At 40.7% G+C, this 1,107,431-nt stretch overlaps 8 protein-coding genes and 2 long non-coding RNA genes across 56 annotated transcripts in view; 7 read left to right on the top strand and 3 right to left on the bottom strand.

Moving 5' to 3' along the window:
* Positions 1–68,235: 68,235 nt before the first annotated feature.
* Positions 68,236–73,029, top strand: LOC141740124 (uncharacterized). The gene is made up of 3 exons (XR_012585891.1): positions 68,236–68,380; positions 70,945–71,097; positions 71,212–73,029. It is a non-coding gene; the product is annotated as an uncharacterized LOC141740124 (long non-coding RNA).
* Positions 73,030–107,751: 34,722 nt separating this feature from the next.
* Positions 107,752–117,412, top strand: FAM110C (family with sequence similarity 110 member C). The gene is made up of 2 exons (XM_074581714.1): positions 107,752–109,278; positions 113,501–117,412. The coding sequence occupies exon 1, from the start codon at positions 108,153–108,155 to the stop codon at positions 109,236–109,238; it is 1,086 nt and encodes a 361-aa protein (XP_074437815.1). The 5' UTR covers positions 107,752–108,152; the 3' UTR covers positions 109,239–109,278; positions 113,501–117,412.
* An 84,130-nt stretch (positions 117,413–201,542) lies between these two features.
* Positions 201,543–218,042, bottom strand: LOC141741297 (uncharacterized). The gene is made up of 4 exons (XR_012586338.1): positions 217,874–218,042; positions 210,454–210,537; positions 208,640–208,714; positions 201,543–201,937 (listed from the first exon to the last, which is right to left on the bottom strand). It is a non-coding gene; the product is annotated as an uncharacterized LOC141741297 (long non-coding RNA).
* A 100-nt stretch (positions 218,043–218,142) lies between these two features.
* FBXO25 (F-box protein 25) lies at positions 218,143–252,227 on the top strand. Of its 5 annotated transcripts, none has more exons than XM_074581709.1 (11): positions 218,143–218,294; positions 222,959–223,102; positions 230,831–230,940; positions 232,261–232,310; positions 235,002–235,094; positions 239,515–239,608; positions 240,338–240,522; positions 242,460–242,642; positions 244,712–244,855; positions 246,901–246,927; positions 249,718–252,227. In XM_074581709.1, exons 2-11 carry the CDS (start codon positions 222,966–222,968, stop codon positions 249,805–249,807), a joined length of 1,113 nt encoding a protein of 370 aa, XP_074437810.1. In that variant the 5' UTR covers positions 218,143–218,294; positions 222,959–222,965; the 3' UTR covers positions 249,808–252,227. The 5 variants fall into 5 exon arrangements, with proteins under 5 accessions (XP_074437810.1, XP_074437813.1, XP_074437812.1 ...); XM_074581710.1 differs by lacking the exon at positions 218,143–218,294 and adding an exon at positions 220,844–220,946; XM_074581712.1 differs by lacking the exon at positions 235,002–235,094 and having other exon boundaries at positions 249,718–250,978.
* Positions 252,228–260,391: 8,164 nt separating this feature from the next.
* On the bottom strand, positions 260,392–290,604 carry TDRP (testis development related protein). Of its 2 annotated transcripts, XM_074581707.1 has the most exons (4): positions 290,093–290,604; positions 277,342–277,401; positions 266,489–266,592; positions 260,392–264,278 (listed from the first exon to the last, which is right to left on the bottom strand). In XM_074581707.1, the coding sequence occupies exons 1-4, from the start codon at positions 290,207–290,209 to the stop codon at positions 263,933–263,935; spliced, it is 627 nt and encodes a 208-aa protein (XP_074437808.1). In that variant the 5' UTR covers positions 290,210–290,604; the 3' UTR covers positions 260,392–263,932. The 2 variants fall into 2 exon arrangements, with proteins under 2 accessions (XP_074437808.1, XP_074437809.1); XM_074581708.1 differs by lacking the exon at positions 277,342–277,401.
* A 56,064-nt stretch (positions 290,605–346,668) lies between these two features.
* Positions 346,669–442,974, bottom strand: ERICH1 (glutamate rich 1). Of its 2 annotated transcripts, XR_012586337.1 has the most exons (8): positions 442,877–442,974; positions 429,391–429,585; positions 412,074–412,208; positions 379,743–380,120; positions 377,086–377,280; positions 372,174–372,355; positions 348,762–348,842; positions 346,669–346,803 (listed from the first exon to the last, which is right to left on the bottom strand). XR_012586337.1 is itself a non-coding variant. In XM_074581705.1 (6 exons), the coding sequence occupies exons 1-6, from the start codon at positions 442,896–442,898 to the stop codon at positions 372,282–372,284; spliced, it is 999 nt and encodes a 332-aa protein (XP_074437806.1). In that variant the 5' UTR covers positions 442,899–442,974; the 3' UTR covers positions 371,261–372,281. The 2 variants fall into 2 exon arrangements, 1 of the variants encoding a protein (XP_074437806.1); XM_074581705.1 differs by lacking the exons at positions 346,669–346,803; positions 348,762–348,842 and having other exon boundaries at positions 371,261–372,355.
* A 236-nt stretch (positions 442,975–443,210) lies between these two features.
* On the top strand, positions 443,211–923,322 carry DLGAP2 (DLG associated protein 2). 35 transcript variants are annotated; one of them, XM_074581674.1, is made up of 16 exons: positions 443,211–443,361; positions 523,007–523,061; positions 669,692–669,724; positions 745,046–745,078; positions 807,328–807,390; positions 822,780–823,849; positions 840,110–840,321; positions 855,182–855,329; positions 858,973–859,192; positions 880,993–881,342; positions 893,801–893,886; positions 895,070–895,485; positions 903,806–903,897; positions 908,333–908,485; positions 909,311–909,328; positions 910,784–923,322. In XM_074581674.1, the coding sequence occupies exons 1-16, from the start codon at positions 443,344–443,346 to the stop codon at positions 911,000–911,002; spliced, it is 3,186 nt and encodes a 1,061-aa protein (XP_074437775.1). In that variant the 5' UTR covers positions 443,211–443,343; the 3' UTR covers positions 911,003–923,322. The 35 variants fall into 35 exon arrangements, with proteins under 35 accessions (XP_074437775.1, XP_074437774.1, XP_074437779.1 ...); XM_074581673.1 differs by having other exon boundaries at positions 807,325–807,390; XM_074581696.1 differs by lacking the exon at positions 909,311–909,328 and adding an exon at positions 747,955–748,074 and having other exon boundaries at positions 443,214–443,361; positions 807,325–807,390; positions 910,784–923,321.
* Positions 923,323–951,496: 28,174 nt separating this feature from the next.
* CLN8 (CLN8 transmembrane ER and ERGIC protein) lies at positions 951,497–959,485 on the top strand. Of its 4 annotated transcripts, none has more exons than XM_074581663.1 (3): positions 951,497–952,012; positions 953,520–954,188; positions 954,598–959,484. In XM_074581663.1, exons 2-3 carry the CDS (start codon positions 953,646–953,648, stop codon positions 954,910–954,912), a joined length of 858 nt encoding a protein of 285 aa, XP_074437764.1. In that variant the 5' UTR covers positions 951,497–952,012; positions 953,520–953,645; the 3' UTR covers positions 954,913–959,484. The 4 variants fall into 4 exon arrangements, with proteins under 4 accessions (XP_074437764.1, XP_074437763.1, XP_074437767.1 ...); XM_074581662.1 differs by having other exon boundaries at positions 951,497–952,037; XM_074581666.1 differs by lacking the exon at positions 951,497–952,012 and adding an exon at positions 952,164–952,376 and having other exon boundaries at positions 954,598–959,485.
* A 6,930-nt stretch (positions 959,486–966,415) lies between these two features.
* Positions 966,416–1,087,762, top strand: ARHGEF10 (Rho guanine nucleotide exchange factor 10). Of its 3 annotated transcripts, none has more exons than XM_074581659.1 (29): positions 966,428–966,614; positions 981,231–981,306; positions 1,000,474–1,000,644; positions 1,001,969–1,002,259; positions 1,003,643–1,003,709; positions 1,005,335–1,005,414; positions 1,006,575–1,006,631; positions 1,011,423–1,011,586; positions 1,014,767–1,014,883; positions 1,016,056–1,016,170; positions 1,018,048–1,018,160; positions 1,021,984–1,022,061; positions 1,022,289–1,022,468; positions 1,023,778–1,023,894; positions 1,025,845–1,025,937; positions 1,027,428–1,027,598; positions 1,028,320–1,028,465; positions 1,031,451–1,031,626; positions 1,048,241–1,048,356; positions 1,049,986–1,050,113; positions 1,050,597–1,050,697; positions 1,051,945–1,052,066; positions 1,055,575–1,055,661; positions 1,057,021–1,057,244; positions 1,058,427–1,058,584; positions 1,068,401–1,068,543; positions 1,074,738–1,074,912; positions 1,081,651–1,081,773; positions 1,083,727–1,087,762. In XM_074581659.1, exons 2-29 carry the CDS (start codon positions 981,270–981,272, stop codon positions 1,084,239–1,084,241), a joined length of 4,065 nt encoding a protein of 1,354 aa, XP_074437760.1. In that variant the 5' UTR covers positions 966,428–966,614; positions 981,231–981,269; the 3' UTR covers positions 1,084,242–1,087,762. The 3 variants fall into 3 exon arrangements, with proteins under 3 accessions (XP_074437762.1, XP_074437760.1, XP_074437761.1); XM_074581660.1 differs by having other exon boundaries at positions 966,443–966,614; positions 1,003,646–1,003,709; XM_074581661.1 differs by lacking the exon at positions 1,014,767–1,014,883 and having other exon boundaries at positions 966,416–966,614.
* Positions 1,087,763–1,096,192: 8,430 nt separating this feature from the next.
* Positions 1,096,193–1,107,431, top strand: part of KBTBD11 (kelch repeat and BTB domain containing 11) — a 21,601-nt gene continuing 10,362 nt past the window's right edge. Inside the window, exon 1 of one of the 2 annotated variants that reach the window (XM_074581657.1) lies at positions 1,096,193–1,096,511. The gene's annotated coding sequence lies outside the window, so the exon portion shown is untranslated. Of the gene's footprint in view, positions 1,096,512–1,097,097; positions 1,097,122–1,107,431 lie in introns of those variants that run through there. The other variant, XM_074581658.1, reaches the window with a different exon arrangement.

Raw genomic sequence — 1,107,431 nt, 5'->3', positions numbered from 1 at the left:
ATTGCCCTCATATTTGAAGAATTTAAGCTCTTCTGAAAGTTTGTTTAATAAAATGCATGAATAGTCCCTCCCAGAAAATAGATAGGCTTATGATGCACCTTGGTTCGCCCAGGAACTTGTTCCACAGATGGAAAGCAAGATAGAGAAATCTCTGCCTGGTTCACAAGTGAGCTTGCACAACTCTTCGTGCTTCTTCCCATTTAAGATTTTTTTTAATGTTTAATCTTTAAGGAAAGAGAACTGTAGAGTAAGTTACAGGGTAAATAGACTAAATTATTAACAGTAAGATAGGGAAGATATTTCTGTAGGATATATGTAGTAGCAATGTATAGCACTATCATTCTCAGATTTCAACTTAATTTTGAGTATTTTTGTAAATCAACTTCATTTTACAGATGCAGGTATTGACTTGATGCGACAAATCAGAGCAGAGGTGAGAATGAGACTTGGAGTTTTTGAGAACCAGTTTAGTTTCCTCCTCGTTGCTGGATATGCTGAATTTGCCTCTTATATGGAATTAATCCCAAGGTGATAATTATGCTTCAGTCTCAGCTTTTCCCCATCTGAAAATGTATTTTGTTAAGTCCTTGTTTTTTCTAACATGAGTATCAGATGGAAAATTAGTATGTGTGAACTTTACAGTAACCAGGTTGCAGTTGATCTGCTGTTATGATCTACTAATCTGTCAGGTGCTGTTTAGCTTTAAGTTATCCCATCTGAATGGCAAGGTTAAGCCTAGTATAGAGGAAGACTTACCATTGTTAGAAAACCATGCCGTTCCACTCATTGGCAAAAGTCCTGGATTTCTTTCAGACTGGGCTACACGTTTTTGATAAACAAACTCAAAATGAGACAGAAGAGGCTGAAACCGTAGTCAAATGTGTTTACTACTTTTCAATGAAAATCCTTCATAGTCTTTGCCTTACAGACAAGAGAGTTGTATGTGATCTGTCTTCAGACAGATACCACCACCAAATGGATCCATACTGCTTGCAGGTAATTTTTTACAAAGTGTTTTCCAACCAGTTGGAAAGAGTTATATAACCGCACGTAGCTGCAGTCTTAATATATGCCTTTAGAAGGGCTGGTGTAGCACCTGCCAACTTGAGGTGAGAAAGCAAATTCTGTGTTTACTTATCTTTCATAGAGTGCATCTGTTGCTTTTTAAGCAAGAAAATATTAAATTATCCAATATCAAGACTCAGTGAACAGGATTAATAATAATAATATCATAGACTCAGAAGCTAGATATGCCACATATTCACAAAGAATCACTCCTGCATTTATTATACCCTGTTGCTGCACTTTAGTTACACAGTACAAGCTGAAGCATCCACTAGCAGAATTGTGCTGTAGTACTTCATTAGTCATTTTCAGAATGCTGGCTGCTTTTTCAGCCAGCGTACTTGCCTTTGTGTAGGGTTGTTAAAGCTTCTTAACTCATCTCAAGTGTCTCCTTCCATGAAACTGTCAGAATTTATGAACTTCCACAGTATAAAATCTTTTTATTGTTTACGTAAATTCAGTTTCTGGGATTGCCTTAGCCGAGTTCAGGGAAAAACGAGGGTTGTCTAATTTAAGTGTTCATGATAGTTTGTAGACTCTGCAGGATAGTACTGATTAATTACTAAATCCAAGCTGCATTTTGAGGGGGAAATATTAAATGGGAAGTATATCTCGTACCTGGAACATTTCTTTCTTCGTATAAATATAATATAGGAAAGAGAAGAATCAGTACATTAGCCTAATGCAACAAAATCCATTGGTTGTCAAAACCAAACCTTCTTGAAGCACTACAGAACTCTACTGCCCGATTTTACATGCCTTTAACACAGGCTGGATCAACCCATGTCAGCGAGCTTAGGCTAATTCCAAAAGTTTTACAGTAAAAAAGCTTTACAGTAAAAGGCAATCTGCGCAATTCAGTAAACTAAGAGATCTGTAAGGGTCGGGTGGTTATATAGCAGGTTCTTTGCAGTATTTTTAGGAACAAAAACCTAGAGATATACAGAGTCACCCAAAAGACGTTCTGGTAAGAGAACTTTTCCATGAAAGAAAGTCCGTGTATGTGTTCCGTTGCTACAGGATGCCTGACCCAGATCCAGAAGAAAGAGAATATGTTGAAGAAGATGATGCCTCTAGCACAAAGTATTAAATGTGCTTGTAGACCAGTTATGAGGTGCCTGGCTTCCAGCTTTTAGTGGGGGGTTGTGAGGATAGATGTCTGTAGGAGCAAATCAGTAGGTATCCGTACTAGAAGATAAAAAATGAGTTACAGAGCCATGGGGTTACCTCAAAGGGATACTTAATAAAAGGTACAGGGATTACAGGCAAAGTACTTCTGCTGTGGTGTTGAGCAGGTTCAGTTCATCATCTTATAAGCAGTTACCTTCAGCATATAAAACATCTATTTTTACTGCTGAAGCGCAGTTAATCAGACAATAGTAATTTCTCTGTATATAATACAGGTACATTCCATATTTATTTTGTGACTATATTTTATACATGCTAGGCCAGTTTCCTGTCAGTCTTCACAGGCTTTATTTGGAGCAAGGTAATTCCTTGAGGGTAATAGTTAGGACTGTATGCTCTGTGTTCAACATCATCAGGTAACTTAATCATAATTCATCTTAACATTAAATGTTTCACCATCCTAAATAGCCAACGTAGAAGGAAAGAAGGAAATCTTACGGCTTACCATATTATAGGCTTCAAATTTTGATTTTCATGGTGCCCAGAAATGTTTTTTTTCCGTTGTGCCTCTAAGCATTTTTCTCAGGATATGATTACCCATGGGTCACTGGACTGGCCGATCAGTATTGCAAGGTGCACTACAAAGACTCTTCCTTCTGACATGTCTAGCTGGTATGTATTCAGTAACACATGTACACATACTGAGGGCAGGTTTGCAAGAAAGTTTTCACCAACTCTGGCCTTTTCTAAAATATCAAATGATTTGTCTGCTACAAGCGTTTGAATATGTCTTCTCTGCTGTTTATGTCTGTTCATCCTTTCAGAAACTGAGATGCTTGCATAATTGTCACAGTTGAAGGACAGAGAATGAAAACTTTAGGGTTTTTTCACCCTCAGCATGAGTTTGGGTCTTGCTTTGTTTCTAGTGGACTCAAAGATATTCCTCCTAATAGTTTAGAGGACTAAATAAGATTTTTTGAGGTAAATCTGATATGGTTAAAGCTTTACCATCTATATCCATTTGTGATAGCTTTCATTGCTTACACCTGGTGAAAGATAAAGGGGAGAAGTTAGTCTTGTTCCTCTTTTAACTGTTTCCATAGGCTTCCTAAGATGTATTTTCCCCCTTCCCATATTTTCAAACCTGAGTTTGAATTCATTCCTAAGCTCCCTCTATCACCTACAGAAAGGCACTTCTGGAGTCTTAGACATGTTAAAATGATGTAGCTTCTCCACGGATCTGAGTTTGTTCAGTGCATGCAAGTTTTAACTTGTGAGGCTGTTCACTGTCCATGTCATAAAGATATTCTATTTTTCCACAATAAAAGCTTACTGGAGAATATATATAGATGGTAACAAGACTATCTACCAAGACTATCCAGCAAGAGTCCAACTCACAGGAAGATCCTAGTGCATACGATCTCCTCACCAGCTTTTGGATCAAGACTCACTCTCCTTCTTCTGTGTTTTATGTGGTTTCAAGTCATATGACAGCTTAGGTCCTTCAAATCCACCCTTTCCAGAGAAGAAAACTTCAAAAGACTTGATATCTGTTTTATCGTGGCATTTAGCAAAATTTACATTAGCTGACTACAGGGCCTGTTAGTTTTGCAAGGAAAATTCATTGAAAAAACCCAGAAAAAGAACCCCATAATTATCAAATACACCAAGTTTTACATAATGTTTATAATAGTGAAATTTGCTAATAATGTAATTCATAACTTTGGTAATAAGTATAACTGCAAAACTTTTGATCTGACATTTTCCTCCATTCTTTTTTTTCCCTTTCGGGCCATTGCGGACCAAAAAATAGTTCTGTTAGGTGTAGGTGTAAGTTTCCGTTGTGGCTAATATCTCCAGTTCTTCAGTAAGAAGAAAACATGTAATCCCACTCCCCTTTCTCATATCAGGCCAAGCATTCCCGTTTATTGAACCTTCCACAAAAACATCTCAGGCTGGTCTTTACTGATTAACTGTTCTGTTTCACTCTTTCTCTTTGTGCACACACACGCACAGACACACGCGCATGCCCTGGGTGGTTATTTTAGATCCATGTTTGGATAAGGACCAGCTCATTCTGATGGAATGTCTTCCTCAGTGGTATTCCGTTCTATTTGCCTTAATAAATTGGGAGTAGGATGTGTCCACCCTAAGCCACGATAGAAGGGCAGGCGGAAATTCCTCAGGATTGAGTACTGGCATCTCTGTGAATAACTGAGTTTCTCTTTTAAAAGCTCAGTAAATTTCTGCAGTAGGTGTAATCATGTATGCACAAGTTTTGAAACCAGATTTTTACAACTTGTGTCAAACTTTACAGTCTTAAATCCATATTGCATACATTTCTACCCATTCTATACATAGCTTATGCCTATAGGATCATAAGGAAGACAAAAATAGTCATTTATGTAGCCTTTGCAGTAGGTCTTCAGAAGAATTGTCTGATCTAAAGGCAGCTGAACTGCAGCTGTTTAAGTTAATTTATTGTGGGTACTTAGATGCATAGAACTTTTAAAACTTAGACCTTTCTTCTGTGTTGCCTAAATATAAACACAACATCCTACCTATAGGCAGCTACTTCTAAAAATCTTGGCCAGTACATTTTGAAATCAAATTACGTTGTATTGAGAATCTAAATTTATCCAACACTTAAATCTAAAAGTTCATGGGAAACCATTTGTGAGTTTTTAATTGGTTCTTGCTCTTAATTGAATTAGAAATACTGCAAAGAAAACCTTTTGGGCTTTTCCCATGCTATAACTGATGTAAGAAAAATAAATAAAAAGAAATAGCAAGCTTCATTCTTTGGAAAAGGTTTTAGTTAATTTCATCTAAAATTAAGTGCAAATAGTTCCTTAAATGCCAGGAGTGTATGAACTAATACATACTAACCCAAATGCTAGATTGATATCCACGCGTTCTTCTGTATCTGCGATTCATCCTGTAATTCTTTACCTACATCTTTTTTTTTAACAGTAGAAATAAAAATTCTGTAGACTGCAGAGGAATTCTGCCGTCTGCATCGCTGAGTCTTTGCATCTGCCTTTCTAAAGCTGATAGGTAGTACTGGCTTTGGAGTTCTCTTCAACGGTTCTTGAACCTTTTACCTGGCAAAGTTCATGTTCCGTTTAACATTATAGAAAAGGCAAATACTCCTAGCACGCTTATGCTTATTTCTAAGCGTGAGAATTTGTTTTATACAAAAGTCTGTATGAGAGGCAGAGAAAGCAAGCTGGGCAGTGCCTAGAGGAGCTAAACATAACTGTCTACCACATGGAAGATTTGCTTGCCTGAAGAACCAGGAGCTGCTTGTCTGTTGAACCTGAGGATGTTGTCTGTGGGGATAATGTGAGCCTGAAGATCATTTTAAGTATATGAAGTGTTTCCATAAGCTGCTTGAATACAATTAATTCCATTCACAAAAGCAGTAATCATAGTTAAAGTAATTTTATTAAGACATTTTGAAGCAAAGAATTTTCCCTCCTCTCTTCTCTTCCAGCTGCACATCCTTCTCCAGTCTTGTTCTGTTCCTGTGCTGTGCGTGGCCTTTTAGTGACTGACTTGCCAAATCCTTAAGGACTATGGTTGCCCCTGACTATTGTCCAGGGCAATTAAACCTAACCTTCCTGTGGCCTCCTTCTAAACATCTGAGTAACGCTAACCACTGCACCAAATAGTTAGTTGGGGGGAGAGGGGAGGAGAGGCTGGTTAACCGGCTTTGGGTCCTTAAATTCTCCAGTCATTCCTGTAAATGAAAGTTGTTGTTCTGAGTTTCTGAACATCCTGTTTTCACAATATTTGCAGTGCCTTTTATGCTTTTAGACATTTTAATTTTATTTTCCAAATGCAAATGCTAGTCAAATCCTTTTCTCCAAGGGTTTTAAATCATTTTAGACTGTAGTTTTCACGCAATTAGATGTGAGTTATGCCTCACAATAAATTTAAATAATGCTGTTGAGGGAAATAAATAAAGCACCTGGATGCAAAAGTATTGTCACAGATTGACAGTTCCAGCTGCTTGGGAGACATTTGTGATTAATAAAGTATCAAGTCACGTAAATAGGTGCCATTCTGTAAGATTTTATCAACTGCAGAAATTTGGGCCAAAAATGAACGTTTTTAAGCAGAAGCGATGTCTGTTAAAATACTGGTTTTAATTTGAGTTATACATTCTTTGGTGGTCATTTTTTGTGGAAACTAGATCTGCCCATTACCTTTTAAAACCTGTCTCAGGCTATTACTTGCTCTCAGCCTGGTATTCCCTTTAGTATATCTTGTATTTTAATGTTCCCAATTTCCTTCTGTCATATTTGATGTCAAAATTAAGGCCACAGTTAAGCCAGAAATTCAAAACATCAGTCTCTCATTCTAATTGGTTTCTTGTCAGACATCAGATTCTTACAAATATGAACCGGGACAAGCTGCTTTAAGATTCGGAGCTGAAGATTGCATTTGATGTGTTTTGGATTACTTCTTTTGCATATCTGATTTCATGCTTTTCAGAATAACCCCTTGTTTCCTTCTGGCAATGCTGAAAATACTTGGGCCTGTTCCAGTTGATTTTACATCAGTGGGATTCTTTTTGGTAGCTTTGAGGTAGACTTTAAACGTTCAATGGTGCTACATTTACTTAAAATCTCTGTTGCTCTGCTGACTTTACTAGGAGCCAGGCTAATGCTCAAATTACAGTGTAAGACAAAGATTACTGATGTATTTATGTGCCTCTGAAAAGAATCCAATCAGTGTTTTCTCCATGGCCATCACGCTCTCAAGCAATACATACTCTTAATGTAGCTTCCCAGTAGCTCATATTCCTGGCAGAAAGGATACTGACTTTGCATCAGTCCGTGCTATTTTTTTTCCTGTATTACCATCTATGTGTTCTTCTGGTCAGTTTCTTCTGCCATTTAAAAAGCCATCCGATACGCCTCACGTGTTTGAAGCCAATTACAACTGAAGCTGTGAAGCAGCCCTGACCATCGTTGCAGATTCCTTGCAGGTTGCCAGCATCTTTTACTGTAGATCCCTTGGAGTCTGGTCACGAACGTGGCAGCCAAAGGAAACAGACTTTTTTTTTGAAGGTTCCTAATCACAATTGCCCTTTGGATAGCACAAAAAAAAGAATTCGCTATGTAAAAAGTAAAATCCTATAGCTGTTTCCTTGTTTTGCCTTCTCAAGGTTTGGAACGTTACCTTAGCTGAAGTTAAAGTATTTCACGATGTCAAGGATTTTCCTCTTGTAGCAAGGCTTTTTCTTCTGATACACAGAGGTCCCCTTCTGTGAGGAGCACTCAATGCCACACTGCTGATAAATGTTCAAAAACAAAAGTGGGGGGTAGGATATCCAGCACCAAACAACACATCATCCAAAAGGCATATTTATTTTTGAAAATATGCCTAGATTTGTGCCATCTACTTTCAGGCACCTGTTCAGGTAGATTTAGGAGTCCTCTCAAGTTAGATGTCTGTTTTTCCAAAGCAGTCGGTCAAGAGAGGGAGGTTGCATGAGATGCCTTCTAGAGTGCTTTCTGGAGTCTGTAGTAGGGAAGATTAACTTGTTCCTTGAAATTGTCATCCTAATGTCATTTTGTTGGCAATCCTTCAGGATGATCTCTGTATATAAACACTTTATTCTTGCATTTCAGAAATAAGTATGATTTTTTCTCCATGACCTACTAAATTAAGTAAGGAGACATAATTTCAAATCCTATTAACAAAAGTTTCCAAACTGCAACATGAACTGAAACTATGGATCACTGCCACAGTGAATGAATAATGGAAAAGCTAAGAAAGGGGAAGATATAATTAACAGTAATATAAGTTCATATCTATTTCAGTAATAGGAATTAATACGGGATATTTATCTTAGTTGCTAGTTTTGACACACTCAAGCTGTCTGCTTATTTCATCATTTCCTTTTTGGTACTAAGACAAATGCTGGATAAAAATATGTATCTATCTAACTTGATATTCAGAGAATTGTTTTAGGTTAATAGAACACCCTTTGAGTTATTCTTCTTTTGATCAGTTTAGAAATATTCTTGGCAAAACAAAGGGATGGAGAATAATGATCTGAAAAGTGAACTTCCTGAACTGAAGAAAATACAGATCTCATGAAAAGTTGTTATTTCTTAAAATTGTTCAAATCATACATTGCTAAATGGATTATCTTAATTTAAGAATATTAATTGTTGATGATATGTAACATACCAAGCCTAAGGGAACTCAGGTAGCCTGGAATATCTTTCTTTTCCATATTATAATATTGAAAAATTATATTTATATTTTTCTCCGGAGGGTGATGTCAGAATAAAAAGCCTAAATGTTATTCACTTGCATTTTAAAAATGCTGGTTTTCTTAAACATGAAGAGTTTTCTGTTAACAACTGGGCTCCAAAATCCAAATGAACAAAATGTTTAACATGAAACTCAGCAGTTTCACGTTAATAGATCCTGGCTGACAGTATGAAACTTGGACATTATTGATTACAGTTCCAATGAGATGTACTAACTTTAATACAGCGTACAAGCAACATGTGCAGGCAAGCCAGATGCAAAACTGAAACATTATCTAAACAGAGTTGATTTCAAATGTTTCAAATGTAAATAACCCACCCGGTGGTCCTTGGGACCGTCAGCAGTCATTATTTTCTGTAGCATAAACAGGGCTGTCAGCTGGGATTTCTGTCACAAAGATAAAAAGTCATTCTTCCCTCGCCAAGCCTAGGATGTTGTTTTTAAAGAAAGTCGTGCACCTCCATGATAGATGGAGAGTTCCTTTCTGGATTTTAATGGAAGTATTTTATAATCTGCTGTGAAAACCAGAATAGGTGTCTGAACAATGTTGACTAGGAGATAAGTAAAGGTTAATGGAATTAGCAGAGTAATAAGCCTTAAAATGTCTAAATAAATGCATAATTTCCATAGGTTCGCTGTGTTTGTGTTTCAAAGTTTTCTGCAGGTAGCAAAAGCTAAACCAAGAAATTAGATACCAATAGATAACAAACATATAACCTTGGATGAAAAAAATCATTGTACGTTTGAGGTTACTGCTTGAATTAAAAATATGAACATGATCAGTTGAAGTGATCTGAAGTATTAGTTGATCATAGGGATTTACACAATGGCTTTAAGTCCTCTAATCTGATTCAGATATTACAGAAGAGTATTATTACACTGCCTGCCTCTACTTAGTTCAATGGCAGCTGAGCAATTAAAACATCTTAAAAAGTCTGGTCTGACATCTTGAAGCATAAAATTACTTATGTAGCACTATCTTCTGTATCAACAGTCACATCTTGATTTTTTACCACTGAAATCTGCAGGAGCGTTGCTGATGGCTTCACTGGAAACATGATTTTGGGCAGTGGAACACATCAAAGTTTATTTCAAAAATTGTTGAAGGCTTTCCCAACCGATTTCCTGGAAGAAAATAAAATTTTCAGGTTCTCCTCAGGACTTTTTTTTCACATTTCCTCCTGGAAAGGGGTCGTCAGGTGTCTGTACCTCCTTTCTGTGACTAACCTGTGCAATTGCTCAAAAACTAGAGAACTTATGCTTTTCTGAACCACAAAGATTTCTTCCTATGCAGGTATTTTCTTTGTGCCTGAGGAACTGAGTATGATTCTACCTTCCATGACAGAGTCATCCTTTGCAACATATATTTATACTTACTTACATGGTGCAGTGAAAGGTAAGTACAGTCAAGTGAAAGCTTTAACAATGTGATTAATCCCTCCTGGTGCCTTGGCTCCTGAATATGTATTACATCCCTTAATAATTTTTGGAATAAGGAAGGAAAAGGGAATTCTTCCTCTGGAGTGTGACCTGAAACCTGAAAGTCTAAGGAAATAATAATGTACATTTTAATGTGATAAATGAAAATGGTGGAAAGCTTTTGAAAATTATCAGGCCTCCAGGGTGAGTCTGCATTCTCATGCTTTTGTAGCCAGGAATATTATCACAGTTCTTTTAATTTTAAACCGAATCCCATGGTTGCACTTCTTCACTTCCAGATGGCATGACAAGATAAACTCAGCTGTGTTTGACACCACAAAAAATATCCCTTCATCTAAGAACCTATGACTAGTGATGCGGAATTGGCTTTCTTCAGTCTCTTACTCAAAGATACATGCGGGAAAGGGTTAAAAAGTCAAGAAATCTTTATTCCTCTCTCTTCCCTAAATCTTTATTCTTTGCTTGTATGTTCTGCAAAGTCTGTGTAAAGCTGCCTTTGTCCTTGTCAGATTGCCTAGGTATGTTTTTTAATTTTTCTTTTCCCCTCTCTTTCAGTGTGCTCCCCATTTCCTCAGAGGCAGCCACCAAGTATTCCCTTCGCCTTTCTGCCCCAGGGGATTTCGTATGGTCCCTTCAACTCTTGCGCTTCTGTCTTGGAAAAACAGCTGTATAACATGGCTGGCATCCTGAAGCAGCATCTTCCCTTTTAAATCTGGTACTTGTACTTAACTCTCTTAAGTTGTCTGTAGTTGTCTTTATCTTCTTCTCACTACAAAGCCTTTCAATCTGCATAACTGTAAAATAACCCTCTGGGTGTCCCGCTACTTTCTACTGCTAAAAGGAATTCAATGGCCAACTTCTAATAAGATCAATGAATTAGATATGCCTAAAATAGTACGGGTACATTGCATGCTTTTCCTTTGTGTCAGAATTAACTTTAATCAAAATGACAATATATTTTAAACAGATCTTTGGTTCAGCAGATGAGGTCAGCAGATATGCCGAGTGCAAGGAAGCTATAAATGTCTTCGTACCGTATGTGCTTCGGGAGGTACAAAAACAACTAGCCTTTACTGAAACAAGATGAAACTTGCCCGAGTACCACTCAAACAATGTCCAACTTAAATAAAAAGATTGTGAAGAATCTGTTGCAGGACTTAGTTCTGGAACAAGATAACCTTAGGTGACATACTGCACACACAAGGATAGCAGTGGTATCTATGCTTTGTGAAACAAGTGAGCACACATTAGTGAAATTCCTACTAATTTCCACTCTTTTTGTGGGAAAGGTGAATGTGTTAATTAATGTTTATTCAAATCTACTTTTTCCAGCTCATGAATTTCAGTTTCCTCAGATTAAAGGCTATACAATTGTAAATTCAGCATGCTACAAGCACTTCTGCAAACCATCCACAGATTTTTTTTCCCCTGTATTGCATTTTATCCGAGCACCACCCCAGATGTACAGCTGTCTGCATTCTGTGTGCAGACCTACGTAACTGTAATGATGACAGCAAGGGACTATCCTTGCGTAAGTGTTGAGAAGTGTATGGGGGCCAGTGTCCCTGTTTCTGGGTCCTGAAAGGGGAATGTGCTCTTCTCGGTATGTTGTCTTCTCTGATTTTTTGAATCAGAGCTGTGGATTTTGTTTTTGACAAAAGCCATTTTTGCAACAGGATGGAATTTTTTTTTTCCAAAAAAATGTGAAAAAAAAAGTTTGAAAGATAATTTCAATAAAAATCAGGAAAAATAAATTCTTCTTCAAGTGTTTTTCAGGTGTTCCAGCCCCCTGAGACTTTTCTTCTGCTGTTCCCAGTAGTTTTGTCATCCTACAGTGTTACATTAATTTTCATACATATTGCTCTTAGATTTGTGTTTATGCATTTCACGGCCTTTCAGAGCAAAGAAACTTAACCACTGAAATAAAAAGGGATTGAAATCCCTGCAGTAGAATGTGTGCATGAGAGATACAGAAAGCTGTAAATGCGCGCTTTATAATTATAGTCCTTTCCTTCCTTTTTTCTTCACCTGGCATCATTTTTCTTGCACTATCAGTACAGCAGCCTAGTAGTTGTTTGTGGCAAAGAAAACACAAACTTTCCCCTGCGCACTGACGTGAAGATTTGAATGTTAAAGGAAAATACACTGAAGCCAACTGAAACTGTGGTTGCAAAGAAGATTCTTTCAACTCCTGTTCTTTGGCATCTTTTTTATAAGTATTCATTGCATTTATTAACTTAATGCCAAAAGGCTTTACTGCATCAGCAGGTAATAAAGGGAAGGGACTGGATAAGCTAAGGGTAGATTCTGTGCAGCAGTTTTTATGAGTGCCTCTGCATGCCTGTGTGTCTGTGTGTAGTATTCGTTGAAGAAATAATGGGGGACTGACCCTCTTTGATTGGATTATATTGCGTCTTGCCCTTTCCATCATTATCATATTATTAGCTGATGTTTATTTTCATAACTGTGACTTTACTGCATCTGTAAAAAAAATAAGAGCCTGCTTTGAAGTTCAGGATTATATTGCGCTGGGAATATTACTTAGAAATTGGCTAAAATACAGCAATGGAGGGAGGGGGCAGAGCATGGGAATTTTAAGGCTGAGCGAAGCAAAACCCAGTGATATTCTGAATCCCTGGTCCCTTGACCTTTAATAACATAGTTTCATTTCTCTTCCACTGCACGAGCAGCACCGCTGATTTACTTGCATGAATAAGATTTAAAGGATCAAAACTCTATCTTGACGCCGGTGGACATACTGGCATCATTTGGTTTAGTCTACTGTAAGAGCTAATTTTGCTCTGATTCAGAAGAGAAAAATTAGCAGAGCAAATTCCCTACATAGTCACTGGAGAGAGGAAAGTGCTTCCAAGGAGGCCGCTTAGGCAGTGTCAATAAAATGGCTGAAGCAGACAGTGTAGATAATGTGCTTCTGAAATATAACTGTACCATGTGGTTCTTGGAAAGGTAGACAAAGACTTGGTTGCATGTTAAGATTAGTCAAAGAAAGATAAACTTATGGTGGAGTTCTTGCTACTTTCATTTGGAATGTTAATAGCCCAAATTAAACAGTGTGGAGTACTCCAAATACCAGAGCAATGAAAAAGTTTACAGCAATGATATCAACATTCGGAGTACCCATATTTTTTCAAGGTCTGCTCACTTCCCATGACTCTCAAAATACTTGTACGTTGCCAAATATAACTCAGGGTGCAGATATGATGTAGGCCTGATTTTAATTTGAGTGCCTGGGTGTAATTCCTTCATCGATGTTACCCAATGAATCCAAAACAGAGCTGAACCAAATAATGTTGCTTTCTATTATAAGTAGTATATATTGTCTCCATAGATGAAACAAACTTCTAAGTTAGCATACTCAGCCAGCCTTGTCTTTTATACTCCTGAATTCAGGTGTTATATGCAGCTTTCACATCAGACATAGTGGCATGAGATGAAGCTTTGGTCACGCCTTTTTTGCAAACAGAAGTGATCAAGGACCAGGCCGCCAGGCTGGTAAAATGGCAAAGCAGCACGCAGAGGGGAAAAAAATGGGCATTTGTGTGCATCCAGCTCACCGATCTGCCACTTGCTGGCTACGACCTCTTGGTTGAGCCAGCCTTGCCACTTCCTCGTCCCCATGTGCAACATGAGGAACACCCTGTGTTTCAAACACTTCAAGGACTAATGCATGGAAGGAACTGAACACAGGCAAGTTTGAAAGATGGAGGTGTATTTCTAAAACATTCCTGTTAGATTCTCCTTGGCACCCCTGTTCAAGTTACTGCTTGTGTGCATTTTGGACTAGTCATGTATTTTAGGGGACAGCACAGTAACACGCTGAGCTCCCTGTGGTCTCCATGGTGTTAAAGAAACTAGAAGCAAATTAGTTGTAATATTACTACATGCCCACAAAATAATCGAAGCCATATCCTAGAGAAGACTTGCCATCTCGAGTAAAACCCAGATGTCCTAGGCATCCATCACTCCAAAAGCAAACCTTTGGCCCCTTTATTTTTTCACAATTATATGTATGTTATCAAAAAGAAGCAAGAACGTGGGAAAGGAAAAAAAAGAAGTTTAAAATAAGCATCCATAGTGTGGGAACACGGTGGGGGAAGAGCAGTGGAGGCAGCGGCAGAGTGGAAGTCTGTGCAAGGTTCTGTTGTGTACAAGCCCATTTTGTTTAGAGAGGCACCGTTGCCTGAGCACCTGCCTGGCTTACCCTAAAGCAAACAGACAGCAAATAGGTCTGTCTTAGAGATGCTAAAAATGGCCATAGTTTGTCCTTACTAGGTCCAAAGCCACAGGAGACCAGGCCAAGAAAATACACCTTCTCGTTTGGCAAGTTTGTGTGCTGGCTGTTTGCTGGTGGGAGTATACAGGTGCTACACATCCTATCTAACTTGAAGCCTCTCTGGAAAGTAGAAGTATCACATGAATGACGAATACAAAATAGGAGGTTCTCATCACACACACAAAAAAAAAGAATGCAAGAAAGAAAAGGCTGATTCTTGCTGCTTTTCCATTGTGGTCCTAAGAGTACCTCAGTAAATGATGAAATGCAAAAAAAAAAAAAAAACCAACAAAAAAAACCAAAACCACCACAAACCAAAAAAAAAAAGAAAAGGAAATTAGATTAAATTAGTTGATATGCTAAAAAGGTTTGATCCAATTGCTCTTGAAATCATTAGGAAATAACTTTAGAGAGTTTTATATTGAATGCCTAAGGACATTCTTCTTTTAAGAAATGAGCTGCCTCACTGGACGTATTTGAAGAGTTTGGGGTAAAGTAAAGGGCATTTAATTTACAGAGCTGTTGGCTAAGTGTCAACATCCACAGAGTTACAGCAGTCACAGCCCCAGGCACATCACGGATGAAAAGATACCATGAATGTCAGCAAGAACAGCGGTGGGCTCTATAGTAGCTCAAGAGTACCCATGTTTGCCATGCTCTTACCTTTTGGGTTTTTTTTCCTAATACTTTATATGTTCTAAATTAAATTAATATCACTGGGACAATGTGAGAAGCCGATCAAGGCTTCTTGGTAAGAGCTTGAGAGCCATACAAGACACTACTGCCCAGATACCAGTTTCCTCAGGTAGAACAGGAACAGTCAAAGCCCAGGTCGTGTGGGACAAAGGAAAGAAGTGAGGGATATGTCACTACTGGAAGATCTTGTGATCCCAGATAAATAGAGAGGATAAATAAATATCTAACCAGCCAACATGATCTTATGAATATGCTTCAGTAAAGAGGAGCCACAGTGGCACTGACAGACAACATTGGAATTTGCGAGAAAATGAGGAGTTGGGCAAGATAGGAAGGGAAGGCGTGAACTTGGGAAGAGCTGTAGAACAGACAGAGAGTACAAAAGGATTGTATCAGAAAACTGGCACAATCAATTAATTTGTCCCACTTTTCTACAGTTGGTGCGTCGGCCTCATTTTATTTTGGGCCTCCTCCATCTAGCAGACCTAGAGAGGCCTAGGAGGAAGATAGCAGAAGAACTGAAGAATCCATTTTCTTCTATAAACTAAGGATAACTGGAAGAGAAGTCTGTTGTTCTGTTGAGTTCCCAATGATATTAAACATCTTTTTATTTCTCCATATCCCCTTCACATTAAGCCAAAAGCATAAAATTGGCATAACACAGAGATTAGCAAGGCCCCCACACAAGGATTACGCAGAAATCTGTGAAGTGTTCTGCAAAGCCAGAAATATGGTTAAAACTTGGAAGCCCTCTTAAGAAAAATGATGTCTCAAGCAAGGCTGTTTGTAATTTTTGATGGCAAAACTTTCCATCCTTTGGGTTATTAATAGCCACCCCGAGTGCTGGTCAGGGTGAGCCTGCTGCAAAAATGGTAAGTAGGAAGCGTTCAGCTGTGAGCAAAAGTGTAAGCAACGGACCATGCAAATCTCAATGAAGCAGTTCTTTTGGCCTTCGTGCATCTATCCATAATGTGTATGATTTCCAAAACACATCAGAACTAAGTAAAAAACTGATTTCTTCGCATTCACTGTCCTGGAATTCCCTGCCCTTCCTCCCCCCTGCCCCCGTTTTGGTATATCAACTCAGTTCCTTGCAGAATCAAAGAAAAGAAGCCTATGCTTTTAGGCTCAGTACAAAATTTAGCATAGAGACGAGAGAGGGAAAAATACAGTTATTGTTATTTTCTTCTTGGGTACTTCTGTGGCACATCACTACTACCATTACAGGGGCCGCACCTAGCTACCCAGGTATTTTTTTGGAAAAAGAAGCACAAAGAATATCTTGACATCTCAGGTGATTCTATAACTACAGAAAATTGACCCAATTCATTTATTTACATGGCCTGATAGTGCTTTCTGCCAATTTATGTGATGTTAAAATGCTAACATTAGTAGAGCTTCATAAATTTTAATATGCTTTTATATTTTTATGTTTACCTGGTCATTAACTGAGTATCTGTACTTCACATTAAGGAATAAAATTTACCAAGGAAATAATATATGGAAGGGATAAAGTCTTCATGAAAGAAGCAAATTTTGAGTATAGTTTGGCTGCCGTTCAAAAATGCAGAATTCTGAAGGCTCGGTTCATTTCAGTGGGAGCCTTGCTCTCAGACAGTCTAAACTTCGTCGTCAGTGGCAGCCAGCAGAGCAATAGCTAACTTGGCTTTTGATAGATAGAGCTTCTTGCTAGCCAGTTGGGTTAATAAAGAGTTTTGAATGCATTTTTTTATCCCCTGTTACATTGACAAAAACTTACGATAATTGAAACCAAAAGTTTGCATTAGAAAGGAATTTTACATCGTGTCTGTATTCATACATTGCATTTACACCAGCATATTTTGGGTTGGATTCCATTTATTTTCTTTGAACAAACACTTGTGATTTTTCTTTGGTTTTGAATATACCATGTATAAGTGACATTTTTTAGGAAGACCGAGTGATTGTTGAATTTTTGCTCTTTGTCACAAACACAAATATGTATCAATGAGAAAAGTTTACAAGTCAATGACCTCTCTTGAAGTTTGGATTTTGTCCTGAGTTCTAACAACTCACATCCGACATGGAGAGAAATAATTCAAGAAATGTATCTTGCTCCTTCTGGAGTCAAAAGAGCGGACTTTATAGTAAGAGAACCTAGAGTGAATGTTACTGGATATTGCAGTGGTAAACACGGTCTGATGCTCTATAGGTGAAAGATATATAGATATATGCCATTTCTCTTGAGAAATACATTTAACATGCTTAAGTCACACTGAACTTTAATAAATGCTTAAATTTAACAGGAAATTCAGTTTCTTTGCTGAACTAGGGCCAAAATGAAATCGTTCTAAAGATAAAATAATAGAGAGTTCTACTTCTTGTAGTTTTTTTCATCTCTAATTAAAATATTGGGGAAATCGTAAAATAAAATAAAAAATAAAAGAGAAATAGAGAGTGCAGACGAAATGGCAAAATTCAGAACCAGAAATTGTTACTTAATTTCCCATTTTTCCTTCTAAGTTTTTAAAAAGTAAGCCCCACAGACTTTGAAAACAGGAATGATGAAAACAATTCGGAAGCGTGCATAACGAGCACAGGCAAATTACTGGAAACAATTGACCTTAGCCGGTTTTTCAGAATGACAGGCTGATAAAGTTAAGGGACTAGATGGACAAGAAAAGAATATCGAAGGTAGGACTGAAAAAGTCCTCAGCCTTTGTTTTAAGCACTTCTAGATATATTCCCTGCCATCGTGTGATTGACCTAGAGTAGTGACTTCCCTTGCTTCCTAATTTCTATAAATTATGGGGGTTCTTATAGGCAGGACAGTGTCAGCTTGATCATACATACTGTTTACAGTGGGAATGTTTGCAAGGAGAAAAGATAACTTTATCAGATTATTTTTCATAGCTTTTTTTCTGCAGATCTACTAGGAACTACTAGGTTCACTGCTGAAAGATTTGGGGTGAAATCATGGCCAATGGGAATTTTGCCATCAACTTCAAGAGAGTAAGATTTCATCCTAGATCTTATTTGTCTAGCAAGAAAGTGCTTATTTTTCTATTCTTTTTTTGTGCACGAACTGTCAGCGTTGCATGAAACAAACCTTCCTGATTTCCAGAGGGCCTTTCAAAAGCCGGGTGATTGCCAAAATTGCAAATCCAATTTGTTCACAGATTGACCAGTGTGTGATCATTCCAATTATATTTGGCACATGTCAAGTGGAAGAATCAAACCTCCCTCTTTTTGGATCACTTATAAACACTTCAAAAAATAAACTCCCGATATAATTAGCTGCTGAAATGCTTGGCAGGTTGCCCTTAAAAAAATCACCAGGAGAAAACACACCCCCTTGATTCTTCCCGAGCATGTTCTTCAATAAACTACTCGGACCTTGTCCCCTGCACCTGCACTGATTAGTGTAATCCTCCTGACTGCCTGTGGGTACCCCCAAAAACTAGTTTTCCCACAAGTGAGGTCCAGGAACTATGTTACAGGAGAGCTGGACGATGTGGCAAGATCATTCCCTCCCCCCCTCAGTCTCACCCTGCACAAGCCCAGCTGCAAGCTGAATGTGTGCAGCGGTGCTCATTGGCACCATTATCCTCCAATAACTCGGTTACTGATACGTGTTGAGTTTTGCTTTTAGTGTTTTTTCTTTCAGTGTGTCAGTGAAAATGCATGGCCCTCTCGAGCCTGTCTTCTGAAACCCTGCGTAGGAGCTACCTTTTCTAGCAAACATCTGCCTTACCTCTTAAAAAAGTCCTTCTCTTCTGCCTTTTGCATAATCCTGCCGAAGGGCAAAGGAAAATTCAGTGAGCAGGTTGCTTATTTTTGCTCCTATCTTGAAACACAAAAGCTCTCCCTCTTATTTCTTCGTGGTTTTCATTTTCCTTCCCAGTGACTGTCATGAGAATAGCTTCAAAACACTCAGAAGCTGAAAAACAGAAAAACACACTACTGAAGAAGGAAAGCAGAATAGCAGGTAAACGTATCATGAAACCCAAGCTTATTCAGCAAAACCACATTTTTGAGAACAGTTTGGCAAGAGAGAAAACACGCCTTTGGAGTTTTTAAAAGTTTATACTTCATCACCAGAACACTGGGGACCTTCCACTGCTTAATCTTCAAAAGACTTCATTTTTGAAGCTAATTCGCAGCCCCCTGGTGCTCTAACTTCCACTCTGGGCTGTTAACTCTCACCCCATTTGTATAAATTCGGATCTCAAGATTGTCCAGATCTCGACCCGCCCTGTCCCCGTGCCTCTCAGTGTTCTTTTTTATCAAAGTTTGTAAGTATCCATTTTGTGTGGGAAGACCATCAATTAAATATTAAATCAGCCCCATCTCGTGACCAATCTCTGTCAAAAAAAGCCCTTTTCAGCTCCATAGATACCCATTCGAAGCAGCACCTCACTTTCTCCCTATTAAGTATTTCTGTCCTGGTGATCACTTTACATTTTCCTCATCTTCTCCATCTCAGTTCAGTTCTCATGTAGGATATGATCAAAGGCTATAGCAAGTGTTTTAGACAAGTCCGGATAGTTTGGCTCTGGTTCATCACCCTTACCCAGGAATAACTTATCACAAAAGCTGCCAGATAAGCCTTGCATAATCCATATTTGGTAAGTATTGTTGCATTTCTTCCACATCTTTACTTGTGTTTTTCTTCAAAATTGTTCTGAAAGCGCGAATACTGACAAATGGATCGGTGGATGCCTGGTTTGTGTTTTTCTTTCATTAAATATAGCCAGTAAGTTTATTATTCTCTAGTCAAAAGCTACCACAGTCAGTGTGATGGATGTATTTATAACGGTTTCTACCAGAATTCCAGCTTTATGTGCCAGTTCTCTCAGTGTTTTGGGATCATCTGATCCCTCTGGCTGAACTGTGGGGAACTATTTGAGACTGTCTGCCACCTTGTATGCAGTAATGTTCATATCCCTAAGTCAGCTCTCCCCATTTTCTATCCAATCTTCCCATTGAAAATGGATGAGCCACTTCATTTTAGGAGTAGAAGTTTCTCAACATGGGAAAACTAAATTCTGAATTTATGTTCACGTACACCATCTCATGAAGTTGTGTGAGATTGCTACCCAAAGACTGCACTTCTGGGAGAAAAATAGTTACCCTTGTAAGGATATGTAAACCCTAACACAAGTTTTATGAAAATAGTCTTCAGGCAGGTAAGCTTCATACCTAGTAAGGTATTGGAAGTCCCATGCTCCTTTTCCCTTAAGGAAGAGAACTACTTCAAAGAGAACAGATTAAAACCTTATTATTAAAATGTTCTAGAGGATTTTATTTTGTGTTGTGTTTCTGCTTCTTAAGGCAATGTAGCAATCCCCACTTGTATGTACGGCATTGGGACACTCTGCCTTTTCTTTATACACCCGTGTTTCTGGATGTCTGTACATTGGCCCCTCAAGATCGTTCCAGACAGAAACTTGGCTTCCGGACTCTTGGTGCAGAGGAGAATGGTTTTCTTTTCTTCCTGCGTTTGACAAAAGTAGATTTGATAGTGTGTAAGCCACACCACTGGAATGCAGTAAATAAACAAGCATTTAAAGGACGTATTAGCAGCCTCAGCTGGTTTGTTTACCTAGCTCTAGCTCAAATGACCTCAGTTTAAGGTATAGTTCAGGCATTCAGCTGTGCCCTGAGTTCCTGCATCTTGCTCCTTTGGCAAGAACAAGGAATAAGAACAAAGAGCATCCTGACATTTGGGAGTACGCAGGAACAACAGACACAGAGGAGCACCAAAGGATCGGGACTATGTTTGGGAGCTTCTATCACGTGCCAGAATCCCACATATTTCTGGTGATGCTTTGCCAACAACTCCTGTGCGCAGAGGGCACTGTAGGCTCTGCTTACCCAAACCCAGAACACGAGATTCTGGGCAAGGAGACACAAATCTTCTCATCCCAGAAAGCAAGCTATGGTAATGGTCTACAGCTATTCCATTCATATATCATTTTTATAAGTGGGAGGAAATGCAGGCCACAGAGAAAGAAGGCAATGGACCCAATATTGCAGAAATTCCCCATCGCTCCCTCCTTTAAAAGGGCTAAGGCATCAACATTGCATTTCGTGCCATGAAATTCTCTACTGCTATCACTCAGCTGCTGGGGAGTATCTTCCCCCCAAGCCTCTCCTGGGGTCAGTGCTATGAATATCCCCTCCAGCACAGCAAGCCGAGGCAGGCAGCAGCCACGGATGGCATTTGGCTTGGAGAATGTTTAGTTATGTTAGAACATCAGCTTTCGCAATCTGCTTCATAGCCTGAGTGAAGGTTGCAAGTTTGCAGGCTGGTATGCAAACGCGTTCAACACTAGATTGTAGCCTTACCAGCTCTTTCATTTAATCTGAAAAGAGTCAAGTTACCATGAACATAAAAAGTCTTTAGAATCCCCTGTCCACTTAAATTTCCCCACTTCTTCCCCATTCCCTGTTTCTTTCCAGCAGGGATCAGGAGTCCATGTTTTGGAGAGGTAATGAAGGAAAACAAATAGTTATGTATCAGTTGTTCCTCTGTGGCCACATGAAATTGATTACTTTAATTGTCTAAAGAAGGAAAACGCTGTCCGCTATCAACTACAGAGTTAATCAAGAGTCTCAAAGGAAAAGTTTTGTTGTAGAAAAGGGAAAAAAAAACCCAACCCCTATCCCTTCCTTCCCTGTGACTTCCACACTAAACCAGAGTCATCTGGCTTTGCTTGGGCTTGTGTCTGAGGCATACGAGTCCCCTCCATGGCCTCACAGGGAAATGGACATCTCTAGAGGGCAGTTTTAGTGGCCTCATAGTGTCTCAAGCCATTAGGTTCTCAATTCGGTTGATAGCCTAAAATTTAGGAGAATTGATTGAGACCAGAATTTAATGGAAGTAAAGGTGCAAAAAAGACTGAAAAAATTGCTTAGTGCAGGCATAGGTAAATAAAAGGCTTCAACTACTTAAAATTATGGTCTTTGCATCACAAGGAGGATTTTCTGATAAGATTAACAAGTAAATGGGCAGTGTTTGTGTCAGAAGCCTACCCTGAAACAACACTACTTATGTTTGCTTGCATTTTTTCCCCCTCTGAAAGACTCTTCTTTTTCTTGTTTTTAAAATATAAGAAAAGTCTGTAATTGTCTTATATATCCTCATGTCCATTTAGTTCAAATTCGGTGTAGATACCTAGTGCTGTTTAGTGGAAAAAGGAAAAGATTTGGTTATTTACACAGGCACCTATTCTCATGGGATGCATAGATAGCGTGGAGTTTAGTGAATAGCTGTGCAGTTGTTACAGCTAAAACTGGTGATGAAAAGGGCTACAAATATGTTTTTACCTTAAAACAATGACACAGTGTATGGGGTTGTCTTAGATTACGGTTTGCTTTTTGATGATTTTAATTACTGTATTCTCGAAGAACAAACCAAATGTGTAAGGACAGATGCTGGCTCCTCCTGTATCCTCCTTGCAAAGCCTTGATGACACAGGGAGATGCTGGTGGTGCTGACAACACCCAGCAAAGGCAGCCTAATGCCATCCCTTTCCTTTTCTCCAAGGTCCCGATGGCTGTGGTGGCTTGGGTGAAGAAAAGAAGGGATTGAATGGCTGGAGACGGCACTACCTGGCACCTGCAACAGACCCTCTAGGACTGGGGGGACGGAAACAAGGTGCAGTGTAAAACTGGTGGGTGTCAGCCACTGCAGCTTTGCTACCTGAGCTCTTTATCCACCAAGGAGCTAAGGTGCAGCAAGAACATACAGCTGGAGCTAGACGCGACCGCTCTGTGTGGGTAGAAGCATCTAATGACCTCGGTTTAAGATGCAGGGAACGACTATGATAGGCACTTAACAAACACAGGGACCTTACAAACATTAATGCCTACCTCTGACTTCAGTGGAGATGGTGCAGAAAGGATTCCAGTAGACAAGTCTGTCATCTAAACAACAATGATGTTTTTTCAGAAGGTCAGACAGGGCAATAGGCAGTTTTTTGCCACTGTACCATCCCTGAAGCATCTTTCTGAGCTTTAGTGACCACTAGCAAAGCATGGCAGCCTCTTAGAGTTAGTTTGCCAGTTGGGCTGCTTCTGCTACTAATGCAAATTGTGCATGAGGAGAAGGTCCTTTAACTGCATTTCGATCTATAAGGCAAGTCAGAAATCTCCCAGAGTTTGGCATAACTATACCAAAAGCTAAAGAAGCCTAATACGTGAATTTACATTTTGCCTGTGTGAGGCAGAAGGACCAAAAGTTGGTGGTTGTATCTGAAAATATTTGGGTTTGCTCTCTTTAAGATAAACCGCTAACTACCTTATTCTACTTTGGGGGGTTTTGTATTGTTACAGCTCTATCAGTTTGAAAACAGAGGAAAGGCAAGGTCTGTAGGAAGAGGTGCCATCTTTTGATATGCCAAAGGATGCATGTTAAGTGCTAAAACCAGCCAACAGCACTCTGCAGCCGTCACAGTAAGTGTCCCTTGACAACAGGGCTAAAGAAATGTACAGGCTGTTCACTGGTCCGTTTCTGAAGGTGAGGTGCTTCATCCAGATATCAAGCAGAGAATGGTGCTATGAGGACGAAACTAACCAAGCTGTGTACACCACTCACTAATGTACATAAACATCAGGTTAGCATTGGGAGAATATTTTTCATAAAGCAGACACTTCAACTTTGAGCTCTCAGCCCTGTTCCCCTCCAAAAACTGAACTTGAAAATTAAAATTCATAATTCCACTTGTTTTATAGACAATAGAAAAACTTCTTCCTATTAAGCTTTCTCTTCCACAAATGTCTTTCTCTCTTTTTATTCCACTGGGACTAATGACCTTATCATCTGTCCTCTTCCAAAATCCTCTACTGCTCTACTTCTTTTTTTCAACTTGTATAGCTCATTGAAATAATTAAATTAAACTCAGAGCAGTTGTTCTGTCCTCAGTCTTTCTCAATCTATTCTTGACCTTTCTTAACTTCAGATTTGCTTTTTCTACCTCTGACCCAAAGGAGGGTTATTTATCCCAAGGGCTGCTTCTTTGATTCACCTGTGCAGAGGTTTGCAGACTGCCACGCAACCAGGATCTTTGCATTTTTTGAAGAATTTCAATATTTTAATAGTACATATAAAATGGATTTCTTAAAGTATAAGGAAAAAATGAATACATAGTGTTTTCATAGAATCCTAGAATCACAGAACAGCCCAGGTTGGAAGGGACCTTGAAAGATCATCTGATCCAATCTTTTGTGAGAAAGGAAACCTAGATAAGCCTAGATGTTAGATCCTATATTACCGAAGGTTTATAGAACAGTGGAAACAATGGGAATAATCTTGTAAACAGAACTGCCGTTGAGTAGACAAAATGATGTTTGATGTTTAAGAGTGTCCTTTATAAGCAATGAAAACGTTTGCACCTTCTGTCACTGATGATCAAAGATCTGTTCTCGTAGTGCATTGAATGAACCATCAATCATCATCTCGTCTCAAAGAAGCATTAGTCTTGTGCTTCTAAACTGCTGGTTTCATGCAGCACAAAAGCCTTTGGACAAGTTGTTGTCCTGGGACTTGATGGCCTGTACCCAGTTACACATGTGCTTCTGTGCGTGTTCAGTTGCAAATCCATAATGTCACTTTTCCTGTTGCTGATCATCAGTATTTTTGAAGAGGCGGGAAAATAGAAGCATATGTGTTCAAAGCTTTATTAGCACAAGAATCTTTCATGCCTATTATTTGTTAATACAAATATTTTTCCCTTCTTACTTTTGCAATTGTCATTTTTCACTATGTTTTTCTGTGATAATCACCTGGTTAAGACGTTTGTTTCTTCTGCTTTAGTTTTCCTTGGAATTTCCTAACCAAGCTCTCTTCATTTTGCTTCTTGTTTTGAATTCTAATTGCTTTCTTACTATTTTAGAAACTAAGAATTATGTCTATGTGTGTAATTAATACCTTGATTTAGTGGCTGACCTCTAAAATATGGATTGATGAAGGTTTATGGCCAGCCTAATATAATTACTAATCTGGAGGTGGAAATATTGGCATATTTTTTTAAAAAAAAAACAAACACTTTTGCTCAAACTAAGCATTAATCCAACCCACAGCAATTTCGTTTGTTTCAAACTATCCAGGTTTTATAACAATGGCATTTTTCAGTTGGAATCAGGTTTTGAGTCATCAAAATGCACCAACTTGGTATTCTCGGTGCCATCTCACTGGGGCGACAATGTAAGGGTAAGATGCGTCTTTTTGAGGATGTCAATTTGTGCTGCCATCAGAGGTGGGTGTCATGAGACCGAGGCCTTTAGCTGAGGGGGCAGCCAGGGGCAGGACTGACAGCTGGGGACAGGACTGACTGACAGCCAACTTGTCCTCTTTGCGTTGGGGCAACAAAGCAGCTACTTCTGCCACAAGGCATTTTCCACCCGATTCCAAGCTGAAATCTTTGCCTAGGACTCAGGTGGGGTGAATAAAGTTTATAAGGAATTAGGTCACTCACTTCCGTGTTCTAGAGATCACCTTAATGATTAGAGGGGTATTACAGGACCTACGAGGAAATAAAGACTAAAAAGGACTAAAAAGGACTAAAAATCAAATCTTTTTCAGGGAAAATGGCAGTGCTGTTACAGCTTCAGGGTCTCTGGGTCAAACACAGATTCATGGGTGTAATCAGCCTTCCCTGTATTTTAGCTGTTCCCCCTGTTCTGGTGGCAAACATTTTTCCTTGAAAAGCAGATAGAAAAGTCTTCCTCGTGACTGTTAACATATTATAAACAGTACAAATTGCAGGCAGGATTTTCAAAAGCATTCTCTGTCAGTCTACCTGCGACTCCGGAAATCAAAAATGTTTTTGCTGCCTGCCACCCATTGACTTCAGTGAAGCTGCTTTAAAATCCCATGCTATTTTCAGGTCACTGGCATTATTCCATGGATCTGAAGTTAAACTTACGTTCACATTGTCTTATCAGACCAAGACCATTCTAAGTGTTTTTTGAATCAGTTATTTTCCCATCCTTTCCACATACAAAATGGTTCTGTTTTCTCTTTAGTTTCTCCATAAATCTTAAGATACTGTCAGAATGCAACGTGATTTATATTCATTGTGCTTCATGTATGTTTCCCAAAGGTGCCAAAACAATAAACCTTGGATAATAGATAAGCTATTGCTGATAACTCAACCAAGAAATATATGACAACTGTGATAGCATGGTTTGTTCTTGACAATTATTTGTATTCTCTGAGAGATGGAAACTATTCCAGAGCCTGGGAGCACAAAGCCTCTAATCCAGCCGTTAGGAAGAGAAGATAGATTCACTAAACTGCCGGGCTGCAGAGATTGCTTATCTCTTTGTCATTACACTGGGGCAAAGGCAATTATTTCTGTCAAGCCTGGGCACAGGTTTGTCTCTGAAGGAACCTCAGATTGGGAGCACTTGATTTCTCCAGGGAGAAACATAATTTATCCTATTCATAAGCAAATAAGTAGGTTAATAATTAACATGAGAAAAGCCTATATGAAGCAGATGGCAGAAGAGAGAAGCATTGGAACCTCAAGTGACCGCTGAACAGCAGGGCAAGGGCACGGGGACTGGTGCTGGCAGCCTCATGCCCTTCTCCACCTCCATCCAAGGTCAACCAGGCACAAGCTGCTTCTCTGGGGAAGGTACAAGAGCCGCATCCATGTGGAGCGGGGGCCAGCATGACGTAGCTGCTCTCTTGGTGGGGTTGCGGTGGAGCAGCAGGAGAACAAAAGGGATGCAGAAGTGCCCAGACCCACGGTGTAAGTGCTGCTTAGCTCAGCAGTCCGGGAGCTGAGCGGTCCAAGAGCTGAGTGGTCCAGGAGCTGAGCGGTCCAGGAGCTGAGCGGTCCAGGAGCAGGCGGCATCGCTGTGGTGTGCCTGGTGAGCACTGAAAGCCGGAACGTCCCTGTGAAAATGTGCAATACGAAATTCAAAATGGAACAAGGTTCTGTCATCAGTGATATGTTTGTTATAGCACGAATGGCTCCCAGATCATAAGCATTTGCAGTAAATGCTTTCCAGAGACCAGAAGAGTAACCACAAACCCAAAAACCTCAAGGAATGAAAGGCACTGGGATCCCTCCCAGCAGCTTAGTGTTACAGTTACAGGCAACATTTAAAAAACATGTCCGAGTTTAAAAATAAAGCAAATAAACAAGCAAGCATGTCGCCCTCCACCACTCCCCAGCACATAACCTCTTACTGAGAAATGCGCTGTCAGCAGAGCTGGTTATTGGGATTGCCACGCCAGAGATATAAGTCAAAATTCATGCCATTTTTTTGTAAATCAAGGTACAAGAGCTACACATCATCTTGCCTGAGCTCCCTCGATAGCCAGAGGAAAGGCTGCCCACCAAATACCTAAATCCTGTTCTGCAAGAGACTTCCGCAGCTGAGAAAAATGAGAAACCCCGAAATGCTCTGACACCCCTTACTGAATTTGGAAAGGGGGACAGATATGGGATCTAGTGTTTTTATGTAGAACCTACTCTGGTACCTTAGACTACATATGTCTTCTAGTCCTTCGTTGTATTTAACTAGTAGAATTCCTAGCAGGAACAGCCTCTGGTACTATTACCAGGGATGGCAGGTGCCAGCGATACAATTACTGTGACAGTGCAAGGTCCCGCGATGCCACCACGGCTCATCCTGCCGTTCAGTCCATGCTGTTCAGGCCTCCGAGCAAGGACATGTTTGCATTTACAGCACAACTGGCTTCTTAGCAAAGTAATCCTGAGTTTGAAAGAATCCTGTCATGAGAGCTAAATCTCCAGAGTATTTTCCATGCAGAATGGTATGACCAAAGGTCTCTGGTTTTCGCATTAATTTCTCTAATCCCAAGCAGGTTTGGGTGGGAGGAAAGGAGCAGTTTTTAGTAGAGGCGTTTTAGTTTGGGACATACCGTGTGAAGCACACCCTGTTCACGCTGGGTCCTGCAGCGGTCTGTGTGAGGAAGACGCTGGTGGCCCCCAATGCCCATGACCTGCTTCTGCTGCACTCCCATGGCAAGAACAGCCAAGACCCCTGGGAGCCCCCCACCACTCAGGGTACAGTGTTCATCCTTCCCTCTTGCCCTGAAATACCCGTTATAACTCCTCCTACGCTGTCAGGAGTAGCTGGCGGTGCCACACGAAGCTGCAGGTTACGTGATGTTCAGACCTGGTCCTTCAGCTCTGCAAGCTGCATCCCGAGTGGCTGATGCCTAGAAATACCAATGGCGGGGGGCTCCAAGGGTAAACTGAATTAAAAGCAGCTTCCTGGGCTCTCCAAAGTGGGACTGAAAGAGGAGAAATGCTGGTGAAGAAGAAACTGGTGTTTATTCACTTGCAGCTGTTGGATACAAATGAGAAATGCATGAACAAGAAACTTGTTTCTTAACTAATAATGCTTTAAGTTCTGTAATAACTTAGATACACTAAAATGTGGTCAAGCACACTTTGCCTGCACCCCCCTATATTTACGAGGTATTGAGTAAATAAGAACACGTATAGGAATAAGAATAATAATAAGAATACGAATAAGAATAAGAATAAGAATAAGAATAAGAATAAGAATAAGAATAAGAATAAGAACAAGAACTACTACAGGAATAAATGTAAATGTAATGTCTCAAGACCATTACATTTAGTGGTCTGGTTTCTGAACTGAAAGGTAAGGCAATAGCGACTCTCTATAGGGATGCAGCATAAGCAAATATTTGGATATGAATTTTTAGTCCAGCAGCATGCCCCACGCAGTTCCAAATTCTGGTAGCAGTTTTAGCTTTAGAAAAAAAATAATTCATCAACCACCAAATTTTAGCATTTTAAAAGAAGTGATTTATTTTTATGTTCATCCCAGTAAAAAAATTGCCAGCTCAGCCTTTATCAGGGTGCCCTAAGACTACCATGGCACTTTTTTGAAAATAAACCACAAATGGTGAGTGGCATGTAATTTCACAGGAGAAAAAGGGCATAAACAGAGTTACGGCAAAAATTTTCCACTCTGGTCAAAGCCTGCAATATTTAAGCAACTCAGAATGTTTCATTTAAAATATAAAGTAGTGCCTCAGCATTTATCTGTTTCCACAGATCATGACCTGTTGCATTCCTCAGTCACTGTAAAGATGGAAATGTCTATCCGCAGACTTCAGTATTTACAACCACGGCTGGAAGTAATGGTTTAGAGTTCAAACCCCTGGTTGCCGTTTGAGGGCACGTGGAGATACATGTAGTTTCCAGAAAATGTAATACTTGAAGATAGTCCCTAGATGTCACTAAATACCACGGCTGGTTTGAATATAAACGAAGACGTTTTGCACCAGCCAAGCACTTTTCACTCTAGAGACACGATGTATTCCTACTAGATGGAAAATTATAGCTTTCAATTTTTTTTTAAATTTTTTTTTTTTTCGTTTAGTCCTTCCGTTTCAGTGGTGAAATAATTGCATCTTGAAAATTAGGAAAGTTCGAGTACTACAAGCTGCTCAAGCATCAATGTTAGGGACCAGCTGGGTTTGCTCCCGAGCTCCGTCAGACCTGCCAGGTGGTTTGTGTCTCCTTCTGGAGGTGACTTAGAGCCTGATCCAGCAGGAACTGAGAGGGAAAACTCCTGTTTCTTCAGGGCATCTGAAAATCCCTCCCTTGCTCTTTCTTGTATGAATTACTTTTCCGCTGGTTTTGATCCAGACCGAAATTATATCAGAAACTGTTCTGAAAAATCAGCGGTGTGGGTAACTGCACTGCTGTTCGTGAGGCTGTGACTTGGCGCTGCTACTCCTGCAGATGTGGAAAGACTGTCTCTTTGTGCTCTCCAAACAGGGAATACATAAAACAGAGGGAGGAATATCTGAAGTATTTAAATGTTGATTAAACTTTTAAAGCTTTTCATTGCTTGGAAGTATAAGGGCTATGCATAGCCATGCATCTTCAGTATTAGTCTCTTTTTCAAGTGTGTTTTCAACACTTCTTTTCTGCAGAGGCTAATCCTTGGTCTTTCCTGGTAACATTTCTTTTTTAAAAAGCTTGTTGTGCCCTTCAGTTTTAAGTACATTCTCTGTGAAATTATATTTGTATATTTTCTGTATATTTTCTGCAGAGAACTCCCCTTCATACTAAGAATTCTAGTTAAGGGCCGCCTTTGACAAACAGTAGGCCTATGGGGAAGGTTTTCAAAGGTGGATGTGACGGGTGATATTTTTGATCATCCGCCTTTACACTGCAATGCTATAAACAGTGCTACACACCGGTATCATCTACACTTATTGGCATCTAGCATTGCCTTGAACTCCCAAAGCAGCCCAAAAGGGAGTGGTCTTTTTGGCATGAAATGCGTTAGTCAAGTGGCTTTTTCCTTCTCAAAATGAAAAATACTCGCAAACATTTAAAACCCTCGCAAGTAGAAAAGAGCTGACGTTTGAAACGGAAAGTACGAAGAGACTACATTTAAAGTAAGAAAGAAAAGCAACAAAAATAGTCTCGTGGGGTTTGTGCTTACGGAAGAGAGGCTGTAAACCAGAAACGCGCTCCACCAGCAAATCCGGGCAGGTGTTGGTGTTGCAGCTACAGGCTCCCTCTCAGTCAAACAGCACCGCCTTCTCTGCCAAAAACACCCGCCTCTGAGGATTTATTCTCAAGGTCAAGACATCCAGCAACTTTCCGTAGAGTACATTAAATCATACCTGAATTTATACTGTCTTGACTACCGAACTGCTCTGTTCAGCGTACTGGGATGGCACAAGTTTAGCTCTCTTTTAACTTTTCTTCCTTATCCCTCACCGGTAATTCAGCTCCTTCTGGTTGTGCTTATTTGGCACTGCTGGAGCAAAGCTTTTAGTTTGTCTCTGGCAAGTCTGGGTCTAGGGGGACAAAATTAGAGCTATTTAATACGGTTTTTGTCTTATTTCTGTATCAAATGGAAATAAAACAGTACAACAAATGGCTGGGAAGAAGCAGGCATGGGGTGAATCATAGGAAACCAAAGCTACTCACATAGATAGGTGTAGATTTACTGTAAACATCAGCTCTGCAAGAGTATACACAGAGCATGACTCTGCTCTACAGTTCTCATGCCATCATTCCCCTGGGACACTGTAATTATTAATAGTAGTTATTTTTTGGACTGTAATAGTGCCTAAGAACCCAGCCACAAAACTGGAATCAGCTGCTCTATGTGCTCTACAGAGGCCAAAAAGCCAGTTTGACCCAATAAATTCTGAGGTCTTCAAGGTCTCAGCACTGCAGCTGCAGATACTCTGCTGCCGTTAATACTGACAGCTCACCTCTTCATCCCTGGGGCAACACTCATGACCCACCTAATGAGCTACAGGGCAAGTTTGAGGGTGTTTCTGTGGGGTCTTGGTAAGGTGGGATGGAGGCATCATAGGAGGAAGAAAGTTAGTGTTTGCTTTAAAAATATAAAAACCAGGTGATGGAGATTAATTTTTGACTGAGTAAGGACGGCTATAGAAGAGCCAATATAGAATCATAGAATGGTTTGGGTTGGAAGGGATCTTAAAGATCGTCTAGTTCCAACCCCCTGCCATGGGCAGGGACACCTCCCACGAGACCAGTCTGCTCAAAGTCCCATCCAGCCTGGCCTTGAACACCTCCAGGGACGGGGCATCCACAGCTTCCCTGGGCAACCTGTGCCAGTGTCTCACCACCCTCATAGTGAAGAATTTCTTCCTAATATCTAATCTAAATCTCCCCTCTTTCAGTTTAAAACCGTTACCCCTCGTCCTATCGTGCTATATATGTGTGTGTGTATATATATATACATATGTCACTAATGTGTTGGAGATGACTGTGTTTCAGTAGCTTATATATGTAGGTGGGAACCTGAATGAAAATCTTATCTGGGTGGATGGATGGAAAAGATCTATCATACAGAGTCAGGAAAATTAGTGTACAGGTCCAAAGTGGTGGAAGAAAGTCAGTGTTATGGACCTGAATAATAGGGAAGATGAGTTCCCAATGACTAAGAAAGAAGACGGAGGAAAGCATTAGCAGGAAGGCATGTGGGATGGGCCATACTGATTTTGACGCCTATATATTCCCAGGAGATCTGAAAAGACCCAAGTTTGGAGTTTGGGCAGGCAAGAAAAGCTCCAGAGCAGAGAAGTGAAATTCCTAAGTCTCCAGCACACATTTAAGTTTATGAAGGAGATTACCTAAAAGTATTTGTGTGTACGCATTTTAAAATATGAGATTATGTGAGAAACCTGAGATGCACTTGCCAGCTGATGAACGCTGCCAAGACCCGGCGAGAGGGTTGAAAAGATCACCAGGCATTTGCAATTGTTACTCTGGCAGGTTTACGTCCAGTTCTCTGACAAGAGCCAGTCGCAGACACTTGAATATGGGTGGAGACTTTCTACTCCTCCCCAGAACTCCTCAGTCTTCTACTTACTAAAAAGGATTGTATTTATTTTGCAACACTGACCAAGTTCGGACCTTGTTCTTTCACTCCATCTCCTTGTGCTGATCTCCTGCACATAATTCAGGATGCAAAAGGCTCAAAAAAATCTGTCCCAAAAGTTTTACTGGTAGAGCATAAAATAAATTGTATTTCATATTTTAAATATGCAGCACAATGAAAAAATAAAGACCAATGCAATACATTTACAGCATATAAAATACACACATAATAATTAAAAAATGTATGCAGTCGATTACTGTATAGATATGTAATTAAAGCAAGCATAAAAGTAAGAAAATAAAACCCTACAAAAATATATATTATTTTAATAGGGTTCTGTTAGGACAGAAAATCTTACCTCACTTAAGTAACTTTATGGTTTTGTAGTATCTACAGATAAGAATATCACATGTAATCAGCTGCAAAGTCAGCGCTGGACCTCCTTTTCATTATCTTAAACAGTAGTATAAAATTACCTTAGTCTATATAATGCCAGTGGATATGATAAGATGACTGTAAATCAGTTCAAAGAAGGGAAAATCATCTCTCTTGGCGATATAGCAATCAACCTGGTTTTCTGACTTTTTGCTCACTGAAAGCCCGAGGTCATTTCTGCCTCTTACTTACGGCGTTCCCGTGGCATCTGACCTCCCGTTAACCTAACGAAACCTGCGGTGGCATAAGACACATGCAATGGCTGCCCATCCGAGCTGAACTATTGCTCATGGTACCTTATTTTAACACTAATCTTGTTTCCTGTATTACCTCATAGTAAACCCTCCACTTAAACACGCTCAGAGAGAGACGAAATGCTCTGTCTACACCTGGTGCTGAGGCGCGTGTGAAAAATCACCGGGGACGAGGAGCTACTGTTAGACCTGGGTAGTATTTCAGGGATTTTGGACATTTCAACTGAATAAAGGCAAAAGCACAGGTCTGCACTGTTACACATTTTTGTCATTGCCTCCTTTCTGCCCCCCACCAACGTTTTTGATGAGCAAGTTTCAAAAAGCTGTTTCCAAATCTCTGTGGCTTCGGGAGTCACGCTGCCTGTGACACAAGCATTGAACCTCAGGGACATGTAGCACATCCTAGAAAGTGTTTGTGTGAACCCCGAAGACAAATTTCAGGTCCTGAACTAAGGCAGAAACAACCAGCTCCAAAAATACAAGGCAAGGCAACGTGTTGCTGCGCAGCAGTCCTGCAAAAGCAGAGCAGAGGCTTCAGCAGCTCAGTCTGAGATGGTGGTGTCAAGCAAGCTCCTGTTTGAACAGGAGGTTAGCCTCCAAAGGAGCCAACGTACACTAAGATCCCATCTGGAATACTGTGTTGAAAGTTCGACTGCTGCACTTGGAGATGTGCCCGAAGGCAGACCACAGAAAAGCAGCAAGAATGATGAAAAGTCTGGAAACCTCTGCCCTATGAAAAAAGATGGACTGCTTGGGATGAGAAAAGAAAATACAAAAAACTCTTGCAAAGCCTCTCTCTGCTCACAGTGAGCAAGCAATAACATGCTGAAGTTGCAGCAAGAAAAATTCAAGTTTATCATTGCCCCATCCCTGGAAGTGTTCAAGACCTTTGAGCAGGCTGGTCTAGTGGGAGGTGTCCCTGCCCATGGCAGGGGGTTGGAACTACATGGACTTTAAGGTCCTTTCCAACCTAAACCATTCTATAATTCTATGATTAGGATTTTTTTTTGTCATCATCACAGTAGTGAAGCACTGATTATGTGGAAGTTTGTGGAGCCTGCACGGTTAGAGATGGTTTGACAGAGATATCTATGAGGAGAGCGGGATAGACCAGGTGGCCTCCTTCAGTCCCTTTCAAACCTGGGAATTATGATTCTGTGATTTAATGAGTGATGTCAAATAATTGCAAATTTAAAATGTTTCCACATTCCACCACAAATCTCATAACAACTTGAGACACCACCTCTATATTTGAAGAGAAAACCCTGCTTTAATCCACAGAAAATCCATCTTAACTACAGTTTGCTTCTACCTATAGAGGCTGCATTTCTTTTGACATCCATATTACTAAAGCCTTATTAAATCATCATTTAAAACACTGATCAAAAACGAAGGTTTTAAATAGTTCCCTCATTTAAAACAAACAAACCAACTAACCCCCCAAAAAGCAGAAAAAAACCAAAACACCAAAACCTCACACTTTATCCCTTACAACTATTACCCTTCCTCTCTCTCTACAGCCAGGCACTGTCAGTGCTGTAATTTCACTGCGTGTGTGAAATGCTGGACTCCAAGTCCTCAAATCAAATCTTTCTTTCCATAGGCAAGATCAGCCATGCCACTTTGAGACAGCTGATGATCTGGGATCAAAGGCACAGCAACGTGCTGCCTTTACACCTGATTGCTACAGCGACAAATCAGATTTGTCTTTCAGTCCCGAATTCACCACGCGAAGTGCACCAACATAATAAAAATTTCATTAAGCAGCTTTATTTTTTCCATATAACAAACTTCAAAGGAAAAGAGAATTTGGAAGAAAAAGTGTGTGATATAATAGAAGGAAAAAATACAACTCCAAACGAAAGGATACTATGGAGAACTGGGACGTTCCTTTGCAGAAGTATTACATGCCTGCAGCTGAAAATCACTCCGCAGCACTGAAAACAAGGCCAGCGTTATTTAACCAAGACGAGCCATTTTCCACATATCATTTATCTGTAATAACTTTACCAAAGAGTAACTAAGTGCAGAGTTTGGCCTCAAATATTTCTGTTGCAGTAATTTCTTCTGCTTTTTATGGAGAGGCTATTTCTCCCTTCGCAATATTAATGCCGACAGGAATCAGCAAGTCCCTAATTCCTACTGAGACTGAAGGATGGCACAGAGTAATTTGAAAGAGACCATCTTGGAGCATTGCCAAGAATGACTGAATTTTCCTTTTCTGCTTTGAGGAGATGCTAACACCCTTCAGTTTCCCATTAGCATGTTGCATGGGGTGAGGCATCCTAAGAACTGCTCAGCTGCCATCAAACCCTCTGGAGGAAAACAGCCCGAGTCTTTATGACCTTATAGGCAGAACATTTACACTGATATGTGCAATCCTCTTAACTCATGTCACGGAAGACTGATTGCAGCAAATAATTAGATGTCAGCAAATTTTAAAATGACAAAGGGCTCACAACCTGCAATCCCTTTTTATTCCACAGTGTGTTTCAGCTATAGTGGCTATATCACATACTTTGTACCCTGGAGATTTTAATTTGTTTTATTTTACCCTTTTTCACACATGCCAGGCAGGCAAGTCCCACTAACTTATTCTTGATCAGTAACATGCAAAGTAAATCCCAACTTATAAAATTAGACAATTTTTTTTTTTTTATGGAGACTGTATATTTTTGCATTGCAAGCAAATGTAATGGCTTGTTCTTCAATGTAATTTCGGGTGCCTTTGTTCCATACCATTTCATGCATATTGAACAACACAGAGTCTGCTTCACGGACAATAAAAACGAGGAAGAAAGCCAAACAAAGACAAAAAACAAGGTTAGAAGAAAAACAAATACAGGCAATATTTTCCCAAAGTGTCCTCTTACAATGAGTACTATCTAGTGAATATAGGGCCATACAGTAGCCTAAATCCTGCCTTTCTGCTCAGTACTGGCTTCTAGGAACAAACTAGCTTCCATTTAGTCTTTTTATATTTTTATAGTTTCTGATAAGACAGATATATAAATATGGAAACAAACTTTCATTTACAATTGCACACCAGAATCTTATTGCTTATGTCTATGGCAAATTCAGAGGGTACCCATCTAAGGTTCATAACCATTGAACTTACATCAAAAGTGGCATTTCGACTTCTAATTTCCATCTGCTAAAATGTATGCTTGATGCAAAATCCCAACTAAATTTGAAGTATGATAAAGGTAGAAAAACCTGTGGCCTTGGGGCCTGAATTCAACCCGTGACTTCATTTTGCAAGGCATGTGAGTACGTGCTTCTTTTCGCATTATTATTGGATAAACGATTGTGGTTAATATTTGGCTTAAAAATGTTTCTGCAAAGCGTAGTCAGCATTTGGCAAGGACTGGTGTCCCCACCCTGAACATGTCTTATTCGAGCAATGCCTTTTTTTTTCATATTCAGAAGTCCCAACACCAAAAATTGTAAAAGGGACCTTGTTTACCACACAGAGGGTATCCGTAATATATCAGGTCACAAGATACAAGAGAAGAAGTAGAAACCTCTTCTCAAGAGAGGAGTTAGAATCATATCTGGTTGCAAAACTACTTGAGATACTATTCATACTGCACTGGCCAGTGCAAGAGCTTTCTACAGTGAAATTGTTGTGCCTTGTTCGCATTTAAAGTTGGCACTTCAGAGGCCAATTTTGTTTTACGCATGTCAAATAGAAGACATATGCTGCATATTATATTGCCTGGGTGTAGTAATTACATTTTATGTCATTTAGTGGTCCTGGTGAACCAAATCACCTCTATTCTAATTATACGGGCTTCCAAGAATTTTGACCAAGGGTGAATTGTGTTCATTCAACTTATTTTAAACCGTGCAAACAGTAGGTTATGCATTCTAGTATTATGGGGGGATTTCCGTTAATTCAGCCATGATCTGGTGATACTTATATTACTTTTGGCCTAACTGCCGTAAGGAAATCTGCTGTTCAGTAAGTAGCTTTTCCCTAAACACTGTTCTGACATGTGCAATACATTTTCTGCCATGCAATTCATGCATCCAGTACAAGATAAGGAATCAGTTTTATACAACTTGGTTCCGGTCTGGTGGAAGTTTCTGCTACTCAGTCAGTCAGGTAAGCTTGATTTTTGTTTAAAAAGTTATCCTTTTGGACTTTTGCCAGCCCCAAGTTTCAAAATTTAAGACATCCACACACACACACAAAAAAAAAAGTATGATCAATTTAACTAGGAGACTTTTATCAAACAGGAGGTTGTGGCAGTCTGTTCTCTTTCTGCTATTTTTAGAGTGTATTTTGGTCATACTTTCTGGCTTTTATCTTAAGGCATAAGTCTTAAACATTTCTGGTTTTTAGTGAATGTTGGGTTTTTTCATAATCCTATGACTTCCATAGATGAGGTTTAAGAAAGCTATCAAATATCAGGAAACTTAAGGTAAAATTACAAGAGTTGTTACCACTTCAACTGCATGTACAAACAGGGAGATAAGCTTGCCATGGATGACTGACTTCCCAATATTTTTTAAACCATATTCCAACTTGACACTGTATCTTTACGTTTCAACCTTATCTCCAAAGGGATTATTTAGTATGGTCAATCACCTCTCAGAACCACATTTATTATGGGGGTAATTTGTGGCCTATTTTTGTTTTCCTAGGATTTTCTGGAAGAAAGAGTAATTCAGAATTTTTCTTTGATGGATATTTTTATGCTATTCCACCCACAAACCATGCAGTCTTACATTTTCATATGGGCTTCTAGATTTGGGTTTCCCAGCTATGAACATGCCTGTCATAGAATCATAGAATCATAGAATGGTTCAGGTTAGAAGGGATCTTAAAGATTATCTGGTTCCACCCCCCTGCCATGGGCAGGGACACCTCCCACTAGACCAGGCTGCTCAAAGCCCCATCCAGCCTGGCCTTGAACACTTCCAGGGATGGGGCATCCACAGCTTCCCTGGGCAACCTGTTCCAGTGCCTCACCACCCTCATAGTGAAGAATTTCTTCCTAATATCTAATCTAAATCTCCCCTCTTTCAGTTTAAAATCATTACCCCTCGTCCTATTGCTCCACTCCCTGATAGAGTCCCTCCCCATCTTTCCTGTAGGCCCCCTTTAGGTACTGGAAGGCTGCTATAAGGTCTCCCTGAACCTTCTCTTCTCCAGGTTGAACAACACCAACAACCCCAACTGTCTCAGCCTGTCTTCACAGGAGGGGTGCTCCAGCCCTCTGATCATCTTCGTGGCCCTCCGCTGGACCCGTTCCAACAGGTCCATGTCCTTCTTGTGCTGAGGACTCCAGAGCTGGACGCAGTACTCCAGGTGGGGTCTCACCCGAGCAGAGTAGAATCACCTCTCTGGATCTGCTGGCCACACTTCTTTTGATGCAGCCCAGGATGCAGTTGGCCTTCTGGGCTGCAAGCACGTGTTGCCAACTCGTGTTGAGCTTTTCATCCACCAGCACCCCCAAGTCCTTCTCCTCAGGGCTGCTCTCAAGCCATTCTCTGCCCAACCTGTATTTGTGCCTGGGATTGCCATGACCCAGGTGCAGGACCTTGCACTTGGCCTGGTTGAACTTCATGAGGTTCACACAGGCCTACCTCTCAAGCCTGTCCAGGTCCCTCTGGATGGCATGAATCCATGTCCATATATTTCATTTTAGACAGTCCTGTTCTCCCTGCACAGTTCATGCTGATCTTGAAATCCCAAATCTTAAACCTTCAGACTTTCTGGTTTTATGTTTTGAAGTTCTTAAAAAAATATTTTGCAGCTTTTATTGATGCTTTTCTGAATAGGCAGCAATTTACTTGAACCGAGTATCACATTTGATAGGTGACTAGCAAAAACTAAAATTAAAGAAGCAGAAAAGCTAGAAAAATATACTGCACCTTTCATGTGGATTCCTTCCTTTACAGATGTTCTTTTGTTAATTATTTCCTTTATGGCAATGCTTGGACCCAACAGAAATTGTCTTGCTTGGTTTTCATGAGATTTATGGAGCAGTCTTTCCCAGCTCGCGTTCAGAGGAGGGAGGAATGTTCTGAGTCTGGGGAGACGTCATTGATGGTGTGGGGAGAAGAGATCCCTTTTCCCTGAGAGGACTGTGGCCACCAAGATTTCAGGGTTGCATTGGCCTGAAAACGTTTTAAAGGACTTCAGGTGCTGTCGTCCTCGTGGCCAGCTTCATCTCATCTGCTGGCTTCAGAAAGTGAGTCATGAATGCAAGAGAGTTAAAGCATCTCATTGCTAAACCTATGATGTCCCCAAAAGTGGAAAAGGGACCGTAATAAGTAACACCTTTGACGAGAGTAAAAAACACATTGAGAAAGAACCAACTTCAAGGTCACTGCCCATTGCCCTAATCAGCACAGCTACCAGTGCAAACCATACTGCTTAGATGTAGAACTAACCAACTAGAAGTACTAACCAATACTGGTAGCCCTAGTACTACACTAAATCTCTGAGAAAATCAATTCTTGCTTTTCATATAACTTCCCAAACTCTGAGTGGACTTTCCACCTCAAATCTACTTCAGACTGTGAGTTACCTTAACGTGAACAAGCCTTACCCTTCCAGCTAAGAGGCAAGGTGGGATGGCTTCCTCTCCTCCAACTGAGATAGTGATGGAGGAGCTATTTTCTTTCTGCATAGGTGAAGCAGTAGCCTCCCAAGCATTCAGACATTTGTTGTGGTCAGAACAAATGAATGGCAAAGGTCATGATGAGCCTAGTTCTGCCATATTCTTCCTGACATGGCATGACAAGAAATGCATAAAGAATTCAAGATGAGAAGTACCATGATTGTTTCATTCTTCTCTATTTGTGCCTAATATGCAGTGTGCCTTTCCAATCACAGCTAAGCACTGGGCTGATGTCTCAGGAGAACTAGCCACAACAGCTCCAAACCTTCATTTTCTGAGCAGTAGCAGCTCATTTAGAATCCATCACTATGCATGTATACTTATTGATATTTTTTCCCCTTGTGAATTCCTTTGCATTTAATGACATTGAATTTCATCTCTCATTTTGCCATTTAATATTGTGAACCTCTTCAGTAGCATTCATGCATTCAGCTTTAGTTTTGCACCCACTGAATAATTCCTTATCCACTGCAGACCTTCACCTCACCTCAAATGCCTTTATTCCAGGCTAATTCTGAACATGTTGAACAGTACAAAATCCAACCCTGATCTTCAGAAGCTTCTCCTGACGGTTTTGATCTAAGCATTTATTCTTATCCTCAGTTAGTCCAAAACCTGATCTTCCTTCTAAGCCAGTAAGAACCTATTATGTCTAAAAGTCAATTGAGAGGAATATCATCAAAAGGTTTTGAAAGTTAAGGGGCATAATGAATATTGGTTCATCTCTTACGCCCAGGGAATTTAAGCTTTTGGAAACATTACTTCTGTTTCCCAGACACCAAAAAAAAGAGAGGATGGCAGCTAAAGGCAAGCAAAAGAAAAGTTTTGGTAGTTTATATCTTTGCTTACCATTGGTATTCTTTATTAGTGGTACCTTGTCTTCTTAAACCCTTTTATCACATAGCATCCCTTGCTCCGTCCTCTACTGTGCTAGAAACTCTCACTTCATCCCAAATCCCAGGCTCCTAGCCTAAGAGCACCCAGCTCCCGAATCCTCTTAAACCAGGGTTTCCCAGGCTCCTGCTCACACCTCTGCTTTCCAGGCCCATGCCCCACACCTGCCGTAGATGTCCTGACTGGCAGGGTTTCTCCTCTCCTTTCTCCCCAAAGTCTCTCCCATTGGAGAACCTCTTCCCACTTAAAGGGAGGAAGGTAAATGCATGGAAGATAGTTAAGATCACTTTGTGGTGAAGATGAAAACAACACAGCCCTTTGCCACCAGCAGCCCCTCCAGGTGGAATCATCCCCAGTTAGTTGGTGGTCCTCACCACCAGCAGCCTCCGCTTCAGTGACGTCTGAATTATTTTCCGTGCTCCCCCCAGTAGCTAAACACTAGCTTGGAGAATATTTAATCTTCAGTACTGTTGTAGCAGTGGCTACAGTGCACACATCTTGAGACACCTATGAGTTATCTCCAAGGGAGATTCAGTAAGAAGCTGGGGAAACTGTTGAAGCCAGCAGCCACTTTTTCATTTACAACAAGATGTGCCGTTATTTCAGTACAGTCTACTTTACTAGCATATAACAAGGCAACTATTCTGCTTCATAAATATGCAGCTTTAATGGTTATAATAACAAACCTGAATGTAATTAATTATTTCTTATAAAACCATGATTTTTCTTCTGGGACAAGAAAACATTTTTTTAAGACCCACTTTCAGATGAAGTGTTATTAACAGTAATTGGCACAGTTCAGCGATATGGAACTTCGCAAAATTAAAGGTTTAGTCTTCTCTTTTCCCACTGCAGATCTTTCCCTGAACACACTTTGACTGTACTTTTCTTAGATTTTAAGGCCAAAAAAGGAACCATTATGAAGCTCCTGCATACCATTGACCAGTTTTTCCAGAGCTAATAGTTTTGGTCAGCCTACGGCAACTTTTCTCACCTGGTGTGGTGTGACGCAAAGTGGCCTCCAGAAGACTAGTGGGGGGTTGTATAAAGGATTTCCAATTGTGTTATCAATCTCTAATACTATTAAGACTGTGTCTGGATGTGGGCTTCACACTATTTTTCACAAAAATCTCACTCAGACTGCGTGTAGATTTTATAGACTTGCAATTAACATCACTGATAGGATTTTTTAATTTCTACAATGGATATAAGAAGATTCAGTCTCTTTTAAAAATGAATAGACAAACAACAAAACCCCCACAAACACTCAAAACCTTCATCTGAAAATGCTGAGAAAGGCTCATGCAAAAGCATATGTTTTAGCAAGACTTTAAAAGCACAGTCCCTCTGCAAGTCAAGCTTTTAGAATGTATGGATTTCACTTTCCTTATGGAGTTTGAAAATAGAGAAGGACTAAAAGGTGACTTTATGGAACTCTTAAGTGCAAAGTTACATCCAGATGCTCTCAATTAGCTCAATAGCATGCTGCCCTGAGTAGGCATGAAGATGCCCTAAGCCATTTCTGCTGGTTCCCATTTTAGGTATTTATAGACATCTCTGCTTGGTAGTTATCTTCTGCATTACTGGAGGAGAGTCTCTTTTGCAACACAACTTCTGAAATTCTTCCTGGTTTAATTTTGCCCCTTCTCAAATATCTTCATAAAAACAGTGTTAAGAAAAAACAATTGCCCTCTGACTGGGAAGCTGAGTATCAAGTCTGAACCCATACCATATTTTTGCAACTACATTTTTAAGATTCAAGCTATTATGTTCGTAATGCTGTCGATAGAATTTTCACTATTGCAGTGGTAGAAAAAGCTGTTATGGGATAATACATATAAAATATTCTTCTGATAAATAAAAGATTAACTTCTCTATGTGAAACTCTGTAGCATACAGATAAATGAAGTAATAAGAATGAACTGAACCTGAAGCACATTTTTATTCCTTCAACTTGCCTGATATAGGGAAAATAGTAAAGATCAAAAGAAGGGGGATTCAATAGGATTAGTTTCAAGAACACTGCAGTGTGTTTCCGATAATCCTCTCAAATAAATGGTTACTTTTTCCACCCTTTTCAACTAAACTTTGCCTCCCATTTGGTGCCATTAGCCATGCTGATCCAATGCCGCTTGCCTTACTTGCAGGAGTACTCTAGACAGTCCTTTTAAATGATGCCCCAATGGATTATCTGAACAATTTCCCATTGAAGGCGGTGAGTAACCACTGAGTGCTGAGGTAATATAATTTCAATAAATCAGTTCCATCTGAAATGTCAGATAATGGCCAAACTAGATAATGGAAATGGAATCCAGCCATATCCCTTCACAAAATGCCAGTTTAATGTGAAATAAAAGCCATTCGTCCTTCCCACTCCCTAAATCTCATCAGTTGAAATAAAGCAGAATTGTCAATGCTGAAAATTGGGGTGAAGGCATAGACTCAGGGAAGGAGGCAGGTAACAGCAAGTTGGGTGGTGTGATACCTTACCCCTGAAGGGAATATGGATTACCTCCATGCCAGATGTAGAGTATGGGGGCTGCTCGGCAGTCTGAAAGGTATTGGGTTAGTATTGGTTTAATGGCTTATATCATGACCAGTGAACAAAAGATTCAGACCCTCCCCCTCCTCTTTTCACTAGGAGTGGAGGTCAAATAAGGAGGGTCAAACCCACCTCTCTGACCTCGAATGAGAGTTCCCTAAGTACCTGGTTATGGCAAGTTCCCTAAGTACCTGGTTATGGCATAGAAAACAGGGCTGAAGATGCTTTCTGCTTTTCCTGGTGAAAACTGTTATCACTCCCCAGTGAAGAGCACAAATTGCAGAGGGCAGAGGAGAGAGCTGACAGAAGACTCCTTAACCTGGGGCTGTGGCTAGGACACATCTTGGAAAGAGGTGGGTGCTGATGGGAACCATCTCAGGTTTTCAGAAAACATTAGCTGTCCCCTGTCCAAGGCAAACAGCTGGGTCATAAACTGTTAACTGGAAGTCAGGTTGTGGGAGGAAAATTTGGGAGCCACTTAATGACACTAAGAAGAGGACACATCCCCTCTCTACTTCATCCAAGCATTCGCCTAGGGGCCCGGTTCTGTTAGTGCGGGGCCTCCCAAAGAAATTATATTGGAGAATATCTGCATTGAGGGCTGGTCCAAAGATAGGCATAGAGCTGCTGAGATGGGATGGCTCAGGGCACTTGCAGAACTGGAGAAGAGTAACGATCCCTCTGGGTGCTGCATGGTCATCTTAGGTGTCTTCAGGAGTAAAGGCTTTCGAGTAGAGGGCAAGGATGGGAGAGGAAGAGAGATTTGTGGTTCACAGCTTGCAATTTAGGTGTCTGAAAGCTGATTAAGTGCTGGTTTGGCTCTCAACCCAAGCTACGCTGTGAATAGCAACCACATCTGAAAGCTTAATACAGAACAGCAAGACCTGAGGTGACAAGAAATGAGCTCCACGGAAGCTGGAAGCTAGAGCAACATTTCAAGGCAGGAGACAGTGTTAGAGGTACAGAGAACGAAGTCTTTGATGGTGCTCAGACAAGTAGGTGTGAAGTATAAGGAAGAGGCTGTAGCGTTCAAGCTGAGAATTCATTTTTGGCAGTAAGGATAAATAGGAAGAAACACATTTTTCAAACTGAGGGTGGAAAAATAGGAACAATATTTGGCAAAGTCTTTGCTCTGGTAGGGGAAAGGAGACAGAAATGGCTTATAACAGTGGTAACGTTATAGTTACCTAGTACAATCTGTCCACTGTTAACACAGATTTTTGGAGAGAACATAGACAGCAAATCCAGGCATCGTTTCCTAAGAGCCATTAAAAACCTACTCAAGTAAAAGAAGGAAATACGAATTTTATTAGATTAAATGTAAGATGATGCCTAACATTAAAATGAATATGCATTCAGGCATCTTCCTTGGTGGATAAAACAGGGAAAGGTTCGGTCTTGCAAGCTGATCTTGCCTTGAAAACAACATAATGACTCAGATAATAACCTGGCTAACGAGACAAAGTGGTCAAGGGGGCTCCGTGATTAGGATAAACTCAGACACTAGCCTTCTGCCCTCAATACATTTTTAGGCACAAAAACTCTATTTTGACAACTCACTGCGTGGTTACAGATCTTTGTACACCCAAGGCCCATTCATTGAGCCTTGATCCACATGTCCATCAGTGCCACATTAGCTGGAGGAGCCTAAGGGGTTCATTCAGTGCCATCAGCTGGGACCTGGAGTCCCTCTTTTAGAAGACCACTTCATGCAGCTCATGTAAATGGGCACAGGAAGGATTAAATTCATCTGTCAATGACAGTTCCTTTAAATAGAGTTGTGCTAAATATGCATACATGGGTCAGCTTAGAAAACTAAACCAAGAATTTTAATATGCACCAAATGAAATTGGTCTCCCTGAAATAGCTCCTTGGGGAAGGCCTCAGCAGGGTAGGGGAGATTTCTGCTGCAGGAGACACTGGTGGGAGGAAGGTTCCTACAGAGCATGCAAAATCCCACTCAGCTGCTTTTTCTTTGACAAACCGTGGTGCGGGGGCTGTGTCGGATCCTCCAGCTTGAGTCAAACGGGTGCATGACTGGAGTCAGAGTCTTGAAATCAGAATAAAAAAGGCTGTAGAGTGAGATGAATGAAAGCAGAATTTGACTACATCAGAGCTTTATGCCTTTTGCTCTCTAACACTTGGGTATTCTTAGCAAACTAATTGTCATTAGCAGAGAAATCAGGAAGTTCAGAAAATCAGAAGCACTAATCACAATAAATTGATTTTAATGCATCTAAAAATAAAAGGCGCAGTACTTCTCTCAGATGTAGCTGCAGAGAAACTGATTCATTGCACTTAAAATAAAATTGAAATTCTGAATTAATTCTCAAGGGGAAACGGCGCTAAGGAGCTCAGGCAGGATCAGCGCAGCGCTCTGCTTCAGTACGCCAGCAGAACTGTACTCCGGTAGCACTGAAGTTCTGCAATAAGCTGTGCTGTGTATTTGGTTGAAGTTTCTACTACCTACGTGTTCCTGGAACTTAAAGGCTAATTGAAGCTGCTGTCAGTTTATTCCCCTTTTCCTTTCTGACAAAGGAGAGGCGTTAAGTCCATTGCATCCCTGACTGCCAAGTGTCGTGACATTCAGTTGCTTACTAATTTTGACCAAAAGATTCTTAGAAACCTTTTCAGCTCCAGCAATCAATGAAACAATGAAAAGGTCTTATTAATGTCAGAGCTGTCTGATTTTCCTTTCCCGTTTAAATCTTCCATACCAGCATGTTAATTCTCATTAGTGACTCAGAAGAGTCAACAATTATAATGTGCAAAAAATACATGAAACAACATGACATCTTAAGATACCAGCTTAATCACTCAAAAATCAATAGAATCCAGATTTAAGATTATCTAAGTAATTAATTTTACGCAATATGACACAGCCTTTAGGTATACGATTACTTCCTTTTTTCCCTTCCCTCAGGGGGAAAATAATATCCATTTAGGATATAAAATGGAATATAGAATTATTGGAAAATTTAGGTTGGAACGGACCTCTGGAGGTCACCTGGTCCCACCCCCGGCTCAAGGCAGGGCTACTGTCAAAGTTAAATCAGGTTGCCCAGGCCCTTGTCCAGTTGAGTTGTGAAAGGTTCTGGAAATCAGTAGACCCCTTCTCTTCTCCCAGCATCTTCAGTACTGAAGGGGACCTCTGAAGCACTGAAGTCTGATTTGAGAAAATTTGGAAAACTGGAGATATTCCAAAAGAATGGAGTACTGCCACTACAGGTCAAGCCACAAAATTGGTTACTTAGGATTCTATCAACAAATAACTAAACTGAAAATACAATTCAGGACAGCCAGCATGGCTTTACAAAAGGCAAATCCAGTGAAAGGGTCTTATCTTTTTATTGGTGCAGCAGGTTGCTAAAGAGAAAACAACTAATCTTTACAATATCATTGTACTACTACAGATTAGTATTGTCAGGCAACTATATTTTACAATTTTACTGCTACCGCATAGTACTTTAACCAAAATGCTTACATTATATGTGGAATTAACAAAACACACATCACATAAACAAAATGCATGCTCAGTTGCAGACCTCAGAAAATAAATTGTTGATGGAGAGGTATCCATTTGCCAGACAGTTACTAACAGGGTAGTGGTTCTTGATCTAAAGATGTTTATATGACCGAGATGATATAAAATCAGTGCTGATGTGTTTGCAAATGACACAAAAATTGGCAAGGTAGTAAATAATAAGAATAAATTTCTGTTATATAGGAGTTAAAACTGTAGAGTCAAATATTTCAAGTTCCACAAAATGCATTTCGATTCAGTTATATGCAAGGTAATATCAAGAATATCTATGGTTTGTAAGACTGTTTTAGAGAGTATTGTTTCAGAGAATGATTGGATGTCATCTCAGGTAACTGATCAAGGAGAGAAGCAATCTTGCTTCACACACAATAAAGCTATTCCTAGAATATTTCTTCCTGGTTTGGTTTCTATACGGAAATAATGGAGGGAGTTCAAATGAAACCTTCAAAATGATTCAGAGGCAGAAAAAACTGATGTGGGAGAAAATGTACTACTTTTATCAGGAAAAAAAAAGCTGAAATGGGTCTTAATAGGCAGGGGCATAGGAAGGAAATACCTGATTCTGGGAAAGGGTCTTTTTGATCTGACAAGCAGAGGCATAGTAAAATTATTTTTTTGGCAGCTGAAATTAAACAAATTCATCCCTAGTGTTGCTAGCTGAGAAGGTCATTAAACACTGCAACTCTTCAGCTGGAGGGACGCTGGGGAGTTTACAGAGGACCACAAGCCATCTCCCTCCCCATGGATGAGTGACAGCCAAGAAGGCTCAGCTTCATCCTTGCCACACTCACAGACGTGAAGCCTGCACGAAGATAATGCATCCACCTGAGCTTCCCGAGTAGGAACAGCAGCCTGGGTTCACATACCAACACCTAGTTGATTACCAGTGTCTGAGCTCCAGCAGGAATTTCTGGCAGATTGGTCTGGAAAGACCCAGGAGATTATTTTTTTTTTTGCCTCTGCAGCTTGGTTCAGGGATCCACGAGTTGCTCTGGTCCTCTCAACATCTGAACGTTGTGACCAACTCCCTGACAGTGCAGGGGCTGCAAACACCCATGGGGGCTACCTTCCTTTTTCCTATTTATTTCTTACTTAATTTCTTTTTTCTCAGAGGCTATGAAAATGGAAATACGCTTGCTTAAGTAATCATAGACCTCAATATATATATATTTGCATGAAATTCAATGGGTCATAACAAATAAATGCTCCCACTGAATAGTACAATAATCTATTCTGGCCTTAAACTGCATGAAAACAGAGGCTAAAATATGATGTCGTCTTATGCATTTCCCTGTCCCTGCAGGAAGATGGGACATTTCTTCAATGTCAAAATCTTGGAGCCCTGCACAGAGTATTCCCATCGTGTGCACCACGGCAAGTACCTCTCTGATTGCGTTAGGATTCGGTACCCTCTGCCGCCACAGGGCAATGGCTCGTTCCTCCACACCCCACTGCCAAATGGGATCAACATCTGATGTTTCAGGAACAGTTTTTTAAAAAAACACAACACAACTAGCAGTGCAGCCAGCCACCAAAGACGCTCTGTGCTTGCCAAACACCAAAGTGTCTCCTCTGTCCCTTCTGCCCCCAGCTTTTCCGTAAGAGATAACCAGAGTCCTGCCACCTCTGGTTTCCCTCTGAAATCATGGCACTCCTCTCAACCCTTCCTTCTCCCCTGCTGCCCCCGATGGCTTCTGCCGTCTGCTGTTCTTGCATTTCAGGCGATCCTGGCACTAAGGCAGGGCTCTCTTTTGCCTGCTGACCTCTCTGCGGAAGTGCAAAACCCTGGTACTGTGGCTAAGAGAAGAGAGGTAAGGTCTGAAAGGGAGTTTTGATCATCATCCAGCCAAAACAGCCCTGGTCTGGTTTCCCCATAAAGGTCCATCCTTTTTGTCCCCATAGAGTGGGAAGGAAACATTCAGGTTTTTGGTTTTTTTTTTTCCGTCAAGATTTAGATTTCAAATGTTTATTAACTCAAAGTCAGGTACAAATCAAATGTTTGAGCCTCAGAGTCAATGAAAACCAGAGAGTTTGCAAATTCAACAGCAGCAAAAGCAATCCCAAAGTCTTCACTGCAGCTCTGAGCCTACCCTGAGGCTCTGCTCATCCCTGAGTCCCGGTACACGCTCCAGTTCTGTTCGCCCCTTCTGTCCTGTCTGCGACAGCCTCATAAAACTAACCAGGGATTTATGCTGGATGAAAAACAAGATGCCTTCTCTGCCCTACTGAATGTTGAAATTGGGCGGAGCACAATACTGGTAAATCTATGGATGCTAAACAAACGCAGAAGTTATATGAGAGGCTGTAATTCAGCAGGATCATATTTACCAAGAAAGAGATTAGATGCCTTAGGATTTCTTTTCTGAGCTGAGCAAAATATAATTTGCGTGTCCCCAGAGAGAACAAAATAAAAGGAGCAATCTCTCTTTTTTCCCTAGCAAACACTTTTGCTTGAGTATTATCCGTTAACTGACCAAGATGAAAGAAATGGAGGAAGAAGCAGAATGAAACCTTTTGGAGTATGGCTTTGGTGAACTAAAGCCAACACTGACAATTAATTTTGTAGTAGTTTTGAAACCCTTACAATTAAGGACCAACTTACGTGCTTTCAAGTGTGTGCTATTTCTGGATGTCCAAATAGAAAAATCAGGTTTTGCTGCCGCTGGAACAGGTTCCCCAGGGAAGCTGTGGATGCCCCATCCCTGGAGGTGTTCAAGGCCAGGCTGGATGGGGCTTTGAGCAGCCTGGTCTAGCGGGAGGTGTCCCTGCCCGTGGCCGGGGGGTTGGAACTAGATGATCTTTAAGGTCCCTTCCAACCCAAACCATTCTATAATTCTATGAGTCTATGATTTTATTTTTAAATCCTCACAAAACTAATTAAAATAAATAAAATAACTGAAAACTTGAATACTGTCAGCTGGACACTGCAAAAATAGAAATGCTAAAGACTAGTGAGATGGCAAAGATTAGCGAACTCCATAAAATTTGTGACCTGAAGGTTGGATTTTAGAAAGTGCATCAGCTTCCACAGACAGAAAAGCCTGTGTGTTTTTGCTCGTATCTCTGGTAACATGCAACTTCAGAGTCCTATTTTAAACCCCCAATCATATAGTAGTGACACATAAGGATAAAAATTACTGCAGGTGAAGTTCTGTTATCAATGAAACCCTGATCACTTTAGAAACCTTGATGAAAGCAGATCAGAATTCAATACAAAAAATCCTTTTTTTTTTACTATTCTGATTGTTAGATATTGTTTTTAGTGGGACGCATGAAGTGCCATCAGCTATTTCCCTTAGTTAGACAACATACTTCTTCAGCATCTAAGAAGGGTAAATTATAGCAAATTATAGTCTGGGCCGAGTTCTAGTAACCACAGTTTCATGACTTTTCTGTTAAAACCTGCTCTCTTTCCCCTTGGCTTCACCCCGCTCCCTGTTGCTACAACAGGAATATCAGATCTTCTGAAAATGTGTTTAAATGGGATTTGGATAATTCACCTCCAAAAGTTTGGCTGTGCTATGCTGATGATTATTTCATGCGTTGACCCCTTGATCCAGAGCAATTACTCATATTTAAGGAAACATTTCAAACCAAGCAGCTGTTCAGGTTTGCTATATAGGAAAAGAAAGACCTTCACTTTCTGTAACCATTCCTACTCGCTAACATTTTGCTGGGGAGAGTAGTCTGAGAAAACACAGGTATATTTTTTTTAGCTTTGATTTTATACAAAACAAGTTTAATGTCTTATCCACAAATCAGTTTTGATTTATTCTAAGCATCCATAGAATGAGATGAATGTCTTCCACCCCAGTACCACAAGTTTAAATAAGCCATAAATCACTTTTTGTTGGGGTTTGGATACACAATAGGTCAAACTGTCTTAATGTTTGTGTCAGTCTGTCATAAAAGCACTTACTTACAAAAATCTGGAACTTTTATACCCACTCCCCCCATCCAAAATCTATATTTACTCAATAACCTTTTGTTCTTCTATTTGTTGCTCACCCTTGTGAGACAAAACATACGCAATGGCTATTTTTAGCTTCTCCTTTGACAGAGCATAGTTGAACTCTGCAATGTTTAAATTAAGTCATAACGCCCATAGAAAGTCTTAAATGCAAAAGTCAACCTGAGGGACTTTTAGAACTGAACAGTGAAAGAATAATTTGAACTTTTATAGTATTTGGCAGTGTAAAGTGATTTTGATGGCTTTGTCCATTGAAATACAAATATACCCTTTCCAGAGTTTTGTTGCCTTATAATTTTTAGGAGATTTACTGGGTTAGGTAGCTGTGCAATAAAAATAAATGCCTGAGGTTAGTACTATTTATTTTGTTGTAAAACTGCTTTAACTGTATAGAAATTTACCTCCAAAATAGTCCTGATTAACTGTTAGTGTTTGTGAGTTGTTTGGGTTTTTTACAAAGAATATTTTCTTTCACACATTGTTAGTGTAATTGATATAAACATTTACTGCTGTTCTCCAAGGCTACAGCATGTACCCCTACACCACAAAACCTCTTTTTGACCTCAACCACATTTCTGTTTGATGAAGAATTGTGAACTCAGCCCTTAAGGCAGATTTTTAGGATCAGGTGGTCGCCAGACAGCACAACTTCTGGCAATGTCTCTCCTTCGATTTAAAAAAAAAGGTCATAATTGTTATTGTAAAAAAAAAAATAATCTAGATTTTGTGTTATAAACAGTGTAGTACAGACCAGCTCCAAACACACTTTAGGAATTCGGGTTGGGAAACCTCTGCCAGCCTAGCACGGGGGAAGACCGAAAGTGGAAACTAGGTTGCTGACAGGTAATAAACTTCCTCTTATTTTCTTCTAGAAGAAAGCTGTGGTTAAATATATGGTAACTATAGATGTCCCGAGTAACTGGAAAATATGTCTTCAACATGAAGACTTCTCTAACATATAGCCCTAAAATAAATAAAAAAAATTAAAAAAAATTACACAGATAACACAGGTGTACAAAAGAACTACAGGTTAGGCTTTGTTGACCAAATGAAAATAACTTTTTTGCTTGCATCTTTCCCATTTGTATATAGGATTAAAAAAAAAGTAGCAAAATCACTTACTCTATTATGTCATTTCATTATGTTGTGTGATAAAATGCCCTGTGCTAGTTTTTGAATAACATCTAATGTTGCATAATACCTTAATTACTTTTCAGAGAACACGGTGCATTTCAATTCAATAAAAACAATCATTTTGGTCCCATGCAAGGTCACAAAAGAGCTAAAAAATTGATTTCAGGATAACTCAGACAGACTTTATTGAATCTGGCCCTCAGTTATATATCTAACATTGTTAAGGCAATGGCAGGGTCATGGTGTTGCCTATGTAAGATCCATGGGTAAAACGAGCTCTTAGCAGTCATGGATTCTTCTCAGAGGCATGGCTAATATTTATCTGCTCTGGTGGCACTCCAAATGTGCTAAATACTTTCCGAAAAAGCAAGGCATGACTTCTGTTGCTGGACCACTTCTTGCTGAAGTTCACTGAAAGGGGGCAGGGCTCAGGGGAGGAGGGGGAAGAAGAGGCAGCCTACCTGAGCATCAAAGTCAACCAAACCTCGTGTCTTGGGCTGATCCAGCTGGCTTCCAGGAAGGAAAAGCATGCTCACATGTCTAAGGTAAGAAATACCACAGTAAGAAATGACCCCCAGAAGGGCACAGAGATGCTTGTGTGAGAGCCAAGGGCACACCTTAACTTGTGGGTGATTAGTCAGCAGGCAGAAAATCCAGGAAACCTGTTGAAATCTCTAGTAGGATCTCCATCCTTGGAAACACTCAAAACTTGACTGCATGAGACCTTGACTGATATGATCCAATGGTGAAGCTGGATCTGACTTTGAGTCCTGCAAGAGTTGGACTGGATGACCTGACGTGATCCCTTTGCATATTAAATTGTTGAGTGATTCTGCAAAAAAAATGTAAGATGGCTTTATTTATTCAGCCAGATCTCAAAACAAGATCACTAGGCCCCCGTTCAGTGCTCTGGATGCCTCTGTTACGTGTTGAAAACCACGGTGCCTCCAGCAGCAGAGGTGAAGGCACTCGGCTCGCTCCCTTGAGCAGCAGTGTGAACACAGAGATGCAAGGAGCCAGGATGCAACATGCCAGGAGCTTCTCAGCTTGTGGGGTTTGTTAGTGAGGAAGGGGTGATGCACGAGAGGAAGGGAGAGGATCTCAGAAGATGAGGACTCCTTTCAGGGATCACCCCAGATGCAGCTTTCCTCTGCTTTGTACTGATGAAGCACCAGATTGAACAGTTCTGCTGACCTCAGCTTAGACAACCCAGCAGCTGAGCCAAGGGCTGGATCAGGAACTGCTGAGGACTCCATAGCTTTAAGCTAATTCCCTGAATTCCACCAAAAAGCTTATCGGAGGGTCCAGCCAGTCCCAGCACACCGGTCTCCATGCGCTGCTGTGAAACAGCTCCGCTTTACAAGCAGCCCACAGCCTTCTGCGACAGCGCGAGCTTGCAGATGGTGACAAGGCGCAGGCACCATGCTGAGCCCGTAGCAGCAACCTGAGCTTCCAAGAGAAAAGAAAGATAACCCTGAAGGACCGCAGCGGCAGGGGAAGGGGAATGATTTCACCAGGGGATGATGGCAAAGGCTTGCATCTGCTGGATCCCGACCTGACAGCGCCGAGGGACAGGTGTGAGTTTTGAGGGGCAAAGCAGTTGTATTCGGCTCCTGGCCGCCAATTCCTCCTGCCGCCCCTGCCCAGCCTGCCCTGACCTACCACAGCTACGCGGAGACAGCAGCCGGGGGCAGGGACACCCCTGTCAGTCACACACGCACACATCGCAGCTGGCTTTAAGGGAGCAAATTGTCACACCAGCAATGGTGCGGAGGGTGACTCTAAAGCAGAGGAAACTGTGGCAGGTTACTGATAACACTGATTAAAAAAGGGTAAAATAATGGCCAGACCTGGTCTGTTTCCAGGCAAGCCCTAGAGTTATTTGGAAGCACAGATACACATAATAAAAATAAAATAAATATTTTTTTTTAAATAAAATAAAATAAAATAAAATAAAATAAAATAAAATAAAATAAAATAATAAAAAGACAGAGGTATTATAAGAAAAATACATAAATTTCTTTTATTTCCAGTCCAATCAACAAATATATCCATTGTGCACAACCTGCTGGACTTCAGGCTAAGTGATACATCTAGAAAATCTGCATGTTACTGAGCCTGTAAGATACAGACTGTCTGAGTTCATCTTTGAATGAGTGCCCAACCCCATGCATGACTTTGAGGTATAACAGAAAAAAAAAAGATGAGTCAATTTTTTTTCAAACCAGTTTCCTCACTGGGAAAATATTCCTCTAGGTCACACAGTTCTTATTTACTCAGTAAATACTATGACAGAGAGATTTACAACCACGTCATTAATAACACAAATTGACAAAGAACTTCCTCAAAACTCTTTCATCTCCAGACAAACATGATACATGCGCAAAAATGTGCAGTTATAAATTTACAGCTGAACACGTGCGTTCGGAGCAAGGGTGGGCAGGGAAAGGGGGAGGAGCACATGAAAAACAACACCTGATCTTTTTCCCCCCATGATAAGCATTTGGGGCTGACTCATATTTATTTTGGATAGTCGCTTACTTGTTTCACTGGTTGCTGAAGACTATTTTGATCTCTTAGAGGACGAACTGGAAAGGGACTCCTCTTTTGGAAAAATTGGGTGATTCTTCACACTCGAATCTGCTGCTGATAAATTCATTATTTTGTCTGTATTGAACAAACTAGATGATAGTTCTCACAGTATTTAGTTAAGGACCAGATTAATAATTTTCCCTGTTGTCTGAATGCATCCACCCGACATCTATCCTGCAGGAATTGTGAGAGGAAAAGGGAGACTTTTGTGGAGATAAACACAGTTGCTTCAATGCTCCTTTTTATTGAAGCTGTTTGGTATTTCATGAGTCTCTTCTCTTTGTGCGTCATAACAGCCTTAGGTTTTTATGTTTATTGGTACCAATTACACATGGTCTTCTTTTTAATAAAACAATTTTCCCATTTAAAATGACCTTGTGTCCAAGGAGAAAGTTTTGTGGTTCCCTGTTAACTTGGAGAAATTTTTCTCAGGAACAGAAGACTTAACAAATCCATTTCTTCTTTCTTTTTGAATACTGGAATTTTTTTTTCCTTCATCATTTAAATTTATTTTTTAATTTTATATCATACTTAGGGGTCTTTTACACTTTACTTCATGTCGCATAATTCTGACATTACCAAAATAATGACTGAATACTCCAGAACACATCTCACTTACATTCTAAAGAAACATGGAATGTAACTCACATTTTCTGGCCACCTTTAATAGGAGACTTTTTTGCTATTATCTGCAGCTGCTGAATCTACTAGTTACTTTTATTCTGCAGGTTTACGCTGAATCTTTGGGTATTTCCTTACTAGCCCAATTCTGGCAGATGAATCGAAGCAAAAAACATCTCCTCTAAAGGCAGCTCCTGGATTCTCTGTGCAGTCAGTGCAGAGGAGCTCCTTAGACCTCCACGGGGAGATATTGTGTGCCTTTCTTTGGTGCCTGGCCTGAAGAAATGCAAGATTTGTGGAGAGGGGTAACATCTTTTATGGGACCAACTCCAGAGACTTTCAGAAGCCTGGCCTCTTTCTGGACCGCTTATATAGGGAAATAAGGTTTTATATTTAGAGAATTGCCTCATTAGGCATGTACAGTTTAAGTGCAAACTGAATTAAACGGCCAAGTCCCGGCTGGTGGCTGCAGTAAAAACCTTGAAAACCTCCTCTGGACGTGCACAGGAACTAAAGAGAAAGGCACAAATGGCTTTAAAAATAAATCCCAGGGTTATGCCAGCCTCATGATTTCGAGGGTTTGGCTCCTACTGTTTGAACACGTGGATTTGACAAAAATTACTCAGCCAAGCGTTTCCATCTGGCTGCCCCTCTGACATTACTTTGGCTTCGCTTCAAGTAAAGCCTGTCCCCCATCACTGAAGAAGCTTTTGAGAAAGTGAGGCTTTTTAACACACTGCAGAGCTTGTGCTTCTGTCCAAACAGGCAAAGATATGTACTGCAGCTCCGGCAGGCACATGGGACGTGCTGATGGACATAGTTCTAAACTAGAGCAGGGTAGGTTTAGATTAGACATTAGGAAGTTCTTCACCATCGGGGTGGTGAGACACTGGCGCAGGTTGCCCAGAGAGGTGGTGGATGCCCCATGCCTGGAGATGTTCAAGGCCAGGCTTGATGAGGCTCTGAGCAACCTGACCTAGTTGAAGATGTCCCTGCTTACTGCAGGGGGGTTGGACTAGATGGCCTTTAAAGGTCCCTTCCAACCAAACACATTCTATGATTCTATGACATCTCAGACAGGGCACTTACAACACTCTGGGACCTGCAGCTCATCCCCGGCTCCAGTTTTGCAGTGCTGGCGTCTGGGAGATGGGCTGCAGCACCACACCTCCCCAGCAGCGGTGGTGGGACAAGGATGTGGGTCCTCTCCCAAGCCATGGAGAGAGATGGAGCGAAGCCATCTGCATGCATCTCACTGGTGTGGAAAGCAGGAGGCTCAAGCAGGGAGAACATGCAGTGAGGAAGGGGCCACAGGAGAAGAAAGTCACTGCAATGCAGTGACAGAGGCAGCCTTGGCTGGGACAAGGGGGGTTGTGCCCCCTCCCATAGGTGTGTGATGCCGCCAGAGTGGCACCTACGGCTGTGTGATGCATTCACCTTAGGGAACAACTATCCAAGCTGCATCCATGTTTGAGGCCCTACAGCTGCCCAGTGTGATGCAAGTGTACAGAAATAGGCGACACCAGCCCCAGAGAGCCCCAGAATAAGTAGTTACACAGGGGCTACACAGGGGTAGGGTGGAAAAGAGAGGTGGGAAGGGGAACAAGAAATGTCTGGAGTGATGTATCTGGAGGCAGGGTAGAGATGGGGGATAGGACCCAGATCTTCTAATTGTGTTTAGTGTTAATGTTCTCTGGAAAATAAAAATGAAGAACAAAGCTGAGTTGGCAGTGTCTCCTCCTGTCTTCTCTCCCTTTCAGCTTTATTTGCCGTGCACATATAAAGGCACTGGGAATATTAACAACACTACAGAGGTGATACCAAATTAGTGCCTGTGTAATACAGAGGTGATACCGACTTAGTGATACATGTAACAAACCAGATGTAAGTCTCCAGCATAACAGCGCAGACACCCAAGAACTCCTGTGCTATTATCCTGCGCAGAGACGTCCCCACCTATTTGGGTTAGTGTTTGTACACGTGAATAGCTCCAGATTAGTGGGATTTGGGCGATGAGCGGTGCCCTGAGGAAGGCAGGAGCACCCGGGCATCCCGGGCATCCCACTTTCCTGGGCAGAGCTGCGCCTTCCCTGGCAGCCAGGCTGGAGACAGTGGCAATGCTCTGGGAAAACCACTAGATGTAGATACAGCGTTAGACTGTCACTGGTCCAGGAAAATGTGGTATCTGTCTTCAAGGGAAAATTACCTTTCAGTGCCGTGAGAGGGGGCAGGTGCTTCTAAATAGAAATTAAAAACCTTTTAAAGATTATACTGATCTTAGTATTCATAAAAACAACAACAGCAAGCAGTGTATCGGTTAAGGGTCTTCTAATAATTTCTTGTTTATTCAATCTTTTTTCTAAAAAAAACCAAACCTGCTTTCTTCTCATGCGTTATGACTAAATGCCACCAAATACCACATTTTCCTCCTAAGATTACCCCCATTCACCCTCCAAAGCCCCCCGCCCCCTCCTTGCAGCACGGTCGCTGAGGTTTGTTTGTCAGCTCACCAGGGCAGCGCTCGGGGCTGTTTGTGCTGCTGGAAGCAGTACTGTGCTCTTGGGTGAGAGCGAAATACCGAGAAATAAATGGTAGATAAGTAATGGTTCTGTCCTAAGGTAATGAGGCTCTTTTTCTGAATGCAGATGAGGAATTCATCAAAAGGAGAAGGCTAATGTAAACTCCTAAACATTTAAGTCATCTAAATGGTGCATGAGAAACACTGCCTGGTTATACTCTGCCTCGGGCAGTAGGTCAGAGCATCAGCTAATATAAATCATATAAATCCATCAGGGCTACGGCAACGTACAGCAGCGCTGGACCGAGCCAGCAAGTCTGTCTGCATGGGGCTGGCATGGCCAAGGACAATGCCCCATAGAAAGAGCACCCTGCTCCCAGCGGGCCAGGTAAAAGGAAGAAAAGTCTATTGCCAAGGGCCGGTTAGAGCCCAGTCCACTTTCTCTCTATCAGGAAGGCACTCGCTATTCATATTCTCCATTGATTTTCCAATATGATACCAAGTTAGGGTAGCAGGTTTACCCTGCAGCATTTTCCTAGTGTCTGAGGAGAAGCAGAAAAGAGCATCTAGAGGAGAATAAAAAAATAAAATTGTTGGCCAACTGGTAATTTTCTTAACGATAAGAGAGTGAGCGAAGAGGAGAGGCTGCCTGCAGGCTCATTGTGCTTGCAAGGAATAAAGTGCTCAGAGAGGCTCAGAGTGAAGAAAATTGGTAATTTTCAAAGGCAAACATCAGATCCAATGGATAACCATGAAGCATCAAACCAAAATGCAATTATAATAGAACCCAATAAATAACTACTGAAAGACTTTTCGCAGTTTCGTTACCCCTGCCAACACCTGGTGTTACAGGCAGTCCCATCCTATTCCCGAACTCAGGCACCACGGTACCCACACCACCACCTCAAACAGGTCCAGGAGGCAGGTTTGAGCACTGGTCCACTGATTATCCGGGCTGTTTAACTGTTAACTTGCTTCTGGGCAGGGTTTTGGTGTATGTCAGCTAAAACTTTCCCAAATCCTGCTTGAGAAAAGTTTGGGAGAGGCCACGTGCGAGGGCCGGCTCCCAGCAGACAGCAGGGCTGTGATTGCATCAGGCTGGCTCCCTCTGCTCCATCCTCCAACCTCTGCCTGGGCTTTGCACCCACAAACACCTCCACACACCAGCACATCACACCACAGGCTTTGCAAAACTAACCACCACTCCCCTACCACAGGAAAAAAAAATGCAGTTGAGAAACCCCTCACATTTTTCAGGTGTTTTAAGCTGGAAAAAAAATCCTCCCACAGAATAATAATGGTGGCACAGGGGCACAAGATGAGGTGCTGAGGAGATGCAGACCAAGCGCTGTGGGAGAGCGAGTTGCATCTCAACCTCTGGGCCAAGGACTGGTTTCCAAACCTGTTTTAATTTATGGCATGGGGAGAGCCTTAAATCCCAATGAAGAAATGTATCGTTGCTCTGTGAATGCCCTGATGGAAATAAAACTGTGCACGTGAATAAACTGAGTTCTATGTCACAGCCTACAAAGCAGGGAAAAGGAGTCAGGATTTGGATATGGTAGGAAAGGTCTCTGCCATGGGGCAGGGTGGAACTGTCTCGTTGACACTGAGGTGTGATCTAGCAGCTGCCTGGCAGCAACTCATCCACCGTGTGGAAACTATCTCTTAAACCTAGGGCAAGGCTCCGCATTGCGCAGGTTGAAGGTCTTCATCTCTCTGAGATGAATGAGCTGCAAAAGCCAGCTGGTTTTTTCTCAATAAATGGTTTTGACGAGAATGACTTTTTCATTGAACAAAACTCTTTGACACACAGTAGTAAGATTTTTCTTATGTTGTGAAAGTGTTGAGCTGCTTAATTCTTTTTCATCCAATATTTTGACATACCATTACCAAAATAGCTACTAAAATGTTCATGTGCTAAAATCTCAGTCTCTGATAAATCAATGGAAAAGACATTAAGAAACACTGTGACAACATCTACACGAGAAGCGCAAAGAATAGTAATCACAATTAATGACAATTTAAGAGAAATCAGAGACCATAATTAGTTTTGAAACATTTACAATTTTAACACTTAGCTCCTAACGACAGCGTCTTTTTCTGACCAGCTGTTCTCAGACCTGCTCTCGGGAGTTACCCACGCGTTAGTGTTTGCTGTTGCCTTCAAAGATTGCAATCTCATTCAAGCAGAGACTCATCTTCTTGCGTGTTTGCAAAGCACTTGCACAACTCTGAATGTCACTGAAGTTAGAAGCAACAGACCGATCAACACAAAGATCGGGCAGAAAGATATAAAGGAAAAAAAATTTTGGTCTTCTAACTGCATGTGAGTGAAAAGATGTTTCCAAAAAGGAAAGAGAAAGGTGGGTAATAGAATTCAAGATCCAAATAATGATACAACTTAGTGTCTTGGCAAGCTCCAGGACAGCTGTGTGGAGAAGTACACAAGCACATTATGCCTATGTCTACACTTGTGTGGCAGCAGTATGCATGTACAGCCCTGAGCTAGCCACCTTCTGCCTAGCGTGGGCACACAACAGCAAGGAGGTGGCCGGGCCAGCGATGCGGGCTCGCCATGGGGTCCCGAAATGACTAACATTACCTGGAGCCCCTGCCGTTGTGCTTTCCTTGCTCTCGCTGCCTGGGCTAAGCTGTTTACAGTCACAACACCGCATGCAGTTTGCTCACTGCAAAAAGAAAAGACAGACGTTCGCTGTTATAATGTACTTACTGCAGGAGGTTTTGACCTGTATGTGAACTGTAGGGGGTGGCAAAGGAAAAGACGTTCACGTGCACAAAAATTGCATCTGGGACATTTGTGAAGCGGCCTGCACCTTTCCTGAAATGCTTCAGGGGTCCAAAAGTGAGAAAGGTTAAAACCATTAGTAACAGGGTGCATTTATATGGCTCAGTGCTGTGTCACGTAAAGGTATCAAAGAACTGGCCAAGAAGCCCAAAGCTGTATTAACGTCATACTTCACTTGGACTAATACACCCTGTATCCCACAGGGGCTGGAAGGCAGTGGGGGTATCTTGGTGCGCTGCTGTAATCTGCCGGGCAGAAATATGCTACTATTTAACTGAGGAAAGGTTGGAGGAAGGAAGCTACGTGATTTAGTTGAGATCAGTAAAATACCCGTGGTGGAGCCAGTCTCCTGAACAGCACCTCCATGACCCATGTACTCGCACCCCCAGGAGAGGGGTCAGCAAAGCAGTCAGCGAAGGTGAAGAATACATTGATACCTGCTCTGCAAATTAAACAACAGATACTTGGAAAACAATGCTGACATTTTGGTGACGATCTCCTCAGTGCTCCGAACCCCTTCGCAGACATCGTCCCCAGCCTGACCTTTTAAACCTGATGGTGGGCAGGTAGGACAGCTCAGTTCATTACTTCATGTTGCTAATGAGATCCAGCACATACAGATCTCTCAGTACGTGCTGGGGAAAAGGTCCTAACCTTCCTCATCATTTGTCAGATATGCCCATGTTGTATCTGCTACTCACAGCAGAAAGCTCCCAAATGTCATTAAAGCCTGTCATTACTGTCCAGGGACAACTGTTTCATGGAGCAGGTCACAGGGGCAGAGGAGCTTTTAGGCATTGCCAGGTGAACAACCGGAACACCACCAGCCGGCAGGAGACTAGTTTCAACTTGTGGCATGAGATGCACAGAATGGGAAAGAGTTACTGGGTTTACTGAGTCAAAGAGGACAGGTACAAGGAATAAAACTGATTTTTCAGCAGAAAATATGGAGCAAAAGACCAGAAGTCCCTTGGTTGGGGCCACCAGGGCAGGAATGTTTGCAGCTGATGGGTGCGGCTTCTCCCCAGAAGAGAAGACTGAGAGGGGATCTCATCGATGTCTATAAATATGCAAAGGGTGGGTGTCAGGAGGATGGGGCCAGGCTCTTTTCAGTGGTGCCCAGCAACAGGACAAGGGGCAATGGGCACAAACTGGAACACAGGAAATTCCATCTCAACATGAACAGGCTGCCCAGAGAGGTGGTGGGTTCTCTGACTCTGGAGACGTTCAAAACCCACCTGGACGCGTTCCTGTGCAACCTGCTCTAGGTGACCCTGCTCTGGCAGGGGGGTTGGACTAGATGATCTCCAGAGGTCCTTTCCAACCCCTACCATCCTGTGATTCTGTAACCTCTGACTCAGGGCAAGGACCCAGGACTAAAACAAGTTTATTGAGGTGAGGGTATGGATTAAACCTCCCTCCGCACTTACGCAGCAGGACTGACCACATTTTAAGTGCAGAGGGTTTTTATTAGCCAGAGCCACCACCGCATTGCCCCCACTGCCTCCATAGTGTCTGGGTGTCACAGCAGCCTCTGCTTGAGCTGCCTCTCCTGCCCCACCGGTGGGACCAGCCTCTCCTGTGCCCCATGGCACCCCCTGGTGCACAGTGTGGTCCCCACTGCAGCCCGGTGGCCGTAGGAGAGTCACGGAGCTGGGAGCAAGAGGGAAGAACTGCTGCCTTTCGCTGCACCAAGCAAAAACATGATGTGTGGGGTGAGCTCCAGCGAGACCACCAAGCTGCTGGCAGCCACCTGAATGCCACAAAGTGCCACCTCACCCTGTGCCCCGGGACACCCACCTGCACCTTGTCGCTGCCTCACATTTCAGAGGAACAGTGTCCAGCTCGCTTTCTCCTCCGCCACGCCACAGCCTTCCCACCCCAGCAGCTTCATCTCCACATGCAGTGCCATCTGAATGTGGGTTCATACTCCCAAGTTCAGTGAGCTGACAGGAACAACCTCTCTTTGGGCTGAGTGTTGGTATTTTTTTTACTTTTTTGGAAATTTCACCGTGCTCTTCTGAGTGTGGCTGCTTTTCAAAAGCACGAACACTTGAGTGCAAAGGACTGGATTATATCCACTGCAACCTGCCATCACTAAGTGCAGTTGACCTCTTCCGCTCACTCCAATTCCAAAGCACACGTCCTGTTACTCAGTATTAAAATGTTTTTTGGCACACAGTGTATAACAGATATGGTATATAGATTTTTAAAAAAAACACATGCATTCAGCTTTTCCTGGAGAGGATGAGTCTGTCACACGTCAGTTATTTAAAACAAACCCAACAAAAGAGTGCCAAAGTGGAAAAAAAATGCCTTGCTGCAGGACCTCACCAATTCATGACTGAAACCTCTAGTTCTTGCAGAGGTTTTAGCCCTGGTATGGAGGAGATGCCATTTCAGCATCCTTCCAGTGTGTCCATGTGCAGACAGCTGGAGCCCCGCAGCCCTCCCCCAAGCAATGGGACCTCCCTCTCCATCTCCACCACTTACTCCAGTTCTTCTTCCCTGACATGTACCCTCCTCACTTCACGTTGACGTTATTTTTCGCTCTTCCCTGCCTGACCTCTGCCTCTGTGCTGTGCTCTCCTGCTTGGTGCCTGCTTCCCCCATCCCTGCTGCACTCAGCAGAGGGAAGAATGATGGGTGAGAAAACCCTACTAGCGGAGGGGAGCGAATGTGGACTGACTGCTACAGGAAGCAGCAGAAGCCATCAGGTCTTGCAAGCTGCCTCTGCCAGTTTAATGGGAACTTTGGATGAAATACAGACATGACCTCCTAGGATCTTGCTCACAGGTGAGACTCCTCGTGCACGTTGAAGATGCTGTTTTGTCAGGTGATACAGTATCCTGAGTGATGCTAACAGACATCAGTTGCGGGGAGTGGGGACCAGGGTCCTGAAGGCTGACACTGCTCACCATGAGTCACCGAGACGGTGGGAACCACCAAGAACTGCCACCGCTGTAAAAAACAACACCAGAACAAACAACCGCCCCAAAATTGTTGCTCACCTTGCTCAGAAGAGTTGAGAACACACTAGTAGATATAAAGAGAAAATAAACAAGATTTTAAATTGGAGTCGTCATTCTTCTGCCAAAAACTCTCCCTGACACGTACTGCTTAATGAGTGTGTATTTTCCTTTGGAAGAATGTGGCCATACACTCCTTAAAATGTTCCTGCATAAAATGAGAGCATAATATGCAATACAGCATGTTGAAGGCTTATTGAAGATATTTACTACATTCTCCTTATGTAGACGGTGTTTGTTTAACCATCTTTATTCACAATAATTAACTGTTGCTATTGCTATTCTTTTTAGGACCAATTAAAAGTTGCTCTGCACTTCCTTACCAATATATTTTTAAGCTACTCAGTGCTTAATACAAGTTTTTAACCTGCAGGCTCAAGTCTTGTGGAGGCTCACGCACATGAATAATTCATAAACTGAGGAACAGTGGCTATTAACATAAGTAAAACTACTCGAAAGAAAAAAGTAGCTCACGCTTGGATTCTTTGCAGGAGTTGACCTTAATTTGCTCTTCAGATCTAGATTGCCCTATTACGAAGCTTTCTTGTCCGTTTTTCATTTATTTTATATAGGTAGGAAACACGGATTAAAAAAGGTCTCCAAACTCTATAAATCTTCTAAGTTAGACTGAACTTTCATGACAGTTGTAACGCTGTGGACAGCATCATAAACCCGAGGGTTCCTCTACCTCCCTCGTTGCCCCCACGTTTAATAGTTTCCGTATGACTGTGAGGAGGCAGACGAGATGACCCAAATGCCATTAATGTTTACAAGACGGTTCTGTGAAGCCTTAAAAGCAGGCACCCATGTTGTGAGGCTCAGCTGTCATCCTGTGCATTTGCACTTGTAGTGTAAAAAGCAAATCCCTGATAAGTAATTACTGCATTCCTTGGTTTTCCTTAAACAGAGAGAAAGCAGAGGAAATTTTAAAGACAAATGAAACTGAACTCAGCTGTCGCGTTCACAAACTGTCATGCATTCATCTTGCTGTTAAAAACTGTAGGAAAAAATCAGATAAGAGCAAAGCCCTCCCTGCTTACAAAGTAAACAGCGAAATATAAACTGGGTCACTTGTCATACCAGGAGCATGTCACTGGTTTTTCAGGGTGCTCAGCCATTTTTATGAGTTCAGAACTCATTTGTGAGTTCTGGCCATTTTATTCCAAGAAAAGCTCCACCAATTTCACTGGATTCAAGTTGTAGTAGAAGTAATGGTGAGGTGATGTAGCCTAAGGTCCCTTTTACTTGCTATGTGGTAGAGAAATGTAGAAAAAGGATAGCTCTTGCCCTCAGAAGTTAAAAAACTGCTGGTTGTAGTCGTGACTTGCACATTTTTGAGAAAAATCAGAATGAAAACAATTTTGAAGCTCTTTTTTTTTCTTTTTTTTTTGAGTCATCTACTCTCCTCCTACCACGTGAGGTGGCTGTAGCACCGGAGAGCAAGACTCACTGCCGTTCCTGGCTGCAGCATGAACTCTCACTCCCTTCACTTGGAGCTGGCAGTTCGTTAGCAGCCAGTTTATCAACTCTCCCTTACCACAGGCTTGTGAGCCCTCTGAATTTTTCATGATCTCCTCCCCTTAAGACAGCAAACCTGTAATTTTTTTCTACACAAGCAACAGGACGTGGGATTCAAGGGATGAAAAGTAAATTTTGGACTTTGAACAATGTCTTTGATGCATCTTAAGAAATTTCATGGATTGAGATGCATTCATGCACTTCCACCCCAAAACTCCCTCAGTTTCAGACAGGGATGAGTATTCCCCACTCTCCCCTCTGTGTTGCCCCTCAGCTGAGGACATGTTTCTAGTACAGAAAGTGCAGAGCTGCCCAACTCTCTTTAGCTCCGTGCACGCGGGATTTCGCGTCTTCACCTGGCTTCTGTAGACGAAGAAGTGTCTGTGTCACCTCCTTTCTCTGTTGTCTCAGGAAACATTTGCAAACATTGCAGGACGCGGGAATGCAGCCTGGGTTTTGTCAGTACCTTATCGAGATGTCCTGGCCACTGAACTCTTGCGACGGTTCAACGGCTCCCCTGTCCCTGTCTGCCTTGCGTCCCCGGCTGTGTGATGGTCCCACTCAGCAGTACGGGCAGGGGGGGGCAGCTCTCCCCCTGCACACCCTGTTTTATGTCAACATCTTCCCTTCGCGGAAGCAGCATTTCCTCCACAAGGCTTCGCAGTCCCATTATTTCTTTATTTTTTTATTATGAAGTTTTGAGTAAGGGTTTAGGAAAACTGGTTTGGAAAGACAGTTAAAAGAAAACCTGAACAAATTCCACAGAGACAAGGCTCTCTTAACGTATTCCAAGGTACCTTAGTCAAACCACTTCTCCTCAGATGCTGGTGGGCCCAGATAAATGAGGAAGAAGCTCTCCAATGTCACCAGGCTCTCTCATTGCCATTTCAGCTCTTCAGGACTTCCTTCTTCTTCCATAGCACTAGCCTGGCTTGATTCAAAGTAAAGGCCCCCCCGGTGATGTCCACCTCAGTTCTTAATCACATTTCTGAGCCAGTTTTTTTCCTTCAGTTCTCATGGCCTGATAATAATTAGGCTTCTGAGGCTAATAGCAATTGTGCCTGTGTGCTGCACAGGCTGTAGTACTGCCTCAGGTTTTGGCAGAGATACACACAATCTTTTTTTCAGTATTATTAAGAGGATATAAAAACAAAATCTTCACCTGGTGCATTTCTGAGTCAAGTTAACCGTTTTATCATTTTGAGCTTGTCTTGAATCATACCAACCCTCACCCTGTGGAGTCTGGATCCCGAAGGGATGAAAGTGCCCATGGGGAAACCCTGATTCAGGCACCCAATCACTTATGGTACCCCTGCCCCATAAGCAGCGCTCCTAGATGGTTATGTACTTTCTGCATAGGCTTGAAGGCCTTCTATCGTGCACTATAAATGCATCCTCAACACCCCTCTTAACCAGCTGGGAACATATTGCTGGAGCCAGGTAGGTCTGATGGTTAAGGAAGAGCAGAGCTTGCAGCCCTGACTGACAGGTCCCTGGGACCTTGCTATCAGCTTGCTTTGTGTGCGTTTCTGGTGCGCAGCTGACCTTTTGAAGCTTCCCTCTCCCTTCGTGCTGTGCTCCCTCCAACTTCAATCAGCACGGCTGCACGACAAGGAACAAGAGGGGCAGCCTTGTAAAGCATGAACCATCTGAGCGGAGGTACCTTGAATAAACAAACTGCAAGGAGAGAAACGAATCCTGACTGACTTCTTGCGTCTCTTGATGAAAGCAGTACATCCTGGCAGCCCGTGTGTCTCTCAGCTCCAGAGGGATTAGCGTGGTGTTTACCTGCTATTTCCCAGGCTGGGCAAACACTTGATCTTGCTAATGTGTACACGAGTTTTTGACAGTTGCCATAGCACAACAGGAACCTTCCCTTCTCGCTCATTGTTTGTAACCTTTGAGGACTAACCAGCCAAGCTTTCTTACAGCATCAAAAGTGCAGCTTATTTTAAATTAGTTTCCAGGAAAAAAAAAGGGCTGACTGAGTTGGATATTCCTCCATGAAACCATGACACTCAGCAAGCTTGAGCTTTCCTTTGAGGGGAGGAAAGAGCTTTTCTGCTCCCAAGGAGTGGGGAACAGGATGGCTTTTGGGGAGTTTTGCGGAAGGAGAAGGAGCAGGATGGTGGCACCACTGTCCCTGCACCTGCACTGGAGGAACAGGGAAACACTTGCATCTCCTGTGGGACTGTTTGGGTACTAGTTCACTATTATTTCACTTGTCTTCTGGTAGTGACTAATGCTCCATTGTGTCCCAGGGCACTTCGTGTAAAGTGATATTTAACCGCAATAAAAGCAAGATGCTGCCAAGAACGTGCAGTGAGGGTTTGCAGAACAAAGTTAGGAAAGTTTCCTGGCGTATCACAGCTAGAATAAGGGTGTGCTTATAGCACCAAGCAATCCACTGTATATGTCACAACAAGGGCCCATAGCACTGATGCCTGCATAATCCTTTTTTTTCATCTTTTTATCTTCACTATGCCCATCTTCCTTCATATACTTGAACAGCCGTATATTAAATAGGATTTATATGGGCTAGGTAGCAGAACTAATACCAGCTGATGTGATGGTTCAGCAGTGAGTCATGTACCACGGTTGAATGCCTTCCCCTAGTCCACACCGCCACCAGAGTCCGGGCAGCACATTCACTATGTGAAAGCAGGTAGCAGCCTGGAGGGATTGTGTGGTGCTCCCTTCCCTCACTGCGGGACCAGTGCTTCCCACACAGGTGCTGACACGTCCAGTGTCAGAAAAATACAAACTAGGAATGAAATAGGTCGCTGCTACCATTTTCACAGTTTGTGAAATGCTCGACGTAAAGAATGAATAATGCAAAAAAGTAAATAATAATAAAAAAAATCTCCATTTGCTATTTCCAGTAAACGCTGCTGTTGTTTAAATAAAGGCAACGCTGAAAGAGGGAACAGAGTATTGCCAGTGCTCATAGCCCGTGCTTTTAATGGCTCCACTTATCTGGATCTTATTTTGGCTTGGCACTGTTGGTGTAACTTTACTTCTCAAGCAACTAGCACCAGCACTTCAATTTATCAGGCTCCGAGGACTATCTGCTGAGATAAACTCAGCCTGCCCAAAGTGGCAACATTAACAGCATTGACAGAGCCTCAAATAGAATTGGCAACTCCTTTGCAGTGCTAAATAAAGTAACACCAGAAAATTCACACCCTGGCTGGTCACTCCCTATGGAAAAAACTGAATTCCCACAGGGCCCTTTGCAGGTCCTAAAAGGTTTGGTGAATGGGAAACAGCAAGATATGTCCCTTTTCTGTCACAGCTAAAAGCCATGTCCTGGTTTAACCCCTCGCTACCCCTTCATCCCCGTTAAAAATTCTGGTATTAGTTTTCTTAATTTGTGAGGGGAAAAAAAGCAGGGGGGACAGAGACCAGAATTGTTCCTTTTCCCAGTCTTAAATTGACCTCCTTATGTCATTGCTGCTTCTTCCCTGGGTTTGCACAATGGGGTTAAAAGCCTAAATGACTGGGAAGCCAGATCCTGGTTATTCTGTGACTTGTCCAGAGGTACAAGCTGAGAGGAGGAGACCTTTCTGGGTACTGCTCAACGCCTTTGGTGAGTTGGGAGGGTAAAACCTCTGGCCCATTTTTATTTTTCAGGTTATACTTTTACTCAAAGGCTTTTACATTTGTTTGTTTATCACATTGGAAATGGATGTATAGAAATTGCAAACTACAAAACAGGGAGGAGAAATGCGTTATATTCACACAGGTAAAAGGAGAAGCAGGATTTCCCCTTTTCCCCGGGATTCCTAGAGCTCTGTCTTTCTTCAAGAAATGGCCTGTCCTAGCCTACGTTAGCCATAGCGTGCAGTCCACCCCACCTGGAATAACCATAGGTATCCTATAAATACTTTACCAAGCAGCAAGCACCCAAACTGCCCAAGCCACCATTTCACAAGCTGCCTTGTCACTGCCTGGGGCGCTGATACCTGAAGAAATGAAGTAACTATTTGAAAGGCACAATTATTTTGCGAAAGCCAGCTAGCAAGTTGTCACTGTATAAATCTGGATTCATGTTCTTATAGCTGGTTCAATAACACTGCTCTGGCTTAAAACTGGAATTGATCATACTATCTATTTTCTATAGTGCTTGATTAAATTAGTTTTGTTTCTTGCTTGTGAGACATTCACAAAAGACTCCTGTTTCCTCTCAGTCTGACTTCTGTCTAGGTGCCAGATAACTTACACAAACTAACCTGTTCGTGAACTGTTGATTTAGGCTGGTAAACTAAGCTGCATGGCCTGGCTCCAAACTACTGATTGGAAACTTCTCAGACAAATCTCCTGTGACAATTAACAAATAGCACGCTGAGGTTCATGCGCATACTCGCAGACAATGACCAATATCTCATTTCGTGACTGCAGAGCGAGCTTGCCACTTGGCCCTTCCAGTACTATGTCGCCTGTGCCAGAGTGGCCATTGTAAAAGTACAGCTTGTACTTGCCAAAACTGTTTTTATAGCTAACTTCTACAGCTCACTCTAAAATAAACTACAAGTACACAACTTGTCTGCCTTTTCCAACTTCGCCTTTTGCCAGCGCAATTTTTTTTGAACTGAAGCATCATATCCTTTCAGAGACAATAGTGAAGCAACATTTTTAGTATAGACAGGGTTAGAAAACTAATTTACTAACAGGCATTTGTACCTTGGCTGGCTATAATAAAGTGACATGTCAAAACAATAAATATTAAAAGCTAGCCCAAGGATTGGTGGTAGAAGAAAGTTTTTTCATTAGAAAGCATCAGAAAGCACTTGTAGAGAAAGGACTCCTCTTGAACTCTATCAAAGTCTGTGTATGAGGTCTGTGCGTGACCATGAATTTTAATTTATGAACTAAAGACAGAAGATGGGTAGAGGCTCTTGGAGACCCTTGTTATCAATCAGAAAGAAGAAAGAAAGGAAAAAAGGAAAGTAAGGACATAGTAATGGGTAATGAAACAACAGAAATAGAACTGGGAGAAAGAATGATTCTTGTAAAAGTCATCAGATAGCAGGTACAGTTAATGAGTTTGCATGTAGGAGACTAGAAAATACTAGTGAGAAAGAACTGAGAAAATGATGTACAAGAAGTTCAAGAAGTCAGGACAAGGAACCCTGGGAATTGGAAGTACTGTGTAGAATGTAAAAATAAATACTGTAGGGAAAACCAAAACACAGTTGAATAGCAATCAAGATTTGATCTCTGATACTGAAGCACTTATGCTAATGAGAAAAGAGAAATAAATATCAGACTGCTGTAATCTCTTCGGTACTGGTGATAGTATAGAAAAAAGATTCCTTATGATTACTAGAAAAGGTATTAACAATACAGGAAGATAAATACTATAAAAGACACTATCATTATGGAAGGTTTTTGGTTCCCAGGTATCAATTAAAGATGAAAATCAGATATCTGCTTTGATAGCCAAGAAATTTGCTCATCAGTTTGCAAATGAGAGAAAAATTCCTGAATAAAGAAAGGATTTTTATCTGGTCTTGTTAGAACATGAGCCTATTGTAAAAGTGCTGGCCACAGAGGTAGTCTTGTTTCACATGGGCTTAAATTAACTGCAAGGATCAACAAAAAGAGCTCGTATCAAAGATTTTCCAGTGTCAGGAGGAGAATCTGTAGGATACAGGATGAGATAACGAGTGAAGTCACTGGCGCTGAGCAGGTAGGAAAATTGAATGAGACTTGGATGTTAAAGAGGGAAAAATAACACTACTCGGAGCTTCATACCAAGAAAAGGAGAAAAATATAAGGAGTCCAAAAACTGTTTCAATAAATAGCCACGTAAAAATTACTTTGGGACTAGATAAAAGAACTAAATACAAGGAAAAAAGAGCTTTTACAAAATTCCAGGTTACTCAGAGACCAATTCTGAAAGCTGAATCTGTAACTCTATATAGATATTCTGCTGTGCCCGTCCCCGTATTATATGAAGTCTACAGGTACCTTGGAAATTCACTGTGAACTTTAATACATTTAATGGATATTCTGTTATTCTCTTTTCTTGGGTGACAGGCAATTTTGCTGAGTGATTAAATACATTTTAGCCTCCTTTTCAACTTGCAACACTTATTCAAAGTGTTTGAGATGCTTCTGTAGCTTCACTTCTCCTCTTTCATCCCGTAGATCTCGGACAGAGCTCACTTCCACTGCCAGCGATGATAGTAGTCGTTTATGGCTTGTCCCAGCTATCTTCAACAAAATACCTTCTCTAGCAACCAAATGGGAGTAGGGCAACTGGTTGAAAAAGTGCAGAGCCCAACCCAGCCACAAGCTCAGGTGGGACTAACTGGAACCCTACACTTTCCCTTTAAGTCTTTTCTCCTCTTTGATCTGTTGCTGCCTTCTGGCTTTGCTATGTAATAAGGATCCTACTGTCTTTAAATATTACAGGTTTCTGCTGCTCTTTCAACACTGCCCTGAAATTACTGAACAGAAGGATCACAGCGGCAATTTACACAAACGGTGGAAGTGCAAGCTATGGTCCCCGTTTTCTTTCATTTCACCCATTGTTCAATAATTCATGTATACTCAAGATTTCAAATTACTTTCAAGTTCCATGACTAATAGGGTGTGGAGCTGTAATTTACTTACATGAATGTTTCATGACTTCCTTTCCAGTGAATTTGGAGAAGGTATCTCAAAACCTCGATTCCTTATCATTTTGACAAGGATCCAGTGGCTGAGCTGAAATTTTGCTTAAATTTAGCATGTAAATTCTGTCCATCTGCAAAAGGAAAAAGATTCTATTATCACCTCACTTATCACTACCTTCCACTTAAAAGGAGTGCTTTGGATGCATTTGGCTAGGCTCCCAGTGCAAAGAAGGGCAAAATATAGCATGTGAAACATCAATTATTAAAATACAATATTCATTACAATGGACGTAGTAACTAGGAAGGGCTAATGTGCTCAGAGATACATGTTGGTCTTGATTTATAGATATTAACTCATGTACTGATATTTAGACAGAATAAGTCCTAGATAGACAAGGAGTAGTATAAAAAAAAAGCACCCATGAGGCCTCAATGAAAAAAAAAGGAAAAGAAATGTGGTTTATTAATATTTTATTCTCTGCCATTAAGGCTGCAAGGTTGAAAATCCATCCCTCAGGTTTTACCTAAAAGCCCTACCATTTTTGCATTGTACCATCATAAAAGTGTACCTCCTTTCCAATGTTTCCTTTCCCTCCTGTTCTCTGCTCACTCCTAATACTGCCGGCCTCTTGCTTCCAAAGCTAGTGTGGCTCTCCCTCTCTCTGAAAGATCCTCCTCTGAAACTCTTCCGCTGTGTTGCCACTTTGCTGACTTGTGTGTACCCACCGCCACATTAGCCCTGCTTCTCTAGCTGGGTCAGGCACCTTATAACTCTTAGCAAAGGGCTCTCATTGCCACAGTTTATGTTACGTACGTCTGCAAACCCCTACATGCACACACAGAGTCGACATCCACCCTTCACCGGCTAACGCAAAACCTCCCTCATTGCTCCAGCCCCCGACGGCTCCTGCCCGTACCCACGAAGACAGACACCCCGAAAGGCAGCAGCCCATGCAAGGTTTTATCTGCTGGAGTCTTATGACGACCAGCCACGACAAGTCAGCATGTGAATCACGTTTCCCCAGAACTGTTGCAATGAAAGTCAAATCCGCAGAGCCAGGATATGCAGTCCAGTTCCCAGAAGAGATTGCCTAAGGAAAGGAGGGAATCGCCGGTGCCATTTTTTTAAGAACAGGTTGGACAAATAGCTAACAGGAGTGGCAGAGGCAGAGATAAATAAACCTGCCTTTGGGCAGGAGGAGGGATTCGAAGACATGGTACACTCCCTTTCTCCTCTGCTTTCTATCATTTGTCTAGGTACACTGATTTTTGGCATGCTTCCTAAGGCTTCCCTCTGTGCCCACATTAATTTGGATAACGGACCAGCAGAGAGGTGCTGGAGCAGGAATCGGGACATGCAGGGCACATTTCCTCCTTTAGTATCATCTCAGTGTGACCTTGAGCTTCTCTCATCCCACCGTGATAACCAAGACTGTGCACCTACAAATAGAGTTTATGGTAATTCGCCTGCTTCATAGTGCTAAGATTTTGGATGACACTCAATATGCAAAAACTTCATTTTTTTTGTTAAAAGAGTAATCACATAAAATAAGAAGAAAATAAATTCTAACTTACATGAAGAATTACTACAGTAAAATGTGAAGAACAGTCACAGAAATTTATGCTTACAGTGTGTAAAATCAATCTGGGCTTTGCAGTGCTTTTCATTTTTTCTAATGGACACACTAGTATCTCGTCCCACACATTTTACTTGTGTTCAAGTAACCTGCAAAAAACCTTCCTGAAATTGCAAGGACACTCACAAGCAGAAAGTGAACAACTGCTGTTTTGATTAAATTTACCTCCAGTTGCCGCTAGCATCTCTGAAAAGCCAACTCAGAATGCCTGGGTGGGAATGAGTTAATGGGCATGAGGTGATTTCTGGGTTGGGGTCCTGGCTCTGCTCTCCTGGCCTGTGCCTGTGTCTTCCCCAAGTGAGCCCCCAGCAACTGCGACGCCTCCTCCTTCAATAGCTCACTCGTTTAGTCTGAATTCCTGAGTACCTAGAATATATAGAACAAGGAACCTTGATAGTGCAGTAGCATTTTAAAGTGATTGACTTTTCCGCATATTTCTCATGATAAGGACTAAAATATCTTTGAAAGTAATACAAGCCCTCGTGGAGAGAAAACTGTTACCTTTCTCCACAAAAGAAAATTTTTGAAGAACTGGGAGAAGTAAAAATCAAAACCCCCGCATGTATAAACCACTGGCAGCCTTGGTAAAAAGCAGGGCAAGGCATCAGTAAGTTGAAACGTAAATTCAATAAAAACATCTGTGTGTACAAGCTGATAAAGAAGAACTGCTGTAACCTGGCTGTAAACAACAAGGTTGTGCTTCAGGTTGAATTAAGGGCAGAAGCAACTTATTTGCATCACTTTCATACTGTTCGACCCAACTTAACCCTTCCATGTTCACAAAATCTCAGCCTAACAGGCTGAAGCATATGTAGCAGTCCCACAAACTGCACAAGGAGAAAATGGGGTTGTGCAGATTGTAGAAAACTGGATTTTGCCCAAGTATTCTCCTTTATGAATCCTCTCCTAAATGGCTTAGTCCATCCTGACATCCCTCACCCTCCCTGGCCCACCACTGCCTGCTGGGCCACCACTGGCCTCCCACCCCTTCTTCCTGTTTCCCCCACTCTGCGCTGAGAAGGACCTCACTCAAACTCTTCAAGAATAGCAAAAAAAGGGTGTTTCTGAGTGGAAAATGAAAAATACATGAACATCTAATGCGGCAGGAGCTCTGAGTCCCCCTGAGGTCTTCACCCGTTCCCATCCATTCACATTAGCTGTGGACTTCTCCCAGGCCATCCGCTAGCAAGCTCCTATGAAAGTAGGATTAAAAAGCATATTTATATTGTAGTGTCATGTTATAAAGCTGGAACTTGGCTTGATTATCTTTGCAGAGCCAAATTAGTCCATGTCTAAGTACTCTAGACTCAACATCCTCTCCCAGCAGGGTTGGAGAGAGGCCACCACCTTGTGCTGTGTCACTCTTCATTTCTCAGAGAGATATTAAGTGGGAATGAAAATCATGACAAGCAGCACAAACACCATTCACCCCAAAGTCCATTATTTAAAGTAAGTACCTTTTGCTGTTGATCAGTAGCTCCAGCACCCACTGTTGGCAAGGCTGAAAGTCAGACGCAGAGTTTATCTGTTTTATCAGCTGCATTTGGTCGCTCCAGCCACTAAGAATTCATGCTATAAAAGGATACACGATAAAAGCACAGGGTGAACGTGGAACAGAGATTTGACACAAGCCTCCTGCATTTTCAAGTGGTATGGAAATCTAAAATCACTAAAAAGTTTATTTTCATAAAAAGTTCAGTGGCATGAAAGTGTTTGGGTTATCTTTGGGTTTGCCTCTGGATAAGGCCAACATGACTGTAGATCCTACTTCTTTTTATGCCTCCTTTATTCTGGTAAAATTAAAAGATTCTTTGGTTTGACAAAAGTAAGGCACGCGTTTCCTTCCTTTACTGAAGGAAACACATACCTGCTTTGCATCCACACAATGTGTTTTTTTCAGTATTCTCTCATCTTACTGTATTGTGACTCAGCTGAAGCCAGTTTTCAGTGTTTCCCTCTGGAAGCTGACTCCCTGGTGAGACTTGAGCCCACTTCTTATCCCTTTCAAAATCAAGACTTTTTAATCTGTGCATCCTGTTCTTTCCTTTGGCTATCAAAGAGCAAAGCCTTTTTGATAGCAGTTTTCTGAGAAAGTAGGTAAGATTCCCAGTGACCCACAGTGTGAATGTACCTGTAGGTAATCACATGAAAGAGAAGAGAGACTTTCTTACCTGCAACCACTCTCTTTGATGTGGTCCTGATGCGCACAGTCACAGACCACACTCCTACCCCTTCCTTTCAGATCACGATGAATTTTGTGATTCCGCATCTGGAGGAGCTGCCGGAATGCCCTGCTCTGTCCCTGTGGCAGCCGCGGGAGGAAGGTGCAGAGGAGCCAGCCTCGGGCAAGGATCTGCAGTTACTGCTGGCGACAGATTCCTCCAGTTTACAGCACCGGGAAAGATCCCCCGCTGCCTGACTGCACATATGGCCAGCACACCTCAAAGGATGGATAAAGTAAGCCTTCTTTGACGGACAGTTTTATACAAGTCTCTTTATCAAAGAATAAAGATACAGCATAAATACTTGAGAAAGTAGTACCAAGGTAACGAACTGAAAATAAACTTGCTTTAATGAGATGGATGTGGTTGTTTGATTGCGTTCAGCCATCATTTTCTAACCTTGATCTGAATTCCCCTTCACATCTCAAGTTCCCACTGTATAAAATCATATTTACCTTCCTGCAGTCCCCACTGCTCTCAGCTTTCCAGGTTGCTTTGTAATTCATTTTAATCCTCCTGTGGGTGAATCACCCTTCCTGCTGGTGTCTTCTGCCAGAAATGATTTTTGGATCCTGGTGCACTATATTGAACTGTGTTCTTCCAGAGAGTGACTGATGACCCTAGTAAAACTCAGAAGTGGTTTACAACCAGTGGGAAGTTTTCTGTCACAGAGAAATAACTTTAAGCCCCGCAACAGCTTTGGAGGGCACTAGTGAATACAGTTTAAGAACCAAACAACATGGGAAAAAGCAGGTAACACACATATTGGATGTCTTCAGTGTCACTTGTACTCACAGGGTATTTCTGGGAATGATGCCAGCCAAGGGTGGCATATACACCCACCGCAGCTGAGAGCGGAATGCCAAGTGACTCCAGCAGTGGGTTGGCTCAAGAGCTATAGCTCCTGACAAATACCTCGTGAATAACAGGCTGACTTGTATTGGTCCAAACACCACTAGAAGACTCTCTGTAGGACTGACACGGCTGGAGAAAACTGTTGGAGTGACACAAGTAACAGTGCTTTTCTAGTTTTACCTTTTGCTGTAAAAGTCTTCTCTTCCGGTGACCATTTCAGTGTACTATTCTCATGGGCAAGGAGTGGCTCAGAGGCACAGAGCCCATTTGGGCTTTGCTCAGGACCAGGTGTAGTTCCCACAGCAAGACTGCCTGGGCCAGAATGGAAATCCACGTCCATCAACTGATTCACAACCGGTTGTTCAGTGGCAGCAAGCTGTGTGAAGACCGCTGCTCCCAGTGGACCTGTATTAAAGCAGTGCAGTCTGTCCTCTGGAGAAGAGCCTTCAGCCTGGGATGGGAGCAGCAATGAAGGGTTTTAACTGAGCAGTGGGTTCCTTCTGGCGGGGCGAGATGCTAAAGCACAGTGCAAACCTTTAGACATAGGGATGGGGCCATACTGGCTGGGAGAGTTATAGGAGAAACTTACTCCTAGACCCGCTGTGGGCAGCAGCACAGGAGAGCAGGTTTTCTCTGTAGAGTTAAGACTCCTGGATAGTGCAGAAAACTGCAGCCAACCTACAGAGCCCCAGATCTGGGATTCATCCCCCTTCTCTGTTGAATCTATAGCAGTGCTCAGACTCTTGCTGGAAGATTCCCATTATTGTGAAATAGCCCTGAGACAATGAAGGGCATGAAAGGTCCAGAGGTCTTTGAATATAAGCAGGAGAAATACCCTCAGACATGAGGTATGACAGGACAGCTCTTATTTTTCCCTTTTCTCTAAAGCTAGGTTCCTTTTAGGGTATTATTTTGCATTTGAGGGAGGTATGAATGCAATTTCTACAAATTTCATCCATTGCCTCTGTCACTCGTAATTTAACATGACGCTCTTCGTAGTTACAAATAACTCAGCTAACATGGTAGAAAGCCCAGTCCATGGCTCATGTGAACTGATGGAAGTAGGCTGATCCCCATGTGCCAGGGAGCTCGCCCAACACTGGGCATCGCGATCCTCCAGCTTTCACACCAGCAGGCAAACAGTTAACAATTACCTCAGAGGCACCTGGAAAAGGAGCTGCATTTGAAAGTCTTCTTCAAACAACAGTAAATTATTTCATGCTATTGTGCTTTAAGATCTAAAAAGGCTCTGCTTTTTATATGTCAAAATATAAAGCATAATCAGAGCGTCTCCATATAGAGGAGTGTGTTATAAATACAGCTGTGCCAAAGTGTTGACTCATAAGGCTTTTAAATGGCTTTTATTTACAGTTAGAAGATAATCTATAGAATAGACATCATTGTGACATGAATTTCTACAGCATGGTAACTAGCAAAATCGTTTCAATGATCACATTCTTGGATCTCTATCAGCACAGGATGATCTTGTCCCTGAATCAGGAACTTACAGAGAAAAAAAGAGAAACATCAGGGTAGAGCTTTTTGGAAGCATTGGCATATCAGTAAAGCGCAGTTATTACGAAATACAATGCACAGTATGCTCCAATGAACAAGCTGTCTTACTGTTTATCTCAGAGTCTCCCTACAATAATTGTTTCTTGGTAAATTGCATCTTCATAATCTTTATTATATCTGTTATAAAGAGTTTTCCTCTCTTGACCACTTAGCTGTTCTAGGCAATTCTCCTTTAGGTACATGCATACAATGTCATACAAAAGAACTCTGCAAGAAGTTTTTGTAACTGTGAAAATCATTGTATTCCACCTCATCCTGCAGCTGACCAGCTGCGGAGCTCGTTCCGTCTCAAACCATGCGGGCGCAGAGAAGCAGTACTCTTCTTATTCCCTTTCACTGCTTTGTCTTCTGTTGCTTTCCTTACTAAATAAACAAAAAACTATCAAAAGATGATGCTAGGAACTGAAATCTATAAAACTGTGAGTCAACAAAGAGATGTTTTTAATGACACTCTGTGACATCCCTCCTCCCACTAACCTTCCCCTCCTCTTTAGGCAATATTTTACCTGTTCTTCACTTTTTCTTTCAGTAAATGATAATCACCTTCTTATCCAGCATCCCCCGTGCTGTTCTTGAGGTTCAAGCTTCCCAGCCACTCTCAGTTGTCTCTAATGATTTACATATCTAATTAAATACAGAGCAGCTAGGATTTGGCTCTGAAGCTTGCTGCTTCTGTTTTACATCCAAAGAAGGACTTGTGTGCCTGAAAGCTTATCTACCTCTTTCAAATACAGAAGTTGTTCTCACAAAAAGATTATGCCCCAACCTTGTCCCGTTGTATGTTTACAGTGGAACAGGATGTGGAGGACAGAGATGGGAGCCAGAAGGAAGGTTCAGAGAAAGGAAAGTGTGAATGAGGTCTCTGAGGGGATGAAGTCCTACAGTGGCAATGTTTTTACTCACATTTCGCTGGATTATCTGGTTAGAATTAGCACTGATAAAGTTACTCATCTAGTCTGTGTGGGATCACAAAATGTCAAAAGTGAAGAATAATAAACAAGCATCTCAGTCCAGGATTTTGCTTGTCACAGGTTTTTATCTGATGTTAGGAAAGCTTTAAAAGTTCCAAGTTTATGGACTTTTCCCAGCAGAAAAAATGTGTATTTTTATAATACTGACATCAGAATTCCTTCTGTAAGTGACTCAACTCCCCTGTCTGAAGTTTCGGTGAGATAAAGAAAATGGTCCTTTGTAAACAGCTGTTTGGCATACTTAAGGGACTTCTCTTTTCTTTCCCCTTTGATAAGAAAATGTTCATAGTAGAATAAGATAAATTTTTGAAGATGAAGTTTATTTATGAATAGGTACAAAACAATGATAGTGGACTGAGATCCTTCAAACTTTAAAAAAAAAAAAAAGAAGTTAGTTTTCCAGCCAACACGTTCATTGATAAAAATTGTTCAATTTCCCTTTAAAAGACTGAACATCTGCAATGGCCATTCACTTTATTTTGTATGTGCAGCAATAACAAAGATGGAGCTTACATATGCTGCATAAAATGATGGACTGAATGACCATAGACAATTCTACCTAAAAAAAAATTATAAAAACGAAACAACAAAAAACCCCCACAAGCTTTAAAAAGCTCAATCTGACAAGTCAGCTACAAAAACAGTTACCTGAAAATCACAATTTTTGTATTTTTAAAATCATTGCATGGGAATACATTCTCTTGACAGGGAAGAAAATGGGGTGGAAGGTACACGAAAACTTAATGACATTATCAGCAAGTCTTTGTCCGTTAAAAATACAAACTTTCAGGTCCAGCAAAGTTTCAACAGCATCAGAGAGTGGGCACAGGCAAGGAGGCAGCAGGGCAGCAAAAATGCTTGCAACCTTGCAAATAAAACCATCTCCAGTTAAGAACAGAGGAATTGTGGATTTTAAGGAAGGCCTTTCAGATGACGGATGCACCAGAGAAAGAGCGTTTATTCCTCTCCTTAGAGTTAATGTCAAAACTGATATCAGCAAATAAATAATAAGTTGTTTCTCAAACCAGAGTGAATCAGCTCCATGCTGGTTCTTCTATTAAGCTTCTACCCCTGCTCAGCATTTTGTATTTAGCAGGAGCTCCATGATGTATAAGCAAAGCAGAACAGGGTAATTAAGTTGCTCTTTCCTCTGGCAGAGAAGAAAGCGGTCATTGTTTGAGTTTAAAGCTTCCTGCAGCCTCCTTCCAGAGGCTGTGATGTCTTCTTAAACATCCTGGCACAGGTAAAATTATAGCCCTGGAGATTAGAAGAATCTTCAGTTCCGTGTTTGTTGTCAGCACTTGATTCACCATGTCCTGGGGCTGGCTCGTCAGCTGTCAAAAGAAGAGGCTCTGGCTGTCTGCTCCCCTGCTTCCTCCTTCAGAAACCTCTATTGCCTCTTATATCTTTCCTGTAACCACTTCAAAAGTCTTGTTCCTGGTTTTCAAGGTCAGTAGCTGGTTAGGGTTCAAATATACTAACACAAATAGTTTTGCCAGTGTGATTTCCCTGAGCTTTGTTTCCTACTGTCTGACGTGCCCCCAACAGCAGGGTCTTGCACCTCCTTTCCCCCCACCATAATCCCATCCCAGACAGTCCCTCCTCACGCCTCTCTTTCTCAGTGTCACACAAGCCATCCTCCATCCCTATCCTCAGCTCCCCAAACATCAGCGTGGCAAAAGGCAGCTCAAGCCATGCCCAGGTCTGAGTTTGGCATGTGCTGGCCGGTTTGCTGGTCAGTAGGTGGTGATGGTGGTGACCATCCAAGGAGCCAAACCCATGCCCTACCTCCTGTATTGGGTACCACCCAGCATCCCAGCCCAGCTCTCCTCCATGCAGCAGCCAGACGTGTAGGAACAGACGATCATGAGACTTCTCTCCCTCTGTCAACTGTCATGGCCAGAGAGAAGTGGCATTTTTATCTCTTTCTTCTCCTGTAGTAATCAAGCTAGAAGTGGGTTCTGATTTGAATGGCCTATAGCAGGAATGTGGTAAAATGACCTGTGCAGGAACTGTTCACAATATTGAAACTAAGATGTCTGCCGTTAGTTTCTGGGGTTAATAACCCACTGCAATGAATGGGGGAGGTATCAGCTTGCAGAGCAATTGTTTTCAGATATCTGCTTGAGATTTCAGACAGAAAAGCTGGTTTGACCTATTTTTGAAAGTGTAAGAATATTATCATGCTGCCAGACAGGAAAAATGAATAGAATATATTATATAAATATATATATGTGTGTGTGTGCTCCTGGAGAAACTGGCTGCTCTTATCTTGGACAGGACTACTCTTTGCTGGGTAAAATACTGGCTGAATGGCCAGGCCCAAAGAGTGGTGGTCAATGGAGTTAAATCCAGTTGGCGGCCAGTCACAAGTGGAGTTCCCCAGGGCTCAGTACTGGGGACAGTTCTGTTTAAAATCTTTATCAATAATCATGCATTAGGGGATCGAGTACACCCTCAGAAAATTGCCAGATGACACCAGGTTGGGCAGGAGTGTTGATCTGCTTGAGGATAGGATGGGTCTAGAGAGGGATCTGGACAGGCTGGATTGATGGGCCGAGGCCAATGGTGTGAGGTTCAACAAGGCCAAGTGCCGGGTCCTGCACTTGGGTCACAACAACCCCATGCAGCGCTACAGGCTTGGGGAAGAGTGCTTTGGCAGAGGGAGAGCTGTCTGGCAGAAAAGGACCTGGGGGTGTTCGTCAACACGAAGCTGAATATGAGCCAGCAGTGTGCTATACTGCTAAGCACCAGTATAGGTTAGGGGTGGACCTGCTGGGAAGTAGTTCTGAGGAGAAGGATCTGGGGGTCCTGGTAGACAGTAAATTATCCATGAGCCAACAATGTGCCCTTGTTGCCAAAAAGGCCAATGGAATCCTGGGCTGCACAGGGAAGAGCGTGGCCAGTAGGTCGAAGGAGGTCATTCTCCCCCTCTACTCTGCACTGGTGAGGCCACAACTGGAATACTGTGTACAGTTTTGGGCTCCCCAGTTCAAGAGGGACAGGGAACTGCTGGAGAGAGTCCAGCGAAGGGCAACAAAGATGACTGAGGGATTGGAGCATCTCCCTTATGAGGAAAGACTGAAAGAGCTGGGGCTCTTAAGCCTGGAGAAGAGAAGGCTGAGGGGAGACCTTATTATGGCATACAAGTATCTAAAGGGTGGGTTGAAGGAGGATGGTGCCAGACTCTTTTCATTGGTTCACAGTGACATGACGAGGGGCAATGGGCACAGGTTGGAACATAGGAAGTTCCGTTCAAATACATGGAAAAACTTCTTTACAGTGAGGGTGACAGAGCACTGGAACAGGCTGCCCAGGCATGTTGTGGAGTCCCCTTCTCTGGAGACTTTCAAGACTTGCCTGGATGCAGTCCTGAGTGATGTGCTCTAGGCAATCCTGCTTTGGCAGGGGAGCTGGACTAGATGATCTCCAGAGGTCCCTTCCAACTCTGAAGATTCTGTGATTCTGTGTGCCCGGGTGGCCAAGAAGGCCAACAGCATCCTGGCCTGTATCAGGAATAGTGTGACCAGCAGGACTGGGGTTGTGATCATCCCCCTGTACTCAGCACTGGTGAGGCTCCACCTCGAGTACCATGTTCAGTTTTGGGGCCCCACTACAAGAAAGACATTGATGTGCTGCAGCATGTCCAAAGAAGGACAACAAAGTTGGCGAAGGGTCCAGAGCACAAGCACAACACAAGGAGCAGCTGAGGGAACTGGGGTTGTTTAGCCTGGAGAAAAGGAGGCTGAGGGGAGACCTTATCACTCTCTACAATTACCTGAAAGGAGGCTGTAGAGAGGTGGGGGTCACTCTCTTCTCCCAAGTAACAAGCGATGGGACAAGAGGAAATGGCCTCAAGTTGTGCCAGGGCAGGTTTAGATTGGATATTAGGAAAAATTTCTTCACCAAAAGGATTGTCAAGTATTGGAACAGGCTGCCCAGGGGAGTGGTTGAGTCACCATCCCTGGAGGTATTTAAAAGATGGGTAGATGTAGTGCTTAGTGATATAGTTTAGTGGTGGACTTGGCAGTGCTAGGTTAACAGTTGGACTTGATGATCTTAAAGGTCTTTTCCAACCTAAACTATTCTATTCTATTCTATTCTGTTCAAACAGATGTGAAAATACATAAAAAGAGGATGTAACAAAGTCTGAGAAATGCTATGAAATAAAACCAAGATAGTTTTACCATAATTACATAAATTACTTTGTGGTTGACTTTTATTTTGTGGTCTGTGTTGGAGTAAGTGAACCATTTGACTCAGACTGTTGGATGATCAGCTTTCAGATGTCCTGCTCGCTCTCACATATTTGTCACACATGAGATATTTGGCTGCTGCAAAAATGGTCAGGCAGGTGAGTGATGCTTTTTCGTGATTATGGAGTCTTCACAGATGTAAAAGGCTCCAGTCCGAGCAGGGCTTGAACATTGAACTTCAAGCTTTGGGAAAAGCAAAATTAGCAAACTGGTGACTGTTATTTCATTTCCTGTCAAAATAAAAACTTTCACATAAAAGTAATTTTTGTATGCTCATATTTAGATGTAAATGTATTTCTGATGTAATGTCATTTGAAAAATAAAGGTCTACATTACATTGGAAATAATTTACAAGAAAAAAAACATTTTTAAAGATATATGTAGAACTTTAAAAGCTTTTAAGACTAGTTAATTCAAAGTTCCTTAACATTTTTAGATAAAAGCAGTTTTCAAAACAGCTTTTAAGACTTCCCATATCTTTCTAGATATTTTGACACATGCTGCATTTTTCCATTATTCTTATTTCTTTCTCCTGAGACTCTACAGTTCAGTATATGAAGGCAAATTAAACCTTAGCCCAATTAATAAAAAAAAAAATAATTTTGTAATATTACTGTATGAAAAAGCCCCCAAAGATATAATTGCAACTTCTGTTGGCAAGCATCATTTGAAGTATCTGAAGCAAAATGTGAACATGTTTTCATCCCTGTTAATTACTTTGGAATATGAAAATCAGGAAGAATTACATGTTATTGTATGCTCATTTCTGCTTGATTCACATTTTCAATTTAAGCATTTGAAAGCCTTGCTCAGTTTCAAGTTCCCCTCATTTAAGTACTACACAATCCCAATACAGCTCCTACCTGGAAAAATTCAAAGGGAAGAAGACTGATGATATAAGATGGTGAAAGTCCATAACCCTGTGAATGTCCATTCCATTTCTTGAATGAAATATCATGCTTCACGGGTAAGCAAGTTATTACGAGGCTTTAATCCATCAAAGCGACGTGAGTTTGAAAGCTGCAGCATGGTGGGACGGTTGCAGGAGCCAGGCTGTTGCAGGGGAGGAGGACGCCTTGTTCTGGTCTCAGTGCAGCAGCAGTTCCCCCAGGAGCTGATAAAGTAATTAGAGCAAGATGAACTTGGGGGCTATCTGGGGGCTTCTGCCCACAGGTGCCCAGTGAAGGCAGAGGACAAGGGATGCTTGCTCTGTGCAGACTCCTTTTCATAATTCCAGTTTTGGGGCCCTCACCACAAAAAGACATTGAGGTGCTGAAGCGGGTCCAGAGAAGGTCAACGAAGCTGGTGAGGGGGCTGGAGAACAAGTCTTATGAGGAGCAGCTGAGGGAACTGGGGTTGTTCAGCCTGGAGAAAAGGAGGCTGAGGGGAGACCTTGTCGCTCTCTACAACTACCTGAAAGGAGGGTGTAGCGAGGTGGGGGTTGGTCTCTTCTCCCAAGTTACCTGCAATAGGACAAGAGGAAATGGCCTCAAGTTGTGCCAGGGCAAGTTTAGACTGGATATTAGGAGAAATTTTTACACTGAAAGGGTTATTAAGCATTGGAAGAGGCTGCCCAGGGAAGTGGTTGAGGCACCTTCCCTAGAGGTATTTAAAAGACAGGTAGACATAATGCTTAGAGATATGGTTTAGTGATGGTTTTTGTCAGAGGTAGGTTGATGGACTCGATGATCTGAAAGGTCCCTTCCAACCTAGGCAATTCTATGATTCTACGATTCACTGCATTCCTTTCAGCCCTGCCCGCCCAGGTGAGAGTGGTGGGCTCTGAACCCCAGAGCAGATGTAGACCTCTGCTACCAGTACCCTCCAGCAGAAAATCAAAGAGGCAAAGAAGGGCAACCTCTTATATCAGCTGTGGCTTGTGCGTGCAATGCTGAAAAGGCAGTGTGCTGTACAGAGGATGGGTGCTGTATGACATTTGATGGTCCTGGAATATTTCTTCTAGGTCTGCCTGAATCAGTAGTGTCATTTGGAGTGAATTTCTTCCTTTTTTCCCATCATTTCTCCCATTTGTGGGAGGTGTCCCTGCCCATGGCAGGGGGGTTGGAACTAGAGATCTTTAAGGTCCCTTCCAACCTAAACCATTCTATAATTCTATGATTTACTTCATCCTTCAAACCATAAATTCCTCAGTGCACTTACTGTCTGTCATCAGGTATCTGCGCAGAGCCTAGGACTACATCCCAAATATCGTCCTGTCCCATCTCAGCCACCACCACCTTGACCTGCAGCTACCAGCAAGACTGGGCAGCCACTCTATAGCTCTACTGTATTTCTTCTCCCATCACACCATGGAGATTATCTATTTGTGACCTGCTGAGGCGGCAAAGGATTCATATATGAAAGAAGTTTAATAGGTGGAAAACCACACAAATGCAAAGCACACAGAAAACAAACTGTGAAATACAAATTAATTTTGGATCCCAGGACACTATCTTGATACAAACTACGGCACAAAGTGCTGCTGCAACCTTTTCTGAGGTGGCTCCTTCAACCGATTGTGCTGTGTACAATCACTTATTAACATTTGGTGAAAGTCTGCAGGGAAACGTGAAATTAAAAGTCACTCTGGCTGGTATGCACTGATGAGAAAACATGCTTTTGAATTTCAAACAAAGCTTGTAGGACTACAGGAGACTCATATAAGCAAGTTCCATATTAGAGAGCATCTTCCAGGAAAGCAATTAACATTCCACCTCCTGTATCTCCACCACTGGAGAATTCAGCTGCTGACAACCGCTGACATCTCCTTACTTACTTCATTTCCCCCTCGCACATCCAGCTCCCAAACACGTGTGCTGTTTTCTCAACTCTGGCCCTTTTATTAGTGATAATAACAATGCTTCAGCAAGAGCAATTACAAAGCAGCCTCTTGAGAGGCTTGGCAGTCATCTCCCTTTGTGCTAAATATGTCAGGATCTGTGTCACCTACAATTTGACCAAAAAGTAGTTGAGAAACTTCCCCGCAGCGCTATATAGTTCTGTCTGTATCTGTTAGCAGACAGCAGGGCAGTGGTGGGGAGGCTGCGCACAGGCTCAGCAGGGCGGCCACCCACCAAATCCGGCACAGGATGGTGTCAGCATCAGACGGGAGCCCTGACGGTGCCTCCTGGCAGGATGAGGACTTGTGCCTGTGTGCTGGCGGGGGGGAAAGGTAGAGACATTTTCCATAGGGACTTTCTATACAGCACATTTCTCAGGATGGTGTCCCAGACTGAAATTTTTTCCTTATCCGTCTGCTCATAAAATTAAAAAAATGCACCATCTTAGTAATGAAAAGTATGAAGTAATCAGTACCTTATTTTTAAAGACTCAACTGACTAACCTCAAAGCTACTTATGTTAAACAATGGAAAGAGGGCCAAAGATCATGCATCATATTTTTTCCAAGCAGGTGCTTTAATAGACCGTACTTTTTTCAGGTCATTGGATAGTTCTGAACAAAATGCAAGGCCTGGTGCTGAATCACAATTTTAGCGAAGCAGGAGCCACCACAGGACCACATCCCCAGCTCCCTCTCTTACCAGCATGTTACCCAGCTGCGCGGGCTGCCTCGTCACACCGAGCACTGGTCCTGGGAACACTGGCTGTGCTCACACAGGTCCACAGGACCCTCTGAAACACAACTAGACTGAGAGCTGCCCTGTGCCAGCACTGCAGACCCCTGTGCCCCGGTAACACCCCCGTGCCAGCACTGCCTCTCTCTCTACACTCCAGCATCTGCCACCGAGGTTGGTAAATCTGTTTCCTGCCGTGTCACTCTCCTGTCACAGCTCTTCAAAAATATTTTTTAACCATGAAGCTTTTATTTATTTATACAAAAGAAAATTGATCTCGGTGAGCTGTAGAGTTCCTGGGGGCGTGTAATGACATCCTGATGACTGCAATCTGTGAAAGTGCTTATACTTCTTTAATTTTAACCACATGAACTGTCCTGCTGAACTCAATGAGACTACACTCTGGGCATATTTAAGTGCATCTGTTATTTCAGGGATAGCTACTACATCTGGAGTATGCACACTCATTTAGATGAGAGAACTATTTTTTTTTTGTGCACTCAAGCAAAGTACCTGGTGTGTCCATGTGCAAACAAAAATACCTTTTGCTGTGAGTATTTTCAGTTGATCTTTAGGGCTGGTTGTTCACTATAACACCAAAGCCAAAAATGCGTGGCAGCAAGTTATACCACACTAGGGAAAGAGCCAGGGGACAACCATAGTCTTTCTACCATGGCTCATTTTGGAGTCACCACCACCTGAAGAGATGGACCTGGAGACATTTTGCATAATCAGATGACTGCAAAGATTATAATTGTTCCTGTAGCCTCTAAAAAAAATCCCATACAATTTAGAATAGGTTAGTTCAATTCAGGATATAAATCAACTAATAGTAGGAACCCTGGGCTGTAAGGCCTTCCAAATATTCTAAAACAAATAACTTTTTCTCCCTGTGTAGTGGTATCACATCCAGAAGAGTGAAGAAGTGCTGCTGGTGACAAGTGCAAGACAGTAGCACAAGGAGACTGGCTCCTCAACCTCCACATTGTGTATATTGGCACAATTTGGTACTCTATGAAAGGTCTGAGAAACACTGGAGCAAGCTGCAGTGGTACTTTTTGTTGTCATCCACCTTTTCCCAGGTCTGCTGTATGTCATGCAAATATAGTTTGAGTTATCCAGGCTAGTTTTTCCTCTAAACGGTGTAGAAATTGAGTCTTGTAGGCATTTTTTAAAATGGTAAGAGTAAAATGACTGTATCTGCTAGATACTGTTATTGCTCCATTTACCACCCACAGAATGATTTCCAGTTTTATACAATCATTCAACTTTTATGACCCTGCTGTCATCGTAGAAGTAACACACTGATATTTTCTATTATGCATTATTTCTAGCTGTATGAAATAAACAGCAGTTAGGTGGTCCTTTTCCTGTGTTGCTCCTTTCCTATGAATTGTTTTAAACTTACACAGCAACTCCCCCCCCCCTTCAGGTACTCAGTCACACGCCAGAAGGCAGTGTCAGGTTAGTTAAGGACACTACACACTCGGAAGTGTTAGTAATAGACAGCAGCCAGTAAACACAGACGTCACTTTTGCTGTAGGAATTTCATGCTCTACTAATACATATTTTGTTAAAGCCCCAGGCTAAGAGATCACATCTTAAATGCCAGATTATGGTGGAATTCTATGTTAAATGTCAAACCCCTGCCATTCTGCGCTCCACTGCATGAAGACCTTGACTTCTGCAACCTTTATGTCCATTCTTTGAGACTTTCCCTAAAACCTGTCTCTGATAAGTTATCACATACATTTCTCATCTGTACTTACAGTGGAAATTTCCCCTCTTTTATTTTATTTTATTTTAATTTTGCTCAGGACGGTTGCTCAGGAGAATTTCTGAAAGTTTCTTTAAAAAAAATAAAATTCTCCAGGTAGTCTGGAGAAAGCTGCACGGTCAGCACAGTATGAGCCAATTAAGGAGAAGCACAATGCGAGCAATCTATAACTTAATGAAATGCTTATACCAGAGGGAGACAGACGTATGGCAGTATCCCTGCCAGGTTCCTGAGTGTGCTCCCTAAGCATCCCTTACCGGCCCCAACCAGCAGCAGGATACTGGGCAATTTGGATCTTTGGTCTGATCAAGTATTGTCCTTGAAATAGTTTTATTGCACCCATTTTCCTCTGCTTCTTCTCCTACAACCCACCCTTTTCCTGTGTTCATTAAATTAAGCCTCCTACTTTCACACAGCAGATCACTTATTTGTAACCTATACCACCATTATATATGTCACCTATGAATTTGGCTGAGAAAACAGCCTGGTTTTCATCCTACTTAATTATGGGCCATATTATACATCAATTTTTCAGCATCTTCTAGGAGAAATAAGAAAATCCTCTTAAATATCTGACATCATGGTATGATTTGTATGTGTCTGCACCCTATTTAAAGGTGCGTGTTGCCCTTATATGTAAAACAAGAATAACTAAAAGAATAGACTAAAAGACTAACTGCTAGTTAGACTTCAGCTAAAGAAAAGTGAGCAATTAACTATCCAAAGAATGCCATTAATTACCCTGGTCAAATAAACCATGATCAGCAAACTGACAGCTCCTGGCATCCTTCTTTACTCTCTTGTAGTGTATACTCACTCAGAATGTCTTTAAAGATATTAATTACCTGTGCCATTTACCATCTAAAGATCTTTAGATGGTTTGCTGCAGGATTTTCTTAGCTAGCAGACCTAAAGTCAAAGAATTATGGAGAGTTGAAAATGGAATAGTATGGGGAAAAACCACACTGTGCCGACAGCATTTTAGGACCATTAGCACATCATTATGAAACCCAGCTAAAAAAACAGCCAATCATATATCATCAGCTATTTTTTTGGTCTCATTTGTTGTTTGGTTTTTTTGTTAGCAATTACAATTCCTCAGGATGAACAAAATATGTAGAGAGAAATTGTGAAGACAGAAATGTAAATATTAGCTCAAGGAAGAAAGATGTAATGCATTTTACCTAATATGTGAGATATTGTAGTCTGTATGATGTGGACTTCTGAAAGAGTTTTTGGGGTATGAGGAATCCAGGACCACACTGGCCTAGAGAGAAAAGGCTGAGCTTAAGGCGAAGCGTAAAATAATCATTGGCTGTACATGCACTTAGTGTAATCAGGCAGCCATAAAATCTATCCTTGTCTTAAAGAGCTGAGCCCTATTAGGTATGTGAGCAAACCAAAAAGGACAAAATATCGGTCAGTGCATGAGCAGTCCTGCTGCATCCCAGGTGATTCCTCCTCTTGAACCCATCTCATGATGAACTGAGGAAGCAGGTGGAAAAAAGTCCTTTCAGCAGAGACAGAAATTTAAGCCTTGATGGTGGAGACTTAACAGACAGAAGAGAGAGAGTCCCACGCTCACCCACCGCCAGGGCAACATTATCTAAAAACATGTATAACCAGAATAAACACCAAGATTCTGATTCTTCTAAGCCTGCCACAAGCCAAGGCACAGGAGCACAAACTGCTCTGTTAGATATGTTGTCAGACCCTCATGAAGAAAAAGAAGAAACATCTCAATTCCTTTTTCACATCCACAAAACTGCTGGCTGTGGATGTTGGTTATAAAGAAAGGCAATGCAGGAACAGCCCTCAACCCCCTTCATTTTTGTGACACAGCCACTGAACTAAGCATCTTAGTGTTCCTAGGAAAAGAGTATGATCCTTTTCATTCCCAGACACAGTTGTTTTTTCAGTGCAAGTAGTTCTGTATCTCACTGAGAACTAAGCAGAGCGACAGGTTATCCTCCAGAAACACAAAGCCTGGAGACCTTCTCTTAGGACATCTCTTTATGAGGAGGTGGTCCAGAAAGACCAGTTATGCTGATACTCAGGTGGACAATTTGTTCAAGAAGTTGTTGGGTTTTTTTCTCATTTAGCTTAGCAAATTTTGTAAATGAATGAAGTCAATATGTACAAAGCACACAGGGTATGTCAGCACAGACCAGCACCTTACCTCAGGCTCAGTGCTGCAATAATGTGCTTACACAGCTTCCAGAGTAGAGCTAGTCCATGTCTGCCCAAACCAAGCACAGACACAGGTGCAACTGACCCCATCAGTTCAGAAATGCCCAGGATAGCGAATCATAGGATCACAGAATCATTTAGGTTGAAAAGACCTTTAAGATCATCAAGTCCAACCATTAACCTAGCACTGCAAAGTCCACCACTAAACCATGTCCCTCAGCACCACATCTACACGTCTTCTAAATACCTCCAGGGATGGTGACTCAATGTCTACAGAATCATAGAATCAAATCATAGAATAATTTAGGTTGGAACAGACCTTTAAGATCAAGTCCAACTCTTTGAACAAGACTGTCCAAATGGAGAGACTCTTATTGCACTATTTGCACTGTAAATTCATACCTTGGTTTTCTATAAAACACCTTTTCCATGCAAACATACCCTTACGTGGAGCAAAAAAACACTTGAGAGGACTTCCAAGCTGGTCAGTCGTGGCTGAAAACACAAGGCAGGGAAGGGTTTAGGCAGTAGATTTGAAAGCCCTCAGCTAAACAGTATTATCATTATGTTAATACTGACACAGTCCACAGGCTGCAAGACTGCTTGAGGACTGCAAACTGCCACTTCTGTTTTAATCCAGGACCAAAAAAAACACAAATAACATCAACAATCATAATTCTGTTGTTATGGTTATTTGCTGAAAGTTTTTATCTTCCCTGAACAACTTTTTAGAAATTCAGGGCAGGAGTGTGTTATTGGTGCCTGTGCCGCACCCTGGGTGAACTTGGCAGCAGTATCAACCAAGGATATATTACAAAATTGCCAAAAGTCCTGAACAAAGGGCAAAGTGTAGTTACCTGGCAGGAGCAGTGGCGTGGGAGCAGGGTGTGACTCGAGAGCCTTCCCGGCACACCACCAGGCCTACTCCCAGCGTCATCCTCCGCAGACTGCTCCACGCATCCTCCTAAAACAATCACATTCCCAGAAAAAGCTACATCATGCATAAAGCTCATCAGATGGGCAGTCCTGATGCCATAAAAGCAGTATTACAAGGCACAGTTCATCTTGTCATAAAACAGGTGCTACCAGGAAGCAGCAGGGAAACAGAGGGGAATGACACAGGAGGACTAGTCCAAACATAGAAGTTTACAGTGTTGTTACACTGGGACCGCGTTCCCTAAGCTTAGGCATCTGGTGCCATTTGAGTCACAACAGGATGTACAAAGTGGCCTCGTGGGGTCATCAAATACGGCACACATCCTACAGTGCACCAATGTCCTTCCAGATCAGCAGCTGGAGATCCCATGGGTTAACCCTGAAGCATCTCAAATGGTGCAGGAGGCCTACATCTCAGCAGCTAAACTCGGGTGGACGTCAGGGTGACCTACACGATTGTCTAGTGATTGTGTTTATCTAGACATCCATTGACCGTGGGTGCAGTTTAGACTCATTGCACTCTCATGAGGACACTTAACATTTTGTCTTATGCTGAACCCCATTGGTACCGGTAGGTGAGATGAATCCAGCCGTGGAGTCAGTGTATACAGATGCATAATAGATTATTTAAAATGTATTAAACATGGGATCTCAGCCTCTCCAGGTCTGAAGGCTCACTGCAGCACAATGGAGATGTGGACAAAGACTAAGAGATGGTTTTTCCCCTCAGCTTACATGCCAATTTTTGAAGATTTAAGATCAAACACACAGCCCCTGTTCAGAAAGGGCTAGCTTACAGATCTGCCTTGACAACATAATATACCTTAAGTGGGCTTTGCACAAGCCCATCAGATATTGTTTCTGCTGGTTGCATTCCAACAGAGCACTGCATGGATAAATAGCTCAAAGGAAGCATTGTTCAGAAGGAGTGTTCAGCACCTTCTACGAACCTCAGCTACTTTGATACAGTTAAGTGATAAAATGATTAAAGCCAACTGCAATATTTTAAGATAAAAAAAATAATAAGTGACAACAGTTTTCTCTCTTTTACCCTTATTCCTTTCCAACCCTTCATACTTGACAAACACACATTGCTTCTGCTGGTTCGTGAGAAAGCTGGGATCAGGCCCTAATTAAGGTGGAGTTGTCAGGGAGCCTGTGTGTGTGTCCTCAGTGACCACAGACCAAATGGCCACAACCTGCTCTACAAACAGTGTACTAAAGGCTAAAGACGACCAGCTCAGCATTCCTCTGCTTGCAAGAAAAACAAGACTTAAGTGACTTCTTACAATGAAGTTAACATTTCCCATCCCTTGTTTTTAAACTAGATCTGTTCCCAGGAATGAATGATCTAATCGAAAGGAGTGAAGAAACGACTTGTAGGATGAACTGGATTGTAGCTGTACCGAGCGGGGAGTCCCCAGCAGCACCCGGCTTCCAGGAGCAGAGCAGGAACGAAGCTGCTGCGGTGTCTGTAAAGGCTCTGAAGGTGCCCTCCCTTCAGCACAGGGCATGCATAAACACACGTGTCCACAAACCACGTGTTTGGAGAAGGGCGACCAGCTCTGTTGGGCAGCCTGAAATTAGAGGCTGGAGCTCAATTTCTTGCTTGAGGAAAGTCAGCCAAGAACCTGATGCTCGGAGGACACACATGGGTAAGGTCAGCAGATAGAGCAGCACAAGAGGAGCACATCCACTGACCCCCCACCCAGACCGGACCCAGTCCCATCAACTGTCCCTTAGTAGCTGGGATGTATGGTGCTCTGGCCTACTTTTATCAAAAAGGATCCAGTCCAGGAAGTCTGAGATAACTCTAAAATGCAAATCAAAGGGCAGTAAAAGGAGATGATCAGTAAGGTTGTGTTGAAAAACCCGCATATGAGCTGAATTAAAATTGATGTAGAAACACCAATGGATTATCCCTATAACTGAGCTCTGTGGGCATGAGGGCCCTTCTTGCCTTTAGCCATCAGATATGGCTCTTTTGGTCTCCATGTTAACATTTAAAAATCATAGAATCATAGAATGGTTTAGGTTGGAAGGGATCTTAAAGATCATTGAGTTCCAACGCCCCTTCCATATCCAGGGACACCTCCCACTAGACCAGGCTGCTCAAAGCACCATCCAGCCTGGCCTTGAACACTTCCAGGGATGGGGCATCCACAGCTTCTCTGGGCAACCTGTTCCAGTGCCTCATCACCCTCATAGTGAAAACTTTCTTCCTGATATCTAATCCAAATCTACCGTCTTCCAGTTTGAAGCCATTACCCCTTGTCCTGTCACTACATGCCCTTGTAAAAAGTCCCTCCCCAGCTTTCCTGTAGGCCGCCTTCAGATACTGGAAGGCCACAATAAGATCTCCCCGGAGCCTTCTCTTCTCCAGGCTGAACAACCCCAGCTCTCTCAGCCTGTCCTCACAGGGGATGTGCTCCAGCCCTCTGATCATCTTCATGGCCTCCTCTGGATCTGCTCCAACAGGTCCATGTCCTTCACAGCTATTTTCACAGGGATCTGCATGTATTTTTCAATATAGATGCTATCTGTTCTTGGAGGGTTTTAAACACTGCGACCGGGACACAACCACTTATTTTTGTTCTGAGAGAGAAAAGGATGATTTCTGCTGCAGCCTGAGACTCTCCCTGCAGAGCAGGATCCAGGTCGAGGACTCCAAGCGTCCCAGCCGGGTGGTTCAGAGCACGAGCCGGAGCCGGTCCGTGACATGGCAGCGATGGCGGCCAGCTGTTCTCCACAGGGGTGCGAGGGAGCATCTGCTCTCCTCCTGGAACAGCTGAGAGACACGGAAAGGGAAGAACGAGCCAGGGCTCCAGCTGGGGAACCATAAGCACAGAGGGGAAAGCAAATGCCTCTCATTAGGCCCCAATTAGCACAAGCGTGACGGGGGAGGCCACTTCCCCTGCAGGCTGCTGAAGGCTGGGCCAAAGGCAGCGGCCAGGGAGACTCCGTGTGATTAGAGGGGGAGTGATAAAGGAGGGGGAGAGCTGAGAGGGAGAAGGGAGGGGGAAAGATGGACAGCAGGGCTTATGTGCTCTGACTGAGATAAAGCAAAATACCAACCACGTATGTCGGGAAATGCATTTCAGCCTTCACCAGCGCAAAGCTCTAGTCCAATGACTTTGCCAATAATCTAATACTCCTTACCCGGCGCCACGCAGTGCTAAACCAGGGATGAATAACTCTGTCTTGCTGGCAAAGAAAGCAAGACCTTGCTGCTGTTGTGCTAGCCAACATGGCCCCCATTTCCACAGGTATTGCCATCATTTCTCATGTTGGGCCACAAAGAGCTCGGTGCTGTGTAGACGGCGGTCACGGGCTGTCGGTTAGACCCTCAGCACCAGGCAGAACAGAAGTATTTCATGTAAAGGGGGCAGTCCGGTTTCAAATGGAAGGAAAATTAATATTCACGAGGAAGAAAATGCATTCTCCCCTGCAGAGGCCAGCGCTGGCTGTGGAGGGTTGTAAGCTGCCTCTGGGAGGTGAGGGGGGCAGATGTGGACACAGCCTTCGTGTGGTGTCCCCCCCCAGGGAGTGAGTTTCGGTAACACCGTATTTGTACACGAGACCCACACTTGGTACAGCTCAGCTAGCAGAAGGATTTGCAAGTGTCACCACTTCAAATTATGTGTAAAATTATTTAAGTGTTCATTACAAACATTGCCTTTTATTTTTCCTTTTTTTTGTCCGGAAAAGGCAAGATTTTGTGTCTTTTTTTTTCTCCACACTCCCTGCAGCAGTATGGAATTGAAAGTTGATTTTGCCAGCTGACATCCCCGCCAATCACCCCTCTTCAATCTCTAAAATCCTTTAAAACATAATAGGGCAATTTAGTGGCCAACGTATAATCTCAGCCGTTTCAAAGAATAATACAGAAGCATAAAAGGCAGAGTGCTGACATTAAAGCCGAGAGGTGCAACCTAACTCTTTGATATGTCATATCCATTTACATATTCAGTCTTAGAAATGTCTAGCTAATATTAAAAAAAAAATACTAATCTCTCAAATAAGACAATAGTGATCCAATGTGTGCATACTTTGTCTACAGTACTTTTATGCTTCATAAAAGGTAAAATAAAGATTAAAGTACACTTTAATAACTCAGTTTAAATTATTTTAAAATATAATAATTATAATTAGTTAAGTGATAAGTTAAGCTCTTTACAGTATTCATAGCTTTCCAAAAGCCTTTGTAAAGGTTCAATGAGCACTGACGTCTTTAGCTAGCTTGACAGGAAGAACGTTATTTTTATTTCTTGAGTGATTGTATCTGTGAGCAAACAAACTTGCCTGGTGCTGTGTCCTTATCTCTGACTGAAGCCACTGGGGACTGGAGCTGTTTATAACTGAACAGCATTCAACGATGCATCACAAAGAAAGTCTTCATTTTTGCATGAAAACGTAAGAGGAGAGCACACTGTGATTTTTCACCTTGTATAGCCGATCTCTTCACCCCTGCCATGCTCATATAATTAAAGCTGGCTGAAGCAGCAGGCTCAAGAAGGAAGCAAAGAAAGAAAAGCCGGGAACATTGTGGTCTGGCAGATGACTCTGGTGTTCTCAACAAGTCTGTGCAAGCGTCAAGTGATTCACAAATGGTTCAGCAAATGTTGGCTCTGCAGAAATCAGATCAAGGGCAGTTCCAAGCACCACAGAGAAGCCCATGAAGCCAGAGCCAGTGCTGGAGTTGTGGGGGCCCCTGGCAGGTGCTCATCCTCAGGGCCCCGCTCTCCCCCCAGCAGAGCTGCCCCCCCTCAGCAAAACTTCTACAGCGGTTGGACTTTGCTCTTCCAGCCTCAGAGGGGTTTAGCTCAGGAAAAGAGATAGTGCTAATCCGAGCGCTACCCCGTCTCCCCCTGACCATGCATCAGGGCTGACCATGCAAGGTGCTGAAAGCCCACCCTGCACAGAGACACCAGGAGACTCAAGAGGAGACTCAAATTTTGCATGACTGGGTGTGTCAGTGCCCATTGGCACACCATCTTCCCCTTCTGGGAAAGTGCTTTGGTTCAGTCTGGGCAGGATGCTCACTGCTACAAAATTGGAAGGATCAAATTTGCTCTGGAATTGGGATTGTTGGTAGAACCACACACAAGGTGCACAAACCCCCAGATTCAAAAACCTAAGAACCACGGGGTTTGGGAAGTATTTTTTTCCTGGTAATCCAGAATGCTAATAACGAAAACTATCTGTTCATTCATTACTTTGTACCAGTCTTAAACCAAAGGATTAAGAATTTCAGCTAACCCTTTTTCTACAACATACTGCATGACTTGACTCTGTGTATTAATTCTTATTTTCTTCACTTTCATAAAATGTTGGACACAGATCCTGAACAGGCCAATAGAATAATTAAACGTTTTCTTGTGATATAAAAGGAAAAAAATACAGTTTAATCATTAAAATATTGTAAAAGTGGTTTTGTTAGGGGCTGATTTTATTTTGGGAGGGAGGTAGCAAATGTGGTAATGGAGGCCATTTTCTAAGGAGAAATCTAAAGTAATTTTGTAATTACTATCTGCAGTTACTCTTTAACTTTTAATAACAAGAAATGAGTTCTATTAGACCTACATTACAGGTCTCCCTCTATGTTCAGCTGGTACTAAAATAATAAAGACTTTCTATTCAAAGCCAAAGAACAATAAACTGAGGTCATTTTTCTCTCCAGTGAAGGCTGACTTTCAGTCTAATAACTTTAGACTGTAAACAAATAGCATATCACATTTCTTTGTATGTTGGTTGATGTTAATATTGTTGTAATTTCTTTATTTTATGCCTAAAGATGTTCTAGGTGATTTACAGACCAATTTAATACATGAACCAGAAGCCTAAGATCTATACAGAAAAATTAAACAAATGGATGATGGTAAAAATGGAAATTCAGTAAATGTTCAAGAATATCAAATTATCAGCTATTAACTTTTTTTTTGCCTTGTTCCTCTTGTTCTGCAAAATCCAATTGGTCTCTCTTCGCAACGCTATTTTTATTTCTAGGTCATAACCTGCTCTGGTCTCACAGCTCACCCTGCCTGGAGCAGGAGGTTGGACTAGAGCCCTCCTGAGGTTGCGTCCAACCTGAATTTCCCTGTGATCCTATGATCTGTGCAGACGCCACTTATCCCCCTCTCTGAGCCAAAGTATGCTCATGGGCTACGTCTGCACTGTTGAATCCCTCAGGTCCCTGGCCCGACCCCAGCGTCCAAGGCGGACAGGGCACCAGTGAGTGAAAGCAAACCATCCCGACCCACAGTACACCTACAGGCAATCTACACCCACCCCGCGCCCCTCTGCTCCAGACTCTCGTGCTATTCCTGAGACATAATTACCATTTCTGTGAGCTGCAGAGGGGTCATTTAGTCCAAAACATCTGAAAAGCAAGGGTCATACTTGGTCCACCAAGGGGAACCACCTGTGCTGCAGACCACATCTTGCCTGCCCAAGGGTATAGGCAGCAGGAGACAGAGGGCAGAAGGAGACAGACCTGGGGCAGCCCTGTCCACGCAGCCCTCCAAAGGGGCTCTGGGGGCGAAGCCTCTCCGAGCAGCACCCAGGGGACTTGCCTGTCCTGGAGAAGGGTGGATGGAGTCCCCCAAAGCAGAGTCAGTGTGGGAATGAGGGGATGAGTGCTTACCTTCCCTCCCTGGCCCCCTCGTACCCATCAGGTCACAACCCATCCCCTAGTTTAGCTCACCACCATGCAACTCCCACTCTAGTAAAACCCCAAAGGCCTTGGGCATCTACTTTAGAAGTTTTTCCCTTTTTCTTTTTCTCTATAAATTATATCTTAGAAAGTCTTAAAAAATAGATGGATTTATAGAGAGGGTGACATAAATAAGGCTCCTGTACCAGCTGTACTTGCTAAGATAGACAGTAACAAGAAATAGGTAGAATATTTTTTGACAGGTAAATTCCTGGTTGGACACTGAATAGTCACATGGGATAAATGATTAAAATCTCCAATGGTTCCAGCTCTTTTCTGCTTATTGAATCTTTTTTCTCGGGGAATAAAACAGGAGTGGCGTGGGAATCCTTGCAGTCCAGCAGCCAGAAGTGGACACATCCCAGCTTAAGCTGGGGTTGAACATCTTGCTAGCACCTGAGTTAATGTTTGTAGGGCAGAGGTGGAGCTGTTTGTTGAAGAAATCTGGACCATTGATCCCCAGAAAAGCCCTGCAGTACAAATAACTGTGTGATCCTGTCCAGAGCAGCTGCCGCAACACCAGCATGATAAGATCTGACTGAATCTGTAATTTTGTTTAATGTAGCTGTTGCAACATAAACCCAACGAGGCTTGAATACTGGGGCTTATGTTTATTTGTTTTGTATAGCTTTGGAATTGATATAATTATACAGAACAGCTAAGCCATTTTACTCTCATTATCCAAGTTGTTATTTAATCTTCAGAGTCAATCAGATCAGGAGAAATCTGTTATCACTTTCAAGATAAATTCCTGTAAATCAAGAATTTGTAGTCAGGTCATCCCAAGAGTATTGTGAATGCTCTTCTGTTGTTATGCAGAGCTCAGGTGGTGTTGGGTCGCATTTAGAAGGACTCTAAAATGCAAAGGGCAGGGCATTTGGGATTTTTGTTGGACATGGCCTGATTTCGCAATGTAAACAACTGTGTCAGAGAACCCACTTACAGCACAGATGTTCCCAAGCTTAGGCAAAACACAGCTCTGTAGTGTAAGAGAAGCTTATTCCTCTCCCTAAACCAAAGCTGAAAATTATTAAATAGACTCAGTCAAACTCAGTATATGTATAAAACTGTTGCATGTTACAGTGAATATCTAGATAAGGTCAAACAGAAAACGAATTAAATTTATACTGAGGACTCGGGGTTGTATCTATGGGCTCAGACTTATTTTTTGGCCCTGAGACTAACAAACAGGTGATTTGACACATCTACAATATTTAACTCTCTTGTTAGCCAAATTAGATAGCTGGGAACAGCCAATAGCCTGTGCTAACTCCCAAAGTCAGACAAAGGAAATGTAGCGAATATATCCCCTCTGTATAGACATACTGAGCAGACTGCAGGCTCCCTTTTTAGCTTGGAAGATATTTGCCTTTTATATCTGAACTGAACAAAAGCCCTTTAGAAAGTGACAGGACAGTCCGCCACACCTTCAGAGATGTAGTGACTGATGACCATCTAATGTAAAAGTTTGCCCTTGGCAGGGGAACTGTCTTGGTAAATTAGTTCATTTCCCCATCTAAACTCCAAAAGGAGCTCTTGCATCACAGAACTGAAGGAGACCACAAAATACCTAGAAGGGGGAAGCAAACAAGCTGTAGTAATACACATTTATCAGTTTTCCTAAATTTGTGTATTCCTTGTGCCTACAACAGTAAAAAGCAATCACCCTTTGGAGCCTGTACTCCAGCAGTCTGCTTGAACTATCACATGTCCATCAAGACTTGAACTGCAGACCCGCATGCTAAGGGATACGGGAAAGACTTTAAGCTCCTCAAAATATAGAAAACCACCAGGCATCTCAGCAGTGAGGAGCACTGGCTCCTTCAGTGGAAAAGTAACATGCAAGCTTCACTCGCCAGTAACTCTGCAAGAGAGACCACACAGGATCTCTTCCAGGTCTAAATTAATATACAGGAAATACAGAAAAAACGTTGTCCTCGGTCGGTTCTTTGTAGATTACCTAAGGAAAGAGGCTAAAATCTGCAGTCATTGGTAAGGAAGATTGAGCGATTGCTAGCTGTATGTTCAGATGGAGTATTTCATAGACACAAGAAATCCTTAGGAAGGAAGCAATCGCGATCTCATCCAATTTATTATCAAAACCTTAGACAGAAGACGATGGGCTTCGTACGTTATACATGTCCATGTATTACAAGTTCTGGCACTGTGCTCTGCAGGTGGTATCTGAAGTGTTTTGGTGTTTGACTGATAACATTAGGAGCTGTGTCCACAATAGATAGTGTTGGACAAATTTATTCAGTTCCATTTCCATCTCCCTTGCATCCAGCCAGATTTTGAGAAGCTGCCCAGCTCAAGACACTGCCGGAGCTTAACAGACACTGCAAATGTAGAGCATGTCTGCTGCCCTCTCAGAGATCACTGTGGTCTTCTGTGGGTCTCTCCTACCAGAACAAGGAAGCAGACCTGTGCTCAGCTGTGGTGGGAAGTGCTGCAGTGCCAAGACTCCCATGACCATTCTCTCAAGGAAAATGTGTCAAAATTTTTGCCTTAATATTGACATTTTGGGCTTAGTGAATCACCACTTGCTATAAAACATTTAATATATTGTACAGCTAATCTATATATTATATAGGTATATTATATAGATATGTAGAGATAAATATTATAGAGATATATCTGAGATAAATAGGGAACGTGATTTCTAGCAGTCAGTGTCTGAGTGAGGCAACACCTGCGTAAGCTGATAGGACCTTCAAATGCCTGGACTGAACTGAAGGTAGTTCAGTTCCTGTGTGTCACTAGGATTTTGACATATGAATGTTGTCCTGTTGCTTGATTTCTAAATTTGAGTCTATATCATGGAAATAGAAAAGCCAAAGTTTTTAGATACCATATTGTGATTCGAACCCACATCTCCAGAGAACACCTTGACCAGCATTGAAGGTGAGACTTTTTCAACCTTCCTTGTTTAAATCCTTCCCCTTTGCACGGGTAACTAAAAATTCGCAGGGTATCCCCTACTTTCCAGGTGCATGGTTCCTAGGTTATAGAATTAATATCTTCTGCCTACTATCTTCAATAAATTTCTAATTAGGTAAACAAAATAATCATAGAATCATAGAATGGTTTGTGTTGGAAGGGACCTTAAAGTTCCAACCCCTCTGCCATGGGCAGGGACACCTCCCACTAGACCAGGCTGCTCAGACCCCCATCCAGCCTGGCCTTGAACACTTACAGGGATGGGGCATCCACAACTTCCCCTGGTTTTCAGCAGCAGAATCTGAGTGACAACGAATTACAGCACCCACACTGTGACTATGGTGTTGGGAAGCAAGAAATTTGATTTCAAACGTTTGCTCCAAATCTGGGAGGGGAAAACAGCCTCTTGCACTTGCCAGGTGAATACCTCAACTAACAGGATATAAATTATATATAACAGACAACAGGCAATCCTCTGTCAGAAGCCCACTAATCAGCGACCTTTCGTATGTTTCCTAATCTGGCACGTGCACTGCGAGAGAGCCCACGTGTGAGAAGAAGCAGACGAGTTCATGGGACGAAAGCTTGCATAAAGCATCTCAGCTTCTTGACCACAGTAGAAGTATGGTGGCGTTTGTGCCCATGGGTAGACATGTAATGCCTTGGCACTGCAACAGCAAAAGGCTTTGCACGAATTGTTTTAGGCATCTACAGGGCAAGGAGACAGCAGAGAGAATTTTGAGGATCCCAGTGACACATCGATGCTGGAAGTTCCCTAAAACAACAGGGATCTGTACAGCTTCAAACCTTGTATGGGTTTTAGCTTTAGATTAGGTGAAAGGGCTTTTCCATGACCAAAGCTAGCTATATATGAGACTAGGCTAGCAGTACTTCCTCAGAGGAAAACTGTGTGGATAAATATGCTGGTGAGTGAGCGGGATTGCAGTAACGCTGCCTATAAATGCAGAAAGTACTTGCAGAATTGCCCCGACCCGTCCCTGTGTTGGGTGAAGTGACTGTGTATGAGGTTGGTTGGTTTGTAAAGGGTTTTGCAGCCACCGAGGGATGCAGTTTCACAACTGCAAACTGTGACCGTGGCTACGGGGGAAGACTGTGGGAACATTTATCCAACTTATACATGACAGAAGCAACAGTAAGAACCTTTTACTGGGTGCAAAGCTTATTTTAACACATGTAACATACATTCATTCATAAAGGATTTCAATTCAAAATTCAAAGGATCCCTTTCTGGATCAAGCAGAGTTGTTCTGGGAGCTCACTCATTTATTTCCTCTGGAGTGTCGTAGCTGTATTTTCCTGTGAAAGCTGTGGGTCTTCCCCATCCCTTTATACATTATTCAATGAACTTGATCCCTCAGACAACAGGTTAAATATTCGATCTCAACATTTTAATACACACTTAAATACATTAGGTACCAAACTTGGGTTGATTTTTTTTATTTTTACTTGTGTTAGGCATGTCAAAGGCATATGAAAAAAAGGAGCTAGTGTAAGCTCAGATGTACTGCAGGGACAAAAGGGCATAAGAGGGGAAGGGAGCGTGCCATGGCTTGCAGCCTCCCCGTTGGCACTGCCTGGTGTAATTCATGTTTCATTTGTCCTCCCTTTCATCTCCTGCTCTCATTGTGTTATTCCATCACTTTTCTTCTGCTCTTTGTTCTGATAAGGCTCCCCATGTGTTGACATGAATTACTGTGATGTAAATTACACAGTCCTGTTTAGATCCAGGATGATTCTTCAACCTAGAAAGTCGTACACGAGGGGTTTCCAAAATAATCCTACTAAAAATAAATGGCACTAATGACAATTGTGAACAAGCTGGATTGATTTCAAGAGGAAGATGTTTTCTGATTGAGATGCTAAGTTGTTTAATGAAGCAAGCAACCTGGCATTACAGGGTTGGGAAAAGATGCTAAGCAATCTGGCGGTGGTGGGAGAGGCTAAAAGAGGACACAGAAGTGATGCAGGTCTGCCTATACTGAAATCTTCCCTGTACGGCACTCAAGCTCTGAGTCTTAACATTCTGCCTGAAGATGTGCAGGCATACGTGTCTGCATGTATGAATCTGAGGGTGAATCGTGACCCTCACTGATTTTACATCGAAGGGCCTGAAATTTCCCCACTGGAGACAGCTGGTTTGAAACTATTAGTTTCCACTTCGTGGCTGCTTTGTGCCACCCGAAGGCAGCAAACAGGACACCCAGTGGCACCACTCAGTAAGTCACAGCGGGAGCGAACCACCCTTTGGTCATGGCTGCTCCTGCTCTTCAGGCAACACCTGAGCCCAGGACCGAGAGCTGCTATGGAGGAAAGACCTCTGCCCTGGGACACAGCTGTCTTGGGGGTCCCCAAAATGGGAGTGTCCCATTTCTGTCAGGGCTTGAGCTCCCCCTTCTTCTCCTCTCTTCTCCTTGTCTTTTACCTCCCGCTGTCACTGCTTCATTTTTGCCCTTTGACCGCTATAAATCAAAGGAGTGTCACTGACACTGGGAATGGGGTGGGAGCAGTAGGCAGCAATGACCTCAGCTTTGCACACATTATATCTTTCACCCACAGTCATGTTGCAGCAGCTCCCACTTACTGGCTTCCCAGTCTCCAGCAGAGGGAAAAGGTGCCCCAGATGCATTTCTTATTAATACAAACAGAGCGAGAAGTGGTTTGTCTTACCCCACATAAAATTCAACTGCTTTGTATTTAGCGATAACTTTAAATGCCAGCTGACTCAGAGGTGTTCCATAAAACTCTCCTTCCGTGGAAAAACTCCTGGTGTCAGCTAAGGCTTAGCGTGTGCAGGATTTGCTTCTCTTACCTTTACCTAATGCATGAGAGCCAGAAAGAGACCGATGCTGGCTGACGGGCTGAGGGATGGGTGCTGCTCTGCCTGATTTTATTTCCATTTTATTGTCTGCAAGCCTGTGCTGGGTCAGAGGCAAAGCTGCTTTGCTTGGGACTCTCATAATACACTATATTTCACCCTCCTTTCCAGAAAGAAGAAATGCAATGGCTCTCTCTTCTATGAACATTGTAAGAGTGGATCCATAAATATAAGAGCTAATTCCAAAATATACAAATATAAATATTTCAAATAACATAAACATATTTTAAACTTAAATGCATTTCTTAAATGCGTGATCTAAATGTATTTAAAGTATCACATAACTGTGCAGCTGCTATATTAATGTACCTTATCAAAGGGGAGCCAAACTTTAAAAACTTTGTTGCTCGTAATGTTTTCTGTTTTCTGGAAAGACTCTTCTCCTGCTTTAAATGTCATTGTCATCACGCAGGATTCGCAGGGAGAAGTATCTCACATATCAAGAAAGTCAGCTGAAAAGAGATGTTGCGATTTTCAGTGAGAAATTTCTTGTGACATACACTTTGTGGAAAATCAAAACTCACATTTTCCTTTGTCAGTGAGAGGGGGAGGAAATGGGTTGAAAATGAAAAGTGTTCCATCAAAAGTGTCCAGGTTTGTCTTTCGGGCATGCCTTCAAAACCTAGGAAATTCGCAGTGAAAGGAAAATGTGTCAATTTTTTTTATGTTTAAAAACCTTTCTTTCACCCAAAACAATCAATGTTTTTCAATTGTTTTTGTATATCAACTCTAAGCACAAAGCTATTGTCCAGTGACAAAACTATATAATATCTGCTCTTGCTAGTGGCTTTTGCATGTCGCAAAGAGTGAATAAGCAGCTGGAGTTGCTTAATAAGACCACTCTTACTGATAGTCATGTATATTCATTCTTATTATTATTTCAAATGAATGCAAACAAATCACGTCTTGAGATTTTTTTGCAAGTTCTCAAAGCTCAGAGATACAAGGTACAAGAAATTGGAACAAACACGAATTAAGATGCATGGATGAATGTGAATATGTTTTGTTACATTATACAGTGTCATAGAACTCCAAGGAATAAGTGGAAGGAAAAAATTAAGACAAATTTGTCAATAGGGGGATGGGAATGAAACCTTAATCTCATTACTAAATTCATCGCTTCTGTTGTCTTATTGCTATGATTCATTGTCAGAAGAAATGAGCCTTCTCTATAAGCCCAGCCTTCCATGAAGCATTTAAATATGTAACAATATTAACGACATGCTTACACATCTGGGTATGAGCTGCTTTAAGAGGGAAAGAAGAGCTCTCTGGTAATTAATTGTGCTTATAGTTTTTCAGTTTCTGAAGACATTAATTTTAGGTAAGTTGTTATGTGAACCAGCTCCACTTGTATATCTATAGGGGAAAAAAAAAAAAAGTTCTGTCTCAAAAAATGTGTCCATTCTACATATCCACAAGAATTTCACTCTAAGGGATCTCAAAGTATATCACAAGTTTCAGTCCGGATTCAAGCAAGCATCCCATCTGGGATCCTTGCTGTCAACAGGCAGAAATATGTGTTAAGGGGCTTCTGGAGTTCAGACCTACATGTCTAGGAAAAAAGTTGGCAAGACAATGTTTCTGTTCTGTGTTTTTCTAAGCAGGTCTCCGCTGAAGAGCTAGCTCAAACTCTGACCCCAGGGTTAGAGTTTAACCCTTCCCTTGTCACAGTGAGAACCTCTCACCCAAGGCTCCTGGGCTTGTCCTGGGCAGGAAGCGAAAATGTGGCAAATACTTTCAGCATGACTGGAGACTCCGCTTTGTGTTGAGCGCAAAGACAAAATCACTCCACGCATAACACTCAAAAATGAGCATACAGTGCCCTGCAATGTGTTCAGGAAGTTAGACCATGACTTCCATGTTCCCTTGGGCAACAACCCAAGGTTATTAAAACCCAGCGGTTTTAAACTAAAAGAGGGTAGATTCAGACTAGGTATAAGGAATAATTTTTTTACAATGAGGGTGGTGAAACACTGGCACAGGTTGCCCAGAGAGGTGGTAGATGCCCCATCCCTGGAAACATTCCAAGTCAGGTTGGACGGGGCTCTGGGCAACCTGATCTAGTTGAAGTTATCCCTGCTCATTGCAGGGGGGTTGGACTAGATGACCTTTAAAGGTCCCTTCCAACCCAAACCATTCTGTGATTCTATGAACCATAGCACGGCTCTGATAGCACACAGAAACCGTGGAAATATCCCCACAAAAAGCAGGCAAGTGCCCAGAGGAGTGCAGCTGCTCCGAAAACCCAGCTGCTCAGGTCACACTTCAGCACTTTGTACCCTCTTATGCCTGAACGAGGACAACATTGTTGTTATTCGCACGGCTCAACCCTTTGGTGACGACACACCATCTGGGTGCAGCCATCATAGCAGGGCTCAGTCCAGGTAGCCCCATTCTTGGTGGGACGTATAAGCACAAAAGCTGTTGCTTTCGCACGCCAAAGCAAAGCAGTTCCACGCAGCAGAGGTGCCCAGGCCCCCGCTGCCTGCTCCCAGGGGTGCAACCTTTGACCTGCACTTTCTTGATGCTAACGATGCCTAGTATGTTTTTTCTCCAGCCACACAGATATGAGCAAATTGTTCCCAGTGGCAAAGTGGTGTACCCCAAAACTTCGTAACGAGGACAGGGAGGCCCATAGTCCATCTCTCCCTTTGTGAAGTTGTTTGCCACAATTTAGTGATTGTAAAGATCAGGTATGAGTCAATTAGCACAAAAGCATTCTGATATTATAATGCCACAGAAGTAATAGACAAATTAAGGAAAGAAAACAACTACGCATGAAAAACCTTGCAGATATAACCTGGCTTTTGTTTTCTATGTAAGGAGAAAAGTTATCTATAATTCAGTAATTAGTGACCATGGGGAGGTGCATCTCACCTGAGATCACATGTAAGATCATGTGGGGCTCAGACTGCCCCAGGTGATTACCTATGACTTATGTGTCTGATTTTCAGGTGTTTAAATTACAGCTGATGGCTTTCTCTGGCCTGTTCAGAATTGCCAGCCGCAGACGGGAATTTTGCCCTTTTGGAAATCTGCCCGGTGTTTCTGAAGAGCAAAGATTTATAACATGCAATTCAGATTGATGCCATTCCACAATACTTTTCCATGTGCATGGCCGCAGCACCTCCATAGACAAATGTCTTCCTGGAGTTGCCGATGCCCTGGGATGGGTAGGATGCTGCTGGCAGCTGCTGGGAGCACAGAAGTTGCTGTCTACGCACTGCTCGCAGTGGTGACCAGCCTGGGCCGCCACATGCCATGCTCCACCACTGTGTGAAGCCTGAGGCACTTCCTTTCCTAAAAAAGACAACGGCAGAAATGTTTTTTAGCACCACACCTGATTGATACATCCAGGTACTGAAATCTGTGAGGCACTGTCTCGTCTAAAGGCTGCTAAGGGAAAGATGTTGCCCCCCCCCCCGACTAGGGAAAGTGACAGGACAAGAGGAGATGGCCTCAAGTTGTGCCAGGGGAAGTTTAGATTTGATATTAAGAAAAGTTTCTTCACTGAAAGGGTTGTCAACATCGGAACAGGCTGCCCAGGGAAGTGGTTGAGTCACCATCACTGAGGTATTTAGAAAACAGGTAGACGAGGTGCTGAGCGACATGGTTTAGCGGTGGTTTTAGGCTGATGGTTGCACTCCGTGATCTTGAAGGTCCTTCCAACCCAGGTGATATGATTCTACGAAAAATGTGCCGCGGTCTGATGGATCCGGCCCTAAATCAGCGTGCTGTGCCGCGGGAGAAGATGCCTCAGCGGGCAAGTAACGCCGGAAGCCCCCCGGGGGACGGCGCCCCCCGCCGCCCCTGATCCCCTCAGCGCCCCGCCGCCCCTCACCACCTCAGCCCCGCGCCGGCCCGCGCGCTGCCTGCTGTGACGGGCTGGCCGGGCGGCGGCGGGATTGGCTGTGCCCCGGGCCGGGCGGCGGCGGGATTGGCTGTGCTCCGGGCGGGCGGGGCGGGAGGCGCGCGGGGCACAAGCGCGCCCCCGCGGCCGGCAGCGCGCACTCGCGGCGCCCCGACGGCAGCAGCGCGGACGGGCCGGGGCAGCGCGGCCGCCCCGCCAGCGCCCGGGCTCTCCTCCGCCTTCTGCCTTTTTTTTGCCTTTTTTTTTTTTTTAATTTTTTTTGTTACTTTTTCCCCTCCTTCCCTCCCAGGGCTGGAAGCGCGACCCGCGCCCCTGAACCTGCTATGCCAACCGAACTCTCCCGGGCCGTGGGAATGCACGCCATCTCCGACCTCCACTCCTCCCTCAGCCTGCGGCTCCGCAGCAAAGGGCCCGAGTACCTCCGCCGGCAGATGGAGGTCCGCAGCCCCGGCAGGAGGAGCGCGGTGGAGAGGCTGGCAGCCGACAAGGCCAAGTACGTGAAAAGCCAGCAGGTGATCGGCAGCAGGCAGGAGCCCGCCATCCTGCTGAGCTCGGCCTCGGAGAGCAGCGGCGAGACCTGCTCGGTGGAGAGCAGGAGGAGCAGCAGGGACCCGGGTGGAGGGAAGCCCCTGGAGCTGGCCGTGTACTCCTGCCGGCCCCCCCTGCAGCACGGCCCCCCCATCGCCCGGCGCAGCACCCCCAGGAGGCAGATGCGGCCGGATTCCCTGGTGATTTACCGCCAGAAATGCGAGTTTGGGAGAGGTCAGAGCCAGGACGGCTCACGGGGGAGCTTGGTGAGGAGGATCTTCCAAGGGTCTGTAAAGGAGAAGCAGCTGGCGGCTTCCCCTGCGATGCCCAGAGTCATGGAGGACAGCGGAGCCACCGAGAGCAAAGAGCCGCTCTCAGCAAAACTCGGTGACCATGAGCCAAGCGAGCACGGAGCAGAGCAAAACCTTGCTGTGAGCAGCGAAGCCCCAGGGGTATGTACAAAAGAGCATGAGAGACCCTCCAAACTGAGCACACCTCCCGAGGAGGTCAAGGAGGTGAAGAGAAGAGGTCTCCATCGCTCCCAGTCAGACATCAGCTCTCGCTACTCCAAGTCCTTCTCCGAGTTTGATACGTTTTTCAAGTACTGTGGCCTGGAGCAGGAGGTCATCGAGGATCTCGGGAGAGAGAACTTCTCTGTGGTGTACGACAATGTCTCCTTCAAGGTCCGCAGCATCAGTGTGGCAACATCCGAGAGCGACTTCACGAGGCACAGCGGGGACGAGGGGCTGCTGGAGGATGAGCTCACAGAGCAGGTCCCGAGCAGCACCTCCGTGATCGAGCGCAATGCTCGGATAATCAAATGGCTGTACACGTGTAAGAAAGCCAAGGAGACTAACAAGATGATCCAGGAACTGGCATGATGGCTTCTTTCAGCATGCATTGCAGCCAGGTGAACTCAAGGTGTGTGCAAAGCCTCACCCTGTCGATTTGTGTATTTCTCTTTCCTCTTTAGTGAGCGGTTGACTTCTTAGTTTATTTTAGTCTTTTCATGAAGGGCAGAAGGAAAGTGTATTTTGTGTACTACGTGTTCCAAGTATGGCCTTTTTGCAAAGCAGGAACCCGGGTCATTACAAAAACCAAAATACAAACAAATAAATGCGTAAAGCTTGCCAGATTTAGATGAGATTCCCCCCCCATGAAATTAAAGAGTCAGTGCCTATGAGGGATGTCTGTCCTTTGCAGATTACTGCTTTGTAAATAGCTTGGTTTCTCTCATTTCTGCTACATTAAATGTTAGAAAAAAACTTCTATAAGTATTCAACCCTTAATTACAGTTGCTTAGATAACAGAGTGAACTGAAACTATTACTAATTAGGAGTACACTGTATTTATACTATGCTGCTACAGCTTCCCTTTCCTTACTCTCACTCAGTCTCTCACTGTTCACCTTTTGCTTATACACAGACACCCCCAAGTATCAGGAAAGCAAAGCTGAGTCAGTCCTCCTGCTAGCACTCTTATTTCCATCCCCAGCTCTCTGTCGGGACCATAAAAATTTGCTCCAGGTGACCCCCTGGCATTTCACAAGCTTTTACAAGCTTTTAAGTTTTCTGTCCTGTTTGACTGTAGTGGATTTGGCTCCTCTCAAGTGGGTTTTGCCATGCGGTTTGGCACCGGTAGCTGGAAATCGGTTGTGCGGTTTGCCTTGGTTAGAGGGGCGCTTCACTGTTTTCAACTAGAGATAATTAATACAAATGTGTGGCATCTAGGTTTGGAAATCAATTACTTCACAGACAGAAGCGGAACAGATTTAGCCCTGGTAAAAGCCGATATCCTGGTTTTAATAAAACCTGTATTTATTTTGCATCCTGAAAAGAGCTATATTCGTGGGGCCTTTGGTATTGATGATCTGGTAGATAACAGTTTTTTCTCCTTTCAGTACATGAAGCCCTTAGGATAAGTACTGCAGCTTACAGTGTGGTATTTAAAAATTGCATGAGCAGATCTTGATATGGAGGATTACGTGTATATTTTCTGACAGTTCGTAATTGGTGCGTGAGAAGAACATCGTACAGTGTAGATACAGCGGTTGATAGAGAGTATGGGCCTTGTGAACGTGGAGAAATGTAGTGCTTGAGCCTCTCTCCTACCTAGATCTGGGGCTGTCACTCCCAATTCCTTTATATAATGCAAAAATCAAATTACATATTTGAAATCAGTTTTAAATATATGAAATTTGGATCACTTTTAAAATTTGGATTTTTCTCAAAGCTTATTTTCTTCCTGCAAGTTGAGGGAGGAGGAATGGGGAGACATTCTCACACAAACATTTCAAGCCCTTGTAGATAAGAAGGACTGTCAGGTATCCAGCTGACAACTTAAAGAAGTGTTGTTTTGTGACAGATCCTTTCCCAAATTACCTTAGAAGAAAGGGCTCTCCTGAGCTAATCATTTCTCCTTGCTCATCCTTCTGTGATAAAAGGCAAGGGAGATACACAGACCAAAATGATGCAGGTGGCCGTTTGTGAAGCTTGTTGCAGCTGCTGGCGTAATGCAGAGGATGGGAGGCAGATTTCACCACAAGCGGGAGCCACGTAACAAACCAACGACATTTCCATGAAGAAGAACCAAATAAAAGCCTGTTTGCTCCTGAATGCCCTTGACGGGGGTAGGATCCAGGGCCTGAACCATGGTGGTCACCGTGGAGCCTGCTCACTAGAGAGCAGTTGGCCCTTTCCCCATCCATTTGCATGGTGCTAAGCGTGTCCAGTGCCATAGCTGGGACAGGAGATGCTGGTGACCACCCCAAGGAGCATGAAATCTGCAGACGTGAAGGGCAGGAGATGCTTCACCAGGGCAAAGGCAAGGGCAGGAGGGGGAAAGCTCTTTTCCAGAGGCTGAGCCGGTGTAACCTCATACGGGCTTGGTCAATGGCTTTGTTTTTTTAACATCTGAGACAAAATGACAGTTCATAGCGCATAGCCTACCAGGATGGGGAGAACACCTCCATGAAGTAAATAGCAAGTTTATTCAAGCATACGGTCATCTTGCAATAATTTTAATACCTAGAACAAGGGAGTGCTTTATACAGGCAACAATTTCCTTTGGCAACAAAATTTTTGGCAGCCTAGGAAACACTGATCCATAGGGTCCATATTATAAACCTAATTTTAAACATACTAGGGCTGACTCTCAGCTGATAGACCTCAGCAGTGGGGGTATGATTGCTTCCAGGCTAACTCCTGAAAACTGAGAATGTACTTACCATTTAGACCACAGAAACAGAAAGTTCAGAAAGGTCAGCTAAACATATCAGTACACAGCACCCAGAATAAAGGAGACAAGAGTCATCAAGAGCTGCCATAAGTTAAATATTACATTTACTGGGCAGAATTTAAGCTGAACGCAGCTATCACCATGTGATCACAAGATGAGTCCTGTAGTTCTGGTATTGGTGTTTCCTTATACCCAAATGTACATCTTTTCTTTCAGTCCTATGCTTTCTTTGACAATGTAGCATCAAGTTAGTTATCTAAATGTTTTCCCTGTATCCACGTATTTGGCTCTGTTTAGTTTGCTTACTGGTTATTAATGGGGAGTGGACTCCTGTGCTGCGCAGGGAAGTGATGTGCTCTCCCTGGTGCTCCCAGGCACATCCTTGAAGGCACCTCATTTTACACAGAATCACAGAATGGTAGGGGTTGGAAAGGACCTCTGGAGATCATCTAGTCCAACCCCCCTGCCAGAGCAGGGTCACCTAGAGCAGGTTGCACAGGAACGCATCCAGACGGGTTTTGAATATCTCCAGAGAAGGAGACTCCACCACCTCTCTGGGCAGCCTGTTCCAGTGCTCTGTCACCCTCAAAGGAAAGAAGTTCCTCCTCATGTTTAGGTGGAACTCCCTATGCTCAAGTTTGTGCCCGTTACCTCTTGTCCTGTTGCTGGGCACCACTGAAAAGGGCCTGGCCCCATCCTCCTGACATCCACCCTTTAAGTATTTATAAATGTTGATAAGGTCCCCCCTCAGCCGTCTTTTTTCCAGACTGAAGAGACCCAAATCCCTCAGCCTTTCTTCCTAAGAGAGGTGTTCCAGTCCCCTAATCATCTTGGTAGCCCTTTGCTGCACCCTCTCCAGCAGTTCCCTGTCCCTCTTGAACCGGGGAGCCCAGAACTGGACACAGTACTCCAGGTGTGGCCTCACCAGGGCAGAGTAGAGGGGGAGGATGACCTCCCTCGACCTGCTGGCCACACACTTCTTGATGCACCCCAGGATGCCATTGGCCTTCTTGGCCACAAGGGCACATTTCTGGCTCATGGTCATCCTGTTGTCCACCAGGACTCCCAGGTCTCTCTCAGCTGAGCTGCTCTCCAGCAGGTCAGCCCCCAACCTGTACTGGTGCATGGGGTTATTCCTCCCCAGGTGCAGCACCCTACACTTGCCCTTGTTGAATTTCATAAGGTTCCTCTCTGCCCAACTCTCCAACCTGTCTCTGTATGGCAGCACAGCCTCTGGTGTGTCAGCCACCCCCCCCCAGTTTTGTGTCATTGGCAAACATCATCAGAGGCTTGAAAATTGTTGCACCTTCTTTGGGAAAAGAGGGAGAAACCTGTTTTCTAAAATCCAGCATTCATTATGAGTAAGACACCGTTCAGGAACTGCAGGGCTTTTATGGGCCAGTGATCATCCCATTCATATTTTATGTTCTCCTTTTAATTTTTCATGAACTCTCCAGGACCTAGTGGGGCACCATGTGAATAAAACAGCTATTTGAAGGATCAGGTTCCCTAACGTGTTTCATGAGAGCGATGACTGCAGAGCCTGAGCGTGGGTTGCGAGGTTTAGAAAACCAAGGTCCTCAGCAAGATGGGCATTGCTGCTTTGCGGTGGGACGCTGCCTGGATTCACCTCTGCAGTTCAGCTCCTCTCGCTGTCAATCCTGCTTGACTCTAAGAAGGGGGCTCACTCTGCGTCCTCCTTCCTGGGTTGAACCGAGATTATTCAGCCTTCAGCTTCAGCACCATGCTTAAATGGATGTTCATTATCCAAGTGGAAATCTCCTGAGGGGGGAATTTACTATGTTGGCAGTAGCCATAAGCAGCTGAATAAAAGCTTTAGAATATCACCTTATGCTTGTCTGATGTGATAAACAATAAATGACACTTTTTTTTCCTCTTTCTTCAGAATCCTTGACTTGGGAGTTGAACAAAATCAGACACAGGAAGAAACTCGTCCCTCATCTGGCTCATGAGTACTTTGTACAAGTTTAGTATTTTATTATTGCCTCCTACCCTTGCTTCTGTCCCCTGGCAGCCTCACTCTTGTCACAAGCGCAGGGGTGTCCAAGAGCACTGTGAACTGCGCCCCAGACCACGACACCCAGCGAGACAGCAGTAAACGAAAGCTCCTGGAAAAGCAAAGCGTGGCAGCAGCTGCCATCCACAATAACATTCAGCATCAGTCTACCGCCCCAGGATGCCATTCCGGGCTGTGACAGAAGGTCTGTGTTGTGCAGCCATCCTTTCCAGCAATGAATTCGCCAACAGGGATGGGGGGAGAAAGTGGGAATGAAGGGGTAATGACCTCTGGGTCAGGCGTTTCCTTGCAGGCAGACAGGCTCCACCCGGACTTCAAAGCCTCTGCCTTACCAGGGCTGTTTGACCAGGGCTCATCCTGACATCATTAGATGTTATTTGCTTGGCTGGTGAGGACTAACTGTGGCAGCTTTGTCCGGGATACTTGGCAAACATGTTGTAAGCTAAATCCCCGCCAAGCCTCTCTTTCTCTGAGAGCATTCAAGCCAAATTGCAATACCTTGTATCCATCTAGTTTGCTCTGTCACACAGCTTGCTCAGGCAGTGGGGAGGAATAGCCCTTAAAGCCCTGCCCAAAATATTTTCAGGAGCACGGTTCCAAGAAACAGGTAGTCAAAAATGCGGGAGGGTTTTGCATGGCTACTGCCTGTCTGCAGAATGATACGATTCACGTGTACACAGGCCCCTCCACTTTGTTTGCAATATGTCTCCAACTCTGACATTCCAAACGTTGCAAGGTTTGGCAGCTTGTGGTTTAACACCTTTAATTTTATGCACTGTGAGTGAGCAGTGGGCTGACAAAATCATGTTAGGAAACGGTATGCCAGGCTATGTAAGGCCACGCTTCCCTAGCGCGGGTATGGAGTAGGGTTGTGCTGGGATGTGCAGGATGGCGTCCCTGCACTGCAAGGCAAGATGGCATTTTAGGGCACAGCTGTGCCAGGTAAATATCCTGATGGGGTGAGACACCCAGGGTTGACAGCGCCTTACTCAATAGCATCAATAAAATGCTTCATTTGGACTAGCTGAGCTAAACGTGTTTTAAAAGCTGATAAAAAGTACTTTAGATGATCAGTGTAGTGAATGGAGCCTCTACAACAATTCATGGAATTTGCTGGCCGTGCCTCAGACACTTACCCCAATCTGTCATTGCTTGATAGAAAATGTCTCGCACCAAAGCATTTCTTTGTGGACATTGCAAACCACAAAAAAATGCAAGGAACCCCCCATCAAAGCCAAAGACAGTTCCCCTTTCAGTCGCACCAGCGCCCATCTGTAAGAGCTGCCCTGCTGGTGTAACGGTGACTTGGCTCGAGGGTCCTGCAGAGATGAAAAGTTTACTTTGTGTTACCATGGATATGGTGTCCGGCTTACCTGGCCTGTAGTGTGAATTGTCCAGAGACATCAGCTTTCATTCTCCACATTCCTCCTGCCCGCACCGTGGCAGTGAGCCCCACTGCTTCTCCTAGCCCAAAACAGCTGCTGGCGCGGCCAGGTGCTTGCAGAGCTCAAGCAAGCACTCGAGCTGCGTTTCTCAAGTGTTTGCTACTCAGTAAATGCATCTGGAGGAGCAGAAAGGGCGAGGGTGAGCAGCGATTCAATAAAACACTGGTGGTAGGAGGAATGGTTTCCTATTTTAACCTATAGAAGTGTTGCATGCTGGAAGAGTTGCCCTTGAAGCACTCGTCAAGAGGTTTAGTTGACATCAGTTAAATTCACACCAAGATCGTCCGGGTGGCATTTCCATACATTTTAAATGTTCTCGGCAGTCCCTGGATGGTTAGTTTTCAATTACAGCAACAGTTTGAGAACGCAGGGCATTTGTCTTCGTTTTCTAGTGTTATATACTAAGGTCTACATGTCTGAAGTTGCCGAGATAGATAGATAGATAACAATTTTAATAATAAAATAATTGTTGAACCCGCTTTACACTTAGGAGAAAACTAAATAGTTTGTGTGAGTGAGCTTCTGCAGACTCAGAGGGAAGCTAGTACATGGGGATTTTTTCATTAAATAATGAAATTTCCATGTGTATTTGTTACATTATTATTAAAGGATGATTCTCAGAAAGCTCCAACCCAAGACGCTGCTAATATGATAAGATTTATGCACTTAAGGTGCAGGTTTTTAAGGGTCTGGGTTTATTAGTCAGGAACACAACCTGCCGTATCTGTTCTTTTCATGCTCACTTAGCAAGGTGCTGTACCACATAAATATTTATATGCATTTGCCAGAGCTAAGGACTGCTTTTCTTTGAAAATATGGATGACTGTAGACAGCTTGGAGTGCAGGAAAAATCTTCTGCATTCCAAATCAGTGCCTCGCTACAGGAGAATTATTTTGGTTTGTGTCCAAGGAAATTTTTGGTTTCATTTTCAAACTTCTGTTTGTTTTTGCTTTTCTAGTTGAGCAACTCTCGAAAGTTAAGATGGAAGATGCTTTGCTCGTGAGTTTTCAATGTTAGGAAGAAATACGTTTAATTTGCTTGAAAGTACTGAACATCAGCCTTTCTCAAAATCAGTGAAGGCTTTATGGCAGAGGTTGGTGAAATCAGAACTGGCCCCATTCTGAATATTTTTTTAAACCCCCTTTTTATCTTTATGAATGGTATAATAGGGTTGTGGTGACTTTCCACATGGATATGTGGCAAAATTTCCCTGGCTTTGTTCAAACTCTGATAGGAACTCCAGTCTCTCTGAGGTGTCATTTACTTCAGAGACGATGTGGACCTGTCTAAGATCTTCCTCTGATAAGCTATACATTCCCTTTATGTAATAACACCTCCTGGGTAAGCTAATAACCTACCTATCCCGGTATGCCGGGAACGACAGTGGATGACAATCCTTTTTCCATACATCTTGGGAATGGGTAATTTGGTGCTTTTTCCAAAGACTGGGAGCTAGGGCTTCACTCAGCTCCTGTTACTGTTACATGTAAAGGCTTTTCCTTCCTTCTGCTGGGCCTTTCCATCATATCCCTCAAAATGAGAAAAACTTGCTAATGTTAGTCACTACCTATCTTTTTCCAAAGAAAAATCTCAAGATTTTTTTTTTACTGTTTCATTATAAAAGACATGCTTTGGAAGGGATAGGATTTTTCAGCTTTAGTGATAAATTGAGGGACCAGTGGGGTATGAACAGAAGTTTTAGCAACAGAGTTGGGTTTCCAGTCCTTTGGGAAACCTAAAACTGGAGCTGAGGGCAAAGGCAAGTCATAAATTGAATGATTTTGTTTGACTAAAACTATGTAAACTAAAGTAGTCAAATGGAGTGCAAGCGTGCAGTGCTAACTGCTATTTACGCCCACGTGTTTCAAGGTGCTCCAGCGCTGTGACAAGGGGCAATGTCCACGGCTGTAGTGGAACAGGTAAAAGGTACAAAGTCTGTTTTTTATGGCCTGTAAGCAAGTATTTGCAATAAAGGCATCAGATAAAGACTGTAACCCTTGCAATATATTGTAAATATTACTGTACAGAAATCTATAAGAAATACAGATTGCTCTATAATACATATATTACTTTTGTAAGGGATATAGGCCTTCATGTTTTGTGAAATCGGTCAAACATTACATCGGTTGGGATTAAGCAGAAACTTTCTTCTGGGAGCAGGTTGTCCTGTCATTGCCTCCTGTGAAGTTTCTTGCATCTGCTTTTGAATCCTCTGAAGTGGAGTACGGGTCAGATTTGGTATGGACGTTTCTAAGTTGCTATGTTTATATTCCTGTGAAGGAACTTGTATACTGTTGAATGCATACAAATAAAAATACCGCTCTGAAAAGTTAATGTTTTTTTTTTGAGAAAGTGTACTTTTATTTTGCTGTCTCCTTTAGGATACTATTATTTTAAAGCTAGAATCCCATTAGGGAATTAATTTCTTTATGAGTGAGGCTGATAGTAGGCTGTGAACGTCTGAAAGCGCGATGCTTCCCTGGGCCGTACCCAGACCCGTGGCTGAGAGCTTAGGCAGGGAATCATGTAAGGAGGTGGCACTCAAGGTAACTGTTAGCTCTCGGTATCAGTAAATTTGAAATCTATGAGGCTAGGGCTGTTCCACAGTACTTTAATATTTTTCATTTCAGAATATGGCTGAAAAGGTAGTTTATTTCTGTCAAAAGCTACAGTGTGCTGCAGGCAATACCACATTCATCACAGACAGTATCCAAAGCAGCGGGGAGTTTGAAGTTCTGCTTAGAAAAAACATTATCTCCAGAATCATATTAACAAGCTGTTGTTTGTCTGGATTCCATAAGAAGAATTCTGATCTAGTTAAAGATGTCCCTGCTTACTGCAGGGGGTTGGACTAGATGACCTTTAAAGGTCCCTTCCAACCCAACGCATTCTATGATTCTATGAATTCAGTATATGATGCTATTTCCCTGTGCATGTATTTTGTGAAGAAAGCAGCAGAAATAATGGTTGCATACAGTGAGATTTTACCAGAGACCGATGCACTCCAGTTGCATAATTATCATTTTGGTGTGGTCTGAGCTGCTCAGACACAAGTGTTTCACCAGCCTTTGAACACAACTGGAGGTAGAGCTAACTGATGCTTGCTGTGCAGATTAGGCTTTTCCACAAAAACCCAAGAGCAACTCTATCATCACTGGCATGTGGCCTTCCCCACACAAGCCCTGGTGGACCTGTGCCAGTGCAGGATACAAAGCAAGTCTGGAAAGGGGTGACAATTTGTGTGTCCCCCTTTCTGTGGAGGTTAATCTCCCATAGCAAGCCTTTGCTGGTATTGCTGCCTTAGAGAGGAAAGAGCCATCATAGCCTGTGAATAACCTTGGGCTACAGCGTTTAAGAACGTTGTTCTTAAGTCATTTTTCATATAGCAACTTTGTCCCACATTTTATGAAGTCCAGTGGATTTATTCCAGGAATAAGGATTTGCAAGCTCCTGTTCTTGGGTTGTCTGGTGCAAGCGACCTCTTAAAGTCCACAGCTTCCTGATTCACTGCTTCTCTTTTAATTCATCTCTGGGTAGTATATAGGTGTGGAAAAGAAACTCTGCAAAGATATAGCAACTGGGAAAAGGCCGTTTCAGGTGTTTTGTAGATGATGGTGCATTCTGAACACAGAACTGCAAAAGTACTTAGTACCTCCAAGGGCTTTTGACGAAGAACACTCTATGTCAACAACAGACAAATAATCAAATACAGGGCTTAGCTTTACCCTGCAAAGAGATGCCTCCAAATTTTGGGGAAGTTTATCAATTGGGCCGCATTTATCCTAGATTCATCCTACGGGACTAAAGAGGACTATATCAGTTCACTTAAGTAGAACATTGCAAAATGGAATCTGCAAAATGGACCATCTCATTTGCAAGCAACAATGTAACAGGCAGTTTAGTCCAGGGAGGTGTCCGTGACAAAAGGTGTTGAGAATTTTGATTGTTTACACTTGCCAATAAGACTGGTGATATACCAGAAAAACAAACGCTATCAGAGAAGAACAACCTCCAGATCAAAGTGAGTTACATATCTCCATTTCCAGAAATCAGTCTAGCTCCTGAAACAACAATAAATCCTGTAAAACTAGTTTGCACCTTTGTAGGGGAGTTGGGTTGCCTCGGCAATTCATATTGAAAAGATCTAAGAGCTTTGGTTGTTTGGGTTTCAAGAGCCCCACAGGAGCACCAATTTTATCTTCTTTGTCATAGGCTGTAGCAAGGGTAGCAATCATCGACAGTTACCCACAAAAACACGTGATTATTCACCAGGTGGTGATCAGCATAAGACAGCGTGCCGAACCGGCCAGAGCCAAGAGTCAGACTCATGCACAGAGTGCTGAGGGGAATGCTGCTCTTACTCCTTCCTGTCAACCCAACCTCTTCTTACATCACTGCGAGTAGGAAGTCTTAGCCACTTCCACAGTTATTCATCAGTTTGAATTGCTCATCTTACGCCCTCTCTGACGGTCCCTTTCTGTGTTTACATTCCCAATGACCTCATCCGTGTGCCAGTCATGTTACACAAGGCATTATTCTATCCTCATTTTTGTACAGTTTTTCTTTCTGAGTAATGTTTCTAGTTAGGTTCAACATCCTGCTCAATCTTTATCTGTCCCTACCCCAAGGAAACTAAAATCTAAACGTGCAGTCAGTCAAGAAATGAATGAGTTGCATAGTTAAGCAGAGGCTTACCAGATTAGACATCAACTCTCTGGTTCTTTTTTATGTATAACTTCAGACTCTTCCTGCATAACTTCAGACTAGATATAAGGAAGAAATTTTTTACGCTGAGGGTGGTGAAACACTGGCACAGGTTGCCCAGAGAGGTGCACCATCCCTGGAAGCATTCAAGCTCAGACGCGGCTCTGAGCAACCTGATCTAGTTGAAGATGTCCCTGCTCATTGCAGGGGGTTGGACTACATGACCTTTAAAGATCTCCTCTGATCCAAACCATTCTATGATTCTATGAAGTTGGCGTATCATTTTTTATTGTTTTCCTCTTTGATACCTGTTTGTAACGTCATCCTTGGCTTGTTTTTAGCTCTTCTAGATGGTAAGTTTCTCAGAATTGTGCTATGATGCTTTTATTTTTCTGCAAAGAGCTCTGAGCACAGCTACCACAAAATCAAATTCCAAATCACAAATCTTTTCAAGGTGAACTATTTAAACCTTCTAGGAACTTCAGTGTGGCCAAATGAAAAGAACATCCGGCCAGTCAAAGCAAATTGGGTGAGCTTTGCAGGAACACAACTGAAAAACGAAACACACCTGAAGCAGTTCTGTGTGGGACCCAGCACAGCGAAGTATCTCTTGAACTTGTTGGAACGATGCAGCTCGCCCCTCATTTCTTGAGGACCAGCTCTCACTCAACATTTATTTCCTGCAAGAAAGTAAATTTAAAAATCAGTTCATCACACACAAAAGTCAATCAACATCAAATGGTGATGTAGTCTATTGTGTTCACCCGCAAACACAAGCTGAGGTGCCTCTCCAGGCATCTACTGGATTTAGGAAGAGCTCCCCCAGAGCTGCCTCCATCTGCTGTGGTGGCAGCAAGAACAGGTCTCCGTTCTTTCTCCCTGTTATAGAAAAGGATTCAATTTCTTGATGCCAATTACTATAGAGTCCGAAAAAACATGTAATATATGAAAATGAGCCTGAGATGTAACCTTCCTAAACAGACTCGTAGTCTGGAGGCTCTAATTTTCTTGAATTTTAAGTTATTTAGATCATATAACTTTACTACCCTACAGTTGTGGGGAGAAGGACCATCTCATTCCTCCAGAGCATGAGACATTCATAGATCACCTTATATTGCTCAAAAACCATTGAGGAAACATAGTGATGGGATGGTAAGAAGACTTTCCCTGCCCGCTGATACAAAGCCTCATCATGTGTTGTCCAACAGGATGGTTTTCTACCATGGCCACTTTGTCTAAAATCTCCATTTACACCTCCCCATGCCTGATCTCAAACTATCACACATACTTTCTCCTGATGTTCAAATATTTACAAAATAAATCAGTGTGGTTTGTATTCTGTTAGCATCTTGTCTTACTTGAGGACAGAGGCCACTATTAGCAACAATCCTCATATGTAAAACATTTGTACAAATGCTGGAGTATATAAAAATCTAACTCTGCTGATTAATCCACAGTGCATAAGAAAATGTGGCAGATTTTTAATGGAAAAAAATTAGTTTGCTGCAATAAAAAAATGCGTCCTGCAAAATTCAAGGAAACAAGGAAAAATAATTTGGGGGAATGTTTAGTGCCCAAAGTCAGATAATTTGATGTATTTTCTGTCTTTCTTTTGTCATGGCCGTAACGTAAATCCCACACACTGAATACTTACCCATAGATTCAAATAAACCAAACATGAAAAAGGGCTTCCAGAGTTACCAGCCCACTCTCTTCAGAGTACCCTAAGAAATGCATTTACAGTTTATCTAACTGTAAATGGTTTAGCAGAGCTGGCAAGATTTGGGATAGTACATGGCAAAAAGGGTGATTCCTCACAGAATAAAACTCAGATTCTGCCTGCAATTGGGAGGCACAGGAAACTGTTGTTTTAATTTCAAGTATTCATTTAAATCTATATTACTTTAATTGTAAATTGAAATTGATTCAGAAACGTGGCAAACCTCCATGTGCACAATTGTACTTCAGCAATCCTCTCTCTGTTCAGTTCAAGTCAACTTGTCACAGGTCTCAGCTGAACAGAGACAACTGAAAAGCTTTGAAACTCTGAAACGTTGATTTAGCTGTGATGTGGCCAAGGAATGAGAACCCTGCTATCAAATGCGATGGCCTTGCAGGTGAGCTAGTGGCCACCTGTCAGCTGCAGATCCAGCCTCTGAGGTAAAAACCCCTGGCCACCTCCGGTCCTGCTTTAGCGATTTAGTGCTTCCCTGGGCGTCTTCTCAAGTTATTGTCCATGCGGCAGGAGCTGATGGAGTGAGGACTGCCGTGAAAAGAGGCCTGCTAGGAAGAGGGGTAGTTGACCTGGACTCTAAAACCACTCGCTAGAGCTCATCCTCTCAACAGTAGCTGCATCAGCTTCAAGGCCAATGCCTACTGAGTAAGTAGAATACACACCAGTAAGTTAAAGGAACAGGACAGGGTTTCTTTTCATCTCAGTGAATGCTCTGCCATTTCAAACAGTCCTGTATTTGTCCTTCTAAATAGACCACAAATATATATTTCATAGAATCATAGAGTGGTTTGGGTTGGAAGGGACCTTAAAGATCACCTATTTTCAAGCCCCCTGCCATGGGCAGGACACCTCCCACTAGACCAGGTTGCTCAAAGCCCCATCCAGCCTGGCCTTGAACACTTCCAGGGATGGGGCATCCACAACTTCTCTGGGCAACCTGTTCCAGTGTCTCACCACCCTTACAGTAAAGAATTTCTTCCTAATATCTAATCTAAATCTACCCTCCTTCAGTTTAAAACCGTTACCCCTCATCCTATCACTACACTCCCTCATAAAGAGTCCCTCTTGATTTCCATCTCGAGTCCAGCTTAAAATGATTTAGCTCATTCCAAAATTAAAGCAAACGCTGACCAAGGACTCCTGTGCTTGTTCTTTATTGATTTTACTCAGCATTCTTCCACGTATATAGCTTTTCAAGGTATATCTAGGTATATATCTTTTCAAATAAAACCATTTCATGGTTCTATAAACAAAGTTATGATCCAGATCATAGAATCACAGAATCATAGAATTGCCTAGGTTGGAAGGGACCTTTCAGATCATCTAGTCCAACCATCAACCTAACCACTAAACCATATCTCTAAGCTCCATGTCTACCCGCCTTTTAAATACCTCCAGGGATGGTGCCTCAACCACTTCCCCGGGCAGCCTGTTCCAATGCTTGATCACCCTTTCAGTGTAAAAATTTCTCCTAATATCCAGTCTAAACCTCCCCTGACACAACTTGAGGCCATTTCCTCTTGTCCTATCGCCTGTTACTTGGGAGAAGAGACCGACCCCTACAACCTCCTAGCCTCTACAACCTCTTTTCAGGTAGTCCAAACATTTAGGACTGCTCAGGTATTGAATCTGGACAAGAAGCAGAATGACATCAGTTTTCCACTTTACTTTTGCTTCAACCCTGGCCTTCATCCAAGTTCATGGTTCAGTGGAGGAGGCAGGAGTGCCGTGAGGAGCTCAGGGTATGTGGCGTGTCTGGTCATGGGTAAGTCCTGTGTTTTGTTGTAGGCATATAGTATGTAGAATGATAAGGCCCTGAGCATGACTGCAAAACATAAACATTGCCCGGTACAAGTATTCCCATTATTAAAAACCCCATGATATTTGTTTCCTGTGGCCTTCCCAGCCTCCCCTAGTGCTTCTGTTTGTTGTGACTAACCTCAGAGACACAGCTGGTGACAAACTGATGCTGTCTGCACAGTCAGGATTACACCTTGCCACTATGAGCAAGGATGAAACATAAAGCAAAGAAAACAAATTCCATCAGAGCAGGAAGTAAACATGGGTGGTTATGAGTAAAATCCAATGGGATGGTGCAACGGAAACACAAAATATCCAAACATAAATGTATGTATTCCACATTTGTGCTGCGTAGCAACAAATCCATCAGAAGTAAGAACAAAGCCAGTAGCTGAATGAGGAGGTGAAAATGAAATCAGTTCAAGAAGGATTCTCAAAAAATAAAAAATACCGGGAATGAGGTGAACTGGAAAGCTCCCAGACTGTGGAAAGAATAGGATGTGGCTGTGACTATGGGGTTTTACAATTGTGTGGAGGAAGCAAGAAAAATTAATGAGGAATAAAGTGAAAGGTCACATGGACTGTTTGGATTAATTATAAATAGTCAGGATGGCTGACAGGAGAATCATTTTAATAAATTCATAGGGACTAGATACTGGCTTTATATGATGCTTTGCTTTTCAGGCTCAAAGACTCACAGTGTGCATAATGAAGTAATTAATTAATTCTTGGTAGTACCTGCAGACAGAAAGAACCATGTGATACCGCAGTCAAGGGGTGTTCAGATATTTGGTATTAACCTGAGCTATTTGAAATGGTGCAACGTTTCGCAAGCACTACAGCCTTTCGGCGTCGCAATTCTCTCTATCAGACGTATCTCAGAGCCAGTTTTACAAACAGATGCTGGTACTCAGGGTTCAGCCCCATGACTGGGCTACGGCAGCTGAACCTGCCAGCACTCGCCCTGCGAGCTGCCGTGACTGTCCGGGTGCGTGCTCCTCGCGGCTCGGCAGGAGAGGTGATGCAGCCCAAGTAGGTACTTTACAGCTGAGGCGTGTTGCTGCGCTGGGAGGGCAGGCTAACACACACAGCACCCGGCAGCGCAACACGGCTCACCTAACTTTAACCCCCTCGCAGCTCCCTCTGCAGCCAGTGACTCATCCCGCCTTTAGATAGATTTGGGCAGGAGGCATGAGTCACTTCTGGAGCTACTTATATTTGATTACAGAGGGGGACTAGATGACTAGTTTAGGCTAGACTACTAACCTTTGCCCAGTTAAGCTTAGACAAAAGCAATCCCACCCTCAACTGATGTTCATAACTTGTAATGTTTTGAATGCAGCATCTGTCTGAAGCCATAAAGCCTACTGGGATTTTCAGAGAGGAGCTGTCATTTTTCTCAGTCCTTTTTGAGATAAAACGTTTTGGTCAGAGCGGCTACTTTCTGAAAACCCCCACCAAGGTGTGACTGGAAGAAGCTTCAGTTTGGTGAACCCAACATTTGTCAAAACTGAAGTTCCCCAGCAAAAACACTGCAGAGCCAACATGGGCATTGCCAGAAAGTCCCAACGTGGCTTGGGACCAGGAGGACCCAGGACCCGACCAGGAGGTGGGGTGCCTCCAGGCTAGGTGGGACTCAGGAAACGTGGCAGCACAGTGATACCCTAATTTCAAGAGGAAGTGTTAAATGTGTGTTTACTTCTTTAGGAATAAGCAAGTTAGTTAAAGATAAACTTAACATTTGGCATATTAATTAACTTCCGTGAGTGCGGCTGTCTAGAACAAGTTCTGCATTGTCTGCTCCCTTCAGTCTCTTTTCTTAAAGTTATTTTAAACTCTCAACCCGCAATTTAAAGCGGTGCTAACTGAGCCGTGGTGACATTTGGTATATCCTTTTGGTAGAGCACAACACAGAAGACAAATCTGAAAGATCAAGAGGTGTGCTCCTATCTCAGAAAAGAGCTGCGTCTCAAGCCAAAAAATGAAGCAATTGCTGGAAAGGCAAGGAAAAGCAAGGCAAGGATTGATTACAACCGCCTTTGTATTTTTTTCAGAATGAAAGAGGAAAGAGCAGTTTGTGAAAACAATAGCAAAGGTGTTGAGAATCAGTGGGGGAAGGACACGTGAGTCATTAGTGTACATAAACCTAGGTATCTAAATGGCAAGGCTGGTCAACAAAAATATTTCCAACAAAAGTATTTCATAATGAAACTTGAATTTTGTTGAGTTCATGTTTTTCGTGAAAGTACTGAATAGCCCTCCTCCCCCCCAAAAAAATGTTTTTACTCTCCCGCAAGATTACAAATCTATGAAAATCAATATGGTTTTGCCAGGAAGAACAACAACAGGTCAAAGCAAAACGTCACATACACAGTAGAGGAAGCACATAGCAGAGGAAGCAGTATGCCCAGAGCATCTGGCACATGCAAAAATAGGCTCATTTTCAGAGTGGGGTTTTTTTTTGGTGGGGGGAGATGGGTAATCTCGGAAAAGTTGAATATAATTAATTATTACTTGTTCAGATGAACCTTAAGAAGGAAGAAATAGTTTGAAAGTGCATCCAATGTGTAACAACTTTTTGTTGTTGTTATAGGTAAGGGCCAGAACTGCTGTGACAAGAGTTTTAGAGAGCTCTCATGATACCATTAATGCAAAACATTCTGTACTAGCACTACTGAGTGTAGGCACTGTACCCCCTTAATCTTAAAATTTCAATATATACATACACTTCCTGTAGTTTATTGAGATTAAAGTTTAATATTTGTTAGCATTCCAGTCAGCCATATATTTTATAGGCCATTAGAGTGCTATATAAAGATTCACTACTTTCTCCGGAAAAATTGTATACGCTTATTTCAGTGGTAACACACGGAGAAGGAAGCTTTCGTTTTAACTCTAAAATTGGTCAATATCTTAATATGTGAATGTACAACTACTGCAGCAGCTATTAATGTGTAACTAAGTGAAAGATACTTTGGAACAATAGTTTGAGTCTGCCGTTTTCACAGTTGTGCTACGGTCAAAAACTTGTCATTTACATGTGCTGGGATAAAACATCTTAAGTACAATTTGCAGCAGAGAGGGAAGTAAAGGCAATTTCACTTTTAGCTATGTTTTTTTTCTAAAAGGTGTAAGTCCTCTCCCTAGCTATCACTTTATTCCTACTTTTATGAAAGCTAAGTCTGTCATGAAACACTCTTAAATGATCCAGGAACTCTCGTAACATCTTCTCAGACTATTAAGCAATGCTATCTTTATTTCCAGGTGCAAAACTGAAACAAAGAGAAATGCAAATTCCATCAAAATGGAGAAACCATGTGCTGTTGCTAAAGGGAAAATTTATCATCTCTGAAAGAGTACTGTAAAGGAAAAGCAGGGAAAAATAAACAACAAAAAAAAAATGGAAGGACTTGCAGGCAACAACAGGCTGGAATAAAAGTGGCTAGGAAATAGAAATCCAGAAAATAGTTTAAAACAAAGCCTATGACCTGTTGGGAGCTCAAGGGTGTCATATACCCAGCCGTCCGCCCCAAGAAATTATACTCTTCTGCTTGTATTTCTTAAAGTCTTACATGATTTCCATAAACCGTTTATGAACCCATCGTTTTACACTTTGCTCCTAAATTCGCCCGTGCCCAGCAGTCCTCCCCCCTCGTATCTGACCCTTTGACTTGTCACTGCGCTTAGGATGAAAACAAGGCTGCGTGCAAGCTCAGAGCGCGCTGCCCGTGCCCTGCGCGAGGCACACCTGAGAGTCATGCCCTGGATTTGCCGGAGGTATTAGCTGCTCCTCCCACGAAGGGGCAGAGATTGCATCTGTTTGCAGATGAAATCTATATTATTGATTTCTAGCCACCAAGGTTCACGCAGATGCTGTTTGCTGAAACCCCAAGGCAAAGGATGAATTGCAGCGCCAGACAGACAACCAGCCAATTTTTCTTGCGTCTGCCATTTCCTTGCACTAGCACATATATCTTTTATTCTGACTTTCTGCTTTGGAGACAGGCCTATGTTGTATTTCATATAAATATGTTTTGTATCCCGAGATTTTCCTTGCTCTTCTAAATCCACTAGTCCTCCGTACTGCAGCAATCTGTCAAAGGTGATCAAAGAAGGAGCTGCGAGGAGATAGTTTAAAAGGGAATTGCTGATCAAAGGAGTGGAAAAAACATTTTGACCGGAGATACGTGATGGTATGTCATGGGAAGATTGGCAGAGAGGGAATAATGGTCTAATTTATTATTAAAATAAAGGCTTGTAATAATAATAGCTTGTTTTTTTAGACGACTTTAATAGCTCTTATTGTTGTCTAATAAAAATCAACCAGTGGCTTTCTAATAGCTTTTCAGCTCCTTTCCTCAGCTCCTCAGACCTAAGGGCTCTTTTCTCTTTGGTGTAAATGCAATTCTTTCTCTGAAGTCTCTGGAACTGGTTACTTTTGAAGATAAAATACTGGACTAAGTGGATCAGTATTTTTATTTTATTGGCTTTAGAAAATCCACACACGTTTTGAGGAAGAAAAATCGACTAAATTGAGAAAGATTAAAAGCTGTGAAGGGCAAAACACTTAACTGGGACAACTTTCAGTATCTGTGTGAATCAACTGGGAAGCCGCCTACTTTGCACCAGGCTTTGTGCTGTGGGAAATGCATCCACACAGCTCGGATCCCACCCAAGGCTGTAGGATGGTGCTCCCAAACCCCGTGTCCCTAAGCGCCCACGCTGCTTGACGCGGCGCAAACACAAACCAAAAATATATTTGCCGCAAAAGCCATTCACATTCTAAGAGACGGAAAGAAATGACAGATAGCCACAGTAAAAACAAGCACAAGTTAAAACACAGCCAATGTTTTCAAAATACTGCTAGGTATCTTAATCTATAGTTGGGCAACTTAATTACTCAACCACAATCCTCATTAAAGGCATTGATGGTTGTGAAAGTCCTCTAATTCTGAAAAAAAAAAAAAAAGGAGACATTACATTTTGTTGCCTGAATACAAGTGTAGAACTGAGCTTTTCAAAAGTGAGCAGGGACTTTTAATAGATATGATTCAGAAAGGCTGACTTCAGACATGTCTTAAAGTCCAGTTCTGCAGAAATGCCAGGTAGGAACCCCCGCCTTCTTGACGATGTGTCTCCTGTAGTTGGTAATTCAAAATTTTGAGAATTTGTTTTGGATTCATGATTATAAAGATAATATTTTTAAATATGGGCTCAACATGCACTCAATATTTAGATTTCAGGGTAGGCTTTCACTGTTCTTTCAATGCTTTGGTATTAGCAGTGCTGGAGGGAAAGTACAATGTATCACCCAATGGCAGTATGGATTTGAACACAGCTTTTAAAAAAAAAAATCAATAAGAGCACAGTTCACAATGACAAATCTTTCCAGTCTCTTTTTGATAAAGATTCATTCTTCTAAGAGATACAAGCATACAACAGAATTACTAAATACATCAACATTTCTCCTCTCTTCTTTTATTGCCTTTTATTTTGGTGGGGGTGGGGGTGGCGGACCTGTTTGTAAACAAGCATCCCTCATCCAATTTCTGATCTATCAATCAATAAAAAGTTAATAAAATCTAAAAATACTAGCAATAGCCTGAAACATAAAACGGAGTTACATATAGACTCTTGCCTTCTCCAGAATTAGAAATACCATTCACTTTTTGGAGAGCAATATGGATCTGTGAAAGAATAGATGAATAGGCAGAAAGAGAGGCAGACACATAAATAATTTTAAAACATGACTAATGTTCTAAACCATTAAATGATGATTTTATCATGACTTTATCATATCTCTTTCCACCTAGTTGTATGCTTCTCCCATTAGGAGCAATTTCTTTTCAGAATTCCTCAGTGACTTTCCTAAGAGAGTTTCACCAGTGTGAAAGAAGAGCTGACAGACCAATTACAATATCATGGATTTCCCCTAATTAATACTGTCTGGTTAGCAATTAAAATGAATATCACAACACAAATGTTCCTGGAGTTTGCAGACAACAATGATTTAGTAATCATTGTGATATGTATAGCCACTTCCACACGTGTTTACATAACAGAAGCACCAAAGCCTGCTGAAGTGGAAGATGATCAAAGTCATGTTCCTAATTAGGCAATAAGCCAAAGAGAAAGGGCAAATTGATAAACTCTTCACAGCATTAATATACCCCTTAAATACTAACTAATCACAGGATTATTGTTATGGGACACATCACACTGGCAAGACAATCAAAGCTTTTATCTCAGAACTATCTGAAAATAAAATTTTCATCTTTGGAAAAGAAAATTTTTACCACGGAAATTCAGGTGATCCTGAATATGAATGGGTTTTATTTTAATTTTGTACAAGATCAAAATGCTGGAACCACTGAAAGATTTGGTTTCAACGATTTTGAAAGGTTTAAACTGACAATTTGGCAAACTTTTTTCTGAAAAGCGGCAGCACAATCCATGGCCACCGAGGCTTCTAACTTCACTATCACTTCAGCGAAAGGAGAATTAGGACTGCAGTTTGATTTTTTTCAAGAGAAATAGAAACAAATGTAAAACTTGTTCTCTGTAAGGGACAACGATGACTAGGACTAGATGGCAGAATACTGGATTTGGCATTGTGGGGATTCCCTCAGTGTCCCATGAATCAAAATGAACTTTACGCACTCATCAGTTGAGATACTGGAAACATAATGTTGAAAGCTCTTCTCTAGAGTCACATAAGCCATAGACCTACCTAACAGAGCTCTTCTGAGGACAACCTGTTTTGCTGCAATTGAGCTACCGTGACCCTAAGAACACACAGCAACACAAACGGGTGCTGTCTCAAAAAAAACAATTTATCTTTTATAGTTACTAATAAATGCACCTTGTCAGTTTGTCCCTCCATTTGCTCCATGATATTCCCAGTATAGAGAGTTTATCCAATCCTTAGTCTTTCCTGCTTAGGGCAGGAAATGTGAAATGGGAATATGGCCTTTTAACTCCACAGTTACTCAGCTGACAACTTCCCTGATCCATTTGCTTTACTGAAGGAATGCAGGACTTGCTGTGCCCATATCACAGTAAAAAAAAATCATCATTTCCACGGCACAACAGGAAATGCATCTAAATGCCTTGGAGGAGTTCGGTTTGATCTTCGCTGGGATATTCGAGAATGCCCTCTACAGGATCTCAACATGAAGCTTTGAACATTCCCTTTACTCATCAGTACTTTGCTTAACTAATCAAAGGCCTCGTATGTGTATTCACTGCAAACAAGGAAAACAAGAGCTGTACAAAACCGAGCTGCAAAGCCATACAGTGCTTGCTTGCTGTGTTAGAAGCAATCTTGTTTTCCTTTCCTTTCTAACAAAGAGGTGATTTATCCTGATCTTACCGGAACAGTCACTATTTTTTTTATCCCCCGGGTGCACAAAATTCTCCTGTAAACCTGAAACGTGCTCACCCTTCATGTTATCAGTGAAAATTTCGAACATCCAGCACCTTCCAGGCTGGCCTTTCAACGCAGCCGCTGTGGTGGTGCTGCTCCTGCTGGCCAGGGGCTGTTGGGAGCTGCCAGGCATTGCTCATGGCACAGTCAATGAGCTCTGCCTGCATGTACCTGGTCTGTCATGGTTGTTGTAAGCCCTTTAGTATGGCACAGTTAAGAAAACGTCCGTTGGCAGAGGGCAAACGCAACCAGCAAATGTTTCCTTCAGCAGGAGGATGGAGCTCTTGCCCAGTCCTCTTAAAATGCAGTGAAGGAACCCTTCAGAAAAGGGATTTTTTTAATCCTTTCCTGTGAGAAACTGCAAATATACAAGTTCACCACACCCCAAAGCAAACTTAGAGCCTGTCTTATTTGGCTGGAGCCATTTTTAGCTACACAAGAGAAAACATGATTTCATAATGCCATCACTTATTCACTCTCTCTTAGCAGCCCCAGCTCCTGAAGCAATTTAGGTCACCCAGACAACTGCACTCAATGTCTTTACCAGCAAAGCTGATGTTTAAGAAGAACTCACCATTAATCACGCTATCTAATATTCAGGTATGTGCATGTTACGGTGCAGACTGTGCAGTGTACAAGCATGTACATACCAGCCATGGCTAATTAATAGGAGGCATGTAAAATAATTAAGCAATATATTACAAGGCATTCCAAGGAGATCAGTGATTTTGGGGGGAGTTTTGCAAAGTCTGGGAGCAACAGCAGAGCCTTGAACAACACGTGGAGCGCAAGACTATTCACAAATTGCACTGTTAATCATCTATTATGTCTTAGATAAAGATGGGTAGATACATAAAAATTATGACCTGTACTGATCTCTCAGCTCAGCTCCCATGGATGGCACTGGAGTGCCCCACCCCAGCACTCCATACTGCTGGGCCACCAGGTTAGGTGCACATTGCACTTGGGTCCTCCTCATGCAGGAAAACCACACCTGCCCCAAAGGTACCTCTATGAGTCTGCAAGAAGCACAAGTCACCCAGCTCAGCAAGGAATAAAAGCTTTTTCCTCCACACAGTTCAAAGCCTGAGGACAGGAAAGACCACCTTCCACTACCGCCCCAGTGACACATGGGTCTGCAGAAGGCACGTCATCTTGTTGTGATAGCACACGGAGTCAAAGAGGACTTCAGCCAGGGCGCCAAGGACATCCCCAGAGGGTAAGTGATTCAGCAGGGCACGCGGGTCTGTCTCTGAGAGCCTCTGTGGGAAGTGTGAGAAACTGGTGAGAACTAGTGCCCCTGTGAAGTCCTCATTGCAGCAGGGTTGCTTTAGCGAGCGTCAGGTGCTTACGTACAGTTCAGGAACCCAGCTTAGGCAAACTGTACACAATCAGAAATTAATTTCCACATAGGCAGGTGTTTTCAATAAGAAGTAACATTAGGCAAACACTGAAAGGTGTGTCCACTCTGCTGTGTGCTGTTATGGCATTAGAGGAGGAAATCCACTGTCTTCAGATATGAAGAGAGGATAGAAAAGAAGTGTTTCACAGTTGGGGAAAGTGGCTTGGAAGAAGTGGGAAAAGAAAGAAGCAGTGAGACTCAAGACCAGGCAGAAGTACTAGTGTTAACAAGTTTTGACGTGGTACCTTCTAACTTGGGAGTATAAGGGAAGTAACTTCTGTGACATCTATCCAGATATTGTTGGTTGTAACTTGTAATGGAACATTCAATGTCCATCTCTTGCAGCGCTCAGTTTGGAAAGGCTCTCTGGTGTCCTCAGAGAGCTTTTCGCAATCGCAGAGCCTGGTGCATATACTCTGGACTGGGCAGTGAACCAGATGCCACTCTGCATCCTCTTCCTCAGCCAATCCCAGCATCCAGCAAGACTTTATTTGTGGAAAGTGGCCTTTTGCATCTCATAGTTTGGCAACCCTCCACTTTTCCTCCAGCAGGTGCTCATCCAGAGGACACACAGATCTACATAAAATGACTGAATTCATCTCACAAGGGAAAGCCTCCAGAATTTCAAATGTGCTCTCCGTATATTAGTATTCGTCCCTGACATAAGCACTGTAATGCTCTTTGGGGTATCAGATTCATCTACTCCCTTATCGAAAGCTCCTGAAGCCACCTGTGCTTTGTCTCACCCTTTCCCAGCCTTGCAAGTTCCTGTTCCATGTGAGAGTTTGTGAAATAAGCACCTGGGGCACGGGGCCGGGTGCCAGAACAGCCTTGCTACGGGTGTCTTTTGGGAAAAGGTTTAATGCCACGCATTGGCGGCACACATTATGCAAGATCATTTTGCACAGCTGTGCTGGATCCTTGAACCAGGACCCCAGGCGGGGAATGAGGAATATGGAGCAATTCACCTTGCCTCAGCCATGCCTCCCGGTCTGTGACCAGTGCCTATAAGGTTTGCCTCATCAGCCACTCCTGGGCTTTACCGGCAGATCACAAGCCTGCACTTCAAGGAGAGCAGACTGTTCATGGAGCTGCTTAGACCTAGCTGCACTAATGACCTAGATTGTGGGACAGAGTGAAGGCTCAACAAGACTGCAGACAATACACAGGAAATTCCATCTCGACATGAGGAAAAACTTCTTTACTCTGAGGGTGGCGCAGCACTGGAACAGGCTGCCCAGAGAGGTGGTGGAGTCTCCTTCTCCAGAGACATTCAAAGCCCACCTGGACGCGTTCCTGTCCAACCTGCTCTAGGTCACCGTGCTTTGGCAGGGGGTTGGACTACATAATCTCCAGAGGTCCCTTCCAACCCCTACAATTCTGTGATTCAGTGATTCTGTAATACGAAGTTGGGAGGAGTGGCTGATACACCAGGGGGTTGTGCTGCCATTCAGAGGGACCTGACCTGAACGGGCTGAAGAAATGGGCTGACAGGAATCTCATGAAGTTCAATAAGGGGGAGTGCAAAGCCCCATGCACCAGTAGACTCTGGGAACCAACCAGCTGAAAAGCAGATCTGCAGAGAAGGACAGCAGGGGATCCTGGTGGACAAGCAGCTGAGCATGAGCCAGCAGTGCACAATTGCAGCAAAGAAGGTCAAGAACCTCCTGAGCTGCATTAAGAGCAGTGTCACCAGCAGGTCAAAGGAGATGACCCTGCCCTCTAGTCAGCACTGGTGACACCGCATCTGAGTGCTGTGTCCAATTCTGGGCTCCCCAGTACAAAAGTGACAGGGACATACTGGAGATAGTCCAGCAAAGGGCCATGGGGATGAAGAAGAGACTGAAGCAGGTGTCCTGCAAGAAGAGGCTACGACAGATGGGACTGTTCAGCCTGGAGAAGGGGAAGCTCAGGGGGGAACTTATCGCTGTGTATAAATAACCATCAGAGATGTAAGGAAGTGGGGGGGTCAGACTAGACATCTCCAGAGGTCCCTTCCAACTCATCTGTTCTGCGATTCTGGGAAGACAAGAGTAAGAAAGCACACTTTTTAGTCTGTCCACACAGAGAAGAAGAAATTGGGGTTCTAGTTCATATGGCAGTGTCTGTGCAATTAGCTTATCCATTGATTTTAACATAAAGTTCAGGAGAACATGCTTGGCCCATAGTTCTCAGTGGAGTGATGACTACCACTAGTCACTGCTCTCTCAGGCCTTTCCACTGCTGAGTCCATGGAAATGACACTGCTGAAGTGGATGTGACTATAAAATTACTGATGATGTGCTGCTTTGCATGGAGAAAAAGAAAGCAGTATTTTCAGAACTAACAACACTGAAAAACTGTGATGGTAAATTTGAAAATCCTTCTGTTAAGCGTATTTGAAAAGAATGCCAAAGCGTGGCTAAAACTGATTAATTAGATACATTTTGTCCCGCTCTGTGGTATTTATTACCTTTGTCATTCAGTGTATTATTATACGTTCTGAAGGTCAGACTTCAAAGTCTTGCTTTAGGTTCTTTCATTTGCTCAAAAGTGCCTGCTCTCGATGCCCTCTGCCAAATTCCTTCCTGCAGAGGTTTTATCAAGCATTTATGAAATTTATATTTGACCTGTGATTTTTCTTTTCTAAAGCTAGGGGAGATATGAAACTCATCCAATTTTAATTAGTACTTTAAATGGGTCATTATCATAGCTGAAATATCTGAATGAGGTTGTCGGAGCTGGCACATTTTCTCAGGGGGTGGCATATTCAGATGCTTTACGTAACATGGTTACAATGCAAGAGGGAGCTCTATAATCTTCCCCAGAGCGGTGCAATGCAGAAGGACGCATACGAGATGAGAACTCCCTAGGGACACCCAGAGCAAGCAAGTGCCTGTCATGTCCACACGTCGCAAGGACATTTCTGTTTCTTTGCTAAGTATAAAGGGTGTCAACAAAAGAGGCAGAGGCTTGGACTCGTGCCTTACAGCGGAGGCTGAGACGGAGCTTCACTGCCCTCCTCTGCAGCCACTGGGGAAGCAGGAGCAGCGTCACCCCAGCCTGCCTGTGAGAGACAGCCCAAGTCCCAGCCACCTCATTGCAAAAGCAACTTCTCCTTGGCAGCCAATAACAGCGGTGAAGAAACCCTGAAGGAAACAGCCCTGACAGCCCTTTCATGTTCCTCCTGCATATTTACATGTGGTTTTCCTCCACTCCTTTTGGCCTTTTCATGGTGTTTGGTCTTTCTTACGTTCCTGCTCTGGATAGAGAAGTAACATTCAGTGCCAGCCTCTGCTGAAGATCAGACTCCTTTTCAAATTCTTTTTAAATAACACCGGGCAGTAAGCAAGCCACATCAATTATTATGCCTTACCACCATACCCTGTGATATCCTTTTGGGGACCTGGATCCTGGCACTCTCATTTTTCATCCATGTTGGATTCCCAGCTATGCTGCCAAAAAGGGTTAAAAAACAAATGGGGAGATAGCAAGGGTGCAGACAATCTTCCGCTACTTGGCTCCTGCCTGCTCATGTGGGTAAATGAACAGTGTGTCATCTTACTATATTCTGCAGAGAGTATTTTTTACCCACGACTACTCATGTTATCTCATGTTTAGTTACTGGGTGGCAACCTCCAATATAAAATGTTGCCCCTGATAATGCAGGCCAGCAGGGCTGCATGCAGAGGAGAGTAAATAGTCCCGCTCAGCACGGTCCCCTGCAGCCCTCTGATAAAAGGAAATGTGAGCAGAGGTGCACCTTGACCAGCCGGAGCTTTGAAATGTGTTTGCAGAAGCTCAGGTTGCAGCCTGCGTAAAAGCTTTTCTTGTGCAGTGGTGAGATCAAGCACCAGTGGCTGCTGTTCACTGGTGCATGTGGCATCAAAGCCAGTGACAGCTTAAAAAAAAAAAAAGAAGAGAAAACACATGGGACAGGGCAAAGAACAAGGGCCAGCTGATGTTATCACTCAGCTGCAAACAGCAGGGCCAGGGAGGGAGGGCTGCTTGTCCCAGTTAATCCAGCCTGCTGCAGATTCAAAGGGGCTCTGCTTTTCTTTTAACTGCAGTTCCCAGAACAGTGAAACAAGGAAGAAAAACAAGCAGAAGAGACTTGGAGGTGGGTAAGGCAAATAAAATACAGTAATGGCAGAATGTCCTAAAGCGAGCAAGGAGAGGAAACCTTAAAACATGTTTTTACTCAAAACAGATGGTTAGTTTTCCACCTTGAACGGTAATTACCTGTGTCTTCCAAAACAAGTTTAGTAGCATTCATGTTAGGGATGGTATCACTCTCCATTTTCTCCACATTTTCCTGTGTTAAAATACACAAAACTGGGCAGCAATATTTCAAACCTGAATCCAGCCAAGCACTTAAACACAGCCTTAAATTGAGGCACATCATTAGTGCCACCAAAGTCAACAAGCTATTGATTTGATTAAAATTTAACAGGTACTTGAATACTTTGCTAGACTGCGATCTCCCAGACCCTTTTATTTGCTAATTCCCCAGAGGGCTGAACAAATGATGCACCTTATCCTCCTCCCGGGCAAAGTCTGCCTGCAGAGTTGTGCTCCAGCTCCAGCGGACACCACGCACACCCATCCGCACACGTCCTTACTGCGGCACGTCCTTGCCTGGGGCCAGCTGTAAAACAGTAACGTTCTTTTAATTTGATAGTCAAGGGAATAAAACACAGATTGCTCTTTTTCTTGTGTAAGGAATACATCTCATCTTTATATACAGCCCCCGTGTCACAAATTGCTGGTAACTCCTAAGACAGAACGAGTAGATGTGGGCACCACTTCTGCAGCTGTAAATGCAGGGCAGAGTCTCTGTTGTCAGAAGTCTCCTCTTTGGAGTCAAGCCATGAAGTAGAGTCATTATTTCTGTTCCTCTGAGATATTTAATGCTCACATATACTTGAAAAAAGGAACATTTCCCAACCACAGGACAATTATTGTAGGTGTGGACCAAAGCTGTAAGTCCCGTTCATTCACAAGGCTGCCTGTCTAAAACAAAGAAGGTTGTACAGTTCCCTTAAGCTATACGTGTCCTGCTCTTCAAAGCACATCCAGGAAACACACCTACAAAAATATATGGATTTCTGAAGCCTCAGGTTAAAAATTTAATACATGGCTTATTGACTTGGTGTATTATGCTCAGTCTAGTAATTCTGTACCATGCTATGCAATTAAAAATGTCAAGCTGATGGGGGAAATTTGAACTATCCTTCTCAAAGAAATATGCACACCATGACTCAGAATTGGCTTTGGGCACAGGCAAAGTAGGGAAGAAGATTGCTTGGGAAGGCAAATCAGCTGTAGGTTAGCAGTGTATATACCACAGCCTTGAAAATCCTGAAACATGGGCTGGATTCTAGATGTTTTAGTTAGGGCGAATGAATCCAATCTTACAGTAGACACCTTAATTACTTGTCTCCAGTGACTGCACGTGGAGCTGGGGCCTGGCAGTCTGGGCAAACTTCTCACTCAGGCACCATGAGTTCCGCTGCCTACGCATGTCTTGTAGTGGGTGCGAAAAAAAGGCTGCTGTGGGTGTGAGGATGTGGTAAGCCATTTTTTGTAGCTTTTTCAAGTAAGCACTCAAACAGAAAAAAATCCTCCATGTGTTGTGGTTTACTCTGAAACTGTTGAGAAAATGTGGATTGTTTCTGTCTTTGGCTATTAAACTTGATTAATAAGGCCAAGCGGAAGAAAATGCAGCAGTAAAGTGTTTAAAAAGTACTGTTCTCCTTCTCTCTGTTATTTTCCAAATTACTTTCTTCCTTTCTGACTGCATTACTCATTAGATTGTATTTCAAAGACCACTAACCAGGCTAAGTGCCTGTGGCTTGCCGGGAGAGATGCGGTTTAGGAAGCACACAGTGCACAACCCGCTTTTAGCAGCAAGATGAGGTGGGGCATTCCAGGTGTAAGCACGTCCAGGACTCCTCGATGAAAAAAATACATGCATTTCTTGAAATGCTCGTTGCAGTGCACTTGCACAAGGCTTTCTGGCAGGCAAGAAAGCAATCCTGGAACTGCTATTCTTCTTTCACAGCTGTTACTTCTCAAATCAGACACTATAAGAGATGGGATTGAAGAAAGAGCAGTGGGAGTATGGACCTGCCTTTGCCTATCAACCCCATGATCTCTAACCTTGCTGTAGCTGACTGCTGCCGTACCATCACGCATTCCGTGCCTCCAGTTCCCCATACCAGCAGGTCCCAGGCCAAGATCAAAAAAAAATCACAGCAAGTATAGCTTTTCTGCACTTACTATAAACATGGAGGCTACCAGGGATGTAAAGAAATGTGAATAAAGACAGCTTCTTTAGCTTTCTTCCTGCAAGTTATATCATGATCCAAGGTATTTTAGAGAAACACAAGCACAAAGAAGGATGACCTTCAGCCAGACAGCACTCAGTCATTTGCTTGCAGAAGAAATGCAAGGACGGGTTGCTTGATGTTTGTTGCTTGCTTATCCAGGCACTATCAGGACCTGTTTGGACTGCCCCATCCTATTGAAGTAGCTGTGTGCTCTGCAGGGCAAAATAATATTAATCGTCGGCACTTCTAGAGTGCTTAACCTTTTTCCAGGACTTCACAAATATGAACTGAACTGCAGTCATAACATTGATATGTGAAGTAGTGAGCTGACAGCGAGGTAAGATAGCAAACACTGTTTTCTCCCCTCTGCAGATTGATAACACAGCCTCACTCAGAAACGACAGTGTCAAAAGAAGTTTCCATGACCGTAAATCTGGACAGTGGTCTGAGTGTAGTGTAATGATGCTTTTTTTTTTTTTTTTTGCTAAAACAGCAGCCTGGCGAGTGCAGAGGAATATGCCTCAAAGAGATTGCAGGAACAAATCAGCCACAAATGAAACAGAATTGAAAGGCAGGGAGGATGATAAGGGTAGACTTACACTGAAAGGTTTGGTCCTGCAAAGGGATATATATTCCCTGCCCATGGCAGGGGGGTGGGAACTAGCTGATCTTTAAGATCCCTTCCAACTGTAGTCATTCTGTGATTCTGGGATACAAGGACACGGTGACCTCTGCACGCTGGGGCTGGGGCTCTGCAAAGCTCCTCAGTGACTACGACTGGCATCACCCAGCTCCTCTGGGGCACCACCTGACAGCCCGGCTGCTCGGATGCGGTTGTCACCCGGCAGGGGCAGGGGTAGCCCGGAAGACCGTGGTGGGGCTAGGGAAACTGTACCTGTGTATGACAAAGACTGAATCATCTGATGAGGATAAATACCCTTCTGGAGGGTGTTATTTGGGGCAAACAACATAAAATAGGTCCTTCAGCCCTCTCTCAGTTGATTCACGTCTGCAGAATAAGCAGGGTGCCAGGGTTCATGCTGGTGATATTTGTTAGTTAAGTACATTGGAAAAATGTCTCAGTATTAAGCTACATTAGATAAATTTGTAAAGTTGAAAACTGGCAGCTGTCTCAGATGAGATGTTTCTGTTTTCAAGAGCTAATCCATAGAAGTAATGGCCTGTCAGAAGATGAAAAAGAAAAGACAACTAGCTTAAATTCTGAGGCTTATTACTGATTACAATAGCTATTTGATCATTGTCTTAAAATTGAGAATTTATTAAAGGCTTCTTCTTTCCTTAATTTTAAGGGTCTACAATTTTTAAAGCTTTGCTGTAAGACGATATGACTAAGGTATCTCTTGTAGCTCTGAGGAAAGCACTGTGGGTGCAGGACAAGGTGGATGTTAACATTACTGGAGTGCAGAGTTGAAATTGTTCTCCCCGTTTCTATAATACTGAGCTCTGCTGCAAGAATAGCAAAGCTTTTTGTTGCTAAGCATAAGAAAAGGCACACTGTTCAGTAAAGCAGGCTGCCTATCCATCACAGAAGCCAAAAGGGGAACATCTGCATTTTGCTAGGATCAAGGTTTAATCTGACTCCACTAAGAATGTCTAACTAAGCCTTTTTTAACTTGTTTGCTTGCGCTGCAAATGGAATATTCTTGTGTCAACTCAATTAAGCCCTCTATAAGTAAATGCAGGATTCATCAAGTAGTAATCAGGATCTGGTAGACATTAAGTCCCGTGCCAGGCTCCTCATGAAATTAATCCCCGGTTCCTTAGGAGTTTCCAGACAAGAGTCTGCTTCTGTTTTCTCTCATAGCAGGGCTGGACTGATAGGAAGTGAACAAGCAACAGCTCTTTATCTAAATCACTCAGCCGCTGCACCAGCATGCAAGGGAATGGTCTTCGCTCAAATCAAACAAGCAGGCAATTAAATTGGTAGGTTTTCCTGTTTGGAAAAAGCTGTTACCATATCTTTTTCTCTAAGTCACAAGGCTGCACTCTAAGTGACTCTAAAGTCAGTGGCTTTGCCTTTCCTGTTGAGGTATTGATATGTTGCTGCTGTGAAACCATGGGAAACCGGGTCATTTTTAGCTATTTTTTCTCTTTGCTAGTTGAGACCCTCTCATGTAAGGCCACTTCACTTGACTTGCTGGAGCATGCAATAGCTCTCCGGTAAGTTTTGTGAAGGAAGCAGTGTTATCTGATACCACGAGCTGTATCATAACATTTAATGACGTGCTTAAAAACCTAATCCACAAGTTAAGTGATTATGTGGAAATCTCAGCTCATTAAAATAATAAATATTAGCTTTGTCAGACGTCACTGCTGTGGAGGAAGGCTTGAAAATTAGTACCCCAAAACTCACAAATCATGATATAAAAATAATTCTGACTAGTTTGTTCTTTCCTAAAAAATATGAAACATGAGACCCAAATTTCTGCCATAAAATGCATGCCCTGTTTTCGTTTGTATGTTCTTTCCTTTTTAAAGACACTTCTCAAAAGGCGTTTGTGCCTGTGCCTAAAACCATTAAACACTGTTTTCTTTTAACTGCAAACTTGTAAGAGTGTCGCATGGTTTCTTACACCGGTATTGCTACTGTTTATAAAGGGGTGAGGTGTTGCACTTCGGAAAAACAAATATCCACCACAATGTTTAAAGTTTCATTTTCTTTTTCATTCTTACACTTAAAAAATCAGTTTCGTTTCTGGATTTATTTAGACTTTGTTCTCAAAACATTCACAGACACTTTAATCTCTGCCCCAATCCCTTTTTTATCCTGCAAAGGTGTTTTGCAATTTAAGACTATTTCCACTTTTGCAAAACATTTATTCTTGCTCCGCATGGATACTTCGCTTCCGCGGATGCCTTTCTAGCTTTGTGTCTTTTTACAGGGAAGCCTGGATGAGGGGAGGACGACCGCAGTGAGGGGCAGGAGGGACACATCTGGGCTGAGTACAGCTTTTTTGGCAGCTGTTCGCTCCTGCACCCTTTTGCCAGTTTACCTGGTAGAGATTCCGCCTTCAATTTCAAATCCTTTATCCACATGGAGAAGTGTGACTGCAGAAATCACCTACGTCTTACCAGAATTTATTGCAAACCTTTTCCTCTGCGCTACATTTTTCTCCAGTCCTTACCTGACTTGACTCTGCAAATGTTAACATGTTTTCCCTTTGTTTCCTCCAGCCCCCTCCTGCAGCACTTTTCACACATTTAACATCACCCAGCAGTAGCTGTCATCACAGTTCAACGGGCCCATTATGAGGCTTAATTTACTGTGGCCAAACTGGCTTCTCTGTGACTCACGTTACAGCCTTAGGAGTTCTCATTTTCTGGTACCCGGGGTATATGGAACAGGAGGCAGAAACCTTTCACTCAGTGTTGAACTGCTGGTTAGTAACTTAGCAGGTTATTTGTGTTTAACAAGTCTGAGATACGTATTGACAGCTGTCTTCCGCAACTGGTACCTTCAGAAAAATGCCCTTCAGGGCTGCTTTGAAAATTACCTATATTTAGAAGAACTCCAAAGGTAAGAGCAGTTATTAAATTCGTTCCACATGGGCATCGTACCAAGGAGTTTTGTTTTCTTACAGCCGTGCCACCTCCAACAGTAGGTGACAATAGAAGATCATCAGAGATCAAAAGCCGTATCACAAGGCTCAAAATAAGACTAATGAAAAATGGCATATGGTTGTCTGGGCAGGACCTTTCACACTCTCCTAAGGTCCTGTAAAATTTGAACATAAATAACATGAAGTCAACATCGTTGACCCTCTGAGACAGAAAGTCAGGCTAGCGATGCTAATCTGTTCTAAGCATTTCCTGCTCTTTTCACCCCGTTCCCTGTGGTCTTACATAAAGACATTTATTCAAGGCAGGTCTCAATTACCTTTAACGGGTGTCTTAGGTGATGCTAGTGGCAACCATGTAAAAAGCACTTAAGACAATTTAACAGAGAAGTCAGCTTTAACAATGAACTGTAGTATATTTGCAGATCAGTGAAATATCTGTGCCGAAAACCTACTGTGGTTTGTAGTGGAAATTGAAGCAGAAATCCTGTTATGTCCTGCTCAGTTGTGCATATACTGTCCCTGCAGCAGGACAATATATCTACTGAGCTCTTTGAAAGTGAAACATGGAACTTCTCCCTGGATTTGCCATCATTGAAAAAGACAGATTTTCTCTAGGTAAGTTTGTCCAAGCAATTATCATGACCAGTTTGAAATAACATGAAAAAAAGGCCTCTTCCACAGAATTTCTTCCTCTTATGATCTTCAGGCAGCCCTCTCATGGCGTCCCTTTGGTCCCACCTCCTGCCTCTCTCCTGCAGTGATTCTTTACAAAGGGGTCTCTGTTGCCACGCCCACTTCTCCAACTCAGTGTCAGCTGGGCAGAACGCGAGGATTCTCCACTTTTGTCGACGACTTCCGGCTTGCCCAGCATCCAGAAACCACCGAGATGCTCGTCAGGGAGGAAGGTTGCTCTTCAGCACACATTCAAAAGTCTGATTCTTTGGGAGGAGGGGGCTTGGTTTTAGTGCATGGACTTCATAGATGATCTGTGTTTCTGCTGTCTGTTTGACATGCTCAGGATGTCTCACTTACTATGCAGATTCAATGCATACGCAGTAGCTTTGATACTTCCTGGGTGTATTAAGCCCATTAGGTACATACTGGACTGAAGCCTGCAAAAATATTTCTGTCAAGAAAATCCATCTATCACAGCAGGCCTGAAATGACCTTCCCAAGAGTCAGTGTCTAAAAATGAATCAAATTTTCACTACCTTTCTAAGAGGTCGTATGAAGCCAGAAGCCCAAACCCTACAGAACTCAAATTCAGTCCCAAATGAGTCATCACTGTCTTTCTTCCAGTGGTTATTTGTTTATAGCAAGTAACTGGTGGAGCACAAAATGTGGTCTCTTCCCTGTCATACATCCGTCTCCGCCATATAGTGATCAAGTTGCCATGCTGGAAGAAAAGCAGGGCGGGTTCTTTTATTTTCTTTTTCAAGAACAGTCCTCCAAGATATAAAATAGTATTTCTTGCTCATATTATCAGAAATGACACAGTTCACAAAAGTCAGTAACCACATTTTTCCCAGCAGGTTGCCAATTGTTTCTAATTTGCAAAGCATCCAAAAATGTTTCAACTACTGGACCTATTTCAAATTTTTATGCTCAAGCCCTGTCACTTTTATAGATTTTAGGGGCAATGAAAATATCTGGCAGGCTCAGGACTGAATACTGACTTTGCCACATCCCAGTTTATTTATATTGTGCCCTCGCAAAGGGTGCCAAGGGCTAGAATATCAAGAGTTGTCTGATTTGATTCCCTTCAACTCTCAACAGCTCTGTCAAACCCAACAAACTGAGGGGCTCGCACAGTTCATTCCCTCCTCATCACTTCACAGAGACAAGGCTAAAGCTCCCCTGTCACTGTGGCACCTCTCCTGCCCTGCAGTCCCACGTGCTCGACGGAGGTGGCCAGCCTGGCCAGGATGCCAGCGGGAGAGGAGCATCACAGGGATGCACTGGTGCTGGCTGGGTACCAGAACTGAGCTATCCCTGAAAGAAGGCACATTCCCAGCCTGGGTCTACAGTCCCTCCCTGGCATCCAGCACCTTCTCACAGTTCAGAGGCAAAGTCACCCAAGAGAGCTGCCTCCACAGGGGGAGATTCACCAGGCTTCATCGCCAACACTCAACACAACAGGTAAAACTAGCACGCTGCGGGGGGGTGAGCAGGAGCCCTCCAGAGACCACACCACATTCTCCCAGTCCTGTCTGCTGAACGTGGGCAGCTGGGCAAAAAGAAAGAGGCTTTACGCAGATTCTGCCCCGCATAGTTTCATGAGATGGGCTGCAACGTCATCTTCAGCTAGTAAAACAAACCTGGTTAACCACAGTGAGATCCCTGTAAAAACAAAAAGCAGACAAATGCCCTGGATTCTGGAGAGGCGATTAAATCGCATCCCCTGTAAGCTCTTATTATTATAATCACTTCTGATATGCACTATGAAACATTCATCTGGCTTTCATCCCTGCCTCTGTCTGCTGTTTGTGGTTGAAGAACAAGTGACGTTTATTCTGGGCTAAAAGACAGCTTTGTTCCAGACCAGATGTCTCATTCGCTGCACATATGTCAGCCCTGCAGGTGCTATCACAGACTCAAGAAACAGCAAGTTTGGAGCAAATAACAATGCGATGTCAAGATATTACTTAGACAAAATAATAAAACACTTTCTCTGCCTCAGTCATAGCAAGTTTTGAGGGTTTTGTTCCCCAGACAGTGAGTTATATTGTGCTTTCTCTTCCATCACTATAACAGAATAAATCCACTGACTTCAGAGGAAGGTTTCTCATCTATGCTACTAAGAGTGAAATTTTAAACCAGCACATGGATATGCTGCATATTTGAGGGACTTGGCTGGTTTAACACTTTAATTCTTCAGGGACTGGCTTTAGATTTTCCTGTCTCTGATGCAGTGAAAGCAAATCCAAGCTTTCAATGAGTAATTTATGAATCTCAGCTTTTGGAGGACGAATTTTACTCCAGGGTTTCACACGAACATTATATACCTAGATGTAAACAGCAGAAAGTGCCCTTCCATCCAGCTGTTACTTCACATAACATACCAACTGTCTTCTCCCTTTCACTCATCACAAAACAACTGTAACGTTTTCCTTCTTGCTTTTTTAAAACCTATTTGCATACCTCTTGATTTTTTTCCAGTCACAGCTTGCTGTCATGGCAAATACGGGTCCTCCTCAAATGTAAATTGCAAGCGATCCGTTTGTGTTTCTTTACAAGAGGGTCAAATTTAGTCTTTAAGATATGAAGAGTAGATTGGACCAATGGCTCCTAATCAAATACTTGTAGGTAAAACTTTGCTTCACTTTAAGGTGTATGACTGCCATAAATGGGTAAACAATCATGGTCCAGATCTACAAAAGTGCCTAAAGCAGAACCTACATAGAACCAGGCTTTTAAACACCAGAGAGCCATACTCCAAAACACTGCCCTATCCCATAAGGACTAGGAAACTTTTCGGTGTGGCATTAAGTTAGATTTTCATACAAACAAAGTGCTGGGTCTGTTTCAGAAGGACACCACCGCTCCCCATCCATGGGTGGCCAAATCCACCAGCCAAGCTTCCCACTGACGGATGGGAGCTCTGCACGCTGTGCCACTACCACATCTAATATGCTTTGCGTGCAGGTACTACCTGGGGACATCTTGGGCAAATTTCTGCCACAGGTCCAGAGACAACCACATCAACTCTAGACAAGCCAATACTGCAGCTAGAGACATCGATGAGCAAGGAGAAAGACATACGGGCTGCCACACTGCACTGTAAAAACCTTTGGTTACAGACCTGAGGCACAGTATAAACCACAGCGCCCTGTTGTAACTGTGTTGCTGGCCCTGTGTTAGATGGAAATTAAGATCTCTTTTTAAGAATTTACATCTTCAAAAGAACCCTAACAAAACAAAAAAGTCAAGAAGAAATCCTCAAACCCTGCCACCCACCCTCAACACTGTAAAAGGCCAGAATTTACTATTATCCTCTCAAAAGGATCCTCCAAGAACAAATTGTTAATAATGGGTAATAAATCCCAGTCACAAACAGCTTTTATGGCTTTTACTTTGTTTTGTAATCTGTTTCCACAATACTTAAGTGGAAGAAGCAGATAAAACACTTTCTTTTTTAAGAAACCACAAATATAAGTCATTTGTCTACTTTCTTTAAGCCTTTAAGAAACCAATCTGCCTCTCATTTTGCTTCTGTGCATGCTTATGTTTTAATTTTTTTGAGCTTTTTTGAGCACTTTATCTTTGTTTATCAGGTTCAGGTAGCACAGGGTGTTTGAAATGTTAAGCCAAGAGAAACTCATTTGTGATGTCCAGCACACAAATTCACAAGCCAAAAATGTGTCCATGGCCCAAGCTTAGGAAGAGTTTATTTTTTCTTTCATACAAAATGTTTAAAGAGTGTTTTACTTCGCACATGAAAATCAGCAGAAATGTTGAAGTTTGAGTACAAACATACAATTTACAAGTAGTTCGCTCTTCTGAAATACGTGCGTGGAGCTGGGGTGTGCTGACAGCCAGCGTGGAGCAGATTCTGCTGCCTCTGTTTCTTTTCCATGGAAAATAAAGACGTGCTCAGCCAAGCGATTATGTCCATAACGATAAGGTTTGACCTAAACCACATGAAAGACAGGCTGTATAGCACAGTGAAGGGTAGACATAATTGTGCTGCCTTTAAGCTGTATAGCAGGGAATGACAGTAGCACAGCCGTCTGAGGAATTAAGGGTGAAAACATGCCATGTTCAAAGTCCACAGATGGCTCACATTCTGCTTGCTAGCCCATATCACTTCTTTTACAGGTATCCTCTCTTCTGCTAGTAAAATAAACTTCAGTGTAGATAAATTTTAATCCAGACCGTCACCTTCATTTTGCTATGTAGTAACTATGTGAGATTAAGGCATGTGCTGAAGTCTTTGCTGAATTAACACACCTGCATAAGTAACTTGCTGTGCACCCACTAGATTATCTAATCGAGTGTCTGTCTATTTTTGCTCTACATTGAGATTTTTGTTTGAAAATCCTGTCTTTGAAATCATTGGGAAGTTTGCTGCAGAGAGACACAATTTCAGAAATTCCTGACTACTGTCTAGAGAAACACAGCAAAAGATTTGAGTTACCTTTAGGTACTGTAAAGGAGACTTCTTATCCTCCACTGTGGATTAACATATGATATAGATCAAGAAATACCTACATATAGTTCCAGGGCTTCTAATCATTCACCATAACGCAAATAGTTTGCACAGTCAGTCAATCAAGCTATTTCTTATTTCCAGGATTTCTTTTACAGTGCCACTTGCTCAAAAATTGATGAAGGATAACTTATAAAGGATAACAGCCTTACAGTTTGGAGACAGAATGCTTTCTTGCCACTTTCTTCCCACTTTTAGGTATTTTATTCTCCTGTTTGTACAGACGAAAATGCTGAGATGCAGGGTGGACGGATAAGAATTCAACTTGATGCAGAAAAGTGAGCGTTTCATAGAAAACATAACTTCTATCAACAACTCAGAATACTCATCTCTTCCAAAAACCCTCATTCGTTCTTATTTTAATTAATAATTCCAAAATCAGCATTAAGCACCCCAAATCAGCACACATTAAGATGAACACTTTGTACAATTACTTCAAAGTGCAGGTTTGCAGGTCACATTAATCCTTCATACCGTAATATACATCTATAATCAGAGTGAGGTCAAGGGGATCTCTACAGATTAGAACGTGCTAGAGCACAGCCTCAGGTATTATACTAATAGTACAACAGTTATATGACTCGCCATGTGTAATTAACTATAGGGTTAGCGCTTCAAAATTAGAGCTGTAGTCATGTATCCTCCATAAACTCTCAAAGCTGTATGTGTAAATGACTAATTGATACAGTGGCCATGACACCAGCAGGCGGTTCTCCTTCTGAACCTGGTACAATCCTGGTCTTCAGGGACTAGTAATTAACTAAACGAGCCTCCCAGATGAAAGGTGAAATCCTAGCTGTAATGCAGCAAATGCCAACAGTGACGTCAGGATGGCCAGGATTTTATTTGGAAAATTGGATTCACATTCTTAAAAGAGAACACATTGAATATCCCTTTTCCAAAAAATCATTTGCAGCCCAGAAGTTGTGTAACATGTACTACCCCATCCACAGTAACCTTCCTGTGGTTACTTATTCCAGTAAATATCTTTGAGACAAAGGCAAAAGTTGAAAACAAACCTTTGTTTGGGATGACTGTGCAACTGGAACAAGAATTAACAGAACGCAGGGAAATTGGGGGTGGGGGGGGAACAACTGCTGAAAGGAAACCAGACAAATATTCAGGTACCTGACTGTTCAGATCCAGTCTGTGCCACTGAAACCAGTTTCGTTTTCTCTACTAAATCAGTCAGATAGAAGATACTGTCTCTCCCTATGAACTTTGACATGCTCATATTTTACAGCATCAAGGCTACTACTAGAGACTGATAATAGAAATACATTGGCGTATTACTCAAAGGTTGACTTAGGGAAGAGAAGAAAAATCAAAGAAAACACAAAACTCGACACACAATACCTATAGGCTTCACCACATATATTTTGCAGGAGTCCATTCACCAAGTGATTAAATTGTTTGGGACATTTGTGTTAAAAGTAAACTACAGATTGCCAAACTCTCTTGAATTTTCAGTGAATGATGTTTGTAGATAGGCACTTTGAGTTACAGCCTATAGACTACATGTTTTTAACTGTTACTTGCTAGTACCCCTCCCAAAGTCATCACCATTTTTTCTGACTACATGACACATACATAATTATGTCTATTGTTTAATGTTGGTGGTGTGTAAAGGGACCTGTAAATAAAATGGATATGAAATGTGAAATTTTCCTCCTGATTTTATGCATTTGGTACGTTTATTTTGGATATTCTCATCAGTTGAATAAACAATTAAAACATAAAGCGCCAATACTCTGTAAACTGTGTAAATCAAAATTAACCTTATTGTCTTAGGAACCAATGCAAGGTAAGAATGAGCACCATCCATCAGTTGGTACCAAACAATGCAAGAGTCCAATTTCTCTCCTTGTCAGCTTCAGAAGAAACAGATACCACCAAATGGAAACGGTGATTCTTTTTTCTCTTCCATTAGAGGTGCAGCTTCTTATTACTTTGCCTGTCTGAGGTTCACTGACTGCTGAAAAGCATTTATCTTTTCAGGTAAGCTCAGTAAAGGGCACATATTTCTTTTCTCTCAGTCACTAGGTAACAGTGAAAACAGCTGTATACTTGACACTGGACCCAAGTTGTTCCAACTGCAAGGGAAGACTTTTTGTGCCATCTGAAACCTGTAGTATATCATATTATGGGGGCAAAGGTGATTTCAGATCTGAAGGCCAAAAGTGTGGAACGATTTTCTGTAACAAGCCTCTACAGAAACTAACTCAGGGCCCACTGCTGAAGAAGGCTGAACTTCAGTGCCGGTTACCGCAGTTAGGATCCGGCTTTCTGTGCCTCCGCAAGCAAACCAAAACCTTCCACTTAACTCCCAGAGTTCAGATCCAGCATTGATCAAATAGTCAAGAGGCAGAAGAAAACATCTGGCAATGCCTAAAGCAAACAAGAGTTCATGGCTTGCTCTAGGAGGCAGACAACAATGACATTTTACTCAAGGGAGACGCCTCATGTAGGCAAGTATGCAATTATACATTCTCTTTCCCATATCTCTTTCTAAAGGAATTGGGCATTAGATGCCTTTTCAAAGGTAACCAAAAGTGGCCTTTTTTTCAAATTCAGTACTTAAATGAAAAATTGCCTTAAGTGTTTTTGGCGACACAAGAAAATGAAACATTTGTTGTTCTATTTCTCTTCCCTACTCCCTCACTTTCATCCAAAGTCACTGTGTTTTGACAAATCCAAGCACTAGTGGGACTTAATTTAGCTGGGAGACAAAGCAGGTACTGGAACACACTGATGAAAGCTGCTACACAGGATTCATGTAACTTGCAACCGCAGGTATCAGGTTTATATCTACAAGGTATCGCCAACCCAGGTGAGTACTTTTTAAATACGTAGACCACCAATGGGAACACATCAGCAGTGCACGTGGAATGGCTTCCACTTTGCATGGTTAGACACCCCCATCCCCTGTGCCCCACTCTGCTGCACTCCACATCTTCTGGACTAGAAATCAGCAAATCAGGGACACAAATGAACTCAAGTTTCTTCACAGATCACAAAAGCATTTTTTGGGTGTCATTTAACATTTATCAGAATTCACTTTACATTGTTTATGTAATTTTTGCCAGGACTGCTTTCATCAGCTATGTTAATAATAATCATATAGAGTTCTGCGATGCAAAAAAGCTGCTTTAATTTCTCCTTCGTGGAGAAGACACTTTGGGGTTTGTTTCATTTTGGTTTGCTTTTGTCTCCTTTAGATTTTTTCAAAAGCTGCAACCTTGCCTGATTTGAAAATGTATAAAGGGTTCTAAGGGCTTCCAAAATGACATTTTTGACCAAAAAATACCTGCATTCACCCTAAGTTACAAACAATAACTTGTGATTAGTCACCCATTCTCAATGAAATAAAACAATATTAGCATTTAATTCCAAAACCTGGCATGAATACAATGCCGGTCAGGGGGCAATTAAACTATAGTCTAAAGTTACCATCAGAGAAAAGAGTGGAGATGAAGAGAAAAGGTAAGGGTGTAAGGGGAAACTGCTTGCTCTTGAGAGATTAAGCTGGAAAAACAGGTGCAGGGAAGCTTTAAAAGTGTTTCAAATGCTGGAGAACTTTAATAATGCTAATATTTCTAAAACAATGGTGTGGCATGGCACCCTTTCATTTGGACGTAGCATAAATGGTTAAAAGCACTTAAATGCTTGGAACGGAAATAAGACGTACTGTACTCTGTACATCGACACAATTCCACCAATGCTTGAATAGGATTTATTTCACCTGGTCTTAGTTATCTCATGAGTCATCTACCTGAGCCACCTGAGGTTTCTCTTCTAGTCACCAGAGAGATAAAGTCTTGCCATAGTGGGAGTGATAAACACTCATCCTCCACCTACATTAACCGAGATGAGATCATCGTTTTCTGGAGGTCCTTATTCTTCCTTGATGACTTTAAGGGATGCTTGCTTTTCCAGAGCGTGTATTTCTCTCCATCAACTGTAAAACAAGCTCAAACGACAAGCTGACGTGGGGATGGCTGCACCACATGAAGTTTCACCTTTCCATGTGAGCCCTGTCCTCTATGCCTCACTCCAGAGCTGTGTGACTGACCAGCAGCAGCTACCTGAGGATGACCTGATGATATCCTTCCTCTAATGCACAAGCCATTCACTGGAAAAGTGTTCCAACACCATAGGAAAGTTTACTGATATTTGCCAAAATGGTTCTTTTTGATGTCATTTTCAGTGATGATTCCCAGATAGCTTTTCTGCTGTAATATCTAGCTTCTAGGAAAAATGTTTCCTCTATGTTTCTCATCAGTACCACATCCAGGCTTGCAGCCATTTTAAGGCAGCTATCCTGCTCTTGCTAAAATTGCTTAAGGAGACAGTCTTCCTGTTAGCGAGAGACTGAAAAATTTCGGAGAGGTGATCAAACAGCTTACAGTCAAATACTGGATTGTGCCTAAGTCCTGAAACTTAAAATAATCAGTCTTATACTTGTCTTCTGCTGTTCCAGATACAAAATATTTTATAAATACATCCTTTCCAGAGGGCTCTCACTAAGTCCTTCAAAGCAGTCTGTATGATCAACTTTGAGCAGGGAACATCTGTTCTTTTGTTTAGTAGTCATCAAACCTGGCTTTTTATCTTGAAGAGAAGGACAGATTGACCACATCATAAAATAGAGAAGCAGTATTATCGTGATCACAAATTTCATTACTTCAATCTGTGCATATATTGTTGCATTTACAACTAAATTTCTCTGACAAACAATTCATTACCATATAACCTACCACAAAAATCAAGCCATCTCTGTAAAACAATCTGCACTACTACAGTTACATCGTGCAGCAGCTGGGAATGAAGGCAATTTAGGCTGCTTAACAAATGGACAAATTTAATCAGTACAATAGCAGTGGAGCAATCCCTCAAAAGAAAAAAAGCAACAACAGCAACAAAGCAGTTGTAACTCTTTCTATAAAGAAGACACATTAAAGACAATCTGCTCAGAAGTGTTGCTTCCCTTAAGTAGAGCCTTTGGACGGTCTGTTCATTGCAAGTAGGCATTGCCAGCTTGTAAGGCTCAGCTTTGTGAAGTGCTTCCCATCCCCAGTTTTCAATGAAATTGGGATGGAGCTCATGGAGCAGCGTGGCTTCAAGTTCCCATTAACTGCAAACAAATACAGGCGCTCGGTCTGCTAAGAAGAGCTAAAACATATTTCATTCTCCAGTAACCAGGAAGAATGGCAGAATATCTGCTGGGTCGTGCATTCGCCGTCAAGGGGAGAAGCTGCAGCAGACAAATTGCAAACATTTCAGATCAAAGACAGGACATGGCAATGGCAACATGTGGAAATGTAGCTGAAATCCAGCCGCGCTGATGTATAAAGCAGTGGCATCACAAATCAGCACCGTTCAAATCGTACTGACAGAAGTGAGGTGATGAGAGGCAAAGGGAAGTGTAAATGCAACCACACTACCCTTTTACTTATAAGATCAAATGTAAGAGTCGGTTCCCTAATTTGTACACAGTGTAAAATCAAGCTGTAGGGTTTTATCTTTTCGACCTTGTTCTTCTGCTGATGTTCTTGATTATCAAAGGAATTCATGAACAGGGTTTAGCTAAGGTTAGGCTCCTTGAAAGCGGTTCATTAGCTGTACTCATCCTTCACCGTGAATTCCCAAAGCATGAAAAAAATTGCTCTGCTAAATTTCAAAGGCATTAAAGATAATCCAGCCCACCTAAGAGGCACTTTTCTTTCCAGAGAATAAAACAATGCCTTATCGCTTTTGTTGCTACGTAATTTATGGCAAAGCTGCGGACTGACTCTGATTGCAAGGATGGCTCTCAGGAGCTGTACATGTTTGCCAGCCGTTATTGCTTTACCCAGGATGTACTGCACCTGCGGTACACAAAGCATGGCATACAGTTCTTTAAAAGGGTGCAGACTTTCTACAGAGCCTCTGGAAGAAAAGGCATCATCCAGTTCCAACACAAAACTGTATGTAGCCTAAGTATTTATTGCAAAAGAAATCTCTAAAATCTTAGGCTATGAAAGCTCCTGGGCAGCTCTGTCGTTAGAGCACCAAGGCTAAGGTATCCTACAGATGCTCTTGCTTCTCAGACTCAGGCAAAGGGGATCAGATATTTGGCATCTCCAGCTTTTTCTGTATCAGCAAGTAAAACAGACCAGGGAACAGGGGCAGAGCACATCTTGCATCCGTATGTCTTCCTCCCTTGCTCGCACTGATTTTTTAGGAACAGTCCCCAACAGACGCTGTCAGCCAGGCTGTGCCTGGGCATCCCTCGGGACAGAGGTAGTGGGTGCATGCCAAAACCCATACCAGGGATTATGCCAACAGCCAGTTTGGACAATCGTGTGCCAGTGCTGGAACCTGTGCTCTAGCCCTGTTTTATTTACTATTACTGCCTTAGCCTCTGTTTCTCACTGCCAGCCCAATGACTGCGGATGCTGTTCTCTCCTCTAAATGGAATGAACCCTTCAGCAGATGGAAGGCAGAGATCACAGAATACCATGCCAGTGCTGTGACTAAATTAAACTAATATCAGATCATAAGTCAATGCCAGGGGGGCACAATCTCCAAAAGCAGAATGAGGCATCTGTGGCCTCAGCTGTAACACAACCACCAAGGTGCAGAGCTGAGTCATCTGGTTCCAAGTCCTCTCGTCAGATGAGGGCAACCATGAATTTCTGAAAGTAATTTCAAAGTACCTTCCCCTTCAGATGTTTATTTTCTGCAAACACTTAGGCAGAGTAGTGACAGTGAAGGAGTCAATACAGTGGGCTTACTGGGGGCTTGTAGCTGTTATAGGAATGCTAACATACAGAACTATTCTCCTACCACTGAACCATCACTATTTAAAATCAAACCTCTCAGAGAAAAAAACCCCAAAACTTTCACTGAGAGCAGAATCCCACCCCTCAAGCAAGGCACGACTGTTTGGTAAATACGCGATCGGTTAATTGTCAAATCAAACCACGGTTTGGCTGGTATTTCTTGAGCACCCAAGACCATGAGCCGGAGCAAGTTAGAACAACTCACTAATTAAAGTTTAATTATTTCAGACAGCAATTACTTAAATAGGGGTATCACACTTCTCTCCTCATGGGAGCTTCTCACAGCAATTAGTTTAGAACTGCGAAAAGACCGGCACTGTTCCTCCTTATGCCCTGGGGAGTTCCCACTGGTTAGCAGCATCTGCAGTTAGTGCAGCACAACCGCTCGGTGGAAGGTGACTCGTACCAAGAGCCAGAGACAAGCCTGAAGGGAGCAGAGCAGGTGGGTCCCATCTGCAGAACCACAAGCCCAGCAGCTGCCCTCTGTTCATGGGACCTGGTTAGAGCACACCGGGCAGGCTACGTGCCACACAGCAAAGGTGCAATAGGTTTTATTTTCCTGGCTGCAAACGCAGCCAGAGTCCTCAGCATGTGCCAGCCTGTGCCCATATGATCTTGTCCCATCCACTGAAAAAGAAGATATTTCAGAGATCTTCGGACCTCTGTGGGAAGCTGAATCTTTGAATGCTGTGCATTGTCTCACTGGCTGCTCAAGGCAAGCCCGAGCCTGTGGGCAGCAACCATGCCAGCTTCAGGGTCAGAGCTTAAATATTCATCCCCGGGCAAGTGGCCTGGTGGCAGAGCCAGCTGTCCGCGGCACAGAGGACAAACAGATTTCGCTTGCCACACAGCCAAGCTGGCACCAGGCTGCAAGCTCCAAAGCAGTAGCTCAAGAGAACTACTTTTGAAAGGCAAAAGATTCCAGCTCCCTCAAGCATATTATCCTTGAGTTGGAAAGACACATGGTCTATCGTTTAAAGGTTGCCAATGGCTGGCTCAGGACACGCTTACTGTTGCCTGACCCCTACCCTCAGCCATATACCCTTATCACCACTGACCTGCCTAAGCCAGCTCTCCACACTTCTCCTTCAGGGCTGTGCGGTGGCCACACAAACTTACCAAATCTAGAGTTCACCTTCTGCGCTGAAAATTACCCCCTCTGTCAGCTGAACTCCAGAGTTTCTGAGTATCCACCCCCATGCACGGTTACTGATGTGTCAGCCCCATCCCGTGCTGGAGTCATTTCAAAAAGGTCATTCTGTCCATTTGGCTAGTGAAGTATTGCCGTCATATCTTTTCTGGCACAAAACAAGCGTTCGGAGCACGCTCTAACAACCAAGCAGCAATCAGTCTTTAGAAAATTCCACTGCTAACATTTCTGTATGCCTAATTTAAGTTGCTGCATCCATATATAGCCAGTAAAATAAAATGGCCTGATTTTCAGAGATGCTCAGCTCCTCCACATAAGTGCCTTTGCAAGACAAGATGATTTACAAGGCTGTGCCGTTAAGCTTGTTAGCTGCTGGCTCTAAAGTTTAGAAGGCTAATCTAAACTGACAGAAATAGGAGTTTTGCAGAGGGAGCATCTTAGAGGAGAAATATTTTATATGAATATACACTGAATCTGTAAAGAGAGAGATTGTTACCTGTCCTGGACTATCAGCCTACAGGTTGTTTCCACCTGTGGCGGTGTGCTCTCCCCTTTTCCCCTTTTCCCCCCCACCGGCTCCGGCTCAAGCCATGGCCGTCAGCGGGAGTTGTTATGAGTTGCACTGGAACTGTGGGGGATGGCTGGCAACATAACCAAAACACTGTCTGGAGTGGGAACCTAGGTATCTTGTTCCCATGAGAATATGACTATAGGTCAATTATCTTACTCCATAAATAGCGGACAGCCCAAGAGCCCTTTGAGCTCTCCTGCACGGCAGCGGGCTGCACGACAGGATCTCCCCTTGAGTGGGGACGCTCGCTTAAGGTTCTTCTCCTCGAGGTTGAGAGATTCCTTGCCGCAACAGATTCTCGGTGAGTAACTAATAGCATGCTAAACTTTGAAATCTTAGCTAAGTGATATAAGGATTGATTGCACATATATAATCCTTTAGACATAAACCGTTGACCAAGTCTGTGACTAGGATTGGATCCAGCCGCACCTCGACTCCTCTCTGAGAAGGAGTTTAGAAAGCAAGGGGGTCCTTTCTGAACCTCGTGACTCAACGGGAGGGTCTCCCTGAGAGCTTGTCTGACCCTGGCCTCTATGCAGTAAATAATCAAGTGTACCCTGGCATCGAATATCGTAAAACACTGTCGCACTCACTACTAACTTTGTTAAATCACTGTTTTATGTTAATAAACATTTCACTACTCTCTTACAAGTGAAGTTATTCACTCCGCCGCAACACCACCAGAGAGAGAAATTGATAAAAAAAATCAGGTATTTCTTGTATGCGGTCCCATTTATTCACAACAGCAACAACAAAAATGCAGGCACTCATGTTCCCTTCAGAACAATGATTTAGCGGGGAAACAAGTAGACCTGCAGTCCCTTTCTAGGACCCCATCCACTAAAATGTGACCTCCCTACGACTGGAGAGGAGGAATTGCTCCTTCCCCTCCATCAAGACTATTTCTGCTTTGGAGCCCCGTATGTGGCATCAAACAGTGCAATAAAGTTTCCTTCTTCTTGGCACTAAGCCCCTTTTCTGCCTGCCCGTAAACCACAAGTCTCTCCTTTTCTTAGTATCATGCAGTGTACACCTTTCTTTGTCTTTTCTCTTTTCTTGATGATTGTCCTGCTTCTTTCTCACACAACCAAATATGCCTCCGCATGTACCTTTTTTCTGGAGGCTGATTGTCTGCATTATCTCCCTTCGAAGCAGAGTCACGTGTTATCGGAAAGGAGCAGTGGCTGTTCTGTCCCTGCTTATGCGCCCACAGAAATCACACGAAAGGGTCTCACGGGCTTCACTGTGTCCTGGATGAAGACCTCTAACCAGATTCTTCCTTTGTGTGAGATGTTCTCCCTCCCACAGATTTCACAAAATTCTAAATATTCACTAACAGCTGCAAAACTGACTCAGCACCCAAAGTCTGTGAAAAAAATAATTGGGATGAAGCAAGACATGGAAAAAAAAATCGTAACATTCCCAGTTAGGATCCAGTCTCTAAATCGGAGGGGAAGGTAGCAAAAATTATGTCTTGAGCGGGGCATTATTTCTTCTTAATGACTAGGTGTAGAGACTGATGTTCACTTTGTGATAAGGAAAGTTCAGCAAAATAGCAAACTGATGAGTAACTATTCAATACTATACTTGCACGCTCTTCAAAATTTTAATTATTCCAGTGAGTAGACAGAATATAATTTATGCTTCCCGTGAGGCAGAAAACGAGCGAAAGACAGACATCAAGCTCTGTTCTTTTAATTCATTAATCTAGTAATCTATATTCCACATTTTTGCAAATCAAATTTATCCTGCATAGTAAATGTAGCCTGGCAAGACTTCACTTGAGTATATGTGATTTTACTAATCTCCTTTCAGAAATCCTTGACCACTCCACTTTTTTGCCAACATCAAAGCAGAGATCATGGCAGCTGTCTTTTTTCTTTCGCTAGGCTGGAACTGAAATATCCCACGGGTACATGCTGTGAAATAAAGGCGCTGATTTGACAAATTTAAAGATCCTATAGTCACTGGAAATCTGGGAGCTCACACAGAATCTGTATTGCAGATCTCTTCCAAACCTTGGGTTTGGGTGTATAAGAATTGCAAATACTCCATACGCATCCTTTATTAATTTGGTCTTTTTTATAGGTTTTGCCTGCTTCAAGCCCCCTCTACAAACTATGGTAGCAATCACTCTTACTTATATTACCAAACTTGCTACACTTCTAAATTTTCTAATAATGCAAAAGGAAATGTACATCCAGTAACGGTTCTTCCTTTCTCTCTGCTCATCCCGGTTTTGCTACACATTCTGAAAAAAATACAGAACCATCTTGAGAAAAAAGTGCAGTTTCCTGCAATGCCGGTTATAGGAAACTCTGCAGTAATTGCATATGAGCCCCAAAGTCTTTTCATTTCAGTATCTGCACACATTTATTAGCATCATCAGAGGTGTTACATTTGCCTATATTCAGTGCTGTTAATCTGCTTGTTCCAAGGCACTAGCTGGCAAAAGAGCGTCCCATCAGCTCAAAGAATGACACAGACCACGTCGGGGTTAGGATAGTGAGTCTGACCCATAGCTCATACGGTAGAGATTCTGTGACTACTGAGGTCACCGTAACGTAAACCATCTTAAACACAGCTTAAAGTCATGCCAAAGACCCATTCGCAGTCCAAACAAAACTGAGCCCTACAAAGCCACGTAGAAGCATTTCTTTTCCAGTTGAAGACTCTACTTGTCTTGGATATGCATTGAAAGCACTTCTAGGGAAGACCTTCATGTAGCTAGATAGTTAATTACAATTATAGCTAATTACAATTAACCAGTTTTTTTCTGCTGTGTTCTTTAATCTTATTATTTTACCTATGTTTAGTTTAGCAGCAAATATACAGGGTTAAGAATAATAAACTTATTTTGTTAGCCAAAACAATTTCTCACTCGAGTAACAAACTTCAGGCAGCACACACACACAGTCAGAGGAACTTGTTCACGAAGTCAAAAACTGAAATTTGCCTGAGACGTAACATTGGTCTAGAGACAATAGTTGATTCAAGCTTCTTTACAACTTATCGTGTCTTCCCTACACTTTACTATAAGGTTACTAGGACCACAGCATATGCAAAACTAGTCTCAAAGCAGCATGAGCTTCCAGGCCTGGTATTTTTTATATATCAAATAGATCTTTCATACAACTTCTTTAATTAGCTTTCGTTTTGTAAAAACAAAATTATTTTTTGAAAGACCCCAAATTATTGCAAAGTTATTAAAACAGATCGATTCATTTAGCTTCCATGCTGAGAGAGTCTAGGAAATTATGATTTCTGGGCCTATTTTCAGAACCACGCAAAGACAATAATTTTATATTTCAGACAGGGTTTAAATCACATGTTCTTCTCATTTCTAGAGCCCTCCATACATGAACTGAATTTGGATTCTTGTCCTCATGCAGGATGTTAGCAGTTACATGCTTAGCACACCTAACATCTTGTGGAAATTGTTCACAAGCTATATGATCAAGCTAAAGTAAAGTAATACAATAAGTAAAAGAAAAAAAATTGCAAAATTCAAGATCCAAGGCTTGACCTGAAACTAAAGATATCTTCTGGCATAACAACTTTGTACTAGGAAATCTATTGATCTTCCTAATTGATCCTAAGAATCTTTCCTATATGAAACGTCTAGATTACCTTTTTTTATCATCATATATATGCAGAAGCATTAATGTTACTTGTATATTTTAGCTCCAGTACAGTTGATGGGCAAAGGCAACAAATGGATGTAAGTATATAAAGAATAATTCATATCGTAGCATACCTTAGTTATTCTGCTTTGAATAATTAATCAGCATTCAGCCATGCTAGGGGACTTCCTGCCCATTAAAAAGACATGATGTTTACCCTACGCCACACTGGGGCTCCACAGCAGCAGAATCTCCCTGTGGGTAGAACTGGATAAAAAACTGGGCTAGATTAAATTTAAAAGATTAAACAAGGTTGGGAAGAAAGAGAGAAAAGATTAAACCACCTAAAAAGAAGACCATAGTAACGAGAGGAGGGCAGGTACCTGAGGTGATGGTCAAAATAAGTCTCAGCTGATATGTTCTTCCAAATAAAGATTTCGATTAGCTAGAACATTTTAAAACTTAAAGAGAAGATGGACCTTTTAGAGGTCCTCCTATCTTTCCTATCATCTTGTCTGTTATTCCCCTCTTTTCATTGACATTCTGTTTCTCTTTCTTTCCCCATCATATTCAGCTTGAAGCATAGGTCCCATTTCAACTTCTGCTCATCAAATACAGAAAAGTGCAAACGTGCACTTTATTAGTCCTAATTTGCATGAGGAGAGCTGTCTGATTTAGGAGTGTGAATTCCTCCTGGAAACAACTATACCAGTACAAATCCACGTAAGGAAGAGTTAGCATTAGCAATGTTGGTATAAGCAGTTTTGAATAAGCATGCCAGTCTTTACATGGACAAAATTACTGTAAGGAAACAAAACTAATGTGAGGAAAACTATTAATTTCAGTGGTATTGCTTACATGAATAAGCTGTTAGGTTGAGCAATTTGTTGCACAAAATGAACTTGCTTCCTCTTGACTAAAAAGAGAACGCTGACTGTGAGTCCCAGAGACATCATATTTGTGATCTGCCCTAATTTTTAAGATCTTACTGGACTGTCCTTACAAATAATGTAGTTTTTAAAAGAAAATCCACCAGTGCTCCTTTGCAAAATACAACAGGACAAACGTCTGATTACGTTTTCCTGCTGCACTCTTATCACTTCCAATTCTAAATTTAAACAGAGTTGCATCCCGCACAACAGCTACACGCTCTCCTGTGCCTAGCAGAAGCCAGCACAGTTCACTTAGAAACTATGTAATTAAAGTGAGTAAAAATAGTTACTTTGGAAAAGAAAAAAAAAATCCATATTTATCTGGACTTCAGCTGTTGTAAGAAATATTTGTATTTCCAGACGTATTAGAAATGGTAGCTTAAGACAACAAAAATTTCCTGGTACTCAATACCATGGCCAATGCCCCTGTACGTGAAACAAACCAAAATAGAGGTACTGGCAAATTCCTTGCCACTAAAGAAAATATCTCTAGTATATCTGAGGGTATTTCTGTTAAATTTGGATACAAGAAAGAGAGTTCATGAATACAAAACACTAATGTTACTCAGAAGCAGAGACAGAAGTGTGCACCAAGTTTCAGAACGTAAAGCGTGTTATATATTAACTCTGGACATTTAACTTACAGGGTTTAGATTAGGCATCTGGCATTTGATTTGTCAGAGAAGATCATTCTAACAAGGATGTAAAGGCTTCCTACCATTTGTTCACATAACGTTTGTGCTTCTCATTTGCAAACCCTGGGATCATTATTTATAGATAAGGGAACTCTGGATTATCACACAAGAATGAGAGAGTTCTTCATCTGTTCATAATTTATTCTAGTCCCGCTGCTAGTTTTGGCAGTTCGACCGTTAGACGCAGTCAGACAATAAAAGCTCACAGCGTGGTGCCTATCTGTAGAGTTTTGCTCTGTTTTTGCAATCTAGGCAGCAATATTCTTTTGTTAAGTAGGGGCAAAATTCTGTGTACCACGCAAACGTGTTTTTAGGTCAGTTATGTGCATTATCTGCTGTTGAAACAAATATAAGCCATATATAACTAATGACAGAATCTGGCATTTTATCTCCAAATAGTTTATGCTGACTTGGCTTCAGAACTGTTTGGATATGAGACAACAAAGAGAACAAAATCCACTTTTAAAAGATTAGATATATTGTAACCCTTATATATTTTATCATTTTATCCTTGTCATTATAGTTATGCTCACAGGTCCAATTGAAAATTAACTATGTTAACCAACATGCTGACTAGAACCTCAACATGCTGACCAGAAGCTGACGGACATTATCAGTTCCTTATCAGTGAGTTGTATCTGCACAGCGGTTAACACTGCACTATTGTCCTGTTGGTCACTTCTGCTTTTCCAGTTCCTTTTCTAGCAAAGAATTTATGGGGAAATTTTGACAGGCAGTTTGACCAACTCTACTAAAACCAGGTAATTCCTATTTTTCACCTCTAAAAAAGAACATCCCATGGTGTTGGTCTTGGTCATGGACAATTTTTCAAGGGAGAGTGTGTAGTGTGTAGGCAGCTTTCCCGATTCCCTTGCTGACAATGGTGATACAACCCTCCTTGTTTCCCCTTTTGCAAAAAGTTAAATAACTCCCGGTACTACCCAGCCCGACAGGTACAAGAAGACGCTGGAATGCCTGATTCATCCCAGTGAACTGAGGGATGGTGATGCACAACCTGATTACAAGCGACTCATTATACTTAAAAGATACAGAGCCCTTTTGACACTAAATGCAGAAATGCAACTTCTCTTGACTTTTTACACATACTTTAAAGTGCTTCAGAAATGCAGAACACACAGGCGGCCTTGCAAAATGCATTAACCTTTCACATGCAACATTTCCCCGGGGGAAATAGCTGTAATTTTTATTGGGACACCTACTGAGCAAGGCCAACCCCACTCTGATCAACTTAAATGGCAGTGAGAAAGATTCAGGCTAGGCATTAGGGCAATTTTTTTAATGACAGGGTGTCACGGTTTCAGCTGGAATAGAGTTTTTTACCAGCAGCTTTTTTACTACTACAACCAGACGTTTTTTTACTAGCAGCTGGTATAGTGCTGCTAGTTATATGCTGCTGTATGTTTTGGATTTGAGATGAGAATGGTGTTGATAGCGCACTAGTGTTTTCAGTTGTTGCTAAGCAGTCAGGGCCTCTTCTGCTCCTCACACCACCCCACCAGTGAGTAGGCTGGGGGTGCACAAAAAGTTGTGAGGAGACACAGCCGGGACAGCTGACTGCAACAGACCAAAGGACTATTCCATGCCATATGACGTCATACTCAGTATATAAAGCTGTGAGAAAAAGAAGGAAGGGGGGGACGCTGGGAGTGATGGCTTTTGTCTTCCCAAGTAACCATTACACGAGATGGAGCCCTGCTGTCCTGGGGATGGCTGAACACCTGCCTGCTGATGGGAAGTGATGAATCAATTCCTTGTTTTGTTTTGTTTTGTTTGCTTTACTTATTAAACTGTCTTCATCTCAACCCACGAGTTTTCTCACTTTCGTCCTTTCAATTCTCTCCCCCATCCCACCATGGGGAAACTAAGCAAGTGGCTGTGTGGTGTTTGGTTGCTGGCTGGGGTTAAACCACGACACGGGGATAGTGAAGCACTGGATGGATTGCCCAAGGACATTGTTGAATATCCATCCCCACAGATCTTTGAAAAAGAGAAAAACTACAGTTATAGCTGATCCCATCTTGGGGCTGCCAGTTGAACTAGATGAACACTTGATGTCACCTCCAGCTTTATTTTTGTATGATACTCTGCTCTATAACTTACTATGAGGAATAGCATCAGAACAAGCCCACTCAGCCTGGATGAAGTAAGTGTGTCCATTGCATCTGACAATGTGCTGTGGACAGCTGCAAGAAATCCACTGCAGCAGTGGTTGAGATGACCCACAGGCACCTCAAGCAGCCACGCAGGAGTTAGAAGCCATGTCAGCCAGGGTGAATTGCCCCTACTGGTGAATCTTCACCCTGATAAGCATGAGGCACACACCACAGGGACAGACAAAATTCTAGTTAAAAGCAGAATAATTATGTGAGACTCCCCTTTCTCACTATCGAGAGGGGAAAAAGGATTGCCCATAGATTTTCTAAGAAAAGCACTGATATATTGTTAGCAAACACACACTCAATTCTGCACTTTCTGCACAGCTAGAGTGCAAGACAGCTCTAGACTTTGGCATTTTTCATCAGTTTCTTGCAGGCTTCATTCCAACATGGATTATAGAATTGAAGAGGAACAGCAGGGTGGGAGACATCTATTAGGACTGAAGAGCAGCGATGACATTTTTCAGAGGAAGCATGAGAAATGCTTCATAGGATGCCAGTAATGAGCAGGAAGCCTATGCCATCCTGTAACTTCTTCAAAACAGTGTCCAGAAATGTGCTTATTGCAGAACTTCTCCATTACAATTAAATATAATCATGATGATGGCAAGAGAGTCTTTAATTTTAGCACCACTAGATAAAATGCAGGTGACAAGTGGTCACTGTCATGTTGAGAATATTTCGTCTTTATGAATTGAAACACTGTGCATAATTCCTACTGATTATGTATTTATATCCTGAACAGATAGATTTCCTTATCACCCCGACTGGTTGTCTCAGCAAGGAGGCAAAGATTTGAAAGAACCCTGAAAAATTAAATACTAGGACAAATGAGTATCCCTGTGGGGGGGTGTAATTTCCATTCAAAGTATAATAAAATTTAAAAAGTCATGCTGGAGTACATTTCATATGGGCTGAAAAAGAAGAAAGGAAATACTGCCTGGTCCCCTCACTGCTGCAGAAGAGAGACAGATAAGAAATATTAGGAAATTTACATTGCCAAGACAAACACTTAAACAAACCTTATGGTGAAGGGCCAAAGATTTATGTATTAAAACCAAAGATGTTCTATATGAATATGGTATCTAATGTCTAAATGTTAAGTGTAGTGTGATTTGAATACAGCGTTTGATTTAGATTATGGCAGGCACAGATGGGAATTTTCTGTTTCTTTTCCAAGGCAGGATTTCTGACGTGTCCCATAACTGATCCCAAGACAAAGGACTGGATAGTCGAAGGAGAATGAGAGTTACGTTTCATGAAAACTGAAGGAATTTCTCAACACTAGCAGAATGCACCTTCAATGCCAAGGCAGCAGTACAGCTCTGCCATGAAAGGCTCATTAATCCCGATTAGCCACAGAACGCAGCTTCTTCTCTTGACTCCTTCCCCTGATCTCTTTGTTATTTGTACCAGCAATTAAACCTTAAAAATGCATTTTAACAAAACGGCAGAAAACATCTTTCAGTGTCCCACATTCACTTTGTGAGGCCTGTAGCCTTCCTGTTGTCAAGGTCAGCAGCCTCATTAGCTTTGTGGTGGCTGAGCTGCAGTGAATAAGCCAAGTTCACAAAGCCCTCTACAAATGCAGCTGGTTGCAGTACTTCAACACTTTAAAGAAGGAATGAAAAAAAAAAAAAGAATTTGATCAATAATTACTGCTCCCACAGTGAGACAGCCATGAATTATTTTAAAAGGACGAGAGTGCACTCAACCAAAACATTTATTTTTGCTGCGTTCCTTTTGAAGCATTTAGAAGTTGTGCTGTGGAACAGAGTGGGTTTCTCTCTTTTAGTCTGAAAAAGTAGCAAGAGAAAAAAAAAAGCCAAGGAAGTATAATATATTATTTCTCATAGACTAACTGCCTAAATTCCTCCCTTGGCCAAATAAGAAATAAAGCTGTGTACTTTTGGTTTTAGGATTACAATATTCTGTATGAACACATGTGTGTATACATTTGCGACTGTGATATCAGTATATTCAGCTATATATGGGCAATGAATAGATACATAACCTTGATTAGAAATTATGTAAATCCAAATCAATGAGCATAATCTGGTGTCAGATGATGTCACGGAAGTGCAGAGTTACAAGTGAAAAAATAATTTAAAAGATGGAAGGAGATAGATGTAGAAATCTGGCCTGATGGAGTAAAGTCTACTTTACGTCTTGGGCGCTTTTTCTGCTATAATTTTGTTCTTGTAATCCATATGGGTGCAAACAATGTACATCCATGTATTCTTACTGAATTACTCTGGTTTTTTCAAGTAGAGTTTACATCACAGTTTTCTGCTACGCTTTTCTTTTTCAAAAGTTCAGTATTTATAACCACAAACATTCTAACCTCGCTCTCCAAAAAAAATTGTCCACATCGTATCAAATTTTTATGCCCCCTCAAATAATAATGAAGCAAATTCAATTCAGCTTTAATGTCCTCTTCCTATGCTTTCCCCTTTTTCTCCCCGTTAGTTAAGTCTGCCTCAAAGCTTTCCCTCTCCCTGGCCTGGGGCTGAGCCTGAACTCCAAGCCTACGGCAGAGCGAGGCAGGGGAGGCGATGCCTGTCGCTGCAGAACCTCTGCGCTTGCCATTCTGCTGACTCAGCAGAGAGTTCTGCATGGCTAGGCTACAAGTCCTAAAATTCAATATTATGCAACAGAATATATCACTTCACAGCAACGTTTTAATAAGGGTTTTAGAAATAGGCTAATAAACCAAGGTTCTAATAAAAAGAAGAGAGAGACAAGAGGACAAAATTATAATATATAGAATTTATCTTTAAATTTACTGTTTAATCATATGCTCAGCCATTCATTAATCTGCTGCAATAATATATTGAACCTTTGCTGTTATTAATTCTTGTACTTTATCTATGACAGCGGTTATTGGCTATCATTATACATGTGCATACAAATGAACAGTGAGGAAGAAATTTTCTCTTTTTTTCAGTTTGACTTCTTAAGGCTTGTAGACGTCTCAATTTTCCAAAGACTGAGCTTTCAGCACTTTCAGCAGTAAGCGTTCCTATCAGAAAAGGCTCAGAAAATGAGGGACTGAGTTATCTTTTAATGTCAGACCAACTTCTGTGGGCAAAACAGGTTAGTCAAGTGCACAAGAAAGAATTATTGTGTAAAACTCACAAAGAAGGAGTTTGCAGGTGCTCCAGCTCAGACTGCTAAACGCATTTTCTTCATCAAGAAGAGGAAAGGGAATGATGTCCCATAAGACACGGAACAGGAGACACCCAAGTGTGCCTCACTAGAAGCTAGCTGCATGTTGTTCGGCCATACCTACGTGTCAGCCAGGAAGAAATTTAATATTTTGCATAATTTCAAAAGATCATTTGCTGAACTTGGTATTGGATAAATTTCAGTCCCATTTTAATTGCTGTGAGTGAAAACACAATTATGTCCCTGAAACACAGGAATGGGGGTATAGACATCGGGAAATTCCTCCTGGCTGAGCCCCAGAGGTTTTGTGAAAAAGACAACCACGCACATCATAGACGGAGCAAGAGCAGTTGTCCTTGAGGTATCAGATTCATATGAGCTTCCACTATGACAAAAGTTTTGCTTCTTTCCATCCTCCAGACTCAGCATATTAGCTCGCAGGATGCATGGCACAGAATCCTGATAAAATCACATTGATTTGTTATGTATTAAGGTTTGCCAAACACTAACCCACAAGCTTGGGATAGAATTAATTTCTTCTGCCAAAGTACTTAATATAAATGCTGCAACAGTTTAATGAGGAAAATGTTGATTTGAAAGTTGCCTGGAAAAAGGATACATGTAAATATTTATTCCATGAATCTAAGAGATAAAAATATGACAAAATTATTGCAATAAAATACTTGCCAATTGTGCAACCATTTTTCCCCCCAGTGTGGTGTCATGGAATCAATAGAAAAAATCCTTCCAGCCCAGTATGGAACATCAAGTAAGAAAATATGAAATCTTTAATTACAAAATTCCTCCTTCAGCATTCTGCTGAAATTATTAAGTGATTTCTGTGAACTGCAGTTGTTTTCTTTGGCATGCAAGCTGAATCTGGAGGTTTTATACTCCCTGATAGAAGTGGCTGTTGAAAACAGGGCAGAAATAACGAGGACTAAAGCACACGAGTTGTGGCAGGCCTTTTATTATTTCACTGAAAACTGAAAGGGGGAGGCAGGGAATATTTTATGAGTAATGTGTTTCTCACGTTTTGGAGTAAAAGAAATAATATAAATATGGTGGGAAATGCCATCAAAGATCATATCAGAACTGTGAAAGCCACACAGCACTCTATTTTGGGACACAAAAGAAAAAGATTAGCTGGAAAGAAATAAAACTCTGCAAAATTCGGGTCAAATGTCTCAGTGTCCAAGAGCACAAACCAGAATATATGCTTTTTAGTACTGCCTGGTTGCTAATACCAGCAGGAATGGGATGTGCACACAATTCCCACCAAGACAGCAGCAGGCAATAGTCCACGCACATGAGCAGAAACTAGGAACAAAAGCTCTGCTCCTGCAGGGTCTCCGTATGTGCCCAAATCACAAGGCTTCAGATTCTTGCTTTCTCTTTGCTGATCTGTACACAGTGCTCCTGCCTGTGTACTACCTTCATCGCATGGATGGAGGCTACCCTTCCTTGATCTCCTCTCCCACCTGGCTACACCTCCCAGCATCATCTCCTTTGAATACTCCTAGGGTGGAAGTTAGAGACTGTCTTGGGAAGAGGAACCACAGCTCAAAAATGCCGCAGAAGCAGATGTCTCAGTGCCTGAGCACAGTGCAAAGCTCAACACCTCTCTCAGCAGCTACTTTTCAACAAGAGGGAGCCTCAATCCTGTAGGCACGTACCTCCTCCGAGAGGCCTTCAGGGTCTAGCTCTTGTCCCGGCAGAAGCCACACGTATCCAGCACTCAGGCTCTCCATAGCAGCAGAGCAGTGGCACCGCTGGGATCATGCTTTCTGCTGGTTTTGTGCTGGCCACAGCAGCTGCCCAGAGCTGCTTCCCCAAAGGAGCTCCTCTCTATGTCGACCACACAGGCAGGTGAGGCATCGAACACACAGGGCCCAGATGAAGGCTGGGATTGCACTTTTCCCATGCTGACGCAGATCATATTGGGTGCTCATCAGTAAGGGATGAGGACCTTTTCCACAGTGTACAGCAATGTGCGTGGGATAACAAGTGTAGCGATGGTGTAGGGTTGCCATCTGTTATGCTTTAGACTCAAGTACTGCCCTGTAAGTCCTTTTGAGAAGTCATCCGCCAAATTCATTTAATGTTAAACACTGATCATTAGTAATATCGTGATTAATAAAGAATATATAAGTATTTGATGAAGTATTAAACTATTATATTCAACTCATCATTTTTAAATATCAACTCAAGAGCTAAACAAAAGTAAGAAAGAGATCCATTCTGGAACAAGTGTTTCAGCTCCATCTACTGAATTCACTCGTCCCTTTTCAAAGACAAGGATGCCAAAAATTGGGTGCACTTCCGTTCCCTATCTCTGTTGCACATAGGCATTTATGGTTCATGGATTATGATCTGAAGACCATGAGAGACCTGTGAGACCACAGAACGTGGTCTACAGCTGGTATGCAGCTCCATAAGCATGATAAAAGTGCTTGACAGTTTGTGAAAAATAGAATCCATTTGAAAACAGAATCCATTTGAATCCATTGATTCAAATAGTCCAGAGATCACAGACTGATTCCTCTACCCAGCAATACTTTGAGGATCCCACTGCTCATGCAGACCCGGGGAGGTGGTTTTTGGTGGCTGCCAAAAACTAGTTACATGCTGATCATTTTAAAGTTCAAGTCTACTTTTGGCTGAAGACTGTTCACTGAGAAAAAATTAAAAAAAAAAAAAAAAGCCATGATCTGTAGACTTTCCAGAGCAGAAGTGTTTCCTGATCAGATTTTCTAGCACTAAAAATGTATACCCCATTCATATTCCAGAATAGCCCTTTCTAGTGATTTCTCTATCCCTTGCCCATGATGAGTGACATTTTTGACCGCTACGTCGTTCAGGGTTTGTAAAGCACTTGTACTGCCATGACTTGCCAACATTTTTGCCACCTTTAGCTGAAATTTAATGGAAAATGCATTAAGGTAATGCTGTTCTGAGGATTATCCGTAGGTCTCCAACTGACGTCTTGCAGACTTCTTGAGGATGACAGTTTGGGAAGTCCCTTTTATTTTCTTGTAGTTTTAAAAGGAAAATTTCTGTTTTCATTGTTTCCCTGCATTGCAAAGAGCAGCATGACTGGAAAGCCTGTAGTGTGATCACTGAGAACTGAAATCAAACATAGCAGAGAATGAGACGAGGGATGCAGAAATCACAGCCTTGGTAGGTGGGTTGAGAGTCAATTCCTGAATAATGACTGCTCTTAGGTCAGCCTCTTTCTTGTGGTCAGAAGACCCTTGATCCAAGCTAGCAGCTCTGCCGCCTGCGAACAGCGGGTTTTGTCCGCACAAAAACATCTTTGCTAGAAGATGGGACAGCTCAGTAACATCAAGCAGACGGGCAGAGAGCAGCAGCAGCCCTTTCAGGAGAATGTGACAGAAACAGCAGAAGACAGCATTTCAGCTGCTTGGCTCTTTGAGACTTGTCTCCATAGAAAGGAAACCAGTTGCTTTCTAAGATTAGATCCACTTCTGCTTAGTATTCCCTGCACACCCTTTGGTGATCACACGCACAGGATGGCAAAATCCACACACTGAGTTCACTTGCCCCTTTCAGGAATAAGGATACCATGAATTGGATGCACATGCTGATAGTGCTTGTGGAGAGCAGAGGTACCATCCAGAGACTACTGGGATGTTCATCCATGCACCAAACCGCAGCCAGGGGAGCACCTGCCCGAGCAAGGGAGAGCTTGGTGGTCTACACCTCCTGGGACGCTTCTCTTTCCAGGTTTGGGATGAGCACATGTGGAAAGGTTAGAGATGAAGAGCAAAGCAGCTGCAGGTCCTGGTACTCTGTAAGGACACCTAGTAATTTCAGTCTTCATTCTGTCCCTGTGCTGGCTGGCACCAGAATCACTGGGAAATGCAGTGCTAGCAGTCTCCATCAAGACTAAGTACAAGAGTAGGAGACTGCTGCTCTGTGAACTCGCCAGCAGCTAGCCACACCAGCACAAAGCAGCACTGTTAATGTGTAGTTAAGCGTGTACTGTTTCTGCCCAACCCCGAATGTCAGCTTACCCCATAATTGCCATTTCTATGAATTCTGTGACTTTAAGAGTCGTGTGCTATCCACTGTGCACAGGAGAGGTCAAATCTCATCCAAAACGATTTTCTTACCACTTTGACTAAACCACCACTGTCCTGTTTCTCTTTACTGACTGCCCTTTTATTGTTGAGAAAGAAAACTTGTTTTTAGAGTGGCAAGAGAACTATTTTTTCTCCCATTTATTGTAGTATGAACCTGGAGAAACTACTGACATCAATAATGCTGAGCATCATGAGAGAGAGAAATCAGGCCCCAGTGGTTCACAGGGGATTTAAAGGGATCACTGGTTCAGAAAAGGTACAATGCAATTTTCTGTGTCACCAACAATTGTACCTTTCCACCAGCAAGGCAAGCTTCTCTTTCAAGAATGTTTTTCAAAATGTCTTTAAAAGGTCAGCGTACTCTATGCTCAGCCATCTCCTGGTGAGTGCTAGTTAGCAGATACTTTAGATAAAGCAAATGAGATAGGAGGAATCATTTTGTCTTCCCATCTCCGATGTTAAGAAAGTCCACTTAATGAAAGTCCAGCTTGGACATGCAGAGCCATCTGTTGACCACCAAACACGTGATTCTGAAGTTTGCTTATTTGTACAAAATCCCGCTGATGGATTTCATATGCTTAAGCAAAATCAGTTCACTGGAACATTGTTTAAACTACTGTTCATTCACACAACTATTTCATGAGAAAAATGATATTTTTATGGTTCACAGAGTGCATTTGAACTCTGTCCTGAACCGCCAAGTCTACAACACATACTGCCCAGAAACATCAAAAAAATCCAAAAGATTCCAGCATGAGTGACAAGCTGAAATAAATCCAGACCTTCAAGAGCTGACATTAGTTATGTGTTTTGTGAACAGCTGTCACATAAAACATTCCAAATCTTTGGTCTTTAGTCCCACATTTTGTTCCTTTCTAGTTATTATTTTTGCTTGTTGCTCAAATTCCCCATAATAAAATCAAATGAACATGTCTTCTTTCTTATCAAAGCCAATAAATTCCTTGGCCTCTTGCTTCATATCTCAGCTTCTGTGTCACCACTTCATTTAACTTCACTTAGCCAATTCTATGTCGTATAAGAAATCACAACTCTTAAAGTTGTCTTAAATTAGTTATTGGAAGTTATATAGTAGTTATTATATTATATCATATGATGGTCTATAATATATAAGCTAAAATTATACATTATATAGCATACGTAATACAGACCATCATATGATATAATAGAATCATAGAATCATAGAATTGCTGAGGTTGGAAGGGACCTTTAAGATCATCGAGTCCAACCTTTAACCTACCCTGACAAAAGCCACTTCTAAACCATGTCCCTCAGTGCCCCATCTACCCTTTTTTTAAACACCTCCAGGGATGGTGAATCCACCACCTCCCTGGGCAGCCTATTCCAATGTTTAATAACCCTTTCAGTGAAAAAATGTTTCCTAATAGCCAATCTAAACCTCCCCTGACGTAACTTGAACCCGTTTCCTCTCGTCCTATCACTTGTCACCAGGGACAAGAGGTCAGCCCCCATCTCTCTACAACCTCCTTTCAGGTAGTTGTAGAGGGTGATAAGGTCTCCCCTCAGCCTCCTCTTCTCCAGGCTAAACAACCCCAGCTCCCTCAGTCGTTCTTCATAAGGTTTGTCCTTCAGACCCCTCACCAGCTTTGTAGCCCTTCTCTGGACACGCTCCAACACCTCAATGTCCCTCTTGTAGCGAGGGGCCCAAAACTGAACGCAGTACTCGAGGTGGGGCCTCACCAGTGCCAAGTACAGGGGGATGATCGCTTCCCTAGTCCTAGTCACCACTCTGTTCCTGATACAAGCCAGGATGCTGTTGGCCTTCTTGGCCACCTGGGCACACTGCTGGCTCATATTCAGCCGGCTGTCCACCAACACCCCCAGGTCCTCAGGTCCTTTTCTGCCGGGCTGCTTTCGAGCCACTCTGCCCCAATCCTGTAGCGCTGCATGGGGTTGTTGTGACCCAAGTACAGGACCCGGCATTTGGCCTTGTTGAACCTCATACCATTGGCCTCAGCCCATCGGTCCAGCCTGTCCAGATCCCTCTGCAGAGCCAACCTACCCTCAAGCAGATCAACACGCCCGCCCAGTTTAGTGTCATCTGCGAACTTACTGAGGGTGCATTTGATCCCCTCATCCAGATCATTGATAAAGATATTAAAGAGAACTGGCCCCAGTACCAAGCCCTAGGGAACCCCACTTGTGACTGGACACCAACTGGATTTAACTCCATTTACCACCACTCTCTGGGCACGGCCATCCAGCCAGTTTTTTACCCAGCGAAGAGTACACCTGTCCAGGCCACGAGCAGCCAGTTTCTCCAGGAGAATGCTGTGGGAAACAGTGTCAAAAGCTTTGCAAAAATCCAAGTAGATAACATCCACAGCTTTTCCCTCATCCACTAAGTGGGTCACCTTATCATAGAAGGATATTAGGTTTGATAGGCATGACCTGCCCTTCACAAACCCATGCTGACTGGGCCTGATCACCCTGTTCTCCTGCATGTGCCGTGTAATGGCACTGAGGAGGATCTGTTCCATGACCTTCCCGGCACCGAGGTCAGACTGACTGGCCTGTAGTTCCCCGGGTCCTCCTTCCGGCCCTTCTTGTGGATGGGTGTCACATTTGCTAACCTCCAGTCAGCTGGGACCTCCCCGGTTGTCCAGGACTGCTCATAAATGATGCAAAGTGGCCTGGCGAGCACTTCCGCCAGCTCTTTCAATACCCTTGGGTGGATCCCATCCGGCCCCATAGATTTGTGCACCTCCAGGTGCTGAAGCAGGTCCCTCACCGTTTCCCTTTGGATTACAGGGGCTTCATTCTGCTCCCCATCCCTGTCTTCTAGCTCAGGGGTCTGGGTACTCAGGGAACAACTGGTCCTACTGCTGAAGACTGAGGCAAAGACTGCATTAAGTACCTCAGCCTTTTCCTCATCCTTGGTCACTATGTTGCCGGCCCCATCTACTAGAGGACAGAGATAATCCTTAGTCCTCTTCTTATTGCTAATATATTTATAGAAACTTTTTTTGTTGTCCTTGACAACAGAAGCCAGGTTTAGCTCCAGCTGGGCTTTGGCCCTCCTGATTTTTTCCCTACATAGCTTCACTACCTCTTTGTAGTCGTCTTGAGTGGCCTGCCCTTCCTTCCAGAGGCCATAGATCCTCTTTTTTTCCCTAAGTTGCAACACTAGGTCCCGGTTTAGCCAGGCCGGTCTTTTTCCCCGACGGCTTTTCTTCTGGCACATGGGGACAGCCTGCTCCTGTGCCTTTAAGACTTCCTTCTTGAAAATCATCCAGGCTTCCTGGGCTCCTTTGCCCTGGAGGACTGCCTCCCAGGGGACTTTGTCAACCAGACTCCTGAAAAGCCCAAAGTCCGCCCTCCAGAAGTCCAAGGTAGCAGTTCTGCTGACCCCTCTCCTTGCTTCTCGCAGAATCGAAAACTCTATCATTTCATGGTCACTGTTCCCAAGACAGCCTCTAACTGTCACATCCCCCACAAGACCTTCCCTGTTTACAAACAACAGATCCAGCAGGGCACCTTCCCTAGTTGGCTCTCTCACTAGCTGTGTCAGGAAGTTATCCCCAGCACATTCCAGGAACCTTCTAGACTGTTCCCTCCCTGCTGTATTGTATTCCCAGCAGATGTCTGGCAAATTGAAGTCCCCCACGAGGACAAGAGCTTGCGATCTTGAGACTTCTCCCAGTCATTTATAGAATATTTCATCTGCCTCCTCATCCTGATTGGGCGGTCTGTAACAGACTCCTACTACGATATCTGCCTTGTTAGCCCTGCCACTGATTCTTACCCATAAACACTCAGTCTCATTATCACCATCATTTAGTTCAAAGCATTCATAACACATACGGGGCCACACCCCCACCTCTCCTTGCTTGCCTATCCTTCCTGAAGAGCCTATAGGCATCCATGGCAGCACTATAGCTATGTGAGTCATCCCACCACGTAATAATTATATATATTTTATAATTAATGTATCATATAGACATAGCTAATAATATAATTATATTTTTGTTAATCTCACTGATTTTTAACAATCTGTTCATAAGCTCATATCAGTTTAAAAAAATGCTTCCTGTCCACAATCATTTGCCTTAAAAAAAATCAAAAAATTAAAAGAACTTCTAGTCTATTGGCCATTCACTAGCAAGGTACTTAGGCTATTTATTAGATATTATTCATATTGGAAGATCATTTCCACAACTCATAATATAACATTACTTGCCTCCCTGACTGGCAAACTGGAATTCTTTTAAGAATATTGACTTTGTAGACCACGGCGCTGATACTAAAGCTTTCAGTTGCATCACATCTCTACAGATAAACAGGTCAAATATATCTATAGCATGGGGAATATGCTCTGGATCTTCCCTGGAGTTTAGAATATAGTTTCTTGACATATCTTTTGGGGAAGCTTGGTCATAATCAATGATCTGTTTACAACATCGAGCTGCAAACCAAAGTGCAAATCTGCAGCCCTCTCTAGCAAGCCAATTAGTGACAGTCATTATGTAAAAGGGGATATTCCAGCAGAATTTCTGGTTTATTTATGGTGCCATGCTGTACTCAAAGAAATCAGATCTCTTTGGTTTCCGCTTATTTAACAATAGAATTTAGCTATTCATGCACAGAGAAAAAAAATCAAAATGTTTAACAGACACCTTTTATCTTTCAGGACAGTATTTTTCCTGAAGTGTACAAAAACCCTTGGAGTACTAGGTCATTACACCAAAACTATTTCAGGGGGTTTAGCTCTACAAAAAACACCGATCTAATTACATTTTTTTCATGCTGTGAGGGTTTTCATTAGTCAATGTGCCAGGACAAAATGTATCTCCATCTATCCAGATATAAGCCTGCTTGATCCTGCCAAAGGGAGCATAAATATCCTATCACTTAAGAATGAGAACAAGTGGTAAAAATAATAGAAAGAAAAACCCGCTCTAACAACAGATGGGAATGGACCTAATACATTGTTTTCTTCTACAGCTTTGAGCAAAAGTCATGAAACACTTTAACTTCATAATACCTCCCTGAAAAGGGAACATCCCATTCTGAACCTGATATTTCATAACGCCTCACCAAAGGGAAGCGTACAGCTGGTATTTCCCAGGCAAGCACCCACTGTCTGTGTACACTCAGGTGTAAAGCTTTGAGACAAAGTAGTGCCATCATTAACTCAACTTATACCATTGAGGCCACTGACAAAAGCAGAATTCGGCTTTAATTACTCTGTTTTTGTAATGTGTTTTTCAGTATTTTGAAGACAGAATACTTCTTGATCTTGTTAGGAAACAATCTGCAAAACTAAGAAAAGAAATTAAAATCCAGGCCAACAGTAAAGGGTTCACCCTACCTTTGTAAGGCAGATGTGCTAAGAAAATAAACCACAATATGTTTTGCGGCAAAGAACAGATAGCAGAAAATTGCCAGATTTCCCATCGTCCCTGGTACAAGTTGTAGGAGGTCAGCTGTGAACATATGAGCACCTCCCCTGAAGGGTGCTATTGTTCCTTGTCCTTGCTGAAGATGATCAAGGTACTTTCAGGAGGCTAAAATGTGAATGATTTGTAACCTCCTCTGGCCCTCCCTTCCAAATGCTGCCTGGGATAGCACCAGCAAGTCAGACTGCACACCTCATACTCTCTGCCTTCGTTCTTTCCTGGTGAAGACCAAGTCCCAGCTTGTCAGTGAAACCCAAAATAAAAGGTTTAACTCTATTTGGGCAGGAGCTGCAGCTGCTGTGGGTTGGCCAAGAGGACCAGCCTTTAGCCCTGGTGCCATTTATGTTTATGTGTGAAGTCCAGAGGGTGACGCCAGTGGAGCCGGCCCTTGCCCACCACATACGCCTCGGGAAGCAGAGCCCAGACAATATGTGTTCAGATCTGACCAGTCTGGCAGAAAGCTTCCCATGGCAGGACCGTTCTCTTCTGGGAATTTGCATCTCTTTTCCTTATGTAAGTTGATCAAAGGAACCATGATTCACTTAAGATTTGTTCCACTGTGAATAAAACCAAAGCCTTAACCACAAACACTTTACATGTGCTACTTAGCAGTGTGTAGGCTGTAACTCCAGTCCCTTCTGGCTTTTTGCAACTAGTCCAAGATTCATTTATTACCATTCCATGTGTCTAACACTATCCTGCTGATCTATAGAAAAAAATACATAGTAAGCAACAACTGAGTATTATAAAAGGCTCCCACTTTTGCTGTTTAATGCATTATCTGACTCATATATCTTTGCATTACCACAAGGTTTCTGGAAATTAAAGTGTTGGAACGTGACCTGCATGGTACACAAGATTTTCTGGTAGGCTTACAAGGTATCAAAGGATCAGCTCAAATTTGTGTAAGATGTAGGTCTAATAAGTGGAAAAATGGGTGTGTGGTTGTATAACTGTTGACAGCTGGTGCAGGCATGCTCTCATTTCACATTCAAGCACTTTACGTACTACTGTATCACATAAGTAAACATTTCTCCTTTTTCATCTTAAGGGATAGTTTTACAGCCGAGTATCCAAACAAACAAGATACAAGGAAAACTTTTAGCACTTCAGCATTCCATAACTGGGACCGATTTGTAAGCGGACCTTGAATTTCAGTCTCAGAAGAGAAGGTGTGAAGCAGAAAACTCCCAGGGCAAGAGGCTTCAGCTCCGCACCCTGCAGCCAGGGCTCCCGCTGCTGCCATCTCTGCACATCATGCAGGAGCAGCGGGGCAGCTCGTGTCAGATGTGCACAGCAGAGTTGCCCCAAGTCGTGCAAAAACCCTGTGGCTGAACAGATAAACTATGTTCTGGTGAGGCACGCTCGATTTTGGAAGCAACTGTCAACCTAAAGATAACACTGTGGACAATGGTAAAAGAATCAATGCACTGCAATTTAAAATGATTGGGGAATAAGCTCAAAAGAGGCACTGAGTAATACAGTTTCCATCCTCATTTTCCTTTAGATTTTGTCATTACTAATTAGAAATCAGCAACATCAGAATTAGCCAATGTACTAATTTATTAAAAAGACACAATTAAGTAAAGCATTTAGTGTACCAACAAGAACAGCAGGGACGTATCACATTGCGTTTTAAGCAAATATAGGATAAAGTTTTCAGAAGCGTGCAAGTCTGACAGACACGTACAAGGAGATCTCATAGGGCCAGTTAGCAAATGTAAGTGTAGTTCCTAAAATTATAAGTTGCAATTTCCCATCCCCCAGAGGAATTTTACAGTACGTCAAGTAACTTTGGTAAAGAGCTCCTTGTAACAAATAAAAAGAAAATACAGATTGGAATTTGGCACGTTGAGGGACCACTCCGACAAGTAATTCAACTCATTGCTTCATCACGACCAAAGCTGATGCAAAAGGAATGTTTTAAAAGAAAATCTTGATTATTTCAAATCCAGGATTAATGGATGGATTTAGGAAGAAGCAGGATGGTTTACACATGAGGAATGGAAGAACTTCCTCCCCTTTTAGTTACTACGGGGTACCTATGAGGGACAAACATTAAAATCAGCAAACTTCGTGACTCCTACCTAAAAATCTGGAAGGTTTTTCTAAAGAAGTCTTAATCTTTCTGATGTTATTTTTTTTAATAAATCTTAGAACTCTTGAGAAATTCCAGACAGCTGGATGTCAACAGGAGGCAGGTATGAAAAAGGATAATGAAGAAAGATAGTACATAGACTACTGCTTCAGAGTAACATTGAAAATTGGCATGGTGTTTTTTAATCAACACTTTAAAGCACATAGTTGAAGCTTTTGGATTTGAACACGTCCAGAATTTGTTGATCCTCTTTTCCCATTCTGTCTAGTATATCATCATCTTCAGATCTGAAATGATTTTTTTTAGTGTTACTAAAACAAACCTTATAAACACAAATTTGTTCTTGACAATGATGACAGCTACCAGCCAATTTAAATAGGCACCTGTGGCAGTGGTTAATTAATTCACTCTGACAAGGGGGAAAAAAATATTATGTGTCTGAATCTCACCAAATTATGTGATGTTTCCATGGTATGCCTACTCCCTGAACGCCAAATCTGGGGGAGGGCTCTCATCCCAAACATACCATCAGTCCAAACCTGCTTGATTGTCATCACTTCCAGACTCTGTCAATAACTAGTAATAAGGTGCTTTCATAATTCTTCTTTCCATGTTTATATAAAACATATTTCAGATGTACGTGATATAGGGGCTGTGCACCGAGGTTTATACCTCTCCTTAACAGTCTGCAAATAACACTTAATTCTCAACAGGTAAATGATCTGTTTATTGTCAAGTATCAAGCTACTCATTAGATGTTGCCTCTAATGAATGTTTTGTTTACTGTCTGGCCAAGTGATAACTCTGTCTCATACGCCCTGGGGACATCAGCATTCCTAAACCATCTTGAAATCCACAGCTCTTTGGAACATGGCTTAAAACTGTTGATTTGCTTATTAGAAGACAACCAGGAGAATACATTTCGTTTTGAATGGAGTCCCCAGAGCAAAGGGCCGAAAAGAAAAGGCATCATTTCAGATGACATATCGATCTAGTGAATGCAATCATGAAGGTATATGCTTTAAAACGTCTGGGTCCCAGGTGGCAGAGGTGCATGACTGTAAATAGCTCTTTGTCCCATGGACTGGAGAACACCTTGACATTACCAAGCAAAGCATCAGTAGCTAGAAACACCTGGGGTTTTCTTCTGTATACTTGCTACAGATACACTACTTGTCAAGTCTTACATTTTAGCATGATAATAGGTTCATTTTGCTTTCACTTACAGTCTTCCCATTCTTCAAAGCAGTATCCAAGCAGCTGACAGGCCACAGAGATTGTATTCACAGAGGGGCGGTGGCCCCAAACAGGGTGACTGGTTCACCTCCGCAGTGTGCAGGGTGCCAGGACAAGCTCAGGGTACTCTGGACAAGGCAGAGAGCTTCTGGAGTTAACAAAAGAGACTGTCAGACGGGAGCGACCTTTGCCACGTGACATTTGCTGACCAGTGCACCCTTCACATGGGTAAGAATTTTAGGAAGAATGCTATAGATCTCCTTTAAATTTCAAAAGCATAAAATCCTGATTCAGCTGTTTATTCCCAGCTACTTGAAGTCATAAGAAGTATGATCAAGTGCTTTGGTGAGTAGCTTAAAATCACAGTATTTTCAAAATAGTACTTTGTTTCTTGCCTTTTTTTCTATTTGCTATCCGAATTTTGAGACTTGGGACATATAACTGAAAATTTTTCCCTGAAAGAGCTTTCTTTAAGGTCATGTAAGCATGTGAACAAAAGTTTTGAGTTGGTGCATTTAAGGATCTGCCATTAAAATAGATGTAGTGAAGTGGTTTTTTGTTTTGTTTTGAAAGCTTTTAGCAGATTCTTAGCGATAAATGTTCTCACTGCTCCAAATCCTATCCCTGAATGAATGTCCACCTAAAATCAGTGTTGTTCAATGGTGCTACGAAACATCCTGAGAGTTCTGTGGACTCCTAACCCTTCCTTTTAATGGGGGTGCTTATGTACAGTTTAAACACATCTATGTTTCCACCTCCAAATTGCCGGGGTTTTTTTCATGCCAAGTTTTGCTTTCTGTAATGTGTAATAGAATAGACACTCTTCCTGTATTCTCTCATGGAGTTTTTATTTTCTTTTCTTTCTTGTCACTTCCCTTAATTGAAATTAAAGAAGCTATAGACTGCAAGAGCATGATTTGTTTCTTGTGCATGAAAACATAATGCCCTTCTACGTTATCTCAGTGGGGTGTGCTGTGACTGCAATGCACCAAAAACTCTCCGAAATTAAAAGCAAATAAGCAAACTGGGTTTGTGTTAAACAAAACAATGGAAAAATCCTATTAATATAAGAGAGCGAGCTTGCAGAAAAGATATGCTCCCTGTTCTTTGCCAAACTCCCCATTTTCTTTTCTGCTCAGCAAGAAAAGTAGCACTGTGCTGCAGTTTCCCGATCAGTGACCATGTTATCATAATGGTTCTTTCTTACCATCATAAAATGCTACAAACAAGTAACTTAGAAAATTGGTAATATTACAGCTGCTCCTTGCAGTTGCCCTCACATCAGGTTGTATCACTATTAGCCACATAACTCAGCCTCAATGTTGCAGTGGAAATAGCACTAGCCTGAAATTATCACAGAAGTTTTCAGGGTAAAAGGGATATTAATCTCCCACAGCTGAAATCAGTGTGATCACTGACCATGACCAATAAAATAATCATTTCAACTTCAGCTGTAAGCCTTTGGTAACAGTAACAGGCAAGTCCATTCTATTTGCCTTTAAAGTGCTGGCACACACATCACAGTCATAAATCAAGGCCCTTTTTGTACAAATACAGAACAAAAATTATGATCCTTGCCTCTAAGTTCCCTGTTCCAAGTGTAGATATTACTTAGTGGTGGCAAATGCCAGGTTGGTTTCCTATGTGCTTTGTATGACACTCTCTAAAACATATAACTATGCACCAGTGATAGCAAACCACACCTGTCTGCAACAGGAAGCACCTAAGGTAGGAAATTAAACACCTCCACACTTTCTTTGAATCCCTACCAGCCCACCTGTGACTATTTCTGCAAGTTAAAAAAGAATTAAGACAAAATATACCACTTCCATTTCATTAAATCAGGAAAATCACCCCAAAATAAATTTAGTTGACCAGAGGGGTTCAGAACTTCCACACTGTTCCTTCAGGGGCTTGCTTGGTAAGAAAACAGCTCTTTTTTTTTAACAATGAAAGTGTATTACCTGCAGTGACCCTCAGGGAAGTTTTCTACCTTTATAAAATGGTGCAATGGTTTGAAAAAGTCTCCAGAAGCCTTAGATTTGGAACATATTTTGCAGACTAGGTCAGGTCAAATCCTGTTGCATTTTTGAAGGAATGGCAACGGTAACAGTACAGGTAAGGGAATTCAGCATGAGGGCAGAAATATTTCATGCAACTGTTCACATCAGTATCTACAACATTCTTCTAGCTAAGTGTTCTTGTGTAGCTAATCCAGTGCCTCAGAAAGGGACGCATAAAGGGAAGGTTTCTTATCTCTGTATTCACAGTTAGCTTTCTTGCCCAATGTCTCCTGCCTTGGTAAGCGTACACCCTCACAAAACTGAGTTAAAAATAGAAATAAGGCTCAGGAATGCTTGCTGAAATGCCGGGAGTTAATCTGTGCTCACAGTATTTCTCATGAGAGGTGACGTCTCCTTTCCTCCCTCTGATACCTGGTTGCATCTGTGGCTAATACTTGAGCTACAGTGGAACATGGAAAAGGAATGCGGAACCCAATACTCCCAAGGTGCCAAAACAACAAAAATGCAGCCCACAAACACTTAGATTTTTGTGTAAATTCCTTATCAACATGAACACTCATAAATACAGTGTGGAAGGCACTTTGTCTCCAGATAAAGACTGCAGAGAACAAGTCCCCAAAGCTGAGCACCAGGGAAATGATAACCAAGTCCTTCTGCAAATCTTACTGTGACTGTATGAATTTCTTTTAGCAGTTACATCACCTCTGTGTGATGTTTTAATGCAGTACTTCTCTTACTAGAATAATTTCCATTTCTACATACAGAGAAGATTTTAATTAATCCCAGACATACAGATAAACCTGCTCAAAATGAAGTCATTCCCCAGGTTTGTCAGGCTGCTTTCCTGAAGAGTGATCAAACTGTTCGGTGAGAGGCAGAAGCCTGCTGTGTATTGGGGAAGTGCACCAAATACTGCACTACAATAATTAAACAGGTTTAATGAGCCTTGTATTTTAATATGACCTAAAGCTCAATGCCAGTTTCTGTTGCAAAGTAGCTACAAGCTTGTTAGATACTTAAACACGAATTAACATGTCTGAAACAAAAGAAGATATGTGCGCTAGTAAACAAAATGAGTCTGGAGACGAAACCATACAGCGAGCCCCAAAACCCACATGGAGACCTTCTCTTCTAGTCCAAAATAAGATCTTAGCTGCTGGGATGCGATGGGGTGGCCTGTGATGTTCCCTGAACTATACCCAAATGCTGTTTGGAAAGTGTTAGATGACCCAGGCCAAACCCACACCAGAGACATACTGAGAGCTAAAGAGTATATGTCACCATGGGACTGTGTCCAGTCCTTGTATAGTTTACTAACATAGATATAGTTTATGTATCTAACTTTGGGAAGCTATATTTTCAATGGAATCCATCTGTTGATAGTGCTTCTGCAGAGCACTACGTGTTCAGGGCTTTGCGATTTAACATATTTCATGCTGAGAAACATGTGTCCAAGACTGTTCTATGGCCATCAGTACCTCCAGTCTATGCCTGTATTACCAAACTCTCTTACCCTGCAAAAAGCAACGTCCTCATACAAATTTCTCATCTGGGATGGCCTGCACTAACTCCAAAATTGTGCCCAGGAATTGACATGTACTACTTGGCCTGGGTCAAATCTTGAATTTAACCACAGAGAGGACTGAATCCCCATACCCAGGGATATACTCTGGTGTGGCTTAATTTATGAATATGGATGTAGCCAGAGAGACTGCTTTTATCCACACATACATGTCAGTACAGGCAGTCGAACACTACACAAGGCAGGCCCTCCTTCAGTGATCTTGGTCCCTATGTTCAATTTCTACACAACTCCATTCAAGAATCATTTATATTCAATAAAAACAGAGAACATCACCTTTTTCTACACACGGAACTTCCTCTACCCAGGACTTTGTATTAGCAACAACAAAATGACATAGTTTGTCTTTTTTTAAAGCTAAATATTTGCTTGGACATTAAAAACAGGGATGGTATACGTGACATCTATCACAAGAAAATATTTTGAATACATAAAAAGAACATCTTTAAGACTTGGAGGTTGCAAATCAAAGTCTAACAAAATCCGTGGGAAGATTCCTACATGCTTCAGTAAAAGTAGGTGCTAGTTCACAGTTTCAGCAATGTTAAATTTCCAGTAACTCTCTTAGCTAAGTGGGAATTCCTCCAGGTTTCTAGAAATGTGTCTGAGAGCCAAATTGAGTCCAAAGTATTTTTAAAACTATTTTTATTATCATGCCAAAATACCTGGCATGAAAAGAATCAAGATACAGGAATTTCCTACCATGATTATTGACATTTTTAAAAAATATTATATACTCTGAGTATTAGAGCAATATACATTGTCTCTGGTTTTGGCATATCGAATTTTGTCTTGAGTTTCTTAATAATTTTAATACTAAAAACACAGAGGTTTTAGGCCAAGCCTTTTATATACATCCTATCTTATCAGACAAGAGGAAAAAAAGTAAAGATATAAACTACAGTTTCTGATTGGCACATTTACAAATTTTCTGTAATAAACATTGCAGACTGATAAAGGGTCCTGAAAGAGTAATTGGATCATCTGGCCAGCAGAGTAAAAGAGGAGAGAATTTACAAAATTAAGAGACAAAACTGTATTGCATAATTGCAGCATTGTAAAGGTCACTCCTGTAATCTACCATAAACGAGATTATAATATACTACAGACTATTATTTTGAACTTTACACAGTGTTTACTAAGGGGGCAGTAATCAGTAGTCCACTTTCAAAATAAGGAGATATATTGAGTAAAACTTTGACGCAGTCTTTCCTGGCTCTAGCTCTCTTCAAGGGACGGAATATGCTTCCTAGATGTGCCAACTTCATAAAGCTGAAGAATTTTATAGCATGCCAGAGCTATAATCCAAAACCAATTTGGCAAATTGGAGAATTGGTCTCAAAAAGTAGGTACGAGTGCAGAATATTACTTTTCAGGAGTATTTGCAAAAATATAGGTATAGGGATAACAGAGTACATACTCCTTCAAAAAAAGGGTTTGGCACTGAAGCCAATATTAAGGTGAAAAATCAGAAGTGCCATGCCAGCCGAGGAAAGCCATAGTGGCATATATAAAAAGAAATATGCCTCTAAGGACATAAGGAAGTAATATTTCTGTTTTACTCTGCTTTGGTAAGACTTCAGTTGGACAACTGCGCCCAATTTGGGTGCCAGCATTACAGTCAAAGCATAACAAAAGCATACAGTATAAAAGCCACCCACTACAGTTGCTCCACTGGGATGCCTTTTTGAGTGTGACATTTAACTATTTTTATGACCTTAGTTTCTGAGATGTTTGCATGGAAGGTGAGAGGATGTGAAGAACACTCACTGCGTCAGTAACATCTTCTGGCCACTGCTTTTTATTATTGAGATAAATTGTATAAACATATAAATACTGCTCCCTGTCTTAAGCACTTCTTCAGACTTGAACTGAGCATGCCTTCAACCAGATAAGGCTAGAGCTAAAAATGAAGCAGACCCCAAAATTGCTTTCATTAGCTCAGAAACCCCAAACCCTCAAAAAAACTCTGTTAGAAAAGTCAGTATTAATTAAGTTGAAAGTTCTTCTCCTCAGCTGAACTCACCCTTCCCCTTAATATTATTTTTCATTGGTATTTATATTAAAAATAGCAATAAATAAAGAAATAATGAGGTTCCTTTGAATCCTACTTCCAATGCTACACAGATTTATCATTCTGCTTGCCAAATGCGCAGCTTTCTGATGGATTTTTCTTTGTTCAGGGCTCTGAAGCACTCTTGATCCCTGGGGCAGTGATAAGAGACTCCACATTCTTACTTTTTGTTGTGTAGACCCTTGACAGCCTGCAGAGAGAGGCAGTTCCAATGAAAAGCATGTGTCACTGCACTGAGCATCTCTCTCCATTGTACTGTCTTGAAGGAGCCATTTCAGTTCCCCGTGCTGCAGTGCACCGGGTTGTATGAAGGACAGAACCACACTTATGTTGTTATACAGGCACAAATATTTCTGGCTTCACACCTTCAGTAATGTCATAAATTTTACTGAACAACAGCCAAGTACTTCAATAAAGGCCAACTTAAGTACTGAAAAGGAAACACACATTCACTGTGTGTTTGAGAAGTAAATACAGAGAAGTGTTAAGTTCTCTTCAGGTGAAGAGGAAGATTATTTCCCTCAGCTGCTGTCTCTCTCCTGGGAGTTTATAGATGCTTAGCATTTTTCAAGTTTTTGTCCAGTAATAGCATGAAAATTGTAAATACAGTTCAGCACCATGCACAGATCTTCTCTGCTTTGCAGCTGAATATTGCATACAATGGAATCAGTGACCTCTGTAATGGCAGACTGTAACTGAATGAAATTCATGTGTACTCATTTTCCCTTCCTCTCAAATCAGCATACCGAAAGGACAGACTCTCATTGCACTGCAGCACTTGTGCTAATACATTAGCACTTATACAGCCACCATAGTAATTCTTTTCTCTCCATACCTCTTTTACAGGTAACCATCTCCAGCCAAACGCATCCAAAACAAAACCGAATTCTGCCCTAAAATTCTCCAAAGCCACTCTGCTCCTATACGGCTTTTCAAAAGGATGGCCTTGGCAGTATGCCGAGCATGGAGGCTAAAGCTCTGGGATACTTTGGACCAAGTACTTTCCTGCTCACAAGATCCTGACATATCTGGCAGTGCAACAACCTGAATGTTCCCACTGATATTGGCCAGACCCTCACCACTGTCTTATGTAAACTGCTCTCATTGGAGTCAGAGGAAATTGTTACTAAACACTTGTCATTAAAATCCCTAGCAATTTGTAGGGCTTTTCACAGCAAGATGATAATCCATTGATCTTGCAAGTACATGGAATGGCCATCATTTGCACATTCTGCTGAATGATGAATGGGAAGGGCAGAGTTTCAAAGTAATAAGCAGAGGCTGGCTTATATACTCCTGATTTCTTAAACAAAAAAGAAATGGCAGATGGATGGATAGGACGGCAAGTTGCAACCTCACCTACACACAAATTAGATCCATTACCGTTGTTCAGTGCAATCCCCTGGCTCAGTCAGAAAGGGGAAACACTGAGATACTTTGCAGTGCTCTGAGCTTAACCGTGGCCGTGCTCAGCCTTCTGCTACATATATAAATGAAATACAGTCACATACTGGACTCTGTGAGCAAAAGTATAGTCAGCAGGTCAAGGGAAGCGGTTATTCTCCTGCACTCAGCACTTGTGCATCTGCACCTGGAATGCTGTGGTTCCACTTCTGGCCCCCAGCGCAACAGTGACAAGGACAAAGCGGAGTATGCCCAAGAGCAGGTTACTGCAATGATTAAAGATCTGGAGCATTTAATGTACAAAGAGATGCTGAAGAAATTACATTTGTTTAGCTGGGAGAAGAGAAGGCTGCAGCGGGGACCTAGTAACAGTCTTCCATTTCTGAAAGGGAGTTTATAGAGAAAATGGAGCTAGACTCTTCTCAGAGTTGCACAGTGAAAGAACAAGAAAGGATCCAAGCTGCAATAAGGGAAATTCCTACCACAGATGAGGAAAAAAAATCCACAGTGAGGGTAACTCATGGCTAACTGGGGAGGTCCCAATGGACTGGAGGGTAGCAAATGTAGCACCCATCTACAAAAAGGGCAGAAAGGAGGATCCGGGAAACTATAGGCCTGTCAGTCTGACCTCGGTAGCAGGGAAGGTCATGGAGCAGATCATCTTGAGTGCCATTACAAGTCATATAATGGACGACCAGGGGATCAGGCCTAGTCAGCATGGGTTTAGGAAAGGCAGGTCCTGCCTGATGAACCTGATCTCCTTCTATGACAAGATGACCCGATTATTGGACGAGGGAAAGGCTGTGGATATTGTCTACCCAGACTTTCAAAAAGCATTTGACACTGTTCCCCATAGAATTCTCATGGAAAAACTGGCGGCTCATGGCCTGGATGAGCATACAATCTGCTGGATCAAGCACTGGCTGGATGGGTGGTCCCAAAGAGTGGTGGTCAATGGAGTTAAATCCAGCTGGTGGCCGGTCACAAGTGGTGTCCGTCAGGGCTCAGTGTTGGGATCATTTCTGTTTAACATCTTTATTGATGATCTTGATAAGGACATAGAGCGTATCATCAGCAAGTTTGCAGATGACACAAAGCTAAGCGAGAGTGTTGATCTGCATGAGGACAGGGAGGCTCTACAGAGAGACTTGGATAGATTGGACCGATGGGCCAATGCTAATGGTATGAGCTTCAACAAGGCCAAGTGCTGGGTCCTGCACTTGGGCCACAACAACCCCATGCATCGCTACAGGCTTGGGGAAGAGTGGCTGGAGAGCTGCCTGGCGGAAAAGGACCTGGGGGTTCTAATTGACAGGCTGCTGAACATGAGCCAGCAGTGTGCCCAGGTGGCCAAGAAAGACAATGGCATCCTGGCTTGTATTAGAAATAGTGCGACCAGCAGAAGGAGGGAGGTGATTGCCCCGCTGTACTCAGCACTGGTGAGGCCACACCTTGAGTATTGTGTCCAGTTCTGGGCACCTCAATATCAGAGAGATATCGAGGTGCTGAAGTGAGTGCAGAGGAGGGCAACGAAGCTGGCGAAGGGCCTGGAGAATAAATCTTATGAGGAGTGATTGAAGGAGCTGGGACTGTTTAGTTTGAGGAAGAGGGGAGACCTCACCACTGTCTACAACTACTTGAAAGGACACTGTAGAGAGGTTGGTGCTGGTCTCTTCTCACAGGTAATTAGCAATAGAACAAGAGGGAATGGCTTCAAGCTGCAACAGGGTAGATTTAGACTGGACATTAGGAAAAAATTCTTCACAGAAAGAGTGGTCAGACACTGGAATAGGCTGCCCAGGGAGGTGGTGGAGTCACCATCCCTGGATGTGTTTAAGACTCGTTTAGATGTGGTGTTAGGGGATATGGTGTAGGGGAGAACTTTGTAGAGTGGGGTTGATGGTTGGACTCGACGATCCCAAGGGTCTTTTCCAACCTAAATGATTCCATGATTCTATGATTCTAACTTGAGCAGGCTGCCCAGAGAAATTGTGTAATCTCCATCCTTGGAGATACTCAGAATTCAGCTAAACACTGCCCTGAACAAACCCCATCTACCTTCAAAAACAGGTCTGCTTTCAGCAGGAGTCTGAACTAGATAACCTTTGAATGTCCTTTTCAAACTGTGTTTTTCCATGAGTCTCCGATTCTAAGTATTTACCAAGAAAATAGGCACACATGTCTAACAGTTATTTGTCCATTTACTTGCAAAGCAACTACTATAGTAGAGCATGAATGTCAATGCAAGCAGAGGGAGCAGAACTTCAGAGGCAAGATCCTGCATGTGGCTCAGGAAAAAAGTGCTAGGCCTTGATAGATACTAAAACTCTACAAGTCAGTCATAATTATAACTTAATGTTAACTGAGCTACTATGCAAAATGGCTGAAGTAACAGCAGAGGCCCTTAAAATTAACTAGGACAGGACTGAAGACCAAACTCAGGTCTTACAGGCAGAGAAATTTATGGTCAGGGAGCAGCAAGAGATGGGGCCATTCCCTAAGGGAAGGCAAGCTGGGAGCCGAGGGTGACTGTCCGTCCACCCGTGCCCTCACTGACCTGTGCAGCAGTGCTGGTAACAGGGTGCAAGGGCAGTCCCAGACACAGTGAGGACAAGAATCAAGTTCATGGTCCATCCAGGGACCATCAGAAGATTAAGGACAAAGACAGTACAGGAGACAAGGCTGTTGCAAAGGCCCAAGATCCTTCCAGGAGGCAGGACCAGAGAGATGGCTGGGCACAGGCCCATCCACTGCACATCTGGGGCCAGAACTGGAAGCCCAGACCTGAGCTGAAATGGAGCCCGCAGGAGTGGTGGAGGCAGAGACTCCAGGTAAGGCTGGTCAGGGCCATTAAAGCCTATTAGAGCTCTCAGAGTCCTGAAAAATTCATCCTTTAAAGGTACATCCTGTTTAAAACGACATGGCCTCAGCCTGTAATTATCAAATCACGTTAAGAAAAAAAAAATGCTTGGTGACTCTAAAGACGATTTTCCACTATGCAGCACAAGGTGAAATACATGTCTTATCAACAGAAAAAGAGCAACAAAGCGTGATTTGATTAAACAAACTTTCCTACTGTGTAGTAACAAATCAAGCCATTACATCTAATTTTGACAAGATTCCTAGATTTCTTTTAGGAAAAGTATCATGCCTTCTACTTTTATAGTGGTATCTCACAGGTCAGACCTATTCACTGTAATATTAGAAACTGATGGACATCTTGACTTTTTTTCTCTCTTCCAGCTTGTGCATTGTGGTCACACTTCAAGAGAAATTGAAAATGCTATCTGGGCAAGATTCATTTCAGTGAAGTACACATAGGATAAATTTGACCAGCTGTCACAGATCTCTCAACTTATTTCAGAATAACTTCGACAATGTTAAATAAGCCTCCCTAGAAATTGGAAATGCTCCATCAATTGCTATACTTAATACCAATAGATTAAATGCTGAGCACCAGCTTTGGCACTGGTTGGAAATTTGACCCTTAGTGTATCACCTACACATGTCAAAGGACATTTCAGATATGATAGCAGCATCATTCCTAATGTCTGCCCTCTATACTATATATAGATTTTTGTAACCATCTGGTACCCGAATCTGGTTTTCCAACCTTTAAAGTACCTTCACTTTCCCCGAAATATGTGCATGCTATGGATTTCCATGAAACAGGCTCAAACCATCTTTAGGGATGGCTCCTAGATGTTACGAAATCAGTGACAGTGTCCTCCCAAGACATCCCGAAAAATTAAAATGTGTTACTTTGAGCCTATGCAGAACTCCCACCATAAAAATAAAGCAATGTTTTCCGCCATGAGTAAAGTTATTGCCAGTAAGGGTGAGCATATGGATAATGAGCTAAGAACTGCTTGAAGTCTCTGCTGGCATTTTAGCAACAGCTTTTGTATCATTTGCGTTTAGCAAAGCTCACAAACTGAACCAAGTTTTCTATGTTTTAGCAAACAGGAAAACTAGTTTGTCACTTCCGAGCTACTTAGAGCTCCACTCCACTGATTACTGTTATTGTTGTTTTTACTGTCCCACAGAGCTGTATGGCATACCGCCATTCTTCATCTTGAAGGTAGGTTCAGTGCTGATCTGGAGTGGGGAGAAGTCTCCATTCACAGTGGGCACCAGTGCTCCCACTGAGTTTCTTCTGGTACCAGAGGGCACACTGGTTCTAGAGTCCCTGCCTGTCACTATTGTACAAGACCATTCCTCATCTGTCTGACCTACCTTGCCTCTGTGTCAGGCAGGAGTGTGCTGATAACAAGCCAGTGTGGCAGGGTTTCCAACCCCACTATGGATCTCGGCGGTCACCTGAAACTGCGCCAGAAGCCCTCCCTCCTCTGGGAACATTGGTGCTGCTGCTGCTGCTTTTCCTTCTGGGCTTCCGATACATAAACATGACATTCATTCATTAAAAGAAAGTTCACAGCAGTGCAATTAAAAGTTAGCTTTTAATTGTTAAGTTTCTCGTCAGCTGAAATCAACATCTTTTGTACAAAACCATTTTTCACTCATGCTTCCTTCGGGCCACTGTTTTTTCTCAGTGCTAGCATGTTACCATTCTGTGGTACTGGTATGCGGGAATCCTGATACCTACATTTATTTCCAAGAGCACTTGCAGCTTCCTAAGATCGGAACCCAAAGCAAATAGCCAGTACCCAGTGAATGACTCACTCTTCACTCTAACCTCCTTTCAACAAGTCCCTTTTCAATTGGACACTTGCTCTTCTCCATTCGGGACAGCTGCCTTTCCTGTATCCAGCCACTTTCCCCTGCAGCCAAAGGTTGGAGTTATTCTTTGACTTCCTTCACTCCAAAAGAAACACAGTTATCTCAATGCCCATGTCACTCAGCTTGCTGAGTTTCTCTCCTGGTTCCTTAGCAATTACTCCATCAAGTTTAATTTTTTGCCAGTACCGTAAAAATCTGTTCTTACCCTTTAGAGAATTTTGTGCTTTTAGCATCAGGGACTGTCTGGAAAGCACAACTGAAGTCTACAAAAATGAAGAAAATACATTATTACTGCTACTAGTCTCATAGAATCACAACAACTACAAAAGACCTTTAGCTCCTCTATTCCACCATCATATACCAAAGCAGAATCACCTGTACCTGGGTTATTCCTGGTAGACATCTCTCTAACCTGTTGTTAAAGTTCTTCAAAGACAGAGATGCCATGACCTTCTGCAGGCAGCTTTTTCATCCCTTTACTGTTCATACCGTTAGAAAACTTCCATGGTGCGTAACCTGAATTTTCTGATGCAATTTAAGCCCTCACATCTCGTTGCGTACATATATCATAAAGAACAAATTATTTCCTTGATCTTCACTGAAGACCTTTACCTATTTGAAGTTCGACACTCTTTTCCCTATCTTTTTCCCCCGATAATCCTCTCTTCTTTCATCTAAATAACCCTTGTTTGTTCAGTCTTTCCTTGTAGGTTGTGTTTTCCAGACCTCTGATCCTTTTTTGTTGATCTTGGCCTGAATTTCTCCTTTTCTTCTTCCACAAACTGGAAGCCTCTACTTCTGCAGAAACCTCACTAATGCTGTGTGAAAACTAAGGATTACTTCATATGTCTTGCAAGCTGTATTTCGCTTCATCTGGGTATCTTCATCTAAATGAGGTGTATTAAGTATGTAGGTATCATCGGTGTGTGCAAGCAAGCAGCAGAGTAACAAGTCGCTTCTGTTGGTTTTCTTTCATTATCTCTTTCTTAGCTTCAGGTTTGTCTAGCATTCCATCACTTGAATTATGAAAGAAAAACACAGAGTGAAGCCCTGGACAAAGTCCAGTAAAGATGAGACAAATCGTAGCACTCTATTAATACAATTGTCAGAGGCTATTCTAAAGCCAATACTGAGGAGACACAGAGAGGTCTGAGTTACAAAGACACATCCATAATTGGAATTTTTCGTTAAAAAACGTACATAACTTGAATTTTAAAGATACCTGTTTTCTTCTGGCTATGAGAGAACTACATGCAGGCAGTTCTGCTGGGAAAGTGCTAAATCATAGAATGCTTTGGGTTGGAAAGGACCTTCCAAGATCATCTAGTTCCAACCCCCCTGCCATGGGCAGGGACACCTCCCACTAGAGCAGGTTGCTCAAAGCTCCATCCAGCCTGGTCTTGAACACTTCCAGGGACGGGGCATCCACAACTTCTCTGGGCAACCTGTTCCACTGCCTCACCACCCTCATAATGAAAAATTTCTTCCTTATGTCCAATCTCCCTTCTTTCAGTTTAAAACCATTACCTCTCCTCCTGCCACTACAGCTCCCTGTAAGTATTGAAAGGCTACAACAAGGTCTCCCTGGAGCCTTCTCTTCTCCAGGCTGAATAACCCCAACTCTCTCAGCCTTCTTCACAGCAGAAGCGCTCCAGACCTCTGATCATTTTTGTGGCCCTCCTCTGGACTCATTCCAACAGGTCCACGTTTTTCCTGTGTTGAGGGCCCCAGAGCTGCATGCAGTACTCCAGGTGGGGTCTCACGCGAGAGGAGCAGAGGGGCAGAATCACCTCCCTCATCCAGCTGGCCACAATCACTACAGCTCCAAACAAAATGTAGTGGAATCCACAGCTGGCTTAGGCCCTTTATTCCAGTTCATAAGAAATGGAGTTACCTGAACACATCATTCCCATGTGACTAGAAAAATAAACCCTTAGGATCCGGTAGACCAAAAGAAATATTGCTAATGGGACTAAATAACCAACAGTAATAACAGAAATTTTGGCAGCACTTGACTACAATTTGCAAAATGAATGCTAGAAGAAGACACGTCCTCTATTATTTTTGCCAATTTTTTAATTACAGAAGTGAGTCATACTTCATGTAAATGTGCTTCCTAATTTTACTGACTCACTGGATTTAGTGAACAGGAAAAGAGACCCGTTATCTGAAAAGTTCATGGACTTTCACGTGTTGGTTTAAGGCCCATGGGCTGGACCTGTTAAAGAAGACTAGAACCTAAACATTTGATAGCAGGTTCTGGAAACGGGAACCCACATTTTAAATTTATAATCTCTATGCAGACAGCTAAATGTTTAGAAAGGTTGTTTAAAGTTAAATACAATTGCCTATAGCTCATCAGTAGGACTCCATTAGGGTACATTTTTACGAAAGTCCCTCTTTTTCTGGAGTTGGACCCTTGACTGGGGGCCACAGGAATGCAGTAGTACCAGGGATCCACAGCTCAGAACCATCTCCTAAGCACATGCGTAATTTTTCAAATACTAGGCAGGAGTCACTCTTTTCTTTCAAAACATGGCAAAAGTAGGAAGGGTCCAGAAAGCAGGAAACCTGAATTCAGTTCCTTCCTGGTAGAGTGCTGCAGGAAGGATCCTGCACTGCCTTCCATTCCCTGTTGAAGTTGTGCCATTATTCAGCAAAGAGAGCACTGATGAAATCACAGAATAAAAAAACCCAAGACAGCAGGAACATAGCTCATGCATACTTATACACTTGAGTAGGCAGAAACATAAGCAGGAAGATATACAATGCATACAATACATAATGTAATATTTCTAGCAAGGTATACAGCCTAGTGATTAATGTACTTAGATCTAAAAGCCTCCTTGGAGTCCAACTTCCAAGAGAGCAAGCAGAGTTCATCCAGTGATATTCCTACATGCAGTGGAGAACTAGTGCTAGCAGGAAGGACTTAAACCCAGGATTCACACTACCTTATTGCAAGTGCCTTAACCACTGAATAAAGAACATGTCCATGGCTAAGAAAGCCATTTCCAGTTCTGGGGAGCAAGCTACTCTCCACAGACAAAAATTTAAAAAATATGTAATTTTAGTTAGCTTCACCCAAAAGCATTAATTTTATGTAGCTCGAGCCTATGTGTCTCAACACAAACCGTCCCAAAAGTTAATTCAAGAGTCTTCCATGTCATACTGACTCTTCATCAAAGGTGGAGGACGTGTCTTTTTGTATGCTGGAATCAACGGAGATTATCATGATGTACACAGCTACCTGGTATCTTTCCACTCCTCTGTAGACCTTGCAGATAATTGTCATCCCCAAATGTTCCTCATTAAAACATTCAAAATACCAAACCCAAAACAGAATTGGTGGAACTCTGATTTAGACTTAAAGCTGAGCAATGGGGGAAAGTCCTCTATTTCCTGCTATGTAGGAAAATGGAACTGCTATTTTTCTCACAGAGCACTGAGTGAAAGGTGGCTTTGAAAGAACCACTGCATGCCCTTCACAGAGAGACATCTTTCACTAATCAACTGATGTGGGTTTTTTTTTACTAGTATATTGAAGTTTGATGATCATTTGTTGAGATTTTATCTGTCTCTCTCTGTGAAAATATCAGTACTGGATATACTTTTTTTAGAATTATGAGAAGATAGTTTCTCTTAAACTATTGTAACTGGAATGCAAAATATGTTCTGATATACATCTGTCTGCCCCTGCCTATTTTCAAGAAAAAACTTATGTCAGGTAAAAGTAACAGCATACCCATTACAATATTATTTTCCATTTTAATTGTGATTTTCTGTTATAAAATTCTTATATTTTTTAAGATTTCCTGTTTGAAAAATAAATTATAAACCAATGTGCCATCACCAGAAATAAGAGCTACAACTTAAGTAACTAGCTAAAATACCGAAATTGTGAGAAAAGAGTACAGGTTAGAGGAATAAAAATTGGTTACAGGAAAGGATATTTATTGTTAAGGAAGTGGACTGAGACTCAAGAATTAAGAATTCTGAACTTGTTTCTGCTACTATCTTGATGTAGCTTTCAGCAAATCACTTTATCTTTTCTAGTTATGTTTCATTGGTAAAACGGGAATAATAGCATTTCCTTCCTTTATAGGAGTATTAATGAGCATATGCATGTTGGTGAAGAAGGCTATTATGGTACTGAGTGACGTGGAAAATATTTCAAGTAATTAAAAGAGAATTTGCATTTATTTTCTTCTTTTCAAGTAATGTTTAATAGCTCAGTTGGCAGCAACAGAATATTTGTCAACAAGTAAGAAAACGACCCAGCAACCAGAGACCTAGAGAAACAGTTTAAATTCCATGTTCTGTCTCTGCATTTGCATACTCTATAGTAGCTCTGACAAGGAAAAGTGACTGATATGAACAAGTGAAAAGGGTGTTTTTACTGAAGTTCTTTTCTGTTTCTGAGGAAAGCATTACCTTTTCTGAACATTGAATTTGCAGGGAACACAGACCTGACATGGAATTTATTTGCCTGAGTTAACAACCGGCAGGCAGTTAAGATATGTTTGGCTTCCTACAGTGCTTGTGCTGCTGCACCTGAGTCAAGTGTAACCGCGCTCTACTTGTCAAAGGCTGTAGTAGAAGTTGCAGCGCAGGAAGCAGACATATAAAGCCACCAGCAAGAAGATGAAAAATGTAAACCCATAACCCCATTGCTAAGGGATACTCCTCAGCTGGAACTCAGTGACACCCCTTGGGAAGACAAAGTACAGAAAAGCAAAGGTAAAGATGAAAGATTGTGTAAAGATGCCTTTATCTTTAGCTAGGTCTGAACTATTCTGTAATGAATGCAGTTCTTAACATCCATCAGAGCATCCAAAAGATGCTGAATCTAATGATTCCCTGATTTTGCAGCCTTCAGTAGATAAGATGCAATGTAGCTGTGTATGTTGTGAGAACATGTCTTTTATTCCAGAAATGCGCTCTTCCCCTCCTCTCTGCCCTAATCTGGCTGCCAGCATTTGTAGAAGGTTCTGCATTGAAAATTACTTGGTTTTGTCTTTTTTTTTTAACATTTGGAAAAAGTAGAAGGTATTGACCAGAACTTGTATTTCACAGATCCTGAATTTTTATATGGCCATGTTCACATGGGATCCTTCTCTTGGACTTCTGACTTCAGAAATTCAGTGGGTGATGTTTAATGGTTTAATGCATAATGGTGAAACGTTTGGTTAATAACGGGCTTCACAACTATATAAAATATCCACATGGTGTGAATTTACTTCTCATTTTCATCTACCACTGTCACATTAAAAAAATGAAACAAAACAGCAAAATATGGAAGTTGTAACTAATAATGCAGGACTTGTACTATCCTCTGTTCAGATGTCTCCAAACTGGGTAAAAAAAATGCAGGTCTCGACCCCTCACAGATATGCTAACAAAAGCAAAAATCTTCATTAATTTGAACTTTCACTTTAAAGTCACGAGAAAAACCCAGAGTTTATACAAGGAAATGGAATCAAGACTATGACGATAGACATTGTAAAATTTAAGAGTGGTAATTGATATATTCCATAGTCAATGTTATTTCTGTTATCCTATATTTTTCTACACTTTTCTCTAAAGTACAAGCTGACAGATTTTCACTGTGAGTTCTACAAATGAAAGTCACCAGGTTTGGCTCTTGAGCCATCTCTCAAGAAATACTGCTTGGTTTTTGCTTTCCTCATCTTTACTCATAATGGTAGGAAGCCTTTAGCAAACAGGTGGGTTTTGCTGTCTGCTCCAAAGGCAATCTCACTGTGGTTGTGTCTAATCTCTTTTGGCTTCTCTGTTTGAATCAAATCTCAAGGAGATTTAGAAAAATGCTCTGAAAATACTACCTGCTGACAGTTACAGTAAGCAATAGTTCAACAGTGCAAACAGCATGAAGAAAACAACACGCCACCATGTTTTTGTGACATATCTGAGGCTGCGAGAGCAAGGAAGGGATTAAAGCTTCTTTTAAGGGAGATTTAGGATTTTTCCCTAATGGAAGAGCTTGGTTGCACCAAGATGAAGCCATAGATTGAGCATCAGAGCAATCCTGTTTATCAGAGCATATGATAAAAATCCTGCAATAAACAAGCTACTTTAGTGCTGGGACTCTCACGGAAAAGAGTGCTAGTCACAGCAAATGTTGCCTAGAGTAACAAGAACTATCAACAGAGTGATGTATCTGTTTCCACATCATGTGGATAACATTATTGAGCTCTCTTGTATGTCTGCTTTAGTACTTTGCTTAATTACATACCACATACAGTTCTTCCCAAGCTGTGCTGAGGATCAAATCAAGGCAGGATGCTGAAGGAGGCTCTTATCTGTAGCAGTCTAATTTCCTGAGGGAATAAGAAGGTCTCTAGTGAATAAGGCAGGGTACTTCTGGAACAAAAAAGCTGATCTCAAGCTTAAGGCAACTGAATCTTTTGCTCATCCTGTTTGCTTCCAGCCTCCCAGCAATTGTTTTCTGTCTTTGTTTCTTCCACAGAGTTCCTGTGTGATGCCAGGCTCCCTCTTACCTAAGTATTTTACAGATGATCACTATGTTCTTGTTTTCTTTCTTTCTTAAGAGCTGGAGGATTGACAGAACTGCTAAATTCCCCTTTGTCCCACCCCAAGCCAACCAATTTGGAAGAACTGCCTCAAAGGCATGAGAACTTTATACCTGAATAGAAAAAAAGGCTGTTTTACTTTAAGAAGACAACTGTGTTTTTCGTTTACTTTATTCTTAGTAAAAAAATTGCTTTCACTGAAAATTTCCAAACAAACAAAAATTAGAAGGCTGACATCTGTCACTTATGCTATGACTGTATTAGTAAATAAAATACTCCAGAGACAGTTCTCTAGCACTGAGTAGCCAACTATCACAGTAAGGCTTGCAGGCATACTGCTAAGTTTTCTTACACCCCAAAACAGAACTGCCACAGCCTGACTGTCTCCCTGGCTTGTGCTGACCCAGCTATGCCCAGGCACTACCTGGGAGACTGCTGGTTTGCATGGGACAATATTTTGCCAGGATGCAGGCTAACAATTAGCAGTACTGGCAGTCAAGTGTCCCGGCTGTATTTAGCGTCATTGTGTAAACATAGTCTCCAAGTTTCACCTCTGATGGGTGTAAGTACTAACATTATGAACAACTGAGAACAGCATCTGATCATGGAAGTATGATACATCCATAATAACAGGCAGAGATGCAAGTACTGATCATCCTGCCCTGAGTTATTTCTTCTAATTGAAGCACTCTGGGATCAGGTCATTCATTATTTCTATTTCATTCAGGTATTAAAAAAAGGAAAACATATATGAATTTGTGTGAGTAAAATAGTTTGAAGTCTGCCTTCCTATGACAATATAATCTAAAGTGCTGTGGATGATTTACATTGATTCCACATTTATAGTTAATTACCAGTATAATTAGGATTTATTCTATGAAATGACAGTAAAGCTATATTTGTATTAAGTACTTGATTAAATCTCCTTCTGAAACATTTGGTGTTTAGACATGGTAATAACAGGATAGGAGATTTTAACATTGTTTAAGCATTCCCCTGTTGCTGTTTTTAATGCACAAACTGTACTAACTCACCATAATAAAAATACCACACACCTAAACAGCACTTTTCTCTGTGAAGGATGCCTAAACATTTTACAAACTATCCATCATTCTTCACTACAGATACAAAGGCTTTCTGGAATTGCCTCTGGCACGTGATTAATGGTAATAGCTCGAGTCAGTCTGAGTCAGGAAATAATTTCATACTACTTAAAATGGGCAACAGTTTACATATGCAGGATGAAGTTACCTGAATTAGAGTCCAAGGCAGTCTCTTGAACTAGTATTTCAGCACTTTCAGAATAGGGCATGGATTACTTCACAAGTAAAATTATTTAGGACGACACTTTTTATCAGCTATTCCTCTTCACTGGCACAATAGCCTTCCTCTCATTTTGTTGGTCTCATTAATTGTTAATTCCTGAGCTACATTATCACTTCTGGGTTGGATAGTACTTACACCTAATACCTGAACAACTGGCTACTGGAGCTGCACTGCTGTCTGATTCATCTGGATGACAGCAGGATCAGACTTGCACAATCACCAGCACTATCTACAAGACTCTGCTTTCTTCTCAGTGTGCTGGATGAATGTAAACAACTTGGTTGCTAGGAGCTGTTAATAACACAGTCTGAAGTGACTTGTGGCAGCTACAAAACAAAGTTACTGAAAAAGATAGCTAATATTACTTTCAAGATTTTTTTTTTAATTAGAATTTAAAACTTTTAATGAAAATTCCGAAAGGTTATAACATGCTTGACACTTAAATTCCCTTATGCTAACATGTTTATCGGCATACTTCACAATGCATATGGGAAGTGACATTACTATGAAAGCACATATGAAAGTTATTCCAGAGAAAAGGCAGCTTTAAAGCAGAATACCCGTGTTAAATCAAGCTATGTCATGGTGGCCCCCAGCAGTTTAAGTAACTTAACCAAGGACAATCAATGAGATAATGGCTAAATGAAAAAGAAGATGTAACATTGCATATATATAAATGCGAGCAGTGATAGCTTCAAAGAGGATAGTTATGCAGGAGGCTAAACACAAATAATTGGTTAAGGAAAAACAGTATGACACATCTCTCCATTGTGAAAGTGGACCTGGGATACAGCATTTAATTTTAATGAAAAATCTGTGACGACATTTATGATTTTAAAAAAATCCCACTTAAGTAAAAGTTATTTTCTGAGGACATCAAGCTAATGAGTTACGGTATTTGTATGCAAACAAGCTGTGCAGATTTTCTTCCTAAGTATCTGCATGAGCTCATGCCTGCAAGTCAAGTGAAAACCTACTAACAATACAGAAAACTCATTTTTGTTTCCAGATGAGAGAGCATGGTGGGACGTTAGCCTGAGACATCAGACACCACAACAATTACCAGTGTCATTTCAGAGCTCACTGAATCTGGATGGCATCTTACTAAATCTCTTTTATGCTTAATGCTTACTTGTGAGTGAGGCTACGTGCAACATGTTATACTGTTTCTCTCTTCAAGTTACTTGAGTCCATTTCACACTCAAGTATGCAAATGTCCTCCATAATCTATAAAGCTTCAGGCCTGATTCTTCAAGGCCTTGCACCTTTATAGCAATAATCCACTTCATGGATGACAGAAAATAACAGATGACACCACAGCCTTGGAGCTTTTTCTGTGCGAGGCCAGACACCGATACCTCTCCAAGCCAACATATGCTATCTGATCTTGACTTCTGGGGATGATTGATTTCTTGGGGATTACTAGAATGCAAGGGGCTCCCATCACATCCCATATACATTGGAAATTTGCCTTCTAATCTAGAATTGCCAAGAAGTTTATCATGTTCAGAGGGAGACAGAAGACCAAGTTATTCAGTAGAATAAGAGACATTATTTTCTGAAATGCAACTAAAATCATCACCTCAGCCTGCTAAGTGACTTTGATTGCCAAGGGAACCTCCTCCATGACATTTCTGGCCTCCCTCCTCACACACCAATGTGGCACCATTAAGTAGAGTTACTCCTGATTTACTCCAGTGGTGGCCTAGAGAAGTGTGCCTTTTGATTCCAAATTCACCTGGTTTAGAAAATATCAACCAAGGTGATCCAAATGATCTTAACTGATGAAAAAGTAACTGGAGCCAAAGGAGTTTCACGGGCAGTCCAGCTGAGAATGACTTCATAGTCACTCCTCACAAGCAATTAGAGTGCTAGGAGGGAGTGTAAGTGAAATCATTCTGTTTCAGATCTACAGTCAAACCAGATGCTCTTCAGCAGTTTTTATCCTGCAAGGGGCAACAGGGGCACAGCTCGAGCGCAGATGTTACATTTTGTCTCCTCTGCATGGACCTGTCCTCTCAACAGCAAACCCTCTATTCTGAACCAGTTGAGTCTGTGCATAGAAACAGCCCTTTGAGGAACATCAGCAAAACTTCCACAACACAAATGCTCTTTATCTCCTACTTCCTCAGTTTGGAACTTAACCCCCAGGATTGGTCCCCTGATGCACTGCAGTATAGTTGGTTCCATGTCGTACCTAGTTAGACAATTTGACATTAAGAGAGCGTCTTAATCTTCTTGTGCCTTAACATGCTTCAACAGTTCAAGCATGAGGTATTTGGTTTTACTTCTGTTTCACTTTCAAATCATCATATTGTAAGCTTTAGTCAGATGCATAAAAAAATACCTATGATACTGCCAAAATATTTTCCTCGTTTCACCATAAATATTATAGTCCAAGTCCTTAGGTCCCAACATGTAACCTTGGGAAACCAGTTATACTCTGCAAGGTCTGGGAACTGGAATATTCTCTGCAAGTTGTAGAGCAACAATAAAATCCCTCATACTGCTATGCAACTACAGGCTTCAAGTAAGGCAGGTACATTAGTTAGTATAAAATAAATCCCACTGACTTCTGAGGAATTTGCATGCATTTTATTTCAAGCTTGTTTTTTTGTTGAATCATTGTCCTTTGAGATGTACTAGCCTAAGAGTTAATGTACTGCCTACATCACAGAAGAGGGTAGCTCATGTAGACATGTATTCAACAGGTCTGCTCTTGTTCAACCTGAAAATCTCCTCCCGTACAGACACAGAATAGTTTCTGGAACGTAGCTTTGCAGTGCCCAGGAAAGTCTTCCTGCTATTCCCAGACATCCTAGATTCTCTTCTTTCCCTGAGTGAAAGGATCATTTGAGCTTTACCCTGAGTCTTCTGCTCTCGCTGTCTGTGTCAGTAAAGGCGAGTGAGCAGAATGTGTCTCATATGCAGACACGTTATTCACCAGACAGGGACAATAAAATTGTTCATATCTGAAAAGACAGAAAATAAGCAGGTATTATCATTCAGAATCAAATGGAGATATGTCCTGAAATACAAAGGCTCACATTATGATATTTTTTTCTCTCTGTGGACTGTTGCCACCAAGAAGCTTACAATATCTTATAAATACCTCCTAAGGATGGAAAATAAAGCATTGGCAGGAAGAAGACATGACTGCAAAGTCATTTTTACCATCTTTGGAGACTTCATTTTGAAAACCAATAATAATAATAACAGGATTTTTAAAGGTAAAAGTAAAGCCAAGGACAGTCCTGGGAAAGCAGGGTTGACACACCACGTGTTTTGCTGGATTCAGATTGTGAATGCTTTGAATATGAATAAATGCTTATAAGAGTTAAGAATGATTATTGCTGCACATTCATAAAGAAGTCCCTTCCTCCTCAACAGTACTAATAGCATCTGCAGTGCTGAGACTCATAAAGCATTACTGTTGGCTTTCAGGATGATTCATAGGCCTATTTTAACAGAGAGAGGTATCTTACATAGCATTGGGAGTCAGCAGTTCCTCCCTTCTGATCTGGGCTCTGATACAAAATTTTCTTTATAGCCTTGAGCAGTTCATTTAATCTTTCTGCCTCATACTCCACATCTGTGAAATATGAAGTTACCATATTCAGCTAACAGTAAAGAAAGGTCATTGTTTCTCTCCTACAAAAATATTTCCCTTAGGACATGCCTCACCTCAAAGTCACATGAGAACTGAAAGTTATCCTGTGGATTTTGAACCTTTGAGACTGGGTTAAAAGGTGGCCTGTTCTTGATGCTACAGAATTTTTCTCCACAGAAATACTTACTGGCAATCTCAGAACCTGAACACACACTACCTGACCATAGCACAGACCCGAATATAGATAATGTTGATGCTTAGCGAGCTTCTGCTTGAAGATCGAAGGAAGAGTACACTTAAAAGACAATATGGACACAGTTGGGAAGTGGGCCTCAGTGCCCAGATCTCTACTCCACTCTATGATTTTACATTAAAAAAAAAAAAAGGCAAGCGCCTCTGCCTCAGCCATGAGCACTGCTGTGGTTTTAGACCCACAGAAAAGTCTGCAACATGCTAATTCAGCCAATGCCCACTTTATTTTACAGAAAGCTCATCCATAGCCCAGAATAATATTCTACAAAAGAAACAGGATTTTTTTTTTCCCAAAATAGTAGCAATATTAAAAGGATATATTTGTGAATAGTCTAGGAATTTTACTCCACATTTTGTTAATCCTTAAATACTCAATTCTTCTTGTCCTTAAAGATCCAAATTTCCCATTTACTGTAGAAATTGTGTTATGGTATCACAGAACTAATGACTCATCAGCACTCATGGGATGTTGACAGACATGGGATGCTCCATAGGGTGAAGGCCCCATCCCTGGAGACATTCAAGGCCAGGCTTGATGAGGCTCTGAGCAACCGGATCTAGTTGAAGATGTCCCTGCTTACTGCAGGGGGGTTGGACTAGATGACCTTTAAAGGTCCCTTCCAACCCAACACATTCTATGATTCTATAAATGACACCATAAATGAATCTGGGAAGTTCGAATGAGAGTGTACTGCATCTGTCCGGGATGGAGACATTTATCCTAAAAATCACCACAGTGAGAAAGATATATTCAGAAAAATTATCCTAAACCAATGAGCAGTGAGGATTAGGGAAGTTTCCCCCAGCAGCTGGGAAGTCCTGTACAGATATATCCACGCTACTGCCCCAACATGGTATCTCAAGTGCATCAGGAAAAGAAAAGGAACTGTGAGCATCAAAAATTCACATCCTTCTGTTCCTCTGCACTGGCTAATGACATTGACCAAACCAAAAGGTTTAGACCATAGTGAAAGGAGAACTGCAGCTGCGATCTCTCATCCCAAACTAACAGCACAATTTCATCTCTCTGCAGTCTTTCAGTCTTTTGTTTTTTTTAAATTAAATGAGTCATACAGCATAGTATCTACTACTCTCTGTGGGAGAGCTGGAAATGAAAATTTGATTTGTAAATTCTACAAACGTATTTCATCATAAAACAAAACAGCTCTCAAGCTCCATGCACACACTGGTTTGTTCAGGAAGTTGAGGAGCAAAGCAGCGGAGCCTTTGACCTCCAGACCCTCTGTAATCATCCAGTCAGTAAAAGCTACATTTAGCCTTTGTTCAGATTGATCAAACTCTAATAAATACTTTTTCATGGGAGGGCAGATTTTAACTCAGAGCAATTATAAGCTTTTCTATTACATTTAGATCAGTTTCTCTAGGTTCTATATTTTGATAGCAGAAACATATGGTATTCTAAATATGCTTTATTTTTTCTTCTAATTTCATGCAAAATCTGTTCTAAAAAATAATCCCTGTGATTCTCCGTCATTCAATTCCTTGAGTAATGTTTATTTTTACTGGTTGAGAAACCACTACTTCTAATGTATACTGTTGCCACCTAGTGTCAAAAAAACAGCGGCGTATTTAAAGTTCTGTTTTCCATTTTTATGAGGTTAAGCACATACTTGCATGTCTCTACTAATCTTTAAATTAGTTTGATTCTCTTCTCTCTCCATTCTCTTCACCTCATCAACCATTTGTGATAAAGGCCACGCAGCTTCTACCATGCCTGCTGCCCAAGTTCTCCAAGGTCAGCTAGTGGTAATCAGTGCTTTGGTTTCAATTCTGTTGGGCCACCTAGTGCTGGTACAGCAGTTGGGAATTATGGTGGGAACCGAAATTGCTCCCCAAAAGCTGGGAGGAACATGGGACGTCCTGTAGGAAAATGAAAGGTGATCACAAAGGGAGCGAATTTCACCTAACTAGACATATTTACAATCTACATTTTTGGGCTCCCTCTCCAGTCATTGGAAAGACACAGGCACTGTCAGGAAACAATCTCATCCTAAGAAGAGTAAAACAGGTCAAATTACTGATGTGCCTTAAAATTGCCTTTTTGCCCCCGAGTACATAGCCAGTATCAGGTAGCAAGCTCAGGTGGAGATATCTAAACTAGAGATGGCTGAAGTCAGATGAGATTAATCCTACTTTAACTCACTCTCATGAGGTCTGGAAAGAATTCAGTAACTGTCCAAATTTGGACTTGAACCTGTGATTTAAATAGCCCTGTTCAGAATATTCCTCATGAGTGGTAATGAGATTTTGAAGTTACGTGCTCACTGAGGGCATCTAGTATCCCCTAAATCTTTTCTAATCATTTCAAGAGAGGTCTACAGAACACTGGAAGACGGACAATTTGATTCCATAATTGATTAAAGTGAAGCTACAGCAAAGCTGCCAAGACAATCCCTTTAGACCTGGAAGCCCAAAGCACCATACAACCCAGTAATTCATCACAATGGCAAGTAACTGGAGAACAGGGATCCAATTGTGGCACTTTCCTGTAGTATTTAGACAGCCAGCAGAAAGGTTTGTTGGGTTTTTTTTGTTGTTTGGTTTTTTGGGTTTTTTTTAAAGCCAACATTTTTCACAGAATTGAATCTACATTAAAAGAGAAATTTTGGCTCTCCCTAGTCCACTGGAGTCTTGCCACTGATTTCAGTGAGACCTGGACTGCATTCTCAGTGTTACTGCTGCCTAATCTACCAAGTAGCTAAAACTTATGGTGGACAATGATACATGAAGGAGCATATGAGGTGAAAGCTTAAGCCAAAAGAGAGAGTGTCTTGGAAAGAGTAGGATTCAAGAAATGTGCAACTTTTTCCTCTCTTTTTTGTCTAGTGTTCCTGTCTGACTATTAAATGCACAATCCCAGGTCTCATAATTCCTGTGACTCTCCCCACATGTGTTTAAATTTCTGTTAACACAGTTAGCTCCACTTCCATATGGCACAGCAGTGGCACTTAGTTGCTGTGATTAACTCTAAGCATTGGTTGAGAAGGTAAATGAAAAGGCATGCTTTCTGCTGAAGCAATTTGTCAGTGAAGTACTGCAAGCCATATGTTTCTTTATCTTCTTCCAAATATTTGTGCTGATGTTGCTAGAAGGCGAATTCATCCAAGGAAAAGGGGATGCATGATAGATCATGCTGTGATGTATTAGTGGAAGTATACAGCACTTGCCTAATGCATTTTCATCCTCTGAACTCAGTGCTTTACAGCCACTGAATTGCTGCTGCCACTAGAATTCATCAGACTATTCCTCCCACCACCAGGACTGCCAGTTTTTGGGGCCCATTACATTCTTGCAGTGTTGGAAGCTGTGAAGGTTTTGCTAACATCTATCTCCTGATAGACTTCACGCTCAAAGTGTGTACATAATACATAAAATTATATATATATATATAAAAATAATAAATCATATCAATGGCTGGTACTGCATTAAATTAAATGGATGGCCTGCAGTAAGGGTAAATAATTTCAAATTGGTTTTAATTCAGTAACTTTTCTGACATGAAAATAAAATAAATTCTCCAGACTGGCACACACTTATTTGAAAAATCCTGTCTTTATCTGTCTATAATTAGAAATTATTAGAATTTAGAATCTTAGAAATTAGAATTATCGGTCTATAATCTGAAAAATCCTGTCTATAATTAACCTGCTGCCTCTCTTTCTACCATGCTTATATCAGCTAGGATACAATAAAAGGTGAGGATAAGGATGCGCTGGTCTTAGGTGAGGATAAAAACCATAGGGAGCACTCCGTTACCTGCCTCGTTCCTCCTTCTTCACCCACAAGAAGGTTCTGCCAAATTCTGGATTTGTGTTACAAGCAAATGTGCAGGTGGTTCAGCTCCCTTAGCACTGAAGAACACTGCTAGACCAGAGCATTCCAGGTACAAGGCTTTGAACCACGTCCTAGGAAAATCATGCACATTGCTAGCCATGTTGACTAATAAGTTAGACCATAATTATGGGTGAAAACTGCCCTCAGCATCCTCACGGGAAAGGCACTGGACTTAACACATCATTGTCAGTGATAATTTACCTTCTGTGATCCCATGAAAAGTACTAAGAGCTGCTGCAGAAGTGCAGCTACTTCAGGAGCCATGGGATGTGATTGAGGCTGCATTGAGAAAAAGATGGGAGCTATTTTAAAAGTATATAGCCTAAATCTTGTACCCATATCCCCAAGCATTGGTCTCCACAACCTGGGGGTTCCACTGATTCTGGGTGCAGATATTTTGGCACATTGCTTTTCCAGTGTGACAGAACCATAATGTTATGGAATAACATAGCCTGTATTCAAGAGATGATGCAGCTCCTACTTAACTTCTTACACAACAACAGCATCTTGGGGCCAGTCTTCACCCTGCCAAATTCTGACTGAAGTTACTGAGCCCAGTTAATCTCACAGATGTAATTGCTGCAGCACCACTTCATTCCAGTTACTGTCATGAGATTAACACTCCCTAAAACAGGTAGTTTCCATAACAAGCAAGGAAGTGACTACCAAAGGAAGAAGCATCCAAAATGGTTGTTACATTCAGATGAAACTTCATCTGTTGCTACAGAAATTCAGCCTACTCCAGTTTTAACGGTTGAAAAACGGCTTTTCCCCTGACCCTCTTCCCCTCTACTATGCCAAATACATTTTGTACAGATCCCAGCTCTGGAGCTGAAAGATCTATTATCTAAGTTATAAATTACTTCTTCCCTCATATTTTTTATTTAATTAAATGAGTAAAATATAACTGTGCTATAAAATAGAGACACAAAAATAGTACATTGCATGCATTTACTGTTTAGAACTGTCAGCAAATTTAATCAGGAAATCATCTCCTTCATATAAATGAATACAGGAAAGCGATTAACTGTTTTTAATTTAGCAACAACAAATTGTAGTATCTTTCAGACAGGTAAATCAGAATGATGTGCTAACTCTGATGATCAATAGGTAACTGCTGCATCCTCCCAAAGCTGAAGAATTAACATAAGGGTAGATGTTAATAACAACAATTAATTATTAGTACAATCATAAATAAGTTCTTCTAAGCATATTGATTTAAATGTGATGAAGATCCCATAGAACAGAATTCTATAGGGTGCAATCCTGCTGCCCTTACCTGGGAAAAATTCCTTTGTTTCAGTAGTTTTCACAACTGCTGGCTTCACAGAACTGGACCTTTGTAACAATCATAGAATATAAAGGATCTGACTGGGCCACCTTTAAACAAGTTAGCTATATCCTTAAACAAACTGGCTACATCTTTACTGTACTTCATAGAGTGCTTCAAATTCCAGTTCATCCCAAAGACCTACTGCTAGCGATTAGGAGTGACTGTTAACCTCCACCATTATATCAACTCTTCAGCTTTGGGAAGGGGAAACAATTACCTATAGACCATTAGAGATAGCACATCTTCCTGATTTACATTCTGCCCTCACACGCAGCCTGCATTCTGGTTGTTTTCTATTAAGGATCCTTAGGAGTTCTACTTTGTCATCTTTTTGCAAGAGCAGCTGGAACAGCCAGAGCCTGCAGAGTGCCAGATCCAGCAGGTGATGCGCTCTGCGGGATGTTTTAAGCACTGTACACACCCAAAGTTTCCTTTGCGGGATACTGGTGACATATACCAGAGAGATCTGAGATGCCTGTTACATCACGGCAGATGTAAAAGAATGCCATTTTGCCCTAAAATTCATTTTCCAGATGTTTAATATGACTGTGTGGATGCAGTCATTGGGTACTATTTTGTTTTCTCAAAGGGTCCACAGAATGACCTAGATGCTAAACACGGTACCTTCAAAAGAGCAGAGAATCACCACAGTCTGGGGAGACATTACTGGTCCAGGACAGCCTTTTTCTTAGGTCAGAACTGGAAAGAAAAAAAACCTCCACAGAAGCCAGAAACCAACTGAAAGCAGACTGGCCACTAGCCCACAGCTGTCTGCTGTGTGTGTGCAAGTCCTTTGGTTTTTTATTAAGGAACAGTAAGGGACATACGCTGTCTGAAATCTGGAAAGTTAAGGTAGGAAGAAGAAGCAGGAGAAAGGGAAGGGGAAAAAAAAAAGAGAAACAAGGAAATGTGGTTCCTGTTCCATTCTCACAGTTTTAAAGACCTTTATTTATCCTTTGGGTACGGATAGGTGATCATTGCTGCAGTAAATGTTCATTTAACTAGGGTACTTGCAGGAGAAAAATATGTAAGTGATTCTTGCCTCTAGATGGTGGGATAACTGTACACCTAGCTATCCCTAGCTATTGGCAAGACTATTCACATTGTTTATTGGTATTTGCTAGCGTAAATTTCCAACTTGAAAGGCACATTGCTCAATTCCTGCTGTTTCTCTACTCTTCTATGGGTGTTAATGAGTCAGTTTTATCTTAATAGGTTTTAAAAATGATTTAATTTTTTGCATATTGCTTGTGTTCAAATAATGAATGAATGAAATCTACGTGTCTTCCAGCCCTATGTGCTTCTGAAAATGACTATGACTGGTTTAATTATAATCACCCTTTTTATATCAAAATGCACCAGGAAGAAGAATTTTGCTACGCACAAGGCGTTCAACTATTTCCTAAAAATTCCTATCCCTTTCCACAGATTTGATATTTATTTATAAAATCATAATATCAAAGTTATAATCATAAAATCAAAGTTTTCAATAAACACGTGAAGAAATGCACATTCAGAATTAATAGTTCTAAACCTTGCTAAGAACTGGATAAACAGATTGCCAAGAAGTCCTGCTCCGTGTAGCAGAATAGTCCCAAGAGCTATGCAGAAATCTATTTGTGACTGAAGAAAACGCTGCTTTTGTTTCTTCCTTGTTACAAGGCAAAACAAGAAAAGAAGATAAATAAAACCACCAAGAAAACAAACCTGAAATTTGCACAGATTGTTGATGACTGTTTTTAGTACTAGACTGGCACTGAATTTAACTATAAAGTTTAGAACTGTAGTTGTATATATGCAGTTGCTTTCCTTCTGTATAAACAAGCCTGATTCATTTTCTTTGAAATAAAGGTCAAAATCCTCTTTGACTCCCTTGGGGCTTGGATGACACTTAAGGAAGGCTGTCACACAAAGTGGTGTTCATATTAACACAGTCAGCAAAGAACAAATAACCAAATGCAGGAAGTTCAACCCATAAAACTTTACTGGACAAACTCACAATAACAATAAAAAGCTAGCATTTCAGATTCTTTGGTAGGAAAAGTGAATTTTGGGATTGTAATCACACGGTGAGCAATACTATGAATACGGATCATAAAAGTATATTGTGCTACTATTTCACAAAATATATTACTTTTCAAGACTTCCTCTGTTTAGTGCTTCCAAAGGGAAATCTTTACAACCACAGATCACATAGGATTACTAATCATGAGGCCGACCAAAGATGAGGTATAGAATTACTGATCATGTACTAACCTCTGATAGACTTTTGAGTAGTAAAGTTAGCTCTAAATATACAATATATAGAGCATATATTACAGAGCAACCTCTAGAATAATCAATCTTCAGTTTTTGGTTTCACTCATTACAATCACTTAACTTTGCATCCTTCCAAGAAAGGATAAAATTATTCTAACCACATCACTCTAATACCTTACCAACCAAAGGCTTCGTCAGCTTGCTTGCTCTTTCATCTGTGGGTCAGATTGATAACCCATTGGTGCCACTCTCCTTCAGCAACACTGCAAATTATAAAAAACAAACAGCGTTATGTTATTTATAACCACAACTCATTTCTCAAAAAAAAAAAAAGCCTAATAGGCAGGCTTACATGTGCATAAAGATTAGATAAAACCACTAATTTCCAGCTGCTGTGAGGAGGTGGTGCATTTTAAATATGACAGTGACTCCCTCTGGCCAAAGCCATGAACAGCCTGAGCTTAAGAATGAACCATGGCTTTGAAGAGAAAAACAACATAACCTCCTGAGAAACGGGAGAGTGAAAATGCGACGTTTCAAAGTCGTTACAGGACACCTGAAAGGGATGAAAGCATAAACTGTATCTATCCATCTATCTGTCACTATTAATGGCAGCCATAACACATCTCAAAGAAAGTAGCCATTAAAACCCAATCTGATACACAAATGCCTACGGTGACTCAATGCCCCAAAGCTGCTAAAACATCACTTCTTGTCAAAAAGTCACACAATTTTGTTCTTGTTTTAAATCTTAGAATGAGCTAAAACTATAACCCATGGTACTAAATACGTTTGTAATAAAAAATGAGTATCAGGGCGAAGCCTGCATCCCACAGAATCAGACGCACATGCCAGCAGAATTTACAATGCTCCAGTGTTCTTTATGTGATTATCCCAAAACCCTAATTCTGTTTTCTACCTCCATAGAAATAATTTGTTTTATTTCAGCATCTCCCCTTCTTCCTTGTGCCCCTAACTCATTCCAGCTCTTCCCTTCCTTTACATTGTCAAAATTGCAAAAACATAAGACATGGAAACTGAAAACTACCAAAACCTCAAGAAATTAAGCCATTCTGCATCTCATGTAGATGAAACATTTAGATTAAAATACGCTTACTGGCTTCCATTACATTTTTAATAAATCAGAGAGCCTGATTCTGTTCTCACACTACCATAAGCAAGACAACATAAGCTGACTAACACAACTATTATTTCAGTGTGTTTCACCTGCATAGGCAAAAGCTAGGCGAAGTTCAGGGTTTTTTTTCCTTCAAAATGCTTTTTTTTTCATTTCCTGAATGGTTGGGTTTATCCAAATAATGTTACTGTTATATCAGATACAGCTTCTGCTGTTGAGATGAAGACAGTTACCAATAGCACTAGTAATTTAGTTTGTTTTATGCAATTCCATTGAACAGCCATTATATCACAGACATAGCTAGATGGGATAGAAGCACACTATGGACAGACATTTTAATTAGGAGTAGATATACAAATGAAAGTCTGTAGGAAATTTCATTATGTTTTTCAGACCACTTCTCCAAGGTCATTTTAAATTCGTAGCATCTTTCCACATTCTTAGAGGTCCTGCCACTTTCCTGCCGTCTACCAATTTACCATGCATACACTGTATACCATATTCCAGCTCACTAAAGAGATCATGTTAGTTCCAGATTTTTCCACCAGAAGTTAAATTTACAAATTATAATTTCTTGTTTCTATTTTCTCTTTTTTTGACCCTGTATTTGCCCTTTTGCAGTTCTGCCGTACTTCTCCAATCCTCCGTACGTTTTCTACATAACTGCTAGTATCTTTAAGATTGCTTACTGTCTAAATAACCAAATTTATCACAGCCAGCCAAACTGATGAATATCTAATTTATCTAAATACACTCTAGCTATCTTTCTCTGAAAACCCCTACTTTTCTCAGTCTGTCTTGCTCCGGAAACCTACTGTTTGTGGCTAGTAGTTCTGTCAGCCTTTAGCTGAGCATTTTAGTAAACACCAATGCATATCACTTTGTAGAAGAGAAGACAAATAGTTTAATACTTTTCTGAGCCTTCCCGGTACCTCCAGTAGTTTTCGTTCGGTTCCCTGCAGTCAGATTCAACTACATCATATAGCCCCCTTCATACACTGATTAAGCATCTCTTTAAAATTAATTAGATTTCTTTGTTCCAACTCTTCCTATGGGAAAAGCTGAGAGAAAGAAGAGAGGAAAAGGAGAGAGAATGTCTCTCCTATAATAGTTAGGTACCTTCTCATTTATAGATTAATTTTATATCTATTTTAATTACTACAATATTGTCTTCATTTTCAATCCATTTTCTCCTTGGGCTGTAATGTGCCTAGCTTTTGCTGCAGCAATCACTTTCTCTTATGAACATATTTGAAACCACTGATCCAAATTTATTGGTTGTATGGATGCATACAAATATGGTGAAACCAGCTGATAACGTACCAATACAGGAAGTCTGCTTCTAAAAATTGTTGTTTTCTGATTAAAGGTTCCAAGGAGCTTAGAAAATCTCTCACCATCCCTCGTTAGCATAAAAGCAATGAACCTTAGTCTAAGTACTTTCTTACCAATTTATATAGCTTGAACTCCCATGGAATTCCACCCCATACAGCAAATCCCTAAAATAGTTCATTTCCTTTCTTAGTTATCTCTATCTTATACAGTCAAAGCTCATCCTTTTTGAAGAATGAATATTTCTTTTCCAAAACTTAGTTTTGACCTCACATTTCCCTCAGTGCGAATGAGTTAGTTGCAGTTTCCAACCTGTCATTGATCAAACAGTGTAATTTCTGCTGGTGCCCCAGTGCTTTCAATTAAAGATTTGTCTCAAGATACGGTACATGCTGTTTTTCAGATTGTTTCTCTGGAGTTTAACTAAAGTCATGTTTTTCACTGCAAGACTGCAACTTCTTTTATTTCTCCCTTAATATTTTTTCCCAGCAAACTGTTACCATTTTTTTTCCTAGAATAGTTATTAGCTTTCAAAAGCCTTCGCTGTACACTATATAGTGTTTATTTCAACCAAAATAAATTTGGGTTTACATTCAATAGCAAATTATTATAAAATAATACAACTTTCATATCAAAAATTCTACATCCAACACTGATTTGTGAATTGTTGCTGAAAATAACTACATCTTTGAATGTAATTGTTAATAACCTACTATATATCTGTGAATGTATTTTTTCACGAAGCTCATGTATTTATTTTCATAAAGGCTTTCCATTTCCCATGCTTTTTGGAGAGCAATTTGTCTGACTCTTCTCAGTGGTGCCCGGTGACAGGACAAGAGGTGATGGGCACAAGCTGTAACACAGGAAATTCCCTCTCAACATGAGGAAGAACTTGTTTACTTTGAGGGTGACAGAGCACTGGAACAGGCTGCCCAGAGAGGCTGTGGAGTCTCCTTCTCTGGAGACATTCAAAACCCACCTGGATGCGTTCCTGTGCAACCTGCTCTAGGTGACCCTGCTTTGGCAGGGGGGTTGGACTAGATGATCCCCGAAGGTCCCTTCCAACCCCTACAATTCTGCGATTCTGTGATTACGTTACATCCCTGTGGAGTGGGGATCCGAGACAGAGCTCAGCGCTGGCAAGGCAGGGGCTTCGCCAGCCACGGCCTGTCTGCATCAGGCAAGCAGATAACGGCAGGCTCACCGATGGTGGCCATGTTCAGCTACGGGTCCAGATCATCACAAGTGCTGAGGCAGGTCCAAGGTCAAGCTGACAAGTCAGCCAGCAGGTCTAATTCAGGGCACAGCTCAGCAGCTTTCCATGGCCAGGCTCGTTCCCCACAGTGCTGTTGGGAGCCTCTCACCACCGCCCCCAGAGGGAAGGGGGCTGCCCTGGGCTGCACCACCACTGAGCTGGTCCTGAGCCCCAGCAGCCAAGCCTCCAGCAAGGGGGATGCTCTCTTATCCATCTATTTATCCTAATGCACTTAAATATTTATCTTCTCATAATTTGGGGAGAGTAATAAACGTAATGAAGGAAGAGCAGCAGCATTACCTCATGTTTTGTCAGTACTGATGATAAAGATTTAGAAAAAAATAATGCCAACCACAAAAGAAATTGAAGAACTGTGTAATGCACTGGAAATCACACATTAAGTAATATTTAGGAAAATTATGCTTTTGTCCAAGCTTTGCTTTTTTTTACAGGTTGGAAGCTTTCCTGCAGAATGAAACTATAAGCAACAGACTCCTTGGAAAAATGACAACTGCTTGGGTTACGTGTTCATTTCCAGTTTTGTTTTACCTGTAAAATACTATGACTTCTGTCTTCATTATTGTCATGAGCTCCCTTCTGCATCTAGTGATTTTATTGCTGCTGCATCACTTTCCTGTTTCATTTTGTTAGCATTAAATGTTGCTAAGTAACTGAATCAGGCTGTGGTATTATTTGGCGTAACTATTCTATTCTTTGAAATATGCATGGAGATTGCTCAGCAAAATAAAAATGTCTCTCCCAAGCGAAAGAAGGCCATTTGCATCTACCACAACTCTCATTTTCAGATGGTTTCTAAGAAAAATTGAAAGGGAATCCTAAAAAGTGATGCGTATTTCCAAACCAGGTAGTTCAGTAAATAAGAATATTGATGAAAAATTGTTTCACCTTCTCCATGAGGTTATCCCTCATGGGTATAGGGCCACCCTAAGTAACACCATTTATTTTGTTTTTAATCACGTGTCTCAGCTATTACAAGGAAAATAAAAGCAAAATAGCTTGGCTTTCCATCAGCGCAAGCTCATTTAGAGAATTCACCTCTGCTATGGCTTATTAAACAGAAATCATAATTTAAGTAATTTTATAGGAAAGAAATGGGAAAGATCGAATTTGCCATTTTATTTAGCTCTCCTAATTTCATGTTATCTACAGTGTCTCATCTGTACTATTCACATGGACCTACTATCAAGAAGGGTAACCATCCCATTTGCAAACAGGAGATGGTCTGCGTTTAGTGCAATCTTCACTTTATATCCTCTGAAACAATCAAAACCAGTAACAGTCACACTGCAGACTAGTTTGTTCAATTTCCACTGTGAAGGTTTAAACTGTTTCAGTATTAAATAAAACATAAAGAGAAGGTCCAGATGAAGCCTGTGACAACAGAATAGAAAAATTCACATGGAACTTTACAAAGAATGTCTGAAACAGAATAGTGTCAAATATTATTAAAATTCTCAAGAATTGTGTGAGTTGCTCAATGTTGATTAAAACTGCCTTAAAAGTTTCCACATTCCATTATGCTATTTTTATGTTTCAAATCCCCCAAAAATGAAAAACATATTTTCTTTTGTACACTTTTAACATAGAAATGCATTACACATAAAAATATTTTAAAATAAATTTCTGAGTCTTAGAACCGGAATCCCATAGATGAATTTTTCATAAGTAGGAACTTGGACTCTCAAGACAACAACTATTCTTCCCATACGAACTACCTCTAAATTTGGGGTTTTTTAAAATTTATCAGCTTTAGTTAAAAAAAAAAAGGCAGATGGACAGAAATCATAAATAGTAATTAGTAAAAAGGCATCTGTTAGGGAGCACAGAGCTAAAATTACACTTGCAATAGAGATGATGGCTCAACACTAACTATGGGCAATAATCACTTTACATCTGCTTGTTGAATTAGTAGAAGATTTTTATACATTTGTAATTAAACCACGTATACACAAAGTCTCATATCAAGTGGTTCTGTACTAAAAAAAATAATTTAAAGAATCACATTGTTGCAGCTCCCTCTAATGTATAATTAATATAAATATGCTGAAGCCAGCAGGTAAAATACTGTAATAGCTGGATATGAGTAGCGGTGAATATTCAGGAGAGTTGTCACGGAAAACCCAATTACTTATGCACCTCAGCTATTAATGACTTTATTAAATTTGCAGCACAAGTCAAAAAATATGACTGCCCAAGCTGGGAAAGCGCAGTTGTCCTTGCCCTTCTAGAGCCTTGCCTTTCTAGAGAAAAAAAGGTGCAAGAAACACATCACTTCTTCTCCTTCCATATTGCATCCTTCCTAAGGTGTGAGGTATCCACTCAGGATACCATCCACCAGATGGGCTTCATAATTATGGGTGTGTGGTGGGTTGACCTTTGCTGGTTGTTAGGTGCCCACCCACTCTCTCCAACTAACTCTCACTCCCCCTCCTCAGCATGACAAGGGGAGAAAATTAAGAAGAAAAAGCTCGTGGGTCCAGATAACGACAGGGAAATCGCTCACCAATTACCATCACAGGTAAAACAGACTCAACCTGGGGAAGATTAACTTAATTTCTTGTTGATTAAAAATAGTGGACTATTAAAATAGGATAGTGAGAAACAAAAACAAAATTAAAAACACCACCTCCCAACCCCCTCTTCTTCCCAGACTCAACTCCACACTTTCGTTCCCTAGTCTTCTGCCACCTCTTCCCCTCCACGAGTGAGGCAAGGGGATAGGGAACAGGAGTTGGGATAAGTTCATAACATGCTGTCTCTACCACTCCTTCCTCCTCACGCTGTTCCCCTGCTCCAGCATGGAGTCCCTCTCACAGGATACAGTCCTTCACAAACTGCTCTAAAGTGACTTATTCTAACAAGGCTGCGCTTCTTCAAGAAGTAAGCTCCAGCTTACTCCCTTTCAGTGTTTTAGTGCTGCCCAGTCCTCAGGGAAACACAAGAGTAATACATCATGCTTTCTGAACTGCATCACTTTTGGACTAGATGTTTTGTGCATGATGGTCTACTAGTGAAATCCCACCTGCCCTAAAAGATCAACCCCACCTGAGCTGTGAGGTAACTGTGTATTCGTTTTATGTCCACACGCCACAGGATATCTAAAGAGGTGGAGAGAAAATATAGAAGGAACCTAGAGACAAATTATTCCTTTACAAAAATAAGCCTAGTGTAGCTCCATCCCTCATGTAACACCTCTAAGCCACCAAAAGAACACATGCCCTGCCCAGGGACAATATACACAGGGACTACAGCTAACCAAGGTATTGACTGACCCACACTTAACAGCTGCTCCCAGGCACCTGAATCCCTCCTGCTCTCCCCAGGGCAGCCCCAAATTCATAGAATGGTTTGAGCTGGAAGAGACTTTTAAAGGTCATGGAGTCCATACCCCCTGCAATGAGCAGGGACATCTTCAACTAGATCAGGTTGCTCAGAGCCCCGTCCAGCCTGACCTGGAATGTTTCCAGTGACAGGGCGTCTACCACCTCTCTGGGCAACCTGTGCCAGTGTTTCACCACCCTCATTGTAAAATGTTTCTTCCTTCTATCTAGTTTGAATCTCTTTTAGTTTAAAGCCATTACCCCTTGCCCGATCACAACAGGCCCTGCTAAAAAGTCTGTCCCCATCTTTCCTCTAGGCCCCCTTTGAGTACTGAAAGGCCACAATAAGGTCTCCCCGGAGGCTGAACAACCCCAACTCTCTGAGCTTGTCTTCATACAACCCACAGGAACTCGATTAGCCCCGAGACAGACACTTTGGCTTCAAACCCAACTGAAACCAGCCAATGGGTTTAAGCACCAAAGCACAGGATGCACAGCCAGCACAATCTGCTCTTCCCTGCGGCTCCTACCGTGGCTAAAACACTCGGCCCAGGGCACACGGATTTCGGCCCTTGCGGTAAGTAAATCCTGTCAGCGCCAGGCCCGCGGCAGCGCGGAGGGACCAATCGCCTCACCGCCACGGAGGAGCGGAGGGACGCACCGCCTCACCGCCGCCGCTTCTCACACGCCCCGCCCCCCGCCGACCAAAACATTGACACGTGCGCCTCGGTCCCCCCTCACGTGACCCGCCCGGCCCGCCCCTGAGCGCTGACGCCACTGCCCCCCTTCCGCCAATGGAGAAGGGCGCCGCCGGGTAGCAACAAGGGCGGCGGCCAATGAGCGAGGCGGAGGGGCGTGGGGAGCCGCAGCTCGGTGTTACTTCCGCCAACAGCCCCGCGGTCCGGGCCCAGCGCGGCGGGGGCTGCCGGGCGGGTCGGGCGCTGCCGTCAGGTGAGGGGCGAGTCCCTGGGCTGTGAGGTGGGGGGCGAGTCCCTGGGCTGTGAGGTGGGGGGCGAGTCCCTGGGCTGTGAGGTGGGGGGCGAGTCCCTGGGCTGTGAGGTGGGGGGCGAGTCCCTGGGCTGTGAGGTGGGGGGCGAGTCCCTGGGCTGTGAGGTGGGGGGCGAGTCCCTGGGCTGTGAGGTGGGGGGCGAGTCCCTGGGCTGTGAGGGTGCGCGGGACTCCTGCCGGTGAGGTGGAAAGGGAGGGGGAAACCCCGGGCGGTGGGGGAGGAGGGCGGCGATGAGGGCCCAGTTGTGAGAGGCCGAGTGTACAAATGAGGTGGGGAGGGGTATTGGGATTGTGTATATGAGGCCCCCGGGGGCTTGGGGCCGAGTGTGGAGAGAACGGGCAGGCATGACTTGAGGGGCTTGGGGCTGTTTTAGGGCTGTGTGGCGCTGGCGTAGTTTGGGATAAGGTGTTTCGGTGGGGATGGGCAGATGGGTCTGGGGTTAGGAATGAGAGGTGGCATGGAGGGGGCTGGGGGAGAGGTGTCTGGAGCCTCCCTGGAGGAGTGGGGTGTTGGCATGTCAATAGGTGGCATGAGGATAGGGGAATTGGGAGAAGCAAGGGCTGTGACAGCAGCAGGCCAGAGGGAAGAAGCCTAGGGTAGGTAGCTCAGTTGGAGAGGAGGAGCTTTTGTACCTCTTGGGAACTGAGAATTATATGACCTGGATGCACTAAAATTGTTGTATGGGGAAATAACAATGAGAATGAGGGTGGACAAGAGAAAAGCTGAGGAGGTGGTGAATCGTGGTCTTGCAGAAGTTTGAGAATTGATTTGAGACAGTCATTTGATATGAAAAAACATGGGGCCGGATGAAGTCTGTAAGCAGACTCAGACCTCCGAGTCACAGAGGTTGACTGGGCTAGCTCCTAGAAGAAGGTAGTCTAGAAGTTGTCTGCCAGTAGTGACAGCGTAAAGGAGCAGTTCCTATTGAAAGTTGAGCTGATGAAGAGATTTTGTTAGCACACTAAAGAGATGGGTGTGCTGTTGGACTGTTAGGAAACAGGAGAACCTTGCCTGTTTCCATCATGTTGGCAACAGTCTTGCTACTGAATAATAAGAATGGTTTGGGTCGTCGTGACATGTTCTTAAGTGTATGAATATATAGAGAGAAGACATCTCCAGTACAGTGGCAGAGTAATAGGGTGACTTGCTGCAATTCTGAAGGCTTTGTAGTGATTTTTGCTCATGTGGTGAGTTATCAACCTCAGAGAAAGCAGGACTCCCTTACCAAGTGCAAGGATGGCTGGAGCAGTTGCTGTAATCTCAAACTATACTAATCTGGCATACACAACCACTCTTCTGTGTTTTTTTTCTGGTGGTTCTTGCTTCCTCAGTCCTTTTTTCCCTCCTCTTCTCCAGACAAGGTATATGTTGCAAAGTGAAGATCTTTTGTTCTTGTTTGTTTTTAGGAAGAAGTTAAATGCAATCAATGTCTTGCCTTAAACCCTGTTGTTAGCTAATGACCACATTCCTTTCCCAGTCCTTTTTTGCTTTAAAGAACCCTGTCCCACTGTTTTCTTCCACAAAATCCAAGTCTAGGGAGCTTATCTCTTGTGGTGAAAGTTTTAACAAGTGAACAGCTGCTTGCTATTACTGAAGGTACACTACATAGAGTATGCTGGAACTCTTGAAAGCAAGCTCTGGTCTGGAAGCCATAGGGATGCTTTAGTGCAGTGCTGTACTCGGAAGCAAAGTCTGAGTGGAGGCAGAGGAAAAGCATGAATTTTCGTACCTGTCTGGGCAGTCAGTCCTACTCTATGATCACTTCTCTTATGAAAGAGATGCATAGGAGAGATGTTTATGATACACTGCAGCTTCTTAAAATTTGGTCACTTACTTCTGAACAACAATCAAATCTACACTTCAATCCTACAGGAACTGAGGAGCAATGGGATTTTTTTTTTTTCCTAGTTGCATATGTGCTGTTGCTAAAAAGAATGCTTTTACATTTCTGACTCCGTGACTCTGACTTTTGAGGATGAGCACTGGTCATTTTGTGGAATTGCTACTGATGGATGCACTCTTAGCTGGTACAATAGCGAAACTATGTCTTGGACTAAGAATATCTGTTTCTGTGGAAAAAAATTAGGTCAACATGTACCAACCTCACAAAATTACTGACTTCTTGTAATCTTCCACAAATGTTTAAGTAATTTTAAAGAAGTTAGTCATCTGTGGGTTTTTTCCTAATAGCTTTTTATTTTCTTTCCTCTTAGAAAGATAATTTGCTAAATATATCATGTATATACAGCAGTGACTCATGTCTCTAAGAGCTTTCTGTCTTAAGTATGGTTTTCCAGGATTTCTGGAGCAGATATTAGTAGTCTTTGGTGGGAGTGTGTGTGCGCTTCCTGTTACTGTTATTATTTTGAAAACACTTAATGTAATTTTTTTCGAGGACGGATGACAGAAAATTTATTCTGTGTTGAAACCTTGCAACGAAAGACCCTCACCTCTCAAGGTGTAGCGATCTGCAAAGTAGTCTGGTTTGGAGCATGTAGCTGTTGAAGCGTGTCGTTTTAAACACCAGTGCAGCCTCCGAGGAGGAGATTATACATGGCACTTAAACTGGTGGCCTGATACCTTGAAACCACAAGGTTGGTTTTTTTTCCAAAGTTTAAGAACTTATAAAGTACACAAAGCATCCTATTCTGTAAATTATGATTAGCCTTGGACTTCATCTACTTCCATCTACTTGAACAAAATACTCCCATGTTTTCTTGTATTGTTTTCAGGAAGTTTTTTATTTCTTCATCCTCATATTTTTTGTAACTTATTCTGTTAACTGCTAACCATACATGTTCCCACCTTGCTGCAAGTATGTGATCTTGTTTTTTTTTCACTTCCTTTTCCCAAGAATTCTTCATCAATGTAAGTATTCTTGAAGTATTTAAAATCTTTTTTTCAAGTTATCCCATTCAGCCTATAATGATCTCTGTGGTTCTGAATTCTCTCTGAATTTTAATGTTTGAGTAATGACAGGCACCTACAATAGTGTTTTATTTTTATATCAGAGCTGCTGATTGTGAGCTCTGTATCTCTAGACGTGGTTCAAAAACTTTTGTTTTATATTTGTCTAAGATGATGTTTTTGACTCGCTGTCTGCTGTTTTCTGAGTGTCTTTCAATGATTTAACAGATTTTCAGGTAAACTCTGCTTATCTTAGCAGGAGTAAAAATACTTTAACCTATGTTACTCTGAAATGTACTCATGACCACCAACTATTTAAACAGTTGTATCATAAAGCCAAGAAGCCTCAATTTCAGTCAAAATGAGAGGAGTTCTGAACAAATTGGGGGTGGGGGGAGAGAATATGCTATGGTTCATATTAATCCTAGGAAGCACTGAAAAGATTGGAAAAGCAGATAGGCATCAACAGAGTTTGTGGTGGCTGGAGGAAAGGATGTGGTATATTTTGGAAAAGATTCCTGTTAGATGCAGAGGAAGGCTGTTATGAGTAGGAAGGAGACTTTAGTCAATGCTGAAGCTAGACAATACACTGAGTTTTGTGTGGTGTGTGGTTTTTTAATTAAAAAAAATGTACTGGCTCACTCATATTTTTATCTGCTTGCACCTTCTCCTATTCTAACTAGTATGTCGGGCAGATGCTGGTCAAGAGTCAAAGATCACTATGAATTTATTTATCCATTTGCACTTACGTGGCTTAATATTTTTTCAAGTTGAAAAATATTAGAAAATGCATACTTGTTAGGAAAAAGGTTGTTGGTGTTATATATTAATGTATGTTTCAAATATGATAATGCTATCTTCCCTGTGTAGCTTGCATGTGAAATCTCTAGTTCAAATAAAGAGCAACACATATACATGATGAATGGGAAAAAGAGGGCAAAAGCTAGCAAGGTCAGAATCTTCAAAGTTCAGAAAACTGTTCTGTTCAAATTCTTACTTAATGTGTCAGAAGTGAAGCTTCCTTTTGAAAAAGAGTAGCAGAACACTGTTTGAATGATATACCTGTGGTGACTTGCAAATAGATATTTGTAGGAATTTCAAGAGACGTTTCACAACTGACTTTATGTTGCAGTCTCTGTTTGTCCTGGTATCCAGTTAATAGCCTACTGTCAGAGGTGACCCTCAAGGACAACTGAAAAAATATTTGGGAAAATCAAAATTCCTTTACTGAAACATTGCTATACAGTGTAGCACAAACTCAGTATTTATAAGCCTTAGGAAAAATAAAAGGAACAACATTGATTTTTGTGGCCTGTCGAACTCTTTAACAACCTTTTATTAGTCATGTCTTTAAGTCAGTAATCTGATCATGGCAGAGCAGATTACACAGGATACAGTTTTGCTCCTTTGGTATCATCCCTTTCCTGGATGACCATGATTCTTTTCCTTGTTCCCTAAAAAAATAGGAAACCTACCTTGATCTAATAAATGCTGAAAGACAAGAAGAGTGAGGTTATTGAATCAAAAATGTACTTAAACCACTGAATCTATTTCAGGATGCTCTACAGAGAACTTTCTTTCTTCAAGGGAATCATTATGGTTTTTTAAGGTTAAAGGGAAAAGTGAAATAATGACAAGAAGTTTTGCAACTTTTCTTAATAATTAAATAATACACAAATGATCTTCTTACTGCTTGTAGAGAAACCATGCCATTTCTGGGACAAGACTGGAGATCCCCTGGATGGAGATGGGTTAAAACAGAAGATGGATGGAAACGATGTGAACCCTTCAGTCCTGCACTAGAGGATGGGAGTAATCAGCTGAATGATATCAGTCACACTGTGTAAGTTTTTTTTTTAAAGTGATTCTGCCTGAGTTAAAACAGGTGAGAAGACAAAGAGTGACTTAATTTCCATTCAGACTGCAAGTGTTTGTGGTAGATGATATCATCTGCATATGCTAGAAGTATACAAATGCAACTGTGTGTTTTGTTTAGTTAGACAGACAGGAGACCCCTATGGGGACTCTGGTTTTTGTCACTCCTTCACAAGTTGCTTATTTTAGGTAGACAGATCCCATTTTATGTTGTATGTCTTTAAAAATAAAAAAGTAACATTTTTTGTTTATTTTTTTAAGTACTATTTAAAGATAAAAGTGATGTTTATAAATTGCAAGTGCAAGAGGCATATTGAAATGCTATCTGGAAGTGAATGAAGACTTTCTGGTGATGGGATGTTGGGTTTGAACTGCTTATGACAGTCATATAATGCCTTTGCTCCAAATATGCAATTAATGGTAGTTTCATGGTAGTTCCCTAACACAATACATGACTGTATGTGCTGCTCTAGAACAGGTGAGAAAGATATTAGTTAAATAAAGTAATACTTGGGGCAGATGCCCACAGACTGGTGTGATATAAATAGCTTTGTCCAAACAAATTTTTACTTGATTTCACCAGGAAGAAGTAATTCTCAGGGATATCGTTCTTGGTCATAAATTCCAGCATAATGTGCTCATAATGAGAAAAGGGAACATTCAGTGTTTTGTTATTCTGGTAAATGATACAGTAACTGATCTGATTTAGAGGAAATTTACTGGCAAGCTAGCACTTGCTGTACTCATATACCTGTGTTTTCTGAATATGTAAAATAAACCTCAAGAGAGTTATCAAGTAGTGAAGAATTAAGTTTATCTTGACCTACTGTTTTCTTCATGCCTTTTTTCTTTCTGTGTTCATCTGTCACTGATATTATTTGGACTTATTTTTCCACACAGTCTGACCAATGTGGATATAAAAAGCTATGCTTGTCTGGAAGAGTGTTCAGTAAGCCTCCAATGTATAACTTGTCTTAAATACCTTTGGAAAAAAAATCTTTTCTTCCCACTTTCATATATGTTCAATAATACAGTTGGCAAATGAAAGTAAATCTCATTTAATTTTGATAGCTATTTGCACAGATACTAAATTATATTTTGTAGCTTGCTTTAATTAATATTGTTTGTCAAGTGTGACACAAATGATCATTGGTTTTGTGACTATCATTACAACTTTTGTTCTTCTGATCCTAATTATATGTAGAGATATATTTATCTTTTCTCCAGAGAGCAAGGTGAAGTATTTTTATTGCTTCTTCAAGCAAAAATGCTAGATTATTTTTTTTTCCTTAGTCTTGAGAGAATTTAGTATTGAACTCCTCTGGAGTAGTCTTGCTAGAAACAGATTTAAATCAACAGTTTTGGAAAGATATGAATATTAAAGTTCAGGACTAAAATAGGTACATTAATTTGAAGGGACTGGGCATGAAATGCTCTGGAGGGAAAAAGGTTTTCATTAAATCTGAGGTGTTTCATGATTTGGGCTTCTTAGGGTAGTTTGCCACTTTGTCAGAATCCCAAACTTGGGAACCAACCTAGTCTGCAGCAGCTGCCCTCATCTGTAGTGATTCCCCAGTTCCTCATCTTCATCTCACACATCTGCTTAGCGAAGCCAAACCACATTTCTGTATCCCTATTTTTATTTTTAATAATGCTCCTGTCTATTTAGTTAAATGTATATTGTCCAAACTTAGACTGCAGAATTCAAGTTAGTACTTCTTAGCAAAGCAGCACTATGTGGGAATAATTTCACTACAATTTGAACTTCGGATCTATGACTTAACCTTTGCTACACAGCAATTAATGTCTATTTGCACAATATTATAGAACAATTTACTGTGGAATGTACCTCTGAGGGTCATCTAGTCCAAATGCATGCTCAAAGCAGGACCATCTATTGTCAGATTGTATAGGACCTTGCCTAGTTGAGCTCTGTGCATTTCCAAGAATAGCGATTCCTCTCTGGGCTCCTGTTCCAAGTTTCATTACCCTTACTGTGATATTTTTTTTTTGGTGTGTCTGTCTTCCCTACCCCCCATCTAATAAGAATTTCTCTTATCACAGATTGTGTCCATTACTACTTGACTTATTACTGCCCACCTTCTCTAACCTTACAGTCTAGCTCTATCTACTTTGTACCCTCATATTACATATCAACAGTAATCAGATTTCCTTCCACAGTCACCTCTTAACGCTGAATAAGCTCAGTTCTCTTACCCTCATGCATCATATGCTCTAGTACCTAATCAACCTTGGTAACTCCCCACTGGACTTGTTCCAGTATGCCAATGTTTTTATTGTATTGGGTAGCCCCAAACTAGACGAAGTACCGGTACTCCAGTTACTGTTTCTTATGCCAAATAAAGGGGAATGATTATTTCTTTAAGTCTGCAGGATACACTTTTGTTAACTCAGACCAGGGTGCAGTTGGCTTTTTATAACACAAGGGCATACTGCTGACCCGCGTTCAGCCTGTTATCCACAACACCTCTGGCTCCTTTTCAGCAAAACTGCTTCCCATCCAGTCTGTACCCAGCATATACCTGGGCATGGGGTTCTTCTATCCCATGTGCAGGGTTTTGTGTTGAAGTACAGCAGTGTATTGTGTCTTGCTGGCTGGTTCTCTGTACCATCTTAGAATCATAGAGTGGTTTGGGTTGGAAGGGACCTTAAAGATCATCTAGTTCCAACCCCCCTGCCATGGGCAGGGACACCTCCCACTAGACCAGGCTGCTCAAAGCCCCATCCAGCCTGGCCTTGAACACTTCCAGGCATGGGGCAGCCACAGCTTCCCTGGGCAACCTGTTCCACTGCCTCACCACCCTCGCAGTAAAGAATCTTAAGCTATTTGGAAATTATTACCTGTGTATGTTGAATAGACAGCTCGGTTTAGGGTATCTGTTAACATGATACAGCACTGGGTAAGGGTGAGGCTTCACAAAATGCTTCCTTCCTTGTGAAAGAAGTGTATAGTAAGCAACGCATAAGTACATATTTGTCTTTTTAAACTGCCCTTTGAATAGGGATGATGGTGTATACTAGTCTGTCTGTCCCAACAGGGTTTTATTTATTTTCACTCATTAAATGAAATAATATTTTTCAGCAAAATATTCTGTAGTAATCTAAGATAAAGGTAATACTTGAGTATTGTATTTTGGGGAGCAGGTATGGCAGTTTTCCTTTAAAAAGAAATAAATTCAAGCTATGCAGTTGGCTGAAACCCTGTTTATTGTATTCTCTTCTGTGAGAGAAATTATGAATAGTTAATGCCAAACTTTGCCTTTTCTGAAGGGAAAGTATTTTTAATTAATAAATGAAAAAGATCTACTCACAAACAGACTCAGAAATAAATCTTCAAGACATGTAAATTACTTACATAAATTGAAGAGCATGTTTTTATTAAAATAGAACTTTTTTTACCTTATTCAATTAGTCATCCAGTTCCTTAGTGAATCCAGTTGGTGAATTAGTCAAAAATAGTGAACCTAATGATAGCCATCCTTGAACAAACATAATCACTTGTGCAGGAACAATTTAAATGATTTGAAATAATGTTTCAACAGTTGCACTTTAAATTATTTCCACTTATGGGAAAAAATGAGACTCTCAGTTCTGTAGCTCTTTCTTATGTGGATAATAGATATTATTATATAAGCAAAGAGTGCCTTGTATTCAAGATATACAGTAGCTGAAAATGTGGTTGTGGTAGTGGTCATTCAAGCCCTGCAGGCTGAATGCTGGCCGTGACTGCCTGCAATTTCTACCTATAAATTCTAGCACAGATACGTATAGCCAGTGCCATGGCACTGTCCTTGAATCTGGATGGTGGAGAGAGAATGGCACTGACTTACAGAATTGTATGGAAATACCCCTCAGTAGCCTGCAATTCAGGAGTAAAGCTGCCTTATGTTTTCCTTTTGAGGTAAAAGAAAGAATTGGACTAATCTAATAAGACTTTTGTGATGGTGATAGTCTCTTGCGTGTGTGCTGGGCTCATATGAACTACTTGACCTGGCAGGGTAGTAATTTGAGTCTGCTGTGTCTCTTTTCTTAATTCTGTGAGTGAGAGACGGTGTTCACAAAAGTGTTTTCCGCACTGCATAGAAGTCCTTAGATTTGAATCGGGTCTTAGATCATTTTGGCATTTGACAAATATATTGTAATGTTATTTGGTGTGGGCTCTTACCTCAAGATTTTTCATGCGTGCTCAAGCTGTAAATGGCTCTGAGTCTCTTTTACAAAACACTTAGTGTGGCTCAATGCATGACTTGAGGGCATTCCTTCCTCCATGAGAAAAGATGCAAGGAGCTGAGGAAGAATAGTTGGAGTTCAGATAACCCTGTAAAGTTTTCCAGCATTTTAAGTGTCATACCCAAGAGGTTATTTAAATACAGCTAGGAAATTACTTTTTTGAAAGAGATTAAATTCTTGCATGCTTTACGTAGAATATTGTAGTCCTAAGGACACGAGGTACTTTGCTTTTAGAAGCTTTAGAATACTTTTTTATGAAGTGCATCATCAAGACAAGAAAGTAAGAATAGCTGTAAATTGGCAGTATTATGTATGTATTTAAATCCTTCCAGGTGCACTCAGATGTCACATGCAGTATTATGGTAAAAACATTAAGACTTCTGTTACACCATATGGCATGTGCAGCATTTGATTTGGTTTCTTGTATCTTAGCTTGGTGTTTGGGGAACAGGGGTTGCTTTGGAAATGGTGTAGCAGCTTTGTTACTTACCAAGCAGCTTTCCGGATTTCTGGAAGGAAGGCTAACAGTCGCTGGGGAAGTGCCTGTATTTCTATCCCATTCTTCTGATGTCTGTGGAACCTTTGCATTCATTCTTGGTAAGAGAGAGTTTGCCAAAAAGAATGGTGATGGTTACACGTAAACAGGGAAAGACTCTCCTTGTGAAGTGGGACAGAACATGAGGAGATAAAGCCTCATACAAGAAGATCCTCAGAGAAAAAGTCAAATTCTTCTTTTCTCTAAAATTAAAGTGAAGAATTCCAGGAATGTCACAGGCAAACTTGAATGTCAGACAAAGGTGTTTGAAATAGCCCTTTTCATCTTCACAATTCCTTGTCTTAATTGACTGTCCTTAAGCTGCCTTAATTGTTTATCTGATGCTTGAGGAGGTGTATGTTACTGGGGTGCGGGGTGGGCTTTAAATCACTTTAGGTATGTTACTGGCCTAAACTGCTTTCTAGGGACACTTCCTCTCCAGGAACAAAAGAAGGAATCCTGCCAGATTAACCTTCCTGTTCTAAAGCTGGCCTCCAGGAATGTCACCTCCCCTCCTCTCCCCATTGCACTGGGTCAATGGGAATGGGTGTTGTTTCTGTTCTGCCTGAATTATATTGCAGAGCGTCAGGCCATGTCTCTCTAGCCTTGTCTCTGTTGTTAGGATGGTAAATCCAGGTCTGGACCTTTGGTCTCTGTTTCTGATTCTGCATCAATTTTTCTGATTCTGCAATAACTTCTCATGTGTTGTGGTGATGCACTCAATATGCTAAAACATAATTAAATTAATGATTTTAGTGAGCTTAAAAAGAGATTTCCTTCATGATAGCTTTTGGGGGAGAAAAAAAACCGGATAGATTGGAATGTTACATAACCAAAGTAACTTGCCAATTTGATGTTCTGCTTTTGACAGTTGCCAGTTCCTTTTCTCCAAACTTTTGCTATTTCACCAGATAGCATATCTGGCAATGTTGCACAGAATATTGAAGTTGAGTCTTTTATCTGCTTTGAAAATCGTAAGACATGAACTAAGGGCCTCCCCTTTGATAGAGCTCTATTCGAATGCAAAGGTACATTATCTTTTTTCAGGATTTAAGCCGAAGACGAAAACAACTTTCTATTTCTGAGTTTTCTCAACTTGTGTATCTTTAAGCTGAGCTAGCATTTGCTGATTAGAGCAATTAAAAACCCAAAGCTTTTCTACAGTGGTGTTTAGTCATCCTCCTTAACAGATGGTTCAAGCCTGAAAATATTAACTGTATAAACTAGTAGCAATAAAGTAAAGGAATAAAAGTTTATTTTTGCAACTTAATGCCCCAGTACAGGTTATGTTTGAATAAACTGGCGTCCTTCGGTTTTTCAGTGTTCAGCTGTTGCTGGTGCAGTTTGATGAAAGTTCAAACTGACATTGATAGATTCACCTGGCAAATTTGGATTTAAAAATAGTACTGAATGGGAAGAGTTTTGTATACAACTTTATTGCCAAAGAATAATAGCGGGAAAATAACAGTCCTACAGTTAAGCTTCACTACCATGTATCCTTAGTTAGTCTGCTTATCTGTGCAAGGCTGTGGCCTTCACATAAAGTATCTTCCTTCTCTGCTAGAAAAATAAACACCTATTCTAATTCGTATTGCTGTTCCTTATAATAATATGTAAAAATGGAAAGCAAAATCCTCTGGAGTGGGACCAGAGGGCTGCAAAGATGATCAGAGGGCTGGAGCACCTCTCCTATGAAGACAGGCTGAGAGAGTTGGAGTTCTTCAGCCTGGAGAAGAGAAGGCTCCAGGGAGCCCTTATAGCAGCCTTCCAGTACCTGAAGGGGGCCTACAGGAAAGATGGGGAGGGAGTATAGTGATGGGATGAGGGGTAATGGTTTGTAATGGTTTTAAATGGAAAGAGGGTAGATTTAGGTTAGATATCAGGAAGAAATTCTTTATTGTTGCGGGTGGTGAGATGCTGGAACAGGTTGCCCAGGGAAGCTGTGGATGCCCCATCCCTGGAAGTGTTCAAGGCCAGGCTGGACAGTGCTTTGAGCAGCCTGGTCTAGTGGGAGGTGTCCCTGCCTGTGGCAGGGGAGTTGGAACTAGGTGATCTTTAGGGTCCCTTCTTCCACCCCAAACCATTCTGTAAAAATTTATGAAACTGTGGACTTCATGTAGCACAGGCAGTTTTTAAATGTATATTAATTTTAGAAAGGTTGGTTTATACAACAGAACTTTTAAAATAATTTCTTTGTATATATTTTCATATATATACTTGCACTATCTATGTATATGCTATATATAATTATTCAGTATAGTTCTCAGTGTTAGGTTACATAGTTAACTGTCAGAAGTGACATAGGTATAGCTGATTGTCTCTGGGAGAGAGGAGGGTAGACCACATGGTTCTTGATGCCGTACAAATCACTGGTAAAATGTTATTGTGACACCTAAATTATGTACAGTGTTGTGATTCAGGCATTTATTAAAGGAAAGACTCTTTGCCCCAAAGCTGACAGTAGTAAGAGAGATGTCTGTCTTTGTTGGCTTTCTGCCTATTTGAAGATGTGCAGTAATTCTGCACTGACTTTTTCCTGTGTGCACAGTTTTTCAAGGCTTGGTCCATTTCAAATAATGAATTTTTATACATTAGAGCTTTGCAGACAGCTGACTGTCCCATTAGTACTGTCTCCTCAGTAGTCCTTCCTAAATGTCAGTAATAACTTACAAGATACCTGTTAGGAAGATACTTTGTGTCAAAGTGATTAAATACATAAAAATTCAACCTCCGCTGGGAAGAAAAGAGCAAGACAGCTTATCTCTTAAGATACGTGTTACTATAGAGCATCAGGTAGAGGAATATCATTAAAATATTTTTTTTCCATCTGGCAGACTTTAATGCAGAGAATTATAAGATGTATCTTAAATATTTAGTCACTGCTGTTCTAATTAGATGTGTTTATTTCAGCATTTTAACTGGTGATGATGAAGATGAAGAAATATACAGTACTGAAGATTGTGAGTTTGCAGCCAAGAAAAGGAAAAAAGATCATTTTAGGAATAACACAGATTCACAATGTAAGACTGGGTTGTTTTTGTTTATTTTGGAAGACTCTTGTAGGTTCAGCAAAATTTTATAGTAGCCATTAATTTATATTTATCTATAGAGTAGCCTTCTGAGTTATGTTTACTCTTGTATTGGCAACAAATTCTGGTGTCAGAAGTGATGCATCTTAATTGTACTGTGGCATTGATCATCTGATATGTGATTTTTCAAAGAGCCGAAGGTAATTTAAGTATAGTAATTCCTGAATAATAAATGCCTTCTGATACTAACCACTGTGTTGTTTTGTTAACTAGTTTTAGGTTCAGTTTTTCTGGATGCTTGTGGAAGCTTCTGCTTACCAAAGCGGCTGTTTTATTTTTGCTTAATTCAAATTATGATTAGTGTTACAACTCTAGAATCAGTTCATTAAAAAAAATATATTTTGTCATAATACCTATAGCTCTTGGTAAAGACTTGATCAATATTGAGTTTTTTGAAAATGTCAAAGCCATTTTTGTTGTATCTCCTTTTAAAAGATCACCTGTATTTTAAACTGCAAATATGTGTATGACAGCAAGTTAACTTCCTGAAGTAGAGAATTTGGTAGAGTAGGTAAAAAAAGGTAAGTCGATAAGCAATTTTTTGGTGTTTCTGTTGCTTTGATCTTGAAACGATCTCCATTATTTGTACATTCACAAAATTGTAACAGAGGTGGTCTTGCAGAAAGCTGTGAGCTTCCCCAGGCTTGTGTGACTGTAAAGTATTTCAAAAGATTCAAGTTGCTGTATGTAAGAGCATCCTTTCATTTGACAACATCCCAGACCTCTGAAAGCTGAAGGTCTGCCTAGTTGCCTTCATTAGTATTGTATAGTTGACTTCCCTGCAGTATTCTGCAACTGGTTGAACCAAGTGGATGCAGAGCAAGCACCTTTACAGAAGAAAATAGATTACAGAGGTGCCCTGTTCAGGATCAAGAAGGTTGCTCATTTCTGTATTTCCCTGTGTTAAATGCTAAGGAGGCTGTTGGGTTAAAGATCAGAAGTTTTGTAGGAGGAACTGACTGTTGGTTACACAGCTGCAAAAAGCTGTGCTATGTCTGCCAATGGTGTGCTAACTCTTGTTTGATTTATAAAATTATTTAACTTTGCCTTTATTTTTTGAAGTGCATAACATCTGAAAACTTGTAGTCATCCTTTTCAGCCTTTATAAACTTCCTTCATTAGAACTGTTCTACCATCTCTCCTATCTTATGAAGCATTTTGTTGAGGATGGTCTGTTTTGTTCCATTTCTTTCTAGAAAGCGTTACTTAAAGTGGAAGCCTAAAAATGCTTGTATTTTGATTTTATTTTAGGTTTTTATCGTGAAAAGTGGATTTATGTTCATAAAGAAAGCACCAGGGAAGTAAGTCTTGCATGCTGTGGGTCAATTCCTACAATCTTTGTGCTGCTTAATTGATAAATAGTATATTAAAATAAAAAGCACTTGTGCAGGGTTGTCTCAGCAATTATATTCAGTGCTCTCTTCATTGGCAACATAGTATACCTATACATGGTGAGGCAAAAGTGGCTAGCAAAGTAACTTTTACATGGGTCATTGTGGCAGAGATGTGGGAACTTACAAGGATGGACATAACAGTTCTCCACTACTTCTCCAAGCCCATCTGTCTCTTTTCTGTATGGTATGTCTTTGAAATAAAATTGAAAATATTTGGAAAACCAGAATAATGTCTCCAAAGAAGGTGTCTGCCGGCAGCTACCTGATATTTTGGAACTTTGGTGTAAATTTGAATATAAGTAAAACTTCAGTTTCAAACTTTACAAAGAGGACCTTTGTATTCCACAAAGTCCAGATGCTTTCAGTTTGGGATCCAAGCTGTATCATGCAACTGTAAAGGAAACATGAAAGATCTTGGAAAGCCAAGAGTTAAAATACATCCATTGTATGTAGAAATAAACTGCCTTGAAGCTTGAGGTTTCATTCCTGTGTTGATTCCTGTGATTATGTGGAATGGGTGGAACTTGGACACCATAAGGATGTCTTTTGTCCACAGTAATTCCAGGCAGGAGAGAGGGAAGCAGGTGGGTGTTGTGAGCCCTAGCCACGCAGGCAAAAGTTGGCTTTGCGTTTTAGAGCTGAGAGGGACTGTAAAGGGCTCTGTACTCGGGAAGAACATGGTTTTTGTGGAGAGAGCTTACATAGAGGAGACACTGGAAGACTTCAGTTGCAGGCCAGTGACCTGGAGGCTGCCCTTCTACATCTGAAGGGTATTACAAAGCCTTTCACCAAATTCATAGCCCTCTTTCCTAGTTTTATCTTTATCTGTGATAGATGTAGTTATTTACATTGCTCTGCAAAAGTCTCAAGCATGCTCTTTGTGCCATCTCAAATTTAGGGTAAGAAGGTAATTCAGGGTGAGAACAAAGGGGATGTGACGGACTGTCACCAGTCATTACGGTGTTTAGAATGATAAGGTTTTTAAGCTGAGTTTTCAAACTACAATCAGGCCAAAACACAAATTGCCTAAAATCACTCATTGCTGTCCTTCATAACCTGTATGTTGTGATTATTTCCTCCCCGACTTGTGCAGAAGTTGGTGTACTAATGGTGTGCGATTATTTGCTTGGGTTTCTTGTCCATTCAGAGAGTGGACAAGATATTTTGGTATACAAACTAGCTTATTCTTGTAATTGCTGTTGTCTTCTAATAATTGACTATTTGCTTTTCCTGTTGTCTTTTTTTTTTTTAAGAAAACACCACAACAAAACAGGGATGGTTAGAATTAATCACTAATCTTTTTCAAGTAGTTCCTTGTATAAATTCAAAACTTTAGAGTTAAAAGTTAAGTAGCAGAATGAAACAGTAGCAAGGAATGAGTATGCTTGAACCAAAAAAATTCAGAGCGACAATTTAAGCTAATCTAAAACATAATTTACAGAGGCTCAAGTTTTCCTTACAGGCTGTAAACTTATTTGATACTTGAAATGGCTGTTGCGTAGCTAGGAAACTTACTTTCCAAACTGGATACTGAACTTTAGGGCAAAATGACAAGAGTAGGAGTATATTAACTGGATGGGCAAGCAGTATGATCCTGAATTTAGTCAGATAGGCAGTAATTACCATCACTCTGCAGTGAATAGATAACTCTCTACTGTGGTACATCCAGGGTAAGCTTTCATTGGGTTGCAAAAAGGAACATTAAGTTGTACTGTCATCTTTTCACCATCGCATAATTCACCAAGGAAGTCTGTCTAGGAATGGACTTCAGATAATTATTTATCCCCCTCCTTCCCTGGGCTGATAAGCCATACTAGCACACTGCTGTCTGCAAGTATCTCTTTCACCAGTGTTAGGGGTTTCTAGCCTCATTGTATTTGCTCCAAGGCTCCTGTGTGGCCTTGTGGCTCTAGATTTACTTGGCTTATGTGATCCCATGTTGTTTCAGGCTGCCACTACCACCTTAAGTAGTTCCACAACAGCCTCTGAAACTTCCATTTTCAGCTTAAGAAACCTGTGCAGAAGCACCAAAAGCAAATGCAACTTCTCTTGCTCTTGGTACCTAAGAAGAATTGTGCCTGAACTTCTAGCACCCAGAAAATAAATTCTAGATGTTGAGACCATTTGTCCTTTCAATCCTAGCAGCGAGTAGCCATGTTCTTACTTTCAAATGTGAACATCAACTCAGTCAGTTAATGTTTATGGTTGTAAGCTCAGACTGCTATACAAACAAGCTCTGCCTTGTGCTGAGGCAAATGAGGAGCTGATACCTGTGAGAGTGCCAGCATTGTGGCAGTGCAGAAGTGGAGTAGGTTCCCAGGACACTCAGATACCAGTGATTACAGATTGCATGATTATTATGAATCTAAAGGCCTTGCTGTCAAGTAATATTGCCTGTGTACCTGCTAATTCCAAATAGCATATCCGGCTTCATTTGTTCTACAAGAAATTAAATAAATCTTCAGTCCAGATACATTGTATCTCCAGGGAGCACGGTATACATAAGCATCAGTTGCATGGCAGAGTGCTCTTCTGAGCATTTTCCTCAATTTTATCTTTGTTTCTTTCCATTTAAAGTATGTTTATTCTTATTCTCAGAGACATGGCTATTGTACTTTGGGAGAAGCTTTTAATCGCTTAGACTTTTCAAGTGCAATCCAGGATATCAGAAGGTTCAATTACGTGGTCAAAGTAAGCTCCTTATTTTATATACATATTTTTAAAATCCATCTGCTGATATGCCTATGTGTACAAAAGAAATAATTTTGCACTGAACAGCTGATGATTTGTGACTGTATAAATATCCTGTTCATATGTAATTCATACTGCATGAAGCAACTGAGTAATTTTTGTTTGGCGAAAACTCGTTATATTGCTCTATGAAAGCCTATAGCTTGAGGAGAATGGGGATGGTCAGCATGCTGTGTATTTACAGGGAAACACTGATGGTAATTTCCATTGTTGTTCATTAGTCTGGGTTCCGAACTCTCTTTACAGGCAAAATAATTCGTATACAACCAAAACTAGTAAAGTGTAGTACATCTTAAATATACTTTAGTATGTCTTAAATATGCTTAAAACAGCAATTTCCAGGAGAATATTTGACATGTAAATATTCTGCAGTTTATATTTCTTCAGCAGCTTAACAGTCCTGTGATTCATTGCATTTTTTTGTCTACAAGGTGAACATGCATTTACCTTTGTTATCCCTTAAAACTTGAGACTTCAGCTTTTTCAGTCTTCCTTTTTTTTTTGTCTTTCAGAAATGAGTTTTATTGCAAGTTGTCTTTTACAAATAATGTAGTGACATGAAGTTTATAGGAATAATTATGGTATACTAATCTCATTATTCCTTGGAAAGTCCCATTCTCACTATGTTGGCATCTGGGTCATGTCTAGTCTTAAATTGAGAATTAAGTGCTTGGAACCTGTAAGTTCTGGACAACAGTGCTATCTGCCTCTTTCCCAAAACTATAAAACTTGTACTTTTAAAGAGCCACATAATGTCGTGCTTTAATTTCCTTGCTGCCTAACCGGCTTCCCACTTGGAAATACCTGTTCTGGGAGATACTGATCTTTCTCTAGACCCAAGGTGTTTTTGTCATCTAATGTGAGAGGTAGTAAAGTGCTTGTCTCAACTCAAAATGTGGGACGTATTAGGACTAGAGTTCAGTTCAGTGGTGAAGTTGTTCACGAATAATGTAGTGGTTGGAATGTATCCAGAGCTTGAAAAGACACAAATTGAAATTAAATAAACATATCAGGAGAACACCCTTTCCACTAGGCTGTGGAGTATTTGGAGAGAAAACACATTCTACCCATCCTTGTGAAGCTGAGACAGTGTGTTATACTTCCAGAAAAATGAGATATGGGACCAAAGGAAACAAAGCAAAAAGGATTTGCTTCCAGGCTAGTGGTTAGGGTACTTACATGTTTTATTCACTATGCAGACTTTTTGGTATATGTGTGCATTGTCATTTAGAACATTGCTTTTTAATGCTGTTTTGGGAGCAGAAACAATAACTTTGATCTTTCCCAAGACCTTTCAGCCTCAAACAGCAGGAAGAAAAAAATGATGATCCAAAAAATGATGAATCATATTATAAATGGGGTCAACTTTGAGCACCTCACTTGAATGGTAAATGGGTAGAATGAATCCAGAACCAGAATCTTACATATTTTTTTTAGATGCTACAGTGCTTAAGCTGGGTTGCTCGAAGCAGTTGATCAGAACAAAGTGCAAAGTCTAACGTAAGCGTGTTGACCAGTTTCCCTTCTACTTGCCAAAAAAACCCATAAAATGGCTGGTTTAGTTAGCCAGGCTTAAGAGTGTTGAAAAAGAAGCAATACTTTAAAATTCAGAAACTTGGCTTTGCGATTCAAACCTTTACTAGAGTAATGGTAGACCCTAAGAAATTAGGGTGGGTTTGGAATAGCAGGCAGGCTTCCAAAATCCTTTTAGCATTTTAGAATTTATTTGAAATTTTTAAATTTTAGAATTGTTTTACAATTACAAAAAAATAATATATGCATTGGTTCCTCTGAGGTGATGGAGGCAAACTGACTTTTATCAACAGGTATAAAAACTGTACATCTAAGACCTTAAAAGTTACTGATCGGCTAATGAACATGATCAGTACTGAATGACAGCTGCTGCTCATTCTGTAGCTGTAGAACTTGACTTGAGAAACATTTCTGATTTTGTATCTAATAAATTAAAACATCTGTAGATGTCAGTAATATGTGAAGTTGCAACAGACTTTTAAAAAGGACGTTTAATCTGCTCTGTCAGGTTTTACACCAGTCTGCAACTGAAACGTAATGTAAGGAGCGGGTCATCCCATGCCCATCTGCTTTATACAAGTTCTCATTTACTTCCCTGAAGTTTCTAGTGGTGGTGATGTTTTGTGTAGATCTCATCTAATGCAGTGCAGCAGTTCCTGTTTCTTCTCCTCTAAGAATTAATCCTAGTTATGAATGAACACAACGATGATTACTTTTATGTGTGATGTTCTACTTACTTGCATTTAACATAGTGAGATACAAATCAGGATGACTTTTTTAAATACCAAGCCCTATTGGATGGCTCTTCTTTGATCCCAGACCACCAAGATGATCCATTTTGATTCTCCAGCTAACTAAAAACCTCCCATTCATTATTAAAAGTGAATATAGATGTCTGCTCAGGGCCGGGCCCTTTCAGGGCGGGCAGTGGGAGGAAGAGGGTAGGATCAGCTGTTTTCCTGCACTTGTTTGTGCTGTAGTATAATGATCATTTCTTAGATTTCTTAGCTGTTAAATGTCTAATGCATTGAGTTTTATATGGATGGTCTTTTTTCAAAATGTTTCCATTTGAATAAACAGTTGATTCATTCAAAACTATAATCTCTAGTAGGCAACACAAGCCATGGCTTTGCACATATCAGTAAGACTGAACTCATATGTGAGATCCTTGTACTCATGAACCTGCTAAAATTGTCTTAAGCCTTGTGTATTAACCTTCATTGAATTAGAATCTTCATTAAAATCAGCCAGGTGGAATTTGTTTCTTTGATTTGATCTTTCGTCTGAGTGATAGAACTGATTTTTTTTTAAATTAATCAAGAGAAATGTACATAACTGCTTGAACTGGTGAACTGCCAATTGGCAAACTTGGCAAAATTGGCAAACTACCTCTAGGTGTGCTCTAAATTATTAATCAAACTAAAAGGCTTTGAAAATGCCAAGAAGGAGGTCCTGATATCTAGTCTCTAAAACTGTATAAATAGATTGCTTGTATTTAAATACATCAGGAGAATTGTTTCCTCCTTTCATAGCACATAATGTTTTGTCAGGGATCATGCCGAGAAGCCAGAAGGAACATTATTAAATCAGGGAGAGAACAGGTGTAGTCTCTCTTCCTCCAAGGGAAGATTAATGTTGAGTGTGGTGTCAAATCAGTGTTTTAGAAATGAAGATACAAAATAATTTTTGACAGACTTAGTCTTTGTTCACCCTGTGTGCCAATAATTGATGCCATCCTACAAAGCGCAGCTCTGCAGGTCAGTGTTTTGAGCGCCCTGTAGGGGATGCTGGTTTCTGCTCACTGCTTTCCCTTTCTGATGTGTTGAGAACACTTTTTCTGAACTCAGCATTGTCAATAGCAATTGTAAAGCTCAGTGCCACGCTTCTAAACATTGCAATACTGTCACAACATCAAAGTCTCCGTTATATTTCATACGAAGAGACCACTTTTTGTTGAAGAGGCAATGGGTCCTTATCAGCTACAAAACTGAATCTAAAAAGTAAAAGCAAAGGTGTCAGAATGGAACAAAGGCTGCCTCTGGTAGCTAAAGCTTTGCGTTTGTGTGCAAGAACTTAAGCTATTGTGGTTACTTTCCCCTACACCACTCCCACTGTTGTTGACACTCTTCTGTTTGCAGTGGTTCCAGAAAGAAAAGTGTGGACAGTTAGGAGATCCTTACTATATAGTTACGGGAAAGTTACTAATACAGTATGTATACTGCTCATTATTAGGTTACTGTGGTTTCTTCTACCAGGGACCCGAACATGGGAGTAATAGAGATTTATTTTTTTTCCCCTCAATTTAGGTAAAATACGTCACTGCTTCTCCATGAGCAGAAAGTAGTTGCACTAAGTCCATCACACCTTGATTTGACCAGTTTGATACTTTCACTCAGAAATTGGAAGTCTGGTAGTTGGTATCAGTTCACAGTGATGTTCCTGGCCACTAAATCTGTTAGGGGGTTCAAGACCCAGCCACATCGAAGACCACATGTCTATTTGAGCTTCCAAAACAGACTCCCCCCATTGTTTCATTACAGCTTATAAAGACCATATGTCATGTGCTCTATCACAGACATGAATGCTAGTATTTGTATAGTATTTTGAAAATGTACATCTCTTCATGAGTTGTTCATGGGATGCCAGTGGGAATGCCTAAAGCTTTCTGTGTTTGTCTTGTTTTGTATTCTGAGCTCTTTAGTTATGTTTTCGCAAAATACTGTTGCAGTGTTCTAGGCTGTTGTAGGTGAATGTATGTAATGAAAGTGTGTATTTGAAACCACCCTTTACTTCTGTCATTCTTAGGAGTTTTAATTCTTTGTCCTAGCTTTTGCAGTTAATTGCAAAATCCCAGTTAACTTCACTTAGTGGTGCGGCACAGAAGAACTACTTTAACATTTTGGACAAAATTGTACGGAAGGGTAAGACCTAAGGTTTTGTAATCTGCTTGTTCAGATTTAATCACTGTGACTAAGTTATCAGTTGGGTTTGTTGTTGTTGTCTTACACTGTAAAAAAGGTAATAAAGCTAAAGTAATAGCATCTTTAATTAGTGAAAGATTTCATACTTCCCATCCCACAGTTGCAATAAGTCGTTTTCTCCTGATTATTGAATCATGTCTGTTGAAACAGATTGGTGAAGTTAAATGACAATTAAATTCCATGCAGAAACTATTGGTTACTATTAAATAATACTCTTTATGAAATGTGAAAGCTTTTAGATTAGTAACATGTTTGTTTTTCAGTTTGCACGACGTACTGAGATTTATTGCTTTTCTTTATTGTTTATTTAAAAAAAAAATCTATTACATAATATTGAAAATTTTCTGCTAACCCCACTAAATGGAGATGTAATACTGTCTACTTTGAACAGAAGAAATCTGGTTTAGAATTAGTTGTTCAGCATTAAGTTTATTAAATGCTTAGCATGAAAAGTTACATCAAATTTGCCTTTGAAATTGTTAATTATTTATCTAGCTCTTACAGAACAGCATTAATGAATGTCATGGTGGGAATTAAGGCAGCTATTTGCACACAAACAGTTGAGTTGTAATTAGCTCATCTAAAAAAGTGTTGTTTAGCTTGAGCTAACTGTATTAGTTTTGTTAACTCAGTTAACCAAAATTGTATTTGGTTTGTTTTGTTTTCCAGTCATGGAAGACCAATATAATCCACGATTAATCAAAGATCTTCTACAGGATCTAAGTTCTACTCTCTGTATACTGATTAGGGGAGTAGGAAAATCTGTGTTGGTAGGCAACATCAATATTTGGATTTGCCGATTAGAAACTATCCTTCTGTGGCAACAACAACTGAAAAACCTTCAAATGAACAAGGTATATTATTAAATCATGCTAAAAAAGTAATTGGTGTAGGGGAATTAATTGAACATTGGCTTATAATTTTTAAGTAAACAAGGTTTCAAGTACATCTTAAACAGTTTTACTTGTCTTTAGTTTTTAGGGAAGTAATATGAAATTAATGAAATGTAATCAACTTAATTTTCTAATGTTTTAATAGCTCTTATCTAATAAGGTCTGATACAGTGCCTGTACTGCTGGTTTGTGGCAGAGATGTATAGGTGTAATTGTTTTTCTTGCCCAAATAAATTTCAAAATGTCTCTAGATCATCAGATAAAGATGGAAAAAATACCAATTTTTAATTTCAAAGTAAATGTTCTACTACTGAAGAAATAAAAATCTATGAGGAATTTTAGAGGTGGATCAAGAAAACAGAAATAAAATACTCATGTAACAATTTTACAGCCTTATTCATTAGCATAGTTGACTTTTTGTCAAAAAAGGATAATGACTTCGGCATCTGGATTCTGATCATAAAACTGTTCAAAGCATGCGCTATGCACTGTCCCAGGTTTTTATAGTGGAAACTTCTGATGAGAAGCAGGCAGTTTTTTTAACCTGTCTGGGTTACTCCCGGGGGAAGAAACGCTGCAAGATATTGCTCGCAGTAAAGTCATACAACTGCAACTGTTCCATCTGTTTGCTTTTACCTATGAAATTTTGAAATTGTCCTTGCTGTGTGTGCCGGGTATCTGTATAAACCAGCTAATTTTGGAACAGAAAGGAGAAATGGGAAACCCAATCTCAGCAATTTTCATATGCCAAGCAACCACAGTGTAGACAGTTTTGAGACACTGCAGTTGCTGTGTTTGTTTCTTTCCAGCATGCCACATCCATCTGAGCTGTGTCACATTGGTTGAAATAACTGATGAGAAATCTTTCGTCTGTAATGCTCACATATTCCTGAACAGAATGATAGTCCCTGAGATGTTTATAACAAGTGACACTATGGAAAGTCTAGTCTATAAGTGAGATGGATGGTTGTGAAATAAACTGATGTAAGTGAGAGCCTGCTGGAATACATCTGCCTTGCGACTGGGCAGCTCTGCTAGGGGGGGCCAGCAGCTGCCCACACTCCCTCCCTCGCCAGCTGGGCCACCATCTCCGGCTGTGTCAGGCTTTGTGCCACCTGGCAGCATGGGATCCAGATTCAGTCATCTATGGGTTGTGCTGTAGGTTACCCTGTTAAAGAGAAAGTTCCGCAGAGGTGTACACTCTTAAAGAAGACTTTGTCAGTGCTCTGCTCTGTCACCCCCTGCAGAGTTATTTCCATATGAGGGAAACTATCTCCAGACTTAAGAAACAAACCTGCTTTCTTCTGCCTCTGAATTTCATGTTTTCATTCTGTGTTTCTGCTCTTCAGTCCTATACTCTGTACTTATATTCTGTACTCTTGTTGTTTTAAGGCAAATTGATATGTGCTCTGTTTCTTATATAAAAATTGAGAAAGTGTAGTATCCTATAAATTATAAATAATTCGTTCATACCTTTATTATAGTTCATACCTTTATTAGAGTTTTAGCACACTTCTCTCAAAGGTGGAATTGAACATATTGTAGTTTTCAAGATGGTGTACTTTTGAATTACTTTCTGAGAACAAAAGTGTTTTAAAATTACTTGAAATTTAAATAAAGAATTTAAGATATGTTTGTTTTAACAGTAGGAAAGCTATAAGTTATAAACCCGCAGTCTGTAGCTCCTTCTGTACCTGTAGTCATTTGAGTTTTCAACAACAACAGTTGGAGAATAATGGTAGCCAAGTAATCAAAGTATCATAGAAGTAACCATAGATGTTACTCAATGGTTTCATGCAAACTAATCTAAGAACTGAGATACCTCTAAAGTAAGAATCTTATTTGTACCTTAAACTGTCAAGTTTTTGTAGTTACAAGTCTTTGATTCTTATTTCCAGCAAGTCAACAATGGTCTTACGCTTAGTGATCTCCCTCTGCATATGCTGAATAACATCTTATACAGGTTCTCTGATGGCTGGGACATTATTACTCTGGGTCAAGTGACCCCAACTTTGTACATGCTCAGTGAAGACAGACAGTTGTGGAAAAAACTCTGCCAGTACCATTTTGCAGAAAAGCAGGTAATAAACTCTCATCAATTGCATAAATGTGGCCCTTGTCTTTGCAATATGGTATACTAATGAAGTGTGAACTCATCTTTTTTTTTTTTTGAGATAAAAATGTGACAGTGTGCAGGAATAGTGAAAATACTCTCTCTTTTGGGGCTTAGTTCATACTAAAAATTGTATTAGCATGTCTGTGAGTTTAGGGTAACTATCAGGCTGTTCCCTTGCATTATTTTAAAAAATGTCTACACAATCACCAAAAAGTGTGGTGGAGGATATCTCTAGCTGTTCCTAATTTTAGTACCTAAAGTAGAATTTGTTTTACTAACAGAGGCAGGCAGGCAGACTGTTCAAACTTTTAGGCTATATGAATGGTTTGATGAAGCCAAAATTGTATTTTTGCAAAAAAGAATAAAACAAATGCTTGAGATCTTGAAATTGAGAACAAAAAGAGAAATGGTACTATTCTGTCACGTCCTCATAAAAAGCATTTAAGTAATCTAGGAGCGCCTCTATAACAGTCTTCATTTTCTGACAGTAATATATGCTGGGACAAAATCAGACTAGGTGAAAATAAAGCTATGAAAATAGAAGATACCTCATCAGACTTGGAGCAGGAACTTTTAAAAACCTAGTACATTCCAGCCTGGAAAATACATTCTTAAATCTGACAGGTTTAAGTGGTACCATGTGGTCGGTGACTACTAGATTAAGTATTATTGTAACTGGAAAGGTAGAAGTGAAGATCAACTAACTCATGTGCAGTTGAACCAAATAAGAATTTTTGTGAGATGAAAGGCTTTAGAATGAACATCAGGGGGCATATAGACAGACAAAGGCAAACTGAAAAACCCTCGTTCAGATGCAGCTCAGAAGAACGCAGGGTGAAGTTATGAGGACAGGAAGTTTAAGCTTAATGTAGCAGTTGAATGGATTATGAAGCTAGATGAGGTAAGCTCTAGTCAACAGCGACAAAACTGGTTGGAGAGGAAGCTATTAGACTGAGGTAATGCCTGGGAAAAAGATCACTCAAGCATTTCAGTAGAATTAACCAGCCCTGTGCCTTATAAAGGACCCTTGTACACAGTGTTTCCAATGCCTTCCTAAATGTTCAAATTCAGTTTCTTAATAGGTTATTAATGATAGGAATCCAATGATTTTGTTTATTTTCCAATGTCAAATTCTGCTTTTTCTGTTTAAAAGTGTACTACCTTAATAAGCTACAGAATTACGCTAGGTTGTTTTTCCTGTCCTCTGCAGTATATTTGTTGAACCATGAAAAGACCACAAAAACATACTCAATATCTGAAGAGCACTTTTGGAAAAAACAAGACTCTACACAGGGAAGCTATTATGAAATGAAGTGTAGCTGAAATCACAAAGGCAGTGCTATTCTCCCTATCTAGGAATTGTCTTCTGAGTGAAGAAAGCCCTTAATGTATTAGCATTAATCCACACTGAGTGGAACAGAAGTCTTTTATAAATAAATACTTAATAAACCTTGGCTGTGTATTAAGCCGGGGAGAAATAGCCATTGTGCATCAGCTAATCTTTACATGCAGATTATGTCCTCAAGAAGTACATCAGTCACTCATTATTGCTATCCTTCTAGAAAGATCATAAGTAAATGTGAAAAATAATCATGTATATACTCTTAAAATGAAAAAAAAGCATTATTTAAATCCATAGTTACTGTCTTAACAGAAAACCACTATTCGTAACGCACAATCATTTTTTAAAATATTATTCCTGAGTGTTTTTTTAAATATAAAATTAATTACTTATGGGTCTAAATATTGTTTTTGTTATGTAGCTTGACTATAATTAGAATAATTTCAAGACAGTGGAGTTAGATGAGCTTTGTACGGCCTACTTTTTCTTGGCAAATATGCACCCTCCTATTTTTAGTGGTTTACCTTCCATTTTTTTGTGGCTAGATCTCTCTCACTGCTTCGTAGAGATGTACAATGTCAGCTTATTGACTTCAAAGAACTCCAGTTGCAAAACTACCTCTCTTTTTCCCAGTCTCTTACCTGGTTTGACTAGTTCTTTAACAATTTTAAAGAAAGATATTTTATGTCCAGTTTTGTAGGCATTTGATTCCATCAGAGAAAGGTCACATTGACTGGAAGCTGATGTACTTTGCACTTCAGAAATATTACCCAATAAAGGAACAGTATGGGGACACCTTGCATTTCTGTCGACATTGTAGTATTCTATTTTGGAAGGTAAGAGCTTTGAAATAAATAATCAGAAATAAGTTCAAACAGCTACTGGTGATCATCTGAAAGGAAAAATATTAAGGTCATCTTGTCAGCTTTCTCATGTGAAATGTGATTGGACTATTAATATCTAACTTTTAAATAATATATTAAACTTCTATATAAAATCAGTATTAAAGTCCAAAGTTTTTCTTTATCTAGTATTTTTGATATCCAATAACTTCAATACTTTGAATTGCAAGGAAAAGTGCTGTGTGGAGGGTTGCACTCTGTCGTCTTGTGTCTGTTTTATCTTATGCAAAGTTGTTAGGAACTTGCATAAAGATAATCCTTTTATGACATCCCTCTTCCAATGACAGCACGGTAATCAGTAAGTCTCTAATGAGAACTTATTACTATAGTATTCCTACCACATCAGTGTAAAACTCTGCATTTTTATAGTCTTGTTTCTGTCCCATATGAAACTTGGAGGAATGATTGAAACTTCATTCAAAAATGCATTTTACGTTGAATGAAAAAACGAGCAAGCCACCAAAAGCAAACTTTAAAAGAGAAATCACAGTTACTTTACAGAGGAAAAAGTAGCAAGTGTTTGAATCTTGAAACAAATGGAAGCACTGGATTCTTCAGTTAATATGTAAGAATTTAGTTTCTTCTTTTAATGGTACACTTCAAAAATCAGGCAGCTCTTCCCTTCAAAGGGATTCAGAAGAACTTCAGGTAATGTGCCGAACATGTCTTAATATTACATATGTGGTTTTTTCTTGTTAGGATTTTTTTTTCCCTTTCCCCTCATTCACGAACAAAGCCAAACATTGGAGGAGTTGCAGAGGAAAAAGTACTGAAGTGATCAGGGCATGAAGAAGACTAGCAGATGTTAATTTCTTTTAACTTGGCTGTGTTAAAGCTAACAAGGAATGTGACTGCCCTCCATAAAGTCCTCTCAGAGATAGAGAAGGGATGAATAAACAGGAGACTACTTAGGGAAATTATTTAAGCTAAGGGACAGCCTTGATGCAATTAAGTTGTAGACACTAGTTGTGGGTAAACTTATGCTGAGAGTTAAGAGTTTCTAAGAACCAAAGCAGTGAGGTTTTGAAATAGCCACAAAGGAGAGGGCTAACTAGTGATGAGAATTTTCATCAATTTATGAAATTGAAAATATAATGTGATTGCTGGCAATGTGAGAGGGCTGCACTGAAAGAGCAGGAAGCTCTTCCAGTCCTGCATTTTGTGCCCTTTTAAAGAAGGGACTGATGGCTACTGAATTGAATTAGTAAACAGTTCAAGCAGGGAAATGGCTTCTCACTTTTCAGTATGCTGTAATAATCTTAGTACTACTTTTAACAATTCCTTAAGAGCTTTTCAGGAAGCAGCATTTGTATCCTGTATTTGTTTAAAACTTGTGACCATAGTAATGTTAAATACAATAAGAAAGAGTCAAGGGTAGAGTCCATCTGACTCCTAAATCCACTGTGGGAAGTACAGTGATACAATAGAATGTCTTGTACTCTTCTGTGTTAAAGGAGGGAATGATTATAAGAAACTCTTCATATCAAATGACTGTCTTTCAGAAGTGACTTATTAGTAAAGGATTTGTCCATGATGAAAGTGAGGAAAAATGTGTAATTTCAGTAGTGCAAAATAACGGCAAACTAATTGTTGACTGCCTCTGTGAATGCTTTTTATGTATACTATTTCTCCTGTTCCACTAGGCCACACAGCAATTGTGGGCAGCTCTTTTATTTTCTTGGCTCGCTCAGCAGCACGTTTCAGTTATCCCAGAGGTGGCCATAGAAGTTGAAATACCTTATCTTCTTTCAATATCCAGGCTTTATGTAAATTAGTGTAACTGCTTTGTGATATGCTGCACACTTGGTTTTAGTCGTCTTGGGGCTTCTGCTGGCTTTTTTTCCTCCAGCTGCTTGATTCTGCCAAGAATAAAAGAGTATTTTTCTAAATGGCACATGAACCTTAGCTTCAATAAACCTTAACTCTGCTTCTTTTACTTTACGGCTCTCCTTCCTGCTTCCTTCTTCACGATCTCAAAGGACTACCACCTTGCTTTGTTACTCAAGGTATTTCCTGTGTGTCTCATCTGTTTTCGTTGCTGTTCTGTAATGTCAAAGTGAATAACATGTCCATTTCTAATTGTTTGATACTCTTTGTTTTGATTTTTGTTTTCCCACATCAGTTTAGCAGCAGGAATACTTTTGTTTCTTGCTTCCCTATTAGTTAAAGTAGTGATGACTTTCCATCTCAGTTTTTCATCAGATTTGGGTTTTATTATTGCCATATTCCCTGCTAATGCCATTTAAACTAGGGACCATAATTCAACTTCTAATGAATATATAGATGCATGGTGTCAGTGAGATGAGCCAGATTTTGCTAAGAAATAAGTTTCTCTGCACTCAGTGTTATAAACTGTTTCTGCGCTCCCTGATGTATTTAATTCAGTACTTACATCTGAAAAGAGTAAAATGAATGTCAGATAACTTTCTTTAATGCAAAGGTACTAAAATTGATTTTACTTCACTTGGAATGCTGTAGTCATGCATACTTCTATGAAAGAGTCTTTCTGAAAGGAAGCTTTCAAAATGGGCTGTGTGTGACTTGGGAGAGTGCGGGGAGACAATTACAACGTTGCTTTCTGACTGAAGAAATGGTGGAAATAATTATACAGAAAAGGACTGTAGCTCTAAAGTTGTTATGGGAGCTTCTTAATGTCCAGTTATGATAAAATTTGAGGAGGAAGACAACTACATTTGCCAGTAAACACTCCTCCTGGTGAAGTTTCCTGTTAATTGAAAGGAACTCTGTTTTAGCTTTAAGTAGATACATTGAAAATCAGTATGATTTGAACACTATTAAATGTCATTTTAAGGGAAATACATTTTTCTTGGAAGGAGGAATACTCATAATTACAGGAAATCTATTACTCTTCAGTCCTCATCACTTTTTTCACTGTAAAATTGCTGTTTCTGTTGTTGTTAATAACAAAAAGCACCAAGAACTGATCTTGCTGAGGTTTGGACCTGTAATTCCTGACTGAGCAGAGCTTTCAAAAGCATTTTTATGAGGATGTGCAGAGCAAAACAGGATGTTACAAATTCTGACTAAAATATCTAGGAGTATAAATAAGCACTCAAAGGGGATAAACCCTAGCTGCTTTCCCAGAATCCTAATTCTGATTGTTTTTTTCCTGGAAACTAGGAAAGTAATGACATGACACCTGACATGGCAATGGGTAGAGAAGGTGATAGTTCATTAGCAACTACCTTTGAGAGTGTTTTCTGCTGTGGTGGATCTCTTCCTTGCAGATGTCATCTCAAGATGAAAGCATTAGGTTTAACACTTCTGGTCTTCTGTTCTTTCTCATCTGCCACTTCCCCAAACAGGCAGTTCTACCTGAGGTCTAATCTATTTGTCTGTTTTCTTTTTTTTGTTTGTTTTTCCCCCTGTGTGTCATCCATGTAATAACTGGTTCTCAGGTGATGTTAAAGCAAATCATTAAAAAAAAAAAGTGGGAAGATGAGGAGGTGATACCACATGATATTTTCATGTAGTCATTTATAGACTTAATCAAAAAATACAGATAGTATATCTATAGAGTAACAATTTTCATTGGAAAAGCTGAGTATATATAATGTATTTCACCTAGTGCACTTTGGTGTTGTAAAGACTTCGGAAGGGAATGTGGCATCTTTGACAGCACTTTCCTACTTAAGTTTCCAAGTGAGAAAAAAAATTCACTTACAAGTTCTTTTCTTCTATTAACTGCACTGTATGTAACTTCATTTTCTATGGAAACGAAAGAAATGAAGACTGCAGTGGTCTGTGATCTACTTACTGCATATTTACTCTAGTTTTCTTGCCCCACATGATGAATTCATCAACTCTGGTAGAAAAGGGAGAGAACCCCCTTAAAACCTGGAGAGGAGTTTCTGAGCCTCTCAACATTATTGATGGAGGTATTTAACCTCTCCATTGAATTGTCTGGGACCTTCTTCTCATTACACCTCTTGCATTTCCTTCCTTTAGAGGGCTCTAATAAGGTGCAAAACCTGAACTTTTCATTTGAAAAGGAATTTGAATCTTAAATAATCAGACAATTGTGTGAAGTTCAAGTTTCTGTAACATTAAAGAAAGCACTGCAGGCTTAGTGAATTTGTAATGACAAAGCCTTTCCATCCTGTCCATCTTCTATATTCCTAACTTGCCGGAGTGCTAACTTCTGTTTTAAGGCAATGCTCTCAGGTGGGGAAGAGGTAGGGGTGAAAGAGGAGAAAAAGATGTTGGGGGGAAAAAAGAAAATCAAGCAAGTTAGAAAAACTTTTATGACTGGGACTTCAGACATGCTCTTCAGGCTCTTTTTGGGAAGTGTCTGCTGCCCTTCACTTCGAAAGCAATTAATTTTCCCCCGAAGTTGTGATTGATTTCAGATTTCATTAAACAGCTAATTCAGGTTCAACAAAACAGTTGCTTTTTTTTTTTTTAATTACTCTCATCAAAAAACAGATAAGGAATATGAAACTTTTTCAAGAGGTCTGACTCAGGTTCTGGTTTTGGTAGGAGGAGAAGGGGAGTGGTTTGGTTGGGTTTTGGGCTTGGTTTGGGGTTTTTTTCTGAAGTCTGAAGCTACCCTGCACTACCACAGTCAGACTGGAAAGGGCTATTTTCTTAAGTCTAAAACAGTTAAAGAAATATGGTGAATTACGAAAAAGAGCAAGTTCCTATCAGTTTGTTTACAGTGGAAATAGTTGCATGTGAACTTTTGCCTTTTTTATTTTTTAATAGGGGGTGGAGGGAGATTGTGGTTTGGGAAGAGAATTCATGTGTACTTTTTTTTTTCCTCCCTCATTTTGCAGGATACAGGACACCCCTGCACAGCCAGTGATCCAAACACCTGTCTCATGCCAGTATCTCCTCAGCATTTCATTGATCTCTTCAAATTTTGAGATGTTCAATAGCTGTTCTCCTGTGTTTTGTGGCCATTTTTGTGAAGAGTCAGGCAGGATACGTTATGCTTTTTGTGCAATATATTTAAGTGTAATGTCTTGTTGTAGTTTATAAAAAAACAGGTATGGGGGAGATTATCAGACAGGCTTATTTGGCGTACTGGCTTTGTGCAGAAAAGAGCTGAGGAGAAGGAGATATACTAAGAAAATTTCAGGAAATCTTCAGTGGACTTCTTTTCAAGTCCAAGAAAAATCATTTTAATCTCAACTTTAAATACAATCTTTTGACGCCTTAATAGTTGGCTAAAATTATGTGGGGGGGGTTTTGAAGATTTCACAGAGGAGTTAAACTACTCTTATAGGGACCAGAGGAGGGGTTCTCTGTTAATCCTTCTTTGCTTAAGCCACTGTTTTCAAAACACCTCCATGTAATTTGCACTATTATAAAGAATAGGCCAATATTCTCTTGGACTCTTAATACATCAGTTACCGAGGTGGCATTAATCGTGGTGAGCTAGTGAATAAAACATAGCTGTGGTTGTATCTGTTGTTGAACCTATGAGTGAAGGAAATCAACCAATCTTTGTACATACATTATGCAAAAATATTTATTTTTCTTAAGAACTTTATTAAACATATAACCTATCTCAGCACATCCTGCTTAACTCAAGAGACAGATCTGGGGCTACTGGAAAGTAAATTTTTTTTTTTTGATGGTAGCTACAGCCTTTGTTTATACTGTTTGGTATGTCTACAAATGCAACTCCATTAATTCATCTTCTAAGAAGAAGACATTATTGAAATTTTAATGGGAATGGAGTTGCTTGTTTCTAGACTGGTACAGTGGCAGGACACTATACTACCAACTGAGGTTCTAACCTGCCAAGTCTTTACAAGCTATGGGAAATGCTGAAAGTCAGTCAGAGCTGAAGCACCTTCTGCCCAGTTAATGGGATGATAAATTCTCCAAGAAACTATTTTCTTCTATCCTGTAGAACAAAATTAATTGCTTGGCTTAGGCAGGTAAAGGAAAAATTAGGGAAGTTTTGGGTTTGTCAATGAAATTAACAAATATGTAATGTACAGAAAAATAAATCATGTACTATATTCTGCCCTTGCTTGTTCTGAATCTAGTTTTGTACAGTGTAATAAATCATGTTTTTATCTATTACTCCTAGAAGCTTCTTGTGCATAGAGACGAATCCATTTGAATTTTATAAGATCTTTCTATTGCCTGTTCTCTGTAGTAATTGGTAATGGAATGAGAAGCATACAGGGAGTCCAAGTGATGTTGCTTTTCAGTAATTGGTTGTGTTAGCACTTTTTTAAACAGGATAACTGGACTCTTAATACAAGAAGAAGAGAACATTTTATTTCCTCAGGAGCTAGCTTTATATTTGCTTTAACTTTAATTTCAGTGCTATATTAACCTTATCCATGGAATTTGCTGATAGGTGTATTTTTTTCAATACAGGGTTTTGTGGGCGGCTACTTTCTTTCAAATAAGGTATCTGCTCTGGCTCCACACCTGATTATTACCATAGCCAATGACATCCATTCTTATTCCTGTTCATTCAGAACATTGCTGCAAGCCTCACTTTCCTAGCCCCAAGCACTGCTGTAGCCAATGGATTTGCCAAGGAACCAGCCAGCTTGTGAAGTCTCTGTCCTTGGAGATATTCAAAGCCTCTCTCTGCGACCTGTGCCAGTGCCTGGTCAGCCTCCCAGTAGCAAAAAGTGTTTCCTGATGTTTGGATGCCACCTCCTGTGTTCTGCTTTGTGCCTATGTCCTCTGGCTGTTCCTGTAGAGGCCAGTTCCACCCTCCCTTCAGGTATACATGGAGGAGATCCCCCTGAGCCTTCTCTTCCCTCGGCTGAACAGCCTTTCCTCCCAGGAGAGATGTTCCCATCCCTTCATTATCCCCACGGCCCTTCACTGGACTCCCTCCAGCACATCCATGTCTCTCTTGTATTGAGGAGCATTTCAGTGCAGGGCTATTAGAATACTTTTTTTTTTTTTAATCTTAAAGACTTTGAGTGCAGAATCACACTGTCATGAGTAGTGTTATAAGCCTTTAACACTCAGCAAAACTGCACTTTGGGAGTACTTCCACAAGCTAGTTAAATATTTAATGAATATATGTCTTAGATTAGGCAAGTAACAGAGCTTGATTAAAAGTGACTACAGGGTGTGAAGTCATCAATGCATAAGAAGATAGATTTTAATTGTGTCACTTAAGCAAAAAGCTAAGGCAGTGGTTTTGATCAGTAGGGTTTTGATTTTGAGCAATAGGATTTGTGTTGTCTTTTTTTTTTAATCTCTTCATGAGATGGAAAGGGGAGAGGATTTCACCTTCATGATAATGATCATGTTAATAAATACCTTGCCTGTAATAAAGAACCTATTTTGACAATCTGAATTAATCTTATTGCCCTTTACACCAGGTTACAGCATGTAACCTGAAGTTCTGTAACCCATGAGAAGGGTCATGCCTTAAAGCAAACCTCCTGTCCTTGGCCTCCTGCGTGCTGCCTGGCCTGTGCGAAGGCAGGCAGCTGCTCTCGCCTGCAGGGGAAAGCATGCCTTGAAAGGTGTATCAAAGCTCTACAGGGTTCTTTTGCTCCACAGCTTTCATCCAAGACCTGGATCTGTACATATAGATTTTTTCAGTGGCAATGATAGGAAACCACGTTCTAACTGTGGCCCCTACGCCATTGCTTTACAGTCTCAGGTGATTTGGGTTTTATTGTACTCTAGTCCTGAAAAACAACAGTGATTCAAAGGCACTCAAGGCATTCTCTGCCACAGTCCACAAGGAGCCTGAAATTACAATTTTGAAAAATAGGATCTTCTATCCACCTACCCAACTTCCATCATTAACTCCAAAACCTGTCCCTGAGAGACTCCAGACCTGTTGGATTACAGTCTCTCCCAACAGTTCTGTTCTCCTGCTTCTGGGAAAAGACACTAACGACGGTAGACAGGGACCTGTTCAGAGAGCATGGACTGAGCCCTTCTATTCGGACATCAGAGAGGATTGAGGTTCTTATCTGGAAAAAGCAGAGGAGCAGAACCTGCTCTTTCTCTTTCCCCTGCTCCCTGGCCCTGGGAAATGCATAAACTGGCTTTTGGAGAAGGAAGCAACTGAAATGTGAGGGAAAAAAATCTAACTTAAACAAAAAGATACCCAATAGGCATAGGACTGAAAGACTAGTGGCATTTTGTGGTGTAGAAGGCAGAAGCAATGCAGGCCAGAAGAAAAGCGAGAGGGGAACAGAGAACAGCAGCAGAACATTTGGGATTTGCCTGGTGCACAAATTACCATATTTACAGCTCCAGCACTGGCCAACAAAGAATTGTATTAGCTAAACTCTTATATATGAGTGTATTTTTGAGCCAATAATCATTAAATTCACACACTTGTAAAGAAAGAAGGCAATGAGTAAGAGGAAAAATGTATTAATTTTGCATTTTTGCTGTTGCTCTCAACCTCTTAAGTTTTGGCATATATATGCACATATAGAAAGAGAACAAGACAGAGTGTACCTAACTCCTTAAGCCTCATCACTTCAAATCAGAGAACTGCACCAGAAGCTGATTTCATCAAAACCCTTCAAACTCTACCAAATTGGTCATAGATACTTTAGCATTTGGTACTTAGAAGTCCCGTAACCCAAATTTAACCAACGAAGTACTTCATAGCTTCTTACAGAAGCCATGGGGAAGGTGCCTAAGGAGTCACTCTGCCATGGCTGGAGAGAAACAGGGCATGAAGTCAGGCAGCAAACCGGAAACGCTGTGTCATGGTTAGAAGAGGCTTAGCTAAAAAGTAAAATTACTCAACAGAAAATTGGGTCTGTTCTACCTCAAACCAGGACATGGTGTCACGTGCTTAACTTTTGACTAGAGAGAGAGTGAGCAAACAAGACTCATCTCCAGCAAGGTCAAACACAGGAATCTTCTTCTGGGAGCCTGTCACTCGCTCTCTTACTTTAAAAAGCTGAGGAGAGCGCACCTCTTCCAAAGTCCATGAGAGGTCCCCTTTCACCCTAACCCTTCAGAGTTAGAGCATGAATTCTGGGGACTCCCCGTCCCAAAAGCTACATTTGAGATTGTGTTGCATCCCGTGTCACATTCACCCTCCTCGCCCCTGTGCCGCGGCCAGCACCGATGCAGTTGCAGGGGCAGCCAGTCAGTGCAAGCTGCTGATCTGACCAAAATCAGAAATTCGTATTCCTAGGGATAATTTTCATGGAACCATTCTTCCTCAGTCTTTTCAGCTAACCTACTCCACTTGCATAGAATAATTAATTCTCTCTAGCCCTCAGTCCATATTTAATCACGGGGCTAGACGTTCAGGCACTCGCCTAAGACACAGAGTCGAAGCGGCACGGCCAAAGGCGGGCAGCAGCTGCCTCCCCGCGTGGCAGCCCTCGGCCAAGCGTACGTACCCCGGCACGTGGCGCTGGGAGAGGGCACTACAGAGTCCCCCATCAGATAAAGCAAACGCTATCCAAGTGTTTGGAACTAGTTCAGAATATCGAAGTATTAGCTAATTATGCTGTTCCTTTGCCCCCTTTCTACACTTTCAGCTGCAAGGCTGAGGTTCAACCCCTTAAAACACGCTGGAACATAATTCCCAGCTCCTGCAAGGTTCAGGGGGATGAAGGTTACCTTTAACACTTAGAAAGTCTGTACCCAAGGATGTGACAGGTAAGTGGATTCAGAAGTTGGCTGAGGTGAGGGGGCCACTGAAACTGGGTTTCTTTTCTTTCCATTCCCTTGGGCTGGTCTCTGTGCAACGCCCAGACCCGTGCCACTGCCTTTCAGACATGCTGGTAATGCTTATTTCCCACAGATTTATGTGTACGTTCTTCCATCATTACAAATAAAACACGTTCAGCTTTATATTTGTTGCACTTCATGAGTAGTTAGTCATTGCGCCTTCAGCTGAAAGCCTTTCTAACAATTTTCAAGGCATACACAAACAGCCGCCACTTAATTCTAAATGTACTTATTTTTTTTTATACACTCTTTCCATTTGAACGCTCTGTTTTTCTATAGTATTTATAACAAAATAATAATGGAAGAACAGTTCATTTGCTGAAGTCAGTTGTCATTCCCACACAATGCTTAGACTACAGAACGAAGTTCTGTGTGCTCGGAGCACCTCTGCCCCATGGCTCGGTCCCCACTATTCTCTCAGACACAGCAGTTATTTTTAGACTTCTTCCTACTGGAGACTTTTAAAGCTGTAAACCTGTAGTCCCCTTCTTAACCCACAGAATCAAAGAATGGTAGGGGTTGGAAGGGACCTCTGGAGATCATCTAGTCCAACCCCCCTGCCAGAGCAGGGTCACCTAGAGCAGGTTGCACAGGAACGCGTCCAGGCAGGTTTTGAATGTCTCCAGAGACGGAGACTCCACCACCTCTCTGGGCAGCCTGTTCCAGTGCTCTGCCACCCTCAGGGTAAAGAAGTTCCTCCTCATGTTTAGGTGGAACTTCCTATGCTCAAGTTTGTGCCCATTACCTCTTGTCCTGTCCCTGGGCACCACTGAAAAGAGCCTGGCCCCATTGAAAACTCAACCCCATTGAACCCTTTAGAACTTGGCTATTTATCAAACCAGTGCTTTGGCAGTATTTTCCTAAGTCGTGAAACCTAGATCTGGTCCTGCAGCAGTGTGTCCCAGCCTGTAACTCCGCTATTTCTCATTACTGGGCTGCGCAGTGCGTGGCCGGATCATGAGCCTTCACCTGCGGCCCCTCCCCTCCTCTGACGCTGAAGCAGAACCACGTTTAAACAGTTGCTGGGCAAAAGTGGGACCACCACAAACCAGGACGGTGTTGCTCCACTGCCTAGTTACCCTCCTTACATCAAACACAACAACTTTAAGGGAGGCGGAGAGCACTCCAACCCAAGACACCAGCCGCTGGTGCACTCCCAACAGAGCCATGAACAAGTCCCTGCCCCGACTAAGGCCGTGTGAGGCCTTCAGCCCACTGCAGGTACTCGCGTCGTAGCCACTCATACCAGGCCACCCACCTCACACTTCTGCCAAGGAGGCTCACGCACACGTGTTTTGAGGATCTGGCCCCACCAGTAAGTCTGCAATGACCCTTTGCACAGCTTCTGATTGATTGCTTGAAACAGTGTGGCCGTGGGCCAGGCACAGAGCACTAGAACTACGGTCTCACCCACAACCTGGCCTGTATCAGCAGTAGTGTGGTGAGCAGGACTGGGGAAGTGATCGTCCCCCTGTACTTGGCACTGGTGAGGCCCCGCCTCGAGTGCTGTGTCCCGTTTTGGGCCCCTCACCACAAAAAAGACATTGAGGTGCTGGAGCGAGTCCAGAGAAGGGCAATGAAGCTGGTGAGGGGTCTGGAGAACAAGTCTTATGGGGAGCGGCTGAGGCAGCTGTGTTCAGCCTGGAGAAGAGGAGGCTGAGGGGAGACCTTATCGCTCTCTACAACTACCTGAAAGGAGGGTGTAGTGAGGTGGGGGTCGGTCTCTGCTCCCAAGTAACAGGCGATAGGACAAGAGGAAACAGCCTCAAGTTGCACCAGGGCGGGTTTAGACTAGATAGTAGGAAAAATTTTACACTGAAAAGGTTATTAAGCATTGGAAGAAGCTGCCCAGGGAAGTGGTTGAGGCACCATCCCGGGAGGTATTTAAAAGACATGTAGACATGGTGCTGAGGGACATGGTTTAGTGGTGGACTTGGCAGTGATAGGTTAACGGTTGGACTTGATCTCAAAGGTCCCTTCCAACCACGATTCCATGGTTCTATAGAACGGGCAAGTTCCAAATAATGCTTTATATATTAACAGATTCACAGGCTTAGAGGCAATAAAACAACAACAAAAAAATCAACTTCTAGCATGTAATTAATCCACTAAGAGGGAAAAAATATCCTGACACTAATGGAGAATCATCAAAATCATCTGAGATGCCAAAAAAGCAGAAGTCAATGACGAATGCTGAGAACAAGTCTCACCAATAGCATAAAAGGCTGTGACAACAGAACTTAAATTAATGAGGAATGAACTGTTAGGTAGTTCACTTTGTCAGTAATAAAAATAAAACCAGATCAAATCAGAGAGCAGCCCACACTTACTGATGATGAAGAGTTGAGAATTAAAACAAGAGGACGCAAATTTGGCCTGTGCCTTCCTTGGAGGATTAGAAAGCTTAGGTCATACCTGAGAGGAAAATGGGAACCAGAAGAATAAATGGAAAGCCAGCTCACATGATCAATACGTGGGTATGAGGGAATGTGAGGATAGAAGAAAGTCCTGAGATGAAGAAAGCGGCTGCAAGTAGCACCTGAAACCAGGGATCTCAGGGAAGAGGGAAGGGTGGAAAAAGCTCTCACTCTTAGACATCTCAGAGAATCTGGTAGGAGAGCAGAGAGGGGGAAGAGGCTGAAAGTGCAGCATCTGATGAAGCAGGATACTGGAGGCAGCTGTTTAGTTCAACCAAAAGTTCAATACTTTCATCCCACCACCACTTGCGTTCTTGCTGCAAGCCGACCACATGCCACCTTCTGAGCCTACGTTTCAAGCTTCTACTACCCGCACTTACCTTAGGCATAGTAGTATGGAATAGATCTGGAGAAGTGCTTGCCGTGAGTTACACACCACCAGTCTTAAAGGCATCCAAAACCTATATTTTGTACCTGTGCACAGGGGATATTCTTTCCAATTGCTCATCACAGCCAAAAATCCCATTCTTGACTCGGGTAACTGAGAAAAAAACACTACGAAAAAGGACGAGTGTGTGTTAGTTCTGATTCTCTAACACTAAACCCCTGGCCTATAATAAAAATCAATACTAAGACCCCTAGGAACAGTCTCAGATATTCTGGACTTCTTACTTCTCTTTTTACTGTGCTTCATTCCTCAATGCTAGAACATAGAATCACAGAGTGGTTTGGGTTGGAAGGGACCTTAAAGAACACCTAGTTCCAACCCCCCTGCCAGGGGCAGGGACACCTCCCACTAGACCAGGCTGCTCAAAGCCCCATCCAGCCTGGCCTTGAACACTTCCAGGGATGGGGCATCCACAGCTTCCCTGGGAAACCTGTTCCAGTGTCTCACCACCCTCACAGTAAAGAATTTCTTCCTAATATCCAATCTAAACCTCCCCTCCTTCAGTTTGAAACCATTCCCCCTTGTCCTATCGCTCCACTCCCTGCTAAAGAGTCCCTCCCCAGCTTTCCTGTAGGCCCCCTTTAGGTACTGGAAAGGGCTATAAGGTCTCCCCGGAGCCTTCTCTTCTCCAGGGTGAACAGCCCCAACTCTCTCAGCCTGTCCTCACAGGAGAGGTGCTCCAGCCCTTTGATCATCTTCATGGCCCTCTGGTGGACCCATTCCAACAGGTCCATGTCCTTCTTGTGCTGAGGACTCCAGAGCTGGATGCAATACTCCAGGTGGGGTCTCACCAGAGCAGAGTAGATCTGCTCCTTCCCTTGTCTTGAAGGCCTTCCTCCCGTCCGCAGTGCAGACAGTTCTCACCGCGCAGCTCAGGAGCTCGGATCCTCCACCACGGCTGGAGCTGCTGGCATCCCATCCACCTTGGCCACAACGGCTTGGCTCACCACGCACATGCTCTCTGGCCGGCAGCTGCACAACAGCCACGCTACGCAGACAGGTGAACGCGCTTCAGGAGACGCGTGATTTTATAAAACAAACAAACAAAAAAAGCAAGTATATATTTCATTAATTCTCTTAATTTTCAAAATAACCCTATGTGCAGCGTTACTGTATCTGTCGTATGACTTCTGAGAATCTTGTGCTCCATCCTATCAAACAATAGTTTACTTCCTAATGGGAAATGATGCTTGTTTTCCTTTGTTTGTCCTGTCAAATGTTGCTTGCCAAGTTTCTGTCCAAATGTTCAAAAGATAAACTGTTTACAGGCAATAAACCGCAGGCAAGTCTGCCTGAAAGCAGGTACCTGTCATGAGCGAACCAGCAAAGATTAGGTCTTTATGTCATCAGAGAGGAGGTCTTTGCATATGTGACCAAAATAAAAGCTAACAGGGCACAAGTATAAAAATAAAACAAAGCAAAGAATAATTAATATTAATTATCTTGCACATAAGAAAGCTTTAGCAGCAAAAAAATAATAATATACCAAGTACAATACTTGGACTCTGGATATGCGAGTCTCCCTTCCTTTCTCCAGCACAAACACTTGCACCACAGTATTTTAACGTCCCTCCAATCCCAGCAGCATTTATCAGTGTCCGCTTGTGGAGAATCGCAAGGCTGCTGGATAAACAAGGTCTTCAAGGAAACAGCATTTGTGGGCTTCAAGGAATGAGGTACAAGAGAAGAAGGGCCAGAAGACATTGCTAACTTTAAAGGAATGGTTCTGTATCAAGTCTGAGCTGTTTTAGTATACAACCTCAAATAATTAAACTAGCCAATCCTCTGAAAAATTATTTAAACTCAACCGCTCAATTACTCTTCTCAGTACAAAGGATTAGAGCAACTAGACAGCAAAATATCACATCATTATGTTCAGTAGTAGATGAACCAGTCTTACAAAATACAGCTGTGCGTTTTTTCTCTGCAGACAGTAACACTTTTTCTTTCCCAATAGCAAGCTCACAGCTCAAACCGTGTTATTAAGATTTCACGTGTGTTACTTGGGTCTCAAGAGCACAAAAATTTAAGTGCCACCAAGCTTTCACCAGATTATTACAGGCTTGACAATAATACAGTAGCTTTCTTGCATTTTTTTTTTTTTTAAGTACTAGACACAGAACAGGAAAATTTTCTTCCCAAAGAGAGCAAGTATTTCTTTATTCAGTATCAGCGATAGGAGTTGGTAAATATCATATGAAAAATCATCTTCTCCTTATACTTTGATTACTATTATATATTTCATATTATTTTCTATTATTTATATCCCTATTTTCTGGTTGTTTTCATAGTCTTTATTACTTTGTAACTATAAGAAGCATTTTTTTTTCTGCTATTATGCTGGTTGCACTTAAAAGAAATGCAGCTCTCTCCTTTCAGTTTCTAAACTGGATTCCTTGCCTATCTGTCAGGTTCCCTGTCTTGTATGGCACAAAGCAGCCTCATGCTACAGGAAATTTTTGGGAGACAGACATCTAACGATGCACACCTTTGCGAACTATCACCAGTGACTAAGCCTTTTAGGAAACTGTTTTTCTTCTTCATAGCACTGGTTTCATTTACTTGCACATCAGAAAGAAAAAAAAAAAAAGAGCAGGCACTCAGGGAAAAGAAGAACAGTTTGGATCTGCAAGAAACAGCTAAATAACACGTGCATTCATGGTCTTTTCAGACTGTACAGTAGGACATACGGTTTTGTCATCTGATATTCATATACACTAACAAGCATTTCAAAAAGTTTTGGAAATGGAGACAGATGCCAGGCTGAATTCCAAATTCACCTGGGCAGGGTCCTTGTCTCCCCAGGGCCTGGAGATGCAGGTCCCTCCCCTCCCTTTCACCTGCCCAGATGTGCGCCTCTGACCCACCTGGGTACAGGCAGAGGCATCACGATATAGGGGTTTTTTTCCCTAAGAATGTCACTTGTATGAATAAATTTTTCTGTTTCAGCTAGTTCACAATCTCTGATAAGAAGCATTTTGCCTAAATGTTCCCTGCTAAGTCTATTTAGACAGCAACAAAGCCAGCAGACCAGAGCAGAAGAATGAGAAGGTGGCAACAGGCTTCTTTCTGTAGCCGATCTACCGGTAACAGCGGCTGCTCTCACTCTGGCACAGCCCAGGACGTGCAGGTCTCACCTCCTTATGGGGCCCGTGTATGCAAAAGCATTCCAGGTCCTCCAGTTTACATGGAGCTGGCGAAATCTTCAGGGAAAGAATGTTGTGCTGCCCAAGCTTTCATAACAGCCAATAAATTAAGAAAAAAAAAAAAAAAGTGTTTAAACCCATAAATACCAGTAAAGCAAAGTATTTGCCGTTTGTCAAAACTAATGAATTCTTCCCACTGTGAAAGTAATGGGTGATGCTTTAAGTCTAGGATGCTGCAGCTCCTGAGGCAGCACGATTCACTGAGTTTGGACAAACATAGCTATTACTCCCTTGGCCGTATTCTGCGATGATGCAAGTAACGTCCACGCAGATGGGAATAGACTCACGAGACAAATAAAATGGGACCCCAAAAAAATATCAAAGGCAGCGGCATTTCAGTTCAAACTAAATCTTTATTCATATGGAAAATACTATTTTTCTTTTCAAATGATGCTAATAAATAAAAATACTCAGAAAGAACTTTGCTTAGAGTTAAGTGACCAGTTACAGCCACATGAAGCTTTTAATTCCCGTTAAAACCACGCCAACAATCATGCAGATTGGCTACGAGAAAGCAATATAAACTATACTTTATTTTGTGCAATCTTATCATACAATCTTAATGCTACCTTCTTCTAAACCATTTCACATAGATTGAAATGCAGTTTCAAAACAAATATTTAGGGACATATTCTACACTTATTCCACATATGGAGCTGTGTATAGCTTAAGCCCATAAATGTATAACGTAGTTAAGCATCAAAGAAGGTAAAAGAAAAAGAGGACCCCGTTCTGAAAATTCAGACAAGTTTATAAACGTAAAAGAAGAAAAGCTCACACCAGTGAGTTCTCAAAAGACAAATACATTATTAAAGCATAACAATAAATTATATTAAATTTAATAATGTTCATCCTTAGAACGATTATTTCTGAGGAAATATCACCTAAAAAGCACACAAAAACTTTCATCACTAGGAGTTGAACCTTAAGTTTACATATCTCGATTTCCCACTCAGATGTAATTTTGTTTTATAATAGGCTTCAGCTTTGTGAGCATCTTCTTTATCATACAATTAAAAACAAATTGAAAAATGTTGCAGTTAAGCTGCGCATCAAACGCATCATCAAGGTGAGAAACAGGCACTTGACAGTAAAATGTGCAAGGCAAAACCTTTACTGGTCACAGTATAAATAGATTCTTCAGGAGGGAAATTAAAAGTTCTCAGCCCATCTTTCCCAGCAAAATATTGAGGGCTGCCAGCAGATCTTTTTCTGTTCTTTTAGGTCAGCACCAACAACCAAACGAAATACTAGCTCATGCCTTAGAGGGTACTCCATAAACTATAAAAGGCAGCATACTTTACCCAAGAATCCTCTTTCCTATAATTAACCTCAGCATATGTACCTGCCAAAGGCAAATACGGGGTTTACTCACAGACTAAATGACGTGATATAAATGCTAACCCCTTCTCCTCTATTAGTATTTTTTTAAATATATAATGCCAATTTTACAAATATATTTGCCATTACAAGATTCTGTTTTGTAGCACAAAACACTGATGTTCTTTTATGTAAACTTAAGAACAATGTCTTTTAACATCCTATTAAAACCAGAAAAAAAAGAAAAACAAAAAAAAGCCAAAGAAACAAAAAAAAAACCCACCCATTTTGCTACAGTTTCCCTCCAGGCACATCTCAACAGGAATCTCAATAAAAAAAGGAAAAAAAAAAAAAGCTACGCAGGAACCGTAAGCCAGAAAACTATACATGAATTGGAAGAGAGAGGAGAAAGAGACAGCTAAGAAAGGAGTCACGTGGCAGTAACAGAAACAAGGTACAAGCTTAGAAGAAAATGGCATGCATCCCTTTTCACCAGCACAAGCTTCTTGCAAAAATAGGTTTACGAGATATCCATTATATAAAGGTATATGCTTTCTTGTGAAAATGCTGATTTTCTCTAAAATGCTAACTTGATCTTCTGACTGTACTGGCCATATTGCTAGGCAGTCAACAAGTTTTCAGTTCTGTTATACCAGTTTAACAATCAGGAAAGAGAAAAGGCCTACTGTTCAGGCTGTTTATGAAACTTTTGGTTTGATTTTTTTCCATGAACGTTAAAGTAGTATTTATGTAGGTCATACAAACAAAACAGAAACCAACTTTGGACCTGACATCAGCCGCACTGCTAATGAGAGACAATATGCTAGAAAGAGGCACTTTTAGTATTCTTATATACATTTCAAATCTCAAGTTTAACACTTCACCTTCTTTTACCAAAAATTAAAATATCAGTAGCTAATAAGACTGAGCTTTATAACAAAAATGCTTCAGAAGTTGTGTGCATGCACATACTTGCAATGGCTCAGTTACTCAGTTATCCTGAAAATGCCAGAGTATCACTCTGGCAATCACTGCTTATGGGGTTGGGGGCGAGAACAATACAGTACAAAACAAAAAAGTTGTTTGTAGAACAAGTATCAGCTATTGTAAAAATGAAAACACATGCCCTTCCGTAAGAAGCAACTTACCCCTAGATTCAGGGCTACAGATATTGAATATCGAGATCTTTTTATACTCTACTCACTGCTGCTTTCCAAATTTTCAATCATTTTTAATTTTGGCTTAACAAGCATCTCAAAAACTGAGAAGCTTAGCTTTGTCAAACAAAGTTCAAAATAAAAACCAAAACCAAACCCCTGGAAGACCCATTTGACCTGACTATTGGTGAAGATCCTGTGATGGAAGGAATTACCTTAGGATAGTATTTTCCCATTTCATACACAGTATAGCACATTGTGACAGTCGAGCATCTTGTGTGCACAAGCTGAAGCATACGCTGAGGCTGAAGATTTGGAAAACAGTCTACTAAGTATAAGCATTCTCCCTGCAGGCAACAGATCACTATTCTTAGTTAAAAAGGGACAGCATCAAAACTAAAATTTTGAGTGGCCCTCAAATACCAGAATAAAAACAGGACCTCAGGCTAGTGGAAGTTCCTACATAAGGCAGTCAAATTTACAACCAGTGTATACATTCACTAAGGAATTACTTTTTTTTTGGTAAAACCAACAATCCAACATACTGCAGAGTCTGAATGTGAAATATAGGCACAAAATAGATTCTCTACCTTTTTCAGTGTGGAAAACATAGCTATTTAACAATGTAATAAGAAAATTTATATCAGGTGAGCAAAAATTTGTAACAATCTGAATAAAACAAAGTACTGTATAAAGGTGCAATATTGAGCAGATTTGATTTTGGTTTAAACACACGAGTAAATCATGGAACCTTTCTCTTATCATCTATAAAGTATTCCACATTACCAGCATCATTCTAGTTCTTCCCAGTTGTCAGTAAGGTTACCTTTGCTTTGACGTCTAATACTAACCAGCTTTCCAGCTGATTTGATGCTCCACCTGGAGCTGTTTCCTGAGCTGGCCAGGTTTGTGTATTTTGTGGAGCCTTTGGTTTCATCTTCCCAGCCTGACCAGGCTGTATAGTCACTTAAAGTAGCTGCTGCGTCGCTGGTAGAGTCAGCAGTGGTAATCTGCGGTGGTTCCCATCCCTCAATCTCATCTGGTTTCCTAGATGGGACATTCTGCTTTATCACCAAACTGTCCCAAAAACCTGGCTTCTTTTCAGACTTCATCTCTTCCTTTAACTTCAGGTTTGTTCTAGAAAATAACAATGATGAGGTGATTAATTTCTTCATTTAACAATGCATGTAATAGTTACTAATAAGCATTCAATTATTTTATTATGTTTTATAGTAAGGAATGTTAATCAGTTGTGAGCCTATGACAGCACATCCCTTATTGTCAACTTCAGGAAAAACACCCTCATATACATGTAAACCTAAACGCAGTCGAATCTTGCTCTGATAAATCCGAAGTGGACTGAGTACGGCCATTTCCTACTACAAAAGAACTTAGACTCCTCACCCCGCACCGGTGAATTACACTGAACTGCCTTTGGAAAGGTATGAAGTATTTTAGCATGCATTAGAAAAATTTAGGACTTTAACCAAAAAAACCCAAAAAGCAAACCCAGAGCTAGGGTAGTTGAAGGAATAGGAAAATGTCTTGTCAACCACCAGCTTTAACGATCACTTACTATCTTCCTCACTTTCATATACCTGTTATCACCTTGCCAGTTAAACCTTATACCCAAAAATAGTCGATGTACTCAGTATTAAGACTTTAAAGACACCAGCATTTTTTTTATAAAGATCTGCACAATATTTTGAAAACAGCTATTTTGTATTTCTGGTAAGAACTCCCAAAATTCCCCTCCCAAAACTAAGAAAAAACAACATTTTCTCTCTCAAAAAGATATTTGAAAGGCTACTCATATTATTACATTTTTTATCCTGTTAAGAACCTTCAATATTAATTATTTCATATTTGCAATGTGGAGTATTTAAAATACAGAATGTCAAATGTTTATGCATAAGTTTATATGCAGGGTTAAGTTTATAATAAAATAACGGACCACAAGGAAAGGCTGAATACCAGTGATGAAACACACAACCTTCAGGGTTCAATGAGCTAAACGTTAGGAGCATACAAAGTCCTTAGCCACAAATACAACCACCATTGAATTTTTTTTTTAGTATTTCTATTTAGAAGAGCTTTTTTCCATTAATTAAAGCTTGACACTATCGTATTTAACTAGAAGCAACTGAACCAATACCTTTAAAATTACTTTTCCTGAATTTTGTATTTACAATTAGACTATTCAGAATTTTCATCTTGCTAAAGCCAGTCACAGACTCAGAATATTTTTCTCATATTTCATGAGTAGGCACTTCAAAAGTTGTATTTTTCTTTAAAAGTAAAATAAAAATCGTGGTATAGAGTTATAGGGAAATACCCACAAACTTAAAATACAGGCAGTTTTCGTAGTAATGCTAAAGTAGCTTTCTACATTTGCGGTAACTCTGATTTCATCCTTCTGCTCTCTTCACAGGGTTTCTTGATTATTATATTCAGCATCAATTGCAAAGAATCCCTGAAGCAAGCTAATACCCGTAAAATTGTACAGGGACAGTAGCTGGGAACTTTTGGGAAGTGTTATTGAACAGGCTCAAATGGAAATGGCAATACATGTATTTATATTCTAAATTGTTTATACACACACCCACCCCCCTCTGCAAGTACATATATACAGTTGCATACTGTAATATATGTATTTCAAAGTAAACTGGAAACAAGACATACTACAGCAAGTCTTCTAAATCTAATATTTAGCTGGAATAGCTATACTGAAAGGTGGCACATTTTTTCCTGTTTGTAACCAAGGTAGGCAGCACATGTAGGTAAAGCCTACGTATACTTGTAACAGCAAAATAGTCTGTTCTGGGAAAAGGTCTATTCTGTTCAGAGAACAGCTCTAACCGAGCCGGCAGCGGAACTGTTCCAAGTAAGCACCTCAGCTCTGACAGGGAAGATTTGCAGATCCTGGGTATAGCTACTCCACTTAACCTTTTTAGGTGTAGACAAGACTTCAAAAGAGAAAGTAAAGCATGTAAAAAAGGGAATTTGTAAATTCAACTATAATTAATCCTTAAGGGGGAGGGTGGGAATGACACTTTTACTCAGAAACCTTTACTCCTTTTCTACGGTAAAAAATTATTATGCAGCTAAATTCTCTTTGCTTCTTGACAGAACTAAAAATATCCGTCCTTTCCTAATACGGCATGCCTTATCCATTGTAAGCTGAACCTATACATAATTCTGAAACGCCCATAAACTTTTGTCTGTGATTGAACTTCCAGGAATTCAACACTACTGCTTCTCAGTGCCTACCTTCACTACTTAGCACAGCTATTTTCTGTTCCAGTTTGTGTATTTTGATAGTAAACAGACCAATTGGTTTTACTCACCCTTTGGATTTGGGAGACTTGCATCCTGCTAGCAATTGTTGTTCGTCATCTTTATTGAACATCGACGTCACCTCCTTCCAACCCCGGAAACTTGCACCTTGAACCTATACAGAGAAGCAAAGATCCTCATAAATATGAATTAAGGACTTACAAGCACAGAATGCAGCTGCCAGTGCTGTCTCTGGGTGGCGGACAGGTAGGGTTGTTGCTGCCTGCAGAGGATGGATGCGTTTTGAAACAAGCAGGCTGGGTTACTGCAGCAAGAGCTCTTTCCTGCTGAGCAAAGAGTACAAAACCTTGCCAGTTTGCAGAGGCTGGCAAGACATGTCAGTGAGGACAGCTGGGCTCCTGGATGCTCTTCTGCAGGAAGGAGCTGCTGGCTCCATTTTAGCATATCACAGTAAGAAGGGAATCTGTGCAGCTTAGGAAACAGTCTAAGGGGCCTCAGTAGACAGAAATGAAATGAACAGTCATTGCAGGAATCATAGAACAGTTTGGGTTGGAACTAGATGATCTTTAAGGTCCCTTCCAACCTCCCTGCCATGGGCAGGAGCAACTCCCACTAGACCAGGTTACTTAAAGCCCCAGCCAAGCTGGCCTTGAACACTTCCAGGGATGGGGCATCCACAACTTCTCTGGGCAACCTGTTCCAGTGTCTCATCACCTTGACAGTGAAGAATTTCTTCCTAATATCTAATCTAAATCTGTCCTTTTTCCATTTAAAACCATTACCCCTCGTCCTACCATTACACTCCCTGATAAAGAGTCCCTCCCCAGCTTTCCTGTTTGCCCCCTTTAAGTACTGAGGGGGTCTACAAGGTCTCCCTGGAGCCTTCTCTTCTCCAGGCTGAACAATCCCAACTCTCTCAACCTGTCCTCATAGGAGAAGCGCTCCAGCCTTCTGATACTCTTTGTGGCCCTGCTCTGGACCTGCTCCAACAGGTCCATGTCTTCCCTGTGCTGAGGGCTCCAGAGCTGGATGCAGTACTCCAGGTGGGGTCTCACCAGAGCAGAGTAGAGGGGCAGAATCACCTCCCTTGCCCTGCTGGCCACGCTTCTTTTGATGCGGAAAAGGACCACAACAGACAGGACAACCAGCTGAATTATGAAACTCTTAAGATTTAACCTGCTTTGAACTCATTGTTCCTATTTTTAACTCACCAAAACTATTTCTTATGGCCCTGCAAGCAAAAAGGTTAGGAGCATTGGCTCACCACTGAAATGCAACACATGGCACTTGTACATTACAGTGTGCTCTCTAAATTTACTGTGACCATTAAACATGTAGGATAAATGATTTTTTCAACATTAAGTGTTTGAGTCCCTCTCCCCCAAAGCAAAACAAATAGGTATCGGTTATTTTTATTTTGATAGTATGCTGAGGGACTCTAACAGCAGTGCACACACGTGCGCTCAGCACAGAATATGAAAGCTGCTGTTCCTCCTTGCAGGGTCCAGTAAGAATGGCAGAGTGACAGTCTAACAGTGTTACTTGATTACATTAAAAAAAATCAACAATACATTATGAAGTATAATAAACAATCAAAACAAAGTTGTAGTTGTCAATATGAGTGAAGGTTAATTCATCACCTGTTGTTATTTCTGCAGAACTCATTGGTGCAAATTAGTATCAATTTGATATTTAGGTTTTAATTGATTACAGTTTATAACTGATACATCCAGGCTTTAAAACATATGAAACATCACCTACGATTTGAGTACAAACAGCAGACAGGAAAATACTGCTACCACCACCACCTCACCTTAAGAAACCCATAACCTCTACCATTTGCAGGAGTGCCCTTGTTATCGCATATTAGTCACGGATTATTTCCATCTCTTGCTCTCCTGTTCCACTGTGTCCTACACCTTCACTTCTCACCCACCTTCCCCTCCTCACATCTGAACCGCCTCAGCTCCTCTGACTCAGGAGACAGAGCAGGTCCATTTTAGGATCAGAAGGAAGGTCTAACCCAGACTCAGTTTCACTTTGGTTAGATACAAACATGGATCCAGCTTTGGGCAAAGCTCTGGAGAACTCTGAAGAGGGAAGGCTGAGCAAGGCCAGTGCAATTTCCAGCTCTCGCAAGGGGATATGGACAGATCAGGTACGGGAGAGGTAGGTTCACCACAACCCAGGCCTCCACAACTGCTCTGCTCACCTCTTCCTAAACCCATGCCTAATCTTACCATAAACCACAGCATTCCTCATGGCTTCACAAGGAAAACAACAGCTTCTCTATATATTTTTTTCTACTATGAGAATAAAGTGAGTACAGATTATAAGAAGCAAACTTTCATGTTTAATTTAAACATACGCTATTTTTAATTATGTTAAAAATATGGAGACAGCTAACTTCAACTTTGCATCCCTGTGGCAGGCTCACCATAGAATGATAGAATAGTTTGGGTTGGAAAGGACCTTTAAAGGTCATTGAGTTCAACCCCACTGCCATGAGCCGGGACATCTTCAACTAGATCAGGTTGCTCAGAGCCCCATCCAACCTGACCTGGAATGTTTCCAGGGATGGGGCATCTACCACCTCTCTGGGCAACCTGTGCCAGTGTTCCACCACCCTCACAGTAAAGAATTTCTTCCTTCTATGTAGTCTAAATCTACCCTCTTTTAGTTTAAAGCCATTGCCCCTTGTCCTATCACTACACTCCCTGCTAAAAGTTTGTCCCCAGCTTCCGTGTTGGTCCCCTTCAAGTACTGAAAGGCTGCAATAAGGTCTCCCTGGAGCCTTCTCTTCTCCAGGCTGAACCCCTCCAACTCTCCCAGCCTGTCCTCATAGCAGAGGTGCTCCAGCTCTCTGATCATCTTCATGGCCCTCCTCTGGACCTGCTCCAACTCACAGAAGACTGGTCCTGTTGATAGTATAAAACAAAGCCAGACAAGCTGCAGATGATACCTTCAAACAGATACCTTGCTATACAAAATCCTTGTGTTCAAACAATCAGTGTCTCCAAGCTGTACACAACATTTAATGCTTCTGTGGTGTAAATAATGGTCTAAAACCTCAATTTCAGTCCATGAAGGCCTAATCCTGTTATCTGTTTCTGTTGTTCAGTTAAATTCTGTAACAAGTTTAATTTGTTACTCTGATTTGGCTTCCTCTCACTGTGAAGTACTTCATCCACAACAAACTTCCAAAAAATGGAAGAATCTCCAAGAAGTTAGCTGCTGAAAGAAGTAGTCTGTTCAAAAGGGAAAAAAAAAAGGGAAGAAAGAAAAAGAAAAACTCTAGAAAGTGCTTAGCTTTTCATATGTTAAAAAAATCCTTCATCTTCTCAAATTCTGCTTTTTCAGGCCTTTTTGGGAAGGAACCTTTGCTACCATAGTCAAACCCACAGTTAAAAGCAGCACGTAACAACTCTTATTGCCTCTTACTGCCTTTAGGCCTTGAAACTGAAAAAAGACCCAAATATACCTCAGTGATCTAACTTATATATAAGCTTGTCTTTCTTCACTAATGATGTTTCATCAAGCCATTGCCACATACTAAGTCTGAAGATAAAAAAGACAAAAACAACAGCAACCCCCCCACACCTTCTTACTGGTTTTCAGATAGCAATTTAATACAGAGAACTAGATTAACTTAAATAATATGTGCCTTTAAAGAACAGCATTGGTGAAAGACTACTTGGAGATAGGCATTTATACACACACTTACGTTCAACGTAAAAAAGGATATACCTACCCATACACCTTCTTTTAATCTAGAACACCATACACACTTCAACAAAACAACTTCAACCTTTGCTGCATTGTTTTGGATACCCAAGCAATCCTCCAGCCAAACACACACACACGCCCCACAAAGCAAAAAACCAACAAACCAACCAAACAAAAAAACCAACCAAACAAAAAAACCATCCCAAAACAAAACCCAAAACCAAACACCACCAAAACATTTTCATAATAAAGTCCTGTTAATATCTAGCCTCAAGCTTTCTGTATTTTTAACTTTGGACATTTTTAAATTAAGCCTTATTCTGATTTACAGGTATCTTTAAGAACAATTATTAGAAAAGCTCTATTCAATGTCAAGCAGATAGCATGTGCAGGTCCCCAGATAAAAATTTACAAACTCTGCACTCTTTCTAACTGTAGGTAAATAAGTACCTACATACAAATTGTACCATTCCTTTGATATTTTCATAAACAAATACACCCACAATGGATCCATGGCATTTGGTAGGTACATACAAGGGTAATAACCGTGTAGCAGATTCTGATTTATTCTTCTCTCAACTAGTCCTTAGAGGAAATGTACACTAAACCTTTAAGCCACGCTTACACCACTTATTTATTTGTGGTTTCCGAATAAAACACTGCCAGGATAGCCTACATAAGGGCATCAATGTCCAAGTAGACCATATTTTGCTAATATGTGATAAAACTCATTGCACAAAGCCTACTGCATATTAAATGGACTAGGCTGAAAGAATCCTCCTAAGTGAAAGAGTAAAACCAGAACCTCTGCTCACCACACTTAAGCCTCCTCTTCCACACGTGCCTGTACCAGTGCTGATCTCCTGAAGCATCTTTTCACTCAGCTGAAAAGGAGCGAACAGCTCGCTCTTGACAGTCTTCTCAGTGGTACCATACTTAAGAATACAAACCTTAGCAGAGGAGGAGGTCAAATACTTATTTCGCACTTTCAGAAGCTTTTTTTTAACTACTGAACTGTTTAAGACAACAATCTTTTTTTTTTTTTTTTTTTTACTATGGCTCTCATGTAACTCTGTCACGTACTAAAATCCCTCAAACCAGCCTGCTGCATTTCTGTATTTCTTTTCATTGTTCTTTAAAGACTTTTAACCTACAGACAAGCACCACCACCAATGCAGCTGAACAGTTACAGCTGTATCTGCTGGTAGCTACAGCTCAGGAAGAAGCTCTTGAAACCACCATTCTCTGAAACCATCAGTTTGACACACGGTGGCTGCAAAGCCAAGAAATGCTGGGAACCATCACAAAAAGGATTAGAAAAATTCAGACAGCAGATCCATAAACGATCTATTTAGAGGGATGCACCCACTAATATCTTAGAACAATGATTCTTGATGTTAGGGGAAGAGGCCCTAGAAACTGGGCAAGTGCTGCTCTCCCTGAACAGCATCTCCCATTGCCACAGTCAAAGACAGACTGCCAGACTGGCTGGGCCAGTCTCTGAATCGGCTGGGAATTTCTTACATTCTTAGAGAGCACGTGGAGAAAGACCCAGGCCTCAGAACAATTAGCTTCCTTGCAATGGATGTCAAAGGAAGGTCAATAAGTAAAAAAGAGGTGACACTTTGGTAAGCTGACTCCTCAACCCACCAGAGATTTATTTTATGTAAAATATTTGTTATGCAAAGTATGAAAATACTATACTGATATGGTCTTAAAGCATCACTCCACTTGCAGAAGTTCTGTATTTCATTTTTATGATGTAACTGTCTACACAAAACTCAAAAGTACAACCCCCTAAAATTTTCAAAAAAGTTTATACACATAACTGACTAGCTTGTGTTCTCAAACCTTTAAAGTATTTTTCCATGTGTCAGTGGTAAAAGAAATAACTCAACATCCAAAGTTCACAGAACCAACACAGCCTTACAGCTGGAAGGGACCTCTGGAGACCATCCAGTCCGACCACACTGCTCAAAGCAGGGTGAGCTTGAGCAGATTGCCAAGGATCATGCACAGCCGGGCTCTGAGTATCTCCACAGCTTGAGGATCCACAACCTCTCTGGGCAACCTGTTCCAGGGATTGACTGCCCTCATGTTGAAAACATTTTTTCTTATGTTTAAATGATATTTCTTCTATTTCAGTTTGTGCCCATTGCATCTTGTCCATTCACTGAGCACCACCAAAAGAGTCAGACTCCATCTTCTTTACACCCTCCCTGCTGCTCGTGAACATGCAGAAACTTTTCTTTTTGCTCTTCATTTTCCTCACCAGATTTGACTCTCAGTGGGTTTCATCTTTAATCCCATCCCCGCACGCTCAAGGAGTGTCTACATTCCCCCCAGGTCACTTGACCTGGTTTCCACACTCTGTATTCTTCCCTTTTGTGTTTGAAGTTTTTCAGGAACATTTTTTTCATGCAGACAGGCCTCCTGCCACCTTTGCTTCTTTCTCTGCTTGATGGGATGGGCTATTCTTGAGCTTGGAGGAAGCAATCTTTGAAAATCAAAGCTGATTGATACCACCAGGTATACACTCAAAACTCCATGTTAAAAAAAAAAATAAATTAAAATCAAGTTAAATGCCCATAAGGGACTGCTAAGAAAAGAGAGCACTATTAAGAAGGACTAGAATTGTTAACATCAAATGTTAGAAAGTCAAAACCATTAGAGGACCAGGTTGGATGCTGCAGGCTAGTATTTTTAAAAAATGACAATGAGAAACAAAGCAGAAATTTCTCAAGATTACAGACCGGTCTCATACCCATTTGCCTATGGGAACATGGAGTATGCTTACCAGAACAACCATTAGTAAAGCTTCTTCCGTATCTTCCATTTTAGATTATGAAAATCTGTGCAGCACAATGCCCTGTGCAATCACCTAAAAGGATCAGCAGAAGTGAAATTACACATGCATATTAATCCACCAACTGGCAGACTACTGAAAAACCATTATCATTGTCTGTCCCAAGAGCATCTAAAGACCTCAAGCCCAGAGCACAGATTCTTCCACTTCAGTAGAGGAAATTCCAGCTTATGAAGTACTCTTTCTCCACCATGAAAAGGATGCCATTTAATTAGCGTTTCTGAAACTGTGAGTACAAGTAGTCGCTTCTAGAACATCATGTAAAGGATGCAGTCTGTATCCCTAGTCAAACTGTCTGCTCTTTCTTGCTCTGTTTCCTTCTGCTTTGCTGATGCTTCATGTCCGTGCCCATCTGTCAGACAGACTCCCAGAAAGAAATCTCACAAGGTGGCAGAACTGGTTTATCAGACACTGCTGCTGAAAACGGTCAACCCAGTCCGTTACCTGCTCACATTAATACCACCTCCCTTATGCTATGGTTTTGTACCTGTGTGATACTGTGGAAAACCACCTCAAGTCACAAAGCCAGCAGAAATCTAACTCATTCATTTTTTGCATTCTTTTGGGTTAATGATAAAAATCAGCTCATTGAAAGATGCCAGAGTCAGACGGACACCAAAAAAATGTGGAAGTTAAGCATAAGCTACTATATCAGCTCAAGCACCCTTTGAAAGTTGCAGTCATCTATTGACTTCATTCCACACATACAGCTTTGTACATACAGGATGACTTCCCCAAACTCGCCCCCTAAGCTCCACTCTGTAAGTGTAGTAAGGGTTTTCTGCTTTGTTACCTGTATTGACTCAAGGGAATCAACTGCATATAAATTGCATATGTTGACTACCATTTTTCTTTCTATAGATAAAACAGGAAACAAATGTCTACTGACAGTTAGCTTTATAAAGTGCCCCAGAAAGGGACAACTCTTAAATTGGAAGTCTCCAACAAAATTGAAAGATACTACTACCAGAAATGACTTTAGGTATACCATTTTTCACCACATCAACAAATTCTGATGATTTACATGACTCTCAGTTTCCCATACTAGGTAAACAGCCAATGCATAATAAATGAACAATCAAAGAGTCTACTGGGAAACAGTAAAGCATCACTAAGACGACTTCAGTTAATTTTACTGTCAAAGGTACACAGTTAATCATTAGAGCTCTACTAGGAGCAAGAGGGTTCATGAAAAATTAGGCTAAAAGGCAACAAACCAGGAATACTAAGAGTTGGGTACAAACTAAAGAACTAGATCAGTCCTAAAAGCAAATTTTAAAAGTACATTGCACAAAAAGAGTATGTAGGTACAGATGAACGTATATTAAAGAGGAAGACTGTGTAAATTTAACTGAAAACAGTTAAATCCATCCATCAGATGGATGTGGTTAATATACACGAACACCTTATTATGGGAGAAAAAAAAAAATATTACTCTGACTCTGAAATGGTAGTGCTTTATGCGTGGGTAACAGTACTTTCAATATATTCCAGTTAGACTTTTCTACTTCCCGACTGCCTGGCCAGCAGTGCTCTGGAGCACCGAAGTCCCTCTCTGCCAGCTACAAGAAGCCACATAACAAGAGTCTTAGCAACCAAAAATAGCAATTACAGCGGATTCTTGCTATATACCTGCAGTGAGAATCAACGTGTTCAATGCCTTTGTGCAGTTAAGCAGCTAATCCCTAAAAAGTCACTGCTCGGCATGTATGAAATGAGGTTTCCAGAAATTTATATTCTGACCAAGTTTTAGCAGAACTTCACAAGTATTTTCACAGAGGATTGACAACTGGTGAATCAAAACCCTCCAGAAAAGTAGAGGCACTCCACAAAACACTTGCAGACATTTTTTATAAATGTAAACAAAACGAACGGATTTTCCTCTCAACCTTGACTGAGAAGAAACAATTGTTTGTCCTACGGCTTCCCTCCCTCCTCCCCTGAAAAAAATGAACCTAAAATAAAAAGCTAGAGATGGAATTTCCCATGTAAGTACCTTACAGTTCAATAAAATTACAACTGTTTTATAATAAAAAAAATGCCAGTCAGCTTTAATTAAAGAAGAATTGTTCCCACATTATAGGAAACTTATTCATAACATGCAAGAACTCAAATAACAGAAAGTGAAAAAGCAATCCCCTTCTAAATTTATCTTCCAGATATCAAAGCATTTGAAGGGGAACTTTCTCAACTCAACCACCTGCCGGTGTGCAGATCAACACTTAGTCTATTCTGTGGTGCACCTGAGCTCCAGGATTTGGCCCTACCTGAATCATAGAATGGTTTGGGTTGGAAGGGACCTTTAAAGGTCATCTAGTCCAACTCCCCTGCAATGACCCGGGACATCTTCAACTAGGATCAGGTTGCTCAGAGCCCTGTCCAACCTGACCTGGAATGTTTCCAGGGATGGGGCATCTACCACCTGTCCGGGCAACCTGCATTTCACCACTCTAAGAGTAAAGAATTTCTTCCTTCTATGTAGACTAAATCTACCCACTTTTAGTTTAAAACTATTGCCCCTTGTCCTATCCCAACATCTCCAATTTCATTATTAAAATGATTTATTTTGTTTCTCAAAACTTTTTGTCTCTTTTCAAAAGCTGGCCTAGTAACAACTGTAGACAAAGTCTTCACCGTGCTTTTAACTCAGAAGCTCAGCATGTAGGTGAAACTCCCAAGATTAGCTTTGCAGACGCCAAAGGGCCAGGCACAGCGCGAACACCGGTTCCAGATTTCTGCATTTCACGGAGCACCACTAGAGGGTTCACAGTTCCTCACTTTGAGATGTCACGAGGAGTTTTAACCAGCTATACCTGCCTTTCAGGAGAGCCGTGAAAAGGAAACTAGAAAATTCAGCATTGCAGTTAGCCTGTTGTCATGCTGAGTGGGCAGCTTCCTGCAGGAGCAGAAACTAAGACCATTTTCCAACCTCCACCTCCAGCCATCAGGACCAGCTCCTACTTTTGCACCTCCAAACCTAGGCCAAAGGCTTTCCTCTGAAAATGGGCATCAGGACTGTCTTAAAACTCAGGCTTTAAGAGAGCAGGAAGGCTGTCTCCCTAAAGGGCAGACATACCCTTCACCCACTGCCCTTTTCTTCGAGAACTTCATTGTTCTTCACCATACTGCTTCAACACGGAGACTGCTTTATTCATGACATGTGCATGCTGAAAAAGCCACATGTACAATTCATCAGCCTTTTATTAATATATTAAAGATTTCGGAACTTCTGGAACATCAATGTACTGACAGCTTCTAAGACGACAGAAGAACCAAATAAAATACAGAAAGTGCTTTCAGAAACAACAAGAAAGAGAAAGTGAGAAGGGTAAGGTGTTTTTTTGTGAATACATTTTTAAGACAAGAGGGGTTTACTTTAAAACACAAAAATACCGCAGCTCAGTTGTTTGCCTTCCTGAGTGACTATGGGTCAAAAAAAAAAAAGCTTCACTATAAAATAAATTCTTTCCCTAAGCATTCATCATCTGGCATAAAATGAACAGTAGTTTATATTTTCTTAAAAAGGAATGCATTTCTTCTAAAACGTAGAAAAAGGTATAGTACTATCTCACTTTTCAGTGAAAATCAGGCTGCATCTGAAGTAGAACAAAAAGAAGAGGCAAATGTTCTGTGTATACATACATATTAATGTAAAGTATTCTATTACACTAATGAAACTATTTTAAAATGCTTTTCTCTATACCTATGGAATTTCAAAACAAGCTCTAGCGTATCATAACAACTTCCAGTTCTTTCATCTTCTACTAATGTATTTTAAGAACATTAAAAAAAATTCTTGGACACATATCAAGGTAAAAAAAAAGTAACTTGTATGCCTCCTTTTCTTTTCTGAAAGAGATATGAGATAAAAGTCCTTAATCTCTTGTGGTCAGAGAGACAGCTGAGATACCTACAATCAAATAAATAACCCAAATCCCGTCTACTTTTCATGTTTTCATTGCCTGTTACAGCTAATATTTAGTGCTTCCTTAGACTTCAGTTATTCCTGTGGCTGCTTATTTTTATTTTGTCTTTTAATATCTATCATGTGGAAGAAAAAAAAATAAATACTTGTTTCCTCCCTATAATGAAAGGAAGTAAGGCAGCTTTCTAACTAATACTGCACTACTAATATTACTTCAGTGACAGTCCCATGACCAAATATCGTAAGCAATTAGAAAATCATCAATGAAGTACATAACTATACACCTTAATCAGGCTGTACATGAAAACCAGGTAACTTTCTAACATAAACTGACTGAGATATATATTATATAAAACATGTTACACCACCAAAGAACAGGTATTTACCTTTGTTGCAAGTTGTGACACTGAAGATGAAACTTCATCATGAAGAAACTGGTCTTTATTCTCAAAAACAAAAGGATAAAGATAAAAAAAGGCCCATAGTCAGTTTTGGTTTGACAATCAGCAGTGACACATTTTAGAGTATTCATAAACGCTTTTATTCTATTCAGCCCATCATAAAGAAAACTGACAAAATATGATCACAATGCAAAACTAAGCGAACACCACTACTAAAGTAAAAAATGTGAACACAACTGCATTTAGAATGATGAAAAATGCTGCACCAGAAGTAAAAAGCAAAACCAAACCCCTACAAAACCAAAAACTCCACAGCCCAAAGAGAGATCAAAGAAACCCTTGCATCATAACAATTTTAGTACAATTAGAATTAAAAATTTAATTTGCGTCTTAATAATCATGTCTGAATTTTTTGGGTCTACACTGATTTTCCGAATACCATACTAGATGATGGTCTATGCAGTGTCTGTAGGCTGAGCGCAGAAGAATGTCCCAAGATTATTTCCTCCTTCATGTTAAAAAGCATTACATTTCCTTAACTCAACGACAGACTTTTGCCCACGTTCCTTTCCCCTCCATTTATAACTGTGTATTTCTGAAGAAAAACAGAGTACTGAAGATGTTAATGAAGGTAATTCATTAGGGTAGCATTTCTGCCCATCTCTGAATTAAGCTGGTGTCAGTACGCCCAGGCCATCCTGTTACTATCAACGTTCTCCTCAAGACAGGACAAGATCAGTGTTGGGAGCACTTTAGAGGCCAAAGAAAGATATAGGAAGTGGGGCGTAGCGGACAGGAATCATGTAATTTAAATTTCTTCAATTTATGCTTTAATGAGAAAAAGTACTACTTTTTTTTTTGCTCTGCATGTAACTCTGAATACAAACAGTCCCCAAGTACAAAACAAGAACAGCTACCTGTAACTGTAATTATTTAACTCCAGTTCCAAGAAAAAACAAAATTACAACAGAATGGTTTATGGAAAGTGTCTTCAAAGTGGCAATTTCAGAGAACCCCTGTATTCACTTTGGTGTATCTTCTGCTTATGTCAGGCAATTACTGTTTCAAAACCAAATTTATCAATTCCTTCCTTTTCAACTGAATTAAATGTTAAGGAGCTGATATGCTCTTAGTTCCATAAGCTTAATTTTCTTTTAGAGTAACTCCACACGCAAATATCCCAAGACACACAAAACACACAGCATCCCAGCTCCTATGCATTACCAGAGAACTCCTTCACTTTACTAACAGCATCAGAAAGAGGTGTGAAAGGCGGCATGAGAAGCATTAGATATTTCTAGTCATGTGGGGGACCACATGTTACCAGCTTCATTTTGAGAGACCAGCTTCAAATCCTATGCATCTTTTTTTGTTATATTTATTTTTTATAAATATATTGTTTTATATTTATTTATTTGCCTACTAACATTTCTGTTTACTTTACAGGCAGTATTTTGTACTATACACGGGACAGGGATGGAGTTAGGAGCATTTCTAGAAACAGCGTGAAGACCATCACACTATAGTTCAATAATAACTGTATGTTGAAGTGTCCTGTAGCGATAGGACAAGGAAACTAAAAGAGGGTAGATTCAGACCAGGTATAAGGAAGAAATTTTTTTATGATGAGGGTGGTGAAACACTGGCACAGGTTGCCCAGAGAGGTGGTAGATGCCCCACCCCTGGAAACATTCCCGGTCAGGTTGGACGGGGCTCTGAGCACCCTGATCTGGTTGAAGATGTCCCTGCTCATTGCAGTGGGTTGGACTAGATGACCTTTTAAGGTCCCTTCCAGCCCAAACTATTCTATGAAATAAAGTGATTTGCAGACAGATCTTTACTTGTTGGGGCAGAATAAAAAGTCTTGAACTCCTATTATCATCCAAAATGAGAATATTCCTTCCCGTGGATCTTAACAAGTTATTTAACTTCTAGATTTCAGTTGGCTGTCTTTAACACAGGAGAATATTATTGTAGATGGGATACCAAAAATGACGAAGTTTTGTGTAGTACTCTAAAAAGAAATTCAATTACTTTTTCCTTTTTTCTTTCTCTCCTTTTAAGAGAATCATTGGCAATGTTTTAAATGGAAACACCACACACATATACCATGTCAGAAATTTCCTTGTTTCTCCTCAACACGCTCAAACATTTGGATGAGGTTGCAAAGCCTTAGACTTAACATGATGGCATCTCTGCTGGGACACAGGATAAGAGCTAGAGAATACTTCATCTGATTTGTCGAAATTTTTCCCAAGAAGAAGAAAAACCAAAAAGAAAACAAGAACTAGAAGAGCCTCTAGGGGAAGTATAGGAAGAGGAGAAATTATCTCAGACATCCAGAGCTGGCAGAGCAACCAGTTTCAACAACCAACAATACTGTCTCCAGAACAAATAAGACACTGTTAGTACCTTCCAAAGAAATAACACCTCTCATTTTAATTCTTGCAGCTCTCCAAGTATCTTAAGAAGGATAATAAAAATATGAAAGTGCATAAAGAGACTTCATGCTCTACTACAGAGAAGAGAAAAGATGAAAGAGTGAAGGCATACAGCCTCTAGCAAGCCAGAGCACAAGGAAGCAAGAGTGCGAAGCTACTTTCACACTGAAAGCTTCTATGGGAAAACAGAGAGATGCAATGAGCACCTCATACAGCTAAGCAGTCAGCATAATAAAATGCGACTACCCTTGTTGATAAAATATGTAATTCACAATAGTAGACAAAAAGGGGTATTTGTTCGCTTCTTTAGAAGTGTGACAACTAGGGCTGTGTTTCTGCGTTAATACAGTGCTACTACTCACAGATGTGCAAGGTACTACCTCATAAGGAATGAGACAGTAGTTTGCAGTAACTACGCTCACACAAGGGAGGCTGATGGTAAGAAGACAACACAAAGTTTAAAGATATCAAATACAAAGATTGAAAGATATGAAACCCTTAAGAAAGCAACTGGTGAGAATCCAATACCTAAAATTGATTTTTTGGGGTGGAAGACCTATGAAATATCCATAGCATCCTTTTTAAGATACACTGCCTAAGAGAAGGAGACTTGGACAACTGTGGTGTGCTTGTGATGTCCATCCATACATCCCATGTGCTCACAGTAACTCTTGATTGAAACTGGCCAGTAGGTTTGAATTCAGCAATCTCAAAGAGACTAAATTTCGAAACATTTTGTGGAAAATCCATCACTAAGGAAAGCTGAGAAAAGCAGACTAACATCCCACAGAAGGAATAAAATGCGGGAGGAGCACATGTGGGGGTTCAGAGCCATGGCCCACATCACAGGGAGGGACCTGTGCACTGTGTGGTAGGGATGGGTTGTGTATTAAAAAAAAAGACAACAGAGGGAAAGAGAAGACAGAGGGAGGGGACCAGTGCCATCACTGGGAAGAGCCAAGGAAAAAAGATGAGAAGTCATATATAACCCGTCTTCACTTGTTACCCATAGAATAATTAGCGTTCTTCAGTGATAAACATTAGTACCCCCTCTTCTGATGCATATTCTCTAGTTTTGTTACCATTCAGAGATCAGGGAGCCTACAATTTGGTTTTCCCAATTTGCTTTAGGGGACGATCTACTGTACCGCTACATGTAAAGAGTGAAGATGAGCTTTCTATATCATGCAGCATAACACACACTGACACCAAACACTTACAAATTATTTCAGCGTATTTTAATCTGAGGAGTTTACAGTTACAATTCTTTTTTTTACTTCAATTTAAGAAAAATGCATGGACCACATTATAGTATTTAATAACTAATAGGTGACTAAATGCTAACACTAGTGGGAAATGCTGATCAGCAACCTGAATAGCCTTCCAGTTCTGGCAGGGGAAGGTTGGTATGCGCACTGTGTTTTCATAAGGAAACAAGTGCCCTTTTGTTGGACATACTGCAAACCATAAGGTACTCAAGGGATTAATTCAACTAGCACACAAATCTTTTTGTACAGAGATCAAAACTGTAATCTACTTCCCTCAGCTTCCTTTGTGGTAAAGTAATTAATTAGTCTCTTTAGATCATTCACTTTCATAATTCAGGCCAGGATGAGGAACGCTGGACATCAAAGAGTTAAGGCAAATAATAGCATCATCTCACCCTGCATGCCCTTCTTTTGCTCTGGTACATAAAATGGTGTATTATCGATTTTCTCTACCCAGTTGTGGAACCTTCCTATCGTACACATACTAGCTGTCAAAGCTGAGCGCACGTAAGAGTACACAAGCTATTATTAAAAGAGTAGGTCCTTTTGGTGCAAATTCTCGCCCTTCTACTGACCTATTATATCCCCTCTGCCTAGCATCACATCTCATCAAGGACTGAGCATAATTTAAAGTCTAGGTTATCATGCCTGTAAGTGCAAATTAGTTTATGATCCACAAATCTATAATTTAAGTGGAAAAAACCTAAAACAAACACCACCTCGAGAGATACACTCCAGGGCAGAATTTAACACAATTCCCAGTATTCCACAAACCCCACTAAATAATGTAGTGATAGGAGAAGGGAAGGTTAAAAAAAAAAAAATCACTCAGGAAATCACAAACCTGAAAGTTAAGCTCTGAAGTTGGGAAGATTCCCAAAACACTGATTACAAACCAAACAGTTGAACAACTCTATATACACAGCCTGACCAGAAACAGTCAGCACAGATTCAGATGAGAAGATCATGCTGCCAGATCACAGTCTTAAAATACAGCTATAACAAAAAAAAAAATAAATATTTCCTTGTGTTTGAGCAGGATCTTGCTATAACGTCAAATGAAATAAACAAGACTAAAGCAGATTATTAATGCAAAAGTCACTCTGCTTATCTAATTTTAGAACTAAATCAAAACCAATGCAAAATGTACTCAAAACATGAGTAAGAAGAAAGTTAACAGCAGAAGATCAGTGGCATCGGGCCTCATTTTCTTTGCTGCACCTATAATATACACCTGGGAAAAGTTAATGTGTGGATATATGCTTTCTGAGTCATGAAATTGAGGCGAAAGTGATCAAATGTAAACAGGCACCAAAACAACTATACTATTTTCAACATATTCGTTTAACACAGCTGAAAAATAGAGCTGAACTGTACCTGAACACTCACAGAAAACTGAACATGCCCTTTAAGGAAAAAACAAGGTTTGCAATTGTAACAAATGAAGGATGCATTACTCAGTCATACGTTTCTTCTGGGATGCAGGGCTATGCGTTCAGCAAACGTAACTCCCATGCTGAACCCTGAATTGCCTCTGCTCCTTTCTGGTAGGAGTAGCCTAGACTGAGATCAAGATCATTTCATTAGTCTTGTCCATATTTCATCTGATGCTAGATCTCAGTTGTCCATTTGTACATCCCTAAAGCAAGTGAGTGAACCAAACTAGCCATCTGGGCAGCTGGTGTAAATTGAAAACTTCCTATGAGTATCACCAATGAAAAATATTAACCTAGGCATTTCTGAAGTTTGTTCATGGTCAAGAGTGATTCAGTATTTTAAACTCATTTTTCTCTTCTATAAAAAAAATACTTTTCCACTCCAGATTGCTCACTACACTCAGAAAAACATCTACATTATGACAATAAACTATTTTAAATGCCACTGAGACTAAATAGTGACAGCGACTCCTAATGTGCAAGTTTCCTCTGCCAGTCTTCCGCAAAACTGAAAATACTTTGTCCATAAAGAAAAGGAAAATGCAAAAGTCTAAGTATGTTAAAGAATTGTACTTTCATCTTGGGATATATTTAGTAGACAACACTAATCTTGAAACATGCTTCTAAAATACAATTCATCAGTCCACCTCTAGAAGAACTTATTTCACTCCGCCAACTTTAAAAAGTCCAGGTGACCATTTTGGATACAACAACCCATCCAATGCATTTAAAAGTGCTTCCATCTTCTAGGCTTCAGTATTTCATAACTACCTATTATCCACTAAACTGACCAGAAGATGAAAAACAGTTTTCCTACGTTTTCGCCTTTCAAATTATTATTAATACTGAATAAATTAAGATGATGCTCTTTCCTTCAGCATCCTTAGCATTTTCACAAACTGCTTCATTCATCCACTTCAGTTATTGCTTCACATTCCATTACATTTTAAAACAGAATATCAAAATTATTTCCATATTTTTACTGCCAATTGATATAAATGGCCAAATGTACTGGAGAAGATTAATTTCAGAATGTAAGTATTTACATAAGAATACTTTTGTAGTTCTGCATTTTATTGGCATTACAAAGAAAAACATCAGAACACCAGATTCCTACACTCTGTTTTTACATCAATACACAGGTTATTCTATTAATTCTATTAATCACATTATTGTGGATCTCTGTAGTAAGTGGTTATAAGACATCTTACTCAGACTTTGCTTCTATGAAATATTTTTGGAAGAATGTTATTAAAAATTAAACACCTTAAAGATATTTTAAAAAGCTCAGCTCATTAAGAATTTAATTTTGCCCAATTTATAATATTTCAAATATGCTTCAAGAAACGGAAACAGCTGCATTAAGATCAAAATACCATCAGTGTCAAAGCCAAAATAAAGGTCAAATAATCAATTTGACTTCAATTGCTGCGACAATTCAAATATTCCAGTGAAGTTTTCAACTTTGATGAAGTTTCGGATGAAAACTCGTCAATTATTTTTAACAACTTTTCCATACTAGAAGTTCATATTTGCTTTTTTCTGATACAGAAAACAAACCAACAGATGCCAATTCAAAAGACAGTATCTGACACACAATTTTTATTCAATCGTGGCGTTTGCAATTAAATTGCATATCTTCAACTAAGCTCTTGCATGAGTAATGGCGATATTTTCATAGTATAGTTTCTGCAAAACAGGTTGAACGCATTATTTTTGGTTATAGCATTCACCAGCACGTGGACTGCTTCCTTTTGACACACAGCTTTTATCAGCACTTGTGGTGTTCACACAGACATGTCCTGAAGCTCCTCATAAAGAACCATCGGCAAAAGTTCTCGGAAATGTACCTCTGATGATGACAGAACTGAAGGACAGTCTACCTGGAAAGTGTTCAGTAATGTCTAATAACTCTACTTATGTTATGGATGTCCTCACGCAATCTGGCAAATAGTCTCTATAAACGCAAGGAAAAAATTATAAACCTATATTACCAGTAAAGAATTGAATATATTCAAACAATTAATTCTTTCTCAAAAAGCACTATATTTTAGTTTGTATATTAAAGGTAGCAAGTCCAGCACTGTTAGGACAGTATGGCTCCAGAAACCTCACAAAACCCCATGAAGATATAACAAATAGCTTAGGGAAAGCGGATCTCAGGCAATGATGTGGAGGAGAAGATAGTGGTTTTGTCGATCAGTGAAAAGGGATGATTCTGTATCAGGCTGGAGGGGAGGAAGACAGAGAAGGCTGCTGGCAAACAGAGGTGATCAGAGACGGTAAAGTAGAATTGGCTCAAGGAAAGATACAACAAGTGATAAAAATGACAAATGGGGGAGAGGAAGGGGATGTACTAAGAAAAACCTTGAAAGCAAGGACAGCGATTTAAATGTAAATGTCCTGAAACAAAGGGAGGCCAGCTGAAGAAACGGAAACCAAAGGATGAGGAGGACTTAAATTTTATGCCACAAGCAACAACATTAATGTCAGCAATGGGATTTGCCAAGACTAGGGGATGGGGAAAGGCAGCGTAGGTTATTAGGAGCTGCAGAGGAAGTAATCACTGTCAGGATGGGAAGTGAGGGTCTGCACAAGAATTTCAGCAGTCTAGACAGAAAGAAAAATAATAATAATTGGGGAAAAAAAAAAAGCAGACCTGGACTTTATAGAGGAAACAGCAGTAAAATATTGGACACAAATCTGCTTTTGCACAACAGATAAAAACTACTGACAACCTTCACCTTGCAGGCTTGACTGAAAGGAAAAGATAGCTACTGATGTTGTCTATAGTAGGAGACCAACCAGACAACACGTGCTTTGTAGGACTTCTAAGAGTCAGAATAAACCAACAGAGAGGAGGTAAGAGGTGAGAAGCAGATTTGATGCAGGTCAACCAGGTAAAGTCGACAGTATAAATAAGAAAGTGAAGCACAGCAAGACTGTGAGAAAGAGGACCCACTCAAGAAGCTGCTGAAAGAGGAATGTGACAAGAAGGAAGAAAAGCAAGAAAGGCGGGGAAAGGAAGGGCTCAGGAAAGTCTTCGCCATCAGTCCCACAATCTAATGTTCAAGAATGATGACAGAATACAGGTGATGGATTTTAGCCAGGAAAATGTCACAAGAACAACTCTGATGAAGAGAAAAAAAACAGGCTAGCAGAGAGGAGAAGGTATGAAGGAATTACAAAAGTACTGCAGGCAAAGCCTGAGACTCACTGAAATGGTTAGAGAGTGAAGGAAAGGCATTAGCTGGATTAACATTGACTGCTTTATTTTTTAATTAAAAAATACCCTTATTCAACGTATTAGAAGAACATAAGAAATGCTGCTCAGCTCCCACCCATTCCTGCAGGGCCTGTCTGAGTTCAACTCATTCCAAGATGAAAGACAGTATTAAAATTGTACCAGAGACTTAAACATCTTCATTAAAATAGATAACTAAAATTCTGTATAGCCAACTTTAAAATATCCAGTGAGCAAGTCTAAACAAAATTCAGCATAAAACATGTTCTTGCACATATTCTCTTTGAACATAACAAAAAAAAATTACAATCAGGGAGAACAGATCAAGGCTAAGGATCTGAAATATTTTTACATGAAAGATAAAGTTGCAGAAGGTAATATAGGTCAGCCTGACACCCATCCACTACCCTAATATATAAATGTATTTTTAAAGTTGAGCACCATTTTACGTCAGAGTTACATGTGATATTGACACAGTATTGATATCCCTGAGGACTGATTACACACGACAGCAGGATTGAATCAAAGAGACTGCCAAAACACTGCCTTCCAGAAGTTAAAACCCAACATTTTTCCCTTTCCAAAAATATAGCTACAGTTTGAAACATAATGACTATATTACAAAGTGAATGCGAGTTTGGCATGCACCACTGTACATTTTTAGCATATTTGGATAGAGACACACAAAAAGCACATTAATTTAATTGTATACATGTGTACTATTTACATGTGTTAAGTTGCCTTCACGTACTAATTGTAACTTTAGCCAATAAAGCACCTTCATTGCATAAATTAAAAATATTCATGCTTCAAAGCATAAATTAAAATTAACTTCTAAGATTCAGTCTAAAACTGTCTGGTCTAACAAAATATACAATAATCCACACATTTATTTACATAAGTACTGTTTCAAAATTTACTTGTCTTTCTTATCTCAGGAAACACCTTACTATTTTAAAAAAGTGTTGACAATTCAAAGTGCTTGAATGTATGCAGAAACTTTTGCTAAAAAGTGGCCAGAGGCTGACAATTCCCTCCCATCACAATTTTCATGTTCTAAAATTTGTTTTTCTTCTCCCCTGGAACAAAATCAAACCATTCTGTATGCCACAAAACCAGAACTGTCAAAACTTCTCTTTTTAGATCAAACTAAGCTTTTCTATTTAAGAACTACGAACTTCTACAAATTCAAATGTCTGCTTGAGTAAGCCCAGATCAGGCTTCCATATCTAAATAGGATGATTAAAATTTCTGTAGAGTAACAAAGGGGGTTTGTTTTTTGTTGTTTTTTTTTTTAAACTTATAGTAGCCTAATTCTTTGTTGCTGTCTGCTACTGCAACGTCCTAATTATGAGGTGGCACAGAGAGAACTCCTTCACTCTTTCTCAGCTTTGAAGAAACAACATATAGCACCAACACATTTCATTATGCTGGAACACTTTCAACCTGGTCTGTTTTAATGACATAGATGTGACTACCAATTTCTTTTCTTTGAAGTAAAAAGCATTATTTATAGCATGAACAGTAGAAGCTTAAGGATTTTCTTGCCACTTGCCCATTAAAAATGAAAATAAAGACAGAGGATAGTTGTTGGGGAAAACAACATATCATAAATCAAAGTCAAAATGTGACAACTATGGTTCATCTTCTCTTTACCAAACGACGTATCAGAAAAGAACCTAGAGGAAATGAAACCCAACAGTAAACTTTTGCATGAAATCTAATACTGGGATTTCTTAATTTACTAAAAAGCACTCAAACAAATTATCTGGATTTTGGTCCTCAAGACAGAAAATCAGGCAAGTACTGGATTCTCATCCTTTTGATGAGGTAATCCTTCATTCACAGCTTAAGCAGGCTGTACCATGACAACTTAAAGAGAGAGGGGCTGAGGAAGAGCAAGACTTTCTCATGCAAAGGTAAGGTACCAAGCGAACTGCTCCTATAACTCCTCCTGTAGCTCTGGTGGTGCTACTGTCCTCCAAAGTCAGGGGTTTGGGCAATGCAGGTCAGGACGCAGCAGTAGTGAAGTGCGGATCACTACCAAATCCCCCTACACATTACTGGATTTCACTCCCTTGCAATCATATTATTGGGAGCAAAAACAAGTTCTGATGAAACATCAGCAATGTCAAAGACTAAAAGCAAGGCCCTTGAACCAGACCAGCTATTAACAAGCTGAACAAGCACATTTGGTTACCTCACACTTTCTCCTTGACACCTGTCTCAGCCATGTTTTAGACATACTGTACCTACAGCTGACCTAGAAGCTGCCTTTGAGAGATCATGAGAATTACAACGTTAGTCAGGTGGTCATAGCTTTCCATATAGTCTATCATTCCTTAAAGTGTACATAAACTCTAAAATAACTACAGTTAAATGTTTTTTGGGGTGGGTTGTTTTTTTTCCCCTCAGTTGTCAAATCTTCTTGATTTTAACAGGCAAAACAACTAATAGCTTGTGGTCTTCATTGCAGTTTCTGCACCAAGCTACACTACAGCCTTGCTAACTTCTCTGAATCCTCTGTCTTCAAGAATATTTCATTTAGTGCCTTAGAATAATATATTTTTCCCCTGCCACCTCCAATACCAAAAAAGCATCTTTTATTCCAGTGCCATTGGTAATAGACACTGTGGGAGTTGGAAAGGAATTTTCTTAAAACTGATGAAAACAGCAAACCGTTTGCACCAGAAATCATTGTCATCACCATTATTACTTGAGGCCACCACTAACGGAACAGAAGCCCAGGAAAGTAAAGACAATCGGACAGGACAGAAAAAACACCAAATAAACAAACAAACCCTAACCTCCTAAAGTTGAGGACTGGGAGAACTGTCAGGGCAGAAGTCTGAAGAATCATCTTCTGACTGGGAGGCTAAGGTCAGGAACCTCACAGGGGGGTTGGAGCATTTGTGGTAGAGAAGAGCAGCAGCGAATAGTCAGTGGGATTTACTGGAAGCTCTCAGTAACCTTTGGTGTTCAAGGAGGAGGTAAGAAACTCTAGCAGGCCTATGGACAGCACAAGCCAGCAGCTTAGTGAAAACAGTGGAAGTTTCCAAGCACCTGAGGACTGGAACTGCAGGAAGGAGAGGTTAGTTGTTGTATGAGAGGTTGTGGGAGATACTTCAGGACGCCTCTAACCCCACAATCCCCCTTCATCCCCTGAAGGGTGTGTCCAAAATGAGTATCTGTTCTTCCTCTCCCACAGGAGAAAATCCTACTCACCCATAATCTTCACAGCTGCTGTCAAACGAGTAGCAAGGGCTAGGGCTCTTCTGTTCACTGTGCAGGGGAAAGGACAAGGCTAGGCTCACCTGGGGAGCAGATGGGTGACTCTGGGTACTGGAAGATGGAGGCAATAACTGCTGCGATTGGGAGATGCTGCTCTTCAGCAGCAGCCATGCACATTGACAACCCATAGCAATTGTCAACCAGAAACTCAAGTGGCAGGCAGATTATCCAGATACATTCCAGCTCTTCCAGCAAGGTAGGCAAGACAGCCATAGGGCGGGAAGTTGGATGGGTTTTTGTACCTTCTTTTGAATACAAACCTCACCAGTTTGCAGCTTGGGGCAACTGCTGGCTTTAGATAGGCAGAGCTCCTGCAACCTCTCACACTACATCTAAAGATACTCTGTGGCAACAGAAGATCAGTTCAGCAACAAAGCAGTATCGGCCAGTGTAACAGGCTTCTGAGCTGGATTGATGCCTAATTGTTATCAAGTTTTTGAAAGCAAGTCAACAAACATTCTTTTAGTTGTTATGCCTGATACTCAACTGATACCCTTCCTTTCAGGTTGTATTTGTTAAGCGACCAGTACTTTGAGAAGGTCACCGCTGGCATTTAACTTATCGTTTAACAATGAAAGCTTTCAAATAAGATTGCAGCTATTTAAAGATAACCAACTACCATTATTGAAAACTATAGAAAAAGGAACCCTGCCAAAACGGCGGCGCCCTACCCAAACGCGCACACATCTGCAAATGAAGATGATGCTCTTACAAACGTATCACTGTTTTAATGCCTGGTGCTTAACAGATGGGTTGCAGTGCCCCTGGCTAGGGCTGGGAAGGAAAGCACCCTGCGGTGCGGAGCCACCGGAACGAAGGACAGCAAACCCCAGCGCGGCCGGCGGCTGGCCGACAACCGGGGAGGACAGATCCCTCAGCACCCCAAAAACCCGGCTGACAGCCGCGCAAACACCGCCTGCCCCCGACCTGCCGCCACATCCAGGGTGGGAAAAGTGATTACTCATGCCGGCGGGGAGCGGGGCCGGGCCCGACGACCCCTCCCCGGGCCCCGCGGGGCTTCCCCGCCGCCGCCCCCGCCGGGCCCCGCGCTCCTACCTGAGGGGCCGCGAAGGCTGCGGCAGCGGCGGCGGGCGGCGGGCCGCGGGGCCGCGTCTCCTCCTCCTCGGGCGAGTCGTCCAGCAGAACTTTGCTGCTCTTGTTGAGCTTCCACATGGCGGGCGCCGGGTTGGGGCGGGGGTGGCGGCTCCCGCCTCTCTTCGTCCCGGCAGCGAGCGGGCCCCAGGCGGGAGCGGCCGCTGCCTCCGCAGCCCCGGCCGGGGCGGCTGGGCTGGCTTGGGCTCGGCAGGGCTGTCACCCCGCCGGGGGCTCCCGAGGCGGGTGGGAGGAGCGCTGCCTGGCTCCGGTACCGGGAGGCGACCGCCGGCCTGCTGGCGGCCCACCGCCCCGCCTGGCAGCTGAGGGGGAGCCGGCTGTGAGGAAGATCCCTCCCGCGGCGGCAGCAAGGCGGACAGCGGGCAACGCCCCCCTCCCCGCGCTGTGCCGCTCCTCACCTGCCGCCTCTCCCCGCCGGAGCCGCCGCCCGCAGCCGCCGCGCCGCCGCTGCCATGTTTGCGGGGGCGGGGGCACGGGGGGGGGGGGGGGGGGGGGGGGGGGGCTTTCCCGTCACCACGGCAACCGGCCCGGCGCCGGCCCCGCTCTGACAGCGCCGAGCCCGCACGGCTGCCTCCCGCCCGCCCCGCCGGGCCCTGGCTGCGGAGGTCCCGGCCGGCCGCCGAGCCCCGGGCAGCACCCCAGGCCTTGCCCCGGGCAGGGGGAAGAGCCCCCACAGCCTTCCCTCCCTCAGGGAGAAGGCCCCTCCGGGGGCCCGCACCGCTACCCCAGAAGAGGGGTGTCGTGGAGGGCGCGGATGGCTCTTCCAGGCAGCGGTGACCGCAAAATGTCCGTCTGGGCAACGCGGGGCACGCTGAGGCGCAGGAGGGGGCTGTCGCCCGCGGTGCTGGGGGTAACGGGCCTGGGCCGAGCCGGGCACCACACGCCATCCCCTTCCCACCTCCCTCGCCCCGCAGTCCGTTGAGTCCCGATAGCTTGCCAGTTCAATGGCGGAATGATCCAGATGTAACGCCCTGCATACCAGCTGGTATTTTCGACGGTCTTGTTTTCAAACTGGTGTGCTTTTCCATAAAAATCCCCACCCAGGCACTCATCCATTATTTTGAACTGTGAGTTAGGGTCAGATGTCCAAAGAACCGTGAAAGTATGCTAAAAAGCCATTTTTGGTCATGCCGCTTGCTTAACGTTACTGTGATTTCTCTACTGACAGGCCACAACCCTCAAGGATCCCTCACGAAAGACCTGCACGTCTTGCTTTGGCTGCCTGATCTCCGGGGGGCAAGAAGCAGCGATGAGACAGCAGCTACACATCGCTGAGGGTGTTTTCAGCTGCAATGTGCTCCTACCTGCTTAGCCAGAAAAGGACTCAGCCCCAGGCTGGAAGGACGGTTCCCGCGGGCCAGTTGCTCCATGTGCTTCCCCTGCGAAAGGAGAGTTGCTTTAACTCCCCATCAATGTCCTATGAACACCCGCAGAGTCAAGGTTCACAACTCAATGAAAAAACACTAGTTTTTCTGTCATAAAATATCCTTATCCATAACGGCTAATTCCAGAGACATCATGGTTTTAACTATCATCTCACTTTTGTACTGATTAAGGATTTCTGTAATGGCTTAAGAATGACGTGCAGCTAACTATAATTTATTACCTAACTGCACAAAAGATACAGTCGCTTTACTTGAACTCAGAATCATGGAATTTACACCAGTGCAGTTTTAGCCCTCTGTCTTGAAAAAGAACTTAGCAAAATTATATTGATGTGCATAAAGCAAGTGCACAAGTGTTTGAAGGACTGGAAAAGCCTTCAGTTTTACAACAGGTCTCCAAACAAAATCTTTATCTCATTTTCAATCCCTTCTCTTGCAAGACTGAACACTACTAAAAAGGGAAGCACAGAATTCCCTTTCACATCTTGCGTTAATATTAACCAAATCTCAAGAGGGTAGGAGACAAAACACATTCTCAGTTATTAAGACAGATCAGGTTTAGCGTGGGTTTCCTCTAGAAGGCCGAGTCAATTTATAACTAGTTCTTTAACCTCTCGCTCCTTCTTCAAATTTATAAACAAAAAATATTCAGTAGTCAGAGCTGCATGTTTCTAATTTACAATGATGCATGTTTGGGTAACTTTAAGTAGTAAATAACCATTTCATTTGATTTGAGTTCTGTATTTAGACCCTTGAAAAGATCAAATAAGTTATTAGTCACCACATGACCCTACTATTTTAATCCAGTGCCTTCCTTACGCTATTTTTCTTATGGTTATCTGAAACACCAGCTCTACCATTAGGCTTAAATCCTGCAAATACTTACAATTCAGCTCAGTTTTGGCCTCCTGAAGAAATCCACACAGCACAGCATTCCCAATACACACAAACAAGATTAACAACATGCCTCTGCTCTTTTATAGTTTTATTAAATTTTTTTTTCCCCTTAGGTTTTCTCTTAAGATTTTGGACTTTGGTGTGAAATCCTAGCTTTACTTCAGTCACTGAAAATCAGTCCAGTTGACTTCAGAGAGGTGAGAATTTCAGTCCAGATTTTCTATTTGTCTTCAAGATCCCAAGGCACGGTTGAGCACTATCTCTTGTTCTTCTCAAAATAACAGTCTTTTCTGCTGATTTGTTCTACAGACTTTGTCCTTACAAATTTATTATTTCTTTTTAAAATGAATTATACACATCTAATGAAAAGATTTTTCCAGAATAAGAAACTGACATCCACAGACTGGAACTGCCTAGAGTGAAAAAGAATAGAAAACACTCAAATACAAAGTTTCTTCCTCTAAGCAACCGCAGTGTCATGTTTCCTTAAGTTGTATGCAGGGGAAGGCTGTGAAATCCTGTTTGAGAAACTTCTTGGATGCAATTTAAAATGTTATGAACGTCTTTATAAATACCATTATGAGGAAAAATTGATGATTTTGCTTCAGAATGCTGATCTGGTCTCCCTTAAGGGACAAGCACAAACAGAGCAGGGAAAAAAAAAGTGAGAGAAGTAACAGAAAATGCAGCCTTTGTCTCTGACTCCCATGGAAGTCTGAGCTGTTTTGAAGGCAAAGCCAGACAACATGGTTTTAGCAGCCACTTCATGGCCTGGCAAAACATTACGCTACTTAAAAACTTGTTTCTCCTTTGCTCTTTCACTCCAGGCTCTCACCCAAGGGAGAAAAGGATGGAGTTCTTTTGGCCGACTAAGCCGAGCTCTCTGGAGGCAGAAAGCAAAAATGGGAAAGGTAGGGAAGAGCAGTAAAGAGATGATTCCCTGTGTCATACCAATTAACTGCATGACATTTAGGGGCTTTAGTGACTCCAGGCTGCAGGCCCTTTGGATATTGCCATGCTCTCAGGTACGCGCACAACGGTTTCAGGTAACGTATCTACCCCCATGGCTTCTAGGGCTTGCCTTTCAAATCCCTGTTAATATTCATGGCATCTCTCACTCATCTGGGCCACAATCAGTATCTTACACGAGGGGTTTATCATCCTTCACTTGGTGAACTAAGCTTGCCGTGGCTGCCTGTTCTGAAAAGCTTGCAAGCCATGCAGAAGTGCTGCTGCTTTAAGCAAGAAGCGAAAAGCCCAGGACGGTGGGCCACATTGTGTTGGACACAAATCCACCACTGCTGCTACCACTGGCAGCCTTCTCAGCTGCACTTGGCGCTCCGAGTGTTTCACCAAGCAGTTGGAGACTATTGCCAGCAAGATGAGGCTCACCGCCTCCCAGCAGTGTTAGGCACACACCACAAGTGTTAAAGAGACATCCTTCTCCCCCTGCGGTGGCCCATCGTTAGTCATTTTATGGTGAAAACTGTCTTTATGGTACTGTGTCAGAGCATAGCACAGGCACTGAAGTATCCGTATATCCTTTCCTGGAATCCTACCTCCATTTAGAAACAAGTGTTTTCCACTTTCTGGAAGCTGATGGTGCCAGAGTCCTAGGCTGGAATTTATCTAATGAAATTTTAAATGCCTAGATGTCTAACCTCAGTTGTTCTCCCTTTCTATTTGGTGGACAGAAATATTGTGTGTTTTTGCCTTTTTCATGTTATCTTTCTTAGGTGTCTACTGTAGGCATCTAGCTATAACCTTAACAAAGTTCGCAAAAATAAGCAATGCCAGGGCTACATCTTCAGAACTGCAGAAGTGGAGGAAAGTTCAGCAACTAGCAATAATAGAGTCCAGGGACGGCAAGACTTTCCTCTTTGTGTTTTCCCCCATACTTTCTAGTAGTTCTCTAGCAATACTTTAAGCTAAAACATATGTAATACATATGAGAGAATACATATTGTGTGATATGATACGCAGTTTTTATGAATATGAATTCTGGATGACTACAGTACATGAGTTCTGCAAGTCATCACAATGTCCAAACCCATTCAAATAAAATACTTAAATTTCACCCTTCTGTACACATGCATAAGTCACATTTAGTACAGAAAAGCTGTCCTAGAGCAATTTGAAGAATGTTGCATTTTACTTTTTTGTAACTTAAATGTAATCCGCAATTAAAGCAAATTGTAAAATACAGCAGTTTTAGGAGCCAGAAAATACCCCAAAATGGTCTAACCTTATTTTCTAAACTGTTATATGACTTAAGCATTACCAATAGAAAAGTGAGGTCCAACCCTTTAAGGAGAAGGAAATCTTCTGTCTCTAGCCAAACTCCATTCTTATTGATAACAGAACCAATTTGATTTAAAATACTGACATATATAGGAAAGCCATTTGTGGCTTGGCATATAACTTATTCAGTGTGTCCCTTTGTCCAAAGAAAATGTGTAAGAGAGAAAAGCAAAATACTTCTGAAAAATACACTTATTAAAAAAATTAACAGCTGGTTGAATGAACTGGAAGTCAGTTCAAGAAATACCAAGTGTCTTAGAGGAAGCAGATTTAGTGTGTGGAAATGCATGCTAAATTAATTTATACTCTGTCATTACGATTTATTATATTTTATGTCCCCAGGGATGACATAGCAAAAATAGAAGAAGGCCAGAACCGATGACAAAGACTGTTAGACATGGAAAAATACTCTTATGAAGATAGATTAATACTGTGCTTTAAACCAGAAATAAATAAAAGGAAATGGAATAAACGTAAGCAGAAAAAGACTGCAAAGGTAGATAGACCTAATGGAATTGCCTCTTCTCATCAGATACAAACAAGGAGGCATCCAGTTAGTTGAAAGATAATGTGTTTATAACTGATAAAAGGAAACAGATATTTTTCAACCGTGTAATTGCAGACTGTGTGAACTCATTTCCAAAGAATGCCATTGAAGCAGGATTCAAGAAACAGGAAGTTTATGAGGATAACAAGAACATGAGGTAACACAAGTAAAATCAAAAAAGCTAATATGATGTATAAGGCTCAGATTTCAGGGACTATGCTAATTTTCACAAGCTTTATGAGAATATATTTGATTACTTTCTACTGCAGGGTTTCTTGCTATAATGTAAATCAAATTGGCAGTGACCTCTACTGGAAACAGAATATTAGATAAAGCATACTACTACCTGACCTCTCTGGTCTTACATTCCTTTTCTTTTCCACAAGTCTTTTCAAAGATTCAAAATTTTCAAAGATTTCAAAAATTCAAAAATTTTTCCTAGGCACAAAAGAGTTAAAATAAAATGACCTGAAACAGTGCTGTTCTTTGCAATACGTACATTGGATAGAAGTGCTCTCAGAAGATTGCAAGCACTAAAATGTCATTGTCTGCAGGCAACAAATGTCATAATCTGAAGTGGGTGCAGTTCTTAATTTTTTTTGAGGTAAGCTATATTTTCTATTATGTGGTCAGAAATATTTTTTCAAGAAATCTAGTGCTTTTACAATTTTGAATTGCCAAAGGCTAATGAAAATGAAAAATTATGAGACTAACTTTTCAATATTGAAACCACAGGGCGCAGTGCTCATGAGAGACATGTCCCAGAATCACACAAAAATAGTAAATGTAATCAAACATGTGTCATCTTCTAGACTACTCAGTGATCAGCTTTGCAGGAGAAGTACTAAGGAGTTAAACCTAAAGAAACCATACCAGCATTTTATTTAAGTTAATAGTAAACCTTTTGTTGCAGATTCAGGCCTTCTCTGCCTGGTGAACTGGTGATCTCAGCCTGAAATATTTTCATGGATATACCAGCGCTCCAAACAGGTAAAGGTTTTTTGCTGCAGACAGAGCCTTTTGTTTTGTAGTTCCACCATTATCTGAGCAAAACAAAGTATATTGGGGGCAAAAAAGGCGACTGATTTACCTACACGCAGCTATCTACCAGTGCAGCTGCTCTGGCCATGAATGACATCTCTGCATTACCAGGTTATGCCAGGCTATAGCTGAGATGGCATCAGTTTTCTTTGGAGACCTAATTCTTACCTACAGTTTTGGTCCAAATTTACAACACAAGGACTCTGAAGAGTGCAAAGCTTACCCCTACATTCTGTCCTTGCTCAGAGAGTTGTGAGGCCAGTTCTCACAAAAAATCTCTGAAAAGACAGACAGCAGAAAGTGATTGGCAAAGAAAAATACTCCAGAAGCATTCCGTTCAACGCTCCTTCTGCTGGTTGACATCAGCAGTGGAAAGATAATAAAGGAAACTACTCAATGTGGAGGGTGAATCTCAAGACACCGGCATATGACTCTCCTGGGGCCAATTATTCTGCAAGCATTTCTCAGCGATGCAGTGAGCACATAAGCTCTCGCTAGACCATGCAGGAAGGAGCTAAAAAGTTTTGATTAAGTCCTGTTTAAACCATGTTAGCTGTCGTTCTCCCTTTTAGAGCCAGGTGCTAGCCCAACCGTAACCAAACCTTCAAGCCCTCTGAGCAGAGAAAGAGCTAGAGGAAAAAAGAAATTGGAGGAGAACAAAAAGTTATTCCAGGGGACAAGAAAAGTTAAAGGGAAGGTGTGTGAGTGTCACAGACTCAAAAATAGATTGAGAGGCACTGGAAGAGGGCAGCCCCCAACACCATTATCGCTCCTGGAATGTGCCCAGGGAAGCAACGGATGCTGCCTGCCAGTGCTCTCTTCGTTGACAAGAGAAGATGAGGGACTGGAAGTAGATGATGCAGTTGGCAGGGTCTCCCCTACTGAGTTTGCTTCTCCTGGTGGCTTGAAAGGCCACTTTGGCCATGACCAAAAGGAGACTGGCGAATAGATCCTATGTTTACTGCCCATCATGTTACAAACATCTCAAGTGATCAGTAATGAAAATGTGTTTGAAGAATAAATATTCTTTAATCTAGACAAGACTAAAATACTGTTCTATAGTGAGAAAGCCTGCTTTTTATGTGCCATGTGTGATTTAGGACAGAATTTTATTTGTAACTTCCATTCTTTCCTGACAGTTAAAATGTTCCTTATTTGCTACGTTAATAAATGGGCTTTGGATATGAGAAAACAAATTACATACTTCCTTTATAGTGCAGCTTCACTGCAATGATCTGAAAGTACTCACTGATATATTAATGAATTAATCCTGACAATGTATTTCTCAACATCTTCATAGCTGGAAACTGTATCTTATCTTTTTTCCTCTTTTTCAAAGTTTGCTATTGCTGGAATCAAACAACAAATCATGGTTAATAATAAAGTGCTATATATGCTGGAAGCCAAAATACACAGATTTTTCTAGCAAGCTTTGTCAAATTCGTTATTAAGCAAGCACCAATTTCCTGACTTTGCATTCTTGCCGTTTATCCACTAGCCTACTTTCTTCTCAAATACCGCATCTACACTAGCAAGTATTGTTGCAGAACTGTCAACAAGTAGTCATGGATTGTATATCTACAAACATATTTTTTAAAGAGATCAAAACCTCAAATTATTCTCGTCTGAGTGATACAACCTCCCCAAAGCCTCAGAAGCTTTTATCCAGCCTAGAGCAGAACAGGAGCATAGATGTCGCCTCATTTATGTTCTTCCTAACAATCTTCCAGTTCCACAATGCCCTGTTCCCTCAAAGCAATTGTCCTGTTGGGGTTTTGGTTTCTATTGCTATAGCATCAATGTGATATGAAACCTTCATATTTGACAAATACTTTTTATTTTCTCCTCTGCTAGCCCAGATTGCAGGCAGGCAGACATTGCAGACATTGCCTCACATAAATTGAGAAGACACTTAAATACCTTTCACCTGTCTGGAGAGAAGGAAGGAGTATGAATCTCCTCACCCCGGAGAGAAAGGAATGTGTAAGGCTATTTATGGTGCAACTATAGGAATAGCCACATTTATGAGGAAAACAGAAGAGATGCAAACCCAAGAAGGAATATTGCTAAAAGACAAACATCCTTCTGGAACGGTAAAGGGACACTTGCTTTAGTATGGCTGAATCAGGCCAAAAGTCCATTTGCTCCAGCATCCTGTCTCTGACAATGGTGTTTGAGAAAAGAAACAAGGCACAGGGTAAGTCGAAGGTGATACTTCCCCTGGCATATCCTGCCAGCACCAGCTTCCTATGCCAGAGACTATATCAGCGTCTCTGGGTTTAATGAAACCTGGTGGACTTTTCTTCCATGAGTTTTCACTATGGATTCAACTTCTTACAATGATAAATAAAAAGTATTTCCTTTTTTTTAAATTTAAGGAAAAAAAAAACACACAGAGAACTTTACTTTTAAACAAAAGTTAGGAGTGTTAATAGCATGATGGGCAAGATAATGTGGGACAAGTTTACCCAAATAATCTATTCGTAGTCCTATTGGTGGAACAATGCCATCTGCTGCAAGAAGTCCCCCTGTATATTGCCGCGGGACAGCCCCACGCCCATTTGAACAGCCCTCTACTTTTCACCCACCTCTGCACACAGCCAGGGTGCCCAGCACCCGGCTATGCGTTTGCTCTAGCAAGGACTTTCAGAGGATGATGGGATTTATAGTAATTTAACTTTTATTGCTGGCAGAGGATAAAGGTCTAGCCCAAACTACTAAGCATTTCAAGTCTTATTGTCATTATAAGATACAGACACATCATCTCTTGCCCTTTTAAACATTCAGCAGACTATAATCTGTGAATATGAGAATGCCAGTGGAATATGGAGTCCAGAATCTGAGAAATATGCTTGATTTCTAATTTACAGAAGTACAGAATTATGCGTAGTATAGATGCATAGCATGGGGGCATTGAATTTTAGTTAAATAAAAGAATGCAATCAAATGCACTGAGAAATTAAGTTTGAAGGGAATTGGAAAAAGTAGCAAAATACTAGATAAGCAAGAAAACTGAGCCAATTTGTGACAGATGGAGTTAGAGTTGTGGCTCATGAAATGACACCCATATATTTTCCATAGAATTTTGTAGCATAAGACTTGTCATTCACAGAAATTGAAGGTTCAAAACAATTTCAAAGCAAGTTATTGTCACCTCAATAAAACTGCATGTGAATTGCTTATGATGCATTCTGCAATTAAGAATTTTGCTTACTGTACTTTGGAAGTCTTTAAAGAGTAGATTAAATTATATTTACTTCTCATATATAGAGTCTTACTATTGAATTGACCTTGATTTCACTTTGTTTACTTTGCTTCTGAAGTAAAGTATGCAAAATGAAGTTAAAAGTGCTTTAATTCTGAACCAGTGTCCAGACAGGATTAAAGGGAGTTTTCTTATTACGCTTCAAAGTAACACCTGTATTTAGTTCAGATCATTTTCCTGAATGCTCCTACATAATCAAGGCTACTGTGACATACAAATATGGCAAACTCTGCTGTAGTCTTGGATAATGATGCAGTAAGGAAGAGAGTTATAAATATTTCTACAGAAGTCATTAGTCAGTTTTGATTATTAATTAGTTTTCTAATAAAGTATGCAAGAGTCAGTGGCATTTGCCTAAATTTGCTTAGAGTGTTTTCCATTCCTATTAATTTTCTTTAGCATGAGAAGAGATGTTCCCATGCACAGGCTAATGATGCAAGACGGAGTTGTTCTTTATTTCTGTGCTTAGACCAGCATGTTGAAATCTTGGCCTCGTTGACATGGTTGGTAAAATTTTTCACTGACTTTAGCAGAGGTCTATTTTAATTCAAAATAACCTGATAGAGAAGAGAGAGGAAAAAACTGCATATGTACAGTGTAGGAATATCAGTGCAATCTAAACAGGTATTTTAGCAGATTAGCTCTTGATAAGACTTTTCTGCATGGATAGATCAAGATGTTTGTAATTTCAGGTTTTCTAATCTGTTACTGAAAAAGCTAATAATCCATTCAAGTAGTTTTATTCTCTTTTATGACTTTGCAATTGATATTAAAAATGAGATTTTTGTTACCATGTTAAATTTCACAAGAGTAAGATTCACTTCAATTCCTTCAAAAACTAGTTAAAGGAGTGATTTTTTTTTTCCTCTCGGTTCCCTCTTGATCATAGCAGTAACGCCAGATAGGTAACATAGAATCATAGCAACCTAGAATCATTTAGGTTGGAAAAGACCCTTGGGATCATCGAGTCCAACCATCAACTCCACTCTACAAAGTTCTCCCTTACACCATATCCCTTAACGCCACATCTAAACGACTCTTAAACACATCCAGGGATGGTGACTCCACCGCCTCCCTGGGCAGCCTATTCCAGTGTCTGACCACTCTTTCTGTGAAGAATTTTTTCCTAATGTCCAGCCTAAACCTACCCTGCTGCAGCTTGAACCCATTCCCTCTTGTTCTATCGCTAATTACCTGTGAGAAGAGACCAGCACCAACCTCTCTACAGTGTCCTTTCAAGTAGTTGTAGAGAGTGATGAGGTCTCCCCTCAGCCTCCTCTTCCTCAAACTAAACAGTCCCAGCTCCTTCAATCGCTCCTCATAAGATTTCTTCTCCAGGCCCTTCACCAGCTTCGTTGCCCTCCTCTGCACTCGCTCCAGCACCTCGATATCTCTCTTGCATTGAGGTGCCCAGAACTGGACACAACACTCAAGGTGTGGCCTCACCAGTGCTGAGTACAGGGGGACAATCACCTCCCTCCTTCTGCTGGTCGCACTATTTCTAATACAAGCCAGGATGCCATTGTCTTTCTTGGCCACCTGGGCACACTGCTGGCTCATGTTCAGCCGCCTGTCAATTAGAACCCCCAGGTCCTTTTCTGCCAGGCAGCTCTCCAGCCACACTTCCCCAAGCCTGTAGCGATGCATGGGGTTGAAGGGAGACCTCCCGTTTGCCCCGTTTCTTCTGGCAGAGACTTACCTAAAATATTTCTGAACGAGTTCTTGAAATGAGGGATGTAGATTTTAGTGGATGTTGGACCAGGGTCTCAAATTCTATTTTGGTAAAATTCAGATTATTTGAATTTTTTAAAATTATTTGACACAAACAGTTCAAACGTCTCTCCAACTGCAACAAAAATAAGAAAAACCTGTCCAAATGCTGAGACATCTTTCACTTGATGACAAGCTAGGCTCCAAACCTGGAGCTGCAGCCCACCGAATAGTGGTGTAGTGATAAAAAGTATTCAGGATTAGAGTTCAAAGCAGAAGCATCTCCTAATCATGACATTTTTGTTAAAGTTAGTCCTTGGAGCCCAACTCATACAAGCAATTCTACCAATTTTCTACATACTTCATCCAATTTTGCAGATAATCTAAATGTAGGAAACCTAGATAGCTGTTTATGTGTCCAACTCTTGGCAGATTTGCTTATCTCTAACTTCACCTTCATTGACGATAGTTTTCTCAGCATTTAATTATTCTGAAACCAGGACTCAAATACAAAATGCTTCCAAAATCATCAGGTTTTCAGCGATCAGTTGCTGCTTGTCACTGTTCTCAATACACTAGCATGTAAATCCAGGGTGGATCACCAAGGAAACTGGCAGTTTGCTACTTTCCAATTTTCTTAGCATATCTCCAGTGAGACATAAACCTACAATAGTCTAGATTTGCCACTTTTTTACAGCATTTAAAATTTTAGTGCCGAATAAATTTTTCCCCAGGTGTCCACTAGTGATATGCTCAGTTCTGCTTGACAGAAAGGTCTACTGTAAAGCAGATACAGGTGAGGTAGTTACTTTCTAAAAGATTATAGCGCTGTGTGTTATGCTTAATATAGGTCAGGTAAAAGACTCTGTTCCCTATGTTTAGGAGTAAGGGAATATAAAGCTTGCTTCAGCCACAAGGGGTTTATTCCAACCTAGGAATTCAGTTTAGGCTAAAGCTGGAGAGATTTATACCGGCTGAAATTTTGCTTAGGCTTTAAGAAGCTTACTTTGATTTAGAGAGTTCAGAGATTTTAGCAAAGGCTTCAATTAGAAGAGTTTATCTTCTGTGGGGAAATTTGCATACCAGCACTTATTTCTCATAAGAATTTTGTAACTTAAATTTGCATAGTTTTTATTTAGGTTTAAAATAGTGTAATTTAATTTTTTTCATAGCTTTCCTTTCCTTTATTTCATCCCCTGGTGATGAGTTTACATGGTCACATATTACAGTTAGACAGTAAAATCACTAACTTCTTTGAAATTCCACTGTATCCTCCTCCTGCCTTTAGTAGTCTCAATATGGACTTTGCATGAATCCTTTTGCTTTTAAAATCATGATAATTTACTATCTAGTGTAGCTTTACATTTGGTCAAGAACTTACATCTATTCTTAGCAACAAAAAGCAAAAAACCCTCTTAGTTGCTGGGGACCAAGAAATTCATATGCGTCAGGAAATGCGTAGATCAATATCACAACTAGTAAGCATACATTTCCTACAAGGAAAAATATTTAGATTTACAAGTGCCATTGCAAATAATTCCCCACTGTCTGTTGTGTTGTAGTGCTATAACCTCATAATCCTGCTTCTGCAAAACTGTTTTTGAATCTTCATGTTAGATTTGGTAATTGGCCTGTTGATCTTGAAGGTAAGCCGCCATTATGTATGTGCGTGAAGTCAGTCATCCTACATTTTGCTCTTAAGAAATACCTAGTAAGTAAAGTTTCGTTTGAATTTCAAAGCAAATAACATCTGGTTCAGTCATCCTGTGCAAGGTTTCTGGATGACTTCAGCAGCATAGGAACCTGCAGTTGATCAGTTTGCCACTGCCTTTAAAGGCAGATATTGAACAGTTTCAGATGGTGTAGGATAGCTCAGCCCTGAGGCCACTAAATTAAATCAATTCAGACATGATAGATCTTAACGCTCCTCTTTTGTTTTCTTTGCAAAGAAAGGCTTGGCATCTCAATACAGTATTGCACCACATCTTTCTTGTGTAAACTGATGAAAGCCCAGCGGTGATGTCATTTCAGTGGGAAGGGAGCACATCCCATTGACCTAGATTGGGAGCTGGGTACCTGCTGTCCAGCCAAATCGTAGTTTGCAGTCCAGAAAGCTTGCTTTCCAGCTCTGGTTAAACTAAGCAGCAAACTCTCTAAGCGCCGGGGCTGAAGCTCCCTGTACTGCAGCATCCTGGGGTTTAGCAGCACCCGGTTGAGGGGAGAGGGGAGGCTGGCGCAAGCCTTCCTTCCTCTGCAGCCTGGTGTTGAGAAAGAAACCATCTTATTTCTGCTAAGCTCCCCCAAATAGGTTTTGGTTGTCTGGCCCACAGTGGGTCTTTTCAGGTTGCATGGATGCAGCAGGGGAGATGCCACGTGGTGTGTAACTCAACATGAGATCCAATGGTGGTACATTGATTCCCAGTTTGTTCGGTGACCGGTGCGCCCATCTTAACCCATTACCAGTATTCCTCATGCTACTGAAGGGAGCGCCCCAACAGGCAGGACCTGAGACCACAAAAATGAGGGATTCCTCCCATGACTCTCCGATAAACCTCTGGCTGCTGTCTAGCAGAGGTCACAGCGCCTCTGCCTTCGCCACCACTGCAAGAAAGAATGAAAATTTTTTTAGAGGGCATGGTCTTGAATATATAAAATGTTGCATATTTTTCTTTAATTACTTGAGCCTTGTGTTCTGTAGAGATCTGGAAGCATAATTTTATTGTGTAATTTTTGAAAACTTAGCCATTGCATTATCTCTGGCAATAAGTATAACAATAACGAGGCAAACAAAACAAAAGTTCTTAACCTAATTACATAAAAGTCCAAAGAAACTCTGCTAGTCATATGCAGAGGTTTTCTCCATTAAATGAGCCTGCGGGGAAATGCCTGAGTAAACAAGTGAATTACAGTAGCGTATGAATCAATAGATCTGGTCAATAAAAATACCCCTCCTAGTGCTGATCCCCCTCTATGAAAAAAGTCACTGGTGTTTCTCCTGAGGGTCTGTGGAAAAATTAATATAGCATTAATAAAGCCTAGCTTTTGTCTTTCAGTGCAATCCCAAGCAGGGGTTATAATGCATGTCGTGAGTCAGGGAATAGCTCGCAGAGACCTCATGCTCAAAAGATATTTGGGCTTTGTTGGTTTGGGTTTTTTTTTCCCTTGCTTTCTGAAGGCAGGAGAAATTAATAATGTTGGGCGGTCTTAGATTTCTAAACTGTCTATGTCTAAATGGTCTACCATGTCTAAATTGTGCAAACACAGCTGGAGGGTGACTTAGATGCTGAATATTCCTTACCCACCAATGTTGGTGAGGTAGCTGCATTTCTAAAGGGTTATTCCTAGATATGCCTACTAGACATGCAAATTATCTGATGAATTGCACTCTAGAAATGCAATATAGTCTAAGTGAATATTGGCTCCTGGTGGTCCCACAGCCCACGTGATGTCCATATGGGGGAGTTCCTCGTTGTTCCAGTAGAATTATATCTCTCCAGGTACACTGGCCTTTCTCTGCAGGCAGACATCGTTCCTGAGGAAACATTAGTTAGATCAGCAGTAGAAAATATCTTGATTGCAGGGTAAATGTCCATTTTTACCAGTTTAACTAGTAAAAAACAGTAGCTTTGCCAGTAAATTTCCTTACATCGGTGAAGTGATACATGGCAGCTTAGTCTAGTGCATTGGCTAATAGGACAGAGTACCATCCCTAGCACCGATGTGTAGTACCAGTTTCGCTTCCTACTCCCGTTCTGCAGCTGCAAAGGAGAGCCGTTGTTGCAGCAACTTATAATTTCAACCTCAGAACAAACAAAACTACTGACCATAGTAAAAGAAAAGAAGTCACATTTTCTATTTAATGGAACACTTGCTTGTTTTTTATGCATGTGTCAAAATGATTGTTAGCGTGGTATTGTGCTATATATCTGTGTGCTAAGTTTAAAATAATCTATAAGAAATCTGTCATGCTTATTACTATCTATCACCCTTTTTGTTAGCTGCTATCTTATAATTCCCATCTGTGAATGATTAAGACATCTATGAGTAAGTAATGTTATAAAATGCATAAATATTCCACAAAAATACTTTGGTACTGTGTCTTCCTATAGTACTCATCTCCTAGAAAATGGAAGTGAGTGTTCTAACTTTGGCATGGAAGAATGATCTACAGTGCCTTAAAAAATGCACTTTCTGACAGAACGAAGAAGCTCTTCATCACAGAGAGAAGTCAGTATTCAAAATTTTCTTGCTGGCATTTTTGATTTTTGTAATGCTTCTTTGTTAGTTATAATGTAAGAAAAGAACACTTTAAGGTTACACTGCACTTAGGTCCCAACTAAAAGCCTGAGAGCGCAGTGCGTGTGCTATGCCACCAGAAACAGCAGTGTCCCTCATGATTACTTAGCGCAAACAGAAAACAAACTCTTTTGTAGCATTTGCTCTTCCACTAATGAGTATCTTATGTGGTTGGAGGTGTTTCATGAAACAGGACCCTACGGTAAAGTTACTTCTCTTGCCCATTACAATAGACAGTAGCTATTTCATTTTAAGCTATTGTATAGAAATTTAAAGCTTATGACTTAGCACTGCCAGTGGCTATAAGGATGTTACCAGGCTGCTGCAACATACCATTGAGTCCTTTAGGGAGGTTTGCAAGTTGTGGCTTGAAGCTATTACATTGTGGATGAAAACTGCATTGAAGCCTAGTCAGTTCTTATCAAACTGGCATTGCTGAAAAGATTTTGGTTGATAATGATTTAACCTATGGTACAGTAACACAGAAAAAATATGTGCAAGTATTAAGGTTATGACATAAGCTGTAGAAAGCAAGAAAGGTGGAAAGGTAAATTTTATATTCAGTCCACAGTTGCTGTGCGTGGTGCACAATGTGACATACAAAGTCACCAGCATTAATCACTGAGCTAAAAATATTGTTATATCTGAATACAGGGTAACAGAGCAAGGTCGAAATGTCAGGTTTGTAGATCCTAGAGCTTTGTGTGACCCTGTTTGTCCTTAAAAGTTGATCTGGGTATGGAATGGTGTGGGGCTATAGGGAAAAAAAATCATTAAAAAACCCATGCAGATGAGCCATTCTTCTGTGTATTTTTTTTTCTACAGAATCACTCAATTAGTAAAATACATTTTTCTGGTGATAAAAGCTACTTAGTCTATTTTGTTCTCCTCCTTGCACATAGTAGAAGGATGGGGAATCTGGCTTTTGTAAAGGTCTGCTGGGCTACATCTGCAAGGCAGAGCTCCTGACCTGCAAGACTTTGTAGTGGAGCTAAGCTGCTCATCTCAGAGCGTGCACCGGGCTCGCCTTCCCTGTGCTTCAGTTTCCACAGGGAGCATCCCCAAACCTGTGGGCTCTAAGGCAGTCACAGCATGCCCCAGGCATGTTCCACCTATGATGTGCTCCTGAGTATGAGTACACCTGGCAGCACATTGAGACGCAGCCTTCCAGAGACAAAGCAGAAGTGCAAGACGAGTGGGAAGGGGAAAAAGAGGCTGGGAAAAAAAAGGGAACTCGAAATCGAAGCTACAGAAAAGCAGCACAATCAGATCCTCAGTATTAGAAAGCACCTCATTCTGCTCCCTTAAAAAGCTGGAGCAAGAGACAGGTCTAAATCTAATCAAATCTAGAAGAATACTCGCCTTAGTCCTGGGAAGAGGGAAGAAAACAGATCAAATAAACATCAGAGAATGAAAAGTTCAGATGACAAAAATGGAATATGAAGTGTTTATTTATTTGTTATTACTGCAGTCATTTATCTCTACTTTAAATTTTGGTTTTGGTCTGTGACTCTTGCCAAATCTCAGTTCATTCACTTGCAAAACTGGTATGGTACTTACCTAGCAGAAGCCCTCCAAATGTAAAAGGGTGGGTTACATTCATTACTTGTCTCAATGTTTCAGAAGTGCTTTTTGAGATTCCTGAGTAACAGGCACAGGAGAACTATAAAATATTGTTGTTACTACCACTCTGAGCTTTGGTGCGGTCATGTATTAGGGACCTGACATAATGGAAATAATGACAGTGACCCACTTCAATCAAATTCTGTGTTTCTCATGTGGGAAGAGTTTTGACTGAGAACTTGCAGGTTTTATCCATAAATGTGAGCACAAGGGAGGAGTGTTTTAGCATATTTAAGGAGGGAAAAAAGCATAAGTATGTAAGATCTAGATACTAATTTTATTATTTTGTTAAAAAAATCCATGCTTAGACACCTAAAGGGGATGGAATTTAAAGCTGCTGAACAGTTCCAGATGTCACCATCTTCAAAGGATGCTGTGAATACTGCAGCCCCTCAGCACCAGGTAAAAACTGTCCTGATACTTAACTATGCATTCAAGTAACCTGAGACGTTCAGTTTTGAAGATGCTGTCCAAAACCTCTGGATATCTGAAACACAAAAATACCCCAACAAACCTAAATCCTCAATTAGTAGCAGTTAGCCTTTTCTAAGCCTTGGAAGATCTATGGGACAGCTTTCAGCATACAGTAGTAAAAACACGAGGAAAACAGGTTGCTTCTTTTCCACATGATGAAATAACTCCCTAAATCTCCTTCTTTCGGATGAACAGTTAGCAACGCCCTGGCAGAAATACTAACTGCCAAAATAAAAATGTTGGGCTGGAGTCAGCAGACCCAGCACACTGTAAATATTGAAGTTTGTGGAAAGAAATGCAGCGTGGGAGTAACCTTTTACTCCCTTCTGCATACTTCTAGGCGCTTTCTGCCCTTTTGCACAGTTGTAAGCAGTTGAACGTGAAGCAGAGCGCTGTCGGAGGCTGTGGAGCAATGCTGGAAGCGGAGCAGAGCAGGTGGTTCCAGTTGCTTTGTTGCCAAATCGTTTAAAAGGTACCTTTAGGCACAACGTGTGGGGTGGGCATTAAATGAGATCTGTGCTTGTGCTGCCCAGAGTATGGCAGAGCGAGGATGCTCATTGACTAACGATGCAAGGCGGAGGTTTTTCTGCCCTAAAGAGACCCTATAGCACACTTCTAACTGCTGCAGAGACAGCCCGGGCTTAGGGACGTATCCATGCTGGGTCAGGCAGAGGCACTCAAGTTAGTTTTCAGCAAATCTTGTGTAAAGGAGGCATCCAGCTAGCGCAAAGACCAGGACACTCCCTGAGATTTATATACCAATGAACAGAAAATACAGGTATGTCTGAGATTGGGTCCTTCTCTTCAAGGCTTAATAGTCTATGGAGAACAAAAGAGCCAGTGAAATGCTTACGGCTTTCTCTTTAGTGTCTGATAGCTGCTGATTGAAGTAGATGACACCACCTAAGTGAGCATTTTATACCTCTGTACGCAGAAGACTGAATTAACAGCAGTAGTAATACATCACACGCATTCATTTCCTGCCAACTCAATGAGGAAATGATATGCATTTGTTGTAGATTAAAAAACCACAGCAAGCCAAGCCAAATGGATCACCAAATTAACTTGAACACCAGTGTAACATTTTCTCCTTATGCCATCAGATCCCCTTGGTTTTAGCCTTTCCCTCTTTTTGTGGGGTTACATCATTTTCCCAAACTGCAAAAAGCTGAAAACAGAAAAAAAGTATATTTTTTGTCAGTATAATTTTTTGATATAATTGTTTAAGTATTAAAAATGGCACTCCTAGCCAATATTACAGTGTTTTCTAGGCTCAGGTTTAGCCTTTTGTAGGCAGCTGAGAAACAACAGCGGTTTTGGTCATGGTGGCATTTCTGCTGCAGCACTTCAGGTGGTCCCGTGGGAGTAGGACATCCTTCCTCTGGCAGTTCCAGACAACAGAGCAGTTCTGGTGTCTTTCGAGATACAAAAGAAGGGGATTAAAATCTCCAAAGTGAGTGTGTTTGGTGACACAAACCAACCAGACATGTTCATTACTTCATTAGGTGAAGCTAGTAAAAGTTTCAGTGGAGGTATACAAGTACTTTGCATTTGAATTGCATTAAATCTTGCAAGAGCACCTTACTTCGTACAAAAGTTTCAGTTACATCCAGGAATAAAAGAAAATACAAGCGTGGGGTTTTTTTACAGGATAAAATGTTTTTCTTGGGTTTTTTTTTGGTAAAGGTCCACAGGATATCCTCCAGGGAAAACCAAAACCAGACCTATAGGAAGGTGCAGAGCAGTGAGTATAGTTTTACAGCAGGAAGAGGAAGAGAAAAAGATAAGTTCAGAGCATACTGATCATTAGTGCTGGATAGGAAATAGCAGAACCAGAGGTATTTTTTTAAAAAACCAACAACATCTAATCTGTATTTGCATTCCTGTTCTACCAGAGCTCATGAAGTCTCCCTCTACCATCAAAAACTGTCCCTGTCCCTGAAGGACAAAAGAGACCTCTTCCAGCGGAGAGGGGCAATCATCATACCCACATGAGCTGCAGGGCTCTGGCATGAAGCTCTGAGAAGACAAGAGGGATTTCTCCCCCATCCCTGACCACCAGCCTGCCCAGGAAGGGATGGCTCCCTGCTCACGGGGTGGCTCCATGTGGTTTGAATAGTCACGGTCACTGAGCTGGACTCCAAACCCCAGTGATTAAAGCCCTCACCCTCATCTGAAAGAGACTAGTAATCATCCCATCCACTTCACAGGACTTTCTCCTCTCCCATCCCCTTCTCCTCCCCCCCAGTGTATATAAAAAAGTGCTTTTGTGTCTAGGCAAATACCTTTTATTCTTCTGAAAACAGTGATTAAAAAAGCAAACATCCACTCAACCTTTCCTATCCCTCATCTCCAAGACAGGTTGCATGAAACACAATGGCTGGCTCTCTTCACAATTTCAGGCAATAATTGGGCCATATTTCAACATATACACATGCACTTAGACGCACTTTATCAAGGTTTGTATTGTTTCTGTACAGTTTTATCTCGGCACTATCACCGTATTGCTTTGGTAAGTGCTCTGAGTGCCAGGGAAACCCTACCCCTACGATGGCGTTACCATCACGTGTTTTTCAAAATTAGCTCTTAGCTCTGCCTTGTGTGAAATATGGTGTGAAATTCCTCTGAAAAAACGGATGTGTGCAAGAGCAATGGACCGTGGAGGAGAAAGCAGTGAGGGGAGGAGTGCCACGGTTTGGCGATGTAAGACATCACCGGGTGCTTGAGGGTTTAAGTCTTTTTGTTAGCTGGTGTATCCACCCCCCCCCCGCTATTTCTAATATTTGCAGTCCTCAGGATCAGGTGGGGACTTGGAGAATTAGGGTTTATAAGTACAAACTTTGAAGAAGATCTCTTACTTTTTTTTTATTAAACTTGAAATGAATGGGTTGTACCATAGGCACTGAGATTCCTTTTTTATAGATAATAATTCGTGCAATAACAGCAGGCAGGTGCGTGGTGTCCCATTGAATCACCTGGGGCCACTTTGGGTAAACTTACTAACGGAAAAATGTGTTTTTTTCCCATCTTCTTTAATATAGTTGAGCTTTCTGTGGATGCCTCGAACAAAAACAATTTATTATTTTAAATTTATTCTGAAGCACCTATTTCCCTTTTAGTGATCCTACATTACAGAATATGATAACATCTAAAGAAACTTTTCTGCAGGAAAGATTCGTGCAGATGCCGATGAAAAGCCGATTTTTATCACAAAGATAACGGCAGCTGCAGTGAGTCAGAGCAAAGGTCTATCCTTCCGCTGGCTGACAACAGCCGGTAGCTGTTCCTCAGGGAACATTATTACAATATAGAGTGGTGTTTCTCCAAGTACACCTTGCCTTTAGCTTCCAGCAATCTCCTGCTCAGTGAAATCATTAACCCTTGACAAAATGCAGCCCTTCACATCCTGCAGCAATGTGTGTTTACATTTCCGTTTTCCAGTGCGCGAAAGAAGTGTTTTCTTCTTTTTTATTTCAGAACTTTGCCTGATAATTTCATTGGATGCTCCCTAATTCTCGTATCCGTGCTATTCGTGGTTTTAAAGACCTCTCTCAAATCTGGCGTCACTCTTGCCTCTTTCAAGCTAACGAGCCGTAGTCTCTTCATATGATTTGCCTTCCATTCTTGCTTTCTGTGGCATCATCATGACCATGGTCAGACGTTGTCATCAGAGACACGTATCATCTCCTTTACCGGGTTCTGTTTAGCTGTATGAGGTGGGAAAAGAAAAGAGCACATGGTATTCCAGATGCAGCTACACCATGAATTTCTGTAATGGCGCGTTTGCTGGTTTGCTCTCTAGTTGTTTCCTAGCAAACCCTAATTTTGCGTTTCTGCCTGATATTTTGTTATCATTACCCACAATGACTCCTGGGGCTCCGTTACCTCCTTTTACTGCTTAACCTTTTACATGTCTGTGCTGAGAAGTGGATCAAGGAACTCACATACCTAAAGAACAACAGCAGAACAACCTGTATTGATATCCTGTTTTCTTAATTAGTGCCCTAGTCTGGCTTATGGTAGACATACCCACAAACGGCCCGGTATGATGCTGGTGCCCTCAGCGCTACCGCATCAGGGACCCACAGCCTCAGCACATTTTCCTCCCACGCTTTGCAGCCACTTTTGACTGATATCAGCCTTACCTACAGTCAGCAAAAAGTCCCGGCTGCTTCACTTCAAGTTCCAAATGTTCAGCTGGAGTTTGCTCAGGAGCTGCTGAGGTGTTTTTGTTTGACTGGGAGTGGGTCAGGCGCTGCGGGGAGCGCAGGCGGCAGGGCTGCCGGGGGAGCGGCGCCTGAGGGAAGTACCCACCCACTCGTGTGGGACCGGAGTGGGCTCACCTGCCCCAAGGACCCCGCAGCAGCGTCACATGCCATCAGCCATTTACTCGGGGCGGTTCTGCCTCCCTCCATTTGGGGAGGCAGCGGGGCTACTGGACTCCTGCTGTGGCAAGGGAGGTACAATTTTGAGAAGAACATGTGCAGAAATATAAAATTTCCCAGAGATATCTTCCAGAATAAGGGAAATATGGGAAAATTAGAAATATCTGAAGTAGCTACATCCTTACCAGGACCACGTTTTATTAATTTCTTCAGAAATTATAGCTATCTTGTAGATTTGAAATGAGATAATAGACATTGTGTAAATCTTCAGTACATCTTTAAGAAATAAGTATATTTTTATCTTGAGTTATGACAAATACACTTTGTATTGCATTCATAGCTATGAGGAATGTAAAGTTACTTACATATATACTGTACTTGTTAACATATGTCTGCAATAATAGGAAAATAATAGAAACACTAAAAGCAAGGCACGGCTGTTGACTCACTGGCAAAAAGGAAAGCTATATTTGTATATGTAAATAGGTTGCAAGGCAATAGAGGGGGAAAAAATGTATTTCTATAGAAGAAGTTAGGAAAATTAATGTGCAAATATTTTATACTTTCATCTATACATTCATTATACTGTAAATAAACCTCAAATAATTATGTCAACATTCAGTCTGAGAAAAAATATTTCCCATGAAAGTTTTATTTCAATTTTTCTTCAGGTTTTTGTGGCAGGAGAGGAAAGAGAATAGGAATGGGAAAAGAAAAGCAATTTTTTCTGAGAACTTCCCTCTTTTTCCAGACTCACAGATCTGTTTGAGACATCCCTGCCCTTAGTGTTCTTTCAAAAAAAAAAAAAAAAAAAGAGAAAATCTAAAACCTTAAGATAAACAGTTCTTGAGTGAATAGTGAGGAGATCCCATACTGAATTTTGGCCTTATAAAAAGCAACGCAGAAGAGTTCTTTATGTATAAGGCATTATAGGGCAAATAAGAAGCAGAAAGTAAAATGTATGTTTTCAGTATATTCAGTATGTATTTACGCTACCTCTATAAAAATAACCACAGGTCTGCCAAAACATGAGAAAGAGGAGGTCAAGCTAAAATATCCTGTCAGGAGAGACAGACATAGAGCCACTTAGCATCACAGGTACCCAGATTTGGGAGCAGGGAGATGTGTGTTGAAGGGCAGGATCTGTTTCTCTGTGGAAACCCCGCACACTGAACCCCTCCAGGAGCTCCATTAAGGGCTGGTAGCGGCAGCTTTCCCCGCTCTGCCCTAGATTTGGCAGCACTTTGCACTTTGGCGATACAAAACTTGGCCACCCTAAAGATACTGCTGGAAGACCTCAGATTGCCTGCCCTCAGGGCTCCTCAGCGCTTGGAAAGTCTCTGAAATAGCTATTCCAGAACATTATTTGGGAGTATGTCCTCTCTGGGTGCTCCTGTTTCAGAATGGGAGTGCTTTTTTGGACTGACTGTAATCCATATTCAGAGCTAATTCAGAAACAGTGCGGCTGCACAGAGACTTAAACCAAAATAGCTATTCAAAAATAATTATTCTGGAATAATAATTACAGCTCTCATTTCTGCATCAGATACAGTTATTCAGGAATATCTCTTCCAGTGTATTTCTACATGGAGGTGAGCCCTGAGCGTTCTACCACCTGTGTTTTCCTCAATCAGGTGAAGAAAAATCCTTTTGCCAAAGTCCTGGGAAATAAAATGAAAACCCTTTAAAATAAAATGCTACTCTAAACTGCAGTTATTTTGACAATAGATCAATCAAAGGTATCACACTTTATTTCTGGCGCCTGAAAAGATGAATTCTGAGCTGTAGCTTCTGTTGCGTCATTGAGTTACTCATTGCCTTAAACTTAACTGAGGATGATTCATGGGCAATTAATGGCAAGGAAGAGAAATGCCATTTAGGATGCTGAAATAATACAGCAGTTTATTTCTTTGACATTGTTATTCAGGTTGTGTTTTACAGGTACTGCCAACAGGTGCTGGACCCCGGTACTCAAGGGGTAACCTCAAGCTGGGGCCTTGGGTCTCAAGATCTCATTTAAACCCAAATGACTTGACTGTTGGAACACCCTGGTGCCTGCCAGCAGTTTTGCTGGGGGGGGGGAAACTCAGGCAGCAGGTAGGGGCTGGCTCGAACCCAGGCTCCCCAGCAAGGCAGCATGGATACAACTGGTTTAAACCACACTGTACAGCTCTCGTCCCCAGGCTCGGGCACAATTTGCTGAAATTCTACAACAGTCTCCAGGCAGTACAAAGTGGACAGGGTCGGCTCTGTGCCCTTCTGCCTGAAGGACGCTGCCGGGGGGGCGTTTTGTAGCTTTTGTTTTCTGTGTTTGCCTCCCAGCTCTGCAGTGAGGTGCCAGCTGGAACGGAAACGCCACTGGACCGAAGGAGTCAACCAGTTGTTTATTGTATATATTCCAGTAAGGACCTCTATCAATTTAATACATTTTCTCACAATAAATTGTAAAGATGGGTGTCAGGAAGCACGGGAGGAAAGGCATTGGTACCATGAGTTTAAGGCACTTGGGCAGCTACCCTTCCTCACGGTCAGTAGTCCCTCGAAGGACAAGGCAGAGCAGCCGCCGAGCTGAGGTGCTCTGAAGTGCTCCCTAGAAGAGTCTTTCTCCCCATTGCCTGTAGAGGACAATTACCTCCCTCTCAAACAGGCCCTCTTATGGCCTGTGATGTTAACAGCTTCCAAACATTTAGATCCGTAATACAACTATAGCATACAGCAACAGCGGGAAGGCTGAACTTCCCTTAAATCTGTGCTCAGGACCAAAAAGGTAAGATGCTACGCCTGTCAAAAGACACATATCAGGCTGCCGGGACTCTCATAGTTATGGCTACAACGCCAACGGGTAATAAATAACCATAAAGTCAGTCTATTAATTTCTTAACTAGTGCTGGTCAAAAATAGGCCGCTGCTATTTGTAGCAGAGAGATAAATACTGGATGAGTACAGAGGAATAAATTGCTGTTGTGAATTATGAGTTAACGTGTGTTGAAAATGTATAAATTATGAATATAAAATAATTATGCAAATTATATTCCTTCATCCAATCATTTATTTAGTGGAAACACTTATATAGTATCTTTACAGAGTGGCTGTGGTGGCGGAAACAGTCCTATTGATGTATAACCTGTAGGCGTTAGAAGTAAACAAACTTCTGTTATAAATGGCATTGTTTTCCTTTCGGGAACTTCAGAGCTTTTCCTGGTGTTAAGTAACATCTTAAGGTGGTCCTCAGAAATATAGGGATGGGCAATCTGAGGCACAGAACTGGCAAGGGAAGTGAGATGAAGGGTTTTCCTCCTCTGAAGTTTCAAGTACCAGTGTCACCACTAGTGGCAATGCTTGGCTTAAGGCGCTCCCGGGCTCCTCACCCCAGCCTAAGCCATCCATTGTTCCCAACCTTCCTGTGTGGGGAGGTTTAGACTGGATATTCGGAAAAATTTTTACACTGAAAGGGTTATCAAGCATTGGAAGAAGCTGCCCAGGGAAGTGGTTGAGGCACCATCCCTGGAGATATTTAAAAGACAGGTAGACATAGTGCTTGGAGATATGCTTTAGTGATGGTTTTTGCCAGAGATAGGTTGATGGTTGGACTTGATGATCTGAAAGGTCCCTTCCAACCTAGGCAATTCTATGATTCTATGCTCCTCAGCTATGTCTGGATAATTGTGCATAGGACCACCTCCACACAGGAGATTAACACTTTTTTTTTTTTTTAACGTAGTAAATAAAGTTTTAAAAAACAGTTTACTTTTGCAGAGTTTTTCCTTTTTATTTTTGTTTTTTAATGACACAGTTCCCTCGGTGGGAACGCATGGTGGCAGGAGCAAGCACCAGCAAGGGGCTGGGAGCAGCATGAGCCCCCCAGCTGCTGGAGGCTGGAGAGGTGGCCCAGAGGATCCCTGCTCTCCCCATGAGAGACTCCTTGAGTCTTCCCCTTAGCACGTGACGAGGGCAGCCCTTCTCCAAACGCACCGCTGAAGCACTGTTTTGCAGGAGGTTGGGTGAAATACAGCAAATACATCTTTGTTTTTCAAGCTGGTCACATACAGCCCTCGCTGGGTTTTATGGTTCTGCTGGCTGCTCTCTCTTCAGACTAAATGAGCAAACAATTACATATCCCACTGCTCAGTCAGACCTAAAACAATGGTAGTGGCTGCCAAGGACTACAGCGAACATAAACACTAACACTGGGAATTAATTATTTCAGGGCTTGCGTGTGTGTGTGCGTTATAGAACAGGGAGAATTTCAGCAGAAAGCCGTGCAGGCAGGAAAACTCACATTTGTAAGTCAGAAAGAAAAAGCAGAAGGCCACTTTTTGGACAGAGCGCTAGTTGAAGGGCAGGTTTGGAAATATGAAAAGGGAAATTGGCTCCGTATGATCTTTGTGCTTATGAGAACGTTTTTTGCCAATAAAAATGACTGCATCCAAGAAATAGCTGACTGTCATCATTTTCTCCTGTTGAAAAGGGTACCCGAGTGGCTGCACGCAAGGCAAATGCTTGCGACGAAAAGACTGGAAGCCTGTTATCTGATCTGCTGCATCTGAGGACTCTACTTGGGTATTTAAAAGTTGCCCATTAACTTGAAGTCGGAAAACTTCGATATCCCAGCTATGAGCCCTGCTGGAACCCCCTGTAGCCCTGCTGAAGCCGGCAGCGCTGACGCAGCCCTCGCTGCAGCCCAGGCCCAGCACAGAGTTGCCAGTCACTTGGCTGTGCCCAGCAGAAACTCAGACTCTCCTTTTGCAGACAGCTGCAGCAGCGAAGAGCTTTTTGCTGGTACATGGGATTTTTAGATGTATTTCTTGCTTGTTGAAGGGGAACCGTAGTTCATATAAAAAGCTTTCGTATGAAACTGGGAGGAGGTAACTTGAAAATAGGATGATCTCACTGTCTTATGAGATATCCTGCCAACACCTGTAATGCATTAGCTGTGTGCATGTAGAGAATAAGGGGAATTAAAGTGTAGGTATGACAGGACTTCACTCATCATCAGAGACAGGAGCACCCCCCGCCTCCCGAAGTACAAGTGAAGATCCATCAAGATTCCATCTCCTCACCAAGACGAATGACGCCCAACCCATGGCTTGTTTGATCCACGGGTAGATGCATTAATCCTCGCTGTGAGATACCAAACCACTGTATTTTGCTATGCCTGTATGCAAACGATGCTCATTAGCAAAGACTTGAAGTGCCTTTGCCTCTGTCATCCACAGCCGTCTTGGTCTCATGAAATGACAACTCTCCTTGCAACCATTTCTTTCCCGCAGGACCAGCCTGAGATTAATTACTCGTTTTAAGTGTATTGAGTAATAAAAAGGAACAGCTACAGTAACTGCCGCTCCTCAGCTTCAGAATGGCACAGCTGCCTGAGTCTTGTCTGGAGCGAGTGACCATCGATTTTTATTAATGTACGACATTAAGTAGTAACGATGGCTGAATTGCTTTTCCTGAAATGTAACGAACACAGAGGAAGCATTTTAATGAGGAATAAATAAGCAGTAAAATCTAAGTAATCTCTGGAACGCGTATTATCATGCAGAGGCCTTTCTTTTTTCTTTCATATTCCCAAATCTAATTAGATTTTTCTAATTTTCCTCCCTTCTTTTTCCCAGTTCCTGCTCTGTTCCTTCTCTGTCATTCTTGTTCCTGCTTAAAACTTTCTGCTTCTTTGCACATTTATTTTCAACTAAGGGGAAGGAAATCCTGTATTCATGTTACTGCTCCCTCGTAGCAAAATCAGAAGGAGAAAATACAGAAGAGAAGGAAAGAGAGGACCCTTAAATTTCTGCTAACTACTGCTGTTACTGACATTTATACTTGTTTGATTTACACACATTCCAATTAATACAAACAGTAAAGGGGAGAACTCAGCAGCGAAGGTACAGAAGTTTACAAGTTGCTTTCACATGTTTATCGCTTTGCTAAAACCCAGAGCCCATAAGCAGCTTCACAGATGATTCCTTGCATTCGTAATGCCCCGCTGACAGTGAAAAGCAAATGAACTGCCACAATGGAGGAGGAGCAATCTATAGAGAAGATCCCAGTGTTAACATGTGCCTGTGTTCCTGGTATCAGGAAATTTAAAAAAAAAATCAGTCATGTAAGCCTAAAATGAGTAGTTTTTCTGCAAGTGAAAACAATCTTACTGATCAAAAATTGAACAAGGCTATATCCGAGGGACACTTTGTCCCACAGTTGCTGACTGTTGAATACGGTACCCTGCAGTACCAATCACTCAAGTGATCGGAAACAATTTCTCAAAAAAGAAAAACCAAACAAAATATGTAAGTGTAAAGACAGTCACAAAAAACCCCATTGTCATTTAAGGAAAAAAAATTATCAAAGCATAAAACAGAATAAAAAAGATTAGAGTGTGAATCAGGAGTCAAGAAGAACCTCATGAGGTTCAACATGGTCAAGTGCAGAGTCCTGCCCCTGGGTCGGAGCATCCTTCAGTATCAATACAGGCTGGAGGATGAAGGGATTGAGAGCAGCCCTGAGGAGAAGGACTTGGGGAAACTGGTGGACATGAGCTGATGATGTGCACTCGCAGCCCAGAAAGCCAATTGTATCCTGGGCTGCTTCAAAAGAAGTGTGGCCAGCAGGTCGAGGGAGGTGATTCTGCCCCTCTACTCTGCTCTGGTGAGACCCCACCTGGAGTACTGCATCCAGCTCTGGAGCCCTCAGCACAGGGAAAGACGTGGACCTGTTGGAGCGGGTCCAGAGGAGGGCCACAAACATGATCAGAGGGCTGGAGCACCTCTCCCATGAGGACAGGCTGAGAGAGCTGGGGTTGTTCAGCCTGGAGAAGAGAAGGCTTATTATGGCCTTTCAGTACTTAAAGGGGTCTTCTAAGACAGAGAAGCGGACAAACTTTTTAGCACGGCCTATTGTAATAGGAGAAAGGGTAATGGCTTTAAACTAAAAGAGGATAGATTTACACTAGATAGAACGAAGAAATGTTTTACTCTGAGTGTGATGAAACACTGGCACAGGTTGCCCAGAGAGGTGGTAGATGCCCCACCCCTGGAAACATTCCAGGTCAGGTTGGACGGGGCTCTGAGCAACCTGATCTAGTTGAAGATGTCTCTGCTCGTTGCAGGGGGGTTGGACTAGGCGACTTTTAAAGGTCTCTTCCAGCCCAAACTATTCTATGATTCTAAGAGCTCTCCCACTACCCCCAGTTTGGCCTGGGATCTGCAAGGGAGATACAGCCACAATATAAGGAAAAGGAAATTTCACTACCTGGTATTAGCCTTCTGTAATTTAAAGTAGAGATTTGTTTTTCTTTTACCCCAATAAAGATGGGATTCAGAAAACCTGGATATTTTTTACAGCTTTTCATCTAAACGACTTTTTTTTTTTTCTATTTGCTGCTTGTGGCAAGCTCACAGTATTTTTGTGTCTCTACACAGCACACTGGGTCTTCAGAGAGTGCTGGTCACCACAGGGAAGACAGTTCTACTTTCACCTAGATAATTTGCCAGTTAAGGGTAGATCTTGCCCCAGACTATACCCTACATTCCTGTGAGGTGGCCCCACTATGAGCTGGTTGTGGGTGGAACTCACCCCCAGAAACTTGATTTTCTAGCCCAGAGGTGACCTTTCTTCAGTCAGCATCCATAGGAATCAAACCAGACCTGTTGGATGGACTGCAGGGCTTCCAGGCAAGCGAGCACATGCAAGTTGGCCAGGCTGCACCTACCTGTGCTGTGCTGTGTTGTCAATTAAACACGCAAAAAGAACATGTGCATTTTATCAGTTCCATGCAAATTGTCAGACTTTTCTCTGCCCTTACCAGTTCATACCACAGTCAGAATTTTTGGAATAAGTAAACACTCCTCAATCACTTCCAGCTGTAAGAAACGGGTCTCAGAAGGATGTGATCATCTATTCCGAGTTCCTGAGCCCTGAGCAACAAGTTTAATTTGTCACACATCACATTAGATTACAAGGCAGCCCAGGCTGCTATACAGAATTCCACAATAGGAAGAATTTATATGTATTCAAATGAAAACATCTTCAGGCTACTGTGCAGTCAGGGAAGGCAATGCCTATTTATCAGAGTCTCCTGATATTGGTTCAAAAGGCCATCACATTATGGACAGAAATATAGACATAGTCTGCTTTGCCATCACCACAAGTCAACAGCGACGGCAGGCCCACTGACAGACAATTTGAGTCGTCTCCTAAGCCCTCCATCCTCAAACCAATATTTCGCTGGTTCAGCACACCTATTGCATTGGTAGAAGGAAATATCCAGAGTTTATTCAAGGGCACTTTACAATGTTGAGACTTTTGTTCAAAAAGTGGTCCCAGCACAGGCCGTCTTGAAGCAGCTTTCCCATCATGTCAGACCGGGAGCTGAAGCCTACAATCTTTGCACTGCCGTTCTTCCTCCCCAAAGGCATATGTGCAGTCAGAGGGATGTAGCCGATCTGATCTTAATAGCTCCTTGTTAGAATCATAGAATCATAGAATGTGTTGGGTTGGAAGGGACCTTTAAAGGGACTTCTTCAACTAGATTGAGCTATCAGCTATCAGCCTGTATTGATAGCGAGGATTGTCCCGACCCAAGTGTAGGACCTTGCACTTGGTCTTGAACTTCATAAGGTTTGCTCGGGCCCACCTCTCTAGCTCGTCCAGCTCCCTCTGGATGACATCCTGTCCCTCTGGCACATCGACCGCACCACTCAGCTTAGTGTCGTCAGCAAACTTGCTGAGGGTGCACTTGATCCCACTGTCTATGTCATTGATGAAGATGTTGAACAGCACCGGTGCCAGTATGGATCCCTGAGGGACACCGCTTGTCACCCCTCTCCATCTGGACATCGAGCCGTTGACCACCACCCTCTGGATGTGACCATCCAACCAGTTCCTTATCCACCAAACAGTCAACCTATCTGGAGGATAGAGGAGGTGACACTGGTTAACACAGCTCTTCGAGGTGTCTCATCTAACCTGTGCATCACTCCTGCACTCTCAAGGAACTGTGCTGCAGAAGGAGGGTCAGGGTTTTCACCCAGATCTGATGGCCTTCCAGTAGACAGCCAGGCTCAGGGGAGAGCACCTACAGAAATCTTCCCCAGAGAGAAACTTATTGCAAGATGGGAACTATGACTTATTTCTCTGACTGGAAGAGAGTTTCAGCCTTGACTATTCAACACAAATTTGTCTTGGGGAAGTTTCATATGTCAAATATCCTGTGTTATGCTCTGATCTTAGAATTTTCTTGGGGTTTATGCAAGTCTATCGTTGCAGGTATTTTAGCAAATTACTCCCCAGTGTGATACTTCTTTGTGGAGTGCAACAACTAAAATTGCAGAGTTCAGGACAAAACACTGGACTGCATAGAAATGCTTAAGCAGGAATTAATTTAGTAGAATAGTATTTGGATCTAATCCCAAATGCAGGAGTCTGGGTATTTAATTGTAACGCAGCTGTTCACGTCAGTGTGCCAGAAGCAAAAAGCATCGAGGGTGCTGGGAGAGCATGGACAGCATGGCCTCAGGGGGCAGCACACAGAGGAGAGGAGATGTATTTTGAAATCATTTATTTAGTCCTATTCTAATCAGAAAAAAGAGAATTTGTAATGGTCACAGAACCTAATTTAGCAACTGAGTTACACTCCTGCAGTAAGTCAAGGAAAGGGACACCTCATGTAGATAGCGTACATCCTTCTTCTGCTGTCTGCTCGCTGGAAACAAGGAGGACGGCACCAAAGACGTTCCCGATTCACATGACAACAACCATAGGGCCTGCTCAATGCTTCAGCTCAAGGCAGTCACAGCAGTATTCTTTGAAGCAGGGAGATACAAGTGCTTCCCTTCAGATCAGGCTGCGCCCCTGACAGCCGGATTTCACCCATTGTCCTCAAGGGAACTAGTCCCGATTCCCACCGATGTAACTGAGGCCATCGACCCGCCGGGGATTAGCAAACTACTTTTGCTCACCTGCTTAACAGTACTTGCCCAAGCACGTTTCTCTTACCCGATGGGAAATGCAGAGTAGCTCCAGGTAGGTCCCTTCCTTTCCACCGAGAGTTCGAGCCCCTTGTATTTGCCATGGAGTAAAATAATTCGGATCAGCGGTTGCGGTGCCGTAGCTGGCACACAGGAAATCCACAGGATTCCGTGCCTGCAGCTCCATAATCCTAAGAGCAGCATCCGGCCCAAAGGCCTGAGGAAATAGTAGGAATAGGTTACTCAATAATTAAATTTAATTAGGATTCCAATCAGAGTGGAATGAAGGAAATAAACAACTAATAGTCTTATGCTAAGCAATCAGGATAATTAAGTTTGTGTTTGTTTGTATAGTTAGAAAACCTCCGCAGCTCTGTCAGGTGAGGAGGCTACGCTCTTTCCCCTGCACGAGGTAATTTGACAAAAGCCATACCTTGGAAGACTTTTTAGCTAGATAGGTGAAGAAATTGCTGATGGACCCAGGTGGCTCTTTGATGTGACTGTTTTCCTGGTCAGGGCAGGAATTACGGAGCAGACAGCGAGGTCTGTGTCGGGGGCTCCCAGCTTCCTTCCCTGCCGGGGGGTGCCTGGAAAGTTGCTTTTATTGCTTTGTCTTGAGTCGTGCCCTGGTTCCTGTTTTGACTTTGGTGTCTTTAGGCTCCATGTGCTGGTGTTTTTTCCCCCGTCTCCCTTCGGAGAGCAGTGGCTCACAGGCTCCCTCCACCTGCCCTGCCTCTGCCGGGGTGCCGAGGGCTCGTGCCGAAGGTGCTCTGGCTTCTGCCACAGCAGCCCGTAGAATGCCTTCACTGTTTCTCACGACTATTTTAAACACAAGAGAGCTGCAGCTTCAGCACGTCAGAAAGTCAGGGGGGTTTAGTTGCATTTGGCGGGGGGGGGAAGTTGGTTTTCTATTTTAATTGATAGCTCCAAACCCCCATCGCATGGCAGTTTGCTTGCATTTCTCATGGCTGCATTAGCAAGAAAATGGGCTTCTAACTTGAGTTTTTATATATAGACATAAAAAAAGAAATATATCTTTATATAGGAATGTGTGCGCATGTGTATGCGTCTTCCCGGAGCTGTGTATCGGGGCTGTTGTTGATGTCCTGAGGTTCTGGATAAATAGCGCATGCAAGGGCATCCAAAAACCTGTGACCTTGAAGCGCTTGGGCTTGCTGGCATTTAACCTTTCTGTCTTCCCTCGGAAGGGGAGAAAGATGTCATATTCGTGAAGTCCTGAGTAAAATTAAGTTGCAAGCTGTTATCTGCTCTTCAGCTGCTTTTTACAGAAGCCCTATCAGATGAAGCAGCAGCTCTATAAGGTGAAGAAAGTGGTGCTATATGAAGTAACCAGTGCTATAAGAAGTTATAAGCTCTGTAATTATATATTACATTTATAAGAGGCTACACAGAAGCACTATAGGTGAAGTAACTGGTGAGGAAGTTACACTTGAAAGGATTTTTATTTAATGTTGATCAGAAGTAAAAAATACTGACCTTTTTCATTACATTGAGTTACACCAACTGCATTGCTATTCTTTGTAGTAGCTATTAAATATCCAAAAGCAAAAGTTAACTTGAGGTGAATAGTATGAAACATGATGAGTGTCGCTAGCGAAAGGCTATTTCCAAAGCTTTAAACACAGGTGATCCTCACCCCTCCAGCATGACCAAGGGAGCTTGAAGAGCTTGGTGTTGAAGTAGAACACATTGACAGCATCTGTTGCGAATCATTGTAAGGGTATTTTTTTATTACACAATAATACATAAAAATAAGAAAGTGTGCTTTTTGCCCCAAAACTTGGCCGTGTGTCCAGGCTGCCTCTGTCTCTGTCCATGCCGGTGCCAAGGCAGGGCTGTGGTGAGTGGCCTCGAGAGAGGCCGTGGGACCTGGGCAGCTGAGGAGGCTTCACTCGCCCCCGCTGTGTCCTGCGTGCCGTGACATGTCGTGACAGACTGCTCCTGTCTGGGTCTGGTCTCGGGTGGGTGACAGTCTCCTGCGCAGCAGGAGGGGTGCGGGGACAGAAGCGGGGGTTGCTCTGCGCGATGGACGAGGCAGCGGCGAGGGAACGGGGGTCTGGACCCCGCTCCACCCCTCCTGCGCCCTCTTCAGCCTCGCGGGCCGGGGCTGGGCGCGGATGGGCTGCGGCGGGTGTCCCCGTGTCCCTGCGCTTGCGATGGGCTGCTGGCCGGAGGGCAGCGGGCTCAGTCTGGCTGGGGACGTGCAGAGGTCCAGCTGCTGCCACCACCGTGGTGGCACGGGAGAAGACAAAGCCCTGGGAAATGGTGGCGGGGAGCTGGCGTGCACCCTCCTCCGGCCATCCCTGCGCCTGGAGGAAACACACCGCGGCCTGCCTCAGCCGAAATGCAGAAACACACAAGGAAAATAATAATATATAATACAGTTAAATTATTATATGTCTGTCATTATAGAAATACATTGATTAATAATATAAAACATATACGGACATATATATAATGAATACACATAGTATACATAGTAATTATATAAAACATAAAAGTTTATTTTTATATTTTATTATGTAAACAATATAAAATATATTTATATATTTTATGTAAATAACAGTAAATTTATAAAATAATAGACTCAATTATATATACATTTATACAGATATGCTGTAGTATATCATATACACTGTATATTTAATATATGTTTATATCATATATGTAAATACATAAACATATATTTTAATGGAATATATATATAATAGATTTGTCCTACTATATTTTATATTTGCCTGTTATAATATACACAATAACCTAAGCATATAATACACAGTATATGCATTATATGTACATATTATAATATGTATTCTTGCACATAATGATATACGTGTATGTAAAAACCGTAGCTGAAATACGTGATGGCTCTGTCGGGTTTGGCTCGTGCCTTTACAGTGACGGGGACTTTCGTTACTGCCTGGAGAAAGCACAGTGCGGCTTCTGAAGAGGAGGCAAGAGGAGACCAGACGTGCCTTAACATGCCTTCCTTATAAAATTTCTAAACAAGAAATAATGCTGTGGTGTCCAGCTCTTGCTTCTCTTCATTTTAATACTATTTTTCCACTGATAGCACTTTCAAGCTAAATATATTGGTGGTGATAAGAGGGCTATGTAGCAGCTCTTTCAATGTTACCCCACTGCTGCAAGACATCCCTGCCTGACACATCTGCCCAGATGCTTATTATTTTCTTTTTCTGGATTGTGTTTAATTCCCAGGAAATAGCTCAGACAAAAATTAAATAGTTTAGTAGATGGCTCCTTCCCTGAGAGCAGTGGCTGGTAGGAGATTTCCCCGGGAGTGGTGAGATTTATGTCCTGGGATGAAGACGATGGGGGTCTTCAGAGCCGTGAAGCTGCTTTGGTACAAACATCTGAAGATCTGATTATCTGAAGAACTCAGAAAGTATTTCCTGGGCAGAATGTGCTTTTTCATACTTTCAAGATAATACCTACCATTGCGTTCACTTCTTACAGGAACAAAATATTCAGAATTCTCTAGAAAAAGGGAGTCATAGTTACTAAGTGAAGGATGGTGTAGTGGTTTCAGAGACTTCAGACGGGAATTTTGAGAAATAGCTTTGGGCAACTGGGCATGGGAAGAAATGTGTGGAGACAGCCAAGAGCAGTGATTGATTTCCCAGTCTCCAGCCACACCGATACTCATCTGACTATCACACCAGGTTCTTTTTTTTGGTTGTTTCTGTGCGCGCGCGTGTATGTGGATTTTCCTCTGTGCTTTTCCACAGAACTGTTTTCAGCTGAATTTTATGACAGAACTTCCAGTTTCTTCATTTAAATTGGCAGGAGCCTTTTTTGGGTTTTTTTGAGAAAATATTTTGAAAGTTCATACACTTACAAGGGTAAAGCAGTAATACCACGTAAAATATGGATTGTTAAATAACGTCCTTATTTTTTTCTTTCTTGGTTTTCAGAAACAACTCTACAACATAATAAAAAGTCAGTCTGGAGAATCCAAGAGTTAAACACAAAATTATGGAGTTTCTGATGCTTATTTGATGGCAGATTTGCATGAATTTAAATCCTAATCCAAGTCTGACGAAGTCAATGCAAGGACTATCATGGTCAGTGGACCTTCTCTGCAGTCCATGCCGTGTTGTTGTGGTGGGTCAATGCATTATAACTGGCAAGTACTTGCTTTCTCTCTCCTTCGCACATTTAAGTACATCCACAGGAGCTAGCAGGAGGAAGGCACCTTAGCAACGAAGTCAGAGAGCAACAGAAACTTGCAAAAGCGAGACAGTGTGGTCTATAAACGAGGTGCAAGTGAGGAAAAAAAGTTAAATCCGTTTTGATGCTGAAGGACTGCCTTGTCAAACCATTCCCTCTGGTAACAGTGCCGCGTGCGACCAAATCCAGTGGGATTGAATCAACGCGAGTAAAATTTGGATTTTTCCAAAGTGATAGAGCAATGATGGAGCTATTTAGGATCAGGGTGTTCTGAGATACCTTCTAGCATTCATCCCACAAGCTGAACTGCCTCCTGCTTTGTATTCTGCAATGTCAGTCAGTTATTCCTTCAAAGGGATTTAATTTTTTAACAGGCCCCTCCCTAAAAAAAAAAATAAAAATTACGACATGTCATGGAGTCACACTTCCCTTGAGCATTTATCCCTGAGAAACTGCTACTAAAGAGCAAGTTTTCGTCTGCTCATAGATTAATTACAGAGTATTCCCCTGCCCTGTCCTCTGGGCTATACCACTAAGTATAAAAAAGTCCTTCCTAATGTGTTATATATATAGTTACGTACCTGGTATGCCACCAAGTATGTAGAAAAACTTGTTAATGGGTTTAAGTTTTGCTGCCTTGAATCCTTCGTGCAATAACCACCCATCTGTATTTTGCTGGTAGGCTTGCCCTCATGACGGCATGTTTACAATATGTGGGGGCACTCGGCTTGCCGGACGATAGAAGGGGGCATTTGGCTCACAGGACGATATAAGGGTGGCTCCAGGACTGTCCCTGTGCGAGGCCGTTGTGGTTACAGCCACACGGTGGTGGCGGGTGTGATGCCGGCTTTTCTCCCTGAACACACACTGGAACCTCCCCACAATTTTGTAGGGTCTCTATGAAATGAGAACGCTTTCAAACCCAGGCTGGGGCTGCAGCACCTGGGGGGAACGGGGAGGGTACACCTAGCATTTGCAGGCGGTCCCAGCCATAACATGGCAAATAACATCTCTCACTTGGCGTTTTGATAGCACGAGTTTGGCACACGGAGGTGCCAGTGAGTCTGGCCAGGGACCGTCATTCCTATGGATGGTGTATAGGATGTTTCTGACAAAAGGAGCAATTTTTTTTAATGTTTATTCTCAGTGAAAACTTGAATGGAGAGATGGTGTCCCACTGCAGAACCTGAGACTTTTTCACACAATCATAGAATGGTTTGGGTTGGAAGGGACCTTATCATCTAGTTCCAACCCCCGCCATGGGCAGGGACACCTCCCACTAGACCAGGCTGCTCAAAGCCCCATCCAGCCTGGCCTTGAACACTTCCAGGGATGGGGCATCCACAACTTCTCTGGGCAACCTGTTCCAGTGCCTCACCACCCTCACAGTAAAGAATTTCTTCCTAATAGTTCATCTAAATCTACCCCTTTTTTTTACGCTATCCCAACTCATCTCATCCTAGTTCACGGGTCATTTCAACACAGAGGAATTTCATGAGACACGTGCTTCCATGGGGGTTGTTACATGGAGAGGTATTTGAACTTTCAGAAATATTTAAAGCAATTAAATAAACACATTGGTGGCATAAGCATAAGCACTTAAACCAGGACTAAGCTAGGTAGACTAAATCTAAATGTCCAAAATTGGAATGAGGGCCCACAGTGAAGGAAAAAAGCACCACCCCCTCCACCCCCTTAGTACACAGAAGTACTTCAAGTGCAAAGCCACCCCAGAAATCCCCTCTCATCCCCATTGTATGGAGTAGGCTTTGGTCTATGGCACTTGCATATGGATGGGGTTTACAAAGCTACTCACCACACCTCTAGCCCTGATGTAATTTCTGTTTCCATATATTGTAAAAGGAGCAAACCGGACCACTATAAAAAGCCCAGCCCTCACATTTGGTCCCCAGCATTTCTTCTGGTGGCAGTAACTCTGCATATTTCACTGCATCCTCTCTGCAAGCGCGTTAGCAGGCAGAAGGATGTCTTACGTGTGAAGTCAGAGCGGGAGACCACAGCACAGCAGAAAGAGCCTCGCCCAGGAGCTTTTGCATCAAATTTATAACCTCTGCCTTTTTGAAAGACATTTGGAGCTGTTTCAACGTGGCAGAGATTGCCTTATGCCCCATAAGGTGTTCCACGGGTGAGGCTGTTTTTCGGCAGGGATGAGCAAGATGATTCGTTGGCCTAATCTGCTCAGCCTCGTTGAGTGCTCAGCTGGTAAACGGCACCCACACCCGGACAGACTCCCAAAGATGAAAATACCTCATTGCTTGTAGAAAGGAGGAAAAGTTAAATTTGCTAACATTACAATTTTCACGGCACTTAATAAGCAGCTGGGGCTAGGAGTTGATTAATTCTCATTTTCAAGACTATTCTCTTCCACTTCTTGCTTTAAAGACAGATGCAAGGGGTTGACTGAATCCTAACTCTTCCCGACTTGTGAAAGTTTCCTGACTTGGCAAAAATAATTATGCATTTAAAAAATATATAGATTTTTTGTAACTGCAGGAATTTGCACAGGGGGATTTGTGAACACAGCCATGTTATAGAGATGGTTTAAGGATCTTGTCTGGAAATCTGCCCTCAAGTACCTCGCAGTAACGAGTGTTCAGATTCGGTTGTTTCAAAGAGCAAATCTACGAGGCACCAGAGATTACTTAAAATGAAGCGTGTACATCATTTTTATAGAAGAGCCTCAGTAGGCAGCATGGAAAAATGATGTACAGTGAATCAGAACGGATCCTGAGGGTACACCGAGCTACGGACCCGCTTTCTTTCCCGGACGCGGGACGGCCGCACTTTCTCGGAGACCTCATTTATACTGACTTGACATCTCGGTCAGGGCTTGCACAGAGGTAATCACCTTCACCGGGGCAAGGGCCTTGGCTGGCTTTTGCAACTGCGACAAAGTGATGCCAGGTTTGGCAGCGGATGTTTAAATGTAAACCCCCCTGTATGTCCGACTGCAAAAAGCGGCCAATATTTTCAGAATGCTGTCAAAAATAGCTTTAGTCTGGTGTTTGCCCAAGTCCTTTGAGTTGTCCTAGAGCTGGTCAGAAGAAGAGCTAGATTTCAACAGGAGATTAAAGGAGAGATGGAACTTTTCACTTCATATTTTTATTCTTTTTTTTTTTTTACCCATTCTACTTGCATCTAAATTTCTGAAAGAAATATAATTTCTCTGCCTGTTTGATCTTCATGCTCCCGCCATGCTGGTGCTATAGGAATAGTTCAGAGTTAAGAAGGAAACCTGCAATAACATTTTGTCTCCTAATGATCGATACCATATGAAGTAAAAGCTCCATTCTCAAAAACTAAACTAGGGATTTCTGCTATCACCTTAATTTGACTTTACCTTGGGCATATAAACTATTATTTGGGTTACATAATATGGAGTAGTGGATTTAAAAAAAACCCAAACCAAACAGGAGAGTAAATTGGACCATGTGCGACAATGACAGCAACAAAAGAAATCACATGTATTTGAAGTCAGACACTAGCAGTGGACATAAGAGGGCTACGTGGAAAGAGTGAGAGCTCCAGGATGGGCAGAAAAGCAGTACTGAAAAGACCAGATATTCGCATAAAATTATTGCGCTGTTACCTAAAAAAGGACATCTGGGTGCCCAGTTTGTGACGTTTCACAGCACAATGGTTACGTTACAAGGCACAGATAGCTTTCCCAACCCCAGCCAGTACATTAAATGTGTCAGAAGTATGAATAGTTTTGCCTACATCCTGCATACCTGAAGTTGGGCTCCTGCGCAAAAGCTGGACACCAGCCTCGCCTTTTGGTCAATGGGGGAAAGCGTGGCCTTGTACAGACGAGATCTTGTGAAGCGCCTTGGGAGAGGGCTTGGCCTGTGGATGGCCAATGCTGAAGGCTTACAATGGGTCCAACAACCCCACGTCGCTGGGGAAGGGGGGGGTGAGTGTACAGATGAGACAGTTGCCTCTGTCCACCTACGTGTGTGATGGCAGACTTGACAAACTGAGCAGTCTTGCTTGCCATGTGTGATTCGTTTGGGACTGGGTATTGGCCTGGAGAGAATTACGGTTGTTTACCATTGCAAACAAGCCTCTACAGAGCATAGACAGGATTATGGCTCTGTCTCAGAGTTTATAATGGAAAAGAGAATTAATGAAATTTTATGGATTACTTATGCTGAAGTTCAGTCAGCCTGATCTCAGTGTTTAATTACATTTGTTTGTGGAGCCACATGAAGAACAGGGAAGTCACTAGGTGTCTGTGGCTTAAAGTTTTTGGCCTCATTTCCCATTCTAGTTGTTCGTCTACAGCCATGCTTCTGCTCCTGCTCCCTTGGTGCACTCATGTCCAGCTCTTCTGCAGTGGGGACCTGCCTCCTCCCCAGGCCCACTGCTGGGGACACCTCACAGGGCTGGGAGGTGGCTGAGGCCAGGGCTGGAATGCTTCTGGAGATGAACCTGGTGCCACCTCCAGCCTTTGTCATCCCGGGATGTGCGCTTCAGGCACTGAGCTCTGGGAGAAGAGTGAGTGGCACCAATTGCTCCCCTCCAGCCATGTGTCCAGAGGCACTGACTGTGGATGCCTGTGTCAGGAAGAGGTTTCCAGCAGCTGGTGGGTCCCAATTGACCAGGAGTGCCCAAGCACTTATGGAGGCTCAGGTATTTTGGAGTATCTACCCCAGCAGGGGCTAGCATCCTGCAGACCCATTGGGCTGCTCTGCAGTCTCTCTTCTTTCCTCTGCCCCTGTGGGGAGCCCTGGTACCCACCTGGCATGCTACATCTCATTTCAGTGAGGTCAAGCTCTGAGATATCTAAAGAAAGGCATCTGAAGTAGGAAGTCATGATTTTGGCTTCAGTGCCTTTACCAATCTAAGCCAAGCTTATTTTTTTCCCCTCCCAACATTATGGACCATTTCCCAGACAGAGTGGGCAGAACAGCAAGAAATTGACTTTGCTGAACTTCTTTTACTAAATAAAACTGAAAACAAAATGCCCATTTCCAGCACTGCCCTTGTACCAGACAACTCTTGGTAGCACTTGGCAATGCAGCCAAGCACATCGATGTTCCTGGATGCCAACCTGCGGGACGGAAAAGGTCTGGGATGCCTCATCCCTGCTTGCACATTAGATAACATCTTCCCTCTGGTGATCCTCCTGTATTGAGTGTTGGTCGAAGTGGTGGCTGGTTCCAGGATAACCGACCATTCCTGAGCCTCCTGTCCCCACCAGCTTTATCCAGCGTTAACTTTGCAGGCACAGCAGTGTGCATTTTGCATCCTCTAAAGCATCGCCAAGCAGGGCAGTCTTAGCTTTGCAAGAGTGCTGTAACACAGAGCATGTGGTAGGTCAGGGAAAAAACCTGCTTCCTTTTGGAGAATCAGCAGAGGTGCATGTTGGTCAGGGCTGGTGGGGAGATGGTCAGGTCTATGGCACTTAACAGCCCTCCCCTTTCCAAGCCACCAGTTTGTTCAGTCCTTCTCTGCAGGTCACATTTTCTGCACTTCTTATTTTTAGAATCATAGAATCATAGAATTGCCTAGGTTGGAAGGGACCTTCCAGATCATCGAGTCCAACCATCAACCTACCTCTGACAAAAACCATCACTAACCCCTATCTCTAAGCACTGTGTCTACCCGTCTTTTAAATACCTCCAGGGATGGTGACTCAACCACTTCCTTGTGCAGCCTGTTCCAATGCTTAATAACCCTTTCAGTGTAAAAATTTCTCCTAATAACCAGTCTAAACCTCCCCTGGCACAACTTGAGGCCATTTCCTCTTGTCCTATTGCCTGTTACTTGGAAGAAGAGACTGACCCCCACCTCTCTACAGCCTCCTTTCAGGTAGTTGTAGAGAGCAATAAGGTCTCCCCTCAGCCTCCTTTTCTCCAGGCTGAACAACCCCAGCTCCCTCAGCTGCTCCCCATAAGACTTGCTCTCCAGACCCCTCACCAGCTTCACTGCCCTTCTCTGGACTCGCTCCAGCACCTCAATGTCTTTTTTGTGGTGAGGGGCCCTTTTCTCTGAACTCTCTTTAGCGGGTCCACGTCTTCCTTGAAGGGTGGTGCCTAAAACAAGACACAGCAGTCACCAGCAGCAGGCAAGGCAGGAGGAGCCCTCCACAGGCCTTCCAGCCTGCGCCCCCCCTCCCAACGTCCCCACAAGATTTCTTCCCACCCCCGCAAGGATTTGACGCTGCTGGCTGGTGCGTGATTCACTCCATCGATCCTGCGCTGCTCCTCACCCCGTCTTCACACGGCTGATGCGTTTGCCAAAGCACCAAGCTTTTTGCGCTTGTCCTTCTTGTATCCCATCGCTGATCTGAGAGCACTTTGCAGGTTTTACATCATTGTGAATTCTGCTCCTGTCTTTCGGTGCCTGCAGACCTTCCGAGGTTGATGTTTTATGCATACCCACTCTCATAACATGAGTCACTAGTAAAAATATCAGGCAGCCCCCGTTCACACCAGCGTGCGGCAGCCCATTCTGTACTTTTTTTTTCCAGACACTGAAGGAATACTGTTCATTCTTTGTAGGTTTTCAGACAAGACCTGTAATCTCATTACTGCAGTGCATTTGAGAGTGCTTTCCCCCAGCTCGAGTACGAGAACATCATTTGCGACCATCTCACTGAAGTCATATGTTACAGCGCTTGCTCACTTCATTGTTATGTTGTCTAAGAAGGAAACTGGGTTGGTTGCACATGACTTATTCCTGGTAAACACGTTAGCTGCTTTTTATCCTCGTATTTTTCCGTGGGCTTGCAGATAGCTTTGATTATTTGTCAAGTACTGTTGAGTGTTTGTTGAGCACCATTGAGTGGCAAGCTGATCCTAGGCTTTTCCATCGGAAAGATATTTAGCCTTTTTTCAGTCTTCTGGGACCTCCCCCATCCTTCATGAGCCTCGGCTATAACTGCTAATGGCTCTGAGACTCCTTCAGCCAGATCCCAAAGTACTCCAAAGTGAATTTCCTCAGGTCCACCTGATAACAGCAGGGTTATTAGGTGAATGCTTGCTCTCTAGCTGCAGCACCTCTCTCGGGCAATGAAAGCAAATGGATTCTGATACTTAAATATTACTTAAAATAACCACATACCAATTATATGAATTAGATATCACAACTATTAGATATCACTGTTTCAGATTTCGTATGTACAAAGCGCCTGAGGCATTGGCTTAACTCCCTTTCAACTTTATCTAATACAGCACAGACGTTGTCAGCGAGGTTGATGGTCCGGGTCGTTCAGTTGTTGCCTTGTTCTCACCATGCAGGCACATTGATATTTTTCCCACTCCTTTTATTGGGAGCCGCTGGCAAAAAAGGCAGGCAAAAAAGTCTGTTGCTTGCCTTTGACTTTTCAGAAGCACCAACAGGTCACCAGAGCAACCTGCCAAACTTCACATCTTGCTCATTTGCATGGAAAGCAAATTGGGGCAGGAAAACGTGTTTAGTGTTGGTAGGTGCCTAGTGCAGCAGGGACATCCCGCGGGCCTCTTGGAGCATCTGCAGTAGGAGTAGTGGATGTTCATTCATCAAGGACTGATATCATCCCTGTCTTTAGGACACTTAACACACTACTTACGCAGCTGGAGGAAGGGAAGACCGCTGAGTCAGTTGCAGATAGATATGGAGCCAGATGACTTAAGATCTTGGCAGGTTTGGGTTTTTTCTCAGGAGCAGAGGATCTTAAGCACCCAGGAGGCCATAATTCCTATTCAAGATATTTTTTTTTAAACCACAGGCCATTTTTTTTCACTCTTGTATCTTTACTTATGGCAACAGCTCACATTCTTCCCTGCAAAGACCAAGGCTCTTCGGTGCAAGCACCTGATGATATCGGGAAACTGAAGGGGCTGCGGTCGAGCGGGGTAACCCAACTAGCCCAAGGTGCTGCACAGGCATGGAGCAGGTCCTACCTGGGGCACCGGCACCCGCTGCACCCCCCACCACCATCAGCAGAGCAGAAGCATGAGAAAAAGAAATATTATTACCTGCCTGTTGCAGGTGAGAAACTGAAACAACCACTGGAGTCCCTAAGCAGACTGAAATGTCAAACTTGAGCTGTGTTCTCCATATACCCTCTCTTTTTCTCGCTCTCTCTCAGTAATGTGGATGTTTTCAGGTTCTTGGCACCACCTCAGCTCATACAGCACAAAGCACACACAGCACTTTATTTACAGTGCAGCACGGACCTGCAGATAATTCACCCTCAGCGATATTACACAATTACTTACAGATGCCTGTGTTGCAAATAAATGAAAATTATTATTTACTGAGAACTTCTCAGCAGCTCCTGGGATTAAAGATTATAATAACCAGTAACATTTTACGCCAAACATTGTGTTAACAGAAAGAATACTATAGTACAGGTATTGACAAAAGAATATTTCATTTAAAGGGCTGTTAGACTACAACGAGTACATGAAGTCCAGCTTTAAAGGAACCCTAAAAATCAAGCTAGAGCACAACTCAATTTTTAATCAGATCTCAGACATGACAGAGAAGCTCACGAGCAACACGAGATGGCCCAGGGCTGGCGGGATTTCAGTGCTCACACATGCAAGATCATTTGTTGTGCTCCTTCACGCCCCTTTCAACACGCACCGCATGGTGCTGGAGTGCGGGGTATCTCTAACTAACACTATTTCTGTCTGAAAAGGACTGTCGGTGACTCCGAGCTGAGTGGTGCGGTTGATATGCTGGAGGGATGGAATGCCATCCAGAGGGACCTGGACAGGCTTGAGGAGTGGGCCTGTGTGAACGTCGTGAGTTCAACAAGGCCAAGTGCAGGGTCCTGCCCCTGGGTTGGGGCAACCCCCAGTATCAGCACAGATTGGGGGATGAGTAGATTAGAGGAGCCCTGGGGAGAAGGACTTGGGTATACTGGTGGACAAAAAACCAGACATAAGCCATCAAAGTGCAAAAGCCAACTGCATCCTGGGATGCGTCAAAAGCAGCATGGCCAGCAGGTTGAGGGAGGTGATTCTGCCCCTCTACTCTGCTCTGGTGAGACCCCACCTGGACTACTGCATCCAGCTCTGGAGCCCCCAACATAAGAAGGACGTGGATCTGGTGGAACAGGTCCAGAGGAGGGCCACAAATGTGATCAGAGGGCTGGAGCATGTCTTCTATGAGGACAGACTGAGAGAGTTGGGGTTGTTCAGCCTGGCGAAGAGAAGGTTCTGGGGGGATGTTATTGCTGCCTTTCAGTACTTAAAGGGAGCTCATAAGAAAGACAGAGAGAAACTTTTTACCAAGACCTTTAGTGACAAGACAAGGGACCACGGTTTTAAACTTACGAGGGTGGTGAGACACTGGAACAGGATGCCTTATCATTGGCAGTTTTCAAGGTCAGGTTGGAAAGGGCTTTGAGCGACCTGATCTAGTGGAAGATGTGCCTGACCATGGCAGGGCAGAGTGCACTGGATGATCTCTGGAGGTTCCTTCTCACCCAAACCATTTTGTGGTTCTCTGATGCTATTCATGACTGTGCCTTTTATTGCTCGGGAAACCAAGTGTCAAGAGCCACAGGTTTGTTTGCTGTAGCAGCAAATTCAGGTTGGCCTTTGGTGGTGGAAGATTTGACACTTAAGCAGATTGATTTTGGCTTGTATTCATCCTAGCTAGCTATGGGGACCTAACTGAGATGCTTGAGTTAGAAGCACAGCCACAGGAGGCTTCCTCCATATTCAGTGGAAAGGAACAGGTGCCTCTGGAGGGTGGACTTGCTCACCCAAGAAACGAGAAACATTTATTTCTCTCCAGTGACAGTGGGAAGAACCTGAAGTAATTGCATTCCTAGTTTAAATACCTCAGATATTTCATGTTATGGCAGTCAAATCTGGGTCTTTATACACAAGTTCCTCAGAAAGCAAAATAATGATGAGCGAAATAAGATTCAAGACAGTAATTGAAGCATATTTTAACATAGAGCTGTGGCTTTTTGAGTTGCACTTTCCTCCTTTTTTTGTTTTTGCTTTTGTTTTTTTTTTTTTTATGTTATATTTCTCACCCAGAAAGGAGTAATTTTCTGCTGTTCCCTCATAGCTTACATAAAAGATTGGGCAACTTGTTAAATTGTATTTGTACGCCAATTGAAACTAATTAATTAAGTGGCCTCTGCGGGGCTGCTGCAGCACATGGGCACCTCCTGCTTCATCCGCATCTTATGCCCTGGGGCCAGCAGAAGGCTTTGGTGTCCACTGGACTTCCCCCTGGCCCTCAATCCACCTCTGTCCTCCAGCCTGCAGGCAGCAGCCGTGCCTCTTCTTCAAGGCAGGCAGGACGCAAGACAGTGCCCAGTGACAGGACAAGAGATAACAGGCACAAACCTGAACATAGGAAGTTCCATCTCAACATGAGGAGGAACTTCTTTACTTTGAGGGTGACAGAGCACTGGAACAGGCTGCCCAGAGAGGCTGTGGAGTCTCCAACTCTGGAGACATTCAAAACCCGCCTGGACGCGTTCCTGTGCAACCTGCTCTAGGTGACCCTGCTCTGGCAGGGGGGTTGGACTAGATGATCTCCAGAGGTCCCTTCCAAGCCCTGCCATTCCGTGATTCTGTAATACGAAGTTGAGAGGAATGGTTGATACACCAGGGGGTTGTGCTGCCATTCAGAGGGACCCGACCTGAACAGGCTGAAGAAATGGGCTGACAGGAATCTGGCAGAGGCGTTGGACTAGATGATCTCCAGAGGTCCCTTCCAACCCCTACCACTCTGTTATTCTGTGATTCTGTGACCTCATTGCTGGGGAGGGTCGTTTCCCTGGAAGGACCACCGAGAGATGTGGTACTGGAAGGGACAAGATCGACCAGACTGGGGGTCACTGTTCCGGCGCTGGGGAGATGGAGGGCAGTAGCTGGTGAGGCTGTGAATGTGCTTTACGGCAGATCCTTCAGTGCTGTTGTGGTTCTTCAAGCCCCTGGAAGCCTTTCCTTCTGCAGAGGGCATCCTGCCACTTTCGGGAAGGATAGTCAGCAGATGTGTGCCAACCACCCATCCAGCAGCTCCTGTCATAGCGCAATGACAGCACACATGTGGTGGCAAGGGCTTCAGCTCCAAAGGAAATATGAAATGTCCTTTGTGGGCATTTACTTCCCCTGCGGATGCCCAGAGCTGTGCATCTTCATTGCAGCCTTTCTGAATGCCGGTCGGCCCTGCTACCATGACCACCTACTGCTGCATTCACCTCCCTGGTGCAGGTGTGCGCCTACTCAGTGCTGCTTCGGGCTCTCTGAGGTTTCCAGGTGCCTCCACAGGGGAGGTGAGCCACAGCGGGGCTGCCTGTGATGGTCGGTGACCAGACTCCACTTTTTTGGACCCAGAGAGAAGGTCCTGCAGCTGAGTGGCTCCCTCTGAAAGCTGCCCAGAGCCTGGTAATGGTGCCTCTGAATTTGCTAACTGATTATCTCAGTGTCTGCCTTCAAGGGGAAATTGCTATTATTGGAATAGAAAGTTTTTGCAGAGATAGGGATGATTTGTCTCCACTACCTTGAGCTTTCTGAAAGTGAGGTGTCCAGCCCGCAGTCAGTAAGGCGAGAGGCACACATCCAGAGGGGAGCTGGTCCACCTCTTCTGGGCACCTCCTGAAGGGAATGAATTGCTGTCTGGAGGTGCTCATTTTTCACACTGACTATGGAGAGAATTTATGGAAATAGCTCAGGCTGAATATTTAACGTGCAGTGGCTGAGCTTTAGTGAGATAAAGGTGCAGCATCACACTCCGGTGTCAAAATCCTTGAGCAAACTCTGCACTTTTACTGTACTGCTCGGCGAGGAACTAATTTTGCTTTAATGGGGGAGAGTGATTACGAAGTGGAAATCAGACTGTATGATTTAAAAAACCCCAAAACCCCCTGTTAGTGACCCAGCATGAACTGGTTGCTTTACATTCATCCTCCTGTCACTGTGGCACAGACTGGGATTGTTATAGTTTCACAGCTAACCCACCGCTAAACCTACCCAGAGCCTGAGTGAGTCCCCAGCTTTGCTGAATGGTTGCAAGAGCTCACTAAAGCCCCCCCGGGCTCAGCGTGATCCCAGGCTCACTGCGTGGCCGGGAGTTGGGATTTCAGCTCCGCTCACCCGGTGGGAGCGATGCTTGTTCTGCTTCTCCGGTTCTTCGCTGAATGGTGCCTCTCCTCCCATCACACGCCGTTCTGCAAGACGTTCTGAGGCGTTGGGGCCTTTCTGCTTGGCGAGGGAAAGGCTGGGGCATGCAGGGGCACGCCTACGAAAAGCATAATTGTTATTGAAAAACTGACAATAAGGAGCAAAGTGGCAAAAACCATTGCAAGTAGCTTTTCAAGGCAAACGCTCCCGGTGTTTCTTTCATTTCTCCTCTTGATTCTGCGCACCAAATTAACAGTCAAATTCCAGCGGGGGACGAAGCATTACAAATAATCCCTTAGGTGAGCTCCGGGGCTAACGAACGGGGTGTAATCAGCGAGTGAGTGAGATGGGGACTCTGAGTCACCTGATGAAAGGGTTCTTGCCAGAGCTCTGCGGGAAGGTGAAAGCGAAGACCCAGCAGTAGATTGCATGTTACTCAGGGAAGAGCCAAGGATTTGCACAAATGATTGATGCGATGGCAACCCTCCTCGTGCCTCTTCGGTACTCACCACCTCCTGCAGCCTGAGGGCCTGAGGCCGCCCTCGGCCTCTCTCCTGTAGTGCACAGACAGACGGACACACAGAGAGAGTCGGTCACAGCTCCCCACGCTTCAGAGGAGCCAGAGAGCAGCTCTGGGAGCTGGAGATGGGACAGAGATATGGAGCCTCACCAAAGGTTCAGTGACACTCTGGTTGCGTTGGCCCAAAGCAGCAGCTGAGGGGCTCTCGTGCCACCAGAGGGTCACGGGGAGGCAAAGGGTTCGGTGCCCTTCCTCCACCCTTCTCCTCGTCTACAGCGAGGATCTGCCACAGTGCAGCCAAAGAGCACCCGGGGGAGCAGAGCGCAGTCCTACATGCTTTCTTTTCCCTTAGGCAAAGCTTGTTTTTTAAAAAGAAATATATCTGAGCTGTGACAGGGAAGGCACGCAGTGTTTCCCTGATTCCCAGGCAGTGACAACTCTGTTCAAGCCTCTTTGCATTTCAGCTGTACGTGCCACCACCCTTTTTGGGCTGAGAGTTTCAAGTTCCTGTAATTCATTACTGGAGAACACAGAGTGAAGGGCAAATCAATTTGTTATTTGCTTTTTTTGAAAAAAAAAAAAAAAAGATTAAAAGCCTTTATCAGCACCAGGGTCACTCTACCTCGGTATTTCTTCCTCACTCTGGTTTAAATAAGACCAACAAGATGCAGCCCTTTCCCCAGTCAGGAAAATTACAGAAAAATAAAAGAGACCCCAAACACGAAGTGCTTTTGTCACAGAATCACAGAATAGTTCGGGTTGGAAGGGACCTTAAAGATCATCTAGTTCCAACCCCCTGCCATGGGCAGGGACACCTCCCACTAGACCAGGCTGCTCAAAGCCCCATCCAGCCTGGCCTTGAACACTTCCAGGGATGGGGCATCCACAGCTTCTCTGGGTAACCTGTGCCCGTGCCTCACCACCCTCACAGTAAAGACTTTCTTCCTGATTTCCAATCTAAATCTACCCTCTTTCAGTTTGAGGCCATTACCCCATGTCCTATCACTACACTCCCTGATAAAAAGTCCCTCCCCATCTCCTGTAGGCCCCATTCAGGTACTGGAAGGCCACAATAAGATCTCCCCGGAGCCTTCTCTTCTCCAGGCTGAACAACCCCAACTCTCTCAGCCTGTCCTCATTATGTATCAGGAAACCATCCACATTCCTTCAGCTCATCCAAAGCACCTTCAGGCAGCTGTCAGGTGGCAGGGTGGAGGTGGCCTCCCCAGGACTCCTCTCTGCTGTCTGTAGAGGGAGATAAAGGCATGGGCAGACACCGTCAACCTTTCCATGGCTGCTGTTAGCCAAGCTGAACCTCACCCCTGCTTCTGAATGGAAGCACACATGGAAGCACCTACTGGGAGTTAATTCAAGCCCTCACTCTGCTTGGCATCAGATACCTCCTTGGACCACCCTGCCTCCAATGTCTCCCTTGCAGGATGCATTTTGTCAGTGGGATGCTGTGGATTACATGAAGTAATGCAACCCTCCTGCGCCAGGTGAGGTTTAAGACGGATATTAGGAAAAATTTCTTCACCGAAAGGGTTGTCAAACATTGGAACAGGCTGCCCAGGGAAGTGGTGGAATTGCCATTCCCTGGAGGTATTTAAAGGATGGGTAGACATGGTGCTGAGGGACATGGTTTAGTGGTGGTTTTGGCAGGGTTAGGTTGTTGGTTGGACTCGCTGATCTGAAAGGTCCCTTCCAACCTAAACGATTCTATGATTTTATTATTCTAAGTTCCTAAAAGCTTTTGAAAAGGTGTGGATTATTGGTTTTAAAGCACTTAGTAATGTTAAATAAGGTCACTTGCAAAAATGCCACCCTGGAGGTGAGGAAACGCTCTTTCTGGGCCCTTTTGGACTGCTGTTATGCTTACACAGTCACTACACAGACAGGGGTCCTCTGATTAAAAGTCAGCAACACACCGTAACTCATGATTACACGCTTAGTTAAAAACTGAAGCAAACATAGCTCCAGGAACCATATTAATTTACCGTTTGATTAAACTACCTTTCAGCTACCTTATTAAATTGCGGTAGTTCTGGAAGAGTAACAAGAAAGTTGTATGAAAGACAAGACTGATTTAGGGGGTTATTTTGTGTTGTCATTGACTACTCATAAGTAAGCGGGGGAAAGGTAGGAAAAGATGTGACAAGGATTAATATCTTTTTTTTTTTTGTTATATCTTTTTGTTGTTGTTATATCACTAATATATTAATAGGGAAGTGCCATTGGACTGCAGAGGTAAAACCGTTTCTCAGTTAAATCCCTGTGGCCGCATTGGACTGAAGCCGGGGAGGTGAATTACTGCTATCACACAGCTCTGCCACTGATAAACCCACTGCACAATTTGCAATTGAAAAGGCGATGCAGGCACTGAACATTTTAAGAAGGAAGGTCCCACGCAGTGTCAGTGCCCCTAGTTTTATTGGTGGTATTAATTACCATTACAGCAGCACCCAAAACCTCAGCTGGGGCCAGACTCCCACGCATCTAACCCTAGCAAAAATGCATGGTCTAAAATGAAGGGTTCTCAGCAAGGCACCCGTGGCATGAAGGTTATGGTGTCAGAACCACCACCGAGCTGTGTGGTACCTCCATCGAGGGCCATGGCATATAGGTAAACTAGGTTTAGGGTCTTTTCACTGGTGCCTGGGGACAGGACAAGAGGTAATGGGCACAAACTTCAGCATAGGAAGTTCCACCTAAACATGAGGAGGAACTTCTTTATCCTGAGGGTGTCAGAGCACTGGAACAGGCTGCCCAGAGAGGTGGTGGAGTCTCCGTCTCTGGAGACATTCAAAACCCACCTGGGCACGTTCCTCTGCAACCTGCTGTAGGTGACCCTGCTCTGGCAGGGGGGTTGGACTAGATGATCTCCAGAGGTCCCTTCCAAGCCTATGATTCTATGATTCTAGGTATATAGTTATAAACTGGGCAGTAGCTCTGCACAACACGAAGTGTCAGGGTCGCTGAAGGACAGAAGAAAGCTCACTCAAGTGATCTCATTCTTCAGCCAGTGGCACATCTGCTGCATAAAAAGACATGGACATAATTTGGGGGGAGAAAAATGAATTATCCTGTGTGTTTTTGGTTCTTAGTTTGATATACAAATTAAAGGCTCAGTGTCATGATGGCATTGCCACTGCCCAGTAAGTGACGGAGCGTCCACTGATTGATTGGTAACTACTCAAGTTCACCTTCTTGGTCTGTGGCACATGTGGAGATGCACAATTTGCAACTCTGTAATCTCCAGCTTTAGAGAAAAACAATGCTCTAGCATGGTAATTTTGATACAGAAACATAATTTCCAGAAGGTGCATGAAAAGATGTCAGAGGCGTTGCCTTCGTTTTATACTTCCCTTATTAGTAAATGAGTGTTACCTTGAGTAATTGTCCTAGGCTGTCTGTCCTGATGGAAGAAGACAGAAATTCTGCTTTGGACAACTGGGTACACATATGTGAAAGAGTTTTTCATAAAATATTCAAGTGAATTTAATCAACAGAGATCATGCGTGAATGCTCTCGGATATTCATTAGCAATGCCATTTATCTCAAAGAGCTCTCCCCTCTACAGTACATCTATTTGAAGAGAATATCAGCAATGTTTGATTTTCTGATTATTTAAGACTTTCATTTCACTTGCCTTTAGGAGGTGGACTCAGGCATACAAACCAAACAGGTACAAAATCTCTTGTGATTCCTTCTCAAAGAATAAAATAATTAACTTGATGTATCAAGACATAATTCAAACTAGAGAAGCTACTGCTGTTAGAAGTGGATTGCTTTAGTTAAAATTGTTTGGCATCAGGAGATATTAACCTATATTTGCCTGATATTTAGAGGTAAAACCAACCTGATAAATTTTATGAAATGGCTTTTAAAGTGTATTTATAAAGAAGGTCTAATATTTACTAGCTTAAACACTACTTCTATTTGAATATTTTTACATGCAAGAGAAGGTAAAAAGTAATTCCTGGAGTGTAATTCCTCAAACATAACAATTTATGTGCCAAATGAAATCCATTGCGGATGTTTCTTAAAAGCTTTGCAAAACTAAGTAAAGCAGCATTAACCTCCCCGAGCTCACCAGGCCCCCGACTTTCATCAGCATTCAATTTTTGATGAATTGCCAACATTTTTTGAAGTAAAAGCCGTATAAACAAAAGTACAAATATGTTTAAAATGTAAATGCTTTTTGGGGGAGATCAAGGAAGAGATTAAATACCTCAGTCTGGCAAAGGATATAAGGATGTCCCTTAACCCCCCCTTTGACTTCAATAGGACATAAACATATGCCTGAAGTTTGGGACGCTCAGAGCTTTGAAGATTAAATTCACAGACGGGTTGGAGAATTGCAGCACGGAGCGCTACCCTGCTTGGATTTTGGGAGCCCTGCCACAGCCTGAGCCTGGAGTTAGATGTCTATAAACATGTCAAACTCAGGTAGGGTCCAAGCACAAGGCACACTGACTGTGGGGAGGGGACGGGGGTGAACTTAGCTAACAGGCAATTAGGAGGAAGAAGTCTTTAACTTGTCTTAATTGTGAATTTGGGCCCCTTGCTGTAGTGGATGCAGAGCTGGGACAGGCTCATACAGCCAGCCTCATTTAGGAGTCTGGTCCCCATGGGACCACACAGGTCCTTCAGAAGAGCATGCAGAGGGAAGGTACACCACCACGGGCTCCTTCATGAGAGTCGCTGTGCAGGTGCCTTTCCTTCTTGCATCAAAAGAAGCGTGTCCAGCAGGTTGAGGAAGGTGATTTTGCCCCTCTATTCCACTCTGGTGAGACCCCACCTGGAGTACTGCGTCCAGCTCTGGAGTCCTCAGCACAAGAAGGACATGGACCTGTTGGAGCGGGTCCAGAGGAGGGCCACGCAGATGATCCAAGGGCTGGAGCACCTCTCCTATGAGGACAGGCTGAGAGAGTTGGGGTTGTTCAGTCTAGAGAAGAGAAGGCTCCAGGGAGACCTTATAGCAGCCTTCCAGTACCTAAAGGGGGCCTACAGGAGAGGTGGGGAGGGACTCTATCAGGGAGTGTAATGATAGGATGAAGGGTAACTGTTTCAAACTGAAATAGGGGAGATTTAGTTTGGAAATCAGGAAGAAAGTCTTTCCTGTGAGGGTGGTGAGACACTGGAACAGGTTGCCCAGGGAAGCTGTGGGTGCCTCATCCCTGGAAGTGTTCAAGGCCAGGCTGGATGGGGCTTTGAGCAGCCTGGTCTAGTGGGAAGTGTCCCTGCCCATGGCAGTGGGGGTTAGAATTAGATGATCTTTAAGATCTTTAAGATCTTTAAGGTCCCTTCTAACCTGAACCATTCTATGATTCTATTATTCCTCTGCCGAAGAGCGACAAACAACAGGACAAAAGGTGCTAAGGGATGTTACCTTCCAGTTGTATTTCGGGCAGCCCCCAGCCCACCCCTGTGCTTCCAGCCGCGGGGAGGAGGAGAAGACGGGCATGTTGTTGCGCACCCCCACAAGGTTTCAATGTCTTGGTGCTCAACGCGCCCCAGCCTCACCCGGCTGCGGGGAAACCTGAAAGTAGATCTTCCAGGGAGCCGCAGCAGGGAAAGGGATGGGCACGTGGCCGTCCATCGTGCACAGCATGAGCTGGCAGCTGTACTGTAGAAAATTTAAATTTTGGATTTAGATTTTTCCAGGAGCAGATAGGTTAGCTACAGATGCCTACATCTTCTGCTGGATACAGTCCCAACTTTTCACCTAAAGGTGATCTTCAGCCCAGGCCCAAATCATCAGCGGCAAGTTTAAACGTATCCGTTCTGTAATTAATTTCAATTACACCTTCCTGCTGCTTCACTTTCTGTTCCTGAGGCTCTGAAGGCCCCTACCTTTGCTGAGACTCTCCACACTCAATTTCCCTATTGCCCGTGTTGTCCTCCTGCCATTTTCAGTGGTACCAGATAAAACTTTCAAAACTATTCAAAGCAATTCTTGTGAAAAAAATACACGTTCCTCATGAGCTTCATTTGCACGATACAGTAAAATGGGAATATCTCAGTGGTCATCATTTATTTTATTCTAGCATGTCTTCTGAAAATTATATTGTTATTACACAGCTGTTATCTAACACAAGAGTTCACATTAGCATAGCAATGGCACTGAGAACAGCTAATGATCTTACATTCATGTTGCATGGGGGCAGGAAATCAGTTAACAAAAATACAGCTGCCCCAAATCATATGCATTGATTAAAAAGCCATAAATATGGCATATTGAGGGTTGTGGTGGGGGTCACGCTGTATCTCTTCAATCAGTGTGATTAAATGCTTTCCAGATGTGTTATTCCTTCTTCTGTCAAAGGGATCAAGTATTTCGTTTCATTTCTTGCAGGTGAAGGCAGAAGATGGAATATTCCATTATATGATTTTTTATTTTAAATATAAACAGAAGGCTATATAAGATGGAGGTAATTTTTGACCTGGTACATTGTAAAAAATGACCTTGTAAACACCGATTTTCTAATCTTCTTCAATTTGGCAACAGTTGTGGGGGCAAGAGAGACAGTTCTTGCAGGGAGTGAGAAAGGGTAAACAGGGGCAGGAACAATCAAAAAAAGGTAAAAATTTCAACCTGATTCAATTTGTGGTTTGTAATATTGCAATGAGCAATCTGAAGACTTCAAAAAATTCAGCTGTGTAGGATGCCCCTTAGTGGTTGAACATAAACACTGTTGACAGAAGAAATAACATGGAAAAAACCCTCCAAAATAATATTTATATTTATTAACTGAGAACAAAGGGTTTTAAATGCTAACATATGTACAGAAGAGTCTACAAAGCCACGTTTACATAAAACATCAGAAACAGCTGGAAAAATGCAAACTGACAGTAAGAGAACATTCCTGAATAAGCTATTGCATTCAGTGAGTGAGAAGAACAAGAAAACAAGTGAAAAGGAGGGGAAAAAGGGTCAATCTCTATTTTTGTTTTAATTAGAATTGATATTACAGGATGAGTGGGCTTTGCAGAGGAACATGATCAGATATTGAGCTCTGCAAGGAAACCCAACTCAGTATTTTTACTGATACTTTCTAGAGTAGAGAGTTTCTGTAGAGAACTATGAAGTCACCTGCTCTGGTGCCATGGTTCCTTCCCCACACCATGCGGATGGTGCAGCCGCCGGCCATCGCTGCTGTTGCAGGCGGCTGCCAGCTTGTGTTAGAATATACAAACATTTCTACACAAAAGGCATCAAGAAATGTTTAAGGTTCAGCAGGAACGGTTAGAGTGCACAAATTCTGTAATACAAACAGATGTTCATATCTAGTTAGATATAACAGTACAAAGAGTCTATGAGAGATGATTTTTATTTGGTCTAACTCTTGTCATGAGGAATATATTGCTTCTAACTTCCCCTTTTCAAAACCAGTCTTTGCACAGGAGTCAATGTGCAAAAGATGCAACAGGGTGACACTAACGAAGCACGGCACCCCCATCGATCCGTTTACACCTACTCCGATTTTAACTGCATTTTATACCTTTAGATCTCTCTCTAGCTATACACTGGATCACGAAAGAAGGCCGTTGTATTTACAGACAGTGCATTTTATTTGGAAATCTGATGCCTCTGATAGTTGCTATTTTATTCTTTCTTGAAGAAGTCTGTAATTCTTCCATCTTTTTAACTTTGCATGCAGAAATCACGGCTGCAAAGTGTCTCTTTACCTCCACAGGGGTAACTGCGGCAGAAAAGCCACTGATCAGCACTACCGACAGAAGTCTTTTACTTCTTGGGTCTCATCGCAGCGCAGCTTAACGGATTAAGGGAAGTCTCTTATTTTGAGTTAGCTGGTGTGTGCTGTAGCTGGATATACTGATCCCAAACATTCCCAGCAGCAACGCCGTCCGTTGCAGCAGCGTGTCTGATGAGTTGATAACGATTTTTCCCGCAGCTTGAGTCTAGGGGAGAAACAGGGCAAGTCAGACGCTGATTCCGCTGAGTGCAAGACAAAAAGCAGGTCTTTGGAACCTACAAAGTCCTTTTTTCTTCCCCATGTCATTTAATATAGTATGACTCCGCTTTCTGCTCAAGAGTATCGGGGACAAACTATTGCACATTTTGGAAGGCCCCCTTTTTATCACTTTGTAAAAGAAAGGACACATTTCTGATACGAGTTTTCTTTCATTTGTAGCTCATTGATTTGGGTGACTTTAATGGGGTTCCCTCTGGCTACTTGGCTGAGAGGGAGAGCTGAATCAAGCTTGGAGGCTTAGGCATAAAGGAGAAAGGAGAAGGGACTTTCTTGTTCTGTGAAGTACAAAAATCTCCTCCTTCCCACAGATTAGCTCTGCTAACAGTGATGCTCCCCTGAATGGTAAGGTATTAATTTGAGAAAGCAAGGCTAAAAGGGACCAGTAACATCTTTTATGAGCTCCACAGGTAGAACTAGACCCATCAGACAAGTTTTAACACAGTCTCTTTGTTAAGTCCAACAAAGCAGCAGGAAATGTAAATCAAAGTAAGGATACAAAATTAATTATTTACTGATTATCTGAATGAGAAAAGAAATTAAGTTACTGTTGCTTGTCTAGTACGTATGATACACTGACCAAGAAGCAGAAATACAGTTGCATGGACTCCCTAGAGAGAGAAAACAAATTCCTATAAACAGGCCGTGAGTTAAAACATACCATGTTTCTTTCCAGTTGCAGCATTTCTTATACGAAATTATGACTAGGCCTCAAATAATGATTTTTTTAAATGCTTTCCCTTGCACTCTACGAATGGAAAGCACGGAAAGCATGGAAAAATGCAAACCAACAGTAAGAGAACATTCCTGAATAAGCTATTGCATTCAGTGAGTGAGAAGAACAAGAAAACAAGGGAAAAGGAGGGGGAAAGGGTCAATCTCTATTTTTATTTTAATCAGAATTGATATTAATTGACAGGAGTGTCAGATTCCAAGGAGTTTGATTTTTACTTCCAGATTCTAGGCTTTTTATGCGAGCTTAAATAATCAGAACTCAGTGCTCTGTCCTTGATAAATGTGGTCTACAGTGTGGATACTTCAGCAGCAGAAAAAATAAACATGTAAGAAATTCCAAATAAAATTACAATGTGAGATGATATCAAAAGATATGCAGGCAGGCGTGAAAGAAATTCACTGCTAGGACTGAAACACAGTATCCTTAGCTCAGCTCTCAGCTATTCAACTATCACCTCTCAGCTACTACAGTCTATGATCTTGGATGCAGGTCACATTGCTAAGAGCTGTGGGATTCTCCAACAAAAGGATATATACTCTGTAAATATCAAAATATGGAGTACAATAAGAAGGATGCTCTACTCAGTATATAATTTTTGTCTGTTTCATTCCTAATTATTCAGCTAATTTAAAATATTTTCTATGCATGCTTTTATATTTTTCTTCATATAACAATCAATACCCTGGTCCCTCAATATTCCAGAGGTCAATACTGCCTGAGGTTTCTTTACCATAACCGTCGAGGCTGGCCGAAGTGCTTCACTGACAGCTCATTTGAGTTGCTTAGGAACCCATCACTCTCCTTACCGTTAATGTTTTCCTACCGCCCCAAACATACAAAGCCTTTGCAAAAGAAAATGATGGAGAAGTAGTTTCTGTTTAGGTACTGCAGAAACATAAACTCCTTCCAAGTGTTCTGCGTTCGGTGTTCCAGCATGATACCAATTACCAAGAATTATCATAATTCATTTACTTTTCAGCAGAGGCTTAATTAAGACTTCTTTGAGTTGTTATGCAAGTTAACCCACCAGAAGCCAGTGTTCCCTTGGGCTGGTCATGCAATAATTTGAAATAAAATCAGCATGAGCAAGAGAAATACTGGTATTTCAAAGATCTAATTAAAAGCAGAAAAAAAGGACAGAATTTTCATACCTGCAACAACCTTATATACCCAGGTGTCATTCTCCGGAGAGGAATAACCATGATTTCTGAGCCTTCGTAGAATTTCAGCCTCTACAATTTTAGAAGACACAAAAAACGTTACTAAATCGCAGGGATTTTTTACAGGTTGACCCCTCAATGAAACAGAAGATTAAATCTAATATGGTTTGCTACAATGGCAAAAGCATTGTAGCAACTCCGAGAAGCACAGCACGCAAACGTTTTTTTTTTCCCCACCTGATGCTCCTTTCCTCGAGCCCTTGACATGCTTACAGTCCCAGGGGTATATAAAGCCCAGCCGAGTTGCATAACCTGTCAGATGGGATCTGTCTGCGCCACTTAGGTGTTGGCAGAGCTGTAACTGTCTCGCCTGGGGCCAGGTATGTCTTGCAATATTGGAAACCGCTCTGGGAATGCCTGAAGCTCATTAAGAGAGCAGTGCGACAGCTGACCTCCTTAAGAAGAAAAGGGCCTAAGCCTGCTTTATAGATAGCACTGGACATAAAAAAAAAAAAGGAGGTCGTTATAGCATTTGGTATTGTAGAGCGACAATGCAAATAGGATTGGATGGCTTTTATGTAACTTAAGAGCATGTATTTATACCCACAGGACGACCTGACTGGGTAGGAAGCTTAATGCAGCCATGACCCGAGTTGAAAGGATGTGCTAATACCACGGGGTTATTTGGAGGCACATTTAAAAGTAAGTTTTCGTTTCTGATAGCATTCTCTTTTACTCAGCATTATGCATATTCTTGCTCCTTTCTCTACTGCTAAAGCTTTACCACTAAAACCCACTTAATCTAATACTCATTATTACTGTTATTACTATTTTCTGTTAACAGTGATTTCTTTTCACTGTAGTGAGCTTGGATTCAGTTCTGCTCCTGGGGTCATATAGTTCACAATGTGAGAAATGGTGGTGAAATCTAACCTACAAAATTAATTTCTCTTTCTTTTAGGAGCATCCATGGACAGACTGTGCTGAAAAAGCTCCTTTTCCCATTATCAGTACATACAACCTTGAATATAGACTGCAAGGCAGACTTTGGCTCCAGTTGCAGTCATAGAAAATCTTCAGGTGGCGTAAATCAGGAGAGCACCAGTGTCCACAGTGAGCCCATGGTTTTCATCACTAGCGCTCCATAGAGCAGCACTGATTTACACCCCTTAAGTCTCTGCTAGAGCAGCCTAAAGTGCTCTGAGAAATATTCCTGCCGTAAAAGAGCAGAAACATGAAATGTTTCTACTTGGACAAATACTCTACATTAGGTATTCCACAACAATACCACTTACCAAGAATTCTCATAACTCATTTACTTTTCAGCAAATGCTTAATTAACGTTATGTAAAGGAAAGCGGCTGTTTTCTTCTGTGGCTCTGGCTTACACAGCATCCAGCAGGCAGATCCCATTTTCCTCTCGCCACACCATGTTTATACCACGTGAACCCCGTTGGCACCAGTGGAGCTATGTCTCATTCACAAAACAGGTAACTTGAGTTACCTATAGTGTTAAATCTAAATACTAAAAGCTTTTTTTTAGTATTTAGTATTTCAGTATTTTTAGTAATTTTTAGTATTTTTAGACTGGGAACCTGCCAATCTGTTGTGGTTTTTTTTTTTTAAATGCGCAATTTGCGTAATGACCCCATGCTAACCCTTAAGTGCCGTATAGCTTAGCTATAGGAAATATTGTATTAACGGGAAACAATTGGGAGCTGACTGAAGTTAATGGGAAGCCTATCAGCAAAAGCAATGCCTGCCCAACCGCATTTGAGATGAAAATCTATACTATAAAACGGCAAAGGCTTTTTTCTTGCTCTTGTTTCTTGCCGTATGCCCCACGCTAACTTTCCTACACAAAGAGGAGAGGGCCTGGGCTTGCTGCCCAGAGCAGGACAAGGCCCATGCTGCAGAGTCCGCGTTCTTCTGCAAATACACACAAAGCTGAGTTTTTCCTTTACATTTCCAGCCTTGCCTGCATTCAAAGAAAAACCTACTTACAGCAGTATCAGTTTTCAGGACCTGCAAAAAATGCGTTACTAACAATTTCTGTCATTTTGTGTGTAATTCTTTCCGTTCAGAGAATGGCAGTGAGATTCCTGTGGCACGGTATTCAGAAAGGGAGAGCTTTCCATCCAAGTTTCTTTTTGTGGAAAATAAAAGGGAAGGGTAAGAGTATGCCTTGAATGCCACAGCTGTCTTTAAAAATAATTACTTAGCCACGCTCAACACAGCTGAAATTGTAGAACGTTTTCTATAATTGCAGGTGTTACCAAATCTGTACTACTCTCCTGAGGACTCTGAAAGAATGACCCTCCCAGGTTGTTTCAGGAGAACTTTGAACAAACAAGGGGCTGCCCCCGTTCCTTTCGAAGTTCAAGCCTCTGAGAATGGAGTACCAATTGCCACAATGCAGAGATGAACGTGCCCCTCCTGGGCAGGGGACCAGCAAATGGAGTGGGAAAAGCACGAGCAGCAAAGGGCTCTCTTGGCAAATACAGGGGGATCCCACGTGCAGTGCAGACCACTCGCCTCATTCATCTGCTAATCCTCTACTGCTTGATGGAGATGCCGTTTCCTAATGGGCGACAAGCAGATAAGAATGCAAACGATATGCCGACATCCTCCCCATCCCAAAATTAAAGGTGAGGGACACTTTGAACCCAGCTGTCAATATTCATCACCTTGTGCTCTATTTCCATTAAGAGGAGAAATCAATAATGAAATTAGATGGTTCTTCGCTATAATCCTGTGCCTTTGGGACCGGCAAGGGCGGTTTCCCCAAATACAGCAGGAATCAACCAACAGGAACAATTTCTTTTCACAGTGTTAGAAGCCCCTCCTTGACTGGCATTCCCCAGAAAGCAATTTGTGCTGCCTGTGAGCACGTCCCTGCCTCTCCGAAGCATGGTGCAGGGACAATCATGTTAGCATTGCCCAGCACAGCTCGGTGGCAAGCAGCAGGGCAAGCACGGCAGCGTGGGGCTCAGGCCCCAGCTCTTTCAGTAAGTTTTGTGTCCCACGCCAAGCCTGTGCTGTTGACCACTCCAACACAGATGTCTCAAATATTTAGGCTGAAACTACACTGTAATCATAGATCATAAAATCATTTAGGTTAGAAAAGACCTTTAAGATCATCAAGTCCAACCATAAACCTAACACTCTAAGTCCACCACTAAACCATGTCCCTAAGAACCACATCTACAAGGATGGTGACTCGACCACTTCCCTGGGCAGCCTCTTCCAATACTTGACAAGCCTTTCAGTGAAGAAATTTGTCCTAATATCCAGTCTAAATCTCCCCTGGCACAACTTGAGGCCATTTCTTCTTGTCCTATCACCTGTTACTTAGGAGAAGAGACCAACCCCCACCTCACTACAGCCTCCTTTCAGGTAGTTGTAGAGGGTGATAAGGTCTCCCCTCAGCCTCCTTTTCTCCAGGCTAAACAACCCCAGCTCCCTCAGCTGCTCCTCATAAGACTTGTTCTCCAGACCCCTCACCAGCTTCACTGCCCTTCTCTGGACTCGCTCCAGCACCTCAATGTCTTTCCTGTAGTGAGGGGCCCAAAAATGAACAAGGTACTCAAGGTGTGGCCTCACCAGTACAGGGGGACAATCACTTCCCTAGTCCTAGTCACCACTCTGTTCCTGATACAAGCCAGGATGCTGTTGGCCTTCTTGGCCACCTGGGCACACTGCTGGCTCATATTCAGCCGGCTGTCCACCAACACCCCCAGGTCCTTTTCCACCAGGCAGCTCTCCAGCCACTCTGCCCCAAGCCTGTAGCGCTGCATGGGGTTGTTGTGACCCAAGTGCAGGACTCAGCACTTGGCCTTGTTGAACCTCATGCCACTGGCCTTAGCCCATGGATCCAGCCTGTCCTAATCCCTCTGTAGAGCCTTCCTACCCTCAAGCAGATCAACACTCCCACCCAACTTGGTGTCGTCTGCAAACTTAAAATTCACGGACTTGTTTCTTTCTCTATGTGCCCCAGACTTCGTTAGCTTCTCTTTCACAGACAACTGCTTCTCCCATCATCCTGAATTCAATTTCAGATTCCTACATACGTAGTCTCCTAAAATCAGGCTCAACTTTCCAGTTTTCCTTGCTACCTATACTCCATACAGTGACTCCTATTTTCCAGCTCACTCTCCCAGCTACTTTCCAGTATATTTACTTTTATCCTGATGAAAGGGCAGCTACATCAACATTTCCTTCTACTCCAATACTTCAGCTTTAGCATCAGAATGTCTCTTCAGAAAAGGGGCCCGTACTGCTGTCTTCTGCCAGTCAGCGCTTGCCATCGTGGACCCTTGCAGCTGCCAGAATAACAAAGGTCTGTCGCACTCAGGAGACTCTGCATGCTAGTGAGCCCTGACTCTCACCCCTGTGGTAGTCCATTGCATACATTTAGACATGCTATTTTCCTCTGCTTTCTTATATCCTATTTCAAAAAATTTTTGTAGCCATCCTGAAGCAGAGGGATGGAGAAGTGAGGCGAGCTGGTAGGGCATTTGAGTTAAACCACAGGCAAAGGCAGATGGGGAGAGCAGCTTCTCTTACACCTGTGTGGAAGCTCAGACTACGGAGCTGCAGCCAACACATGGCTGTTACACAAAGGATGTCCAGACAGGTTCACATGTGCAATGATCCATCGGTGGGGTCTGCAGCCGACGGCATGCATGGAGTCTAACATGGAGAGTTGCTTTTGGTGAAAAATGGAAACCAAAGAGGAAGGGAGTGCAGAGGGGAATGGGGAGCAGGGCAAGAACATGGGACCAAGGAAGGGAAAATCCTGCCCCATGGGTGGCTGGGGTGACAGGCCCACCCCACGGCCAGGGGAAGGCAGGCTCCACACTTGCAGACAGGAGGCTCTTGCCAGCACGAAGGCACCTAAGGCAACATGGTGGTAAGTGTGCATTCTTACAGGCACCAGTCACTTGTGACCCACTTGGGACTGAGCCGATGTCTCCCAACAGTTGTTGCTCCTACCCGATGGATAAAGATTGCAGGTAGCGCACTGCAGGGCATTGCCTATGTGCAGTCACATTTCTGAACAATAAACTGCTTTAAAGCAAGGCTCTCCACTGGCTTTGAGCATCATTCAGCTTGATTTACTCTAGGCCTTCACACTAGTACAGGGGCAGCATTTTAAAAGAGGATTTCCAGTAAAGCATACACAATTTTCATTCTTTACCTGGACAACAATAGCAAAATGGATTATTTTGAAGTCATAATTTTGAAAATAATTCAGATATTTAACTGAAGAAGTACTTTCCAAAATTCACCACCCTTAAGGAGGCCAGGGTGGAGGAATAGGGGCAGAATTCTGAACCTTCCTATGGCTTCTACTGCTGCTCTTTGTGTAGGATAGAGTAAACACAAAGTGCTGTCAATGTAGGCAAATAAATAAAACAAAACATACAAAGAAAACAAACCGGCAAATTTTCCTCTGTGCACAACCGTATGACTAATCCTGGGCTTTTTGACTTCAACAGTTATTAGATCTGAGAGCACGTCCTCACAAACCGTTCTGTGCATTACTTAAAAATTAACACCAAGCTAAAAGGATTTTTGCCTAAAACAAAGGTAACTAAAACACCATTTCTGGAGGGGGAACAGGACTGGGCACTGTCAGCTCATAGAAGAAAGAGACGATCCTGCCCCAAAGAGCCTACAATCCGTGGGCAGGCAGATGGATGCCACCAGATGGAGGAGCACAGGGAAACAAAGAGAATATATTGCTTGGCATGCAAGGCAATGTTCTCAGCTCGCTCACAGTCAGACTGTTTCCAAATTTTTGTAGGCGTTGCAGCAAAGCACAGTGTTAAGGAGGGATGTGGAGGTGGTTAATTAATTTTAAGATGATAAAGCAGGCAAGGAACAGGAACAATGTTAGTCACATTGTTACATTACACAGCAATATCTTCGCGGAGTGCAAAATTAGGGAGATGTATTGGAATATGTTGATGACAGAAGTGGGAAATACTGTCAATAAAAGAAGACTGGAATTCTGTGTAGACGAGCAGAGACATAGCCAGACAACTGCAGATAGTTCAGTCCTCAAAGTCATCTAAGGTTACGGATAGAGAGTGGCAAGAGATTGTGTTGCTGAGGCTTACGGAGTTACCACTGAAGCAGCTTAAACTACTCATTCATTTCCTGCTGAGAACTGACTCGTTCCCTTCCCACAGCTCCACTGCCACGCGGTTACTCCTGTATTTGCAGCCTGCCTACCCATAGTGCTTTGATGCCATTGAGGGGCGAAATAATAGAAACAGGCAAAAATTTAACAGCAAAAGACTCAATAGCAGAGAACCAAATTAATTTCTACTACAGAGAAAGGAGAACTTCTGCCATGAAAGAAAATTTTGTGTTAGCAATTGTTGCAGTCTGTATCTGTTAGAAACTGCAGCGGAAAAAAAAATAATCCTGGAACGTGTTTTTGAAGTATTTCAAAGCAAAGGCAGGTAAGTGCTATGTCACTGGCAGCAGCACAGCTGTAGCACAAAGCCAGTAGCACAGCTCATCTGGAACCAGGTTTCGGTCAAGCAGGGCTGGATCCATCTCTCCTAACTCCAGACGTGGCTAGGGCAGATGCCTGCCTCGGAACTAGTTGCTCTAAACTCCCATTGTAATTTACCTATTTTCGATGTTAAGATCAGGGAAAGAAGTGATGCTTGACAGAACGGTGAGTTAATACAGCTAGCGCAGACACAGACATCAATAGCCTAAGTACAGCCAGTCATGTGAACTGCACCCCACTGATTAGAGCAGGAGAATTCACAATAAAGCTGGCATGAAGAACGGCTCCTAAGATGAACAAAGCAAATGAAAAGTATGTATTGCAAGAAGCAGCTATAAAAAAAATGTTTAACCTCACAAAAGGAGGCTCGTCAAACCCTTCCTCTCCTCTTAGATACTGATGAGCAGTGATGATGTGGTTGAACACTGATTTCTGCCTCATTCCCAACTCCTGGATGTGGTCAGTAGCCTAGTGTCATCTCCTCTCGCTCAGGGGAGGCCTTCATAGAGGGAAGGCAACCCTGGTAAAATTGAGTGGCTCACTACACATGGAAAAGCCAACACATGAGAAGGACTGCATTTAAGAGTCTGCGTTAACAGGTACTACCTGACCTGATGTGCAAGTATAGCATCTCCGGGGACTCCATCTCCAGTGTCCCAGTAGACGGTCACTGTCCTACAGAACATTGTCAGTTCTGACTGCTACTGATCCGTAAATGATCAGCTGGGTGAATAAACTCACTGTCAGTTTTTCTGTAGCTAAGGTGTGTACTAGTACAGATGTATTTATTCATTTTACAACTGAAAACAAAGAAGAACCCATCAAAATGAAAAAAACAAACCCCACAACTCAAACCAAGTATATAAACAATGGGCATTAATAGAGGGACTTGGGGTCAGGTCTGAAGACCTTAATAGAAGCTGGCAGTTTTCAAAAAGGTGCTGCTACATTCAAGCCACTCACTGGCAACTCTGATCTTTGGGTCCACCTAAATGGTTTGTACAATTTTGCAGAATTTGCTGGTGGATTGCAACAGAAAACTGGCCTAGCAGATATGGGCAGGGAAAAGCTTCTCTGCCTCTACTGTGCAAGTGACATGGCACCACAAGCACTTCCCTGTTGTGTCTTTTGTTAATACCCACCGCTGGAAAGTGGGCTGAGTGTTTAAAACGCATAGCAGAAGAATGGCTGTCTTTCTTGAGCAACAACCTTATGCCTTGCTGCCTGGGAGGCAGTTTCAGAAATCAACCAGCACAAGACAAAACCAGAGATGCTGGAACACCATGGGCTGTCCTCATTGGCCTGTGAATTATTTGGGTGCGTATCCGTGGAAAGATTTATCTATAGCCTTTATTCTGGGAAGGTTCACATCTGGCAGGCATTGGACAGGCTTCCAGTAGAGGTCCAGAGGCCCATTTAACACCGGTAACAGTTGGTAATCTAGATCCCTTTTTCTCACAGGTGTAATGCACTGTCTTGCAATGATCCCAGTATTCAGAGCACGTAAGAACCACTTCAGCAAGGCGGCACGCTGGAAGGACACGCAATGCAGTCCTGACAGTTTGTGAAGAAGGTGGGTATCATCATTTAACATAAAGTCATTTTTCAGCTACCAAGACACTGCCGATCTGAGTAGGGAAGCCTATGGCACACCCATGGATGTATCTGGATACGTAAGACTCGCAAGACACATCACCACTCAAGAGCACATCCACTCCTGTGACTATGTGTGCCAATTAGCTGCTATTAATCCAAGACAGTATATTATTTGTTGCTCTAAAGGAGTGACATACAATGGCTGCTATTTTGCTGAGAAAAAAGGCATTAAGCTCTTTCCTGTGAACAGCCTGCAATTTCCTTTCCATTTAGAAGACACAGAGCAAAGAGGGGTGAGCTTGTTAAAGTGCAAGGCATGTCCTCTCCCTCTGCTCTGCTCCCCAAAGTCCTTTAAAATGGGTGTCTACATCACGACGCCCACCAGGTACTGGCTCCTGTGCCAAGCTGAACATGTGTTCCTGGCTGGACAGTCCTCAGTGGGTGTTTTTCACTGTAAGCATTTATGTGAGAAATTATATCACAATCTGTGATGACAACTCTTCATGTTGTGTCCTTTGCTGCTTCTGTGCCTGATGAGACAAAACACTGGACGGTCAGACTCCATGTCCTCATGGGCATCCCTCACTCCATCTGCAGAAGGTCCCAGACCATGAGAGGCTCCCTTGCAGCATCCCAGGTATCTTCTGCAGCTTGATACACAGTGTACAGATACACTGACCTGCGCAGGGTTGTAACCTGTCCAGCGCACATACACACACAGCCCACGGCCTTTTGAATTTGAACCACTTGTTTGTCAGAAGCTGGACACATCATTCCCAGCAGTTCTGTATTGCTGTTGGGAACGCTCATGAGCAGGTGCATATGCAACTAACTATCGAGCAGGGTTCTTCCTCCTTCTCCTCTCTGTCCCACAGTGCAACCCTGTTACACACATGCCAAATCTTCACCGTGAATCACACAAATGAGAGAGCTAAAGAAGCAGCCTTCTGACATGTAATTCCAGAAGTGCAGGTATTTGGGTATGGCAGCTGAGGACCGAAGGCCATGAGATCTGCGATGCCTACGAATGACTGGGCGGCTTGCAAAGAACTGCCATATTTTATGTATGAGAAAGACCCTAACGTACAGTATCCTGTGCTTTTTTGTAGCCAGAGACATTTTTAATTTGTTTCAGAGCACAGCCACAGTGTGAAAAAATAGCCACAGTAGGGATGTTTGGGATACCAGGACTCTGGAATGGAAAAGGATTCATTCTGAGAATATAGATACATTCAAAGCAGGACCACAATTTTGGTTCTAATTCTAAAGCACTGATTTACAATAGAAGTATACAACTTCAGTCAATCATTTCTCTGGTACCTCTCTGTTCTTTTCAAACAAAATTTTCAAATAGTCAAAATGTGTGGGTTACCATATTCCATATGGCTTTATAAATTGTGAGCCATGAATCCTACAAAGTCCATCTGTGGGATTTTTTTTCCTTTTTTAAAAGCCCAAACTTTAAGGTCTACACTTCAAAGCACCTGATCCACCTTCTAAACAAACCTGTAGAATCTTCTTTTTGGAAGGGCTGGAACTTGTTTTACACGTGATCACAGTTAAAATGAATCTGGAGCTATTATCAAAATGTAGAACTTTATTGACATTTACCATTCCTGCATAAGCAAATGTATCTGAACATCAAGAGGTTTTGAAGTCTTCCTCAGTGGTCTACTAGGGAAGTTACTTACATTTTGCGCTAATGGCTACCTAGATCTGTAACATCCAAAAATGGTTTCTAATTTAGAAACTGTAAATGCTTTGATCCAGCCTTGCAGATATTAAGGCCTGAATATAAAATGCTGTATGCTGTGTTTTTGCAATGCAACTGGCTAATGAATTAGTCCACCCAAAACACAAAGGATTTGTAAATTCTCTTGTACAACTAAACTGCAATATAAAAACATAAAATTACTGGAACCTTCCAAGTATGATAGAAAATGCTTCAAAGCTTTAAATTAAATTACATGGCTTTAGTGGGAACCTTGCTAGTTGCATTTCTGTTCCCGCACACTTTCGGACATGTCCCCTTGTTTTGTTTCCTTGTAATTGCCTTCACATTGCCAATTACATATGGTTCCCATCCCTTACTATCCGTATTCCTATTTAAATGTTCTAACGTCTTAAAGGGACATCTATTATTTCTGGCATGGCACTGTGCCAGCACAGTTGTGGCTATTTAACACGATTGGTAACCTATTTTTAGGTATAATCCTGCATAAAGGTACATGTCTTATGTTGTGAACTCTCTAGCTGAACACTGGAAGATGCTTTCATCAACTTAAGAAGAGGGCAAAACAATCTATACAGGAAATAAAGCATGAAAAATACATTAATCAAAAGAGCAGCGTTTCTATAACATTTATTTTTTCATTAGGTAGTCTTTATTCTGATTAAGTGTTGTGGCTGTCTGACTGTGAGGCCAAGCAGAAATGATTGAAACAACATTCAAATTACCTAGGAGTGGAAAACAAAACAAGAGGGAAAACGCAGTGAACATTTGCACTTAAGCATGATGCACTGGACTTAGCTCGGAGTTCCCTCTTCGGAGATTGTATTTCCCATGGCACAAACTACCAGCTCACCAGGACCAGATGGTATTCACCTAAGAGCTCTAAACCAACCGAAGGATGAAATAACACAACTGTGAGCCGTGGTGTGTAACCTCTCACCGGGAATTGTCTCACAGGGAATTGCTGGGAAGGTGGCTAATTTTTATAGAGGATTCCAGGGGTGATCTGAGGAACTACAGACTAGTGAACCTGATGTCCTCGTTCAGCAGATCAGTAGGGACCACTGCAAGGAACAGAATGAGCAGATGCTTGGAAAAATATACTGGGAACCACTGCATTAAACTTTTGTAAGGGAAGACTTACTTTACAAGCCTACTGACTTTTCATTTTTTTTTTTTTTTAGGAATAGACAAATAAGCAGACAAGGTGTAGTAAATTGCATTTTTAAAATTCATTGTGAAAAAAAAAGCTCTTAAAAAAGAAGCCTCACAGGCTAAGAGGATCCTCATTTGAATGAATAAGCAATTCAAAGATACTAAAGAAAAACTAGGAATGCAGTTTTCCCACTGGAAGGAGATCACCAACACAATCCTATGAGACTTTGTGCCAGGATCTGTGCTGCTCAGCAAAGTCCTAAATGACCCGGAAAAGGTGATGAATAATGGGGGAACAGAGACTGCTGATTCCACTATGTTTATCACAGGGACTAAAATTGAAAGCTGACGGTGCAGAGCTGCAGAAGAGCACTACGATTGTGAACAACTTGTGATAAAACGGCAGATGAGATTCCATGTAGGGTATTGCAAAGTGGTGCAAGTAATTACATAAACCGATAAGGACTGTTCAGGAATGAAATAAGAGTTCTGTGACAATGTTGGCTCAGTACGCAGTAAGGGGTCAAAAAAGCACCGAATTATTTGGAAAGGACTAAGAACAAATCAAAGCACACTTCAAAAAATGTATGGTAAACCTATATTTTTAAAAACGTGGGCAGTTTTGGTCCTCCCATCTCCAAAAGGATAAAGCAGACTCAAAAAAGATATAGGAAAGGGCACGAAGGGTATAACAAAAAGCAGGAAAAGTTTATTTATGAAGAATGAGCAAACAGGACTCTTCAAGTTGGATGCATCCCTTTATTCTTCTTCCCTGCTTCCTTACCTCCTCTACACGTCTTCCTCTCCCTCCCACATTACTGTGTTCTTACCAATGCTTTCATAGTCTTCCCAGTCCTGCACACAAATGAAGGTTTGAAATACAAGCCGTTGGGATTTTCTTTCCTCACTCAGAGTTAGAGGGAGGGCTTCCTCTGATCTCCCCATACTCCTTCTCCAAGGCAGAAAATGCACAAGGGTTCACTGCCCCCCACCGCCCCAAAATACAAAGGAAAAAAATATTTCTTTGAGTTTTTTACCTCCTTCCTGCATCGTAGCCTTGTCAACAAGATTTTTCTAATTATCAGACATTGACTTCTCCAGTTTGGAGGCAGACAGACTGCCTTCAGTGCATGGCTTCCCTGTGAAGTAGGAGATGCCGTGACAGATTGTCCCACCTTGAAGTTACTTTCAGAGCTGATTGCAAACTCCTCCCATTTCACAGCTTGTAGAAATCTCAGCCAACTGCTTTTCCTTGATAGCGAGGTGATACTACTAGTTAAGCATGGTTCAGTCTCACCTCTCACTTATGGGACGTTTGTGTTAACTTCATTTGGAAACTGATGCACAGGTACTGAAGCGAATGCCCTGGGTGCTTCATCATAAATTTTAGCTCTGATCAGCTTTTGAGTCTGATGGAAAACTGACTCCAATTTGAGAGACATGTTTATGATTCCCGCTCATTAAAGCCAAAGACAGATATTCAGTCACTGAGAAACGCACTGCTTCAATCCTTGGCTCATACCACTTCAAAGACCAGTGCACAGTTCAGTTCAGGAGGAACAGGACTGATGGGTCATAGGCTGGAAGCTGCTCTTCCTATAGGCTCTACAAAGACTTTCCATGAGGCGCACATCAATTCATTCCTGTGAACTTCTATACAAAAGCCTATCCCTGCCAGAGAGGATTTGTTTTTTACACTGGTCTATAGGAAGCGCCCAATTATACAGAGTATGCAGAATCCTCCTTTGCTTGGTTCCCTACAGTCTGAAGCACTGATCTTTGTTAACTTAGTATTATGTATTTTTGTGAGCATTAAAAACTCGGTGGAAGGCTGCATGTAGCATTGTGGAAAAAAGATTGCCAGTCACTCTAAAAATGCAAAGCACAACCAAGGGAGGGTGCTTTAATTTCAGATAGACAGCTGTAAAATTGCTTAGTAAAGATAGTTGGAAATTTATTTGTATTTCTTCTGAATTGCAATGCAGAGGTGAATGGCTGTGTACTGATAAAGCCATCTGTCTTGTGGGTGCCTGGAGGAAGACTCTGCACCAAAGCAATATTGCCAGTTTTACAGTTAATATCCTGGTGCGCTTGAGCTGAGAGTTGGCCTGCAGTCATTTCCGCCACCTTAGGGCATACCATAGAACAGCATGCTCCGTTGTAATGACTCTTGCTCACAAGCACAGGCTGCCAGATTGGGAAAGGGCATTAATATCCCTGCAGAGCATAGCGGCAATGCAAGTACATCATTCCATGCACTGAGATAATATTCAGGTCTATGGACTTAGATTTGAACCCAGAGAAGAGAAGGAACTGCAGCTGTGGGTAGAATGCTTTTATTGAGTAGTTTTTTCAGATGACTTGCTTCTCCTGCATACAGAATAACAACAGTGATTTAGGGACTCAGTTAAAAAAAAGGTGGCAAACACTGTCCTGGTTTGGATTTCTAACAGATAGTTTTGTGGGCTTTGTAGTATTATAGGGTTCTTTTCAGACTTCCTTGGTTGGCTTCAAACAAAATGCTATGCGAGAGACTGCTGTACAAAGCATCTATGATTTATGGATACCAGTAATTCCTACAATTTGGATCAGCCTTAGACAGCTGGAGCTGCATCAAGATTTATAAAGAGGACCCTTAGTTATTATTCAGAAGACTAATTATCCTCTTTGAGATACTTGCTCAACGCCATCTCATCTTTGTGACTTTTACCTCCCAAATTTCCTGTCACTCTCATTTGAAAGTGCAAGTCTCCGGTTATCCACGAGAATCTTGTTGAGCACAGAGCAGAAAGGATCTGTGAATCACCACCACAACCTAGACGGGAAAAGCTACGTCCACGTAGTCCCATCCCTCCTTCCCTCCTGTTCACATCACCTCGGTAAGTCACTGTCGGCAGCTGCTTCCCAGGATCTGCCCACGCCCAGGTTCTCACCCTATGGTACCTGCAAGGTAGTGTGAGTCTGCTTTTCACTCTGTGAAACACGGCGGGGCCTTGCAAATTATGGAGTGAGCAGAAGAGCATCAGACTTCTAGAAACAAAACAGTCAGCTTTTGTGTCTCAGGTGCCCTGACAAGGGCACATGAAATGTTTTTTGGCTTGATATTGAACTTTAATGTTTTTTGCTTATGCATAAGGGAATCAGACTGAAAGAAAGGATGCTGTCAGGGCATTTTGACAGAAACACTTTTTTTTTTTTTTTTCCCCCCTTCCCTACAGCTTCCAGTGTACGGAAGAGTTAAGGAACCTTTTGTAATCTGACAAGGCATGTTCTGTGTTAGCACAGAGCCAGAATCTTGGAGCTGGAGGCTCTATGCTGTTTGTATGGGGTTTACGCAGCCACAGATCAGATTCTGGCCAGGGAAATTATACTTTCCTCAAATAAAGCAGCAGAACTACACTCACCAGCTTTATTCACATTGAGGAAACAAATCAGTTTATTGCTCTGAATATCTCTTATCTTTGTTTCTTTTTCTTTTGTAGTTTCTGTTGCCAAACACTTCAGTATTCTCTTCTGCCTTTGAACTACAGGCTCCTGCAGCTGGTGCAGGGATGGTACTTCCAGTTGCAAGTTCTTTTAAAATAATTTTCCTTTCATGTTTAGCTCCTGTACTAACTGGCCCTACTGTGACTTTGCTGGTTACTGTGCTCCTATGCTGTTATCACTCCTTTGTTTTTCCATCATGTAGCTTCAGGGCCAGCCTGTTACACAGTCTTGACTAAAGGGAACCATGAGGGTGATGAACCACTGCAACGAAGTGGGAATCCCACCGGCGGTTCTGTCTCATACAAGGATCCTCCCAAGAATCTGCTCCTGCTTCTCTCTGGACTGTGACAGCTCTGGGCAGAGAGTAACTGGGACTTCTCTCAGAAGAACTTCCAACAGAAAACATTAATGCTGCCTGCATTTCGATTCATGACACCAACTGCAACTTGGCACTCCCTGAGCAGCAGAAGTTGGGAGACTAAGCTGAAGTTTGATGAATATCTCTGACGAAACCTTACACCGGTCTCCAGCAATAGCTCAGGGTTTAGAAAACGTTCAGATAGTTAATGCTGATACTGACAGTTCACATGTCTGCTGTGGCCTGGAAATCTGCTCAGGGAACTGCTTCTGTAAAAAACTGAAAATTTGCATTTCCCACTATAAAACTGTAAATGCAACTTCCTAAGCAAACTTCTAAGTCTCAAACCTGTTTTTTTCATCAGTAGTTAATGAACTTATTGCAAGGACCTTGCTTCAATTACCAGCTGGAAGAAATGCAACACAAGAGATTATGCACACACAAGACACTTTTACAACTAAAGCTATGGATCACATCCTGCAGGAAAAGAAAGAAAGATAAATTTTCCTTTGATGTTTAAAAATAAGGAATCTTTCACAACAATTATTCTTGACTAATGCAAATCATTCCCTCCAGAGCAACGAACTGAAAACACTTATGACAAATTTGAGAGTCTATTTACTTTGAATACTTTTCAATTATTCTGCTTCCCGTTAAACATACTTTAAACCACAATTCTACAGTTCTTTGTACAGCGTCTTATTTTGGACTCTTATCCTTAACTAAAAAAGTTAAAGCTTGTTCTTGTAGAAAACTGAAGAAATACTTGTTGACAGCAGCAGACAACCATTACACCTTGTGCTATTTAGACTCCTGTGAAGTGACCTAGTGCCACATGACTTTCTGATCAAAACAAAAAAAGCACAAAAGACAATAAAGTACACGTTAAATACATCAGAAATCTGCTAGATGATCTCAGTTTTCTGTTTTCAAAAAGAAGGTATAAATAGGGAATTGTGACTGACTCCTTGGATCCCATAAAATTAGTACTGGTACTCAACACTGTTTGGCATTTTTATTAATATTCTGTAATAAACATAAAATCATTGCTGGTAAACTTTGCAGATAACATTAGCAGATAGTCGATACCAATGAAAGCAGTACTGGCACATAAAATAATCCATTATTTACTAATGTAGACATAGTAAAAGAAAATTAGTGTTAATATGGCCAAACAGCAAGTCAGACATTTAAGAACAAGAAGGATAGAACCAGAGATTAAATCCTGGAAAGCAATAAATTTCAAGACTACTTGTTTACTAAGACAAATAACTCAACATGGATTCCTTATACAGTCCTATGGCAAAAAGTGGACACACAATGGAGCAGTGAGAAAGAAAGCTGGCACTGCCAAGATTTTAAATGAAGTTTTATGTGAAGTTCCAGCACACTTGTTCTCTAAATTTTAGGGAAAAAAATTGAGAGCACGTACAAGAGAGCCTCAAAAACAATTTGAAGGCTGTAGAAAATGCCTTAAAGCAAACAATTTAAAGAGATAATGTTTAGGATAGCAAAAAGGAGTTTGCATTGTAGCTTGATTACAGTGTTCAAAAACTTTTACAGACATAAAATAGTGGCTAGCGAGCGACGACTTAATTTAGTGACGAAAAGCATACCAAGAACTAAGGACTGAAAGTTAAATCTAGACAAATTCAAAATTAAAATAAGGCACATGTTTCTAACAGTGACAGTGAGATTGAATACTGGAATCAATGACCAGAGAAGGGGCTAAGTCTTCATTTCTTGATGTCTTTAAATCAAGCTTGCCTGTCTCTGCAGAACACTTGGTTTAGCAAAACCCACAAACAGTGGTTTTGTCAGACTGAAGTTACTGGTCTTCATCCTGAAGTAAAAGGAAAATTTATGACCAGGGATCCAGATGGGGTCAGAGATGATAATTTCATGTCCTTTTTAGTCTTACCCTCTATTTAGCTATCAATTCACTGAGTGAATACAGAGAAAAAACTTTCTGAGTGACTTTTGGCATCTGGATAACAATGTGATCCACAGCAGACCATAAATCATCCAGTAATAGATATACGTCAGAAACTATTGAGATTAATATATTCTTGCAACACCTTCTAATTTAGAAATTTAGAGTTATTTAATATTTTACACATTAATTTTATACTGGGTAATTGAATTAATGTGAAAGGGTTAAGTAGATAGGCTAATGAAACACTGTGCCATGTACTTAGCTTAATGTGGCTAGAAAAATCAATGCACTTTGGTCTGTCAGTTAGCAATCACAGATTTAATTGAATAACACGTCAAGTATTTTAAACTGTTTACCAATGCAAATAGAATCCAGCACTACAGTAATGGTAATAAGCTAAGATGCTTTCCCTGAATACCAATCAGATTTGAACATGACCTTCGTTTTATGCTCCAACATGCCAGACAGAGATCAAACAGCTACCGTTACGTCTTACAGAGTTTGGTGATTACTCCTGTGATTCTGAAAAAAATATATTTACTATTGATTCACTCTCTAGAAGACAGGTAATGGGTAATCAGTTTGATATTCCTAGCAATGGTTACTCCTCCTTTGTGCATTTATACTTGCTTCCACTTCATTATTGTTACTGGGAGCAGGAATCAATCACACAGCAATTGTTTACTGAGCCTATCTCAGCAGTGGTGGAGGCCACTTTGTGCATGATCACATGGAGGCAACAAGAGGAAGAGCAGGAGAAGCACCTCTTCAGCTTGTGTTGGGTGAGTTCCACCACAGCTGTACAACAGGCTCCTTACTCTTCTTCTCCTTCCCCCTTTTACCACTCTGAGGCAATGGCTTCCCAACAGAAAATAAGAAAGCAGCAAGGAGGAGGGGTCACAGCCCTGTTCAAGTTGAAGGAGCTTGCCACTGCCAGACCAGCACCAGGAGTAGATGACGTTTTGGTCATGCAACATGTACATCCCTGTCCCTTTCTCAGGAAATTAATTTTTTTTTTACAAAAAACCACATTGCTGCCTGCAACGCAGATGTTTCCATTTGACCTACCTGTTCAAGCTCCCATAACAGTCAATATAAATATGTAAGTTCTCCTATTTGTACCATTGTTCTGATCCTAAATTAGATGTCTAGAAGCAATCAGTTTTATTGGGCTGTACAAGTATCTCTTTCATCCCAGTGATTATAAAGTTCTTTAGACAGGCAGCTCAGATGGAAATATCTACACTGTAAACACCTGAAGTTGGGAGAAATGATTCCCTCCCTGCATGCCTCCAAGCTCTCCTTAGCAAGCTGCAGATGAACGCTGCCTCCAAAGTGTCTACCAGGGAGAACCAGGTCTCTGTTCTACTAGACTGATCATGTGTGCGATATAAAATTAACTTGCCATTTTTAACTATCAGCAGCCTTGCTTACATATTCTAGCATATTCTTCATTGCAGTTAAGTCTATTACATTCCTCTCACACATCTGCAGCTCAGATGTAACAGAAATTCACTGTGCTGAGTGCTGTACAGCAGGCCAATCCCTTCATCAAATTGCTGCTAGTTTAAGAAAGGAAAAAACAGATGAGAAAACGGGCAGAGTGATGTGGGAGTACACAGATACAATAAGGCAACATTAGTCAGCACAGTAGGCAGTTGTCTTAGCACACTACTGACATAGCTGTTGCCAAGCTTTTGGGCAGCATCATGGCAAAGGATAGTTAAAGAAGGGAAGGAAAACGATAGAAAGACTGCTCTGTAGAGAGTTGTGGAAGGCACTGTGGGGAAAAAGCACAGATGTGTTAATCTGAAAATGTAGCAAGTGGGTGATGGAAGCTAGTACCAGAGGCTGAAAGGATGGAGGAATCATCTGTGCACTAACTGAGGGAACTGAGAAGACTGGCAAAGACCTTGAAAGCGAAGACATCAGCCTCTAGTTGATGCTACAGAAAAGAAGGTATTGAACCACAGATTCATTCCTTCTCTATTGGTGTGTAGTCCTCTTCAATCTTAGATAATACTTTTTTTTTTTGGCATTATGTATCCTAAACCAGGATGTAGCATTGCAGTAATAATGTAAAAGAGAACTACTGCTTGGTTATACATTTTACAAATGTACACAGTTCATTAAAATGACTACACACTATTAATTCTACAAAGTTAAGCACTTAACGTGGAAAACATCCTTATTAAAGCTATATATTTGACCTTGACTGACTGTGGTGCATATACACTGTTTTCAAACAATCATAGAATATATAGTTTTTTCCTAGGTCGTTAGAGGTAGGAAACATATACAGCATTTGTAAATTTCTGCTTTTTCTTTATACTTATGTAATGTTTTTCTCCCATGTCTTAGGTTCAGCATATATCTAGCAGTTTAAAAATATAATTTTTTTCATCTAAGAAAAACATACATTAAAAATTGTGAACTACTCAGACATTATAGTTAGCCTATTCAACAAAATTTACTTAGGTGCAATGCAGAAGATAAAGTAGTTAACAGTGAAGCAAAATTAGCTGCATAAACATGTGCAATGCAGCCCTCCTTAGGTGCAATCTACGATTGAAGCAATTAATCACAAGATCTACATAGCTATAACCTGAGGTTGGCCTAAATATTAAATATAATGCATTTTTCCAATCTTGCAGTTTGCTGTTTTTTTCACTACCACTCTTTGTTATTATCCTTCATGTGTAGCACACTGTACATGCACAACACACACTACTTTCCACTCTGCGTCTCTGGACTGGTTTTATGGCATACCAAATACTACTGGGAGAAACATGTTTTCTTTGGTCAAAGACAACAATTTTCTGCCTTCATGCTGCCACCCACCACGTTTTTCCTTCTTTGTCTTTTTTTTAAAGTCTTTTTTTTTCCAGATGTCATTTCAGTGTTTCAGCCTACTGAGTCATAATCCCCTGCACTGGTGCAGGGGAGAAAAGCCAGCTGTCATAGAAAACACATTAATGAATTTATAATGTTATATGACTGTAAAGTACTATATAAAATATTGCACTACTTATGAAGCAGTAAAAATCCGTAACATTAGAGACTCATTCCCACATTACATATCCACAAAAGAGAAGAATTAAGGTCTTACAGGCAATTTTGAGACTAAAACACATACCTATATATACAGATAATGGTTTGAACTCATACCCCTTGCACATAAGCATAGTCATCAGCTATTCACTACTACAGATGTCCCAAACTACTTCAGCCTCTGTAGTTCTGCTTGTACACAGAGTCTAGGGAAGGGACCACCACCTACTCAGAGCCCAACTTCTCTCCCACTGTGCTGCTGGTTCCGTCCTTACTGTGGAATGTTTAATTATGCAAACTAGAAAGTTAACTCTTGAAGCCACATGTAGGCTACCTTCTAGTTGATCCTTAAATTCTTCCTACTCTTGTAGCCCAGTTAGGTTTTAAAAACAAAATTTTAAAGTTCTGTCTTCCCAGAAGTTTGAAATATGCTGATAATAGTGTGTGTACAGCTCAGTCTGAATTTCTCTGATGCAAAGTCCAGTAAAAATCTCTTCCATGCCTCAGAAATTCCACATGATACTGCACATTCATTTGACTGAATGATGTGGAAGAAGCAAAAATTCAATGCAATCTCCTTTGCCATTTATGAGTTTAGCATGAAAATCCACAGTGACAAATGTTTCATTGCTATGCTGAAGGAGCCATGTATAGTGAAATGTGAAACACACTCTGTTCCCTGGTGGATATTTAGTCAAATTTTTCAGTTTTCATATCCCAGCTGTGTTGGTTATACTGCTGCTCAAATAAACCATACAGGCTGGAGGGAAATTCAGCACCATTTCTTTTAGAGAAGAAGCAGAGAAAAGTGACCAGGTATTAAAATTCTTGTGTATTTGTGACTGCAAATAGGATGTCAAACATGGAACCAAGCAATCCTTCCCCCCGACCATTCCCCAACTGATATTATTATAGGATGAGTAATGCCCATTTCTTTTGCTTCTAAACTACATCCTTCTACTGTGTTCTTTTCTATATTGCTCTTAAGTGTCCTTATGCATGTTGCAGTTCAGCACACTGCTGTTTGGCACATTCGTTTCAGAAACAAATATACCCTTATGTGATTGCGTTTATCTACCGTGACAATCTACAATCTATCTTCTTGAATTTGGTCCAATTTTCTAAACTCTCCAACATCTCAGATTTTACTTTATCCTCTACTCTGTATAATCCCCGTTAGTGTAACAGTGGCAGGTTTGATAAGTCTTAAGATTCAGTTCCTATCGCAGGTCATTTACAAAGACATCAGATATCACTGACTCTAACTAGCTACGCTCTGAAACTGTTCCCAGGCTTGCTTTGTTAGAACCAGCCGAATTCTGCACAGAATACAAGGCTCTTACAGTGATTAAAGGGAAAGAAAAAAAGAGAGACTGAAAGCCATCTTTTCCTTATCATTACCCAATTCAAGCAAAGTACATTTCTGACCTGAGAAATTTTACTCGCATTCTGGGATTAGACTACTGATAGTACAAAATATTTCTGTTTGGCAAAGATACCCCAAATCTTCTCCTCTGTGTGCAGCTACTTAGAATTCAGTGTAATTTTAAAAAACACTTTAATATTATGAGAAATGGCCAAGCACTGTAACAGAAATAATAAAGAAGAGAAATGAAAGCAATAAACACAACTGTGAGACAAGTGCGTGAGTGCTCGTAAGATAAGCGTGTGAACGTGTGGTAGTGCGTGTCAGGCTGGACTAGCTGGTGAGAAGGAGAGCTGCCGAGCGGTAAGAGGGCCCAGGACCCAGGCAGGGATATGAGAGAGGCTGGGGGCCTGTGATGGTATCCGAGGGATCTGCGAATGGGGGTGTGCTTGTGTGTAGTCAGCTGTGTGAGTGTTGTGTGTGTGTGTGTGTGTGTATGTGTCCCTGAGATATTTCCCTAAGCATCACTACCGACTGAACCTGGAAAGATGAAAGCTGCAGTCGCCTCCACTGGCGTGGGATGGAGAGGCATTCAGGTCTCCAGGTGCACCAGCCTGGGATCCAGAGGACAAGGAGGAGGAATCCATAGGTCCCAGGGCCCACCCAAGGCAGCAGTCTTATAACATCCCCCAGCAGAGTCCCTTGAGCATCAGGAAATGCAAACACTGCAGTTTGTACAGTCCTAATTTGACCTGGTTTGTACTTGTGTTTCAAAATACTGTCTTTAATTACATGATCTCATTTACTTTTTTCATATGCAGTGTATAGGACAGATGATGCTTACCTAATGAGTTGCTGCATATCCTTTTTTTACAGTTCCTAGACCTCATTTACCGCATGACGTTCAAACCTCAATCTGAGGATGAAGTGATTTAATTTCTGCCAGGGTCTGTCAATAGAGTATCTAGGTGCTTCACATTCAAGTGATATTTTCTTCATTCTCCGGATGTGGGACTGAGGCATACAGCATCTCAATGAAAAGTCACAGCTACAGTTCAGTGCCTATGTGTTAGCAAGTCAGAAGCATTAAACCAGGGAACACACCGTTAAGATTCCTCTCTGCAAAGTATGGTCTAAGTATCTTTCCTAGCAGATACAGACCTAACTCAAGTTCTCCAGATCTGCACACAGCTGCTTTAGCCATAAGACCATTTTTTCTGCACCTGCAATCCTCTGGCATGTTACTGAACCCCTTTTAACTTCTTTAGTTAATGAGAAAGTGGTATGATTGTATTTTTATTACGCATTTTTGAGCATCACTAAAAACAATGCCTTGCAATAGGATACATCAGGCAATATAATAAAAAACCAAAGCAAAACCCCCACAAAATATTTATATAGTCCCATTGGTAATATATTTCCACACATACGTTGCAGGAGATAAATATGCTGCCCCTATCCTACTGATGAGGAAGCTAACACACTAAGATATAAGAACCGGTTTGCTCTGTATCACCTATCAGGTGAATGACTCAGCTGAGAGAAGAGCCTCTCAGGAAGCATTTTTTTCTTCAGGATTCCAAAATATTTTTCAACCTTGGATATTATTTACTGTATCACCTACACATGGACAAATTCAGTTACAGAAAGACTACACAGTGATCTTTGAAAGAACCCAGTCCCATAATTCTGCAGTCGGTGAACGCCATTGGATTTTAACAGGCTGGGCTGTGGAATAGCTCTGAAAATGCTATCCAAGTTTCTGTATAACTCCAAACAGTATCTACATGACCCACATGTAGAAATTTATCTATTTCCATAATTTAGCAGTTTATTCAGCAAAAATACATTCCTCAGACATATTGTTGCTTAGATTTAAATATAAAAATATATTTTTGCTTTTCAGGTAAACAGATATATTAGATAAACAAGAAAAGTCAAGAAATAAAAATTCCAGAAAGGAATGATCAATTTATAAACAAACAAAAAAATACTATACTTCTTAAACAAAATACTTGATACAGACTTTATCATTCCAGATAGGTTCCTTATCCTAAAGTGAAATGCACACACTAATCCAGCTGAAGACTCAGGCCACATGGGTATTCTTGACCAATCAAACACAAAAATCACATGTAGTTATACCCTGTTTGTTGTCTTCTGGAGTTTGTAACACAGAAAATAATTCATTTACCTGAAGGTGTCGAATGTGTATTGACACTGCTCTTCCCGCACAATTGCTACTTGGTTAAGAGTCTGTATATTACATTTTAACCCTGCACATACGGACACAGGCAAGGCTTTATTTTCTGTTCTTCACAGGAAGGATATCTGTAATCCAGTAGCGAAACAGAGACGTGACTGTCTTGGTATGATCTGAAACAAAGAAAACACATTTCTCCTGAAATACCTCTATGACATTTCTGAATGTTAAAGACTTGTGCAAACATCTGTTTCCATTCGATATTAGCATTTCAATAGAGCCAATGCAGATATTGGAGCCTGAAGACTAATACATATGAATTTCTAGACAAACAGGCGCATTTTCTTCTAGGAGGCCAGTTATTTGTATAAAAAACAGTTTTGATTCTATATTTTGGAATGTCCTATTTGTTATGATTAAATATCTCAAAAAAAAAGGTGATTGAAATGACAGGATCATATAGGTAAGGTTAAAAGAGTGCAATCTCCTCCACTTCTTTCTGTGTGGAGAGTAATTTCACACATTATTATTTAACTTACAGTAGCACCTGGAAGCCCCAGTTGAGAATGAGTCGTTTTGCACAGGCAGCTACATTAAAGCTGCCATGGCTTCTCTCTTAATTCAGAGATTATCTATGTGACTTTATTTATTTTTAACAACAGGACTTTCTACAGTACTTATCACAGAATATCACATTTAAGATGATTCTATAATGTTACGCTAACATAGCTTTCACATTTCATTTCCTTTTCTTTGAATGTTCATTAAAAACAAAGAAAGGTTAAACGTAACCATTGTAGGGCCTCTGTGTATCCAGCCTGTGCACTGTGCACTGTTGGCACACAAGAACTGTATACTTCTGGTCTGCAAAATGTACCTTCCCCACCCCCTGCAAGGGAGACACATATAAAGGACAACCCTCCAAAAAACGACAGTTAAAAGAAGCTTCTAGCTCTTCTGTGAGTGATAATTTCCTAGGCAACAAGGGAAGAGTATATTTGAGACTTGATACTAACCAACAAAGAGAAAATGTTAATAGATAATAGAATGAAGTTGATGAGTAGAAGCTGAATGAGTTCATAAATTAGGAGATAATGACTTTTTTTTTTTAATTAGGTGATCACCTATGCTTTAATAATTGATGTGAAATGGGAATTGAGTAGCCCTCATTTCAAAAGCTGCAGTTTCCAAACAGCAAATGAAGCTGGAGCCACTAGTCACAGGTCTTCTCCTTTGCCCGCTGCACTGTGCAGGATCATGAAGGTGTCTGGCTTCCGTTTGCAAATGGCCACTGCCTGTCTGACAGAGATCAGCCAAGCCCTCATCATGAGAAAAGTATGTCTATTTGAATTCTAAACATTCTTTTCCCTGCATTTATGAAAGACTTTAGGTAGAGGTAAGTACTTTTTTTGTTAAAGACTACCAAATAAATGGAAATAGTAATAGGACATTGTGTTCTTTTTTACAGTCTGAGAACAATGACATTTTAAATAGTCATGTTCAAACAAAAACCCTTGACCAACCTCAACTTTGTATGATTGCTGAAGTATGAGGTCAAAGGTAACTTGAGGGACTAACTTGAAGCACAAAGTACGAGGTAAGCTGATGGAGGATGACAACTAGCCAGAACAACCAGTATCTCTTAACCATAGAGATTTTCTTGTTCAAGTATGTCTTCTTATTTAAATGAAGAGTTAAAGATAATACCTTAATGTTGATAATTTTTCTGTTTCAATCTCTTTAGCAATTTCCTATTCCTGCAACATTTTTCAGACCCTACCACCAACCTTGTTAGACCTTTCTTTGATATGACTGCAAATACTGGGATCTAAGAGCTTAAGATAAAACAGGAACATTTTTCTTCGTTGTTTCTTTTTTCTTTTGGTTGAACCATGATTCACAGTCTGAATAACGTGCTAAGAGGTGTGAATGAAATACCAAAACATGGTCTTGAACCAGTGGTTTTCAATTTGTGGTCTGCAGAACTGGGGCAGTCCATAGCTTTACTCTAAAAGGGCTGTAAAAAGTTACTGAGGAAAGCAAATTTACCATCAGTAGACATAAACGTGCCAAGTGGGACTTGGTAGCCCCACTGGAAAATTTGATTAAACCGCAACATATATATATATATATATATATATAAGAGGAAATAAAAGATATATAATGGTATGTTTACTTTGTAAAGTTTACTAATGGGGAATGTGCACTTATATGAAAGAGATGGATCACTTCTCATTTTTTTCCTACTCTTTCCTTCCTCGAGTTAAAGACAAAACTGAACAAAACATAGCACCTATTATTATTCCTTTGACGGTGGCATCTTAAGTAGAATCATAACCACAGGAAAAAGGGTTAACATATTGTTTCTTGAATTATAGGGAATAAAATAGATTCATTTTGCAAGAATAATACACCTTGCTAAAATTAAGAAAAAAATTCTTTTCATCATGTTAATAAGGAATGACCTTTCCTTCTAGTACATCATGCCCCAGTAAACCAAACAGAAAAAATACAGGATAATCAGACAAATTCGTAAAACAATTTGAGATTATTATGATGTACTGTACATTTTTATCTTCATAAACAGATCGAATCTGTATTTCTATAACAAGAACTTGAATTTGCTGAGACAAGTTTTTGTAATAACTCTTAACTTTTATCACCTGTTTAGTGGGAATGAAATCTAAAATTCAAAAAACTGAGCAAGATAACCTATTTTTGAGCCAAAAGTAGGAAAAAAGTATAATTAAAAGCCTAATTCAAGGTAAAATTTCAGAGCACTATCTTCTCATTCACTGAATTTCCTGAATTACAAATAGAATGTATCGTTAAACTCTGCTGAGGCAAATTAATATCTAGCATGTGCTTAATTATCCTTTAATAATGTATAACCATGTATTTTCCTCTTTCTTATGCTTTTGTACCTCATGAATATCAAATCAACTACTACGGTTACACCACTGTGAACTTAGAATGAGATTAGAATTGAGCCTGGAGTGACAACAGTTACTAGGAAAAATAATCAACCGGAAGAGTAAACAATTTCAGCCTGATCAGCAGAAATGTAAATGAATTTTAAAAATCACTCAGAAAATTGTCTTCTGCTTGTTCAAGTGACAAAATATACATCAGAAAATTAGGGTAGTTGCATGCATTTGTTTCTAATTTGCTTCTGTTTTCTTTTCTCTCTTCAGTTTGACATTTCTGCTATATAAAAGTAAACAGAGCAGCTTGCCTCAAGGCTGCAAAACCCAACAGAATTCCTACTGTATTGAGCAGAATTTGGATAAGGCCTTTAAGGAATATCCTGAATGTGGTCACTTCAACAGTTCCATTTTGATTTAATCAACAGAAGCTGAATTAGGTCATTTAATAAAGGGCCTATACCATTACCACTATTCCTGCTGAGTCCTACTTAGTTTGCAAATGTGTATTACATCCAATGAGACCATCCGATTATAATTAAGATCATAGAATCTAGGCTTGAAATTAATTATTGAATGCACAGAAGGATTTTGTTCCATGTATATGTGGGTACGTCAGACCTATCAGAACCTTAAGTGTTGTCATACTCCATATCTACACTTTAAGGAATACATATGTATTTCTTTAAGAGTGTCCTTTTCCAAATCTGTCAGCTATGGACTCTAACGGCAGGAATTCCCTCTTTCCTGTGTTTTTACAATGCATAGCATGCAGTAGGCTCCAGTCTTGACTGGGGTCTTCAGCCACTATCACGCTGTAAATTATTTAATGATCTTACAAGCCTTAGTGTCTTTGATCAAGTCTTGACTGGGATCTTCAGCCACTATTATGCTATAAATTATTTAATGATGTTACAAGCTGTAACGTTATTGCTAAGCCTCTGATGGCTATGATCTTATTTACTCTGTTACCACACTACTACCAGCTCAGTTGTTACTCTTCAAAAGACTTAGAGCACTATCTAAAATGGCTGAGATTCTCTTGTGCCATAGCAAGTGCTCTCAACTCTGATTAAATTCTTTGTGAGGCAAGAAAATTCAGCAGATCTTGTAGATTTGGCTGATGCTGCAACAAAAGTACTAATGACAAGTAACAATGACTGTTTAAATGAAGACTACTTGGACAATGAATTATTATACCGTCTATGGACTACATGTTGATCCCACAGTCACTTGAGGAATCATTAACTGTCCAAGAAGAAATTCTACTAAAATGATAGGGGTTATAATAGAGAAAAAAAGGAGCATGAATGAAATCAGTCTTGTGCCTCAGGGATGAAAAGATTTAGTAACAGAATAATTCTTCTTTTCATGAATGACTTTATAATATCATTTATTATAAAGAGTGATTTCATGTTTTTACATAATTAACAGTATTTTTTAGAAACTTAAACCAGGCATTTATATTTAAACAAAAACAAAGCTGTAAATCAAACTTTGGCATGCAAAATCTTTTTTTAAAAATCCACGTAGATGACCAAGAAGAAAGGAAATAATGGGTTTTGTTAATTCTTATGCATGTAAAATTAATCCTTAACTAGATGAATGAAATCTCCAAGACAAACAAGTTAATTCCCGTGATTTAAAAAGTCTATAAAGAGAATGTATTAAAAATATGCTTTAAACATGATTAAATCTTAAAACAGTTAAGATTTAAAAAATACTGTTTTAAGAACCCGAATCACCTTGTGCTGTATAGTTGCTGCAAAGTATGAAAAGTTTCTGTATTGATTGTAACCAAACAAGAAACAGGGAAAATCACTGTATTTTTGGTGGGAATTATGTTTTCAAAATTCTGCATAAGCATATATTTACCACTATATAATTACAGCTTCCTAATAAAAATCTTGTGACAAATCTTAATTTTAATCCATACAAAAAAGATCATCAGTTAATGAACATGAGTGAATGGTACCTACCAGGAGGCATCATGGATTGTTCTTGGAATTGTTTCAAAGCATCCTTCAATCTCTCAATATCCTGTAGCAATACAAGGGATTTCAGCTGATGTAGAAGGGTCACATCTGAAGAAGAGATGGTGCGAGACTCAAGATATTGCAAAAGCTCTTGGGCAGTTGCTGAATTTACAGCAGAATCCATGCATTCTGATTTATCTGGAAAAACAATTGGAAAACCACATTAAAAATACTCAGTGAGCACACAGAATTTTCCTAATTATCCTTTTTCTCAAAGACAGCATCTTCCTTTTTAATACAACTTAAAACCAAATATCAGGTACTAAAGAGCAGCTTGCTCCTCCTATTTTTTGTTAAATATTAAAACAATGGTAAGAGGGGAAGTATCAAAATCAAAAAGCAAGAAAGAAAATGGGATTCATAGTGACAGGGATACAAGAGGAACCTAAATTTTCCACGTTAGCACAGGAAGAAGGTGTGATGAAGAAACTGTACTGTGGCCAAAGCACTGTGGTTTTGCTTCCTACACACTATGTATTATAAAAATGTACACACATGTGGAGGCAGGGAACAACTCTGTGGAACTACTGCAAAGCACTTCCGGAGGCATCCAATTATCTTGTTATTGTACCTCTACGTTTTTATTTAAAAGGCAGATATTGCAGCATGCAAGAGAGCAGAGGACATACATTGTTTCTACAGTACTAAAGCATAAATTTGTTCTTCCATTCCAGTAACAATGTATGGTCTGTCCCTTTAACCAGACTCCCTTTAATTCTTCTGTTTTTTACCAGCAAGCCAACTGAGAAGAACAGATTTTTCCCGATTCAGCTTTCTGACATAAGTACAAGAAGCATAACCCAATGTGACCATTTGGAAATGCTGCTAAAAGCAATGCCTTCCAATTTTATCTAAAAAAAAAAAAGGGAGCGTTAAAGTCACTCAACTAGAAAAGGCAAACAGCATAATGTCAGATCTATATATAAACTGGGATTTGCCTAACAAGAAAGTTAGTCACACTCTGATTTATGGATGTGACATCTTATCTGCAGATGAACTTTCTTTTACCTGAGAATTTCTCTGTGTGGATTCCAAGGTCCTCACCGGCTCAACCCTCTGATCTGTAGGTTTGACACCAGAGCCAGTCGATCTGTCAACCAGTGCTAAAACCTGAACTTGACTTCCAGGAAAGCTGGAAGCTCAACACTTTTTCTTAAGATCGAACATGCAACACAGCTGTGGACAACTGACCAGGTTTCTGTTCTGGCTCATGTGTTAACAACAGAAATGTTAACTGAGTTTGCAATCTTGCTCAGTTACTCTGGAGTTCCACTCCAGCAAATGCATGTAGTTTAGCTTACATTTACTTAGCCATACACTCAAGTAGTAAAATTCTTATTTTTGGTGATGGAAATACATTAGCCAGAAAGGAGGATGGATTTCGAGTGCTAGGCTTAGTACAAAGACCTGACACAGCAAAAAAATGTGAACAGTAAGCAAAGAAAATTCTATGTATAAACCTTGAGAAAAAAATTAACATGAATTCCCTGATGTCATCTTAACAGGGTTTTTAAAGTAACTCTGTAGTCTAAAGATGAATTTTATGGGACTAGGAGCTGACAGCTCTGACTTAAGATGGACTCACACAGGTAGGTAAGCTGTTTAATATTCTTCATTCAGCTCCACAAAGACAGTCAAGGTTATGCACTTTGAAAATTTTTTCACCACTTTTTTATAGTTTTACAAGACAGTTATCATTTTAAAGCTATGTTCGGGGCTGAGCAACTAAAGAACACACGAGCTTGCCCTTAAGAAAACACATTTAATTCTAGATGATACCAACATAAACTGGTATATGTACAGATAAGTACTATAGCACTTGCCATTAAAAGTTCATTATTTCTGAAAGGCATTTATGACATAAGCACCATACAAGCAGCTTTTTAGGAAGGCAACAGAAGAAACATACAGTAGGAATTTCTCCGATTTTAGTGGCCAGATGAACACTGAATAGGCCATTCGGGATAACGTCCATGCAATCCTTCTAAAGTGCTATAGAATGTGCATTGAGCATCAGTTCACGTTCACCTTCTTCACAAGTGCTTTATGCCAATACACTTTCCCAGTGCCAACAGTATCTTCCCCTTTCCTCTTGGATGCTCTCTGTCTAGATTTCCTTATATATTACAAACAAATCTTCTCCTGGGAAGGAGAAATTTCTGAAAAGTAGGTTGGTTCAGAGATAGTAAGCCTGAAAGTCATTTAGGATAGCAATTATTGCCCTCATTTGAAGCTCTTTGAAAGTAAGTAATGCTTCTGGATGTTTGCTTGCAGAGGAAAGAATTTGGTCCATTTTAACCACTACATTTACACCAAGTTAATTGGAATCTTTTAAAAAAGATCAAGGAATATTATGTGTATTTTCAAAGACAGAGAAACAAAGAGATTAGGAACACAGTTTTTTATATTGATGTTGATTCTTACATATTCATGTACACACCAGAAAATGGGACAAATACTAAGTACCCGCATGTCTTACTGAGTTCGAGAGAGACACTTTTCTAGAAGTTTTGGCCCATTCTACCACAATAATAAGTGCACATCTATTTTCCACTATGTGGCAATACTCACAAAAAGAAAGGAGAAAGAGTGGTACATACTGTCAGCAAAATAAATTTGTTGTGTTGCCTGCAGGAAGTCCAGAATGCTATCTGCCTTTTCATCTATGTCTTTTAAGCCTGCTGCTTCTTCTCTGTTGTTTTTGTCAGGCTGATATGTAAAATCCACACCGGTGGTTTTTGTTACCAAGCCAGCTGCTCTCATTTTTTCTTTCTGTCGCTTCTTTTTCATTTTCCTCTTTTTGTTTTTGCTTATTTTGGGACTGTGTATCTGCTGCAGCTGTAAATTATCTTGAACGAGAGTCTCTTGCATTCCAGATTCTGTTTGTTCTCCATGTAAATTATTAGAGTTTTGCAAACTGCTCTTTTGTTTCTTCCTTCGAATGCGCTTTCTCTTTGTTTGTCCTTGATATTCCTCCTCTGCAGATTCAAAAGAGACATAATAGTTGTAAACACGAAGATCCCTAACAAGCATTTTGGAACTGCATACAATGAAATATCACTCTCTTCAAATTGTGGGACATCTGAGTGGCTCTAACCTTACTTTTATGATCAGAATGCCTTCCAGTACTACAACGTTAAAGCCAACTTTTCTGAATGCATTGAGATAGAAGACAAGTTCTTTTCCCTTCTGCTTTCAATAAAGACTGTACTCTTCTTCTTGCTACATACTTTACATCACATTTACTTTCTCAAGACAGATAATATGGTTCCATACAGAGAGTGAGGTCAAAAGAATCGCCAGGGCAAAAACCAGTATGGGCAGGCTGGGGAACACGGGATGAGAGAGCTCCCCCAAGAGCCCCACACCACCACTTGGTAGACTTGACCAAGAACACCAGAAGAATGCATGTAATTCACAACAGAAGACGACACTGCTCATATCGATGATATCCTTCCGTGACAGTGCTATGCCTTAAAACCACCAGGCATCTGTTTCTGATTCTTCTACTTTCTCCTCCTTAAACACCTTCCTCCTTTGGGATATCTTACTGCTAGCTCAGCTTTGGACATCAGCTTTATAGGGAAAGCATGCAAGGCATCAGTGACCTTGGCAAGTAATCTCTGATCTTGTTAACAGCCTGTCTTGGTTCTGTCATTCCCTTGCTACATTATCCCTTACTAGCTAATTCTTCAAAAGGCTCAAATGTCAAGGGAAAGAAGTCCCTCTTGCTCTCCAAGACAGCTTTCATGCTTCTTTACTCAGATATTATCTCTGTACACAAAGTCACGAGTTCTGAAGTCATCTCTGACCCTGAACTGACTACCTCTCCCACAGGCTCACTTCGGAGTGTAAGCCCTCCTGGCGCTAGCAAGGGAAGACTGAGAGAATCCATCTTCCCTTTGACTGCACTGCTGCTGAAGTCCACATTCATGCCTATAGCAATTCCTGTCTAATTAACTGAAATTCCCCCTTTCATGGTCAAACAAAATCCTCACACATTTAAACATCATGGAGTGCAGAATGCCAGCGTTCTAATGTCTTGCTCTAGAAAGTTAAGCCATTTATCCTTCCCTCAACCTCTACCTGCGTGTTTCTAAATTCCTCACAGTGCACAGAGTGCAGTGCCCTTATTTACCTGGTTTTACACCATTCCAAGAATCTTTCCTGGTGTAATGCAGGAAAGACACCTGAAGTCCAACACTTGTTTCCAAATTATCTGCATAGTCTCCTGAGCTGCCTCTGACATTCTCAGCTTGTTTGGCTTTCTCATCACTCCTCCCTCTACCAGTCTGCCTCTATTTTCTCCATGGTTGGAGGCCCTCTCCTTCATTTCTGCTTCTTTTTCTGTCTTGAACTCTGTCAGCTCTGAGCCACTTTCTCTCTTTAAATATCACTACAAGACTTTTAGTTCTTTAGCTGACAGATGACTCACTGCAATGCAATTTTCCATACTTTCTATGAAGAAGGCTGCATAAAAATAAATTCGCTGTATTGTAATCGAGCACCACAGCATGTTAAAGACACACCAAACGTCACCTTGTACCCACAGTGTGGAATGTTTCGCACGCATGGTATTTGAGCTAAATATCTTTATACATGATTTGGACATATGGGATGTGGGAAAAATAACGTCTGTGTCGTCCTGTAGGAAGAAAATACCAGAACTGAAGGCAGATATGAATGGTGAAAGATGCTATAAACAAAACATCAATGTTTCATCTTAAGATCTAATTTAGATTTTCATGGGAGTATTTGTGTTACAATAGGTGAACTTCACTGTAAACATAGATACATTGTTCATAAAATTTCTCAGCCCTCTGTTAACCTGAACCACACTGTTTGCTAATAAAGCTACTCTAATCTGTGCTCTCAGCAAAGTGGCCCAACATGCTCTTTAAGCATCCAAGAATCACTAAATCTCAGCAAAACTACAGCATGTTGAGCAGCCAAACACCCACAATTGGTTTGACACCACTTGAAAAAAATGGTGCAGAAAGCGGAACAGGGCTTCAGATAATAGATGTTTTGAGTCAAATCCAAAAGTTTACTTATCCTTGGTAGCTCAGGACAGCAGAAGGTCTGAAGAGACCAGGATGAAGCTTGTCAAAAGGCAGAGTGAATGTAGTCTTCCCATGTGTATGTTATTAAGACACATACCCAATTCAAAGGAAATCAGAAGTGTCCTGAGTTTCCTCCAACACAGAAAACAAACCAAACACAAGTCTTTACCTAGTTCTCTTAAACTGGCAGTCCTCTAGCAGTTTTTGTCACTTTTTGCCCTGTATTTTAATATCTCTTTAGTATCTACTGCTCCATGTGCGGGAGCTGCTAGTGATTCAACATCAGGAACAGATGAAATAAGATGTTGAAAAATGCAAAGCAATGCACATGAAAGGAATTAATTTGAACAACTCACTGCTAGGGTCAGAGTGAACTGTTACCAGCTCAGGAAAAACAAAGCAAAAGCCAGACCTGTGCATCAGTATGGAAAGCTCAACGAAAACATTTGCTCAGTGGGTATCAGTGATCAAAACAGCAAACACCTTGTTTGCATGCATAAGAAACAGGATGGAAAATACCAGGAAAAATATTCCAAAGCTATTATACAAATCTGTTGTACTCTTCAAGCTCGTAACGCTATGTTTCTTAGCATAATCCCAGCACAGTAAGACTGGCAAACAAGAGGAGGACTCTCACAGAATTTACCAGAGAAAGAAACTCCAAAAGGATTTGTACGACTTGACTTGAAAGAACGAGTAATAAAATGGCCTCCGTTTCTGCCTCTTCATGCAAGAACAAGGTGCAATCTAATTAATCTGAGCAGTTTCACAAGCAAACAGATGAAAGTAAATACTTGTTTTACAAACGGTACAGTTAGCTTACTGAATTCACATGCGTGTGGTACGCACAGGAGCCAAGTGCTTAATGGAATTCAGGAACTGGTTGTTTACATAGCCAGCAAGGCTACCTGATTATAACAACTATGCTAAAATATAAATAAGAGTTGTACAAGAAATATGAACCATAATGTTTAGGTCACAGCCCACACAATGATCTTAAATGAAATGTTCAGTGGGATTCACCTCCCACAACTTTAGCTGTCTGAAAAGAAAATACTTAGTGCGTACTTAGACCTATGCTCTCTCTGATAAACCGAGAGACGCTGGCATCTTCAGAAAGAAATTTACCTCACCCTAAACCAGCTGGGATGGAAATGCACCCTGAAGGTCGTCTTCTCTCTCTCTCCCCTTCCATTAATTACAAAGGAAATGTAGACAATGAATTTGGACTAGATGCTTGCAACAACTGAGAAGAATTAGTCTCTTTTACAAAAATTAACAGTATGGAGGAAGGTGCTTCTTAACATGAGTCTGCTAATCAAATCAATTTTTACTAATTAACAAAATCCAATGTTTTATAAAAAAAAAAACCCTTTTGACTCTACATTTCAAACCACTAGGGAGGCCGATAGAATTGCAATAGATATGAATTTGGTTCCAATAATTTTTCACACTGACCGAAGAGGTTTGTTATGTCAAAGCAGCATAGTTATAACAAATGCAGGGAACATATACTACACAAGCAATCTTAGTAAGGTGTTGAATGCATACTTAAGCAACATTGACAGGAATATCAACTGCAGCTACAGCTGTGCTAATTCCAGCAGAGCTGATGATTCTTCTCCCTCTGTTCCATAATGGCCTGTCACCTCTCTCCCTCCTAAAACCCATCTCTGCTCCACAAGTGGCTTAATGTATCACATAATCCAATTATCCAGAAGCAATTGTCTTTAACCTGTTTAGTCTGGACTCGGTGCCCTCTCAGACTGAGCAAAGTGGCTTGCAGACAAAATGCCCATATACATTTTCCAGCCACGGTCATAATTTCATAGGCATTTCTTTCAGCCTTAGTGAGAACACCCTCCTCAGGAACTGGTCAGAATTAAAAATAACTGTTTTCTTTGGTGGTTGGTTTTGTTGTTGTTGTTTTTTGTTTTCTTCTGAATTATTTTTAGTTTATATTACTTTCCTGATGCAGTTGACCATGCAGCTGCAGAGTCACATTTGCCTGACTGGCAGAGTGATAGGGAAATGGGAATGAGTAGCCTGAAAAGGAAAGTCAGCCCAAAAAGAAAGTCCTCTGCTAACAGCCTGTCTCATCTGGTCTGAAACATTTAAAAGTTTTCTCCGTGCAAACTGCTTGTCTCCTTAACAGAACAGAGGCAGAAATATGTCAAAAACCAGACTTAAAAAGAAATAGGACTCAGTTTATAGATACTGCTTATTGAATTTTGATAATGAAAAGTCAGCACTTCCATTTTGTATCTTCAAGGAAAAACAGAAAATAATAAAAATAATGATTTACATCAAGACTACGAATAATCTGACTTTTATTGATTAACTTCTATTATATTAGCAAGTTATTTTGTAGTTATCATCAGGGCAGCTGGAGACACAAAGAGATTAAATACAAAGCTTAACACAGGCTAACAGGAACAGCTCACTGTTCCTCCTATCCAGGCTAAGCATCAGCACGAACACACTGCTGGCAACTCCCTGGCTGAAAAGATGAGCTTCCTCAAGTTTATCTGTATTATTTCAGTTCTTTCAGACAATGGCAGATGGAAACATTCAGGGAAAGCATCATATAAGACAATGAAAAATGGGAGGCTATTTACTTAGGTGTCTGCAAGTCTAACGTATACAAAGTTCCACAGCATGACAAACTGAAGGTTGTCTTTGAGTATCTGAGAATAAGCTGATGCTGCTAGGGATTTTAAAAATTGGGTCCCTAAATATTATTAGAACAAACCTTTAGAACAGCACATTAAAAAAAAAAAAAAAGATAAATCAGAGTGAGGAAAAGATAGTCAAAGAATATCCTTTGAGCTTTAGAAATCTCCACAATGTGCTCATCATGACTCAAGTACGGCAGCTGGCTCTCCTGCTCAAGGACCAAGTCCCACAGGTGGCTTTCCGGATGTTGCTCCTGTTACTTTTGTTCTTTCGCCCAGATGAAACAGGACACACGCCTCTCCTGATTTTTCATCCAGTTTAAACTCTTTTCTTCTCCCTGATATTCTGGATGGATTTTCCATGGTGTACCGAGCAGGCAATGCAGAGGAATTTAATTTTGGTTTAGGATTTTGTAAGAGGAAAAGAAATGTTATTTTTAGTGCCAACTAAGATATCAGCAGCTACAATTTGGCCAAGAGTGAAAAGCTGTGGATAACAAATGTAATAACATGTAATGGCTTATTAGAATAAAAGCAATACTGAAAAGATCTCAGGAGCACGAGATGATATTAATATTTTTACACTCTTTTTTTGGAAAAAAATTTACTTCAAAGGTTTTAGTGATCTACAACACTTTCAATGTTGGAGAAAACTGGAAAAGACTGGAAGGATAGGGACTGTCTTTTGTTTGTTCATTCATACTGTATTTGTATGCTCTCAAATGAAGAATTCATATAAAACTGGCAAATGTTGCATATATGCTGCCTACCAGAATAGAGTACTACCTCTTGGATTTACAGCAAATGCAATTAACAGTAATGACCATAATAAGTAAAGGGAAATATCACAGTCTGCTAGAGCCTTCAATCCTAAATGTTTGTCTGACTGTCTATACAGATGAATTTCTCCTACTCTTAAGCTATGTCACCTCCTGCCAAACGAAGAACCGTACTTGGTCACAACAACCATCTACCTAGTACTGTAACCTGTATCAAACAGTAGCCGTACACTGCATTTAAGATAAGGTGAACTTTGGATTTATACAGTGGTATAATGATGTTCCTTCTTTTTTACTTTTTACCCTAATAATTGGCATTATTTTATTTGCTTTTTGTCTGCTGCTAAATGCTGAAATGTTGTTTTCACAGTTATTTGTCATACTGTAAAATCTTACTCCTGCTTGGTAACATCCAGCTCTGAGCCCACTGTTTTGCAGGTGAATTTTGACTGGTTATTTTTTCCGAAGCGCATCACTTGACTACTATCTAAAATGTGTTTTATCTGCCATTTTGCGACCCAGCTCTTGCCTTTAGTGCAGTCAACATCTCTGTAGCCATCAGGAAGTCTTCTGAATTTTACTGTTCACTCTTTTTACTTGACCACCTATCGAACACAAGCCTCCTCCAGTTGTGACCTCCCCGTTTTGAAAACTGATGTATTCTATTCATTTACTTACCTATTCTGTGACTTTCCCTTACAGCTATGTCTGTATGTGCTCCCTTTGGTGAGGGGCTTTATCAAAAACTTTGCGGAAAGTCAAGGAAACCACATCAGCTGTAGCACCCTTATCCACATATTTCCTGGCTTTTCAAAGAATTCCAAGATACGTGTAAATTTCCTCTTTGCATACCTCCTGTTGATCTTTCCCATGCAGATCACAGGTTTTCAGGCATCTACAAATCTTATTTTGCATTATAATTTGTGCTGAACTGCCTAAGGCAAATACCAGGATTACAGGCTTGCAGTTCCCTGGATGATTTAAGAACTGTTTTAAAAAATTGTCATCACATTATCCAGCCTCAAAATCTCTGATAACAAGGCAATTTGAAAAGCAAGTGGTTATGCATCACCATCAGTAAAGTAGGCATTTTTCTTCCTTGAATTCTTAGGTGAATAAAATCTGGTACTGGTGATTTTATTTTATCATTTATTTTGTTGCATGACCATTAAATTAAATCAAATCAAATCACTTCAATTTCACATACCCTTTGAGAAAGCCCAAGAAGGAGTGTTCCCGCATGGGATTCTCTGGAGTTTTTTCCACAGATAACATCAATGCAAACAATTAATTTAACTTCTTTGAAACAGGCCTCTCTAAGTATTCCTTCTACACCATGATCGTTGGCTCAAAAGACTGGCAGGTGCATTGCTCCTTATGAATAGTAAGACCTATTACTGCTTTTAATTCTTTGTACCGTTTGCTCAAATATTCCTTAGCCTGTCTTACCATGTTTTTTACATTTCAGTATGTTTAAAAACTCCTTTGGGTATGAATTCAGTTTTTTAAAAGACACCTACTTCTTTCTAACAACTTCCTTTACTCTGTTGTCTAGCTCTGCTGCTTTCCTTTCATTTATTCTCAAGCTTCTCATGACAGGCGGTGGGCGCTGGCCTTGAATATCACATATGGTGTCCTTAAGTAGCTTCTACACCACCTGGTACAACTTCCTTCTCTTAGCTGACCTTTTTTAGGTTCTTTTTAGTAAGTATTTTTATTTTTGTGTAGTGTCCCTTCTTGAAGTGGACCACTACTGTTGTGGATTTTTTTCTTGGTGTTTTATTGTTGTTTCAGTAGGATGTTGAACCTAATGGTTGCTGTTGCAATGTGCCCCTTATAAGCCAAACTCTACCCAGGACAAAGTCACATTTCCTCTCACAGCCCCACTAACCGATGCCTTGATTATTGACTGTGTCTAAGAACCGAGACTTTTCACAACATCCTGATGAGACAGTCATGTCACCTGAACAGGGAGAAACTGAAGATCCCATTCCTACTCTGCTGCTTCTCTGATCTTTCAGCGTAGAGCAATGAGCATTCACAATCCCAGCTGGATACATGATGAAACAGACTCTAAGCCTGCTTTGCTTTTTGATACGTACAATCAGTCCACACACACATTGATCTAAGGCATCCAGGAGATATATGAAACTATTCCAATGAGTATATTAATTTTAACAATAATGTTTCAGGCCTCCTATCACTTTATGCAAAAAAGCTATTCTTGACGAAGCCCCGACGTTTTTTTAAATAACAACTTTTCTGACACAAGTTCTGTACTGTTCAATGACTTAATTTTTAAACGAAAGCAAATACTTCGACCTTTCATTGATCTTTCTCATTATTATTTTTTAAATTTCAAGCTCACTGTCCTCTTTCATTTTGGCTTTTTTTGGGGTGATGTGCAAGCAATCTGTGTCAGTCACCTTTGTATAGAAGCATCGCACAGCACTTCCTAAATGGTGCTTCCCCAGAACACTGAGAATTATTATGTCAACTTGGTGAGGAAAATAAAATAAAATCATGGAGCTGAGGATATTCACAGACATGAAAGAAGAACAGAGGTTCAATGACAATCAGCAACTCTTCTGAAGGCTACTAAAGCAGAAATGCTTAAGGATCCTAAAGCTGCCTATGGAGTTTCTACAGTTTAGCAGCTGCAAAGACTAATTGCTACTAAACACAGAAATCTTCTTAGTCTTTGGCTAATAAGATTATGTCTTTGTATTTGAACAGAAAGCATCACCATGAATTCGATAGGGAGATTTGTAACATTTATATTAAAAAACCAGAAACACTTTAAACATTAGATGTCACATTTACACTTAAAAATGTTGTGCTTTCTTTTAACTTTGCAGGACACAAATACACATTCAGAGTTTTCTTCAAAGTTTTTTTTCCCCCCACAGCTGGTTTTCAACCAATGCTTAGTTTAAAGAATCCAAAGTTCTCCCTTTGCTCAGAATAACAACAGAAATGATAAGAAAAGCTGAAATCTTAAAACCCTGTTCGGCATTTAAAATGTTCTTTCCAAATATACCAGCTAAAATAGTGTAAAGTGTAAGAAGCTATTTAGACTGAAGGACCACAGACTATTAAATGATAAGCAACCAAATAGAAAAATGATATCTAGTTTTGCCCTGTGACAAAACAGTATCAAAGAGCAGATCTAAACTAAAAGTACAATCTTTTGTCCAAAAGAGCTACCTAAAAATACAGACACCGATATAACAAAATAGTCAGCAACAAAACCCAGACCCAATTTATTGATTTCAGTTATTAAATATTTAAATATGATACATCAATTCAATTTTTGCAATATTTCACAACATTTCTTAACTTTTTGCACAGCATCCAACATCCAATCATATTTAACCCCACATATGAGAGAGCTACCACAACGACAATTTTAGTACATGGCTCTTTCAGTAAATCCGATTTCAAGACACTTTGGAAAAGGAAAGTCTGAAAGAACACAAACCTTCCAAGTGTTTTATTTTGAACTATTTCCTTTATCCATTTTTCTTTGGATCTTAACTCTGATTTGAATTAAATTTAATTACACAGGTGTTTTTATAACACAGTATTTGTAATATGGTATCTTTGGTGGCCAGTCTGGCACAAACCACGACACTAAGCAGCTTTGTAAAAACAGGGATGTTTTAGGGTCTGGGTTAATCCAAAATTAATTACAATTTAAAGAACAGTTGAAAACATTAATGTAAGTAATTTCTTAACAACCAAGTGCACTATGTTAAGCTCATCATACATATAAATATGCAGACAGGTATGATGTAAAAATTAGAGACAGCATAGGGAAGATCCTGAACAGCTGCATGAACTGGTAATCTGCTAATTTGTAGTAGATGGGAATCTGGTGCCACAGTCTTCCCAGGGATGTGGGTTTGTTCTTGACTGCATGCTGCGCTGCAGTGGGGCTCTGCCCTGGCCAGAGCTGTGAGGTCAGACTGCTCAAACCTTTTTTCCACAGTGAACACTCCAAAACCTCTCACCTCTGTGCCTGGGAAGATCATAGAACGGATCCTCCTAGAAGCTATACTAAGGCACATGGACAACACGTAGGTGATTTGAGACAGCCAGCATGGCTTCACCAAGGGCAAGTCCTGCCTGACCAACCTAGCAGCCTATGATGGAATGACTACATCAGTGGCAAAGGGAAGAGATACGAATATCATCTATCTGTACTTCTGTAAGGCCTTTGACATGGTCCCCCACAACATCCTTCTCTCTAAATTGAAGAGATATGGATTTGATTCATGGAGTGTTTGGTGGATGAGGAATTGGTTGGACGGTCACAGTAAGAGGGTAGTGGTCAATGGCTCAATGTCCAGATGGAGGCTGGTGACGAGTGGTGCCCCCTCAGGGCTCCGTACTGGCACCAATACTTTTCAATATCTTCATCAACGACATAAACAGTGTAACAAAGAGCACCCGCATCAAGTTTGCAGGTGACACCAAGTTGAGTGGTGTGGCTGACACGCCTGAGGGACAGCATGCCATTCAGAGGGACCTGGACAAGCTTGAGAAGTGGTCCCTTGTGAACTTAATGAGGTTCAGCAAGGCCAAGTGCAGGGTGCTGCCCCTGGGTCAGAGCAACCCCCAGCAGCAATAAAGGCCGGGGGATGAAGAGCTTGAGAACTGCACTGCTGAGAAGGACTTGGGGTATTGGTGGATGAAAAGCCGGACACAAGCCCACAATGTGCGCTTGCAGCCCAGGTGGCCAACCATATACTGGGATGCATCAAAAGAAGCATGGCCAGCAGGTCAAGGGAGGGGATTCTGCCCCTCTGCTCTGCTCTGGTGAGACCCCACCTGGCGTACTGCATCCAGCTCTGGAGTCCTCAGCACAGGAAAGACATGGATCTGTTGGAGCAAGTCCAGCGGAGGGCCACAAAAATGACCAGAGGGCTGGAGCACCTCTCCTATGAGGACAGGCTGAGAGAGCTGGTGTTCAGCCTGGTGAAAAAAAGGCTTTGAGAAGACTTATAGCAGCCTTACAATACTTTAAGGGAGCTTATAAGAAAGACGGGGACTTACGTTTTGGCAAGGCCTGTTGCTTTAAACAGGGGTAATGGCTTTAAAATAAAAAAGGGTAGATTTACACCAGACAGAAGGAAGAAACGTTTTGCAGTGAGGGTAGTGAAACACTGGTGCAGGTTGCCCAGAGAGGTGGTAGGTGCCCCACCTCTGGAAACATTCCCAGTCAGGTTGGACGGGGCTCTGAGCAACCTGGTCTAGTTGAAGATGTCCCTGCTTGTTGCAGGGGGGGTGGACTAGATGAGCTTTAAAGGTGCCTTCCAACCCAAACTATTCTATGAAAACCTGTTCTAAAATAGGAAAGCTAGGTGTTATTAGAACAGGTGATTTTTTGGGGACAAATCTCAAAATGAGGAATACCAAACCAAAAGAATACGTAATTATAAATAATAAAAACAATAACAATACATAATTATCTCCACCTTGCCTACTGCATGCTGGTAAATCAATCCTCTTTGCTTAGGCTTGCTCTCAGTGCAGCACATCAGTGACTTCCAGAGTTGCAGAAAAGCCTACACAGTCTCCTTTGGGCCTCCAGGGAAAGTCTGTCTGAAGCCTGGGTTTCCACTGTCCTTAGCAGACATTTGTCTCTGCTATACATTGGGCTTATTCCTTTGCAACCATCATTCCTCCACAACCTGTTTTTCCTTTACATTCTAGAAAGTTATTCTTTCTCAGCAAATGTCTCCTCATCTCCTAAGGGCTCCATCCTGGCTTCTCTACTGGGCAGCTACTGTTTTTCAAAGAATGAAACATGATATATGACATAAACATGCAATTATTCATAATAAATTGAAAAAAAACCCACCCAATTGATACCATCTGCAACACAAATAAATGTTTGGGAAATGACTGAAATAATTTTTGCAAACGCTTTCAACAAGAGATCATGTACTACACATACTCTATTTTCATAGGGATTGATCCCACTGTATATCATCTGCTTTATCCTATTAGATCACCTAGATCTAAGCACAGCAAAACGTTACTGGGATAACATGGGTCACCCAATCTTTATAATTTCCAGGACTTCTTGTGCTGCTATCCAAAAGCAAAGCACTTAAAATGGCAATGTGAGCACAATGACTCGTCTGCTCAGCTTAGTAAAGTGTCAAGGTCTTTTTAGTTGCCATTTAATTTGTTGAAGAACAGGAGTTGCTCTGCATCTCACTGAAGCACAGTATCTTCACTTGAAAATAAGAGAGACTTTCTTACTGTTCTTCAGTTATATGACATGATCTGTCAAATAATCTTGCTATGATAAAGGGGAATGCGTTCAACTGTCTAGACTTGACATTGTATTTCATACAAATTTTAAAATCTGTCATCTGCTTGCAGTACACAGTTTTTTCCAGCATACGCTGCACCCCCAATCCAGATGAGTGGCGATGCTATTGCTCTTTTTCTTTACTTGGTACACTGCCTGACACCTCTGCAAACTGAAAATTTAATTTTTCTATTCCACTTCATAGAACTTCAGGTATCAATAGCTATAAGTCACAGACTACGCACAATATGCTATGGATACGCATAATTTTTCTTTCCCTTTTTTAAATATCTATACATGCACTTAGATGTTCATTATTAACTGAATCTCTTGCATGCCTTTGTGAACTGGCTGATGTATACTACTATTAGGTAAATCCCCTTGTTGGCATAAAATGCCACTGCTTTAGGGAAGGAATAAAAGGATTCTCCCAAAGAGAACTTATCCTGCCACAAGCATTTAACTATAACCTATATGCTGACTTCTAGGCAGGATGTTCTCCCTCAATGAAATACACAGTAATGGGTAAGAAATCTGTGAGAGAAGAGGAAGACTAAATCCAGGTCTAATAAGTCCCTCTCTGATGCTTAATGATGTTTCCTTTGTACATCTTGCACAGCGTAGACAACAGATTTGGGCAAAGAAATTGTGACACAAGTCATTTGGCATCTCTGACATAACAGGCTGTTGTACTACTGCGTGACTGAATATAGCTTGGGGTCAGACTAAGATTTGTTGTAAGCATCTCGAGCTGTACTCTGGATACTGTAAGTACACATGCCATTGACTAAGCAGTTAGTTTTGAAGACTTTTTTGACTTAGGGAGGACAAAGCTCCAAAGAAAAACACCTTTCCTCTGTCTTAATTTTAAACTGAAGTCTTCCAATCCGAAAAAAGGAAACAAAGGTGTAACGGAGTGATGGTTTAACCGCGATGGAGCTGGGCAGCACAACATATTTCACCTTTCCTTCAATCTCTTCAGACTTTGCTTTGCTCTTCCTGACCTTTTATTAGTAATTAATAACACATACCACAAAGGCTGACACAGGCTTGGGACAGCAAAAAAACCCACAACTGAGCAGAACTGTTCTGGTCATCTTTTTATGCTCCTGCCATTACAGTTCTGAGGTTGCCTTCTCAGTTAGTCAATAGAAGTTCCTTTTATCATGCTGCCAGTATTTGTGCAATGCCTCTAACGTTGCTACCATTTATCACTAAAATCTACTTGATAAATTTTTTATGAAGAGATCCAATTACATCATCAGATTATAGATGAGAAACTTTTACAAGTGCATACAAAAAACCCCACCCCTCAAAACTCCCCTTTTTGTCTTCCTAGGTTGGTTCCACCTAGAAGTAATTTGACATGGGGTGCACAATTGTTGCTTCCCTTTACGCTTGTAATTTGCCATTATTCTTTCCAGTTTAGAGTGTAAAACAGACTGTTCCCCATTTCTGGAACTGGAGTATCTCCACATCATTCCAATAAGGACATACTCAGAACTTTGTCAAACCTTTAGCATAACTTCAGTAAGATATTCAGCTTGAAGTCCATCAGTGCTCTTTTGGGGTAGTGACAAGGTTACACAATCACATTACTTGATATAGCATATCCTCTGCATTGGATTTCTGCTATGCTTTAATCTGAATCTTTTCAAAAGCTGGAAACTGATTAAGTGATATAACTTGTTTTCCCCCTTTACAAAGACTTTGCTTCTGGTCTCTTTCACCTGACTTATGCTTGTTGTCAAAGAGGTGTTCAGGCCTCCTATGCTTAAGCTGCAGAAATTGCTTCCACCAATACTCAGAGTAGCCAAGCCACATCTGTTTTTTCCCAAGATAGCTACTACACCACAGAACGTTTTCTGACACTAAAGGAATATTTTATTTTTATAGTCAGAGCCCGATGACATGTCCCCCACGGAATTTTGTTTAGACAAGAAAATGTCAAAACTGTTTCTTCATTTTACTTGTCTAGAACAAAAGGGAGCCTGCTTGTAGGCTCCAGTTACAACATTATCCCTACATTATTAAGCCAATTGCATAAAGTGAAGATGTTGGATTTAGATGCAAGGAACATAGGTCTGAGAACAGTTTTTCAATTTGTTTAAGTAGTAACAGTTTCCTTAACTTTAATTAATTAAGAAATGCAAGTCTGGTGAGAAAAAAAGATCTCATTGCAAATGCAAATGTTTTGCTGGAGTCAAAGACTACATCTTCTTTTGGCCTTTTCTTTTTCACCTTGAGAACACACAAATTTTTACAGATGATTAGACAATGCAGGCTGGCTAAGTAGGTATCATAAATTTAAGAAGATCTGCGTGCTTCTGTAATAATTATATATCTCTTACACGACTGCTGCTGTTCCTATCTGTACAAACCATCCAAGTGCTTTTACACTATACTACCATTACTTTCATGGCTGTATCACATGCAACTCATTAAGCACATGAAAAATTATCACATATGTATCAACCTGAATATTTTCTGCAGGGATACAGGAGATCAAAATTGCTTTCTTGTAAAGTAAGGTTTTATCTCTTTATACAAAGACTCCTGGATGGCTGTTTATGAAAAAGTGCTTTTAAAAAAAACCAAACAAAAACAAAAAAACCAAAACACAACCAAACCAAAACAAAAACTCCAAACCAATGTACTATGTTTTATACAGGTCCTAAAGATACAGGGTTTTATACATAGCTCAGCTCTGTTTCAGTTCTTTCCAAAGGACAATTAAAAGAGATGCAAAATGAACCATGAGAAAGAGGGTCATTTTCTTATACACTGATGAACAGCAAAGAGAAAGCAGGGCAGAAACTCAACAAAATTAACTTAATTAGACCAAAAATAAAGTCCAAGAAATCTGTAATAAGGTTACAAGCTACCTGCACATCTCATTAGCAAAATCAAGTTTCTTAAGGTTTCACTGGAATCCTGAGTTTGAAATCGCCACAAGCAATGGTTGCTAAGTCCCCCTCCTGCTCCCTTCGTAAAAACTATCTTTACTCAAGCTGGGTAAGAGGCCACACACTACAGATTTCTGTCTTCTCAAAGAGTTGTCAGTTTGACTTTGGGAGTCAGTTCCTGCATTCACAGGACTTTTTTCACTCTGGAATACTAAAGAGTCCACAAAAATATGGCAGAAAGCGACACGACCAACATACCACAGCAATGGCTTCAGATTCTCTGGAGATACGGACCAGAACACTGGGAACAGCAGCCATCTGGATGGAGATAGCAGGTGCCTGGCCCTGTGGTGTTGGCTGCTTCTCTGGCTGACCAACACCAAGGGAGACGGCAGCCTAAATTTTACTACTCATTCATCCTCTGAAAGAGATATATGCTCACCAGCACTTTGCACAAGATTCACTTCTGCCATTACCTTATACTGTGGCAGGTAGTAGAGAACTTCCACTTTTCTAACAAGTATGGTGACACAAAAAGCTGGCAGAAGTTCACCAGAAAATAGACTAGAAACTGCTTAAAATAATTCAGGGCTCTCCATTTACTCAGCTTTTAAAATAAGCATTTCACTCCAAGCAAGTTTAAGCATATGGAATTACTGCCATTAAAAGAGAAGGTATAAAAAAGGGAAGTATAAAAACCTTGTAAATACATTTGAACTAACAGATATATAATGCACAATGAAAGTTCATACAGCTTGTAATATAACTGCCAGAGGCATTTCACTTTAACATACATATTTAACCAAGAATGTATCTAATAAAACAAAAACGCCAGAGAGCGAGTGAAAAGGAAAAGCACTGTAGATGATCACTAGAGAACACATTCAAGTAATTTAACCATTGCATTTTTACTTCAATATTTTTCTGCATATGTGCAAAAGTTTTACACCATCCAGATTCCATTGACGTTCTCTATGCATATAGATATGGTTTTGCACTAAAAGTTTGATGTTTATTTTGAAATGCAAACATTTATGAATATTAGTGGATGCTGTATACCATTACAATTTCTAATATGTGTCAAAGAAAACACTGTAACAGAATTTTTTTCTTGGGAAAAGTAATTTCTGAGATTACTTATACATCTAAATTCCATGCAATCACTAAAATATCTTACAATCTGCTTGAAATTAGAAACACAGATACATACATGTGTGTAATACATATGAAGTAAGGAAAGACTGCATATTGTATTTCATAATCTTTCATTATTCCTTGATATATTCTTCTTCCCTTTCAGAGAAAAAAAATCTCAATCCAAAGCCGTGAAATACTTAGCATTAAGCAGTCCACCCATCAATACTGTATTCAAGATTATGGTAACGAAGTTCAGCTGAGCAGCATTTCAGAACTGACTACGAGTACTTACTTCACCAGGCGCCTATATGCCTTAAAACAGTCGTAGGCAAACATAAGGAATCACTGAAGAGCAGAAACCCCAAAAGGGGCATCAGGAAACATGTGTGAGAAGGAAGAAAAAAAAAAAAAAAAAAGAAAAAAAAAGAGACCAAAATAAACACAAAAAGCCCAAGAGTAATGGAGATAAATGTGAGATTTCCATTGGCAAGTGCTACAATGGAGATGCCAAGAAAATCTGGCATATTTTGCAGGAGGAGAAAAGCTGGCAAAAAAGGACAAGAATAAACCTGGCTCCTGAGATGAAAGTGGAAGAGCTTTATCACTGTTTTATTACTTTGTGTCTTCCAGTGTATCCTAAGTCTATGTATTTCCATTTCTTACAGAGCTGTAAAGAGCACAAATTAACATTTCTCTTCTCTACAGGGTTCACCCATATACCAAATAAAGAAGTATTGAACAAAAAAAAATAATAAAATCAATCAATTCTTTTCCCTGGCAGAAGAACAGGAAGGATGGACGCTATGTTCTTTTCAGTAAAAACACTACAGTTCAGCTAAGGTATTTAACTGCGAAATATAAGCTACCATAATATTCACTCCCCTTTCTGTGGTCACATAAAAAGAGACAGGCTCCTCCAAATCGTTAGTCTGACCCTAGCTAGACTTTATTTTCATCACTTGTTAGATGCCTCACTCTTCTAATTATACCAGCAGTTTAGTAGGGCATTCTGATATGCTTCAGTGAAGAGGTGGAATAAAATCAGGTCCTTGCACAAATCTGTTCTATTGCAGCAGTTCAGGGTGTGAAATGTCATAGACCTGCAGAGCAGCCCTGGAGGCGGCAGCACTTCCTGCCTCTCTCTACCGATCTATCAACACTGTCTCAATTTCAACCACATTCCTATACACATACTTTTGCTCATGTCTTTATGTGTTTGGGCTTCCACAGTAGAGTCTTTACTATTTTACATAGCTTGTGATTTGAAAAGCGCATTGATCTGAGCGTTGAGTTCAAGCTCTCTGGGGAACGACTCTCAACAAAGGTGCACACTTAATTCAGCTATTTCTCTTTAAACCCAAACACAATTGTTTATTAAAACAGCACCCAAAGATGTTTGGGCTTACTGTGTCAGCATCAGTATAGATGATGGACAGAAATACAGAGACAAAAGGGAATAGCCAAGATTGAAAATGGAAAAATAAAGGACTTCAAAGCTAATGGAAAACTAACCTAAATTAGTGAAGTATAAAAGAGCTAAGGCTTTTTAGTATCCTGAATGAAGGCTGGAAAGAATAGGTGCTACACTTTAGTAGTAAGAACTACTTGAGATGTTTTCACTTTATTTGCTGCTTTCTGTAGAATACTAGCCGAGTAACTACAGATATATTCCCTATATTTAGTGATAGTCACTTTTCGTAAAGTTTCACAGCAAATCATTTCCTATCAACTACATGCCTTTTTCATTTTTGGAAATCTTATCTTACACTTCATTTTATAATCAGGATAACAAAGCATTCTATAAAAAAAAAAAAAGACACATGTAATAAAAGGTATTAACTTCTCATCTTTAGAGAGACAGTGACCAAAAAAACCCAGATAGAGCTATTTATTTGTCCAGATTGAGAAAAGATGTTTCCATTCGTAAATACTCAAGAAATGCTGATATACTAATGGAGTTGAGCACATAGTAAAAATGTAAATGGAACGGAATGGTCTGTGAACACACTGCAAACCCAAGCCAGCCAGATGAGAAAGTACCTAAGTTGCATGTAAGACAGAAGCATGAAAGGAATTAAGCTCATCGTGTACTAAGGATGTTTCTATTTTACTGTATGTTCTCTTTAAGGCGTTGCAACCATTACAGATGACATTTACGGCTCTCCCCTCATCCAGCCAATCCATTATAACATCATAGAAAGCTATCAGATTGGTCAAGCATGATTTACCCTTGGTAAATCCATGTTGACCACTTCCAATGACTTCCTGTTCCTCAACGTGTTTGGAGATGACATCCAGAATGAGTCGCTCCATTACCTTCCCAGGGACAGAGGTGAGACTAACTGGTCTGTAGTTCCCTGGCTCCTCCTTCTTGCCTTTCTTAAAGATTGGAGTGATGTCAGCCTTCCTCCAGTCCTCAGGCACCTCTCCTGTTCCCCATGACCTTTCAAAGATGATGGAGAGTGGTCTAGCAATAACATCTGGCAGCTCTCTCAGCACTCGCGGGTGCATCCCATCAGGGCCCATGGACTTACGAATGTCCAGCTTGGCCAAGTAGTCTCTGACCCGGTCCTCCTCAACTGAAGGAAAATCTTCCTCTCTCCAGACCTTCCCCCTTGCCTCCAGGGTATGGGATTTGTGAGAGGCAGCTTTAGCAGTGAAGACCGAAGAAAAGAAGGCATTCAGTAGCTCTGCCTTCTCTGTGTCTTCCACCACTAGGGCACCCGTCTCATTCATCAGTGGGCCTACATTTTCCCTAGTCTTCTTTTTTCTATTGATATACTGGTAGAAACTCTTCTTATTGTCTTTAACTGCAGTGGCCAAGCTGAGTTCTGATTGAGCTTTGGCCCTTCTAATTTTCCCCCTACATAGCTTTGTTATATCTTGATAATCCTCATAAGTTGCCAATCCCTTTTTCCAGAGAATGGAAAAGCTTTCCTTTTTTTCCTGAGGTCCAGCCAGCTCCATTATACTTAAGATTTTTGCATCTAGTTTGTCTATTATTCAAGCTAACAAAGCAAAGTATCCAATATTATATCTGGCATTGTGACAACATAGTTGTTATTTTCCAGTGAAAAGAAAGCAACAAAATAAATTTATTTTTGTGGCTAGCTGTGCAAGGATGCTGATATCCAGTTCAGGTATCAACACTGTGGTCCTGGTTCCAAAAATCCCACCACCATATCACCCAGAGACTAATGTACTGAAAAGACTTGAATTGGCAGAATCTGTCTCTAGCAGTTGGGACTTTAGGTCCCAACTAAAGTTGAGTTTACCAGTGGATTAGGCTTATGTTGCATTCTCTCAATGTTCCTAACGTTTATGAATTCAGCTTTTAAATAATCCCTTGTAAAAAAGCAGCTTAAGAAACCTTTCATTCACATTTATTAAATTAGATTGGTGAAAAACTGGTATCATCAGCCTAACAAACCAAAAATAGTTCCATAAAACTGGTTCTGAGCCCTCTCCTACTCCCTCAGCAGCAAGATGCAGAGAGATAGTTAGTAGGGTGAGATATATGGAAGTTCTTGCCAAATATCATCAACCCACACAGACGTAAATAGCTCTATGAAAGTAAGGTAACTCAATTCTTACGGAAAAGTATAAAGTCAGGCAGAACAGGTATGAATTTACACAAAACTTCACCTGTCATTAGACCAGCTAGGCCAAGACTGGAAGCTCAAGACTATTGTTTAAAATATCTGCATCACAAAAAGGAGGAAAGTGTCAGATAGCACTGGTCCACAGTGGTCCACAGGTCAGTGAAGGTCATGTTCCCCACTACAACCATATAGAGCTAGGTGCTCAGCTACTATAAACTATCAGATTCATTCATGTCAGTACAGCTGTGCTGGTTATATCGTCTGAGAGTCTGAGAACACTCAGATGTCATGCAGAGGAGTTTGTGAGGTGGAGCATCATCAGCTGGATACAAATCATCTTGTACTGTGAATGAGAGATGCAGCTGTTGAAGTGATTTGCTCTTTATCAGGACAGCCTGCATATTTGCCCTAATGCCTACTTGTGTAGCTGTGTACTGCCAAAGCAGCCAGGAAATGAAACTAATAGTACACAGATGCAGCAAAGGAATACACAACTTTGGTAGCAATAAGAAAAAATGCAATATATTTGGTCAACCAGAACATGCTGTTCAAAGCAACTGGGGATCCTTGGAATGCACGAAGGTTGCCTGTAGTGTATTTTGGCTAGATTACAGCAATAAATTTGTGTGCGCCGGTATTTCTGTCTTTTGCTGTATCAATGTAACTTCCATTTTTTTAGCCCTCCAGAGATTGCTGGGAAGAGAGGGTGAGTGAGGCTGATGCATGGCATGTGCAATGCAAATCCTGTAATACTGAGCAATTGTGATTCTACAGTAAAGTAAGGGACTTCCTTCCTCTCCATTAGTCTACTCTACAGAAGACTCTGACAGAGTACAAATTACTAGCAGGGCATACTCCAATTATGAATCAATTTCCACTTGCAGGGATAAAATAGAAGGAAGACAGCATGAAACCAGCAAACAAAATTATTTAACAAAAGTATTGGGAAAGGGAGATGGATGGAGGAACGCTTTTCAAAGCTTCCTGGGCACAGGTTACAGTTGTACAGAGGGTTGTTCAGTACTTTAAAAGACTGCTACCTGTAAATTTTGCAGAGGGCAGTAACTAAAGGCAAAGGATATGAGATCAAGAAATTTCCCAAGTGGAGACTGAATGGAGAGTGTCTAATGGAAGCCATATCAACATGTGGCTGTGAGCCTACAAACTGCCATAAATTAAAGCAGCTGCTGTAACAGAATAACAATAAAATGAAATCATTGGGTAGGCCTGATTCTGACTTCCAACATGAGACAGCAGCATTTTCTGTATGTTATCCAAAACACTTACATAAAACTGTTTAAGAAAAAAAAAAAAAAAAAGACATGGTTACTAGTACTCACACATTCTTTTTCCTGCTATCTTCGTTTCCCTTGCCCACTCAGCCATACCAATTGTAAGCCCCTTCATGCTAGAAACGAGCTTTCTACTCTGTTTTTAGAGCGTCCAGAGCATTTAAACAGCAGGGTAATATATAACAATAGAAATCCCGTATTCAAACGGCTTTCTTCTTCCCCACTCCCTATTTTTTTTTTGAATGTGAGAATTGAAAATACTGCATTGAAACAAGTCTCACTAGAGAGAAAGAGCAACATGAGCCCGAACACTGAGAGGATGAGCCAGGGTCACTTTCTCATGCTTAGTATTCACAAGTGTGTTGTCTGTCAGTGGATATTTGGGTCTTGACATATCAGACAGCAACATGTTACTTTGGTTCAATACTAGCAGGTTCATAGGCAATAGAGAAACAGAGGTTATAATTTTACATGCAACCAACTATACAACTGATAGCCAAAACAAAAGTATCATGTGTATTAATAGTGATCAAAAACCTCTCCAAGATCTACAAAACAATCAAATCTCCTGCATTTACAGGGGAGGAACTGAGATACAGAATGATGAAGCACTTCAGCAGCCAGAGATCAAGCTGTAAATTCACCAACATGCCTTTCCCCTTAATCCAGCACCCTATTGACTTTACCCTGCTGCTCCATGATGTTTGAAGTACAAAAGCTTATGTCTTGATTATGTTTTTGCTATGAAATAAGAAGGTGAAAGTAGTCAAGCAGTGTCAGATTTCCAAAGTGCTGGGTGTCTGCTCAAGTGAGGCAGCAATTACAACAGCCCCGGCTTTTGCTGGGATCTAAGGTGGTTGTTGGTGCTGTTCTCTATTTCTTTTCCTTTCTCATCAGTTGCTTACTATCACTATGATGACAGGAAGCCTGCAACACAGCTGCAAGAGGCAGAAAGGGGGAGCACACTCCAGCTGAGAGGGGAGAAGTGACTCAGCGGGTGGGGGGCAAGAACAGAAAAACGATACGGAAAGCTAAAGAAATGCAGTCAGGAAAGAAGACAAAATACAAGGCCACAGTACCTCTTCATTCTGTGAGCCTCATCTATTAGATGAGGGGATGCTCAACCAAAATGCTTGTCATCACTGTAATTTAAAATAAAACAAAAAGCAAAAAAAAAAAAAAAAAAAAAGAGAGATAAAGGCCATAATTCCCTCTCCTCCTGCTTCACATATTGCCATCTGACTAGTGGAACCTACTTTAATTGAATTACTTTCAGACTTACGGACATGTAAACAAGAGGACATTCAGTTTAAGATGCTGATTGTATCATGAAGGAACGAGAAACAAAAAGATGAAGGACAAGAACCACCACAGAAAGTGAAGGTAATGGCCAGAGTAAACATGACTCATTAAAAATGCACTTGTTGGTGGGTTCATACTCTGCTTAAGCACACATTTGCCCTCTGGGTTCCAGTCGAGTGCTCTCCTTACTTTGTTAAACTGTAAAGACGTACCAGGATTAGGGGTACATTGTTTTCCGTACTACAGAAACACATAGGAACGAGATCTCATTTCAAAGGTGTATTTTTGTTATTCAAGTATTCAAAGCTTTTTCAAAAGCATGCAGAAAGTTAACTAAGACTTATAGCATCTGTAAGTGTATTTATTTACAGTTATAGAAATAGAAATCAAAGATCTCTAATAAATCATTAACATGCAACTGGCTGAAGTAAACCATTAACAGTGTATTATTATCACTACAATCTTTATTTTTTCCTCAATACATTTTCAGTATTTACAGCCTTTCCTAACACCACACACAAATTTGGACTAAGAACATGTAGCAGAATTCATTTTCCAGAGTTGTGTGTGTGTGTGTGTGTGTGTGTGTGTTTGGTTTTGGTGTCTACCAATGTCTTAATGTTAGTAACTATCACACAAGAACTACTGAAGACTTCAGTGACATTAAACAACTCTTAATCTACACCATGATGCATGAGTTCTGTAACAATCCCATATGCTTGTGGATGTATTGGCATTTAGAAAATGTAAATAGTTACAGACAGTGTAGTTAGAAATTCCTGGTTTCTACATTGTATATAAACTCTAAACTAGTGATTCATATTTACAGTTGAAATTGATAGCCCAATCTTGTGTTTAAAAATCCTCAGTGGGCAGCAGTGAATTTCTTGGTGAATTTTACACTCACCTTCAGGAGGTTCAGACTCGTTTGTTGCGAAATCAAGAGAAGTGATTACTCCACTCCATCTGGCTGCTTGACAGATCACTGAAATTGCTTCTAGTACTGCTACAGGACACTGGTAGTCTGGAGATGTTTTCTTTAAGTGACTGCTCAAGCTACAACAACCTCAAAATCTTTAGAATCTCTATCACATATAGTACACTAAAGAAAGACTTCCAAAAAGAAGTGATCACACTAGTCAGATAGCTTTTGCAGCATGGTCCATCAGCAAGCATCTCCTTTTAGGCATCCATTTAATTCCTTGGAAGTCAATACAACAGGAGTTAAACACATGACTAGAATTCTGGACTACTCTTAAATCAGGTGTCACTTTAAGAAAACTTTTCCTGTTCAGATAGAACAGGATTTAAAATTCTTCCAAAACAATATTAAATTAGAGAAGTTGATATAGGTCCTTCTTAACCTTGCAGTTTAATTCCAGTGATGTAAGTCAACTGATAACAGTGTCAATGTAAATATGAGCACTACTGGATCTAGATTTATTTATTTTTTTAAATTAAGCTGAGATAACAAATAATTAAATACTTTATCTGAAATCTGAAAATAAAAATGTTTATTTAATCTTATTCAATTTCAGGAAAAGAACTGTGGTGATTTTCTCTATTAGGACTGTCATTGCATCTATCAACAAATACAAGGTCTGCAGAAAGGATATTCAAGGAGAAAACATTGGAAGTATAGAATTCTTCAGCTATAGCTGTCCAACATCTCTACTTGTTTGTGGCATCTTTCGCTGTAACTGGTTCCAAAATGTCAAGTACACTTAAGCTGAAGAAGAAACTGGCTGTAGAGGAGAAAGTTGCTTAACCTCACAGACATCTCTGCTTCCAAGTTATTGATTAATCTATAAACACCAGCAACATTATGGAAAGGCTTATATTAACAGCCTTAACAGAGGTGTCATAGTTGCTACAGCTTGCTTTCTGAGGATGGCACACACATGAGAATGCCTGAAGACATTGGGAGCTCAGGAAAATCTGCCATTGACAAACTGGGAGCTATACATTAATTTCTGCAAGGACAGAGCTAAATTACAGAATGCTATCACCTATAATTTTATCACAAACAAAGATATTGTTTTTACAATAAACAGTGACATCCAAACTAGCAGAGAATTAAAACCAGAACATCCAAAATTAAATAGGGGACTTAATGAATATAAATTAAAAAAGACTTATCCTGACCATTAGAAATACAAAATATAACCACTGCTTCTTCCTTGCTGAATTATTGAAAACCACTTTTAAAATAATAACTCTTTGACAAATAAGTTTTCAACCTGCAAGTCCATACTGTCCTTTCTAGAAGAGGAAAGACCCGTGCTAACAAGTCTGACAAAAGGAGGAGAGAAAAACAAACCTTACAGCAATAGTTTTAGCATTAGCTGAAGGCAGGACAGGAAATCTCTCTCTTTTTTTTTTTTCATCAAGTTGTTAGAAAAATTCAGACATCTGCATATCAATCATATTCACTTATTAATACTATAATTTGAAATAAGATTTGGTGGATCTGTGTTGCAAAACACTGACTATAATACTAAGTTGAGAGCTGTACTTTAGCATCTCATTATTTGGAGATGATTATTTAGCATCTTTCATTATCTGGGTGTACTTAATCAAGTCCTAAATTAGATATGATTTTTATCTGTAAGCATCCTTTAATAGGTTGGTTGTTCAATTTTTTTTTTTAATGGAATAAAACTGGATGAAAAGAATTTTATTACTTTTTGTTTGCAAATGCAGAATCCTCACGCCCAAACTGCCCCAGTTCCCTCAATTTGTCCTGTTAAAAGCTTTAAATATTCAGAACACGAGAAGGTGCCACAAGCCTCAGGACAGCCAATCTAGGAGCAGCTGACAGAACATACTACAAGACACCCTGATTCACAGGGTTGTTTTTTTCATAGCTCTTTCTCTCAGACACCAGATTCAGTAAAACAATTGGATGTGTGCTATATTAATATATAGGGGAAATAAAAGTACTTACAGCTTTGGATACCCTTTTCTTGCAATACATACAGCCTATGAACTCATAGCATTGAGATTTTGAGATATGGTTTGAGACGACTTAAAAAACGCAACCAACTATCAATTTGAAAAAGCCCAGTTCTGCACGGACTGGCATGAAGCTTGTAGCTACTTGGCTTTTTCATCAGTGATTAACATTAAAATTACTGTTGATATAAAAAAAGCAATGAGAATAAGGAAATTATACATAAGCAATACTTGGTGACCTAGTTCTAAAAAAATTCCAAACCCCTAACCAAACAAAAAAACCCAGACCCTAAACCACACAAATTTTTAACATGGTCAAGTGCAGTTGTTTTTCGAGAAACATTTTACAAGAGACTGACTTTTGGCAATAATCAAGGTATCAGCGTATCAAATAACAGGAGTTCTTGGTGGAATGCTGTGGCAGAAAAATGGTAGTGCAATTTTTTGACACACAAAAAACCCCCCAAAGCAGCGGGTAGAAATACAAAGCCTATTTTATTTCAGCACTTGGCCTTGTTGAAACCACAAATACTACAGGCAGTACAGGAGTTTATATTCTTAAAAGGATGTGTGAAAAGGGAGATACATGAAAGAGATACAAAAGTGACTTGAGAATTCAAGTAAATACAGAAGTGAAATCTGTTTATCTAATCAAAAAGATTGATGGAGACGATTACTGTGCTGCTTTGTGGGAAGAAAATACTGCTTAATAAAAGCTCTTTACTCAAATGGAGGAAGGCAGAAAAAAGCAATTTTCAAACTTTTTTTTTAATTTTAAATAGAGAGTGAAGCCAATTACCTATTAGAACAAACTACCAGAAAGTAGTGGAGCCTCTGTAACATCTTTCGTCCATTGTTTTTTTTTTTTTTTGAAACACAAACTGCTGAGCTCAATATGGGGTAAGACCTCTCTAACAGGTACAGAAGATTAAATTACATGCTCTAATGATCCCTCTGGTTTGAAGGCTACAGAAAGGTTCATAACACTTGGGTTTCACAATTTGTGCTAGCTACCAGTGAAAAAGGTTTGCTGCCAGCCTCAGCTGCTTAAAACATTGTTCGCTTGGTGTGCTGAGTATATCAGTTCTGTAATGTATCACATTCCCAACCACCTGCCAAGAACCTAAGTAGTCAACACATGATTCATACTAGCACCCCCTTAACAACAAACACAGGCTTAAGCATTATTAAGTCTTGCTAAAATGGCTGCCTTATACCTTAAGTGAATCAAGACACTACAGACAGATCAGAGACTACCGGATTATGCCTTTACCAAATTTATCTTTTGCTGATCAGCAAGTCCAAACATTTTTGCCGGCAAAACCAAACTCAAGAAATGCAGTAGTTTTCAAGAGGTCTGCTAAGGACCCCTCCACAACGTCACTATCCTCCACTGACATAGCTAATAATTTCCTGGGATGCATCTCATTTGAGTAACTTGATTTACTTGTATGTAAATGCCAGAGATCTCTAAATTCATTCCCTCAGTTTGAGCCTCTTGCTGCAGCAGTAGCAATTCTTTTCAGCATCGCCCTTTCTGACAGGAACAAATGAAAAAAAGCGAAAGTCCAAAGGCCAGCTACGTTAACAACTAACTTGTATACGTCTATCACGTACAATCGCACCGCCTCAGGCCAACAAGCGAATTTAACTTGGTGAGGCAGTGTCCCACGGAAGTACCACCTTCCACATTATTTCAGACTTGTCAGCTACCAAAAGGCTGGAAGAAAAAAAAAAAAAAAAAAAAAAAAGAGCTGCTTTCTTCTATTTCTCTAACTTGACTACTTCTCAGCATGGGAATGGAGCGTCCAGACTGAACTCTTCCTCCTAGCTAAAACTCATGATATACCTATTAGGAGGAGAATAAAGCACAGTTAGGTCTTGCTTCTTTTGTCTATATAAAGGGTTTCACCAGAACTGGGTATGTTGTTATCTAGGTAGTAACAACAGGATATTATCAGATGAATACTGCGGTTCAAAAGTATGAAGGAAAAATGAGTGAGACTTGACAAGAAAAAAACCAATGGGTTATGAAACTAAAAATGAAAAAAATACCCTACAAATACTTTTCTTTGAATTCTCTTAATCTGTTCTTCCAGGTGCCCTCAACTACTGCATATTCCTGAACTCCTACGTGCACAGTCTTTTTATTTTCCAGTCTCTGGGTCAGGAATTTGCTCTGCCATGAGTCTAAGAAACACCAAATACCACTCTGGGACTCTACATAAAAATATGGATTTAATATTAAAGCACTTCAGAGAGACGTTATAATCCAGCATGCTGTTTTGTGCACAAATAATAAAAAAATGTTATATTCTTTTATCATAACTTAAATTGGAGTATCCGAGAAGAAACATTGCTAGAGAAATAAAATCAAACAGTTTATCTTTTAGAAGGAATAAGGTTACATTTTTAGCATTCATATTTTAATGCAAGATACAGGATTTCCTACTGTTTCACCTATCTTAAAATAAGAAACAAGAACTGCACAATTTAACTTCATCTTATGAAAACTAAAATCCAAACGAAATCAAAACTAAGCTACTGCTTCCTAGTAAGTTAAGGAACACACAATTAAAGTTTCCTGAGTTCTTCTTTCACGTAGAACACCCTTTTAAACATGATGGTGTATCTCTCAAGTCACTAGTCCTGAAGAAATACTTCTCAATAAATAGATAATAAAAATAAATTAATTTTGAGCTGATTTAAGAGCTTTAAGCTATGAGGATTTTGCGTTTATGACCAGAATTTGATGGATGATAACTTATCTGTAGCTTAAATCTGCAGCTTAAAACATTACACATTTTGATATCCTTGTGAAAAGTATAAAGTCTTTTGCTAAAAGAAAATTAGCAACGCATTAACATGGACCAAAGTCAATATGAAAATCATACGAAAACCAACAGAAATTCTCTGCATTATTTCCTCCCTTAACTGTCTGAATCTTGTTACTCAACTCAGTCAACAGAAGGCTGAAGTGATCAAACCATCATAGTAACTCAAGTCCTCCAAAACAGTCAAGGAAGTTTTTTAAAATTAGACAGCTAAGTCTAACTTATTATTCTAAGAATGTTGGATGAATTTAATTTTCATTATTTTCTTGAAAGACAAGGCAGTCTTAGATTTTTCTTCTCATTACTACAGGTTCCTGAATCACCTGCTTACATGAAGAAAACAAACCTGAAAGAGCAGCTTATTCCCCTCACCACTGGGAAACGTACAAAAGAATTACACAAGGAAGCCAAGATGCTTCACAAAACTTTAAATCCCAATGCCATTAGTCATTTACGCATGCATCATAAAGTGACTCCGTAACGTTAAGGGCATAACTGGTCACAATTTATTTGATGCAACAGAGAAAAGTATTTGAAAAGTTGTTCGAAGTGCTAACAACAACATGCAGAGACAGATGGAGAAAGACATACTGAAATATTCCCACAAACCCGCTTTGGTGTCCCCTGTCCCCCCCCCCCCCCTTCTTCAGAAGCCATTCTGGACAAGATTCACGTAATTCTGACAGTATTGACCATAATGTAGCTACATTTAAAGAAGAATAGCAATGGACAAACCGAAAGATATTTTAGAGCTGACAAGAAATTATTTTATTTTATTATTGTAATTAACTTCAACTTTGAAATAACTCCTCAAAAACAGCTGATGTCTTAAATTCATATTTTAGTGACTGAATATTTAATTCTTTCGCAGATGAATTTAATGCAATAAAGCATCAGCCATGGCATATCTATTCCTCTTGATAATCATGTCATATTAATTCAGATTGACATAGATTTGGTTTTCCTAACTTATTGAAGAGACATAACAAATCACACTGATACAACTGAAAAATTTTAATCCCAAGATATGGTCAAATTATTTTCATGAGACAGGTTTGATAAACAAAGAAATTATTTTCTGAGTCAGTTTTCTGTTTGTTTGAATTTCCACAGAATTTTCTTCCCTTACTTCTAGGTCCAAAGACTAGAAAAGGCTAGCAAGGCAGCATATACACAATGTGTTCAATTTTTTAGGAAACACAGCAGAAGATAGTCTGGTTACCCTCCAAAATATACCATATAGATAGCATTAGGAATAAAACGATGCAAACACTCGATGTGCATTTCTACCTTATGGAGCTGGTTCTTTGGGACTACCTGAGACACTGATAAGCAAAACAGATTTATATATATAGAACGTTCATACATACAGACATGCATTGCACGCTTCCTTTTTTTTCCAAAAGGCTGTAATTGGAGCTTTCCTTTATCCTTTCAAAAAAAAAAAGATCTAAATAAGGGATATACAACTAAATCTATGTGAGCAAACTAAGTAATCCATGGTGCGATTGTCTAATCTGTTCCTTTTGTATTTTGAGCACTGCCTTAAAACACAGCCTCCATCCTGCAATAGATTTTATGTATATGCTTAAATTAAATACTATAAAAGACATACACGAGTAAAGTTAACCACGTCGCTCCACCTTGCAGGATTAGCACAGATCGGTAATTCTGCAATCCACATTCAGACAGAACAAATAAGGGCCTTAAACTGCAGTAAGAACGATCTAGCATTAACGGGTAGTGAAACACTAGAGCAAACGGAAAAGGGCATCTAAGAACAAAGTCTCCCTACAGGGAGGTTTTTAAGAGCAAGTTAGGCAAATACCTGACAAGAATGACATTTATAGTCAAACCTACCTTGCAAAGGGAACATAGATTAAAAACCTCCAAAGATCACTTCAAACTTAATTTTTCTTAATTCCAGATAAACTGTAAAGTCAAGTAACAAACCAATCCAAAAATAAGTCTCCCAAAATTCTAGATGCATTTCTTAAGTGTTAAAAAAGTGTCTGAAGTCCAAAACCTAACCTTTCTGAACACTGAGACTAGGATCAACTAAAACAGATCACCATCCAACAGTCAATACTGTCACTAAGCAACACGAGAACACTACCTTACTGCTATCACAGTCGAGTACGTTTGTTTTGAAATACTAGAGGAAAAGATTAAATCTAAAAAATGAACAAGTAAAGCCATTGTTCAATAATCTATCCATTGTGAAACCAGACAAATATTTCTACGATCCCAAAAAGGGACAATATAACACAATCCTAAATTCTATTCTACTTTACTGCTATGCAGTGTATCAACATATGCACCACATATTGATTTATTCATAGATTTTAAACAGAAGGTAAATTTGGCAAAAAAGTTCTGGGGTGGTACCTTAATAAGCCTATATCTCAGTTGCAATAGGGTTCAGAGGCCTGCATTCTATGTTTGGTTTAAAAGTCACTTAAGGCCCTTTATAAAACTGTTATTGGTCTATTTACCTACAAAGTATTATGAGACTTCATTTAGCCTTATTAGCAAAATAAAGAAGGGGAGCATCCCTCTAATATCTGAAAGGAGATGAGATGACATCAAAGAATAAACAGATATTATATAGTATGGTGGGAGATAAAGGGTGCTTCAATATCAGAATGAGCAGCTTGAAGCTGACATGTTGTGAAACAGAAATCAAATGAAGTGTCCAGAGAGAACTATGTAACTGAAATTTAAGGATTGTCTAGGAACAGTTTGGAGTCTGAACATGAAACCTATATAAAATAAAAGGAAAACCAACACCTGGAAGCTATGTATTAGGACACCTTCCTACCCATAATCCCAACAGTATCAAGATCTACTGCTATACTCCTCTGATAAAGTTACTTCTTCCCCAATCCAAATAACACCTTTAAACCATTTCACACCAAGAAAGAACATTCTTGATGTGCCACCAGTTATGCTGTACTTTGCTTCAGTCACTTGGGCTACTTTGAGTTTTATGCGGATTCATATTCTGAATTGAACTCAGAATAGAGAGCGGACCCAATTTCCAAGCGGAAAATTCACCCCTGTGGGTGCTGTTTTCAAAAGCAAGGAGCATTTGCCTTCCTATATCTGCAGGTTGTATCTCAGGTTTTCTGTACATTTAGGCAGTCTCCAGGCTGAAATAGACATAGTACTTTAATAAATACTGCTTATCAAGCGTTTTACTTCAGCAGGCTCACCTGGGTATTTTATTTGCTGTAGACTGCCCCTAGCAGCAAATGACAATGATACCCAGTTTTGGACAAACATACACCCACAGGAACATAGCACTTGAAAAAACTAAATTAATTTGTCTTATCTAAGCTTACGACTTACTTTCTAAGGCAGACAGAATCAATTTAATTCTGGCAATGTCATTCAGAAGACCATGTTTTTAAGTGAGGTCAACTTAGAGCCCACTTCTTTATGGATCCTGTGCTGCTTCTCTTGTATCCTTTGACAACACTAAATATTGGTTCCGAAGTTACCTGGCCACAGTTTCTCATCAGAAAGCCTCTCAACGCTAAAGGATTGGTATCTCCCCCCATCAACTCCAATTAGGTGAAGATCTGTTCTAATTGGGAGAGGTAAATTTTAAAGGTCGTTAAGTCTTCACCCAATTCCTCAGAACACTGGGAGTAAGACTTATTAAAATAGCTTTATCTAAATCTAACATTTACTTTTAAAAATGATATGACTGTAAGCAGGCATAATATGAATATACACGTGGCACTTGAGTGGGAGGAGCTGAAGACAAATATCGAAACTACAGTCCTTTTAACGCGACAACACTTTACATAACTTTAGTAAGATCAGTAACACTGTATGGAGGTAACCAAATGTTGAATCTGGTCTTCCAACTCTAAAAATGGAAATGAACCCATAGGGATGTATATCTTCATTTTGCTTATGTTGCAAAAGAGTGACACCCACTGGCAGCAACAGTTTAAATATTTAATTGTTGCAGTTTGGACCTACATGACAAAGAGTTCCTAAGAAGTTTGTTTTGAGAAAAATTCATCACAGTAACAACCATACAGGCTTACCTGTTGAGTCAGCACTACCGTCGGAGTCTTCAGAAACTGAAATACTAACAGCATCTGGAGTAACTGCAACATAACCCTCCGGAGGAAGATTCACTGTGTACATTCTCCTTGGAGACAGAATTGTATTGTCACTGCCTACAAAACAGAAAAAACAAAGTGTCTGGCTATTGATCTCAGTATAGATTTTCTCAAACATTTTCCCAACTACAGCAATGATAGAAAGTGGTCTCAAAAATCCTTACAGAAGAAAACAAAGTGAGAGAGAGTCAGGTGTGAACACTGAAATTATCCTATGACAACAAAATTGCACCAAATTCTGTAGCAGCTACAAATAAACAAATACGCCACAGGTTAGTTCTTTCCACCAGAAACCCTTTTGTTTTCTCCCTTCAGTCAGACAACTCTTCTGCCCTAACTTCAGAAGAAGCTTCCACTTACAGTGATTCTTTAGAGACACTCTACACATTTTTCCCCATTACACATGAGCAGACGCTATTTCTTTAGAAACTGTTTCATATAAGGTTGGATGGATGGAGAGATAGAAGCTGACTACGAAGTGATAGAAGCAACAGGAAAAGAATCACTGAACTGTGGTTTGTCCATTTGCAGAACTCTTAAACACAGCTTACACTGTTCTGAAGGGCGCAAAGATAAAGGGAGTTTGAAGCCACACTTGACTAACTCACAGCAGTGCCTGCCCAAGACGGCTCATCGCCTCATCCTTTCTCTGCTTCTTTCTGGGGGAGAAAGAGTGCCAAGGGCCAGCTTCCCAACTATTTTGCTGTATAGGAAGCTATTTGCGATGATGGCAGTAGGCTGTTTTTGTAGGATTTCTTTCCCCTTTAAAAGTTATTTAAAAATATGTGCAAGACTAGCAGTATAAACTTTTCATTTGTTCACCAGACAAGAAGTAACTCTGTAGGAATGACAGAGACCCATCTTTGCTCCAGTCAAATGAAACCAGTTCAAACAGCAGACTGTATTTTTTTGCTCAGTAGTGACAACAGTAGAGTTCAACTACAGGGAGACAAAAGTCCTTCCAGAAGGCCAGGATGTTCAGGCTGTCTCCAGAGGCTGCAATGTAATTTTAGATGGTTCTGCGTGATCTTTTTAGACTCAAGCCAGCTCCATAAGCCAGCAGAGACACAGAATTATCCTTCCCTTCTCGGGGGCAATTTGCCCCTTTAAAACACATGGACGGAACTGTTAAAATAATATACAGTAAAAAAATCTTTGGCGGGTGGACACAATTATCCTCCTTACACCACAAACTTGCTAGACGACCCCAGATGATCCGAGTCTATTACCAAGCTGCACCTACGCTTGGACTCATACCTAAACATTTAAAATGCAGCTGTGTCTGACAGAAATAATTCTTTTTAGGGATCTATGTTTCTACTATGTAATTTAGCTATATACATTGTATGTAAATAAGTAATTTAACTACACACTGATGTGTTTCAGATAACACACTTTAAAGAGTTCATCATGACCAATCATCTTAGATACCTATGATAAAGTACATTTTGGAATATTCAAGGCCGTTTTGAAATGCTGCATCACATTTGTTTTCACCATCAGGATGTAATAATTCTGTTTTGAGAACACATTAGAAAGTTATTGTTTTTTCTTGAACAAGTCAAAAAATTTCATCCTGATATTGATGATGCTTACTTTAAAGGATAATAAAGGAAAAGAAATAATTAATACAAAAAAAAGGAAGAGTAATTATGTGATTGGGAAAAGAGCCACTAAATATCATTTTGGAGTAATTCTTCAACAGATCCTTTCTATGAAGATGATAGTAAATCACTGAACTGTCAGTACTTGCATCAATTATTTTTTTCCCGTACCCAGGCTGATTAACGATGAAGTGCCAATTGATGATAGTTTTAAATGTATAAATGATTCTTGAGCTACTCCCCTCTGAACAATTTCAAGTTTTCCCTTTTTTCCCCTTTATATTTAGGTTTTGTAAAACAAAGATGACCATGAAAACATTAAATTCAATTTGCAACAGTCCTGACTAACTCAAACCCTTTAATCATAAAAAGGAGTAGATATATTGGGATATTAATTTCCCAGGAAAAAAACAGCTATGCATGACAGAATTTGGGGGACTATCTACAACACCTATCTCACAAAGAAGAACAGCAACAACTTTTACTATGTAAAAGCAAATGGCTAAGCTTATAAAAATGTGACATAAAAAGAGTTTTTTGACTAACGAAAGTAATCAGATACTGGAGATATTCAAGAATGCTCTTCTTTCTACTAGAGTTAGAAGTCATGAATCCCATTTCTGAAGTTTTGTTTTATGGAAGAAAAACCAACCAATGCCTCTAAAGGATGTTTACAAAACCAAAATAAGAACAAACATTACTCTTACAGGCAAACTAAGAAAACAGAATAAATATTTTGAATAGAGTTGTCTCCTATTCATGTTCTTCTCCACAATAATCCCGACCCAAAGAGCTCCTCTGCATGTAAATCAACCTTGTGCACAAAATAGGGAAGTGCATCTAAACTACGCTGTTACCAAGGTTACATCTGGAAGTAAGTCAGTAGCTTGGCTAGCTACGTTATCTCTTGCTATTCTGTTATCAGACCTTTTAAGAGAGAGCTGAGGGTAAAGCTTCCATCTCACCTTAGCCATGTGAAATTGCCAACTGACCAGTCTGTCATCCTCTCGGGTAGACACAGTATATTTTGTTTTAATGCTATTTTTCAGTATCCTTAAACTTTCCCTTACCTGCAGCTCAGAATGGTGGTACGTAACGCTAGCATGGCTTCTAGATCACCTGAACAGAAGGCATGCTTGGGTACACCTCAAGTACAGACATTGCCAGAACACGTTTGTATAAGTCTTGGTCCTTTGCTTGCTGGTAAGACTGATTAAACCCTGGGCAGGGACTGATTCACTTCCAGCTTCTGTGGTGGGTTGACCCTTGCTAGCAGCCGAACTCCCCCCAGATGCTCGCTCACTGTCCCCTTGGCAGGACGAGGGTGGGGTGGGGAAAAAACGAGAAGAACAGGAATGAGAGAGCCCATGGGTCAAAGACAGGGAGATCACTTACCAACTACTGTTGTGGGCAAAACAGACTCCACTTGGGAAAAATAACTTCATTTACTGCCAATTACTTGAAATATTTATTTACTGACTCAGATATTGGGAAACAGAAACAAAATAAAAGGAAGCAAACACTAAAACACTCAGGAAAAAATCCTTTTTTCCTTGGCTCACATTCACCCCAAACTTCTCCCCGGTTACTGTTGCTACAGGTTACACTCAGTCCCTTCAGTGGGGCAACAAGCAGTGCAAGGCAGTGGCTGTTCAGTCAGTCTGTAATGGTTTCTCTCTGCTGCTCCTTCCTTCTCACTCTTCACCTACAGCAGTGGAGGTTTTCCATGGGCTGCAGTCCTTCAGGAACATCTGCTCAACCACAGAGCACCTCCTCCTCCTCTGAGGCTAGTGTTCCACTGTTGCTGGTCACTCCTTTTAGTTCCTTCCTCTCTCAGGAATGTTCTCTCCTTCCTTAAACATATTATCACAGAAGTGCCACCACTGTCGGTTGGTTGGAGCTGGCTGGAACCATCTGTGTCCAGCACCGCGCAGCCCCGGCCTCTCCTCACAGAGGCTGCCCTGCAGCCCTCACTGCCAGCACCTGAGCGCCAGCACCCTGTACAGTTTCACAGTCTTACACAGAAATTTCATCTTTCCCATGAAATGCTTCCCTGCAACTCAGAAAGCCTTGGTAACTTACGGCTGCGTTCCCACAGGGCAGGACTCAGAGCAAAGAGAGGACCCAAGCCCAGAGGTCAGCTAGAACATCTTGCAGCCTCCCCCAGACAACGGTCATGTAAGCCCAATTTGACCAAGACTCTGATCTTTTGCACAAAATTATCCCTTGGAAACATCCAGCTATGACCTCTCCAAATGGAAGAAAAGAGTTCACCCCCAGAAAGAGGTCTTTACAGAAGAGCACAGGCAGAGAGGGACTGATGCCAGATGCAATCCAAGGTCTGATTATTTCAGTGTCATACCTTCTACAAAACCTAATATTATTAGTAAGCACTTACTGCATGGTGTTACAGTAGACATGATCTGGACAAAAATAAGGCTTGAAGAAGGTCTGTTATCTCCTTTAAACAGTTTGTATTAAAGTACGTTTTTACTTATTACGTAAGTTAGAATATGACCCTGTTCTAGCTATTCCTCATATTTATTACATATAAGCGAGATTGAGACTACAGCCTGAAAACTATGACAATACCCAGTGCACACACACAACTCCTCTTTGTCTCCACACAACATAGACGCACTATCACTTTCCCCTTCATTGACAAGCAAAACAGTGCACATACAAATCCTGGGCAAGAAAGTCTTGTCTTCTCCAAAAAACATCCATAAATTGAAGTGTAGCAAAGGTGGTATCAGTGACTAACTGTAGAACATACACACCTTGACAGTCCTCCTGAGCTGCAGTACTGAAAAATACTTTTCCACTTGATCAGTGTGAAGACATCAAGCTGTCCTTCATCAGCGTCAACATTATAAAACAAATCTGGTGATCCTAAATACTCCCCATCCCCCAATGTATACACATTTTTGTTCAGATATCAAAGTTCCCGAACATCAAGCTATAGTTACTTTAGTCTGTCATGGTAAGGTATGTGAGAGTAACTTCAGGGACATGAGGTGTCATATTGTGTACAATAATTCTCTGTTCGCAGGTTGACTTCCACAGGATTGTCTTCCAGTCTCAAGTCACCACACAGACTAGAGTGCTTTCCAGAAAGGCAGAACCTTTTAGGTCAAGTAATCTTCTGTGCAATCCTTCTCCTTGGAGTGCTGCAAAATTTCTGCTGCTTGACTTCAGTCTTCAGTAGGATTCTTTCCCTCAATACTAAATAAGTCACACTGGGCAGAGAGAAAAAAAAATGATGATGATAAGCAATCTAGCAAAGAACGGAGAGTCACTTACAGCTGGTCATTTGTTTTGCTCAAATGATAACCATCACACCATAATGGAAATATTGTGCTGGGTGATTGGAGAAGTTGATGAATTATTTCTGTACAAATTCACTACCACAGGTAGGAACTTGCTTCTCACAAAATTATGGAACTCCCTTATGGAAAGCTAATAAATATAGTTCACTATTACAGTCTAATTCCTTTAGCTTGTTTTAACACCTCTAGTGCCAAAAATCTAACTAAAATCTTACTGCACGGGCAGTAGAAGCAGCGACAGGTATCCTGGAAAGAGTGTGGGGATGCTGCCTGGTTGTAGAGGGATCAGGTCAGGAAGGCCAAGGCACAGCTGGAGCTGCACTTGGCAAAGGACGCAAAGAATAATAAGAAGGGCTTCTAGAGGTATGTCAGCCAGAAAAAGAAGGTCGAAGAAAGCGTACCCTTCAGGATGAGCAAGACTGGCAAACTGGTAACAACAGACAAGGAGAACCTAATGGACAGCGTTACGCTGTTGCTTGGACTAGATGATCTGAAAGGTCCCTTCCAACCTAGGCAATTCTATGATTATAAGGAGAAGGCTGAGGTACTCCACAACTTTTCTGTCTCAGTTTTCACTGGCAACCTTTCTTGCTACACCTCTTGATTGGATGGACTGCAAGACAGGGACTGGGAGAGCAAAGTCCCTCACACTGTAAGAGAAGATCAGGTTCATGACAATCTGAGGAACGTGAACATACACAAGTCTATGGGACCTGACGAGACACATCCCAGAGTCCTGAGGGAACTGGCTAATGTAGTTGCCAAGACACTCTCCGTGATATCTGAAAAGTCATGGCAGTCAGGTAAAGTCCCCAGTGACTGCAAAAAGGGAAACATTGCACCCGTTTTTAAAAAGGGTAGAAAGGAGAACCCTGGTAACTACTGACCTGTCAGCCTCACCCCTGTGCCTGGGAAGATCATGGAACAGATCCTCCTAGAAGCTGTGCTAAGGTACATGGAGGACGGGGAGGTGATTTGAGACAGCCAGCATGGCTTTACCAAGGGCAAGTCCTGCCTGACCAACGTAGTAACCTTCTATGACAGAGTGACCACATCAATGGACAAGGGAAGAACTATGGATGTCATATGGATGCCATACAGAGGGACTGACCTGGACAAGCTCGAGAAGTGGGCCCATGTGAACCTCATGAGGTTCAACAAGGCCAAGTGCGGTGCCTTGCACCTGGGTCAGGGCAACCCCCAGTAGCAATACAGGCTGGGGGGATGAAGGGATTGAGAGCAGCCCTTAGAAGTAGGACTTGGGAGTATCAGAAAGCCAACCATATCCTGAGATACATCAGAAGAAGCATGGCCAGCAGAGCAAGGGAGGAGATTATGCCCCTCTACTCTGCTCTCCTGAGACCCCGCCTGGAGTACTGCATCCAGCTCTGGAGCCCTCAGCACAGGAAAGACATGGATCTGTTGGAGCGGGTCCAGAGGAGGGCCACAAAGATGATCAGAGGGCTGGAGCACCTCTGCTATGAGGACACACTGAGAAACCTGGGGTTGTTCAGCCTGGAGAAGAGAAGGCTCCAGGGGACTTCACTGCAGTCTTTCTGTACTTAAAGGGAGCTTATTAAGAAAGACGGGGATAGACTTTTCAGTAGGGCCTGCTCCAGCACCAGCAGTACTTCACTTCATTAAAAAGAGAAAGTCCAGATTACAGATGTTGCTCCCTCTTCTCAAATAATCAAAATTACTACAAAGTAAATGAAGTCGGTAGTTACAGGAGTCTTTCCTCAGCATTCCCATTTATGACTTGGTGACTCAGTACACTTGATTAGAGAAGTAAAACTAGGTCTTCAAGACTTATTTTTGAATGAAAATTCCTTTTTCTATACATAGCCTGTGGCTCCTTGAGCCAGTTACCACACTGATGGAAAGCCAACAAAATGGATCAGCACCAGTAGTTTTTCATCCCACTTTTTCCACATCTGAGCAAGTAAGACTAGTGTATGACAATCTGCACCTGATCCTCATGACCACCAGGCTTCTTAGGAGCTCAGACAAGTACAAGGTTTCACTAGGCAGATTTCTAGGGAGCTAACAGTTGCCTATGGTTTAGCACAGATGAAGGGTCTGGAAGCAAATCCTACAGCAGCTCCCCTCCCAGCTCTATCCTGTTGAGAGAGCATGCAAATTGGAGAGAATGGAAAAGGAAAAAGGTAGCTGCTGGCCAGCCTTACAGTTTGTCCTTTCCAGTATACTAAGATAATGATTAGATTTTCAATGAAGCCATATACAATCATTTAGTGGTACCCATGAGTTTGTTGGAACAGATTCCCAACCCTTGTCAGCTAAGCACGTTGTAATATTTTTTGAAAGAAGGATCTACTTAATAGTTGACAAGCTACATTTCAGCTTTCCTGTTCAAGCGTAAGTATGATTAGAACGGAGGGAGAATGCAAAGACGAATAATGACACCATCCAAATGAATGATGATCCATGCGTTTGTGTTGTAGTAAATGTCCCAAATACTTCTACAAATATTATCAACTTCGTTACCTTTTTGTTAAGCCCTCTGCACTTTGGATTTTATTCATTCCATTTTTAAATTCTGGTTTGTGATTTAAATTAACTTTCAATTTCATTAAAGTCTACTGTACTGAGGTTCAAACACCTGTTGCAGGTTATCTTAACAGTTCTTTATTCACATTCATCATCCAATTGACAAGCATTTAACTATAGCATTGTTACCCAGAAGTGCTGAGATCTTCAACTCCTAACACTGCTGTTAGGTTTTATTTGAAATGAAAGGCAAAGCCCCCCTTCCCCAAGACTTCTCAAATTCGTCTTATCTAGTCTGCAAGCTTAGTGAAGTCTCTCTAATACAACAGCATTTTGCCACACCGTCTTACGATTTCTCTCATTCTAAAGGCTAGTAGTTTATTTCCACAGAGACAGTTGCACTTCTTATGATTTTTACAGCTATGTATTTATTTCAATGTAGACTGCAGCTTCTTCAGTATAAAATTAATGTTGTCTTCCACTGAATACTAGGCCCTATCATATTCTCACTTGTATTAACAGCAGGAATCTAATCTATTAAGAGCTGAAACAGGTGTAAGATGACCTAAAAGCAAAGATTTTTTATTCCCCCCTATTTTAAACTGTACCATAGGTCATACATCTATATAAAGGAATAAAAGAAAACCAAAAAAACCCCACCAAAACCCCAAACCTAAAAAACAAGGCACTGTTTTCTCTTGCTTTGCATTCTTTACAAGCATTTTCTTGCTGCTAGTAAAAATGACATCACCACCTCAAATACTGTGTTCAGTTTTGGGCCCCACACTGCAGGCAAGACATTGAGGTGCTGGAGCGAGTCCAAAGAAGGGCAATGAAGCTGGTGAGGGGTCTGGAGAACAAGTCATATGAGGAGGGGCTGAGGGAATGGGGGCTGTTTTGCCTGGAGAAAAGGAGGCTGAAGGGAGACCTTATCACCCTCTACAATTACCCGTAGGAGATTTTAGCGAGGTGGGGGTCGGTCTCTTCTTCCAAGTAACAGGCGATAGGACAAGAAAAAACGGCCTCAAGTTACGCCATGGAAGGTTTAGATTGGATGTTAGGAAAAATTTCATCACTGGAAGGGTTGTCAAACATTGGAACAGGCTGCCCAGGGAAACGGTTAAATCACCATCCCTGGAGGTATTTAAAAGATGGGTAGATGTGGTGCTGACGGACATGGTGTAGTGGTGGTTTTGGCAAAGTTAGGTTGATGGGTGAACTCGATGATCTGAAAGGTCCTCTTCCAGCCTAGACAATTCTATGATTCTATGAAGTAGGGAAAAAAACCCCAACACCCTCTTGGTTAAGGAAACCAAGAAACAGAACACTTCCCAGAGCAAAATCTGACCACAGGCAGACAGCAGTTTTAAAGAAGAGATAGCGAATTTAAAAAGTGGTAAAACCTGTTTTTTGTTTTCTGAAAGTTTAATATGAGGTAAAGATGAAACAAGTTGTACAGCTAAGTGCTATTTAATTTATAAGCTTCAGTGTCTCATATACGTCCTGGTGTATGACTATAGGCAATATTTTGATTAAGTGTGTAAGAATTCTAGCAGGATAAACAGGAGAATAAAGCTATCTTAATGTTAATTTAGTACTCAGCTCAATTATTTCTCCTAGTCCTGAAGATTTTATTTGTTCAACACACTCTTCACAAGCCAAATACACCCCTGTCAATCAAATTATTTTTTTTTTTTTAAAGTCAATGCAACAACACTGAATCTAAAAGGCCATGCCTAAGTTGCAATTAGTTAATTATCCTCACTGATTAAATGATTATGTCATTACTGAGATTTACCTGAAACTAGACCAGGAAATAAACAGATGTGCTCATCAGAATCAAAGTAAACAAAGTTTAAAGTTCTAAACCTTCTCCCCCCCGCAACACAGATTTTTTTTTTCCCATAATTGGAAGTCATCAGTAAGAGTCCATTCCTGTTTGTGTACAAAAATAATACCAGCCACAGAAACACAAAAAATTATGGAAAATCATTTGCCCTGAACTAAGTTCAGTACCGAGTTCATATTATAAGCATTTCCTCTTTTCAAATAACGGCTAGAAGGTACAGTTGGTAGGAAACACAAGTAGAAACTAAGCACATGTAACATCAGAAAACATGAAATTTGACTCTGAATAACTACGGCTTTGACAATGGCAGCTTAAAGTAATAAACTTCCCAGTATACACAGGAACAGGAGAAGCATCTCACACAACCTGTTCTGTCATCAATACATTAAAAATAATTTCAAACAGGGAAACAAGGCAGACGGTGAGAACATTAACACACACAATTACTATGCTACAGTCAGATTCACCTCAGGACTATCTGTCAGCCTTTCTCTAGCTGAACCAAGTTCATTTTATCAAGTTCTTAAATAAGCCATTTTTCTGTTTCCTTTCTCAAAATAATTAATTTTTCTACAGCTGGCTACATTTAGGTTTAGAACTTGTTTACACTTACAGCTAAAGCTGGCATTTTCTACTCCAATTAGGCAACCACTACATACTATCAGCTGAGCTACTTCTTAAATTGCTTTCAATTGTCACAGAGGCCAGCAGATTTTTCTGTGACAAATAAGATGTTTGAGATAAAGAGAATGTATATACATATGAATGCTGCAAAAGGAAGGAACCTGCCAACCAGCAGAAAAAAAAAATAATTAAAAAAAATAATTAGTAGGGGAACTGGAGGCTGAACTACAAGGGTGTTGCTGTTACAACAGAAGTTATGGATATTACACATGCAGCCCACTTAGTGCTAACAGAGACAAGTCGCTTCGTTTGTGTTTTGGGGGGGTGGGTGTATGGGTGTGTGTGCCTATCTGTTTGGGCACCATTTCTACCATAGCCACAGCAAGTTGCTGTCTTCAGGCACTCCACTCACTTCTGGATATTATCTGTCTCGTTTTCCCAGCATAATGCCATTGTAATATAGCATGTAATGAGACAATTTTTAAACCCTCGAGAGAACATAATAATTATACAACAAAGTGTTGTCACACACTAATAATCTCCATTGCTCTGCAGTTTATTCACAATAGACACCTTTTAACAGTAATTAATTAAAACGAAGCTGAATTGTTTAAAAAGTCTCTAAAGCTGTTTTCTGCATTAGGTACTGCTAGAGTTTCATTTCTCAAGTATATGCATTTCGTCAATTTAATCAACTGAAAGCCAGGGCTGTCCATGCGTATTTTTTAGACAAGTTTTGTCTTCTAGGCACTTCTGTCACAAACTGAAGTTTTCCATAATAGAATGGCTGCAGCAAGACAGGACTAGGATGAGTAAGGACACAGTCCAGGTGTCCCAGCGATGATTTCTTAAATGCAGTATACTGTCAGCATTAATAACTTCAATGGAAAAAGTAAGGAGAACACACAGAAAAATAATCACACAGCTGTACTGAATTTTGACAGGAATTCCTTATACAGGATAACAATGCTGGGATATTTCACAGTTGATAGACATTCACATTTTTATTTAATGAATATGGATTAAATTGCATTTTGTCTACTTATGTAGCATAATATGGATTCCCTTTTTTAAAAAAGCCTACAACTTAGGAGTAATAGCAGCTTCGTATTTTTATTCGCTACCTCTTACTTAAATAAATGAAGGAGACAAAAAAAAAAAAAAAGATCAAATAGGTTGCCTCCACAAGATCTGAGACTCTGCCTAGGCTTTCTGCATTTCAATTTCCTTTTTCAGAATTAGGGAAAACACAAAAACCAAAAGCGGAACAGCATGCTTTGTACAGAAAAAACAAATTACTGTACATTTCACTTGCGTACAATTATCCTTCTTCAGTATCTCTTAAATCTTAGATTTTATAAGATGCTAAACATCAATTAGTAAATACCAAGTCCTTTAAAAAGCACTTATAATTCTGACCAAGAAAAAGGGCTGAGATTCAGGATGCCATTAAAAAAAGCCAATTCTACAATTAGCAAATCTCTAGTCAGAAGCATGCACATCTACTTTGAATAGATGCTATAAAGATATTAAAAATAATTAGTGAGGTTTTAAAGTATGGACAAAAGTAAAGAAATTGCAGAAGAGCAGAGCTCAAGAGAAGCATTCTCCATGAAATTACTGCTTGCTGCAAGTAGATCCTGCCTAAGAAGGGTCAGAAACAAACAAAACCAATCCTCAGAACAAAATTTAGTTAAAGGCCATATCCAAGTGAGTAATTCATACTTAGAAATGCTTTCTCAGTCTTTTGCCAGACACTTTTTTGCGGTACAGCAATTTATAATACTGCACTTGGAAGCATATTCGCAAGCTTAGGGAAAAAGAAATTAAGTCGTCTTATTTGTAGGAGCTTTCAGTTTTCCATTTGCTCTCTTTAATACTCTGCCTGCCAAGAAGGCTCAGGTTTATTACACGTATGCGTAAATTTTAAATGGGTTAAGGTAATAAAACTGGTTATCTAGACCCTCGGTAATTTTATGTTGAAGCAAGAAAAAACTCTTTTCTTACACCTTATGAAATTTAGAACTATAGCTCTTGTAATGGAAGAATCAGGTTCCTCAAGGGGAGAAACGTTTAGAAAGTCTTATCTAATTGTCCTGGGGAGGGGGGAACCCCTATTTTAGTTACATTCATTTTCTCACTGAGCATTTAGGTAGAATAGGGGGGGGGAAAATAAATAAATCTGATTTAGGACAACTAGAATCCAAAGGGAAGGTACATCTTAGTATACCCTTGGAACAGAAATTTTAGCCACAGGCAGATGGTTGGGTTTCTTGGGATTTTTTTAAGTCACTTTTAAAAAAATAAAAAAAATAATCTTTTGAAAAAGAGGTAAGATATAAGCAACTACCCGACTTCTTTGGACTTCAGAAGAAGCATGGCACCTCCATGTTTCCTCCATCCCTAAAAGAACTACCACCTTCCTGAAGGAAATTCAAATACCATTTGGAAGAACACTCTGTAGTCACAAAGGACAGTGTCCCTCAGAATTTTCCTTCAATCTCCAGTTATTCTGAGTCTTACTGTAAGCTTCCAAAATTAAATGAGAACCAGTCATTAACATGGGTCCTGACCTTCTATATATTTAAGCATCTCAACTTCAACTTGATGTCAAAAGAGGCATACAGATGCAGATATTTACAGGATATAAGAGTATGATCTTTAAATTTTATTGTCATAAGTCCCTATTATGCTTCAAGATGCAGACATTTAACGCAATGCTGCAAATTGCATTCCAAAATAAAAATCATAAAAAAAAAAATCTAGGAAGCATTAGCTTGTGCATACAGATAATGGTATTTTCACAAGTTGAAAATAACTGTTAAAGGCAAGTGGAACATTGTGATGAGTTTTATAGTAAAAGCTGTTATTTAACTGTATAAAATACTTAGTCTTTTTAAAGATATACTCAATTTCTTACTGACACTAAATTAAGTCCTTCAGTAGATTTTGTAGGACTGAAATAATAACTTTCAAACTGGGAAGAAGTTTCTCTCTACACAAAGAAAAAGAAAATCCCTGTCATTTTCCATCACCCATCTTAGACTACTGCTACTTAAATGACCAGCTGTTTCATAGTTACGCTCATAATCTTTGGTCTGCAAGAAAGACGTTACTTAAAATACTATATGATAAAAAAATTTAGTCAATGCCTTTACGTTTTTACTTTTCCAAGGCCACAGAGTTTATAGCGCCAAATCTTATAGCCTGTCACTCAGTATGTTCTGACAGTGTCCAATGCCATAAAAATCACAACACGTAAATGACTACTCACGCCAGAGCTCCTTAAATTTAAATCACAAACAGAGAAGAATGGTTGTGTTGGTTTCACAGATAGGTAACCGATTTCTCTTTTTCCCCTATAAGTTTATCACTGCAACCCTCTTCAAGGCTTCTTTTTCAGTACACATTTGTAGAACTCATTCTGTACTACTATAGCATTTGCTTGCCTCCAACAGAAAACAAGCTCAGTTAGTTTGCTGTTAGTTTCAAGTACAGCCTGGTTGCTTTGCTGTCAAAATCCTAAATATGGAACTGTTCTTTTTGCTCCATGTTCCCTTTCCCATGAGCTATATTTGACCTGTATTAAGATTCTGGATCAAAAGCTTTTGTTTCATTAACCTGAAGAACATTGTATTAGGAACCAGGTATAAACAATCAGAGGAGGGTATACAAGGTCAACTAAATTCTCCCCCTTACCTCCCACTTCAGTGGGAGTTTGGGCAGGTCCTAATTTATAAGGAATGGTATAGATTCACTACAAATGAAGGCATTTTTAGCTTAAGACTTCATCATAGAGCCAATAAATAGCCTGTTACCTATTTCAAATGGACAATTAGTTGCCAATGCTATCAAAAATCATTTTATAGAATAAGCTTAGTGCTTTATCAGCCTTTTAAAAATGTGCATCTCATTACTGACTGCACAAGAGAAGTACTTAGAAGTACTGATCTAGAAAAACAGAATGTCAGTAGTGGGATGCAATACAGGACAACAGCCACACAATCCTCCAAAAGCAAATTCCACCACAGACACATGTAAAAAAAGCCCTGTAGCCAACCTGTTAGGGGCTATCCTGGTTACAGATTGGGTGGGGGCTTTTTTTTTTTAATTGAAACAAACAAAAAAAAACAACTAAAAAAACCTTAGTAGCAAAGATTTCTAGAGTAACACATGTTGGAAAGGACTTTTGGAGGTCATTTGCCCAAATGCCATTAAAATTTGACCCAATTAGATCAAGTTCTCCAGTAAACTCTTAGGTTTTCAGCTCCTCCAAGGATGGAGATAGCAAAACTCTTTCTGGGCAGCCCATTCCCAATGTTTGATCATCCCTAAGGTGGAATTCCCTCCCCATCTAGCTGGAATTACTCTTGCCACAACTTGTTTGTTTTCCCTTCTCCTATTGCCGAGCACCTCCAAAAAGTGCATGGCTCAGTCTTCTATACGCCTCCTTCTCATTTGGTAGTTGAGGTAATTAGATTTCCTCTTAACCTTCTTTTCTTATGACTGAACAAACTCAGCTCTCTCACTCTCCCCATACATAACACCATCTGGCGCCCTGGCCATCACAGTGCCCTTCACTGGACTCACCCTACTTCGTCACTACCTTTCTTTTACTAAGGAGTCGACTGGTCACAATACATCCAGTATGGACTCACAAATGCTGCTCCAGTGTGGTCTCACAAAAGGAATGATTGCTTCCTTCAAACTGTTGGCTACATTGCTAATAAAACACCATATTTCATGGCCTGCCTTTGTGGGAAGGATACAAGGCTGACTCATGTTCAGCTGGGCATCCACCAGAACCCCTACGTCTTTCTGTGGACCTGCTCCCAGCCAGGTTACTCTCAGCCTCTATTGCTGGTTATTCCATGTCCGACTCCAGTATCAATCCCCACCAAGGTACACCACTAGCACACAGCCACCTATCAAACTTTGTACTACTGATCACCATCCTTTGTCCCTGGCAGTCCATCTATCTGACCATTCACTTACCTAGTTGATATCTCACCTTCTTGTCTATAAGAATACTACAGGAGACTACGTTGAAGGCCCTCCTAAAAAAAAACAAATGAAAGAACATGCACTGTGTCCTCCCTATCTACAAGCCAGTCGTGTCATCATAGAAGGCAACCAGGTTGCACAACCTGCCTTTGGTAAATCAAGACTTACCCTTCCCAGTTCCCTTTTTGTCCTTTACATGCTTGGAAAGGGCTTCCAGAAGGATTTACTCTATAACATGCTCACAGTTTTCCAGACCCTCCTTCTTGCCCTTTTTGAAAATGGGTATGATGTTTGCCCTTTCCAGTCACCAAGGAACACCCCAACTGCAATGACTTCTCAAAGAAGATAGAACGCAACCTCACAATGACATCAGCCAGCATCCCTGGATGCACACCATACTGTCCCACTGACATGCGATTGCACAACTGGCTTAACTGCTCCCCAGCTATCATCATCTACTGTGGGTAACGCTTCACTCCCAAAAATTCATCATTAGGCTTGGGGGCCTGGGACACATGAGGACAAATCTTACCAGAGAAAAAGGGCACAAAAAAGGCACTAAGTACCTCAGCCTCTTCCTTCTCTTCTATCACTAGTCCCTTGCCCACTGAGCAGTGGGCCCACATTTTCTTTAGCTTTCCAGTCGTTGCCCTCACCCTTCTTGTTTCTTCCCACATCCCTCATGAGTTTCAACTCCAGCTGAACTTTGGGCTTCCTAACTCTACCCCGGCATACTCAGGCAACATCTCTATATTTCTCTTGGGTAGCTAATATTTGCTTTCACCTCTTTTATATTTCCTTTTTGTGTTGGAAGGGCCCAGAACTTCCTCTTAGAAGCTTAGCTACCTGAACTTACAGGCAGCTCTCTGATATCACACAGCTGTTGACCCAGATTGTTGTGAAGAAAGAGCTGCTTATGAGAGACCTGTAAAAAGCCACCTCAGCAGGGGCTCCCCTCACATCATTCGGGCTGCTTTTAAGCTGAGGTTTTTAAGCAGCTCCCAGCCTGAGCTAGACTGCAGCCATGCCTGTTGATGCACCCCCAACTCACAGACTTCACATACTGGCTTGACCTCAGACCTGCCTTGCCACTATTGACTTGCCTGGTGTCACTGGACTGGCAGCTGAATCTGGTTACTCTGTTACCAAATATGCTCTGCTCTTTTTTTCAGGTACCCTGGGACTGCTTCCATAGTGATTACACAGCTCCCATGCCCGCCTTGTCCCAGCTAGCCTTCCCTCCTTGCTGCTCTCATCTGAGCTCAGTCAGGCATCCTGCCGCACTGGATCAGTTTTCTGCAGGTCAAAATGAGCCATTCTTGTGCTTTGAGAAGGTTATTCTTGAAGATCAACCAGTTCTCCAAAGGTCCTTTGCAATTCAGACCAGTCTTCCATTCAGTCCGACCAAGCAGATCCCTGAACAAACAGCAGTTCTTCTGTAGTACAGGCTTCTAATCTTACTACTCATTTTGCTCTCTTCTTTCACGACTTTAGTCTCCTGTCCCTGGGCCACATTCACAATCGGTTCTTCCTTGTTTAAGCGTGACAGGTCTAGCTGAGCACCTTCCCTAGAGAAAGCTTTTTATACTTTCAGGAAACATGCCTTCTTATTTCAAGTCAGTTTTATTTCAACCTCTTTCAGTCATGGCAAAATTTGTTTTTACATGAGCTACAAGACAAAGCAATTCACACTACTTCTATACTTATATACAGAGCCTTTTGCTTACAAGTAATACCACAGCTACCTCATTTTGCATCTCCATCTTTTGGCATAGCATCCACATTTTACAATCCATTTGAAAAAGGACTTTTACTTACCTGGCAAAATATTAATGTACCACTTTCATTGCATAAACACATACAAAATAATGGTCTTTAACAGGGTACTAACATAGTGCCTGAATTGATATTTGCCTCCTGTTAGGTTTATGTTCTCCATGGGTTTTCTGTTACAACATGAGGGCAGGAGGAAGTGCTGGATCATGTATTCGCACCAATCTTGGGGTGTATCTCTAATAGCTGAGCAGAAAGTTTCTCACTGTTCAACAGACATCACAGCAAAGACAGTTATAGCTTACACTGAAGTTTCATATTAGCTACTGCTAAATGCTGCACTCACACATATACACCAAGACTATTTCTTGGCTTTCACAGGACTTAAGTGCTGACCTCAAGTGTTGTAGGTATTAAGTACCACTAGTGCTTGTATTCAGATTTGTCTGTTAGTATCAATAGATGAAAAAAGTAGATACTATACTGTTCCCAAGTAAAGCGACTATATTTAATAGCATATTATCAGAAAAAGGACTATACAGTCTCACCTTGCAATGATTCGCAGGGTGTATCAGTTGATGTGCTAGCATCTGCTGATGACGTCTGAACATTATCCAAGTTATTTTCTTTGGATTTTGAGCCCAGATTTCTGAGAACCGCCTCCTCTTCTCTATTCGAAGCATGCGCAAGAGAAGATGATGGAGTTTCAGCATAGAGTCGTTTCAGTACTTTCCTTATAAACACTGTGGGGTAAGAAAACTTTTTTAAACAGAAAGAAATGCAGTGTTTTAAACGCATTTTAAGACTTTAAAAAAAGCAACAACTAATTGATACAAGATAGTTTCCCCTCATATTCTATGCAAGTCTGTCTTCAGTAGTCCCTACCTCTCACAGGTAAAGCTAAAAATAATATATTAAAGTCCTAAACTGGAGTCAGAAAAGCAGCTTTAAAACCCCCGAGTTCACTAGCAAGGCTATGTTTAAAGCCTTCTATTTGACTACATTTTGTCAATAAATTAATACAGTACACTTACAGACTAAATACACATTAATGTTTTAAATCTCTTTTAAAACAAGAGTCTTCCTACACAAGTATTATAATGCTGCTTAAAATGCAGGTCTCTTCTGGCACAGAGGCATTGCAATTGAATCACTTATTAAAATCAGTAAGCTACAACTATTTAATCACATAGAAAAGCTAGAAGTAGACAGCAGCAGAAACACATGGTAACCCAATTATTTCTACAGAATTAGCAGCATTCTTATACGCCTCTTCCTCTTATGGGCCCCTTTCTGACGACACTGGCAATCTGCTACTAGTAACTCAAACAAAAGCATCATTTGATTAAAGAAAAGAAATATATGCAAATAATGTACTCATCAACAAAACTATCACTCTTATATGAATGCATGCATATTTCAATCACTTGAAATTACACATTATATAAAAATATAAAGTAATACTAAGAATTTTTTTTATCTGTTGCAAAACAACATCCCCAGTTTCATGAATTCTACACAGTCAAGCAGATATTGCAGGATGGGAGGAGGAGCAAGAAGAGAGATTTGGAGAAAAACATGTTATCTAAATTACCATTTTAAATTTAATATACAGTGTATAGACACTATACAAGTAACCTGGTACAGATTCTTAACAAAATAATTCTGCCAAGAGAAAAGGACTTACGTTGTTATAAGAAGAATGGCTCATACTGCAGCTTAATAGAAGAACATACTATCTCTCCTCAATAAATTACTTTCCGTGACAACTGAAAAAGAATTCACCTTCATCAAGCTAGGAAATCCTTGAACCACCAGTCCTTGACAGACAAACTTTATCTTCACGTGTACCTTGACGACATGCTTCAGTTTTCATGTAAATGACTAACTATGAGAAGAATGTCTTGTTAGACTTTTTTTGAGCTCTTTGTAGTTTATACATGATCACTAGACTCTTTGCTTGTGCCCAATCTCTTGAATAATCAGTGACCTTATGAAAGGCTTATTACAAGATGTAAGCCTGAAGAGACACTTGTGCAGAAAGCTTTGCTTATGAAGTCCAAATTTCAGTTTTTCTACTCTTATCCATCATTCAGTGACATGAAAAAAATCTGTGATGAGATGCCAGCCATGTCCCCATCAAGTAAACCAATAACTTGAAAAATGGATTGTGCTAAGACAACCATTCCAGAAAGACATCAACAAGTGACTGTATTCTTATAAGACTCCCTTACCAGGATATTCTACAGCTAGAAAGACAAAATCCAGAATTACTCTCAGAGGACAACTACAGAAAGTAGACAGAAATAAGCAGTGTAATAAGACAAAGTTAACTGCCCTTTGCAGATCTTTGACTCTAAAGCAAGTTATCCAAGAGGTTTATCCTGGAACCTTTCCCCGAGTACTGCTACTAACACTGCAGCATTTTAATGAACTCCGGTAGAGCCATTACTAAATGTCATGGTTTAACCCTGGTTGGCAGCTAAGCCCCACACAGCTGCTCGCTCACTCTCCTCCAGGTGGGATGGCAAATAGAATTGGAACTGTAAAAGTGAGAAAACTTGTGGGTTGAGATAAAGACAGTTTAATAGGTAAAGCAAGAGCTGCACATGCAAACAAAGCAAAACAAGGAATTTGAACGAGGCAGGTGTTCAGCCATCTCCAGGAAAGCATCCTGGTTTCCATCGTGCGTAATGGCAACTTGAGAAGACAAAACACCATCACTCCGAAGGTCCACTTTCTCCGCCTTCCCCCAGCTTTATATACTGGACACTACATCACTGGTATGGAATATCCCTTTGGTCAGCTGGGGTCAGCTCTCCCAGCGGTGTCCCCTCCCAGTTCCTTGTGCATCCCCAGCCAACTTGCTGGTGGGGCGGCGTGAGAAACAGAGAAGGCCTTGCTTGGTGCTGTGCAAGCACTGCTCAGCAATAACCAAGACACTGGTGTGTTATCAACACTGTTTTCACCACAAATCCAAAAAACACAGCACCACAGGAGCTGGTATGAATAAAATTTACTCTAGCACAGACAAAACCAGTACACAAAACTAACATTCAAGCATTTGTATTAAGGAAGCTATTCTTCCAAAGCAAATGATGATTGATATACTGATGAATCTATATATGCAAATACATTTTCTCCAAATCTGCTGAGGAGAGCCAATCTCCTCATAGCTACAGTAGATTTTATGCTCATCATCTTGAAATCTGATTTCTCTAGTCATTTGTTCAGTTACTCCCACAAAAAAAAATAAATTACTTCATTCTTTTTCTTAACTTTTGAAAACATAGGGACCATACTCATATACACGTTAGCATTGCTTCAGAAAGCAATATGAGAGCAGTTTTGATACATTCATTCCTTCTCATTCATCTTCCCATCTCCAATACTTATGCTTGAGAAAGCAAACTGAAACAATGCCTGTCTTTGGAGTGCATGAACATTGAGTAAAAGTATTCTTTCACAAAAATCTCTCTTGCTTAGAAAGAAGTATCTAGAGCAGTAGCCTTAATAGATCTAATTCAGCAATGCTGTTGTTTAGCACCAAAGCAGCATCCAATCCTACAGGCTGGTGTTTTTTTCCGCAGACACAGGAAGAAGCAGCTGGGTGCAGAATGGGGGAGTGCTTTATTGCCTGCAAAGCTTTCACATCTGTATCAGCATGTCTCAGCATTGTGAAGTCATCTCTTAAGACGACTAGGAAGTCCCAATAACCACAACAGAATGGAAATGAGCAGCAGCAACATCTAGGCATGACTGGGTCCCTGTTTGGAACTAGATATATTTCAAGCCTTCTGAAGACAGCAGGAAGCAATGTATCCCAGCAATACACCTTCCTCAGGTCAATGAAAAAGGTGGTATCACTAGAGAACACCTGAAAAAGTTGACTGATTTAGTCTAACTATTTGGAATCCTAAGTATATTCAAGCCTGGGGAAAAACCCAAACCAAACACACCCCTGTCTGTGGCCCCAAACTTTTTGAACAAATTTGTCCTACATATCAATCAACAAGGAAAGTAGGCTCTGAGGAATGTCTGTCCTGCCATACTCAGCAGCTTTACATGCTCCAAAGCAGCACTCTTTGCAGTTAAGAGTCTCAAGAGCTGAGCTACCAAAACATTTTTCAGATGACAGAGGATGCTCTTTCCTCAGGGTTTTATCGCTGCAATTACTGTAAAGAGAAGATAACATGTGATAGCCATGAACATTGGCTTAACCACAGGAGGTTGGTCTTGCCTGATGCTACAGAGCAGCTTTTCTTCCGTATTCAAAACTCTCCTTAGCCTAATGTCTTTGGCAGTATGCAGCATCAGAGATCAGTCCATCTGGTAAGAACTGTTCAAACCCTTAAAAATAACTACCTCTTAACAAGAGATTAAGAATAAAGAAAAATCAAGGAAATATATCTACTAGCAGAGACATATCTAACCTACCAGAGCTCTGGAATGGAATAAGATTTGCTCTCACCATATCCGTAGCATAGCCAAGTACCTGTGGTTATTTGTTGCTATTGTTTTCCAGTCACCATAACTGATGGAGGATCTGTACAGATTCATGTTGTCTTTCAACAGACCAATCTGTGAACATTTTTCCACTTTTCATAGCAGACTGATGTCGCAAAACAAGCATATACAACTTTGAAATGCATTTTTAAAAAGACCTCAAGAAAAGACGAGGGAGGCCACAGAAAGATGAGTGATACACTATTTGGAGTCAGAACCAATGAAAATTGCTACAGTTACGTACAGCCTTAATGCACAAGGTACAAGTGAATGAATTTAATATATTCTACTGGGTATGTTTTTGAGGACATTCTTGAAAATTGTATTCACATATTACAAAGCCTGGTGTTCCAGTCTGGAAGAGAAAGAACAGTTTGAGGGGAATTATCTCTGGAACTGAGCCTGTAATCGAACAGGAAAGAAATGTGAACAGCAATAAGACGACAATTATAAGGAAAAAAAAGGGAAGCCTTGTTGCACAGACTGCTGCAAATATCTCTCTCCTTTTAGAACAAAGCAGTCTCCAGAACTAACAGATGACAAACTGTAACCAAGAGAGGTAAGCAGATAAGCCCAGAGGTTTAGGGTCCAGGAATGGCAGTGATGTGGATGCAGCTGAAAGCAACCCAGAATGTTTGTTAGCATTAGCTCTGCATTGCTTTCAACTGTCCTTACCTCCTTAAAAAATGTGGGACAGCAGACAGCAATTCATGACATTTTATAGGGCACAGACCAGGCAAGAATTAATGAAAGGAAGACTGCAGTTTACCCAATCCACAGTAAGTCTTTAAAAACTACCACAGTAGTTTATCATGGCTCTATTTCTCTAAGGTATAATTACTCCCAATCTACTGAAGACTAAAGATGTTTTCCAAGTTCTATAGGGAAAATATTCTGCAATGTAAAGAAAAAAATTCCCCATAGCTATACGTTACTGAAGGAAAACATGGCCCTGAACACCTGGACACACAGTGACAACTCTAAGCCTGTACGTTAGAGGAGCATGGCCCAGGGACCACCATATTTTGGAGTTCTGTGTTATCACAGCAGACCTAGTTGCCATTTTACTTGTGAGTAGCACGTGGAAAGATTTGTCCATTGTTGATGTCTCCAGAGTCCAAACAGAAGCACAAAAAGAAATGTGAAGAAGTGCTTGCCACATTTTGTGTGTTCTTTCACCTCCAGGAATCTGACAGGACTTTAATACTACAATGGACAGATACTTTATGCTGCGAGATGTATAGTGACAAGACACTGAAGGTGAGTGAAGGTGACAGAAATATCAGACTTCTTATAATCATCAACTAAAGATGACTTTGTGTTCTGAATCTACCTGGATTTGCCAGATATCAGACTGTGTGTGCACACATGTGGTGGTGGAGGCAAGAGTAGTGCATGCCACACCAGTTTTGTGGAAAAAATTGAATGCAATTCGAGACTATACAAAGGAAACTTCACAATGTTAGAGCTAGGCATACAGCCCAAAGGAGGTACTGCACAGTAATAGTAAGAACAGAAATACTTGGCACAAATCCTAAAGGTTTAGAGACAGCCTTCACTCTTTTGCTGTAGGGGAAGACCAGGCTACACTGACACTGCCTCTGTTAACAAGGTTATAAAGATTAGAGAGAGAAATTAAACCTTACTGACTCCCTCCCCACCCCCTCAGGGGGCTGGGAAGGGCTCCACACTTAGGGGGACAAGCAAACATTGCTTTCTCACAGCATTATTAAGAGCCTACACCATTTTACAGTGAAGTACATGGCTTCTGTAGCTTCCATAAACACCGTGGTCTTGTGTCTGAAATTTAGAGAGCTGTAAACACAAGATGAAGAGAGCGATTGGTGCATTTCTGCAGTTAGAATTGAATACTTCAGTTGGAAGGGATATACAACAATCATCTAGCCCAACTGCCTGCAAGTTTTCTGTATAAAAATTCAATTCTAATAGATCTGCAAATGTGAAAAACTTACATACTCTAGTCTTGTCCTCTAAGTTTTCTATTTATACTTCAAAAGTGAAACAAATTCACTTTCCAGTTGAAAACATGCCACACTATCAAAATACCCAGGCTGTAATTGAAAGCACCGAATGTTCCTACTATGCAATTAGATGAAGCAACACCAGAAGACGTATCTTTCCAGGAATTCCTCAGTGACAAAAAGGAACCAGTATTTTCAGAAATGAGAACAAGTTGTAACAGGTACCAAACTAGTTCCATGGCTAATTCTTGACAACTCATGTGTGGAAATAGTGAAGTATAAATACACCAGAAAGCTGAAAAAGCACCAGGTCTCTACAGTTTGACGTAACATAAACAAAGCAAGTATAACTCCAAGAAATAGAGTGCAGAGCACATGCTGGCTCGTGATACAAGTTGTGAACATCCAGGATCTTTCTACCACAATTTTGTGAGAAGAGTAAAAAGCCTCCTTCAAATAAATTTGGCGTTATTTGGCATCTATGTATTAAAATCAACACCACTAAGTTTCTTATGTACATAAGCAGACTACCCACAAATACACCCGTGCCAACACTGGAATAGCACTGCAGATTTATAAAGGCTCTCCTGATATTGACAGCATGACTTGAAACTCAAAGACTGTAACAAAAGCATGCTGAATAACTAAACAAATAAATTTCTGAACAACATCAGAAATGTTCCTGTCCAGCCATGTGTAGGAGGCAACAGTTTCCTCAAAAACATTTTTGTGAAGAATGTTTGCCATGTACTTTTGGCTACTTGCCATACATAATGTAAGCACCCCCACCATGTGTCTCAATTGGTTGCCTTCTGCCTACTCAAATGCAACTTGGGCAGCAAGAATAAAATAAGCGGCATCAAGAGCGCTGAAAACATGAGAATTCTGTGAAGCTTGCAAGTTGCCCTACTTGGTCTCTCTCTCCTACAAACAGAAGAGTTTTCCAAGAAGGGAAAAGTCAGGAATTTCTCCTGAAACCATCCCATGTGTAAGATGTGTTAACATGCTATTTCTGCTAAAGCAGAAGAAAAGATAGTACAGCAGAACAGAAGAGGATGGAAAGAGCAGACAAAATGATAATCCACATGCAGAACATATGGACAGGGCTTCATTAAAATGTTCAGTTCATTTCTGTTAGTGCAGAATTACTCTCTGATACTTAAAAAGATTTAAATCTTTGAAGTCTCTTTTATTATATAAACATCACATCTCCTACAAAGGCCATGACACCACAGTTACTTTACAGAATGGTCATAAAAATCATAGTACTGTTAAGGTTGGAAGGGACCTCTGGACATCATCTAGTCTAATCCTAATGCTCAGAGTAGAACTCCCACAGCCAAAACCCCATAAGCAAAACAAAAAGGACACAGATGAAAGCTCAAAGACCCCAGAACCATTGCTAGAAATGGCAGAGACAAGAGGCTTAAATTAAGAAAACACGTCCTAGTTCTGAGGGCAACGACTAGCTATTTAAACATTAAATTCAAAAATCTTTGAGTAGAGATCCCTTAGCTGCAGAGAAGATTCCCAGACTTGGGATACCAGTTCAGCAACCACCAACCAGTTTAAAATCAAACAGGAGAGGGAGGAATTAACTAGACCAAAACATTCCATGGCAGCTCAACAGGGTATCATTTTCCCACACCCCCTCATTTATATAGGACTTTCCCATTTCCAAAAAAGTGCAAGCTGCACAGAGATATGAGGAAAAGAAGAAGAATGCAGTGATGTGCTATTACATCCTGTATAGCCTGATGGTTCAGATCATCATAAGGGTGTATGTTGTATTTAAGAGGGGATGCTCTTATTCAAGTCAGGAAGAAGAAAAGGAAAAAACGTAATTTTCCTGCTACCAACAAGGTGAGCTTTCCCAAAAGTGATGTACTTCCATTTCACCATAGACAGAAATGTTGCAAACCAAAGAAAGCACTGGGAATGGGAATAACACTGTCATGGGAATAACAAAATTGATCTTTCCAAAGGGGGAAAAAGAAGTGTGAAATATGCAGAAATCTATCTGTAGTCAAAGTACAGTTTTACATATATAGGAATGGGAAGCTTCCAATTTTACAGTATTTTGCTTTGTATTCACAGTCTGCAAGCAGTCCTCGCCCTGCAAGTGAAGCTATGGTAACAGGCTCTTATGAGAGTAGCTAAAGGACAAAACAGGATAAGAGTATGGACTGACAGATCTGCTGCTGAAAATTCAGGCTGAAGCTGACTATCTCTTGAAAGAGGCACTTGTAGGGAAACATAGAAGCTAACATCTTACAAGATCTTGTGTTTGGTCAAAAAGGATGCCATTCTGCAGATTATCTACAACATCTTCAGTTTTCACACTTCAGACTTAACTGCATCTATCTATAAATTTATTGTTTCTGAACAGCACTGTTATTCTTGGAAATTCTTTTTTAAGGAGGATACCAAGTAATTTTTCAGCTCCAGATTTCAGGGTGGAATTCACTTGTACCTTAAGGCCAGAAAAAGCACTAGGCTATCTCATCTGAATGACTGGAAGAAGTAATTTTACACACTTACCCACAATGAGACCAGCAACTTGTGTTTGAATACTTCTAATATATTTCAAAAGACTCTGGAGGTCCTTCAAGAAGTGAAAGAATTAAATAGTTCACATTAGTTTTTCCTCCAGTGCGTAATCACCTTTGGCACAAAACCCACACATGCCATGTTTGTTACATTTGCAAAGCTCAAGTTGTTTGGCCTTGGTCCTTTTTCTACCTCTCCTCACTATATTAAGGAATCGTATACTACACAGCAATTTGTTTCCTATGAAGATCTCCCTACAGGTTAGAAACCTTGGTTCTGAACGGGTCTTTTGGTCTGGAAGGCGCTGTCTCTCAGCCTCATATACCTTACTTTTAACTATCTGCCTTTGCAAAGAAAGCACTTTTTTTGAACAAAGGTTGTTCGCCCCATTTCCCCCCTGAGCTATTACCATCCGGGTCAGCAGATGTCAAGGAGGGTGGGCTGCTTGTTTTGTTTTGGGTTTTTTTTTTTTTTGAACTACAAAACTCTGGAATTAAAACTGAGTAGGAACGCCATGGTGAAATGCTGATATCACAAACTGATTATTTTTAACTTGACTGGCTCCTTACACAATCTTTTAGTTCTACTAGCCTCAAAATGACAGCTTAAAGGGAAAAAAATTGTACTGTTTTTGACAAAATGGCTACAGTAAGGTGTGAACGTTTCTTTTTCCGAGTTTTACAATTGATTTCATTGACATTCCATATAACATAGGTCGTTTTACTCTTAACTGCTGAAGCTATTATTACGTATTTAGCAGGAAAAAGGAGAACCCACATGTGCTGTTTGGGAATTAAACTACAGAAGGATTTACTTGTATTCAAGGTCACATGAATTCTGTGCCTGAACTACTAGGTATCAGCTGTCTGCATCTCAGTATGGTTGTTAACCAAAACGTCACTGGGAGCTGCACAAGCAGCTCAGATGCTGCCATTTTAAATCTAGTGTGTAATACTAACTTCACGATGTTGAGGCTCGTCTCAAGACCTCTGACATTATTCTCACTGATACAGCATCTATTAGTGTTCTACATCTTATTTAAAACCAGATGCTAATTGCCTAGGTTTTACTCCTGTCTTATTCTTTATTACATTTCAAGAACAGCATAGTGTAAAAAATCTCCAGTTTTGTGCTCTAATACAGTACTCCATAAAACATGACTCCATTTATCTTTTCACTTAGCACTAGTTTTTTTTACAATATATGGAAAACCATTTTGTTATCTGAAACTCAGTAACATACCATTCTCCTGTCTTTGAGGCAACTTTGGAACAGGAGGAAATTATTTAAGTATATAGCACATGGTAGCACATGTCAGTAGGGTAGAAAGGAAGGAAAGGAAAAGAATATAGTGATTACATACCCCACATTTATGTATTCACCCAGATTAAAGAGTGAGTCACAATGGGAGAGCGATTCAGCACTCGAAGATTGACCTGTGTGCACCCAGGCCAACACAGTTCATAGCAATCACAGATACAAACCAGTAAGTTATTCACTAGGAAAAGCAGACATTTGTTTTCTCTTCTTAACTTAGACAAAATTGATTCAGCTTCGCCAAGCATGATCTCTGTGTCACATTGCAGTTTCAAATCAGCAAGACTGGTGTTACATCTGTCAGCAAATTCTACATGACTATGTAGTTCAATAAGAACCTGACTAATAGATCGTGCCATCCTGTCTCAACAAAGGCTTGAGAGATGTCTCAGTAGGCCACCTTAATTGCAGCCACAAGGTCCTAGACATCTAATAAACTTGACGTGACACAGATGATAAGACACTATATAACCAACACAATGAGAACATCAGGATTTTGTTCCAGCTGTTCATAAGATCCCTGTCTGCCTCACAGTGAAACCTTGTAAGATGTCCACTCCTACTACAGCCCTGGGAAAACAGATCATCTTCATTATTTCAATTTGTACATGCTATCCATTTTTCTAAACATCTCTCACAATACTTAACAATACATTTCTCATGCTACACCGTTATCTTGATCTTACCTGGCACAATCAAACAGACATCACTCACAACATCTAAAGATATCTCAACCACCCTTACTAAAGAAGCTCAACTTTGCTGAATATTATTATTATTAGTAAATAATGATCATCATAATAATCATAATTTTGTCTACTCAAAGTTAGTCCAACTGCAAACCATAGCTGTAAGAAGACCTTCCCCCTTTCCCGCCCTGTCTCTTCTGAGGCAGATTTTGAGGGAAAGAAGAAGAAGAAGAAAAAAGGAAAAAAAAAAAAAAAAAAAGGCTGTGCACTTATAACATTACTGGTCACCAAGACCAGTCCCCTGCTGGCACAGGTGTAAACTTTACACATTTCAGTAAGCTCAGACCTTACTTTAACCTAAAGAACTCTTATCTGGATGCAAAGCTTGAAGTGAACAAAGTACACCACACACGTTAAATTATAAAAATAAATAAAAAAATCATATAAAAAAATAAAACCAGGATCTGTAAGAGGCAAAGTTGTTCTTAAACAATTAGAAAGAATGAAAAAACACTGGTGTATTTTTATGCAAGAATTAGGCTGTTTAATATCCGATATAGTCATTGAAAAAAACCCAAACTAAGGAACTACAATTTCATTTCAATCCCTACTACAAGTAAGGGCTTCCGGCCCCAAGCCCAAGTTATTTGAGTCATCACAAGGAGATGAAAATAGCGCTCCTCAATACAATACTCTCACTGTTTAAAACCTTTTGTTACTGTGTTACTGATGACTATCAACTGGCCACATTTGATTTTCAGTTTAATGTCTCAAATATGTAGTCTCCTGTAGTACCACAAGATCATCCTTTGTGCAGCACAGTAACTTTTGTATTGCTTCTTGTTAGCGGTTAAGGTCAGTAATGTACACTATCCCTACACCAGTATCTTAACTCTACCCTTTAGCAGATGGAACGCCACTCTATAATCCTTTACGGTAGTGTTAGCTTGAGGCTGCACAAACTTACACGAATGATGCCTACAGCTCTAAAGATGCAACTGATGATGTTTAAACACCTATGAATTATGAATCCAGCTGTCCCAGAGAGGACAGTCATCCTTGTCAGTAACACACATAATGACAACTACTAGTACCTCTAGCCCTGTTACGAATCCTTGGTACATGAGCAACTCAAGAAGACCCACAAAACCTTGCAATTTCTCAGTTATACCTGCCCAACCCTTTCCTGGCAAAGTGAAGTGCATTTCACTTACCTGCTCTGCTGACTTACTGTCTTTCAGCTATTTAGATTCTCTTCATTGACAATTAGACTCATGACCTACAAGCTGTTGACCAGCACATTTATTCTGCATTATGGCCCAGTTCAAGAAAAAAATAAAAAGCTTCAGTGTTCACTTGTAATGCAGACAAAAAGTCTATCTTCAGCATCTTCAACTGACTCCTATACGTAGGAGCAAAAGCAACCTTAAAGAGAAGCATCTAAATCTTCTTTTTCAGCTCTTTTCTGAGACACCTGTCTCTTTAAATATATATAGTATATAGTTTTATAGTTTATAGTTTTTTAGTACATAGTTTTATACAATAGAAAGTCAATAGTTTCCATATATGCTATTGGCTGCAGAGGCTGATCAGATGAGGTTGCAAACTCTTTCAATTTTGTTATTTCATCCTGGGTGACCATGTGGCATCCCATCATCCTTTTATTTCTCATTGTATTTTCTTCTCAATCTTAAGTCATCACTCGTTAGAGTGGCTGAAGAAAACTAAGTGATTTCTAACTTTACACAGTAAAGACAGACACCCAGCATGATCATTTTAGCTTTCTCTTCCACCATACAGAAGCAAATGTTTCTTTATCTGACCTTTGGTTTTAAAACAATTTGAGTGCCTTGGAATTTGTTTCACCCACTCTCAGCTCTAGGGTCACACGTTTATTTACAAGTGAATGAACTCACTCTTCCCACCTCCAACTTTCTCCCAGAAGACATCAATTTGCAGTTCTCTGTCTTTCCTCAAAGAAAGTCACACTAGAAGCAAACCAGTTACTCCACCAGCCTTCTCCATTTCTCACAATGAAGCTGCATTTAAAACACAGAGACTACTACTCTGTTTTTATTCTTCCTTCAAAACTACCACTAGTTGCAGTCAGCCAGCAAATAGCTTAAACACTAACCCTCGCTGTTCAGTCTCACTCTCACGGTGTTATCCTTGCAGGAAGGATTCGAGTTTCAGGATGCTGGAACTGTTTGAAAACTCAAGCATCAGCCACAAAGTCAACACAGTAGGCAAGCATTTAGCTCTCATAGCTCAGCCTTACTCACCCTCCCTTAAGAGCAAGATACCACTTAAAAGAACACCTGTATTTTTATGATTGCTTTCTTCCTGCACAAGGCCGTGTCTTATAAAACATAAAGGGAAACCAAATGGACTGAAGTTATGCTCAGGAGAAGGGGTTTTTTCTTTGCAAGCACAGTACCACGGGTATTTCAGAACTGTGCTAACCCACTTTAAACGGGCCAAGCTGTGTGGTCACAAAAAACGAGTGCACGTGCATATGTACACGGAGTGCTCATGTGAAAATACTTTACGATTAAATAAGTAGTTTTATTCACACACACACAGAGACAGGAATACACCGCAGGAGCTCTCCCTGGCGCGTCCCAGCCGATGGGACACAGGACCGGAGCTCCCAGAGGAGCTCGAACCGCGAGGCCGCGACCCGGCTCCGGCCCGTCCCTCAGCGTCCCTCCCGCGGGCAGCTACCCCCGCCGCTGGGCTCCCCACCCACCCCCGGCTCCCCGCCGCCCTCACCGGCGGGGAGGGACACACGATCCCGGCGGCTCGGCCGTGAGGAACGGCGGCATCGCGGTGCGCCCTGTCGGAAACACGCCTCAGCTGAAGGCGGCCGCGCACGGAGCCGTTAACGGCCGCCCCCCCCCCGGCTCCCTCAGTCCCCGGCCCCAGGGAGCGGGCGCGGCAGCAGAGACGCCCCCACTCGCTATCCCCTCACCGGCGCGGCCTCGCCTTACCTTCCCTCCTGCTCAGGGCCATGGCCCCAGGCGCACAGGCGGCCCCGCGCAAACGGCAGCTCTGCGCTCGCCCTCCTTCCTGCTCGCCGCCGCGACTGTCCGTCACCGGAGTGGAGGCGCGCCATTGGCGGAGGCGGCGGCGGGGGCGTGCCCGTCGCCCCGCCTGGCGCGGTGCCCCCCACCTCCAGCAGGGGGCGCGCGGCTGCGCACGAGCCGGTGGGCGCCGCCGCCGCCGCCGCCGCCGCCGCGCGCGCGGGAGCGAGGGCGCGCGCGGGGAGGGGGGGCCGGGCGGCGGCGGCGGGACCCGGCGGGGTGAGCGGCGGCGGCGGCGGCCGGGGGGGGGGGGGGGCGGGGGCGATGCTGGGCGCCATCCGCTGCTCCCGCTGCCGCTGCCGGCCGGGCGTCTCCTGCACCTGACCGGCAGCCCCGCGCGCAGCCCGCGCCCGCCGCGTCAATAATGCACTAGAATGTCAGCGCTGAAAAAGGTAACGGCGGGAAGGGGACGGGAGGGGGGACGCCGTCGGGGCGGCGGGCGCGCCGCACGGCGGGATGCCCCAGCCCGGGCAGCGAAAGGAACCGGGTTGCCGGTGCGTGTGGGGACCGCCGCCGTCGGGGGCGGGCGCGCTGAGCCGCGCCGTCGGTGGTCGTGTCGTCCCCCCGCCCGTCACCCGCGTGTCCTGGCGCCGCGGCGGGGGTCTCGCCGTGGCAGGGGTCTCCCCTCGGCACAGTCCGGGCAGGACGGTGTCGCGGCGGGGGTGCCCCTGTGCCGGCGCGGGGCGGCGGCGGGATGGCACGGGGCGCGGGGAGAAGCGGCGAGGGGGTACGGGGGGGCACGGACGGACCCTCTGTGCGGCCGGTCTGGCCGGAGGGAGCGGCGGGGCGGGGGATGCTGCGCGGGGAGCCGCAGTACGGGCGGCGGTTTAAATTTCAGGAGTGCGTGATTGTGGGGGCCAGGGGAGCCGGGGCTGCACCGGCGGCCGCACCGGCGGCTGCACCGCTTCCCCCTTGGTCGTTCCCGGCCGCCGTGCGGAGGGGGGCGCGGGTACGTCGGGGGGGGCCCGGCCCCGCAGACCGGTATCCGAGGAGGGGCGGGCGGCGGGCGCGTCCCGCCCCGGCTCCGCGCAGCTGCCCCGCCGCGGGCGCGCAGCGCTCGGCGCGGTCGGAAAAGTCCACGGGTGCGCAGGCGGAGCGCGGAGGCAGTGCATCTGCCGCGCTGCCCACCCCGGTCGCCGGGGCGATCACGGGTGGCTGTCCCCGCGGGGAGGGCGTTTGCCGCCGGCTTGGCCGAGCCCCGCCGCGGTCCTTGGAAACGCGGTCTGTCCGAGAAATAAAATAATTACCCGGTATCACACTAAAAACGGCGGCGCGCCCCGGCCCGTCTCGCCTCCCCGAAACTCGCCTCCCGCAGTGGAGCCGGCGAACCGCCCGGCGGTCGCCACCTCGGGGCGGCTGCGAGGGGACGGCCCGGCCCGGTGCGGCCGGTCCCGGGGAGGGGAGCGGGGCGGGGGGGAGCCCTCCAGCCGGCGGGGCTTTCTCCTCAGGCCCCGCTTGCTGTCGCCTCCATAACTTAATTCTTTACGCTGCCGGTGCCCCAGTTCTAGCAGCGGGGCCGGTGCCGTGCAGTGCCGCGTTCAGCGGTAAATGCACCGATAAAGCGCTTCAGTCCCAACTTCCCTGGAACTTCCGAGGGTTTCTCAGTCTGCAGCCACGAACCTTTTGTCGTTCGTTTCCGATTGAGCTCCGTGACGGCGTTACACCGGCTTGCTGTGCCTTGGGAGCGGGTGATATTTGAATCTCTTCCAAATTGAGGCACTTAGAACGGAGGTGAAGTGCTCCAGTCACTCGGGGTGGTGTGAGCCCAAGTATCAGGCTGCGAAACTGAAGTGCCCTTCTCAGGGCTGGCATGGTTTCTGTGTATTTCTGTGTGCTGTGGAGCAGCATCGCAAGCAGGGCGCTAGCAAAATTTGAAATACCGAATCCCCCAAGCCATTTAGGTTAGTAGATGGCTGCAAGGGGACATCCTGCTAGGAGGAAGGGTCACCCGAGTGTGACCGAGTGCAAATCCAAGTGCGGATGGCTGAGAAATCTCCTGTGGGGTCTGAGTAGCTGGATGTTTTGTAGTGCAGCTTGGGGTATGTCACGGGAGCCTATTAGTTGTACTGGACTTGTTTTAAAAAGCGAATCTGGTCCAGAGCAGGGGATAATGCTGTTTTATAATGCGAATGGATTTGAGGTATCAGCCTTTCACATCTGTGATTAGTTTCATTTCCGGCTTTGTGTTTTATCTGGAGAACAGGTAAAATAAGAAGAGTAGAAGTTTTATTTTTCTATGCTTTCTGCGTGACAGCAGTTATACTTTCAAGTCATTTCCAGATGGTTTGCACAAAGCACTTTCTTTCAGAATTGCAAGTTTTAATTTTACTGTGTGTAGCTATTTTTACAGCACTAACTAGATTTCATCATTTATATTTGAAAGGTTCTCCCCCCCCATCATTTTGCATGCTTTTCAAGATGTCTGGTACGTGGTTAAAATGGACTCAGATGATTTTAATAGTTTTATGAATTACAATGTTATGCATTGGAGATTTAATTCTGAGTGCTGTAGTCAGACCCTGTGTGATCTGACATAATATTCCTAAGTTAAAGAATGCATTTATTATGCCATTGTTCAGTTACACACAGAGTAAAAACCAGGACTGTCAAATAAATTCGTTGATTCTATTTTAGATTATTTTTAGCCTTTCATTTTAGTACTATAAAGTGATATTTGCATTTAGTTACACATAAGTTTAGTTTGCGCTAAAAGAGTATAGGGCATACCTCTTTCTTAACTTTTTAGAATTTCTAGTCCCTCTGAAATGAGTTTAAATTTCTGGTACAAGTTGAAATTACACTTGGAGTGAAGTCAGAAATGCTTTAAGCAAGCATTTAACAACCAGCAAACACAGACGGCTTTTGACAGAGGTGTTGAGGAGAACGTGTTTTGTCTATGTAACGCGTAAAACCGCACAGTCGAATCCAAGGTTCGCTGAATCGGTGGTAATATTCCTAATGACTTAATGGGATTGGGATCTCACATTTGTGCAGGGCGAAGTCCCACTGGTATTCATGGTGGTATCGTTGGCTATGCCAAGCTGTTAAAAGAGAAAGTTACCAAATCAAGAGAAAAATGTCAAGGTCCGTTATGGCTAACTCAAAATTATATTCTAATAAATTCCAATATATGAAGCAAGTTACTTTCATATTAGTTGGTAGATGTGATAGGAGAAATGTGTCCCTGAATAGGACATTCATACCTGATCCTGAGGAAAGCTTGGGTATTCCGTTTTCACTGTAGCGTCCTGCCCAGGGGGGACCCTCCGCAGGCTCTCTTGCACATTGCCGGTCCTGGGCAAGCTACAGCTTCATGCTTACAACAGTTTTTTTCTGGCGGTGGATGTTCTAATAGGAAATATTCATGGATGCAGCCTGGATGACTAAATTTCAGCTTGGTTGAGAGTTCAGTCTCAGGTTGAGGGTTCAGTCTTGGTAAATTATGGACATTGGAGTAACTATTGGGAAAGTTTTTGTGTGCCTTAACAAAGGTGGTAAAATGTTATTTTATACCTGCCTTTGGCAGGAACTTTTTTTTCCTGTTTGCAATTACAGGTAGTCAGAGCAATTTCCTTCTACAGCTATGATAATCCTCTGAGTAGTTTTGGTAATAAAAAGAACATTGAAATAAACCCTTGTTTTTTCTGAGGTATACCATCAGGGGGCCCTTTCAAACTGCATCAGTCAAACAAAAACAGCTGCTTCAGTTCTACTCCATGAACAAGACAAGTCTTATTTGCTGCTTCAGTTCACCACTACGGTGAATTTGTTTATCTAACCGTGCATGGTGAACCAGAGGACCACTAATGCAGAGAGATAGTGTTAGCTCATCAATTATGATTATATTTAAGAGAGACTTTTTCAGTTCTTTGAAATGTATTATAGGGGCCAAAATATCCTACCTGAACCTAAAATATTCTGTTAGCTAAATGGGTAGTTTTGTTTGAATAACTACTGAAAAAAATTTATGTGTAGTTCAGTTTGCCTTGTGAAAATTCATAGTCATCCACGAACCATATGGCTTTCTTACCTCTAGTAGAGGAATATCTCTCTGCATGGCAGATACAGTATGTCAACAGCTATGATCCAACATAAGCAGAAGTGGGCATGGATGAATCAGAATCTCTTTTGAAGTCGACCTGTTGGAGACCACAACTTCTGATATTTCAGTCCATATAGATCTCCATTATAGAATTATATTTCCCAAAGCGGATTATGGTTCATCACAGCTACTTTCTGTTGTAGGAGCCAAAATGATTCATTAAAGTAAAATAAGTACTCTTCCCATGGTATTTATGTAGGAAATGTCAAGTAGCAGTTTATCCATTTAGTACACGCTCAGTTGTGATGAGAGGATGGAAATCACTGCAGTTAGATTTCTCAATCAGTGTTTCTACGCATGCATATATATTTGGTCTCACTTTGCTTTTATCTGTTTCTTACTGTACGTTCTTAAATACTTCTTTTGTGCATAAAGTTTCCTTATCTTCCATGCATTTTCATTACATATTTGTCACATTTCTCTGTCCTTGCCAGTTCTGAAAATGAACAACAAATAGCTTCCAGTATGGCATTGGCCTTTAGCCCTCTGATTTTTTTTTGTCGTTTTATAATCACATATTCTTATGACCTAAAAAGACTTTCTTTTCACTTTTGGTTAGCAGAGATGCATGAGGTATGCCATAGATGAAGGCTCTTATCTCAGAAGGGGAATTAGTGTCTATTGTCTTCAGTAGATGCTGCTACCACTGTGTGTAGATAAAGTAGATAAATTGACAGTAATGAAACATGTCAAAACTATGGTCTAATGCATACATAAATCCAACAAGACAAAGATCAGTAATTTAGAGATTCAGCCTGTACCTATGCACAAATAACAGAAAGAGAAGTACAGACCAGAGCTTTCTATCTATCTATCTATAGCTCCCCATCTCGGGTCTGTCATAGCTGCTCCTTCTCCGCCCAAAATCCTTCCATCACTCTCAATTTTCTATCTTCCATCTTAAATACTCTCTTTAAAAAGTGAATTTGTTACGACATAGGAAAGAAAAGCATCTTCGGGTTGTCGGATTGACCTGAGCCCAGTTTGAACACAAAACGTTGTTGCGAGCCAAAGTTTGCTCTAACAAGTGTAAAGGTTAAGTCTTGATAATGAAGTTGAAAACAGTTACGAAAGCGTAAAACTAAGAAAGACAAATATTGAGAGATATTGGGCACCAGTTTCTTGTGTAGTGGCCATTTAAGGTGTCTGATACGTATTTCATCTTGGAAGCTGAGAGGCTGCTGGAGCGGTGTTCAGCCCTGGAGCACTGCCTTTCAGAGGGAATAACTCCCGCGGTGCCCTGGAGAGGCAGCAGGTCAGTGCCGAGAATAACAATTCAAAGCATTTTTTTTGTACCACGTCCTTATTATCTTTCTTCTTTAATTTAGGTGATAACTGTATTTTCAGTAATCCCTAAGGTGTGGGGGAGAATGCAAACTGATTGTTTAAGCTTGTCTGGAATCTAATTGCCCTTAGCATGCCAGGGTTTTTTAATATGTTGATTGCCTACGTGAGATTTATTTTTGTGCATTGGAGGTCCACTGAATTAGTTTCCTGCGATTCGTTACTTCTTGACTATACGACTTGCATTGTAAAACTTTTTAATGCCTTAATAATATTATGCAAATCAACTATCATAAAATACCAGCAAAGTCCCCAGCAGTTCTCCTGGTTTCACAACTGGAGAGGCTGGTGACTTTTCATAAAAACCATATACGGTACTAATAGGTACCGTATAATACCGATTGCAGGTATTAATACCATAAGTAGTATTACCGTAGATACCGATGCAGGTAATCAACTCAGCCTTTAAGGAAACTTTTTGCAAACAGCTTCACTCTTGCATGGTTCTTTTTAGAGCTGGTGCAGCTGCAGGGGTACAGAAGTATGTTATTGTATTATTGTGTGTTTTACTGGCAGTGAGGAGTAGAACTTCCCAGCTTTCACGCCTGCCTTCTAGTTTCACAAGTAGCCTATAAAAATAACACTGAACAAATAGCTTCAGTTGCCACAAGTGGGAGGTTATTTTTGACCCTCTTTTTTTCCCCCCTGAATGGCAGACAGTAGAGAGAGAATCTCAAGTAGTTACTACTCCTTTTATTTCTTATAGAGTAATGTAAAAATTCGAGGGGAAGGAAGAAACCCCAGAGGATCATCCGCTTCCACATTCTTATTGATTTATGGCTTAATAAGTCATTGGCATATAAAGGTACAAAGCATAAACACTCTTACTCTATCAAATTTGCCCAAGTAAGATAAAAGACAACACTCTTGCTTCATTCATACGGAGTGAAATTCTTTCCAAAGAGCATCAGTATGAGGCCACCTTTATCCTGTGCAACAGTGTATTTCACTTACATGAACAAATACATTCTTTAGTTTTAGAGATTGATAACAATTATCTTCCCTGGTGAGGAGAAAGGAGGGCAAAGCTTGCTTTTCTTCCTTTGATTTACTTCCCTTGATCTTGCAGCCTTTCACATCCTGCGTGGTTGAAGCTACGAGAAGAATCTGGGCCTTTTTTAATGCCAGAAAAAGAAATGAAAAAGTAAAATCAAGTTTCTTGAAAAGACTGTGTCGGAATTCTTAATCATACCCTTAATCAGGCTTCCTCATGATAACACAATGTAGAGGAAATAATGTGTAGACTTAATAATGATGCTTTGGTTTTGTTTTTGTTTTTTTTTTCAAACTGGGGCATGAAGACATCACATAGCAAGAATATGTTGCATTTGAGTAAGAAGTATTAATATCCTCTGACTGGGAAGACTTTGGGCTCCCATTGGTAAGGGTGGCACAAGGTTCACCTTCCCTCTGAAGGAGAATTTGAGCCCCTCTGATGTTCCCTGCTCTTTCTGGCTGTAGGACACAAAACTGATCTTTTCTTTGATGGCGACTTGTGGCTTTGTTATCCAGGATCTGGCCTGTTTTTTGGCTATTTTGGGGTTATCTTCGCCATAATGTTTTACTTAAAGGCAAGACATTTTTAAAATGTGATTGTTAAATGTTCCTGTTAGACATTGTATACACTAACTTGATTTTTATTTCAGTCTGAGATTTTGATCTCACTTATTTGAGGGGCTGTTTAAAAATGGTGTCATTTAGGAATAGCTACTATAGTTTGTATCCATACCGCAAATGTCCAAAATTAGTTTTCAGAGCTAGATAAATTACTGGTTTTGAGAGAAAAACTCTGATACTGAAGAGATTAATTTTAAAATAACTAATGTAAGTGGTGTTTTCTTAGTAGCTTAACAGAAATTCAAATTTACTCTTTTCCTTTTTCTGGAATTCAAACGGATAAACAGGACTGCTGGTTTTTTTCCCATAAATTTCAGTAGGCTGAGAAATCAAAATGTTACACATAGATTAGGCATGGCTCCTTCACAACACACAGTTTATTTAAACTGCGGTATATCAGGATTTGTAGATCAGAGTGTTTTTGTCACAAGTATCTGCAGTTTATAGCCTTATATGCAGAAAAGGCAGCAGTACAAAATGCGGCATTGCTTTTGCTGCCTGTCTTGAAGTGCGTTGGGTTCTGAAGTGCATTGGATTGTGTAGCATCTCCCATCTCCATGCACGCCAGCTTTTATTCATCATGCGAGAGGTGAGCATAGCAAGTGAGGTGTTTCAAAAGACATTGTTTTGATGAAGTTGAGGAGGGATGCAATTAGTTACGATATCCTATACTTCTATAATAATATGGATGGTAAGTAATTTAATAACAGTTTTCTTAAATGGTAATTTAGAATTTACTACTCCAAAATCTTAATGTATTTGACACTTCTAAAAGAGAAGGCTTGTCTCTACGTTATTTTTCAGCCTCACTCCTCCTTTTGTAAAGTGATGCATTTTTATATTCCACTGACCTTTCTTAGGTAAACTTGAACTATCTACACTTCAAGATTTCATCTGCAATGAGATTTAGAAAGTTATATATTACTTTATGAATTCAAAGGCATATACACCAACCTTTGAAAATAATGAAACAGATGACCGAAACATTATAATAGATCTAAATAGTTAAATTCAATAGTTTGAAGGCCTGCTGTCTTTCTTTTCAAATTAAGAAGTGATAGATTAATTTTGGATTCTTCACAGGGTTTTTCATACATACATTTGACATACATTTCATTCTTAATTATTGTATTTCAAAATAGCATTTTCGTTTCATGGTGCTTTTGGAGATTGTACATTCCTTAGTAAATGTCTCATTTGATACATTAATATTTTTAACATGTACTTATGATTTAGAGCAGGGTGGAAGTCACTCTCAAATACTCCTTGTCATGGATAAATTATGAAACACACTTCCTTTGCTAACCAGTGTCAGGTCTCTGATCAATTCCCTGTGATTCTCTATTTCTTTTTACTTTCCAAAATTGTCATGAATTGCTGTCCTAAAAATGGTGAAGAAAGAGCAAAACACAAAGCTGAGAAGTGTGGTGTATGCCAGGCTGTAGATTGCCGCTTTGATCAATAAAACAGAAAAGTTTCTCCTCTATAACTGTATCCCATTCAAACTGCCGTCTCTTTCAGGAGCTTTCCTGACATCTGCTTGTGGGTAGCCTTCTATTTAGTTCCATACCCAAGTAAAATGTAATACATTGTATTTTTCTTTTCAGTTATTTTTAGAAAGGTAACAAACAACCTTTTTCAAACTTCCTTTAGCAGAATATTTGCTGTGTGTTCATGAATTTCTTGAAATTACACTCCTGTTATTTTAAAAAACTTTGTGGTATGCTTCCTAGTTTGATGGAATTTAATTTTAAATGTTCTGACAAATGTCCATCTGTTACTCCGCAGCATGTACATGGACACTGCAACTTAGCAAACTAAATATGATGCCCAGGAACTGAGAGAATGTGTGAAGCCTTACGTTCTGATTACAGTGTTGAAATGAAAGATAACATTTTGCTTCACTGCTTGAAAGATCAGTGCTCTAAGTACAGCTTGTCGTGTTAACATTTGTGTTTTCCTCCGCTTCTCAACGTTGCAGTGTATCAGCTGAAGGGTGAGCAGATGCAAGAGGAAGCCCAGATTAATGTTGGAAAAAAGGGAAAGTATTATGGAGGGGTTTTAGGGAAGCATCGTGATGCTGCTGGGCATCAGAAGAAAAGGAGACAAATGATCAAGGATATAGATGAAAGTATCTGAATATAATAGTGAAGAGATCCTAATAGGGCAGTACAGGGGATGACTATTTTGGTTGTCTTGTTCTGGTTTACACGTAAAAGGCAGGAACAAGCTGCTTAACATCTCTTTTCTGAGATGTCGTACACGTTTCACAAACCGCGTCATGAAAGATTGTCAGACCTAAATATTTTCATGTGTACAAGGTAAAGCTGCACAGGCTATAGAAACAGTCATCAGCATCGTATAACGCATCTTGATGCGTAAAAATGTACGGTAGGGGCTCAGCTGATATGAGGTAGCTGCCAGGCTGCATTTGTGGTGTTCTTTACTTGGAAAACAGATTACCCATAAAATATGGTAAAAAAAACCTTATCAATCCCCCTCCCCGCGGAAGTCTTTTTCTGCAAGAAAACATTATACCACTCCTAATTTCAGTTGCATAATTCCACATAATGATGAATAAAATTTGCCTCTCTTTTTCAGCATCTTTTATGGGGCTGGTCCAAGTTACCCTGAAGAAATATCTTATTTGTTATTATCACAACTTGCGATGTAAGCTGCGTTTCTCTTGATCAATGGAATAATTTTTTTCCTGTGTTTCTGATTTTGGAGCACAAGGAACAAAGTATTCTTGGCAGCCAGGCTGTTCCCGTGTGAATTCTCTTCTGAAAGACATCAGTGTGATCATTAGTCTTCATTTTTTTTCAGAGCAAAACATAAAAATGTCTTCTCCAGCCTTGTCCTCCCTTTGTAAATACGTCCAGCTCTTGTAATCACTACCACTGGCGAAATCTCATCTGAAAGATTTGCAAGAGGTACCAAAATAAACAGCAATGTATGTGTATTCAAGATGTCCTGGTTATGAAAGAATGCTGGATAAACTGAATTATTACTCAATAAAAACTTCTTGATGCATTCCCTTTAAAACTGTATCGATGAAAATTTACTTTACATCCAGTGCTACTATTTTTTGGCTATAGCTACTAATACTGTGTGGTTTGATCTACAGGATTTTGTGGTATTCTTCTTAATTGATTGTTTTTTCACTTATTGTTTTAACACAAATCTGTGACAACCCATATACCATAAACCTATTAGAAAAATGAACTGTATACATAAGCAACAAATTGTGTTTTATACCCAAGCATTTAATACCTTCCACAAAGGAGAGTGGAGAAAGAGTTAAGATTGCAAACCAAACAGTAACTTTTCAACATCTTTAGTATCCTTAGATTTCATGGAAATTTTAAGAGTAATTTAAATATTCCCACAGGAAAAAAAGAAAAAAGATGAAAGAAGTGACTAAAGTATTATAAAATAAAATAAAACAAAGTGGAAAGTCAGAAGATAATATAGAATTAACAATATGAGCAATAGCAAATTAGTATTCGTGTAGTCGTGATGAAGATTAAACTAGTAATAATTTCACTTTTTTCTATATGGAGGCAGTTAATTGTTCCTAAGTATATGGAAAAACTCACGAACTGAAAGATTAAAACAGAATAGAACTGATTCCTGTAAAGACTGAAATATGATATAATGTCATTTAGTGGTTATGTATAGAATTGTTTTCTTCTTCATGCGTGACTTAAAATTTTTATTCAGACATCAGTGAAAAGAATTTCCTGGAATGTTGCCTGTTGTCACCAGGAAACAACATCTTTCTGAATTTCCTTGATAATGACATTTGCATTGTTTTTTTCCCACAGCAGACTGCTTGGAAATTTCAGTTGGTGCTGAAGTGATATATTTGTGAATTCACTTAAAAATACCCTCCACGTGTGTTTATGCCTAAACCTGGGCCTTCACTTAGTTTCTTGATGCAGTAAAAGGGGCTGACTCAAATCTCTGTTTCCGTTTGTGGTTTGGTCCCTATGAAAGTGGCAGGCTTTCCCTTGGACACCGACAGGCTGTCCGCTTTACCTGTGCTTGATTCTGTGTCATGTGAGTGAGTCAGGGGGCTGAAGGAGAAAGCAGTATCCTCATTTCTGACAGGAGGACACATTTTGATAGCACTGGCTTGCACTAGTGACTAAATGCAATTGGACTCCTGTTAGGGCCTAGCATCATTGATCTCATCACTGCTTATCATAGAATGGTTTGGGTTGGAAGCGACTGTAAAGATCATCTGGTTCCAACCCTCCTGCCATGGGCAGGGACATCTGCCGCTAGACCAGGCTGCTCAAAGCCCCATCCAGCCTGGCCTTGAACACTTCCAGGGATGGGGCATCCACAACTTCTCTGGGCAACCTGTTCCGGTGTCTCACCACCCTCACAGTAAAGAATTTCTTCCTAATATATAATCTAAATCGCCCCTCTTTTAGTTTGAAACTGTTACCCCTTGTCGTATCACTACACTCCCTCCTAAAGGGTCCCTCTCCATCTTTCCTGTAGGCTCCAATTGTAAATATCTAAAGGGTGGGTGTCGAGAGGATGGGGCCAGACTCTTCTCAGTGGTGCCCAGTGAAAAGAGAAGGGGCAACGGGCAAACTGTAACACAGGAAATTCCATATGAATGTTAGTAAAAACTTCTTTACTTTGAGGGTGGCAGAGCACTGGAATGGGCTGCCCAGAGAGGTGGTGGAATCTCCTTCTCTGGAGATAGTCAAAGCCCGCCTGGATGTGTTCCTGTCCAGCCTGCTGTAGGTGAACCTGCTTTGGCAGGGGGTTGGACTAGATGATCTCCGAAGGTCCCTTCCAACCCCTACCATTCTGTGATGCTGTGGTCACTTGAGGTGCCTTAGCATCTCCAAGGTGCCCAGGCAGACCTGTCTGGTACAACAAAGCCTGGCTGTAGTCCAGGTCAGGGACACCCAGCACCTCTCACGGAGCTCCAGCTGCCTAGGCTGGTCTTCCCTTGCCACTCCTGAAGAGCTCAGGGCCACATTAGGGACTCTAGGTAGTCACCCTTCTGCCCTTCAGCCATTGCTCCAGAAGGGTCCCATGTAACCCATGTGCCATATCTGCCAACTTGATATGTATCTGCTAGCCTCAGGTATCTTGAGGTTTCCCAGATAACACCAGGCATCCATTTGCAAGCAACCAGATCTCACCCTAGGTGTGTGTTGCCATCACACCAGGGGAGGCTGTTTAAAGAGGCTGTACCTGACTGCAAGCATTGACTTTGACGGAAACAACTTCACAGGGAAAACAAATTTAAAAAGAATGAATCCTAGAGATTTAAATGCATCTGGTTTGTTATTTGATATAATAAATGAGCCCACATAAAAGTGCTTTCCAGATATGCTTGGAGAACATTGTGCTGCCTGTGTGCAAATTTGAGCTGTCAGTTGCTCAGGCTTCAGCCTATTTGTATTTAGTTTTCACAAATTAGCCTACTTCCCAGTGAAATCCAGCCATCTCAAATATTTGAGATGTTTGAATTCAGCTGTTTGAGTTACAGGTGAACAAGGAAGGTTTTGCCGCTGAACTCGGACCTGTTTTTTAGGTGCTGGCTGGTGAAGGCCTCCCTAAGCACACACATTGCTGTGAGCAGGGCTTTTGGTTTTAGCATCATATTTGGGCTCTGTCATACTTCAGTTCTCTTCATTGTGGCCTTACCCAGAAGGAGGGACTTGAATATATTAACTCTTTGAGTGAAATGTGCTTAAAAACAAATAAATCACCTAATTTGGACAGACCAAGTATGGGCATTTTCAAGTCATGAAAAGTGAAGTCTGCCTACAAGAGAAGCTGTATTTTTCAGTTCCCTGTGTTGTATATGAGCAAATAGTCTATATTCCTGTTTTTATTGTAATGAAAAACTGGAAAACTGTTTTTTCATTCTGTTCTTTGTCTTGTCAGAAAATTAGCCAAATACTAAAAACACTGGTCTGGGGTATTGGTTTACTGGTGCCTGGAAAGAGCATCGCCAAGTTATCATCCCCAGACTTTGCAGTCCTCTTTGTTTGATAGCCTCCCCTTCCATAAGGGACCATGGAAGGTGTGCCAGGTGCCCAAGATCAAGGCTTCACCACACGGGGTGCCACCGCAGCACTCGCCCTGTCTCTGCACCGTTGATGAACGTGCCACCTTTGGGGCTTGTGGCCGACTGGAAATTGTCTGCAAGCAGGCAATTCCATTTTTCTGTGGTGTCAGCGAGCTGCCCGTCTCTCTGAACTTGCTGCGAGCTGCCCCAGTCACCAGCACAATGGGAATTACCGGAGTATTTTGGGCCGTTCCTTTGCTGGCATCAGAGAGACCTGAAGGAGGTGCCTGCATGGGGACACCTGAACATTGCTGCCTTCTCAGTCCAAAATGATGTCTTCAGGCCATACTAAGGCTGAACAGCATATCTTGTTTCACTACCAAACCACATCTGCAAGCTCTAAGTTTGGCAAGTTCCCTGCCACTCGGACACTGACCTCCCTTCAGTTAGCAACGTTTTGGAAGACCATAGTCAGCACTCCTCTCTGCTCATCTCCAGTAAGGACCGAGAAGGGGGACAGATTTAGTGTTGATCCTGCTGAACAGGGCTGCATGTGCTTTTCCATCATTTTAGAAATTTCCTCTGAAAGAGCTGACAATGCGTGATCTATTTTAAACACTGCTTCAGAAGATGAAATTATTTTTGGTGTAAATGAAATCAATAAGCAGTATTAAATATAAGATAAGGTTCAAGTGAGCAAAAAAACCCTCCAGTGACCCTCAGTATTTATCGTGTGTGTCAGGGCTGGTATGACAACCTTTATTAGCTAATTAATATCCCCTTTCTGTAAAGGAGACAGTTTACTAAAACCAATGAAACCTCTCTCGAACTCCTTCAAAGACAGGTGCAAGTGTGCTGTCTCCTCCTTTATTCCAGGCTTCCCTTTCTCTGCTGGGGTCCGTGTTCCTCAAGGTCCTGGACCTTGTTCTCCCTGCCTTCCTCGAGTGCGTCAGGAAATCTTCCCCAGCCTGGTCTGTGCAGCCCACTGTGAAGTCAGGAGCTGGTAAAACCCTGATGTGTGCCTCCCTCACCTGGGCTGTTAGAAACTCCTCCCTCCTGGTACTGCGTGGCTGAGCTCCGTGGGCGCTGGGCTGTGTAAAGCGATGCTCCTGCCTTGCCTTACGGAGATCACCTTTCCTCTGCCCCTACTCCCACAGTCAAAGGTCTCAGAGCGGATTGGATTTTCCCAAGAGAAAAACATTTTTAAGTTCTTTATAAAAATTAATACAGCTCTCGTTTTTTTCTTCCCCCTAATGCTCTCTCTTTGCTGTCTCCTTGCCTCACCATTATAATTCTGATGTTGTTTGTTCTTTCATTTGCTGCATTGAATATTTTCTGAAATAAATAAGAATGTTGCTCACATCTGTGGATAATGCGGGTCCCATATGCATGGTACTAGGAAGTGTTGCCTAGCAAATTCTGTGAATCTTGATGAAATATGTTAGTTCCTTTTCATAACTTACATCTGTTATTTCTCACAGTATCTGGTATCTTTTACGTGCTGATTTAAAGGAAAGAGAAGTTGTGGTCAAGTGGACTCACAGACTCAGTTCGTTCTTTGAGACTTTTGTTGCTGGGCATGAGATTTCTCTGATTAAATGTGCATGTTGTAGCTGCCTCCTCCTGGGCAGAAACCAGTGGTTACTGGTACTTGTTGATCGCCTGGGTGGTAAGTGGAGTGAGCTGGGCAGCCCTAAGGGGTGATGCAGCCTCTCCCTAAAGCAGGTTAGCTGCAGCACACCGGAGAAGTGCCAGCTGTCTCGTCAGCGGAGCTTGGATGACTGGCTCAGAGGCTCAGATTTCTTTTACAAAAGATGGATATATATTGGTATGGTAAATTCCATCTGAGAAATTTACAGGTAGTCTCTTTTTTAATACAGTCCAGTAGAATTTTAGCCATACAGTTAAACAAATCCTGAAGGAATGAATCTTTTAGCTGTGGTTTCTCACCATGGCTTGAGATGCTTTTAAAGTCAGCATCTATGCACAAAGACATCAGAAATAACTGACTTTTCGTCAGTGTAAAGCTGCATTTGAGCCCACTGTTCTCAGGCATTGAATTCTACAGGAAGCTGAAAATTGTGTCATAGCAGTGCATTAACTTCGAATTGTGTGTCCTGCCTCATGCACACCCTTTTTTCATAGCAGAGGTCTGATTTAGAGTAGTTCTACACAGGAACAGGGTTGGGGTTCATGGCTTTTTTTTTTCTTTTTCTTTTTTCTTTTTTGTTAAATCAGTAAATACATCTTTGCCTGATCTCCTGAGATGCTTAGAGATTCTATTCCTTGCTGAGCAACAGGAGGTTAAGATGTAGAAAAAGGCTGGTTTGGAGCTTATTTGGAACATGCCAATAATAGCAGTTGTTGGTAACGATTCTATTCCTTATGAGTACATGACATGCTCCTTTTCTCTTGTGATAAAAGCTTTAAATATTAGTAGCCAGGAAGTACCAGCATTCTAATTGCTCCCTGTAGTTAAGTACATAAAAATATCAGAGGCGTAAAATACTTTGGCATTAAAAAAAGTAGATGGGTAAAGAAAGAAGGTACAGTTAAAAATTGAGGGATATAAGGCAGAGGCAAAAGTGTTTACTTGGAATAGCTGATGCTGCCTTTGCTTCAAGCTTCAAGTATCGATGAGGGAAGTTTTGCAGTCATGTAAAAAACGTATTTGTGTTCCCTCACCAGCTACGTTTGAACTAGGGAGCTTTGATCGCAAAGTTGGTCCTTTTAACATGAAGATTTTTAATTTCTAGGTAGTTGTGGTGCTCCATCCACGTTGGTCTTGGAACATACACGTCCTGCATTTAGTTGCCTGATCTGCTGTCTGTTTCAGAAGTGGCAACACAGTACTGTGCTGCCTCTAACTTATCCCAGGGTTAAAGTAACAAAACAAATAAAAAGTAACAGAAGAATCTCATTCTTTTAAAATAAGAACAATTCTTACGCATTTTAATTCCAGCTGAACTTAGTTTTACATTTTTGTGAATTAAATTTACTCCTGACCATTAGAATGTTAAAGAGAAAATTGCTATTGAAACTGCATGTTTAGTTAAAAAAGTTATGCTTCCATAATCCTGCTAACGTAAAAGTGATAAATCGCCAGTACATATTATGCACATCATTATACACATACCCATTATCTTTTTCAGTAGCAGATATATCTGACAATTTTTAAAAGGTTTTTAAAAATTACTTTTTTTTCTTTTTAATTAAATGAAGCCCTTATTGTTGGGATTTAAAAGCATGTAAAGTTCTGTTTTACCAATCTGCACGTACAACTATTTTTAGAAGCGATGCAAAGTTACTTTCAAACTGAGTCCATGTTAGAAGGTTTCAACTGAAATGCCTGGACTGTTTCAGAGTAAGACTTACATTATTTTATATGTAAAAGTAAAAAAAATATGCAAAACATTCCATATTTGGATACTTGTAATACCTAAAAAAGCCCTAATAGATGTTGACGTAGCTCCTACTGAGTCGAGTTCAGCATCCTCAATAGGAACATGTCCACATGTAAATATAGAGCCTTCTCTGTTGTCCTGTAAGCATGAAATCAAATCATTTTTGTGGTTCCATATTCAACAGGCATTAGAATAGATCCCTAAATATTTGTAGTATTAGAATGCCAGCATTTTTTGTTCCTCCAGAGAGCCTGTATGCTTTGTGTTAAAGCTGCCTGGGCAGGTTGCATTTTTTTTTGTGTCCAGCTGATTTCTAAATATTCTGTTGCTTTTGATTATTGGATATTTAGTTTAGCATAGTTCTTCAGGGCACTGAGGAAAAAGAAAATAATGGTGTAATACAGATAGGACTATTGTCCCTCCAGTCGTCATCAACACTGTCATTATCCCTTGTATTCTAATATTGTAGAATCGTAGAATGGTTTGGGTGGGAAGGGACCTTTGAAGATCATGGAGTCCAACCCCCCTGCCATGCGCAGGGACATCTTTCACTAGACCAGGTTGCTCAAAGCCCCGTCCAGCCTGACTTTGAACGCTTCCAGAGACAGGGCATCGACAACTTTTAAGTAAAACATTTAATTCTTTTTTTATTCATAAAACAGTAGAAATAAGTAGATTTATAGATTAACTATGCATACATATAGTACATATCTATAAAGTAGGTGTAAGAATAGATAAATAATACCTTGTAGGGAAGATGACCGTAAACTTTTTTCTTCTGCACAACTGTGGCCTGTATGCCTGGTCACCATTCTGGCGGTAAATTCTTTGGTTAAAAATGTTTCGCTGCACTTTTGTATAAAGTTTGTGTGCAAGGCATGTTGGTGTTTGCTACTAAGCTATTAAATGTCACGGTTGTGTGCACCACTTCTTGCTTCTGCCAGACTCCATTTCACTTCTCTGTGAGCATAAACAGTTACTTTTGAGGATTACATTCTTTATGACCTTTGCTCTAATCAGGTCTACAATCTAGCTACAAATTCTTGGGTACCACTTATGTCAGAATCCAAAGGTAGTTGTCTGCCTGTATATGAGGGGATCCAGCTGCATCAGCTCAGACATCCAGTGACTTTTCAGAAGGCCTAAGTTATTCCACCTGGCTCTCAGCTACCAGACTAAAGGACTCCAGTCTTTCTTAGGTCCTGTGTAATGTCTCCCAGCCTCAGCAGAGCTCTTGAGTAAATAGGCAGCCCCAGAAGTCATTAGACACCTGTATTTATGCACTGACTCGATCCCTACGTGCCCAAGATTCCACTATAGTGCATGGAAATCTGGTCAGTACAGTGAAGGCAACAGAGAAGTTCAGCTGATCAGCCACTGTATGTAAACTTAAGCATCCTATGGTATTTCAGGTTATCTGAGACATCTGCATGGGCTACAACATACGTTGTAGGACCTACAGAGGGTGCTTGTTCTTTAGAAATGGCAATTGGAGGTTAGGCATGGTATCTGAGAGCACCTGCAGTGACATTAGGCACTGGTATGTGAGCACCTGAATTGAGCCCTCAATCACAGGCCCCGTTGGCTGTACTAGAGGCATAGGCACTTTGGTAACTGTAGGCACCTGAATTTGGGCATTGTAGATCTATGAGCTGAATTCTACCTCATTGAGGACTTGGATATTAATTTAACATAATTTTCTTCTTTGGGTATTTGCCTGTGGTAACTCAAAACTTCATTGTCATGTATAAACAAGAAACTACTAGTCCATCAACTGAAGAGTCCCGTTCCCATAAACTAGCCCTCTCTGCTCTTTGGCTTGTAAATCTTATTCAATATTTTCACTTGAAATCCAAATACCCCATTTTGTACATCTTCTGTGCCTGATTAAATCTTTGAACAAGCATCACTAATTTTAATGAACCAACCTCCAAGTACCTAGGACTATGATTGGCAAGTCATGTCTACAAGCTCTTTATTGAATCCGTTTTTGATCTTCTACTACTAAAACATCACTTCAGTTTTATGAAGTTCAAATGTTTGAAGTGTGGGAATCGGATGTTTATGGCAACCTTCCCACCAGAGTACAGGTAGGCAGCATGAACAGAAGTCAGGGCCAAAGTCAAACTACGTAACAACCACAGTCACAGTAATTTACAATTCTGGATCGTCGAAGGATTTCAAGTATGAATTAGCATCACAACAGAGTGAAGTGTGTATTGTTAGCTTATGCCCATGTCTGTGAGAATGAGTGCTGAATAAAAAAGAAGCTATAGACTCTCCCTGAGACCTTGGGGAAATCATACTATTAACTTCTACTGTAGCTGGATAGTGGTGCTTCTTCCCTCTTCGGTGCGGAGCTGGGAGGCTGTGCGAGCTGGGAGGGTATTGCTGTCCAAAATGGCAAATGCAGGGCTGTTTTTGCAGACAACAATAATGCAAATAGGGACACAGCACACACTTATTTGCATTTATCATAATGTGTGGAATTCATACAGTACAGATGTCTCCATCTGAGCTTGTTGCCCGTGCATTTCTTTACAGTCAATGGAGGTCTAGTCAGCGTAAAGTGCAATTAATCTCATTTTAAAGTAGGTGTCTGAATAGATCAGACTGACTGCAAAGGACGCATGGGGGTGACTAGTTCAGATGTAGAACTGAATCTCATCCTACCTGTTCCGTGGGCAAAACTGCTATGATTTTGTCTTTAAAAATATACATTTAACTTTACTGAGCCACAGTTAGCACACCAGATGTAGAAGTGTCCCAGAATAAGTCTGTTTGAAGCATTTACACAGATTGTCATATCAGAATTTTCATTTAATTAAAAATACCAAATAATTGTTTCATCATTTTCCATAAACACGAGGCTGGAGCAGCAAGCAAGGCAATGAATGAAGTTTTACAACGAAGGACTGAGGAAAATTTCTAGGACTTCTTAATTTCTAGGGCTTCTACATTCTTCCTTAATCTTTTGGGACTTTTTTTCAGGTTCACCATATATCTAATGCGATACTAGATGCCCTCATGTATCTGTGCTTATCTCCAGATGGCACATAAGGAAGGTGTGGTCTTCTGTAGGTTCTGTATCATACCTGCCACTGTGCAGGACTCAAGTACTGGTACCTGAGTGTCTTGGAATGGCCCTGGACATCATATATGGACAATTGATAAGATTTGCATCAAGATTAAGGTCTGTGAATTTACTTGTCTACATGTAATAGTGTGCCAGTTTGCCAAGTGTTGATGTTTTCATTGTCAATTGATTGATTGAACTCATTGTTTAATGTAGCAAAACATGCATACTCATGAGATGGAGGAGAGGGTCCTCTGCCTTGCAGCTGCCTTACTGCTGAGGCATCTGAACTTGGCATCCACAGAGCAAAAGGTTAGTCTCCAGAAGTACCTCACGCAGCATTGGACAGCTGTATTTAAGCAACTGTATTAATTCCTAAATCTCACCTGAGTAGAAGAAGGGCTTTATACCTAGCATGTCTATAGGCACATATGTGTAAAACCCCTACGTCTGGATCTCTTAAACTCATAAGTTATCTTCATCTAGAAGAAAAATCATGTTCTATACAGTAGTTTGCCACACTAGAGAATTTCAGAGCAAGCACAGATCATCCACTCTGGAACTGCACACGTTTCCTGACCTGAGCTCTCATTCTCATCCTAATTAGCTGTAGTTTCCTTCTGCCCTGTTTCTTTCACAGCCATGCCTGATTTTCCTATTGGGAAAATACATTAGTCTTTTAAAGTGAGTGAGTAGGATTTATGGTATAGTATTTATTATTCTCCATAATCAAATGTTTCTTCTACAGCAATTGCTGGATATTGACATTGTACCTCACAAATTAATCCAAGAATTATTTTAGTGGATTTTGACAATTTTTTCAAAAGACTTGGAGATTGCTTCAAGTTGGAAGAAAGCAGATCTTTATGGGATCCTATGAGTGATGGTAGTTTTCATAGAATCACAGAATGGTTTGGGTTGGAAGGAACCTTAAAGATCATCTAGTTCCACCCACCCTGCCACAGGCAGGGACACCTCCCACTAGACCAGGCTGCTCAAAGCCCCATCCAGCCTGGCCTTGAACACTTCCAGGGATGGGGCATCCACAGCTTATCTGGGCAACCTGTTCCAGTGCCTCACCACCCTCACAGTAAAGAATTTCTTCCTGATATCTAATCTAAATCTACCCTCCCTGATAAAGATTCCCACTCCGTATTTCCTGTAGGCTCCCTTTAGGTACTGGAAGGCTGCTCTAAGATTTCCGTGGAGCCTTCTCTTCTCCAGGCTGAACAACCCCATCTCTCAGCCCGTCCTCACAGCAGAGGTACGCCAGCCCCCGATCATCTTCGTCGCCCTCCTCTGGACTCGCTCCAACAGGTCCAACACCCCCAAGTCCTTTTCCTCAGGGCTGCTCTCAATCCGTTTTCTTCCCAGCCTGCCTTTGTGCTTGGAAATTCCCTGATCAGCTTTGACTGGTAGGGGATGTCTCAGTAATCAGCAATGCAGCAAAAATCCCCCACTTCCAAAGGAACAAATAAAAATACACCACCACCACCCCCCCAAAAAAAAAGTTTTGAAGCAACTTAAAGCACTAAGAAAATCTCTATGTAAGATTTTAGTAAATTTGTATGTAAGGGGCCTGTGTCACTGTTACCGAAACTAATAGTTTGATGCTGAGTTTCTTGCAGATTTTTTTAAAAAATGTTATTCACATGCTGATCACACAATTTACTAGGAAATTCTTTGGAATTCCATTCATACGCTAGATGATTTAAATATGAAGAAGAAACAACATGTTACTAATTCACATTAAAGTGGATGAGTATTTAAGCCCTGTTTGCTATGAAACCACAGGTGGTGCATTGTTGGATATCCATAGCAGTTGCAAAAGTGTAAAGTTGCAGTTGTAAAAGTGTGGTGTTTTTCCTAAGGAGAAGATATTCTATGTCAGTGTGGCCAGTCAAGCCACAAAACTCAGATACCTTGAAACCTGCTCACGTGCTGTAGCTACAACCATGTATTTAATATCTTATATTTTAAAATCAACCATAAAATTTTAATGCTTAAACTTAGGAAAATTCAACTGTAAGCTGCATTAATTGGGAAGGGCGAGTCCATTAGTACCAATCTGGATCTAGTACCAACTCCAGAGCCCTTACTCTTGCTAGTGAAAATGCCAGACAAGAAAAAAGGCCAGAAGTGTTAGCAGTCTGCCAGTCAGGGACTCCACAGGAAAGGCAAGTTATTAATGGTGGGAGTTGCAGAAAGAATAATGTAAGTCATGTTAAGAAGTCGTGTGTATCTAAGCGGAGCGGTGGACAAGTGTGTATTTGCTTTACCTGTACCTACTGTGCAGCAGCCTTATATTCAGCGTCTCCGCCAGGAGCAGTGTAAATGGCATAACGAAATGGAGGGGTGGGAAAGCAAACTGTAAGGGAGTCTCTCCTCTCGTCCGAAAGCTGTGAAGCTGCGTGAGGGTGATGCTCTGCACAGTCTAATAAGCCCTGCTGTGTCTGTGAACAAATGTGCTAAACTGCAGTTTTTAATGATTTTTTCTTTCCACTTTTGCTGATGAGTGTAAGGGCTTGGCCATGGTGCATCTTGGGGAAATGGCAACTAATATTTCAAATTGAGTGTGTAGAAAGGAAGCTTTCTGTTACATTTAGCGCTGCTCTGAAATTTATTCTAAAACTTCAGTGCCTGTAAATTCACCAAGGCTTACAAAAACTTCATATCCAAATATCTTTTTAGATTAACCTGTCTTCTCAGTTCATGCACTTTCATTTTTGTACTGGAGGATCACATTTTTGTTTTGTATTTGTGAAGAAATTTTTGCTTGGTGAGAAGGTGAACAGATTGGGATGATGGTATATTATAGCCACCTTGCCCTCGCTTAGAAAAGATGTAAGTAAATAACTAAACAGAGGATAAACTGAGTTGTCTGTTGTGGGCAATCTGTAGCAGTTCAGTAGTTTCTTATGCCATTAGTGTGATAATACAATGCTGTGATGGTATTACTCATCTGTACAAAGGGGAGTTATGTTCAAAGCCACAATCCTGATATTAATTTCAGTGGGAGTCTTATTAGTCCATATATGAATGTGGTTTGTTATTTCGTCTCTTAAAATCTGTCAAGCACTGTTGTCTGTCTTCAATAAACATTTTTAGATCCGTCCAATTACATGTTTTAGTGTGCCTTTATGTCATTGCTTTTGAATCAAGGCGTTCCTGTCCTAAATGGAGAATGAGAAGCAGCCTAGCAGTGCAATCTCTTCACTTGCTATTCAGATTTTCTCTCTAAATTTACATCAGTATAATAAGAATATAAAATGCAGATTTTGAAATCCAGAATGGATATGACTGTGGTAAAAAAATTACTCTAGAAGTGTGAATAGCTATTGTAAAAATCAAGAGTTGACACAAGAAACCCACGTTATATGAAAGATAGAGAAGCAGTTAAAAATATGATCAGATTATTAAAAGAGCTTAATGCGACACTAGGCTTCATCAAATGAGAGCTTATAATGGCTACAAAACCTTTCATCGTCTGGCTTGTGGCTCTGTGCCTCTTTCTGCTGTTTTCCATTTTTACTTGTTTTACTTTATCATCCTCTAGTCACGCTCTTAATCATCCATTTGTATTCCCTTGCTCTTATCTCCACGCCCTTGCTTCTCAGTCCTCGTGGCTGAGCCATGCCTCTGCTTCTGGGAACTTCTCTGTGAGCAGTGCTTTTCAAAGAGCCCCTGTATCCTCCCCGAGTCCCTGCCTTTGCAAACACAGCTCTGCCAGCCGTTAAGGACTTGTATTTCAGTTGTTTATGCCCAGCTGTCGTCAGCTCAAACTCAAAAGATGGCATATGAGATGTTGGCTTGAGAAGGGAGAGAGGAGCCAGGACAGCGGTGGACATGGCTATGTTCAGAAAGGCTCACTGTACTGGCCTAGACTTTTTAACATGCAAGAAATTTCATTCGTATAATTGTTCTGTTGATTTCTATGTGTTTGCTGATCAAAACAGAATTATTTCCCTGAACATAAGATAGAAAAATGAGCTCTCAGCAGCTATTTCACAGAGTTATCGGATGCAGCTTCTAGTCAGGAGGATCTCAAACCACCGACTGTTGAAAGCTGGGAGTGTGGATCCAGAGAAGGATCATTCTGTTTGTTCACTTTTCTGAAGTGTCTCCTACTAACTGTGGGTGGAAGCAGGGCATTAGTGTTACATGGGCTGCAGGTCTGAGCTGGTGTAGCCATTCTTGGGTTAATCTCTTAATGATGTGGACATTTGACCAAATCCTGAGTTAGTAAAATTCTTTATATTTGCATTTCAGATTTCTTTGGAACTATCAACCATGTATAGGGACTTACAGAATTTAATTCTAGTCTTTAGGAATGACTTGCATAAAAGAGTATCATCTTCCCAGTCAATAGCTTTGAAAACTGCTCATCAGCAAGGAAAGTAAATTATCAAAACTACTTTAATTAATGTATCCCATGTAAGCCTTTGGCTATCAGACTTTGGCTGTCTAAATCTGTAATTACATATTGTTATCCCTTTACAAATTAAAAGGTTATCCCTGCTTTGAGCTTTTCAGGTTGTTTTATTGGAGCATAGATTTGATTTCCCTGTTAAATTTTAGAGACTGAAGTAATGTCTTTTTTTCTTTCCCCCTGAGAAACATTGGAATATTTCTTGCTTGCAGTTTCAACCCCCTCTTGCACTTTGCACTAAGGACTTGGTGAATCTCTTCTGAACAATTCTGTATGGGGCCTAGATGTTGGATGTGCTCCTGTTGTTTCATTTATCTCATTCTCTGAAGTAATTTAACGTCCTCTTGCGTGTGTACTTAGTGAAGCATGGCTGCTATTACCCTTAGCAACACCAGAGTTTCCTTAATCATTAACATGACTTTATGTACAAGGTGACAATTATTTTTTGCACTGAATGGATGAAATGGGAGTCCTTCTGATCATCAGTCAGTCACTCTGTAATTTAAGTTTGTATCCTAATGCATATTCAGAAGTGCCCAAATAAAGGCATTTCATGTTCCCTGACTTTCAAGTGCCTGACTTCATAACCTAAAATATTTTATTTTAATTTACTTTTCTAGATCCTTTTGGATAAAAAAAAATAAATTGATTTTTAATAAACTTTGCATCAGTAGCACACTTATTAGCTACCACACGCCTCTGTCACTCTTGCTTAAGAATGCCATTTATCCAACAGGAGGAGAAAGCATTTATTCTAGTTAGACCAACCGTAGGGAGAAGACGGGTAATAACTGGGAATGGTGGGAAGGGCATTCAGCAGTAGCTGCGCACAGGTACTTGGGTGACTGAGAGACAGCGTACCTGCATGGCATAGTTTTGCTGTATTTCTCTTATCCTTATTTATTTCTGTTGCAGTAGTGCATATGTCAAAAGGTCCTGAGTGCATTTGTTTCTCACAATCTGCCTAACGCTCTCTAAAAGGAGAGCACTCACAGAGAAGTTCAGTGTCTTGTCTGAGGTTACAAAGCAAGTGTCTTCTCCACAAGACAACACCAGGCCAGATAAGGTTGTGCAGCTCTGCTCCGGTGTATGGCCCGGGAGCTGCAAAGGATTCCGAGGTCCCACAGACGGGAGGCTGGAAGGATGGGGACGGTGCTCTGCTTCCCAGAGCCACTCAGCTTCCTCGTGGCCAGAGGAGCAGCAGCAAATGAACAAGTAAATAGATAAACAGATAAAGAAATAAAAGATGCAACAGAAGCATTTGATGATTGGTAATTATTTTTTTTCCCCTTTTTTCCCCCTCCTGATGTGGCTGTTTGACTGCTATACTGACATGCTGGAACAGGCCTGCTCGATCAACAAGAATTTCATTAAAAATGACTCTTAGCAATACAGCATTTAGAACTGAAAAGAATCACTTGGATCAGTGAGATAACATTGCTATGTATCTCAATAAGACTGAGTCCCATTTTGCTTTATTGTTGGTTATTTTTATTTTTGTCCTTATTTCATATTTTGGAAAGCTGTTCTAGGTCTTTGCAACTCCAAGCGTTTAAAGCAAACTATATTTTTGGCTATGTCAGACAGCACTCCCCTTCCCTTCCTCATCCACCTCAATACTGTCAGGATGCTTAAGGTATTTCTTTAGGAAGTGGAAGACCAATATTCAGTTCTTACTGTGCATAGATTTAGTGCCTTAACTTAATTTGTCTTTTCCACATCACTGGTCAGTGCTCAAGATAAATAAAAGACTATTAGCTGTTTTCCCCACTCTTACTAAAATATCACTCTTAACTTGAGAAGTGTTTTCCGGAACTGAGTATTGTTCCAAGTAAAATATCTATGTTATCAAATTGTTCCTAACCAATATTAATTCTAAAGCAATGTATGCAGAGTAGAAATAAAATATTGAAGAGTGTTACCAGGTTGACAGTAGTGCTCTGTGCTGTCTGATACATGGACGAGAAATGCCGGTGTTCAGGTATCTTCTCCAAATAAAAATGGATTTTTTTCCAGGGTCAGGCAAAAAGTATCTCCATGATTTGTGTGCCTGCTAAACTTTGAAGTCTGCAGAAAATTGTGAAGAGAACATTTCAAAGGAAATGGCAAACATTTTGTTGTGGAAATTAATTCATGATAGAATTATAAGGGTTACCACTACTTCCCTGTTCAGTGTATCTCAGAGTCTACAGAGAGATAGCACCCAATATAGTCAATACTTCTTTTTGTGGAATTACCCACAAATTAATTGAGTTAACTCACATGGTTAAAGTTAGTTGCATGTTTGCAGGTTTGGGACCACACACTCTCAGTGCTGCTTCAGCTTCCTCAACTTCACAGTGCACCTTTTTTCTTAGCTCCTTCCAGGCTTTTCTTGTATCAGAGTTCCTCTCCTGGACATCATGGCTGATACCTCAGAGTCCTCTATCCCTTTTTTATATTTTCAAGCAGTTGTGCTAGTAATTTGACAGGTCTAATTCACACTCTCATCTCTCTTGGGAGATCTCATCACTATCAAGAAATCCCTGTTCTTCACATATTCAGTGTAGTGTCATGGGATCTTACGATGTTTCCATCATCATTTGGCTCTCCCGCTCTTCCTTTTGTAGAAACATCCTATCCTATCTATAAATACTCCACGTCAGATGGTGTTTCTGCTGCCTACCACCTTGTATCCACCATCTGTAAAAGCGTGGGGATGGCATAGACACCCACTTGAGGCACTGCAGTGGGGCAGTAACAGTGACCACTTACGCTTTTGTTATGGGACATGGTCTAGAAAGAAGACCCTGTGGGGCATAGACCTTCACTTATTCACAGAATTTAAGGCTAAAAGCACTACCGTGAATATCTGAACTTGCCTCCTGAACGTTGCTGATGAGGGACCAACAATCCTGAACCCATGCTCCTCTCAACGACTGCCTATTTTTGCGTATGGAAGCTTGAAATTAAGGCCTACAATTGCAGCTGTTTTCCAGAACTAGTTACCAGAGACTGCTGCCTATTAGTCAGCAAAGAGCGGGAGCTTCCTTCCCTACAATTTCATCCAAGAATTCCTGCCTCAAGTCATCAACTTCTTGAAAGAAAAAAGAATTTACTGTTCTACAGAGAGAAAAGGAACAGAAGTAGAGATGAAATGGGGGAAAACAGACATGGGAAATAAAATAGACTGATAGAAAAAAACCAGATTATTTGCTTTTTCAAACAAAAGAAATTAAACAAGATAATAGCAGCAAAGTAGTCATACAGAGAAGACAATTGTGTTATGAGCAGAACGGTCAGATTTCCGTTTAGAATTTCCCTTTCTAAGCTTACCGTGTGGCTGGTGCTGATTAGGCAGGTTTAATAACTCGCCAGTTGGCACTTTCTCTTCGCCTGTTCTGCATGCCCCTCTTCTTTCAATACATGAACTATCATTACAGGCAGTGCAACAAGTACAGCTGCGTTTTGCTTATCTTTTCTATATGTTAACACGCATTAAATAGTGCCAGAGGACAGCTCATGAATGTAACATTTTCCGCGGCTTTTAGCTTGTCCTTGTCCTGCAGCCTACGAGAAGAGAGGAGTTTTACAGCACACTTTGAAGGTTAACAAACCTGAGCTTTCAGAAACCCTGGGGGTAAGTGAATCCCAAACTGAGCCCCTCATCACAAAAAAAGCCTTCTCATTTATACCATAAAACCACAGCTGAGCATCCCTGCGGATCTTGGCTGCAGTAAGATTTCACAGGGACAAAAGCAATTTCTCAGGTAATATGGTCCCAAATCACACAAGGCATTGTAGGTCGCAGCCAGCATTTGGCTCCCACCTAGAAACCTATTGTATTTTCATTATGGTATAGAAGAGATTCAGGCGCTTCCTTTCTCTTTAATAGAAGTTTTGAATTTAGGGCACAGGACTCTTGCTATAAACTCCAAAATGTGCCTATTTGCTTGTGACAGGAGGTGCTTGTGTAAGAGTTTCTTCTGCTGGGGAAGCAGTAAAGCAAGGTATTGGGATGGCATAAAACATTGCCAGGTATTCATCAGCCTTTTCATTCTGGGCTGCCATTTCAAGCGATGATTTATAGTCCCATTTCTACCTTCCCTTCTCTGCCTTTCCTATTTTATCCTGCTGCTTTGGCTATGGATCTTGGAGAGGGACAGATGTTGAGCCTCTCCTGCTGTAGGGCTGTTTGATCAGACCAGGAGGTCTCAGTTTAAGGCGATACCCTCATCTCAGTGACCAAGATACTGAATAATGCGTTTTCTGCTGAATTTGAAGTCTCAAGTAGCATATTTTGGACCCAACCTAAGGGTCTCTGAGGTCAGTGGACAGTCTTCCACTGGTTAGGATGGCCTTTGGATGTGGCCCAGACCCATCAGCTAGAATGGATGTAGCTATGTTTTAATAAGCAGATAATTACAGGTTAAGTATTCACAATTAAATGAAAACTAAATAGGCTAAATTATTCCCTGGGGCCCTTCTGTTGTTTTCAATGGAGTCATACCAATAACTGATTTAACCCAATATTTTGTTTATAGGAGAGCTTATGAAATGCTAATTATATTGGTCAAATTAGTGAAAACCAAATAGACTTCACCTTTGTTTGTATGGTTAAGCAATGTAATATGAATGCTGGAACCGACAACTACGCTTAATGTGGAATACTGAGCTCTAACTAAAAATGTATAAGTGAAACACTTTGTTGGGAGTACATACTGTACGGAAACTGGAACATATTTTTGGACGGCATCCCTGGCTTTGCAAATCAGATGCTAAGATTCAGCAAAGATGAGTCTTGAAGGTAAGGAACACTTTAGCAGAATAAAATTGTAATACGGGTGTTAGTCATGGATTGCATTGCCCTGAGAATGAAGGTTCAGATGAAATAATTCAATATTAACAAATATATTTAAACCATCTCTAATTTAGTATATTAAAGCAATCTATTGGTTGCTTAATTTACTATATGAATCACACTAATCTGAATAAAATTGCCCATGTTAAATGTGGAGGTGTAACTGTGATGACTGATTTTCTTTGTATTGCCCGGTTTGGCCAAAGCCAAATCCTGACACTGTTTCCTAATACAAACCTATAGAAGAGGAGATCCCACACAGAAACAGGATTTAACAACATCTTCCATAACCAAACCATATTATCTAAGTCCCTATCTCTTTTAAAGCTGTTTTGTTAAGACTCAGTGGGGAGTATGGTATATAATGCACTATCTATACTAACATTACACGGTAATTTAACAAAATGGTTTAAAATAAATCACTATGTATTTCAGAGAAATTCTCTTAATAGGCAAAGCATATTTTTCAAACTGTCAGTGCTTGGTTGCAGGTTTACATTTAGATGCTTTGTAAGTTACTAGAAAATACTGAGAAGACAGTAACAGTTAGTTACATGAAGATCTAGGTAGGAAATCTGAAGCGGAATGCCAAAAATGAAAATGTTTACTCTCTTTTGGTGCTTCTGTGCTTACGAAAATGCGAACAGTAGCATTTGCCAGCAGCAGAGGTGCTGCACTAGCTTTTGCCATCCTACTGAATAATTGTGCTTTATGCTGATGTATGGCTCTGCCCTAAAAATCACTACCACACTCACCCGAATTGCTCGGAAACATGAATTGTGTGACTGCTCTTCTGGCTAATGTCCATTAAACAGGGCAACCACACATTCCTCTTTATAGATTCTAATACACCCCTCAGAGGTAAGCAGTGATTCTATTCACCCACCGAGCCTCCTACTCTCTCATAATACACCTTTTAGCTCACTGTCAAAAATATCTCTGGAGTTCAAGTGATTTATTTTTGCTCAGAAGGTATTCAGAAATGATTTGGAATCCTTTGTTTTTATTACACAATTTTTCTTAGCAACCAGTGTGTGTGTGGGTAGATTAAAATATTTATAGTTTTAGAGCACCTTTTTCTATAGAGGACTCTTGGTATTATTATTATTATTATCATTATTATTCCTATGGAGAGTATTTCAAGGACTTTATTAGACTGGAAAAGGGTTTGCCATTTTTGTAAAGATACAGGCAGTCATATATATGTTATATAGATATACATATATATACATATATAACATCTTCTGTGTTTTTTTTATATATATATATATAAAATGTTATACAAACAGAGGAGTAGCAATAAGAGATAGGTTGTACAGTTCTGTGAAGTTTCTGGACATGAGTCCTTGCTTAATATTGGTGACACAGTTATGGAATTAATAGTATCTCTGTCCCATTTCTGGTCCCCCTGGAATGAGTCCTCCAGGTGTCACGTCTGATGCCTGGTCCTGTGTCTGGATGTAAGCTCAGCCTTTAACCTACATTGCCACCGGAATCTAGGTGCTGTTCCAGCTCTTACTGGAGTTATTCAGCTTTTGTTCAAGTTGTCTGTTTGAAGGCTCCTGCTTTTTCATTTCGCTGTTCTCAAACTACTATGCAGGCAGTATTTAGCCAGTGAGAGAAAACATTAGAGGAAATTATTTTAAAGCCACAGCCAATTTACATGTCTGTCTGGTTGTACACTATCTTATGCTGCACTGTGCAGATAGACAGTGACTTCTTTTTTTCAAGGAATGAAGCCAATTCATTTTAAGAAAGTTAAATATTTTTAGTGTAGCAGTTCTGAGCATTTTTTAGGCGATTCTCAGTGATTTTGCTTTCTCCTCTTCCCTCGCTGCCCTGTCTGCTTCTTCCCCCTGGCCATGGGTCCCTTGAGAGCCAGTCCAGGAACTGGCACTTGGGTTGGCCCCACTCGGCCCCGCTCCTTCCCCAGCACCTTCCCAGACCTCGCTGCTGCCTCCCCACCTCCTCTTCCTCCTGGGAAGCTCCATGTCCCACTTTTATTCCTGGCACAGCCGGGCCTAAACTCAGTTCAGACAACAATTCCTCCGGCAAAAGTCCTTATTTTGTACCAAACATGTCTGTTCCTTAGTTGACCAGTTACCCCAAGAGTGCTCGTGAAGGTGATGGCCCAGCAGTCTGCCTGTTACAGACGTTTAACATCTTTTGGTTGCTACTTGGTGTCTGTGGGACAATTGACTGTCAGTGTTTATTACTTTCGGATGGTCAAACTCATCAACCTAAAGCTACGGTTTTGGCAGGGGTCACCGTCCACCTTGGACTGTACCTGCACTTGCCACCGATGAGTCCACTATCACGCAGCATAGACTGGGACTGTTTGGTTGGGGAGTTTCAATGTTATTTCATTATTGAAACTGTCTGATCCAAAGAAAAGTAGTAACTAGCTGCTGCACTTCTGAAAGAGTCCATTTCCAATTGTTTTGACTCATAAATGGATGGATTTTTTATTATTATTTTAGATTTTATAATTTTGTTACGCTGTTGCTTGAAGTCAACATGAACCCAATGCGAGTGGCATCTTTCAGTTGTCACTCAAGCCACAGGCTAACGTGCAGGAGGACAAGCTTCAACTGGTCTAGCAAATAGAGGTTATAATGCGATTTCCAAGCAAACTAGTACTGCAGTGCAGTGCTTAAAATCCCGTTCAGCAATAATATTAAAGTCTCAGGGGTGCCATCGCATTGCGAAAATGCTGGTAAAAGGATAAAGTTACTCGGTGTTTTGTTCTCTCTTCTTTGTTCCTTGCGGCTCCTGGTAGCTTGTGGAAATTAATAGGCTGGAATTGAGAGTATTGCTTTTTATTCTCTCAGTTCAGAGAGATTCATGTCCTTTCTTTCCTAAATCTCTTTGAAGAAAGAGGAAAGGCAGAAAAAACCCACACTTTAGTGGGCTGGCTAGATTCAAATACCAGCCACTGCTGGCCTTTCATTGGTGTTCAGCAGTCTTTGTGAGATTGTTTTGGGAGTCCCTCCAACACATGAATTTGCAATCTGCTGATACATATGCCACAGAGTTGAAAGCGTTTTTCGTTTATGAGGAACTTCTCAGAGCATCGTTAGGTTGCCTGCACTGATTCAGGCCTCTGTCAGTGCTACCCCTCACATTTCACCGGTCTTCAATAGCGGAGATGAGGCATCGCAACCACTAGAGACCAAACTCATTCTACAGATGAACTTGCTGTATGTATATGTGAAACATTTTACTACTTTCATAATTAAAGTGTCAAAAAATTACTGTATAAAACCTTGGCATTGCATCCAAAACAGATTCAAATGTAAGTACAAGGTTATGCTACTACCCGTATACTCACACTTCAGTGTTAGTAAAACATTGTCTTCAATGAAGCATTTCCAAACCATACCCAGGGCATGGTCTCCTTAGGGTCCAGAAGATAAAGACTGTAAAGTGCTTATTAAAAACTCCGTTGCTTTAAGAGTTCTAAAACTCTTAAAAGTTGGTCTCATTTTTTTCTCTGAAGAGGAAAATAAGATAGTTTAAAGAAGTTTATATTTCAAAACCACCTTTCTTGGCTTCACTTCTCTTTCATTGCAAATGGGGAGCATCTTTGTATTCTTTCATAGAGTGTGTTAAAATTCTGGTGTTTTTGGAGTGGAGACCATACCCGTTGCAGCCTGAAATCTACATAAGAAAAGGCCTCTCTTATTTCCTTTTCTCTGCTTTTTTTAGAACACTTAAATTCATTTGCTTTTCTGAATAAACGGTGCCAGGTATGACTTAGCAATTGTACTGTATCAGTAATATGTAATTAAAGGTTTCCATAAAATGTTGTACAAATGCCTAAAACAGCACTAACTAATCCTTACAAACTACTATCAAATAAGTTAATACTGAACACCCTAAACAAAACAGGCATTTTAAATTTTTGTTCCAGACCTGAGACACACGTGCTGAGACAATAGATACACATTTATAGCTGCAAGATGAGCATCTTCACTCATGCGTAGGGATCTTCCACAATAAAAGAAAATAGTTGCCATAATTATCTTGAACATTTGTGAAATTCAAATAAGCAAGGAAAGCCTGAGCGTGTAAATTATTATATTCTCTGAGCATCTCATCTATGGAAAAGATTGTGTATGAAAAGACTAGTTCAATTAATGGAAAGGCAAGATTGCAATGATCTGACATTGTAGAAATACATTGTACTTATTATTATTCATTTTAGATTGTTATGGAAATACATTTGTATGGAAGTACATTTGTTGTAGAGAAACATTTTCAACAAAAAATAGTGGCCATCCAGCTCACTCATCTGCAGCAGCGTTGCAAGCTCAAGGGATCTCAATTGCGAGCAATAAAAATGTGCCTTGAAGTTTCCAAGATGCTTACTAGCTCTTTTTCTAAGTTCTTCATCAATAAATCAATTGAAGTGTAAGATGGGTTACTTGAGCAAATGAGAAGGTAATGACTCAGTTTCACTGTATTCTTAAGAAAAAGATTATTTTTTCAGCAATTAGCAGTTTATAGCCAATTTGTTTCTCACTCCAGCATGTTCCTTCTCTCGAGTTTGGATAACCTTTGCTACCCGATACTTCTTTAGCCTTTGTTAGATACCCATGGATAAATAGACAAACTGCTCTGTAAAAAGAATTGAAAAATATCTTCTGCCTTCCCTACTAGCAATGAACCCCTGTTACCACAAGTTATCAAATGGAAGGAGAAAAATTTAATTCACAAAGGGTAAACATTGCTGTTGCCTATTTATACTTGTCCTTTCTGAAACGTATTACCAAAACCACCCAGAAACAACCCTTGATTTGTAGTTATGTTTCTGCTTGGGCCAAAATCTAAAATAACGCCCAAATGTGCTATCTAGTTTGAAAACAAGGCTCCAGACTGCCATGTAAAAAATGAGCTTATAAATGTCAATAATCTTTCCATTAAACCTGATAGTTGTAAAACCCCCTCTGAGGATGAGATGATTTGCTTTCCCTTTTATCATCTCCTGTATTTTCTACTTCAAAATTTCCTGTTTTGTGTTAGTTCACAGAAGAGTAAACAATTAAGTTATGTATTAGCTTAAAGTAACAGGAAAACATCAAGTTGGTGCTTGTTTTAGTGTTCAGTTCTTAGACGCATTGGTTGTATTTGTCTGAGTTACTATATGTCCGTTGTCTTCAAAGGAAACTTTAACCAAATGACCTTCTAAAATTACATCGACGTTTTCCTGAATCAGCAGGGGGTCTAGCAGCAAGCAAAGAATATATGCGGGACTGAATGCATTCTTTGATTCATAGGTTCATGCAAAAGCTTTAATATCACAACTGTTTGGAGGAATTCAGTTAGTCTTGGCAGTTTGGAGGAATAAGAAAGTTCAGGATTAAGAACTGGCCATGCATATGCCTAGGAGAAATCATTCCTTATAATCCTGTTGAATTTTCCTAATTTTTGACCCAATTATTAGTAAGTTAATAGTCGAGGTAAAATTGGCCAGATTTTTCCATTACCCCAAAGGAACTGTGTGCCAGTCAGATGACTTAAATTAACACGCTCACTTTATGGCACCTTTACCAATGAAGCACTTTGAGACATCTCAGGGAAGCATCTGTGAAAGATGCGTGCACTCCCATCCCCAGCACCGCAATGCCTGGTTTTTGGTCCTGCCTCCCGAAAGCAGAGTCCTCAGTTCTGAGATGAAGCCCACAGAAACTTTGTACATCACCTGGGATGAGAGCAAAGGGCTGCAGAATTGGATGCTAAGTGGCTAGCATGTTGAACCAGACAGCTCTTCAAGTAGCTCGGTGCGAAGCCACGTAGAACTAGCCAAAAGGGATGCTCTGTGTCCTAAATAGATGTGACCTACATTTTAGGCCTTTGCAAGATTTAGATACATATGGCAGGGACCTCCCTCTGCTCCGGATTTGAGAATATTAACTTCTCATAAACATGTATGATTGCACCCTTTCTTTATTTTATTCTGAGTTTTAATTTGAAGAAAAAACATCTTCCTACTGTGTCTCTGAATCCTAGAGCTTTCACAAAAGGCATCGTCCTGCCTTTGGTTTCCCCTCCTGCCTGAAAGCGGTGATTGGTCTCAGCTACTTTCTGTGCTGAGGGTCAGGTGAGGAGTTGGGGGGCGCTACTAAATAAATCCAATTTAAATAAGCTAACCCGGTTAATGCAATCCTATGCAAAGAAATCCAATTTATTATTTAAAACAATAAGTAATAAGATAAACAATAATAACGATAAATAATAACATTTAAAAATATTAATGAGAAATTACAGTTTTGCTAACATTGCTCCTCGTGCTGTCTCCGATCATGTCTCCAGAGGTGGGGGGAACAGAGGTGAAAGAAAAGACTTTCACAGGGTGGGAGACCTTCCTGCTAGGACATCGGGAGCAGGAAAGGCTGTTCTTGTCTTGCACCCCCCTTCACGTATGAGGCTGCCCAGGGAATCATAGAATCATAGAATGTTTTAGGTTGGAAACACTTCCAGGGATGGGGCCTCCACAACTTCTCTCGGCAACCAGTTCCAGTATCTCACCACCCTCATAGTGAAAACTTTCCTCCTGATATCTGAACTAATTCTACCCTTTTCCAGTGTGAAGCCATTACCCCTTGTCCTATCACTACATGCCCTTGTAAAAAGTCCCTCCCCATCTTTCCTGTAGGCCCCCCTTAGGTACTGGAAGGCTGCTATAAGGTCTCCCTGGAGCCTTCTCTTCTCCAGGCTGAACAGCCCCAACTCTCTCAGCCTGTCTCCATAGGAGAGGTGCTCCAGCCCTCTGAAGCAGCGTGGCAGTGGTGGTTTCGAAGTGCAGCAGCCTGGGCCTGGGTTTCCTCCCTCCTTTGCACAGAAGCAGCCCGGAGAGAGTGGGAAGCGCTGGCTCTGAGGCCGGAGGAGGAATGAGGTGCTGCAGCCCTGGGGCAGTCAGGCGCTAAAAGCACTGTCGTGCCTCTGACCTCCTCTCCACCACCCTTCCTGCCTGCCAGCCCCTCTTTCTCTGCACTTAGGCGCGTTTCCTGCAGTGATTTCACCTAATCCACAGCGTTTCAGCCCAGAAGAGCAGACACACAGGGCCTGGAAGAGGAAGTCAGGTGAGGGGCTGATGGCTGCCGTGCTGCCACCCTGCCAGAGGGGTCGAGCCCACCCTGTCGTCAGGTGCGTGGGTCGCTCCGCTAGGTGTTGCTAGTGTAGGGACAGGCAATGCTCACCCTAACCCTGGCTTGTCCTCCAATTTCGAGGCTCTTGTTTCTGAGTTTGGCTGGTGGGCTTCCTCCCCCACTGCTGGTAGACCTGGGTCTGTGGGCAGCATGGTTGGTTAATGCTGGTTTCATTATTATCTATTCGTGTGGATGCACTCAGCTCTGAGGCATCAGCTCCTATGGTTTTTGTCACTTTGGCTGAGTTTGAGGTAAAATTCTGAGAAAGCCATATTGTGACTTTATCCTGTAATGCTGAACCCTGTTTTCCATGTAAGATCAGCCTTCCAGTACCTAAAGGGGGCCTACAGGAGAGATGGGGGGGGACTCTTTATCAGGGAGTAGAGCAATAGGATGAGGAGTAACGGTTTTAAACTGAAAGAGGGGAGATTTAGGTTAGATATTGAGAAGAAATTCTTCACTCTGAGGGGGATGAGACACTGAACAGATTGCCTAGGGAAGTTGTGGATGCCCCATCCCTGGAAGTGTTCAAGGCCAGGCTGGATGGGGCTTTGAGCAGCCTGGTCTAGTGGGAGGTGTCCCTGCCCAGGGCAGGGGGGTTGGAACCACATGATCTTTACAGTCCCTTCCAACCCAAACCATTCTATGATTCTATGATTCTGTGACCATCCTGGTAGCTCAGGTAAGCTCCCACCTTTTCTCTGTGAACCAACATAGAGCGAAGCATTGGGGAACTAAACATCAAGCGAGAATGTGGACCATGCTGGATAGAGTAAAACTGTTGGGAAGCCGGGATGAATTCTCCAGCATCATGCAGGCTGACATGGTATCTACCAACAGTGTTTATTAGGCTGAGAGAAGATGAGCTGTAATTCAGTGTTCAGTGCTGTGAGGCAAGACAAACTAACATTTAATTTCTAAAGGCTACGGGAAAAAATATTTTACTGGTTTCTGAATAGGAATTAACTTGTTTTGATTTGATCTGATTTTGCTAAAGTAAAAATGCCCTAATTGTACTCTAAATCAAACCAAAGAGCTTAGCTCAGATTTAAGTGCCAGTATATCTAACACAAGTGGTTTTGGCTCAATCTACACTTCTGTGTGCAGGTCCCAGTAGATCGAGACTGTCGTTGCTGCACATCCACAGTGCTTGCCTGTAGCAGCACCCCCTGAAACCTGCTCTCATGCAGCCCTGCTTTTTTTTTGAGGAGAGGGAACTTAGATGTCCCTTTTATTAAGGGGTGACCCTGTCCTTCAGAGTAACGGCAAGAGTGAATGGCTCCAGATCTTCAGCTGCTGTGTTTGCCTTTTGTGTGGTGTAGTTGTGAAAATGACTCAGTTTACTTTCTTGCAGGGGTTTCTTAGCTTTTCTGTACTTTCTTGAGGGGTTTTCAGGTGATATCTTAGCATCATTCAGGCCCCACGGCAGCTATCTTCACACCAGCACAGCGAGCTGAGGGAATGCTATTGTGGGGAAATTAAGGCACAGACTGGGAAGGGTTTTGGGCTTCCTAAGGTGCTGGTGGCAATTAAATACCGGCACACCCGGGGTTTAGCACTGCAGTGTGTTTAGAGTGTTTTGAGGTGCTCCCACTGGATGGAATTACAGATTTATGATGCAGCTCTTTCCTTAGTGTAGTCCTGTGTACAAAGGAGGTATGTAAAGAGCTAAATCTTCAAAGAACTGTAGGCAGGAGATAGATAGGTGTACAATGCAAAAAAAATCCTAAGATAAAGCAGAGTTTCTGTTGGTAAGGCTCCACTTGCTCCTAAGTGTTGAAGTGGCTATATTTATAGGGCGAATTCATGGGAGTATTTTCTGGGATCCATATCTTGCCACAACCAAGCGGGATTTCTCTGGGAATTTTTCTGAAAGAAAGGACATACTTCTGCAGTTTTTGAAAGAAAAAAGTATTTCCTAACGCAACTCCAGGGCTCATGGCTTAGAGCTTTGATCCCCAAAGAGAAAGAAGTTTCTTCCTGCTGTTTGCTGGAAAGCTCCTGAATTCCAGGGAAAAATAAGTAGTAAAATTCCATCATCTCCGTAATCTCCAGTAGATTGCTTTAATGTGCTGCTTTATGTGGGACCCATCCTTAGGTATCTCAGATTTCTACAGATATAGTGTAGGAAGCCTAAACAGTGAATCTTGGATGTTGTTGATTTGAAGTGTCTGGACTGTCACTTGGAGAGAGGTGCTGCATGGCTTAGCATTGTGGAGTAAAGCCAAAACCTGAATTCCTTGAATGCCATACAAATAACGGCAGTTTATTTCCCAGCTAGCTTTCTGTGCCAGGTGACACCTTGTCTGTGTCCTTTCGGGTCCAGGTTATTAGCTTTTTCTTCCCAGCTCCATATTTTTTACCTCGTTTCATAGACAGTTGGACAAATAGCTGCCAATATGTCAACATCCTGTTCCTTGTGTCTGACTAAAAAACCCCTCAGGGCCACCTTGGTAAAGCTTCTGCTGGGGATAATCAAATTTTGCCACGAAATTCAACTTCTGTTGTTTCATCAATTAGTATACCAAGGACAGGGTGTGAGTACCTAATGCAATGAGCCTGAATTATGGCAGATTAACAAGTTCCTGCTTGTCAGCTGAGTTGCCATGTTGTTCAGGGTGTCCCTTGGATACCCCATGAGCTTTGACACACATTAATTTAACGGCACTGTCCTCCAGACGTGATCCCTGCTCACGCACAGGTCAGCTCTGTGGGGCACACACATATGAGGTCAGCTCTGTCGGTCTAATGCATTTCAGATGCCTCAGATTCACTGTGAATATACTATATAGTTTTACCATGTGAGTTTCGGTTTACAAATTTCCAAAAAAGAGTTAAGTAGCCTTCCCAAAAGATGCACCTTTATGTTTTATGCAAATACAAAACTTGTCTGACTGCACTGCTAATTTTTTTTTGTTTGACCCAGGAGGTACTGGATATTAGTTAGGTTCACTATTTTAACTCATTTTTCTTAGCTACATGACATTTCCTTTCCTTTGTGGTATCACATTTCTTGGGTTGTGTAAAGGCGGATTCAGTATAGCAATATATTGCATTTTCCACTTAGTGGACTTCTGATTGCCTATATTGCTATGATGATTACCCTAAACACACTCAGTGCTTTCTTTAATCTAATTGCTTATATGTGTTTCCAATAGATAATGTCCGTCCTACTTGGTGACTGAATGAGTAGGTGATTCAATTACAGATTGTCGCGCTTTTCCTGTATCTTGCATGTAAGGAGCAAAAGGATTGTTATGAACATTTGCAGTATATGATGGCAAAGTTGAATACATCAGAAAGGTTTTCCACGGTATGATTGTTAACATGCAGCATGTGTCCCTGTGCTTCCTTGTTTTGTGCTACGTTGCTATGCTTAATTAAATTAAAAGCTGCTTGGGACTCGTGACTTGGGTTTTATTTTTGTTTTATGTGCACACCACAAGAACTTAAAAGCTGTTCCCTTTTCCCTTTGTTTCTTTTGGGGTGGGGTCTTCTGCATTTTTATCATATTTTCCCCACTGCTATTCATTCCTCACCTTGGGGTTTCTCAGCTTCTGAAGCAGGAGGATGCGAACCACAAGTTCACCCACTGCTGGTCCACGTGGGCGCCTGCAGCACCGCGTGAGGCTCAGGCATGATGAGCACAGCCCAGGGACCACTCTCAGCTCCTAGGACAGCAGCCTGTATTTCTGGAGAAGGCGGTGGGCTGATGATACAGCTTGATATTTAGGCATCAGCACGATGGTGTGGTCCACGTGGGATACCACCTCTGGGGTGGGGAGACCAACAAGAGGTTCTTGGCAACATCGTGGGTGATGCGTGTCGCTCCCCTCGCAGTGGCACTCCCAAAACATCCCCAAACTCTTCTTACCCATCTGCTGCGCAGCGACAGCCAGAACGGCCCCAGGCCGGTGGCCCCATGGCCATCACTGCCATGGGGTGCTGCTGTCGGGTGGCTGAGGCGGGGGGGACTCCTTCTGTCTGGGTAGAAGCATCAGGTGGTGGCCCAAAGGGGCCTGACGACGCGCCTGGACGTCTGGCAGCAAACCCTGCGCATTACCGTGTTTTCCAGAAAGCTCTTTGGCCGCTTGAATGCGGTGAAGTTTTTATGGCTGACACTTCGCTGCTGCAACGAGCTCCCAAGGAGAGCAGCGCCGCTAAAGCTGGAGGCAGGGCGCGTTGGTGGGGGGAAACGCGCCGAGCGCTGGGCTCCGCGCTAAGAACGGGACAGCGGTGCCCTCTAGCGTCGCCTTCCCCCGGTGCGAGCGGCTCCGCCGGCGCCCTCCTCTGCAGCGGGAGGCTTCACCCCCGGCGCCGCTCGCACGGGTGGGCCCCTGACGCGGCCCGTGGCGGGAACAGACCAGGGCCTGGCTGTTTGACCTCTTCCTGGTAGGAAATCATTTGCCTAAAAAAAAAAACCCACCAAACCAAACCACTTTATGAGTCTGCACGTTTATGTTTGCTTATCTATATTTATCTTTTTTTTTAACAGACTGATTTTTTTTACAAAATGATAATAATTTTCTACTGTAATATTCCCTCCCCCCCCGCCCCCCGAACTTACAACTCAAGAAATAAAGAAAAACTCTCAGCCTCAAGTCCATTTTAGGCGTTCATGCACTGATTTAGTTTTAGATTTAGTTTTTTAGATTTGATTTAGTTTTATTACATCGAAAGAATCAGCATGTTACTGTAATTCGGAAAATGCTTGAACTGAAGAAAGTGTAGGTTGTTTTTTTTATTTGTTAATAATTAATTAAGTAACAGTGCTGCAAGTAGGAGAGCAGGACCTGAAGTACAATTTTGGGTTATGATATCTGATGATAGAGTGGATTATAAACTACATTAGCTGTAAATAAAGTTAAATATAATACAATGTACATACAGTAGATCTTGTGCAGCTGTATAGGTTCCATTTTCTTTGTGTGGTCATTCTTTGTTGGTTAATATTTCTATAGTCTTTGATTATTATTAAAGATATATCTAAAAATGTGGATGAAAAGGTCATCCCCAAACTTTCATCACAGCATCATCTACAAATCCTGTTTAAGCTGTCGGCTTTCTAGGCATTGACTTTTGTTTCTAATTATGCAAAGTAATCATATGATGGTGAAAAATGAACAGTGAAAGTGAAAAGGTGATGGATGCAGTACAAAATGCAATTTAATTTATTTATCTCATATGCTTTAAGAATACATTTTGAAATCAAAAGTGTTTCTGGAGGAATTAAGGCTACAATACGGGAATTCTGTGAAATATACAAGATTGAATACACCAAAGGAAATTAATCCAAGCCCATCTTTTCCCAGTAAATCCTTCAGATTGTGTGAAGCTTACTGTTTTCTTCATATTATAGATTCACTAACTTTGAAATACTGAGGGGTATTAATTTTAATGGCTCTCAGGTCCTTACTTGCTTTGCAAGTAAACTCTTGGTTGCTAGTATGAGCAGGCTCCTTCTCTTCCCTGTGATATAAGCAACTATGTTACTAGAGAGCCTTCCATCCACAGGCTGTGCCTGAGATGTAAATATGTGTCCTTATAAGGAGGAATATACATGTCATCGTATATAAAGTAACCCAGTAAGAAATGCATTATGAATGATTCATAAAGACCGTGGCCTTTTCCAAGCCTAGCAATTTAAATATATTTGGTTGAATATAAGGTAGCTATAATCTTGAAAGCTATCTTCTTTATTCCACTGTTTGCTTTTCTAATATTTCTTTTGTAGCCGCTCTTGCTGACTTAGATGAAAATCTAAATATTTTCAATGGTCTTTTCTTAGGTGCTTACCTACATAACTACCAAATGCTGTGGTTTCTCTGGAGTAGACCAGCTGCAAACATATAATGACCTCTAAAACCAGGCTTTCAATTCACTGTCTGTGTACACGTGGCACCAGTGTACAGCAGCCTTTAAACTGCATCAGCGTGCAATTATTTTCAGCATCGGACACTTTATAGCCCCAATTCTAGCAACTTACTTGACCATATCTAGCGTCTGCTGTATCTGCTGTAATGCCCAGAACCCGCTGCTAACCAAGCAAAGTAAGAAATCTGTGTCTTCGTAGACTCGGGATCTTGCTTAAGCAACTCGTAGGTCTTCCATTGTCCCCTTGTCCCTTCCATTGTCCCCTTGCCCCAAAACCATTTTGCCCCAAAGCCAGTGATTCTGAACCTTCTCTGTATGTGACTGCATGTAACGGCAGAGCAAGCCTGGGGGAATCTCCCCATGATTAGCACCTTTGCTAGGCTACTGCTGAGGACAATGAAGGGCAACTGATGTGGGGGAAGAGAGGTATAAATTGCTGTAGGAATAATTCCAGCCTCAGATATAATAAAAGAAAAAAAAAACGCAATGAAAAACAGGAAAACATTGTAACATTGTGTTTCTTTTAAAACAAAGGCACCAACTAAAATCTGGGGCAGGGAAAGTGTATTATATTTGCTTTTGGTGAGCATGGTACTGAACCTCCATACTGCAATCAAATTAATTTATTTTGCAAGAGTAATTTTTTGTTGCAGGGGAAGGGTACACACATAACAGGTTTAGTGGAATCTGTGGTTTCTATTTAAATATATAAATTAAAACTGAGTGCAAAGAGCTGTCTGCACATCAATAATTGCCTTGCGTCCAATTGCCAGCCAGGCTCGACCGCTCAGCAAACACTGAAGCGGGGGCTGATTGCTGTCTCCAGCTCTGCTCTTTGTCCTTGACTACAGCATGTAGTTTTGGCTTGAAAAACGTGTTTTTGCTGCAGGGTAACTAATCGACACAAACCAACCTGAGAGAAAGTAGCTGTAGGAAAACACGATGGGTTTTTCTCAAAAGGTGAAACATCTTGAGGATCAAATGACACCTCTGGTGTGGTTGGCCTTACCTAGTTTACCTCATGATGCAGCTGAAGTGCTTTTTCTTCACCGTAGCTGCATGCAGATAGAGCTTATGTGTAAGTTACCTTCCAAGGTCAAATTATACCTTTTCTGACCCCTTTACAGAAGTGGTTCCACCAGCACTGATAACTCCGCTGTCATTTGAAGTGTCGCATTTTGGTTAAGCTGCTAAACTGCAATAGTCTAAATTTCAGGCAGAAGCAACTGGTTCCCAAGACTATGGCCGTAGATGTTATTTATCCTCATGGCCAATACAGAGGACCTTTTCTCTCTGGTGTGCATGCCCTAAACTTCAACTACAGATCTGTTTATGTACTTCTCCCGTTGTATGCAAATCCAGTCAGACAGAAAGTCACCAAAGATCCAAATTACAGAGAAAACTAAGCCCATTAGTCACCTGATCCTTTTAAAAATAAAAATTAATAGTAATCAAGCTTGAAATTACTCAAGGACTGCAGCTAATAATATACCACTGATAAAAAAGCAAGCAGACATTTTGATTTTTCTAAAGCTGGTCATCTGAAAAAGATTCAGCAGAAGTGGAAAAACCACAGCAAAGAGGAACAAGGATCGAGAAAGGTCTCGAATAGGTTCTGAATGGTTACATAGCTTGGAATGGATCAGTCTGGGAAAGAAACAGCTGGGAGAGGTCTAAAAGTCGCAAGTGATAGGAAGAATGTGAGTGAGGAAAACCTCTTTCTACCTATGTGGGAACAAGGGAGCATCAGCTGAAACTTGCAGGTGGTAGGTTCGAGAGATGTGAAAGGTGAGGGCTCTGCCTATGGTTAAACTGTGATATTCCTTGCTGCAGGATCCTTCAGGTGCCGGGATTTTCAGAGCTTTCAGACAGGCAGATTCAGGGCAGGGTTGTCTGTGAAGGGCTCAATCCAGCTGCCGGCATCCTCTGGCTCCTCTTGAAATGCTTGAGGGTGGCCATGACTTCTACCCGGGGCTGGTGCGGGATCTGCGATGGAGCCGTGCGTGTCTCGGTGGGGGAGCTGGAGGCTCGGTGGGGTGTCGCAGGGCACCCAGCATCAGGAGCCCGGGGGGCATGGACACCCCCAGCGAGGGGTGAGCTGAGTGCCGGGCTTTGGGTGGCTCTGATGAGATGTGGCAGGTCAGCTTAGAAACTGTCTTGCTCACTGGCTTGTTGTGCTGGAGCATGGATAGCATGTAGAGGAGGAGAATTTAAATGCCCTTAAAATGAAGCGAGAGCTGCCTTGTGACACCTACCGAAGAAAAGCTACTGAGTTTTGCGTCTGAGCAGTGAAATGAGGACAAACACAGAAGCACAGGTTTTGATTTCCAAAATATCTGTTGGGTTGCCAGGATGTGTCGAATCTGTGAAATGTTTTACTTAGGATTAGCTAGCTTTTTGGGCTTGGGGAAGAATTTTTCCATTTTTCATGGCAATTTCAGTACTATTATGGGCCTTTTCTAGGGGGTGGCACCCATGGTGAGTGGCAGCTGGCTCTGCCACTGTGCAGCTCACCCTGCGCCAGAGTCCTGGGCTTCGCTTGCGCTGAGGAGCCGCTTTGGGGCATCACGGGGGAATGGAAACCCCACTTTCTTAGCGGCGAGTGCAGGGCAAACCAGTGTGGGGATGTGTCCTCTCCACCAGCACAGCAGGACATGGAGTGAGGCGGGGGAAGGGCCCGGGCAAGGCGAGGGACAGCAGGTATGGTTGTCTGCAGCCCACCCCAGATGCAGGGAACCAGGCCCTAATTTGCTTCCTGGATCTTAATATAGAGCATTTTGGCTTGCACAAATATTCCCAGAGCTCTGAGAGCTGACAACAGGTGGACAACAGGATGACCATGAGCCAGCAATGTGCCCTTGTGGCCAAGAAGGCCAACGGCATCCTGGGGTGCATCAAGAAGAGTGTGGCCAGCAGGTCGAGAGAGGTCATCCTCCCCCTCTACTCTGCCCTGGTGAGGCCACACCTGGAGTACTGTGTCCAGTTCTGGGCTCCCCGGTTCAAGAAGGACAGGGAACTGCTGGAGAGGGTGCAGCAAAGGGCTACCAAGATGATTAGGGGACTGGAACACCTCTCTTATGAAGAAAGGCTGAGGGACTTGGGGTGTCTTCAGTCTGGAAAAAAGACGGCTGAGGGGGGACCTTATCAACATTTATAAATACTTAAAGGGTGGATGTCAGGAGGATGGGGCCAGGCTCTTTTCAGTGGTGCCCGGCAACAGGACAAGAGGTAATGGGCACAAACTTGAGCATAGGAAGTTCCACCTAAACATGAGGAGGAACTTCTTTCCTTTGAGGGTGGCAGAGCACTGGAACAGGCTGCCCAGAGAGGTGGTGGGGTCTCTGACTCTGGAGACATTCAAAACCCGCCTGGACGCGTTCCTGTGCAACCTGCTGTAGGTGACCCTGCTCTGGCAGGGGGGTTGGACTAGAAGATCTCCAGAGGTCCCTTCCAAGCCCTACCATTCTGCGATTCTGTGCTTATGAGGGCTCTGCTGTATTCTTTGCTATTCTCTCTCTTCCAGCTGTGCGTGGGGAGGAGAGAGTGGATAGCTTCTACCTGACCCCCCTGCGCCAGCCATAGCCCTGTGCCCTGGAAGAACAGAAGTTATGGATGTATGGCACATAAAAGCAGACAAGCAATGCCACGTCAAGCTTGTCTTGCTGTTAATGTCTGTTGCAGTTAGCGTGTTGTCTGTTTACGGGGTCCAAGTCAGAACTTTTCCATCGCAAAGGCAGAAATGCATCTATCTTTGATGATTGGCTACAGCCAGTCTTACTCCTTCTGAGTCCCAAATCCTCTCTTATTGCTATTACTTTATATTTACTGTGGATTTCATGAAGTGCTGTCTGAGGGCTGCACAGGCTATGAACTCCCTTGGAGAGACACGCGGTTTGACTGCTGCAACGCTTTCTGCAATAAAGCTCTGCACAGGCTGTAACTAGTGCATGCTGATACTAGTATTATTTTAATGGAGTTGAAATAGATTTAAATGAGTAACTCCAGCGATACGGGAGTTTGACTGACTCTCTGTTGAGTCTGGCTGATGCTTTATAAAGCAGTGCATAATTTGGATCATATGTACAATGACCCTGCTCTGCAATCTCTGTCGTGCTCCAAAGTTTTGATAAACTGTCTTATTATAATCTTACGTTTTATTTTGCAAGTAACCAGTCCTGTGTACTATGCCAAACTACTGTGATACACACTTTTGTTTATTCTAAATAAACATGAAAGACACAATCCTAAACAAATGCCAAAGACAGAAAATACACAAAAGACTAGAGTTTTCAAATAACAGTTTCTTTTTAAACACTACAGCATCGCCTTTTTTGGTAAATGTCCAGCATGTTTTAATAGAAAAGTGACTTGCTGAATTTGTTATAAATGGTATAATCACGTAATCTAACTCAAATATTGTGTTTCCTGGTTGCTTACCTGACAGAATTTGATGGCATGTTTGCAGAGCTAGAATCGTAGACTCGTTTAGGTTGGAAAAGAACTTTAAGATCATCGAGTCCAACCGTTAACCTGGCACTGCCAAGTCCACCACTAAACCATGTCCCTAGAAGCTAACTTTGCCTTGTTAAACTCTAGCTAGGTAGCCTAGAGCTTCTGCAGGATAATTTAGTTATTCCAGTTAGCTATAGCTACTAGACTATGTAAGTGTGTATATACATATAATGTATATATACGCATGCTAAGGTACCTGTCGCTGAATTCACCACTACTTCTCATCTATTTCTATGTGAGCTGTCTTCCCCCCAGCTATTATCCAGTCAATGAATGTATGATATCATGTGGATTGTGTGCTATTTTCTTAAGCTTCAAATAAGGAAATTAGTTCTGAGTGGGATTTACCATTGTAGATTTAGCCTGGAGTATGCGTAAATATACTTCTCAGCCCGTTTTTTTCTGACTTGTGTTTGCTATATATGCTGGAAGACTTGTAAAGTACAGTTTGATTGCTATCGGTAAATGGTGCCACTTACTCTTCCTTTATAGAGTACTGTATTCTACCACAGCAGAAATGCTAACTCGTTTGTGTGTAGACAAAGGCACAGGAGACAATGAGACTAGGCTATTTCATCAGAGCCTAGATGAAGTCAAGCAAGGGGTGCACTTATCCTACTGACTAAGCAAAAACTCTCATGGGGATTTAAAAAAACCCTCCAACAATAACAGAAAAAAACCCCAACCCACTGAGCAAGTCTAATGGGAATCAGAAGGTTCTGGCTCCTTCCGTTCATTTGCTGAAGGGATGCTCAGCCTTGTGCTGATGGAGGTGGTCTCTCAGGGGAAGCGGGAACAACTGCTACGTCATTCTGATTCCTGGGGCTGCTGGGTTTGATTTCTGTACTACCTTCCTCCTTCCCCTGTTTGTATTGTGAGCAGCAAGCTCCACAAAACTACGCTCCAGCTGTGCTCTTCAAAGGCAGTTCCTTTCTATCAAAGCTCAAATTGCTCCATACCTCAAGAAGATGTGATAGAAATAGGAAGTTATTTAGCAGCAGCTGAGGTCTCCCACCTAAATCCTAGAATTTATAAAATACACGCTCATTTACCTGTGGGGTCCATTCTGAGAAACCACTTTCCTCCTGGTGCTCTGCACAAAGCAAGCATGGGACAGAGCAGACTCCTTTTCTAGGAATAAAACAGCTGCAGCATTCCCAGCTAGATTGAGTGGCGTTCAGTTCCCTCTCCTGTCTGAAGGGCTCAGCCTCCCGTCTTCCAGTTTACTGGCAATTGGTCTGAGTGTCTCAGTTCTTAATTAAAGCTTAATGGGGCAAGAGAAAGAAAAAATAGATGCTGAAAAAATAGATGGGGGTACTTGTCTGAGCAAGGGAATGCCTGTGCTGTATCTGTGATTGCGAACACTCAGTGCTCCGTACTCATTGAAATAGCTCCATACGCACTACAATTTTCAGCTACCCTATTCTGTGTATTTGTCCTTCTCTGGACTAAAATAAGAGATAATGCAAGAAAAAAACCAATTGACCATGCAAGATGCAAGAGCTGTAGTAAGAGGATCAAGCAGTTAATAATAAGAGCATTCACCCCAGTGACAGAAGATGCTGGTTGTTTGAATTATCAGCTGTGGCAACAACTTAAATCCCATTTTCTCACCTCCTCTCAGGGTCCGAAGCATTCCACCTTTCTTTTGTGGGAAAGAGCTGCCATAGGCACCCATGTATGGAAGAAAACTCCAGCTGGAGAAGTCCAGCAGCCTGAAATTGAGTGCCTAAGGGAACTAGGCTTCAGGTCCCATTGCTGCCTCAATTATTTCCACAGCTGGCCAAGGCAATGCCCCCGCTCACTGCAGCGGTCTCCTGATTCCCCCTTCATGCACCTGTTTTCGTACGTTTTATAGAGAAGATGCGCTCCTAGGTCCCTAACGGAGTTTTCCTGGTTGCAGTGGGCAACAAGTGGAGCATCGAGTCTTGCAGCACCTGAGCCCATAAATGAGTCTCCCATTTTGTCTCTTTATCTGTCAGTAAAACATATCGCCCTCAGTGGGCAGTAAATATATAATATCATAGTTATGCACAATACAGAGTTGCTTATTAGGGAAATTATTCTAAACGTCTGCTTGATCCATGTCCTGTGAGGGACACTGGAGGCAGAGAGGCAGCAAGTGTCTGCCTGGGACAGTTCCCTGGAGGCGTGGGAAAGGTGGTGGCTCCGACCAGGAATCTGGAAGCCAAACTAGGGAAGAGAGGAGAAGGAGCATCTCTTGTTATACATAGTGCTGGCAGCAAGCGTCTGGGCTTGAGCATATTGACCTTAAGGTAGTGCCTTTCTAATGGCCATGCTCCAAGCTGTACACAGTAGTAGTCTTGCCCTTCAACTTGGACAGTCTCATTTCAGTGCAGACTACCTGAGAAGTCATGTGGTTGTTATGAATATCAGTCTCTGCCAGATTCTTTTGCATAAATTATCTATTTTGCATCTTGCAGGGGTTGCTGGGTACGTGTCACTCCTTCTCATCAGATACTCCCACATCAAGTAGACTTGAGAGTATCTTCATTATTCTGTAGTGCTGATTACAATTGATGCTCTTCTGATCATTGCTTATCTGCTACACTTTATTTTCAGCATATTTCCCCCCATAAAATACTATCACTGATGACCTTCTGGTAAATATTTAATCAGTTAGAAATTCAGTTTTTTGTTATAAAAGCACAGTTCACATAAGTGGTTTGACACATCTCTCATTCCTGACTAAGATTTCACATTTCTTTTGTGTGCACACCATTCAGCTGTTCTGTCAATAGACTGAATGATTATGGTTGGTTGGTTTTTTTTGGTGGTTGATAATTCCTTTTAAAAATAAAACCCTGGACACACTAAATGAATGTACCTTACATTGTCCATGCTCTCAAAGCAAAATTTGTCCAGGTCAGGAACTTACCTGTCAGTGCTTCACACTTTCAAAAGATCTTTTGCCCTGTTGCATGGAGGCTCAATTTCCCAATAGCTTGCAGCTCTCCTTCCATTCCCAACTTGTCTAAGAGATGTCACGAGAATGACTTAATGGGAATAGATCTGTTCAGAGTGAATGAGTGAAATGTTGTATAGACTGGCCACAGTCTTGTCGGTGAGAGCACTCTTGAAATACAATGTGATTGAAGCTTGGGTAGTCAAGAAAAAGCTCAAATTCAACTGCTGTCTGAAATGCCTCATGCTAAAAAAATGAAAGTGTGCTGTTTCTGAAAGAATCTTCTTGGACATGAAAATGAACTGATTAGGCATCATCTTTTCCTTTGAAAATGGCCTAAGCGTTGTAAACCCTGCAAATTTTCCAGCAAATTCTCCTGTACCTTTGTGAGTTCTGCCAAAACTTGGCAAATGAAGATAATCTGAAGTGTGATATATTATTTTTAGCTTTTACAAAAATAGGTTGCTTGAAACTTGGAATACCATGATAACAAAATAGTCTTTAACATGTACAGACACATTTTAATAGAATACAGAAACAAGAATTATTTCCCTATTTTATTTCATAATGGAGATAAATTAAGAAACTAATTAAATTGTGGCTAACTTGGCCACAGTTTGGAAGTTTTTGAGGAACAAAGCCTTTTTTCACTCATTTGAAAAAATGACATAAAATATAGGAGGGTATTTTAAGCAAAAGTGCTCTGAGGTAATGAATTGAATCAAACAAGTCTCTTAATTTGCTCCTTTATTTTCATTATATTTCAAAATTCATATTCTGGTTCAATCAGAGATGGCCTTTGCAATTTTATACTCTGAAAATATGGAAAAAACTGACCGTAAATTGGAATTTGTACAATGAACTGTCAGTGAAATTTAGCTTTGTTCAGAGATCTGGAATGAGAATTGTGCTACATGTAAGTCTTATTAAGGCCTCTGTGGAGAATGAGATTGTACAACTCTAAGATAATGTATAATTGATTTTATCTTGGAAATGTATACTATTGCTCTTCTTTGTATAAGATGAATGAATCTGACAGACAAAATACTGCATTTAAAAGACAAAAGACAAATCATTGTCCTTTGATTTCCTCCCTGTCGTTATGATAAAATCTGTATCTTATTCTCTCCTACTGGAGCTCTAGTTAGGTTTCCTTATTTTCTCCCATTGAATTTATGGTTATTTAGTAGATGTAGTAGCTGTTGTATTACCAGCAGCGCTGCACCTTGAGAAACTCATCTGGAACTGTGTGCGTTCTGCTTGACCTGGGCAGGCAGGTAACAATGAAGCAGTGACAAATTCTTGGATCTCCTCCCGCCCCCCACCCACCCACGAGTTATGGAGAAAATAGCTGAGGGGGCTTCTGAACCACTTAATGTGAATCCTGGAGAGCTAAGAAAATTTCAGAGACTTGGAAAAGCGCTAATGCAGTTTAAATGTCAAAAAAAGGTAGAAAATAGGACCTAGACACACCTCCCCCCCCCGCTCCTTGCATGAATCCAGATTCCAGTAGAATACTGGAACAGCTAGCTTGGAAGATCCAACAGAAAGAATAGGTTAAGAAATATAAATTATGCTAGTCGATACAGTTTGATGTCAAGGAAGACTTGTCAAATAAATCTGTCATCTCTCTTTGACTGGATTATAGATCGGTTGATGGAAACAACTGCGTGGAATTTCATTTTTCCATAGTATTTGGCTTGGTATCACAGGGTACTTCGATTAAAAGCTACAGCTGTGTTAGGAGAAATAAACAACTGTCTCATTTACAGATTTGACCGTGTCTTTTCCTAGAGGTGATCTGCAGAGACTGGTTATCGACCAAAAGCTGCTCAGTACTTTTGGCAGTGGTCTATATGAAAATGTAGCTGGTAAACCGTGAGGAAGGCACATAGATGCTACACAGTGATGTGAATTCTTCTCTAGTTTCTGTTCAAAATTTTGGTTTAATTAATCTGAGCACAGTATACCAAACTGAGAACAATGAAGGCGTACGAGGGAGGAGTATCAGGCAGAAGCTGAAATGAATGTTGCCCTGGGCGGGCAGGGCTGTGGTCAGAGTGCTGTGGTCTGATGGTGGCATCTCCCGGCAGAGGTGGAGGTGCTGGAGGGAGATCCCAGGGAGTCCCTCTGCAGCAGCAGAGTCACAGAGCTCTGTGAGGAGCATGCCAGGAGCAACGTCTGTTCCTGTGGAAGGAGGGGTGGAGAGGTCCCCGCATTGCTAAACACAAGTCCTTGGGCAGCTTCAAGGGGTTTGACAGGAGCATGCTTTTCTGCCTTGAAGGCAAAGGCACAGCTAGAACCTATGGCTGGAAATTAAGTTAAATTAACGTGAGCTTTGGTGTGGGACTTGGGGACGTAGCCACCACTCTCTGTGTAGAACTTGCAATGTGAACAACAGCCTAGGTAGAAATGGGGGATACATCAGGATGAAGCAGACAATAATGCTGAGGTTATCCACCACATTCGCTACTCTTCTCTTCCAGCCTCACAGTACCTGTGACTTTTATAACAATGAATGACAGTTTTCTTTCCAGATGTGCATGTTACGCTCTAAACATGTCCATCTGAGAGGTGTATGGCATATCTCTGAGCGACAGTGTTACTACCGTTGCTCCCAACCTAGGGAGAATTTTAAAATAAAGGTAAACCTGGCTACCTCTCTTAATAGGATAACACAAAGTCCAATCCAAAGCCCCTTGAAATCACTGCAAATTGATTGCTGTTTCAAAGGCTGCAGAAGAGACCAGCAAAATATAAAACGGATTATGCTAAAGTCTGTTGAAAAAAACAATGGGATGTATACGATTATATGCATTTGAGATACAGCATGTTAAAAGCATACTGTAAATCTCTAGTAGCACACTATCAAATGTAAATATTCACAGGAATACTTTTTTAAAAAAAAATTATACTCGACAGTGAAGACTGGCAATGGAATTTAAAAAAAAATCATATTCATGTGTGCATGTGTAGGCTAAATGTGTGTAAATATATGTATAAATATAAATATGAGAATAAAAAATCTTCCATGCCTTTCATTATATAATATAAAAGAAGCAAAATACAAAACTGACTGGCAGGTGACTGTAGTATTTAAACCAGCAGAAATAAGCAATGGATTTTCAAAATTCAGGAGGCATAGAAGTCTGTCATGAAGTGTATATTTAAAAAACAGAGTTCAACTAACTTTGGTGAAATCGTTTTCATTTATTTTGAGCCACAGAGTACACTGCTGTGGATCCTGCGTAGTCAGTCTTTGCAGTCAATGGAAAGAACAGGCTTTCAGAGGTGGCTCAGCTGTCTGCCATAGAAACCCATCTGGATCGCTCTCTTAGGGAGCCTGCTTCTTTCTGTTGCCTACGGAAAGCATGAAGATGAATCATATGAATCCCATCCGCTATGTCTACAGCACCTATCTGGTTGTGGTGGTTTGGCTTTTTGCTACTCCCAGCCTCTTTGGCAGCTCTCTGTGGCTGCTGGTGGCTCCCGCCCACAGGCCGGTCTCATCCCCAGGTCCACTGCTGCTATGAGACGAGCTCGCCCATCGCAGACCTTGGCCCAGAGCTGTTGTGTTGCGGCAATGCTGGTTGTCTGCTTTTAGGTTTTCCTTGGGGGCACAGTCACTTGTTTCTAAACAATCTGTTGGTTGTGCGTCAGGGGATCTAACAGCATGGTCATCGGCGGAGGAGCTCAGGGTTATATCCTGGCAGTTTGCAGCGATCAAATGTACCCTACTGGTACTGTGCGACGGCTGCCGGTTATTTCTTTCTGTAGCAAAAATCACAGATCTGTTGAAGGCTAACAGGTCTTCAGCAAAGGGCTCTACTTATGGAGGCTTCTGTGGTCGTTTGAGAGGCTGCATAGCATGCAGAGATGTGAGCATGGGGAGTGAAACAAGGAGGAGGTGCCGGTGGACATCAGGCAGCTTTTTGTGGGGTGTCATGCAGGCTGAAATACAAGAATTCATGTTCACGGATAAAGCACTGCCAGTTTTTGGAAATTATTGTCATTCTGCTTCCACATATTGCAGTTTTTGAGGGAAGAAAGAAATTGAGGTAGAGATACAGAGCTACAGCAAGCTAATGATTGTAAGGGCAGAGCATTTAGCTGGGATAAAAGAGGTTCTGGTAGGGTTTTGGAGCATTAGTGGGAGCCTCTCCTCTGCAGGATGACTCCAGAGCTTGCTGCACTGGGCAGTACTGTTGGACTACTGTTCCTTACTGTAGTGGTGGCATCCACTGCCATCCTCGTCTCCCCTCATAACCATCACTCTAGTACTGAGAAAATCTTGGTCTTCTGGGACTCCCTGACTTCTGTCCAAACTCATGGATGCCCTGGCCTGACGTTTGGGATCAACCAGGGAAGTGGCGGAATCACTATCCCTGGAGGTATTTAAAAGATGTGTAGATGTGGTGCTGAGGGACATGGTTTTGTGGTGGACTTGGCAGTGCTAGATTAATGGTTGGACTTGATGATCTTAAAGGTCTTTTCCAACCTAGATGATTCTATGATCACTCAAAGACTACTGAGAATACAAGCACCAAGGCTGAGGGCTGATCTCCGTGGTGCAGTTCCTCTTGCCCTCCAGAGCCACGTTGAGACTCTGTTCTCCCAACAGCTTGCTCACAATTCCTTCGTATTTCCCCCATGCTGCCTATTCTGAACTGCCATTTCATTCTTCAGGGACTGTGACTCTTAGGGACAGGCAGGCTTCTGGCAAAGGCATTATTACTTTAATCAGACTTTTTTCTTAGGCAAAATACAAGAGAGAAGCACATGCAAACCACCCCTTGTATATCAGTATCTCCTTTCCTTGAAACAAAACAAATGATGCAAGGTTGCAATAAAAAACATAAACAAGGGTACAAGCTTGCAAAGTGTTCATGAAATAAAATAGGAATGTATGAGCTCCCCTAGGCAGATCCCCAAACTGTCATGTTTTATGTCTACCATTAGATCAGTATGTTAGTTTACAGGCACCTAGGGAGAAGTGAGGTGCAACGATATTGTACAGCATCACATAAACATATATTAAATGGTGTGAATAGTAAGAGCAGGTAGAATATGCAGGATGTGCTGTTCAAAGTCTATATGCCAAGGCAGAACAATGAAGATTAATTTCACTTTAATTTTTATATGTTTTGCATCAATATTATGAATGGTTTGTTTCAGTGAAGTAAACGCATTGACACGTCTGGGATGTTAAAAGCACCCCTTCGACATACACTGACTGATTTGTCAGTACATTGGCAGTATATTGCATGGCGAGTTGCTCTTTGTGAATGTTTACAGCAACTTCTGTCCACCCAATATACCTATGTCAGAGCCCTCTGCTTTTTCTGCATGACACGTTGTTAGGGCTTTTAGTCATTGACTCTTCTGTTGCCCTGCCAGCATATTTATTTAAATTTTTTTTTTTTTTTTCATTTCTGTGCTTGCATGCCTTCCTATAAAAATATTTATATTTTTGAGTAAATCTTGCACTTGCCGTTCATTAAGAAATGATGTCAACAGAGGTAGAAATTTGTCACCAGAGAATGGTCTCTGGCAGCTAGAGCGCCACAGTTAATGGTGGGGCAAATCGGCTCTGAATGTCAGGCAGGTATCCTGAAACAGTATTCGGTTTCAGTGACCCCTACGTCTGCTACACTAAGGGATTAATTATGCTGATGCCTCCCCCCCGACACACACCTTTTTCTATGCATTACTACAGCATTTATCAAAAAGCTGTGTCGTACGTGCAGCTCATGAATGAATCCCTGCATTTCAGTCACCCCCTCACTCGCTGCATCAAAATGTGAGCCGCTCTCCATCTGGAGGAAGGAGTGGAATATCTCTCCTATCTGGCTGACAGCTGTGAAATACATCCCTCCGTCTTTCCCGTTTAGTCTGCAATCTCCCCTCGAATTTTGGTATCCACTCCAATTACGCAGCACTTTAGACACTACGGTGCCGGCTGCTCGGTGACAGCTGCTACAGAAAGCCCTAATACAGATGGATCATTCTGCCCCATTCACTCCGATTTCTTGGGTTTGCTTGCTTTGATTTGACCTTCATTCTCAAACAGCATGCGGCTTCTTTTTTCTCTTCCCGGGGATATAGGAGCTTCCACACAGGATCAGACTACAGATCCTACTAATGTAATATCCTGTCTATATCAGGTTCTTCAAAAGAAAATGAAACTCCCATTTGGCAGACTTGTAATTAAATAGGCCTTTGCGGGAGAATTTTCTGAAACTACTAACAGCCGTATTTAATTTTGGATAAAGAGAATATAAATTTTATATAAAGAAGATACAAATTCTATATAAAGACGTTACAGACTTGTAGGCCACTGCTGCATATTCTTTATATTTTGCGCTGAAGTAGCTACAAAAATACTTATTCAGATTAACGTGTAGTTTCTTTTCAAAATGTGTTTTGTTTTCTGCCTTTGCAAGTCAATAAATGAAGTCCCACCATATTCGCTATAATTCTTGAACTCCTCTTTAACTTCTGAAAATTAGAAATCATCCTTCCTTGCCATTTTTACTTTGAGGGAACTAAGCGGCTCGAGCAGCATCAATACATGTACATCGTTTATCTTTTGTCAATGTCATTTTGCTATGAGCAGAGTTTCAGAAAAGAATCCATCTTCTTGTTAGGAACCATAGTTGGTGCCAACCACGTGCTACATATACCTCCTTCTGCCGTCTGCTTAATATCAGATAAGATAAAAGATTGGAAAGAGCCCAGCTGAGAACTAGTGTGCATGAACAAGTGATCTAATGAGAAAACCTGCTGAGAAGCCAGCATTCACCCCTGTTGCCTCCACCTGTCTTCAAAAGGCGTTTCCTCTGCCGCTTTAATTCTCTCTATTCCTTCCCGTAGTCGTCCTCCGTGGACTGCACATCGCACCGGGATTTAACTCTTGGTCGCCGGCTGACCCCTTCTCTCCTGATTTTCTTTTGTGCTTGTTTCCCTCCTTCCCCCAGCCATTTTCTTGTCTGGCGGTCAGGGTGACTGCAGCCTTCCTTCAGTAACAATTCTTACTCTTGCGTTTTGCTTGCTGAACTCCGTCCGTGCTGCCCCGTTCCCTGTGAATGCATCGCTGAAGCGCTACCCTGTTATTCTCCCTATTCCACACTCTTCCCTCTTCACGCTCACTACTGCAGCTGGTAGCATTATGCGATACAAATAAAATAACTGATTAACTGATTAGCTCTTTTCTCTCTTTGTGAAGCAGTTATATAAACTGATTCTATTTGTTGTCAATTTATGCATAAGCCTTTGCTGAGTAGTTGAGATACATATTTTCTAGTCTGTGGGTACTTCACAAACTGCTTACTTTGATTATTAGCTTTTCAGCGTGTGATTAGTCATCTAAATCACAGGGTATCAGTACTGCCAACTTTAAACATTACAAAATCATGAGTCAGCCTCAAAAAATCATGGGATTGTTTAAAAATGATGTGGGTTTTTTCCTATTAAAAATACTTTTGCAGTTTGGTTTTTACTTGGCTTCTGAGCTTTTAGGTTTCATTTGCTTCACATTTTCAAGCTTTTCTTTGCAAATGTGGATTAGAACACTTTTTAGTAAAGGAAGTTATGTTTATTCTGCAGTCTCCTGATTTAATGATCTGGATCCTCAAGAAGAAATCAGGGAAAGTAAAATAAAAACACAAGTGTTGACAGTGCTGTATTATACTCTCTGTTATCTTACTGAATGACTGAAAATTTTGACACAGAAAATAAGGAATACCAAAAAAAGATGAACAGAGAGAGCAACTTTCCATATTTATTTAAATTCAAACATTTTAAAGCCTTCACACTAACAAGTGTTAGGCTCCAGTTTCATAATGATGTCCCTGCAGCCTTTGGGGGGAAAAAAAAGGGTGCATATAGGAGGCTAACTGACTCATATGGGCAATAAATCAAGCCACAGAAACGTTTGTGCTACTCTTACTAAGCCATCCATTAGCCTTCCGTATGAATGCAGCTCTTGGTGTGCAAATATAATCTTTGCAGTGATGGGCTGCCATCCTTGAACAGTTAAATCACTCAGGCATCTTTGTGCTTTAAATGTACCCAAAGGATTCTCTGAGATCAGATGTGACCAACCTGTGATCCACGTGTTACCTGCCAGGACAGCTCCCTCCACCCTCTCCCCATGGCCTCCTGCCGATGGTGATTCAACTGTGTACCAGACATCCAGCTTGCCCCCAGCCACGTTTCTCGCACCTGTGGTCCTCAAGGAAGAAATGACCTCCGCTGCCACCAGAACTAGCTGTCTGGCTCATGGCCCACCTTGGTTTGAAGGCATCAGACAGAGGGTTTCTGGGTTTCTAGATTTGAGGGCACCAGACCCACGGCACCTAGGTTTTAGTTTTGAAGACACCAGACAGAGGGCTTCTGGAGATGTAGCCACTTTTTTCCTTTCTCGTGCTCCCCAGCACTTCTCCAAGCTGCTGATGCTGCTTCCATCACCAACTCGCCACCTCGCCACAGTGGAGGAGCACAAGAGGGCAAAGTCTGCTCTGAGGAAGCCCTTTAAATATGACTATGAGGCAGCTGTCAGTTCTGAACTCCATCAACCTTTTGGCATTGCTCGTTACAAATCATAAGGGTCTCTAGTCTAGGAGATAGTATGTCTGTACAAAGTCACAATTACAGCAAGTAATCTAAGTAAAAGTAATAGAAACCTGCATGAAAGCAAAATAACTGTCATGTTTAACTTATCTTACATGCCTTACAAGCAATACCGGGTGCAGCTTAGTTAAAGGCACAGAACCCGAAGTGAACAGCTTACATCCCATGGAAGAATTCCTCATTGCTGGCTACCCTGCACCAAATCCTTTGGCTGATACAGACATCTTCCTTACCACATTCCCCTAATCCCAGGCCAGTGTTTGCTGTCAAAACTGTTTTTCTCTTCACATTGTCCATGCAACTTTCTTTAGAATATAGACCACTGAAGAATTTTAAAACAGTGATTAATACTCACCTTTGAAGTACCTTTCTGGAGTGAACCTTGGAAATGAACCGAACATAGTTTTTGAGTCAGGCTCCTCGCTTCATCCCTCTAAGGTTTGGATTTTTTCACCTTTTGTTTAGAAACAGGAATTATAAGCAGGTCCTCAGATATTCTGAAGATATTCCAGTACAGGATACCCAGCCAGCAACAAAACCCAAAGCAGTCTGTCCTAGTAATAGAAAAGCCTTCATGATACCTGTATCTAAAAGTGTTCCAATACAAGTAGGCCAATTTAAGTTAGTGATATAAGAAAACATGACAGTAGTATCTTTTGAACCATTTGTCATACCTGTGTCACGGATCATTAAAATTTCAACCTTTTGTCAAAACTGAAAATTCAGAAGATTTGTTTTTCTCTTGAATGGTAGCCAGTGGAGTCTTCAGCAGCTTCTGATTATTCTTTCTCCTCTATTCTCCAGCAGGTGTTTTCTCTCCACCCCATTGACTTTTCCTTAGCAGAGACATCAATAGTCCCTGTAGGTAATTCTAGCTAGAACTCACCTCCTGAGACCTTGTTTAACCCCTGTTAGTGCAAGGCTCATCTGTACTTGGCAATAACAACCTTTTGAAAGATTTGTATGTCCCTCTATTATTTCTGGTGTTTCTGTTAGAGCAAAGTTGTGGTCATCCCAGTGCCAGTGCCCATCACCACCAAGACATGCAGCTTAACATTTCCACAAGTTAAGCTCTCATTAAGGTGGCAGCGGTCATAAACAAGCTTCTTTGAAGCTTGGGCAACTTGGAAACTACTTTTCCTTTGGGCAAAAGCTGATGATTCAAGCATTACAGGCAGGGAGATACCTCCAGGTGGCTCAATTCTTGGTAGTGGTGTTTAGAGGGCAGCAGATGATACATACACCCCTGTTACACCTTTTCTTTCTTTGCTTGTAAGTCATAAGGCTTTAAGGAAAGATGAAAGCCAGTATCGAGACTTGGGACTGTGCTTGTGTGGCAAGGCCAGCACTGTTTTGGGACTGCGGTCCCCTGACAGCCTCCAGAATTTTCCTTCTCTTCCCAGCCTTGTCCACACCCTGTGTCTGTCCTCAGATCTTGCTTTGTTGCTTGATCTGCTCATCCTCCAGCAACCACCACCTGTTTTACAGTTCTCTGTGGTCAGACCCGTGCTGCATTTTCTCCCACCTCTGAGGCACTCCTGATGGCTTTGACGGACCACTGCGTCCCAGCACACCTCGCTTGGTGTGAAAGTCAGGGATTCCCCATGCTGCAACCTATCTTCCCACCATGTCATGGGGAGGAGGGGCAGGCTGGCTGCCACTGTGCCCCTCCAAAGCTACCCGCAGGGCGGCTGGAGCCAAAGCACCGCTGGAGCCTGGTATTCCACCTACCACTAGCAAAGCGGCACTGCCCCTGAGCTAGCTCCACGTGACATACAGCGACTTGCACTATGGACACCTCCAAAGTGGTTTCTCTCCCTCTCTCTCACATCAGCTTTGTTTTTCACTTTGCATCACAGTTTATTCCCCTTTTACTCTGCCTAGACCAGATACCTCTTCCAGGCTCCTTGATCGCAGTTGCAAATGCTGTTGTACAGTAGCATCCTATCCACCTATTCATTTCTTCTCAGTGCTTTATCTCAGCAGCTTTTCCACATGACCTGCATGAGTAATTAGTTGAGTTCAAGTAGCAGCCGTTATCACAAGTCACCAAAGTACTTTTTTTCTAGCCAATATGCTGGAATGGAAGGGCTGAAGATGCTGCATTTATAAAAGCATGAGGTCAGTGTGTTGAGAGGGTCAGTGTTGAAAGTGTCAGTATGGATTCATAAAATTTCCCTTTGAAATCAGTGTGAGGTGTGTGTCAGTAGGGACTGCAAAGGATGCTAAAAGTAAATATAGCCATAAGAGCTTCTTTGTGCACATCTGAACTGGGGGCTTTTGGAGCATTTCCCAGTCCCTTCAACTGAGTACTCAGGCCAGACCGTCACTGTTTGTTGGACAGAAACCCAAACACATAAGTAGAGAGTGAGCCATCGTGTGTTCCTCTTTGCTCTCCCATCTGGAGCATGGAATTGTGACTTCTGTAATAGCTTCAGATCATTTTTGAGAGAAAAGAAGAAAGAAAGAAAAAAAAAAGAGTAGCAAAGGAGAAGTCTGCTCTGCTCTGTTCTCTGGATACTGCACATTAATAGTGCAGCTGCCAGCAGTCATTTCGATCAGACCAGATCTGAACTACAAAGAATTGTTAAAGATGCTTTAAAGAACTGTTGCTCATTTCCTCTTCCAGACAACTATCCGACTAATATAAGAAAAAAAGGTTTTTAAAAGTGAGTCCGTGTATTTCTGATTTTAATGATGTGTTTTTGCTGTCCTCTGCCATCTTACATGGCATGTTGTAGAGAAATAGGCACCAGGTACATTAGGTTTTTGTAACTACAGCCCTGGGTTTCTGGAAAACAAAGAAGCGTTGGGAAAGAACAGAGATGCAGCAATACATGATTAGACTGAGAATGGAGAACTATAGAGCTTTTGTTGTATATGTAATGGCTTGTTTCAAGGCATGAGGGAGTCTTGTAAATCACTGGACATGTGGAAAATAGCACATTAGCATAAGGTCATAACGATAATCTCTAGTGACAGAATGAGAGAACAAGTATATTCATTTTAACATTATAATACTTACACTTAGTGAACAAGAAATTTCTTGAGGCCAAAGTACAGACAGCAGAACATTATTCCATTGCCAGAATTTCATAAGATATTGTGAATTTATCTGCAAATGAGTCCATATGCTACAACATCTAACATTAAATTCAAGAGCAAACTGCCGAAAGAAAAATTATCTTTGTGTGCGGTACAAGAACAAGACCAGCTTTGGAGCAGCTGACTTAGGAAAAATCTTAGATAAACGCAGCCAGGGAAATGCAGTTACGACTCCTGGGTCCAGACCCAAAAGGATCTTAAGTCAGGTGCCCGTCTTTGGAAGCTGAACTCACAGGGTATACCTAAGCCCTAGCTTATTACGGAGTAGCTTCTGTCCCTGGCAGCTGAGGAAGTCTAATTTTCAGCCCTTGGAGGTATAAACATGAGTCATAATAAGTCTTGTAACTGCTGTGGGTCATTTTAGAAAAGAAAAACTCTGCACTGCGTTTCTTTTGAAATTCAGCAACTCTCCAGGAGAAGATAAGGAAGATTTTGCTGCCTGCTCAGGGCTCTCCGGTGGGAGCCAAGGCGTGCGTTTCTGATCTCTGCTTCCAGGACCGCCTTGTGTATTTTTATTTAGATAGTCACCGAACAAAATCTGGAAGCCATCCAGGGAAATTTAACTGCCTCGAATGTTCTCCCTGAAGAAAAAGGTAGGGAACTGCTTTACGAAGTCATGCCTGGTCCTTATCCTGCCTTTTGCTTCACAGCTGTCTCACCTATGTGGCTGTCTTCTAACTGTAATAATCATTCACTGTCTCTGGCCTGGGTGATAAATGACAGAAGCACTATCAGAAATAGCAGATTTCACATAGATAAAGGCTTTCAGTGATACGGCAGTTTTATAACGTCACCTACATTTCATAAACAGCACCTAAATTCTTTTGGCAGTCTCATAAGAGATATCCACCTCGCCAATCATAATTTCTGAGCTCTTTTTATGCTTACAGAGCGTAAGAGAGTTTTTCACGCAGAAGAATCATTCACACAGAGTAGTTTCACTGTCCTGTTGAAAAAATTCAGGTATGTTTTAAGGAAAAATAACAGCCTTAGTATTGGGCAAAGATAATTCACTGGAAATTTGATCTTAAGTTTGAATTTTTAAAAATACATTGTTATTGGCTATATCAGCACTCAAAGAAATGACTACATCAAAGTGTAGCTGGCTGTGTAAGGACTCCGACGTGGGTTCCTCCCAGGAGCGTTTGATGCCACCGGATCCAATTCCTGGCACTAAGCAAAAACTTTCAGCTGAAAACTCTCCTGACTCTGCTCTTATCCCCAACACTTGCACAGTAACTAGTTTCCTTTTCTGTTAAGGTTTGATGTTTTAAGTTTAAGCTCTTTTTGTACGTTTTCTCTCAAGAGAGGAAGTACAGTTGTGAATGCCTTAGCTCAGCCAGGTAAGAGAGTCCCTGCCCTGTCTGTCTCTGCCTGCTTATTGCCTTCACCCTCCCACCGAGGTTATTGTCCCCTCAGCTCTAGGGCTGTCCTGTCTAAAGGAACTGGCTTAACTTTAAACACCTAACAAAAGGGTTTACTGTTGAAATCAGTGTTTGTTTAACTTGGGGTGAGGTCAGAGGAGAACACCAACCTCATCTCTCTCAAGCCGCTGGTCCTGCTGACATAAAACGAGGTGATTCTGCTCTGTCTCACCTTCCCTTCACCCCTGGCCGTGTGGTCCCACTCTCTCTCTAAGGCCAGGGTCTAGCTCAGTAAGCCAGCAGAAATGAACTTACTTATTTTTTCATTTATTTCTGGATTTGTTTTTCTGCCAGCTCAGTGAACTGAATGGGCTGAGCATCGGGCTGGATAAGCAGCGTGAGAGAAGGTGTCTGGGCACAGGGTGGGAAGAACAGGACAGCCTCATCTGCCAGCGTCAGCATTGCCTCATCTCACCTCTGTTAGTCACCTCCCAGTCCTCTGTGCTGCAAAGGGGGCAGCCCAGCAGCTACTGGTTGATGGTCTGATAGCTGAGGTACCGCCAATGCAGATGTAACTCCTGTGACAAGGATGATGTGGGTCACGAGGGGCAGGAACCACAGCAGCCTTCCCAAGGCAGACCATCCTCAAAGCTGCACGTGAGACCCTCTTCGTTTTCATTTATCCCGTACACCCAATTCACGGGGATGAACAGGTTTTTTATGGACTTTCCAAAATTTGCATTTGCAATAAGCCCCAAATTATAATCATGCATCTCAGATGCTATTCTGGATAAAACCAGCTATAGAAGGGTAATTTTGGAGAAGGAGAATGAGCAGGTGAAAACAGTGAAGTTGTAATGAAATTGATAGACTTAATTATAGTATTTGCTGCTGTGAAAGCTATAATGCTGTCTAATCAGTTAAAAAATGTGGGAAGACTAAGGAGTCACTGTTCTGTCTATTTACACCACTGTTTTTAGGGTTTATTGAATAACATATCTAGGATACCATGTAGAATGTCAAGGTGTGTATGGAAATATATAAGCTAATTACATGTTTGGAAAAAAACCAAACTGATGATGCTTTTCTGAAGTACCAGAAAGCATGAAAAATTCTTGCATTTTAGGCTGTGCATTCACATTTTCTGCACTCTTCTTGTTTACTTGATCATGTCTCCTTGAAACAAACACCACTAGTCTGTTGTAGTATCCTTCACCAAAGTAAATTAGAAATTTTCTGTGTGTTTTTCTGTTTCTAGGTTAATTTGAACCATAGCCGTATTCATTTTTATGGTCTAGCTGGTTTTGGTAATGATTGTTTTGCATCACGTAGTAGAGCCAGGTTTGACCACTGAATTATTTGAGCATTATGGTTTTTGCTTCTTTGCATTTGGGCAAAGCAGCAGGGAGCAAAGGATTATCCCCCAGGTCTCAGGAACGGTGCTGCTTTATTTTTCATTCTGCATTTCCTACTTTGCTGTAGCTCTTCACAGAGTAGGGACAAATTCTCATCTAATTTGCATCAGTGGGCATCCAAAAATATAATAAATGCAGCCAGCATTAGTTTAAAAATGATAAATAAGCCAATTACATTGAATACATTCAGAGAAAATGCATATGCCTAGATTTTACTAACATTGTATGGACCAAAAACTATAAACATTTTATGTTTCTGTTTTCTTTTATACCTTCAGCAAAGCCTATCCTCTCACTCCAAACCCACCTGCTCCAGTGTAACTGAGTCAGCAGAAGTGGTGCTGCTGTTGCTACAGTTCTGGAGTTGCAAGGCGTCCTCAGGGGACTGCGTCTGCTTTACTGAGTGTTACCCTCATCCTTCTCTCAAAGCAGTGCCTGAAGGATGAATTTTACCCTTGGACAGTAAAACAAAAAGATATTGACCAAATCTTTCAGAACTTTCATTTACTTATATGAGCAAAGTACCTGTAAATGAAAGGGTGATCATAATTTATAATATGCTGTGTGTATGTATAGATATTCAGGGCACTAATAATTAGAGATCAGCAGCATATTCTCCTAATTTGCTTCTGCAAAGGCATGTTGAAATTTGTTAAGTATTCAAAGCAGCAGTACTCAAGGCCCTGTTTATGGATTCCATATGTCAATCAGTAGACAATTAGTTGTAATCTTCTGTTCAGTCTGGTATCTCTCTTTCAGCAAAAGGCTCGGCAAGTCTCAGAGATGTAATAAACCATGCTTAGGGACACCATCAAGTAGGCTGGCACCTGCAGTGTGATGCAGAGGATGCCAGACGTATAAACTGCATGAGTACTGATGACAGCATCACAGCTATATATCTCTATGAAGTGGTAGCAAATGGGGACAATTGTTTACTTTTTTTCATTTCGTGCTTGTGTGTTAAATTTTTCAGCTGAAATACTGATAGACATTGGTTTTGAAGTTGTGACCCGAACATGTACATGGTGAATGCTACTAGATTCACTGATTTAAATATTTATTAATTTAATAATAGATTTACTAGTAATAATGTCTATGCTGTAACACAAGAAAATGCTAAAGTATATACTTTAAAGTTAAGCATGTAATTAAATGTGGACAGATTGCTGAATCAGGGCTCAAGTCAGTGACTTGTGAATCAATATTAATCACAACAAAATACTAAACTGTAATGAGCATCTGTGCTTCAGCAGGATTTCGTTGTGCTGAGTCAAATAGCAAACACATGTGACCCCTGGCATATTTATTGTATTATTTTGAGGCTAATTAATACTATTCCGTTACGTGCTTCTTCCAGTTATATGTCATTTTTGTGTGCATCTTATTCTGCGATGACATTTTTGTGCAAATACCTTAAACAAAGGCTTATTACATTCTTTCACCCCTGATGCCAGTGGTTGAATCCGTAACCACATTCAGACTTTCCGTTTTCCATGTTTTTAAATGTCTGATTTCCAGCAAAGAATGCCAAGTGTCTGTTTCCCAATTCCAATTGTTCGAATCCGTTGTTAGGAAGGATGACAAGCGCACAATGCATGTCAGCGAGGAATCCAGCGCTGTGAAATGGACCAGCATTCACGCTATTTTCTTTATGACCAAGAACAGACCATGCCATATCCATGAATTTGAATAGGCTACAGCATGAATTAATTATTGTTTTTATGCAAGTGAATAGGAGGAAGCTCTTCAAACATATTTTCATCAGTAACACAATGTAGAAAAAATTAAGTATTGCCTTGTATGATCATATAAATAATTTTGTTGTTCCTCCTGGTCTCATTATTTCAGATATGAAAAAATAAGGACAGCAAATAGCAGGTTACCTTTGAAAGCTAGGAAACATTTACTTACATGCCACAAAAATCAGTCAGTTATATAAAGGAGCATCCTTTCCTGAAGCTGGGGCAAAGGGAAATATCCATAGGTATTGAAGTAGTAGTTTATTTTATTTAACTTTTTTTTCCCACGTTTGCATTGATACAAATTTCCACTTTACGTCACGTAACAATAAAGTTTCTGTTCTAGCTCATAGGTCACAGTATCTCCTGTTGGTGTTGTAATGAGATAGTTCAACAACATGAATTTCCGTTACTGCCATGAGATAATATAAAATAATCACAGGAAAAAGAAAAAGGATTTGAAAATTGCAAGATTCTGTGGTGATATTTTGAACCATCCAAAGTCTCCTAGCATTTGATTGCATACTATTTTTTCTGCTATCTGTATTGATTGCAATGAACACTCAACTTTTTGTAAGATTTACTCCAAACACTCCAAACAGCAAGTTAGCTGCAGTTACCTCCTGCTTTTTATGTGTTTGAATAACAAAACCTGATCTCCGGCAGTCTGAAATGCAGTGGGATGTTGCCGTAGTTGCACACAATATTTGTGTAAATAAACAGGCCACTTACATTTTGGAATCTTGGCTGGTGTCAAACCAAGATTTTTGGTAGCTTTCTTAATAGTTTTTTGGTTAGATTAAACAATCTGAATAGTGAGCCCCTTACTCTTTTATCGGGACAGTGCAGTTGGGACAGGCTTAAGCAACTTCATTGCTAATTCCAGGTTCTGGTTTGAAGAGGCAGAGTTAAATCCTTGGAAAAAACAAATTGCTGGTGTTTACCAGTGACGAGGTAACATCAGTGCTTCATCAGATCATCCCCATCAGATGGGATGACCCATGAGAATAATTAGATGAGAATTATGAGAAACAATGAGAACAATGAGAAACAGGAACTCATGTCAATGGAGATGGCTTGTTGGCTAGTCAGGTGCTCATTCTTTAATATTTTCAGCAGACCAGGCTTGTCGAGCAGGCTGATTATATAGTTCAGCATTGCGTGACTTAACCTTTTGTTCTCGGGAGGTGACATTTCCTTGAAAGCAACATGAAAGAAAGAATTAAAAATAAACAGGCTGAAAACAACCTATTTTCAACTGGATAGCCAAGACAGCAAGAAAAAAAATCCCTCTAAAGCTACATTTATTTTAGCTTGTAGTTAAAAAAAACACATACATAAAAGCTCTGTCATTCCACATATGCATTTACCAACAAAAAAATGTTCCCCGGCCCTTCCACCAGTTCTTGTTCGCATTTCTTGGATGGCAAATGAAGGCTCTAGAAGCATCACAAAAGAACAGTAAAATATTTGTCCAGGTCAGAAAACTAATTAACTCTGTGCAGCCCCATTGCCCCTTGCAAGCCTTATAAAACCCCCAAAACATACAGAGCTGAAGAAAAGGGTAATTGTTTCTTTTTAGGGGAGCACACCGCATGCTGTTGTGGGATGTAGCTGGCACAGGTCCATATACGCCTCTGATTAATTCCAAATGAGGTGTCTGCCTTCGGTCTTCCTTGTTCTTGGGAGAGTGCTGTAACCCTCTCTGGCAGTCTGACACTGGGGACGTTTCGCTGGGCCCAGTGAAAGTAATTCTGTATTGTACAAAATACTTAAATGAGCATTAGCAAAGAGGCAGGAACTGGCTCTTTTTTTGGCAAGTCGTGTGACCGCTAAATTATAGAGCTCTTTGTGATCTGAGTAACATTCTGCTATTTGTGCAAAATCGAGAAAATCTTCATCAGAGAAGATGGATGTTATCTCACAATAATTGATTGTGGCAGCCTGTTAAAAGATAAGAGTCTAGCATCTCTATTTGGCAGATGTTTGACTTGCAGCTCGTTCTCCCATCTTGTAGATAAGGTGTGCCTCTATTCCCTGTTTCTCAAGAGGTGAGGCAGCGCTGTCATCTCCAGTGCTCAGTTTAAGACTGTCCCCAAGAGCATATCAGGTCTCTGATGACTGCCAGCTTTGTAACACTCCTGAGGATTCCTCAGGCTCCCCCTGGCTCCTTCCACAGCACTGGAGGATCATCAATTGCAGAGGAGTAGGCACCTTTATGCATGTTTTACATCTATCTTTTCACCTTTGTAAGCATCAAAAATACCCTTTCTGTGTATGCATCTTTGGGTCATCTAGTGGTACGTAGACCCTAAGCTGATTAAAGATTAGAGCAACCTATGAAAGCTACATAGTTTTAAAAGTGTGGTATCATCAGCTCACAGGTTAAAACTGCCCTGCTGCTCTTCCTACTTTGTATTCTCAAAAACCGACTGCACAAATTATGCAGTCTCTTTCCTCAGAAATTGTCCCCAGAAGCGTAACTGTTCAACTGGAATTGAAAAAATGATAACCTGCTTATTGAGACCTATCCTTGTTTTATCCCACCTTCAGCCAAATCTCCCCAAATGACTGGGGCTCGCAATAAGCTATCATATTGTTCAATATTGAATGAAACATGGGTAATAAAGACAAATTTCTATCTTAAAGAGAAAGCTATTATTTCCATAAGAATGCCTGCTCGTTGGGGATGGAGGTGTGGGTAGTCGTTTTGTGTTCTGAATTCTATATCCCCCTGTGCTATCAAACATTGCCAAGGGCATGAACAAGGCACAGGCATCCTTCTCTGTTTGTTCTCTTTGCATGAAACATTTGTGTAACCTAAATCTATGAAATAAGTATTCCTAAAAATAACCCTTCCTTCTCCATTTTTCCGCCGTCACTTGCAGCTGTCCATCAGGAGTGGCATGTCCCAGTTCTGTGTAGGCATGAATTCTGCAGCGTGCTGCTACTTCAGTTTGCGTGCTGGGCCAAAGGATGACAAAATGGACTTGACTCGTGTAATGGCAAAGCAGTCTTTGGAAAAAATACGCCTTGTTCCCAGTTTCCAAGGCATCTTTCACCTGGCCAGGGGAAATGGCTAGATGAAATTGCAGACATCTAATTCATCTCTGCGGTTGTCCCATAGAGGATGGAGAGTGCTACTTAGGTCTGGAGTCTCAACTTCTCCAAAGTGACAAACATGTAAAAGCCACCTTTGAGTGTAATAACAGAGAGCTTTAACAGATAGACTCTGGTCCTAATAGACTTCAGCATTTCCCCACTGATATAGGTGACTTCTATTTCTGAGCTATTAATAAACTTGAAATTGGATATAGCAAATAGCTTTTAAAAGCAACCATACGTGATAGTCAAACTACTAATAAAATATAAAGTATTAGGTGTCCTCCTTGCTAGTTCAAGTCACCACTTCTAATACACGAGTTATTCTTTGATTGACAGTGAGAAAGGTCTGTGATACCTGGCCCATACATGTAGGTAAACAGTTAAGGTGTTTCTTTTTTTGTTTGTTTGGTGGTAACTTTTATACGTAAAACTTCCTCTCTCTCCTTACTCACAGTTTTGAACTGAATTTCTTTGTGTATCTGTGACTCCCACACAGTAGAATAAAGCAGACCATTGGGAGAGTTTTGTTGCCAAGTCCTAGTACAAAACCATAAACTTTAATTTTTAATGAAGATTAGTTTCTTTCTAACAAAGATGCAGGGAAAGACTGTTACTCTGTTTTACATGTTTAATGGATCTGTTTCTGCAGTGCAAATATGGGTATCAAAATCTTTAAGATCCCTGTGGTTTTTTTCATATAAATCTTAAACGGAATTCCAGAGCAGCAGGGAAAAATAACACTCGGGATTCCCTGGCATTTACCTTGTATATATTATTATTATTATCTGAATAATGTGTGCTTTTGAATTGCATAATTTATTGACATTGTGCATTAAAAAGGCTTTTTTTGACAAGCCACAATAAAAACATATTCCACAACGCTCTCCCAGACTAAAACTGAAGGGCCAAGCCGTGGCTGGCTTTGTTGAGCAGTGTGTGGGTGAGATGGAAGCAAGGAGACATCCCTCCTCTCCTCCAACAAAACCTTTCACCGGTCAAGTACTGCCCAGTGAGGCACCAGGGGCATGGTGCAGGTTGGTGCCACCAGGTCCAGCCCCTCTCTGATGTCCAGGCACCTCCACTTCTCCAGCACTGGGTTTGGCGTGCTCACTGGAGGCTGTTCCTGAGTCAGGAGGACTTTTTTCCTCTGTGTAGGTCAGCTGAATCCTCATCTGCCCAGCGGGGATTCAGCCCTGAGCCCTGCGGAAAGAGCAGCTTGTCATGGACTCAATGATCTCAAAGGTCCTTTCGAACTGTGAAGATTCTATGATTCTATGATTCTATGTAGGGTCCAAGATGGCCCGTGAGGAGGACTATGACTTCTACTCAGGAGAAATGACTGGGGAGACAATAAATCTCTGCGGCAGGGATGGCAGGAGCGGTATCTGCAGTGCATGTGCGTGTGTGCTGACAGTCTGTCAGCCGACTCCGGCAAGTGATGAGTGTGGGGAGGCAGCCAGGACCTATCTGATAGAGGGCTTAGAATTCCCTAGCCTGAAAACATTCACTGGGATCTGCTGTAGCCTTGCTCTATAGTCATTTTTATCTGTACAAACCATGCAGCCGTTGCGGTGCTGACTCTCATGGTACTGCAGTAACAAGAATAACAACAGCAAGTAACCAGGGTATCCTTCTCCCCAGGAGGACTCCTTTCTTGCATTTATCTGTACCGCTGTAGTACCATCATCTCCAACTAGGAGACCTCACAGTCTAGGCATTGTGAGGTACATGCATACTTTGTATCTAAGTAAATTAATGCAGGGGAAAAAAGGAACTATTATTATCATATTTCATATTTTCGAGAATGAAAATGAAGGTGTTTGTTCTGCTCCAACATATATAGCAAGCTCTAGAATTTTTATTTGATCAAAACACAATCAGATGCTTAAAGATAAATAAATCATAATAACTCAGTCAGAATTTTTTTTTCATAAGCCATTTCTTGCGCCAAATCACTCTCCATGGTTTACTCTGAAATTCATTAAACAACTGCAGCCCGACGGTAACTTCTTTGTGACTTCTTTGTAACTTCTGAGGCAATAGCTGTCTTTTGCTGACTCCTAAAGCTGCTGTGCTTCTATAAGGCTTTTGGGGTTTGCAGGTGGATGTAAGTGTGCTCGTTATTCAAACTTAAGATTCATTAATAGAAATAGAAATATCTGTTACAAATACATTTGAGGGAGGATGGAGGGACCGGTTTGTAACATGAAAAGCTGGTGCATTTTTATGTTATATCTCAGTGTGATATTTGACTATATTATTACCTTAAATCTAATATATTAAAATTATGTAAGACAGAGCAAGGACTCACAGTCATGACCCTGAGGTCCCTTGGGTGCATTTCACCCAGCCCTATGGACTTGCTACATCCGGATATCTTAAGTGATCCCTTCCTTGATCCTCATGGATGCACAGCGCAGGGGAGTAGCCTGGGGGCTGGGTGTACTCTGCAATTGCTGTAGGATGTGCAGGAGCTGGGCTACAGAGAAGCAGAAAACTCCTGAGACAGCTGGTCTGGTCAGCAGATAGGTCTCTCTGTCCCCACAGAAGGGAATATCCAACCACTATTATCCGTTACTTCCTTTTTGTGACCTGTGGATCAGGCTCAGTCACCTTCCAGCCCCTGGAAATCACTAGCTGCCACACTTCATCACTGTGGGGGTCTTTGTCAGCCCCACTTTCAAGGGTTGTCTCTGGCTAGTCCTCCCTCAGGCCAACATGAGGCTTGGGCTCTTGCCCCTGCAGAGTCTCTGTGGAGAATTGTGACCAACCTTTGAAGTATTAGTAGTCTGCTTACGCTTATTTCTGACCCATGATCCACACCAGAGATAGGATATCTCACATCTAGGTATGGCCATTAGGTAGGAGATGCTACTGCTGCTCACGGTGGTAATGGGCAGAAAAAATGTTTATGGTTTCTGGTTTACGCCAAAACATGTTTCTTGTGTTCAATTGGAAGAGCAAGTGAATTTGTTTATGTTGGTTGCTTTATGTGTAGTGCAATGACTGTACATCTGATGGCTCGGTCATTAGTACTTCATCTGAAGGAAAGCTGAAAATACAATCGGTTTTTTCCTGAAGTTTATCCTCCTAATCATTTGCTTTTGGAAAAAGAAATTGCAGCATCAACTGAAAAGTCTTGGTCTCTTCCTCCCAGCAGTGTTACCCTGGGAGGGGCAGCAGCGGCACCTCTCAGACTCAGAGCACTTTGAGAGCATCATTGTCTCTCAGATTCGGAGAACTTTGGCATTGCTTGTTCCAGACTTTTGAAGGCCTAGTTTTGGACAATGGCACAGTGATGCAATTATTTGAACAACAAACAGATGTGTTCCCAATAGACCTGTATTTATCATGCCATGTTCAGTCCGAGGCATCTTAAATAATTTGTGGATTCTCTTGTAAGTGCAGCCGATTACAGTAATTGGACCTGGAGGTCACAAATATATGGATCACTATAGCAAAGACTTGTTCTGTCTGTAAGGAATGTGCTCTTCTGAAAAGTGAAAGATATAAAGGAGTTTTTGTTGTTGCTGTTGTATTGTTCTCAAAGAGTCTAAATACTGAAGAGGAAGTGAGAAAGAAATAGGTTTTGTGGCCGTTGCTAGTTCCACCGCTTATTTTCCTATGCTATTAAATAGGGAAAAGACTGTCTTTAGGTATTATTTCGGATCACTTCAGGGCTAGATGTGCTGCTAACTTTCAGACTACATTGGGTTTTTTCCCCCACAGGCTTGCCTAGTTACTCTATTTAGTCTGCATATTATATTCTTATGAAAGCTATGTGGAGGAATTATACTTTAGATGACAACTTTTAAAAAAGATTCATGTACGTAAGTCCTTGTTAATTGTAGGACAATTGTAATTAGTTCATGCTAATGCAGATTCATACTAACACGAATCTGGAACGTGTCATAATGTTAATCATGTTTTCTTTCCTGGGCCATCAAAAAAATGATCAAACCTGTGTTTCAGCCTGACTTGGCATGGTGGCTTGGATAAAAGGAGTAATGAGGCCAGACAGTGCATGGAGCTGAGCCGTGTCCTTGTAACACCAAACCTTTTCTTCTAGGGTTGGTTCCCCTTATTTAGTTTTGATTCAGATATACGAAATAGATTATGCAGTCAGTGAGTTCCTCATTACTTAAATGTCTGTCACTTTTAGTTGAAAACTCTGCTAAAGAAGCGTTGCTGCTGTTGGTGGTGTCAATACTTCCTTTAATCGTGGAAAGGGTTTTAGAAAATTTCCATTTTTTGAGATGGAATACAATCTGAAAGAATACATATTAGTATGGGTGTTGTAATGTTTTCAGAATATTTCTGAGATTTGTCTTCCTTAACCCAACATTTCCTTTTATTCAGAAAAAAAGGAGACAATATACATATTTAAATGTGGTTTGATATGATATGATAAATACATCAATACAATATCAAAGTATTTGATATATGGTAAATACAATTTATCTTTTTTCAGTGTAACCTGTCCTTTCAACAAAATCTTCATGTTTTATTTATGTTATTCATATGTAATTGGGAATGGTGGACTAAGGTAGAGGATGAATAGAGAGGAAAATACTTTTACTAAAAACCCCCCAAAGCAGATGAATCATTAGCCAGTTCTGTTTTGACATTAAATTAGAATGAAGGTTCACTGGTGGGTATGTGAAATTGGATATTGGACAACAGCAATCTAGTGAAATCTCAGAGGAACATTAATTGGACAAGTCTGGGCCGTCTCATCAGAATACAATGAAATAAACTGACAAGCCGGGCTTCTCCCTCGCAGCACCGTGGGTGGGAGACGTTCCGGCACGGGCTGCCTTTGCAGCTCATCGGCAGCTACGGCAAAAGGTTTCTTCCTTGGCAGGGCAGAGGAGCTGACAGCTAGCGGGGAATGATTGAAAGGCCTTGCAAAAGCTCTACTATTTTTGGCAGTACCAGATACACAAGAAGATGGAGTCTTAATATTTTCTGCTTGCACTAGGTTTGCCGTTAGGAGCAGGGTCCGGGTTGCTATGGCAGGGAACGCCTGTGGGTTTGGGTCCCTCTGGTCCTGCTGCTCTCTTCCTCCGCAGCCATGTACTTCAAGGACTGATTTTACCAGTAACTTGGAACCGTTGCTGATGCCGGTGTGGGTTGTGTCAATAACAGCTTCAAGTGAGACAGAAGAGACATGCTCGTAATCTTAGGTTGCTTTCGAGTTCTTACAGGAACTGAAATGATAATAGCTATTTGTTGATGCGCTCCCTAGATACCCCTTAAAAAGCATAACCAAATATAATTATGCTTGTGAGAGTGGATTGAAGTTCAGATTTAGCTTCTTGTAGGTTGAACCAACTGCATATTGTGAGGGAGCTGAAGGCAATAGCTGGGTGCAGCATTTCAGCAGCTGGCTGCGTGAGCCTGCCTGCGCTGAAGAAATATGGTAATGCTGTAATGATAAACCTTTGATTTTGTGATGGTTCATATCACCCAACAGCTTGTGAATGGGAAACCTTGTCTACTTTTCACGCCCTGTCTGAAGGCAGACACCTTTACAGCCCCGTTAGATAGTTGGCTGCTGTGAACGGCCAAATCATAGAATCACAGAATGGTTTAGGTTGGAAGGGACCTTAAAGATCATCTAGTTCCACCTCCCCCGCCATGGGCAGGGACACCTCCCACTAGACCAGGCTGCTCAAAGCCCCATCCAGCCTGGCCTTGAACACTTCCAGGGATGGGGCATCCACAGCTTCCCTGGGAAACCTGTTCCAGTGTCTCACCACCCTCTCAGTAAAGAATTTCTTCTTAATGTCTAATTTAAATCTCCCCTCTTTCAGTTTAAAACTGTTACCCTGTGTCCTATCATTACACGCCTTGCTGAAGAGTCCCGCCCCATCTTTCCTGTAGGCCCCCTTTTAGGTGCTGGAAGGCTGCTATAAGGTCTCTTCGGAGCCTTCTCTTTTCCAGAATCCTAAGTGTGCTTCCTTTCTGCTTAAGAAGCAGCAGGGAATTGGTTCCAGAGCAGTATGACCTTCTTTTAACACTGTCACTGGCACACAGACATCTAAAATCCTCAGATATGAAGTCCAAAATAGAAGGAAACAATAATGAAAAGGAAATCCAAAATATAATATGCCCGTATAATAACAGGAGGCAACAAAAGACATTCAGAGAAGTGCGATTGCAGGATTTCCAGTGTTTTTAAGATCAAGATGTTACAAACATTATCTCAAAACATCTCTGTAGTATCTGACAAAGGATCTTCCCTAAAAGAAAAGCCCCGAGACAAATATAAGGAAAAGCGAATACAGCGATAAAATGAATATGATCCTTAGAGTGAAAAGAATTAAAATTCCTCCCACGAGATTTGTGTGGTCAGTAGGAATAGGAAAGCAGGAATGCTTAGGACGGAGTGCAGTGCAGATAGCAAGGGCTAGGAGGTGCCCACCTTTTCAAAAGAAGTGACACAACATTTGAAAGACAAAAAAAATGGGAACTCATTCACGGGATCACACCAGAACATCTAAGTCCACTTCTCTCCAGTACAGTGCTGCTTCCACAGAAGGTACAAGGCACACTTGGTGGGATGACTCTGCCCAAGGACCATTTCTTTGTAACCATCGGTGCATGAGTAAAGCTCAAATTCCGGAATGTCTTCTCTAAAATTTTATAAATCGATGTATATTGGACCACTATGTGTTTGACACATTTTCTTATGAAAGTTACCACATTCTTGCAATCAAAATGTTTCACATGCTAGTTGTAATAATTTTCTGGGGGAGAGGGGTTAGGAGGATTGGGGATTGTCTCAGAGGCGGTCCTTGGAAGTGGTTGAACATGAGCACAAGGGCCTGGGAGGGTGGTGCGGCCAAAAGGGTATATTCTGACTTTGCAGTCTTCGGGATCACTGGATTTCTAGGATGTGAAAAGCAGAGACAAATACCATATCTCAGCTTGGGACCTGAGGTTCCTTCCTTCTGGCAAGTTATAAACCACAGTATAAATCCTTGTTAACTTCTGCCTTGAATTTCACCTATGGAGCACCCAGACTCCTGAGTTGGGTATTCTGTAATTTTGGACATGTGAGACCTTCATTTTCAGTTGACTGACTTTTCAGCAGAAAAAAAGGTACAGGGACAAGGGAAAATAGTATCCAGCTCGCTTTCCTGTGGCCGTCCTAGCAGTGCAATTATAAGTGGAGTAGAAAGCAGAACGTCTTTATCATTCAGTACCACAGAGAGGCCTAAAAATCTTGGTGCCGCAGATCCTTTTAAGTGAGTAGATATCCATTTCATAGAGGCATTTTCCATACTGAAATTATTTTGCTTCACGTGTTTCCGCTTCTCTGTAAGTTTTTTTGTTTTTTTTTTAATTGTGTTAGAGGTTAGTACTTTCCAAACTTAAAATGATTTTGTAGGAATTAATTCTAGTTCTTATTAAACCACTCTAAAAAAGTATTGCATGCCAAAAACTCAGAGGACTCGGATGTTTTATTTTTACGAAATGAGGGAAAGTTTCCAAGCAGACGTATAAAAGTATGAGCTTTACTAAATTGTAAACAGCTATGTAACTACCCTGTGCTGCTCTGAGAAGCTTTCTGCATACCTGTATTACATACAGTTACAACTAAAAAATTGAATGCTTATTATGGCAGCTATATATTTTAATATCTCTAAGCACAGCAAGCGGTAGTGAAAACAAATGTAAGTAGGCCCTGATCAATGTCCACCAACATCAGTTAGAATTTTTCACTGAATTGGAGAAAGCTTCCGGCTCGGCACGGTGGGCAAAAGCTACATTCCTGCTACATGTGTCTGCCTAACTGTATACTGTGGGCCAGAGCTAATTTGGCTACTGCACCTTGATGTTAAGGACATACCACCTGCTGTATTACTTATTCTGTTTCTGCATCTATGCGTCCAGTTTTAATTTAGTATTGCAATGCCTTAGCTCCCAGCTGAGAGCATCTAAAACAACTGAAGGTTAAATCATCAGCTTAATATAATTGAAACCCGCTTCTCTTTTGCTGAGGAAACAGAAGTATGTTCTAAAACAATATTCTGTTCTCTCTGTGGTTTTTTCCCTGCGTGCGAATCCCTCCAGTTGCTCCCATGTTTTGATTTCTACAGCAGAAATCACTCCAGAACTGATTTGGATGAAGATTCTCACTCAAATTGCCTGCGTAGGTAAAGTTTTGAACCACCAAAAAAAATTAATCTAGGGATTTTCTGTGAAATTAAAAAAAAAAAAGCTCTGAGACGTGAGGCGTTTCAAGGAATAAACTGGGGATTACAGCATGCAAATGAATGAAAGGAAAGCAGCAGGGAAAAGGAGCGACAAGTAGAGGGAAAGGTGACAGTTTTGCTGAGGAATTCTCCTGTCATTTTCCCTAGGGAGGAGAGAAACGGAGTGGGGAGAAAGTGGGAGGCGAGCACTGTGAAGAGGCTCTTGGATACCATGGAGATGGGTACAGTGTAAAAATCTGTATGCTGTAGATAAGTAAGTGGGAGGTTGATATCAAACTCCTACCAGCCAGAAACTGGCTTTGTGCAGGGTAAACACGTTAAAGGGCTGGGGAGAAGGAAGCATTGTTTTAGCCTCTGCCATGCTGTTTGCCCACTTAAAAGAGCGAAGGGAAGGGACAAATAAATGTTTTTTCCAGCTTGTGCTTTTCAGTATCACTGTCCTCTTATCTATAGCCAGTCTACTAGGAAGGAAAAATTATGTTCTAGAGCTTTTTTTTTTTCCCATTGAAATTGTCTTGCTACTCCAGACCTGCTTTTTCTGTCTCTTCTTTTAATTTCAGTCTTAATTTGATTAACTGGGTGCTCATAATAAATTCATAATGCTTCTCCATGGTTCATGAATGTGGGGAAGAAAATGTGGCAGATTCACTAGGAACTAAATGTTACTTTATGTCTGAGTAAGATAGTGTTTTTTTAAAAATTCAGCTTTCGTGTTACACTGCTTTGAAAGACCATCTCTGTTCCTTTTAGGATTTCTTTGTTCTCTGCTTCTAATTTTTATGCTTTTGATGCCTGTAAGACTGTGCTGTTATTTATATCCGTGGCCATAAAGAAAATGCTATAGTTTGTAGGTATGACGTTGTACTCCTAAGAATTATTGGATTTTTTGTCTTTTATTTTAAAATTTAAGAAACACTGTAGAATGACGAGTGTGGTTTTCAGAAGATTGTTATTCCTGCTATTGATTCTTCTTAAAATACAAGCTGCCTTCTGCGTGTGAATCGGGGTAAGGCAAGCTGATACTTTGATTCAGGTCTTACTTTGTTGCCTCAAATAGTCCTCCCTGAAGCAAACCGGCTAGTTTTGAGACCACTTCAAGGGAGAAGGATTTCTACTTAAGGAAGACATTTACTTATTGAAAGGTTTTGTGTAGACCAAAAGAGATGAGAAAGGACGGTGCGTGGCCCGTATAGCTGAGCACGCAGAGGTTTGGAAGTAGGAGATGCCCACATACGTACCCCAGCGTGGTCTGTCTCCTGGTGAGGGTGTTTCTGTAGGCAGGGAAGCCGTTGGGTCAAGTACCTCAACCTCCGGGTGGTGGGAGCTGCTTAAATGGGGTTGCAACAGAATTGAAGTAAAAGACCAGTGCATATCTTGGAAGCAAGTGGCTGTGAATCGTTTAATGTAGGTTTTCCTTCAAATTTTGTGGACTTTCAAGAGTGGCCATGGGTGAGTGACCCATGAGGTCCTATGCCGTGTCTAGGGAAGGAAGCGCTGGTCTGGCAGCCTCCAGAAGCACTGGCAGTTACAGACCTACACCAGGACACAAGTCCCTGTGCGTGTGTGTACGTGAAAGAGTGAGATAGAAGGAATTTGAGAAAAATAAGCTACTTAGCAAGTCAAATACATTCACAAGATATATGGACAGTAATGCAATAAATCCCCAAATGTGACTATAAATTGTATTTGCAACAAAGCAGTTCCTTTGGTAAGCTGTTGGGGGGATCTGTGAGACATATCTCTGGGGATGTGACTCGATTACCCTATGCCTAACATCCGCTGCTTAAACCCAATTTATTTTACCTTTTCTACACAAGCTTAAGTTTAGGATTATGCCGGAATAAGTGATTTTTTTTTTTTTGTAAGAGCTTATATTTAAATGTTTTGCCTTCGGTAGAATTTAGAGGAGTTGAGTGGGGAACTGTTTTTAGCCCTGACAGTTCTCACTGCTGCGTTTTGTCCAGGGCAGCTTTCTGACCACAGACTGACTTTTCAGCTTATAATGGCAACAAAAGCAAAATTTTGCAACGTCCCTGCCTCTGCATGTGTGCATTCAGGAAGAAGCATGGTGCAGCAAGTTTCTTAAAGACTTGAGTTTGTTGTGCTGGAGGACACACAAGCTGAGGTGTTCATCCCCCTGGGGTTACGGGAGCGTGTATTGGAAAAGTCCTGCAGGGAGGGATGGGGACATTCGGAGCAGCTGCAGGGGCAGTTCGTGTCTGACTCTTAGCCGTCTCATCCCCAGCTATTAACTTTGGCCAAACAGCGAGAGCAGCCTTTGTGCAAAATAAAAATGGCCCTAGCACCTAAAGTATTTTCCTTCCTAAATTTCCGGAACTTAATGCAAGCTGTAGTGATGCTTGGGGTCTTCTTAGAGGCTAGAAGCCCAGCATTTCCTGACAGTGGTCTCGGGGGTTTCAAGTACAGGCTGCTGCTGGTAGGAGCACCAAAGTTTCCACCTGTTTTGGTGCAGACAAAACAGGTGACTTCAATGTGCAAATCTATGAAGAACGATGAGCTCCTGCCTGTAGGAAAGGGCTGCTGGTGGTGGGAGGCTTCTGCAGTGTTTCTTGCTGGCTGCTAGTGGCATCTCAGCATGGTGGATGTGGTGAGGCACAAACTTGGGATCTTCTCTGTCCTGTTCCCTTGAGTTTCCTGCTTGAGCTTCTGGGGTTCTGTGTTGTCTGCTGGAACTGGGTGTGTGAGGAGGGAAATGCTGTGCTTTGGAATTTGGTCCTGAGCGATTTATGCCAAGCTAGATCTCATAACTCCAAGGACACGTGTGCAAAAACAGGAACGGGAGTGTCATTGACTGGTAATGTACTGTCTTTCTAAGTTGAGCATGTTTAATTATGGTCTTACGTTCTTCTACTCAACTTTTTAATATTGTAGTCTGTGGGAGAGGGTGATACTAACTTTACAGGCAGGTAGTAAGCAGCTAATTTTATAAGATTCTTCTCCGTGTGCTGTTCCTAATGAGCGGGGTTCACATTTGCATGCCATGATAGCTAATTTGTATGCAGTATGAGAGCACAAAGCTTGATCAGGTATGCACTCCAGCAGGCATTGGCTCTTCTTCATATGATGTTAAAATATATATCTACATTAACGTTTCGTTCTTTGTTGCAACAGGTTCTGCCTGGCATACTGCAGAAGCATTGCTGTATTTTACCTGACAGGAACACAGGTAAACTTTTTTTCTAATGAGTTAATATTGTAATATGATTTGGAGAAATGCAAACGCACGTCAGATAATATAGAGAAGTCTTGTTTGCTACTTACCATCATTGAAGTTTTCTTCTAGTGACTGGCAACTTCAGTACTTTGTTTAAATGATCTGCTGTCATGTGAAGATTTTGTGTATTGTGTTAGCTTTCTGCAGCTAATGCTATTGTAGAGACAGGTCTCTACAATGTTGTATCAGGTCTTGCCTATAAAGGTACTTGTAGGAACTTCTGAAGCATCTCTTGTTAATTATACAGTTAGAATTTTGGCAAGAAAAGGGGCTTAATACTGGAGTCTGCAGTCTGGCTGTCTTGATTCGCAAAGGTGCTAAGCACCAAGTCCTATATGTGGTTCTGACTGCAGATAAAGTCTTGCTTTATGCTTGTTTGTCAGAGACTAGAGGAGTAGGCTAAAGGAGTAGACAGAAGGAGTACCACTAATGATGCCTTGCTATGGTGCAGGAGGACGCTTAAAGCACTATGTTTGTGACCAGAACAAATAAATTGATGAGAACGATAACATGGATGAGAAGAAAATGATGATTTAATTTTACGTTCTTTTATTACAGGAAAAACAATTTCTTCTAAGATAAGTTTTAAAATCCTTTTTATAATTTTATAAATTGGGTGACAGGCTGCACATGCAATTGTGAGTTTGATTTAGCAGTCTAATTTTGGAGAAGTAGAAGGAAAAATACAGCTTATTTTTGATATCTGATTAATAGAACATATGTGAATGCTTGCAGCTCTTCAGGCTTCATTCTCCCTTCTGCCATTAGCTACCACTAAAATAAGCCCATTTGTTCTTTGGCTTGCTCTTACTTGTATTTCAGGCACAGTTTGCACTAAGGGTAATTGCATAGAGAACTTGACAACTGTGTTGAACTGTGGTGTGACTTGTGGTTACCTGCAACTGCTCAAATGAAAGTTAAAATCTCATTTCCCTTTTCATCTGTGAACACAGGAGCAGTACAGTATAGTGAGATAGTTAATAACACACCTCTTCTAGCAAGAACTTGAAAGTTTATAATTAGTGAACAGATTGCAGAAAGACTTTGGCCTTTATAATTATTTCAAGTTTTCCTGAAAACTGGACTAAGGAAACACTGTATAATGACCACAGCCCAGTCTGTGTGCTCTGCTGCTAATATCCTGTGCCGGTTATCTTTTTAAAAATTTTATTTCTAGTATAAGAATTTGATCCAGATTCCTTTGATGACCAAACTTTTCTTAACTTGTACGGAAGTGTATCAAGTAGATATCAAAGTCAATGTTACCTGAAGTGATGGCTTGGAGCTGGGCAGTAAGACTCTGACCATTTATCTAAAGAGGGTGAAATATGCCTTTATAATCAATATTAAGAGAGCCATTTGTCTAAAATACCAGTCACCTTCAAAAGTGCTTTCATTTGGACGTAAGAGAAAGGAGGAGCCTACTAGTGTAAAATTTGCTTTTGAAAATTTTGAACTAAGCTTTTTGAAGAGGAATCCTATCAGGTTTTGGTATGTAACAACTGCTGTACAACTCGAGCACACGTAGGTATGAAAATAACTGTAAATTCTATTGCTTCTGTGTGATGGCTACAGCAAGTGTTTTTATGCCTATGTATTATATAGTTGGGAGTTTCTCCAGGTGCAAAGTAAATGAGGTCTGTGTTCCATTTTCCCTGTTTCCCCCATTTATGGCGTTTGAATACTTGGGAGAGAGGAGGAGAAGAAGAGTTCAAACAGGACATGGGGGATTTTTCAGCTCCTTTCTGGAGAAAAGAACAACTCTATTTTTGAGTTTAATACATTGAGCCTGTGAGATAGGTGATCCATTTTCTTGTTTGGTTAAGTCTGAATCAACTAGTCCAAACTAAGAAGACATTAATTAAATTTGTGTAAATGTGGAACATGCTGTTTGCATTCAAATGTATACTTCGTATATAATCTTACCCAGCTCTATTCTCATTAAATGAGCCCAGAGAAGTGGCCTGATTATGAGCTTTAGGTCTATGTCTGTGTTCAGCTGACATTTGGAGGAATTTATCAATGCGCACTTAGGAGTTGTTCCCAATAAAAAGGAGAGAAGGATAAATCGAGATGGACTGAAGGGGAGGGAAGGGAGAAAAAGGAGGGAAAGAAGCATAAAATGAGACCTCCAAAACCATTAGGGAGGAACGCAGGTGCTGTAGGGATGGGTGAAAGGGTGGTAGTTTCCCTACTTGTTTATATCCACTCAGCAGTTCAGGAGTGGCCAGCTTGGGGGTCTTGGGCTCCTTGTTCAAGAGGGCCCCCACGACCAGCCTCTTTGATGCTGTTAGCACAGGGGCTGCACCCCAGAGGAAGAAACAAGCCCTTGAGAAGCACGGAGCCAGTGCTGCCACGCCATCCTCTCATCTGGCTGCTCTTCACACCTAACTTAACCTTGATTCTTGGGGAATATATGCAATTGGCCTTAAAAGTAGTTTGGCCCTGGATTGCCCATCCCCTGGAAAATTGCGCATCCCACTGTCCCTTGCTACACAGCACACGAGTTTGAAGTGGCAACGCTTTGTCGGTATTGATATGCTATATTTGTAAACTGGAGAAGAGCTATGCATGGAAAGAAGGGTGGACGGGAGCACCGATCACCTTCCCCTCGTGACGCTGTGTTAATACTTCTACCATGAACTTTTATTTTCAGTGCTTGTAACTTGGCTATAAAAACATCTCCTGCAGAGCCTTTCAAAAGGGAGGATAAAAAAAGTAATTCAGCTGTTCCACAGCAATGCAGTTTGGAAGACATGTATTTAACAAGATTAGGCTTTGCAGAGGTTAGAGAATGATGCGTTTTTCAAACATGTAAAACACAAAATCTCAATCTCTAAATAAAACACTGGATGCTGCAGGTTGGTTGCTTGCATGAAGCTTTTCTAATAGACAGTGATGTTTCCTTTCTTAAGTGTTATTTGAGGCTTTCTATTAATCATAAATATATTTTAATTACGAAATTAAAAGTTTGCATATCATGCACTGGCATAATGTATGTCCATTATCATGTTGGCTGGTATCCAGAACCTGTATTTGTCGCATACCATGTGCCTCAGGAAGCAAAAGATCCCAGACCAGACACCTTTATTCCTCGCTTCCATTTTATACACTACAAGCATACTCTTAAGAGCTGTATTGATGTTCCTTCTCAGTTTCTTTCCATCTTCTCTAACTTAACCAGCCAGCAACAACTGGGATGCATTAGCAGTTATAAAGTTAATTGGAAGAAAAGCAGTTACATGCTCTGTACAGGTGTTACTAACAAGATCATAAGGGGAAACAGTATGAAGATACTAATGACCTGGTAGGGAGCAGCTTGCTTATTTTCTTGAATTATAAACCTCCCTCTCTCCAGCTCCAGCTGGGAGAAATAGCCCACCCCTTTTGATGGACATCCACCACCCTCTGTGTGCACGTGCAGCCAGCTCTAATTCTCTTTATAAATACTTCCTAGCAATGGTCCATGCCCTGCCAATGGGAACTCTTCAGCCAAGTCAAAAGTCCCCCCTCGTCACTTCTGCAAACCGTAGGCATATGCCGAGGCTGTCCTTCCGCGCTCCCTAAGCATGGGTCTTAGTTATGATAATGGTTTGGAGAGTTGTTCACACTGTATGAGCAGTACACTTGGTTTCTACCCTCAGAAGGAAGACAGCCATTAAATACAATGTGTTTAAAATAAATAAATAAATATATTTGAGGGGTAAGAATGAAGCTTTGAAACAGTCAGTATTCTCTGATGTGTGTTGCTTTTTATTTAAATTTATGTATTTTTTTAAAACTTATTTTTATTTTCAATCTTGCTTGAAATAGAGCTCTTCAGTCACTACATGTGGGTTGTTTAGCTATAGATAATTGCATGCAAATCAAAAGAGGAAATATATCTGAAGGCTTATGTTTTAGTGTATGCTGTGTTTAAGCAGTCTAAGACCAGATAAGTGAATTATTTGGAGTTTGATTTTTTTTGTTTATCCCAGAGCTCCCTGTATCATGATGTCACACAGTAAATGATCCTCAAGGTGAGCACAAATATACTTGGTACAGTAAAACGTGAGTTATCAATGGGACTCGTTAACAGAAGGCGCTCTGTGCAATTTTTACCATTGCTGCAGCTGTTAAATGGACATTCTTGCACTGCGGAGATGCTGACAGCTGTGTGCTTTGTGTGCCGCTGTTGTGCTCTTGACACACAATTATTAGTTTCCTGTCATGCAAGGAAATGGCACAAACAGCTTCTGTGCTATCCTTTTCTGTCATAGCCGTGAGTTTAATATGTTGTGGACTGCAAATTTGGGCTCATTTTTTCCCACGGAAGATCCCAAAGGAAGGAACGAATCAATCGTCACTAACAGCTTCTTGGGTTGATTCGTTCGCTGGTGCTTTAAACTTGCATTTCCTCTCCAACAGTGAAGAACATAGGTACAGTAAAGAGCATCCGCACCTATCTGGCTGACTTGATTCTGATAAATAGCTCTTTTAAACTTTGAAGAACACTCTTTTAAAAAAAAAAAAAAAAGGAAAAAAAAAGATTTATGCTGTCTCAAGTTTCTTCATCATCCATTTTCAGGTCAGCTCTTGTGTGCTGATATTGAACTTGCAGAAGACATTAAATGCTTCGTTATAATCATTCTCTTCTGTCCAGTGCATTGGCAAAGAGTACATTGAAGAAAAAAAAAAAGTGTGACCAATATTCTGCTCTCTGCAAAGAATGAATAATATCTGCTTGAGAGAGTGGTAATTGCTTTAGATACAAAAGCAGGAGTTTAATAATAACCAATCTCTTCATTGGATAAAGTATAGCCCAAGACAGTAATGTTTCATCCTTCGCTTGTTTGCTTTTCTTCCTGTTGCTTGAAGAGCAAATATTGAACATGAGAAAAATCTAAGATGGTATTAAAAAGAATTACTGCATTAAACTTTACTAAATTGGATAAAGAAGTTAACATTGCTTTTTTTTTTTTTTTTTCCCCTTATCTATATCTACAACTCGGTTGCTTTCGTAGCTTTTAAAGTAAAAGGAACGTGGATTGGTTTTGAAAACCAATGTGTTTTATAACTAGCAAGTATGTTAATATCTGCTAGTTAATTTTTTTTCTGATGCAATGGATGTTTGTAAGAAGAGCCATCCAAATGACTGGGCTCACAATGCGTATGTATGAACTGTACAGCAGCAGTTTGATTTCACAGAAGGAATTACAGAACTATGTTCAGAAGCCAAAGTCCTGTTATAAAAATAACTTACCATATTCACTAGCATGTCATCTTCCATCTGAACATTTTGAAATAATTAATTGTGATGAATTTTTTTGTCTTCTGCCATTGAGATAAAGAAATGTTATTCCTACGTTTTATAGAAGAGAAAGTTAGATTATCAGCCGGTACAATGCAAGGATATCCACTAGGGTTATGTATCATCCTCTTTGGAAGTTCTTTGCTTAAACTGAGATTGTCCTTTTACTTTCAAGACATTGCTATAGATTTTTAGACAGTTCCTGCAGACTTCACCTGCTGTCTGCTTGCTGAGTTCAACATGAGCGTTCTCATTCAGATGTTCATCTGCAGGCTGCCTGCTGGTACTTTCCAGCCTGGTTTCCATGGAAATAGGAATTAGGGGGGGGGCGGAAATAAAGCAAGAGTAAGTATTTTCTTAATCTTTTAGTTAATCCGGAAGTTCTCATGCCTTGGTATCGAGGTTGTTTGCCTTTGGGTTGGCTAGGCATATCATGCCAACTTTTGTAAAATAAAAAAGAAATAAAAGCGTTATTAGAGCTGTTATGAACTATACCTGTTACCGTAACTCTGTAGAGATGTACAGGATCACCAGTAAAGGATGAAGAAGGGTGAACTGAACTGGACTGTGCAAGGATAAGGTGATGAGAGGGTGTGAGTGATAAGTGATCACCCGTGATAAGCTGTGACAGACCTTCTGGTCAGACGTAGCTTGCATTGTGAAAAATATTGACAGTAATTAATCAAATAGTTCCACATCAACCCGTGGAAGGAAAACATCCAGTTTGGAGAAGATCTAATTTAAATGCTCTGGACTCAAAGTGAAACAAAGGATATCACCTAAGGCATTCAGAACATAATTTAGGGCGCTCATGTTTCCCTAGAGATTCCTGCTCTCCTCTTTCCCTTCATGTTACTGACACTACCATATCAGGGAAGTCGGGGCCGTGGAGCAGTCACCCTACACATGGGTGTATGGTGAGGTAAACTTTCTACTAATTGCAAGCAGCATATTCTTATATACACTCTTCTTCCCCTTCCTCAGTGGCTGAATCCCAGCCACAGCTTAATGTTAGCCTGTCCTTGGGAAGAGGATATCCAGGGTCTCTAGGCCAGGCCGTTATTCCTCTTATTTTGGCCAGAAGTGACCAGGCAAATTAGCACAGAGTTGGGAATGGGAAGGGAGCAGGCCTATGCCATGCCCAAAGGAGGATCAGCTATACCCACCTCTTTCCTGACAGATGCTTGTGTGGCCTTTCCAAGCCTTTTATTAAGCTTCCCTAACCTCACCACTGACAGCTTTTCCTGATACGTTACCTGAGCCTTCTTTGTTGCAGCTTAAACCCATTAAGTAGCGTGGATGATGGGCGCGTCCTGTTTCTCAGCTTCTTGCAGATACCCTTTATATACCTGAAGGCTCTTTATCTTGTCTTCCCTCCTTCTAGATTTTGTCATCTGTGTTTCGTGTATGTTGCACAAGCATATAAACCTGACATGTTTTTAAAGTACCTCATAGAAATATGAGCCTTTTTTCACACCCATATTTGTTTAGAAGAGAATGCGGAGTGTAGCAGTTCCCTAAATGTGGCATCATCTTTGATTAGCTAATGTCTAATGTCTCATTTTTATACTACCTTTCTTCTTCCAGAAGACTTGGTCGACTTGAGTGAGTATGCTAACGCTGGCTATAGACTTTTCTTTGTTTACTTGTTTTTGTTTAGTACTAGTTCAATTCTGGAAAGGTGATCTGATAGTAGGAATTAATGTAATTGAAATAGTTAAAAAACAGGAAGTTTGAGTAAAGATACCAAAATCTTCTAATATTCATGAGTTGGTTGGGTTTTCACTTCATGATTTCCTGATTCTCTTCCCCTCACCATGGCCTACAAGGTGGATATAAACCTATTACCCAAACTTTGGTTTCCATCAGTGTTGTTCTCTAGCTTTTCTCTCATCTACAGAAGATCAGCAGCACAGGGAGTGTAGCCATAAGGGACCAGGACGTTGATTCCACTTCTCCCAGGGATCCAGAATCTGGATAAGGCACAAGTGGTACTGAAAAGCAGGTAGTTTGCAGTGATGTTAAGAGGAAACCTTCAGGCTGTGGAAGAAATTACCTTCTAAAGTTGGTTTACATCCTTTGTGTTGTTTTAGATTCCTTAGTACTGCTAGATGTCTAGTAGGATAAGGAACTATACAATTTTCAGTCTCAAACCAGCCAGAAGACTGCCTTGTCCTACTGGATTTGTATCTACCCAGGACTGTCTGGCTTAATCCACTAAGATCTTGTCTCTGTGTGGTACAGGCAGTTTGGGGTAGACCCAAACTTCAAAGGGGTCAGATCTGTTATCTCAAGATCAATAGGTTCTCAGACTTCAGTATCAAGATTTCCAGGTATAATTAACACATATTAGTCCACTTAAAATAACTGGACAGGCCAGGAGACTCTGGATATGTGTGAACATAAAACTGTTTTAAGGTTCCAGCTGGCGCAGGTCTCGGAGCCATTCTGCTTATGGAGTAAAAAGCATGGTCACAGCATGGTGCACTGGTGCTTCGGTCTTTGCAGGGTGTCCAGGCTGGCTGCTAGCACAGTGCAAAGTCCTTTTTGGAGTTCAAGGTCTTCCACTACAACTAGCTCCTTCCCAGAGATGGTTTTTCCCCCTCTTATTACTGTTATGAGAAGTCATGGTTGTGCTTCACCCAAAACTATGTAGTCTTAAAAACAAACAAACAAAAAAAAACCCAAGGAAGATATTTCACTGACGTGTAGATGTCACGTTAAATGTTCCAAGACCAATAAAACATGCTCCCCTGAAAGGCGAGTGCTGGCCAGCCCCCGTGCTCTCAGGACCAGATATAAGCCATTAGCTGTAAAATAGCATTTTCACAGCAGTCTCGCCAGGGGCTGGAGAAGGACTCTAACTCAGGGAAGCTTAATTCTAGAGGCAGAAATGTAAGTGTGTGTGTGTTTGCAGTCTCTTTGTCTAACGTCGTAAGAGCCCTGGTGGCTGCAGGTGTGTAGGAAGGAAATTCTCTCCAGAAAAAAGCATCTCTTGCAAGAAAGCTTACTTGACCTTTAGTTCTGAAATATTTTGTAAAGCATTCCCAATGAGTACAGCTCAGCTACTGAAGGAAGAGAGGGGTGTACATCATCATCACCAGGAGCTGCAGGCAGCTCTGGTAACTGGCCGTGTTCGTAATGTGACTAAGCATTGCTAAACGAAAGCAGTATGTAGAATGATGGATTTCTATGTGCCAGAGTTTGGGATTTTTATTTTTTTAGCGCTTTCATCTATTTGTGAAACGGCTGCCCAGGCAGTATATAAATCACGTGGAGTGAGGGGGTGTGTATGTGTGTGTGCGTGTACTATACACAGGCACTCTCTTGCGGAGGAACATAGTTTTGAAGTCCAGTGCCAAAATGTACAACTTGGCCAACAGAGTGCAGTGTGTGGGTAGAGTTAAAAGAGCGTGTAAGTGAGCAGAGAAGTTGAAAGACAGACATTTCTAGTTATACAGCGAGTACGGTAAAATGTTCATGCTGTTTTCTAGAACAACTACCAGTCAATGGTGAGGAGCGCAGGAAATTCATAGAGGTCTCAGAGGAATATAGCTGTAATGCTGGAGGAGCCTTGGATTCATTGGTTTCACGTGGGTACAGTAGACCACACTGACACTTCATTACCACTCGAGGAATTTGATTGTGGGCTAACTGAAACTATTCCCTCACCTTTTAAAGGTCCTAAAAATATATGCTTTAATTATCTGGGAAGACTCCCAGTCCTGAGAGGAGTAAGTAGTGGAAACAGCATCAGAAGTGACCACCAGTCTTTTCTCCCAGATTCACTTCACTTGTGTCGTAATCCCTGATTTTGTGGAAGCTCTTCAAGGTTTTGAAGAGCAAAACGTTTTTTTTTCAGGGGATGTGGGAATAATGGATTTTTTTCATAAAAGTTTTCTTGCAAAAATAATGTAAGTTAGAAAAAATAAGGACTAAAATTCACATTCACTATTTCGAGAAACTCTTGTTTGCTTTATTTTGTCCTTTGCCACTCCCCCTACTCCTCCACCACCCCTTTTTACTAGAGGAGTGGGAGAGTATGGGGAATTGGATTCTGCATCTAAGATGCTTACAGTATGAGATAACTTCTGTATGCATAAGATGCCCGAACGGTGTTTGTCTGCTCTAAGGCTTGCTGCTTAATTTGGAGTAGTCTGCCACGTGTTTTGGACTTGTATTTAACTCCCTAGGATCGAATAACGGATTTAAAAAGATGCAGTATACAAGCCTCTCCGTGATTAAAACCTGAGAGCTCTCTTTTCTTCCAGCTGTGCATTTCCCAGACAGGGGCATCCCACTTCCACTGATGTACTGGCAGAGACTTCTTCCAGACGCACCTTTTTTCTTTCAGCTGCCTTCATTAATGTACAATTTTTCCTGTCCTTCCTATTTCTTCTTGTATTAGCTGGTGGGGTGGGAGTACTAAAACATGCATTTTGTTATCAAAACATCTGAGCAGTTCATGCTTTCCATTTAAAGATAAACCACAGTGATATTCTCTACGCTTAAAATGGTTTTTCTGTGCTAGAATGATTTTATTTGTAGTAATGCTGTATGACGTGGTTCTCCTGTCTTTTGGGATACTATAACATAATAGGCACTATAAATAACAGCTGCTAATGTCTACGATCATGCACAACAGGCAGTAATTTAACCACTTGTCTCCCTTCTGTCACGATGGGAAATATCAAACACTTCCGCACCAATAATGCAGATGATCCCCAAAGCTGTTAGTGGTGCTTATTGTAGAAGTACATTACTAGAGGCAGCGCTGCACCCCCTGCAACCCCGTGCTTCCGCACATGTGGTTGAGTCGTCTCGGTATGCCTCTGCATTGGGTAAGGCGCCAGCTGTATCTCCAGAGAACCTCTCCCAAACTGCCAGCCGAGAGGAGTGGTGTCGCTAAGTAGGGAAAAGCAGAGGAAGAGCCTAGGAACAGCAGAAACGGTCCTGTTAGCTTGTCCTTCTTGGGGCAGAGATCATTGGGGCAGGGAAGGGGCAGAGAGTGTGGAGATATTTCACCATACCTCGTAAAAGTAATTCTACAAGATTAGATGCGTGTTGTCACTTGTAGATTGTATTAATTTTATTAAAATTTGTTGGTTTGCTAGACTTAGGTAGTTAAATGCTGAAGTGAGGACGCATGAATTTGTAGTCGACGGAGGCTGCTGTCCCAGGGTCCCCCAGGTCTCATCTGGACACAGCTTAAAATCAGGGAAGCTGCGAGGGGTAAGAGCACAGTACCAGAGAAACCACGAGAAGCATAACTCACAGCTGTGCTCATCTGACAGCAAACCCTGGGGATGAATCATCTCAAGATTTTCAGTGGGGTATATATAGGAAACCTAAACTTGCCAAAGAATAACGATGGCACGACAAAAAGCCATGGGGGCATTTGCGGTCTTTCTTACCTTATATAATGGCTTCTTGAACGTCCTTTATAAATCAAGGACTGATCCTCTGTACTGTACCATTAAAACTTCTTGTGAGCCCAGAGCCTCCATACTGAACATGGGCAGAACAATGCTGGAAGCTTCAGCTGACAGAAGTTTAATTCATGAACCACCTTCACAAATATATTTGGAAATTGTGAGTCAGAGAAGTCAGCCCACAAGGCATAAGAAATTACATCATGGTTAGGCTGTAGGTGATTATAAATGTAAGGGGTAAGATACCACATAAGCTTCGGGGAAAGGGAAGTATATTTTGAAAACGCTTCAGTACTTTTTGCTCCCCGGCTCGTTTGGAGGGCGGTTGGAGGCAGTGATATGAAATTGAAAAGCCTGAAGAGGAAGGACCAGCAGGGCATGGGCCATCACTGATGCGTGTTAGAGGAAGCGTCCTTTCTCTTGAAGCCATGAAGACATAGAAATCACAGTCATGAGCACCTCTGCATTAGGACTAGTGATCCACGTTTCATATACCTGAGTATAAGTCTTGCTGGTGTATTTTGATTTGCACTAAATATGTATTATAACGATTCTTTAAAAAAGATCATTAGAATTTGTTGCCCGGTGCTGAAATTTTCTGACTCTCTCCTGTTTCTATGGCAACTGTAATAGTAAGAAGACACAGTAAACAAATGCACTGTATTATAAGCCTCCTCTTTAACAGGACGTTCATTTTATTATTATCTGTCCAAATTAGTCTGGTGACAGGTATTGTGCATTTGACCATCTGAACAGTAAAGTATTTAATTTTCCCTGAAGACTTATCTTCTAGCTTCAAGGGCTTTTACTTTGGTCTTTAATCATTTTCCTAACCCAGCGGTGGGGTGGTATGTGCCAGTGGTTAGTACATTACTGCTGGTAATACTTGCTTAGCTCAGAGGAGAGTAGTGAGTGCTTAATGATGTTTATAAAGTGGTTTAGAAATAGGGAAATTTAAACTGCAGAAGTACACTTGTTGCTAGCTAATGCAGAAAATAAAAACAACTTTGCCTGTGATTCTTTGAACGTGCTGATGTGATGCGGTCTTCCAAGGGCATAGCTGGAAAGGCATAGCTTCTCTCTAAGAATAAAGAATATGCCTTTCATGGAGCAAATTACATCTCACAAAGTGGAGTGTCATCTTCTGCAGCAACGCACAATTGAGGTCCTTGAAATATTTTGTGCAGCAACAAGAGTTCTGTATGTTCTGGACTGCCAAATGCTGCAAAGGAGACGAGGAGTCTGACCTCCATCCGCCCCTGCTCTGCTTGGCAGGTCGCAGGCAGGAGCGCGCCGTGCGTCCCCTGCCGCGCTGCGGACCGTGTGTCTTGCAGGCACGTGTGCTGCTGGAGTCGAGGGGGTAAACTTCATGCCCACCGATGATGCAATGAAATTCCTGCACGATTACTGATCTCGCCTTCTGTTTTAGCAATGAACCTTCCTTCTGTGAAACCAGTTTCAAGATGCTGAAAGGGGTAGCCAGATTTTTCAAAGATGACAACTGCGGATAAATTGTTCCGGTGTCTCAGTGAATGATATGGCTATGCTGTACTTCTGGGGTGCTTTATGGGGAATGAAAAAGTCAAAGCTCAAATAGTCAAGTTAGGATGGGGGAAGCCTGTTTGGTTTTGGTGTGGCGAAGAGATTGCCGGCACTCGGGTTACTGGGGATTTGCTCTGAACTCTTCCTCGGGGCTGCAGGATGGCGCTGAGGCAGTCACCTCTGCTTCAGTCTGTAACATTAAATACCCTTCAGCAACTTACAGAGAACTGACACATAAGGAGCAAGACACTTCTTTTTCTTTGAGATTTATCATGCTTATTTCATTGAAGACCTGTTGTGTTAAGTATTTAACAGAATCAGTTGATAACTTTATTTAATGGTAGTCACTTTGTAAAATGCTCTACAAAATTGATGGAGATGAGGGGGGCTAATGAAAGCAAGCTGTTGATCCAGAGAAACACAAGTCATCGCTCGAAGCCTTGCTGTTCTGCTGGTGGTGATGGTGGGAGACACCAAAGCCCCAATTTGTAGGTTTTTCTTTTCAGATTCTTTAGCAGTATTCTGAATATCATTGTTGCTGCAGGGAATGAGGTAATCCCTCTGATTTGGAAACTTTTTGGTTTTTGGATACAATAGCGGTGAATGGTGCTTCTCAAAGGCACGGAAGGCTTTGGTGTCCAATAAGAAGTAGGCTGTTGGATGGTGCTTTAAGGTATCGACTTCTGTCTGTGTAAACACATGTGTCTTGGTATCACCCAAATGAGATGGCTTCTTTAGGCAGGCCACCAGATTTGACAGGGACTCTTCAGATACTTTCTACCACTTCAAAGAGACTGGCTCTGTGAGGGAGCCTCCCATGCTGAGACAAGCTTCTTCATAATTAGGAACTCAAGGTGCTAATGAAGGCACTTCTGCATAGGCAGAGAAGATGGTTTTGAAGGAGATAATAGCATTTTGGTTGTTTTTTCATGGGGGACAGATTTTAAGCCTTCAATATGGTTGTCTTTCCATTTCTTAGGTTAACTTGAAAGAAAACAGATTGCATCATACATCATTCAATATATAAAGGGGGCTTGTCAGAAAGACAGAGAAAGACTTTTTAGCAAGGCCTGCAGTGGCAGGGCAAGGGGCAATGATGTAGGTTTAGATTGGACGTAAAGAAGAAATTTTTTTACAATGACAATGGTGAGACACTGGAAGAAGAGAAGTTGTGGATGCCCCATCATTGCAAGCGTTCAAAGTCAGGTTGGATGGGGCTTTAAGCAACATGATCTAGTGAAAGATGTCTCTGCTTGTGGCAGGGGAGTTGGGCTAGGTGGTCTTTGAAGGTCTCTTCCAACAGAAACCATTCTATGATTCCATGATTTTTTTTGGTTTTGGTTGGACTTTATGTTACTGAAAATAAAATTCAAGAAAGGGTAAACTCTGAGATGAATTTGATTCTTTGTCCTTCTAATTGGCATGAGATTCATGTTCATAATGAAAGGCAGATTTTGACGTTAAGGTGCGTATCTTCAAAATTTCAACCTTGTAGCCATGAAGATACTGTTCTCTTGGAAATCTTTACAAGTAATAGTTGCTGGGCTGCATTCATTGTTTTCTGCTAGAGCTGGTCTCTGACTTGTTTACTCAAGTAATTTATGTGTGAAGAGGCTGTAGTCATCTTTCTTCTTTTGAAACTCTACCGTTTAAGTCCTTGTGGAAGACATCCTATGCCATTTCATTATTTTTATTTTGTTGAGTTGTAACTCAAGAGCATCACAGATCACAGATATATTCTCTGATGTTTTGTGTTTTCCTTTTCCTTGGGGCCTTTCATAACTCAGCATAGTCAATAACTCCAGTCTTCTCCCTTGTTGGTAGTTCTTTTCATCCTTTTTTTTTTATTTGGCAGCTTTATCACTTTATTAGATATTTTGCTGATTTCCATGCCTGATGTTTTGCAGTTCCCTATAGGATTTTATGCACTTATTATCGTCTCTCTAGTTTTGCTGCCTTTCTTTTTGATCTTCTAATTTTGTTCTTTATGACTTACCTGAATTTTTCTTTCTCTCTCTTTTTTTTTTTTTTTAAATCATGTAAGAAACACTTCCTACGTTGTTATTCACTATACTTACACTTGAGTAATGTAGTTTTCTGGTCTAGCAGATTCTTAGCTGTTTGACATTGTGTAATGTTCGGTTGATTTCTCTGAAAAAATCTTTTAGCATATCGTCATGCAAGTTATTGACAAATTACTCTCAACAGTAAACTGCAGAACATCCTTAACTGTCACTGACATCTTTGCTTGGCATTTTAGAAGACATATGGCTTCCCACAAAACTGTGTAGTTATTTAACTTGAATTTTGTTGCCTTCCTGTTGGATCTTTTGACTAAGGTATAAATACTCTACCATAAATATTTCTTTTCCCATTCAAGGAATATGATGTTAGCCAAGGCTTAATCTTGAGCATTCTAGGAGAACCTGGGAGGTTTAGCTTGCAGTACAAATATTTTGGTATTTCATTCCTCTCTGCTTCGTCCTGGCATTGGACATGTGTACACAGCACATTAATTCTTGAATTTTGTCTCTCAAGGCATATGAGTAGAATGGGATTGGAGTGCCAAGGGTCAGCTCATTTTGCAACACAAAGATACGTATGTTTTCTTTTGTTGTTGAGGTTTTTTTTTGTTTGTTTTGTTTTTGTGGATGGGAGATAAGGATGGAATTTGCATCTGTTCTTTTAACTTATCTATTTGCACTCTGGCCAGTCAGGGTGAAGGCAGGGCAGTCGTACCACAGTGCTGTTGCCCTTTAGACTGAGTTTCCAGACTCACACAAGCAGCACATCTCCTCTAACGCAATTGATTCCTATTGGCAGGGATTTGTTTTTCAGAAATATTCTTCCTTTCTGAGTATCCTGGATTGTAATTTCCTAAGTTCTTGCATGATGATAAGGCTTGTCTGTCATTTAGGCTTTCTTGTCGTGCTGGGTAGCATCTCTCTCTGTGTCTTCACGAGCATGTTCTGTACTGTAACGTTTGATATCTTCCTTGTGCACGGTAATTGTCAACTTACAACACAATCTGCCGATATGCACAATTTCTCAAGGAATTGATGACTAATTCTGTATATAGTTTAATAAAATAATTTTACAATGATTCCAACTTTTTGAAGAATGTGATATATGCAAGAGTTCTGCCTAAAGGCATGGTGCTTAGTCCAGTACAAAACTGCATTTTTCATTGTGGTTGTGTATATCTGATTTGATGGCCACACGTTTTTCATGTACTTTTCAATTTTAGCTCATTCAAATAATCACAGAAAACCTCTAGGTCTGGAGGACGATTTGAACAGATCACGTAGTCTCTTGTCCTTGTCCAAGGCAAGCTCTGTTTGTGCCTGCCTGGAGGTCATTCCTGATGGTTGTGCAGCCTATGACAGGTTCCACAGCTTTCTGAAGCACTGTAGGTCTGTGTTTGATTAGTCTTACTGTTAGATATTGTGCGAATATTTCAAACTGAAATGTACCCTATTGGAACTTTAAATTTAATATTATTGTTCAGTCCGCCACGGACATGGAGAATAGATGATTGTTATTTTGTTTTGCAGTGGCATTTTATGTATCTGGAAGCTAATGCCCTTGATTTGAGACTTCTCATTTCCAAGAAAAAAATATTGAAATAGTTTCTTGGCCCTTGACCATTTTTTTTTTTTTCTAAACCTCGTGGGAAAAGGTAAATCTTACCTTGTACTCTTTCTTTCAAAGTTCTTTCCTCAAGAGTGAAGTGAATGCATTGAAATTTCCTATTTTGGAGGGAAGAAAATGTGATCAGAGTTCACAGATCACAAGACTGTTTGTCCTGTAGTTATATTTTAACCCCAAATTAAAACTTTTTTAAATTTTATTTTTATTAGTTGAAAAGCACATTACGTAGGCTGACACAGCAACCCCAGCAAATTAATTCTTTTTAAACGCTGTGAATCGTAAACATAAGAAGGAAGTCCTAGTTTTAACTAGGACTTTAAACTAGCTCAGTTTTAAGAAGCCATTTATATATTCAGTTATGGATTGTCTTCCAGTTAAATAGGAATTAGGGCATGGTAACTTTTTCATTGTAAAATATATATATTTTCTTCATTCTTTCCTTCCCCCAGCCCTCCATCTGTGGTAAAATGATCGTTTTAAAAAAAGTATTCTTGTTTCTGTATATCTCCTTATCCATAGTATCTAGTTCATTCCATTGAATTAACTTATAAGCTGTCTTTGCAGAAGGGAAAGAAAAACATTTAGCCTGTTCTCATAAATTTCACACTTGGAATTTTTAACGTGAAAGCTTCGTTTATGCTATAGTTATTGACTTTGGGATAACAAATAATACTGGAAGTTCAGCAGTCAATGAGTAAATTATATTAAAAAAATCAGTTGACTGAATACAGTGACCCTTCACTATTTCTGCATTTCATATTGGCATATTTTTATAAAACAACTACCATCCCAGTGATAATCCTTGTTTTCATTATTTAAGTGTTTTTAATTGAATATGTTCACATTCAAATTACAGAGTGAGAAGTAAATCTGTGGGAGTTTAATGACTCTGTTTTCTTATGTTATACAAAATATACAAATCCAGTTAGGCATATTGCTGCAATGATGATTTTGATCATTAAGTATTTTATGCAAATGAATTAATGGGCATATATGCTATAGTAAAGGCTGCATAATTGCCTTCCATCTAGTGTGTTGTTTTTTTTCTCCTGCAGATATCTTAATAATAAAACCTAATCAACTTTTTTCAGCCTGTATGTACTAGTTAGTTTTTTTGAAATGAAAGGGCCTGAAGAAACTGTAGCCGAATTATAACTTCCTGAGGTCTTTGGAAGCATTTACTTCAATTTTTTTTTTTCTTTTCTTTAAATTCTCTATTGAATTAAAGGTCTGAATATTGGTTTTCAAAACCAAAAGTAGCTTTATCTTCTGTCTGGGATGTTCATTAATGCTTCTGGGGAATCTATTCATGTAATATTTTAGAGTTCAATGAGTTTGTCTTTGCTCAGGATCACCTTGGGTTGGTTAGCAAATGCAAAGATTATTTCCAAATATGGCTGTGTAGATTAAAACTATGTGGCACTGGCTCCTGGGCTTCCTGTCATCACAGATAGGAGAGCTTCTGTATGCCTGACTCCTTCCTTGATGAGGAGCTGATACAGCAAAGCACTTAAAAGTGTGTTCCCTCAAGGGCATTGGTGAAAAATATAATTGGCAGAACAAAGTATAATGGAGGATTTTAAAGAAATTAAGAACAAAAACATTTCAGCAGGGGAGTAAACCCATTGTAGTTGAAGAAAGTTACAGTATTGATGATAAAAGAAATTAGAGGGTTTCAGTAAATATTCCTATTCTGTATTTGACTTCTCAGGTTGAAGAACTTGTATTATGCAAGTCAGTTAGAGCTTCTGTGCTAGTGGTATCTATGTTAGTATCTGTACAGTCAGGTCATTTACATCCAAGAGTCTGAAAAAGTTGTTTGAGAAAGTTTTCTAGTTCATTGATAATACTAGAATAACTTAAGGATAACTGAGAAACCTCTATAAGTGGGTCAGTATTATACCAGTATTCAAAGTAACAGTCAGGATGACTCCAGAAAGAAATTAATTTCATGTGACATAAAACCCGGGTCCTGTCTCATCTTTTTTGTTAGTAAGCAGTTACAGGTTTAGGCTCTGTAATGGGTTTTCAGATGTTTTTATGAGAGTAGAACTTGCCAACAGAAATTTTCTTCAAGGTTTCAGTTAATTTCAGCCAAATGTGTGTAGAGTGCTGTAAGCTGTTTGACTTTGCAGGTGATTTTAAAACCATCGTTCCATTATAGCAGAGCACAGACTTAACGGGCTGGACATTGGTTGAAAGATCTCAAAAGGTCGTTGTGATGGCAGTGAAACAGGACTGGAAGGGCTGTGCAACCAGTGGAACCAGGTTCAGCACTTAGCTGGAAGTAAATATGAAAAACAGTCTTCTAAAACTTGTATCTGAAACAAACAATTGGAATACCATGAATATAGTGGACACTTGTATAAAGCAATCTCATTGGTGTCTAGTAAGCTGGACACCTTCCAACAAAGTTATTTTGGTTTAGGGGAAGATGAAGTGGCCCATTGGGACCAAGTAAAGAAGGTCACAATACTACAATAGCAAGGAATAGGTTCTTGGAAGTTTCAACTGTTTCTATTCTGTGGTGCTGGACAAGGGATGCGACACATTGTTTTAAGATGATGCTGGGAGTTGAAGGGCTAACTTATTGTATGGCATTTAAATAGAGGACTAGTCAACAGGAAGAGGGTTTCACCATTATAAACGGTGTTCTTGAAATTCATGTTAGTACATTACAGTTTTCTTGCTTGCCTTAGTTAAGTGATCTTGGAAAAATGGATGGGCAGGTGGAAAAGCGGGGAAAAAAACCCCTAAGATCTGGATAAAATGCCTCACAGTCAGACCTAGAGCTTGATTTTTGGCTTTTCAGAAACAGAGGTGCATTTTGGTGGAACCAGATGAGTATCACTCCTGAGTGAAAGCATCATCTAATACAAGATTCTTCAATTTATCTGAGAAAAGTAGAACAAGACAGACTACTTATAAGGCAGTATTTTTCCCTAGTGAGGATGGTGATGGAAATGGCTGATGGAATGCCCATTTCCCATGGCAAACTCTTCATCTCTGAACAGCTCCCGCTCAGATCTGTTGTGTCTTACACCTGCCATACATGAGGACTTTGGGGTTGACCCTTTCAGCTCAGAGACGCCTGTCAAATCAGAGGTGTATTTCTAGAATATTCATGGCCGTACGCTATGATACCAAGCTAAATGATAAGCCTTTTGAACAGCAGACTCCTTAGCCTTTTCTGACTTTGGTTTATGGGAATTTGCAGGGTACTTGTCATTAGAATACCTTGCTAATGCACTTCAGGTAAATCGAAAGATCTTCATCTGTGCCGCTTTACTTATTTATTTGCGTAGCTGGGTGCATGCACTGATTGCCTTTAAGACTGTAATTGCTGTTTGCCAATTTTGCTAAATATAAAACTAGATATTAGCTGTAGTGAGGTAAGCACTACATTTTAAAAATACTGAATTCCCTTTCCCCTGTCTTTGTTATTCCACCTACACCATTTTTTTTCATTTTTATTGTGTGTAATTTTTCTGCAAATGCTTTGGGCATTAGTGCTTCAGTGGCCAAGATGCAGATACATAGACCTGATGTGTGCCTCTTTAAAAGGTTATGATTTAGACAACCAAGTTGACTGGAGTTACTGTGTAAAATGTAGATGTCTGGGGAGAAATGGAGACAAAACTAGATGATTTAATGATCCTTTCCAGCTTTTTGTGAAACGATGAGCTGTATGTGAGTTGCTTTTCTGGTACCTAAGGGCTTCAGGAGGAGGCCAAAATGCTTTCTTCATCACACCCTGTCACCTGTACAATGTAGCCTGCATATTCTCCCCAAAATTACACTTAAATTGCCATCTTCTTCCCAGCTGTCTGTAACTTCAGACCTTTTAACTTTTATCTTGATGTCATCATGGATGGGTCTTTCCGTCTCTGAAGTGATCATTAGTTATGCAGATGAACAAGCTGAAGAGCAATTTCATAGCAGTACTTCTGAATGGGTCTGGGTGTTAAGTGCAGTAGCGGATAACAGGATGTCAGGGGGTGCCTTGCTGAGAAGGGCACCCATCCACTAGAGCCATCTCGTCCCCTCTCCCCCCCGCAGCGATCCTCTATCACAAAATACTCAAAAAATTTTCTAATCTAGTTTTGCACACAAGTAAATGCATGTGCTGTGTCCTAAAGCATCTAATTGCTGAACTGAAAGTCAAGTTTTAAAAGGATGCAAATATTACATGCTTATGATGTGTATGATGAATACGACTTGCATGGGATTAAGTGCTGAGGCATGTTTCTCAAAACACCGAAAAGTGTTTCCTGAGCAGATCAGAGCAATATTTTTCCTGTTGCACCTGAAACTTCTGTCATTTTTACAGTGGGGCTTGTACACATCTATAAATAATATTCCTAGATCAAGAAGAGCTCAGGTTGTTGCCAAATTTTTAATGAATTCAGGTCCAAAATTATTTTAAAAAGGAAGCCCTAATTTTTTAAATGTGTTTTTATTACATAAGTGCCTTGCCTACACAAGATAGCAATTAAAATGTGGTGTTTGTATTTTTATTTTTTTTTTTAAAAACCACCACAACCTATATTATAGTATCAATGCATTTTAGTTGCATTTAGTTCTATTTCTAGGAAAACATCAATCTTGGTAAATCAGAAACATGTAAATTAATTTAATCAGAAGTGATAGCAAAGCTATCTTTGTTAACTAAATAGCTGCATCATTAGAATTTGAATCGTCACTTCTGCAAACGTTTCTCGGGGAAAATACGTGCCAACTGAGTAAAGCCATACTGATTTTAAGTAGGTTACTGGCTGGTTACAGGATTCCTGTGCAGGAAAACATAACAAGATTGATTTTTGCATCTGATTTACTTAATTTTTCTTTGGAGGGGTGTGTGTGTGTGATTGGTGGACATACACTTAATCTCACATTTGAGAGAAATAATTGAGAAATGAGGAGAAAGTAGTCTTATTTTCTGTCAGAGGGCAGTTACTTTATTACACTTTATTGATGTGATTATGTTTTGTAAGCTTAATGGTCACTCAGTCACAAAAGTTCAGAGTCTTGTTATAAAATTGTAGTTTTACCAAGCACGCCCAGAGCAGAAAACCAGTAATTGCCACAGTTGGATGGACTGGAAACTGAGTTCATAATGCTCCTAGGCTTTAAGGATTTTACAAAATATTTCTCTTCAGTACAAATATGAAGACCAGTTCTCCTGTGAGTTCTGATACGCTGATGAGCCTGTTGTTTAAAAGTGAATCTACCTTTGTGGGCCGGAGGCATTGGCAAGGCAGGCTCCATGTATCATGCATTGCAAAAAGATCAATCCAAGACCAGAGCAAACCAAGATTGTTGACAACCTCTTAACTGAATTTTATAATGGGAATAATAATGCGTGCTTCAGAGAGTGGAAATTTTTAACATTATTAAAAACTAAAAGCAATTACAGTGACTCTGAAAAAAAATAAATACAATAATTGAAACTAGAAAAGACTATAATGAGATTATAATGGTACAATAATAATAAAAACAAATAATAAGCAAAAGAAGATTACACGATCAAATATGTAAAGCTCCTGACAATAGCTGGTGAAAAGAATGGGTAAGATGGATGGGGAACATTTTGGAAACCTGATGAGACAGTAATTGTCTGCGAGCTGTGCTGCAGAGGCACTATAGGTAGTAAGAAATTGCCCTCTTGGAGAATAGGGCCAAACCTTGCCAAACCTGAGCTGTCCCTAGACGTGTGTCGTCAGTGCGGCAAGAGGAGGGCAATGTGGCAATGAAACCCACATTTTTGGGGGGAAGATAAAAGCAGGCAACATCTTGAATTACTCATCTTCAGTCATAAATTAATTTCCCATAGTACCAATTCTGGCCTGTGATACTATCCTATTTCAGCATTGATATTAGAATCCAAAAGTGATACATTAACTAAGAGAAAGATCAAAATATTGTTTTTCTTTGTGCTGTGGTAGCTCCCAAAGGTCTTCTGGAATTTCTTATTACTCTTATTAATGTTTCTACAAACTTACCCGTGATGGCCTGAACTTGAGCTCATGTTGCTGGAGTTATATGTGCAGCCCTCTCCACAAGGAGACTGTTGAGAGGGGTTTGGCTGCCTGTCCCTGCCCTGGGATCCCAAGAGTGATTCACGACGATGCTGATGTGGGAAGAGCCACTCCTGATGGATTCTCAGAGGGCTGGAGCATCTATGCTATGAGGACAGGCTGAGAGAGTCGGGGTTGTTCAGCCTGGAGAAGAGAAGGCTCCAGGGAGACCTTATAGCAGCCTTCCAGTACCTGAATGGGGCCTACAGGAGAGATGGGGAGGGAGTGTAGTGATAGGACGAGGGGTAATGGTTTTAAATGGAAAGAGGGGAGATTTAGATTAGATGTTAGGAAGAAATCCTTTACTGTGAGGGTGGTGAGACACAGGAACAGGTTGCCCAGAGAAGTTGTGGATGCCCCGTCCCTGGAAGTGTTCAAGGCCAGGCTGGATGGGGCTTTGAGCAGCCTGGTCTAGTGGGAGGTGTCCCTGCCCGTGGCAGGGGGGTTGGAACTAGATGATCTTTAAGATCCCTTCCAACCCAAACCGTTCCATGATTTTACCCCACATTCTCCCTCCACTAAGCTCGTGGAAACATCTGTGCAAGCTTGTAGTGAAGGGGAGCAAAGAACCAATCTAGACTGAAACTCTCGTAACCTGTATTAATTCCCAGTTGCGCAGCTGCAAGTGCCATTGCAAAGGCACAAGAACCAAGTGGTCAAATGTTGGTGGGGCAGAACTGCCTGAGGTTCCAGCTTCCAGCACTCCAAGATCTGCAGTGTTAGGTATCGACAGAGATTTTTTGCAAAGTAAAGAGTTAATATTTTTTCAGTAGCTACTCCCTAGATTTCCAAAAGTTGTTTTTTCTCCTCATGTTATTTCTCCCAGATTTAAGTCCAAATAACAATGCTATTAACACTGACTGAAGTATTTTGTTTGTATCCAGGATTGTAAAACTTCAGGATTTTTGTTTTTACAGGTCCAGTAGCTACATATTTGTGTCCCTCACAGCAGTTTGAGATGAGCTTTCCTTCATCTGAGAGTACGCACAGGTTCCACTGCCTTAGTATATTTTTAACAGAGCTTTTGTGGTGATCTGTTTTTCAGATTGCTTCTCTGAGCTCTTTTCTGTTCTTCTTCCCTTCCCTGTTCTTCCTTTCCTTTTTTTCCTTTTCAGTTAGAAATGGCAGATACGCTTTTAGCCAGACTGTAAATAAGGATCTAGACTACATCTATACTAGTAAATGAAACCATGCAGTGCACAGTTCTTAATATTGTCCAGAGATACTGTTATTTTCCAATCCATAGATTGTATTATTTTCCATATTGTAAAATTGTTAGCATAGGGGGTTTTTGTTGCTGCTTTTTTTGCTTGGGGCCAAAACTATCTGTCTCTCAGGCAGTTCCTAGGCACAGACGGGTGGTGGCTGAGGCTAAGGATAAGACCCGTCAGCAGCTTCTTGGATGTGGCCACCCTGTTTTGGAGGAGAGTGTTGTCCAGAGAGTTGTCTGGACAGGCTGTGCATGTTGGCCTCACAGTAAGAGAATGTTCTCTGGTGAATTTTATTCACTGGTGTTGATGTGGCACGGACCTTCGTGAACAGAACAGACGATGTTGGGATAGGTTGTTTATAGCCTGTGACCTAGGACTGAATAGAATGGGTCTGTCTGCGAGCCAGATTCAGAGGCTCTTGCTGTGATACTGGGAGAGTAGTGCTGAGTATCTGAAATTCCTGGTGGTGATCAGGATTATCCCTGCTGTCTCATTTCCAACCTGTCCCAGCTCCGGTTCTCCATCTCAGTGCTATTCACTTCCTCAATTAGTCTCTGTCCCTCCTCCGGCTCCCCGCTCACGGTTTGCTCCTTGCTGAGGAAGTCGGGAGTCTCCACCTCTGAACTTCCCATTGGAACCAATACTGGTGTTCCCTGGAAACCAGAAATAATTTGAACCCAGTTTCTTAATTTGGCTATTCTTAGTAGGTGTACACTTTCTTTTTTTTTTTTTTTTTTTTTTGAGAAAGACTACTTACTGATGATCTGAGCCAACCAAAGCAAAGTATGGCTTCAAAGGTTTGGATCAAGACAGTAAGTGATATATATTCTTGCCTTGGTGCCCACATGGCACTAGAAAGGCTGTTTGACAAGTTGTCCATCTGTGTAGAAAACTTAGTGCCTGGAAAAAAAGGTCGCAACCTCATATACACACGTAACAATAATAATGGTCATTGCTTGCGCGTGGGCATTTAGTTCTCTCAAGAAAAATATAAACAAGACATGCATGTGCCCTGAAGTCTGTGTTTCTTCACAGTGGTCAGGCACACATCTGAGGTCCTCATGTTTACCCCAGTATAAAGGCAAATGAAGCTGACAGTGACCTACTGTCTGAGAAGAGAGGCTATATTATTCTAATGGTCTTTTTCAATTAGTAACTTTGTTAATGCCATATTTTCTGGACTGATCTTTGGCCATTTGCTTGGCTGAACCACTTTTTGTGTGTTCTTAGCAGAAGTTGTTCAAATGCTTTCATCTTTCTTCCTAATACTTGATCACTCACAGCGAACACTCTGCGGTGCCGTCTTGGCGGATAGTGCCTCTGCTGGAACTGGTGGGAACTTGGGATTTGAAAAGGGCATGGATGCTGAATCACCCACATCTTGTGTTCTGTTGAAAAATAGTTACAGTGACTTGCAGCTTGCTCTCACGTAGAAGACTTTTGCTTAAATGTTAGAATGACAGTAGTAATGCGCTGGCACCATCCATGGGAATAGCAGAGGATGGACTGGCAGGGCTGGGGAAGGGCGAGGTTAGATCCTGCTGCTGCCCTGCCAAGGCAGGGGTGTCCCGTGCCTCGGTGGTCGCTGTGGTGTGTCCTCCAGAGGTTCCCAGCTCTGCCAGCTCGTTCCACAGCTTCTATCAAGTGAGCTTGATTAAAGCAGAAATACACGTTTTATAGTGGGGTGATATTTATCTACCTCTGTATTCTAAAGAAAATGGCAAAATTGCAAGTAGATAGACAGTTTGGAGGAACTGAAGTGGCAGTAATTTTTCCGCTAATAGATTTGTTGCTGCAAGGGGGAAGATGATAACCATGTCACCCAGGCCAGTGACATCTGGGTTAGTTGAACTCTCTCTGTATGGTCACTGAGCAGCTTAGTGACGATCTTTTTGACACGGAGGATACTGTGGCACACCTCCAAGATCACCCATAACTAATATTTTTGACCCAAAATGCCAAACTATAGAGTTAGGGGAAGAGACCTCTGTGTGCAGAAGAGATTTGCCTATGGCATTTTAATTTTTGAGTGTACGGACTGTTTTCTCTTAATTGCAATTTACAGAAATGTGGATTACCATTTACAGAAATTTAATTAGGTTGTTATTTTGAATTAAGATTAAAAACAGGAAATAATTTTTTCAAATTTCTCTTGAATGTACAAAATCTTTCAATGAAATGTTAACGTAAGTATTTTTCTTGTTATTGCTAGTATTATTTCTCTGATACCTTGGGAGTAGAAGGAAAAGGGCTTATTATTGTTATTCCAGTTAAGTCCCCGTACACATTCTTCATGACAGCACCTTATATTTTGAATATCGCAAGGTGAATGGAAATAATTAATTTTTAACCTGTCCTGTTGGACCTATGCCCAAAAGCCCAGTCCATGTACAGAAAATACCAAATGCAAATTTCTTTCAGTGAAATCTTGAGTACTGAGGAAAAAGGCATTTTCCTATTCTTACTTTAGTTTTGTCAATTAATATAAGTATCTCTCATCATCTGCATTTTCTGGAGACTTCTGGAGAAGTCTCAATGTTATTACAGCATGATTCTAGGGAAAAAAAAAAGAGGAAGAGGCAGCAAACATTATTAATTCCAGTGTTCACAATGCTTTGAAAGTTGAAGTGAAAAAAGGAGGCAGCCTGCGAGCAAGAGAGGCTGAAGTTTTATTTTCAGTCCCATTAGAGCTGCAGCTACTTTACCCCTTTGCACCCATTTGTTATATATGTGCACAGCTGGACCAGAGGAAACCTCTTCAAGGAGGTCTGGATGGGTATCAGTGGCACAGAAGAAAACATTCTCTTTAATTAAAATGTGTGCCCTATGCAAAGTAGGAGCCCCATGGAGAGTGAGAGTACACTGAGGTTATAATTAGCAGAGCTGTACTCCGTTAAAGTGAACATCAAGCATAGGAAAATTATATATAACTGACTGAACTCAGCATCTTGAAAATCAGGTTGTTAAATCAACTTTAGTGTCTGGGAATCTCGTGTTTAGCTGTAGTTCAGTTCCTCCCACTACCCCCACCAGAGGCCAATAGTCTGTATTTTTTACCTAAACATCTATTCTGACTTTTGAAAGCAAAAAAGTGCCCTTTTATGATATTTGATGATGATCTTGTTTGCAAAATTTAGTCCTGAAACATGACAAAATTCCCTTCCATGTGTATTAGTTCAAGCAGTGCTTCCCCTGCAGTATATGGAAAGCCTGTGTGGAGAAACCCACAGCTTCGTTTCAGGAGTAGTTCTCGTCTCAGGTTTTCCGCTTGCCCATGCAAATGTCAGATGCACAAGTATCTCCAACAGGCCTTCCTTTCTTTCTCCTTCTTGCATTCTGCGCAACCCTTTATCAGTTTGCTGGCTAGCAAAGGAGCACGCTGTGTCACGTTTGCGTCCAGTCCATAGGGAGCGTGCCGTCTCTTTTACTCAAAAATATGTGACAGATTCCCTCTACCTGCCCCTCTTCTTGTCTCTGCCTCTTGCTGCTGCTGTACGTCAGTGTCAGGCCGAAGCTCCAACTTGACCTACCTCCTGTGCCATCTTGAACAGTGCTCGGTAGGAGATCCTCGCTGCTGCCTATGTTGAATGGAGAAGTTTGGGTCATTGGGAATCGCGCTGCCGAAGTCTGATGAGTTCAGCCTGGTGGTCCAAACAGAAGTTACTTTACTCCGTCATTGCTCAATGAAACACGAGCTTTCTTGGCCAATGCACTGCTTTCGGCCACCTCTTCCTTGAAGTAAATCCTTGGGGATGAATACTTTTTCTAATTAGTAATAGAAGCATCCTTTTGTTTTCTTTAGTTTTGTACAGACAAATAATGATTGTCTTGGATCTAAAGCTTCAGCACAATGCCATTTCATTCAGCGGTGTTAGCCATGGCTCTGTTGTCCTTCGGTCAGAAGATGGCTTCTTCAGCTCTCTGCTGGAAACCTAAATTAGTGCTAAACATGTTAGCAGTATGTTCACAATCAGGACGGTGCATTACTAACAGACAGATTAGTCGAGACAAGGCCCCAGTGCACAATCTAAAGGAAGTGGTTGATCACCACGAATACTTTATTAAGAAAAGAAGATCCAACTCGTGAGAATACCACTGGTCACCATGCGTTAATTTCCTACAGTTTAAAAGAAAAACGGTGCTGGTTCTGCACACCTGGTCATTGCATGTCCATCCGGGCTGGAAGCTCTTTAGTACATCATGAAGCAGCTGCAGTTTGCACTAGATGAAAAACTTGCCCTGAATGAAATCAACCCAGAACCACTCTCTGGGGCATTCAAACTACCCTGAATTGGCTGATGTTATTTTGCACCGACTCCCTACAGGCTGAAATGAACCAAGACGTTAGCATGAGCTTGTAGACCTAACACATCCGCGCAAGAGGCATCACCATCATATACATTTTCTCAGTAAGAGAACTATCAAAAGCCTTTTATTTCAGATCATGCCCTTGCACACACCGCAAGATATAACATACTTTATTTGGTGCACCAGTTAGCCACAAGATAAATACTGTGAACTGTTGTTCTTGGCTCGTATATCCATTCTGAGATTTTTCTATTCCTGCTTTGGACCTTCTCAACATGCACATGAGAACTTCTCAAGTTCACTTTGTGCACTTCTCAACGTGTCTGTGCTCACATCACACATGAAAAGTTGATTAATAACAGGTTTTCATGTCTATCCATAATGCTTATTTTCCTAGTAAGACCGCTTTTGTTGCCTCTTTCTAGCTCCCCCATAAATGGTGTAGAAAGTGCCAATAATTCTTTAAAGATTCATTCAGATCTTAGCTTTATTGTAGATTAATTCTGTCCTGCAATAAGTTATGTAATATGAAAGCAGCTTTATACTTGGTAAATAAAATAAAAATATATTCAAGTGTCTTCACTAAACAAGGCACTTGACAAAAAGACTTCCTTTTACCTCAGCCATTCCTTGGTGCTCTAGCATTAAAGAAATTTTTTTGGAATATACTATTGTACACAGCTGTTTGGTAGGAGGAAGTGGGGGTGTCTTCGGTGAAACACATAAGTTTTGCATGCAAAGATGACTATTTTTGTTGTGCATTAATATTCAGTTTTGTTAAAGTGAATCAAGAAGAAACAAGTGTTGTGATGAACAGATTCTTGACAGTTATCAATTCACCGACAGTGATTTCATGACTAAATGTCCTTGTCTTAGTATATAGCCTGCAGAATTAATGGCAATGTGTACCTCAGAAAATAAAATGAAAGCCAGTATGATGCAGCGATTTATTTTTTTCCTTTCCACTATTATGTTGTTATGCTTTATTATTCCTGAATCTCTCTATCATGAAATGTGAAATTAGATTTGTTTGGATTTATCTGCTTGGCATTCTTAAGCTTTGTGACATAGGAACTACAGGTTGAACGTAAATGTTGTTTGTGTTCATTTAGTACTTCAGCAATGTAGTCTTCAGTGTACAGAAGAGCCAGGCTTACAGATTAGGGTTCAGATGGAGTGAATAATAAAAGATGCTTTCTTTTTAGAGGTGAAATGAATAACCACTGTGTATTTTAGTAATCGTAACTGTCTCGCTTTTACCTGCTTCTCTCCCCTCTGTGTTCTGTCAAGGATTTTCTTTCTCTAAGGCAGCGATTTGCACAGTTGATCACTGAATGGTGATCTTATAATGCCACTGGAATCTGGGCATTATGGAAACAGTCCTAGAAATATTATGGCTTGAGCATTTACGTTAGCTTTTACAGTCTCTCTTCTTTCTGTCTCTTTTTTTTTTTTCCTTCCCCCCCGCCCCCGTCTCCTCCCAGAATTACAAACCATTTGGTAAACATAGGCTTTGAAAATTCAATTAGAGCAGAAACGTTGTTAGGTTCTTATTTTTCCTCAAAGACTGAAAAGTGAGGGAAGACTCCAAGAGGAAAAGCAGGTGCTCCTCACTGCCCTGTGCTTAAGGGGGAGGGAGGAGGAACCTCTCCAAACTTCCTCCATGTCAGAACGGAGTTCAGTCATAATTACACAGAATCATAGAATGTGTTGCGTTGGAAGGGATCTTAAAGATCATCTAGTTCCACCCCCCCTGCCATGGGCAGGGACACCTCCCACTAGACATCACCGCATTCAAATAGGTCCAAAAAACCCCCCACCTGGTAAGGGCATATGGTGAGGTAGAGGGATATTTGATGTAGCGTCCTTCCTTTTTGTTGGAGTGAGGTTAGGACATATTCCAAGCATCAGAATAAGCCCCGAACTGGTGCCACCCTTCTTCCTGACCTCCAGTTGTGGACACATAAGGTTAACAAGGGAGTAAGTGCTACGTGACCCTTCCTGAAGTTAGAAGAGCTAAAAGTTGACTTGAATTATTGATGGGTAAGGTTCCTGTGCAGCTTATGCCAACTCTGTGAACCTCTCACCTACGTAGACGTCTTGTTCTGCTCTGTCCCTCGTACCTATCACAGAAAACGAGGGGTTGGGGGGGAGAAAAGCTGGTGCAAGGGGAGCTTTTCTGTGAGCAGAAGGGTCTGCAAAGATTTCTTCCTTGTCTATTTGGAATCAGAAGCCTTACAAATTGCTCAGTCTGAGGGCAGAGAAGATCTCTTACCAGGGACTAGGGTATCCGCTCTAAGCCTGCGGAGGTAGACTAATACCATTTGGCTAGAGGAAGGTTATTGTGATTCATGGTATAGGCAAAAGGATTTCAGTCTCTTCAGAGAAAGAGAAGCCAGGAGATTTTCGAAACAAGAATGTACTTTGCAGCCTGAACCCCTTCTGTAGGTAATCTGAAAGTACTACTGTGCCTGGATGTTTTTTAAATTTTTTTTTTTTCCTTGATTATTTATGATAACTTATAATGCAATGGCACTAATAAGCCATAATTAGCAATGAAGTCCCTTTTCCTTGCACACAGGAATGACTGTGCTGGAGGAATTAAGTCTTTCTTCTGCTGAAAGTTGTTGGAGCTCTTCCCCCTCGCCCTGTTCTCCTTGAGCAGGACACCAAGAGTGATGTTTGCCTCCTTTGTAAATAATAATAGACCTGGCGGGAATTGCCTGAACCCGCCTTTGCTTTCTCTTGAAAAACGAAATAACATTTTACTGAAGTCCATTTCTCCTGGCTGCTGGGAAGAGAGGCCAGGTTGGTCATGCTTGTGGTCGCTCACGCTTCAATCTCTTCTGCTGCTTATAGCTTGAGCTTGCTGTTTGTTTTGTACATTTTGCTGCTCTCCCAGTGCCTTGTTAAACGTTTTATACCAGGCGGATGAATAAGCAGTTGATGTCTGTCCTTTTCACCCAGCCAGATATGACTCCAAGTAAAATACCTGCTCTGAAATAAAAGAAAATTGGGAACTAGAAAACAAGTCAGTCTTTCAACTGAGCAACAAACCGTGATCATATGCTTGAGGACAGATTTTAACCTCAGCCTTGAACCACAATTCATCTGTATTTTGACGTGCTCTTGGCACAGAAAGGACAAGGAACAGCAAATACAGCTTCTGAAATACTGCTTTTCTGCTGGGGCACCTGTACAGCCCTCCCGGCTGTGACCTGAGGATCCCAGATCCGCCACAGCTCCTGATTGCTGGACTAAAAATTTCACAGCACTAGAACAGACTTAAAGATTTTCCTTATGCCATTTTTTCCCTTTCATTCGGAACCACCGAATTACCATTTTCCAATGTTATTTTTAAAACTGGGTCTTAAGTGCTTACTTTTATTTTTTAATAAATAAAATTTTGCTTTTATGACACATTTGAACTTCAGATAAGTCAGTTGATATTCATTTTGCAGTCAGGGTAAAATATAGATATCAAGATGGAGTTGCAGGCTTAAAGACATAAAAATATCAGTAATTCTGTTGATTATAAACCCAGGTCTGTTGCAATTGCCTTGCTTGATCTCTTATATAATGCAATTCTTGAGATTTCCTTTAAATAATACTTATTTGAGATAGACTCTCTCTTTGGCGGGGGGGGGGGAATCTCATTACTATTTAAAAAATGCAATTATTTTAATAAAAACTGTCCCTTTGTCATTGTGTTTGCAGTTCACATCTGAGCCACATCTTTAACAGCAGTTTGCTTAACTGGCCATTTCAATGCCCAGTAAAAGGTTTTGATAATGTTATTGCAAGAACATAAATAATACCTAATGTCTTTATGGGAATTTATATTAATTAACCTGAAATTATTTCTTATTGCCTAATGTAGTGCGTTCATTAGTGTGCAGTCAGATAGCCGTTACTGTCTTTGTCTTTTTAACTTTCGGTGTATTTCTGTTTCCTGAGAATGACCTTGTTTGCAGTAACAAACTTTTTACTTTGAAGAAAAACAGAGCAAGACACAAATTATTTGGAGAGTTCCTGACAATACTTGCAAATCTTTTATACAGACAAATGCAAAATCATTAAATTCACCATACAGTATGCAGTTGTAGGCAGGAGAGAGCGTGCTGGCTTATTGGTGGCTGGATTTTTTTTCCTTTTTTTTTTTTTTTTTTCCCCATTATGGAATTTATACTGTATCCAGGACTCCAGTGAAGTAGCACAAATAAAAATTCAATGTTTTCCAAATAAAATAGTCTTTAATTGTTTTTCTCAGTAAGGACTTCTTCCACCTCCACACTAATAAGCATTCTTCTGTGCTTCAACTAGCTACCCACTCACTTTCTCTCTTTAAAGACATCGTCTGTCCCAATTACCATTGAGAATTTTCAGTCTCTCATTAAATTTGGAGCAGTAGGCAATTTAATCAGGCGGTGATCAGTGTAACATTACAGAAAATGACCTTTAGAGAAGTGCATCTTACAAATTTGGGTACTCTGTTTTATCAAACATATTCTTAGTGTTTAGTTAGTTCACGGTTATCTTTGAAAAAATATAAAAAAAAAAGGTGACTTGTAGACAGCACTGGAATATGCTAAAAAGTAAAAAAAAAAAATATTTCTCTTTAGATTATTTGTCTTTAATCTGAAGTGCCATCTCTTGCATATCAAGCAGATAGGAGATGTTGTTTCTGCCGACAAAAGCCTTACCTGTACAGGTTTAATCAGACATGGAGCTGACGGAGGGTGGGGACAGTGGCTTACAGCTTCATTCCCCAGACAAAAGCCACGTTCTGCCTTGCTTCTCCCCACCCTCCCCCAGTCAGAGTGTCATCTCCCATTGCTTGCAAAGAAGGAACCCTCTTGCAGACGGAGGTTTTACATTAGGCGTTGTGACTCAGGCCCTGCCCATGGGCTGTGGGAGCGGAGCTGGGGCGCCCGTGGGAGCCACGGAGATCGGAGGGTGATGCTGCAGCGTCGGGGGGGGGGGGCTTGGTGGGCTCTGCCCCACGGCCGGGGGCACGGCGGCTCCAGCAGCTACTAGAGAGACCTTTTCCAGAAACCCCTGGATGCTGAAGGCACCACTCTGTCAAAAAGTGAGCTTACACTAGGGCCAATGTATAGAGCAGGAAAGTTGCCAGACCAAAATGAGTTTTACGCTGGCGTAGCGTGGTTTGGCGTGGCATAATTGTAATGAAGCACGCTAAGCCACGATTGCTACCTGTGTTCTCTAGGACTTGGCAAATTATAACTACCCTGATAGAAATGAGCCATTGCAAATTTAGTTTTCAGTTTAGAAAATTTCGTTGCATAGTATAACCAAGATCCAAAGCAGCTGTCTTTCCCTTGTGTTCAGATCACAAATCTGATTTTTTTTTTTTTTACTCCCTGTTCACGAGTGTACAAGCATGTGTAGTCCTTAACAATTCAGGAATTTGCAGTCTGACTCTTAGACTCAAAATCCTAAACCAGCTCAGAGGTGGGGGTTTTTTTGGTGTGTAATCCAGCCCAGTTGAAGCTGTCCACTGATTTGCCATTTGGAGGCACTGTATACACTGTTTGCATCACATAAGGTGATTAGCAAGTTGGATAGGTAGGATTTGACTTCTGAGAGCATGCATGTGTTGCTTCTTCTCCTGTACCACTAGTGTATATTGGGCGTATGCCCCGGGCTATAAAATCCAGTGTATTTTGTATTTCTTAGACGCTAGCATTCTCTGAGGATCTAAATATCTTTTTCATATGGTATTGCACTGAGTTATGTGAAACAGGGTTATTTAGCAGTGCCAGCCAGAGAGGAAGAGGTGACATCCTCTTCTGCGAATGCTGAGCTCTGAATTCCTTTAAACATCTTCATCATATGTTTGTTTAGATAGGCCCCTCTCACATGCCTGTGTCAGAAATACAAAAGTGTTTATGTTAAGGAGGCAGGACTATGAGTACCTCATAAGAGGGATAACTTAAAGGTGTTACTGTCATAGCAGTTCTGCTTCAATTTTGATGATAAAATCTGAATCAATTCCTTGCGGAAAAAGAATGCCACTTTCATGAGATCAGAATCAACGAAGATGCAACAGTTTCTTCCCTCTGTGAATGAAGGAAATTAACAAAACCCACCATGCCAAAATTTAGGACCCCAGTTCTACCTTTATGTATTTCCCAAGCACGCATCCAGGAAGAACATTTGACAGTGAAGCAGTATTTAATACTCTTTCTTTCACAGTTCTTGAATAACAAAAATTTTCAGCGAAACGAACCTCAGGCTGAACTCGGGAGCAGCTAACTGAAAATTAAAAAACAAGAGAGAGAATTTTCAATGGCCATTTACCTAAAGAGAAGTGGGTTCCCTGTGCTATCTTCTGGATTGAAAATCACTGTTACAAAATATGAAACCAGAACATGAAAATTCTAGCCACTGATATTCACACAATACTGTAATTTCTTGAATATTTTAGGATCCTGCTTTGAGCTGTTGTCTCTAAGCAACACATCAGTCTGTGTTGCACTGGTTCATATGACTACAAAATATATACATTTTTTTCACCTAAATAGTGAAGTTGCTAATGCCTTTTGAAGACACCTATATTAAACGGTGGATAAGTTGGTAAAAGCCAGAAGACTGATACCTGATTGTTTTGACTTCTCACTATGAGACTCAGCTGGGAATGCTGCTCATCAAGAACTCACACTGAAATGGGAAAAAAGGTAAGATTAAGAAACAGTATGCTTTTAATATCCTACAGCACCTAAAATTGTCAATAAGCTTTTTACAAAAGATATGTTCAGTAGAGCGTGGTTTTAAGGACATACGTTTATCTTTATTCAGAGATGTGAATTACTGAGTGTGTAACAAGAGATGAATTGAAGAAGGGGCTGGAGGGAATTTTACAGATATCCTAGTCATGAGAAACTTTGCAAAAAGCTTGTGAAGCTGCCCACAGATTTGAAGCCGTGAGAAATCTGAAATGCCATGGATGACTACGACGCTACTTAAAATTGCTGAGGTTAATGGACTGCACGGTAGGTATTACGAATGTCACTTAACTGCACTGCTTTTACAGAACAGAGTTTTCCTCTTCTACTAATGTTAATTATGAAGCATACGTAGTCTGAGACAGCATAATGGATGCCATTGTTCCATTTGTGAAAACACTTGATGTTTATCAGAGCTGGTGAGGGACAGCATACTGCATAATTTTGCTGTACTTAATTTTATATTGTACATAATACAACGCTACTTCAGATACACTTTTTTGCATGCCGGTAGAATATCACGGTTTCCTTCTTCCCATAGAACATACAGTAAAAAACTGTTCCCACATTTATTATAGTCAAGAATGCAAAGTGCACCTCATCCAATACCATCATTATTTTAGAAAACGAGTGAAGGCTTTCTTCAGCCTAGTGACTATTCTTTCTGAAGAAAATCAGTCTGATCTTCAATATCTGAAAGTTTCTAATTACTATTTTTTTCCAACAGGTCTTCTGTCTTTTATCTACTGCAGAACTAATTTGGACTAAATCAAGACGTAAGCAAACTTACCAAATGTCATGAAACTAATGGCCATGGGCTTAAGAGCTGGTAGATGGCAACAGCTACGGAGAGTAGAGTTCTACATTCAAAACAGTCTTAATTCCTGCCTCTTCCCTTATTTTTCCTCTGGGAAATGCAGATTTTGGGAAAATGCCTTTCAGTGTTGTCCTGGATATTCAAATATGTATGTCTTAATAAAGACCCCTGAAAATTTGTGTTTGTGATGTTTTGTTCTTGTTGCCATGAGCAAATGGAGCCAGCAGGCGAAGACCTCTTTCACTGACGCGTGTCACAAAGTGCTTTGTACAGAACTATAAGATTTCATCAAATATTTGTCTCCGCTATGCAGAGATATTACTCTAAGATTTGAATTATCCCTAGAATTTTGCTGGTGTCCCCTCACCCCCATATGATTGATGCTGATTGTGTGGGATGTCCACCCATCCCCCATGACCCACTTTCAACTGACTGAAATGTTTGGGTTTGGGAAGGATTTTTCATTTGCTGTTATGACAGCAAAATTAAGAATATAATAGAGATTGACTGCACCTCGCTGTTTCAGGAGCTGAAGATCCCTTTTTCTGTAATGTGTAAAACCTACCAGATTCTAGCATGTTCAAAGCTTAACTAACGTACGAATTCTAAAAGTTTTGTCATTTGAGCTTTTCATTTCTGAAATATTGCCAATAAAACGTTCCCTACCTCTACCTTACAAGTAAGAAGCATTGATTTGGAGACAAGTGCTTGAAGCTGTGTTCTATTGTTCATTGCTCCGAGGTACTAAATTACAGAAATTCCTATAATGTTCCACTCCCTCATGCCCATCCCTAACAAACTGTTTTATAGAAGGCTTAAATTAATTATATTACAACAATAAAATTCACAGCTACCGTTCAGCTCCTTACTTGGTTGTTGTCTGGCCAGTGAGTACATTCAGCCTGGATAGAGGACAAAATTCTCTCCCCACGCTGGTGTGACAAAAAGGGCTCACTAATTACATGTGTTGTAACAGATTGGTTTAAAGACATACCTCACAGAAATGGTGGGTATAGAAAAAGTGAAAATAATAGTTAGGGAAAAAACGTGGAAGCTATTGATCTTAAGCGTGCCTAAAGCACTGCAGCTGGGGAAGAAGCCCATTGGGTGCTCCATATGCTTGTTCTCAGTGAATGTGTGGTTTTGGCTTCCCTTGAATGATCTGTCTGCAAAGGGAAAAAACCAACCAAAACGCAAGTTTTGTTTCCCAAACTGAGAAATATCTTTGAGCGTTTTAGACACGCACCTTTTGAAAATGTCTTTTTAATCCACAGTTCTAATTTGGCTCGGACTCAGTTTTCTGTGACGCATCTTTAAAGTTGTTTTGAGTTAGAAATATATATTTTTAGCTTAGGACCGGCTGAAAATTATCTTATTGCTGGTGGTCTATGTAAGATGAATCCAGTCCCTGAAAAAAGCCGTTGCAATAGAGAAATCTGTTCAATTTTATTATTTTCAGAAAACAATCGTTTTCTGAGCCCAGTAAGGCTTGTCTTGCCACCTCATTTAGAAGGGTGGCCCCATTAACCCTCGTGATGTGGGAAGTAGGAGTGAAGGCTACTGCTGCTGTCAGTGCTCTTTTGGATAAAAGAGGGGTAACAATCTGGAAAATGGAGGCTTAGTTTCCCTTTTATTATTATTGTAAGTAGGCATGCTCTGCCATGGGGCTTTATAGGGAAAAAAAGCTTCCTTCCCGAATCCCATTAGCCCAGAGCTCTTCCATTGCTGCTGCAGATCCCCAGCCTCGCGGATGGAGCGGGGCACCTGCCCTGGGCTCTGTGGCTGCTGTGACCAACACTGTAGAGTAGAGTAGAGTGGGATTGTTTCAGCTGGAAAGGACCTTCAGTGATCATCTAGTCCAACTCTCTGACCAATTCAGGGCTGGCCAAAAATTAAAGCATCTTATTAAGGGCAAGCGTGTTGTTAAGGGCCTGTATACCTACATACACTTAACCTGTGTGCTTTCCTCTTGAACTCCTCGAAGCCGAACAGATTATGACTACAAGTCATTCTTGGATGAAAGGGCAATTACAAAAATGTGGGAATAACAAAGCATTTACCAGAATTCTGTGCTGTAAAGTACGTGATTGAAATGGTCATATGTAACCTTTCTTTTCCCTCCGTGTTGGCTGTATTGCACGTGTTGTCACTGCAACTCAAATTCGGAGACTGTGTTGTGCACTGAATGCTTCGCTGTCATGCTGGAGTCATCACTGAGGGTTGAACCCGGAAAGTTTTATGAGATTGCCTGTGTCACTGAATTCAAGAAGGCTATGCTAGGCCCAGATGTGGTTGGTGTTTAGACTGACGCTTAAGGAAAATCCCATCAAAAAAATTAATCCTGCTGTCTTGAGCTAAGCAGGAGAAATCATTAATGTTCAATGTGGGAATTCAGAAATGAGCTATGTGTTATCGAATGTAGATGCATACCTATTCATTTAGTAGTTTTTGAATGGTAGGAAGTTAAATGGTAGGAAAAAGATTAAGTTCTTACTGTTATCAGCACACAAAGTGTAATGTAATATGCCATTAATTTACCTCATTCAGTGGGTTTTAAAGGTTTCTATCTTAAAAGGTAGCGATGCGAGACTTGTTTTCTGTGCTACCTTTTGTGAAACTGTTAGTCTGAGGAGCCGTAGGACTCTGGATCGTAAGAAAATCACTGTGCTCTTCTTAGTAGCTGGAAAGTCTGTCATTTTCTTCTGTATTTATGTCACAAATCTCTGTCTCAGTTCTGTACTGAATTCATCCAGAGTCATCCAGGAGGCAGGAATGGGGTCTCCCAGTTGGCAGCTGGTTCCCTGGCATCTGTTTTGGATCAAGAGGCTATGGGATTTGACTCCGTAGTTCTTAGAAATATATGACCTCTCCAAGCATCCATCTCCCCTCTTATGAAACAACAATAAAAAGAATATATTCACAAAGATATTTTAGGGGTTAAGTAGTTAATGTTTTGAGTAGCTTAATGCAGAAGCACTTTGTATGATTAAGTACTGCTTTAAGTAATTAGTTTAGGAATTTGATAATGTTCTTTGTGGGCTCCTGCTGTGGTTCATTTAGAAGAATGCTCTTTGGTCTTCCCATGGGAATATAAAGGACGGTGTGCCCAGAACACAGCCATAGCCCCCGTCTCAGTCCCTCCAAATGAGACAGGACTCATTAACTATTAGAGAAGTCCAGTTTCTTTGTATGTAAAAATGTTGGAACCCAGAGGAAGTATTGATGCTGTTCAACAGGACTGTGTACATGACTGTCCATGATTTAATAGCAACTGCCTGTTTTCCTAGCACTCCTTTTGGTCCTTGGGACTAATAGACCAGATACCTGTCTTAAATACCAGATGCCTGGCTGTGGACCTTGTCTACCTAGACTTTAGTAAAGCCTTTGACACCATTTCCCACAGCGTTCTCCTGGAGAAACTGTTCGCTCATGGCTTGGATGGGTGTGCGCTTTGCTGAGTAAGAAATTGGCTGGATGGGCAGGCCCAAAGAGTGGTGGTGAATGGAGTTAAATTCAGTGCCAGTCACAAGTGGTTTTCCCCAGGGCTCAGTATTGGGGCTGGTTCTGTTTAATATCTTTATCAACAATCTGGACGAGAGGGTCAAGTGCACCCTCAGAAAATTGCCAGATGACACCAGGTTGGGCAGGAGTGTTGATCTGCTTGAGGATAGGAAGGCTCTACAGAGGGATCTGGACAGGCTGGATCCATGGGCCGAGGCCAATGGTATGAGGTTGAACAAGGCCAAGTGCTGGGTCCGGCACTTGGGTCACAACAACCCCATGCACCGGTACAGGCCCGGAGAAGAGTGGCTGGAGAGCTGCCTGGTGGAAAAGGACCTGGGGGTGTTGGTTGACAGCCAGCTGAATATGAGCCAGCAGTGTGGCCAAGAAGGCCAAAACCGTCCTGGCTCATATCAGAAATAGTGTGTCCAGCAGGACTAGGGAAGTGATCATCTTCCTGTACTCGTCACTGGTGAGGCCTCACCTCAAATACTGTGTCCAGTTTTGGGCCCCTCACTACACGAAAGACATTGAGGTGCTGGAGTGTGTCCAGAGAAGGGCAACAAAGCTGGTGAGGGGTCTGGAGGACAAGTCTTATGAGGAGCTGCTGAGGGAGCTGGGGGTGTTTAGTCTGGAGAGACTTTATCACTCTCTATAACTACCTGAAAGGAAGTGGTAGCGAGGTGAGGGTTGGTCTCTTTTCCCAGTTAACAAGCAATAGGACAAGAGAAAATGGCCTCAAGTTGTTCCAGGGGAGGTTTAGATTGTATATTGGGAAAAATTTCTTCACCAAAAGGGCTATCAAACATTGGAACAGGCTGCCCAAGAAAGTGGTGGAATCACCATCCCTGGAGGTATTTAAAAGATGAGTAGAGGTAGTGCTCAGGGACACGGTTTAGTGGTGGACTTGCCAATGCTAGGTTAGCGGTTGGACTTGATAATCTTAGAGGTCTTTTCCAACCTAAACAATTCTATAAGTAAAGTATATCTGCTATGATTCTTGGTCTATATTATATGCTAAAATAAAGCTTGGGGGGATTCTACAGGTCTTCCCAACATTGTAGCCAGCTTGTGTCCCATTTGGGCTACTTGCGACATGTCAAAAGGACACAATAAGAATCAGGCTCAATACTTAAATTTCCAACTAACTGCAGAAATAAAAATAGTTGTATGTAGTTGTGCAAGTTTGTACACCTACGCAACAATGGCCTCGTTTTCCAAACTTCTCTTCTCGATGGATATTGCAGATAAGACACTGGAAATGCAGTGCTGACTATGGTGGGTATAATGGCTAGTAATCATGCCAAGAGCAAGTATGGATGACTGTCCTTTTACATTTCAGGAGTAAAGAGAACTCTTTGATAAACATATCTGTTCTTCAGTAAATGAAAGATAGAATTGCAGTCCCTTTTATGATAAACTCAAGTAATCCGTGTTCACGCCAAGCTCAGATTTCAGAGGCAGTGCCCTTCAATTGCAGGGACAAAAGTACATTTGGATAGGGAAAGTAGACAGTGAAGTGTAATTTTTGTGAGAAAATACTGCTTGCCCTGGTTTTTCTACACCTTAAAGAATAAAGGGAAGAGCGATTATTTCTTGATACAGTGCAGATGTGTTTCTTCTTCCAAACGGATAAGCTTTTGCAATGTGTATTGCTTTGCGCCTTGAGGCTACCACAGTTACAAATGCCTCAAGTATTTGCGGTCTTTTAGCCATGGGGATAGTTCCCTAATGTCTGAAAATCGCTACTGTCCAGCTGTAGGTGGGTAGTCACCTCTCAGCCTTGGATTTAGCCTGTTCATCTGTGCAAATGCTGAAACTCAGCTCTACTTTTCACTTTTCTCTGCTTTGCATCGGTTCGCTTGCACTCATCGTCAGTTGTTAGCTCTCTGCCTGGTGGCTAGCATGATGGAGCCTGATTCCAGATTGTGGCTTCTAGATGCTATGGAAACAGAAATAAATATTTTTACTGTTTTTTGTATTTCGTATTATGTAAGTGCACTAGTAACAATGCATGGCACAGGGGATGCAGTAATTGAATGTGCTGTGCAGAGCTTACTCTTTGTTGCTTAGCAATTAAATGTATGCACGTAGCAGCAGCACTGACAAAAATGCTAATAAAAGGTGACAAGTTATATCTCCAGAAAAAATTACACAAGTAAGAAAAAAATCCCTGACAAGATACAGGAGCAGCAGCAAATGGTACATACTGATAGATCTTGTCCCTCCTGAAGGCAAGATCTTCAGGTACTGGCCACTAGAGGGGCTGAGATGATGGGAATAGAAGGTATCCACATTTATAGCATGGGCTACAGACACACAGTTGTGCAAACATCATGGTAAGGCTTTTTGTTGTTGTTGTTGTTGTTCCTTTATTATTTGTGCATATTTTTCTCTGTAAAATGTCTAGAAACCTGTTCTGTTTTCTTTGTTTCATTTTTCTCCTTGGTGTTCAGGTTTGCAGATTTTTCACGGCATCTCTTTCAATTGAATTTCTGACTTTCCTACCAGATCCTTGTTTCACAGTATAAGGTTTTATTTATATAACATGATGCAACCTATCATGGTAACGTAAATAGATTTCTCTATAAAATTGCATCTTTAGGAATATCAAACTGCTTCTTTTTTTCCTCCTTTTTTTTTTTTTTTTATTCAGAGCAAACCCGAAGCAGAGGACCTGCATTGTAGGCTGCAATTCTCAAAAAAGCCCAGCATTTTAGAACTCCTTTCTTTCTGAGATTTGTATGTTTAACCTTTCGCTCCTTCTCTCTTATCTTTAGTCTTCTAAAATCTCTGTCACTTGTGTTGTGCTGAGGAAGTGCACCACTTCTTCGACTGGTTAATACTTATTAAAACACTCGCTTTGCTGTGGGTAAACATAGATCGTCAGGCTTATTTTAGAGCTTTTTCCGAACCAGCTTGACACATTGTTGCATGCAATTCTTTTCTCTACATTAAGAGAATAATTTACAGGCTGGAAGTAATTACTCTTAAGTTGTCTATTAACGTCTGTGGTATTTAGCAAATATTTCTAGTTATGTGCAGGCTTTCAATACTTTTTCTTCTAGCAATTCTTTTCGGTTTTTTAGAGCTTTGTCTCATTAGATTTCTGCTCACCAAAGTGCTGATTCTGCACTTGACAGTGTGTCTGCATAGTGAATTGAAGGATCTGGGCCCAATTTTGATCTATTTATATTACAGTCCATTTCATTTTAACTGAATGCAAGTACTAATTTGGCCGTGCTTGCTTTCAGCGTTATCTCAGGTTGTGCCAAATCATCAGACAGTCCATTTGGAGTTTGGCGGGCTTTGCTGAAACTCCTGCATTTTTGGTCAAGCACTATTGAAAAATGCAGCTATTTATCAAATAAAAGTAGCCTAACTCCTGGCTCGATTCGAGAATCCCAGTTCCCTATCCCGTGCCTTTGCAAATAAGAGGGACCCTGAATCAGTGCAGATCAAATTGTATTCTGTGTAAATAAAATGAATCAAGCTTCTTTTAATTCATGTACTATACCTCTTAAGAAATAAAAATTAAATACACTAAAATTAAATACAGTAAAAATAATGATGACGAATTGGAATATTACTTGTCTTCTCTTTCCTGGCTTCTTTATGAGTGTATTGATAGACCAGGAATTGAGATAACTCTGCACCCAGAGAAATGCTGTCACAAGATGCAAGCAGCAAATTGCAATTCAGAGAGATTGTTTGAGCTGGTCCACCTTCTGTTTCCTTCACTTGTTATGTTTTCTCCAAAAAGGAGTTTTTAGCATGAGTTAAGCAGGCAGGAATTATACCATACAGATTAAACTATATCTCAACCCTAAGCCAGCTAGGGTAAGGAAATGATAGTGCAAGACAGAAAGGGAGTAAAAGAGCAACAGATTATTGTGTTAAAATATCCTGTGTGCATTGATTGTGATCTTTTTAATGAGACGGTTTACAACTTGTTCAGGACATTGAGTCGAACATCTGGAAAAGGAAAGATCTGAATCCACTGAGATGATACAAAACCAAATTTCCCTGATTCGTCTTTTCCATATTCCTCCTACACCAGTAACTGTTATCGTGACAAAATAAGCTTTAAGAGGATCAGTTTGATTTGTGAAATACTTTTCTCCAAAGGCTGCACTTTGAAAGCTATTTCCAAATAAGTCTGTGCTACCCAGAAGTAACAGAAATATTTCATACCCTAGAAGGATTTTTTAAACATATTTATGTATTCCTTCCTTCACACGTTACCTGCAATGACATGCAAACATGATGTGTGCATGTGTGTATATACGTGTGTGTGTGCGTGTATATGATGGAATGTGAAAAAGCAAATACTTTATAGAAACGTCTACTTAAATGTCTGCCTGGAAATGCATGTGGTATGAGCTTTTTTAAGTAGCCACCTCCTGGTAGTACCTTCACTCAGATTCTCACCATTCCCATGTAGTGTTCTGTAAATACCCTGTGAGAATGACTAGCAGGGAGGATGATCTTGCATAACAGGCAGCTGACTAATTTAGACCAGGAACATTGATCTACAATGACTGAAATAGTCTCAGTCTTGTTCCGATTTCGACATTTGAAGTTTTGGGATTACACTCATGGATACTTCTGTAGTCCAGTCTCCGGAAGTCACTGGTCATATATTATATAATTTTCAGCTAGAGGGAGAAAGGGATAAACCATTCCAAATATCACAGACAGGGTAGGATTTTGTGTGTCATGTGTGTTCCTGACACATAGAGAGGGCCATGTGAAATTTTTGTAAATGGTCTCTACCCTATACCACTTCCTTAGCCGTATACCATAATAGACCACCTTCTACATCTTTCTGAGCGTGCTGCCTCGTCCTCCATACTTTATTCACCTTTCTGAGCACTGTACCTTGACCTAAGCTGTTCTTCTTTTTTATCCAGTTAGATTAATTCAGGTTTTCATAAAGAAACTGCCTCCAAAAAATTTATTGAAATAATAAAAGTCTGTTGTCCACCTCTCACCTTTATCTTCAGATTTAAACCACCCTAGTAAAGGCTGGGATTGTGGGGTATGTTTCAGGGCTACACTGATGGTGCCACTTCTGTGGCCACCTAGTGTGCACTGGTTTTTGAGACATTGATTTAAATCAGTGCCAGTCACTGCGAAGAGGCAGGACTTGCTCGAGGACTGGTCTGTTCTGGGTCTGAAGCCAAGGGATGAAGCTGAGCTTGCAAGGTGGGAATGTCTTTGAGCATAAGTGATTGCAAATCAGTAGAGTTGCTTGGAGGTCAGCTCTGGCGTTCTCATTTGATTGATACCCAACTCTTACCATAGGTGTATATACAGATTCAGTGCCATTGAGTAATATGGGAATGTATTTCCCAACAAATATGCGAGTCCACCGGGCTCTTTCTTTGCCACCATTGAGCTTGCTTTTCATCCATGCTCTTGCACTTCTGTTAGAAGAGACATTAAAAAACTTCAAATGCGCTATTATACATGTGCTACATAAATAGACATATGTCTTACATTCTTTGCTACTGTAAAAATATGACTCATCACTGCAACTAATTTTGTTTTGAATAACAGCAAACTGGATATGAATTCCTGAAGTAAGAAAAAGTCAGGGAAGAAATGGCTGTGTAGTTTGCTAGTTTTGTTTTAAGCAATGAATCACATAAAACCCCCAATGTTTCATGAAATATATGCCCATTAAAAAAAACCAAACAAACTTTGAACTGTAAAATTTGTTGCTTCTTCTTCTGTTTATTAAGCTTTGTATTCTTATTGCAAAAATGCATATCAAATGAGAAAAACACAGAAAAAGAATAGGTTAAGAAATGGGTAACCAGTTGTGCAATTAAATTTTATAGGAAAAGGAGCATTCATTTTTTCTTTTTTTCCCCCCAAATACGTCGTGCTTACAGTAATCGGCTTAGCAGTTTTAATCTTAAATTGGTTCACATTAACTGCTGATACCTAACTTGCAGAATGCATCACTATGAAAAAGGTAAACTTGTTTGAGTCAAAATTTTCTTCCTCACTAACAGACACCAGAAGAAAGTACTGGGTAAAATTTAGAACGCTATTGTATAATAAATGAGTAATCTGAGAAAATTTAATGCATAGACAACAGTCTCTCCTTGCTGTGCTGCTGTGCTGTTGCTCAGATACACAGCTTGTCTGAATCTAAATACATTGATTTATAAAAAGTGCATATTTGGTGATACACACCCCGCAAGCATGAACAAGTGAACAGGAAGAATAATATTGATGGAACTGGTTGCCTATTTGAAAAAGCCCTTGCAGGAGTACAGTAAGCTACAGTGGAGTTAAGTTTTTAAAATTACATTGTGATACATGTTTTGGTCTGTGACTGGGAGAAAAGCGAGTTCAGAGACATCTACTCAAAGGCTTTTTTGGATTCCTGATCAGTGCCGAAGAGGCACTCTTCTGTGAGAACAGCTTGGCACAGAGCCCACATCCCAGCAGTGGAGAGGATGAAGTTGGACTTGCGCAGCGTTTTTAAAGTGCGTGATTTGCTGCTCTCAGGATTGTCAAGCTTCTTAACAGTATTAGCATGTTGCTGGAGATATTTGTTAATCAATCGATAGAAAAGAATAGCTTCTTCTGTGTTCAGTAGAGAAAGCCTTTGCAACAGAAAGGATTATAAACATCCTGTTTGATAATCTCAGCATTTTCAAACATTTCTTAAACTTCATATTAACTACTGGTGCTCTGTTTGTTACTGAAGATAGATGTGTGGGAATATAGATCAGTGGGAAATACTTTGTCTGTCTGTTTCTTAGTGGTGGTAAGGAGTTCATGAACCCTTTGCCTTTGGGACCCATTCCCTTCAGCAGAATGAGAGTAGCTGTCAATCTGTGGCATTTTATGGAGGCCACAAGATCGGTCTCGCGGGCTTGGTGTTGGAGACCATTCCAACGAAGAGGCAGGCAGGTTTCGGGGAAAGCTTGGTTTTATTTTCAGCTGCTCAGACTTTGCAGAAGGTGAGGTGGCCGAGGCTTGAGTTTGGCCTCCCTGCTCCCGCTGGAAATCCCTGCTAAGGGGACGGCGGCTTGGAGCGCTATTTTGAGGATGTGCTGACCTGGGGGGAAATAAAAGGCATCAGGGTCGCAATTAGGCCATTTTAACAGTGGAGGGACTATTTCCCCTCTAGATGGAGCTGTGCACTTGTGTTACAGCAGAGGTGGCTACCAGCATAAAGACTACAGGTGAAATCTTCCTCCTGGAAGACCAGCCGGCAGAGCCCTGCGGCCAGCAGATGCCCGGCTCAAGGATGGCAGTGGGCAACAGTTACAGCCTCTCCGCTGCTTGTCTTACACATGTGGGTATGGCAGAATAGGCTGCAGGGAAGATTTCCCCGTTTATAGCAAAGACTTACCTCCCTGCTTCCACCTCTGGCTATTTTCTGGCAGGCTTTCTCTGCTCCCTCTTCTTGTACACCACTTGCAGCTCACTTTGTCTCTTAGCATCTTCCAGGCCCACAAAAGTTGCCATTTTCTTAGTATCTTCATTGTCTCCTTAAATCTATCTGCCAGCTGTGTTCTATATGATAATGGCTTTTTTATAGCTGTGTTTTCTTTATACTGTGTACTCAATTGCTGTGATTGCGAGTCTGCGCTGTATTTGTCTGTGCTTTGGGTAAAGTGAGGGCATATCTTCCATGTGCTTGTAGCTTTACTTGGAATGATTTCTAAAGCATAATTCATAGCTTTAGAGGTTATTTGATCCCTAACTTGGATTAATTTAATCTAAACAAGGTCTGTATTTGTCTTAAATGTTGTCCCATTATAAATTATCTTGTTTATGGGTCAAGATTCTCTGCCATATCTTGCGACGCTGCAGCTGAACCCCTCTGTAAAGCCACATTTAGGGCTGACTCCTCGGTTCCCAGGAAGCTGGGGCTGTGAATTTTCATTGCACTGGGTATATGTGTTCCCAGACAGGAGAAAATATGTTTCTGTGCCAACCAGCTTGTAACATATTTTAAGTAGCATGATGTGACTTACTTAATAGTTAGTATACAGAGGTCACTTTATTTTTTTGGCATTTCTCCCAGGAAAGAAGACAGGAGCACAAGGAAGTAGGCAAGAGTAACAGAAAACAGCTTAAAAGTCAGAGTAGCATTCTACCAATAAATATCAGCTTTTTGGTGTACTCTCCTTCCACAGTTACCCAGCTCCCACTAAACTGCTATTCTATTTTTGCTGAAACCTGGACACATATGCATTTAGTAAGACTTCATCAGAAGGAAAACCTTCTTCACATTCCCATTTGTGTTGAAAAATTTTCAGCGATGAATTGTTCAATACTATTCATACCACTTTCTATGACTTACGTAGATATTGATGACTTCTGTTGAAGGCATAAAGTGACATGTTTGTCCTTGAAGACTGGAGATTTCAGGTAGTGGATTAAACTATTTTAAACCAACAGCTGAGTCCTTTGAACTTCTGTGAAGTGCATTCCTCCTTGTGTTAGGTCCCTAGCTGCTCTGAATGGAAATTCTGCATGAAAAAGTGACCACCGCTGATGTGTTGTTTCATTTGACGTGTAATGCATTCACCAAAGTCTGTTAATGTGGAAATGAGGGATTACAGGAAAAGCTTTGTTTTTCAATAGGGTTAAGAAAGTAATGGTGTGACAGACAGTGTCGTTGGTTCTTAAGGGTTGGAAATGCGATCGGAATATCACCTACCAACTGAAAACTCAATATCGAGTGAAATTTGCATATCTATCTTTTAAGAAAGTGTTTATGATTCTGGGAAAGCTCTGTTTGTGACTTTTGGGGGCATTGTTTGAGTACTTGGGTCCGACAATGCTAGAAGAGATTAGGTGTAATTGGGTGTTGAGGGGACAGTGTATCCTCAGAGAGGATATACCCTTATTCCTCAGAGGCAGGAATAAGCCTCTGCCGACATTGCTTCTTTACAAGCTATAGCTGTAGTTCCCTCTAATTCCTGCTGAAGGTTTCAGGTGTTCTACCTGCAAGTCCTGTTCCCAGTGAGCGCTCTGCCCTTCCTGAAAAAGGGGGAAAAGGTGCTCGATGAAACCTTCTCAAAGGACCTCATTGAAGGTATGAAGAGTAATATTAAGGACTTTCACCTAAAGGGATCATCGGCAAAATCAGATACAGGGGAAATGAAGAGAAACAGCCAAACTGATAAAGACTGCATTGATCTGCCTCTGTCAGATATGTCACTGGGTGACTAAAGGCGATTAGCTGCGAGGAGGTATTGAGGTGAAGAGAGGAAGAATAGGTTACTTACACGTAGGAGGAGTGGCGATGGTGGTTCAGGCAGGTTTTCAAAATAACAGCTAGCAGGGAGCAAAATCACCTGGAGTGCTGAGAGGAACTTAAGTAGAAAGCTACCTGCAGTAGCAGAATAAAAGTAAGAAATGTTTTTTAGTGGCTGTCGAGGACACAGCCACTGGACACAGTTTTAAAGAACACTTTTATGGTATACTAAATGACAGTGAATTCAGGAAATAATATAAGGTCTAGCCAGTTTGACATTTATGTAAGAGTACTGAAAGGAAGAATCACGCTGATTACTGTAAGATAAAGCAAACAACAAAAAAAATAGTTCTACTTATAGCTATTTCTTATTACAACAGACAGGGAATCTAACCAGGGAAGACCAACTTTTAATTTTCTTAGAAGTAGGAAGATTTACAATAATACTAAGTGTATTTCATCTGACTTTGTCTTGCTAAATCCCCAGCCTGTGCTTCTCGCCTGGCATCCAGCACAGCCTTTTCTGGGTTTCGGCTTTGCACTACCCAAGAGCAGAGAGCTCTTTCGCACACGCTGCTGAAGCTGGGGTCTAACGAAGCATTGCCACTGCAAGGTTTCTACTGCAATAATCGTCCTTATACACAGATGTGTAATAATATGCCTCAGCTAAGAGTCTGAACTTAAAAAGATAAAAGCAACACAGCTAAAAGGCTCATAAACCAAAGAGATTATTATTTTTTTTGTGTCTGAATAATTTTGGTGCATTTGGTGAATTTTAATGCTTATGGAAATGAAAGATTTTATTGGAGGCAAAGCAAGTGTAGGCAGTAACCATAGTGACTTCTACACATATCAGCTTTGCCAGTGTGCTTCAGTTCTAGTCTGCAAAATCCCAGTTATCAAACATTTGTAGGTTCTTATTGGGCGATCACGGTGAAGGGTTGATGCAGGAGGGGTTATTGTCCTTTCATAAAAGACGAGACTCACAGCAACACAACAGTCTTTTGCCAAGTTTCTCGCTGAGGTCAAATCTAAATTATGAAAGCATCAAAGGTTGCCACTGTGAATATTAATGTTATTGCTGATGTTTTTCCTTTGCGTGCTGGCAGGGTTAAATAATCTATCAGTGATACCTACATTTTTGTCGTATCATTCTCTGGCCTTCGGCCACACTTAAAAGAAGAGCTAGTTGACAGATGTACTGCAATAGGCCTTTCTGAGCTATTGCTAGAGGATTTTACTTCTTCTTCTTTACCACTGTTAATAACTAGTCTTGCACACATTGTCCTTCTGCAAGAAAGATGAAACTTAATAGAAATAATCTCCTGAAAGAATATTTCTACTATTTTGTTTGCTATGTCAGAAATAACTTCACTATTTTTAGTAATCATGCTAAACTGTCCTTTCACTGCACATTTTAACTGCCACAGCTTATGCTAGAAGCCTCTGGATATACTGAAGCTAAAAAAAAATGACTTAAAAGTTGTAGTACGTGTCAGCGTGGGAACGTTATTTTGGCATGGGGGCAAGGTTGTCTGAAATGAAAAGGTTGGCTGATAGAGGAGGCAGAAGGTCTAATTGCCATTATATGAAATTATTGTATATTTGAGTATTGAATATTGCAATTTGAGTATCGTATAGAATTTCATGAAAGTATTCTGGGGTTTCTTTCATTACAAAACTGCTGTTTCCCCGTCCCATGTTGTGAATTATTGTTTGTTCAAACCAGGAAACATTAAATATATTTCAATTAGTTTCTAAAATAAAAGTCAGAGTCACTGATAAAATAGGCCTCGTAAGAATTGTGATAAGTCAACATACATTATTGATTATTTTGATGTGTGTAAATACATGCAGCTGTTTACCTTTATTATTTATTAAGTTATCATGTAAGATTGAAGAGAATTTGCATCAAAATGTATTTTTAATGCATATTGTGGCATCCAGCGTACCACAGTTCCTCCCATTACCACTCTACCATGATTTTATATCTAGCTCCGAGTTGGCACTAGGAAAAAGTCATTTAAGTACTATAGGCTTTTCCACCTTTGAAAAACTCACTGATGATATGCAGGTACTTTAGAGTTTGACTTTTCCTGTGTATAGGGGACAAAACCAGTACATTGTCAAACTGTTGCACATATTCAGTATGAAGTAGGGTCTCATAAGAGAAACCCTTCAAGTAGGGTTTGTAAAACAGATAGTAAGAAGCAGTTCTTGCTTTGAAGACCTCTCAATTTATTTAAACAAAACAAAAAGTCTTTGTTTTCCTGATTCTATTTCAAATGAATGTGCCAGGGCATGGATGTCTTTCTGAACTCAGTTTTCTTGAGATTTGTTATTCTGAGATGCTCAAAAACAGCAACGAAAAAAACTGAGCCCAGTATTTTTTTCCGTAAAAGATAAATCATTCCATCTCACTTAACTAATGTATTGATTGACTTTATCGAGTCCATAATAGTTCTGAGTTTATGAGCTGTGATGCCTGGAAATGGATTAGTGCCAGTGCCTATGATGAGAAATGGCCAGAAGACAACTGTTTTGTCTCAGGGCAACATTTGAGGTTACAGAACCTGACTTTGTTTCACCTTCAGAACAAAGTTTGTCATCTCTGATTACTGTTTATCAGACAGAACACGGACCCGAACATGATGTCAACCCCCAAAACATGTTTCGACTTGAAAAGGCCCAAACTCTGGTACTGCAGCTGATGCAGCGCAGCACACATTTGATATTGGGCTTACACAGTAGTCATATTTGCGTACCGGAGGTACAAAGCATAGATTATATGAAGCACAATTCTGTTTACACACCAAACAATCAAGATTGTGTTGCTATTATTAGCAAATACCCAAGAAATATTAGTGAGAACTTGTAGGCTGTCTGCTTCTCCTGGCTGTGACTTGGAGACAGTGCTGCCACTTGGAGCCTCACATGTGTGAGGTGCCTCCATTGGGCTCACCAGCCCCTGAGAAAGCCTTTGAGCTGTCTGCAGGTGCTGACGCACATCTCTTTTTTGCCCCCTTCCCCAGTTTATCTGCTTTTGCTTTTCCCTGACGCGTTCTCCTTGGTTTTTACACAAAGCCAGATCTCAAAGTCATAGTCTTCTTACTCCCTGGGCTAGGACCTCAGATCCTCCTTTCCTCTTCAAGCAGAAGTTCACCTTGTATTATAAGTGAAAAATTCCTTTTTCCAATTCTTTTGCTTTCTTTTTTTAAGAAATAAAAATAATTAAACTCAATACAGAGGTAAGTGCAGGAAATCTTATTGACCATTATTTCCAGGAATTGAGATGTAACAATTTAGCTGGGGTATTTTTGACTTCAAACTATGACTGGGTAAGGCTCAGCCAGAAGCTTGATCCTAGCGGTTTCAGTACTTCTCAATATCTTACTAATCTTAGTACCTGTGGCTGAGCATAAACGGTAGCAAGATTTTTGCAGTACATGTTTTGCCCGTGTTTGAATTCCCTAATACATAAAAGCAAACTGCTCTTGGTTATTTACAGTGCTGTGTGCAAACATGCAGGCATTTACCCCAGACATTTAAGATCTAAAACCTCAAAGCAAGGCATCCCAGTCTTTGCCACTGCTGTCCTCACCTCTCGTTATTGTCATTCATGGTCACTGAAGTCAAATGTGAAGTTGGAGGTTCTAGCTTCAGAGAAAAGGAATGTTTTCCTCCCTTACATGCAGCTGACATGAGCATGTCACAAGCCTGTAGTCCTGTTTCAGTGTTTTTCTCTGAAATGTTGCTACTGATCACATTTATAAACTGCTGAGACAATTGTACTAATTGAAAATATACTAGATTCTTCAGCTTTTCAAGTGAGAACAGATTTCTTGATGTGAGGATCTTCAGGTCCTTCCTCTTCATTATATTTTTTCCATAGTTTCTAGAATGACTTCTTTGAGCAGCATCTTCAGTTTTGTCATAAAGTCTACTGTTGATCTTTCAAAGACACCAGGAATGTCTAAAATCCAAAACTAGGTAGGAAAAGATTGTCTCACATCATTTTTACATCTACTTGAACTTAGAAAATTGGAAAGGAGAAGGGGAAGTCAAGGCAAGGGACACAGGATTGCAAGTGAAAAACCTGTGTTTGTCATGGGACATAGATCAGAAAACAAAAAGAAAGAAAGATAAAAGCCTGTTATTTATCACAAGTCACTGGTAACTATTTTTACTCAAACCAAGAAAGACTCAGAAAGTCTACACTGACATTCGCAGACCAGTGGTTTATGAGACAGTGTTACCTGAGAAAAATATTTGCAGATCTGGTAAAAATAATACCTCTGAAATAAAGTTTGCTAAAATTTAACAGTGCAAAGTTGAGGCACGTTTTAACTGCTGTAAGCTTACACATCGCCACAGGGAGAGCAGGTTTTTACTGTTTATTTTTCTTTTCCAATAATCATTTTGAGATACCAAGTTCTTGGGCATGTTCTGAAAATGCTACTGCAAAGAAAAGGCTGGAAGCTCTGAAAAGGAAGAAAGAAAGGGTAGGCTATGAAGAGCCTCTAAATTAAGACCTATGAAGACGTTGGTAAGAAGAAAAAAGTGAACTTTTTGAAGCAATCTCATTGTCTTTAAAAGAAGATATTAATGGCATGGGGTTTTTTTTTGTGTTATTGGTATATGATCTTTCAGGATTGTCTTTCTCTTTGTTGTTATTATTGCCATTCTTCAACACTTGCATTGAAGACAGAAGTTTTTGCGGTCTTGCCTCCAAATGAGCAAGGGATTGTTGTTCACAAAGCTGTCCTGCTCACAGATCTTCCGCCTCGGTAATATCAGAATATAAAGAATTTCTGACATCCTAACCTGCAAGAACCCTCTTTTTTCATGTCACAGGTTTAGGACCATACCATAGCTTTACTGGTCAATGTTAGGATCGTTTTATAGCTTTAATCTTCAATGAAGAAAACTATCTCTGTAAATCACCTGTCTGCCAATGGGAATGTTTTGTCACAATAGCTATAATTTATAGAGAATCCTGATCTGAAATGCTCTAAGAATTAGATTTATAGGCTACAAGGGTGAAGCCTGCCAACCATCTGACCTTTGGCTCTTTCTACCAGGCATCCTACAGTATTGAGGTCTATGGTAGAAGAGAGTATTTAGTTACTGCTTATATTAAACAGTATTTTGCTCAAACTTTTGGGCCATGAATGTTTCAACACAGCTTCCTTTCAAAGCGGTGGGGAGTTTCACTGAAAAGAGAATGACTTATAAAGTGCACAGTTTCAAAGGCAGAGTGACATCAGACGTAACTTTTTATTAATTTCTACCAATCTCTCAAACAATGGTGATTTATTTGGGAGGGTCACTAGATGCAAACCATGGTCGTCCCTTATCGATCAACAATTGGGCTAACCAGGCTTTGAAAAACAGAGCAAACCCCCCCTTAAAAATTTTAAACATTTCTGCTCTCAATTATTTTAATTTTGATATGGAAATGGAAATTATGTGTTTTCCCATCAGAACATGTCACTTTTTATTTGGTAGATTTTTTTTTACACCTGTATTCCTAATGGAGTGTGAAATTAAAATGAACATTCATGTTTTCTTTGTGAAGCTGGTGGTAAAGAAATGAGCTTATGAACAGGGCTTTTTCCTGATTGTTTTGGCCATAGAGTAATAATTTATTGTGATTATTACTCTTAAGAATGTATTTAGGTATGATATTGGCAATAGATATTTCTAGCTTTTTGTTTGGTAATAGGATTTTGGCAAGTAATTAAAAACTGCAGATTATTCTTCATCATCATCATTATATTATGACAAATTACTTTTGGCCTTATGAGGCTGAAATCCCCCTTTGGAGTTTTCCATGGTCTTGTTGAAAAGCAATAGTGATGAATCTCAAAGGGATTTAAGGAAGAATCTTCGCCTAAGTAGAGCAATGTGATGCATCTGGTAGTAATGTCTGTGCAATATGTCCTATCAGTTAGGTTCAGCTCCTCAAGAGATTTTAGACATGAGTAGACCTGGATAAATGAAGCAGTTCCATCTCTAAAGAGGCTATCTACTAAAATATCAGTAGGTACTTTAGAACATCTTTCCGTCTCCGACCTTTCAGAATGGAGTTTCAATAATCCACTGGTGTTTTATGATTTAGGTTTCAATTCTAATTAGTGGAACGTCTAGACATTTTAAAGAAGATCTAGTCTGCAGTCTCCGCCCAGGAAGGTGCAGGTTTATAGTCTGCTCCTAATGCCTGGAGAGATTTAGTTTCCAAGTATGCTAGAAAGAATAAGCTCAACAGAAGGAAGACTAGTAGGCATTTCAAAGATGGTCTAAGGACGTTTACACTTATTTGTTAGGGTATCAGGGTTTTTTTAATGATCTCAAATGTAAAGCAAAGACATTAAGATGGGTAGAATATTCTGTTGTGTGGTCTGCAGTTTTGTCAGATGCCTACTGTTTGTTTGCTTAACATTAGATGTTGTGGCCTATGACAATCTCCTCTGCACCAAATACAACAGTTTTCCTTTCACTGGAGTGACTCATCCTCTCAGTACAATCCTTCAGGCCATTCCTGAGACAGTAATGCATTTGGGGTATTTTCTCACAGTATAGCCCTACACAAATGGCAACCGTTTGGGAATGATGGTCCATTCCCTTTACCACTATCTCTTATAAAGCCTAGGGGCCTTTAAGCAAAGATCAGAACCATCAGGGCATCTTCCACTGGACCGTGTTTAACATCCACCTCTGCATAGGAAAGCTGTGCTCTAAGCTCATGGCTGTGTGCTTGGTAAGCTCAAAACTAGGTTAAGGAAGAGTGGTGACATTCTTTGGTTCAGATGCTGAAAAATACACTGTTTTAAGAAAATGCACGCTTTCCTACTATGTCCTGGAACAGCCCTAGAAGACTTTGTACATTATCAAGAAAATCTGACATTTGGTGTTTCCCAAGGCAGGACTGAATTTGATGGAGCAGTGATGAATATTCTTTTTAGCTATTTTCTGCCTTTCTTTATCCTCATTCCCATTTCATCATCTTTTATCTAGCCAAGAGAGAAACTTCTGGACCATCAATCTCAGTTACACTCACACACGCTTCCACTTTCTAACTGTTTCTTGTGTTATCTTTATCTTTATCTTTTGTCATGGAAACACATGGAAAATATTTATGCCATCTGGACAGACAGAGAATATGCTTTTCTGCTTCCACCCAGTACTGAAATGAAGGGGTTACGATCCCCAGAGTCGAAGCTGTGCTTATGTCTTTGCCGAGACAGCATATCTAGGGAGATCAGCTAGTGTTATCTTGAAGATGAGCACGGGAGGGAGGGAGGGAGAAGGAAAGCACCTGCTCATGTCTAAACGGCTATTCAGTGCTCTGAAATGGTTTTCTCCATTGTTTTCGATCTCTGAGGAGGGATTTCTTTGCTTTAGGGTGCCTTTAGAAAGCCCATTGGCTTTTCTGCTTTGACAGCATAGCTGCATCTTGGAGCCACGGATGCTGGGCTCAAATTTTGCCATCACCCCATCTAGACGTGATGTGAGTCCCTGTGGTAGTAGTCAGCTCTAAGAGAGCTGCTTTTATAATTAATATTTGCGCTGCTTGCCTTTGGGACCCCCGCTATGTGTAAGACAGCAGTTTAGTGAAGGGTGGTCCCTGCCCCAAAGATGCTATGAAGGAAATGCAAGATATAACAAGGGTCGTCTACAATGAGGCGCCTGGGTTTTGAGACGTGGACTCTGTTGTGAGGGAACTACATCAGTGCAAATGTATATAAAATACTCTCATTTTTTGTGCTTTTAAACTTCAAAGTTTTCTACCCCAAAACCCCAGCTTGACTGGCGTTCTGGTGAACTTTGTCCAAACACCAATGTGGGTGGATCCTAACGTTATGCTTTTCTGTCTGTGTATTCAGAAGTTGTTTAGATGCGGCTCAGTCTGTTCAAAGCAGGACTATGTAAACCAAGTTTTGTGGAGATTCTGTTGAAAAATGCCCTCAGGTCATTTTTTGAAACTGGGGACCTTCTTTTGAAGTTCTTACCAACTTCTGCCAGGGAAAATATTAAATAAAAAGTTCTTAAGCAATTTGCTTTAGCCGCTAGGCACAACCGAGTCCCCCGGGGAAAGGGTGGGGAAGCGAGTGAACCCTCTATCACCTTTAACTCTCCTCAGATCTCTATGTGTTAAAGCCGGCAGATGGAAACCAATTTCAGCTGACTGTGAGCATCGTAACATTTCCCAAATATGTATGTTTAATGGAATGATATTCCTTAAGAAAACACTCATCTGAGAAATGAAATCAGTGCAGCTAGGGCATGAAGCAAACCAGTGTAGCAGACTGGATTTTAAACAGTCTAAGGATATTTTCTTACAGAGTTCATATTCCAAGCTACTGTGACAAGCAGTTGCTAATTCTAAAAATATTCAGTAAGAGTGGGCTAATTTGTGCATCATTGAAGCACTGGTCCTTTTTGCTGTCAGTGTATATTTTGCATTTGCAAGAAAAGAGGATATACAGTCTTTATTATTTGCTAAAAAGAAACTGACAGCTACACTTCTTAACTGAGCGTGATTTTGTTCGTACCTACCAGTATCCTTGGGAGGGCAGAAAGCATTTGAAAAGGTGCCGCTGCTGTGTGGGTATGTTTTATTTGCCTTTACTACCTATCTGGGATTTTTTTTTCTTTCCAGTTTTAGGTGATTTTTTTAAAAATGAGCTCCACCAGACAGGTTTAATGCTTCTCTTGATTTTCAGCCTTTTAGATGATTATGCAGGATTCATGCTATCACATCAGCAGAAGCTGCTGTAGATTGATGGGACCCCATCAACCACCCTGCCCACTCAATATTATAAAGATTTGTGTCGTCAGTGGTCATGACGTTTGGTAGGAAGTTGCCCATTTATGGATACTAGAGCAAATGATATCATCACAATAGGTGGCTCCTGTCTAAATAGGATCATTTGTGAAATGAGATTACAGGCATTTATCTGGGAAACAGGAGACAGAGGCACCTGCTTTATGTAATTGATATCCTGGGGAATTATTGTGTACAATAATCAAGAAAAATCTTCATTTCTAATTCTATTATGTGGGAAAAAAAAAAGCTCTTTTTTCTGCCTGCATAAAACAAACCCCACTTCCACATGGAATAAGCTCCAGACCATGTTTTCTATTATGCTTGAATATATGGGACATGCATTGCAATCCTATGCTTGCCACACTGCTGCAGTATACTTGTTTTGCAGAGCTCTGTAGCAGGCTAGTCAAAGCTGTGACTAACCAGACCCTTGGATACATACTCAAATCTCTGGCCTTGATTTTTACAATGCATTTGATTTGTTCATTGATGGTATATTTTTTCTGATTTGTGAGAAGCTTCATGCTCTGTGTTTGGATGCTGACTGCAATACAGCAATAGTCTTTGATACGGTAAGTCAAAGATGACTCATTTCTTACTCTTGTGCCTTCAATTTATACTTTCTACAACACCATCTCATCAGGTAGAAAATTATGTGTTAATTAAGGTTGAAGTAGTTAATTTTCAACAGATGCTCTTCCCTTCCCTCCCCCCAGTACTTTGCACCATGGTTTTTTTTTTTTCCTCCTCATGAAAGCAATAGGTTTGAACTGTCTTTAAGTAAAATGCTTTTGCTTTGTTATTTTTAATAATATTGCCAACATTTTGTCCTATTCCTTAATTTCAGCAATAGAAAAGAAAATAGATCACACACACAGATTTGGAACTTAACATGTGATGCTAGAATACGATAAGTTCAGTTCAATATTAACCTTTATTACAACAAACGTAATTGGAAAGGCAAGAATCTTTTCGGGGATTTATACTTCAGATGAAGCAGAAGGTTTCAGTTTTCATTTGAGTATTAATACAGGCAGATACGTCCAGTTACAAGAGCCTTTATTTTATGTGAAAGCAGCGGAGAGAAAATGCCTTACAAAAAGACAGTTTTCTTTGTAATGCAGCGTGCAGAAGAAGATTCAGTAGTACCCCTTATCAAGTGCACTACAGGAGATAAGAGCAAAAAACCCCACATATTTGCTGCACAGCGATAGGAGCCTTTCCGTTATAGCAATGTTGCTAACAAAAATGCTGTTGAACAGAAATATTCCTGAAAGAGCTTTAAAAAAGTGCTGCGATCACACGCATCGTACCCAGCCTTTCAGATAGCTAACATTAATTGTACAGCAAGGGTTAAGATTTGAGATAAGAATTTTTGAGAGAAACCTACCTTTAAGCAGAGGTCTGGAGGATCACTGGGTTACTGGGTCTCCTTTAGTAAGATTCATTCAATCCTGGTTTTACAATTGGCAACTTTGCAGCAAGTGGACAGTGTTGAGATTGCTTGAAATGTTTGGGTATGGGAAGTATTCTCTGTTTGTATTTTTTTTTTCCCCTCCCATGTCTTAAACTTTTCAACAGTAGAGTTTTGTGGCTTTTTTTCCCCCATGAGTATTAGTCCTTCTAGTTTTGGATATGCCTATCAAAAAAATCAATACATTTTTATTTGCCAGTATAGGTCTCTGGTGTTCAAGTAAAATAGCTCACTCCTTAAAAGTTTAAATAGAAACAAAGCCAAAAAGGAAAAAAAAGTGAGGTCTGTATGAAATAAGAACAAAGGTACAGTCTGGCTGTCATCAAGTCACAAGTTGTAATTACTGTTGCTTTTTCCCCTCTGTGGAGAAGTTTGAAGGTTTGATTTCTGTAGTACCAATGTGATAATTCCACAGGCATGCATTAATATCAGCTCCAGCATTTGCTCATAATTAGTTCATGGATCCATATCTGTCATGTTTCCCTGTCATTTCAGACAGCCTACATCCTTTTTATTTAGCAACAAGTGATCCACATGATCATGTAGTGCCCAGGCCAGTGCGTTTTAAAATGTATCTACTGAAATGTGAAAACAGTTAAACAATATTTAACGGGTGTTTAAAATCTGTGCGTTTAGCAAAGTTGGTGACTACTGGCATCCTTTTTTGAATGAAACATGCTATTTTAAAATGCTAGAAGGCAGGTGAAGGTACCCCAGCACAAGAGCATATCAAACAGCAGCACTCTGCCTGGCATTATCCTTTGCTTTTGCAAAACCCCCACAGAATAAAGGCTATTTTGTTCTAATCATTGCATAATTAGATCTGCTTAAGATGTTTCATGGAAGTTATTTCACTGTAAATGTCTCTTAAAGTGATCTAGAAAAATGAAGACATTTCCCCAGATTTCCTTTACGCATGTTAAGGAAAAGCTGAAGGGAAGTGGCATATACTGAATATAGAGGCCAAATTACATACTCTGTAATTCAGGGGTACAACTGTTGGGTAGTTTAGCTGATCAAATTTCAAATATTGAGTGGTTTGCAGGGTGCATCTTTTAGAGAATAAGCATAAAGAAATGCGTGTGTAGTCACTGCTTTTCGCAGTCCACCTACTATTTTGAAATGCTATTTTCAAACAAATTGCATTAATAATTTTCCACCAGTTTTGCATCTCATAATTTCCCACTGAAGGAAAGCATATTTGGCAGCAGCTTTTCAAAAATAATAAAATAGTTTAAAATTAATAGGAAATATAATCAACATAATTGGAGTAATAAGCACGCTGAAGGGCATATAAATATAAGCATTCCAACCATTATGTTTAAAACAGTATATACAGTTCTTAAATAAATTTAACAACAGTAGAGAATGAGGACTGACCATAGCACAGTGCAGACCATGTTCCACTTTTGCTTTATCTAATAAGTTTTTAAGTTTTATACCCAGGGGTCATACAACTCTGTGACATAGGTTACGTCATATTAGTTAGGCTCCATAATTTTTCCTTATTATTTTTTGCATTCTATTATTGCAGATATGTTAGAAATCTTAGCCATATTTTTTGAAAACTTTTTGGTCTATTTTCTTGGAATTTTTATTCTTAGATACTTAATTTTATGCTCTTAATTATCTCGTTGCAATAACTTTATATAGTTAATCACTTGGTTCTATTTTTGAGGAGAAAGCCTTGAATTTGAGCTGGAGTACCTCGGGGAAAATCACAAATAACTGGACTTCTGTACATTCAAGTTTCATGAGTGTAGTATAAATGAGACCAGATAGATGTCTCTGATGTGAATGTACAGGGAGTTAAGTGTGTACACAAAGGAAAGAATATGGGATCCACATTTCCGTGTTTCCTAGTTGCTATCAAAAATAAAATCCTAATAAATTATTCTGGACTAGTAAGGAAAATGAGCTGGCTTTTTACACTCATTTTAAAAGCAAGTTCTGTTCGCTGATAAGAGTTCAGTATAGCACAGGCTCTGTGTGTGCCAGCTTCATTTTCTTTGAATACCACAGGCAATATATTTTTTCCATTTTTCCTTTTTATATATACTTCAAAAATTCTGCCCAAGGTCAGTGCAAAGGGCTGGAGTATGTATGAAAGCACACAGCCTTGACTGGAGACCCCATGGCTGAATCAAATTGAATTGCTTTTAGTTTCTCATTGTGTAATATAAAATATTCATACCTGCAACAGTGAAAGGTTTGCATGGATTGGTCCAATACGAATTATATGTCATATAATTTAATTGTCTTTGCCAGATGCTCTTGCAAAATTGATATTAAAGCCTGAAAATCATGCAGGACAGTGTGAATGCCAGCAAAGCATACAGAAAGCAGCAAAGCAGTTCTGCTTAGCAAGCTATTAATCCCTCTTAGCAGTGCATTACCAAGGTACAAATAGGGTAACAAGTCTGTTACTGTCAGACAACCCGCACAGTAGAGCATTTAGTGATACATAGGGAAAACCACATAGTAGTTCATAGATTTCTTTTACTGAAGGAAAGTGAAACTGCATCATAGTCACCATTAATATCTTAAGAGAATCAGCGTGGAATTAATAAATGTTACTGCAGCGTTTGTGGTAGCAATAATTAGTTGCAGTATCAAAGTCAAAGATTTAAAGGTGACCATTGCCCATCACGGGAAAGCGAGAAAGAGATCCAAAGCAGAAAATCACTTAAGGATCATGCGTGTCCATGCAATTTCTGAGAAAGACATTTTTTGTTACCAGGTTCAAGTTTTAGCTGATCTGTATAGTAATGTGTTGTGGAAACAGTCATGTGTTGTCTGTCCTCCCAGTTCTTACCACTCTATCTGTCTTTTGATGCGAGAGCAACAACATCCCTTATAAATTTCAGTTCATTTTCTAGGTGACCTGCCATCATCAAATCCTTGGTATCTAGGGCTTGAACACTCTTCTGCTGAAGCTGATGGCAAAACACTTACTGGCTTAACTGGGATCATGATAAGGGCAACCCACCATTTAATAATCCAGGCCAGAAGGATATCAGGCTGCTTTTTCACTTGTCAGCTCCAGGTACCGTTCTTGCAGGCAAGAAATCTCGCAAGAGTTGGTGAAGAGGAAGAGCTCTTCCAGACCTCGTGTGCTTTACCCGCCAAGAGAGGAGGGGCGAGGGCAGGCCAGGCATGTCGAGATAAACGTTGCCGTAACAGAGAGCAGACGATGGGGTGGCTGGGGAGCCTGTGGCTTCGGGGAGCTGGCGTGCAGGGCTCCCCGAGGCTGCGCGGCCAGGGAGCAGCATGCCTTTCTGTAGCACCCTGCCCCTGCTGCCAGGGCCCCGCTGGAGCCCTGCCCTTTGAAGGCCGAGGATCAAACAGGAAAACGGGTTGTGGTGATTAAAGGCGTTAATTCAGCACACAGCCACTGTAACTCCCTCGCTGTGGCGTCTCCTCTGCATGATGACAAGGAAACCTGAACAGAGATAGTTCATCCCCTATAGAAATTTTGCTGCAGGGTTGGAGGGTGCAGTGAGCTCGGCATCGCTTTGAGGAGCGAGGGCAGTTCAGGTGGTCTTGGTTTTGGGGGAATCAGGCTTTTCATGGGGGGTGCTTGTTCTCAGAAAGCCCTTCTTTGTGATGGCTCCCTCCTTTTAGAGACGAGGCCTGGGTTAAACACCCCCGAGCCTCACATCCCTCGCTGTTCACATCAGCTGCGTGGCTAGGGGAGGACACAGAATCCGGGGGCTGTTCTATACATTTGTCCAGAGGTGATTTTTTAATCCCAGTTTTCTTCTTGAATTTTCAGAGCTATAAATTTTATCAATATCTCTAAGTTGGGGTATTGTCATTGCGACAATCATTCTCGCATCTGATTTATTTTACTTCCCCCTGCCCAACTGCTGGTAGAAGTAATAGACAAGAACTAAAAGAAATTAAAGGCATATTTTTTCTGTTCACGCGGTGTGTTTGACAGCATTTTGTATCTATTCAGCCTCACTGTTTCCTCAGTGCAATCATTTGGCTTCTTCCCATTTGTGCAGCTAAAAGGAGAAAACATCTTAAACCGAGAGGAATAATACTGTAATGTCATAAAGATTGGCAGGCTAAGTAGCTGAATCTCATAGGGACTCTCGATTTTATTGATTATATGGAGTCAGTGGTATTTTTCTTATAAATATGTAGTCTGTATACATCTTGATAGACTTAATAAAAGCTTAAATTATACCTTACAATTAGACAATTAATTTGCGCTGTTGCTCTGAACTGCCTTCTAAGCATTTATCTCCCCCATATTTTAACTGCAGTTGTGGCACCATTTCATTATTCCTTCAGCAGATCTATCTGAAGAGGTTCACATCCTACCCACAGACACTTGTTCTTTCCCTCTCCCTGCCCCAGATGCGCCCAGTTGTGCTGACTTGGCTCTTTCAGTGGCCACTTTCCAAACCACAGCTTTGGTGAGATTGGCCTTTTCAAAAACACGCAGAGACAAGCTAAACAGGCCTCTTTTTTTTTTTTTTTCAATCTTTTCTTTTTTTGTGTGCGTGTATGCATAGTTCCATTTTCTTTGAACGTACCGTTTCACAGTCCCATTTTAAAGCACACCGAGTAACTCGTTCATTAGCACGACTTGGGGCTTTTGAGCTTGATATAGGAAAAGATGTGGAACTAGGAGCAAGACTAACTTCCAGTAAAAGCCTCCTACATCAGATCTACAGCCAAAGAAATATTAACAAGCTTGATAAGTTTACCTGATCTAAATGTTGGATTTCTAAAATAGATTGAAGTATTAACAAATTAATAACCTCTTGTGAGGGAAGAAGTATCTGCAAGATTTTTGCAACCAATTTTGATACAGTGTTTCTCTTCAAAATTACTGCAGAAGAGAATGGCTCAGTTATCGGTATAATTTCCATTCTGGCAGCACCTATAAAGCAAATGAATGATGAGGGCTTCATGGAACTAAGCACTGTCTGAGTAAGACCTTTTTTTTATAGCAGGACACAAAGGTGAACCCCTGACGTTTGCGTCCACAGTGCACCTGTCAAAATTGGTTCAACACAATGATGAAACAGATAAAATCCAAATTTGGGGATGGTGAGCTAACAATATCAGCAAACCTACTTAAATATACATTTTTTTTTTTGAGGTAATAAGTGGTAGAGAAGTTGTATGGCTTAGGACACTTTTCAGCAGTAGGATGCAGTAGTGTTGTGCAGACTTCTGGGTGTTCTTCAGGCTTCCTGCGCGGGCTCCACGGGAAGGCAGTTCCATGGCCATGCTCTAAAATCCTATAGATTTTGGTGCAGTTCAGACCTTCGTGGAGCTTCAGGGAAGACAATTTGCATGGTTCTTACTATACACATGTCAATATTAGCATTGTGTCTTAGAATGCAACGGTGCCTTATAATGCAGGCAGTAGCAGTGACAGTTTGGGTGCACTCTAGATGAAAATGAGTGTGAGCTTCCCCTTGTTTTAGTGGGCTCTGGGATAAGGCCCTGTGGGAAAAGGGAAATGCTTTCTAACATGGGAAACTCCCTTTTTCCGCGACTGTGCACATCATCTCAGCCTTTTGTGTTTGGTCTCCCTTGAAGCTAGTTGTAGTACTGCTTTGATGGATCCCTCATGTGCCTGTTGTGCGGTGAGTGCCTGCTTCTTATCATTCTCTTGGTATTCTCAGATAGGACAACGCTGTCTAGACATTAACTGCTTTGTATTAAACCCCTCAGTGTCTGATCTGAGCACGGGGGTTTATGGATACGTCTGTGCTTCAGTAGGCAAAACCAGATATATAGTTATTATAATGTAATCTTGAGATTCACTTCTGATTTCTCTTGTTCTCCTAGGATCTCATGTCTCCTATACAGGAATGCTGTTATGTGTGAGCAGAGGCAGGCAGCGTTCATATGCATAAACACACACACACACACATACTTTGAGTTACGGAGGCTGAAAGAGCAGTGTGTGCCTCCTCCGAGATACTGCCAGATAGCACGGGCCGCAAAAGCCAGGGAGGATGCTGAAAGCCACCCGGTGCCTTCCCTCACTCAGCTCATTGCCCCGCTGTGTGGCCACACACACAGTGTGATCAGCAAAGGGTGTCCAAGCCTGACACGGGAGCTCTAGCGATGGACGCACATTCTGGCCCTAACTCTTTTAGATGTGGGTACGCAGTTCTCAGATAAGCCTTTTCAGTAACCATTTACATTTTAAATAACCAAATCAGTAAAAAGTGGATTTTGGACAAATAGCCATTGTATAGTGTTGGGATTCTGAAGTGAATAAGACTGTTGATAAGTAAACTTAAAATTTCCACTCTTAATTTATACACCAATAATTAACAGTCTCCCTCAAACTCTCACGCAGGTCTGCAGTTTAACCAGTTCATAAATACTCCAGTCTTCCCTGAAGAGTTTCATGCAATGACACTGTTTATTCTGATCTTCGCAAGCCAGGCCCCTGAGGGACCAATACGTGATTTTTCAGAAAAGTAACAAAACAGTCCAGCGGGCTTTTTGCCAGATTAATCCCTCCGATTTAGGTATTTTTAATTCATTTATATGCTCATGCCATGAACAGCAGATAATACAATGATAAATTACTACCTGGATATTCGAGAAAAAAACTCTGGGATATATATATTATTCCTGATTAAAAAAAAAGAGCAGGATGAGTTTGTCAAGACCGTGGTGGAGGGTGATGTGACTGTGCTGAAAACGTGTTTCGTTGTTAACAAGTTACACAGTTTCTTTGCAAGTCTTTCCTCTGTAAAGTAGGGATGATAATAGTTTACCAGGTAGCAGAAGGCTGCCTTCTTTGAGATAAAAGTGTAGGAGTTGCCCACTTGATATATTTGGGAAGCACTACCAACATAAATTGATAGAAATTGCGTCTGATGGTGTCCATAAATGTTTCTGTCTGTGCTGAGGAAAGGGAAATTATCCTCACAGAAGGGCAGACTTTTCCATTGTTTCTGTTCTGTCAGTTTGCTGGGACTCTGAAAAAGTCCAATGAAAAGAGACTCTGCATAGAAAAATCAGTGAAGGCACCCAGAGAATGGCCACTGATGTGCTCACTTTGAAATCTTTTCTTCAACCATCTTTTCCATTTCTTTAGATGTAAAACCTAAAATGATAGCAGCAGTCAAGCAAGGGCAAACTTAAAGACCTAATAAAGAATGCAGATTTGCATTAGCTTCCAAAAAATTAAGATTTTGAAATTGAACATATACAGAAGACACTGCCACTGGTGAGATTTAGTTTAAGACTATGGCAAAGAAGTACTTGGAAGTGCAGCTCTTTAACAGTTCTATGCTTATTCATATTTTAGTCTTGAAGCACTGAGAAAACCAGCTAGCCTAAAAGGCGCCATGGGTGTCCTACTACGTCGTGCATGAGAAAGGAAGAGGAGAAACCATATCCACAAGTAGCACAGAGACCTGGAAATCAACTCAGATATTTAAAATTGTATTTCAAAAGAGTATTCCTATAATGTTAATTTAATGACACAGTTTCCATTTTATCGATTTCAGTTCCAAATTCTATTAGCAGTTACATATCAAGAGATCAACCGTCATAATTTTTTTTCTTTAGCACTGACAGTTTTCTGAATACAATACGAATGTTTTTTCCTTATTCCCCAGGAGTGAAATAATATATTTTTTGCTTTCTAGAATTTTCACTCATGTTAAGTGGTGATAACAAGTAAGTTTAACCGTCAGTCTTCAAATGGGTTACTTTGAAAATAAGAGGCTGCACTTGAATTTCCAGGTAGTGTGCCATTAAGAATCCAATTTGGCGTAGTCAGTTGGTTATGAAAAGATCATATTTCCATGGAATTGCAGGCTGGGGGACTGCATAGCTCATGGTCATGTGGATACAGCACCTGCGCCCCTGCTTCAAGGGAACTCAGACAAAGCTGATGTCGTTGAAATTTTTTCAGAGACATTGAAACCTGTGAACAGAGCAAAACAATATTGGATATTGAATAATAGAGATTCCTCCAAACAAAACATTTTAAGTTAATGTTTTCATGCTTAAATTTAAGTGGTCTTATTCATGCAGCTGTGATGCGTCATGAACAGAAAAATAACAATTGAGAACAGGATTCCTAGCTACTGTTTCCGACACAGAAGGGGACACTGTGATTACTGTGCTAGCAGCTGTTCTCTTCAAATGAAGGACACTCTTATGGAGAAGTTGTATAGCACATGAGAGAAATAAAATAAAGTTGTGCCCAAGTAAAGGGAAGTAGCGATCTACCAAACCTTCCCTAAACCTACAGAATCAATAGATTCAGACACCTCACTGAATATTCCATAGGTTGGTTTCAAAATGATGTTTGTGTGATTTTCATTTGCTTTTTAGCAAAAGGTTATAGATCCTCTCAGTCAAATCATTGGGGTATTTACTAGTTGGCAAAATCTGATGTAAGAGTACCCTGATGTCCACCTAGAAGACATAAACATGATTCTTCCGGCTCAACACGTTGCTGCCTAAAGCTACAGCCTTGACCCTTACTGACTTGCAAAAAGCATCTCTTAAAAATCATATTCATGGGGTTAGGGGGTAAACTAAGAAGCCAGGAGAATCTGTTAGCTGTTCTTTATGTATTCAAAACCAGGTTATATATAATATTAGTGAGAATACTTGTGGAATGTTTTAAAATACATACTCTAAAACTCACTTGGTTTTCCTCACACATTTTATGCATCAAGAGGCACCTGGACAAATCAGAATTATAACAATCTTGTATTAGCTGGAGACTTTTTCTGGGGACTTTTTTATAGCTTTCTTTTCTCTCTATTATAACAAGAATAAAACAAAAAGTGGTGTTGCACTGGTAATGACAACATTAAATGAAGAAAAGAGCTTAGTATATTGCAAGAATAAAAGATATTGGACAGATGTATTGTGGTAATAAGATATGAGTAGCATATGCTGTTGAGGGAGGAAAAAAAAAGTAAGCTCTTTGCCCAAGAAGTAAGCATAAATCTGAATTGAGAGCGGAAAGATCCTTATTTTCGGGAAGACGACATTGATTCATGTAGATTAATAAGAACATTTTTATAGATCGTCTTCTTGTAAGACCTGAGATCTGGTTTGGTGGAGGAGTTAGCGATTTTGCATTTGTATAAAGCAGATTATCTTTTGAATCACTAAGGCATTAGTTTAAATTATTCCAAGTTTACATCGCTGTAACTAAGGCTTAGTCTGGAGAGTTGATTTGATTTCCCTATGTGTTAGCTTGGACTAGATTGTTAACTCATACAAAATGTCCCATTCCCCACCTACTCTGCTTATGGTGTTCTTCTTTCACTTGCCACTGATGTACTACAGGGGTTAAATATGCCTCTTCCAATACCAAAATTAGTTGTTTAGGCAGAATGTTGGGATCCGTTTTGCTATGCTGCGATCAAAAGCTTGCTAGATAACCTCGAGCAGGGGAAGGCTTTCACCGTTTTCAGTCTGCAGAAATAACGAGGAGCAGTGTATTTTCCACTGAGCTATTTAACAATTTTATGAAATATGGTTGTTATAAAAGGCAGATAAATATTCAGCTGTTAACCTCTTCTGTAGTTCTTAGCTACAACTACAAACCTCTACAATTGTGAGGTATTTTTCTATTGATGATTTAAAGCGGTGCTTTTTATTTAGTCAACAAAATAGCTGATGTGATGCGGTACTTAATTTCTAGAACAATATATATTTCTAATTTCAGTGCTTGTGGTGGGTTGACCTTGGCCAGCTGCCGGACGCCCACCCAGCCGCTCTCTCACTCCCCCTCCTCAGCCGGACTGCGTAGAAAATAAGGTGAAGAACCTTGTGGGATGACATAAGGACAGGGATGTCACTTACCAGTTGCCATCATGGGCAAAACAGACTCAACTTGGGGAACATTAATTTAATTTACTGCCAATTAAAAATAGGTTTGGATAGTGAGAAACAAAGGCAAATGAAAACAACACCTTCCCCCTGGCATCCTCCTTCTTTCCAGGCTCAGCTTCGCTCCTTCATACCCGACTCCTCTGCCTCCCCCACCCCAGGTGGTGCAGAGGGATGGGGAAAATGGGGGTTGTGGTCAGTCCGTGACATCTCCTCTCTGCCACTCCTTCCTCCTCACACATCTCTGCCTGTGTGGGTCCTTCCACGGGCTGCAGTCCTTCAGGATAAACTTGCTTCTGCCTGGGGTCTTCACGGGCTTGGTCCTTTCCACGGGCTGCAGGGGAATGTCTGTTCCGTGCCTGGAGCACCTTCTCCTCCTCCTTCTTCTCTCACTTGGGTGCTCGCAGGGCTGTTTCTCTCACTGTTTTTTTTCCTCACTCCTCACTTTTGTGCAGCGTTTTTTGCCCTTTCTTAAATACACTTTCCCCGAGGTGCCCCCACCGTGGCTGCAGGGCTCAGCCTTGTGGGGGGTTGGTTGGAGTTGGCTGGAACCGGCTGGAACCGGCTGTGTCCGGCCCGGGGCAGCCCCGGCCTCTCCTCACAGAGGCCTCCCCTCAGCCCCCGCTGCCAGGGCCTGAGCACCAGCACCCTGTACAGTGCTTTTTTTTGTGTTTAAAAATGTTTAAAATAAAAAGTTCTTAATATATCTGATTATCACAGCATGGAGCAGCAGTTTAAAGAGCCTGAGGTAATATGGATGGTGTGTAGGTAATGATGTGTAGGCAAACCAAATAGAAAATTCAGTACTGTAAGCTTTTTCTGCAGTTGCATCCTGCCTTTTTCTCATGAGAGGGAAAGAGTGGAGGGCTGACCTGGATGAAAAATGAAACCCTGATCTCAAATTTCAAAGTTGTCCTGAATTTCTTTTGTTTTAAACCTAATCTGTTTTATTCTGATGTCTTTGGAGATTTTGTTGCATGGGTTTTCAAAGGTGTCATAGAAAAATTCCAGGTGGGGAAACCCAGTTTTTAGTGAAGTATTTCAAAATAGCTATATTTTGATAAATTTCATAGTGTTTCAGTTCATAAAAATGCTCTTTTAAGTATTATTCTCCTGTAGGTTTTTTAGAGAAAAATCCTCAAGTTTGACAGTTTGGATCAACTATTTCCAAAGCATTTCAATATGAGGAAAAATATATTTGTAGCAGCAATACCGTTCTTGCCTTTTTTTGGTCCATTTTTGGTATGGTCCAGACCATGTGAGGTTGTATGGTATCTAACATGGTAGAAAACAGAGCAAATGGGCACCAGAGCAGCCTGTGTAGCTCTGTGTCCTCACCTCAGCCCACAAAGAGGGGATGAGGGTCCTTCCCTACTGCCAGAGAGGGGCCCAGCCCCAGTTGCTCACAGGGAACATCTTCCAGGTCGAGGAGAAATGCCTCACCAGCAGGGAGCTAGTCTGATTGCTTTCAGGGCACTGCACAGCATCTTGTCCTCCCAAGGGCTTCCCTTGAAGGGAGCACCAGGCAGCACATCTCCTTCACAAGTGGAGGTTTGACCGTGTCCTCGGATGTGAGTTGCTCTGCAATGTATTGGTGTAGACTATCTTCCAGATTGCTTTCACTCAACTTGATAGCACATAAAGAGAACAAAATGATTCACATCCTCAAAGAGGTCCCACAGCAATGGCAGAACTATGCAGGTTTTCAGATTCCTGCTGGCAATGACACATGTGTTAAGTCCACAGAAGCCTACATGTAGCCTCATGTAGCCTACATATATGTGAGAATGAACATTGTGCCTATTTAAATTATGATTTCTATGAAACCAACCCAAAGCTAATATCCAAGAAAACTGTATAATTCCAAAGAAAGTTAGACACCAAGAAAAAGTGTGATTGTGGTATCTTGGGGCTATACTGATGACAATAATGTAGACAACACATGCAAGTGATATGTATAGACTGTAGTCTGTACAGTTTGTTATGCAATTAAACTATCTGAATAGACTTGCACAGGACATAATATGGTGTGCTCATCCTTTTTAGCAGAGAGAGAGATATGCCTTCTAAAAAGCCGTCACTATGCTATTCACGGTGATTCATTGTGCTGTGGCACTGAAATGCAAGGTGGAGACATGAAATGTACTGTGCCTGTTTTCAGTTAATGCCTTTTCTTTGTGGGTGTCTTGATTAGTGCTGCTAACTAGGTAATCAGCGTACAAATTCTTCTAAGAAATCTCTGATTTTGCTGCAGATCTGTCATGCAGTTTCAGTGGGATTGACCACTGTTTCTTAGTGCAACTTTTTATTATATGGGGGTTTTTTATATCTCTTTTCATCAAGCATAAGTCCGTTATTTACTACAGTGAAGAGAAAATAATGAGGAATACAAGAGAAGGAGGTCTGCACTATGGTGCAATGATGGCAGGAGATCAACACATTAGCTTTGGAGAGCTTTGGTCCACACTAAAGGAACCTCTGCCTTGAGTAGTTCAGCCTGTGGAATAGCAGTACTGATTTAGAGCCAAACACTTATTTATTTATTTATTTATTTATTTAGCTATCTTACTCATCAGCTCTGGCTTCAGACTTGGTCAAAAGCCTCAAATTACCATGGTTTGCCTTTCATTTACTTGACTTAATCGTATTCATTTAGCCAGAGTGCTGCAAAAGAATGAGGAAAATGTTAAGAAAAGTAATTCTTGAAGGTAGGCTAATAGCTTGTATACAGACAATTAAACTTACAAGGAGATGCACATGGTGCAGACTTACTCTTGCCAAAGTTTCACAAGCAGCCATTTCCAGATTCTGGACAAAAATGTTGCACCACGCTGTGTCAATCTGTCTGCGTCTGAGGCTGGCTGTCTCTTGGATGCATGGTTATTCTTTAATATCAGGAGCTTTACTCAGGCAGAATTGCTATGCAACATATTGTGCATCGCTGTGCCTTGCTCAAAGTGCTCAGGGCTAAATGCAACTCTGGCATGAAAATTAATGTGTCCCTTTTCTGCTTTATTTTATTTTAATTAAGGAAAGTAGTAAGTTGTTCAAAGCAGCTTGGATTAAATATACAAAATGCAAAAACCCTAACAAACTCACTTAAATATGCTCACAATCAATATGTTATATACCAAAGTGGTAAAATAACTAAAGGAAGAATATTGCACTATGTTGTCCTGTGTGGATTTAAGAACTATATTGTAAAGATGTTTATATTTAGAAAAGCATCTCTCCTTCTAAGTAAGATGTGCTGCCTACAAATTTTAGGAAAGCACATGAACTTGGGATGTTTATCTGAACTTGCTGCGTGAGGTCCTTGACATTGGTCCATTGCTGAGAATCTATGTACATATGTATTTGTGCATGCGTATGTATACATACATTCATGTACATATATATATAGAGAGAGGAACAAACTAATGTGAACCTGTTGCACACTACAGCAGCCTGCCTCAGTCTTCATCCAAGCACACATCTGAAGTGAGAAAAGATCACTATCCTTATTTTAAGAATTAAACAGAGGCCTGTAACTTCCCTCATGTCCCTTAAGAAGCCTTTGGCAAAGCATGAAATTAAACTCATTATTCACCAGTCTCACACTACAGCCATAACCACTGACCTGAATGATGGACACGCTGCAGTAGTCTTCAGTCTTTCATAAAAGTTATTCATGTTTTTTTTCCCCACATTTGATAACTGTGTGTGACAAAATTCTATGACAGCCAGCATGGCCAATGTGTTTTCACCAGTAACAGTGCTAAAGCTTCATATATCCTGTGCTGACTCAGACAGCCTTGGCTACCCAGATAATTTGAATCTCTGGAAAATTTGGGTCTGTATGCATCTGTGGGGACAGAAGATCCGGCAGAGATCTTTGATCTCACTGTTCCTAGAACCAAGATAAGTAAAATTCATCTGTGATCCCTCTGCAATGTGTATAACATAGCCCTGGGGCCAAACAACGTGTTAGGATCACTGGTCCTTGCTATGTAGACCTGAACCATTTAGGTCTGGGGATAGATTTGCCTCTTAGCTGAACTGGTGCGAGTCTACGGAAGGGTCTTTTCTGGTTTGTCCAGCGTGCAAGCCATCTTCATACCTGCATGTAAGCATGACACATTAAGTCATTACTGGGAACTCAATGTGTATTACTAATGTCAAAATCACACTGAAGTTCCATCACTGCATGGTGCAGATATGTGCTTTTGATGCAATAGATCTAATATCAAAGAACGCACCTATCAACTGTGATAAAATAAAACATTTAGTCAGAGTGTTTGGATAGCCTCCTATAAAGTATCATACTTAGTAAAAATAAGTGTCAAGCATGCTTCACGGATAATAAAGACTTTATTGGGTAAGCTATAGCTAATTTTCTCCTGAGATATGTCAACACCATTCCATCTAATTTAATCTGGAATTGCAGTAATATATGATCGTGGTGTACACATCGGCAACTGTGTATCAGGTGGTGTGGTGTGCTCTTCTTTTCTGAGTCTTGTTTCTTAGTGTCCCTTCAGTCTTATTTATAAGTAGCACAACTCGTGAAAAATGCTAATCATTTCCCTTTCTTATAGCCTTGTTTGTGAAATGGATAAGGGGTACAGGAATGGGGAAGAGAGACTTCAAATTATTGTAGTCTTTCCTCATTTTACATCAGTGTCTGTAAGTAATCAGGAGGCATAAAGTTATGATCACAGTGAATGATGTGAAGCAAGAATATTTGAGATCACACAGCTCTTTGTCTTTTCCTTTAGATGTAACAAGTTTAAGAGATTCTCTAAAGGAGCGGCACTGCATTATGTCCTTCAGAAAAACATGCTTTTGTTAGTATCTCTTATTCCTTGAGTAAATTTTACTTGCCTGAGAAATGGCCTTAACATCAGTAAGACTGACTATGTGGGCAAAAATGGCCCATATAAGCAAAGGTGTAGGATGATATCAGTGACTGTCTGAAGCCCAAAAATCAGTTACAAGGTCATTGCGTTAGTCCTCATAAGAGCAAAAATAAGTCCAAGGGTTTATTTCTTACCCTCCTTAGAAAAAATAAGCGATGTTAACTATTCTTCATCATCTTCTGCATCTCTTTTAGAATATTTTTCTTTTGCATGCATGCTTATCAATTTTATCTTTTTCTGGAGACCCTATGCAGGCAGCAATGTGTCTGTGATCCTGTCTGTGAAAGATAAGTGACTGTAAGCAAGTTCACTGCTTTCAGCTCTGGTGCGCAAATTGGCGAACTTGTAGTATAAATGGGTGACTATCCATTCATACTGCTCTGAATTCCTGTCTTTCCACAAATACTAAAAAGCACAGCTGGACACAAATGAGCCATAATCACTCTTACTCTCATTTTTCTGTTTTGTATCAATTTTGGCATTTGACTGGAAGATGCCATGCTTTATTAATTAAAGGATTGTCTCTGTTCTTAGATGTATACCAATGCAGGTCTGTAGAGAGCTAGAGAATCAGTCTGCATCCTCTGGCAGAGCTCTGTTGCTTCTATATTTATTATGATGATCAGAACTGACAAAAAAAGATGCATAATACTTAGTCTCCAGTAAGTCCTCTGGATATTTTTTCCTAACATGGGTACTCTGTACAGAACTTGGTTATGTGTGACATGCACACCAAAAACCCCCCAAATAACTCTTTTCACTTTAACTTAACCCTTTTCTTTCCTTCCCACTCACTGGTACATCTTTTTAGAGCCCTTAATTCTTGTTTGCAGCTGGGAAGTCTCATAGTTTTCATCCAATTCCTTAATCCTCATCTTCCTGACAAAGCAGCCTTAAAGCGACTAGTTGCTGTGGAAGGGTTAGACCTCACCATGGCATCGTGGCACACAATGCCACCAGGAAAAGGCCCGATTATTCTGAAGGACCTTTTCTCTTTTGGTGTCTGACAGGCACTCTCTTAATGCAGCCCTCAGAGAGGCTTCTAAAACTGTGGTGACCTCCAGCCAAAAGTTAACGGCAGTTGTCAACTTCAGTTTGCTTGCAGAGCACAAGCGGGAATGTGTAATCCTCGTCTCTACCCCAGGCGATGGAGGCAGCGTGACCATCTTTCTGCTCTTTTCTGGAAATGGAGCAGAAATGGCTTGGTGGGGAAACTGCTAACTGATAATTTCCCCAGCAGTTTTGTTTCAGTAGAAAGGGAGATAGAATTATCTCCAGCACTTCTCCACAGATAAGGAATATCTTTAGGAGAGGAGCTGAGGGTGCTGAGGTTGGTTCAGCTGGCAGGCTGTCCTTGAGGCTGGAGTAGCTAGGTCTGGGCAGAAAATCAGGGAACAGCAACCCAGCTTGTGAAGCTACCAGCTGGCACAGGTTTCTTGGTCACGTATGAAAAAAACCCTCTGCTTATAGCCGCAGGCCTGGCATAAGGAGATGAGCCTTTTTTAGTCCATCCTGTGTGTGGGTTCAACTTCTTAAAAATAGTCGCTGCAGCTGCACACTGTGAGTCTCTGTTCATCTGAAGTAGGAGGGATGCTGAGCAGGTTTAGAACGTAGTGTCTTATTGAAGCAACCTCTCCCCGCTGCCTTTAACAGTGCCTGGGGACATCTTTAAAGGTGCCTGGGGACACCTTTTGCACAGGCCAGGCCAGGGTTCTGCATATGGGGCAATTCATATGAATGCGTAAAGCACTGTGTCTAAAGCAAGTGTGAAAATGGTAGCAAGAATTGCCAGCACATTGAATAGAGCTTTCAATTATTCATTGAGAGGCTACTTATATTCCTCTTTGGCGTTATACTTAGAAGTGTAACCATGCATTTTCTACAGATTTTATGGATTAGAAAATCATAGGATTAGCCAGTCCGTAAATTAATCCTAATGTATGTTAAGTAACTCATCTAAAAAACGGATGCTTCCTATATGGGAAATGAATAATTAATTTTGTTTTCCTGGTTAAAAAAAATCCCTCAGGTGCTTTTCTGTTTCCTGCTGAAGCTGAATTTTTTTAGTCCTCTGACAATGTCTTACACCCTCCAATATGTCTTGTTTCTATGGAGACACCAATGAACTGCAGCTTGCATTCTTCTGCATATCACAATACAAGGTTGCTTCAGAATTTTCCCAGTGCTTCACTCTCTTCTCTTTTAATTAGAAATTAATCAATAGGTTCAGTAGTCTGGTCTCATACACTCACATATATATGCACAGACACAGATGATCCCTGTGACTGTGAACCAGCCTATAAACACAATGTATGCTTTCAAAGTTTGATTTTAAAGAACAGCACATTTTATCTTGAGGCTTATAAGACCATAATTCGGAGCTGTAGTGGATGGCAGTGTGGGAAGATGGATATCTTGTATGCAGTAGATGAGATGGGAGGATTTTATGATACTTCCTGCTTTTTAATAATAGGAAGGACATGTGGAGTTCTGATGTGGCCTTAAAGCAGATTGTTGGGATCTTTGAATTTTATTCTCTTTATATTATCCGAGTTATTGTTTGGTCCCATTGTCTAGCCCCCCTCATAACTATTATGTGAAATTTCCCCCCTTATCCCTCCCACCCCGAATGGTGAATTATTGCATGACAGTTCTATAGATCTAATTCTCTAGGCGATGTTCTTCCTCCCATGAGTGCTCAAGGCTTCCTCTTCAGGACAGAGGAAAGTAAACACTTGTGTGGCAAAACACAGCATGTTTGCAAAGAGAATAAGAAAGAAACTATGTAAATTACTTTTTTTTTTTTTTTTTAGTTAAAAATGTACTATGAAGTGAACAGTATTTTTAATTATCAAGAATCAGTGAGACTGAAATGACGCCAGACTGGAAGTTGTATGCTACTGTTAGTGAGCACTTTGAATTCAATAACAAGCCTTTTCTTACTGCAAGGTAGTCTGAATTATTTTTCCCCAGTCAGATTCAACAGGTAAAATAGCACCAGGCTATGCTGGTGCCTTGAGCCTTTTTTGTTGTTAGCTCATATTATACTGAAATAAATTTCCAGTAACAATTCAAAATAAGATTCGCAGAGGCCTCATAACTGATAAACGTTTACGTAAGCCACCTGCTGATGGCAACAGATTACATCGAATGCTCAGTTTATGTACTCATGTGCTGAGATGTATGCTGAGCAACTTTTTTCTCATTTTTTCTTTGTGCTACACAGCTCTCTGTCTCCTCCCACTGTCTCATACATTGATTGTGGTCTTCTCTAGACAAAGAGTATATTTTTGTCTTCCATTTTTTTTCAACTTCTTATGGACTTCTGAAGTTGAATTGTAGTTCTTACATGCTACGGCAACTAGTAAAACCAAAGAGTTTTGATGATGCACTGCCGACTAGTATTCCTAGCCAATATTTTTGTGTATAAGCTTATACATGCATACATACAGATATATGTGTATTTTTGCCTTTTGTTACCCTTTCTGTTGTCAAACTGAAAAGCAAAAAATTTAATTAAGCCTTTTTCAGATGAGAGTTCAGAAAGACTGCTTTGTTTGAACTCTATGAACATTTATTGCGCTCTGAATTTATTTTAACTGTTGGGTATTTTTGATAACAGACAGAAAGCAAGGTTTAACCTCTAAACGGACTAGAGCATTATTGCTTTCGCAAGGATAATTGTAGCTATGCAAGCTAGCACATAATGGTTAAATATATCCTTGCTTTTGACGGAAGCTAGTGGAGTTGGAACAGAGATGAACATAGCTTATTAAATATAGCTCTTTTGAAGACTGCTCTATAATTACTGTGATTTTTCTTTGTATCATTGTGATCATAGGCTGATGAAAACAATGAATCGTGTGCTTTCAAGAGGCCAAGAACTATTCAGCCATAGAAAGAGATCATACCTAGAGTAACAGCCCTGTTAGTTTTCTTTGAGTAGTCTATGTAAATAACACACCATAAAGGTTAAATAGGTCCTTTCACCAAAGCGCCTTTTTCCACTGATGAGTTAAAAACTTAAGAGAATGCTCCAAGGAGGACCAAGAACACTTCATTCCATGAAATCTCATACATATCCATGAGCAAATCTTTTGATACTCTTTTTAACTGAGACTAGTTTTTAATGTATAAAAAGGGATCTGCTGAATTTTTTTGCATGTCTGGAAATGTTTTCCTAGATGAAAACCTCAGAACGAAATGACCTATATACCCAAAATGTTTTGAGTACAAAAATGCCCAGTTGTCCTTTGCTGTCAGCTCTGACACTCCACAGATCCAAAATAGATCTGGGGACCTGGAAACAAATATTTTCCATCTTTTCTAACCCATGAGAGATTTCCAAGCTTTTTGGCACTGAAAGGAGAACAAATAGCAAGGGTGTGTTCCTGTGTTCTAGTTTATTTCCTTTCTCCCCAGGTCTGTGTTGATGTGACTGGGAAGGCAGCAGACCCCGACGTAGCTGCTCTGTGTCAGAAGTAGTGAACTTCAGCTTTTCAGCAAAGACCTTGGCCAGTGCTAAAGTCCATTGTTTTCAGGAGTGCCCTTGCTTGTGAAGCTTTGCCCCTTGTGTATTTCTTGATAATTAATGTTTTGGAGGCCAGAATTTTGGCACACAAAATTTTAGCTGCTTGTGTCTACTTAGTAATGAAGAATAATAATTCCATTTCCCTGTTTTTAGATTTCATGAGGCAATTTAGGTGCATCAAAACCAAGCAGTATTAATTTCAGACTTTCACTATAAAGAAAATGCGCTTGAGAACAATCGGTAATTTCAAAGACAAAGTTAGGGTTTAAGGTTTGTTGATATTCACTGTTGTGCTTGTAGAGCTGGAAGGAAGGTAGGGATGGGCATGTCTGAGATCAGGGCTGGGTACACTGCCTTCTCAAGCAACCACTCGACAACTCCTTCCGTGAACCAAGCCAGCTTTGTATTAAAGACATTAGTTTCGTTGCCTTGGCTACATGTACTGGAAGACTTATCTGAAGCCTCACGTTCCTGATGGTTGTTATATACCTTCTCATTTCTAGCCTAATTTATTCTCAGTCTGTTTGCAGGTCACCAGTAACTATTAAGTAAAATAGGTCTTTTCCTTCTCTGTGTTTATCTGTTTTTGATGTTTAACAGAGAGACACCTCTCGTGCTTGCCTTAGTTACGCTGGAAATGTATTTGGAACTGTTTGTGTCTGTTTTACATTCATATATATTCACACTATGTGTGTCTATTTAAATAAATAATATTATCTTCTATTTAATATTATTTGATTGTTATCATGTACTCTTCTGCAGTTTAAGCAACTTAATTGTTTTATCAATTGCATGGAGGTAATTTAAATATCTCAAATCTGTAAGGGTAAACTATGGTATGGAACAGTGAGTATGAAGAGGTAAATAGAAAGGAGAACTAAAATAAATAGTTTAAAACAAATTGTGAAGCAAATCCAAACTTTCCTGTAGGTTTGGTTTAAGCAAGAACACATACATAAGCAGTCAGCTTTTCTATGCCAAGGTTTCCAAACAGCTTTCTGATAATGCCACAATTAAACGTCAGTCAATTCTACAAACAATAACTTATTGAAATGAATTAAAAGGAGTGATTTTGACAGATGGGCTTTTAGGCGCTGCAGAAGACCTGGCTGATGACATTCCGCATGTCCAATATACTACTATAGTGATTGGCCTCTGTTTCAGCCTTATTTAACAGTTTCATTAATAGTATTAAAGAAAGCAAGTGAACAGCATGTTAATGAAGTCAGCAGATGATGTAAACAGCAGGAAACAGAAAATAGAAGATACTTGGAGATTAGAAACATGAGCAAGAGGAGTTATTAATGTATCATATTCAGATTGAGAAAAAAAAGAAAAGCTAATTCATTTGGGATAAATTAGTTCAAAACTGTTTTTATATGTCCAATACATATTAAGCATACAGAAATATACATACTAAATTACACTAAAACATTTGTTTTCTGGTTGAGAAAGGTCCAGTTTGTGATCAGTGTAATAGCTAAAAGGGCAATACCGTCTTTGGAAGAATGTGTAGACAGATTGTGTAAAAGAGCAGACAAGTAATTGCTGAGTTTTACACAAATAGGTGGGTTGTAGGAGCAATTTGCTGTTGTTCAAGCAACAGCAAATAAAAATCAGTGGTTCAGTAGACTGATTTAAGAGGAAATACTGAAATGTAATGACCAAGCAAGGAAGGAATGGAGAGGAAGACTACTATAATCTGCACGCCTGAAATAACTGTAAGCATTTAGTGAAAATACAACTTATTTAGCATTACCAAAAACTTGATACCATATCAGGAAAATGTTCTTTATTAGGTGAAAGCAACCTCTTACCATATTATGTCAAGAATTAACAAATAAATACATAGAGGCTGTAAAGCACAACCTAGCGTCAATTAATGGAAACCTAAAATAGGCTGTAGGCTGCCGCTCACTGGCATATGGAAATGCCAAGTCTCTTCAACACCCCTCAGTGTGAGCGTGCGTTGCGCAGTGCCTAAATTGTTAGATGTAACCTATTCTTTTTTTTTTTTCTTCCCCAACAATATCCAAATTATAGGAGAGGAGACTTCCCAAGTGCTCCATTCAGCAAGCCCAATCCCACACAAGCTTTAAAACATTTCCCCTTCCCCGGTGTGGTGACATGCACGCTGCAGGCAGACTGACAACTACCTCCTCCAGTTAGAACATATAATCATCAATACCCTTCTGAGCTCATTGAAAATGTGACTAATGCGAGCCTCAGCTCATACATTGTCAAATCCCACTTGGTGAGTCTTGTTCCTGTTCCAGCTGGAGATGGGCCCACGCTGGAATTTGGGAATCTAGTTTTCACGTTCCAAAACTGAACAAAGAGGCTCGGACTCATTTCTAGCCTTAGTCTCCTAAACTGCAGTCATGTCTGTAAGTAAAATTGCTGAAACACTAGTTGACTGGGAAAAATAAATGAGTGATGATTTTAAGAGAGATGCTGTGGCTACTCAGTGCAGTAGCTTCCAGCTTTTTGGTGCTGTTCCCAGAAATGCTTCAACCATGGTGAGGAGCTCAATTCTCTAATTAAAAAAAAAAATTGTATCAAATATTTTTCAGCTTTACACTCTCAAATTAAAGCTTAAAAACCTCCAAGGAAGGAAAGGAGGCCAGATTGGAGGGGGAGGAGGTGAGAGGAAGGAAGCGGGTGGAGAAAACCACTATATTCCCAAGATGCAAGGAAAGTTGAAAATTAGAAGAAAAAATATATTAAATCAGTGTAAACTAAGAGGTAAGTTTAAGGCATTTTTTTACATTGAATGTATGTTTTGTTGGGGTACTTTTAGCAGTAAAATTCTGTATACTTTAAAAACATTTAAAATAAATTAAAGTGAGGTAATTGCTTTTTTTTCAATTTCTTCTGCTATAAACCTGATTTTTATTAAGACCTGTCAAAGGATGTGTTGTGCTGGGATTTTGCTACTTTTCTGCTGTTGCTGGTTAAAACTGTCTATTACCTCACCAATGACCTACATGAAGCGAAGAAGCATCCCATGGCAGCAGACAGGGTGTTTTGTTGTAGAGCTCAGCTGCGAAAGTTAATTGTTTATGGAGATTTAATGGGCATCGTGCTCCTACTTACCTACCTCACTGTAATTCAGTAGTGTATTGGTGTAGCTTAGGAAAGAGCCTCTGAAGTAATAGATTTTGGTATAGTTGGGAAGGTAGTTGACCTGTGTTCTTAACTTGAGGTCAGAGCGGTGTCTTACATTGTTTATTAGTGTTGTTGCTGTTATTGCTACTTGGTGTGCTGCCTATACAAGGGTTGTATAAGTTAAGGTTTGATCAGAGACCACATGCCAGCAGCTGAATAGTAAAGTCTGGTGCACTTAAAAGCTCATTTGTTACTGGGATGTTTGTTGCTACGCTGCCAGGAGCCTGCCAGAGATGCAATGGAATAAAAATATTGCTGATTAATATGACTGTGCTTGTGTTGTAACACCATGTGATACTAAAGACTTTGCCACAGATGAGTTTCGAAAGGAAGGGAACAGAAATCTGGAAAAAGTAGAGGGAGGTGTAAGAGGGTTCTGCATAGCTGTATCAGCTGGGCAGAGCAGGGAGGCAGAGGTGTTCCTGCAGCCCTCGGTGCTTACTGCGTATATAGACCAGGTTATTTGCAGCATGTTTATCTTTGAAGGTTGGGAACAGGGTAGGGCAAGTGTGCGGCAGCTGCCGTGGTGGGAGAGACCAGAGCTCTCAGTAGCTGATGGTGAACAACAGCACAGGAGAGGGGATTTGTAGGGAGTGCTGCCGCCGTCCTCTCTGATCCTTATCCAGCTTCTGCTGCGTCTGCTCCTCTCAGGCTGGAGGTCATACTGTGTTTAAAAGCTTCTGATGTCTCAATTGTTCATGAATTTATCCAATCTTTGTTTTTAACCTGCTTACATTATTGATTTGAAAAACATGTTATGGAAATGGGTTCTGTAAATTAATCACATTGTCTTTGTTTTAAGCCTCCTGTTTGAGGATTTTACGGATTGCCTCAACTGTTTTTACTGTGAAAAGTGAAATACTGTATCTCACAGAGGTGCTTATCATTGCCACCTTAAGCTGTCTAATTATAGGCTGAAAAGTTGTGGTCTGCTTAGATTACCCTCTGTTGGTCTGGTCATCCTTGTCCTTCTCTGTACGTTTTCTAGCTATGCTATATTTCTTCAGTGATTCACATGAAAATGTTAGCGGTTTGCTGCCTTCTGAAGACACGTATGTCTAATGACTGTCTCCCCTTGCTTGCTCTCACCATTTAGCCTTCCTTAACTTTTCTAAATATTTTTTTCAGAATTGAACTGAATGCTTAAATATTTCTAAGATAGCAGTTACATAAATATATGCATGGCAGCTGTGCACTTCAAGATGAATATATTATGGATGAAGAACTTGAAATCCACAGTATTTGTACTATTTTTATTCAGGCACATCCTGAGAATTTAGTATCAAATGGCCTAATTCTGCTCTGACACTTAGGCCAGAGAGTTAAACCAGAAACTCTTACCAGACTCCATAGGATGAGGACTGGTCCTGCTTGCTATAGAGAACAGAGCTCAACGCCACTTTCAGAAATATTCTGTATTGTGCATGAAACTAGATATTAAGAAGCGCAATCTTTTATCTTTCATAGAGAGGGAACGTGGGAGAGAGGTAACCGCAATTGTTCAGCGGATGTGATTGTAGGACTGAGGAGAGCTAGAAGATGGCGATGGCTGAGCAGCAAGATCTGTGAGGAGCAGGCAGGGAGAGCTGGCTGGCAGCTGAAGAGCGAGGGGAGTGAGAAGAGAGCCCCGCAGGCAGGCAGGCAGGCAGGCAGGCAGGCAGCAGCTGCAGCTGTGAACGTCTGAGGGTAGCTGGGGTGCCACTGTATTAGTCAGACACTTTGATGTCAGAATTTCTTTAGACATCCAACAGGCCCTGGACACCTATGAAGCTGAATGGGAATTGGGCATCCCAAGGCACACGTGCAATTTTCAGCCTTGAGGTGACTCAACAGAAGTAAAGGGCAAGGTAAAAATTATGCTTAAGGGCAGACTAGACAGCTGATTACTCTATCAGTCTTTATTTTGTTCTGTACAGATTAATGGAAAGCATTTTCCTCAGACATTTGGGAACCATGACCTATATTTTAAACAGTCTTAAATAAATAATTAATATGGCTATTTAATCACAACTCTGTCACCAGACAAAATTATCCAACCAAGGAATTAATCATAATGATATTCTTCCTGGTACCAGTTCTCGTTCTCTCCTTTCTGTGGTCGTTTTGAACAGTAAGTTGATACAGTTTAGTATACGACTAAAAGAAAAAAAAAGTTTAAAAGAAGTTCTGTATAGAAATATAGTCAACTACCTGTTTGGGGCATTTTCTTAAAGTCAGATGCCTTCGCTCATTGCTAATGCAACAGAATAGAAGTAGGAGCACAATGCAGGTTGCTGAAAACTCCATGTGTAAAAAATGAACCATTTACCTGGAAAGTAACAGCAGCCCATACAAGTCAATGTGTTAGTGTTAATATATCATTTACCAGGTGTGTTGCATCAGCTTCACTTCACAACGGATGTAAGACGTAGAGCGCCATGAAGAAATTCAGGCTGGCATTAATAAAGCTATGCATGACAGCACTTCAGGAAGAAAAGCTGCCTCATATACTGCTTATTTGAAGTTTATCCAAACGTGCAAACAGAGTGAATCTAGGCAACTAATAGCAAACTGGAGGAACAGACAACAAATGGACTCTTCTATCATGTGTCACTATGAGCCATGCTGTGTCCTCTGACTGCCCTCTCTAGACAGGCAATACCTCTCTGACTTACACGGGGCAAGTCTCAGTAATGCTTCAACACTTTGTTCACTACGGCGTTCACCCAGCTGCAGCTGGATCAGATTGAATGGAAACAAAATGTTGTCAGCAATTTAAGGACTCTGACATGAGTTTTGCCAACAGTTCTGCTGGTAACTGGAAATACTAAAGGCTTTCTCACCACACGATATCTATCTTTGCCAAATTCTGTCCCATTCCCTTCTCCCAGGTCATGCCAGCAGTGCACCTTCTCCCTCTTACTATGCGTGACCTGTCCCTCGTACTAAGCATTCCTAGATACCTAATTTTTTACTTTCCACACAGTCTGTATTTCTCCATGGTCACTAAGGTTAGGAAATAGATAAATGTGCACAATGGTGGAGGAAAGGACTGAAGGCAAATCCTTTACCTTTTAGCAGGTGATGTAGACTGGCAAAGGACGGCTCCAGTATTTGCTCCCTACCTCTGCCATGCAGAAGGTATAGTAGATATCACTTCACCCAAGGTACAAGGGTTTAAATGCTGAGTAGATTGGAGAAAGCAAAGCATAATTTCTTGCTGCCTTCTTCCTTCTGAGGTGCTTCAGCCAAAAAAAAGGAAAGATCCTTTATCCTTCACAATCATTTATATCCTTGTGGGGAATGCATCCCTCTCCTGAGGCTGCCCTTCCCCTTTCCCCGGTAGTGCCTTTCTGGTCTAGGACGCTGTGTGAGTGCGAGTCTGTAGTCACAGCAGCTGTGAGGAACCTGCAAAGTTCCCAATGTGAACTTCATCCCGCTTGCTTTTCATCACTGCTGTGAAAACAGACAGAAATAAAACCAAGTACCTTTAATGTGTTCATTTTTGTTTTCGAAGATATTATTTAAATATTACTGTATAACAGAATTTGTCAGAACTGTCCAGTCTTCAGTAGATTTTTTTTTCTTGTCCTGGCGTATTCAGAGGCACTGTTCAATACAAATCTCACATGGGTCCCTGTTCTGGCAGTGCTCGGGCACAACATGTTCCACTGTTGGGTCTCCTTTTCTTCCTGGCTATAGGACTTTTTCTTTTTACTTGAAAGAGTGGAAAGTTGGAGTAGAAGGGGAAGCAAGAAGTACTGAAAACTGTTTACTACCTCTTAGAAGGCTACTAATAATTTTTTTTTTACAGAATAAATGTTTCTGAAGAAACAAAGGAAGAAACCTTAGCACAAAATTTGAGATGAGCTTTGCCAAATTCCTCAGCAGATGAAATAACAAGAGTTTTAAATAATAGCTTTCATGTATCCAAGAAGGGTTAAACATTTAGATGTACACTGACTTCCAGATTTTGGGGAAATGTGCTGTTATTTTATGTGTTCCGGACACTCTAACTCAGCTATTGATATTAAATGACTAATGACAAACATCTATCCTGACTTTTATGGCCATTCAAGATGTATGGAAAGGGAGTCTTCCTCACACCCAGCGCTCTCGTGAGCGCTCATGAGCTCTACATGGGCAGGAAAGTGCTTGGCACTGTAAGCTGAACTGATGGGCAAGGAAGGGATGGATCTGAAAGAGGTTCTGCTTCTTAATTCTCTTCTGACATCTGTGCTCGGATATGTATAGAAGAAGGAATCTACTCTTGGTTTGAATCAGTGAAGCAGTGTTGGTTGCCTGGAATAAGGAAGGAGCTGACTTTTGGAATAGTTCCTTCCCCTTCAGTGTGGCTAAGCATGCCCAGGTAGGCCAGAAGAAACCACAGACTGTCCTGAACTGTGTAGTGAAGCAGGAGAGAAATATCTTGATGTAAAACAGCTTACACACTGTTATTTTAGGCTTCTATAAATGGAATAATAAAGCAGTACTGAAATACCTTTCTGACCACACAGTGACCTCTAAACTCTGTGTACAAAACTGGGTTATTTCAAATACTGGCCAATTACCTTGCTCCAGAGAGGCCTTCAGTAAGAGAAGGATTAGCCAAGAAAAGAAGGTAGGCTGAGTCTTCAGTTAATAACCATCTTTAAAAGAAAATAGGTAGTGGATATAAGCTTGCTATGTTACCACCTTTATTTAAAGAAATTGCCTAGACTGGGAGAGTTTTTTTTCCATGCCAGCATTTGCCCCAGAAAGCTGCCTTGTGAATGCAACAATAGCAGCAACTTTGTCACAGAGTGAAGTCTAAGAGTATCAGGCAAGAAATACTGTACTGGCCTCCAGTGTCAAAGGTGTCTTTTTGCTCCTAGCTGTTTGATTCTCTTCTGGGGACACAATCATGATTTGAGCTTTTATGCTGGGAGTTCATGTTCAGCAGATGCTTTAAAGTGGAATTATTTCATAAAGTCACAGAAACAGTTGAGTTTGGTTGGCATGCCTGGAGATTTTCCAGTCAAAGCCCACTTGCTCAAAGCAGCGTTCCTGAGTGGGTTGCCACGACATTGTCTATGTCGGTCAGGTTTTGTGTATATCCACAACCTCTTTGGGCAACATACACCAGTGTTTGACCAGCCTCACAGTGAAGAAGTTTTTTTCTAATTTTTAAGTAGAATTTTTATCAATAGTCTCTAAAAAAAAAAAAAAAAGAGCAGACTTGAATTAGTAGAAGGTAGATGTGAGGAAAAATCTGAACTTGATAATTTGCTTACCTCTGTGCCTTTGCGAAGAGAGGTGAAATAAATCCTTCACTTTCAAAGAAGTGCTCTCTGGACAAGTTCAATAGGTCCAGGTCGCTCAATTGAATTCAGTGCCATTCAAAACCAACTAATTTACAAGACTGAATATCAGGTACTGTGTAACTTTGGACTGCAGCAGTATTTCTCCTTTGTTTCAAAATAATTTAGGATTGTCCTGATAGCTTTGTTAGAGTAGTAGCAGTTGTTACTATCCCCATGCTTTGGTCAGTAATATATCCTGCAGCAAGAAGGTTAAGTGCTCATTGTCCCTTGGAAGTAAGTATGGAAGATGAAGAACTAGAGGAAAAACCTTCAGGTGTGGTTTATGACTTGGGAAGTTATCCCCATCATGATCCAGGCTGATACTTAGAGCAAAGCATGAAGGCAACCACAGTGCATTATTTACACAATATTAATGCCTATATATGAGTGAAGATTTTGGCTGTCCTCTGGTACCCATTCATAATGAATGTTTTACTGGGGAAGTCTATTCAGAATCACATTTATTATTCTCAACAATAACCTCTTTCTCCATCTATTATGAAAAACAGCCAACAGTTTTTATTACTGTAACTCACATGCTCAGGTCATTCTACAGGGCTATATATAGTGCAAAGGATAAAAATCCAGCATGTTTTCTTTCATTGCTGTGAGCATTTTAGCAGCTGCCAGTGTTTTCATCAGAGTACTACTGAATACTTCACATGTGGATAGCTTGCAACCACTATATCATAATCCGTTAATCTGTGAGTATAAAAGTGCATATATCAGTGGGTTTGATTGCTGTCTATAAGAAACTCCTTTATTTAATGGATTAATAATTTCTTATTATTTGAAGAAGAGTTTAAAATAATCCCATGCTCACACAATGGGGTGAAGATAGAGAATAGTTAATATTTATTCCAGGTAACTATCAGAGCTTTGCTTAAGGTGGCAGAGATAATAACTAGTTTCTGTTGTCTCCCTTCACTGTCTGTGAGAGTGGTTTGCCTCTATCTCTCCCCGGTGGCTGTAGAGGAAGGGAATATTTCCAGCTTCCATTTTATGTTATGCTCAAGGTTAGGGGGAAATAACTGAAATTTTGTACAAAACCAAGATTCTTAATAACTGCATTAACAGAAATGTCACTCTGCAAAACTTTCTGAGTAGAGAGGTGAAAATGAGTTGTGCCATTTTAACTACAAAAAAATCTGTTCATATGGTTGTACTTCCATGGAATGTTAACGCTTTCCTGGTCTCAGGTGTAAGGAAAGTTAGTGTTTTGCGTTGTTTGACAGCAATTCAGAGTGGCAAAGATATGTAAGGCTATTATTAGGCAGAGATCTCTGGAAACGAAAATGATTTAAAGTTTTAAGATTTATCTGTTGTTGCAATACCACTGCTACGACAAATGATAAAATTTATTTTTCTCACATAACTAATAATACTTTATAAAGCAAGTAAGAGAAGATGAGGCACTCTTCTTCTACAAGTATTGTTTTAGCTTCATTTTTAGGGCTTCGAGTCTTTTTTGATCTTAAATTTATCTCTTTCACTACACTGCACAAGTTATTCTTCATAATTGTGTTCATCCTGTTTTCCTGAACATAATTTTTCTGTCACAGTGCTACTGCCAGTGAGTATAATAGAAGTCCTTTTCATGTATGTCTTTGTTTGACTGATAAATTATTTGGAGAATATAAATGAGATCACAAGGAATTTTTTTTTATATTTTTGTGTATTTATCTTTGCAGGTGTACATGTATTAATGTCAGATGTGTTCTGACTCATTCACACCCATTCTGAAAAGCTTGTTTCCTGATTCAAATCTATATTGATATATATCAATGCTGCAAAATGGCAGCAAAATGTATTTTGAGCTGTTTTACAAAGCCAAGCATCTAAAATGATTGAATTGGATCAAATTATCAGAAATTAATTCTGTGAATGCATCTACTGAAATATAACTTTGAATTGCATGTTTTTGTATGAGAAGACGTTTTTGTGAGCCTGTCTGTCATACGGAATCTCTGAGCAACAGTTTATGGTGGCTACGTCCTATAAGCTATTGCATACTCATATGGAAGCACTGACTCCAACTACGAATGCAATTAAATACAAGAGGCACGGTAGTTTAATGTTCCCTTGTCAACATAAATGCTAAGCCCCATGCTGAAGACCCGAGGGCATGATGGCAAGTATTGGCATATCATACTAAGGCTTGTTTCTACAAACTATAATTTCTCTTGTTCATTCCGGGATAACTTGCGTCTTAGTGAAATTTTTGAACTTTGGTAAAGCAGATGAGTTAAGAGGATAAACTAAAAATAAGACCATATTCCTTTCCTGTTTTTCTAAGGAATATCTTTACATGTTTTTTTAGTTATGGTTGTCACTGCTGGACAGGTCTTTTTAATTTGTTATACAGTGTGTTTTAAGTCTGTAATAATAAACAACATTTTGCTTCCCCCGCCCCCCAGTAATATCTTTCATTTTTTTCCTAAACTGCAAAGCTAATTTTCTCTCAGGTGAACATTTCCCACTGGTTTCTTTATAGGTGGACTTTTGCTAGATAAAAATGTCTGTGGAAACAAAAGAAGGGCTTATTCTAGCAGTAAAAGAATAGGAATTATCTGTGCGAGTGGGAAGCTTGAACATGTGGGGTTTTTTTTTCCCAATGCTTTTTAGCATATTTTGCTAAAAAGCAGATGCTTCAAATGTGAGATCCCAAAAACAGACATGTTTAGGCAGAAATTTAGGCAGAAACCTGAAAGAACAGTAGAAGCTGTCAAACCTAGCAAAACTGTATGAAGTATACTATTAAAGATTTTCATGCTTTCTCAACAGTTTAGGCATGTCCTTGCTGGTCTACTCTTTAGAATTTTTACTCTATATTGGTGCAAAAATGGCAGTAGAAGACCACTGGAACATAATGGTTAGTAAACACTTTTAATCCTGACATTTTTCATCTTTCCTTCCAATCTTATAGGCATTTGACTGGAACAGTTGGCATGACCAGGGTGTAACATCAAAATAACATTATTGTAAAATATTCTTTAAACCAACTCCAAATAAAGAAGATGTCTATGGTAGACATAAACCAAGTATATCCAAGAGATACGGGTCCATTCCTCTTCAATATATTCATCAATGACCTGGATGAGGGGATAGAGTGCACCCTCAGCAAGTTTGCCAATGACACAAAGCTGGGGGGCATGGCTGACACACCGGAAGGCCGTGCCGCCATACAGAGAGACCTGGACAGGTTGGAGAGTTGGGTGGAGGGAGAGGAACCTTATGAAATTCAGCAAGGGCAAGTGTAGGGTGCTGCACCTGGGGAGGAATAACCCCATGCACCAGTACAGGTTGGGGGCTGACCTGCTGGAGAGCAGGTCTGCAGAGAGAGACCTGGGAGTCCTGGTGAACAACAGGATGACCATGAGCCAGAAATGTGCCCTTGTGGCCAAGAAGGCCAATGGCATCCTGGGGTGCATCAAGAAGTGTGTGGCCAGCAGATGGAGAGAGGTCATCCTCCCCCTCTACTCTGCCTTGGTGAGGCCGCACCTGGAGTACTGTGTCCAGTTCTGGGCTCCCCGGTTCAAGAAGGACAGGGAACTGCTGGAGAGGGTGCAGCAGAGAGCTACCAAGATGATTAGGGGGTTGGAATACCTCTCTTATGAAGAAAGACTGAGGGATTTGTGTCTCTTCAGTCTGGAAAAAAGACGGCTGAGGGGGGGACCTTATCAACACTTATAAATACTTAAAGGGTGGGTGTCAGGAGGATGGGGCCAGGCTCTTTTCAGTGGTGCCCGGGGACAGGACAAGAGGTAATGGGCACAAACTTAAGCATAGGAAGTTCCACCTAAACATGAGGAGGAACTTCTTTACCCTGAGGGTGGCAGAGCACTGGAACAGGCTGCCCAGAGAGGTGGTGGAGTCTCCATCTCTGGAGACATTTAAAACCCGCCGGGACGTGTTCCTGTGCAACCTGCTGTAGGTGACCCTGCTCTGGCAGGGGGGTTGGAATAGATGATCTCTGAAGGTCCCTTCCAACCCTATGGTTCTATGATTCTATGATTCTATGGTTACAAGCGTGTAGTAGAGGGCTGATTAATAGGATTGGAAGATAAAATAAGCACTTAGGTTCAATGCTTCCAGATTTTTGTAAAAACACAGACATATGGAAAGTAGGCAAAAGAATTCAGAATAAGGTTTTAAATAAAGTCAAGCCAAAGATGTATTACTGCATATGCAGTATAAGCATAGATGCTACTGGGGAAACAATTGTTTCAGCATCATGAGTTCAGTCAGTCAATGGATATTCTAGACAGTAAATCAGTGGAGTCTGTCATTATTGAGAGCTCATTATGAAACAATTTCAGAGGTTAGATTGAAAAACTTGTCATGTGAGTTTAAGTGAAGAATAACTATTAACTTTTCAATATTCATCAAAAGCGCAAAGGCTATGTTTCGGTTTTCTAATGTTTATGAATAAATGGCATTTTAATTAGCTATCATTCGTAAACAGCAGTATTCAAGCAATAATTACAAAATGTTGATGACACTTTCTGAATACTGAACTGACCCTGCAAGATTGCATATATGCATATATTTGCTCTGAAAGAATGATAGATTCATCAGTGTTGAAGGAAAGTGTTTGCTGAGAATATGAAGATAGGAGCTGACCAGTGGTGGAGCTTCAGAGATTAGAGGGACTTGATTCCGAGGGAGAAAGACCAGCTGTGAATCTCGTCATTCACAGCTCAGAGAACACTTAAACCATCTAATCTCTCTCACTACACTGCAGGAATTGTCAGCCTGCTATGTTTTCATAATGCTTTATACAGTTTATGCAAAGGCATTTAAAGGCTTTTTATTTTATATAGAGATCATTCTAAAGTACAATAAATTTCACTGCTAAGTATGGCTTCCTAATAATCTTAAATTAATCTTATCTCAGCTTCTCCAAAAGGGGGCAAACAAATGAAAAAATGAGCAAATAAAAAGTATCAGTGGAGAGGTGACCTCTTACCCCCAATTAAAAAAAAAAGGAGGCACAACTTCATTGTTGCATTTCCATATACATTATTTTTCTTAGAGGCACTGGCATAAAGTTGAAAAGATTGAATCACTTTTATTCACAATAATGGTCCAGAAAAGGATGCCTTTCTTGACTAAAATTTTGGGAAATATTTACCCATATCTTTCAGTGTGGCAGAATGGCACTTTGCACACTTCCATGGGTTGGTGCTCTAATGTTCTCATGCATCCAGTGTGGTGTCTGTGCTACTAACAGGTTTATGTTTGTCTTATGGTTTACAGTTACCAAGGCCAAAATTTTTGTGTATTAATTGCAATATGCACTTCCCAGTTTTCTAAAATTTGTTATATTCTGTGTCAGGTTTCCTTACAATAACCAATTATCTTTGACATGTAGCCTTATCAAATACTTCTTGCATAGTGTCCACGTCATGCTCTTATCTATCACAGCAGCATTATCTTCAAAGAGTTCTCTCAACTTAGTTAGGCAAGACATTCCTATTATACATTCATATTGGCTGACTCCAATGGAACTAAGCTTTGCTTAGTGCTCCCTTGCCAGTTGCAACAAAATTGTTTTCAATATGTATTAAAAAACGTTAAGCTAGCTGGTGATTATATATTTTACCCTGTCTCCTGACTTATTTGAATAGTGGGCTGTGGTCTCAAATTTTTAGTTCTTCAGGAGCTGGTTCTGCCATCACAGAATATTGACTATGAAAGCTCAGTAAATGCTTTGCTAATTGGAAAGCATTAGTAAGCCAATCACACTCATATACTTAAATGACAGAAACACAGAAGGAAAATAGCAAATTTCAGAGAGTGCAAGAGCCAAGTCTAAAATTCAGAAGAAAATTACCAGTGTTAATAATCAGAAAAATACAAGAATGTTAAAGAAAATTAACTTCATGATGCTGTAAATATCACACCTTCAAAAACAAGGTCCTGGAGGCTTGGAGAACATAAAAAAAAAAGCTGCTCTTTTTTTTTTTTTTCAAGTGGGAGTGTTATGTTTGTTATATTCATCATTTTTGTGCCACAGGCATAATTGTATTTTAATACTTGAATTGCATTTGTTAGTAGATTATCAACTTAAGTACTTGTTTTGGAGTGAAATGCAATATATAGATATAAAGTTAGATATATTAACTGTTTACTAATGGTGTATCATCAAGGCTGTTACTAGACTAACAAATATATAATAGTAAATTGTACAGTATAAGAAAAAATAATACTAAATGGGAAGTGAAAAGAGGCTTAAAGACACAGTAAAGACAGGAATAGTCTTTCCTATCTATGTGAAGGCAGTTTATGACCAATACAGGCATTATATGGCAGAGTGAAAACGAGTAAATGGTAGAGATATCCTGTACAGCCTGGAAATGGGACCATACTTTCGCATTTATGTTCCTCTTGGAGGGAAGAAAATGATCAGAAAAAAGTGCATATTTTGTTAGGAGATAAAATAGAATATTATGCTAAAGACCTTCTCCCAAACAGCCTGAACAATCTGAAAAAACACGTGTTTGTAAAGATGGAATTTTATTTTTTTTTTTTTTTAAATATTGGAGAAATATTTTGGTTCCCAATGGCAACAGGATCTATCATGATATGTGTGAATTTAATTTCAAAGAAAAGTAAGCAAGATTTTAGAAGGCTATAAATCACCCACATTATGAAGCGCTGGGAAATAATCCATCGATTATGTTGTGGGAGTACAGTTAGACACTAGAAACTTAATTAATATTTGGGTGAAAAGTGGATATTGTTGTCTTGCAGAACTTTCTCAGTAGACAAATAACCAGTTTGTCTCCTGAACTGAGAACAAAATCATTATCAGTAAGTTGAGTGCTGTAACTTTAGCAAATTATAGATCTTTTTTCCTTCCCACTTAAATCAATGGGAATTCTCATCTGCTGAAGTACAGTTGGTGTTGTGCACAGAAACAAGTTATACTTAGATTACGTAGGAAGCACAATTAAGACAAACCTAAATTAGCCACATATCCCATTTACTTGTTACTTTAGAGTTGTAGACTTATTCTGACATTATTTAAAACATAGACATGGTATTTCCAACCATGAGGTTCACTAAAATTATGCAACGTGACTCTTTGTTAGCTTTTTTGTTGGTGAAAGAGGGTATGTGTCAATCTCTTCACAGGTAGCAAGTAATAGCATGAAAGAAAACATCCTCAAGTTGCGCCAGGGGAGGTATAGGATGGATATTAGGAAAAAATTCTTCACTGAAAGGGTTGTCAACATTGGAACAGGCTGCCCCAGGAAATGGTTGAGTCACCATCCCTGGAGGTATTGAAAAGACGTGTAGATGTGGTGCTGAGGGACATGGTTTAGTGGTGAATTTAGCAGTGTTAGGTTTATGGTTGGACTTGGTGATCCAAGTCCAAGGTCCTTTCCGACCTAAATGATTCTATGATTCCATATACCAATAAGTTTAAGACATAAATAATTTCAGTAGAAATCTCATCAGTTGTGAAGAAGTGACATGTCACCTGAAGATTTTTCTCAGACAATTCTTTTTCTGGCATTGAGTTGACCTCTTATTGTCTTTGAGAGAGGCTGTGAAAAAGGGGTGAAAGGAAAGATAAAAAAAATATTTTTCTTTACTAAATATTTAATGAATTTGAACATATAGAAGCAAGAATTCTGACTGAGTCAGCCATATGCTTTCAGATCCATGTTCATGTATCACCCAGACAGTGTAAAACTGTTACGACTGGATGGATCCATTTTTTCTAAAAGGTATTGAGAATCAGTTTCTGAGAGCTGCCACAGCCTTTAGAGATGTCTTTTTTCTTTTTTTTCTGTTAAAGATGCATGCTATGTAGGCACCCAAACCATTATGTTGGTGATGACATAAAAGCAATTCATGAAGTCCAGATAATGTGAGGAAAATTGAAGCAGATTTCTTCCTTTTATTCCTCACAAGTTTGGCTTACATAAAAATGTATATATTCATGCATTGTCAAAATACTTTCTAGTGAAATATTTCATTTATTATAAAAATCCACCTTTTCCTTGTGTTTACCACCTGTAAAAAGAATGGAGAAGACCAGTTGATAATAATACCATCAGATCTTACCCTGTCAGGGAAAAAATGATTCTTGTTAGCGCATTATGCAGTCTCAGGAGTCATCTTCTGTGTAAATGAATGTAGTGCCCCTGAAGGCAGCCAGACTGACAGGGCTCTTTACTTGAGTCTTCCATTCAGGCTATATACAGCACAGGGGGCACCTTCGCAACTGCCCTTCCTTCGTCCTGCAGGGAAGCAATGAAAGGCAAATCCCTGTGTCCATGTTGTCTTTCACCTCCTCCGTGGATTTTTTCCAGGGCTATCATTAGAGTCTGTTTGTCAAATTATAGCTCTTTGAAACAGGAGGAAATCTAACCCGTTCTTTTTCTTGTGAAAGCTGTTTTTCTAGTGTTTTGTTTTATTAAAGTTAAGGTGTCACATAGCAGGAACTTTCATCCTTCTCAATAGAGAAAGGACTCCAAACACCAGCAGCATTGACCAGCTACTGGGGAAATTCATACTTCATGGATTTGCTTTGTTCTGGGTATGGATTTTCCAGTGCCTGAAAATTTTCAGAAAGGGAGATTCTGGTTTGGATCTATGTGCATATCATGCACTCAGGAAGCCCAGTTTCTGGCTTCACAATAAATTTATTGGGGAAACTTTAGCAACTTGTTTTTAAATATTCTTTCCTTAATAACTTTATAGAGCTCCCTTCTGCATTGTTATTATTATTGCATACATACTTATGCAGACGGAATAATTTTGCCTACCAACGGAGTTAATTTTGGAAACAGAATGGGCTTCCAGCACCTAGCTGGATAGGAACAATAATTATGCTGCTTTAATGCCATGAAAAGCATTTGTTTCTAAGGCCTAAAAAAACATCAGTATAAAGTATCTAAAAAATGGAGTGGTGATATAGCCTTCTACCATATTTTAATTCAGAAAATTTGTTTGGTTCTTATGTAAGCCTCTGTTTACTTTGTCACAGTTTATTTGGATATTAAGTTTCAAAACATTGCTTCACTTAGTAAGTAAAAAGCAAAAAATGCTGTCATGGTTTCTATTATTAGAGTTTATTTATTTACCACAGTTTCATTATTTATTTTTTGAGAGGAAGGCAGAAGTTCACCAAATTCATCAAGAACACCAAAAAGGATGTACAAGGCAGTGAAAACATTTCTATTGATACTTTCATTTATTGCTCACTTTTTCTGGGCAGCCAACCATTCGTTCCTGTAGCTGTTGACAAACTGGAAGACTATTGCTCTCTTTTTCCGGGTAGCCAACCATTCATTCCTGTAGCTGTTGACAAACTGGAAGAGGCCATTTAGCTCTTCCAATAACTATTCTTTAGACCTACTGTTAGGAAAAAAATCTTTAGTATTTAAATAGCTCCATAGTTATTAACATAGGGGAAGCCTTTCAGTTAAAATCCTAATCTTGACAGTGGCTCAGGTTGTTTCGAGTTTCTTCATGGAGACATATATAATCAGGTTAAAGGGCAGCCTGCACACTCCTTGTTTTAGTCAGAGTACTTCCTTTTCTCCCTTATTTGACTTTTGTAGCAAGTCTACAATAAAACAAGCTCTTCACACAGATTGCACTGTTTAGCTATAAACTTTGTTTAGTTATATCAGCTCTTCTTACCTGCCTCTTTGGTCTCTTTCTACCTCTTTTTCCAGGAATGACAATTACTTCTTTTTCATCCTGTTCTAGCTGTGGCTTCCACCAAGTTCATCAAGAATACTGTAAAAGTTTGTATCATTAACATGAATAATGAGAAAACTTCAAAAGTTTCATCGAATAGGTACTAACTGCATGGGGAAAAACAGAAAGCGAAAACTAATAAATTGAAGACCTAATCAATTATTTTGAGTTTTCCCTGCGTGGAGTCTGAAGAATCTCCACATGTATTTAATATAACTTTTTTGGTGACTGGCAATGCCATTGTATGGATGACACCATAACAGACAGGAGAGGAAATTCCAACTTTGGAAATGAGTAGCTGTAGTCTTGCTGCAGTAGTGATGAGGAACATATAATTGCATTAGAAACTAAGAAGTTTTCTTTTTTAAGATTACGTTGATAATTTTAGAAGTAAGAAAAAGGTAAAATTAGCTGCAAATGCTGTTAGATCAGTTTTCACGCCTTTCTGTTAATTTTAATGGAATTGAATTTACTTGCTATCACTTTCAGTACCAGAGTGGATGTTCAAAATCAGACACCATTAGAAATACATTTTTGGCATAACGTATTAAATTATGAAAACATAATGGCAGCAAAAGGCAGGATAAGTGTGATTTATAGTATGAGCTGCACAGAATATTTTTTGCTAGCAAGACTTCAGTAAATATGCTGACAAGGACTGCATAGCATTTTAAGTTTTGTATGAAAATCACAGCATATTGTGAGAATGCAGCTTCAAAAATAATGCATACACAGTTTAGAAGGCATGGAATTTCCCCATGCTTTTGAAGCAAAAGCACTTCAATATGAAACTGTTCATGTATTATTCTCACTTACCTTCAAAGTTTTCTCAGGATTTCTGTTGTTCTCACCAGTCTCTATTACTCTTTTAAATTATCCTTATGAGAACAAGCCACACACTTCAGTCATATAACATAATCAGTAGTACTTACCACACTGCAATATCCATTTTATCTAGAAGACATAGCCACCCATAAACAGAGTTTTGAATACCTTTGCATTGCACTCTAAACATGATTCTTCAGAAGACTTCATCCAGTCTCTAGGGCTCTGTGCAGGAACAGTGGTTTGCCATCAGGCAGTCATTTGCAGGATTCAGACCAGAAAAGGAAGCTAATTCTGGCTGAATGCAAGGGTCCTTGTGAGGATCATGACCTTGATGGTCAAGGTGTTGGCCCTTAGAAAATGAGGTCCTGAGTTTGATCCTAAATGCCATGGTCTGTGTGACACTGGACTTAGTCTCTCTATACTTTTCTCCCACCTGTAAATGGCAGTGAGAAGAATCCAGATAATATAGTTGCAGGTGCTGGGTAAGTATATAAAATAGAAAGAAAGTACCATCTGTGATTTCTAAAGGCACTTGCTGACATGAAGAACTGCATTATTTTTGAACCTGCCATTCTGCATCACAGATTTTCACTGAAGAGTTGAAGAATTCAATAGCTGTCTGAAAGTAATCTCCCTTCAGTACAGCATTATTTAATTTTTTCTTGCTTGGTATGCTTGAAGGATTTGTAATTGTTTTAAATTACATTATACATTACTTTGACATATTCACCTATTAAAGGAGCTTTGTAAAAACTGTGGTATGGTATTACAACATAGTTTTCTTATGGTAGCTATCAATAACCACACAACTGCTTGAGGACGTTGCATTTCTCAAAAAGACAGTCCTGAAATACTCAGAAATACCTCAGGTTTTCCATTCAGAATTTTGCTAAGCTGTATCTTCTGAAGAACCATACATCCACAATTCTTTATATGTGATGCACATCATTGGTACAGAGGCTTAGAGAGTTTGTACTGAACAAGCAGAGTATGTTTTCTGTTTATAAGGTTTTGGATAAACAGGCAAAATCTTAAAGCTTTTTGCTGTCTATTGTATTGAAAGCTTATAAATTAGAGGAGAAGAGGGCATTTCACCTTATAGTTTCCCTATCTAATAAAATTTGATATATTTCATGATTTGGGAATTGAAAGATGTGGTGTAGGGGCAAAACCTTTGTTGTTAAGGTAGTGTTGGTACACTGCTATGAGGAAATCTAGACAGATTTATATTAAAAGTGGTAAGAAATATCCACGTATCTTCCATTAACTGCGTATAAAGCAAGATCAAATGCTTTATACAACCAGTGTCAACTCAGGAAAACAGCTTGTCATCCATTTTGCAAATTTATGAATTCAGATCATATTCACAGCCAACAGAACCACAAACAATAAATGAAAACTTCGCCATCTTTGCTGTCATCTGTTGAAGCAATATTTGTTCTTTAAGGGAAAAAAGTATTACAAGAGTAGAAAAATTAGTCACAGAAGGCTTTCTACCTCTTTATGGTCCTATAACAGTATAGAATACTGGCCTTTCATGGAAATGAACTGGTTTTTGCCATATGGTTCATGATCTCAATAGCTACCGTCACTGCTGCTGTTGTTGAAAGGTAAAACAATACTAATAGCACCAGGAGCTGTGAAGAAATCTGTCTTTTTGTAGGTGAATGAAATTGAATTCCGCTTTGTACCTTACTCTGAATGACTCTCTATGTTTAGAGGCAGAGTAAATTCACGTTCATTCCACAGTGTATCACCTTTCAATACCTGTTCAGTTTTCCTGAGAGTATGCCAGAAGTCTGTAAAAGGCTTTGAGTTAGTTTTCTTCTATTTCATTCCCAAATTGCACAGCCACTGGAGAAGAATAAACCCTCCGTATTTTTGCAAACTCTCCAAAGCTTTGAACTTAAGTGGGAAGTTTCTTATCAGTAAAGTCAGAATACTGATTAATCCAGGCTGATATTTTATTTGTTCTACTAACGTGTCGGTTACAGATACATAGTATCATACAGTTTGAATGCTTTTAATATTAATTAATCCAAATATCCTATTTAGTTTTCATAGAGAATCTTTCCTTAGCCAAATGATTTGAATTTTTTTTTTTGAGCAGGGGGATTTATCTGCACATCTTCCTTTACAAAAGAAGTATAACTATATCTGCTTTGAAAATCTCAAAGTATCTCCCAGTACTAGGAAAATGTTTTATGTCCCTTTTTTAAAATAAGTTATCTTTAAAAGATTGGACCAAGTTTTCTGTTTTCTACAGCATTAATCTGACAGGGAATTTTCATGACTGAGATCAAGAGAATTTGTCTCTGAAAGGGTATTTTTCCTCTCTACTTGCTGTTATCTCTGGTAGTATGCTATTGTTAAACTGACAGCTTCCAACATTAGGGAATTGCACATGTGCAGCATTCTGCTCAGATAGTGCTTTACATTTGCAGGGTATTTTACACTGGCAGATAGTAAGAAGGGATGTCAAGTCAGCATCACAATAATTTGATTCTCAAAGACTTATAGCAATAATCCATAACATCTAGAGCTGATGAGGAACGTGAACTCTTTGATCATAGTAATATTCTTTAGAAAATTGATTTTTTTTTAAAGTATATGTTTGGAAATTTATGCTAGCTATGACAGCCTTTATTGGGTACACTTCAAATAGTTTCAGGTTGACTTGCCTCCAAATGAAAAGTGCGTATGTAAAGGCCAAATACTGTAAATGACAATTTATACCAGAAAGCCACATCTAAGGAACTAAAGTACAGTTCTAACTGTGCAACTGCAGAGATTGCTGGCGCAATTACAGGTGTCTGTATTTTAAGGTAGTGTGTTATTAGTTATCCCAGCTTGGACTCCAGTTTAAGTGCTTCACAGTCGGTTTACTGCTGACACTTGCTATGCTTTCTTTGCCTGGATTTTTTGTATCACAGGTACTACTGCACCTCTTCCCTTTTTGAGAGCAGCGACATGAATGGAGAATCACAAGGCTGAGTAAATCAAATCCGTAGGAGATACAGGACATACTCAAGCGAGCCCTTTATGTTGTACTCGTCAATGGTTCTATTCTATAGTTTGTAAAAGACATTATGTTCCTCGTGGTAAAGTGTACTTTCTATTAAGTTTCATTGAGAACTGAGAGCTGTGAAAGTGCCAAAAACTGCCAGAGCTTTGAGGTAGCGCTGCCTGAACCTTTTCCTTATAAAGAGCTTTCCGAAGAGGATCCAAATGGCTTTGAAGTTCAAAAAGCCAGGTTCTCTTAGGCTACGAACTGGAATAATTAATAAAAGCTATAGAAAAATCCAAGTGGCCAGATGAAGCAGAATGGAAATACAACAAGGTTTATAAATCGGTGACCTCCTTCTCCCTGTGACCTAGCAGGACGGTCTTTCCTTTCAGTCATCTCCTCGCTGCTGTGTTCCTACAAAATCTGACGGTGCATAGTGGTCCTTGGCAGTTATCTCCTCTTGGGCTGCTCGTAGCCCTTTGCTGCTCTTAGCAATCATTCAGGCTCTCTTCGCGCTGCATGATCCGGGGGTGCTCACTCTCTTGGCCTTTTCCTGTCTCTGCCTCGCAGTAACTGAGGCTGCTGCCTTTCCCAAAGAAATCTGCAGCTTCTGCCACCTCCCAGGGAATGCCACCAGACTGTCACTCCTTTTAATGGCATGAGAACAGACAAATTTAACAGGTTGATCAAAGGGAAAGAAGCAGGTTTGCATATCAAACACTACACATGTACGTTGTCAGAGTGACGATGAAGCTTCCCCTCGTGTGATCATACTGTTGTATATGTGCATAAATAGTGTATGAAGTTTGCTATGTATGACTATAGTATCCAAGAGTGATGCTAATCCAATAATGTGTATATTTTCATATAGATGTTAGGAGATACTGTGAATCACTTAAGATGTATAAAAATGTTTTAAAGGACAGCAGAGGTTCAGAAGACACACACTATCCTAACAGATAAAACATTAGTCCTTTGAAATGACGGTGCATCCTGGAAGTGCATTCTTGACTTGGGGAGCTTCACTTAATTTCTTGCCAATTAACATAATTACTGACTTGGGCATTGAGAAATGAAGAAAACAATTAAACAAACGCTTGGGGAAGACGCCTTTCCTCCCCCTTCCTCAGGCCAGGCTCCAGCCTGGACACCTCTTCTGGTGTCCCAGTGTCCATTCCTTTTGCTACCACCACCGGGCACCCTCAGGCTCTTCGGACGCACAGGAGGGGGGGCTCAGGGCCTCAGGGTACACAGGAGGGGGCCCTCAGGGCCTGAGCACTTCTTTCTGCCGCTCCTTCGTTCTTACTCATCTCCTCTGCTCTGGTGGGCGCCCCACATGGGGACCCTTCCTCACAACCTCTGAGCAGAGGCGCCATGTTCCTCTCCGACTGGTTGACACTCTGGGTGGGATGGGGCAGATTGTAGAGCTTGCTGGGACTGGCTAGCACTGGTTAGGACTGGCTGGTGCTGGCTGAGACTGGCTAGGACCGGCTGGAACCGGTGCAGGGCTGTGCGCAGCCACCTCTCACACAGGGCGCCCAGCAGCCCCTGCTGCCCAGCCCTGCCGCTCGGGCCCAGCGCGTGTGCTAAAGTCGTTGTTTCTTGTGTATTAATGGCTGTAGGCCCCATTTAGTGGTAGCCTGTCAGCTTGTTAAGCGGTCACCTCTCAAAGGGGCCCGTGTGGGAGTGGAGGTGGCATGGATGGAGTTGAAACTGAAACGCAAGTTGTAAGAACCTTGCTCAGACTGACTCCTTTTAAGGGTATGTTCCTACACTCGCCTAAGAACTTCTCTGTTATTAAAAAAATACTGAAGGTAGCATGACCTGTGAAATGTTCTCAGAAACATTTCTGAGTCCAGGAAAAGCCAGCAGGCGGTGAGCGACCGCTTAGTGCACATGAAATTAACTTTTCCTTGGTTTTCACTGGAACTAAAATATGAAATTACTGTTACAGTAAGGGCTTATTCATGTAGGATAAGTATACATAGGCACACAAGGCAAATGTCTGGCATCAATTACTATTCATTTAGATGTTGTTGTTCTTCCAGGCTGCCCTTGGGATATATATCCCTTTTAAAAATGGGCATATCTAATAAAGTTAGAATAGGTATAAAATGACTAGAAATGTTTTTCTCAAACAGGCCAGGTGGCGTTACTGCTCTCTTCCATAGGCATAGTTTGAGGAATGTCTCTGCTGTTGGTCTTCCAGGCCAGCGGCCCACTGTCCCTTGCCCCTCTGCACTGTCCCGAGTAATACTGCTGTCTTTGTTTTCCCTCTCTGGATGTCTGAATTGCACAATCCATGGATTCAAATCAATAACTAAGCTATGTTGCAGAAACATAACAGGATGTTTTGTCTCTGTATCGTAATCGAGTCATATATCCACCCGGCTGGCCGGGTTTTCCATTTGTGTGACTCAGCAGAACTCTACTGAAATTTATGAATAATAATACCTCAGAATTGCCACAATTGTTTAATCAATATAAGTGATTTTTAAGTCCTTACTACTATATTTTATTTTGTCAGTTACAAAAAAAAAAAAAAAAAAGAAGTAAGCATTGCTTTATTTGAGGCATAACCTTACATTCCTGTTTCAGTGTAAGGACCAGTTGTCCTAGTGCTTTATAGCCAACTGCTGCTTTTTTGTAGGCCTTGGATACTGGTTTATGTAAACCTCTTCTGTGACAGGTTTCTTCTAGCATAATGTCTCTTAGGAATCCTTATGTAATGAATCAGACACGAATTCTCAGGTGCATATGAGTTGTCCCATTAAATCCAACTGAACCGTAAGGCAGGTCCTAATGCTCACTGTTCATTGGTATGCATGAGCATTAATGGCAATGGCGGGGCAGTTCCTCGGGGTGCTGAGAGCCGCCTACGCCTGTTCATATGGAAGTCAACAGAAGTGTGAAAGGACTCACTGCATTCAGTGACTGAGTCTACAGACACCATCCACCTGCAGACACACAATTACGAGGTTTCTAGTTTCTTGCCCAGCCTTACACTGGGTGAGTAATTTAAGCCATTTCCTGGCTGTACTTTCTACAGTAATTCAGACATGAAGAGTTCTTTCCAATGTTCTTTGCCATTTGGTAATACTTACCATGGCAACATTTCTGGCTATTGCAAATTTTGTCACTTTGTGGCATTGTATTTCTACTGTGCAAAACACTGTAAACGTGTTAGCATTATAAGATGCTAAAAAATTATTTTTATGTTGCCTGTAATTGTCAGTATTATTAGGTTGGCTTTCACACTTTAAATCTTGTGTTCAGTAATAGCGCAGCTTTTGGTGCTTTCTGCAATATTTTATGCAACCCCAGTGCTTAACCCTTTTGTACAGCAAGTGCATTTAGCTTCTGCAAGGAACCAGTCTCAAGATCACAGAATCACAGAATCTTCATGGTTGGAAAGGACCCTTAAGATCATCGAGTCCAACCAAACAACCTACAATCTCTGCCACTAGAGCATGCCCTGAAGTGCCACATCTAGACGTTTCTTAAACACCTCTGGGGATGGTGACTCAACCACCTCCCTGGGCAGGCTGTTCCCGTGCCTGACCACTCTTTCAGTAAAGTAATTCTTCCTAATGTCTAATCTAAACCTCCCCTGCCGCAGCTTCAGACCATTTCCTCTGGTCCTGTCATTATTCACCGGGGAGAAGAGGCCAACACCCACCTCTCTCCAACCTCCTTTCAGGCAGTTGTAGAGGGCAATGAGGTCTCCCCTCAGCCTCCTCTTCTCCAGGCTAAACATGCCCAGCTCCCTCAGCCTCTCCTCATATGACCTGGTCTCCAGACCCCTCACCAGCCTGGTAGCTCTCCTCTGGACGCGCTCCAGCACTTCAATGTCCCTCTTGTACAGAGGGGCCCAGAACTGAACACAGCACTCGAGGTGAGGCCTCACCAGTGCCGAGTACAGAGGCACCATCACTTCCCTGCTCCTGCAGGCCACGCTGTTCCTGATACAAGCCAGAAGGCTGTTGGCCTTCTTGGCCACCTGGGCACACTGCTGGCTCATGTTAAGCTGGCCGTCCACCAGCACCCCCAGGTCCTTTTCTGCTGGGCAGCTTTCCGGCCACTCTTCCCCAAGCCTGCAGCATTGCTTGGGATTGTTGTGACCAAAATGCAGGACCCGGCACTTGGCCTGATTAAACCTCATACAGTTGGCCTTGGCCCATCGATCCAGCCTGTCCAGGTCCCTCTGTAGAGCCTTCCTACCCTCAAGCAGATCAACACTCCCACCTAGTTTGGTGTCATCTGCAACCTTACTGAGGGTGCACTCAATCCCCTCATCCAGATCATTCATAAAGATATTAAAAAAAACCGGCGCCAAAACTGAGCCCTGAGGGACACCACTGATGACCGGCCGCCAAGAGGATGTCACCCCATTAATCACAGCTCTCTGGGCACGGCCATCCAGCCAGTTTTTTACCCAGTGAAGAGTGCACTTGTCTATGCCGTGATTCACCAGCTTCTCCAGGAGAATGCTGTGGGGGACGGTGTCAAAGGCCTTACCAAAGTCCAGATAGACAATGTCCACAGCCTTCCCCACATCCAGAAGGCGGGTCACATGGTCATAGAAAGAGATCAGGTTGGTTAAGCAGGACCTCCCCTTCCTAAACACATGCTGGCTGGCCCTGATCCCTTGGCTGCCCTGCACTTGCCGTGAGAGCTCACTCAAGATGATCCTCTCCATGATCTTTCCTGGTACCGAGGTCAGGCTGACAGGTCTGTAGTTCCTCGGATCCTTCTTCCGACCCTAAGATCTAGAAGTCTTTCAGCCTTAACCGCGCTTATTAATATGTGTACAAAGACTTCAAAAAAGTATACATGAATTTAAGTTAGAAATAATAACTAAACAAGGGAAAAGCAACAGATCTTTCCAATGTGTGTTCCTAACTGGTGTGGTTACTTCTGCAGTGCTCATTTCTGTGCTCTCCAACCAGTCTATGCGTTGGCTGCCACCATCTGTTCTGTGGCAGCAGAAGTTGTGCTGGGAATCTCTCTGCATGGAGCTTGACTTTTCCCAGTCTTTTGTGGAGCAGCAAATACATATTTCTAAGTACTGGAAAATATATATGGTGCTCATTTATTTCAAACAGCAGCAAAATAGTATTCTTAGACTGTAAAGATAAGATTCAAATTGATTAATTCCGAAAATGTGAGTATTCTGTGTAAAGAGAAAGCTATATATTAAATGATTTAATAATTGGATAATAGGAAGCAGAGGTGGGAGACCATTTAGGAGAGGTGAAGTTGAATAAAACAGTGGTTAGTATGACTGGATACACTAGCAGAGGGGAAGCACAGAAACAAAATCCAGCTTGAGTAACAAAATATTTACCAGGTAGTTGGTTGTGGCTGATAGTGCTTGCTTTGGGCATGTTACACTCTTACCAGATGTTACTCTTGAGAAAGGTTTAACATGTGTTTCAAAATATTCAGATGTGCGGCTTCTTATGCTCTCCATATGTGAAGAGTATAGGCGCTGTAGCTGGAGATCAAGGTTCCGTTTCTTAGTTCCAGTCTTAAACAATGTAAAATAATCTGGGTTAAGTTAGGTTCACCCTTATTTTAAAGCTTTTGTACTACCAGGATTGTACAGTGGACCCCAGTGGATCTGCGAATTCAGGAATGAGCTTATCCAGTATGGGCTAAGCCATTTTGAGCTGGAAACTGAACTTGGAAGCGCACAAACTAAAAGAAAAGTCTTGTTATCTCACTGTCAACAAAAGCAAATATTTTCTTCGCTTTCCAGGCCTCTGTATGTTACTCATCCATTGTATAGAGGTGCACTAGGAGTCCACAAAGTATCTGTTTTCATCAAAAGTATAAATCAGGTTTTAGAGTAAAGTTTTTTCCAGGAAAGATAGCATGCCTGTTACCACTTTTTTATTTTGTTATTGTTCTTTGAAGAATGAATTTATGTGACTTAAAAGGAAAAAGATTTAGTGTAAACTCAATATTTTGAAGGAGAGAAAACAGACATTAAGGGAGGACACATTTGAGAGAAGTGTCCTCAGGAGAAAACATACTAATAGATGTTCCAATAAGAGAGGGAAGTTAGGCAGCAATGAGAGAGATCATAAATAACATAATATTTCTTTTTTGTCTTCCACACAGCCTTCTGCTATATTACTTCAATATCTGTTGTGCAAATCCAAAACATATTTTCTCTGTTGGTTGTTCACGATCAGCTCAGAGAAGTTTATGTTACAAGAGAACATATCACAAGATCATCAAGGCTAAAGGTGAAGACAAGTGTATTATGATTTCATCTAACCCCACTAGGGTGAGATTGCGTTCTTGCAAATAGCAAATACAACTGTACTCTTTGTTTAACTATGATTTCCCTGTGGTCTTTAAAGCTTCTATTTCATGTTATAAGCATGAAAAAGGCAATGAATTAACAGTGCAAAATGCTTTAAACTATAGATTGTGAAATGCCTGCCAGGAACAGGTGGGCATCTGTTAAAGTCTTATTTCTAATTAACAAGAGGAAAAGAGTTGTTTCCAACAACTGTTAGGGAGCAGTGTCTCGTTCATAATGGGTTGTTTCAATGGAACAACCGTGGAAGCATATTCTGAATATACTTAGCTGCAATCTCACCTGGTAAAGTATTTATCTATTTATATGGTACTTAAAATTTTACCTCTCATGTTTAGAGATAGAAAGCTAGTTCTTAGTTCTGAAGCAAACATCTTAAAATGCTTAAGCTATAGTTCCTCTTTCTCTGACTACTGTCCTGTAAGTATTTACAAAGAAGTCATAAATAAAAGATACTTTAAAGTTAGTTCTAAAAGTCTCTTATAAAATAATATGCATTTACCAGTAGGAGTATCTTCAACTATTTGTGAATTTTCATTTCTGTTGTGAACTGATATTCCAGGATGCCACAAAAAACAAAGTTGCACCGTTCTGACAGATCCTCCTTAATGTGACCGTGTGGTATCGGGGCACACTGATCTCAGAGGGGACTCAAGACCTAATCTTTATTTTTTAGCTAAACACTATTTTGAAAAGTAACCTAAAGTTACTTTGTATTTCTAAAGTCCTCAAAGAAGATTGTATAATTTGCCACAGTACTATTCTGAAAAGATGGTGTTCTAGATCCTAAATGTCTGTGCTATGCTTTGTTGAAGGAAATTAGTCGTAGCTAAAATTAAAAACATTGTATTATAATTCCTTGATTTGAACTGAGTTCTATGCAGGGGACAGTGATCAAGTCTGAGGATATTAAGATTGTTCCTTGTTCATTGAAGTGTTATTATTATTCTGATCACTTATTCCACAATATAGCTGTATGAACAAATGACTAGCTTCAATTCAGACCAACCTTTATATTTTTAAGAGGCATGCACAGGTGTAAGTGTGTAGAACTTAACTGAACACTCCTAAGAGTGCTTCTGATTATTCTCTTTGCACACTCCAATTACATATGTGTAAGTAAAAAGACACTATTTTTACACCATTCTTTTATTTATTTATTTTTTTTTTTTGCAAAAGAGTCCTCATATAAAAAACATTCCAAGTGTTTGTGATGAATAGGAAGAAAATCAGTTTGTGCAGCATCCGTTATTGACTGGTTGTAACAATGAATGGAGTATTTTTTCCTGTCTGTTATCTGCAGTATGACTCTTAAAAGTAAACTCTGTCAAAGAAAACATAAAATACCTGTACAGAGAAACTGAAACGGTAATTTTAAATTCAAAACATAATGCTTTTAAACATTTTGGAAATTCTGAGACTAAAGGCACCCCCAAAGGAAAATGCTTGTTTCACCCAGTCTTTAAGTTGGCCTTATTTAGTGTTTTACATGTAATTTTAAGATAGGTCTATATATATCAGAGTGGAAAGTATTGCTTTTACTCTGCCTACGTCATGAGCCAGCCAGATGTATGAGGTAGTTCTGGTTACATTTTAGTGAGTGTATCCAACCTGGTAATCCACACTGCATGGGAGAGTGTATTTATTGTGTTGTAGCATCCTTCCTTACTCCTGCAGACATGTCTACCTGTCTCTGTTAATCCAGGACAATGTGACAGCCTGAACTGGATTGCAGAGTTTTATATGGGCTCATGCTGGAAAAAGAAATGCCAATACAATGAATTTCAGAAATACTAGCAAAGTTCAGAGACAGAACACAGCCAACAGAAAACATATCTGGTATTGATGGAGGGCCTCGTACACTGTCTGAATCTTTCTGTTTCCAAGGTTTCCTCATTGTAGCTCTAGGTATTAAAATAGACAGAGATTAGCTAATATAAAAGCAGAGTACTGCAATTCCAGAATGAAGTATGGGAAAATTTGTGCCAGTATCATGTGATATCTATCTTCAGTGTTTTTGATATGAACATGTTAACAGAGCAAAGATCATACAGATACAGACGATCTGTACATACACAGATGAAACAGATGATAAATAAAGATGTAAATGAGGGTCAAACACTGACTTGCATACTTCCTATATTGTGTGTGGGAAGTCAGTTCAAAGCTGACTTATTTCAACTCAAGGTGTAGCATAGGTGGGATAATGGAAACAGAAATACCTGTGTCTTTGCAAAATTGGAGATACGAAGGTGGATAAGAAAATGAGCTGATCTGATCCAATCAGCAACATCTCATAATATACTCAAATCCATCATAAGATAACTATGCAAAGCACCAGAGTAACAGGAACATGCATGAGAGAAAGCCTGCCTCTCCTTGGATTAGCAGGCTAAATGAGTCACAAGCATAGCCGAGTTAGATCAGGTAGGAGGCATCACAACGAACTGCCAGATGCTTTTGAAACAGCCTGCTCATGGGACTGCATGGGGCTCCTGACTCACAGCCTGTGTTGAGGCACTCGTAGCATAAAGACAGTGCAAATCCTGCTGTTGCTCAGAGATAAGTGTGAGACCAATCTCATCCGCTGAAGGTACCAGACGGTCAGCCATCCTCCCGTTCCCATTAACACATTCCAAGTCATCTCTGTCCTGACCGGTTACCTGGTAAATATTTTTTATGCAGTGAGCAGTTCCAGCTCTTACATTCCTGCTCCTGAGTGATACGAGTCACAGTTCTGATGAGTTGCGCTCTACCTGTCCTTGGCAGGCACTGTTAATGAGGATGGCTTAATGACATCTCCCTTTGATACAGTCACACTGTGCTCTGTGTAATAGTAGCTAGCTGTGAATCTGTCTTCAGAGTAAATTTATATTGATGATGCAGTTGCCTTAAATTATGTCCTTCAGCTTCATGTGTTCTGTTTGTCCTCACCTTTTTTGTTTGGTAGCCTTGTTTTTGTTGCCTTATTTCCTAAGCAGGCTTGGTTTATGTGATTGCTCTGTCTAACAATCCCTTCCCTAATCATTATGGATCCATGGCTAAAGTTGAAAGAGGAATACCTCACTCACGATGGCTAGAGGTGAGGGTAGCGCAGTTAGAATCATTTGTACATGGTAGCACTCAATAACCGCCATGTGTGTACTGTCAAATACCGTGCATGGAGTATCTTGATCTGATGTGACAGTTTAAAGTGCTGATGGAAAGTCTTGAGAGTATTGTAAAAGTTCTTTTAGGGAGGAACATGCAGACCACAGGAGTGAAATGGAGAGACTGCAGTGTGAAATGGGGAACTGGAGCACAGTACAAGGTGTTGCAAAGGGTGCTGTGAGCTGGAGGTGTAACTGGGGAGGCATGCAAGCCTGGTGTGCATCTTAGATGACAGAGATTAGGGATCATGGCGGTGAGAAGCAGGCTGTGGGGCAGGTGGCATGCTGAACCTTTGAATGAGGGCCAAATTGCATAGCTAGGTAATTGATTAGGCTTCAGATTTTAAAAAAACAAACGACACTGATATAATTGCTGATCTTCTAATAAGAACATCTTTCTTCAGGTAGCTGCAGCTGAAAGACAGTAAAAAAAATCAAGGAGGGAGTAAATAAATTAAACAAAATGTCTGAGTTTTGTGGTCAAATATATAGAATGCCAAAATCAATAGAAATCTTGTTTTGTATCCCTCAGTCTTAACTTCTCAGTATTAAGCACAAAACTATTACTGATAAACATACATAGAATTTCAGTAAGGTTAGTATTGTGATCTAAGTCAACTGTTAAACAAATAGACTGAGGATTACTACTTCTTCCAGGGAATTTTATTTTTAGTTTGGAATCAGACATATATTACTGCACTTGTTATGTACATGTACATTTTGAATACAGAGACACACATATTGTTCCAATTACCATTTTGATGGTGTCAATTAAACCTTAAAGCTCTTTTAAGTTTTTCATACATGTTATGTTCATTTTTTACAAAATGTCCCTTACTCTTCCCTGTAATGATTTTTGAAGTTCAGACAACTTCATGATTTACTTTGCAATGACAGGGTGCGTGGCAACCTGCATTGTTTCCTAATCCTTGCTGTCATCAGTATGAGTCTGCGGATTCACTGACATGCAGATTTTCAGTCAGCATTTTCATTGATCAAAACGACTTTCCCCTTTCCTGTCCCTGTCAAGAAGGAGTCATATCTCAGATAATCTCAAAATTTCCTTTATTCTTTCCTGGACCCCAATCCCACGCCAGCAGCTCATGTGGAAAAGGGAGGAATCAATACCTATTGAATGTGACTGACATTGCTGCTGAAAAATCAGAATTTTAGTTCATTTCTGTCTATTCAGCCTGCCTTAAGTGAGAGAAGTTTCACTGAAAAGTAACTAGCAAAGTGCACTAAAGCGATCGGATTAACAGCACAGAATAGCTGAATCAGGGTGGGTGGTTTTCTGTTGATTTTTTTTTTTTTTTGGTCTGGAATAGTCTATTTGCTGGAAAAAGCAGTTTCACCGGGTTCAAAACAAGCCACTCATTGGAGTAGAATGTATTTTCTGGCAAATCTCTTTGCTTTACTTGGTCCCTAAAACTGCTGGTGGAGGTGAGGATGATGGTGCCAGCAATTTGATTCACCCACTTGCCCTTCTTTTAGGACAACGGTCCGGGGTAGGAATTTCCTCATCAGTCTGAAAGGTTTGAGGTCACTTCCATGTGCCTTGATGCACCAGCCATAGAGCCATGGTGATTCTCCAGTCCTGCCATACCAGCAGCAGTGATTTCCCTGGGGACAAGAAAATACTGACCTTGGCACCTCCTCTTCTGCGTGTTGGTCTGAAGAGGGATTCTTCATTTTTCTGTAGCCCAGAGCCGTGGGATGCAACGGGGAGAATCAGTTTACTCACTTCTTACACTGGTTCCTCACTGCTTTAGTGCCACTAGTATTTGAGCTTGGACTCTTGTCTCCAGGTAGGACAGCTATCTAGAGTTTAAAACATTGCTTCATTGTCAGACTTGTGTGTGTGGAGGATGACAACAAGGTGTTATACCTCAAGCTAATGCTGCGTGTTATTGATTGTGAGCTAGTATGGGGCATGAAATAAAAAAAATTGCACAATTTCTTTCCTTATTTTTCTCTTCTTTTTCATCTGAGCTAAAAGGAAGGTTACAGGGATTTGTCTTGTTCATAGCAAAGTGAAGGTTAATTAGTAAATACTTTTCAGAGCACTATTAAAATCCTCAGATTAAAGGCTCCAAATACTGGAAGTATAAAACATTCTTATTTATTATTCATTTATTTTCAGCAGCTTCAGGGCACATGTAAAACTCATTTCTAATTAAAAAAACAATTAATTGTAATTTGGGACCCATTTTTTCATTTGATTTTTTTTTCGGGGGGGGAGGGGGTTGTCTTTGGAGTGAAAAACCATCCACAAAAATGACAATGGAAATTAATGAGCAGATTTTTATTGATGTTCAGGACGTCTACAGAAAAAAAGTATAAACATTAAAAACAATGCTCTCTTACACACTCATAAAGAAATGCAGCCTCAAATTTTCTTCCTGTTTTTAAGTCAACCTCTTTATCTGTCCCCTGTGGTCTTTTCTCCGGGTGAGTTGATCACAGCAGGATACTGAGGAGAAGATAGGTGGCAATGCATCGTGCTTGCTTTGTCTGGAGCTCTGAAGAGCTGTAGGAGTATTTCCAGTGGTTGCCTGGTCTGAGCCGTGCAGTGGCCTGTCTTAAGGAGGAACTAGCCGGTTGACTTTTTTCTTGGGCAGTGTCTCTTTGCCCCTGGGAGGTGAAGCCTAGAGCTGAGGTCTTTGTCTTGGGTGACTGCTTTCTGTTGAAAGATAGCAGGAGGGGACAAGTTCTGTTATTATGTATTAGTAAGGTTATGAAATGAGGTTTGTGGGTCTAATATTTATTTTATTGAAGTTTTACAGCTCATTTTTAAACATCATTATAGAGTGTCAGTGTTTATTAGAGATCTGTGTGTGTTTCCAGAGTGCTCACTGCTGTGGTTTCTGAGTACTTGAGGTGCTGAAGTTATCAATCTGACTGTGAAGCTAAATTAGGCTGTAATGCCCTTGAGTATGTTTTCTCCAGATCAGGCAATAATCTCCATGATTATGGGCTCTGTTGTGTATTAATTGACCATGACTTGTTACGCATCCTAAACTGAAGATGCATAATCTATTTCAAGGTCAGTTATCTCCTAGCCAAACGTCTCAAAAGGGTGAATACTGATGAATTCCAGTGTTTCCCTTTAAAAATGTAACACTGCTTTTACATGCTTTTATATAACACATCCAAAGCTTGTCTTCCTCAGACCTTCTTAACACAGACATTTGTAGCAAAATTTTCAGCTTTTTATAATTAATGAAGAGAGACAATAAATTATTAACTTTAGAATAATGACTAAATGCCTTTGCAAATGGTTGTTTGCTGGGAATGTGCAATTTTAATTGTGCTCTGTTGAAGTTATCTGTGAAGCTGTAGTGCCTGTAGTATTAGTTGTAGTGCCTGCACGGAGAAGAAGAAGTTGTACAGTATGAGGAAAAAGAAAATGCAGAATACTTAAGATGATTTGAATTAGTGGGCACTGGACATCAAGCAAGTTGTTTGCAGTGTAGTCTACTGTTTCAATTTTTGTTAAGGACTCAGAGGTTATAGATTCCCTTATGCTAAATTCACTGACTGAATGGGAGCACTCTGTTACAAAAGGCTAGACAGCTGGACCCAAATTCATGTGTACTGATTGTGAATCTCAAGGAAAAAACCAAAAAAAAAAAAAAGTAAAAAAAGAAAAGGTGAATGGAAGAATAAGGAGAAGAATAAGGAGAATTTGCTTTATTTTAACTTCACTGCAGTAGATGAAACCACTGAAGGCATTTTCAAAATGGCCCCCAAGCTGGTGATTTTATAGCAGCAATTGTCTTACTTTTCCTATTTCAGTGAAATGTGTTATAGAAATTTTATTTTTCTGTCATAATAGATTTTTTTAGCAGATATGATGAATACGAAGCTCATAGTATTCTAGATATGTGCATCTATTTCTGTATTATTAAAATGACCTGCAGTTCCCTAAAGCTTGCTGTCTGTATATCTCAGTGGTCTTTATTAAGGCGACCTAATGACCTAATCATTATTATCTCAAAGCCTTCAAAATGGAAAACTCAGAATAAATATTAGCTTGATGGGGACTGAAGAGGAAACCGACAAGGAACACTGTCATAAGAACTCAGTAGTCCTGTCCTCAGCCTACTCTCTTTTTAATACCACTGTGTCTTGGCAACAACTTGAAGCTTGTGTAGCATTTTGTCACTAGTTCTCAGCACTGACTCAGAGGTTTCATGGCTGGTTTAGTGCTGGTGTATTGATTAGCACAAGAACAGTCACTGGAATTGAACGTGGTATCAAAAAATCATATAAATAAATAAATTACGTATTTCTTGGATGAGACAGGACCCAATAAGCTTAATTAAAATAATTACGAATAGGATATAAAATAGTATGTGAAAATTTTTCTTTTTCTTAATTTATGGAAAATTACTTTTGAGTCATAAATTATTCCAATTTTTTCTGTTGTTGTAGCTGAAGTAGAACAAACACTGCACTATACCTTATACTTTGTGGGTAGCATAGCACGTCATTCTTGGAATAAAAGGATAAAAAAGAAGCTTCTTCTATGCTTTTGACAGATGAATTATATCTTACATTCTGAAAGCTTCATTTTGCATAGTTGCATTGCTTATTTGGTATTTCTTGTTTAAAAACTATGCCTCATACATTTTTAAGTCATTTTATAGCAATAATACAAAAAAACCCACAACACAGGGTCACAGCTGGATACCTCTGTTTACTAACTGTTCAGTTACTCCAAGCCTTGCTGGTTTCTAAAATACAAACCAAAGCGAGCAGTACTAGAAAACTGTGGGTCTATATAGAGATGTGCTGTCTGATTCCCAAGCAGCACGTACCGGATGCTGCAACTGTGTCTCCTTCCCTAAAACCACTTTGAATTGCCAGAACAAGTAAGTTTAGCCAGAAGCCAAATGAGACTGCAGTTGAGAATAAGGCTCTAAGACAGAAATCGGACAAAGTAGTGTTCTCTACTATTATTCGAATATTTTCTTGAAAGAAAAAATTGTAACAATATATAGCTTCACAGATTTTCCTTGAATTTTATTGAAGAAGATTTTGCAAGATGGATAAAAATGTTCTTCATGATTAAAAAGAATAAAAATCCCCAAATGAAGAGATTCCTGAGAAGAAATGTTTCCCTTAAATGATTCAGTAGTCTGCTCATTTTGAGGTATATTGCAACTGGGAGATAAACTGTATATTTTTAGAGAAGGAGGTAGGTGGTAAGCCTTGTTGTTATATCTGGTATGCTCCTCATCCCCCAGTTCTAAAATTAAATCCCTGGCTGGAATTTAAGCTGGATGCCTGAAGCTGGCTACAAAGACCAGAATTTCTTAGTCCTTCTGGGTGGAATTCATTTCACGTAATACTGGTATAATAGAGATGTCTGTATATTGAACTGATCACCTCCCCTTCTTTTATAATGAATGCTGAGAAGTAGGTGTTCTTAGGTCTGCCTTCTGTCAGGCCTGTACGTCATATGAGATGAATTGTACCCTTAAACTGACCATTTTTTCTCTCTTCACTGTGAGGCAACTAGCGTATATGTAATTCAGTATAGTCATCTACATTTGGTTATATGAATCCCACTCTGTAGTGTTTGTTGCATAATAAAAAAGGACCCCTCCCCAAAGTAAATTACAGATCCAGTAGACGGGCTTAGAAAAGCTGCTCAGTCCAAGGTCATTGCTGCTTGATTTAGCTTCTCGTTCTATACACTGCCCGTCTCACCTAATGAATTATGTTTAGCTGTCCATTAGTCTTGCAGAATACATTGCTCCTCTCCCTTTTTCCCTTTTACATTAAACATAACATTCATAGATAATAAAAATGTCCACAAAATATATAGCCATAGAAAAATGTTGCATTCTTAATGGGGCCAGATATTTTGAGCCTAAATTTTCACAGCAGGATTTCAAAATAGATGTGATTTCTTTTTGTCAGAAGAGTCAGATAAATACAGCCATCGCATGGTTATTTGTGGTTAGGGGAACTTTCATCTCTCATCTCACTGAATGTTTTTTATCTAGAAGCATGAGAAAAACTGCACATGTAAGACCCTGGCTCAGCCAGGAAGATCCTGCACACGGATGTTTAAAAAAGAGATTTAGGAGATAGATGACTTTTGTGTTGTAAATGAAAGGCAGTTTTAAATTAATTCTGTGATAGTGGGTATTGTGTGGCTTTTAAACCATTCAGCTCTATGATGGGATGCTTCTAGCTGCATGGAGAATGGACGCCTTTGTGTCAATTCAGTTTTTCCATGGGACGTGAGCTAACCAGCAGGCCAGATGGTTTCTTAGGGGACTATGCTGAGAGAAGGACCTTCCTCATGTATTCTGTGGCTTCTCAACAGGCACTTTAGAGCTTTTGGGTAAGGGTCTCAGATCCAGTGGCCTCTGCCATTTGATGAGTAAATCCATGTCCTAGACCGAGGGACAGGTGATTGCCCTGCCGCATCACTACTGCAAAGTTAAAAATGTTTTGGTGAGGAAATAATGGAGGATTTCTCAGGAGCAAAGTGAGTCCACAAGAAGACTCAAGTAAGATGTATCAATAAGAAGGACACTGGAAGCAAAGCCTACAGAGAAAATGAAAGTTATATGTGGCCCTATTAGAAAGTCAATGCTTTCAGGCAGTGACTTTTTCCTGCAACAAAGGTAAGCTTGATGCTTCCTGTTGTGACTGTAGGAATACACTGGGATATTTCAGAGATCAGTGAAATAACTTAGCAAGTACCACTGTTCCTACAGTGACTGATGCAAGTAACAAGTGCTGGAGCTGTACCTGTGATCTTGGACATCCTATGTCCTATGATATCCTCTCTACTTTTTTTTCTGTAACGTATTGTGGTAAGATGAATTCTCCAAATCCCACAGCAGTGTTTGCATTTTCATTAGCCAGAGGATAGTACACATAAACAAGGTTGACTGCAGGGGCAGGAAAGTAGATCTTTCTGTTCCCAACTGAACGTCCCTCTAACAGAGATGCAGAATCATATTGCCTCCTGTGTTTTAGCTACATGCCCATATGAATTTTTTCATTCTTTGCAATCCGGTGTGACAACTCCAATGGGACCATTGTTCTCACTCCATCCTTTCCTCCAGCCTGACAACTGGGTTACGTTCCTGGGAAAGCAGAGGTGTGATAACAAAATCCTTGAAGAAGGCTTTGGAAGAGACCTGTTTTCCTGCTTCTTCAAGAAAGGCAATCCTAGGCTGGTATAGAAAACATGAAAACAGTTCCCTTCCTTCTTACTCATCAATCTTGCTGAATTAAAGAATTTTACTGTCTTGGATTCTGGGCATGCCTATTTCTGAACCTTTGAAGGGAATGTAAGTGAAGATATACTGGTTTAGAAATTCAAAATGGCAACAGTTTTAAGCATGTGCACAATAAAGGCTCTTGTGTGGATAGCTGACTCTTTCCATCATAGCTTTATGGCACTGCTAATATAATGGTTACCAATGTACATAGTAGGATTTTTCACTTTTTGGCTACCGGTTGTATTTCCTCCTCTATGTTTATTCAGTTTTTCTATCAGAAAATCTGATCACGTAGGACCACTCTTATTTTCTCATGTATGGCAAGAGAATTCTTTGTACTTAGAATCCTAGGCTCAAAACAGAATAAACTTTCTTAGTGTGTTGATTGTTAAAAACCAGACAGATCTTGTTCACAAGTAGTTAATCCCTTCCTTTTATTGCTGATAATAAAGAACATGAATACCTCAATAACGTCAATCACATTTAGATCGTGAATATCAATATTCAAAACCAGCCTTGACTTCAGCCAAGGTGGTTGGACCACAGGACTGCAGAGGTCCTTGCAGTCTATAACCACTACAGAATATTTTGACAAACTTTTAAATCACTTCCCTTTTCTGAATTTTTGTGTCTTTTTTTTTCATTGAACACATGCTTCCCATCCCTTTCCCATAAAGTAGCTCTTTAAACTTGGTAGATGATTGCTTTTTTTTCCAAGGCAAATCGCTGGCAGCTGTTGCGGAGTGATTCATGGTGTCTACATTTAAACAGTGATGCCTAATCATTATAAAATGATCCATCTGGGTCTTTATTCTACAGAGGGGACTTTCTGTGCTATGAAAAGGCACAAAGCATGTGACAGGGATATTTTAGTCTGAGAACATAGCAAATGCTCTGTTTCATAGCTTTCTAGATTCTTGATCTTCCCCTAAACCTTAAACAGTAGCATATAAAGCTTACTTATGGAAACTGTAAGTTGCTGACACAACTGTCCTGTTCTTTATATAGGGTAAGATTGTGCCTGTTGGCATAGCCTTGAGCAAGAGGTGGTGTGTGAACTGCATCATTGTAATGCCAGCCTGGGGAAGTATGGTGACTCAGATATTCCTCTGAATCACATTTTCTCTTCTGCTTCTTCCTTGCTCTGAGGGAATAGTAATTTACTTCTGGAAATTAGTATCTCTCTGCAGTGGCGCAGCTGTTCTAGCTGGCAAGTCTGGAAAAAGACTTCAATCTCCACCCATTTCTCCGTATGTTCCTTCTGCTCACCTGTTTCAAAGGTAAATAGTCTGGTTTACTCCTACACACTTAGGCCTAAAATTTGGTTAGTTTGCATAGGGCTCTAATTGCAGGGTTCTTCCATTCTTTCTTGTGTGGGTGCATACTTGCAGAATAAACCGTACAGAGAAGACTCCAGATGTGATATAGCAGCCTAGAGAAAATAAAGAGGATTTTATTTTGGCTCAGTCATTCAAGTAAAACAGGACTGATAATTTGGAAATTTTGTACCAATCAATGAATTTAACTTTTCTTTATCAAGCAGCTTATAGTTTTGTACAGCAAACGGATTCAGTCCTAATGCAGTCTGAAGCAGAATCTGTCAGCCTCTAGAACTGTATCCCCTCCCTGACTCTTGCCAGTTTAAGTGAAAGTTTCTTGAGATTTTACTTGGTGGCATCAACCCATGGAGATTTATTCTGCCATTGCTGCACATGACTAGCACATCGTATGTGGAACCGAATGGGCATCTTAGAACTTATACAATTGTAGGAAGGATAGCGTGATAACTGAATACCAGTTATCAGCACTAATTATGCTATAGGGGAATTAAAAAAATATCTTTTCTTATTTTAACACTTCTATGCAAAACTTCTCCAGCTCAGATCTAAACACGGTATACTGCTGCTTCTGAGTTTCGTCTGATTTGGTGCTGCAGTATCAATCACCTTGCCATATAGGAGAGTGTTGGTGAATAAAACACATACACACATGCCACTCTTTAAAATTCTGATTTACTTAACACAAGTATATAGTAACAGATAACACTTCATCTATGATTGCAGAAGAAAAATGTGGTGAAATGCAAACCAAAAAGCTCTTTTCCTCTGCTGAAGGGGTGTGGGGCATTGATCAGGTGCAGCATCCTTAACCGGGGGAGATACTGCTGGAGCAGCGTTTTCCCTTCTTTTCCTTTGTGCTCATTCTTGTAGGGGCTGTCATCTTATATACCTTATTGTTTTCTCCTTTGAATTTTCATTATATGGAGCCAGTTTTATGTGTTTGGTGTATGTTTTTTATTTTCTTTATTGTGCTCTAAAAGCAATTCTGCTGAACTCGCCGAGTTGCACTCCTTTAGTGACCAGGAACTGACCATTTACTTGTGTGTGCCTCCTCCCCTGGGGCCTCATGTTATACTGAGTCTGTTTTCTCGAGACACCTATTATCATCTGGTGCTTTTAATGTCAAGGACCCCTTCTAGAATACAGACTTTATTATAACCAAGCCGAGCAATTACTCTAACTCTGTAAGGCTGCTCTTGACCACAGCTGGTGTCGTCATTGCCATGATCCGACTTGTACTGCTGTCATAACAGGGGAGTCTGCGACATTCGCGCATGCCTCAGTCTAGACTTTGTTTTATCTTACGGTGAACAGTGATCATTAATGTTTTTACATTTTGTACTGATGAGGGAGCATAACATTTTTTTTACTACAGTATGAGGAGGAAGCATAGAAACATTTAGAATAAGCTTTTTGTTAAGAGCTACAGGAGGCCTGGAGGGATAAAAAGCCTCTACAATAGAAATGCCCTGCTTAGTGGCTCCAGTATATATAAATGTTGATAACCATTCAAAGGATAAACAGAACACTACAATCAATTGTAATATACTTTCTACTTTGTTTGCCAAATAGACCCAATCCAAATTGTGTTTCAGTGGTGCTACATTTTTCTACTTAACTGTCTTGCGCATCTTTTTTCAGTTTGTGGTCATTACCCTAATGGGGAATCAGGAAGAACAGAGAATGTTCTGTATTGTATTAAGAGAGCTGTTATGAAAATCTGTGTGCTGATTACAAATTTTTTATGGAGTATGCCATGGTGCAGTTACCCATAAGAGATTTGCATGAAACACCATGCCATATAATATGAGTGCGCTGGTGGTGAGACATTTCCTTCAATCTTTCATCCTAATTAAACCACTTTAAATGTGCTGGTTTTGGTTGTTGTTGGTTTGGGGGTTTTTTTGTTGTTTTTTTTTTTTTGGTGTGTGTGTTTTTTGTTTGTTTTTGGTTGTTTTTTTTTTCTTTTATTTGGACTTGCTCTAGTTTATAGCTTTCTTAAAGGGAGCTGCTTTTTAAGGTATAATAATCTTTGACTGATTGACACCCTGTCTCAAGCCATCACCTACTAACATAATCCAGAAAGAGGTACATCCTTTTTCTGAAATGGCATTGGCATTGCTGTTTACGTTGTGATCACTGTTAACACCTCGATTCCTATCAGCCAGTTCTTGCCTAGCTGTGTATTCCCTTTTTCGTATTAGTGCATGGGATTGCTCCATTCTAGTATCAGCACTTTGCCCGGTTTCTGTTGAATTTTGTCTTCTGAATTTTGAACATACTGAACTTTGTCAAGATCATTTTGAATTCTGATGCTGTCTGGCAAAATGCTTTTTATCCCAAGAGTGATATGGATGTAGTTCCTCTGCAATTGTGTAAATCATTGTTGAAAATATTATAGTCCCAGATTTCAGCCTGCGTTGAAGATGTCCTCCAAGTTTGGTGACTCCAAGTTTGATGACTGACAATTGATAATGGCAGGAATGTTTTGGGGTTTTTTCCTACAGTTGTGTTTCTCTGTAGTAGTGATTATAGTCAGGTTATCATTAAGAAGATTATTTATTAAAGTTTGCAGCAGTATCACCAACCGTATTAAAGTCATTCTTAGATTTACTGGTCAGCAGGCAATTGCATTGGCTTTACTATGCTTGCCAGCTTTTACTGACTGTTTATAGATTGTCTTATATTCTTTTTATAACATTGGGGTTTTTTTATAGCTTATTTTGCAAAATTTTGACTTTCAAAGCTAGATTAATATACTTCTAATTTCCTCAGTCTTTCCCAGTAGATAGAGATGTTGTTTGCTATTCTGCTGCTTCATGCTTGTGTTCTTGAAGGTGATCTCTCTGTTGAGACTGCTTTGACTAGTTAGAAATGTTCTTTACAGTGATTCATTCTCTGAAGCATTTTCTAAATATTCTTCAGCTTCTTTTCTTTTGCTGGTCTGCTGCTTAAAATGCGTTTTGTTTGGTAGCTGATTATAATTAATTAATTTTTCTATGTATGAGAACTGAAGCAAAGTGTTGAACACTTTAGCCATCTCTGTGTGTCATCCGCATTTTTGTCTTCTGTCCAATTAAATAATGGTCTTGTCTTTTCTTTTGTCTTCCTACTACTGCTTAATGTATTTATAGCTTTTTCCTCATTGCCTTTTTTGTCTCTAGCTAATTGAAATGCGTTTTGCACCCCAGCTTTTTGATTTTTATCCATATGGGGCATACAAGCTATCCATTATGCTTATCATTAATCATGTGCTCTTGTTTCCACTTTTATAATGATTCTTTTTCTACTTTCAGGTCATTTAAAAACTACTGATGCAGTTAGAATGGTCTCCTCATATTTTTCCTACCTACACTTCAAAAGGGGTTTGCTTTTGTGTATTCAATATAGTTAGTTTCTCTCAGTAGGTAGTGCCTCTCATGTGCTCATTTATCCTTTAGATTATCTTCTTCAGAGGTCTTACTGTGGCTTTATTTCCTCTTTTAATCTGTTTCTTAACTCAGAACAAGGACTTCAAATCTTTTTTTTTCATATAGTAAGCTTCATCATTTCATGATGACTCCATATTAGCTCTGCACTGCCATTTGATTCCCCTGTTACTTAAAACCAAACCTAAAACCAAAAAATAAATAGTTCCCTGAACCCCTACTTACTGCTTGGCAATGAGACGGTTTTCTCTGGCTAGATCCACCCAGAGACATTCAATAGGTTATTAGTTCTTCCTGAATTTCAGAATAAGTGTTCTAGATATGCAGTTCAACACCTCCTCACCTGTGCTTGTTAAAAAGCAATTTCTTTAACTGTGTCTCTGTGATATCTATGATGCGTATAGATGTTTTTATGTATTCCTTACTACTACCCTAATATCCAGTGTGACCTAGGCAGGCTGGAGAGCTGGGCGGAGAAGAACCTAATGAAGTTCAACAAGGACAAGTGTAGGGTCCTGCACCTGGGGAGGAAGAATGTCAGGCACCAGCGTAGGTTGGGGTGGACCTGCTGGAAACCAGCTCTGAAGAAAAGGATCTGGGGGTCTTGGTAGACAGTAAATTATCCGTGAGCCAGCAATGTGCCCTTGTCGCCAAGAAGGCCAACGGAATTCTGGGCTGCACAGGGAAGAGCGTGGCCAGCAGGTCAAGGGAGGTCATTTTCCCACTCTGCTCTGCACTGGTGAGGCCACAACTGGAATACTGTATCCAGCTCTGGGCTCCCCAGTTCAAGAGAGACAGGGAACTACTGGAGAGAGTCCAGCATACGGCAACAAAGATGACTGAGGGATTGGAGCATCTCCCTTATGAGGAAAGGCTGAGAAAGCTCGACTCTCTAGCCTGGAGAAGAGAAGGCTGAGGGGAGACCTTATTAACGTTTACAAGTATCTAAAGGGTGGGTTGAAGGAGGATGGTGCCAGACTCTTTTCAGTCATTCCCAGTAACAGGACAAGGGGTAACGGGCACAAGCTGGAACATAGGAAGTTCCAATCAAATATGACAAAAAACGGTGAGGGTGACAGAGCACTGGAACAGGCTGCCCAGGGAGGTTGTGGAGTCCCCTTCTCTGGAGACTTTCAAGACCTGCCTGGGTGCAGTCCTGAGTAATGCGCTCCAGGCAATCCTGCTTCGGCAGAGGAGTTGGACTAGAGATCTCTAGAGGTCCCTTCCAACTCTGAAAAATTCCGTGATTCCATGATTCAGATAAAATTCCATTACTCTCACTCTTATTTCTCATATAGCCTTACTGCATTGTCTAATTTCTAGTTTAGTATTTTGTGAGTAAATCTGTGTTTTGTAAGTTCCTGTGGGCTTCTTGTAACCATTTACTCTTACTCTACAGTAAAAGCAAGACCTCACTCAACTGCCTTGTATCCCAACTAAAAAGTCTTTTTGCTTCCCGTCAGGTATTATCAGTTATCTCCATGGTCTTTAGGGAGATTCTTGAGATTCAGTTTCTCTTGGGACTGAGATGGATTTCTCCTGGCTGTTGAATTTTACCAGGACAATGTGCCATTTTTCCTAGGTTTTAGGCTTAAGATGCATGCACAATCATTTTGTCTGTCTGTAAATCTTCCCCTCAGAAGTTTAAAGTATGTTTGTAGATGGCTAATCCCAAGCTGTTGCACATCTGACAAGATAATGGCATGAGGAACTGCAGGATGTGACAGATGGCCAAATGGGAGTAATGTACATGTAGGTGGCCCGTCCTGTCCTTTGGTGACGTTCATAAGATGGCCACATGAGAGACAGCAGGACACTATAGATAATGAAAAGGAACCACTAATTGAACAGAACTGAGGACCAAGGCAGGAAGTACCCGGACAACCGTAGCAGAATCACCAAGTAAGTGTATAAAGTCACCAAACCAGAGCCAGTGAGGAAAGGGAAAATAGAGTGTTTATTTGGGAGGGCATGAGGGTGGTAAAAGAGAAGAGCTTGGGAAGGGGGGGAAAAGGGAGTATAAGGTGAAGCAAGTCATCTGCTTGGAGCTGTTTGGGGGTATGTGTTGGGCAGCCTTTCATGACCAGTGCGGTCTGTGGCAGGACACCACATCTGTTGTTGCTGTGGCCATGCTGGTTTCTGACTGGCTTTGGCAGTTGGGGGAAGTAGGATGCTCTCCCTAATATCGAGGTGCTGGAGCGAGTGCAGAGGAGGGCAATGAAGCTGGTGAAGGGCCTGGAGAATAAATCTTATGAGGAGCGATTGAAGGAGCTGGGACTGTTTAGTTTGAGGAAGAGGAGGCTGAGGGGAGACCTCGTCACTCTCTACAACTACTTGAAAGGACACTGTAGAGAGGTTGGTGCTGGTCTCTTCTCACAGGTAATTAGCGATAGAACAAGAGGGAATGGGTTCAAGCTGCAACAGGGTTTAGGCTGGACAGTAGGAAAAAATTCTTCACAGAAAGAGTGGTCAGACACTGGAATAGGCTGCCCAGGGAGGTGGTGGAGTCACCATCCCTGGATGTGTTTAAGACTCATTTAGATGTGGTGTTAGGGATATGGTGTAAGAGAGAACTTTGTAGAGTGGAGATGATGGTTGGACTCGATGATCCCAAGGGTCTTTTCCAACCTAAATGATTCTATGATTCTATGATTCTAATGCCAGTGAGGGACCTCCCAGAAGAATGGACTGGACTTCCTAGCAAAACCCTCGTAAACTCACTGACCTCAAACTTGTGAAAGTTTGTAGTTTCTGTAACTACAGCTAGGCAGCTAGGGAAGGGAGAGAGACCCAAATTCAATCAGATTGACAGAAAGGCTTCAGTCTGAGCTCCTAAGTCAGCTGCGAGAGCAGTAGGTGTGTGCCCACAGGCCAGTCGGTGCACAGTACTGGCACACAGCTCCACAGCAGCTACTAAGAAGCCTGGGAGAAAGACAGGGCTGGGTTTAGGGAAATACAGGGAATAGGGGAATGGAAGGAAACTGGAATTACCCATGAGGGACTGGGTGCATAGGGAGAACCTAGAATACAGTAATAGGTATTTAAGGAGTCAGGACATAATTGGGAACAAAAACCAGAAAAATGCTTTTGTAGCCCCTGCTTATGGAATAAAGTGTTTCAAACCCCCATGGATTTCCTCCATACATTTTTGGTTGAAGAGGAATTATTTATTTAGCTTCCTTTTTCTGCAGTGAATCATCCTAATCTTTCAGGAAAGTAATCATCACAAACTTTAGACTTTAGCTGTGATAAAAATACCATTTTTTTCCCTTGCTTTTCTTTCAAACTTTATCTGCAAATTATTTCTATTGTTCTGACTCGGCACTGATAAAATATCACTCTTATTCTCACAGAACTAACATCATCTGCAAATTATCTCCTTTGTTCTGATGTCTTTTCCATATAATGTTCACTGACTTCACTTATGACAAGCAATCTTTGTGTCATTCATTTGGGTAAAGAATGTAGTATGTGTATATCACAGCTCTAGAGCTGTTATTGTGCAGATCCCAGATGAAATTTTCTACTGTCCTCTCGTGTGCTGTGTTCACAAAAATAAAAACAATTAGCCAAATAAAATTTTCTTCTCTAATCAAACATATTTGACTTAAAATTCAAATTATCTTATAAATGTAGATAATTTGGGAAAAAATCAGCAGTTTCTAGTCATGAAAAACTGTCTTAGTCTTCATAATGGCTTGCTGCCAGAAGTTAAAGTACTAGTGACCCCGTCTAAACCAGACAAATAAGGAGGTAGGAGGCAGTGGCTTTGATTCGCAAGGTTTTGCTGCTGCTGTGGTTATGAATGATGCCTTTGGCCCTGCTGTCTTACCTGCTGGCCTTGGTGGCCTTGCCATCTGCATCTCTTCTCTCTTGTGACCCCAGGTACTGCAAAAGCCTGTCTGTTTTCGTTTTATGTGTCCATCAGTTCAGAAAGACTAGAATTAGAAGACTGAAAATGACCAAAGTCTAAATGTATCATCCAAGCAACTTGACACAGTAGGGGACGTCAATCTTACTTCAGGTCATTCTCTTTTAGCTCTTAAAGTAAAGAAAAATACACTCAGCATCCCTACTTATACACCACTGTAGTTGCTTTTTCCTTAACAAGAAATAGCGTGGTTAAATCACTTCATGTTCTGAGAAGCTATAGGTACTCAAGTAATTCTCCTTGTTTTCTTTGCAATCTGATAGAGCAAATTCTGCTCTTATGGGTAAGAATTATTGATATTTATTAGTGAAGTAGAAAAATAAAAGATAGGACATTTATCTTAAACAAAGTTGCTTTTTTAATCTTTAAGTTTCTACAGCAATCATTTTTTACTTTTTCTTTGCTATCTCGGGGTGTGTTACAGTGGAGCACGATAGCTCCATATACTATTGCTTTTTCAATGTACAAAAATGTTTTTGATACCTTTACAGATGCAGTTTCTCCCATATATATTATCACCTCATTTTTGCCTGGTAACTTCCTATGATATACGGTAGAAACTATGAGAAAAATTAGGTGTTACATTGTGAATAAAACATCTAAATATTCATGTCAGTCTTTATGTGGAAAGGTTAATACGTATTTGCATGAAATATATGAACCACAGACATCATGCTACATTCCTTTGTAGACTATATATGCAAAAAAACCCCTGCTTTGAAGTTCTCTGTAATATATTGATTAAACTTATTAGGACTTTTTAAAAATTATTTATTGAATATTCCTTTGTCTTTATAACTGAAATTACTAAGACCTGACTTAAAATAATCTAAGGTAGCTTTCTTTACAGCAGCAACAAAAATCTCAATTTTCAGTGTGGTTTGTAGACATATGCTGGGATCCTCTGAGGAATGTTCACTTCCCAGCAACATGAAGTGCCATTTGCTATCTTGGTGGGAATTGCCAGATATTGAATGTCAAGCCTGTCACTGGTTCATTTGTACATTTTGGACCTTAGGATAGTGTCATACGGGGGAGGAATGAAAGTGAGAGAACGGCAGAAAAATGCACTTGCAGGAAGGAAAATACATTTCTCTAGAGACACTGGTATATTTTTAATTGCAGCTGTTAAAGGCACTTGCCTAAGATGATAGGCTTGGCATGATGCCTTGCTTCAAAGCAGGCTGGTTATACCGCATCTTCTGCAACCTGAGAGAGGCAGTGGTGGCTGCTGTCAGAGTCTTTGCAGTCTTCATGTCCTCCGTGCTTGGGTGACACAAAGCAGCCAAGCTTTGTGTAGCTCCTTGCCACTTCTACCATTTTGTGTGTGCGCGCTGCACACACTGGGCAGTGTAACTTTGCCTTGCCTATGCTGTGACCTATAGGCACATCCACAGCTACCTTCTACATAGCATGAGCAGTGAAGGGGAGATCACTACCGGTGCGCTTTACTTCAGATGAGGGGAAAGAGAGTAGGTTATATTAGAGTTGGAATATTTTAAATGGATAGATTTTTTCCCTAATATTTCTCCGGTAACTGGCAGGAATCCGAGGTAGGTGTTAAGAAATTTGAACAATGGTGCCTATCCATTTTCCTATAAGCCTAATATAATATAATGACCTTTCTGCATGCCATTGTAACAAAACTTGAATATCATGATTCCGGTTTTATACACGCCTACTTTATTCCTCAGCCGCTGCAATCTAATATATTAATATGGTCTCAGTTGATTTGTAACAGTATTGTTTTAGCTTTACAATGACAGATTAAACAAATAAATTTAATAAGATAGTCTTGTAGAAGAGTGTGATTTTCCAGCAAAGAGGATTGTGGAGATAATTTTCTGGAACCTGCCCCCCCAACCACCTTACCTAAAGCACATGCTGCTAGCCAGCACGTCAGCTTTCTTCACGCCCCTTCAGAAAAGCAAACATGACACTAAAGACAGAGGCAAGGCAGGTAGAGAGACATCTAGCCTGTACTCAAGGAGCAAGAGGCCCTTTTGTAGCTTTAATAATGATCATTAATATAATTATTAATCTTTAATATTTTCCTTCCCTGGGCAAAGTTACGTGCAGGAAGTATTTTGACGTTATTTAGTACATGAAATTAGAAACAGCTGACCACCACTGATACCAAGAAGCTAAGGGAAGAATTTTGCTTTCCAGTAGTCCTCTTAAGATGTCGTCATGCTCTAGCTCATGTTCAGGCTTTCAGCGAAATACCAGTTGCTGAAAGATTTTATTTTTTTTGGTTCTCTGTGAAAATATACGTTAGGGCATTCTGACCCATACCCACATGACCATAACACTGGTATCCCCCAATGGCCACTTGTTCGCATTCAGAAAAATCACAGTCCTTTCTCTAACTACTTGCTGAACAGTAAACTGTCAACATAAAAAAAATAAAATCACTTGATGATACCCACTGGAGACAAAACAGTGGTAGCACTTATAAGAACCTTTGAGCACAAGGCATTATGTTATGATTAGATTTTAAATGCACCAGTGTTTTGTAAAACATACCTAACTCTTTCAAACACGGTGCTCTTTTCTCCGACTTCATAGAGAAAGGAAAATGCATTTGCTTTTTGAGGGAACCGTTATATTAAGCCAGTCTGTCTGGCTGCCAGGTTGGTAGGGAAAGAGTGACAGCTTTGAATGACTAGCAGAAAAGTAGCCAGCACTGATTCTCTAGACTAAGGGACAAAAGGAGAGACATAACAGATTGCAGGAGCCTTTTGCAGTTTATTTTTTTAATAAAGTGGCACAAGTCTGTTTCTTGCTTCTCATTTTCTACCTGAGAAAATTCTTTACAAAAGTAACAGAACAAGGTTGCAACAGAAACAGTATCAAAAACATCAATAGTATTTAGGAACCTTCTGGTTGGATGGTAAAAACACGAATTTGCTTTAATAACATTTAACATATTGCAAGTTTCATCATGCCTATGACAGACACCTTTACTAAAAGTTGATTTCTGTGAAGAAGAGCTATGATGTTTATTACAAATTCCGTGACTGGGGAAAGAATCCCCTGCAAAATCAAAAAATGACAGATTTTGAATTAGTTGAACATTACATAAAGAAAAGGAATGATTGGTTGGATCAGCCATGTTTCAGGGTTGTGCTGTGTTGGAATGCTTTTCTTTGTGATAGACACTGCACTGCATGAACAGATGTGGTTTGAATGCCTTTTAGAGAGTCCTTCCTTGTATCCATGCTCTTTTTATGGAACAGGTTTCCTGGACTTGACTTTTTCCCATGATATACGTAGTCATATGTTTTCGTAGGCACTGTGTGGCATCACAGAAGTGGCTGGGAAGATTCCTTGTTGGGGACAGAGGAGGTCTGAGAAACAGGAGCAGCAAACCAGACTTTGACCAAACTAAATCAAACAGTACAAAGACTGTTTCTTTTCTCTCTGATAAATTAAAGTTAAACATTTCAGCTTAGTCCAAGTTCGGTGTAATTTAACCTACAAAGTGGATTGATGTTTTAGTTTTACTCCAGTTGTGGATAAAAGCAATTGCTGAAATGTTGAACTTTACCATTGGTTAGAAATTCTGATTTGCGTTAACTAAACTACCTTTGAAGTGATACTAAATGTATAGGGTACCAATGAATTAGAACGTAACTTTAAAACTAGTCTTGTATGATAAGTGTGTTGTTCCCAAACAAAACTGGCAATGCAATTCTGTGCAAGTATATGAACCTGCAAGCATCCTGGGGATGAAATCTGTCTCAGAGGCAGTTTCATTCCCATTGCTCCAGTGAAGTACTAATCAGATGACTGACAATAACAGAAGCAAAGTACCACTTTACTCAGTACGGGTAAATTTATGGTTGTATTGTTACATGAAGATAAGACTGCGTGTTTCACACCTACCAGGTAGAAAAGAGGAAGCAGGTAAAGGAACAAGAAAGAGATAGTTGGCATACAAAACTGTACACCAGAAGTCCTATTCTTTCTTGTAGATGTGGGTTGAAAGTACTCCAAAGGACAGTCAAGCTCTAGGGAAATGTTCTGAAGAATGGTAATTTAGAGATTCTCTGTTCTGTTAAAAAAAATTTACTGTGATTTTTCAATATTGATTAAAAAGTACTTTGAGATCAGTAATTCTCTTCAAGCTTAAGGGATGCAATCAACGAAAACATTTACAAATGTGTTCTGTTCTTCGATCAAACTGTAATTAATACCTGGTATATATCAGTCATTATATTAAAATTCTTCTGCTGAATATATTGGCTCTGATGACTTGTAGTAATTTATTAGTTCAAAATTAGGTTTATGCTGAACACTCCAATGCCACATTGTATTTGGAAGCAAGCAAGTTGTTTGATTAATGTTGGAATTAATGGAAGTATCTTATAGATTTGTGATATATGTTCCTATGTTACAGTAGCCTGGACCTCTCTTCACCTGTTCCTTATAAATAACCTTCCTCCCACCCCAAGTAAAATGTTCACATCCTCTGTAACATCTGCTAAGCCTCCCTATTCACAGTACGCTTGGCTCTCTCCCATGTCCCCTAAGTCCCAGCTGCTGGGAAGGAGCAGCTTGTATAATAGTTGATTTCAACATAATACTTGTGCTGATTGGGAGACTAAACAACTCTAATAGTTGCTGAGCTTGTACGGCTGCCTTTCCAGTGGGGGTCTTAATTTGGTTTCTGTTTCCTCCGCCCAGATGCCAGTATTCTCAGATCTTTTAGCAACTTGTCTTCTAGGTGTCAAGCTCCCTGTTGAAATGCAGGACAGTGGGCGAAGGTGGTGGAAATAGTGTGCAGCAGAGTCAGAGAACTGCAAAATGGCCAGACAATTCAGTCACATATATTTAATCTCCTCATCAAAGCAAAAGTTAAAAGGAGAATGAAGTGGGAGCAAGGGAGCAGCTTGTATGGGGAGGAGCTTGTATATGTGTGTGTCATGGTCCATGAATGGACTCCACATTAACGGCACCGACACGGCTCTAGAGCCTCCCCAGTATTTCTGAATTTACTCTAAAGCAACGCCATTCCTCCCAGCCCATCTGGAGCTACCTACAATACACCCTTCTCTCATCCTGCAAATGACTCCCCCTACCCATGCCCCACAGTCGTGCATCCCCTCTCCCACAGTGCCCCTGCACCCCCCAAAGCCCTGCCCCCAGCCTTGGTCCAAGTTCCTACCCCAGACTCCCAGTTCAACCCAGAGCCTCCCAGTCCTGTGGCCGCAACCCTTTCCACCTCCACTTCTCCTGTGGGACACGCCTGAGCTCAGCACCCCATACCCATCTGCCTCTTCCCCCAGGCAGGTCCAGGTACTGCGATTTGCACCGGAATGTCTGAGCTGATGCACTGCCCTTAACGTTCTGGATTTGTTCCCAACAGTCACTTGGGCCAACTCGTTGGCTGCTGTGACAGCTAAGCATGTCCCTTTCCTTGGGCTCCCTGCCTTGCTAACAAAGATACTGATGTTGTAAGTGATTTTGCAAGCATACAGACCCCTTCACAGAGTAGAAATCTGCGCTGGAATAGAAGTGAGCACTTGAGCTTATAGGGCTAGTGTGGTGATCAAGAAAGAGGAGTGCTTACTTTACAAGAGAACATATAATGGGTTGACAAGTTTTATACAGCAAGGGGAAGGCCAAGAAGGGATATGATTGCTCTCTATATCAAGGAGGTAAACAGCAGGAAAAAAGAAGAGCGATATAGTCTAAATGATATTGCCGGCATAAGAATAAACTGGCCGTGAATAAATGTCGGTTGCGATTTAGTGGGATGGTTTTAACCATCCAAGACTAAGGCTCTGGAACAGCATTGTAATAGCAGTGGAATCAAAAATAACCTACCTAGGTCTGGGTGGCATTTGTCACATCATCAATAACACTTGGGACAGGCTCAGTCTCAATAGCGCTAGGAGCCTTGGTACTTGGGGAGTACCACTAGCACACCAAATTCTCCTCTGTAATGCACCGCCTCGCCACATGCTCCCTCGCCTGCCAGAGCCAGGTGGAGTGTTCTAGATGGTTCTTAATAAATGCCTTGAACACTAATAATATCACTTCACTTTGTGGTGTATCTATCTATTAATGTAACCTGCTATCATCTTTGCCTTCTTTTTTCCAGCAGCTGTGAAATGATTTGATGGTTTTAATTATTTTTCATAATAACCCCCAAATTCCTCTTTTGATTAGCTTGCTAGATGAGATTTCCATTTAGTACATATTCTCTAACTTGGTGTTTGGTTTCCCTGCTAATTATCTCACATTTTTTCTGTGTTAAGCTGCATTTGCCATCTGCTCATCCAGTCACAAAAAAATAATGGAAAACCTTTTGAATCCAATTGCATTCTCTTAATTACTGGCTCTGTCTCCAGTTGTGTTATTACCCACAGATTGGAAGATCTTGGGCCAAATAATTGATAAAAGCCAGTGAGATTTCTTTGATTTTGGCTGAGCCATGGTGACACATAGCGAGATCCTGATCTTTCACTTCCTACTGTTGTATATTTTAAGTTCCCCGTCTTTCAAAAAAATGAATGTCTGAGTCACGCTTCTCTCAGTTTTCATATACAGTATTGATGCTGTGTTTCCCACACTTAGACTAAGCTCCTGCTGTGAATGAGAATTTCATTTAGCTATAGTCTTTAGAGTGTACTCTCTCCAGGGAATTTATATGAAGTTAGTGGTACTTCCGAAGAGCTTCAGTGTTTCAGTAAACACGAATTGAGCATTCATACGCAGCTATGCATATGTGAACTTTTGCAGATGTTTTGCAATACCAGTTCTTACAGGCATTTAAAAAACCACCCACCTTTAAATCATAGAGTGGTTCGGGTTAGAAGGGAGCTTAAAGATCATCTAGTTCCAAAATCTTCCTGGTTCCAAATCCTCTAGTTCCAAATCTTCATATGTGCCTTTTCTTCTCTCTCTATTGATATTTTTCTTCAGCTTCTCAGTGTTTCTCTATACCATTTTGGTGTAATTATTTTAAGCTTACACTTCTGTGGTGCTTGTTACCTCCTGGTACTTGTTACCTTACTTGATGAAAAATATGTTGTTTGAGAATTGATCTCTTCAGTCCTAGATTCTTGTTACCAAGCTTTCTCACAAAGTCCATTCTTATCCTTTGTTCCCAACTGTATATTTGCAGATCTTTTGCTAGATTGTACGTGGGAAAATCTCTTTCTTTCATTATAGTCTCTCTTATTTCCAAATCAGCTGAATTGGATTTTGGAACTATTACAGTAAGAAGCCCTACCATGCAAGCTACATAGAACCATTTCTTTCCACTGTGGAAAAATGTTTCATACAAGCATAAGCCTTGTAAGTTGTTAGTTTGAGCAGTGTCACTAAAATGTCGTGGCAAGGACATGACGTCATAGGGAACACAGGTTTATTGCAACATTTGATCTTGTGCATCAGCAATAGTAGTATTCTTTTCAAAGGCCTTATTAAAAGCAGAGTTTGGGCTTCTAGTTAGCTGGACAAGCAAGCCAGATAACTGCTTAAAAACCATCTGGATTTCCTCAGGGCTACCAGTTCTTTTGTATTCCTAATTATTGTTTCAACAGCAAGATGCCATTGAGCTCAGTTTTTCCACTTAACAACAAGAACTATCAGTTGAATGGTAATTGTAAGCATTGCATTCAATGCCTGCAACATGAGGCAATGCTAATTTGGGGATTTACCTGATGCCTTGTTTGAGAGATTATTTCTTCTGCCCTCTCAAATGCAATTTCACATGAATACTTCTCTTTTCCAATTTTCTTAATTTATTTATGCTGCAACTTATTGTACATTAGCATGATCAGAATATGTATATTGTGATCTCTCTTAAGGGGCAGAAAATAAGGTAAAGAGGAGGGAATAAATGTTTTTAAATTGCCTTTATTTTTGCTGTATGAGCATTTAAGGATCTCCTAATCTGTACCAATTTCAAAGCAGACACATTTCAGAAAGTGTATAAAAGAGTACTTAGTTCTGCTGAAATTAGTGTCAATATTTAGCTGCTTGTTTTTGTAGTTTTTGCATCCTGTATGATTATGTGAAAGCATGTAATTTCACATCCAGAATTTTATTTTATCGTTATGAAAAAACATTTACTTGATTATTTATTTTAATGCTATGGGACCAGATGTAAGTAAAATCACAACCCTAGAGAAAATCTTGTGTGCCTTCAGAACATGGTAAGATAAAAAATATGCGTAGAAATGTTTTATGAATATTCTCAAAGTATTCCGATTCCTTCAGGTAGTTGAGATGTTAAATGATTTTTTGTTGGATTCTTATTGACATCATAAATCTGGGCTAGACAATTTATACCATAAAACTTCATGTAAGCCAAAGCATTTCTAAGTCTAACAGATAGATTCATGTTACTAGAAGTACAATTAGTTCATGAAGACTTTATGGTTATTAAAAGCACCTGAAATATTAATGAAGGATTATATATATTGGGAAACTTGTTTATGTTCAGACTCCGTCTTGGCCAGTGTTACGCTTTACTGTTTCTCAACCACATCTGAGGTGCAATAGTTTTTGAAGTTAAACTGTACTTGTCTAATTACATCATCCAATAACTGAAATTTTTTAAATAGGAAAACTTAGATAAATAGTCCTGAAAAATAGCTATGGCAAATCATGTTGTTCTGCTGGGTTTTTTAAAGGATGAAGTATTAAATCTGACAAACAGCTAATTTCACACCTGTGTATGTCTGTTTTTTGTTGATTAGTAATTCAGTGGTGTTCCTGTGATTAAGAGGATTTAGCATTATAAACTAGTTGTTTATGACATTTATTTATGAGTAACTTGCATATAATTATTTATCATTTTACTGTTGAAAGCTGGCTCATAACTTTTTCAATATTTGTCTCTTGCAAGTAATTCAATATTATCTCCTTGTTAATAATAATCAATTTAGTTTCAAATTTTCAGGAATTTACTCCTTAGTTACATCTTGTAAATAATTTGATGGAGGCCAGTAAAATCGTGGAAATCACACAAAGTTCATGTTTATAGTCTTTAGATTCATGCCCAGTCCTGCAGATAACCTCACTCAGGTCACAGTTTAAAGGTCAGTCTGCAAAGTGTAGTATGGTTATCTAAAAGAAAAGGCTGCATTAACAACAAACTTCTCATGATTGAAGCAAATTTTCTCCCATTTAAACATTCAGGCAGAAAAAAAACCCTGAGGGTCACAGTTTCTTGGCATAGACATTGAACACTGGATCGTAAAGAGAAACTGCTCAATTAATCTGTGATTTTTCATTTTTTTAAATGTAAACTTTTTTCCACTATCTTGTTAGGAAGTAGAGAAAAGTTCTTATTATTCTAAGAACAAAAGAGGCAGTTACAGTAGAAATTTTATTGAATGGATTTGGAAGGGAAAAAAAAGGTAGTTCTGAAGAACAGAGAGAAACTGATTTTGCTTTAAAATCAGTTGACTAATCTGAGAAATTTCAGGCATTTCATGTGGACTAGTGAGTTTTCTGGGCTCCTGCTTTTTTACTGTCTTGAAAGTGATGTGTAATTATACAACTTCATCTTACGTTTGACGCAACAAAACGTTTAATTTCCAAAAGGCAATAACATTCAGATGGGCCTAGCAACAGTATCCTGCCCTTGGGCTAAACTGCTCAATGAAAGTTTACTCCAGTGACGATTGTGCCAGTGATTTCAACTCAATTAGCTGACTATATTATACATTAATTCAATCTTGAGAGTTTTTTATGAGGGTTTTAATATATTAATAACGATGTCTAAAATACTTGCAAGGCTTGTGCTGAGGTTCCAATTTCAGTGATATTTAAGAACCAGACAAAAGCATCGCATATGAGTTTTGGGTGTTTGCACTTCAGGTTCCCTGAAGTTTCTAAGCAACTTATAGAGGTCCGTGATACTTAGCAGTTATAGCTATGGCATAGTGCGTGTTAACAATTGCTATTTTGACCGTAGGGCCCCTTTCGACAGTTGTGCTCTGTACATAGACTCCTAATACTACAGATCTGGACTTCCTTGTGGCTAACTATTAAAGAAATCAGCAGACCATTACAATAGCATAAAGGAAGTGAAGGTCAAATCAGTGACAGGGATGCTAGCTTGCTGCAGTAATCGAAAAGGTGAGGTTGGCTGAAAGCAGTACACATTGCTATGTACGTGATAATGCACCGAAGAAGGAAAAGGGACTCACACAGTTCAAAAGAAACAATAAATTTAAATCTGCTGTTCATACTTTGCTTTTGGCTATTTAAGGTTGAATTTGTGAGTGTTTCTGCAAAAAGATCAGACTATTTTTTAGTTATTCAGTTCCATCTCAAGTTTAGCTTCGTGAAATATTTTTGGGCTCTCAACTCCTATTTCTTTATTGCAATTTTACATCTTTTTGTCAAAGGATGTATCTCCAGTTTGGATTATTGATCGTTTAGTTGCAACTGGAATTTTAGATTTTTTTTTTTAAAGAATGTTGATAAGGAATGTTCGCTATGGAAAACTTCATTCATAAAAAGTTTCCAGATGTGCCCAACTTTGCACCTTGTTCCAGCATAGGGGCTTTGTAAAGGGGTGGATGCTCATTTCACCAGAATAAGTTAAGAGCTTGGAGTTGAAGTTAGTAGCTGTTTCACAGAAAATGGCAAACTCTTTTTTTTTTTTCTGTTTAACTCACTGGAAAGTTTATACTACCCCAAATAAATCTTTATTTTCTATTGTAAAAGCTAAAATTAAGCACTGTTGTTATTTTGAGCTTAGGTTTGAGCCCTGCAATGAGCTCTTTGTGCCTTTGTAATGGTTATGACAGGGGTCATGTTTATATATCCAGTGAGATGGAAGCGTTTGAACTCATAAACAGAGCACACTCATTTTTTTCTGAGAACGTTCAAGATGGAAAGGGAAGCATATTTTCTGTCAGTTCACTTTTAAATTTTTCCAGATTATGTTTATTGCTGGCAAAGGTTATATAGCATAATGCTGTGATTTTGGCCAAATTGGCCAATGGCCAGCAACAGATGCACCTCCCCCCCCAATCTCTTGTACACAGAGGGGAGCAGGAGAGATAAAGAGATTTACAAGTTTAGAAGATACTAAACTACTTTAATGAAATATTAATAATGAAATTAAAAAGGAAAATAATGGAAATAGATACAGTATATACAAAACCGTATTAAGCTCCCGGGATGACGTCACCGGCAGGCACTGGGGAAGTCCCAGACTGAAGTCACCAACGGGTGGGAACTGGATTCCAGAGCTGGAGTCAGGAACACACAGATCAGGATCAAAGGCAGATGAACAGACAGGGTCCTCCTTGGATGTTGGCCATTGAAGGAAGAGACCTGACCCTTTGATCCCTTAGCTTTTATACTGAGCATGATGCATATGGGATGGAATATCCTGTTGGTCAGTTTTGGGTCACCTGTCCTGTTTGCTCCTCCCTGCAGGTGTGACCCCTCTACGCTTTTCAACTTCCGACCCTTTAACGGGGCAAATAACAAAGTTAGCTGACCTTGGTTGTTATAGCAGTAAGTATAAGCAAGAGCCTCTGTGCATACCATTCCAATACATTCTGAGAGTGAACATTTTCTGAACAATATACTGTTAATTTCAGAGTTTAGTCAGTTAGAAGAGGCCCAGCTAAAAAGTAAAATTACGAAACAGAAAATCGGTTCTGTTTTATCTCAAACCAAGACACATAAACAGATTTTTGTTTCACTTTTTTTAAATCAGGCTTGATGTTTCACACTAAATTTGTGTTTCTTGTGTATTTGCGCACTCCCACCTGAAGACAGCATTTCTGATGGAGAGCAGAGACTAGATGGAAGCTCTTCTCCTGAGATATGCAGATATATTTAGAAATTTCATTAGGTCCCAGAAGTCATTATAGACTGGTCAAGACAGAAATCCTTACAGAGGATAGCTCAGTGCTCTTGTAAACAAGCCTTGTTCCCCCCAGCCTGTATTTAAGAAGGAATCTATAGTGGATTCCTTCTCAGGACAGTAGAAAAGGCTTATACCACAGATGAGTCCTTGAGCTATGGTCTCTAGCTGTTGGGAGACATTGCTGGCACATCAGAGTTTGCTGCTGTAATGTCCTCGAGTAGTATGTCAGGTCCCTACATATTTGGGACTGGACCAGTTCGAAGCTTTAGTTGTATATCACAGTCCTTTTGTGTTTGAGTGCTCTTTTATTAGGATCTCAGATGTGTATCTGCAACAATGAATGCTGGCTGCACACTGGGCGGCGTCAGTACAGCGAGTAGGTTAAAGGGAGTGATTATTCCCCTCTTTTTGGCACTTCAGATGCTGCAATTGGAGTAATGCCCAGTTCTAGCCCCTGCCCCACCCCCACCCCAGTATAAGAAAGACATAGACAAACTGGAGTTTGTCCAGAGGATGGCCACCGAGATGGGTAGGGTACCGGAGCTTATGATGTGCATAGAGACCTGGATTTGTTCAGCCTGAAGAAGAGGAAGCTAAGAGGCGAACAGAACTAATTGCTGTCCTCAGCTGCTTAATGGGTCATTACAGCCAGATGGAGCCAGACTCTTAATGGACATGACAGTGAAAGGACAAGAAGGAAAAGAGAGATGTTGCAGCAAGGGAAATTTCAGTTAGACGCAAGGAAAAAACTCTTCATGGTGAGGGTGGTCAAACACTAGATTCTCCTTCCTGGTGGATTTTCAAAACTTGAGTGGGCAGGGCCCTGAGAAACCTAATGTTACTTTGAAGTTGGCAGTGCTCTGAATTGAGGAATGAACTCTAACGACCTCAGGACATCTCTTCCAACTTGTACTGTTCCAGGTTGATATACATTACTGACTTTACACAAAGGACATCATTCAACAGTCTTGTCCAGATGTGGGTACATCCTGGAATTGATCTCTCACCCCTTCCAATGGTTACATCATTTTTTTGCACACCCTTTGTATTTCAAATTACAGCCTTAAATCTGTTTGTCAAGTCAATTCCATTTAAATGCTTTTGAAATTTGGTTCCTATATGAGAGGAAGAAAGGAGTGAAAAAATCAATTTAACCTTCAGAGTACTGGAACATCAGAGTACGTGATCTACTCTACAACTCTGCTGTCCCATTGTATATTTTTTGCCATCTATCTATTTGGTTCTTTGTTAATGCTCAACTTGGAGTTATAAAATAAGGAAAGTGACAGAAGAGAGAGAAAAACAGACAAAGTAGAGGAATGGTGACAGATAGCCTGGCTAGTTTTGCATTAGTATGCTGTTGAGATTTGACCCTGAGTCTGCTGAACTCCAATGACACTTGCATCGACTCCAGAGGGCTTCTGGAGCAAGCCTCTGGTGCAGACTGCCTTCAGTTTCGTATTTCACAGCACTCTCGTGGGTCTCTGCTCTCACAATTTTTTTATCACCAGCCGTACTCTCCTTGCTGTTTTTCATAAAGATGCAACAATGTGATTAGGGGGTGGTAAGTTTCTTTCCCTCGGCTGGGAGGAATATGACTCACTTTAACCTTTGAACGTCAAATACTAGAAAACGAGTGTAAAAATGAGGAGAAAAACATGAAGATTTGCTCTTTATAAACGCATCATCTGGTCTTTTTTGGACTCATTCAGGGTATTTGGACTCTCCGCTTCGATACTGTGCTTTTGAAATGTGTATCAGAAGTGTGCTAAAGCACATCCATTTTATTACTGTGTTTATGACTTCTCCTCTGAAAAGAAAGTATTTGTGTTCAGATCACCAAGAGAAACATTAGCTTTTTTTTTTTCTTTCTTTCTTTAGTGGTTTATATTTTGCTTTTTATTGCTTCAGTTATTTTTGTTTTCCTATGAAAATATTTGATTGTCTGGTCTTGTAATTCTTTTCTGAAATCTCTTTTGGCTTGGTTATTGCACGTGTAATGTGTAAACTCCATATGGAGAAGGATCTGATGTGCAAGTACTGTGAATAGGTTCTGGCATTGCTTTGAGCATGAACCTTATATTTTTATCTGGGGAAAACGGGCTCTTAGTGGTTGCTTTATGCATTTGGTTGGATGTCAGTTCATTTGCTCAAAAGGATACAAAGTTTGCTGCCAGGTTGTTTGATTTTCTTCTGCTTTAGGCTCATTCTATTTTAATAACGGCTATTCTGTATTCTGGTTTTATTTAAAGTTCTTTCAGTATCTGCCCTTCTCAGGGCTACTCATTCCCATTGCTCTGTCTTTCCCAATATAGCTCAGCTGCTAGTATCTCTCAGGCAGCTGGTTTTTCTATCGTATTTTTGCTGTTCTCCAAAACTGCAGTAGACATTTGTTTTTCCTAACCCCAAGGCCTGATCCTGGGCAGTAAAAGGCCCTTTGTTATGAATACCCCAGTTAAAAGGAGAGATTCAAGAAAGCTGAAATTGCGAACACAAGGGAATCTCATCTTGTGAGTGGTCACGCCGTAAGTGATCAGCAGTGGGAGGCAGGCAGGCAGGCAGGCAAGTAGGCTCTTACACTCACTCGGGGAGAAGTGCCTGTAGAAGTAGTTTCAGAGGGATGAAATACATTTATTGGCTATATCCACAACCGTTCTAAACAATTGTACATTCTGCACGATCAACTAACTACCGGTAGTTATTTTTATGTGTATATACTATTGTTCAGAAGAAGCAAAAGGGTTTCAAGACAGATAGATATGTGTGTGTGTGTATATATACACGTAAATGTGTGTGTATATATATATACATAAATGTGTGTGTATGTATATATGTATAATTGCATGCATTTCTTTTGATTGGAAAACTTGAAGTTATTTTTGTTTATTTCTTTTATGACTGTTCATGGAAATGGGCCAAAACAATACGTGAGTCCAAATATAGTTGGTTTCTCTTCCTGTTGGACTATTTGTCAGCACTCAAAATACTGTAAGAAATACAGTGTTTTGGTGTGTCATTTTGATTATTTTTGCCACTTCATAGTTTCAGACAAAAAGTTGTAAGAAGCACCTGGAATGCTTTGTGGATTTCATTTGGTTTACATGGATTAAATGAATAGAGCTCTTACTCCAAAGGCAGACCAACGAAGTATCCTTGACTTAGTTCATTCTTACAATGGTGACTGCTCAGGGTACCTCTAGTCAAATTCCTGGCTGTAAGGATGAGAAAAGATCTCATTTGAGTCACAAAAATGCTTGAGGCAAGAAGTGCTGCCCAAAATTAGGCCAGTGGCGTTCTTAGAAATGTAAAAAGGATGTAAGAGTGTAAATATTCTGCTCCACCTGGTCGTTGAAGGGTTCAGGTTGAGCACTGTATTCAGTGTGGGGCACTTATAACTTTAAGATACGGCTAAGTTGGAAAGACTCCAGGGAAAAACAAAGATGAGATGAGTATTAGCAACCATGACTGTGAGGAAAAATTGAAGGCTTAGAATACAAAAAACCAACACCTGAAGGAAACAACAAGTATATGAACTAAATATCTTTTTTTTTTCCTAAGTGTGTTAAAAATTTTACTTTCCATCTGCATAGTTGAAAGCAATGCCTGTTTGGGCTCTATAGGAAAAATCTCTCTAACTGCAAATATAATTTAGCAACAGAGAGAATTTACCTGAAGATGGTTGTATTCCCTGTAATGAAAGGTTTTAGAGAACATTTTAGAAAAAAAAATCTGTAGGTAAATCTCAAATGGGCGTTGCAGAAGAAAAGGCTAGTTGGTTTTTGTAGGTGTCTCTCAATACCTTACCTACGTGGGTGACAACACGGAGCAGGAGATCTCCACAGGATTTGCTCTAGCATCAGCGTGGAACAAAGATGATGATTGAGAATGGGAGAATCTTGGTGGACATGATAAAATCTTGCAGTTTATCCTATAGTTCTGTCATGTTGATGTTTCAGCTGATGGCATTGTGCAGTGGTGAGGTATCAAGAGGAGGAAAAAGCTACAGATAAAGACAAACGGTGTAGGAGAAAAAATAGACGTGAAAAGAGAGAATGGAAAACGTAGTTCATAATACAGTCATCTTTTATTGGCACTATTATAGCCATGTTTAGATACAAATATTGGATTAAAATCCTGAAAATGATTAGAAGTTTCACAGATTAGCCTTAAATTATACCTTGCTTTTCAGCTGCACTGAATAATGCATGGCTACTCTATGTCTCTAAGTGTCACAGAGTTCTGTTTCACTGACATCAGTAAAATGATGTAAAGAGACAGTGATGAAATAGTGTCAGAAACAGTTGTGTTTCTTGCCATTAGAACCAAAATCTAAAGCACTATCTGCTAAATTTCCTCACTGGAACTTGATCTATGTTTTCATTGCTTTCGAAATTATTATTATTATTTTGCATAAAGGAAAGTGAAAAAAAAAAGCAAACAAAGAACCGTATTTCTCTGTGAAACAAAAATAATTTCCAGTTTTCCTCTGATGCATTGAATTCTAGATTCAAATAAGCAGTGATATTCAGTAATTATATAACAGGGGTATGTCTTTTTGCTACTCGGTAAATAGAATTAGACAGGAGTGGGAAAAAAAATAGAGAGAAATCTAAGCAACAGAGAACATACACGTCTGTAATTAAAATTTAAAATAACATAGAGAAGGGTGGCAGCAGGGAGGAGCCGTGAAGGGTCTCTGGTGGTATCAGATGAAAAGAGAAACAGAGAAGTCTGTTACCCAGCTGAAGTGGGGATACGAAACGGGATGTGTGGTGCTGCTTTATGAATGTGGTGCTGAGGTGACAAGCTATCCCCAGCACTGCTTCTCAACTTTGCGCGTTATTTCTTGTCATACTGTCATTGCCATATATCTCGGTCAAAACTCATCCAGATTGGACTCCATAATCTGGGTAAGCCCTTGCTGAGAGCATGGTGTACTTTAAAGTGTAGATAACTATTAAATACCATCCAGTATTTTCTTTAAACTGATTTTAAATCCTACTAATATTGTGTTGTCTTCGCCTTATTAGATTGTATAGATTACATGGGTTCTTTGAATTGTAATTTATTCATAATGTCTGGTTTGTATCTTTCATCCAACCCATATATTGTTTTCTTTATGATATTGCATATTGTAAAATCTCCTCTTTACTGTAGATTTTATTGTACTTTCACCAGCCATACAAGGATAATTTATACAAAGCAAGGAAAGGTGAACATGTTTAGCAGAATAACTTATCTTCACTCTAATTTAAAAGTGAATGTTGAACTCAGCTTTTTGGAGAAAGAATGTTGGCATTTACATGTCTACGTTGATTATTTTTAGTTTTACTTATCATTTAGGTTAGAAAAGAAAAACTGTAAAAATAAAATGAATTTAATATTATTTGGGGGGAAAAAAGAGCTTGCGTCTTCATGATAAATTTGTTTCTTCAAAAGATCTTTCTTATGACCTATTTTGTCAGCAAGTTCTTGTATCCAGGAAGATTATTTCTGTTGGCTAGACAATTTCAACATGACAGAGTGAGATTAATAATATAAATACAGGTTTTCCTTGTTCTATTGATTTATTGGGTCCCAAATCTCTGAACACTCGCCCATCTTAGCCATTTTACTTTTGAGAGCAATGACAAAGAAGTTACTCATATGTATGAGTGTTTTCAAGAATGAGCATCTTTGTTAAGTGCAGCTGATTAGCAACATATTAAAAAGAAAGAATACCACTTGTGAAAGTATCGTTATAATACTTTAGATGAATCAGATATGTAGAGGCATAATCCATTAGTAGGCATTGTGAGAAGGAGAGGCTTAAGAAGTATCTTTGCCTGAAAAGTGGTAATGTCCCTGCTCATATTCCATCACAACATGCAGTAGTTTAAGCACTTTCATGTCAGATGTCATTTCATCCAGCATGGGCATACAAAAGTTACTTGCCTGAGGCTGAGATTTCACGATTCCCTTGAGCCGATCTATGGGCTGGCCAGTCCTGAAAAGAGCAGTCTTGGTCTGCCCGCATTTGGCGACACGTTCCGTCTTCCCTTGTGCCCTACATTAGCATTGTTACAATTGGTGGGACACTTGGATCAGGGGACTGCTCTTACCAAGACTCGATTTTTTTCATTTGTTTTTTCCTGAAGGAACGTGAATACCAAGTTGCATGTGGGTCAACAGACCCATTCTCATTGCAAATAGGCAAACTGCATACTGTGCCATGCCAGGATGAGTACGAGCAGTGAATTGCGGAGGATATTATTTCCCTCTGGTGCTGGTGAGGCTGCACCTGGAGTACTGTGTTCAGTGGTTGGGGCTCACTGCTTCCAGAGGCATAGGGAGAAATTGGAGGGAGTCTAACAGAGGGCCCTCTGGTCAGAGTAGTTGAAGGAGCTGGGCTTATTTAGTCTGTTGAGGTGTAGATCTATAGTGGACTACTGCTATTTGAAGGAGAGTTACTGACAGGATGGAGCCAGAGTCTTTTTAGTGGTGCTGGCTGATGTAACAAGGAAGAATGGCCACAAACTGTAGGCTGAGAGATGCAAGCAGGACCCTATGAGGCTGATGCAGCACTGGAGCAGGCTGCTCACTGAGGCCGTGGAATCTCCATCCGTGGTGGCTTGCAGGGCTTGGCTATCAAAACCCCAGCTGAGCTGAGCTCCTGTTGGTGACAGCCCTGCTCTCAGTGGGAGGCTGAACAGACGACCTCCAGAGGTCACTGACAATGAACACTAATCTCTTGCTGTGAATGTTATTGTGAAGATGTTGCCTAAGTCTAAGACCTCTGACAACACAAAAAAAGGAATAACTTATAACTATATATAAACTTATAATCGTAAAAGCGATTTATCGGTTTATCTCATGCTAACATAGGTTTCTAAGGCAGGTTAGGTGGCTGTTTATTTCCACTACTTGGTAAATCTTCTAAGACTAGTTTAGATTTTGAACAGTAATGCTGAGACACTCAACCTTAGCTGTGGTGCGTCTCAGCATAAGCTATGTCATTTCACCTGATGGAGTGGTAACTTTTTACACTGTTTTCATGTCCTTCATTGCTGTCATCTGACCCCAGAACTGAAATTTAAATTAGAAAATTTCCAAATTAGTACAGATGTTTAGTATTGAGCTATGTTCCAGAAAGATCTTTTCTACCAAGATACAGCAACTTCCTTATAGAGGAAAGAAGTTCAAATAAGTTTCAAGACATAGCTTCTTTACAGGATTTTAAGATTTCTGTATTTCTGTATAATGCAAACCTACAAATACTTGAGTGTGATGCGTATGTTTTATATGATTTTAGTCTTGGAAACTTAGGATGTGCACTCTCTCAACAATTGCCATAGAATGTACGGATCTAAATAGACTTCATTGTTTTTCTCTTTCTCTGTCTCTTACACACACACAGAGGCTCCATGGAAAACAGTGCTCCGTACGACCTCCCTGTGATGTTGTTCACGTGTCTAGTAGAAGTGGTTGTGTTTTTATTTGTCACTCGATCTGTATGTGTCAAGCGCAACAAAAAGGGTACCTAGTCCTCCCCCACAGTATCAAACTACGGTGGGGAAATTCATAAACAGAGGCTTACTGGTGAATCATCCACATCCGCAAAGTCTGCTTCTTACCAGTGTAGCAGGAGAGGTGCTGCTGTGAGTTTGAAATTTTTCCTGGCCTCTGGAAGGCATACATTGATAAATTAAAACAAAATCTCCCCCATGAACTCTCCCCAGGGATGCTGAGGTAGGGGAAGAAACACCTGGCTCTCCTATAAACGTGGGACCTTACACAAACACCTGAAAGAAGTCCAAAGAAGCAGTGGTCTGGCAGGGATAGTGCTGACACCTTGCTAGCTTTTGGACAACTTTCTGGCACCAGTCGTAGCTGAAACCCTTATTTTGTGGTTAGACTGCCTACCCTGCTGCAGATTTGCAATATTGGCACCAATTTACGTTAGGGAGGAAATGAGGGAAGCGAATAATTTGTACTGTTGGGCGGGGAACTTTGGAAGATGGTGTTTAGAGCTGCAAAAAATGTCAGGCAGACTCTTTGGATTGTAACAAACCAGTGAAGCAGTTGTTAGCAGGACGTAGAGGATCAGCAAAAAGTCAGAAGTTCAGAAACCAAGTCTCAGCTTGTTCTTCCTTATCAATCAGGATAATAAACTGCGCACAGACAGGCAGCCCCTCTCAGTAAAACCTCAGAAAGTCTTTGAATTAAAAGTGAAAAAAAGATCTTCTGAGCTGCTCCCTCTGCATCACTTCAGGTTGTGGCAAGTGCTTTTTTCATCCAGCAGTGAAAGAAACAGGCCTGTGTTATCTGAGACGGGGCTTTTCATGCTTTTCACTGGCAGTTTTTCTCAAGCATGCTGTTGGGGTGTTGTTTGGAGTTTGTCAGATCTGCTGGGGACACTGGTGAGTCTATCAATAGACAGTTCAGCTACGTGTTTCACGGTGCTGAACTGCATCAAAATGAATATCCTATCATGCAACTTTATGCTGTTTTAAAAGTTGTGACCCACCTATCAGCAGCAGAGTTGCCTGGATAAACATTATTTTTCTCATTCCTTTACCTCGTGCACACTACAACCTCTGTCAATGATTAACATTTTTAAAAGATATGAAAGATGTAGGGTCAAGTACCGTTACAACAGTGGGTTATGGTGAGACAGCCTCTTACCCGTATGGACAAAGTACTTCTAAATAACTGGCAATGTCACAGTGGCACTATAAAGGTCACTACTCAGTGTATGTGTTTCCTATTCTACGTTTCTGACTTTTTTTGCCTTCAAGTCAAGATCGCAGCTGAAGTCCAATGTCCCATTTGTAATTCAAGGCCAGAGATAATTTCAGCAAGCTTTTGAATTGGATTTGTATGTACCAGGCACGTTAAACTGCTTTTTGTACTGAGTTTATACAAAAATGTATACACACGCGCATGTATGTGTGTGCCTGCGCATACATATATTTGCCTCAGCATACTTGTTGTTATTAGAGGTGTAATTTTTCATCCGAGTGTTAAAATGGAGATTTCAGAGGTTTGGGATTCAAAATACATTGTGCTGTCTTGTTCTAGTAGAATTTTTTCCAGTATATCAGAATTCTCTGACGACTTGATGACATTCTCTGTGATTTCAATTGATTCTGGTATTTGGATTCTAAACAGTAGCTTTGTTCTGCTTGGTACTAACACCTGACGCAGCTCAATCTCAAGGGATACTTTAAAATATTTCCTCCATGTGTGTATATATTTGTACATTATGCAAAATAATTTTTAAGACAGCCAACTTCCAAATAGTGGTGTGTGAATAATTGTACGTTTAGAGACCGTCTGTTTGTTATGATGGAGTTTTATTTCCTTCATTTCTATTCTTGAATATTTTGCAGAGTATAACTGCACGTTATACATTGACTCACTCCTCTTGCCTGGAAGGACTTGGAAGTCTTTCATGAGAACGGAATATAACAACTCTGTCACTATTACTGTTTGCCACCTCCAATCATAAAATATTAGGAGGCTTAAACTTTTTATTTGAGTGACTGTTATCACTGCAGTATTATACATCTACAAATACAAAAAAGTCATGCGGAAGCAAAAAGTCCTGCTACATGAATGCATTCAGCTGGAGTCTATGAAGGTGATAGTTATAGAAACGTAACCAGACATTTATATAGTTCTATTTAAAAATTCTTCATGCAAAAACTCTTTTTTGAAAGTTATTTTGCAGCTGTTAAAAAATGGGTGCTGAAAATAGAATTGCATTTTTCATGCTAACTTTGAGTTCTCTAAGTTTTGTTATATTTGGATGTAATTATGACAGATCTTAAATCAAGAAGTTATAATTTTTCTCTTTTTCTTTGCAGAGTCACAGTGTACACTTTGTGGGGAGCCTGAAGGTGAGCGTTTTTTCCTACTAATATTTTTCAAAGCAACTAGAGTTGAACGCGTGACTCACATGATACACACATACAATAGATTGTAAATGGTATCCGAACGGTGAGAACCAATGAAAGACATGCTTCCCTTTGTTAGATACCAAAAAATGAATTGAATTAAGCTGAGTAAAGCACAGTACATGCTCCAGGCAGGAAATAATCTTTAAGGACAAATATTCCACTAGGGCAAAAATTGAAATGTTTACTTCTTATTCTTTTGTGTGTTTGTCAAACTAATTTGGGGTAAGAGAGAGTGTGAAGAGACATTTAAGGATATCACTTTGAGGATGGAAAACAATGAGACTGGACATAAAAGGGAAATGAGAAAATGTTTTTATATTTGATATTACATTTACGGAGAACTGTGAGAGACTAACACTTTTTAGCAGGTGAAGTGAATAAATATTGCTTCTGAAATAAAGATAATTAAGCAATAATTGTTATGCAGTGCAAATACACGTCCACGTGAAGGTGTTTGGTGGTTTGTTTGGTTTGGTTTTTTTCCAAGTGACTAATTAAATGCCAAGGTGAGACCCACAATTTACCTAAATGAACACTGAAGCAATGAGATTATGATTTTTAAAGTAGGCCATTATTGAGGAAAACCTCTCTAATTCATTTATTTATTAACATTGGTGCTATTATAAAGAGAATGTCAAAAAGCTGACCTTAGTTTCAAATCAAGCATCTGGAGTCTTTCTAAGAAACGTAGTCCAAAATAGCAAATGTAAATGCTGAGGCAAAGTACATTAGTTAAAAAATAAAATTATAGATTCTAGGCTGTTCCCAAAGACATTCATCTTTATATCTTGATTATTTTCTGAAAAACAATTTAAACTTCTAATGTTTTATAAATTTAGGAGGGAGAAGTTATTAAGACATGAAGCCTGGAAGTGAAAGGCTTTGAGACCTTGCAACTAATGAAATAACTCAGTAAATTAAACATTAATTATCTGCTTCTCGTTTGTTATCTACTGACAAATAATTGTTTTAGAGATTTGTTTTGACTTTACATTCCTATTAAAATAAACAGTCAATTCTTGATTTGTTAGTTTTCTTTGTCCTTTGTTTGATAAATTTATAATAGCACAGATACACATACGAAAAGGAGAAATAAGACAGGTGCTTGTTTGCCTTTCATGAGATATTCTTTCATGATAAGATTGTCCAACTTTAAAGTTATGCATTGGATTAGTTCTGTTTTATTGCATGCTCTGCCTGCTTTATAACAATACTTCTCCTTTCTTTTCATTACTGCTCTTTCATACTTGTTCAGCGTTGCAAATTTTAATAAATGTACATGGTCTTTGTAAAAAGGGAATTCCAAAAAAATATCAGTAATAAAAATGTTTAACATTTATATGACTAAAAGCCCACAATCAAAAGATAATTATAGGTATTGGTGTAGGAACAGTCCTCAGGAACATAATGTTCACTTTTTAGCTGAGTAGAAATGAACTTTCCCAGGAGTGAATGTCTTCTGGATCACCATACTCTCCCCTCAAACATAGTATGACTGGAATGCTAATTATTAATTCTCTGCCTCATTTTTAAAAATATTGACATTATTGTCAGCTCAGATTACTGACAAGATTTAGAATCTCTTTTCTTTGCCAGATTAGCACTATTTCTGATCTAAGACTGAACATTCATAGAAGTTTTCTATATGATTTTGTGATGAAGAAGTAGTTACTCAATAGATATGACTTTAGTTTTTAAAAGGCCATTCTAAAAGAAACTTCACATCTTTTTCATGTGAATCAAAACCAAAAAACCAACAACTCAAACCTCAAAAAATATAATTTTCCTCTGGAACATTCTTTAAATTTTGCTGTGGTTTCATGTAAACTAATTGAGTTAATTACTCAAGTAACTGAGTAGTTCTTCCCTACTTAGAAAACTAGGGAAGAACTAAAAAATCAACTTCTTGCAATGTTTTCTTTTGCAATGAATTTCTGACTTTTCTCTGTAGCCTTCTTCAGAAATTTGAGATACTCTGTGGCTTATAGCTTGCATTTTTGGTATATGAGGCAAATTCAAAGAATATCAGTTAATGGTAAATACCATTTACCTGCAGGTTCCTTGTTGCTCATCCTTTTCAGAAAAAATCAAAGTTCTCTAAGTGTATTAACGTACTTTGAGATGAATTTGCAAAATTGTAGCACAGCTGTGCCATGGTGTAGGCCTCCTGTATTAGTTTCCAAAGTGGTAGGCAGAGACTCATTCATGAAATAGTGGATGTGGAGAAATCTCACTGATTTGGGAGAGAGGAAGACAAGGCTTCACATCTCACCACTTCTGAGTTCCTCTGAGGCTGTTTATGCCATTTATTGAAAAACCTACAGGCAGCTGGTGGTGCGTTTCTGAACACCTTCTACCTTCTATAAGAAAGGTGTCAGAGTGGAAGCCTATTGGAAGCCACAAATTCTGATTGTCAGGTTGGTCAACTGAAGTCCTCACTGGTCTTGTGATGGTTCATCCTTTCTCTAATCATCACTCACCTTTCAAAACCAGCAGTTTTTTCCTGGATTACCATTATGTCCAAGTGTAATAGGAAACAGCTGTGTAAAACAGAACTCTTTGCTGGTGCTCTTTGCAAAGTTTTTAGCATTTAGTGTTGCACTTCAGGAAACAAGTGCATTTATCTGCATACATGTTGTTGCACAAGTGTGGGACAATGTGGGTCATGTTTCATAGAGTGAAAAAATATGGGAGGGAAATATAAATTCTCAGAATACAGATGTTATATGTGTTTCGTCTGTGGAATTTGTGGATCCATAGGTAAATGTGTATCATGTGTCCTCCTTTGCAGCCCATCTAAAGAGGATGATTTGGAAAACACTGAGGTCTCTGACAATCAGTCTTTTGTATGAGTTGCAAAGGCTTTTGTGTTCTGTTTCAAAAATCTTGTGTTTGCTCTGTGTTATTGACAAGCACATCAGCTACCATTCCTGTCAGTGTGAAATGTTTGAAGACCAGGAAGCCTATTTTATACCAGGAGGAAACTAGAGTTGCAGAAGGCAGAGCTAGTGGTCTAATAAATCCTATTAGTGTAGCTACTTCGAGCTGCTCCATCTTCTGGAAACGCAAGAACAGCAATGATGTGTTTTCAGGGAGATGACAACAGTCGCCTTTGCGGAAGTGATCTGCAGTTGACAGGTTATGTTGTCATGGTAAACACTGTTGTGCTTTTTTTTTTCTTTTTCTCTTCCTGCTCAGATTTGAAGTGAGGATGGAATGTTATACAGACGTGTCTGGCTCGGTCTTTGTGACAGCCAGTGTACTCTGTTAGAAAGACTGGTGCATAAGGAGTTTCAGGAACAGTTATGCCTATTAATCCTCAAGCGGATGTTTCTGTTCTGTCTAACTCCTGGTATTTATTCACAGAAGTTTTTGAAAGGACTATATTAACAAATGCAATTTTCTATATTACCAAAGCAGCAAACAATTAAGCTTGGTGGCAGCTAAGATTTCAGTTGACCACTCTGTCTTCTCAAAGCCTATGCGAATGGAAGCTTTTCTTCCAGGCTTTTTGAATATCCTTCACAAATCCAGTAGTGACCTGCTGTTTCTATTCATGGCTTTTGCCTCTGTATTTTATAATTATTCTGTTTCTTTCCTTCTTAAAGATAAATGGGAAGTCCTGTACAACACCAGTGCTTTTCAACTTTTGTAAAAATAGGCACCTCTACACATTCTTTGACAGCACAAGCTTTACCTAAACACACAGATCTGGAAAATGTGGTGTTAAAGAGGAATACCACTGAATGGGGATGTCTCTAGTGAAGTTTGAGAAGAATTAATAAAAGGTCTGGCTCTGTCTAGCATTTCAGCCCTCTCACCTGTTTCAACAGAAGAAAATAATGATGAAGATACAACTTGTTTCAGGTAGTCCTTTATCCACTAGAAGCTATAGATTACTGGATCCAGGTGAAGCATCATTGTACGCTCTGCTTCTCCTCAGACACTTCCCTTAAAATTAGGGACAGCATGGAAAAATGTATTTTTCCAAGTATCTGCTTGGAAGGATCTTGCCAAGGGTCAGAACATGGGAACACTGGCTTTTGATCTGACCCTTTGTTGATGGTCTTAAGGGCTTGTTGGGTTCTTTTCAGTTTGAGGTAAAAAACAGTGGCTATGTGTAGAATTTTGGTTGGATATCCATGGGAGAGAAAACCCAGGCTAACTTTGCTGTAGGTGTTAAGGTTTCTCTCCTATTACTGTGGTGCTGATTGCAATTTCCAATTTATTTAGAAGTATTCCATGATGAAAATAAGCTTCTCTGTGTAGAAGCTCCTCATGTGTTATGAGGGTGGTAGAATATGCTGAGCAATTACGCAAGGACCGTGGAGTAGGTAGTAGGCAGTCCTACCTATAGTTCACTCTCTTATCTGGTACGTCTTGATCTTGCAGTCTACATACAGACTGTGGTATTCATATCTCATTCTGCTAGAGATATTATGTGGCAAACGTCCTTTCACTTCCACAGCATTTAGTAATCAAGTCTGGCTCACCATGGACTGTAAAAGATACCGATATACACAAAGGCTGTGAGTAACAATGCTTGTCTACTTTGCTGGGATCTATGTTAACTTTAACATGATGGAAAGAAGTTTCATTATGAACAGTTCAGTGAAGACCTCTAGTTAGGATGATAGTTAAAGAAAACAAGCAAAATAGGAATATTTCTAAGGAATGAATTGGAGAGTATAATGCAGTACATTAAAACACCACTTGTGCATTCTGGAACTACTCTATCCTGAAATACTGAGTTGAATCTTTTCTTCCCACCACCACCAGAAAGGAATATAGCAAAGAGTTTAGGAATCTAGAGATATATAGTAAACTTGCCAAGATACATAAGGAGCAACCCCACATGAATGAATATTTAGATGGCTTGCTCCATGTAATTTAGAGAAGGTGCCAATCAAAAAAAAACCCAAACAAAACAAAAACCACCCTCCCCCCAAGAAAAAAAAAAACAAACAAAAAAACCCCAACCAAACCAAAAATCCCCCCAAAATATACATCTACTGCACTTTCCTAATGCTGTAGTAAATGGTGCATGCCATTTTCCATGGTATCATGGAAACCATGCATTCCCGTTTCATTGTATATCCAGACCAAGTAAACACTCAAAAGCAGAACAAGTATAACTGAGGAAAGGAAATACAGTCGTGGAATTTGGTGCGACGATCTGACTTCTGAGATTGATCTCAAATTCAATTAGCTCTGGATGTTTCAGTGAACAGTAAGAACGTTGCAACAAATTTGGGAGGAAAGTACAGTTGTTATCACCATATGCTTTTATACAGAAAAAAACCTCAACCTGTCTTTTAGTAGATAAAGGAGATACATCTCCTAGGTGTAGGTTATTGTAAATAATTTTTGGGTTTATTAACTTTTTAGTTACTGTAGACAGAAACTGAATACCCTACTAGGAAAACCTTTGGCCTTGTGGAAATCTAGGTGTTCCTTCTGCAAAGGCCTCGTGAGTTTCTAAGAGTCAACCTCCAAAGAATAAACTGGAGGTTCTCCCTTTCCTGTCTGATAACTGAATATTTCTAGGTATATTCATGCAGTGGGGCCACTGTACGTCCAAAAAGTACATATTGGGGTGTATTACTGCAGTTATCTGAACTTTTGTGGAGGTTTCCATCCAAAGCGTACAAGGGCACTCAGAGAGATGGCATACAGAAATGTCTTGCTCTGACATAGAATCATAGAATCATTTAGGTTGGAAAAGACCCTTAAAATCATTGAGTCCAACTGTTAACACTACCAAGACTAATGAGACAGTCTTTGCACGCACCACAGAACCAGACCAGTACTGTGCTGCATGTATTGCACACAGTGTATAAAATATATGAAATACATATCAGTGCAGAGAGATAATGATATTCTTCATATTTTTATCCCTCGTGACCAGTGGCAGCCAGAATCGGGGTCTTCCAGATTGTCCCAGTTTAGAGGAGGAACAAAATGAAATTAGGTTTTGTTTAATGATCTTTTGTATGCTCGCAAAGAATGATGAAGTCCTGGGCAAAAGAAGGTTCAAAGAGTGGGAGGAATTTTCTTTGCCCCCAGGTAACCAAGTCTGGTTTGGGGGGGTTGTTTGGTTTGGTTTGGTTTGGTTTTTTGTTAAAATAAAGAATGTGGAAATTTATTTGTTAAAATAAAGAATGTAAAGTAGGTAGTTCAGAAAAATACCTTAAACTTGGCAATATGTCTTGATATTGATGATGTTCCATCTGGATAGTTCTGGCACTGAATATAAACATTTCCCTTGGTATCTAGTGGAAAACTATTAGAGGCATACTAATAACTCCAGAGAATTTTGCTAATCTTCATTTCACTAATCTTAACATTTAGTAATCCACACTGAAAACTGGCAGTTTTACCACCATTAGCGATGACTTTCAAGAGTCCTGTAGTCTTAACTTTTTAAAATTTATGCTGTATTTACTAGACCAACAGTTATCAGTAAAAAAATTGACGTTTTCTAAGGAAGCAAGGTACCTTTCAATACACATAATCCTGACAATTTTTAAGGAAACAATAACACATACGAAAATCTACTTTGCCTAATTTTAATATTGCTTCATCTTCTGCTAATTGTAAACATTTCACAGTTTTTTGTTCAAATTAGAAAGTTCCTTGTTCTGTATATGTGCCACTGAAACAGTTAAATGGACTATTCTTCCTGCAATCAACATGATAATAATAATTTAGAATTATTAATTTATAATTATAATTAATAATTTATAATTATTACCTGAAGTGATGGACGTAATGCTGACTTTATTCAGTCATGTATGAAAAATTTTATGTAAATACAAGGTCAAGGTCTTTGATCTATCTGCTTTGATCCATTTGTATGCCAGCACTTTGGGTTTCAGGAATAGTCACATTTGTGTCACTGTGTGAACTTCCATGCTAGCATTTAAATAATAGGTTCTGGTAAAATCACTGGCAGTTTGAAACTTACTCCCGATTGCTAATATACCTTTCTTTTTTGTTGTTGTTGTTGTTTTTTTAACACTATAGCTACTACGCTCAAAGTGAAGTGATTTGATTTTTCATCTTCATGGCAACTTTGTCAAGTTGCATAGAAATGTATTGCTATCATTTTCTATTGTGTAGTCTGTAAATATTAAACCTTTTTTTACCCTTAGATCAAAAGGAAATATGCAGGTTAGTTACACTGATATTTTAAAAATTAAAATAACCTGCAAAATTTGGAGATTGTAGAAACCTAAATATTTTTAAATGTCTTTCTCACAGGGCTGATGTGTCTGATTTTGCTCATTAATTTCTTTCGGACAACAAGTTATAGTGTATTCACAGCGTCCATCATTCTTGAACAGTGCTGAGTTTTATATAAATTGGAGAGATGTGATGTGTATCATGATTTTTAGCAAAGAGTTGCAGTATGTTTTTATTCAAGCAATATTGAACAACATGTTGCTAAGATCTCATTATCTAGTTATACTTGAAATATTTGAAGATTTAATTTGGAACTCTTCTAAATTCTGTAGTTTATATTTGTATAGTTTGCAAGGTTATACATGGTATTAGTAAAATGAATACTTTTGTCTATAATAAGGAATAAAGTTGCCCATTTTATTTGGTTGTGTTGAAATCAGGAGTGGAATATCTAAAGGACTGGGACCTGTGTAAGCTGTGTGAGATATGCTGATCTCAGTTTTCGTACATATCTTTTACAGGGTATCTTGTGATAATTTAAGATAAAAATCTTAAAATAAAAGAAAGAAATTCTCAGGTGTATTTTAAGAAAACAAATTATTTTCTTTATAAAGGTGTTTTCCAGGCCTTCACCTGTCATTTAGATTTAGAATAGATTAAATTCATTGTTCAGCTGTTTCTGTTTCTCATATAGAAAGGAAACAGCTGTACTCAAAACTGCATTGTTGTCCTTGGTTTTTTTCATCTACTGATTCACTCTCCTGGGTTGTGCAAATAAAAAAAATAAAAAAAAAGCTGATTTAATTTGAACAAATAGGATGTAATCCCAAATGTTGAATGTATTATTTGTACATTCATTTTATGTTGTTATGTTGCTCCAACATGAATGAATAAATGAAAAGCTGATTTGATTTCTGGGGGGGGGGGAAGAGTTGGCCTCAAAGGTTATAATCAGCACACATTTAAGGTTGCATGCAGTGTTGGTAATGTGAATATTTCCTCTGCCCGCAGTGAATGAAGTTACACGCGTTAGTTGGTCCTATAGAGGTCAGGTCTTCAGCATTTGCTGGAGTAGAGACCAATGTCAGTAAGGTCAGTGCAGCCTAGAAGATGCTGATATTTTAAATTAACCTTTGAATAGAAGTATGCATGTGTATATACAGACTTTTTTCCCCCCATTTTTCTTATTTTTTAACGATTTTGCATGGTTTTGTATTACATGAAATGTCCTGTTTTGAGTAGTCATTCATATACGTCAAATTTGTTCACTGTATGTTAAATTCTGCAGTAGCATATTTCTCTTAAGATATTATTTTAGAAGTAAGTATCATAAATAAGAACATTTATTTTACAGTGTGAATTTTCTGTGCTTTCCCTTGTCTTCTAATTTCCATGCTCTGCAATGCTTAGGGTTTGTGTATTCATTCAGCTGTAATATACATATACATAGCAGATCTCCTTAAATTGAACAGTAACATCTCCTGAATATTGCCTGCAGCTTCTAGGTTACTTTTTATTTCAGAAGGATACTTTTGTGCCTTTTTAGGATAAGAAACATGATAGATTTCGACCAAAACATACAGGTAATTTTTTTTTAAAAGGGAGTACATTTCAACGTTCATTCCTTATTTAAGTTACTAAGGATTTGACTGGGTAAAGTTGAAGTGGCAGGTCTTACGGGTCTGGTTTTTGTTCTGCAGTGTATTGTCTGGGGTGGATGGTTCGACTTGACTTCCACCATCTCCCTCCCTGGATCTGCCCTAGTCCCAGGCTCAGGGCGTGCTCAGGTGGTTGGTCTGGCCTCTGCAGGGCAACTGATTTATAAGGAAAGCTAGACCTGCCTTAGCTCGCAGCTCAAAATCTAACAGTAGCCTTGTGCTACAGGGGAATTGTCAATACCTTTGCCTGCTTCTAGGAAAAGGTGAAGCTAACTCTAGGCATAAAGTTGAACAGCAGTGAGATGCAAAATGCCGTATAGTATCACCGGATCTTCTGCATGCAAGAATAAGTTACAGTTTCTCAATCGGTGTTGAATTCTTCTAGGTAGGGGGAAAGTCTGAAAAAATCAGTGGTTGTAAGGTTTGAGAACCACAGCTGTAACAGAAAGCGAAGAAATCTTCCTTTCCCATCACCATACACTGTGACCTTCAAGAGCCAATATTTCCAATCCATCTTTTGAAACCATGCACAAATAAATTATATGATTATTATTGCACATATGTACACATTTCATTCTGACTGAGCAGATCATGAGTGATTTTTACTTTGATTCTGGATCATCGATCTGAAAAGGTTACAAAACAGTGTACTAGGAACCCTTTTCTGAAGCCAAAAACCAGCATTAATTTAAAAGAGATTTCCACTCAGAAGGAAGGGTGACTTCTCCTAGAGTGTACGTTTGCATAAATCTTAGATAAATTCTGGCAACATTCACCTCAACGAAGTATGAAAATCCCGAGCTCTTACCTTGTGCAGAGCTACAAGGGATATTAGTGGAAATATTTTGTAGAAAAAGAGCAAGGTCTTTCACAGAAAAGAACTTCAAGCAGAATGATTTATACTTCTGTACCTACTGATTATTTTCCATCAGTTTTCATCACAATTTTAGTCACTGGAATCGTCACACACCTTATAAAATATTAAAGCCAACATTTGTCTGTAATAATATGTGACAAAGAAATAGCTTTGAATATGTGGTTGGAAATACTTTTTTGTGTTGCTGACTGACTGTCCATGAAAATGAATAATATGATGGCAGCATCTGTGTTAATAGCAATTAGCATGTGCAGCTGAATGTTAAGGAAGCTCTTCAGCACGCATCTCTGAAAAATATTTCTGAAAAATCTTGACAGTGTATTGTTCCAGTTACTTGAAAACTTGATTTCCAGCTGCACCAAAAGGCAGCATTTCCTCCACAGTGCAGTTCCCACCCCGGTGCTGGTTTTACAGGTTTTAACTCCATACAGTATAACCGAAACTTGAGTCAGTGGGTTCTTTTCCCATAACTTGTTTTATTAAACCATGGAAATAATTTCTCTTTCAGCATATGTGTAGACAGTAGCCTCTTGGGGTTTTTATTTTCTGTTGAATTTTCATTATGCCGTTACATTTTTGGTTTGTTAAGTACGTCATGACAGTGTCCTTTTTAAGAACTGAATGTCTGTGCCTGCAAATCACACTCCGTTCTGAAAAGAAACTTCCTAAAGTGCTTCTCAACTGACGTGAAATAGTTACAGTGTTAATTCCATCTCAACAGTCTTTGTGCTTTAACACACACGATCTTTGGGCTCTAGTGACGGAACCACATTCCTGATGTAGATTATTGTAAATTATGGATTTCTTGAACTGAAATAAAGCTCTTAGTTAGTGTCATGAGTGGCACCATGGAGATTTTATTTTTGCCTTTTCCTCAGTAATCTTCAGTACATCATATTGGTATTGAAGAAAATGAATTCCCTTACTGATGAAGAAAGTGTGGGTGTTTTCTTTTTGCCCTTGTTTTCCTTTGTATTTCCTGTATATAAACTACTTTAAAAATAATCTTGTGCTAGACATAGTGATTTTCAGTTTTATGGCAGTGGTGAAGCATCAGATTAAGTGATTGTTTAACCACTTCAATATTTGCCTTGTATCACAGAAACAGCACAGAGGAGCTGGAGGATATTCCTGAAGCTAAGCCAAATTATTCTACTTTTTTTGGTCTATGCTAGCATGCTAGTCACTTTAAGTCCATGCGGTTCGAATTCTGGCCTTTTCTTCTGTTAGCTAAATCTGATTCTTGATACCATAAGGTTTATGTGTGTGTTATGTTTTCTAGCTAGCTGGCTGCTGAGAGTTTAAACCCAGCTTGGGAGAGGGTTTATTGGAAATATATATTTCATGTTATAAAAATGCTCATAGAAAAGAACATGTTATGACTGTCTCTGCCACGAGAAATTCTTTGGAGGCATTAATATGTAATTTAGGAATTCTGCTTGATAACAGTGGTTTTCTGCCTGTAGACGTTGGGTCTGAGTGCACTCTGTTTTAAGTATGGGGCTTGTTTGTATCACTGAATGTCATCATAATGATCTAAAACCTAGAAATGGTAATAGAAGAAATTCTTGCTTTAGACACAAGATTAACAGTGGAAGGCTGCTAAACATCAACAACCATAGATTTAATTGTAGCACACACAGACCAAGAGATATCGCCAAGAGCAAACTCAGCTTTCAAGTCTGAATTCCAGGTGTTTGGTAAATAAGCAACAGATTCACTGACTGATGGATGACTTCAGGTAGCAAAGGGATCAAATTCCACTTAACAAAGGAGAAGCCAGAGTTGTGGAATAGAAGTGAGATATTAGATGGTGGGACTTGCACAAAAGCAGAACTGAACTACCACCAAAGGATAGTCAAGAGCAGCAAGCAATGAAAGAAGGGAGATGTCTTTCTATTTTATTTTTAAGACACAGTATAAGTTGTTTTTCTTGTCATGAATTATGTCACAATAAGCCAAATGTGATTTATATGCAGAATCTTTATAAATTTTATTTGTCTGTTAGCAGTCAATGTCTTTAACCTTGAAAAGGTGAACTCAGATTACCCATAAACTGAGGAGGAACAAACATGTTTGTGATCCCCCAAAACATCATAGATGAGCTTCAAGTTCTCATTCTATGAGGTGACAGTAGAGATACCGTGGAAGGAGATTAAACACAACCATTTCTCTTACTGGGGAAACCAAATACAGCAGCAGCATCTAGCAGAAAAGATCAGCTGTGGATGTGATGGAAGATGTAACAGAAGAGGGACCAAATCCAACTTCATCATTGGAATTCTTGTTCTATTCCATTGACGCAGTTTTTTTTCAGCCTCGTCGCCTCCAAAGGATAGCGAGTTTGACACCTACAGTGAATTTGCTCCCATTTCAGCATTTTAATATTTCTTGTACTCTGCTAAACCACATAGTACCTTTCTGCCATAATTACTTCACAGCAGCTGACTCAGGATATGATGTATCTGAATGACTAGGCATCCCGAACTGAAATGATTAATTTGAAATCAGAAGGTTAAGGAAATTTTGCACTAATTTTTTTTACAAGACACATCTCTGCTCTATCCCTAACATCTTTTAGAAAGATCAGCATCTGAATATGAAGATGTATAAAGACTTGTGCAAGATCTTGCTTACTTTATAATAAATTTTAACTAGACATTGACAAATCAATCATTCCATCTCACAGGGGAAAGAAATAGGCAATTTGTTACTGTCTCCAAGAATGATGGAGATAACAGGCAGAAGAGTTGGAGGAGGATCCAAAGTGGAACGTTGACAGAAGCAGAAGGAAAATACAGCCTGAGCTGACTGTGAAGTCGGCCACTGTCCCTGCTGACTGATTGCAAGGTCTTGCGATAGAACTACACTTACTACTTGGGTCTAAATAACTAGCATTCTGTAGCAAACATAAATTAGCCTCACAACTGAAAATGAGATTAGCAATTAACATGTGATGAGTTATATTTTCAGTTGAATCTTCAGAAACAACAAACTCTAGAGATGTAACTTCAATACTTATAATTGAAAAGAGATAGTAATGTTCCGTATTGTATTTTGGGACACTGCTACAGATACGTTATGAAGTAATATGTTATTGTAGCTAAAAAAAGAGAAAATATTACAGTCACACTATATGGCTTTCAGTATATCTTTTTTGTCAGAGGGTATTTTCTCCAGAAAAACCTTGTGCCAGAGAATTAAGTGGTTACAACTGAGAATTAAAAAAAAACAAAACCAAAACAAGTCAACATTTGGATGACTTTTAAGGTTTAAAAGCTGTGGTAGTAAACAGTGCAATTAAACACTGCAATTTATTTCTGAAAGAAAGGTAGGGATCCCAAATAAGGATTTTTTCTGGTTTTATAGCCTGGCTTATTAACAAGGGTTATTTCAGATAATATTTTTTTTTTTAATTTAGTAAAAGATCAGTGTCACTTTTTAAGCTGTTGCAAATCAGCTGTGATCACCTCACGCAATGCTGCGCCATTCAATAGGCAGCAATGGGACCGCAGTAATCGAAGGCTCTGAGGCAGAACCTAACACATATATAGCTAGTTTTAAATACCTAAAGCTGCATACACTCTCGTCAGGATGTTTATGCTTGTTTTGTAGCGATTGGTTGGTTACTAAATTCTAAATTTCAAATAATTTCTAGTATGTTTTGGTTGAGTTGATAGAGACCTGCTTAATAAGCTGCATTATCTAAAACCGGATCAAATGTACAGTCAAGCCAAAAGAAATTTATGAAGTGAAAGCGACACTGTTTAGCAGAAGCAACACTTCAATGTAATTGGAAGAAATGAATGATAATTGTTTTCACACTAAAATGTGGGAACACAGCAGGGCAATTCCAAGAAGTGCCAGGATCTTCCTCCCTTACTGGCTTAGAAAGAGATAAATGCATTGTAAATATTCACAGCTTTGATGTTCTCTTCAACTCACCAATTCCTTATAGAACATTTTTCACTCTGTGGTAAACATCTCTCCTGTCTCATCCTGAATTTAGAGCCCTAAATCCTCACACCGTTCTTCTTTCTGTTTCCTTGTAGCGTAATGTATCATACTCTATCTACTGTTAATATATGCACAGTGGAGGATTTTGTTTCTTGTTTGAACAGATAATACATTGATTAATAAATGCTGCATAATTTATTGAAGAAGTAATTGCTCATACAGTGGTGAGTTAAGCTTCCTAGCAGTACTGAACTTTTGGCAAGCTTCTTTCTGGCCATAATTTCCAGTGGAATAGCATTGGTACAGCATCTCTCCTCCGGAGAAGTGACTATAATTGATACTAATTTTAAAGAGGTTACCTGAAATTTTAGGTTGAGGTTCATTTTCAAAGAAAAGGTCAGACTTGTTGAAAAGAAAGCTTATTATGGAAATGTAGGGATTCAGGTGACAATGTGCTTACTAAGGTTTCGTAAAATAAATATACTCAGTAGCTGATTGACAAGCTTGCCTTCAGAAGATGTGTGCCTTGAGATGCTGTGAGAAGATGTGAGGGACCCTTCAGTCCCTAATCCACTTAGTGCAGAAGAGGGACGCTGAAGCTGGGAGTCCATTTTCCAGATGAGTTCTCTGGTCTGGATTATAGGGTAATGTAGAACAGGCTGCAGTGGCCTATGTAGTCATTGTTTCTTTGAGACAGTCGATGTTTTTTTATCCATAATGGCGCAAGAGAAATAGATAAACACATTAACCAAAAATGGAAGCAAAATTAAGTCACTTCTTATTGTTCTGTTTACAAGGAATAAAAATGAAAGAAAGGAAGTGCATGGAAACAACAGCTCTGTTCGATGCCATTTTCACAGTTTCAGTTTGTTTAATGTTTCCTATGATTTACATTTTTCCAGTTTAAGAAATGTTAATGTGGATAATCAGATCTAAAGCATGGTTTCTTGGTATATATCCCAACATGTTTAAGAGACATTTATAGAAAGATGATATTTTGGAGTGACCATGCACTGGATTACTAGGTGTGAAATCTCACTATTTACAAATGCAATTTTACTGAATATTATTTGGAACAATAAAAGGCAACAACCAGCTTACTATGCTGGTTGCCAGTAGGTTTCTGGATGCAGTTTATGGTGCTGATGTCAACCTGTCTGGTTTGGATTCTCTTTGTTGACAGACAGCTTTCCTTTTGAGTGTGACACTTAATCAACTGCGCACACTGAGGTGCTTGAATTGACAGCCCTGGCTAAAGCAATGGGGCTGTTGGCTACCGGCTGACTGTCATGCTAGCCTTGCTCTGTCCTACCTTCATCAGCTCCCAAGGGTTAATTTCAAACCGAGTCTGAAGCAAGTGGCTTCCTCCAGTGACTGACTAATCCAAGTCTGGCCACTTAATGTGTGATTTTTGTCTTTTCAGTGTATATGAGAAACAAAAAGACAAAACAATACTCTGTTCTTCAACGTGTTATGTTTACCCTCAAGCCAATTTGTGTCTCTTACCATTTTACCACACTGAATAGCGAAACAGCCTTGATCTGCAAAACACATCTGGATGTTTACATCAAGTAAGAAAGGCGAGCTCAAGGGCTGCTGTCTGAGTGCAGGTCAAACCTTCACAGAATGGGTTGCTTTTCAGTTTTGATTGTTTTGTTTTGCTTTTTTTATAAGGAAAGAAAAAAGTGTTAATGCAAAGAAAGTTATTTTTTAATTAAGCATATAGCAGGAATTAAACATAACCCTGAAACAGCACATATTGATTTCTTAGGTAAGCTTGATATCCAAATCCATTCTGTCCTTTACCTCTTTCTTAAACTGATGCCCAAAAGAAGGCTGACTAAACTTATCTACGAATTATTTCCTTCTCGTCCCTCTGTGCTTTCCTGTTTGTCTTATTTCTACCAAGTAGACTTCATAAAAGTCTAAATCAAATAATTGAGCGTTAGCACATATGATTGTTGTGATTGCTTTTTTTTTTTTTTCCTAGAGCTATGTACTAAAGGGCTAAGATAGCTGGATGGGTGGACAGAGAGGGAACTTTTGAGAGGAGACTTGCAACAAGAGTAATAACAAATTAAGACCAATATATAGTTCCTGTTTCTTGTACAGAAAAGTATTAAGTGTTTTGAAAAGTCCTTCAAATCATTCTCTGCTTCCACAGCCTCTTCTCCCTAAATGTCCATGAACTGCACTCATAGCACGCTAGTAAGTGAGATGCTTGACGGAATTGCCCTGGAGGTTCAATTACTTGGGTGTGTGATGATGAATGAAAACTGCCGCAGCTCTCGGGAGATCTGCAACAGTCTGGCAATTGTTTGATCAACTGTGGCATCCCTATTAAAGCTCTGGTGAGACTGGAGCCTTTCAGTAGTTACAGAATACAGGCATGTCCGAGCTTTGGCTGTTCCCAAAGCACAGTAATGCTGTGAAGATGGAAAAAAGCTCACTTGCAGAATTGCAGTTGCTATGCTCTGTGTCTGGAATGCATATAACCCAAAGATAAATATTTCAGTAGCTGAGGATGAGCAAACTACCTATTGACACCTTTACTGGAAGAAGGTGAAATAATCTGTTCTTGGAGAAAATCCACAACTGAGAGGTTATAAAAAAAAACCAACAAACAAAGCAAGATAGAGGAAGGAAGCTCTGTGGGAGCAGCAAAAATATTGCTGATGCAGGATTATTTAGAAGCTAGGCTTGTGAGTTAGTCAAAGGATTATTATCACAAGACACTTGTGCATTCTGCTGTTGACCTACTGGGCCATGAGGACAATGACAGCAATCCTCCGCGGGATCTCAGGAGACATTCTGAAGTACATGGTTGTCAGGCCTTGGATCAAGAACAGCATATGCAATTTTACAGATAAAATTCAACAGTGAAATTGCTGGTTAGTGTCAACCAGCAACCTAAGAAAGGTTAATACATTATTTGTTTAGGTGTCTGCTCAGCTGGGCAATTGAGCACATGCTTTGCCTTAAGCGGTCAAGTTTAAATATTTCATTATATTTCAATAATAATCAGCTTAAGCCTGTGCTGACATTTTTTGTTGAATTGGGTATATTTATTTGACAGCTGTGGAAGAAGAAAGGTTATTTGTTTCATAGATCAATAGGACTGCCTCACCTACCATTGAATTCCTGTTGGAAAGTAAGTATTGGCTAGACTCATAATTGTCAAGTCAGCCTTAATTGTCAAGAATGTAAAACTGACTATTGCAGTGAAGCACAGTGCAATGGGCTGGAAGAAGTAGGGGTTTCGGGGCTCTATATTGGGAATTTGAAGGGTACATGTATGCTTCTCTGCTGTCCTGTATTTGCATAATCAAATTAGCAAACACATAGAGCTGAAATAAAGAATGACTTAAAATGACGAAAATCCGAGATATCTGAAATGGGACCTATTTCTGAAATGCTTTCTGTACGCAAATCCATATTTTAAAAGCCTGCTTCCCATGAGAGCATTGCTGCTGTTATTAACTGACAGTCAGGATGCTTACATCTAAGTTAGCAAACTAGTGCGTTTTCTATATACAGATATCCCGTGATACCTCCAGCAGTTAACTCATCCGGCATAAACACAGAGGATGAAGTTTTATTTGCTGTTGAACATTCTTTACAGGTGTCTTTCTTTGCTATTACAAAAACAGGCCAAGCCTGGTTTTCTTGCGAGAGCCATTCAGACAAAGCATATATGTATTCAAAATGAGCATCGTTGTAATCAATTTTGAGCTTAATATGTTTTATGTAATTTAGTTACTCTTTAATGTAAGACCTCTTTGGTGAGAAGTATTAACAGTTAATGACTTGCAAACCTCTTCTATGTAACTGAAAATTCTAAAAGCATTTTACAATTAATTGAATTCATTATGTCTTGAAACCTGGCATTCTGGGAATATGCTAGCAATTGATAATAAGTCTGCTTTCCATACATAGACCAAGTTCTTCTGTTCCTACAGCTGCGTCCATAATTTTCACTGTGAATCAGCGTACTATATGTGTAAGTGGTCATAAGATAAATAGCCTTAAATTTAATAGTTTTGGTATAAAAACTTATATTCTCATTTTAGATAAAAAAACACATCACAGCTTTAACTATTAGATCTCTTGAACATTTAAGTGAGTATTTACTATTTACAGTAAAACAATGGTGACATATCTGGGCAAAAATATTTTCAGCAGTTGTCCTACCACTTGCTTGCAAGTGCTGTTTGTTATTAGCTTAGATTTTTAGCAAGGTTTTTATTTATTTTTTGTTCAATCCAAGGAAGACATCGGGGGAAAACACGTGCACTGCAAGGGGAACAGCTCAGGAAGATCACTTCTGTAGCGTTAGTTGTGGATGAAGATCTTTGATTTGTTTTCCATTTTGCATCTGTTTTATACACCTATCCATCACGTTGTCCTCCTCATCCCTTTAGTCACATAAAGCAGTTCCTAAAGGGTGGACTGCCTCTCATGAGGTCCCAACCTGCAGAATTCCTGGGAGCAAGGCTGAGGAACTTTTTGTTATTAATCTGTACAGACATTCATAAACTTAATCCTAAACTTGTTTCCAAAAATTAGAGTATCTGTTGATTACTCAGCTGCTGCACAATTCACCAGTGACAAAAGTAAGAAATAAATGTACCAACTTGCTTTAAGATGCAAAATATGTTCACTGACCAATAAATGAACCTTAAAAATATAATTAAAAGTGTGTTTTGTTCTGGATGTCTGGGGTAAAGATAAGGACTGGAAAAACGTGTAAACCATGAGCACCATTCCTAATAAGTCCTGGGTGGGTTATATATCTCAGCCGTGTACTGACAAGTAATACCATCTCTCCTCCAGCCTGTACACCCTTCATCTCTCACTGCCGTAGGCTATTCATCATTTTCCAGATACAGTTACCGTCCTTCTTTCTCCCCCAAGCATATTACCCAGCTCTTCTCTCTTTGTTATTGTCTTTTCTCATTCCTCAGCAACTTCAGAGTTCCTCAGACTCACCTTCAAACCTCGTATATCAAGCCTGCCTAAGGCTTGGCTCACACTTGGCCCTGCTGTGACTTGTTTACTTTGATTTAATTAAAATGCACCCATCCAGAACTCTGGGCGCATTACTGACTGCCCGCCTTGCAGAACCTTTAATTTCTGCAGTATTTTCACATTGCTTTCTCTCTGTGCCTGGAACAATCTCCTTCAATTACAACAAGCAACCTAAAATTTCTCCTTCAAAACCACCTTTTGAATCCTTGTTAGGACTTAACTACCAAACTCCTATTTTTGCCTTCTTTAACTGAGCAGGAGTTTAATTTATTTCAGTCACTGAAGAAATAAACTACTGCCATTAGGAAGGTTTATGCCCAGCTCAACCTCTAAGTCATTGTTTATCTGTGGATTTTTTTTTTCCCTGGTGGTGTTAATATTTTTATGTAGTGTCAGGAGAGTAGCTTCATCGTGTGAACACTAATTCCTGTGCTGTGGCTAAACAAAACCAGTGTGTTGTCCTCTGTTATCTAAGTACCTTTCTGATGGGAAGATTTACCAGATGGAAAAGTGTGTCTTCCTAAGTAAGCCAGTGGTTAATCGTGTTCACCAATTTAAAAAAAAAAAAAAAAAAGAAAAAAGTTATGGCTTTCTCATATACAGAGCCTCAGCTTTATTCTTAAGTGCCGAGAAGATCAATAGCACTCTCTAAAAAATTAATAATTCAAGCAATTAGGAAGCTGAATAAATAGAGTTTATTAACCTTTTGGATGTGTTTGTTTTTCAAGGAAGGGAGCGTTCTTAGCCCTCTTTTCTTTCTCTCTTTCCTTTCTCTCTCCGTTTCCAGTTCTGTCCTCCAGAGCTCTTTCTCATCCTTTCTTCCCTCTCCATCCTGGTACTACTCCTTCTCTCTGCATATTGCTCGTTTGGCGTTTTGGTTTTTTGGTACCCTAGAGCCATAATATAACATCCTGCACCTTACCCCCCACTCCAAGCAACAAAGAGAAATAACCAGGCTTCACGTTTGCTCATCTGACCTTTTTATAAAGACCTCTATGAGGTGAGATGAATCTTCATGACTATAAAAGCAGTGACAAAAGCAGATGTCACAGAAAACCGCAGATATCAGCTCTTGGTCAGCTAAATCCCACCTTCAGTAATTGCTCCAGTTTTCTTTGAAACGTGCTCTTGGAAGGCCTGGACCGTTTGATCCAGCAGTCAGTCAAGACCCGATACTGTCTGGGTTGCCCGGTTCTGCCTCTGGAGCCTACACGGAGACTCCTACTGCCCTCATTTTTGTGTTTAGAAAGGAGGAAATGTTTTTTGCTTATACATTGCTGGGTGAAGAGAGTCATCGCTGCTATTTGAAGCAGAGGTAGGTAGGTCAGTCCTAGGACCTTACCACAGCACTTTGGATGCAATAACACGTGCATGGGAGGAGAGCGGAGGAAAAGCAGAAGTACTGCATTTGCTGCTTTGCTGCCTCTGGTGCACACTTGTTTGCCAGGCAGGTTACAAAACTGCTCAGGTTTTTTCTTGAAACACCCACATTGTGATCGGTGCACTGCTGTGCTCGAGTGTGCCACCAGGCTTTCACAAAAATATGGGGAGGAAATGGCAAACCTTGAATTCCTTCAACTGTAGGTGCAGTTGCTTGGAAAAGACTTGGAGAGGAAAAGGGGGATTCAGGCCAGCACAACGCTCGAGGACCTCAGAGACGGTCGGAAGGTTCCCAGTTATAAAACTCTTCTAGAATGCACCTTTAGAAAGTTTTTTTTGGAGTAAGGCTGTGTGTACATTTCTAAGACTCTTATGTTCCTGCAGAACCATTTTTGGAAATACTTTTTTTGCTTTGCCCTTGGGATGTAAAAACATGGTTATGGTATTTAGAACAAGATATTTATCAGAAAGCATTGTACAGGTAGCAAAGATCTTGAGAGATCTGAAGTCCTTATCTGCATTTTCAAATCAAAAGGGTATTTTGGCTAAATATCTTCATTTCTTTCATTAATCTATATTTTGGTTTAGTTTTCCATTTTTTTAATTTTCTTTTTCTCAATGATGGCTGCAAAAGATAAGTCAATATATCAGCTTAACTGTGAAATATTTTTTTTTCTGTAATGAGGGTATTGTTTTGTTTTATTGGTTGTTAGTATACAAAGTATTGTTCTGTCAGCTTCAAATTACAATTCTGTGTTTTTTCTCTCTATTTTAATGGTAATTTCAGTCCCAGAAAATCAAACATTACTGAACTTTAGAGTCAGAGTAAAGTTGGTTAAAACTGATATAGTACTCTGTTGAGAAAAGAAAGATGATGCTTTACAAATATTTTTATTGATGTTTCTTTTGTCATGAATGTTTTTTGAGTTTGCTTCTAGTCTCTCTAATCAGAAATGCTAAAAAGAATTTAATGGTTTTAATTTTCATTTCTTAATTTAGGAAGACTTCAGTTCATGATCAAAATATTTGGTTATCCTCAGCATCCTTGGTTCAATATTTTTCCAATGGGTTTTCTGTTTATTTTTTATGGTTTTGACGTGTTTTTTGTGGTCTTTTTTTAAAAGTTTTTAAAGATATTTTTGAAACCTGTGTGACTGAAGAAGGAATTTTACTTTTCCATGGGTTAGAGTATATTATATACCCCATTCTGGTGATGTATAGCCTATAGAAAGCCAGCTAATGCGATTAGATATGTGGATCAAACAAGGGAGACTTATGATTAGCTGTAGAGGTTGTGGTCTCATGAAAGCTCAAATTTTCATGAATTCTACTGTATTTGGATTCTATTTTTTCTTGTGTTGCAAGGAAGCACAATTTCATTTAAAAATACCTGTCCTTTTTAGTCGACATACTTCTGAAAACTTAGGCTTGATTTGTTCTTGACCTGCAAGAAAAAAACAACTTTTTTCTCAAATGTTTTCTAATTATTTTGATTTTTATGTACAAGGGCTAATTAAAGAAATTCTAGAGAAGCTGAAAGAATTTAATTCAGGAGCAAGAGATTCTTGTTGCTAAGCTGCACTGTCCATTTCAGTCTTTAACTTGATGAGTCTGTTCCCCAATATGCAATTCTAGCTGCTCCCAACTCCACTACAGCAGTAGATTCTGACATTCAAAAATACAAGCACAGAGTATGAAAAAAGTTTGAATTATTGAAATTGCACAGTATTTCATATACTTCTATGTGTTTGCTCTGTCAGCTTAAATTATATTTACCTTCACAAAGGCCTTATCACATAAACAAAGTGTTTCATTCCATTAAGTTACTCATGTCCATTATCTTTTCATCTGCAAATTCATCTGAAAGTTTGACCAAAGTAACAAAGCAAAAATTTATTTTGGCTTTACAAGAAGGGTGAGTAGCTGCCATTTAAGTCTCATAAAATCTTAAAAAAACCAGATTGGACTAAGTGATTAGAGTATGTTCTGAAAGTTTTTTTTTGTATGTAGTTTAGAGTTTACATTAATATATTCCATCATAAATTTAGTTGCTTCTGCCACTACAAGATCAGTCAAGGTTATTTTGTTTCAATCTCTTCTTGTTGGATAGTGGCAGTGTTTACACTGATGTGCCTTTGAACATGGGTGAGACTCAAAGTCTGCTAGGCTTGGATTAATTGTATCTGTTGGTCTAGATGAGTTTCTCTGCTCACTAATAACTCTTATTGCACTAGCAGTGCTAGTGCTAGGGACGGCCTCTCACTCTGCAGCCTGGACTGGATTGAATTACTTTACTGTGTACCGTCATGGAGATCTTTTATGTTTTTCAGTCTACCTGAGTAGTCTAGAAAATATATTTGTGCCAAAGTGCATTCAAGATCATAATCCTTTATTTTTCTCACAAATCTCAACATAATATCCAGCCTAGTGTATCGAGACTGTGGTAATTAAACTCTATACTGAAAGCTATGTGCTTCCTGGATCATTGGATATGCTAATTACCTTTTACTCGGACTGTCACCTTTATTTATGTTGTAGTAAGCAATGGAATAATTTCATGTACTTGGCAAAATCAGTAGTTACGAATATTTTAATTGTAATTTGTATTTTTTTTACATAAAACATAAAAATCTGGTGCATTTGTTTTGCTCTGTACTCCAGCTAAATGAAACCAAACATCTTAATCTAAGTAGGTCTGTCAAGTCTTCTGTTCATTTAATAAAGTGTATTTGTGATGTATGATGGTTTTTCTATTGCAGTTGGTTTTACATGTCCTTTTACCTTTCTCTAAATTGGAACAAACTGTTCAAAGCTTGACTTGGATAAACAGATCTATTTTGTGTAATTCAATAACTGCTGATAGATGGTTCATATTGCACAAGCTGGGATGTTATCAATACCTTTTCCCTTCTCTGCCATGGTAGAAGAGTACTAAGTCAGTGTCATGAAAAAATAGAGTATCAATTGGATTGTAATAGTTTTCTCATTTACAAGAGTGGTGTTCAGGATCTTCTTTAATTTTATGTTCAATTTTATTTTTATTTTTTATTTAGCTATTAGATTTAATCAGGTAAAACAGACAATGGAATAAATATATGTGAACATGCATTTCCAATGTAGCCAAATTCTTGTTTGTATTTTATCTGACAATGGCATAATGACAAATGAGACTTCCCTGTCTCACCTTTTTTAAAAAAATAGAGGTTGAGTTAGGCTTTTTGCAAAATTAATGCAGGAAACCCACTGGGAGATGTGGAAGGTGTCTTGTAATGCAAGAAGCTACACCTGTCTGACCTCTTTATGGAAATAAGCCAAAGTTTTATAAACAATGAAAATATTAGGTCAAACAGAAACTAACACTATTGTGTTTTTCCTAAAAGACTTCGCCGTTCAAGATAAAGAATCAAGTTTCCAAGTAAAAAATGTTATTTATTGTAGGTGACATTTCGACATTTTATCACATATTCATGTGAGAAATAATTGTTTCTATAGAAGTTCCTGGTGATGTAAAAACTATACCCAGATGGATGGTTTTTTCGTTCTCTGATTGGTTGCCAAAGAGTCAACTCCCCAAAATTGCCTAACAAAATCTGTTCTCAAATTCTGAGTGAGCTCACCGGAAAAGAGGAACTTTTCTCTGAGCAAACTAATGCCTTTTAGTGTGTGGGGGGGGAAGGCTATAGAAGGGCATGTGATGATGTTCTGATTCCCTGTTTGTCTACTTCAAAATGCGATATGCGAAATCACAAAGCTCTATATTTTTTTCACTCCAGCACAGTAACAGCTTAACTCTGTTCTGCCTCTGAAAGCTCTAGGTGTTCTTCAACCCTTAGAGTTGTGCAGATTGTTTATCTGTTCAAACGCAGGGCTATGATTGTGGTAGCAATGCAAATTTTGAACCACGATAAAAGTCTTTATGTAAGGACCTCCCTAAGAGTGGCAATATATCTTCAGAAGGGCGTAATTTAAAAATTAAATCCCACTTTATTTATATTAAAAGAAATGTCTCTGGTGATTTCCCTGGGAGCAATGATGACCTTTTGGTTGTAGCTGCACTAAATCCACTTCTACATAAACTTGAGTACTTTGAGTATTTTTCAGATTTTGATGATCTTTTGGGGTTTTTTTTCTTTCAGTTTCCTGTTGCATCACGCATTTACCAGTATACCCTGTTTTGTTGAAGTTTCATTGTTCTCTGGTAAATGAAACTATATTTATTCTTGCAGAAATGTTACATATGTAATGAAACTCTGGGAGTCCCAGTTTTTTAGCTTGAGATGGTTGTTCTGAGTCTGGTTCTGGATCAACAGGAATTTTTCCCCTGTTAAGCTAGACTGTGTGCTTCTGTGAAAAAAATTTAAAGCATGATTCTTGGGCTGTATGTCCACGTAATAGTTAAGAGTAATTAGTATCATGCTGAAGGTCTCAGCTTGTCCAGACCGTCTGGGTATCAAAGCAGAACTTATTATTCAGAAGTGGTGTGGAAGCATATGAGGCAGGCTGATTCAACTTTGTAACATAACTTCTTTGTGATAAAATTGTTGTCCCAATTATCTCAGGGACCTAGGTAATGTCAAAGATGAAATCCACAACCTCTTCGTAGTTTAATGTGATGAGTTTCACAGTTCATTCAATATTGTTGGTATAATGCTTCCTCCAATATCAGCCTTGTCAGCAGAAGTTTTCAATGACAAAGTTACCATTATATTCCTCCGACCCATTAATTGTCCAGTTTAAACAGATATTGTCGCTTAAACATTTGAAAGTGTGCAGCTACTACCTTGGCATCTCCAGCTAAAATGGATTCATCCCAATGATTAGAATAAATTAAAAGCTTGAGGTGGCTTCATGAGTCGTTATTAGTTTAGAAATCTCTGATATTAAAAGTGTCAGATAATACTTGCTCATACTTGATTCATCTGTAGTAGTCAATATCAAATGGCAGATTCAAATATCATGGAATCATAGAATACCAGATTGGAGAATACTCAGGGATCATCTAGTCCAACTTTTCTTGGCAAAAGCATGGTCTAAACAGGATAGCCCAGCACCCTGTCCAGCTGAACCTTAGAAGTGTCCAGTGATGGGGAATCACCACTTCCGCGGATGAAATCCAAATAGATAACATCAAGAAGAAAAGTCAAGTAATTTAGTCCAGTCTCTCAGCTCTGGCTGGATCAACTACAGCTAAACAACCTGGAGCAGCGATATATCTGTACTTAAAAATTTCCAAATAAATGTTTCGGTAATATTCCTAATTTATTTCACCCTAACAACTGTAAAGTTTCTGGCTATGCAGATTTGATAGTATGTTTTGCAAATTGCATTGGTTTCTTCTCTACCCTACAGTGGCCTCTGAGCAAAGCAGATCACCCTTTTGTTTATAACACATTTGTGCATGTTGGAATAATATGACTGTGTCACTACTCAGTCTTCTTATCTTTAAACTAAACAAATTCTATTGCTTGAACCTTTGCTCGCAGGTTGTATTTTCTACTTTTTTTCTAATCCCTTTTACTGTTCCCTGCAATTTTCTTCATTTTATCTCCATCTTTCTTAAAGTGTTGTTGTGAAAAGAGGACACTGCATTACTTGGAGCACACTGGCGCTGAATTGAGCACAATTATTGCATCTTTATCTGTTCAGCTGCTGCTTACCCTTTTACGCTGTGTGTTACGACTGTGTGTTCGATTGCTGTTTTCCGGTGCAACACTTTGCGCTTGCCTCTACTGAATTCCAGCCAGCTGCTGAAATTTCAACCCCTAGTCTAAAAATAATTTCTATTCCAGCCTCCAATGTGCTTAGAACCCCTCCGCATTTAGCCTAACTATCAAGTTTGGTCTTGTCTTTACCATTAGTAGTGGAACTGATGAAAATTCTTGGTAGATCTCAGCCCTTAAGAGTCCTCGATCTAGTCCCACTTGAAATCCGTTTCCAGTTTGACAGCAGATCATTGATAATTGTTCGCTGAGAGCAATTTCTCAACTAGTTGTCCACCCACCTGATGGTGATGACGTCTCCTGCTTTAGCTTATTTATGAGAATATTATATGGAATAGTGGCAGAAGCTTTAATTAAAAGTCAGGATATATCATATCTACAACTTCCCCTTTTTCCAGTTAGCTTGTCAAAGAAGGAAAGTAGAGTGGCTTGGTTTCTTTTTGACACATGCATATAGGTTGTTTTACTATCTTCTAGGAACTCACAAATGTAATGTTTAATACTTAACTTTAAAGTTATTAATTTGACTACGTGGATCTGTGTTAGCCCCGAGAAGTGTTTGTTGTTTTTTTTTTTTCTTTCTCCTACAGGTCCTTGATAAAAACTTACGAATACTCAGAATTCCAGTGGCTAATTTTCTAAAAACTCCAAAGTTAATATTTTCAGTGTCTGCTCCAAGACTCACATTTGACTGATCTGCATCTTCTTTCAGCATGTTTTCTTCATCAGTGCATTTTAATATCTTTGTTAAATTAATTCTGTTAAGCGTGTCTTCAATATTTGTCTTTCGTGTGAAGATTTAGGAAAAAGGCAATGAATAGGTAACCTTTCTTTTTTAGAATATGTAATTTGGTCTCTGTTCACTTTTCCATTCTTTGTTTTTCATCATTCAAGTGTAGTTATGGAGCCTTTCTGTTGCCTTCTCTTCCTTGTTCTAAGACGACCTTTTTTATTCCTCTTTTTTTTTTTTTTGGGCACACTAGTCTTTTTGATCCCTTTTCATATGAACATAAACTACTTCTTTATCCTCAGTGATATGTGCTCATTATCACATGTTTCTATGATTCCTTTTCTGCTTTCACATCATTAAAGAGCTCCTGGCTCAGCTAGAAAGATCTAACTTTTTTTCCTCTATTTCCTTCTCATACGTATAATTTGTGCATTTGATAACAAAAAGTATGGTCTTGCTAATGGGAATATTTTCAAACTACAGGACACTCAGATTAGTGGAAACGGGGCTTTCTGTGTTTCTGTACTTCTGTGTTTCTTACTTACTGTACTTACTGTATTTTTTGAATAAGCTACTAAATATACTACTGCATTTTTTCAGACTAAGAAAAAGCAAGACAGATTTTGAAGTGTACATACAAAGATGAAAAAAGTCTTATGGCACTGATAATAGTGGAAACAGCAAAAGATTCACCTTTCAGCAAACCAAGTCACTTAGATTAGCAAGTTCTTAATTGTTTGAGCTTTTCTGTAGGTGTTCACAAGAACAGTCAGCTCTTCTGTGCTTGATGTTTTGGTCGAGACAGTATCAAGAGTGGCATAGACAACTGCATTGCATTTTTCTTTCCCAAACGTTAAGGCTAAGTCTCAGCAGGAATTGGAAGATATTGCCTCTCAAAGATACAGATGCTGTCAATCACATTATCAGTTACAAATTTCTTTTATGCAAGATAGCGGCTCTTGGGAATTGCAAAGCCTGGAATTCAGTAGGAACCAGCAGCTGGGAGATGTTGCCTTCTTCACTGCCTCTGATGATGCTGCCACTCCTAGTTCTTGGCCCTATATTAGCCCTGCTTCATAGCACTACCTATCTACCTCTTCTGTCTCCAGCCTCTCTATCCTAACTTGCTTACTCCAAGTTAGATTTTCTTTTCAAGAGACACTTGAGGGTTTTGAAGTCCATTATCCTTGTTTATTTTACTCAACCTTCCAATTAATTCAAATATTAACTATAATAGCTGTTTTCCCAATTAATTTTCTCCCTCTAGGTTCTTAATCAATTCCTCACTATTAATTAAACTTAAGTCTGACATAGCTGCTCACTGCATCAATAAAAGGAAAGCCTTGTTCATCCTCATTTTCTTCTCAGACCTTCTATTATGACATTGAATAAACTAGACTCTTCCTTCTCCCTGAATTCAGAGGAAGCATACTTCTTATGGTGTTGTAACACTTCCTTTTTTTGCCTGCCCTTACAAAATTAATTGTACCACTCAGTTCAATATTGCAATTCTGTGATTTGTCTCACAAAGAAATAGTGAAAACAATCTTTCTGTAACTTTGGTTGTTTAGTAGGACAGATAAAACGTTCTGTCTCAAGAGAAAATGATTTCACAAAGGATTCCAGAGTAGAAGTATGTATACCAGGGTCTAGTAGAGCTTTAAAATACAAGCAGCAGCTTGTTTGAGGCAGGAAATAATTTGAAAGCTACAGAGTGTGGGCACCAGTTATTTTTCAGTGAGCCAAAACAGTTTCTTCTCTATAGGAAAAATGTTATCATTCAGCAGCAGACACCAATACACTTTACTTGAGAATTTTGGCCAGATAGTGTAATATGGATTTCCAAAGCTTTATATAGTATCTCCCCATTTATCATGATGCTGTTTGCAAATGCAGTAAAGTCAGAAAGCATTGCTACAGTATTTGTGTGAATTTATTATTATTCTCTCATACTCTTTTTTGAGAGCTAATCAGGGAGAAGCGTGACCATCCCTACTCTGATTGTGTAGGTTTGTTACATTCAGTCTACTCTTGTTTCCACAAGTGACAATGTTTACACTGGACGTGATAGACAACACACATATGTTTCTTCATAAGAAATTCTCAATGGGTTTTGAATTTGCAAGCCTTAATCCTTTACATACTCATTTACATAGATTAGGAACCTCTTTGGCTCTACTCGTGTTTATTTTTTATATATTTATATATATATATATGCACATATATATATACACAGATACACACTAGTTGACATGTGACCTTACCAAAGGAGAGAGAGATGTGTAATCTACGTAATTTTCAAAAGAGGGAATAATGTTAGTGATTTCAATGCTTGAAGAAGGAAAAGTGTTCTAACCATTAGGGGAAAAACACTGGGAAAACCCCAAACTCTGTGAAAATTGCCTGCAACTTGCAGTTGCTAGATGTTGCGTTTTTACCATCCTGTATACAAAAGGTCACAAACACAGTGTTTCTTCTTTTCTGAGACCTGACTTGAGCAGGTGGGGTCTGCTGGGGGGGAATGCTGAGCCTCCTCAGCTGGGACACAGGGCACTAGGAAGGCTGCTTTGAGTACCCGATGGGATACATAAAACAAAATTACCTGAAAGATTGGCTCCTTGGCAGTTCAGAATGGGCATTCAACGTTAGTTGAAACTTCTGACTTTTTTTTCAGTATTCCTCAGTTCTTCATCCATAAAGTGGGGCAGAAAGAAAAGAAACCAGTTTGTGAAATGCTCTTAAACTCTGGAGTTGAGTAATCTGCAAGACTAATAATCACTACAGATGTTGTTTGGCTGCTCATTGGGACAACAGAATATGGTATAGATGCATGTTCAGTGAGCACCCACCATCTTGAGTTGTGAGTGAAGCCAGATGCCGGTGGAAAATAGAATCAGATCATGTAATTAAGGCCAGTAAAGCTGGGGTGGCAAATTGAAGTACCCCAGGAAACTTTAATTCTTGCAATTCCTAGCTATTGAAAGGCTCACTTATGAAAATAATGCTCTTTAATGCATTTTTTGTGTGTGTGTATAATACATATTTCCAGCTGGTTAGTTGTGGTTTATGATTGAAAGTCTAATTAATTGTCATGTTGCCTACTGCTTTTCAATGGAAGTAGGGTTTTTATTTTTATTTGTTATGTGGAATGGTATCTTTTAGTACCTTTCCAGAATATCAAGCAGCTTGTCCTAATTTTCACTGTGAGCAATAGATTCTGTCCAAAGGAAAAAAAAAAACAACAAGCAACCAACACAGCTGATATTTCAGTAGGACGTGCAAGCAAGCAGCTATAGGCTCTGGGCACATACTTGAGCCTGAACACTCCAATTTATTAACCTAAGAATACATATAAACTTTCCTCTAAATAAAATGCTGAAGACAGAAAGGCATGTCTTCCCTCATTGCCCTCTCCAAGGAGAGCTGTTGCTAGTGCTTGTGCCAGCTTAGGATGTTTGGCAATTTGTTGACAATGTACAGCTGCCTGGACCACAGGACTGTGTAGAAGAAGATGAGATTCTCTCTACCACTTCAGTTAGGAGCACAGGCTGTTTCGTTGGCATCTATTTACCCTGTGGAGGAACCATGCACACCATAATCAAAAAGAGAGAAAGCTGGGAGAGGAGCACTACAGAAAACCTGCCAAAATGAAACAGTGGGACCAAGAAATGTTCTCATAGCAACCTCACCGTGATATGTAGTACAAACCTAAACCCAAGTAGTTAGTTGTGCCTAAAACAGTGAAGAAACTCCAAACAGAACATGTGGGAAAGTATCAAGGGCAAGCTTCAGAGAGCACAGTTCTCTTGCTTCTTGCCTTGTGTCTCTTGCCTCTGGCAGACTGAACTTCCCTCTTGGCATAGCCACGTCTGACATACTCTGCAGGACTGAAACATAGATCAGAAGTTAGGTCCAGTGAAAGCAACTGCTCCCTCCAACAAAACAGTGCAGAAGAGTCATCAACAAGTTCTTATGAAACTTCATGTCAGAAATACATTTCCTACCGGACTGTGTGGGAGGGATGAGTAATAGGCTCTCATGTATACCCTTTTGCCCCAGGATGGATACATGGTAATTCCCTGGAATCTCAGCAGTAGACCACTTGCTTTGCAATTAATGAAATTTTGCTATTCTTTATTTAAGTAAGTGTTAACATTTATTTGTCGTACTTCAGATTTGAAGTGTTGCCGTACCTGTGTTTAAACATTTACTAGAATTTTCATATATGTTTTAAAATATTTAAGGTATGTCAAATGGAGAAAGGCTAGAAATTGTGGCTTCAGAAGCTGTGAATAGTATGTACTAAGTTGGAAAAGCATAATTTACAAAAAACTTTGGTGCGAAGTAGTTCATGTGCTAAGATTATCGGTCTTTATTACTGTAACTCTGATAATTTGAAACACAAAGTGAAGAATTATTGAAAAGGGGACCCATGTAGTTATAGTCTCTCTGAAAAGAATTAGCTGTGAAGGTCATATTCCCTGAGGGAATCCCATTTCTCTCTCATGATTGATGGTTTCCCCTTTCAGATGTTTTTTGCTTTCTCCTATCTCATCACAGTAGATAATTCCACACTGTCCTCATCATGCCTGATTATTTCCACCTTTGCATTGGCCTTTCTTGATAGGTAAGGTATTAACTCTACCATATACCAAATATGTTGCATCTCGTTTCACATTTCTGTTCCCCCAGACCTATCACAAAACTCTTCATCTGTTAGATTCGTCTCATTCTTTTTTTTTTCCCCCTCATCAGTCCTTTCACAGTTCTTTTTCTGTCTAAATCTTTTCGCCTTTTTGTCGTCCCTCATTTTCCATCAGTACCCCATAAACACTGTCTACCTTGCTCCTTTTATTGCTTTTGGTTTTTGCTTTCTCACCATAGCACTGTGATGTCTAAAATGATTCCTTTTTCAAAGCCATCTACTTTTGGATATCTTTCGGTTTTCCAACTCAGATGCTGAACTGTGTCTGTGAATGTCTGTGAAAGTAGACGTTTTTAGGTTCAGAACCTTTGATTATTTCTTTTTCTTGCTGCCTGACGTTGCAGAACCTGGTAGCCCAATGCAGTATGGCTGCTATGGCTCTGCATCCCCAGGCTCAGCGAGCCTGAGCACCTATTTCTGTTAGGCATACAAACAAATGTGCATGAATATACACATGCACGCGCGTATATCACTATACCGTGGCCTAACCACTCTCCTTGGTGGTCTTAGGGAGCAGCTGATTCAGTGAGCCACTTTTCACTGATTTGGTTACTTGGGTTCCTCCGCCTGGCATTGCTCCTCCAATTTTTGCTTTCACTCCTCCAGCTTTTGGGGTTTTTTTATTTGTGCTTTGTATGGATTATTTCCTGTCAAAAGCTTTACTGCTTACTGTAAATTATTGCCATGTATTCAGCACTCACACCTGACTTCTGAACTAATACAAAAAGTGGTAGTGTCTTTCAAACATTTCTGTAGTTTGTAGGAGAGGAATAACTACTCTAGAAAGCAACACTATTACTTTACAAACCATCCTTCACAGGGAATGTTATCATAACAGATACACAGAGATCACAGAGGTGCATAAACTGAAGCAGATGAAGATGAATTTTGCTCTGGTTTATAGAAAAACATGAACTTATATCAATTTTACAGGATGGGAAAAGCATAAATCTGCAGTGAAGAAAGGATAGTAAAAAAGACCAAGTGTAGTAAAGAGATAGGATTTATCTTTAGATGAGATTATGAAGTAGGAAACAAGTCAGTAAAGTCAGAAGTGATAAACTTTTGTTTTTAGGAGTAAGCAATTTCTGAGCATCTGGGAAGTTGGGATTCTGGAAAACTATGGTGAACTGAAGAGGTAAGGAGTGAATGCGTAAGGATGAGTTCTGTGATGCTTTGGAGCCATTTAGTAGGTTTGTGTATGAGACACATGAAAGGAGAAAAATTAAAAAAAAATAAAATAAAAATTCTGGTCTGAGACAAAGAGGAGGTATGTGTGCTGGTGTTCAGCGGGGAAGCAGGTGGAAGGAATTAATCTCATTTAACATGAGGTTTTGCAATTTGGATTTTTGTATGAGAATGAGTTGTACAAGGCAATCTGCAAAATCAGGGGAGAGAAGTAACAGGGCAACTCGTCTGACCTCAGCTTTAACCTAAGGTAAAATTGTGCCTTAGAATTGCCTGTTTGTCATCACTGACTTCAAAGGGAACCTAGGTGATGAAGGCGGATACAATGTCTGTGTTGGATAGCTATATTTGGTGAGGGAAACACTCGAATCCTCTCTGTCCTGTCCTTCCTGTGCAAATTTGCATTTATGTAGTTCGTCTTTGTAACCTAAGGAGAAAAAGCATATTAGGCTAAGAGAATGGGTTCTGGAAATCTCTGTCATTTCACCTCTTTAATGAGGGTAGTCTGTATCAAAACTGAATCATATGTTACACTGTCCAAGTTTGGTATCTTCAGGCAAAAAAAAGGGGAGGAAAGCAAAACCCTAATCTACTCATCAATGTGTGGCCAGAGTCCCGTGTGAGAAGAGAACACTTGCTGAGACACTTGCACCACAACCGTTTCCCATTTTCCTTTCCATTTCTCGAGCAGGGAGCAGAGAGACAGTTACGTGAATAATTAGGCTCCCGTCAGCTGCTTTGTTTTGCTCAGGGGAGCTAGGGCTAACCTAAAGAAATCAAGGAACCAGATATAGATTGTCAGTCCCTTTCCACTGTACTAAACAAACAGTCTAACTGTGTCTTTGCCAAACTAGAAGAGGATGGAATGTCTACAGATGAACACATGTTCAACCACACGTACAGCTTGCTGAAGACCTTTACATGTTGTATTATTCATATGTAATTACACAACAAGTGTGTTAAGACAGACTGAAATTTGAGATGGGCTGTTAAAAAGTTTTGCAGTAGTTTTCATTATCTTTCCTTCTGAAACTGATGTCGGAGCCTCTTGAGCGGAATAGTCCCAGTCTTTTTCCATTTCCAAATTTTCTGTTTTCACTATGTCACGTCTTCCTCCCGCTGTTCTTTCCTATTATTTCTTTTCTCACACATGAGTTTAAGAGTATGTGACACCACTGTCAGTGAAACGTGTGGAGAATTAAGAGTGGCTGTGCTTGATAAACCCAGATGCTAAAAATATTACCCACTTATGCACCCACGCTGCTACTTTTTCTTCTTATTAGCTTAAGGATATGTGGCTTTGCTGTCACTGTGGTGCAGTGTAATGGAGACAAGAGCTGGTCCAGCTGCCCCAGCTAAACATAAGATTTTTGCAGATAGTCACTTCAGGGTGTTGTCGCTGGGATGGCCAGCTTGGGATTCAGCAGAGATGCTGGGGACAGTGTGGGTGGAAATGGCTCCACCTGCCAGACCTCTCCCCTCTCTCTTGCACCATGTGCTGCACAGCACGATGTGGGGACAAGGACTGGAAAGGACCTCCTGACTGCGGGGCCCAGTACCCTGCTGTCGCAGGCAGCCATGTCACATAAACCAATAGAAGTGTGGAGATACGCTGCTAGACAGTGGTAGAGGCTGTCTCAAACCTGTTTAGTGAGATGTTCAGTGTTGTTCAGGTGCTGACTGGAGGGAATGATGAGTAAGAGGCTAGAAAGGTGATAAATTTATTACTAGAGTAAGTAGAAATAGGAAAGTAAGAGGCTGGTGTGGATGAACTTTGTGAATAGCAAGGAAAGCACAAGAGCAAGGTACTGGAAAGGTTTGTCTTGGCAGAGAGCAGGCAGGGTGAACGTATATGCAAACATTAAATGCTCTGAACAGATTCACCTTTGATTGCTGTGGCAAACTGAAAGTTTCTAAATATATTCAATTACTGACAGTTTATATCTGATTATTTACCACTTGCAGTGAATTGGGAAATAGCAGCATATTTATCAAATCTTTTTTGCACAGGAAGTCACTATGATAGTTCTATATTACTGGGAAGCTTTTAGCAATGTGAAATCTGAGGAGAGAAGTAAGAATTGTACCTTTCAAACACAGGAATAATTTGTTCCTTTTCATTATTTAGCTTAGATGCATCAGCCCCTCTACATCCCCCAATCTATCAGTATAGATAAAAAGAAAATTTTTACTATCCTAGCATTTCACCTTGTTAAATTATCTTTACTTTAATGAATTGTTTAGCATGGAGATAAACATTCCATATATATTGTGTATACGAACAATAAAAAATTAATATTTATCATCAGCCTCACCACCTGATTCTAGCTGTATATTGTCAAGTGTAGTGTTATTGATTTCTCATCCATCTTAGTGAGATGTTGAAATTTTTCTGTGCCTCAAACTCTAACTTGTTCACAAATTTCAGGTAAAAAGATAGCTTGCAACTTCATCTTGTGGGAATTTTTTTATCTGTAATGAGTGAAAACTTACTTTTATTTCCGTTCAGCCATGTAGTTTTCAGAGGGTTAAGGCAAAAAAACCCTCTTAAGCATGAAGAAAATTTCATGGTAACAGGACTTTGCGTTTAACAAGTGCTGACCGATGCAAGGGATTTTTTTTTGAATGACCTTTCTTAGTCTAATAATGTATTTTTGCTGTTGGACTTGTACAATTTGATTCCCATTGATCATGAACTTAGGGAGAATACAAACACATGTTATGGGAAAAAAGCCAAAATCGAGTTTCTGAGTGGTTCAGTGTTAATGTAATCACACAATCCTCTGCCCATGTTCTGTCTAGTTCACAAATGTTATGTTCACTTGATACCATCCTTGAGCCACCTCTTCAGTCTTTCAGCTGGAAAACCAACGCACAGTTACATTTTATCATTTACTTGAGTACTTCTCTTAAAATTGATAACACCTATGTCTCCCCAAAATATGGATTCCATTAAAAGAAATACTTATTTTATTGATTTTTCCTTTTTTTTGCCTCCTGCTTTGCAAAGAGGTTTGAAATGTAGCCCTGCTCCTGTAAGAGTATTTTTAAACACGCCAGCGTGAGCCTATTGGGAATAACTAGGTATAAATATCACTAATGAGTAAACAAGTGTTTCATCCAGGTTGGAGCGTATCAGTGTAGGAAATGTCTAAATCCTAAAAAATACAAACATGAAGTGTGATACTACAAATATTTTTTTCTCTATGTGAGCTATTTATTTCCAAATTGCTTGTCACTAATCTCGTTATGAATTTCTTTTTCAAAATGCCAGAATGTTGAAAGGATACCGAAGGTGATGGATTAAGAGAACATTCTTGAGGTGAAGGAGACAGTAGTGTTCATAGTAGCTTTCTTTTATTTATAGCATGAACATATGAATTTGGACTCAGTTTTTTTAGTATGTCTGCTGCTTAAATCTACATAGAAAAAGATTGATACTGTTCATTGGCATAACAAGTGTGTCAAAATACAAAATACAGTGTGACGCCCAAAATACAAGATTTGGGCTAGTTCCCTGCTTGTGGGTGACCTTATCCAAGTTTTTCATCGTGCATGTTACTTAGTCTCTGTGTCTTTACATTAACAGCAGTTGTCCACAGCCACGTACATTGTGAACCATTCATCTGGATTCCCTGTGCTCTGCAAATCCGAAGCCTGGAAGCTGTCTCAGATGCCCTAAGTTTGTTCCCTCCCTGTTCGCTTCACGCCTCTCCTCTCTGAAGTGCTTCTGGTCATTGCAGGGTCTGAAGAAAGACAACAGCCTGAAATAACCCCATGATTTTTGGGCCCTGTCTTCTAATTACTCTCCATTTTCTTTCCATAGCAATGTATGATTGATTCCTAGAAGACCCCATAGCTCACATAAACAGAACAAAGAGGTCAAATGCTATGACAACATGCTGTAGCAACAGGGAAAAACGTAAATGTCCAGTTCAGCTTTGAACTTTCACAAACATTTCCATAAAAGATTTTATTGACAGGGCAAGGGGTAATGGTTTCAAACTGAAGGAGGGTAGATTTAGATTGGATATTAGGAAGAAATTCTTTACTGAGAGGGTGGTGAGACACTGGAACAGGTTGCCCAGGGAAGCTGTGGATGCCCCATCCCTGGAAGTGTTCAAGGCCAGGCTGGATGGGGCTTTGAGCAGCCTGGTCTAGTGGGAGGTGTCCCTGCCCATGGCAGGGTGGGTGGAACTAGATGATCTTTAAGGTTCCTTCCAACCCGAACCATTCTGTGATTCTATGATTCTATTTGAAGTTTGTCACGTACTTGTCAGCTAGCTCCCTCTCCTACGGAAAAATCTTAAAGTAGCAATATTTTATTTCCAAAAAACCAGGTTTAGAAACAAAAGTATCGTGGAAAATAACTGAGCTGCAGAAGTACTCAGTGCAAAGGAGCCTGTAGACTGTGAACCAAGTGTGCGGAGCCTGTGTGACTGTTTACCTGTCTAATGAAAATGACCCCATTATTCTCATAGGTAATTACCTCCTAGCATCCCCAAGAGAAATTTTCCAAAGGGAAAATGTAAGGACAATAAGAAAAAGTCTCCCATAGCTACCTCTAAACTTTCAAGCTCAGAGTTTGGATTGAGCCATGCCTTTTTCTCCCTCCTTTTTGTAGCCCTCTGGGTGCCCTGGTTTCCTGGGCAAGGACACCCAGGTTGGTGACATGGTAACAAGCCACAGGATGCTTCGGCCAAGTCTGTGTTCTTCGTGGCTTTAGAGATCAGGAGCTCATAGGGTGTTATGTAGTGTCATCATGATTCAGTTTGCATGCAGCCAAAGTCACTTTCCCTAATATTCATTAATTAGTCTTAAAGAAATTCCTAAAAATTATTAAGATTTGAAAACTGAAGAGTCTGGATTTCAGACTATTATCCTGTCTCCTGGTATATAACCTTAAATACAAGATATTAATAAATTATGCTAACTCTTCTTGGCTACTTAGCCACCAAATTTATGTTGCTTTTATTTATTTATTTCTAAACTAATGTAAGGCAGGCTAATATTTCAGATAATGTAAAACGTGTGAGGCTTTAGAGAGGTTAAGTTTTTAAGCAGTGTTCAAGGCCTTAGATAATTTTAATGCTGCCTCATTTAAAAAAAGAAAGAAATCCTGGAAAGAGTTTGAACCAATAACTAGGAGACTGAGGGTAAGACCGAAAAAAAAAAGATTATGGAGAGCAGGACCTGTTGTGGTTAATGTGCTCTGCCTGAGCGACACTTACCTCTTCTTTGAAGCATGTATTTCATATGCTCAATACAGCACTCAGACCCTCCCGGTTTTTACTGAAAAAACCCTTCTGTTACAAACTTGATGAAGGATATACTACTCTCTAAAGATCCCCTGCATAGCCCTCTTAAGCTTCTAAAGTTTGAGTGAAGTTCTGGTCCTGCTGAGGGCAGTAGGACTTTTGCTGTTGGCTCAAATGTCTATTTTGAAAAATTCTTTACTTTTTGCACAGGTGATCAAAGTTGTGCAGCAGTGAGACTGACAAGGTGACAGCATTGCTGGGACGCTTGTGCTATAGCCCTTGGAAGAACAAAGACTTAAAATTATTTCTTTTAGAATTCAAAACAGTAGAAAGTAAATTTGCAAGTATATATTATCAACAAATATGTTTTTCACCAAAGAAGCCTGGAAAATGTCAAGCCCAGAGGGTGAATATTTTAAAATGAGGATGTGAAAATGGGAACTAGATTGGAAAGTACTTTACAACCTCAATTATAGCAGATTCTGCCATTCAAACACTATAATATTTTACAGAAATTTCATTCTACTACTTCCTGTTCTGAAGAGATTTCAGAAACAGTGTGGATCGTTTGGGGTGTGTTTGGTTTTTTTCTCTTGTGGTACAGGAGTGCTGCACTAGACAAGGCTCTTATCACTGAGGTGGCCATTCGTCAAGAGCTTGACTTAACAGTGTGGTATTCACAGAATCACACAATGGTGAGGGACTGGAAGGGACCTTTGGAGATGATGTAGTCCAATCCCCCTGCCAAAGCAGGGTCACCTAGAGCAGGTTGCACAGGAACGGGTGTAGGCGGGTCTGGAATATCTCTAGAGCAGGAGACTCCACAACCTCTCTGGGCAGCCTGTTCCAGTGCTCTGCCACCCTCAAAGGGAAGAAGTTTCCACAAGTGTTTGTGCAGTTTACGACGCATTATAGATATTGCTCTTGCAATTGACTGTTGCTTGTCATGATGGACTGGAGAAGTCATGAAATGGGATACAAAAAGCAAAAAAATAGGGTAACATTTAATTTATGTAACTAATGAGCCATTAATGAATTGTTAAAAGATTCTACTTACAGCAAGATTGTATGGCCTGTGATAACTTTTTCACATATCCTGCCCAAAACAGACTCTGCAGTGGAATTAGGCAGTCACTCGTGATCACCTTTCTCTTCTCTCTGTTCATTGTTTTACAATCACAATTGTAATCCAACCAACAGGAGGCAATAAATTCCAAATGATAAATTGTCTTTTAATTTCTGCTTGTGCAGTGCCCAACACAGAAGGACATCAAATAAAAATCAAAAAGTTGATGTTAATAAAGACTGATAAAACATCCCAGCATTCCATCAGCAACATCCTGCACTGGCATGTATTTTCAAAGTTTTCTCTTTGTGTTCCCTTTTCTACTTATGAAGCGAAAGATAAAAGGCATGGTAGTGAAATGTGGTAGGATCTAGGAAAATGCTGGAAAAAAGTAACTGCTTATTTCTAAAATGAAATATGAAACCTTTAATAAACAGGAACTGGTGTTGTGGGGTGCATTTCAAGAACTGGAGAGTTGCAGATAAAAATTGAATATTTGAGAGAGAGACTGAAAACAAATGCTTTTGAATATAATTTTACAACATGTTTGTAAGACACTATGTGTATACTGAATAGCTAAGAACTTTTCTTCGTTACGGAGTGTTTCACCAAGGTCACCTTTTTGTGTTGTTCGCATAGCATTTGGATGTAAGCATTTGGGGAATACGCTACATTATAGTACCTGATGCATAAACTTTCACTTTTCACATCATTTATCATTCCACTAGTGGTATCAACATAATAAAACTCCGGTTAGTTACCTTTGTAAGGAAGTTTAAAAGTAAAGCTGGAAATCTACTGTGATTTAAAAATGATAAGCAGAGCTAAGATGTGGAAGCCTGGCTGGAGTTGCAATCATTACATGTTTTGTCGGGGATTTAAGGGGATGAAGAACTTCACACCGGTTTTAGCTGTCATTCTAAATGTATTCAGTTTTGGGGCAGAGAGAAGAAGTGGCCTCACTGATGTATCCGAACTGCTGTTAGGTGTTTTGCTGCTAATGAGGATGTCTCTGATTCATATAGCTGGGAAGCATATGTGATATGATAGATAGATTTTTTTTTTTTTTTTAATATAGATATAGACACAAACAAAATCTTATGAGTCCGATGAAATCTAGATTTTTTCCTTGAACATTCAGGACTCTTTCTGTCCAGGACACAGTGAATAATTTCCAGATTTTGCTGCTTTCTTTTAAAATTAGAGAGATATTTGGTATAATATCGTTAAACAGAATGAGCAGCCTGATCTAGTGGGAGGCGTCCCTGCCCATGTCAGGGGGGTTGGAACTAGATTATCTTTAAGGTCCCTTCCAATCCAAACCATTCTATGATTCTATGAAAAGTTAATAAACCTTATTGACTTAAATAGGTATATATTCATTAAATACCAGTTTTCAGCATAGATTTTTTCAAAGTACTTTATGTAGCTCTGAAGTCTATCAGTTCTCCTACCAGCTCTTTCCAGTTTACTAGAAGGAGAGCTAATAGGTTACTGCCAGATTTTGAGCCCAGTTCCGAAATGTACCGATTTGCGAATTGTCTTGTAATTACAAACACTGATATTGCTGGTAGGGATAACATCTAGCTGTGTGGCAGTTCCCTGGTTCATTGGTCTGACGTTTCGAGACCTGGTATTTCTCTGTACACCTGTACTGTGTCCCTAGTGAGTTTATGAGCTGTACAGCTGCTCTTGCGTGCTGTTAACAAGTCTCTTACAGAGTTTTCTGTTGTGTGGAAGCTTGCTGGATTTCGATCAGTGAATTTCTTGCATCTCAGTGTTGAGGACTAATTGGCTATTTTGTTGCTAGCTGTCTGCAGCCCTTATTTCAAAATTCAACATCGTTCCTTGCTTTAATTTGTTTATTTTTAATTGGTTTTTGAGAGTCCATCCTTATTTTTGTTTCAAACAATAAATTTTGTTAAGCGACTAATAATTTTAGGGTTAGTAAATACAGTTCTTCATCATCGCTGCTCAGTCCATGTTTTGTGGTAGATGATGTTCCAATCACAGCATGTGCCCTGTGTCCTGTGTGGCTGCCAGCTGCAGTACAAATTTTCCCCCTTTTATTTAAACAATTTTGATCTTCCCTGGTGATTAGTTTTGCAACAAACGCATGGCATTTTGCCACTTTGGCATAGCCCAGGGTATCTCATGATTCATGTTCAGAGCAGAGAACTCCAGTGTTTTCTGCTGTGTAAGCAGCACAACTCCTCTATGCAGTTTCATGACAAGAACTTTGCTATTACCCCGTATGTGGCTGCACCCAGAACTCTTTGCAGTTATGTTTGAAATCTTGCCGAAGGAGATAAGATATCAAAAGAATTGGAAAAAGGCAATCACGGTGCTTGACTGTAAACAAAACAAAGAGAACGGTATGGCAAAGAGAACAATATAGCAATTGTTGTCAGTTAACATCAATCCTCAGAAAAATTCTGGAGCAAAAAGTCAAATAGAGTAGAGGAGCAAAGCACTAGCTGTCATGTATCTTATATTTGATGCAGTACACTGTCTAGGATCTTTTATTAACAACCTAGATGATGGAACAGAGAGTGAGTTTATTGTATCTTCATATGATGCAAAACTGGGAGAGACAACTCATACACTGGAGGATGGGATCAGAATTCAAAATTATAATGACAAAGTGACAAAGCACGTGAAGAGATAAAGCAGGAATTATTTACTGCAGTGATACAAAATAAGGACAGCTGTTTTGGTAGCAGTTTTTCAGAAAAAGCTAACGATGAGCACATGGTGCTGTGAAAAAAGCAAGCACAAAGCTCAAGTACAGCCAGCAAGATGCGTGAAGTAATCCTGTACTCAGGAATAAATGAGACCTCTGATAGACTAGCCAGCTAGAAAACTGCAGTTTGGGGCATTATACCTCAAGAGCTACATAGTCCAGTGGAGACAGTCCAGAAGAAATGAATGAGACGGATTACAGTTCTGGAAAATGTGACCTATTGCGCTATTGGAAAACACTTGAAAATGGCAAAGTCAATGAAGAACTGTCATAAATTTCTTGGTAAGTGATGGAACCTCCAACACTGGAGGTTTTTAAGAACTGGTCAGACAAACAGCTCTTGGAAACAATGTAGATATCATTTATTTTACCTGGGGGCTAAGCAGATACACTAGATGACCTCCCGTGGTTCCTTCAAGTCCCATCTTTCTATTCTATGATTATTAAAGCATAAGTTCAAAGTTTTGATCACAGATGAATTAAACATGAAATAAATAGTTAACGTTTTATCATGGATCATTACATATATAGAGTCTGACAAAAAAAGTCAGGGAGCAGGGGGCTGGCCTCTTCTTCCAGGCCAGGGAGCCAGGGTGACCCAGTACAGGTTGTCCCCTCAGTCTATGGGGCACAGTTGCAGGGAGGCTGAATGCAGGCAAAGCAAGCAATGAACCAGGTCCAGGGTCTGCCCAGGGGCTCCAGCCCAGAGCAAAAGGAGATGTGGCCAGATACAGGGCTGGAGACAAGGCTATAGCATGGGTCCCAAGTCCGTCCAGGAGCCAGGTCCAAAGACAGGACTGCAGACAAGCTGCAGCCTATGTCCATGGGGCCCATCAAGGAGATGAGGTATCAACAGCAGAGGTTTCAGGACCATTAAGGAGAGAGGATTGGAGACACCCGCACACCTAGCGCATTGCTCGGGCAGGGACTGAGGGCTCTGAAGTGCGCTGAAATGGAGCTCCTTCTAGGCAGCAGATGGAGTGAGGCCCCATGGGATGCTGGGCAGGCCATTGAGGGCTGTTAGTGCCCTCAGGGGCCTAACAAAAATGGTCTTAAAGGAGTGCACGTGATTTCCATTTGTTCTTCATGAGGAACCTTGGCTTGATAGACACTGAGGAGTGTTGTAATTATCATACAACCCCTTTTCTTCAGAAAATGGGGGTTTGAATTCCAAGTGTGCAATTCTGCATTGTGTTCATAAGTGATTTTTATTTTTGTAAATCAAGTTATGAAGTTAGGGATATTTTGCTAAAACCAAATAAGCAACAGTGAATGTTGAGAACTTCTGTTTATCTTGGACAGTTGTAGTATAGTTATTCAGATGGAGTTGTCAGTGTTGTTGATGTTGAGAAATTAGCTGGTATCTGTGATAAACACTGGTGGAGAAATTAAAATTCTTCCATTGTCTTCTAAGCGAGTCACTCTTATAGCTTCCTCTTATCACCTGCCCTTGTTCATACTCATACCTCTAACAAGGAACATGCTCCTGTTTGATTTTACTACTTATTTTAAAAATAGGTTCTACCATTTTCCCCCATATTAGCAAATAAGTTGGAGGAATAAAGGAGAAACTAATTTAAGAGCAGCAGAATCAGGACCTTGGAATAATTTAACTGACAGAATCTCACATCAACTGGAACTGAAACTGTTCTTGGTTTTGAACCCTTAAAAGCAGGATATTACATTTTTTTTCTCCTTGCTACTGAACCCATGCCTTCTGTGCCCTACAGTGGTGGTCTTTGAATTTTCTTCCTCTGAATTTAGACTACATATTTAAGGAGAATATAAAATTTCTCTGTTGGATGGTTTGTATTCAGCTTGAACTACTCGGTGTCACCTTAACGATAAAACCGGGATAGTGTAACAGGTGCTTATTGTCTTGTTCTTCCTCATTGTTTTTCAGATGTTATGTTTTGGCATATGTTAGTGACTGTCAAGGGGATATTATTGATCTGCTGAGACATCTGCTCCACTCACATTAATTTGACTACTCTTTCATGAAAGATGAGTTCCTTATGACTTCCATTCCTAGCACAGTAATACTGACCAGGTCTTTGCAGCTGGAAATCAACATTATTTAAACTGAAGCTCTAAATTATACAGTTTTTGTTTGCTCCTAAATGCCTGCCAGTCTTTTTGTTGGGATTATCATATCATAAACTATCTAAGGAATAAAAATCTAAAGATTGAAATAGTTTTACTGTTAAAATGCATTTTAACTCATTATCTTTGATGTAGCAGAAAAAAGCCAAAACTTTTTGTCATAAAAGAAGCTTTAGAATATTTTCGGGAATAACCATAAGCCAGAAAAAAAGCCCCACAATTGACCTTCTTAAAATAGGAAATGAATTAGTGGATACAGGCAATACTATGCTTCCAGTCATATTTCTGAAAGAAAAATCTGATCATTTTGTTAAGTCGAGGAAGAAAAGGAGTGAAACTCCAGTGAAGTGACATGCTAAGTGCAGGGAAAGAAAACTGGCAGCCATCAGTTAAACCTGTATCCAGAACAGTACCTCCACTTTCCTTCCTTTAATTTAATGTGATTCAAAAATGCCTTTCATGTCACCCAACTTGGAAAGTGCGCTTTTATCTTGATTTAAAATTTAAAAAGGTTTAAAAACTGCTGAAGACACAACAGTCATACAATCCAAGTAACGTAGCTTCCCTCTTCCTTCGGCTACCAACTCCTGTGGTTGGTTAAACTAAAGTATTATTTCTAAAAAGTCTTCTAATTTGTGTCTACAAATACATTTTACTTCCATAAATGAATGAAGCTCTGCTTTGAATATCAGTTCTGCATTTCCCTGTAGTTCTCCTTATTCATATTCCTTTGTATCTTTGAAGTAGTAAGTAGGTTAGTGAATAAACTCGTTTGCTAGCTGCGCTCTTATCTACGTGAGACTCCAAAAAGAGGAAACAAAACTTGGTGGATCCACTCACTCCTCTTATCTGACCTAACTTATGAGGTGGCTCATGACTACCTTATCTCTTGCCTGTTGTGGTGAAAGACATTTCTCCTAGAAACTTGTACTACTCTGGTGATTACTTACCAGCAGTTAACTACTATACTGACCCATATATAGGACCTAAAACATATCAAAAAACTGTGGTTCCTTCTGGATTCACAGGAAAAACAACAGTGTGAAACAGGAATGAAGAGGAAGAGAATGAGGGGGTGTGTGGAGGAACACAGGGGAAAGGGGGACTGAGGTTAGCATTTGCACGACATGAAAAAAGAGATTGGTGATAGTGAAAGGTCTAAGCTTTTGGACGCAGAGAAACTGGCCAAACAGACATGAACGACTGAGTGACCATTGTAGCAGTTTCTGTAAAATGCTGTAATCTGCCTCTGCATCCTTATGACCATTAGGAAATTCCTATGCGTATTGCATACACCATGGTTTTTACAAGGTCTTGTACAGACAACACTGTACCTTGGAACATCAGTAAGCTAGTTCTTAACTCTGTTTTTAATCCTTAAGAGAAAGTAAAGTCAGACCTTGGAAAGAAATAGCACTGAATTCTGGAAGGGAAGAAGTGTTTTCTGTCTCAAGGCAGTGATATCATCTCTCTGGAAAAGAGTGTGTTTCCATGGACTTCGACAGAGTATGAAAAATTAAAATTTCAAATGTTCATGAATCTAGTGTTATACCTCAGTTAATACCATTCTAAAGAAAATATAATAAAAAAACCTTTGGAGGGCTCCGGTATATAATATATAAATACACTTTTTTTTTTTTTAATATATACAGTTACATAGGTAGGTACAGATATATTTCATTAGCAAAAGTTCTAGAAGACCAAGAGAAGGGACATTGCATTTCTGTCTATCCTAAACCAATTTGACTGTGCTATTCTCTTTGCTATCACTGAAATTTCAAATTATATTAGTATAATTATGAGTGCACCGTATAGGATCTGGTCTTGCTTCCATTGAACTTAATGGCAAAAATTCCCATTAATTTAAATGGCGGCAAGAATGATCCCCAAATGTTCCTATTAAGCTGTTCACAAGCTGTGCCTTCTTCATGTTAACCAGCAATGAATTTTGTTTGTCAGTGCAGCTGATCATTTCACATTAAAATAATAATAAACAGATGTGATAACAGCCTGCCATTTTTCATTGCTTCAGTCAAACGCTTGATGTGATGGACTGTGTGATTTCCTCATTTAATGAACTGCCAGCTGAAGATGCAAAGCTGTAACTGACAGAAATCAAAAATGATGACAAAAAAATCCTTAATATGATTTTAGAAATGTTTCTAGTGAAAGATTATTTGTTCATTGGTTTCCTTTTTCAGACGAATAGCTTTCTGAGTTCTATATGCTTAAATTTAACCCCATACCTTTGAGAGAAGGAGATGGAAGGGGGAGGAACAATGCATTCAGTTGTTGTTTTGGGTAATGCAACCACATGTGCTACATAAGTAAATAAGTACAAAAATTAGAATTAGTAGAGTGGCGATCTTCCTTTAATATAGATTAATCAAAAAATCCCAGGCATCATTCTACTGTCCTCCCTAATTTTCATGTATACAAGAGAACTTTTTGCTTCTGTAGAATATGAATTCCATTACGTCCAAGTTATTGTCTTCTCAGACGTGAAACTGTAACCCATGGAAGCCTTTACATATTTGGGCAGGGAAAAGAGCAAGTCTTCCTTATCTTCCTTTTTTTCCATGGTGAATACTGTCTAAGCCTTTTCCTCTTTCTTTTTTGACCTCTTTTATTCACCCTGTTACTTTTGAGAACACTTAGCAAGCTGTATTAATTTCCATTAACCAACTGTTCAGAAGGAAACAACAAGGAAAAATGTAATATTAACATGACATGATGGAAAAATTGTTAAAACGGTCCTGCTGGCAGCTAATACTTTTTTTTCAAATGGCCAACAATGTTCGTTGTAATTTTATTTTACTTTTTTCACCAAAAATTCTCATGACCTGGTACGTGATGGTCTTCGTGGATTCTTTCCTGTGATGCCATCACTTAGAGTAAAGCTTTCCCTGTTACGACAGAAAACAAGCTAAGAATCTGTGTTTCATGGAAAAATGGCTTGAAAACATCCATCTAGTTGAAAAAAGCAATCCCTGGAAGCATCCACCTATGTGCCCTTTGCCACTAGAGCCAAGGCACAGTTTTAGACACCATGGAATTTGATACATCAAGATGACAAAAAAATCACTATGTCTTTCCAAAAGACAGACCCACTGGCGCAGATCTCTAAGTCCTACCAGCTTTGTCTAAGGCCCTCAAGTCTTGAAAGAGAGTCCTGCATAAAAGCCATGCAGCAAGAGTCTGTTCTGCACCAGTGCCCTGGACAAGGACAGAGGGAACTCCAATACAAATGCTGAGGGTCGCTTCTTTCACTTGCCACAACCGATGTTTCTCAGAGAGATAAATGGAAGTGGAAAAGGAGGCATGCTACTGATGCCTGATACAGTGTCTTAGAGGAACTGGACTTTACTGCTTTAAAAGGGGAATGCGACAAAATTTGTTTATATATGATGGGTTAATCACTTGTGTTTTGCTGTACAGTACCATTGAAACATGCTGACTGAAAACGAAAAGCGTGTCTTTATAATAATTTGAAAGTCAATATTAATAACAGTACTTGGACCAATTATTTGTCCCTCTCTCATCTCATAACCTTAGTTTTTTGTTTGTTTTTTTTTTTTTTTAGATTTAGGTATTGTTGTGATAGCTCTTAATCATTACAAAAATGACCACATTTGTAATACGAAAACTATGCACATAGATTTTTGGAGGAACATTCGTAGCTGAACTGTGGCTTATAGCAATGTACTTTTAAATAGGTGTTTTAGTACCACTTTTCAGCATGACATTCTTCATTGTTCAAACACCCATCCTTTTACAAAAGAGATTTCAATACAAGTTTTTACTAGTAAGTAGCAATTATTTTCTTACTTATTCCTGAAAAGTTCTCTATGTAAATTAGAATTCAAAACTTCAGAAAGAAAACCTGTAAAACTTAGATCCTTAAAAATCTTCCTAAGTTTTGGTTTGTTGTGTTTTTTCTTCCATATATCGCTGCTCAGTGCTCAGCTAGATGAGCCAGAAAACCTCATTTGCTCGGGTAACCAAAAATGACCCTGAAAGAATATGTTATAATTGACTGAGAGTAGAATGGCAGCCTCTTGTTTGCTGACACATTATAGATAGATTTATTGTTTTATGAATAAATACATACAAAAATGCCATCTTTGGTGTTGTGACTTAACACGTTTCTTTTGTAAAGGATGTGGGAGAAATCTGCTTGTTAAACTGGCTTTTCATTTTCTACTCACGTTTTCTTGCAGAGTGTTTTCAGAAAAGCCAGAAACATTGACCCGTAGCTATTTGACAATAAAGATTGGCACCAAAGAATATTGCTGATATACTACAACAAATGCTACTATGTCGTATACATTGAATTAATAAAAATAAAATATCAGAAGTACTCCCAGGACCTAGCATGGACAGCTAGTTTAACTACAGTTCAGGTATCACCAAGAAATAGAGATGGTCTCCCCAAGCCTAGGAGTAGGAGTCTAATTTGGGTACCTCTACTTTCTGTTGACCAGTTTAGGGAGTCTGGATACCTAAAGACAAGCATTGTGAATACTTCACAAAGGCCCGGTTGCAAACTTAACATATGACAAAAACAAGTGAATTAGTTGTGCAGGGTAAAATAATCCCCTTCTAGCTATTGATGTGATTCTGAGAAGTTTTTAAAAAGGAGCTTTCTGGCTCAGATGTTATCCTAATCCTCATTTGCAGTTACTAACATCTCCATACCTTTTCACTGAGGATGTAGGTGTCACTCAGGTATGATTTAATAATTATGATGCAGATGTCATGATTTAGAACAGTAGGGAGGTCACGTACACGGCAACATTATTCACCTGTTGCATCCCACTTCACTGCGTCTCAGTGCCACAGTATCCATCACTTTGTCATGTGGGAAAATTGAAGCAGAAAACACTCGGAGACGCCTGCTGCTCTTCCTAATGCTGATTTGCTTAACCCAGCTACATAGTAAAAAATAACACTTTAGGTACAATTGTTGAGTTGGAGTAGTGAAATGTGGTGAATGGCAGCGCTGCCTTCTCCGCCAAGGGGGAGGGGAGACCCTCGGGCGCTGATCGGGTGCAGCAGCCCTGACCAGGGCAGGCACAGATGGATCCATTCTTCCTCCCCCTTCTTCCTCTGCTCCCATTTTTGCACAAGCTGTTCTCAACCCTTCTTGTTACCTGTTACCTGTATTTTCAGTGTATTTAGATCGTTTGTGTGTTGAATGTATATTCTTTGTCCTCTGTTAACGGGTTCAGCCCAGTTCTCAGTGTTGTATTCCTTTGATGACCGTTAATTGACCATTTGTGGTTTGTGTTCATACTCTTGGGCTCTATAATACCGTACCATGCTTGTCTGTTAAGGTTTTTGTTATCAAATTGTTCTTCAACTCTCAAAGACACCTGCTATAGGCCTGTGATTGTTCAGTCAGGAAGGCACCCCCAGTAGGTATAGTTCTATTGTGTTGTATTTCTCTGTCTGACACAAACCAGAAAATTTATAACAGAGATAACATTAATTGGTGATGCAGAGAAAGTACCAAAGGTAGCCTCCTAACATCAATTCATACTTTTTCCTGACAATTTCCTAATCTAGTGTTACTCACGAGACTATATACCCAGACTGAAATCAATCTTAAGAGGTGCTTTCACACCACAAACAGGGCATTACCTTTGATTATCACATAAAATCATTCTTATTTCCTAAATTTGAAATTGGTAATAGACCTCAGTAATCCTATCAGTAACCCGAGGCGTAATACGCAGCATGAATCAATAGTTACAGGCAGAGGTATCGCAGGTTTTATTGCGTCCTTAAAAATGTGGCCATGTTTCTGCAGTCATTACAGTAACAACTTTTACTATATCGACTGTATTGTTACTGTATGTATTACATTCAGAGGACTGTATTTTTTAGAGATAAGTCTATAAGATACCATATAGACTTTCAAAACCACAGTTTTTTGGATATTCTTACTCCAAGTGTTGTTCAGCTAACAAGCTTTTAGGCGCCAGGAGGCTGCTTTGGCACGGTATAGCAGCGTAACGTCACACACAGCTCTGCTTGGTCTTTCCTCTGGTACAGTATATACTGGATTAACCATACCCAGATTTTTAACTGATACCTCTGTCTTTAGAATATTTTCGGTGCCCGTCTTTGAAGAGTTCTGTTACGTGTTACTTTCTACTGCTTTGACACATTAAACATTCATGAATATTGGGGTTTTTCCTTCAACAATTTTTCAGTTTGACTGATACATTGGCAGGACAGAACTTGTGAAATTAGTCAAGCATGCTGTTCAAATTAGTGATAAGAACCCAATATGCTGTTTTGTAACTTCCAGTGTTCATTTGTCTAACCAATTGTGAATGGCTATTATATTCTGGGAGTTTCTGTCTTTATGATATTATCGCATAGTTTTATTTTCATAACTTCTTAATCCTCAGGAGAGCAGTGCCACTTGGGTTTTAGCTGGGCTTTTAGTATTTTGAAGGCTGTGTGAGATTGTGAGATAGCATTAAAAATATTCAGTCCCAACTGACTGAATATTACACAATCAGTAGCCTTATATCCTTACCCCGGCAAGAAAAACATGTTCTCATCAACTGAAAACCAGTTCACTGTATTTAAATGCCTAAGATTTTGTACCCTACTTGTAGTTTTTATGGACCATTTTTTTGGTACAGTGGCTTTATAACATGTCAGCAGCTTGGTATGAAATGTATTGGACTTCAGAAATTTTGATAGGAGCAGGAAATTATTTTGCCACAGGGAAAAAAGTTGTCATGTGAAACACTTAAGAAAAACCCTAAGAACAATTCAGCCTATAAATACACAGAGTGCCAAAGCTAAAATATCTTGGTTTTGTTTTCTACTTTAGTTTTTTAACAAGAGCTGAAATTTTCAAATTCATACTGTTCATTGTATTGGTAAATAAATACAGAGTGCCAAAGCTAAAATGCCTGGGGTTTTGTTTCCCAGTTCATTTTTTTAGGACAGGTGATTTTTTTTGTCTTCAATAGTACAGTCCTATGATTAATAAAATATTGCAAGATGTTTAGTTAGTAGTCATTATTGGTCCTCAGTGTTTAGCCTCACTGAAAGATTAAATTCTTTGAGTCCCACAAATATGTACTCATAGCAGACTGAAATATTAATACTTTCATACTGGGGAAGAGAGTGAATTAAAACAAGCAAGCTGCATAGAATATTTTTAGGTTTTATCTTTTACTAGTATCTATTAAGAATTCCAGAAAACCAAATTGTCACTGGTAGTAGCTCTTCTAGCATAGTTACTCAGCTGTTCTGTTTGTCTCATTCTTCTTTCTGTAAAGTATATTTAGGGAACATGTGGGGGAGTTAAAAAGGACCACCACATGCTTAGCTTGTTTACAAGATGTGAAACTCCCACATCAGTCTCATTTTAGGCTTCTTCAGGCTTTCAGGATGATGGAGGAAAAAAGAAATAAAAAAGAATAAAAAAAAAAACCACAAAAAAGATTTTCTAAGATACATAAACCAAAAGGCGACAAACCAGAAAAGAGTACCTTACGCAAACACATTTCTAGGTACAGTAAAAGAGCAGGGTGCAGCAAGAAAAATATTTTATTGCTCTATGACTTTTATGATCAAATGCATGTGAATGCAGTAGCTCTACATCTTCAGCACAAATGAATGCCATACGCACAATTCCAGCAACCTTTATGCTATTGAATTACTTCTTAAAGCTTCCACCTCTCTCTTTTCACAGAGTCTTGCTGATTTTTTTTCCCAAGAGAAAATAAACAGAATATGACGTGACCTTCCTTCTGTCCTTGGCTGGCTTGTTCTTCCCCCTTTCCCCTTTTCATCATGTTCAGAGAAGTTTCTCCTTCTCTTTTCTTCTCTCACCTCTCCAGGGCTTGAATTCCTGTATCATTCATCTGTCATCTGTAAGCTTATACCCATTTTACACCTAACTTTTCATTACCTTAGCAGAGGTTGTAAGGGACGAGGTTTCCGCCAGATAAGGGAAACTTCTCACTCATTGCTACTTCTTCGATGTTTTTAGTGTTTTCCCTCTGATGTCTCATAAAGAGTGATGCTTGTTGTAAGAGTGACTTTTTCTTATGCTACACCTGCACAGCACTGGGTACAAAGAACTTTACTTCTCACCTAGCAGAAAGATCTTATTACAATAAGCACGGCAGTCCTGATTCAACCAACCCAAGGTGTATCTACACCTCAGAATCTGCTCTTTCTTCTTAGCTATGGTTCCCTCAGGTGGGAAGCTATTTACTTGGTGTTAATTAATAGGAAAAACAAGGCCAAGAGCATTGATTGACTTCAGGCAGTGTGTAACTGGAGCAATGTGTGTAAATAGGATATATTTATTACTGTCCTCTGCTGATATTTTAGGACTAGTGCATCTTTACTTCTACAAAAATACAATCCCTTTTAGAAATCTGATGAGCTTTTTCTACTGCAGTGTGTGATTCACATACAAACTATGTTTTTCATGTGGGCGTTTAAATCTGGTGGTCTGCATGCAAAACATCCCGGAGCCACAAGACATCTCTAAAAGCATATAAAAGACACTGCTGTAGTCCGAACATTTAATTTCTTCTGGTGAGTTACTACTGCAACAGTTGATAGAGAAAATACCCAGGCATACATCCATTTAATGTGTGAAGAGAGCACTGCCATAAAGCAGCGTCATGTCAGTTCTTGAGTGAAGAGTAAAGAGCATCCTAGGTGACCATGATGTGTGGGTTAACTGATTTAACCGAGGGAAATATGGCTGCGGCAGTGGTGTTCACACCCTCATAACATGTCTAAAGTGCTCACGCTGTCAATCTAATGTTGTTAGATTTATTCTGAGCTAAACCAAAGAATGCCAGAGCTCCTCTTTTTCCCTGTTCGAAGATCAAGCTGTGATGAACAGGATGACAAATGAATACTGTCTTTTCTGTTAAATCATGTTTCAGCACTGTAGATATCTAAAGATTAGTGCTGAGCAGGCATTTTAATCAAACCTCTCAGTTTAATTTATCAGCGTGATATTTTTCACACAGTTTTGCAAAGAAAATTGAAGGACTTCCCTTCAATTGTTTTAAAGTTGTGATAAGTAAGACATAAATCTATCCTAAAAAAGCTTGGCATAAGCAACAGCAGTGTCATTCACCAAACTTGATTTTAATTTCTGTGTTTTAAGAACGGGAACTTTTCTGGTGGGTTTCACAGGTATGAGAATAACCGGTCAACTTACAGAATACTAGGCAACTACAAATGCTAATGATCATTTAGGCCACAGAATGATTTAATGTATTTTGTAAATATTCCAGAAATGTAGCAAAAGTATTTCTATTATTCCTACCTTTCTAAAAAAAAACCTGTGGGGAAAAAATAGATAATCATTGCTTCAGTAAGGGTAAAATCTTCTTTCCCCTTTCTCTCTCTTCCTTCTTCCCATGAAAAATATGTGCTGGACTCCACTATCATACTATTTATATATATATTTTGATTGCCTCCCTGTTCTAGCACCTCGATAGTGTGGTTATATTTGATCTGTGTTATCGAGAGCTTCTCCAGTTGCATTAGCCTCTGCCATCAACTGCGTTTCTATAGAGAACAAAACACGGGTGAACTTGTAATACTGATTTTGTCACTAATTTCTGAGGAAGTTCAGAGTAGAGAGTGTTTTCTACCTTGTCCTGAACGTTCATTTCCCCTTTCTGCCAGTCTTACCTGTAGTTCTTTCCCCAGGGGGTAGGAAAAACTCCCAGAAGATCGGTGACTGGGAAGGGTTTACTGAGGCAGCTGCAGGCAAATATTTGTAGGTATAGCCCTTTCTCGATTTCACATCTAGTACAAGACAGGTAACATAAGGATGGTAGTTTATACATAGCAGAAGAATCTGATCCAAACAAAATCCAAGATTTGTTTTGAGACCAAAACTGTAGTCTGAAAATATATTGCTTTAAATCCAAAAATGGAATATTTTTACAAAATACACTCTTAAAACATTTTTTTTAAAACCCGTAATTAGGGAATTTCTATAGTTGTAAGGCTGAAAAGGATTTCAAGAAGCTTTCAATTTTTCCGTTTGTTATCTCTAGGTACAGGAACTTATCTTTTCTGGGAAATCAATGCTTAAGATGTAAGAAACTCACATGCAGTGGTACAGGATGCAAACTAGGACAGAATAAGTGGATAACATTTTGTTCTAGGGGTCATGAGTCTGTCTTACCCCCTCTGGGTACAGATTATGTTTCAGGACATTTGAATAACAGCATAAAAAAAAAAAACCCAGTTCCCTTTATAGCTAAATGAACTATGAATTAAATTTGTTATCAGATGACCAGTAGCTGCTAAGCATTTTCCAGCTGAGTAAGCTAATAAACCTATTTACTCTTTCTGCACGAGCAAGCATGGGCCCATTAGCTGCAGATGCCTTCAGCAATATTCTTTGACATATAGAAGGTCATTCTCCTTTCATTGTCTTCATATCTTTATAGTTTAATGGTTAGCAAAAAGAACAGCTGCAATAGTTCTATTGAGTAGCTAATTAGTAATTTAAAATTGCAATTGTAGGATTTTTATCCCCTTTAACCTCATTCTGATGGATTAGTGCTTTATATGCATTTACTTTGAAAACTCTTGATTTAAACTGAAACCACCTGTAGTAATTTAGTAATTGTCAGAGGCTTTATTAGAATTTGGTAGCAAAAATAGCTTGCACATCAAAAGACCTCTTCTCACTCTTGTTCTTTGTTATTCAACATTTGAGCATTTGCTTGCAAGAACCCTGTCAAGTGGTGGATGGGGCAGAAGCTAATGGATGATTTCACTTACCGTGTCTTCTGACAGGTACCGCGCGCTTTCCCCTTTTGTGACAAGATAGCAGGACAAGTGCAGTTTTCTAAGACATTTGTCAGGAACTGTCGCGCTCTTTTAAGCTTCTGCAGTAAGGTTACTAAAATGAAAACACATCATTGCTTTTATTGTCGGTATGGCCATGTTTTCTTTAGCAATTTCAGTTATGGCTGCCACACTTGCTTTCTGTGCTGTCTTGCAGATATTTCCCAGAAGGACACGGCCTGCTCACAGTGCAAGTTCATGACACAAGAAACATCAGCAGGAGGCAAAAGAACAGATTTCATTTTTGCTTTACAAGACTGATAAACTTTGTGATGTTTCTTGTTGAATTGACAGAGTGTTGCTTCCGGACCTATGAGTTGTTCTGCTTGATCAGAGCAACAGTTGCTTGAAATTCGTATCCTGCTGCAGGGAGTAAGATACCTGAAGGAGAAGTATACGATCCCACCCACTCCATCTAGAAAAAGCTCTATTGTGTGCTGTTTTCCCTTCGAGGGAGTTTGTATCCTGTCTAGTAATATCAAATTGTTTCTATCATTGCCTCGATTTTCAATTTTGTTTCTTTTTTTCTTTTATTACTATGCTATGTAAGCTCCTCAAGTTTATAAGAGGGATTTAAATGCCTGCTTACATTTCCTTGGGATTCTCAGTTTTCATCTCACACCTCAATTTGCTTAGAATGATTTCCAAGTTTCTACAGTTCTACCACAACTGGGCAGAACCCTTTTGTAATCGCTTGTACCAGGCAGAGGGCAAATACTCATAAAATGTTATTTTTACCTTTACTAGTAGGCTAAGAAAATAAATTACATTAATAAATATTGGTATTTTTACTGTTATTATTGATAAGAGATGCTAGAAATACCCTCAAGTTAAATGACAATAAATCCCTGTTTCAACTTGGTCATTTTTCCGTGTTCTTCAGAGGTACCCAGCTGTTCAGATTTTTGCCAGGGAAAAAAAAAAGTGTAAAGTTATTTAAGTACTAAATTAAAATTAATATTGACAGTAAACTTCGACACCGGCTGCTAGAGACTTTATGTCATCCGATGAACCTTCTTGCCTTGGGGTGATTTGTCCTGGAAGACATATGGCTGCTTACATTCTTTCTCATTGCTGGATCAGTACTGGGCCTTGCTATATATTAAGGACTCTTTACCTCGCTTAGCCTCCGTTTCTTTGTGTTCTTTGAACTCTGATGGCATTGACTTTTTTGAACAGAAAGGCTCTCCTTTCCTTTGGCTGCCTCACAGCTTTTGGCGTACTTGCTTTGGTTGCAGTAGAATGTAATCCAGACTTTGCTTCTGCTTTTGCGTATGGCCCCTTCCTGGTGTTAGTGGATTCAAGTGCTTGGTCTTGGTTAGGTCCTTAAGCTGGTCTTTCTCAATTCTGCAGTTAATGCATGTGCGAGGAAATTGCAAGTCCTTGTTATGTGAGAAGTTTATAACTGTGTGGCACGGTAAAGTGTTTTTCAATGCTGTTGAAATTCTTATCTCAAAACTTCTGAAGTATCATTTCCCTTCCACAGATGTTTGAGAGTTTGAAGAGCTCTTATATATGAACAGTCTTGTGTATAAATGCATAGGACCAGATTAGTGCAAGAGCTCTACCGACTCCCAAAATCGCTGTCAATTTACATTCTCTGCAAATCTGACCTCTAAACACAGTATTTGAAAACTTATATTGTTAGAGTTGTTGTTCCATACCATATTTTATTTTGTTAAACAGTTATGTAGGAATCTCATTTTATGTTCTGAATGTGGTGACCAAGCTGCTAATAAATAATTCTTCAGTCTGTACATCTTGGGTGCGTAGACAGTCCCTGAACTTCCATAAAGAATATACCAAATAACTGATAACATAAAATGTTTGTATGTGCTGAGGGAGCACAGTTATAGTACAAACAAAACATTTGAGATCAAAAATATATATATCACAAAACCTGAAATAAAATGTGGTTTAAGAATAAGAACAGAGTTTTAAATAGAGGGACACTGACTGCAGTATTTTTTTTTTTTCTATGAACATATCTCTTTTGCTTTACACTTTCATGTAGAGAAACTTAGTGGTGCAAAACAGTTGTGTTACCTAAGTGTGCATAGTCTTGTAGTTCTTTATGCAGTTTTTAATAAGAAAGTTATGCCAAAATCTGCTGGAAATGGGGGGAAGTTCTGGGTCTTGAATCAATCAGACCTTTTGCTGTGTACCTTGTGACCTGTGCTGCACCTCTAATGGCACCTCAGAAACGCTGTCAAGGGCCTTCACGTTCTAAAGCCAGCTTTCTTTGAGCAGCTGTTAGAGCAGACAACACTTGAAAATAGAAAAATGTCAAAATGACTGGGCTAAAATAAATGGTGTTTGTCCACTGTTTTCCCTCTGGCCCCCATGTCCTTGCAGGTAGCAGGGTTCCTTTCTTTCCAGAATCACAGAATCACAGAATCCTCATGGTTGGAAAGGACCCTTAAGATCATCGAGTCCAACCAAACAACCTACAACCTCTGCCACTAGAGCATGCCCTGAAGTGCATTCCCGTCTTGCTCCCATCCCAGGAACCTTTCACTTGACTCCTACACGGCACCAAATTGCGTGAAGTCCCTTCTTGACCACTAGGAAAAGTCTCTCCTTCTGTGGAGTCTGGCTGGGTGCCTGTGCTCTGACAGGCATACCGACCTGTGCTGTCGGCTCTGTTTGCCACCTTCACCCCACCTGTCCCTCTTCCTCTGGCCTCGTGCTGGAGACCTCTCTCCTAGACCACATTTGTGCATTCCCCTGGTGGGGGGGGCATCAGCCCTGCCTTCCCTCCGCACGCTTCACTAGAGATGGTGCAGCCATCAGGAGAAGGCAAACACAGCCTTTCTCTCGGCTGTCCAACCATAGCCTATTTAAAGAATGTAGCATCATATAAAATGGATAAATGAAATAGATATTGCCTGTCACAGTCAAAGAGATTTTTCTCTTTTTGGAAACTTCTGAAGACAGTTTGGGGACCAGACGCTGAAACTGGAAATCATAGTGTGCTTCCCTTTCTGTAATCCATACACTGACATTTCTAGGACAATCCTCAGTTGTCTTATTATGAATATATTATAATATTCACAACTTCTGATTCAAATTTAGCTTTTCAAAGTGTCTGAGTCCCATATATAGGCAACAGAGAGAAGCATGTGTCATTGAAGACAATCAGAAGGATTTTTCCTCTCTGTTGACACGATGGTGCTTACTTCCAGGGGAGTGATTCACTAGGTATAAATTAGGAAGCTATTCAGTGTTTGGTTTCCTCTGGGGACCAATTTGAATTAAAGCTAGCCCTACTTACATGAATGCTTATTCTTGTCACGGTACTGCCATTCACTCTCTCCTCAGACTTTCTCCTGCAGCTCTTAGGCTGTGGTCTGAAAGCTGATCTGAAACTGATTACCAAGGTCATCCCTCCCCAAATAATTTCTTTTTAACTTTGAAAATTTCCATGCCATGATTTACCACACAGGCCCACAAATTGCTGCACACCCAATATTTCATACGTTATAGTACAAGATCATAAATCTAACGTCGTATTTGCCCACTGCTCCTGCCAGCCCCGGTTTCAAAACAAAGCTAAAGCCCCACAGCCTCACAGTTACCGTGTCCTACCAATGTTGTTCTGTTTTAGCTACAAAAAATTGAATCTCTGTAGTTTTGACACACTTGAGCACAGGTTTTGTGTGAGCTGTTCACACAGTTTCTATTGTTGCTAGAGGCAGTTTCAAAGGCCTTCACAGTCAGAAGTATCGTCACAATTTTCATATGCTTTCACCAGCAGCAGTAAGAGGCTGGTGAAATATGGCTAACTGGAAATGTAAACTTTATGAGCAGTGTCTGAATTCTTAGCTCAGTGTCATTAACTGAGACAAGAAGGGAAAATAGGATTATTGCATTTAACAGAAAATAGACCTTGGGGGTATGTCCTTCATTCTCCTTCTTATTTTTGTTTCACTTATATTTAATGCTAGTATCTTCTGTGGGTTCGCATCCCTGAGTGCAATGGTAAGGGGTGTTCCAATCCCTTGCCACACCAGAGTTCTGCGGGAAGGGAAAAATGTATTCTCTTGATTTTCTCAAATCCTGCCCCCTCCCATCAGTCCTGTTAACATTCCTTAGACTTTTGTTTGGTATTTTTTCTCATTTTTCAGATTAAGGGCTCCAAGGAATAATACCCCAAGAGAACTCCCATGCAGTTAAAAAACCCGCATATTGTATCTAAGTTCTTACTCCAGCTTTTGTCCTGCTGGTCTTCTCAGTGACTTCCTTTGTTTCTGATACACCAAACAAAGGACTACTTAATAACTGTCTTTCTGTTGACCTTACTAAAGACTACCTGTAGCATTCCCAAGCCTCACTGAGAATTGAGATTTCTAAGAAATTGAAGTTACGTTCCTTGGGAAGAGTGAAACTGTCAGAATAAAAATGACAATAGTGATGTGCTTAGAAATAGCAGCAGTGATGTGCTTAGAAACAAAGTGATTGTCACTTAAGGATAATGAAAGAACAGACCAGGCCTTTATTTCTATAGCTTGTCTATAAGCAAGGGATAATTTGCATTTCTGTTGTATCTTATAAGGCAGGCATAAACTTATAAAAGAAAATGCAAAACTTCATGTATGTAAAGCCCTTTTTATGTCCATTTCTTTTGCTATGGTATTAAGGTTTTTGTCCAACACGGCTCCTTTCGGTGTCAAGTTGCTCTGTCTTTAATGGGAAGCTTCAAGGAAGCATCACACTGTAGTCTGTAAAAGAAGATTTTTTAAATTTTTTTTTTACTATATGAGTACTTCATTTAGGTTTTAGTATTTGCCACAGTGCTCGCCACAATTCTTTATTGCTCTTAAATGTGATATTCAATTTTCCTTTTTTTACCCATTTCTTTCAGTTTGGTCTAATCTGCATCAGCACAGGAACTGTGTGAATATGTGTTCCATTAAGTATCATGTAGTATTAAGTCATGTGAGTTTTAAGGAACCTTTTAAACTTACTTTTCTTTTTATTTTTAAGCTATTTGTATTGCATTGAGATTCCTCTTGTGTTGACAAAGTAGAAAATATATAGATCTACCATTGACTGACTGGCAAGGACCAATCTAATATTCATTCACAATATTACTAGTAGATCCCAGTAATAAACAGAACATATGCTTTCAGAAAAATAGGGCAAGAAAAGAACCACGAAGAACAGCCAGTCTAACCCCTGCCCCCACAGGACTGATGATGCTGAACAGATGTTTGGTCTAACCTGGTTTTCAATGCTTCCAACAATGGAAAGGCCATAATATCCCCAGCAGGTCTGTTGCCCTTCTTCACTGTCCTTGCTGTTGGAAAGTTCAGCTAATGTTTGACCCGAGTCTTCCCTGTTTCAGAATAAGCTCATTATTTTTTGCATATGAAAGTTGAAATAGATTATTCCTTCCCTTTAGCAACAACCTTTCATGCAATTGAAGAGTGGTATTGTACCCGGTCGGCCTTATCTCTGTTAGACTTAAAGGAAATACTCTTTCAGTCCTTTCTCATAGGTCACGCTTTCCAGAGTTCTCATCAGCCTCCCCTCTATACTCTCTCCCCTGTCAAATCTGCTCATGGCTGAGGTCCCAACCTGTACTGGATGTGGAAAGGGAACAACTTTCCGTGTCTTGTAGCTTATGCTCTTGTTTATATGTCCCACCATGATGCTTATTTTTTTCCAGAAATAGCATGATATTATCTACTCGTATTTAACTTGGGCTAAACTGTAATAGCAGACACTTCTGTGTAGAACAGACACATGACAACTTGTCCTCTAGCTAGTGTCTTGCAAGGAGTTATTCCCTCCTGAGTTCCTTATCTTGTACTTACTGAATCCAATCCTATTTTGTTTATTTTTTCCTCAAGAAATATCTTTAGGTTTTCAAGATAATTGTAAGCCTGTCCTCATGCTGTCCCAGTGACATGCTGTCCCATCTGACCAAAAAAAACCCAAATCGCCATCACCCATTTATCACTATTGAGTGGGGACACCCCATTTCAACTGTGAACCACTGACTGTGATGCAAGATTTTGACTTTCCATCAATTCCATCTAAAGTAATTTCCTGATCTGTCTTCACATGGAATAAATCGTCCCTTGGAAATGTGCCTTTCTCTGTTGGTTATAGGAGAGTGAACATACAGCATATACTAAATAGCTAAATTTTCATAAATTACATGCAGATATGATTAAAAATGGAATTTCCTGAAGTTACTCAGCAGACCAGTAGTAGAGCTGTGAAGAGACCAGTGTTTCTGAATTCCTTAATCTGGCCATTCTGCATCTTTTAATCTCGCCTTTGTACATTGTATTACAAAGGAGAACTTTAATGTGCAGCTAAAATCTAGAAAGGCCAACCTTTGCTATGTCTTTTTATAGAAAATTATTTCTTTTTTTTTCTTGAGACTCTGAGAACTTTCAGAATATGAGTGTTGCTGAATGCAATGCAATATTTTAATTTTATTTTTTAAAGCTATTTTTAATTCCATCACCTACTTTAAGTAAAATACTATGCACCAAATTACCAGATATCATTCTGAAAAACTGCCCTCGCGGTTAGGGATTAAGATAGTATATATTAATTATAGTAATGGGGATCAATGTGATTCCAGCTTTTTGAAGTATTTTATATGTTACTGATTATACAGTTTTTCCTTTGGCCTATGTGGAGCAAGGTTATTGAAGAGAAAATTTACAGGAAAGATGAAATATATTATTCTCCCCCCCCTCCCTTTTTTTTTTTTTCTTTGTTTTGAAGCATTTTGTTTCCTAGGCTCAGGGATGAAGTTTGGCAGAATATTTGCACAACCTCTCAGCATTTTCAAGTTCTTGATATGAATTTTTCAGATCTTGTGTCTAAAGGAAACTGTAATAAAATAATTGCTTAAATGAAGTTAATGCCTCTGCAAGCAATCAGAAAGGTTGAGGACTCTCTCATTTTATCTGGTTTTTATCTTATTTTGTCTGTTCTCTGGGGAGACAGTACATCAGATGTAGAATATCCAGCAACCCAGATGCAAAGATTCATTCCTATACTTTACCTCCGTACATAGTCAGCAGCAGTAGTACTTTCATTGCTGGTGGCTGGTCCTCGTATGTGAGAATCTGAGGTTTGTCTGTCAAACACGTCCAGCTGGTTCATTGGCAAAAGGGTGTATGATCCTCCCTCAACAGCTTTGGCGATAAAATGATATTGATAATGGGGTCTCTTCCACCTGAAGGTACATGCACAATACCGAAGACATTGTTAAAAATGGGGAAATTTTAATTTTTAATAAAATTTCCTCATAGGAAATCTTACGGGAAAGACAACTAGGGCACCTGCATATCCTGTAGTTGAATCTAGGGGCAGAAGCGATCTCAGACAGAACCAGGAGTAGTTTTCTGGTGAAGCAGCTGGAGATGTTCATCAGGAGCCATTGCTCCATCAGTTTAACTGGCCTGCCACTCACGTTGCCGTAACATCCTGCTGCTCTCTCAGGACCCAGGGTGGCTGCCTGCAGAGCAAAGACTTGAAGAGGAGAAAGCTGATGAGTTGTCAATGTCCTAATGTCTCTCTGATGAGAAAAGAAGTATATTTTATATTTATAATGTGTGAGGAGGAGAGGAAGAGGCCAAGGACCTGGCAAGACCTCGTAGGGAAGGGGTGTGAAGAGAAGTGTGTGGGGATAGACGGTACAAGTCCTCGGGACCTCTAGGGACAGGAGCAAACAATACTTCACCATTGCTGCGCTAATGGCTTAGAACCTGCTTTTTTTCTTTGTTTTGGTACAGAGCTGAATCTACTGAAGAAACTTAGGGCAGATATGATGGGGATACCATCAATCAGTTAAAAACTTATCAATGTTAGCAAACTCTTGACAATGCATAATAAACTTGGGTGAAATACTGTTTGAATTTATTTAAAATCCATTCAAGAATTAGAAAGCTGTAAATTTTCTTCAGAATATAGAAGGACTTGAAAAACAAGTTGTGTAGTGCTGTATCAGAAAAGAAAGAAAAAGGGAAGAAATTCAAATTCATTTAAGGTTAATCGTGTCTCTTCTGAGATTCTAAAGCCCGTTCTGAGAAACTATCTTGCCTGAGGCTGCTGACTGGAGTTTTCTCACATCATTAATCTTTCTTACATTGTGTGTCATATTCAGTTGCAGTAAGACAATTAAACTAAGAAATGTGAAAGATAGATATTATCCTCTCCACTTTATGCCACTGCAATGGTTTTTTTAACAACTAAATCACTGCAAAATTTGTACGACACAGAAAACATATCTCCCTTTCCTGAAAATAATTTCATTGATAATAAATGCCTGAAAACAATTGGATCTTCCTGAATCTTTTTGAGCAAGAGTAGGACAAATTACATGTCTTATTATTTTAACAACAGGTCCTCTCATAAAATTCAATTGTATCAGGTTAAATGCTAAATTTAACGAAAAGACAAGAACCAAAAGTTGTTTGCACTGTTTTTCTTGCTTTTTTTTTTCTTTTTTACATTATAACCAAAGTTCCTGACAGGCACTCTATAAAATAAAATGACAAAGCAGCGCTACCAAATTAAGTTAATGTTACCAACAGGAACAAGTGTTATCAGAGGGTTTTTTGATTTTTCTAAATTGCAGGATTTATTTTATTTTGTTCATGGTAGATCTCCTGAGTTGTGAGGTTGGGTTTTTGAGGGAGTTGTGAGGGGTTTGTTTTTATGGCTCTCATGATATCAAAATTAATGTTGCATGGAATTTCAAATTCCATGAGAAGATGTTGATTCTACACAGTTTAACCAGCACATTTTGGAGGCAGCTCTATTTACGTATCAAAGTTGTTTTAAAAAAATAAATTAATGCAACCTTCCTATTGTTAGGCATTTTGTTAAAGTAAACTCCAGAACACATGATACGTAGATATACTAAAACATGAAAAGAGGTCTTTGTCATTTAGAAGAGATGAGCTCAAATTAAGCACTGCAGACCTGTCTTGGCCTTCAAATACCATTATTTTTAGAATATTCTGATAAGTCTTTTCCTTCCACTTGAAACTGATGATTTTTCAAGACTGAGTCTATCCCAGAGAACAAAGCGGTTTCAGTGCCTGTTCTTTGGAAGAGATTTTCAAAGCCTAAGCCAGTCCAAGTGAAAGAGGCCTGTGACAATTTGGCTGCTTGCCTATTCGCATGTCAGGGCCCAGAATTAACTTACAGCTCACAGATATGTATCGTGGGTTTAGAGATGGTAACTGAGCTGTTTGCTCTGTTTTACCTGTGCAATCATGCATTTTACAATAATGTTCAGAAGAGTCATGCCTAGGATTTAGGTTATGATTAAATAGTTGTTATTTCATCTAATAGTTGAATATTTAAAGTCTACAAATTCACTTTTGATGGTGAACCATATTCCATACTAGAGTAATTCCACTGACTCCAGTGAGTTACGTCATGAAATAACTTCTCTCCTCTGGTTATGTTCCACATGAAGAATGTCGAAAGCAGAAAACTGTGCTGAAAGAATGCTAAACCAACCGAGTGAAGCAATCAAATCTGGAAATGCCTGTGGGCAAAAGCCAGTTCAGCCTTTACTTCATTCCCTTGTGCATAGAGATTTTAATTACATTATCACGAACTTTTCCCCATGAATTCCCTTCTCCTGTTCATGGTCTTTTCTTTCTGAATTCACTGCAGTTCTTACCCCCATAAAATCAAAGGGAGTCATTTCTGATAGAACTCTGGTGTTTATCACTGAAAACATTGACAGCTTTCTAAAATCACCAGTTCAGAACCTGACTATTGTTCAGTGCATGAGACATGAACAATACCGCATCATCATGGCAGTGGTTTTTGGGTGCTGCCTTGTATTATGGGCTGTTGACCCATTCCTATAGTCTTTTTTTTTAGATGGTGGAGGTTTCTTTGTCCCTTTGTCTCCATGCTTGCTGTGGGAAGAGGTCAGTTAGTTAAGAAGGCAAGTTCTGTGAATTATATTTATTTGTTTTGATAAAGGCATCCTCTCAGGAAAAGAAATTCAAAGGAAACAACAGCTTGGCGTGATGCAGACTTGTCAACTTGGGCCCTGAAGCATAGTAGCTACGTTCAAATGCCTTTGGACTACAGCTATTAATCTTGAAACGGCTTATTAGCTCAGGTGCAACGCGTCGTGAATGTGCCTCTGCTTCTTCATGATCCCAGTTGCTACGCGTGGAGTCAACAGGGGCCTCTGCAACATGCTCTCCTTTGCTCCTGTGTCTGGCATGCATAAACAGGGGCACAGGCATGCTTCTCGTGCAACAGCACAGAAATTGCCCAGAACTGACAAACTTTCCTAATTTCCACTGCTTCCTTTAGCAGCCTGGCTAGTTCATACTTCCCTTCATTGCATGCAGTATGGGAACCACTGAAATGGAGTGACCTATTTCATATTTTGAACTTTTGTGGTGTGTAGCTTTAACACAGTTCCTATCTCTTTCCAGGCCCTTTATGCTACTGGGAGAGAAAAATACATTTTTATTTTTTTTATTTCCCTGCAACAAAATCATATCAATTTTCAAATTAAAAGTTTCTCTCGCGTTTTCCCCCTTGAAGTTGTCTTTCACAAGCCTACACCAGAATCCATCTGTATCCCGAGTAGTGTGATATGACAGGACAGAAGGAAAACTGCACCTGCTGCTCTTCTCATTGACGTCACTCTCGAGAAAACTCAATAACAGCAGGACTGTGGCTAAACATTTTCAAAGATGTAATTAATTTTAACACAGTCTCTTCAGATACTGCCACAGGCTTGAAAAGGTTTAACTAAACATAAAGTTTGAAGAGGCAGTGAGCAGTAATGAGAAAGTAGAAACAAAATAGCAGACGTCATTTTACTGTAGCATAATGATTTAACATCTATGTCAACTGATTATCTTCAAAATATTAAAAAAAACCCCTCTCTTAATTTTCAGAGTACACAGAGCAGTTGTCAGAGCACACCAGTTTTCTAAACTAAGATCCAGGTGAGAGCTAAAGAAACATTTTGCAATGGAAGCCGTTTTCTTCCATGTGTACGTAATACAGCTGGTCCCCAAAAAGGATATTTTTCTCAAACAAATAGAGTATTTGCTGACCTGACATAAACTTTAAACCTCCTACACAGTATTCCTGTGAAATGACAGAATGATCCATTTTAGCTTCAATGATTTAAAAGCCCTGAGAGATCTGTGCAATTATTCTTTGAAATACCTTGGAAGCAGAATTAATACCAAATAATATTGCTTACATTTGTGTAGTTTCACTAGTGCAGTTCTTGAATTCTGTTTTAAGTTCAATGCCACTTATAACACTTATCACAAACTTCTCATTCTTTCGCTTTCAGCCCTTCTTAAGTTTTGTAATCCTTATATAGGTACTACATCTGCATTTCATGTAGAAAGTCAGTTTGCAGCTGGTTTTGGTGGTTTGGGGTTGTTTTTTTTTAAAATTAATATTTAACAACTTCCCCCCCCCGCCTTTGTATATCTTCTGGGATGTAGAAACGCTACATTCCTGTAGCCCTAATCAGTCTCTCTTGTATTTCAGTTTCGGAGATTACAGAATGTATGCATAGACCGTGCCAAATCTCTTCTAACTTTTCCTTCTGGAAAGGCATTATCTGTCAGCAAACTCCTGGGCTTGCCTCATGGAAATGCTTCATTGCCCGCCCTTTTAATGATTTTTTTTTTCCCCTTTAGGTATTTAAGTATATGCTTTTTTCCCCCCACTAGCTTTTGCAAATCTAATGTGCTTAGAAGACTCAGCTTGTTCAGTGTAACAGGAACCATCCTAATATTTAGTAAGTCACTGAGTCAGCTTTGTCATATAAAGCTCAACTTGGTACTTTACATGTCAATGCATAAACATAGTTATTTAGTCTCTCTGAAACCAGGCAGGGCATCAAAGGCTTGAAAGATTGCTTAATAATAAGTGGTCGGTTTTATCTGATAAAAGGAAAAAAAGACAGGGGAATGAATACAAAAAAATACTGTGGCTTGGCCAGCAGAAGGTAATGAATGATATATGAAAGACCAGATCAAACTGAGCACAAACCTGAAAGCAACCTGACGTGAGTTAGAGGAAGGGAAGTTGATGCTGAGGTGAAAATGAGAGAAAATTATCTTGTGTTTAGAAAAGCCTGCTGATTCAAGAGCTTATATTTATATACATTCAAGGAAAAAGCAAAGTCACGAAACAACAGCAAAAGTGTGAGAGAAGAGGCATTTCCAGAACAAGAGAAAGAATGAGATAAACTGAAAGAATCTGACAACAGGAAGAAGCAGCTTTCAAAAGACATGTCATAGTGTTTGACATGAATAGCGGCATAAAGTGGAACAGTTGAATTTCACAAGTTTTCTTACCTTTCTCATGCAGAAACCAGATTTTGAAAGGGACTGCAATAAAACTGAGCAGATACATTATTTTGCAGTTCACTCTTCAGGAAACTGATTTTTAATTTTATTTTTTGGTGTAGTATTATTAAACCTCTGTTTGAGAGTCCTCACTTGCCCAGGGCCTGCCTCCAGAATTTCACCAGAACATTTCACAAATGTCTCAAAATTACATAAACAGGTTGATTTTTATTTAGCGTGTTTTTACTTCATCTATTCTATGGTTTTCGGGTCTGGAAGATTTGATAGCTTGATATTTCTGAGAGTCATGATATCACCATATCATGATGTGTATTGTGTCATTGCTTCTCCTGAGTCATAGAATATATATGCTTCATGTTAATGCAAAATAAATTTAAGTTTTAACTTTACATATGGGATGAGAGCGTGACTGAATGAATAGGTCAGATTCAACTAGACTCTCAAAAACCAACCAGTTATTTGCTGTCAGATATTGAAACTCCACCTACAAATAGCAATTTTTCAGAGGTTAAATAAGTATAAATAGCCCATGGCCGTCTGTGTTAGCCATCTCCTTAACTTGGAAACTGTGTTGTTTCTGTACGGTGTCCTTCAGACAGAGTTATACTTGCCTTCTGAGCCAGCAGGATAGAAATCAGCTCTGACCCAAAGTTAAAGCTTTAGGTTATTAGCTCAGGAATCGTACTGTACTAACCACAGGTCCACAGATCCTGGATATGTGCAGGCCTTAGTTCTGACAGGACTGGAATAGATTTACAAATGTCCTTAAAAAAACCCCAACCAGTTAGAATTAAAACTATCTAGAAAGTTTTAAATGTAAGGTGTTGCTTGTTCAGCGATCAGCCACGCATCATTTCAGAAGTGCCCCTGAACTTTGCAGACATGCTAAGAAGTTGAAGTACATTAGGAAATTAGTTCTTTCACCTCTTTCATGGCTAAACCAGCTGCACAAGAGGAATTCCCTGGGGAAGGTGTGAATAATGTTTGTACTGATGTTTCTGAGAAACTGTTTCACTTATAAGTGTGAGTTTGTTTTACATACGTACACTCTGAACTCGAGTGGGATTTAGGAGCTGTAGCGTTCTCGGTTACGGTGTGCCTGGGTTTACAGGGTGCCTTCCGCAAGGTGCTGGGATTGTGACACGTGGCGAGGACAGCACGTGCTGCCTGTGGCAGTCCTCTGGGAAATCCTGGCTCAGTGCAGGGCAGTACGGCTGTGGTGAGCCGCAGGGGCTGCCAAATTACAGTACACCTCCCACTGATGATAGTTGTCCTCCATCACTGCTATCAAAGTGCCAGTGACTGCTGCCTAAATAAAGTCTCTCTGCACTCAAGCAGAGTAGGTGCTGCTGCCGCTGTCAGCGCAGCATCCATCACTGCCAGAAACCGGGGCGAGGATTTAAGCCGTAATGTACTTTAAGTTTCCTGATGAGAGCTACTTTGGAAAGCATTAATGTTCTGATCTTGAGATGGCTGTATGCAGCTGTGGGTGCTACAACGTATTTTAAGATGTTATTTAAACCCCCTGTATTGAGTTTGGATAAACCAGTCCTGAGGCCATGATTATACTAGGAAGGATGAAGCAGGCAGCTTGCTTGAGAGCAGTAGAAGGAGAAAATGGATTAATGATGGCTTTCAAAACGTAAGGAAGCTGGCTTTGGGTTTTTTTATTTTTAATTGGTCATTGTTTTTCTTTAGGGTTTTTTTTAGCTTTACTTTTCTTTAGTTTTTTTAAAGTGAGACAGAGTAAAGAAATGAGGAAAACATAAGTTGTGGAGGAAGAGAAGCAGACCATGATCCAGTTAAGCTGGCCAGGGTCAGTATATCCTAGTTTTTTCTACTCTGAAGTATGTTACCCACTATGAACCTACTAAAGGGGCTCAGTCAGGTCAAACTAGGCCTCGAGGATTCGTTTACAATCAACTCTGTCCAATTCCCAAATATTTTTTTTTATATAATCTAAAGTTTTTATAATTTTTTTAATGTAATACGAACTTGTGTATTCTGAATATTCTATTAGAGAGGGTGGTGACATTTTAACCCAAAAGGCCTAATAAATACAGCTTCAGGAACACAGAAATGGAATTAGTCTAAGGAAACTAAGGGCAATACATTTCATTAATAATTGCTATCCAGGGGAAGGGGATGCCAAAAAATTAACTGTACCTTAAAAGAGCTTTTTGTTTTTCCAAGACACTTCAATAAACCTGGAAGTGTATTTTCTTCCTTTATCATGCTGCTTTGAATAGAATCTTTTAATGGTAATGTACATTTGTTAGTATTACTAGCTCTTGTGATTATCACAACTACTACATAAGGATAAATCTGCATCTGGAATAACAGGATTTTAAGTATCCCGCTAGCTTCTTCTGCTACAGCATATCACGTAGCAAGGGACATGCTGCATTGCATAGAAGTGCCTTCAGCGTGAGCTTGCGTGAGTGATTTCTATAGGTACCTCGGTGTAGGGATGGAGAAAGTTATGAGGATACAGCAGGCTGCAGAGAGAGCGGCGTGCAGCAGTCTCCCAGGCACTGATAAGCTCCTGAGACCGGCACTCTGGCTGGCTCTGCAAGAACTGATAAACTTGGGGCACCAAAGTTGGCCACACCTGGGCACCTGCCCAGACCGGCATCAGCAGCCAGTTGTGTACATGGGACTGCATTCAAGAGGGTGCTGCTGCTCCGTGCGGCCAGGCTGCAGGGTTACATACACACCTGGTGAAATGAAGGACCCTTTGAGGGACTTTCTGGACAGCCACCTAAGAGCCCCTGTGGGCTGTTATGGCCCTGCGCCTCTGCACAAACAGCTGGGGCTGGGCTCCCAGCCCTCCACTAGCGAGTAACTGTGAGTGTGCAAGCGCAAGAGTGAGCTGTGTGAGCAGACATGCCTGGGCAGTGTGAACAGTTACCAGCTATTAACAGGTGGATTCCATTAATAAGAGCAGCCTTGTTAATAAATGCTCTCCTAATCGATAATTTCTTGTGATCTTTCTCCCTCAATTCAGTCCCCTCATCAAGAAAAATGCATTTCTTTGTCCTGGGCTGTCAACACTGCAGCCATATGCAGCCCTCGGGTTGTTTCAACAATTGGTATTATCTCGAATCACACAGTGGTGGAGGTCACCTGCTCCACCCCCACTGCAGGGTGCTCCAGGACCATGTCCAGGTGGCTTTTGAATATCTACAGGGAAGGAGGCTCCACAGCCAGTGCTCAGTGACCCTCACAGTGGAAAAAAGTGTTTCCTGGTGTTCAGATGGACCCTTCTGTGTTTCAGTTTGCACCCATTGTCCAAGTTCTTGCTGGAATAACATTAAATCACAAGGCAAAATATAAGGCTGCAAGCATCATCCTATGTAAGTACCCTATGATTTTAAGGGAGTGGAGAAAGTCACCACCGAGTTTTTGCACTAGAGGCTGACAGGACAAAGTTTATTTTTGTCTAGGACCTATTTTAACTAACCATTTCAGAGATCTGAGGCTATCAGATTTACCAACAACTGACAACTAATATTCCATGCCTAAATCATTCCCACATTATTCTTGTGACTTTCTCAGATCCGCATCCACTTATGTAGATTCTTTTCCTTAAAATTTTCCTTTCATGGTGAGATTCAGCTCCAAACACCTACGCTATAGGTTATGTAGGTCTGAGCTCCTACTACAGTTATTAGAGATCTTGTCAATGGAAAGAGCCATTCTAGCTATTCACCTGACCAGGTTTGATTTCTACTTTTTGGTGTAATTAGCTGATGCAGTTTCAACTACTACTTCATTGGAGCTAATGGAAGCTCAGACACCTTGCTTACACGTAGACATCTCTACTGAAGAAAAGTAAATTTGAATCCCACTCTTAATGATTTTACGGAAAAGAAAGCTGGCAGAATGGAACCCTGGTTAACACTGTAGATGTGATCTACCTGTCTCAATATGATGCAGTTTTTCACCAATAGGTTTATGGTATTAAATTGAATCAGAGAAACAAATAGGCTTTGTAATTTCATATTGTTAAGTCTTCATAACTAACTGTTCACCTTTTTTTTTCTTTGAATTATCTCCAGTAGTAAAAATCAGTTCCAACAACCAGTGCAAGTCAGCAGTGGGTTTGTACGCTTGTGATTGTACTATTATGAATTCCTGAGTGCAACCTTTATGCTAGCTCTTTTTTTCTTCTCATCGGGGAAATTCTCACGGAAAAGGTTTACTTTCCCATTAAAATGATAATTTTGCTGTTAACAGGATTGGTGGCAAATGAATGCAATAATATATCAACGAAAATAAGAAAGAGCCTGAAAACAGTTTTATTGCAGTAGGTTAGGGGCACAGTGGCAGGGGAATGATAAATGGTGTAGAGCCAAGTCTAGGCAACAAGACTGTGTGAGAGCCGTCTCTACTGCAAAAACAGCTTTTTAGTGAATAATGCACGTAATTTCCAAAGCTGAAGGAAACTTTCCCCCTCTAGAGGCTAATGCAAAGAACTGCTTACCTACTTCTAGTTTAGCCTCTGGCTTTAGTTTTGGGTGGTAGCAAATTAAACCCCAAATCTGGATGCAGCCAAACTCACAATCTAAATCCAATCCTGGAAGTTATATGCCAATAGTTTTCACTGACCTGATTGTCAAAACTACATTTGTAACTTCTGGTTAATGAAAGCCATCTCACAGCTTCAGCCACCGCAGCTATATGTCAGTTCTTTACTTTCTTCTTTGTGACCAGCCTTTTTATTTCTCTCCCTTCCTATTACCAAATTTATGAGAGGTTGGACATCACTCCTCTCTTCTTGGTTAAAGAAGAAGTGAGCTTTGCAGAATTCATGGTCCGGGTGTTGTGCACATCCACAATGACTCCTGAGTTCTGCTGCCCAGTTATGGGTTTTTAGTGAAATAAGATCGAGTCTAACTGTGGAAGTTTAGCAAAGCAGAGACACCCATCTCCTGCTGGCAATATCTATTAAACACTTAGAAGCAGGAAGAAAGCTTGTATTTTCAAAAGACTGTGATTTAGCATTCATTTAGCTTCTCCTAACCTTTCTAAGCAGGTATCAGCTCCCAGAGATGGTTTGGTATTTCATCATCTCGCTGTCAATGCCATGGAGAGCCCTTAATGTTAAATGACTTCAGTGTGCTCTGCATCTGAAATATGTGCTCCCCTGCACTGTAAAAATCATTCGGCGCTGGTGCTCTGCCAACGCATGCCAGCGGCAGCTATAGCGTGCTTTGGTATTTGACTGGAAGCACAGCACTAGGAGTGCCATGCCAGTGGAAGGCAGAGGTTGCGTACTGGATTGTGCGGTGTACGCTGGTTTTAAAACAGGAGGAACAGAGCCCTGGAGGCAAGATAGAGACAGGACTCCATCTTTGCTAATCAGCGCTAGGAAAAAACAATTAGCTTATTGGCATGAAAAGCTTGTACCATCTCCAACATCTGTTCTGCACTGAGCTAATGAAATGAATGTGGTGTACCAGAGATACTGCCTGCTGAGAAGTACATCCTCTTTCCCCTTTTTAAAAATCGTGCTATGAAATATAACTTGAAGTAGGCTTTACCATCGAATCACCATTTTTTCTGCTTAAATCAATGGCTTAGAGTATGAATCAGGTATGGATTGCATGAATATAACTGATTGCTAATTGGTGCTGTGGACATGCTAGCCATTTTGCCTTAAAAAGGGGGTGGAAATGTGTTTCATTTGTATGTACTCCACTTTCATCTCATATTCCTGCTCTTTGCTTAGAAAGTCTTATGTATGAAAATAGAAGTGCATGGTGCCAAATCAGGGCAATTCATTAACTAAATGTAATAGAGGAAAATTGGATTCCACCTGACCAGGCTTACTTAATTGAAAATCAGTCCAAGAAACTGCAAAGTCTTCTGAACAATAACAGGAAATGTTGATTTTCCTCCTGCCCTTGGAGTCCGTAGAAGAGTAGAAGAAATCTTATGGCAGAGACTGAATGCCCTGCTTGTTTCAGTCACGGCAAAGGTTTCGTTCCATTATAACTGCAGTAATTGCGTGTATTGTAGTCTAGCAGGGAAATGCTGCACACTGTATTTATCTTTATATGGGAAACTTTACATTGCCTGCCTATGCGGTGTCAGCTCATATCATTCTTTGTGAAATGTAATGATGGAATTGGGGCATGTGGATCATGATTTGTGGGTTCAATATACCATAAACTCTTCTGGTTTCAGCTAGCAAAGTAGGTCTGATTTTATTTAACAGTTCACACAGGACACATGTGCTCGGGTGACAAACTGCCTTGTTTTCAGTTAGTGTAGGTCAACATGTAAGAAAATAAACACATCCACAATTTACAACATTAGCTTAACACGGCGTGTTACAAAGTAGTGCTGTTTTATGCTGGGACAAGTTCCTAATTAATTTGCATTAAGTTATCTGAATCAGTTTCAGAATAGCATTTCTGAATAGCAATTTCTGCTGCAAGTCACAATACGTACATGCATTTTTCAGAAACAACTCACGCTTTTTTGGTTTGGGTTGTTGGTTTTTTTCTTTTAAATCCCCGTGTCTGAGTAGATATTGTTCCACTGCTATAGGAAGAAGACTTTCTAATTTTTTTTGCCCGTTCCTTTTCTTGGATGTTAAGGTTTTGCATCAGGATACTTCAATAATAATAAAATGACATAGAACAGATGTTTTCAAACATATTATCGCTGTGGCAGGATGTGCAGCCACAGCACGTGCACAGCGACGGTGGTTTGTGCAATTCAAGAATGACACCTTTTTTTGGGATGATCCAGATTTGCATGTTGCTGCATCCAGTCTCTGCGCTTTCAGAGAGCAGTCACTGCATAGCTAGATACTCCATTTATGCATAATCTGGTTTTGGTGGGATTTTTATTGGCTCCTAGGGGGCAACAACATTCTTTTGTCTCTCAGGCTCTGGAAGGAAAAATGCTGAGATTAGTTTTTCTTTCTGCTGTAGTTTATGATAAAGTTTGGTATGATAAAGCTTGAGACCCCACATACTGGAAGTGTTAGGTAATGCATTGTGTTCACTATCTTGGATTTCGGAAAGCAGTTCTCTCTAGTACATTTATCACGTTTTGGGTTGTTTTTCTCCCACATTCACTTACAACATTAAGCATGTTCTCAGTCCTCAGGAAATTTATCTCATTTAAACAGTTATAAATTATTAAAGCCAAGCACACTTTCCTCCTGTCTACCACTAGGAGAAGATGTATATCCAGGAGTTCATTGGTAAATATTTTCCCAATAACTTTTAGAATCGGTTACTGTATCACAAGAAGTTCAGGACTTCTGTCGCCTAAACCTTTAACCTAGAGTCTTGTATCTGTTGAATGTTGCAATCGGGAAACAAAATCCTTTTTTAAGATGAAGTAGTTTAAAAACGGTACTATAAGTTTCTAATAAAGTGCCTAGATTGCCCAACTGCCTTTTCCCAGGCACTGCTAATAAATACATTCAATTCCTATAAATGCCAAGTGAGCTCACGTGTACACGTATCAGGGTAAATTGGTCAGCCACAATCTGCCTGTTGTGCTTGTCCAAGACAATGTAGCTACTGCGTCCTTCTGCCGTCCCACTTGGGAGATGATGTTGTGACCATACTTTATCAGAGCTGCCTACTCTTTTAGTTCCAGCCATACGTTTACAAGTGAATCTCTGAGTGTAACTCCTCAAAGTTACTAAATACGTTTCTGTTAAGAAAACAGAATTTCCAAAGGTGGGGCAGTGCACTGCGAAGATGACGTTCTGAATGCTGGTCCCAGTGCAAGCTGGGGAGGGGTCATTCTGGTGCCACCAGTGCCACCGGTGCGCTTCTCTGCTCTCTCTTCAGATGGGAGTCAACTAGTGAAGCCCTAATTTATGCTTTTTGGTGTCAGCAGGAATACTTCCAGCTCAATTTCTTTTTTAAAGCAGCTAATTTTTGAAAAAAAAAATAAAATGGAAGAATGAACACCAGGGTAGGGAAAATTAGTTATGTTATTTGTTATGATGAAGATAATCTTATTTTTAAAATGGTATAATCGAAAAAACATTCTGCAGATTTCTGATTATTGTTCTTATGTACAACCTCAGAACAAATGCTTATACTCAAGATACAAGCTTCTGAAAGTGGACGTTCGTTAAAAGATATTGTAAAATTCCTGTTTAATTGTGGTATGTCTGTCGTAAACAGTAAAGCAAATAAGCTTCTCATAGTGCTCAAGACTTTCATCTTTAGATCCTATTTTACATCTTTACAAAACTATGAAGAGGGAAAATCCTTAATGTAATACTGAGCGTTCTGTTTTTGCTTTTCATATATATATATATGTGTATATATAAAAAAGATTAAAAATTGATGTTGGTGATAATGTGATATTTGGTGCCAGGTTTTTGGGGGGTTTTTTTGTTTGCTTTTTTAATATTAGTGTTAAAGATTATTTTTTCACTGTTTTAATTTCAGATTTGGATTCTCTAACAGGGCATGCATTTCAAGGTAAAGTGAACAGTTAGATTAGATTATGTTATTTGTCTGTTTTATATTGAGTTTATTGAGTTTTCTTTTGGGGGGGTATAAAATGTAATTGGTATGCTTCTGACAGGATTTTGTTACATGTCAAAATTGTACTGTTAGGGTGTTTTTTGGTTTCAGAAAAATTAAGAAGAGGTAGCTATTATATGCACTAGTTTAAAGAATAGAATTGAAAATCTGCTTTAAATGTTAACTGTAGCATCTTTAATATTAAGCAAACCAAGGGAGGAGAAGCATTAATCCAAAATAGCAAATTCCAATGAAAAGACTTTAAGTTAATTGAAACTTGCACATGATTCTGAAAGGAAGGAAAAAAATACCTGGAAGTGTTTAAGGAAAGCTAAGATTCAAGAAATCCAACACTGAGTTTCCAGTTCTCTTACTAGAAATGCATAGGAAACAGGTTTTGAACAGTAAGAACATCATTTTCAGCAGGGAATCAAGAAAGGCTGAGAACACAATTATGTTAATTCTCTGTATTCTACTGTACGTATCCATTTTTTATGCTGTGTGGAAATTAACTTCAAAAATAGTCCACTCAATTAAAAATTTTAGAATCTTACAACTATAAATATTTAACGATTCAAACATTTTGAGTTGGGAATTTTTTAGCAGAAACACAAGAGCAGCAAATTTGATACTCAGTGAGCACGTGAACTGGCACGGGAGGAATATAAATGAGCACTCTGTGTGATAGGGTAGATCTCTGCTGCAAATGTGTCGATGCTTCCTGTACTCAAAATTCTCTCGAATAATCCTTCAAATCAATAGGTTGTGAAAACTAAGGCATAGTTTTTGTATCCCAAAGAGATTTAGTCAGAATTGTGATGATGTTTACCATTAGAACAATATTAGTCTTTATTGTGTAATTGGCTTCTAATGTGGCTCTGCGTAATATAATATTCCTCCTTCAGTTTTTGTTTAAAATAATTTTATTTAAAAATCATGGAACAGGGGGTTTATTTGAGGTTTTCCAAGCATTCCTGCATTGTGGGCATTAGGTATGCTGTAAGAATCTCAGTAGAACAAATGGGCAAAAAAAGATTGGAACTTCATCATCATGAAATTTGTGTGCAGTGTGGAGCAGATCCAGGTACAGAGTCTTTCAGAGCTATTTGTACTCAAACACAGCAGCAGAGCGAGTCATATCTGTTTGAGAAGTCGGAAGACTCTAAGATTTTGCCATTTGCATCCCATGATAAGGGATGAGGAAACTCTTATTCTGAGTAGTCTGCTTTGGTTGGAGTGGAATAATGTACTGCTTAATAGTGCCATCTTGTAAATATGGTCTTTGTGATTGCTGTCAAATATATGCATGTGTCACCAAGTTACACATTGAGACAAACAGTATTTGTGTTTCTCTTTTTTTTTTTCCTCTTTTTTAAAAATTGAGTCTGCTTTTGTTTCTACATGAGTATTTGCTGTTACTAGATAGTGCTGTCGTGGTGTGTCCCATTCTTACTTTTGAATATGGCCATCTTAACATAATGATAATGACCGATACTGAGAACAGAGCCTTATATTAATATGTATGCCTCAGAATTATGGTGAAGAGAAATCATCCTTATTCTGCATGGGAAAAGTGCTTAATTGCAGGACAGGTGAATTATATGCCCCCGTTACATTCCAGGTGTGGCTGTGCACAACTCCCATCAAATGGCCCATTATTTAGCACAGACAGGAATATCTTTGAATCTAACTCACTGCCAAAGGGATGTAGGTGAATAGTATAGGTAGCTGAGAAAAATAAAAACCTGGGAACGTGGTCTTGACTTAAATAGATCTTTATTTGGAGGCTCACAATATGGACATGCCACTGTGCGGCTCACAGAAATCACTAGAGGAACCATTTCTCGTTTTATGCTTTATTTGACAGAGTTGAGACATACTCTTTTCACAAAAAACTGTAAAAGCAGCAGAATGTCATGTCTTGTCTTCAGCTTTACTTACATTTAATAATTAAGTCATGACAGTATTCTGCTAAAATGGTGTAGATTGTAATGTTATAGATGTGGCTAAATTAAACATCAAAAGGGATGCGTGTGTATCTAGTTATATTGGAAAACACAGAACGCTAAATCCATCTTGATACCTGTGTGTAAATATGATAACTCTAGTTAGGCTAAAGCATGTTAATTTTCAGGAGACAGAAAAGATCAAGGTGTTACTTCTGCTTCTTCAATAACAATTAGTTAATTAGATGAGATAGGTCCAGATGATCTTAGTGTATTAACAGGTGATTTGGATCTCACGCTGAACAAACACAAAACAGACTCAATTGAGATTTCTATTTATCTCACCTTGGGAAAAGCGCTCCCTTCGAGCTAATCCAGCAAAACTCATTAACGAGGCCTCTAAGGGTGTGGGGATCCAATAGTTCTTCATTTGACCCTTGGCCAGGGCTCAGCAGCAGAGCGTGAAACAGCTCTTTTCCAAAACCCAGGTGGGTGTGATGGTGCAATGCTGAGTGGGTGCTGATGCCAGGCCCTTAGCTGGGCGTGCAGATCAAACCTGGTTCTGCATTGACCTAATCCCACAAGTCACAGGTGGTTTGCATCCAAATTCCAGGTGAGCTCACTTTAGGATACGACTGCTTGGTGAATTTTAGGCTAAGAAAAAGTATTTTCCCTATCACCACTGGCCACTGCATCAGCTCCCGCTGTGTATTCTGTAGATGTGGGCAATCTCTGCTACTTCAGAGACAGATCAGAATATAAACCACACCAAAGCATCTGTCTGGTTTTTATGTGAAAGGAAAAAGAAAATTTTTATAACCCTTGCAGTTGATCAGCTGAAACCCTAAAGTATGAGATTTGATTATAGTCATTGTCTTAATGCAGAGCTGCAAGTGTTATGGGCATGTTGAGAACTTCCAGAAGCTGGATTAAAGCATCTCTTTTACAATGATATCTAATCTCGTCCTAAAGCTCCAAGCAATGGCGAGTCCACCAGCTCCCCTGGTAAGCCGTTCCAATATTTAATTACCCTTAGTGCTAGGAAATTGCAATGTTGTGGAAAGGTTGAATTTGTCTAATTTCAGCTGCCAGTCTTCCTTTTGCTATGCCTTTGTCATTAAGACTGAAAAGTCTCCCTTTTTCAGATGTGTTTTCTGAACAGTATCTATGAAAATCTAATGATTTGCAGTGACCTGTTGAAAATCCTACGCGCACAGAAGCTTGCGCACCTCTTCTGGCTGTTCAACTCGGCCTAATGAAGTTATTGCCTTGATCTGCAAGTCTTCCATCTTCCATGTCTTTAGACTATGACAATTTTAACGCTCCTATGACTACTAAAAATTTATATATGGTAGTCAAGGCACCTTTCAACTTCTGTTCTGGTAAACTGGGTATCTTGTACTCTTTGAGGCTCACACTGTAAGACTGGTGTTCTGACAGCTGTCCTAGGAAATCTCTCCATTTTTTTCAAAACTGATGAGAACTATAGAGAATATATTCATGTAGAAAGTTTTTAAGTGCTGTATATAGAAGCAAAGTCATTTCTTGTACATAACACCTCCTTTCTCACTCCCCCTTTTAGGCATTTAGCTGCAGTTCAGAGCTGCCAACTCAGGTTGCAGTGATTGTGTCAAGCAATCCAAGTGGTGATCCCAACATTTAGCTGATAGAATAGGAATGAATGGTTTTCCCCTAGTTTTATGTGGCTAACATGAGATTAGAGGTGGAAGGGAATGCCTCTTATGAAATCTTGCTTCTTCCAGTCTGCTCATACCTGCGCGGGCACATAGTTTTGGGCGATCACTATTCCAAAGGGGAAGGAGGATTAGCCAGCATGTGTCTCTAGGGAGCGGGATGAAAAAAAGGACAGAGACTTCAAAGCACGTAAGGATATGAACTTTCCTCCTAACTTTCAGGAACTTGCTAAACAGAAAATGTGGTGCTGGCAGTCCCTCTAACCAATGGCTTTTTTCTCAGTGTTCAGATAATTACATTCCCTCATAATCCCACCCATGCCTTCATGGCAGAACCTTGAGAGATTTGGGTTCCAGGATTATGTTTTCTCTCCAACTGATAAGTGTGCCACAAAACTGGCCAGATTATGATGAAAAACCCTTCCTTGGGTCTTTGCCTCACAGAACAGAATCTCCCATTCTAAGTCCTTTGTTCCCAGATGTTCCCAGTCTTCTATTTGTTTACTTTAAAACACATTTTGGTGACAGTAGCTTGTCCAGACCGTTGCAGTAGCGTGTTCAAAGCAATTATTGGCTTTCCTTATAACGTTTTTTCCTGGGTAGTGAGGAAGAGATGGAGTTTTGGGCTCTAGTTCTTACTTAAAGGATAAGTTGTCTATTTTGTATTACAGCCTTTGGATAAATGTATAAAACTACAATGAATATAAAGGCTAAACTGAGGGAACCCTGATTCCCAGGAAAGTGTCCTTAGGAGCTGACTGTTCACTCCAGCAGAGCTCTTGCATTCCTTTTCTGTGCAATAACCAAGAGATGCAGGATAGCTCTATCCCAGGTCCCCTTGTAGACAGAGGCAGTAATAGTTGTTATTATGTCAAAAAAAGAGTGTTGTTTCGGTTCTGTTACTTTTGCATACTCAGATGTGAACTCATGCCCTTGGAATTGCAAAGGCACCAAGGTACTTATTGCTGCACCGAGTTTTGCCCCACTCAAATGCATCCCTCAAACCGCATCACTATACCTAATATCTTGGATTAACTCACTTAGAAGATTAAGAATGTACCTGTAACACATAGGACTTCCATGGAGAGGGTAGTTAATAGCTTTGTCTGGTGTGCTTTCCAATGGCTATGAAGTGTTCCTGTGAATTCCTGTTCTGGATCACATATGTATTAATTAGGTGCCACCTGAGTTAGGAAGCTACAGTAGATAATCCAAATGCACCTTCTCCCTCTGTTGAATTTTGGTTTAATTCCTCTTTAGCATGGAGTGTTTTCTCCTTTCCTTACTAGCACCTCAAACTATCCAAACCCTTCAGTAAGATCCACAGACTTTGTTTTTCATTGTGTTAATGATGAATAGTGTTTTGTTGCAACTGATCTACATAGGCTTGAGGTTTTATGAAATACCTCAGAGACAAACCTGTGGCTGGTTATTTATTCTAACAGTTCTTCATTGTAAGCGATTTAATGCTCGATTTCAACTTCAAAATGTTCCTTTTTTTGTTTCTGAAAGTCATTTAATAGTCTAGGAAAAAGACTGTTGGCTTCAGCACTGTTGGTAGACCTAAGACAGAGCTAAGTGAAATGAACATTCTTAGGTCTTTGTATAATAGCTCAAGCTATGGTAGGAATTTGGCACATGCAGTCCTATGGGAATTGTTTAGAGAAAAGGGGTCTCAAATGCTAATCAGATGTGAACACAAAATATCCGTCCTAATTTCTGGGTGTATGTGATCAAGGTAGTTGTTGGTGACCTGCTCATTTTCCAAAAGAAGTAACGCTTTGTCTGTATAATGAGCATCGTTTCACGGGTTAGTTAATAGCCTACTGAACTGTGCACTTTCCTATTCAGAGAGCTGCTAGGTCTAAAAGTTAAATGGACATTTCATTCATTACACTGGTACTGGGGCTTTGTGGCTGAAATCAAAGTTGATCTGAAAGTGTCTGCTCAGCCATACTATCTGCAGTTACTGTAGCATTGAGTCACAAGTGCAGAAAGTCTTATCTTTATCCTTTTTCTCTGCCTTTGCCCAAAGCATGTTTAAGGTTGGGTGGAATATTAATGAAGAATGGATGTTTTAGAACAAACAACGCTGAGTGGAATTTAGTCCAAGAGTATTTACAACAGCATATCAGAGTTCGGTGTTATTTGATTAGAACTGACAGATCTTTAAAGAAAAAATTTGGAGAAATTATTATTTCACAGACGCTTTTGGCTATAGCTGTTGATTTTATCCAGGGAAATGCCTGCCCGGTGAACTGAAGTCTGACTAAATGATTTTTTTTTTTTTCCCTAACCTATCTACTGAACTTTAGTGATATTATTTTTGATTTACACCAAGTTCAAAAAAAACCCAAGATATTTCAGCTTACACTCAATACAAGCTTGATTAAAAAAAAAAACCCACAAACAAACAACAAACCCAACAAACAAACAAAAAAACCCCACAAAACAAAAAAAACACAAAACATAAAATGAAAGCCATCAAGCCATAGTGGGGTGGAGTATGGTGAGCTAGTAAACAAACCAAAACAGTCACTCAGCAGTTGAGCTCTCTTTGTGCTTCCTCTTCTGTAAAATTCAATGGACAGAATCACAAAGAAGAAATAAGCCTTCTTCCATCTATTACGCTTCATCTGGTGTAGGTCTTATCTGGCTTCATAACTCTCTTAGCTCTATTAATTTCTTACAGTTCCGGTTTTGCCCCTTGACTTTTTTGTCACAAGTGAAAACTGAGGAGAAAGCTTGTGTGTACCGTATATAAGGTAAACCTTATATAGGGAAAATATTCCCCATATAAGAGTAAAATATTGCCTTTAAATCCTTGATTTAACTGTGCATAGTCCCGCTGTTCAAAATAGGCTGCCAGGTGAACCTGCAGGTAGAAAACCAAGCATTACGTACCCAAGTGAGAGGTCTGATATATGTGAATTTGCACTGGGGAGGGGAGATTAAAGTATTATTTCCAATTGATTGAAATTCATTTTGTGAATTCTTTTCTTTACGAGCTCTCTCAGGCTCCTGGTCCAAAACAGCTCAGGAATGTCCCGTCTGTGTTGCTCTGGAGCCTGCCTCTTACAGGTGGCTGGGCAATGAGGATTGCGTGTCACTGAGCAAACCTTTCCGGGGGTCAGGATGCAGATGGAATGTGCCTGAGGAAGCTGAGCCGGGGCGTGCGCAGCGTGGTGTTGTATCCCTGCTCCAGAGCGCAGACTTAGTCATGGAATAACAAAGACGGGAAAACAGGCAAAAATGAGTAGTTGACGGTTGTTTGAATCTCATTCCTGTTTTTAAATATTTATTTATTTATCCTCAATTTCACCTGTTTATTTTCCACTTAACTATATGCAGAAAAAAAAAAAAAGAAAAAATGAAAGGGATACGAAATTTTCTTCAGAATTATAAGGAGTTATATACCCTTTCTCTGAAAACAGGAGTTTCACAGAGAGATATGATGCTGGTGGTTTGCCTCATGGGTTTATTTTACTCTTTAGGATTACTTGGTCTCATTTCTTTGGTTCTTCACTATGATTTATAGTTGTTCAACAAGAACTTTATAAACAGCTGTTGGTATAGAGGTACAGGTACTACCAGTCGTTTCTTAGCCATTTGTATACCGTGAGTTATACAAAGTCTCGATGAATTCTGCACAATTCTTGATCATGTTTAATATCGAGTTAAGGATTTAATTTTTAGTTGTGCATTTAATTCATTCTTTTCTTGATATTTTATTAATTATTGTTTTTAAGTGCTCTAGGGTACTTCATGTTAAGTGTACAGGATGAATCAGAGTAATTATATACCTTATTCATTACCACAAAACAGAATTAAAAGGAAATATTACTTTTTTTCTTTTGAAAAAAAAAAAGGATTTGGACTCTACTAGATACTGCAGAACTAGATGATGTATCTCTGATTTGCAAATACATGAATTCATGGCTTGATTCTTCTTTAATTAAACATCTCTTTTTAGAAAAATCTGAAACATAATTATTTGAGAGCTACAGGGGCAACAGTAATTATGATATTGGGTTTGTCAAATTATCCTGAACGTTCTATTAAGGCAGCGATTTTTCTAAACTGTCATTCAACTATTCTTGCTCCACATTTAGCCCATGATGGTGATGGAAATTGTTTTGAAGCTATTATTCTGCAGAACGTCTTAAATAGCCCCAGCACTTCATAATGTTGAGAGAAGCAGGTCAAATGAAGACTCCGAAATGTTAAAGTCTCCTAAAAGAAATATATTCAGATGTTTTAAACTAATTCTATAGTCCACAAGAACCCATATGAAGAAAGATATTAAATTGGAATTATAGCCAAAGGCAAATCCTTAAGGAGGATAATTTAGATTTTGAACTGAAGAGAGGACAACCTTGTTGGCTCAAGGCATAAATTTGACATTAATCTGCCAATGTGTGGAGTTTTTATAGATTCTGACATATCTGTGAAGTATTGTATACAGCTATTGAACTTTCCATTGTAGTTACTATTAAAAGACATCTTGTTTAATTTTGCACTAGATCCTGCATTTCTTTGGAAAGACGCTGACTGGTTTCTCTGTAACGCTGTCAGGAAGTAAAGAGAATTGTCTTAAGGTTGAGAGAGAAGTCTGGCAATCACAAGTTAAAGCTTGACTTCTTGCAAACTTTTCCTCCTTGCTTAGAACCTGTCTCCTTCAATTTCCTCATTTTCATAACATGGATTAAACGTAGCCTTTTTCACAGCTAAATATCAAAAATGCTTTTAAATTTTCAGGTGGTAGCTGCTTAAAATACGCCAGTATGAAATACTGCATTGATGAGGTTTCTATTTACTATGATTACCTACTGTCCAGTGCTACTCCTTGGCTACGTGTTTAGGCCAGCTTGTAGCAGCTGAAGTTTATACCTAGAACATTTTACGAGTTAAGTAGTTTGTATTAGTACATATTTTTATATGATATGTATCTGTTTTCCAGGGCACAATATGAATCATGACCATTATGATCCTCAAGGGCCAATTAAGTGATCAAGCAGCACTTCTTTATGAATTTTATTTGTTTATGTATGCAACAAGGAAGATTTAAAAACAATAGTTCTATATTGTAGTTCTAAATGATTTTTTAAAATATTGCTTTCTCAAAGATTATTTTCCCCTAAAACAATGTCACCTCAGAATATTGTTAAAGTTTGTAATTAGGTTTTTGAAATTTATATTTATTTCAGACCTTAAGGTTTTTACCTTTCTTGAAATGAACAGTCTCAGTTGTGAATTACGAAAGCTATGCCAAGGAGAATAGATGTTCAGATAACTCTCTACAAGCCAACAAAATCTGCCCAGAAGTTTAATGTATTGCATAGATCACGAGTCAGGTATTTCATTGCTGTTACAAGATTTTTAACAAGACTAAATCATACTGCTATATGAAAGTATTCTTCTAAAGATATTAAGTGACACTACTCAAAAGTTAAGACACCATACACAGTCTTTACTTTTTCAAAATAAACTTGATGCTAGAATTTAAATTTTATTTTTGATTTTTTATATTTTGACATAGTTCTAGAACTGTTTCCAGACTCAGATCTCAGCCCGGGAAGTGACCATAAGGCTCAGAGGTGGTGGTAGCCAGTGTTTTGCGTTGCTGTCTCTACCTTTGATTAAATGTGGTTGATTCCTGTAACCAGAAATTTTGGATGTGGTAGTGTTAGACTTATCTATCAAGATCAGTGACTTGTGTATGTGTGTTTGATTTTAATGCAAGACTAGGCACCGTTAGTTAATATGGAGATGACTTTTTACAGTCCTGGTGGTTAACACACTCAATCAAATTTTGCAGAAACGGGGTATTTACTATTCTTTCTAGTCTGTCAGGCACGCTCAACCTGCCTTGCAGGTCAAGAACTTGAAATTGCTGTGATGAAGTCTGTGAGAGGATATTGCAGAATTTGTCCTGTAGGACGGTAAAGGCTAATGCACTATTCAAGTAGCATAACCCAATGCTCATCTGTTCAATTGCAGGAGAAAAATACCGTTGTAATAATTACAGTGGTAGGTATAATGCTTTTTTATTTTTATATCAGCTGAACACTTGAGCCTTCATCAAAGTGCTAGATCATACATATTTAGTTGGTATGAATGAAATAATAGGCAGGTTCTGTATATTTGTTTGGAAGGATGTAGAAGTAGAGGATTATTCCTCTGTGTCATAGCATCTTTGTCTGGAAAAAGGCACGTGTTGCATTGGAGTTGGAAAAAAACCCAAACCAGCTAGCTGCCATGGTTACTTTTTGCATGTTTTCTAGGTGAAGTTCATGAGTGGCATATATTGCACCTGACACGCTGATCCCTGAATTGCCGCTGTAAAATTTCCACGTTACCTACCCACAGGACAGGCAATTATACTCCAGCACCACAGCTGCTTTTCCAGCTGCCTGTGTCAGTTCCTGTCTTTGGTTCAACTCAACGAAAAGAGAAAATAACTTCAAAGTCAGATAATTCTAATATTATGCATAATTAATTCTCAGCTGTGAAGTTAACAGCTTAGTGTTTTTACCTTCCAAGTATTTGTCCAGGAAGGAAGATCTGTGAGGAGGTGAGTGCCTTAGGGTCTCTGTCAGGGGCTCAGCACAGGAGGACTTCAGAGGTAGAGCCAGCACTTCATCACAGAGTCTATCAAATGCAGTGGCCAATACAGCTTGCTTTCAAAAGCATCCGTTACCCACGGACAGGTGGTGATTCACTTGCTAACATCACTTAGATCTCTCCTCCAGAAGGAATTCTTCCAGCCTCACCGAGAAAATGGTGTGAAGCATTATATTTTGCAAGGCCAGGAATGCAGGCTGGCAATCCTAAACTTCCAGTAGATAGAAATTAACGGCGCTCCCCCTGTCTTTCCATTTAGACCACAGCTACTCAAGTGTGAAATTTCAGAGTACCTCTAGTGAGAATATTACTCTTATTTTAAAACTTTTTCACAGACTTTTTTTTTTTTTTATATTGAAAACTACGGAGCCAGATGTTTTAAAAAAGCAGTTTAAAGCGATTCAGATTAATAGCAAGATTCACAGAACCATTGGGGAAGCAAAAGACTTATGGCTATGGGAGCGTGTCAGCAGTGTGTTAAATTAGTAACCGTGTGTAGGCTCAATATGAGATTTAACAGGTGTCCCAGGGATGTTGTGCTGACTCTCTGCATTGAAGTGGATCTTATTCTGGTAACTGAGGGGAGGAAGGAGAGGAAGAGGGAATCTGCCAGGAAAGAAGCTGCTTCTGCACATTCCAGAAAGAATCAGACTAACATAGAGGCAGGCCAGCTTCAGGTGCCTTTCGCTGGATCTCCTGCCCTGTAAGAACTAAATCAGTACATGGTGGGTCGAGGATGCTAGAGAATCGCATGATGCACAGGTGAGAAGAGAAAGAAGCATTTTATTAGCCTGCATCTGAAATGAAAGCTGTACCTTCCTCAACGTGCTTCCAATGTTTTGTCTGTTTATAGCGTCAGAGTCTTAGAAGAAATACGTTTGTATTTTGTAAACTGCAATGACAACGAAGTCCCTAGAATGGAAAGCAGCTATGTTAGCTAAATTATATTGCCTGTTGCTATGGGAACAGTAGCTCACAAATTTTTATGTAAGCGCTTGAGCTACAATTCTTATGACATCTTATTCTAATAGAGCAATGTTTATACTTCATCCACCATCAGGTTTTTCCTTTGTTTTAATGACTGTATTGGGCAGTAATCCCCAGGAGCAAATGCTGAAATAATATACCATTCCATAGAAATATGTTTCATAATCATTAACTGAGCAATTTTCAAATTGCAACGTAATAAGGAAGATATCAACCTTTAAATCTGATTTATATCCCCATTGCCGATGGTTTAAATACATATAGTTACAGGAAAATGCAAATCGATCTAAGCAAATATTGTTTATTCTGAATGTTGCAGTTAAGACTCTACCTGCCTCCTTTTGGTATCTCCTTTATATCATTTTTTGTTGTAAGTTCAGATGCAGCCAAAAATAATCAATATTAAAATAGACTTCAGAAGTGTAGCCCAAGCCCTCATGAGTTTTAACCAAAACCTGATTTTTCTATTATATCTTATAAAACATTCTCACTGAATCCAGCAAAATGTTTGTTTTTTCCCTGCAGAGAATTACCTGCATTCTCATAGCACGCTTTCCACACCATGCAAGATGCACCCACTTACTCAATAAAAAAATGCTATATTTGTCTCAAAATCACAAATTGTAATTTGAAACTCATATTTTCCTCATGATATTATTTTATCAAATTATGTAGCTGCTCAATAAACAGAGGATTACCTGTCTGCAAGAGACCAGAAACAAGCCAAGCAAAAGATATTTTCCCTGGAACGCTGTATTTATGTTAAGCATGTGATCCAAGTTAAATAGATAAATATCAAGAGAAGAACGCAATTCTTCATGAATATGGAGATGCACTCACTAAGACATTTAAGATATAAATTTAGGAAGCATTTTCCCCTTAAAAAGGATACTATTTTTCAGTCATTTTATAATGTGGAATAACCTCATTAAACAGAGCGTTTATCTTCTTTAAGCTCTTCAGCTTCCATTTGCCTTGATAATTTGTCTTCTAGGTTCACTTGTATCGTCTTCATCTCAAAGAAATCCCAGAGTGCATCCTCAGCAAGTTTGCTGGTGATACAAAACTGGGAGGGGTGGCTGACACACCAGAGGCTGTGCTGCCATACAGAGAGACCTGGACAGGCTGGAGAGTTGGGTGGAGAGGAACCTTATGAAACTCAACAAGGGCAAGTGTAGGGTGCTGCACCTGGGGAGAAATAACCCCATGCACCAGTACAGGTTGGGTGCTGACCTGCTGGAGAGCAGCTCAGCTGAAAGAGACCTGGGAGTCCTGGTGGACAACAGGATGACCATGAGCCAGCAATGTGCCCTTGTGGCCAAGAAGGCCAAAGGCATCCTGGGGTGCATCAAGAAGTGTGTGGCCAGCAGGTGGAGGGAGGTCATCCTCCCCCTCTACTCTGCCTTGGTGAGGCCGCACCTGGAGTACTGTGTCCAGTTCTGGGCTCCCCGGTTCAAGAAGGACAGGGAACTGCTGGAGAGGGTGCAGCAGAGAGCTACCAAGATGATTAGGGGGTTGGAATACCTCTCTTATGAAGAAAGACTGAGGGATTTGTGTCTCTTCAGTCTGGAAAAAAGACGGCTGAGGGGGGGACCTTATCAACACTTATAAATACTTAAAGGGTGAGTGTCAAGAGGATGGGGCCAGGCTCTTTTCAGTGGTGCCCGGGGACAGGACAAGAGGTAACGGGCACAAACTTGAGCATAGGAAGTTCCACCTAAACATGAGGAGGAACTTCTTTCCTTTGAGGGTGGCAGAGCACTGGAACAGGCTGCCCAGAGAGGTGGTGGAGTCTCCTTCTCTGGAGACATTCAAAACCCGCCTGGATGCATTCCTGTGCAACCTGCTGTAGGTGACCCTGCTCTGGCAGGGGGGTTGGACTAGATGATCTCCAGAGGTCCCTTCCAACCCCTATCATTCTGTGGGTCATTGCTAGAATCTTTGTTACTGTACCAGCAGGAAAGAGAAGTAGTAATAAAAACTGGTTTTCATCACTCTTTTCTTTGATCAAACCTTTCTTTCCTCTTTGTAGCTGTAATTATCCAACCTCTCCTATTGTAGGACCGGGTCATCCCTTTTGTACACATCTGATCTGCATCCCATATGTACCAGTTCAGTGAACCATACCATCCAGTGCCTGTAACTGCATCTGCCACAATAAACTGAAGTGGTCCGGGCTCTGAGTCCTCTCACTGGCATGTGGCCATCCACATAGTAAAGTGCCAGTGCACTCCTTGTGCATGTGCCCAGGCATGTTTCAAGAACTAAGGCTGGCTGTCCATCTTTCCTAGAGGACAGTTTGATGCAGGCATCTTATTTGTGGAAGTGGAAGAGGGGGTGCAGTGATTTCAGTGGTACCAGAAAGAGCTGTGTAGTGTCAGCCTGCCTCAAGGCCAGTGTGATGGCCCAGGCCCATTTTATTTACACGTGTTGTGTTTTAACCCCAGCTGACAACTCAGCCCCACACAGCCCCTCGCTCACTCTCCCCACAGTGGGATGGGGGAGAATCAAAAGTGTAAAAGTGAGAAAACTTGTGGGTTGAGATTAAGACAGTTTAGTAGTAAAGTAAAAGTCACGCATGTAAGCAAAGCAAAACAAGGAATTAATTCACTGCTTCCCATCGGCAGGCAGGTGTTCAGCCATCTCCAGGACAGCAGGGCTCCATTATGTATAACGGTGACTTGGGAAGACAAATGTCATCACTCCAGACGTCCCCCCCTTCCTTCTTCTTCCCCCAGCTTTTATTGCTGAGCACAGCGTCTTACAGTATGGAATATCCCTTTGGTGAGTTGGGGTCAACTGTCCCCGCCTTGTCCCCTCCCAGCTTCTTGTGCACCCCCAGCCTACTTGCTGGTGGGGCGGTGTGAGGAGCCTTGACTCTGTGTAAGCACTGCTCAGCAATCTTGAAAATATCCCGGTATTATCAACGCTGTTTCCAGCACAAATCCAAAATATAGCCTTACAATAGACAATTAATTCTATCCCAGCCCAAACCAGCTGTCCTGGTTTGAGATAAAACAGAACCAACTTTCTCTTTAGTAATTTTACTTCTTAGCTAGGCCTCTTCTAACTCTCTGAAATTAACAGCATATTGTGCTGAAAACAGTTCATTCTCAGAGTGATAAGACCAATGTTTACAGTTAGTGCCAAGGAATAGTACGCAGAGAGGATCTTGCTTATACTTACTGCCATAATAACAAAGGTCAGCTAATTTCGCTATTTGCCCCATTGGAGGGTTGGAAACGGAAAAGCATAGAGGCGTCCCGCCTGCGGGGAAGACCGGACAGGAGAGGTGACCTAAAATTGACCAGCAGGGTATTCCATCCCGTCTGCATCATGCTCAGTATAAAAGCAAAGGGATCAAAGGGCCAGTTTTTTTTTCTTCAATGGCCGACATCCGAGGAGGACCCTGTCTGTTCATCTGCCTTTGATCCTGATCTGTGTGTTCCTGACTCCAGTTCTGGAATCCAGTTCCCACCCGACGCTGACTCCAGTCTAGGACTTCCCCAGTGCCCGCTGGTGATGTCGTCCTGGGAGCTTAATACGGTTTTGTATATACTGTATCTGTTTTATTATTTCCTTTTTATTTTATTATTAATATTTCATTGAAGTAGTTTAGTTCCTTCTAAACTCGTAAATCTCTTTATCTCTCCTCCTCCTCTCTGTGTGTGAGAGGTGGGGGGAGAGCATCTGTCGCCGGCCATTGGCCAATTTGGCCCAAACCACGGCACCAGCACAATCTGTAAACAGAGCCCATACAGATAATCCTGAGCAACAGTCTGTACTTGTACGGAGACATTCTCTCATTCTGACTATTGCATTTGCCTCTTGTGTGGCCATCAGAGTTTTCCCTGCTAGGGCCTGTGCAAAACCGTGGGGCAGTTCTTCCCCCGGTATACATTCTCGTAGCGCCTGTGAAGTTAATTGAGCCATGACACTTTACAGCGACTGAGAAATGGATACACTGCTCTGCTATTTCTCTCCCCTGTGCACCAGGAGGGTAACCCTATTCATCCTCACTTTCTAATTCCTGTGGAGCTTTCTGGAGATATATTCAAGATCTAACTTGTAATACCCTGATGTATTTTTAAAAGAAAAGCTTTAAAGCCCCTGCTGCATGGTCTCATAAACAACTTTCCTTGCATGATCTGATTCCTTTCCATTAAAGAAGTTTTGTCACCAGGAACTTTTCTGCAACTGCCTCTATTTTCCAGTCATTTCTGCAGTCTTTCTGCTCTGTCCGGTTTTTCTGTTATCCACTGGTATCACTTAAGATGAGGAAAAAACTTCATTCTTTAAAATAAACCCAGTTACTGTTCCAATTAAGAAAGTGGCAGGACTCCCAGGCCAGGATTTGCTTGATGCACTAACTTCTGCCAAGGCGGATTATAGCTGTGTTTGTTGATTGTCACACATTTTAATGACATTAGTGAACTTAATGCTTTGAATAGATGTTACACTATTCACTCCTTATAACTCTGAAAAGTTACATAAAGTCTGTTCTTATTTTACTGCTTAATATTATAGCTTGTCTGTGGTTTTTTGACCTCTTCTTCTGTATTTTAGTGCTTCGTCTTTAAAATATTGCATACAGTTTGCATACCTTTTGCAAACCTCTCCAACACAGTATATTATGCAATAGGAGGCATGTCTGCAATAAGAATTGGGGAGACGATGACATGAATATTTCAAGCTTTTTACATCTTTGAAGGCATCTTTTTTATTTATTGAGACAAAAGTACATTTTGTAAACAGGAGCTTTCTCAAATGGATACCAAAATCTTAGTCCATTTGCACAAGACAGCGAATTATTTTTTCTTGAAATAGACGTGTGCTAAAATGCTTGAGGTTTTTTTTTTTATAGTTATGTAGCTGAAGTCTAATCTATTTTGCCATTAGTGCTGGATATGCGAAGAATGCGAGGTAAGGTTCTGTCTATGTTAGGACAAGATAGAAGTATAAGCTATGGCTGTCTTAAACTGTTTTCATGGTAGCCTCTATATTCTTAATATTTCTTAAAAGTATGAAAAATAGAAGTTTTATGACTCCATGGATGCTCCAGACCAGCCTTGGCACAACTTTCCTCTGGATTGTTATGGCAACTCTTATTGTTCTCAAACCCTGATGCTAAGTTCAAAATCCCTAAAAATTAGAGTGCTGGTTTGCCTATGTTTCCATTACCAGACCGTGGCACGGAAGTAAGCGTGAGCATAGCTGGGGGACTTCACATGGCTTCCCTTGGAGCAAGTAGGTCAGCTCTGGAAGCTGATTTCCACACATTAGGCAGCAAAGTATAGCTTGCGGCAGGACTGTGGATGCTGGAAGTTCTCACTTGTGATTTTGCAGATCTGGATGTGAGCCTCACCGCAGTCTGCACGTGTGTGGGTGTGAGAAGTGGGAGGGCAGTGGCCTTCCCACCTTTTGTACCCTGGCCTGCAAGCTTTGAGTTATTCGGCGACGTGGGAGGCTCAGCCCACGCTGAGCAGCTACTGCTCTGGATGGTCTGTGGGCCAGGTCTCCGGGGCGTGCAGTGGCAGGTGTCAGATGGCGAATCAAAGCTGGGGTCCGTAGACTCATTAGGCATCGTGGTGTAAGGCTGTGTGAGTTAGTGTCCCTACACATACGACTCACCTCCTGGAAGGGTTCAGAGTAAGAAATAGTCAGCACAGGTACTAAAGGCTATTGTTAGTAAGTGCAGTCTAGAATTGATTGTCATAATTGTTTTGCTTACAGTTTCACTACTTTTTTCCTAAAAGATAATTTTAAGCCTTGCTAAATAATCCCAGACAACTATTCAGCTCGTTCAGTTGGGGCAAAATGAACTGGGTTAAAACCGATAAGGTTCAGGTGCAGGAAATGCAAAGGCCTGGGGGAGGCAGGGGCTGTGGGTATTTCTTGCCAGGATGCCACAGACCATGGGGGAGTTTGTGCTGTCAGCTGCCAAATCTGGGGCTCAGGGGAGAACTCAGTTTGGAAGAGGAGACAGCAGGGAAGACCTCTGCTTCCACGTAGTGACTACTGTATCTGCTCTCATGTTAGCCTAACTGTTCAGGGGGGCGTTCTTCAGTATTGTAGATAAAGAACAAGAAGCTCTGAAAAACTGATTTTATCTTTGGCTTTACTTCTAGGGGGAAAAAAAAAAAAAGAAAGAAAAATTCAGCTGGGGTTTAACAAGATTTGCCTCATTGTTTTATTTTTTTGTTTTTAAGGAATTTCACTGTATGAACTTGGACATGGTTTAGTTGTACGTTAAGTATCTGATTCTACATTTGAATTTCTAAGATGACATTCATTTCACCTGACTCTTAAGTATTTACACCTTAGGTGTCTTTGTTAAAGCTAGTTACCCCGGCCTCACTTTACACTAAATGGAGAGAAGTAAGTACTTTCAGGATATGATTCATCTGACCTATTTAAGATGTCTGTTTTAGGATTAGATGAATAGCACTCTATTCACCCCATCACACTTTATCACCACATTGACTATATATGGACTCAACGCTGTTTGCTAAGATTCGTTTAGGCTGTTGAATCTTGCTCCTGCCGAGTCAAATAAGCATGCAAGAAAAGTTCGGGAAGTGGCACTTCTAAAGTACTTGGAAGTACATTGGTATTTTGCTAGAATTCTAGTCGAGTAATATAAACCTTTTTTTTGGGGGGGTTAGTGAATGATAAGTGAAATGATTTTCCCATCAGCTACTCTTTATGAGAATTGGTAATGTATTACGTATACAGGCAAGTCTTAATTAATCAGGATAACTGATGAGCAGGATAGCATGCACAAAATGAGTTCCTATTTAGGCAAATGGAAATACTGAAGTCTAATTCCCTATGAATCCCATTCATTGTCTGACTTTTCATCCCCTCCTTTCTTTACTGTCCCTCATAGCAGCCCATATAGTAGCATTGCTGTTGGTACCCTGCCGCTGTGTGAGTATTGCCCGGGTAATGCCCGTGTGCCAGCTGGGCACCCGGCTTCTGCCAGCTCCGGTGTCACGGCTGGCTTCTGCCTCAGTGGAGACACTATTGTCCATTTCTCTACTCGTTTTCTGATTTTCACAAATTATCTCTAGGAATTCTTTTTCTCTTTTAAATTGGCCGTTGAGTTTAGAGTTAGTCAGTGGGGAAGCTGCCAGCTGGGGATGCTGATGTCAGCTGAGGATGGGGCCAGGCTCTTTTTGGTGGTGCCCAGTGACAGTGACAGGACAAGGGGAAGAGGGCACAAACTGGAACACAGGGAATTCCATCTCAACATGAGGAGGAACTTCTTTCCTTTGAGAGTGGCAGAGCACTGGAACAGGCTGCCCAGAGAAGTGGTGGAGTCTCCTTCTCTGGAGACATTTAAAACCCGCCCGGATGCGTTCCTGCGCAACCTGCTCTAGGTGACCCTGCTCTGGCAGGGGGGTTGGACTAGATGATCTCTGAAGGTCCCTTCCAGCCCCTATCATTCTGTGATTCTGTGAACTGCAGACAAATGGACAGCCTGATTGCATGCATCAGATCTTCTTAACATTCTATGTTAAAAGCATAAGTAAGGCATAAATAAGACTACCAACTATCTGCAGTTACTAACTGCAGTTGCAGAGAACTAGTATCAGTAATGCTGTAGAATATGAAGTAGAGATATCCCTAAATCAATATTTGTTTGAGCGGTAAATCTTCGTAACGCAGTGCCACAGGTATGCATCTATACTCTGTAATGACAGGGTTCACTCTGTACAGAACTTTCTTGGGTGGGTCTGCAACACAGCAAATCCTCACCTGGACAAAGGCAGCCTTTGCTAAGTGAGAATCCGGTGTCTGAAGTGTTGTTATGGACACTTGTTGCCAGTAAAGGAGGCTGAGACACGCACGGTGTTGATAACATGAAAAACACAACTAAAGCAGCCTCTCAGGAGGAACAATTCATGTTGTCTCAGAGCAGCGGGAGCTGGGAGTGAGCAAGGACAGACCTTGCAGGCTGCCCACAGCAGGCACAAGGGACCTTGCCGCTGTCATCCTCTGCTTGGGAACACTTATGAGTGAGCTCCTGCTCATCTCTGCTCTGGGATTAGTTAGTTAGTTTAGCAGGCAAGAGGACTTCTGTCCCTTGGACTCAGCTTTACCCTGCTGTTTCGTGCTTTTTGGGGTCTTTGCGCGTTACAAAGTTTTGTTGAGCAGGTACATGGTCCTTTCTAACACGAAATTTTGGCAGATCCTCAGATGGATAAATAGGCTTAACAGAATGAAAGTAAGTTAGGTCAACTTAAGGTGTCTGAGGCTGGCTCCCACACTGCAATTCACTTCTTCGATATGTCTATATTTTTAGGCATGCATGAATTCATTCTGCTCAGGCTCCGAGCTGGTCATTTGTGAGCACGTTTCAGGCCAAAAAACATGTAGCCATATTCAGTGTGATATAGTATGGAGCTAATAAAGCCCTGCCGGGAACCGAGATGAAGCCCAATGCTGTGCTAATGACAACTTACACGGCTATTGTGTAGAAGTTGGCTCAAACATAATCATCAGAGCCTGCATTTTTGCAAAAAGCTTTACAGAGACCCTTAGTACTGATAATCTCATGTTGTAGTTTACCTGCAGTTTGTGTGAGGGAAGAGCTGACTGAGACATTAGGCTAACTAATAAGCCTTGCAGAAGCACAGGATTCAGAAAACACCATTAAAGCTGATGATAATTGCGAGCAACACCTCTTCAAATATGATCTTTAAGACTGACTAGAGTGCCACTTAAAATGCACTTTTAAAAAGTGGGCTCTGTATCCAGCTGCCTGAGAGAAGCCTCACGAGTACTTCCACAGCTCTAATCATGTTGCTGTGCTTTTCAGGCCTTTTTTTTGCTGATCCTGGCTTAAAAGGTCAGACAGTTCATGTAACATTCATTACTTTGACCTAGCAGCATCAGGCTTCTGTAACAGTTAACTCTGTAGCTATTATTCTCTAAACCGTTGGAGTAAGGGCTAGAAGCCTCGAAGTCCTGAGCTTTGAGTTTTACCATGTTTCAACAAAAAGATTTTGGTATTGAAAATGACACAAACTGTACCTCAAGTATATCAATAAGGCCTTAATGTGGGCTGGGAATAGACGAACAGGAACTGACTGCCAGTGGTAGTTCTTACACAGCTAGAATACACAAGTGCCTATTAGAAACATAGGATTTGGGGTTTTGGGTGGTTCTTTTTTATTATTTTATTTATTTATTTATAGAATAATATATGTCCCTAAGGCTTGGTGAAGTGCTTCTAATCTGTAAGGCATCAGGCTGAATAAGAACTCACATTAGACATTTTACTTTTATTTGTCTCCATAGAAACTGAATGATCAAATGTGTTAAGTTATTTTTGTCTTTGGAGTCTTTATGTGCCTCAGAATTTGGACATGTGCTCCGAGGGAAAAGCTGTGATCTCAATTAAATACGTTGCCTTATGTACCATCAGCAGGTGAATGAGATGTTTTTGAATGACTGGTGTAGCAAAAATAAACTCTGGAAAGAGAGAAATTCAGAATTATATATTGCAAATAATCTAATGTTCCATCAACTTGCAAAATCTGTACAGTGAAATATATCCTGTTTAGAATATCCAGAGCCAACACTTCGGCACCTTTGAAATCTAATTGAAATAAGGAAGGCCACTGAAGGATGGTTATCAATATGGCTGCGTGAAATTTAATCTCAGTTTGTACTTTGTTTCTCAGCAGAGACATTATAATTCCTCAGAATCAGGGAAAAACACCACTGCAGCTGAATTAAAGCTCACTTTATTTGGCTTTTTAATATAGAGCTTTATTAAAGAAAACCCATCGTCCGAAGTAGGAGAGCTCAGAGAATGAAGAGTTTCAGAGAATGGCTCGATAGTAGAGAGCTTCAGTAGCAGCGCTTCAGGGAATAGCTGCTTTCAATCCTATGTCTTAGGAGAAAAGCTGGTATTTACTTTTATTGGTTTCATTTGGATACAGGTCATGTCCGCAGTTCAGTTTCTGGGTGGTGTTACTGTGCTGAATTGGTGGGTACTGGTATTAAACGAGCATCGCTTCCTACTAGGTATCAAGGCTCACTCTTTTTTTAAATAAATATATTTTTATTGCATGAAGAGCAATTAGAACGAGTGATGGTAAAATAAGAAGAGCTACTATAAACAAAAATGAACACAATATGAAGCCAGGTTCATTATATCCCATAATAGTTTACATTCATTTGTTGTTTTCTGTTGCAAGTCAGAAAGACAAAAAGAGACAAAGTAAAGGGAAACCATAGGAAGTGCAGGAAAGATGACACCTAGAACATAGTGACAGACAGAAGGAATACCATGCAGAGCCAGAAAATTGTCAACATACAGCAGAGAACAAGCTTGATATTTATACAATGCTGTGACATGAACACAAGCACACATTCTATCTCCATAGCAAAGAACTTTGCTGCCTCCAAGCTACCGCACAGTAGTCTCTAATTTCTCTTCAAAGGCCTCAGGTTAACTAAAGCGCAGCTACACATTTAGTCAGCAAGTAATAAAAATCCATGGGGTGCTAAAAAGCAATTTTAAGGAAAACACAGTAAGCAGAGTTTCATGGAGAAGTACAGGTCAGTTAGCAGACGAAAGGAGTACAGTAAACTTCTGTGTTCCAGGTAGCTGTGTACACTCAGAGATATGCCCTCTAATTGCATGATTCTGTCAAAAAAATGCCATGTTTTATAGAATAAATCCGATTCTACAAGATTATGTTTTCTTAGGGTATACAAAGTCATTTTTTAAGACAAGTAAATTTGTGTTACCAAATGAACAGAAGGCAATCTATTTATTAAACATACTGAGCAAAGAGCATATGCTACGAATGGTGTGCTATCTCTATGCAGAGGGTAGTCACTAAATCATATAAAACAGACACTAGAAAATATCTTGTTAGCTAGAAAATATCTGGCTGATGAGCATGCTGTACTTTTGTTGTTGCAGTGTCAGACTTGCAGAATTATTTCTTGCTGTAAGAATGACAAATGCACCATCTCATTTTTGTAAAGTGAAAATTAAACTGGATATGATGCTACATGAAAATATTCAAGTACAATTCTATTCACACATAAAAGATGGAGAAAGGTTGATGTAGGATGCAACAGAGCTAATACTTTTGTAATCTTCAGTATAAATGTGTAGTATTACATATTTTTATTAGCAGGTTGCTAAAATCTAGAATCACAAAATAATATAAAGTGTAAGGGACCTCTGCAGAACATCTGGTCCAGGTCCCGCTCAAAGCAACGCGAACCTGGAGTTGCTCAAGGCCTTGTAGGGTCAAGTTCTGAACATCTCCAGGAATGGAGATATCTGCAGCCTTTCTAGAAAATCTGCTCCAATGTTTGACAGCCCTCAAGGGTGCCCTGTTAAGTCACGTTCAACTTGGTATCCACTAGGAACCCCAAGTCCTTTTCTGGAAAGCTGCCTTGTATTCAGCTACAGCAAGAGGTTATTAGTCCTGCCAGGTGCAGGACTTGGCATTTGTCGTGAATGTCACGAGTTCATTATCAGCCTGTCAGGCCCTTCTGAATAGCAGTCCTAATCTCCAACGTACTGACCTTACCTTCTAAACTGATAGCATTACTGATGAAGGACTCCGTCCCCTCATCCGGACATTAATGGAGGTGTTAAACCGTACAGACGCCGGTTTTAACCTTCGGAGGTGCCACTAGTATACAGCCACTGGCTGAACATTTTGTTAGTGATCACAACACTGCAAACCCAGCTTGTCCAGCTGATTTTCCATCCACCGTAAGAATGGGTAGTCCACCTATCCAAACCCATGGCTATGGATGTATGGTTAATTATACTAATTATACATGTGATACTCATTAATATTAATGCATTGCATTTGTGTTATTCTCACTGAAAACAGTATGTTTCCAGTACATGATTAGTATTTAGTCAGTATACCGGGATGTTTCTCGCTATGCAGCTGTTTCCACTTCAATTCAAAGTGCCTTTGGAATTGGGTATTTCAGATACGGATATTGTCTTATTCTGCATTTGAGCACTGTTCCAGATGGACTGATAAGTGATTATTTCTAGAAGCAGTATTATATGGCTAAATTTCTACAGGCCTGATCCCAAGAATGCTGAAATCAATGAAAATAGTCCCATCAATGTTTCTAGGTTTTAAATGAGACTCAGTGAACTCCCAAGTTGATGTTAAACAAAGGGACTTACATCACTGAGGCACCGGTGAGAACAGCAGCAGAGTAGAGTATTAAGGAAGCACCTTAAGAATGAGTAACTGTAGTTTAAACCTTAAACTGTAACATTTTATTAAATTTACAAGATTTCACTACAAATATTTATGATACTGCTAATCACGTACAGAATTCAGATTGGAGTGAGGCAGTAATGCTTTAGGTCAGGATCCCAAGCAAGGTGTTCAAAAGAATTTTAGAAACACATGGGATATTTAAAATAGATAAAATTAAATTTAAAATATAAAAGCATCAAGGTAGATTTGGGTCCTTGTCCTGAAACATCCACCGATCTCTTAGAGCAGGCAGAGTAGATGTTGTATTAGTATTGAGATATTATACTGGAAAACACCAAAGAAATATAGATACGTGCACGCTAAGATAAGCTGTATTGCTTTAAGAAATATTCAAGAACAACAGGTTTGCCCTGTGGCTACCTTAGCTGTTTTGGAGAATGATTTTTCCTTTTCACATCAGATTGGAAACTTGCTCACAGCAAATTTCAGTCCTATAGGATAATCTCTTTCATGACGAATCTATAAAAACATTGTTATCCGCATTTTAAAAAATGTGTGCTTGCGTGCATTCACCTAGAAATTTGAAGCTTTTTCAAATAATGTAGGATTAGAGATGATTCTGGAAGTTTTGAGTCATATATCATCACTTACCTTTATGTGTTAAGGCCAATATAATTCTTTTCCTAAAGCACTGCTGTATTTTGGAGAAGGATTTTTATTCATTTTTTCAGGGTTAGCATTCAAGTTTCGGAAGAGGTGTTCAAGCTGGAATCACTCTAAAATATATATAAACCCAAAGCAGAAATTAAAGATGGAATGACTTGGTTAAAAAAAGAAATAAAAAATTAAAGCGCCCTGGGACTAAAATGATTCAGCCACCTTTTTGTAAAACAGATGCACATTATTTAAAATAAAAGTACTTTGAAGTTTTTCATCAGGTCTAATATATGCTTAGTCTTTTTTTACATTGTTACTTTTAATTGTCTTTCATAAAGCCTTTCATTAACAATGAGACTTCTAGTGCACTTTGTACAAGGAGGTGAAGCACCCGAATGAAAAGTCAGAAGAGTAATTTCTCTGGAAGAGCTTTTGTAATAATTTGAGCTGAATTCTTGTATTCATTTGGTCAACTCCATCCAGCTTTCTGCACCAGAAAGCCAGCTGAATAACTCAGCTCTCTTTCATATTATTATTATTACTTACAAACTACTTGTTTGTACACTTTGATATTCTAAAGTACCATAAGGACACACAGAAAGATCAGGCCAATAATATAATCATAGAATCATAGAATGTGTTGGGTTGGAAGGGACCTTTAAAGGCCATCTAGTCCAACCCCTCTGCAGTAAGCAGGGACATCTTCAACTAGATCGGGTTGCTCAGAGCCTCATCAAGCCTGGCCTTGAATGTCTCCAGGGATGGGGCCTCCACCACCCTGGGCAACCTGTTCCAGTGTCTCACCACCCTCATTGTAAAGAACTTCATCCTAATGTCTAATCTAAACCTACCCTGCTCTCGTTTAAACCATTGCCCCTCGTCCTATCGCTACATGCCCTTGCAAACAGCCCCTCCCCAGCTTTCTTGTAGGCCCCCTTCAGGTACTGGAAGGCTGCTATAAGGTCTCCCCTGAGCCTTCTCTTCTCCATAATCTACTTTATTTCTGGTATTACCTTGATTTTTCAAAAGCTGCAGTTGTTATTTCTTCATTGTTTGAAATTGTTCCCACTAAGAAGCACCGTCACGGCTGAGGGGTGATAGAAGGTACTGCTTTCTTAGAGAAATCCTGCATGAGATGTAGGTCATTGTAACTGCACTGAGTTGAGGGAATTTAGGATCACGTATGTGCAGGCACTTGGCCAACACTCAGGACTGTCGTGAACTGGTGATGAGGGCACTCTATGGTCATGAGAAAGAGCTGCCTCCCTCCTTGCTCCCTGCTGCCAGTCAGAAAAGGCAAGCTGAATAAAAGTAGTAAAAAACACCCAAGGAATATAATCAGGACGATTACCTGCCCAACATCGCCAGTTTTACTGTGGGAGAGCTAACACAGTTATTCCTTTGTTTTTAAACAGAAATAGCATTTGTGTTGCTGCTGATAATATCTGTTTAGATTGCAGTAGCTCTGCATGACTCTGGTAGAGAACCATTCCTCACATTCAGTGGGGAGGAAAGTAAGGAAGGAGACAAAAATGACATTTTTCATAGTCTAATGACTTCTGTATGTTGAGCTAGACCAAATTTGGAAATTTCTGTGTCATGAACATGAAATATACAACTTTTACATCCATCATCTTTTCAGTTATACAAAGGTACATTTAAAAATTACATTGTACATGGGTCTTTTAGGATATTGATCAGATTTTTATGTTTAAGTAATACCTCTGTAAATGTATCATCTTGAGATTAGATTAAAGCTGTTTGTATTCCTGAAGTAGTGGGAAGTGTATCCTCACACAGCTTTTGAAGATGTTATTCATGAGCCATCAGTTACTTCGAAGAGTGCAGCAGGAAAAGAAGTGTGACATGTTTGTGTTTTGTAGTTCTTAATATGCTTTATACATGTATTATTAATAATAAGAGAGAAAAAAGTGAAGATATTTGTTTTAGGCAAGTGCACTTCTTTGCTTTAGACTGTCACAATTGCTTTAATCTTTTTAGATTTCCCATTTTACTTGAAGTTTGAACGTACACTGAAGAGACGTTACTAAAATACTGACAGGTCATACAAGGTCTGATCCTGGATTATGAACATCTCTTAGAACTCTTAGAAACTGAAATGCTACAATTGCACAGAATTAAATGGAGCATCATATACAAGGAGAGTGAAGTGAAAGAGATTTTGTAGAAACTTGTCCTTTAGTTTGAATCTCGACAGTCTCATGCTTCTTCGCTTAATTTCTTTCTGTGTCAAGTTGGAACAAATCCCAAGTTTGTGCTGAATTTTTTATAGTTGTCTTCACATCGCACTTCGGATTTCAATGGGCTCACCAGACATGCCAGAAGTTCCCCACTACCTGAGCTTTAGTTTAGGATGTCTTTGAGTAGGGAGCAGGAATAAAATCTGTTTGTGTGTCTTTTATTAAGACCAATGTGTGGGTTTTCCATTTACTTCAGTGAAAGAGTTTACTGTTTGTCCTCCTGAGTGTTTTGCGCGGCATGTGCAGCATGGTCCTGATCCTAAGTCCAATAACCTGGTTTTTATTTTTGCTGAATTCAAAAGGTAGATTTTTTTTTTGCTCTTTTTTTAGTCTCTTTGTATAGTCTTCAGAGAGAATTACTCCTGCAGTGTGAGGAAGAATAATGCTATTAAATAAAAATACAAGGAGAAAATAGATACATGTGTGGAGTCTAGATACTTTTCTCGATTGCAGTAGCCATCATAGAGGTTACAAGTCCTCCTTTCTAAGGTTTCTTTTAATGTATTTTTTATTCCTTTGAAATAAATCCTAAGAAATTATATGTAAAATAAAGTAAAAAAGTCCCAGGATAAACCCAGATGTTGGGACATGCCAGTGTCAAGACTTCTGCTTCTCCACCTTGCCACTAGTTACTTTAAATACTTAACATTGCCTGGTTTGGGCTGACAGACAGCTTTTAATCAATGATGTCAATATAGTGCTTGTTCCTGTCTCCTCATTTCCCCACCAATTTCTGATGTGACAGCTTATCAAACGCCCGGGTGAAATACAGACAGATTGCTTTCATCACCTTTCTATCATCTATTTCCTCGGTCACCCTTTCAAAGAACTCACTTGGATTTGTTTGGCAAATAAATATTTGTTGGAGTTTGGGATTTTTTTTCTGTCTGTCATCCTCTAAGAAGTAGACCCTGTTTTCCTTAATGATTGATATGAGCGTTTTGCCCGGAGGACAGGTTGGTCTAAGGAGTTGCATTTTTCACTCCTGTTCCTTTCTTGAATAAAGTGGCTAGTGTGTTTAACCCTTTTCAAGTTGGTAGTCTGTAACAGCACAGACTTCAGCAAGACAGTCTACTTCTGAAGGCTCAGGTGGATGCCATTCTGGTATCGGGGAGAAGTTTAAAAAAAAAAAAAAAACCTTAAAAAAATAAATCTGTTCAAGTCTACTGTTCTTTTAAACTGACATGTCACCTGCTGTAGCAACTTGTACAGGGAAAGCCTAGAAACCTCCTGTTTGCAATTTCAGCCAGAACTGGGTGTTTTGCAGCTGGTTGCACACTGCTGGGCTTTGTAAGCACAGAGTAAAGAAATCAAATGTTAGGCTCTACTCTTGAAAGGTTAAAGTAAATAATGAAAACTGAAGCTAAGGCTGTTTCATGGGGTGGTGATTTTTACTGTCAATATCCTGCATGCCACTAAATGTAGGGACAGACTCTCAAGTGGCACTCCCCAGCAGGAGACTGGCCAGCTCCACTTTGCAGGTGGTAGGTGTCACGTTCCAGTTCTCCATGGCTGCCTCCAGAGCGGGAGGCGATCAGGGAAGGACATGTGTTGGGGGATTCAGAACGAGAATGGAAAGAGCACGTGATGCCACCAACCAGCTCCCAGCTGCTGAGGATTAGGAGTCACGCCTGTTGCATGACAGGGCTCTGTGCTGCACCCCATGCTGTCAGTGTGTGTTATCATGAGTGTCTCCAAAAGATGAAGCCATAGTGGAAATTCAAACAGAAATCATCTGCCTGGCCCGATTTTTAGATGGTGGTAGAGCTCAGGAAAGGTTCAGAAGTCTAGTGCTCCAGCAGGAACTTTTCAAAAGCATTACCAGTTACCATGAAGCCAGTCAACAGTTTGATGTCCAAGTGGAAACCAGTGACGAGTGGCATTCCTAAGGGGGTGGTACTGGGACCAGTGCTGTTCAACATCTTTGCTGGCGACATGGACAGTGGGATGGAGTGCACCCTCAGCACGTTTGCTGACGATACCAAGCTCTGTGGCACAGTTGACACGCTGGAGGGGAGGGTTGCCATCCAGAGGGACCTCAACAGGCTTGAGAGATGGGCCCATGAAAACCTCATGAAGTTCAACAAGGCCAAGTGCGAGATCCTGCACATGGGTCGGGACAATCCTCAGCACAAATAGAGGCTGGTAGAGAATGGCTTGAGAGCAGCCCTGAGGAGAAGGACTTGGGGGTGTTGGTTGATGAGGAGCTCATCATGAGCTGTCAATGTATGCTTGCAGCCCAGAAGGCCAACCATATCCCAGGCTCCATCAAAAGAAGCGTGGCCAGCAGGTCGAGGGAGGTGATTTTGTCCCTCTACTCTGCTCTGGTGAGACCCCACCTGGAGTACTGCATCCAGCTTTAGAGTCCTTAGCACAAGAAGGACACAGACCTGTTGTAGCAGGTCCAGAGGAGGGCCACGAATGTGATCAGAGGGCTGGGGCACCTTTCCTATGAAGACAGGCTGGGAGAGTTGGGGCTGTTCAGTCTAGAGAAGAGAAGGCTCCAGGGAGACCTTATAGCAGCCTTCCAGTACCTGAAGGGGGCCTACAAGAAAGCTGGAGAGGGGCTTTTTACAAGGACATGTAGTGATAGGGTGAGGGGTAATGGCTTCAAACTGGAAGAGGGGAGATTTAGATTAGATATAAGGAAGAAATTTTTCATTATGAGGGTGGTGAGACACTGGAACAGGTTTCCCAGGGAAGTTGTGGATGCCCCATCCCTGGAAGTGTTCAAGGCCAGGCTGGATGGGACTTTGAGCAGCCTGGTGTCTAGTGGGATGTGTCCCTGCCCATGGCAGGGGGGGTGGAACTAGATGATCTTTAAGGTCCCTTCCAACCTGAACTGTTCTATGATTCTGTGAATTTTCTTTCTGTCCAACCAAGAAGGTACCAGTGAAGAGCAGAAGATGCTGCATAATTTCTAGACCTCTCTTAGTAGCTGATTCTACTGATGTCCATATTTAAGGCTGCCTGAATTGCATATTTAATTTCTAAAATCTAGGTCACACCAAGTGACACACAGTATAATAAAACTTTCATATGCATTAATCAGGTTTCTTTCCTTTTGCAGTCTCCAGTATTGTTACAACTGACATTTTGTTGACTAACTCTTTCAGGGACTTTTCTCTGATATATTCTTACATCAGTCCTGTAAGACTCTTATGCAAATTTCTGGAAAGGTCAGTGTTAACTTTTCTAGTACTAAATTATTGGCTTACTCTACCACACAAGGACAACAGGCCATATGACCTTCTTAGGTAAGGATCTCATAACAATGAAAGCCTGATATTCCTTCTTTGACATAATGCAGATACATACATTGTGCTAATGAAAGGAATTACTTCAAAATTAATTCTATAATACAGTTCAAGTGTGTGGATCATTTAATAACTCTTAGTGCAGAGTCACCAATCAGAGCCGATCTATTAATTTCCATCCCTTTATAACTAAGAAAAGGCTACTTTTCTGTTATTTTATCCTTTGATTATCCCTCTATTTCATCTTGCAGAGAAGGACAAAATTTAATATTATTCCTTAGATTTGAATTTAAATACAGATATGAGCTGGCTTAATTAATCATCAGTGCATATGACTAAACTGTATAATACCTACCAACCCAATTGAAAGATAGCTAGCACTGTCAAAGCAACTTGGCAGTATGCAATGGGTGGAAAACAAGAATAAAGACATAGTGCTCAGCCTGCAGAGCTGCTACGGCTGTTCTGCCTGCCGGTTTTCCCAGGCAGCAGGGAATGCACAAATCACTGGATAAGGTACAATAGCTGAGTCCGCCAAATGACAGAAGCGGAGTTTTAAGATCTCTACTTACACCCAGTGTACTGTATTTCTGTAAATGTTTTCATTTAACTTATTCGTATGAAGGAATAGATATAGAAAAGCTATATTTGTTTTCTAGATGAAAGAGTGTGAATTATAATATCCGGACAGATCAAAGTCTGCCTCCCATGTCCGCATCCTCAACTCCCTCACAAACCATATAATTAAAAAAATTACTGTGTCTTTCCACCCTTTTTGTTAATGACAGTGGTACAAATAAAGACTTGCTCTTTCTGTGGATTTTAGTTTAAACCAATGACCATTTCAAAAGCTTCAAAAGATTCAAAACCTTGGAGGGAGGGGGTGAAAGAGGAACAAAGAGATTCATTATCCCGTACACATTTTTTTAACTAACAATTGCACACTGCTTTGGTGTCATTACATTTGGTGGGCCTAAAAAGAAAGTGACCTTCACATATTTGTACGTTTCTCCTGTGTCACTTTAACATGACAAGATCTACTGTAATGCTGAAGGATAAAATTCAGTAGCATCTTTCATTGCTAATTAATTGTTAATGTTGCTCTGCAAATTCTGTCCTTTTCATGGAGGCAGGAAGGATTCTACGTGATTCTAGTTGCTATATAAATAAATAAAACAGGGATGAAAAGACCATGCTCCACTCAATCCCCAAAGTCTCATTGAAATTGCATATTTAACAGCACTGACATAAGGTGTCTTTGTATCAGGTAAAAAAAAATTGTGATTTAATTGAGGTAACTGTTAATTCTGCTTCAGTGGACATTTCAGCCATGAGTCTCCAGGGAAATCCAATCCCAAAAAAGAAATAGAATCAGCTGCGAATGAGGCTCAGCTTTTTACTGTGCTCTTCAAAAGACAGGCTACGCCTAAATACAGCCCCAGGTTCGTGGTGTCCGGTGTGCTAGCAAGTCATGCAGATTTTACATACTGCAGCACGCTGCCATTCAGAAATAAATTAAATAAATAAAGTGCAAACTCGAGCTTCTCTCCATGGCAACCACTGCATTGCTTGAGCCTCGTGCCACTTCCCGAACAACTGCACATAGGAAAATAAACCAGCAGCCAGCACAGGGAAAAATGATGGGGAGAGGTTGATAAAATCTGCCCAGGCTGTCAGACTTGTACAGACTTTTCTAGGGATGCATTTATAGCTTTGTTTCAGTATGTTCTGTAATATGTTCTAGTTTGTCCTCGCCGTAGCGTGGGAGGCAGAAGATATGTGACTGGTTCCGTGGAAGTGTTCAAGGCCAGGTTGGATGGGACTTTGAGCAGCCTGGTCCTGTGGGAGGTGTCCCTGCCCAGGGCAGGGGGGGTGGAACTAGATGATCTTTAAGGTCCCTTCCAACCCAAACCATTCTGTGATTTTGTGATTCTATGGCTACTGGAAGAACTGAAGCCTGGATGATGCTGGACCCTTCTTCCCAGCAGTGGGCTCCTGCCTTGCCCCAGTGCAGGTCTCATGGGCAGGAAGGCAGGAGGAAGGGCAGGCTGCCCCTGGGTCTTTCCAGAGCTGTCAGCACCAGGTCACTGCGCGGCTCTTCCCAGAGACATATATGTAACTGCACTTGAAACCAAGTGGCAATAGCCCGGAAATAAAGCAGGCTGTTGGCAACAGGTAACGTGAATGCCTGAACTGTATTCAGCCCTGCAAAAGCTGTCAGTTGTACCTACTTAACCTTTTTCACTGAATCCGTTTTAGAAAGTAAAATGGGCCAAAGTGGCTAAACTGTGCCCTCTCAGGACAGCATTATCTCATCCAAAATGCCCTGGATGAAGGGCCCCAAAACATGGCCAGGTGTTGCCTGGTGAGAGGCCAGCTGGGAAGGCTTAAGCCCATCCCAACAAGCATCCTAACAGCTAAATCCTGAGGAGGAAATTGGAACAATATTTACATGCCTGCCCTAATCCTCGTTACAAGTTTTCAGATAAAAATGTTGTAAACAAGTAGACATCATGACGACATGAATGCGGGTTATGCTTTTTTTACAGTTTTGCACTCTAAGCAGAGACATTGGAACGGGGCTGGCAGAATGAGCAACTTCAAGGGCCAGGTTTGCTTTTCATTCAGAGCATTAATTCAACTAGGACCAGGTTGGCAGTCTTCTAGCAAACTTTTTGTCTTACTACAGAGATGCGATTCTTACAGTATTCCCAATATTTTTCTGGCTTAATAAGGTTCATAAAGGGCTTAAATATGGGGTGCCTTCTGCAGAAGGGAACAAATTTCGTGACCCGCAACTCCACCCTATGGATGCCCCCCGGGTCTAATGGGTTTCTCTGCTAAAGCATTCTGCATGCTCCTCAAGAATAGGTTTTTGGTACTTGGTACCATGTGAGGGATGGAAAGTCTATATACAGACTTTATAAGTGTACACTGAGTGAGTGTACCTAAGTATATAAAGTGTTCACTTTGCAACTGTATAAATATGCACTCTTCCTTAGCCCATTTCCAAAACCAATCACAAGAAGATTTTCAGAAGTAATTGCTTTAAATCCATTTTATATTACGTACAAAACGTTAAACCCATTTTGAATTAGGCAAACATTTTGTTACACTTCGCAAAAGGGCTACATAGAGAATTGCTGACTTACCAGCGCTGTGGCAGCCAGCAATCAGTGCTGGATCAGGAGATAGGTGCCTATTGAGGGAACTAATGCAGGGATGAGAGAAAAAAAAAAAAAAAACAAACCAAAAAAAACCCCAAATGAAAACAACTTTCTCCTTTTTTGTTAGGAATGAAGTGACTATAAATGTCTTTGCAGAATGCTTTCTTATCAGATCAACAGGTCAATTTGCCAGGCAAATGCCCTAGTCACTGGATTAGAGAAACACACTCTTCATGGGTCACTGGATACTTAATTATTTAAACAAGATGGAACAGCTCCAACTGGAGAGAAAACAACATTAGCCTGGTGGTTAGGGTACTCAGCTGTCATTGAGAGATGTGGAGTCAAGTCCCTGCATCAAAGCAAGCAGCGCAGAGGCAGCAAGCGGGGCATCTGACCATTTACCTTCAGCTGTTCTTTAATAGCAGTGTTTACATCTCATCTTCCTCATGAAAGATTTTGAAATGTCTTGATTTTGCTCCAATGAAGATCAAAATTACGACCCAAGCTTCATTTAAAAAACATTTTTTTATGAGGAAGAAGAGGCTGCCTAGCTACACTTTCTGATTAATTGTTCAGAAACACTTTTAGGACTTTTTTTTCTACTGAATATGCAAAATTTGGTGTATTTAGTCAATTGAATTTATTAAGGTTGTGTGCATGTATGTGCTTGTATGATTGGGAGAACAGGGGGAGAAAAGGGAAAAAAAAGATGTCATGATGAGTAGTCAGAAACGTCAGTTTACCGATGCCATTGTCCAGCAGCTGCTTTGGAATTTTTCTTTTATCAATTTAGAGGAAAATCCTCATAGCTGCAAATTCTTTGTAGCCCATTTCTTACTGGCAAACACCGACCATCCTTGCTGTTCTACGATGCCTTGTGTGGGAGATGCTCTCCACTAGATGATCTGCTGCACTTAAGAGTCAGTCAAGGTCCTTTCTTCCTTTCTGGGACTCCTGCAGACTCAGGTAAGCGGCAGCCTGCTTGGAAGAGCAGAGGAAACAGCTTGACTATCTCCCCGGTATCACTGAGGGTTATCCAAACATGCGTCTTCGTAGTTTCAGGTCATGTACTTTTCCACATGTAATCAGGTACATATGTCCTTCTTAATACAGACGTTTTAGAAAGCCGTGCTATTTCAGGCTTATTTAGGCTGTGTATTTTACAGGCTGGCTATGACAGCTCTGTGCTCTAGCATAATTCTTGAAGTTTTTATATCATAATTTCTTGGGGGGAGCAGAAAATAGATAACACATAATCAGGACGGAGCTTTAGAGATGTGGGCAATAGCAGGCTCAAAGTGTGTAATCTTTTCCTTTGATTAGTGTGAGGACCATATGCAACTCATTGACTTCAGCAAGGGCTGTATTTTTATGTCCAAAGGTGGATTTGAGCCTTCAAGACATAGTTTATGTGTGCTATCCTCATATGGTTCCTGGAAATGGCTGTAATGGGTGTTTTAGAGAGATGTGTGCAAAAGCTCAAAATCACTTCAAAGGATAGTTATTCTTTGAAGTAGTCAGCCAAGACTAATCACCTTGTCAAAATTCAAAATGACATATTGAAGTAGTCATTTGGATGCTGTATCCAGATAATAAATGTTCGGAATGAGACTTACTTTGTATGTCTATACCATTCTAATGTCTCTGCAAATCACGTACACATCCTGAGCCACCTTTACACTAGTTTTGTAAGTACCGGTTGCGGAGCAGCCATTGTAGACCACAGCTTTGTGCGGCTCACGCAATATGCCAGTCTGTTTGTAGCCTGTGCTCAGTGTTCTGCAGCTGCAGCAATACATCTGGAAACACCAGCCCGGAGGAGCTGTTGCTCACTGAAATATAATCAGAAACTTGGTGTGAAGCTGAGGGAGGCATTTGTTAAGTTCTGGGTCTAAAAGACAATTTTCTAGGTAGACACAAGATTGCTCTGCTCTGACACAAGGGCAAATGAAACCTGATTAATTGTGGCTAACAGCATGCTGACCCTAAGCTAATATACCCTCCCTCGCAATAGACTTATTAGCTCAGACTCATCACCATGCTAATTGCTTTTCATATCTTACAAACATAAGCGATGCAGAATGGACAAATGAACACATGTCTGCTTATAAATAACTATTCAGGCGCTGAATGAGCCAAACTCTTGTGGTGGAAATGCAAGTGAGACACAAACACTTCGTGAGCCCAACTGCTTCCTATGGTTTTCCTATAAAAGCCTGAATACTGTGTGTCTCAGGCGGGATGTGAAAGGGATTTGGGATACTGAGTTACCTTAACCTAGTTTCCCTCAACTTCTTTTTCATCTCACTGGAAAGCATGCCAGATCTCAGGTTTCCACTTGGCAGAAAAGAGCAGGAATAAATCCCTTTGTGTGATTTGTCTGTTGAAACAGAGGAATAACTGGAGACTATTAGTCCATGAAGAGCAACTGGCTCATCGCTTCTGTCTATAACGGTTCATTTGTGTTCATAGCTTATCTGAATAGTGCATTAACCAGGGATTTAGGAGACCTAGTTATTAGACTGTTGCATGACTTCCAGCAAAAAACCCAACCCTTTACTTTACTGTTTCCCAATTCATAAATTGTGAATAATGACACCAACTATTCCATCAACAAATTGGAGATGTACGATGTACCAATGAACAGAGAGGTACATATTAGAGAGACATATTATTATAATCATTATTTATTTCTTGGTTCACTGAACAATAATTGTTGGGTGCATTTACATATTAAGATAGGAAATTTTATAGATACCTTGAGAGGGATGCTTACTGCAGAACATTAGAAATAGCGTTTGAGGGAGTAGATTAAATAGGTGAAAAAATGCCTACCTTGTATCTCCTGAGGGGCTTTAGGTGCTTCCTACTCACTAACTACCTGGTATACTGTGTTCAAGATGAACAAAATTAGTGACAAAACATTTGGTTCTGAGGGGACAGTAGAGATAGCAACATAGTGCAAATCTGAGATCTAAATCTTTGGACTCTTACTTAGGTAGGTAGATGGATAGATCCTGCTTAGGTAGATAAGCGGCATTTATATTATATACGAGTGTAGTCAGACCAGATTTGAGAATCTAGATCCCCTTGTAAATCTAGCCCCGAAAGTGAGTTCTCTAAGATTGAAATAGGAAGTCTTTGTCAAAATGATTGCTTAAGTTCTGGTATCTCACATATATACTAGTGCCAGAACAAGGGTGTGAACCGAATTTCTTTTCCGAACATCGTTGATTATGAGCAAACATGTGAACTTCACGAGCGTAATACAAGTGTATATACAGTTGTGCATAGAGATGAAGGAGGCAGTAATTAATGCCTGTAGAAAAGGAGACTGTCACATAGAAAGTTTCTGAGACCCTTTTTATCTCTGCAGCTTTCAGTCTTATATTTCTATTAGAGAAGAAAAAGCAAGAAGGAAAACCAAAAGAAAGAAGTAGAGGGTACATTTTGGAACAGTATGTAATTTAGCACAGACTGCCTTTATCTCCATGTTAATAATGTTTTTCACACGCCAAACCATTATTTTTTGGTGAAAAGTAAAAAGAAAATCTAATAAATGAAGGTTGGGAGGCAGAGGGAGAACTGCTTGATTTCTTTAACAATAGTTTGGTAACAGCTGTAGCACAGCTGGGTCCTTGTAAGTGTAGTGGGGAAAAGCTACACCATTAATGGTAGAGTATTTATCTTATGTCGTTCTCCAGGCTCTGAATATTATCTAAGCGGTTTTGTGCCAAACGTAATAAAATGGCCAGAATTCTCATTATAGAAAGCATAAATTGCCAAAGACAAATATAGTATGAGGGAAACTGTCAACGTGATAATTGTGCACTCGTGTCACTAAATTGCATAAAATATATGTATTTATGACTATTCTAACCTTCTAGACCATTTACTGGTAGACTAACTGGAAGAGTGTGCACTAGGAATATTTTATGCTTTTTGTCATTTTTTTTTATTGCTACATAGCCTATAGAGATCACACATTGCAATACATTTGGAAAGTATGATAAATAGGTCAGGATGCCACTATTTGCCCAGTCTCAGTCAGACACTCGTAATAATATCATTTTAGGAATTACAAAATCATTTGAGCAATAAATTAGCTTGCAATTCAAGGGAAATGAAAATCAGTAGATGTAAGTTTGGCCTTTGTTAAAAATATGAAGTCAGCTGGTTTTACTGATGAAACACATGCTTCTCATATATAAATCTTTTAAATGCTTCGGGTGATAGTCATCAAAGAAATACTGACTAAGATCTTTTTAGCATTTTAATAGTAACAAGTAGCTAGCTTTCACACACTGAATTTAAAAAATTATTTATTATGAAAATCACTACCTTTAGGTATTTTAAAAAGCATATGCTTTTTGTATACTCTGAATAACTTGGGCTTTGGTATCTCCAGCAGGAATAGTTCCTAACCAACATAATTAAGATATAGTCAACCTATCTACCATTTCTCAATTTTAGGGTTGTTTACAAAAACATGATGCAATTATCATGTATTAGATAAAATGATGCATCAGAAATAATTTTCCCCATATAGGAAGCCTGGGGAAGATGTGGTTGGCGTGAGAAGGAGGAGAGAGGAAACAGAAGAGGAAAGGGAAGAACTCCAAGTTCTTCTTGGCTACTGTCAGTGAATGAATTCTTTGTTACTCAAGTTATCTTCCTAGCGACCAGGAAGGAATTTGAAATGAAAGGGATGAAAAAGAGACACAACATTTTTCCAGCCTCACCAACAGGGAGAGAGGAGAGTGAGACACAGGGAGGGTATCCCCAGAATATTTTGAGTACTTCCCAGCGCTTGGTTGTGGATGCTCCATCCATCTGTGCGCTAGAGGGACCTGCTTTCCCCATGCTCTTGTCCCTGTACATTGATGAGAGCTGGAATACGCTCCAGTCCCAGTTTTAAAGGAGAGACACACCTCAGCTGAGCTAGCTATGCACCCCAAGCTGCCTGGCCTTAAAATTAGTCAAGGTGCTAGAGAAGAGAAGAAGGAATGAGATTTCATGTATAAATTAAAACTGTGCTTTCTTGATTTATCATTCAGTTCTTTAGCTTCACTTACTATTTTGAAATCAAGAAAATTGCTCTGTTTTTCTAGTGTGTATGTTAGAATGAGCTGAGGTAATTCTGGCAAGCACAAAGGTGTTGTGCAGAGCTCAGTTTAGGATTCAAGTAACAAATATAGGTGTCTACAGGCAAACTAAGTTTCCGTCATAATCAGTGAAGGTCTCATCAGTGGAGCCTCAGCTCACGGTACAGACTCTGTTGACTGTATTGAATAAATCTTTGAGTATATGGCAGCTTAGCTACCTGGCACACGTGGACAACTTCATTAAGTGTGTAGTTAGTACGGAATTAAATCTTACCCATAATATATCACAAAAAAATAACAAGTTATAGGCAGATGTTTAGAAGTTTTATGCCTTTATATAACCTGAACAGATGGCTGTAAGAGCCGTTTGCTGCCCTTGACATTCCAGCATGGGGTTGGACCTCCGTCTATGTAAGTAAACTAAACATGCCCAGGAATGATGCTGGGCAGTGAAACCAGCTGGCATGGTCGTACCTACCTTTTGTTAGTAAATCTGTCAACCTCCAAAACTTGCCTCTGCACATGGACGCTTGCATGACCCGTGTCCATTGGGAATGGCAGAGATCTGCTCATCTCCCTGCAAGATACTGATCCCACACCACTGATGGAGATGCTTTTAGGATCTTTTTTTTTTTTTTGATGGGTGGCACAGGCAAAAAACACATCACAGACCAATCTAATAATTTATCCATATATCTGACTGCACACCGGAGCCTGGGAATGTTCCTGGGCATTGTTTAATTTATTAGTATACTTCTAGCTTGTACATAGTACCTCTCATCTATATAACTGGCAGCCTTTTCCTTTGAATCCAGCATGATACAGCAGGATTGGAAAAGGTAGCAATTAGGTAGCAATTTGGTTACAGATGAAGAAAAAAAAAGATCACAACACAAAAACATATCCAAGAAATCAAGAAATAAGGTTCACGTTGCCTTGTTTCCACTTTCCCACAGCTTATGATGATAACTCAGGTTTGGTACAATCTTGCAACATTTCTCAGGATTTTCTAGTAATGCACACAGAATAAGTCGCATGGGAAGGTAAAAGGTGCCATGGAAACAGAGTTTAGATATTGCCTTGAGCAGGATGGTACCGTAGCGTAGGACTAACAAAAGCATATATAATAATTTTATTAAATATAGTCTAAATGTGAGCGATTCTTACATGGAGATAGAAACTAACTCGATAAATTTTTGTTTGCCTATTTTCCAACACAGCCCCCCCATCCCCCCCAAAACACCTATCTCACAGGACAGTAAAATATGAGATTGTTGTTCTGTAGTGCCATGCCTACTGACTCTTAGAGGTAACACATGTATTTTTGTACTGCATGTGAATGCTTTCTCAAGTCAGATTTCTTCCCATTATTTTTGCTGTAGGAGTAATACAGTCAGCTTTAAGTGTGCTGAAAATCTCTCTCATCATCGACTTCAGTGCAAACTGAAATTATGACACCAGATAAAAGAAAAACTTAAATTCAAATGATCCTGTGCAGATAGCCTAGTCAAAGGAAAACAACTAGCTTTTGTAGTAAACTATGGATTTGGTGAATAGCAGCATTTTTTTTTAATACTTGTGTTACCATCTTCTCTTAGAATTAATTTAAATGAAAAGCAGATTGTTTCCCTTATTTCATTCTTTTGTTTGTTTTGCATGTGACTTCATTTTCGTAGAACTATAGAATGGTTAGGGTTAGAAGAGACCTTAAAGATCATCTTGTTCCAACCCACCTCCCACTAGACCAAGTTGCTCAAAGCCCCATCAACACTTCCAGGGATGGGGCATCCACAGCTTCTCTGGGCAACCTGTTCCAGTGCCTCACCACCCTCACGGTAAAGAATTTCTTCCTAATATCTAATCTAAATCTACCCTCTTCCAGTTTGAAACCGTTACCCCTCATCCTATTGCTACACTCCCTGATAAAGAGCCCCTCCCCATCTTTCCTGTAGGCCCCCTTTAGGTACTGGAAGGCTGCTATAAGGTCTTCCCGGAGCCTTCTCTTCTCCAGCTGAACAGCCCCAACTCTCTCAGCCTGTCCTCATAGCAGAGGTGCTCCAGAGAACACTTTTCTCCAAGTGTTGCTGACATGTTGCGACTACCAACAGATCTTGGTGTCCGCGTACCAAATCTAGTCTTTACATTGCAGTGTCTGTATTACTGGGAGCATCTCTTCCTATGTGCTTGAAATTCTCCATCTAGCTATTCTGATCTATAAATAACATCATATGGGTGAAAAAAAATACTGTATCCGGAAAAATTTAAGAGGATTTAAGTTTCTGTCCCTACTCATTTTGAATGAGGTATCACAGTATGCTAGGATGCCTAGAATGTGTGTTGTAGGAGATGAAAATGAAAACAGTTCATAACTAATAGCTGTTTTGTATTATATTTTATAACCACCACATTTGCAATCATTATATTTATAAGCATGCAAGCCGGAGAGGGGCAGGCAGAGATCAGGGGAGGTGTAAGGGCATGAGCTGTCTCAGTCTGTGGGAGCAGCTGCTGCCCTGGATGCAGTGGAATCACAGAATCATAGAATCGCCTAGGTTGGAAGGGACCTTTCAGATCATCGAGTCCAACCATCAACCAACTCTGACAAAAACCGTCACTAAACCATATCTCTAAGCACTCTGTCTACCCGTCTTTTAAATACCTCCAGGGATGGTGCCTCAACCACTTCCCTGGGCAGCCTCTTCCAATGCTTGATAACACTTTCAGTGTAAAAATCTTTCCTAATATCCAGTCTAAACCTCCCCTGACACAACTTGAGACTGTTTCCTGTTGTCCTATTGCCTGTTACTTGGGAGAAGAGACTGACCCCCACCTCTCTTACAACCTCCTTTCAGGTGGTTGTAGAGGGCAATAAGGTCTCCCCTCAAGGAGGTGGAGGTGGCAAGCAGCAGTACAGGAACAGGGGGACGGACACACAGCCCTTCCATGAATGTTGCCCACTCGACTCCATCTCAGCACTGCTTTCAGTGGGCCCATCGAAGCCACTTTGGCAAGGAATGCCTGAATAAACTCAAAAATAGAAGCTCATGAGCTGTGTTTGAAGAGTACAGCTGTATTTCATGTTACAGAGATTGAGTAGCTGAGGCGGAAAGACTGTCACTTGCCCAACGTTTCAAATCAAACCCGCAGCAAAACCAATAATTAGGAACTACAAGTTCCTGATTCATGGCCTTCCCTCATTTTCCCAGATGCTGCCACTTTACCATTCTTTTTTCTTTTTTTCTTTCTTTTTTTTTCCAGAAAGTTAACTGCAATTGTGAATTTTAATTCATCTCCCTTTGAAAGACCAGGGCATGAGAGCCTTGACATGCACTGGAAAGCATGGCCAGTGGTACTAATGTTGAAAATTGAGAATAGGATATTGAACTCAGTTTTTTGTATTAAAATTAAATATTTATCACAAGAAATTTAGGGAAAAGGGTGCTGAAAGGTCAAATTTTCCATTATGGTCTCGCAGCAGAAAGGACAGCACAGATCTTCAGAGAATAACTAAGGTAAAAATACTGTTTTATTCTTAACCTTGCCATGCCTTCATTTATTTCAGCAAACGGTGTCCTATTGCTATTCGACCCCTCAGCCCCATTGACATTCACCTACAAGAGCAATGCTTCACAATTTCTACTTACTGTTTGTCCTTTCATTAATTCTTCCACACTTGTAGGTGTGGGTTTTTTTTGCATGTTCAGAAACAGTCCTATGGAAGTAAAATTTTTGCAAAGGGAATTGTTATATAGCTTTTTCCACTCTCTGATTCATTGTAAACAGGTGATCTTCCTTTAAAAAATGTGTGAATCTTTCACCATTCCTACCTGATAACATATACATAACTTAGGCCTTCATATTTTTTAGTCATTTCAACTTCTAGTCAATGCTGTGTTTGAATCCCGTCCATTCTTTCTTTGCATTTTGGTCATTGTCATCAACTCATATTTGTTTTCAGGAACGAGGGAACCCCTCACCGTGAAGGAGGAGGTCTTTTATCATGATGTTCTCTTCTAGTAACTAAAGCAACGTTTTCCTTCTCTTGGGTTTCCCTTCTCATATTTCTATACCCTACAGAGCATGATTAACCTTTTTTTTTATTATTTTACCTTTAAGGCTTTGTAGTTTGCCTTGTCCTTGTTGCTGTTATCTGTAGAGAGGTAACACCCCAAGTCTGGCATCTTGTTCCTTTGGCACTAAACACTCTACAAATGCAGAAAATCAACTCCCTGTTACAAACATATCACCCTCCAAATAGAAGACCCAGAGAGAGAAGGGAGATGGTATGCACTGCAAACCCAGGGATGTTCAGAAAGCAAAAAACCAAGTTTTTTTTTAGTATGGTGCAACCTGTATGAATCATAAAAAGGAGTTATCAATAGGAATAACAGAACAATAGGGAAAAGAAAGTACTAAAATGAAGAAATGAGAGAGAGAGATGAATAAAAAAGGTTCATGAATTGACCACGTCATCTCATTTAGGTTTTAATTTTGAGGCACAGTGATGGAAAGTTGGACGTAAACATTTTGTTATAGCAGAAATAGGCTCCGAATAAGTAGTGACTCAAATTAAGGGATACTCTGAAAAATACCCTGAACTCTAAGAAAGCAGCAGTAGAAAAGACCTATTGTTTGTCTGGTGAGTCATTTCTAATGCAGAATATTGTCTCCATAGTATATTTTTCTATCGACTTAGTTATTTGGAAAACAATTTAAGCAATTTTTTAAGTTTTGAAAAGCTGTCTTCTGGGGTTTGTTTTGTTTTGTTTTGTTTATCTGACAAAGTTGGCTTTGCCTAGAGAAAACAAGACAGTTGGCATAGCTGAAGACAGAAGTCTCAGGACTCCAGCCATGTAGTAAACTAAATTCTATTTTTATTGCTAATGATTAAAAGCAGAAAAACAAAAAGCAGGTAGTAGCACCACCTACTGCAACTTTGTAAGCCACACAGAGCCACCAAAATTCACATTAATTCAGCAAGCAGAAGTCATTGCTGATTGAAAAGTGCTATTTCGTATACCAGCTAGAATATTGATAGTAAAAGATACCTGAATCTTAAAAATAATGGGGGGAAGGCCCGTTTTTCTAGAAGTCTTTAAAAAGTTACTTTTTGCTTTCAGTTTTTTAACTTACTATTGAGCTGGAAGGTCCTTCCAATTGTCTTCAGTTAGACTTTTAATAATTAAGGGGGAAGGGTAATACCTAGTCTTTAAGTAGTTATCTAAACAAATAAAATGGAACACAAAAATAAGACCCTCTGTTCCATAGATCAGACTAGGTTCAGTTACACATACTTCTTTCATGTCCTGGTTACCTGACTTTGCATTTAGTTCTTGGCTCTGGGGAAGGAGATGGACGCCATGGCATTCTTCTGTGGTTCAGGGATATTATTATTTAGAGTAAAGAGGTAAAGTGATATCTCACTCGAGCACTGAGTTGTCAGTCATCAGATTCTGTTGATTAACATCTAAAGAATTGTTTTAAGCTTCTTTGGTTCTTGGACTTACACCAGTTCCTTTGGAAAGACATCCTCATCTGTATTCAGCATTATTCCCCACCTTCTCTTTCTAGGAATATTTTTTTCCGTTTCCTTTCAGAATACTCTGCTATTTTTTTTTCCAGGAGGGCTTTTCCTTCCCTTTGTTTTCCGACACAATACATGTTTTAGACAAGTAAAACTGTAACTGGACCTAGGGATTAATATTCACTTCATGAAGGATATTTGAAATCTATTTAATGCTAATTCAACATTAAACGCCCAAATTGTTAAATTTTTCATCCAGAAGAGTTCTACCAGATTGGGTAGTTCCCATGACGAGCCTCTCTCAGGCTGCAAACGCTGGCTGGGTCTCTGGGCTACAGCCACGCTCTGAGGAACAGAGGGAGGGATCCAAGGGAAAATGGATTTGTTTCCCCTGCCAAGTTCTGGTGAAACTTTGTTGGGATCAAAACACCTTCATAAAACATCTTGACTCCAGTGAACAGGAGCCAGAAAATGCCGGATATTTTTCTGAGCAGCATTGGTGTTAGCAAGATTCCATTTCAGTTTTGCCACGAAGGCTTGGCTTTACGCAAGTGCTTGATTGGTGTGAACTATTTCTTTTTCATCTGCTCATCAACTGTCTTTTACCTCATATGCTATAGTTCTAAATAATTTTCAAACACATGTTGGCCTTTCAACCATTTCAAAAAATCCAGACTAAATAATATTCCATTTAATTTTGCTGGTATTAACATTTTTCTCACCAGTGAAAGCAACTGTTGTAATAAACATACTGAATTTTGGGGTGTATTCATACATCGTTTTATAGGAGACTCAGAATGATGTGAGATTAATGGAGAGAAACAACGCAGTGTTAATAGCTCATGAGAAAATCTTGAACATGTTTAGATAAATAATCCCCGATAGAAAAAAATGCAGTTTAAATGGCAGGGAATGTTAATTACTTACAGTTTAATGAGGAAATTAATTAAGGCACAGCACAAGTACAAAGTAAAAATGCCTGTTGCTTTTCTCAGTACATAATTGGTAGCTTTGAAATACTGAGAAAAGCCAAGCTTGAGATATACAGGCTATTATAGGGCCTATTATTTCATGTAGAGGTGAGTTGTGGGCACATATTGAAAAGAAAGTTAACTTCATAAAGGAACCACCAAGAAGAATCTGGAGCCATAAGAAAAATTGTAGAATACCTGTTTGGAAGGGACCTCAAGGATCAGCTGGTCCAACCTTTCTTGGCAAAAGCACGGTCCAGACAAGATGGCCCAGCACCCTGCCCACCTGAACCTCAAAAGTGTCCAATGTGGGGGAATCCACCACTTTCCTGGGGAGGTTATTCCAATGGCTGATTGTTCTCATTGGGAAAAATTTTCCTCTTGCGACCAGTCGGAGTCTCCCCAGGAGTAACTTGTACCCATTAGCCCTCGTCTTTTCTGTGTGACTCCTTGTAGAAAGGGAGTCTCCATCCTCTTTGTAGCCACCCTTTAAACACTGGAACATGGTGATAAGGTCTTCCCTAAGCCTTCTTTTCTCAAGACTGAACAAACCCATTTCCCTCAGCCTGATACACGTTTAAAAAAAAAATATGTGTTTAAACAAAAAAAAAAAATCTAAGAAGGAAGTCAGTGAAGTGGTACATGTAGTGAAATCCCAGTACTGAAAGTAGGCCAGATAAATAATTAGGATGATGAAAGATCCTTCCAATTATTTTCTGAGAGGTTACCCCTTTATTTTTTTACTTCCTGGCCATGGAAAATGGAGAAGATTGAGCAAAATATATAATTTCTTAATGTGAATTTTCAACAACAGCAGAAATATATTCTTGGCTGGTTGTGGAAAGGTTAAGAAAAAGTTTTGGTAGTTGTGGGAAAGGCTCTTCGGATCAGGGAGACTGTAACAGTGTCACATATATACTCCTGCAGTGGGAAGTCTTAAATATTTCAGACGGGAAAGGTTCCAGTAATCTGTTATAAATGTGATGGTCCTGCTTAATATGCTGGCTGGAGATTTTTCCAGTTTGCACTTGGCAACCAGGCAGTAGGTTTTTACCACTATACCTGTAAAATTTGTGTCTGATAATCTTATGAATCAATGATGTAAGGAAGTTTTATTTTTCACACAGATGTTTTCCTTTCTATAGATGCACCATATTCCTCCTAATTATAATCAAATGGGTAGAAGAAAGGCAGGAAGAGTAGAAACAACCAAGGGAAGCATCAGTGGCTACTTGTGAAAGAGTCCCGGAGACTCTTCCAGGGAGTTTATAACACACTGCATAATATAAACAGCAAAATAATAAATCGACTGCACTTTTCATAACCTACAGACTGAAATATTGAAATTAATTTTATTCATACTTTCACATGTTCTGTTTAGTCTTAGATGCATCTCCAGGGCAAGTCTAATTCCTATAAATGGAAATAAATGTATATGCAAATTAACGATGGCTTTTGGATTTGATACATACTGGCAATGCAGCCCTACTTTGCCACTCCATTTACATGTCCATTAATGGTAGGTTAGGGAGTTCATTTCTGGAAGTCTTATGTCTATATCGTCACAATATTTACTTGCCAGTTACATGAATCGAGTCATTATCTATGCAAGAGATATCTGTATCTTCCTACATATGGCACACAAATGTTTGTTTCTTTGTTGTTTTTATTAACTTTTCTAATGATATTGCTCATCCTTGAAGTTATTATTTTTCATTAAAATAGACCAGGATGAAAAATTCTATGATTGTAGCCTTTCCAGGCTACAGCAGGCTGTCCTAACTCCCAGATGGTGCACTTTATTCATTAACTATTTTCAATACTAATAAGTCTTCTACAAAGTATTAGAGACACTAACACTAACTAGGAGTTACTAGTAGGATAAGTCTAGTATTAATTAGTTCTTTCATTACTTATATATGAAGTCTAGCATTGTAGCATTAGGAAACCATGAGCTGAACCATGCACACATATAGAGATGCTGTAAATTTAGATGACTGGTATTTATAATCCATAATCCCAAAAGGAGCAAATAACAGGAGAAATGCCTACAACATGCAGACTGAGCAGCGATTTACAGATATCACGTTAGTTCTGTGTTTGGGAGTTCCTTTAATGAAGTTTTGCGTGTTATTTATAACTTATATTTGGAGTTTTGAGAATGAGAGATGTTGCCAAGTGAGAAACCAAACAAAGGAAACCAACTAGGGACGTTTTAGAGGCTCCTGGTCTGTCCAGGGCTGGTTCCATGTGTCCAGAACACCAGTAGCATAACTCCATGAATGGCAAAGCAAGGTCCATCACGCTGTCCAGGACAATATTATCCATTATCCATATTTATATTGCATTCAAGTGTGATTTCCATTATTAATTCTGCAGATTAGTTGATGTAGTTACCTCCAGTACTGATGGCAACAAAGCTGCTGCTGCTGTTTAGGCTTCCGTGAAGGTTTTGCCAGGCCCCTGTGTATATTCTTGGTGGCTAAAGCCTGAGTTGCTATTGCTTAGCAACTGTCGATTTTTAACCAGATTAAAGTTACACGTGCTGTAATCGTTCTTAATAGAAAGGCATATGATATCGAGCAAGTGTATGTGTGTGTGTGTGTGTGTGAGAACAGAGGGCTTGAAGATGGACATAAGCTGTTTATCAGCATATGAGAGATGGAAAACTACAAAAAAAAAACCTACAGAAAAAGAAAACTACAGAAATGGCATAGGAGGCCCTGCATTCACTACCAATGTGATGTAGTAAACGTCCGGAGAAGGGAGGGAGAGGTCGGGAAAAATCAATTTGAATATAACATTTAGTGTCTTTCTGTGAAAGCATTCCATATGTTCAGTTCCATTTCTTTAAAAGGTGTCAAGTTTTAGTCACTGATAATTCCCCTTTTATCCATAAGCATTAAAACTTCAAATGAAAGTCCTGGGAGTAAAGACCCCATTCTCCCCACATTTTATGGAAAGAGTTGTGAAATTATATATTTGGGTGGTGCACAAATGGGTGGTAATGCATAAGAAGTGCAGAGGATATGCAAACAGGTACTGGTCTTATTTGGAGGATTGAACATTTGCTTTGTACCGGACTGAACAGAAAACAGGTTTTCACTATCACAGGAATTTTCGTGATTGCAAGTTTTCAGAACTGCAACAAAACTGTGGTGGGTTGACCCCAGCCAACAGCCAAATACCCACACAGCTGCTTTGCTCACTCCCCTCTCCCATGGGATGGGCAGAGAATGGAAGGAAGGTGAAAAGACTCGTGCACCAAGATAAGGACAGTTTAACAGAGAAAGCAAGAGCTGCGCATGCAAGCAAAGGAAAAAGAGGAATTCATTCACTGCTTCCCACTGGCAGGCAGGTGTGCAGACCTGCCCTGGAAAGCAGGGACTGAGCACTCATATAGTATGCTTGAGGAGACAGATGCCATAACCACAAACATCCATCCTTCCTCCATCTTTCCCTGAGCTTTTGTTGCTGAGCAGAACGTCGTATAGTATGGAATACCCCTTTGGTCAGTTGGGGTCAGCTGTCCCGGCTGCGGCCCCTTCCATAAGGGGGTTGGGGGGGCAAAGAAATCCTGGAGACTGCACAAGCGCTGCTCAGCAGTAGCCACCACTCTGGTGTGTCATCAACACTATTTTATCTACAAATGCAAAGCACAGCACCATACGGTCTGGCATGAAGAAAGTTACCCCCATCCCAGCCAGACCCAACAGAAACTGAAACTTTTCATCTTTTTTTATTTTTTATTTTTCCTTTTTTTCTTTTTTTTTTTTAAGTGAAAAGCTGAAGAGGAGTATGGCCACTGGTGGCAATACGGGCAACACAAACATGTTCTTCTGCTTTTTATAGTTCACTTGACATGACTTGACTTTTGGCATGCTGAGTCAGCCTCCCTCTGTCTTAACAAATATTTACTCATTTAAATTAATTTAAATAGTTCCAACAGAAGAAACTTGGAAAGATCAAGGCCAGAGCATCAAGCTATTTTAAGCGCTTGATCAGAGTGTGAGGGACTTGCTTCCTAACCCCAAACCTGACCCAGATAAAGTAACAGCTGACAGCTGCATCTCCTAGGCTGAATCAATATCAAAATTAGCAAGTTCTTCTAAGGCAGATTTCCTTCTCTCTTTGTCTGGAAGAGGAAGCCTTCAGCAACATTCATCATTCCTTCCAAAAGAACTTAGGTCTCGATAAATTGTTATTTTCTAGGATTAGGGGAAAAAAAAGAAAAAAAAAACACTCCAACAACAACAAAACCCAGCTTTATTTATCCATCAAGGAGCAAGTCATGTAAAAAGTCCTCGGGAAATCCAAGAAGTTGGGATGCGTACAATAAGGCGTGCTCAGAAGTTCTGTTTTGAATAAGAAACTGCAGTGGCGTGTCCAGCACAGAGCATCACCATGGGTGCTCCGACAGGTGATCATCCGCACTGATGTCCTGTGGGAGATGATTCCACATATAAGAACTGAGGGTGCAGCAGTCAACTTTAACCCATTAAATGCTTTCAATGCTAGAAACTGGTGCTGGAAGAGTGTTGATACATGCTGCTTATCAGGCTGACGTCTTTGTGCTGTATTTACTTTTAGCTGCCACTTTCACACAGTCATGTCCTTCCTGCCATGTGTAAATACATGGTGTGTTTTCAGTGCCTTTGCCTTTTTCCTTTGGTTTCACTCAAAATAAAGTTTAACCAACTGAAGGCTTTGTATGAACAGACTGCATAATTCAACTCAAATTAGCTTTTTGCTGAGAGTCCGAAGAATGAATACAAAAAGTTATATTACTTTCAAAATAAAGTCATTAGTAATCATTAAAGCAGCAGTCAAATGCAGACAGCATTACAGCTGCATTAAAAAAATGGAACTGGAAGTCAAACATTACTACTAATCACTGCCATTGTCCTGAAAGAGCAGAAATTAAGTACTGATTTAAACTCATTTTAAATCCCATTACTGGGAGACCAAATTGCTAAAAATGCGGAGGCCTTACTCATGGATTTCTATAGAACAAAACCAGCTTTGCATTCTGAAACACTCACAAATGTCCTTAAGAGATACCAGAATGACAGCCTAGGATCCATATCCAATTGCATGGGTGAGTAATGGGTATGTGGAGGCAAGATGCCCAGTACTGTCTTGCTGATGTGACTTGACTCTGATGGGGGGAGAACCTGAGAAGCTGACAGGTTATTTTATTCCCTTTGCTCTTTGATTCTGAGACAACAAAGGAGAGGTGAAAGTTTTGTAGTGGTGGACACCTCTTCTGTGGGAATTGACAGAATTCACTAATTCATTTTCTGCTGATGAGTTTGTCACGACCAGCCTGGGCTTGATTTGAGCAGTGCATCAGAAATGAAAATCTCAGTATTCCATTTGCCGTTCGCTGACCTTTCTGGTGGCCCTATTTATGGCTTTGAATAAACAAAGATATGGAGAAGCACAATGGGCCCAACAGTAATAATTTGTTTTCTGTTTGGAGTGTGTGCTCGAAGACTCTTACACAAGCCTTTCTTCTCCTTCCCCTGAAAAGGAGTGCTTTAAATGCAGCCGTGGCTGAAATACTGCATGACTATGTGTAACATCCCAGCACACAGCAAATGTTTGTGGATATCCTGAACACTTCTTAAAGTGAGATTGTGCAAAAACCAGATTGCAATTGAAAGATATTGTGTTCAAGGTAACGATACTGCCTGTCCTGGTTTGGGGTGAAAGCCCAAAATGTAACTGTAAATTCAATGATGTGTTAGTTCCCTGTATATTTTGTGTCCGTGATTACCAGATCAAAGTGAGGGCCGTGCCACGCCATTGGGTTGCTGTAGCTTAGCAAGTGATCATGTGTCTGCTGAGCCTTGGTAACCGAACTTGTTGATACTGTTATACTATTAGCCAATATGAGCTAATTCCAGGTACTTTTCCCCACAGGCTATGGCTTAACTAATTTGACTTACCTTACAGGCAGATGGATAGTTACACCAGCGGAGCTGATATGCTTAATCACATTAAACCACCAAAATTTGATCAGGTATATAAGCATTATTATTAAACAGGGTTTTTGTTGAGTTTGTCAGCTGTGTGAGTTCCTCCAAAGAACAAGCTGGATGTATTTCTGACCGTGCGTTGTTTCCAGGGCAGGAAAAGGCCAGGCTGACATCTCTCCAAAGTACCTTTAGCGTACGGCAGATACAGGCATAGAAAGAGCCCACGCGCATAATGTCAGTGACCTTGGCTCTGCCATGGGTATTGCCCACATACAGACCTCAATGAGAGATTCTTCTAGTGAAGAAGGTCAGGAAACTCTTTTACTTGTGTAGCTCAAGTAGGATTAGCAACACCTAAACATGGAAGAAATTTAGGTCATCCCTCTCCCAGCGTAGCAGCTACAAACATAAATGCAGATAGTGAGGTGACCTGAATAAATAGCATCTTTGCTGAGAGCACAAATATTTGTGTTCAGTTTCTCAGTTCCTTTTTAACTAATCCCGACAATCTGGCTTAATGTCATTTTGCTTTAAACCCTCAACTGTGGAACGGAGCTGAAGAGCCCAGCCAGCCCTTAGTCTCCGGAGAGCTGGGCTGGACAGTGATCAGTCCAGAGCTTCCCACTCCTCTCCATTAGCAGAAGAAGACAAGGGTGCCCAGGCTCCAGGGTGCTTCAGTGAAAAGCCTGTGCTTGGGAAATGAAATATTCATCTCTTTTGGTGACATCAGTCCAGCAAACTTCAGGATTAGAAACTGGCCAAGCACCTGCACACATTTTTTGCATCATCCTAAATATTGATTCTGCCCACCCCACAATACACAGTTTATCATTTTGCTTTCCAATTTCCCTGGCCACACACAGAATTGATTCTCCCTCACCTTCATTTCTGTTTGTGTCATAGGGAAAGTCCAAATAACCCAGCAGCTGCACGGGTTGTACGTCACAACCAACAAACAGAAAGGTCCACCTCAGCCCCGATGTAATTGGTTTTAAAATCTAACATGTCGGTGTGTCTGTGTATCCTAAGCAATCACGGAAATATGTGCTATATATTACACGGTTTCTAGAGCAACCGGAGAGGAGCCGAGGAGGGTTGCACCCACTGCGCAAAGTGCTAAACAAATGTTTTAGTGAGAAAGCTCTCTGTGGTGAGGTAGCTGACAGGAGCCTTTTCTTTGTAAAGCACAACCTTCCTGAAGCTGAAACTGTTTATGGGTCAGTTCCAAATAAATTCCTTCTTTAAGTAAAAATGCCGGGGGCGGAGGGGGGAAGAGATTTTCAATTGCTGAAGAACCCTGTTTTGACATTTTTAGAAGTTTCATTTTACCTGCTTCAACGTGTGTTGCTTCGGATCTCTTTTAACTTGTGAAAAAGGTCAAAGCTATATGGCATTATTTTCAAAATACAGACGTTTCTTTCATTTTAGACTCTCACTTAACAATTTTATTAATTTTAAGTTAATTCTAAGTTGGGATTTTTTTTAATTTGGAGTTGAAAATAGCTATGGGAAGGGAAAACAGTTTCTTCGCTCTTTCTAATTACTTGCAGTCTTTCATTACAGACCTTCTGGTATAAATAACTCAGTAGAGCAAGTAGTTGGGAGTACCCGTGCATGCACAAAATCTTCAGATGAGCTTTAACCTGTGAGGTATTACTTGCACCTCAGTAGTAGCATGGCTGAGGTTGGAAGAAGAGGACGAAGAAAAGAAAGGCTGGTGGGGGAAGGTTAAAAGGAAAAAGAAGAAAAAAAAAAAGATGGAAAAAAGGGGGGATATGGAACAAGGGAACTGGTTAAAGATGAGAAAGATTAAAGGAAGCAGATAAGAGAGCAAGGGGCGGGGGGGGAGGGAGAATTTAAACCAATCACTGAAAAATACATTAAGTCTGAGGGGTGGATCTGAGCCGCTTAGCATAACTTCAGTAGTATCCACAGGACGATGAAAACATAGAACAAAGAAATGAGGCATCCTGATCCATCAGTCTGTGCCTGCAACAGCTGCTCCAGACCCGTGATTCTTTCTAGGAAGAAACCTTATTGCAATTATTGCTAATTTTGAGAGGGGGAAATGGCTCATTTAAAAGTTACCGACATTCCGTATCAGCTTAAATTGCCAAAAGGAAGCTACATATTATATTTTATGTAACCATATTTATTAAATTAAAAAAAAAAATCAGCTGTCAATCATACCATCCCAGCATTTAAGTGTTCACAGAAATCGTCACCAAAACTGGCGTGTGGAGGAATGACTATATTTGAGACCTCTCCTTTCAACCTCTCATATACAGAAAAACCCATACACCTCCTGTCTCTGGTAATATAGACCTTCATCATCTCATGTCAAAAGACCTTATTGAGGGTTTTCACAGTTTCAGTTACTAATAGCTAATTTCAGTTTTCGGTGGAATTGCTGACTTTGCCCTCACATCCCAATGGGGTCAAAGGTTTTTCACAGAATCATAGAATCATTTAGGTTGGAAAAAAGCTTAAGATCACCAAGTCCAACCATAAACCTATCACTGCTAAGTCCACCACTAAACCATGTGCCACATCTACATGTCTTTTAAAAAACCTCCAGGGATGGTGACTCAACCACTTCCCTGGGCAGCCTCTTCCAATGTTGACAGCCCTTTAGGCAAAGAAATTTTTCCTAATATCCAGTCTAAACCTCCCCTGGCACAACTTGAGGCCATTTCCTCTTGTCCTATCGCTTGTTACTTGGGAGAAGAGACCAACCCCCACCTCGCTACAGCCTCCTTTGAGGTAGTTGTAGAGAGCGATAAGGTCTCCCCTCAGCCTCCTCTTCCCCAAGCTAAACAACCCCAGTTCCCTCAGCCGCTCCTCAAAAGACTTGTGCTCTAGACGCTTCACCAACTTCTTCGTTCTTCTTTGGACTCGCTCCAGCACCTCAATGTCTTTTTTCTGGTGAGGTTGCCAAAACTGGACACAGTACTTGAGGTGGGGCCTCACCAGTGCCAAGTACAGGGGGTTGATCACTTCCCTATTCCTGCTGGCCACACTATTTCTGATATGAGCCAGGATGCTGTTGACCTTCTTGGCCACCTGGGCACACTGCTGGCTCATATTCAGCTGGCTGTCAACCAACAACCCCAGGTCCTTTTCCACCAGGCAGCTCTCCAGCCACTCTTCCCCAGGCCCGTAGCAGGACCTGTCACTTGGCCTTGTTGAACCTCATACCGTTGGCCTCGGCCCTTCGATCCAGCCTGTCCCTTCCTACCCTCAAGCAGATCAACACACCCACCCAACTTGGTGTCATCTGCAACATTTTTCTTGCTAAATGTCTCCTACAGTGGTAACCAGTGACCACGATGACTCATCATACATCCCAGATCAGTGTAACAAATGCAGTTGTTCTCTAGCATTAAAAGATCTTATTTAATGAACATCTGAAAGATGAGGACAGTGCTCAGACCTTTATCCCTACAGTAAAACAAAGCTGTAAAAACAGAATGCCATGACCCTCTAGTAATAACTGTTGTAGATCTGGTTGTGGTTTTTACCAAACAGTAAAGTAAATATAATGTGAAATATATTGAAAAGACTAATTGTATCTACAGTTCATTTTTTCAAAATGTCTGTTCCATTTTCCATGCACATGCAGAAGACAGAAAGAAGATTATTAAATATCTACACCCTTCCAGTAATTCAAAGGTCCTGTGTTTTCTCTTTGCAGACCAGGGAAATACAGAGAAATTTTCTGTGTATTTCTAGGAGAGGTGTAAGCTAGGTTCCCTGACATATAATTCTCTCTCACTGCTGGACTTTGTCCTACACTTTCTCTTGGCATTCTTCCTCGCTTTGGTATCTTTTTAGTATGTTTTCATGTAATTTCTTCAGGTATTTTAATAGACTCAGTAAGTATTTTACTTCTCTGACACTACAGTTAAACCTTTGCAGCTGTGCAAAATCTTTCTAACTGTGTTCCTGACCTGCATTTTCTATTTATTCTGTGCCGAGGCCCAAGATAGATTTCTTGGACCTCCTCAGGTGTCCACTGTGGAGGCAGCTTCAACTCCTTCCAGGAGCTGTCACAGCAGGTGGAAGATGAATGCACACAAAAGGCAGTAATTGCATTTTACCTGGGAGAAGGAAAAAGGATGGACTCTAAAGAGCTGTAGGAGGGAAAAGCTAAAGGATTTTCTGTGGTATCCAGAAGTCTTGGGCTCACAGAGTAAGGGTCATTATTCACGATAATTAGCTAATATATTCTTTAATATTCACACTTTTTAATATAGAAGATTTAGGATTCCTCTCACGGATCCTGAAAAGCAATAAAAGGTAAATGGCTCATTCAGGAGCTTGACACAGTCATCCAGCTGTGAAAAATCAAGGAAGAAAGGGCTTTTAGGAATTTCCTAGGCTGTTTGAAGCACATGATCACACGAAGCCGTGTCTGAGCACAATGTGTTATCACCGGCTCGCTCTTTTTGCTTGCAGTCATTTGTTAATTTTGATAAGGAGAGATAGAGTTATTTAACTGAATTAGTCACTTAAATTCTGGAATGACTGAAAAGTGAATCTGCTTTAACACCCCGCAGCATTATCCAGCACCTTTTTGCACTTACTGCTTGAAGAGGGGCAGGGAAGAGGAGCTTGCAGCTCTCTGGGGTAAAAGGGATAAGGCAGCTCAGAAAGGCTTCCAAGGAGCAAAATGACCCTGGCTGGTTCAGCAAAGGCTGCTGTGGGGAGCCAAAGCCTTTCAGGGTGATCACCGCAATATTGCTAAGGCAAGCCGTGTTTTGTGGATGATTTTCAGCTGCCAAAAGCTGGGAGGCGGGAGCTGGTGCTGCCAAGACCAAGATGACCCCTGACAGCTTCTGTGATCCCCTGCAATGTATTTCATTTTACACTTTTTCCAAGATAGGACCTGAGGGACGCAGCCAGCTTCCTCTCCTTGATTTAACAGGCTGCGTGCCTGACTACTTTCTCTGATAGCTGAAGCCTAGTTTCGCAGTCCTGCTATCTGGAGCTATGCAATATAAAAGTGGAAAGGCTGGATGAATGCAAGAGACCAGGAATTTCTCTGTCCTGCTCTTCAGGGGGTGGGGAGGGTGATTGTTTGGTTTTAGCAGTCTTGGTAGTAACCTGAGCTAAGTAAATGCTGGGATTCTTCAATATTTATTAGAGTAATATATAAGACAAATGTGTTTGTGTTTGGAAAGACAAACAAATTGTCTCTCTTGGGCACAACTTAATATGAATAATGAATTCTTGGAGTTATGAAATGGGCAGATGAAAATATTATTTTAAAAAAAAAACAAACAGAGAATCACATCATACCGCTGGAAAACCCCATGCCATAAAGCCGTTTGGATTTCTGGCTGCTGTGTCGGAAAATGGCATAGCAGAGTAACAAAAATACACAGAGAAGAGAAGGATGATGAAAGATTTAGAATGGCTTTGTCATGATAAAATAGTAAACAGATTGATTCCTCGTTTTGGAAAAGAAAGGACTGACACAGGGATATGGTAGATGTCTACACAATTGTAAATGATATAGACATAGTGAATAGGGATCGATGATCCATTATTTTTCGCAACCAAAGAACTAGGGGCACCTAATTAAATTATCAGGCATCCTGATAAACAAACAAAAGGAAATTCTTTTTCAAATTCAGAATAATTAAATTGTGAGGTGCATTGGCACAGGATGTGGTAGAGGCTATCAGTATAAATGGGCTCAGAGAAGATTAGATGAATCCTTAGAGGACAGATCCATTGGTGGCTATTAAAAACGATGGTCTAGATTAAACTTCCATCTCAGGAAGTCCCTTAAGTGCTGATTGCGGGAAGCTGGAAATCTACGTACTTGTCCTGTTTCCAGAAGCATCCACTTTGGGCCAGTGCTGGAGCCAGCATACTGGGATGAACAGGTCTTTGCCGGATCCATCAGGAATACTTTTATGTGTGTGTGTGAGAAAAAATAAGAACAAAAAAAGAGAGGGTGTGATGAGAAAAAAAAAATCAACATAATTAAACAATTACTTCCTCTTACCGTTAATACTTTTCACACAGGCCTCTTGCAGAGGAAACCTCAGCAACCTTAAATCTCCTACTACCATCTTTAGTTTTTACTTCAATAATAATTTTCCCAGCCCTGCTGTGCTTCTGTGTATTTGTTGCTTACCAGCATGCTATCAAAACAATGCACAAGAGTATTGTATTTGACAATACTGCCACCTGGGCTATGTCTGCAGTAGTAAATTAAACAGTGTGTGGACAAAGGCCCAACAAATAGGAATTTGATTATTAGAGCGGTCCCTGTCTAAGTTTTAAGCTTGACCAAGTAATTTTCACTTGACCGAGTAATTTTCACTGTCCCAAATAATTCCCAGGCTTGACTAGGGAGTTAGCGCAGGCAAGGAACCATTCCCAATAACAGTTTGGATGGAGCCAGCCTGTTCTTGAAGATACGACTAGACCACACCAGTTGGCCTCATGGCCAGAGAACGGGCCTTCTCCATCCCTAATTTACTATATAGACGTAATATGGATTGGATGTAACCTCTTGGATGAGAAAAGGAGTAGGTTTGCCACGTGATTTTGGGAAGGTCTGAACCAAGCTGTCTCCCAGGAGGGCTGAGGGGGCCATAACGACACCCAGGTGTGCGTGCATTTGGTCATTTCCTTTAGGTCCTAATGGCAGTTCCCAGGGATACATACCCTGTAGCAGAGTGGGGATACCTATGGCCAGGGTCAAAGGCCACCTGCAAGAAATTATTTAATTGGATAGCAGGCTAGTGGACTTTGAGGTACAAGAGATATCTCTTCTAGATCTCTAAGCATCTCTAGTCTGGAAGAGGTGTTTTGGTTTTCTCAAATCACAGAGTGATATGGTGAGAGTCCTATATTCATAGTCTGGACACATTTTATGCTCTGTAATTATGTGATCAAATGAAGTTGCACCTGCTGTTTAATCCAGACATTTCAGGGCCTGTGTTCTCTTTCATCTGTTGTCAGAGTTAATATGCCAGGTGCTATATAAGACAGAACTGAAAAAACAACAGCTATCATAGGGAGCTTACAGGCTGAAAGACAAGCACACACAGAAAAAAATCGGTGGGAGGTCCAGAGCAGGCCAATAATAAATAAATTAAAATCCAATAAACTAGAAGTTCAATATCAGCTGTAGTTCAGTCTTACTCTCGTATTGTGATGGAGAAGGCAGTTAATTGATTATTAGTCTTTCTGATGCGAGCCTTTTGAAGTATATGAGCAACAAACCCACTGGGACTGGGGCCTATTTTGTGGACAGACAGGTTATGGAAGAAGTACGCTTAGGAGATGGTAACAACATGGCTGGTTATTAAGGGCAGAATGAATGCATAAAAAAAATGAGGGCAAACATAGAGGCACATCTTGGTGCAAGACTTTGCAGATGAAGAAAAAATTTAAACTGATAGGTCAAGCTCAGAGAGCAGACAGAGAGGTTAAAACTGAGATGATAAAATCTGAAGGATGGCCGAAGTGATTATCGAAGTGAGGAAAAGAAGCGATATCAGATGGTTTCTGTGCAGTGACAGTCAAAATGCTCACTTAGACCACAGACAGACGGTAGGGAACAGGGCAGAAGACAGCGTGTGTCCGTTAGCTCCTAGAGAAACTTTACTTCCCTGACCCAGAACACAAAGTAATCCTACATCCTACTGAACCACAATCCAGTACCAAGTGTAGGTCAGACATGATGAAAAATTGACCCCCAAGAGATTAGCTGCATCTGCTTTACATGGATGTAATTCTGTGGCCTTCAGCACATTTATTTTGGATTTACGTTGGACTGTAAGCTATTCTCTAGGCACTGAAGAGTGGAAAGAAACAGCTAAGGCTCCCTCCATACTTGTAACTCATCAGCGCACACCCTTGCTCAGATTTGGCCCATGCCAACCAGCACTTCCCTAGGTATTGTCTCCTTAGTGGGGTGAGGAACAGCACAAGCCGGCGTGTCGGATGTCAGGCACTGGCCTATGTCATTTCCCACTATACATGTAGCTTCAGGGTTGTATGAGCCGTCTGGATCTGTCAAGCTGGTTCCAGCTCAGCAATGTCTCCTGATGTTTCCAAGGTAAAGTCTGGAGAACTTCATCTGTGAAGAGTTCCTATCACAGTCTTGGGTGTCGTCTGTGCGGTGTTGCACTGGAATGCATGACAAGATCTATCACATTTTTCAAAAAGAAAAGGAGATACTAGATGTAAATGACAGTTTATGCTCTCCTATTTATACAGATCACAGCATCATTTTTTGATACATTCAGCTTTCACAGAAGCAGACATCTCTCCACTTTTAAAGCCTATCATTTTTTGTCACTATTTTGAGCCCTGTTGAGAGTGAAGACTTCTCCCACTATTTTTATGTTGAAGTTTCAGAGGCAGGTTTTTGCTTTCTCTTCAGACCAGTCTGTGATGCAGTAGTTTGTATATTGAGACAGGATTTTAACCAGTAATCGTGTCCTGTGTCTGTGGACCGTGTGTTCCGTTCATTGTTTAAAACCTTAAATTGTAAATTGTCCTATTTTCATAATCTCATCTTTGTTTGCATTTCATTGCCCATCAAAATATTCCATGCTAAGCCTACTCTTTTCCTCTGTGTCCACTGGTGTAGAACGGTCTACCAGTAGGCCCACCTTGAGCACAGGGCAAGCTGAAACACTATGGACCTATGAGACAGAGGAGGTGAATGACATAAAATGAATGCATGCATTTTATGACACTTGAATTTCAGCATGCGCAAGAATTCTGTGATAATCTGCCTGACTTCATTACCATGAGATATGAAGGCTGCTGCTGTGCTCATGAATGAAGGATGTGCTTTTCATTGCTACGATCAATAATAAAGATGGTGATTTTTAGGAAAAATGTAAACTGAATAAACAAAGACCATGTATGTCTGTTGTTGAAGGAATAATATGACTTTGAGGTACAGTTCAACTTCACACAAAGATTGTCTCTGTAATACTGCAAGAGCCACCGAGACTTTAGATTAATTTATACTTCATAGGTGCAGAATACAAAAATTGAATCTCTTCCAGGGCTGAAGGAACTGACAGTAGCCTTTTGAAAAGACAGTCTAAACAATGAATCAGTGATGTGAATAGATATAGTCATAAAATACAGAGAAATTAGGAGTCCTCATGCTTAGGAAGTAAACTAGTCACTAAGAGCTACTCATATCCCTCATGCAGATTCATAAACCAAAGGGAATCACAAAGGAATTCTAAGTTCCTTTGAAAGATTTGCCATTGATCCGATTCAAAACAGAATACAGCTTTTTTGCAGGATGGAAATTATAACTTTTGTGTGCTCTCTATAGGCTCTTCTAGACAACAGGCTCACTGACACTAACAAATGTATTCACATAGGATAGCTATGGGAAAGAAATGGATTCTAATCCTAATTCTACTGGATAATTGAGGCAGAAAGATATTAACCGAATTGTTGACATTGACACAGGAATTCTGAGGGCAAAGTCAGAATCTGACTTATGGATCCCATTGCATGACCTTTCCCTTTCATTTTGAAAAAAAATAAAATTATTTTCTTCTTTTTTTCTCAAACACACCAAATCCATAAATGTTTATCAAGTTTAGCCTACCCCTAAAATTTTAGTCTAGTCTTTGGTAGAGCTTGTGAGAATGATGCTGGCTTCTTGCAAGGGAGAAATAATATTATGCATTTTACTTTCTTTGGATCATTCTATAAGGGTTTATGAATATGTATGTACATGATATAACTTTGGAATAAATTAATAGCTTCTTTTTCAAAAATACTAAACTACTATTTCAATGTAAAGCTTCAGTAAGATCTCCTGGTTACTTACAGTAAGATCTCCTAGTTTCTTACATGAGTGTAAAGGATCCTTCAGAATATTTTTGTTATAACTTTCATTTGATTTGTAACTCCTGTGCAGCCAAATTAGAGGACAGGCATATGAGTTACACAATATAGGCAGATCACGTGAGCAGAGTCTCCATGGAAACTGCCTAATTTGTGCTTTTATTTAATTAGAGTTGTCCATTACCTCTCCAAATGAAATTTAATTTAAATTCATATGCCAGTCATTTTTTAAATTGCGTATGACTTTTTATCCGTCACTTAACGAGATCTCTAGTAGGCTGTATTTCAGCAAAGTGAGTTTATTTAACAATTTGAGTTTATAAACAAGATGTTTATTTGACAGCTCAGCTTATCCAACATTCGTGACATCCTCAGGACTTATTTTCTATGCAGCATCTGTGCTGTACTACTCGCTGTTATCAATTTGATATTCTTAACCTCACAAATTTTCAAAACCAGGAACAATTGTTTGAGAGTATCCAGATGAGTATATTCACTCATTGTGCTTGCTGGGAGATAATTGGGAAAAAATCATAGTACGAATAAAAAGTGCAACCAAGACGAAGAAATACACAAAATGCACGTATTTGTTAAATGGAGCATTGAAACAGGCAAAACAGTGTGGCTGTTGTAAGCTGAACCACAGAAACCAGCTTGTCTGAGGCATCGAGGTGCTCTTAAGAGAAGTCAAACCTACGGGAATGTCTGCCTGAGGATATGAGGAGCGTTAACTGATGTAAGTTATTTAGAAGTCCTCAGTCCTCAGTCATGCACTGCAGAAACGCGGTCTGCAATACGTTATTTTGTCTTTCTCTGAAGAATCGCTGGTTGAACGTACAGTGAGAGGCTGCGGAGTACTCTCTTCTGTCGCTCTTCTTTTGAGGCGTCTGTGCTTGTGACACACGTGGTAAGAAGGAGCACGGTGGAAGCTCAGTACTCAATACAGCGGAGTACTCAAACAGCTTCCGCTCAGCTGAGACACCAGCAAATATGGATAACGAGGCAAAATCATTAAAAAAAAAAACATTAAAAAGAGAGTACTGTGTGCTTACATGAAACACATTACTGTGGTATTTTTTTATCCTGATCTATGTATTCTCAAGGCAAACTCGTACCTTAAGGAAGTGTTACTGACCCAATTTTCCGCATGCAGGTCTGTGTTAGAAATAGCGGAGCCAGGTGCCAGGTGCAAATTAATTTGTGTGCCAGCGTGACGAGAGCGCAGTGCAGAGGCAACAAGCTGCAACTGGGAAAGCGATATAGGCAGGGTAGCTGAGAGCTGCACTCGGGCCATCCAGCGGGTCTCTGCGTACCTCGCTGCCTTCGTACGGCGTAGGCATGTCATCTGAGCTTCAGTACTCGTCCAGAATTACACAACTTGTCTCGGGCACAAAAGTAAATGTTATCCGTAGGAGAAAGTCACCATCGCAGCATTATCAGAGTTCAGAATTGCAGAATTGAAATGGTTGTGAATAAAAGGTAAGGAAAATGGCCTGAGAATCCTGAGTGGCATTATTATCATCAGAGGTGGGAAACCGCTAGCGGCACAACTGGAGGACTGACAATAATGGTTCTTCCTGGAATAAATACATTAAGGCTAAAAGGCAGTAGAATTCAATGTGACTAAGCAAAGCTGAAAAGAACAATGTAAAAGATGTTTAAAAAAAAAGGCATTTATGAATATGATGATACTAGTGATACGAAAACATCTGGCAAAATTAAAAAAAAAAAAGAATACTAGAACAACTGGCAAAGATGAATAGATACTGCAGATAATAGCACCTCAAGAGCTTCGCAGTATCAGAGATGCTGAACGGTAACGGGTATCCCTGCATGGATTTTTAAATCCCTGCGTGGATTTAAAATCTAGTGGGGAGTTTATGTCTGGATATACAAAAATACCAAGAGTTATTAAATAGCTACTTTGTTTCTGTCTTTTCAGAAGAAGAGGGTGGCGATCTGCTCAAGTCGGGCTTCAGTTTTCCAGGGACGCCAGAGGAGGAGCTAGGTACAGATCTCGTCTCACAGATAACTTGTCCTGCTTGTTCACCCAGAGGCTGGGGGCGGCCGTGGGGGTGCGGAGGCAGGAGGCTGCTCTGGGGCACAGCCCTTCCTCAGCCGCAGAGCCCGCGCCAGGCACGGCACCAGGCGGTGCTCATGAGAGCGGCCAAAAACCTCTCAGTCCGACCCTTCTGGGAATTTCTCACCTGACACAGAAGGTTAGAGAATTGAAAGCAGAAAAACATCAGATCTGGGTAACATCCAGGCAACCAAGAATTCAAAAGAAGGTGTTCAAGGAAATTACCAACTTTCCTTCTTTTGTCTTTTTCTTTTTGTCTTGCCCCTTAGAAAACATCATAATTGCAGAGTTGTCAATGTTACCTTTTAAATTTAAAAAAAAATAAATAACAGAAGCAAGAAGAAACCAGAAACTCATAGAACCCATGAGTGAAATCTTGATACCTCTGTCTCACAAAGCTAGTAGTAAAACGTCCCACTGGCTTCAGTGTAGCCAGATTTATACCTTTTAGACTGTGCAAAATTGAGTTTCTGTTCCTGGAGTTTCATATTCAGATTGTCACTTTTCTATGTGAAATCCATCAAAATTTTTATTTATGTGCAATTACTTTGTGTGGTTATTTTTGGAAGAGAAATACGGAAAGTGGTTTCTGTGTGTTTGCTAGTTGAAGCCCCCTTTATTCAAAGTGAGCATACTTAGATCTCAGAAGTTAGTGTAACAGTAATTTTTCTCCTTTTGTGCATATGTTCATGTTAATACATTGCAACAGTGTATTTTGTGTTATTAGGGTATTTTTGTACTTGCCAAGAATATTATAAACTCTCACCCTGACCTTATTGTTGCACATTGATAGGAAGATAAATCATAGTTGCTATATTAAGGAAGAAAGCCAAACAGTTTGAACAAGGAGCAGAAATTCAGGTAGGGCATGTCATTATGTTTAAATAATCTCTTAGAACAGGATTTTGTAAAGCAAGTAGTGTTGCCACTCACTTACCCGCAAGTCAGGGAGTTCCACAAATGTTCAGTGTAAAAATATCTGTATTGGATTTGTTTGTCCACTTGAAAAAAAATGTTTTGTCCAAATTTGTTTGTCCAAATGAAAAAAAAGCTACAGGCAAAGTTCCAAAGATCAGAGAGACGGATGTGTTAAGGAAGCGGTGGAAGAACTTTCAGGCATTTTCTTCCTTAATTAAAATAGAGTAAGAGGAAAACTACAGTTAAACATGGGGGTCCCTAGGAATATCACAAGTGAATCCTGTGGAGGAGTCATGGAATGAGCACCTTCTTGGGTTTTTGGGGGGGTTTTTTTGCCCTGCTGCCCCATTTCACAGCATAAAGGAAGGAGTTCAGATGCCCCAGGGTAGAATTCACCTCATCTAACAGTTGGAAAGTAATTCAGATGTAGATGTCTAAACTGTAGATATCTGGACTTCCTTTAGAGTCAATGAAGAGTGATAGACTTTTCTAGGACATGGCAGATTTGGTCTACTTTAGAAGCTTAACTTAGGGTGGGATGAATCATGCCCTAGAAGTATGTCAAAATTGTTCTCCTTCCCATTTGGTTGAGAAATAACTGCAGAATTTCTGAAGCTGGAGTAAATGACCTATGAGTCGCTAGTATTAAATGCCAGGTGTCTACAGGAGTAAGGACCTTCATATGAAAAAGGTAATCAAAGATTAATACAAAGATACGCTCTAAACTGATCAATCATCCAGCACCCTGATAAGGAAAAAGATGGTGGATTAGTCAACAGAGATGAGGAACAGGAAAGTAAAAAACAAGAATAAAATCAGAACCAGACTACAAAGCTAAGCTGCTTTCGAAAACGTCAGCTATTCATGGACAGAGGACTGAAAAATAAAAAAATGCTAAAAGCGAGGAAAGATCTGTCCTTGCTGCTAAATTTTGGGTCCCTATTGGAGTCCTCTGACTCTGAAAATAAGTACCAAAGATCACTGGGTAATGAATGGAGAGAGGTGGATAGCTTTAACATTTTCAGAAGGAAATCCTGTCCTCCTGACTTAGTTACCAAACTGTAGATGGCCAAAATAGGTGGACTGAATACCATCAGTAATGTAAAAACATATGATGTCCTGTTCTCCCTTAGACAGAACCAGTGTAAAACAAGGAGCATAATACGGAAGATGGAAACTGTGAAGACTTTTATAAAAGTTTTGGGATAGTCAGTGAAGTTCAGTGTAGACGAGTTCTGTAGTTACGTCTGCACTGGTGATTAACACCTCTACAGACAGCTGGAACGTACCTGTCTGTCTGTCCCCTGGTGTTGTGTTCCGTTACTTGAAGATCTGAGTTCAAATTCATGAACTGAACATAGCATTTGTGAAAAAGCTACAAACGATTAGATCTTTCTCAGTTTCCGCTTTTTCTTGCTGTTGCACTTATATATATTTAAATATTCATTGAAGAGAAATCTGAATCTGGATGGATACTCTAATCACTGGGCTATGGAAGTGGGCTCTCTCTCTATATATATGTGTACACAGCCCCATGACTATGTAATTAATTTGTATGAACAGCTTCAGTCTGAAGGACTGCTAGAGACATTCATTCCTGAAAAAAACACAGAACGGACTTTCCTTGAGAAGTAAAATAATTGCCCCAAGTCAAGGCAGAGTAGAGATGGTATTCTTTAAGGTAGTTCTAAGTGCAGGGCCATTCATTATTCTAGACTCTGGTAACGGCTCACTGTCCCAAGAAGCTTCAAGTTGCAATCTCTTGGGTACTGAAAAAACTCTGGCTCCAGGCCCTTATTTGTAAAAAGGGTTTAATATTTCCTAGTGAAATTTCAGGGCTTTGGTGGGGATTAATTAATGTTTGCACAGTATCTCACCAGAGTGAAAATGCTGAATAGTCACTAAATAATATTGTTAATACAATGATCCACTGCCTTAATTGGGAAAAGGTATCAAGGGATGGGACTGCTCTCAACTCTTTTACATTATTGATTCTATAAAAGACCTCATTAGTTAAACCAGGCAGAAATGCAATGGATTCCTTCAAAAAAAGCTTACCCAAGCATTTATAGTCTTTTCTCAAGAACAATATTTCATAGCTTTTCCATTCCCGTTTACTTGTTAACAGAGTTCAGGGTGCTAGGTAATGTCATGGTTACAAGATTCCCGCTCACACCAAAAATTCCTATTCTTTTCAGTAAGAATATCTGAAATAAGCAACCTGATAAAGGTAGCAGGGCATGGTGGTAGGAGCAAGAGATCTGACGTGCGTGATGCCAAGCAGCTTACTCTAAGTCTCCTGGAAACTGGAGTTTCTTCCAATTCCAAGCGTTCTTCTAGCCTGTGGTTATAAAATCTGGAAAATGCAATTTATTAGGAAATAAACGTTTTATGAAACTACTCTTTTCTATGCAAACTGGAAAATTCTAACAATCTTATTTACTTTAGGCATGTATAGGGTAAAGCAACAATTTGCGTCAGTTGTCAAAAGCAAATAGTGTGATCTTAACAAGAGACACATGGAACACGTGCCATGTGTCAATGGCATTCAAATAGGAAAAGAAAGATGTGAACAGGGAAAATGGGACGAACTTTTCTTTAAATATAGATTTCCATAGGCAGCACATGCACAGAGTAAAGAGGGAAAAACAGACAGATTATTGAAAAATCATTTTAACTCCTTTTTATAGGCAAGGAAAAAAAGTATTTTACACAAGTTTAACACTTACCAGCTTGTAACGTTAAGCAAAGAAAGACAACCCACACTAAAGGCTTTTTGTTTTCTTTTCAGGAAAAAGTTGATGTTAAAAGAAAAGGGTAAAACCTATAAAGCAGGCTGCAGTTACTAATAATGCTCTTAACCTGCCCCAGTTGCAAAGTAAAGTGTAAGGGAGTTTAAGGGCAGGTTATGAAAATGTATTTTTATTTCACAGTTGATGCAGTCGTGCTTTTGATTAATTGGTGTGGTTCAAGTGTCAGACAGTAACTCATGGTTATTCAATCACTGTTGATTGCATGATCACGCCTTTATGACCTTACGTGTTGAAAGGAAGAAGGATACAGCCATTCTTGAAATAAAAAAAATAAATGAAGGCTTGACTTTCCAGTCTGTCTGTGTTTCTACCTAATTATCCAGCCTTCCTCAGTGCAGTCAGTGTCTGAACACTTTGCACTTCTCGTGGGTTTTAGCTTCATATAAAAGGCACGACAGGAAATTTTCCCAAGGGGTTGGCAGTGCGCCCTTGGCTCTCCTCTGTGCCAGATCCGTGCCGCAGTCCACCTTCCCCCAGAGCACCCAGGGATGGTTACACAGCTGCAGACTTCGACTGGAGCTGGTGGGACTTCAGTCAGCCACAGGGCTTGGCCACACAGAGTAAACTGCTACAGTGACACTTATCCCTGTAATTAGCAGGCACAGTAACCAATACTTTAAATTCTCAGATGGGCGTTATCCCAGAGACTGAATGTTTCCCAGCTTTCTGACACTAACCCTCGGAGATACACAAGTTACTTTTATTGTTGTGCTATGGGGAACTGCGGTAGGGAGTCTACAAGAGATATCCTCAAAGGTTAACTTAAACCCAGTGGCCACTGTCATCACTTCCCATGGCCTTATCCTGCACCGTGCAAAGAATTTGTGGTTGGACAGGAAATCTTGACTGCAGATTTCTCAAGTTAATCCTCTAACCACAGGACTATCTTTCTTCCATATAATAAAAATATGTAGACAGGTGGTTTGGTATGGAGATATAAAAGTCTTTTAAACTTACAAAAGGTTTTAAATATGAGATGCCCCAATATGTCTCCATGTCACTGTCTTATTTGCTTATTGTGACTAGATGAACAGATGCTAACAAAAAAGCCTTTTTTTTTTTTAATTCCATCGTACCTTGAAATAATTCCACTTCAAATCCTTCCTTTTCCTCTACCCAGAAACTGTAGTGTAGAAGTTTACTGATGTGAGGATCAAGACCACGGAAAATGTTAATGAAATAATGGGGAATGTTTTTCAGAAAATAAATTTTGAACTTTAAATTCCTTTTAGTTACGCTTGAGAGCTTATTCTGTGAATTACTTTCAGTCATAGAACAAAATCATATCATACAGCCTGAGCCTCATATAAAAACATGTTAACTATCCTGCATTTTATTTATAGGCCGTTGGCAACAAATGCTTACTAACAATCTTCAGACCAGAAGCTATTTCTAAAAATTAAACACCTCATAATGTCAGATAACACTGCAAAAATCCCATTAGGCCCAAGGTCAATTCGCAAACAGGAGAAGATATTTGTAAGGATGTAAGATTAATCAAATAGGTTATTTGTTATGAATTATTCATCCATTTCTACTACAGAATACAACGGGGGTTACACATTTGTTACTTTGCCAAGAAGCAAATATTTTTGTTGTAAGTGGTTTGTGCATTCTGAAAGGGCTGCCCAGCTGAGGAGGCTCCTAAGTTCAGTTGCAGAGGAAATATGGCTTTTTTGCAAATTGGGAAGCTTCGTCTCATCGTTAGACCACATCTGGACTACTAATCCCAGTGTCTGCACTGGAACGAATGAAAGACTTTTCCAGGGAAAAGAGAGCGAGAGTGAAGAAGAAGTGGGGAGAAGGTGAAACAGCTTAAGTTTCACACTTGGGCTGTGGGATGTTAGCAGAGGAGGGACGTTTTTCTTCTCTCCCTCATGCCTCGCTGACCTCTGTAACACCTGGCTGCAGAGCTGATCCGAAACATTTCCTTTCCCATGGAGCGTGCAGCGGCTGCAATGGAGATGAGAGACTGACTCATCTGGCTGCTTCCCCGTGCCTGCCTTCTTCACCGAGTGCCTTCACTGTATTGTCTCCTTTCAGAAGGATATAATGGGCAGCCTTTTAAATGTATTCCCACGATGGGCAGCTTAAATGATGCGCTCTCCATTTCCCCAGAAGAAAAGTTACCATTCTCTAGCTCCACGTTCATTATAGGCTGCTTTAGGCTCTATTGAGGGTGGGACAGTTTTCATTGGCACAACCAGGGTGATGAGGGTACTTCCAGCATGGAGGTACATGACCACGGCTGTCTGTCACAGTGCTGGCCACGTAGGTCACTAATTCAGTCTGTCCTCCTAAGGGGATTTGCAGCAGGATAAAGACCAGCAAATATTGCTAATACAGTCCAGGCTTTCACTGGTGACTTCAGCTGTCACCTTTCATTGCGCATTTCTTGCGCGATTCCCTTTGTTTTTTCCATCTTTTAACAAAGTCATTTCTCTCCATAAATAATCAGACAGCAGCACGGTAAGATGCCCTGACTCGAACTTGCCAAGGGTGTGGGTGCTTAACACCACCACCTCGTCCCAGGAGCCTGCTTCACAGTTTGACCCTTCACTGCCACATGGAAAATCTGGGTGCTAACGGTTGCGGGACACGGCAATTAATATTTGCAGTGTTTCCCACAGACCCAAAACAGAGCTCAGCCAGGCAGAAAAGGGACGGCACCCTGGTTTGAAAAATTCCTAGTCTGAAGGTTATGGGAAGAGGTTTCTGCCTGTTGCTATGGCGACAGGTTTAAAAGGGAACTTGTCACCAAGCTGCTGTTTCTTCCTGCACCCCATAGGAAAATCAGGATGAGACCTCCTCCATCTCAGTGGGTTGAGCTGAGTAGAAAAGTTCACAACACAATGACAAAGCAGCAAGAGGCAGTGCCAAGGGTGTACAGCTGAGCAGATAATGATGAACTCCGAAAAGTAAAAGAAATAATTGTTTTGGGTCAGACCAAGGCTGAAACTCCAAAATTTTTGGTGAATCAAAAGGCTGCAAAGAACTGATGCTGAAGCAAACAGAAAATCAAATCATTTTCTTCTGTTCTGACAATTTAAAAGCTGTATTGAACGTTTTTAAAAAAAAGTAAAGGGGATTTTGAAATAGAAAGGTATTTTAAATTAAACAATCTTATGCTCTGTGGCAATAATCAATGCTTTTGAGAATTAATGCTTAGAATATTTCTTTCCCAGAAGAGCACTCTATAAAATAAGCAAAATCTTTAAAATATATCCATGTTTTAAAGAAATAATAGAAGGAATTTAAAGAAATAATTTAGAAGGAATGTATGATAAATATTTTTGCTTGGATATAGAAACATTAGTCTCCTCATGGGTCCCCTCAGTATTACAGAGGATGGTAAACTTTCTCTGTGATGTATCGTCATAAATAAAGGACAAATTCTGAAGAATTCCAGAAACGCTAAGCAAATAAATATTAATTCAAGAAAGAAGTTCATAAATATCAGCATTATTTCTTTTGTTTGATTTTTCATTTAAGAATCAATGATAAATATTTCTTATTAGAAAAGAAACCTTGGAGATTTGGTAGTTCCATTCAGCTGAATAGTTGGTCCAAGCGGTTTGGATCCTGGGGATTAAATCTTGGCCCCTATGCTATCCACGGCAGTATTTCAGCAGAACCGGTTTCACCCTTCCGTGCCATCGTCTTCCTGACTGGGGACCCTTCTGGGCTTCTAACACATTTATTCCAGCCCAGCACGAATTGTGCTTTCTGTAAAATACAGCCCTGATTATTAGAGGCGATCCTCCTCACGTGACACCAGGATTCGTAGGTAAACTGACCAAGAACTTTTCTCAGCAAATGTTTAGAACTAACTCCGACCCAGTGAGGTTAATGGGAGATTTGTCATTGCCATCGACGTGACAAGGATTTCCCTTTTACTTCTAGAGCCGTGTGCAGATTCCTGTGTATGCAGAGCTGTACTACCCAGTTACTTTGCCTTTCTTTAATTGCTGAGAAAATGGTCGCAGTTTTCATACCACCAAGGGAAACTGATTGTCTCCTGTATTTGACTAGTAACTGCAACCAGCAAAATTTTCTCCTTTAGGATAAGAAGTCCATAAAGCCAGGCACAACAAGGAACAAAGGAACTTTAACGGTGTTGGGCTAGCATTTCTGGTGTGTATTTGGAAGCACAATAACCAATTTTCTTATATTTAATTGCTCAATGATATTCACATAATGAAGCCCTGGTTGACTCCATACAGCTGTATTTCTCCAGAAGAAAGCTTACGTGTTAGTTAGTTTAGGTTAATCTAATCCTGATACTTTATATTTTTTTAAAAAGCTTCGCTGATAATACAGATTCTGCAAAAAAAATGTTAGCCGTAAATAATTTTGTGGACTTACCTCCGTCATAGCACTGTTGAAAAGGCGCATAGTGGCAATGTATTTCAAACTTGAAAAGCACTGTGGAGGTCTGTGTGCTACATACCAATCAATACCAGAACATCATACACTTCAAACCGATGGAAATTAATTTTTCACCATCCTGAGGACTCCCTGCATCCCTCCACTCCAAACCCTGGAGCTTCTTGCAAATCCCATGTTGCCTCTCATGGATATCTGTCCTGCTCTTTGTCATGGCATGGGCACAATATTGTGCCTCTCATCCTCCCCATACAGTCCAAATGCCCATTCTTCCACCCACAAGACATAGGCTATCATCATTCCTCAAATACTGTTTCTACATTTCTCCTTTTTCACATTTTTCCTTTTTCCCCTGTTTTTCGTGCCAGGCAGCCGGTGTTGTAACCCTGCTTTAACATGTCCCTGGTCACAGCTTTCCCCCGTGATCACAGTTCTCCTCGTTTTTCTTCCTCCCAGTGTATTGTACTACATGTCCCCTGCAATGCAATACCTCCGCCTCCCACCCCGCCACCTCAAAGATCCCATTCGCATTTATCGACAGTTATTCTGCATTCCTTTTACTATATACCCTTTTCTCTGGTCGTGCTTATTTATGTCAGAAATAAATCCCTTGGGATGTTGTATTGCCAGTCTCCTAATCTCTATGTGGAAGATGGATGGAGCTGAAGTCAGAGAGCTGTTGTGCTGAACAGTATGATTGGGTGCCATCAAATATTTGTTCCACCTGCAGACATCTGCGTCAGTGCTCGAATCCGTGACTGTGATGAATAAATGGCAGCACTCCAAGTGCTCCTTACTTCTCCCTTTGGGTTTTCTGACTTTGCTCCAAATTGTTATGTTCTGGTCACTGTTGCTGTTTTAGGAACAGAATTTGCATGTCCATTTTTATCAAACACAGGAGTTATAAAAACCATCTTATCCTTGTTCGTTACTTGTCATGCGGTTCCACTGAATTAGCTTGGGCTGTCAAACCATTTTCCATGTTTTAGCATTAGTCATGTGCCTCAGATCACCTAAATTTATATATTTATGATGTAGTTTTCTGCATCGGAACTTGTCATCTACAGCTTTCACTGTGGTCAGCAGAGATAAATATGTACACTAATGGTGGTATTCATCTGACATTTTTTAGATATGTACTTCAGGCTGAGGTGAATCATGCCAGTTCCTCCTACTCCAAAACAAAATCATGTCCAGACGGCATATTTGTAACAACGTTTGGCCATGTTACCCTTGAAGTCATATCTATATATTGGCTGTAAGAGTCCTATTAACACAGTATGAAGCTATGATGGCAACAGTTTAACTGTATGGACTGATCCCATCCTGAAGGGAGGGTGTAGAGAGGTGGGTGTTGGCCTCTTCTCCCAGGTGAATAATGACAGGACCAGAGGAAATGGTCTGAAGTTGCAGCAGGGGAGGTTTAGATTAGATATTAGGAAGAATTCCTTTACTGAAAGAGTGGTCAGGCACTGGAACAGCCTGCCCAGGGAGGTGGTGGAGTCACCATCCCTAGAGGTGTTTAAGAAATGTCGAGATTTGACACTTCAGGGCATGCTCTAGTGACAGAGATTGTATGGGTTTGGGTTTTTTTTGTGTGTGTGTATGGTTGGACTCGAGGATCTCAAAGGTCCTTTCCAACCATGAAGATTCTATGATTCTATATTCTATGATTCTGTGATTCTCTGGCTCTGTTTGTTTAGTCCACTGTTATAAACACAGCCATATGTGCCTTCCGCAAGGACCGCTCAGGATCCTGGATAGAGAGGTATTTCATTTTCAGGCTTAAGTGTCAGAACAAGACAGGAATCCATTTGTAGCCAATGGCTAGTGTTAGTTTGACAGCCCTGGGCATTTTTGCGTTCGGTGTTAGGTCCTCAGAACTGCCTACTTCTCTCCTTTGACTGTGCAGGGAGACTGGGTGCATAAAGTACCTTGTTGGATTAGTCACAAGCAAGATATTACTTATTTTGAGGCGATGCTACCACTCAAAGTAGCCTGAGATGTTAGATAGGAATTCACAGACAGGTGAGTGCACTGCATGCAGTGCAAATGCAACTCAGTGTAACGTAAAATACATGTCATCTTCTAAAGCTGGAGGTTAAAGTCAGGTAGTCATCCAATCTTTGCAGTTTTATGTAAAATTTATCCAAGGTGTTGTGCTACATAAATAGGTTGGAAATCTCAGGAGACCAGAACAGCAGCTTAAGGCATTTCCAGAATTTCTTCCTTGCGCCTGGCAGGTTATTCCCTCTTCTCAATTCCTGGAAATATTCATTTTCAAGGTTAGAATAAAACAGAGAAAAATGCTATAACAAGTTAATGAGGAAACAGTGCTCATCTAATGCTACTTACTGCAGTCCTTGAGCAGACAAATCTCCAGCTAAAACATTTTATTTATGCATTTTAATATTTAATATGTACTTATTTGATTAATGTAGTTGTTTTTACACTATTTAATTGTTGTATTAGTTACAGATTAGGCTGTGAGGATATTTCGTTTCATAATACGTTGCAGCACTAATCAAACTGAGTGAAAGTGCACAATGCAGCAGTCTGGTTTTCTCTACCGCATCTTTTTGAAAGCTAGGTTAGGTATCTCTCTTCAGCAATGCATTTTACTGGTTCCACTATACAAAGAGGTGCTTCTTCTCCAATGGAAATAGCACAAATGTTTCAGATGGGTAAGCAGTTTACCAAGGAGCTTATAAGGTTAAAGCAATTTAAATTAATTTCTCAATAGAAAAAGAAGTACTTTGCAATAAAGAAATAAATAAATAAAAGCAAAAATCAGGCACCATTTAGTTGTTCCAGGAATTATTATTATGCTCCGAAAGCTTGCATTCAAGACGTAACACACACAAAGATTCGAACAAAACAATTTGTGCAGACCTGCATTTCTTTTGAATGTCAGAGAGGTTCCCAGTGTTTTTTACATTGATTCTTTTTAGCAAAGAACAGTGTTCCAGGAACTCTAGAGATGCACAGCCCTTTTTTTTCATTGCTTAGGGGGTTTTAGCCCATTTTTCCTAGCACATTAATATTAATTCTAATTCATTTTTTCAAACAATATTCTTGGTCCTTGAACCTCTTGTTCTTCCCTGGGTACTGCCTGGTAGAAGGAAGAAGCTTGAGTGCTCTCAAAATTGTGACCAGTCCCTGAAGACAGGCAAACTAACATCTGCTTGGAGTAACAGAGCAACTCTTTTAGCATCAGAAGAAAAAGCAGGGGAAAAAAGCAGGAAAGGACATGGCATAACAGGGAAAGAGTTGAAAAAGACAGGAGGGGGATGCAGAAATCCTTCCATCTTTCAAGGTTAAAGGTTGACTTATATCTCCTAAAAGAAGAGCTTCAAGGGATTTGGATTTGGCAGATTTTGGAACTACTGGATTCTCTCTGACATAACAGCCTATGTCTTGGTGTAGATCCCTCCCCAAGTCTTTATGTAGTACCTGACTGTCCGTTGAAGTCAATTGAAAGATTCCCTTTTGCTCTGATGGAACCTGAAAAAAAGCCATTCCTGTGCTCACATAGTTTTTCTGTGTTCCTATTCCTCTATCTGCTTTGGGTTACGTTCGTTTGCTCTTCTGTCTCCCTTCAGTTCTTTGCTTCCGATGGTGGCACTTTCTTTAAGGGACTAGACATTAGTATGCTCAATTGCTTTTATATTTTTCGAGTGATTAGCCTAAGACATAGGAAAAAAATAAACGCTTGTATTTTATTCTAGATACCACTTTTTTCAAGGCGTAGACTAAATTTCCAGCTCAGTCTGTCCTTAGTGGATAAATCTGGCATTATTTTTTTATACCAAAATCTTAAGCTTCTTTTTAAAGGATTGAGAAAAAAAACATTAATACTGTAGCTTTACGAAGTTTTATGAATCAGCTGAGCTGTGGACATTGACCATAGACACACTTTTAGCCCCTTGCAAATGCTAGAAAAGCATGTTAGCTTAATTGAATTTTAAGCTAGCACATTTTTCTTTGAGTTTCTGGCAGGCTAAGAGCTGGCACATGGTCCATTACACTGGTCTGGTATCACACAGTAATTCATTCCGCCATAGCTCGACTGTTTCTTCAAGCCCTGAAACAGGCCTCCTGACCAAACTTGACTGAATAGTACAAAGCACAGATGACTTGATAAATTTATATATTATAATGCAAAATTCTGAAGATTTTTCAGAGGGTTTGTAAGAAGAAGTAATGGTGCCTGGGACACAGAACAGGTCTGTTGTACCAGGCAGAGCCCAAACCTAATTGGAGTGATAAATTTATATTATGCACATGTAGGTAATTTGGGAGTTTATCTAGTATCAGTTACTCTCTGTGGCAGATTTAAGAGGGGAAAATTACTTTTGGAAAATGCCCCCTCTTAATTCAGTTTTTTAATTATTTTGATTATGCTTATTAAATGCCTATAGCAGTTTGTAACTGCTGTGTTTCAAACAAAAAAATTCAGAAATTCCATGAGGCACATAAAATGCTATAAGGCTGTGAAAGCAATGTACAGAAAATTGTATTTTTCTACAGTTGCACTGAGCTAGTATCATAGGGAGTCATGAAGGATGGAAAAGCTGTTGTTAGATTATCCATTGCTGTGCAATCAAATCACGCTGTCTCATATTCCTAGGGATGTAACAGGATAAAAATGTTTGAAGCTCTCTGGGCTATGTTTGATGCTGCACGAGGCCTAAGGAAATCACCAGGGATTAGCAGTTCTGAGCTAGGGAACTCATTTAAATGAGTTTCTTATTCCTGGCTAATTCCTTTCCTAGTGGATCTGTGCCATGCCCTTCTGCTTGTTTGGGGTTTTTTGAAATGCATTGGTGATTCAGGGACATGGTGCAAGAGTTGCCGAGCAAGGTTGCGACGGAAAGGCTCGGGGTTGACTCTCATCGTGCTGTCAGTTTGACAGAAGAGCCTCCTTCCACCTCTCTGTGGATCACACCACTGGGAAAACAAAAATCAGCAAATTCACGAGCACTTTGGAAAATGTTGCCTATATTCCACTTTCCTTTTCTGTAAAAGGAGAACGATGCCTTCCACATCTCATGGGACTGTAGGAACTAAAGCAGTAATCTCCATCAGGTGCTTTGGGAACCCTTTATGGGAAGCACAGTCTAAATTCAACGCATGGCCCATTATTATTCCCCTGATAATGTTTGGTAATATGCTGGGTTAAGTACCATTAATTACAGTGCTACTTATGTGGCTGAATCCCAATGCACTGTTACAATTTACTACCTTGTCTATGTATAGCTCTACTTTTAATTGGATAATCAAAATGATGTTATTTCAGAGAAACAGATATATTTCCTTTTTGTAACTACATTTATGCCGGGTATTATAACCTACATAATACAACAGACCGAGTAATGAACAGCAATAAGTTTTTATTTAAATCTGAAAATAGCCAAGAATTAAGTAAAAGAAACTAGTATAAAAACAATAGAAGCAGAAAAGGATATATGCACACACACATCCGTTTCACAGCGTGATAAAGTCTGGAGGTGGAAACTGGGCCCTTAAATCCATCTTTGACTTTAGTGTGGTAGGATTGTACCTGGGATGAAGAATACTTTATTGTTTATTAGTTTAATGCTACATTCATTTTAAATCATTATGTGGAGCTCTGCTGGAATTCGGATCTAATAAGATTATCTAAGCATCTTCCACTATAGGAAATTTAGAGCATTTAGGTTATGAGATTGCTGATGCTACAGGCTTGCAAGAAATTGCATTGTGAACTGAAGGTATCATAACATAACACTTGTTAATTGAATAAAATTAAAGCGATATGGCTATTGATTTATTTCATGACCATATGCAGGCACTGAGTTTTCAGCAGCAGAGGGAATATGATTTAGGAGAGTTTTGACATATGTTTAGAAACACCTCAAAGCTGGCTGCTGTGTTATCTCCAGAGGCTGGTCTCCAGTGTCCGGTTATGCTGTTGTATATAATGAGTACATATTCCCTGGCTTCCATTCTGGTTAAGGCCTTCAACTTCCTTGTATCGGGCACCTGTGCAAGATTATTTAGATTCTTTAGAGCAAATTTGCAGAAAGACTGTGCTAAGTGGGTTGTATAAACACTTATGCATCTGTCTGCTCCTCTAAAGGGTTGTCTCGCACCCTGTGTCTTTGTCTGCTTTTGAAATGTTGCTTAAATAAGCTGAAATTGAAGATGCAAAGTGAATGCAAAAATCAAATTGAAGCATTTCTGTTGTTTTGTTTTATTTTTTTTTTAATTTTCTGTTTGCAGCATTTGACAGCTGCAAGAAATTGCATGAGAGAAAAAAATAATCAAAGGCTTGAGTATCAAAATCTTTACTTTCAAGTTACTCTCATTTAGTAATCATGCTTGTTTAATAACCATAACTTGGAGCACGTGATCCATAGGAACAAATAATGGAGTCTATAAAAACCTGTAGCTTCGACCTAAAGATATTTGTTTTCTCAGGAATAACAGAGAGTCAGTAAATAAATATTTTGTAATTTGGACATTAAAAGGGAAAAGAACTGCCTAATAGAGAAGACTGTACATATATGGGAATAGAGATAATGCTTTCCGGACTAAGGATCACAGATGTTCGAATAGTATGGAATGCTTATTCATGAACTGTTTAGTGATATAAAAATTAAGCTTCATTTCAGCATGTTCATATTCTTTTTCTCTTTGCTGTTTATTATTTGTGTTTATGAACTGTGAACTTGGGATCCTGGAGCTGAGATTTATTTAAGAAAATGAAGTTTAGTTTGTGATATGAAAACGACTCCGTGGAGAAAGGGTACATTTAGATTAAGATACCCTACTGAGAAACCACAGAAATACAAACTAGACCCATGTAACTTAAATGACTAGCCACAAAGCTTGACATGTGAATTCCAAATATCAAATAATAAACTGAATACTCAAATGTATCCATTAAATCTATTTGAGTAGAGTTGCATAAAAAATAGCTTCATAAAATTGAGAACTGCTAGCAGACAATTTTGAAGGAGGGCTGCATTCGCCCCATAAATTGCTCACAGTGAGCAATTTTAACCGGTTTTAAAATGGTGAATGAAATTCCATGAGTGGTGAGACTTTCCATCAAGCTCATAGAGAAAAAATGTTTAGTTTTGTAATATACTTGGATTTTGCAAGTTAATCTTTTAATCAGACGCATAACATAGGTTTTCTCTGTTTTCCTGACAGACCAGCAGTACTCATGGTCGCCTTCTCGGCACTTCAATGAAGAAAGATACTCTCCTGCTCCGAGGAATATGAAAGGATTATCTGGTAGTCGCAACCAACCACAGTTATGTTCAGCTCATACTTGTGGCTTAGCATCCCCTGAAGATTGTGAACACACCCACGACCATATCCACCATGGGCAGGAGCCAAGGCAATCGTATCTTCTCAGCCCCACGGAGAGTTGCCCGATGGACCACCATCGTTGCTCGCCGCGCAGCTCCATTCATTCTGAATGCATGATGATGCCCATGGTAATGGGCGATCACATGTCAAGTAGCACCTTCCCCAGAATGCACTACAGCTCACATTACGACTCAAGAGACGACTGCGCCATGTCTCACGGTAACCCTAAGATTAACCGTATTCCTGCAAATCTTTTGGACCAATTTGAGAAACAACTTCCTCTTCACCGGGATGGGTTTCACACTTTACAATACCAGAGGACCTCAACAGCTGCGGAACAACGCAGTGAGAGCCCGGGAAGAATACGCCATCTCGTTCATTCAGTCCAGAAACTTTTTACTAAATCTCATTCTCTGGAAGGATCGTCCAAGGGCAACGTTAACGGAACAAAGGGAGACAGTCGAGGGGACGACCATCATCATGGGCACCATTCCAAGCATAGCAAAAGGAGTAAAAGTAAGGAGCGAAAACCAGAAAGCAAGCATAAATCTGGCATGAGCAGCTGGTGGAGCTCTGATGATAATTTGGACAGTGATAGCACTTACCGAACCCCTAGTGTGGTAAATAGGCACCATGCAGATCATATATCCCATTGCTACCCTGAGGCGCTCCAGGGACATTTTGGGGATCTCTCATTGAAGACTTCCAAAAGTAACAATGACGTGAAATGTTCGGCTTGTGAAGGGCTAGCAATGACCCCCGACGGTAAATATATGAAAAGGAGTTCTTGGTCCACGCTTACAGTAAGTCAGGCTAAAGAAGCTTATCGCAAATCATCATTGAACTTAGATAAGCCTCTGGTTCATCAGGAAATCAAACCTTCCTTGAGGCCGTGCCATTACCTTCAGGTAAGAGGAAGATTTTCTTAATATTTGTAATGGAAAAAGTATCACAGTTTATGCCATTAAGTCATTGTAAAAAATTCAAGGGTAATCTGTGTGTCTCTCCTAACATAGATCTGTACAGCTCACCTAATGCCGATATTCCATGAAAGTGAGAAAACTCTAGCTTTTGTCTTGGTTTATAGGGCATAGATTAAAAACTAAATAAAACTGGTGTGATATAAACTAGTTTAAGGTCAGTGGATGTATTTTCACCTTTGGAGTTCACACTGAACGTCTCGATAAAATCCATACATTAGACTGAAAAAGGGGCTATTCTCCCCGCAGCCCAGTAGGGGCTAGAAAAAGCCCCTAGATGTGTCAGATATGTCAAATACATCTGTAAATGAGTAATTTTAAAAACAGGCTGTGCAAATTTCTATTTTTGTGTTATTTTATTCTTTTTCTCCAGGTTGTTCTAAGTAACAGGTATACTCAATTGCTTTGTCATGATGGTGATTACTCACAAACTTCCTTTTTCTGACTGGGTCTCCCAAAATCGTAATGAACTGAACTTCTTGTGACCATACTATAAGTTATCCTTGTTAAAAGTTATATGGGTACCTCAAGGAGCGAACTATTTCAGGCCTGGTACTCAGACTGTTCATGGTGGTGTTCTGCACGCTTGTTTTCTTTAGCAGCAACCAAGAAGTTCTCACTTTCTCCTACATTTAAACTTTTATATGGCTTCTTGCTGCCTTTTGCCGCCCTAAAGTCATGCTAGTGTAGCCATTTATGATGCTGCACAATGATCTGGATGTTAAAGTGATATGGATTTAAAAATTAGCTTCCAAAATATTTTTTTAGACATTCACATCATTACGTGGCCTAGGTCCAGCACCCATGTATCCCATAGGTCCAGGCCCAGGTATCATTAGCGGGTGAGGGTGTAGAGAGAACTGCAGCGGGAGCAGAGCAGAAAGGAGGGAGTTGCTGGGAGGAGAACTTCTTCAGCTCGCTTTGCCACTGAAAAAAACTTAGTATGCAAATATTCCCTTAGGTATTTTTACCAAGGTAGGCCTGCAAAGCCTACATTGTTCTGAGTATCCTTCTGGAATTTCTTTTTCTCCAGAACTTAACTGATTCTCACATTAACATGAGCAAATCTCCGCTCCAGATAAATGTATTTAGAGATTTTCAGTTCCAGCAAACACAGGCTAGCAACCGTTGTACTTCTGTGCAGAGCTCTCTCCCCTCGAGCAATAGGGGACCAACAGTAATGACACACTTGAAGAACGAGACTTTTTCAAATGCAGACGCAGACATCCAGGATCAATCCTGCCTACTGAAACAGGGGAAGTTCCTCATTGCAGGGAAAGGAAAATAAAGAAATTGCAACCCTCATAGCATTACCATGCAAATGGATTCCAATTTAGACTGACAGCTGCGATATTTCATCACATCCAACTACAGTTCTCATGTATGTAAAACAGTCTGCACTTCCCTGGAAGTTTTTAATCTAACTCAACAAGCTAGAACTGGAAGCGTGTCCTGTGCGGACTTCCATTTGTGTCTGTGTTATAAAACCACAAGTGCAGCTCTGACATTACAGAGAAGTTTAGGTATGGCTAGCTTTTTCCTTACCGTGATGTACTCCTACTTCTACGCAGACAGCTATGGTTCCTCTACATCTCTGTTGGGTTTTGTGCTTTCCTTCTCATCATGTTCCATTGTTTCTCCTCCCCCTCTCTTTACATCTCATTTTTCTTTGCAAGAAGCCACCAGTTTTTACTTTTCGTGGGCCTTCTCCTTATTCCCAATTTATATCAGCATCCTCAAGTGAATGTGAAACACTGAGTTCACAATCTAACTTGGTTATCGCTAAGCTTTAGATCAAGACCAGTGGGAAGCGTAGTGAGCAGGAAAGCACATTTTTTGCAGAGTCCTTGTTTTATGCTTTTTGTAAATTTGGGATGACTACAGAAAGAAATTTTCATCCAGTAATTAGGAATGTTCATCCACAGGTAGGTTCATCCAGCTTAAGGAGATGTGAATTTGAATTTTTGCTGCACCAGAGACTTTTACTGCGACCTTTGTTTTTAAGCCCCTTTAAAAATGGGATAGTAGCCATTCGCTATTCACAGAGATCCTATAATAATGGAAACTTGTTAAGACTTGAGTATCAGTTACTACAATAAAGAATCTATAGTTGTGTCCAAAGCAATAATACCAGGAACTCTATAACAGGAATATTCTCATTACAAAATATTAAAATAAAGTATATGTTCCCTAGAATCTGACTATACCATTCAGAGCATAGATATCCTTCAGGCTCAGTGGCTGGCTTATTCACTAGCCCAAGGCCAGCAAACAAATTGAAGGGACTCCATTCTGTCAATGTCATAACTAAATGCTCAGTTTTGAAACTTCTACTTTGAGGGATGCTGTGCAATCACACTGTAATTGTTAAGAGCAGAGATGTAAGTCCCATTATTAGCTCTGCCATGAACTTTCTCTCTGACCCAGGAAATGTAATTTGTTAATCACTGCACACTTCAATTACTCTATCTGCAAAACTAAGGAAGGATTTTTAACTTCTCTTAAGGCAGTGTAAGAAGCATCACTAAATAATGATTGGATAAAAATAATCATTAGGTTCAGAAACTGAGAAAGGGAGAGAAACATGTCAGGAATCCCTAGCCAGGAGAGTTCCATTGCCTTGCTCCAGAATATCTGCAAATGAGGATTCAAGGGATTATGAAACTGATTATGCAGCAGCAGGTTTCCCTGTGTTGCACAAGTGAACAGATTAGCAAAAAACCCCAGGCCCTTCACAAGATTTCTGTTTATAGCATTACAACACGTGAGATTAAAAGACATTTCTCCTGAGTGATGTTAGCTATATATTTTTAAATTTTTTTTTAAAGCAAAGTTGTGAAATTATGGTCCTTCAGCAATCTTATGTATGAATACATGAACGTACCCCAGAATAATAAAAATTAAATTCCTGTGTTTATATTTTAATAGTATAAATTTTTTGTATTTATATATGTATATATATACACACACATATATATGGCTTTTATTCTGCTACCTAGTTATATGAGGACTATATGAGTGACTGTACCCAAGTCACTTTTCTTTCTACTGGTCTCCTTCTTGTTACTTTTTTTTCAACACTTGTATAAAATCTTGCTACTTCTGTTTTCCACCGAAGAGTTTTGATATACAGAGTCCCAAACTGGAAGACCATGGCGGTGTCGTAGGCCTGTGCTTGAGACCGTGTTTTCTGCACTGTGTTTCTGGGCTCCTATTTTGTCTTCCACAGCAGTTGCTGAGCTGCTTTTTTTTTAAAACTGAAACTCTGAAGAGTGAACAAAGGAAATTTATTTCTAAGAAGCGAGCTTCTACCAAATTCACAGATGCCTGAAGACAGGAAATGAGAAAAGAGGTTTTGAAGGCGTCTGCACATTATCTGCTGAAGTCATGTCCTAGGGTTGGACGCAGGTACTTCTTTAACCTGGCGCATCTCCAGGCTTAGGCTGTGATTCCTCTCTTAGGGTTTCATGTTCCCGGCTCCTCCACAGACAGTCCTTGTAGCTGGGGGATCTCCTGGCACGGGGCCTGCTGTTGTGAGTTAGAGGTGATTCAGTCAACGTGCCTTGTTCCATCATGGGTGGTCATCTAGTCCTAAAGCGGACAGTTTCAGAGAACTAAATTAGTAGAAATAAAGCTGTATAAAATAGCGATTATTTTTCTCATCTAAAGCTCGGACCAGGTTTACATCACTCCTGCTTCAGTGGAGGTGGTGGGAACGTGCAGAGAGAAGGGAGAGGAGAAGAGAGGGAAGCCCCTTTGGGCTCCAGCTCGTTGTTCAATCAGTTTAGCTGTAATGTGAACCAGGTGGTCAACCCGCGCCGCGGGAGCGGAGACCAGCCCTTCGTAACTGTACGCTAATAGCATTTCTCAGATTCTTGTGAATGATGAGCAACAGGTTCTATGTATGGGCCTTTAATTTCTGGTTTGCATGCAGACAAATTGAGCTGCAAATGTGTTTCTGAGCCCAAAACACTTCTGTCATCTCACTCCGCAGGCAGAAAAGCCCAAGCAGATCATACATGCAGTAAAGTGCACTTCTTTATAGATTTAGCTATAGCGGCTGCTGCTCCTCTGCATGTCATCTTAATCTTAATATAAAGTGTGCTAAGAAAAAGATAAATGAGTTTTGAGATCTCTTCTGTCTTCATCAGCTGTTTTGGCTAATTAGGCTCAACACATATCTAGGGCAATGACTTTGATTAATTTTACTCTGATATGAGTACTAGTGAGGAGCAAAGATTTTCAACAGAAAAAATGGATGTGAACTAGATAGCTGTGCTAAAACGATGAATACGAAAGTGTCGCTTACAGTTTCCAGGATTGAAATACCCATGAATGCTAGTTAAAGAAAAGTAATTTCTGCAATAAAGCCAAAAGATAGGCAAGAGCATAGCATTCACCATCACTGAAGTTCTGGAGCACAGTGCTACGTGTCACTGCTTAATATTCCTCCCTCAGCCATTCAACAGCCTGCGAAGCAGCAAGCAATCAAGGTAAACATACCGCAAGGTACAGTGAATGAGTCAGCACTGAAAGAGAAAATAGCATGTTGTTCTAAAAATGGCTTCAGCCCACTCCTGTCTTCCTAGTGCATTTAAGTGCTGGCGTCATCCCTCACAGCACTGGCATCGCTAAGCATGGGGGCAATAATGTCAGCTGGGTTCTCTACAGAATGAAAGGAAAGCACAAGAGTTGGTCTCTTAAAAAAGAAAAAGAAAAAAGCAGCAGTTTCAACAAGGCTCTTTGCTGGTTTAAGTTATGCCTACGTGGAGAAGAGCCGTGAGGACAAGCTAATGGGTAAATAGGCATTAAGCCCTCAGTTACGTTTTTCCAGGAATTCTTCTGGGGGCAGGATGGATTCCCACAAATGAGACTGTTGCCCTCAAGAGGCACGCTGCTGCTTTCCGCTCTCCCTCTGATTTGCAAGGATGGATGGATTTGAACTGAATGCACCTTTCTCAGCACTTCATCTTTGTGAAACTAGATTGTATCTGTTTGCTTGACATCAACCCATACATGAACTAAAGAAACTGCATCCAATACTCTACGAACTGATGCACACTGTGGAGTTAGCCAGACTTAGCGGAGTTTTGATACTAGCATCCAAATCGCTATCACCCACGCTGCCTTCACAATGATTTATGACCAGCCACTGCTCCAGAATTAACTGGGTTGTTTCCACAGCAGGAAAAGCTAGTGTAGCTAGTAGGGTATCAGCATGGACACACACTGTACCATTTTGATTTCTACAGCCCATTAGAGTCCCACAAGGATGTCTCAGCAAGTGCTTTGCCATTGCAGTCAGGAGTAGAGATGGGCAACGTAATGCCCAGACAATAAGGGAAATGGTGGGAGAGTTAATGGCCCACAGTCTGTTCGCAGTGTCAATGTCAGCCTGCAACATCTGGTGCAGCTCCTGGGGCCACTCTGTGGATTTATTCAGTCTGGAAAAAGACGGCTGAGGGGGGACCTTATCAACACTTATAAATGCTTAAAGGGTGGATGTCAGGAGGATGGGTCCAGGCTCTTTTCAGTGGTGCCCGGGGACAGGACAAGAGGTAATGGGCACAAACTTGAGCATAGGAACTTCCACCTAAACATGAGGAGGAACTTCTTTATGCTGAGGGTGACAGAGCACTGGAACAGGCTGCCCAGAGAGGTGGTGGGTTCTCTGACTCTGGAGACATTCAAAACCCGCCTGGACGCGTTCCTGTGCAACCTGCTCTAGGTGACCCTGCTCTGGCAGGGGGGTTGGACTACATGATCTCCAGAGGTCCCTTCCATCCCTATGATTTTATGATTCTATGATTTATTCCCCAGGTCAGTGAGGGTGTAGTCCCTTACAGAGCAGCAAACTCAGCCACTTGTATGGTCCTTGTCATGTTCTCTCTACCCATCATGTCTCTGAAGCACTGCACTTACAATTTTAAGAACATTAAATAAAAAGGATTTAATAAAGCTGACACTTCCCTGTTTTTACAGAATGCTGATGGTTTCGTGTGTCACAAAAACCAGAATGCTTCTTAAATATCCCTTCCAAGAGGGACAAAAAAACCCCAAACAAACAAACAGAAAATAAATACATTCAATCAATGACGCTGTAAAGCTCTGACGAAACTGTTATCTCAGATCCCTGGTGTCTTGAATTACTATGTTAATCAATGATACAACAGCACACTGCTTCCATGCCCATGTGCTAGGAATCTCGTATTGGCTGAAATGAATTGCTGAAGCTTTTTTCCAAACAAGAGTGGAAAGATTTAAGAGTTAGTATTTTCTTAAAGCTGCCAAAACAAGTGCCTATTACTGCAGAAATGTCAAAGCGAGGAGTAGAAAAGGGAGGCCATGATCCCGCTGCCCTTTAATCAGGGGGAATTGTCCTCCTTTATAACATTAGTGCAGTGTGTTGCCAAATCGTTTTTCAACGTTCACCTCACCAAATCTGAAGGCTGACCTTTGCAGTAGTTACCCAAAGGTGTCGCTGAGTCTGAAGAAGTTTTCAGCCGGGAGTAACTTATTATTTTATACACTGGGTCCAGTTGCATCTGTCAAAGGAGACTGCCCGGAACGCGCACCGGGGCTGTAATGACCACACACCCTCCTGCGCTGCCGAGGGCAGGCCCGGCTCCTCTGCTGGGCGGTCTGTACCATTTTTCCTGCAAGGAGGCGACTGTAAAAAATGGTGAAGCTTTCATAAATGTTGATTCAATTTATTTATTTTTTTCCAACTGGTTTTGGCCACCTTACAGTGCTGTGCTTAAAGGTTGTTTTTTAAAGTGGATTTGCACATGTGTTTAAATGGCTGAATGTCTATACCAGTAAGGTCCCTGGTACTTCTGGTAGGGGAACTGATCTTTTCAAAAGCGGGCAGATAGCTAAGCATTACCTAGTAGCTAGACAGGAAAAAACTACTCATTTTACTCCGTAAGCTAAACAATAGGGGTCATCTGGAGTTAGCTGTTCAAAACTCTCAATCATTAGTTGAAATGAGAAAAATGGATGAGCAGCAAATATACCCATTTTATATAGCCTTTACAATTACTTATGTTTTAAAGACATGCACTTCTTTTTTCAGTAGTAGCCCTATGACAAATAGAAAAAAAAAAAAAGTGATATCATTTCCATCTTAGATTAAATAAGACACTGTTTACTACAGGCCTTCTTTTGGGTCAGTGCTGTCTATGCTGCCTTTTAGGTTCTTCCTCCCTCTCTAGCCCGTAACAGCTCTGCAGCCTTGGAGTCCTTGCTACATCTGCAGTCTCTCTAGTTCTGGAGGTGCCATGCATTATAAGTATGTTGGGAGCACCTCTCCTTTTCTTCCTTTAAGGGCATTTTTGTCTCTTACTCTCTACTTCTGTGACCACGAATGGACGGTGAGGTCTTGCCCCACTCACACAGGTAATGATAAGGTGACAACTCTCCATTTCCCTCAATGTCTGCAGTGGTAAAGGCTAAGATATTTCCAAAGGAACCTACAGGTGATTTTGGCTGGTAGGCCACGCGATGATGAGAGTCTGGGTTGAAGGGGCTGATGATATTTTATTTTCCCATTTCCAAAATCAGCTAGAAAAGGACAGAATATTGAGGCACGGCAACTGCTGTGCCGCACGGGGCCTCAGGTGCCTGCGGGGGCATTGGAGGTGATGCAGCGAGGCCACGGGGATGCAGGCAACCCCCCGTGAGCAGGAGAACAGGCCTTGCACTCAGGGGGTCTTGTCTCCCACAGCTTCATCAGTCAAAAAAAACAGGCTGGTTTTTGATTCACAGTTCTGTGCAGATAGCTGGGCTCCATCCACCCTGCAAATGTGGTTCAGGCAATTCAGTCTACCTCTCCCAACAATATCTGCCAGGGAAACTTGTAGTTAGCTTCAGTTGCTGATATTGTGGTCCCTCGGGCCCCGTCTGCTGCCGTGTCAGTCAGGCAGCCCAGCTGGCAGGTATATTCCTGGCTCCCCTTTACCTGTGGTGAGTGACAAGCTGCAATCCAGTTTAGCTCTTTAGCCTTCTGATGCTTGGTTTTAGCAGAATTTGCATTGTAATTAAATTAGTTCTATTTATAGAGAAAGATGTAAAGGAAAATGCAGCTCGGAGCTGGCCCAGAAAGGCGAAGACATAGAAAAACAAACTCTGGGTGCATGACTATGGCAAATTAATTGGCAAAAATGCTGCCTTTTGTGGCAAGCATGAAAAGTTCCAAGTTTTGGTCTTTGATGCTTCTGCAGACCTCCATTATTAAAATAATCTGTACCTTATGCTAGATCTGTGTTATCAAACTGCATAGTGTCAGGAAAGGCTCATTGGCACTGCATCCTGATCCTCTGTATCGTGATGTGGCTCAGTCTGTCTTGGGCATAGTTTCATCTAAGCCAGACAGTATTGCCCTAAACAGTTCCCGGGTACAGTTCACGTCTTAGCACAGGCCAGGGACTGTTCCTGGTAGTCACGCTGGTTTGGAGGCAAAAATTGCTCAATAGCATGGGTGTGGAGTGCTGTAGGCCAGCTGACCTCCAGGAGAGACACGTCTTCATGTACTAACGTATGCACAGCCCGAGGGCAATCACGGTACCATTTTCATCCTTCTCTCTCGCTAGCGTTGGTGACTGTGCAGCAGCACAGCGGGTTGGAGCAACTCACCAGTTCAGCTGAAAACTTATCTTTACTTATCTTTGTTATTGTTGTTAGGGTGATTTTCCAGGCGGCACTGTAAGTCACTTTACCATTACTAGCGTTTCTTGAAAAGCTGAATATTGCTGAAGGAAAACCTGCCCTACGTAAGATGATGGTAGTATAATTTTAAAGCAACTTAAGCTGACCACAGAGCAGCATCCTGGGTCACCTACCAAAGGAAATACACAGCCAACTGAAACACAGGTTTCTTGGTTGAATCCCTACAGTTTTTGTGTCTTAGACTGAGAAGCTATATATATCTAGGTTCTCATTTAAGTACAGGCCAAGCCCTCCCTTCAGTCCAAGCTCATCTCATATCAAAGTTCTGGCACAAGATCTTGGTGAGCTCCAGGATTAGCAAGCAAAAGTCACTTATAGTGTGGACAAGTCCACCACTGCCATCTGGCTGCACCTCGCTCCACCATGTCAAAACGGCACAGAGTCCAGAGGGTCCCAGAGGGACCCAGCAGCGTAGCAGAGGATTTGCAGGTGGCTGAACTGCAAGGGTCTTTGCCAGCAGTATGAGCACAGCCGGTCATGAGGTGGGCATTTGGCCCACATTCATCCAAACAGTATAAAATAAGCCACAGAGTCCTCACAACATTATTTACAGTATTTAACCATCCTTGGATTACATTCTCTTTGTTGATGGAGAACCAGTTAGGAAACATAGTGCTGGTTCTTTTTCTTTTTCTTTTTTTTTTTTTTAATTGAGTTCATAACTGTTGAAATAAGAGTTATAAAGTATTATTTAAGTAAAGGAATGAAAGAACACTGTTCTGTAGAAAACACAGAGGTGGCGACGAAGCAATCCTGAGTACACCAGATGGAAGTCTTCTTTCCATCAAGGAGCAGTTAGCACAGCTTTGCTTGGAACTACATATGAAAAAAATCAAATCAGGTGGTAAATAATTCTGGGACTGGTTTGCCTATTTGAACATCTCCCAGCTGGAATATTAGGTTCTGTGATCTGGATGGATGTCCAGTCCATTCCCAACTCCCGAATTCCTGAGTTCAAGTGGTTTTCAACCCAGTGTAAAGAATATATTGTTTGGGATGTATGTGATTTTCTTCCTCTTCCTGTGATACTATGGCTGTTCATAGCAAAGCCTGCAGGGAATGGCTGGCAAGAGAGAGATACCTCTTCCTTTCTCAGATTAGCTCCTGCCTTGAGCTCAAACCAGGACACTTGATGGACAGTTCAACAGACTTCCAGGAGATGCCACAAGAACTCTCCGTGCTTCTGAGCTGTCAAGGAGTTTGGGGAGTAGCGGGTGGCATGTGAAAATTAAAGCTAATTACAAGGATTGCCATTGCTAGTGGGGAGGAGGAGTCCCTGACATATTTTGTAGGGATTTTTGAATGGTTTCATTGTATAATTCATATTCTTTGAACAATGAAACAGCACATTAAAAAAAACCCACAGGAAAAAAGTAGTTAAAAATGTGCACTGACGACAGTGTTGAGGTGTAGACACAAGGTTAGCTACTGAGGAAACAAAATTTTATTTTCGGGTACTGCACTCTTCCCTCCTGCAAAAAGCTACACCAACAGGATCTAGAGTCCACAGCCAGTAAATAGGACAATGTCATTAGTGTCATTAACTTCAGAAGAAAATTCTAGTAATTGGTCAGTGTTCCTTCTTCACCAAAATTTTTGGAAACACAGGAGGTCCAGCTCCCACCTCCCATTATAGTATCAAGGAAACTTTCTGCCATGCTAAAAAGCATTTCTGTCTGCCTTGCAAGACTGTCATTGACTTTCATCTACTTGCAGCTGTGCGCAACACAAAGGCTGTTTTTCTGAGGCTCCTTGAAGAAGGCTTGATTTAAGAGAAAATCTCTTACCTACATTTCAGATCATTTCAGACTGAGTCTTTTTTTCCTTTTTTTTTTTTTTTTTTTTTCAGGGGGATGTCATCTTCTTGACTAGGCTGAGAAAGCATAAAATTACAAATCTACTACGGGTGTTTCGTATCTTATCCTTCTTCATATCATCTATAGTCTAATTTCATGCACAGACAGCTTCTGCTTCTAGTAAAATGTGAAATTTATATTACTAAAATAAGATTTAGGTCATAACAACTATTTCAGTGCATTTTACATCTGCATGCTAATTAAATTTCACAGGACTCCTATGAGGTAGGTAATCCTCATTTTAACCTTTGAGAATGAGAAATATGAAGAAGTGATAGTCGGCTCCCTCAGCTGAAGCCATATATTTAGATGTGTTTCATTTTAGATAGTAAAGTGAAGTGATATGCCATATTTTAAGCAGATCAGCACTTTAGTGGTGGGACACCTTTAAAATTCTGGGAGCAAATACCATAGAAGTAGTTGGAACAACAGGAGCAGATCTGGCTTGAAATGCCAGTGGCTGTTGCCAGTTTGACTTCTTTAGCTAAATCCTAAACTGAAATAAAAAAAAGTTGAATTAGCAGTGGTCAAAGTCCAGAAGAATGACTATTTCATTGGTTCTTCTAGTTTTGACATCAGTATTTCTTAGATACAAGGCAAGGTATTCACACTGCTAGCACTAGTTCCTGAATGGGAGCCTAGATTACCTATCTCTGATTAGACATAAGGAGAAACTTTTTCCCGTGTGTGGTCAAACATTGGAACAGGTTGCCTAGAGAGGTTGTGGAGTCTCTATCTTTGGAAATGTTCAAAACCCAGCTGGACACAGTCCTGGGCAACCTGCTGTACCTCACCATGGTTTGCGCAGGCTGGACAAGACACCTCCAGAGTCCCTTCCAACCTCAGCGATTCCATGATTCCTAGTTTGTTCTGGAGATTTGGTGAATTCACCCCTGTTTTCCCTGACAACCTGCTGTTGCTTAAACACAGAATCTGTGCAACCTGAGAATCAGGGGACAGACTTACTGCAAAGTCCAGTCAGGGGTCTGAAATCCTTTTCTTCTGACAGGTCTAATCTGAGCACAACCAAGACACCCAACGGGAAGGACTTCTAACAAAACACAAGGGTAGTGACTTCTCTTCTAAAACAAGGAAATTTGTTTTCATAGTAACAAAGTTTCTAGAATACCCACTGTGGAGGTGCGAGTTCAATTTCTCCCTTAGCCTGTACAAAGTCAAACCTCCATCTTCTCAATTCCCCAAATTTTATTCTGAGAAGCAGGCTATAAGGCAGTTTGGAGCAAAGGCACTTCTTTCTTTGTTAAGAGGCTCCACAAGTTTTGTCCAAACACGGTTTCGCATAAAATTCATGAGTGTTTGGCCCTGGGACTACAACTAAGCTCCCTCATTCCGGTAAGTGCCTGGATCACGAGGCTGCAGCACGCCCTTTCTTGTACATGAAGTGCTTCTCTTCTAACTAGCCCCCTCCCCAGGCAACCTGTGAGTGTTTCATGGAAAGGCCACGAGTTACAAAAAGAGGAGGAGAGCATGTCAATTTATTTATCAGCCCTAAGTCTTCTCCTTCCCAAGCACTCCAGCCATTACTGATTAGAAGGCAGGAGTATCATCTCCCACTTCCACAGCCCTTTCATCCTAGAAGGAAAGAATAAGGCTGCTCAGTTCTTTGAAAAAAAGATCTGAATGTGTTCTTTTGAAGATGGTTTTAGGCTGTGAATAGGAAATGATAGAAGGGCTTTTCTGCTGCCTGTAGTCAGATACAATAAACCCAAGAAAGAAGTATTTGAGATTTTTCTTCATGCTTTGCATTTTGGTTGCTAACTAAGGGGAACTTTTGATTCCTTTTGGGTGCTACTCCAAAGGAGCTAACTCCCCTAAATGCCTTTTATGGGGAATTTAGGGTCCTACCTAAGGTTCTGCAGTTTACTCTCAGGATCAGCTCCATAAAATGTAATATGTTTTAGATACTGGGTGTTTTAATAAAATTGGCCCTAGGTGACTAAGGTAGGATAGCACACTGAATCAGTAGCAGAACAATTAAAAGATCCCAAATTACCCGAACTTGGTTGTGCTCCTCACAGAAACACATGAAATTTATGAAAGAGACTCATCATCTTCTGTAATAGTTATAACCAAATCAGCAGCCGGTGACAAAATTAAATTAAAAGATCTAGACTTTGTCAGCTCGTTGTTCTTACAAAAGGAAATTCATATGGTAATATGCAGTCTAACTCCTCTGTGGATAGAAATTGCATATACAAGGATTCATGTTAACATCTAGAACAGGAGGAAGGCCTTTTTAGACATTATAAATATCAGCACTCATCACTATATGCAAGTAGATAATTAGGGTAATTATTCCCAATTAGCAGCTGCAAGTCCTGCAGATGGGAATTTCAGGGGCTGGTAACTATTGTAAGAGAGCATTTCTGCAAGCTTCAAAGCCGTTTTCATGTTTAGGAAAATATACATTTAATGACCCTTACACATGCTGTTAAACATTCTTCTTAATATTTCAAAATAAAAATCTTCCCTGCACTACTATAATAATTCTGCTTTTCTTTAAAGCTGTGCTGGGGTCTGAGATGGCCTGGATTTGAAAAGATGTTTCCAAGTATTTAACCTATCAGCTGAAGTAAATGATGAACCAGGCTGAACTGGGACTCAAATTTTGCGTCTGTTCTCAGTCCAGGAGGAAAAACAATGTCAAGGGCCCTTTTGCTGGCTTTTGAAGACCCCAGCTGTTTCCCTAGGCTCTGCATGAAACCTTCTGAGAGAACACGTTGTCAAACTTGCTTGCCAGGCTCTGCAAGCACTTTCCCTGCGTTCATTGCATTCTGCTCCTTTGCATGGCTCAAGCATAAAAAAAAATACACATATTTTAAGTGTGAATAATGTTTTTTTCAATCATAAATGCTTCTGTGATAGTCAACAAGTTACTCTGGTTTGAAAGGGATTCTTGGTGCATTTGTGTGTACCGCGAGTACACCACAAGCACAAATGGAGCAGGGCTTCTTCAGTTTTTAGCTTTTATGTGAATTCATTTAACTTATGAATTCAGAAAGCAAAAGAAATGTAATCAACAAAAATAGTCAGACGCGTCACTGTAAGATTTGTGCTCATGAAGCTCCTTATCACAGTGAAGAAACTTAATTTTTTGGGTACTTTAATGTAAAAAATCAGTCATTCCTATCTTTTTAAGTAAGATTTCAACTTCAATCAGCAAATAAGCCTGTGTTTACGCACTTAAATCCAGTCCTTATCTCATTATTTGAACGTGAAATTTCAGACAAAAGAAAGTTGAGAAAGTAATCATTTTTTTGCATTCGAGTAAGAAAAAGGTTATTGATCAATGTCTTTTTAAATGTTCTATTTAATTATCTTTGAGCTAAAATGAAGGAAAGAAATTTCAAGCCAAAATAATTATTCTATGACAAAATTATGAGATTTTTGAAAGAAGAATATTAAGACTGAACTTAATAATTCAACTTTAGTACAGAAAACTGAACAGTATAGCTTGTAGTGGGCCCATGTAGATGCCAATAAATGTTTTTTCAGCATTTGGATTTTGTTTTTAGCTATGCTGACATACAAGTAATAAAGAAGATTTAAAAGTGAGAGTATGTCTGTATGATATCAATTAATTTTTCTTAACATAGCTCTCTAATTCAGATTTTTACAGTTAATAGTGTTGCCAGCTGTAGATAAAAATTTAAAAAAAAGCTTAAGAAAATATATTTGTTTTGTATATTTTAGGAGTCTGGCTATTACAACTATCAGTACATGTAAATACCTTTTAGGTCTCCTAGGTCTCCTAGAATCTCAAAAAAGCTCCCTCCAACTTTAATCTCATACATGCTAGAATTTCTTTTCTAGTATGTATGAGATTAAAGTTGGAGGATGATGTATCACATTTACAGGCTTCAAGTTTGGGAAGATTTTTCATGCTCCCTTTCCAATCACCATCCAAAGCTGAATAATATGAAAAGTTTGTTTCTTTGCATGATCTAACCCATATTTCATTTAGATTCTTGCTCTGTTCTATTACTTCGTAGAAGAATGTAACCCTTTTGGTTTTTTTCCTCTGGTATTCGTCTCTAACATTTTTCTCTTCTGTGCGATCTCTTTCATCTCTTCTTATCTGATTTCATCTTCATTTTCTCTTTTTTTCTCTCCTGAGCTTGTTTCTTTAATTTAAGATCTCTATCTTGACCTGTTGACCCCCTTTTTAAACTTAATTTCTCCCCTTAATCCCTTTTTGGTAGTGAAAGCAGCAGGTCGGTTCACCTGGTGCGCGGCTAATTCACGTATCTTGAAAGGGCGGTAAAGATGACAGGCAGACCGTGTTATTTCTTTAAATCCCATCTCCAAGACTGCTGAAAGCATTGGGAGCATTTGCTTCAGCTCCGCAGTGAACTCTCTCTGTAGGTCTCTAATATGTTTGACTTGGAAGTCTTTATTAGCCATCCTGCTTTGCAGAAACTCCTTGATATGTGTTTAACTGGAAGCTCAGATTTATAGTATATTGGTAAATAATGCCATTGTTCTGTTTAATATATAAGAAGTCATTATGTTTATAAAGGATTTGATGCTGCCAAGTGCATCAGCCCCGGTCCACTGATGTATTCTGTCACATCCTTCTTTTTAACCATGAGTCATTGTAATGGATTTCAGAGAGTTGCTGGTATCCTTTAAGTTAAGTAAATGCTTAAGTGTGTTTCTGGATTAGGACCAGAGGACTCAGCATCGTGGAAGATTAAACAAAAAGCAAAGAATCAGCAATACTGGCAGAGACAGACTTGCTGAGTTTATCCATGTCTTAAAACAGGGCCGATTTCACTTTGGCTTGGAAAATCTGCTCCTGCTCAATTCTCTGCCACTTTGTGGTGCAGACAGATACCTGTCCGCCAGCTGTGGATTATCTGACTACCAATTTTACAATTTGAAAAACCACCCCAACTGCATGAAAGCAGCCTCAACCAAATGTACTCATAATTAACTGGCTATGTTCCTGGTGTGTTAGAACCTTGATGAACTATTTTGCAGTTTCTAAATCAGAAAAAAAGACAAATTGCCACATTTGCCTTTTTTTCTTTTTTTTTTTTTTTTTTTTTTCCCCACAGAAGTTTGCCCTAAATCAGAATCCAACCCATTTGTGCCAAAATCACAGCTTGGTTTAACTTAAATACTTCATTCACCTTCCTGAAAAGCAGCCAAAGCCCCATATAAGGAGCGTTCGTAAAAGACACTGAAGTTCTCAGCTTTCTTCGATTTTTAGGTTTGAGACACCTGATCAACTTACTGTTTATGAGTTGACAAATCTGCGTGCAAACTTTTAAGAGGTGAAGCTAAGCTACTTCCTGCAATTAAGAGCACATCTACAAACAGATATTGCAGCTCAGCTCACAAACCATGACTTGGTTGTTCCTTAGGTTCCAACATTTATAAACTGAAAATTTCCAATATTGAAGCTGGAATTAAATTGCCAAATCATTTGGGGACCGTAGAACTTTCTTTCTAAATAATCTGTTTTTCAAGAATAAAAAATTTATGACTTGTCTTTGTAAAATGAAAAATGGAAGGAAGTATTGAAATATATGAAAAGAATAATGCACATTTCACGCGTGTGCTTTATGGTCTCCATTAGGTACCTCAGGATGAATGGGGAGGATACCCAGCAGGTGGGAAAGACGAAGAGATCCCCTGCAGAAGAATGAGAAGTGGGAGCTATATTAAGGCAATGGGAGATGAAGAAAGTGGCGACTCTGATACTAGCCCCAAGACATCACCAAAATTAACGGTTCGACCAGAGTCATTATTAAAATCCATTGGACAAAGACCACTGGGAGATCATCAAAAGTAAGTTTAACTATACCATGTTATACACCTTTCTGAAAGTTGCCATGACTTGGGTAATTTTTCTTTGTGTCTTACTGGTGGTCGTCAGTATCCATGAGAAAATATGATACATAGATAAAAGCTCACTTTTGTGTCTTTGTTTTAAATTAGCTACAGTTTCTTGTGATTACTGGGTGAAAAACTGCCACCTTCTTCCATCCATGCAACAAACCTGCTACTTCAGAAAGAGTTTGTTATGCTTACTAAAGGAAATATATCCATATTTTTATCCAAAGTTTAAAATGCTGAATATTTCTTCTCTAGAAGAAATATTTTATATTTGTTTATATTATATTATATTATATAATCTTTTATATTATAATTGTTATTTCATTGCTTTATCAGAAATAGGAAATACACTCTCTTCTATACTAGGTATAATAACAAATATAGAATTGTGTCATATATTTGACATATTATACCTTTTTTATTGGTACAATGCTTTAAGTATCAGCTATACTGTATCATACTCATTTAAACACATTGTGGAAAGTTTTGCTTGACTAGGGTTTTTTTCATTCATACTACATACAATATGACCTATTAAATAATTTTAAGCAAATTTTAAAACTATAGGAAAGTACGTATTATGTATGTTTTCCAACAGATCTTTATTTTTCTCTCCTTTTTCTCCTTTCAATATATCATTTTATGACTAAACTGTAAGCATACTTCTGAAGACAGTTTCGAAGTGGTAGCCTGATTTCAAATCTGCACCTTCTTTTAATGTGACTAGATGTTTCTCACGGCTTAGAAAATTGATCTTTTTGCCTGGGAGAAATACATAAAATGAAGAAATTAAGAGTGAAACCTTTGATCAAAGGTTGTTTATTGTTCTGTAGGTAACGGTATGTATAGTATATCGTACCGGAGTGACTCACCTTTCCATAAAATAAAATAAAACAAAACAAAAACCTTAGGCAAAAATCCTTTTGCCTTAATTAAATAGAATTATTTAGCTTGCAATCTGGAAGAAAACCATAAACTTTCACTATTACTGAAGAGAACAGTTTACAGCGATATTGGTTCGTATAGCTTGCTTTGAACCTACCATCTCTGTAGGCTCAATTCAGATGCACAAAGGCGTCTGTACCGCGAGCTTCTGTAAGATTTCTGAGGTACCATGAACAAGGCTGGCAGGTCTCTGCTCTCAACCGGCGACTAAAATCCAGGCAGGATACCTTATGGCATCTCAAAGGGTGCCAGAGACCTATGTTTAGGCAACTGAGCCAAATTTTGAACGTGAATCTGAAGGATTTCCTAGAATATTAGTTCCAGTGATGGCCTATAGCATAAATATTGCTGGCAGGCCTGTACCTGGCTGATTTCCAAAGATGAAAAGACGAGTTCTTAATGACAGCGATTGGAAGCAACATTTGAATTTTTGATATCCTCAGTCATTGTATCTGGGATGAATTTTGGGTTTGAGGCACACTGGCTACATCAGCTGGTTCTGTCCAAATTTGAGGAAGTCCCCAGGAAACAAAAAACATGGTTAATTTTCAGCTTGTGAGTACATGTCAGTGGGAGGAGAGGTCTTTCAGGATGTGGAGCCTGTAATCTCAGCCGTGGTGGAGACATATGTTGTGAATTCTTCAGTCTCAGATTTTCTCGTAAATGCCTCTGAGAGCTGTGGGTCCTGCAAAAGGGCAGTTATCCTCGTGGGATAACACGTGCTAAGGGGGAGTGATCTAATGTCTGTGGCTTGTTAAGAGTGACCCTCCTGAAGGCAACAGGGAAAGAGGAGATAGTCGACTTTCTCAGACTTCCACACATCGACCGGCTGCCTTCCTGCTGGTAAATTAAACATTTCCAGAACATAGATCTGAGTAAAGAAACCTGGTTGTATACACTGAGAAGGTTTTGGAGTGGTCCCTGGCAAACTTGTCGTCCGTGTCTCTTAGCACTGTCCCAGCCATGTTCTGGGCATTGGTGTAGGCCAGGGATTATTCCCAGAAAGCAGTTTGGATGCAGCCATCCTGTTTTGGAGGGTGTGTCGTGTCCATACTAGCACCAGAAACTAAAATCTTTTCTCAGAGACAGTTTTAACTTTCCAAATAGTTACACCAAATAAAACGTATTCTGTTCTGTTCTTTGGTTTTGGCCATGGTTGGGCCTTCCCCAAGAGCATGTAGATAACAGGACGAATTTTGCGGTGAGTGGCAGGTCTCAGTGCCTGCCCTAGACCCCCACAGCCTGTGAACAGATCCAGACAGCATCTAGACGTACATATTCAAACAAAGAATATGTTCCGAGAAAAAAAGTCTTTCTCATCTGTTAAATCCTGAAGGCAGGGGGCTACTAGCAGGTCAATAGCAAACGGTGTGTCCTCTGTCAGTTTTCCGAGGATTGCAAATACACCGCTCGAAACAGAATTGATCAACACAGGGGTGCGCTGCTGAGGCAGCGTACGGGGGTTCACAGCTGTGCCTGGCCATGGTCCCAAAGGAATTAATGGCATAGTTACCACTAGCTGCAGTCGGAAAAGGAGGAAGCTTTTTGTAATACTGTGAAATATTATTAGGGGCTCTGTTGAGAATTTGTTGCAAGCACTGCACTGGGAATAATTGAGCAGTGAGGCTGCTGCTGGCAGATATCTTTTAAATCCTCGTTTTTTCCCTTAAACTGAGGGGCAGCGCCTTGAATCTCCCAGCCTAACGTATGCATTTTTTTTTTCCAGTGAACTTCAGGCAGAAATGCGACAACTATTCTGGTTGTTGTATGTCTGTCTTGCAAAAATATCCAAATTTCAGCAGCCCTTAAGCAGACAGAAAGTTTCTTGCCTCACAGGAGTACAAAGTGCTGATCCTAAACCTGGGTTTTCACCACATGAAGGATTTCTATGAAGGATGTAGCAAGGGATGATGGTTATGGAGCCTGCCTTCCTCCTCTGGCGCGGCTCAGTAATCCCTGTTGCACGCCCAGCACCCTTTGTGCTGCTGGTCACGCTCCTGAGCCAGAAGCCAAGGTTCTGAAGAGCATTCCTGCATGTATAGCAGGGCTGAATAGCATTTCTGGCATGTATTATGAGAAATTACATAATTCAAGATGTCAGCTGCATTAACCGGCTTTTTAGCTTGTTTACCATGGTGGAGGGAGCTAATGCACAGAAATAAAATGGGGCTTATGCTCTCTTAGCCCTCTGTTTGGGTGGATAGGATAGCTCGGAACTGGCATCTCACAGAGCAGCGGTAAACCTGTAATAAAACCTGAATACTGATAATTTTGTCGGTATAAAAACATGCGTTGGCTGCAAAACATATGTAGATGGGTTTCATAAGAATAAGCCTCTATCGCTATCCTGAATAGAACAAAATGAAAATGAGAAAAACCTTCACTTAACCTTCAACAAACCTTTGACATGTGTGCATGTTCCTCCTCTGAGTTTTATCAGGCATCTTTGCAAGGAGTTTTTTCCCATTTCAGTTCTGTTTCTACTTTGGCAAACGTAAGGCCCTATTTTGTCGGGTTTTGTTCCTCAAAGATTCAGCAAATTGAACATTAAAAATTCATAAAAATTCGTAAACAATAAAAATGCATATTTGTATCTGAATAAATAATTTTATTTAACAACAGACAAGTAGGTAAATGTAACTGATTTAGCAGAAGCATTAAAATTCTGAAATAATGTCTTTTAAGTCACTCTTGGACAGGAGCATATTTTACTCCAAGTGGGGATTAAAAAAAGAAGTGGAGGGTCTGACTGCTGCTGTTTTAGGCAGATGGCCGAAGCAGGGCACGTGCTCAACCGCTGCCATCTGATCACCACCTCTGGTGAGTCAAACTGCTCGCACAGCCAGCGTCACCCCCAGCCCGCTCCCAGCCGAGGCCACCTGGCTCTTCTAGTAGTGCCCAGGCACGTTTCAGGGACTAGCCCGGTTGGACGCAGCCACCCTCTCTGTAGGGCAAGGAAGTTTAACCCTACAGGTCAGTTTGCCGAAGGGTCAGGTAACAGACCTAGCTTATTTCTGAATATAGCTATAGCCAAAGTGACTCAAATTTTTGCTGGATTTTTCAAAAATTAAATGCGCCTAAATACCCAGATGACTCACTGAAGATAAATGCATTTCACTTCTCTCTTTGTGAATGCTGTTTCAAAGGACTAAATAGTATGTTGCACTACTTAGTCCTATAACATTAAGTTGAAGGCCAGTGTAATTTATTATTATTATTATTAAATTGCATTTGAGTGAAATATAATGCAATAAGGCTTGCTGTGGTGGAGACAGGACACATACTTGAATCTGCTTCCTTTCCAACTTTTTTCTTTCTTGGAATGGTGCCAGCAATCCCATTTATTGTGGAAATTATTTTGACTCCCAGCAGTCCCAGGAGAAAAAAATATTAAACTTTTTATTATTTTTTTTTTTAATTTTGCATTATGCTTAGACGTACAGACTCTTTTGGATGTCGTTTTTGGTATCTTATGAACAAATACAGGTCTTCTGGAGGTGAAATGCAAGCCCTTTCAATTCAGTCCATTGTTTTCCGCTGTCCTGCGGTGCCGCTGGGGCTGGAGTTAAACTGTGTTGGAAGGTAGCTGGCAAAAGGTAGCTTGTGGAAGGTAGGTAGCATGCTGCTAGGTATTTTCATTAGAATAAAGGTCAAAACAGCTGAAGAGTTTGTGCAACTGGTAGCTGAAACAAAAGGAATGTTTGCCCTAAGTCCGTTTTGTGCAGTCCTGGAAGAGAGACTGCCCCACATGATTTGTGAGGGTATCCTTCCAACCCAGTAAATGTCATTTCTCTGTATTTGTGGCAAAAGCAGGCGAAGCTGAGAGATGGAAGCATCAGAGACACTGGGATCGGGAAAGGAAAGCTGAAAAGAGAACAAGAATTTTGGAGTATGTGATGGAAAAACAATTCTATGACTGAAGATAATGTTCCGGTTATTTGATGCTTCTCATTTTCAGGAAAAGAGTACTTAATATACCGATTATGTAAATGAAGAGGATAGCACTGTAGAAACAGCAAGTTCCATTTTCAGTATCTCTTTTTTGAAGTGTTGCGAAAGACTCTGAAAACTGTCTAACCATTTACTCAAAAGGCATAACAATAGCATTTACCCCAAAGTTAACGCACTCTATTTGAAGATCATACTGGTATCACTCACGCAAATGAATAGTCGTGCTGTGCTGAAGTTTTCCATTATGCTCTGAAGTGACTCATGGGAAACTAGATGGTGCAAACAGGAGGATGAAATAGGTTAAGCTACAATAAAATGCAATCAGTGACAGCAATGTGTACTGTTGTTTTGTGGCCCTCTAATGGCAGCTGGTAGTCCAGATACCTTAAGCTGATGGGTGAGCAGGCAGCAAGACACGTGAGCAGACAGGTCGTACAAAAATGTAGGGTTTCAATGAGGAAGGAAATCTGCCACAGCACAAATTATTTGGTGGACTGCCACATTATAGGACCAGTGGTGCTTTGATTTGTCTTGCTATATTCTCCATCTAAACTTCTGCCAGGTTATGGCCCCTCTATGGAAGTGAGTGTCTCAAACTCCAAGTCGTGTTCACAGAGAAAGCGGCCGTACCCACCTCGAGTGTTTAACACCTTTGCGTTGGATGGTATTAAAGCCCACAGCACGCTTGCAGAGCGCAATCTGCGTCTCTGTTTCAGCCACCCTACTTCACCGTCTGGTATCTCAATGCAAAACCACTTTTTTCAGTAGTTTAAGCTAATATGCCTAAGTATGACCTGAAATGGTTGCGACACAAGTGTTTTTTGGCCTTATGATAAACCAGATCAAAGCAGTGATCCGAATTAAAAATAACCTTTCCCTGCCCTTCCCCTTTTCAGAGTGAGCGATTGCATCTCTCTGTGGCCTTACTAACTTATGCTGACTTAAGGAATATCTGGGCTGTGACCCAAGGCATGTCCACATGTTCTGTTCTCCAGATCTTACGGCAGCAAAAACGTTGCCAAAGCACATAGCAAGGGGGTTAAACTGCAACAAGAAGATCTGACAGCACTTAACTCAGCTCAGCAGAAATCATGGAATAGCACAGTCTCCTCTAAGACATGTGGGAAATTTCCATTAAAAAAAAAAAAATTACTACCATTTGTAACCATTTGTGCGAACCATAGCACACTTACGCCACGAAAAAGAGAAAACCGAATGAGCAGTTTGGAAGCTCTGCCTGAGACCAAACTTTTGTCTTTTCATCCATCTTTGCTTATAAGAGTGACGCCGCCGTATCATTTAGTGATGGACAAGTTTGTGGGTATTTCTCCTAGAGAAATACCACTTGGTAAGTGAACAGAGAGAAGTTTTGATATTGCAGGCTGTAGGTGAGTGTGCACGTGTGGAGTAATGGGTGTGCTGCGAAAACGTCACAGATTGAGAGTTTAAGCACAGCTTCCTTGCTAAAGAAATTAATGTCCTATTTCGATGCTACCCATTGCTGCACACCAGCCATGCAAGCCTTTTTTAATTTTTAAGGGTAAACTTCAATTTACCATTAACTCTTCTTCTGTGTTTTAAATTAGGCATGGTTTTGAAGCCATTCCTGAGAAATATTTTCAATAGAAGAGATGGGAAGAATCACTAGAAAAGTAACCCTCATCTTTTGTATGCTTTTTATTTATCTTTGTTTTTTTCCTCAATCTTCTGACTCTAAAAAGCCTCATTACACACTTCATTAGTAGCTTTCTGAGGCCCCATAGTGTAGTAGCATCTACTCAGAGTCTCTGAGGGGTGAAATTGCAGATTTACTGAGGAGAGTTTGAGGGCTAATTACAAAGCCTTATCAACTAATAATGCAATCAGTGGGCCACTGGCACAGGGATAGTGTTCTCTGCTGCAGTCGATAGGATCTGGGTTAGATTAGTCCACAGGGTTAAGAGGGAAGGCTGGTGAAGGGCAGCTAGTCATCTGGCTACCTAGGAAGTATCTTTTGCAGGGTCAGAAAGACGGTTTTTCCCCATCCTTTCTTCCTTTGCAGAATGATAGGAAATGCTCGTAGGCAGTGTTAGGTACCTTGTTCTCTTAGAAGTACCGTAGTGTGAAACCCGGGGAGAGATTGAGCCCAGATGTCCTGCCTCATTGTAGCGAATCCCAGCTTGATGTTGTAGGGCTGAAACGTATCACCCTGGATTAGGGATGGAAAGGGGATCCTTAGGCTCTGAAGAGAGTGCGGAGTCTTCTCAGGAATAAAGCAGGCTTCTGTCAGAAAGATGCAATTATGTGATGGATTGAGGTGAAAATGCAGCAAGATTCAGGCCAGTCTCACAAGCACAAATACTGAGATCCGAGAGAAGATATGTTTCTGGTTTCTGGTACTTACTCGCTCTGCTTTCAACAAGTATGTATGTTACTTGTTATTTGAAAAGGATCAAGAGCTGCTTTTCTCATTTGTTTAGTTTTTAATAAAAACTAAGTGAGACTATAAAGTCTGCGTGTAGAAACACTTCTTTCAGCAAGGATTTGAAAATTAAGGTGCTTTTGATTAAAAAGCAGAAATAATGTATAAATTTTCACTTCTCCCAGTTCAACTGTATTTTTTCTCCAGGAATTATGTAGTGTCATTTTTTCTTCAACTTCAGCATGAGAAGTTCACTTATTTGCTTAAGACCTATTGGCTTTAATGGACTTTCTTGTATGTTTAAATCAAGCTCATGTTCAGATGCTTTACTGAGTCCTGATGGTCTGTAGTCTACATTGTTTTGCCTAATTACGATTTTTTTGCATGTGTACATGTATATGTACCAAAAGCAAGTAAAAGAAAAAAAAAAAGTGAGATTGCTTCCTGAAGAAAATGATGAATATTTCAATTCCATAAAGGGATTTAGGAACATATATCCAGTATCTGAGTTCTGCTTGGATCCTCAGATCCATTTGCTGAACTGCTACATGATGCTTTAAATGCCTCTAAGTTTTTGCCATAACATCTGCCTGAGTTTTGTTGTTGCTGACCAGTTCGCTGCCTGCTCTCCAGGGCAAGCTCAAAATAGGATATTGGAACAAGACTTTCAGGATTAGCTGTATGTGCACATCTGTCACCTCTTTCAAACAATAGCTCTGAGTGTAGATTTCCCACACCAGACTTTTTGTATTACATGCACATTCTGCATGATTTGGAGTACAGGCTTGATTGAGCCTACGTCCTCTGTATCTTTGCAAGGAGTGATCAAACCACCAGACTGTTTAACTATTCTGGGTGACTTCCCCTCACTCTCTTCTGGGTCATTTTGCACAAAATCCCTAAATACTTAGCGAGGAGAAAGGTTCTCTCCTACCAGTGATTAGTAGGCATTTCATAAGGATGGAAAAAGCAGTCTCCACCTCTTTCCCAACATATTCCTGTAATCAATCAAACATTCAATATCTTTCAGGCGCCTTTTTAAAAAAAGGCTATGGGTCAATGATGAAAAATATAGGCATCTTAAAAATTTAATTTGGCCCAAATTCTCCTATCTATCACTGATCAAAGAGAAGCTCCAGTCTGGCAAAGACTGGAAAAGAAATTCTTCGCTACAGATAAATTCACCAGATTTATGTGTACTTTCAGTTTTTTCAAAGACCCAGACTAACTGCGCTATTCCGAAGGGAGAATGAGACTTAATGTCGATACTCCGAGTTCTCCAATGGGCTGCACGCAGGCACATCTGTGCCCCTTTGCAGAGCTCTATTGACTTCAGCAGGGATCCGCAGAGACACAGTATGACTTGCAGCTGCTGTACAATGGCACCGCGAGCTAAGCTTAATCATTAGATTCTGGTCGATGAGTTATTTCATGTACCTACAAAGACATAGTTAAGATAGATCCAGATAGAGAAATGAATATCCATTGAAATGCAAATCTCTCAATAAAATAGGGTTTGATAACTTATGCTACCATGCTAATCCTAATGCACCTCCCTTTTAGGTGCCCAAGATGAATTCTTTTACCATTTTTATCTTTTTGTCCCAGAATGATACTTCTGAATTGCATATACTGATTTAAACAGAAGTGATTGTACTTTCTTTAATGTTCCTATTCATTCAGAGATTTTTGGACAAATGCAGGCATGATCATGGAAATAAAATGTACAACTTTAGAATATTACAATTCCAAAAATTAATTTGATGGAAAATGGACTTTCTTTATATCTGGTGCTCCCTTAATAAACCTGATAGACCTATTCAGAGTCAGAAGGTGACTTTCTTGCTGCAACTTTTGGAGGCCTAGGAAGATTTAAATTCACTTTTGGTACCTTCTTGACCCAGGGTGCACAGGTGGCTGAACATTTGACAAAGAACAGGTACTCTGGGGAGTGTTTGCTATTTTGAATGTGAGTAGATCAAAGAATGACCTTGACAAGCATATGACATTTGCTGCGTTGTTGGCATCATGTTCATACTTTTCTGAGCAAAGGTATTAGCTTTACGACAAAGTATATGATATCAATCACTTATTAGAAAATAAAATACAGACAGGGGAAAAAAAAAAAGCAGTGTGACAGAGATCCCTTTCTCCGGAGTCATACACCTCATGTTCCCACTAGTGTTGACTGCTGCTCAGGAAGCTGAGTTTGTAGGGAGAAGTTAGGGAGTTTCTTTGTTTTGTTTTGTTTTGACCACGGCTTAGCTATAAGCTGTAAAACCATGTCAGCCTCTAAATCTCACATTTCGAGGTGCCCTAAAAGTGAATCCGTGTTGCTTTACTATCATACATATCTTTTCACCAAGTGACAAAAAGATTTGTCTTCTGCAGCGGTTGCATAAGTCACGGTGAAGTACTGCGTGTTGTAATTCTAGCTTGCAGTAATACTCGTCATACAGCAATGACAAGTGGCTTCAGGAAACACGTCCTCGGTGTTCATCAGGATCTGAACTCAGTGAGGACAAAGCATGGGCTGAGTGCTGCACAAAGTGATAGACTTCGAGTGAGTGGTGCCAGGTGCTGTGGTAACAGACCGCAGCGGGAATGACACAAATCCCCCAGCTCTAGATGCTGAAACCTTTGGGCTGCCTCAGACACTATCCATGGTCATACAAGCCTGCCAAAAGTTACATAAAACAATAGAATGCAGGAAAAAAAACACCCTAAAAGTTAGCTATTTACTGTCTGTAAGCTAAAGTAAGCATCTGACTTCTTTTGAAAATACACAGTTAACAGAGGAGGAAATAGATGGCTAAATAATAGATGGCTAAAGATGAGGAAACAAGAGTCCTTCCCTTATCTTTAGTTAATGCTTGATTGCAGCTATCGGATTAGCTTACGTGATTATTCTTTTCATTAAAACATGTTCTAAATAGCTTTCTAGTTTTACAAGTCTTCTATTACAATGGCGTAAGTGAGGAAAAGATAAGGAGATGTAGATGTGCTCTTCCATCTCCTGAAATCTCTTGACAAATCTTATCTAATGCTTTTTGATTACAATATAAGTAAACTTAAACTTCCTCCTATGTTTTCACTGTACTGAGTCCTGTTAAGGGTGGCTACAAGATGTGGCAAAACGCAGAAGGAAATTTGTGTTCTGCAGTCAGAGACAAACAATTGTCCTTGTTTTGTTTTACTTTTCTATAATTTTTTAAACACATCTTGTTGCTTCTAGGGCTTAAGTAACAGGTATTTTCCAGCAGTTGTTTTCCCCCATTCTGCTCTTAAATTTCATTCTTGGTGAGGTGTGGGCAAGAACAGTTAGTTCGTACAAAAAGGCTTTTGTGAAAGCCAGCTTACTCCCCAGGGAGGGAGTAAGATTAGGTGGCTGTAGCGGGGGTGAGCTGGACTCCGCTGGTGGATAGGGGTGTTAAGGGAACTTTTGAAATCTGCAGAGGACAGAAGTAGGATAAGTGGCCCAGTTCTGGCTTCTCTGATGATGTTTTGGAAGATCTTGAGCGGGACAACTGTGAGCTGGGAATTAAGAGGGTTCTAGGGAGCAGTAAGGATTAGGATCTGGGTTGGTCAAGAATGAAGGAGACCTGTACTTTGGCGTTTCAGTAAATGTAAGTTCTGGGGCTGGAGGAAGGGGCAGCTTTCAGATAGGAGCAGCAGGGAGTATGAGATTTGGATCTCATATTCTGAGTTTCTGCAGACTAGAGGAATGCAAGAAAAGCGAGGCTGCGATGCAAGACTCTTAAAAACTGCTAAGCAGGAACTGTTTTTTGGACTGCTGCCTCGTCCCTTATTCTCTACCTAATTTTTGCTGTTGGAATATGCAGCCTAACCTTTTTCCCGTTCACCCTAAATCAGGCTGACATGCTATCCCCGATATGCTATCAGATATACTGTCCCAGATAAGCATGCCATGCTATAGCTCACTTTATGTGCTTATAGAACAGTATTTTTCCTCCCCGAATACACTAAGGCAATCTGCTGAGCATCGAAAGCGCTGTTGCAAATTTAGCTATCTTCACTGGGAGTCCTAAAGCAGCATTCTCAAGAGCTGCAAGGTCATTACATGGAACTACCTTATTCCCGAAATTTTTCTCTAGGCTTTGAGTCTTGCTTGCAGCTGAGATGAGAAGTATCTCAAATTTAAGACCTCTTCCTAGCTGCCCTGGACTTCCTCTGAAGCCAATGAAAAAGGCAAAGCAACCTTTTTTGATGGCAAAAAAGCTTTTAAAGGGGAATCTATTCCTAAGACCTTGTCTCTTTGGAAAAGCAAATGGAAAGAGAACGGACATACCAGTTTATTTTTTCCTGTTAGTCTCATTCTCTTCCTCCTTTTCCATAGTACTGAACTTTAGAGTCACCTCCTCGATGTTAATGTTTGGGTTTGTGGCCTTGGAAATGAACTGTCAAACCATCTTGTGTGCTCGTGCTGGTCTTGCCCTTCTTCAGTAATCAGCTGAGATATAAGATCATCTACTACAGAGCAAAAAAGAAAATTCTTTTCTTTTATCAAAGTGATAGAGCTGTGGTGTTTTGGAAATGGTCAAGAATTTTGTTCCTAAGCTTATAGATGGAGTGGATGTTACTAAAAAGCCAGCATTTACCACTGTCACATTTGGTGTGTGTTTTGTAGCGTTGTTGACAAGCCTGAAAGTTCCTTGAGCAATAGATTACAACATTTGAGAGCAACTTCCCCATGTAACTTTTGGATCTATGGCATTTTGGTCTAGATCATGTTTATAGCAAGGTCATCATTTTTACCATGCATTGACACGTTTATCCTAGAAGACAACTTTGAGTCTATATCTTAGAAATTAAAACTAATCTTTTCTTTTTATCAGAAAAATTTCAGAGTATTAATCAAATGGATGTGAAATTGCTTTTACAACCTAATATATGTAACATTTATTTTTGCTACAGTCCTATGAATCAATTCCTCTTCTCAGATAAATGAAAAATTATTTAACTATCAGGTAATGTCCAAACACATCCATCAGAATTCAGCTGCTTAACAGTACCATGGAATAACAAGCTTCTTCCCCTAATAAATTATTGCTGTAGAAATTGTTGGTTGTATTTAATGATAGCAATACCTCACAAGGAACCGGTATGTGCATGATGAAATACTAGGTTGTTGAGCATTACTTAGCAAAGGAGACAGTTATTAGGAGCCAGTTTAAAGTAATTAATTTTTAAGTTGTTTATAAAATAATTAATAATTTATAGTTTCATTCTGTAGCTTCTATCTTTTCTTAACGTGGCCCGTGTTTTAATGAAGAAACCTGAAACAGCTCTTTTGCAAACTGTCTCTGAACTCAGAATCCCAGATTTGCCACCTGATGACAAGCAGAAGGTCCAGAGGGGACTCATCTGTTTTGAAAAATACTAAATTAACAATACCAGACAGATTTAGTAAAGCATGTGCAAAGAATCAGCATGACACAAAGCAGGTGACAGTCATCAGCCTGCTGCCTAGAGAGGAAAGGAGGTTTAGTTACATCCAGCAACTGATATAGATGGGGAGGTTCTACACCACTTCGCCTAATCTATTATACTTATCTTCATACCTATGGGAACAAAAAAATGCTGCTACGGTTGTTTTCATCATCTGAAACCAAATTAGAGCCACTATCAGATAGATATGATAATCTGCAAACCACTTTGACCGTAATGACTTAATTAACCTCTGATCATATGCCTGCATCAATCTCATAGATTTGCGTTTTGGTTTTAGCAGTTTTAGCATAGTTTCTACATAGATTACCTCTGCTGTGAGGTTACAGAGGTATTCCATAGAAGGCACTGAATAAAGACAGGAAGAAAAAAGTGCTTTTACTCCCGGAAAACTTCTTAAGAATTCAGAAAAATGCCTGCCTTGTACCAAGATGAACACAAAACTTGGCCTTTTTTACTGGAGAAGAAGAAGGCCGCCTGTCTCAGAGGAGCAGATAGCCCAGCCATTGGTAGATGCTGTTGAGGAAGCAAGGCTGTGTCTGTGTTGACGCTGAGATGGCCAAGTCAGGGAGAACACATGGAAGCGCTTGAGAATGGATCTCCCAAGTATAAGGTCGGGGGAGGGTCTATAAAATCCCATCTGTTCGTGCAGCTGGTGATGTGAGGGAACCCTGGGTCATCACATGTCCGACATCAAACGACATGGCCACACAGGGAGATGGAGCTCAACACAATTTGCCGCTCTGGTCAGAGCCATGATAAAAGGTCTGAGATTCCTCCCCACGTGCTCCTCGGGGATTGCATCCAGCCCAAACTCGGGTTGTGTCCACTTAGTGAGAAAGGCTGAGTCCTTCCTCAAGCACCAGCCTTATGGTCATGCTCAGCGTTTGATATATATGGTCTAAGAAACAAGGTCCCGGTTTGTGCCTCATTTTGCACCAGGCATTGAACCTGTGGCTTTCTCATTCACTGAGTGATCTGGTCCTTCCAGGGAGGAAGCTTCCCCTTCACAGGGAAATTCCCGACAGCCTGGGCTTGTGTCACAGCCACTGCTGGACTGAGTAATTCTGCCGGCTCAGCTTGAAATAACCGTATTGCCAATATGGACAGACATTCAACTGGCACAAATCTATTGTTCCCAGAAACTATGTTTTTGTTAAATTTCTGTTAAATTTAAGGAATAAATATAAAACCTGCCTGTTTACCACACAAACCCCAATATTTTCCAAAACATTAATTTATTATTAATTATGTCTAGGGATGAGCGTCACGTGCCTTCTAAAATCTGATTTTCAGAGGTTCTGAGAACTCTGGTAAACTTTGTTTGCGACTTTCATTTTTTAAAATTTTGTATTCAAAGCAAAGTACTGTTCTTTTGTTAGGCTTATGTATTTTCCTGGAATGATAATCAATATGGTTAACATAAAACATGAAGACTAACATACCCTTGTAGTGAAAGCATACCGAAAGGGGCTCAGTGTGGTGTTAAGATCCCAGTCCTCCAAAGCGGGAGATGTGTTGCAAGCAAAGCATTTCTAGAGCTTTGTGCTGTTGCTCTGAGTACCTTGTTAATCTATATTTTTAGCTTAACATGGGATATTTTGATCTTTTGCAAAAATATATCAGTCCTTTGAAGATAAAAGGTCTCGATGCCTAATACCCTGATGAAAACCAGATGACAAGTGGCAGATTTTATCTATGAAGAAAGATTGTTAGTTACTTTGGTTTGTGCTTTAGCTCTGGTTCTTGTTCCTGTTGACCTAGACATTCTCTTTTAGTAAAATTCCATATCAATAGCCAGGAGGACTGATGATGTTTAAATACAGCAAAGACTTAAAAATGTATGTCATCTAGGCAGCAGAACTGCAGACAGATTCTCTGCTTGTGCGTTTGACTACAACAGATCTATGATGCTTTATAGAGAGCGAGATTTGGACCCTGGGGAATGGATTTGTGAGTCTCATACAAATTACTGTCTTTAGTGTCCTAATTGATTCCATCTGTAGTTTCACACCCTCTCCTTTTTTCTTCCTCTTTCCTTTGTAGTCAGAGCTACCTTCAAACTGCAAGTGACGTGCCTGGGGGTCACAACCTGGATCCCTCTGCAAACTACAATTCCCCAAAGTTTCGCTCAAGGAATCAGAGCTATATGAGAGCAGTGAGCACGCTCAGTCAGGCCAGCTGTGTTAGTCAGGTGGGAAATTCTTGTTATAACTTTTCTTATAGGTTAATCACAGATGCCAGAGTTGTTACTGGTGGATGGTTTTAGGTTGAGTTTTTTGTGGTTTTTGTTTTTTGTTTTTTTAAATTAATATCAAACTGAGGATGTGAATTGTCAAAGTAACTCAGTTCTAAGAAATGTAACCCTTGTTCAAAATTTCAAGAAAAATACTGAATGCTAGAAGCAAAGGGACACTATCACACATAATATTTTCCATTTAATTGTTCATTAAAATTCTAAATACTGGTATTTTCATTTTCAGTCTGTATTAAATATTTAAATGTGAAGAAGATTCAGACTGAGCATAGGGGGCACACTCCTACAATACGCATCCTCTGAAAATATCTACTCTGACTTCAGTAAATGTGGGTTGCCGGATTACGATATAGATTGAAATAATTATGCTCCAAAGGAGCAGTGATTCATCTCTGAACTCAATCCCTCACTCTTCTTGGGTGAAAGAAGAAGTCCCATCAATTATTCTACGTGTGGGGACTTCGGAAAAGAGACATTTTTCCACCCTGTTGGTTTTATGTTGGTTAGTTAGTACTAATTCATGTTGAAGTCAGATCTGAATCAGGCCTGAAGTGCAAGCAGCCGTATGAAGTATGTGCATGTTCTGTTTAGCAGAGGACTTTAGAAACGTTGGAAATCTTATGTAATGTTCACTGGTCCTGACATTTCTTCACTGTGTTGCTTCATGACAGGTGGGCCCTGCCCTTTTCTCAGACATGTGTTACTTTATTTTTCCTTGACCATTTAGTGAGACACCTAAGGGTGTAGCTAATTATATACAATGGTTATGCTAAAAACACAATCTTTTTAAAGCAATTTTATATTCACTCACATTGAATTTCTATTGCATGGCTGTTCAGGCCTGGATTCAACTCATCTAACTTGAGGCTTTTAACTGAGGCAACAACTAAAGCTTCCTCTGTAGTTAATGGAGTGAAAGAGTTTCTTCCAGGACAATGCACATCCCAAGTGGGCTGAGAGCCCTCTGGAAATGCTTGTCGGTCTCCACTGACTGGAGAGAGTTGGGAGGGACTAGTTGCCTGACTAATGCCCTTCGGTCAAATTCCTTAATTTATGTGGGGTAAATGAAGTACAATCTTGTATAGCACACATCAGAATTAAACAGTCAGTCATTTTCTGAACCTTTCATTATTTTATATAGCTCCCTTGTGAAACCTGTCCCCATCGTTCTCATGCCTTGGTTTGCCATTACCCTGGTTCGATTATTTTATATTTTTATTACACTCTGGTTTTGAGAAAGTTTCACAAGAATTCGATCCTGCATTCAAAGCGAGTGTTGTTTGCTGTCACCTAACAATGCTGTAATATAGAACTACTCTAACACCTTCTGCCTCTTTGACCACGTCTGTGCATGGAGATGTTCACTGAGTTGTCCATAATGACTAATTGGTTTCAGCAGTGGTTAAAATTCTTCATTCCAATGTGCATTACCTGGAAAGATGTCCACAATAGATTTCATTTGCAGGTAGATTGCTCAATTGGCCAGATTAACTAAACCTGCTGGACGTAGTTCCTTACTTTCTTTTTCAGTCTTCACTAACCTACGTCATTTTGTGTCAACCACATACTTCCTACCTCACAGTCCAGCTCTTTCCACACCAGTAATAAATGCATTTAATAGATAATACACTGAGTAAATGTATTAAAATAACAAGTTCTGAACTTTGCTGTTCCCTTTTCTTTTTCCATGAGGCCATCATCTTCTTGGTCCATTTACATAATAGCATTTTGTATGATCTGTGATATTGTTAATGCCTTTTTTTTGTGTGTGAAATCCTTCCTTTCTCACTCTTGACCAAGGGTGAAGTCAAGAAAGACGCTGGGTTCCATGGTTTTTATTTTAATTTAAGTTTTAAAAATTTTATTTTTCTATTGTCAATGACCTTAGTTTGAAAGAAGTGGTTAGGACTTAAATTGTTTATGGACTACATTACCATAAATTTCCTGATCAATGATGTATGCAAAATATTTCAGCCTAAAATATTTTTTTTAATCTTTTCGAGATTGCATTAGTCTACTTAACTTTATTAGAAGCAAATTTTATGAAGGGTAATGTAATTTATTTCAGAAGATATTTAGTAGCCAAAATGTCTTACATGAAATTAAAATATCAGTTATTCATTATCATCAGAAGTTCCGTATGAAATTTCCATTTACTTAATCAAAATCCTAAAACATTTGCAACATTTGCACTCACTCTGTTTCCATAATGAATAATGTACTAGGAACAGTAATAATGAAAAATGCACTCAGCAGACGTATAAAAAAAGTGGTATCAACTGGATGTGCTGTTTAGTGAAGCTATGAATTTAACTTGGTATTTATACTGATTCTGACTTCTAGCACTCTCTTTTTAAATAAATTATTATTAGGAGGACATATCAGAATGACATGTATTGTCCATACAATGTTAACTTCCTACCTGATTTTGGATAAATATAATTTCGAATTATTTGGTTACATTTACAGGTAGTTAGGGTTGACTTCAGAGAACCTGTTAAGAATTGTCTAGGTAGAATTTAGGCACCCATTTTCAAAACTGCAATACACGGTTCCCTACCAAGAGGTTCTCTGGGCTTGGCCAGCCTGCCGAAACCTTTTTTATTGTGAAGCAATCTAAAAATCTACAGTTTTGTGTCGTGCCCAACCTGCAGGACAGGGTCAGCAGGTAGATGCTGGCTCCTGCCCAAGCCCTGTGGGGAGCTGGAGGGTGATGCTGAAATCCCCCAAGGGGCCAGCCTGGTAGGTGATGCAGGTAGGCACATCTAGGGTGCTCTGACAGGCAGGGCTCCTCAGCACACCTGGTGGCAGAAGTCTCAGGCTTAAAATAATGCTGCTGAAGAAGAGGCAGCAGTAGCGGCTGCATCTCCACTGTTTTTCCGTGGTAGTGGAATGGCTAACCCAGTTAAGAAGGGAATGAGTTTGGTTTAGGGCGCTTCTTAGGTAAAGGTGGTCAAAGCATTACTTTCTCACTTGACCACTTTTCACTCTATTTGAGACAACGGTTATTCTTTCACGTGCTTCACTGGACACAACTCTAGATGCAGTATTTCTCAAACCTTTCAGAACCTCTGAACTTACATGTCTTCAAGTATGAGATACTTCCTTGAGCCCCTTTACAGTGAAAGGAAGATAACAACCTACCACACAGGCTAAATGTCCACATGAGTAGGAACTTTGCTGATAAGCGAGGAACACAGGCAATCCACCCTCACCTTTTGAGGGCTAATATTAGTGTAGCTGTTTTCTCTTCTCCTATCCTGACAGAAAATGGATTTCTATCAGTGCAGAGTGATCTTGTTGATTACCATTAAATCATGTATTTGCAATCCTCTGAATATGCCCAAAGATATTAAATGTAAAATTAATTGTATGGCATGTGTGATGTACTTATTATATACATATAAAGAACTGATGTAAGTTTAAAAAAATGTGAATGTGATCAGAAGGGATTACTACATTTTAACTATTTGCTAAAACAGTTCTTCATCAATGTACAGGTGTCCATTTGAGATGTTGAGGCCGTGATGATCACAAAAAAGCAAGTCAAAAATCAAATGCATTGTTGTTGTTTATTCAGATGAGTGAAGCAGAGGTTAATGGGCAATTTGAATCGGTGTGTGAATCAGTGTTTAGTGAAGTTGAAGCTCAGGCAATGGATGCCCTTGACCTCCCTGGATGTTTCCGAACAAGAAGCCACAGTTACTTGCGTGCCATTCAGGCAGGCTATTCCCAAGATGATGAATGTATACCTGCGATGGCATCTTCCAACATCACCTCAACTATCAGGTCAACCACAGGTAAGCAAATCTACACTGACCCTTCCACTATTCTGCATGTAAAAATGTGTCGTCTTGTTTTGTAAAAGGATGCTTGACACTGGAAACAATTCCCGTGTGTAGTGATAATATTTGATAACGGTGTTCTTAGCTTTGTAATACTGTACCGTTGTGGCTACAGCTTGCAATAAGCTCCATCTGGGGAAAATCCTGCAAGCATAATATAATGGACCTGGACTTTTGACCTCCATTTCCCATACATACAGTTATCCAGGTGCAAAAAGAAAAACGCAAGTGCAAATGATATTTTTCAAATATTGATATTGGTAGAAATTTCCATATTTTTGTCTATCAAGTGATTGATCTTCTAAATGATATCAGTTGCACTGATTTTAATTTAGGTCCTCAAAGTACCGAAAGAAAAAGAGAAGCAAGATTTTAAATATTTGGTCTGAACGCTTACAGGCAATTAACTTAGCAGGGAATTAGTTACTTACTTCTAGAAAAGGCGTAACCAGTTGTATCAATACACTGAATCATAAACATTATGGCAAGCTTCAGACATCTGCTATTACTCATCAGTAGCCATTAGCATTCATTGTTATACCATTCGCTTTTAGGATCTTCTAACATTCTTCTGGCAACTTTCTTTTCTCTTCTTAGTTGCTTAGCAAAGATGATAGCTTTATTCATTTTAGGATATTAGCATCTAGTATTGGTAGAGAAAAGATTGCACAGATGGTAGTTAAATAATTAAAATGAAATCTACAACAAATATATATTCTTTGTTAAGTGATCCAAATTCACTTTTATGTTTCCAAATATGTTAATGTCAGTTCCTAATTATGATATTGTACTTGCCACATACTATTAAATTGCAGTGCGGGCTTCCTGTCTACAAAAGGTAAAAATAGAACTCAAAATATATCATGCAAAAATACTTTTTAAATTATTTGCTTGACACATCTGTTGTATAACAGAACAGTGGGAGCTTAGAGAGGAAGTAAGCTGAGGCTGAATAACACAAATTTGCATTCCAGAAGTAGCATAAAATGTTATTTTATCTTAAGCATAGTATTTTAATTGCTATATATAACTTCGTGTAAAGCTAGAAGTTGTGGCTTACAGTGCCACCTCTAGGGATGTTTCTGTCCTTTGTTTAATAGAGATGCTATCGTGATATAAAATGAGATTTTATTGCTACCCTAGAGACTAATTTTCATCTTTGTCATATAGTACTGTGTGATTATTATGAAGAAACTTCCATGACAAAAGACACAACTAAATATCTGTTTTGGTGTCTGACTCCGAGTACTGAATGGGAATACTTTCAGGAATTACTTTGGCTACAAAGTTGATTGGGTTTAACCTAAGCTGTCTTGAGTTTATGTGCTAGATAAACCCAAAATTCTCACTCTAAGGAATTTGTTTTAAATTCGCTAGAGCTACAAAGCAGAATAATAGAATATGTTTGGGAAAATAACCAGATTAGGCAGTAAATATGTTTGCATCCCAGTGTTTTCATACTTCTGAACAATGTTTTGCATTGGTTAGCAGTCTGCTGGTTAAATACTGTGGGTTTAAAAAATTTACCCTTTGTTTCACACATGGCATCTCCCTCATCTCCGATATGATTTATCAGATAGGTTTTCTTGCCCAAATATGTAATCTTTCTGCTTTGTTGTGGTGAGGTGATATTGACATTGTGGAGAAAAAAGATCATTTGAGGTGTTTTTCTCAGCCAAAGCTGTTTCCAAGCCTATGGACTGCGTACAGTTCTGAGTGTGGTTCTGTTCTCAAACTATTATCTCTATACCACCGAGCAAATTTGTCCTCAACTTCTATGTGAGATAAATATTCAACTTAGAAATATTTATCTGTTTTACAGGAAGAGTAAGGATTGTGTGATTCACTGCTAATTGAAAATTTCAGTTGCCAAATAAGTTCCTGTCTTTAAAATCCTAGGGGTAACTCTTCCATATTTCTCTCTTCAGCCCCTGTCACTTTGGAGGGAAATGCTTCATTTCCTATCATTACTATAATTAAAAAAAATAATAAAAATCTTACTTCCCAAGCTCTCTCTGAAAATTGTAAAAGAAGCGGTTGCCTGAAATGTGGAAATGGTGTTGGCAGATATTTGACATTTATATGGGCTTCATTCAAATAAATGTCAGAAAGGTCAAAGTTTTACATCAGCCTTCAGTTCCAATTCAGTCCTTTTGAATTCTTAGGAAAATTACATTACATTAAGTCCTTTTTTCTTCTGCTGTAACAAACTCTTCTTGGCAAAGAAACTAAGGCAATTTCTTAGAAAATTAACAGCCATTGCAATTTAATTATTACTTGAAATTTTAGTGATATAGGTCATGACTGCCTCTTATCGATGTTGTAAAGCAATTAAATCATAACACACAGGCTTAGCTAAAAATTAATTCATGTAACTAAAAATGTAAATCTAAAATAAAAAATGCAATATTTGATCTATGAATTCAATTACAAAAGTACGGACGATATATTTACAGCATGCGGTTTCCTAAAATGTTCCTAGATGCATTAACAGCTTTCAGAAGGTAGGAAGGTTGCCACTATAATGAATATTATGTAGACATCATTAATGGACTCTGTTAACAGGGTTTTCTAATAGATGGGAAAAGAACTACCAGAGACTGGCTCTTCTTAAATGTATACGACTTTGGAGAGAAAGCCCTGTGGTTCATTGGGAATATCTATGGTACTAATGAACACATAACTTTTGCATGGACCCACATAGTTTGATTATTTGTGGAACCAGGCTTCTCCACCTCTGATGGAGACTGGGTGACAAGACATAGGGCACTGCCTGTTGTCCCAGGTGTCAGGGAATGAGACAAGTGACAGTGCAGAGGAGGCAGCCAGCATTGCTGGCACACTGGAAGCTAGACCTGGACTCTGTGTGACCCCTGCTAAGACTCATATTTCATTATGGTTTGGGCATTTCTATCCATCCCGTTTCATTTTTGTAAAGAGATAATGAACCCAGTACAAAATACTTCATGTTAAAAGCCCTGAATGACAGCGTGTGCTTTCTGACTCTGAACTGTATCCAGCTGCAGCTGTCAGATGCACAGCTGAGAAAATACAGCTCCAGCTGCTGCTGCCTCCCACCTTGTCCCTCCATCCCAGACAACATGTAATTTCCTGAATGGGAAGGCACAGAGTGCAGCAGTCATCCTAACTGCTACTGCCATACGTCTTTGCTACTCTTGTGAACAATGCTTCATTTTTCAGGAAGAGTTGATAAAATCTGGGACACTTTTCCAGGTAGTACCAGCTCGGTTCCCTATTGTCTCAGTGTATCTGCATGTATATGGGTAGCGTAGCGGAGTGCCGTGGGGAGGTATGGAAGCTACCAGAGGTGTTGGAGCTGTGCCACGACCAGCTCGGTGCATGGTGAGCTATGGATGTGTAGTCCTGTTGGGAAGCAGAGTGCAGCAGGCTGGGAGCAGTGTCCCAGTAACACGCAATCCCACCTGCAACACCTACCTCACCTACCTTGTCTTACTGAAAAGTAATTCAAATACCCTGCCACAACACTGGGTTGTACTATGAAAACATAACCAACGAGGAAGTCTGGCAGATCTTAACTGCTCTCTGGTTGTTTCCCCCTTGCCTGACAATCACAGAATCACAGAATGGTGGAGGTTGGAAGGCACCTTCGGACATCATCTAGTCCAACCCCCTGCCAAAGCAGGTTCACCTAGAGCAGGCCTAGAGAAGGTCAACTTATTTTTCTTACATGTAGAGAGTCCTGTATATGACTGACTTCATATGTTATAGAGTATTTCAGGATGTTTCCTCATACTTTCTCCTGCTGATGTTGTTTTACTTTACTGAGAATGCAGAAATACTGAGTTGCAATCATACTGGAGGTAGCACTTGGGATGGTCTGTTGTGAAGCAGAAGAACGTGTTAAAATCCCTCCTCTGAGGCTGAGAACATTTTGATATTTGCACCTTTGGCCATCCAGGATATCCTGAACACCAGGTTATTACGTGTTCAGATGTGGGGGCACACTCAGTTTCTCCTGATGGCATTATTATACATTGCATAAAACATGTTCATATTTACTGAGAGAGACACTGCTGCTCTAGCCCACCCATCAGGACACTCACCCATCAGGTGGGATACCTGCTCATCGAATATTGCTTTTATATGCAAATATAAACTTCTGAAACAGAAAAGACTAAATATCCTATAAGGAGGAACTGAAGCACTCCAGTCAGAAGTACAAAATCCTTCTCCAGCCACAAGCACGGACCGAGTGGCCTCAGTTAAGTTCTTCAGCTTTTAGGCTGATGAACAAAAGGGAGCATCCTCTTCAGTTTCTTAAAACTACTTCACATTTTCCTCTAACCCAAGTTATTTGGCTACAACTGTATTTTTTGATAAATGGATTAATGGCCCAAAAAAAGCCACCTAACTATGGACTTCAGCACAATGGGGACTGAGTCACGGGACGGCATCCTGGATTTCTGTCCTATGTTAAGTATCAGTCCAAGATCTCTTCTCCCACTTCAGGGATTTCCAGCCGATTTTGAGAGAAGCTTAGCATGAAGCACTGCTGATTTCAGGGGATATAGTTACTAGCCTTAAGTGGCCAGTACACTGCGTTACAATAACTTTATTTTTCTAGAAAATGTAGCATAATGCAAACCTGTCAGATCAGTTGTATATGGACCTCCTTTTATCTAATTCTTAGCCCGTAGCTCTACTAAACTTGTGCTTGCTAAAGAATCCACTGAAAAAGATGAGAAGTAGGGAACTGTCTTTTGTCCATTTTACTTTTCTCAGCCAGCAGGAGTCTGCTTGGCAATGAGTAAACTTCAGAGAATTCCACGTTTACTGAACTATTGAGCACTAATTCCAAAACCAATTAATTCAAACAAGGTCACATTGCATGAGGGAGTTTTCAATTACAGCTCATACGATTGCTCAGAATGCCTGAGGAATTGCAGGTTTCCTTTCTCCTGACTTAAAGCTATTTTCAGCTTTCCATTTTTGAAATAAGGGGCTGCGTAGGGTGAATTTTTAGAGCGCATGTTTGATATTCAGCCACAAAACTCTCATTGCCAGGAAATAGATTGCATGGTCCTGTACCTACAAACATAAAGGCATGAGAACATGATATTTCATTGAGAAGTTGTGCTGTTCCGTAGCACAGCTATCCCTGCAGACCCAAAAAGGACTGATTCTCTGGTTGCTATCTGAACACTAATGATGGTAGTTTTTCTTTTGGGTTGTTTTTTCCAAAGATATGAGGATACGAAGGGAAGGCAAAAGTTTAAGTCATGGTGCTGTGGAGCTAGTGGAGTTCAGTGAAGGGTCAGTAAGAAGACAAAGAGTCTTGAGCATCCCTCCCATGACAAAAGGATAAGAGAGCTGCAACTGTTCAGCCTGGAGAAGAGAAGGCTCAGAGGGGATTTTGTAGAGGTACATAAATACAAAAACTGGAAAAACACACTCCTTAGTTCCTAAAAGAAAAATATTTTATGATCAATACATGTGTGATTTCCTTTTATTTTCTCAAGAATGAGGTACTTCATCCAGGTGGCTGCTGGGATCTTCTTAATCCAATGTACTGTGGCTAGGAAAACCCAGGCAAATGGAGGAAAAGATATACATGAAGTAACATCGACACAATTTCTGTTCTCTCTATAGAAATAAATGCTGACTCTTAAAGGTTTTTACTGGTATCCATTGCTAATTAATAGCTAGAAGTGGTATCCACAACAGGTATGTTTAAAACCACACAACCTTAAGTCCAAATAAGATATAGAAGGCTGTTTTCTCAATTATAATTTGCCTATTGACTTTGTTTAATTACTGTTGGGGCTCCATGGAATTATCTGGCACTCTGATTCTCTGCAGGAAACATACCATATAACTGTGGGAGCACTTGGGGATCCTGAGTTAACACTTTGATGCTATGCCAACTTGTGTGCCTATACCGTGAGAATAAATCCTATACTAACAGACGATGAGCCCAGTTCTGCACTTGGATACGCACACATCATTTTCATTGCTCTGGGTATAGCTGGGGGGAATAATTAGTCTTTAATTCTTTTAAATATATTGAAGTTTTGCCGCTATGCTGACACTGCTGTTTCATAGCAGCTCTACATGGTGGAAGCGGCAAAGGGAGTCACTGGGATGAAGGTGACACAAGCCCTTTGGTTCGAGGAGTTCAACAGAGGATGGCCAAGGGACCATTGCAACTGTTCATAACTCTGGGATTCCCTGAGACGGAGCAAGGCTGTGCTAATCAGGGCTGCCTGGCCATGTGGACTCCTCAGGCTGATGAGGCATGAAAACAGTTGGAGCGGTGGCCAGGAGCTTTTCATAATTCTCATTCTCCTTGGTACAGATGATCTGCAGAGGCAAAGATAAAAATGAAGTCGCTGCCTTCCATCTATGGTTAGTTTAAAAAATGTGTAATGAGTGTTTCTCCCTTGCTCCTGCTGTTCTGGGCTTGACATAATTCCTCCGTAACCTATTAGATTTGCCAGACAGCTGGTTCTTTTTTTATTAAAAAGGACACCCATGCTCCCTTCCCTGACAGAATTTGGCCTCAAAGCTGTTCTGCGGGGTCAGTTTTCATAGAGCTTTCTCAGCTTCATTTTCTGTATCATATTATAAGGAAGGAAAAAAAAAAAAGAAAAGAAAAAGATAAAAGAAAAAGTTATGCAAGGGAAGTGATTCACTGCTCAGGTATTTGAAACCTTCCTGACATGACAGAAGCTAACAGTGGCAGAGGTAAATCTCAGCCCAGCGATTTAGCTTGAGATTGCCAGAGGCTTTTGTCCTCGGGTGGGTCTGTGCAGGACGGGTGAGCCTGGAAGCTCAGAGCACTTCCTGAAACTTGTAGTGAAAAAGAAGGCAGGATCCCTTTCCTGCCAACACTTCTCCTTCTGTGTTTCTCAGTGAATGAAAACAACTGCTAAGGAGTCTTCTCAGAAGCTCTGCATATATTCAGTCCTGGTTTTTGTTGAAAGCCTATATGTCAGGAGCCGTAATGATGTCGTGTGCACTGGAACTACAATGTTTGCTGTGCTGGGTATAGAGACACCATTTTGTTGCATTCTGACACTATTTTTTACTAGCTCACATGTAATAGCTCATCCATCAGGGCCTCAGCCCATCAGTTAATGTAACTAAGCATAACTCTCGTGAAGCTGACCCAGGTTTGCTTGCTGGCAAACTGGCCCTAGCTTTGTTACGCTTTCAGTACAACAGGGGTGTGAGCTGTGCCCTGCTCTAGGTTCTTTACAATAAAATAATTCTTCCCAAAAACTGTGTGAGCAGCCACGGGGGAATTCCTCTCCTGTGGGTCCTAGCAAAGGCACAGAGGCCGATAGAGGGTGTGTGTGAAGAAAGAGAGCTGCATTTCAAAATAAACTTTACAGCAGCTCAGGTCTCACTGCCATAGGGGCCGCTTTACTTCTAGCATGTACATTGGATAGTAAAACTACTTCCAAAAATGTATTATCAGGCATCCAGCGTGACTTGGACAGGCTGGAGAGCTGGGCAGAGAAGAACCTAATGAGGTTCAACAAAAGCAAGTGTAAGGTCCTGCACCTGGGAAGGAAGAATGCCAAGCACCAGTATAGGTTAGGGGCGGACATGCTGGGAAGCAGCTCTGAGGAGAAGGACCTGGGGGTCCTAGTAGACAGCAAATTATCCATGAGCCAGCAGTGTGCCCTTGTCGCCAAGAAGGCCAATGGCATCCTGGGCTGCATAGGGAAGACTGTGGCCAGTAGGTCGAGGGAGGTCATTCTCCCCCTCTACTCTGCACTGGTGAGGCCACAACTGGAGTACTGTGTCCAGTTTTGGGCTCCCCAGTTCAAGAGGGACAGGGAACTACTGGAGCGAGTCCAGCGAAGGGCAACCAAGATGATTATGGGACTGGAGCATCTCCCTTATGAGGAAAGGCTGAAAGAGCTGGGACTCTTTAGCCTGGAGAAGAGAAGGTTGAGGGGGGACCTGATTAATGTTTACAAGTATCTAAAGGGTGGGTTTAAGGAGGACAGAGCCAGGCTCTTTTCAATGGTTCCCAGTGACAGGACAAGGGGCAGCGGGCACAAGCTAGAACATAGGAAGTTCCGTTCAAATACACAGAAAAACTTTTTTACGGTGAGGGTGACAGAGCACTGGAACAGGCTGCCCAGGGAGGTTGTGGAGTCCCCTTCTCTGGAGATTTTCAAGACCCGCCTGGATGCAGCCCTGAGGGATGTGCTCTAGGCAATCCTGCTCTAGCAGGGGAGTTGGACTAGATGATCTCTAGAGGTCCCTTCCAACTCTGAAGATTCCGTGATTCCGTGATTCCGTGATTTACGGAGGCAAGTTCGGGTGCTTTTGCTACTGTTCTGCCTCATGGTGAGGACATTTTGATTAATGCTTGCCACTTACAAATGTACTTCTCCTGGGGGACATTATTTCTAACTTGCAAAATTGCCTTTTCCAGGAGAACAGAATACTATTGGGCAGCTGGCACCCAAATCCTTCCCAATAACAGAGGCATCTGAAGGTAGAGAGAAAGCAAGTTCTTCGCTATTTAAATAAAGCTGTATCTATGTTTCAGTGGAGCGGTACAGAAGTTGGAAAAGAACTTTTGTAGTTACCTTGAGTTTTACTTGCAGAAAATTCTCTGCTTTGTTTATATAAAAAACCTTTGGGATGCTCACATGTCTCTGCCAGCCACTCAGTAACTCTCATCCTCTAATTTCAGTTCCTTGAAATGGAGTTTCATCAAGAAAAGCGTGTACTTAAGTCTCCATTTCTGTGTCACGAATTTTATTCAGACTCAGATCTACCCTAGAAGGGTAGTTGGTAAACCTGATACTTAAAAGGTACTTGAAAGACTTTTTCCAGAGAGTTGGAGAAAATAAAGATAGTGAAATTGGTGACATTCCTAGGGCATAACCAGACAGAATCAGCCTTTGGCCAGACAGGTTGGTTGAATAGTGTGGGGTTTGCCTCCAGAATAAGTCATCCAAACATAGATGCTTTCATGCAAACTAGTTGTCTAAATCCCCATGCCAATGAATTCATATTAGTTCAAAGATAATTGGCTGTTACCATTTGAGACATCCACATGGGACCTACAAGAGAATTGTGTTCTCCTGGACAAGCAGCTGTAGGCTAGGCAGGAGAGCCTAGGACCTCTGAAAAGGTATTAGATACCCATGTTTAGGTGAGTTTGACTCAAACTGAATACAGTGTACGGAAGGTGGTGAGTCACTGGAACAGGTTGCCCAGGGAAGTTGTCAATGCCCCGTCCCTGGAGGTGTTCAAGGCCAGGCTGGATGGGGCTTTGAGCAGCCTGGTCTAGTGGGAGGTGTCCCTGCCCATGGCAGCGGGGGTGGAACTAGATGATCTTTCAGGTCCCTTCCAACCCAAACCATTCTATGATTCTATGATCCTATTGTGCACCAACAGAGACGCAACACCTACCTAAACTGAGGTGTCTTGCACTCACCTAATCGCACCCCAGTACGTACCAACAAACTCTGTACTCACTGTAAGGGTAAGGTTTAGTCTCAGTATATATAGTCCATTAAAGTATACACACTGGAAACCACAAATATCAGAGCAATCCAAGTAGCTCCTTACTATTTCTCAAGGGCAACTAGAGGACATCCAAACAGGGTTAGGGAAGATACAGAGTTTGGAGAGAGTAACCTATCACTTGGCTTTCTGAGACTGAGAACAGAGTATCAATGAGTCATGAGTTTTATATTCATTATATTCATTATATTAATTTCTTTACCTTTTGGGCCATTCTGTGTCCAGAAAAATATATATATTTCCTTTCTTTCTCTCCTTCCCCCAAATGGAAAAAAAAATGTAAAAATTTCAGTCATAAAAATTCATCTCACCTAATACATATATCTAAAATGTATCTGTCAAAGGCAGTCACGTTAATGTCCTATTATAGTCAATGCAATGTGATTTATCTCCTTTAGGATTGGTATCCGTTATGAAGGAACTTGTCCTCTGGACGTCCCTATTTCTCTCTGTTGCCTATAAAAATAGTCTACAATGATAGCATAGTATAGCTAGCTAACTTTTATAAATCTGAGGTAAAAGTCAGGCCTATTCAAATTGCATTATGGGATGAAACCAAAGATTAAATCCTGGTCCCACTGAAAACAAGGGTAACTGAGAACGTCGTGGTCTGACTTACAGGGTTGAGAGCTCAAAACCCAGAAGCATCATTTGCTGCACCTAAATGTGGGGCTGGCAGCCTGCAAGTAGCCTCTGAGCACTGGTTTTGACACCGATAACGAGTCCATCTGCATCTTGAGTAAAATGATTTCTTAATTTGACTGTTGCCTATATTGTTACCAATCTCAAAAGTGTACTCTGAGATTGTGTCCAGACTTGGAGCTCTTTGTCGATTAAAAGAATGATTTAAAGGTATTAAATTATTTTTAATTGAAAGAATTTGTAACCACTTAACATTTTTTAATATAGGACCATTATCATAATACACTGTTAAAATTATTCCACTGTGCAACACTTCCTTAAGATTAAGCGACCAAATTCTTTTTCTCGTCCTATTCAGTTTAGTTCCTTAAAGTTAAAGAAAATCGCAAGCTGCACATAGTTACTGTAAGAACGAGAATAGAAAATAATATAGAAACAAAACCAGTGATAAGCTTACATAATATGTCTGTGAGTGGGTTTAGGGGGCTGACGGAAATTATTTGACTTGAGTGATAAGGGTATGTGGGAGTTCAAGAAGAGATTTATTTTTTTCTTAAGTACAGAATTACAGCAACAGTGTAAAAACGTTTGAAAAACGTTTTCAAATTTTCTATTTTATTTCAATGTAAAAAGAGTAGCCCAGTAAGAGTGACTCTTAGCTTTTGGAGCTCTTTTTGTCTCTTACTGTTTTGATGATGTGACAAATGCAATCTGTATTCCTGAAAAGCTGCACATATATTCTGTAAATGAAACAGCGTATAGCTAAAGGTATATTTTTCCTTCCTACAACCAAAAAACTGAGGTTTTTTTTTCTTTTAATGGAACTTCAGTATTTTGGAGGCACATAGGGACTGTTGAGAAGAGCAAAACAGCTGTCAGCACTTTGCTTTGCCATCCACAGGATGCTGGTTAGGCTATAATTTCTCACTAATTAACTGATCTAAAATAGAACCCTTTGTAACTAGTCCATCAGCAATCCATGAGGTTTGTGTTGCCCACATCTCTTTTAACTTTGGCAAAGGCTTACAGTTTCTGACCTTGATGTCTTGTTTGATTTGCATTTCTGTTTTGAGACTAACATTAATTACACTGTCAAAACAGATTTTATCGTTTATGTAACATGGGCTGCCTACAGACCTAAGTTTCCTCAATATGGAGGTAACGACTTACGCACTGAATGACTTGATTACAGTAATTCCATTTATGCTGTTCTCCTCCTGGGAGATTGCAGTGTGTACTTAAGAGTCCAGCTTTTTCCAAATTTAGTGGTCACATTTCCACTTAATTGTTAGTTTCCTGTACAAAGTCAGATAGATGTACAGAACTTAAGCCTAAAAGGATCAGCTCTGAATATTGAGTCTCACCTGATGCACACAAAGATTTAAAAAAAAAAAGCCAAAAAACTCACCCAGTAATTTTGCCTTACCCCAGTAAATTCTGATTGAGGTTACGTGTCATGCTAATGATTTTGGTCTTTTTTCTCAAGGGCTATATAGATTCTGTTTAAGCAGAGAGATGTCAAAAACAGGTGCTGCTTAAAAAATAGCATTTTATATTGGATTCATATGGCATTGTGTCTCAGTGACATGTTATTTTGAAAAGCTCTTTTTAAAAGTCATATATAAGAAGCACAAATCTTGCCTATGTCAATAATACATTATGATAATGGTCCAGATCCTGAGTTTGCATGAATTGGTCATATTCCACTGACTTCAATATCAACAACTTCAGTGGGATTAACAGCATGGTCTAGCCCAGCGCCCGCCCAAAACTGTGCAATCAATTTAATAACTACAGAAATACAGAGGGTTTGCTTTTAACACCTTTGTGGAGATACAAAGGGACCTTGGGCCAAACTATGACTAGCTGCTGTGTGGTAGCTCCAGCAGAAGGGATCAAGGATCAGGAAATTAGGATCCTTGTAGGCAAATGTAGGCAAATCCCAGGCAGGCTTGCTTTAACAGCCAGCTCAAAGGGGATGTGGAGCAGAGGAGATGAAGCTCCCACCTTCAAGACAAGAGAAATTATGTCCCAGTGCATACCAGAGCCCTACCAGTGCTGTCACAGGGCTGGAGTTTGTCTCACCCCTATAGGCATTTCAAAATTAGATGTCCTGATCTGAGCTGGTTGTCCTTGATTCCCTTTATGGTTGACGGAGAAAAGTAGGCACCTGCACAGGATGATTCATTTCCTGGTAAAATAAGCATTTAAGATGGGTGAGAATTGCCCCCAGAATTGCTTATTTTTGTCCCAGTAATTCTAAAAGAGATCAGACAACTAACTTAGACTTGGATGACTGTTTTTTAAGTGACTAATGTAAGGTGAGATGGATTCCCATTTATAGTTCTCAAATACTGGGTATGTCTTGAAGGTATGCCATAATTCATTGTTACTAAAAGACCCTACTGAAAGAACTGGCACAGGATAAATGCAGCATTTTGCCCCCATAGACTATGGCAACACGAGACCATCGATTAGCATCTGACTTTAGGGTGTGACAAATAGCCACATTTACCTAAACTTAATACATGCAAAATGACCCATCAAGAAAAAAGGTTAGGAAGTTATAGATATCTACAACTCAGACCAAGCTTTGGGTTATGTAGTTTAAATAAAATGCAGACCAACAGATAAACTGTGCTGATAAAAGGCATCTGGGTGTAGGCAGTCTTTCCAAGAAAATACCTCGCAAATACATCACTGTGAATCTATCAGCTGTTTCATACTGCTTAATCTGGAAAGCAAGAAAGAGGGTTCTTTTCACGGACATCCAGGCTCAAAAAGACTCTCATCTATTGAGAAACTGCCTGGTCCCTTTACTGGCTAGGATTCACCGTGGAGGGCTGAATAAAAAAAGGGAAGAAGCAGGAAGCTAGATTAATAACTAAAATAGCTCTCTGATTATGTTTGAGGGAAATTTATCTCAGATTCAACCAAAATAATTAATTTATTTAAAAACAAAAGTCTCTCTTGAAGTTCAAGCACAGTATGACATCGGTAAGTTTTAATGACTATTTCTGCAAGGTTTGAATATCCTTACAGTCCAAAAAACCACTCTCCTTACCTTTCAAATGGAGAAACTCCAGAACATGGAAAGCCCTCAGAAGTTACAGGGTCTTTCGCTAGCAGAGCAGCAAGCAAAAGTATGCAACTGTCCAGGGAGCAGCAAAGAAAAGGGCTGGAGAAGCCCGGGCTGTACAAGAACGTGACGTGTCTTCCTCACCTGCCCTACACTCACGTAGAGCCGATGTTTCAATTTAAGTGCAAAGTGGGTGTGTTTGAGAAGTATTTTGTAGGACTTTGTGTCAGCAATAGTGTGGTGAGCAGGACTGGGGAAGTGATCATCCCCCTGTACTCAGCACTGGTGAGGCCCCGCCTCGAGTGCTGTGTCCAGTTTTGGGCCCCTCACCACAAAAAAGACATTGAGGTGCTGGAGCGGGTCCAGAGAAGGGCAACGAAGCTGGTGAGGGGTCTGGAGAACAAGTCTTATGAGGAGGGGCTGAGGGAGCTGGGGGTGTTTGGCCTGGAGAAAAGGAGGCTGAGGGGAGACCTTATCACTCTCTACAACTACCTGAAAGGAGGTTGGAGAGAGGTGGGGGTCGGTCTCTTCTCCCAAGTAACAGGCGATAGGACAAGAGGAAATGTCCTCAAGTTGTGCCAGGGGAGGTTTAGATTGGAAATTAGGAGAAATGTCTTCATGGAAAGGGTTCTCAAGCATTGGAAGAGGCTGCCCAGGGAAGTGGTTGAGTCACCATCCCTGGAGGTTTTTTAAAAGATGTGTAGATGTGGTGCTCAGGGACATGGTTTAGTGGTGGTCTTGGCAGTGCTAGGTTAACAGTTGGAAGCGGTGATCTTAAAGCTCTTTTCCAACCTAAACGATTCTAAGATTCTATGACTTGCTTTTACCTTCAGTTAGCACTGCCTAGGGTCAGGTAGTGGAGCAAAACATTTTTTCCTGTGCCGAGCCTGAGCACATACTGCTCTGACATTGAAAAGAGAAAGTAGACCCCAAATCACCGGTGTAGGTCTTTGAGGTGGTCACTGGTGGCACACAGTGAAAACAGCAGACTTGGATCCAAACAGACTAATTTACCTTAACCTTTTCCCCTTGTTCTTGCTGATTACTTTTTCTTAACTAATTAGCTAGAGGCTACACATGTCAAACCCAAGAATTTCTAAATCATCTTGTTACAACTGAACTTTAAAGATATTACTGATCTAAGAAGGAAACCCCTGTCTAACATTTCAGAATTTGACTTTAGGAAAAGCCAGATTTCCTTTGTAAAAATTAAACTGGCTTGTTTGACGCTGCAGTCTCCTTTTAATTATGTTTGGCATTGGAGACCTGTGTATAATGGAAGTTGACAATGGACATATATAAAAAGATATGTCCCAAAATCTCTTTTAAATAGGGACCTGTATTCTTATTTTTGACATCCATGGCTTGGTAGAAAAATCATCAGAGAGTTCATTCTTTTTGTGGGAAATAAACTCTTTTAGTGGCTGAGATTTTTTTCTCAGAAGTCCCTTTTGATTTCTTAATGGTCTTTTAATGTTCATCATTCTTTGTTTTCAGAAGTAACTGTTATGGATCCATAGGTACATTTTTATTTTAAGAGTAGCTCAGAGGTTCTGATGACCGTGATGGAGCACAGTGAAGAGATTTCAGGGCATTTCAAGGACAGCCATGTTAGTTGGGACTGTAAAAACCTTTGGCTAGAACAGAGTTTGTGATGGTCAAAAGACTATACCAATAACCGAGTACTCTTTTCATACAGGATTAGATTTAATTACGGTCTCTTTGTCCTCTTCTGGAATGGTGTCAGGGTTAGCATTCACCTTCCTTGTGCAAAACAGAAGATCTAGCATCAGCCTGGGAGTCTGCACCATTTCTCTCGGTGCTGTGGTTCCTCAGAGAAGCCCTGTCTGCCTGCAGCCGCATGCCCCTGGGAGCTCTGCCTCCAGGGCAACTCCACACTCCCTGAAGAGTAATTATCCTCCTTCTGAATAAACCTCCTTACAAAACAGAAAATCCAGTTTACTCCTGCCGTGTCTCATAAGGGACAACCGTCTCCTTTAATTGATGGTGCTTTCATGTAAATTCATCATCCAGTTAACTTTGTGATCTCAGCCTAAATAATGTTATTTTGACTAAGTGCTTAGTGGTTATATTGATTTGTAAAAACCCCTCAGGTGACTCTATCTTGCAAATGGACCAACAGCAGTGATTTATTAAAAGGCTGCCTTTTGAAAGGTGTTCTGAATGTCACCTACGGCCACTGATATTTCATCAAATATATCACGTCTTTCTTTCTGCCTTTTGTCTGTGAATCTCTATGGATAACCTGAAGGTATATCTAAATTGAATTATTTTAGTCATTTTATTTCCAGTACAAACTGTGTTGGCACTGAAATATGGGCAGAGTAACTGACTTATTTCTATGGCTGTAGCAACAGTAACCTTAAGCAAGTTTAGTCCAATGCAGTGTAGATTAAGAGGGATATTCTTCTTCCAGGGATATCAATTAAATAAAAAATAACCCTGTTACTTATGAATTATCAGGAAACTTCCCTTGGATTGCTATTGTATGTGTACAAACTGTAAAATTGCCAGTTCTCCAGGGCTGGGATTGTCTTTGTGGTTACTCTCCAGTATCGCCATAATGCCTGATACTCTGGTTCTGACTGATGCTTCCTGGCTGGGATCACAAAGGGCATAAGAGAAATTAATGCGGTTTACAGGACAGGTCCCTTGTAGCCACCTGTGTGCCAAATTCAGCACTGATAGGCAATCTTGTATGTGTGAGGGTCATCTGGTGGTTATGGTATCAAATGTAAGTCGTGTGCTAGGAGAAGATAACTGGAGCTGGCATAAATGGGCTCTGCAGTCTTTACATAAAGGCAATGATCCTTACAAAAACAAATTGACGTGTTACACTTTTTTCCTGCCTGAGTGACAAATTAATGCACGTTATGCTGCATTGCTACCTGCTCCTTTCTCCTAAACAATTTATACCTGGTTTTCATCATCGTTTAGTCTAGCCTGCTATGAAGCAGCACAGAACCATTTTGTTTTCTCTCCATGTCTCTAACAATGTCCTTCCTTAAAGGAAAATCCAGTGGAATTTATTGCACGTTTATGTTGAAGTGGGGCAAGTACCTGAACAGTTAATACTTTGATTCAAATGGAAATCTCAAATACCCATATAGTTTAGAATTAGAACAGTTTTTTACCTCTTTTATTATTTTTGGTTGATGATCATAAGCTAACAGATGGAGATAGGCTTTTTCTTATGAGCTCCAAAAAGATATTTTTCCTGCTTTATTAAAAAAGGCAAAAAATAAATTCAGCTTTCTATATTAAGATAGCCTTTGAATACAACTGGAAGGAAAAATTTATTTTCTTTTTCGTAATTCCTTCTGTGTTTAGTTTAAACATTAAAAAGAGATATTTACCTCTTGTGCCATCTACTTTCTTTTTATTTGCATTTCAAAGCAGATAGAGATTTTACAAATTGATTAACAGCATGGCAGAAGGCTGTTGCTTTTGCTTTGCTTGGGCCTCATTGCTCAGCAACAGGATTGGTGAGAGAAATATCCAGAGTGCCCAGCATACGGATACCAAAACTACTCAGAAAACTAAAGAAATCAGAAATCTATGGTCATCTTATGTGAGCCACAGGAAAAAACAGAAGATTATCCAGGACTGATGTTTTATATCATAGAATCATAGAATGGTTTGGGTTGGAAGGGACCTTAAAGATCATCTAGTTCCAACCCCCTGCCATGGGCAGGGACACCTCCCACTAGACCAGGCTGCTCAAAGCCCCATCCAGCCTGGCCTTGAACACTTCCAGGGATGGGGCATCCACAACTTCTCTGGGCAAAACACCAAGCATGTTGCTGCTTCCGCTGAAGTTCACCATTTAAATCAGTCTAAAGTCACACTGCGACAGCTCAGCCTTCGTGGTGCTCTGCTTTCATGCCCCCGTCCTTGCCCTGTGTTTCATCCCTGGCCGCTGTGCTGGCTCTGACACCCAGATTGTCCGGAAGACAAGGATCCTCCATCCCAGTCTTCTTTTTCCCAGCACCAGTGCCCTGGATGGAGTTACTCGGGCACTGTCCTCGCCCAGTGCTCGGTGCCCCGGGGCTGCATTGCCCAGCACCAGCCCTCCCTGCGGGGGCGGCAAAACCAGCTCTGCAGTTCATAGAATGACGGACCAAAAACTGGGGAACACATGAAGCAGCGCTGAGGAGGTTTTATGTGCTTTCTTTGAACTAATAACCACTAAGGCTAATAAAATTTGCAACGTAGCGAATGATGCAAAACTGACAGGAGCTCTTGTCCATCAGCTTAAGAAGGGGATGATAAACAAAAAGGAAGTTAATTTTCTGTTAGGAAAAGAAAATGTTTCCTCCCATATATGATACGTGGTACGCACGACTGCTAGGGCCGAGAATTGGATGTGATAGAAAAAGACATTATTGTTGATAATGGGAACATTCACAGACATAATAATTAATGGGAAAAAAATTTGAAGGTGACATAAAATTTCACGCCTCAGACCTTAAGCCAATACTTATTTATTAGACACCTAAAACCATGCATGAACAGTAAACTATGGATTACAGGGTTACTTTTCTCCTTTAACAAGCCCCTAATCTACTATTCAGTCATCTCTTAAATCAGCAACCCATACCAAGTTTATCTAAGACAAGTCTTGGTCACATTGCTCATCTAAGTTATCCCATTTACTTCACTAAGACTGCTTGAGTGATGAAAGCAAATAGAATTTGGTGGCAAGATTTGCCTCGCAAATTCACACCTCCATCCTCTTACCTGATTTTGTTACAGTCTCCAATTAGTCCCAGATTTCTGTGGCTCTGAAACTGTTGTTCCAGATATGAACTCATTAACTGTGTAGAGATGGATTTTTTTATTCCCTGCTCAACATTTGATCTCTGTGACTGTAGCTTAGAAATTAATCGGATTTCTTCCTGCCGTATTTCACTGCAAATATGTAGCCAGTTTCTCACGAACTTTCAGTCTTTCTCCTGGTTTCTTCTCCTTGCTGAACATCTGTGGGTTTTTTAACTCCTGTTTAGTGCTCATGATCAAATGCTTGCCAGAATACTGCAGTAACTGTAATACTTGGTGGCTTTAAGACATGTCACTCCACTGAAACAATCAGAAATTTCCAGAATAAAATACTCAATCCTAGGGGGAAAAAAAAAAAAAAGAAAGTGACTGTTTTGGCTTTGCGACAAGGAGAATTTTTCTTTTTTAGAAATGTAAATGAAGATTAAGTTAGCTCTGAAGAGTTGCAACAGAAGTTTAACATTTATATTCATTAGACAGAGGAGTGATCTGCTGCCTGAGTAGTAGGGATATACGTGCTTGTGATGTTTCATTATCACATTTACCATATGTTTCATTATTCACTGCTATTCTTTTGCATGAAGACAGACAGTAAAAAACAGTAAATTAGTTATAGCAGTGATAACCTGTCTTATGTTACAGGTAAAAATAGCTTCCTGTTCTGGATTTCACTCACCCTATTTCACCCCATTGTCTCTATTTCTAATGTTTCCCAGCACTTTGATCACTTGCATCTGCCTTTGCAGGGGGAAGGCAGGGGAGCAGTATTATGGCAACTCTCTTAGTGGAAACGTTCCTTAGAGCCACTGCTCGAGCTCATAAGACAGTGTCTTAATTTCCAAGCTTTACAGCCTCTCCCTTCTTTCGTGAACTTTCTGTATTGCCTAAAGCATCTTAAAAATATTGGGTTTTTCTTTCTTCTTAACTGCTGGTTACAAAACTGACAGGAGATAAGATTGGTGATAGGACAACAAAACGGCACTTCAAAAAAAGCACCCAGTCTCAGAATCTGAAGAGCATGTTCGCACGTGTTTCACTCTGTTAGAGCAATTTAGCTCAGAGCAAGACTCTCTTTAAATCTCTATCAGAATTGAGCGGCATCAGTAGTAATTCACAACGTGCTTCAAATGAAGGTTTTCACTTCCTAGCTCTGCCTCGCTCTCTTTTCTTTTTTATGATCACCCTTTTATTTATGATTAATGAGAATCAAAAAGTAAGAGTAGTTTTCTCTAGGCTCCCTTTTCCCATAGGCTAGCCTGGTGATACAGGCTCAGCAGTCCCAGGTATTAGCAAATTTCCTAAACTGGTCTTTTCTCTCCAGAGAGCTGCAGCATAGCCTTATATCAAAAAGCACAACTGGAGAGTCACTCCTTCTAACTTGGCTGCTCATCAGCCTATATGTGTAAAATGGGAAGAGGAATTCTTGTAGAATCCCTTTTGGGGCTCAAGCAGCCCCAGTTCCAAGGTTACCTGAGCCACTGCTGCAATGCCCAATGCATTTAACAACACCAGAAAAAGGCAAACCTTTTCCTTAAGTCATTCATTACCCTGGTCTCTGCACATATACGTTATGCTACTTCAGCATTATTGATACAGGAAAACATAATACTTTTCTTTATCTTCCTGCAGTTATACAAGAAATGGATGGGACTTGATTTTCCTGTTCATGAATATGGAAAGCTATATCATGATGCATTTTTGTATCGGTTGCTAATTTTATGAATTGTGATTATATGTGCTGACACACCAGAAGGCTTTGCCGCCATACAGCGAGACCTGGACAGGCTGGAGAGTTGGGCAGAGAGGAACCCAGTGAAGTTCAACAAGGGCAAGTGTAGGGTGCTGCACATAGTGAGGAACAACCCCAAACACTGGTACAGGTTGGGGGCTGACCTGCTGGAAAGCAGCTCTGCAGGGAGAGACCTGGGAGTCCTGGTGGACAAGTTGCCCATGAGTCAGCAATGTGCCCTTGTGGCCAAGGCCAACGGCATCCTGGGGTGCATCAAGAAGTGTGTGGCCAGCAGGTCGAGGGAGGTCATCCTCCCCCTCTACTCTGCCTTGGTGAGGCCACATCTGGAGTACTGTGTCCAGTTCTGGGCTCCCCAGTTCAAGAAGGACAGGGAACTGCTGGAGGGAGCCCAGCAGAAAGCTACAAAGACCATCAAGGGAATGAAGCATCTCTTTTGAGGAAAGGCTGAGAGACCTGGATCTGTTTAGCCTGGAGAAGACGGAGAGGGGATCTCATCAATGCTTATAAATACCTAAAGGGCTGGTGTCAAGGGGATGGGGCCAGACTCTTTTCAGTGGTGCCCAGCAACAGGACAAGGGGCAATGGGCACAAACTGGAACACAGGAAATTCCATCTCAACATGAGGAAAAACTTCTTTACTTTGAGAGTGGCAGAGCACTGGAACAGGCTGCCCAGAGAGGTGGTGGAGTCTCTGTCTCTGGAGACATTCAAAACCTGCCTGGACGCGTTCCTGTGCAACCTGCTGTAGGTGACCCTGCTCTGGCAGGGGGGTTGGACTACATGATCTCCAGAGGTCCCTTACAACCCCTGCCATTCCGTGATTCTGTGTTTCTGTGCTTTGTGAAAAAAACACTTCCATAACAGAAATGCTCTTATTAGTACTGAAAATGTATGTTGGGCTTAGGCAATAAGAAAATTCAGCTGTGTGATATTAATGACTAAGTATCTATCTCTCTGAAATCTCTAAAATTTTGTAAGGAAACAGTATTGGCACAATTCTGCATCTGTAGGCCTTTCTTGGATGTTCTATTGAGCCTTTTGCTGCAAGACAGAATCTATGTTAAACCAGCCTCAGACCTGCCCTGCTCATCAGATTAAAAGTCTTAGTTCTGCTCATGTGTATCCAGTTCTCCCAGTGTTTCAGACCCATTTTTATATCTATATTTCCATATTCTCTACATTTAAGTAATCCCCCTTCAATGTATGTTCTAAGCATTTAAGGCTTACTGCAGAATAATAGATAAAAAGTCACTGCTTTTGGTATTACTTGCAGGTTTTGCTTGTTGTCCAAGTATCTAGTACCTTTGCATATATGGTAACATTTTTTGCATGCCTGGAATTTCCTTTTATTAACTGTACTGTGGATATTTTTAAAACATACACTTCTTGTGTAAGTAGCCAATCTTGCCTAATTCCAGCCAGTACACCTGGAAGTATTTTTAAAGGTTAAAGTGTGGCATACCATAAAGTAGAAGTTTCTGAATAATACTTTGTTCCAGTATGTTGATGCTACTTTCTTAACACACTGTATCAATACGGAGCCCACAACTCAGGTGATAACAAGAGGAAAAAAGAAATATTCCTTTATTTCTCTTATCAGCTTCACCCCATACAGAGACAACCTCAAAAGCCCCAGTGTGTACCCATCTAGCACAAGTCTTAACACACACAAATCCTCACTAACTCTTTCATCTTCACCGTAGTCTGGGACTCCCATTTCCACCCCTTGCTTCCTGGTTGAAATAAAATGTTGCTGTGGATACCCTTCTGACTCTGAGAGACACATTCAACTAATAGTGAAGTTCACAAAAAAGCGCTATGTTGCACCACCCTCATTTTTAAGTAGCATAATCTTAATGTTAAAGTGATTTCTGTTGAGAAGTTTCCAGCAGGTTAATCTTTATTTCTCTTTTTTTTTTCCCTTTTTTTTTAAAATTCTTTCCATAGCTGTAACTTACACAAGTTACAAAAAAACACCGCCACCGGTACCCCCTCGTACCACTTCCAAGCCACTGATCTCAGTCACGGCACAGAGCAGCACAGAATCCACCCAGGACGCATATCACGACAGCCGGACTCAGAGGATTTCCCCGTGGCCGCAGGACGGGCGAGGGATGTACAACTCCACCGACAGTTTGGACAGTAACAAGGCCATGAATCTCGCCTTGGAAACTGCGGCTGCGCAGCGCCACGCGTCCGAGAGCCAGAGCACCTCGATACGAACCAGTGACAAGGCCATTTTAGTCTCCAAAGCAGAGGAGTTTCTTAAGAGTCGACGTTCCTCTATAGGGATCCAGGTAGCCTATCATTAACATTTGTCTGTGATGAATTGCTTGCCTCCTTTCTGTAAATAGCATAGAATGAGTCATTCAGCTTCACTGGCTCTAATAATCTAACAAACAACCCCTGGCTGCTTAGCGTTAATTGTAATTCACATCATGGCAACGTGGCTGTGCAGAAAAGTCTTCGGCTAATATGCTGTACCTGGAAGAAAATGAATGAATAAATCTCTAGGGAGGTTACCTGTCATTAACACTTGATATGAAAATTGTACTGCAGAGCTACAGGTGAACAGCATGTTCATCTCCTTCTCTCCATGAATTCACAGCCCTTTTTATAGAATTACGCCAGCTTTAAAATGCTTGACTATTTTTTCCATTATCTTTCCCTTTTGACCTTGGAAAATGTGTAATGCTGCTGGATCTTCAAGTTATTCTACCTAAAAAGAGCCTCCCCCGCCCTTACTTTTAGTTGTGCTGGGAGGAAGGTACGAAGGAAGAGAAAGAAATGTGCTGGTGTACATACAGCATAATTACAGATGGCGGGTAATGAAACAACATTAATAAACACGGTCTTTGAGCATTCCTCCATTTCTCCATCAAAACCCACAATGTTTATTTTGTCTGACAAAATGTGTGTCAGACTGTGGAAAGCTCAGTCACGTTGTGTTGTTTCAGGCAGATGAAATAAGACGATTCCAAATGCAAATTTTGATTGCTATTCCTTCTACTAACAGATAGCAATGGTCATTTGTTTAAATCTCTAGGAAATACCAAGTAGTAATAAAAATCAGAAAGCTGAACTTGCAAAGAATGCAAAGGCCTTGGAGACACAGGAGTAGAGAAAAATTTAGGCTTCTGTTCCGCTGAATATTTAATTCCAAGTAATTGAATATCCCCTTTTACATCACTGGGTTCACTTCTGTGCTTAAAAATCTCTACTTTTGACAGATCAACTATAGGGAAAATGCCATGTATTTTGTCATAGTTACAGGTATTGTAGAGACAGCAACATAAATCTTGAGAATGTAATAATCCGCGTAACAAAGTCTAGGGAGTGACTGTTTGTCTACTAGGAAGTATATTATTTTCTTTAAAAAGCAGTAATTCCATTTCCATTCATTTCAAAATACGATCAGAGAGAAGTGTTTGGGTTAAGCGTGTCATAGTTGCTGATTGAACGTCACTGTTTAAGATCTTAGTGTGGTATAATTTTGCTGTTCCACAATGTATTAGATTAATAGGAAGGCAAAGGCCTCTCCAGCAAACTGCTTGTCCTTTTCTTGACATAGAAGTATTTGCTTCTGCTTCTTTAGATGCAGAAGTCTAGAATGCAATCTACCAGTGACGGTAAAATATTCAGATGGCTACTTTTCAAATGTTTTACAAAGTAATTAGTGTATCCTAAATTGTTCAGAGAAGAGGCTTAGCAGATCACGGTGAAAAGCTCAAAGGAGCAGCAAGTAATTCTTGGTACCTTTTAGCCCCTAACCCGAAACGTACTTTTCAGAAAGGAATAGTGTCTGCTGTTGTTCTTATCTCTGCTTTACAGCAGCTGTGCATAGTGGTGTTTAACAGTGTCAGTGTCTTGCTTCAGTCAGCCCTGGTATTTCAGCAATTAATGATGAAACTTTGATTACATCCCTTGATCCTGCTTCTGACAGCAGGTGATGGCCAGTACCTTTCACTGGGCTCTGACCCTTCTTGGTATGCGGTGTGTTTAATAATAGGTGTTTATAATCCACAAAAACATCTGTGAAATGGTTTCCACGGAGGCAACGGATCTTCTGTAGCAACTTGTCGTCTGACGCTTGGCCCGTACTCCTGGTCCTCAGGTGCACACGCTGAAAAAGGCAAATATTGTTTGCAACAGCAGGTTTTAGGAGGATGAGCTGTTTGTTAGCTTTTGAGAAGTACAAACTGCTTGGTCGTACCATTTGGCATTAGATAAGGTTAAAATTGCAAAATTACTCTCAACACAGTATCCTGCGGGGACATTTTAGTTGTGTGGGGTTTTTTCTGCAGTAAGTTTCAAACTTCACATTAGTGTGAAAAATACCTTTCTGCAGCATTTCGAAGCAGAAAATGCATTTTGTTGTATTTCTGTTGCCAGGTTTGTAAGGAATAAAAACACAGGGTAGAATATTCTTATTGCAAACTACATAAATAGTAATTTATGCCCTCAAAATACAGTTGAAGTATTTAATGTCTTTTAGACTTCTGCATCAAAGCTCCGTAGAAAAGGATATTTTTTATTTGCATTTTTCCTTGATTGACTAAATGACTTGTTTTCTCATTAGCATGCCATGCCAGGGTAATGCATTGAATTTGCATTTATTTGCATTAATTTGCTATCAGGATGGTTAATTTGTGCATTTTTTAATGTTTCATTCCTTTAACACATTGGTGTGAGAATGCTTGCCAACGGAGCTTCGTATAGGAGTGGGGAGGCGCAAAGCTAAAGAATGACCAGCGATGCCTTTCCATGTGGAGCTACTATGGACCCAGCCTAGGGCTCCCGTGTCTTTGGTATATAGGAGTTGTGTACATGTAACGAATAGAATTCCCTTTAAAAAGTCCGGGCGTACTGGGCATGTGCCATAGGATTAGTATTCAGACGCACAGGGAGCCCAAGCTCCTAGGGGAGCACTGGGCTTACTGTGATGACCAGTAGCACCCCATCTGCAGGGACGGAGAACAGCACAGATACGCTAACACATCTCACGGTACGTTAGTCCCAGATGGGAATTTTTGTCCTGTCCCAGATGGGAATTTTGAACAGAAAAAGCTGCAGAAACAAAGCTTTTCCAGTAAATAGGTGCTAGGGTTTGGGGAGTTTTTTCACTCCCGTATTTAAATCAAGAGGAATATCGTCAGATGTGTCAGTAGGCCCTGGAAAAAAAATGCTGATTCCCAAATTCAAGCGAATTGCAAAATACCGCTTCTGGGATTAAAAATTTAGTCATCATTTTGAAGAATATATATATAGAAAAAAGTATAATACTCCAGTAATACTAGTAGCTATAGTCTTCATATCTGTCTTCCACCATGACAGCAGAAGAGTAATCAAAGTATTTGAGTTAAAATGGAGGGTAGGGATTCTTTAGAGTTAAATAACCACTGAGTCAAGAACAAGGTTATTGCTAATATATTTTCAGGGATTTTTCTTGCGCTTTTGCACACCCTTGTATATATGCTAATGATTAACATTCAAAACCTGCTCTAGTTATAAACCATTTCATATTAAAAGCATTTGGATTGTAAAATATATGTGAAAACATGTCAAGAAATTGCTCGTTATTTATTTCAAGTATTTCAAGCCCTTTGTTTCTTTATTTAAAAGACATCAGGACTTCTCAAACTTAACAGAAACCCCGGAAGCAGATGAGTTGGAAATAAATGTTGTAAGTGTGGAGGCTGATTCATGATGGTGTTTTTGGAGATGAGCACTAATTGTAGCGTAGGGAATGGATTCTGTCATCTTCATTTATCGTCAGGAGATCACGCTTCAAAATATCTAGGGTTTTTTTAATCTCCAGAATCTTCATTAAACAGATCATTCAAAAGCTGTGTTCAGGATGATTAGTGCAATAACTCACCTGCCTTATTTTTTGTGTCAAAAGGGCATTTTCTGCATAATATGTATATATATATATATTTAATGAAAGTACTATCATATGGTAAAAACTTTGTTCAAGAAGCTCTGAAGTCTCAACCTGGAATTACCCTTTAAGGCAAAGCATTTTGTACCCACGTGGCATACTTACTTAGATGAGCATCTACATTTTCTTGGTACTGTTTAGGTTACACCATCCTTGTAAGTGCTCTACTTCAGTGTACACATAGCAATCAGAAGAAGTATTCATATTGTCTACAGGAAATGACCTCAGGTTGTGCCAGGGGAGGTTTAGATTGGATATTAGGAAAGATTTCTTCACCAAAAGGGCTATCAAACATTGGTACAGGCTGCCCAAGAAAGTTGTTGAGTCACCATCCCTGGAGGTATTGAAAAGATGCGTAGATGTGGAACTGAGGGACATGGTTTAGTGGTGGACTTGGCAGTGCCAGATTAATGGTTGCACTTGATGATCTTAAAGCTCTCTTCCAACTGAAACGATTCTATGATTCTAAGTCAGTGAAAGTTTTGATAACACGTCCATGGTACAGAGGGTCTAACCTGGCCTTTAGAGTTAAAGAGCTATACATATATATGAGTCAGAATTCAAGGCTTAGCTGGTTAGGAGAGTTCCCAGCCAGTGGTTGCATTTTGTCCTCTTCATTTGTCAAAAAACTTAGCAGCTGGAATTGTAGTTAAAACAAAGCTATGGTTATTTTAAAGCCATCTAGTTTTTTACTCTTTTCACAAATTACGGTCGCTTGTTTTCTTAACTGCCATCTAACATAATGAAACATTCAAAGTGAGGAAGACACAGATCGCTGCCTCGCAGACTATTTGTTGGTTCAGAACAATTTTCCACTTAGCATTAAATGCACCAAAAAACTTATGAGCAACCACTGCTGTGCGCATTATTTTGTTATTACTCTCTCATATTAGCTTGACACGAATCCTGTTTCTAAATTCTGGCATGCGTTTATAGCAAAAAGTGCTTTCTTAAAAGACCAGCGGAAGTTTTCAACCCGTTTTAGGATATTCTTGCAGTAATTAGCACTTACTGTGCTGTGCAACGTGTTTGAGCAGTCCAGATGTTCTGCTGGGAAGTAGTGGAGTAGCAAAATGGAGCCCTGTGGTGAGGCACAAGAAATCACTCAAGCATGAAAGCGTAGGTTTATTTTGGTGTGTTTCTAAAAATTATTTTGAGAGAGTATATGTTTTTTGGCTGATAAAAGTATTCCATCCGTTAAGGAAAGCAGTAGCAGTTAGTACTGTAGTTTTATTTGAAGTATTTTTCCTACTTTGAAGTCACTGCATACAAATGAGATCTCCCTGTACCTAAGAATGGTTATCTGCTTTCACAATTACATGTACTTGATCTATTGTCAAATGCAGTGTTTTCTTCCCTTTTTTACTCTTGTTATCGCTGAGGAGCCTATGCAAGAGAGGAAAGGTGAATTATTTCCCTTCCTGTGCATCATCAGAGAGATTGTTTATTAAATTCTAATTATAGAACAAATCGGTTACAGCAGCAAAAACCCATTGAGGGCAGTGAAGTTGCATGGGGAGAGATAATGTGGCCTGAAGGACTCTTATTACTGATGCTTATGAGAGAGATGCAAAAGGCACCAGGTTAAAATCTGTTTTCCTATGCATTGAATATATTAACTTAAAGCCTCCCTTAGCAACAGTATGTATGGAAGCTTAAACTGGAATTTGTAGGACACTACAATGTTAAGTTGCAGTGCTCATGTTTAAGAGTAGAATAATACTTTAATACAGAAATAAAGGTTGCTTTTAAGTAGTTAGAATTATCAGATAAAAAAGCTTAGTAAATACTTTGAAGGAATAATTTAGTTCATGCATCCTTTTCTAGAATGGGTGCCTATCAACAAACCAAGATTGGTTATAACAGGCAAGTTATTAGGAATAGTGATTGGCATTTATTCAAATAATTTTGTGTTAGTATAATTTACTTGTGGATCATTTATTACCAAGTCAGTGCCAGTATCTGATACTTCGTTTTCAAATTTTGAGCTGTATCAGTCAGTAGTGACTGATGACAGAGGATTCATGGTATTGTCTGCTCCTTGTACTGGCAGCAAAAAATGGAGGAGAGTGTTTTGCCTTTGTGAAAGGTTAAGACGAGTAAGACAGAAATGATCTCAAAAATAAGTTTATTGTTAATATTATAAGCCTTATGAACATACTATAAATCCATAAAACAATATTTTTCATGGCATGAAGTGACAAATTTTTAAAGACGTTTTAGTTCTATGTTTGCAAGGAGAGAGGAAGATGACCTGCTATATTAGATCTGCGCCTTTCTTCTGCTTTTGGTCAGTGTCTGGCTATTTTTCTGTTTCCTCTTCTGTGTGAGTCTCCCTCATAACCCAATGGATCTATAATTTTCTTCTATTATAATTTGATCTATTATTTTGCTTTACTGAGGTTGTGGCCCGAATTGCAAATATTAAGGCTTTTAGAACCCATGCAAGTATTAAAGCAATAATGAATCATGGAGAATAACAACAGATTTATTAAGACTTATTTGAGTTTCTGGAGCCACACAATCAAACCAAACTTATTCCTTTTTCTTCTCTGCTCATTTGAATCTAGCCTGGCCAATCTGATTAAATCTAAAGAGTTTCCTGCTGTCTTCTAGCAGGAGTCTGTATAATATCTGTCATTCAGAAATGCAATTTATTTGTCCATTTGTTTCTTTGTGAGTGCAAATTATTTTGTTACTTCCCACTTTTACTTGTGTTGGCATTTGCCTTCATTTTCCGGATCTATTTTTTTTGTTGCTTGGTACAATATTTGCAATCCTAGATTGCACACACACACACGCAAAAGGGCATTCTCCTGCTGTTACGAGGCACAGGGAGGAAATGAAGGCATTAAAATATGAAGGCAATCATCAGGTCATTCAGTCGGTGTCAGCCTTGGCAAGCTGGAGGGAAGGATAATTTGGCGAGAGTTTATATTTAGAAGTAACTAATGTCATTTTTATTTTGATACCTGGGCCATCGTTTTCCGGATAATTCTGTTTTGAATAAAATTTTAGAGCAGATTACTTCATTTATGCCTGTAAATTCTAGATGTCAATTGCACATTGGGCAAATTATTCAGGATATACTTTTAGGTGAATACCAATAAGAAAGCACTTGAAAACAGGTAGATGAAAAAGACTTTTTCTCGATGTGTTGCGTCAATGGAAAGATACCAGCCCATCCAAAATATAAAAGGGAAATCTGCCTCCACACATCAGAAGCAGAGTTCAAAAGACCTGCTATCTGTTACTAAACCAAACAATGTAGTTGGTAAAAACAGATATGCTTTTGATACGCAATATGGAAGAAAAGTGTGCGTTGCCAGTCTGCCTACTTTGTTCCAACAACATCAATTGGCCAAATTGATGTTATCCGTAGGAACCTTTTCTTGTTTATATCTTTAGACCCATCATGTTTCCAACAGCAGTATGTCTGGGACACTGAGACGTTCTTGTGGAAGGCAAAAGTCTCTTCTCTGTCTATTGACCATTGCTCACCTCCACAGTGTTACTAGCTGTATGCTAGCCCTGCAAGCATGAGTGACCTTCCTTAGCCTACTTCCATGTCCAGCAATCTGGCCTCCACATCATCCCCCAGGACTCATTCAGTATGTCCCAAGGAGCACAGGATGTAGAAATGGTCATCCTAAGGATATCGCTGTGCAGTGCTTTAGAAGGAAGTAAAGGCAAAGACTGACACGTGGGGAGATATCAGCTTGGCTTCTTTTGTCTGGCTTCGGCTTAGGTCTGGTCTGGCACACAATGTCCTGTCCCTCCATGCTGAGCCATGTGAGAGAGCAGGAGGCCCTGATGAATCCTGTGTTCCCATCTGTTCAGCTTCTTCAGCCTGGCCATCTACAAATCTCTTTTCCCTTGTCAAACCTTCAGGCTTGTAATGCTGTGGAGCCTGTGCCTGCATCACTGACACCATCATCAGGAGCTGCAGTTCATCCAAAAAAATTCAAGGATCTTGATCAACAATCCCACAAGTGGAAGTAGTGATGTTGGTCCTTTCCTTGGACCCAGTCCAATACAATCATAGAATAGAATAGAGTGATAGAATGGTTTGGTTTGGAAGGGATCTTAAAGGTCATCTTGTTCCAATCCTACCTTCAACTAGACCAGGTTGCTCAAAGCCCCATCTAACCTGGCCTTCAACGCTTACAGGGATGGGGTATCCACAACTTCCCTGGGTAACGTGCTCCAGTGTTTCACCACCCTCACAGTAAAGAATTTATTCTTAATACCTAATCTAAATCTAGCCTCTTTCAGTTTAAAACTCTTACCCCTTGTCCTATCACTACACTCCCTGATAAAGAGTCCCTTCCTGTCTTTCCTGTGGGCCCTCTTTAGGTACTGGAAGGCTACTGTAAGATTTCCCCAGAGCCTTCTCTTCTCCAGGCTGAACAGCCCCAACTCTCTCAGCCTGTCTCCATAGGAGAGGTGTTCCAGCCCTCTGATCATCTTTGTGGCCCTCCTCTGGACATGCTCAAGCAGGTCCATGTCTTTCTTATGTTGAGGGCCCCAGAGCTGAACACGGTACTCCAGGTGGGGTCTCACTCCAGGTGAGAGAGCAGAGCAGAGCAGGAGAATCCCCTCCCTCGACCTGCTGGCCACACTTGGTTTGGTGCAGCCCAGGATGTGGTGGGCATTCTGTGCTGCAAATGCACATTGTTGGCTCATATTCAGTTTTTCATTCACCAGTACCCCGAAGTCCTTCTTGTTAGAGCTGCTCTCAATCTGTTCATCCCCCAGCCTGTATTGATAACGAGGATTGCCCTGACCCAGGTGCAGGACCTTGTACTTGGCCTTGTTGAACTTCGTGAGGTTTGCACTGGCCCATCTCTCTAGCCTGTCCAGGTCCCTCTGAATGGCATCCCTTTCCTCTGGAGTAACTACCACACCACTCAGCTTGGTGTCATCCACAAGCTTGCTGAGGGTGCAGTCAATCCCACTGTTCATGTCCCTGACAAAGGTTTTAAATAATACTGGTTCCAATACGGACCCGAGGGATACCACTCATCACTGGTCTCCACCCACACATCAAGCCACACTCTTTGAGTGCAACCATCCAGCCAGTTCTTTATCCACTGAGTCCACCCATCAAATCCATGTCTGTCCATTTTAGAGACAAGGATGTTGTGTGGAACAGTATCAAATGCTTTCCACAAGCCCAGGTAGATGATGTCAGTCACTCTTCCCTTATCCACCAATGCTGTAACCCCATCATAGAAGGCCACCAAATTTGTCAGGCAAAATCTGCCCTTAGTGAAGCCATGTTGGCTGCCCAACGCAATCCTAGCTGTGGTCCAGAGAAATACAGGTGTACTGACTTTATCATGCCGTCAGCATCAGCATCTTACCTGGTGTGAAGAAGCCTCAAGAACCCCCGCAGAGTCAATGACTCTTTCCATGCCTTGGGATTGCCATTCACAATTAAGTTACACTGTGATTCTTTACGCTGTCATTAGACCTTGTCAGAAGCACTGCCGTGTAAGGCTGTGCACAAAGACCCAGTCTCTTCTCCAGTCTTTGACTAACTGGTTGTTGCACTTTGACATTTTCTTCTGCTTCTATAAGGAGAGCCATGCAGCCTCAAAATCATCCTGACTACCTACTGTTCGTAATGTCCAGGTCGGCAGTTTTGTCTGTTCTACTTCAAACTTCTGAGGCAGGAGATATAAAAGGAAGACCCTGTTCCCTGTGTCACTGCCCTGAGAGGTATTACCCTCATCAGTGGGACACTCTGCCTGCTCACATAGTTACCTTCCACTGTGTTTATTTTGAACACATACTCTGCAGAAGATCCATCCTCTACCTCCTGTCACAGCCAGTACTTTGTTTCCATGACTTAGGAAACAAAGTGCTCAGACCTTCGTGCATCCTCTTGGAGAATGCATGAAACTGAGTTTCCATAACCTGACATCAACGCTACCAGGTATCTGACTACCTTTGCTAAGTCTGTAAGGCCACAATGAAACCCACTAATATTCCCTGGTAATTACCTGTCTCCTGCCTGTTCAGTACCAAGACAATGGACTGGAAATGCACGGGAGATTTCCTGTGCAGATTTCCTATATCACTATTCACTATCACTATCACTTACTTTAATAACCACTGCATCTTCTGAACATAGGAAGAAATCTTGATTTTGAGATCATGGTCTTAAGCATCCCTCCAGTGTCACTTTCCAGACTGCCAAGTGCTTTCTGTTCTTTAAAAACAGAAATTACAGTCTCCTTTGTCACTCTCCTCCTCCAAGAAATGCTTCGTAGTGACTCTATCTGAGATCAAGATAACTTCTTTGGCTTTTTCATAGGTGTTACATGATGCATCAGATGTGGCTTGGAAGGCCATGGTCTCTGCAACTTTAACCAGATCTTCCAGTCTTCTTATCTCCAGAAGGAGACGAAATCCCTGGTTGAAGATGTGCCCTTTGATGGCATTATTTATTGTAGTTTAAAGTCAGCAAGTTCCTAAGTTACGTGTTTTAACTCAGACTGACTCTAGTTGCTTTGGGGACGAAGCCAAATACCATAACTCTTAGCAACAGTTTCAACTTCCTGACCACTCCAGATGTTGCTATGGGTTTCAACATCAAAAGGCTTCCTCCAGAAAATGTTTCCCCACCTTGGACATCATCTTCCTGCTAGCACTCATACAGGCTCACGCAAGAGCCACAGTCTCAGCATTTTGTGTTATCTGCTCTTATTCACCACCTACCATCTCCTCTCCCTTTGAGAGTAAGTTGACTTCACTCTTCAAAACACGTCCATGCATATTTGACTGAGCTCCCATCGCTGTAGTCAAGGCTGCAAGTGTAACTTGCCTCTCTGCTCCCCCCCAACAGGCTAGATGAGCGTCTCATTCTTGGCCCAGTTAATTCATTTCTGCTCACCTGTCTCTAACGAAGATGTTTTATACACAGCTTTTCTCACATCCCTGAAAGGGCTAGGTGAGTGCATAGTCCCTCACTTAGACTTGAACTTATTATTAAAGACTCTTTTGGACCCTTCTATGCTTTAAATAAGGGTGTCTTTCCTGATAGATACCTCTTGCGCTAAGAAACTGGACCTTATGGCTGTTCTACTTATAGCAATGTTCCTTCAGGAGAGGTTGACCCTCCAAGTACAGCTTAAGCTTCTCACCCACATTGCAGCCAAGACCTACCTTAACTAGGAAACCAGCTTGCCTGGTTTTTGGTTGGTTGTTGTGCGTTTTTTTTCCCCCAAGCTGCTTACCTCTGTGGTTGAGGCTTTTTTTCACTGCCAACGTCAAGAGGGATCTTTTTTTTATACTGACAACATCAAATCCTGGAGACCGTTACCAAGTCTGATATCTTAGTTCTCTCGATGCGCTGCCTGTCCAAGTGAATATAGCCAGTTTCCATGCAACTGCTGAGGTGGAAACAGATAGCAGCACACGCTTTTCCCGAGACCTCATACAGAATAAATGGAATTGCTGGGAAATGTGTCTTTCCCTGACAGTTGCCACACTGATATCCAGAGCTTTTGGCAAATCTGTGCCCGATGGTACACTGTACAGTTCAAGCATGCCATTAACATTTGGTAAAGGGTTTCTTCACCACCTGTTTTCATGAACGTCCCAAGACCCACACTCAGGTCAATATGAACTTTTACTGATTACTGTCTGGAATTCTCTTCCATGCAAATGTTCATGGAGCTACTACTTGAAGATGGAAAGAGAAGTTGCCAGCAACTGGCTTCTTCAAGAAGTGTAGTCCACATGTACATTCACTTCCCATCCTCCCTCCCCCTTCTGTCTGCATCCTTCCAGAAGCCTGGTGGGATTGGGACCGTGCAGCTGAGAGACAGCTGCAAAGGCCATTGGGCTCCTTCCAGAGGAGGGACTGCTGCAAGGGGAGAAGTTACCACGTTGTCATCACAGGATATACTCTTCGAATGCACAGGTGGAGTGTGCATATGGAAAAACTGGTTGCTGATATTAGTTTTTTTTTTTATTTAACAGTGAAAATATAATTCAAAAGGAAAAGTCAGTTCTACTGTGTTTTTTCTTTCCTGGCTCTCCTTTGATTCAGTACGATTTGCATACTGCAGCACTCGCTACGTCTGTGTCAAAGACTTGGGGGCGGTGTGTGTGTGGGGGGGAGTGTTATATAAAATCCCCTAGAAACTTGTAAAAGCAATGTGGTCTCAGTTATGAAGAAAACTCTGCTGTGAATATATTTCGGTAAGTGTATTTCAGATGGGAATACTATAAAAAGTGCATAAATTACTTGCTTGATATAGCATTTTCAGGACCATGTTATTAAAGAAGGTGAGATACGGCATTCTGCTGTATCCCTCACGTCATTTAAATGGTTCTATATTTGTCAACGCAGTTGTCGATAAAATTTCATTGCAGCATTTCTTTTTATCACTTGCAAGTTTATGGGGCTACTTGAGATTTTATTTTATTTTGTAAATCAAGGACTATAATGAGACTGTTTTACAATAATATAAAAAGGGGCTATCCTGTGGATTCCTCGTTCTAAGAACATCTCTTCCAGACCAAGCTTACTCCCTGCGTCCACTGAACTGAGTAATTGCGTCTGCTTAGGTTTGAAATAGGGAATTATATAGCAGAAAAGAAGTACTTGTGCAAAGCTTTATAAAACACAGCACCAAAACAACGATACCAGGCTGAGTACGTATTTCACTTATTTTGCCGCACTAGGTGTTTCTTAGCAGTAAGAGAGGAAATATATAATTAATTTTGAATGAGCGCAGGTAGAAATAGTGCTGAGTTGCCGGTGCTCACTCTGCAGATGTATCTTTTGTGTTGAATTAGGTGGAAACAGCAACTGATTCAGACACTGAAAGCAGAGGCCTACGGGAATACCACTCTGTTGGAGTACAAGTGGAAGATGAAAAACGGTAATTCAAGCATGTACAAAAATCTGTAGTCTTTCATAGCACAACGCACATTTGTAAACAGAGTTAATAACAAACATCTGGCAAGCGCTGCCCCTGAATAATTCACAAAGCCAAATTTCATATATGCGTGCTGGTCATTTGGTAAAATTTGTAGAGATTACTTAGCGGTTGCTTAATATTTAGTTAACTTTCCGGTTTTTAATTGGAGGGAAGGAAGTGAAAGTTTTAAATTAAAGTAGTGGATTAAAATAATTTCATTATTGTCCCAACAAATGCAAAGAGCTGTATATTGCAATACTCTTCCTTTGATAGGACCCCTCAAGCTGATCCAGCCTTTCCCAGTCCACCCAGGGGGATATAATGGTTAGGACGTAACCCCACGGTACCTTTATCATAAACTAGAATCAGCTTTTACCTTTGTTCAGTCCTTCTCTAGCTTTGTAAAACTGCTGGCCAACGTACGAACGCACAGGTTATCCCTGGCAGGCACTGCCAGTGAAGTACCGGACTGGGACCATTATCTCATTTCACGGCAGCTGTCAGACAGGATCTGGCTGCTAATTGCCTTTTACCATCATTGACTAGGAGTAATTTGAAACAATAGGCTCAGACGTGAAAAGATTTCACAAATAATCTTTACTTCTCTATCTAACTTTTTAACATAAAGGCTTTCTAAAATGTCATTATTCGGTGGCATATCACAATAGAAAATCAACATTTAATGGCCATCCTGTAAGGCAAGTAAAAAATACCCCAGTCTTAAGCCTACTGCTACTACTTTTCTTTTCTTCAAGGATTCTCAATAGTCCTAACTTGGCAGTTTTTCAGATTTTATCTAATTACAGTTCTTGATATTTGACTTTTCTTTGTACGTGTCCTTTACGTACTTCTATCAGGAGTTGTAACCCTGCAGTTCTGCTAATTATTTCCAGTTCATTTAGTAATGATACAGGGTATTTTGTAGTATGAGAATAAATCAATACTTGCTTCCGGAGATAATTTCAATGATTTTCTTTTGTATCTTCGCTCAGATCAATGAGTGAGATACACACAAAGGAAAAATGTTTAGCATAAAGTCCAAGGAGAAAACCAGAATCCGTTCACTGAAACATTATTCTGTGCCTCTGTGTATCACATATATTTATATGTCTTAATCTCTTTTCTTTCTTCCCTCTTCACCAAGACATGGACGATTCAAGCGCTCCAACAGTGTAACAGCAGCTGTCCAGGCTGACCTGGAACTGGAGGGCTTTCCAGGACACATCACCATGGAGGACAAGGGACTTCAGTTTGGCTCGTCATTCCAGCAGCACTCAGAGCCCAGCACACCCACCCAATACAGCGCAGTGAGAACTGTACGGACACAGGGACTGTTCAGTTACAGAGAAGATTATAGGACCCCAGTTGACACCTCAAACCTTCCACCACCAGAACCCTGGCTAGAGCCGGCCATTGAGACAGTAGAGACTGGTCGAATGTCTCCTTGTCGACGGGACGGATCTTGGTTTATGAAGTTGCTACATACTGAAACTAAGAGAATGGAAGGATGGTGTAAAGAAATGGAAAGAGAAGCAGAAGAAAATGATCTTTCTGAAGAAAGTAAGAACATTTTGGTATCTTTTCTTATAGATGTCTGCTAAAGTAAGAAAACTGTTAGGACAAAGTTGTGATCTGTAGTTTTTTTCCTTATTCGTTGTGTAGTACCAAAGACACTCTGCACAACCATTAGATGTAAGACCACTGTCCTGCAACTGATTGTGCAAGTTGATGTGTCCCGGTCTGTGGAAGTAGTTGAGGAGCCAAAGCCTGGTATTAGATATGGCTCAAATGGTGCAATAGCTCCATCCACAGCTCCAGCTCCGACACATCCTTCCCACTCACTTCGGGGGCTCCAGTGCTTCACCCTTTGCCAGAGCACACAACATGGTCCTACATGAACTTTTTTTTTGCTGTTTTCCTGAAACCGGAGAATTTGCCTCTTATTAATGAACAGTCCCATTTAAAATAGTTTTCATTCCTTTACAGGCACTTCTGCCTGTCATAAAGGGTCTGTTGGAAGAAGAGAAAGGAGTAGGCAAGAAGCCTAGGTTAAAGCCCTTCTGCAGTTACACAGGCATGTGCGCTATTAGACAGTTCAGCTGCATTTTCTTATTACAATTTTGTCAAGAATCATTATTATTCTCTCACGTCCTGTGGACACCTTGAAAGGAGTGATGGGGTAAAGTGAAAAATAATGTAGACTATTTTGGAACAAAATCCAAGCCAGCCCTAATGATAGTAATATATCAAAGTGGTCCTAGCACTCAGCAGCCAGCTCCCTGTGATTCCCTCTGAGGTCAATTATCCTTGTTCTTCAGGCTCAGTTTTATAAATATTTCAATCCCTGCCAATCTGAATTATTGTCTCAGATGAGATTTTTTCAGATCACAAATTAGTTCATATTAAGTTTTCTTACTAGCATCTTTTCTTGCACTCTCACGAATCTCACTATCGCCTCCCAATATTCTTTCCCGATTGTATTCTTTCCCCCTCAATGAGTTCTTGCAATGATCTTCCCTCAGGTCTTGGGCCAGGCCTGCATGGTGACTAAAAGGCCAATTTCTATTTCTTGCACTGACCTTTTCAAAAGAAAGAATGTCTACTTTTTTACCTCATCCTTTTTTTTTATTTTACGGTCATATTTCTCCACTGTATTGTGCACAAGTCTGCCAAGTAACAACACAGGATTTGGGGTGGGCAAGAGCATAAGGGTGGTTTTCTTCCTTCAGCCTCCAGTGCTTTCTGCAGTGTGGGGTTTTGTCCTTATTTTCATCACGGCAGACCTGAGCTGAGAATTTTCCCTTTGCATTGACACTGCAAAGACGTTAATACCCTCATAGGGGCTGTTAGAGTATGAATAACAAAATATTTTGCTTTGCTAAGCCTGTGTGAGGATTTCCAAGCCTCCTTTCATAATGGCTATTTTTTCATTACTTCTTTTTACCATATACATCTTATTTTTCAATTCCACAAATCTTTGCACTCCTGAATTTCTCTGCCATCATTAAGTATCCCAAAGCACCTGCTTCTAAGGTTACCTGTTCCTGATGCGGGGATATCAGTGCTCGCTATCTGAAGGAGAAGTTCGAAGAGCAACACTTTAATCTCCTTGGAGAGAGTAAAATTATTAGGGATTAAAAGGGGAGAAACACGGAGGCTGTTAGCCCCTCTCTTTCCCTAGGAGGCCAGCGAGGGCTCTGCAGGCAAGGGGTGGACTTTTCCTGCCTCCTCGCCCTGCAGGCTCTTCCTTGTGCGCAGCCCTACTCAGATCTGCAGCCACGCGAAACGAGCAGTGGAAGCACCCTCACGTCAGCCCTCCTTCCTCACTCGGAGGCAGTTAGCGGTGTTATCCTCTGGGATGCGAAGCTGCGTTAGGAAAACTTGGAGGAGCTGATTTTAGCTGCCTACCCGTTCCCGGGTGCAGAACCACCCTCCCTCCCGCCGTGGGAATCTGCGCTCTTGCACTCTGGGAGCGCTCTGGAACACCTCGCTGCAAGGGGGCAGCGGCAGTTAGGAAGAGAGTTTGCAGGAAATTGTACAGAGAACATGAAGACAAATGGGACTTCGGCAATTCTTATTAATATTCGGAGTTAGTGACACCCTTTTAACCTAGAACGTTCCAGTCAGAAAAAGAAACGGGATATCAGGATTTTGTTTCCCTGATTGCAGAGTGACTCTGTAAGAGAAGAGGAGCAATTCCCTGATAGAGAGTTACTAAAACACAACTGAAATGGACCTTTGAAATCCCCTTTTTAAGCTAACAAAAATGGGTTAATTACTTTTGTTTGGGGGAACGTTGTGCCCTCACTAATAGGTTAGAGAAATTATTATAGAATAGGTCTATGTAGCATGTGCAAAATCAGATGTTTGTCTTCAGCTTATTTTCAAAAGTGGCACACAGACTCCCAATTTTCCATTCTATGTGACTCATTTCAAGAGATCTTCCTCAAATAATTTCCAGATTATGTTATCTTTGAAATGGTATCCCTTCACCTAATATGGCTTACATCAAGTACAAGGAAGTTATCAAAGAATTATTTTCACCGAGGGAATGAGCTTCACAGCATTTTAAAATTTCGGTGTGAATAATTTTTTTCCTGTTGAGTCTTTGACACATTTTGTATCCTCAGTTTGAGGTATGGATGTTGAAAGGTAGGTATCCACAAGAACTAAAGTTTAATGATATCCCAGCATGAAACGTATCTTGACATATTTAAGCATTTGGCAATTCCCTGAAGAAAATACATGGAAATAGGGGAGCCAGAAGCAACTAAATCTGGTTTTCCATCTTCCAGTAGGAGCTACCATTCCCAGAACGCTTCACAGCAACGTTTGCACATTCAAACTGTCGTTGTTCATGCTGAATCATTTATTTTTGGCCTGGGTATATTAATTGTACCTGAAGACCAAATATAGCTTTGCGTCTCATAGGACAAGTCTGTCTTTATGATGCCGTCTCTATCTTGTTTTAATCACGGGAAGAGTTAAAATAGAACTGCATTTTAGAAAACAATTTCATTTTCTGCGTTAGCACAATAGCCCTGAGATCACAGAAAGCTGTCTGATTGCTGTATTGATTTTTTCTTTCACTGTAGCTTTTCTGCCATAATGTTGTTTTAAGAGCTTCACTCATCAGGTCTTAGAAAAGGAGAAGATAATCATTGCAGCAAAAATAACCTCTCTCTCTTTCTTTTCACAGAATTTGTTTATTTGGTCAGTTGCCATGAATTGTATTTTGGAGTCTCTGCAAAGTTCATATATTGTTTGTGGGGGCAGTTATTTGTGTTCTCGGTGTTTATTATAACATATATAGAAATATATATAAAATATATCTGTGGCTGTAACTGTTCCCAGGGTAAGTCATCTGATCATTTGCACTAGCAGGGTGCCTTCAAGCAAAGATATGTGTTTCTCAAGGGTGCTGACTGGAGTTTCAGTTTTACACCCTGAAAATTGTGTTTGGCTATTACCGGTGTGGAGGTGATGACAAGAAAAACACTCTCAGTTGTCACAAAGCTATTGAAGACCAAGAGGGCCAGGACTCTGCCGCCCGTGAGCTCTGTGATGGGAGCAGGGAGGGGGAGAGCAGGTGAGCCCGGCTGGTAGGCAAGGTCTGGCAGAGGGAAGCAGCGGATGCCTGGGCTTCTGAATGCCGCACGCTTGGCCACTGAAATCTGTCAGTCCCCAAGTCAAATGGAGACCAGCCACACAGAGTTTACTCTCATATAAAAATCCGAAGATAGGTGCAAAAAAATGGATTAACTGTAGTATGAACTATGCCAGCAGAAAGGTTGTTTTGTTGGTATCTTCCGTACACTGGTTAGGAGCTCTGGTGGCATAGCTACGTAGCGAAGTGATCTCTGGCATAAAAAAGGCATTAGAGAGAGTGAGCCCTTCTCTCCCCTTACCCCTTCATTCTGTGGATTCTGGATTTTTCCTTGCTAATCCTCTGGCTGATATTTCCACAGTAGTGCAAGGGCTTCACTAACACGACTGAATAGAAACAGAAAATACAGAGTTAAATCTCCCATACTTTGTGGGGAAAAACAACAACAAAAAAAAAAAACAAAAACAAAAACCAAACCTCACAACCAATTTATTTTAGTATATTCATCAATTAATCATCCATAAAGGCTTTCTTAGGTGTTTGACCAAATATGGGTTATCCTTTAACCAAAGAGAAATTACTAACATAATTTCCTAATGCTTTTCACAAACTTATCCTTCAGGAACTATTGAAATTTACATTTGGAGTGTTGTGAATGACTGCAGAATGCCTTAATTGCCCTGAAACAGTCTTTAAAATCAATAAAAGAGAGTCCCATAGTGGGGAATCTGAGAATTTCTCCTAGCATTTATATTGTTTTGCTCACATTTTCTCCTCTTTGAACTCAGCTCCATCGAGCAATGCAAAAAGCAAATGTGCACCGAGTCCCGCTTGGTGCAGGAGGAGCCCATTGCTCTACCTCCCCTCCAGAGCACTGTCAACGGGTAGCTCTGCCGTCCTAAAATGTCATCTCAGTCTGAACATTATGCATTTACTATTACTCCTACCTCTGTGTTGATAATGAAAAATACACATGTTTCTGAGGATTACTAATTTAGATTTAGAGATTAGACAAATATGCCCTGCTTTGAGTTAGGAGGATGATCTAAATGCCAGTTTGAATATTTTTTTCCAGGCATATTTTGTCAGATTAAGTGTGGAGCAATTTATTTACGAGTCTAGGAAAAATATGGAACAATCAAATGGAATGAAAATTTAAATTAAAACATGTCATTTAAATAAGCGGTAATGAATGCCAGAAGCAGATTGATTGTTCGTAGTTTCTCATTGCTGGTGCAGCAGTGGCACAATTGAGCAAAGCTTTTAACCTGTCAAGAACAGAGTTACAGCATCAGACTATAATCTTGATTTCATCAATATAGATCTAAATTTTCTCCCTCCACCTTTGTGATATGAAACCATTTTCAATTACAAGATTTTGCAGCATTTCTCAACACATATATATTCCTTGCAACTTTCTAATATACTTATTGCGGGGGAAAAGACACCAATGTGTTAATTGTGCATGTTGTATAAAGGCAACTTACACAACCTCTATCCAGGGTATAAATCCTGAGCCTACTTCTACTGAAGTCATGGTCAGGGTTTTTCTGAGTCTTCAGAGTAGAAGCCCTCCAGGACCACACAACAGAAATGGAGTGCTCCATACTCCGCAGGGAGCAGAATTAAGGTTGTGTGACTCTTTCCTGCCATACAAGTAAATATTATCTTAAAGGAGGGAGGTATATGGATTATGTGAAAATTATATATATTTATGTGTCTTGGTAGATTTTATCATCATTTATTTACAAGCAAAATCTTCTAGGCATCACCAAACATCTCAATCTCTCCAGTCTCTAACATTCATCATTCTTTCATGGAGATAATCAATCTGCACTCATCAGAATAATTCCCCAATGCATGAAATTAATAACAAGGCTTTGGCTGTCTATTAATATTGTGCTAAAGATTATGAATTGAAGTGTTTTAATACTTTAATTTAATTACAGCAAAGCAGAGTAGCATGCATATGAGAGATTCTAACTTCTATGTTTTATTAAGTCTGATTTACTTATTGAAATGGAAATAGATCTTTAGTGAATGGTCGTGCTGTAATTATATGTGTATATTCACCACTGTGACATCAGTGACACGTGCAAGTGGCCCAGAAACACCGTTTTGCATCCCCACGGATGTGTGTCACACCAAAATGCTGCATTGCCAGCGCCTGAGTTTTGTCTGGCCTGACTGGGCTTTAAATCACCCATGCTCGTTGACATGATCCGTCAGGATAATGAGGAGAAAACAACTGTTTATTTGATAGGGGGGTTGGGGTAACTGTGAGATTCACTAGAAAATATCAGGTCAGGTTGCTACAGGAAAGCTGGGGAGGGGCTGTTGGCAAGGGCATGTAGCAATAGGACGAGGGGCAATGGTTTTAAACTAGAGCAGGGCAGGTTTAGATTAGACGTTAGGAAGAAGTTCTTCACCATCAGGGTGGTGAGACACTGGCACAGGTTGCCCAGAGAGGTGGTGGAGGCCCCATCCCTGGAGACATTCAAGGCCAGGCTTGATGAGGCTCTGAGCAACCTGACCTAGTTGAAGATGTCCCTGCTTACTGCAGGGGGGTTGGACTAGATGACCTTTAAAGGTCCCTTCCAACCCAGCACATTCTATGATTCTATAGTGCCGAATAGGCAACGTCAGGGATCTGCTGCAACACAATTCCCCATCGTGGGAAGGAAGAACTCTGACCCCAAACTGTGAATTTGTCTTATGTCCTGAGCTACAGAGCACCAAGGGAAAAGGAGGATACAAGGCTGTTTGTCACTTATAAGTCTTTGCTTTTATTAAAAATGCTGAAAATGAAATCAAAGCCATTTGTTTCAGATCAAATGAAACATTTCTTTTTTATTTAGATTTTTGTATGTTTGTTCAGGTTTTAACACCCAAAACATTGCTTTCCATATGTCAGTAACTCCGTAGAGGAAAGTGAGGGGTTTGGTGATCAAAAACCCCAAACCAATTGAAATGCTTTATTTCATTTGGCCAACAAAGCAAAAACAAAACCCCAGTGAATTACTCATGCAGCCCTGCACCGCTTAACCCTTTCACAAATGGTGCTACACAGGACTGATGAATTATGCATATTGCTGTTTGATTTAGTGTTGTGACACAGCTGTAGTGTTTGTCTAACAGAAAATGGGATAGAGTTTGAGAAGCACAAATTAACATATGCTTTTAACGTTACAGAGTTTGTACGTTTCCACAGAACTGGAGCCTTCTTCCAAAACTTCCAAATTACCTCTTGCTGCTTCTTGTGGTTAAACAGATGTTTCACTGGTCTAGAGAAAGCACAATCAAAATGTAATACCTGCTCTCAAAATATTTCTTCCACATGCCATTCAGTCCCCTCCGATACTTATTCTAAATAACAGCAAAATGTTAAGCCCTGCCAGAGTTTAATGTTTTCTGTATCTCAGGCTGCAGATCAGTTCTGCTGTACTATTGTAGCTCCATTCCACCCTCTGCATCTTGTTTGAATTATCAATTTGGTTTCCTCAAATTGAAATAAAAGAGATCAGATTAATTCCTGTCTCACCCCTGCCTCTCTCTGTCTTTCCCCTAGGCATTGTTTAAAGATCTGGAAAATCTCTGGATAAACTCAATCTTCCATTGAAACCTTAGCTTATAACGCTTTTTAAAGTGTTGCCTTTTCAGCATAGGTGTGGAGGAAAGGAAGAGTAGGAAAGGATGTGTAGGAAGGAGGTGTGTAGAAAGTGTATACCATAGCAAAGTATGGTATTTCTTCCAGCAAATGTGGAATTCCAGGAGTTAGTTTTCTAGGGATAAGCAAGTCGATAGAAAGAAATAGGCATCTCCAAGAAGAGATTCAGATCATCTAAAAATAAGTGCCTAACACAGCTGAGCTGATGAGCTCAGATTACTGATTATAGACCATCCAGAAATTTTGATTTAGACAGGTGACTCTTGGAAGCAAAGTCAAGTAAAAGGAATTTGGTCCCTTTCCTCTGTGCTTATGCACACTGTAAATGGCGAGCACACTGACCATGGGGAAAGCCCAATGACCACGAGTTAACAAAGTCATGGAGCACTCAATTGTGTCCCACTTTGTCTGAAGCTCTGTGCTTAGGTCTTTGCATATTTTCACAGGTAGGCAACCTGTAACTCCTAATGGAGATGCCAAGGCGTGTCTCAGAGACATGATTCCTCTGAGGATCTCATCCTTATGAGTTTATATTAACCTTCCCCTCAGAACAGACAGGATAAAGAGAGCTCACCCAGGGGTCATCCACACAGCTGGGTGAAGTCATTTGTGATTGCAGAACCAGAAGATATTATCTAAGGTACATGTAAAGCTCCCTTTGACATCAGAGGGAACAGGCATCTAACCGGTTCTTGAGGCAAGACTATTTCAACAGCTTTGAATTTACGTGAGCAAATGTAGATGGGGTAGGGGGTTGTCCTTTACTTGAAATTTAAGATTGTTCTCAAAAAAATACGTATGTGTGCCCACTTCAGGAAACTGTCTATATTCCCTGGTTTTTTTGTACTTCCTTAAGCAAATACAGTCTTAGCTGTTCTGAGTTATTAATATATCATTTGTTATTGACAAAGAGTAAGGTGCCACAGAGCTTTTCTGTATCTTCATCTTTTTCAAAAATATTTTATGTATATAATCACAAAGAGGGAAACCAAATATTTGCTTCCCTTATAAAATAAACAGTAATTTCAGATACGTGGGTTTTTGAGCTGGATTTTGCATTTACTGCCAGAAGATATCTATTGGTAATAACCTGTCTGTATGCTTAGTCCTAGGTAAGATCCGAAGTGCTGTTGGAAGTGCTCAGCTCCTCATGTCTCAGAAATTCCAGCAATTTTATTGGCTTTGTCAGCAGAATCTGGTAAGTCACCGTGTCTGCCTGTTCTTGAGGAGTTTAAGGCTATTCATACAAAACATAAATTTGAATGTCAGAATTTAATATTTTTACTTTACGGGCAACAACAAAAAGAAGTGTAGCGTACCCAGACAGCAGGATTCTGAACTATCATTTTCATGTCTCACATTTTGTCTTACTGTTCTTCTTTTTCTTTTTCTTTTTTTTTTTTTTTAATAGCTTAATCCTTAAGTATGGTGCTAGTATATTTTTTGTCAAAGCAAACATGTAATTTCAGTAATTTCAGTCTGGCTGCATTTTGTCTTTTCTTTTTTGCTGTCTTTATTAAAGAAAAAAAGAATGAAAAGGGAACAAATGCAAGTTTTCTGAGACATAATATTATGGCTTATTTTTGTAATACCCTAAAATAGTAACTATATTTCTGGTAAGAAAGGAGAAATTTTTCACATTACAATAAGTGGAGAACAGTAAAATCGTAGAAGAGCGAAGAATACATGATCCAGCTTTCTACCTACCTGAAAATGGGACTGATCTTGGAAATGGGAATATACATAATGTTCATAAAATTGGGTTTCATAATTTGCATTGCCAATTATATATAAGATGTCCTAGGGCTAAAGGAACAGATGCAGTATATTACTTGTGAGAGTTACTGCTATTGTTCTGGAAGTTCATTAGAGACTAATTCAATTCTAAATGTTATCTTCATTAATATGACAGCAGCCATCAGTGATATAAACATTGTAGCAAGATGATACTAATCAATAGGAGAACGTAATTCTTCTAGCTATGGCTGATGGTAGAGCACCTACTTTCTTCCTCTCACTTGAAAATCAAGTGTAACTTTCACCTTTTGACTGCCCCTACGCCTCATATATTAAAAGTGCTGAATTCTGTTGCGTGCATGACAGCAGACATGACCTATATGTCTGGCTAGATACATTTCTTTACCTGTTAGTATTCGCCACATAAATTTTTAAGGAGAAACATTCATTCTGCAGAGGCCTACTTGCTACTTTCCATCCATAAAGTTAGAGATCCAGAATTCCTGAAACTGCAATCAAATTTTACTGAGAAAGTCACGCCAAAAATGTCCTACCTTCTGATAGAAAATGATAAGATATATGGTCCTCATTAGGAGAGAATCCAATTATCCACTTCAAAGACTCTGTCAAAACAAGAATTTTAATAGCTGTTACAGAATGACACAGGAAATATGCGAAGTCAGGCAAGCAGGAGATGACCACGTTTCTAATATCAAATACATCATGTGTGCTCCCTATCTAGTCATTTGTTTCATAGCAAAAGCGGGAAACCTTCATCAATGTCTAAAAGTTTCTCACTGCAAATTTCAAAGTGCCCTCCATTGCCTGATTGATTAAGCTATGCATACTAAGATTTGGAGCGCCTAACCTCCACTCCACCTCATTTATCTTGAAGTGGGTCCAGCACTTGTGCTCGAGAGCATTACTGTGGTGACAAGCGCGGCTCCTGCTCAGCACGGCCGTCAGCTGTTCGGAAGCGCGAACAATTCATTACTGCAAGAGCACAAGGAGAAATCTACGGCTTTGCGGACAACATAACCAAAACACCGGCAGGATTTTATTTCTCTCCTTCTCATTTGGATAATAAACCTTTGAACTCCGTAACAGCAGCTTTATCCCACTCTGAAGATTTAGGCTCTGAATATTCTTCAGCTTCATTAAATCAGCAATGGGCTCTGCAGAAAGCAGCAACTGCAGAACTGGACTTTCAGCTCATTCATGTTTTGAGGCTTTTCTTCCTATGCCTAATGACAGGGTTTGTTGTTAAATAGTCACTTAGTGTGTATCCACAGCAGGCTTTCCATATGCTCCTAAGGCAGCATCTCGGTGCCCCACGGGAACGCTGCCAGAAAGCAGCCAGTCAGTGCATTCCCCCACTCGGAAACATCTAGCACTTACAGGGCTACCACACAGCAGTTTCTCTAACAGTCTTCAACAACAATAGGCGTAAATGTAGGATAAAAGATCAAAGGCGTTTATTTCTGCCAATTCAAGATGCAGCAAGGGGTTAGGAAGGGGAATAGGCTTACTCAAACTGGAATTGAAGCAGGGAACTCACCCATCGCCTATGGACTTTTCTAAAGGGTCATGGGAACTTCAAGGGACACATTTGATTATGCTCTGGGTTAAGGTCTCTTACCAAACACTCTCACTTATGGTAAATTCATAAAAATGTAAGCTTCAATTAAGGGTTTTTTTTAAAGAATCTGTCTGGCTATCTCCTACAGTGTACTGTTCCCGCTAACTGCTGGGGAAAAAGCACCACTGATTAATAACTACTCCCTTCTGCATTATTCACATTATCTCTTGTAACACCCTGTTTTTCCTTTGAAGTGTCCTCCTCCATACTCTAGTCAGCACAGATCCTGCTCAGCTCATGAGGTCATTGCTTAATATGTCATGGTTGCAGGCAAAAACACAGCAGCTCGAGCACCGGCTAGGTACTTTGTGCTTGCTTTAGGGGCAAGCAAAGGAGGGCTGCAAAGCTGAATTCCAAATAAGATACAAATAAATGAGCAGCTTCTGAGAAGGAACGGGTTTAAGCCAATCTTTCCAAAACTTAGTTAGCTGCAATAGTGATCGTTTGAGCTAGCATTTATGCGTGGACTGCGGATCCATCAGCGATAGCAGCAGGAGGCAGCCCTCTTGTGTCCAAGACAACACACCACACACTCCTGTGCGAGCAGCCGCGCTGGAGGCTGCGATCTTCCCAAACATGATGAGCACTGGGGCAGGCAAAGGTACAGAAGAGCAATTAGCCTTGATTCAGAAAGCAATGGCATTTCAATGAGTGGCATCATTTTGTGGCTGTTTAGAGGAAACTGGGGAGAGGGACTGAGGAGACCAGGTTGGAAAGAACAGATTGCAACGTAAGATATATTGCTGTGGGACCGTCCTGGCAAATTTCACACAGGGAGTCAGTTCCTGAAGCCTGAGATATTAACCTCTGTAGAGTAACTAATGCCAGTGATAGAAATTTTAAATGGTTCTGGAGTAAACTGGGATCTACCCAATTAAGCTGTTTTCAGTGAACACTAATCTGGAGTTGTATCATGTTTCCCAGAAGTCTGTTATAATCTATATAGAATCATAGAATCAGCTCTGCTAAGTCCCTAAAGCTCCCCATGAAAAAGAGACTTTCTTCTAGTGAAGAGGACTTCTAAGTGGGTAGGCTTTTGAGGCCGGGTCTTGACCCAGATTCCCAAAGAGGTTTAGATACAGGTGACACTGCACGTTGTCATGCCCAGTTCCGGGCACTCGGCTCACACAGTGGCATCCGCAAATCCAAGTTTGAGTAGCAATTCCTAGTGTAAGACCACTAAAAATGTGCAATTCGAGGCAGAAATTCAGTAGAAATCCTGACTTATCTCCCAGTTTTTAGGCAACTGTGCGGTTTTGCGTTCAATATCTGAAATGCCTTTGTCCACTCGATTTGTAAAATTACTTCAGCAATAACACCAGTGTTTCTAACATAGCAAACTAGTCACTACAGCTTTTGTACAGGAAGGAGAAGATCCAGAATCCCTTTGGCCTGGTTTCAGCTCCATCTCCAGTCCCATTGTGTTGACCATCTTAACTGCTTTCTCCTGCCCTGGCAGGGAAGAGATATTTCTCCATCGTCTTCACAGAGATGTTTACAAATTAAACCCTATTTCATTAAACTGAAAAGCCTATCTTCTTGAACTAGTGACAATGCTCATAGAACATAGGGTTAAGAGTCTGTATACTACCTTCTTAATGAAATTTTAATCCTGCGTTGACATCAGGTTGGTAGTCAAATGAAGGGTCGCTTGCTAAATTGTTACCACCAATGTTTGCTTCATTAACTCTTGCACACATAGTGCCACGTAATTGCAGTACCTGGGGGCAGTGCCTTCCCAGTTCCTGAGCTTGATTCGACTCCCTGGGAGAACAAAATCCTACCATCCCCATCAAAATTTTATACCTTATGTATACATTTGAAAACACAAGACAATGTAAACATCAAATTGAGCATAAGCTCACAGCTTTTTCGTGGTGTTGTTCTGTCTTCTAATCAGCTATCGTGAATGTAATTTTTAACCAGAAAGACTTCAGGCTGGCTGGAATATGACCCATGTTCCCCTCCCCTTTAATAATCAGCAGGCAGAGGCTGTCACATCGTTACGTTTTAGAAATGCAGGTCCGCACAGCATCTGGTGCTAAGGAACTTCCCATGCTGCACGGATTCAGGAAGGTTCACGTATGACATCCAACTCGTTCCTGTTTGAGTTGTGTAGGAGGCACAACTTCCCAGTCACAGCTCCCAGCTGTAAAGCACGCATAGCAACGTAATCTGGTGCGATGCCTTTCCTGCCTCAAAGCACGTTGTTTAAAGCCTCCCGGGCTATTCATATTCTCTCCTTTGTGCATGACAGGACCCGAGTGCCATGCCGAGACCAACTTCCCAGGACCTCGCAGGTTTCTGGGACTTACTGCAGCTCTCAATTGAAGACGTCAGCATGAAGTTTGATGAACTGCACCAGTTGAAACTCAATGAATGGAAAATAATAGAATCACCTGAAAGGAAGGTAAGCAGACCATGGACAATACCATTTACTCCCCATTTGTAGTCCCGCAGTCTCCTTATGTTAAATCCAATAGTGAAAGACAATAGGTTTCTTACCCTAGAAAGTATGTAATCGGCATGTAATTTATACACGGGAACCTTCATCAGATGTGAGGGTTTTTTTCATTTTAACAGTGTGGAACTGAACTGTATAACAAATCAAATGGATTTTGCTAAGTCAGTCCACTTCATAACACTTTCGTTCAAATTATTTGGATTCACATTAGAAAGGCTAAAACTGAAATATGCTCTGGTTAATTCAGACCGAGGAGAATAGTTGTGAAAATTCAATCAAGGTAAACTTGGCACTCTGCTCCATTTGGGCAGCTCAAAACTGAGCGCCACAGCATTTAATCCTGCCTGCCCGGCACAACTGATACTAGAGCAGGAGAGAGATAAAAGCACGTGGCAAAACATAGCGTAGGTCAAGCTAAAGCTTGGCCCACAAAAGTTTGGGGGACAAAGAGTACTTCTCTACCTGCACCTCTGTGCTGCAACTCTGCCGCCTGGGAGACACCCCCGCCACGATGCTTACAAACCAAAGGTGGCAAATTGCCCAGAAAAGCGATGTAATTCTCAAACTGCCCTTCCCCTTTCTAGAGCTCCTTCCCTCACCTTGATTATCCCACTCTCCTTGCTGATTATTGCATCAGTCAGATGAAGACAGCATTTGGTTTGAGTCAGTACTGTTGGCCTCAGGTGGATACTTGTTTGGTTTGGGAGGAATTAGGAGGCATTTTGACAACTCTTTCATTTCTTCATGCTCCTCTTGGATTTTAATTTTCAGCCAACTGGTTGGTGGATGGTGAGTTTGCAACTCTTGCTTACTAGTGACAACTGGAAGTAAGAAATTATTATCGTGACAGCAACAGTGATGTTCCTAAGAGGGAAATAACTAAAAGTGAAAAAAGTTAAGATGGGACAACAGGAATGGAGCCGTTATGTTCCTGGCTGAGAACAGGAAACAGAGAAAATAAAGAAGCTGGCTCTCATGGGCAATAGCATCTTAGGCTGCTGCACTGTCCCTCTTGAGTTGAGAAAGTAGAAGTATGTTCTTAAAAAACCTTAGTTATTTAGTCTTGGCTAATGCATTGTGTTAGTAGACTCAGAATTAGTTTTAAAAAACAGACCAAAAAATGAAGAGTCTGAAAACCATAGGTTCTTCGTTCAATTTTTGTATTATTTGACTCCTGCTGTGTATCAAATTAACTGTGTTCTCCATAAGGAACAGCCCATACTCTGGACTACTGCTATGACTTTAAGAAGTGGTATAGCAGAAAGATCAATCATAATAACCCTGTGAAGTTGTGGATTCTCCATCTTTGGGGCTATTCAGTCCAGTATTAAATGTGATGTTGAAAAACCTGCTTTAATTTCAAAGTTGCATCCAATTTCAAGTGGGCTTTGAATGGGGGTTGTATGAGATCACCTCCAGAGGTCCTTTCCAACCTAAACCTATAATTCTGTGAATCTGCGTTATCTTTTTAAGGCCTTTATATGATATTTCTCAGTCTCTAAATGGAGTAAAATATCAATTTCATACTTCAAAACAATTCTTGATTTAAAACCTGCAGAGCAATTCACAGCTACTTTGGTACCAAAATCTACTGACTCTCACTTTATAATTTGATAATTCTTCAATATAATTTTCTTTAAAATGGTCCAGACTGGCAAGCAGAACAATTAGCCCGGTGTTCTCTCTCTGGTTGGTGCTTGCATGTTTCCATTTAGCAATTCATAGAGGAGACTAAACTAATAGATGTGTGTACACAGCTGCTATCTCATATCCAGCTGAGGCGAAACTCAGTATGATTAATTTAATTAAAAATCCTGTCCTGCTAATATTAGACAGTCTTTTCACTTGATCAGACCACACAGATGCGCTGAATTCTTATTGGAGAGCCAGTGTGTGTTTCTGTTTATAATGAATGTAGTAATGTGTCAGCTAAAATTAAACAAATTCATACATAAGTGAGGGATGCAGGTTGCATGTGCAGGGTACCTGCAAGGACGGTAGAAGGAAGCATAGTCTTTTTTAAGGCACAGGAGTGCAGAATTTGTAGTGGTTGCTGAAACGAGAGGGTTTTGCCAGTGCCCCTAGTGTGGAGAGCTGTTCCATTAGTCAGCTGAGCGGAGAGCACAAATTGAGCATGCTTGATGTATGTAACCAGTATTTTGCATTTCACGTCTTCGATTTGCATGCTCTGCCGACGGTACCTTCCGCGCGCAGCTCACCCTCAGTCTTAATACCCTGTTGCAGGAAGAAAGAAAGGTTCCTCCTCCTGTACCAAAGAAGCCCCCAAAAGGAAAATTCCCTATCACGAGAGAAAAATCTCTGGACCTACCCGACAGACAGCGACAAGAAGCCAGAAGACGGCTAATGGCTGCAAAGAGAGCAGCCTCTTTCCGGCAGAATTCAGCCACAGAGCGCGCAGACAGCATCGAGATATATATCCCAGAGGCTCAAACCCGGCTTTAAAGACAGAATGCTGCAGAGTTCCTTTTTTAAACAAAATGCTTGTACAGTTTGTCACTTACCTGGTAATTTTTGTCTCATTCTCTCCACTAAATATGCCCTTGCTGTTGTGTTCTTTGTGCCATAAGCACAGTGGAATGCTTTTGATTTCCTCAGAATTTGCTGAGCTCACCGCAAGAACGACTTCTTTTTGTATTTATTGTCTGACTTACAATCAGCTACAATGGATAGGGCTTGTCAAGACCTGACTTATCCAATATATTCTCAGAGGACAACAAGAAACACCTCTTGAGATGGAACCCAGCTTACTTTTTTGTTATTTATATTTTTATAAAATGTGTGATAATTAGGGATAAGAATAACAAACTATAAATGGGTGCATCTCACCATTCACTAGAGGCATTAGCTAATCCAAGTAGAAGGTGCTACAAATGTAAAGAGCAGGAAAGAAAGAACCCATTTATCTCTCTGACCTCCAGTCTCTTTTCCTAGAACCCAGCTAACATATTTACCCATGTGCTCTGCCACTCTTCTCATCTTTGTTACTGCAAAATAACATTAGGCCTTTCATGTCATGTCAAGTTTCTGGAGATGAACAGGGATATCCAGCCACTAAAACTCCAAAGTTCATCAGAAACCAAGAAGCGTACAAGTCTGGTGGTGGTGGGAATGCCCACTGAGACACGTTTGCCGTTAGCAGTATAACGACACTCTGACACCTAAGCAAAATTATAATGCAAGAGGACTTGAGTGATGGGTGAAAAGAAAACGGAAGCCTTAAAAAGTTAGATCTTCTGTAGCAAGATGTGTAAAGAAAAAGTTATACTCGCTCCTTTGGAACACTCATTGCTTTTTTAACAGTTCTTTTACGTGTTAACGTTTATTTTATAAACCTTCTCTCTTTCATTTCAAGAGCTGCGCTACATGTAATATTTCAAACTCTCAAAATGTTCTATCAATTGAGTTTCCAGGGTATCCTTGAGAAAAAAAAAAAATAATCTTGCTTGTTTAAAATGCCAGTTGTGATGTTGTAAACAGTTTAAGAAATATGAATGTGAGTGGTAAGTATATCTAAGTTTAAATGGTTATGTTAAGGTAAAGGTGAACTGTGGTTTACAGTTGTATTTTTTTTCAGAACTATTTTTCTATGCAGTATTATTTATGGCAAGAATAAGCTTCTTGCTTGCTTCAGACTTAAAACCACGACTCAAGAGATAAGTGATTTCCAGCCATGGAATACAAGGAAAATAATATATTTTCAAGCCTCACATTGTCAGAAGAGAGAAGTGGTAACTACCACAGTCAAGAGGCTTTAATTTAAAACAAATTAAGACAGAATTATTCCACTTCACCTACCTTCCAGAGCCAACCGAGCAACCCAGCACTTAGAAGTCTTCAGGTGAAGACGCAATAAGATGAGTAACCTGCAGCCCCCGATTCCCAGGTTTGAATCCTACTGAACACTACTTTAGGTCAAAACAGTCTGAACCCAGTGAGACAGACAGCCCCAACTTTACCGCGTCCCCTCTTTACCTTCTTTAACAAATGCAATGTATTTAGCCATAGGCAGAACAGCTATTTAATTATACTCGAGCACTTTGGTTCTTCACCTGATGAGCACTTTAAGTCCGAATCCCACGCACCCTGCAGCCTGATGGATGACTGAAAACACGAAGTATTGTAGGTTATGCAGATCTGACGTTGCTTCAAATCTGTTTTCTTTTGGTTTGGTTTGGTTGTTGTTTTTTTTCCTTCTCTTTTTCCTGCAATGTGTAGTATTAAGCATGAGTTCTGTCTTTGGAGCACAGCTGATAAAGCATGTGTACCTTCAAGATATGAATCTTTAGAAGTGAAGTTTTGAGACATTTCTGTGAGGAGAAAACCCTGTAAATTGAGCCTGATATCTGGTATATACCTTACCAAATAGCCTTAAACTATATTTGGAAGCAAAAACCAAGAAGAATGTATATCCTTCAAAAATGAAAAAAAAAAAAAAAAAAAAGAATAAATCCCTGAGATATTCTTCTATAGATGAAAACATTATATTTCCCATCCCTCATGTTTTCAAGGCATTTTCTATTAAGGAAAGAGCTGAAGCCAGGGTAGTGTACAATATTGATGCTACTTCCTATATTTGTTGTACTATTTTGAATATAAATGTACTTGCAGGCATTGGCCTCTTTGGTCTTGAAAACTGATATCTTATTTAAAGTGGAGCTGCTAATTAGAAATATCCATGCCAAACTAAAGACAGTGTCTTTCCTAGATTTAAGAAATTTAAAATAAACACACGCACCCCTGTACGTATATATAGAGATGGCAGCTGGTTCATTTTATTGAGTTTTACTGTACGCTTCAAGGAGAAATCACACTTGACTTATTTGCTTGAAAACCCCCACCTGAAGCAACACATCATGCGATTAAGACAAGTTGTATTTGATCCTGCCACTAATCAGACTTTATAAAGATAAATTGTGAAAACAACAGATTACAGATAAGCTTAGATCCCAGCTGACCTAATAATGCTGACTTGGAGCAGTCTGTATAAGTCCTTAATTTTAGAATCATACTTTGGTAGTTTTTTGGCGTGTTAACATTTTATTGGATGTTCTCAGGCAAATAAAGGCCTGTGTGAATGACGCCAACCCTGTATTTTACATTTCCCATGCCATTATTAGAAAATGTTCAATATCAGCTTTGGATATCTATGATTTCCATTTATTCAACGTTTGTTCAAAAAAAAAAATCAAAAGTAAACTAGATGCCTACTGAAAAATCTGATAATATGTTATCTGTGCATGTTACATTTCAAAGTGCAATATATTAAATTCTTGTACAGGTAACATTCTATCATTTAAAGGCAAATAAGCTATTTCTATTTACATATTGTACATCTGGTTAGTTTAGAAAAACATCGTTATGCTTATCATACTTGTGTTGCAAATAAATCAAAGTCAAATTGCTTTAGTCCTTGACATGAGAAACACAGCATGTGGTATCTTAATATACATGTAAACAGATCAATTGTAATCTGACCTTCCATCATAAAAATGAAATTCAGTTACAAAACCAACGTAGGAGGAACGTAAAATAGCATAAAGATCGGAAGTAGAATGCTTTCTACTTAGAGACATCATGGGGTAGACCCACACAGAACAGCTGGATATAGCAAAATAGTCTAGTGTTTAACTGAATACTAATTGGACTAATATTTATTTTATCAGATGAAAATTATAGAAAGTCTCTGTTCATTTCTTCGTTGCCTGTAAAACACAAGTATAATAACCAGAATTCTGAAAATATAAATAAAGAAAAAGACCTGACTGGTAAAATTGTTGATATTCGCCATACTTATTTTTGCTTTGTATATTTTTTCAGATTTTAAATTCTCTGTAAAGTGGTGAAGTACATTATGAAGTGTTTTATTATTTTGTGTTGACCTGATTAGAATGGCCTTTGGCAGCGTGCAAAGACTAATAATGTTGTACGGTTTAATACCAAAAAAATTACATTTTAATTCATGCTTAAACCTTGTCACAATGTTAGATTTGAGATCGATCAGGAAGGAATTAAAGCGTGCATAGGAAAGTGTGTGGATTTCATATATATATATATATATGTAATACATTTTATATAATGGAAATTTTTTGTTTTAAAATAAGCCCATGTCCTGCTGTATCAGTAAACTAGTACTCTAGTTTCATCCTTCTTCAGCACTGCATCTAGCATAAAGTGAGGGAATGTTTGGTCATTGGATCATTTTGCAGGGAAAAGAAGTAACTGCTATGTGATGATGTGCCGTATGTGACCTCGTGTCTCCTCAGGCCCTGCTGGAGCGGTGCCCTTGAGAGGCTCCCGGCCCCATGGCCCCCTCGGGCTGTGCCAGCACTCCACGCCGGGTCCTCCCCACGCAGGTCCACCCCGGCCCCCCACATCAGCCCTTCTCAGCCTTGAGCCTGCCCTGCGTGGTGGGTCGGTGGCTGTGATGGCCTCCTTGGCGCTGGTGGCAGGGGACACACTGGAGATTGACCCATCAAGTGCTGGTTTGCACATGTTAATTTGAGATCTGAAGTTGGTCTGGCAGCTCCAGGTGTTGAGCTGTGCCTGCTGAAAAGCTGCGAAATCCTGCGTAGCAGGAACCTCAGTGTTAGACAGAGAGTGTACGTGAAATGTGAAGCAGCGTTACTTGCGCTGCTGTTCCCAGGCCATCTTACGATGCAGTGATACCACTGGCAAATGGCATTCGAAGTGAGGAATATCAGCAAACCCCTTACTGTCTAGAGAGGTTCTTCCTGGTGTGTGACAGGTTGACACTTAGGTTTATATAGTGCCTTTCATCCAGAAGGATCTCCAAGCACTTTATTAGCCGACACACAAACTCCAGGCTGGGCTGCAGCTGGGGCAGGTCACCCTGCCCATAGCCTGGTCAGCCAGCACGGTGGGATGCTGGGGGCCCTCCCGCCTGTCCCCACGCTGCTGGGGAGTTTCCTTCCACGCCACCCTCCCGGTGCCTGGGAGGACCCTTGTGGTCTGAGCCTGTGCCGAAGGAGAAGCGAAGACTCTCTGAACCAAGAGGAAGAGCTGAGCAAAGCAGAGGTGAGGGCAATGCTCCTAATGTCCCTCCAGGGTGTAGGCAGGAAAAGAAAAGCCTCAAATTAACTTTCCAGAACAATCTCTGCTTGAACAGAAGTTCACGATGCTGACAGTGAGGGTCCCTGCGGTGGAGGGGAGGAGAGCCCTGGCTGGTGCCAGGTGCGGGAGCTGATGGCACCTGCGGCTGAGCCGTCTTGGTCAGGGATCTCGGCAAGTCTCTCCTTTGCAAATGCATTCCCCCACCGCCTTCTTCACGGGAGAGATCTGTCTGGGACACGTGCTGCACGAGGTGCCTTCCCCTGTGGCATGACTGCCCAGGGCCCTGTTCTCTCCCCGGGTCTGCCCTCCAGCCAAGCCAAGGCGAGGGATAACGTGGGGCATGGCACTTAGGCAGAAGGATTATGCCTTGGCTCCAGCAGCCGCTCTTTACTGAGACTCAGCTCTAACCCTAAGGGTTGTTTCTATGGCAGAGCAATGGGGACATCTCTCTCTGCATTGGCAGGATCGGCAGGCTAGAGGCAGCCAGTTCATACTGCGGATAACAGAAAGAGGCTATATACATACATATCTATCTATATCAGATTTTTTCATTGTCGTGGTTCCTGACAGTTGGACCCAGGAACCACAGGAGTCAACACTCCGGTTCCTGCAGACCGTGGCACTTTCTTGCATCTCAGCCTCAGCACTGATGGCCCTGGCAGGTTCACTGCCCGGTGCAGCCCCACGGCCCATCTGCAGCTACTCACCGTGATCACCTCCAGGGCCCATCTTTTGGGAACAGCTGTTTTATGGCATGCTCATGTGCATACGCAGACTCCTGGCAGGAATTAAGCCCTCTGTATACACAGAAATTGCTTAATTTATCTTTGAAATGCAGCTACCTCTATGGTGTAATGCTGCAGCTGTTTAACTACATAATAGGCTGTTCAGGACAGCAAGCATAAAACCAAAATTGAAATGGAAACTTGCCCAAAAGAGAATTTGGCCAGCATATTTAGGCTGATTCAGCTCCTATTAACAAAATAAAATTCTAATCGCCGCAAGAGGCCATGGCACTCGTTATATCTAAAAACCGTATTCCAGATCCCTTCTCATTACATGCATATCGCATTTCATAAATGATGATCACAGAAGAAGACTGCACGTTCACGGTCCCACCTCTCCACACATGCGTGTTTCTCCCGTTACCCTTCATTGCTGAAACAGAAATGGGCTTTTGAAGTCAGATCGCAGGTAATGTAAATTAGTATGTCTACACGGCTTGCTTTTTAACTGAGCACACACAGAACAGTTTTCATCAGCTGGCAATTTAATTCTCTGTTTTATTAAGGCCAAATTGTTATTTTTCTAAATTGGTTTTGTTGGACAGGATTTTTTACTTCTCTAGTACAAAGCCGTGAATAAGCTTAAACAAGGGGGAGGTGTATTTGAAGATACGGTCATCATGTACCAACACAGCCCGTTAGTGAGGATTTTTCTTCTCCTTCCCTTCCTCTTCTTTCATTCAACACGGCATTTCCCATTCCTAAAGCCGAACTGTCATACAAGTTTATTTGTGAGATGAATTGTTGCAAAGCTTCGGGCTAAGTTCTGGTCTCGGTTGTATTCAAATCAATGCAAAGAAACTGAAATGAGAAGGAAATGTCAGATTCGGATCAGTATAATTCGCATCAGTATCCGACTCAGCAAGTCCTGCTGGGGTAGGAAGGACTCACTGTTCAAGTTAGCGAGCGCGTCGTTACTTTGCAGGATGTAGTTTTTCCTTTCAGGTAGGTCACAGTCAAGCAGAGGGCTTGGTAGTGGGTTCAGGTCTCTGACAATAGTCCTCACAAAGAAATACTAGCTTTGTTTATAATTACCCGTGGAATCCACATGCTCATATCCATGCTTTGATTTACCCTTTGGAGGTTGAACAGTACGGCCATCTCATTTTAAAAGGGCTCAGCATGTATGTATTCTTTAGTTCAATTTTTATATTGATTTCCTGAATTAAGAAAATTTCCCTTTCAAGTAGCCTGACTTATACTGCTCTAGAACTGTTCTTTCCTGAAGAAAAGCCACTATGACTGTGCAGGATTTTCTGTACAGAGACAAAACTCATACTTTCATTTACCATGTGACATGCCAAAATAATCAAGTGTGGCCTAAGGACTAAATTAAATGCCTCCTATAGAATTTCAAGGAATGTTAGAACCAGGAAACTAGCTGTTTAGTTATCATTAAAAGTATATATAAATATATATAAATATATATATACATAAGAAATCATATCAACAATGAGGATGAACTGAGTGCCAAATATTCACCATCTGTATAAAGCTACACTTCACTAGAATTAAACTATTTTATGTAATTCTCTTTCTCATGCTTTTATGGTTCTTTTGATAAATTCTATTTAGTAGCATGCAGGATACCTAAATTGAATGTACAGTATGTTGTTTCATTGCTACAATAATTTCTTGCTTCTCAGTAATATCTTCTTTACCAGAATGTTATTTGTTACTTTGAAAACATATTTGAGAATTGTTTTATTATTGAGTTATTCTTTTTTCATGATTCTCTATTCACCTCCAGCTGATTGTAAGAAAATGTGCTTCACTATTTTGCCCCATGGCTCTTTTATGAAGCTGCCTCTTTCAATTGGTTTATGTATTGTTTATGTTCATCTCCTGTAAATAATTCTGCAATTAAATTTTTTGAGAAAAATAGAGTACACTCTTTATTACATTTTAAATTTCGCATTAGTTTAAAAGATGCCATTTCCAATCAGACAATTTGTAGACCACACTAAATTATTACCTTAGACGTATAGCCTTTTGAGAGTCAGGAAATTAATTTTCAATAAAATAATTTTGATAGGGTTTTATCTGAATCTAAAGGAAGATACATTTAAAATCTGGAGGAATTTGGCAAATAACGGAATCAGCTATGCAACGCTATCGATGTGTTTTGACTTATAGTCATTAATACTGTAGGTATAGAATACCATGAACTGATTTCGAATCAGACCATTGTGTGTCATTAACAGAAAGCATAATAGCCTCTTTTGCGTGTAAAACATCCAAAATTGAATTATTTGTTTAGAAAGGTGAATCCTGGAGCATCTCTGTGTGGTTTTTGCTGCTTGCAACAGAATAGCCAAAAAGAACTTTTAGCCCATTTTATATTTTTCAGTTCCTTCCAGGGCAGACAAGTCTCCTGGGAATGGCTTTAGCATCTCAGCAGAAAATTTGACCAATACGTTGCATTGGCCACACTTCTTGATGAGACAGAAGCCATGGCAGGCATGAAATGAAGATGTGTGGAGTCTCTGAGTCTAAATAAAGGAGGTACCAGTAATACTGACAAATATGAATTTATTTGGCATAGAAAAGTGTTTAGTTGCTTGAATCATTGGATTTTTATTTTTCATTCTATATATATACTATGGTAACAGTTTGGAGGCCTAGCTATGGACCAAGACAACATTGCACATTTACAAAATGAAAAGATTTCCCTTAACGCAAGGAGTTTGCAACTCAACCATTAGGTGAGAAACAACAGATAGGCAGATACAAGAGAGAAACTGAGGGGAAAAATGAGATGCTATTAATTAAAATGAAGAGCGGTGGTTGCAGCATTCCAGCGGCCCATCAGTTGTCAATTGTTTCATAGCCATCAGAAAAAGAGAGGATAATGAAGTGGGTTGGAAGATACCCTCAGGGATCTCATCCCAAGCAGGGATGGAGTCCAAGGAAGATGTTTGTTTGAAAATTTAACACAGAGATGATGAATTTTGGCATCATGAGTCAACTGGAGGTGGAAGCTGACATCTCCGTAATTAATCAATGATGCTAGGTACACCGTGGACAGGTGGTATACGAAGAACCTGTGAAAGGTCTTGGCAGTAAGACCAATAACATTAAAGATTCAGTACTCTGCTGGCTCATTATTTGTATAAAGGAATTTTCATATTTAATACCTGCTGTGGAAGGCTCAAAATTTTCCTGCTATATGTCAGCAGTCCTAATGAAAATGAAATTTAGAGAGAGAGGTCACTAAAGCAGCTTAGTGCTTCTTTTTGTCTGTCTCCTAACAGTAGATGCTGTGACCTAGAGCATCACTCATAGCCATCCTGTACCGATATTTTACAACTAAGAAAGGCCTTGATCACTTTTAGCTGAAATCCCAACAACCATTTAGCTTGTCTTAGCTAATGAGCTAGGGAAATGAGTTCCCTAAAATAGGGTGATCCCTCTTGAAATCGGGAAAGGATCTCAGGACTAACAAGCAAGCTGTTTCTTGTACCACAGCATTACAGATGGTTGCAGGTCAGCCTTAGTATCACAGGCAGACCCAGATAAATGAGGACAGTCATTGCTGATGAACGGGTAAGGTCAGTAAAGCTGGAGCATAGATGTGGCGTATTTCATTTCAGTTGCTGAACCAAATAATCAGGTGCAGAGTACATGTTTTGGAATTAGCATATTTATTCCAGTTGAACTGCACTGACACTGGCAGTGGGTTTGTGGACGGCAGTTATTGTTTTAACCGTAGCAGCACAGCTGAAGTGTGAAAATTTTGAAATGTAGACAAGCGCCTCACATAACCTATTGCAGCCCTAACACAATCCCTGGACAGATTCTGCTGTGAACTTTTAAACAATCAATTTATAAGTAGCTAGAGGATAATACGGTCATAAAAACTAGGCAACGTTGACTTGCCAACATCCTATCATGTCAACCAATTTTAATTTTCTTCTTTGACGGGCTGAATGGCCTAACGGATTAGGTAAAAACAGTAGGCTGTGCTAGATCTTCACTTCGTTGAGGCTTTTGATACAGTTCCAGTGTAACATTTTTATATAAAACCAGGAAAATACTGATGAAATAAAATTACTGTAAAACAAAATCTAATGCAGCTGACAATACTATTTTAAATATATATATCCTTGACCCATTGTGAAATCAGAAGGGCTTTTGAAGTGGGAGAGAAAGGGAGAATCTTAGAAAAATCTAACCTGCTTTCAGTGCTAGTCAGTAATTTCATTGTCAATTTGATGATTTACTAAAAAATGTAACATTAATTGATCATATGATACAGGCCTGGGATCAGTTACAGGTTCCACAGAGGATATGATCAAAATTCGCAGCAATCCCAAAAAAACTGGACGCGCTTTCTAAATCCAATGTGATTGAAAATCAGTGAAGAAAAAATACAAAATGCTATATTGAGAAAGGTGTGATCGAGCTCAAACGTGACAAAATATCCATTTCAGAAAAAGTATAGCAAAGAAGATGTGGGCTGTGGTGGATCACGAGCTAAATGAGAGTCAACCTGATGCTAAATTGCACAAGCTAAATCACATGCTCTTAAGGAAAGGGAGAATCTAATAGTGAATGTATTAGCATATCATTAAATTAGTGTGGCTTAACAAATTATCATGCTGTGTAATCATCCATGTATACACAATCTTAAATTGTGGCACACACACATTATTGGACTTGACATCGCAAGCCAAGCTAAAACAAATTACCCACAGAAGGAAGAAGTCTTCAGACCCGTACAAATCAAACTCAAGCATCAGAGGCACGGCCAGGCCCCCTCCATCCAGGCTCCTCAGCAGCAACCTCCATGGCCACTGCATTTTGCTGTGTGTCGGGTGTCTAAGGACTTCTAACAGTCCTTTTAGGACCTGGGTGGAGATTGTCCCCACCTCTGTCCTAGGCTCGAGCCACAGCAGGGCTGGGGCAGAGGGTAGGATGCTTTTTGTGTGCTCTGCTGCCTGCGTCTGTCACATTTGGGCAATGGTGGGATACAGACTCTCTGAATCTTGCTATCTTCAACTTAGCCACTTCCACCCAAGTCCTCTCTGAGGTGGCAGAAATTACCCTCTGAGTCTCAGGCAAACGCTCAAACACAAGATGTTAACAAGTGAGATAGATAGGCGGAAGTGTTTCAGAATATCTCTACATGACACTAAATGACTGAGTCCTCAGTCATGCCATCGAGAAAGTGACAAGCCAGATTGTGGGGGTGTAGGGACATCTCCTCTATGTTAGAGAGAGGTTCTTTTTTCATGGTGTTCAGTACTGGTAAGGTTTTGGTTAGAGGATTAAATCCTGGTTTGGAGGAATTGAGAAGCACGTGGAGAAAATTTAGAAGAAAGTAAGTAAGGATTATAAGAGATTTAGAAAGCAGGATCTAAGTGAACAGAGTTCAGAAAATGGATCAAGAAAAGACTGACTTGTTTCAACATGAAGAGCGTGTTATGAAGAGTTAATGCAGTTGTTTCCCCATTCCCTGGAAGGAGGTTATTATCATAATTAGCATAAAAGTCTAGCTTTTTATTGTTTGTTTATTTGGCTAAAGGTAGTGAATCCTGGAAAAAAACTGTTTAGCTCAAGGTCTCTTTATTACAAGGTAGCAAGCACACCCTACACAACCTTGCAGACGTGATCCACGTGTCAGCATCCCCCGGGGAGCCACAGGAACCACCTCCCAGCACCTCGGCTGCACACACGCTCCAAAAGGGACGTGCCCGGATCGCCAGTCCCCTCCTCCTCCTCTACTTGACACACAATCCTATTTATAAGCAACTGTCCATTTGCAGGTGTAAAAGAGGTATTCACCTGCCCGTGCTGCTCAGAGAGCTGTCCCCCAGCTCTTCCCAGAAGGAGAAGGTGATGGATGGATGGGGTGGAGGGTGGATGGTGGCCACCACTGGTCCCCCAGCATAGCCCTGCTCCCGTGTACCTGGGCTGGCCTCAGCACCCGGGGGGGGAGAGAGCTTAGGGTCACGGCTGGATCTCCACGTCTTCTCCTGCGTATGACGGGTCTGTCAGACGACAAAGGAATGAAGCTGGGCCGTTCCTGAAAAAAAGGCCTTCATACCAAATAAAGGAGTTGGTGGTAGTGGCTGAGTCAGCAATGTTCTTTCCTCAGTATGAGGTTCGTATCCCTTTTTATTATTAGCAGGCACCGGGCCGCTTAAGATGTTACAATTAAGGGAAAAAAATCAAAAGAAAGTTTCTGCTGCACAAGAGGAATAACATCACCTCAGCCTTTACCGCTGAACAGAAGCTCAGATCCTGACCAGGTGTAGAAGTAATTAACAGGCTCAGCCAAAATCTCCTAGAAAGTCCTTGTGGCTGTTGTGTGGTTCTTGCGTCCTTCGCGACCCACGCTAACGCGCCTGCATAGGTGTGAGCTGTTCAGACAGCACACAAAACCACCGAGGGGTTGGCTTGTCAGAAGGCTATCGCTGCCACACTGGGCTCCTTCCTACTGAACATCATCATACTGACCGCAGGAGGACAGGGCTTCGCTCAATGGAACGGAAAATAATGACAAATCAATTTAAATGCAGATCCTTGAGGAGTGTATGGTAACAGGCTGCTTCAAACAAATTTTAAAAAGGAAATTAGCTTTGGTTAAAAAAAAATAATCAAGGATTCTAAGTATTAAGAAGTGACACAAAACCAATCATAATAGAGGTGATAAATCAGTTTTGCCAGATTGGAAATAAATCACGAGTGAACAGTGAGGGAAGCGGATGAACGTTATGCTTTGGGGTTTGAATATGTCAAAGTAAATTTTGTAAAATATTTATAAATTTATGAAGCGTTGACAACATCTTAGAAAAAAAGCTGGTATTTAGAATCTTACGAATGTTTATATTTATATATTTGTATGAGTTTATGTGGCTTTGTATGTGTGTATGTGTACATATATATACATATGTATATGTATATATATAATATGTATGTATATATTTATCCATACAGAAATAAAAGAGGAACAACTGTAAATTTTATATACATTTACTTTTTTTTAAAAGGCAAAAATTTGTGTTTGGTTTGGTTTGTGTATGTCTGTATCCCAGGGTAAAACCATTTGCTTGTCTAAGTCACAGAAAGAGGAAGCTGAGAAGGATGAGAACAGGGCTGAGGAAAGGGAAAACCTATAGACCAAAACAAACATAAATGCTGTATTCTTTATTCCTTGCTTATTAGGAATATATGATTACTTTAGCTGATGTGAAACAGAATTTTGCCGTAATTCTGCTTCAAGGTGAAAAAGCGTTTTTGGCTTAATTCACATGACGTATCTCTTTCTACAGCCAGATCCCGAATTGAACACACACATGCGTATTGTGCCAGAAAGCAAACAGTCTGTGCACGAATGAGCTAATTCATGCATTTCGACACCTTCCAGCCCGAATTAGGACAGGTAGTTGTGTCATTTTGAGACAAACTGCTGTATAACAAATTCAAGATCTTTTATTCCTCCACTCAGATTCGCTCCATTGTCCTAAGATAAATCTTTCCAAAATACATTATATCAATTGACTTATTTAATGTGACATGGAATAAACAAAATTTACAAGAGCATCCTCATTTGTAATAATTAGTGAGAAGCTGTAATACTTCATTAGATTTTACACTCTGAATGTAGTTAACCAAAGAAGAAAAAAGCCTAATACCTGGAGATACATGTGGATCTCCATCCCTTCAGCCAGAAGGGTCATTTAAGGCCACGTGCGTACCAGCTGTGACAGCACACGTGGAGGGGAGGGTCCCTGTGTGTGGCATTTCCCAGCTTGCTTGTCTCTAAATATCAAAGTAAAATAAGTGTAATCAAAATGCTGTTGTAAGTCAGGGGTTACAAAATTCTCCCTCGAATTAACTGTTCTGGAGGAGAACGAGGTGACGCAAGGAAAGGATGGGGTTTGTGCAGAGGAGGACCTGAGGAGCCGGCAGCTGCACTTCAGGGCCACTTGAAAGACTTGTTGTAAGAAGCCTCTGGGGCATGTTTACCATCTGTGACGTGTTTCACTTCGATGGCATTTACCTTGTGAGACCTAACAGATGGTGACCCTTCCTAGGCTTCTTTCTGGGAGCAAAGTTTTCTCTTCTGGAAAGCAGATGGAATAGCTGGCCAGTGACCTGCTTAGTATTTGTCTTTATTGTCACAAATGAAATATCTGTAAATATCTTCTGTGATGATCTGTCTTGTTATCTACTGTCAGATGCTACACTGGGACCATTGACTTTTTTGAAGAAAGATTAAAGGCTTCCGGTGAAGCTGCTGTTGTATTTTCACCTGTGAAGAAAGGTTAGGTGAGTTCAGGGACAAGATGAGTGATAACTCTGAGTCAATTCATGCAAGGGTGTAGTTTGCAAGGTAAAATATATGGGGGAAATCATTCCTGGGGAAGTAGGTGGGAGATGTCAGAGATGGATTGGAGGGAACAATAGCTGCTTTTCAGTCACAAGCTGATTTCCAGTAGCTAAAAATGAAAGATGACTATAATCAAAATAGGATCTAACTTGCTGTAATGCTCCTTGCATTAACTTACACCTCCCCAGGGAGATCTGGATTTCAGAAAGCATAAGAGGGGCTGACAGCCCTTTAACCCCCCATCATGCCACCGTGCTCTCTCTGCTAATCTGCCCCCCTTTCTGAAGCTCTCAATAGAACTCTTATTTCCTTTTGCCCTAAACAAACAGACGCTACCAGGGTGCTGGGAGTTGCCTCCCTGTGCAGCTCTGGTTACAAGCAAGCCTCCTTTGACCTTTCTTCCTTCATTTTACCTTATTCTGGAAGGAACCTCACTGTTTCTTACATTTACCTAAATCATAGAATCATAGAATGATTTGGGTTGGAAGGGATATTAAAGATCATCTAGTTCCAACCCCCCTGCCATGGGCAGGGACACCTCCCACTAGACCAGGCTGCTCAAAGCCCCATCCAGCCTGGCCTTGAACACTTCCAGGGATGGGGCAGCCACAGCTTCCCTGGGCAACCTGTTCCAGAGGGAAAACCCTCAGAGTGAAGAATTTCTTTCTGATATCTAATCTAAATCTACGCTCTTCCAGTTTGAAGCCATTACCCTTTGTCCTATCACTACATGCCCTTGTGAAAAGTCCCTCCCCATCTTTCCTGTAGGCCCCCCTTAGGTACTGGAAGGGGCTATAAGGTCTCCCTCTTCTCCAGACTGAACAGCCCCAACTCTCTCAGCCTGTCCTCATAGGAGAGGTGCTCCAGCCCTCTGATCATGTTCCTGGCCTTCCTCTGGATCCTCTCCAACAGGTCCATGTCCTTCGTGTGCTGAGGCCTACAGAGCTGATGCAGTACTCCAGGTGGGGTCTCACGAGAGCAGAGTAGAGGGGCAGAATCACCTCCTTCGACCTGAATGAACCAATATAACCAGTATAATAAACCAATACAAATGTGGTTCTCCCATGCTTCTTGGTCACAAAGGAAACATGGAAACAGAAAGACCGAAGGATGCCTTTGAGGAGGGCAGTGTGGAGGGACAGCCTGGGGAGGCACTAAATTCTTCAGTTCTTTTTGGCTATGTCAAACGGGAGGGCAGAATCATTCGTCAGTCCCATTTTGCTATTCTGGAAAGCATGAGGAATGACAGGAATACATCACATCTCCTTCCCAGCCTGCCCTCCTGGGTGTCTTTCTGAAGGCAGGCGGCAGCAGGGCAGTGGCTGTGCCCTCACATTGTGCCCATCCGCAGAGCTGGGCTGCGGGGCCGCCCGGCACCCGGCAGAGCGCAGCCGCTGCGTCCAGCAGGCTCAGCCAGCGCTCCCGAAAAAGGCAATTTCAGAAGTTTATACTGCCACCCATTGCTGTGTCTGAGCACATTTTTCCCTGGAAGCGATAGCAAACTCCTGAACAGGTTTCATTTGCAATAGCACATTTCCCTTTCTGGAGTCACAGCTCTCCATCACAGCAAACAGATATATTTGGGAATAATGGGCTGTGCAGCGTGTCTGCATAGCTTAGGGTGGAAACGATTTCTCAAAGGCAAAGTGTGATCAGGCTGTGGAGTCATTAGGTCACTTTTCGGTGCCTGCTGCTTTTCAGCCACTAATACTTTGACCCCTTTGCCATGGGGGTTTTGTTCCAGATGTTGTCAGCATGTTGTGGCAGTGCAGAGGAGAAAATTCAGGTCTTCGTAACCTCTGAGGCTGAGCATCCATTGCCTGGCAACAAGATACATTACCCTACATGATTGGAAGCAACTGCACCTGCAGGGCACGTGCAATCGGAGCTATAAAATTAGGAGCTATAAAACTCCGGTGGTGTATAGGAGCATGTATAGTGGTGTATAGGAGCATGTATAGTAGTGTATAGTATATATACACATACTATATATACACACACATATAGTGTATTCATATTCACCCTGATTTTTACCACAAATTTTCATGCTCAAATATACTATATATACATACACACATATGTTATATATATATACACATACCATATATATGTAGTATGTATAGTTCCCAGGTGCAATGGGAGCTAAAAGACTCCTATAAAATGAGATGAGAAGCAAACCACATTTGGGACTCTACTGGTACATCTGGGCCATCAGTGTATGTTGGTGTAATAAACAAATCTATGTTTTCCTGTAGACAGGGGTTGCAAAAAAAAAAAAAAGGCATCAAAACAATATATCAGCAGTTGGTGCAATACAAAGAACCAAATTCAAGGATTTTCTTCAGTTTTGGTTGATTTCACTCTTCTTCAGAGAGTTTTGGGGATTTCAGGTTGTCAGTAGTTTTGCAAATGTTTCCTTGCACCATGCTTGTGCCACTCAAAGAACTTTTCTTTAATTTTAATTTAATCTCCTCCCTTCGGCTTCATCTGCTATAACTGTGCACCTCAGGCTTGCATCTGTGTGCACAGACACAAACACATACACACACCACATACACATGTGTAGATGATAAATTCCTTCTACACAATTGCTTATTGTTAATCCAGTTCAACCTCAAATTTTCCATGCCAATTGTCCGGCAATATTTTTAGGCAAAAAGAATTCATTGCCCTAAGTGGGACTAGGAAGAAAGCGCATTTTTTTTGTATTTAAAAAAATGTGAGAATCATTTCACCAGTGCCGTAGCTCTGAGGAACTCCATGGTATGTCTGGAGTAAAGTTCAGCTCTGCACAAGCCACGTGTGGAAAACAAAACAGAAGCCATTTGCGCATGGGCAGCTCAAGCTGGCTGGATTTTGGGAGCTCCAGGGCACAGCACCCCTGTAGGGCTCAGCACGGGGCAGGATGGGAGACCAGGATTTTCCCTCAACTTGTTTCTCCCAGCTTTGAAGAGCCTGGGAAGGAGCTGAGGAGCCTTTGCTACCTGGAAGCCAGGGAGTCTCTTTGGGGATCTTTGTGCTTTCCTGTCTAGTGCCTAGGATGCAAAAAGGCATCGAAGCAGGAATCTGGCTCATACTGAGGAAGCCTGGAGGGGAGGAAGGGGAGATGAGCCAGGAGGTAGGAAGGGCATGGTCCAGGAAAGGGGAAGAAACACCTGAGAAAGGTGCTGCAGGTGGCCAAGACCAGATGCTGGGATGGAGAAGGACCTTCTACTCCTCAGCCCAAACTGACCCCAGGGCTACTCAATATGAACATCCAGAGTGCTTATGGGAGGAAAAAATAATCTGTCCCTCATCCAACAAAGACTAGGCTTAATACAGCTTCTCCTTAGGCCAAAGGAGCTGGTGGAAAGCAGGGTGAGCAGGGTCCCAGCTGGGGCACAGGGGGTTCCTCAGCACCCTCCCTCCATTTCCCACTGCCAGTGCTGCTACATAATATGCAAGTGTGAGAGGCTACAAGTAACCACAGGGATTTATAATACAGCAAGGGGGAAAATGCATACCAAAATTAAACAAGGCTTCTATCTGAAGCACAGAGGAACTCCAATAATTTTAATTAATGGCCAGGAGACACATTACAAGGTACAAGACAAGCAAAGCCGCATAAATGAATAAATAAAAACAACAAGAACGCTGAATCATAGAATATGTTCTTCTCATTTTATTTGTTGTTTTTCATTCAAATTACGAAAACCACCCCACTCAGAGTTGTAGGTAATACACAGATCTTGTTAATGCTTTAAAAAAAATCATCAGATCAAGCCCACTACAAAATATCACAGATGCAATTTAATTTCAGTAATGCATAACCAGTCATAGCATGCCAGGAAGGGTCAGCAGTATATTTGTTGAACATAAGTCAAGACATAAGTCTAAGCTATACCAGATCTTACATGGTCACTCAGGCTTTGCTCTAGAGAACAAATTTCCATTTATTTGTAAGGACTGCATAAGGATTTGTGGCATAAGCCTTTTGGACATTTTTCTGAATACTGGGAGGGGAGAACACAGCAGGACGGACCCTATTAGTTTCATACAGGAAGAAAAAAGCACAATTTGAGCACGAAAATTTGTGGTAAAAATCAGGGTGAACTGTCACAACACGAAAACTGCACTTGCCCCTCTTCCCTGCTCCAACCCACCAACACGGGCAGTGGTCAAGCAGAAAAATCCCTGAAGACAGCTTTGCTCCTGGCTGGTTTCAGTCTATGATGAGTTACTTTTCTCTAATGAGGGAAGTAACACCATTTAGTGTATTTGAGGTTGGAAAAATCTTCTGTCCGGATTCTTGAAACATTAATTGAGGATCTGTTGTGTTTACCCACCTACAGAAAAGACACAGGGCACTTCCAGATTTACATTAATGGACTACAAATGGATTTTCAAAGCACTAGTCACGGGCCATTTACTAGAGCCTGATGCTAACTGGCATAGTACTGAGAGAGCCAAAGAGAGTCAGTCAAAGAGTAGCTGGGGTACTAGTTCCTCACCATCCATAGACTTTACCTTCCATAAAATCTTGCCAGCAGCTTCCTTCTAGAAGTAGGCTTGCCTTGCACTATGTTGGATTAATGTAGCTCCATTGCTATTAATATCCCTACTACTTTCTTTGGATAAATGCTGCTTGCACAGGAAAGAAAAAAAAAATTGCTGAGAAACCAAAAATAAAAAAAAAGCCAGTCCACAATGAATTGTCCAATCCATTACTAATTTCTTCCTAAAATAGCCCAGTTTTGCAAATCGTCTCAGCATCAACTAATCAGAATATTCTGATGGAATTAAAAGAATGATGAAAAGGAACAATTTAAACAAGTATTTTCATGTAAAACAGCTAGGAAAGTAAATTCAGCTAAATACAGCGTTAAAAAAATCTTCGTTGATAATTTCGATAAACTCTTTATAGTCCATATATAGTCTTTAAAGACACCATCAAATTTAGAGTCATGCAGGTTATATTAAACTTCAGAAAATGCCTCACAGAATGAGCATTAAAAGAATATAAACTGTTTAGTTTATCAAAAAAAAAAAACCCAGCCCACCCACCCCAAATTCAAAAACCGGGCATGTGATCTGATTACAATATATCAATATTTTCCCAGGGAGGAAATACTGGGAATTAATAGGCTGAATCTAGCAAGGAAAAGTGTTACAGGCAACGCAAACAGGGAAGCAAGACTGCTTCAAACTGCAGAGAAGGCCTGCATTTTAAGGCTGAGATTAGTCACTGGAACAAGCTGCTAATAAAAGCAGCAAATTCTTCATTTCTTTTGGCCTTCAAAAGCACAATAACTGGCTTTCTGAAAATAAGCATTAGTCAAACTCAAGTGATGACACCTGGTAAAGGAACAACTGTGTGAATGTTAACGGTTTGTGATGTGCAGGGGATTAGATTACAGGCTCTAGTGATATCATCTATCCTTAAATGCTCTGAGTAAATACAGCATTGTATTTTTTTTCCAGCTTAATGATCAGAATTCAGCAAATCCACCTTTTTCTTCTTCTCCATTTTATGTTTTTGTTCAGAAAACAGGGAGACAATTACCACGTGCCTGTCTATGATTGCTTTGCTATTTTCTACGCTCCTAAACCTTGATAAGAAACAGAATTCACTTTATGACCCCTTGACACTAATATGGCATTAATGCAAACGAGAGCTGGGGCCATTATATTTGTCACAGCAAAGTCCACAGAAACGACAGCCACTCATTGTGCACGCTGTAGCCTCAGGCATATGGGATAAATGACAAGGTTTTAGGGACTCCTTGGGAGCTTCAGATCTCATTTTAGTTCTACCAACAAATAAATACTAAAGATGTTTTTTACTTGAAGCAGTAGGGGAATTTAAAATCTGCAGATTTGTGTCATGCATGGCCCATACCAGCCTTCTGCCTGCTACATCTTCTTAAGTGGTATTACCATAACTATTTGCAAAGCAAACTCCCACTGCATCCTCCATTCCTGAATGATTTCTAGCACTGAGTTTAAATGGGAGAACAGATTTGTTAAGAGTAGTGTTCTTGAAAAGTGTTGAAGTGATGCAAAGAAACAGTGCCACTGCTACCATTTACTCTGGGGAGTCATTCTGCAGGCGAGGAGCTATGTTCCTTTTTTTGTGGCTCTTTCTAAATATCCATGTGTCTGGCACCACGCTTTCTGAGCAAGTCCTGACCCTGGCCTAGCAGGGTTGCTCTCGATCTTCCACAAAATAACATTCCTGCATCCTTCTCCGCACCGGGTTCTAGCTGACCGGTGGAAGAGAAGGCAGCCCCAGCGGCCCCGCTGTTTTAGGGTGCTGGCAGAGAGCAGGGCACCGGGCAGTAGCCACCAGTCCCCACGTGGAGTCGGGGACCAAAGCACTGGAGAGGAGATGTGTTACCCCAGCGGAGGGACAGCCCGGAGGGGCAGCAGCCGAAAATACCACAGTCTGGAGCTTGGACTTAGACATCACAAAGTTGGGCAGCTGCGCTGTGAAAGATGATGGCGGACCGTGTTAGGAGTCTGTGTACCTCTAAGGAATATGTCCCCACTTCACCTTTTGTTGATGTTGTCATTTTGAAACAGGTAACAAAGTTTTCCTACTGCGGGGGAGACTGTCCTATTCTCTGCCGTTTTAACAAGCCGGGGTTAACGTTGAAATACGCAGAGAATGAGTGTCATCTCCACACACCATCGATCGCCTCTACAGACCCCCGGGATAGAGCCGTCCCCGCACCGCTGGGGACAGACCCGCACCGCACCGCTCCGCCTCTCGGGGACAGACCCGTCCCGCATCGCCGGGGACAGACCCGCACCGCACCGCTCCGCCTCTCAGGGACAGACCCGTCCCGCATCGCCGGGGACAGACCCGCACCGCACCGCTCCGCCTCTCGGGGACAGACCCGTCCCGCATCGCCGGGGACAGACCCGCACCGCACCGCTCCGCCTCTCGGGGACAGACCCGTCCCGCATCGCCGGGGACAGACCCGCACCGCACCGCTCCGCCTCTCGGGGACAGACCCGTCCCGCATCGCCGGGGACAGACCCGCACCGCACCGCTCCGCCTCTCGCACCAGGTGGCAGCAAAGGAACAAGGAGCAGCAGGGAAAAGCTGCAGGTTCTATTTGGATAGTTTGGGGGGGTTTTTGTGGGTTTTTTTGTTTTGTTTTGTGTTGGTTTGGTTTTTTTCTCCCCCCGAGATTTTTTTTTTTTTGCATAGTTTCAAAGAAAAAAGAAAAGGAAGATAGTGAGAACTGGGAGCACAGGTGAGTCCTTCACAAAGTGACCTGGGGTCCGAGCTGCCACGGCTTTTGGGTGCCAGGGGTGGTGGGAATCCGTTGTCGAGTGCACCACAAGCCTCTTCCCACGTCCTCTCAGCCGGGGACCTGCAGCTGTGAAGTTGCGGCCACATGTTTCCACAATGAGAATTTCGGGCAAGGAGAATTTGCCGAAAAGTGACAAATCCCATGAAGTGTTGTACAAAAAAGGTCAGATCTGTGTAATCAGAATACCACAGCCGAGTCCCCATCCAGAAGACAACATCTCAATACATTTAATTACCCTTTAACTTCTATTGCTGTGGTGTGTTATAATGCCACTCTGAAAAGGATGTCTTAGTCTTCAGTGAATGAGATGTAGCAAGAAATGTCATTTGTAGTCAAATTACTTGCTGGAAACAGCACCCAAACCTTTTCAGAGCAATGAATTTCTGAGCACAAAACTCAGGAGAGTTTCAGTCTTAAAGCATTTACTTTTATAGGGTAGCCACAACATCTCTACTATGAAGCTTTTATTACAGAGCTCATTCCTGCCCTGTGCTTGACCTTATTTGTCATAATTATAAATCATGCATTTAACCCGTTAGTGGATAAGTATAGTAGGGCAACTATTAAATTTTGTTCATTATATTTCTTATAGGCTGCTTTTAGACTACATAAAGTTGTAAAATTGAGTACTTGGGAGGTACTGCAAGAAATTGTAGAGTTCTTATACAGGAATTAAGTCACCCTCTCCCAGGGCATGTTGCATTACACTTTTGAGTGACATAAGGCTGCTTGTCCCCGTGGCCATCCAGGGCCCCACAGACCCTGTCCCATTTTCTGCATGTTGTGCCTCACAACCAACCACCAGGCAAAACTGCATCCCTCACACCTGCCCCAAACCAGACGTGGACATTAAAGTGGAGGAAGAGACCCCACACGTATTCCCTGACCTGTCCCTGGGCCCCCACCTCCTGCCTCAGATGGCCAGTGTTAAAAGGGCTTTGGCCCTACAGCTTCTGGCAATGGCATGTGAAAACCCTGCAGCAGGTTCCTGGCTGCCCATGAGGAGCCTGTGCCACCAAACGCAGCCACAGGGTGGAGGAAGAACTGCGTAACCAAACCTGCATCCTGTGACCCAGCCTGGTGGTACCTTCCCTGGGGACCACAGCCCTTGTCATCCCCCAGGAACACTGACTCCAGGAGCTGGATGCTAGCCCCCCCGCCGCCCCGGCCTTTGCTTTTGGAAGAGTCACAAGACACATCCATGGATCAGTTTGGTCTGTGAACGTAAGACAGGTTAGACTATTGACTTTTCGTAGACCTTCATTTCTGAAAGAATCTAATTTGCTTTATTTGGGGCCGCTGCTGTAGTTTTTGTGAGTAATTTCCTATTTTAATTAGAGAAAGTAAACAGAAACATGGGAAAACAAATGTTAACTGGAGCTGCTTCTCTGTCAGTGGAGCCTGAATTCCAAAGTTTCAGCTTTGAGCCTGCTCTCCTAGGGTGCCTCAGAGCGTACAAACGGGCAGTATAGGGAGATAAAACCTCCTGACATTATGAAGCCAGCTGATCAGGAGTCCTACTGACTGGCCATTTAGGCACACACTGACAACGCTGGATCCTGTTCCACTCTGGGGCACAAATGTTAGCACTGTGAAGGCATCTATGTGCGCTGTGGCCCTGCCTGCATCTCTCATGTAGCTAAGGCCTCCTGAAGCTGGTGAGGGTCCAGAGCACAAGCCTTATGAGGAGCAGCTGAGGGAGACGGGACTATTCAGCCTGGAGAAAAGGAGGCTGAGGGGAGACCTTATTGCTCTCTACAACTACCTGAAAGGAAGTTGCAGAGAGGTGGGGGTTGGTCTCTTCTCCCAGGTAACAAGGGATAGGACAAGAGGAAATGGCCTCAAGTTGTACCAGGGGAGGTTTAGATTTCTTCATGAAAAAAGGGTTATCAAACAGTGGAACAGGCTGACAGGGAAGGGGTTGAATCACTATCCCTGGAGGTATTCAAAGGATGAGTATATGTGGAGATGAGGGACATGGTTTAGTGGTGGTTTTTGTCTGTGTTAGGTTAATGGTTGGACTTTATGATCTTAAAGGTACCTTCCAACCTAAATGATTTTATGATTCTAAGCCCCTGCTTGGTGGGTTAAGGTCCTCTGGAGCCCTGACAGCCACAAGGCCAAAGGACTGCAGGATGGAGCCATGGTGGATATCCGTTTCCATTGCTCCCTTCTCCACAGGGACACTTGTTTGCTACTAGCTGTGCACTGGATCCTGGACCCTCTGCCCTCATTCACAGGGGAGACGCCTACCTTCTACACTGCTCCAGGCCAGGGAAGGGCAAGAATGAGATAGCAAAGGCCTCAGAAATCCCTAAGGAGACAAGAAGAGCACAGTACTTCAACCAAACACAAATATTTAACTAACTGAACAAAGTCATTATTTAAGAGCATACAAGTGAGCTGCCCAAAGAGCTGTTGATCTTGTCGCTGCACTGCTGTCTCGATGCAGTCTCCTGAGCCATGCTTTTCTCCAGCACAGCAGCTGTCTGTGTGGAGTTCAGGCTGCGCTCATCCTTTGGCAGGTTCTGTTCCATGAAGACCATGTACCAGACCATGCTTGCAGGAGAGCACTATGCAGGATGACCTATTGGCTAGGGGTCCCATGAGCCTGGGGCAGCTGGTGGCGCTCCAGGATCAGCACTAGTAACCTGTACAGCTTTGCAGTGGTCTGCAGATTAGTCTGAAGGCAAAAAGAAGTGTGGATAGAGAAAGTGAGAGAGAATGAACTGATTTGAACCTGCTATATCATAGGTATAATGCCGTGCTTCTTCCTTGTTCTGTCTCTAATCGGATAGGAGTAGATTATGAATCTCCTGCTATCTCTGGCAAGTAGATGGAGAATTCAAGGCAGTTGATGAAGTGCCAACTCCATTAGCTTTGCAGCTGATGTGTCCTGGTATGCTCCCAGACAGATTGAACAAGGATGGTGGCCTACTGGAGGTGTTCAGCCTCCATGGGTCCACAGCTATCTGGAGCACTTGATGCAAGAGACATTTGTCTTCATTCTGTCTCTCAAATGGTCCCAATGTAGCAGGTGGCCAATCAACTGTTACAGAAAAGGGCTAAAATCCCAAAGTCATGGGAGAGGTTGGTGAGAGGGGCCTCTCTCTCTCTTCCTCAACCTTGCTGTGACGCCCTGCTCCTGTGCTGTCATGAATCTGCCTACCCCAACTGCTTCCATCTTGTCACAGAGGTTGCTCTGCACCCTACAATGCTCTTCCCCTAATGTGATGCTAGATCATTTGTGGGGAGATGAGAAAAAATTGCAGAATATTCTGCACCTGAGGGTCAGAAATGCACCCTCAGACCTAAGGATGGTCATTCATGAAGATGGGCTGACAGAGCACGATGGCAGATGTAGTGAATCCTTGTCTGGTGTGGCTCTCAGGGCTAGTGAAAACACATGAGGGAAAAGCAGAAGATCGCACCTGCCATGATTTCTCTTCTCTGAGTAGGCAGCGTTGTAGGGACATGGGGGTGTATGTAGAGGGTTCTTGTCTCTGCAGATACTACTGTACTCCTCATGTAATGGCCTGGCTGCCAGAGCTCACCCACAGTACTAGCCAGCCTGTTTCCTATGCAAACTGGTGGGCCTGCTATTTTGTGGCCTGGGTTGTACCTTCTTGCCAATATCACATTTACTCTGTGTCAGCAGTCCTCCTTGGGCTGCTTCTGAGAGACGTGGGGAAATACAGGGCTTATAACCCTGGAAGAAACAACCCAGGATCCTCAGCTGCCTTAACAATGAGAGACACCAAGGCAGAGGACTGGCTTTCAGGCTTTCACAGGTGCACATGGATCCCTGGCCTTGTCTTCAAAGCCCCACTGCTGCTGCCTCGCCTCAGACCTCGTGCAGCTCACTGTGCAATTGCCAAAGAGCCAAATCGCTCCCAAAAGCATGCTTGTCCTTCGCAGGGATGCACGTAGCCTTGACCTTCAGCCAGCATTGCTGACCTACGTTGACTGTAACAGTAGCTTCTTACTGCTGAGTCCGTGTTTCCAACAGCCAAGCCAACATGAGAGGTATGGCCCTAGAAAATGGTGACCAAGGCCCTGATGTCTCTTGGGTCACAGATCACACAGAGCTTAGCTGCTGAGAAGCACTCCCTAGAGAAAACACTTTTTCTCCACTGGCTAGAGAGGGAAATTGGGAGGATAACATTCATCAGGCTGAGTTGGACACCATGAACGCCTTCTCTACCATGTCTTATTCCTGAGAGCCAATTCCCTTCTGAAGACCTCTCGGATCACACCCCTTTTCTCCACCATTCACTGTCTAAAGGCAGAGCCAACCTGTGAGCATCTGTGACTTTTTTCCTCTCACCAATCTTTCCTAAATAAAGCATGTATCCAAGCTGCACTTTGTTCCGTTTCATAGAGAAGTTGCCTGAAGCATGCATTCAAGTGAGAGAAATCACAAGCACGTCTACTTCTTTTTCCACATGCTAGGTGTACACCCACAGCTTAGCTTACCAAAAGCTCCGTAAGGTCAATTGATCAATGCATACATACATGAGACAAAAATGCTGCAATGTTGAAAAGAAACGATACCATTTTTCATTTTCCTGAGACAAACCATGCCATCTTATTAAAGCAAACCTCTAATGCATTGTCAGTGCTTAATTTAGAATATACTTACTAAAATGAACTAACGCAACTAACACTAACAAAACAGCTGAGGGGTATTAGGTTAACCTATGGTAGAAAACCAAGTGGCTGGCAAGCAATCCTTCCACAATGTAAGCAGAACTTCAACCTTCAGAAATAAATGTTTTGTAATGTTATCTTATTTCGCATATTTGCTAAATCACAAGAAAGAAACTGAAAATCAAGGCTTCTTGAAGACATATCAATGAACATAATCTCAATTTTTGACTATACTTTGAAAGCAAGAATGAGTAATAAGGCACCAAAGTGCAACACTGACAAGGATGGGAAATCTGTTTTAAAGTAATTTTGCACTTGTTTCCTATCAGCTGTCAGGTTTAATATGGAAAAACAAGTTTCGTATATAGAAACTCTTCCCAAACGCAAAAATGAGATTTCTACTCTTCCTTTTGTTTTTCCTATGCTTTTCCAGAGTGTTTCTTCCCTGCTAGAAACAGAAACATTAAATACCACAAACCCCTGCAATAAGGCAGTCCACAATGACTGCTGTTCACATATTTAAAATTTATATTTGATTTACTACGCTCAAAAGACATTTTAGTGGGTTTTTTTTTCCAGAATCAATTTTGTCTCCTCTCTTTTTCTCCCCCCTTTTTCCTCTGCAGAGGCTTGTAATGTACTGAACAGAGAAGATGTTCAACAGTACACATTAAACATTTGCCTGACAGTCTGATGACTCTACCACATTATCTGGGCTCTGCTCACTACCTCTGTCCTCTCAGCTCTAGTCTCCTCAAATATTGACACTGCTCTTCATACATGGAAATATTCGAATTTTAAATACTCTCCAATCCAAAATGTCCTTGGATTTTACAGGGCATATTTTCTGTCCTCTACTTCAGGCAGTTGTGAAAAGTGTGATGTAAATCATCTGTGGCGCAGCTTTCACATTCCTCAGATGGTGCTTAATGATACCATTGCACAGCAGCTCATAAAACTGGGCACATAAATGTTTTTTATGGCTATGGTATGGGGTCTATTCCACATTTCTTCCTGAATTTAGTACATTTCTGCTGAATTAGCTTCTGATCTCTTTTGCCATCCTATTGTGCATCTGGCAAGAGGTCTGGGCTAAAAGCAGATAGGGCATCAAGCCATTTCTTCCTTCAGAGTTGTCAGCCCCTAGAGAAACATCTCTCAGCTGTTGAAAAATGTTAAATAAGAAATGCAAGTAAGGCCTCGCTTGTTGTCTAGCTTAAATTTTGTTCTTCATGTGAAGAAGGAGATCTTTTAAGCATTAGTTTTAGAAGATCTAAGATTTAGCTGAAAAAGATTCCCTTCAGACCACCTCAAGCCGTTACCCTGTCAGCAGGAAAGCAAACACACTACTAACTGAGCTGTCATAGCCTGCTCTCAGAAGTCAATCTTTAAGCCACCCTCCCTCCATCTTTTAAAGTAGCCTTATGCAACCTGACCTGTCAAGTGTGAGCAGGCCAAAACAGGAAAGGAATAACAGGGGCAAGGATTAAAAGGCTATGGCATGAAGATGCTGGGAGAAGGACACCCAGGAGCACCCACATGGCTTTGGATAAAGGGCCTTGTAAGAGAAAAGGTTGGTAGTTTGGCAACAGAGGTTTGGGGATGGGGCACAGGGAAAAGAAAAGGTACAGGCTGGGGGATTGTTTTGACAGGGAAGAGAAAAGACGTTGAGGATGTGTTCTTTGCAGTAGCAGGAGAGAGGGGTGGTGGACACTCAAGTGAGGTGAGAGGGATTTGAGAATTGGGCCTGAGGGTATTGCAAAATGGAAGAAGGAAGTAGACGTGACAGGAGTATTTATTAGACAAGCCTGATGACACTGATCATTGTCAATGCCCTCCCCATGCACACACAAGCACACTCCTAACGCCTCCGTCCTGGGCAAGCAGCTACTGACAGTGCGAGGGTGCACATTACGATATGTTTACAGCAGCAGGTTAACTGTCCTTGCTGTTGAGCAGTCACCGTTCAGCAACAGTTAAAACTGGTTTATTCCAGGATGAATATTTTCTGTTGAGTGGCTGTTGCATTGTAGATGGCTAACTGTCCATTAGAGTCTAGTGGTAGTAGCCTGCTGTTGGTCAGCTGAAGACCCTCATGACCCACCTTGTTATTTAAATTGCCTTACTGTAAATTTAGTTGTGATTTCTGTCTAAATGTCCCTGCATTCCTACTGCCTGGAGTCTTCTGGGCAAGACTCATACTGAATTTGGACCAGCAGTCTGCCTCGCATTTTTTCTGCCCTCCTCAGCTGTTCATGTATCATCACAGCCCAGCTGTTTTGATATGGATCTGGCACATCACATCACACTTGTTTCTGTGGTTCCTTCAGCTTCAGTAGTCTGTCTATGAGCTGCTTTCCTGAAGAGTTTTCCATTAATAATATGTTACAAGAGCAAGTTTTTTGAAACATAACGTCTTCTTTTTAAGAGAATAGTTATGCCATGTTTTCTTGTCCAAAAGTGTTGACAGTACTTACAAGTGGAGTTTAATGACTTTATTTTAAAATGTGTGTATATATAAAGACACTTTATCTAAAAATGTATACCTCCTACTGCTTATTTGCATGTAGATAAGTAAGACCCTCCATTTTGTGTCAGACCAAAGGTCCTTCAATAATGTTTTAAGCTCCCTGTCTTTTCTTTCAGGAATAGACAAGAACTCACAAAGCAAATTACAGCGGAAGAATTGTTTAAAAATCTACCACTTCTCCGCTACAGCATCTCAGTTAAAAACTATGCTCAGGTGAGGAGGCTTAACACCTAGTTATGTATCCAACGGGAATGCCAACAGGGCACATGAGCAGGTGTGCAGTGATTAGTGGGAGATCAACAGCTTGATCACATAGCGAACGTCTGCACACCTTCACTAGTCAGAAGTAAGACTATGACTCCAAGCACAAAGAACATAGGACAAACCTCCATAATAGTGTTCAGGAAATGGAAGCATAGAAAGAAATTTGAAGATCATTCTGGAAATCTTTGTGTGCAAACAGGGGTCTAGAAAATAGAAATGACATTTTCATAGTATTTTCCTATATATGCCCGGTAAAACAATTACTCGAATACTGTGTCCAAAGACATAAAGATGCAAAAAAAATTATCAATGAAAACTACAAAACTTGTTATAGATTGATTAATCATCCTAAAAGCATGATCTATTTAAATGATCAAAGATTAAAAGCCCTTTGATCGCAATTTATAAATGCCAAATCTAGCTGTTGAAGGTATAATAAGATTCAGTGGCTGGGAGATGAAGCTAAACTAATACAGACCATAAATAATGCTCTCATTAGTTATCTGTGTGCATACTAACTCTTGAAATAATCTATCAAAGATTGCCCATCACTAAAAAGAATTAAATCAACATTGGATTTTTATTTGATAGACATGCTTTAATTTAGCAACATCTATTGGGCTTGAAGCAAATTAATTAATGGATGTCCAGTGACCTGTGTTACTCAAAAGACTGGAGTAAATAATTGTAAGGCCTATATTAATGACTGAGTTCTTTAATTTATCCACTGCAAACAACAACCTCATAGTTTGGTTATGTGTCGCAAGGCTTATGTCTTCATTTATTTAGCCTAATCACAGTATCAAATATCCTTTGCAGAGGATATCTCCTTCCTCTCGCAGCCAGCAACAGCCCTAAAATTGACCATTGGAACACATTCTGTCCTCTAAATCGTATTGCCACCTTTGTCAACAAGCCCTCATGGAGGTCACACTGCCATCAGATACGGGCATTTTCACTGGCAATATCATCCCAAAGGATTACAAAGAAGGTGACATTATTTGGGGCTGTAACTATATCCTGCTGAGAGATGTCCCATGACAGTTTTATTACTGTTGCACCTTTTAAAATACATTGCAGCGCAGCCTGGGGACAATGTGCTCATTTGTCAAGATAATATACATCTAAGGGTGGCTCCTGTTAAGCTCACAGTCAGGCATTTCCAAAGCCTAGTCATCACTTTGCCTTATTTTTGCCTAGGGGTGATTCACTTAACCTCTCTGTGACTGTGTCAAATGACAATAACAATTGGTTTTCTCGGGGCTTGGGAGCATTAGGTAGTGTTACGTAGCACGCTGTAACTTGAAGCTACATCTCAGCATTTCAGAGAGATCAGTATAGTGACCTGTCTTTCACCTATACAGGTGATGACTGTGTGCCATCCAAGACAACTCAGCTTTAGTCTGAAGAAGGGATGTTTCCTAGCAGTGAAGGTATGTCCCATTCTTATACACCAAGCGACACACCGAAGCTCTGGGAAGTGGACAAAAGCATTGCGCCATACCACAATGTTTATATGGACTGCTCTCAGCAATAAGATTTCACCCAACACTTTTATTACAGTTTGCTAGTTCTCTTTCATTAGTTATTTGTTAGTCGCTACTGGCCACACATCGGGCTTATATAGGTAATAAGAATCGTATTTTCAGGGAGAAGACAATTTGCTGCTCATTTTAGCAGAATGACACGCTATTTTGCATTTGGTGCAATGTTGGGTATTTTTCTCCTGCCAGTTATAGCCACATCGCACACTGGCCTAACTTAAGGTCTGTGGTACACAGATTTCCTCAAAGATTTCTCTTTTGTAAAGAGAATTGATGTTGTTTTTGCTGCCATTATGGGCTGATGCTTTATGAATCTTTTGCATATGAAATTGCACCAAATAGCAGTCATGGAAGCCACCACTAATTGTGGAGAGACAGATAATGGACACAGCTCCTTCTCCAGCTCCAAGCTACGTCAGCTAGAAGGCCATTATGGCTCTCCTACCAGATGCTATAGTTCCCTCCCAGCTGTTAGAGCTGCTTGCGGAATTGTTCCTTACCTACGTGGAGCTAAATGTGACAGGTCAGAGAAGGGTTATTGTTCAAAGTAACCCAACACGCTTTGATGGCCACATAAAGAGCTCAGGAGCAGATTAGAAGGGGCGGTAAGATGCAGCATGGATGCTGGGGGAGAGGAGAAGTGTTCGGCTGAAGACAACAGCTTTTGCTAGCACAGTGAGATCTTGGAGTGAACATGTGCTCTAGCCTTAGTTTTGCTTGATTTCTCATCTCTCTAAAATAAGGGGCACAATAGGAAGTAGGATTTTCCTCTGGCAGCTTCTACCTATACCAATCTCATCTGCATATCTCCCCATTAATGCTGAATTTTAATTTGCCCGTCGAGCACTCAAAAAGCTCGCTTCTTTGTTCTTATTCACTTCCCACTCACTTCTAAAGACACTGGCCTTGATCATATTGTGACTTCTGTTATGCAGCAGTAACACTCTAATTAGTACTTGAACTCATTCCTGACTGTTACTTTGGAAGAAGCTGGAGATATTTTCTCATTTCCTCAAGTCTGTTCATTAAAAATTCACCTTCTGTGATAGACAACGAGTCTGCAAGTCATAATAATTCAACTCACAAAAACTTAATTTAAGATATTGCACTTACGCGATTTGTTGGTGTGGCCAACGTATTCGCTTCTTTCATGCTGCTTCCAATTACCAGTGCCAGACCTGTATTGAATGCAACACGGAGAATGAGGAATGTACAACTACTTAAATGGGGCAAAAGAAAAAGTGTGTATCGGGATCCCTATGTTTGGGCTTCAGGCGAAGTTGGTATTTCATTACTTATTGCTGTTGCAACATGTTGTTGATGACCAGATTTCCTCAGAAATCTGTCATTCTAAAGTACTCACAGTATTTTATTTGTCTTTGAGTTTATCCTCTTCAGCACTGGTAATGTTTAAGCTGCTTCTCTTGGCATGCAGTTTTAAATCCAGTGACCAGCAGAATGAAACTATAACCCTAGCAAACAGAAATCTATTGCCTTGTCAGTGCAGAGCCCCTTTATATGTGCTGAAGGGTTGAATGTTCAGCAAGCTCTCATAAAATGATTTCATGAGCACACCTGCTATCTCCTTGGTAGTCTGTTTGATTTCTGGTCGTGTGGGTAAATTTAAGTTTCATTTTATAAGGAAAAGTGAGCTCACTCCTGCTGAAAGACCTTAAGGGAAGTTTCATTCTGCACAGATATTTCACTCCTTTCTGTTCCTGAGCTGGAAAAACGTTTCCTGAGGGATCTTTTATTTGTCCCTTAGGAAACCTGGAATTGCCTCAAGACCAGATCAGAGTTAGAATTACTTAGCAGCTAAAATCTAGTTTCTGATAATGGCCTATCTGTTGGAGACGCTGGAACAGCAGAGATCCTGCACCTTGCCGCTGTCAAAACTGTCTCCTTGTAACAGAGGTGTGGACTAATTAATTGGCTTTTTCTGCTTTCAGTTTGTTCTCCTTTTTTCAGACGTTTATTTCATTTGGATTCCTTATATACAAGATATGTCTGATGCGAGGGGTGGTGGTGGTGGTGGTGGTGGTCTTTTTTGAATAACTGGTAAAGAATTAGGGCCATTGATTTCTATACCTTGTGTAAGCAGGAATTACTTTTCTGTCGATTCACAAAAATAGCAACTTCAGTACAAAGTTCAGTCCAGACTGTCACCTTTGCAGAAAAAAATGTATGCTGGGTACAGTGAAGACCTCTGCTACAACTGTCAGTGGGGCTTTTCCCTTATTAATAAAATTGATTGCAAAATAATTTCTTAGGAGGTATAGGAAGACTAAGAATCAGTTAAAACAAATTATTCATAGAATGGGGATCCTTTTTTCAAGAAGAGGAAAACCACACTGACTTCACGCTTAGGGAGGTTGTCAAGTTCTGTGCAAGTGAGAAGACAGTATCTAGTAAGAAGTTAATCATTACACTGAGGCCTGCTCTATTTAGGAGTCTCTATCAGTGTAAAACTACAATATTATGCAGAATATATTCGAATTTTCCTTGTGCTGTATTTTCAAATGCTTAAGTCTTCTGAAATAAAAGGATGCAACAAACAGTAACCAACAACCACCTCCGACGTACTATGCGCGCCCAGTAAACAGATACAGCTTTGTGCTGTAGCATCATCGTTCTCAAAGAAAGGAGGGTGGGTATGGAATGTAGCACCGCTTAGCCTTCAGACCACCAAAACCTGGCTCCTTCCATAGCTTGCTGGTCACCAGCGGGGCTATGCTGCATCCTAACCCTTTGAACGTGAGGAAATATTTACTCATAGGTTTAATGGATTACAGCCTCAGTCCACAAAGACTCACTCATGTTTTTCACCAGGAGAAATCCCACTGAAATCTTTGTAAAGTCGCGTGTGAACTTTCCTGAGAATTAGGCTTGAAAAGCCCATTCGTGCTTCTCAGTAGCCATTACTAATTGCAAAATCAAATCGTGTTGAGAGAAGCAAGGCAAAGGAAGCTTGTTTCCTGTGATTTTTCTGCCATAAATTTCTCTCATACTTCCACAACATATTACTCCTGGCTGTCTCACATGGTCCTCAGCAACTTGTAGAGTGAGCTGCCCCTGTGGCTGCATCTGGTGAGGTGCTGGTGGTTTTGGGCTGTCTGTGATAACTGATGGGCCTGTAGCCAAACAGGATAGAGAACTGTTGTTTTGTGGTGCAGCCTTTCTTTTCATGGGGTACTAACTGGAAGCTCCTTTCTACTGAATTTTATGAAACTTTTAAGAACATATTTACTTTGGATTAAACCGGCCAACTGGTTCAAAAGGCACTATGAAAATCTCCTGTGGGCCGATGCACAAAGGGTAAGATTACACAAAACCTCATTTCTTTTAACTTTTATTGTTTGTTGATTGTGTGTTTTCCTTTAAATCTCCTTAAAATACTCTAAAGGCTACTATAATGGGTTATATCCATAACCTGTTACGATTTATTTCAGTGGGGTTTTGATTAAGCTTGCATGAATCCAATCTTTTTTTCTTTTTTCACTGGTGCCCAGTGACAGGACAAGGGGTAACGGGCACAAACTTGAGCATAGGAAGTTCCATCTCAACATGAGGAGGAACTTCTTTCCTTTGAGGGTGGCAGAGCACTGGAACAGGCTGCCCAGAGAGGTGGTGGAGTCTCCGTCTCTGGAGACATTCAAAACCCGCCTGGATGCGTTCCTGTGCAACCTGCTCTAGGTGACCCTGCTGTGGCAGGGGGGTTGGACTAGACGATCTCCAGAGGTCCCTTCTAACCCCTACAATTCTGTGATTCTGTGAGATAGGAGAGAATAACTTGGCAAAGAATTCTTGGCCACATTTCTCTTTCTTTTCTGTTTTGAAATATATTCTTTCCTCTCTGTGGATGAGACTCTTGTGAATGGAAGGCCTTAAGTTTTGCCTTTTAAATTAAACTATCTGACATACCTACTGTAGTATGCAAGAGCCTAGTCAAATAGCGTAAAGGCCAGTTTAGATTTTACTGAAAGTGAAAATTCAGGAAGGATGGAATACAAAGAAACGGAAAAATCCCACACAGGGCCTGACCATGTATTGCTATAAATCAATTCAGTGGTCATGTGCTGGATGATGCCGTCTGTTTCAGCACACCCCTGAGCTGTTGTAATGCAGTAAATAGCAGACCATGATGAAAACTCTAGGCTCATTTAACACTCTGATAGATTTGTGGCAGACATCAAATGCTTGACTCTCGACCACTACATGTGAAGCTAACATTGGAGAGAAATGAGGTATTAGGAAGGTTTTTCAGCACCGGAGGCTTAGTTAAATTAAAAACTGTGTTAAATATTAAAAAAGACTGGATAACTGCTGTTTACTTACATTAATATGGGTTTGTAGAATTTACTTTTATGAATACCTGAAGTAAATGGTTAGAATCTTCTTATTCTAAATAAATTTAAATAGACTACATACAAAAGGATTTCCATCTTTTGCAAGTCTAGAATAGCCTGCCATGAAAGCTCATTCTCAGCTGCTGTGTTAAACATATCTTACACTTCTCCCATTTGTTCTGCATTTCTAATATTAATGGTTGCTTTATACTGTTGTCACTATTGCACAGTACTGCAACTTGTGAAATACCTGAGTGTCTCCACTTGGATGAAGCTGGAAACAGGAAAATAGCCTGTCACCTTCCATCCTCTTTACTGCTTATGGACTGCTTATTCCAAGAAGTCATTTAAGGTGTTGAGAACCTTGTCAATATGCTGGATTTGCTGTCATTTTACTGAAATTCCCCAAAGTAAACTTATTAGATTACTGACTGAGGCCACAGGAATGTTCCTGGTTGCTGCCCACCATTGCCAAACAGTAATTGTAAGGTACTTGACTCCATCTCAGTTTCCACAGGAACTGCTTGATGCTGCCTAGAGATACAACTTAAAGATGGTCTGAGGTGGTCATCTGGGATCAAACCCTTACCAGAGACCGGTGGGTAAGCTAGTCACTGGCTGCTCTAACTTGACAACATCATTTTGGCTGCTGGTAAAGTCCCTCATTCCTATTCAGGTGAAATTACCTGGAGCTAAATAAAACTCCAAAATGATAAGCGTATATTCCATGAGACAGACACAGGATTTTCCTTTGATTCCTGAAGAGGCAGTGGAGGTACCTGTGTGAGAAATTCGAAAGAAGGACTAGAGATTCTGGGTAAACCTGAAACACCAGTTAGACTAAACTTCGTGACTACAGCTGTGAAGCAAGAGCCTAAGTACTAAAGGGCAGAATAACTTGTTCCAGCGAACATTGTTAAGACATGCAGACTGCTGAAGGAGGAACAAAAAGGTTCAACTGCAAACCCAAGCTTGTATCGTCACCTCATGCTATTTACCTGAAGCCAACCAGAAGCAACTGAGGAACTTGCATCCAGGACTACTGGACACAGTCGGTATTATTCTTATTTATTATTCCTGTGGGGTGAAAGAAAGTGGTTATAGTATCCCCAGTGATGCTGGGCACTAGGAGGTGAAAATCCTCAGGGAGGAGCATAAAGAAGCATTGACTGGCCAGGGGTCTAACAGAGTTATGGAGAGGAGGGAGAAAAAAATTATATGATTACATATATTTAAGTAGCATGTATTATGGAACATAAAGAGAAGCTTGCAAAATGGAAAGAGAGTAAGAAGGTTTTCGAGTGAGGTGTGAGCTTAAGGAGATAAAGAAGAAGTGAAGCAGCAATGTCTTATGCATTACAGATTAATTACAGGGCTAATGAGAGAGAGAAGCTGAGATTTAGAGAAATTCTTGGGAGAAATGGTTGGGGCGAGCAGGAGAGACCTTGAGAGTGTCTTGTATCAAAATAGAAATAAATTAGGATTAGAAGAAAAAGAAGTAGGAAAATTTAGTAGAACTAGAATTAGTAGAAAAAAGAGCCTTGAATGGTCGTAAAAGAATGAGAACGGATGGTAGTAAAAGAATGAGAACGGATGGTAGTAAAAGAATGACAACGGAGGAAATACTGAAAGAATAATTGCCCAAAGGCTGTACTTGGTGAGGTCCAATTAAGCAGTGTACAGGGAATGTCCAGACGTCACAGGGTCAGCATGTGTATGATAAACATCCTGAACTGTGTCTACACCCAACAGAGCTTTTTTAGTGAGACTGGGATATATGGCACTACTCAACATCGGTTGTATACCTCCAGCACTTTCATTAAATGTTGAAGAAGTACAGAGAAATCGGGGATGATCTTGAGAGGGACTGAGGAAAGAATCTCCGGTTCTTCTACATTATTTTAATTATCTGAAAAGATTCAAGCAGGCAGGAAGAGCCAGTTTCATTGCTGCGATTTTTCCCATAACTTGATGTTCAAAGTCTGGACGCTTGGCAAATCTGCGTTTTTTAAAATTTTGAGAACATTGAGTGTTTCAAGACAACTATTGTCATTGCCTGTTCTGGAACATAAGGAGTTGATTAACTCGTTTAAAACTGACCAGAAGTGAAAAAGAGTTTGTAGAAACTGGTGCTGATCTCCCAGTACCGAGGAAAGAAAACCGGCCTGGGTAGATGAATATCTTATGCAATCTAAAGATGTTCTGAATCTTCAGCACACATGAAAGTCTTGTAATACATGTTTTCTGAAAGAAGTCAAGTATGCTTCCTATTGGCTGAGATGAAAAATGCCTTAAACAAGCATGTTCAAAGTGCTCCTTGGAGTAACTGTAGTTTGCATGTAGGAACACTGCATAAGTACTTGTTGGACAAGAATCAGGAAAACTTTGAGAGTATGTGTAAAACATTAACAAAGCGAGATTACACATCTGGTATTGCCACAGAGTTCCTTGAGGCGGGCATACAGTAAACCTCCCACAGACTTGAAGCAAAGCTCCCACAATTAGTAGTAAAGCTCCCATAGATTTGAATGCAGACTGCATATCAGTAGGTGGCAAAGGAGCAAATTTCATTTAAAAAAAAAAAGAATTCAAGAAGCATGTCACTGAAAATATATGATTATGTGACAGGTCAGCACAAGTTATGTGTATATGCATGGATCTGTGTCTGTAAATCTGCAAGCTTTTCTTAAACTTTGGGAAGAGAGGGCTAAAACCTTTTGAGAAGTCAATGATGTCTTGCCTTTTACAGTAGCAGTAGAGTTTTCCTCCTGTATTGGAACAATTACCAGCTCTGGTTTTATTTTTACACATATGAATTAGTTGAACATACAGTATCACTGACTACAAGTTTTTGGTACTGTGGAATTAAAAAATGAATAAAATTAACCTAAAGCTATTTTTAAAGTTATAAAAGTAACTTCAGTTCATTCACATGCTACTCAGAGGATGAGAGAGCGCCATAAAATGATCAGAGAACAGCCTTGTCAGGCAGGATTCCTTCCAATCTCCATCCCTTCGTTGCTGCCACAGATAATTTCTGGCCACTTCGCCATCACACCATGTCTCCTGCAGACAGAAAACTCCCCTCTGTTGCCATAACAAAAGGCAGAATTCAGGGTGGCTTATTCTGGACTTTTCTGCCCCTACAAGTCAAATCTTTACAGGATAAATAGTTGCCTGCAACGAATGGCTTAATTTGATAATAGGATTGAAACTCCTTTCTCAACCCACCCCTAAAATACATTTCTCAACTCACTGCCAATGGCAATAGAAGTACCAGTTGCCTGTATTCTATATTATAGAATCATAGAATCATAGAATGGTTCCACCCATACACACAAGCACTCATACATGTCCTATAATAGTCATCCTGCAGCCGCTGCACAACCTGTAGGCTCCCTTCTCACTGAAGGTCTCACTATTTGGCCTTGTGCCCTCCACACACATCTCCTAAGCCCCTGCCTTGAAGGTGTTGTCACACCACTGAGAGGGTACAAGTCTACTTCTGAAAGTACAAGGAGCAGGAGAAGGACTTGGGATCGCGGCACTGCGGTTTGGGGAATGAAGAAAAAAAAAAGTGATAGAACTAAAGACATTTTTAACTATCATCAGCTATCTGTGTATTAGTAAATATAACAAAGGAGCTACTGATTCATTACTGCATGCAATATTTAATTATTAGTATGCTACCTGAAGGAAGTTTGGCGTGTGCCAACTAGTACTTTTCTAGACGATTCCTGGATATTGGTCCCATTTGAAGCAGGAGTCTGGTCAACGTGACCTTCTGAAGCCAACAATTCTATGGATGTTTTGGGAGATAGTGTGGGCCAAAATCATACTCAATGGGCTGTTGGGATGTAGCCACCCCATTTCAAAGTAAAAGGCAGCCCCCACATGAGAGGCTGTGTAGATGTAGCCATTGAGGCAACAAAAAGCAGTATTGTAAAGTGCAAAAAATCCTGTTCAGTTCTTGACTGCAGGCAAGCATTACCCAACCAGTATAAAGGGGCTCTTGGCTACAAGGGGCGGATCATTCAGACTGCAGGCAGGGCTCCCTGCCTGGAGGTGCTCTTTGCTCTTCCAGCCGTGGTGTTCTGAAGATGCCAAGAAAGCCTTCCAAAACTGAGACAGCGCAGACAGTCAGGAACTTTTTTGGACAGGGCATGCTGGAGCATCCAGCCATAATGGCTGCAAAAGGGAGAACTGAATATGACATAATATGGAAGATGAGCCTCACTGCAGGAAGAACTATTTTGAAATACCTGAAGTGATCATAATTACAATAATGAGGCACCTATTAAAAAGTTGTCACTAAGTATGGTTGTAGTATCAGTAGATTCAGAAAGTAACACTAAACTATTACATCATGGCTACAGCTGGTAGTAATTAAAAAACAAGGTTTTGCTTGAGATGGCAAGGCAGGCAGCGAAGAGAAGGAAAATATCCAAGAAAGACAACAGACAATCTCTGATCTTGTTCTTTACAGTAGGATCACAGTTCCCTATATGTAAGTAAAAAAGTCTCCTGCCTCAAGGTGTTACAATTCAAAGGAATTCTTTAAAGACAGCTATGGGAAAAATAAAATTAGGGAAAGCTAAAACACGTGCCCTTGGTGCATCAGCCCAATCACATTACTTGGGACAGTAACTTCTTCCAACACCAGCTCACCCAGCTTTTGCTTGTTCAGGGTTTTCATCCTTTTCATGTTACCCAGGAGAGGTCCAGCATCTGTTAGGGAACAGAAGGTATTAAATGAATACCCACCACCAGCTAGGAAGCACACCTCAAGTTCCTCCAAATTTTCTACTTAGCCTCTCTCAGGCCCTACAGCCCTTTTTCCCCTTCAGGGTTAGTCAATGCCTCTGACCGTACCCCAAAGCTTTGCAAGAAATTCACTCTAGCTTTTGTGCAAAGACGAATCCTTCTGTTGACAAGACCAACTTGCCAGCCCATGTCATCGGGATCTCTGTCACTTGATCACGAGTGTGTCCCCTGCATGAAACAAGTATTTTGGCTGAAGTTTCTTGCCTTGCATTTGCCGCTGAGCTGGGCCTCCTGGGCAGAGATGAGGTTGCTGGTGGGAAGTGGTGGGTGACTCACCCCAGTGGCAGACGGGCAGTCTCTGGGCGTGTGGCCACGGCACCAGCCAAACCCTGGTGTCCCTTGGGGCTGTCTGTAGAGGAGCTTGGAGGGAAGGTGTAATGCCTCACACCCAGCACATTAGAAGGAGACATACATGGTAGACTCTGTTCCCAGAGTGTTTTCCGTAAGCAGCTGGGGCTGGCTGCCTGTATCTAAACTGCTGAGGTGGCGTATCAACAGGTCTTACTTTTCACAGAGCTCAGGACAGGGCATCATATTAGCAATTAAAAGCAAACGCACAAATTAGCAATTAAAAGCAAATGCACAAACCCCCTCCTGCCCAGTTATCCTGCTGCTGTGTCAGGACCCAGCTGTCCGCAGGGAATGGTGGCACTTCCCTCTCCCCGGCTGGAAATCGAGCACCCGTCAGACTTCCAGGACTGATTTCCCAGCTCTGGTCTCTCACCACGAATAGACTGATTTATGATTTCGGCTATTCTAGGCAAATCCTCCACATAAGAGAAGTTGTGGCTTGATTTGATTTGATATTTTGGGCACATATTGATGGAATCGCCAGGTCCATTGTGGGATTGAGATTTTCCCTGGTGAAACTTGCAGTCACTGCCAGTCACACTTGTCGAAGCCAAACTAAATCACAGAATCATAGAATCGTCTCAGTTGGAAGGGACCTTTAAGATCGAGTCCAACCATCAACCTAACACTGCCACAACCCACCACTAGACCATGTCCCCCAGCACCATGGCTACCCGTCTTTTAAATACCTCCAGGGATGGCGATTCCACCACTTCCCTGGGCAGCTTGTTCCAATGCTTGACAGCCTTTTCGGTGAAGAAATTTTTCGGTGAAGAAATCCCGGGCGCGGGGCTGCAGCCCAGCCCGGTGTGGTTTCGGTGGGCCTGCCCCGGTGATGCCCGCAAGATCCAGCAGGGCTGAGTCACTGGGATGACAGCATCGATTTTCACAAGTATGGAGAGAATCATGTAGCAGAACTCCCGTGACATCCATTTAATAATTTGCTGTCTTTAATGAAACTGGATAATTACAGGTAAATGTACTGGCTATGGCATCACTGCTACTTTTTTTTTTTTAAACTATTTCTTTTTGAACAGGTGCCTGTTAAATATTATTAACTTTTCAGTGGTGGTGATGGGACTACTGTTTGCTGAAGACAAACACCTTCCACACACCCACCGATGCCGCCCGCTGCCGCGTCGGACCCGGCGCCGGGGGCGAGCGCCCCCCCCCGCCCCGCCCAAATGGTACCGGCGCGGCCTCCCCCCGCCGCGCCCCGTGGTTGGGGCCGGCGCACAGGGGGCGGTGGCGGCGGGCGGCGCATGCGCAGAGCGGGCGCGTATGGCGGCTGCCCGGCTGAGGGCGGGCGTTGTGGGAACGGCGGCGGGACGGGCCTCCCGGGTCGGGTGGGACCGGGCGCTCCCGGGAGGCCGTGAGGGCGGCTTGCCGGGCCCGGGGCGCTCCCGGAGACGGGAAGGGCCGGCCCGCCATCGAGGGCAGCGCTGTGGGTGAGGAGCGGCGGGTGTGAGCGAGGTTTGTGCGGCCGGGGCCGGCCCCGCAGGGCTGCGAGAGGGGCTCGGCGGCCGCCGGGACGGGGCGGGGGGGGTTTGTTGCCGGTGTTTGTGTGGGGGAGGAGGAGCTGTCGCGGTCCTGCTGGAGCCGCGCTGTTAAGGGCCTGTTCGTGCCATCGGATTAGTGTGTTTTATCCCGGTTTTTTCCTCCAGGAGATTGCGAGGGGGCCCCTGGGGCTTCACCTTTCAGTCTGTCCTGTCAGGTGTGGGGCCCTCGGACAGGGGCTATCGGCCCTCGGACCGGAGCTATCACCCCGCCGCTCCATGTCTCGAAGGGGGACATCAGCGAGCAAAGGCCGGGGTGAGCAGTTCCCTACAGGATCTGCGTTGCCGTGGTGGCATTTGTGTCACGGTGAAGCGAGGCGGGAGCAGAGAAGCCGTGGCTGCCCCATCCCTGGAAGTGTTCAAGGCCAGGCTGGATGGGGCTTTGAGCAATCTGGCCTAGTGGGAGGTGTCCCTGCAGGGGGGTTGGAACTAGATGATCTTTAAGGTCCCTTCCAACCCAGACTATTCCATGGTGTCAGCAGGGTCTCTGTACTCAATGGTTATGGTGGCTTTTTCATGTGGCTCCCACCCAGCTCCCAAACGTGTTGTGGTTTTCAGCGTTTACAGGCTGTTGTGGGCCTGGTGGTCACGCTGATGTCGCTTAAATTGTTCATAAAATTAGCTGACATTCAAATATTTCAGTATTATCTGGCTTTTCCCTCTCCACAGATCTTGTGTGTTTGAACTACGGTGTGTTCAGGAAGCTTCAGCTAACTTGAGGCACTTACTGCTGGGCTGTTCAGTTAATTACACTAATGTTGTTAATAATACATATTAATGTTGCTTGTCTACATTCCATACTCTTCTTGCATTTTTGGAATATGTTTTCTGTTGGAAAGTGGTTTAATGTTCAGAAACTGATTGTCTTGTTTTGAGATATGATCCTGAGAGCCCTTTTCTGTGTAAGTGGTGCAATTTACTGGATTAAGTTCTTGTAGTTTTATGTCCTGGATCTGTATTTCAAATTCTAAATTGCACCCAGAGGTGTAGCATGTGGTGAAAAATCAGCGAGGGAAAAGCAGGGGAGTAGGAGAATAATGGATTAGGAGGATAACCACACATTGTTGCTGAAATACAAGTTTCATAAGTAAGAAAACAGAGGTTGCTTCTTGTATTTTCTCTTCCTCTTTCTTGCCTTCCTCCTTTGCCCTCTTCAGCTTTTGTTTCTGTGCATTACTTTGCACTTGTACAGATTTTGCAGGCCTATTTTTAATCTTAAACACATTGCTTAAGCTTTTTTTGGTCTGTCTGTGTACCTGTTTTCGGCACGGTGGTGCCTAATGGCAACAGGACCAAAGTCATAACTGCAGTGGAAGTGTGTTCTCTATAGTTTGGAAGCTATGTATATGGATGACTTAAAAATTCACTTTTTTTTTTTTTTTTTCCCCTCCTTGTCCAGATGGAAAAGAAGAGTTCATGGTTTCTGGTTTGCGTAATAGCAGAGGCTAAGTAGGCATAAAGGAGACTGTAGTGCTGGTGAGAAGTGTCAAGCCCCTTGCAAAGCCTTGCTCTGTAAAAAGAAGACATGAATCCTACAAACGATGATCCAGTGTTTGGGACCATTTTTGACTGGGACTATCTTTTATGGGAAGTTCGTTTGACATTTTTAGCTGCTGGTTTTTTAATCTACCTGGGAGTATTTCTTCTGTCTCACTGGTTGTCTTCATGGATAAGTACCACTTATCGTGCCTTGTATGCAAAGGAGAAGGTGTTTTGGAATATGGCAGTCACACGTGGTGTGTTTGGACTTCAGAGTTGTGTTGCTGGATTATGGGCTTTGCTCATAGATCCTGTTTTTCATGCTGACAAAGTGTATTCACAGCAAAAGTGGAGTTGGTTTAACTGTTTAATAGCTGCTGGATTTTTCTTGCTTGAAAATGTAGCTGTTCACATGTCCAACATTATTTTTAGAACATTTGATGTGTTCTTGGTAGTTCATCACTTGCTTGCTTTTGGTGGCTTGGCTGGTCTAGTAATTAATGTGAGATCTGGACATTATCTACCTTTGATGGGAATGTTGCTGGAGATGAGTACTCCCTCAACGTGCATTTCCTGGATGCTTCTAAAGGTAAGAACGTGATCATTTTCAAATTATGTTTGTAGCAGTTCTCATGCATCTCGCTTTTCCATTGGTAATCCGTGTGGTTTGTCTAGATAGCTTTTCATCTAAAACTGCATTCATCTAACTGATACCCATGTTATTATGATGCCCGCTTTTGTCGTGATGATGTTTCTGTGGTCCTCCACATAGGTTTCTGTGTGATGCTGTGTGCATGTGGATAGTGAGATGGTATAGATTCATTCCAAGTTTGAGATGCCGTATGCACGTAGAATATCATAGCTTTACATGAAAAAAAAAAGCCTGACAGTATGTGTATGTGAAAGCTGAGTATTTGCATTAGTTGTACAGATTCCTCTGTGCCTTATCTCAAAGTAACAATCTCACTTCTGCATACTTTCTGTTCTTGTTTTTCTAGGCTGGCTGTGCTAATACCTTTTTCTGGAAGGCAAACCAGTGGGTGATGATCCACCTGTTTCACTGCCGCATGATTCTTACTTATCACATGTGGTGGGTGTGTATTTTCAATTGGAATTCTGTGGTGGAAAACCTGGGACTTCTTCATTTTATTGTTTTATTCTCTGGATTATTTGCTGTTACACTAATACTTAACCCATACTGGACATACAAAAAAACTCAGCAACTCCTCAGCCCAACTGACTGGAACTTTGAAAATAAAACAACGGAAAATGGAAAATTAAATGGTGAAACGCATCAAAAGAAGAGGATATAACGCTGAAACAGCTGTTTCCTAATAGGGTAGCGGAAGAATACAATGCAAAGTAATTCTTCGCCCATGAACTAGAAGCTTTTGCAAGAAGTTCATTAACACAGTGATTCCTTGCTGGTAGTATTCTGTATGCACCAGAAGTATTTAAAAGCATTGTTTGTGTTTCATATGCGCATATGCGTAAGATCTTCAACCGCTTAGTTATAAATTATGTCAACAATTTTGTCAGATTGGACAGTATTTCATGATTTAGTAGTGTCATGTTCTCTAATGGTATCCTTTGTCCTAATGCTTCAAAGTGGCTTAACAGTTAATGTGTCTATTAAGCTCAGCTTGAATCAAGTTTAGCTTGAATCCTGTTTCACGTACATCAGAGATACTGATACTGGAAATTCTGTTAAGTTTTACATTAAGATCAATTATGACCCAAGTTAGGTATGCATGGATACCTAGTTCTGTGTGCCATTAAATCATTCCAAATGGCTGAATTGGTCAGTGGTAGAATGCAGTCATGGCTGGGCTTTGGGTGGGGTTTTTTTTGTTTGTTGTGTTTTGGTTTTTTTTCTTGTTTTACGTGCACTTTAGGAAGATAATTGTTTGAGTGTTCACTGTCAAAGTGAGTTGTAGTTTCCAGGTTGCCCTCATAATGGGATGAGTTCGTACCTACCACAAAAAAGCAAGTAGGAATGCAGGCATTAGTTATACTGGTGGTCTAGCTAGGTAATCAGTCTAGCTAGGTGGTCCCTTCTGGACTTGAAATCAATTAAATACAAGAGGCAATGATAGAACGTTTGACTCTCTCATCCTTGAAAAGATTGCTGGTTGATTGGTAAAGTTATTTTCTTTTTAAGTCCCACACGACAGATCATGCAATTAATTCCGCTAGTGCTCCTGTTATGGTTCCTCTTATTTTTGGAAATTCTCTGTTATAGAGGGTTTTAGAAACTGAGATGACTCCTCTGTGGAGGAAAGCCCATATTACCCCCTTTAGGAGTTCAGTTGTTGTTTTAAGTATTTTAATTTTAGTTTGAAGAACATAAAAAGTAACACTAACAGTCCTTTGCGCTTTATCTGCCACATCACTAAATCTTTCCTTGACCTAAGGAATAGGATTGCTTTTTAGATAGGAGGGGCTTGGCAAATTGTGGTGGATGTTCTCCCGCTAATAGTATTGGTCTGACGGTTACTGGGTGAAATTTTGGACAGCGGATGATGGTATAAAGATCACGATAGAAGAGAGTGACACCTAGTGGCAGGAGAATGACAAATACATTAATTAGTTTTGACACCCTTAACTATTGAGATAAAAAGCCCCTCATTTGAAACTTTGATACGTGGTGTGATGTGACTGCTACACAGGTTTATTTCCCAAAGTAATAAGACTGGGCAAGGCCAAGCTGTGAAGGATTTTAGGTCAAGACATGTGTTAGAGGCTTTGTGTACTGATCTGTGGTGGAGCAGACTGTTTTAAATATGTAAGGGAAACTCTTGTGTAAACAACCCCATTTTATTAATTTTTGGTGAGAATGTCTTGGATTTTGTTCTGAGTGAAGGGAGGAAGCTAGTGGTCAGCTTGCTGTGTTCTCTAATTCACTTTGTGTGAGCACAGAGCTGAAGGGCTGCTCTATGAGGGAGAGGAAATGTCTTACTGTTAGATCACAAGTGTATAGCTGGATCTTGTTGATAACGATCAAGTGGTGAATATCTGAAATTGCCCAGTCAAAACTATGCTTAGAGAATCCTAGTAATTTTACACAGCAACACTATCTGTTATCCTGCTGATATTCAGTAGAGAAAAGTTAAATTTTGAGCTACCTTATTATTTCTAAGCAGGCCAGAATGAGTTTGCAGCATTTTGGCAGGGTGGCCTGTCTGGATGCCATCCTACAGAAAAAAGGCTTCTCTAAAGCTGAAAATTAGGTACCTCTCCTGAGGGGTTGTGTGTGAGAGAGAGTACTGTTAAAAGTACTTCAGAAGGAAGCAGATGGATGAATTCCTCGGAAACAGAACCCAAATATATGATCCAAATGCATATCTTGCAGAATCCAAACCTCGTGGAAGATGGAGAAGTCACCAGATAACAAAATGATGGTACGCTCTATGCAGCTTAAAACTTAAAGGTTTGGATTCAGTGAAACAAGGTAGTAATTACAAAAATCCCAGATACAGAATTCTGAAGAATCCTAACAGAAGATGGAAGCGTCAGAAGAGAAATAAGTTTAGGCCAAGTGTGTAATTCTTATAGTGGCTGGCTAAAGGAGGTGAAGTTTCTATATGCTAAAATAAAACAATATGGAGGGTTGGGGTTAGTAGTGAATTTGGGACTGATAAGAGTTGAGGTGTGGTCAAAGCAGGCAGGTGGATAGTTATATCAGTGGCACTAGACCTCCAAAGTTTAATATTTTGTATTATTAATATGTATAATGTTATTAAGAGGATTTTAAATCTTTCATTAAAAGTATTTTTTATCACAGTGCAATCTTTTTAGTATGCATGTATGTGAGGTTTTTTTTGTGCAGATACTGTTATGGCACATCTCGAAAACCTTTTGCATGTCTTAACCATCTAATTAATAATACCTAAGAGCACCTGTTAACGTAAACGCTGCTAGACCTGATAGAACAAGAGAGCTATGCACTAAAGCAAATAACAGTGCTCAGTTTATTTCTGTTGGAGTGAGGGGACTTTACAGTCCAGCTAGAAATAGAGCAGGACATAAAAATACAGACAACCTTTCTTCTTCATCTTGATGGCCTACAGTTGCAGTCACCAGCTCTGTTGCACAGAACCTCTCTTTTTTTTTTATACTTGAGTGTTTTCTTCACTGCCTTTTGGCTGCTTCCTTCTAGAGGATTTTCTGGTTTATGATTGTGGATGACCCTCTCATTGCTCTGAAACAAGACTGAAAAAATTCTCTGAGGGTGTTGGGTGTCTAATTACTCATAACTAAATGCTGCTTTTCAACCCAAAGGTAGACTAGCCATAGTTAAGTTTATAAATTTTGTTAATTTGAAACTAATCCCAGTCCTGTTGGACCTGTTTTATAAGGCCTCATCTGCAATCCAATGTAGAAAAATTCACAGTCAGCTTCAGTAGTGGCTAGATCAGGTCACAGGCTGTGCTGCTGCCATGATCTGGAAAACTCTTGCATAATATGTTTTTGAGTGAATTTTTTGTTTGCCTAGGTGCAGATTAGAAACTTCATCCTGCTTTCTTGTTGGACAGGCTTATTCAAGGAGTGCTGTATTTGTCACCTTTCTGTCTGAAACTTTTTTTTTAAAAAAAAACAAACCACCACCAACAAACAAACAGAACACCAAAAAATAAACCCAAACCAAACAAAACAATGATGGGGGTGGGGTGTTTGGGGTTTGGGTTTTTGTTTGTTTGGGTTTGGGTTTTTTGAAGAAAAATGTCTAATATAAGACACCCTGGCCAGGCATATAATTCTTACTGTCCTCATATAGCATTCCTAAATCACAGTTTGTGTTTGCCTCCGTTTGTGTCCTGTCTTATGTTTTTTACAAAATCTGTCATAGTTTCCCCTTCCGCCCACCAATTTTTCTGTAAGATTCACTCTTGCTTGCGGTACTGGTCATGATCTTGCAGCCATCAAATTACCACAACAATGTCTTTGTCTAATAGTTTCCAACACGTACTGTTGGGCCCTCTTTCCACTAAATACCCATGTCCAAATCTTTCAGGATTTTTTTGGTTTTTCCTGATAACACATTAAACGCTCATGTCATGTATAGTTTATAAGATGCCTTTCTTAACCTCAGGGAGACTCCCACTAAAAGTGAATTTAGAAGTGTTCAAGTCTTAGAAGCAAATTCAAGTCTGCTCTTGTACAATAGAACATTTGCTGAATGGTGCAGCATCTTTACACTGTGTACATAAATAAAAGTATTTTATTGAATAATTGTCTACTGTGAGTTTCATTTACTGATGAAATTAATACCTTTTATTTTTTACTTGCTATTTGTAGCTTAAACAGTTTTTGCAGTGCATACACTAAAAGATGACTTGTTTATTTTGAAATATTCTGTTAAACTTGGCAAAGGTAATGTCATATCCACGGAAATAGCTATAAAACTTGGAAAATAATGTCCCTTCACCAACATTTAACATTATTAACACAAGTATGTTTAGTTACATGACTAAAACCCTAGAAGCTGTGCTATACGTAAGTATGTATTAAAAACAGTTAAAAAGCATCGCATGGAAATGACCCTTCTGGCTTGTGTATTTGAAGTGTGTTGCCTATTTTTGCATTAGGTTCTCACTGTGAAGATGCTTCATTTGGTACCACATGACACATCATGGTTTAGTATAAGCCACCTTAATTTTTAAAAAAAAAAAAAACAAAACAAACCCAAACTTGTTTCATTGCTAAATGACAAAATACAATTCTAAGCCTTAAACGTGTGTCTTGCGTGGTGCTTTGCAAGAATTAATTCCTGATGCTTTTTAGCATTAGTGAATTAAAGGAAAGTAGAGCCATTACTGGTGTTTTAATTATTCTTGTAAGAATCCACTGTGTAAGCAACTGGCTGGCATAATTTTGCTAGTGCCCCTGCTAATTGAAGCAGAAGTAAGACGTTCATGTGTAAAGCTCTACTGACTGTGGAATGTGTGTGGGTACAGACTGGGATGAGAAGAACAATGCATAATAGTATTTGTACGAATAAAGTCCCTTTCTTGTGTAACTAGTCTGTAAAAGGAATTTCAATGTTATTAATGTTTTGCTATTCAGCTGGTTTTGGTTAATAGGTAAAGATATTTTACTTAGTAGTTCTTACCATATTCCCAGAAAAGTATTAGAGCGCACTTTTTGACAGTGTTACTCAGCAATTATGATCTTTTGATCATGACATTGGTATTTAAGTTGATAATTTGGAAAAAAAATAAGTGGCAGTCATTAATTAGGCAAATTATGCTGTTGCTCTAGTAGTCAGCCCCCAGATGGGTTTCCAGTGTTAGAAGAGACATTGCTTGCGCTGGATCCAATTGACTAATTAGTGTGTTCTGCTAGTGGTAATGTAGCAGAGCAGAAACAAGCATTTGTGCAGCACATTGTGCCTTTCTTTTCCGTAAGTAAAATGGTGCTGAGCGAGGTGGAATGACAAAGATAATGATGCAGCAAACGTACAAGGACGTAATGGTGTTCGAGGTGGCAGGCAGGCCTAGCTTGAGAGGAATAGAGTGGGGCCTGCTTACGTGTCCACAAAGAAGACGACAGCAAGGAAATTGGCTGTGCCGTTCCTTGCTGCTATCTCTGTGTGTGTATGTTTTAATGAGTTGGCTAGGGTCACTTCTGAGTCCTTACGGATGTGACCTGAGCAGAGAGAGTGGAAATTTAATACTAGCTTTATCAGATAAAGGATGCATTACTTCTGGTCTGAAATACTCATTTCCTCATATGATTCTCTTTTTAGCTGCCTCTGCTGCTTTGAATACTTAGTTCACATTAAAGTGCTGTACAAGCTGGCACTGTTTCACCAATATGTTCTCTGACATTTACTGTAAAGACTTGTGAGGGTGTGCATTGTTTTTGTACTGATAATCGATTGCGGCAGCTCCAGGTACTCACTCAGCCTGACTTTTATAGTGCTATTGCTGTATAGGTCTGCAGCTTCCCTCTCCTGCTTGGCTACTTCTGGTGCCAAAAGCACTTTGCCATGTGAACGTTGCATTTTGTCACCAAAGCTGTGCTCGTGGAAGTTTAATCACGGGCTTACACCAAGGGGGGGAAAAATATACCTGAGAAAGGACTGATTTTGTAGAAGGCAGAGGGCTGACTTTCCAACATTTCTGCATCATGCAGTTCTGCGGTCAGGATCTTTTAAGAGTAAATCAAGGTGATAACTACAATAACCTTGAAAAGAAGCCATGCAGGCAAACTACGAAAGTACAGAGAAGTGGTTGCACAGAGTAGACATAGAGTAGAGCATCTAACATCGGCTTGATCATCTTGTCTTGTGGGTCATATTTACAGGAAGAAAGTGTATCCTGGAAAGCAGCAGTAGCCTTGCTTAGGAGTCATAGGAAATAAATATGAAAAAAATTAGGAGGCTTTGGGATGAGGTAGCTGAGACTGGTGGTTATGTTGTAGAGTGCTGACCAGGCTGCAGCTGGACATTGAATATGGAGATTGTCCGATGCTTAGCTCTTCCGTTTTTCTCAGCAGCGTATTGTTTCCAGTATCACCGTGACACTGGCTGAGGACAAGTTTGAGGACCTGTTTTAGTCCCAAGCAATGTGCTGCCCAAGGCTGAAGGAGCCTAACGTGTGTTCTAATTCACAGTAATTTATTCTTGTATTATCATTGCCTTTTTACCTTACATAATTATTTTCATAATTATTTTTTTACCTCTGGAGGCTGTTTTGCATATTCACGAGTGCAAATCAATCTGTTCTTTTATTTTCCTAGCCATCCTAATACTTTTTGTTTGCCACTTTTCCCCTCTTGAATTCCTTTTTCTTAAATGTTGGCGGCCTAGAGCTGTACATAGTATTTCATATAAAGTCTTCTCAGTACCTTGTACTACACCAGTGTTTCCTTTCCTCCACTGGAAATAGCTCTGCTTTCCGATGAAGGTTGCGTTTGCCTTTCATGGCTGCATGAGCTTAGTGCTTCGTGATCCTCCCCTGACAGTGAATTCATCCAAGTTTTTCCCTTCCTCAGCTTCAGTATGAGCACAGCGAAATAACCAGAAGTGGGAATTTTGTGTTATAGAAATAACTTGTGCATATTACTCTACAGGGGGGCTGGTGCCCAGGCACCGGGAGCGGGGGCTGCGGGGTGGCCTCTCTGAGGAGAGGCCGGGGCTGCCCCGGGCCGGACACAGCCGGTTCCAGCCGGCTCCGACCCACCACAGGGCACGGCTGAGACCTGAAGCCAAGATGGTGGCATCTCTGTGGAAAATGTATTTAAGAATGGGCAAAAACATGACACGGGCGAAGTGAGGAGTGAGGAAAAAAGTGAGAGGCACAGCCCTGCAGAGAGGGAGGTGAGAGGAAGATGGAGGGGAGGAGGAGGTGCTCCAGGCGCTGGAGCAGAGATTCCCCTGCAGCCTCTGGAGGAGCCCAGGCAGGAGCAGGTTTATCCTGAAGGATTGCAGCCTGCAGGAAGGACCCACGCTGGAGCAAGGGAGAAATGCGAGGAGGAAGGAGTGGCAGAGATTAGCTGTTACGGACTGACCGCAGCCCCCACTCCCCATCCCACCGTGCCCCTCGGGGTGCGGGAGGCAGAGGGATCGGGAATGAAGGAGTGAAGCTGAGCCTGGGAAGAAGGGGGAGGAAGTGTTTTTACTTTTGTCTTTGTTTCTCACCATCCTACTCTAATTTTAATTGGCAATAAATGAAATTTCCCCGAGTCAAGTCTCTCTCTCCCATGAGAGTAGTTGCCCTGTCTTCATTTTGACCCACGAGCTTTCCATCTTATTTTGTGTCCCCATCCTGTTGAGGAGAGGGAGCGAGAGCACGGCTGGGTGGGGGTCTGGCTGCTGGCCAAGGTCAACCCACCACAATATGTTAAGACGTCAGCCATACTATCGTTCATGTGCTACCCATGACAATGAGGATTTGGTGTAACAAGGACTCCGGTGCTGAGGAATATTAAAATTTAGGGAAATTTGTACCTAGCCTGTCTGAATTGGCAGCCTGAGAATTTGACTTGCAAAGGCTCCTTGTAAGTTTTTAATGGCGCTCATGAAAGAGGTTCTAGTGCTGGTAAAACATCACAGTATTATAAAACTCAGTTGTCAGGTTTGTACTGGTATGCTCAGAGTTGACAGGCTGTGTCCCAGTAGTGGTGCTGGTGCTTCATGGAGAACTGGAAGACAGGCCAGCAGCAGGCGTCATATCAGAATGTAAATGCGCAATGCTTTTATTAAACCAAATGTTATTTTGATGTTAATAGTCTGAATTTAAGAAAGCTGTGTGGTTTGCCTTTAAAAAATCTATTTATATATGTATATATAAAAATAAAGTATCACCACTAAACCTTGTTTGGTAAGGGAAGTGAAGGGGACCTGTAACTTTACAAGGATCCAGCATGAGTTCTGCAGATGCTCAAGTTAAGCGAGGCCGTTGGATGTTCTGGCTTTGAGTGGTTTCCAAAGGATTGCAGTGAGCAGATGACAATACTGTCTTTGTGGGGGACACGGCTGAGAACAACAGGAGAAATAATTTCTGCATTTCCAGTCGGTGAAAACTCCCTAAGAGAAAGTGCTAGCTATGTCAAGTGGTAAACAGGAAGAAACTTAGAAAACCAGGCTTCACTGGAGAACTTGGTAACCTAAGTTTTAGTTATCTTGTTCAAATTTCATGCAACTTTTTGGAAAGCAAGCCACAGGAAGGATGTTGTATGTCCTTAAGTGTCCTAAAATTGAAGTCTGCACTCAAACACACCACTTTCCAGGGAGACAAAAAAGGGGTCCCTTCTCCACAGCATTGCGTCGCATGGGGCCAGGACACTGTCATTGTGCATGTACCACCAGTAAAAATAATTTAAACATCATCATCTTAGGATCTGGTTATGAAAAACATCATGTTAACTCTGGAGATAGCCATTATCTTCACTGTAATTGTCGACAATTAATTATGGATAGATAAATAATTAATTTGTGATTGCAGTGATGAGATTATGCCTGCTAATAGGATGTTGCCTTAGAAAATAGTAGGAAGAGTGGAAGTTATTTTGGAAGTTACTTTTGCTTTTTATAAGTTGAACTGATACTGTTGAATTTGTCCAACAAGGTTTCCACAGTGACTTTTTATTGGAATTAGAGAAGAATATTTAAATGTGGTCACCAGAATCAAAGAACTTTGTTCTCAAAGATCAAAAGCGTTCCGAAAAGGACTACAGGAAGGAATTGAAGTTTGTCTCTCTAACAGTGAAAGGAGAAATTAATGCACATGAATAATGAGTTTGCTGCCAAAAGGAGAAGGATATTGCTAGTAAATGATATTTTTAACCATGGAGTTGAGCTAGTTGCACTTGGTCTAGATATGTCTAGATACGCACTTAGTCTAGATGTGCACCCTCAGCAAGTTTGCAGACAACGCCAAGCTGAGTGGTGCGGTTGACATGCCTGAGGGATGGGATGCCATCCAGAGGGACCTGGATAAGCTCAAGAAGCGGGCCCACATGAATGTCATGAGGTTCAACAAGGCCAAGTGCAGGGTCCTGCACCTGAGTCAGGGCAACTCCCAGTGTCAATACAGGCTGGAGAATGAAGGGATTGAGAGAAGCCCTGAGGAGAAGGACTTGGGGGTACTGGTGGATGAAAAGCTGGACATGAGCTGACGATGTGTGCTCACAGACCAGAAGGCCAACCGCATCCTGGGCTGCATCGAAAGCAGTGTGGCCAGCAGGTCGAGGGAGGTGATTCTGCCCCTCTACTCTGCTCTGGTGAGACCCCACCTGGAGTACTGCATCCAGCTCTGGAGCCCTCAGCACATGAAGGACATGGACCTGTTAGAGTGTGTCCAGAGGAGGGCCACGAAGATGATCAGAGGGCTGGGGCACCTCTCCTATGAGGACAGACTGAGAGAGTTGAGGTTGTTCAACCTGGAGAAGAGAAAGCTCTGGGGAGACCTTATAGTGGCCTTCCAGTATCTGAAGGGGGCCCACAGGAAAGATACGGAGGGACTTTTTACAAGGGCATGTAGTGAGAGGATGAAGGCTAACAGCTTCACACTGGAAGAGGGTAGATTTAGATTATATAGTAGGAAGAAATTCTTTACTGTAAGGGTGGTGAGACACTGGAACAGAACAGGTTGCCCACAGAAGCTGTGGATGCCTCATCCCTGGAAACATTCAAGGCCAGATTGGACGGGGCTTTGAGCAACATGGTCTAGTTGAAGATGTCCCTGCTCATTGCAGTGGGGTTGGACTAGGTGACCTTTAAACGTACATTCCAACCCAAACTCTTCCATGATTCTATGTGTTTGTTCTTTAACGTGGCCTCTAATGATAAGCAGTTATTAAACAGTCTGCCAAAGACTGATTCCCTGCCATTTCAGCTCCTGAAACGATAGCTGAATGTGAGTGAAGGGCAACATATTTAAAAAATTACAGAAACAAGAGGATAGAGTGGTCTCTGCTGGAAACTGAACTGAATGCCATAATGGTGTACCTGGCTGTAACCTTTATGTATGACCCAATTTTCTCTTATTTTCTTTCTTATGTAGAGGCTATAGAGATATGTGAGAAATGTTTTAAGTCCACACTGTGCATCAAAAAGAAATAACTTTGTGAAAATGGAAACATTTTTGAAAGTAATACTTTTAAATACTTTGTTTGTAGTTCAGTTTGTATGACCTCACACGAAGACATGGGATAGTTGTGAATGTTTGTTGTTAAATTATAGAGAAATTAGAAATGTAGGAAAGAATGGATTAAGCAGCTGTCTTTGGAAATGCCACCATTTTCTACTAACATTTTCATGTAATGATAATGAATTTACTGTATCTGGGTGTATTTCGTCACTGGCTGTAGCATGAATGCACTTAAATAGGTAAGGATCACCGCTGGATGATGGGTGGATCTTTGTACAACATTTAGCTTCAAGTTTCCATACTCGAAAGTGGTCCAAAGATTTCAAATAATATTTAGCAATATTAAATATTTGTAATCGCTATCATAGAATCATAGAATGGTTCGGGTTGGAAGGGACCTGAAAGATCATCTAGTTCCAACCCCCCTGCTGTGGCGGGGACATCCAGCCTGGCCTTGAACACTTCCAGGGATGGGGCATCCACAGCTTCCCGGGGCGACCGGTTCCAGTGCCTCACCACCCTCAGAGTAAAGAATTTCTTCCTAATATCTAATCTAAATCTCTCCCTTTTCAGTTTAAAACCATCACTCCTCGTCTTACCGCTCCACTCTTTGATAGAGCCCCTCCCCATCTTTCCTGTAGGCCCCCTTTAGGTCCTGAAATATCGAGGACTCTGTAATGTATTTAAGGACTTACCGTGTACTTTCATCCAAGCGTGGCAGATGTGCGCGTGGATATATCGTAACGCGCACACCTTCAACATAATTGCATCTGTAAAGCCTTTTCCCCCCCAGTTTTATGGAAGGGGCGCGCTCAGCCCCGGCTCGTACTGGAGCGGTTGGCGCTACCTGCGGGATGCGCTCTGCGTCCCGGCGTGACACGGGCTCCCAGCGGCCGCCTTGGCCAGCGCTGTCTGCGGTGATGCCGCCAGGAACGCCGCACGGGAAGGACGAGCGACGAGCGCAGCCGTTCCCGCCGGAGCCCCCGGGGGTGACAGCCCCCGCCCCGCCGGCGGTGTCACGTGGGGCGGCAGGAATGCGGCGGGGGTCCCGCGCGGGGGGGGAGGTGACATGGGGCGCGACGGCCGCCAGCCCCGCCCCGCCGCGACTGGCGGGCGGCTGCGCCAACCGGCGGGCGGCGGGGCCTCGCGCTGCCCCAATGGCGGCGGGCGCTGTCCGAAAGGCCCGGCAGCGGGCGGGGCGCGGCGGCCCCGGGGAGGCGGTAACGGCGGCGGGGGCGGGCGGCGCCCCGCTGGGACTCGGGAGCTCCGCTCGGCGGCGAGTGCGCGCTCGGTCGGCGGCAGCCCCCGGGACGGTGTGTGTGTGTGGGGGTGAGCGAGGTGTCTGGGGAGCGGAGTCCCGGCGGAGCGGGCCGGGCCGGGCGGCGGCCTCGGAGCTCTTGGCGGCGGAGGAGGAGGAGGTGGGTGTTCCCGCCACGGTTGCAGCCGGCGGGGTCCCCGCTCCGGCGTTCAGTCACGGAAAGTTTCGTCTTTGGGAGGCTGGGCTCGGTGTTCCGTGAGGAGACACCCCTCCTGCCCGCGTCCCGCCGTCCCCGGGGCGCCGGGGGGTCCCTCCGGGGCAGCGGGTGGCGACCGGGAATCTCTGCCCGCCGCGGTGGCAGAGAGGAATAACCCGTGTATTTTTTTTAATGTATTATTAAATAGGTTCTGCCTGCGTAACGCGGCTTGGCGAGGTGCCGTACGCGGGTGCAAGGGATCGTTAATAGGCGCGTTTGCTTCTTTTCCAAACTTCCAGCTCTTGATCCGTGGTGAAGTTTCTCCCCCCGCCCCCCACCCCTCAAGGTTCTCGCCGGGGTGTTGCTGTCGTGTGAGCCGCCTCCCGTTCCTGGGCTCCGGCGGCTGCCCGGCTCCCGCGCCCCTCGCCGCCTCGTCAGGTGCGGACAAGGCTATTGGAAATCCCAGCTCCCAGGGGGACTGGAGTTTCTTTCCTTCTTAAAAACTGTGTTCAACACCAGCTCTGCAGTTGGCATCTGCAATGAAATTGGCTTTCTTGAAACAGGAAAAATATTTTGGCGTGTAACTGCTGTCCGTTTCTGTATTTTTTTTTTTTTTCCAAAGGAGGTTTTAAAACTGTCTTTGGTTTCTTTGCAATTAACACTTTAACTATTGGAGGAGTTACATAGTTAGTTGCTCGTGGTGATCCCATGTAGTTACTTTTGAAGGATGCCCTGTTCTTACAGGGTAAGGCAAGAACAGCTGTAGAAGATTGGGCAGCCATTCACCTGGGCGAGCAAGTGAGCTTTATCAGCAGGCAGAACCCCGTGCTTGGAAAGACAGCTATTAGTAATTTGCCCATAGCAAAGGCTTATTTTAAAGGCCTTTAGGTGGTGCTCGCATTTTTCCCCAAAAAGATTTTATCCGTTCAAAATTCCATCCTCTTTCATTCAAGTATTTGTTCAATCCTTTTTTTTTTTCCCCCCCAAAGCTACTAAGATCTGTCTTTTATCTTGTGCTAGCAGGTTTGCAGCTGTTTAATTGCAGCATTAAAAATATCTTCTTTTTTTCAATTGTGCAGTTTAACTGTTACCATAAAAAGATGTAGGGTTTGGTTTTTTGTGTGTTTGTGGTTTTTTTTTTTTTTGCATGAGTCAGGAAATAAGTAAGACTGACTGTTTAAAAGCTGTCTCATGCTGAATAAATACAGTGAGGATATACTGATGTATGTTTGTGACTATCGTTATTGTAAAGAAAATAAATGTTTTCCCAGAGCCTTTACTCTGCTTAGTGAGCCCTGGTGAGCAATCTGTTCTGCAGTAGAAATGAAGTATTACATTTTTTAAATTTTCTGTTGGTGCTCAGGAGATGGGGATTTATTGCCTGAACAAGGGATATGTTGGGCGCCTACAACTGCAAGCCCATTATTCAGGCAGGGATTCTGGCTCTTCAGCTGTTTTCTTCAATGGGCCCTTCATTCTTTTCATTTGGGTGACCTGCTTGATCTTGATAATCTGTCTGACTTGCTTTGTTTAATCCATCTAGTCTTTATTATTTTTTTTTCCACTGTCGGGCTTATAGCCCATGAACTAGTTACCTGTGTTTATCTGGTTGTGAACAGTAGTTCTTTAGTCAATACCTTGAAATCTGATATTTCTGAAGGCTTTGCAGTGAGATTTCAAGACTTTTATGATATAGTCTACAGATTTCTTAGCTTACCTGTGGTGTTGTACATGAGACGTGACCTACTACGTGAGAGGTATCTTGTGATGGGACAGGCACTGTGTGTCCAGTGCGTGGAGTTTTTGTGGCTGATACCCACAGGTAGATGTGGTGGGACAAAGAATTGTGGAAGCAGATAGGTGCTTGAGGAACGTGCTGGCCATCAGCTCCTGATGAGTGCCAGGACCTGACAGGATCCTCTGTATTTGGGATTCGTGAGTCCATACGCCACAGGATGTGGAGAGGAGCCCTAGTGCTGCGTGATGGGTGTGTGCAGGCTGGCATCGCAGCTCTGAGATACTGAGACCAAATGTGCAAGTCTCGGGCTGTTGGCTATGACAGGTCACTGGTGAGAACAGCAGAGTACCGGTGAGGCGGTTGCCTCCCTCTGTGCCCATGGGCAGGAGCCCTCTTCTGACCAGGAGCTGTGGTTACTCTCAGCAGGTAGGATACGGTTTTGCTCATCAGTAGACTGTGACAATCCTTTCCCAGAGCAGAATTCTGTGAAACAAGCTTTAGCATGTATTGAGATTAACTTTAAAAATCCCCGTTATTACATGAATAGTATTTAGATTCTCCTTTTTATTGTGATTGAAATTGAGGGTCTAGGTACCTCAGCATCTTCAGCATCTTCAGTGGGAATGTGCTGACTTACACTGGGTTGAAACACTAAGTCTAAACACTTAACTTTAGTCGTATGTCGCATATAAAAGGTTCTGATTATCCTAAACCTAGTAGCTGTATAGCATGTCTTTAAGATGTCTAGAATCCAGACTTCATAAGATACAGGATTAGTTTTGAGTAGGCTGAGTTTTTAATGTTGGATATCACAGCTTTTTTTTAAATGCTTTTGGAGTTTTTTAATGTCTTTCTATTTAAGTTTCTCTTCTTAACGGAGCTTTTTCTTTGTTTTTCTGTTTGTTTTCTTGGTTGTTATTTTATATGTACTCTTTTTTTTTTCCTCTTTTTTCTGGGACACTGCTGCTTGCTGCTGGGGAGGGATTGTCTTTTGTTTTCCATTTCTTTTACAGTTGAGAGTATTTAGTCTTAACATTAATAAATATGATATGAAAAAATCTCAACACCAGAGGAGTTTCTCTGTTGATTCTGAGCTGTTTAGGAGTCTGTGCATAGTTTATAAACATTTGAAGGAAGACAACAAGCCTGTCTAAAACCTGGAGGGCTATTGTCAAACTTCATAATTGTTCATGGAATTTAATGTGACTGGGAATAGTGCATTACTCATTGGTAAAACAGGAAGTCTATTAACTGCTTCTATATAAAGTAGAGATTATTTTTAGAATCTGTTGTAGAAAATTTACAAACTTTAGTCTATTTCTGAAGAAGCCAGGAAAGAAATCCTGCAATCCAGGAGGAGGAGGAGTAATTTTGATTCAGAATTTTGGATTAAAATTCGTATATTGTGCAGAGCTGCAGTCAGTTTATTCATGCATCTATAATACTACATTGCTCTCAGTTTTGTATGTGATGGAGAAATGAGCAGCGTGTAGTACTTATTTTTTTTATTTTTACGTATGTGGGATAATTTTCTTTCTGCTTCTGTAAAGTGACTTCCGTTTTACTTTTTTCTTTTTCTTTAATTATGTCTTTCCATTTTACAGTTTTAGTTTAGAAGCGTAGAAGGTATGTCACGGGCAATTGTCTTATGGCCTCTAAATTAAGGTCATTTTTGAAACTGTCTTTCCGTAAGTTCAGCTTCCTGATGGTTTTTTGAGCCTCAAGTGCATTTCTGTACTATCCTCGGATGCTTCACGTGGAATATCTATTGCAGCAGTTGTCCCTTAGAGAAACTTCCTATGGAGTTACAGCGTAAAATCAAACACACTGAACGCGATTGTCAAGCACGTCTTACTTTTTGAACGTTTTGTATGTTACAACAGGGCAATAAATGAGGCTTCATTGATAGCGGCATGAATTAGTCTTTCATTTCGTATATATTCTCCAAAAGCGAGCGAGGCATTTTTCATATCCAAGATCTTTTGTCAAAATCAGCATTCGTTACAGGTATTTTTTTCCACTCCTGTTCCTGTTTGTACAGAGTCTTTCTTGTTACTATGTCTGTTAGTGGAAAGTTAACATTGGTAAATTTGTTTCTGAATCTACTAGTTTGAAGAGTGGAAAAGCTGTAAGCCTGGGTGCTTGGAAATTATCAGGGATTCATAAACTGAAGGCTGAGGATTACTTTGGGAGACTGCAGGCATGTTATCAGGGGGAAGCGCTCTTTATGATGAGGAGGGGAGATACATGAGCAAGATAAATGAAAATTCTTATTATGGACCTATACAACTATGTCCTAATACTCTATTTGCACCTCTTTCTCAGTAATGTCATTGTGTGCGTATGTGGTTTGCGGAGAGCAGAATCTTGGGGCTCAAGGTCTGCCACATATCTGCGGAAGGAAACTACTGCATTATTAGTATCTTTTGAAATTTAGTCACTTGGATGTTTCCTTACAGTAGAGAATCTGAGTTTTAGTTGCATCAAAATACTTCAGATTATTTTGAAACCAGGGACTTGTAAAAGGACAAGTAGTTTATAAGGGAATGATGACAAGTAATACTAAACAGGATTTGAAAAATATGTTTTCGAACTAGTGTTTTTAGATCAAAAACTTGATTCATAGTTTATTCTGAATTGCCTGAATCAGCAAGACTGTGGGAAGTGGTGCATAACTGCACATCATTGATTCATGTCCTACATGTTCGCTGCTCAGTCAGGAAGCCTGAAGCTTAATGTCAAATGCGTGGGTGAAGCAGTTCACCAGAGCAAAATAAATTGTTCTACTTACGTGGTGCTGAATAGGGGCATTATCTCGTGAAAATCTGTTCCAGTGACTTACTGTACTGTACAATACTTGTTACTTGGGACTGAACCGTGAATACAGTCTATTAGGATCCAAGCTCAAGGTCAAACATTCACACTCACTTCTGTTCTGTAATCTCTTTTCTAGAAATGCTTTCAAATAGATTACGGAAATCACACGAATTTTTTTCCCCTCCTTAGAGTTACAGAATATACATCTAGAAATTTCAAGAAAGCATTAACATTATTTCCTCATCTGTAAAATGTGATCTTGAGTTATTGGGAAGTAAATAGCAATATCTAGGTCTCCTGCTAGGACCGCAGTGAGTCTTGAGCTTATGGCACTTGACTTTGTATTTTTTAACATTTTGAAGCATTCAGTGTCACATCCTCGGTATTCTTTTAGAAATTTATACATAATATTCATTGCTGTTGCAAACCATGGGCTGGCTAATTTGAGTCTTTAAAGCTTTGCTTTTGAACTAAAGAAGCTGGAGAAGGAAGGGGTCTACTCAGTCATTTGCAAATCAAGGAAAGAGTGAAGACTGCTCGTGTTAGGACTAGACACAGAGTTTACAATTCCACGGGAAACTGCCTTCCATTATACATGTTTTGAAGACAAGGGCTATTCCATGCAGGTGCTATAACTATTTTTCTTTCTTACTTTAGCTGATGTTTTAACAGCTGCATTACCTGATTTCTGATTTATTTGAATAAGATTTCGGTGTTTTAAAAAACAAATCAATGAAGTTTGTGTTATTTTATTTTTCTAGAGCGTGCATTATGACTCTAATTTATGATTAGAAATGTATTTCCATATTTTGCTCCAAATATTTTTTTCAGAAACACAGGAGCAAGAGTCTGTATTTATATTCTTAATAATTCATCAGGTGAAATAAATTTGTTCAGTTGGACACTTTTGTAACCGTCAGATCTCATTCATTGTCTGTGATGGGTTGTCCTCGATGAGAAACAGTGTGGTTACTTTTCCAAGGATGGTAGTACCCCAAAATTGAAAACGTTTAGGAGAAGTGTCTCCGTCAGGACCAGGTTTGCAGAAAGCGGTAGGAACTGAATCTTCAGGTCAGTGTATCATTTCACTTGTATCATTGGAAAGAGCTTCTGATGGAAATTTTCATCAGTTGTCATCCGTATCTTGAAAGACAACCTATGCTTGGTAAAACTAGGACTCATGGATTTAGTGTAAGTTTGACCAGTATTTTCTGCTTTTGGGGTGGATGTGCAGATTAAGTACAATTGGAGGAGAAAAAAATGCTTCGTTGACAGTATCCATAAAAAATATCTCCTCCCCTCCCCCCCATTTATTTATTTATTTTTCTCTTTTTGGAAGCTAAGATTCTTGTGTTTGGGGTTTTTTTTGGAAGCCAAGAACTTGATTTGATGTGGAATCAAAATGGTTTTCAAGAGGGGGAAGTTTCCCTGTGACAAAAATGCTGTATTTTACGTGTGAGATGTGAGGCTGATCAGAATTACTAGAGTGAATTACTATTTTGGTGCATTTTTTATATATAAAAAAATATAAATTCTCTGCATCATAATTCTAATTACATGTGTATTATAATAATATGTATGCAACTAAACCATACATAGATTTACATCACAATTGAAGTGTAATGCATCATGCAAGCATCTTTTCTGGCTTAAAAATAGAAATCTCCCTGAGGATGTTTCCAATTAAGGTTAATACTTGATCTCCAATATTGGAAGGGACTGATTTAGGTTATGTTTAAAAGAGGAAATTTCAGAAATAAGTTTACTTTACCAGATGAAGTTACTTAATTTGCTCTAAATTTGATTGCAATCCTGAAAAATGCTCTTAGTATTCATATATTTTTATTTTGCCTGGGTGCGCGACGTGGAAGACCGTAGCCTTGAACCAGCAACACAGTCATCTAGTTTGTGTGGCACAAAAACAAACAAACAAATCAGTCCTGACTAAAAGTATGTGATGCCAGCATGCACTTTTAATTCTTTAGATGCTTGCAATTCTTATGCTACACTCGAGTGCTGCTGGGATGGCCTCTAAAACCTGGGGTGATGCCCCTCTTTTTCCTTCGGGTATTCAAACAGTTGCTGGCACAAAAGGCAGGAGCAAAGGCTAATTCATTAAAAGTCAGGTGCCCTACGTGCGTGTTTGGGAACCTGTTGCCTTCGCTCGTTTTAATAATTTTTTTACCCATACTCGCTTTCAGTCCTTCAGTATTTGTAGGTCTTGTCTTTCCCGTCTGTAAATTAAGTGTAGTGCTACAGAGCTTAATAAAATCATATGTTTGTGTTGAGTTCAGCAAGGTCTTTTACAGAATGTCATTATGTTCAGGGTGGGTGTACTGCTAGATGGGTGAAAAACTGGTGGGATAGTTGGGTTTGGAGGTGGCTAGTTGGCTTATCTGGAGGCTAGTAACCAGTGGAGTGCTCCAGCTGTCTGTTGTAGGACATGCCCTGTTGAATGTTATATGTGACTTGGGAGGCGACCAGCCCTAGTTCACGAAGTTTGCAGATGATGCCAAACTGGGGTTAGGGGTGAGCAGTGGATGTGCTTGACATCAGGGCTAGCATTCAGAGGGACCTGAGCAGGTTGGAGGAGCTGGCTGGCAGGAACTTTCTGATATTCAGCAAGGATGAGGGCAAGGTTGTGCACGTGCGAAGGAAGAGCTCCTTCGAAGGGAAGGGTTGCCCTTCACTCAGGGCTTGTCAGACCACACCTAGGGTATTGCATCCAGCTTTATGTCCACACCCCTCCCCGCCCCAGTTCGAGAAAGATGTGGATAAACTGGAGCAAGTTCAGCACGAGGCCACCACGGTGTCAGGGAGCTGCAGCACTGCCCTGGAGGAGAGAGGCTGAGAGACATGGACTTGGCCAGCCTGGAGAAGAGATGCTTCATGGGGGCCTAATGGCAGCCTGCCCCCATCTGCTGGCAGGTTATCAAGAAGGTGGCAGGACAACAGGCAATGGTCATAAACTGAAGTAAGGGTGGTTCTAACCAGGTATAAGGGCAATATTTTTCTCTAGGAGGACAACTAAGCAGGAGAACAGGTTGCCTGGCAGGGTTGTGCAGTCTCTGTCTTTGGAGGTTTTCAGGATCCCAGCAGATAAAGCAGCCTGGTCTCACCTGATAGGTGACCTGGCTTTGAGCAGCAGGTTGGACTACATGACTCCTAAGATACCTGCCAACCTGACCAGGTCTATGAATCAGTGATTCTGTATTTTGCCTTGCAAGAATAATCTGCCCTTAGAGGGGAAGAATATAAATATTAAAAAATGCATAATGCTTTCTGCTTGCACTGTGGATCGGAGCCCTCAGACAAATCTGCAAATGCAGTCTTTGCTTTCTTCCTCTTTTGCTCTCCCGCAGGTGATGTACTGGGCAGGAGTCTGCTGTAGGTGTGAAGGTTGTAAATAGGTTGTAAATAATACCCTTTAAAAAGGAGAATCAGAATACCAATCTTCAGCCATGTTCTCAGGGTGTCTCTGTAGATTGCTGCTCTTTCAGGGCTGGCTGCCGTGTTGTTCTCTAGCTTTTAGCAGGACACTGCTTGGTGCAAGAAAGGGTGGCAGAAAAAGAAGTGAAGTATTTTTTGGGGAAGTGGATTCTACATGCAGTCTGAAAAATGTGCATCTCTGCGGATCTGACCTTGTTTGTGTTGCAGCTGGTAGTAGAATTTCCCCAGATTTAACTGAGCCAGGAACTGGGCTTCATATTTATTTTCTACTTGAACCTATGCAGTTCCTTATTATTCCATTGCTTATGATTTAGGTAATTTTCTTCGATAAATTTAAGAATAAAATTAGTACAGTGTAGAACTGTTAGCTATTAATAAAACCAAATATACATTAAAAGAAATAATGATCCAGTCTTGATACAGCCTCCTCCTATGGCTTACAGCATGTGATGGTAAGCTTTCATAATATAAATGCCTGCTCCATTCACTCCCACTGTAGTATAAAAACATTTTTTTTCAAAAAACAAAAAAGTCTACAGTCTGTGTTTCTTAGGAATAGTCTTGTATGGATAACAAATTCTGCTATCCATTTTTATTTTTTCTGTGTAACAGAGTCATCTTAAGGTACTTAAAAAAAAAAAAAAAAAGGAAATTAACCTTCTTTCTTCTACATTCTTTTTTCTCCTTGCTTTTCTGCACTCTCAAAACAGTCTATGTATCAAATTTCAGCAAGATTTACTTCCCAGCGGGAGTTCTGTAGTTATAGGTGGAAGAAGACTCAATTAGGCATTACGCAGCAATATTCAGTAAGTGATGTGGACACAAGAGGATTTTAAACATTCATGGGCTTTGTCTTCACAGGTTTGTGGGTTTTTTAAAAATTTTTTATAACTTAATTTTCAGGCTTTCAGGTTTTCTCAGAGAAGTTGCTTTGTAGCTTGCCTGCACTGAGCTTTCTCCGTGAGTTACAGTTCCTTGGAAATCAATCTCCTCGTTTCATCTTTTCTATTTTCTATTAAAAAATGCTCACTGGCTCATTCTTTCCGCGCCATTAAGAATGAAGAATCCTGATGTCGCTGCGGTTATAGTGCATACTCCTTAACGAGAAGGAATGTCACCTTTACAGTTCTTAGGGTGGTAGAGCTGGACAACTTGGCTGCGTGTGCCTCTTGGGTGCTCAGGGGACGGGTACTGTGCCACCAGGTATGAACGCTGTGCTGCCTTGTTGTCTTGGGTGGGTCTGCATTGGTCCTGTTTCTGTTGCCTTCTGACTTCAGAAGGAGTTACTGGAGGTAACGAGAGGGGAAACTGAGTCACAGAGAGGAGCACTGACTTTCTTCTGTAGTCTTTGTACAAGTATAAAGGTGACTCATTTTTTTGGTAAAACGGCTGTTTCCCATGGAATCAGAATTTGTCTCATGGATGCCAGGTCACCGGCCTTTATTATAAAGGTGTTAGTGCTCTGAGATTGTAAGGTCTGCTGTGGGACACTGCAGACTTCCACCTCCTTCCATACCAGCTTTCATGGATGAAGGTGAACGCTCTTGGTGGAAAACTTGAAGTACTAGAGTAGAATATTTCAGTTGGAAGGGACCTATGGCAATCATTTAGTCCAACTGCCTGACTACTTTCAGGGCTGACTGAAAGTTAAAGCATGGTATTAAGGGCATTGTCCAAATGCCTCTTAAACACTGCCAGGCTTGAGGCATCAATGACCTGTCTAGGAAGCCTGTTCCAGTGTTTGGTCACCCTCTCAGTAAAGAAATGTTTCCTAATATCTAGTCTGAACCTTCCTTGACTCAATGTTGGAACCACTCCCATGTGTCCTGTCCCTGGATACCAGGAAGAAGAGTTCAGCACCTCCCTCTCTGTGTCCACTCCTCAGGAAGCTGTAGAGAGCAATGAGGTCGCCCCTCAGTCTCCTTTTCTCCAAACTAGACAAATCCAGAGACCTTAGCTGCTGCTTATAGATTGTTCATTCCAGCACTCTGGGAATTAGTGCTGGGGGCTGTCCTTGGGGATCATTTCACACCTGGCCAATTCTGGTTTCTGGTGCAAGTGCCATTTGAGATCTGACTGTGACTGCTTCCGCTGCATGGGACTTCTCTGCATGAGAAACATCGCCCAGGAGCATCTGATTTTGTTGTGGTACTTTAATTATATTTTCTTAAATATCGATTTAAGACTTAGAAATCTTTACAGACTTGGTGAGGCCTAAGTATATTGCAGTGTATTAAGGGATCTGAATTTTTTTTTCTTTCAAAATACATGCAAAATACAAACTTAGAAAGTTACTAGCTAAACTGCTGGAATAAAAGTATGCTGCCCTGCTACAAATCAGGGGTTTTTTTAACTGCTGTAGTCTCTCAGGCTTGGAATGTTTTCTTGATGTGGGTTTGCTCAGATAGATTGGTTCGATGACTAACCTGCTATAGGCAGACAATTAAACTGGGAACTTGCAAAGTTGGAAAGCTGTCTTTCCTCTTCCACTCAGTAAACATGAATAAGAGCTGCCTGTTCCTCCTAACAGTTTGACAGGAAAGGATCAGGGGAAAACAGCAAGAAGCAGACAGGGGAAGTGAGGGCCAGAATGGGTAACCTGCCTCTCATAAAAGTGTCTGGGAGCTCCTTGGCGCCGCTCTTGGCATTGCCTGTGCGTTGTGTACATATGGGAAATGTGGAGGAAGAAATGGAAAGGAAGGAGGCAATCTGTAGACCACCACTGGCAATCTGTAGACCACCACCGTGGTCCACACCAGCCACTGCTACCTCTTTACCCTCAGCTGAAGGAAAGAAGGTGGTGAGCACTGAGTCGGTCAGCTGGAAGCCAATGGGAGATCTTTGGGGTAGGCCACTTCAAGAGCTGCTGTTTCTCCCTGTGTTTCCGTGATTGCTGTGGAGCCTGGAAGGGGGCAGTTTGAGTCATTAACTAGAGGTTATACTGTGTTTGAGACATCAGTTTTAAGGGGAGAAAAGCTCCATATCTTGATAACCTTTGTGTCATGTCATGGAATCACAGAATGGTTAGATTTGGAAGGGACCTTAAAGAACATCTAGTTCCAACCCCCCTGCCATGGGCAGGGACACCTCCCACTAGACCAGGCTGCTCAAAGCCCCATCCAGCCTGGCCTTGAACACTTCCAGGGATGGGGCATCCACAACTTCCCTGGGCAACCTGTTCCAGTGCCTCACCACACTCTCAGTAAAGAATTTCTTCCTGATATCTAATCTAAATTTCCACTCTTTCAGTTTGAAACTGTTACCACTCGTCCTATCGCTCCACTCCCTGATGAAGAGTCCCTCCCCATCTTTCCTGTAGGCCCCCTTTAGGTACTGGAAGGCCGCTATGTCCAGTACATCAGGGCAGTTGTTCAATTGTTTAGACTCATAATTTTATAATGTAATATGCATGAATATAATAGCTTATGTATTTCACTTTTGATAGGTTATTTTTTTTCCCCAATTGGAATTTTTAAATACCTTTGGAACAAAATTTTGGTATTCCGTGCCTTAAAAGCACATAGTTTTTCGGTTTCTTAAATAGTTTTATGTTAAACTACATAATATATACTCAGTGGTCATGATGTTGCATCTGGAATACAGTGTTTGGTGTGGGGCCCAGTGTAAGGGAGGGAGTGGCAAACTGGAGTGAGTCCAACGAAGGCCACTGCCATGGTTGGGGGTGGGAACAGGTCAGGAGAGGCTGAGGGAACCAGCTTTGTGTCCTTGTGAGAAGAAAGGACTGAGGGGAATTGAATTGCAGCCCTCTGTTCCCTAAGGCGGGGTTGGAGAGAAGACGGAGCCAGGGTTTTTTCAGAGGTGCACAGCAGGACAGTGAGAGGCAATGGCTGAAAGCTGCTGCGAGCGTAGTTCCAGCTGGGCATAAGGCAAAAAACTCTTCCTGGGGGGGCTGGTTAAGCACAGGAGGAGGCTGCCCCTGAAGTGGTGAAACCTCCGCCTTCGGGGGGGCTTCAGAACTTGGGTGGAAAAGGCCCTGAGCAACCTCATCTAATTTTGAAGACACCTGTCCTACGTGTATGAGAGAACATTCAGAGGTCCCTTTCAGCATCATTTGAGCTGTGATTTCCATGATGGTTGTTTGAACGCATGTGTATCCTGTGTGGCGTGTAACTCTGTTAGCAGCAGAATCAATGGAGGCACCATTGAGCTACCAATGCACTGTGCCCTATGCTGGTCGCCGAATTAAATCACCTGACTTAATCTTGATTTAAACATCTTTGACTTGAGTTAGTTCCCCTGCCTCTCAACAGAAGAGTGAAAAACATCTTTGTAACACGGTGCTGCTAGAGGTTGTTACATGAACGTGCCATCTACTACATAGAATGGCAATTATTTTATTTTTATGGAGGGTATTACTGGAAGGTACCATACACAAGCTCTCTTTGCTCCTGCAATGTTTTTCTCAGAATCTAAAAAGTAGAGAAAAATCTGTGGAACTTCAAGATGAATTAATGCCATGTATAAGTCAACCCCTAAGGCATTCTTAAGTGAGAAAGTGTATCTATCTTCTTGTGAATAACGGCACTGTTCAGATGGGAGCAAGCAGGTCAGTGGCAAGGGCTCTAACACTGGGTCTGTGTCCTTCCTCGATACAATCCTTGTGTAATTCGAAGCATGTCACTGTGAGCTAGATCACAACAGAAAACAAGCTGAAAACTTCCATAGCTCAGCTCTGCGTTTTAATTGTTAGTATTTGCTTGTGAGGAAGAAACTGTTTCTTAAAATTGTTGTTGAAGTTAACTTCCAGAGGTGTTTAAAAACTTACATTGTATGTTTAAATAAAAAGAATATTCAGAAGGCCTTTTAGCTACTGTCTTAAGGATGTATTTGGAAGAGGTGCTCAGACTAAATTTCGGAGGTTTGCCGGTTATTGTGTGTTTCACACTTGAAAAATCTATATTTCAGTGATGATTCAACTGTAAAAGAAAGAAAAATAGCCTTTTCTTCAAACCATAATTTCCCCTCATTTTGGCTGACAGTTTTGTGTGGCAAGATGCATTCCAGACATTTGTACACAGGAACATGCCTTAGAGCTCTGCGGATATATGTTGTAGAGAGAGGCTTTAGAAGGAACACTGTATAGTGGAAGCACATAATGGAGTATTTTGTGTGCTGTAGACAGTTGCTGCATGTGTGTGTGAGTCCTTTCTGAACCTTGGTTCTGAAGCTACTTGTTTTTGCTAGGATTTGAATCAAGAATTACCAAAGCTTAAGACAATTTAAAAGGGGATTTTGAATGCTTAGAATATGCAAGTTGTTATGCCTCATCATATGAGGATCTTGTGCTACCAGGGTTGTTATCTTTCCTGGCACATCCGTCCTGACGAGTTGCCCTTGCATAGCTGATGTCAGGGAGGTAAATTGCGTGGTACCTCTGAAGGCTGGGTACTTTTTTGAGGCACTCCCTTGGATTCACTGCCACCTCTTCCGTAAGTGGCAATTGATTTGACCTGTGTGTCCTGATTCATTCAGTTTATTATTTTTCCACTGTACCTTGAATTTGCTATCTCCTTCAACTTACTCTTTTCATACTTCAGCTATGGAGATTTACCAAGAGCTTGAGCTGTTTTGTGTGGTGTTTCAAACAGAAATGGTAGTGTCTTGAGATTAACACCTACGGGCTACTCAAGAGCAGGACAGGAAATTTAGCATTGGGTCTTCCACTGTCCTGTGTGGCTTCTGGAAACTTAATTTTCCTCCTCAGCCTTGTTCTGAAATCTTTCTTTTTGATACCCTGTCTCTTGAGTTAGAGTGAAAATGGGTTTGGGGCAGAGTGTATGAATTGCTCAGCACAACATGTCCAGTTTTTCCCTTCTAGATGATACTGGAATATCACTATTAAGTACTGTTATGGAGAAGGAAGGAAAATTTCTTCATGGGTTCTGGGATTTGCTCTCTCCCAGTGTGTATTCAGGACCAAAGTATGGGAATGCTTTCTAGGTTTATTCTTTGCCTTAAAATGTGAGACCAATGGCATTTGAGAAAGAGGAGGAAAGAGAAAGGCGGTCAGAAGACTGCGTCCTCGTACTTCACTCTACTCAGGAGAGGTGGAAGTAAAGGGGCTAAAGCAGAGTTTTTAAGATTGCCAAAGAAAAAGAAAAGAAGAAACTATATAAAGTGTGTAGTGAAAACTCGTGATTTCTGATTGCCAAATGGAGAAAAGCATCATTAAAACTGATGCACTTCCTAGAATTTTTATCCCCCTTCATGAAGATTTTGAAACAGAATATATACTCCAAACAGGCATTGAAATAACATGTTTTAGTGATCTGCTTGTGATTGTCACGGTGGGAGCTGCAGAGTACCAAAGAGTTTGAAAACTTCATCTTTCCTCAGCTGCCTTATTGAGATCATTACGAAAGTTGGCTCTGATACTGAGGGCTGTGTACATAAAAATTTGGACTAGATGTATTTTGAAGCAAGAAGCCAGGCACATTTCCTCTCTTCCGTAATGGTATTAGCTAATAGGTATGAGCTTGGCCAAATTGAAAAGGAGTGTCTCAGTATTTGGAAATTATGTTCATCTGCAAAACATGTTCCCTTCGTTTTTGCAGGGTTTTTGAGTCTGCTAAAGGCGCAGTGGATACACTAGGATGGACACAGAGGAATTTCCTCCCCCACCGCCAGAAGGTAATTGAAATAATTTGAGTTTTAAGCCAATTTTGTTGTAACAATTTCATTATATTTCCAAAAGTGTTTTTACCTCCCCAACACTCCTTTTCCCCATATTACCTTAAGACTTGGTCCCAGTGGTATTTTGCTGAAACATGAACTCCTGCCATCTACCCTGTCTTATTCTTGGACCCTGCTCGCTGGTGTTGCGAGAGCATGACGGGAAGAAACCTGGGGAGCAATTGGTCTTTACAGTCCAAATCTGAAAATATGCATTTTCTAAGGCAGCTTTGTGTAGACCGTATCATCATATCTTCATCACGTGCTTTGGCAACCTCAAGTGTTCACGCATATGGTGCCCTGTAGAGGGAAAAAAACCAAGTGAAACCTGTGGCACAGGCAGGACATTGGGATCAATGCCTCAAATGCCTGGACAGATTTGGAGCCTGAATCGAGAGGACAGAGAGGGATGAGTTGTTTTCTGTTAGGGCATGTGCTTCTTCCACCAAGCATACTTAATCTGGGCAATGTCTGCTGAGGGCTGTAGCTGAAGGACCTTCTGATGCTGCAGTTGTCTAGCCAGTGTGCATCCCCATGGGACGGAGAGGGGAAGCATGCACAGCTGAACATCTGTGTGGTCAGAACAGAGATTTATGGAAGAGTACGATGTATGCTGGACTATGGAGCTGGTTCTGTAAAGTTAGCACTTGGTGCACCTTGCCTGCTGTATGCTGGTAGCTGTATGGCTGCTTCTATAGTCCAGGGTGGGAGGACATAAAGACAGCACGTAGAAAGACACTGTGTCACTGCCTTCTGCATTTATGTTCTCTGTAAGAGAATATGGCTAGGTATTTTCCCTGTTTTCCTGTTTAATTTCCTCTAAACACACCTTTGTGTGGTGCTCGGTATTATGTATTTTAAGTCTTAAAAGGATTTGGCTTTTGGTATTTGGAGATTTCTTAGGATAAGAGCGATACGCTTGTTCTGATCATCCCAAAGCACAAGTTTATGGAGACATGGGCTATGGAGACCTGTGGTTGAACCCAGTGCAGCTGTTCTTATTTTGGTAAAGTTGCTAGTATACTCTGTATAGATTGTGATTTTCCCATAAATTTTTGAACTGTCCCTAATACACAGCATTATTACTTACGGATTTACACTGTGTTGTATGCATTGATATATGTATATATTAATATATGTATATTATTAAGAGACATTTTTGCTTATAGGACATTTTACTTATTGTTCACATAGAACTTATACCTATATGAAGTCATTTAAGTATGAAAGAGGATTTATCTTAGTCTTTTTCGGCCATAACTCCTTAGGAATTTGCAAATTGCCATCCTGGGTCAAAACTACTTTCTCTCTGACTTAGACGCTGTCACAGATAAAGGTCTGTTACTAAATACTACCTAGGAAATTGGGAATGTGAAAGAAGCAGAAAGCTGTGAAATCAGCTTTTAATGGGTTAGATTTCTGGCCAGCATTGTTGACATTTTTATTTATGCTCCGAGATATCACTGAGGTTATTGTTGGCAAAAATGCTTTTCCTGTCTTTGTCCTAATCCATGTGGTCAGGACCCTGAATTTAGCTCTGTTTTGTTTAGTGACAGTTACTGTGAAACTGTCTCTATCGGATAATCCATCTCCAAAGCAATGCTGTGCTGCGAGGGAAGAGTCATCCCTAAGGAATCAATATTTCCACTTGAGCAGGGGCTGCTGTTGTTCAAAGACAGCTAATAATCACGGCAACAGCTCCAACTTTGTGCAGCGTGTCAGGGATACTCTGACAAAAATTCAGGATGACGTAGTTCAGTACGATTCCAGAATTCAGGTTCTTTTTCTACAAAGCTCTTGGAGAACTATGTGTATCGTGTCCTTGTTTTCAGCCATGTCCCTCTTTAATAGGCTGGGATTAGATTTATTTAACATAAATCGAAATTCTGCTCTACCTGATCTTGTGTCAGTGGATGCTTTGCCCGTCATCTCAAAAATCTTTGTCTGAAACTATTGGAACTTGGGTGGGTTTTTTTGTTGTTGTTGTTGGTTTTGGTTATGTTTGTGTTTTTTTGTTTTTTGTTTTTTTTTTTTACTTTACCATTGCTAACTCTCTTAAAAAAGCATATTAATAAAGGGAATATCAATGAAGATAAATTTTGATAATTACACTAACATACACTTCAGTTCACTTCCTAGATAATTCTCACAAGTCATTTTGCAGGTGGAAAATAAGTGAGAATTTTAGGGCCAAGTACAACTGCAAATACACATAACAATTAAACGAAAGAAACATATAATATTTTATTTGGTAATGGCTGAGGGTTGTTTTGGCATGCATATACACTGGCCACCCATGGTGTCTGCTGAGAAGGGGTGCGGAGCACCTGCCAGTGCCTTCAGACAGTGGGCGCAGGGGTGGGTTACCGTGGCTCGTAGTGAGGATGAGGTGCCTGCTGGGTGCAGGACCCTTTGATACATCATAAAAAAATATTTTTAGCTTTTGCATAATGATTCTAAAATCCTGAACTGAGGCTGCAGGTGAAATCACTTGCCTCTTTCTTTTTTTTTTTTTTTTAAAGTTCTTGTGATGTCATGGGAGGTTTTCCTTTTACCTATTTGCTGTCCTAACAAATACAGCTGTAGTGTTGAAATTCGCGTGGGTTCCTTTGCATTTAGAGGTGTGCACCTTGTACTATAAATCTCAATTTTATTCTTGTCAAGTAGGTTTTCTATGGTTTTGACAAGTAACTTCCACACATTTATTTGTATCAATCCTAATGTGTACAAAGCGGGGAAAATAATGGTAAACCACCATCTTTGTCACAGGGATGTTGTGAGAATGTATATGAAAGCTACACAATTAAATTCATGCTAAATAACGTCTTTTCATTAGCAGTAAGTGTCTGAATCTCTGATGTTGAATCTGAAGTTGAGGTACAGTTAAGGTCAATAGTAAAGCTGTTTCTGCCACTTCTTGATAGGGAAAAACTGCATGCAATAAAAGAACAGAAGATAACATATTTTACCTTTATTTATTTCATTTATTATGCTTATGCAACGTATTTGCTCATAGCTGTTTGGACATTCCGTTCATGCATTGTTAATTCGACAGTGACAAGTTTGTGCTAGTTAATTCCCTTACCCAGGAGCAAATTCAAGTACTAAGAAACTTGAGAAAAGTTGACGCCTGTATGCTCCCTCCTCCAGACTGATTTAAAAAGAGATTTTTCTTCTAGCTATGATTAAAAATTCCCTAGTATTTTCCTCCGTATATTTTGAATGAATGTATGTTTTAGCAGCCAGGGAGCGGTTGGAGGGGGCTAGATGCAAAGGCTTCCTTGACTAAGAGCATAATTGAAAAAAACTGCTGCTGAAACTGACACTTGAGATGATAGTACGAGCTCATTTCCCTTCTTTAGTGTGTCTCTGCATGTGAATTTGTGCACGAGGTGCTGGTATTTAAGATTTCATACATAAAAAATTTCCATGGCTATTTCGTGAAATAAATAGAGGGTGATTCTTGTTATCTCTATCAACAAAAAAAAAATAATAGCCTTTTAAAAAAGCTAAAGGCAAATGGCAAATTTTATCATGGCTGTAAATTATAATTATGTTTTTAATTGGTTGCTGTAATGAAGTATCCTTACCCAAACCCATTCAGACAATAAAAGGAATTAAAAAGCTGGTAATTCTGAGAATCAGGAATCACATCGTGCTTCTCCTGTAGAGGAGTCATCTTCACACTGCCCAGCTAGGACTGGAGATCGGATGTTTAATGCTAGCATGGTGTTTATGTGTGACGGCCTGTGCTTGTGCTATTACTACTTTATTGGGAGATATGGTCTCTGGCTGTTTTTCTTTTCTGTAGTTGAAAAACTTCTTATGATCCTGCAAGGTGGAAATCCATTTCTTTAAGTGAAGACTTAAGAGGTGTTTATCGGAGCCTGTTTCAAAAGGAAAACCAGCTTTGTTTGCTCAGCAGGATGGATACCTGACAAACAGCTTCTTGCCCAAGGGAAGCTGAGGGGGTGGTGTGTGTCTGTGTGCACTCTCTGTGTCAAACAGGCTTCTGATTTTGCATTTTCATCTGTGATTATCTCTCTCTCTCACTATTTTTGGTAGATGGCACTACAGCTTATATGATTTCTCTGTGAAAACTATCATAAAACATTGGGTGTGTTTCCTCATACTGAGTATACTTGTCAGCAATTCATCCCAGTTGTCCTGCAGTGAGTTGCCTTTTACAACAGTAGTAAGACCTAAAATAAGCTTTAAGCTCTGTTTTATAATTGAGCCTATCAAGGTAGGCTAATATATATGTGGTGAGATTTGGAGTATGGCTGCATGGTGATACGGTTCTTGAATTGTAAATGGATGACGTATTTTGTTTCCTATTTATAGGAAAATAACATTATTTATATTAAAATTTTAAAGTGAAATACCGGTATTTCAGAGTCCACGCAAGGACATTGTGAGAGTGAATTTAATAGCATATTCTTCGTATTACTGCCAAATGCTCTCTTTACCTGAGAGAGAATAACTCGTAACTCTTCATTTGGGAAGCATGAGGTGCCCTTGCAGACCAGGTGTAGTTGGAGACCTGGGCGTTCGTTAACCTACACCACTGTCCCCAGCACCGTGGGTAGAGCTAGGTGAGAAACCTTGTTCTGCTGAAGTTTGGAATCTAAGATGTTCTTCAATGGGATGAAATTTATCTTTTTTTTTTTTTTTTAACTGAAAACAAAGGATATCTCCTAGACACCAATTACAAAAGCATTTTATACACCTTTCTATACAAGCGATCAGCTCTCTAGGGCTGTGAGCGGGATATTTCTTTGTTCGTGATACAGAGAGGCATAGAACAAGGAGGCCAAGGACTTAAATCTGGATATCCTGTATATGATCGAGTGCTGTGATTGTGTCCTTCCGTGGTTGTTTTTTTTTTTTTTTGTCATTTGTGTGCCAGTGCCGGAACACTAAAATAGCTGTAGTTCCTCTGTCCTTGAGAAGGAAGTCTGGCTTGAGTCTGCGGGTAAGAGTGAAGGAGGAACACTATACTCTCATAAAAGTTCCCACTGAGAAAGACTTTACATATTCTAACAAAAAAAACTTTGAAATTTTTTTTATTACCCATAGTGGGGAGCTGTGGGACGGCTGCTGTCTTTCGCTGTAGAGACAACTGTATTTCACTGCTAGGGGAGCTGCTTTTTGTTCTCTGTGATATATCTATTTCTTTCAGATTATTTAGTTACGTTTTGTGCTGTTTAGTGAATGATTTCATAGCTTATTTAGGTTTTAACTGTTTTAACAAGCTGATTTTGTGACTGAGACAAGAGGCAGTTAAATTGGGGCTGTTATAATATTGACAAGAAAAGCACTTGTATGTTTTATGATTTAGTTTATGGAAGTGAAGAACACTGGGGGGACATACACTTGTATTTCAGACTGAAGTAAAATAAAAAGACGTTACAATGATTGGGGGATTGAAATAAGAACACTGCTTAAATTAAACTGCAGCTATAAAGGGAGTTGGTCTTGAGCTAAACGGCATTGTTTGTTAGATATCTATTTTCAGCATACAGACAGTTACAAATGATGGCAAAAGAGGAGCCAAGATTTCAGAAGAATGAGAACAGAATATGAATTGTAGTTATGAATGGTCCCTTGTTTTGGAAGCTGGCAGTAGCTTGCTGGTGTCTGACATCCCATCTGTAACAGAACAATTTATTTATTTCTAAAGATCACATTTCTCTCAGTAAATAAAAGAAAATGCATTGTTTAAGGTAAGGATCAATTATTTTGTGTGACAATCCAGACAAGCTGTGTAACAAAGAGTAACAAGAAAATTCCCCCTGCAAAAATGCAGCTCTGGTGTCACATGTCACTCCTAATTATGTGTTTGTTCTCCTAGCCAAGTGTCTTTAAGCATCGGGAAAAACAAGAAATAGAAAGAAAATAAATAGATTAATTAAAAACTTACTTCTGATTTTAGTATCTACAAAGAAAACACAGTTTACGTAGATGTGATGATATCTTGCTTTGTTTTGAAGTAATCCAGTAAAATATTTGTTAGATGTTTATAATGTGTTAAATGATCAAATGGGATTCACTGTCATAGATTTCTGAGAGGTTGACCTCATCCTTTTGATAGTATTTAATGTTTTCTTTCTGAATAATAAGTTATAGTTGTTTTTTCCATTCACTCAGCTGCTTTATGATGTGACTTTACTGCTGGACTTAACTTGCTGGCTGTGTACCGGACAAGGCCCAGACATATTGATCGAAAAGAGCAATTGATGATAAGATAAAGGGCTTCCAAGGGATGGCAGCAAAACTTTATCTTTGGTCTGGAGTACGTAGTATTGTTTGCCTAAAAGACAAACAAATTGTAAAGGAATTTGTACTGATTTTCGGGTATTCTTGCAATAAATGTTGTTGAATCTAAGTTCCAAAACTTTAATTTCAAACAGGCAATGTATAAGATCATGTGTGAATTTTTTTTTTTTTCTTTGCTTCTTTTGCCTTTTTAGGACTTGTATCTAGCATTAACTGGTGAGGATAAATTGCTGCCAAATAACTGAGGGATTTTTGGGGTTTGAGTTTTTTTAATTCCATTTCACTGATCCCACTTAATATTCACTAACCATGCCTGAAGCCTCTGTAATGGTTCTACTCTAGAGTTTACAGAGAGATTTACTGCTTTTATACATTGTTATAATTCTTTTATCTTGTGCATGAACACAGGTTAAAACTTGTTTGCATTATGATAAGTTAAATAAAGTGTCTGAATTATTGAATGAAACTTTTATTAGGTGCTGCTGGCTTTTGCTGCAGACAGGAACTGAAACAATGCCTAGCAATCTGAGGAAGAGATACGTGATAAACATTTTTTTGGAAAAAAAACCCTCCAACCCTCTATCTATTTCGATTTTCTTTTTTCTTCCTCATTGAACTAATCTTTCCAGGAAATGTGACCTTGTCATAGTTTCATTAAAATGAATACAGAAGATGATTTAGTCTGTCAAAGAAGGGTTGTTGCAGGATTAGATCTCATTGTTAAATAGTCTGTTGGTGAGCTCAATAACTGTCGTTAGGTAAAAGCGTTTTTCCTGAAAAATCTTGTGTTATCCTGGTACAGGTTTCTCCAGGGGCTGGAAGAAGGATGTGTGTGCTCTGTCTGACCTGTGTGCTCCTGTGCCATGGGGATGCTCACACTGATGGGCGAGTTCAACAAGGGCAAGTGTAGGAAGTGTAGGGTCTTGCACCTGGGGAGGAATAACCCCATGCACCAGTACAGGTTGGGGGCAGACCTGCTGGAGAGCAGCTCTGTACTGAGAGACCTGGGAGTCCTGGTGGGCAACAAGTTGGCCATGAGCCAGCAATGTGCCCTTTTGTCCAAGAAGGCCAATGGTCTCCCGGGGTGCATTAAAAAGGGCATAGCCAGCAGGTCAAGGGAGGTCATCCTCCTCCGGTGTTCTACCCTGGTGAGGCTGCATCTGGAGTACTGTGTCCACTTCTGGTCTCCCCAGGTCAAGAAGGACCCAGAAGTACTGAAGAGAGTCCAGCGGGAGGGCTATGAAGATGATCAAGGGAATGGAGCACTTCTCTTATGAGGAAATGCTGAGAGACCTAGGTCTGTTTAGCCTGGAGAAGAGAAGACTGAGAGAGGATCTCATAAATGCTTATAAGTGTCTAAAGGGTGGGTGTCAAGAGGATGGGCACTCTTCTCAGTGGTGCCTGGTGACAGGACAAAGGTCAATGGGCACAAACTGGAACACAGGAAATTCCATCTCAACATGAGGAAAAACTTCTTTCCTTTGAGGGTGCCAGAGTACTGGAACAGGCTGCCCAGAGGAGCTGCGGAGTCTCCTCCTCTGTCCATTCTGCTCTAGGTGAACCTGCTTTGGCAGGGGGGTTCAGACTAGATGATCTCTGAAGGTCCCTCTGTATTTCCCAGTTCTGCATGTTGCAGGGTGAGACAAAGGAAAATCCAGGTGCTGACGCAAAAAGTTGCCCTGGAAGCAGTGAAGTGGTTCAGTGTAGCATGTCTGAAGGATCTTAGCAGTCTCCTTTATTGGAAAGGAAGGTGGAAGTAAAATTAACTTTGGCTGGGGTTGTTCTTTCCCACTTGCGTATCTGATGGTGACCCGCTCATGTTTGCACATGAAGAACACTTACCAGCCAAATGCTTAAGGAGACCCTTCCTGTTGGAAGACATTCCTTCATGACTTACTGTGTGGACAGGCTGAAGCTCTGAATCATGAAGGCTGATTATGGGGGTTGTCTTTGGCCAATGTTGGGACCAAGGCAGGGTTTCCTTTCCCTTCTGGGGCTCACAAAAGGAGGCGATGAGAAGGACTCTGAGGCTGGTGGACTGAAAGGTCCCAAGGAGACAACATTGCTGTCCAGCTCAAGCCAGAGTCCACTGAGGTGGTAGGATTTCTGGTCAAAACTGTGATAAAAGGGTATTGTAAAACAGGATTTTAGAGAGTTCAGTTTTTGAGTGAGAAGGTGTAAGAATTGAGATGTAAGAATTACTGTTTTCGCGAGTTTGCTTGAATTCCTCAGCTATACTTTTTTGAGCTATAACAGGACCATAGTATGTTAGGGCAAAGAAGAGCAAGACGCATTAAAACAATAACTGAAATAAATCCTAAGAAAGGGAATACTATAAAACTCCCTGCCCATTAGTGTCTGGGATGACTGATTTTTCAAACTTTGCATATATCAAACTTTGTTTACAAGTCAGTCTATCTGTGCAGATGCTCTCTAGGCGCTGGGCAAAGGGTTAACAACAGAAATGAGGAGGTGAGAAGCCAGCTGAAATCCAAAATATTTTCAGTATTGTCCTGGATTTACAGGATGTAACCATTCTGTTCTAGTCAATACATTTTTCTGCAGTAAAAGGTGCTGTTAAGTTGCTGTAGAAGTTGGTTTCTAGATTGCTTTCTTATTCAGAATACATTGAGGATAAAGCACAAATAGTTAATTCTAAGTTATTTTTAAGCATGTGAACAGGTCGTATGCCGTGCTCTGGGAGTGTTTGATGGAATTATTGCTAGGAAAGAGGAACCTGAGGCAATATGTTCAAAAAGACAAATTGATCCCTGAACCCACATGCATCTTCTGAGCCCTGCCTGGGCTGTTACACAGAAGAAGGCTGAGCAGGTGAACATCTCTGATGCAAGTCAAGTGCTTTTAGGTGTTCAAAGTGCTGCTTTTTGGAGTGCCAGCAAGTGCCCCAGTTTTAACATCGCTAGAGAAAGACCAATGGCCCAGAACTCAGGCATTCTGTCGCCTAAGTCATCTGAAGGTTTGATCTTGAAGTATCCAAAATGTATCCTTCTTCATGGATATGGACCTGCTTCATGACATGGACCTGTTGGAGCAAGTCCAGAGGAGGGCCACGAAGATGATCAGAGGGCTGGAGCACCTCTTCTATGAAGACAGGCTGAGAGAGTTGGGGTTGGTCAGCCTGGAGAAGAGAAGGCTCTGGGGAGACCTTATAGCAGCCTTCCAGTACCTAAAGGGGGCCTACAGGAAAGATGGGGAAGGGACTCTTTATCAGGGAGTGTAGCAATAGGATGAGGGGTAGCGGTTTTAAACTGGAAGAGGGTAGATTTAGATTAGATATCAGGAAGAAATTCTTTACTGTGACGGTGGTGAGACACTGCAACAGGTTCCCCAGGGAAGTTGTGGATGCCCCATCCCTGGAAGTGTTGAAGGCCAGGTTAGATGGGGCTTTGAGCAGCCTGGTCTAGTGGGAGGTGTCCCTGCCCATGGCGGGGGTTTGGAACTAGGTGTTCTTTCAGGTCCCTTCCAACCCAAAGCTTTCTTTGATTCATATCCAGAATGTGTCATCCTGGTGGAAAGATGTTGCTAGATATGATCCAAGACCTGAGGTACTTAAGCTTTTGCTCTAGGTGTATTTCAGCTCTTTTTGGTATGATATACAGTTGAACTGTATGTTTTGTTTCTGTGGAAGTGGGATCTCATGCTCCATCTGGTTTAGGCCCCCCAGGTCTCTTTCTGCCACTTTATGCCTCACAGGATTCCTGATTACTCTTAAAGTCCTTTCAGTCCAAGGTATTATCAGATGATACAGCAGTTTCATTTTGCTAATTAGAATTTAACAAACTGTACTAGAGAAATGCGTGTTCCTCAAATACTTAAACAGTAACTGCTTCAATGTAAAAAGTAGTTATTTAGAAGACTAGATATTAATATATGGCATCTGCTAGAAAAGAAAGCAAAGAAATAAAGAACAAACAAGCCAGACTGCTCACACTGGTGGAAATTTTCTTTAAAATGGTTATTTTCTCACAAATGTATCGACTACGTGGTCAAAACTACATTTTCTAGAAAATTTTCCTTTTTCTTTCTTTCTTCACATGAGACTTGTATCCTATGGTTAGCCAGTGTGCTCCAGCCCTGTACTGCCAGAGCTGGATACTTCATTTTCCCAATGACTATGGAATCCTTCTGCGGTTTGATTTATTCAAGCTCTCTGGTTTTCCCATTCCCTGTGTGGGCTGGCCATTTGGCTGTGTGTTTTGAAGGCGAGTTCAGCAGTTCGCACGCACAGTAGCGGAGCCTGAGCTGGGCTGCGCAGCCATCGTCAGCGCCCATCTCTCCCAACAGATGCATCAGGCAGCAAGGCAGATTTGGTGTTTCCACTGCTGTATCTCGTGTGCCTGGTGGCCTTTATACTAATTTGGACTGTTAGCTTGGTACTGTTAAGTGTATTGATAATCATAGTGTCGTTTAGGTTGGAAGGGACCTTTAAGATCATCAAGTCCAACCATCAACCTAACACTGACAAAACCACCACTAAACCATGTCCCTCAGCACCACATTTACACGTCTTTTAAATATGTCCAGGGATGGTGACTCAACCACTTCCCTGGACAGCCTGTTCCAATGCTTGATAACCCTTTCAGTGAAGAAATTTTTTGTAATATTCATCCTGAACCTCCCCTGGTGCAACTTGAGGCCATTTCCTCTTGTCCTATTGCCTGTTACTTGGGAGAAGAGACTGACCCCCACCTCGCTACAACCTGCTTCTCCCCTCAGCCTTCTTTTCTTCAGGCTAAACAATCCCAGCTCCCTCAGCTGCTCCTCATAAGACTTGTTCTTCAGACACCTCACCAGCCTGGTAGCTCTCCTCTGGACACGCTCCAGCACCTTGATGTCTTTCCTGTAGTGAGGGCCCCAAAAGTGAACGCAGTACTGGAGGTGAGGCCTCACCAGTGCCGAGTGCAGGAGGATGAATTATTTGTTTAATACTAATGGAAAGCTAATGACCTTTAATATGGATAGATGGTTTTCAGCATGGATAGGGATCTATCATGTATTTATGCAGATTTCCAAGTAACAGTTGTACATACAACACTTACAAATACTTAAAGGGTGGGTGTCAGGAGGATGGGGCCAGGCTCTTTTCAGTGGTGCCCAGGGACAGGACAAGAGGCAATGGGCACAAACTTGAACATAGGAAGTTCCACCTAAACATGAGGAGGAACTTCTTTACCCTGAGGGTGGCAGAGCACTGGAACAGGCTGCCCAGAGAGGTGGTGGAGTCTCCAACTCTGGAGGCATTCCAAACCCGCCTGGATGCGTTCCTGTGCAACCTGCTCTAGGTGACCCTGCTGTGGCAGGGGGGTTGGACTAGATGATCTCCAGAGGTCCCTTCCAACCCTATGATTCTATACTTTCCTTACAGCAGCTCCTTTTAAGGACTTCACTTCTTGCACATCAGCAACGTATCTTGGTGACATTTTAATGGCAGAATCTACCAATACGGTGCTGAGGTGGAAAGGACCTGCTCGGGACCAGGCTTGGTCTACATTTCTGGTCATGGCAGGCAATACCAGTGTCACCAGTGTGCTGAGTATGAAGGCAGTTAAAGTAAATGGTCACAAAAATGCCAATTTTACATAGCAGCCTTTCTGATTATAGCATAGCCAGCACTGAAAAGCATCTTGTGGACTTACAAAGGGTACAGGTCTGCTGGTGTTGCTGCTGCTGCTCTCTGGCCTGCTTACTTCATGTCTAATGTTTTTATTGTAGACCTTTGTGTTTTTTGTGATTCTTCTAATTTTTAGCTAACTTTAAGCTTGATTTTTAGCATTGCGAGTAGTTTGTATCGTTCAATGGTTTTGGTATTTGTAAATGTTTCCTAACATCCACAGAACTGGGCTTTATTTCAAGAAATGAAATTCTTCAGTGTTAGGCATGCTGCTGTCAGCAGTCTGTCTCTGAGACTGGACTCTCTGAGCAGGCAGATTCATCGTTCTTTTAACTTCCATTTTCAGTTTGTTTTTTATCCAGAAGAATATCTGTTGTGCATGCTTGACAACATAATTAGTATGTAATGTGTGTGTGTGTTTATTAAATACTAAAGAAACATTTTAACTTATTTCTTTGTTGTTTATTTGCAAGGAGAGCCTGTTAATTCATGTGGTTTTGCTTTTGTTTCCACCACTGGAAACACTTTTTGCCTAAATGTATACTGTTTCATTTTGGTGTGGGTTTTTTTTTTTGTAACGGTTTTCCACAGAGACTTGTAAGGCTGATGTGGTCGTGCTTTGGATGCGCGCAGGAGCTGTGTGTAATTCGCAGCATGGCTGTACCGCAGGGACCTGGGTTCCCTGCTGCGCCAGCTTAGCACGACTGCGGGTTGAAAATCCTTGGCTCTGGCCTGCATCCTGTGGGAAGGAGCGCTCACCCGCATGTTGGTGCGTGCAGTTTTGCTTCAGACTTTTCTTTCCCCCAGCAAAATAGAGGCTTTCCACCTGCGTGACCGTGTGAGCAGCAGATTTACAGATGCCAGTGGTGTGCTGGCAAACGTGGCCTGTGACTTGGAAGTGTTGGTGAAGGGCAGTGTTTGCAGGAGCATTTGCTCCTAAAAGCCAGCCTTCATCTTACGGGGTCCCTCCTGCCCTGCCCGCTCACTCTGTACATCTCGCCTCTCTCCCTGTGCGGGTGCCAGTACAGGCGTCTTTTGGGAAAGGCAGGAGGGAGATGCGTAATTTGGGTACCAGAGCAAGAGGGTATTTCACTGCAGTTTTCTCTCCTGATACCGAAGAAGTGGTGGTCACAAATGGGAGATGTGGGTAGGTAGAAAATACCGTGTTGCTGTCTAGCTGTAGGAACACAGTCTAATCAGTGCTAAAACGCTGGGAGAAACTATCCAGTGGCGACTGAGTCTTTTAAAACCTTTTTGCAAGTTTCTGCTGAATATGAATCAACCATCATTTTCTAAACGTTTACAAGTTGGACAACTTGTTGGCCAACAATTTGGGGAGCTTTGCAGGCACAAGTGTTTTCTAGCACAAGTTTCACCTTCTTGACAAATGCCAAGCCTCTTCTATGAAATTTCACCTGAAATAAAAAGCGAACAGTTCAAGACCCTGTTCATTGTGGAGCACAGTCAGCATGGTATGTTTGGGCCTAAGTGGTTAGTTTTACAAAATTAATGATAACTTCAGAAATTCAGTCTTTTCCTGGTATCTGCACACTTACATTTCTTATTTCTGTCTAGTGCCTTGTACATTTACATAAGGAGCTGGGCAAAATTTAACCCTTTAGAAATAAGGATCTGAAAAAGCAAGCATATCTCACCTGAGAAATTTTTGGAATGTATCAAAGTTAAATAATAAGCACTTAGATTGCTATGCCTGGCTGTTTGCTTTGGTTTGTAACCTTTGTAAGCTATCATAAGATAGTTTAGGGAAAGGTTTTGCATATTTCAAGATACTCAAGAACTTGTAGAAAGGTGAAGCGTTGGGGGAGTTCAGTTTGAAGGAAGATGGATCTATGCAGTCCCAAGTGTCTTGTTGCAATCCAAAATACATGAGTAAAAAAGATAAATGTTTTAAAACTGCACATTGGAATAAGAACAAGCAGCTCCTGCCAGTCTGCTTTAGGTTCAATTGTATTAATATTTTTTTTTCACTACATAACAATTAGATATTTTCCATCTGAAGCATTGTACGCTTATTTTCTTCACTGGTCAGTGTAAAGTGATAATACGGTAAAAGTGATTAAAAATGTTGACTGTTTAGAGGAAAAAAGAAAATTTGGCATTCAGTGAATACACAAGAGAGATTACACTCTAGCGCGTCCCCTCTCACTCTCCCCAAATAAAAAAAATAAAAAAAAAATGCATTGGAAGAAAATTGACTGTAAGAGGGAGAAAGGAAAAATAGTTTTTCCTTCTGAGCAGACACATATTTACCATGTCCTGCAGTATTTAGAAAATTCTTTATCATGGAGTCTTTAAAATATAACAGCTGCATTTCCTCTTTTTATCCCATAGTTCCCTGCTAACTTTAATAAAAAAAGGGCTACAACTGATTGCAGGGATGACATTCCAAATTATACAGAAGCTTTCGATTTCTAAAGATATCTTTCAAACCTTAAAACATAACAAAAAATATTCATAGTTGTTGATGGTGCCATGCCTGTTAATATCTAGGGCTTCCAGGTTTGTCAGTACTGTGCTCCAGACTGTTGAACTGTTCCTGCTTGGCGTTCTCTTTCTTTCTTCCTTTATTGTGGTTTTCCATGGAAGAAGAAACTCAGTTGACTTCCTCAGGATCATCTCTGATTTACATGATTGCAAAGGAGGACAAAATTTTTGCTGTGCTTTTTCTTTCCTGTATGGTTGCACTGTATTCAAAGTGCACTTGATGGTAAGCGCAGACCTATTTTGTCTTACTTCTGCATCTCTAAAATGAACTGTCGAAGGAAATTATTAATGAAGCTTCTCTGGCTTAATCTCTACTTTAAAATCAATGTCACTCTTAAACTTGTAACTCTTTAGCTGTATTACATTGAACTATAAATAGTTTAAGGAAAACGAATGGGGAAGCAGATGGTGCCAAGAATGCTTTGCAATTGGCAGAGCAACCAAAAATTGTTTAAATTTGTTTATGCACCAGCAGGTCTCTGTAAACACAGCCTAAGTTAGCTTGTTTTTGAAGTAAGCTTAAGAAAGAGTCATTTCACCGAATAACATGCCACAGAAAAAAGTTGTGCTAACAATTATGAGAATATCGGTTTCTTTTTCTAATCCTAAATTATCACTTTCACACTTAATTTAAGTTGAAGGTAGTTTTTCCACTATATAAGATTTGGTTTGGTTTTTTTTTTTCATGCTTTAAAACTCCAAATAGAAACTTTTAGAAATGGAGGAATTTCCCTGAAGCATTTGCAAAGCAAATGCTGCAGAAGGGTATTGGCAGAACATGAAAAGTTTAATCAGTTATTGTATTCTCACTGCTCTGGTTGGCACGCATAAAGTTAAGGATGTGAGTAGTGGTGAAAAGGCAAATTGGATTTTTAGTAACTAATTTAATTATTTAAAGTAATTACAGTCAGATTCTGTAATACTAAGCAGTCTGTAATTATTACTTTGGCAAAAAAACCCCAACCAACAAACAAAACAAAAAAAACCCCAAACCCAAAACGGGTAGTTCTGTATGAGATTTTGGGGGTGGGGGCTACCTTTGGAAATCCCCCCTCAACCCCACGGTTTTTCTCTGCAAGCACAATTGCCTGGAAATGCACTTTTTGGTTTGATCCTTTTGATTTGCAGTTAAAGGGTTGGAGGAACTGGAGTTTTTTCTTAACAGGCATGAAATTTTTGCAAGATCTGTGGTGGGTTTTTTTGTAGCCAGATTCAGCCCATGTGTGACTATGCTGTGTGTCTTCCTAATTTATTGTAGCACTTTCCAAGTGCTTTCATGTGCGTTGGTTGGTTTGACGTAATACAAACAACTGTAGGAAAAGTACATATTTTCAAAACTGTAGTTATTCAAGATGTCTTTTTTGGTATGACATAATCTGTATTTTCTGTAGTGCTGAGCAGCTCTTCAGTTGAAGCAAAAAGTCCCTCACTTTCTCTTTATTTTTTGTTATTAAAATACTTTTTTGATCAGATGAAATAGTACAACCTTGAGATTAAAAGCTTAAAGGAGAATGTTTTTATGAAGTATGAGACTGAAGGCGTCAGTAAATTTAAAGGGTTAAGGTTTATCTCTATACCTACAGGATTAAGCAAATGCAGAAGTGATGCAAAGCTCAAATACAGTTTTTAAACTTTCTGAAGTTTTGTCTACAGTCTGCCCTTTCTAAAGTACCTGTCATCTGAGAAAGGAATTTCTCTCTTTTTTTTGTGTGGGTCTGTTTTGTAACTTTAACCCACTGTCCCATCAGCGATGTGATTTAGGGGATCTTTCCAGGCTGTAGTGCTCAATTATAGGGTTCTGCGCCTTCTTTATTTCTGATGCAAAGTAAATGTTTCTGCATAAATGAAACAAGGCAGCATTAACAGCCATAATAGGAAAAAAAATTAGGTGGCACTTTCAATTATTTTTTTTTTTCAACTGAGTGAGAAAATCAATTCCTGTGTTAGGATTTCTTCCCTCAATCAAAATATGGGTTGGTTGCTTTTCTAGGGAGAATTGGGAGGCATGTTGAAGGGGAATTGTGCATCAGTTGGCCGGATTTTGCTCTGGGGTCCTGAATCTTTCCTTTTGCTTTTAGTGTCTCAAATTACCCTTTTTTTTTTTTTTTTTTTTTTGCCAGTGGCAGGTCTTGTCTGTCTCTGACAAATGGCACTGTGCTGGACTTGAGAGCCTGGGGCATTGCATCAGTGTGAAAGTGCTGGAGTAGAGAGTTATCAGGCATCTGATACCTAAGTTACCTTTGTACATCCTAAGGAAGTATTTGGATCCAGAAGCTCCCTAACCTAGCAGCCACAAAAACCTCAGAGCTGCCTGCTGCTCCTGTGACATTTTGTAAGCATACACGCTTTTTATTTTGCCGATGTCTAGAACAGACCTCCGGCAAGCGGGTGGGTTCGTGGCGCTCAGCTGAGCCCTGCTCCAGCAACACCTCAGTTTCCTGACTGGCCTAATCCTGCAGAAATGTTCAACTCCTTCCAGTAACCTCATCTTCCCCTTCTTCCCACCATAAGAAGTGCAGATGGAGCTATTTTATGTATTTGAAGTGGTTGCTGCCGTGGTTCACTTAAATAGTACAGCAAGAGGAGTGGCAGGCAGCAGTGCATGTATGTGAAAAGTTGCGGTTTTGTGGCTGTCACCTGCTTGTGACTGTCATCTACTTGCTTACTTGCCCAGCCTGCATGACCAACTATTTCCCACACTGGTAATCATAAAACCCACTCCACTTAGTATTTCACAGCTTTGGGTTTTCCAAATTTGAAGTACGCAGACATATTGAAAACGTAAAGAAACAGAAAAGAACAGAAATCAAACACACACACCCCTTTTCTTTCTTTTCCCCATTACTGTCAAGCAGCAGGCAGTACAGGCGTGTCAGATAGATGCTGAATCGGGAAGAATGCTGGGATTGTCCTGAATCACTTGGTAGAGCTCTGCAGGATTTTTTTACATCGTTCAGGAAAAAAAAAATTACTAATGGACAAAAGCAAACGTGAAAAGCCTTAATCCAAAGGTTGGCTTTGTACAGAAGGATTTTTAAAAAGCATCAAAATTAAATTAAATGTCCTGCTATCTCAGCCATAAACCATGACAATAAATGCAGGATAACCCCTTTTTTGTTCCTTACTATTTTTGCAATTAGTTCACTTTTTCTCCTACAGGGAGGCTGCATGAAAGATCTTGTTATTTGTGGCTGTGATAAAATATGCTGGCTCAGCCTGCCTGAAGAAACAGAAGCCTTGGCAGGAATGCTGATTACCATGACAATCTAAGCAGTCTAGAGCTGTGGTTTGTGTGGGTTTTATCATAACGATTCAAAATGTGCCCTGGATGGTAGAACAGCTGATAATATCATCATGACTCAGGAGACCTGATCGTCCTTGCAGGACTTTGTTTTTCATATTGTGTTACCTTAAGAGGGGGCAGGGGGAACCTTATCAACTTCACATATATTTTTGTAACACTTTGGTTTATTTACATATTTATCTATTTTAGTGTATATTTTTATGCTATAGTTATGTCGTTTTTTTAATAGCACTTCAAATATGTTGTTGAACACCTGTTAAGTATCCGTCATGGGTTTGAGGAAGAGCTTGAGAGGAAGCTCAGCTGGGACAGAAAAGGCCACAGATTTCCACAGATTACATTTCTGCCTTAAGGGGACCTCCGGTAAGAGTTTCTCCTCCAGAAGGTGGGAGAGCAGCGAAGAGAGTCTAGGGAGGGAGGGATGAAGCCCTTTTGTTTCAGAGAGCTGCAGTGAAGGCTTCTGGAAGCAGGGAGGAGGCTGGTGGGTTTGGGCATCCCTCCCTGCAGCTCCTCTGCAGTGTCTCTGACAGAAGCTTTGGATGCTGCAGGCAGCCTTCTTGCAATGTGAGCGCCCAGCAAAACCAGCGGTAGATAAGGCACTGAGGAGTTTAAATCTTTGTGGGTTCTCGAGACTCCTGTGGGTAAGAAGAATAGCACGAAGGGAAACTGCCCGGCACTTCTTCCTGCTCTCCCTCCCCAGCCCCATGTACAGTGCCAAATCTGTACTGCAGGGTCTTCACAAGCAAAAACAAAACAAAAAAAAAGGCCTACGCTCCCACTTCCTATCCGTATTATGGTGTAATTATTTCAGCCATTACGTCTTCAAAGATAAGAACTGAAAAGCCAACCCCCCCACCTCCACCAAAGTGCGCCTTGTGTGTGTGGTAATAGGGCTAATAGCGTGTTGCCTAAGGTCGTTGGTTTAAAACTGTCTCAGATTGGAGTAGCAAAAGCTATCTGCCAGTCTCTCATGACGTGTGTGAAGAAAGCTTCTGCCACTGGCATTTTGACACTGTTAAGAAAGAATAGACGTAGAAGTTTGAGTTAGAAAGGAAAAATGACTTGAAGTTATGAAGTCACAAAGTCCCTGTGCAAATAAATTAATCCGTGACCTTTTCTTGTTTAAAGAACCAGCTATTTAAGTGTTTTCCTAAAAATGTTTTGGTTCATTATGACAAAAGCAAGGGTATTTGCATTATCACTTCTTAATTGCTTTCCAAGTAATTTCGTTGTTTATGCTAAAGGATTTATTGAAAACTGCATGAGGTTATCAACATGTCAAGGAGCTCTTGTTCTGTTCCAGTAACATAAAAATCTAAGGGTTCGTTGTATAAGCTTCATTTGTAATGTGGAACACTTACTGGTTACTAAGAGCAAACAACCAAAAGCCTGTCTTTCTGCACAGCTCTAGAGCATGAACCAAAAGCTGTGGGTACGAACGATGAAGAAGAGGACGAGGGAGAACAGTTTGACTTTGACAGCGGAGATGAGATACCAGAAGCAGACAGGCAAGCCCTTGTGCTACCTCCTCCTGACCCCAGAAACAACATAGAGCACCAAGAGGCTAACGCTGCAGGTGAGTCAGCCCGTCGGGCTGTGCCTCCACTAGCAAAATTGTCAAGAGTGATTATAGGGTGCCTTTTCTTGTCAATGCAATAAAAAAAACTTGTAAAAAGAGGTTTCCATGGAAATACCACACAAGTGTTTTGAATATTCCTGCTAGTTACACTCATGGGAGATTTGACAGGGCAAATGACCATCACGTGTAATTCCTGGGAGGTTTCCCATCCGAGTGTGACATCCAAACCAATGGATTGGTCTCAGTCACAGTGCCATGCTGCAGGAAAACTTCATGCCCTTTCATCTCTAATGGCATGTGGATGGCTCATATATGCTGTTTTCACAGCTAAGCTCGCTGGTTGCTGATCTTAAGATGACTTGTATAAAAACAAATGGAGTCTGAAGGTATGAATTTTGTTCATAAACAGAAGCCTTATTTTATTAAACACTACAACATTTGTTCCAACACATGCAGATATTCCCAGTGCTGATGTATAGTCTGGAAATAGCTGTGTTTGGCTCAAAATGACAACAGCTGATTTTGCTGACTTTGACTCAGTCACAAGGACAAGCGGAGTTCTTGTGCTCACGGCAGTTAAAGATGCGTAACTCTTCAGGTGGCTTTGAAGTTTGACATCCTGGAACTTAAACACCATCTTTCCCTGAAAATCTGGCGCTTGCTCACTGTTTTGTGAAGTTGTACTTACATACAGCTTAAAAACTCTTCATTGCTTGGAACGCGGTTCTGCAGCTTGCTTCAGAGGGGCCTTTGGTTCTGCTGTACCTCAGCTTGTCTCAAGAAATACCAGAAAATTTGTGTAACAGAAAACAATTTATGTTCAAAGAGGAAAACTTGGAAACTTATTTTCTTTCCCCTTTTCTTAACAGAGCATTTTCAGGACTGTTCTTTGAGGAGTGTCCCTCCAATGAACTCATTCTCTCCTCACGGCTATTCCCAAAATACTTCTTGTATTTCTGTTTATAAGGTCCACGTTCATCTAGAATCCTGACTTTAACCTTCAGGGTTTAAAGCTGTTTTGAGCCGTGTGCTTATGACAACCAAAAGAGGACCCTGGGTACTTGTCAGAAATCCTCCTGTTCAGGATTTAGAATCCAGTTATTGTTTTTCCATAGGCGTCCTTGTAACCCCGCTTGTTTTGCTGCTGTTGCATTCCTCATCTGTAAAATGGGGAGGATAGCACTACTGCGTGGGAATTTTATGAGTCACAGATTATAAGCGACTTGTATAGTAGGGATCATATCATATCAAGAGCAATATTAAGCAGCTTGAGCAGATATGAAAAATAAAACTATTTTTTTGTTTGCTTTTTCAACTAAAGGGGCTGATAATTTGGAAAACAGTGAGAAGCTACGGACATCAGAACCTGCTGCAGAAGGTGCTCCAGCCAAAGTAAATCCCTACTCAGTCATAAATATTTCACCAATCCAAGACAAGGATCCATCCTCATCACCAGAACCAAGTCCTCAAGATGAATGTGCAAGTCCAAACTTGTCCGGTGGATATTCTGTTCCTGTCCCCTGTGGCTATGCTGTGCCATCTAATTTACCTTTGATACTGCCAGCATACTCCAGTCCGGTCATAATACGCAGTGTTTCTGTAGATGAAGAAGGTACTGTATCTACGCACCTTACTTTATTTGACAGGGAATCCTTGTTTAATTTCAGGTACCTGTGCTGTTTTGGAAATGCTTGTGTAGTGCTCAGCCTGGACGTGTATGGGAGATCTTGTGTCCAAATAAAAAAAGAACACTGTCCTGCAATATGAACTGAAATTTCTTGTCAGGCTTGGAATAAAAATGTCAGGTTTTTTTGTTTGATTGATTTTGTTTGTTTGGTTTTTTGTTTGGTTTGGTTTTGGGTTTTTTTGTGGGTGTGTATGTGGGTTTTTCTTGTGTATCATTTTGGGTTTTTTGGTTGGTTGGTTGGTTTTTTTTTTTTAAATAAAGTTCCTACGGGACTCTGCTTGCCATACTAGGATTGAGATACCTAAGTAAAGATGAATAAGAAAAAACACATGTATGCAGTTAGTTCTTTCTCAGCCCTTCTGGAAGTTGGTGATGCTTGACCTTTGTTTTGCTGGCACCATATTACAACATATAATACAAGGGGAGGACGCCTGTCTTGTCTGAGAATGATTAGTGCTGATTCCCTTTTAATGTCATGACATAATTTCCAGAGCCATAGCTCAGTGTTCAGGCCAAACGGTTTCTTCTCATACCTTATCGTGCTTTATCTAGGTCCCAGCAGAGTTCCTGTCCCTTTTACCTTATCTATATGCACTTCTGTGTGTGTGTGTTTATTTTACAATCCTTGTGGATTTAGAGTTGCTGTGGGATTTTTTCCTTGATGATTTGACAAATTCTGTTTGTCCTTTAGTACAATTTTAAGACAGAAGAAGAAACTTAAAAGGGAAATAACTATGGATTATTACAGAAACAGGAACAGTCCTCCATTTTGTTACCAGAATTGGCAAATTCTGGCAGCTTTATGTCAAGAGAGCGGGAGGAACAGAAAGCTCCCCATATCCTGCCTTTTTTTTCTTTCTTGTATTTTTAATATACTACTTACTCTTTAGCTAGGCAGCAATTCTCCTGTAATTCCGTGTATGGTGATAACTTTTGGTTTTGCAGCCTTTGCTGTCTACCACCATTAGGAATATTGGCAAGTAAAAGCAAATGTGTTTGTGCAGTTGTTATTACCTGTAGACGAATATATGTCTGAGAGATTAGAATTAAATGCATCAGACATTGTAATTTCCTCTTAACAGCTCAAATTGCTGTGTCTCTGAATTCTTTCATTTGCAAAAAGGGGTAGAGTGAAGAAACTTCCAAATCTTTTTAGATTTGTTTAAGATGAAAATATTGTATAGAAGTAGATTATTCATTAGCAATGAACCAGTAAAATCAGTTTCTTATGCTAAAATGTACCACTTGAACCACACTGATGCTTTATTCCAAACAGTTTGGTGATTATATTTCTTTTTTTCTACTTAGCAGGTACGCAGTCAGCAACTGAAGAATGTCCTTGTAATTTTGTAAACTCAGAGGAGCCTCAAAATAGGTGATTGCCAGTTCAGCATGTTTTAATGATCTGTAAAACCTTCATTCCTAAGAAAGCTTACATTTGATAAATATTTTATTTTTCTTGTATGATGCTTCCATGTTTGTTTGTTTTCATTTTCTTAACTCTGTAACTTTGGTTGTGTACCAAAATCAGCACTGTTTGAGGTCTTGCATGTATAATTGTGTGTGATATTTTTGAAGGAACTAGGTTTAATTTTTATAGAGTCATAGCAATGTCAGCTGCAACAGGGTGCTGGAGGTCTTGTAGTATAGCCTACTGCTTTCAGCAGGACCACTGCCAACATGCCATTAGATCAGCCATGGCTGTGGTAACTGAGCCTTGAAAACCTCCAAGGATGGAAGTGCTGCAGCTTTCCTGGGCAGTCTTCCCTGCTGTACTACCCTTTGAATTTTTTTCCTGTGATATCCAAACTAAATCTTCCAATGTGCAGTTTTTTGACCATCCCCCTCTGCGTATCATCTGGCACTGAAAAAAACCAGCTCCCAAAACAAACCTAAACAAAAAAAACCCAACTCCATCACCACTGCAGCTCTCTTTCAGATAGTTGTAGCTGCTGTTGGATCAACCCATAACATCCTTTTTTCACAAGACTAAATAAGCTCTGTGTCTCCCACCTCTTTCATTGTAAGCTATGTGCTTTAGTCCCTGACTTCAATTTCTCCACATCTCTCTAGAGGTAGCTTCTCTAGAGGTAGCTTCTCTAGAGGTAGCTTCTCTAGAGGTAGCTTCTCTAGAGGTAGCTTCTCTAGAGGTAGCTTCTCTAGAGGTAGCTTCTCTAGAGGTAGCTTCTCTAGAGGTAGCTTCTCTAGAGGTAGCTTCTCTAGAGGTAGCTTCTCTAGAGGTAGCTTCTCTAGAGGTAGCTTCTCTAGAGGTAGCTTCTCTAGAGGTAGCTTCTCTAGAGGTAGCTTCTCTAGAGGTAGCTTCTCTAGAGGTAGCTTCTCTAGAGGTAGCTTCTCTAGAGGTAGCTTCTCTAGAGGTAGCTTCTCTAGAGGTAGCTTCTCTAGAGGTAGCTTCTCTAGAGGTAGCTTCTCTAGAGGTAGCTTCTCTAGAGGTAGCTTCTCTAGAGGTAGCTTCTCTAGAGGTAGCTTCTCTAGAGGTAGCTTCTCTAGAGGTAGCTTCTCTAGAGGTAGCTTCAGTTTCCCCACAACTCTCTAGAAGGGGGAGTGTTGGGAATCCCAAACTGGATGTGCTGCTGCAGGTTCAGCCTCACCAGCACCAACCAGAGGAGGATAATATCCTCATCAAGCCCAATGGCTTCTGGTGTAGGCCAAAACGTTTTTAGTCTTATTTACAGAGCAGCTCTCACTTCACTGTTTTCTAAGAGAGAGTTTTCTGTGTTCTGGTAGAAGAACTCAAAAGCAAAATATTTCTTGAGATTGGAAGGGGAAGCGTTTTCTATTTCTTGACTAAAATAGTCAGACTATTAAATAGAATAGATTACTCAAAAACGCTGCCTCAGTATGTAATTAGGAGATTAATAATCAGCAGTTTCGGGGTGGGAATTGGAAGGCAGTGAGGTATTTATTGTCTTGTCTTCACAGTTGTTTAAAAACAGTGTGGTGTAGCTTTTAATGCTTTTATTACATGGCCTTTTTTTCAAGTGAAGATAACCAGGCTAAGAGAGGGGACGATGCTTTGGCCAAGTGGGTTGCAGATCCTGCAAATACAGCATGGATGGAAAGTAAGTATCTGAAGCACTGAAGTATAACTGTAGAAGAAGGTCAGTTTTAAGTTGTGATCAACAGTATGTTTGTATCTATGTGCACATATGTATTTTACAGGAATGTCCATGTTCACTTTTATTGTATTTTTTCAGATATGTTCCAATATGAACCAATTTATACCAGTTAAAATGTTCAGCAGTGTAACACAATTGTGTATTTTAAAATAAAGTTAACATGCACTTTCCTGTGGAGTGCTTTTTGGAGTCTATGGAATTGTTTGTCACTGTCTTAAGGAAATCGTTTGGCTCCATCAATACGTCTACAGTGGAAATTTGCTCAGGTTCGGAGTCTGCTTTGTAGATGTATATGAAATTATTTTTCTCATGCAGTAATTGGCAAATAAGTTCTTGGAGAAGGTGGAAGGGAAGGAATTGACACTTTTTCTTAGTGCATGCCCTTGGCTCTTTGCTGGCAGCTGCATTTTAAGACAGAACAGAGACTGTGTGGTTTGAGGACAGGTTATCCTGCTTGTTCTCAGCTATTCCCTCTGGGCTGGAGGTTCATCTTACATGTCACTTGAGGTGACTGAGGAATTTGCATCTCTGTTTTGCCTCTTAATGTTCTACAATGATCATTACATTATTTAGTTTTGTTTCTGTTTTAAAAATATCTATTATGGCTTCTCTACAGCCATTTAGTAAGGCAATGAACAGCCCTCGACAAGCAAGGAACATGCCATAGTGCTGTAAGAAAGAGGGAGAAATGTTGGCTATTGAAGTAGATTTGTGTTTTCAGGCTACCAAAAGTCATCACAAACAATGCAGATAAAGCTGTGAAATTTCACAAATGCTTTATACTGTTTTCACGCATTATTGCATTATTTGAATGATGATCAGATGTACCAGCAAAATGCTAGTGGAGAGTGAGTCGTACCTCCATTGTACTCATATGTGCCAACATAACCAAAATTCTTTAGAATACAATAGAATATTGTTGGTTGGAAGGGACCTACAGTGATCATCTGGTCCAACCAATTCAGGGCTGACCAAAAGCTAAAGCATGTTATTAAGGGCATTGTCCAAATAACTCTTAAACACTGTTTCTTGGTCCCATTCAATTTTAGGGGGTTTCTTGTTTGTGGTTTTTTTGTTTATTTTTTTTTCTGTTTTGCTTTTAGACCCAGATGAAGTAATTTATGATGATGTGCCAAGAGAAAATTCAGACTCCGAACCAGGTTTGAGGTCTTTGTAATACAGACCATGTTGAAAGCAATGTAATATGGAATTATGTTCATGTATACTGAATAGATACATTCGTTGAGTACCCAAAATATATGTAGAGTTAACACTGTGTCAATAATTGTTGGATCTTACAAAGTTCAGAACTAAACTAATTCTTGAAAGACTTTTTCTCAGTAGTTGTCCTACACCGCTCTTCTCAGAATAATTCTGTTTTATTCTGTAGATATGGTCCCAAACGCTAGAATATTCTGTATATTAGAGAATTACAGTGTTGGATGTTGTAGCAATAGTGACTTAAACAAGGCAAGGTAGGGAAGAAAAGGGTGTTTTAAATAGTTAAATAATGTATGATAATGCATCATTGTCATGATTATACAGAGAACTGCTCTATTCTTGAAAGTCCCCCTTCAACATAAAAATACCCAATAGATGGAAGAGGAGATTCAGAGTGGCTGTTTGCCATCCTGACTGTTACTCCACAGAAACGTTTTATTTCAGCTTTGGAGTGGTGCAGCTCCTGATGGTGTGAGCATGTTTGGAAGGGACAGAATAGATCTCTGCTGGAGCCAAGATGTTGCATTTTCTGGGAATGGTGGAGCTAGGGCTCAAGTAGTGTTCAAGGCCAGGTTGGATGGAGCTTTGAGCAACCTGGTCTAGTGGGAGGTGTCCCTGCCATGACTAGATGATCTTTAAGGTCCCTTCCATCTCTAACCATTCTGTGATTCTAAGAAGCTTATTTCAATGAGCTCTCGCTCAGGTTTGTTTTGCAGTTTTTGGTTATAGTGAAGACTGTACTTAAAGCTTGGTTGCTACTAACTGATTTTGTGCTTGAGTGGGTTGGTTTATTAGGAACTTGGTGTCTACTTGTCATGGCTTTCAGAGCGTGTAGGTATTTGATACTGAAGTTGTTCATGAATCAAGAAAACACTTAAGCTTTCGTGTGTGAAAACCAAATTTACCTTTAAAGCTGTAACACTTTCATTTCTTGTCCTTAGTGGTGTTCAGGCAAGGTGTTTTACAAATTATTACTGAAATTTGTTTCATTTGTTATTTGAAAGTGTTATGTTACATTTGTGGCTTGAATGTTTTTATTACTGGAAGCTCCCTCAGTGGCCTGTGCTGCTCTGGGCAGGGCCATCTTTGCACTGTCGCTGCTCAGTCAGGAAACACGTACACCAAGGCCAAGAGGCTGAGCTGGGGAGGGATATGGGATGTGGAGCAAAACTCTGCTGAGCATCTTGATCAGAATTTTTAGCTTAACTCACAAGACAACTCACAAGACTCTTTTTTTCGGGGAAAAAAAGAGGATCTATGGCCTCTGGAAGGAAGGGCAGGCCACTCAAGACGACTACAAAGAGGTAGTTAAGCTATGTAGGGAAAAAATCAGGAGGGCCAAAGCCCCGCTGGAGCTAAACCTGGCTTCTGTTGTCAAGGACGACAACAAAAAAAGCTTCTATAAATATATTAGCAATAGGAAGAGGACTAAGGATTATCTCTGTCCTCTAGTAGATGGGGCCGGCAACATAGTGACCAAGGATGAGGAAAAGGCTGAGGTACTTAATGAAGTCTTTGCCTCAGTCTTCAGCAGTAGGACCAGTTGTTCCCTGAGCACCCAGACCCCTGAACTAGAAGACAGGGATGGGGAGCAGAATGAAGCCCCTGTAATCCAAAGGGAAACGGTGAGGGACCTGCTTCAGCACCTGGAGGTGCACAAATCTATGGGGCCAGATGGGATCCACCCAAGGGTATTGAAAGAGCTGGCGGAGGTGCTCGCCAGGCCACTTGGTATCATTTATGAGCAGTCCTGGACAACCGGGGAGGTCCCAGCTGACTGGAGGTTAGCAAATGTGACACCCATCCACAAGAAGGGCCGGAAGGAGGATCCGGGGAACTACAGGCCAGTCAGTCTGACCTCGGTGCCTGGGAAGGTCATGGAACAGATCCTCCTCAGTGCCATTACACGGCACATGCAGGAGAACAGGGTGATCAGGCCCAGTCAGCATGGGTTTGTGAAGGGCAGGTCATGCCTATCAAACCTAATATCCTTCTATGATAAGGTGACCCACTTAGTGGATGAGGGAAAAGCTGTGGATGTTATCTACTTGGATTTTTGCAAAGCTTTTGACACTGTTTCCCACAGCATTCTCCTGGAGAAACTGGCTGCTCATGGCCTGGACAGGTGTACTCTTCGCTGGGTAAAAAACTGGCTGGATGGCCGTGCCCAGAGAGTGGTGGTAAATGGAGTTAAATCCAGTTGGTGTCCAGTCACAAGTGGTGTCCCCCAGGGCTCGGTGCTGGGGCCGGTTCTCTTTAATATCTTTATCAATGATCTGGATGAAGGGATCGAATGCACCCTCAGTAAGTTCGCAGATGACACTAAGCTGGGCGGGCGTGTTGATCTGCTTGAGGGTAGGTTGGCTCTGCAGAGGGATCTGGACAGGCTGGACCGATGGGCTGAGACCAGTGGTATGAGGTTCAACAAGGCCAAGTGCCGGGTCCTGCACTTGGGTCACAACAACCCCATGCAGCGCTACAGGATTGGGGCAGAGTGGCTCGAAAGCAGCCCGGCAGAAAAGGACTTGGGAGTGTTGGTTGACAGCCGGCTGAATATGAGCCAGCAGTGTGCCCAGGTGGCCAAGAAGGCCAACAGCATCCTAGCCTGTATCAGGAATAGTGTGGTGAGCCGGACTAGGGAAGTGATCATCCCCCTGTACTCGGCACTGGTGAGGCCCCACCTCGAGTACTGCGTTCAGTTTTGGGCCCCTCGCTACAAGAGGGACATTGAGGTGTTGGAGCGTGTCCAGAGAAGGGCTACAAAGCTGGTGAGGGGCCTGGAGGACAAACCTTATGAAGAACGACTGAGGGAGCTGGGGTTGTTTAGCCTGGAGAAGAGGAGGCTGAAGGGAGACCTTATCACCCTCTACAACTACCTGAAAGGAGGTTGTAGAGAGATGGGGGCTGACCTCTTCTCCCTGGTGACAAGTGATAGGACGAGGGGAAACGGGTTCAAGTTACGTCAGGGGAGGTTTAGATTAGATATTAGGAGACATTTTTTCACTGAAAGGGTTATTAAACATTGGAATAGGCTGCCCAGGGAGGTGGTGGATTCACCATCTCTGGAGGTGTTTAAAAAAAGGGTAGATGGGGCACTGAGGGACACGGTTTAGAAGTGGCTCTTGTCAGGGTAGGCTAAAGGTTGGACTCGATGATCTTAAAGGTCCCTTCCAACCTCAACAATTCTATGATTCTATGACATTAATTAAAACTTTGGCTTTCTGTTTATCCCCAGACATTGAAAGATTCTGAGAAAATGGGTAGTGAGGGAAACTTAATCTTCATATGTTCATGATCTTGATGTTTATTAACATCATTACATTTGTATTGTAATATATAATTGTAATATACAAATAAACATTTATATATTTTGTCAGGGAGACAAAACTGGTCCAAAAAAGTCGCAGTCAGAGCTCAATCTACATTAGCATGTGGACGAGATATGTCCACCAAATCCACTGGGTAAATCCTGCCCCAATATTGGCATTGCGGAAGTCACAGACTTATATAAGTCTTGGCTTATTTTGACTCACTGTGATGATTCGCTTAAATTATTCATTGTGCTAGATTACCACTACAATGTCTTCTTCAGTAAGTATATTTTTACGACAGTCTTGATACACGTGGAGGTTTAAAAAAAAGTCCTTAAAATGTGATTCTTCCAAATTAGAGAAGATTTCTCTGTGTTAATTATAAAGAACTTAATGTTAAGATTAAGATATTATTGGCCAAAATGTAGTTTTAAAATCACAGAATCCAGGGTTTAGACGGATGTCTAAAATATGTCAGCTTTTCGTTTGAGTACGTATTTTTTCTGGATTTATATAAAACTTCAGTCTTAAAATGAAAGCACTTTTTTTTACTGAATTTAATATGAGACAGTTTTAAATGCTGCATTATAACCTTTTGACAACAGAGATCCCTGGCAGAAGTGTCCCACACTTCTCTACTTGTAGTGACAAATGATGCTGCATGTAGAATGCATGCCTGTTTCCTGATAAGTAATTGGCACTCAGAATTTTCGATTCTGTTGTGAATCAGTTTGTCGTACTTGACATCTGTGCCAGCAAAACGACCCATGTCTTTAATAGGTGATACTTTGGTCAGCCTTTGCAAAATAGCTTTCTGTATCTTGAAGAGATTAATACTTCAAGCTCTTAGTCTAGATTATGGGCAAGATAACCTGCAGATATGGGAGACTCCGAGTGACTGGTGGAGTTGCAGGAATGACGAGTCATAAAATATCATAGGTAACACGTTTCTTGGTCTGATCCTTTCTGCTTAAAGTAGTGACACTTTCGTTTGAGTCTTGCAATGTTTTAACATTTGTCAGTGAGCTGATGATGCAGGTATTTCTAGAGACAAATGACAAGCTTGCAAATGGAAGGATGCTTCTACTCGGTGCAGATGTGTGTTCACAGCTACACTTTGAACTTCCTTTGAATTTTTTCTGAAACCTGTTGTGGGATTTTGACATAACCGTGTAGTTTGAGTAGGGCATGTTTGTAAAAGGATTGTGGTGTGTACCCATAATACTGTCCTCTTCTAGTGCTCCGTTTCAACAAAGACAACCGACTTTGGCTGTTTGAATATTGGATTTAATTTACATTTTAAAATGTGCATATGAAAGTCTGTGTAGTTCTTTATAGCACATCCTGAACAAGTTTTTCAGTGTTTAAACAAATGGAAATTTCAGTGTAGCTTGTTTTGTTTTGGTTCAATTCTTGCAGAGGAAATGATTTATGATGATGTTGAAAATGGTGATGATGGTGGAAACAGCTCTCTGGAATATGGGTGGAGTTCAAGTGAGTTTGAAAGCTATGAAGAACAGAGTGATTCTGAGTGTAAAAATGGAATTCCCAGCTCCTTTTTGCGAGGCAACCACAAGAGACATGTATGTATCCTGCAGTGCTGCTCAGTCATTGAGGTTATCCTGAATTCCAACGCTTGCCAACATGCACCTGTATTTCCCTTCTCCAGTTTCAAATGCCAACTGCGTCTTTTTAAAGGGACATGAATCAATGTGGGGGTGATAGTCCACCACAAAATGCAACAGGGAAAAGAAAAGATTAAAATGTTAAACAGAAGCTCCTTAAAAAAAAAACAAACAACAAAACAAACCAACCTGAAGTTGGATGAAAGTGAAATTAAAAATAAGATTATTTTTGCTTACGGGCAGTTCCTTACCTTTTCTTCTTTTGCAGCTGCTGGATTAATGTAAGTGGTAAATGAGTGTGGAAAATAATGTGAAGAACAGATGGGGGTAAGCCTGACAAGACTTGAAGTTTTGGGGATCCTTCAGGTGTTCAAAAGTCACAAAACTGTTCACCAGCGTTACCTACCTTTCTGTCTTAGATCTGTACCCCTTTGGTTGTTTGAAGGTGACTGAGCTTAAAAAAAAAAAAAAAAAATTTTTGTGATCAAAGAGGAGTCTACCATTTATTAAGGAGAGAAGTGGTTGAAATGATAAATCTGTGACACATCTGTGGTCTAGTATCTTTGGCTACATCCATGCCATGGGATGCAAGAAGATGATGATGGCATGGGTACCTGCTCAGGCTGCATCTTTCTGATTGCACATTGGGGGGAGCATGGACTCCTGTTCTCTTGCTGCTTCGGCTCCCTCTCCTTCTGCCCTCATGCCCTTTCTGTGAGAGGGAAGTCTCTTGCCTGGGACCTGGGCATCCTCCTGCTGCCAGTTCCCTGCTCTGAGCGCTAGGAGGACGGGGCTGCGGAGCACAGTGGGGACAGACAGGGCTGGGCTCAGTGCCCAGAGTCGCTGGAAAATCCTCAGGGCCCCTCAGTGTGTGCTGTCTGGGGACAGAAACCCAGCCGCTGCTTCACAGCCACGTACTGTTAGCTGCTCAGCACCCCGTGGCTGGAGGATGTAGAGGTAGCAGCTAGGGTGTTCTTCCACGGGACCCTTTTATTTTTTTTCATTTTGCAGGTTTATTGTCTCGATGAGAATAAAAGCCTCTCTGTCTCTGTTCTCCTCCAGTACACGTTATCTGCTTTCCTGCCACCTCCATCCTTGCTGCCCGCCCTTTGGAAATCAGGGAGTGAGCAATTAACTGCAAGACTTGAGCCCACCTAAGTCAGCACTTTGTAAGCTGGGTGCTCATCCTCTGGTTTTGTTTTGGTTTTGTCCTGACTTAACAAGTTTAGGCTATTGCAGCTGTTTCTTTCGGGGGAGCATTTTTAACTAGACTGAAGAAAACAGAGTTTGATATTTTATTATTATTATTATTTTTAATACCTTTGGAGGAGACTAGGGAATAACTTTGCATGTGAGTGTGTAAGTCTTAATATGGCTGTTGGTTTATTTTTTTGGGTTTTGGTTTTTTTTTTAATCTTTTCCTATTATATGTAGCTTCAGTTTTGGCCGTAGTTGTAAGAGTGTATTTACACATGTGTACAAAGCAAGGCTTAAAGCCAGTTTTTAAACACCTATAAATATATTTAGATCTGTCACAGGAAACTGTTGGCAGTGGGTTGAGAGTGATGGTGCCAGGATCAGGCACAGAGTGTCCAAGCAAGAGATGGAGGAGTGGTGGGAGAAGAGAGGTGTGCTCTGAGGTCCTGCCCTGCAGCTGGCATTTCCAGGCCTGTGACATAAGGTTTTGAGGACTCCTTTGTGAGGATGGGGATAAAAAGCCGAGGAACACATTAGTTGGTGGATGGAGAAGTCAGAGGGGCTGCTCCACCTGGATGGGTTACTGGGAGGTGGGGAAGTCAGGAAACTAGAGAAGGGGTTTGGTGGAGAATGAAGACAGACAGAAACTTTAGAATTGCTGAAATTAAATAACAAAACAAAAAAGCAGGCAGAAACCACCCGATTTCATACCTTTTCTTTGTATCCATTCCTTGCCCTAACTCTCACCTCTCCTCAGGTCTTGTGATGGATGTTACAGTGTTTTCCCAGCACATCTTCCCCTATAGCCTTTCAGAGCCTGTGAGGGACTTGCCTTGCTCATGATTTTTAGTGTCTGTTGAAAAGTATACAAAGGTTGGAGGTGGGATCTTTAAGTGGTGGTATGACTTCCCTCAAAGTCACTTTTTCCTTAAGACTCTTGATGAATATTTTTATTTATTCTGAGACGGGAAGGTTTTTGTGCTATTAAATATTTCTAGTCTGTGAAACAGATACTGTTCTTCATTTTACTGCTGTAATGCCAGAAGCATCGTGTTGAAGGTAATTGCATCCTGACCTAGCCCAGTGGAGCTAAATGCTGGACCTGTCCCTTTGTTTTCAAGTCAGTAGGCCTTCTCTTTCCTGATGCTTTCATGTCTTGCCAAATAACTCTGTTAACATCAAGCCGAGGGTTTTTCTATGGGCTTCTGGTATAGCGTGCACCAAATATTTTCTTTTTTTTTTCTGGTTACATTTTAACCTCTTTTATCTGGCTTTCTCAAAACGTTTGACAAATGTTAATTAGTATTTCAGAGCATTTCTCTGGGATAGTTTCCTTAACTTGCAAATGGATATGTTAAAGGATGAGATGGTTACAGCCATCGTCATACAATGAGGCTATGACAGATGCCCGTGGAAATTACAAGACCCTGCATCCTCCCCTCGTAGTGTCTCCTTACCCAGCTCACTGGCACTGTTGATCTCCGTCTTGTCAGGTGCCAGCAACCTCCGCGGGTTCTTCAGCCTTTGAGAATTCTTCCTATCCACTGTTTTGAAGGATAGTCAGGAATATACTCACTAGGGTTTGTGCTCCAACGAATGATGCTCATGGTTAAAGCTGATGCATTGTTTCCATACAGTTTGTAAAAGATGTGCACGATGTAGTTAATACACAGTTCGTTTAGCCTAAGTGACTTTGCCCCTCTCTTTACGTAGTTGCCGGCGTAGCAGAAAGGCGCCTGGCTGAGTTTCAGAAAGTTCAGCGATGCACAGGAGTGATGGTCCATTTGTCAGGTTGGAGCTTCCCTAAATGATAACTTTCCCTCAATTGTCTATGTATCAGTAGGCAGACCGGGGCAACATGCATGATATACGCGAGTACTTTTAGCATAAAGTTTGCACTACAGGCTTTTTGAAAAGATTGTGTCTTTTTATACACTGTAGCTTTCTCATGACCTAACGCGTTTAAAGGAGCATTATGAAAAAAAGATGAAAGATTTGATGGCAAACACTGTGGGAGCAGTAGAGATTCAGCAACTAAAGCAAAAACATGAGCTGAAGGTAGTGTAGTTGATTTTTGTAACTAGCTACATTTAAATGATTGCTTTTCCAACACAGACAATGTTGTCTTTCTCTTTTAATCCTAACTTGAAAGAGCAAACAATAATTTGTATGAAATGAATTCTAAATGTGCCGGATTACTGTTATGCAGTTTGTCTTAAAAGTACTTTGTCAAGGACCTTTTCTCATGTTTATTTTTAATGGTAACAGTTTCAGAAGATCAGACAGGGCATTGTCCTTCCCTGCTGACTGGTGCCCTTATCCCGGTGCCTCCGCAGGGCCAGCCTGACCCTGGCTCTCCACGGCCGCATCAAACTGGGGGAGTCTGAATCTCCCCGCTCAGAATGGAGCCAGTGTGAAAAGGCTGGGTTTCTGCTAAAAGCTTCGGCTCAAACCAAGAAATTGTCTGATTGCAGCAAGACAGCTTTGTTTGTGTTCTGATGTCGCTGATGGTGTCAGCCCAGCTCTGACAGGACTGGGGATTTTTTGCCGTGGTGGCATTTTGGGAAAGCAAAAGTACAAAGCAGGGTTTTTTTAATAAACATTTCCTAGAAAAACAACACTTCTTTTTTAATGAAATTTCTTTTTGCTGTAGTAGGGTATTATAAAATTATGCCATTCTTAATTAAATCAACTTATTTCTTCAATTAATTAAATTATTACTTGTAACATTTTCTGCAAAACAGTGTTTATTTAAGAATATACTTAATACATAACTGAGTCTAGGGGATTATCTTTAGGTCAGAAATACTTTGTCAGAGTTGGTGGGACATTGGGAGATGGACAAGGACCCTGGCTGTTAATAACCTGTTCGTAGTATTTATTTCTTACATAATGTAAAGCTGAGCATTTGAGACTATTTTGAGTTCAGGTGTTTGATGCCGAAGTGTTCTTACGCGTTTCTGCTGTTTTAGGCTTGCATACAATATTATCATGAAGTAAGTTCCTTTCTCCAGGTTTGATTTTATTAAGAAAAAGCACAGGTGCTCAGATCTGAGCTTTGATGAATCTGTGTACTTACTATATATTCCTTTGACTTTGGGCTATATGTATAGCCTAAACTACTTGAGTGTTCTTTTTAAAGATATTTTGATTGAAAGTATTCTGCATGGTATGCTCAAACATGTTCCTATTATTCACTGAACATGTAGACTGTACTTTTTATCTTACAGATGCAAAAGCTTATGAGAGCTGCTAGAGAAGGTACCAAAGATGGGCTCGAAAAGACAAAAGCAGCTGTGAAAAAGGGTCGTTCTTTCATTAGAACAAAATCTTTTATTTCTCAAGGTATGTGCTAATTATACTGTGTTTGCTACTCTCTCTAGTCATTTCTGAGAAGGGAAGTGAATGGCCTAGCAGGTTTTTGTACTGGGAGCCGAGTACTGGATGCATGAAATCAGCTTTATATGAATGAAGTTTTGTCAGCACCTCTTGGGTAGTTTTAGATTTGGGGCAAGTACCTGAGTGACCTAAGAAACCTGAGGATCACAGAAGTGTCCACTTAAAACCAACAACAACAAAAAATCCCACCAAACAGTGTCATAGATGCTATCTAGGTATTGGTGTACAGGAGTTAAGGCGCTAAGTCTGTCCAGTTCCCCCCCATCAAGTAACTCCTGAATGTCAGGAAAGTCTGCTGTTATGACATGGTTTTCAGTGGAGTGATGGTTGACTATTTTCAAAAGTTTGTCATGGCCAAGGGATAACGAACACTTTCTGTGCTTAAGTACTGAAGTGGAAGTAGGGGAAAAGACTGTTCTGCTTTATCACAGTTTGGTGGTTTTTAATGAAAGCTGAGTTTGGACTGGGAAAACAGAAAATGGTCTGAAATCAAAAAGCTCTAAGTATTTGTGTTGTTTCTCTAGTTAGGAACAAATGTCAGCCCTCTCTTATGAGCAGCAGCAGCAGTCCACAGTTAATTTTTGCAAGAGGCGGGGGATAGTAACTGAATACAAACATCTCTTCTTCAGGATAAGTCTGGGAGGCAGTATGTCTTTCTGTTCAAGTTTCTGCCCAACTAATTGAATGGTTGTAACTTCTGAGGTTATAAAACTACAATTTTAGGAAGCTGAAACCGCAGGACTGGAACTAGACATTTTTAGTGTGCGAGCTAACATAAAGCTGCATCCTAGCCGTAAGGACCAGGACACGTTCTGCATCCCTGTCATCGCCTCTAACTGCTTCTGAATTTACCTAATTTACAGACAGAAAACAGAAAGTTATTTGCACGAACTTAAGTGATCAAAAATGTATCCTCAACTTTTTACTGTTGCATAGGAGAAAATTATCTGCTCCAGCAGGGCGGTGTTACAGTGCGCCTGGCATTCCTCCTTACATTTCTAGAGGTTAGGTAGCAGACACAGGATATCTGTGGAGGGTTTAATCCCTTAGCCACTTACCAAATCAGCAGGGAGCTAGTGACAAATTTGTCAAATAAACTCATTAATTCCTCCCAGCCGACAGATCTGCTTCCCTTACTTCCTTTTTGTTCTGAGACACAGTTTCTCATACTGTTCTTTCTTTATCACTCCTTTGCTCATTTCTGCTTTTTTGGCTGGCTATGTGCTGCCACCTATCACTGCGCTTTGGTGGTGCTTTTTGCAGAGAATTAGTATGTAGGGAGCAGCGCAGAATCCCTTACTCTTATTTCTGACAAAAGCTAACACTGGTACATTTGGCTACTTATTTTAGCTCAGTTATGGAAGGGTGTATGGAACTTTTAAAGCTGGATCGTATTATGGCTGTGTTTAATTTCTTCCCAAAGTTTACTTATAAAAAAACCTGCCAGCCCTGGAGCTGCAGCGCTTTAACCCTAGTTGTCCTGTCCTGTGGTCTGGACAGCCCTGTTCTCCTGGCTGTGAAGAGAGAGTAGAGGTCAAGAAAAAGATGCATAGGCTGTCTCCTGCTGTGTGGATTTTAGGATTTTGAGGTACCTTGGAAAGATGTTCTGTATTAGAGCACCTATTGGTGGTGGTATTTATGTGATTTCACAGGTGATACAGAAGTGCTAGGAAATTTCTTTTGTTTGGTAAGTGAAAATGAGACTGCTGTGTAATTATTGTGCTTGGATGATAGGATCTTTGCGTGTTTGTTTGTTTGTTTTTTTCCTTCTTTCAATCTACATGTTGTAAAAGTTGACATTTTGGTTATTAAATTATTTGTAGATCACAGATCATCATGCCTGGAAGAAGAGGAGCTAAATTTATTTATTGATGTGGACTGTATGCATACAGAAGCAATTATGACTCCTATGCCTGAAGGATTATCCCAGCAGCAGGTAGCAGGCTTTTGAAAATATGGTCTTCTGCCTCTTTTTCCTCCCTTTCTGCTCTATATCAATGGCTGCCAGGTGCCTTGCTCTTCAAACATTGGCATTTAATGTAAACTAAGTGGACGTCAAGCTCAGAACTGAATAAGTAGTTTTTTGAAAATTGGTATGTGTGCATATAGTTGCATAGTCCTGAATCAGCCAGGGATGCAAAATGCTGGTTTGCATTATAAAATTACCTATAATAATTATATTGTTTCACTGTGTAAGTGTTCACCTGAACACTTAAACTAAATGCGATGGTTTTGAGTGAAAAAGAAAAGAGATTAAACATTTTTATTGAGTCAGAAGACATTGTTCCAGGTGCTTCAGGATTTCTATTTTAACTGAGAATATCCTTTATGCTCTCTGAATTTTAAAGTTTCTCCTGATTAAAAAAAAAAAATAAATATGTTCTCAATAAAATCAAGTCAACAGAAGAGAGTATTTTGCTTTTCTCCACCCCAAACTCTACAGTCATGGTGGAAATCACTTCAAAAAACACTGAAATCAGTGCCAGTTAGAAATTTTGGCTGAAAATAAGTCCTGTGGGTTCATGTTAGTGTGTTGTTATGACAAGTAATAACCATATAAGAGTTTTTAGCTTCTCGTGGTGTCAAGTTGTGAGCTGGTCAGTACCTTCAGAAAATGAGAAAAAAAACCCTTAAATTAAGGGACAGTTGAGGAGAGCGGTATAGGTTTTTTTTATTTGCTTGGTAGTGTTTATTTTTCTAATGTGTTTAGCACAGTTAAGTGCTAATCTTGTAACAATGCAACTACCAAACTGTCTTACGTTACTGTAAGATTTCATTATAATGTAAGATCTGAGCATCACTCTGCTGTCTTTTTATTCTTTCCAAAGAAGGGTTTGAGAGTTTCACTGTTTTGTTTGGGTTTTTATTGGTAGGTAGTTAAAAATAAACGTACCCTCTTTTGTAAAAATAGAGTGCTCTTAGTTTGGAGCAGACTAATAATTGTTGTGTAGGTCATGATGTATGTTGCCTGTTTATCCAGGAGGAGCTACCCACGTGGGCAGGAATGGACTTAGGAAAGCCAAGGCTTCACTGGAGCTAGAGGTGTGAAGGGCAGCAAGGAAAGGTTTTGTCTATGTATAATGGCAGCAAAAGGAAGGCTAAGACAAATACGGGTCTGCTGCTTGATGGGCTGGGACCTAGTGACAAAGGACACTGAAAAGCCTAAGGTACTCAGTGCCCCCTTTGCCTCAGCTCTTACTGGTGAGGCATGTTCTCAGGAGGCCTCTGAAGCCCAGAGGCAGGTCCTGCTGGAGTGAAGCAGCTGGGGGGTACTGAGGCCAGTTGGACATAGAGGTGTCTCTGAGACCAGATGGGATGGATTTAAGGGTGCTGAGGGTAAGGCCTTGCTCTGTTGTCTAAGATCACAGTGATCAGAAGACTGGAAAAAAGTAAATGTCACACTGTTATCCTCGAGAAGAGCAGGAAAGAGGATCCAGGCTGGCCTCACCTCAGTCCCTGCAAAGGTGATGCAAATGCTCCTGGGAGCTATTTCTGGGTTCGGGAGGACAGCAGGGTGATTGGGAACACTCAGCATAGATGGACCCGAGTCCATTCGTGCCTGACCGGCTTGAGTCCCTTTGAGATGACTGGCTTGCAGACAGAGGAGGGCGGAGGATGTCGTTTACCTCTGCTTTAGCAAGGCTCTTGTCAGTCTCCTGAAGTACCGTTGTAGCCATATAGGTGAGAGATAATTTGTATGGGTGGACTAGAAGGCGGGTGGAAAACAGGTGAGGACACCGTGCTCAGAAGGTGGTAGTCCACGGTGCAAAGTCCAGTGGGTGGTCAGTGTTACTAGTGTCCTTCAGGAGCATGTATGGGGCCTGTGGTGTTTAATGCCTTATTAATGATCTGGATACCAGCTGTGGTGCGCGTTTGGAGGGGATACCAAATTGGAGGGGTGCAGCAGGCCACATGTGGGAGGATGGGGCTGCTGGTCAGTGTGGCTTTGGTGGGCTGAGGCTGAAAGAAAAACTCCAGCAGCTCAACAGAGGCCAACACAAGTCCTGGCTGTGGGACGGGGTAACCCTGCGCCATGGCCGGCAGATGTCCCAGTGGCCATCAGCATCCCAGCTGGAGAGGGGTGAAGGCCAGAAGCCCCTTCCAACCCCGACTGCTCTCTCAACGAGCTGACTTCATGAAATGTGCTTGTTTTAAACAGCAGGTGGCACGATAGCTTTTGTTGAAAACCTGGTGCCTGTTTAACCACTGTCCTGCCTTGGATCTCAGTCCTGATAGCTTTTGCTTCGTTGTAACACTGGGACCTGAATTCATAAGTTGTTTATGTTTGTACGCTGCTGTTACTAGCAAAAATGTGAATATAAATGTGAGACGTGCCTGCAAGCCTCTTGTAAGTTGTGCAGATCTATTGCAATAACCTGTAGGGACTATGAAGTATCCCTTTTGTGTATTACAGAGCTTGAAAAAAACATTTTCTACAGATGTTTATTCATTTCAGAAGAATGGACTGTGACTAAAACTAGTGTTAGGATCCTTTACCAGAGCAGTTGGTACATTATAGCAAATAAGACACTGCTCAATCCATTCTGAACACAAATTAGACACAACTGATTTTACTGTAGATATCTTTAAGCAAGGCCTCAGAAAATTTTGAAGTCTTCCTTTGAAATGCCAGTACTTGAAAGAAAATCCTTGCATAACCTGCACTTAATAATCCAAAATACGTGTGGAGAATTAAAGATGGCCATGGCGGAGAAGGCAGGAGGCTGCGGGGATCAGGAACAGAGAGAAGCAAGTCTGAGATTTGAGTTTCATGGTCATTTAGGCTGGCTTAAAATAGCAAAAGAAGCAGTTTTGCCTTCCTTTGTAATTGTGAGGAGTGGTTTGAGCCTGCCCTTGTGCTGTCTTCTCCCTCAGACTCACACTTCTGAAAGCCCTGGGATGAGCTGGATTAGGAAATGGATTCGGGTGAAAACAAACCCTTAAAATCATCCAGAAATCTAATCAATAACAGTAAGAAGTTTAAATTTTAAATTCTAAACCAGATCAGTTCCCCAGTCCTTCCTGTCATGTCACCTGCACGTGCATATGATGTGTGTTTCCGCTGAATTGCAGGAACAGGAGGTGGAGAAGGAGGTGTGATAAATAGCCTGTAATTTGTAAACATGAAATATGGTAGCGTATCCTGAAGCTCTTACAACTCTGTCAATGGGTATGAATATAGATGAGATGGGGTTTTCACTTATGCATGGTAATGCCCAAAAAGAAATGCTGACTGGCTTAGATACTTTCTCAGTGGTACAGTTTATATGACCTTACTTTAAAAAGGCAGTTAATGTTTGCTCATTTGTCCTTCAGGTTACTCCTAAGAAATTTATAAAACATTAAAAAAAGAAAACTAATCTTGAAGACTGATTTTGAAAACTGGTTACCTATTTTGTTGCATCAATTCACCAAAGTAGCCAACATCATCTTATACCTATTTTTATTTATATTAATGCCTAAATGTATACATCTAAAATAAAAAAAAAAAGTTTCAAAAGTAAAGCTTGGAATTGCAACAGTCAGCAAAGGTTATAGAGATAGATGCAGTAACTGTTGTGTTCTTTAAATTAAATAGATAATTTTAGATAATCGTAAACATAATTACTTTTGAAGAGGTACAGTATTATTTTATTGCCGTTCCAGTATGGAAATTGTTTTGTATTTTATTAATGTGAGAATTTTATCATCAGAATTCCCAACTATAATGAATGTATTAACTGATTAGAGCTTCAGACGAAACTTTGTTTCTTCAACAGGTCGTGAGGAGGTATATTTTGGGCTCTGTAGTTGACAGTGAGAAGAATTATGTGGATGCTCTCAAAAGAATCCTAGAGGTACCTTTATATCTTTTGCATTTTATAGTTTGGAAATTTGAAAAGTAATCAAATCCTTAAAGAATGTGTCGTACGACTCACATAGGCTTTGCTACAGATGCTTCATGCCAAATGTTTAGAGATTTTGTGTGTGTATACTGTTACGTAAGTTGGTTTTTTTTCGGCTTGTAGAAGACCCTTCTTTTTGTTGCTGTTGTTTAAATCTGTTTATTTTTTTTTCTCTACAGCAATATGAGAAGCCTCTTTCAGATATGGAACCAAAATTATTGAGTGAAAGAAAACTCAAAATGGTCTTTTATCGAATTAAGGAAATTCTTCAGTGCCATTCAATGTTTCAGATTGCGCTGGCGAGTCGTGTATCTGAGTGGGACTCTGTTGAAATGATCGGTGATGTCTTTGTTGCTTCAGTAAGCAAATGCATCTGAACAGATAATCTGTTTTTAATTTAGGCTTGTTATTCCACCTCCATATCTTTCTGTCTAACTTGCCCACTTTATTCCCATATTCTCTAATGCCTGTGGCAACTGTCAGAAAATATATATGTACCATCCTGGTATGGAAACTGACACCAACGCGTCTTCAGCTTGGTCGGCAGATGTGAAAGGATTGTGGGCAAAATTTTCAGGCTTTTGATCAAGCTTTCAGACATTTAAACAAACAGTTTCTTTTTCTAAGAGGATAGAGATTCACAAACCCAACAAAATTAAGGCAAATCTGAGGTTCAGCATCTCTTAAAAAGTAGGTAGTCATACATAATATCTTTGTTGGGAGTGGGAAAAAAACACAGTAGTTGATGTCTTGAATTCCTGGGTTTTGACTGAGCCTGGGGCACAGGTAAAGCGTATTTGTAAAACACTATCCCACCCTTAAAGGAAGTCCAGCTGGTAAAGAGCTGAACTAGCCACTGCTTTAAATTGGAGAACAAGAAGTGGTCTTGGTTGATAAAAGGCATTGTTCCCACCATGAGTGTGTGGGTGGAAAAGGCTGCCTACCTGCTGGTTTGAGTGCTTTGTTTTGTTGCCACCCAGCTGCTGGAAACTACCACCTTTTCATGCCTGCTTTAAGAGAGCTGGGATCTGTGTCTCTGAGTGCTTTGACCTCATGCCAGTCAAAATGAAATGGTTACTAAAGATTTGGTGTTCAAAGCAAACCTGTCTTGTTTTGACTGAAGCACGTTAGGTGGTGTTAATGAGACCAGCTCTCCAGAAGAGAGGGATAAAATTACGAAGGTGGCAATGGGCAGCAGTCTTACCCCTCACATCGCTGTTTGCGGACCGCACAGTCTGTCTGCTTTCCCAGTAAATCCTTACAGCTGAAGATGGGGCATGAAGGCCCTGAGGCTTTGCCGGCTCACCAAATCTGGAGGAGAGGCAGCAGTGAGATGATCAGGGGATCCCAGCAGCTGCTTTGAATCTCAGTGGATGCCCTTTGATTGCCCACTGTCCTCAGGGTCTGCCCTAATGTCGTAGCCAAGATGAAGCTCTTTCTGTAAATTTACATTTTGTAATTCACAGCTGTCACATCTTTAGCTTTCCAGCCTGTCTTCTACAGAAAGATTATATTGGGCATCACCAGTATTTCTGTAGATCCAGCACTAGGCCAAGCAAAGCCCTTAGCTCTGAGCAAGGCGAGGCCTTAATGGTCAGAGGTCTAGATAGTTATGCTTTCAGGGATCTTTTGTATTTATAGTTAAGGTCTACCCTTTTATCTTTTCAGTTTTCTAAATCTATGGTATTGGATGCATACAGTGAATATGTAAACAACTTCAGTACAGCAGTAGGGATTCTCAAGAAAACATGTGCCACCAAACCCGCCTTTTTAGACTTCTTAAAGGTGAGTTCATTCAATCTTAAAACAGCTGGGCATATGGTATAAATAAGACAGTATAAATTGTAAGTTAGGAGGAAATTTGACTGCTGATACTGCATATTGTGTGGCTTTTTATGGACTTTGGTTTTATGGGTTTGGCACAAAAATTCACTTCCACTAGTGTATTTTCAAAATAATAACATGATGTTAGATCTAGGATGTATTTTGAAATGCAGAGTAGTTTTGTTGTTGTTCAGATAAGTTTATTGGTGTTTGCAATTGGTGTTTGGCCTCTTCCTCTTTGGGATTTATTTTACTTTTAACTTCTTTATTGTATTGTGCAGAGTAGCATAACTAGATTTCTGTTCCACAGCAATTTCCTAGTATTTTGAAAATCACTTTTCCAATTTGAGGTTGCAAGTTTTTGTGCAGCATGCACACTACCCTGATGAATACGATGCTTCTGATGATATGCATGCAGTAGAAGTCTGCAAATCCCTAGGAGTGATACCTTACAGAGGGTACACAAAACCCATTGCAAGGCTTTTAGGCTGTCTGTGCCACTGCTGAGAGCCTGGAAGCTCTGCTTGTCCCGTTCCCCAAGAGTCCTGGATTGAGTTGTGCCTCTCAGAGCTGTCACCCTATCAGGTCTGTTGCAGTGGTCCACCAAACACTGAAATTGGGTGCCCTAGGCAAACTAAACAGAGAAGCAATTAGGTTGCCTGGAGAAGGGTGGCAGGGGGGCTGATTCCTAATCTGTATTCAGATCTTAAAATTAGCTAACACTTTTTGGCATGTGGCGTGTACTACACGGGATTATATTCTGGAAGCCTTAGGCACCATGAAGATGAGACTCTGTAGTGAGCGTATGATCACTTCATACCTCTCACACTCTTGAGAGTGCCCGTTGTTCCAACAGAGGCATAACTTACACCTCTCATCGCTGCTTGTCAGTGCTGGTGCTGCTCACAGCTGGGGACTCACAACCGAACTCTGAGGACAGAAAACATTTCTGTACCTTCCTTTTTTGTTTGCCCATCAGCAATGAAGACCAGAATCTTCACTACTGCTGTTTGAGCAAAAAAAGAATGTGGGGATAAGTATGAAAACAAGTTGTTGTGAGGCTGATAGTTGTAGCAATAAATAGCAATTTAAGCACAACACCAGTTTAATATTGTATGGGTTTGCTTTGTTTTTAATGTTGAGTATTTCCTCTACTCTCCCTGGTTTTGCTTACCTGATTTTGGCCAAAATGTTTCCAAATGCTGAAATGTCTTATACAAACAGGGCTTTTTCTGCGCATGCAAATGAAATTTGTCTGGTTTTATCTGCCAGTCCTGATAACCAAAATAATGGATCCTTATGTTTTTCTTTCCAAACATACATCAATGTTCTTTTCCTTAGTTTCTTTTAATAAAGAAAATGAAAATCTCTTTTTGTTTGCATAGCACTGAGATTATGATGTTTTCCTTAGATTTCCTTTTAAAAGAAAACATAGGTAGTTAGAGATTTATAGTCTCTTAGCCCCGAGAAACAGAGCAGCAATAGTAAATTACGGACTATAAATCAACAGATCGCTTACACTTTTCAGATTTAAGACCTTGAACAAGTACTTTTCCTTTGTTGTGCTTGAAGTTAAGCAGGCATTTCAGTGCACTGCTTGCATAAAAAGCAAGAATGTGCTGTATCGATATATGCATAGGTGCTGCATTGCTGGTGTGGCTTTATCCCAGCTGTATTTATCTAAGGAGGAGATTTCAGTTCAGTGACATGCCATCATTTTAATAGTGATATATTTTTTTAAAGATTTAATATTTTTAATGAAATCTTTATAGTAAGTGGAATCTTTACAATATCACTGTTACAATTAATGTAAATGATGTAGAAGAATTTTCAGGAAATGTTTTCCTTTCAGTCTTTAACTGATGGAAATACACTCATGGTAGTAAACAGTGTGACTTTCTTGCATTGCAGCAGTGCCAGGAGTCAAGCCCTGATCGAATTACACTGTATGGTTTAATGATGAAACCTATCCAGCGCTTTCCACAGTTCATTCTGCTATTGCAGGTAAGTAATGTTTACCAAAGGGATGCTTTTGTTGCATTCTTCTGTGGTTTGCTTGTGGTATTGCGTGGCAGCCGCCTTCTGCTGGAGGAGCACACTTCAGTGGAAGTGACCACTGGATCATGGGGAAATAACAAAGAAAAAATTTGGGTCCATCATAACACACTGATCTTGTAGTCTGATTACAGGCAGTAAATACACTGCAGGGAAAATCTTAGTAAACTAGACTTACTCTAGATTACTTGCTAGGTTAGATTTAGCTTGTAAGTCATGTTGCAGTAAATCTGTAGTTCAGGTGTACTACTTGTTCATATCAGTTCATTAGCTAATAACATTTCAAAACACCGCTAGGAACTTTGTGGCATTACTTTCCATTTAAGAAAAATAGAAGAGGATGTAATTAATGCCTTGGATAGTTCAGAATATATGTGGGATGTGGAACAAAAGTGCACTCTCTGCCTTACTACTTGGCTCACAGGACCTGCTGAAGTGTGTTGCAGCTTCCTTCTGACCTGCAGCACCTTGCTTTCCTTCCCATGGAAACTGGGGATTTGACAGGGGCTCCTTGGGTCTCTTCTTAACAGGGAGTTGAGCTGTAGAAGAGCACAGTTCCCCGGTGCAGACCTGCTCCAGACCAATATACGCTGTTTGTAACTCCTTCCAGGCCGGAGCAAGTCTATCCTGGCGAGCGCTATGAGTTAGCTGTGTTTTTACAGGTGCCACAGAGGAGGACAAGGTTTGGAATGCAGGTCCAGGAATTACTGTGGGAGAAGAAGCAGAGAAAGTCATGGGGGGATTATGCAGGTAGCTAGTCATGGCAAGAGTTTTTGAGTTAACAGAAGAAATGGAGTTTATTGTGGCAGGAAGCCATAGTGAATACATAGGGACTTTTAAGCACTATGGGAAAGAAGCAAAAATTTCATTCAAACTGTTCCACTGCATGTCTACAAAAGGGAAAGATTTTTAGGGCCTCTTGCAACCTCCATGAAGTAATGTCCCCTACTTTGGGATGAGTATGCTGTCAGTGTTTTAGTGAGGAATAATAACAGTAATAAAGATAACACAATATTATTATGATACTAAATATCAGAAAAGTTTAATTTTAAATCATTGTTTACAGACACCTATATATTATACTATGATATTGATTTTCAAAATATGCTTAATACGATGTGCATTTTCTTAATTTACCTTTACGTTTAATTTTCTTACGCCTATTTTCAAGTTCCTTTGCTGTACTTTCTTCCTGTAAATAAGCAGTATGTGACCTCGTTCAGTATCTTTTTCAGAACTACTAAGGTATTCAGGAAAATAAGCAATGTGCTGTCTTCATTAGGTGTCATTCATTAGGCGTCCGTTGGTCTTGTTCTTTAGTAGTACTTGGGTAAAGAGTGTAGCAATAATACTACATCCTGTAATCTTTTGAACTTGACTTTGAAATTAAATCTGATTTTTTTTTTAAATTTTTTGTTTGTTTTATCGCTTCTCCTCAGGATATGTTGAAGAACACTAATAAAGGACATCCCGACAGATTACCTCTACAGATGGCTCTTACAGAACTTGAAACACTGGCAGAGAAGTTAAATGAAAGGAAAAGGGATGCAGATCAGCGCTGTGAAATAAAACAAATAGCAAAAGCAATGAACGAACGGTATCTGAACAAGGTTAGGAAGTAAGAATGTGTGATGGAAGAGTTAGTATGTTATTAGTTTCTGAGCCTTGATCAATCTTTAGAATGGACACCAAAGAGACACCTGGAGTTTTTCTGTGAGGTCATTCTAGAGGTAGAGGTGAGGTGTGAGCTACCTCCAGGGCTGAATTAGGCTCCCTGGTTAAGCCACTGTGTGCTGGATGGAGTGGGCAACGTGCTGAAACAGCAGCAGCAGCAGCATTCATGTTCTGTGGTAGTGTATGGATAAACCTGTTTCCTCATCCTGTAGTAAAGTCTCATGCATGTCTTCTGGCGATAAATTCAAAATTGAATTTTGAATTTATCCTGGAACTGAGGAATTACTCCTGTATAAAGGAAGGAACTAGTTCCTTGTATTGCAGTGCTTCCGACTGTGGAGCAGTTCAAGATATGCTGTTGAATGTGTTCAAGGTCTTCCTTGTTTAAGGAACATCCCAGTCTATTTCATTCATGTGTTTGCATCATTGAATAGAAATGTCTTTAAAGAACTGTAGAAGACAGTAGGTAGGAAGGAACAATCTTCAAACTACGTATCAGTAAAGAGGCTTAATTCACGTAGCAAATCCACCTGCAAACACTGGTACTAGGATGGCAAGTGCTAAGTGCTAACCTGTTGTATTTTCTTTTATTTTTTGCACCAGTTGTTAGATCTAACGTGTAACATACAATGTTGATTTTTTTTTTTTTAAATATAGCTACTCAGCAGTGGAAACAGATACCTCATACGGACTGATGATATGGTTGAGACAGTTTACAATGACAAAGGAGAAATTATCAAAACCAAAGAACGACGACTTTTCATGTTAAATGATGTCCTGATGTGTGCAACAGTAAATATTCGGTAAGACTTGGCTCACACTTTTTAAATGATTATTCAAGCTTCAGCTGTGGAAAAAATGACACTGAATTAATTTTTTCTTGTTGTTGTGTTTACTATGGCTAATGATTTCTAGGAGTATTCAAAATAAACGGATAACTAGCAGTCCTCTAAATTCCCTGCTGATGTTTCAAAGTTCTAGAGTAAATTTTTAAGAGTTAGAGTTAGAGATTACAGACAGAAATGTTCTGTAGTGTCCAGTTATTGCTGTGTAGTGGTGTTTAGTGGAGCACAGGCATGCCAAGGTAGGATTTTTTTTCTCTTTGTCCTTAAATTTGTACTGTCACACACACACACAAATCTGTAACTTGACGTAGTTTTCAAATTTAAAAAAAAAAAAAAAAACAAACCAAAAAAACCCAACAAAAACAAAACCCAAACCAAAGCACGAAGCTAATGCATGTAGCCAGAACAAACCTGGAGTTCACTAACAAAGTTACAGCTGGGGAAGGGTTTTTATCTCTGAGACCAGACACTGAAGGATTAAAGCTGAGGTGCTTTGAAGAAAGCATTTTTTCGTAGGGCCTTCTGTGTTTTAGTTGGCTGTAGTTATTACTGTTACTTGACTCTGTGTATGCCAAGGTCACACTCACATTCAGATGTTGCTTGTATCATAAATTGCTTTATGTGATGGTGCATTCTGACAGAGAAAATGTGGACCATTAAAGTCTTCCAAGAACAGCTTTTCTTAAGCACAATATAAGTCGATACCTTCTTTTATTACTGAAGTATGAATACAGTTCATATTTTTGTAAGCATGTGAATGCTTGGTCTCATGTTAGTGTGTGAGAAGTGCCATGTAATAACTGCGCTTCAGAAAATGAGCAAGCTTATTTGTGTCAATTATTGTGTGATTCTTTTCTTTTACAAATTCTGCAGTTCCTTAGTAACACCTGCATATTTTCTCACTGTTGTTTGCAAGAAAATTGCTTTTAACTGTTTATATTTTATCTTCTCCCATACCGTCATCGTCTTGGATTTTCTGTATTTGTCCCTGAAGTAGCAATGTGCAGTCCATATTCCATTTCCATGTGAAAAGTTCATGATTATGCCAATTCCCTGGGTTCCTTATTAAGTCAGCAGTTCCGTTTGTCACAGCACTGTTGTTTCTGTGGGCATTAACTGGTTCTGAGCAACCTCCCTTGGGATGGTAATTGGGCATGCAGGTTTCATGGGGGTTTGCTGTCTCTGAAAAATTTAATTATGATTTTCTTCACCAGTTAAGGTTTGCTTTCTAACCCATTTATTTATATAAAAAGGGAGTTTTAAGACTAGTTGAGTGCACTCTTAGTTTTTTTTTCACTAGCAAAAAAAGGGTTTGTAACTTTCTTGGGGTGTTCAGTTGCAGGTGGGCACACCTGCAAGCTGTGCATGGATTTAGGATTCCTCTGCGATTTCATGGACCACTCTTAGATTTTTACTGCAGAAGGAAACTACCTTTGTCATGCAAAATATAGTTAGGGGCTGAAGGAAATCATCTGCCAGATTTCACATATGACACCTGTATCCAGTCCAGAAGTTTTTGTTCAAAATAAACATATGCTATAGAATGTACAACTTGCTTGTTCAGCTTGAGCAGGATGAGCTTTATTTCTCTTCAGTTTAGCTGTATAGAAGTTAGGCATCTTTCCTAAGCTAGGCTTCTGCTACAGCAGTGCTTTTCAAGGTGATGCCTGCACATTTACCCTGGAGCTGTAGACTTCTTCAGACGCTTTACATGCACGTGTAGCTCCGCAGTGTGTATCGGCTCACTTTTCTTAACCACCTTTTGTCCAACCTTTACAGAAACAGTCAGATGTCCCAGGAGCCTGGGGACTAATTTTCTGTAGCTGGCAAAACATTTGTATTTCTACAGAGTACATGACCCTTAGAAGATCCTTCTTCACATGTAGTCTAGATGACCGGCTCGAACCGGAGACCTAACTTTTAAGTAGCAGGAGCTGGACAGGGTGGATGCTATCCCTAGTGACTGAACAGCTGTGTCCTGCCTAGTCTTGTTTTCTTTCTTTTGAACTAGATCAAGAGTTGATAAATATTTACTTAAGCTGTGGCACTTGTGTTTTTTGTTCATACTTGCCTCTTCATTGAAACAAAAGTATGACTGTGTTGCAAATAAGTAGCTGACTAGCTGATCATCAGCTAGTACCGTTCTTGCTGATTCTTCCCGAGCATTTGACTTCTCCATTTCAGTCATGCTTTCTGTGAAGTAAACCTTTTTTGTTCACTTTAACATCTCGTTTGTCCTTTGTAATAAATGTTTGTTATATGTGGTTGAATGTGAATAAGGGAATGAAGGAAACAAAGAAAAAGGAGTATTAATGCCATTTCTATTCCAGTGAGCTTCCTCAGTGTGCTCTTTCCTCTGAAATGCCTGTTGCGATACACGCTTCCTTTGGCAGCAACTGATGTGGAATTGCTCTCAGGAGCCACAGCGGTTGCAAAGGTCTGCTGTAAAGAACATCCTGGGCTGTGGGGCTCGGCAGAAATGTTAGCTCCTCAGCCCCTGGGAGGTTACATTACCCGTCCTGCTGCTGGTATTCACTCAAAGGTCCCATCCTCCATACTTCCCAAAATGTAGCGGTTACTTCTTTTGAGCACCGTTTAAAAAGAATTGGGAAAATATGGAGCCAAAGTGTCATCCTAAGCACTTGTAATAGGATGTCAAAAGCATGTTGATCTTAAAAGATGGTCATTTATGTTTTGTTATAGAAACGTAGGGACTGTTGTTGGCAGTCCTATGCTGTTTGTAAATGAGATTATCTGCACCTGCATAGCTGCTCTTTGCACTCCAGGAAAGGTCAGTCACAAGTGTCAGCCTGATGCATGTATTTGTTTCAAGTTATGCACGGTACTCAGACTGACAAACAGCGGATTTTAGAAGCTAAAATAATAAATAGCATGCCATGAAACATAGTTGCTCATCACAACAATAATTTGTGCATCTTCCAGCTCTTCCTATGAAAGCAGTGGCACCGTGACAACTGGCCAGAGGTATTTACTGAAGTGGAGCGTGCCGCTGGGACAAGTGGAAGTCATAGAGTATGGCAGCAGTGAGGGCCAAGGAGAGAACTGCAGGTTTCCACCCCAGCACTCTGCTGAAAATGTCGTCATTAACTCTAAGCCAAGTAAGTGACAGGAGTTATTGACTTTTACTGACTTTTTTGTTAAAATCCATATTTGAATTTCAATGGGCTACAGAAAAAAAAGGAAAGCGTTTTGTGCATGAAGACTTCTGTAATCTGAACAGTAGCATAACCTCTTTCTTTGGAAAGTGAGAATGCATAAAGTGATAGCCAGTCTCCTGCCTTGCAACATGAATTACTTGTATTTTTCCTAGTTTAGAGTTTTATGCATGAATGCATAAAGAGTTTTAAAGCATGAATGTGTGTGGGCATGCAAAAAGGTTGTTTTGGTCTGGTGTGCCAGCTGTCCCGTGGTAGCTGGTCGAGCATATGTTTTTTCTCCCATAGTTAAAGCAAGGAAGTTTCTCTCAACAAATATGACCAGCCACCCCATTGCTGTGGAATAAGAGTCTGGACACAAGTGGTAACACAAGTTACTTCTCTCAAGCTCATAGTATCCCACCCTTCAAACGTAGTAACAAGCGCTTCAGAAAAAAACTTCACTTTTAATTTTAAAGAATTATTTTGAAACAATATGCCAATAGGTAATTTTGTCCTAGCCTCTCTCCAAAAATGACCTCAGGCTCTGAAGTTTGCAAATTCTTTCTGTGCTTGTTAATCCCTCATACAAGCCTGCCAACTACCCTCAAGAGATGTGTGAATTTCAAGAGTTTACTCAGTGGCTAGCCTTTCATATGTGATGAGTTATTTTTATATCCTTTATTTTGTCTAAATATTGTATTTTCAAGTGCATTTAATATATCTAGATTGTGATCCTTATTAATGGGCTCTAATTTACATGGGTTTCAGTTCGAGCTCTGGGTATTATTTCCACACTACATTTATTTAGTATTGCACCCTTGGCCTCATGAATTTTCCCACAGTTGTGCTGTAAGGAGGCATAAATGTTACACTTCAGAATGATCTGAAGTGCATCTGCAGCATTTGATACCCCCATATTCTGCAGGATGGTTGTTGTCAGGTCTTCTTGCTCCTCCCTTTGTAAACAGCTACAGAAAATTTTTGTAGGTACTTATGTCTCTATTTCAAGGGTGACTTCATTCCTGTAACTCCTTTTAAGCATTAATGGACTACTTAAGACAATGAGATTAAAAGTCTTATATTATTTACCAGCTGCTGTATGCATGACTCTGAGAGGACTGTGTATAAGGGAACATATTACTTAGAACTGGGGGTCTCTCTTGTACGTGAGTGTGGGAGGAACAGCTTGTTGAATGTAGAATCACAGAATAGTTTGAGTTGGAAGTTACCTTAAACGGTCATATAGTCCAGCCCCCTGCAATAAGCAGGGACATCTTCAACTAGGTCAGGTTGCTCAGATTCCCATCCAACCTGACCTTAAATGTTACCAGGGGTGGGGCATCTACCACCTCTCTAAGGAACCTGTTCCAGTGTCTCACCGCCCTCATTGCAAAAAATGTCTTCCTTCTATCTGACCTAAATCTTCCCTCTTTTAGTTTAAAACCATTACCCCTTGTCCTGTTGCAATAGGCCCTGCTAAAAAGTTTGTCCCCATCTTTCCCGTAGGCCCCCTTTAAGTACTCAAAGGCTGCAATAAGGTCTCCCTGGAGCCGCCTTTTCTCCAGGATGAACGACCCCAACTCAGCCTGTCCTCACAGGAGAGGTGCCCCAGCCCTCTGATCATCTTCATGGCCCTTCCCTGGACCCACTCCAACAGGTCCGTGTCTTTTCTGCACTGAGGGCTCTAAGGCTGGACACAGGACTCCAGGTGGGGTCTCACCAGAGTGGAGTAGAGGGGCAGAATCACCTCCCTCAACCTGTTGGCCACACTTCTGTTGAAGCAGCACAGGATATGTTTCGCTTTCTGGGCTGCAAGTGCATACTGCCGCCTCCTGTCCAGCTTTTCATCCACCAGTTCCCCCAAGGGCTGAATATTCCTACTGCAACTTTGTGCAGCAGCTTCACAGGTGATTAGACCAAATCCTTGCCTGTCAGCAAGATCAGATGGGAAGTGGAATGTAAGGGGAGAAAGAAAAACTCTCACCTAAACAGTCCTGTAGAACCTGCTTGAACCTCTTGGCTTTGAGGTTTCTCAGTTTCATGATGTTTGGTGACAGCATAGAAAAAAAAAAAAAAGAAATTACTTTGTACATCATTTGTAGTTCCAACTTTCAGGTTAAACGGTATTCAACAGGTGAAAGATGAGCTGAACTATTTGTTCTCTTGGTAAGCTCTGATCATTGTATTAATTCAGTCTTCTCCTAATAAAAGAGATCAAAAGATAAGAATTAAGAAGGATATGAAGGATACTGGTTATACAAATGAATAAATCTTCCCTCAGCTTTAATGAAACATTTCTACCAAATAATCCAACTAGGTTGAATATAACCAATCGTGAAAGAGGAGGAGCATAGCCTTGCTATTTGCATGAACTGTTGTGTCTGCAGTGCTACTCTGAGTGCAGACTTGTCTGAATTGGCCTGTATAGACAAGTTTGAAGACACCACTAATCGTGTTAGTTATTCTGTCGAGTTGCCCCCTTAGTTCCAGTCTTCTCGGCTGCTAAAGAATGCAGAAGCTCAGAAAGTACAGCCTTCCTGCAGAGGGACAGGACTCGTAAGACTTTGTGTAAGGGTTCACTGTTGCTTGTTTGTTTGCACCCGCCAAGATGCTGCATTTTATAGTTGATGATGACATAATCTTTATAATGGTAGTAACGCATATTAGTGAGACTATTGGATATTTACCACAAATTGCAAAGCACTACCAGCAAAATATTGTCATTCTCTGCCTGAAACTGCATGACTTTACAGTCGTCATAGTTATGTTGTGTTTCCCTCTGTTTTCAGAGTATACCAAGGAACTGGTGTGGTGAAATCCCAGTGGCCTCACAGACTGTGGTTTTAATAACATCTGATGATCAAGAACAATGTGGGATGCTGCAGGCAAAAATCCTGCTTCCATTATGTAGAACCGTGTCTCAGACTTTATTTTCAGTTTTAATTTCCAGTTTGTGGGAACTGGAAAGATACAGAATAATGATGGTCCTGTGAAAAGCATTTAGTAGCGGGGGGGTCACCTCTTCCATTTCTGGAGGATGCAGAAAAGTTGGATTGTATCTGCAGCACATCAGGTTAAGTACTTGACCCCTATAAGGTTGATAATTCTCACTTTACTGCTGTGATTAGCAGGGATTCTTGATGGATTCTGGTTGTGTCCTTGTGAGGATTACTTGTTACTAGTTACATTTCTCTTATCATGGTACTCTTTTCTCTGCCAAAATCCTTTTTATGAGGAGGCAACTGTCATAAGCGTATCTCGCTATTTATTATTGGCTAAATCCAGTTGGTGCTTTCAGCTTCCTACCATGCTGCAAGAAAGGATAATATAATTTAAAGATACAAACTTTACTTTGGGTGCTACAATGAAATTAATAGCTGAATTTTAATTCCTCTCCTTCAGGCTGCAATATGTAACTGCTGAAATGTTGAAAGGTTTTATGAGGACGTGTAAATCAAGGGCATGTTTTAATACTCTTCTAAGGTGGAAAGCAAGGGCTGCATGAACTTGGTTTTCACTTGGCAAAATGATAAATTTGCAGTTTTCTACCCAGTTCTGCTTTTTATACCAGTGTCTTGTCTTTGAATTCTAGAGGAGAACACATTTAGGGGTTTTTAAGTTCATGTCTGTTTTATTAAGCCCTTTGTCTTTGGGCTGGAGAAACTGCGTGGCCTGAGGGTGTGGAGAGGAAAGCAGGACAATTTCCTAGAGTATTATTCTGTTATGCTGCTCCTGTCCCTGATGCGCTTTTGCCTTATTCCTATTGTTTTCCCTTAGCACCAGAAGTAGACCGTGAGTTCTTTTAGTTACGAATGTGGAGAAGGATTGAAGTCGCAACTTGGCAGAGTCCTTTATTTGTATTGTTCTAATATTGTTTCCTAGTGGAGGGCAATATTAACTTGTGTCTGCTTCCTCTAATGATATTTAAAGCAAAAAACATTCCACATTCTCAGACTTCAGAAAAAAAATAGCATCTTTATCAGATGGCATTTCTCTGAGGAAATCAGGCAAGGTCCTATTTCATGTATTGGAGTTTGTCTTGCTTGAAAGTCTGTGAGTTTGAGTCTCTGGCATCACACCTGGATGGTTCCTGTGGAAGTAGTTATCTTAACTCTGTGTACCAAAGAAGCCCGATGTGTAATTTTCTTCTGTAGAAACATTTGCAGAAAAATGCAAGATAATGTTCTTCCATAGTAAATACACATACTGTTTCTGATAGGCTGCTGTTGTTTCCGTCTCCTTCCCAACTGATCCATATACAGAAGTACAGCCACATTCATAGTACTGAAAAGATGAATATTTTTGGCATGAACAGGAATCTGTATATTCTTGGTTTTGATTTACTTGAACTGGAAGAATTGTGTTGTGTAATGGAGTTCAGCAAGAGGTATTTGAAGCATGTTTCATGCAAACTACTATAATAGTAGATGAGGTTGCTAAATGGAAGAAACAAAAACTGATTTAAGACCTGAAAAGAACTCAATAAAAGTATTATGTAATATGGGGATGACCCTAGGTTATAAATGGTTGAAAAGCTCAAAAGGAGACACTTTCCTTGATTACACATCTTACTTATGTAATGTTAACTAGTGAATTCTGTTCTTCCGCAGGGTTGTGTTGATAAACACATTGATTTCACCTTCTCTGTTTGTGTACTACTGAAAGTAATGGATTCAGCATTCACCATTCATGTCTGGGATATTGGATTGGTTTTGTTTTCCTTTCTTCCCGCCTCCCCCCCCCCCCCCCCCCCCCCCAAGATAGCTATAGGTAACCCATTTATTACGGAGCTGGGGAAATGAACATCAAGTTAAAGGGCTCCTGAATTTTAGTATTTGCTTGGTCATGGGTTTGCTTGTATGTTCATGGGTGAGTCTTGTTACTTCTGTACTTCAGTTTCCCCACATATAAAATGTGCTGTGCTCTGAGTGGGAACCCTAAACACTCAAAGGACCTCAGACATCTAATTTGTCCGAAAGGAGTCTAATGAAGCCCACAGATCACTTAAACGTGCCCACAGGTAAATTGGTATCTTTGATAATCGTGTTATGTCATAGAGGAATTGAAAGAGTAATCAGTGACTATTCAAGTAGTAGGTTATTGCTAACTATTTTTTAATGCATTTTCTGTCTTTATGTGTTATTTTAGATGGTGTAAACATCTAAAGCAATTAACACATAATTGTTTTGATGTTATCTTTTTTGCCAGTATAGGCTGCTTCATCCTGAATGATCTTTAGTAGCTTGAAGTGATTTATCTGATGGCTGTTTCATTGGGTTTTGGTTTACTGGGGATTGGATTGTATTTTTTTTGTTGGCTTTTGAGAAAGCATAGCTATATCCTAGTGAATGATACTCATTCAATCAAAATGGGTGACAAGTTGGATTGAATTTATGGAAAGAGCATCAAGAAAGTTAAATGTTACCCGTATGCTTCTGATAAAAAAGATGGGTGAAATGGGACAGACTTTTTAGTAGGGCCTGTTGCAATAGGAGAAGGTAATGGTTTTAACTTAAAAGAGGGTAGACTTAGACTAGATATAAGGAAGAATTTTTTTACAGTAAGGGTGGTGAAACACTGGCACACGTTGCCCAGAGAGGTGGTAGATGCCCTATTGCTGGAAACGATCAAGGTCAGGGTGGACCAGGCTCTAAGTAACCTGATCTAGGTGAAGATGTCCCTGCTTATTGCAGGAGGTTGGACTAGATGACCTTTAAAGGTCCCTTCCAACCCAACACATTCTATGATTCTATGTGTGAAAGATCAGTGAGAATACATCTTTGGTTTTAGTATGTCATATTAATATGAGATATTTCAATTATGTCTTCCAAAACATATACAAAGTATAGTCAAAGGCAAATTTGTAAATTCTTATCAAAATATACTGTATTCCCCTCTAGAAGAATCAGAAGTCAACCTTCACTTGCAAGTCATCCATCTGTACATAAAATCACTGAAAATACATGTATTTCACTACTCTTTAAAGGCGAATATAGGAGCAGTAGTCAAATATACTGCCCAGAGTTTCAGTTTCTCAGACTCTTGGCATGTGGTGTTATGAGTTTGCAGCACTTCACACAAACTGTTGATGGATCGTGAAACGCGGTTTCTGTGCCGAGGCGAATGCCTGTTTGGTGCCACAGCGACAGTGACCACCTCAAGTTGTCTGTTCTCTGGTTACCAGGAATAAAAAGGGTGAGCTGTGAAAGTTTTTCATAGCAGTTTTATTTCACAAGACCAGACTACAGAGACTCTGAAGAAGCAAAGGAAGAAAACTAAGCGTCCTGCCATTTCTGGGTGGTAAACCAGTGCCTGTCAGCAGAGTTCTGCTGCTTATCATGTTGATTAGGAGACATGCACAGCATAGCCTATTACTTAAGCAAAAAACCATTTAATTTGAGCCATATGGCTAAAGGTTGAAAGAAAATGAGCAAGACCCATCTGTACTATATATCATGCAGCGATGAACATAAGAGATAACAGTAAAATGAAAAAATACGGTAGCATGTTTATGTCTATGACTACATTTTAGCATTATTTTTTGTTTCATAAGTTTACAGTTCATAACTGAGACTAAACCTCAGCACTGCTAAACCATGGCTCCTCTCCTTTCCTGGTCAGACTTCCAGGGATACGTTTGTACTCCGTTTCCACTCGCCTGTGGTTTTGATCTCTGTGGGCTTTGTTTATTGTCAAATGTAGTAGTGACGCAACGCTGGAGTGCAGGCATGATGCGTCTCTTGCGAGTTCCCTTCTACTTCACGCAGTCACTTTGTGTAGGTCTCCAAGTGTTGCCAGGGAAACAGGTAGGGATGTTTGATGAGCTACAGTGTGCACTTGTGTTTCTGTAGACGTCTCGCTCAGTGGAACGACAGGTCTTCTCAAAAAAAGAGATAGTGCTGCTGTGATAGCCACTGCCATTCAAGCTGAGTTTTTTACTGGTTTGTAAAATATAGAAATATAGAATTGGGTAAGGAAAAAAAAAAGTCAGCTTAATCATCACTTTTAGGCTGTCCAGAGTAAACAAGACTAAATATTAAGTGACATATCAACTCTAGCACTGGTGATAAGGTTTTAAAAAGGATGATGTGGCATAAATTGCTAGTCGACCTAACTTTCAGCTCTGTGAAATATGTATAGAGTAATAATGTAAGTCTTTTAGTGAAAATAATACTGTACGCTAAAGAAGTATTATGTTCATAAATGTAAACTATCATTAATATATGCAAACAAAAGACCAGAGATTTTCAATAAATCTAACTCCAAACAGCCTGTTTAGCTGAGCAAACCAGATGACATTAAATAGTACACTTGTTAAGCAGATATATGTTTCTAGCTGGTGGATTAGGCATAGAATAAATTAGGTGTTACATGTTTGTCTCACCCACTTAGGATGAGATTCTTCTCTTTGCCTTTCATATTCTATATAGTGCTTATAGGGCTTGATGGTCACCTCCTATAAACCTTTTTCTGTGTTGCCAGGGAACTCGTCCATGTCTTGACACAGAGTAGTAAATTGAGTAGAAACAGCTATAATCAAGTGAGTATGAAAGAGGGAGGTAAGCTCCTCACAACATGATTTCTGCATAAGCTGTTACAGGTGGTGTGGCGGGAACTCCAGTGTAAACCTCTGGCAGCTCAGCCAGTTTACAATCACCTGCAGACCTGTCTTGCGATCCCTGCAGCACTTGCGTTGTTTAAATGCCTTCACACGTGTACTTTCACTGCCTGTTTATGTCGGTGTTTCTCTTCTCGCATCCAGTTCCTCTCTTCGCCCTTTGTGTCCATGCAGGCGCACCCCAGAGGTCCCGTGTGGCCCCTCTCTCCCCTTAAGGGAGGGCAGGGGCTTTCAGGTCCATACTGACCTCAGCTTTCCCCTTCGGGACCTGTGAGACGAAAGGGCCATAGCACCTCTTTTCTTTCACTCTAAAGTCTCTTTGCATCCAGGATTTTTCTTCCTTGTGGGAACAAAGCCAGGAACCGGAGTTCCTCTGATCCGTACCTGCAGTCAGTACGTAGTCCAGGAGACACCTGATGGTTGTCCCAGCTAGTGTGATGCTGAGGACCTGGGCTGTGGCGTCCACACTTGTCAGCATATTAAGGCTCTGGTGTTTCTCCCTCTCGTTCCCTACTGCTTTTGTTTCCCTCCTCGTCTCTGGCACAGCACAGCTGCTTCTGTCAGCAGGAAAAATATTTATGGCATTTTATCTCTAAAATTCCCTGCGCAGTCAGGATTACCTGGAGTTTAATATAATCCTGAAGCCACGCTCTCAATGTGTGAGCTACTTCTCACACTCTTGAGAGGCTTTGCATTTCCTTGGTGTCCTTGCATAATTTTACTCGCAAATGGTATGGTACTATGAATTTAATACCTTACTCAGTATTTGCAGTTGCAAGATTTTGATTTTATCTTTGCATTGCTCAAGCTGTATGAATAAGCAGTTCTGTGGTTGGGCTGTAGTTTTTGTGCGACTTGTTTCTTTGGTGTTCAGATCTGATACAATGAGCATACAGCGAGACAGGTCTCAGCATTCGTGTAATTATCGGTTGAGAGCAAGGTATTAATAGCTGAAGGTGAAGCATGTTAAAAACACTTTGTCAGAGTTGAGACTTGGGAGGTTTGTTTCCCAGCTCTGCTCTATGTGTACTGGGTGGCTTGTGGTATGTGGTTCTTTGTGATTAAGACTTGAAGAACTTCCCTGTCTTGCAATGAGAATAAATACATTAAAGAGTTTTAGAGGCTCAGATTATCAGATTCAATAATTAAGCTTATAAAGATTACCTTTAGGTGCTTACATGATTAAAGTATGATTAGACTGACTAGTGTCATTTCATGTTTATGATAATGCTCTTCATGTTGGTGGATGATGATGATACGTCTTGACAGTATTGGTAATTAGGCTTGTTTACTCCGTGTCGGAATTTAATAGTTTGTGTTCTGTTAATCTCGGGGGTTTATTGCTTATCACTTAATACTGGTGTTTGTGCCGCTTCTTTCTGCGCTAGGTTACTACACCTGATTTAGGGTTCTGCTGTAAAGCTACATGTGAGTACTGGCTGAGCTTTTCATTGATGGCTGCCAACTAAGCTCCTGTTTTCTGAGATCATTCCTGACTTCCCATTTGCTTCATTTTCCAAACCTGGAGACTGATACCACCCTCTAAATATTTGTATAGTTTGGACCTGAGAGTATGATGTAATCTCAGGTGAGCTGCAGTTGAGCTATGGTGGCTCATATTTTTTGGGAGCATGAACTATGGAGATCATGGGTTGGATTTGGTGTGAAAGAATAAGCAGGGGTAATGCAGAAAGTCTGTTTTTCTCTTATAAAATTTGAATTGACCTCTGGACTTGTTTGGGTCTTAAACCAGGATTTTTGGATTCACAAGACTACTGTGTTGGTTGGTTTGTTTTTTTTTTTAATTTTACTGAAATTCCAATTGGCTATTAACATACTCCTGTAAAGGAGGAACAAGAAAACATATCCCACCCACGTGCTTCTCTGAGGTGTCTATGGAAACGGGAGCAGCATGAGTGAGTAAGTGGAAAGACACAAATAAGAGGGTGGTGGTGCTGGGGGGGCTGTCAGGGGCTTTGCTTACATAAGGCGACATGCAGGAAGCTTGTAGTTCAGCATCTAAAAATAAAATCTCATCTGCTTTGTCACTGGCTTTAACGCTCATACAGAACTTCCAGACAGAAGGGACCGGAGGTACGGAGGTGCCTCCCTTGTGTGTAGCTGGTGCTTGGATTTGTCAAGTTCTGTGCAAGAGAAGGTTTCCGTGCAGCAGGGCATCCTCACCACTGGCCGTCCAGTGAAAGCTAGGTGTTCTGGTGCAAACGGTTTTGTAAAGGGAAATGAAGTAACAGCAATGGGTGTCAGTATCAGTTGACAGAATGACAACGTTCCTGGTATTACCAATATTCATCTTCATCGTCTTTTTTTGCCAGCTCTGTTTATCTGTTGCTGAAATAGATTTCTTGTATTTGAAATGTCACATAAAGGTCTCCTTTTCTACTTGCGGTGAGAAAATTAGTTCCACTAGACCTCCTTAGGGAGGATGTTTTTCCTCTGTTCAACAAGATCTCTTCCCCAGAACAGCTGTAAAGCTTTTGACCCGTGGGTTTTGTGTACCACTGTATCTGTAGGGGCAGGATACAGTACCAAATATAGGGGAAGAATTCCTCAATTGCAGTAACTGAATCTTGGGCCTTCTTAACGGTTTCTGGTTACCTTCTTTGAATTAATTCCCAAGATCTTCAGAGAACTATTTTACTTCAGGTATAATGTTGTCTATCAGTCAGTCTCCATTCTTGTCCTTCTTAAATGTGGGCATCTTAAACTGAGCAGTGGGATGCTGTCAGCCTATTGTTACATGATTAAAAAAAATAAAAACAGTGAAATATTTCCAGGACAATCAAAGTCACATTTAAAACAAAACAATTGATCAGTTCTGACTGCACTCAAGTAGTTTTAAATATATTACTTGCTATATCATTGTACTTTAACCTAAACATATTAACAGTCTCATGAAATCTGTCCAGTTTATTATGAACTGATCAAGAATTCATCTGTTGTCATGATGCTTTGCTTTCCAGAACACTTTACAAGCTTCTCAGGTTTAAATGTAATTTTAAATGTTGCGGAAGAGGCCTATTTTTTATTATTTTTTCTGAGTGCATAATTCTGTACAAGTACCAGTTTGTTATGCCTTCCTCAAACACAATGACTTAAAGTTACCTCCCACATATATAACTTCTCTACCCATCCCAGGTGATTTTTATGCTCAAGATGAGGATTGAATCTTTTCCAGATCTCTTCCCTTCATAGCACTTGATGTTTCAGCATGCTGCCTGGATGCACACAGATGGCTCAGTGGGAGGAAGCAATACAAATGCGCTCAGCCTCAAAGACCAGATTGCAAATGGCAAGTCAAATTTGGGATCTACCAGCCTTTCAGAGCAGTCTTCAAATCTGGCATGTTCTTCAAGCGTATCATTAATTTCACGTTACCCCTCAGTAATGCTGGAACTATAGTCAGGAACACCTCTTTTTCTCAGTTTTGGTTGTGTTTCTCACGTGTGGGCATTCATAAGCTTCTGACTTCAGGGCTCTGCGTCTCTCAGAAGTAAAGTAATCTTTCTCAGGACCTTGAATTTCCATGATGCATCAGTTCTCACTTCACGTCAATATGGCTTTTTCCAAAGCAATTTATATTGATGTACTGTGGTTTTGAGCCATGTAGGCGGAAAGGTTGTTACTATAATGATAATCAAGGTAGATCTTGTCAAGATTAGTTACTTTGCAGTAAGAGAGAGACCCAGGAGTTGTTATCTATTAACAGTCTTTGGCTTTAGCATGATATATGATATAGAGATGTTTGCAAGAATAGTTGCAATATTGAGAGTACGCTGAATGAGGATTTTGTTTTATTTCATGCCATTTGGATTTATGTAATAATATTACTTGAAATAAATCCTCCTAATTGGGAATAAACAGGAGTTTAATATGGGAAGGGACCACCTGAGCCATTATATTTGCTTACCCAGGAATAGATATTTGAATTATGGGTGACTGCATCTACTCTAGGCATTTTATCACTTTCTTTTTCCCCTTCAGTATCATAAATCTGTGATAAATTAGTAATTCACAAGTGAGAATCGGAGCATGCAGCGAGAGCTACTGGAAAATGTGCAGAAGTAACAAATCACCACAGTAAATAAATGTGTCCCTAAGTAATTGTTTGAGAGGAAGAACAGGGCGTGTTCCGTTCAGGATTACAATATTCAATATGCTCGTGGTGCCCATGAGAATTGAAAATTTAGAGGAACCGGATAGAGGGCGATCCCATGGGAGTGGCTGATCCGCCAGCGCCTGTTACAGCAGCTGCTGCTGTGCTGGCCGTGCCGGGGAAGAGCTGCTGCTCCCAAAGCAGCCTGCTGCCGGAGCTGGGAATTCTCCCCCTTGTCCCACCCCCGAGCACTAGCACACAGACACTGCTTTTCCACGCATTTATGTATAACCTTCCAAATCCTAATTTTGCCCCAGCCAAGTTAAACTGACTTTCACCACACCCAGGGAGTTTCCTGCAGGCTTTGAAAATGGCTGGATGTAAATGGGCTAAAATTGCTTCTGTTTCAATTAGAAGAGTTACTTCGAATTAGGCAAAAATGGTGAATTTAAAGCTGTGGTGCTGAGAGTAACACTGGGAAATGAGCAGGTAGAAGATGTGTTAGTATTATACTTGAATATATCTCGACTAAGGAGATATTACAAATATATTTATCTTGTTATAAAAAACAGAATCTTTTGCTTTTACATAGCAGTAAAAATAAATTTAAACTTTAACCTCTTTTCCTCCCTCTAAAGCAAGTGGCAGTTTTGTCTTTTTTTTTTTTTTAACCTTGAGTATATTTCATGATAATGCTGAACAGGGAGTTAGGTATTTTGCATGAATTACTGGTTGTTGGCAACAAACTTGCCTGTTGCAGGGAAGCACAAATTCCTCTGGTAAAATCTTAGCAACAAAGGAGTTGATGAAAAAAAATTTCTGCTAACTTAGATGTGGCCAGGATTTCACCCTTGATCTGTAGGTGGAATGCAAAAAGCGCTGCCTCCAAAGCCACAGATGTGGTAGTTGGTTACAGCACGCTGCCTTCTCTCCTGCCTGGGCAAACCTCTGTAACACATAGGATGTGGAGAGCTGGGGAGAACCTTCCTTAAACTCATGGAGGGTTTTTTTTTCCCATTGGAAAAATAAGTTGTTCTGGAGCTTGATAGCACGAGTGGCTTAGAAATGGGAAGGAAATGGCTTTATCATTTGTGAAGCATTTCAAAGTACAGAAAGAAACCAACCACGTGTCTGCTTTGGAGTGAAGCCAAGAGTTTTTCGGTGCTTTCTATGGAAAAAAGGAGTGAACACCCACCCCAAAATAGCCAGCAATCGAATGGTCAGGGAACATGTGTGGGCTGAAGCAGCCAGTCTTTGGCTCTGAACTGAGAAACACATCTGAGGAACAGACTAGTGTGCCCCTCCTGCTCCACCTCCTCCACCCAGGAAAAACCCTCCCTCAGGCAGTTCTCATCCAGATCAGCCGGTAGTCAACGTTCTGTTAACCACTGAGAAGCTAATGCTATTTTAAAAGACATTGTGAGTAACCCTGACAGGACCCAGTTCAGAGGTGAAGTTGCTATAACTTGTGACTCGTTATCCAGGCACAAACCAAGCGGTAAGCTCTCAGGGAGTTCTCTTCTGATGAGTCCATCAGTGCTGATCTCTGAAGCCCCGTTATTTTTCTGTGCTCCAGTTTATTCCCACTAAAGACCTTCATGAGAGAATTATATTAGCCATGGCTATTGATCTAGTACTCGATTGACTATTAAAATGTCTTCTTAATTTGGATGTTTGTCTTTTCTAGAACATCAGAGGATGGAAGCAGGCTCTCTTTAATTATTTATTGATTTGCTTTTTACCTTCCTTTCCTGTGCTAAGAACATGGTCTTTAATGAATGAGCCTAAAATGACTTCCGTTTGTTTTTTCTGTGTGACAGAATTTCAGATGCCAGAGTAGTTTATTTGCTTTGACACTCTTACTGCATCTTTTTTATCTTGACTTATTAAGAACTTATACAATATGCATGATGCAGACAAAATAGACTCAGGTGACAATTACTGAATGAAATTCAAGATTTATGCCCAAGGCTGGAACAAGGATATTTGTAAGAGTGTTTGAAGCTCCAGGAAGAGAATTGTAGAGGACAGCTCTTTTCAGGCACGGTGGATGTATATACTGCACAGGGCAAGTCCGTCTGTGTAAGAAGTTTAAGCTTTCTCTGTGGCCTCTGTTGAAGACTATGCCATAAAGTCCTACAGCATCTAAGAGTTGCCTGAATGCTTGTTGTTATATGTTGCAGGTTAGTGTCCGTTCTCTGACTTGCTTTCAATAATAAAATGAAATGTCTGGTAACTTTGTCTTTATGAAGCTGCAAAGAGTGATCCTGGCATTTAAAACTCAGAAATAATATAATTCACTTGAGTGAAAATATCCATCCTGTACAAGGGAATCTGCACAAACTTTCAGCTTTTCACAGCCTGGTGGTTGTAAATTTTCTCTTGGTTCAAGCCCACAAGGATAAATTTCAGAAATATTTGTAGGAAGTTTTTTCAGTGCAGCAGTTTAGTTTGTTCAGTGGTGGAGTTTATAAATGTCAGGTAAGTGATTGGACTTCTGCCAAAAACTCAACTAAACTGCCAGTTACTTCTAATCAGTCCAAATTTTGTTTTGCAGAATTTATCTTTTTGTTACAGAAATTCGGGGAAAGAATGATTCAATTTGTGTTCTCTACAGTGCCAAACACATTATCATGGCTTTTGGCTAGATTTCACCAAACTTCTATTAACACTGATCCACCCTTTCTTTGGAAGTAGCCCCATCGAAATCAACACTTTGATGTGTCTCAGAACTAGTGATTCTGGTGTTTAACAAATTATAATTCTTGTAGGCGTTAGTAAGAAAAAAGGTGTAAGGTAGCGGAAGAGGGATACAAAGAGAGAAGTGTTTACAACTTTCAGATGTTGATTTTTGAGGTATTTGGATTGAAAAAAGTGAAAATGCAGCTTAATGAAAGTATGTAGTCAGCAGTTCCAGAAAAGTGTTTAATTTTTTTTAAACAAATCTGCAAACATGCTCTACTGACCATAATCTCAAAACTCTTTCTCTCAGGTCTACTTTGCAGTCATTTCTTTTCATTGTGTACAATGAATGTAATGATCTTTTCTTATGGACTGTTTTGTTTTTAAGGGCAAGAAAGGCTAGATTGTTCTTTTAATTAACATTCAGAACAGGCAAAGAAGGGTGGATGAAAGTTGCATCTATTCTCTGGCTGGGTAAATAGTAGTAAGTGTGGTCATTCCCCTGTTTAGTGCTCAAGGGCAATACAAAGAAATCCTTTCATTGATTCAATTTACCAGAAGATTTAAAGGCAAGAGAATAATTTGAAATTTTCTGGGGATGTGTAATATCTCAGGCTTATGTTGCGTTTCCTGCAATGAAGGGGAGAATTCAGCGATAAAGTAACCCTTAACATTTTCCTTGAGCCTTGAAATTTTGTACTCTTCAAGGTTTAAGACATACTCCCAGCTTAATATACTGAATTACATTAAAGAAAAGCATCCAGTGGTGGTCTCGATCTGTGTGATGCCTCCAATAGGAAAATGTCTTCAGAAAATACAGTTATTTTGATACATAAATGAGAAAATACAAATGAGAATAATTGTTAGGTGTGTTTATTTTTCGCATTTATTCTGGATTATGCTATTCTGATAGCTTTGTGCTTGGTGTGTTGTGTTTTATACTGTGGTCCCTGTAGCAGACTGAGGGATGGAGGTGCCAGTGGCGTCTTGGCTGGCAGTGGCACTGTGTCCAGCACCATCCTGCCCTGGCAGCCAGACCCAGTGGCATGGATTGTGCGCCTGCTCCCAAACATTTAAATCATGTTCTTGCCAACAAAGGGTTGAAATCCTTCTGCTCCAGGGGAGTTTTGCTGTCCGCAGACTAGCTTCCAAAGGTGTGGTGAGGGTGAAGGATCTGTACTTTGGATACTACACTGCGTGAGCTAAATAATCTGCAGGGATTTCCTGGAAAGATAATCCAGCCCGGTTCCTGTGATTCAGCCAGAGGGAAACGTGCTGACTTTGTACAAGTTGGGGTGGGGTATTTTTGGGAGAGGGAGAGTGTTTCCGCAAGAGCTATATAGCCATCCTGTTCCTAACATCGTGTTTGGAGTCAGAGTGTATTAGCAGGGCTGTGCAGCTTTGGGCATTTAAATAGAACGCTTATGATACCAATTGGAATATGTTTCTGAGGTAGTGTTACCTTATAAACACATGTACATATTGATGGTTAGGCCAAAATATTTTTGCTGCTGTTTTGTTGCTGATTTCAATGCAGATCCTTTTTTCACGTAACCATTACTGCAATACAATATAAAAGTGTTTCAGTGAAATATTCGGGCTCATATGAGAGTTAGGATGTAGATACATGGTCCAGAACTGTCTTGTGAAGCTTTGGTATGAGTTGCAGTTCTAGTGCATGCTTATTCAAACTACACGTAATGCTCTCTGTCATACTCGATGAACAAACTTGAATCTTAATTGTAACTCTAAAAGGCAATGATAAGGTGAGCTAAAAGGAAATGCCTATGGTTACGCCTATACATGCAAAACTAATATGTCATAACATACTACTACCTATAATTTGCTGGGCTGCATTTCACAATTATCTGTCTGCAGCGACATCGAAAGCACCTGGAGCAGCAAAGTGAAATAAATATCAATGATATATGTATAAATAAACGACACCGATTTTCAGAAGCAATGAAGACGCTAGCTGCAAACAGCGCATTAGTTGTTCCTACACTCTAAAGAGAGCGTTGCCAATTTTGATAAGCTTAATTTTCATAGTGTTAAGAAATAGCGATATATGTTAATATTATTATCTTTTTTCATGCTTTCTCCTTCAACTAAGAATTACATCATCTTATTATGTATAACCTTATGTTTTTATTCATTTTAGACAAGCTCTATATGGGACCAGGGCAACTGTACCATGATCTGCAGAACCTTTTACATGACTTGAATGTAGTTGGTCAAATTAGTCAATTAATAGGCAGCCTTAAAGGAAACTATCAGGTAATAAACAAAGCTGGATTTATTTTTCAAATATGTTCCTGTTTTAAAGTAGCATAATTGCCTCTCCCTAGGATCTGTGCAAGACATTCTTTAGTTCTCTCTGTAAAGAGTGTAATAATTTTTACCTCTAGTAATTAATTTACTGTTAACTGTTTAGCATTATAAGTGGCATTACAGCTGTCTGTAAAAAACAGCATTTTGTTTTTCTTTTTTGTTTTTAAGCGTAGGTGGATGCTACAAGTGTCTGCATTTGCTCAGCAGCTGATCAGTTTATATGGAAACAGAATTGCATTTTGATCTTAAGAAATTGGGTTCTTGCAGTTAGACAAGGTAGTAGGAGGATGGTTGTTTGGAGGAAGCTCTTGATGCCCATCCAAACTCTTATTTTGAGCTTGGAATTTTGAAAGTAATTTGTTTTGGCCTTGTTCCCATCCCTTTTATTTAGCTTATGTTCTGGCAAACAGAAAAAGTACTTTAACACCAAATTTCAGAATGAGTTCTCCGCAGTCTTAAAACTTAAAACAAAAGCCAAAGATGCTATTTTTTTAAATATTCTTTATGTATGCTTAGGCACAATTTTTAACTCCTACCTGCCACCATAGGCTGTAAATATATATATGTGTGTGTGAATATATATTTGAAAGCTGAGTTTCTTTTGGGGTATCTTGCCTTCAGAGTCAAGGGCATTAAATAAAAGATAATGTTTTGTAAAAATATGTACTGTGAAGGAAGTTTATGGAAACAGTACTGTTGGACAACATTTCACCAGTATTTAATGGTGAATTTCAGCTGCATTATTGGGAATATGTATAGCACAGATACCATAAAACATTTGCCTGTTAACATATACAAAACCTTCCTGTCTGTACTGCCAGTCAGAGCCAAATACGTTTTGAAAACGTAAAATTCAGTCAGTGTTTCCAGGTAGAGAGGTGTAAGATAATTAGAAGAGTTTAGTGGGGAATGAGGTCAGCTTGTCTATTTTTGAAAAAGACTTCAATTTTCATAAAATTCTGACTGTGGAAAACTAGCGTACTTTTGTGTATCAATATTCATTACTATTGTTTCTTTAAGTGCCACTCAGGTGTGCTTTTACCCTCTGTGACCGAACACTCAGCTTGCAGAGGGTTATTTTTCCAGCGTGCTGCTTAAACAGATTCCAGCCACACAGACAGCCTTCGTGATGGCTCTGTAAACATTTTTGGCTCAAAGATTTGAACCAAAACATACTGGCAGTATGATTTGTAGAGGTTTTCATGAGACTTTCTTTAAAGACAGAATTTGTGGGTTCTGTATAACTACTCATTGAAATGAAGTAAAAGGGTTGTGCGTACACCTGATTCAAATTTACATTTCATAGTCTGACAGGCGCTTGGGAATGTTGTTTGTGTATCATCAGACTCTGAGCAATGCGAGATTAAATCATCAGATAAAATATGTTAGCAAACTTTTTACAGATATTTTTGAATTGTGTTTACAAATATAGCTTAAATTATTCATGATTAAAATGTGGACTAACTGAGGCCCAGGTGCCAGGAATTGTTTGTTACATGCAGAGATCACCTTAGGTAGCCTGTTGGAAATAGGCCAGTAGGCTGGCATTGAATATTAGCTTTTTTAATTTTTCAGAATTTAAACCAATCTGTAGCCCATGACTGGACCTCAGGTTTACAAAAACTGATTTTGAAAAAAGAAGATGAAATCAGAGCGGCAGATCGCTGTAGAATTCAGCTGCAACTCCCAGGAAAACAGGACAAGTCAGTAGTAACCTTGATTACAAAACTTTCTAAATGGGATTACGTATTAGGCACTGATGTACCAGGGAGGAGTTGGGAATCTGTAGCTCTTCCCCCTCTTCTGTCTCCGCAGTTAGCCTCTGACTTCTGTTCTCATGCCACAGCTTGCATGTTCCAGGGCAGCATTGTTTTTCTCCTGTTCCTCGATCCTGTGTTCCAGATGCAAGAAGGAAGAGAGGAACCATGGCAAGGACAGCTAATAGGGAAGAGACACTGTTTTATTCCTTCACCAAGGAGGGTGGTGTTCTCATACCATTTCATGTAAAGCATAGGAAGACGGGCATATGGCATATCATAGCCTGCATGCTTAATATCGGAGCTGTGTCTTTATCTAAGTATTAGAAAATAATGAAGTTTCATCTTGCTCAACATTTCTAGCCTTGACTGTATCTCATACTCCATGCATTTAGAGTGGCTCTTTTTATTTCTTTTTTTGTCTTGCAGGTCTGGGCGTCCCACTTTCTTTACAGCTGTGTTCAATACATTTACCCCTGCCATCAAACAGTCCTGGATCAACAATTTACAAATGGCTAAACTGGCCCTTGGTAATTCTTAGTTACTTAAATTTCCTATCAAGTTAAGATAGCTCCTAATGTACAGTGTAATTATTTTTCTTGTTTTTGAGAAAATTGTATTTTTTGTGAAAATCTATCTGCAGATGTTAAAATTGCCATACAGTAAATAGTAGTGATTGTGTATCACTACAAAGTATTGATGTTATAGATAGGATGTGGATTTCGTTATGAAGGAAAACAATTTCTACTGTATTTTAATGAAGTCTGTGGTAATCATTACTAATTGTTATATCTAAATCATCAAGAAATATACTACAGGATAGACGGTTGAGGAAGTTACTCCGTTATAAACTTATTCAGATCTTATGAACTTTTTAAATTTTGAACTTCAAGTTCAAATTTCTCAGTTTTAGCTCAGAATGATTTTAGCTAGGAAATATCAGTAAAGGTGTCGAGTTCATTCGTTTAGCTTTCTAAGCATGAAATAAATTTATGGGTGTAGCTTTAATATAATGCAATATTTCTATAGTTGGTTATGTCAAAATGAAGTTTTTTGGGAGGAGTTTTTTCAACATAAATCTGTAGTCTTCACTGGAGGGATTATTGCGAACAAACCTGATGTAAGTGGGAGCAATAAAGAATGTGCTGTCGTGTGAAGTTCTTAGTCTCCTGTGTTTGCACAGAGGGTATAAGTTTCCAAAGATACCTGGGATTTTGAACGCCTAAGTTGAGAAACATTGAGGATATGCATTGGCTAAAAAGCAAGTTTCACCAAAGTGAAAGTTTCATCCTCAAAATACAGTGCTTTTACGGATTCTCACTGAAGGCAGGCAAAATAATAAAAACAAAAGAAGAGAGAATGGATGTTTCCATCATTCCAGGAGGAGGATCCTTATAATTATGATAAGGAGAAGTTGGTAGTGATGTCACTTATACAGGCAGAAAAATGCTATTTGCAAAACAGATTTCCTAGAGTCTGTGGAGAGGTTTGATGCGCCTTTTCCTCTTTTAATAATCTACTGACAAGATCACTAAGAGAACACCCTTAACATTTTGCTGGCGTAAGGGGTTTCTGTGCATTATCGATATGTATGTAATCTACTATATTGAAGTTTTGCTCATAGTTTTACATTGTCATTTATGCATATGTAAGGCATAAGAACAGCCTGATCAGTATTAATTGATCCTAACAGAATTCTTTTCTATTCCTGTAGAGAGGTGTAAGTGATTATTCAGTGAAAGTATTGTGGGATGTTTCTTTGTTCTTTCCATTACAGCGGAGGATAACCTGTTAGGTTGGTTCTGTGTAGAAGATGATGGGAATCAAATCAAAAAGGAGAAACATCCTCTCCTTGTTAGACACATGCCAGTGATGATGGCCAAGCAACAGGAGTTTAAGGTGAACAGAATTTTTGTATGAGATTACAGTTGTTTTTCTTGTGTGATATAACTTCTAAAAAATACCATATTGTAAATACATCTATTAGTTCACATCTATTAATTGTCTTGAGTTACTACCTTGGTGTAACATTAGTAGCAATGGAAGGTCCAAGAGGGTCACAGGAATGCAAAATACTGCAATCTTTGAGGCACTAAGGAACATAGTCTTTACTTCTGTATAGTACGACATTCACTCTCAGATGTGAGCTCATCACTCAATGAAAACAGAACTGCTGTGAATTTTGAATTGGTCTTGAGGTTTCCAAGTGTTTGTTTGAGGCTCCAAAGTAACCTGCAGCTTACAGAGCGCAGGAATCTGATGTCCATGATAGCTGTCCTGTACTGCTGTAACTATGTTGAATACTCAAATTTCTGGTTTTCCTTAGTGCACGAAGAGTGATAGTTTTAAACTAATTTTTAAAAGTCAGTTTTATGGGGTCTTATATAAAATGTAGTTCTGTTCTGAATAGGGATACAGATATTGTCTTAATGGTTCATTTCCTAAAGTAATGTGTCAGTTTGAAGTCATATTGACTACTGGCTTTAATGAAAATAAGTATGGCATGTCCCAACCAACAGACAGAAGAGAAGGGTGCTGTATACAGTTTTTTTTCCTGAGCGTCAACAGGATTTCTTATTGACCGTCAGTCAGTTAGGCTTGTGCAAAAACACTGGTGGAAATTAAATTGTATATGTATGGCCAGAATCCCAATGTTAAATTAACATCATTGCATGGCTACTGCTTAGAGCAGTAAGTCTGTGGACCCTCGTTGCTAGGACAGCCTACATAGGAGGGAAGTTCAGCTGGCAGCTTCACTTCTGGTGTGAGTTTACAGGCCTGGATGTTGGGGGAAAATAATTGCTAGCTGGAAATGCATTTGACATGTGTAATGGTGTTAAATCAAGCCATTCCTCGATACTGGTTTTCAGAGCGGAGCTGCCGTTTACAGCATCCAAAAGTCTACTGAAAGTCTCCGGTCTCCCATATAACCATAGTCATTCTTGTCTTATTAAACAGTCAGCTTTTTCTGTATTGAATACTTTTTAAAAAAGTCACCACTGGTGAAATAACCAAGCTAATTTAATTTTTTGCAGAAAATTAAAATATTTATGTTTCCTTAGAGCCAATGCATCTGTAAGTCCTGTAAATCTATTGCCATGAGCCTTGAAGGCCCAGGCTCAATTCCTGCAATCAAGTTACAACAGGATCTACTTAATTTTGAAAGGACAGGAAAGTCTGTTGCCCATACAGTTGGGTGGTGGTCTTTGCCTTGGTCACCGCAGGAGAGCACAGAATGTGGCAGTATTTGCCTGAGCTCTGGGTCAACTTTGCCAGTTTTGCAGCTCCTAAAGATAACATGGGGGTGAGCCCGGCTGTAACGCCTGATGCTCCTAAATCCTTGATATTACTGGAAAAGATCATCTAAGTATTATTGGTGGTTTTCTGCAGCCTCAGCTGCAGTTTGTGTGTCAGGCCCCAGCTTGGGGTGGGAAGAGACCCTCTGCTTGGCTGATCCTGCTTGTTATCCTTCTGTGTGATGCTTCAGGTGGTGTTAGGGAGCCTGTAGCAACTTCTTCCATCAGAGCCAGTTTACAACCCAGGCAAAGAGCTTCTGTCAAGACTGAGAGCTAAACTACTGGGGTTTAACTATGGAAAAACATCATCGGTTTTGATTAAGATGCAAAGTAACACAGAGATGTAACAAGCAGCCCCAGAAATATCCAGTGCGGAGGCTGTCTTTTCTTTCACTAGTGATGTATTTAGCTGTCACAGCTACTGTAAATCACCACTACAAGTAGATATCTTCAGCATGTGTTAAATGTAACATGCTAAGGCTGGCACAAATAGCTCTTTTTTATTTTTTTCTCATCTGTCCGTTTCCATCTTTTATCCTTATAGAGAATTGCTTTGGTGAGTACAGAAAATTATTTTTTACTACTGCTAATCACTTGGTGATGCCCGTTGTCATCAGGGAGATTTGTGAAATTCTTTACACTTTTGAAAATTAAGTCAGCTGTGAATTTGGAACTCAACTTATGCTTGCTCATTTCCTTTTTTTCTTAATTATTCACTGCTGTGAGGTGGTGTTGCCAGGTTATGGTGAAGTTGTCTAAGTTGTTACTAACCTTATTGTCTCTAGTACTGCAATATAATCACAATGACATTGATGTCTGAGTGAAGAACGTTAGTCTGAATTATAGAGAATCTTGTCTAAAAATGTAGTATCACACCTCATCAGAAACCTTTTTATTCTCTACACAGTTATAGATTGCTTGTATATATTTTAAAGTGTTTACGTAAGCTTTAGGGAGCTCTGCCATGGATATTGGGGGAATTAGGGAAAATAGAAATCCATGACTGTTCATAAAAATGCCTGTTTTCAGAGCCTTGGTGCTTGAATGATTTTCAGAGGCGGGATGGACTTAAATATAGATCTTGAGTCTGGTGTAGCTTTCAGGTTTTTCTTAAATGGCCTGCATGGTAAAATCATGAGTATGGTTATTAATTTACTGACAGTAACATGATGACATGAAGTTGGGAGAGGGTGGGAGTATTGCGGATGATGGTATTAGCGTTCAAATTGAGTAAAGCACCTGGAGAAATAATTTGACGGGTGGGAAAAAAAAAGGGGATGACAGTCTGTAGGAGAGACACGTGGTGCGCTCAGGCAGAAATAAAGAGCTTCACAAGTACAGATTGAGGAAGTGGTTGAGTAGAAAGTCTCTCAAAGTATTTTTTTAATAGACCAGCAAGCTAAGGATTGGTTAAGAATGTAATATTACTACAAAGAGCAAATAATCAACGGGACGTGTACAAACAGGCTACAGAAGAGGTAATCATGGTGTGGTGCTGCTAACAGCTCTGCTAGAATAGCGTGTTCAGGTGAGAAAGTTCTGCACTCAGATATATGGAGCTGATAAATTTGCTGGAGAGATGCCAGTTTGAAAAGTGATAATTAATAATCAAGAATTTTAAAAATGAGAGTAAAAAAAAAATAAATTCTTCTAAAGATTTTTAAATTTAATGAAGTGATAATGTTAATTTAGCCTAATGAAGAGGAGACTCAGGCAGGGTCACAGCATATATTGACGTTATACGTAAAAGGACGATACAGAAGGGAAGTACGTACCTGGTGGCTGGGATGAGAAGTAACGGGCTAACGATTACAGCAAGGATGAGGTTAGGTTGGGTACTTGGAAAAACTTAAAGGTCATGAAGCATTTGAGCAGATCAGGTAGAAAATTTGTAGTCTTTGGCTTTTAACGTCTGTAAGGGTAGATAAGGAATGTGTTGGGCACAACACATGTGTAGCTGACCTTGCCCATGGGAAGCCGGACAGACTAAACTGACTTCTTGCCTTCTGTGAGTCTCTGATATCCTTAAATGTTATAGTTAATTGCAGACAAAATTAGACAGAAACATACATCTCTTTTTAATGTGGTAACTGCTCTCTTCTCCTTTGAAGATTGAATGTGCTGCTTATAATCCTGAACCATACCTCCCTGGTGAAACGGAGTCAGATTCCTGCGCCATGGAACATGGTTTTCTTTGGGTAAGTGTAATCTTTAAAAGCTAAAAAGGGGGTTGTCTCCTTTTTTTTTTTTGCATTGTTTTTTGTGACTCTCAGCAACATATGGATCTGAAATAAATTTTGAGGGTTTTTTTCTTTGTATGTTTTAAGATGGATTTCTATAAAGGATAGCTAGTAATTTTGTCGATGTGATTTCGCTGTTCTCAGTAGCGTGTCACTTAATCTGTGTGTGATTTGTTAGTGTGACGCAAAACAGATTCCAAAGTGCTGAGCATATTCGGAAGTGAGTTATGTGCTAATTTATAATGAGGGCTGCTAAAACCCATATGAGCTCACACTGTCCTATTGTCTGTTTCCATATTTAAAAAATGTTTTAGCTGTAAATAATCTGTTTAAGTCTGTATATAGGAAAAAAAACCCAACCACCCTATTCTGGCATATTGTTATGACCTCAAATATGCAGCTATTCCATCAGAAAAAGTGAGATAGCCAACACTTAAAAAAAAAGCTAATGATTTCACAAGCTTTTCTTGTTACTACAATACTGAAATTTTAAGGGAACCCTTGTGAACTAAAAGTAGAAGTTAGGAATGGCTTTTGTCAGTGCTCTTTTTCAAGGTGACCCATATAATTTGTTTTTGTCTTCACTGTTTGTAAGCAGTCATCACAAATATATGCCAATAAAATCTTTCTACTGCCACAGAAATGTCCTTTTTGTCTCTTTGCTATGTTTTTTCATTTCATATAAACATAAGGAGTTACTATATAAAAACACTTATTGCTGTTTGGGCAGACTTTTTTTTTTTTCCACTTTTCCTAGCTCCCTAAAATGTACAAATTTGTGAACATATTGATGATATTTAGTTCTGGATCAGGGAAAAGTTTAGGAACCTGTATCAACAAGTTTACGAAAGGCACTATGTTAATAATCTCTTTTTCTGTTGGGACAGAGCATTTGTTTGTAGACCTGTTACTGTGCAAAGGAGAGGCCTCGGCTGTATTATCTGTTTTAAAGAATCTGAGATAACTTAGAACACTGGTTATTAAAATAACATATTACACAGGTACTTACCACAGTTGTGTTACACTATGTATAAACATAGGAATCAGATGTCACAACAGGCTATAATATGCCTCCTTTCAAAAAAGAAAAAACTTTTTTGAGTATACAAGGGACTTTTGCGTACGTGTTTTGAAATCTCTTGTATTTGTGCTGAATTATTTTCTTGTTTATGTCTTAATGCTTGAAAACTCATATTCACACATGAGGTGCGCTCTTCGAGTTAACATTCCAATCATTCCTTCTTGTTAATGCTGATCTTCCTGGAGACAGGTATCAGTCTTGGTCTTTTTTTCTTTTCTTTCCTTTTTCCAATTCAGATTGGCAGTTGTACTAATCAGATGGGCCAGATTGCAATAGTCTCGTTTCAAAGCTCCGGCCCCAAGGTTATTGAGTGCTTCAATGTGGAATCACGGATTCTCTGCATGGTCTACATACCAGAGGAGGAGAAACTGAAAGAGCAAAATAAGGCGCTCGACTCCGAAAATGTTCCTGCAAAAACTTCTAATGTGCCTACTATTTGCCTTGGCATGGAAGAAGGAAGGTGATTCTCATTTTTAGTGTACTGTGTATGATTTGTTCATTGGGTTTACTATTCTGTAGCAAAATTGTGTGAGGTACTTCCAAGAAAATGTTTTCTTTTTAAAAAAGTATTCATGAATACCCAGTGACCTCACCTTATCCTTTCTACCTAAATCAAGGAAAAAAAACACTCCACATGATATTAAAATATACCATATAGTATTTGAAATTAAAATAATGCATATCTTTGATGAAAGAGGATTAATTCATCATACATCATGTCTGAAAAATATAAATATTACTTTTGTAATCTTACAACATAATCTCTAGGCATTGGAAAATTTTCAGAATGACGAAGTGTTAAATGAGGAACCCATTAACTTTCTACACTGTGATATTGTGCAGGATTTGTCATGCAAATAAATAATATTGCTGTTTACTATTGACATGAATTATTTTACTCTGAACTGATGACCTTACTGAGTCATCACTTGATTTGTGTGGAAGAACAAAGCTACATTTTCTAAACTTATAAAAAAAGAAAGCAAACAGATCCTGTTATAGCTAGCGAGGGCATAAGTATGTAACCACATCTGATTTTTGAAGGGGTTTCTAACCAGTATAAATGAAGGAGAAAAAAAATCTCCAAGGAAAATGCTGTTTCCAGAAATTCGAACATTTAATTGTCCTGATTAGCTTTGCTTGTGAAGTGATATCAATTACAAATTTAGTTATTGAATGTTCCTAACATACCCATGGTAATAATCTGCAGGAATAGTGGGAATTTTAAGTGTAAATGATGTCTGATATTGAGTTTTTCTTCTCCTTTCCCTAGTTCTCCAGGTAATACTTAATCCTTTTCTTTTCTTTTTTTTTTTTTTTTTGACTAATAGAAAGTTTTGGGTAGACTCATAATAAGGACTTTGAGCAGAATTTTTTTTTATTATGTCTCTTTGTTGAATAAATGTTTCTCCAGACAAGATAATATGAAAAGTGTTGTCATATGTCGATGTTAAGTAATTGCAAATTGTCTACATAAACATTTTGGAGGGTCAAGATACTTCTTTCCATAATTGTCTATGAACGAGACGAGAAAATCTTTTTCCCCCCACTATTTTGTTCTAAACTTCTTTTGTACATATTCTAGTAAGAACTAAATAAAACATAATTTTACAGGTTTATTTTTTCTTGCTTCTTTTTATAGTATTTCTGTTTACAAAAGTTGCCAAGGCTCAAAGAAAATTCGACTTCAGCACTTCTTCACCCCTGAAAAATCAACTGTTATGAGCTTAACGTATATGTCTCAATACTTGTTTGCTGGCTTGGTAAATGGAAACATCTCAATCTACACAAAAGCAGAAGGTAACATAGTGATATGATTTGATAACATCCTGAGGAACTTGCATGTCAGTATATTTTGGCAGAAGTAGTTTTCCACTGTTATATTTTCCAAAAAGTCTCTGTAAAACTGCTGAACTAAGGTTACTACACTTTTCAGTACTTCTGAAAAAACTTTTCACACTTTGTTTTCTCTTTTTGAAGGATAGTAGATACTTTGATGCTGTTCCCACTTCTACCATACAATACATACGAAAATTGATTTGTGCCCCTTAGCTTAAACCCTAAGGTCTTCAGCGTTACAAGAGTCCAGAAGTTTGTGTGATAATGGGCAGTACGTTGTCTTTTACACAGCACAATGCTAATTGCGTGCAACTACCCAGTATTGAAGTTTACAAAAGACAAAAATTCCCTATTGGTAGAGATTCCTGTGTATCTCATTTGAAATGACAGCTCCATTTTTACCGTTCAGATACGCAAAGTCTTTCCTATGTGTGCGACTCATGTATTTCACAGTAGGACTGCTTTTTCCGTTAACATCACAGTTGGTTGTTTTGTATCTAGCTAAGTAATAGGCTAAACTAATTTGAGTAAAGGAGAAACCCAGGTAATACTTCTGAACCAGAACAATCTTCTTCAGAGCTGGTTTGGGTGCTTCTCTGTGTACTTCAGGATGTCTTACTAACTTTCCTGCATATGTATATAGTAAAAGTTGTTCAAAATCAGTGAAGCTTTACTCAAAATTTGAAACCTGGGTTTTTAAGTGAGATATTAGTTTGATACCTAACTTTGCAATGTGCAGAGAGCGCAGACATCTGGTGTACTGTTATTAGTGTGAGCTGCATAATGATGGTTGTCATACTTCTCTAGTGAGGTGGGCCCTGTAAATTGTGCAGTTGCATTTGTGTGGCACTATATCTCGGCTGCTAAATCCTGCTAGCCTCTAACTGAGGAGCCAAGCTCAGTATCTTGAATCTTGGAACAAATTAGATATGCACTGTTAGATCATATGAAGACTTAGTTTGGGAAAGGTACAGGATGCGATTTTTTTTTTTTTTCCTCCAAGCAACAAAGAATCTGAAAAAAAAAAAGCAGTGGGAAAGAGATTTCCTTTCACCAGCTGCCATCTTCAATCCAGTGGGTTTCCTGTTGAGCCCTTGTCTGATCTGAAGCCAGACGTTAGACTTCAGTTCCCTTTAAATTTTTTTTTTTTTACCACTGAATAGCAAATTTTTCTTTGTTTTGGAGGAACAGGAGTGAGGCCTTGATCCTAGACTCATAACATCATTTTTGACATTTTAGTTTCCACATATACCTGGATGTGGTAGTAAAGTGAATCTGCCATCTCCTCTGAAAGGGATTGGTGTATTTAAGCTGTTTAAGACTGCAATTGCTGTCACTCAACTTCTTCCAAAAAAGACCACTTCAAAAACACGGGTGGCATCCTTGGCAGTTTAGATAAGAAAGGATGCATGGGTTGCATGTCTGCAGAGGATATTAAGGACAGGGCAGAGCTGTTAACCAGACTGAATTATGTTAAGAGCTGGAGGTTATGTCATATTGACCAGGATCATAGCATCCCGTTTTATCTTCTTCAGAAGACACCAGTTCTGTGCAACTAGATATTCATAGAGCCTGCTGCAGTCTATTTCAGGATTGCTGAAGCGCTGAGATGGGAAATGCGCATCCATTTTTATTTTCTGACTCATCTTATAGTCTTTTCCCTTCAGTTTGGTCTGTGCGTGCTATTTCAGTTCTCTATGCCTCATGAAAGTTGTGCAAATCAGCTGCTCCCATGTTAGTGTTCATATTCCTTAGAGCTGGCCGCTGTGGTCATGTGAGGCGGTCAGCCCTGGAGGACTGTTTTTATGGGCACTGACCTGTTTTACCAAACAAACAAAGCAAATCCCAGTGGTAAAACGGGAGGGAGGGGGAATGCAGCCTCCCGAGAGCTTTGTGCAATTCGTCAGGATCACAGTCTGTTCTACAGAGAAGGTTACTTTCTAACCGTGCACTTCAACTTGGGTTTTGGTCTATGGGCCTAAAGGAGATTAAGGAAAAAATTAAAAGTGAAATATGGTCACTGCATTACAAGGCATCTTGATTTGAAGCCTGAGAAGGACAAATGCTATGGGATGCACAGGTAAAATGGTTGTGCAGCCTGTTGTGGGACTCCATGAATGAAAAGGGGTAATTTTTCTTCTAGGATGAAAATCCACCTCGCAGTCTCTATTAGAGTTGGGATCCTTGTTTCTTCCTCTATGCGCAGAAAGTGTAGTGGATTGGTTCCATCACTGAAACGATGCCTTTATGCATGTGGTCAAAGACCCACGACTTCTGTCATTTGATGTTCAGTACCCAAATAGCTCTAATTTTTCTTGTTGTTATCAGATGGCTCAATGCATGTAAATATTCCGCTTGATTAGAAACAGCAAGTACTCCCTTCTGATTTTCTTCACAAGAGAACTTTGTCAGATCGACAGCATCCAGAGTGCTCTCTGGCTGCAGAAAGCCTTGTCTTGAAGTCATTTAAAATGGAAACTAGGAAGTATGTGTAGTAAACTGAGGAACACATGCCACATTAGTGGCAGAGTTGAAGGTGCACAGTGAGACTTCCTCCATGGAGGGTAGTCATGTTTTAGTGCAACACTTCTGTATCCGTGTATTTTTGCTTATGAGTTGAAAAGTACTTGAGCTTGAATGTATTTGAACAGAAATTAAAAGCAAAGTCCATGGGACGCTGATATCATAAGTCTACTCAGTTCTTAAATGTGAGCTAACATGGTGATCTGTGAAAATGTCACAGAAAGACTAGGATGTAGGTCAGCTAACACATTAATCCTAAAAATAGGAGCCCTAATAATTATCCTTGACAATCCTTAGTTTTATGTGGGTGAGAAGACTGATTTGGGGAACTGTGGAACAGCTAATGCATTAAATGCTGTTAGGTATAGGAATAGTAGTGATGCAGATTGTAAAGTTTTTGACACCTTGTGTGTTGGGAACTTGTTTACAGTGCTATTAACTTCTGCACGGTTATCAGTCTGAAATATTGTGTATTTGGTGTTTGGCTCAGGCCAAGTTATTAGGAATATTTCCAGGCAAAACACTTCTAGATGAGGTTAAGGAAAAAGTACGTTGTATTTTCTTTGTTTAAAAAACAACAAAACCCCTTTGTGATGATTGCAGAAGGCCCAGCAGATGTGTTTTCTGAGTGATGTAATAGCAAAAAAGGTCAGCGTGTGTTTGACTTTCATTCACAAAAGCATCTTAGGAAAGGGAAATCACAATCTTTATATAATATAGGTGTATTGTTCCTGATATACTGTAGTCAGTTCCAGCTACTTCCTTTCTTCTTGACACTGATGTACATTTCCTTTCCATGAAGTCTGGTAAAGAGTATGGAGAGAAACAGGAAACAGAAAATGAAAACTCAGAATGATTGTGGCAAAGACTAGAAGAATTAATATGTTAGTAATTTCACAAAGAGTTTAGTTCAGATGAGAGAATAGATGCACAAAAAAGACACGCTGCTTTGATTGCAAGGCCTGTCTTTTTGGGACATGATTGGCATGTGTAGCCTCTCACTTGTGTGCACAGCAGCACAGCCAGCCCTTGCACACTCACCCCCAGAATTAAACTCACAGCGCTTGGTGTGCTCGGTGGTCCTTCCCTTCTGCTCAGAACTGGTGAGGCCCCACCTGGAGCGCTGGGTCCAGTTCCTGGGCTCTTCAGCATGAGAGAGACATGGACATGCTGGAGAGAGTCCAGCACAGGGCCATGGGGATGATGAAGGCACTGGAGCATCTCTCCTGTGAGGAAAGGCTGAGAGAGCTGGGACTGTGCAGCCTAGGGAAGAGAAGGCTCATCAATGTCTACAAATGCCTGAAGGGAGGGCGGAAGGAGGATGGAGCCAGGCTCTTTTCAGTGGTGTCCAGTGACGGAAGCAGAGGCCATGGGCACAAACTGAAACACAGGAGGTGCTGTCTGAACATCAGGAAACACTTTTTTTACTATGAGGATGGCTGAGCGTTGGCACAGGTTGATCAGAGAGGTTGTGGAGTCTCCATCCTTGGAGATATTCAAAAGCCATCTAGACACAGTCCTGGGCAGCCAGCACTAGGTGACTCTGCCTGAGCAGGGGGATTGGACCCGATGACCTCCAGAGGTCCCTTCCAACTTCGACCATTTTGGTAACAAATTGAAACAAGGCATTTCTTAATGTCATCTTACTTCCAGGTGCCACTGAGTTAGAGAAGTGCCACTTGTGATTCACAGTGCAGAGCTTGCACCTATGATTCATCCTCAGTGTAAGAAACTGATCATGTTTTTGGTTTGGTTTTTTTGTTTGTTTGTTTGTATGTGTTTTTTTTTTTTTTAAACAGGGTAGGACAAATAGGACGTGCGGTTTCTCATATAGTATCCTAATAGCTAGGACACTAGGCTCTCAGCTGAAAAGATCTCTATTTTATCAAATTATTATTTAATACATAAACTTTTGCTCTGTTGCCTCTCACATAGGCTTTAGCTCTTTTTTTTTTCAAGAGTGGCTCATCTTCAACATGAAGAAGGGATTGGGAATGCTGCGGTTGCCATTCCGAGTGGCCCGCACCTGGGTGGCTAAAGGTCTCTTCTGGAAGCCTAAAGATATTGATGTGAACCTTCCTTTGCCATAGAGAGAACTGAGACCACACACCCATAAGAGGAAGCCTTTTGCATGTTTTATTGAAAGTAGTATATTTTTGCAGAGCCTGTTCCTGTAGGTGTACACTGCTAGGTTCTGACTCTGAGGTTTATGAAAGGAAGAAAAGTTCAACTTTGAGGATTGCAATTGAATGTGAAACAAGAACAGATGAGGTGTTCTGGCCATGCACAGAACAGAAGTTTACATTCTTCAGAGAGACTTCATTGGTAAAATCGTAGGCAGCTCCAAAGTTGGTCAAGAGTTTTGATAACTTACCTATCCAGAGAGGCCTCATGACACTAACCAGTGATCATTTTCAGAGAATTAATATCAAGGAAAGGAGCAAAACTGAAAGAAAGTATATGAGTAGGGGGAAAGGTCAGCTCCTTAGCAAGATACCTTGATCAATCTGGCAAGACAGTTGTGTACTTTGACAAATGCAGGAAAGGAGGAATATGTGGAATGTAAAGCACTGATGTTCAGCTTCAGAGCTTGGGTGGATCCACGCAGTGCTCCGGTGTGTTTGAAGAGTGTGGTTCTGGCATGTGATCGCCACTTGAAGTAGATGTGGTGAGAGGTATTGCTATGAAAAGTAGGGAACGGTATTAAGCTGTTACGGAGACGACTAGAGCAGTGATACTGAAAAAGAAATAAATACTGTTGTCTTGACTATGTTATCACTGTTAGCAGTATCACCTAATACTCGTTACTAGAAATATGTTGATATTGGTATCAGTCTTATTTACATATCTCATGCTGGGACTTCCAGCACCACCCCTCTCTATAACTTTAGGTAGAGCTCTCTCAGCTACTTAGCATGAAGAATTTGTTGCGTATGGAGGAAGAAATGACTATATGCATGGGTAGCACAGGACGTCCCTATTTACACCTTGTTTAGAAGAGCAGACCTGAGTGTCTCAGCTTGTTTCCAAGTGAGAAATGTGCTAAACTTTTTTTTACTTCTGTAGCTACCATCTTACTCCTCAACAGTGCTGGTTTATACCATGTGATGGAAAAAATGTTTGTGCTCCACTGCACAAATTAACCAACAACCGCTGTTCCCAGGGCCACGTTGGCAGCCCTGCTGAAATCATCAATAGTGCTGCTAAGCAAAAGAGGAAGCTACCAACAAAAAAGCATGTTCAGTTCAGCTCGACTGAAAGCCTAAAGGAAGGGAAAACCACTACAAACTTTCAAAAAGACTTTCTGAGGAGATAAATTTTATTTTATTAGGTTATCTCAGATGAAGACTTGAGAACACCAACAAATTATAATTATAAAAAATACTAAATATTAATAAAATATTTATACATTTCAGAAGAAACTTATTTTTATAAAATTTTGTAAAATAGTATTACTTTTCTTCGTTGGGTTTTATGGAAACAAACCACAGAAAGATAAAATAGCCAACATTCTGTCCTATAAAAAGAACATTGTTTTAAAATTTTTCCTATCTGATTAAATTTGAGTAAACGGAAGGATAACCGATTTCCAAAAATTCATAAAAATCACAAGATTAATAAGAAAATGCACTAATGGAAATAATGTCCTTATACATTAAGGTGTTATGAGCTTATTTTAAGAGCATAACATGCCTTACGCTGCTCTTGCACTGGCTTTGCCCTATTGTATTCATTGAGTTTTTGTTGGCAGAAGTTTTATCTCAGCTACTATGTCTTGCTGCTTTTCTTTTTTCTTAAGAATATATCAATTTATTAAATCAGCAACTAGCCAAGGATTTATAACATCAAATGAAGCCGTTCCGTATCTTTTGCAAGTGCTGCGCTTAATTTTAAATACCTGGCTATGTGCCAGTTGTCGGACCTACTTGCATAAGTATGTCTTGAATCTGCAGGTGTTTACACAAGTAGAACAGAGATAATACTTCTTTTCACTTAGATTTTAGAAACAGTGAACTTTGGATCAGACGGATAATATGAAGTAGCCAACGTCAAACCTGAAGTCTGTGCAGGCAGGTATTGAATAGGGGCTGCTGAGATCAGGAAAAAGAGGCAGAGAGTATACTGTTTTCTTAAAAGTGTGATTTTTGTAGTCTTGAAACAACTTGTGAACTAGGCGCAGACTTGCTAAGTAATTTTGACGATGGGTGATAAAATTCTTGTTCAGCAAAATGAAGTCGTGATCTTGCTTTTAGCCAGCAGCCTGTGGTTAAAGCATTCGCAGAAGTATGTTGGATTATCAGGCTTAATCCCTTGCCTTGCTTGACAGGATTTGTACCCGTGCTTCCAGCTCTCAAGAGATTCCCCTGGCTGCCACAAAATAAGAGGAGAGAGATGCACAGTGCTTAATTTCTCCTCCTGGTGCCATTCCACTTTGTATAATTAATTAAGCATTCACTGAGGCAGAGACCCAGAACACAGCTGACCTGTTGTTTAAATACTGCCCTAATTACCAGACTAGAGAGTCTCCCCCCACCCTTTTTTCCCCTTCATCTGTCTCGGATGCTGTCTGATCAGGAAGACAGCAATGTTTGCAGGAGGAAATAAAAAAGTACTAGAGAATAGCCTTATCACATGACTAGGGCATCTGGGTAGAGCTTTGGATTTTTCCTGGGCTGATACATCAAGCGGGGTTGCAGTTTCTTTGCATGAAGTCATGGAAACATGAAGGACATCGGGTCTCTATCTCACCTTTTTCACATGTCCAATCCCACTAAACTGCTAAAGCTGACTGGATTGTTAAGTGCTGCGCTCACAGCACCAACAGAAAGTGGTTTTGTGAGAACTGAGTTTTGAAATGCACATTTGTTGAATCAAATATTCGTAACACTGGTAGTATTCATAACACTGGTAATACTGAACTCACCTTCTTACCTTGCAGTAAGTTGTTTTATAATTTTTATTTTGCAATTGACATCCACCTGACACCAGTACTGATTTTTCTTTTTACTCAAAAGCTATTACAAATGCTAGATAATAATTTTAAGTAAGACTTGATCAAAATTAATAACACGGCTTAATGCTTAGTCATCTGAGGAGTTACATGGAAATTGAGAGCATAAAGATCTAGATTAAAAAAAAAAAACAAAACACAACCAAACCCTTAGGTGCTTGAAATGAACCATTCTATGATTCTATGAAATTTAAGCAAAATTTAAATCCAAGTCCACAGTTGAGATCCTGAAAATCCTCATTCACCTGTCACTTAAGCATCAGCTATGCTTTATATATAGATCAATGTATAGCTTGAATGTATTTACGAGAAAGAGCTGTTGAGTTCAGTGGATGGTTTTCTCTTTACATTAATGTGCTGTTCTGCATGAATGTATAACTACAGGAGAAAAGATAGCTTCTCGCTCAGCATATCTGCTCTTTCCCCAAATTCACAGTCTTCAGCCTTCAGAAGAATATACTAGAATTATGCCAGTTTTATCTCTAAAAAGGAAACAGGAGGGTGCTACGTACTGGATGCGGTTACCACTTCTGCAGTCAGCATAATTTATGCAGTGGAAGTCAGGATACGCACAGGCGCAGATCTGCTTTCTGAACTGCCTGCAGTGGGTAAAGCATTCGTAGGGTATGGGCAGCCTCCACTTAAGAACTTAATTTGAGGATAATGTAGTTGCTAGCAAATAAAAACTTTTCCAGAAGTTTCTTTATTAGTAATGGTACATATGAGTCATGAAGAACACAGAGTGACTCCGACATCGCGGGGAGAGTTTGCAGGCTAATAACTAGAAACACTCTTCTCACTTGCAAACTGAAATAATGAAAATTGTTTTGGCGGCCTGAAACTAAATGTCAGTTTTACAAAGATGCTTTCAGAAGAGAGCTGCATCCTGAGAATGACTCAGCGAAGGTTGTATCGTGCAGATGGCAGAAGCGATGAGAAGTACTCCGGAGCTGAGGCTTCTCGTTGTTGCTGCTGTTATTGTGAAGCAGGAATTTTGTACTACTTTACCTAAGCAGATAATAAAAGATGCCCTTGTTATTGGGGAAAAAAAAAAACAACTTATGCTTAAGTGCTTGGCTAAAGATGCATTTACCTTGGTCTCATCAATCAAAATGTAGGCGGTTACTGAGTTGAAAACGGTGTCAGTAAAGTAGACAACTTCTCTGCAGCTTATGCAGGCAGAATGCTTTAGAGTGAGGAAAGAGGGCTTTTTGGACATATTTTATCTCAATGTAAAGCTGGATGCTTTAACAGATTCTGATATTATTACTTAAGCATAACGGATAGAAATGCGATCTTTGAGACTTTGTTCAATCAGTGCTTAGAATAGAAATAAAATAATATAAAAGTATTAAAATGATTATTGACATATATAGTGTCTCAAACTGTATGTATAAAAGAGACAGCTACAACTATTTCAAGAAGGCCATGTTGCTAGCTCTTAAATTTGGAGAGAAATAATCTGCTAATCCTTGTTTCAAAGAGATGGCAAGTGAGCGTGACCAGAGCGGTAAGCGGTGGCATGCAGTTTTTATCAGGAGGTCTCTGAATAATTCATTGTGCCACATAGACATGTCTAATGTAATTTGGATCTGCTAAATTTGGTCCACAGAAAACACTGTGTATTATAGTTGGGGGGAAGAATAGGAAAAGTGAAGACATGGCTGGCACAAAATTAATTTTTAATTTCTTGTTTTGAAAAAATTCCTTCTTAAATGAAGCATCGCATCTCGTAACAGGAAGTCCATTCCATCAGTGTGCTCTTAGAGAGTCATCTGTGCTCATTAGAACCTACAGAAAAAATCTTGCTGACTACTTTTCACATGAAAGATGATTCTCTCCTGGTTGCAAGTTGATTCATCTTGAAACAGGTTGGCTGTGAGCTCCTTCCAAGTTGGAGAAAATTGTATCAGCCACGGCTTTCTGACTGCGTTTCATCTGGAAAGGAAAGCAATTGTATCAGAACAGCAGTGTGGGATTCCTCGTTTATCAATTAATCCAGATAAAATTTGTTTGGTTAACAAATATATGAGTGTTTGGGTTTTGTTTTTATGCTTAATGTTGCATTATCCTTACAAACTTACCCTGGAAGCTAAAATTAAACATACAAAAATCACAGTGTAGCTTGAAGTGGAGACATGCAGAGATTTGAGCAGTAGGCTTGAGAGATAGTGTTTTCAAAACTGTTTTAAACCAAAGATTACAATTTTTTTTTGTATAACCTTTCTTCTTTTTTATTGCAGATGGGACGTGGAACACGGAACCCCAGAAAATAGTTAAACTGGGGGTTCTGCCTGTCAGAAGTCTGCTTGTGATGGAAGAGACCATTTGGGCTGCATGTGGTGGACAGATTTTTATCATCAGCACTGTGACACATTCCATAGAGGTAAACGCTTTTAAAAGCATTGCTTACATGCTATGCTATAGGGTATAAGTGGTGAAATTTTGAACATTAAAATCTCTTTAAGAAGCTTCACGATTCAGGAAGCTTTTAATGAAATTTGGTTTCAGTTCTGTTAAGTCCCACTCCCTGCAGTTTGAAATTCCGCCGTGACGTTCTCTGCTGATGTCTCATTAGACCTAGGTTTGCTTCCGTTTTCCTTCAGGTTTCCATAAGGCACTTGGGAACTCATAGGGAAGAGGTTTGCTTAAAAATGAGATCTGAGGGAAGGCAGCAAAGTGGGTGCCTATAGCAATTGCCTGTTAATCCCAGAAGAAGGTTTCATTAACTACATAGTTAGATGTTACTTGTACCTTGTGATGATTTCATAATATATTTCTTCGGAGTTTTGCTTCTCAGCGGCCTCCAAAAATTTGCTTTGCGTAAGGGCATTTTCCAATGAATAGTCACAGAGAAGTCAGCTTTTCTGGAAGGAGAGAAGAGCATTAAGGATTCAAGCTCAAATTTGTGATCACATTTTCCAGAAAGCATTAAGCCCTCATTTCTGTGAATATCGCAGGCTTCACCAAAAGAATGTCTTAGTGGTTGAAAGTTTAGAGTTGATGAAACGTTAGGAATTAAGCCTCTCCTTCAACCTGCAACACAGTTACACTGAGTTGCATGATGTTTACAGCCATGAGGTCCTTTGAAACCAGAGTTGTGATGAGCTCACAGCCTCCTTCTTTGTGTGCTTTGTTGCTGCTTTTTTGTTTCATTGATGATCGTGTTTTCTCTCAACAATCGTCTATTTGGTACAATTGATTCTGTGAGTCATTGTCATGGGTTTGCAGGGAAATAGCTAACATCCCAATTTCCTCTGTCTTCATCTGTGCTTTCTGGGTGATTTGTTTTGTCCAAGTAGATGATCGGATCATGTATTTTCCTACTTTATTTTTCTTTAAGGCTTGTTTTGTTGATAGTTTGAATGGTACGATGAGGGAAAGATTTTGGAAGAGCGGTCTGGATGGGTGCTTGAAATGGACTGGTTTTTTATAGCTTCATTGGGGGGCAAGGGTAGCCTCTGGGACACCTGGTTACTGTCCTACAGACTTTGATGATGAATCTGTCTGATTCTCACCAAGAAATAAAGAGCAACAGTAAGAGACCACAGCCAGATTGTTCCTGTGTGAGGCCGGTTAAATACAGCCAGATCTTTGTAAATAAGTTTGGCAATTCTGGCCTAATTCTGTCAGGTGGTATGGCTGGAGTTTGGGCTGTGCTGTGCTGTTTTGGCAACAAAACCAGAGTTGGGCAAGCTTTAAGGATTAAAGAATGTATAAACTCTATCAAAATACAGCATAGCATAATGGGTTGCAGTATTGAAAATAGAAGTTGAGAGAAATGAAATAATGAATAACCTATCAATATTTCTCAGACGTGGTAGTTTCATTTTTCAGCGATTACTACAAGTTTTCCTACAAAAGCATCACAAGAGGTTCCTTTTCATTTCCAGAGTGCTTTGTAAACTAACCCATCTGTTGTATTCAGAGCTCGGATTATTATAGATCCACTGACTTTTATAGCTATAATTAATATAGGCAATGAATGCTGCAGCAAACAACATGTAAGAAATGGTGCAACTGGAAATGGTGTGTGTGGGTCGAATAAAGTTTTCTTGACACAGGTAACTATTCAAGAACATGATGACTTTTTGTATGACTGGCTGAGGATCATCTTTTTTATTCCACACGAATACGCTCACTGTACCGTGTTATCTTCCTCATAGAATTGTGAACAAATGATGATTTTCTGTTGTCTCTTTACTGGTTGTAAGACATATGGAAGTACCGATCTTGTTTTCGTCATCTCGCAGACTAAACAGCTCACTAATATTTTCACTTATACTCAGTTACCTGACTTTGATAACTTCCTGGGTTTATATATTCCAAAAGTGATCTTCAATGATGCGCATACCATGTTTGTTGGCAATATTCTTTCAATATTTATTATACATGAGGCAATTTAGGCTTTGTCTATAGGGAATGCTTTAACAATATCAGCAGCTGACTACATCTGAGCTACCTCTTCCTTACTGTGCAGAGCAGGAGCTTTGCTGTATGAAGGGAAACAGCAGCAAGGAAATGTTCATTCTCCCTCTGTGCCCTCTTTCCTTGAGAGTGAGTTGTCATGATTTGACTCAGGATTTTTTGCATAATATTCATCTTTGCTCTGTCAAAAAGAATCCAAGTGTTGCACAGGACTCAGCTGTTTTTTGTTCCCTCTTTGCTGAACTCCTTTATATTTCCATATACTTCAAATTACAGCTGCTTGTTTGTTCACTGCTTTCTACTATCATGGATCCATGTTATATGCTCTGTGTCATATACATTATCTGTAAAGGCCCCTGACTTGTTTTTAGGGCCATATTTGTGGAAGTCTATGAGCATATTCAAGACCATTTTGTAAACTTCATCCTTGTGAGGCACTCCCTGCTTCATACGTACCTCATATTTAATGGTCTGTGCATTTGCTAAGTGCAAAGCACATTATCCTTGAAAACAATCTCATTCCATGCCTCCTTGCTTTTCTAAGATTCCTATTTGAGCTTTTCTTTTTTAATAAGTATTAGTAAATGAGCAGGGTTTGGCATCATATATATTGGATTGGATGATATTCACTTTTCTGCCTTTTTTTCCCCTCTGGTATGGATAAGACCCTCAAATTCGCTTGTTTTAATGGTATGTTACTGTAATAGAATGTTTTAGGAAATATCTTTAATTGGCACAGTGCCCCAAACCGGCACTGTGCCTCAAGCTCCTTGGCAAGGGGCATGCGACATCAATTGCAGTTATATATTAATTACATACTCTGATACTTGTTCTGCGAAGAAGTCGTCTATCCTTAGTCTTGACCCTAGATCTGACAGTCGTTTTGCTGTTGGGTATAGACCTCGATCCTGTAGTGGTCTCTGTGCATGTAGACCCTTCGGCTCTGCAAAAGCAGTCTGTGTTTGTTTAAAAACAACAAAAAATGCCAGAGTATTTAACAGAATAATGTCACCAACTGAATGGCATTCCATCCTGGTTTGTTTTGTCTTGTTTTAAAAACTTGGCTAACTATACATGAGTTACTCTCGTTCTAAAAATTCAAGTAGAACAAGCTGAAATGTTCAGCTGAATAAAGAAAACAAATTAAAATCCTTATACATGAGTGTATGTTGCCCGAGTACTGTAATGTCTTCGAAGTAGTAAAAGTCGTTTGTTTTACCTTGGGGACAATGATACCCATTATGCCTCTCTTGTGAAGCTTGAGAAATCATGGTTCGGTTCTTGGCGCAGCTGTTTGGTGCGAGTGGGCACCCCCTGAAAGGACAGACTCCAGCTACGCCCCACGCTGCTGAAACAATAGTGAGCGATGTCGGGCTGCGCTGCCGGGCTGCGGCGTCCAGAAAGTCTTCTGCAGCTCTCCTGTTGCTATAGAGTTTGAACAAGAGAGCCTGAGGGGGGGAAAAAAAACGCTGGGCACTGAATAGAAAGGAATGTAGGTATGAAAACTAAAAGAGAAAAGTAGAATGAAATTCAGTTTTATTTATTTTTAATAACAGAGGGAGTAAGACATTTTTGTCCCTTTATATCTGTATTTCTTGCCATGAGAAGAAAATAAATATGAAGAAAAAGGACAGCTATTGGTTTTCAGATAGACATGTAATTGAAATACATGTCAAAGCTCTGTACAAAAAAAAAAATGCATTTGTAAAAGAATGCACAGGTTTGGGTACATTCCTACTGTGTTAGACCCTTTGAATGAGAAGAATAGTTCTTTTTGTATGCTTCTTGTGGTGTTGACAATATTACAGTTTTTCTTTAAATGTGTCTACGTGTTTCAGCAGACAGCTGTACGAACGGCAGGGCAGACTAAGTGGGAGTGTAATGAGTTGGCTGGTAAAAATGGAATGTGACAAAAATGCATGTGCAAGTTGTTTACAGTGGCACCAGCAGAATTGTCAGCTGCGGTCACACCACTGCAGAGAAATTCCATTTTTTGCGACCAGTTTCATTTTTCTTCTAATTCCAAACAGTGCAAGTTGCTGGTCGGGTTCACTTCATCAGCCTTGGATCTGTCCCTGAGAAGTTTTCAAAAGTCAGTTGCTCATCGGTGTAGGGATGTATGAGTCTGTAAACAGAAGTTATTTAAAAATCCTTTTTGCAATGAAACAGGCATGATGAGAGTGTTTCTAGTCATTTTAGTCTCAATTTAGTCATTAGAGCTGTTTCTGGCTTTGAAAGATGTTGTTCATGGATGAATTCTTCTGTTGAATAAACTGTATGATTTTCAAATGGTGTATATCATTTGGAAAAGAATGAATGGATGTTAATTGTGGAAACGGTGAATATAACTGTGCCTGCCAGAGGTGTTTACCTTGCATTCTGCAGTGTTGTTGTTCAAAGAGTCAAAAGGTAATAAAGGAACACTCTCAAAAACTGAACCACTGCCTAATAGCTGAAGAGAAACTTCTCTGTTTTATTTAATAAAAGCAGAACATTTGAAGAATAGAGTTACCAAGCAAAAAGGAAAAAACCCCAACATTCCCCTTATTTTTAAACATCCAGTTTCTCAGTGGAAAGTACTAACTTAAAGTATGAAAAGAAAATAAAGCGCCTACTAAGTATAATAGCAAAAGTTACACTTTGTGAAAGCTTAAACTTCTATTCTTTATCTCTTATCTTAGCCCATTTATTGAATTTAGATGGAGAATTTGAACAATATATCTATAACCTCATACAAAACATAACTGTCTTAGGCTAAGAGCTTAGCCTGAGAAACATGTAATTTACATTTTATTGCAAAATAATAAAAATTTAACTCTTAATTGTAATGCATGGAAAATTTTACTGTGCTTTTACAAGGAGGAAGGGGATACTCTTGCATTTTATCTGCAAATATAATTAAGCGTATAGAATATGTAGTGTGAATATTGGAGCAGATATTTACTTCCATATCCCTCCAGAGACAGATTTGCATCCAAGGAACAGTTTGTCATTTATTTAGCCACGGAAGTTTTATCAGAATAGCTCTCTGTATTTGATAATAGCTGGCACAACATTAAAAGGCTGTTTAACTTCAGAGACAGTTTACTTACAAGACAAAACTAGAAAAAAAATATCCCTACTTCTTGTTAATGATTAAAGAACTTTACTGCAGCTTTATCTTGCATGTTACCAGGGGTGTGTAGAGAGGTTTCGGCCTTCCTGGAGCCATGCAGAAGTTGTAACTGTGAAGGCATTAGATCAAGGAAAAAGGTCTATCCTGGAAGTCTTGCATTACTTATCTTCAGAAGGAGGATTTTGGCCTTTCTAATAAGAAGCATCAATATTTTGAAGGACAGGAAACCAAAATAGTTAATACTTGTGAAATTCAGAAGTGTCTTTGAGTCAAAAAGCAAGCCACAGTATTAAGGCTCACATTGTTATGTACATAGTTGAGCAAATAATGGTGTTTTTATATTCATAAACACTCTACTTTCAAAAGATGACTTCCTCCTTGATTCTGTTGTCCTTGTTCTGGGAAGACCCCCTAACAGAACAGAAGAAAAATATTTTTTTTTATTGTTTAAAGAGGAGTTATGCTGTAGGTAAAAGTAACATGTTAGGAAAAATTCTACCCACTCCCAGGAACCCTCTGTGTGATAGTTTTCCCAAAGGGATATCAATAAAGAAATACAAAATCCTTTTAAGTCTTGGCTGTTACGGGCTTGCTAGACCCTACGGTGCAATATTTTTAATAAATACCGTATCTAAGTTACTGTGAAGTTACTCTATCATTAGCTGAAACTTTGGTTCAAGAGCTGAGAATCCTTCCATACTAATGATGACATATTTTCAAAAAAAGGTAACAGGAAAATTAACACATCGTACGCAGCAGTCAGAAAATAACCTGAGCAAAGCAGAGGAAGCTAGCTTTGTTCTTGGCACGGAGGACAAGGATACAGGGCCCACCCTGAAGAGCTGGTAAGGAAGGTTCATAGAATCAGAATACCAGGTTGGAAAGAACCTCGAGGATTGTCTGGTCTGACCTTTCTTGGCAAAAGCATGGTCTAGGCAAGATGGCCCAGCACCCTGCCCACCTGAAACTTAAAGGTATCCAATGTTGTGAATGTTGTTCAGTTGCATCTCCCCACAGAGTCCTTGCTTTTCTTACAGAGCCATTTTGAAGCCCATCAAGAGGAAGGGATGGTTATCTCTCACATGGCTGTTGCTGGAGTGGGAATCTGGATTGCCTTCACATCTGGATCTACGCTTCGCCTGTTCCACACTGAGACGCTGAAACACCTCCAGGATATTAACGTTGCCACACCTGTTCACAATATGTTGCCAGGTACCTGAATCACATCATACGATAACATTTTTGTGTTGTCTTTATCACCGTCGTTCTCCAGAGTGTTGCAGATTAGGCCAGGATCAGAAGGTCTGTCTCGGACTTTGAATCTGATAACTGTCTCGTGACTGTTTATTTTAGTAAATCACTGTCTATTGCCAGCCCAGAAGAACAATGTGTGCAGTGAGCTGGTTGAGTATCAGCTCCCCTCCTTAGAGGTTATAAATGTGACTATATAGATAAGCAGGGTGATTCTTCCATTTAGTCATTTTTGATTTTTTTTTTTGTGACTGTGAAGCAGTAGGACAAAGCAGTCTGCCATGAAAATGTGTTTGCTTTGCAGAGTTTTGCATTTACTTCTGGAACTTAGTATCAAAGTACAATGGAGTCAATTTGCCTAGGAGCTGGACCAAAAAACCACTTGCTTAATTTTAGTTACATCAGCAGCCCCAGTGAACTCAGCTGAAGCAACTTACGCCCTCCCATTTCAGAGTGTGTTCAGTGTTTTGCTGTTCGGAGCTTCAATTTGTTGAATTAAAAGGTTAGTCTTGTAAGTGAAAATGGAACCTGTGGCTGTTTGGATAATGTTTAACAGATCTTTTGAGTGTCTTAAGACAGAAGGCGTTCAATCCTCCCCAAATCGTCAGTGTCACAGAGAGTTGCACTGGCCTGTATCAGTTCTGCCAGTGGCCAGGGCCTCAGCATCAGCGACCGCATCGGGTGGGAGCTGTGGCAGGAGAAGGGAGGGACAGAAAGTGATACTGGCGTGGCTGAGCACTAGGTGTCCATGAGGGGACAGCCGTTATTTTTTGTCTCTCCCTATTTATAGACTGCAATAGACTGAGCTTCTCCAGTTTTTATAGGCAATGTGCGCACCAGCTTTATTGCTTCGTTTCTAGCAGAAGCCAGTTCTTCCAGCACTGAGATTATGTTTATATTCTTACAAGAGTTATACCTAACTCTTGCATCAAAAGTATTTCACTTCTTCAGTCTCTGCCTTCTTATCATGTTTTCTTTCAGACAACATTAACTTTGCAATAAAGCTCTATTTTAAATTGTGTCCATTTATATTGTGTTCTAGGCAAGGTGTTTTTTACATGTAGTGTTTGACTGTAGCTCCAACACTGAACTGCAGCAAATCGCTTGCCTTTAAATAGGTCATTTGATTAAATTCATCACAGATATGCAAAGAAATCATAATCGGTTGTAAAAAGATTAACTTTTAATATGTTCTGCTGTTTATGGGGGGTGGAAGGGAAGTAGGGCCTCCCTTATACATATTTTCTGCGTATAAAAACCTTCAAAAATTTAGCTGTAGTGTTCATTGCCATGGTGATAAAACTGCTGATGTAACATAGAAATTTTTTTTAAAAAAAAAAGAGTTTTAGCTAATTATATCTCCTCAATGTCATTCTTACCCGTTTTAGTTCCCCTTTTTTTTCCTCGGTATCTTCCCGAAAAGCACTCCAGTGAATGGAAATGGAAATTTATTTCAGGAGTAGAACATTATTACATAAAATGTTCCAAGGGAGAATCCATTCTAAAAATGAAATGAATTTCAATTATTTAGCAACAGCTCTCGGGCCTGTTTATATGATCCCAATAATGCTGCAACAGCAAAGGCTAAAAAGACAGAGGAGTAGGAGGTTTACATAATAAAGCAGCAGTAAGGACCTTTTGGATCTAGGAGCAGCCAAACAATTAATCAAACTCTCTGTAGTAGATAGTGAGATTTTTTTATTAAAAAATAAAAAGGGTAAACCGGAAAAGGAGTGAAATGGCTGCGTATTTACAAAATATGTATTGTGCTTTTACTGAAGATTTTTAGGGACTCTGGTTAACGTTTAGAAGTGCTATGTGTGCCGCAGGGCATCTTTTGGTTTTAAAGGAAACAGCTCTGTTTAGTTTTCTGAAATCCAACAGGAGCTCCTTACCATGCAAAAATAACAGATAAGTAAAATTCAAATTGTATTGAAATGAGAAAAAAGAAAATGGTGTAAAAATATTGCTGAGAGTCTTAAGAAGAGAGATTAAAAAGGCAAAATCTCAATATAACTTCCAAGAAGTTGGACTTCCTTTGCCAAGATTTTAGTAGGAAGGACAATACGTAATATTGCCCCGACAGGCTACATGGAGATGTCACCTGTGTCTTTGTTTAAAGCAATGTAAATGAGAGGAGCGTGACTCCATGAAGCCAAAGAAATTATTTTGTTGTTATACAGTAGAAGTAAAGAAAAAATTTACTGTCACTGTCAGGAATGGTCACCGTGAGTTACAGTGCTGTATTTAAAGGATAGCTGTAGTAACTAATTAAGATAGCGGAGTAGGAGGTTCTCAGAACCTTAGTAACCAGTCCTCATAGCATTAGATTTTTCCCAATTTTGTTCTTAGGAGAAGACGGCTTTAAGTATCACTGCCTGCTCTCCTTGTAAAGGATGTGCCTCCGTTGCTTGAAGGCAGACAACCCTGCAGCACAGTGGTCAGGACAGAATCACAGAGAAATGAAGTGTAAGGGAAATGGCACAGGAGGTGATTGTCCTTACACTTCGGCAAAATTCAGTAATGTGAGAAAGCAGACTATGTCTGGCAGAAGCTTTTTTTCTGCTGGACATAACTTTTTAAATCTGTGTCAGTCTGCTTATGAAGAATAGAGCTGGGAGGGCTCTTGCTTTCTGGAGTTATGGGAAGCTTGTGTGGAGGAATGCAGGACTGGAAATTAAACCAGAGTCACGGAGTGGTCCACAGTACCTTTGCTTCATCAAAAATACTTCCTAGTAATGTATAACAAGCTTGTGTTCTATAAAAAAAACACCGAAAAAGCACAAATGCCATATGAGAAAGGAAGAGAATGGTTGAGAGGAAGAGCATCATCATTGTTATAGGTGCAGGTAACTATTTATTTCACAATTTAGTAAACCACAGTACAGTCGGATTGCATTTCAGTGGCCCAAGCACAGCTCTGTTAGCTGAACAGAGGGCATACTGAGCACCAGAACAAAAAACCCCCAAACCTATTAACATTTGAAGACAAATATACACACTTCACTAATGCAACGCACTTCATTGTAGAGCAAGTTTACACTTAGCGTTTGTGATCTGCAGTTGAAATCTCAACAAAGGCAGCTTTTCACCAGCCTTCATCACAGCTCGCACTGGAAAAAAAAAATCATACTGTACATGAGTGGACAGCTCACTTGTTTTTTCATAGTCACATTCAGTATTTCATTATTCAAGAACATCCTTAAACATATTTTTCCTTTCAGCTTTAAAAGAGTTTGTCCTTTTAAAGAGATTACTGTGACCTTGATACATGTAATTTCATTGCTCATATGGATGATGACACGTTACCTGTTTAACAAAGACATGATTTCTGCTTAAGTTGCTGTATTCTGTTTATATCCATATATCCTCTAATGGCATGTGTGTTTCCTGGAAACAGATCCAAAAAGCAAAGAAAAAAAAAGTATCATTTCCTCTCTGTGGAAAACAAACTATACTTTGAGGCTACAGCTTTCTTTTGTCCCCACCCCACCAGGTGCCAGACCATAAAATGTAGTTGTTTTATGATTTTAGTGCTGGGAAACAATAAAAAATTGGGGAAAATTTTAGGTCAGCCTAATAGGTCTGTACAGTGGGCTTATTTTTTAGATGGTAAGAGCAGCATGGTCAAGTAAGAGGATATGCACCAGTGTGCCCTTGCACCTACCCAGGGTTGACTTCAGAAGATCTATGCGGGAACACATGAGGATTTACCCGTGTCTGGTGGTGGCTGTAGTTGAGCCCTGCGAAGGGTGAACATAGAGCAGAACATAGGCAATAAAATCATTTGTCCACGTATAAGCTTAATTGTTGGCTTCTGTTCTTTGTAAAGTCAAGATCTTTGTCAGATTATTTTACAGGTTTTAACAGTTCTGTCACTGCATTGGGACAGTACGATCTAAAATTTGGCATTTAATTATAGGAGTATTTGATTGGTTTGGGCATTTATGTTTATCATTTTCCCTTCTTAACTTAATTTCTGTGTTTACTGCATAACTCATTCTGGAAAATTGGTTTTACTTCTTTTTTTTCTCTGAATTTGAAATATATCAAAATAAAAAGTTACACAACAACAAAGAAAAATATGATTTCAAACCTTGGCTAGCAGATGGCAAATCAGCATTTTAAGTTAGATATCTAGATTTTAAAAAACCTATTAAAATATTTTTTTAGGTTATATGTTATTTCAAAGTATATTTTCAGATGCAGATGTTTCCTGCTTTTCCAAGACTTCAAAGCAAGCAGTTTTCCTTTTGACCTCACGATAGATGGTTCATGCTTAACGTTGTGCTCAGTGTTTAAGATTCTAAGTTGCTGGCTGATAATTTGCTGTTTTCACCTATGGAAACAGTAATGCGTATCATCAGAGTTCCCTGCTAAAAATTACTGGTTAGAAGTTGCTTCAGGGTTGGAGTATGAAAGCACGCATATTATTTTGCATTTTAAATGCTTAAAAAAGCATTAAAGATCTGTTGTTTAAAAATGTGAGCATCTTGCTTCTGCAAGGGGTTGGAGAGTTTTAATTATCAAAAACTGGAGTTTTTGATAATTTTAAAAGTTTTAAAATTGTACTGAAGTATTTCTGTTTGCACTTTGTAAAACAAGCTTTAAGTGAAATAGAGTGAGTTTAAGCTAACCCGCAGTTACCTTGTGCTTGCTGTGGCACCAGCTGTGGGAGAGGGCTCGCATGTCATACGTAACTTGAACAAACCTGAGCTCTAAATCACAGAATTCAAATACTGATTTTTGAAAACTCCAGTACACAGAGGTGTTTGGGCATCACCGTTTGAACTTCTTTTGTGCTGAAGGAGCAACTTTTTGTGCTTTGTTTTGGAAACTAAATTAATCTCATTAATATCTTAAAAAAAAACCAAAACAAAAAAACCCCACCAAAACCAAACCTGCCAAGTGAACCCCACCAAAAAAAAAGCAAACTCCAAGCTTCAAAAGGTTTGTAATTTATCTATCATCATAGACCATCCATGCTTCTCCAGCTGAAGAGGGAGATGCTGTCCTACCAGCATGAACTGCTACAGTTTATGGAGAACAACATAGGTGTCTCTGAAGGTCTGCATGAGTAGATGGAGCCGCTTCAACTTACTCGTACTTGTTACACCTGCCGAGGATGACCTAATTGTTGTGCCTTAAGGGTATTTTAGACTGTGGTTCTCGGTAGACAGAGCTGGGATTCAGGATCTGTCCCTGCAGCCTACGTGTGCCTTCTATAATTCACCATTGCTGGGTTTATACTTTGTAAAGTTCTGTGAGGAAAGACTTGAACTGTGGTCCACCTCCTGCTTTCCAGTTGAGTGCTTTGGGCTACAGTCAGGCTGCTCCTTCCGTGCTTTCCCAGTGGGGCTGTGATTCATATATTCTTGGATGTAAATTGGCTCAGCTTCAAGGGACAAGATGAAAAACGCATTCATTCGTGATACACCATAATTAAGGTCTTTTTCCAAAGTGTGGAACGTGTGGGTTCATCCAAGTTATATCAGACATGGAATCCAAATTCCCTGCTTACTGATGAAGTGAGTAACAACTTGAGAGCTATGATAAAGAGGGGAATGACTGCTCTCTTGCATGTAAAGTTAATAATAAATCTAAGAACATGTAGGTTTTGAAGCTGGAGGATTCCAGCGGAGTTTAAATGCTCCTCCACATGAACTTGGGCCACGGCAGAAGTTTGGGCAAGCCATAGTTTCCATTTCTGAAACTTGGCAAGGCCATTTTGAAAATCCATCTAAAGTGAATCAAACATATTTAGTAAGCATTGCAAGCAAACTTACTTTGTTTTCATTAGAAAAAATAGCAATCCCATAGATAATATGTTGTAGAAAATCATAGAATAATTTTGATTGGAAATTACTCTGGAGGTCATCTTGTCCGTCTTTCATGAAGCAGGTCTGATCAGACCTTGTTGTTTAAGGACTTGCCCAGCCAAATTTTTAATATCTTTGGACAGGATGGAGATTCCACAACCTGTCTGAGCAACCCATTGCAGTGTTTGACCACCCTTATGATGAAGAAGCTTTTCCGTACTTAAAATCCAAATTTCCCATGTTCCAAATTTGATCCGTTGATCCAATCGCTGGGCTCCTCTCAGTAGAGTCTGATTCTGTCTTCTGTGCACCATCCCATCAGATAGCTGCAGACAGCACTTCTTTTAACCTCTCTTTGTAGACTGTGTGCTCCAGTCTCCTGATCATCTCGGTCACCTTCCACTGGACTTGTTCCAACATGCTAATGCCATTCTTGTAGGGGGCAGCCAAACACCAGTGAGGGGACACAGCACTTCTGGTAGCATTGCACAGAATAAAAACTAGGAGAAAAAAGGAATCATGAACAAGTTCGACTCTTGAGTATAGTGTTATGGCAATAAATTATTGAGTATTGTGAAGCGAAATGCCTTTTGGGTTTATTATTAAGAATAAATGAACATAGTCTATTCATAAAAGCATATTTGTAAAGATAATCTATGTCTACTTTTAGATACTGTGGTTTAGACATTTAGGACAGAATGTTTCAGAAGTTGAATAGTATTTAAATTGTCACGTGTGTAAAGTTGAATACCACAACCCAGCAAAATACTTGCCTTTGCGATGAGTGAGAGGGTACAGCTGATTGTATTTGCCTGAAGTTACTTTGATCTGGGCAGAGATCGTCACTCTTAAGTAACGCAGCACTTCCTAAACTTCGCAGGGCAGCAGCGTGTTTCTGTGACCAGCCTCCTGGTGTGCCATGGTTTACTGCTGGTTGGAACAAACCTGGGTATAATAGTGGCATTGCCAGTGCCGCGCTTGCAGGGGATTCCCAAAGTAACTGGTGAGTGAAATTTCTCAAACAGATCACTTCTCTTCTGTCAGTAGTTTAAGTGAACCTGCCAAATGATATGTATTGTTTAAATAGATCAGAGCTTTGTGATGAAATTATATCTGTTGTTCTTCCTGAGCTTTAGAGTGTATCCAGATACTTGTCTAGTTCTGTTTGAGCTGGGACAACTGTTTTTCTTTAGGGCATAAGAATAGGATAGGCATTACTCCTGTCAGAATACAGTCAAATATATGGGGATGAGAACAGAAAGCAAACAGTCTTTCTTCCAGATTTGGGGAAAATAGATGCATTAGGCTTACGGATATAGGTACTGGAAATTTAGTATGTTGTCTAACCGGTTATTCAGTAAACTGGTGTTGTGCCTTTTCTCCCCAAAACAGGAGACTTGGAATATATGAGAGTATATATGTAACACTTCTGACAACGATCAAGATTTTTGCACTTTGGAGAGATGCATTTATTGAGTTACTTCCATATTACCCCATTTGAAATACAAACGCGTGACTGCTGCTCTATCACTTTGCAAATGTTTAAGTTACTAGCAGAAGCAAGATTTTAAAAGTGTGTTTAATAGGGACTTTGCCATGCCATGTTTTGGGTTCAGAATTCTGCTCGAGCTTCTGCACTGCGTAGGGAAGCTGGCAGATTTTCTGAGGCAAGCTGTTTGCAACTCCCTTCGGGGGGGGAGAAAAAAGCTTATGTAACTTTGCAAAATGAAAACGAAATCCTCTGTGTTTGGCAAAATACGCAGCAATAATCTAGTATGACATGGGATAAGTGTTTCTTAAAAAATACGGAACCTATGTTAGGTGAAAATAAATGCAATACAAGAAAATGCATAGCTGCAGAATCAAAAAATCTCTCATTTTATACTTCCATTTTCAGTTTTGCTTATTGTGGTTTATGTCGTTTGTACATTCTTGCATTTATTTTGGGTCAAGATTTTTCAGATTTCACAGATCTAGCAACATTACATTGAGAGATCTATTTTTGTAGTCTTTGATACCATGTTTGGAATTTGAACTGAAAAATTGTGACTTCTTCCAGTTGTGTTTCCAACAGTGATGATTTATCTTTATATCACTGCACTTTCTGTAAAAGCAGAATGTGCTTTATCATAACCTGGAATGCATTAGGGAGTTAGGGATGGACAGAGTGATTTGTAGGGTTGTGAGTTTTTCCCTTGATAGCCTAGCTCTTCTCCATGTTGTAGCTGATTTTGTAGAAGGCTACATTTTACTTTTCTTTTTTTTCCTGAAAAAGCCACGTATACTGATGTCATTACAGATTCTGAATTTAGTCATCCGCAATTTGTTCTTCATACATTCTAATGATTTGCATAGTGAAAATATTCCTTGTACCACCAGCATCCCACTGTTTAAAAACTTCAAAAAAAAAAAAAATTAAGTAATTTCCTTATGAATCTGCCATGGTAACTAGACAGCCGTTCAGAAGGGTGAGGTTTAGTTCCTGCTGTACAGTGGAGAGGAGTCTGTTGCAATGAAGCAGAAGTTCTTATGCTGTTCTGGAGAGATACAGAGGTACAATGGGATTAATTGAAAACCACATATTTTGTTTGTGGATTACTGGAGAAAACTCACAGTGTTACATTTGTGTCAATGCCAACAAAAAGAAGTTAGCAGCGTTTCTGTACTCATGCTGTCATGAGAACAGAGCACAAAAGTCAGTCAACTAAAATTCATAATGCCATGTTTCAGCTCATTTATTACTACAGTCCTGAAATGCTTGTGGTACAATAGATTATTTTTTGGTACATTTCTTTTTTCTCTAAATTGTGTACACACAATGCAAGAGACAGTTTGGATGCATGTAATAGAGTTTTCAGAGTTACGCTTTTCTGAGCAAATTTCAAGAACTAATTATGGTGGAGCACCGCGCTAAAATAAATAATGTTCTTTAATTGTGTTTTTCTTTTGGCTCCAGGAAGAGGAATGGTGTCGTATCATGCACACAATGGCCCAGTCAAGCTCCTTGTAATGGCTACGTCTATAAACAAGAAGAACAGAAACAAACTGAGGAACAGCCTGCCTCCTGGCTCAGAACCTAAAGACGACGACGAAAAGAACGTTGTGCACAACGAAAGACCGGGCTCTTCCCTTAGTAACACACATGATGCTGCCATTTGGCTGGGGGGTTCAGCGGGATCCATTGCACAAAAAAGTGACTTGTCGTCATCTTCTGGATCCCTTACGTTGTCTCACGGATCAAGTTCCCTAGAACACAGGCCAGAGGACAGTAACATTTATGAGCTTTTGAAGGATCAAAATATCTCATTTAAAAGTAAAAGACAGAGATCCAAGAAAACGAAAGCAAGTTCAGTGTTAGTCATTTCTGGTGGCCAAGGACACAGAAGAGTGAACAAGAAGACCAAGCAGCAGCGACAAGATGAACTAGTGTCTTCAGTGATGGTCTGGCAAATCCCACTATTAAATATCTAAGCAAACTAAATCCAAGATACTTTCTGCTATTAAAAAAAGCCTGATATCCTTTTACAGAAAATGCCAGCTTAGGACCCAAATTGGACAGACTTTATACACCTGGGAGCAATTTCAGTACGCTTTCATCACAGGATTAAGGGTTGCAAGACAGAGTCTTCACATACTAGAACATTCTGCAGTGCTGGGGTATTGGAAAACATTTAACCATTGATGCTGTCCTTGATACTTAGGGGAAAAAAAGGATCTGTTAGACACTTTTAAATGGTTTTAGAATCTCTATTTATATTCACATTTATAAATATCATAATTATGTTCTATAGCACTTAGGGAAGGCAAGGAACACATGCCATGTCTCATGCTGGTTTTTGCTTATGTAAATCAGCTGTTGTTTCTTTTTTCAAAGTGGCATATTGCATGGACTGTAGATCTTAACAAATTAGCAAATATTTTTAATCAATAAATAGTCTAATGCAAGCTAATATTAATTTGGTAATTACTATAATAGTTTGTAACATCATTCCACAAGCCAGAGTTTGGTCTGGACAAAAGCAGTTACGCTAATTGATTGGTATTTGTTTATTTCAACATAGAAAATAGATATTTTTTTATTATTATTATTATTTCTAATGCTCAGTATTATTAAATGTTGCAGTACAAAAAGCGCATTAATTTTCTTGGTAGGTGCAATGTCTGTGACGCACTTCCATTATACAGGGAAAATTCTAAGGATGCTATGGCGTAGGGCAAATAGAAAATACAGATACAGGACAGCTGTGCATTGTAGTGCTGCCAGTGCATTCTCCCCCGGCAACTTGTATCAAAGCTAGACACGGACTATGCTGTTTGTAAGGAGGCCTGCACATCCAGTAAATTAATAATGGCATTATTAATTAAATCATTAATTGGGGAGAAATATATTAATATTGGAAGATCTATAGGAAGTGCGGGTAATCACTAAGGATAGAGGTTCTACATCAATCCATTTGTGCTATGTCCTCAGGCAAACACCTATCAAAGAATGACCCAGCGCAACAGCAGAGATGCGATCATATCTGAGTGACGGTCACCTCTTTTCACCCAGAGTTTCAGCAAAGCATAGTCTTGTAAATGGATATTGTGGAAAATAGCATGCACAGCTCCATGCACGCAGTTGGGCAAGCAGTTGCTTTGGTAGTCTGAGAGGGCTGAATTCTAAAATTCTTAATGAACCAATGTATTTCCAAAGGAAACTTTGAATTTGGGATTCCTCCTGAAATGGCTTTTTGTGCTAGTCTCTGCACATGTGAAATACAAGACACAGACTTCAGCTCAGAAAGACATTGCCAAAAATGGTGATGAGACACAACTTTCAGTCAAAATATGTTTAATACAGATAAGATGTTGAACGGAGGCACTGGGAACATCCTTTTCCCTCGTCAATAGACTGAAAGATACAGAGAAATTAGGATGATTAAGTTTCAGTTGAATACATTAGGAACTGTAATGCTGTCCGTCAGTTCAGTAAAATACAAATTTAATATATCCAAAGCAGAACGTTCGTTAGATGAATGCAGTGACTAGAATCAAGTAAAACTTCTGGCTACTTTGGTAGCATTGTTGTCCCGGTAAGGGGGGGTTTGCCTTGAAATTATTTCTGCTACTTCTAATACAAACTCCTTGATTCCACCATGTTTTGTTTCAGGCTGCCTAGTTCAAATCAACATTAACCATACATTTGCCCATGACATTTCAAAGTAAACAGTACTAGAGATGAAATTATTTTGTTTGATAAAAGATAAAGGTGGGGTTTTTTCCAAATAGCAGTAGTTTTTTGTTTTTTAAAATGTTGATGAGATGTACTTTCTTTATTTTTGCAGCAGATTTGTGCATCTCTTAAATTTGCAATCTGTCTGGTCTAAAAAGCAAACATCTCTCAAGATGACCCCCAAATCAGTGAGCGGGCTGACTTACCAGGTTTGACAGAGCACGAGAGTAATGTCAAGGTCTTCCCTGACAGCAAGTATGTGGGATAGAGGGAATGCCAGTGCAGTCAGTCTTTGCCTGCTAGGTGGCACCAAAATAGGCGTTTCAAAAATTAGATACACACCCCCATTTCTTTTCAGAGGTTTTGCCCACATCATACATCCTGATCAGAACAGGATTCTTGAGCCATAGGAGCACGGACGTCAATGAGTCACAAAGGACACTTGGTACAGATGGGATTGTAGGCTTAAGATCTTCATTACTGTTTTGTGCTTTTATTCTATGTCTTTCTCTGTGAATCTTGCAACTTTAGTTGGGTGTTGTGAGCATTGCCACGGGCTTAGTGTTGGCATGAGTCCTGGTGCAAAAAAAAAAAAAAAAAAGGCCAAAAAAAAAAAAAAAAGGCAAGCAGAGTGCCTCTAAGCCAGGCAGCTGGCAACATTTTCCCAAACTTTTCCTCTTCTCCCTGGCCTACTGCCTGGGCTTGCCCAGCTTGAGGGATCAAGGCCAGTTGCGTTTTCTACACTCTTCCATAGCTATGGCCCTGGGAGCTGCTCTTTGCCCACTGTGTGGAAGTACTACATTGTACAGTTTAATGTATGTATATTGAAAAACAAGGTAAAAGATTCTTCTGTGTATAAAGCATATATAATCTAGTATCCCTTTGCTACGCTGCAGTAAAAAGACCACAGGTTTTATTCTGCTTGCTCCTCGGGTGTGGGATTCCGTGTCCGTGCCTTTGGGACTTGAAGGATCATGTCCACTCTCTTGTGGATCTTTATCATGAGGAGCAGCAAGCAGGGTCCACCACGCGTTCAAGTGGAAACCCATGCATTGCGTTACTACAGGATCTGCTAGCAGTAATGCATGAGAGTTGTAAAGTGAAATTCATCCTATCTTCCAGCTGAAATGCGATTTTCTTCAGTTTTATCGATAAGGCAGTAGGAACCAAGTACAAATCTGCTCTTGTGAAAGTGCATTGGAGTTTTGCCAGTGACTTCAGTAAGAACAAAACTGAGTCCCTCACTTACATTATACTATTTTGGAAATACATATCTATTTATCTTCCCAAGCTATAAAGCAAAAGAGAAGCTGTATGTCTGTCTTTAAAAATACACATTGTCATGAACCAGATTTTTACTAACTAACTGAGCACAAGGTGCAATGTTTGTTTTCTGATCCGCAGCTAACTGGTATTACCTTACTGTGAAAACGGGCAGGAACCAAAGTTTCTCTTACGGCTGGCAAATAGTCTTCATAGCTGTTGTAGACTGTGCTGCTAGGTAGGTCGGATTTTGCTTTCTGATACTGCTTTTCTAGATTAACAGAAGTTACAGAAAATATTAGGAAAAGACAGGAGCAAGTGTAACCACTATGATATATTCTATATATGTTTTCTAACACATAGTAGTGTCTTTTATAACATACGAGCCATAAAACTTGTGTATTTATGTTCAAAGTATAAACTGAGAAAAATGTTTAATAAAAGATGTGATAAAAATTAACTTCAGAAGTACATTTCTTGGGTCGTCATTTTAACTAGAAGGCTAGAATTTGTGGCATGCATTAATGAATTAATATATATATTAATGGACTCATGAAAGGGAAAATAGGATATGTGATTAGGACAACAAAGATGCATATTTTTGAATTTTATAGTTTCTACAATTTAAACACCAGCAAATGCAATTTCTGAGAATGATATGGTCTCTTCTAAGTTTGACCCCTGTATCAATGGACCCAAACAGTGTCTGAGCAGTAGAATTTCTACTATGCTGTCTACATACAGTGTGCATCAGCACTCGGGCAGCATGCATGATGCCTAAAAATGAGAAGCATTAATATTCAAAATGAGTATTGCAGAGCAAAAGCATTAACAGACAAAATTAATTTTCAGTTGCTAACTGGCAATTTGTTCTAATTAATCTGCCCTAAAGGATATATACAGAATCCCAGGATGGTGTTTAAATACTGAGACTTGTATTCATCAGACTTGGCAATAGCCTCTATGCGTGTACCTGCACTATTAAAAATAAACAAGAAGAGTTATTGAGAGCTGTTTGGTTGCTAGTGAAACCTGCCTTTTTGTTCCAGTTTTTATACCACATCTCTTTAATATATGGTTCTGAAACACATCAAAATCAAATTGCATGAGTGCAGGATACTGTACATGTACACACCTGAAGACAGATTCTGTCCCAATGAGAATTTACAACTAATTTTTTATGGGTGGGAGGCTAAGTGCTAAAAATTGCTTACTGCCCCTTTGAGAGAGGATGGGATATTGGGAAGTGTTCCCTGAACTGTGGCTCGGTGCTTAAACACCACTGTTCCTCTCTCTTCTGTCCTATTTAATTTTCTGAGCGCATAAAGACAAATTAGTTTTTGTGCAATGCATTTGGGGGTGAGAAAAATCTGTTGTTTGGAAGGTGCAGCTACAATGGAGGTTTCAGTAAGAGTTAATCTGTATTGCAACGAGTGATACCATGGAGCTGATACAGTATATTTTTAGATTGGTTTACATGTCTTCATAGTAATAATACTTCACATAATAATAGTCTTGTTAAGAAGGCAGATTAATATCATTCGTAGCTAGGAAGAAACTGAGCTGAAAAGTGTTTGCCTGACTTGAAGCCACATGATGAATCTGTAAAAGCACACAGATTAAAGCCACTGCTGCTTTCTAAGCCCATGATTAGCCCTTAAACTGCCTCCTCCTTGCAGCCATCCTGTACGTGCGGATGTTGAAACTATCTGTGCTAGCAAACGGGCCGGGACTAGGGCGACAACTTGACTTGTGACCACGGTTAGTGGCTGGCTGGCTGGGACTGAGCCTGGCCTGGGCTGCTCCCATCAAACAGCACTGACAAGGCCACTTACCTGGGATATTTTGGGGACTGATTAACTACATGGATGTAAACTGTGTGGTGCTACTTGCAGAATAGGTTCTCTGCCTCTGGTTTCTTGACACTGATGCAGCCTAACATGTATCTATACAACCTACTCCGTATGGGATGCTTGCCTGCCGGTCTGGAACTTGAGACCAGTGTCTTACAGTCAGGAGTGAGAAATATGTACTAGCATAGACTTGACACCTACTATACAGGTACCAGTGGTTGGTATGAGGTCTCGGTGTTAGTGTGTCTGTGATGGTTCATCAGCGGCTTGCACTACGCCACACCACAGCTCAAAATTCTGGGTTACTCTCCTCATCTTTCTGATATAGGGGTTTTACAGCTGTATGTAGAAGCTACATCTCACTTTCTTACAGATGCAGCATGCACGCTGCTAGATCTATCTGCTATTTGATTTGAGAAATCTAGTTCAACACTTTTCAGAATGAGTTGATGTGCTGCTGCCTTGTACTTGTGCTTACTTGATCATAGCATTTTCCTTAAAGGCATGCCCAGCTACCAAACTGCCAGAAACACTCTTTGCCTCCTAAGACAAAGAATCAAAACAGCAACACTGAAACAGCTTCAGATGAAAGGACCTGAAAATTTCCTAGGCAAATGAAGGTTTAGTGTGTGATTCCATTTGAAATACAACAATGTTGACATATGACTGAAAGCACTTCTAGTGCTTTGGCCAAGCTCCATAAACCACACTATAAAGGCAGTTAGTCTTTCACAGCACGACCTTCAAAGGTGTTCAAAGGGATTTTTATTTTGTTTTTTTCCCCCAGCAAAACAGGCCTTGACAGCAGAACTGCAAGTTCTCCTGCTGTGCCTATTGTTATACTCCAGGGATAATCACAGTTACCATTAATGTGCGTCCCAACCTGGAAGATGAGCCATAACACCTAGGATTAAAATGACACATCCTGGGGGAGATGAAATCATTGTAAGAATTCACTGGAAATCTGATTTAAGGAGTATTTTGACATCAAAAGATTCAGGTGAACCTCCATCAGAGTTTTCTCAAGCACTGAAGTACCTAATTTCCATAAAAAACTGTATATTTACATGCCCAAATGCGGTAACAAGAAAGGTTTTAAATTCAAGAAGCCAGATACAGATTAGCTACCGAATTACAGAATTTTCATTTTTGTTCTCCATTATTCCATATTGGAGAAAAATTCTATGGGTTTCACCTCGAGCATCAGGTTTGCCTTGAATGTTGGCACAAAACCTGTATTAATTCATGCCTTCCAAAGCAAATTATAAAAGTTGTTTCCTGTGGGCTTTTCTGGTTCGTTCTTTCTGTCTGCATTTCAAGTTGCAGAACGTGCCTGTCAGACTACGCTAAATGCTTTTTTAACGTTCCCTTTCTAAAGAGATTTATTTATTTTCCTGTGATTTGGGTAGCACAGACTGGGTGCATTAATGAGGAGGATTACCCCGAGTTCAGCCAAGATTTGTAAGCGCAACAACTTTTCTGCGGTGTTGCTCAGAGCAGTCTGTGATGCTCTTAATCCTGATCCCCAGCAACTGACACCATCAGTTAGCTTAAGCTGCATCTACCCTGCTGAACTGAAGAGCACTTCAATTGTTGCTGACACACAGCCCGAGGCTGTATCGGGAGGGATCCGTGTGCCAGTCCCTTCCCAGCACAAACCCTACTGTCCAGGCAAGCAAAGCTGCTTACAGCCTATAGCTATACGTGATGACATTTCATTGATACGCCAGTATTTTGGGAAAAACAGATTGATCGCAAGGTACTGTGCTCACTAACCATGGTCATACAGGCACGTTGAAGAGACAGGTGGTGGGACAATCCATGGCTGATTAGGACTGGAAAGAAACGTTGACTGGATAATCTCAGAAGATTGTAGAGAGCAAGGGTAGGCTTTCATTCTCTTTTTCAAATTCTTTGGGGTTTTTATTATCTTTCTGGCTTTGTTCATCTAAGTAAATGCTATGTGTACCCCAGCTTTTAACCTTATGAAATGCTTTCAACCTCATTAAAAGCTGTTCTGCCTCCTAAGAGGATTGTTCTGGGTGATAACAGCCTGCACTAATACAGTCTCTTTTGTTATGCTGTTGGGTTTTTTTCTTAAATTAAAACCAATATTGATCTGTCTCCGGTGCACAGAAGTATGCAACCCCACACTAAAGAAATCTTTATGATCTATTTTTCCTTACGACTACTACTGCTCTACCTCCTACAAGCTGGTAACCCTCCCAATGCAACCAGCCCTTTTCTTTCAATTCTGCTATTTAGATATATTACAGGGATGCGTGAAAACTAATATGCAAAGGCAGATCAGCTTGGGTCAGCATCAGACATACGCAACGTATCCTGTGTAGCATGCCTACAGCACGTATGGGTTTTGTATTCCAAATACACAAACTGTATTTTAGGCATCTTTGGCTGCTCAGCAGAAATGCAATAAGCATTTCGTCTGTGCCAGCAATAGCATCAAACCAATCCTTGAGGCTGTTGTGTTATAACACCAAGAAGCGTATCACACAGGAGTGTTCAGCTGTCAAACACAGGTTTTCTTTTCTGTTTTGTTTTGGTTTTACATGTTGGCTTCTGTCCGTGAACCAGATCTCTGGGTACTGCAGGGACCACCAACATCAGCTACTGCTGCTGCGTATCTGGTACTCCGGTTTGCAGAGGAGGAATACTACTGAGTTTCACCTATGCTAATTCCAGAATTTTGATGCTGCAATGTTTAGTTTTCCAAGACACCCTTGTGCCAATCTAAAACACAAAAGAATAGTCTACCAACAGCTTTGCATCTGCATAGACACTGGTAGCAAGTGTAGAAGGTGTAGGCATAGCAGTCCTACCTGGTGTGCTGGACGTGTGCCCGCAACGTAATGAACTCGGCGAGTGAAGGCTGCGTGGCCCACCTAATTAGCTGGGTAAATTATTGAGCGTGGACCTGTGCTCAGCTCCATGCTGCCGTGGGTACACTACCTGCAGGATTCTACCTTGCTCACTTGTAAAAGCTAGCCTGCGTATGCCTGTGTGAGCTACACTCTGAGCCTGTTATCTAGGAAGGTTTAAAGCCTCTTGTTTCATAGGATATGGACTGAGTATTTCATCTGGGTGAAATAACAATTTTGTTAAATGATTCCTAACCTCCTTAAATGAGAAATTCTGTAGCATCACTAGCCAAGAACCAAACTCCCCGAGACTGGGCTGATTCATTTTTGATGTGATTTGCTGGCTAATTTTACTGAGGAACAGTGCATTTGCCCCAGTCTGGCAGGCTATCCCAGTCCTGCACGGCAGTCTCAGAGCTGGGAATGGCAGCAACGCAGCTGCTACTGCAGCCAGTGGGAGAAGAATAAGAAATGCAGGGCCCCTCCCAGGAAGACCAGGGCCCTGATAAGCTCTGAGCAGATGTCCATCTCTCTGCATCGGGACGCCCTTTGGTGACCCTACCATGAGAATGGCATTCAGCTCTGCGGCCCATTTCTGTACTGGGGACACCACAGTCTTATGTCTTCGAGGAAGACGAAATTGAGAATATTTTGTTTTTCCTGGTGTGGATTAAACAGACAGAAAGCATGCCTATTTTGCGTCCAAGTTTAGGTCTGTAAAATGAAGAAACCTTCCTATTCCTGTTTTTCCATCTGGATTTTTTTTCAGTTTTGTTTTTTTGTATGTTTGTTTGTTTGGTTTTTTTACCAGAGAAAAAAATCTGATTAAATTCTGTCGCAAACTGTATGCTCTTTCTATTATTGAGCACTATTGCTGGTATGTGAGAGAGAGGAGGGGCTGTATGTCCAGAAGTCCTTTGTATCTGACTGGGCAGAAACCAGCTAAGGTTTCTGGGGTACAGCAGAACACTTACCTCTTTCCTTTCTGCCTTTACTCACCTCACCATGCTCACCAGTCCACTGTTGTTGCTCCAGGCCAGTCACCCCCTGCAGAACACAGGTATATCAGCAAGTCCTGATGGCCAGAAGCAGGAGTAGCAAGCATTCAGTCCCTCCGAATATTTGTCATGTTGGCTCGGCTACGGAAGTAGAAGACAGGTAACAAATGATGTGTGATGCTTGATTTCTTTAGGACAGGGCCTTCTCTGCACTGGGATAATGACTTATCTCATGTAGTTTAGGTTTTTAAAAATTAATTTTCTACAGCTGTACCAGTCTGACTTTACAGCTAATGGAGAGAAACAAGGAATACCAAAGGATGATTCACCTCATCCTAAGATAAGATGTCTAAGAGAGGTGAGAAAAATTGCCCTCCAGATGTGGTTATTCCTGTGCATTAATTATAAATGGAGCCTCAGGGAACTCAAGTTAAGTAGGGAAATCAAACAACTAGAACTGAGATGATTTCTACAATGGGTGTCCCAGTTTTTAGCATCTTCTCCAGTTCTACAGAAAACTTAAAGGCTGGTTGATGAGCAGCCTTATTCTCCATGGGACGTTTTGCAGCCGAAAATCCACAGAGCAGCGGTATTTTGCAAAAATTATGCTAAGAGGTCAGCAAATCTCCTTTATATCTGTTTTCACTTAAAGGTTTGATGACAAAGGTACATGGGGCACTGGAAAGAAACTTGGAGGGAGGACCATACGCTGAGGCTCACAAAGTTAGGGAATCACTGCACAAAGCTAAACTTTCAAAAAGGAGACTGAGATCATTTGACCCGATCTGCTTCTGGCAATGTTCAGTGAGGGCAGAGGATGAAGTCTGCAACAGCCAAGTGCTACCTGACTTCTCAGGCTACGACCTCTGTGGAGCTTGGATTTCGTACAGGTCTTTTGCTGGCTCTAACCACAGGGGTAAGTATGGCCCATAAACACACAATATGCTACTTCCTACCCACCACTGATTTTCAATCGTCTCCAGAAACTGTAGTTCAGACATCTCTGTGTACACACAGACTGGAATGCGATGCAGCAGTTAAATGTGAAGAGGAGCTAAGCAAATCCAGTAGCGCTTAAAATTGTCATATATTCAGAAAGCATGAGTCAGAACAGTCTCAAATGATCTCAGATATGAAACTGCTGCCGCAGCCACGTAACTCTCATCAGTGTGAACAGAAGTCAGATACCTTAAGGGGAGACAATCCTCCACATAAGAATAGAATAACGGGGATTTTAAAAGTGAAAATGATTTCGCAGACTTGGATCAGTTGTCTAATTTCAGTGTCATCTTGAAATATATTGTATTTAAAGTAACATGAAACAGCAGGAAGATTAGTTCCTGATGTCAGGAGAGAAGAGTTATTTCTGGCAGGCTTTAATGGATCTGCTGTATCACACGGAAACTTCTTCCAGCTAGGGAAGAATAAAACTATGTACAGAAAATAACAGCCCAATCATGTAATGGACCGAAATCAGGGGACAGCAGGAAATTTGCAATTATGCTAAAGCCACATGTTGTCATTACCAATTATTCTAAGACCCCTGTGACACTGTATGATTATTACTTATTTATCTTATGGCACCAAAAAGCACACCGGCCTCTCTCAGTAGAGATGAGACATGACCTCAGCTGGAAAACCAGCCTTCTGGTTAAGCACTGCACTTAAGTAAGTGCACAATGTGAGTGGAGCCAAGGGTTTCAAGTGGTTACACTTACCCAGCACTGCATGCAAGCACTTTAGCATATTAAGAGCTAACTCAACACACAAGAGTTTTAGCAAAACTGAAGTCAAATAGTAGGAGCAATGGGACAAAAGGAATGAGAAGGCACCCAATCACGCTTAACCATCACCACCACGAAGCTGGAAGAACATAGAGCTGCAATGGTTACACTACCAGCACGGAAGAATTGAACCGTCGGGTTAATTGGAGAGAGGAGACGAGAGTAGCTTTTCAAGTCTGCTCAGGAGCTTCTCCCAGGGCTGGGAGCCACTTGCTGGGCGGCTGCAGGAGAACCAGTCTGACGGGACCCTGGAGTCAGTGGAAAGAGGGGGGAAAGAGAAAAGCTGCAGATGAGTACTGTTTTGAGACAGCAGTATCATAGAAAAACTATATCTTGCAACAGCAATATGATATATCCAGGCACCAGCAATGGTTTAGAAAGGTTTGGATAGCGTGGTGTCGGTGTCTGCTGTCTTGGTATGAGTCAGATTGCAGCTGGTGGTGGGACGTGAGCTGGGTAAATACCACCGACAGCATCAAGAGCAGACCAAGGGTTACTAATGTAACATGAGGGTGTTTTTTTTTTTCAAGAAACTAGGAAACGGGTCTAATTCTGGGAATCCTAATGAGAGTCACGGCTTCTGGAGCGAGTCCAGAGAAGGGCAATGAAGCTGGTGAGGGGTCTGGAGAACAAGTCTTATGAGGAGCAGCTGAGGCAGCTGGGGGTGTTTAGCCTGGAGAAAAGGAGGCTGAGGGGAGACCTTATCGCTCTCTACAACTACCTGAAAGGAGGGTGTAGTGAGGTGGGGGTCGGTCTCTGCTCCCAAGTAACAGGCGATAGGACAAGAGGAAATGTCCTCAAGTTGCACCATGGGAGGTTTAGACTGGATATTAGGAAAAATTTCTACACTGAAAGGCTTATCAAACACTGGAACAGGCTGCCCAGGGCAGTGGTTGAGTCACCATCCCTGGAGGTATTTAAAAGACGTGTAGATGTGGTGCTGAGGGACATAGTTTAGCGATGGTTTTGTCAACGTGAGGTTGATGGTTGGACTCCATGATCTGAAACGTCCCTTCCAATCTAGACAATTCTATAAAATGTGACCCAGACCCAAAGTGCAGCCCAACAGAAGCCACCTAGCCTCCAACCCCTTGCTTCTCCGTCGGGCAGAGAACGGAATAACCGAGCTGGAAACCCTCCCCGTGGCTTCGTGCCCCCGACCGAGGCAGAGGACAGGCCCTGGTCAGTCAGGGCTCCGCTCAGGGCTCCGTGTCTACCGCGCTGGGGCCGGGGCCGCTTCAGCGAACTCCCACCGGTCCTGCCTCAGGGCGGTGCGGCCGCCCCGGTTACCTCAGGGACGGTTCCCCCCACACCCAGCTCGGAGGTGAGGACCCGCCGTTTCCCCGCCCGGCCCTGCCAGGAGGGAGTTTCTCCTCAGGGCGGGCAGGTGGGGCCGATCCGATCCACCGCCTCCTTCCAACGGGGGAGGGCGGGCAGCCGGCCTCCGCAGCGGCGTCGCCGCTTCCCGCCTCAGCGGCTGCCCCTGCAACAGGTCTGCACCCCCTCCTCCCCTCCCCTCCCTGTCTGTCTGTCAGGCGAACAAAGGGGCTGAACGCCCCTTCCACACAGCGACCGCCCGGCCCCCTCCGCCAGCCCGGCCCCTGCGCTTCAGCCATTTGCGTCGCCTGGCATCGCCCCGTCGCTCTCCGCTTCTCCTTCCCGGCTTCTCCCTTCCCCGCCTCCGCCGGCTCCTGCTCCGGCAGGGAGGTGGGGCGGAGGAAGCTTCCCCAGAGCGGCCGTCGCCGAAAGGTAAGCCCTTGTCAGGAGGGGAGCAGGGAGGCAGCGCGGCGGCGGGCCGGGAGGGGGGTCGGGCGAGTCCCGGGGCCGGGGCTGCCCCGGCCCCGGGACTCGCCCGACCCCCCTCCCGGCCCGCCGCCGCGGAGCCTGCGTGGGGGTTGGTGCCGGTATCTGCCGATAACTGAGGTAAAAAACGCGACGCGGAGCCACGGTAGCCGTGTGTGTGTGTGTGGGAGATTTGGGGGACCGTCAGGTTTTAATCGTATTTTCCTCTTCCCTCAGTCCCCCTTAATCCAACCTTCCCTGAGGCAGGAGGGAGGCCGGGCACATCCCCATCTCCCTTCTCCGTATGTCGCAGAGGAGCCAAACCTGGTGCCTGCGTACTATTATTATTATTCTTTTTAATCCTGCTGACCTATTAAAAAAAAAAATCTAAATGACTCTTTTACGCTAGCGTTTAGGGATGTGGAACGGCGGCAGATTGCTTCCCGCTATAAATTCTTCATGGCGTGCTTCCCCATCCTACTAAAAGCAAGCCCTGGGTGCTCACCGGCGTGCACGATTTTGCAGGGTGGAAGATGCCTGAAGAAAAGTCCTACTGGATTTCAATGGTCCGAAGCCGGTAGGCTTTTATGTCTGCTCTTTTATAAAGCAACAAAAAGCCGGCTCCCGAACCCGGACTCACACGCAGCGCAGAAAATGATAGTATTAAATCCTACAACTTTTTTTTTTTTACCCATCAAGGAAAAATAAAACCCCCATAGAAATAATATTCTGTAAAGCTCTTCCACAGCAACTAAATTGAACAACAGTGAACTAGAACAAAAAGCTAGAAAAAAGTAGGGCAATAAAAAATAGAATAGCAATAAAATAGAACAATCCTTTTATAAGATCTGAGAAGCTAAAGAGCTCCTCTGTTTTTCAGAGACTTAACCATCTGTCTCCCAAAAAGGCATTAAATGGGATGTTTATGGAAAAGAATTAAATTGTCGCTAGTATTGACACAGCAATATTTGCTCCCAGGTTTAACTCTTTGGCCCATCCTTCCTGTTCTGCATTCTCCTCTTCCCAAGGCCCATCACCCAGCATTTATTCACTCTTTAATTCTTCCAGTGCATGCCAATGGGATTCTCTGGTCATCCAGTGCTCCTGGCACTGTCTGATGAGATCCTGCCATAGAGCTGAGGGCTGGTCCGTTCCTGCCCCAGGTCCCCCCACATTCCTCAGGGACTCACTCCTGGCAGTAGTGTCACTGAAGTCAATGGTGACACTCTTAGAAGCTGGAGTTTGCAGGACTGCACCTCACCTCGACAATATGAAAAGACTGAAATCCTCAATAGCTTCCTTTCTTCTACAAATGTTTTGCTTGCATCACTTTTCAGTGTAACACGTAGTCCAAATAGATGGACAGATTTGAAATGTCAATAAATATTAGAGCACCACTATTTGGCAGGAACATTCAATGAAAGCCATTAACTGGCTTTACTGTAGTAAAGCAGGATTATAGTATTTAGGGCTGGCCTAGGTTACTGTAGAGACAGTGATGTGGTTAGATGACTGGATCCAGATCCTACTGCTAGGCGTTTCGGCATCCTGTAGTATTCTGTTGCAAGAGGATATTAGGGGCAGCTGGCTGCTAAAGAAATGTATAATAAAACATGAAAGGAAGTCCTGCAATTTCTTTTAAAGTAGAATTAAACCCTTTTTTTTTTTTTTTTCTTTTTTGCCTTGTGAGATCTTGTATGGGTTTTGCAGGGGTTTTGCTGTTTATCCCTACTGAGATTCTGCAGCATTGCAGTTAGGAGGCTGTTTCTTTCCTGTGAACAGAAGCTGAAAAGCTTGGAATTACCCATTTAAAAAATGAGCTCATTTTCATTGTGTTTGATCTCATTGGCCTTCTTGGGACATGACATTTTTAATATCTGCTCTCTTACTTTTCAATGGTATTATTATCATCTGTTCTTTCTGCTTCATTTTTGGTCTCAGTGTTGTTTTGTAAGAGAACAGGCGTGATTAGTTCCTTTCATTGAAGAAGAATTACTTTATAGCAGTTCAGGGTTTGACAACCAGTTTAACCTGATCTATGACTGAGCTGTCACTGAGCGGGAAGGGACCCTGCTCCTTCCCTAGCCCAGGCCATACCTTCCTGGCCACTTTCTTGTGCCAGCACTTGTAACCACGTGACAATACGGTGAATGGATAGAGATTTTGCCTTCCTCTGCTGTTAATTAAGCAAACACTCAGTTTACGTATGTAGATGTTGGCATTAGACACAGAGCATATAAATCTGCATGTAAGTCTCTGCAGGGTCGGCACCATACGTGCTGTGTTTTCCTTAGACAGTGTTGACAATTCTGTAGCCTTTTCTCTGTCCTCATCCTAAAAAGCTCCTTGGAAGCTAATCAGCAATTTTGGCTTTGAAACAATTACAAGGCTGGGTCAGTATTGTACATGGGTGATTGAGTGTTAATGCAAAAAAGAGTTGGCCAGGTCTTTTGTTCTGCACTGCACATTTGGTACTTTCCAGTTTCTTATACCTCATCAGTGAGGATGGCAGGAATTCATGATCGGTTAAGTCAGTTTATTTAATGCAAAACAAGCTGGAAAAAAAATCCAGTAGTTCTACAGATTTTGCACTGTGTGTCAGAGGGAGAAAAAAGATGTGTCACATAAACCTTTTTCAGGTGCGATATTTCTTGAGCTGCCATTGCTATGCCTCTGGCTAAAACAGATGGGTTGACAGCCTTCTTTAATTCACTCTGAAACACGCCAGAAACTGCAACCTTTCCATACAAATCCACATAAGTTGCACAAGCAGCTTCCATGCTGTTATGTTGTCTGTCACAACATGATTTGCATTAATTAATAGTATTGAAGTTATTTTACATGTACACATTCACAGATTAGCACAAGCTGTTTGTTGTTTTTCTGGACACTGATTCATCCAGGAGTATTTAAGGAGCAGAGTAAGCTTTGCATGTGGATTTCTAACTGCTGGAAGGCTCCTGGACTTCTGAATCATTTCAGACTGTCAACGTGTCAGAGATCTGCAATAATTTTTATTACTTTTTTTTTTTTTTTTGGAAGCAGTTCTGCTTTCCTCTTTCCCTCTCTTGTAAGTAGATTGGAAGAACAGGCCCTAAGCTCTGGAGATAAACTATTATTCCTGCAACCCATATTTTAAAGTGTTAGACAGTAAGAACCAAAAGCCAACCCTTTGCTACAGGAATGGCATGCGAACAACAAACGTTCTGATTCCGTCAGTCAAAGACAAATCTCTTCATGGGAGAGCTCTTCTCTTATCCTGTAGCTTTCTTTCATCTCTTCTTTACTGCAACTCCCCATGTTGCCTCAGTTCAAAAACAGCTACTGTACACATTTGTATGTTCAGTGTAGGAAATCCAGATGCTCATGAAGTTAATGGAAATTTTCCCTTGATTACAAAAGGGATAGGATTTAAAGTGATGTCAGACTCTGGCGTTATTAAAAAGCTCTGTGAAACTTAGGTGGAAGTTTCTAACTGCAGGCTACTAGCACATCCAAAGCCGTGGAAGTGGGCAGTACACAGACAACGTATTTCTTGTTTAATAACAACTGATAATAGAGTCCTGAAGGAATTTGTTTTTACAGCAGATGCAGAAACAGTAAAGTAAATGTCATTTGAGTGTATTGCTTTGTGAGCTTTGGAGTTAGTGCCATGTGTCCCAAGAAGTTTTACACAGGAGACGGGCAAAGAATGTTCGTGTTGCATTCATATGATAAAATTCACTGGTGCTGCATCTGGTTGGTCAGAATGAAGCATATATCACTCATTCTCTGTAGCAGAAGACCAGAAGGCTGTTATGATGGGCAACAGAGTTACAAGGTTCTATTAGATTGTTAGCCCAATGCCTGGACAGTATCCCTGCCAAGACCTTTTGCAGCCTTACGGGGAAATAGATACTTCTATTGTACCCCCAAAATCAGGCATCTTTTCAGAGTACAGTGGCTGAAAAGCCTCAATATCTGCTTTGAGGAGATGGTGTTCATGTGTATCTAAAACCTCTCCCTCATCAGAAGCAACCAAATTTTAGACTTATAAGTGAAATATCAAAATTTCAAAATGGTCAAGAACCACAAACCAGGACACCTGAATCTGTGCTTCTTCTCACACCTCCCGAATCATAACCATAAACACCTCTCTGCCTCACATCCTGATCTGAATGTCTTCGTTCTTACTCCAGGTCCTGATCTGTTCAGCTTTGCCCAGATTTCTACCTAACAAATGCAAGAATAGCACCATGACTGTCACACATGATGCAAATTTCACTGCATGCATTAACAAGCTTTTATCCTGTAGCACTTGAAAAGGACATGTTTGAATCAGGTTAGTCAGCCATACTACAATCTTTACTTCTCCTCCGTGTGAGGAAATCCAAAAGCAGATGGGACAGTCCTGAGGCACACAATTGTGCTGCCAGTCTGTACGTCTCTTGAGAAAGATAATGGATCACTTTGGGAAAACAGAATGCTGCCAAGTCAGCAGATACCAAACTGTAGAAGATGAAAAAGTGAAGTCCAAAGTGAAAAGTGGCATGTATATTTCTTCAAGGTATCCAAGATGATCCATTTGACACCTGATTTTCCATGAAGGTCGTTGGCCAAAACAGAGAAGCTGTATAGATGTGAGACGAATGATTTGAGCAGAACAATGCTTTGACCTAATTCAGCCAGGAGTTATTGGCTTGGTACACGACTAAAATTCTTTGGCCTGTTCTTGCAGTAATAAGATTAGATAACCAGGCAGTCTTTTCTGTCTCTTGAATTCAGGCATCTTAACTGTATCCTATCTGCCCTGTTAAATGGAAAAAAAAATATTGTGTGAGATATTGAATTGTTTGCACTAAATTATAAATGCAAAAGGTGAGTGTTGTCAGAGAAATTGGTGCAGCCAGGAAGCCTTTGTCTGAACACCCAGGCTCAGCATATGAAATTCACATTAGTAAAAAATGTTATGTATCCAATGCAGAAAGTGTCAGGCCATGGAAATAAGATTATTTTAATAGAAACCTATTTTATTTCTGTCTCTGACTGGCCAGCAACTGTTACCTTCTAGTAATGCAATAGCATGCATTACACTCAATTTTCTCCTCTTCCCCTGTTTAGTTCCAATGACCACATGGAGTATCCTCGTATTTTGTTAAGCCCTCAGTTACACAGTTGCTGCTAAAAACATTCCCATTGCATGCTGAAATCCGTGCTGACAGCCTACAAGTATTTCTGATAGTAAAGTCTTGCCGCAGAAGTACCTATGACTCTAGCATGTGTTTCTGCTTTGAGATCAGCAAAAGCCTTTTTCAGTCCTAGCACAAGCTGAGATGGCTTGGATCTCCAGGCATATAACTGAGCCCTGCCACACCAAAGGCAATAGGATGAAGTACGGAAAGTTCCCTCTCATCAGAGAACAGAACCCAGGATTCTTCTTTCTCTCCCTCAGTAACATTTTTTATTGTTTCAGTGAAAAGTAATAAGCTTTAGTCTGAAGGACAGTAACCCCCCTCTCATGGGCTTGATGATTTGGGCACTCTGTTGACATTTGGGGGTCTTAACCTTGTCAGATGAAGGAAGAAGCAGCGGCAAGTTTCCCATGGGGCTTAAAATAATTTAGATTTACTTTTAAGAGGATTCTGGGCTGAGGTACCCAGACACGTCCTGATCGCACGAGTTAAGCACTTCATCACCATGGTCTCTGGTATTTTTCTACTAGCTAGCTCTTGGTAGCTCTCATATGCTGGTTTTTGAGAGTCCGAATCAATTGGCATCTGACTATAGCCACACGATGTGTATGGGTACAGAACCTGTCCATGTGTTCCAGATTCCATTCCAGGAGCTGGTTACAGGTAGATCAGCAGTACTGTACAGCTCAGACACACAACATGCGTCTCTGCCCTTGCAGGAGAACTGGGAGGTGCATCCCACACACAGATCAATTCTGTGTAGGAATATGGCCTCAGGCCTGCCCCATGTCTCTCCACCTTGGCCTGGTTTCCATGAAATAATAAATAAAAGAAGGCAGACTCCCATGAGTCACCTAATAGTTCACAGTTATAGGCCCAACAGCAAACTTTACCAGTAGCACTTCTGCCATGGCAGAGAGAAGTCTGGGCAAGCTAATTCTTATCCTTCTTTCAGATTGGGCTGTCATTCTGGAGGCTTTTTTTGCTATCTGATATAGCTGTCTTAGGTCTTATCTGTCTGTTGCACTGCCATCTGCCAGATAAAACTGCCCTTAAAGTCAGCCTTTGCCATGCTTAGCACAGCAGCATGTCTCTCCATCTTTGAATCCACTTCAAAGTCTGTGTAGAGATAATGTCTGCAGAAACCTGGAACTATTTTGTAAATCTAACTGGATGTAGTGTACTTTTTAGCTGTGGCTAGAATGACTGTAAACCTTAAGTTTGAAAAAGTATCTGGGCAAAGAAACAATATATGATCTCCAAAAATAAGAAGGGTACCATCCACCATGTATCTGAAGGACCTCTGCCTTTTTAAGCATCGCTTACTTAATTTGTCAAGAAATCAGTGAGCCTGTTCTGTCTTTAAAAGCGGGGCTTTTTTATCTTAAGTACCTGATTTCAAGTTTGTCTGGAAAAATAAGTGGTTTCATTATTCCCTCCTCTAGAAGTTTTCCGTTTACTTTCTTTTCCTAGGCATAAGTCTCAGAAGAACGGGACTCTGTTGGCTTTCCTTTGAAGTCTATTGTTACTTTTCACATTCTGTCTTTCTCAAGCACAATGATGACATACTTTGGCAGATTTCTGGTGCTTTGAGTTCCTTAATCTGTATGTCCTTTTCATAATGATATTAAAAGCAAAATCGAGTTTTATCTTAAACAAGGAATTTTATTTCCTCCAATTATATTGGCCTATCTTCTGTATTAAATGCAATGCATAGCAGGGGTGTTGCAAGAATGCAGTACATTCATGGGGATCAAATGCTTTTCTGGAATGCAAAACCAAACCAATCCTGACTCTTCTTTTATTTTCACAAATCTATCTGAAGAAATCTGCTGGTTTGCTTGACTTGGCTTCTCAGTGGATATTCTCCTCCTTTATTAGTACCAACATTGCCACGGTGTTCTCGGAGACTTTGAACACGTTTGCAATTATTTGTTTACAACAGTTTAATGCTGGCTGAAAAGTATTTCTGCAATCAACAGCAGCTAACCACACTAACGCTCAGATGAGGCTTTTCATCATCACAGGCTGATGCTTTGCTTGATGTCAGTATTCCTGGTGTATGGTAATTTCCAGAACTTAGGTCAGAAAGAATCACTAGATCAACTAGTCTGCTTCTGTCAAATTTCATTCCCCCTGGACTCCCAAGTTCCTTCCAGCAATGTACACACTCCAGATCTCCTTCATCACATCAGAATAAAGGTCTTCCCATGTCAGATCAAATGTCCAGCTAGTTCAGCATCCTGCCTCCCACGTGGACCATAATCCAGTATTGAAAGAGGCGTGTAGCAGGGTAAAAATGCATATTTTCCCATGGGATACTACTTCATCTTTGAGTATTAGTACTCTAACCATTTTCCAACTCAGGATCCTCCTAAGCTGGACGCAGTTCTAATGTTTAGGATGTAATTGGTCACCTTCAATAGATTTCCCTTCCTTGAGCCCATTCTTCACTCTCCCCATCAATTCATGTAAACTTTCAGTATCCCCAATATGCTGTGGTAGTCTTCCCCCCACCCAGTAGTGTAAATATTTTGCTTTGTTTATGCTTCCACTCCTTGGTTTGTTTAGGGCTTTCTCCACCAGCCTAAGGCAGCCATCAGTATGCAGAATTTTCATGTGCTTACACTTAACGTGCAGTCATCAAGTCACAGAGCAAACATACCAAGCCCTGAAGAAGTGTCAGCACTGCATTTCTCAGGCTGACTAAGGCTTGCTCTACCTGTTCTCCAAGCTACCAGCACAAGCCACCTTCTCTCCAAAACCATGGAAGTGTGGCTGTGAAGTGGTGCCTAAGCTAGGGACCTTTTTGCATGGGAGTTGGCTTGAGACTGACATACACTGTGTGGAGACAGAGTAAGCTCGTATCTGGTTGCAGAGTGCTGCTGTGAGTCTCTCAGTGAAGTGTTATCCGTCCATCCATCATGTTCCATTGCAAACCTACTAATGCTATAGATGAAAGGTAACCTTTTCCCTACTGTTACTCCATATTTCCCAGTACAGACATTCAAGGACTGCATTCATCCTTTCAGCTGTAGCACTATGCTGGTATGTTATCTACAGCTGTTCATCTAATGTAGCTGTGTCCAGATATGATGAAAGTAGCCAAACTTCAGTTTATCACAGACGTAACCACATGCTCTCACCTTATATCTAGAACTGTAATTACAAGGCCATTTCCAGAACTAGCAGCAGTTCTCCATAAAAAAGTTTTGTTATATTCAGTATGGTATTGGTATGCCATTATCTCCTGATCTGTAGTGCATTAGTGATGAAGACATCCCATTAGCCCTGGAGTTTTCCCCAAAGGTGTTGTAATCACTCAAAACATTGTTTCTGACTGTTCTTTTTCTGTTAGACTTTCTTTCTTCTAAGAGATGTTGCAGATGACTTGCACTTAACCTTTGCTAGATTTTGCTTTTGTGGGAGTGTTATTTCCTTTTTGGTGTGAGAACTCCTGAGAGACATGGCTCCTCCCTAACTACTTCTGAAGAGTCTAAACTGGAAGGAGCTCAACAAGATAGTTTCCTTTTTAGAGAATGGTTGTCTCAATGGATATCACTGTTAGGAAACCTTTTCTCTGGTCATGACAACTGTTTAGAACTTGTATATTTTTAGTTTAGATTTGCTAGCTATAATATCAATTTAATCAGGCTTTTGATAATATTTTTATTATGACTTACTTCCTCTCTCTTTCCTCCCTGCCCAGGCACACAGAGCCTTTTCTTCCTCTGAGTTTCTGATGAGGAACTACTGCCCATGTTTCTTGTGTGGTCTGTCATCATAAGCTCACATTTCTTAATTTTTTTATGTTTCTTCATGGTTTGTATGAAAATTTTGCAGTTATGAGATAAAAGCATTCATACCTCCATTATATGTTATGAGAAAATTGCAACACCTTGAGAGGTCACAAGAAAGCTGCATAGGCAACTTGAGTGTGGGTACAACGCTACAAAATACAGTAGGCAGGGCAAGACACTAGGATTGCATTATAACCCCAATTTTGAGCTCAATGAGCAGGAGTGTAACAGATCATTTTTATAAATATGCAAACCTCTCTACACTTGACTCTGCCCTCCAAAAGGTTTTGCCTTCTGGGCTGAGCTGGATGTCTTCACACTGGCCAGTTCTACTTTTAACAGTCATCTTTTACTTTTTAAACTAAATAAAAGGAATGTTTTCCATCTTTTGATGATCCTGCCTCTTTGGACTCCTTAATCATCTCAATCAGATGACGCCCCTATCCCGAGGGAATTCTCTACTGGGGTAAAATTTGGCAGTACAAGTTTTTACAAAAGCATTTCCTGGACTAAGGTGGAGCAGAATGGCATTCTGTCAGTTCTGAACTGGTGTAGTGTCTCTTGGGGAGGATAGCCTACTTATGTAAATTAGAGTTGCTTATGATAGGGATGATAGGGAAAGCACTGCCTTTATTTACCCTGGGACTGAGTCAGAGCAGTTTCCATTTGTGAACTGGAAAGCAATAACCCAATTCCTCCCACATGTGCATATTCCCCAGAGAAATTGGGTCTTGATAGAGGACAGGGTTTCGGTCAAAGGTTATTGGCACTGCACAAAAAAAAATAGAGGGAGAACAATGCAAAACAAGCATTTAATTGGATTTTATCACAAGAACTGCCAAATGAATACAGTGCCAGGAAACTTTACCTGCAGCTCTTCATTACAGTTCCTCTGTCAGAAAAAGCTACGCCTTCTTATCTGTGCTGTTACTTGAGCAATGTCTCACAGCATCTGAGGTTGGGGGCATGCGGCCAGGATATTGTAAGTGTGTCATTGCCAAGTCTGTAAATACAGTTCATGTTTGCTGGCAGTTCCTCTTGTCCATTAACATTACATCATCCCTAGACCAAACCCATGATAATGAAAACAGTTTTAGTCCAAGTAATTCAGCTTCTGATTTAAAAGTCTCCAGTATATAAGGTGACATCAGTCCACAGATGCCATGTACTCTAAACGGCTTGCTTCCTTTTCCAGTACCTATCCACCTTTGAAAAAGTGCTAAACCCAAGTCTGTTTTAAGCCAAATTAGATTGTTAGGAGCTCAGATCCTTTTGAATCAGCACAGCTATCAAGTATCTTTTGCGATTCTGTAATTTTTGAATGTTCTGTGTTGCCAGAACAGCAATACAACTCTTTTATCACCCTAAATAAGAAAAAAATGAAGAACGAGTTCAGTATTTTATTTCCATCAGCCCCTTTCAGCTTCTTCCTCTTTTGTACTAAATCCATGACCTTTTAACTCAGATCGGTCATGTTGCTCAATAATGGGAAGGTTCCACAACTCCTCTGAATTGTTTTTTCAGCTTCATCTTTGTGCAATCCTTATACTTTGTTTTCAGACACTGAGATTGCTGGAGCAGTCATTGCTCTGTCAATTGACAAAGTTCCCCAAAGTCTCTTTTAGCTTTTCTAAGTCTTTGGCTTCCCTGTAGAGTCCCTTGTTGCCTAAATTGCATGTGATACTTTGATTCAAATCCTCCTCATGCTCATGCGTGAAATTTCAACATATTTTTGGTAGATAGCTATAAATATACCAGAAAACAATATTCTTCAGAATTCTGCTGCTAGCAAGTCCTTCTTCCTCCTCGTGATTCCTCATGAGGACGTTAACACAGGTGTTTGTTAGGACTATGGTGGGTGGCAGCTTCTTTCTCAACATCATCTCAGTGTCAAGTGAAACTTCTAAGCCAAGCAG

Source organism: Larus michahellis, chromosome 3 (genome assembly GCF_964199755.1).
Source record: "Larus michahellis chromosome 3, bLarMic1.1, whole genome shotgun sequence".
Classification (NCBI taxonomy): domain Eukaryota; kingdom Metazoa; phylum Chordata; class Aves; order Charadriiformes; family Laridae; genus Larus; species Larus michahellis.
This window is presented reverse-complemented; position numbering and strand designations above follow the sequence as displayed.

Bases quoted from the DNA above. Each gene is read 5' to 3' on its own strand.
- FAM110C (XM_074581714.1), top strand. From the start codon at position 108,153: ATGCCAACCGAACTCTCCCGGGCCGTGGGAATGCACGCCATCTCCGAC.
- FBXO25 (XM_074581709.1), top strand. From the start codon at position 222,966: ATGCCATTTCTGGGACAAGACTGGAGATCCCCTGGATGGAGATGGGTT. The intron at 230,941-232,260 runs GTAAGACTGGGT...ATTTTATTTTAG, and splicing joins GAATAACACAGATTCACAAT to GTTTTTATCGTGAAAAGTGG. The intron at 235,095-239,514 runs GTAAGCTCCTTA...TCTTTGTCCTAG, and splicing joins GGTTCAATTACGTGGTCAAA to CTTTTGCAGTTAATTGCAAA.
- TDRP (XM_074581707.1), bottom strand. From the start codon at position 290,209: ATGTGGAAGCTCAACAAGAGCAGCAAAGTTCTGCTGGACGACTCGCCC. The intron at 277,402-290,092 runs GTAGGAGCGCGG...TTTGTTTTTGAG, and splicing joins CAGCCTTCGCGGCCCCTCAG to AATAAAGACCAGTTTCTTCA. The intron at 264,279-266,488 runs GTGAGTAAAACC...GTTATTTTCTAG, and splicing joins AAGTCTCCCAAATCCAAAGG to AACAAACCTGAAGTTAAAGG.
- ERICH1 (XM_074581705.1), bottom strand. From the start codon at position 442,898: ATGGCCCTGAGCAGGAGGGAAG. The intron at 380,121-412,073 runs GTAAGCCTGTAT...TTGAATCTGCAG, and splicing joins CGGTAGTGCTGACTCAACAG to AGGAGGAATATCAAGGACAA. The intron at 377,281-379,742 runs GTATGTACCACT...TTGTTTTTCCAG, and splicing joins ACAAATTTATTTTGCTGACA to ATAAATCAGAATGCATGGAT.
- DLGAP2 (XM_074581667.1), top strand. The intron at 745,079-807,324 runs GTAAAGTGAACA...CTGTCTTTTCAG, and splicing joins AACAGGGCATGCATTTCAAG to AAGAAGAGGGTGGCGATCTG. The intron at 823,850-840,109 runs GTAAGAGGAAGA...GGTCTCCATTAG, and splicing joins GGCCGTGCCATTACCTTCAG to GTACCTCAGGATGAATGGGG.
- CLN8 (XM_074581666.1), top strand. From the start codon at position 953,646: ATGAATCCTACAAACGATGATCCAGTGTTTGGGACCATTTTTGACTGG. The intron at 954,189-954,597 runs GTAAGAACGTGA...TTGTTTTTCTAG, and splicing joins TTTCCTGGATGCTTCTAAAG to GCTGGCTGTGCTAATACCTT.
- ARHGEF10 (XM_074581659.1), top strand. From the start codon at position 981,270: ATGGACACAGAGGAATTTCCTCCCCCACCGCCAGAAG. The intron at 1,003,710-1,005,334 runs GTGATTGCCAGT...CTTTTTTTCAAG, and splicing joins TCAGAGGAGCCTCAAAATAG to TGAAGATAACCAGGCTAAGA. The intron at 1,058,585-1,068,400 runs GTAACATAGTGA...TTTTTATTGCAG, and splicing joins AATCTACACAAAAGCAGAAG to ATGGGACGTGGAACACGGAA.